This window comes from Acinonyx jubatus, chromosome B2, assembly GCF_027475565.1.
Source record: "Acinonyx jubatus isolate Ajub_Pintada_27869175 chromosome B2, VMU_Ajub_asm_v1.0, whole genome shotgun sequence".
Taxonomy (NCBI): Eukaryota; Metazoa; Chordata; class Mammalia; order Carnivora; family Felidae; genus Acinonyx; species Acinonyx jubatus.
Genome location: NC_069385.1, coordinates 18,027,418 through 19,068,863, shown reverse-complemented (window position 1 = coordinate 19,068,863; position 1,041,446 = coordinate 18,027,418). Strand labels below are relative to the sequence as shown.

The 1,041,446-nt window shown below is 42.0% G+C and overlaps 1 protein-coding gene, 3 long non-coding RNA genes and 1 pseudogene across 22 annotated transcripts; 2 read left to right on the top strand and 3 right to left on the bottom strand.

The window, feature by feature from the left end:
• The first annotated feature begins 73,832 nt into the window (after positions 1-73,832).
• Positions 73,833-1,023,291, top strand: LOC106965852 (sterile alpha motif domain-containing protein 5). Of its 19 annotated transcripts, XM_053223339.1 has the most exons (21): positions 73,950-74,542; positions 465,458-465,505; positions 873,682-873,810; positions 914,384-914,434; positions 914,562-914,611; positions 939,221-939,261; positions 941,547-941,633; positions 943,977-944,089; positions 951,492-951,593; positions 975,885-976,017; positions 982,084-982,913; positions 987,626-987,700; positions 989,124-989,267; positions 992,540-992,675; positions 993,489-993,658; positions 994,443-994,652; positions 995,446-995,596; positions 1,002,803-1,002,916; positions 1,015,760-1,016,868; positions 1,018,151-1,018,282; positions 1,019,905-1,023,291. In XM_053223339.1, exons 1-21 carry the CDS (start codon positions 74,087-74,089, stop codon positions 1,020,166-1,020,168), a joined length of 4,545 nt encoding a protein of 1,514 aa, XP_053079314.1. In that variant the 5' UTR covers positions 73,950-74,086; the 3' UTR covers positions 1,020,169-1,023,291. The 19 variants fall into 19 exon arrangements, with proteins under 19 accessions (XP_026912483.1, XP_053079314.1, XP_026912467.1 ...); XM_027056666.2 differs by lacking the exons at positions 73,950-74,542; positions 465,458-465,505 and adding an exon at positions 691,402-691,560; XM_053223344.1 differs by lacking the exons at positions 73,950-74,542; positions 465,458-465,505 and adding an exon at positions 691,409-691,560 and having other exon boundaries at positions 982,084-982,430.
• LOC128315763 (uncharacterized) lies at positions 215,166-219,553 on the bottom strand. Its single transcript, XR_008298844.1, has 2 exons — positions 219,518-219,553; positions 215,166-215,689 (listed from the first exon to the last, which is right to left on the bottom strand). It is a non-coding gene; the product is annotated as an uncharacterized LOC128315763 (long non-coding RNA).
• LOC106965855 (pre-mRNA-splicing regulator WTAP-like) lies at positions 517,443-525,523 on the top strand (annotated as a pseudogene).
• LOC113598642 (uncharacterized) lies at positions 868,682-874,076 on the bottom strand. The gene is made up of 2 exons (XR_003419274.2): positions 872,827-874,076; positions 868,682-868,918 (listed from the first exon to the last, which is right to left on the bottom strand). It is a non-coding gene; the product is annotated as an uncharacterized LOC113598642 (long non-coding RNA).
• Positions 970,068-972,479, bottom strand: LOC128315762 (uncharacterized). Its single transcript, XR_008298843.1, has 2 exons — positions 971,609-972,479; positions 970,068-971,114 (listed from the first exon to the last, which is right to left on the bottom strand). It is a non-coding gene; the product is annotated as an uncharacterized LOC128315762 (long non-coding RNA).
• Positions 1,023,292-1,041,446: the final 18,155 nt, after the last annotated feature.

Genomic DNA, 1,041,446 nt, shown 5'->3' with positions numbered 1-1,041,446 from the left:
TTGTTTTTGCAAAATAAAGAGCACTGAACTTTAAACTTGAATTTTTTCTGCACTTTTTTAGGTAATGAAAACTTTTTATTATCAGTTAATCCACATTTCTCAGTTAAAATCAAGTGATACATATGTATAAAACATACCAAAATCATGACTATGCTGCTAGCTGCACCTTAAATAATTAAACTGATCATAGTCTTAAAACCTTTAATAGGGCTTTATATAGTTTTCAATTATAAAAAAAATAGTAAGATCATTTGCTGTACGTTTCAGTGTTCTAGGTCTTAAATATTGCAACACTTTCAGATTTGTTTTAAGATCATACAGTAACATGTTATATTTATACATATGGCTAGAGAATATACTTTTAATTTTAAAATAAAATTTTTATAAATGTACTCTTTAATTTTAAAAATGGTGAACTTGTTAAGTTTAAGTCGAAGTACTTAAAAAGTATGTATATTATCCATACAAAAAGTTATGTTTTACGCTTATAATAAGAAATATTGGTATCTCATATCGAGATACAATTAATTTTAAAGAATCATACATTATTCAAACGTCTTCACACATTGACAGGAAAGAAAATCATTACTATGGTTTAAAAAAAACCCTCTATTGAGCATTTTCAAATATTAATTTTATTTTGGGGAAAATGCCCACAACAATAATTGCAAGATCTTTCTCACTAGCTGCAGCTTGCTGTTGGATGCCTACCTTAACTATTGTTTTAAAATATATATATATTTAAAATAGTTTTCCAGGTATTTTCTTCTACCTTTTTTAAAAATAAATTTCCAAAAATGAAAACAGAGTTTATGTATTTTTGTCAATGAAGGTTTTTATTTTGTAGTTTATAGAATTTGTTCCTTATCAGTTTGATACTTGATCAATATTCCTAGACTTTTTAATCTGTATTTACTTTGAAAAAGAGCACTTCTGTATCTTAAGTGTCCTCCTTTTTTTCTTTTCCCTTTTAGAGTGTTTGTTCTCTTGGATTGAAATTTATGCCCATAAGTGATTTTTTTTTTCATTTGCAAATGAATGTGAAGATACTGTTTACAGCTTTTGTTAATTACACTTTTCATCACGGATCAATTTCTTGTAAAGTGCTATGGGGATTATTTTTCCTGTGAATATTAGTGATCTTACTGCCACAGGAGTTTTAAAGGTTCTGTGGACAGAAAATGGTTGTAACAACAACAACAAAAATTAAAGGGAAAACTTTAGTTTACCTTTCTCAGCTGAATTAAATGGTTTTAATAACTTCCCAATTATCAGGATTTTCACATGGCTTTCTTCAGTTACTAATACAGTCTTAAACTACTAGGCACAATTCATTTACAAATCGAGTACAGTCCAGGACTACATGTGTTTGCTCTTTTTATTGCACTCTTTACATCAGAAAAATCATGAATGTCAGTTTTGCCAGTATTTTGCAATGAGGATCATAGTTATTAACATTTTTATAGTGTATGAGATGTAAATAAGTCAGTATTCATTTATTGAAGGTTGTTTGGTTCAGGCATTTAAAATGGACATAGGCTAATGGCAATGGAATCCAATTTGTTCGGGAATTTCATTTTTTTAAATATACTTTTGCTAAGTATTTCATGTTGTTTGAACTTTGCTTCAACTGAAGACAATGTGAGGAGTTAAACATAGACTCAACATGTCAGTAGAAAGCAATGCAAAGAGGGTAAATCATGTTTTAAATTTTTTATTTTTTTTTTTGTAAATAAACGGTACTGTGATACTTTAGGTGTGACCTCTGCTTAACATGATAGTTAGAACCAGAAAAACATTTCTTTCTAGGTATACTATTGGTTCATTGTAAATGCATCACCAAAACAATATTAAAAAGAGCAAGGATAAGTTTTTCTAACATTGTCCACTTCGGGGGCAAGCATGCTTGGTATAGAGCTCTAGCTTGTGTATACCTTAAACCGTGCCCGCAGGCAGTTTTCAGTTTGCTGCACTTTTTATTTTATTTTTTTTAATTTTGCTCAGTCCAGTAACTATCTCAAAGGTAATTGCTGGAGTATGAATTTTAAATACGGTAAAAAAAAAAAAAATCTCTGTGTACTGTTTCATTTTAAACAAAAACAAAAAAGCACTATTGCAAACACTAAAAAATGTGTTAAACTTTGTAGTTATTTTGCATTCCTGTACTTTACAAAATGTCATCACAGCAAAAGGTTTAAAATTAGGTAATGAAATATTTTTGTAAATACCGATAAGCTGGTATTTTAAAAAAATGTATTATAATGTTTCTGGAAAATGTTCATATATATGTATATGAATGTCTCTTTATGCTGAAGGGCTCTGATTGGGCAAAATAAAATACTCTAATCTCTCCTGAAACTAAACAAGCCCTTTTTTCTGGAAAATCTGTTTTAATTTTTTCTCTGAATTGTGGAATTAATCAATTTGTTAAACCTAAGCAAATGGTAGATAAAATAGATTTCTACATTTGCAAAGATAAAGTTAATCAAGCACTTCAAGTAAGACAAACTGTATTTTTCTTAACTAAGTGAGCTTTTTGGTAAAAGTCGCCTTCCCTTCATGGAGTGAGGGTGCTTGTAGAGGGTGAGAGTGGAGGAGGTAGGTACTTAGCTGTACATGAACACTGCTTGGCCTGTAGTGTGTATGGAATCCCCTGGGCATCTTGTTAAAATACATTTTTGGATTCAGGGCATCTGAGGTGGGGTCGACTGCATCTCTGACAAGCTCTCAGGTAATACAGATGCTGCTGGTCTGCAGAACATAGTTGGAGCAACAAGGCTGTAGATAATTTCCATAACTGGCACTCTGTTAAGTAGTGTTCAACGACTTGTACCAAGAATGGACATCACATTAATGGATCTAGAATAATATAACTCAAGACCAAACAGGACTTCCTTATCATATCCATTGTATTTCCAAGTAAAGAATATAGTAATTCTCTTGTTAAAGGTTTATTTAGTTTTGCAATCTAATTATACTGTCCACATGGTGGCAGTCGTGTCTCACCTTACTGTCTGAGCCTTTAACCAAAGCTTAGTAGCATGTAACAAGGGAAAACCACAGATGTTGCAAAGATTAATTTTCATTATAATTAATTTTTATCTGGAGAATTATTAAAGTCTTGGATATGGGACAGACAAAATGTCTTCCTAACCTATCTGTTATGAAGTGATATAGAACATTTGGTAGAACAATCTGGTTTATTATCAAAACTTTTAGTGTTTTTCCAGAAAATCTAGGTATAAAGTGATAAAAATTTTGGAAACTAAAGACAGATTGTCTTCATATCTCTGTTCATGGTCTTTTTAAAGAAACGCAATTAGGGTGTGTCCTGTGTAAATGGTACAGTGCCATCCACTGTTTAGATGGAAGGATACTTGTCAATGTAACTCTTCATAGGAATCTGTAGGAAGATTCTGGTTATTTTCCATCACTTTAAAGTTAATATGATTGCTACATCATCACACTTTTGTCAGTTCTTCTTAAGAAACCTCTCTAAGTCATTTTACTTTTCAAATTTTATCTGTTTAAAATCAATACTCTATATTCTATTGACTCAAAACTTACATAAATATTCCAACCCTTAGTTTTAGTCATATTACCTAATTTTATACTATTTTAAGAAGCAAAGCACCATAGCCTTTCATAACAGTTTTTTAAGCCAACATAATACACATTTCATTAATAAAAACAAAGTTGCAGGTAATACAGAATATGTTGTTACTAGCAAACTAAAAAAAATCTCAAGTTCTTCATTTTCATGTCTGTTGCAATTTTCTGCCATCCATGGAAGACCTAAAGTTCTGCTTAACAGATATTGAGGGACAATTAACCAACATCTTTAAAATTTCAAAATGAGTGTGTGTCTTCCCAAACAGAAGACCGTTTTGTGCATCTCTCCCTGACAGAGTTTATCTTTGAATCTTCTCTCCTCCTCCCTCCCTCCCTACCTCCTCCAGTTCAGTTCTGTCCCTAACCCCAGTGCCTGTCACCCCAAATCCCTTTCCTCTGGTGTTTCTTTTAACCAAGCACTTTTGCCAATTTAGGGGGAAATACTATAATTCTTTACAGTTTTCAGAGGGTTCCCCCCCCAAATACTGGGTGGATTTGTAAAGAATTTTTATAAAAAATAACGCTATCTCTATTCCTTGCTGTAACCTGCACTCAATGGGGGTGTGTGTGTGTGTGTGTGTGTGTGTGTGTGTGTGTATGTATGTGTGTGTGTGTGTGTATATATATATATATATATATATATATATATGCATGGATATAGAAGAAGCCCACATTTTAGAAAATGTTACCACAGATACCATTCATCTAAGCAGGGGTTCTCAAACCTGAGCATCAGAATCTCCCAGAAACCCTGTTAAAACACAGATTGCTGGGCCACATCCCCAGAGTTTCTTAGTAAGTCTGGAGTAGGACCCAAGAATCTGTATTTTTAACAAGTTCCCAGCTGGTACTGGTGCTGGTGTTCCACAAACCACACTTTGAAAACCCTGATCTAGAGCAATTCTGTAGAACCAGTTTTCCCTTCATAGCACAGATATTTTGGATATTTCCTTTACTATTCTCTAATGAAGCTCCTAGATAATAATATAACTTGCCTATACCTGTAATTTTTTTTAATTGGTATGTCCTAATACACCAGTATGAAATGAGTGTCGTTAATAATTTTAAAAATGGATTTCAGTATGTAAATCCCAAGGTTACACATTAGAAGAACAACAGAGTTCCCAAATTTCCAAAATACGCCCAGTAGGAGTGACCTCCCTCCCCTCCTAGTACTTCCTCCCACCCTTTACCGTGTGAACTGTTGGCCCAGAGCATGAGACCAGCAGTAAGACACATCCTTTTTCATATCTTCACATCCAGGGGGGCTGTTGAGAAAATGTTCATAAATGCTATGCCATAATGTTTATAAGAAAGTCTAGAAAGAAGACTTACATGCTAGTTTGGATTTTTCATGTATCTGCTTGAAGTCCTCTAGTAAATTCATGTTCCCTTTCATTTAACCCATGCTTTTGAACGGGTCAGAATGGATGAGAGAACAGGACTTTTCTTTGTACATTTGTGTCTGAAACTCACTAATCTTAATAGCTGGTGTGGTGTCGTTCTCCTAACAAAAACTCCTCTTGATAAAATAGTGAATCCATGTATAAGATTCTATTACTTAACCTTACCTTACTAATGTAAGATGTAATAATATATAACCTCTGAAACTCGTTAGAAGACAAATTAGCCCACAAACACAAGGCTTTATGATCTAAAGAATATCAGTCCCTTGGAAGCTGTGTGAATCAGAAATCTATTTGAGTAGGAAAAAACAAGTAACAGATCCTGTACAGGATCAGCAAATCAGGGAGTATTAAAAGTGCTAGAATGAAGATAAAACCCAGATACATTGTCTTTAATAAAGTAATTAATGGACATCAGTGAATTTAAAATGTGAATTCCATAACCTGTAGTTTCAACTGAATTTCATCTTTGTGGTCTATTATTTCAGGATGATTTATTGCCAACAATCATCAAGATATAAGATCTTATTAAAATTAATATGCAGTTGTCTTTCAAAATAGAACAACCGTAATCCCAGTGCCTGGCAATTTAAAAAATAATGATAATAAATACATGCAAAATTATAAATGTTAATTTTTTCTCTCTGGTATAGAAAGTAAATACTTTTTGGTGTTTAGTCATAGTATAGTTGACATTTTTCAAAGGTCAGTGATAGACTCTCTCTAAATAAACATAAAAGTTGTCTGAATTTAGCGTGTTGCTTTCCTGTTCTTTTACAGAGCAGATTACCTTTAAAAGACTGTTTCTAGTTAGCCAGGAAAAGACTGGATCAGGCCAAGGTCCAAGCCCTTTACTTGGCTGATTACCACCAGTATGACCCTAAGTTACTTAACCTTTTTTAAACACTTCCCTCAGATATTAAACAGAAATAAGAGCAGTACCAATTTTATGAGTGTTTTAAGGATACCATGAAACTCAGCCGAGGGACCCTGCTATAAGGGTGCCCGTTGCACTCTACCCTGAACGACAGCATGGCGTCCAGAGAGCAGGAGCTCTGAGGGAAGACTGCTTTAAATCCCTGCTCCATGATATTCACGTTACTCAACTTCAGCGGGTGATTAACCACTCCGTGCCTCAGTTTCCTTGTCTGCCAAATGGTAGTGATTAAGTTAGTACATCTAAAATGCTCAAGACAGTATCTGATTCATATGGCACTTCTTAAGCTAAGATGTCACCGATAGTAACACATACCATTATTGGTGTCACTAACAAAAATGCTGAGAACTATAAAACGCATCCTGATTTTCAAGATGTAAACTGCATGAAAATAGGTCTAAGAATTGATGAAATGTCGTGGTAAGCACACAAAATGTTTACCATTTTTAGGAAAACTAGGAAATGAGACCCCCTCTGCTTACTTTCAACCACATGTAATCCTAGATTAATGACCTTGAAGGACAGAACTTCTAAAACTCCTTCTCTTCAGTATTTTCCCAGGCACAGGTCTTGTCAATGTGAAGCTACTGAAGCTAGAACTCACACGGCTCCATCATAGGTAAGGTGGTGTTTCGGGAAGCGTAATACAACATAACACAATACAATACAATATAATACAACAAGATGAAAATTAATTTTAGAAGAATCTCATTCTTTATTCAACTCTCTCAGAAGATGCTAAAAGGAACTCAATTTGTAGCCCCCAAACACACTCATATCCATTCAATCTTTTGAAGTTTTAATCGCCTCATATTCTCTGCGACTTTCAGATGCCAAAACCTTCAGTATGCTCTCTCCCTCTCTTCCCTTAGACTCAGCTCGAAGAATGACCTAAGTCCTCTCTCCCCATCCTGAGTCTCAGGTAAGATGCTCTCCTGTGTCAGTCCGGGCTGATGGACACTTGGGGAGCTCTCTCAGTCCCTCTGCCTAGCCATGCCACCTGGGCATCTCTGCCATCATGCCGTCGTGAGGGGGCAAGTTCTTTGAATTCCACAGGGAAATGGAACCTTCGTCCTCCCGACTCTTAGACCCTCAAACTTTTCAGGGAGTTCCATTACTCCTCTATCCTCCTCGGAGCTGATCCCTGATGGGTGTGTGGCTCAGGGTCCTGTTGTCTTCCTCCACTCCAGCCTGTAGGATTATTGTCCTGCCTGGACAGATAAGAGAAAGTCATTCTGCATGCTTCTTCTTTGGACCAGTCCTCAGCTCTTATGCCCAAGCTGTCATTTACTCAAAATCTTTATTCTTGTTTTGCCTCAAAGCTAGTATCTATACCATGAGCTCAAAAATTCCATTTTAGGGTACTTGGGTGGGTCCATTTGTTAAGTGTCCCACTTAGGTCATGATCTCATGGTCTGAGGTTGAGCTCTACTTTGGGCTCCGCACTGAGTGTGGAGCCTCCTTAAGATTCTCTCTCCCTCTCTCTCTCTCTCTCTCCCTCTCCCTCCCTCTGCTCCTCTCCCTAGCTCGTACTCACTCTCTCTTTCCCTCTCCCTCTGTCCCTCCCGTGGGTATGAGCGTGCTCTCTCTGTCTCTCTAAAATAATCAAACAAAACAAACAAAACAAAACAACCTCATTTCTGTTTTTGCTTCAAAGCTATTATCTGTACCATGAACTCAAAAATTCCATTTTGAAATTCATATACAGGCTTAAAAAAAAAAACCTCAACAGATATTAATTAGACACCAAGACGTGTCAGATTCTGTTTTCAAATATTGGAAATAGAAAAGCAAACAAAACTGAGACGCTGCCCTGGAGTTTACATCCAGTGACAGTGACATTTTCCTGTCTGTTGCCTCAGTAATGGTCCTGACTTGAGGACAAGGAAGTTGAAAGGCCTTTGCCACCTGAGCAAGTGAAAATAGGAATTTTATATGCGGGGTGAGGAAATATATCATTTAAAACATTGCAACATTCTCCCACCATAAATATTCATTAAGCACCTAATCTTCTCCCTTCGTCAACACCCACATCTAACCTGTCACCCATGTGTCCTTATTACCTCACAAATTATTCTCCAACATGGCCTCTTTCTTTCCTCCCTCCTCAGGGGCAGCCTCTGCTTCAGCTTCCTGGTGCTGATTATCCTCCTAACTCCACACCCTTTGAAGGCTCCTCCCTCTCTAGTATGTCCCAGCTCAAATTAAGCGAAACTTCTCAAAGGCTCCTCTAACCACCTACCGTGAATTGCAATGTTTTAATATGGCAATATGGCTGCTTACCAGTCTAACCAATATATGCCGTAATTCTGGTACCATTTACCATTCCAAACCCATTTCCTGCAATTACCTCCTGCCCTAACAACACGTGCTGTCACCTCTGTGTACTCTTGTTCATGCGTCCTTTCTTTCTTAGCCTGGAAAAATCATACTAATCCTTTACGGCCAAGCTGCAATGTCATTTTCTCTTGGAAGACTTCCATGCCCCCAGGAATGATTGATTACTCTCTTCTCTCTGCTACAATAATCATTCCTCATACCACTGGTTGGGTCCTTATCACAACGGGGTCCAGTTACTTGTCCATGCATCTACCTCTTTAGATTAGGAGCTCCTTGAGAAAAGAGACTGTCTTATCTATCTTTGTAACTCTGGTATCTGGCATTCTACCTGTTAAGTAGGAGATGTTAATTAATACCTGTTACTAAATGGACAAAACTCAAGCACTTATGCATACCTATATACATATATTTACACATATGCATGAGCGTTCACATAAACCCCACATTCACATATATTTTATATATCTCCTATCTTATCTAAGTTTTAGTATGTCTGTACTGCCACAAATGTTTCATCGCCGCTGCTCTTTCTTTTGAAATTTCCCTGTAAATATAAAATTGCCTTTATTTCAAATGCACTAATATTCTATTTGAAGGCTTTTATAGTTTTGACAGTTTTGAAACCCTGACTGGTTTCTGACAGCTTATTATTAATTCTATAATACTTTATATTCTGTACTGTGTATCTATATTTAATACTCTGTTTAACTTAAATAAGATTTCCTACATGGTTAATAAGACACAAGTCAAATATGTGAGTCAGAGGCAGGAATCTACACGATGTCTAGTCAAGTGATATGACAATTTGAAGTAAGCAATCAGACACTCATTTTGCTTCATGATCACTAATTCTCAGAGAAGAACATTTAAATTTAGCTTTTTAGATGAAAAATTAGAATAGTATAATAATCCACAGGAGAATCATTTTAGTCTTATTGTATTTTTTTTTCATTAATCTGTGAAGTAGTTTCATGTGGAAACACTCGAGATCTCATTTGAGACTACAGTCTAAAGAAAGGGAGAAATGTAATAAACTAGTAAAAAGTGGGTATCATGTGCTAGGTTAAAGATACCTCCCTTTTAACAAATCACAACTTCCCAAGTGACTAAATTCAGCTCTATTCGCTGGGTTGGCACTGGGGGGGGGGGGGAGGGGGTCATAATATAAGGTAACTTTGGCAGACTAGAAAAATTTTCCATAATCCAGGTGTCTGAAAATCTAAGTAGTAACACAGTTCCTTAAGAAATTAATGTTTTGGGGCACGTGGCTGACTCAGCCAGAAGAGCACATGACTCTTGATCTCAGGGTTGTGAGTTCGAGCCCCACATTGGGTGGAGGGATTACAAAATAAATAAATAAATAAATAAATAAATAAATAAACAAACAAACAAACTTAAAAAAAAAAAAGAAATTCATCTCCCTTTCTCTCTGCCCCTCTCCCACTCATGCTCTTCTTTCTCTCTCTAAAAAATAAACATTAAAAAAAAATTTTTAAAGGGGGCGGGGTTACCTGGGTGACTCAGTCAGTTAAGCATCCCACTTCAGCTCAGGTCACGATCTCATGGTTCATGGCGTTCAAGCCCCATTTCCGGCTCTGTGCTGACAGCTCAGAGCCTGGAGCCTGCTTCGGATTCTGTGTCTCCCTCTCTCTGCCCCTCTCCTATTCACACTCTTTCTCTCTCTAAAAAATAAACATTAAAAAATTTTTTTAAAAAAGAAATTCATGCTTTGATGGTTTCTCTCCATACCTAAGACTGACTTGTTATTATGATTATAATTAATACTAACCTAATTTTTTAAACCATAACTTAGATGTCATTACAACTAATTCAAGGAGAACGAAAATCACTCTGCAGCTGTGTAAACGTAGGATTCCAAACCTCACACTTGGAAAAATCTGATGTCAAAAGAATTCTGAGTAATATGCCCAGAGCCACAGGGCTAGTTGGTGGCAGAGCTAAGATTAGGATTTCTCAGACCCAAACTCCCCGCAGCAGACAAGGCTTTCGAGACCAGCCTCTTCTGGTTCCAATACCCCTTGCTCTTCACGCTAAACTCAATCCACTTCAGCGCTCCTGAACCTGCTGTTCCTTCACCCAGAACATTCTTTTCACAGGGCTGGCCCTTTCTCATCTTTCAGGTCTTGGTTTAAATATTACCTCCCCCTTGGGGCGCCTGGGTGGCATAGTCGGTTAAGTGTCCGGCTTCAGCCAGGTCACGATCTCACGGTCCGTGGGTTCGAGCCTTGCGTCGGGCTCTGGGCTGATGGCTCAGAGCCTCGAGCCTGTTTCCGATTCTGTGTCTCCCTCTCTCTCTGCCCCTCCCCCGTTCATGCTCTGTCTCTCTCTGTCCCAAAAATAAATAAACGTTGAAAAAAAAATTTTTTTTTAATATCACCTCCCCTGCCCCTCCCCCGTTCATGCTCTGTCTCTCTCTGTCCCAAAAATAAATAAACGTTGAAAAAAAAAAATTTTTTTTTAAATATCACCTCCCCAAACAGGTTCTTTCTTGAATTGTGTCTGAACTTGAGATTCTAAAATAACCTCACCATGCACCGCCCTCCCTCACCTTATCAAGTCAACCCTCTATGAGGGAACCTATTCAATTTCTTCTAACAGCACAGAAGCCCCATGGCTGCGGGAGTTTGGGCTATATTGTTCCTTGCTTCATTCCTAAACCCAGAATGCGGCCATGTACACAAGTCAGCCCTACTCACTGATGAACTTAGATCTCTTTGATTCAGTTTAACTGGGAGAGGGAAGGAGTGTTGGGCTTAGAATTAGAAGAAAAAGCTTTGTGTTCTGAGCAAGTCACAAATGGTGAGTTGCTGTTCTCACTTTTGGAACAGAGACAACAATGCCTCCTATTACAGGGCTGCTGAGGGGAAAAAAAAGCAAATAATGTGTGTAAAATTGCTTTAAACAGGAACATATCCATAAGTGACCCTGAGCAAACTCGTCTCTATGTCTCAATTTCCCCATCTATAAAATTAAAGGTTTGAATTCATATAGAGCTCTAATTGATCTTCTAGTTATAAAACTTTTGTTTCATTTATGGAAAAATCCTGAAAAACTCTCCCCTTACTTTATGTGTCACCTAAATGGAACCATGACTTTGAGAGCATGTTAAAAAGTGATGTCTCCCTTTTCCTATTTTCTTAGCTAATTGGCACCTCTGCTTAACTCCTACATTGAATCAGAAGGCATGCAGACACAAAAGAGGTAAGAATGCATTCAATATGTAGCGAAGAGACGTGAGTGTGTCTTAAACCATATTCAAAATAAGTGCAACTGGGAGGGTAGGTCATCATCCTGTTGGGACTGGCACCAGCCCAATCCAGATCAGAAGCCAGTCATAAACACCTCCAACAGCGGCACCAAGGTTCACAGCCACACTTTCTTCAATGTTCAAATGATAGTAACCCTAAATTTTCCATTTGCCTTGATTATAAGTAATTCAGTCTTTTCTAGAGCTTAGCTTGCCAAATATACCCAAGGGTCTCCTAAAATTGCTTATTTGTCCAAAGATCATGCCTATCTGCCTGCTGCTGCACAAATCACCTGTGTTTCAGGAGTTCAGGTGTTCAGGGGCGCCCCTACCGGCAGAACTCGCCCACTGCAGCTGCCCAGTGAATTCAATATAGGAGAAAATAAAAGCTACTCTGGCATCGGTATGAAATTCTAGCCTATTTTATAGGCTGTGTGTAAAATGTGGATTTCACTAAGAATGTGGGAAACTGGAAAGAGTATGTCCCACCCTAATAATAAAAGAAGACACATAATCTACAAAACCGTAACTTTTCTTGAACCCATCAAAGCTAAGGTTATAGGGCAACCAACTAGTCTGAAATCTGAGTAAACACAGTAACTTTCAAGGAGAGACAGGAGTCAGACCCCAACTTCCCTGGGGCAGAATGTGGAAGAAAGATAGGGCTGACATGCATGTGGGCAAGAAGTGTGGAAGGGTCACCAAATCCTGATCAGGGCATAGATGAAAACCCACTGCATCTGGGAGAAGGAAACAGAAAAAGCAAGAAATCATTTTGGGCCATTTGGTGTTCTCTATAGCTGCAGGAGAAGCAGGGTCACTAGGAAATTTCTACCCCAGACACTTAGAGACACAAAGCCTACCAAATACTGAGGTTGAACCAGTACAAGAGAGAATAACAACCACTCCCGCAACACCACCATCAAGTAAAAACTAACAGCAGTCCACTACTGGGAGAGAAGCAAGAACATGGAGAGAAACACTCACCTGACGAAGACTTGGAAGCAACTGTTGCACAAATGCTCCAACAAATAATCATGAACACTCTTAAAACTAAAAGAAAGTTTAAAAAGTTCAACAAAAAGATATAAAGCATAAAAAACTGACAGTTAAGGAACTAAAGAATTTAATAGCAGAAAACTCATCGGGATGAATAGGAGAGAATTATAATAATAAAAGAAAGAATCAATGAAGTTGGACATAGAGCAATAGAAATAATCCAGGACAGTTGGTAAGTGCATTTGTGGTGAACATAGCATAATGTATAAACCTGTGAAATCACTTAGGTGTATACCTGAAACTAATGTAACATTGTGTGATAACTCTACTAAAATTTTCAGAAGTAATACATTTTTTAAAGTAGAAGTAATCCAATTTTTACAATAAAGAATTCAGTCTAGATTTCAATATCTAGGAAAAATATCTTTCAGGACTGAACATGAAATAAAAAAAAATATTTTCAAATGTTTCAAATGAAGTATAGCATTTCAAGTAACTATAGCATATACCAGAAGGTCTCCTCTCAAAGAATTGCTGAAGGTAAAGGAAAACAAGGCAGAAGAAAACCTGGAACATCAGGAATAAAAGAAGAGCAATAGAAACGTAAATATTTGGGCAAATACGATAGACTATTCTTCTCCTATTGTGTTCTTTAAAAGATGGTTGATGGTTGAAAATAGAAATTATAACATTTCCTAAGAGTTGTATCAACAGATGTAGATATAATATGTAAAACAATGATAACATGAATGGAAAGAAAAAAGATCTATAGGTGGTAATATTTCTACATTACACTTGAAATGGTAAAATATGAATTCTAGTATGTTGATAAAAGTAAGGTATGTACATTGTAATTCCTAGAGCTATGACTAAATACAAAGAAACAATAGTCAAAGTCACAATACATAAAGCAGAATACTAAAGTTTATTTAAAATATCCCCAAAAAGGCAGCAAAGACAACAGGGAAGGAAAAACTTGGTAAAAAAATAAAAACAATTAATAAAACAATTGTCCTAAACCCAAACATATCAATAATTACATTAAATGTAAATGGTCTAAAAAAGTAAAATAGATATAAATAGTCTAACCACCATTTAGAGAAAATTTAGAGAGAAACTGTCAGGACGGATAAAAACATGACTCAACAACATGTTCATAAGACACGTCAGATTAATGATAAGGTAAGTTTAAAAGTAAAACATGAGTCAAAAAGAAAAACAGGGGGCGCCTGGGTGGCTCAGTCGGTTAAGCGGCCGACTTCAGCTCAGGTCATGATCTCACGGTCCGTGGGTTCGAGCCCCACGTCGGGCTCTGTGCTGACAGCTCAGAGCCTGGAGCCTGTTTCAGATTCTGTGTCTCCCTCTCTCTGACCCTCCCCCATTCATGCTCTGTCTCTCTCTGTCTCAAAAATAAATAAACATTAAAAAAAAAAGAAAAACAGAATGGCTATATTAATATCAGATAAAATAGGTTTCAAAGCAGAAAAAAAAATCATTAAGGGTTAAGAGGGACATTCCATAATCATAAAAGAGTTGATTCTCCAATAAGACATCATAATCCTAAATGGACATGCACCTAACAACAGAGCTTCAAAATGCATAAAGAAAACTGACAAAACTGAAAGAAGAAATAGATATATCTATAATGATTATTGGACATTTCAACATGCTTGTCTCAGTAATAGAACTAATAGAAAATCAGCAACAAAGTAGAAGAATGAAAAATACCATTAATGACTTGGATATAACCGACATTTGTAGAGCACTCTACCCAGGAACAGCAAAATACATATTCTCCTCAAGAGTGTATGGAACATTTGTTAAGATAGACTGTATCCTTGATTTTAAAACAAATCCTAATAAATTTGAAAGACCTGAACTTATTCAAAATGTGTTCCCTAACCCTAATGTAATTAGACTAGAAATCAATCAGAGCAAGATACAAGAAAAATCTCCAAACCTTTGGAAATTAAACCACACGCTGATTCCAAAACCAATGATATTAAAAGAAAACTATAAACAATTATCTCTCATGGACACAGACACAAAAGTTAAAAGGGTATAAAGAACAATCCGGCAGCTGTTTTCAATGTTCCCTGAAGGACCAGAAACTCATCAAAGAGGTCATTTGTGTGGGCAATCCACTGTTTCCACTTACAGAAGAAACAAAACTGAAGTAGATCCCCATACTTCCATCTACGCTGTCTCCCTTAATCTCACTTAATCGGGGGAATGTCCGAGAGGACCACAGAAGATTGCCACTTAATTTAAAACCTAGAAGAAAATGGACAGTGAAGAGACTATTTCTGAGAAATGCAGTCTTGTTCAATACAGATCTTTTTACTTGAGGAAATCACCAGTCTGAGGAGTAATGAGTGAACTTACCTGTATCCTTGATCATCTGCCCTGTCAGTGCTTTTCATCTCTGGGCAGCTTTAAGCAAGGATAGTGGTGAAGGCTTTAGGGCTATGCCATAACTGTTAATATTTATTCAGTACTTATTATGTGCCAAGCAGTGGGCTAAGCACTTCAAATACACAATTTTACTTAATTGTTCACAATAACACCGCAGGATAGGTAATATGAGTATTCCCATCTCAGAGACAAAGAAACTGAGGCTCAGAATATTTAAGTCAGAAAGGTGTTGACTTATAAATTATTTCCTTCCATAGATTCTAGCACTGGAATTGGTGAGTAAAATAGACAAGTGAAACTTTTTTAAGATTCAAATATATTTTGCCTTTATTGTTCTGAGTAAGGGTGCCAATGTAGATTGTATAAACTCCCACCACCAGTGGGGGGGGAAAATGTGCCTATCTCTCTCATGATATTGTCATCCAGGCTACTTATTAGGGTTAAAAACTTAGTTTCCAGTTTGATGTGCCAGAAATGGCACTTCGTTGTTGCTTTAGTTTGTTTTCTGTTAAAATTAGTTAAAATATACATTTAAAGTTTTTGGTAAATGGCAATTTACATGTTTTCATTGAAAAATTATTTCTTTCCTTTGATATTTCTCTTTATTAAGTTTCTCTTCCTTTTTTTGTTTTTAAATAAAAAAGATGCCCGTTATAAAAATTAAAAATAACAAAGAAAGGTGTCTACTCCAGATCCTCCAGTAGCTTAACTCTGAGAGCCACTAATTGTTTTCTTGTCCAGGCCCCAAAACTAAATGACACCCTTTACTATTTGCTTTAATGAGATGAAATTCTGACTACCCTTACAAATCTTAGTTAACAAAAACACAATTCTTCTTTCGTCCTCAGACTGTCTATAGTTCTTGTCTGATTCAAGAGGAAAATTCAGCTTCTTTTCATGGCTCTTTTTCCAAGGGTGGTCATTTCTGTTCATTGGCAACAAATTACTATGGACTTAGCTTAAGGACTAAAGTTGCATTCAGTATGAATTTTGATCAGTAAATAAATGTTTCAAGCATTATGATGTCTTTGGCATGGACCACGAGACCAGGGTTCCAAAAGAAAATAGAGTTTCAAACCAAAACAGGACAAAATTTAAAAATAAATAAACCTCACTGAAACTTGCCTCTGACCACTGTTTTGGGACGTCCCCAGGCCTCTGTAAAATGGACTCTTCCTCTCCCGGGTTATCTCTTGAACTATCCAGTGGTATCTCAAAAGCAAGTCACGAGACTTCCTTCCAGCACCTGTTATTTTCTTTCCTTCCAACTTGGGTCAATTTGATAACACGTGGAACCAAACCGTCCAAAAACTGCACCGTAGGCCCCAATGGTAGCGCCCCCTAGAGTCTGTACAGCGGTCTGCTTCTCGCTCTGCCTCTTTTGCACAAGATGCTGGAATGAGGCCACATACTGCCTGCGGGTGCCCCAAAGTCTTACAGAATTTGTAGTAGCGATGGCTCCTTTCTTTTCTATTCTCAACCCTGGAGCGCAGGTTCAGACACAGTCCCGTGGGCTTGGGAGAAGGCCATTCCTTGAATTTGACATCACACCGGCCTGCTTGCCTTCTCTCAACACACCCTTCCTTTCCTCTGGGGAAATCTTCTTCTTCTTGCCTGTTATCCACCTGCGCCAGAGTTTCACCATCAACTGTTTGACAGGAGGCTCATGCTTTGTTTTGAAGCTACCCTACATAAGAGCGTACGTCGTGACGCTTTCATTGGGGTCTGAGACCCAGAATGGAGAGAGAATGTCCCGGCTGCCCCACTATGTGCGTGAGAAGGGAAGAGACAGGTTATCCGAGTGGGCCAGTCATCTTTCCCTTCAAGCAGTCTTTCTCTGAAAGGCACATGACTACAGCTTGTGCCTTCCCGCCAAGAATCTCCTGGTAGAGCGCACCGTGGAGAAAGACCCCTGGGCGTCTGCAAGACACTGAAGCCTGGTCACTCGGCGGGTCCTGTTCCTAGTTCTGGCACTTAATTCCCCGACAGCTGGGAGAAGACTCTGTCCCGGTGGCTTCCACAGTGCTCGTCCTGTGCATTCTGGGGCGCGGCGTGTGCGGGTCAGGATGCTGTGCAGTCCTGCTCTCCTTCAGGCCTCACGACTGTGGGCTGGGAGTAAACCTCCCCCAGACCTGCACTCGTGTTCCAACTCCCCAGCTGTGACAACAGCTTAACTACCCTGCCATGCCGACTGGGAAAAATCCAAGAGCAATAGTGATCAGCTTTACCTGTCAGCTTTGAAGATAAACAAGAAATAATATTCCAGTCCCAATATTCAGATCAATTACTACTATGTTTCCCTGGGCTCAGACATCATAAATTCAGTGGATCATAGCAATTCCCCTGGAACCACCTAGAGTCCCCTTGCCTTCCCCGGGTCTGGCCGTGGAGCCATATGTCTTCAAACACAGCCAGGAGTCCTGCTCTCCTAATTCTGCCCGCCTGGCAGGGGTCACTCTGACTTTGACCTTAAGCGTGTCTTCTGATCAGACCTCCCTTTCTCGCTTTCGTCACTCCGGTCTTAATGTCTTGTATGGGTCCCGTTTCAATTTCACTTTCCCAAATGAATGGCTATGGTTTGAATTATATGTGTATGTTTAGCTTCCTCTGCACAATTACCTCTTCAGTGCCTCTTCTTTCATGCTTCCCTGGGCCCATTACTCATCCTCCAACCTCTGTCCTGCCAGCAGCCCTGATAGCGCCCCTTCCCCCCTTCTAAGCTCATTTCAGAACATTCCAGAAGTAGTTTCGGAGACAAGTTACTCCTGTATGGCTCGTTCTTCCTTCCTTCCTTTCTTTCTTTCTTTCTTTCTTTCTTTCTTTCTTTCTTTCCTGTCTTTACAAATCCCTTCTGACTTCCACATTCGGAACAGAGTAGAGAAACCAACTTACCTTCATTACGTGCCAGGTGTGTTCCAAGGTCCCCCTTTAGTGCTCTAGACTATTCTCCAAGAAATAAATCATTGAACACACGAGGAGGCTTCGGCTTTAAGAAAAGAGATTTAGTAACTTGTCCAGGGTTGTAGAGCCGAGGACAAGATGCAGATTTAGGCACAGAACCTATAGGATTCCAAAACTCCACTAGTCTTTCCTTCATGTGACGCTGCCTCCATAACATTTCTTTCTAGTAACAAAACTGAAGTTTACATAAAAGCGTCCAAACACACTGATGTGTTCAAATTCTACTGGTTGTCCTCTAGAAGACTCGGTGCAGTGTTTCAAACCACACATAGGCGATCCCTTAATGGACAATTTCTTAAAGTCTAGAATTCCAGAACTGGAAAGCACCTGAGAGAGTTTGGAATCTCCCTGTATGTGAGGAACCCACAGCCCTTGGAGGCTGCATGTCCTGTCCATGAGCTCCTGCAGGGAACTTCCTTCAGTGGTCCCATGCCTGGAGTGAGTGGAGCCAGTGGTCTGTCTTCCCGAGATGCTCTCAGGGTGAATCCATCACTCCAGCATTTTGCCTCTGTTGCCACGTGATGACAGAGCCAGACCTCCATCGTCACCAGGGTTCTTTGTCCACACTTCTTCCCCCATTCCTGTCACAGGTACCCCCGTCCCCAAGCACATACCTTCCCAAGCCTTTCCTCGTGTCCCCTAAAAGTCAGAGTCTTTAGCAGATGTCCCTACTCTTCCAAGTGTTCAGAACATTCACTTTGTTGCCCTAACTCTCTCTGTCCTGATGACACTTCTCACTGCAGATCTCTAAGCAGAAGCTACGTTTTCCCCTCCTGTTCCAAGTCCCTACGGGTCTAGAAATGGAGCAACCATCCTGCTTGCTCTCCTTCCTTAATAAGAAACAATTAGATGAGCGTTTCTGCATTATCCCACACAAACTTTACCAGCCTACGGGCATCTCGCTCAGATTCCCTGCCATCCCGTGTCTTGATAGGAGAATTCAGGGGCCACCCTCCCCATCTTGTGCCCTGTATTTCATCACTTCCCCATCCTCAAGGATTTGCCTCCAATTTCCCCCTCCCCTCCCTGTATCAATTTGTCTCTTGCTTCTGGATCATTATCATCAGCACGTAAACATACTCTAGTATCTCTCACATCTGAAACAGACACTCCTTGACCCCCATGTCACACCTTTCCAGTTACGTTCCCAATAATCAGCAAAGTGATCAGTTATCTGTACTCAGTCTCCTCACCTCATTTGTCTTTAACTCTCCTTGGTCAAGCTTCTCTCACTAAAGGTTGCCTAATCCTGCCAGGGTCACAGTGACTTCCATGTGCCAAATCCAATGGAGTCTTCTCTGCTCTCAGCAACATTCCATGTACTTTCTTCTCTTGGCTTCTGGAATGCTGCTCTCTCCCAACTTTCCTTCTTCTACAAAGTACACTTTTGCTCAGTTTTCTTTGTTAGTTCCCTCTCTCCAATGAGACAGAGGACACCTTCCCTACTCACAATCCCTCCCTAAGTGATCTCGTTTAGGTCCCATGGCTTGAATCCCATGACTCCAAAGTTTGTGTCTTCAGCCAAGATCTCTCCGTGAACAACAGAATTACATATGGAATCATCCATTTGACATCACAAAGTTAACATGTTCAGAAAAGAACTTTTATATTTTGGAACTAGGTTCAGGTGGTGGCTGTACAACATTGGATGTACTGTAAGTCCCTAAATTGTTGACTTTGAAAGGGTTAATTTTATGTGGTGGGGATTTGACCTCAATTTAAAAAAATCAGAAGGCCCGCAACTTTTGATTTCATTCTACACCAAAACTTAGTCCTCCCCAGAATTCCCTGTCTTAATAAATGCACCCCTCCCTTCTTCACCTTCCCACTCCCCTGACATCCAAATCATCAGCAAATATTGTCACTTCTACCTCCAAAGTTTTTCTCTAACCTGTTTACTTCTTTCCATCTCCCCTGAGGCCACCCTCACGGGAGCCTCAACCACCTGTCCCTACAATTATGATTAGTCTCCCTGCCTCTACTCTTGCGTGTCTATAGTGCTTTCTCCATATAGCCGTCAACTTGATGTCCTAAACCTGTAGATCAAACTATAATACACCCTCATTAAAGCATCTAATGGATTCTCATAATACCCAAAGAAGAAGAAGAAGAAGAGAAGAAGAAGAAGAAAAGAAGAAGAAGAAGAAGAAGAAGAAGAAGAAGAAGAAGAAAAGAAAAGAAGCCTGCAAGACTCTCCATGAAGACCCTGTTCTGGATTGGAGACTGCCTACTTTTCATTGGGTCCTCACATGGCAGAAGGGGCTAGGGAGCGATGTAGAGCCTCTTTTGTAAGGCACTAATCCCATTCATGAGGCTCCACCCTCATGACCGAAGCGCCTCCCAAAGGCCCCACCTCCCAATACCATCACATTGGCCATTAGGATTTTAACACGAATTTTGTGGGAACACAAACATTCAGACCACAGCAGTAAACTATTGAAGCAGGGACTTCATCCGTCTTGTGTAGACCCATATCTCCAGTAACTCAAAAGTCCCAGACACATAGTCGGTGCTAAATAAATTGTGTTAAATTGGGTTTTCAGCCACTAAGATTATCGGTGGTTTGTCAGCAGAACAGGGACGAACTGCTTCTACCATTAAGTAACCTGGCGACACTACTAAAATAAAAAACGTAATACCCCTCCAACTAGAAATACCACTCTTTGGAATCTATCCTGGGGAAACAAAAGCACCCGTGTACGGATATATGAACAGGCATATTGATTACAGTATTTAAACAGTATTTGTTGCAGTATTAAAAAACAAAACAAAACAAAACCCCCGGGAATAGAGGCCCATCACTAGAGAAATATCGAATGTATTAGAATATGTTGAAAAGGATGAGAGTTTTACCATTTTTCTTAGAGGGATTTCTACAAAGTAAAAGAGAAAGGAGAAGTACAGACACGATTGTGTTTTTAATAAAGCAAACAAAGAGAGGAAAGGCTGTCAAATATATGAATGCATACCATATTTCCTTAAGGCTAGGATCGCAAGACCTGTCACAATTTCCAGAAATGTTAAAACATGGAAAAGCTTTGCCACTCAGATCTGATGCCATACGGCTTGTGCACGTGGCATATAGCTGAGTGAAAGCAGAAAGAAACCCAACAGTTTGTTGATGCAGCCCGGAGGCCTTGTGTTTGGAGGAAAGGGTGAGGAAAGGGGTAGGTAGACATGCACACACAAAAAAATCAAATCAGATCAAATTAAAAAAGGACATGATAACATTCCACTTATATACAATATGTATGTTCACAAAGAAACTAACTTGTAGGAATGCCCATGAAAAATTGTCAAAGAAAAGAAGCAAACACAGAAAGTGATGAACACAGTAGGACTCTATTTTGGCAAAAACCCAGATCTGCCGGTCCTCACAGGTCTACGGGCATAGGGAAGGGGGCAGAGACCTCAGACTGGATGTGATTGTTCTTCGTATTGTTCCACTTGCGGCAAGCATGATTATTTTGTTTTTTAAAACTACACAGAATGAAAAGGGACAAAAATCGAGGGGGAAACGTACGTCATGTCGCCATACAGCTAAAACTAAAGCTGGGGCTTTCCTTTACATTTTGAGCATCCTTGTTAATAACCACCATCATCATCTCTGGGTCACCAGAAGGGAGCAGGTGACCTTCTGGTTCCTCCAAGGTGGATTACAAAATTTAGCCAAGCAGTTGGACGGTTGGGGTGTCTTAGTCTATTCTCAACACTCTTATTACCATAACTACTTAGTTCATACATGTAAAAAACATTTAAAAATGTTTTTTGCATTGATTATGCAAAAATTAAAGGCCTTATGTCTATCATAACACTGAAAAAAATGAATGTCATGTTACCATTAAGCAGAGATAAAGTAAAGCTAAATCTGTCTCCAAGTGTAACTTAATCCCCACCTCCCACCCCCCCGAAAGGTAACTAAAACACCACCAGAACTAAGGGCTAGAGTGGAGATGATGTGGGTCTGAATCTTAGTCGTAGGTCTAGCTATGCATGCCCAGGAACAAATCATTCCCTCTTTCTCTTTTTTTAAGTTTATTTATTTATTTTGAGAGAGAGTGAGAGAGCACGCAAGCAGGGGAGGGGCAGAGAGAGGGGGAGAGAGAGGGGGAGAGAGAGGGGCAGATCCCAAGCAGGCTCTGCACTGTCCGTGCACAGCCTGATGCAGGGCTCGAACTCACAAACCTTGAGATCATGACCTGAGTTGAAGTCAGACGCTCAACCTACGAGCCACCCCCGGCGGGGGGTGGGCCCAAATCATTCCTCTTCTGGATGCCAGTTTGTTCATTTGTAAAAGGAGGATGAAAATGCTAATTCCACTGATTTCCAGAATTGTTATGAAGACCAAATGAGAAAAGCATGTGTGAAAGCATCTAGTTTGTCTGCCAAGTGAGAGTTTTTGCTAGACTCCAAGGGTCTTATTAAAGATACAGTAGAGGGGTGCCTGGGTGGCTCAGTTGGTAAATGACCGACTTCAGCTCAGGTCATGATCTCAGGTTCATGAGTTCGAGCCCCACATTGTGTTCTGTGCTGACAGCTCAGAGCCTGGAGCCTGCTTCGGATTCTGTGTCTCCCTCTCTCTCTGCTCCTCCCCCGCTCACACTCTGTCTCTCTCTCAAAAATAAATAAACATTAAAAAAAAATTAAAGATACAGTAGAAAGAGAAAAGGAGTCAGAATCAGAGACCAAGGTTTCTCTGTCACTGTCCAGCTGGGAGACTATCACCATTCCAGGTCACCAGTCCCGGGCCTAATTTTTCTAAATTCATTAATACGTATTTCTTTTTGGGAAAAGAGAAATTCCCCAATCCTTCAACTATCCCCATAAAGCTAAATGTTATTTGAATTCAATGTACTTCATGCACATTGAGGCACCAAAACTGTTTCTTTAGCACCAAATGATAATGGAAAAGTATTTCACTAAAGTCCAGATAACAAATGAAGACAAATGTTTTCTCTAATCCTCTTTCTATAAAAGTACACAATCTTCATTTATCTTCAGGGATGACATCCGTCCCTTTAAGAATAGTTCCTTTATGAGATGCATTTCATTGTCTGAGCCTCTTGACAATTCTTACATCTTCTACCGTGAACTGTTGAGCCCTCCAATGTCTCGCGGAGTCTCGGTTCTGCTGACCTGCTGATTGATGGGGCTTCTTCCTAATGGAGCTGCCAGAGAGCAAATTGCACAAATTGTACTTTGCCCCTCGTATGACTATAGTCCCACCCTATTCTTGTCACATACTGTATCTCACTTCTGCTCAATAGCATGCATGATTTCTTTTGTTATTAATAGTGTGTTTTTAAATGAATTTAAAGTACCAATCCATTCAAGCTAACTTTTCAGCTTTTTGTTTTTAACTGATTCAATATCTTTCTTGACACAGGATTCCCTATATCGCTCAGCTGCCCCAAATATCCAGTGGTTTCGATCAGATGCCTCTTTTTTTCTTTAAGTTTATTTATTTTGAGAGAAAGAGAGGGAGGAAGAGAGAGAGCATGAGTGGGGGAGATGCAGAGAGAGAGGGAGAGAGAGAGAGGGAGAGAGAGGGAGAGAGAGAGAGAGAGAGAGAGAGAGAGAATCCCAAGCAGACTCCAAGCTGGCAGCACAGAGGGCTCGAACCCACGAACCGCGAGATCATGACATGAGCCAAAAAGTCAGACACTTAGCTGACTGAGTCACCCAGGCGCCCCAGTCAGATGCCTCTTTGATAGTTAATTTGATGCGTTAACTTCACTGGAGCGTGGGGTGCCCGGATATTTGGTCAAATGGCATTCTGGGTGTGTCTATGAGGGTGTTTCTGGATGAGGTTAACATTTGAGTCAGTAGACAGAGGGAAGCAGATGGCCTTCCCCTGCGTGGGTGGGCCAGAGATCAAATAGACACCTGACCTGAACAAAGGCTGAGTGGGAGGGAATTTTGCCTATTTGTTTGAACTGAGAAGTCAGTCTTCTGCCCTCAGACGGGAAGTTAAACCATCAGCTCTCCTGGTTCTCATGCTCTCGGACTTGGATTAGAACTTACCCCATCGATTATCCTCTTGGGTTTCAGGTGTTCTCATGTGGACCAGAACAACACCACCAGCGCTCTGGGGTCTCCAGCTGGCCAACGTCGTTCAGATCATAGGACTTCTCAGCCTCCATAATCCCGTGAGCCAACTCCTTACAATGAATCTCTTCATATATGTTTATATGTATTTCTGCAAAATGCATCCTATTGGGTCTGTTTCTCTGGAGAACCCTGACAGGTACAGCCTCCATCTAGCCTTCAAAGTCTTCCTTAATTTGACCCCAACCGCATATCCAGATTCATTTCAAAAGAATAGTATTATATTACTGTAACAGTTAACATCATAGCATGCCAGCCGCATGCTAAGGGCTTTAGATGCATTACCTCAATTAATCTTTATAATGATGCCTTGGGGTAGGCTATTTTATTTCCATTTCATAAGAAAAAAAAAAGGACACTTATATTTAGAGTAATTCTGGGATTTGAAAACATTTTTCTTTTTTGTTAAGTACACTGTATCCCCACCGTGGGGCTCAAACTCAAGATCCCGAGATCAAGAGTCACACGCTCCGCTGAGTGAGCCAGGTGCCCCTGATTCTAGGACTTAAGCCGAAGTCTCTCTGACTCCTAAATCCATATTTTTAGACTCGCTTGATGCTACCTCCACAACTCGCTAAACAAGCCGTTGTAGAATGAGGCCAGATCTTTCCATTCATTTTGATCTCAGCGTCTTAGAAAGAGAATCGCTTCTAAACCTTGATGAATAACAGAATCACCGGGAAAGTTTTTCAAAGTCTGAGTCATTCAGCTCTAACCTTCAGAGCTGCAGAGTCTCTATGGTGTGGTTCAGGAATCTGCCTTTCATGGTTTCCAGGTGAGTCTAGTAGGTCAAACCACAGGCCCCAGTATTTGGGAATAAGGGCCTTAGGTTAAGCCAGTGGCTCTCAAATGTTAGCCTACCTCCGAACCACTGGGAAGGCATGTTAAAACACAGACCGCTGGGCCCCATCCCCAGTGTTTCTAACTCAGTAGATTTGGGGTAGAGTCCAGCCATCTGTATTTCGAACAAGTTCCCAGGTGGTGCTTTTGCGGCTGGCACAGGGACCACACTCTGAGCACTACAGGGTTCCGCTGTTCTTGCTTTGAATAGTCTCCTTTGTACCTTCCTCTAGTCCAAATTTCCACCTGTTCTTCAAAGCCACCTTCTTCAGAACACCTGTCTGCTTCAGTGCTTAGCCTCCTTCTTCTGCTTGTAGGGTCACCTGGCTTCGCAGGTCCTGGCAGACTCCGCTGAACTCTGGGATAAGAAAAGAACATTCTTTGTCTCTGTTCCCACCCCCTTTTTAAACAGCCCGACAGAAAAAAATAAATAAATAAAAAGAAATAAATAAAAATAAAAAGCCCAATAGATGTGTTTAAGGGTTGCCGAGGATATCCCCTTGTGCACCTGCTCTGAGCCACTGGCCACACCCCTCCTGGCCTTCCCCTCCCCTCCCCATTCATGGAGCCATTCATGGGCTCCAGTTCCCTTTGAGGACGTTTACTGAGGTGACTCCCCTGAGAAGCTGCCCACGGAAGGCTCAGGGAGCTGCTGGGAAGTTATTAGAGTTCCTGCAGCTGCCCTCACAGGCCTGCCCCACCTGCCGGCTACACCTAGCACTTGGCACCTCTCAGAAGTTTGGATAAGACTGCCCTCAGCTGTCCTCCCATCCTTTCATCCCCTCGCTCTGCCCCAGGCCCCTTGCCCCAGGCCCCAGCTGTGAATGCCAGTCACCATCACTTTTGTAACAGAAAGTTGTGTAGACTGACCCCGGCCCCCGAGTTCTTAGGCTGTGACTGATGCTTCTCTCAGGATGAGTTCACTCTTACAAGGCACCTGGTCCCTCTTGCTAAAAGAACCCCCCCTCCCCCTAAAGCTGCACCACTCACCCTCCCAAACACGCCTAGAGGGCAAGTCTGGAGTTTAGGATGGAGGGCAGCTGAAATTCGTGGTGGGATTCAAGCCACAGGTTTAATACTTACTAGCATTTTATAACAAAGAAAAAACTCCTTGAAGTCAGGGATTATTCCTTAAAGTGTAAATGTTTTGCTACTTCTATTTGGCCCACAATGCCTAGAACAGTGTTAAAATACATGCGGTCACCTCTTACATCCCTGACATATGCAAAGCAACCTCGCCCGGCACCTGCCTCACCTGTCCCTCCTCCCTGCCCAAAACACACTGTGCATTTCTACCCCTTCTCTTCCCAGGCCCGCTCAAATGCTGTTCCTTTACGAACGTGTCCCCTTCCCCACTCTACTCACTATAGTTTTCCCTTGCTCATTGGTAGTGAATTTCTCTCTCTCTCTCTCTAACACCCAGAATTGCCAGAGGGGAGTTGAGGCGCCTCTTCCGGCACCTGGAGCCCACCCACTCCAATCAACCATCCCCCTCCCCCCCCAGCTATCACCCGCTAAGGCCCCAACTGGGAGCAGGCCTCACCTGTGCTGCCGCCTCCCTGTCCCTCCACCTGAGGAAAGCAGCTCAAGGCTGGTCAGCTCAGGGACACCTCTGCCCCTCCTCTCCAGTCCTCCTGGACTGAGCCTGGATCCCAGAGACTCCAGAGTGTGGTTGAAGGATGGAAAACCAGGAGGATTGCTCTCACTTTACCATTACGTCAGGAACTCTCTCTGGCTCCCCCGGCATGTTGGCAGCCCGCAGGGGCAGAGCTTTCACTCTGGATCCGATAGATATTTCGCCATGCATACATGCTGTAGACCTTTGGTCCTGTGACTACTGAGACTAATTTCTCTTCCATCAGGACCCCAAAGCCCTCAAACCCAGGTTCAGCTCTACCAGCTTTGTGTTCCTCACCAAGGACTTCGAAAGCACTTTTATAACTTCCATTTCATTTCATAATCAAGGAAATTGGAAATAGTTTTGCACCAATCTTACCAGATTCTCCGTGCGTATTCATACGACACATCCATAGACATTTATGTCTATGGATATCCAATAGCCAAGGGTTCAGTGCCTTGGTTATTTGTAGTAGCGGGAGACAGAGTAGGGTCATTCTTTTTTTCAAATAGAATTCGATTTTCTTAGCCTGTGAACATCCCTCCTTTACATCATCCTTCTTGGCACAACTGTTACCATTTTGTTCCCCGGCTAGTAATTGTATCCAGTCATTAGAATTAAGTTGTATACTTTTCTGTCGCCTTTCCTGCCTGATTATCAAGCGTGGTTTTCTCTTCAGATTGTAGATCTCTGTTTGTGCTGTAACCATATTTACTTCGGCTCCATTATTCGCACTCATCCTGCTTGGGCCTCTGAACTTGTACCCCAACACTTACCAAAAAAAGCATAAAAAGACACCCAGGAGTTTCTTTGTTTTTCTTTACCTTCTTTTCACTTGTCTGTATCAGAGATGGGAAGAATGACCATGGATCTCTCACAAAGCGGACTAGAAATTCCGAGACTGTGAATTCCAGCTATGGCTCTGCCATTCACGTATTTATAACCCCAGGGAATTTACTGAAGCTTTTTCTCTGGTCTATGACATACTTGTCAAATCATGTAGGATTTATGATCAATGTCATGTGTGATCTATGATCTATGCTGAAAACGAAATACGGGCTCATCTCTTTAGCCGGATATAATAATTAGTAAATCCATTCATTACAGGAGTAATTTCCAAACCCTACAGATCTACAGAATCGCCTTTTTGACTTAAAAAAAAAAAAACCAAAAAACAAAAAACACAGATCACTGAGGTCCATCCAGTCCTGCTGCATCTGATTTTTAAGTAATTCGTTGATGTGGAGGCAGGCTCGAAGAACCCTAGAATTGCAGGCCAGGCTTCCGAACTGCTTCTGCAGTGGGCACTCATTTTGGAGAAACTGGTTCAAAATTTTAGTCCTCCTGCCTAATTTATCAGTAACGAATGAAAGATGACCGTGTTTGAATGATTGCAGACGTGCCAAATGTTGAACTCGTGCTGTTCACAGCAAGATCGAAGCTGTCAGGATGCTCACGCACATTTTCGTGGAACCAGACATGGGAGTGTACTTAAACCAATTAAAGATTAGTCTTTATTTCAAATAAAAAAAAATAAGTAAATGGAAAGAGGAGGATGGAGTCAGTGTTTCCCACTGCATAAGCTTCTGTTGTATATTGCAACAATATACAATATTCAATATATTGAGCTCAATATTTTGAATATTGTATATTGTTGCCTATTGGATTAAGGGACATTCAGCCTCATTACTACACCACCCAAAAGGAGAGTCTTTAAAGAAGAATCTCAGATGTGGAAATGTGCCTTTTGGGAGTAAGATAAAATGAGTCTCCTCAGCAAATTTGCCACCTCTTGGATAACTTTATCACCCCAAAAGCAAAATTTTTCCGCAAAAAGATGTGTTAAATTTTTAGTCCAAAAAGTATTCCATTCTCCCCAATCCTACCCTTTTGTATACATTCTTTTTCTGCCATTTCAAAATCATACTCTGAGTTAGTGGCTTAAAAGGCATTAGGATTTGTATCTCTTCTAATACAATAGACTCTCATGGGTTGTAAAGAATACTTATGACACATAAGTCAAGCCAAGTCAAGTCTCTTAATTTGCCTAACCCACTCTCCCCCCCCCCCCCCCCTCCGTCCAATTCCAAATCAAGGACTTCTCTTGCGGAAGCTGTGCTCTTCTTCTAACTTTATCAGTTAAAACTGGGACTTCCTCTCTCTCTTGGCCCACGGGCAGAACAGTTTCTTAGAGTCACGAGAATCTTAACTGCAGTGTTTCTTTGGGTTCTGCTTCAAGGGTTACTTCCCAAAGCCCTTCATCTCTTTTCCCAAAGTACCTCCTTTGCTTCAGACACTCAACCTCGGTTATTACAACAGCTCTCTATTATGCCACTGTTATCTCTAGGCCATTCTGTATGAAACAACTAAAGTGTTCTATGCTTCCTGCAAAGCCAGCTGGGTAGTCCCCACTTAAAATCATCTTAAATGAGGTCCTAACACACCTAAAGTAAGGCATGTGCCCTTGCTGATAAGGGTGGCACATTTCAGTGATAAGAATCAGAATGATGTGCTCACCTCCAAGGCAGAGCAGGTAGGGTTTGAGGAGCCACACCTCATCTCAAGAATTTGGAACATGGCCCCTGTTATCCCGTCTGGTACTCATTATCTTCTCTTCCCAGTAGCCGTACCCCCTCACCAAGGGGTAACTACACATTCAGCATTTACAGAGGACTTCCTGGCAAAAGTCAGGCCCTTGCACAACTCTGTGCTACAGTTCTTGAAGGGCATTCTGTTCCATAGAACACCCTCTGGGGCTCTGTGATCAATGGCATAAAGTACAATCTGCCTGCTGTCCCCAGACAGACACTCCATGTCACAGCCCCCCTTCCCTGTCCTCCATGGGGTATATTTAGCCACTGAGTTCTGACAGATTTCAGGCTCTGGGGATGAAGCCTGCTGCTATACGGGGCTTTGTGGGAACAGCGACTTGGGTTTGCAGCTGGGAATCCTTCAGATAGAGACTCCTTTAAGGTCAACAGATGGAGTTGGAAGATTTGTTTGGGGATCTGGGTAGGGTGTCGGTGGAGCTAACTGACAGGTGACGGGAAGAAGGACATATAGGCTGGATTTGGAAATTGTTCTTTTCATACCAACTTGTCATTAAAATAAAGGATTTAAAAATAAGATAAAACACTAAACTGAAAAATGAAAGTGAAACACATACAGCAACAGGATACAAAAGAGAAAAGAGTTTATACATCAAATGATTCGTGTGTAAGTCTATGTATAAGAGATCGTGTCAAGCAATATCCTTGAGCTGATTTAAATAGCTTAAAGCTCCCAACAAGTGGGGGTGCCTGGCTGGCTCAATTGGTAGGGCATGTGACTCCTGATCTTGGGGTTGTATGTTCAAGCCCCATATTTGGTGTAGAAATAAAAGCTTAAAAAAAAAAGTAACTGACAATTGCTCTGAGGAACACAGCTTTCTGAGCTGGGTGGTTATTTTCAAGGGAGAGGTTGTTAGTCTAGAAAGTGGGTGCTGCTCGTTCTTTGGGGTTTCTTAATACTTGGTGTTGCCGTTAGGCATCTGCATTTGACTAGTATAGGCAGCCAACCTGGCTCGTTCTGTGTTGGAGCTAGAACACATGACTGCTAGAATCACCCTGGCTTCTCCTTCTTTCCAGCTCACTTAGACACAACATTTGGAAATGAGGACAGAACCCTTTGAAAAGAATGGAAGCAGGTAGACAGCAGGAAGCGGAGAGCCATTTTAACTTATTGAGTTAAATGAGAGTGACTGATTCCAAACTTTAGCCTAAAGCTATGAGCTATGTGTGGGGCTTGTGAAAGCTGATGTCAATCATCCCAATTCTTTGCATCTATAAACTGAGAGCCTTTACTTGTATATTGAAACAAAGAGCACAGAAGACAGAACCCTAAATAGATATGTGCTATGATCCTGATGGCTGCCTGCCATATTACTGTTAAAATCTAGACAACAGACTCAAAATGGAGTCACTTATGCTAAGCCCCATGTCACCAAACCGAGACTTGATTAAAAATGCAGCTCTCCCAAAAATGGAATCTTGAACCAGCCAATCAGGAATCACCTGATAGGCACAGTTAGGTTATCTGCCTAATAGGCACATGTCTTCTCCTAAAAGAAAGGAACCTTGTAATAACCAGCCGGCTTTTTTGCCTAGTACACCTTCCTTGCTCCAGCTCCCTTCAGCCTATAAAGGTCTGTTATTCTACAGCTCCTCAGAGGGCCTTTCTATCTGCTACTTTGAACACTGCCCAATTCATTAATTGTTGAATGAAGCCAAAAAGATCTTTAAAATTTACTCAGTTGCGTTTTGGTTTTTTGACATTGTAGATTCTCATCTGGTAATAACGCACTCAAGGAAACTATTTTGCAGCAATACAACCACGGATTGCTATCAGATTACCATCTCACAAGCAGAGAAGACAGCAGAGGCATTTCTGCTTCTATCCCTAAATCGACACTCAGCATTTCAACACTGCAAACCTGAAGACTCTTCAGTTGATACGTATATCGTAGTATCGTGCTGTTTACAGAGCTCATGAAAATATACCCCAATGACACATCTCCTGCCAGAAACAAACTTAATGCCTTAAGTCAAAAAAGGACCCTATCCAGTGAGACTTCCTTCCTTAAAATCTTAAATATCAAAACTACATGTTATTTTTATTCTTTTTAATTTTTTTTGTTTTTAAGTAGGCTGCACGCCCAGTGCAGAGCCCAATGTGGGGCTTGAACCCAGGACCCTGAGATGGACACCTAAGCTGGGATCAAAAGGCAGATGCTTAAATGACTGAGCCACCCAGGTGCCCCCAGAACTACATTTTAAAAATAAATTCTGGGGTGCCTGGGTGGCTCAGTCGGTTGAATGTCTGACCTTGGCTCACGTCATGATCTCACGGTTCATAGGTTGGAGCCCCGTGTTGGGCTCTGTGCTGACAGTTCAGAGCCAGGAGCCTGCTTTGGATTCTGTGTCTCCCTCTCTCTTGGCTCTTCCCCCGTTTGTACTCTGTCTCTCTGTCTTTCAAAAAATAAAATGTTAAAAAAAAAGATGAAAATAAAATAAAAAAACAAAAATAAATTCTTCCCCACAATTCTCATGCTGAAAGCATTCACCAAGGAGACGGCAGAATCAAAAAAGCATACATCGATGAGAGCTTGAGAAAAATTCCCCTTTAGACAAGACTACCCCCTCCCGTTATATTTGAAATATAACTGTGGGTTGGCTTTTAGCAGAACTTTTTTAGAGAACTGGTGGCTGTTAAAGAAAAGAATGTCCTGACACTTGAGAAAGTCAGAAAGAAAGACCTTATTAGAGGAAAGACTACTGCAAGGGGATTTTTCTGCAGGGGAGAGACTGGGCAAGATAGGGCTCAACTCTGAATACAACAGGGACAAGTGGGTATTAGCCAAGTTGGGGGTGGGGGGGCAGTGGATGGAAGATTACTGAGGAAACTTCAAGGAAAGGTAGATTCTTGTTGAAGGCAGGCCAAGGTGATAAGATTTGGAAAGTGAGGGATTTTCACTAAACCAGTCCAGCAGGATCTTGCTGAAACTGGATGGATTGGCCCAAGGACTGAGCACAAGGTCAGGGCTTAGTTGCGAAGAGGGCTCAGAGGACCCTGACTCCTACGGGTCAAGCAGAAAGTGTCGTGGTTTACCAGTTGCATATAACACGGTTTCTGGTGTGGGATCGCTCTTGAAGAGAACAGACACACGCCCGGCTGGTCTCATGAAAGGGAAGGTTCAATGGGTGGCTGTTCCCTCTCTCTCCCCCCCTCGGAGAAGCCTGAGGGAGCAGCATGAGCACTGGTCCACACTGTGGCTGCTCCTGGGAGCCGGTGGAAGGAATGCTGACCTAGACCAGACTCACAGAACCTCAACTTCTTGGGCCTCACATGCTCCTGGCGGGACCCCTGTGTCACCACTGTCAGTGTGTGCCATACTGGCCTGAGTGGTGAGAAAGGAAGCCTTGGCTCTCCCCCACGGCCTCCCCCCTCCCCCACCCCACCGCTGCCTCCCAGACCTAGGGAGGATGAGAGGCACCCTTCAAGGTCACTCTTGGTTTTGCCTATGCCTTGTGAGTCAACATTCTCTTGTAAAGGCCCACTGTTTGTGATTTAAAAAAAGAAGTCTGTGCCTGGTTCCACTTTTAGAAGTGGATAGTTTATCTTTAATCAGGATGAAAATAAAGGTACGAGGTCTGATGCTACAGAAGCTTGCTCACGGTAGTCACAAGGAGGCCATATTTTCACATGGAATTGATTGAACTAGACCAAAATGTAAAAAAAAAAAAAAAATCAGAATCATCTGGAATCTTACAACATTCTTCAAGGCCTGAAAAAGGCCTGGGTTGGCTTGTATTTGTGTGACTTTCTTGTAGTTCCTCTCTTTGACCCCAACTAATAGCTTTAGAATACGCCTTTTATTCTGTCCTTTGTAATTTCCTGAAGCTCTTCGGGGCCCAGGTCTTTGATATGCAAAATGGGATCTTAAAAGGCACGAGGTGGGAAGTCAAGACTGACCTGGCAGTTGAGTGTGGGAGGACCAGAGTCTGCAGGAAAAGACCAAGTAAATACCTGGAGTTTTGCCTTTAGACCTTTCTGGTTAACATCATGAGGGAAGGAGCTGGGGGGATGTGGAGGGAATTGGAACAGTTTCCTTCTTGCTGTGTAAATGTTCTGTTCCTCATCAAACTTTACCCTGCCATTTTAAATATCCCCTCGTGCTTTTTTACCCAAATCCATTTTGACTATGGTGATGCCAAATGGTGAACTTCAGACTTCTTGACAACATTTACTGGAAAGCATAAAGATCTAAAGGAAAGAAAGGGTGGTCCAGGAATATCATAAGTAGTCAACTTATCAGGAAGGCAAAAAACAGTAGATGTCCCTAAATGTGAAAGAGGTCTGGAAATATGGTTTCTATGGGCTCTCCATAAAAACCAGAGCAAAACAACACAACAAACAAAAACAGGCAAAAACATAACAAACAAAAGCAAAAAACACCATGTAAGAATCAAAACTAGCCAAACAAACAAACAAACAAACAGTGGCAGTGGCACTGACTACTTTTGTCCTGAACTATCTTTTCAGGGAGGTTTGTATAGCAAATAGTCTTGGAATGTAGAAATCGTGTCTCCCAAGGACAGCCACGCTTTAGGATGTGGTTTCAAAAGCAAGAAAATGTGGAAAGACCACCAGAACCAGGAAACACGTGTCCCATCCACCTGTGGGCATTGAGAAAATCTGCACACACACCTCTTCCTCCCAATGAGTGATGTGTACATCCTTCCAGATGTCTATCCATATCCATATCCACCCCTGGACCAATGTCAAAAAGGCATCGGAGGTGACAGTCTCCAAAATGCGGCGTCTGCTCCCCCAGGAAACAGAACAATGAGGGGAAAGCAAGAGGAAAACACAAGGTAAGCTGTGTGTATTTGTTTTTAAACGTTCTCTTTTTGTGATATTTATAAATTTGTAGATATACTTTCACATGGGTTTGGGTACTCGAAAACTCTTTTTTTTTTTTTTTAATTAAAAAAAAATTGAGAAACAGAGTGAGACAGCGTGAGCAGGGGAGGAGCAGAGAGAGAGGGAGACACAATGCGAAGCAGGCTACAGGCTCTGAGCTGTCAGCACAGAGCCCAATGTGGGGCTCGAACCCACGAACCTGTAAGATCACTACCTGAGCCGAAGTCGGACGCTCAACCAGCACCCCCGAAAACTTTTTCTTAATAAACATGAGAGATGATGAGGTTTAGAGCTAATGACTCTAAAGACATTCAAATTAATAAGATGTGCTTGTAATTTCAAAAGCCTGACCACATTCCACTTATTTATACTTTCAGACTCCTGCCCTTTGGGGGTTTCTGGGCTGTCTGTTGCCCTCCACATGAACCCCCAGCACCCGCTTCCCCCTTCCCTCCTCCCCCAGATGCATCCAGTAGAGCAGGCCCTGAGGAACAGAAGCTGCTGGAAGGCACTGACACAGCCTCATGGTTTCAGGATCATTAAGAAATCATTAGTGAGGAGGGATTGCTGGTTTAAATTAGAATGACACTGATAGACCTATAATTAGTAGAAATGAAAATTGTTAATTAAAAGTGTATCTTATTTCCCCCTGGTGTGATCTCTATTTGCCACTTGGTTTTAACAAAAATGAAACCCTATGATAGATTTCGTCAACCCAAGACAAACATTAAAAAAAAACATAGAAAAAAGTTTTGTAAAGCCTAATGAACTTTCTAAGGCTCGAACTACGTCCGCTCAGGGCTCATGTTTAAATGAGATTGCAGTGCGCTGATTCTGAAAACAATTTTTAAAACATTTTGTTGCCAATTGTCATGGGCTGGATTGTGTCCACTCAAAATCCATAAAGGGCCAGGAAACTGGAGTGTAAAAAAACCACAGATGGCACAAGGAAAGCTCAGCAAATTGCATTTATCACAGCAGCCAGGGCGCCTGGGTAGCTGAAGTTAAGTGTCTGACGTCAGCTCAGGTCACCATCTCAAGGTTCATGGGTTCGGGCCCCGCATCTGGCTCCATGCTATCAGCTCGGAGGCTGATTGGGATTCTCTCTCTCTCCCTCTCTTTCTCCTCCCCTTCCCTCACTCTCTCTCTCTCTCCATCTCTCTCAAAATAAATAAAAAACTTGAAAAATATAAAATATTCGCAGCAGGCAAAGGATACTCACAATCCAACTGGATCTCTCACTAAAGTGACCTATAATTTATTGCAAAATTACTTCTGATATGGCAAGGGGTCCAGTTACTAATTACTCTAGGAAAGAGGTGGAACTTGTGGGGGCTCCATCCATCACCACCCCTGTCCCGAGCACCCTCTCATATGCACCCACCTCTGTTCTTGAGTCTCTTGCTCTTTTCACTTGATCTGAACCTTTGCACCCTCCCACGTCGATATTGAAATTGGGTGCTGTAGCACTAGAACGCTTATATATATTTTTTGTAGTTAATTCTATGGTGAATTGTTAAGAGTTGTCTGAATGAATCATAGACCGAAGGCTCTTCTCTCAATAATAAAAATGCTGGTCAGACAATATATTCAATGAGAGCCATAAAAAGCTTCATAAAATGAAGACATTCTGAGGTCAAATAGAAATTGTGTTCTCCAGAATAAGCACTTAGAAATCTCTGCACTGAGATTCAGGCTTTCTGACAAAGGTGACTAGGATGTAGAACCATCCATTAAACTCATTATATTAAACACAAGCCTTTTTGGCTCGATGGGAATGCATGGCTTTGTTTGATGGCTTTTCAGAAACTCTTGGCACTCATTCAGTAATATAATAAGTGTGATTTTTTGGGGGGTGCCTTTGGTATTGCTTTCCAGAGAAATTTTCAATTTTTTTTCCCCAAACAACAGCAAAAGCCCTTTTCTTGAGGGTTCCCATTTTATTTATTCTCGTTTCCTGTCTAAAATCTCCAGTATATGTGGAGCAAAATCACTCTTCTCATAGGTTCCAGAACTTGTGATTCCAAGTTTCATAGAAGGAAATAGAATCTAATTATTTCATCTGGGGTAAACTGCAAATTACTTCATATAAATAATGACTTCCTAATTTTGATAAACCTTCAATTTTACAATGGAAATTTGCGTGTGTTATCTCACTTAATTTTTTTATAACAAACCTACAGTATGAGTCACTTTTATGCCATTCTAGGGCAGAGAAAAACGAAGCTCAGACAGGTTGGGGGATTTGCCCCAGATTGGAGAGTCTGCAAATGTCAGAGGTAGCCCTGTACCCAGTGGATTTGTACCCATTCCTCTTCCACAATGTCACCATTGCCTCCTGATATTTCATCTCAAGACAAATTACAACACCTGAATTCAGAATGAGCGGATCCACCTTGACTGCCACAATGGAAACCTTTCTAATGTCTGGATTAGGCTCAAACTAAACCAACTGTCTTCTAATTCCTCGGTCTCCTCCCTCCTTTGAATCATGTAATTTTTTTTTCCTTTGGCATTTTCATGACTATTCCTGCTTTTCGTCTCATTTCCACAGCAACGTAAAAGAGTTACTTCTGGATCTTATCAAACAGAGCCATGGGCTGAGCCTAGGACACACATCTTCTGGTTTGTGGAAGCCCTTATAGAAGATCAAACAAGGTAGGGAAAATCTACTTAGGAAATCTTTTCTCTAACCAACCTTTTCCTCTGAAACTCCTTTTCAGAAAGAATTTAGACTTAAAGTTCCTTGCATAAAAGTTTGTTTTTGATTGTCTTTTTTTCTCCAAAGGAAACAGTGAAATGGCACCCGTGGCCCTTCAGCAATACAAGTCAGCGTGTAGTATTATTAACCTTGATACTTTAGGGTATTTCAAACAGATCATCTGCAGCAGAACGATGTGGAGTATTTGTTTAATGTGAAATTCTTGGGTTCGATTCAAGGCTTACAAAATCAAAATATCTGGCCAAGCAGCTGTGGGATCTGTACCGTAAACAGTGACCCGGGTGATTCTCTGGTGAAAATCTGAGTACCACGGTCAGAAGGAACCAAGGCCACCTAGATACATGGGGTAGCCCCCTGCATGCTCCTTGAGCTTGTAAATCACAGCACTGAGATTCAGACCTTCTGAGAAAGGCGCCTGGGATGCTGGGCCATCCATTAAACTCAGGACAGCTGGACAGACCTTGGTGGGATTACAGTTCAAACCCACAAGGCAGAGAAGGAAACTGAAGCCCAGGCAGAATAAGTGATTAAGGAAAAGCCCTTCTCAATATTATTCACAGTTGCAAGCAAAACAACGAATGAGCTGTGTCTGTTGTTTTTAAATCTCTGTGAGCTCTAGGTACTCCTCCAAGGAGGTCTCCCTGGAGCTCATATTGTATATCACTTGCATCTTTACAAGTGTTGGGCTTAGATACAGATGGTCTGTTGACATATTTTGTATCTTTACTTAGTCAAACATTTGTTAGCATTAATTACTTTGATTTAGAAGGTCTCCTTCAAAATATGAAGTCGCCCTCATTTTAAAAAAAACACAAACAGTTCATCATATCCAGAAAAGTTCACAGGCCCCAGACACAATGGATTAAAGAGCTCCGGCACTCAATATGACCTCGAAGACCAATGGGTTGGTGCAGTGTGCCTGGCTGTCAGGCGTGTCTTATAGACGAGTTCTCAAATTTTCAGGTTTTGAAACAGCTTAATCCGTTCACCGAGAAGTGTTCAGGTAAACATTACTGACAAGAAATGAAGTGGTTAAACTGGAACTATCATGGAATAATTAACATACAGCACAATAATCAAGAATTCCCAATGTTTGGGTCATTGTTGTAGCATGGAATCGTCTCCGGGTGGACACTGACTCAACTACATTAACTTGGGAAGTCAGCCTACAGGTCCTTCCCGCACAGCTGAGACCGAAGCCCTTCTTGGCTACCTGTTTTGACTCAGGAGCATCCGGCTCTTTGATTGGATATTTGTGTACGTCATCCAGAACAGTGCTCTCCAACATTTCATTTGGCACTTTTGGGTTGTATAGTAAGTGTATGTTTAATGTAAAACACACACACACACACACACAAACAACCTACCAACTTCTTTTCCACAGTGGCCGCAAAATTTCTCATTGTTCTCAGCAATGTATGAGAATTCCAGTTGTTCCACATCCTTGTCAACACGTGGTGTTGTCAGCTATCTTCAATGATAGCCATTCTAGTAGGTGTGTGGTGGGATCTCATTTTTATTTTGATTTGCATGTCCCTAATCACTAATGAGGTTGAATATCTTTTTGTGTGCTTGTTTGCCATTTGTATCTTCTATGGTGAAATCATATTTACCCAGTGTTTTGTGGTGTTCAGCTCACAGATTCGGTGTCAGAATCTGACCCAAAATTTTGCTAGATCTATAGCTAAATTTTTCTGTTTTGCTGTTGTAAATGGTACTGGAAAGTTTTCAGCATGTTGCTAGTATATAGAAATATGATTCAGTTGTGTGTGTTGATCTTGTATCCTATCCTGTGACTTGCTGATCTCCCATATTTGTATTAGAAGTGTTTTGGTACATTCATTGGGATTTTTTTAAATGTAGATAATCATGATTTCTGCAAATAGGGATGGTTTCATTACTTCATTTCTAATCAGTATTGTATGTATGTATGCATGTATGCCTCTACCCATCTATCTATCTACCTACCTACCTACCTATCTACCCATGCATCCATCCATGCATCCATCCATCCATCCATTTATCCATCCATATCTTGCCTTATTGCACTGGCTAAGACTTCCAGTACCATGGTCAATAGGAATGACAAGAGTGGACATCCTTGCCTTGTTCCCGATCATAGTTCTTTTTTCAGTTAAAAAATTTCAGCTTGTGGCACAAAAACAGACACTCAGATCAATGGAACAGAATAGAGAACCCAGAAATGGACCCAGAAACGTATGGCCAACTCATCTTTGACAGAGCAGGAAGAATATCTGATGGAATAAAGACAGTCTCTTCAGCAAGTAGTACTGGGAAAAATGGACAGTGACATGCAGAAGAAAGAACCTGGACCACTTTCTTACACCAGACACAAAAATAAACTCAAAATGAATCAAAGACATCAATGTAAGAGAGGAAGCCATCAAAATCCTCAAGGAGAAAGCAGACAAAAACCCCTTTGATCTTGGCTGCAGCAACTTCTTACTCAACATGTCCCCAGAGGCAAGGGAAACAAAAGCAAAAATGAATTATTGGGACCTCATCAAAATAAAAAGCTTCTGCACAGCAAAGGAAACAATCAGCAAAACTAAAAGGCAACCTACAGAATGGGAGAAGATATTTGCAAATGAATATCAGATAAAGGGTTAGTGTCCAAAATCTATAAAGAACTTATCAAACTCAACACCCAAAAAACAAATAATCCAGTGAAGAAATGGGCAATACACATCAATAGACACTTCTCCAAAGAAGACATCCAGATGGCCAACTGACACATGAAAAAATGCTCCACATCACTCATCATCAGGGAAATACAAATCAACACCACAGTGAGATATAACCTCACACCTGTCAGAATGGCTAACATTAACAACTCAGGCAACAACAGATGTTGGCGAGGATGCAGAGAAAGAGGATCTCTTTTGCACTGCTGGTGGGAATGTAAACTGGTGCAGTCACTCTGGAAAACAGTATGGAGGTTCCTCAAAAAATTGAAAATAGAACTACTCTATGGCCCAGCAATTGCACTACTAGGTATTTATCCAAGGGATACAGGTATGCTGTTTCGAAGGGACACATGAACCCCCATGTTTATAGCAGCACCGTCAGCAATAGCCAAAGTATGGAAAGAGCCCAAATGTCCATCGATGGATGAATGGATAAAATGGAAAGATGTGGTATATATACATAATGGAATATTACTCGGCAATCAAAAAGAATGAAATCTTGCCATTTGCAACTACGTGGATGGAACTAGAGGGTATTATGCTAAGTGAAATTAGAGAAAGACAAATATCATATGACTTCATTCATATGAGGACTTTAATACACAGAACAGATGAACATAAGGGAAGGGAAGCAAAAATAATATAAAAACAGGGAGGGGGACAAAACATAAGAGACTCTTAAATATGGAGAACAAACAGTGGGTTACTGGAGGTGTTGTGGGAAGGCGGATGGGCTGAATGGGTAAGGGGCATTAAGGAATCTACTCCCGAAATTATTGTTGCACTAGATGCTAACTAATTTGGATGTAAATCTAAAATAAAATGAAGCAAATAAAAATAATTTGGAGGTATCAAACCAAAGAGATTTTAATTAAATGTGGATTTCCCTCGGAAAAAATAAATGAATAAAAATTTCAGCTTGGCTCTTCTTTGTATCTTCTGTTTCTTTGCTGAGACTTTCTGTTTTTCCATTTATTTCCAGGATGTTCTTAATTACTACTTGGATATTTGCTTAGTAGCTGCTCAAGCTGGACATCCGTCCAACATCCGTGTCGTCTCAGGATTGGCACCTGCTGATTCTCCTTTCCTGTGGAGGTTGAAATTGTCTTGGTTCTTTATATCCTGAGCAATTTTAAGTCTGGAATTTGGGTCCCATTCAAATCCTATGGAGAAAGCTGACATTTTTGATTTCAGTAGACAATTGACCTGGTTAGGTTCAGGCCACAAGGTGCAACCTGCCTTCTGAGGGTGCATTCCAACAAGCTCTGCTTTCCAAGATTTTTCAGTTCTCTTCACATCAATCCCATATGTGTGCCACCTGACCGTCAGCTTGGGCGTGAGTGCAGCTGAATGAAGTGAACCAAAAGAAATAAATATTTCTGTACTTCCTCTGCTCCTCAAGACAGAAGTACGCGGTTTCTCCTGAAGTTCTCCGTCTGAGTCACAGTTCCTAATTCGATGTTTCATGCTGCACTGTACTCAGTATGGAAGATACCAGAGGAAAACAGTTTCAGACTGTCAGTTTGGTAGCACCTTGAATTCTGGTCGTTTTCTCCAATCCTCCTGGTACTATTTGCTTCTTGGGGTCCTCAAATCGAGCCTTCACGCATTGGTCCAGTTGTTTTAGTTTTAAACAACTTTATTGATAAATAAGTTGCGTACCATCAAATTCGCCTACTTAAAGTATCGAGTTCCATGGTGTTTGTATATTCAGAGTGTGCAACCACCACCACAATGAATTTTGCAATATTTTTACCCTCCCAAAGTAATCCCATACCCATTAGCCATCATCTCCTATCTCCCCCTATTCTTTCATTCCTAGTCCTAGGCAACCATTAATCTACTTTCTGTGTGTGTAAATTTTCCTATTCTAAACATTTCATAGAAATGGAATCCTGCAACATGGTCTTTTGTCATTGGCTTCTTCCAGTTAGCATACTGTTGTTCCATGTCATAGCCTGTATTAATATGTCATCTTCTTATTGCTGAGTAATTTTCCATTGTACGGATAGGACCCATTTTCTTTATTCATTCATCACTGATGGACATGTGAGTTGTTTCCTCTTCTTGGCTATAATGAATAACGCTGCTATGAACGTTCTTGTGCAATTTTTGGTGTGAAGGTGTTTTCATTTCTCTTGGTTATATACCTATGAGTGGAACTGTTAGGTTGTATGGTAACTGTACATTCGTATTTGAAGGAACTTCTAAACTCATTTCCAAAGCAAATGCATTATTTTACAATCTCATCAGTACCGTATAAGTGTTTAAATTTCTCCACATTCTCACCAACACTTGTTATTTAAATATATATATATATATATATATATATATATATATATATATAGCCATTCCCATGATGGCTAATGTTTTTTGTTGGGGCTCTTTTCACACACTTATTGGCCATCATATACCATCTTTTGAAGGAATGTCTATTTAGATCTTCAGCCCCATTGTCATTTGTCTTTTTATTATTGAATTATGAGTGTTCTTAATATATTCTAGATACAAGTCCCTTATCAGATATGTGATTAGCAAATATATTTTTCCCTCTCTTTAGATTGTCTTTTCAGTTTTGTGGTATCCTTGGAGGCACAAAAAAATTGATTTTGATGACCTTCTGTATTTTTTCCAACTTATCCAACTTATTTATTATTTGCTTTGGTTACTAATATTTTGAATGTCATACCTAAAAAACCATTACCTAAATTCAGGTCATGAAGCATTTACACCTATGTTTCATTCTAAGACTTATAGTTTTAGCTTTTACATTAAGGGCTTTAAGCTCTTTTGAGTTAATTTTTGTATGTGATATAATATCTATATTTTTAAATACATTTTTTACTTGAATAGCAGTTAGTTAACATAATACAGTATTGTATTAGTTTCAGATGTACAATATACTGAGTCAGTGCTTCCATACATCATCCTGTGCTCATTATTACAAGTGCACTCCTTAATTTCCATCACCTATTTAATCCATCCCCCCACTCTGGTAACCATCAGTTTGTTCTCTATAATTAAGAGTCTATTTCTTGATTTGTCTTCCTCTCTTCCCCCCCCCACCTTTGCTCATTTGTTCCTTAAATTCCACATATGAATGAAATCATACTGTATTTGTCTTTCTCCGACTAATTTATTTCACTTAACAGTATACTCTCTAATTCCATCCATGTTGTCGCAAATGGCAAGATTTCATTCTTTTGCATGGCTGAGTCATATTCCATTTATATATACCACTTCTTTATCCATTCATCAATCGATGTACACTTGGGCTGCTTCCATAATTTGGCTATTGTAAATAATGCTGCAATAAACACAGGTGCACATGTCCCTTTGAATTAGTGCTTTTGTATTCTTTGGGTAAATACCCAGTAGTGTGATTGCTGGATCATAGGGTGGGTCCATTTTTTACTTTTTGAGGAAACTCCATACTATTTTACACAATGGCTACGTCAGTTTACATTCCCACCAATAGTACATGAGTGTTCCTTTTTTTCCACATCCTTGCCAACACCTGTTGTTTATTGTGTTGTTGGTGTTAGCCATTCTGACAGGCGTGCAATACGTTTTTTTGACACAATATATGATCAGATCCAGAACTTGCTCTGTATCCAGTTATTTCAATATCTGAAGTCTCCAGGGTATGTGTTTCTTCCCCCTTGTTCTCTTCTGTCTTTTCCACCAAGATTTCTTTCTTCTTTTGCTTAGTTCTTTGGCACTTCATTTACAGGAATGCTGTAGGGCTTAGATTGAAGATGGTCAGAGAGCATGTGGGTTTGCTTCTGCCAGATCCCATGATCACTTGGAACTGAATTTTCAGGTGGAGTTTCACCACACAGGAAATATACATTCGTGTTTCAAATGTATCTGAGTGTTCAGAATCTTCTGGAGGACACTTGTGTTTTCTCTGCCACTCAGCCAAATTGGAGATAAGTTTGCTGACTCTCTCCCTTCATGTGGAGATAGTTTTTTATTTTACCCCATTACTGAGGTTATCATCCTTTTTTTTTTAGTGTTTATTTATTTTTGAGAGAGAGAGAGAGAGAGCGCGCGGGGAGGGGCAGACAGAGAGCGAGACACAGAATCTGAAGCAGGTTCCAGGCTCTGAGCTGTTAGCACAGAGCCCGGGCGGGGGGGGGGGGGGTGGCTCAAACCCACGAATAGTAAGCTCATGACTTGAGCGGAAGTTGGATGCTTAACCCACTGAGCCACCCAGGTGTCCCAGAGTATCGTCCTTTGCAAGCTGCCACTTTCTATGGGGGTCAGCTGTCCAAATCCCCACTCTACTCAGGCTTCAGATTTTGTATATATATCTTTAAATCTTTAAAAGCTTTTAGCCTCCAGGGATGTCAAATACAGGGCAAACACCTCTCCCCAAGTTACATACCACTTTAAATCTGTACTTTCTTACCATTTTTGCGCATTATTTGTACTTTTCTTCCAGCTCAACCATGCATTATAAAATACTTCAAACAAAATTATACAGTGATTTTCCTTTCTTCTGAACATTTAATCTGCAATATTGCTTGCGATGGAAACTAATTAATGTCTTTTTAATTTTACTCCAATTGAAGTTAGAAGGTGTGGAATCTGATCCCGGCTCTAGCAGCGTGACCTTTGGTAAGTCTTTCATTTTCTCTGGGCTTTAGTGACTCCATTGGTGAAAAATGAGGCGATCGGACTAAATTATTTTTATGGACCTTTTCAGCTGTAAATGTCCATGACTCTTATGTGCAATAACTCCTAATTGTACAGGAGCTTCAATAGTTATTAATCACATTCAGGGAGTTATTTTATATCAGCGAGGATGAGATAGAGAGTTCTACTGAAAACTGTAGTTCTGCTCTGACCTGGGTGGCTTACTCATTTTCTCTCAGATAGTGGGAGTTCTTATAGTGGGGCCTGTATACCTGATTGATTACTATCATAATTCCGTTTTAAAATATTGTAGGAATTAGATAAAATGTACCAAAGTAAAACTTTGTTATGTTTCTTCACATGGATTTTTAGTAGTACCCAGGAAAGTTAAAATAATAATGTTGTCTCCTTGAAAGTAAGAGATTTAAAAAATACTAGCCATTTTTGTTGTTGTTGTTGTTTATTTTGTTTTTAAGATACGGTTTGGATTTCTTTAAAATAGCTCCTGGTCACATAAATTCTCCTACAATTTCTGATAAAATTCAGAGATAGCTAGATTTTTAGCAGATTCAAAATTGTCAAAGCCCTTCAAAAAACAAACTGTAAATTGGCAGAAGGCATTGAAAAGGAAAAATCCTCTGAAGCAAACACCGTTTACTGCTGAGAACCCATGAATCATAGAGAATAACATAACCCGAAAGTATGTTTTCCTTCTGATATTCAAAGTTGCAGGAGCAAATCTGTGGCCTTAAAGTAATGAAATGCACGGAGATTGTACACAAATACATTATTCAGTTGCTTGCTACATAATGTGATTTAAATTGTTTTTGTCCCATTATCCTCGGCTCTTGAGCACTTAAGTTGAGGCAGATTTATGAGTGTTTCATAATTAACAAGTGTTCCTCTCTGACAGAAAGAATAGCCTAATTTGGGCGAAGGTGGGAGTCTTTGCTCTTGTCCCTGCTAAGCTTCTCTCCTTCAACACCTTTGTTACCTACTCTACTGAGATGCCATTAACTTTAGACGCAAATTAGAATCTAACTTCTATAACTGTTCTCACTTTACTCAAATCAAAAGGCATTTAATCAGTTTGCTTCTAGGATATATTAGTCCCATCACAGCATCTAATATAAATAGCATAATACGATGATCTAATACTATAAAGTTTCAGTAAAAGATTTTAAAACTGAATTACAGCCAATGCCCCAGGGACATCCTGGACGAAGTCTGTGACTCTATCCTACATTTGTAAGATTGTCACCCATATATAAAGCCTTAAAAGGGGCTCCTGGGTGGCTCAGTCGGTTAAGCGTCCAACTCTTGATTTCAGCTCAGGTCTTGATCTCACAGTTGTGGGATCGAGCCCCGCATGTGGCTCTGAAATGACAGTGAGGAGCCTTCTTGGGATTCTCTCTCTCTCCCCCTCTCTCTGCCCCCTCCCCTGCTTGTGCTTTCTCTCTCCCTTAAGATAAATAAATAAACTTAAAAAAAAAAAAAAAGGCTTAAAGATCCATTTCCCCATGTTGGGGTGGTAATGAGTCCCTTGACAAGAGTAAAAGTTTGAAAGTTCTTTTCTCCAATGTAGTCTTAGCAGAACCTGTCTATTCTCAACAGTATGAGGGGCTCTGGAAGTAAAGTGATTTATCTCCTTTTCCTGCCCTGCCTCCAACACGCCCGGCACTGCAGGCCTTGAGGACCCCTCGCTGCTGCTGGCAAAGCCATGCGCTGGTCCACTCAGCTACCCAAGAGCTGTCACAGCCTTCAAAATGTGATGTTGATGAGCTCTGTTCCTACATCCTGTGATCCCTCGAGGGGAAGCGACGTGGGCATGTCTTAAATTGTATCCCTCTTTGCCCAGATTTGGAAAGCACCCTATATGTCCTGCTGTGTCCTTCCCCGGATGACTTAGTGGTACAGACACCAAGAAAAGAAAGTACGGTTCACCCTTGAACAACACAGGTTTGAACTACTATGGGTTCACTAATATGTGGATTTCTTTCAATAAATACAGAACAGTACTAGACATGTATTTTCTCCTCCTTAAGATTTTCTTAAGCCTTTGGATTTAACGGTGGAAGTCATTGGTGACCATTCAAAAAAAAAAAAAAAACAGAGAGAGAGAAAAGTAGTTTGACTGCAAGGAGCTAAGGAAAGATGAAGAAGAGGAGATCATGTGTAAAGATAACCAGTAAGTTTGATGTAAAGAACAGTAGGAAATAGCAAGGTGCCTAGAGAGGGCCATGGGGTCACAGAAGTGTTCTTAAGAAGGAAAATATCAGACAGGGTGCCTGGGTGGCTCAGTCGGTTAAGTGTCCGACTTCGGCTCAGGTCATGATCTCACGGCTCCCGAGTTCGAGCCCTGCGTGGGGCTCTGTGCTGACAGCTCGAAGCCTGGAGCCCGCTTCGGATTCTGGGTCTCCCTCTCTCTCCGCCCCTCCCCCACTCACGCTCTGTCTCTTTCTCAAAAATAAATAAACATAAAAAAATTAAGAAGGAAAATGTCAGAGAGGTGTGTGTGCAGATGAGAATAATACAGGGAAGATGGGGAAATTGATGTAGGAGAGGGAAGAGAAAATTGAGGATCAGTCACGGAGAAAGTGGAAGACAGGGATGCCATTACTCGCTTGGAAAGGTGGGTGGACCTCCGGGCATGACTACTTCTCCCACTGAAATAGGGGGACAGCTAGGGGGTTGGATATGTTTTATTATATGGGGAGGTTCTCAGCTAATTGTATCTATTTTCACAAGGAATCAATGGGAACAAGAAAGGCACCTACACTATTCTAAGCTTTAGTTTTTGAGGCTTATAAGAGAAAAAGCAGCTTCTACTTAAGGAGAAATTAATTTATATTAATATTATATAATATTAAGTAATATGCTTACTATAATTGACAAGAACTCATTTTCTAATGGCAAATGATTAGGGGCAAATAAATGAATGAACTTGAGATAAAGTAGTAAGATAAATTAAATAGTGTTTAAGGGCTAATATTTTAGAGAGATCAGTTTTGCTGACATCAGAGAAAAGCTGCAAGATGGTAAAATTGACTCATTCCAGAAATTTTAGGGAGTCATGTGAAAAATATATTAAAATATTACTGAAAATGACTAAAGGAAAAAGTGAGGTAGAGATTCTATTGCTGAATTACAAGACTGAATTAAGGCAACGATACTCAGAAATCTTACTTCTTAAAGGAACTGAAAAAAATTATTATAAAATGCATTGGGAAGAATAGATAGGCTTGGTTAAAATTTTTATTCCAAGAAAGAGGCCAGGGATGCCCAGGTGGCTCAGTTGGTTGAGCATCCAATTCTTGATTTCAACTCAAATTATGATCCCAGGGCTGTGGGACCAACACCTGTGTGTGACTCCTTGCTGAGCATAGAGCCTGCTTGAGATTCTGTCTCCCTCTGCCCCTCTCCCCAGCTCATGCTCTTTCTCTCTCAAAAAAAAAAAAAAAAAAAAAAAAAAAAAGAGAGAGAGAGAGAGAGAGAGAGAGAGAAAGAAAAAGAAAAAAAGCAGGCCAGATTCCAAACATCTTGAAAGATTAGGAAAATCAAACTCTTAAAAACTGAGAACAAGCTGAGGGTTGATGGGGGGTGGGAGGGAGGGGAGGGTGGGTGATGGGTATTGAGGGCACCTGTTGGGATGAGCACTGGGTGTTGTATGGAAACCAATTTGACAATAAATGTATTAAAAAAAAAGATTAGGAAAATTGAGTTAGGGTGATATTGTCATAGGAAGAGATAAACTGATGGAACAAAAAAGAGTGTAGAAACAGACCCCCAGCTTTGGAAATGTTGGCATTACACACTACTGGAGAAGGATTATTCAATATATGAGATAAGAAACTGTCTAGTTATTATTTTTTTATGAAAGTCATATTCCCACTTAATAACATACTATAAATAAAGATGAATTAAAGACAGATATAAAAAAATCAAACCATACAGAAATGGAAAGAGATTTTTTTTATCTGATTAGCTCATCTTTGATTAGGGGATGACTTCCTGGGGTGCCGGGGTAGCTCAGTTGGTTAAGCGTCTGACTCTTGATCTCGGCTCAGGTCGTGATCTCACGGTTCATGAGATTGAGACTCACATGGGGCTCTGTGCTGACAGCACGAAGCCTGCCTGGGATTCTCTCTTTCACTCTCTCTGCCCCTCTCTTGCTTGCATGTGCTTTCTCTAAATAAGTAAACAAACTAACAAACAAACATTAAAAAAAGTAGAAAAGATTTCCTAATCTTAAAGCAAAGAAGGCGAACCAGGAATTTATCCAAAGCATACAGGAGTGCTGATGCATAGGGGATATGCACCCCAATGTTTATATCAGCACTTTCAACAATAGCCAAAGTACGGAAAAAGCCCAAATGTCCATCAACTGATGAGTAGATAAAGAAGATGTGGTTTATATATGCAATGGAATACTACTTGGCCATGAATGAAATCTTGCTATTTGCAACAACATGGATGGAACTAGAGGGTATTATGCTAAATGAAATAAGTCAGTCAAAGACAGATATCACATGTTTTCACTCATGTGTGGAATTTGAGGGACTTAACAGAAGACCATCGGGGAAGGGAATGGGAAAAAATAGTTTCAAACAGAAAGGGAGGCAAACCGTAACAGACTCTTAAATACAGAGAACAAACTGAGGGTTAATGTAGGGGGTGTGGGGGGGGGAGGGGAAAATTGGTGATGGACATTGAGAGCACACTTGTTAGGATGAGCACTGGGTATTGTATATAAGCAATGAATCATGAGAATCTACTCCCAAAACCGAGAACACACTGTATATATACACTGTATGTTAGCTAACTTGACAATAAATTATATTTAGAAAAAAAACAACAAAAACAAAGAAGGAGACCAAAAGATTTGACAACATAAAATGTGAAATATTCTGTTAAAAAAATTAGAAACAAAATTAATAGAAGGACACTATTATGCATAAATAAAGCTCTCACTAAAATCAGTAAGAATATATTAAGTCCCAATAGGTAAATGAACCAAGTATGAACAGATAGTTTACCCTGAAAAAATATAAATTATTACCAAATATCTGAAAAAACATAATTTCTTTCATAATTAAAGAGATGAAAATGTAAATAGTACTGATATGCTAATTTCAGTCATCAAAATAGAAAACAAATCTTTATATTGCATAGAACTTGGTAATACATATATGCCTTTGGTGGAGGGGAAGTTGGTAGAATCTTCGTGGAAAGTAATTACAGAAGTACATATCGACCGCTTTGGCAATGTATTGCCTCTTCCTGGAACTTAACCTAACAAAAGGCAAACAAAGAGGAAGGTGCAAAAATGTTCATTGTATGTCTGTTTACACTAGTGAAAAAATGTTATATGTACATATAAAAGTGGGAAGGAAATGTGCCAAAATGTTCACGGCTGTTATCCGCAGCTGATCAAATTAAGAATAAGTACTATTTTCTTCATTATCTAATTTTCTAAAATTTCACTGTGAATATATATTTCTCCCAAAATTAAGAAAAGTACTTTCTTTTTAAACAGGTGAATGTGTCAAAAGCCACCTCAAACATGTGAAGATATGGTTTCTCATGATTGTCATCTCCCAGAGACAGTTTGGTTAAGGAAAATTATATTCTTATTTGTGGTCAAAAGCCCAGGATAGCCAGAACAGACATATGTTTGTAGGATTTTCTATTTTTTCGATTCACCATTTTAAGACAAGGATACTTACTCTCAAACCTAGTATATATAATCCTAAACTTCTCCGATAAAATTTACAGACCATATTTATTGTTTTTTAAAAAAAGAACTGCTTACCTTTCTACTAGATCTACAAGCGTTGGCTATGAACACACAATTCAATCAAATGGATTTATGGACATTTACAAAAATTACATTAGCCATATGAGTTATGATCAAGAAAGATGCCTTGGGGTAAGTTAAGTGTGTAAGCCAAATGTTTAAGAATACCTCTTTTAATTCATTAAGTGCAATAGTTCTGCCAGATGCAGGCCGTCCAGCTTAAACCTCATAATTAGAATCTAGTCAGGCAGGTGACATAACAGATGCCTAGAATACAAATGTGCAATTTACCCTTGTATATGATTAATTTATGATTTCTCTGTTTTGCAAATTTTGAAATAAGCTTCTGTATATCCCAAAAGCTTATTTCTATCATAAATGCTTTCATCAACAGCACAATGATTTTGTATTTAATTTAATTTTCATTATTATCACCTAGAACCACTCTTTTTCCCCTGAAATATTAAAGAAGAAAGATGTTGTATTGGGCCTATAACTTACTACGACGGCAGGATCTGCTCCTTTATTTTTTTATAAGATATGTATTGTCTTGTATTTTTAAAAATTCACAAGACATCAATTCATGAATGAAATATTTTCCCATCTTCAAAGCCCTGCTTAGCTTTTTTAAATCTGGTTATGTCCCAATTTATAATGTGTCCATTATTTTTCTGAACGTTGATTTCAAACATGGTAGCCAAAAGCCAAGCAAAAATCTTTGTAATGTTAAAAAGTATCTGAAATATTTTATAAGACTGCTATAAAGAAATAGCACCATAGATTGTGACATTAGTAAGACTGCTTACCAGGCAAACTTGCGAAGGTCCCACTGAACTGTAAGCTCTCTCTTCCTTTCTTTCTTTTTTTTTCTTTAATGTTTATTTATTTTTAAGAGAGAGAGAGAGAGAGAGTAAGTGGGGGAGGAACAGAGAGACAGGGAAACAGAATCTGAAGCAGACTCTCTCTGAGCTGTCAGCACAGAGCCAGATGCGGGCCTCGAACTCAAGAACCAAGAGATCATGACCTGAGCTGAAGTCGGACGCTTAACCCACTGAGCCACCCAGGTGTCCCACCCCCATCAGTTTTTGAGCGTTCCTGAGGTTCCTCAGTCCAGGTGCCCCCCCTGTTCACAGCTGCTCCCCAGAAATGTTCACAGCACAGAGAGAGGACATTTATTGCACTATCAACATCTTTGTGGCACCTCGTTTTTACTTTATTTTGACATTTCTTTTGATGGACACTGACCACTAGTTTACTTTCTGCCTCTGAACCTCTTTCTTTAATTAAAATAATTGTGGAAGACCGAATCTGGGTAAAGTTTTATGCCATTTTCGACAGGGATGCCTCAGGGATGGTTTTAAACATCTGTTTATTTCAGGTGCGTTGATCATTTTTGATCAAGGACCGATTACTATGTTCACCTGATTCAGTGAGAAGAACATATAATTTAGAGCTGTGAGACGTGGGGTTGATAATCCTTTGTCGCCTAATAGTTATGTGACTATAAATGACCCACAACCTCTCCAAGCCCCAGTTTCTACGTCCTTAAAGCGATAAAAATACTCATTTCAAGGCTTATAGTGAATGAAGCACACAAAAGATAAAGTTCTCAAAGTGCTCTGTTCGGTGAAATACTAACATTACTATTTTAAGACTCTAATGTTTCTGACTTTGTCTTCCTTTTCCTCCTAGTGTCTCTGAGGCTTTCCCCATCTATAATTGAATCTGCTATTTTCTCTTTGTTAATATTCTAAGTTTATGCAAAAACCTAAATGCAACCATGCTCTAAAGCCCACACATGAGTAGCTCATTCTTTCCCAGTTTATCTGGAAGTTACAGGCACTGTTCTAGGCAGACGAGCGTGCGATGTAGCACATTAAACTTTAAACAATGGAAGGACAGAGATAAATTAGAAAAGTGTTAGGAAGAGCTAGTAAAGATAAGACCAATTTTCATTTTACTGTGAACTTGTGGCTGCTATAATCACTCTGCTATAAATCTGTAAACACGATAGACACTGAATGTTTTAAAATGAAATAATCCAGGGGAACAGTCCAAGAGAGCCAGGTAACTTAGAGGCCTTTGCAAATTCTAACAGTGTCTTTGAATTCCACCAGGCATGTGTTTCCAAATTATTGGAGTAATGTATAGGATTCTAATTAGGCACATGATGAAAGGATTTTCTTTGCCAAAAAGTGGCACAAATGAGGCCAACTCTTCAAGAAAAGTTGTTAGGTCCAGAGGTGCCTTGTGGATTATTCTACCAGGCATGTCTTTACAGATATATATTTTTTAATGTGTATTTATTTATTTTGAGGGAGAGAGCACGTGCGAGTAAGTGGGGAAGGGGAAGAGAGAGGGGGAGAGAGAGAATCCCAAGCAGAGTCCATGATAGTGTAGAGCTTGGCCTGGGGCTTGAACTCATAAACTGTGAGCTCATGACCTGAGCTAAGATCAAGAGCCAGACGCTTAACCAACTAAGCCAGCCAGGCATCCCTTTACTGATCTTTTTAAGAACATCCCAAGAATTCCAAGCTCCGTGTTGACAGCACGCAGGGCTTGATCTCATAAACCATGAGATCATGACCTGAGCCAAAAGCAAGAGTTGGACGCTTAGCCGACTGAGCCACCCAGATGCCCCTGGTGGTATAGATATTTTAACAATTATTCTTCCAATCCATGAGCATGGAGTGTCTTTCCATTTCTTTGTGTCGTCTTCAATTTCCTTCATCAGTGTTTTACAGTTTTCAGAGTACAGGTGTTTCACCTCTTTGGTTAGGCTTATTCCTAGGTATCTTATTAATTTTGGTGCAGTTGTAAGTGGGATTATTTTCTTAATTTATCTTTCTGCTGCTTCGTTATTCATGTATAGAAATGCAACGGATTTCTGTACATTGATTTTGTATCCTACAACTGGACTGAATTCATTTATCAGTTCCAGCAGTTTTGGGGAGTCTTTCGAGTTTTCTCTATGTAGTATCATGTCATCTGCAAATAGTAAAAGTTCTACTTCCTCCTTTCCAATTTGGATGGTTTTTATTTCTTTTTGTTTTCTGAATCCGTGGCTAGGACTTCCAGTACCATGTTGAATAAAAGTGATGAGAATGGACCACTTGTTCCTGACCTTAGGGGAAAAGCTCTCCATTTTCTGCCATTGACTGTGATGGTTGCTGTGGGTTTTTCATGTATGGCCTTTATTATGTTGAGGTATGTTCCCTCTAAATCTACTTTGTTGATGGGTTTTTTTTTTTATCATGAATGGGTGTTGGACTTTGTCAAATGCTTTGTCTGATTCTATTGAAATGACCATGTGGTTCTTATCCTTTCCCTTACTGATGTGATGTATTGTGTTGATTAATTTGTGACATTGAACCACTCTTGCAACCCAGGAATAAATCCCACTGGACTGTGATGAATATTGGATTTAATTTCTAGTATTTTGTTGAGGATTTTTGCATCTATATTCATAGAGATATTGGACTATAGTTCTCTTTTCTTGTGGTATCTTCATTGATTTTGGTATCAGGGTAATGCTGGCCTCATAGAATGAATTTGTAAGTTTTCCTGCCTTTTCTATTTTTTGGAATAGTTTGAGAATAGGTATTAACTCTTTAAATGTTTCGTAGAATTCACAGGACATCCAGTCCTGGACTTTTGTTTTTCGGGAGTTTTTTGATTACTGATTCAATTCCTTTATTGGTTATTGGTCTGTTCAAACATTCTATTTCTTCCTGTTTCAGTTTTGGTAGTTTATATGTTTCTAGGAATTTATTCATTTCTTCTAGGTGGTCCAATTTGTTGGCATATGGTTTTTCATAATATTCTTGTATAATTGTTTATGTTTCTGTGGTATTGGTTGTTATTTCTCCTCTTGTTTGTGATTTTATTTATTTGAATCTTTTCTTTTTTTTCTTGATAAATCTGGCTAGAAGTTTATCAACTGTATTGATTTTTTTTTTTTTTGAAGAACCAGCTCCTGGTTTCATTAATCTGTTCTATTGTTTTTTTAGTTTCTATATAATTTATTTCTACTCTAATCTTTATGATTTCCTTCCTTCTGGTAGTTTTTAAGTTTTGTTCGTTGCTCTTTTTCTAGATCCTTTAGGTATAAAGTTATGTTCTTTATTTGAGTTTTTTTCCTTGTTTCTTGAGGTAGGCCTGTACTGCTATAAACTTCCCTCTTAGAACTACATTTGATGCATCTCAAAGGTTTTGGACTGTTGTGTTTTCATTCATTTCCATGTACTTTTAATTTCTTCTTTTATTCCTGGTTGACCCATTCATTGTTTAGTAGCATGTTATTTAACCTCCAGGTATCTATGGTCTTTCCAGATTTTTTCTTGTGGTTGACTTCTAGTTTCATAGGATTGTGGTCTGAAAAGAGGCACAATATGACTTAGACCTTTTTTGAACTGTTGATGCTTGCTTTGTGACCTAAAATGTGATCTATTCTGTGGGGATTAAGCTTAGGAATTCCCTGAGCCTGTAGTGATGGATCAACAAGGCATAATGAATTAGAAAGCCATGGGATGAACACACCCAAGTTTGGGTAAACAAGATTAGGTAAATAAGATTAGGTAAATGGGGCAAAGGCTCCCAATATAGGACAAATGGGGCAAAGGCCCCCAATATAGAACAAGTGGGGCAAAGGCCCGCTGTATAGGACAAAGGTATAGGAATAGGGAATCTCAGGATGAAAACATCCAAGATGAGGTAAACAAGATTAGATATTCAGGGTGAAAATGCCCCCCAACTTAGTATAATAGCAGAAAGTTGCTTTCATAGGAAGGAAGGACCAAATTAGGTAAACAGGTAAATAGGGCTATGGACTGCAGCTGGCACATTTGCCCAGAGCAGAGCTAATTAGCAAAAGAAAGATGCCTTGCTGACCCTGAGGTAGCATGCTCAGTCTTTCTTGTCCCCTAGACCAGTTTAGGTAAACAGAGGTGGCACCTCACATCTGCTGTAAACAACCTTTGCCCAGTGCCAGCATTTTGTCGTGTATTAACCCAAACCCCTAACATCGCATATCTTCAAAACCCCCTTTCCCTCATGCCCATGAGTTAATGATCACGATTTCATTGTACTTTTGTGCACGTTTATCACCACAATTGTAAGCCTTCTGATCCTAATAAAAACGGAGCAAGGACCCTTACTCGGGGCTCTTGTCTCCTCCCAGACATTAGTCTCTCTCACATTTTTGATCCTGCATCCCTGTCTCTTACTGGACAAGAGAGAACTCCAGACCAAGTCTACGACACTATTCTGGAGAATGTTCCATGTGCACTTGAAAAGAATGTGTATTCTGCTGGTTTAGAATGCAGTGTTCTGAATATCTGTTAAATCCATCTGGTCCAGGGTGTCAAAGCCACTGTTTCCTTGTCGATTTTCTGTTTAGATGATCTGTCCATTGATGTAAGTGGGATGTTAAAGCCCCCTACATTGTAGTATTATCGATTAGTTCCTTTATGTTTATTATTCACTGTTCTATGTATTTTGTTAATTACTTAAATTTCTTAACCCAATCTAAGTTTCTGCTTTCAGTACTGCCATTGTAGAGAGAAAAGATAGGATAATTTATTGTGATAAGTAATAGCTTTTAGTTCAATGTCTGCCATTTTGCTTTATAGATTGGTAGTGTTTTCTTTCTGTTTAAATTTTTTTTGTAGGAAAAAAACTTGCTTTGTACATGGAAAGAAACAATACAAATTCAAAACTTACAGATAAGGATTAGCACTATCACTCACCTCTTTAAAAAGTTTATACGAATACCCAGTCAAAACCAACAGGGTATCCTCTTGAAATGTTATCTATATGAACTTCCAAGTAGACCACAGGACCATATACTATCTTGGAATGTCCTCAGAAGGCTCTGTCATTGATCAGGTATCTGTTGCAATTTTCAAAACTTACCTTTTCTCAGGTGTAGTTTATATCTAGTGACATTCACTCATCAGAATTGTACCATTCTGTGAATTTCATTATACATGTACCATCCTGAAACCTGCATGACGATAAGATGTAGAACATTTCTCTCACTCCAAAATGTTCCTCCTTCTCACTTTGCTCTCCAGCCCTGGATCTGTCCCAGCCCACCAATGAAGTGCTCTATAATCATGATATAGATTATGCCTTTTGTAGGATTCCATATAAATGGCTTGCGAGAGCAAGGGAAAAATGTTGGTTCCCTGTTTTTATTGTGGTTGATGGGTGAGGTTGTTGTGAGAATTCTTGCGGATGGGCAGGTGTTTGTGATCTAAATCTTGAGCTAGATCCAAAGGAGGGAGCACCTCCTCTTTCTGACCAGCTTACCAAGATGTGGTACACAAAGGAAGGAGAGGTGAGGCTTAAAGCTGTGGGCAGACATCAACACTGAAGCCTGATTCTTTATCATAGTCACAAATTCAGTTTTAGAGGAGTAGGGTCCTCTAAAGGTTTGGAAGCTTTCCTGGAAAAGGTAATGTCAGAGATAACATGATTATTCAGAAAGGAATATTTTGGGGTGCCTGGGTGGCTCTGTCAGTTAAGCATCCAATTCTTGGTTTCAGTTCAGGTCATTGTCTCGTGGTTCTTGGGATCGAGCCCCGCATCAGGCTTTGTACTAATAGCGTGGAGCCTGCTTGGGATTCTCTCTTTCCCTCTCTCTCTCTGCCCCTGCTTTCTCTGTCTCTCTCAAAATAAATAAACATTTTTAAAAAAGTTTTTCTTTATTCATTTATTATTTATTTTTTATTGGCTCATAAATATATTGTAATTGCAAAAAGTTGAAAAAATACAGAAAAGTGTAAGTTCACTCATAACCTCATCATCCTACAATAATCCTGGTTAACAGGTTAATACTTTTACAGTCGTTTTCCATATGGATTTTTTGATAATTAGAAAAGGTGAAACATGAATTTTTTTTTCTGATGTGCTTTTAAGTACTTTCACCCTTTTCTCATCAAAGTCTTGGTAAAATTGTTGTTTTCAAGCTTTGTAATAGAAAAGTTAACATTTATGTTCAATTTTACTGTCTCTGGGGATGCTTTTATCCTATTTTCCTGTTTTTTATCAATGTGGCAGAACGGAACCTGCTGCATTTTTTAAGAGTTTACAAATCCATGTTTCTTTGTTAGAAAAGTGTTATTTTTACCACATCTATTTCATTTTGCTGCCAGGAGACCGCTAGGATTCCAACTTGAACTTTCCCATTCAGCACCTCTACTGACGCTCAGAATCCCAAAGAACCAACAGTTCTGCACGGCACCATGAAAAATACACCTGACATTTGGATATCCACCTTCTATAACCACCTTCATCTTTCAGGCGTGTAAAGAACTTGTCGAGTCCAAAGGGAGAACTGTGAATGTTCATGTTTCAAAGATTTTGAGGAGGTTTGGTGATGTTTCTAATGACTGACCGAGTGGCTCTGTTTATTCCTATAATTCTTGCCTTTTCAAATCCCTTCCTGGTATTCCTCAAATTACTTTCATTGCCACCACTCAGGGACAAATAAGAAAAAGAATTCTCTGTCACATCTTGCCTGTCACTTATCCTTTCTTGGCCATATCTATTTTGCTGTATTTTATTTAGTGAACATCAGGCCACATAGTTCAACTGTAGAATGAATGAAGGTAGCTCTATCATAGGGCGAAAGCAGGCATGGCATGGGATTTTGCAAAAAAAAAAAAAAAAAGAAACAAGAAACAAAAAACAAAAAACAAACAAAAAAAACTCATCAAATGTGAAAGGACCTTGGTTGTTAAGGTAAAATCCTCTTGTGGCTTGTCCAAAGAAGGTTGACTGTGGATCATGGAAACATGTGACATGTTGCCCCTTCATATACATCAGAGACTTTTGTCTAAAGTATACAGAAAAAAAATGCATGAAAACTGACAGTTCTTTCTTAAGGGGAGGATTTGTGGACTTTGTGGAATCATGGAGCAGAGTGTTTCTGGATATTTGTGTAGAACATAAAGCCTAAAACATTTACTCTGGGCCCTTTACAGAAAAAGCTTGTCAATTCCTGCCCCAGTCATCCATGATCACATAGAGAGAACTGTTTATGCCAAAATGCATTGAAATCAGTGGTTACTAGTAACATAAGTAACATGGATTAATTCAAAAGTACATTTTTATTGGTTACTGACTTGGAAGATAATAAGATTACACCCATCGCAAAAATGTATACGAATGGGAAATATTCCAAGGCAGGACATTGAAATTACCCATGGTACAAAAAAACCAAAGCAAGTGACTTTGGAACAAGGGGAACTGTGTTTAACTTTTTTAAGATTTTATTTATTTATTTATTTATTTATTTATTTATTTATTTATTTATTTATTTTGAGAGAGAGAGATTCAGGGTCAGGACATGAAACCAGGCAGTATAACTAAACCTCAGGGACTTAACCATTCTGTATACCACTCTACCCAAAGATTCCAGTCCTGGGTGGCAGGTGCTCAGATCAGGGATCCATAATAAAACACTGTGGGGAGTGTGGAGTTTGGAAGGACAGGGATTTGGTGGTAGTCAGAAAACACATGTCAACCTTCCCGAGTAATTCTTAGCTTCAGACACCAATGAACGTTGGGCCACAGACTTACATGTACCTAGCCTCTGAACAAATCCTGTTCAAACTGGAGGGTAAATTAGGAACAGAGCAGCCTCCCTCTCCCCCCCCTTCTGTCCTCAGCCCTTGTTAGAGACACCAAACTGAAGTTTCCTCTCCCTCCCCCCCCCCCCCGCCAATTCTCACGTGTGCCTTCCATTCTGAAAGACAGGGCTGCACCCCTACTTTCTTGTTTCGTATCTCCATTACATGCAGTACACCCACCATATTTTTACCTTTCCCCCCTCCCAGTGATGAACAACAGGTTGCCCCCCTGTCCCTATCATCACAAATAACATTGCAATGAACATCCTTAGAGACCATTGTGAGAGTCTGGGGGGCTATATATAGCAGAATGGAACCGTTGAATCTTTGAACCAATCTGTGCGCCCCCCCTCCCCTGCAAGGCATGAAGGCTTCTATATACCAATTAATAGCAATATATAGTATAGGTATCATACTTGACATTTTATTTACTTGGAGGAATAATACTCAGCATTTTCCAGCTGATCCTTCACAGCGTCGTCCACGTATCCAGCCTAAAACCTCCAATCAGATAGCTCATCATTACCTGTGGCTCATTGCTCCACTTGGAGCCGGCAAGGCACCTGTAGCTCTTTATACTTATAATCAGCCGAGAACTTACTTATTGTGTTAACGTCCGTGTTTAGGCCTCTGTGCTTACCACTGTGCACCAGGGCCCCCAGGGTGGCGAGCGACTGTCTTTTCTGTCCAGAGGGCTTTTCACCACGCCTGGCACGAGGGCACTCAGCACACGGTTGTGCATTCAAGCAAATGGAGAACAGAAGACCTATAACTTGCCAAGAAAGATGATTCGATTTGCAGCAGGTGGGATGAAAAGATCAATGTCATTGGTAGGGAGACATTCGCACGCACGTGTCCTTCAGGGAAGATCTAGGACTTTGGATTTGGAGCAAAAGAGATAGTTTGGGGACAGAGCCGAGGATCAGCGAATTGCATGGATGGAAGTATATTGAGCGGGTGAGAGACCACAAGTGTCTTCAGCAATACAGGGAAGGGTGGTGTTGGCCTAATCGGGGCCACGGGGGAGGCTCAGTGAGACAGGATCAGCAAGGGGAAGGGAATCAGTGCAGTGCTATCAAAGCCACGGGAGGTGTGGATGACCGAAGGGACCACTGTCTCATACAGCAGGGCGGTAGACTCAAAATGAGAGTACGCAGGGGCTGCTGGGTCTGAAAATTCGTATTTCACTGGCATCTTTGATAAAGCTCATTAATTTGTACTAATATGAAGACGTGTATGACATTTTTTTCTACTTATCTACAGAGAACATTTTGAACTTCCTTTTGTCTTAACTATTGTATGACGCTTGAAACATCTGTATAAAAGGGAAATTTAGAATGTAATATTATTACAGGAAAAATGGAATTTTGCTAAAAGAAGTCATGTTAAAATACTTGGCTTATAGATTACTTGCACTCGGTGAGGCGCCTTTTAAAAAAAACCCATTAACCATTTCCCTTGTTTCATGATAGCAATTAAGAGCTCCTTTGAAAGTGTAGGAGCCCTGCATGTTTTTTTTTAATTTATTTTTAATGTTTCCTTATTTTTTGAGAGACAGAGCACGAGCAGAGGAAGGGGAGAGAGAGAGAGAGAGAGAGAGAGAGAGAGAGAGAGAGAGAGAGAGAGAGAGAGAGAGAGAGAAAGGGAGACACAGAATCCGAAGCAGACTCCAGGCTCCAAGCTGTCAGCACAGAGCCCGACATGGGGCTTGAACCCACAGAGGACCGTGAGACAATGATCTGAGCTAAAGTCAGAAGTTTAACCAACTGAGCCACCCAGGTGCCCCTCTTCATGTTTTAAAGAAAGGCACAACCCGGTCTTTCTAACACACAGTAACATTGACACTACTGGCTTCAAAGAAATCTGCTTTTACCTGAAATTCCATAGGAACAAGAAGATATATGGACCTAACTTCCTGTAAGTTTACATAATTTATTGTTGCATTCTTATTTATCATTTAGTATTTTCCTCATAGACTTTCCATTTTTTAATGGACACACTAGGATTTTTGTCAAAAAAAATTTTAAACATTTTCTCCATTAATCTCATAGAACTTGCTGGAGAATATAGATTTTTCCAAGATCCTAAATTTTGATGTCTTTGGAAAAAGTCTGCTTGATAGCTTTTATATTTTATAAATCTTTCATGGTATTTTTTGTAAGTTATTCTCCTTCTCCCGATCAAAAGTGTAATCTTTCAGAATTTTCTGGAAAGAAAAAAAATTGCCTTAAGTCATTTTCACTGCTTCTAGGTATAGAATTAAATTAATGCAATAAAAGTTAAAGAAGAAACTCTTCCTTTCCTATAGCTGTTGTGCTCATTTATTTCCTTTGTGCCTGAAATTTATGTCTCTGTGTGCTCACAGTGACTTGTAAATCGTCTTTACCCGTCTACACCAGTAATCTCAGGCCCTGGAAAAAGATTTCTGAGTCCTGTGATTTCCTTTCCTGTAGCATTTTCAGGGTGGTAGGTTATATTAAGGAATTTCAATCAGAATGTTAAGGTGGGTTGTCTGGAATTCTATCAAGTATAATCATCCTTTCCTTGTCTCTCTAACATCAAGACTAGTACTTCTTTTAAAGTACAGTAATTGATGCTCATAATTATAACCCCAAGCAACCACACTGCCTTCTGAATCAGAAAGGTTGCCAGTATGGTTTTGAGTAGGCATTTTATTTATACGAATCCATTAAAAATGTATAATCCCATATAACAAAGTTTTTGATTGTATCGTTTGATTAACTAGATCAATTCTTCTGCTTTCTCCCAGGTAACAGAAAGACTGACTGTTAAACCTCTAAGTTTGTTTGATTATTCCAACTTCTCATTCCTTGTATGTAAAGCCAGTCTTGTATTGTACTCCGTGTTATTTCTTTAAGTCCAAATTTGGTCAAAGCAAACCCTCCGTCAGCTCTGCACCTACACCTGAGCATCCTGTCACAGCTGAAGGAGGACACACAGTCCCGCTGACTGGTCTCATTAAATTTATGACCATCAGCCTCCAATATGACCCCAGGATGGCTGGCGTCCCTGCTCTATTTTTCCAGTCAACTCACGCTCCCATGCTCTAGCAGGACTGAGTCTATCCCATCTCTTATCTCCCTTCCCTTCCTCCTCTTTCTCATCAGGTGACCTTGCCTTCGGTCATCAATCAGAATAGAACTTCCACATTCTCTCATTACCAAATCTACTCACCTCCCTGCATCTGTCCCCACAGACACTGCTTTCCCACCTATAACAAATAAAGCGAACCAGCTGGGCTCCTGCCCAAGGCCAGACCCTCCGCTCATGCCCTGGAGTCCTTCCCCTCCCGGCCACCCAAGGCCTCTGTTCCTGCATCACCTGCTTCCCCGCTTCCTGGGTCATTTTCTCTAGAGCCCCACATAAGGCAATTTCTCCCATCCCTCAACAAGACCTTCCTTCACCACTCTCCTTCCCTAGGCGCAGCCCCATTTGTCAGATCCCTTCTAGCTACGCCCCTGAACCAAGTGGGGTTTTTTTGCCACGCCCACTTTCTTCCCTCTGTCTCTCCTGAGCCCACTCTGACCGAGACTGTTCCCCACGAGGCCAGACACTGGTCTCCCTATTGCCCCATTGGAAGTCCGTTTTGGTTCCCGCATCTCTGAATCCCTCTGCAGCAGTGACCACAGTCATTGTTCATTCCCCTCTTGCAGTGGCCTGGTTCACATCTCCCAGATCCCCACCTCACTGGCTTCTTCTTCTGCTTCTCTCCTGTGGCTCGTCAGAGTCCCATCCAGATTCTCCACGTTGTGGTGCCCTGAAGTTTCATCCTTTGCTTTCCTTCATCCAGTCTTATTTCATCTTATGACTTTAAATAGCAACCGCCTCTGAAACGGCCCTTTGCATTTCTTCCCAACGGCTCTCCCCTCACTACGAGCTCCCCTCGATGGCTCCACTTAGATGCATCAGGCGCCTGAAACTCCCTGTGTCCAATGAAGACCTTTGCTTCCTCTCCACCCCCACTCCCCAACTCACTCCTCTTCTGTCTGCTCTATTTCGGGATGTGGCAACTCGTACCCCCATTCGCTCGTGCCAACAATTTAGGGGTCCCCACAGGTTCCTCCCTTTTCAACAGTCCACATCCAACAAGTACCACTAGTATATTACACATTCTGAACACGTCTCATCATGTTTGCCATGGTAGTGGTCTAGTCCAAGGCCTTGCTGGGCCTTCAGTGGAAGTAGCTTCTTGTGAGGTCTCACCTCCTCTGCGCTTGGTCCCTGTGGTTTCTACTCCATGGAGCAGCCAGAGTAGCCCTGTTAAACTATAAATCAGCTCACGGTCCCCTGCTCAGAACCCTCCCGCGGCTCTCCATCACATTTGAAACAAGCTCCGGGGGTGCCTGGCGTCTGGCTTCGGCTCAGGTCATTATCTCGCAGTTCTTGAGTTCGAGCCCCACGTTGGGCTCGCTGCTGTCAGCACGGAGCCCGCTTTGGATCCTCTGTCCCCCTCTGTCTGACCCTCCCCCGTGCATGTGCACCCTCTCTCTCAAAAATAAATAAATATTAAAAATAAAAAAAGAAGAAGAAAGAAGCTCCAATGCCCTTGTGGTGATTTGGTCCTGCCTCCCTCTCTACTCCGACTGCTACCACTCTCCCCCACTTTCACTTTGCTCTAGTACACAGACCTTCTCCCGAAACGCACGATGCTTGATGCTGCCTCAGTGCCTTTGCATTTGCGGTTCCCTCTACCCCGCACATTTCTTCCTCCAGGTGTTTCAGGATATTCTTTCTTCCTTTCTATATTCTTCTTCATATTTTTTATCTTCACCCGAAATACAGTTATTGATGCAAGCCTCATGAGAACGGAGACTGTCTCTCTCTGGCACTGCTGTGTCTCCACGCTTAGAACAGCACTTGATATTAAAAATTAAAACAAAAAAAAAACAAAAACCAAAACAAAAACAAAAACCAAAAGGAGCACCTGGGCGGCTCCCTCGGTTAAGCCTCCAACTTGAGGCTCAGGTCATGATCTCGCGGTCCGTGAGTTTGAGTCCCACATGGAGCCCTGTGCTGACAGCTCGGATCCTGGAGCCTGCTTCAGATTCTGTGCCTCCCTCTCTCTCCCTTACCCCGCTCATGCTCTCTCTCTCTCTCTCTCTCTCTCTCTCTCAAGAATACATCAAAATTAAAACAAAAAAAAGAAGGGCGCCTGGGGGGACTCAGTCCATTAAGCTTCGACTTCAGGCTCAGGTCATGATCTCACAGTTTGTGGGTTTGAGCCCCGCATGGGGCTCTGTGCTGACAGCTTGGAGCCTAGAGATCCTTCAGATCTGTGTCCCCCTTCAGATCCTGTGTCCCCCTCTCTCTGTGCCACTCCACTGCTCGCATGCTCTCTTTCTCTCTCTCAAACATAAATAAACATTAAAAAATTAAAAAAAAAAAAACAGTGCTTGATACATGACAGGCACTTAAATATTAAATGACAAAAGAAATAATGTCATAAAGTATTTTTCCAATTTTTAAATTCTAGTTCCACCCTACTGGTGCACCAAACATAGATTGTATGTAAAACTCCTTTCAACCCTTCTGGTTCTGACCCCTTGCAACTCTGACCTCCACGTAGTATCTCTGATCTCTGTCATTGTCAATCTCCCCCTCTGAGAGGCGGTAAGCAGTGTGTTTTAATTACAATAGACCATCTTGTGTTTGTCCTCAGGGTTGTAGGTCAGCCCACAGGACAATGTGGAATTTGCATACCCTATGTATTTGTTTAACTTGTTACCCTGGACATTTGAAAACACGTAAAAAAGTAAAGAAAATAATATAATGAGCCAGATTTAGTATCTCCCAGCATCAACAATGAACTCATGGCTAATCTCGTTTCATGTATTATCACCTCTTGCCTCTCCAGGTTATTGTGAACCAAATCCCAGGCTTTATATCATTTTGTCTCTAAAATTTTCATCTCTATAGAACGTCTCCATTAAAAAAAAAGGGAAGAACACATAGCTATGGTACTATTATCACACCTAAAAATTAGCAGTAGTTTCCTAATATCAACAAATTTTTAGTCAGCGTTCACATCTTTCGCATTTTCTTATAGCAATATTCAACAATGCTGTTTGAATCAGGTTCCAGGAAAAAAAAAAAGTCCATATTTTAAAACTGGTTGATCTGCTTGTTATTTCTCTTGTCAAAGCCTCCTCTCTCTCTCTCTCTCTCTCTCTCTCTCTCTCTCTCTCTCTCTTTCTCTCCCCACCCAACCCTACCCCGCCATTTTTGTTTAAGGAAACCGGTTGGTTTTTTTCTCCAGAGTTTCCCTCAGTCTGAATCTTGCTGACTGCATCTTCCACAATTTCAAGAAATTGGTAGATGTAGAGATCGGAACAGAATCAGGCTCGGTATCACTTTTGGCAAGACTACTTTATAGGTAGTGTCTATTTCCAATAGGAAGTAATAACGAGTAATAACAATGTCTGAATGTCACTCTTTTGGTGATGTTGTCAGCCATTGACATTATTTAGATCAGCATTTATCAAACCTTTTGTTTTATGAGTACATTATACTCTTAAAAATTATTGAGGATCCACAGAACTTCTGTTTATGTGGACTTTATCTACTGATATTTATCACATTAGAAATTAAAACTAAGAAAACTTTAAGTGATTTTCTTCTTCTTTCTTCTTTTTTTTAATGTTTATTTTTGAGAGAGACAGAGTGTGAGTGGGGAAGGGGCAGAGAGAGAGAGGGAGACACAGAATCTGAAACAGGCTCCAGCTCTGAGCTGTCAGCACAGAGCCCTACACGGGGCTTGAACCCATGAACCGTGAGATCGTGACCTGAGCTGAAGTCGGACGCTTAACCGGCTGAGCCACCCAGGCACCCCAAAACTAAGGAAACTTTAAAACATTTATTTGTTTAAAGTAACAATAATAACCCCCTACATGTTAACACAAATACCATAATTTCATGGGAAATAACTATATTTTCTAAAATAGAAAGTTCACAAGAAAGGAAGCATTGTTTTACATTTTTATAAATATATATTTTTTTAATTTTTAATGTTTATTTATTTTTGAGAGAGAGACAGAGAGTGAGTGTTTTTGTATCATTTTGTATCAATTGCTGGGTCATAGGGTCAGCCTAGTACTTTTCAAAGATTCTTGGGAAGCTCCTCTCTATATAGTTATGCCACTACCAAACGATTATATTTCTTTTGTTTTATTTCTAGTTTGGGGAAGTTACCTTTTAAAATTTAATTTTATAATTACCTTTCATGGCTTCACAGTCAAATCTACAAAGCAAAGTTATTTAAAGTCCCATCCCCGACCCCTCCATCCTTTCCATATATCTCTTTTTGGGTAACCATTTCTGAAATTATAGGGCATATATCCATACTTCCTCTTCATTGAATAGAGAGTAGCATGTTATAAGTTCTTTCCCCCATCTTGAGTTTTTGTTTTGTTTTCTTTTGTTTTTGTTTCAAATGGTAATATGTCCTGGTATTTCAAATAGTAATATGTCTAGTGTATGGAGATAGTCCTGATTCCTTTAACAGTTGCCGCCTACTTCATTGTGCTGACTTATTCCGTAGCCTATTCCATTAGTCCCTTATTGATGGGCATTTGGTTCTAATAGTTAGCTAATACAAACAGTACTGGGATAAATAGTTTTACGCATACTGAATTTTTAGAAACTTTGCTAGTATTTTTGGGAAAGATTTGTAGAAGTGGGATTGCTAAATTGAAGGGTAAATGAACATGATGTTTGGGGGAATGTTGCCAAATCCTCCTCCATCGGTGTGGTGCGGGTGATTTTTTCTCATCTCTCAGATCCACCATTTTATCCTCCACTTAAAGCCGCTGACAGCTGAACTCAGCACACCACATTTCTGCTGTACCGGCAGGCTCCCTGTTGAGTTTTGGTAAAAGTGTGCTGGAGGCAGAATGCAAATCAGGAAAAGGGACAAGGGATTTACTGCCTTGGCTTTGTTGCCTCCAGTAAGGGGCGGATATGGTTTCTGATTTTCTACACTCCTAGAACCCACTGTTAGGTTTCTGCCCCAGGCAGTCAGTAACCTACCCTAGAAACCTCTGCTCTGTGGGGCCTCCTTTGAACTCTTGGGGTTCGTGCCCAGTGAGATGGTACCCTTTCTTCAAAGGTCCGATCCTAGCTCACCGGGTCTTTTCTCCTAACCAGTCAGGTCGCCTTTCTCTTAACCAGTCAGGCAGTGCGACTTTCTCAGGATTCTGGGTTCCAGCTCAGCAGGGATCCTTCCCCAAGTGATCCTATTCGAATCCCAACCTGTTTCCTTGGTTTCCTCAACTTCTAGGGAAAAAAGCTTCTTCCTGGAATTACTATATTGTGAGACTGCAGGGTTTACTTTTGGTCTTTTAGATTCAATATCTGGTTAACAGTTCTCTTTTAATTAAATTAGATAATGTGAATTTTACTTCTCTGAGTCTGACCAATGTGTAGGTTTTGTCATCTTGCATTTATTTACCCTCAATCTGTGAGAATGTTCATTTCTCTACGACCTCGGCAACAGAGTTTGTTGCTAAACTTTTGGATTTTTGCTAATCTGTTAGGTAAGCCATGGCTTCTCAGTAGAGTTTGAATGTGTTTTTCTTTTATTTGGGGAAGGTGGAGAATCCCTCAAATGAATATCCATTTGTATTATTGCTTGTAACTATCTGGCCCATTTCCCCACAGGTCTTCTGCCTGTTTCCTTCTCTATTTTTAGATGCTTTATTTTTCTTTCTTTGCTTTTTTTTTTTTTTTTTTTTGGTATTAACTATATCAGTCCTTAATTGTCATACAAATCTGAATATTTTCCCACAGGGTGTCATTTATCTTTTTACTTTGCTAGTGACAGTTGATTTTTTTTTTTTTTAGTTTTTATTTTATTTGTTTGCCATGCATGCATTTTTTTATATTTATGTAATCAAATGTTAGCAATTTTTTTCCGTTCTTTCTGGAAATTGAAGCAAAATTAAGAAAGTCTTCCCCATACACTTATATTTTCTTTTAATAAGTATATCATTTTATCTTTATCTTTAGGCGTCTGATCCATTTGGAATTTATCCTGGTGTACAATATAAAGAATGAATCGTTTATGTTTTTCTGGGCAGGTTCCCTGAAGACCCCCTTTCTTGGCCACTAGCAAGTTCTCTGAGGTCAGAACACCCTGGCTGAGAGCATGTATTCAAGACCATGACTGTGGTCCAAGGGGGTCTGGGCTCACTCAGACAAGACAGCTGAACAACCCTAAAAGAGAGTCTGAAATTTGGTTTTGATGAAACTGTTAAACTGAAAAGTTTTAAAGGTGTAGCCAAATTTGTCAACCATCCTTTTAGGAACAGGGCTCTGCTGGCCTAAGGATCTGATGTTGCCCTCAGGTTGTATGTTGCCACATCCATAAATAAGGTCTAAGATGTCATATATATATCAAAAGTGACCCCAAAGGTTAGCGTTTCGAAACTGCAATGCACGCTACCTTTCTCCAAAGCTGGAAAGACTTCAGGCTTCCACAGAAGTTCTAATTCTGTGCCAGTTTCTTACAAGTCAAGGATTCAAGAGTTTTAGCCTACATATTCCAATAGCAAAAATTTTCTTAGAAGATTTTATTTTATTTTTTTAATTTGAGAGAGAGAAAGGGGGGGGGAGAGAATATTAAGCAGGCTCCACTCAGCATAAAGCCTAACATGGGGCTCGATCCCACGACCCTGGGATCAGGACCTGAGCCAAAATCGAGTCAGGTACGCAACCCACTGAGCCATCCAGGTGTCGCTAAAAGACTTTATTTTTAAGTAATCTCTACACCCAATGTGGGGCTTGAACTCACAACCCCATGATCAAGAGTTGCATGGTCTACCAACTGAGCCAGCTAGGCACCCCCCAATAGCAAATTTAAGTCAAATAAGAAGGAATAGATTTTAAAACAAACCTATGAAATGACTTTGCTTCAAAAAAGACAACCTACAACCTCCCAGTCATCTGGAGCCAGGTAGATCTCAAGAAGTAGCCTCCATCAAATTCTTTGTCCTAACTCCAGAATGGAAGTCACTGTTAGATGGGAATAGCTAATATTTATTTGATTTGGACACCTGGTTATCAATTGAGTGATTGCAATGTTGTGGTTACATAAATAACTTTCACTTTTCTGAAATAGCTTTGAAAAAAAAAGTTTATTTATTTATTTGTTTTTTGAGAGAAAGGAAGAGAGAGAGCATGCGCACGTGCGCGCCTGTGTTTGTGGAGGAGGGGAGTGGGCAGAGAGGAAAGGGAGACAGAGACTCCAAAGCAGGCTCTAGGCTCCGAACTGTCAGTGCAGAGCCCGACTTAGGGTTCAGACTCTCGAACCGTGAGTTTGTGACCTGAGCTGAAATCAAGAGTCCGTCGCTTAACTGACTGAGCCATCCAGGAGTCCTGAAATAGCTTTTCTCAATATCATTTCATTCGTAGGAGATTATACAACCTAACTTTTAGGTTCATCTTTGCTGACTTAGAATGGAAAAAAAAAAAAGGAAGTTCCAAGAGCTGCTTATGGTTATTTAACGAAATATTCCACCTATCATTTTACCTTAGAAAACACTGGACTAATACTTTCGCCCTCTTTGTGGGTGCATTTAAAAATAATAGAAGGTTTGGGGAGTACCAGAGATGCGAGGATACGAATGTAAAAAAATGGATCTCATTTTATTGTCCATCACTATCCTCTTCTCGCTGGGCTATCTTTCTGTTAGTGACCTCCAGGTCTTTGACTTCTTGCACATTTTTCTTTTCACCTTTTGTTCCCTCCTTAAAGAAAGAAAGGCATGTTATAATAGAAATGAATAATCTAATGGTATCCTGCTGTGACTCCCTACTGTTTCTTGTCTCTCCTTCGTGCATCTATGTGTTGTCACACGAGTATAATGTATACAGATCAGACATCTTACCAGACGCCTCCACCCAGGCTTCCCCTAATGTAGTTGCCTCACCCCCAGCCACCAGAGAACAGATTGCCCGTTACATCACTCAAGTGTATTGTTCTCATTTCTCCCTATGGCATATGTTCCTTCTAGATGCTTTTTAGCTCATGGTTAAGGAGAGGCAAAACATACTCTGCATTTTAAGATTAATATTATATATACTTGACTTTTACAAGGCTAGACACCCTGGGGACTGACGTTTAACAGATGTTAATGGAATTTAATTTTTACGCACCCTGTGTGAGAACATTTATCTTTGGGATAAAATGCTATGAAACCTATGTGGCACCAAGAAAATTTCATAATAAATGATTTTTCACTCTATATCCTTAAATCAAGTTACAGAGTCTGAGCAAAGTGGAAAAGCTGTTTCCTGATATTTAGAATTTAAAACCTGAATATGATTATCATTAATTTATTACACTGAGAGTATCAATAGGCATTTTGCCAGAGTTATCACTAGTGCAAAACAATTCTAAAATGGTGCCTATAAAGAAACTTTTTTCACAACCTATTTTTCCATTGATTTTCATTAGGTAAGAAGTTCTTTCTGAAAAAAAAAAAAATCTGGCCCCAAACATATTAAATAATAAACAGCATGATAAGTGTTCTGAAAATTTTCATGTAAAAAAAAAAAACTCTAATTTAAAGCAATACCACTCAGAAGTACTTGTAAAATTATAGGCACTTGACAATGTATGTTGAGTAAATTAATTTGCTGTTCTAAGGCTATGCCTAGGAACATAATAGCCACTTGTTTTTTTTTTTTTTTTTTTAAGTACATTTTTGTGTGGATGTGAACTACAGTTTAATTTCAGATTTCGGCTAATGTTACGATTCATAGAATTTGGATTATCAATTCAAGCTTTTAGAAAATAGAACTTTTGTAATCTTCCTAATTAATGAACTAATATATATTAAAAGAAACTTTCCATGTTAAAAATTATACATGTTAAAATTCTGAGAGCTCTCCAGTTCCATTTAATGAAGAAAACTCTTCTCTTTTTAGTTCAGTGACTGGCACTGGGATGTCTACTTAATACACATTTGATGAGTATATGAATGATTGCGACAGGAGCCAGGCACTTACAGAAAAATGAGGTCATGTAGCAATAGTGATGAGCATTCGAGGAAATCGAGATGGTTGCTGCTCTGGTTCTATCCTGAGCTAGCTGTGTGATCTCAGGTAAGTCCACTGTCCTTCCTGAGCCTTGACTTCCTCCATGCAAACGCAGATGTTTCAGACAATCTCGAATGGCCTCCTACCTCCCAAACCCTAGTTCTAAATCTTAATAGTAACCAGTCATTCTTTCCAGTTTTGCTTTGGACGGTAGCCATGGGTAGAGACACCTTTAGGCTATAAACCCTCTGCATTTGAAATTACACGTAGTGGCCTCTACAACTAAATCTCTTTAGGCTTGTATGCTAAGGCAAGCAGTAGAAAGATAGAAGCCTTGAGGGTTCACACATAAAAGAGGTGAGCCAGTGGAGGAGACCAGAGAAGGAGAAGGATATCTAGAAAAAGCGCCCCTGTAGTTCAGAAGTCTCCAGACAGCAGGTTTTCTCTAGAGGTAACAGTAAGTTTTATTTATGACTGATTAACAACTGATTAATTTATAAAAGGCTTGCCTTCCAAAGGGAGCACCAGGATACTTTATTTCCTAATTGGATGGTGACTTTGCACATAAATAAAAGAGAATCACTGCTGCCTGTTGGGGTGACAGTTTGACAAGGCAGGTTTATTCTTGTCTCCCTCCTGATTTACTATATGACCTTGGGCCAGTCATTTATCTTCCCCCAAACCAGTTTCGCTAATTATAAAATGGAAATAAAAATACTTGCTGCCTTCACAGAGGATTAATGAGATAAGGTGAATGTCTTTAAGCTCCCGGAGGGGAAAAGGCTGTATACAAGTAAGCAAAGAACTAGTAAGAAGCTGCTGGACTTTTCGCACGACTTGGGAAAGAAATCCCCAATGATAGAACCCCAGAGCTTTAAGTTCTCTAGTCTAAAAGAAAGGGGGTGGTGTGGACTCCTATCTTACAACCAGCCCAAGTTTTCCTCCAGCATACATTGGAGACTGGAATGGATAGCAGCTGGGAGGCAAGCCTGAATTTATTCCTCCAGGGTTCTAGCTCTTGCTCCGTCCTGAACGGCGACATCTTGGGGAGGGGTCAAATTAGTGTTCTGCTTCCTCAATTTCTTCTTCTGTAAGATGCTGAATGTAATACTACTTAGATACGTGGAGATACATGTATAGATTCCTGACATATAGTGAGTTCCAAGTAAGTATCTTCTATAACTTGTCTTTAGCAGCAAAATTCAAACTGATGGAATGTTTTCCTCCTAAAGATCAAAGGTCCTTAGGAAAGAGCATTGGGGTACATTTTACATCATTAAACGTGATGTAAAAATTCTTCATTTAAAAGGTGGGGCAGGGAACTGATACAAAGATTGGTTCGGCTCACTCTCTTACACTGAATAAAGCGTGTTTGGACAACGCCTTAAAATTCGCCTGCGCGACCGCAAGGGGGCACTGTGAGTCTGCTTTGGCGCGGGAGAGGCGACAGCAGCGCTGGGCCGCGAGGTCTGGATCCCAGCGTCCGGGAGAAACGCCCCGCCCCAGCTCGGGCTCCGGAAGGAGTGGCCTTGATGACAGCAGGAGCGAGGGGCTACAGGTAGCCCGATAGCTCTTCGAGCTCGTTATCCTCCCACCCTGCAACAGGTCCCTTCCTGGCAGGTTCTTCCTGGCGGCTCTTCATAACGTGGGATCCGCTCGCTAGTGCCTGAGCTCAGAAACCCGGACACCCTAGCCCCGGACCCCCCCGCCCCCCCCCCCCCCCGAACTGTAGGGAACATTTTGGGTGCGCCTAGGTGGGGTGCTTTTCCGGGCAAAAGGGTCAAAGCTGCCGTTTGCTTCTTTAAGGGCTCTGTGTCCCTTAAGGGGTTAAGCTTTTCTGATTTAGGGAAAGAGGACTCTCCCCTCCCCCACCCCCCAAAGCCAAATGCGCAATTCTGGAAACGACTCTGAAATCATCAGTAGTCTGTCTCCAAGGTCCAGGTTAGTGGATGGCACTCCCCACCGGGACTCCTCCGGGAACAGCGCCCAGTTTCGGTCCTCCAATATCTCAGGCGCGAAGTTGAATCGCCCTTCTGCGAAAAGAGAGGAGACCTGCCCCATCGAGTACCTCGACCAAAATTCTCTTAGCCCCAAGAAGAGGTCAGATAATTCAGGAAATGTAGTCGAGGCACTCGCTCTGTTCCACCTGCCGCTCGGGTCCCCACCCCCAGGCGTTTGCCCAGGCATTTGGGAAAAAAGGGGAAACTCGGCTGATTCTCTTCCCTGGAGAGAAAGTGCGGCGCGCCAAGGTGTCCCAGCGTCTCCTGTAAAGCCGGCTGGGTGGCGGTGTATCCGTGTCCTCGCGATCCCGGGCGGGAGGTGTGAGCTCTGCTCCCTGGGCTCCAGGACAGGTCGCCGGAAGCGTCCCTGGGGACAGAGCCACCCGGGAGATTCGGGCGGAATGCATGGTGGGCGGACCGGACTGAAAGCACACTGGAGACGAGGATGAAAGAACCTGGCAGAAAGTAGGGTGGGGGGGCCGGGTGGAACGCGCCGGCCCAGGGGAAAGGTCCGACCCATCCCAAACTTTCGCAGACTCGGGGGCTTCGGAGGGGAGAGCCAGGCAGGAGCGCCAGCTTTTTCCGCCGCCCCGCGCGCCCCGCCGCAGCGAGGAGGGGCGGCACGCAGCGCCGGCTGGACTCGGGCGGTCCCCTCGTCGCGCCCACCCGCCGGGCTAAAGCGCCGCGGCTCGGGGCTCTGGGCGGGCGTCCACGGAAGAAGCCAGACCGCCTGGCTCCGGCCTGCGCGCCGGCTCCGAGGAAGGGGAGCTAACTCGATTTGGGCAAGGAGGAGGGCAACTTGGCCTCACGGCCTCGCCCGGCCGGGTCAGGCAGCGGGACGTGCCCTTGGGCTGCCCGCGGGCGCGCCGGCCGAAGTCGGGGCGGCTCGCGACCAAGTGAGATTTCCACGAGCTAGAGAAATCGGATTAAAAAGAAACGCACAGAGCGATCCCAGGCAGCCGCGGGAGCCGGGCAGCCTAGAAGCCGCCCGCTGCGCGCCGGGAGGACTGCGGTGACCCGCACTCGCGAAGACGAGGCGCTCCAGGGCGGCCGCGGGGCTGCGCGCAGGAGCCGCCTCCCCAGCGTGGGGCGCGCGTTCAGACGCCGCCACCGGCCGCGGGAAGGCGAGATGCGGCGCGCGGCTCCCGGCCGGTCCCGGCGGAGCAAACTCCGGGGCGGCACCGCGCACCGCTGACCCGGCGCGAGTCCGAGGGCTGTGCCGGCCCCGCCCGCCTCCGCCCCCTCCCGCGCCCGCCGCGCGCCCCTCCCCGCGGCGGCGGCGCATCCAGGGGCGGCGCGGAGCGGAGCGGCTCGCACAGCCGCCAGTGCCTGCGAGCTCCAGGCTGCTTGGGGAATTCACTTTGCCGCTTTTACGCTTCTCCCTCTTCGGGATTCTTCTGCTGGCTTTCTGGCTCCGGCCCTCTCCTTTCCTTTACACGGAGAACTTCGCGGCGGTTTCTCTTTCCCCTTGGAGGAGAGGATTAAAAGTTCCAAGAACTGGTGCCGCCCGTGCCGCTCGGGCGCTGGGACGGTGCTTGCCGGCGGGGGTCCAGTCCCACCATGTGCACCAACATAGTTTACGAGTGGCTGAAAGCGCTGCAGCTCCCGCAGTACGCGGAGTCCTTCGTGGATAACGGCTACGATGACCTGGAGGTGTGCAAACAGATCGGGGACCCGGACCTGGACGCCATCGGGGTGCTGGCGCCCGCGCACCGCCGCCGCATCCTGGAGGCCGTGCGCCGGCTGCGGGAGCAGGATGCCGCCGCCGCCGGCCTCTACTTCACGCTGGAGCCGCAGCCGCCGCCCGTGCCGCCCGCGGTGACCGCCCCCACCGGCCGCCGGGGGGAGCCGTGTGGCGGCCCGGCCTCGGGCACCCGCGGGGACCCCCGCAGCCAGACGACCGCCCCCCGCAGCAGGGAGCTGGTGAGCTACCCCAAGCTGAAGCTGAAGATCATGATCAGGGATAAGCTCGTCCGCGACGGCATCCACCTGAGCAAGCCCCCGTACTCCCGCAAGGTAAGGAGGCGCCGCCCGGACCGCGCGGGGCGCACGGCGGGAGGGGACACGGCCCAGCGGCGGCAGCGCATGCCAGGTGACGACGGGGAGGCCAAGGATGCTTTGGGTAGTTGGGATGCTCTCGTCTGTTCTTTCCGTATTCGCTCTTGGGTCCTTCCTTCCCGGTGTCACCAGCGGTTGGTAAGGCAAGATCCCGCACCCAGGTGTCAGTTCTAAACGAGGACCAAGTCTCCGCTTAGGTCTGGGGCTCACCTGCCAGGAACCGGAATGAGCGGCGCTTCTCCAGGAGCGAAGGGCAATTCCAGACACCCTCTGTGGTAGTGTTTAAGTCTGGCAGGTACCGGAACGGTGGCCAATACCTACCTTGGTGTCGATCTTTTTTTCTCATCCTTTTCCTTATCTTTTTGAAAAATTTCCAGAGGGAAATTGACGAACTCTTTAAAGGGTGGGAAGTCAAGCCCTGTGATTCCCAATTCCATAAAGTCAAATCTCAGCAGTGCTGCACGTTTGTAAAGTGAACCACTGACACGGACCGGGGGCGGGGGGGGGGGGGTGCGGGTAAAACAAATGTGTGGCCACTTGGGATGAGTTCCCTCACCTGGAGTACAGGGAGGTAATCTGTGCTAAAGACACTGAAGATAATGGGGCCGCGGAGGGTGGGCTGCCGGGGTCTGTGCTGGGTCACCGATTTGGTTTACTGTTAATCCAGATGCCACAAAGGAGGAGCCACTCTGAGTTCTAGAAAGTGTTGAGCGGACTCGCGGTTGGGAGGGGAGAGAGCACAGTCCAAGGAAGTGAGATTTTCAGTGGCCAGTGAGGATTCTGGGGGGGGGGAGGGGGGGAAGGAACTGGGAAGTTATGGGAACTGCCCTATGAGGAAGGCTCAAATACAGGTTTGGGCCTTGAATAATGAACAGGAAGTCTTATTTTCACACAGGAGCTCTCCCTCCAGCCGAGTCTGTTCCGTTTAGGTTCCTGAAGCCTTCCAAGTTGAGGGTCTTTGCCTTGAAAGGGAGAAGTAGACAGCACAGGTGATCCTCAAACTTGCTTGGATTTACCCAGGAAAGGGAGGACTTCAGCTGGAAATCCTATAGAGAAGCTCAGGGGGTAATGGTGGTAAAGGAGCTGCAGCTGGGGGGTGAGGGGGGGTGGGGGTGGGGGGAACGGCTGTAAACACAGCACCCTAACAGGGGAACACGGATTATCTACATGTTCCGTGCTCATCTTGGTCACTTGCGTTGCCGTATGTTCTTAAGTACAGGTCATAATGCCCAGCTTTCAGGAAGGGCAAGCGAAAACTTGGTAAAAAGTGGATAGAGTAGACGGGAATAAAGCGTTTGATATTATCCACATGTTATCTTGCAAGAAAGGGAATTTGGATAACTTGCTTGAGAGTAGACATTCGTCTTATAAAAATATAGAGAGGGCAGGTCCGGAGGACAGATTGCCTCAAATGAAACCTGTATCCCAGTCACACTCCCTGTGTTACCGATATAACCGATGTAGGCCCCAAACCGGGGAGTAGAGAGGAAAGCACGCTTTTCCCAGGCAGGTAGAGTTAGTCCTGTCTGGTGTGGATAGAGGGACAGGACCATTAGTCTAAAGGCTTGTTCCCGGAGACAGCAGATCAAAGGAGTTCAAGGTGTCAGACTCTTGTGATTTACATCCCAGGAAGTGAAGTGGGTGTGGGCTGAGAATATGTGAGCAGGTGGGCACATGGTGAGGACATAGGTCAAGGCCTGGCCAGAATGGGATACAGAGAATAAGATATATCACTGTGCCACTAGCTTATTCTTCGGGAACAGAGCTGAGTACAGGCAAGAGGGCAGAGGAGAGCATGCGCTGGAGGGAGTGATGTGCAGGAAGTATCACATTTGGTCCTGAGACTTAAACATACAGGCATAGATATCAAACTTAGAAGCTGAGAAGGATTCTCGTTCCATTTAGAAGCGGTCGAGAATTCTATGGATGTGAAATGTCTGGGTGCAGACTTTGGACTGAATCCTCCTGCCTAGATCATGGTGTCCATATGGTAGTTCATTTGAGCAAGTGCGATTTAGAGAAGAAGATTTCACCTCGTGTTGCAATACTGTTTACTTTCCGTGTAAATGATGATTTCAGTCAACTTCCATATAAATCCGATAACAATCCTTGATAAAAAAGATAACACCCTATTCACTTTCCATATACACTTAATTCTGGTTCTTAAACTGATGGAGGAATCAAATGGGGGCAGAAGTGTTTTTGGACCTCCACGGATGCTCCGACTGGGGACCAAAAACATAGAGATGACAAATTGAATTATAAAAAAAAGTTCTCTTGGTGTAGTTTTATACATCTGTTATAAGAAAAACACATAATAGGAACTAAGGTGTAATTAACATTGCATTGAACATACAAGTGAGCCACAGTGTCAAATCATGTTGCTCGTTCTGAATGTGTCGCTTATGTGTGCATTGCCTGTAAAGTTTTGGGTTTTACATGATTTAAGAATTGTTTTCTGGCACAGCTTGTGTGTGGGCAGATAGTGCTAGGACTTTTCCTTCAGAATGTGATCCACATTAAAATAGCTCCAAGTTCCTTGGCTTGGTCATGGTCAGAATGTGTAGGTGGTTCATTATGTGCGTTTGGGATTCTGCTTATTCAAGCAGGCCTTACATTTCTTTTATAGTCATTTGCATCGTTGATCCCTGTGATTATTTTTTTGCATTTTGGTAAGAATATTAGGTGGCTTGAAAGTGGGTCATACCATGAATGATCAAGGCAGGGATAGCAAATCTTTAGAGAGGAAAGTAAATTGAGGAGTTTTCCCAAGAATCACTTGAGAGGACGTTAGGATTGTAGGATTTGCCTCAGGAAACAGTTAATGTTGGGGTTAATGTTGGGGGTGCTGTGCATCTTACCAACTGTCGCCACTTTCCCCTCTTCGGTGAGTTAAAATGTAAGTAAAAAAGTTAAGTTCCTTTTTGTTTTCCAAAGGCTGTAATTAAAATACAAGTTCAAAGTAAGTTTCCCTTTGGTTTTCCAAAGAAAGTAATTAAAATGTAAGTTCAAAGTAAGTTCCCCTTTGGTTCCCAAAGCAAGTCTGCAGCTTTGGAAAACCAGGAGCTTGCAAAGAACGAATGCTGCTTGAAATAAAAAAGCATTGGATGGGTTCCTTTTCTGTCCTGTACTTAGCTTCTGTGACTGCTGTGATTCCTGCCTCAGTGGAATGGGGTTATGTTTTCACAGGGTAAATATTAGGTCAAGCTTTACACATATTATCTCCATACTCACCAAGCTCCGAGCCCTGTGCCAAGCCTCTAGGCTCCCGGTCCCTGTGCTTGGCAGGATGCAGAAGCCTGCCCTCGAGGAGCTTGGTCTAGCAGGGAAGACATCAAATGGAGTGAACAGTAATGCTAAAGACACGATTGCTTTGGTGGGTAGCACATGATGCCATGGACAGGTGCGTCCAACTTCATTTGCAGGGAGGCGGGTCTGGGCAGGCTTTCCAGAACTGACATTGGGTCAGAGAGCTGAAGGTTGGGAAGGGTTTGGCCTGAAAGTTTGCTATGAGCAAGGATCCTAAGGGAAGAGTGTTCTAGAGAGGGAGAACAGTATGTGCAAAGGCCAGAAAGGGAGGAGGTTGAGGTATGCAACCTGGCAACAGGAACTTAAGGGAATTCAGTCTGGACGGAGCCCAGAATGCTTGGAGGAAACGGCAAGATACGAGAGACACACAGTGGCTGGTCCTGGATGGCCTTGAACTCATCTTTAGGAGTTCAGAGTATCTTAAGAGGGGAGCACTCCATGGATCCTGCCCAGAGGGAGGGTAAACAGTTTAGGTTGTTGTAGGGTCAGGAGAGATTTGCTGGTGGCCTGGACTGGGTAGTGACAGTGGGGGAGGAGCAGTGGAGGGAATTGTGAGGTGGAATGGATGGAACACGGTGACCGTTTGGCTGACAGGGATGAGAGGAGAGAGGTTGGGAGGACCTGCGGATTTCAGGATTCAGATTCTGATGCTGTTCCCTGACGAGGTAGAGGACCTGACAGAAGAGCAAGTTTGGGAAGGAAGAGGCTGCCTTCAGGTATAAACATACAGAGTGTCTCCAGTGTCTTCACTACCCTAAAAATCCTCTTGAGTTCCAACTCTTCCTCCTCCCTAAAACCCTGGCAACCGCTGATCTTTTTACTCTTTCCCTAGTGTTGTCTTTTCTAGAACATTCCATGGTTGAAAGCACGCAGTATGTAGTTCTTTCAGATTAGCTTCTTTCACTTAGTAATGTGTGTTTAAGGCCCCTCCATGTCTCCTCATGGCCTGACAGCTCATTTCTCTTTAGCGCTGAACCATATTCCGTTGAACGGATGTACCACCGACATGGTGAAGTTTGGCAGAGAAGACAGAACCAAGGCTACTGCTAGGGAAGAAGGTAGACTCCGTCATGGGAAGGGTTTTGCGGGTTGCGTTTTTGTTTGTTTGTTTAATTATTTTTAAGGATGAGAAGAACTCAAACGTGTCGAAGTGTTGGTGGTAGGGAGCCAGAGAAAGGGAGACACCCAGGAGGTCAAAGTCTTGGAAGAGGTGGGAGGGAATCGTGCCCAAAGCGTTGGAAGGAAAAGGTGGATTTGCTTCTAGTAGGAGAGGAGTTCCTCCTCCGCAGTGGGAGGGAGCACAGGAAGGATGGGCAAGGAGACTGGGAACATTGTGGGGGTGACATTGAGAAGTCCTCATTTCTCTGACTGCCTGATGCCAGTGAGGGGGAAGTGGAGGGATTAGAGGTTTAGGGGAGAAGGTTGTGGTCATATACAAGTATTGGGTGTTATGATCTGGTGCTACGGCTATGCCTGAACATGACACAGTATTTATAGGATGTGCGTAACCACACATGTATAGAAGGCACCCTCGTCGTGCATATGTGTGTGGTGCAAGTTGCAGGCTGTGGGTAAGTTTTATCGAGTCCTGTGGAGTTTGGCGGTGCTCTGGACTGTGGTGTGGTGGAGGGGAATGCTATGGGGCTATAAAGGTATCCTGTTTCCTAGCAGACTTGGAAAAGCAGAAAGCAGGCCGCAGGGTAGATAGCAGATGGGGTAGGCTTCTTGACTTTTTCACTTGAAAAACATCTCTTTTCCAGTTAAAGCTGTGAGTTAGGGGCACCTGGGTGCTTAAGCGTCTGACTCTTAGTTTCGGCTCAGGTCATGATCTCACAGTTTGTGGGTTCAAGCCCCACAGTGGGCTGTGCACTGACAGTGTGGAGTCTTGCTTGGGAGTCTCTCTCTGCCCCTTCCCCGGTTGTGTGCTCTCTCTCTCTCTCTCTCTCTCTCTCAAAATAAATAAATAAACTTTAAGAAAAACCTGTGAGTTACTATAACCTTATTTAATAATGCTGTCAGAGTGTTAGGTTTCTTTCATACCTCAGCGTGAATTTAATTACGTAACAAGATGCCTGTGGTAATAGGCCTGTTAATGGATGTTTGGGAGAGATGGCCTGGGATGAAGGACAGGCGGCATGAGGGCTTCTGTGTCTGTGCCAGGGAGAGGATACGGAAGAAATAGTCAGAAAGGAAAGACAGAAGTTGGTGAAAATAACTTTAGAGTTCTGCCCTGGGTCCTGGCAGAGCTGAACTGACCATAACTATTCCTCCCGAAGAATTCTTCCACCTTCGTGAAGTTATCAGGGACGGATCGGAAGCTGGCAAAGTTCAGTTTTCCCAGCTCAAGTCGATGTCCTCAAGTATCTGCAGCCTTGGCGAATGAAGATCCATCTAGAAAGAAGGGGCTGGGAGTGAGACGACTTTCCTCATGCTCTTTATAGTTTACTTTCCGGAGAGTTTCCACGTACATGGACTCTTAGCCGGCCGGCCAGCCGTCTAGCCGTCCATCTGTCCGTCCATCTACTTAACAAACATCCCCTCCAGAGTTCCTCAGGTGAAATTTGAAACTGGCCCCTGTCCACGGAGCGCAGAGAGAGAGGCAGACCAGTCCAGGTTGGTAGGTGGCAGGTCTGATATAAGCAAGGGAACTGACAAGTGAGGCTTGTCTTGGATGCTGTGTGGTGAGTAGCTCTCTGCACCCGCCTGCCAGAATCTTAAAAGTTTGTACAGAGGTCGTAATGGGGCATGGTCATACATATCATCCAGATGCTCTCAACAGCACATTACTGTCTAAAGGCTGTGTTCTTGAAGTGGTTCCTGGTATGGGAACGTATCAATGGGTATTCATTCCAAAGACAGGGGTGAGTCTGAGGAGCCTCCGCTTGCTGGGGTCCAGCTCTCGGGTCCACTGGTGGTCACCTTCTCTCGATGACCGCCATCCAGCGGCTAGGCCCTAGGATTCTCGCAGTGAACCGGAAGGATATGGCTCCTGCTTACGATTGATGGATGTGTATGTTGGAGGGCCTCACCCAGTGTCTGACATGCAAAAATGACACCTTATAAAAGTTGAATGTAGGATGCGAAGGCTATCTGGCTGTGACATCTGTCACCCTGTTGATCGCCAGGGTTGATGGGGCTGATCTGGCTGGCTAGGCAGGTGTCCCCTTCCTCCCTTACCGCTCCATGTGCTTTCCTACTCAAGGTGACACTGAGTCTAAGAGGATGACCTTCCCAGATAGGGGAGGGCTGCTCCTGGGTCAAGGGTCTATGAATAGCTGCACTGCCCTCCTAGGACCTTCAAACAAGCTCTCAAGGTCCATTTGTGGAACGTTGGGCAGTCAGGCTTCCAAGACTCCAGACACATCCCAGTGAGTCTCTGTGCATGCGGCAGTCTGCCTTTCCAAACAAACAAACAAAACAGTTCAATGTTGTCTCCACAAATGCCAAGAGTTGGTGAATTCTGCACTTAGGTTGGTTTCAAATGTTAAAAAAAAAAAAAAAAGATCAACTTTGGTCAAAACTTGAATGCAGATTGTCAGTGAAGAAATTTAAAATCCAAGTATGCTTATTCGTTAAGTATCATCAAAGAAGAGCTGGGAATTAAAATGGCTGGTTGGACAGGTCATTTAAAAAACAGACCTCTGGGGTGCCTGGGTGGCTCAGTCAGTTGAGAACTGACGTTGGCTCAGGTCATGATCTCACAGTTTGTGGGTTCGAGCCCCGCGTCGGGCTCTGTGCTGACGGCTTGGAGCCTGGAGCCTGCTTCGGATTCTGTGTCTCCCTCTCTCTCTCTCTGCCCTTCCCCTGCTTGTGCTTTGTCTCTCTCTCTCTCTCTCTCTCTCTCTCTCTCTCTCTCTCTCTCTTAAAAATAAGTAAACATTCCAAAAAAAAGTAAGAAGAATTTATAAAAAGCAGACCTGCAAAGCAGGGTCAGGACCAGGGTACAAAATTTAAGAAGGTGCTCATCCTTGGGGATGTGCAGTCTAGACCCTGCCAGCAGGCTGGCCGCCATTAACGGGGGAAGTCAGTCGTCATGGAAGATCAGGTATCCATGGGCATGTCGGCCGCCCTCCAGTCACCTGCAAAGCTGTCACTTGCTCTTCCCACGCTTCAAACCTGTCCCGAGCGCCCACCCTGGACTGGCCTGCGTTCTGTGCGTGATGGCAGCTGGTGGAGCTCATCCAGATGGGAGAGAGCTCTGCGCATCCTCGTCGGTCCTCGCCGCTCACACCGGGCTGCGGTGGGTGAGACCACCAGCTCAGAACCAGACCGTCCAGTCCAGGCCCCAGCTGGACCCTGCTCCGTGCGGGGTCACCTCGGCCCCCCTGCAAAAAGTGGACAACACCAGTGACTAGGTCACAAGGTTCTTACGGAGGTGGGATGCGCTAAGAACTTAGGAGGCTATAATTTGTATCCGTTTCCTGGGGCTGCCGTGGTAAAGTACCACAGACGGGGTCCATAAAACAACAGGCATTTATTCTCTCATGGTTCTGGGGGCTGCAGGTCCCAGTTTAACGTGTCCATGGGGTCTTGCTCCAAAATCCTAAGGGTCTGCACTGTGGTTTACCTACAGGGGCCACCCAAGCCTCCGGAGGGCATCCCTGTATGTGCCACCTGTCATGTCGGGCGCCGTTGGGTCTGCTGGAGTGCGTGGCCCGGGTGACAGTGCCGCCCGTGCAGAACCTTCTCTTGCTCTGGGCCAAACTCAGAATGAGCAGCTTGGTAAAAGGGCTGGGGCGGCATTTCCCAGTGAGGGAGAGGTTGCCTCTGAAGCCCTTCTGAGGTTGCCTCCCTTCTGGTTTTAGGAGGGGCCCGATGGCACAACTTCTCCTCCCTTATGAAAGGATGTCTCAAGATGCCCCGCACTCCAGGCCCCTGAACACTTCACGGGAAGGCCCCTCAGTGTGTATCAGATTTCTCACCTTCTGACGTGCAAATTTCGTACCACGAAGTCTAGGGGAGTTGCGACTCCTTGTCCGCTAGGTCCAGGCGGCACGGCATCATCGGCGGGAGGGACGTGTGATCGAGAACCCCATGAACTAAATGACGACAGAGGCGCTGGAGAGTTGCTATGGCCCCTGGGGGGTAGGTCACTGAAGGTCTGCTGCTGGCCTTGCCTGGTGGATTTTCTGGGCATTGAGAAAATTGTGTTTGCCACATGAGGAACCTTGTTCAGGTTAAGTGCCCCCCATTGCAGCCCCTGTTCCGCCACACATACCTCATTTTGCTCAGATGCTGCAGCCTCCATCATAGTGGCCTTCTGTCAGCTTTGTACAGAAAATCGCGTTGGCTCAGGTCCCCTTCCTGATTATCGGGGTGTTTGGTAATTAATGAGTGGCAGATTATTACTACAACCGATGTCCGTTCATTTCTTGCCTGAAGATAAAATAATGGAAATGATTTTTAAAAATATCAACATTTCAGGGGTGGCTCAGTTGGTTAAGCGTCCCACTCTTGATTTCGGCTCAGGTCATGATCGCATAGTTCGTAAGGTTGAGCCCCACGTCGAGCTCTGTGATGACAGTGCGGAGCCTGCCTGGGATTCTCTCTGCCTCTCTTGGAGCACCCCTCCCCCCACAGTAAATACACATTAAAAAAATAAAAATGTAAACATTTCAGAATTTAGACATTCAAAATTAGATCGTAATCTTTAACACAGTCGCTTGATCCATCACAGCGTTTCCATTACTCAAAACATTTCTGAAGGTCTGGCGTCTGCAGAACACTCTAGAACATCTTTAGTGGTGACAAGCCTTCGTTCTTCTAAGGTGGATCCAGTTTGGGGTAAATACCTAGAGTGATTTGGAATCAAATCTGACAATTATGAGTAATGACATTCGATACAAATAGGAAATGGAAGACGGCATCTGACAACAGATGGAGTATTTTTTTTTTCTTGGTATGACTTGTAAAGTAGTTTTACATTTTATGATATAATCCTTTTCCTACTTTTGCATCCTTAAAAATATGCTTTTATGGTGTACCCACGTCCTAAGGATGGAAACTCTTCAACAAAGCTGTGTAAAATACCAATGTCCATTCCCTGCGTATCTGCGAAGAGTAAGGCACTAGTCATGGGCTCCGCGAGGAGATAACTAGTGCCCAGTGCTTGTGGCCTTAAAGGGGAGGAGTTTGGTAACTCCGTAGATATTAGTAAGCCGCAGCACTCGATGGGCTAACTGGGGTGTGGGTAGTCTCCTGGGGGTGTGTGTGGCTTTTCCTTTGCCCATCCTGCTGCTCTTAGAAAGCTCTGCTCTCTGGCTGCTTTCACCAGGGTTACGGAAGTCAGAGTTCTCATTTTTCCCTCTCGCTGTTGAGTGCAGAGAAGATGCTAAGGGCAGGCATGCCAGTGTTAAGAATGCCTTTGTGAACCTTGTGTGCTCTTAGGTAGTTGTCTGAGGTTTACGGTGACAGATAAGAAAGAGACAACAGGTTTTGATATAAATGCAGTTATTTTTAGATTATGTCATTGCTCTGATCTCAGCTCACTGGAAGTGTGTTCTGAAATGAATGTTCTTAAAGGAAGGTGGGTCAGATGCCACGGGCTTGACCAGGGCCGGTCCTCGAAACATACAAGGGTGCCCTGAGATATTTGGAGAAACAGTGCCCATAGCGAGGGAAAGTTCACCAGGAACCAAGATGGTCATGGCCTCTCAACGTCACAGCCTGTGCAGAGCTAGATGGCGTGGAGTCCTTGGCTTATTCTCGCTGCCACCCAAGCTTGAGTTGATAGGTTTTTAACAGCTATATTCTAAGTTTTATGAAAAAATGTTATTTCAGATCAATTGCTGATTCGGACTTGAGAGGCCTGGGAGGGATCGGAAGGGAATTCTCGTTTTCAGTCAACATAAAAACTATTAAGGGTAAATAACTGCGGATCGTGCCAAGAGACATTAAGGATACAATCTGTCTTACATAGAGATTAAGTGACATCTAATAGTTTAAAGAGATTTCATTACTGCTTCTAATCGAAATAAATGGTCTGATGAGCTCTAAAAACCTTACTCTTAGGTTTCCATAAGGTTATAAATACAAACAGAATAAGACCTACTTTATTTGGAACACGTTCAAAACATAAGGAAAAGAATTGGTATGTATTTTTTGTTTACCCAAGTCAGAAGGAACAGCTGTTCCAAATTTTAAGGTGTTTTCCCTAGAATCTGTCATAACTTTTATAATAAGACTAGAGGTATGTCTACTGTATTTAACCCCCAGGGTGTATAATTTTTTAACACCCCACTTCTGTTTGACAAAATTATCTTAAGTAATAGTCATGGGATAGTATATAGTAATGATTTTCTTGATTTCTTCTTTAGTTTTAAAGCAATTAACAATTAAAATAAGGAATACATTTTAATTTTAAGATATTCAAACTTGGGGTGCCCAGGTGGCTCAGTCGGTATAGCATCCAACTCTTGATTTTGACTCAGGTATTGATCTCATGTTTCGTGAGTTTAAATAAACTTAAAAAAAAAAAAACAAAACAAAGTGTTCAAACTTAACAAACATTTTATCTATGAAATAAAACTTGCACTTAACCAGACTGAAGTATTATGCTTTGCAATTTGTGCTGTCTCACTGTTTTGAATTTTCTTTTTAAAAAACAGTCTTTTTTAATGTTGGTTTATTTCTGAGACGGAGACAGAGCATGAGTGGGGGAGGGGCAGAGAGAGAGAGGGAGATACAGAATCCGAAACAGGCTCCAGGCTCTGAGCTGTCAGCACGGAGTCCGATGTGGGGCTCGAACTCACAAGTCGTGAGATCGTGACTTAAGCCAAAGTCGGTTGCCCAACCGACTGAGCCACCCAGGCGCCCCTGTTTTGCATTTTCAACACAAAAACTCTAAGTGGTCATATAAGACAAATAGAACTGAAACAATTTAAGTTGTTTTATTTTTTATTTTGTTTTTATAAATCATGGTTCCTATCACTGTTTATTTCAAATATCCTGTTTAATTTAGGAATATATAATAGTAGCATAAGAGACACGTGTCACCAACCCACAGACTTGTACTTATTCTAGAAAAGGACTCTTGTGAACCAAGTCTGTGGGTTGGTGCCAGCTCTATCACTGGGAGTTCTCAGAGTTAGCTGTCATGTAGAACACGGTGCTCATTTAAAGGACAGGTCATAAAAAGATGCTAACTGGAAGTGAATACACATACCATTAAAACTGAACAGTAAGTAATTGTAGCAGCTACAGTAAGTAATTTAGACCAAAGACTTTTTCAGGGACAAGTGTTAGACCACTAACATTGTTTAGAATTGTCTGTAGGGCATGTTTATAATTAAAAGGTTTATTTTGTTTTTAGGTACCTTTTTGTTGCCTACAACTGAGGTGAACCCTTTCCTCTGCCCTGCCTGGGAGACATTAAACAATGTGATCATTTTAGTTTAAGAGAAGCTGTTTCTTCTGTAAAGTGGTGCTTTACACCACCTCTCGCAGGGTTATAGTGTGAATGAAATGGGATAATATTTATGAAGTTGTTTTTTAAGTTCTAGGAGGACTTTACAGATTTAAGGTGTGCTTATTGATAGTGGATAAGTCATTATGTTTATCATAACATTTTGAAAGCATTTCTGATTGAAAATTAATCATCCTGAACCGAGAAAATTTGGAGAACACTGAAGCAGATCAGGACGAAATTTAAAACAGTCTACATTGCAATTTCTAATGATACAGTGTATCTCTTTAGAAGTCATTTATATATAAGAATATTTGTTTTGTACATGTGCACAAATTTCGTGTTACACTGTTAATGGATAAGGGTCAGGCTGTTCCTGTATCTCAGATATCATTTGAAAAATGATTTTTATACTAAGTAGTCTCTCTGAGTTTAATACCATAATTTATAATCATTTCTTATTGGGTTGAAACCTTACCCATATTATTATTGATTGTTACAACTTTTTGTCATTTGAAGATGGCATGTTTGAGAAAGAGTATTTCGTTGTTCTTTGAATTAGATTTCTTAGATTACCAGTTTACATAATTTCGTATTTATGGCTTTTAATATTTATAATTATGTACTGCCTGTTCATGGTGCTTGCCTGTTCATGGTGCTTGCCTGTTTTTTTCTTCCCCTGTGGTCTCAGACTACTCCCAGTTGCTTTGCAAGAACTTTTTATATATAAAGGAAAACGATCATTATTGCATAGTGGTTTATAGAGCTATTTCCCAGAATGGTGGTTTACCTTAGAATTTTATGGTTTTTTTTTCCGTATGCCCCCAAAATTAAAACTCTTATGTATTCTAATTTGCCAATAGTTTTAGTATTTTTTTTTTCAGACTGGTGGAATATAGAAGTTACAAACTCAGATATAATTGAATTTGAATTATTTTTTTTTACCATTTACTTCGACAAGTCATTTAATCTTTCTAAATCTGAGTTGTCTCATCTATAAAATACGTATAATATTATCTACTTCTTAACCTTATGATTATGAAGCTATTCTCTGTATGAAGACCTTAAATAGTTAGTTCACATCCTTACCATTCTATTGAAGCTAAGTATTCTTTTCATAATTTCAAAAAGCTCTTTAAATCACAGCAACATGTATAATATATTTGCCTGCTATAACCATTGAGAATATTTTGCTGAATTGATCATTTGCTTTTTAGGTTTTCCTTTTTTTTTTTTTTTTTTTTAAGTAGAGAATATATATAGTTAATCTCTATCTTTGTGATCACTTTTACCCTTATAAACCCCTTCTCAAGTCCAAAATAAGTTCATATTTACTTACATCTCCCATTATTCCTTTTGTTTGTTCATTTAGTTTCTACATTTCACTCTCTCATCCATCTGAAGTTTATTTTAGTGCATGATATAAAGTATAAATATGATAAGGTAAAGCTCTGATGTTATATGTAATCATACATACATGACAATTTTATCGTGCACCTTATAGGAATTCTAGCTTTCATTTCTGTGTTCTTGTCTTGTTCCAAATTTTAATGGAAATGCTGCAGACATTTTGCAATTATTCTGCCACTGGTTCTCATTGTAAGATTCTCCTCATAATGTTAAAAATTATTTTCATTTTTCTAATTTGTGGGAATTTTTATTGGCAGTGGATATTTGATTCTATTAAATATATTTTCAACAATTTAGAAATAATCGACAGTGCTTTTCTTACTGGGCTTAATGTTGTGATGTAGTATTACGTTAATAGATTTTTAAATATTAAACCATCCTTACATCATTGAGGTGAAGTCAATAATGAAGCAATGTCTTCTGAAGCAACCTGAGTTTGAGAGGAGGAATTATGTTCTTACTCCCAGTTTGTGATGACATTTTTTTACATTGCATATCTTTTCTCTCATGAATAATGCTTGACATTTACCTTCAGTTTGTAACCCCTTCGACAGTTATCGTCATGACATTATTACAGTTGACTTTGTGCCAATGGCTTTGTGGAAGTCACAGCGGTGAGACATGGGGCCAGGCCTGCAGCCTGTGGCTCAGAAGGCCACGGCTGCATAGTTGTGGGTAACTACTTATTTTTCTGGTTTGTGCAGACATTTTGTGTTTGAACCACAGAGCAGAAACTCTGAGGAGTGTAGGGAGTCGGGTTGAACTTGAATCCCTGTTGGTTTTACTGTTTTCCGAGAATTCTCCCTCTTGTCCACCCACTGCACCCCCAACCCTCACAGGGCACCTGCTCTCTTCCTGCCCCCGCCGCCCCCCCCCCCCCAGGCCTTTTGGTGGAAAATACAAGGGGCTGCTTGCCAGATGCCGTGTTAAATTGAAAACCCTTATAAAGGAAATTGATGTGGCATTCATTTTAATTTGGGTCTTTGATTTTGCATAGAAACAACAGCCCAATGTGTAACAAAGATACAATTGGAAGACGCAGTAAGAAATATTGTACTGAGTCCTTGATTTACATCTCAACATTTCTTGACTGGTCAAATAGAATGACTTCCTTAAAAGGTCGTTGAGGCAAGAATTAACAACGGAGTCCACGAATGTTATGTTTCTGGGGAAAATACCTCTATCAGGTGCTGAATTCGGCGGGGTTTGCAGAAATCAGTTGGGTTTGCAGAGTAGGATGCACCCAGCTCTTCCCAAGCTAGCCATCAATCCAGCAATAAAGATACAACCACTTTCAAGTAACCATGTATCAACACCGAATGGAACACTGCTGTGTTATGAAATGCTCCTCTGGGAAATTCTTGATTGACAAAAGTGGTGCTGCATTAAGCAGGGGCAATATTTTCATGGCCAGAAAGTAATAAAGCTCTAGATAATCTTTATGAAGAGAAAATATTTTACATAAGGAACCGCCACCCAGCCAGAAGACTTGCTTCCTACGGTAGATCCCGTTAAGGTGAAAAGGAGCTCTACCTAAATGTGAAAGAAAAAAAACTGGTAATTTGGTAAGTTGTTAATGGCATCCAACGTTGGTGCTCTAGTCACGGTCATTCGTAAGTCATCTGAAGAAAAGGTGGTACATTAGTTGCTATCTGGGATCACCCAGATCCACCGTGTCTCTGGCTTCATTAGGTTTATACAGTAGGAGAAAATTCAAGATAGGCACATGGCATCCATTAGAGATTAGAGTTGTGCCAGAGGGTATGCAAAGTAATTTTACTCCTTTGAGATGTACTTCATTACCGAGAGGTGGTGGGGAGTTGGAGTTAGGTTGGTGGTGTTAACTTTGAGTTTTATTGCAGTGTCATTTTTTAAATCAGAGTTTTTCCTGCCACGTCTTGGCACAGCAATTTGGGCCAGTGTATTTATCTCTGTTAACATGACCCCTTATATGGATATACTTACCTTGAAAATGGTGGTGAACTGAATCCTCTGATCGTTTTCTGATCGCTTATTAAAGCAGTGGGACAGTAATATGCTTCAACTGTTGAGCCATATCAATCTCCCTTTCTGACAGGAAGTATGACATCCTGTGTCACCCCCAATATTGCTATTTGGGGATGCACGTGCTCAATTATATTAAATGCGATTTGTGGGGAAAGAGGGAGAGTGATGTTGTTCTTCTGAAAGCAGGCAAATTGAAAAAGCAAGAGCCCCTAGGGTAGTGAACTCAACCAATATTCTAAAAACCTTTCCCCTGTGCTTTGATTTCATTAATTGTGAAAATTCGATTTATTCTTAATCCAACCATATGGCCATTAGTTACGGATATTTTGACTTTACTCTTCACATCTGGAGGGGACTTCTCTTCTTCCTTGAACCTCCTCCCTTTTTCTCCCCGTGGAGTTTAGAAAGCTAAAATATCATTTTCCATCCTACCTAGAGTTACTGTTTCAGTCAGACTCGCACAAATTAGGATAAGCTTCTTGCTCTTGGTAACTTTTTCAGATAGAACATAAGGAAACAGTTTTGACGTATGCAGAATAATAATAATATCTGATAACAGTCAATATATATTATTTGTTGAGTGCTTTCCCATATTGTTTTATTCAATCCTCATAACAAGCTTCTGTGGTAATGTTTTTGTCATCTCTGTTTTATAGATGAAGGAAATGAGGCTCAAAGGGTTTACATAACTTGTCCAAAGTCACCCAGCTAGCAAATCTTCTTTGGAAACCAGGTGTACGCACCCCAGAGCCCATGATCATCTTTGCTGTGAAATTCTGCCTCAAACTCTGCTTTTGGGATTTGGCAGCTGCCTTTCAGTTGGTGAAAAGCAGGTGTGAGGTAGGGACTGGGAATGTCTTGAGATTTTCACGTTTACTTAAAAAAATATAGGGCGCCTGGGTGGCTCAGTCGGGTTAAGCGTCTGACTTCAGCTCAGGTCATGATCTCGCAGTCCGTGAGTTTGAGCCCCACGTCGGGCTCTGGGCTGATGGCTCAGAGCCTGGAGCCTGCTTCCGATTCTGTGTCTCCCTCTCTCTCTGACCCTCCCCCGTTCATGCTCTGTCTGTCTCTGTCTCAAGAATAAATGAACTTAAAAGAAAAAAAAAATTTTTAAATTTTTTTAAAAAATACTAATTAGCGTGCTAATTAGTGTAGATTTCAAAGACGTTAATGGTACAATGAGTCCATAATTTGTATTTGATTTAAGTCAAAGAGAATTCCTTCATTCTTTGAACACGTATTACAAATACTCATCAACAGAAGGAGACAAGAAAGTAAGTCATACGTAAATCAAATCGCACCAATTTGGTGAAAAAAAAAAAAAAACAGCTCCTGTTCAACTTGAGGATCTAATGTCTTGTCTCATATTCTATCGTCTGACAAAGTGATTAGCAAACATTAACTGTGTTTGAATCCCAACTGTGTCCCAAAGTGCAAACAAATATTGGTTCTCTTTGGTTTAGCCCTTCAGGAACTTTCACCATGATAAATCTTTGCTAGATCCATACCTTGCAATTTAGTTTATGGTATCTTCTTAAGATCAGAGGCATTCCTTCTTTTAGATAGAGGGGAGAATAATATGGGAACTGGGCGTTTATTTTATTGTACTTTATTTTATTCTTAAATATTTAAAGACGTTTTAAAAAATGTTCTTAATTTATTTTTAGAGAGAGGGAGAAGGAGCGTGAGTGGAAGAGGGGCAGAGAGAGGGAGAGAGAGAGAACCTCAAGAAGGCTCCACACTGTCAGTGCAGAGCCCGACGTGGGGCTCAAACTCACGAACCGTTGAGATCATGACCTGAGCTGAAATCAAGAGTTAGATGCTTAACCGACTGAGCCACCCAGACACCCCTGGGAACCAGACATTTAAGCAAATGATTCTTTCTTAGAATCCTTCTAGAAGTTAATTGGAGTTGCTTTTGTAGCCTCCAGCAGCTTTTAAATATCTGTAATGGCATTTTTGGTGTTTGAGGTAAGATTTGGTAACAGTTGAAAGTCATTTTGGTAAATGAGTTAGGTAGTATGTAGTCCTATTTTTAGTACCACATCCCAATCAAATAAAAAAAAGAAAAGAAAAATGTGATTACAAAGCGATAAGGCTAGTTTTCTTAGAAATGGACACTTCCAAGGGGAAATGGTTCATTAATATCTTGATCATGTATGTGGTTCTGCTGTTGTAATAATAATAATAATAATAATAAGTCTTCCAACCAAAATTACTCTTTAAAAATTTTTTTTTAATGTTTATTTATTTTTGAGAGAGTGTGAGTGGGGAGGGATAGAGAGATGGAGACACAGAATCCGAAACAGGCGTCAGGCTCTGGGCTGTTAGCGCAGAGCCTGACATGGGGCTTGAACCCACGAACTGTGAGATCATGACCTGAGCCAAAGTTGGACGCTTCACCCACTGAGCCACCCAGGCGCCCCCCAACGAAAAGCGCTTTTAAAGATACTTTTTTAGCATTCAAGTTTTGATTTGTTTGCTTGAAAGATCTACTTACCCCTTTGTAACAAGTGTCCCCTTTAAATGGTCTTATTTTACTATCAAAATTAAGAATAAATATTAGAAATTCAGTGACTAGCAAATATAAATCTGAGGAAACAGGCTCTCTCCTAGACCTTAGTTGGGAAAGGGGGAGTGAACCTGCTCTGAAGAATTAGTTGCCATATTGTACAGTTCAATAAGACTGAGACCCATGCTACATCTATGAACATCATGTGTGTTTAATGGAAATATGTCTAGGATATTTTCAGATCATCTGAGTGTGAACAAAAGAGTCACATCCTGATTAGTGACTTCATTGCGTAGGAAGAGAGGAAAGGGGAGTTTCAAAATAACAAGAAAGTGTTTGGTTATACTATAATTTTCTATGGAACCAACACTTCCTGTAGGATTATCGTTTTACAGGATATGGAACTCTATAAATCTCCTTTCACATAGGGTGTAGAAAGCCATAAGAAGACACTGCTCTTTAACTTTGAGAAAAGGATGAATAACCTACAACATTATGCCCTTTTTCACTCCATCGGAGACCTGAGGTCTAAAGACAACCACATGATCTAAAGGAGAGAAGGCACAGAGCCTTCTGTCTTTGGCAGAGCCCAAGTGAGGGAGGGTTGGCAACCATTAAAGAAAATGTGAGGAAAACAACTAAAATTTTTGTGAATTTTTAAAGGCCAAGTATGGGCTGGCATGATAATTTCAAATATTCAGGGACCTTAGACGCACAGAAGATCTGTATCCACTTGTCGGCTCTTTGCCCACAGGCCTCCATTAGATGCTCGTGAGAAACGTTAGAAACATTAGAACTGGAGCAGGAAGCCAGAGAGAGCCCCTCGGTGGAACAGGCGGGTGGAGAATGATCAGCTACCTTTGCGAGGTAGGCACAGAATCCACTAGTGTCCCAGGACTTCTATCAGAGGACATTGAGGCTGTCATAGAGGGAGGGCCGGAAACCTGCCCAAACACCTGGATCTGGGCAAAGATGGACAGTTGTTGGGATAGGAATAGAAAACATGCTCTTGCCCTCTTCAAGAGCTAGACACTGCGCTGACGCTAGATAAATGTCATCTGTGCCAGGGGAGGGGTGGGAAATCCCTTGTGCCAGAACTGATACTACACAATGGTCTACCATAACTGGGTAGACCCAACAGCCACCAACAGTACCAGGTTGAGTTTGACTGTTATTCATGCTTGAAAGAGGTAGGAATGCTGAGAAAGCCATACAGCTAAAGCTTAGGTACACAAGGTCTATCAAAGACAAAGGCTGCAGCAGGAGATTAAAGAAAACTCCTTTGACTCCACTATGAGACTTCCGTGGAATAGCAAGTCTAACGCTGGGGAAGGACGTGGGCACAGAGAGGCCCCCTCTGTGATGTAAGTGTGGAGGAGGAACGCTAAGAAAAGTCCTCTGTCACTCCAGGCTTCACATGAAATGCAAGGTGGCTCGAACGCACTACTAGAGGAATTCACGGCCTTTGCTGAACCGAAGAGTACTATAGCAACCACCAAATACAAAGCTACCTCAACTACTTTTATTTTGACTTACCCGCTTCCGGAAATAGCTTCACAGCAGAAGAGATATGCCCATTCTAGAAGTAAACTCAGTTTCCTTCAGTCTTGGCTGTTCATTTACATACAGTGTTATGCATTTAATAAAAAAAAAAAAAATCACAAGACCTGCAAATGAAAAAGGAAAAAAAAAAAAATTGACCTACCAAAAGAAAAAGCAGTCAATAGAACTAGACCCAGAAATGGCTCGGATGTTGAAACTGCCAGGTAAAAACTTAAACAATGGCTCTGAATTATTAAAAATCTATCACACTAATGTAAGATGTCAATAATTAGGGAAATTGAGGGAAGGATTATCAGGGAATCCTCTGTACTGTGTTTTCAGCTAAATCCAAAACTGTTTTTGAAAAATAAAGTTTATTAAAAATTACACTGTCAAGGGATACATTTAAAATGTATTGTTAAGGAAAGAAAAGGTCAAGACAATGACTTGGAGAAAGAATTTGCAAACCACAAAACTGGTAAAGAACTGCAAACTAAAATCTATAAAGAACTCTTACAATTTACTAATAAGAAGAAAGCCAATTCACCAGGAAAATGGACATTTGGACCTTCATCAAAGAAGATCTATGGATTTTAGTTGTGCATATGACACTCAACATCATTAGTCATTAGAGAAAGGTAAATTAAAACCACAATAAGACATCATTAGAATGGATATTAGAATTTAAAAGCCTGTTAAAACCAAATATATAAGAAAGACTTGCTGTGTAGATATGTAGCAGCTTTACTTAAAACAGCCCCAAACTGGAAACTACTCAAACCTCTTTACTTGTGAATGGAAAAAGATAGTCAAATATCCATACTATGAAATACTATTGAACAAAAAAGGAACCAATCACTGATACTTACCTAATGTGGATAAACCTCAAAAACGTTATGCAAAAGGAAAGAAGCCAGACACAAAAGAATACATGGAGTCTGTCTCCATTTATATGATATTCTAGAAAAGACAAAAACTATGATGACCATCACAGACGATCAGTGATTGCTATGGATTAGGCTAGAGAGGGGACTACAGACTGCCTACACAATCTTGATTATGGTTATGGTTATGTGACTATACAGTTGCCAACTCTTTGAGCTGAATAGATAAAAACGGCAAATTATTGTGTTCAAATTATATCAACAAACCCATCCAAAAAAATGCTGCGAAATTCCAGAAGGCCATGTAGTAGGTTCTCAGAAAATGATTTAAAATGGGATTTTAAAAATGTGGGCAATGTCTGATAACGATGTGCTCTCTGAGTGGCCTTGAGTTAAGTACCTTCTTAATACCTAATTTTCCTTGTCTATGAAATGAGATATCAGTCCTAGATCTTGGTTGATTTTTTTTTTGTGTGTGAGCATTCATTAAATAGTATACATAAAGGGCTTAGAAAAATTCCCAGAACATAGTAGGTCCTCAAATAATGCTCTCCGTGAGGATGTTGAGGCTGCTTTAGCTTCTTTTTATTTCTTTCTTTCTTTCTTTCTTTCTTTCTTTCTTTCTTTCTTTCTTTCAATTTTTAAATTTTATTTTATTTATTTTTTTATTTTTTAAAATTTACATCCAAATTAGTTAGCATATAGTGCAACAATGATTTCAGGAGTATATTCCTTAATGCCCCTTCCCTATTTAGCCCATCCCCCCTCCCATCACCCCTCCAGCAACGCTCCCTTTGTTCTCCATATTTATGAGTCTCTTCTGTTTTGTCCCCCTCCCTGTTTTTATATTATTTTTGTCTGCCTTCCCTTATGTTCATCTGTTTTGTCTCTTAAAGTCTTCATATGAGTGAAGCCATATGATTTTTGTCTTTCTCTGACTAATTTCACTTAGCATAATACCCTCCGGTTCCATCCACGTGGTTGCAAATGGCAAGATTTCATTCTTTTTGATTTCTGAGTAATACTCCAGTGTGTGTGTGTGTGTGTGTGTGTGTACACACCACATCTTCTTTTTCCATTCATCCATCGATGGACACTTGGGCTCTTTCCATACTTTGGCTATTGTTGATGGTGCTGCTATAAACATGGGGGTGCATGAGTCCCTTCGAAACAGCACACCTGTATCCCGTGGATAAATGCCTAGTAGTGCAATTGCTGGGCCGTAGGGTAGTTCTGTTTTGAGTTTTTTTGAGGAACCTGCATACTGTTTTCCAGAGTAGCTGCACCAGCGTGCGTTCCCAGAGGCAGCTTTAGCTTCTATATGTGAAAGTGGTCGGAGCTCCACCTGTTGTTGACGGCCTGATCTAAGAACTTAGATGAATGTTACTGTTTTACCATTGTATGGGATCATCTTTGTGTTCCTTCAGAGTTTTGTTTTGTTTTGTTGAGTACTTTCTGTATGTCAGATATTGGGTTGAGTGGTAGAATTATCTCGAAGAGTAAGGCTTGGTCTGTGCCCTCCAGGAACTTACTGTGAAAACAGACCAATCAGTAGGGGATTACAGTGCGTTGACTGTGGTAAGTAGCATGAGTAGGCGTGGGAGCCTGTTATGGGAGTCTGTGGAATAGGTATCTAATCTGGAGGGGAGAAAGATTTTATGGGGGAGGTGATGATATGGCTGAACCCTAAGGAGTATGCGTTGGAGGCAAATTGGCGATCAGTTTGGCCTATTTGGGAGTGGGAGTACATGTTTTAAAGTCCCTGGAACACTAAAACAAAACAAAAAAGGCCCTCTAAATCTGTGTAAATAGTATTTGATCTTTCAGTCAACTGATACACAAAGTACAGGTAGCTAGAGGTTCCAAGGAATAGGATTCCAACTTTTTCTCACTTGTGACTTGGCATTGTCATTATTCACAGTGGAAAGGTCAAACTTAAAACACGGCCATCAACCTCCTAAAGACAGCCGTTAAGATTTTAATTGAGGTGTGAACCATGGTGGTTGGTTCTTACGAGAAAGAATCAGCCAATGCCTGTCTGTGTCACAGTCTGAGGAAGAGAGAAACATCTGCCAGCCTAGGTTCGAGGGAAGCACTGGGAACCGTCAATGTCCCTGAATGTGCTACACAAATTCTGCTGCTTGGTGGAATCCGTCTGTTGATATGCTTGTCTACAGGTAGAAAAACACAACCGAGAAAGCCAGGGTGCCTTCTGGAAAGCTAGATGGTTTCATGATGACGATAAGACATCAGTCTCTAAACGAATATAAGTTCCCAACAAGCAGATACAGGTCCAACCTTCTGGCTGTTATCCTTGGATATACCACAGAGACTGTGCCTGGCCGCTTTTTGACATTTTCATTCATGTCACCTCGACACCACACTCTTCTTTTTTTTTTTTTTTTTTAATTTTTTTTTTCAACATTTATTTATTTTTGGGACAGAGAGAGAGCGTGAACGGGGAAGGGGCAGAGAGAGAGGGAGACACAGAATCGGAAACAGGCTCCAGGCTCCGAGCCATCAGCCCAGAGCCTGATGCGGGGCTCAAACTCACGGACCGCGAGATCGTGACCTGGCTGAAGTCGGACGCTTAACCGACTGCGCCACCCAGGCGCCCCGACACCACACTCTTCAAACGACCTGCTAGAAATGAATTCCTGGGGCAGAGTTCAAGCGTGATGATACAGACTTGTTGCAATTCATCTGAAAAGCATGAACAGTTGTAGAGGGAATGAGGACCAGTGTTTTGCAGAGAAAGCATTGGAAACCTAGAAATGTTTCGGCTTGGATTTGGCGAGTTTCATATTTTTGTTTAGTTCTGTGCCTTAGCATATTACTGACTGTTCTTCATTACTATTATTAATTACCTTCAGCAAATATTTATTGAGCACAGAGGGTAGGTGTCATGTGGGGAATTCAGAGATAACTCAAGTATAATTATGTCCTCGTGGAATTTATAATCTGGAGGGAGATCTGTGTCAGTGTCAGTATCTGTTCTAGTCACATGCACACACACGCGCACACATATATATTCACAAATCCGTACATAATAAATATATAATTAAGCATGTATATATAACATTTCAATATAATGTGAATGCCAGAGTGAAATATAAATAGAATTCTCTAGGAGCAGCAAAGTGAGAACTGTTCCTAGTGGTTGGGGGTTTGGAGGAACTTTAGAGAACAGCCTGGGTGGGAAGGATAGGGAGGATTTCACAAGGCAGAGCCAAGAGGTAGACTAGGAACCAGAAGTGGAGAGAACAAGATTGTTCTACAAGGATCTTACCTATCTTTATAAACTTTGGTATATTCAGCACCTGTTGCAAGTATTTGTTGAATGAACACAGAAGATGGCGTAAGCAAAGTCTCAGAGTAGAGAAAGTATATGATATGGATTGGTGAGTGGTCCATCGTCGGTGCTGGTAGGTTGGGGGCCGGTTATATGGTGCCACGTGAAGCATAGGGTTGGGCTGAGTTGTTGAGACACTCTTCTGTCATGCCAGGGGATTAGGATTTGTTCTACTGACTGGAACCCGTCGGATATATTTGACCTGGAGAGTTACTTAAACCTATTTACTTTACAAATCTCCTTTTGACTTAAACATTCCTTGATTTCTTCCCCATTCTCTCCTCAGGAGTTCTCAACCTCTTTTTCACAGACACCCCATTTATTGTGTCCCACCCTACCCTCCATCTTCTGGCTTTGGCCTAAAAATCTTTGGTACAGGTGGCTCCAATGGCAGTTGAATTTCCTGCTCGTATTGGTCAAAAGCATGTAACTCAGGAACAGGGACTCCCTGCAAGGGTTGGAGGTGGATTTAATTGCTGACCGTATTAATTTGCTAGGGCTGCCATAACAAAATACCATAGCCTGGGTGGCTTAAGCAATAGAAATTTATTTTCTCACAGTTCTGGAGGCAGGAAATCTGAGATCAACGTGTCAGCAGACTTGGTTTCTTGACGTTTCCCTCCTCAGTGATGGACGAGCATTTTCTCGCCGCGTGCTCACATGGTGGCCCCTTAGTCTGTGTTCTAATCTCCTCATTTCTTCTTATGAGGATTCTGGACGTAGTGTATTAAGACCCACGCCTATGACCTCGTTTTACCCTAAGTATCTATTTAGAGACCGTATCTCCAATACAGCTTTAAACTGGGTGTTTAAAATAATCAAGTTAGGGGCACCTGTGTGGCTCAGTCAAGGTTAGGTGTCTGACTATTGATTTCTGTTCAGGTCATGATCTCGCAGTTCATGAGATCGAACCCCCCCCCCCCCCCCCCCATCAGGCTCTATGCTGACAGCACAGAACTCGAGCAGGATTTTCTTTCCCTCTCTCTGTCTCTGCCCCTCCCCCACGCATGCTTGTGCATGTATGCACTCTCTCTCTCTCTCTCTCTCTCAAAATAAAAAAATTAAAAAAAATAAAAGAATCAAGTTAGTAAGAAAATTTTATTAGAGATGGGTTGAGAGGACATTAAAACATATATACAGTTGGGGGGCGCCTGGGTGGCTCAGTCGGTTAAGCGTCCGACTTCGGCTCAGGTCATGATCTCGCGGTCCGTGAGTTCGAGCCCCGCGTTGGGCTCTGTGCTGACAGCTCAGAGCCTGGAGCCTGTTTCCGATTCTGTGTCTCCCTCTCTCTCTGCCCCTCCCCTGTTCATGCTCTGTCTCTCTCTGTCTCAAAAATAAATAAAACGTTAAAAAAAGACAAAATAAAAAAATATATATACAGTTGGGATATTTCAGTATTTTTTCTTCTTGTGGATTTTCTCTTTTTCTTTAAAGTGGATTGGTCTTTACATATACGGGGAAGATATTTTTCTGATATTGAGGTTCTGTTAAAAAAAAACTGCAAAAAGAATTGTCAAACGTAAGTTTTGCTGCAGGAAGGAGAATATTTGTTGTTTGTGTTTGAGAGTTCTCTTTGGTAAGAACCATAGAGTTTTAATTCTACGTAGCAGTGATATGGATAGGAACCACATTGATATTAGCGGAGGCATGTTTTTTGGCAACACAGTGACTTCCTCCCCTGCTGTGTGCACATGCACACGCACACGCACAATTGACTTGTTGGCCTTTCCCTGGGAGAAGAGCCTACATGCAGTGTGCGGGAGGCAGGTGCAGACAGCTTTCTGTAAGTCATAGGGCATGTCAAGGCTCAGTTCCTTTCTGCAAAGAAGTACAAAGCGAAGCCACCCACGGTGCCCTCTGGGGCCAACCGACTCCTTCCTTAGCTGACATCTTATGTGCCATATAGCTCCGGCCCTGCCTCCTCAGCCACCACTGGCTTGTGGTTTTGTTTTTAAATCTTTCTGGTGGTTATTGAGGATTGTGTAATTAACTTAATAAAGCAGAACAACCAGTGAGATGCAAACCGTGCAGACAAAGGACTTGCTGTAAGTGCAGAGGATGACCAAGTGGGAGGGAGAGAGTAGGCGTGCAAAGTGTTTGGGTGGAGGTGAGGTCTTAGACTCAGGCCAGGTCAGTGGTTCCCAAACTCTGGGAGCAGCGTCGCGTTCTGGGTTCTGAGCCCTGGGCGTTTTGCCTAATCAGCCTTCTTTGCAATTTCTGCTGTTTGATGTCTTAATCTGTTATTCTGAGAACTACAAAGTCATGGTGCACAGATCCAAGTTAATCCAAGTTAACCTCCGAACTTGGCCTACTTTCATTTGGAATTAGTTTTATTTAAAATTGTAAACTGTCTTGACTACAGCACGTTAAATAGTGCTCTGTTTATAAAACATAGGCCTTTTTCTTTTCCTACTGTAGATCCTTTTTGGCTTGAGAAGTCTATACAAGAAAACCAGAATATATAGTTCAATTATCCCAGACATTTAAACTTCCAGGGATTTAAAAATAATAGTTTACTTTCTTTGTTTCTTTCCCTCCTTTTCTCTTTCTTTCTCTCTCTCTCTCTCCTTTCAATTTTAGAGATCAAAGAGATTCTTCAGAGTCTAAAATGCTCAATTCATTTTGCTCCATTGTCTTAGAAAAATACTTTAATCTTGTTTATGTGAATAAAGTTGAGTCCCCATGTGAAAGCTACACCAAAGTCATAATAGTCGGTTACGCTTACGTAAATTGTAGATGTGAATTTGGCCAAGCACTTAAAATATTTTGCCTGGGGGCGCCTGGGTGGCTCTGTCGGTTAAGCGGCCGACTTCCGCTCCGGTCGTGATCTCGCGTTCCGTGAGTTCGAGCCCCGCGTCAGGCTCTGTGCTGCCAGCTCAGAACCTGGAGCCTGTTTCAGATTCTGTGTCTCCCTCTCTCTCACCCTCCCCCGTTCATGCTCTGTCTCTCTCTGTCTCAAAAATAAATAAACGTTAAAAAAAAATTTTAAATAAAATATTTTGCCTGAAATTGCAGTAGGTGGTTGTAATTTTAGATTATTGGCAAGATAATTGCTGTTTTAAGTCCAGTTAGTTCCTTAAGACGCGAAGGCGGGCCCATGTCTCACTCATCCGTTTAGCCCCAAGGCCAGAGGATACCATGCCTGGTGCCTGGCAGGCTCCCAGTGAGTGTCACACTGAATGGAATGTGTACTAACAGGGCACTTGCCTTCATTTTCGTCTTGCTCGTTAGCGTGAGCAAACATATCAACCAACATTCACGTCACAGATATACTCATTATTATCATATATGTTGGCTCCTAATGTAAGAGTTCAGCCCAGGGGCGCCTGGGTGGCTCAGTCGGTTAAGCATCTGACTTTGGCTTAGGTCTGATCTCATGGCTCAGCTCAAGCGTTCAAGTCCCACGTCGGGCTCTGTGTCTCAGAGCCTGGAGCCTGGTTCGGATTCTGTGTCTCCCTGTCTCTCTCTGCTCCTGCCCCATTCACGCTCATACGTGTGGGGTCTCTCTCTGTCTCTCAAAAAAGAAAAAACAAAAAAACCCCCAAAAAAACCATTAAGAAAGAATTATGAGTTCAGCCCAAACCATCAAAAGTATTCTGTGGGAATCAGGTGGAGATAGAGAATTCACAATAAGGGGTATTATAAACTTTATTGTGCAATATACATCCTTTATATCAGTAAAATAATAAATGTATGAACATGTATATGTGCATATATCCCCCCGCCCCCGGTCTTCCAGAAAGCCAGTTTCCAAATATTTAACAGTGCCCCACTGAGGAGGCCTTATTATAGTTACATCTAAGACTTGGGATAGTAAAGGTTAACTTCAGTTAATTATTAACTCCTGAACTGAGATTTGAAGGCGCGGTCTTATTTTATTCTCCATGCTCAATGCACCTACAGTGAGAGTCTGCCCTCCCCACCCCCCTCCCCACCCTGGAATGGTCAGGCCTTGGGCAGAGGAGGAGTCTAGCAGTGCTTCCAGAAGGTTGTGACATTCATAGCTCAGACTCCAATGTAGGAGCCCAGATCAGTCCACTGGAGCTGGGTCGTATGGAGGTGAAGCTTGGAAAATTGAGGGCATATGCAGTTAGGTAAAAGTCCTGGGAAAAGCCCCAGTAAGAAGCCCTGAGGCTTCCTGCCTTTGCTCAAGCAAACAAAGCATTTAAGAGATCAGGCAAGCTCTCAGATTGAGATGGGAAGATAGCAGGATTCTCAAGAACATCAGTGGTGGCAACAGCCCGTGAGGGAGTCACTGTGAATCCAACAGAAGGAAGAGCCCTGTATTACAGAAACAGAAGCAACCAGGTGGGGGTGGGGTATGTGGAGAAAGAAAGAAAGGAAGGAAGGAAGGAAGGAAGGAAGGAAGGAAGGAAGGAAGGAAAGAAAAGAAAAGAAAGAAAGAGAGGGATTGAGTGATTTTAAGAAATTGGCTCCCACAGCTGTGGGGCTGGCAAGTCTGAAATCTGCAGAGCAGGCCAGCAGGCTGGAGGCCCAGGGAAGAGGTGATATTGTCGGTTTGACTGGGACTGGTGCCCAGAGGGACAATTCCTTCCTTCTTCCTTCTTTGCTCTTTAGCTCTTCAACTGATTGGATAAGGCCCACCCATATTATGCAGGATAATCTGTTTTATTCACAATGTACTAATTTAAATGTCTAAAAAATATCTTCATAGCACCCTCAAGATTGTTTTTTTGTTTGTTTATGTTTGAGAGAGAGAGAGAGAAAGAGTGGGGTAAGGGCAGAGAGAAAGAGGGAGACCCAGAATCCAAAACAGGCTCCAGAATCTGAGCTGTCAGCACAGAGCCTGACGTGGGGCTCGAACTCACGAACCTGAGCCGAAGTCGGATGCTTAACCGACTGAGCCACCCAGGTACGCCACCTCTAGATTGTGTTTGACCAAAGACTTGGGCGCCATAGTCGAGGCAGGTTGACACATAGAATTACTCATCACAAGCCTCAGTGCAGCTTCTGTTGTGGCGTAGACCGCGACAGAGGGCGAGGAGGGCAGCTCGCCTCCTCCCACACTGTGGAGATGGCCTTCTGCACCCAGAATGGAGGAGCAGAACCACAGGTGGAACATGGCAGGCAGACCCCCGCTCGGCCACTGGCTGCTTTCATTTTCGGTCCTGAGGGAGAGGAGCCCTTTTATCTTTCCAGCCTGAGTTTTCTGCTCTATAAAATGGGGGTGTCTGCAGAGACATGCGTGTCAGAGGCGAAAAGACTGGAGGTTTCTGTCTTTTGTTTCCTGTAGAAACTTTTTTTGAGGCAGAATCTCTCAAGGAGTCTCAAACTTGAAAACAGAGCTAGAAGGGGTTTGAATGACCGGGCAGGACGAGGAACAGGACCGGCCTCCCTGCCGCAGCGGGGGCCAGAATCACTGATCGCTGCCGTTCTCACCGTACTCTCTAATCCCGGGTTTTTAAACCAATGAACCAGCGTCCCAAGATCACAGAAGGACAAGAGCAGATTTGAGGTTACATTCCCTCTGTCCGCAAAATCCTTTCTCTCCACGAAAGGTGTAGCTTACTCTTGTTTGTGAGTTCAGGCCCCGGCATTGGCCTCTGTGCTGACGGCTCGGAGCCTGCAGCCTGCTTTGGATTCTGTGTCTCCCTTTCTCTCTGCTCCTTGCCCGTTCTCTCTCTCTCTCTCTCTCTCTCTCTCTCTCTCTCTCTCTCTCTCAAAAATAAACATTAAAAAAAATAGAATCATGAACAGTTTTTTTGGATGCTTCAGCACTAAGGTAGGGTCTCTGTTGATGAACTTCGAGTTGATGAGAAAAACAAATTTGTGGACTATTAAATGCGTAAGTTCAAAGAGAGCTTAAGGCGGCAAAGATAGGGAATCAGGATGGTTGTCAAACGAAGACAGAATTTAGAATAAGGAGAATGGGCGCACCTGGCTGGCTCAGTTGGTAGAGCATGTGGCTCGTGATCTCGGCGTCGTGAGTTTGAGCTCCCTTACAAATAATCTTTAGAATGAGGAGGATGAATTCTTTCGGATGGGGTGCTCTGGGTATTTCCAACAGGAAGGATGGGACTTGAGTCGGATGCAGATATGGGGAGGAAGGAGCAGCCAAGGCAGTCCTGGAGAGCGTAAGATAGCAGGGTGATGCCGAGTGGGATTGGAGTTTTCAAAGGAACGAAGTCCTCTCTTTTTAAAGGTAGAAAAGGGATGTTTAAAATACAGATCCTTCAGGGAGATTACGGCCCTTAAGATGCCAGCGTACTGTGAATAGAAAATTAGGAGACATATAATTTATGAAAAGGCTCCCTATGGTGGCACAACCTGATTATAAGAAAATTGTTGGTTTTCCAGGGCGGTACCCTCCTTTGTGGACATCAGGCAAATTAGTAAGAGTCAACGGATAGAGAATTTGATTTTAATAGGATGATCGCACTACGTGCTCAGCCACATGATGTAAAATAGTAAACATTCTGTTTACATACATACATTCATACGAAGGCCAGTATTTATGGAATACGTATGAGGCCGTTATTAAATCATTAGCCATTAAATTTACACAGGAAGTTATGTGCATAGTATTTTCACCGCTGCCCCCCCCAACAGCTCGTGGTCCATCCTGTGATCATTTCTTATTATGCACACAAATAATGTTGCCGTTATTACCCTTTCATGAATTTAGTGGCATCTCTTTATCATTTTTAGTAAGGAGGTTTTTTGCTGTTTGTTTTTTTAATGTTTATTTATTTATTTTTGAGAGAGAGAGATAGAGAGTGACCAGGGAGGGACACAGAGAGAGGGAGACAGAGTCCCAAACAGGCTCTGCACGGGCAGCGTGAAGCCTGGCACGGGGCTCGAACTCCCGAACTGTATGATCGTGACCTGAGCTGAAACCGAGAGTCGCATGCGTAACTGACTGAGCCACCCAGGCGCCTCTCATTTTTAGTAAGGAGATTAATGCTGATGCTGTGGAGGCTCACCCCTGTTGTACAATGGGTGAGGGCTTCCTTAGGCATGGCAGTGATTCTGGAAGGGATGCACCAATTAATACTCTTTTTGTGGATGGTATATTCTATTTTATTTTTCTGTTCTTTTTTTTTTTTTTTTTTGCAAATTCTGGTTTGCTTGAGAAAGGTGAAGTCCTGAATGAATAAGAAACCATCCACATAGTTTTGCTTTAGATCTGACTCTCCAAATTTGGCGGTATAAAATCCTCTTACTTACGGCTCCAGACAAAGCAAACGCTTTCAAAATTAATTCTGAATAGCTGAAATTCTTTGGCAACAAAATAATTCTGAATACTAGTAGGAAATTTATGGATTTCAATTAGAGTTTGTAGGGTATCATAATTCCAGTTTTATATTCCATGCAGTTCAGTGTTTTGGATTTTTAATGGGGCCAGTGCAGTAATAATAAAAGTGATTCAAAATGCACCCAGTAATTACCGAGATTTGCTGTTGCCTTTGCATTAAAAATGACGATGATTTATGCTCAGTGAAATTGCAGTCTGTGGTTCTGTTTAGGGCATTCTTGCTATTAAGTTGCTTATTAGTTATGGTCAGTGATTTAAAGCTTAAGACCTATATTAGAGGGCTGTAAAATTATTTATTCTTTAATAGATAATAGTAAATTTGAAACAGACGTTAGGTTAATTATAATCTTGTACATTAAAGAATATGTATTAGCCCTTTGTCACTTCCTAGGCCCTTTGAAATTCATTTCAAGTAAGTGGGGTAATGGGTGATGGGGTTGGAAGAGACGGGTGCCTTCACTTCTGCTTCCTGGTTTACAAATGGTTAACACCTTTTCTGAGTGTTTGGGAAAGTGATTTTGACTTCTCATTGCCAGTCCTTCTCCCTGTTAAACAAATGCTAGTTTTTTTGTTTTAAACTTATTCTTGTTCTAGGTTGACAGATTGGTCTGGAAAGTATCAGAGAGGTAGACCCTTCTCTTGATTTGGGGGTGGGGTTGTGGGAGACTGAGAGGTAGTTAAGGATGAGCACACTTTCTTTTTTAAATTTTTTTTAATGTTTATTTACTTTTGAGAGAGATAGAGAGAGTGTGGCAGAGAGGGGGGTAGACACAGAATCCGAAGCAGGCTCCAGGCTCCGAGCTGTCAGCACAGAGCCCGACACAGGGCTCAAACTCACAAACTGTGAGATCATGACCTGAGCCAAAGTCGTCGCTTAACCGACTGAGCCACCCAGGTGCCCCTGGCTGAGCACACTTTCATTTGGCATTGCAAGGAGTTTGTCATGGTTTCCACTGTTATTCCATCATTCCTTTTATTAATAACTATTGTATATGTGTGAATTTACGTGTGTGTATACATATAGTATATTTACACATGTATACAAAAGATCAGGATTTATATGCTCCTCATTGTGGTTTTATGTAAGACAGAAATCACCCAGCGTAAATATCAGATGTGTCAGAATATGAATTTCTTGTTACAGTAATTAAATTTGATATTCAAATGCCTGTGCTAACGTTCTTGTGTAAATGCTTGGTTGTTGTACAAATCAAGAAAAAGTCGAAGACGAAGAGACTCTGTCTAAACCTGTTAAATCGAATCCAATGAGAAAACGTGTGTGATTTATTCAGGGTGGGTTAAGACAGTAGTCTTCCCTTATCTGTGGTTTTGCCATCTGTGGTTTGCGTCACCCACGGTTAATCAGGGTCTGGAAGCAGGTGATCCTCTTTCTGACGTAGCTTCACAAGGTCAGTAGCAACCTCGTGCTAGGTCACAGTGCCTACGTCGCTTACCTCGCTTACCTCGCTTCACCTCATCACATAGGCAATTTATCATCTCACATCATCACAAGAAGAAGGGGGAGCTCGGTGGAATAAGGTGGTAAGAGAGAGGGAGCCCACATTTGTATCACAGATGGAGGGACTCCTGCATTAGGAAGCTATGCTGTAATAAGAAAATACCCCTTCCCCCCAACTCTCAAAGCCTTAATATAACAAATACTTGTTTCTGGCTCCTGCAAAGTCCATTGTGTTGGTGGAGACTTTCTTCCATCTGGTGACTCAGAGACCCAGGCTCCCTCCATCCAGTGACCTATCATCTCAACACATGGCCTCTTCAGGGACAAGAGAACTAGATATTGACTCATGATATTTTTTAAAAAGTATGGCCTGGGAATGACTTCGGTTATTTCTGCTTCCACCCCCTTGGCCAGAATGCCATCAGATGTCTCCCACCTATTTGTAGAGGAGCCTGAGAACTGTAGCCTTCCTTTGTGCCAAGAAAAAGGAGGGAGAGGAGGGTGTCAGGTGAATAAGCAGTGTCTCTGCTGCATTCTGTAAATGCTTTTGAACTCTTTGCATGCAAGCATGTGAATTTATAATTGGAGAAATGCCATAAAGGCGTGACAAGGATGGCATGATCCACATGACACGACAACATCCTTCTCACTCCCACCCCATGTAGTAAGAATAGGAAAGAAAATCAGTTGGTTGTCTCCAAATCCCCATCACTTGTGGCTTGGAGCATTTCAGTTTATCGCAGTCCATCTATCCCTTTCCTTCCTTGAGAGGAGTTGGTGGTCCAGCCCAAGTGTAACATTGCAACTGGGCAGGTAAATGATACCGTGTTTCCCATTGGTCTGTCCCACCTTGGGTCCTGGTTTTCCATCACTGACCATCCTCCCCTTTCCCCCCAGAGAATTCCCTTCCTTTCATTAGAATTAATGGTGCACATTTTGAAGGCAGGGAAGAGTCATTCAGCTGTTTAACAGAAGACTTCCATTGATAAATCTGGTTATATCTATTAGTTCTCTATTGCTGCATGACAAATTATCACAAGCTTAATGGCTAAAGATAATCCTCGTTTAGTATCTCAGAGTTCCGTAGGTCAACATTCTGGGCAAGCTGGACCGGGTCAGGGTCTTACAAGGCCAGTCAAGGGAGCAGCCAGCCTGAGCTCTTATCTGGAGGATTTGGGGGAGAATCTGTATCTCAGCTTAATTAAGTTATTGAGAGAATCCAGTTCCTTGCAGCTGTACGTCCAGGGTCTCCAGGTTTTTGCTGTTAGACCGGGCCACTCTGCATTGAGATGCTAACTGCATTTCTTCTCAAGTATCCTCTCCATCTTCAAGCCAGTGGTGGCGGGTTGGGTCAGTCTCTCTGACTTCCTGTCTTCTAGTCAGAAAAACACCATACTTTTAAAACACGAGGGTTAGATTAGGCACTGGAAGACACTGCAAGAATCTGCCTTTTGTCTGATAACGTAACCTAATCAGAGGAACCTCTCACGCATTCACAGGTCCACCCATACTTGGAAGGGAGGGCGTTGGACAAAGGCATGGGTGTTGCCCAAGATAGTTTAGAAAGGAAGTTTTAATTTTTGCCCCAAACTACAGTTTTGAAAGGTAAGAGATCTTTCTACAACAAGAATTAGATGCCGGTAGGGTGGCTAGGGTTTGTCAGGAGAAAGGATGAATTTTCTTTCAAAGGCTTTGTGATATACAGAAAATACTTAAAAAGCAACTGAATTTAAGGGGCATATAAAAAGCTTCCTTGCTTGATTTTTAAATTAAGAACCATAATCACAAAACTGCATTTAATACATACAGCCAGAAGAACTATAGTAATGGCTAATTAAGGGAGAGATTTAGTGGGGAACGGGAGGTAGAGAGCACAGAAGGTAAAACTCATCCCAAGATCTTTAATAGAGGAACAATAGCCCTTACGGGATAATGCTGCTAACTGCTGCTGAAAACCATGTTGTGATTTTACCGAAGCGGTTTTGTAATTTTCTTACCTATTGCCTGTTCAGGGAGAACATCACGTACGGCTTGGCACCCCACCTCTCACTTCCATGTCACTGTTTTGCTAGATTTACAGACAGGTTGTAATTTGAAATGATCTTGGTTATCTTCATGTCTAATTGTTTCTCTTCTGCATTCTGTACCCCTTCCCTAAAGCGTGCACCCCACGATGGCGGGGACCTCGGCTGCCTCAGATTTTCACTGTAAGCCCTGTGGCTCGAACTGCCCTGTGCACGTGGTAGGGGCTCAGTGAATATTGATTGAATCAATAACCGAATGAAATGGTTTGCCACTCTTTCCCCATTGGTCTGTGAAGCAGATGAAGTGAAGGAAGGGCCTGGAGGTTACGTTTGCTTTCCTCTAGAGGGAGGCCCGTCTGGCCTTTTCCCTCTTGGTCCTTTCGTCCGACAGAATTCTGATGCTTCTTAACTGTTTATACAAAGCACTTGATGTCTCTGGTCACGAGGCTGGTAGCTAAGTGTCTTGACCATAAAATGCTCACTCACAGGAATACTTACTAATAAATTAGGTTGGACTTTATCTTGTCAGTGTAGGGCTAACCTAGCTATTTAAAATTGTTTTATTGTTACGCGAGGTTGTTAAATCTGAAAAGAATATATTTTCTGTAAAATATAGATACCTTTCAGGTAACTTGAATATAAGGTTATAACCGCAATGTTTCCTTCAACTTTGCCCTGGAATGGGAATACGGAGAGTTGATTGACGCCTGGTCCCAGCTCTGTCACGAACTTGTGCACGAGTCACTTCATTTGTGATTTCTGAGAACTGACCCATCTCAACATCTATAAAATGAAGAAATTTATGGCATAAGAAGTAGATAATTTCTAATGCTTCCCCCTGAGGAATCACCCACCACTGTTTTTTTTTTTTTTTCCCTCTCTCATTGGTAAAAGATCTGCTTCCTTTGAATGGGACTCAATACTTCTTGGGTTTTTTTGCTTTTATTTTTAAAGCTTCTATTCTTTTTTTAAATGTTCTAGGGGCGCCTGGGTGGCTCAGTCGGGTAAGCCTCCGACTTCAGCTCAGGTCACGATCTCACGGTCCGTGAGTTCAAGCCCCACGTCGGGCTCTGGGCTGATGGCTCAGAGCCTGGAGCCTGTTTCCGATTCTGTGTCTCCCTCTCTCTCTGCCCCTCCCCTGTTCATGCTCTGTCTCTCTCTGTCTCAAAAATAAATAAACGTTAAAAAAAAATTAAATGTTCTTTCACTTATTTTTAAGAGAGAGAGAGAGAACGGGAGGGCAGGGGAAGGGGGGAGAGAGAGACTCCCAAGCAAGCTCCACACTGTATCAGCACAGAGCCGGACGCGGGGCTCAATCTCATGAACCATGAGATCGTGACCCGAGCTGAAATCAAGAGTCAGATGCTTAACCGACTGAGCCACCCAAGTGCCCTGGGACTTCATATTTCTAAATACTGGCTGGCCATGTGCCCACGGAAAAGTTGGTGCTACTAAAGAATTTCCACAGGATTCCCTGAAGTGATTTGTTCCTCCTACCCTTGGCTTTTCTTCCATGAAAGTGAAGGCATAGTGTGCTAGATCGTATTAATTACTCTGCTCCACATCATCCTTCCTGTGTTGCCCGCCCCCATCCCCCGCACCGCCCCCCCTCCCCCCACCAGAGTATCATACATTCCAGCCCTGAACCGAGAATAGGTGTATGGCCTGTTTTGGTCAACGAAAGGTGAGTAGAAGGTGAATTTCTTGTAGGCAAAAGCTTGACAAAACTATGCATGGTTCATAAATGTAACCTTTTCTCTCAAGTCATATTGACTGGCAATGTTCCTGATGGAGACCGTTTTGTCCCCTTTGGCCCTGGGGTGAAGAAAATGGCAGAGAACCATAGCAGCCCCACATTGGACTTATAGCATGACTGAAAAACAAAACTTTGTTGTTGTAAGCCATTGACACTGTGGGGGCATTTGTTCCTGCAGCGTAACTGGCCCATCCTGACTGCTGCACATGCCTGGATGCTTGTGTATGCCAGTTCAAACCATCTTGGCCTTGGTTCATATTCCAGGCACTGCTAAACAAGCGCTTGTACACAGGCCTTAGCTAGCAGCACATAGGTGCAGGCTGACAGCTCGTTGGCATAAGCCCATTCTTCTTGCTTCATGTCCAGGGGCTCCTCTGGCTTTGTCATGCATTCCTGTGGGAGCTAAGAACTCACATGTATGAACAGGAAGTGCAGGGAAATGAACACCCACGAGGCAAAACCTTGACATATGGGCAAGAAACTCGGAGGGATAAATGTTTCCCTCTTTCTTCTCTTACATGCACGGTTCTGAGATGCATTTCCCAAGGCTCCTCAGAAGGTCCTGCAGGATTGAACGAACACTTCACCAAGTGGCCAACTCCATCATGCATCCTCCTTTTGGCTTTCCTTCCTTTACTTCACTTTCCCTGGCCCTTACTTCTACTCTCGGGGATCGCGTTCCCAAATAAACTGCACACACGCAAGCCTGTGTCTTAGGCTTTGTTTGGTGGGGGAGCAAGACTCCTCACCACTCAGACCTTCATTTAGTCGAACCAGTCAGAATACTGGCTACCACCAGGGTGAATTATTTAAGTAATTTAAGTAAAGGATTATACTGTGCATTGATACAAACTTGCAAAGCATAAACACTTTGTTACTCAGCCTGGAAGTTATTGTTAGATTTGCTGATCCAAAAACAAGACCTTCCCCACCCCCACCCCCCACCCCCCCCCACCCCGCCCCGATTAGTCTCTTATTATTAGTTCTCCTTCCGTCTTGGTGCCTTAACACCCAGGGCCATGATTTTTGAGAGCCAGTGATTTGTTGAATAGCATATTGTGAGGCAAATGTTCAAATATTAAAGCAAAATTGAGGTTTTGGGGTCTCCGTTGTTCTATGGTGCCTTGTTACCCATCAGCCCGGTTGCCAGTCCCCCGACAGTGAGGTGTGGGACATTTGTCTGGCATCATGGGAAACATCACCTTGTTTAGGAATTGAATTGGCCAGGTTCCCATAGCATCTTGGCTCTGTTTCCTCTTCGCCTCCTCATTAGTCTGTTCCTTAGAAATCTTAAAATCGCAGCATGATAGAACCAGAGGGTATCTTAAAATCACCTAACCAAATGCCTTATTTCATAGGTCGGAAAACAAGTCCACAGAGGTTAAAGATAATGATCCATTTGGGGGGGTTGGGGAGAAGTTGAGGGGGATGCAATCCTGCCTGTTAAGAAGATACCATTCTTTTTTTTTTTTTTTTGACATAATTAAATTCTTGATTGTGAAGCTCTTAAATGAACCATGTAAATCTAAGCACTTACAATGCAAGTGTGATTTTTAACTAAGGCTTTTCCTCCCCCCAATCTGAATGTTAAGGTGGTGGATGCATAACTAATCTTAGCTGAATCTATATTAGGAAATCAGCAAGGTGTCTGTATTTAACTTTCATGATCTGTGAATATAATGTAGTGTTAAGTAGCATGATTTTGCACATTATATCCTAAAATAAAAACAACTCCTTTAAAGTGGTAGTAAAATACAGCAATGCGAAAGGTTATTTTACATTTGGTTTCAAAGGGAATGAGAAACAGACAAGAAGTCATTCTTAAACATGATTTCAGCCGATGGATATATCTATTTTAAATACTATTTTACCGGGTGGACAAAAGTCAGTTCTTAAAATCGTGTTCCGGGTCACATAGGAGAGAAATTCCTATCAACGGAAGGGGTGGGGGAGTCCTAAAATCCCTTGTTATCCTGGTTTTGAATTTTCTGGAAAATATCCAATCCATTGAGCTTCTGTGTTTTTTGCTTGGGGAGGTTTCCATGGATCTGTATTAGTTCCATGAAATTTGGATCCATTCTATTATCTCTGGAAACAGGCATGGTTCCTGCAGAAACCACGTGGGATTATCTGTTTCTCTGTTTAACGTCTTTGCTACAGTGGTTTGGATTTCTGAAGGAGTAAACAATGAAAAATTGTAAGGCCCAACTGTGGAAGATTGTGTGAAGAGTAAAGCAGGCTATTCTGAGTTAAGACATAAAAAATGTTGGCCTTTGGCTTCTTGAAATACTGCTCTAAAAAGTCTTGCCTGGCAAATGCTAACCAATGCAAGAATGTAGGGGCCGCAAGGGTGACACTGAGGTTGGGATTCTGGGGTTTGACTTTCATTTGGTTAACCCATCTTCATTTTAATACATTTGAATGTTCCCAAGAATGTGATTTTAGCTTCTGAAGATTCTGTCCCTCTGGCAAAGTTGCTCCTAATCCAAAGAAGATGGACCCTTGGGGAATAAGAGTCGTAGAACCTGTTTGGGTACCAAACATTCTCAGTTGGATATCCACGTAAATAACCTGCTTTGCATACATTTATTTGAAGGGGTTCTTGGTCACTTTTAAAGCAGTATTTTTTTTTTCTCAATCAAAGGGCAGGAGGAAAGTAAAAAAAGTATGTATAACAGTAAAATTACTTTTTTATTAACATGCCCTGTGTGTGGGGGGGCCAGGGGTACTATGTTGTACTATGTTTTTAAAATAATTAAAGAGGTCTTTGTGCTTGAACAAGCTGAGAACTATACTCCTATGGTAGTTATGTTCTATAGGGCATGCTTCACAAAGCTAAATGAAATATTTAAAAGTTAATGGCTAGATAGTGCTTAAAGCATACACATTACTCATGATTTATTCTAATAACATTTGTGGATGACTAACTTCATGCTGCCGCACATCCATTCTGTTTTTTTCCTGAAGATGTGTCTAAGTATCTGTGCCTCCTTTGGGGGGGGGGGTTATATCACTCAGTGACTGAACGAAGAAATAGAGTTCCGTGCCTTTTATGGGGTAAGTGTTAGGAAAAAAACACCCAGACACTTATATGGGCTTACATTGTGCCCGATACTGTTCTAAATAGTCTAGAAATATTAGCCAGCTTGTTTAATGCTCCTAATAACACTCTGAGATGTAGGTACTACTGTTGTTCCCATTTTATAGATGAGAAACTGAGGCACAGGATGGTTAGATTAAGTGATTGCCCATGGCCACCCATCAGGAAGCAGTAAACCTAGGGTTTCATTTCAGATTCTGAGCCTGGATCTCTGGTGCTGCACTGCTTTCTGACGCTTCCCCCCCCCCCCCCCCCAGAGGATTTCACTTCTTTCCTGGCAGAAAGGGATAGATGGCTCTTGAGGACTACCTGGAGGGTAAGCTGGTTTGATTTCAGGTAGTGTACCCCTGTGTGTTCTCCATTCCCTATCCCTAACCCTCAACACCACACACACGCACACACACACACACACACACACACACACACACACACACACACACAGAGTCACCTGGGCTTACTCTGGAAACAATGACATTAAGCTACCTTGTACTATAACTGTGGAGTCCTTTGATCTGGGCTCTGTTCCCAAACCTTCTGGAACTATCACTTCCTAGCAGCAAGTATGTGTGGTAAAGGCGTCCGGTGTGTGATGCAACTCAGTCCTAGTTACATATTTTGCGGCTTCCGGTGACCCATTCACGTGTCTTCGGAGTTCATTTGGCCAAGGCCAGCATCTTGAGGATTCTTCGAATGCCTTTATAAATACTCTTCCTTTAAGACAATGATCCAATGGCCTCTGAGACTCTGACTGACGGCATCACAGAGTGTGGCCTTTGTGAGACACTTGAAATTGTCCCTCTTTTCCCCTGCCAACACCAGAGAAGAGGTAGAGAGATAGCAAACCGTACAGATGCCCTGGACAGTCCTTCATTCTGGCTGCCACTAAACATGCAAATATGCTTTGCAAGGAATTGCTAAAGAGGATTATGACAGTTGCCTTGCTTCCCTGCCCATTCCAATTTGGCAGGTGAGGTCAGGGCCCCGTGGAGGCCACGCTTCAGTGTTCGGGAAGCCGGGATGGGATGCCAAGAGACCACGGTTATTTTGATGCGGCAGGCTGGCTGTGTTCAGAATTGCCCAAGTGACTTCAAAAGCTCCTGTTGTGAAAGCTGGCAGGCACCGTGCCTTAGAGACGCCCCCGACCCCCTCAGACCAGCTATCGCTGCCATCTCTCTCACCAGACAGGAGAAGAAAGTCAACTCGCTTTCATGGCAGGAAGGCTCCAGACTTTCTAGTTTCTTGGGGCTGAGGCAAATAGGGAGCCAGGAGGGTAAACGCAGAGCAATTATTAGCGAGGAGCTTTTATTTCAAAGGGCAGAATTCTATTCCAGACTGAGGAGTTGGTCAGAGATTGGTGCTGATTTTGCGATATCAACTTGACCCTTGCGTCTAGAAGTGCTATAGAGCGGTGGTTCTCAAAGTGTGAGCCACAGACCTCAGGGGGTCTCTGAGACCCTTCTAGGTTCTGCAAGGTAATAGTTACTTTATAGCAACACTGTGACATTGTTCACCTTTTCGCCCCGTGGACATTTGCACCAGTTGCACAAAAGCAACAGGGAGTAAAAACGCAGGCATGTTGGTGCCGATCAAGGCAGTGACACCAGCTGTATTAGGGTTTATTGTATTCCTCACCTTTACATGCCCCAGAAAGTCATCTGCCTTAAAATGTCTTTGTGAGTAGTGGCGATTCGTATGTTTATTAAATCACAATCTCTGCGTACATTTCAAAAAAACACTCAATCTGACCAAGAGAAAACTGTTTCATGGGGGTTAGGGGCCGGGTTCCCCCAAATGATGCCACTTTGGCATATTGATTACTTTGAATTAAAGTTCCATGAGAAACAGCTGATGCAGGAAGGATGCTCTGACTGTCCTTTGTCTCTCTGAGAGCAGAAAATAAATCTCCATGTGAATGGTGGCCCCTGCTCCAGGAGGAAAGGAGTCATCCTTACCATCAGAGCTAGGGAGTTCAAGGCCAAGAGCCTTTGTAAACAAACCTTGATATTTCTTTACTAAGTTACTACCCTAAGCCTCAACTTCTTTGCCTTGTCAATTCTTTACGCATTTATTGTTTCTTTGCCAAAAAGGTATAAGACCTGCCTGTTTTTGTCACTTCTTTGGGTCTCATATCTTTGGGGCCTTCATGCACACAATATTATCTTTATTTATTTTTTAATATAACGTATTGTCAAATTGGCTTCTGTACGATATTAAATTTGTTTTTCTCTTTTTAGTCTCTCTTTTATTATGGGGTGGGGGGGTGAGTTCAGCCAAGAACCTAGAGGGTAGGGAGCAATTTATTTTCTTTCTCCTACATACCCATAAAGACTTCCTTTGCAAATGGAAGTGTGTGTGAACCTTGACTCTGCAAACCAAGTCTCTTCTTGTTTGAGTTACCTGCTGAATTGGCTGCTTTATTCGTGGAACATCACTTTCAGTTGAAAGAGTGACTGAGAAACAAACTGTGGTTATTTAGACTTGGGTGTTTAGCAGATAACTTTTTGGGTTTTTTTGTTTTTTGTATTTTGGTTTTTTTTTTAGCAGATAACTTTTTGAACGTGAGTGACGGATATTTATGGTTAATGCTAAAATCTGAATATTCAAATAAAAGTACATTTTGGAAAACTTACATCTGTCACAGTGAGATTGACAATTTTCCCATGTCGAAGGCTTTTTTGATGAAATGGGCAGTGACATTAACAAATACATTACTTTTTTGATATCGAATAATGATGTGTATTGTTTGGAAGAGCTGCATAACCCATGAATCCACCAGTTTCCAAATGACCAATGCATGATGTTACCAAGTCATATATGGAAAGAGGTCCATTAGTAGAAAACAGACCAGGGGTGTCTGGGTGGCTCAGTCGGTTAAGCATCCTACGTCAGCTCAGGTCATGATCTCACAGCCTATGGGTTCAAGCCCTGCTTCAGGCTCTGTGCTGATGGCTCACAGCCTGGAGCCTGCTTCAGATTGTGTCTCCCTCTCTCTCTGCCTCTTCCCTGCTCGCACTCTGTCTCTCTCTCTCAAAAGTAAATAAACATAAAATTTTTTGAAAATAAAAAATAAAACTATGAAAATAATTTTCCTTTTTATTTTTTTTTAGTGTTTTTCTAATGACATATCTGTGTGAGGCTAGATTTTGTTTAGATACTTCACCTAAGATAACATATTGTCACAGATCAAATGTGGATGAGGTGAGAATCCAGTAGTCTGTCGAACCAGCCATTAAATAAATATCCAAAAATGAAAATTAACGCCATGCTTCTTAATTTGGGGGGAAAATGGTTTTTTTCATAAAAATCCTACTTAGGTTAACATGTAATGCATTTACTATTTTTATTTTTAAATGAATTAAATATTTCAAACATTGCTCAGTTGTGATTTCAAATAGTGTAAATATCAATAGTTATAACCCACATAAACAAAAGCTCTTTGGGATCCTCAATGTTTTTTTTTGTTTTTTTTTTTTTTTTAATACAAATGGATCCTGGAACCAAATGTTTGGTGACTGCTAATAGAGAATTGCAGTGTTTTCCAGCTGGAGCGTTCTGAGCTGTCAGAGAAATCAAAAAAAAGTTTTCCAGGTTGGGAATAGTGACTGTTTCATTATAGACCTTTAAGTGTATTTTGTAATGAAAATATTGAAAATTATTTAAATATTGTCCTCTTTAAAATGAAAACCTCATAGAGCTCACATATGCTTACCTTGCACATTAAATTCTCATTCATCAATAACTGATATTAAAACAGAAAAATATGGGCAATTATGTGCAATTTTAACTCATTGGAAATCAAAGTTGCCACATACATGGTTTGTTATCTGTAGAAAAATGCTTGCAAATAGCCACTGAACCCTTCTCTTGTCCTGCAATTTAAAGCAAATCATAAATATTCAAACAAATAATAAACCAGTGGACATTAAGCAAAAGAAAAGCAGTAATTTCAAATTCTGATTATTTTCTATTTTTGATGCTGTAGCAAGTGGTTAAATCTCAGTCGGCTTTTTAATATACACGGAGTTCATGTATAAACACAGTGTATCGTCTTTAATGTATTTTTCATAAGTCGCATTTTTCTTATATAATTAATTTAAATAGTTTGCATCATTTATTTAATGTGAAGAAGCAAAATTTCCCTTATATATTATGAATGACATTGCATATAATATCTAAGTAAGCATTATGCTCAGCATTTAATATTCTGAATAAAAATACCGTTTGCCTAAAATCACATTTGCATGTACTGCCTAAAACAATGAAGTGATTAAAAATATTCCTAAAAGCATTTGAGAAATTATATCTTTCTGTGAGATGGCTCTGTATTAGTTTCCGAGGCCCTCTATGACAAAGTGACAAAAGCTGAGTGGCTTAAACCCATGGAAATTTATTCTCTCACGGTTCTGGAATCCAGAAGTCCAACATCAGGTCTTGGGGGAGAGGGCGTGCTCCCCCCAAAGCCTCCAGGAGAGAATCCTTCCTCACTCCTTCCGGCATCAGGCGACTCCTGGCATCACCTGGCTTATGGCTGCCTCTCTCTCTGTCCTCTGCCTCTGTCTTCACATGGGCTTCTCCTCTGTGTATGTCTCTCTGTGTACTGTTCTCCTCTTACAAGCACACCAGTGACTGGATTTAGGATTAGGGTGAGCCCTAAATCCAGGATGATTTTATCTTGAGATCCTGAACCTTCTGCAAAGGCCGTATCTCTAAGTTCACATTCTAAGTGATAGGCACTTTGGGGAACACCATTTATTATACATTCCCAATCACAAACGATGGGGTGGAGACCTCCTTAGGGCACCTGGGTGGCTCAGTCAGTTGAGCATGCGACTTTGGCTCAGGTCGTGATTCTATGGTTCATGGCTTCGAGCCCCGCGTCGGGCTCTGTGCTGACAGCTCAGAGCCTGGAGCCTGCTTTGGATTCTATGTCACCCTCTGTCTCTGCCTCTCCCCTGCTCACACCCTGTCTCTCTCTGTCTCACAAAAAATGAATAAAAATGTTAAAAAATTCAAAAAATGATAGGGTGCAGACGTCCTTTTATAAGAGGAGGCTCTGCTGTTGGACAGACCCCCTCTGCCACTGATTAGCACTTTAACCCAACCAGATTACCTACACTTCAAAGCCTCAGATTCCTCATCTATAAAACTGGGTCTGTGATAGGCATCACATTGGCTTCTGGTGACAAGTGATGGAGATTTCGCGTAAATACACGATGTTCTCAGCACAGTGCCTGGCACAGGGGAAGGTCACTTAATAAATATTAGCAGTTGTTTACTGTTGCTAGGATAGGCAGGTAATAATAATTACAGTATTCACTGTAAACATACCATTAAGGGCAATCATATTGATGATAATCATAGTAAGAGTTAGCAGATTAGTGCTAATGGTGTCTTCAGAGACCATTAGTACATAATAATGGATGATTTTACAGTGACTAGGTAGATGAGAGAGAGAGAGAGAGAGAGGAGAACCCTTCAGTGGGCAGCCTTGAGTCTGGTTAGAGACAAACATTCCTGCAGACTGAGTCTGTGTTCTCCAAGATTCGTAGGTTGAAACCTAATGCCTAGAATGGTATTTGGAGGTGGGGCCTTTGGGAGGTGATTGGGTCGTGAGGATGAGGCATTGGTGACGGGGTCGGCGCCTTTATAAAAGGTCCCCCAGAAAGCTCCCTCACCCCTTCAGCGAGAAGATGGTGTCTGTGAACCAAGAAGAGAGCCTTCACCACCGAATCTGTAGGCCCCTTGAGGTTGGCCTTCCCAGCCTTTGTTGTTTATAAACCACCCAGTCTCTGGTATTCTGTTGTATCAGCCCGAATGGACTAAGAGGGTCATCAACAGGACCCACCAGGTATGTTTTAAGAGCTGCCCTGGGGGACAGAACACTGGTATTTAGCACTCCAGCATGTATCATTATTTTTGTTCAGGGTTTGTATCGCTCATTTCTAGGCCTGTGCCTTGATCATGACTTTGGGTGGTATTTGGAGACCTTGAAGCCCATTTTTCTATAATCCCATTAGTCCAGTCCAGCTCAGTCCACCCTGCTGCCGCTGTCATGCTGAGCTCCTGCCACTGTTCCCTCGGTGGCGGTTTCAGATTCCTCCCCTCTCCTTAAAACCCTGCCCTTGCCCCTCGCACCTCCCTTCTCCCCTGCAGATAGCCTTGGCTTGGTCCTCACTGAGAGCTAGCACCCCGATGCACGTGAGCTCCATCCATTTCTGTCCTTCGTGGGCACAATATCCGTATCTTATTCCAATAAGAATTAAGAATATTCTTATTCTTGCCCATTTGTTCTTTTCCTCTATTTCTGATGAGGAATTACCCCTCTCCCCTCTAAAACGAATCCCTCCCCTGGATATCTGCTCCTGTCCCAAGTAATAATTACGATCCATAATTATCCCTTTGTTTTCTGGCGTTTGGTCTCCCTCCATGGAATCCTTCCATTCAGTCTGTAAATATGTCCAAGCTCCATCTTGGTTCTTAAAACCACTGTCCCCTCCAGCTACCATTTTCCTCAGCTTGACTATCCAACTTCTTCAAAGTGCGCTGACCTAGCCCCAGCTTCATGTTGTGACAGCTATTAATTATTATAAAATTATTGAAAGAACAATACGGAATTCCCAGTAGCTAATCCTGATAATATCTTCCTGGTACAGGTAAGATGTGGCTCTGACCCCGGTCAGTGAGGAGGTTGGGGCCTTGGAACCTGGTCTCCTGGAGCTTTCAGACCACAACTCTACGGGTTCTCAATGTGTGGGCGTTTAGCACATCCAGAATATTCGGTGAGGAGTGTAACAAAGTGCTTTTAAGAAATCGGGAATTTACGTAGCTGTTCTGTTGGAAAAATGGTCAAATCGGTAGATGCCCCGAGGGTAGTGTAAACAAAGACACTTTTGTCCTTTAACCTCTGCATTTGTTGCTGAGAGTTTTCTGAATAATGAGCAGGTAAGAACATTTCCAGCCTCTCCAGTATGTTTTCCATTTGCCGAAAAACCGGCGGATAAGTCCTGCGTGAAGTTTAGAACCCGTGGGAGTCAAGAGGAGGTAGTGAGAGGCAGCGCGGTTTCTTACATCCAACTTGAGTTTTTCCCCGGGAATAGATGGCGAAGGAGTAGTTAGCGAGGAAGCACCACAGGTGAAGACAGGTGGGACAGTGGCGCAGAACAGTTTGCAGAGCATTTGGGTGTTTGTGTTTATTTTTTATTTTTTTTTTAATTTTTAAATTTTATTTATTTTTGAGACAGAGAGAGACAGAGTATGAGCAGGGGAGGGGCAGAGAGAGAGAGGGAGACACAGAATCCAAAGGAGGCTCCAGGCTCTGAGCTGTCAGCACAGAGCCCAATGTGGGGCTCGAACCCACGGATTGTGAGATGATGACCTGAGCCGAAGTCGGACACCCAACCGACTGAGCCACCCAGGAGCCCCATTGGGTGTTTGTGTTTAAAGTCAAAAAAAGAAAATATACGTAGGTCACTCCGAAGTCAGTTATTTTTCTTTTTTTTTAGTCTGTAGAATCCCCTGGGAAATCTAGCAGCGAAAGGACATGTATGCCAGCTAATTATGTGACGTTAAGTATGCATCCTCCAGCTTCCTGGGGTCTGGGAGGCAGCCTTGGCCTTTCCTAGTGCAGCAGCTGAGGGGACCCAGGCCTTTCAAGGAACGGAAAGGTGACCATCACGATGCATGCTGGTGGAGTGGACATATACTGAAAATGTTTTCTCTGTTGGAAATAGATACTCTCAGTTGACTGCCGGACTAATATTTTCCAGTAGGAACTTAGCTTACTGAGGAATGATTTGTAAACGTTACACTGTGGGGGATCCCATCGGTCAGCGATAGTCGTGTGTGTGACGTTATATGTATGCTTCCACTGGAGACATAAAGAGAATGAAATGTGGTTTCTGCCCTTGGAGAAGTTAACAGTTGAAACAAAGCTGAAGGGGCTCCTGGGTGGCTCCGTCGGTTAAGCGTCTGACTTCGGTTCAGGTCTTGATCTCATGGTTCATGAGTTCGAGCCCCGCATTGGGATCTCTGCTGACAGCTCGGAGCCCGGAGTCTGCTTTGGATTCTGTGTCTCCCTCTCTCTCTGCCCCTCCCCGCTCATATTCCCTCTCTCTCTCTCTCAAAACTAAATAAACATTAAAAAAAATAATAAAAAAACAAAAACAAGCTGTATTTAAGCCCCGTCTCTCTAAGCAAATTCCAACCATCGTTCCGTTCCATAACGATAGGCATTGTGATGTGACTGAATGTTGGTAAACTTAGCTTGAGAAAGTCATGAGGTAAAAAAAGCTTTTATCTTGTCACCGGACCACCAGACCACATTCAGCTCTGTGCCCCTTGTGTCATCCAGAAGGAGAGAACGTGGCATTTGTACCATCAATCTTAACTTTTTCCTGAGACTGTTTTCCCCACCCCCATTGTAAGGAAACTGCATGGGCTATTAATATTCACTCTCTAGTTTTATGTCTTTATCCCAGCACCCAAATGTGGATATTTTCTGCCTGTTGGCTCTATATCTGCAGTGGAGTTATAGCCTCTAGAATAATAACACAACAGAGAAGTAACTTCTAAATCGGGCACCCTCCGTGTAACTCTGATTGCCTTTAATTAGGGGGGTAAATCACACGCTAAAAAGAGTAACAGACTTGAAATCACTTAAAAATCAGAATAATCAACCGAGAAAAAAATGTAGTCTCATAAATCTAATTTTTAACTACAGCACAATAGTTTCTTTATTCATTAAATAACTTTTGCCGCCCCTCCCTGTTTCTCGGATTGGAACTCTAACGTCGATTAGGAGAATTGCCAAATATCTGTGAAGTGAAAGACTTTCCCTCCGCCCCTCCCACTCCCCATAATAGCCTAGAACATATAAAACTGAAGAGTCACCCTTCAGCCCAAGAATTAGGTTTGTGTGGCCATAATTATTATTGAGAGTGATTTCAAAGGCAGATTAGGGGAGAATTAGGCCAGCTGGGGAAGAACCCTTTTTTCTTTCCTTTTCTTTTCTTTTCTTTTCTTTTTTCTTTTCTTTTCTTTTCTTTCTTTTTTCTCTTCTCTTCTCTTCTCTTCTCTTCTCTTCTCTTCTCTTCTCTTCTCTTCTCTTCTCTTCTTTTCTCTTCTTTTCTAGCAGTGTTTCCCTAGAAATAGATATAATTTGGCACATTACAAACTACTGCATTCATGTTTCATAAACTCCACCTTTAAAAATAGCAACACTTCAGGAGCATTGATAGCACCAGAAATACAGCCTGCTATTTATTGTTCCAAGGCTTGGCTTTTCATGGTTTTTGAGAAAGGACCAGATTTGAAGCAATGCCATGCATGATTTTTTTTGTCAACCTAATATCCAAAGAAGCCTATAAATACATATAAACAGATTATTATTTCTCTCGGAGTGAAGAAAGAGCTTCTTTCTTGGTAGGCATCTGCCAGATAATTTAGGGGGGAAAGGAAATATGAAAAACGTGTGGTGGGGAGAGCAGCCGTGCGAGATAAGGCTGGACTGGCGGTGCCCAGAAGACTCCTTTCCAGCAGGTATCCCCTGCAAGCCGGGCAGAATTTTCAAAATCTGTTCGCTCCTATTCCACACGAAGAGTGGGCTCTATCAGGAGCCGGATCAGGGACGTCACGGTGCATGTCAGCTGCCAGAACGTGAAGCCGCGTTTGTAACAGAGAAATTAGTGACGTTTCCTTGCAATCATGAACCAACATGTGCTGGGCTCATTACAGCTCTCTGCGACTGCTCACATCTTGAAACTCTCCATTGACCCAACTGCGGAAATCCTGTTTGTCTGCCTCCTGCTTTCTCCCCCAAAGAACAATAAATAAACAAGCAAGCAAGTAAGTAAGTAAATAAATAAATAAATAAATAAAACAAAGCAAATTGCAAGGCTGGGCTTGTTTAATGAATGTGATTTGTTTTTGTTGAAGCAAAGGCACACACGAGGTTTCAGAGGCTGTCAGCTCGGTGCTGGGTTTGTGAATGACTTCACGCCCCACGTCTTTAAGGGGTTTAATAATATGGAAGGTGTCTGCATTTGCTGGTGATAACCTGTCCAAAGGCATTTTCCTTACTTTCGTAGGTTCCTAGAATAAAAATGACTTTTCAAGGTAGGTGAGGCCATCTTTCTGACTTCAGACGGAACTATATCTAGCTTGGGCAGACATCAGAGACTCTTTCGTTGTAGGAAGAATGTCCTCACCATGGGTGTTGCCTTATCCCTCCCTTTGTGACTCTGCCGGATCCTAGCTGGGGTCTTCCTGCCATCTGAGAAATGCCTGACGCCTAACGCTATAACCTGAAGCTCTTTCTTCTGCCTTTTCTGTTTGAAATGCAGTCTCTTGCACTGCATAGGCAAGACAGTTTTTGGTGGAATGCCTTTCCATTCATTCACCTATGACAACGTTACACCAAACAGTCTTGCCGTCTTTATATTAGGGTGACTACCCTCCTCTACGGAACTTCCCCCTGTTCCCCCCCCCGCCCACCCCACCGCCCTGCAAAAATAGTTTGTCAAGATAGATTGAACATGATTTTTCCACAGTTCCTAGCAGGAAGTGATCTTAATAGAGGCGCTGGCTTAGATGTGAATTTATTGGAGTGACTGTTTGAATATGTAAATTAGTAGTATGATATTATTACTTAGTAATATAGAAAAAAAAAAGGGGCCTGGAAAGAGCTTGATTCCCCGGAGAAAGAAACTTTCTGAGCACGGATAGTAATACTTGCTCTCCATTTAGATGCAGTTGGTGGATGATATTACCCACGCTAATTAATAATGACATATTAGTTAACATATTGCCATCAGCAGGTGGCTATTTGAGCAGGGGTGAAAATGGCACATGCTAAAACAAATTGTTGTGCCCTAGAGAAATGTGCAGAATTATTCTTTAAAAGAGTCTTTTAGTGATGTCTAGAATACATTTTTTTTTTGGCACTTAACACAGCTCTTTTAAGAGCTAAAACGAGGGGTGAGGCTGGAGAGGTGGAGACTAGAAAGGCAAAACAAAAGACCGCACAACTGATTCAACCTTTTTCAAAAGCTGTTCCAATTAGAAAACAAAATGAAACAAGTTAACAGTCGAATCCAAGCGGCACGGTCTGCCTGTCACATCAGACGTCGCGTTGGAAGACTCATGTGCCCTCATTCTTCCCCTCTGCACTCTCTTTCTTCCTCCCCTGAATGTATTCTAGATCCATCAGGGGATTTGGGGCATGCGGCGACATATGGGCAGGAAGCCATAATCTGTCGCTGGCTTTCGGTTTCTGAGGACTCTCTGTGACAAAGAAGGGGTTAAAACTGTCAACGCCTATCACAGCTCGGTGATAATTAGTGTAACAGCAATCCCAGAACGTCGGCACAGATGACCGCACGACAGCAGGCAATTTCTACGAGAGGGGGCTGCTTCCTAAGAAATCCTTCTCCATCTCTTTCCAGCTCGTGTACGACTACGCTTTTGAAATGCCTACGTGAAAAAGTGACTGTGTGTGCCTACAAACGATTCTAAGGATGACTGTGAATCTTTTTTCTATTTCAGAAGGTGCATTTTGAGTTAGCAGTTGCAGGTACAAGTTGAATAGATATGTGCCCTCTGAGCCCGAGATTGGTGGCCTTTAGAATGTCTCCAAGTGTTGCTGTTACTTCTGCTACTAAGGACGCTCCCGCGTAGTAGGGAGCGAGGTGACGTCAGGAGACAAACTGTTGCAAGATATGCTTTCATTCATTCATTCATTTATTTATTTATTTATTTTGCTTTACTTGCCTGTTCTTACAAGAACCATAAAAGGGGGGAAAAAAGAACAATGTTTTTAAACAAGACAAATAAGACTTGGACCTGAAAAAAATTACATTTTTCATTTAGTAGCTTCAAGGAGAAAATTGATAGGTTAAAAAAAACCCAGAGACTTAAAGCTGTTTTTTCAGGGGCACCTGGGGGGCTCAGTAAGTTAAGCGTCCAACTTCAGCTCAGGTCATGGTCTCATGGTTCGTGAGTTTGAGCCCTGCGTCGGGCTTTGTGCTGACAGCTCAGAGCCTGGAGTCAGCTTCAGATTCTGTGTCTCCCTCTGTCTGCCCCTCCCCCACTTACTTTCTCTCTCTCTCTCTCTCTCTCTCTCTCTCTCTCAAAAAGTAAACATTAAAAAAAAAAAACTATTGTTTTAAAAGTCCATTTGATAAGCAGAAAGGACAATTGTGACTTAAACATAGGAGCAGCAGTCGGTACAGCATGTGACTCTTGAGCTCAGGGTCGTGAGTTCGAGTCCCACACTGGGTGTGGAGTTTACTTAAAAGAAAACTAGGAGCAGAAATCCATGATGGACTAGGGGAAGAATGGGTAAAGGAGAACCTAAATAACCCCGATATGTTCAAATCCACAGGTCCCCATGGCCGGCATCCTAGAGTACTTAATGAATTGGCCGAAGTCATCACAGAACCGCTAGATATCATTTTTGAGAACTCGTGGAGGACTGATGAGGTGCCTTGAAGACTCGAAAAGGGCATATTTAGAACCTTCTTTCAAAAAAGGGACATGGATGATGACCCTGGAAATACTCATCAGCTTAACTTTTTGCTTGGAAAAATTCTGGAATAATCAACTTAGTATACTGGGTAACTAACTTACAACAGCTAGAAATGAGGCAGTGAAACATCACATAAAGAAGAACTCAGTTCAGTTTTGAGATAAGGTCTTGTGCATACTTTGGGAACTCTCCTGTCCGTTGTCTGAATTCTTGGGGGGAAATAAATGAGGTTGGCTGAGGCATTTGGGTGATAACTGATTGTAAGTGTAATATAAGACACAGAGCAGGTTTCTGGCATTAGCTCGCCATTACGTCGTTTCCACATTAGCCTTTAACTTGAGAATTAGGAGCTTTCATTTTATATTTTAACATACATCTTCTTCTCACTTCATATAGGACCATGTTTTCTTGGGTTGAGATTTTTTTTTTATAGAATTCAATATAGAATAGTTTGGTGATGGAATTCTTATTTTAAGGTGCTTTTTATAGTCATTTCATATATAGGTAGAATCATAAAGCTGATGAATTAAGGAACATCACCCAGGGAAGACCAATTTTTCTAACTTCTCATTTTAAATTTAACCTGGCTGAAGTTTAGACCAGTAACAGTGTCTTGCCATCCCAGAAGCCCGGCTAGAGCCAGCTCTGTAACTTGATAGCTAGTTTCCCTCACTCCCTGGGGGCTGCCAAGGCCAGTGTTGTGTCCAATCCCACCTCACTCCCCAAGTTTCTGATGTCAGGCCTGTGGGGGGCAGGGAGGTAGACCTAACCACTGGCCGCATAACCACAGCCAGAAAGGAGAGTAGAAGGAAGTAGGGGAAGGAAATGAAGACAAATCTGGAAATTCCTGATTCTTACTTTTCTTGCCTTTGGATGTCAGTAGTTTTATTTCCTGCTTAGAAAACACAGCCATGGTGATGGGATCAAAAATAATTGAAAGGAAGTTATCAAAGAAGACACAGATACACAGCAGGCTCCCAGGTCAGGCAGCTTCTGAGAGCCCCTGAGCAGTCCTGCATTACAGAATCTTTCCCACACTACTTGGAAATAGACGCGATATGTAAGTTTACGTAGCATTGTGATTCTTTAGGAGACTCTCAAAGGAAAAGCAATTAACATTCATTTTCTTCCTGGTGCATACTGGTCCCTAGGTGAGCAGTTAAGGTCTCCAAGGGCATTTTTATCACAGTACTGCTTTAAAAATCTAAGGTTTACATAGTTTATCTACTTCTAGAGATTAATTTAGACACTGTAAAATCAGTCTCAAATGCAACGCAAGGAGATTAAGCTCAAAAGCATGTATAAATTGTCCTTTAAACTCTATGCTGCTTGCAGATAAGTAAGGATCATACTCCAGTCAACCTTTTCGTCATTTTTTCTAAGGGAACCAGAGTCTTTAAAATTTCCAAGCTAGATTTTGTTTTGTTTTGTTTTGTTTTGTTTTGTTTTGTTTTAAGGAGTGGGAGGTCTGTATAGATTACAGATATAATTTATTGTGATAACAAATGGCTTCCTCTTCACGACCTCATTTCCAGGTGCAGCATCGGTGGTAGATTTATTTCACAGATGTACATTTACATGCATTTTTTGACCTGTTGCTAGAAAGGACCCAATTTCTGAAAATTCTGCTCACCATGGGCATTATGATACAATCTATGGCAACCGGAAAAAAAAAAAAGGTGGGGGGGACTCTGGTCATTTAAAGTTTTATTTTCTATTTGTGTTATGTCTAACTTCAGTTATCTTGCTACATTTAAATCTCTTTGTGTCTGCTGTTGGAATCTGAAAATAATGATTCTCTACCTAAATCAAGAGTCACAATCTAGAATGGTTAACTAGCCAATGGACTTGTAAGACTTCTTACCTAAAGCCAGAGAAAGAAAACTTTAAGTAGAGAAGTATTAAAGGCAGCTCATTAATTCTTTTGCATTAAATGAAGATCAGGTAAGCATTAAAATATAAGAGAAAGGAAGGAGTCTTACCATGAATTATACCTGGAGATAATTACTCTTAGGATGAATAATTATTTCGTAGCATTTTCCCTTTTATCTAACATTTATGATATCTTTAATATTTTAAGATTAGGTAAGTAAGGGACAGATATGTTAACAGAACTACAGGAGTACCTTGATTTGTATTTCCTAGAACATCAAAAGATATTAGAGACTTTTCTTTCATAATATTGAGGATATTATGAATTTGGAGGATTATAGCAAAATTCCTGTTCAGTTCATCTTACAACAAAATTTTGTGGGGTGAGGAATCAGCCTTTTCTTGACTTAGGTAATGTATAATGTGAAGGGCTCCCTCCCACTACAGGAATTTAAGCAAATTAGAACAGCTGTACTCAAGCAGTTTCTTAGTCCGGAGAAGTTTACAGCATCTTGTGTTGTGAAATCAACAACAAAAACAGTAAGCCTTGAGTTTTTACTTTGGAGCTCCTTGGCTCTTAGTTCAAATTTTGGAATCATGCCGATTGCCTTTTCAGGTGGTGAATCAATTTAGAACATAAACTATAGTGTAGCATGGGGAATGGTCTTGAACGATTATTGAACTCATCAACAGATTTTTATCCTTGTCCATCAAATAGGAAAAATAAATACCTTCCATAATTCCTAAGAGGCTTATTCGCATTCTGCACCAAACATCCACAGAGTTCCTGGCCCAGTGCTTGACAAATAGGTACTGAGTGCCTTCCTCTCTTCCATTTGTTACTCTGTGATTTCCTCTTATATGAAAGAAATTACCTTAAAACTGACTAGAAAACTCCAGCATAAATTGACATGTCCTTATTACTGCCTTAGACCCACTGAACAAGGCCCCTTTGCTTTCTTTTAGAAAGGATAGAAAGGTTACAGTGGCCACTCACAGTAGGAATTCAGTAAATGTTTATTGATTGAATGAAAAGAATGTGATTTTTTAAAAACAGTGAGCAAATGTGTAAGGCCAGCACTTTTCAAGGCTGAGGAAATAGTCCCATAGACACATAGGAAGGTATTTCTTCAACTTTCTTCTTTTTTTACAGCTTTAGATTTATAAATTTGGTGTGTAGGTTAGTGAGTAGTGTATCTGATTTTGTGACTGTGATTTACAAATTAGGAGTGCAAATGGGCATTTCCCCGTAGATTCTTCTGGGATAAATCCACAAGGTACCTGGCAGATGATGGCAGATCAACAAACTTTTCTATGTGAAGAGAAACCAGATGTACCAGTGACTAGGAAGCACCCGCCAGAAAACTGAGCTGAGCCTATCTGGATTATTCTCTGGAATGAGCCTGACTGCTGTAAACAGGTTCCTTGCCTGGGCATTGAAGAATAACAAAAAGAGAGGTTAAAGAAAATTACATTTTTAGACAAAATATTTGGTTTATATAAATTCTTACATGTAATATTAAATTAGGTATCAAAACATCAGGGTCAGGCAGGTAGAAGGTTTCTGAGTTTCAAAGTAAAATAGGGAATAAACAATAGAATATTATATCCAGAGACATATACAGGAAATGAGCAAGAGCCTGACCTTAAATTGCCAGTTCTCTGTTCAGACCAGGGGCCAAGTAATAGGCAATGCTTAGAAGTCAGTTGACAACTTGTGCTTTGACCAAAGCATCTTTAATAACAGATGCTGTATTAAACAAACTAAGTAGTACAGCACAGAGCCAATCAAATCAGCTAGGTTTTCTCTTTCTGAAGTTTCTAGATTCTTCGCAATCTCAGTGGTCATCGGTTAGATATTCCTACATCAGATGTTTTACACTATCGGATTCTTTGATTAGAAAATTGTCGTTAACATCATATTATTAACCTCTAAGGATATAAAATCAAATTTCTATTCCATGAAATGGAATATCTGTGACAGATATTTCCATGAAAGGTACACATAAAAAACAAAACAAAACAAAACAGGAGTAGTTCAGAAAAATGAATAATATACATTTTTATTTTTAATTATCAACTTTGATGTTTTTCTTTCAATTTTTTAAATTCCTGGAAATGAAGTTTTATTTTTTATTGTCGTTGTTGTTAAAAGATAACTTTTAGACGAAAATGGGAGTTTAAATTCCACATTAGGAGCTGGTGGGTTTTTTGTTTTTTTGGGTTTTTTTTTTCTTTTTGACAATTTGACCAAAATTTCTTTCACTGATACAAAAGGAAGGACATCCACTTGTCAACATTAAGATGAGAAGTGTCTTCTATAGATGTATTCTGTATCATGCCCTTTGTCAGATGAATTTCTCTTTATTCCAACAATAAAATGCTGACTTGAACATCTTCAGGGCAAAGTGGTGTGTTAATTGGGGCAAATGGTAGAAATTCTATTGCAGTTGTTGCCCTGGTCTCTAAGACTGACAATATTCTGAGATACTTTTTGGGTTACTACAGCCATTACTCATTGAGAAGTTCTGCCCATCCAGAAATGCGTGCATAGGTCCAAATAATCAACGTGTACATCTACATAGCTGAGCATAGATTCATTCTAAATAAAAGCTGCAGTTTGGTTTTTACAAATGTAATTGCAACTGACACCTTTTTTCCCCTTTCATTAATTGTCTTTAAAACGGATTATATGAGAAGGCTCTATTAAAAGCTTAATTGGAACAGCATCATGAACTGTGGATTGTGTGCCCGTGCAGCGCTGTGATTTGCAAACATATGTCCGCTCTTCAATAAATGTTATGGCTTTCACAGCGGTTCCGCCTTGGCCTCTTTTGTAATCGTTTACATTTCGGTGAATGGCGTAGAGTTTGTGTGTTGTTTAAATTGACGATATATAAATGTTTACAGTAATGTAGCATTATGGGTAGCATGGGAAATCAGAGTTCCAACTTGAAAGACAGGAGAAAGCCAGGCTCCCCACACACCATGCAAAATGCAAATAAATCGTTACGATGTGTGCTTGGATGCATTTGTGTGATTGTTATAGACGCGTATGTCGTGCCTTTCTCCTCCCCCTCCTCCCCACTTCCAACTAAAAAAGTACTCCCGAGGGTGATAGCATGCGATTTTGTGCCAGTAATTGTGCTTCACCAGAGTAGGAGGTGGGGTGGCAGGATCTATTAGGTGGCAGGCTCCCACAGCCTTGAATATCCATCACCCACAGGTTGTGATGCATCCACAGACAAGCAGCATCTCAGGGATCATTAGATCTAGAGTCTATCAGACTCAGATCCTGGCCTCACTGCCTTCTGGCTTCAGGATCTTGAGCAAATGGAATAAATAAATATAGACCTTAGCACGATAATTAGCATATGATAAGCAGGCCCAAAACATCAATTACACACACACACACACACACACACACACACGCATATATATATATCAGTAGTAGCATTGTGGGTTCTGTATAAATGGCATCACGTGTGGTATGTTTGGTGATGATGAAGGACTGTTTTTATTCCCACTGAATTCAAGGTGAGCAGAATATAAATTTAAAGCAAGCAAGATGCAGGGTAACTATTAGGAAGAAATATGTAACAATTAGAATGTTAGAAGTGAAAAGCATCCTAGGATAACATCATCTGGTTCAGACACTGGCGAGCCCGGAGTTTGTGGCCTGACGTTTGTTCTCCCAGACCCTCTAAATCCTGGCTTTTTGTCTCAGAATCTGGAAAGTCTACCTAAAGGGATCCGTGGCATCTTCAAAAGAGACCCATCTCTCTAGACTGGCCTTAATTTCAACTTAGCTCCGTAGTTTTTGAGACCTAGCCTCAGAACACTTTTACTCATATCCTAAAAGTCCAAGCAGCCCCAGGGTTCTGCAGGGGCCAGCATCACATTATGAAAGCCTCATCTTTCAGCTCTAAAATCTTAGGCTTCAAGTCTTCCTTGGTCTATCAAGCATATTTAGAAAAGTCCATAATATTGGCAGCCAGCACTAGAATGTATTTTTTTTTTAATGGGGAGTTGCATGCATGAAATAGAAATCCCAAGTAAGGAGTGTTTGGTAAAAAAACATGGGATGGTTTATATCATTAATAAAATCGCTTCACATAAGGCAGCTTTTAACGTCTTTCATCTGAAACTGGAAAATGAATACCTTCTAGTCTCATTCCGGGCCATATGCTGCTCCACTGAGGATTTTTTAATTTAAAAGAGTACTCTTGAACAATTTTAAATGAAAAATTTACCTTTTTTCCCCTCCTAGAGTTACCCCGAGGACAGAGTGTATTCGTGTAATTATGGACACTTTTTTGGCCAACTTCCTCCACTTTCAAATCTCTCCATGTACCAGTAACAGGATGTCTGTGGAATCTCATCTGTTTCTTGGTTGAATAATGAGCACCGATGGTGAATTGTAGATCTTCAGCATGCATTCTTTTACATCCATTGAGCTCGAGCAATTTAACATCCACTTCATTTTGGAAATTAGTCTACGTAACCACATTTACAAAAATAGCCATTTCGGGTGAAGAAGATACGTTTCATTTTTTCTAAATCCTGACCTATACATCGGAAGCCCTCAATGCAGCTTTGGTTTTCCTGGTGAGTAGCTGTCTAGTCCCGTACTTTTTATACCTTCGCTGCTCTCTGGTCTGTAAATGTGTCCAGGACCCAGCATCATGTAGACACAGCCACGGAGGGCTTAGGCGACAGTATCTGTACAACTTTACATTCTTCAGCAGAAAAGTCATGGAGTGACACGGTCTGGTTTTTCCCGTGGCTTGCACGAGGCTCTGCGCTCATTTGATTTGTCCCCACTAGTGTTCCCCATACTTCCGTAGTTCCTGTGTATTTTGGGGGACACTGCAGGTGCTCAGTGACATTGACATATGAGTGAAGGACTAAAGCCTAAGGAGACCGAACCCTGAAGTTGTGCCAGTTGGTTCTAGCAGGGCGTTTCCTGGTTTCTGAGAACAGGGAGGAAACCTGTGGCCTTTGTGTTTAGAGGAGAGCTTGCCTTTCACCTCAAAACCCTGGAAACCAAGCTTCTCTTTATCAGAAGTTCACCTTGGGGTGGGATTTTGTTGTTCTTCAGGGCCTCTGACTTTCCTGTTGTCTTTTGGATAAAACTATAAATGCAAATAATTTATAAAATAAAATTTTACAAGGGCACCTGGGTGGCTCAGTCGGTTGAGTGTCCGACTTCGGCTCAGGTCATGATCTCACTGCTTGTGGGTTCGAGCCCTGCATCGGGCTTTGTGCTGACAGCTCGGAGCCAGGAGCCTGCTTCAGATTCTGTCTCCATCTCTCTCTGCCCCTCCCCTGCTCGTGTTCTGTCTCTCTCTCTCTAATATAAAATAAAACACTAAAAATAAAATTTTACATACTCATTTAGGTTTTCTTGTGCCAGCAGGTATTAAATATGGCAATTTGTGAAGGCACATGAAAATACTAAAATGACACGCTTATTTGAATTACAATTTTCTTTTGGCCCTATTTTTGTTTTAATCTGAATTGTGAGAGGGGTATCATCTATTCCTGCAATTAAAGCTAATAAAATAGCAATCAATTCCTGCAATTAAAAATAATCAAACTATGTTTAATGTATTCATGGCATCCACGCGAGCGTATGGTATGCTGCTAGACAAAATGCGAACATATCCTGATACCTTCCCTACATAAACATGAACTTCTCTGTTAGATTGCATTTTGGACACGCTCCCCTTCTAGATATATTTAACGTAAATATGTGAACGCACGATTCTGCCCCTGGAAATAGTTATTTCTTCTTAAAGGTTACTCCTCCTTTCTAACCCATACGAAGGCCAAAAAAAAAGGTGAAGAAATTAAGAAGTGTCGGTCCAGGATGTTCGGATCTGGGTTTGAATCGCACAGAGCTGCTGAGTATTGTCATGAATGCTTACCATGTAAGCAGAAACCGGCAGGTATACGGTGGTCACATGCCTTGTCTTTCTTTGGCCCCGTGGATGTGCATGCATCAGGTGGCAGGCAGGGAAGAGCATGGATGTTCTGGACTCACAAGACCCAGGATGCAAATCGCAACCCCTGGCACGTGGCTCAGTGACCTTAGGTTACTGAGTCCTTGCCAGTCTGTTGCACCACCAGAAAAGTGAGGTTGATAACACCCCCTCAAAGAGGTCCTGTGGAAGGTGAACACGCTAACGAGGAAGAGAACCCACAGAGGGTCTGGTGTTGGAGAAGTAGGAGTCCTCCCCACAGTCAGCGAGGCAGTGTCTTTGGCAGGTGGGAAGGGGAGGCCTGGGCCAGAGGGGAGAGGTTTCCGAACCGTGAGCTTGAATTGTTTTCAAGATAAGTCAGAAAAAGAGCTCGCATTCCAGAATTGATGACAAAACAACCACATTAAACAATACAATGGCGGGGACACCTCAGTGGGTTAAGCGTCCAGCTTCGGCTCAGGTCACATGCTCGTGGTTCTCGAGTTTGAGCCCTGCCTGGGGGGTCTCTGCTGTCAGCACGGAGCCCCCTGCGAATTCTCTGCCCCTTTCCCACTTGAATACGTGTGCGCTCTCTCTCTCTCTCTCTCTCAAAAAAAGTAGAACTGCCAACACTTAAAAGGACTAACGTGTGCCCAGGACAGTTCAAGGCACTTCACATGTATTTTCTCCTTTAACCTTTACAGTCACCCTGTGAGGTAGATACCATCATTATTCCCATTCTACAGATGAGGGAGCTGAGGTAAAGACGGATTTTGTTAATTAATGGCCACACAGCCATTAATTGGGAACACTGGAATTTGAATCTCAACACTGTAAGTTTAAGCCTGTCCTTTTAACCTGTACTTATGTTTTATAGGGCCAAATTTAACATGAGACGAAACGTGAGGATCAGAAATTAAGAAGTAGGAGAGGGCAGATTGACAAGAGCAGGGTTTGTCCTACAAGAGGGTGTTTGGGAGGTCAGCAGACTAGGTGAAGAAGGTAGGAAATACGTTGCATTTCGTCAAGTCTGAGATCCAAGAGGGCAAGACCACCAGCGTGTGCCCTTGAGCAAGAGGAAGTCCTCCAGCCCAACTCTTACACAGCATAGTTTTCAATTAGGATTTTGTTCTTCTTTGTTTTAAAAAATGTTTATTTATTTATTTTGAGAGGCAGACAGAGAGAGAGAGAGATCGCGAGCAGGGGAGGGGTAGAGAGAAAGGGAGAGCATCCCAAGCAGGATGCAGGCTGTCAGCGCACCGCCTGACTCAGGCTCCATCCCAAGAATCGTGAGGTCATGACCTGAGCTGAAGTCAAGAGTCGGACACTCAACCGACTGAGCCACCCAGACGCCCCTCAATTAGGACTTTTGTTTTCAACTTCTCGAAAGAACTAGCTTAGATATATTTACACACAGATGTTTATGATTTATCACTCAGACATACATAAACATAAAAGATCACTAAGTAAATGTGAGGTAATCCCATGAGGTTTTTTTTAGACAGTCTTCTGAATCACTTTTGACTCAGGTCCCTCCAGTCCCTGCTCCTGTTGTCCCCATGGTGTCACCATCTGGCCAGCAGGAGCCCTGTCGATGTAGCCGCCCTGAGCGCCTTGTCACTTCTGGATCTCATCCAAACCAGTCTATGAGTTTGGATGCGGGCACTTTTGTTGATCTTACCGGAAGTTGTCTGCAGGTTTTCAGACAGGAACCGATTCTTTCCTCAAATGGTTATTAAATCGTTCGTCAGCCGAAATGTTGTGGGCTTGTGGCTTGGCAGTCACGTCCCCAGGAATGGCAGCCACATTTGCACACGTGCGTACGTGGCCACTACCTCACTCGCTGCTGGTCAAAATCGACTGTAGTTCTCCACGTATTGTTCTCCACCCTGGTTTCATACGTGTTTGGGAAAACGTGTGTCCATGAAATACGCTGGTCTCTCAAGTTACGAGGGGATTTTGCCCGCCCATCTCATTTTACCTTCTGCCCTCCTACTTTGTTGATAATTACGTAGCAGTAATTTTGTCTCAAACAAAATTCGAATGACTTGGACCCAGAATAAGAACGTCTTTTGTTTCTTTTTGTAGTTGAGCCCGTGCTAGCGTTGTTCTCCAGCGCGTCTCTGACGTGATTTATCCCACAGACACATATTACATATTGGTAATACTTGGCTTACTGAAGTCTGTGTTACACGGACATCGCTGGCTTGTGGGAAGTCTTTAAACAATGATTTAACAATTATTTTATAGAATTTAGCACCTTGCCCCAGGAAATGATAATCATTTATTTGGGTGTTTTAATTAAAAAAAAAAAGTGTTATCTTTGAGTATAGTTGACACATGATGTTACTATAGTTTCAGGGGATTCAACGTAGTGATTCAGTTTCTCTTATGTGTGCCGTACTGGCCACCGGGTGTGGCTACTATCGGTCACCATACAATGGTATTATGGTATCATTGACTATATTCTCTACACTGTGCCTTTATTCCTGTGACTTATTTGTTCCATCATTGGGAGCCTGTATCTCTCACTCTCCTCCAGCCATTTTGCCCATCCCTGTACCCCCTTCCCTCTGGCAATCATCGGTTTGTTCTCTGTATTTATAGGCCCGAGTCTGCCTTTTATCTGCTATTCATTTGTTTTGTTGTTTAGATGCTACCTATGAGTGAAATCATATGGTATTTGTCTTTCTCGGTATGACTTATTTCCTTTAGGATAACACCCTCTAGGTCTATCCCTATTGTGGCAAATGGCAAGATCTCCTTTTTTCTGGCTGTGTAATATTCCGCGCGCGCGCGCGCGTGTGTGTGTTGGGTATTTCAATTTTTAATAATGATGGCTGATGATAGAGCACCAGTATACGTGCCTACTGTTGGAAGTAGGGGTTTGTTCTCACTCATGCTTTAGGGTAAGAGAAACTCTCTATTGTAATTAGAATTCCACGTGACAGCTAAAACTTTATTATTTGGCCTTTAAATATTGGAATCCTGTGAAAGTGTTTGGAGTTTCTAAATGTCTCCGGGAGTTTAGGCTCCCGTTCTTTGTGCTCAGCGTATGTGCGGTATAGTGGAAAGAGAGCGGGGCCTTGAGACCAGGAGGAAAGAAACTCTAAACTCCCTACTAGGTGACCTTATGAAAACAACAAAAACCAAACACCGACAAACAAACAAAAAAAAAAACCCACAAGTACACTCACAAGGCAGATCAAGTTCTATACAAATTCCGTTGAAGCCTCATAATAACCCAATAAAGTAGTTACTGTTCCTGTTCCATTCTACAGGTCAGGAACTAAGGCTCAGAGCTAAATACCTTAGGAAGTTCACTTCACCTCTACTATCCTAGATGTCCTTAGAATTTGTGAGAGGAAGACTTCCAGTGGGCACCAGTCATATTATGGATACAGCATATTGCATATTATCAGGTGCTTGAAATGGAAACTAATTTTTATCACACTGATTTAAATTGCCTTTTCTTCTCCCATTCCCTAAAGAGTGTTAAATTGCCGTTTGAAATCGCCTTATGGATTCTGAGAGGAAAATGAGCATTTTGGAATTTTTAAAGTCCCCCCCCCGCCGACCTCCAATCCATTTCGGTTACACAGATTGATTCTCCCTGTTTTGTCTTAAGTGACAATATTTAAAAGTTGTTGGGTTGTTTGTTGTTGTTGTTGTTGGTTTTTTTGGGGGGCTTGTTTTTAATTAGAAAAATGAGTAGGCAGCTTTATACCAATGCTTGGTACTTTCTACTCCCTGGAAATATTCTCCATGATGATTAAACTGAAGGAATTTAGTGGCCAGATATTTTTTTTTAGTGGGCCTCTGGGTGAGACTACATAATATCTTCTGTATTTTAAAGAATCATAACTATCCAGTTGGATACATAACAAACCATAACTTCCAATAGTCTTATTTCATTGCCTCCACCGAATACAAAATAGGGTAATATTTATATACATGTTAAGACAAGTTTCTGTAATAATTTGATGGATGTAATTGATTAAGGTATAGTTTTGAGAAACATTAGAATTGCTGCCTCAAATTATGGAACTCTTCCTTCCTTCCTTCCTTCCTTCCTTCCTTCCTTCCTTCCTTCCTTCCTTCCTTCCTTCCTCCCTTCCTTCCTTCCCTCCTCCCTCTTTCCTTCCCTCCCTCCTTCTTTTCTTTCTTCCTTTCTTCCTCCCTCCCTCCCTCTCTTCCTTCCCTCCTTTCTTCCTTCCATCCCTACTTCCCTACTACCGTCCTCCCTCCCTCCCATCCTCCCTCCGTCCTTCCTATTTTCCCTCTCTTTCTTGAACTTGACAACAAAATGAACTAAATATATCTCTTTTAGCCCACAAATCCTATTTATCTGCTTTTATTTTTCCATACTTTAATCTCCTTCCAAGTACATTCCAAGAATGAGTAAATATATTTTTTGAAAATCTTGGCAGTTTCCTACATTTGGGAGGTGTGAGGAAAGAATTGGCACAAAAGTGATTTTTGAATGAAAAATTAAATCTGGACTTACGCTTAAAATCCCCAGAGACAACATTGATATAAACCAAAGTAGCCATTTTCAGTAAAGAAAATAGCCAGACTGTATGTAATTTTGATGAATGAGTTAACAAAACAAGCATGTAACGACTGAATATATATGTGTATATGTAAATCTCGTGTGTAGTGTTTTTGTATCATAAACTCTAGTGTAATTTCAACTGATAATTAGAAAAAAATAAGCCAATGAGGGATGTATTCTGGCATCGAGTGCCCTATTACAAAGGTCCAATCTACAAAGATAATAGGTCTGTTGAATGCAGTGTCAGGAAGGAGGCAGAGCCTCTGACTGTGTGTTACCACCGGGAGAAGTTGAAACACTTGTACAAAGCCTGCTTCGTGGAGTGAATTCATACACAACTGAGAGAGTAAGAAAGGCCAAGAAAGAACCACACATTTAGTTTAGTGCCTGTCAGATGTTTATAACCCCACTGTTTTATAATTTTTTAAGAAGATTTTTTGTGGCGCCTGAGTGGCCCAGTTGGTTAAGCATCTGTCTTCAGCTCAGGTCATGAGATCACGGTGTGTGAGTTCGAGCCCCACGTCGAGCTCTGTGCTACCAGTGCAGAGCTGCTTCAGATCCTCTGTCTCCCTCTCTCTACCCCACGCCCCCTCATGCTTCTTGCTCTCCCTCTGTCTCTCTCTTTCTCTCTCAAAAATAAATAAACGTTAAAAATTTATTTATTTTATTTTATTTTATTTTATTTTATTTTATTTATCTATTTTTGAGAGAGCGAGCGCAAGCAGGGGAGGGGAGAAGAGAGACTGAGACACAGAATCTGAACCAGGCTCCGGGCTCAGAGTCTGATGCAGGCTCGAACCCACAAACGGTGAGATCATGACCTGAGCTGAAGTCGGACACTTAGCTGACTGAGCCACCCAGGTGCCCCCCCAATTATTTAATTTTTAAGTAATCTTTACACCCAACATGAAGCTCGAATTTAAAACCCCAAGATCGAGGGTCTCATGCTCTACTGACTGAGTCAGCCAGGAGCCCCAAGTTTTTTTAATCTTTCCTTTGGATCTTTTGACTCGAATTAATAGTTAGGTTCAATTATTAGGTTTAATTATTTTGATACTATGCTACTTAGTTGTGTTTTTAGTAGACTATTCCGTGTCTATTTATAATTTATGTGGCTTCGTAAATAGGAAATAATACTGAGCAACAAATGTAGTGTGTCCATTTCCACCTTGTTTCCCAAAGAATGCTCTTTAAGTTAGGAGGGTAACTTGCTCTGGGCAATTGGAGATCCTGAGGAAGCTTTGAAATCATATCAGTTCTAAAAATTTGTATGAGAATAAATATATCTGTACAATAACGGGTGAGTTTATTCTTTGCATGATTCAAAAATGATTCTGAGGAATTACCTAGTTGTAGAAAAAAAAATTAATCCGATGTTTCCCTTGATGGTAATGTTGGTTGGCAAATGAGAAAATATTAACAGGTTGTAGCTCACATTTTGTAGTAAAAATGTTTCTAAAAATTTGGGAGTTAATAATCATAGGAAAGCATATGGCAGAGATTGAAAGTTATTTGTGGGTAATAATCACTCATATCCATACATGCTATGTATAATAGCATCCAGAATAATGTTAACAAAGTGAAAACAAATAAATGAGGCCATACTTACTACAGATGATCAAGCAGGTGTGGAAAAGAAGGGGTGGGACAGGGATTTGAGTTGCTTTCTGCCACCTAAATCACGTGGCCTTGGGCAAGTTACCTGGCCTCTGTGGGGACTATATGAACTATTTGTGCCGTGCTTTGCATACAGTAAGTGACCAATAATTGGTTGCGTTTGTCGTCATAATTCATTTTCATGTTTGACCAATACGCTATTAAGACTGTGTGATGGACGGAGGCCCAACCAATTCCTAAATGCTCCCGTTAGAGAAGAAATTGTTGGGCGGTGTGCCCGGCAGGTACCGTGCTGGGCTCCGAGGGCACCCAAGGAGGAATGAACAAAGGATTTACCTTGTGGAGGAGGAGACGATGTGCGGAGAACTCAACTGATGCTCCATGAAAACGCGATGACGGTGCCAGATAAATTCCTAGTACTCAACGGCAGAAGTAAAGAGAAGATGTGTATCATGTAGGTGAGTAGTCACCTTCCTTCAAAGGTGGACCGGATTGTGACTATTGAAGGAGGGAGGGATTTCCAGATGGGGGAGCCGCATGAGCAAACACCTAAAGGGATAGAATTGCATGGTTGTTTTGTGGAAGAATGGACGTTGGCCAGTGGCTCTGGAGTCTAGGATGAGTAGGTGAGTAAGAGGGCAGATACATCTCTCAGAGCTTGGGAGCAGGTCTCCGATTCTCAGATTTACTAAGAGGATGTACTTTATTTTATAGGCTGGGTATTGTTAATTTTTTTTTTTTCTTGAGGTATATGACTGATGGTATTTGCATGCCCAAAGTATTTTCCATGTGACAAATGCGTACTGACTCCTTCCGTGTGCCAGGCTCTGTTCTGAGTGCTAGGAGGAACTAGGCCTAAATCCTGCCATCGTGGAGACTGCATTTGTAATGAAATATAGGTGTGGCTATTTGGTGCTGGCTACTGCTTTCTTGTTCACTCAATGAGGCACGTCAAAATGCAAATACACGACATTCTGGTTATGACGGAAGAGCCGAATGCACGCAATCGCCAATCACACACAAACCGTCCCTTCAGGTGTACTTGTTAGCAGAGTGTTGGTACCTCAGAACCAGCAGCCATTCTTCTGAGTGCCTGACCCCAGCAGTGACACCCATTGCTCGGGCCTTCGGGGAGGGCAGTGAAGTTGTCTGAGGACGAACCAGTGGGCGGTAATATCCGGACTAGTCTCATTCAAGCTTTTCTGAACGCTGTCATTCTGTGCATCCATGGGCAGTCCCTCCCTGGGCGTCCCCCAAGACCTCCTCCTTGTGGTAAGCGCCTCTCCTGAGACCATAAAGACCAAGGGTGCTGCTGTTTGCGAATCCACCACTGGCCTTCTCTTCTCATTATATCCTACCCCCCTTTACTTTAGGTAGCATTCTTTATTTTTTCAATTTTTTTTTAATGTTGATTCATTTTTTGGGGCGCCTGGGTGGCGCAGTCGGTTGAGCGTCCGACTTCAGCCAGGTCACGATCTCGCGGTCCGTGGGTTCAAGCCCCGCGTCAGGCTCTGGGCTGATGGCTCAGAGCCTGGAGCCGGTTTCCGATTCTGTGTCTCCCTCTCTCTCTGCCCCTCCCCCGTTCAGGCTCTGTCTCTCTCTGTCCCAAAAATAAATAAACGTTGAAAAAAAAATTTTAAAAATGTTGATTCATTTTTTGAGAGACAGAGAGTGAATGGGGGAGGGGCGGAGAGAGGGGGAGACCCAGAATTGGAAGCAGGCTCCAGTCTCTGGACTGAGAGCAGCACAGAGCCCGACGCGGGGCTCGAACTCACGGACCGTGAGATCGTGACCTGAGCTGAAGGCGGACGCTTAACCGACTGAGCCACCCAGGCGCCCCTATGTAGCATTCTTATTTCTCTAATTATATTAGTCTAGACCAGTACCATCACGTAGCACTGTCTGCAGTGGTGGAAATGTTTTATCCCGCACTGTGCAATATAGTAGCTATTACATATGTGACTGTTGAGCATTTGAGATATGGCTCATGCAACTGAGGGATGCAATTTTATTTTATTAAAAAAATTTTTTTAATGTTTATTTTTTAGAGAGAGACAGACAACAGACAGACAGAGTGTGAGTGAGGGAAGGGCAGAGAGCGAGGGAGACAGAATTCAAAGCAGACTCCAGGCTCTGTCAGAATAGAACCCGACATGGGGCTCAAACCCACGAAGCATGAGATCGTGACCTGAGCCGAAGTTGTATGCTTAACCAACCGAGTCCCCCAGGCACCCCAAGAAATGAATAAATCACATTTAATTAAATTAATTTTGATTTAAATAAATTGTTGTAGCTAGTGGTAATATATTAGTACAGGTCTGGATGTTCATAAAAATATCTAATTTTGTATTCTTTTTCTTTGACAATCATATATTGGGCAAATTCTTGCATCTTCTCTACGTTTTAAAGTACCTGGAATTTTTTTTTTGCAGCAAACCTATGATTTTTTTTCTTTTTTTTAATACTCACCTAGATCTAGGAGCAGGAAAATGGCATACTGGTCATGCCTGGTCTGCATATGGCTTTGTAGTCATAGGACAGGCAAGAAAGAGATGCCACCTCAGGGGTAAAGCTCCACTGTGGCTCTTTATTTTCATCTACCTCGTGCCATTCTCTAGTCAAGGAAAAGACCAGTTTCTTTTCCCTCTCTTTCCAAACAGGCTGCCTGAGGATAAGAATTGCAAGAGACAAGGAGTAGCTCTGTTTAGACAAAAGCGTACCCTGAAAAATAATATGGGTCCCTGTCACGGACTCCTCATTAACGGATGTGGGGGTGAAGGAGAGGGAGGGACCATGTATGACTTTGCAGACACCTCTACAAATGGTGCATTCATTCACGAACAGGACACCAGAGATGGAATCTGTTTGCAGGGCCAGAAGGGGGATGAACTCCATTTTGGACGCATTGAGCCTGAGGTCATTATGGTGAGATGGGTGGTTGGAAGTGGGCCATAAGTCTGCACCTTTGGCGAATGATCTGTTCTGGAGATAAATAGTTGAGGGTAATTGTCATGTACTAACTAAAGCCAGAGGGATGGATAAGATGGTCCAGGGATAGTGTGCAGAGGGAAAAGAGGAAAGGTTGAGTGACAGAACGTAGCTGTTGCATCAACATTTGTGCAATGAGTGAGGAACGGGAGCTTGGAACCAGGTAAGAGGAAAAATCCAAGAGAAAACATTCACGAAAACCAAAAGAAGGGAAAATTCTATGAAAAAGAATATTCGACAGTGTCACACACTGCAGAAGGGCCAAGGTAAGAATGAAGAGTATCCATTAGATTAAGCCTCATGACGTGGAAAGCACAGACTCTGGGAAGAAGAAGTGACATGGCTTTGAGGGCTGGGTGGGAGGTGAGGATAAGAGACAGCAAGTGTAGCCAACCTCTTGGAAAATGATGGCTGTGGAGGGGAGGAAGCGGGGGTGGCTAGAGCTAGAGAAGGTGAGAGACGAGTGGAGAGGTTTGTGGATTTTATTTTGAAAGTAGGTTAGACTTTGTCTTAAAAACTTCTTTATTTATTTTTGAGAGAGAGAGTGCAAGCAGAGGAGGGGCGTGGAGTCTGAGATGGGGCTCGAACCCATGACCTGTGAGATCATGATCTGGGCCAAAATCGAGAGTCGGATGCTTAATCGACTGAGCCACCAGGCACCCCGGGTTAGATTTGGATCCAGCTGAGGAGTCCACGGAGAGTGGTTGAAGATCTGATGCAAGAAAGAGAGTGAGCAGATCCTCCAGAGATGGGGCTCCTGAGAAGGGGTGATTGGGGTCCAAGAACAGGTGGAGGGGAGACATCAACCCGAGTCAGAGGGAGGGACAACTTTCAGTTTAAGGTGGAAAGGACTAGTGTGCCCGCAGGTAAGTTCACGGGCTCAGCAGATGGTTTGAGACAGGTCCTTGGGGCTGGTTTTGCCAAAACTGGTTTTACGTCTCAAGTTCTGTATTTTCCTAAAGTGACCTTTATAGAGCTAATACAGCCAATACAAATATGCTCATAAGAAGAGTCCCAATCCAGATCAGCTGTGCTTGGGAAGTTGGTGTGGGGCTTTGGGACAGCTGCCTGGTCTGCTGTCACCTCCCATGACAAGTCGTTTTGAAACTCTGGAATGGAGAGGAGCTTTAGGAATGCCTCTTGACTAAATTAAAAGCAGGAAGCAAGCACAGTAATTGTTTTGGCTTTTGCTCTCTGTGGTTTGCGTTGCAAATGCGCAGTTTTTAATTTTTAAAAAATCTGTGAGAACACCGCCTTGAATTTCGAAGGTGCAGATGCCCTATGCTGAGAGTGAGGCTTCAGGTTGGATCAGTGCTATGTCCAGAGGCACCTGTTTGTGTGCAAGGGGGTCCATGGAGCCTGCCTGCCTGTCCCGATGCGCAGCGGAAACGGTATCTTCGCAGGTCCTGGAAAACACACTGACCTCAAGCCTTCAGGGTGTGCTGGGATCTGGGTGGCATCGGCCTCTGAGCAAATCTTGTTATGCAAAGCGAAAATATGACTAAACGTTGAAACACTTAATGATTTCTTAAAGTAACATATTCGTTAAGTAGGAACAGGATGTATAAAATCCATATCTAGTTTTAAACATAAACATTTCATTACATGACTATTTCCCCGATATGAAACTGAACAGCTGTTTTTCCAGATGCCGTATCAGGGCTCTGAAGGGAATAGTTGCTAAATCCAATATGATAGTTAGCTAGATATTGAAGGGAACACTACAAGATGTCTCTGGTCTAATCAGCAATCCTCAGTGAACGAAAATTTAAACCCACAGCCTGGAATTAATGTGAGAATTCGGATTATAATCTAAACAACGGAAATGTAATTGCTGTGCTTTTGAGCTTACCATGTTCTAGTTTTTATTATTTAAAACTTCTTAAGGATCCCTGACAAGAAACTCTCTTTGTTTTTCATACAATCCGTTGTCATTGTGACAGCCAATTGTTTTGAGAGAGAAAGTACAACATTATTATTTATGAGAAAGAGCTGACACGCACAATCCATAGATTTAGCTGACTCTAATATGCCTGGGCCAGCATATTAAATCATATGCATAACTACTTGAAAGACAGATCCAGAAGGTTACAGGTAATTTTTATGCAGGAACCATCAGCTCTATACTGAAATGAAAAACTGCTTGTAAACTGGTTCGTAACCTACTGCCATTCTGCATCATTGAGCTGTACGATGAAGAGCAGGAGAAATTTATGGAAGGTTCTCTTGCTCTAGAATGAGTTACCTGATAATTATGTAAAAAAGTGGAACCAAAAAAGCATGAAAAAGAAATCGCCATGTACCTGGAAAAGGTGAAAAATTGGGGGAAAAAATTAGTTGATTCTTTTGATAAATGAAAGGCAAGTCTCTCGACTCTTCTTCCATTTCTAAAATATCTGCAAATAAAAAATGTTCCATTATGTTGCCAAATTAAAAAAATAGCCTTTAAAATACTCTAAAGTACGAGGCGCCTGGGTGGCTCAGTCAGTTAAGCATCTGACTCTCGATTCCGGCTCGGACCACGATCAAATGGTTTGGGAGTTTGAGCCCCGAGTCGGGCTCTGAGCTGACAGTGTGGACACTGCTTGGGATTCTCCCTTTCCTTCTCTCTCTCTGCCCCTCCCCCACTCATGCTGTCTCTCTCTCTCCCTCAAAAATAAATAAAACATTTAAAATAAAATAAAATAAATACTCTGAAGTACTTCAAAGAGTATATCACTTTAGTAAAAACATATATGTAGTCTATACATGTAGGAAAAATACTGAAAGTCATATGGCGGTATGTTACCATTTCTTCTCCCTGATTGGTATGATTGTAGGCATTTTTATTATTTTTCTTTTACTGATGAATCCTAGCACTGAACACGTACGGTTTCCATGATTACTCAAGCACAAGCCACCAAAAAACTCCCTAAGTGTTTCGCACCATTTATGGAGGGTTTGTAACCACCATTCAGACGTTCTTTTTTTTTTTTTCCGACATTCTTAACTAAGGATTTCCTTTTGTTTCTCAAAGAGCTGTCATGTGTCTTTACATTATATTATATTGATAAAGGAATTCTTTAGTCTCTGTAATTTGATCTGCTGTTTCTTTCATTTTTTGCCACTCGTGTTCCTTGTCCTAGGGTGCCCAAGACTGTGGTGCTATTTCTGGACAGTGCTCACTTAGTCTTAAAATGTCCTGAGCCCATGGCATCCACCTACTTTTCCAGCCCCCAGGGCTGGGCTGGCCTCACAGCTGTTGCTGTGGCCCGTTCCTGGCCTACATCCTTTCTCCTTATTATTGGATAATGAGGCATAAGGACCGTGCCAGGCAGCGTGGGAACACGGCTTTGGTGGCCTTGCCCCCCTGATTCTACAGAGCATCTTACCACCGATGAGTTAATATATACATTATAATTATATACACATTTTGTTAGTGTGATATATACCTCTTAGGACAAGTGAACGAGGACACATAATTTGCTTTAGTGTTTCACGCAGCTAATTAGATTAGCTCTGAGTGCCTAGTAAAATGTAACTTGTGTGTTTTCCTCGGCAGGTTTGATATCAGCTATAAAACCCTTATTAGAAAACGTGACAGAAAGAGGGAGCCTGAGAGAAAATCATTGTTGATTTTGCAAAAGTGGCTTGGGTAAAATTAGATATAACCAATCAATGGTGTTTAATATATCAAGGATACATGAATGTATGGTTATATGAAAAGTCTTTGGGGGATTTAGGGGCTTCTAAAGATTGCACCCGTCCGTGTTCACTCTGTATTCTTTGCCCCCAACCTCTGGTGCCTCAGCCACTTGAATGAGCCACTCTTACTGATGGGAGGTGTATTGGTACAGACAAAGGTTGAGAGCCATTGATAGTGATATAAGAATCTGGAGAATGTCATGGCAACTAGATGGAAGATCTATTAATGGGGAGGAGTGAAGGCCAGTAGAGGATTTTTAAACACTGACGGTTTCAAATGAAAAGCTATAGTGATAACTCCAAAAGCCGCAGTAAATATTATCAGAGGGAGTGGAGGTGAGGAGACATAAGACTGATGGAGTTATAGCATGAACTTTCTTCCAGTGGTTGTTAGGTCAGGAAACATGCCCCCAGAGTCAATAGTTAATCTCACCAAAGAGAATAAGATTTTGCTTTTAAGGGCTATGATGGGCTCGCTGCTGCCTCTTAGAAACTTTAGGTAACAGGCAACAACTACTAATGAGGAGGCAACAAGGTACTTCTGTTTAGTGGGTGTATTAAGTCTCTCAGGCCGCTGGGAATTCATTTAATAAATTACTACTCTAGCATAAGAAATCGCTCTCTAATGGCCCGAAAAAATTGTTCCAGAGGAGTAGCAAATTACTCCCGTCTTTGCAGGGAGAACCAGCCCCATATACAGAGCTAAGAACTTTCCATTTCTTTGTCATTTAAAGGATTCTTACTTTTGGTCTTTGTGAATCTCCAAAGAACTTTGATTTTCTTAAATCCTAGTGCCATCTCAGGTTGAGAGAGAGAATATACATACATATGTTCACACCATGAAGGCTAAAAACAGCTAGTGAAAAAGTAAAAATTCAGTGTTGACATAAATTCTCTTGGAAGGGCTGCAGACATACAAGGGTTGTAATTTAAACCAAATTTTCTTGGTGTCTCAGTTCAGAACGACATGGTCATGATAAAAAGAAATGGGTCACATCAAAGAATGGGGGCGGAGGAGTGAATATTAGGTCGGAGCTGAGATAGTGGCGGTCCTTAAGGATGGCCATCACATGGCGCCATGATTAATTAAGGTATCTGCCAGTCATATGGGCTTGAACCGTTGCTTCAGAAAGGGCAGAAAGCCTCTATATTTACATAGGGATCATCCGCTCATATTCAGAGCGTTGTCACTGCTCTTGGCAGCCTCTGACTTGGCAAAATGTCTTCAGTTATGGGCAAACTGCCTAGTCTCGTATCATCACAAACCGATTTGTCAGCATGTGTGTATTTGGGAAGCTTTGGAAACAGAAATATTTTACTTCTTTTAAAAGGGTGGGGGAAAAACCCTGCGTACGTACATTCAAAAATACCAAATTTTATGATATTTCACTCAGGTATTTAATAAAAATGCATATGCCTTTTACAAGGGAAACAAAACGAGAGAAGAAATATCTGTGTTAATGTTGGTGTTAAATAGCCCTGTGGGTGTTTGTGGAGGGATTGCGGAATAGAGAGGCTAAAATATTTCTGCCCGAAGTCCACATTTAAGATCATTAGCATGACCGTGGGCTTTCTTTAAGACATCCTCTTTGCCTAGGGTTTTTGCTTGTTTGTGTGTCTGTTTGTTTCATCATCATTTCCTCCCTACTTTGTGGTAATAATGGGTATTAAAGTATTAGTTATTCTAATTTATATTACAATAATAGAAAGAGATGAATGACATAAAGATAAATACAACCATATAGGGAGTGTGGACAAGAGCCTACAGCAGCAAAAATAAAATAAAGGCCAATTAATGAAATAAAAGCCGGAGTGAAGAAATACATGAAACTTCTTCCACTTTTCTTGCTCCTTGCCTTTCTCCTTCCCTGATATACTGTAAGAAAAATTCTAGAATTGTGGGAACCCGGAAACAATTATTAGTACGTAAATTATGTTAACACTAATTCTAATTGTTGTGAACACCTATTCCATCTGTGGTTTTATATGTTTTGTTAAGCTTTGAAGGAGGTAGCTGCTTTCCCGTAAACTTGAATGTAAAGTGGATGCCAAGGAAACAAGTGTGATTTTCCCACTAGATTTGGTTATGGAGTTCTAGGGTGTTTGTTTATTTGTATGTTTCCCTGTTTAATCCTTGTCTTCCCTGCAAGATTGTTAGTTTCAAAAGGGTAACGCCCGGGACTTCTTCACTGTTGTATTCCCAGCACTTGCCACAACAGTAAAATTCTTAAAATATCCTAAAAACATTTTTTCAATGACTCTTTAAGACATGCTGTTCTGAAAAAGTATCCAGTGTAAGAAATCTGACATCTTGCAAAATAAATAATTATTTATGGTTAAGAGAGCTATACTGATGTCATAATAAGTATATTCACATACCAACAGGGATTCACCTGCCAGTCACTGAATTTGCCGTAAACTTACTTTTCCTTGTGCGGCATTTCAGGAGTTGGTAGGATTTCTCCAGGTCTTCCACCATCTGGGCGAGTCTGCCCTTCCCCATCTGCTGGAGCAATGACTTGTTGGGTTCGTTAAGATCCTAGAACTTACCCTGTCTCCTCCGTTTCATCTCTAACTTTTTAATGACAAATGGAGCCGAACTGTAAGGATCCACTTCCTTAAAGGATGTTCTACAAACTGGAAACTTCTTACGTGTGAAGGTTTGCATTTTTCAAAATGAACATGGATCTGCGGTTTCTACTCTTTAAATTTAAAGCTCCTGTAGAGACTTCTTACAATGAGAGATACTTACCGTTATACAGGTTTATAAAACTAAGCAAAGAAATTAAGATGAAACATGCAATCACGTGGGGCACTAGGGGCAGAAGGGGGAGGAATAAACACCAGGACAGAGTTGCTTTAAATTTCCCTCATTTTTATTCTTAGGAGGAATCACTATATGCTAACTAACAAGTCTTGGTAGGAGCCTGAAACATAAATATGTCTCTAATTTGTTTTCAAGTATTTACTTTATTTTTAAAGGTTTATTTTATTCATGTTGAGATAGAGAGTGTGTGAGAGCAGGAGAGGGGCAGAAAGCAGAGAGAGAGGGAGAGAGAGAATCCTAAGCAGGCTGCACTCTGTCAGCGCAGAGCCTGATGCAGGGCTCGATCCCACGAACCGTGAGATCATGACCTGAGCTGAAATCAAGAAGCAGATGCTTAACCAACTGAGCCACCCCTGTCTTCGAGTATTTTAGATAAATATACAATATGAATCATATTGCGTGGTTTCGCATAATCATTTCAGTTCCCTGAATAAAATGTGTTTTGAAGGGCACCTAGCTCAGTCAGTTGAGCGTCTGACTCTTGATTTCGGCTCGGTCATAATCTCACAGACTGCGGGATTGAGTCCTGCGTCTGGCTCTGTGATGGCAGTGCAGAGCCTGCTTAGGATTTTCTCTCTCTGCCCCTCTCCTGCTTGTGCTCTCTAGCGCGCGCTCTCTCTCTCTCTTTCTCTCAAAATAAATAAATAAACTTAAAAAAATGTGTTTCTTGCTCTGTGATAAGATTTTGAATAGATTTTGGAGGACTACTAAACCATCATTTGCTTATCAAGATAAATTATACTTTTGTCACTTGTAAGGTTCATTTAACTTAGAGAAAATGGTGTATTTTTCCGCCCAGGCACCTTTTTATTCATTTCATCCATTAAGCCATTTCATGGAAATATGGGCATGATTTTCTCTATTGCGTGGCCATACCTCCTGCTTTGTGCCTGTTGTTCTGGCATTATAAACAGCACCCATTTCACTTATGAAAGTGTGTACGGTGACTTACACGGTCAGTTGATCTAGAAGGACTTTAAGAATACCCACCACATGCTTTGAACATGTCCCACTTTTCTCCACCTCTGCTTCTCAAACACCAAACTTGGGTGTTTCTCATATAGGCCATGGAGACCGATTGAGAGTGGCCATTACACCGTGACCCGTAAGGGATTGGATGCCGGAGCCACACATCCTGTATCCATTTGCTGGCCGTGTGACCTTGAGCCAGCTAGTCAGCCTCCCCACTGACTACCTCAGTGTCCCCATCTGTACACGGGGTATCAATAACTCTTCTTAGAAAGGCAGTGAAGTGTAGCATTTCCCAGTCTGGATTTTGGGGCCCAGCCGCCTGGGCGTGCAACCCGAGCTCCGCCACGATGTAGGGCTCTCGGAGCTTTAAAGGAGCTGACATGTAAAGAAGTTCTTAAAATAAAAGCCTGGCATCTGGGGAATCGGAAGGGATGTGATGGGGACGTTCTGAGGTGACGATCATGTATATCTTTTACAAAATGCTTATTATCGTAGGTTGACATTTCAGGTGCTCGACATAGTGATTCAGCAATTCCATATAGTAAATAAATAAAAGCCTGGCACGGGGGAAGTGCTCAGTCAGTGTTAGTAACTGTTAGTGCTCCGAGAATTAAACACGGTATAAATGCAAGCGTCTAATCTAACGCACAGTCGGCACTCGGTAAATGAGATCCAGTAATGTTATTTGCTACTGACCTGGCATGTCTCTGGTTTCTATTCCTGCCTAATCCCGGCACTAATATATGCGTCGTAGATATTCTAAATATGTGCATACATATGTATGTGTATACGGGCCCAGAATTAGACACTCTGAGCAGATACTGCTTTCTATCTCTAAACAGACGGTTCAGCGCTGCCAAACTGCAGTTAAAACATCCAGCAAAATGCCAGCACATTTTGAATAAGATGCAAATATGAAATTCACTTGCTCTTAGATGGTGTATAAAGGCTTTGCTAAATTAGAAATGCAGAGAAGGGAGGGTTTATTTATCCTGTTTATTTGAAGTCAGAGCCAGAATCGCGATGGTTTAACGGCCCTAAATATTCCGTGGGTTTTTTCCAGGAGAGCGAGACTGTATTTATGTCTTAAACGGCCCACAGCCATTTCCACATATGAACTGGGAGAAATGTTATTTCTTTAACATTCCTCGAAGGTGGTGTTGACTCCAGGGGAATATGAGCTCCTTCGGTGAATGAAGTGCCCGACTGTCCCGTGACCCTCACGAGCCTGGTGTGGGCCCTGCGTCTGTCAGCGCTCAGTGAGTGTCTGTTGCATTGAAGGGGGTCGCACCCCGCGGGAGGGGTCAGTCACCACCCGATTTCAGTTTCCTTTCTTTCTTTCCACTTCTTGTTTACGAGGGACGAAGGGTAGTACTAAGTTTTCTTGACCTCGCTGAGTAAGTGACACGTTCAGCAAAGTTTTCAACTTTTCCTTGTGAACGGCTTATGCTTTATGGCTCGCGACATGAGGATTCGCCTGTTAGCACGCGTTCCCTTCATGTACCTGGAGAACGGGCTGGTCAGTTTTCCTTGGAAAGGGGGATTTTTTTCTTTTATTAACTTAGAAGATTGTTACTAACTCGGCTTACTGTACTTAGAATCAGGCTATAAAGATCACTGTGACATTTTTGGAAAATGACAAGCTGTGACAAGCATGTAGTGCCCACATTTCTAGGTCCCTCTTCCTCCTGGGACAGTGAATGCTCCAGGCACAGGAAGCTCAGAATCTCTGAGCCACCTCTGGGGAGGGGTCCTCTACCTAAAAGGCTTCTTTCTCCTGCCTTATGGAGGTCAGCCATAGGGCCACTGGGAAAAGTGGGTCAGAATTAGGACTGGAAAGTAATAAAGTCTTTCTTTCTCTTTAGATCCTTGGAGAGCCTCACCTGTTACATTCAAGATGTCTAATACGTCTAGGTGTTTCCGAAACAAAGCCCAACCTTGGCTGGTATAAATGTGTCCTCTCCTCCCGGTGCTGTGTTTAGTTCTTAAAAGGAAAATGCTTTCCTCCTTCCCATCCAAATGTAGAGGCGTCTATAATGGGGCAGGGTCGGTGATAGGAAGGAGTGGGCCCATGCTGCACGGGGATGCAGGAGAGGCACCTGACGTGGTCTCAGGTGTTCAGGGAAGGCTCCTGGAGGAGGCAGCATGCAGGTTAAATTGCCAGCACATCCAGAACCCGGAGATCGGTTCCTGATGATTTAAAAAATTAAGTCCAGATAGTGAAAGCTCTACTCAATCCATTGCCCACCCATACTTCTAGGCCTTTTTCTGACTGCTCCTACCCAACCTTTCATGCCCATCATCAGTCCCCTTGTTCTCCAAACACTCTGGGTCCCATCGATGTCCGCCTTCCTCTTCTGTGACTCCTAAAGTCCTTTCCGTCATTCAGGTCCAAGATTGCTGATCTACAAAGAGCAGAGCAATCACAAGTTTTGTCTTTAGTTCTCTTTTCTCAAATGGACTCTAAGCTCCCAGAAGACTAGATCCATGTGTTAATAACACCCAGCACTGTGGGTACAGAGTGATGCTGATGATCATGAACTTGAGTTAGCTGTGAAGCACTGGGCAAGATGCTCCACTGTGCTGCACATCAGGGTTCATTTGTAAAGCAGAGATAATAATGTCTATATCGAAAGGTTCCTCGCAAAGCAAGTGAGAGAATGTGTGGAAAGTACCTGGCCTGGTGTCGGGCACAGAGTGGGCATTCATGGATGGATGTAACAGCGGTTACCACTATTTCTTTTCTTTTTTTATGTTTGTTTATTTGTTTTGAGAGAGAGAGAGAGAGAGAGAGAGAGGGCGCGCGAGAACAAGTGGGGAAGGGGCAGAGGGAAAGGGAGAGACGGAATCCCAAGCAGTCTCCACACTGTCAGCACAGAGCCTGACGTGGGGCTCAAACTCACGAACTGTGAGGTCATGACCCGAGCCGAAATCAAGAGTCGGACACCCAACAAACTGAGCCACCCTCGTGCCCCACTACTATGTAGTTTTTGATGCCGTATTCAGGATCTGTAACACCTAGCTGGTGTTGAGGTCTTGAACCTCCTTCAAGCAGAGGTAGAATCAAAGCCTCCTGAAGTCAGATAAGACCTTCAATATCATGTGGTCTGAAGGGTGGATTTTTTTTTTTTTTAATTTGTGTAGTACAGTCCTGGGATTCTATCTATAGTGTTGAGGAAGGGTTTGTGGTGTTTTATGTTTGTGTCCATGTACCAGGGAAAAGAACCTGTGGTAGAGGAGAGTGGCTTTGCTAGGTCACGTCAGACATAAGTGGCCAGGACTGAATTTAGCACTCATGCATTTTCCAATTCATTCATTCATTCATTCACTCATATTATTGAATGTTGAGAGCCTACTTGGTATGATCCTGGAAAATACCCATATTTACAGTGGCAAACAAAACAGACCTGGCTTTCTACCCTACAGTCTTGTAGAGAGGCAGATGACATACAAATAAATATTCAAATAAATGCATGATCCATACACTGAAGCAAAAGGACAAGAAGACTAAGGAGAAGGGGTGGGGAGCCTCCTTTAGACTGAAGGACCAGTATACAAAAAAAAGATCAATTTAGGGGCACCTGGCTGGCTCAGTTGGTAGAGCATGTGATTCTTGATCCTGGGGTCATGGGTTCAAGCCCCATATTGGGCATAGAGCCTATTTTAAAAAATTACCAATTTAATGGAGCCTATGTTAGCACTATAAAATGTTTGGTCAATTCATGTGGTGTATTCTTCATGGTTAATGTGTTTGAAATTGTAGCTAATGTCCTGGGTTTGCATAGATGTGGGGGACCAGGCATTTGTCGTGGGTTGAACGAACACTTTTCAGGCTGCCTGTAGCTGAAGGTTTAAAAAAAATTTTTTTTAACGTTTATTTATTTTAGAGAGAGAGAGAGAGGGAGGGGCAGAGAAAGAGGGAGACACAGAATCCAAAGCAGGCTCCAGGCTCTGAGCGGTCAGCACAGAGCTCGATGTAGGGCTCGAACCCACGAACCATGAGATCATGACCTGAGCCAAAGTCAGACACTTAACTGACTGAGCCACCCAGGCGCCCCTGAAGGTTTATTACAGACAGCGACGGACTTGGACATGGATTTCAAAAGAATTAAAACTGCAAAATCATGCATAGTGTTGGATTCCATTGTGCTCTCTTCTCTGTAAGCGTCTCTTGCACTTAGTTCCCTTCTCCTGGAGATAAGCCCGCAGTCAGAAAGAACACGTCCATTGTAGGAGGTCTACATGGTCTTTATGCAAACTGGTTCCCAGGAAAGTGAAGCGAAAAGCACCAGGAGCAAAAGAGTAAAGTGCAACCGTGAGCGCTTCCATTTCCTATCCTTAATTAGTCTGTTTGTGCATTGTCTGAGCACTTTGATCTTTCTTTCTTCTCTCTCTTGCTCATTTTTGCTCATTTCTTTGCTTGCTAAGACTCCATCAGCGGTTAGGTATGAGCAGAAAGAGGAAAATGCAACAGTCCCTTCTCTTTTTTATTAACAGCTCCTGTAAAAGGTTTGGTGGCAGAGAAGATTGAAGGTGAAATGAGATTATAATGAAGTTTAGGGATAATGCCATTGACTTTAATTATGCCAAGTTCTGAGCAGCAGACATAATGAGACTGAGTTTATTTTACAAGTTTTCCTCTAATCTAGTATTGTACAAAGGCGGGTATTGATAAATAGCCGTTTCCACTTTACGGTACATAATTAAACAGATTTTGGAGCATTATTAGGATGGCCAGTTCTTTCTAATAGTGAAGGGAGAAAGACACGAGGTGGGAGGACGGAGCAGGGGGAGTTCAGAGCCCATCCAAACTACATACAGCCTTATCTCTGGACAGATAACTGTAAACACTGTCCCCTACTAATTGGTGAATCATACGTTGTTATCACCTGATGTGTCTCCCAACTTGGGCCCTGCAAGGCAAACTGGGGTTCAGTCCAATGGTCTTCAGGAAATTCAAGAGCTTGGAACACCTTCTTCAGCCTCAGCAAAACAGAAGTATCCAGGTATACTTTTGCTTAGAAGTTGGTGACTGTGCACCTTAAATGTGACAGTTCTGTTTACCAGAATATTTATTCAATTCGCACATCCCTTCTCCACGCCCGACAGGGAAAGAGAACTTCTGCTTGCCTAAAGCTACGGAAGAAAAGCTTGGTGAAGCTAGTAATTTTATACGGTAGAATAGTTTTCGTTGACTGCCTCAGAACTTGCTCTACCTGTTAAGACCACTGCATAATGTCATCTTGCGAGCTCATCTAGCTGAGACTCCATCCATCCGAGCAGCCCCTTAAAATATTCCCCCAAATATATTTGGAATGCTTACACGCACCATGAAATCTGCTTTGTTGTGATAATGCCAATAATAAGCATTGCTGTTATTAGCACAGTGCAAAAAAGCTTTATATGCAACCAATAACTTAATGCTTACATGAGGTAGGCACTATTATTTCCCCCATTTAATTGTTGGCCTCCCTTACAATAAATGTGCTCTAGGGGCGCCTGGGTGGCTCAGTCGGTTATGCATCCAACTTTGGCTCGGGTCGTGATCTCACAGCTTGTGGGTTTGAGCCCCGCTTTGGGCTCTGTGCTGACCGCTCAGCATGGAGCCTGCTTCGGATTCTGTGTCTCTCTGTCTTTCTGCCCCTCCCCTGCTCACGCTCTTTCTCTCTCTCTCTCTCTCTCTCTCAAAAATAAATAAACATTAAAAAAAAAAAATGAACTCTAACCTACGTGCCCTCCGCTTCCCGCCCATCTTTAGTAGTGGTAGGGGACTTCACTACTAAATCTTAATATGTAGGCAACTCATTCATATTCTTCATGCCTCTGTTTTCTTACCTAGGAAGTAACAACTGCCCTCTATATCGCTCAGGATTATTCTTATCATTTTATCATCATGACACAGAATGAATGTGATACAGACTTAGACAAGTACAGCTTTTGCTGGCGAGGGATATTGAAGGAAAACATACTCGGGATACATCCTGTTTACACTGTGTGTAACCCCTCCTACGTTTGCAAGATTTCCAGTTAAGATACTCAAGGCCATGTAAAGGTAACTAAAAGCTGCCTAAGGAACCAGATGATTGTAGTATTTCTTTGATCTTCATTGACCTCTTCCTTCTTGCTGGGATTACGTATTTGTGTAATTTGTTTTTCTGTCTACGGTTAAAGTGGCTCCTATGCTTTCTCTTTTTTTTTTTTAATATGAAATTTATTGTCAGATTGGTTTCCCTACAACACCCAGTGCTCATCCCAACAGGTTCCTCTACTTTCTCAATCAGCGTGTCACCATGTAGTTGGATTTTATTGGTTCATGACTGTGTCGTTACCGCAATACGTTTAGTACTATCAACTTTCTTATAAAACATTTTCAAGTGTTTAAACTTAATAAAATTGGTTCAAAGGCATATTTCTGATTGCACATTCTGATTGCATATTAAAAACTACTGGTATTTAATTGCGGCAATAATTGCTACACTGGCAAAATTCGGGTGTGTGTATGCAAATGATAATGAGAGACTAATGTCCATTTTCTAAACATACATTTTCCAGAGAAATGGAATTATTATTTGCTGCTAAGAACGTCATTTAAAAGTTCGATTTGAATAATGAGTTCTCGAACACTCCAGTGTTTCTCTTTTTCCAATTATTAATGAGCTGCTACCCAAAACTCCTTAAAGTTACGAGAATGATTTATAAGCATCATTTAGATTTACTATGGCCACTTACATTTCATAAACTAACATTTCTCTACAGTTATAATTTTTTACTTACGTGTCAAAACATGCCATTTCCTAATGTTAGTACATCTCTGCTTTATCTGTTAGGTACCATAGAAGAAGGGTCTGTCTGCTTTGATTTCATTTTGAACAGTGTCATATAGATTAGTCCTACCAGCGGGTGGTGATGTCTCTTTAAATTTATTCGGAGCCTTATTTCTAGGAAATTACTTACTTTTTAGTGCCGCGTGCTTCAAGTTTCAAACAAATACCACCTGAAGACTTTCCCCTTTGTGCCTTAAGGGCTAGTGGGGCTAGGTTGTGATGCTAGCGGTGAGAGGGTGCGAGGGGTGACCCAAATGAAAAATCACCTGGATTCCTGATGTGACTCCGCGTCCTGGATGCCATTGTCTAGTTAGCTGGTAAGTTTCTGAGAAGGATATTTATCATACAGATGGGTCTTTACAAAATCAGCATTCTCTCAACTATAAGGTTGTTGATTTTTAGGATTAATTAGTAGGGTTATTAATCCAAAAAATTAAATTCTCTCCTAAGAGTACAGCTGTCTGATTAATTAATCTATTAATTAATCAGTGGCTTCTCCAGATGTCTGTTGAGATACTGTCCCTTGAGCACTCCTGAGATATGTTTTCAGACCATGAATTAATCCCGTTGACTTATTCAACTTTACAGTAAAAGGGGGACTCTTTATTAAGAGGGCTTGTTGTGGGTTTGCCGTGAGCAAAAATCTATTTGTAATTATTTCAGGTTATCCTTCTCACTCACGTATGTGACACGCTTCTGTGTCGTGAATTGATAACGTTTGATAAAATCTTAATAGCTTTTCAGATGCATTTCCTCCCACCATTCTGGAAAGTGTACTTACAAAATTAAACATTTCAGCTCAAAAGAGAAGAGTCATCACATTCTAAAATATGATTTATTTGTTTCAATAAAGCAAGAAAATTATACCAATATTTCTAGTCATATAAATTTCATGACTGTTCCAGAGCCACTCTTTTCCAAGGCAAAACTTCGTGTGGCAAACTCTTTTTTTTTTCCTGCGTCTTGCTTCAAATTCACGTGGGACTCCAGGTCCCTTGGACAAGTGCTTCTGTGGCAATATTTGGGAATCCCCAGGGAATCCTTGCCTAGTAGGTTAAGAAGTGACTTCTTCCTCCAGGCATGGCTGAACTGCTCTGTCATCTGGTCATCTAACTGCTGCCGAGATAGAACTACCTTCTGTCTCCCCTGTGGGCCATCCAGCACCTCAGCCCTAGTTGGTCAGTCCTTCTTCTGTAACCACCTTCTTCCTGGAGCCATGTTACTTTGGCTGGATTATGCCAAACCCTTCAGCACAGCCTTACCACTCCATTGATACAGTGGGGTCCTTGAGGGGACAAAGCTGCAAGGTAGTCTTTTGAAAAGGGAGAAGAATGAATTCTTTCTCCCCACTTTTTTGCTTTTGGTGTTTTGTTTTGTTTTGTTTTGTTTTGTTTTTGCGGGCCAATATAGCAGAAAACAACATCAATTTTAGACTCAGAAAGACCTGAATTTGAATCATTCATCCATCCAGCATCTACAAAATTAAAAAGATTAATTAATCTTTAATTAATTAATTAATTAAAAGATTAATTAAAATTAAATGATGATGATACTGACTTCACAGCATAGCTCAGAGTACTGCATTTAAAAGACTGATCGTGGGGCAACTGGGTGGCTCAGTGTTCGACTTTGGCTCAGGTCATGATCTTGTGGTTCATGGGTTTGAGTCCCGGATCGGGCTCTGTGCTGACAGCTTGAAGCCTGGAGCCTGCTTCAGATTCTGTGTCTCCCTCTCTCTCTGTCCCTTCCCCACTCACACTCTGTCTCTCTCTCAAAAATAAATAAACATTAAAAAAAATTAAAAGACTGAATGTAATCCAGCCTCCTTCAGGAACCCAGCCCTTGGATCTCCTAGCAAAGATAAGAACACTTCTGTACATCAGCCATATACATTCATTCATTCATTCATTCATTCACTCATCTGTTGAAACTTACTATGCATTCATTATGTGTCCAACACTGAGTTGACTTATGTCTTGGAGGTGTGTCCCAAGCACAGAGAATGGAGAAGAGGACGGGAGGGAAGAAAAAGCTCTGGGCAATAGTTGAGGCTGTGAACCCATTTGAACTCCCCAACATGATTATGTACAAGTTAAAAAGACAACAGCTGAGAGTGGACCTTTGGGGGAGCAGAGACTATTAAAGGGAGAGCAGGACAGTTGTCAGTACGGAACATGGAGGAGGTGTGATCCGTGGAGTAGGAGGAGAACCAAGAAAGGGAGGAGAGCCACAGTGGGTGTCATAGAAGACAGGGGAGGAGTTCCAAGGAGCAAGCAGGCAGTGTGACAAATGGGTCTAAGTGTTTGTTGGCTTGGGCAAGGCCAAAACACTGGTGAGCTTGATGGGAGTCATGGCAAAGAAGGCCAAGTTGCCATGGGTTGAGAGCAGCCAGGGAGGAGAAAAATACAGATTTCTTAAAAGAAGCGTGGCTTTGAAGGGAAGAAGGCAATAGAGGAGGCAAGAAGGTCAAGATGGGTTTGTTTTTTAAGATAAAGGAGACTGAACGTGTTGTGATATGTTCCAGGTAGTTTTGCTTGCCAAAGCAATTTAAGATTTGCAATGAAATAAGGTTTCAAAAACTATAAAAATGGAAGTTAATCTGTCACTTCAATTTTAATTATTATAGTAAGGTATAAATTCTACTCTAATGTAGCTCTAGTGTTCCTCAGAATTGGATGAGAAATGCATTATTTTAACTTTTCAATTCTCTTTTTCCAGATTGCACTTGATATTTTGACTAGTGACATCATTTGGGGGGGAAAGAACCAATCCAAACACTTCCTTGTGAACATCTTTGAGGCCTCAACATTGAATTCAGTTGTTTCCTTCCTGAGTTAGCGTTGGAAGCAATGAGAACCGGACCCATTGTCAGATCACATTTCAGTCAGTTTCTCGTCACAGGAAATTTGTAAAAATGAGCACATCTTTGCCCGACTGCTGGGTGAAATTAAACCCCCCCCCCACACACACACATCAAGCTGGGCCTGGGCTGTTCCTTTCAGTCATTTGCCTGAAGGCTTTACTTCCATGTATTTTCCTGGACCAGCCCGACCTGTGAGGCAACAACAGATGCCAAATCCAGACGTTGGCTGAGGTTCAAGGAGACCCTTAGAGGAAGCACAGGGACCTTCCCATGCTTCCCCCTGCCTCGGTTTCCCTGAAGTCTTCTCTTTGGGGGAGGGAGAGCTTATTAGCTTTTACCAGAGAGTGGGAGAAAAGTGAGAAGTGGAAATTGACTCTCCCTCTTCACAGTGTGGTCAGAACTGGTGCCCAGTTCTGAGAGCCCAGGGGAAGGGCCCCTCTCGGACATCCCATCTAGCAGCGGACCATAATGCGTTTTGTAGTGATTCTCCGTGATCCCTCTTTTCGAGCTCTGTGCTTTTGCTCCAACCCAGCTTCACCGAGTTCATCTACAAGTCAGCGTGTTCTTACACGGGAACGGAGCAAGAGTCTACAGTTTGACATGCCAGACTTTTCTTTCTTCCCTTTTGGCTTTTTCTTTGTCTTGGATTCACACAAATACCCTATTTCTTGATAAAAGAAGTAACTAAACAGAACTGAGAAGAGACTGCCCCCTTCCCCCCCATTTCCTTCCTTTTGGGGAGGTTCATTTTGAATCCCACCTCCCTGTCTCTTCCACCTCCCCCCCACCCACCACCCCCATCTAGCTCAACGTGCTCCCTGCCCTCAGGTTTGTCTTTCTCTTTAATTTCAAAATTAGATGAATAGACATATCTATTCTTGGAGTACATTACTTTTCCCCACTTTCCCTCTCCTCATTTAGAATCCTGTGTTTTGACATAATTTATCAGGGGTTGTCACCCTTGATGATTAAAAAAGGCACTAATGAGAGGAAGCTTGTCAAGACTTGATCACAGGGTCTCTACGTTCTGTTGGATGGTAATAGGACACCTTCAGGAGACTTGGAGAAAGCAGTAAGTGTGAGAACAAATGACGGATTCTCGTGGATGAGGGCAGAGGTGAGGTGAGGCTACCCCAGATCGGAATTCCTTCAGGAAATCAAATACTACCATCGCAGTTCTGTTCCCGGCTATGCAAATGGGGCGCCCAACAAGAACGGTGAAACGGGAAGACTTAGAACAAGTATCCACGAGACCAGAATTTTCGAAGATAGATCTGGGCTTTTCTTGCTGTGCCTGGGACTGGACTGGGACGGTTGTTTGATTTGCGGGACAAACATAACGTGAAAGCCCGACAGCTCGATTAGTTTTCCGTAGGTTTCACGTGGAAGGCACAAGGGGGCCCCAGGACCGATGAGGCTGAATTTACGTGCTCCTCCGACAGGATTTCTTGTTCGAGATTCAGCTCTTATTCTCCACCAGTGTGGTGTAGCCACCAAGTTGGCCGCAGGTCATTAGGAAATGAGTATCCAAAAATAAACATCGGGTTGAAATCCACCATGTTTCTGCCATATGAGTTTACAGATTATAGATTTATAATATCAGACATACACTGAATGCTATAAATTGGAATTCTTCTGTTGGTATGCATGCTGCTATTTCAGTCAGATGTTCGGATAAGCAGGTTATTTTTATTTATTTATTTTTGAGAGAGGGAGACAGAGCACGAGCGGGGGAGGGGCAGAGAGAGAGGGAGACACAGAATCCGAAGCAGGGTCCAGGCTTTGAGATGTCAGCACAGAGCCCGAAGCGGGGCTCGAAATCGTGAACCGTGACACCATGACCTGAGCTGAAGTCGGACGCTTCACTGACTGAGCCCCGATCAGGTGCCCCGATCAGGTTATTTTTTATATCCAGAACCACTTCTCTCACTGAGGTAAGAACTTAGGTTAGTGTAAGATTTGGATTTAACCATAGCTTGTAATTTATTGTTTTTTAAAAAATACCATTGGACATGTGTCTGTTGACTACTGTTTCAGACTGTTAGAACTTCAGTACGTCCAAGGACACACTCCAAATGTTCACAACTGAACACATGTCCACAGTTTATCAACATAAACATACCTTCAATTATAATCCTCAAACCTTGTCATGAATCGGAAAACTCATTAGGGAGGTATAAATTTTTTTTTTAATTAAATAACCAAGCTCAAGCATTATTTTTTTTGCCTGACCTCACCGTTATCCTTGTCTCAGATGGTACTAAAGGATTAATCACAGTCTGTTGCTGGTTGACCCGTAGATTTGACACAGCTAACTCCACCGTGCATGCGATTATACATTTCAGAATTTTCATGGAGAAGCAGCTGCCAGAAGGAACATGTGCTAGGGAGTGTTCGTATTTTATGAAAACTATCTTGGTCCATCGCCTCCTTCCCTTGAATTAGCACTCAATTATCCTAAAGGAAGAGGCTGAAGATTCAGCCAAGCTGGAAGATAACCTCCAATCTCCTTAGCCCAGCAGCAGCTGCCCGAATTTGCTTGCCCCAAATTGCAGCACCTTGTTGCATTTCATTGGTGCTGTCTTACTCTGTAAAAGACACACATGTATCTTGCGTTTTCAAAATGTCTTAGCACAGATTGAGAGCTACATAACAGCCTGAAAACTGGTAAAATCTCTCATTTATGAAATCTCTTTCATACTCATTTGACAGGCTAAGGGCTGCATGCTCTCTCTCTCTCTCTCTCTCTCTCTCTGTTTCCCTTAACTTCTGGACTGGAAAGGATGACAGGGCTGAGTCAGTACCATGGAGTCTGTAGCTTTTTTGTTTTCTTTTTTTAAATTATACTAACGTATTTTTAAAAATTATTTAGGGAGATCGTCGAGTAGGTCATGTTTGGGAAGGGTGCCTTTCCTACGTTTGTAGGGGTTCCTGTGGAAACAAACATAATCACAATAAATTCTCACCCCATAGAAAAGAATAGTTCCAGAATAAGGTAAATAAACATAATCACGATAAATTCTCACCCCACAGAAAAGAATAGTTCCAGAATAAGGTAAATAAACATAATCACAATAAATTCTCACCCCATAGGAAAGAATAGTTACAGAATAAGATTAGTTGTGAGATAACTGAAAATAGAGAAAGGGGAGAGAGAAATATTCGGCCAAGCATGCTGAAATAAAAATGGTGTGGCTGAGGCTGTGGGGGACTCTGAAAGCATGTGATTCAGCAGAACTAGTGGAAAAGAGGCTACATTATTTGCAGCTGATAAGCATCAACCAGAATGCATGTAATGGAAATACATTTTCTAAGTATGAAACCAGTTACGGCGCTATAATTTTAAAGTCACACAAAGGTAAAGATGAAATTGAAAGATAAGAGTACTTAAGTTCAAGATTCACATTCTTTGAAAAAGAAACTGATCTTATGTTTCTTCCCGGGGAATTACATCAGATATGTTAACTGAAGTGATTTCTAGGTGATTACAACAGAAATTAAATTGAGGGTTAGGGAGGAACAGATCGCAGGTTATTAATAAAACAGAGCCTCCTATCGGCATAATTTCTGGCCCACTGATATGCGACCCAGGCAAGTGTAAATTTTTAGCGCTCTCTCCAACCATTTTGTGTGTGTGTGCATGGAGGTCTATAGATAGGTGTTAATATAAGTTTATATTGACCAACAAAGAGATACGGTTCATTAGATTTCTGGGTTTAGCCTGTCTTTCTTATTAGATAGAGTCAAGTGTTCCGTGAAGGCAATCCTGATTTTAAAACTCCAGGAATCCAAGTCAAGATCTTGAAGTGATAACTGCATTCCCATGTTTATTTGCCACGTTATTCACCATAGCCAAGTTACAGAAACAACGTAAGTGTCCATCTGTCCATCGGATGGATGAATGGATAAACAAAATGTGGTCTATACATACAATGGAATATTCTTCAGCCCTAAAAAAGGGGACATCATGCGGTTTGTGACACAATGGATGAAGCCGAAGGACTTTGACCCAGAGGGACAAACACTGTTTGATTCCACGCATGTGTGGCACCTAAAATAGTCAAACTCACGGAAGCAGAGATTAGAGAGGTAATTGCTGGAGCTGGGGGGGGGGGGGGAGGAGGGGGCAGTTGCTAATCAAGGGGTATGAAATTTCAGTTGTGCAAAAGGAAGTTCTAGAGATTTGTTGCACAACATTGCAACTATAAGAATACTGCCATGTATACTTACAACTTTGTTAAAAGGGTAGGGCTCACATTGAATGTTCTTACTACAAAAAAAAAAAAGAAAGAAAAAAACCCTACAGGAATCAATGTTTCAAATTTGCTCTACTCAGAAATTAACAATGATATGTAGATTGAGTTGAGGGAGTAATGAACCTCTCCTTCCTCCCTCCTCCATCCTCCCCCCCATGGCGGGGGCGGGGTGCCTCTGCTGCTGTCTGCTCTTTGGGGGCCCAGCAGGAGTGGGTGTCTGTGCGTGACCCAGACTCACTGTGTCACAAAACTAATTATGTCGAAAGCCAGGTCCAAGATACAGGTTTCCCAAATACCTGACCAAGATCTTCCCACTAAGCTGTTGCACCGAATTTCAGGTCAATTGACCTTTAGCACATTTATGAATGGAAAAGCCCATTTGATTCAAGAACCTACCTGGCTGAGAGGTGGAGGCTTAGATTTTCCCACGTTTATGCAAGCATTGAAAGCTGGGCAGTATGGATTTAGTCTCTGTGTTTTTCTAGCTTTAGGTGATACTATTCTCTCCCAATTTTTCTAAAAGACATTCTGTATTAGCTTGTGATATGAGGCTGCATATATCTTGTTAGGCTTTAGTTCCCCATGGTGGTTGAATTAAAATGCACAGTTTTAAATTTAATAACTCTGGTTTGTAATCTAGGGTCTAGACCTAATATTAGAAAATCATGTTTTGTTTCTAACACGGGGCAATTTTGGTGGTTTAAGGAAACCTCCAAAGTCAGGCCAGACTGACAAAATTGCTGTTTTACATAATAGGTACTTACTGTTTTGTTTTTTTTTTTCACTAAGTGATGCTTAATTATCAACATCTCAAACTTATGGCTTGCGTTAGTGCTCAGATCATAATACTACCCTTAATTTTTCCTACTAGAAAGGCCTGGAAGTTCTTGATGAGTGTAGTTTAAAAAGAAAACAAAAGTGTTCTGCAGTTGGTATGAGATTGTGAGGAAATTATGCCCTTTTCCCCCTACCTCATAAATCTGAGCCAGGAGATAGTTTCCCTGTAAGGTTAAGTGCTGTGTAATTACAAAATTATTTTCAAGACAGGGGAGAAACAGTTGGCAGGTTTGGGGAGTTTTGAAACAAATGAGACTATGCCAGCGGTATTAGATGGGGATCCGATTTCAGTTCTGGTTTTTAAGAAGAGAACTAGTTTTGACTCATCTTTCCTTGAAGTGCCAAGGATCCTTTACTCAGCTCGGTTGGAAGAATTCTTTTGATCCTCTGACACGTTGACTTAATTAAGCTTCAGCATCATGGAATTTGTGAACCCAGGTTGGCAAATTAACCGAATTAATTCACCTAGTACATGATTGCCTTAAGGATAGCTTCCCATGTAGGTCTAGAACGACTTTTGTCCGTGTGTGCTGATGTTAGGAAAACACCAGGCTGTACCTTATTGGAAAACTGGAGCGCGGAGACTGGGAGAGCTATTTAAATGAACAGGCAAATACATAATGGGGAACTTGTTTGCCAGAAGAACTTTTGAAGCTCTAAACTGTGGTCGATGATTTCTATCTTGTGTGGGATAAAATCAGGGCCTTGACTGCTAAAATATGGTCTGGTGGCATTTCCGCATTTAAGATTTCTCTGACACTAGTTTGTCATTTTCAGTGTTAGTCAATGCCCTGCTCTTGTTGCTGGTTTTAGCAGCATTTTCAGTTTTGCAAAATATATCGGTAGGAATGGATGGTGAGGAATCTGTCAATAATATTTGTGCTTTTAATCCTATCATGGAAACCAAAGAATCATGTAAGCTACTTGAAATAGAAATATTTATCAGATTTTTTTTTCCTTAATGAAGCAATTGATGGAAAGTGGGGTGGACAGAAGGGATGTTTTGAAAAGTATTAACTCATTAAAAAAACTGTTACAATGGGTATTGAAGAGGGCATCTTTTGGGATGAGCACTGGGTGTTGTATGGAAACTATTTGACAATAAATTTCATATATTAAAAAAAAAGATATACATAACAACATATCCCTTTCTAAAAAAAAAAAAAACTGTTACAATTCCATTTATATCAGCGATTTACCCCTTCACGTTTTCTTAAATTCAACAGAATTTATATTAATTAGATTGCCACGTTTTGCAAGTTTATCATGCAGTAGTCTAAGATGGAGTGATGAGTTGAACCCAAAAGATAAAAAAAAAAAAAATTAACCATTAAGATTGTATCTGCTTCCGGGCAAACATACTTTAAAAGGAGAAAAATTCCTCTTTTGAACAGAGAGGTCAAAATGGTAAAGGAGAATAAAATTGTTTCCCATGAGAGATGTTTGAGGCACAAGAATGTTTATCATCGAGGAGACTCTAATTGGTCTAAGACTATGTTGGCCACATAGCACACACACAGCAAATATTTGTTGAATGTGTGAGTGAATCACAGGATTCAAATACTTGGGGGTATTGTCATATGAAAGAGGAATTAGATTCTATTTGGTCTTATGGATAGAATTATCATCTACTTTGCTGAATATCAGGAAGAATTTTCTACCTCCCAGCTGTTTAAAGGAGGATGGACATCCTCTAGGATGGGTTTGCTGCCCGGCGTGGACTGGATGAATCTTTGGTGTGGGTGCTTTGGAGAGGACTCAAGAAATGTACAGAAGGTTGGGTCAGTTGACTTTGCCGGTTCCCTTTGATTCCGACATGCTGTAAAGGGATCTTTTCTGTTTGTTTTTGATTCTTATTCAATTTCCTCACTCTGTTTGGCAAATGCTGAGATTTAATAATGCCCTTGGACTTATTAAACCAAGACAAAAAAGCCAGGAGTGAGATAAGGCACACCTGATAGCCCAAGGTGGGTCCCCCATCACAATACTCTGTATTTGTGGCACAAGGAGCATATATTTCCACTGCATTTTAGTTTTTAGAATTGTTTTTATTAACTCTGATGGAATTTTGAAATTCCTTTTGACAATAGAAAGCAATTACATTAAAAAAAATTTTTTTTAACGTTTATTTTTGAGAGACAGAGCATGAGCAGGAGTGGGGAGGGGGGTGCACAGACAGAGAGGGAGACACAGAATCTGAAACAGGCTCCAGGCTCTGAGCTGTCAGCACAGAGTCTGACGTGGAGCTCGCACTCACGAACCATGAGATCATGACCTGAACTGAAGTCAGATGCTTAACCGACTGAGCCACCCAGGTGCCCCAGAAAGAAATTACTTTTTAAAGGAAGCTCATTTTTCTATATCAAATGGGTAAGAGCTACCTTTAACAGCTATTATTTTTCAAATCCCTCATTGTGGGGTTCATATGCTGACGTCCTAATTCCCAGTACCTCTGAATGTGACCTTATTTGGAAGTGGGGGTTTACAGAGGTAATCAAATTAAATGGGGTCCTTTGGGTAGGCCCTAATCCAATATGACTGGTATTTCTATAAAAAGGGGAAATTTGGAGACAGACACACATACGGGGAGAATATCACATGAACGTGAAGGTGGCCGCCTACACACCAAGGAGAGAGGCCAGAAACAGATCCCTCCCTCACAGCCTGCAGAAGGAACCAACTCTGTCAGCACCTTGATCTTGGCCTTCTAGCCTCGAGAACTGTGAGGCAATAAATCTGTGAAGCCACTCAGTTTGTCCACTTTGTTATGGAAGCCCCAGCAAACTGATACACTCTTTAAGAGACTTTACATATCTACTGGGCTGCTAAAAGGAGAATATATTTAGTAAGTCCGAGGAAAAAGTTGCCTCATATAAAACATTTATTTTCTTGGGTACACCTGGGTTCAATTTTCCTAACAGTCCAGTTCAAGTCAACCCAACTTGTGGCTTCTGTTGCTTTCATTAAACAGTTGGAAGACTAGCCCTCAACAAAGCATAAAGATCGCACATTATGTTGTATGCTGTGCTCTGTAAACGGTGAGCATAATTTTCTCACTTATGAGATACTTTCCATGCTGGGCACATACCTCTTGTTACACATTTTACATTGTGCGTGTTCAGGTTTCCATTTACATTTATATGTGAAAAATATTTGGGCTGGCTGATAAACACACAGGGAGAGGAAGGAAATGGATAATTTACCTGAAGCATTTAGTCCGTCGCAACCTCTATTATTCCTAGCTACCCCATCGGAGTAGAAAGAGGAGGCAAATGTCCCCTTTAAAGAGACACTTTATTCAAGACATGACTGGCTCTGGTGCAGTGACTACACTCGCGGGAGCAATTGTCGTGCCGGGTGATGTTGTGTGTAGGCAGACCTCCAGGGATATGATTCTTAGCCGTCTCTCCCCGCCACCATCTGTTATGCAATATATTTCCTACAAAATCGTATTCAAGCGTGGAATTGAAATTGGTATCATTACCAGTAGTTTCCTACGAGTAAGACACTTGCTGGACATGTCAAAGAACATCAGAAGATTTTCGAAATTCAAACCACCTACCAGCCCTTTTAATCAGACCGTCCCCCACCCTCTTAGGGCATCGTGAACAGCCTCCGTCTTAGGAGATGGACCAGCGTTATTGAGTCAGTCATTCTGGTGAGGGTTTGGCCTTCATTGCCCTCATAGTTGCACAAGGCTTGACCAGGATTCTTGGCGTGGGATGGGTGTCCTCCTGGGGAGAGACTGAGTCAAGAGGAACTGGTGGAGGTCAGTAAGAGCCAGAATTCTTTGCGAAAAGGCCAGCCGGGCGCGGGGAGTGACCAGATACACACTCCGAGGTGGGAAGGGAGAGAAGAGACAGAGAGCCGGTTAAAGTGGAAGCTGGTCAGAAACAACCAGGGAGGGTGAGGGACAACTTCCGTGACCCCCCCAGTGGTGTTTTCCATAGTGCAAAATGGGAAGGGTGGTTTGGACTCCTCCAAAGATTTGGAATTGAGCCAGATAGTCCTCAGCTTTTCTGCTGATTGAAATCTTTAAGAGGAACAGAGACTCCCTGAAGTCATCTGAAGCAATCCGGTCTGATTATAAGGATCTATGGCAGGAATCTCACACAGGTCACCTAGAACCCCAGGAGCAGTCATACATTTGAGCCCCATGGAGCTGAAAATGTCACTCGGGGGGGAAAAAGATGCCTATCACTGGGGCTCTAAGATAGCTGGAACTTCTGTCTTCCCGCTGCCTCAGGGCACGAATGTAGTTCACTGCTCTCTCCGATTCAGTTTTCCTGTATCTACCTTTTGGCTTCTACTCTCACCACCAATTGCTTATCTGTCATTGTTTGTCCCAAGTTCAAAGTCTCACCAAGCAAGGGTAGTGTTGATTTAGTTGGTTGGTTTAGTTGGTTGGTGCTGTCCAGCAAGTAGGTGGACTGATCCTGGATCACGTGCCCAGCTCTGGCTATCGCGGGGAGGTCGCACGGTATCTGTGTGGTGACGGATAGCACGTGAGACCCATTCTGAGACCTGATGGACCCAAACACCACAGCCCAATAAGCCACAATATGTGTCACTGCCACGTTAACCTATGGCCTCAAATGCTGTTTATACCTTATAATTTGTTGGATTTTCTTTCTAAACCCCCTTAATTTCATTACTGCTTCTCAAGGATCAAACTTCAGCTTTATTCCTTGGCATGGAAATCCTTAGTAATCCGGCCTCAAACTACTTTCCTAACCTCCTCTTTCAATAATGTTTTACTCCAACTTCTATTATCTTGAATTACTCTCTATGAGTTTCTTTACCTGTCATATCCCGCTCCTGAACCTGTGTGTGTGTGTGTGTGTGTGTGTGATAGGAACAGTGCTAGATTTGGCATTAATAAAACTTCTGGAGAGCAGAGGAGCCTGCTCTGTGATATCGGATGAATCACTGTTTCTCTCTGGGCCACTGTCTCATTTACAGAATACACTGAGTTACAGCATTTTATCTGGTTTTCTTCCTCTCATCCGTGCCATAGAGCTGAGCCAGTGACAGACACAGTCCTCTTTCTTTTCTTTTTTTCTGAAGTCTTTGCATTTAAAGTCTCAGCTTTTCTTGAAAGTTCATTATGTCCTGTAATCCACTCCCCACCTTCCTGCATGCCCTGACGTGGCTGTGAAGTGCAGAGGCAGGGTGGCCAGTTAGCGGGTCCTGTCCTGTGAATGTATAGCTTTCCTTCCATATTGAGCTCCTCGTCCTCTAATATGCCTGCTTCTAAGGCATATATGAGGAGAGCAGTCTGAGCCCTGGTCGAACTCGTGAGCGCCCTTCTGGGTAGCCGAGCTGTTTGGCACTTAGCTCGTTTCCCACCAAGAATCATTCTTGACTCCTATCATTGGACTGACACCCTTGAGTCACTGGTTTTGTCCTCCTGATCCTCCAGTTCAAGACCACCAGACACATCATCCATTGTCTTGGCAGAAGGCTAAAAAAATTTATGGGAACTCAGTAGCCTGGTCTTCCATCATGTTTTTCCCATGGATTAATTACATAAGAAAAGAAAAAATGAACATACAAGGTAAGGAAAGCAAGGGGAATGAGGTTAAGAGAAGCAGAGGGGGAGCTGGAAGGAATAAGAAAGAGATAAGGAAGGGGCGCCTGGGTGGCTCATTCAGTTAAGCATCCGACCTTGGCTCAGGTCATGATCTCATGGTTTGTGAGTTCAAGCCCCACGTCAGGCTCTGTGCTGACACCTCAGAGCCTGGATCCTGGTTCAGATTCTGTGTCTCCCTCTCTTCCTGCCCCTCCCTGGCTCACTCTCTGTCTCTGTCTCTCTCTCTAAAATAAGTAAACATTAAAAAAAAGTTTTTTAAAGGAAGAGGCAAGAAAGAAGAGGTACAGGAGGAGGGGAAGGGGATGGAGACAGCAGAAGACAAAGCGGCAGAAGAGGAAGGAGGGTGGGAGCATCGTGAGAACAGGTTGTTGCCAAATGAGACATTTTTCTCAATCGGTCGTCCATGGCTGCCGCTGTTTACACTCATCCACTAAGTGACTATTCATCTGGACTCCTTTCCTTCTCCTGCCAATCGCTTTGTGGAGTGGGGGCACCCCAGCACACAGAGCCGGGTGACACACGTTGGAAAGAAGCCACGAACAGAAGAGGAGATGCTACTTTCGTCCGGGAGGAGCAAGAAACGGGTGATGGCGGAGATGGCAGTGACCGAGCTCAGCAAGATGGGAGGATGGGTTAAGCAAATAGGTGGCCTCTGTGGCCGAGGAGACGGCCTGCAACGTGACGAGCTGATAAACCGAGGCAACAACGTGGAAGCATCTCAGGAACGCGACACTGAGCCACAAAAGCCAGACACAAGAAGCAGGAGACATGCTTGCGACCCTGTTTCTGTGAAGATGAACAGGCAAAAAGTGTCTGTGGTTTTCGAAGCTGGAAAGTGATTGCCTGGGATTACAGGGGAGTAGTGTGTGGGAAGGGGCACATGAGAACTTTCTGGGAGGTTGTAAGTTTGTCCTGTGCCAATTTGGAGAGTGAGTAAATGAGAGTATACGTATGTAAACGCTTGTCAAGGTGCATGCTTGTGACTTTGGCATTTTCCCATATAAAAATACACTGCAATTAAAAAGAAAAAAAGCTAAGCAGCAGAAAGTATCCACGTAGAACAGTAAATTTAAAATACCAATACAGGAGGGGCACCTGGGTGGCTCAGTCGGTTGAGCATCCGACTTCGGCTCAGGTCACGATCTCTCAGTCTGTGAGTTTGAGCCCCGCGTCCATGCTGACAGCTCAGAGCCTGGAGCCTGCTTCGGATTCTGTGTCTCCCTCTCTCTCTGACCCTCCCCCCATTCAGGCTCTGTCTCTCTCTGTCTCAAAAATAAATAAACGTTAAAAAAAATAACCAATACAGGCAAACAAAGCTTATTAGACCGTGGCCCTGATTTTACAATTTATATTACTGTTATTTAAAAGCTTGTTGAAATGTAAAATTAGGCTCTATTCACCACGTGAATACATGGTAGGTCTGAGTTTAAGATGAGATTTAATAAACGTGTACCTTTAAATATTTATTAACTTAAAAATAGATTACAGGTAATGTTTGTCTCGTGCCTTTTTGGCATCTATTTTCTATGACTTTGGAAAAAGTATTGATTTTTGTTTATATAAAAAGTTAAGGAAATTAAGAAAAATTGAGACTTTATTTATTTGAGGGGGGGGGAAAGTACCCACTATTTTATTCACGACTGCGAACTTGTTTCTAAGAGCCCTCCAGAAATAGCTGAAGAATTCGCTGTGCATGCCAAACTGGCAAAATAAATGTTTAGTTCCTTGAAATATGCACAAAGTGTGTGTTAGTATAAACTTACCTTCCTTGACTGAGTGATGTGAAAATATTGGCTGGAATGATTCATATTTTTTGGTGAGCCAAAATGTATGCATGAGTATTATTTTAATAAGTAAATTATGTTAACTGTAGTTTGAAATATACCAAAGACATAAACCGTTTCTTTACTGTAACTCTTCTGGACCAGAGGTCGTGACTTTCATCTTGACTCTTATGTTGTTAGGAGAAAATGCTGCAGGGGGTTCAGAAAGTTGGTCACAGGCAGAGTTAAATTTAGGGTCCACAACCTGGTAGGCTGTGTGACCTCATGCCTTTGCCTTGACCTTTCTTAGGCACAGTGTCGTCATCTGTAAAAGCCTAACTACCTGTATCTGCCTCGAGGTGCAGCCTGGTGAAGAGTGAATGATATTTCAAGCGGAAAGCGTAAGGTCTGGCGTATAATAGTTGCTCAATAAATGTTTCCCACCTACTTCCTTTCCTGGGGATTGTGTGGTCACTGCGATCCTTACCTTAGGCTGTAACAGTGGCCACGCTCACCTTTAATAGTTCTGTTCACTTGCTAGCTGGTCATTTCACAAGAAGTAAGGAGAGAGGGAGTGATAGTTGGTCAGACAACTCTCCTTGTCCTTGGCGTTAACAAATGCATTCTAGTTGGACAGAGCAGGTTGAAATGAGGGGGTAAAAGTGTCTTGTCTGAACTCGAACTATTGGGATTTGCCTGGTTGAGGTTCTCTGCTTGTGAATCTGTTACAGGACAGGTTTGTGGATAGTCTTTCTCTAGGTGAATCTCACACCTGGTACAAAAAGATGCTATGCTCTGGACGGGAGACTTGCACTGGCTTCTGGAAACCTGGAGGGATATTAAGAAAAATTAATAGTCTGCCTTGAAGAGCAAGTGAGAGCCACTCAGGAGCTTCAGGAAAAGCAGGATCTCGTGGGTTGGTTGTGTGTTCCTCCATGGCTGCCATTCCACTGGGCCCCAAACGACTGCAGAGATGCCCGGGGAAAAGCAACTTTTCTGTTTCATTGGCCTTTGCAATTGGTTTGTGACTTATAAACTCAACTTAGAGCGTAATTATGCCATTTTCATCTTCGCAAATGTGGCACGCTCTCGAATCTGAGCTGCAGGGATGGCTTTATGAAATGAAATTGCTCCATAGTTGCCTTAAATGGAAATTGCTGCATCAGCTACACGGCAGTGTCTATTCTGGAAGCTAATTGAAATTGCTCTGGCAGATGCCGGAAACAAATGCTGGGTTACATTAGCTTATGGGGGTCACTTTCTCCACTGTGTCACATGTTAAACTTGTCACACTGGCGTGGATTCTAAAAAAGAGCACAGGGCTGGGAGAAAGGGAATTTGGCCACTGCCTTCCATACAGTACATACTTCTGGTGGCATTCCAGTTCTGTCTGGGACAGATACGTGCCTTGTGCAATAGCAATCCCTTTACCCCTTAACCACCACACAGGTTTATTGACATAAATCCAATGTGAGAGTGTTTAAAAGACAAAACCTACTGGGCAAGCGAGCCGTTCAACTTTGAATATTGATTTTGTCATTATATCCATATTTATTTCGTCTTTTATTCAACCAAACATTTATGGAGTGCCGAACAATGGCTACATTTTATTGAATGCTTAGAATAGGCCAGAACCCTCTTTTTACGTGTTAACCAATTTAATCCTCACCATAGCCCTATAATCTCTGTTTTGTAGCTAAAGAAACTGATATAACAGAGGCAAAGAGGTTAAGTGACGTGCTGGACGTTGGCGCGTTCTGAATACGCTGGGCACTGCTGGATGTTAGGAGCACACAGGTCGATAAGTTCCAGCTGAAGTGCGATGCCATTAACAGCCAGCTGAAGGGAGAACGAGAACAGAGAAACCTGGCCTCTGTTTAAGCCGAAAGATGGAGAAATGGCTGAGTGCTGGGGGAGCCCCGTGGAGGGACACCTGATAGCACTTCAGGCTCAACGGTGGGACGTGGGGCAGATTCCAAGAGGATCGGCGGGGCGGTGGGGCTAAATGGAGCCTGGGGCATAGACTGGGCAGCCGGTTTGGGAACCAGCTGCACCTACGAGAGTTTCGACATCAGTGGTGAAGATACCAGAAGCAATGCAAAACAAGCGATCAGGGACTGAACACACAGGGCAAGGTGAGGTCAGAGACTCGGGGAGATGGTCCACCCCCATCAGCCAGATGTGAGGAGACAAAGGGCACTGCTCATACTCAGTCCTTAGTAGGAGCCGGCTATCTAGTCAACCTGGAAAGCTTTAGTTTCTGCTGAATCCTGGAACCAGTTACCCACTTGGCCAGTGGGAGGCCTCCCCTCAGAGTACCTGGTCATGTTAGGAGTGCAGAAAGGATATTTATTTATTTAACTCTTGTTTTTTTGTTTTTTTTTTTTTTATTTGAGAGAGACAGAGGCAGCACAAGTTGGGGAGCGGCAGAGAGAGAGAATCCCAAACAGGCTCTCCACCAGCAGCACGTAGCCCGACTCAGTGCTTGAACTCATAAAACTGAGATCACGACCTGACCCGAAACCAAGAGTCGGATGCTTCACCGACTGAGCTACCCAGGCACCTCCAGAAAGGATATTGAAAGAAACCATCCAAGCTGGTTCTTAGGAGCATTGCGTTTCTCACTAAGTCATTTGAACAACACATGTCTACTTAGGGGTTTCATCTGTTCATAGTATGGTGTTCCTTTAGTACACTCCGATGGTTCACCAATGTTTTTAAGTTGCCTTATCTATTGAGGAGAATGTGTCTCTACCTAGGAAGTGGAAACTCTTAGCAAACAAACAAACAAAACAGTAAAAGGAGAGAGATGCCTCCACACCATTCATAAATGACACCCTCTCCATCCTTATTCAAAAGAAATAGGAAATCTAAAATGAAAACAATAACAAAAAAGCACCATGTACTTGAAAGGAATGAAGTACTTAAGTGAACACTAAGTTTACATCTGAATTTCCTAGCAGCCATGCTAAAAAGGGACATGCATTGGGTTATTTAGTTCTGATATCCTGACAGAAAAGAAGCACACACCTGGATCTGGAGAGAAGGTTTCCTGACCTGCATACATGGTGGATGTGCTGCTCCTAAGCAAACAGTTAAGTCAAGATGCTCCTTGAAGCTCCAAAAGTCACCAATTAGTACAAGAAGAGATCCTTGCTTTCTGCCTCCAAATAAATGAATTGGAGGGGGCAGGCTTGTACTGTTTCTGCTTAGCTGTGATTTCTGTGTGGGAGGAATTGCCCCTTCGGAAGTTCTTGAGAAACATGGCCAGCGGTCAGGAGAAACCTGCGAGGTGGTCCCAAGAGTGTTCGGGCCATAGTCATTGTTAGCCAGTGGTCTAGAGAGGCCTTCCACCGTGGGGCTAGGCTTCCGGACAAAGGCGCATGCCATCTAGTGGTGAGTACTCCTAAATGACTAGCGCCCAGATCCTTCAGGTCTCCAAGCCCCTGCAGATGCGCCTGAGAGATCTATTAGAGCAGGTCCGGTGGAGTCCCAGTCGACTGAGGGAAGCTTCAGCTGCGTTCTCTGCCCCTTAATGGTTTAGTGAAGATACATTATTACCATCTGAGTTGTTACGGATTCTGTATGAAGTAGAACATATTTAATCAAAATCAGTGGGATGTTGGCTTCATCCTGGGAGCCACGTATGACCCTTACTGGAAAGAGCAGGTGCACTGCTCTTCCTCTTTCCCGCGCAGCCCCACGAATCTCATTCCTTCCTTCCTCTACGTCAGCAACGTGGAACTCTCTCCTGCCTAGTTCGCTTACCCTTTCCCTTCTCTGTGCCTTACTGCTGTTAGGACACCCGAGCCACCGCAGTGGACCGCTTTCCTGCTTTCCTTCCGCTCTCGGAAAGAAAACCACGGCACTTACGGCGCACCGATTATGGGCAAAGCCTGGGCAGGAGTTCTACCGGCAAGGAATTCACAGTGTGGGGGCAATGAGACACAGGCCTAACGAATTGAGCTTCAAGGCAGAAGTACTAAATGCCCTAAGAGGCCTACGGTCCTTCCGGAAGGACCCAGAGGGGTTCCGTGAAGGAGGCTGTGTTCTAGAAGCCAGCAGCCCCCCCTTACCGGTGTGCTGGGGGTAGGGTGTCGCTGACCTAAGCCGCCTGCCGGAGGACGTGGCCAGCCAGAGATCGCCAGCGGCTCGGTTCACCTCGTGGGCTGGGAAAGCAGCGTCAGTTCCCATGCGCGTCCAGATGGAGAGACCGTGAGTACGCTCGCTCACCAACGGGTTAGGTTTGGACGCTGGGGTTGCGTGTGTAAGGAGGAGTTAGAGGGGAGACAAGGATCGAAGAAGGAACCGGGTGCATTTGCGTGTTTGCGGGTGTTTGCGTGGAAGGGAGCAGTGGACAATAGGGCTGAAAAGATGTCACGGAGGATCTTGTGTGCCAGGCTGCGGAGTATGAATTGTATTCTGGAGTCTGGGTGGTCGGTGAGGGCTTATGTGATGCGGAGTGGTACGATCTGAGTGAGGCTTCTTGAGTATCTACCTGTACTTGTTGGGTTAAAAAGGAGAAAGAGGCTGGAGGTAAGAAGTCCCAGGGAAAGACTGTGACATTTTAGATCTGAGAAGTAAGGAAGGGTGAACTGTCAAAGGCACCAGGCGTGGTTTTCTGTCTGTCATCCCTGTGGCCCAACTGGCTTTGTTCCCTTCATAGTCCGCATAGCAGGAAGGTGACCCCACAACAGCCCTTGTTCAGGAGACCAACCTGAAATGCATACGGTCGCTTGGTCACAATCTCATATTCTCCAGCGGACGGTCTAGCCTGGTTTAATTAGCTGCCCTGGATTTATGGTTTATGAGCATGACCGCTCTGTGTGTGTGTGCGTGTGTGGGGTGGAGGGGGGCAATCAAGAGGGGCCTGTGTGAGCTGCACAGACCCCCCCAGAATTTGCCTACCTACTTACTGCTCTTAATGCTTCTGTAGGTATTCTCCTCCAATGATTCCTCACGCACACACACAGTAGGAATAACGAATCGTTAGCCACATAGGACGAATTATTTCAGTGTTAGAAATCATTCTAATACCAAAGGATTTTGACACAAAAACTGTACGTCTGCATTTGAGGACATCTGCTATGCTACCAAACTGTAGCGAATATTAAACTAGCGTCATAAGAGGTGTTCCGCTTTCTCCCCCACTGTGGCATATATGGGAAGGAATAGGGGAGATGGAATAATCTGATGTTACCTTTGCCATTTCCATGGTATATTTGCCTGTTAGAACACTTGCACTAAGGAAAATAATATACCTCCGCGGCTCCTTGCAAGAACTCTTCCTGAAAACAGAGGATGTTGGGGGAAAAAAATAAGCTTTTGCTCACTGTAACTCTAACCTCATTATGCCTAGTGTATCCGAAAACTCAAGATCTCAAAGGGCCATTAAATTTAAGTAAGATTGAACACATGAGAGAAATGAAGAATTGGCAAATGGTAGGTGCCAGTTAAGACGTTTCAGTTGGAAATTTAACCGAGGGCGCATACATTTGCTTTTTTTATTGTATTTCTTTCCTGGGTACATTTGTTTCACATTCCAAATTTTTGTAATTCTGAAATCAAAGGGAGAACATTGGAACCCTTCCAGCGAGGCTCATAAGGAACCTAAAAAGTGGAACTTGGCCGGCAGGCCTAAGCAGTGGTGCTGGCTGGGCCATGCACACCTCCCCACCCCCCAGGGCGAGGGGAAATACTCCAGGAACACGGGCCACGGGAACCACGGCTCATCCCCCTGGAGCATCCGATTGGCTTGGTGTGAAGTAATTAAAACCATTATTTTTATGTTAATGGAAAAGGGTAGATAATGAAAACACATTCAAGAACTTCCTTTTTTATTGTTTTATGCATTTATCTTTTTTAATTCAAACCTGCCTATTTAGGGCAGCTCTCCTCTGGCTGGGCACCTCGTCACTGCAGGGAAGTGGAGGGAGTGATGTGGGAGAGCACTTAGGACGAAGGTCAAGTACAAAGACCAAGGGAAATGCGTAACTTCTTTCCAGACCCGTCGTTCCATTGGTGAGCATTTCAGGTGGGGGCTGGAGGGGCCGCGTGACTGTGGGTGACTGTCCCTTGCCTTCCAAGGGCTCGGGGTCTCTTGGGACCATAGGCTCAGTCCGCGAAGGTTTTGTGGTTGACACGGATGCGGTGCTCCCACCGTTCGGGCTTTTAGTCATTGTGATAAATGCTGTTGTTTCCCTTTTTTATGCTTTCCTGATGTTCAAATCACTCAGTGTTAGGGCTGCAAGGGGCTTGTGGCCCAGCAAATCTAGCCTCCGCTTTGCAGGGCCCAGTCTGGCTGAAAGAACTCAATTTATCTGGGGAGTTCTGAAACTACCTGCCTTACTTATTAAGTCACACATTTATGTGTCAACCTATTTGTTAGGCTAGGAATCTGGTTTTCCTAGCTCCCAGTCTTAATTCTTTTGAGAAAATCAAAGACTAGATCTAGGGAAATGTTAAGGCTCAGAGGCGGTCTTAGCTGATTAGAGTTCCTTCATATCCGGAGCCTTGTCCCGAACCTCTGGCAAACCACAGCCTTGCTCACAGCTGATGCTTAGATAGCTCAGGACTTAAGAATTTTTTAAGGGTCGTTAAAAAAAAGAATAAAGATGAACATGTGGCAAAGATTACATGTGGCTTCAAAATCTGAAACGTTTACTATTTGGGTCTTTACTCAAAAAGGTGGCAGATCCCTAAGGCACGGTGGCCAGCTAATGTAACCCCAAATCCAGTCGCAGCCTTTCTCACAGAACTCCTCTTTAGTTCCAGGCAGGGGGTGCTCGGCCAGGTGATCACAAATGATTAAACTAGTCACAACAATCCTGTTTGTATCTCCTAACTGTTTTACAGTCAACAGTAGCCATGAGACTTCTTTCTGACCTACAAGGCCTGGAAGTCTTCTGATGAGGCGAAAGGTAGCTGTTTGGGGAAAGCTTTTGCTTTTCTGACCTATGCATTTGATAGCACATGGTTCACTTCTTGGACCGTGGTATGATGGCTGGAGTTGTGGCAGCTCTCTTGTTGCCATGAGGAGATAACCAAGAGGATTGCAGTGTCACTGGCCTTAGCGTGATTGAACCAATTCCAGCAACCATCTACCTTAAGAGGTTTTGCTGTGTTGAAGAAAATTAAACTCATGTTTCCCGAAGCCACTGTAGCTGTTTTATTTGTTATATCTTCCTAGCGATGGAGGTGCCATCTAGCCTCGCAAATTTCAATTGCTTCCAGTTTTTATTCGAGGAAATGTTTTCTAGTCAACCTAGAGTTACTTGTTGTTTTCTGATCTGTATTTTTATTCATAATTATCCCACTTCCTTATTACCTCCTCTGATAGAGATTTAGCTTTAGCAATTAGTGTTGCTTTCATGCATTTTAGATAAGCCACATAACCTTGGAAAATTGCCCTTTTAGTTTCCGGAGTTTTAGAATGGGAATAGTAATACCTTATGAGGTAAGTACTTTGGGGGAAACAAAGAGTAACGCATAGTAAAGCACTTAACAGAGGGTTTGGTGTGCATAATTTGCACTAACAACTGTGCGTTGTTGTTGTGTTTTGTTGTAATTCTGCTCATCTTCCTCGTCCTTCTTCTGGGTTTCTAATAAAGGAATAAGCATCTTGGGTTCTATATGGAACTCGTCCCTTTAATAATGATACAAAGGCAGTGGCCTTGGAACTAGCAGGAAATATTTACCTCAGGAGAGGAGACTTTACCTTGAAATGCAGTGTTGGAAATAACCTGAAGATTTCTCATCCCTGGATGCAACTTTAATTTGAATATCAACATTGGACAGGTTTGGAGTACAAAAGATAGCAGAAGCAGCATTCCTTTTCCTCTCCGCTTTCAAAAGTTACCCGGGTAAACGGGATAACAATATTTAGGAACGCACCTCACGACCGACGGAAGGCTCTTGCTTATGTTTAACCCAGTTTGATGATCTGAAAGGTGTAGGACGTCACCTGAGCAATCTACGTTTTATGTGGGAATTTTTTATCGTACCAATTGAGATTGCTCGTAAAGAATCCTTGGGGTTTTTGACAGGGAAGAGAATCTACTTAGCAAAATTAGGGACGGGGGAAAAAAGCGCCTCTTTTTAAAATGATCCTTCAAAAGGAGGAATATTTCTATTGCAATAAATTATTTTTTGATTGCCTCTATACCTCTTCCTGCTCCAAATCCCCATTCTGAATGTCATCGTTAAACAGTGCCCGATGTGAATATTAATGTGAGTCAGGAGAAGGCTGCCAGCCACACACAATGCATTCAAATGTTGGCTTTACATAATTATCCTTCCTTTTTCCTGTGTTCTTTATGATGCCCGGTCTAGATTTTGCAGTGCTATCTAGTAAATCTGCGGGACAATTTCTTTGTGTTTGGATGGCAGCCTAAAGTATTGCCAGCCTTGTACCTAGATGAAATTTGGCTCAAATGCAAGCAAGCTATTGGCAAAAGTGAAATTTTATTAGAGTTTTAAAGACGCTATTTATATTCGACTGTTTCACTTCTTTTCTGTCCAGATGTTTCCCTGCCTCTAGGTCATTGTTCTACATCTTTGATAAGTGCGGAAGGGTTAATCATAGTGGCCACCGTATCTGAATGCCAAGGATTTGTTCAAAATACTTGCTGAATACTGAATGGAAAGCCTAGAAAAAATATTTTCTCATCAGTGAAAACATATCGTTCCTCGTGCCAGAAAATACTATTGAGGACCAGTAGATATTGCTGATAGATTTGTTTGTTGTTTCCTGAATATTGCCGAGGTTTCTTGAATCTGCTCACAAGCTTGAGGTGAGGGAGAAGGAGGTCCCAAATAGGAGTTGAGAAGAGAGCTTTCGGCTCCTTTAAAGGACTCTAACCCCGTGGTAGGAATGAATTACACTCTGGCATACAGAGCAAACTTGGAAATCCTATTGATAGATCATTACTGATCATCTCTAAGAATTTGTGGGGGAAAATGATCATTTCTACAATTCTATGATTTGGCAAATGTGTCCCTAATTTTCAAAAATAATAAACTTGATGCTCATTCCAGCTCAGTATAAGTGTCTTAAGACTGTACTTTGAGAATTAAGAAAAACGGAAGGAGAAACAGTGGATGATGAGGAGTCAGCATAGATTTGCTAAGATTATTTGCTTTAATGGTAGCGTTACAGGAGTGTTAGTGAGGGAAGGTCGGTACGATCTATCTGAATTTCAAAAGACATTTGTCAAAGGATCTCAGATGTACTCAAGGCAAACAGAGAAATTTGGTTTAAATCCCTGGTTTTCAATAATTCATTTGAATACAGGATTGTTCTCAAACAGAAGATCATGAGAAAAGGCAATATGCAGGAAAAGAGAAAGAATGAAAGAAAAGGAAAGAAAAGAAAGCAAGGAACCGCCTATGGAACTCATAACTCTCTTTGGAGAATAGAAGGAAAACTACCCACTAATTTGATAGCATCTTTGATTGTGTTCGTTAATTGAATGACCCTACTCAACAGTGCTCATTATTCTATTGATGACATTCTAGAGTGCGTTCTCCAGTGGAAGGTCACAGAGCTTTCTCCTCTGTTTCTCATCACCCAAGAAACTTAGAAAATGAGCAAGATATTGGTGATGATCATATCCTGGATATGAAACTAGGGAAAATATTAATGTGATGGAAGGCAAAATCAGACTCTAATTGGGTCTCAAAGGGTTAGAATGATAAGGAGGTTCCAATAGGATGAAATTTAATGGGAATAGATGAAAAGCCTTGCATTTAGGTTATTAAAACCAGTCAGATATGTACAAGACAGAGGATATGATTTAGCAGTGAGTGTGAGAAAGGTTTGAGGGTTTCAGTTGATCTGAACGTGAATAGTAGTCAAGCATAGTAAAAGGATGATATGTAGGAGACGGCAACATATGATCTCCTATTTTTTGATGGTCAGAGCCATGTGAACTATGGTGTTCACTATAGTAATAACAGTTGTTAAGCTCTTGCTCTGTGTTGTGGTGTTTTCTTCTTCAACCTTACATGGACTGTTATCTCTAGGTTTCTGACCGCATGGTTTCTTCTCGTTGGGGTGTATGAAGAATCTCTTTCTGCCACTTGTCTTCCAACTTACCCATTGGCAGTGATGTGCTCTGAAATACCTAAGTCCCCCTCCCATCCATGGAAGAGTTTTTAATGAGTTATGACCCTTGGATTTTCTGAAGACAAAATCGTCCTGGCTTTTCACCCATTCGTTACAAAAGATGACTAAAGGGTTGGGATGATTCAGACTACAGGCTTGCTAAGTGTCCTGTGACAACAGACTGTCTTGGGCTATTTGTTCATTTCCAACCTAGTCCCGAGTGCTAACATTCGAACATATGTGCAAATGGCTAATGTTCTTTTAAAAATAATAGACCGCAACATGACATTCTTTCCAAATTGATGCTATGGCGGGTATTAGATCAGTTCCCGTATTTGTGCCTCCTGAGTTAAAATTTAACAGGCTGTGGAATACTAACTGCAGTGTCTTACAGTCAATACAAGTTCTTCCTTCCTCCCTGCTTTCTACGTTCTTTCTTCCCCACCATCTTAACCTTCCTCCTCCTCCCTTCTTCAAGTACCTATTAATCACTTTCTATGCCTTAGGTGTGGTGGGACAGAAAGAATCAAATGCAGTTAAGTGTCAGATGTACCCCTTGGAGGAAAAGGGAAGTTGGATGAAATGACAGGACTACAGGCTTTTCTGGATTCCTGTTCTCTTTCAAAAGAGGCCATCTCTTTCCATGCCTAAGGCTTTGTGAAGTTTCTTCCAAAACATACCAAACATAGCATTTTTTGAGGCAAGTCGCCCTGTTGCTCCCTTTAAAACTGTAGGAATTATTAGAGATAAACTTTCACCAGGGTTACAAGCTACTTGGTTTGAAAAGAGGAGAAATTCCAGCTGGCACTTACCGCTACCGCTTCTCTGCGAGGTTTCCTGACCCGACGCCTACAGTTTCTTAATTCCCGTCCGCAGGGGCAAAATAGCCAGCGACATGATTAGCTTTGCGGATCGCTGAATGGAGCGGGAGTGCCTGGGGACACGGTACAATCTGGCATTTGGTGACGATAGCCTTAGGGAGGAAGCGTATACCCCCATAAGCTAACAACTGCTGTTTTTCCAAGGAAAGTATGGGTATTGGTGTGGAAATCCTTTCCTCGGGGGGCTAACGCACACCGCCTCTATGCAGAGCACTGAACGTGATCTGGCAATTTGTAGATAATTTAAACATTTCAGGTAATGATTTTTTTTATAGCATCTCAGCAAGATCTGCTTTTTCTTCTAATTCCTCCTCCTTTTCTTTCTTTCATGCTTTTTCTCGTGTGTGTGTGTGTGTGTGCGCGCGCGCACGCATGAAAAACTGTGTCAACTTCCCCCTTTTGGAAAATAGTTTTATTGAGTTGTAATCCATACCATACAACTCGCACATTTAAACTATATACCTCGGCAATTTTTAGTATATTCAGAGTTGTGTAACCATCATCACAATCACTTTCAGCATATTTTTATCACCTCATAAATAAACCCTGTATCCATTAGCAGTCACCCCCCCATCGATCCCCACTCCCATCCCTGCCAGTGCTCAGCAACTACTAATATTTCTCTCGATATAAGATTTGCCTCCTTGGAACATTTGCTACAAAGGGAATCCTGGATATGGTCTTTCAGATCAATAGATGGTCTTTTATGATGGCCTTTCATTTGGCATAATGTTTTCAAGGGTCTACCCGCGTTGTAGCTGGAATCGGTATTTCACTCCTTTTTATAGCTGAATAATATTCCATTGTGTGGACTATTTGCCTTCTTTCATTTTCTTGAGGCACTGAAGTCTTTGTAAATTTTTTCAGTGTTTATTTTTTTTGAGAGAGAGAAAAAACACCACATCTGCGTTCTTTCATTTTCTTGAGGCACTGAAGTCTTTGTAAATTTTTTCCGTGTTTATTTTTTTGAGAGAGAGAGAGAGGGCGCGGGCGGGGAAGGGAGGCATCAAAGTTTTATCTCACCCATTGGGTTGTAAGCATTTGGAGGAGATGGATTTCTTTCCTTACTAGACTTGTCTTCTGCAACATAATACAAGTTTGATAGTAGTGAATGGACGCTAAATAGAAGTAAATGTAGGAAAAAGAAGTTTGGCATCTTTCAAGCTTTGCCAGAGTGCAGTCTACGTAGTGAAGGTGTGAAAGGGAGACTGAGAGAAAGGGTTTGGTGTAATAAACTGAATGAGTATGAAATAATAAAGGATAAAATAAAGAGGAGGCGCTAAACCCCACAGTGGGACGCCCAGGACCTTCGAAAGAAGGCGGCTCGGTGATAGAGTAGGAGTAGCCAACCGAAGACAGAAATTTTACGTACTCGCCACACGTTACGTTGACAACCACGGGTGTAGTTATGTTTGGTTTGTGTAGAAATCCTGAAATCGTTGAAGTTTTAAACGTAAAATGAGTTCGTTGATGAATAGCTGCAGTTGGTTGTGACTTGTCACCATCCTCCTTCTCATCAACCCCGTTGTCACCACCACCACCGTCATCATGTGAACATTTATCAAATGCATATTAAAAGGTACCCCAAATGGACATTTCTTGGTGTTCAGGACACTAGGCTGAAACATTTTACTAGTCTCCGTAACGATTTTATGACGTAGGATCGACTCATATCCTCAGTTTCACCCTTGAGAAAACTGAGGTGTGAGGTTGGAATTGGAACTAGGATTGACCTACTCTGATGTCCTTATATTCTTCTGAAGTAATTTCTAATTGGGGCTCCCAAACGTTTAGTCTCAATTCTGCTTCTGTCCATTCTGACTTTGAGTTGATTGGTATAGTTGTGGTGATTTGGATGATGGTTGGCAAATATACCCACTCCCCTCCCCCCACCCCAGCTGCTCTCCCTGGGGGCGGCATGTGCTTCCCACTCCATTAGTTTGGGCTTATGTGACTGGCTTTAGCCCGTGGAATATTAAAAGACCTAACTTAAGTAGAGGCCTTAAACGTGCTTACGTTCTTTGACTTGCCTTTTGTGCGCCAGTGATTAACCACAAAAAGAGGATGCCCACGTAGCCACCGCCCCTTCAGTCTGGGCCCAAGAATGAATACATATGGAGCAGACCAGAGCCAACCTGCCTGGGGCCAAGCCCAGCTGACCTACAACCTGAGGCCCACTCAGATCTGCTCGGCTAGGCAAATCTATGCACAAGAATAAATCTTTGACCTTGCAAGCCACTGAGTCAGGGTCCTTTGTTATGCAGATTTCTATCTGGCAATATTATTACGATAGAATCCATGAGTGCTTTTGTTTGTTTAGTAATTGGTTCAACCAAGATGAGTTCGATCGTCTAACACATACCTGCCTCTGTAGCAGGTGCTGGGCATACAACCATGCACAGAGGAATGTCTTTGTTGTCTTACGTTTGGCGTTTAGGCAGGAGAAATGATGTGTCCATACATTATTGGAAGGCAGATGAAATCTGGCAAGGTGCCCAGCAGGTGGCTGTATCTGTGCTCTGGGAGTTCTGAGGAGATGATAGCACGAATGACTGGAGAGACCTAAAAAGGCTGAGGAGCTCTGACGATGCAAGGAAATGTATGTAATAGGAGGACTTAAGTGCTCTGGACACCAAGACATGTACATTTTCGTGAGGTTTTCCACCATGTTTTAGGCACTCAGAGATGACACCTTTATCAAGAGTTGAGAAATTAGACATCCATCATCAAAAACTTGAGAAATTTGGGGCGCCTGGGTGGCTCAGTTGGCTGAGCGTCCAACTTCGGCTCAGGTTGTGATCTCACGGTTCGTGTGTTCGAGCCCCGCATCGGGTTCTGTGTTGACAGCTCAGAGCCTAGAGCCTATTTCAGATTCTGTGTCTCCCTCTCTCTGCCCCTCCCTTGCTCGTGCGCTCTTTCTGTCTCAAAAATAAATAAACGTTAAAAAAAATTGAGAAATTAGAATATCTTCCAAGTAATTCATTGCTATGAGCATGTGGTCAAGATACTTGCATGAAACTATAGGAATGAAATTATAAAGTCTCCTCATCTTCTTCTTATATCAGTTGGTCTGGATTATAAAAAATAAGGTAACTTGTCATTTTATTTCTGTATCTGTCATTTTTTTTTTTAAATCAATGTTATTTATTTTTGTGGCCAAGACCTGGCATGATGGCTGAGAGTAGTGCTGTCCAGTTAAGTGTTTGAGCTCTGGGGTCAGAGAGACCTGGGTGAAGGTCCAGCCTCTCAAGTTATTTAACTTTTCTCCACCTAATAATCCTCATAAAATGGTCTGTCATGTGGCAGGCCACTACCAAATGTTAAATATTATTCACAGTATGATCTAAATTCTTGATGAGCAGGCCCTGGGACCCATGGTCCCCCTCTGTAACCGAATGTGATAACATGGGCAGCAGCCTAATTTCAAATATAGTTTTACTTCAGACTAAACAGTGGACTTAGTGAAGAAAACAACAACAGCAATGTCTTGGGTAAATAGAGGAATATATCTTAGAATTACTCATTCCAGGCAGTAATGCTCCAGCCATGTGAAGACACTGAACAGAGAAGTGGTTGAGTAGTGGGTTGAAATCTGGGTGCTGGAAGCCCATGGAAAACTGTTCACCTGGCACAGAGCTGCCCAAGCACCGCACAGCCACCATTTTCTGGGGCCAGCCAAGACGCTCCAGGAAACAGGGCTCTATCTGCCGAGCCCTTCTCATTCTACAGAGGGGAAATCCCACAGCCACAACAGGGGGAGTCCAGGTAGGGTGAGGAGTGCCCCCATATATTCAGGTCAGCACCAAAGAGTCTGGGACATCCAAGGCTCTCCATAAACTTTACATGGCATGGAGTAAACTCATTTCAGCTCCAGATCTCTGGTGAACCTGTGTCATTACAGGCAGGTACACTTTATGTCTCAGAACCACAGCTTTCCTATCTGTGCGGTGGAAGGGTTAATACCTACCTGTTGTCCTGGGGGTCATTTCAGGGGTAGAATGAAAACACTGCCTGCAAGCGATCTTCAATCCCTGGTGTGCTTGTTAGATGCAAGGGATGAAGGACTAGAAAGTGGCCGCCATCTTGAAACTCCCCAAACGGCCCAGGTATTAACGTCTTAGCAGAACTGGTTTCTTCATTGACTGTCTTCTCAAACAGAAATGCAGTCTAACTGAAGACTGTGAGATTTGTATACCTCTCATTTTGTAAAAACAAAGAGAAGCCCTTAATCTCGGCAACATTTTTAGCTCCCCTAACTCTACCCTGGGCAGAAAAAAAAAAAAGATGTTTACCATGATGGGGACATGAGGACTTTTTTGGTTTGTTATTGCTCTTGGCAAAGCAGCTGTTTCAGGAAAATGAATGGTGGCCAGTCATCAGAAGCCTTTCCTGTGGATGATTGAAGTGTCTTCCTTTTCATAGGCAGGTTCTTTTTCTTTTTTCTTTCTTTTTTTTTTTTTAATTTTAAGCCAGTTTAATATTTTTGTTCAGTACCAGCCATTATTAATTTCTCTCAAGCACATATTTTAAATTCCTCACATGACAGGTTTGAGAAACTAATGAAAATTAGAGTGTGTTAGCATATCACATTCCTACAGAGACCTGCTAATACATTCAATTACATTTAGTAATGGTAATGGGGACTATAGAGAAAAGCATTACCATTTATACCTGCTTGCTCATGTGCTGTCTCTGTCTCTCTCTGCACCAAATAGTCAAAAAATATATATATATATAGTGTAAAGCAAAGGAAAAATCACTTTTGATGCTACTTTAAAAAATGACTTTCTGAAAATGCTTTGCTTCTTGATAAGAAATAGGATGGTTATGGCACATGTAGCTCACTTTTTTGTGTCAGTTAGGAACATTAGTCCATTTATCTCCACTCCTGAAATTTCTCCATTTGTTCACCAAAGGCTTCAAAGGAATTACATAAAGATATTTTTCTGCCTAGATACATACTTTGGCAATTTGATTTTGTTTTAAAGTAGCATGATTGCATTTTCTTCCTCCACTCTATGAATCACAGCCAAAGGAAATTCCTTTGAAAACTTGATTAGGAACGTGAGACATGAGTATCTGGTACATGATGGTGTTGATGTCTACCTGCCTCCCAAGCTTGGTTTAAAATTCAGCTCTGCCCAGCAGGGCTTACCTTGAGCTGTGTGGCATTATTTTGTGACCGCGGGCCCAAGTGACTATGTGTGCTGCGACCAGCAGGTTGGCCAAATCACGTTTGGGCTAATAAATATGGGGTGTCTCAGTCCTTGATGTGAGACGCTTTTATAGCCTATTATGGAATAAATTATGTGCACGTTTATTCTTCATGAGTCTGTCGGCTTCAGTCTGTTCTGTGTTAGATGGTGACCTTCTGGAATTCAGGGATCGTGCTGTTAAATTTATTTTGTGTTACTTGTATATGCATCTTGATGGGAGACAAATATATGAGTGAGTTTTTATCTGATGATTCGCTAGGCTAATGTTTTGAAATGTGTTTATTAATTTGTTTGTGTCAGAGCAAAGGCTGGTTGGTATTTCCCAGTAGGGTAGAGTAGTTAGTGCAAATATGTAAACATCCATTGACCTGGACAAGTTCTGTACAGGCAGGGTGCTCTGTATGCTGGTTCTAAAGATAGACGAGACCAAGTTAATTACTTAAGCTGTAAATTGCAAGTACTTGGCAAATGAGAGTTATTCAGCGTCAAACCTTTTTTGCATTTTTGTAGTCTCGGAATTCATGCCAGGAAGCCAGAATTTCTAACTAGGAGGTAGTTACAATTCTAAGCATCATACTGTAGTTATAGGAATTATTCACGGAATACAAAAGCACAATTAATGAAGTTTCTAATTTAAAAAGTGCTGAGCATTATTGAGAACTTGGCCTGTGACTATATACGTATTTTCGAGATAAGGATTATTAAATTTTATACGGCCCGGCCAATGTATATTTTTATGAGTGTGAATGGTGTTTCCAGTAAGACTTGTTTCTCCCTAAGCTTCCTGCAGACCTTAAAGCTGTGTCCACACTGGTCAGGAAGAATGGAGCTTCTGTTCTGGAGACCCCGGAGGAGTTATTCATGATCCCTTTTCATCTTAGTGGGCTCCTTGAGCAAAGTGGGGGTGCTCCATCCTCTTCCAAAGTTCCGGCTGCCAGAGGCCTGCAGGGATAGCAGGGGAGGGGACAGCGTAAGGCTTACGCTCCCTCACAGCTGCCTCCTTTCCCACTAAAAAGGGTTGAAAAATGTGCTTGCAGATGTTTTCTTTGCATCTTTCTTTGGAAGGATTTTTACGTGTTCACTCTTGGAATATCACAAGGTGACAGTTATTCAGATTTATCAATTTGAACATCCATTCTATTTTGCATGGCAGCCAGTACCCTAAAAAACTTAAGGAGAGGTAATCTTTTTTTTTCAAACTATAAAAAGCAGATTTTGCGGCAAAGAAATTTGAACAACAAGTTTTTACATAATTGCGAAGGAATTATTATCACATAAACATTTTATCATAAAAATTCTTGTGATAAAAATTTTATCGAATAAAATGTTATGTGAGTCTATAAGAAAATGTCCATATTTCTAATCAAGGCATGCTCAAAGTATATAGGGCTAAAAAACATAACAATGTCAGGAGTTTGCTTTAAGATACTTCACGGGGAACAAACCATAAGCAAGTCTGAACGATAGAGAACAAACTGAGGGTTGCTGGAGGGGAGGTGATGGGGAGGGGCGGGGCTAGATGGGTGATGGGCATTAAGGAGGGCATCTGGGATGAGCACTGGGTGTCATATGTAAGTGATGAGTCACTAAATCTATACCTGGAACCAATTCTACACTCTATGCTGTATGTTAACTAACGTGAATTTAAATAAAATCTTGGAAGGAAAAAAAAAAAGATACTTAGAGAAGAAATAGGTGAGGCGGGGCACCTGGGTGGCTCAGTCGGTGGAGCGTCTGACTTGGGCTGAGGTCATGATCTCACGGTTCGTGGGTTCCAGCCCCACTGCTGTCAGCCTGTCAGCACAGAGCTCGCTTGGGATCCCCTGTCCCTGTCTCTCTCTGCCCTTCCCCCGCTTATGCTCTAAAAGAAGGGGGGAAAAAAAAGGTGAAGCATGTATGTTAAAATCTAGAAAGTTTTTGCTTCTGGATGATAAGTATATAGTGTTCATTATCCTCTTCTCTTTTGTGTATATTTGAATATTTCATAATAAGAAATGCTTAAAAAGGCAAATGAGTATATCGTCATTCCCTTTTTATAAATGGAAGAAAGTGAAATGACCGGCCCACAGTCATAAAGCTGGAAAGTGGTAGGACCAGACTTAAATCTCAGACTCCTCTCTCTCCTTCCATGTATTTTACATCTCCAGAACTGAAGGCACTTATTTATTTATACATTTATTTTCCAATCTCGGGTGCCCAGGGTTGCTTCTTGACGCACTCTCATTGTTTCATTCGTTGCTTTTTTTCCTGCTTTATTATGATGACAGGTAATCTTTAATAGCCACTTAGAAACATGAGCAACTTCTAATTGAGACAGTTATTTACTGATTTACTTTAATTAGGAAAGGTTGCTGCTGGTGGTAAAGGGCAAGAATATTGCGGGTTCTTTTGTAAGGGTAGAGATGCGGAAAACAGCATGAAAGCTGAATTGTTCAGTGGAGACCACACGGGTTACAGCTAAAAAGGCTTACGGGTGGTAAGAGATGATAAACAAAAGAAGCAGAGCTCTGCAAGATCTAACCACGTTTCAAGGAGGAACCCTAAAGTATGTTCAAAACGCTAAAACTTGTCTCACAATTTAAAGGAAAACATATTTTAACCTAAACATTTACCCAAATAAACCAGTATTATTGTGTTCTTCCCATTAAAAACAGGTCCAATGGGAAGTATCCTTATTAACAGAAATAAACTTTTAGGGATGCTATTTCCTTGATACCAAAATGGAAGAACACCTAGAAAAGTTGCCAACCCAAATGGCCACCGGCTTTGCAAGATTTTGTGTCCATGCCATGACCTGTAAAGTTAGACCTGGGGACTTTGTCTTTAAGAAGATCACTCAGATGCTTATCTTGTTGCCTAGCAGTTAAGTATTTTTTAATTTAGTGTTAGCTTCCCTTGTTCTGCCTCCTCAACTCCTCAAATATCCCTTTGAAGATTCATTGAACTCTTGTAGAAACTTAAAGATTGCATAATAGTAAGTTTGGGTTCCTTAATCCTCTGTAAATCTCCTTTAACATCCAGTAGACATTAATAATAGCCGCACACTGATAGATGGGCATGGCTGGACACGGGATCCGAGAAGTCTGGACTTTTCACCGGAACCCTGGAGTTTTCTGCCTGGAACAGCCTAGCTCAGTGCTCAGCTCTTTCAGCTGAGATATTGGGTTCGAAGTTGGAAGTCCAACATGGGGAGATTTCCCCCAAGAATTTCCCTTCCCACATTTGTCCATTGAAACGGGCATCGGTAGCACACAGTGCCATCTCCTGCCCAGTTGCTGGCAAGTTCTGTGTAGGAGCTGCTCGACTCATTGGCCGCCATGGACGTGATCAGTGGGTGCGATCAAGACAGTCACACCCATTTGGAAGGTGGACCTTCCGGATGTGGTGAAGTGCAGTGTTCAGGAGAGAGGCACCAGTCAGAGCGTATTTTAGGACTGCTGCGCGTCAGGCTGCCTCCAACTTGGTTATCGCCTTGTGCAAGCTCTCCGACACTCTCCCTCTCCCAGCCTTGAAAAAAAATTTCTTTTGCTCAAAAATCTAATGGGTAGATGATTAGACTCTCATCATAAAATTTCAAAATGTCTATAAAGAGTGTGTGTGTGTTTTAAAATGATGATTCAGATCCTAAATTTTTAAGAGTTTTGTACATGATTAACATCCAGCTGTCTCAAAGCCCTGCTGGGAGCTTTCTTTGGTATTCGGCCCCGCATGCCTTTGAGAGACTTCTGTGGTTACATGTGTGGTATTTGATCAAAAGCATGCAACACAGAATCTCTTCATCTTACCTATTAACTTTGAGTAAGTTTTAGAGTTTGGCGGTAAAATCCTTGTTTGTTTCGCTGGAATTTGAATTCGTGATGTGTTTACTAAAGCTATTTTTCACTTAATTATAAAACGCCTCAAAGAAAATCACATTCTTAGGATACTTGCTTTTTTGTTGCAGTAATGACAGACTGCCATGAAGACGTTTGGTTTATTTTCCTATTTTATTGTTCTGTTTTAATTCGTACAGATCCGGAAATAATGAATTATCCCTTTTGTTCAAACTTTCCTTTTTGTTTTCTGTAAAGTGAACAATGGGGTTATTGTACACACATCGCACGATGTTTTTTCCCTCTTTCTGTGTGGGGAGAATAATGAGCTAGATTGCGGCCCACTGTTTGTGACATTCATAATTGTTTCTTAGTTAAAAAGAAAATCCATTTGTTTTTAAACCTTCCCACTTGAAAGGGCTGATGAAAGTGTTTAGTTTCCAGCTTTTCCATTTCCTCTCATTGTCATGGTCAGTGCATTTAATTCCATATATGAGCTGTGAAAAAGGCCCTGAGTAAAGGTCCCTTGGGTAGAAATGTCATCTCTCTGGGCCTCAGACTCCTCAGCTGTAAAATGGGAGACTTACCCTGCAGGATTCCAAAAGGCTTTTCAAGTCCAATTTGGAAGACCCAGTGATCATGGCAATGTTCAAAGTTAATAAGTCCTTTATTTCAGTGGCCGAATTACCCTACTCATGTAACGCATTTTTAACATGTGACCTTTCCATTTGAGCTGCAACGTCCCGTTTTGCATGTTCCCTGAAAGACGTTCTTTCTGAGAGGCTCCTACCGGCATTCAGTGCCACGGTCATGTAGCCCAACCCTTTCATTGTACAGATAAGGAAAGCAAAGCTGTGTTTTAGTGAAACATCAATGTGAGAGCAAATAAACTGACTTCTTGTTTTGTTTCTAATAGCTATGCAACCCCGGTCTTACTATAAATAATTCCAAACCGAGGCTGCAAAATCTCAAAGCTAATTCCATAAAACATGCCTATGGAAGGTCAAAACCTGCCTGCTTCCTCCAAGGCCACCCCTCTCCCACGTTGGGTGTGTGGGAACTCCATGCCAATGCGAACGGCATCCCGGGGGGCAGGGGGTAGCTGGTCGCCATCTACACCTTTGTCACCCCAGAATGAAGTCCCAGAAAAGGAACAGAAAGCCCGTGCCACTTAGGTGTGCCTAACTCTGTGAGGATAAGTATTACTTCCCCACATACAAGAAATTTAGCACATGAATTCATCACGACGTAATAACCAATCTATTCATTATTCTGTGAGAACACTTGGCTGTTTCTTATCTATATAATAATCTCTGCTTTGACATTCTATTTGATATTGCAGATCCTTGTGTCGATGGACACGTGAATATTTATTCACCTTTTTTAAGAGATGGAGCTGTTTTAGGGCTGACATTTTGCACGTGCAAGAGATTTATATTTTGAGCTGACCTTTTGCACGTGCTCTGTGCTTGTCCTGGGAGAAGCTCACGAATACACCGGAAGGAAAGAATTGCTTGGTGTAGAGAAATAAAGTGGTGAGCGGGGAGAGGTCTGGCCAGAGATCGGAGCGCAGGTGAGGGGTCCGATCTCTGTCACTCATCTTACTTTCCGAGACCTTTGCTTTTACACCAGGGGGTGTAACTGCCAGCTCATGAAACTGATTGTGGAAGCGTGTTTTCTTTTTTAATCGTTAGCACTATTTTTGCCTGTGGAGTGGACTTTTAGGACCTAGATCAGCAGGGAGGACCAGGAAGTGGGTTGAGCAAGTGGCAGACCTTTCCTCCTAAACCCAGAACTCCATCCTGACAGAAGTTTTATTCAGATTCCAGGGATGTTCCCTGTCTCCTAGATCCCTCCAGCTGGGATGGGGAAAAAAATCGTAAAATCTTCCCACCATCCTCACATTCCATTGTTCTCCAGTGTCCTATATATCCTTCCATTTTATTTGATGGGGCTCACCCAGAGCCTTTGTGGCCAAAGTGCAACATTGCTGCTAAACAAGCAGCAACCTGAAGTTGCTTACATGGTCTTTCGCGATGGGATCTGTGTGGGATTTCAGGATGACCTTGGACAGCACAACGCCTATGATAACAAGGCTTGCCCCAAATGGAACGCTACATTTTGTTGTGTGGCCAAGGGAGAGAGGTCTGCTCAGACTCCTCCTCTTGAGCAAAGGGTTTTCATAGATTCTCAAGTATCTGCTGTTTTTTTGAGAGCTGTTAGAAGGGAAACACAGGGTAGCTGGACTAAAGAAAAGACCTCAGGTTTCACGAGGGGACAAATGAAAGTATGTTGTTGCCGTCACAGAATTAGTTCTACCAGATGGGGGGTCAACGGGCCAGGAACCTGAGGGTGTGGGACCACAAACTTTGCCACCGCTGGTGCTGCGTGAGCCACAAGCAACGTGTGTGGTTTCTCATACAGACGCAGGACCAATGGAGAAGTCTACCCGTGAGCTAAAGCCTAAGAATGGGGAAAGAGAAGAACGTAATGACTCATGCAATGTTCTTGAGTAAATTGTATGCATGCAATAAAAATATCCGTATGCTTCTGTAGCAGAACATCACAGTTTCTGTTTTGACGGAGCAGTGCATGAGAAGATAATCCCACATGATTTAAATTGGACAGCAGGGGCTGGAGGGAGGATGCATAATCAAATTATCAGAAAGCATCTTTTGTAAAAAAAAAATGTTTATTCATTTTGAGAGAGAGAGCATGGGCAGGGGAGGGGGAGAGAGAGAGAGAAAGAGAGAGAGAGAAGGAAGGAAAGAAAGAAAAGAAAGGAAGAAAATGAAGAAAATATATCCCAAGCAAGCTCTGTGCTGTCAACACAGACCCCAATGCCCATGAACCACGAGATCATGACTTGAGCCACAATCAAGAGTTGGATGCTTAATCAACTAAGCCACCCAGCTTCTCCAGAAAACACCTTTATTAAAAGTATGAAATAGAGTACCTTTATGTGAAAGGTAGTCAGCAAAATGACTGAATCATATGATATAATTATACTTGAGTATAAACCATGAAGCTTGAGTAATAGTTTCAATTGTATTACACTGAGACCTCCTGAAAATTAAGTCAAAAAGACTATTTCATTCTATTTGTTAATGCTTCTCTTAAAAATTAAGAATGTATTTTTGTTTATAGTTAAGTATAAATATATATTTATAGTTAAAGTACATAGTTAAATATAGTTAAATATATTTGACTATTGTTCTATACTCTCCCTGTATACTGTATTTTTCCTCTATATTTGATATATTTTCCAGATATATTTTTATGGGCTTCAGCATTCCATCAGTTTTTTTAAAAGGAATTTAAATATTTGCTTAGTAATTAGATGAGTCTTTTACAGTCCTTTTAATTTTGTAGATAGCTTTTTTTCTTAATTATCTAAGGTAAGGGGGACAAGATCAACTAAAAAGCACAGTAAAGAAGCTAATTTTATCCAAGCGTGTAGTAGTTTTCCAATCCTTCATTTCACTTTGATATAGTTTAAAAAAGACCACTTGTCTGATTTGAATTTTACTCCTTTTATCCTGGGGAAACATTTAGAGGGAAGAGAATAAAATCTCCAACTGGAAAATCATCCCAAATTGCTTAGACTTACCAGTTCTCTACGAATGAGAAGCAATTTTAAGTTGAGTTTTTCTGCTTGGGTAAAGTGTATACTCCGAAGCATTTTGTGACACAGGATTTGGTATACTTTTTCAGAAGGCTTTGCTAAAAAGAAAGAAAGAAAAGAAAGTATGAGTGCCTGACATGTTAGCAAGGGTTTGTTTGGGATCTTAACTTGCCTGGGGTTAACCAGTGTTGTAGGTCCAAAGTAGCTCAGTTTAAATGTCACATATAATGACAAGTAGGAAAATTGGGACGTTATTTGCATGTGAATGGGGATAAAGGTGACTGGATGTTGATTCATTGCGTGATGAATGTTTGCCCTTGGTGAAATGTTTTACCTTCCGTGAAATTATAAACAATATTTCTTATTGACTGTAAAATGTAGACACCAAGCCCAGAAGTCCTTGCTCCTGAAATGCTACTCCTATTAGAAAACTGAGGAGACAAGGAGACTTGGAATTCTGCCCTTTTGAAATTAGGACTTCCCTTAATGTGTCTTTATTTGGGAGGGACGAGGGAGGAATAGGGTACTATATTCCAAGAAGCATTAGAGATGAGTGGACAGAGACATTTTACTAGCATTCCTTAGAAAATATTTTTGAAGTCTTCAGAATAAATTAGATTTATTCTTATTTTGTTATTAGTGTTTGTTGATCTAAGACGCTTTTTTATTTATAAAGTTAATGCTTTCGTGGAAATAAACACAACCTCAACTATGAGACTGAAGGAGCAATTTTTTTCTAGACAGTGTCAGTATCTCGTCAAGACTTAGAGAGTCTTAGAACTTGGTCAGAACAATAAATATGTTTCTTCATTTTTTTTGTAGAAACGTTATCAAATACATCCACCGATTTTTTTTCAAAACCGGTATGCTTCCTAATCCTTTCATTCGACTAGATCATAGTTAAAGCATGATTTTATGGTGTGATTATAAACCCTCGGATGTGCACGTATTTGTACGTGGACCATGTATCTGAACTCAGGAATTCTCCCAATCACCAAAGAGAAATGGGGTTCATAGAAGGCCCTTGATTTGCCCTTGGTCCAATCATAAATTAGGATCAGAGTCAGAATCAGCAAGCAGCCCTGAAGTTTGAGCTTGTTACTGAAGCGTGCTGGGTGTAGTTTGATCTGTAGAGAAACGGAGATCAGGCTGCTCACACGGGTTTCTGTACTCTGTGAAGAGAGACAACAAAACCGAACATCAGAGACCACATGGGAAGCCCCCTTCATCGGGCATGGAACACCAGTGTCCCGGGACTTTAAGAAGGCGATGCCACAGTCAGAGGCTCTGTGGGCTACCCCTCCCCGCCACCCTGCCCCACAGGATGCCTGGATGATTTGAAGAAATGCCACCGGCGGCTGAAGGCGAGTGCGAGGAGAAGCACTCATCTCCCCCTTGGGACTCACAGGGCCTGACCTCTGTCTTTTAAGAAATTGAGCAAAGGCCGGCTCCCCTGGGCTATCCAAGGTCAGCATTTCAGTCAGCACCACCTGTGGAAGCTGGTTCAGAAATTGTTTGCAAAGAAGCGCTCTCCAGGTTCCTTCCTCTAAGTTCATCCAGTCTGCTTCTAAAACAAAAGGAATATTGTCCCTTCTTCTGCTTGAGGCGATGACGCTGACCCCCCAGGTCAGAATCCTAGAATTTTCCTATAGCTGAATACATTTATAAATTTACTGCAGCTTAAACGTGCAGACCGTCTGGAGAAAGAGAGCCGGTGACACTGAACTCCGATGTAGTAGGTGTCCTCTTGTTCCCGTGTGCCGGTGTTTCGTCTCAAAGGGCTTTCCATAGTTTGGCACAGCAAAGGCCTTAGGCACAGATGGGCTTAAGCGGAGAAGCAGGCCAGGGATAAGGGCATAAGGATTAGTGCGGCCTGTGGCAAACTGAACTTTGTGTTTTATTCGGGAACGGGTGATGGGCTCTGGCTGAATGTTGCGTGAGAAATACAGATCCAGGGCTGTCAGCTCTTAAGACTTGACTCATAATAAACTAAAACTAAATCTTTATATGAAACCATTAAAACTTAAGTAGCAGTCTGAGCTTAATAAAATACGTGAACAGGCCAGAACTGACCCTTGGGTCATCAGGTTGCAGCACAATAGGATCATTATCAATGGCAAGCCCTGTGCCAAGTGTTCTGTGTATGTGAGCTTTTTTAACCTTCGGCACAAGCTTGTGAGATAGGTATTGGTACCCTGTTTTACTAAAAGGATACTGGAGTTCAGTGTAGTTAAGTAACTTGCATAGGATTCGCAGCGATGACGTAGGAAGAAAAGGAACCCACGCTCAGACTTTGAGTTCCAAATATTTATTGAGCCCGTGATGGTTTCCAGGGACTTGCTAGGCTCTAGGGATCCAATAGGGAATGAAACAAATGCAGAAGGCATCTAGTCTATGTAAGTTAAAACATGGGAGATGAGGGCAAGGGTAAGATGCTTTTGGAGTCCACAAGAAGAGAAGGCTTTCAGGGGGTTACATGATCTGGGACCTGAGGGATGAGTAGGAGTTGGCCAAATGAAAGGGGTATTGATGGGAGTTGTGGTTAGGAATACGGAGCAGGAATCCCAGAGGTGAGGGAGGACAGACAACCTAGGAAGTGATAGATGTTTGCTGTAACTGAAGATGGAACTCAGCATAGAGATGGGGAAGGACAAAAAGAGATAAAACTAGAGAGATGATTCAAGGGACGCAGTTTTGTATCTTTCCAGCTTTATTGAGGTTTGAAGGGCAAATAAAAGTGGTATATATTTAGGGGGTACAATGTGATTTTTAAAGGTGTAAAACATGGTTTAATATATGTATACATTGTAAAATGATCATCATAATCAAGCTAATTAATACATCTATCACCTTGCAGAGTGACCCTTTGTATGCATGTGTGTATGTGATGAGAACACTTAATATCTACTCTCAGAAAATTTCAAATCTACAATACGGTATTATTCACTTTAATTATTCTGCTATATATTAGATACAAGAATGTATTCATCTTATAACTAAAAGTTTGTATCCTTTGGCCAACATTTCCCCATCCCCCGCCCCCCCGCCTCCACCACCCATACCTACCCTTGGCAGGCACTGTTTTCTTTGGTTCTGTGAGTGACTTTTTTAGATTGCACATGTAAGTGAGATCATACAGCATTTATCTCTCTGTGCCTGGCTTATCTCCCTTAACATAATGTCCTCCAGGTTTATCCAGGTTGTTGCAAATAGGATTCCCTTCTTTTTCATAGCTGAATATTCCCCTCTCTCTCTCTCTCTCTCTCTCTCTCTCTCTCTCTCTCTCTCTGTGTGTGTGTGTGTATGTGTGTATCATTTGTTAATTACAGACATTTAGGTTGTCTTTTTATCTTGGCTGTTGTCAACTGTGCTTCAATGAACATAGGGGATACAGGTGCCCCTTCAAGATACTGATTCATTTCCTTTGAATATATACCTGGAAGTGGGATTGCTGGGTCATATAGTAGTTCTATTTTTAAGGTTTTGAGAACCTCCATACTGTTTTTCATAATGGCTGTACCAGTTTATATTCCTACCAGCAGGACACAAGGATTCCCTTTTCTCCATATCCTTGTTGATGTTTGTTCTCTCGTGTCTTTTTGGTAGTAGCCATTCTAGCAGATGTGAGGTGTGATATGAACCGTAGTTTTGATTTGCATTTCCTTCATGATTAGTGATGTCAAGCACTTTTTCATATACTGGTGGACCATTTGTATGTTTTCTTTGGAAAAATGCTTATTCTAGTCCTTTGCCCATTTTTTAAATTGGGTTGTTTGAGGGGTGCCTGGATGGGCTCAGTTGGTTGAAAATCAGACTTTTGGTTTTGGCTCAGGTCATGATCTCACGGTTCATGAGTTTAAGCCCCACGTAGGGTCCCTCTCTCTGCCCCTCCCTGCGCTTGTGCTCTCTCTCTCATAATAAACATGTAAAAAAAATTCATTGGGTTATTATTTTTTTTTTACTATTGAGTTGTGTGAATTCCTTATATGTTTTGAATATTAACCCCCTTTCAAATATTTGGTTTGCAAATATTTTCTCCCACTCGGTAGGTTGCCTTTTCATTTTGTTGTTTCCTTTGCTGTGAAGAAGCTTTTCAGTTTGATATAGTCCCACTTGTTTGTTTTTGCTTTTGTTTCCTGAGCTTTTGATACCGTACCCCAAAAATCATTTCTGAGACCAATGACAAAGAAATTTTTCCCTGTGTTTTCTTCCAGGAGTTTTGGTTTCAGGTCTTATATTTAAGTCTTTAATCGCTTTCGAGTTCATTTTGCACACAAAGTTTTAAACGGGAACGACTTGATAATTTGAGTGTTAGTGTGATCACTCTGGCAACAACATGGAGAGAGCAAATTTAGAAGGTCACTGATTATGGAGGTGATAATAGAAGGAAGGAGACCTTTAGGAAGCTAATTGGAGCAATCCAGGAGAGGGGAAAGTGCCTTAAAACGGGGTAGTGACATGAAAATGTCATTGGATGATGCAGGAAACATTGAACGGGTAGAATAAACCCAAAACGGTGACTAAGTAGAGTCAGGGAGTGAGAGAGAGAGGATAATCAAAGCGAGGTTAAGATTTTGCTAATTGTGTACATGGTGAAACCATTCAGAATTTGCAAAGAACTGGCTTTGAGGGGGGTTGCAGATTAAGCAACCTGATTTAGATGGATTGAGTCCAAGTATGGTGTTCCAGTGGGATATGCAAGTGGAAATTCCCAGAAGTCAGTCAGTGATATTGATCTGACACTCTGGGGGCCACTCTGGGCTAGGCATATAGACTATAAGTGTGTCAAATGGGATGGAAAGTATTGAAGAAGGCATGTATTGAGAAGAAGCATAATCCCTCTGAGAAACTAGTTCCAGACATTGTGATTCACTGAAGACAGCTCTCATCAGGGTTCCTGGAACCCTGGCAGGATGTCACTCTGAGCAGGTGGAATATCACTGCCATCAAGTTGAATTCATCTCCCAGGAGGAAATTTAAGTGAAAGTGTATCCTTGGAGCTTATCTTAGATGTAATACTCTGTAATTGAGGTGACAGAGACTGTTCCTTTCACCCAAACCCAGAGTTCTGTAGGAACTCTTCAAGAGATTTAAGTCAGTTGATGAAGGTTATGTGACAGAATTTGAACACATATTCCTGGAGCTTGATGTTACCACATCATCAGCTAGTTAGCTCTATTCTGGTTAGTAGGGGAGACTTCTGTGTCTGAGGCCAGCTTTCTAACTGTCTTGGAGAAGTAGATTGTGGAGAACATTGCTACAATCCCCAGACCACTGCCAAGAAAGATCAAAACCTCTGGCAGACCAGGACGTACCCCACCATCATCCCCCTTCCAGTTGATGTACAAGACCTACGAACCATTCCTCTGCTAGAAGTATTCAACTCTGGAAGAGATGTAAGCAACAGTTTCAAGTCTGGATCTACAAAGCTGGAGATAATTTCTTAAATATCTCTGTTTATGCAGCACAAATGGGCTTGTATTGTTCCCTTTTTGGTGCCTCCGCAAGTCAGCTAGAGAATAGAGAAGGTAACTAGAAGTAATTGGTCTGGAACTTTTGGAACGGCAAATCAATCAAAAATTTAGTAACGTATTTAAGTACCAGTTAAAAGTTCTTGACCAATGACACTTCGCCATATACATTTAATGACTATAAAAACTTGATAGGAAACATTACTTTTCTTCCATATGAACATTCCATTAAGCTTTAGCTGTTTGAAATGGTGAAACCCATTGCCCTGCAAGATAGAATTGATCGTGGTAGCATATTCACACAAGAGGATGTTTTTTTAGATTACCTCTGTTGGATTCTGATTAGCAATGTTTATGTTCCATTTAATGTTTCCCATATGCTGGTTACTATTTGAAAGTTTGGTCTGTGCATTTATCCTCATCACCAGCTGTGGAAGTCGACCCTGTGCAGCAGCTTCAGACCCAATGTCTGGATATTCTGGCATCCTGACCACCAGAACTGTTGATTTTAGTCTCATTTCATTGTTCTCGGAATGCGGGTTTGGATGACCGATTTGTGAGTATAATCACAAACTTCAAATGTCCTTCCTCTTTATGATGGGACCATTTTGTCCCAGGCTTAGCTGACTTAAAATTTGAAGAATCTTGGCATTTTCCATAGCTGTAAAGATGAAGCTGAATATTCTCAAAAAAAAATGCACATGAGATAAATTAGATGGTGGCTTTTTAAAAGTAACTTTAGTTTTGTAAAAGTGATGCATATACGATGAATGAAAGGAAAGTCAACTAATCAAAGTACAAAAAGTAGGAAAAAAGTCCCCTGAAATTTTACCACCTGGGCAAGAACATAGTTCAGTGTTCATCCTTCCCAGATTTGTTCATCCTTCCCAGATTTCTCCAAGTCTTTTAAATGACATTGGTAATTAGTAAGACTAGAGGTGTCTTATTAATCTATCAGTGTCTTGACTGACAGTGAGTATATAATTTATCATCCACACATGGATACTTCTGTGAGTGAATAATTAGGCGAGGACAACAAGTATGTACCTGGACTGTCCTCGGCACCTGGGACTGGGATTACCTAAGTCTTAGACCCATTGCCGTGTACAAATTTGTTATTTCATTATAATTTATTGGACATTTATTCTATGCCAGGCATGAGTCGATAAAGTAAATAAAACACAGACTCTGCTCCTCTGGCCTCACAGTCCAACAGCAGTTAAATGCCATGCAGTGGGGACTGTGGCGGAAAGATGGCTCTCGTATTATGGGAAAATAAATGGCCAGTCCATGAAGGCTCAGAGTGAGCAGTAGAAAGGCTGACGCGAGTTTCAAAGGGTTGATGGGGTTAGCCTGGCAGAGAAGAGAGCAGAGGACATTCCCACTAAAAAGGGATGATACATACAAAGACTATGAAAAGGGAACAAAGCATATGGGATATTGGGAACTTGCAAAAGGCTCAGGAGGATGAGAACTTTCGGGGGGAAAGTCATCAGACTTGACTTTAGAATGCTGGCTCAAGATGCTACTCGTGAGGAAGAATGGGATGTATCTGAGGCAATTTGGAGCCTGAATCAACAGTGTTTGGGGCAGTGGAGAGGAGAGTTTCCTGAAGCCCAACTCGGGCACTGGCCTGGACTGCGGGAACATTCGCAGAGACACGTAACGCCGAAGAGGGAGCTGGTTTGGGAGGGAAGGAAGCAGGTGATGGATATGTTTGTGTAGTTCGAGGCTCCAGTAGGGCATCCAGGTGGAGATGTCTGTCCGTGTGACTTTGGTTGGAACTCAGTAGAGAGCTCTAGGCTGGGGAGAGAAATTGAGGAATTGGTGGTTTATAGGCAGTATTTGAAGCCATGGGAATTTGAGGCCAGTTTGATTTTTATTACTTATCATGAATTTCTATTAACTCTGGTTCAAGGTTATTGAATTTGTAATAGAGTAGAATAAATGGGAGCTTAAGTGATGACATTTTGAAATTCATTCATCCCCACCCATTTTCATGAAAGAAACATTTGTCTGGGAGATATAAAATACCGCCATTCAGAATTTATTGTCCAAAGGAATTGGCAAAGAGACTTTCCGCCAAAAATCAGATTTAGAAAAGTCAACCTTCTTTCTCTTTTATAATAAAGAGAGTAATTAAAGCTCTCTGGTTAAAATTCCAAATAATTACAGTCGAGCCTGTATCAGTCGTGGGGACTGGGAGCCTTTTGGATCCTTGAAATCCACAAACAGTCGTGATGTATTGCAGCCACAACTTTGTCTCTTGCTAATCTTGAGCATTTCTCCTCTGAGAGTTGCTTGGCTTTTGAGATTTCAACATACACATGAAGAATACAAATATGAGGGAGAATAATCGAAGAATAGGGGAGCTAGGAGAAACCTGAGAGATTCTTGATTCAGCTATGTCAGTGTTTTCGAAGAGGAAGCTGAAGACAGGTCACAGGGCTCCAGGGTCTAGCAGGGGTCAAAGTGCAGTAGCTCAACCATTTCTAGCACCCCCGTGGCAATGAAGGAGCGATCCCTTCAGTATTCAATAAAAACAATTTTGATTTTACTCTTTGCCATTTAGAAGCATTGCTATCTCAAACTACTGATAAATAAAAGCGTGTGATAACTACATCTTAATTGCCCAACATGTAGGAACAGAAAGTAAATAGAGACAAAGGAGCTTTCTTTATTCAGTTGCTTTGTATCTTTCTTGTAAATTGCAAATAGACAAAGTGTGTTATCTCTCTGGCTGCATGTCCTTTAATTGCACTAAAAGCCATTTGGTTTCATCATAAAGTCCAAGTATTGCCTCTGATTTAATAAGGCTTATTACTGTCTTATAAATATACCATTTTATAAGCATTTGGTAACCATTGGCATTCTCCTCTGAATCTAGCAAAACACACAGATAAGAAAGGACAGCGAAGCAGAGAAACTGATGTTTTCTGTTATTTTCTCCCACTAATTTTCTCACTGGGTGAGAGGGGTCTAGGCATTGGAGACACTGTGGTGTAGTGGAAATAGAGAAGGCAGACGCTGTTCAGCCTGTGGCCCTCAGTGGCCTCTTGTGGCTCCCATCCCGATTCACTCTTTCACATATGGGAGTGTTGGGCCAGATTGTTTTTATGGCTCTTTGCAACTCTAACAGTCTATTATCCAACAGTCAAGGCATACATTTTCATTTTCCCACAATTTTCAACTCCCACTTTTCCTCATCTAACATGTTGCTGAATCTTGTCACTTTATTGGGTCAACACTATTTATTATTTATGTCCTTGGTGCCAGCCAATGTCTTAGATGCCCCCCTTTTTTTTTTTTTGCTTGCCATCTCTTACATTCACTAGACCTGCCTCCTCTGAGAGCTGAGAACACCCAAATCTGTGACTTCCATTTCCTTGCCTCTTAGAGATTAAACACGCCTTCCAAGTTCACAGATGCCCGTCCTTAAATACACACTCTACCATATTCCTTTCCGCAGAGTATACCTTCGGAGTAGTCCAAGGTACTGATGTTTTATTGTCTCAGCTTAAAATTAGAAAATGAGAAGCAACTTGGACAAATTATGAAACCTCTTTAAAATCCACATATTTCCAGAAACATCCAATTTTGATCTAAATAGGAAATAAAGTAGCAGTCAGAAATAAATACTCCTAGATGTAGTTAAGTTGACTTGCTTCATACTCAGAAATTCAAATAAGAATAATATGCAAAGCTTGCTTGCATTGCTTTTTAAAAATCCCATTTCATTTGGTTGTTTCATTTACAAAATGGCAGCCAGAGACGTTTAGGACAGTGGAAATGTATGTCTCCACTGCACATATTACAAATATAAAGTGTACATGTGAAGACGTCACGCATCCATATGCATGTTATCTATTGCTCTGTCGAGCAGTCCTCTTAATTACGCTTTATATATGCTTTGTGCAGCCAGGCATTGATCTTTCAAGTACTGTTGTCTGGTTCAGAGACTTGTAATTAGGCAGAAAGATCTGGTAAAATGGATTCTGTGGAATTATTCAAATGTTCTGTGTGTATGAAATTGTTCAGCTAGAATTATTTATCTGGAAAAAGGCGCTTTTACATTTGCACCGAGCCTATTTCAAAATTTCGATTCCTCTCCATTATTTACCGATAGCTCATGCATTTCTTGGACAGTTGCAAATTGCAGGGCTTTTCTGTTTTGATATGAAACTGCTTTGTGCTTTCCTGTGGGCTTGTTAATTGGTGAGCTCTTTATCCAGGAGATCAAGAATCAGGGGCTTCTTTATTAACCCATTGTGAGCTCTGAAATATTCCCCAGGGGTGTGGAGAAGAGGAGTTGCCGTTGAGACTTCATGCTCTTCCTGTTCTTTTACGACACTGATCACAGCCTGGAAGATACAGTCGAGAATGACAAGGAGAATTTAATAAACAGCTTAGAATAGAATCTCCTGATACTGAGGGTTCTGTAACGAGCCTTTTTATCTCCCCCCCTCCACCGCCCTTTTTTGGTTAGCATTTGTGATTCCTTTGACTTATGGCAACTTTCTCCTGCAGGATGAAACAATCCTGATAAGGATTTAAAAATATATATAATTGAATTTTGCGTTGCAGCCTGAAAACCATGAAAGGAACAATGTTTGTTTTTCCGGAAGGCATTGTCCTGCTCCGTAGGTGGTGATGTGAAAATTCTTTGAATTTTCTCCCTTGAAAATAGACCGGGAGATTCCTTGTTCCTCGCTCACGCACAAACACACCATCATCACGCGCTTTCCCATAAATGTATGAATTTACCTTCTGAGTGGCCTGAGAAATTATCTCTGTACAAAGAGCTCCCTGGGGATTGATAAGGTTTGGAACTGGGGGAGAGAGTGAAAGAAGCCCGACACAGTTTGAGTGACTCTTAGGGAGTTAAATTCTCCATCGCTACATGGTTTGTTTGTTTATTTATATTTTATTTGTTTGTTTGTTTGTTTGTTTGTTTTTGCCAAAACACATGACTCCCCTTTCTAGGACACTGCTATTGCTCTATGTTTGCATTGTAAGGTACGGTTTTTCTTCCTTCTGATTAGCCTCTGCTTTTTTCTCCTGCTGCTGGCCGCCATCCTGATATAAGTGCATATGAGTAAGCAGTAAGCTCCAGCTCGCAGGGGGGGATTTTTTTTCTTCATGACTCTTAACGGCTTTTTACCTCGGAGTGATTTTGTCTGGGTGGCTTGACTAGTTTTTTTCTTAAGCACACACACACACACACACACACACGCACACACGCACGCTTGTTGCTAGTTTGCCATCCATCCTCCCACCCAACTCACTAGAATCTTCTTGGTCAGCCTGGAAATTGGTGCCAGTCACATGGGGGTCCTTTAGATTGACAAGAAGGACAAGCCCAAGCGATGAGGACCATGAGAACCCACGCATGCATTACATACCTGTTCAGTCATCATCCTAAAGGCACCCAGCGACTACTTTCACGTGCTGAAATCCCCATTCCCTCTGTATTTTCCTTGCCCTTCCTATGTTTCCTTCCAAAGAGGACGTTGGTGAATGTTTCATTTCTCATATAAATGGCCCGTGAAGAAAGGGTAAAAATACACACGTTGTGTGTCACGTAGGCTTGTTGGGGCACGAAAATTTTTCTGTTGACCAAAGTATTTGTAGAGTGAACAAGGCACTCTGAGGTGCACACAAATAGACTTCATACGTAAGTATGAAAAGAGCACTTGGCTAATTGTTAAGCAGCCTGCGTGATGGGAGTGATGTTGTGCTAACTAGCTGTGTGACTAGGCAAGTCATTTCACCTTGCTGGGCCTCATTTTTGTCATATGTAGTCTCTTTCAAACTGCCACATGCAATTATTTTTATATAAAATGTCCCTTATGAAACAATAAGGAAGCATACCTATCCACTTTGTCCCAATTCTCTTATAAGACCTTCAAGCTTCTCAAAACTTGAATAATACTAAATGAACAGAAAAACATATTTCTAAACAAGACATTCAAAGTGACTCTATTAATCGGAATTTGTGTAACAAAATCAACTCTTGCCATGCATAATTATAACCAGCACGAAAATGCAAGAGAACATTTATGTAATTTATTAAATACAATAGCTCCTTAATTCTCTAGCTTACCATGCCATGTACACAGAAGAGGTTGCAAACTCTCCCCACATCACACATCCAATTACTTACTTGTCATTGTACTTTTCTAGTACAAAGCTGTGCTAATGATCAAAAAAAAAATGTGTTGATCATACTGTACAATGAATGTGACATTTAAAATCACATAAGTGCAAGACTCTCTTATAGGTTTTCAGAAAAAGTGAACTTCAAGCTAAAAAGCATTAAATAAGACAAAGACAAAACACTTTATAACATGAGAAGCCATATTCTACGGGAGTTATAACAATTATCAATATCTATGCACCAAAAAACACAGAATCCGTCTATGAAACAGAAGCCAGTAGAACAGAATACAATGCCAGGATAACCCAATTACGTATAGAAATCCAATAGAAAGTAAAAGTAGTATCTTAAACCATGGAGATGAGAGGTCTTCCTATAATAAAAGGTGTGGAGACAACTGAATAGCCATTTTGAAAAAGGTAAGATTAGATCTTTTCCTCAGACCACGTACAAAAATATACTCGAAAGGCCTCAGAGCTCTAAAAGTGAAAAAAATAGGGGCCCCTGGGTGGCGCAGTCAGTTAAGCATCTGCCTTCAGTTCCGGTCATGGTCTCACGGTTCATGAGTTCAAGCCCCACGTTGGGCTCTCTGCTGTCTGCACAGAACCTGCTTCAGAATCTGTGTCCCCCACCCCACCTCTCCCCCACTTACACACTGCTCTCTCTCTCTCTTTCAAAAATTAAATAAAATAAAAGTGGAAAAATAAAAGTATATGTATACCAGAAGAAAACATGACCGAATCCCTTTAAAACTCGGGTATAGGGAAAGGTTTTTGAGCAATGATTATAAAAATTCGAATGCAACAAAACAAAAGATAAATTTGGCGGCATAAAAAATAAAAGCTTTTCAGGTCAAAAAGCAAACAAAACACTCAAAGAGGGAAACACTGTAAACAAAGAAGTTAAAAGACAAGTGGCCATGGGGAGAAAATATTTTCAGCTTTTATCACAGATAAAATTAGTAAACAACTTTTAAAAATTAAGGTGGAATGAATACAAATCCTATAGAAAAACTGGCAAATGACACAAACAATTCACAAAAAGAGAACATCTGAAAAAATGCTCAAGTTCAGTCATAATAAGACATATAAATAAATGGAAACAACACTGGTAATATTTCTCATCCACCAGACTGGCAAATTTAAGAACTTGATAATTTGTTCTTTGGGCAAGGCTGTATGGAAACACATGCTCTCATACATTGCTTATTGAAATAGAAAATGGTACAATTTTTGCAGAGGAGGATTTGGTAATATGTGTGTTTGCTTTTTGACCTGGCAATCCCACTTCTAAGAATTTACCCTGAAGATAGACTTCTAACAATACAAAAATATATACAATACAAAAAAAAATCGAAGCATTTGTTGTGATTGCAAAATATTGGGAACTCAAGTGTCCAAACATAGAGATTGGTTGCATGAACTAGAATATATACACACACTGCACCATTATGCAGAGGTAAAGAAAAAAATAGAGAAAACCTCCATAATGGAATGATTTCCAGGGTATATACTTAAATGAAAAAAGCTGTGCACAAAATATATTAATAGACTTCTTATGTATGAAAGAAGGGAAAATTAGCATACATACTTCTGCTTATGTTTACTAAGAGCTGCATAGGAGGAATAAACCAGAAAACAATAAAGTTGTTTATCTATGAGGGGTGAATAGAGAATACGGTGGGAGGGATATGGAAAGGAAGAACACTTCTTTGAGTATATCTTTTTATATATCTTAACTTTTGAAAGCATGTTAACACATTCAAATTCAGAAAATAAAATCAGTAAGAATTGGAAGCAGGTTGAAATAAATGAAGTATTTCATAATGAATATTTTAATGCCACTGAAGAGAGAAGGAAGGAATGATCCATGTACCTTAGAAAAGCAAAATAAGTTCATCAGAGAAAAACCAATATTGTGTGATTTCACTCATAAGTGGAATTTGAGAAACATAACAGGTAACATAGGGGAAGGGAAAGAAAAACAAGATAAAAACAGAGAGGGAGGCAAACTATAAGAGACTCTTAAATACAGAGAACAAACTGAGGGTTGCTGGAGGGGAGTTGGGTGGGGTGGATGGGCTAAATGGGTGATGGGCATTAGGAGGGCACTTACTGGGATGAGCACTGGGTGTCATACGTAAGAGATGAATCACTGGGTTCTACTCCCGAAGCCAAGATTCCACTGTATGTTAACAACATTGAATTTAAATAGACTTTTAAAAAAGAAGCACAGAATTTGGTTTGAAATCCTCCATCTTGGTAAGGGGGGAGTGGCAGGTGCAATCAAATCCTCACCTCTATTTACTAAGTTTGTTTTTGGATTGAGCAAAGCAATTTTCGAGCTATCTTAGATATGTTATTCGTACGAGCAAATAAATGTGTTGATGTTGTTGGGATCTCACTGTGGAACAGACACACAAATATGAAATGGGAGAGGACAAGCCCTCCCATGGGGATACACAAAAGCTGGCCATACTTGGGTGAATTCATGATTGACAAAATATGTAGTTTTTATAGTTATGTGTATATAACTATATTTATAGTTGTATGCAATCGTATCTGTATGTATGTATGTGCACCTATTTCTAAGCTCTGTGTGCTGAACATGTCAAGAAGGAAAAACCTCAGTAGCAATGACCCTTCCTAGTTCCTTATCTGTTTCCCACTTTAAGGAATCAGAGATCCATGAAGAAATGGCCGATTGCAGGACAGGGATGGGTAGAAGGAACTGAATCACAAAAGAAGGAGGTACTAAGAAAAGGTGGGGGGACGCTGCAAGGACTTAGAAACCAGCATGAAGGGGGTTCTCCTGCCAAATGTTAGACAATGTGAGCATCCACATAATTAAGGACAATAATGAATTATAAACTATTAAGCATAATAGGAATTCATGGGTCCTGCCAGTAACCGAAAGGCAAACACAATAATTAATGGGGGAGAAAGGAGGGTCTGCTTCTAGGAGAATGCTGAGGGCTACGTGGTGAATGAGGAGGGCTGGAAGGTGTGTGGGAGCTGGAAAAGCCATGGGTAAAGATTGGGTCAAGCAAGAGTTATCCATTGATGCTAAATTTAGGGAGAAATTTTGATGAGGAGGAAGTGGGTATTTGTATGGGCTTGGTGTCTTCCCACATACTGCTTATTAGTGGTGAGGGGGAAAATCTGTAGAGTGGTATGGTCCAGAAACTGGGCAGTGCCTTGACCAGATGATCAGAATTGACATCACCAATGAGACATTATGTACCATAAGCCGTGATACCGAAGGACACATCACCTAAGCAGTGCTCTAGCCTAGAACGAGAGCGGAATCTAATCACGAGGACAGGCGGGCAAACTTACGTGAGGCATGTTCTATCCCAATAAATAATAAATGAGGGTGTAGGGAACTATATTCTTCAAAAAATGTCAGTTCTGTAAAAGATATTGAAAGTTATTATAAAAGACTCTTTAATGTTCCAGATTAAAGGCTATAGAGACATGGCTGGTAAAGGAAACAATCTGGATGTAGACCAGATCCAGTACTGGAGGGTATAAAAATGGGATAAAAGGCATATTTGAGACAACCGATAAAACTTGGAATACTAATTGTAGATTGGAGAGCAGTATTCATGTAAAACTTACTGAAGTCGGTAACTATACTGTCATCATGTAAGGGAGTATCCCTATTCTTGGATGATGAAAGACTTGATATATGTATCTATTTTAGGGATAAAGAGGTCTGTAACCTTTAAAGAGTTCAGGGGAAAAAAGGAGAGAGAACAAATGATAAATAAGGTAAAGTTTTATAAAAAAAGGTGAATCTGGTCAAAGGGTACATGGCCAATCCTAGTTTTATGTTAATTTTTGCATTTCAGATTTTGAAATTACTTCTAAATTAAAAGTCTTTAGAAATGGGGAGTGCCTGAGTGGCTCAGTCGGTTAAGTGTTTGACTTCGGTTCAGGTCATCATCTCGCAATTCCTGAGTTCGAGCCCCACGTTGCGCTCTCTGCTGTCAGCATGGAACCCGCTTCACATCCTCTGTCCCACTCTCTATCTCTGCCCCTCCCCCAGCCATGCTCTCTCTCTTTCTCAAAATAAACATTTTTTTTTTAATGGGGAAAGATATTTTTCTCCAAAGCATCCAAAGGGGGTTTCCACAGTACTTAAAAGATAGCCTTTGTCACTTTGTTCAAACACATCATATAAACCTTTCAGGCTAGTCCTGCGGCCTCTGGGATCAGTTCAGGGCTCTTCCCAAAAGCCCCTCCAGGGACTCCCCCCACCACCCAGCAGCCCAGGGTCTCAGCCCAGTGATGCTGGGCACATTTAATGTGTTAAACTACAATTATGTTTCTGAGGATGTTAGCAAGATAGCTTGGGATCAGTTTTAATTTTTTTTAATGTTTATTTTTGAGAGAGAGAGAGAGAGAGAGAGAGAGAGAGAGAGAGAGAGCACGTGCAGAAGAGGGGCAGAGAGAGAGGGAGACACAGAATCCGAAGCAGGTTCCAGGCTCAGAGCTGTCAGCACAGAGCCCGATGTGGGGCTGGAACTCTCAAACCGAGAGATTATGACTTGAGCCAAAGTCCGATGCTTGGTTAAGCATCCAAGGCCACCCAGGTTCCCCAGGATGTTTTACTTCATAGCTCTCTCTGTGAACTGTAGAAGGTGTGGGCGGTACTCAGAGCCACCAAAAGCAGTGCCCAAGATGAAAGACCACAGTTTAAACGCGGAATCCTCTCTACTGAGTCTTTCCCACAAAAATGATGGTTGGTGTGGAAACTAGGATAATTGATACTATTGATCTCAAAATGTAGCAAACCTTAGTGAGAAAATGAAGAGAGGGGTCATTAAAAACCTTCACAGTTTTCTGCCCACCTCTGCACTCAGAAATGATTTGCTAATTGAGATGAGAAGATTAGAGAAATTAAAGAGCCAGATTGTTGTCTCCTGCCAATATGGTTTTTTCCACTTTTAAGTCACAATGTGGGTGGAAGAGACCATTTCGTTGAGCACAAGGGATGAAAGTAAGAATGGGGATAAAGGTGAATGAGGGTCATGTTTGTTTTGTGGGGCTTGTTCTCAGTCTTCCTCAGATATGTAATAATGGTGTTAGTAATAGCCAACATTTATTGAGTGCTCTGGGAAGGACATGCTGAAACCTCTTGGGGATCAGCTAATTTGATCATTGTGTTCATTTCTGAGATGAGGAAACAGGCACAGAGATGTAATTTACTCCATTAATGAGTGGGAATTACTCCAGAGCCCAAACTACCAAAGCCAGGTAGACCTTGAGATTAAGGGCATTTATCCAGAATTTAAAAAAATGAGCATAGAAGACACCTTCTCAAAGGCTAGTTTTCATATAGAAAATGTCAAAGAGTATGACTATAACAGAATGGGCTGAAACACCTGTGTTCCTACCAGCTTTAAAAATTAATCTTTAAGTCCAAAGCTTTAAGATTGGCAAGTGACGGCTGATGTGTTGTGAATGGTTAGTAGGTTAATAGGTATTCTTTGGGGAAATGAGTTTCCTAATCAAATAAGATCAGGAGACAGGACATCTTATCAGAACATTAACAAAAATAATAACTTCCGTATTATTGGTCCTAGAAACATGTCTGGGATACTTTTTCCATCCCCTGGTTCTGCGAATTTGTCTACTGTAGATTATTTTGCTGTCAGTAAAGCTTTATCAGTGATCACCTAGGAGATGCCCCCCAAAAGATCATGTGATTAAGAGAAGAGACTAAATACAAAAGCATTTGTATTTGTATCCTTGTATTTTTTTTCACATCAACTCCAGCCTTCTCCACTAGCATAACTTCCTTCCGGAACAGGTGGGAGGGTTTGAATGGTGGAGAGGTGGCTCATGAGAAAGAGAAAGAATTTGAAAGGCGATCAAGAAAAGAAGTAAGCATAATTTTTCCTGTGGTTCCCCTGGAGTGTAAAAGAATGAATGTATTCCACTTAGGAAATTCTGTTAAATTGCTTTTATTAAAAATGAGAGAAATAGCATCTAGAATATCAGTAATAAGCTATAATGAATAGATCTTTGGCAATCCGTCGCAACAGGGTACACATCAATAGCATTAGGGTGTAGGGTGTAGTTCCGTCCCCCAGTGTCAGATTTTCATGGCTTGTGGCAGCTGACCATGGAACCAGGGAACACTATATAGTACCTCTCCTGTAGGTCACGGCTCTGTTGTGCCTGTGGAAAGAAAGCTGCTCTGTGGGGAGGGAGGGGAGATGGCCACGAAGTCCTAATAGGCCATTTCTGTCTTCTCCCTATGATTGTTCTCAATCATTGGGCAATCACGATGCTATTAGGAGCTCCCTGACCGAAGACACTCACGCGCTTAGCTTTGCCATTAACAGCATTGACAGGGAGCTTTGAGGCTACTGAAGAGCTGATGGGTCTTGAGGGCCTTGAATTAGAAATGCGCCTGTCCTTTTAACATGCTGACATGGCCCAGCTCCTCCTGTGGAAGGACTCTCAGGCAAGCATGGGAACCGTACATGTGTGAACATCTGGATCATTTCCTCTCCTGTGTCTCTTTTCATATTCGACAGTATATTACGTGCAAGGGCAGTAAGTCATGACTGCTGTCTGAAATGGTGCTCGTGGGTTTTACTAAAACTGAAGTCCGGCATGCCCTGGAAGACAGGATTTATAGAGTGACTTCCAGCATTCCTCCCTTCTCTAGACCTCTGTCTTCTGGCCACCCTGTCTCTCCACCAGGGTGAACCACTGCCGGGCTGGAGGAGACCTTGCCACGGTTTGCTACCCCTTCTTGGCCTTTTAGGTTTCATGATCTGTAGGAATTGGGGAAATCAGGTCAAGGTTTCTTTGGGACAGCGTTTCGAGACTGATCCCCCAAGTTTTATTTAGGTCACCCTTCCTGTCTGCCAGAGTGCTCAGTGAAGTTAGACACAGACTTATCCCTAATATTCTGGGCTGAGGAGGATATAAATTTCCAGATTGGCTATCAGGGCTCATGTTCTGGATGGCAATAGGCAGTTCTAAGTATAGTCCCTTTAGGAGCAAACTTTGTCAGGATTTCCCCTGGCCCCCCTGCCCGCCCAGCAGAGCCACGAATAACCATGAAAAAAAAAATGGAATCTTAAGATTCCAAATAAGTGTCATCACTAAAACGCATTTGCATTTGTGACTTCACCCTCAGACATTTTATTGAAGAATATAATCTTAAAATATTACAAATGAAAGTGTTGTTTTCTCTTGGAAGAAGTAATGACAAAATCTAGGGGAAAACACACCTTATATTGTGATGGAAGACAATATCTTTTACATTTTTTAAGGCAGGCGTTTCTTTAAAATTCTCAAACATCTGAGAAGTGTGGGGGTATCATGTGATCTTGGCAGAAGTTGTTAGCCATCAAATTATTAATGGCTCTCAGAATAAAGCCCATCTTGCGGAAAATAGACTTGCTGGAAGGAACAGAGCTAAGATTACCCAGGGCGTCCTCATTCGTTAGGAGGACCTTTCTCCGTTCACTTAGCTAAGAAAGCTTGCCTCTCATTTAGGTTCATGGTTTCCCCATTTTCCCTTCATTGGTGTAGATTGGTGAGCGATGTCCCTCCACTCACTTCGTCCCCTTCTTTGCATCTCACATCCTCAGGAGAGTAGGAAGAAACAGCAGCAAAGGGCAGATGACCCACATGAGAGTCTACAGGAAGGAGAGTAGGAGTAACAGATCAGCCACGCTTACTGGTAAGCGGTAGTTCCTCAGCATAATGATCTGAATTAAGTGCAAGATGAAAGAGCTATAGTATTTGATGGACTTACTCTCCTTTCTCAGTTAAACAGCTCAGATGCATCCCATTTGTAACTTATCAAACTTTGGGAACAGATAACAAACGAGGTCATAACTATCTCCTTTCAGAGACAGATGTTCTAGGCGGGCCTCTGGGACCCTCTAGTTCACTTGACAGTTAAGGGCCTCATTCTGACCTTGCAAGCTGGCTCTCCAGTTTATTCTTAAAATGAATGGGGATGCAAAATCTGAGAGACGGAGGGAAGTGGCTTGTTTCCATTTTGATAGGCAAGAAAGTGATTTGAATTCGTGAAGGAATGGAAAGTTACATGCAAACCCGAGCAACCTGGTTGTGCCACAGATTGCGTAATAAATGAAATCCCTCTCAGGAGATTGATCTCTTTCACCTGTTGATGAATGCACATCTGTGTGTCAGGACCCCTCACTCCAGGATCCCTACGATGGGTGGGCATGTCCAGGGTGCAATGGCGTGGGTCAAAGATCACAGATGGAACAGTTCTGGTTAGGGGCCCATTCAGTTGTCTTTGACTGTCCTTGAACTAGAGTCCTTTGATTGTCTAGATTCTCCCCTATTGCTACATCCCTCTGGCATGCATTGAATCATTTTAGTTTGCTGTCAGGTCCCTTCTAAATGGTGTGCATAATTGGGTACATGTCCTACAACAAAGAGAGCCACTTTGACACCTGCCGCTTCAGAGAACAAGTACAAGGGAAGAAGCAAAGATATTGTAACAGACAGATGTATTTATTTTGACAAGTGGGATTTGTTTTTAATTGTTAATATTTCACAGTATACGGTCACTGTCTTGTAGGAGATTTTATAAAAGCAACATCTGATAATATGTCATAACCACATGAGCATACCTTGATGCAATTAGGGATCCGGTCAGGACAGGGGTTGACTTCTGTTTTTAGTGCGAATTATCATGAAGCTAGAGAAACACGAAAATGGGAACGAAGAATATTGTGTTTATGTTAAGCCTTTCATCAGTGATTTGAAAACACGTCACTGTTTCTTCCGCAAGGAAATCCTGAAACCTTAATACAAAAATCTCCAAAGATAAAGGATTCTATAATTGTTCCATTCATCCATTTCTCTGAGTTTTTTTTACACATGGAGTCCATTTTTTTTTTTAAGAAATTTGCATCCTTTGTCTTTTCCTTTGCATCCTTCGCATCTGGAATTTGTCACAGAATATATTTCAAGTTCTAAAAGATGAAGTTGTGAGATTCATCTTCTCTTGTCTCTGTAATGAGTAGGGAAAGCTGAAGGAACGTGGGTAGTGGTCTCCCACCACTTTACTCGACAGTGACAACTTCCCCATTCAGCGTGCATCATCTCTGTTTAAATTTTCTAGTGTGAGTCTCCTCGACAAACTCAAAATGGCCAGAAGAAAGATAGGGAAGGAAAGATTCTGCCCCTCCCCCACTTGCGCCACACTTTCAGCTACTAAAAAATCTGATTTCCCTTTAATTTGTACTCAGCAGTGTCAGCTCTGCTAGAGGAAAGGGCATCCCTGCTGACAGTAATCATTATAACTCCAGGAGACCAGCAGAGATAAATATACTATAAGCCATCTTCTGAGTGGGTCAAACTTGTCCTGATACTTTTGAGGTCCGTGTACTTTGCAGAAAGATTTCCTCCATCATCCTGGTTTCTCACTGATGCCCAGAGATGTGCTTGTGTGTGATCCTTTCGTAGAAAAAGACTCCTCTAGTACACACAGAAATAAGCCAATTGTGTTTATTGAAGGACTCTCTTTGAGTGGACATTTATGCTAATATTCAGCAAACAGGATCTCCATAAATTAAAAATAAATAAAAACACAAATCCAGAAAACATTTAACATCATGTGCAAATTGAATTGGCATTTTGTTCTACTCTCTCGTGACTGAACAGAATATTTGCAGAATTAATTGAAAATCAAATATGTTTGATACGTGTATCACATTGAAAAGCGTGAAGTATCTAGGTTTTTGGTGGGTTCTTTGCCATTAGAAATTCCTAAATCCTACAAAAGGTAAAGCAAATAGCACCAAGCAAGCATCTGCTGGTGAAATTAAATCATGCTGCTTTTCATTGCTGCTTTAAATATTATTGTTTTATATCTCCTTTGTTCTGAGTTTGCCCTACTATAACCTTCATAAAATTTACTTAGGTAGCAATTCCTTTATTGGGTCCCAAGATTGTAGAAAAGTAAGTGGGGGAATCGCTCAACCTTGTTTAACTAGAATGGGCATTTGCACTGTTACTGTGGAATATGGTTCTGGTGATGAATGTCTTCTCCTAAAAGAATGTTTTTATTGTATTTTCCACTGTATTGCCTTTATTGCATTTAAAGATGAAATTTAAGCAACTGAATCTACAAACATAGTTTAATGTAGTTTATACGATTATTCCACGGTGCTTCTTTTGTCATTTCACGTGGATAGGTCTCTTTTGTATATATACCAGTCAGATAAACTCTGTGATGTATCTTATAAATTAATGTTTGGAAAGCATTGGAAGAACATAAGGAAAAGAGAGAAACCTCAAAGTGAAAAATTGTTAGGTTTACATGACGTGATTGTGAGTTGTATTGCCCTCTCTGAATTTTTTTTCTACCTTATAAAAATTTACCATTGACAACGGAGTATTTTGATAATTGGAAGAGAAAAAGAACGATGTTTTGGAAAGAATGGACAACAGACCTGTGAAGATCAGTCCGTCCCCCCGCCCAGTACATACAGAATTCCTACCATGTGCCTTTTCCCCAGTCAACTCCAGGACTCAAGCCTAATATAATTAGAGGGTGATTTCCCACCGCTTTCCGAGTCTGTCCCTTCGACCAGCCGCAGAAGCCATCTCCACAGCTGCGGTCCCTGAGATGTCAACTGACATAGTTTTTGCCAAGACAACCCTTGATGCGATACCATCTTTCAATGAAGGAGCTATCTCTAGTGTGAAAACATTCTTTTGAAAATACAGTAGGATAGTTCGTATGTCTATTTTTCCCCCCTTTTTTCCTATGGAGGTCTTAGAAATGAACAGTTAAACTATGTTCAACCCTCTGGTGTTTTTGCCCTCCCAGGCTGCTTCTTTAAGCAAAGGCTATGAAAGGATTATCATTTTTGCCTGTTTAATATCTAATTATTCTCTGTGAGTGTGTGTTTTTAATTTTTACTTTTGTTACATATGATTCCATAAGTTTGCCTTACTCAGGCTTAACGAGTAGTTGCATAGGATTTGTTGCTACCGGCTCGATGGGATGTGTATGCATCCTTCGAGAAGAGGGCTTTAAATAAAAATGCTTTCTGGAGTCCCCAGATGACTTCCTTGGTAGTCTGCTGCTAAGAAGGACGTATATCCCCATTTCTGCTTTAGTGTTGGCTGTTGAAAGCTCTGGGCCCTTCCTCCTCAGTGCCCCTCAGGCCTCTGACACCCCCTCTCCTGTGCCCCAAGCTGCTTTAGGAAGCCAACGAGGACAAAAGTGCCATTTCCCCTGGTGGCCCTAACCAGCCACATTCTCCCTCTGTGTTTAAGTGGGAATCAGCTTTCTTTTTGTGATCAGATTACCAACGAAGTGATTTGGGAATAACAGATTTTTTTTTTAACTTGATTCAGAATGTCCAATTTAGCAAATACAGTGACGTCCTCCTATTACATAGCTCCCATAGACAAGAAATAAATCCCAAACCAGGAAAAAACCCCGAGGATCCTCAAATAAAGGAGACATTTACCGGGATGCTACTGAGAACTTGTGTTCCATCTCTATGACATCATGAGGGCTTTTAGAGAGAGAGAGAGAGGCCTGCGTCTCAGCTTGTGTTTTCCCACAGTTTATTGTTCCCAGTTTTGCACGTATGAGGCACGAGGTACAGGGCTGTTGTTGTTCATTTAAAGGCCTCACATTTATTTATTTTTATGGTGAGGGGTTGATTAGAGAAAGGATGAAAGGCATTACAAAGTAATTTGCAGGAACTGGTAATAATCACCTCTAACAATTTGCATGGCAATTTGAGATTTTTTACAAAAAAAGGCCTTGTCATAGAATAGGGGAGACTTAGTGGCAAAGGCTAGTTTGGAACATCTTTCCAGAAAAATCTAAAAGGGGCTAAGAAAAAGCTGAGCGAGCAGTTTGGTCTTGTCTGCTTCTTCCGTGTTTTTGGCGTGTGCGCATGCGCACGAGCGTGCGTGTTTTTATTAGGACAAAGCTACTTTCCAGACTATTGTTTCCCACCTCTCTGAGGTTGGAGAGGTGATGAGTCACTTTATGCAGTAAGAATACTATTGGCACATCTTCTGGAATTACTCAAATTTTCCTTGTATCCTTCTCTCTCCCTCTTCTTTTCCACAGAAACTTTAATTATCATAGTGGAAAAAAAAGAGACAAAAGGTAATGATTAAACTGAAAGGTAAGCACTTAATTTTGAGTTCTGCACCACGTGTAGTTTTTCTTTCTTGCAAAAAAAAAAAAAAAAAAGTCCAGGTGATAAAATTAAAGTTTCGACTTACACACGAAGTGATAAAAATATGGTTGCCATAGGCTTTCTTCTTTGGTAGATGGATTTATAATGCTTTTACTATTGCACTATGAAACTATGACGTGGGTGCCTGCGTGGCTCAGTCAGTTGAGCATCTGACTCTTGATTTCGGCTCAGGTCATGATCCCAGGGTCATGGGACTGAGCCCCACATCGGGCTCCACACTGTGTGAAGCCTGCTTAAGATTCTCTCTCTTTGTCACTCTCCTGCTTGTGCTCTCTCTCTCTCTCTAAAATAAAAGAAAGGAAGAGAGAGAGAATGTTTAATTACAAATGGATGTGAACACTTCTTCCCACGGAAAAAAAAATCAATCTTAGAATACATGAAGTATAACGTGAATTTCTGTCTTTGTCCTACCCCAATCTCTCCTTTCAAAAGGAACATTTGTTAAACATGTATGTTCTTGAAAAGCTCTTTCTATGTACATATGCACATACATATATAGATCATAAATGACTTGTATCTTCCTACACGTCATCTGCAATTTGCTTTTCCTGCTTTCAGTATAAAGTATACCTTGGGATATCTGCCCATTTGATACATAAGGTTGTACCACATTATTTTTATGGCTACAGAGTTCATCGTCTTTAACATAATAATTGATATTTAGGGAATTTCCAGGATTTTTTTTGGTCAGCAGATATTCCTGTGTGTGTATCTTTTTAGCACATGTATGAATACAACCCCAGGATAGAGTTCCAGATGTAGAATTTCTGGGTCAAAGTTTAAGCATATTAACCATGTAGATTTCCTGCCAAATTGTCCCCAGAATGGCTGAAACAAGTTGCTTACACCAAGAGCACATGGGGACACAGGCTCCCCGTATCTTCCAGAATACGGTATTATTAATTTTTCCTTAATACTTCCAACAAATGGGGCAACAGGTAGCTTATTGCTTAATTGTTATTTCTCCTCTGATCAGAAAGATTTAGCGTCTTTTCATGTGTCCATCAGACTGTATAAGTGTGAATTGCTTATCTTTTCCCATTTCCGTTCATCTTCTTGTTCATTCCTGCTCTGGTGCCTCGTTTTTAGAAACTACTGGAACTTTATAATGTGTTTGATATCTGGTAGAGCAAGTCCCTTTTTTTTTTTCTTTTTTAGCGTTTTCTCAGCTAATTTTGCACATTGACTCTTCCAGATGGATTTTAGAATCAGCAGGATAAGTTCCATAGAAAATCTATGGGGGATTTTGTTGCAATCTGCACTGAATCTATAAATTAATTTTAGGAGAGTTTATGGGCTTGCAATATTGAGTTTTCCAATCAGGAACATGGTTAACCTCTCCACTTACATGTTTTCATCTGTAGTTTTCTATAAAATGTTACAGCTTATGTACATGTGTTATCTGTCTTATTGCTAGTGTGTTATACTTGTCCCCATTGTGAATGGGACGCTTTCACGTTATATGTTCTAATAATTATTAAAGATCCATAGGAAAGCTATTTGTTTACCTTGTTCTAGACACTTTCACTGATTTCAGCAAATGTTCAATGGATTTTCTTGGATTAAGAACTTATTTTTTAATTACAAAATAACACATGTTGTAGCAACTACATAGTATTTCATGGTGTGGATAATCATGATTTATTTTTACCCAAGATCTATATGTGCATAGTTAAATAAATCAATAGCAAATACCATTAAGGAGCTGATAATGAAAAAAAGTCAATCTCTTTGTCACAGCCCTTCTCACCTCCTCTGCACTCCCCAGAAGCTACCTCTTTAAGCAATTTTTGATCCCTGTTTTCTGGGCATTTTTCTTTCTATTTCTAAATGCTCTGATTATACTGATCTTTCCCTATATATCAACTTCTATAGATTTTCTGGATGAAAATTCAGTTTTTAAATTCCTCTGCTTAGCTTCCTCATTTCCTCCCAAATAACGTACATCACGATTTGTGGGGTTTTTTTGTTTTGTTTTTGTTTTGTTTTGTTTTGTTGTTGTTGTTTTTTACCACCAATAGCCACTATTTACATTATCAGAACTTTTAAACATCTTTATTGCTGAGCCAAATAGTGTACCATGGTTTGATTTTCATCTCCGATTTTTTAAAGTGATATCTTTGCTTCTTTTCTTCCTACAATTATGCCACTCATTATTTTATATTACTTCACTGGGCAGAACTCTTAGAATAATGTTAAATAGTAACCCTAATCCTGGCTTTCTTATCTTGTCCAGACTCTTAGAGAAATATCTTGAATGCTGATTATTTAGATGTCTACCTGAAAAAGACAGTATTAAAAGAAAAAAAAATCTTAAACTTATCAATTTCTCAATGATGGGATTGCAATGAAGCTAGGACATTCAGCAAGACCAACATGAATGAAAGATGTGCTGGAAAGGGAGACTTTAGTCTGTGCAAGAACAGGATTTTAAAAGAAACTGGAGGTCTACTTGCCAGAAAAAAAAAAAAGCGTAATGGTGTCTTCAAATTTCTGGACAATGAATAAAAATGGTTATATTGTACAAGGTCACTTTAAGCTCCGTACTTATTAGAAATGGTTAACAGTAGTTTAAATTTGTGTTTAATCACAATGAGTGCACTAATGATACAATGTTCTGTAAATAAAAACTGAAAACTATTTTCGTGTCCTCTTTGGATAGGAGAGAAAAAGGGGACAGTGGCTGTGATAGTCATTTCTTAAGCACTACATATCCCCAGAGGTCCTTGAACAGACTTTGGTAGGAAACGGAAGACAATCTAAGCTTTTCCTGGGCGATGGGGGTAGAGCAAATCGGGGGCTGGAGGATTGCGGCTGATGCCCGGGCTCTAACAGACTGTGCCTCTGGGAGCTGTCATGGAGAGCTGGGGCCCACCTGCAGCTCATCTTTTCTCTTCCAGGCTTAAAGTTCACCTTTTTCCACCCACCTTTCACACTCGTGAACACCAACCTCAAAGCCAAGATTAGTAGCACAAATTCTGCACAAGTAGCACACATGTAAATCGGGGTTTCCTCATGAAACATCTGGTGGATGATCTCTGCATCCAGGTCCCCAACTTCTTCTAACCTGGGTTATGGGACACCATAGAGCGGCTCTGCACCCCATGTACACGCCTCTCTAACAGAGTTGAATTCTGCTACAGAGCGCTGCATGCAGTCTCTTCCTGCGTGAAATATCTAGTGTAGGTTCTGCTTTCCTGATGGAACCTCAACAGATACACGGTCATTCTCTCATTGTTTCATGTCCTGAGAGGCAGGTAGCTGATCTGTACTCTGTGAAGGAATTACCTGCCTTATTAAAACAAACAAGCAAAAACATAAATGCAAGCTTTCAGCAAAAGGAGAATCTGCGAGTGAGGAGGGACAGCTGGACAAAACGATGGTCTGCTCTCTTCCTGCTTCCATCCTTCTTTTCAGGTCTCAAGCTGGATTTTCTCCTGTATCACCATGTGTGCTTGCAATAATATATTATCATCCTTTGAAGCCTAGAATAGCGTATGCTATAACATTAACCCTCGCCGGAGGCAGACATTAATAATTGATCACCGCAGTCTTGCCTGCTGATAGCAGATTTAGTGCACATTCTCCTCAGTACAGTGATCCGGCCAGCCACTACTAATTGACTGAAATTGACTTGTAGAAAGAACCTTATGTTTTGCCCACAGCTTTGACAAAAACCCTCAAAGACGTAAAAACCATAATGTTTATGTAGAAACAATTATATTCAGAGAGTAATATGGGGATCATACATCAAACATTCTTTTTCTCTTAGGTTTTATGGGCAATCTATGATTGTAACAAGGAGACTAAAAGCTCTAATTATATGATGAAAGCATGGTTCCAGTCTATGTTCATGGGCTTCTTTTAGAATTACAACCACACTTCTGAAATGTAAAGACCCATCCTGAATATGTTCCTTCTGCTTCACTGTTGAGGTCATCTTGTCGAGTGAGTGCCTAATACACATTCACACTATAAAATGTTATCGCTTCCCCAACAACGTAATTGACGCAGATATTCCAGAGATAGTTTTGTTCTTCAGTGATGTCATCTCAACAGGGATAAACCTTTCTGTGTGCTTTTCTATGAGTCACTTTAACTCATTCCATGAGGGTTTTGTATTTGTGACGGTTGTCAATTGGTCACAAGCTTCTGATGTATTTTGGTAGACGCTCCTACCTGATCTGTGTCATTAAGATCTCATGCTTGAATGTGCTGCATTCGATACGTATTGTAACCATTTACTGGCTTAGCGGTATCATTTAAATATAGATTTTAAAATATTTTTATCAACGTGGAAAACTGTCCTGCCTTCCCAGAATCCATTCAAACTGCACTGACGGTGATTTTCCATTAATGTGGTGCTGCAAGGAATCGCTATAGTTCAAGGATGATGCGTTGCGTGAAACTTTTGGTCATTTACATTAACAAAATGCCATGCAAAAGAAATAAATTTCCTTTACATTTTATGAGACACTTGTAAATATGTTGGAGAAGGCCAAGAATTTAGCTTTAAGGTTCAATATATCAAACCAAGGACAGTTACCTTTTCCCTGTTTATTTTACAATGAGCACTGAAAGCATGGGGGGTGTTGCTTTTATGGTAATTGAAGTTTGTCATCTGTCGCTCAGTTGCCTATTTGTAATGTGACCTCTGAGAAAAGTCACCTGCACATGTGAAATGTACCCCGATAGGGAGAAGGAGAGCATGCTGTAGGTATTAATTTTAATTCAAATGTCATTTGTCAACCCCTCAAGATGCCAGGAACCATTCTGGAAACTGGAAACACAGACATCCATAAGAAATCGTCTCTGTCCTCACAGAATCCACGATCAAACTTTGGACATCAAGATATTAGCCGTGAACAGTGATCTCACCGTTCTTCAGCTGCAGGCTCATTTCTCAGCTCCTGGATCTTTATTCAAAGGTCATCCCCTCATTGAGGCCATTTTGGGCCACGCTACTTTTTTATATTATTTATGTTTACAATTCCCCTTCCAGCTGCTCAACACTCCCTATTCTTCTAGCCTGGTCTGCAGCACATCTCTTTTTATCCTGCCCTCTTGTTTATTATCAACTTATTCCTCTTGGAAAGTGAGTTCCAGGAGGGCAGGGATTTTCATCTGTTTATTGGTGAACCTCTGGATTCTAGAATGTGCTTGATCTGTAACAGGCGCTCAATAAATGGATTAGGAGTGAAAACTCCTGAGAGATCTAGGAAAGATTCAAAGAGAAGGTAACATTTAAATTTGATGACAGCAGAGAGAGAAATTTCCAGAGGAAATTTCTTCTGGTAGAGATGACCCATGAGCTTAGGCACAGGCCTAAGGAGGAAAGCCACCTGGGGTGTCTGGAGGGGCAGGGCTAAGAGGCCGGAAGGGACACCCGATCAAGGGAGAAGGCATGGGAGCAGGAAATGAAGGAAGTTAGAGGCAGATGGTGAAGGGCCTGATAAACATTCAAATTAGCATATAGATGGACTTGCTTTGCTAAATCAAAAGGAGGATTTTCTTTCTTAAAGACAGCGACTGTTTTCCTGATGTTTATGGCTTTGGCTTATAAACCGGATCTTCAAAGCTGCTAACAATGTTAACGTCTCCGTCCCGATAACTAGGTGTCTTCGTTTGCTGATGGTGATCGTAGATCCCATTAAAATGCAACACTGACTTTGTGGTCAGGTTTAGCAGCAGGAAGTGACCGGACAGTGAAGTGACAGCGGACGGTCAACTGTGATTAGCAGCGGGTATTTCAGAATCCCTGAGCGGGGCAATCTCAAAGTGCGTGCGGCTGACAGGAGGTGAACCTGGCCTTTGCTGTGTGAGACCAGGCTGGGAACACTGGGAAGGCCCAGGTGCTGGAGGAGTTATCCTCTCAAGTGGTGAGGCAGGTTCTGAGAATGATGGCAGAGAAATGAAGTTTGTGAGGACGGTGGAGAAGGGGAGAAAATGGTGCCTCAGATGCCATGAACCTGTACCTGAAGAGCCTTCGGGGGAGGGTGAGCTGGGAGCCCTGGTTGGAAACAAGACCCTCCTGGCCGCTGGCCCTGGTGCTGGAGCAAGAAGGGCTGTCCTCAGGAGGTTTTGAGTTGGAGAGAGACGAAGTCACATCTAATGTGAGAAAACAGCAGAGACGTTTGATTCGGTGGTCAGTGTGTAACCCGGAGACGGAGATTAGAAACCCAGAGGGGGTGAAGTGTTCAGGGTGGCTGAGTGGTGATGGGGTGGGCGGTTCTGGGTCAGGATGATGTCACGGAGGAGGCAGGGAGGGTGTCCAGTGACGGTAGAGAGCTGGAGGAGAAGCAGGGACTTGAAGGTCAGGCCACGGGGACCTCAGCCCTGCCGAGGGCAGGGGGGCTATGGGTGGGTTGGTCATAGCTAATGGGGAGTGTTGTAAATGGTCACCCTACAGATTCAACCCCATAGTGGGTGAGTAAGCCACTTTCAGGCAAGGCTCTTTCCCCATAATTGAAACACTCCTGGCACGTCCCAAGTGTCATCTTATGTTACCCCTGGAAATAGCTGCTCCATTTAGGGTTGCATTTAACTGGGCTTCTGCAGAAAAGATAAAGAATGGTACAATCTGTTCTCATCCTACATCTTTGGTTAAGGGCATAACACTGAGGGGTAGAGGTGGGGGTGGGATAATGTGTAATTTATAGTAAATTATCATAGATATTTATAGATACATTTTACCCCTAAGTTGGTCTCCTCGCTATTTTCTATGCCTGACTTACACTTCTGAAAGAAAGCAATTTTTCTCTTTTCATATGCACATTAAAGCACACCATACTCATTTCTAGTAAAGTAACATTGATAGCAATTTGTGTCATTACTATTAAAAATAAAACAGTAGATTTTACAAAGAAGAACGAAATTTGTTATCGCCAAGTATCACAGTCCCTCACTGTTACGCTGTTACAGCATCTTCATATTTTAAGGAATTTGCAATCATGTAAAATGTATTGAATTTGATAGACTCCCACCATAAAACAGCCGAATGCTTCATAACAACCAACAAAGGGATGGCATTTTTTCCTGCTTGGCAGATTAACTGCTGGTTTTGTTTCCTGCCAGATCGCTCGCAGTAACACGAGTAATAAATCAGGATGATTTTCTTCCTTTTTAAGGTTTTTCTTTTTGTTTTCTTAACGCTCTCTTTTCTAGCGGACAGAAAGACCCAGGACCTAATCTGTACCATTCCTTGTCCTTATCAACACTTTTACTCAAATTCAAACATTTAAAGATAAAATCTGCCTAAGGACATCTGACAGAGAGAAGCCGTAAAAGAGCAGTTTGAGAAATGGGAGTTTGTGGAAAGGGGACACCTCACACGGGTGTCTGACATGCAATAAACTGCCCAGATTTAAAAGTATACAGTTGCTCAAGGTTTTTTTGTTTTGTTTTGTTTTGTTCTTGCTTATTCACTATAGTTTATTTGCGTTTATTTTTAGCTTGAGCTTTCATTTTAATTCTGCTTGGCTGATACAGTGTTATATTAGTTGCGGGTGTACAATATAGCAATTTGACATTTCCATACGTCCCCCGGTGCTCGTCGTCACAAGTGCACTCCTTAATCCCCACCACTTACGTACCCCATCCCCTGCGGTAATGATCGGTTTGTTTTTTATAATTAAGACTCTGTTTCTTGCTTGGGCTCTGTCTTTTGCGACTTGTTTAAGTTTTGACTTATGTATGTACCCATGAAACAATCACCACATCCAGATAGTGAGCCTCTCTATCCCTACCAAAAGGTTGTTATGACGTGTATCAGTAGTTCATTGTTTTTTATTGATGAATATTAATCAGCAATATTATTGGAGACTACTGCATGGCCTTCACTATACTATAATTATATGGCTATATAAACAACATTTACTTATCGGTTCACCTGTTGATGGGCATTTGGGTTGTGTGGTTATTGCAAATAAAGCTGCTGTGAACATTTATGTACACACATATTTGTAAGATCAGATGCTCTAAGAATAGAATGGCTAGATCAAATCGTAGAGTCATGGACAGCTTCTTAGGAAACTGCTGGACTGTTTTCCCAAGCAATTGTGTCATTTTACATTCCCGCCGGCAATGGGTAAGGGTTCCAAATGCTTCACATCCTAGCCGACACTTGAAATGGTCAGACTTTCTTTATTTTAGAGATCCAAACAGGTTTGTAGTGGGATCTCATAGTTCTAATTTGTATTTCCCCAGTGATTAATGATGTTGAGCATCTCTTCACTTACATATTTGAATTGGTGTATCTTCTTGGTTGAAGACTCTGTTTAAATATTTTGCCCACTTTTAACTTGGTGGTTTTCATGTCATTGAATTTTAAGGTTTTTATGTATTTTGGATTAAAGTTCTTTAGCAGATGGAAGATGTGCACTTTTTCTCCCCCAACCTGTGGCTTATTTTCAATCTCATAATGAGTTTCTAAGAGCAGAGGTTTTTTTTTTTGTTTTTTTGTTTTTGTTTTTTTTCCTCCTACTAACCTACAAGTAATATGATTACAGGGACTTAGTTTTTTCCATATCTGTATTTCCCAAACACAGCATTTGGCACAAATTAAGCACTAAATAGGTCTTTGCTAAGTAAGCGAATGAATTTTCTTAACGTTTATTTATTTTTGAGAGATAGGGAGTGACAGAGAATGAGCAGAGAAGGGGCAGAGAGAGAGGGAGACACAGAATCCAAAGCAGGCATCAGGCTCTGAGCTGTCAGCCCAGAGCCTGACGCAGGGCTCGAACTCACGAACTGAGAGATCGTGATCTGAGCTGAAGTCAGAAGTTCGACTGACTGAGACACCCAGGAATTTTCTAAGGGAACTTTCTCATTTTACAGATGAGCTAATAGTTAAATGGGAATTCTCAAGTAATCTGAATTCTAGTTTCTTTAACCAGTTGGTTACAATGAAGGTTGATTCAACTAATGTTGAAAATCTTTCTGAAATGTTCTGGTCTGATTTCTTATTAAGGACAGTGCATCAAATAATATTTATTCTTCCTTTGGCGGTCAGGGTCTTAGGGTCTTTTTGGGGAGAAGTTGGGGGCTTATTATCTGAAGGTGAATTAGAACAAAAACAGGTTCACTTCTCTGAGAAGTTTATAGTGCCCTGCTCCCCATTCCCATCCTGCAATCACCCATAGCAGTGAGGTGCAGGTTCATAAGGAAGATTAACTTCAATTATTTAAAATGAAGAAATTATATATTTTCTTTATACAATTGAATAGAAATCTGTTTATTGATACCTTTATTTCTGTTTATTGTCAGTTAATATCCTCAACTCATTTTTCTATTAGACCTTTTAGACATCTTTATCCATTAAAACTTTTTTTATATAGTCAATATACTAATCCTTTGTTTAATATCTTATAAATATTTGCCTCCAACATGCCACTTGCTGCTTAACTTGTTTAATTTTACGGACTTTTGTAGTTCTGATACAGCAAAATTTTATAATCTTTTATAGTTTGTATTTTTTGTGTCAGCTTGAGAAGTCTTTCCCAGGAGAAATTATAAAGATATTTCTTTCCTATGCTCTTTTCTGATAGTTTTAAAGATTTGATTATAATAATATATTTTCTTTAACCTGATATGCCCCCAAGTATTGTCATTTCAACAGGTAATCAGTGTACAAAATTATTATTTTATTTTTATAATATTTTATTATATATTATATATGTATAATATATATAACATCTTACATAATACTATATATATTATATATTTTAATTGTTTATTTTTATAATATTTTTATATTTTTAAAAATATATTTAAATATATATTTAAATATATAAATATATATTTATATATAAATATATAAATATATATAAATATATATTTATATATAAATATATTTCTATATATAAATATATTTATATAAATATATATATTTATATAAATATATATTTAAATTTATATAAATATATAAATATATATTTAAATATATAAATATTTAATATATATTTATTATATATATAATTAATATATTTAATATATTTTAATATATTTAAATATAATATATTTATATATTTATATATAATATATTTAATATATATAATAAATAATATATTTAATATATATATTTATATATTTAAATATATTAAATATATTTTTTAAAACCATATTTTTCTGCCTTTTGACCCTCTTCACCCATTTCTTCTACACCTCATCCCCCTTTCCTGGCAACCACCAACCTGTTTTCTGTATATCCCCTCCCCCAACCAACATATAAGAGAAATCACATGGTATTTGTTTTTCGCTGACTTACTGCGCTTTGTGTAATGTCCTCAAGATCTGTCTGTGTTGTTGCAAATGGCAAGATTTCAGTCTCTTTTATGGCTGAATAATATAACTCTATATATATCTGTGTATATCTATATGTATATATATCTCATAATTTTGTATCCATTTATCCATTGATAGATACTTAGATTGTGTCCATATCTTGACTATTGTAAATAATGTTGCAATGAACATGGAGGTGCATGTATCTTTATTTGTTATTGTTTTCATTTTCTTTGGATAAATGCTCAGAAGTGAAATTGCTAAATCATATGGTAGTTTTAGTCTTAAATTTTTGAGGAATCTCTCTACTGATTTCCGAAGTGGGTGCACCAATTTACATTCTCACCAACAGTGCCCAAGGATTCTCTTTGTCTTTACATTGTCGCCAAGACTTGTCATTTCCGTCTTTTTGATAATAGCCATTCTAGTAGGTGTGAGATGATATCTCATTGTGGTTTTGATTTGCATTTCCCTGATCATTAGTGATACTGAGCATATCTTCATATACCTCTGGGCTATCCGCATGTCTTTTTTGGAAAACTGACTATTGAGATCTTCTCATTTTTCAATCTGATTGTTGTTGTTTTTATTATTGAATTGTATGAGTCCTTTATGTATTTTGGATATTAACCCCATGTCAGAGGATTTGCAATATGATTTACCCATTCAGTAGATTGACTTTTTCTTTTGTTGGTGGTTTCTTTTGCTGTGCAGAAGCTTTTTATTTATTTATTTAATTTTTATTTAATTTTATTTTTTTTAGAAGCTTTTTAGTTTGATGTAGTCCCACCTGTTAATTTTTTCTTTTGTTGCCTTTACTTTTGGTGTCAGTTTAAAAACAATAATCACTGAGATCTATATCAAGGAGCTTACTGCCTCTGTTTACTTCTAGAAGTTTTATAGTTTTAGAACTTATGTTCAAGTCTTTAATCTGTTTTGAGTTAATTTTTGTGTGTGGTGGAAGAGAATGCTCTGATTTTTGTTGTTGTTTGTTTTGTTTTGTTTTGTATGTGGCTGTCCAATTTCCCCACCATTTATTCTTTCCCCATTGTATATTCTTGGCTCCTTGTCATATGTTAATTGATCATATATGTGTGGGGTTTATTTCTGGGCTCTATTCCGTTGCATTGATCTATGTGTCTGTTTTTACGCCAACATCATACCGTAGTATATAATGCTACACTATAGCTTTGTAATATAATTTGAAATCAAGAAGTGTGATGCCTCCAGCTTTATTTCTCAAGAATGCTTTGGCTATTTAAGGTTTTTTGTGGTTCCATAAAAATTGTATGTTTTTTTATTCTGGTTCTGTTAAAAACAATGCCACTGACATTTTAATAGAGATTGTACAAAACCTGCAGATGGCTTTGTGTAGTGTGGACATTTTAATAATATTAATTCTTCAAATCCATGAGCGTGGAATATTTTTCCATTTATTTGTGTGTTCTTCAATTTCTTTCCTTAATGTATTATTGTACCTTTTAGTATACATGTTTTTCACTTTCTTGGTTAAATTGATTTCTAGGTATTTTGTTCTTTTTGATGCAATTGTCAATGCGATTTTGTTCTTAATTTCTCTTTCTGATAGTTCATTATTAGTGTATAGAACACAAAAGATTTTTGTGTATTGATTTTGTATCCTGCAACATTATCAAATTCATTTATTCTAACAGTGTTTTTGATACTCTTTAGGGTTTTCTATATATAGTATTATGTCATCTGCAAATAACGAACAACTTTACTTCTTCCTTTCCAATTCTGGTACGTTTTATTTCTTTTTCTTGTTGAATTGCTCTGTCTAGGACTCCAATACGATATTGAATAAAAGTAGTGAAAGTGGGCATCCTTATGTTAACCTTGATCTTAGCAGAAAAGCTTTCAGCTTTTCACCATTGAGTATGATGTCAGCTGTGGACTTGTCATATTGCCTTTAAGTGTTCTTAATTTCTATGAAGTCCAACTTATTTTGATATTATTCATCTTCCTTTCAGTGTTATAGCTAAGAAATCTTTGCTGAACCCAAAATAGATACTTTCCTACATTTTCTCTATGAAATTTTATTTTAAATTAATAATTAAGTATTTTGTAAACTAGGTGAAATATTTTTTTTTTGCATATGGGTATGTAATTCTTCACCTTTTTTTTTTTGAAAACACTATGATTTCTCTATGAAATTGCTTTTGAATCTTTTTCAAAAGTTGATTGACCATATACTTTGGGTCCATTTCTAGACTCTCTTTTCTCTTATATTATTTCTCTATCTTGATTATGATACTAACACCATGCTACCTTGACTAGTAAGTCTTAAAATCAGGTAGTGTAACTGCCTTTTCAAAGTTGCTTTGGATTTTCTAGGTCCTTTGCATTTTCATGTAATTTTATTTTGCAAAAAAATCTATAGATCAATTCGGGAATAATTGATATCTCAACAATATTATTAAGTCTTCCAACCCATAAACATCTATTTCATTCTTCATCAATTGCTCTTAACAATATTTTATACTTTTAATTGAGCATTACCCACCTTTTGGCAAGATTCATTTCTTAGAATTTCATATGTTTAAATTTTTTTAAAGTTTTTATTTAAATTCCAGTTAGCTAACATACAGTGTAATATTAATTTGGGGTATACAGTATAGTGATTCAACACTTCCATGCAAACCTGGGTATTCATCATGACAAGTCTGCTCCTTAATTTCCATCACCTATTTAACCTATCACCCAACCCACCTCCATTCTGGTAACCATCAGTTTGTTTGCCATAGTTGAATCTCTCTCCCCTATGTGGAAATTAAGAAGAAGAAAAAAAAGGAGGTACAAACCAAACCTAGAATGTCACATTTTTGTTGTTATCATAAATGGCATTTTTAGCTTCAATCTCCTATTGTTCAATCTTTGCTAATATATGGAAATACAGTTGATTTTTATATATTGATCTTGTACTTTGCAAACTTGCCAAACTCATAGATAGATTAGTTTTAGTGGACTTGTTATTATCCTGTAAATTTTTACACACAGATAAACATGCAGTCTGCAAATAATGACAGTCATACTTTTTTTTCTTTTCAATCTGGATGCCTTTTTTTTCTTTTCTGTATTGCACCAGCTAGAACCTACATTATAATGTTGAGTAGACATCCTGAAAGCAGACATTGTTTCTTTGTTCTTAAACTTAGGTGGAAAGCACTTAGTCTTTCATTATTAAAATGTTAGCTGTAGGTTTTTCGGGGTGCCTGAATGGCTTAGTGAGTTAAGCATTTGACTTCGGCTCAGGTCATGATCTCACGGTTCGTGAGTTTGAGCCCTGCATCTTTATCAAAGGATAGTTACTGGATTTTGTCAAATGGGTTTTCTTTTTTTTCTTTTTAATTTTTTTAAAGTTTATTTATTTTGAGAGAGAGAGAGAAAGGTAGAAGGAGAGGGAAAGAGAGAATCCCAAGATGATTTCACTGTTATCAGTGCAGAGCCCCATGCGGGGCTCAAACTCACAAACTGTGAGGTCATGACCTGAGTTGAAATCAAGAGTCAGAGGCCTAACCCACTGAGTCACCCAGGTGCCCCCCAGTTGTTTAAATGTTTTTTTCTGAATCTATTGTGATGCATATGGTTTTTCTTTTCTCGTCTGTTAATATGGTGAATTCCATTAAATGAAATTTTAGTGTTAAAGCAATCTTGCATTACTGGGATAAACCTTACTTGGTCATGCTGTATTACCATTTTTACATATTACTGCCTTTTGTTACCTAAAATTTAGTTAAGGATTCTTATCTCTGTGTTCATGAAGGATATTGTTTTGTAGTTTTATTTTCCTGTTTTTTTGTTTTTTTAATAGTTTTGGCATCAGGGTAATATCAGCCTCATGAAATGAATTTGGAAATAGTCCCAACTCTTCAATTTTCTGGAAAACTGGATTTAAATAGGTATTATTTCTTTCTTTAAATGTTTGGTAGAATCCGGTCAAGCCATTTGAGCAGGACATTTTACTTATTTATGTATTTTTGATAGGAAGATTTTTAACTACAAATTCATTTTTAAGTTCCGTTGCTTGAAGTTACCACACGGGGAACTGATGCACTTTTCTTTTTCTTTTTAAATCTAGTTTATAGTTTCATTTTGTGTAGTTCCTATTGCCGTGTCTGTGAGTTTACTCTTTTCGTAATACCTAATCTGCTAATTATACCTGGTGTGTTTTTGATCTCAGGCACACATGGTGAAATGTATGGTTTGGGTTTTGCTTTTGTTTGTGGATCTTCCATGTCTCTATTTAATTTCAATCACTCCCCTGTCTTATTGGTAATATTGAACATAGTTATAGTGTTTTTAATGTCTTTGTCTACTATTCTGTCATCTGTATCATTTCAGTGTTGATTTTGATTAATTTTATTCCTCATTGACGGTTCTTATTTTCTTGCATCTTTGCGTGCCTGGTAATTTTTTACTGGATGTGAGGCATTGTGAATTTTACCTTGTATTTTTTTTTTTTTTTTTTTTTTTTACTTTGTAAACATCTTGAGCTTTGGTCTGATATGCAGTTAAGCTACCTAGATACCTGGAAACAGCCTAATACCTTCAGTTCTTGCTTTTAAGATTTGTTAATATGGACCTCATCAGTGTATATTCTAGAGGGAATTTTACCCCGCTGCCTAGGCAAAACTCATCTGAGCACTGGGCACAATGCCCCATGTCTTATGAGATGTACCACTCTGGCTGGTGGGAACAGGATCTATTTATTCCCAGCTCTATAGGAGTCTTGAGGAAGGCTCTATCTACTCCTTTTGTGAGCTTTGGGTAGCTTTATCACATACATACACTGATTAGTACTCAGTTAAAGAGACCTTCTACAAATCTCCCTGAGCTTTTATTTATTTATTTGTTTGTTTGTTTGTTTGTTTGTTTATTTCCTGTACAGCCTTTATATCCTGGTGCTCTTCTGAAAACTCTAGCTGCCTTTGCCTCACTGGACTCTCATCTCTGTGTCCTCAATTGAGGATGATCATCCCACCCCGTGTTGGTTTCCCGTCCTTAAGTCATGGCCTGGAAGTTCTCACGAGAGAGGAAGCTGCAACAATTGCAGGGCTCACCTTGTTGCTTCTCATCTCACGGGAATCAACGTCCTTCATTGTTTAATGACCAGTGTTAGAAAATTGTTTCATGTATTTTGTCCAGTTTTTTAGTTGTAACAAGTGGGAGGCTAAATGTGATACCTGTTAATCTGTCTTGGCCAGAATTGAAATACTGTCTGGGCTTTGGTTGGTCCAGAATTGGTCCAGAGACCCTAAGCTCTGATCACTTCCACATGCACCTCACAGAACCCAGGAACCTCACAAAAGTCTCACACTTGCCTCAGTGATAGCCCTAGGTGTGGGAAAGAGGATTTTGCTTTCGTTTCCAGATGAACACCTGAGGAAGCCCATGCTGTGTAGTTATTTTTAGTGGACGCGCTATTTTTAAAAATCAGAATCAGAGCCTGGCTTAATATTAAGTTTACAAAAATCTAACCTCAAAACTAGTAGGTTCTGAGGCACCTGAGTGGTTCAGCCAGTTAAGCGTCCCACTCTTGGTTTTGGATCAGATCATGATCTCACAGTTTTGTGAGTTCGAGCCCCCCACATCAGGCTCTGTGCTGGCAGTGCGGAGCCTGCTTGAGATTCTTTCTGTCTCTGTCTCTGTCTCTCTCTCTCTCTCCCCCCTCCCTCCCTCGCTCTCTGCCCCTCCCCCACTTTCTCTGTTTGTCTCGAAATAAATAATCTTAAAAAAAACGATTAGGTTCTGAATTAAATGCTAAGAATTGCAGATAATTGTCCCCATGTTCTTTATAGTTTTAAATCTTTTTTATGTTATATTTTTCTCACCAATTCTTAGAGGTGATCTAACACTTGGTGTGCCTTTGTTGTTCATATACTTTGAAACATTGAGTAAATTTTTATTTAATCATACTTTCCTATAGATCTACCTCATTTTAGGTAATAGTAGCAGGATTCTCACACCAAGTCATCACACTGAAGCTTTTCTTTCCAGGAAGAACTTCGTTCCTGCAGGCACCACTCAGTTGGGTTCGTACCCAAAGAACTGAGCCTGAAGGCCATGTGGCATAGTTTTTTATATATTTTCTGCTTCTTTGTCTCCCATATATGGTAACACACACAGACATGCAGTCTGATTAAGTGGTCTCATGCTACAAGGTCATGAGGGATGTTGTAACACACAGCCAGGTTACCCTGAGGGTTTGTTTGTTTGTTTGTTTGTTTTTCCTTGGGGAGGGGACCCTACCTCATAATAACCTCTGTTGTAAAACTATGTGTAAAAATTAAGCGAAAAATATATTGGGGCGTAGAGGTGTGGAGGGTTTTATTCTTCAATGAAGTTCATGGTGACCAAAGATACTTGTTTTTGAAAGACAAGTAACAACTTCCTCTTATCTCTGCCCTCAAGCCATATTTTACTCCTTGAATAAGTTGAAAGGAGGTAACTTCACACCCATACTGTCCTTTGACTTATGTTGGGAAATTCTGATCATTGGGTCAGAAACTAGGCTGAACTTTATCTTTGGGTGTCATTTAAGAAGTCTGCCTAAGTACATAGAACCTACAAACGACTGAATAATGAATATTTTTAACTACTTCGGAAGATTTAAGCACTTAAAAGGGGGCTCATTGACATTTAAGTGGGGTAGTTGCACAGGAATCAGAGACCTTGTATCTCCTGAGTGGTTCTCAAACGCGTTTAGTCTCAGGACCCCTTTTTCCTGATAAAATTATTATTATTGAGGATCTAAAGACCTTTTGTTCCTGCTATTTACATCTCTTGGTATTTGCTGTATTAGAAATTAAAACCAAGAAATACTTTAAATATTTATGTATTCACTTGAAAATAATAAATGCATTACACACAAATTTATTACTTAATCAAGGACACTCTTAAGTGAAGCTAGTTTCTCTTCTCTTTCTCTTCTGCCTCCTCCTTCCTGTTCTTTCCTGCCCTCCTTCCTCTCCCCCTACTGCTTTCCTCCTCCTCCCCCTCCTCCTGCCCCTTCTCCTCTTCCCTTCCATTCTCATTCTTACTCTTCACCGTGAGTACAGGACAGAGGACCATCCATGACAGCTCATACATTCGGTGGTACTGCTTGATTCATGCTAAGATGCCTGCAGGTTTCTAGCCATCCCTTAGAACAGAGGAAAAGGCAGCTACTGTCTTAGTATTATTTTTAAAAGTTTTGATTTCATGGGCCCCCTGAGAACGTTTCAAGGACCTTCAAAAAGCTGAGTAAGAGAAGTTTGGACAGGTCCTGCCTTCCCGTTGTGTGGCTTCCAGTGCAGAGACATCTTTTCTATGCCTTGGCAACTCGTCACTCACCTTGCTAAGTTTGGGGTTCCTAAGTTTACCCCCCACGCTTACAATCTTGTGTACTACCCCTGAGAGGTCCTTTAATCTAAAGTATTTTACTGGACTCACTTTCTCTGGGAGATCGTAATCCTTTTCATCACAACCACTTTTACGTGGATACATTTGCCTTCACAGAGTTCCTCTGGTTGCCTATCCAGAGTCTTTCAGATGGTGGCTGGGTCCACATTCTCACGATCAGTTATTTCTTCTTTCATTTCATTTACATTGTTTTGGTTCTATTTTCAGTATTATCCCTCTTCCTTTTTTTCGTTAACTTTCCTATTTTTCCTGCACTTCCTCTAGTTGGCCGATTCCCTCTGTTGATTATTTGTTTTTTTGTGAAGTATCATATGAGTTTTTAACGGGGCTACAGGGAAGAAACACAACTGCATGCTTTGCTGCCTGTGAGGGAACCAAATAACGGATTCTCAGTGACCGATCACTGACAGACTTTGAAAGAAGTGACGTGATTGGTCGTTGGTCATGATTCGCAACTATTCACAACAGCAACTTGTGCCGAAAGAACTATCAGCAAAGTTTGCATTTCATGCCATTATAGGTTAAGAAACTGTGGTAACTGAAATCTGCGGTGCTGTTGGGTGACGGGTGACATATAGATATCAGAACCATGGAAAATGAGGACTGTATTTATTGGTCGCATGGATATCCTCTTTTGTGAAGTATTTACTCATCTTTTTTGCCCTTTTTTAAAAAAATTGTTTTTAATGTTTATTTATTTTTGAGACAGAGAGAAACAGAGCGTGAGTGGGGGAGAGGCAGAGAGAGAGGGAGACACTGAATCCAAAACAGGCCTCAGGCTCTGAGCTGTCAGCGCAGAGCCCGACACGAGGCTTGAACCCATGAACTGTGAGATCACAACCTGAGCGGAAGTCCCACGCGCAACCGACTGAGCCACCCAGGCGCCCCTTTTTCTCCCTTTTTTTAATGGCAAATTGTCTTTTTTGTTATAGAAAATACAGGAATTCTTTATGTATTCTGGGAGTTAGTATTTCTTTGGGTTATATATTTCAGATACCATCTCTGACTTTGTGATTTGCCTCTTCAGCACTTCACAATGTTTTTCTTTTCCTTTTTAAACATTTTTATGTTTATTTATTTTTGAGAGTGAGAGAGACAGAGCAAAATTGGGGGAGGGGCAGAGAGCGAGGGAGACACAGAATTGGAAGCAGGCTCTAGGCTCCAAGCTGTCAGTGCAGAGCCCATCCCAGGGTTCAAACCCATGGACCGCGAGATCATGACATGAGCTGAAGTCGGACGCTTAACCGACTGAGCCACCCAGGCGCCCATACAGCATTTTGCAATGTAACGTAGCCTGGTTTATCAAATGTTTCCTTTATGGTTGCTGCTTTTATTTCTGTGTTTAAAAAATCTTTAAAGGTCATAAAGGTATTCTCTTACATATCTTCTAAATGCTGTATTGCTACAACACCTTTCATATTTAGAATTATAATCACATGGAATTATTTTTATAATGAGATAAGGTAGAGAGCAAGTTACTTTCCGCCGTGTGGGTATCCAGTTGGCCCAGCCTTTAACGAGATTATCCTATCTCCACCGCTGTGCTCTAATCACATTCCCATATAAGTAAGAATTTCTTTCTGGTCTATTATATCCATTGGTGTATTTGTCCATGCTTGCACCAATTCCACACCCTTCTTACTTACTAGACCTTTTTTAAAGACATCTTTGTATCTGCAGTACAATAACTCTTTCTTGACGATATTTTGGGCCCCTTTTAATTCCATGAGAATTTTAGAATCAGCCCATTGATTTAATAAAAAGAAGCATGCTGGAATTGTGATTGTGTTTGCATTGAATTTTTAGACAAATTCTGGAAAAAAAGACATCTCTATGTATGCATATATGCGCACACACACACACACACACACACACACACACTTTTAAATTCCATTCTGTGGCTTTTCTTCATCCAGCCTTGTATCCTAATATTTTTGATACTATTTTATTTATTAGCAAATGTAGGACAATAACATGTCGAGGTAACTTGAAATTCTCAGTGATAGTTCTCTTTATCCAAAGAGAATGCATTTTTCTTTTGGAGTTTGGCGTTAGCCCTGTTTCTCATGCATCTGTTCTCATTCATGTGTTTCTCATCCACTCATCTTTGTTTGGGAGAGGAGTTCTGAACTGAAATCCAGTGGGCTTCAGAATCCGATTTCTGCCATTCTTGCTCTTTAAGACCGGTGGAAGTTCTCTGTGGCTTCTCAGTCAAGCCACGCTGGATGTCAGGCTCACCTCTTGGAGCTTCCCTAGTCTCTAGGATTTTACTCTTCACATCTTGGCTGCCTTCATAATTCCCCAATATTTAAACAAAAATTGTGGTTGCATGTGTCCAGCTTTTCATCATGTTTCAAGTGGGACTGTTTGTTGGTAACAAGTTCATCTACTGTCACCAGAGGTAGAAATTCCGGCTTCATTCTTTAAAGAGAAACCTTGTCAAAATCCAACTAGATACAGTTTGCAAGGCACCAGAAGGGTCTGCTTGCTCAAGGTGTCATCCTGGCCAACTGGAGATTCTTTCTATACTGATCCATGTGGTAACCAGTGAGAGTGTGCCTTTCTCTTGAAGTTTTTGGAGTAGGTTCTTTCTTTGTAATGCTCTATTTGTTTGGCATCTTAGGTTATTAACCTTTGAACTGAAGGGATAGAATCTGTTGACAGTCCTAGTAAGAATTAGTAAAATGAGGATCAGCAGGAAAGGTGAGTAAGACAGAATATCTCTCTGGGCCAGTTAGCCCTACCATGAAGGCAGTGAACAAGAGAGTGCAAGCCTAGATCCAAGGTCTCAAAGGCAAGATGCTTGGCTTGGAAACTGTCAAAATTGAAAGAAAAATCATATTTACCATACTGTTATTCTAAATTAGTTTAGTATTAAAATAGAGTCAGCCCATATTGGGCTTCAGACATAACTTCAAAACATACCAGCTCCTTACCGTGGAAAGCTCTATTTAAGCCCTCTGAGCATCAGTATCCTTATATATAAAATGGTAATAGTTCCTTACTTGCTAGTAGGGGGATTAAATGGGAGAATGTATATAAAAGCATAGGAGATATCAGATGCTTATACACGTTAATTCTCTTTCCTTTCCCCTATCAAATTTAGTGGAATCAAAAAGGAAGCAAACGAAGGCATATAATTTTTCTAGATAGTCCCCTGTCTTTGCAAGGGTTTCTATATGATAACACATTAAACATGGTGGTAATGCAATTTTGGAAAGAGAGAAGCTATTTTGGTGCTTCAGGAGAGCAATGATTTATTGTCAAAAATGATTCCGTCTCCTGATGCTACAAGGCTTGCTAGGAAATAGACATGGTAAATGATTTCATTTTCTGCGGAAATACAACTGTCTATGGGGTGGGATGTGGCAAATTCATACTGCGGTGCTTGTGAGATTAAATCCAAGATCTTTGCATTCTTTTATCTCTTAAAAAGTTACTCTGGAAAATCGGTAAAATGAGTGCTATCTGGGGTGGGGGGATTTTAAAGATTTTGCAATTTGCTTGATAGTTATATTTCATCTGAGATCTATAAGTTGGGGCGTAAAATAACTTTTTAGAGAAATAAAAAAAAACATTGTTTAAAAAATTGTCCATGAAGAAAACATGCATGGTATACTTTTCAATTAAAATGTTGTTGGAGACATATTAAAATATAAATGAATATAATCACATGTAATAAGTGAAATAATTTGATTATTAGACAATTACTAGGAATACTTATCTTTTGAGTCTAAATTATAACTTTCCAAGTATACAACCTTTTACCTTCAGAAACTTCACTTTGTGGTATTTCCCTTGGTGCATTTATGGATCTTTTCTTTCAATGGCAAACTTTACTTAATGAGCTATTCGTAAATTAATGCAAACTTGTCATACTTAATTTAGGGTACAGGAATTAAAAGGGAAAGTGAATTATCACATTTATAAACAGTTCTTTTTGATGGGAGGCAGTATCTGTTTCTTTTTTTTTCATAGAAACCCTTATTGAGTTTTTCGTATGAACAAGGTAAAACTAATTTTTGACAACTGATGACTAAGAGTATTTTTTTGGTCTAGTCCAAAATGACAATAATAAATTTATAAAGTTATAAGAATTTATAAGTGGATAAGGGGACATTTCAGCTCATTCTGTCCCATGGAGGAAGTAGTTCACAGGAAGTCCTACTACTCCTAAGGCAATGATGCCTCGTGAGTAAAGAATAGAAGGAGGAGGAATGGGCTGTAGATACTCTTGCTGACCAGAGATCGCTTCTAGAAATAGCCCCGCCACTAGGCTAATGTCTTAGGTCCTTGGTTTCTTGGTGTTGAAGACACACACTGTTATTAGATTTCTAACGGTGGTGTTAAAAGTGATATTATTTGTGGAAGTATTTTTTAAAAAGTTTTCTTAAAAAAACTCTGTCTTCTTTAACATCCCGTTTCTCAAACAACAAACTTAGTGGAAACTTGGAGTAAGATCTTGATCCAATTTTTCATTCTCCCTCTTTCAGTCTATGTGGTTAGACAAAGCAGTTAATTTCTCTGATCTTTGTTTCCTCTTTGAAAATGAGAGCATTGGTCTACAACTCCAGATGGTCTCCAGGACTCCTTCTAGCTTTCAGGTTTCTATAACGAAAGACATCATTCAGTCTTTCCTCTTGTAGAACTCAACTAGTCTTTTTTGGATTTCTTGCTTTTTTTTGCAATCACTAACTAACTACTAGAATCTGTCTTATTCTCCAACCTATAAACGTATACACTAAACGTTTATTAATGTGTGTCGGCTGTTCAGATTTACTGAGAGACTCTAGATTTGTTACCTGTAAGGATGGGCTTTATTTTAAAGTAATAAAAATGTGTATTTCACAACCTCCAGTGTCTACACAGCCAAATAAGTGTTGGGTTTTAATGCAGTCATCCCGGAAGCTGCACATTTATTCTGCTGAAGCCATTATTACTCCCTCTTTGAACTCCTCTTTGGGAGTTGGCTTTAGGCAGGAAGTCACCCAAACAACAATATACTTGTTTGATAGAGTATATCTCAATCTTGCCCCCAAATGATATATTCTGGATTGCTTGTTTGAGCCTCTTTTATAACTCTCACTCCTGAATGACAGCACTGCTCAGAAATCAAGGCCACTGTCACAGAAGTTTTTCCAGTCTGTCTAAGATTGTTCTTTGCAGATATTAAGTACTACATAAATCTTACTAAAGAGAATGTGCTGAAAGCTCTGAAAGGAATTCAGGGGTTTCAAAAACAGTTGTAGTTTGAACAGTTGCAGCCTCGTTGCAATAAATACATTGTCTTCAAACATAAATAGGATATCTATATTTCACACACACACACACACACACACACACACACACACACACCCCTCCTACTGCATGCCAGGTATTAAACCTCATGATTTCCCCACATTACGTCACTTGATTCTTGTAATAACAATTGGAAGGGGATGATAACGTACTGAAATACAGAGATTTTAGCGTACTTGTATAAAAAGGAACTTTCCATACTTTAGAGCCCTGCCCAATCTGTTTGTTCATTCATTGTTCATGAACTTCTCTAGATGAGAGTAGCTATGGCTTTCCTTAGTTTGTTGGTTTTTAGTCCTTACAATAAATAACTCCTTTGTGTGGTGTACTTGAATCCACTTATGATGCATCTTAATAGAAATCGTCTTATTATTGGGGCCTCAGTATGAGGAACAGTTCACTGTCACCCATAGGATACCCTACAGTGTGAGTTTTCTCTTGTTTCACGGTCGTTTTCTGTCTGTTATTGGAGTCAACATGTATTTGGCAATTTTTTTTCATAGCCAGGGGTCTGTCAAGTATGGAGTTCCAGATAAGGCTAGATAAACAACAACGGGGTTGTACATCTGCCTAGCTATGAGATGTTCCTGGTTATTAAATGGCATTAGCATCATGACACAAGTGATCTTTATACTCGTTTGGATAAGTGTGGGTCTCACATCCATTCTCTAAACTGTAACTCCCGGAAGCAAACACCTTTTAAGATGCAATCAGCCAGGGACAGACTGTTGGTCCTCTGGTCCTCAAGTGGAACCAGGGAGTTTCTCGCGAGGCTACTCTCTAGGCAACAGGTAGAAGTCTGGGGCCTTTTGGGTTTCTGACTCGCGAACAAACGTTGCTGACAAGTAATTGGGGTAACAGTTGAGGTTCCCAAAAGTCCAGCTCAAGTCATAATTCTTTTTAAATATACATGCAGAGACCGGTCCAGAACGACCGATGTTTTCTTTAGCATAGAATCTCCAGAAGTTCGGAAAATCCTTGCGCCGGGGAGAAAGGGTGGGGGGGGGGGGGTGGGTGGTGGGGAAGGCCACCGCAAAACCTGTCACCACTTACACCAGCTTCATTTGGTTTTCAATCAATTGAAGGACTTTGCAGAAGACGGTACTTGTGAAATTGATCTCAATTAAAATCAGTCTGGGCGCGCGCCCTCTCCCACAGCAGCTCCCAGGGCCGGGAGGGGAGGCTTGCGTTTCCAACGTGAATGCACCGGCAACCCGTCCGGCCTCTGCTGGCGCTTCTCTTTTTTTAATTTTCACCTCAGCCTTTTCTTCCAAGCAGTCTTTGACCTCCGTGGCATCCCTAATGAACTCCTCTCATTGTGTGAGCCTCTTCTCCTGCACGTGGTAATGGAAATGCGGTGGGGGGACGGGGGTGCCCGGCTGTCTTTCACCTCCAGAGACACGCCTGCCCGCGGCTCCCAGCTGTCAGGACACTGACACACTGCTGCAGGAGGATAATTGGGTACTTGAGGAAGATTCATAAGGCAATATGCGGCGGAGCACCCCCCCACCCCCCACCCCGTGTCCCGCCCTGGGGCAACAAGGCGAGGCCGGCGAGGTCGGATAAAAGAGGCTCCGATCAAATCCGGTCTGGATAGATAATAATCTATTTATAACAGGCCCGGCGATGAAGACTTTTGTTCGCACTCACGCATTCGGGGAACGGTCTTTAAAGATTTCAGGACTGGACTCCGTGCAAGGCGCCTCCAAAGCTAGGTTCGCGGGAGAGGAAGGTTCCCAGCCTCCCATCCAAGAGGAAGCACGGCTCTCACTTGGAACGGGGCCTTTCATAGCAGGAAGTTTGTTGCTCTAATCAAAGCCAGCCATCTGACAGCTCGTTATTAAGAGACAACAAGGAGTGACTTTATTAATACAGTGTGGAGTTGGTGCCGCTGCAAATTAAAGTTCTTTGTTCACTTGTGACAGTTTGCTTCGGAGGCATCTGTTAAGAGGTGCCCAAGTGGGATAACATTTTAAAAGTGTAAGGTGATAACAATTAACCTAGAATTCCTTTTTTCTGATGTTCTCCCCTTTCAATTTTAGTAGATAAATTTATCACGAAAGGGGATGAAGACAAAACCTTTCATGTGATTTCCTTGTGAAGCAGCCCCTCATGACCGACGTAATCTGGCGCAAACTTGTTGGCGTCTTATTTCCCAAATATTTACGATTTTGCCTATGGAATGCGACAGGCTGGTGGTTTGTGGGCCTGCCTGGGTTGGGAAAGGCCAAGATCCTTCATCAAACATAGTATCTTAGTGGTAAAAATAATAATGTGGTTGATTTATTCACCCAGCATAGATTAGGTTACCAAAGCTGAGACAGAAAAGTCATGTAATACTTTGGAATGTCAGGGCTGTGAAGCAAGATTTGTCCTTCCTTAGTGACATCCTGGAAACCCTGAAATCTTATACCAATCAGTAGTCAATGAAAATGTTGTTGATTGTAGGAAATTTAGTTTTGATCATCTAGAAAATTATTTTCAAAGGCAAAAGTACACATTTGTAAGGATAGCCCATAATAGAAGAGCCTCAAACCAACCTCAGAACTCTGTCATGTCTAAATTTTTTTTTTTATGTTTGTTTATTTTGGGGAGAGACCTAGACAGAGTGTGAGCAAGGGAGGGGCAGAGAGAGAGAGGGAGACACAGAATCAGAAGCAGGCTCCAGGCTCCAAGCTGTCAGCACAGAGCCCGATGTGGGGCTCGAACTCACAAACCGTGAGATCATGACCTGAGATGAAGTCGGTCGCTTAACCGACTCAGCCACCCAGGCACCACCCCCATCAAGTCTGAATTTTGAAGGCCACATGAGATCTTTCTTCCACCCCAGGTGCTTTCCTTCTTATATTTCTACTCCACTGGAAATCACAGCTAATTTGACCCATGAAGCAGATAGGAGTCCTCGAGGCATTTAAATAACGGATGATGTTAAATTTGTCCTCTTTAGACAATGAACAGAAACTTCTGTGACTTGTTCAGTTGACATTTTCTGGTTGGTTATTTAAATACTGTCAGAGATAAATTTTTCCTTGGTAATTATTTTTTTTTAATTAAAGAGAATAGCTTTAAGTGTCTAGGTTTTTTACCAGAAAACCTCTAAAACTCAAAATGCCTGAGTTATTCTGAGGCCAATAGTGCACATATGTTCAAATTGTTCCTTAGTTTAGGTGATAATTGAGATGTTACCATAGTTTTGCTTCCTGATTGCTAGAGAAGGCAGGGTGAATAAAATAATGGATGAGAATATTAAATCAGTTAATGATATTATATTGCCATTTGAAGTTATTGTCAATAGGAATGAAGAATATAACTCATTTCTTTCAATTTGCATTGTCTTAAAAAAGCTAGGGAGGTTTCTTTCATTCACTCCCTCACCCAGCCTTTACTTAGAATTTTCTGTGTCCCAGCTTTTGTGCGAGCTATCTGTCTACAAAGATGAGTAAGACAGGGTCATTGCCACAGAGGATTTAAGGCCAATAAGCACCCCGAAATGTAATAATGACCAGGTGTGGAGCACCTGGGTGGCTCAGTTGGTTAAGCATCTGACTTCGGCTCAGGTCATGATCTTGTGGTTCATGGGTCTGAGCCCCATGTTGGGCTCTGTGCTGTCAGCTCGGAGCCTAGAGCCTGCTTCAGATTCTGTGTCTCCCCCTCTCTCTCTCTGCCCTTCCCCCTCTCATCCTCTGTCTCTCTGTGTCTCTCAAAAATAAATAAAACATTAAAAAAGGTGGGGGGGGCATCAGACCTAGGCACAAATGACAGATAAAGTTTGGCCTTTATTTAAATAAGGGCCAGATGAGAGGTTGGCAGAGGGCAGAGCAGGGACATTCAGAAGGTTGGTACAGTGTGTATAAGTGTGTGTGTGTATTCAGACTTTTGATAGTAATTCTCTATAAGTAACCCACAAGGGTTAGAATAGAGAACATTGCTGTGTCCCATAAATCATCTATTCTTTATTTTCCAGGTCTTCTGGGAATTACCAAATTAGTTGGGAGAAATGAGGAGGAGTTTTCCTCATGACCTGCCTACTCACCAGCCTGACTTCACACAGGGGCAACTCGCAGGCTGACCTGTGGAGAGACAGGCAGGGATGGCGACAACCAGTCAGTAGTGTTCACTGAGGAGTTCGTTCTTCCTGAGCGTTCCGCCCGCACCCCTTCCTTCTGCCCTGGGCTCCCCACTTGTACATCCGTTCCTTCCACTAATGCGGGCTTGAGCTCCGTTCTCTCCTGTGCTGCTCCTGGGTGTCTACCCAATTCAACAAGTTAACTTCTGTGCAATTCCAAATGTCTGTTGATGGCTCAGCCAGTCCCAACGTTCCTCGTAAGACAGCAAACACAGAAAGCGGCACCGCTTGTCTCCAGGCATCCTGGAGGAAACAGGCACTTGTGGGCCTGAGGTGGTCATCCTGGGCTCCCCCCTGGCCTGGAGCATGATGGGACCGATGAGTCAGGCACGGCGGTTACCATTTGTACCATGCCTGACTGAGCCCAGCACGCAGGCCAGATGTTCTGCTCTTCGCCCTTCCCTGTCACCTTCTGCTACTTTACTAGGAACGTTCATTGCCCAAATACAAAAAGAGGGGTGTCCAGCTCAGTAGTTCAGCGCTGTGGAGTTTGACTAGCCTGTACCAGAAGTCTGGCTCTGTTCTGTTAGCTGAGTGACTTTGGGCAGTTTATTTCACTTTTTTTGGTATCTCAGCCCCTACCGGGTGGCGTGGTAAGGTGGATTTGATTTTAGGAGTTAATGTACACAAATCAGCCCGTGTGGAGTTTCACGCAGTGTGTGTTCCATTAGTCAGCCCTGCCATTGTTTGTGGGTAGTAACAAGGCCACTGTGGCAGAGACCGAGTAAGAAAGAGGTTTAACATAAGTCCCTTATCTCAAAGCAAATAGCCCTTGTGCTTCCATACTTTTTTGCATAAATGAGTATGTGTATAAAAGCACTGCTCCCCTTTCTCCTTTGTTCTCCTGCTAACTTCTGCTGGTCTTTTCAACTTAACTTGGATGTGATATTCTCCGGAGAAGGTCCCGGCTCTCACTCCGTGTATATTCTAGCAGAGAGACAGGGATGCAGGTAAACCAGATGACTGAGAATTGTGAATGGCTGGAGATGACAGAACATGCTGTGTGGACTGCCTGGTGGTAACTTGAGAGCCGAGACCTCAAGGAAGATGGTGCCTGGCAGGGGCTTTCAGTGGAGGGGTCCTCCAGGGCAGCCCATGGTGGAGGTTGGTTCCGCAGGTTTAGAGAAGGGAAAGGAAGTGGGTGTGGCTGGAACCGGAAGAGTAAGGGGAAGTTGGTATAGAGGAGGCAGAGACTCCGGCCAGTTCTTGGGAAGGATTTCGTCGTCCTCCCAAAGCCCCTGGATGCTGAGACCACATGCATTTGAACTTGATTGCTAACAGCTCCCTGGTAGAATCTCAGACTCTCTTGACCCAGGTAGAGGTCAACTAACTTTCCAGCCCGGTCGTCAGACAGAAACTTGTTGTTCTGTGTGACTTGATGTCCTTCATCATCTAGCTCAATGCCTGGTACGATGTAGGGGCTCAAAAAATATTACCAGGATATTCGGACGAGTGGGTTGAATACTGGATACATGTGGGAAAATGAACTCTTGTCTTAAGGCACTGGGCTTCCTCATACTGAAAGGGTGCCTTGTCTCTAAAAAGAGCCCTCCTGGCTCCCTTGCCCCACCCACTTGTTCAGTGTTTCTTTGGAGAATTCTTGAACACCATTTAGCATTGAATGAAATGACTTTTTTCTCCCTCTCTTGCTAATTATAATCATACAAGCAATGTACTAAACAGTTGGGGGTGAAAGAAATTCTGATGATGTTAAAAATGCAAATAGTGTTCACACCAGATTAATTCATTTAACTAACAGTCCTGATCTTTAAACATTAAATGTTTAAGTGTGAAACGTTTTACTCACCGGGGAGATTGTCCACGTGAGTCTGCTCTGAAGCCCATTCCTCTGTCAGGAGTGACTTTAAGATAAACAGGATACACATTGTTAGCTAGTTATTAACTAACAAGTTGTAAGTTCTTAAAAACATTTCAGGATGTGATTTACATGATACAAGATTCCCAGGCCTGGGGTACTCTGGGGCTGTTTGAGGTTAGGATAAGCCAAGTCATACAAGGATCTGAACGGATGTTTGTGTTATCTGCGTGTTTGACTAATATTTGAATGAAATGTTTTATATTTAATCAAAGCAAGATTAAAATTCATTATTACTGCTGATATGCAGTACTAATTACAGGAAATAACCAGCCCTTCCATGTTCAGTGCCAAATGCTGATGGTGGAGCAGTCTGTTCTCCGGAGGCGGAAACCATAGGTCTTAGATCTGAAAGAGTATTTCACTCACTGGTTTTTGGCTATTTTAAACCCAGACTCTCTTTTGATTTAAAAACAAAAAAAATCCTTTGCCCTGATTTTCTTTAACCTTCAGTTTCTTTCATTTGTATAATTAAAACAATAAGATGCTTTTTCCGAAGATGAGATTATATTATATTGATATGTGTAATTTTGCAAACTACCCATGTGGTTCTTCTCATCTTGCATTATTATCCTGGTTGAGAATTACTGTTCTTTTTAGAGATGAGAATCACGGTGGCCTCGTTGTAATTAGGTCTTGAAATTAAGCTTGACCACTGGCCTCTTTTAAAGTCAAGTAGGTGCATGGTTGGGATTCACTTTTTTTGTGGGTCTTATATAAATGCCAGAGGAGTCTAGAAATCCAAATTCAGGTTTTTCAGATATTGTGGTGTATTCCTTTTTTTTTTTTAAGTTTATTTAGAGAGAGAATGAGTGGAGGAGGGGCAGAGAGAGAGGGGGACAGAGGATCTGAAGTGGCCTCCATGCTGACAGCAGAGAGCCCAATGTGGGGCTGGAACTCAAGCTCAGACCATGACCCGAGCAGAGGTTGGACGCCTAACCGACTGAGCCACCCAGGCACCCCTATTGTGGCACATTTCTTTTTTCTTTTTTTTCTTTCTTTCTTTCTTTTTTTTTTTTTTTTTTTTTTTTTTTTTTTTTTATTGTGGTGCAATTCTGCTGTCCCTGTGATGTAAACCCCTGTGTTGGGTAGGTCACTCCATGTGAGCTGACATCACAAGTCCACATTTTCCTCTGCATCTCAAGCCCTGAGCACATGTATTTTACTTGTATAGCAGCAAACATCTGGACCTAAGGGATCAGTCTGCTAAATGTGATGGTCTCTGGCAATAATAGACGGTATACATTAGGAATGTGTATCGTATTCGTTTAGGAAAAGTACTTGGTTTTAACCCTATGATTTCCCAGAGTAAAGAACAACTGGAATGAATATATATATCTATATATAGATATTTTATTATATATTTTATATATATATATTTTATATATATTCATTCTGATATATAGATACATAGATATATTATAATATCTATATCTATCTATCTATCTATACATAGATAGATATTATTAGGGACAATAATGGCAAATATGATCTGCTGGTGAGAAATTGAAATCACAGATTAAATTACATTCCTGGATAATAAATTCACTAGGAGGACCGACCAGAACAAGTTTCAGCAGAACACAGCCCTAAGACGTTAAATAAAGGTTATCTGATTGAGGAAGGCCTATGGAAGCAGAGTCTTGTTAATGGGTCTGGTTATAATTATTTCTGGCTGGTGAAAAAGAATCCTTGAGTCTTACATGTTCAGCTAAACCAAATGAGCTGGTTCCTTCCTGTAAACTTCACTGAAACTTGTTTCTGGGGCCTCTGCATGGAAAGGTAGAGGTAGGATAATAATAACATTTAAATAATATAATAAACATTAAACCATTATTCAAGGAATCTCAGACACTGATCTCAACATCCTCACCAAAGGCCAAGATGAAAATAATTAGACATTTAAGTGTGCTGTACGTATTTGTAAGTGCTGATACAAGCATAATATAGGATAGATTCAAAATCACATATGAGCATGCATATACACATTAGATGAAACACATAATTATAAAGAAGATATAAACTAATTTAAAAACTGAATTATCTGTATTAAAATAGAAGGGTTTATTTTGCTGTGATTGGCATTACTTGTTAAAATCATGTTTTTCGATAATCAAATTAAGGTAAAATTAGAAATGCTTACCAAAACCCAACTGATGTCTCAGCTCCACTCTGGTTTTGAATAAAATAGAACTTGAGGGACAGAAAATATAAGCTTATTTATAGGATGAATAGGGAGAAAATACATATGGGAATAAATGGAAGAAATCCGTAGAAAATCTGTTGATTTAAAAATTATGGCTAGACTTGGGGGATTTGACAAAAGAATGGGCAATGGGAAGGGACCCCCTGGTAAGATTCAGTTGTGCAAAATTTTGAAACTATAGATGAGAAGCTAGGAGCATTTGGGGAGGTTACTGAGATTTGAGCATGATCAGGGTAATAGATGAAGAGTGACATATGTTTGAACTAATTTATAGAGGAGAGGCAGTGGATGCGTTTGGTGATAAAAGATTTTCTGCAGAATTAGGGATGAAGCACACTAATGAAAATTATGGTGTGTGAAGGTTATTGCTGAGAGGTATTGAGGTTATTGGCAAGCTAGAGAATTTAGGCATTCATGTATCAATGACAAGGAAAAATCCAGCATTTTGTGGCCAGATGTTTAGGATTTGGTATCACAAGTTCAGCTGGATGCAGATTCTCTTGTTTTTTGATTGTGTTGAGAGCTCTTCATTTTATTTCATTGACTGGCCTCATTCATTGATGACGGACCAGTAGACCTGCTGGCCTTCGATGTTTTAAGGTTTAGAAGCATTTTATACTGTGCGTGTGTGTGTGTGTGTGTGTGTGTGTGTGTGTGTGCACGCGTCCTCGCGTGCATGTTTCCCAGAAAATCTCCATCTACATACAGACCTCTCTCTTTCCCATCTTAAATCCTGTTCAATTACTAGGTCCTAGGGAGCCTGTTCCCTTCGGCTGAGTAATCAGAAATTGAAGATAGGAAACTCAGAAAGGACTTTAAGGGAACTTAGGTCTTCTGAGTTTTATATTTCTACTCACAGTGTGTTACAATAGCTTATCTGTTCATTCACTTGTACTTGGAATATTTAATCTTAGACTTGGTTTCGGTAGACTGCACTTTGGTTCTTTCAATTGTCTGCAGGGGTAAAACAGCGACCTACTGTTAAGCCAGGAACACATTTCCACACACAAGCACACTTTTATCAGGCAAAACCTCTGAGCACAGAAGACCTTAGTTTACACATTGCCTGGTTCTTCTGACGTCCTTTTATTTGTTTTATTTGGGAGGTGTGGGTGGGCAAGAGATTTGAGCTACCAAGTGCAAGTCACGATCTCCTTTTTCTCAGAGACCACAAAACACGGTTTAGGTGGCACAATTTAGAGATACTGTGGCAGAATAAAAGGTGACTCTTTCATAAAGAGGAGATGAAAAGAAAATGTTTTCACATTGAACACAGGAATGTAAGCACGTTCCAAGTGAACATACCCATCATCATGATGAGGTTGATGTAAGAAAGTAACACGTGGGTGGTGCTGGTGTGAAAAGATGAGAATCCCCTCTGAAAATCCAATACATGAAGACACATCTATGTGTATATGGAAATTCCAGTGTGTATTCAACTCTCCAGGACCAGCTTAGTTTTAATGTTTTGCTAGAGGAATCATGAGATAGCAGAGGCTCTTTGCCTATAAAAAGAGGCATACGGAAACTGAACATTTAATTTTCTGGAAAAAAAAATCCCAACTAGTGATTATTGTCCAAACCCTTCTCATTTTATTAGGCACAACACCATTAAATTATGTTCTTCATTCATCATCTGTTTAATGAAAAAATTACATTTAAATACTCATGTCAAATAGAAACTGAAGCAAAATAGATTGGACTACGCTAGTAATCCCGGAAGAGAAATTTAAATTCTATAGTTAATTTGTAGGCAATTACGAATTGTATTTCCAATGCAAATCAGAAGAGTGGGCTGCGACAAGTTACAGGGATGTGGGGTGAAGAAGTTTGGAAGAATGTGTTGTTTTCCTGTGTGATGGAAGAAAGTTAACCAGATCCCTTCAAGTTTGACAATAATAGGGATCAAAGACATAAGGTCTATAATTTCAAATGGCAGCCAACTGAGAGAAAAGGAAGCCTTGTGTGTTGAAAGAAAGAAAGAAAGAAAGAAAGAAAGAAAGAAAGAAAGAAAGAAAGAAAGAAAGAAAGAAAGAAAAGAAAAGAAAAGAAACAAGATGAAATAGAAATTTCCAGGAATACTTAAAGAAGGTGGTAGTCCGTGTTACCATAGGTCAGTGCAATTGTCTGGGGACAAGAAGCCAAACGTACTTGGTTGAAGCTGTCCTACTCCTCCTTGGGGATCAGCTGATAGAACTCAAGTCACCTCCCTAAATCACATCACCAGCTGAGATAGCACATAAGTTAAATGAAATTGTCATCGCCACAAGGTCCCCAGCACACAACACCACATTTTGTCCACGGTGAGCCTGGCTGTCGGCACTGAGAAAGTGAGGTGGGGATTGTGAGGAGTCATTTAAGAGAGGAAGATCGGAACACTTATGTGTAAAGGATGTTAGATTCTCCCCAATAGACCAGTTGAGGCAAACTGCGTGAGACGGAAGAAGAAAACCGCAGTAGGAACTACATTTCACTGCTGCCCAGTGAAATATGTTTTAATGTTTGGAATGTCCTTCTCGTGTTTCTTCTCCATTCCCTTTGAAGGTTAACACACACATGATGTGCGCTGTCTCAGTACAGCACACGTAAATGCTCTCCATGAACGCGTGTAGAACTAATGCAGCAATCCCAAAGTTAACTGTATACTTGATGGTGTCAGATGTATACATCTCCAAGAATTACTATCAACTTCTTGTTCTGAGATTATAAAAGAAAATAATCTGCTAGCGATTTCTTGATGCATTTGTCCCCTTCAATTGTCATCTCACTTTAGGCTAGCGTATTGTTTTTAGATTGCTGAAGTGAAGTCCTTTTAAAGGTATAAAACTTAAAATTTCTGCTGCGTTTCTGAAAGCTTAAGGAAAAACCCATTAAGCAATAGTAGGAGAATTCAACTGAGTCTTCTCATGTGTTACGAGCATTTTGCATTCCAAATAGAAAATATGCCAAGGTGCATTGTGTATTAATCAATCAAAATGCAAAAGTAACAGCAAAATTCACCATAACAACCGAGAATATTTCTCAGGGGAGCTTTCATTGAATTGCCTGGGTTTTGACATAGAGTAACCCAGCTGTCCAGCTATTGATTTGGGCATAATTATCTGCTGCTTAGTAATTATTTACATATGCATTGGAATTGTGTCACTGTGCTTTTCAGTAGGATTGGGAGAAACGGTGAAAATTTGTTACTGTATGAGGGCAACACTATGGTTTCCAAAGATAAGAACTCATTGTTAGGTTGTCTAATGGGCTGATTTTTTTTACTGGATATGGTCCCACCCAGAAAAACAGGGAAGATGGCTTCTGGATGTTTGTTTCTGGGTTTTATTTTATTTTTTCACAGCCTGTAGCTGTGTATCATATTCCTTTATGCACCTGAACTTGAAGTCATTTCCTAGGTTTGAATTCATTAAAACGTGTGTATGCACACCCATACTTCCTTGACAAGTTTTGCATTATAAGAAATTTTTTGTAAGTTTATTTTTGAGAGTGAGTTGGGAAGGGATGGAAAGAAAGAGAATCCCAAGCAGGCTCTACCCTGTTAGCGCAGAGCCCAATGCAGGGTTCGAACCCATGAACTGTGAGATATGACACGAGCCAAAGTTAGATGCTTAGCCAACTGAGCCACTCAGGTGCCGCTCGTTATAAGAAATTCTTAGTATTTGATAATGGGTGTGGCTTGGGCCAATGATGCTTATCTTTGGACAGATCTTTATAAAAGGAAGGGGGAAAACAGTATCAAGTTCATTGTCCGTAATGAACATAAGGCCATAGGACTAAAATTAGAGTTGTCAATGTGAGTAACTCATTGGGACAAAGTTAAGGGTGGCCTTCTCTGTCTTTCCATACTCCCGAGGATAACCCCACGGAGGGACTGATAGAGGGGTGCACTATTCATCGATGTTAAAATATGTGACCAATTAGCTTTTAATTTTGTTCAGATCAGTTTCTGATATAATATGGGAACATTTGATTATGTGTAAATTTCATTTCAAGCCAGCTTTGGCCAGAGAGTTGTGGCTAATGTTGCATCACTTGAGGAACACAAGTTTTACTCATTACAGAGGTGTTATTCACATACCTGTGATGCTCAGAATCATTTTCCAGTGTTTGCACAGTGGTAAGGATGTTGCAGATTTCTTCTCATATGCTCTTAAATGACTGGCGACTGAGAAACCTAGCCAGATGCCGCTTCAGCTGACTTTGATGTTTTAATATGGAATCAAGTTTTATAAGAGTTGATGTTAGGTTTCATTTTTATGACCTAAGGAATTACAATTTTCCGTGAATATGCCATTTTACTCATGACCATGTTTACAAACTTTGTAATGATAACACATTCCTGAAGATGAACGGGGACAAAATATGTAAAATCTACAATGGGCTTTAAAAAAGTGAATTGAGGGGCGCCTGGGTGGCTTAGTCGGTTGAGCGTTCAACTTCCGCTCAGGTCGTGATCTCACGTCTCATGGGTTCGAGCCCCTCATCGGGCTCTGTGACAGCTCGGAGCCTGGAGCCTGCTCCGGATTCTGTGTCTCCCTCTCTCTCTGCCCCTCCCCAGCTCACACTCTGTCTCTCTCTCTCTCTTTCTCTCTCAAAAATAAACATTAAAAAAAATTTTTTTTTATGAGTTAAGAGAAGACTGAGCTGTTTTTGGAGGCTCCTGAAACCCTTCCCACAGTCGTTCTTGAATAACAGGAAGAGAGATGAAGATTTCCTTCAGACCAGCCTAATCTATATATGAAACTTCCTTCTGGCTCTACTTATCTCTTTGCTCTTGTTGAATGGGAATCCTTTCATTATCCAGTTAATACAGACATTTCTTCAGCTCTTATCATTTATCTTTTCAACTTGTTTGCATTGGTGATGTCCGTCATTGGTGTTCTCCTAGGTTACAGGGTTAAGTTCTCTTATATTCTGCTTCTAAAATGCATATTACCATCCCCTGTTAAGTAGATAATGAATAAAAGCATGTAAGGTGCCTTTGTTTACATTTCTCCTTCTGGCAGAAAATTATTTTTCTGTATTGCTTCATCAAGTGACTCACTTTCATACCAGTGGTGAAACTTGGGATGGGCTAGAGGGATGGGATACGGCATAGGCTGGGGTCAGGACTGGAGAGCAGCTTGGGGTGAATAAGAGCTTGCTGCCTAGAATCAGACAGACTCTGGGAAATAGTCACCTCACAGTTGACTCGCTTTCTGGCCTCAGACTTTCCAAGCCCACATTTCCTCAGCTGTAAAATGGGAAAAGAATACCTAGGTTAATGGCCGAATTGTGTCCCCCACAAAACTCATGTTGTAGTCCTAAGCCGAGTACCTCAGAATATGACTGTGTTTGGAGGCAGGTCTTTATAGAGGGACTTAAGTTAAAAAGAGGCATCCAATATGAATGGTGACTTTAGAAGAAGAGGAAATTTAATTTTTTTTTTAATGTTTGTATTTATTTTTGAGACAGAGCTGGACAGAGCGTTGAGCAGGGGAGGGGCAGAGAGAGAGGGAGACACAGAATGTGAAGCAGGCTCCAGGCTCTGAGCTGTCAGCACAGAGCCTGATGCGGGGCTCGAACTCTGAACCGTGAGATCGTGACCTGAGCCGAAGTTGGACACTCTTCTGACTGAGCCACCCAGGTGCCCCAGAAGAAGAGGAAATTTAGATTCAGACATGGACAAAGGGAAGATGTGAAGACACAGGGAGAAGATGGGCAGTCCAAGGAGAGAGGCCTGAAACGGATCCTTTCTTCCTAGCCCTCAGAAGGAATCAGGCCCTACTCTGGGACTTGCAGCCTCCAGAACCGCGAGACAATTAATGACGGACAACCCAAATGCAAACACATTCAAAAAATAAACGATAAAATGATTTCTATTGTTTTAAGCCATCCGGTCTGTCCTACTCTGCTACCGCAGTCCTTGCCACATCATTTTATTGTTGCAATTCGGCGAGACCCTGTTCGTAAAGCGCTTCTCATAGGGAACGATGCGTGATAGGCAGTTGCCAAACGGTAGTGTAATGGTCAGAGGCAAGAAAAGAGAACAGAAGTAGGAACATTTTTTATAAATCTATTTGCATCCCCAAGACCCGTGTGGGCACGGGAGATGGCTTCAGAAGAAAACACAGAGAAGTTTCTTTTTGTTTAAATTAGGCCCCAATGCAAACATGCGAATATTATGGATCGGCTGTGTTCAATCGTGTTTTCCTTTGTGGTTATCCTCTGGGATGATAAATGGGCCCAAATATTAACAAATGAGCCTCACAGGAGGATTTATGATCTTGAACCATAGAGTTCGAATGGTGTCTGCATGTTGAATGCTTGGTAAAAATATGTAAGTAGTGGCGTCCCAATCTGTCTGGCTTCATTGGATTGGTTTCACACTTCATCGCTCTCTGGCAAAGAAATATATCGCGAGCCCAAATAATTTTTAAAATTGCCAGTGTTAAAGTGATGCCCCCTGCTATTTGCTTCTGTGCCTCTGAACGGCAGTGGTCACTGTATGTTTGTGGATCTAAGAGCACATTTTTAAACATCAGTCCTACATGCCAAGCTATCCCATGCCCCATTGAGTTTTTTCTTTTTCCGTTTAGGTTGTTTGCTAGCTATTTTTCAAGGTAAGTATTAGATTCTTTCATTTATTTACTTTTTTTTTTTACCTCCAAAGAGCAATTCGTTCTACTTTGAAGTTTAGTAAAATTATAATTTAGAGGAATTGTTTCTGAAAGGACTGAGTTTCTCCAGAAGAGTGTCGGAATTGGCACATTTCTTAGGACATTAGAATTTTTCAAGCACTTTGCCCTTCAACTACATTGATGCAGCATGTTTTATTAAACACTAATAGGTCCTGATAGGTCTTCCTAAGTCCTAGCTGGAGTAGGTGGGGAAGGTGATTGAAGTGGGGAGGTTATATTTTGTGAAACATTCTCCCCCCCCCCCACACGTACATGCGCGCGTACACACCCCACAATGTCTTAACTGTAATCAAATTTCTGAGAAAGCTAGTCAAGGAGTTTGTTTTGCTTGCTTTGTTGGGTTAGCAGGTAGTTTAGTCAGGAAGGCTCTCTTGGCACAGAAACAAGCCGTTGGTCACTGCCTTGGAAGGTGACTGACTCTACAGCAGTCACCAGCTGGACCGTGACCCTCACTTAAATACCGTGAGTCACAAAGGAAATATAAAAACGATACTAGCAACTATTCATGCTTATAAACTGTTAACACCGGCAAGGTGGAAAAAGTGGTAAGCCTAGTCGACCAGCTAGAAACTTCACAGAGGTTCCCAAGGGTCATTCTTCTTTTAAAGAAAGGATAATAACTCTGGGTCTGGCTGCCTGTCGTCTTTTCCCTGGAGGACTCCAAAGCCCTCCCGTCTGGCCTCACTATCTTCACTAATTTCTATACCTTGCCCACCGTCTTTCTAAAGTGCAAGTTGTAGCCTGTCTCTTCGCCACTTAAAACCCTGCAGTCGCCCCTGGTTGCCCTCTAGACCTCAACGAGGTCTACAAAGTAGTTCAAGATCTAGCTGCTGCTCACTTCTGCTTTCATTTCCTGCAACGTGTTTGTGCCCTGCCTCCAGCCAGACGGAACTCCCTACAGTTCTGGGCTTCCTCTGGCCTCTGGGCCTTTGCACCTGATGCTCTCACTGTGTTCGAGCTCTGTCCTCCGTGTATAATCACCAACTGCTCACCACCGGCTCACCCTAAGCTTTGCCTGGTCTGGGACTGGATTAAATGTTCCTTCCAGTCGCTTGCCCCACTACCTGCCCCTCAGCCACACACCCATGTACTTACCACTGTATTGAAAGTTCTAATTACTTGTCTTCCCTACTAGTCCTAAGTATTTGAGGGCAGGGGCAGAGGGAAGAAGGAGGAGGAAAGGGACAAGGAAAGGAAGGAATGCAGGCAGCAATGGAGAGTACTGAAAGTGGGTAGGGGTTATGGGGAGAAGGGGCCTGGCATTAATAGAGAGCTTACTGTTTATCCTACCAGCTTCTTTCATTAAGTCTTCATGACAACCCTTTGCAGCAGGAATTCTCATCTGTAATCACAGACCAGGAATGCAGTCCTCAGAGGGTTCAGCCCGCTGTCCAAGGTCTCACAGCTGGTAGGCAGGAGCGTAGGGATTTGAATTCACACCTGCCTGATTCTCGAATCTGAGCTCCTCCTCTGGCCCTATGCTCCCTTTTGCATTTCCCAGCCACGTGGTGGGACGCACAGAGCAAGATGTCATACGACCACCTCGCGAACTCTCCCAGCTCTTGATCAAGTCAGGAGAGCCTAATTCTCCACAGCTGCGCATTACCCAAGGCTTCCTGTGCTTTCGGCTAAAAGAGAAATAAACTCAAAATGAACCTACTGGCCTATTTTTGTTAATCGCTCTGAAGTGGTTGCTGTCGCAGAGTTGATTCATTTAATTAAGGTTGTAGGAAATCCTGCAGAAAGGAAGGGAAAGTCTAGGAATACCAAATTAAACTTCTTGGGAGAGTAGCAGTTTGCGTTTCTTCAAGGGGGTCATTGCCAAATTCATAATCAGGTTGCAATGGATTTCAGCCAAATTATTAAATATGTGGTATCCAGAAACCAGGAAATATGTTTGTGCTGTGAGTCCCTTGCATCATGGAGTGTCATGTGCATAATTACACTTAATTGGCTACTCTGATGACATCAGTTACAGTGTCATATGTCACGAATGGCTAATTGCTTGAGAATCAAAAGCCCTATTTGAATAAACACCAGGGGCTCACTCTGAGGTTTGCACCAACCATCTTTTAAGCTGACAAGACATATCTTTGGTACCTTGGGGCAAAGAAACGAGCATTTGCATACAGAAATCCAAGACCCATTAGTGGAGCAAGGAAGACATTTTGTTAGAAACCTTCTCTTATCTAACCAGTTGGTACAAACTTTAAGAGGTTTTAAAATACTAGTTATTAAAGTGCCCGATAATATTTCATGGCCATTATATCTAACTGATGCCCAGTACTATCTTCTGTATCTTATGTCTTCTAAGTGTGCTTTGATTCTGAATGGAAGGTTTCTGCCAAGCAACTTAATTATATTTTGAAAGCAATTTTGGGATGTTAGCTTTACAGAGGTAACCTCCCACCTCTGCTCCAACACCCACACAGCCTAGCATCAAATACATACTGGGAAACAACAGGTTAACTCTATCTGGAGATAACACTTGTGTCTTAGACTTTTAAATGAGGGACATTAAAGGGATTCCCATCCAACTTGCCTAATTTTAGTCCTGAGAAACAGCTAAGAGACAAAGTAATTCACCTAAGAGCCCCAATCTCATTGGAATAGGGTTGGAACAATTCGTTGGTTCCTATAGGTGATTATAATCCCCTTATATAAACTTTTTCAGACCATCAGGAATGCTAGACCTCTTTTCCAAAGTTAAGCCATAAATCGATATTAAAAAAAATGAAACCAAAGTTCGGACTTCCTGATTCATGATCCAGAGCTTGTAGCACCCAGGATGTTGCCTTTTTATGGAAAACATGCTTGTGTTTGACAGTCTTTTAATTATTTTTTTCATTAAACCCGTTCATTGACTGCATTTTGCAGACACTCTGCTGTCCTTGGTCTTCTGGGGACATTGCAGGCTTTCTTGATGTGAGAAAACTTTAGTGTTTAAAAATTATCCTGCTATATTCAAAGAAAAATAAAGGGATAGCGCTTTGTTAGTGAGGAGTCCTGCACAAGCCCACAGAAGCAGGAAGGAGTTGAACAGTAGAAGGAAATAATAGGCCGCCTATGATCTAAGAGGAGGCCCAAGGGTATTTGGGTGTTCGGTGACTCACAGAGTATTGGGTAGTGGCTGAACAGGAGTATCACCCAAATTCCATGCTATTTCCATGTCCTTCTTAGCCAAAGGAGTGTTTGTGGTGGAGCAAAGGGCACTAAGGGTTAGCTAGAGTCAATCTGTCTGCCTCCCTCCCTCCCTCATTTCCTTCCTTCCTTCCTTCCTTCCTTCCTTCCTTCCTTCCTTCCTTCCTTCCTTCCTGTCTTCTGAATTATTAAATATTTACTGAGATGTCTGGAGAATCCCTTTCTTTTTAGTCAGCAACTTTTCTCTGAGATCTAAGAAATGATATTCCGTAACTACAGAACGGGGAGAAGTTTTGCATTTCAAAACAAAAGCCTGTGTATTTACTTTTGTGTATTGGTAGAATTTACGGACTCCACTTAACTGTGTAGGAAGACAACACTACAGTAAGATGAAGAGTACTTGTGTTAAGTGCTTATGAGAATGATGAGTCTCCATGACCCACTGAGTTGATGTTGAGGTTCAGTGAAGGCAGTGCAGAGCCCCCTCCTACTTGCTTAGGAGTTAGTTGACAGATGCAGAAGTCAGAGGTACATTTAAATGTCTGCTTTATTACCACTGAAAGGTAAAGTGAAGGATGGGACCTAGCTTTCCAGTAAAATTGGGATTCCCCGTAGATTTTCTGACTTAGCCATGAGCCATGTCTAGTAAGCCTGTGGCATGGAAGGAATTGGAAGAAAACCACACTACAAGAGGGCTTCCCAAAGAAAGTGCCAGGCAAGACTGGGGAGAATGTAGTCAGCTGCTTCTCCCCTGAGTTGCCAATCAACTTTCTTCCATTGGAGGAGTGACTGAGAAACAGAGTCCAGGTGACTAATTGAGGTCCTTCTACATAGAAGAGAGGAGGAAGACAATTACTTTTTTGCTTCTAAACCTATTTTGATGGCTAAACAATTAGAAGGAAAAAAAAAACTTTTCTTAAAAGGGAAGTTAAAGATTTTTTAAGTCATACCTGTCTATTTTGAAGACCTGTATAATTATTTACCGTTTAAGACAAAAGTTACGTACTTTGAGTCAATGGTTCTTGAATTAAGTTTGTACTGGGATCACCTTGGAAGTAAGTTATAATGCAGATTCCTGGGCTGCATTCTTGGAGATTCAGTGGGATGCATAAAAAACAGGAATTACTCAGGTGGTCTTATAGCCACACTTTGAGTAATATTACTTAGATATGTCTTCTTCCATACCCATACCCATCTATCTGAATCCTTTTTGTATTGTTGGCCATTATTTAGCTATTTCAGATTTACTCATTAAAGCCGATGATTGTTTACCAAATCACCATTATTAATTTATATTTTTCTTTTTTTATGTTCATAAAGCCATAAAACCTGGACACACAAAACTGTAGACAATGGTTACATGCTTGGCACGAGATTATAGCAAGAGAGAAACAGTTTTATGTTCTTTCTCCTACACTGGCATGTTTTGGCAATTTTTAATGATAAACTCACATTTCTTTCTCTCTTTTTAAAATGTTTGTTTATTTTTAAATGTGGGGGGGGGGCGGGTAGAGAGAATCCCAGGCAGGCTGTGTGCTGTCATCACAGAGCCCTACATGAGGCTCGATCTCATAAACCACAGGATTATGACCTGAGTCGAAATCAGGAGTCAGACGTTCAGCTGACTGAGCCACGCAAGCAACCCACACTTCTCTTATATTCAGCAAAAACACTTAAGATTCTCCGACTTCAAAAAAGAAAAAAAGGAAGAGTAAAGGAAGGGAAGAAGGAAACAGGTAAATGAGTTAAATGCTGAAGTTTTCAAGGAAAAAGAAAAAATAATCTCTTCTTATTAAACGTAACTTGAATCTTGGCCCCACCTGTTACTCGGATGCATTTTCCTATTGCTGAACTGATGGACTTCTGACAAACTCTTATCAATTCTGCCTCCCCCACTCCACGCATCTCTCCATTGTATTTTAAAATGCAAACCATATCACATCAGTCCTTTACCTAAAACCTTCGTAATTTCCGTTGTACTTAGATTAAAATCCAAATCTTTCATGTTGACCTGTAAGGTCCTTTGTGACACAGCCCTGCTAAATGTCTTTATCTCATGCCTCTCTGTATCCTCATAGACTACTACAGTAGGTGGCCCCAAATAAATGCTTCACAAATATTGAGTTAAAGAATGAGTGAATGAATATCCCTTCTAGAGAAATGGAAATGAATGTTTGATTGAATTTCCTTCCAAAACTTACAGTTGATCTTTCCAGTGGGTACGTATGGCCCTCCAGGGGACACAGCCATTTTCCAGGTTTCATGCCCTTCTCATTAGACTGTTCTCTTGTCTTCTGGATCCCAAAATCCAGCGAAGTTCTCTGACACTGAGGTGGAGGGGCTGAGTTTACATAAGACAAGGCAGCGATTGAATGCATTCTCATCAGGACTCAGATAATTGGCCTTTCTAACTGATGGCATGGTTTTCCAATGTTCTTTTGGTGACAAATCACTCGGACAGAATGTCCATTCTCCTTCATCTCCGACCCATTCTGGTTTCCACCTGAAAAAGATTTTTAATATTTTCTATAGTGATTAAAAGAGATGAGAAAAAGTCTTTTGATATGTCACCAAGATGTTGACATTGTTTTCTTTTCATTGATTATTAGAAAATATATAATGATAACTGTCATTTTTGAAATAGTATTTGAAGGAAACAAACAAACAAACAACCTGTTTCTTCTTCAAGAATCCATTTGTGGTGTAGTTCACAAGAGAAGTTGCCACATTTTGCAAAGTAGTGGCTTTGATGCTATAACACAATTACTCTCAAGAAGCAGACTGCTTACTATATGAAGTGAATTAATGTCTACAGTGGTGGAAATCAACTCTCACAGGGCACCAGGGTATCATTTAGTACATTAGAAGAGGTGATTTTCTGAGGAGTGCTTTATGTATCGTCTGCTAAGCTGGGAATCGAAAGGAAGGGGCCGTGGCTGGTGGGCACCCCCACCAAGTGTGTGTGGAGCAACTGTCTGAATCAGGCATTGCATCTGAAGCCTGGGGGTGTCTCTTAAGGCCGATTTCCAGTAAAAGAAATTTTCCCATGGTTTTCTTGCCTGCTGAGCTAAATGAAAAGAAAAAAAAAAGTTAAGGAACAGGAAGGTCACCAAAGCATGTCCTTCGCAGCTACCTCTGGATGAGTGGTTATCTATCTCTACCACCTCATGAATTTTTATTTCAAGGCTAAGCAATTCCCACAATGTACTGAAGTAGAAAAATAATAGAGCTCTGTTAGTTTGAGCAAAGGCAAAGGAGGCCTGGAGATATATAGAAACTTCAAGGAATTGATGGTTTAACCCAGGTGTAGTAGCAGCTTTGTTGCTAGAAGGTGTAACCTTGATGTAGAGTTTTTAGAAGTGTCCTTTTCTCTTCTTTTTTTTTTTTTTTAATTTTCTTTTTGTATTTTTAACTTTTTTTTTTTTTTGAGACAGAGAGACACAGCATGAACGGGGGAGGGTCAGAGAGAGAGGGAGACACAGAATCTGAAACAGGCTCCAGGCTCTGAGCTGTCAGCACAGAGCCCGACGCGGGGCTCGAACTCACGGACCGCGAGATCATGACCTGAGCCCAAGTTGGACGCCCAACCGACTGAGCCACCCAGGTGCCCCAACTCTCTTCTTTCAATTACCAAAGGACAGACAGTTTACTTGAGAACATTTGAGAGGTAGGCTTATCTACAGAGGAAAGGTGCAAGTAAGCATGGCATCCCTTTTGACGCTGACCTCTGTGCCACTCTGTCTTCTGCACTTTGCCAATAACCACTTAACTCAGAGGGCAATCAGCCCTTACCAAATAGCGGCTTCGGTGAGAATAGCAGAAATAGTTATTGTGAGAAGGTGGAGGGAGGCCATTTATAGAGCCAGAAGAGTCTCTCTTAACACTGTAAATTCTCCTGTGGAAATAACAAGCGGGAGTTCCTTGACTTGTGCCTGCTCTGCAGATGTTCAGGTGGGTCAGACTCCGCTGGGGAGTCTGTGGTGTCCCCACAGGGAGGGCTCTGTGGTGTCAGAAGGATGCTCTGGACGCTATACCAGAGTCAGAAGGTTGACTTCCTGAGGGAAGCGCCTTCCTACGACCTAGAGTGGGAAGAAAGGTGTCAGAGTATCTGGGCCCCAGGGCCCAGTTCAAACAAATTTTGTAGCACTTTTTGTATTTTTTTGGGGGGAGGGGATATTTTTGTTGGGCTCTGGCTTTTTTTTTTCTGGAATACTGCTCTTAAAGGGGGTGGTGGTAAGCCTAGAACAATGAGAGAGAGAGAGAGAGAGAGAGAGAGAGAGAGAGGAAGGGAGAGAGAGGGAGAGAGATCTGATCCATTCTGTTGAAGGCCTGTGGTTCTTGGATCAGGAGAAACCATAGGCTGAACTGTCCTCAGCTCTTCCTTTGGTGGGCAGCTCATGTTAGTTGAGTTTCTGTTTAATGCATTTCTTAACACTTGTGATTTCTTGAAGAATTATATTGTGACTATTCCAGAACGGCTTCCTACTAGCTACAACCATACCTCCAGATTTCTATATGCGGTGCGTTAACTCGCCTCAGCAGCTCTCAGAGTTTCTTGCAATATCCACTATGGTCCCTTTTATAGGAGAAGAGCATGAACACAGGAGCCTACTTGTGTCCTGGGGCAAAGGTGAAGACCATTTGGTTTATCGTAAAGATACGTTAATTTGCATTATAACTCATGATATAACTACATTTATTTATGAAACATCGTGTTTTCTCCAAAAATATTTGAGGGAAATGAATGATCCAGGACGGTGCTCCTTGCTTATCCTAGCACCAAAACTCTCAGCAGCAGCAGACTGCACACCTGGGAATACATCTGCTCATCTGAGAAGCAGGGATGTGCGGATTGGCTGCGTTTCCCTGGCCATGTTGCATTTCTATCTCCTCCTGCACAGCTGTACATAGAGGAATGCAGGATTGCAATGGAGGTATAAATAAATGAAATACAGACTCTGGAGGGCCTGATCCTTCCCCATCTAGATGAAAGAGGGGGAAGATCAGTGATACTAATGGAGATTTATAATGTGTGTGTGTGTTTTTTTTTTTAGTGTTTTAAGTTTGTTTATTTTCAGAGAGAGAGAGAGAAGGGGAGAAGGGCAGAGAGAGGAGAGTGAGAGAATCCCAAGCAGGCTCCGCACTGTTAGCACAGAGCCTGACGCAGGGGTTGAACTCATGAGCGTGAGGTCATGATCTGAGCCGACACCAAGAGTCGGATGCTTAACCATTTGAGCCACCCAGGCACCCTGAGATTTAAATATCCCACAGCCCCCTGGCCCCCGTGGAACCCACACATTCTATCCTGACCTGTAGAGAGGCTCTACCTACATCGAGGGAGTCAACTTTCTCACAGAGAAAATGAGGAGGGGAATGAAAATTAATTGCAGAGTATTTGTACAGCTTCCTGAACTGCTCAGTGGCAGCCTATACATAAAGTGCACTGTGTGTAAGAGTTTAAATTTCACACTAAAAATCAATTTAAGCTAATTGTATTGAAAGTTTTGTGCAGTTGTGCCATTTCCTATATTTTATAATCAAAAGCTGTTAGCTTTGGGTGGTTTCCAAAAGGTTATAATTTTTGTAGCTCTCTAAAACACACATGCGAATGTTTATGTTACTCAAATAAAGAAACTAATTACCATTAATGAGAAGTGTTACAAGCCATACAGTTGTCTAATTCAACTTTTCAATAAGAAAAGGAAAAAAAATTGGTAGTGTGTTTCCTGTGAATAGACAAATGTCAGAAATTTATTCAAATTTATGCTAATATGCTCTTTGTGGAGAGGAGGATATTCCGTCTTTGGGATGCTCAAAAGGCTTCATTGATTACAGGTGTTTTCATCTAAGAGCATCTTTTCAATTAAACATCAGCAATCACCAGTAGCAAGAAACTCAACTTTTCCAATGGCAGCTAATGAATGAGCTAAAGGGTATTCAAGAATCATTCTTCCCGAGGCCACTGTGGTAAGGAGTCACTTCACCCCCAACATAAAGTCAATTTGTTTTCCTGTTTGCAGAGAACAATTAGCTTTGTGTACTGATGTACATTCACAGACACCAGGAGAAAAGCACCAAACCATGCAAGAACTGTTTCCCCCCCAAGGCTCTTTTGGCCTAACTGAAATCACCAATATTTCATGTCCTTTTCATTCATCCGTGCCTTCACACAGCAATATCCTCTACTGAGAGGCTCATTCCGTCTGTCCTCATGGCACACGCTCACTTAATGTCTCTTATTTGCTTTTTTCTGGCACCTCCCCTTGGGCAAAAATAATTACTCATTTCCTTGTATTTGTACTACTTCTAAAACACTTGGAAATATTTCTAATATAGTACTTTGTTATAGTCCATTTTAGCTATTGGCTAACAGTCCTCTCTCCTAAGCAGGAACTTAATAAAGGCAAAGACTTGTTTAGTCACTTTTTATTCTTGCTTTCTTATGTGCCTTGTTATTTTTGATTGAATGTCAGACATTGTGTTCGAAAACCAGAAGAAACTGAGTAGTATCACATCCAGAAATGGACACCCCTCTTGTTCTGTCAGGCCATTGTTGTGGGTGGTTGTAGTGAGAAGGTAGAGCTGGTGTGTTAAATTAAGAATATGTAGATCATGACCAGCTGGATGGGGAGGCACAAGGCACCTACATGAGGTTAGCAAGTAGCTCCTTCAACATTCAGGTTCCCACTTTGGGGAAGTTAAAACCCTGGGGTCATTTTGCTTGAGGGCACAGTTTCAATATAGCCATAGAAAGGGAGTAAGTTCACAAGATTTGTTACTTACGGATTCCAGAAATGGGGGGTGAATGTGCAGTGAGCCAAGAGAAAGTCAGTCCTCTGTCCCAGGTTGTGGGTGAGCAGGAAGTAGAGATATATCCCAACATTTCCCTTTACCATACCGCCACAGTTCTTCCAGCAAGAGTGAAATGGTACAGAAAAATACTTTTTATTCTTCTTTGATTTCCTTTCTTTCTTTCTTTCTTTCTTTCTTTCTTTCTTTCTTTCTTTCTTTCTTTCTTTCTTTCTTTCTAGATCTCATTAATTAAATAGCAACAGATTTCAAACAACCCAATATCTATTAATCTTTTAGTCCTCAACAGAGAAATGAGCTTGACACAAATAAAAACACACTGGGTTATTTTAAGACCGATTTGAACCAATCTTTTTTCCTTGTTGCCTGAAATAAAAATTCAGGTAAAATAACTATGACATGACAGCTTGTGACAAAAGTGTATTTAGCTATCTTAAAAAATTATTTAAAAATGTGCAACATTGGAAAAATCACCTTACCCTGGGTGTCTGGTGTAGATCGTGCTGAAGTGGTGAACTGTGAGGCTGCCTGTGGCCAGTTGGTTGGGGCTTTGCCTGTGTTTCTGACACTTCATAGTGATGGGGGAGGGGAATGGCCTATTTGCAGTATTGTGAAAAATCAATTTTCATCTTCAAAAGATGAAACTACCAAGTAGGATATTGACTTAGAAATAAAGTGTTTCTTAAAGACTTCCCATATCCTATAAATGTCAGACCCAAACCTAAGAGTTTGCGTGATTTAAAGCTTATTGCTAATTTCAGACAAACATGCATATAGCTCTGCCTCGAGAAAAGAGCTAGTTCTATATAATTTTCTTGCAGAACATTTTGCGGCATACATACAACTCATGTCAGAACCCTCAAAACTAGTCTTTTTTTTTTTTATTGATTAGGTATAACTTGAACACTTTCCATTTATTTTCCATTTTAGGATTTTATTCTTCTTTGTTCCAAAGATAAATTATTTCCAAATTTGTATGATAAATTTTATATAACTGGATTTGACATACTTTCAATACAGCTTCTGCTATCTGTGACATCCCTAGTTGTCTAAGGTTTAATAAGGAATGTGTTATTAACTAGTTGGGGTAGATCTTTAGTTCTCTTCTGGCCTTGAAGCCTGACCAGTATGATGGCCAAAATCCCAACATACAAAGTAGACATGGATGGACAAATACAATTGCATCCTCACCCACCGTTGGGGGGAGCAAAGCAGCCGTGCAGGACGTGAGCAGACCTATCTTTAGAAGGAGTGCTTTGGAGACTATTGAAGAGTCTGATGTCTTGTTGTTTGCTTCCTGTCAGCCTTATGTTGAGTGGGCTTATCTTGACTGGAAGCATACACCTGCATGCTATTTTAGGGAGAGAAAGAAGGGAGGCAGGAGGAAAGGGGAAATAATAGAAAAGATAGAGATGCTCATTTTTATAAAAGAGACACAGCATTATCTGAAACGATTATTTAAACTACTGGATCCAACTACGCTTCCCTCTGGACAGCAATAGCCAATGCTTTTCACTATTAACTTGTGGAGGGGAGCTAGTGAGGGAAACAGGTCAGCTATGGACAAAATAAAGGGATTATTTCTTTACCCTGGTGTATTAATATTGAATTATGAATTAAATTTATCTCTACACATATTTGAGAAACTAGTACTTGCCAGAAAGCAAGTCAGAAAGCTGTCAGAAGCAACGACAATCTAGTTCCTGCCTTGAAAATGCTTTTCACAGGATTGAAAATATCCTGAAATTACCATCCTCTGTCCCCTAAACACTGCCCACCCCACCCTGCTCCTCCTTACCTCTCTACCCATTTTTCCTAGCTTAGGGACTATCACGGATATGGAGAATGTGGGCAATATTTTTGAATAATCACAGTAACGATAACCGTAATTTACCTGTGGGCTTTCTTTGTGCTAGGTATGGTGTGTCCAGTTTACATATTTAATTCCTTGTGATAAGCCTGCAAAAATCCAATTTTAAGAATTACTAAGATTTTACAGTTTCAACCGAGACTCAGGAAGATCGGGTAACACGGTTTCAGACAAGGGTGCGAGGCCAGCCTTCCGCCTTGGCTTGTCGGGCTCTCAAGGCCGTGTCTGTGCACCTTGCACGGCTTCTTCTTGACTCCATTTCCTCTTATCTCCCACTTTTGCACGGTGTGATGGAGTCTGAGCCCCAGGATTTGAATCCGGACCCAGGTAGGCAGAACTTTGTTAACTTGAACACAGTCCTCCCCTGCTCTTACCACAGAGTCGCCACCTGTAAAATGGGATTGTAGCGGTACATACAAGCATGGAGTGGTCTAAGGGATTTTAGGAGATACGCATGGAGTGCTTAGAACAACGCCTCACTATCTCTGTCACTGTACAAGAACTCCATGGTATTACGATTGTTATTTTCTATTTAGGATTAAGTTTAAAACCGCATTCTTTTTCCTGCCCTCTCTTTTCACTTGGACTTCATTAATAGCCCCTTCATTGGTCTCGTTAACCTCAGCCTCGCTGCTCTCCAAACTTTTTTTTGTCATAACAGCCAAGTGGTATTTCTAACATTCAGAACGGTTCACGTCACCCGAAAACGTTATTCCCCATAAGCTGTCCCATGCCCACTGATTAAATTTCATTTCTCTCTGCTTGCCTTCACGTGTAGTTTGTTTCAGCCAAGGGGGAACGATTTTCATTTCCTAAACAGGTCATGTCTTATACAGGCCGTTCTCTTTATCCGGAAGGCCTTTCCTCAAATAATTTGTTTGGCAAGCTCCTGAGCATCCCTCAAAGCCAGCATGAACGTCCCCCCCACCTCCAGGAAGTCACTCTGGTACTACTCTGACCCCTATCAAGAGGTGCCCTTCATAGTTACCCTTACAGTTGTTGAGGGTGCCTCCGTCACACCCACATCGTACCGAAGCTAATCATTTGGTCTTGCTTTCCCACCAAGAACAGTAATATCGTCTTATGCTGCCAGTTATTCCCAGGGTTCCTCATGAGGCAGCACTTAGTGAGTTATTAATACATGAATGTGGAGACGGTATCTGGTTCACTCCATCCTTAGGTGAAACAGAACTAAAAGAATGGGTGAGGGGGTTGCTGAGAAAGGAGAAACCAGAGAAAACCAGGCATGCGGTGATCTGGAAGCAGGGGAGGCAGGAATTCTAAGAAGGGGTGTGATCACTGTGGCAAGTTTGCGTCTGTGTGAGTAAACTGAGGACTGCCGAACTGTCTATTGACGTTAGCAACATGCATGCCAGTGGCAACTTTGTTGTTGTTTTTTTTAATGTTTATTTTTTGGGGGGAGAGGGAGAACAGGAGTGGGTGAAGGGCAGAGACAGAGGAAGAGTGAGAATCCCAGGCAGGCTCCGCGCTATCAGTGCAGAGGGCTCAAACCCATGAACCGTGAGATCAGACCTGAGCCGAAATCAAGAGTCAGGCACGTCACCGACTGAGACACCCAGGCGCTCCATGTAAGATCAGTTTTGATGCAGGTGGTCGGGAAGCCTGAGTGGGGTGGGTTCAAGAGAAAGCGTGGGGGACGAAAGTGGGGAAGTGAAAACAATGTTTTCAAGGAATTTCACCAAGAGGAAAAGGGAGAAAAATCAGGAAGTTTACTATTTATGCATGCTATTTTATGAATTCAGATGGGCTTTTACTAAGGGTGTGCTCCCTTTCTAGAATAATAGTAACAGTCATAATAATGGGTACATATTGTGTCTCTACCATGTGTAGGTATGGCTCTTCTCAACACTTAGATAATTCTTTGAATCCTTACAATCACCCAATGAGGGAAAGGTTATTTTTACTCCCGTTTTATAGATGAAGAAACTGAGGCACAGAAAAGAGAAGTGACTTGCTCTGCACCACACAACTGGCAAGTGAGGAAACCAGGTTGGAGCCCAGACATTTGACCCCAGAACCCAACTTCTATACCGTATCCCCACTTGAAGCCTATGTCTACAATAATGGTTTTATGATGACAACCATATATAGGGCTGACACTGTTGGTCAGGAGAACATAGAACACAGCAATTCTCAGAAGGTTGATGTTTATGAAAATATTACTGTAACCATTATAATCTATGAACCCAGTGAGGGATGTTCATGTGCAGCTGTGATGGGGGAAAAAAAAAAGACTGCATTATATTTTTAGTAGCTTAGCAAAACAAGGCTGCCAAATAGACATTGGCAGTGATAAACTTTGAAAATCTGTTTCCTTTATTCTCCATTCTCCATACTCTGTACCCTCTTTGTCTCCCGAAACACACTCTCTCCATTCGTTAGTTGCCCCATGAATAATCCACATTTAGAATTACTGTTTAATACTTGACTCTCTCTTTAGCTCCTCCAGTTACCATGAAAATAATATCCTGAATGCACTATCATTCATTCATTCATTCATTCATTCATTCATTCACTATTTTTGGCTCTAATAATATAGCAACCTGTACAATTTGGAGTGGCTTCTTGTCATTCATTCACATTCTGTATTTTCACACTTGGTGGTAGACATGTGACTGCAAGGGAAACAGACTGACCGCAGTATTTCTGAAATTTGGAAAATCTAAGGTCTGGAACCGGAAAACAAGACTTTGGACGATGTGAAAACTCATACAAGCCCAGTGCTTTGGGGACTAATGCAATTTTTCAGTGAAAATGCACAATTATAAAATGTTGCTACTAGGTAGGGAACTGATGAAAAGCAATTATTGGAATGCAGTGTACTTTAAAAGTGGATTGGATTTCAGAGAAAGGACCATCCGCCAGCATCCCTCATTTTGTGTCGTAATTGCAATTTCTAGGCCATCTGAACAATTCTGTGACCCTTGAGAAAAGAATTAGTGATTGCAATCATAGACTCGTAATGAGGCATCTTGAAAGGAGTAATACTTGAAAATCTTCCCCATACACAGGGCATGCCAACCAGCTTTGCAGTTTCTCATATATTATTGCGAGGACATAGTGTTTTAGTTTGCTGATAATTGTCCAATCGATTAAAATCAAAACGGAAGTTGCAATGGGGGAGACTGGTAATTCCATCTAGAGAAAATGGGAATTGTTGATCTATGTCACTTTATGAAGCTTGATTCTTACAGGAATTCCATAGTAAATCCAAGGTGGAAGCTTGGTCTCCTCAAATAGTTAAAAATGATGAGGCAGGGACATTGCATGTAATTCACTATGAAAGATGAATATAGTATTATTCAACTGAGTTTCAGATTTATTTTTGATGGACTGGGTCTTGTCTTCTCTGCTGTAATAATATTTCTGGCCTGGGTATTTGTTTTTGGAATCTTGTTAGAGGATCTCTTAGTCTGACACAACACCATGGCATCTTTCCCGTCTCTGCTTGTAATCAGCCATTCTCCAACAGAATCAGGAGGGTAATTTATATGGATAAGCACCTGTTGTTGGAAGCAATGTTTTAAATCAGATATAGAGAAAGAACTTAAGGTACAAATGAATTATTCACCCTAAACGAAACACAGAGCTGAGAGCTGGTTGTGATTTGTAATTTAATAGGGTATTTTTCTTGAAACCTGCTACATCTATTAACTCCTTCATTTAAGAAAAGCCTTCAGCATTACTGGAAGCTTTTGTGTATTTATTTGGATGTCAGCTGATTCCATTTCATTCATAGTTAGGTCTGTCAGGCTGGCAACATTTTGAAATTTCTAGATTTTATTTCCTCATTACAACTGAAATGAATTCCCTGGAAATTGAAAATATTTTCCACTTAAATAGTTGAACGAATTTACCGTTTTCCCAGATTAACATTTAGCAGGTCATAACAAAAGCATCAACGATGATATAGGGTTTGAAAGGATGTCAATGATTAAATAGCCCAAGGATTTTGTTGTTGTTAATGTATGTGTGTTTCGCAACAAGATTTTACTTGGGTACGTCTTTGTGTGTCGTAGTTCAGTAATATTAGCTTGGGGTTTTATTTGTTTGTTTGTTTGTTTGTTTTTTACCCTTTTCTTTTTTCTAGAAGCCTGAGTTTGATGTCCCTCTCCTGAGACTATTCATTTGCTATGCTTTTGTGATGTGAAATACAGCATTGAATCAACTGGACTGAGACCATTCCATTTTCACTTTAGGCCTTTCTCACATCAGTGATCAGAATGACCTTTTAGTCACTCCAGTCAAGACTTGAATCCAACTAGTCTCCGGGGTGAAAAGTCAGGGGGTTATCCATTTAGCCACCCAATTCTCTAGGTAGAACTTTGATAGCCATTACAATGATTTTATTCTCTCCTGCCTCATCCATGGATCGCTACAGTTAATGTGATGTCAGAATTTCCATTATGAATCATGTTTTTCTAGGATCTAAAATGGAAATTCTTCAGGCAGAAAATGGGCACCTATAGTTCTCACAGAAAAAGTTGTTTTAGAGCCAATTTTAAGGTGAGCTGCTGAGATTTGGCAGAGGAAAACACTTAGCCTGTCCCCACAGCTAGAAACGGACCATTCATTCCCTTGGACAATGTTAATGATCAGTAACTCGAGTTAGTTTTTTCTTCCTCAAAATTTGAATTTATCTGTGTGAAAACTTAGTGAACGTATCCTTGTGATGGAAGCAGAAATGAAGCAAAATAGGTATTCCAATCTTAACTCTTATATTTGCAACTGAAACTTAATTTCCCCCTATGATTAAATTTTTCCTTATGACACAGGACAGTTTATATTGGGATAACTGGAGAACTCTGGCACACGTAGAGGTAGCTGACTTGTGTCAGAGAAAGTTTGGCCATAAATTCATGCTCTAAGTGGTTTTAGTCCTTACAGGTTGCATTTTCTTGAAAAATTATAAATACATGTTTTTGAAGATATGACTCCTGAAGAAGGGATAGTGTGTTAAGGACTGTTTTTTAAGACAGTGTTCCAATAGCATCTATTTTTTCTTTCCTTTCGATTGAAGATTGACTTTACATTGACTGAGGAGTCTTAAGACAAAGCAAATAATGGATTTTGCCTCATTCTGTGAGGATCACTGCTCTATGTATATTTACGTTGTAAAAGCACATATCTGAATAATTAAATCCATATCAAGAAAGCACAGAGTTAGCACTCAATAAAGGTTTTTGAAAACGAATTTAACTAACAGTGTTTGGACGTACAAACACATAGGAAAAACTGATTTTATGACTTCTGCTAGGTATTGACTCTCTTAATTCCATCATGGCTTGATATTGGCTGCCAAAATGATATATGTGCCTAATATGTTCTCACTAAACCACATAATTTTTGTTTTAAAAACCAGCACAATCAAGAGAGAGACAATTATATGAAAAGCACTTATTGACGAAGAGCATAATGTACAATGGAAGAGCTGGCTAAGCGTTTCTGAAATGAAAGCCCATTGTTTACTGAAAGCTTCTACTCTCTTTTACTGGTTTTAATTATTTCCAAGTTGACAAATTGTGATCGATACTGTGTTATTGGTCTGATAATTAACAGATGATGGCCTGTCTCTATGAATAGTAAATGCTGGGTACTAATTAACATTTATTTTGATTACTTGATATTTAGTTGTCAAAGGCAGCTATTATAGTGGCATAGAATGTTAGAGGAGGGTTTTTTGTTGTTATAGCCTTTGCTTGTTATCAGAAATAACTATTTGTGTGTGTATGTGAAAGGATGCCTGATTTCTGTCACTGCTCACTGTAATGTAACTACAGTAGTCTGAGAGCTCGTCCCCAAACCTTACGTGTTTCTAATGAATTGATGGATGGCCTCTCAGCTTAAAGGGAGAGAGAAGGGATCTGTAATCAAAGTGGAGATGGTGAGATTCTTGAACAAGGACTAACAGTGCCAAATGTGGTTGATGGGTCTATCACTGAGTTAAGTTTTAGTATAGTGTGAAGGGATAGCATGAAGTCTTCAGAATTCCAGAGGTTGTATAATTTATCATTTTGTTAAAGTCTACTTATATTTTATAATCTTTTTTAAAAGTCTACTTATTCTTTTCCATTCAAGGGGGAGTTTCACTGGGGTTTCAAGGTGTGTGGTTATCTGTAGAGATGTCTAAGGGGTCACCATGGTGGAAATGATTGGGAAAGGAAAAGACCAGAGAGCTGATGTTTTCTCTTAGCCTGAAACTTTCTCATCTGTTTTCATATGTTCAGATTGGGTACTACAACTATGGGGAGAGTGTATGGATTCTAGATTTAGACTTAGCTTCAAACCTCCCTAGCAGTGCAACATTGGACATCATTTGGGGATCTATAAGAATGTGACTACTATTACTTCTCTAGTTGGGTAGATATGAGGATTAAGTGAGATTATATATATTAAGGTCTATTTCAGTCTGGGCTTTACAGAGAAACAGAACCGATATGAGACACATATAAAGAAATTTGTTCTAAAGTATTGGCTCACATTGTTATAGAGGCTGAGAAGTCACAAGATCCATGGTTGGCAAGCCGGAGACCCACTAGAGCTGACGGTATATAGAGAGTTCCAGTCTGAGTTCAAAAGCCTAGGAAACTGGAGAACCAATGGTATAAATTCAAGCCCAAGTCCAAAGGGAGAAGACTGGTGTTCCAGCTTAAAGGCAGTCAGGCAGCGTGAATTCTCTCTTATTAGCCTTTTGGTTCTTTGCAGACCTTCAACAGATTGGATTAGGCCCACCCACATTGGAGAGGGCTGTCTACTTTATTCAGTCTTCCAATTCAAACGTGAATCTCATCCAAAAAGACCCTCAGACTCACTCAGAGCAATGTTCAACCAAATATCTGGGTGTCCCATGGCCCAGTTAAGTTGATACATGAAATTAACCATCACAATGTCCTATCATAATGCTTGGCACACAATTAAGAGACTCTGGAGGCAGACTACATGCCTTCAAATGCTGGCTGGGCCACCTTTTAGTACTGTGACATCAGGCAAGTTTATGTAACATTTGTGAATGTGTCAGTTTCCTCATCAGTAGAATGACAGTGTTATTAATCTCATGCATATGGTTGTTGTACAGACTAAATGAATTGATAAATATAAGGTATATAGTCTGGTACATAGTCAGTGATATGTATTTCCTATTATTAGTAATCGTAATTATAAGAAGTGCTAAATAAATCCTAGCCATTTTACATTCTTTAATTCACTCATTTAACATATTCACTGAAAATTCCGCCACAAAATTACTCCTTAACTTAATATAAAATGTAATCATAAATGAGAGGGAAAATTTTGTTTTCTATATTGACAGATAATTTTTACAGCTTGCACTGAACAGCTCCTACACGCAATGAAACTCACAAGGGCTAACACGTGGATGTACATGGTCTCAGGAAAGCAAGGGATTAACGTGTGTGTGCCTTGATTATTGACACATCCTTTCTTGAGAGCTTATTTTGAAGGGTTTGAGCTTTGATAGTTCCTAAGGCTGTTTTAAATTTTTTTTTAAGTTTGTTTGTTTGCTTATTTATGCTGAGAGAGACAGAGACAGCGTGAGCAGGGGAGGGGCAGAGAGAGAGGGAGGGAGAGAGAATCCCAAGCAGACTCCGTACCATCAGCACAGAGCCAGATGCAGGGCTCGGACTTGTGAAACCAGGAGATCATGACCCACCTTAACTGAGAGTCAAGAGTCCGACACTTAACTGACTGAATCACCCAGGTGCCCCTGTAAAAAAAAAAAAAAAAAAAAAATTTTTTTTCTTTTAAGTTTATTTGTTCCTAAGGCTGTTTTAGATAAAGACTACACGTCTCATATTTTGACCAAGGGAAGCCTAAAATATATTCAAAAATTAACCTTTAAACACGTATCTTAATATTTAATCTAAAAATTGGATTTCTCGGGGCTCCTGGGTGGCTCAGTCGGTTGAGCGTCCGACTTCAGTCAGGTCACGATCTCGCGGTCCCTGAGTTCGAGCCCTGCGTTAGGCTCTGGGCTGATGGCTCAGAGCCTGGAGTCTGCTTCCGATTCTGTGTCTCCCTCTCTCTCTGCCCCTCCCCCATTCATGCTCTGTCTCTCTCTGTCTCAAAAATAAATAAATGTTAAAAAAAATTTTAATTATTTTAAAAATTGGATTTCTCCTGGTCTCGTTGTTCTTCCTTAACTCAACATGTTCCATCCAAAAGTACAAATTTTAGTCTGGTGCCTGTTCTTAAACTCACTGACTTTTTAATGCTGATTGGTTAAATACCAGCTGTGTTTAAATGTGTATATGCATTTATTCATATTAACTAAAACGAGACATACCAGTTCAATTTGAGTTTTGAACTCATCTCTATAAAAAGAGAAGTGTTTTTAAAAACTAAAAAGACAAGTCAATATCTCAGTAGAGAGAGAGAAGATTGGCTTGTGGTTAGGTGAACATTCAAATATGTGTGAGTGTTATATAGCATCTAATGTTATTATGCATGTATTATATGTTATATATAATAAATACATACTTTTTTTTTTTTTTGATCAAGGTCTTTTATACTTAACAGCATGTCCCTCCCATCCTTGGGCAGGCTGGACTTTGGTTTTCCTCCTCCCCTGTGCTTTTCCAGGAGGGTTTCACCGGCAACACTTAATTAAACTTCATTTCCTCTTTTTACGCTCCAGGTATTATTATCCTGCTCCCTTCAAGAAGTAATTTGTGCGTTGTTTATTTGAGCTATGAATTTAATCATTTTCATCCCACCCCAGGGCAGGGTGACTCTAATAAGATGTATCGACATCTCTTTGCGGCCCATTTTTGCCCCCACTGTGTGTTGTTTTGCCAGAATACTGAAGGCAATGTTGGTCTTATGGCCCATCTCCATAAAGGCGGCTCTTCTTTTTAGGACAGTGATGAATTTAGGTTACTTGTCTCAGTAAATGCCTGAAGTTTTAAAATAAGTGTATTCTTGGAACAGTGGTTTAAAGTACACAAAGTATAGGTTTGGAAAGGAAACACAGATGGACTGGCACTGGAGCTGGGCTTTTTTTTGCCCTTCAGCTAAAATAGAGTGGGATGAATAAACCACCCCAGTTCTCCCAACTAACCTTTCTCCTATTCTGTGTATGTATTTATATAATTGTTCACATTTCACTTGTATCACATGTGTACATGTAAATGTATGTGTTTTATGCACAAGCCAGGATGTCAGTTATTTCCTAGTCATGATATTAAAAAATATCGAGGCCCGCCTAGGTGACTCAGTCGGTTAAGGGTCTGTCTCTTGATTTCGGCTCAGGTCATGATCTCGGGGTTCATGAGATCAAGCCCTCCATTGGGCTCTACAATGACAGTGTGGAGCCTGCTTGGGATTCTCTCTCTCCCTCCCTCTCCTCCTCTCTCTCTTTCTCAAAATAAACTCTAAAGGTAAGGAATATAGAAATGAATGGTAAAGCTAAGGAGGATGGAGAAAGAGATGACATGACATAATAATGACTCAATAATGACGCCTTTTTGAGAGTTTATTATGTGATGGTTATTCTTAACATTGTACATATATCAAGAGGTATTGTACTTTTGAACATACCTGTAGTGGAGGGTAGATTAGTGCCCATAAAGGCCTGAATAATACATTCGTACCCCCCCCCCCCCCATCTGCAAGTTTCCCAAACCCAGTGTCCACAAGGTTCAAACAAGGCCATGCACCTGAGAGAAGCAGTCCTGGGATGAAAAACTCTAAACTGAGCAAAGGGGCCAGCACGGCCACTCCTGATGGCCACAGATTGCCAGGAGTTGGTACAACTTCCGGTTTTTAAAGAAAAGGTATTAATTGGGATATTTATATGGTAATTCTCTTGATGTTAAGTTTCTGGGAAATAATTCAAAATCTTTTATTTGACATACCGTGAAAGCTGTACCACACCCACCCACGGGCGGGAGGGACTCAGATGTTTAAGCCTCCAGAGAATCACCACTCAGACTCAGCCTGTGAGAAAACACTGCAAGCTGGGTCATCATGTTTCTTCAGGGGATCATCTGACTATTTGAAAGAGCTGCTTGCCTACGACAAAGTGGGGGAAGAAAACAGTAATCAAAGCAGATTTCCCTTTGTACACAGCAGCACAGGGGTTCTGCTTCTGTTTTCTTTACGCCTAGGGAAGCCTGCATGACCCCAAAACTTCAGTGACGCTGCTCTACTCAAACTTAGGTCCTAGTTTTATTTTCTGCCAGAAAATATTTGAACAGCAACTGACGTAATGTACTGTAAATAGTATATCAGTTCCTTAGGTCAGTGGACAGAAATTTTTAGGACTGTTAGCCTCTTGCCTTGAAGTAGGAAGAAATAATTGATTTTCTAAGCAAATAGATGGGAAGTCATTTGGAATAGACAATTATTTACGTTAGTTTGTTATTTGTATTCATTTTGATACATTATTTTAAATTATGCTGTTTTAAATTATTTGTATTCTCTTATCGCTTATATAGTTAAAGCTGTATTACATTATTATTTGCTTTATTTTCATTACCTATTCCTTTGTCATGTGCATGGCTACCTCTTTGAAACAAGCAGGTTCCAGATCAGAGGGATCTATCCAGAGATGTAAGTCAGAAAAGCTGGCTGATTCCCCCTTCCCCACAAGGAGTGGGGAGGCCTACATATGAGTATTTTGGAAAAAGGTCTCCATTTGATAGTAACATGCCTTTCTGAAAATAATACTAGATCAAATGATCTTTAAATTATATTTCATTGATTTCCCACTACATTTCATTACTTATCTTAGATCCATATTCCACTGGAATTTACCAACCCATGGGATTCAAATGTAAAGAGAGTTTATTTCAGGTAAACGAGAACTTCCTTTGTATTAAGAAACTTGGCTCCACTCTCCTGCTGTACAGGAATCCGCTTATGTTTGGGTTCCAAAGTTGCAGATTCACACAAGCTTACCCTTGGCATGTTGCTACTTTCTTTTTCTGGAACTTAGACCTCACTTCAGAATGTTTTATCAGTCGTACAAATAAAGCAGGAAGAATCTGGTGATTCTTAAAATGCTTATTTTTTCCCCTAAATAGTTAGTTGATTTTTTTTTTTTTTTTTTTACAAAAGAAGCAGAAATTTGTAAATAAGATCAAATTACTTGCCTAATGTGGTTGTGACCTGTCTGCGTAGGGATTTTAGCGTCGGTTGCTTTCTTTTGTAAGACACACCCAAGGTTTTGTTACCATTGGGCCAGTCCTTGGTCTTGATGTTGGCCAGTTAACTGTCAGAGCACTTGGGATTGCAGCAAGGAACTGGACATTACTATAGATAAGTGCATGATCTGGGCTTTCAAATTGTGTTAAGTGCAGTATTTAGTTTGCAAACTGGGATGTTTGTTTCTTGAGGTATACATGGAGGCATTCATCCTAGAATGACATCTGTGGGATTTTCTTAGATTTTTTTCTTTTTTTTTAAGAAAACAGGGAAATCATGAGTTGAGTCAGTCTTGATTTTATAGTAAGACATATAATATAGATATTAGTCTCCTAGAGGCAAAGACATGAAATCCTACTTTTCAAACCAGAAGTTGGAGAAACCCAAGGGTAGACACGCAGGGGAAACATGTTTTCACGCTGGGGGTGTACAGAATTTGCAAAGCCCCTGGATTGATATGCTTGCCTCCTTCCTGATGGTGGTGATGTGTGAGGGCCCTTTGGGCCAGCCCCAACCCCCCCAGGATGTTTGCATTCTCTGCTGCCCTAGGGGTCTTTGATAAAGAAGCTTCAAAGCCTTTGACTAGATAATTGTTCAGAATTCTCGAGAGTTTCACATTTGTTTGCAGGGATCTCAGTGTTTGAATGGAACAGTGACTTCAATGTGGAACATGTTGATTTTATTAGACCTAGTGTACTCTTCATTGTTGAAACGTATCTATTTTCTGGATACAGGGGATGAGCGTTACAATAGAAAGGCAAACAGAAATCGTACTTTTCCTTGGATGGTGGTTGTAAGTGGCTTACGTTTTTGCCATAAGTGATAGAGGTCACGTGTTATTGGCATGTTACCCGTGAGCCATTCCCAGGGGTTGGGGCGGTACACAGCATCTGATTATAACTGCGCAGAAGGCGAAATGGCTGAGTAAAACCTTGAATATGTAGAAAAATGGATATTTAGTGTGGTCCCCACCCCCAACCTGAGGGCAGTGCTGTCTTACAAAACACGACCCTCCAGTGTGTGTATCTACACGTGTCTTTGCTTCTTTCCTCCTCTGTTCTGGTACGTTTGCAAAGCTCACCATGTTGGCATTTCTTTGAAGAAGGCTAAGAGCTGTTATATTGGGTTCCTTAAAACTAGACCTTACATCTATTTCCAGGATGTGTGTGTGTGTGTGTGTGTGTGCCGATGAGAAACACATAAAGGACTTCCCAATTGAAGTTTGCAAATTACACTAACAATGCAAAGTCTGGTGACATAGTTTGAAATACAGTAAAATGTGGGTTTGTGAGCATAATTCCTTCTGGAAACATGCTTGTCATCCAAGGCGCTTGTGTATCAAAGCGAATTTTCGAGGACCATCAGCTCAGTTGTGAGCACGTGACATTCAGCATCAGGTACTGCTCGTATTGCAAGACATCACTCGTTTACCAAGTTAAAATTTGTTAGAAATGTTTGCTTGTCTCCCGGAACACTTGCATACCAAGTTACAATCTAGGGTTTTACCGTACATAAAACAAGATTCTGGTCAGTGGCTGTGGCCTTTTTGTTGAACAGATGTCCTTGAATAAAGAAAGGTGAGTTTTGTGTAGGCAAAAAATAGAGTACCAACCAAAACTGTAGTAATATTATGAAGCTGCTCCCGGTTGGCTTTTCTGACCCGAGTGGAATTCTGCCCTATTCATTCCTGAGCATGTTCATTTGTGCATATATGTGCACGTGTGTGTGTGTTTCCTTTCATCTAAGTGCAGAAGGTGTCTGCTTTCGTTCTATGGATCACTTTACGCGTTTATTTTTCGTTGTTGAAATTGTTCTTAGTCACATACAACCAATAATACTTTTCATGTGACCTGCATGTTTTAAGGAAACAGCAGTGTTGGAGCTCTTCTTGTCTGATACACACACCATGCATCCTTATGATACATAAAATTATTATCAGATGAAAACAAAAAAAAATCATGCCAGGGAAACCTTTCCTTCCTTATGTTAGAGTTAGAATGAGCCTTCACTTTTTTTCATACTTATTTATCTGAGAAAGCATTTAGATCGGCTCTAAAGAAGGCTTTTCGCCTCTCCTGTTTAAGTGGGGGAAGGGAGAATGCTGTTTCCAGTCGTAGTTAATGAAGTTGGACAGTTGGTCACTGGAATGTAACAAAGGCTTCCAAAGATCAAGATAGTGAGGTTTCTTCCTGAACACCTCTGCAGGGTTTTTAAACGGACAGATGAGCAACTAAATATTTTCCTTCTTCAAGAAGGGCTTAAAGTTCTTATTTATGATTTTCCTAAAAAAACAAAAACAAAAAAAGATAAAAAAATCAAATGAGCTTGACTTATCTGGCTTCTTTTAAGTAAAGGATATCACTCTGTCCGCTCTCTTATCTGGGAAAGTGCATCTGAAATAAACCTTAAAATGTGGAGAGACAAGAAAAACCATCATTCTCTAAATTGCTGTATTACATTAACTAAATTTAAAGGGAATCTTGAACAGTGCCATATATCCCATTATTTTGACAATCCATCAATTTATGAAAGTAATCCGAGCATACACTTCAATTTATTAGAGATAATTGTTCTGGGAATGGTAACACCCAAGCTCACTAAGATCAATAACAAGTCTATACTTGAATTTGGGGTTATGGTTTAACTTTCCAGTCTATTTAACTTACTCCTCAATGATTCACATCCTATAAATTGTTTTATTACATATATTAAATAGAATATTTATCTTCTGAAGTTCAATAATCTTATTTGAAGCAAATGCACATAATTATAATTGATATTGATTGCTTTTTCATATCTTGACTATTTTAGCGCAATATTTTATGTATTTAATCAGATGACAACTGTGATATCCCTTTAATTAACCCACCCTGCAATTAGTTCACACTAGCCAGTTTAGTTGGAACTCAAAGTCCCAGCTTAATAAATATTTGTTGATTCATGAATCACATTCATGCCTGGTTACTGGAGAAGAAGTGTCAAAAGATTTGGGGCTTAACAGAGGCTGTGTGCTGCATTCTTGACTGCTGTGGCTCATTGTAAGGTGAAATTTTATAAAAAGAGGTTTCAGTTAACTCCTGAAGTGACTCTCTGGATGAGATTTATGTGATGTTTATCAAATGCTCATTGTCTATCAGGAAATCAGAGAGGGCAAGGACCCTGTTCAGAAACACGCAACTAATATGTGGAGTAGTGACCAAAACCCAGGTCAAGGGTCTTTTCAGCTATGCAGTGCCAACTATGGAAAATGACTAGATTAAGTGGACATTTACTGGGGCGCCTGGGTGGCTCAGTCGGTTAAGCGTCCGACTTCGGCTCAGGTCATGATCTCATGGTCTGTGGGTTCGAGCGCTGCATCAGGCTCTGTGCTGACAGCTCAGAGCCTGGAGCCTGCTTCCGATTCTGTGTCTCCCTCTCTCTGCCCCTCCCCTGCTCATGCTCTGTCTCTCTCTGTCACAAAAATAAATAAAAACATTTTTAAAAAAAGTATATTTAAGTGGACATTTACTATTTCCCCAACCTCAGTTTCTTCATAAAGCTGTCTACTTAGCTGTGTGACCTTAGGCAAGTTCCTTAGACATCTCACGTCTGAGACTTAGACATGTCTTCTGTAATAAGGGGATAATAACATTATGGTAATTGAATGAACCGGTATTTGTGAAGAAATCAGAACAGTTACATATGGTGCTAAATAAATGTTGGTTTAACTAAAACTAATTGAAGTATTTCTCAGGCAAATTTTTTTTGTACAGTTGACGAAAGTGATGGTTATAAATTATAATGAGTGGAAAATTATAGTTGAGATAGAGGAAAGTTGGATTGTTTATACTGAGAGAGAAGTGAATTTTATATAGCTCACAGAATTCTGTGGGATTGTGTCAACTGAACAAATGATCTAATTTCTTCAACAGAAAAATTAATTACAATGATAATAAGAAAGGTAGGAAAAGGGGAAAGCTCTGAGTAAAAGAGTCTGAGAGACGTAACACTCACAAAATACGGACCTTATTTGGTTCCTAACCTAACTAAACTGTAACAACAACAACAGCAACAAAAAACTGGAAGAGAGTAGAGAAATACAAACATCAACTATATATTTGATAATATTAAAGAATTACTGCTAAAATTTTAAGTGTTATGTTATCGTGGTTGTGTTTTTTGAAGGAGTCCCTACTGAGGTGCCTGGGTAGCTCAGGTGGTTAAGCATCCAGCTCTTGATTTCAGCTCAGGTCATGATCTCACAGTTCATGGGATCGAGGCCCATGTTAAGCTCTGTGCTGACAGTGTGGAGCTTGCTTGGGATTCTCTCTCTCCCTCTCTCTCTTTGCCCCTCTTGCACTGGCACATACATGTGTACTCTCTCTCTCTCTCTCCCTCAAAATAAATAAATAAACATAAAAAATAAAGGAGTCCCTATCTTTCAGAGATATATACGTAAATATTTACAGACAATATTTACAAATTGCAGGAATTTGATTCAAAACATAACTGCATGTGTAAGTATAGATATATAGTTGAAATACGATTGCTCAAGAGTCTGTAAACATTGAATCTTGGAGACAAGTACCTGAAGCATCCAATTCTTTATGTGTACAATTCTTTATGATTTTATAGATGTTTGAAATTGTCCATTAAAAAATGTTTTAAAAGTGAAAAAAGAAAGGAAAGAGTCTTTAGTGGAAACATTATTCTCAGAGTCATTACTATTCATAGTATCTGACATTCACAGAGTGTTTTAGATAAATAATCTCATTTATTCTTTAAGACAGCCCTGTGAGATAGGTCCATGTATAGTAATCATTAAACAGAAACTAATGGAGTCACAGTCTGTGCTCTTAACTAGTCTCTCTTGCTGAGGAGATAGATGCCTAAACCAAACATTTCCCTCCTGAAAATTGTTGTCCAGACCGGAGGAGACAGGGAAGCACCACCCTCACAAATGGTGTTTTAACAAGGTGGTCACCATCTAGGTGTACTACCCGGGCACGGCATCCACGTTGAGTGTCACTCGTGACTTGGAAGCCTACGTGGGCTAGTGAAAAGCTCGTATGCCATTTCTGTGCCTTTGGGCAAGCTACCTTCTTTATCTGAGCTTCAATTTCCTCAAAATTTCCTGGAAAAAATTACTATTTCAGGGGCCACCTGTGTGGCTCAGTCGATTAAGCATCCCATTCTTGGTTTTGGCTCAGGTCATGATCTCGCAGCTTGCGAGCCCTACATCAGGCTCCAGGCTGACAGCACAGAGGCTGCTTGGGATTCTCTCTCTCCCTCTCTCTCCTGCCCTTCATCCACACATGCACTCTCTCGCTCGCTCTCTCTCACTCTCGCTCTCAAAATAAATAAGTAACCTTTAAAAAAAATTACTATTTCAGTCCCTGTTTCACGAGGTGGTTGTAATAATGTGCGATTTGAAAACTGAGATCCTTGAAGGGGTCAAGGGCAGAAGCACAGTATCCTCAGTACTCAGCATGGAATGAGTGCTTAGAAATGTGTCCTTCCCAGCTGCCATCCTGTCTTCTGCCTCCCTCTCTCCCTCCCTTCCAATTAGAGGTGGTCTCCTGGGCCACACAGCCACTCTCAGACCACAGCTTTCTCTGTTCAGAGGATGGCTGTGGTGAAGGAGTAAACCCGTGGAGGTAAAATCAGCTAAGATGTCTTTGCTCTGTCGTGTGCTCAGTTCTTCCTAAGGCCTTCAGTGGTTCAAGTTATGGGGTTTTGTGGTATTCACTTTTCATTTTGCTTTCATTACTTTGCCACATCAGTAATCTATAGTCTGAAAATACTAAACCAATCGTGGTTAAAGTGGAAGTCCCAGATGACAGTGCAGTACGAGTGGGTGATGGGCATTGAGGAGGGCACCTGTTGGGATGAGCACTGGGTGTTGTATGGAAACCAATTTGACAATAAATTACATAAGAAATTAAAAAAAAAAAAAGAACTCAGTAGGAGAAGAGGCAAAACTTTGCTCAGATGAGGTAGACAAATACTGAAAAAGCTAGTCAGGTGTCTTTATGAAAGAGTGATGGAAAATCGCGAAAGGCTTCCAGTGAACCAAAAGTGGGCAAAAGTGGATGTCAGAAACTAGGAGCAGGTACTTCATGCTCACAGTGGTAATCTGGACTCAAAGACTAGTACATTTTACTAAACATCTAGAACATAAAGCAGGAATCACTGGGAGGCAGGGACAGTATGGACTCACCAAGAATAAGCACCCCAGATTAGGCTCATTTCCTTTGTGATGGGTTACCAGACTAGGTCATGGGGCTGTGGTGGACATGACTCTATTAGGAGTCCCGTGTTTCATGTAACACACTTTCTCAGTTGATCGGGATGGACGGTGTGTGGTGACAGTCACAGCCTCTCGAAGAGCATGCTCAAAGGAAGCTCCGCTCTGCTCTGGGAACTGGTGCTTCATAGGGATGCTGACACTGAAGAGGATATAAAAGTCTGGAAATTCTAGTTTGCAAAGTAGTTGAATGGGTCAGGGATGTTTCGCTTGAAAAATCCTGGTGGGATAGATGAACATTTGAATTCGGACAGGAGAGAAGCTTCCTTTTGTGTCATTTTGGGGAATTGCTACCATAGGATCTCATGGTAAAAGCGAGAGCATGGCTGGGGTTCTGGGAAACTGATGTCCCCAGGGGTCCGGTCAGAAGTGGCAAAGGCCTATCCTGAGGGCCCGGCCATGCCCATAGAGGGGAGGGATGCTGTGCAGGGGGTAAAGACAATAGTATTGCTGAGAAGTTCTTTTTTTTTTTTTTTTTTAACTTCACCCAATTGAATAGGAGTCTGATCTATCCTTCTGAATCTACCCCTGTGCTGGTATGTTTTTGCCGTATCATCTGATCACTATTTATAAGCCATTTGAGGATAGGGACCCTGCTTTATTCATCTTTGTATCTCTATTGCTCCTGGGTTGGTTGTTAGTAGGTATTGATTTCAATGAGTCCTTTGTAAGACAGCATTAATACAGCTTAATGCATTACATAAAAACGTTAACCCTGGCTGCGTGTTGTTTTTATTATTTTTAATCTTAGAGAAAAGATTTTCCTTTTAGTACTATTTTCACTTGTTTTCACATAGTCATTCGTTTTTCAAAAGTATAGGGTTGTTTTGTTTTGTTTTGTTTTGTTTTGCTTAGAAGGGGGTTTTGAGAAGAAAATGACCCAAGGAGAGGGGCGCCTGGGTGGCTCAGTCGGTTGAGCATCCGACTTCGGCTCAGGTTATGATCTCGCAGTTCGTGAGTTGGAGCCCCGCATCGGGCTCTGTGCTGACAGCTCAGAGCCTGGAGCTTGCTTCGGATCCTGTATTTCCTTCTCTCTCTCTGCCCCTCCCCAGCTTGGGCTCTCTGTCTCTTTCTCTCTCTCTCTCTCCTTCAAAAATAAATAAATAAACATTTAAAAAAGATCAAAGGAGAAATGCTTGGATTTTGGAAAACATTTCTCTCCTCGAGGGCGGTTCTGGCCTCTTCTGACTTAATCATGACAGACCAGTTGTTCATTATCTGGGAGGCAAAAGCTCTTTATCCTATTAATGCCTCAGTCATCAGGTTGAAGATCCTCCCCCAACTTACTTGAATTCAACAAGGAATTACTTAGTATTCTATTTTCCTCACAGTAAGCGCTCAAAACACATTTATCCCAGTGATCAAGTCTGAGTTTGAGGAACCTTTGAAATGGGTCCACCATGGGATGGGGAAATGGTATTCATTACTCGAGACCTATCTCCTTGCACAGGCAGGGTGGAAGAGGAGGGATGGGGTCCATCCATGTTCAAGAGTACAGACAGTTTGGATTAGAAGCAGATTCTACCACTGACTAGCTGTATGACCTTTGGCAAATTATTTGAGCTCTCCGAGTCTCAGTTTCCTCACCTGTACAATGGACATAGTAATAGAACCTACCCGTATGGTTGTTAATGATGCCTGAATGACTTATTACATATAATACACACTTAGAGCATTGCCTGGGGACGGGGGTAACTAAGTTTTATGTAAGTGTTGATCACTGTTATTTGCAAGACCTCTCAGAGAAAGTTTCCTTTGGAAAATATGAGGAATGGCTAATAACCCTCCTTCACCTCTGTGTCCCCTCTCCTGGTTTCGCAGGGAAATCGTAGCTTGTTTGACTTGCAAAGAAGAAAGGGTAGATGCAAAAGGGAAGGAAGGAATGCAAGAAAGGAAGGAAAAATGAGATGACAGGCAACATTACGCTGCTTTTCATCTCTATGACGAGATGAAGTCCATAGAGCATCGACAGACAACAATTCCCTGGAAAAACAAATTCCAGTTTGTATAACCAGCCATTGATTTGTTATTATAAATTTCGTATGTGAGGCACTCAGCCAAGTATAGAGCCAAGCTGGATGACCCGGATAATCAGTAGTTTGATCTGGCAGTACAATTAAGTCATGTATTGACTGTTGTTGATTTAAAGGCTAAGGGCCTTCTATCTGTCTCAGCTGCATTTTAGTTAACGACATTTAATGATATTTTCATGCTAATAACCTCAACTTGCTGACATCCTGAGTTTCATTTCTTTGGCTTCTATGTTAGAACTTGCCTTGAAAACCAAGTTTTTTATACCAAATTGTGTGCTAGTGAATAATTTATATTAGTATAAATAACACCGTAAATGTGTGGAAGGCTCTTATTGGGGCTGAAGAACCTTTATGGCAGATCATAAATTTTTAGTACTAGAGGTTAAGTGAATAAGTGAGTATGAGTATATTTCAGAATGTATTTCAGTGGATATCCACCTTCTTAATTTCAGAGGATGGGTATAAAGTGTATGATAGCCACTAATGACCAAGAAGCCAGAGGCACCTTGAACTGTATTCAGACAAATCCATTGACCCTGAAACTACAAGGTGGAAAAAAGTTACAAGAGCATCTTGGCATGATGTTCACAATCATTTTGCCACGATGTATGTAGGAAAGTGATTTTTTTTTTTTCTCACGTTACTAAATCTGTGTCTGTGTGTTTCTGGGTGTATGTACCACAACAGCAATTAAGTCAGAGTTTTCTTAACGTAAAAAAAAAAAAAAAAACCTTTTGGGCGTCACTGGATGAGCGTTGTCATTCAGGCTTCTGATACATTTATTTTCCTTCCTCTTTCTTATTCCTAATCTGTGCCTTGCACGTCATATATCTCGCCAGACAGAAACGGTTTCATTATATGGTGTAAAATAAAATACATCAAGATTTTTGGCACACAGGGGCGCTTTCCTGTTGGAGGAGACATACAATTTTGTATTTGTCTTAGTCACTTTGAACTGCTATAACAAAATACCACAGGCTGCGTGGTTTATAAACAGCAGAAATTTATGTCTCACACTTCTGGAGGCTGGGAAGTCTAAGATCAAGGCGCTGGCAGGTTCAGTGTCTGGTGAGAGCCAACGTGCTGGGCTCAGAGATGACATCTTTTCTCTTCCTCACGTGGTGGGAAGGGGCAAGGGATCTTTCTGGGGTCTCTTATCAGAGGGCTCATCTCATTCATGAGGGTTCCACCCTCATGACCTAATCACCTCCCAAAGGACCCGCCTCCTAATACCATTATCTTGGGGGTTAGTGTTTCAACACACAAATTTGGGGGGAACTGTTCACAGCAGTATTCAACAGAATTAATAGAAAACACAGTGTGTGTCTGTTTAGACTTTATGTTTGAACATGTGGAAGAGTAGGTTTTTTTCTTAAGCAAAATGATTGCTACGAGGCAATGGTTAGGTCTTCCATGCATTTGTAGCGATTGCATATGCATTCTCCTTTATTTTTATTTTTTTTATTTTTTTTAACGTTTATTTATTTTTGAGGCAGAGAGAGACAGAGCATGAATGGGGGAGGGTCAGAGAGAGGGAGGCACAGAATCGGAAACAGGCTCCAGGCTCTGAGCGGTCAGCACAGAGCCCGACGCGGGGATCGAACTCAAGGACCGCGAGATCATGACCTGAGCCGAAGTCGGACGCTTAACCGACTGAGCCACCCAGGCGCCCCTGCATTCTCCATTAAATAACAGGAATTAAGAATGTACATTTTTGTTGCATAAATGCACTACAGGACTAAATGTATTTTCAAAACAATTTGTTTCAGGGCGCCTGGGTGGCTCAGTCGGTTAGGCGTCCAACTTCAGCTCAGGTGATGGTCTCCCAGTTCGCGAGCTCGAGTCCCGCGTCGGGCTCTGCGCTGACAGCTCAGAGCCTGGAGTCTGCTTCGGATTCTGGGTCTCCCTCTCTCCCTGCCCCTCCCCAGCTTGCGCTTGCTCGCGCTCTGTCTCTCTCACTCTCAAAAATAAACACTAAACCAATTTATTTCGTGTATTGCTTCCATATTCCCAGTCTGGGTTATTAGATTATCAATGTATTTTAGTAATTTCTTTTCTTATCGTTTGTTTGTGTATGTATGTTCCAGTGATCTGTGTCTCCTGACTTCCTTTCCGCCTCAGTGTAAAATTTCAAAGACCCATGATTGCTGTACTTCATCCACTGTTACCTTTTCTCTTGTTCAGTTGGCTTCAGACCAGGTCCTTACACTTTGGGGTGGTCACAATGACAGGTAAGAGGAGAGAGCTGTTAATACACAGATGGCGAAATCCCATTTCACCTCCAGCCCCAGTTATGACAAAGAAGGTCTGATCATTTGAATTTCTGACAAAGTTTTAGGTGCTGCAGCTGGGCAGAGGACCACATTGCTGTTCCAACTCATTGATTTCCTTTCTTTTCCTAGAACACAGCAGGCTGGTTGCCAACTCAGGACCTTTGCACTTGCTGTTTCTTCTGCTTGCAAAGCTCTTTTTCTGACACCCTTCAGTTACTTCCTTAAATGCTGTTTTCTTAAGAGAGCTTTCTTGGGTTTCAAATTGTAGCTCCCTCGTTACCCACAGGACTTACTGCTCTGTTTTTTCCATTCATCTTTTACCCATTTGACATGTTACCCACCTTATTTATACCTCTACCCTTCTTTGGTTTTTTTCTTTCTCTGTCTCCTTACTAGAACGTAAGTGCCCAAAGTGTAGGGATTGTCTCTGCTTAGTTGATACGTTTCCTGTTGTATCCTCAGGACCAAACCTCAAAAAATACTTGCTGAATGAATGAATGAATGAATGACCGATCAAGATTAACTAAAATTTTGTAACAGGATTCCAAAAGAATTACTGAAACCACCAAAAAATGGTGCGGTCGGTGATGGTTATAATTAATGCAGTGCTGAAAGCTCACAACCCCCAAGAAGTTTGAAGAAGATCTTTGATTTTCAGGTGCTTATCTCCTGAAAGAGATGAGATTATTAACCCCCACAAAGAAACTGATCAAACCAGATGTCACTAAACACGTGACTGAGGCCTGGCCCTGTACTGGATGCAAAATAATTAAGGTCCCTGCTGGGGAGAAGGTAACTCTCTCCTTGCCAAGAACTTCCTTTTTTGTTATATTTGGATTAAAGGGTAATATTTTCACGACTGGTCATTTTTTCCAGAAAAGATCCAAGGTGACTGACAGAAAACAGAAAATATGTATAATAAATAGTGGAAGGGGCGGAAATAATTTTCCAAAAATCTAGTCATAGATAGTAATAAATATTAATAGGAACCATCCTTTCATATTAAACATCGATTGATTAGTTTTTGCTATGGCTTTATATCCTTGCTTTACATCCTTTGTAGTCTCCGTTTTTGATGCAACAGAATAAAATATATTTGTAGTGCAATGATTTTTTTTATTCCTTGTATTTCTGTGAATAAGAGTACCTTGTTCTTGAAGTGTAGATTTAAAATTTTGTCTGTAATGCCCTTTTTCTAGTAAGTGCATAAACCAGCTCATTACTTCTGACTTATAAAGTAAATTGGTGCCTTCATAAAAAACAAGTAAGAGTTAGGTACCAAGCCTCAAATAATGTGGTCATGTTTCATTGTACTATTAGTTCTGAATCTTTTTAGGTATTTTTTTTTAGCTCCTGAAGTTTAAGCCTAATAATATGAATTTTTATCCACGAATTATATACTTAGAAAATTTTCAATATATTGCCATGATGCGAATTTTTTGGAAAGCAGGAAGAAATGTTAATTATTCCATCATCATTTGTAGTAATCTCTCTCAAATCCTTCTCTGGAATTGATAGAGATATTTTTCAAGCCTTGCAAGTAATAATTATAGTATTGAAAAAGATGACAGCTTGTGTGTGCTGTGAGCTGTGTACTTTTATTGGAAACATGCAAATTAGGGCTTATGGAGGGCTGGATAATAATAGCCTCTAATTATGTCATATTTCCCTGAAATTGTATCATATTTACATATACTGGCACTGATGATGACACCATGGAGTGTCCTCTGATGACACACTGGTGGGGTCTGACCTCGTGACAAGCTCAGTTAAGGTGGGAATGAACACAGGAAACAATACCAGCTAAGAGACCTCAGCACTTACACATTTCCCAAAAGAAATATGTGAAGAGGCAATTTGAAGCATGTTGGAATTTGTTTGGAATCCAGATTTCTGCTTTTAGAGCTACTTACCATGTACTTAAGGAGTGCTCAGACACTTGGAAGCAATTTGTGGGTTAGTGCATTTATTTTTGCCTTACTGCCCTATAGCAGTAAACTGTCAGAATATAACAAAATTGGAATGTGATGCTTGTTTCATTTGATTTTACAGCGAGTATGACCGGTTTAACTTTGAAAAAGAAACATAGCGGTCGCCGCATTTGCTCACGGATTAACACTGTTATCAGTGTGGATTCTGACATTCAAAAAGTCACTGCTTCTTTCCTTTGCTGCAGCATGATTTAAACACTCAGAGATAGGGAAGTGCAGTGTTCAGGGAAGGCAAGCCCTGGTCTGGAGTAGAGGAAATTTACCTGGACCTCGCATGGTGCTTATTACATCCTAAGCACACACTGAATGGGAAATCAACACACACACACCCCCCTACCTACCTGCCTGCCTACCCATCTGTAGTTACAGCTGCTTTGCTCTCATTAGTACGAAACTCTCAATGTTTAAGAGTCTAGCTGAGGAGTGCAAAAGCAATCTTTGGCGTAAAAGCATTAATATGTGGCAACCATAGTCATTAGTAGTCTACATTTTGATGCCTTTTCTTTTCCTAGTAAGTGGGAAAATGCAGACAATTGCTCCTCCAAGATGGATTGAATTTTCTGTCAAACAAAAGTCAAACCATGTCTTCGGAATGCAGTACGTCACTGTCACCCCCCTCCCTCATAGAGACCTGCATGGATCAGGGGCATTTCGGCACGTGCTTTCCCACCTCTAATATCCGTTCCATGCAGTTCCAGATGTTGGGGATAGAACATCTAGAGAAGTTTAAGATCATGGTGTCAGCAACCTCACTGAATGTGGGCGATATGCATGACACCCGTTTTTCCAGAGGTTATAGGGAGGTGTCAAAAGACATGCAACGCTTCAGAGTTGACAATAAAACTGTAAATGGGACTAATATAAATATATTTCACTAAAATACAAATTATATTTCTGGAAGTTCTAAAACCATTTTTTACCCTCCCTAAGAATGCTTCAAAGCAGTCTCCTTAAGCAGATAATACACATTTGTCTAATAATGGGACCATTTCTCAAGACAGTTTTGGAACCTGTGTCACATTTTTGAGCTTTCTTAAGTGAGGATAACATATGTCACTTACCAGAATTTGGGGGGGGGGGATATCATTTGGAGCCATATCTGGTGAGTAAGGTTTGCAATCAGAGGTTAATAGCAAGTTTGGATAAAACAAACACCGTTTTTGAGCCAAAGAATGTCTGTAGTAAAGAAGATAATCACTGGTCCTAGGCATGTATTTGCGTCGTATAGAATTCTTTAAGTGTTGGGATAGGTTTTCTTTTTTTTTTGTTTTGTTTTTCTGTTTCTAATACTTTGACATGTATAACTGACTTGGGCTGTGTATATGCAGAAATCAGGACTTGCTGCTTCAACAAAATCCGATATCAAGAAAGAAATCTTGGTGCTCAATTACAATTTTGATACGTGAACTCTTTGGATCCTGAGGATTTTGGAGTTTCCAATAAATCCATCAAACATTTTATATCCAGGTTATATTTTTTAAGTATCAACAAGTTTTTAAAGTGAGTTTTAGCCTACTCTTTCTGAAAATTAGCAGAAATGACCTATCTTAATTTTTTGTTGTCGTTTCTCATCCAAATTACTCAACATATTCTTTCCAGAAACTTGCCTCATAGTTCCTTTCAGAGCAAGTTAAATTAGTTTTAATTCTACCATTTAGGGGTCATCTGATTTTGGTCTCAGTTTTCTTGGCTGTAAAAGGAGAAGGCTGGACTGAATGAACATTCATATCCTTTCCAGCCCTAATATTACATCATTATCTGTTCTTTGCTTCAATATTGTCCCTTAGTTGCCGTTTGTGTCTTAATTAAATTAGTGGAACCTTAGATACTTTTAACATTTTTATGAATGACTCCTGGAGACCGATCCCATAGGCATTTTGTGTAGCAACATAAACATCTTCCGTAGCCTTCTTCAAAAGTTTGTTGGCACCAAAATTGTGACTCTCAATGTCCTTTCTTTCCTAAAAGCTTACTTTGGCATGTCAGGTAGGTATGTCGAAGATTTATCGCACAGAACTCAGCATTAGTTTTTTGCTTGAAGTGATCACCCCGTTTTGTTCTGACATAAAGCAATATTCAACTGCAGCTGTTAGCACATGACAGTTGACTGGCTGAACTTGGAAATACTGCTGCTGCTCATTGAAACATGTTGCCGTTATATTCTTGCTGCCGTGTGATTGCTCTTCTGCTTTATAAGCTTTTCAAGAAGAAAATTAGTCTCATTTCTTTACGGAGACACTTTGCATAAACATGCAGCCATCATTTATCTACAAATCATATAAAGTGAAATGTAATCAATTACAGTTGTATGTAAGTATTCAGGGTGCTAGGATGGGGGTGTCCTTGCTGCCAATGGCTGAGAGGGGTTGATCGCATTATATCAGGGACCCTCATTCATTTGCAGCTGGGATTCCTTCATGTAAGAATATACTGACATGTTTTTATGGGTATAAATACTCGCAGATGTCCCCATTTTCTCTGAGTGGCTTGGATGCCATTTTGAAACTGGCTGAACCCCCTCCCCACCACTATTTGGTTAAGGGACAGAATTATGTTCCATATAAACCAACGCTAGTGTGATCCAAAAACCATTTATACGTTTGGCATCAGTGCTGGCATTTGGGTTCTCTGCTGTTGTTCGTATCATACCAAGAGATTCCGTTTAAGAGTCATTGATGCTAACTAATTTGGATGTAAATTAGAAAAAAATTAAATTAAAAAAAAGAGTCACTGATACCTATGGATGTATCTTTTGGCAAATGGTATTTGAATGCATTGAGAAGAATTGCCTCCACTTAGAAGAAATGGGTTTTCAGAACTGGACACTTTTTAGTCCTTAGAAATTTTGAAGCATTTCATTTCCCTGCTTATGATGGGGAAATTGGGGAAACTCCTTTTTTTTTTTTTGGTAAAATAAAGGAGGGAAACGGTCTCCCCCTTTCAAGCCCCAATATTTTTCTACATAAGGAATGACTTCTTGAACTTGGTGAATGCTGACCTTTAAAAAAAAAATTACCAAACTGAGCAACATTGAAAGACCAGTGGGTTTTTCATTTGACCGAATGAAATTCCAACTACATTATTGTTTTCGACAGTGTTTGGCTCTATGGCTTGTTGTGTAGTCGAGGAGAAATTGTATGCACCACTGCACAATCGCAGCCTGGACGTACAGACTTTGACCGGCTTTGCTGGGTGACGGGATGGGGTAACAGAGCTATAATTTATAGTCACTAATATGAAGATGTTATATCAATTACCTAAGAAAAATACCCTGCTGGATTTATATCCTTTAGTTATTAAAAAGTGGCAGCTATCTTAAATTAGTTACAGCAAATAAAGAACCTCACGACAGAAATTAATCACTGTCACGATCCATACACAGACGCTGAGTTGCAGTGTTTCTGCAAAACATTTGTTTGGAAAAAGGAAAATTGCCATGATGGTCACCTTAATAGAAACAGACAATCAAACAAATCTTAATTTAAGAGATTTCACGCAGTCATAAATCACAATGGCAGTAAGATTTCAGGCCCCAAAAGCAACTTCATAAAGAAGTGAGGCGTGCCAGGGAGAGCCGGTGACCAAGCCCGTTGCCCCTCTGGCCCGCCATCCTTACAGCTGTGTTGCAATTGTTTTGATATTTCCACCCCAAACCTAGACTGCTCGTTTTGCAGTAAAATGCGACCATCTTCTACTCTGCTTTTCTCCCATGGCCTTTCCTGATCTCTTCCGATCCATTCTCCATCCAGCAAGTGGAAGGATAGCCTTAAAATGTAAATGCAGTCATGACAGCCTCCTCCATCAAAGCCCATTAGGGCCTTCGAGCTGCAGGTAGGATTATATCCAACCCCTTAGAGTGACGTGACTTCACCTCCTGCAATCCTCCAGCACGTGGGCCCACCTTTTAGTTCCTCAGGTATTCCTTCCCTCCTCCTAGAGTCCTTGGAGAGAGAAGGCTACACGGATGCTTGATCTGCATTTGGTTTAACTCATCATTTCTACTACCTTCAATTCCACTTCACCTAAGTCACATGGCAAAAACAAATGGCAACAACAAAAACACTAAGAGAAGAAAGAGGTAGGGACTACGGCAGTGAAATCAGAATCACTTATCTACTAATTGCCGCGCGCAGGTTGTATTGCTGATTGTCATATTAGCTGAATGTTGTGTTCTGTTTATCTACGGTGAAATTAGTGACTGCCTTAACTGATATGTTGTGGTTGAGCACAAACGTTTGCATGCCTGTGAGTGATAGATGTCCCATTAGGGGGTGTTATTTGGGAGTTGCAGCGTCCGCTTGGAAGGCAAAATAAGCATCAGTCTAAGTGCGATTTTCTTCGTTATTGTATTGCTTTACCATCTGTCCACCTAGCTTTCTCAGGCTTCTATAAATAGGCTTCAGACTGGCCAGTGTCACCAAGCATCCAACTCTTACAGATGGAGCCTGGCATGGCCAACTGGATTGCAGCTGTGTCTCAGTGTAGGCCAGGGCATACTCTTTTTGGCCAGTAACTCTTGTTTGGTCTCAACAATGGTCTGATAGCATTAATATATCAAAAGAAGAAGCTGTTCGTTTTGTTGGCAAGGTGTATGTGTCTGTCTGTCTGGTTTTACATTTTTAAGCAAAGATGTAAACTGCCAACTCTCAGAATGAACTACTCTTTCTCAAAGTGTAGTTCCCAAGGCGCGAGTGATGGAGGAATTCTCTTTACTCAATGACGGGAAGTCAGCATTTGGCAGTATATTTTCAAAATGGAGTAATCAGTGCATTCTATGTGGATTATTTCCAAGAATGGTCTTTCTTTAGGACCAAAGCACAAATAGAGTTTGGAAAAACAACCTTAAATGCAATTTCACTTTTATTTTTGAATGCCGTACAATATATGTAGATTCTCAAAGCATCCATCTTCTTGAATGGAGTACGAACTCATGGAAAATCCATTTCTGTTCTCTCTCCTGTGAATGCATCAGGTCAAATATAGCTCAAAATTGGAGAATAATAAATGAGGCTGTATCTAATCTTTCTGCATGGCTCAATTACAAATGCCATAGTCCAGCTTTTCAGGTAAATACACAGAATTAGAAAATGGAACTAGATGTGCAACTAAATAGTTTAATGGATTGTGTTTCACATCCTAGGCCAGAAAATAATGACTCAGATGTAGCTTAGCTTTGCTTGGTAACTAATGAGCATATTGATAAAAATGGTGACTCATTTAAATGACAGGTCTCCCTTCCATCACCATCTGTCTGGTTGTGGCGGACAGTTAAGGTATAAGTTTGTATGTCTTTTAATAATAGCTTTATATGAAAGCACACCATAGCTAATACTGCCATAACAATCCAAAAGCTTATAGAATTTGTTCTGTGTGCTTTGTTTTTTGGTTTTATTGTTTGTTTGTTTGTATTTACTGTCTTGGAACAATATATCTGGTAACGCAGTAACTTTGTAAAAAACATGGCATGAAAAGAATTAACGAATTCAGGAAATCTCCTTCAGGCAGAGTCTTTGGTTTTGACTATAGCAGAGAACTAACTAGATGCCATTGTAAGTACCTTACAAGTTACGTAGTGCAACACATCTCTGTTAAGGCATGCACTGAATTGTAGATAGGAACACATGCAAAGAAGGAAATTAATTTTTACAGTACTGAAAACACTGATGTTGAATTTAAATGATTGTTTCTCACTGTTTACAAAGTCACGTGCACGTAGGTAAATGAGGCAATATATGTATATCAGTATTTGGAACGATTTGTGCATATTGGTCATTGCCTAAACTCCTGTATTTGCTTTGCTAAACTTCTACATAGATCTATATCCTGCAGAATTTCTATAGCCTTCTGTTGACTTCTATGAAATCAGAATAAGTGGAATTTTTTTTTTTTTAAATAGGCAGAGACACATTTATCTCTCTGGGGAAGGGAAGGAGATAATTTGAAATATAACTTTGAATTTAAATAAAGTATAAAAATAACATTTACTCTACCTGCAGGAAAAATATAAAATACATTTAAATCCCTTTAGCAGTTTACATTAAACAATCCTAATTAAAAATAATTTCTCAATTGTGTAAATAAAATCCTTTAGAACTTTTATTGTACCTTCGTGGGAAGTAAATTTCTTTAAAAAATAATCTTTGACACAAGTTTTTTACTCAATTTCAACCTTAGTGTTTCCTCTTCCCATAAAGTACTCAAATGATGATATATACCCTGGAAGGTCTAAAGCATATTTTTGCATGTTAACTATTTTATTAACTTTTTAAATGTAATGAACTTGCTTGTTAGAAACGGGTGGTAAGAGATGAGCTAGATTATCATTTCTTACTCTGTGAAATCTAGAAATGAGCATTTCTCATGGCCCAAAGAGGGTATTACTAGAAAAAGTTAAATAATAAACCCGAGTGTTTAACACAAAATATGTTGTTTGATTGGATAAGTAGCACATATAACATTTTACAATGCAGTATGAAATTCTCTCTAAAAAATCCCCTATATTTAATTATAATATAGTTAGTATATAATAATGTTTATATTACAAAACTTTAAGTACTTTTCCCCAGAGAATAATTGTTACAAATGTGTTAGATTCTAGAAGACTATTTATATCAGACCAATCACAGCTTTAAGTGGTTTTTTGTGGATCGCTTAGTACTAAACAACTTTTTTTTTCTTACATTTTTAATAGGAAATTCCACTTATAGTATGAAATTGGGATGCCAAATGTGTGTCCATTGCAATTGCTGAAATTGGTGTTCTAATCTCTCAAGATCTGTAATTTGTAGCTGCGATACAATAGTCCGCTTTTTGCCCACTAAGAACTCATGGATTCTGTGATAATGTACACCTTTAATTTCATTTTTGGTGATATCATATGAATAATAGTGGGAAACCAGTTTTCATTCTTTTATGCTATAATATCGTGTGTAATATGGTTTCCTTAATTAAATGTTCCTAATTGGAAAAAAATTAAAAATCACAAATCCACTAGCTCTTAGTATAGTGGGGCTTTGACGAAAATGCAATTCAACCAAGTGAACAATTGAGATCCTTGAGTCCCAGTGACATTAAATGCATTACCCCAGACAGTGGCAGAACCAGAACTAGAACTCAGGCCTCTCTTTCTGGCGTACTGACCTACCCCCTCTCCCATATCAGTCAAAATATTTATTTAGGAGTTCATGTAAAATATTTTGAAGTTCTGGTAATAGTATGGTTACCATAAAATAGAAGATCTCGGCTGTGTTCAGGGAGTTTGGCCTATAACTGAGGAGTTTACAAACTAGGCAAATAATAGTATTTATAGGTAGGATTTAATAACTTTTATAGCATACTGATACTAGCCATCATCGGACTGTCTTTTTGTTTACTTTTGAACACACAACAAAAAAAGATACATAAACACGCATCAGTGCCATTCCAAGCTATGTTGGAGTTTCCCACAAAAATGAAAATAAGTGATCTAGGTTGCCTTTATTTGAAAATTTGACATTTAGCTCGCTATGGATTTTTTTCATTAGCTAAATCCATACTTTATTCACATTTCTTTGTTTTTTTTTTTTTTTAACGTTTATTCATTTTTGAGAGAGAGAGACAGAGACAGAGTGCAAGCAGGGGAGGGGCAGAGAGAGAGGGTGACACAGAATCTGAAGCAGGCTTCAGGCCCCAAGCTGTGGGCACAGAGCCCGATGTGGGACTTGAACTCACCGACCGTGAGATCATGACCTGAGCCAAAGTCGGCCGTTTAACTGACTGAGCCACCCAGGCGCCCAGCGTTTCTTTAGTTTTTACCTACTGTCTTCTTTCTGTTCCAGGATTCTGTCGAGGATTCATTACATTTAGTTGTTTTGCCACATAGAGTTTTTTCTATTAATATTGATTTTTAAAATATTATAGTAAACTATTACTCCATAATTACTGAGATTTGGGGCAACCATTCAGATTTTCACCTGAAATGAGTGCTTTACTCACCTCCCCTTTTCCTTGGTGCACACACACACACACACACACACACACTTCATTTTGTTTGTGAGAGATGTTTGACTACTGTTGTCTAAAAGAGAGACCCCTATGTCCCAACTGTGCCGATTGCTGAGGTGTGAGAAAATGTGATTCTTGTACACAATGCAAACTAGGAGCATACGTCATAAATAACTCAGGTATGTTTACTGGTATTTATGGATGAAGCTGCAAATTTCTGATTGTAAATATCCCAAGTTCCATAGTATACGTATTATCTGAGTTCTCAGATCAGGCTTGATACCGGGGTGATAAAATGAGACATAAACCTGACAAGCCAGAAGCCAGAGATGGGTCTGCCCTTAATCATAGCACATGTAGTAACATTCCACTTTTACTTTTAAGATTATTCTTGAATTCTTACAATAAATAAAGATGAAGTTTGCGTTTAATCTTCTCCAAAATAGCTCATCATTTTGCAGCTTAACCGCAGGATAATTATTTTCACCAGATGTTATTTACTGAAATAATTTCTGGACCAAACGAGAACATTTAACACTCAGTGTAATGTTTTGATGTTCTCTCATGCCCCAATGCATTTGGACTTATTACCAAATCATTACTACAAGGCTGGAAGTTTCAATAATTTATAGAAGTCATTACGCCTGGCAGAGCAGTAACTCTACCAGAAATGACTTAAATGTCCCCCACACATCCCATATTCTTTGGCCTCTTCGTCTACATTTCTCTCTCACCCATTTTTCTTATATATAAAATCACAGAGCAAATATTTTGAGCAGAATTTTAAAAGAAAGACTCTATTTTATCACATGGCCTAATATCTTATTTTCTGTTGACACATCTTGTACATGATGCAATTTAATCATGTAACTGTGTCCATTCAGTTAGTTGTTGATTGCCTTTGACGTTGAGATTGGACTTTTGCCTTCTCTTTGGATGCCTAATGATTTGAAATCATCATTCCGATTGCTGCTCCCAAGGTTGCACAGAATGATAGCATTTCTGGTTTAGAATCTATAGTTCTATTGATTAGCATGATAGAAACAACATATGTCTACATTCTTTGTCTGAGCTTCAGGGCTGGGTGCAAAATGTACAATGACTATTTTTGCCTACATATTTTACCTTACTATGTGGCTTTGTAAAGAACAGTATTTCAGAACACATTTTTAAAAAAATTGTGTTGAATTTTACAAAAAGGTTGTGACTTTATTCCTTTGAAATCTTGTTTTTCTTCCCTTTCTTTTCTGTCTTTAAAGCGCAGACTCCTTTGTTGACTTTGCACTTTAAGCGGACCATTTTCTTAAAGTGGACTGAAAGAAGACTCCTGTGGAGAGGGTAAATTCTTTGTTAAAACCACTCTTTATCACAAGGCCTGTGAAATGATAAGTACATATTTGGAAAGAAGACATGACAGGGCTTCTACTTAAAAGTGACAGTACGCCCACCCACATAGTTTTTCCTCTCCCTAAACCCAGCTAAAGTGCACCAAGAGAACCCCAAAAGATGCTAATCCCCAAGGGCAAAGAGTGCCAGAGAGAAGGCAACAGTGGAAAAATATTTTACCATTGTTGAAGCAAAAAAGACAGAGGCTAATTAACCTATCAGAGTAGAAGAAATGCCTACCTAGCCCGTACAGGACAATATCACCAAGAAATTAATCACCATGTTGCTTGGAACCGCATCTAGGAATACCAGGTTCTTCCAAAGGCTGAGCTGAGCCTTTGGCTGAAAAGAGCAGCGTTGGTGGAAAGACTGACGCACAGCACACGGAGGTCAGATCTTCCCCCCAACTTCGCCTCCTTGGAGGGCGCTGGAGCTCTTTTCTCTGGAGAAACTTAGGGACACAAGTTGAAGGTTGAAGTAAGTCCCAAGGGTAAATAAAAATGCCTCCACTGTAAATAGCTTTTTAAAAATCAAGGATCATCCAATATTTTAGGAAATCCTGAAATTGAGAAGATAAATAAAAATCTGGAGGAAACATTATTTTGTAAGTAGTAGAAGAAAACATAAAGAAAACTCTAGGATCCACAGATATTTGAAGACTATATCCATAAAATAAGAATAGGAAGCCCTGAAAAAAGAAACCAAGATCAATAAAGTGTTTCAAAATTTAAAATATAGTAAAGAAAAGAACAGAGTGAAAGGATCGGAACATAACGAATGAACTCTTCCAGAAAGCAGGAAAAAATGTCGGAAATAGAAAATAAAATTGTAAGATTAATCTAAAAAGTCCATTATCTTTACTGTCAGGAATATCCAGAGTCAGCACCTAGCCGACTGGATTTAAAAAACAAAGCTAACCCAGAACACATCATCACAACATTTCAGGACACCAGGAATAAAAAATAATTCTCTTTAGCTTTGTGAGAAAATTAGTCATTTATTGCTAAGGAGAGATCAAAATGGCTTTGGAGTTTTCACTAACAACACTGGATAAAGGAAAAGTTGGAAATTCAGAGGAAAAGTGATTTGCAACAAAAAAATTTTATGCCTCACCAAACTATCAGTCGTGTAGGAATGACAAATAACAGATGTAGATTTGTCCCAAAATGTACCTCCCATGACAGGTATGCTTTCTTAGAGAATAGACTCCAGCAAAACAAGAGAATAAACCCAAACAGATAAATATGTGGGATTTGCAAAATAGCAGACCTAACACAGAAGAATATTAAAAGGAATCATCAGGGACGATATCTGTCTAAAGCAATCGGTACGTATTAGGGGCAGGAATGTGAGGGCTGCAGGAAAGAAATATTCAAGCATCAAACAGAGCTGCTAGAGTATTTATTACATATAAGATTTGTCGGGGCACCTGGGTGGCTCAGTTGGTTAAGCAGCCAACTGCTGGTTTCGGCTTAGGTCATAATCCCCCAGTTTCATGACTTGGAGCCCCACATCGGGCTCTGTACTGTCGCCACAGAGCCCGCTTGCCATTCTCTCTCTCTCCGCCCTTCCCTTGCTCCCGCTATCTCTCTCTAAAGAAATAAGTAAATAAGTAAGTAAGTAAAAGATTTGCAAAACGTATTGAGAGGTAAAATGCATTGACAGATCCATTGACATTTTTGGAGAAAGCAGAGGAAAGTTCATGGAAACTAAGCCGATGAACAAACAATAGCTTTATTAATTCTGAGACCACACACAATGCTTATGAGACAGGAATGATAATCATACGATGCTGTTTGGCTCAGCAGTGAACAGAATTTCACTGTCATAGTGATGTAAACAGCGGCAGTTGATGGAACCAAAAGTTGTGATGTAACTATACTGGGAGGATGAGAGGAAGGGAAGTGTGTGCACGAGTTAGATTCACCACCGCCACGAAGTCTACAAGTGGCGTCTTGGGTTCCCCAGGAAACAGGCACTGTGCAGGGAGTTTTTGAGGTGTGTCCTTGGGAGAAACACTTGGGGAAGACCGAAGGAGGCAGGATTGGATAGTAATGGTGGTGCAGTCACAGAAAGATGTCGCTCTGGAGCTGAGTTGTCCCTTCAGAGTGGCACTCCCTTAATTCGAGGGGGCCAGGCCGTTAGACCCTCAGAATCCACCATCATTGGAGGTGGGCACCTGCAAGGGAGCGCTATGGGCTGAATGTTTGTTCCTCCCCTGCCAAAACGTGTATGTTAAAGCCCTAATCCCCAGTGGGATGGTATTTGGAGGTGGGACCTTTGGGAGATAATTAGGTTTAGATGAGAAAATGGAGATGGAGCCCTCATGATGGAATTAATACTCCTAAAGGAAGAATCACAATCTCTCTCTCTCTCTCTCACCCCCCCCTTCTTCTCTCTCAAGCGATACAGTGAGTAGGTGGCCCTCTGAAATAAATGTCATTTAAGTCAAAGTCTATGGTATTTGTTATAGCAGCCCAAGCTAAGGAGGGGTCATGACGTTGGGCAAGGTGGCTCTTCACAATTGAGGGCTAGACACGGCTGAAAGTTATCATTGCCAACATTCCCAGGCGCTGGAGGAATGAGGGCCTCAATTCTAAAGGAGAGCCAGAATTTTCGATAGCACTCAGTATCTCAAATTGATAAACTAAAGATAGAAGCATAAGCATACTAGAGAAAAGGAGGAAAATGGCCCAGGAAACAGCTAAAACATTTAGAACTGGCAAAGGGAGGTGGGCATAGTGGGGAAGAGTAAGGTTCTTTTGTTATAAGATGTTTAGCAATGACTGATTTTAGCTGCGTGCACATGCAACATTAACAAAATTAACACCTTAACATTTAAAAGTAAATGTTACTCACTTACGGAAGCAAAGTATTAAATATCACGCCATTTTTTTTTTTAAGCATCCGACTTCGGCTCAGGTTATGATCTTTCGGTCTGTGAGTTTGAGTCCCGCTTCGGGCTCTGTGCTCACAGCTCAGAGCCTGGAGCCTGCTTTTTATTCTGTGTCTCTCTCTCTCCCTCTCTCTCACTGCCCTCCCTGCTCACGCGCACTCTCTTGCTCTCTCTCTCTCAAAAATAAATAAACATTAAGAAATGTAATGCCATTTTTATTGATGGTATATATATCAGCTAAGAATCAGTACCTTTAGTTTATTCAACACTGATGGATGTTCGAAGAACAGTGATAATAACAGTAATAAATCTTGCTGTGTGCCGAGCACTATGCGAAATGATTTTACCACGTTATCCCAGTTACTCACCACATTAGCCCTGTGAGGTGGGTGTTGCTATACCCATTTCAACCAAATTAGAAACTGAAACGCAGAGAAGTTGATCTCGCTGTTCATGGTCAAAACTAGTAAATAGTCATGGTCGAAGCTCACGTCTGATTTCCGCTCTGACCACAGAGCTTAGGTTCTTACCCGCTCTGCTTTCACGACGTATTCCCATCTCCAAATATTCACTCGCTTAAAACACAACGGGATGAGCACTGGGTGTCGTGTGGAAACCAATTTGACAATAAATTTCATATTAAAAAAAAAAAGGGAAACGGAAAACCACAATGGCAGTCCTTATTATTGCATGCCAATTATTTGATGACCCACATGGCGGTTCACTGGATCAGTCTCTTTGTACTCGGTGCCAAATACTGTTGAGAAGCTGTAATCTTGTCTCCCCTTAACTTCCTTCATGCTTCTGTGGTCACGTGGTAGAGATTAGCAGTGGTAAGAAGATCCCGTATCATGTATGCACAGGAATGCTCTGTTTGGTCTCAGATGAACCAGCGGAGAAGGCATCCTCGTTGCCCGTGAACGAGAGGCCTCGGAGCCAGATGGGTTCTAATTCTGCTTTCCCAGCTTCCTCGCTGGGTCACTTTGGGCAAGTTGCTTAAATGTGCTGGGCCTCCAAGCTCACCTTTGTAAACTAGGTAACAAATGTACTATCTGCCTCACCGAGTCCTTGGGAGCGTGACGTGGATTCAGACACGTGAGGTACAGAGACTGTGGCTGGCCCTTTGTTACGGCTAAGGGTTAGCCACTTTTAAATATTAGTCCGAATAAAAGTCTGGGTTGCCATGGATTAAGTGCCCCCAAGCCATGATTTCCAGAGAATGAAGTTCTGTTATTTCATTTAAATGTCATTCATTTCCTGTATCTCCATTCCTCACCTGTTTTTGTTTTTTGTTTTTTGTTTTTTGGTGGGTTTTTTTGGTCTTCCTCTTCCTTCTTGCGTCTGGACATAACTGTGTAAAAGTTAAACTGTTATGATTCATTTTATTCAATTATTTTCCCTGTGTATGGTTTCTCCCACCCTTCTTCTCTCCCTACGCACACACACATGAAATAACTTTATTATTCATCGGTAATGGAATCAGGCATAATATCACTACCCTCTGCTGTATTTTATTAATGAGATTAATAAATTTATTTTCCTTTGTTAAAAAAAAAAAGCATCATCAGAACCCTTGAAGGTTTATGTGTGTAATGTGTTCCCAAGTTCTAAGCGATAATATTTGCCCAGTTTGGTATATCACTGGGCTTTCACTTACCATGGCAATATTATGACTTGCCATGCTTAGTCCTGTATTTGCTTTTTTAAAAAAATTTTTAATGTGTATTTTATTTATTTTGAGAGAGAGAGAGAAAAAAAAAAAAAAAACAAGCAGGGGAGGGGCAGATTGAGAGGAGAGAGAATCCCAAGCAGGCTCCACACCGTCAGCCCAGAGCCCCACACGAGGCTTGATATGACGAACTGTGAGACCATGACCGGAACCTAAAACCAACAGTTGGACGCTTCACTGGATGAGCTACTCAGGCACCCCAGCTCTGTATTTTCTAAGGAGCTGCGGAGTTAGAAGGGGTTTGTCGTATTTGGCCAGCAATTAGGATCTAATTCTGCCTTTAGCCAGTAATGTCTAATTTCTGTTTTCTTGGTCTGTCTCATTATTTGGAAATGGAAATTGTCCTTTTATGCCTCAGTCTACTTGAAATATCACAGAAGGGTAAATTATTCTGAGGGTTTGAAATGGCAGAATGTGGGTAAATCCCGTGGCACATGAGGACCAGGCACCCCTACAGTAACTAACGCCTGGTGTTGTTGATCAGCATATTTGGTTTTAACTGTGGAATGATACACTCTTTAGGAAGAGTAGAAATGCTTAGTGGCTTCACTTTAGTTTCTTAGCTGGAACCAAGGGATGATTTTTTTAATTTTTTCAATGTTTATTTTTGAGAGAGACAGAGCATGAGTGGGGGAGGGGCAGAGAGAGAGGGAGACACAGAATCCGAAGGAGGCTCCAGGCTCTGAGCTGTCAACGCAGAGCCCGATGCGGGGCTCGAACCCATGAATGCAAGATCGTGGCCTGAGCCTAAGTCAGAGGTTCAGCCAACAGCCACCCAGGCTCCCCCAAGGGATGATTTTTAAGATTGAAAAAGAAATGCCTGGGCATATAGCTGGGGATTATGATCAGACCAGCTCCCAGGTTATCCATTTTAAATCTCCATTTAGCCAAAGCTAAACACATTTTGGATTAGCTGCCTTTTGAGGTTATCTTGGTCCCTGCTGCCTTCCATCATATTGACTGTACTTTAATTTTTTTTTTTTCTTTTTAAAGATCTAGTCTTGGTTTAGATTGAAGTCTATGCAGTAAAGGAGGATCTCCTTTCCCACATTGGGAAAGAGATTAAGCATCTGAGTCATAGAGCTACTCAAAGGGGCAATTTCTGCCTGAAGCCCACACTGATTTATGAGCATCAGCATGATTTAAGTAATGGGAGTGCAGAATCAGAAAGGCTGCGTCTTGTGCCACTAACTGACTGGGTTGACCATAAAACAACTGATTTTATGCAGCATCCTTGGGCAGGGTTAATCTTCAATTGGGTACGAAATGGGGCTGCCATGAGTTGTTTTTTTTTTTCTTTGCTGGGAATTTTTAAAAATTCAATTTATTGGGTGCTTTGAGGGTTTTGGGTTTTGTTCGTTGTTTTTATGAATGGAGTAGCTTCAGATGGAACCAATGGTAGAGATTTTAAGAGACTGTTAATGTTGGTTCTCAGATGATTTGCTTTTTGTTTAATTCTTATATTTTTAAATGGATCTAAATTTTATTTTATTGTATTTTTAAAGAGAAAGCACAAGTGGGGAACAGGGGGGGAGAGAGAGAGAGAGAGAGAGAGAGAGAGAGAGAGAGAGAGGGAATCCCAAGCAGGCTCCATGTTCAACAATGAACCCTGATGCAGGGCTGGATCTCATGACCATGCAAGTCAGACGCTCAACTGACTGAACCAGCTAGGTACCCCAACTTGCTTTTTGTTTTTTAGATCATAATTATTATAAGCCTTTGAATGCTTAGTTTGATATATGTCTTGAAAAATAAACATCTTTTAAAGAATACATTTCAGACCTGAGACAACTTAATGGGCTGGGAGGAGGTGTCCCTGCTCTAGGAGCTAGTGTGCATCCTACCAATGGAAGCAATGGCAACACGGCATTGGGGATCGTCACCGAAACCAGGGTCATTCGACAGAGATTGTAAAGATATGGGTCACAAATCCTTAAATATTTGAGAGTCATCATAGACTTGTAGAATGGGGGGAGTAGCCTTCCTAAAATTTGAAAATTATTTAAACATAGTGGCATTTTCTTGAAAGTGTTACTGTTTGTTTCTAAGACCTTTTATCAGGTAAATGGCTTGGGGATAAATTGGGGCTGCTGAACGATGACTGCAGCCCTTAGAGGAGGTGAAAATGGTAAATTGAGGCTTTAAGGCCATTGTTTGTGGCCACTCAGGTGAAAACATTTCTCTAAATATGTCGGTGTTGGCTCTCAAGGTGCTGTTGATGGTCTAAATGCCGTATTTACGATGTTCTGACATGAGGATTAAACAGTGGGTCTGATACCTCCGACTGCCTATTACAACAGCCTGTGGTTGTCATTGTGGTTCCTATTCTCTCTCTCCTTTTGTTCACTCCCATCCCTTTTCCCAAAGTGCCAGTGCTCTAAGACTGGTTGTAACAAAGGAATTAAGGTCCTGGTAATCATAGCTTGGAAGTCACATTAGTTTCTTCCTCTGTCTTCCTTTTTCCCTATTCCAAGTGAATGGAATTTATCCCTAACCCAAAGAGTGGATTTGTGTAGGGAGAGTATCTTTCACATTCTAAGTGTCTTAGTAGTAGGGTTAGTGTTATCCATCGTTGTATCTCCGGGATAATAGGGGCCAGGTTTCCATGGAGCAGTCTGATTTGGTTTGTTTGGACAGGGCTGACTCAAAGTGTGAGGTTTCTCATCACCAAATATTAAGCGGAAAATGGAATCTGACACAAATCCTGAGCAGTGGTGCCACCCACACATTGGTCCCCTGCCCACCTCCACCACCTCTCTGCATCACCGGTGCGCCCTCCTCACCCTTGTGTTCATCAAAAAGGAAAGATAAGACATTGAGTCTCTATTACCGACATCACCGGATTTAATAAAACACACAATACGTAACGTCTAATGAAAATGACTTCAAGGTCAACTCAATTTTTCCCAATCGAAATGCCCCAATGTCGTCACAGCCACTTTAAAATATTATATACCTGCCCGTGGCACATATTAAATACTTGATAAGCATTTGTTGAAAGGAATTAAATTTTATTTAGATGCTTCACAGCTTTGTTCTGAAAAGGTGAATCTACATACTCCATTATTAAATATATATATATATATATATATATATATATATATATATATATATATATATATGGAGTGGAGTCCAATCTGATTTCATGATGAGTCTCAAACGTCACAGGTGCCCTTGCTTCTTCACGAGACAAGTCAGTAATTGAGTTCCAGATGTGGGATCTGCTACTAAATATTCACTTGCAATTTGCATTGAAATGTCAAATACATTTTACAAATATTATTTGAGAATACTCTGGATAACTTAGGAAGGGATTTAATTTGAAATCTTCCTGAGGGGGAAAAAACGAGCCTACACCAAATGAAACAGGAGGCACCTCGAGAAGTTGTAAAAGTCAGATGGAAAAATGGGATCCTCGGAACTTCAGAAGAGGATGAGCAAGAATCTCCATCCTTGGTGGGGACATAGCAAAGTATTGTAAAATAGTTCACGCTTCAATGCTTAAGTTCTGGATCAATATTAAAAGTAACATTTAGGACCATTAAATTTGGTGTCTCTCTTAGTTTGCTGGTATTGCCATTAAAAACATCCAGGCTGGGTGACTGAAACAACAGAAATTAATTTTCTCACAATTCGGAATGCTGGGAAATCCAAGATCAGGGTGTCCTCAAGTTTGGTTTCTTCTGAGGCCTCTTTCTTTGGCTGGCAGATGGCTGCCTTCTTATATGTCCTCTCTCCTGTGCATGGACATCACTGGTGTCTCTGTGTCCACATATCCTACTTTTATGAGGACCCTGGTCAGATTGGATTAGAGCCCCCTCTGATGGCCTCGCTGTAACTTAATCACCTCTTTAAAGCCCTTGCCTTCACATATACTTACATCCTGAGGTACTGGGGTCAGGACTTCAGTGTCTGAGTTTGAGAGGGACACAATTCAGCCTATAATAGTGTCTGAGCCAAAAGTTGTCTTAAAAACACAGGAGTCAGTAAGAAATATACAGTGCTCACCATGCCGTGTTTGGACTCATGGGTGTGGAAGGACACTCAGGCGTAGTGCGACTCTCACAGGGAGATCCACCAAGTGATGTGGTAGTTATCCTGAGGTGAAATGGACTGGGACAGTCACGAACCAAGGACTCTCTCTCATCTGCCCATTTTCCACCATCACCATATGGGTTCTCTGCTCAGGTAGCTTTTTGGTATTCCTCAGCTGCTGTGCTGCAGATCCAAACAGAGATCTTGCCCACCGGATGTTTGTGTGGAACTATTGGGGTACACGCCATATAAACGTTGCTAAATTGTTTTCATGATTCACTTCTCAGTTCCCACAGAACCATTAAGTTTTAACCTTACATTATGCTCCAGTATCTGAATTTCCGGAAAGAATAGAATAGCTAGGTTTGAGAACCAGCTCCATCAGAGGTAGGTGGTGCCAGTCTGGACAAGTCACTTTATGTCCCTGAATCCTAGTTCTGTCATCTGGAAAGAGGAAGAAGTAGAATGGCCTAGCAGACTGGGGAGAACTGAACGAGGTGGTATGTATGAAAGGCCAAGCATACAATAAAAGCTTAATACAAATAAATTGTTTATGATGCTTCTTGCAATTTCATCCTTGAGTTTGAACGAGTGACCCCCCTGTGCCAATGCCTCTCTACACGATTTAAAATAACATTAGCCCAGGCATAGAAACAACCACATGATTCCTTTCATTTCCCTCAAGACTTGATTGAGATGGGGAGAGCCCAAAATGAAGTCCCTAGACAAAGCCAGAAAGGACATCTCCTGGCATATCTCAGAAATAAACTTGGAAGGGAGAGATCTTGGGAAGAACATTTGCCTATACTAGGCTTACAAGGGTCAGTCAGTGGCTCCCAGTTTCCTAGGCTCACTGGGCAGACCTGAGCTTTGACTGGGTCCCTAGCAGGCTCGGGTACAGTGGTAGAAATTATAGACTCTAAAGTCAGATGATGTGCATTCACATCCCGACTCTGCCCCTTTCTGGCTGTGGGCCTTTGGCACGTTAGTTAACCTCTCTAAGCTTCAATTTTCTCATCTTTGTCTGAGGCGAGAATATAAATATTTTCTGCCCCAAAAGGTAGTCATGAAAATTAATCTCCCCCTGAGTTATAATTAATTCTCCACCTGAGTATAGAGTCTATACATACTCTAGAGACTAATTTCTAGAGAAAATTAATACTCCACCTGAGTATAGAGTCTATACATACTCTAGAGACTAAGCTTGGTAAGCTAAGGTTTCGATAAATCAACGTTAGCCATTGTTATCCTAGCTTAACTTGGAACTGAAGTTCAGTATTCCTTTTCTGTTCTCACTTTCCCTCCTCCTGGCTCTTCTCCTGTCTCGTCACCTTACCTGTCCCCAACAACTATGTTAAATAAATGTGTGTGAATTTAGTGGATTGGTTCAATCTACTGAAGTGGTCTGGAAAGGGTTCCGTGCCCTTCCTTTTGTGTACTGTTGATGAGATACTAAGGAATGTCAGGAGTCGACTGGGAAATGGAAGGAAGAAGGGAGGATGATGATAGACGGGCCATTGGTTTGAGTGTTTGCGACTTTGGGACAGAGAGACAGCAGTGTCTCCTGACAAGGGTATCTACTCTGGAGCCACAGTGAGGATAAATCTCAGCTTCATGAAGATCCCCAGCTGTGTGAGCTAGGTCATGTAACCTACCCTCTCTCTGCTTCATTTTCCTGGTCTGTAAATTGAGGATGGCAAAAAAATGCTCAGTGGGGTTATTGCAAGGATTCAAGGAGTTAATATTTAGAAGACATTTAAAGCATGTAAGTGTTCATTTTTATTAAAAAACATTTTTTAAAAAGATTTTAAGTAATCTCTACACCCAACATGGGGCTTGAACTTACAACCCCAAGATCAAAAGTTGCATACTCTTCCAACTGAACCAGCCAGGCATCCCTGTGTTAGTTAGTTAGTTAGTTAGTTAGTTAGTTAGTTAGTTATTTTTCAGTGCTAGAATAGGTGCTGGAAATAGTGGAGATAAGATCATCTTTCCTCCCGGATCTCCATGAGCATGGTGGTTAAAGGCACAAGCTGTAGAGCCCGGTTGCCTAGGTTTCAGACATTCCTTCTTCCGTTTACCAGCTGGGTAACACTGGGGAAGTTGTTTGACATCTTGTGCTTCAGTATTCCCCAACTGTGAAATGGGGATAATAATAGCAATACCTAGGTCATAGTATGATGGTGAAGGTTAAACAAGTCAACGGTGTTAAGTTCTTGGAATACTTGGCCCATAGCAAGTGTGTGTGCGTGTGCATTTATATCTATGATTATTATTAGTAAGTGGCATCCACAAAGCTAGGGTAAAATAGCTGTAGAGTAGATGTGGAGATGACTTGAGTTCTCTTTGTCTTTAATCAAGTGATGTTACCTCTCCTGGCCGCCGGGATGGCAGGTTGTGTCCTGCTTTCACATTCTCCGACCCTTGTCTTCGTAATGATCACGATTGTGCCTTCCGCAGTAAATATGGGTTCCTTATTGCTTTGGAAAATGTAATGGAAACATCGAATTCCAATTTTATCGATAAAATCCACTAAGAACTCTTTCAGCCTTTGGGCCGGTCTTCTGGCTGCTTCCAGATTGATCCTCATAATTGGGCCAGTATTTTAATCACATTAATTCTTTCGGTTAACATGTTCTTTATTTTTTTCCTTTGTACTCTTACCAAGAGAAAGTACTAGAATTGTGAGTTCCTTCATACTTGAAGCTTTGGTTTGGAGAAACCTTGGAAAAGACTGAAATTAAAGCATTCGTTTCAAAACTAGGACCGTTGAAACATCTGAAGTGAGTTTTAACTCACGTTTTCTCTCCTGCAGGTTGCTCTGTATAGTAGGATAAACTCAGAAAGACCTTCAAGGGGTGGTCTTTGTAGCTGTTTCCCTCTATTATCCTAATGAAGCTATTGTTGTCAAAAGCATAGCCCTGTTAGCATAGTCCAATGACCTTACGCTGAAGGAATATTTAATATATTGTTTTAAAATGTGGTGACGAGAGATGGAGAACAAATGGTTGTTCAGAGGGATTTTCCTGGAAGAACTGAACAGACTGGGGTTAATGTCCAGAGGTAATGGACTCTCCCAGAGGGTCATTAATTCCCAGGAATTGGCCTCTGCTTCAATTGCTGTTGCTTAAGTAAACAATAAATAACATCACCCAGATATGTAATGAACTATAAAACGACCACTTCTCAACCTGCATTGGAGACATGCCTGCGGCACGTACAAGACTGCCTTCTATTAATCACCTCCCAACTTGATTGATTAGTTTCAATCAGCACCCTGTCCCCTATTTTCTTTTAAGATAGATTAATTTCATACTTTTGAGGTCAGGGAATGAAAGCATTAATGTTAGGCCCAATAGAAATGGTGTCTGTGCTACGGTATTTTTGACTGTTTCTGTCCGTCTGGTTTCCCCTGCACTTTCTGTTACTCTCCAGCAATTAGTTACAACTCACACTGTGCCCCAGTAATGCCAAGATCTGCGCTCATAACATTGGCTCGTGGAAATCGAATGAAACTTCCAAGAACAATGACTATTTGAATTGGGCTAATAACACAGAGTTTCATGCCCAGTCTGTCCACTTCTCTCATCATTTCTTAGTTATCCTGCTCAACCTCCCAGCAGCCTGTAACCCTTAGGATTAGTCTCGTCTTTGTGAAACACTTCTCGGCCTGCTCTCCCCTCTCCCGGTTCTCTTCCTGGAAGTTTACCATGTTAACCTTTTCCAAACGTACAGTTCGGTGGCATTGTGTACGTTCACACTGTTGTGTAACCACCAACAACCAACCACCACCCCTTCCAACCTTTTTATCACCCAAAATAGAAACGCTGTAAACATTAAGCCAGAAACTTCCATTTTCCCTCCTCCATTCTATTTTCGGTGTCTACGGATTTGCTTCTTCTAAATACCTTGGATAAGTGGAACCATACACTATCCTTGCAGCTCTGGGTCATTTCACTTGGCATAACATTTTCAAGGTTCATCCGTGTCGTAGCATGTGTCAGGACTTAATTCCTTTTTATTACTGAATAATATCTCATTGTATGTAGATAGCACGTCTTGTTTATTCATCTGTTGATGGACACTGGGTTATTTCCACCTTTTGGTGATTATGAATAATGCTTCTGTAAGCATGGGTGTACAAATATCTCTTGGATTCACTGTTTATCAATTCTTTGGGGGTACACACCTGAAAGTGGAATTGCCGAATCATATAGTAATTCTGTGTTAACTTTTTGACAGCAAAACTTTTCTACAGTGGCTGCTGCACCATTTTGCATTGCCTGCAGCACAAGGGGCCCCAGTTTATATTCTCGCTAGCACTTGTTATGTTCCTTTTTAAAAAAACAACCAAATTAGTGGGAGGGAGGTGATATCTCATTATTGGTTCTGTGTCGTCCTTTGAATTTACTTGGCATCATTGGAGGACCTGAGGACTTGATCTTTGTGTCTCTTCTCTTTCCCTTTGCTTCCACCGCTTGGACGATTTCCTCCAACCTCCTAAAGATCATGGCCAGGCCGATGTATACTTCCAGCCCCAATGTCTCACTAAACAGTAGGTTCGTATATGCCATTGCACATCTTGACTTGGATGCTCAATAGACATCTCAACAATGAACTACCCCAAGTTGAAGTCATGTTCCAAAGCTCCCCATCCCTACCAACCGTGACCCTGTTCCTGCCACAGACTTCTCGTATCTGTCAATGGCGTCTCCATTCTACCAGTTTCAAGCCTTGGATTCATCCTTTACTTTTCTGTTTTCCTTGCCCCTCCATCCTCCATCCACCAGCACATTCTGTTGGCTCTACTTTCGAAATATACCAGAAGTTTGCGCTGGTCTCTGTTCAAATGCTGTCTGCACGGAGAGGGGAGAGGACTTCTCCATATAAGATAGCCCTTATCCCAACACCCTCAATCCCCTTATCTCTCTCTGTTTTTCACAGCACCTGCCATCATATATATTTAAGTGGTATCCCCTGTAACACAGTGTGAGGGCAGGGGTGTGTCTGCTTTGTTCACTGCTGATCGCTTAGTGTCTAGAATAGTAGTTATTCAATAAATGCTTATTGAATTGATGAGTGGAGAGAAAGTGGAAGATATAGTATCCACCCCTGAGGAAGCAGTAAAATTAAGATACTATATATGAATTAACTAAAAATGGTAAACTTTCTGGATATTTTTCTCGTCCAAGTAAATCCTACCTCATCATGGGACCAAAATGTGTCTATTTGAGCTGAAAGAGTTTTTGCCTTGCTAGATACCTTCCTTCTAAAAGAGAAGATATTGAACAACCTGATCAATTAGTGTTGCTCTAACAAACATGCATAATTTGGCCATAGTTACTTTTAGTTTCATAGAGTCCTCCTTTGTTGGAGCCCTCCTCATGCACCATCATTTTTCTTTTAAACTGATGTTAGTTCCTTAAGAATTTTTTCTTGAGTAGGAGAGAGGAAAATGCCACGATTATCGGAAATTCATTAAGAGGAATTTTTTAAATGTTGATGGCATGAGAATAATAAATAATTGTATTATTATCATCACAGAATTGTTTTTTAAGTTTTACTAATTTTGAGAGAGCATGTGTGAGTGGGGAGAGACAGAGAATCCCAAGCAGGCTCTGCACTGGCGGTGTGGAGACCAATGTGGGGCTCACACCCACGAACCCCAAGATCATGACTTGAGCCAAAGTCAGATGCTTAACCACTGAGCCACCCAGGTGCCCCCACAGAATTTTTTAAATGTACTTGCGTCCCCACAGCATATTTTACATGTACTTAGGGATTCTATTAAATGTTAAGCTCCTTGAAGGCAGAGCAATGCCTTGAGTTCTGCATGCTGCTTGACGTCTGAAGTCATGCTTTTTCATAGATTTCCACCAAACAATGGCTGGATGAAAGAATCATTTTCTGCAAAGGGGAATTATACTTTTTCTCAGTTCTTCCTTGAGAAAGAGTACGATATGGTGGACAAGATACTTGTGGGTCCAGGGTCTGGCAACTGCCTGCTTTCTGGGAAATGATTCCCTTGGGAAGGAGACACTGGGAAGTGCTTTTCCATTAGCAGCAAAAGGAATATAGGGACTTCAGCTCTTCTGTCTCCATGGAGGATTCCTATAATAATATGTAAATAAATTGTAAGACAGGTGTTGGTTGTTATTACTATTCGTTATTCTTGCGATGTTTTATTTTCACAGAATAAAAGAATAGTAAAGAAGATAAACACGCACTCTAAGCCGTCTTCGGGTGAAACTAACTAATCCTTTGAGCCCCTGTTGTTCCAGCCACTGAACTGGAGGGGAAGTCCAGCCTTTTTTCTTGCTTTGTCTTATATTATTTTTGTTAGATCACACATCTTCATATATCCATTCTGTCAGAATTCCCATCAATTTATGACTTTTCATGCTTGAATGGTGTTTTTAAAGTTTAAAAACTCGTAAACATTCTGAGTGAAAGGAGTAGTTTCTCAAAATAGAAAGCACTGTGGATCTGTGTTTTTTGAGGAGCTTCTGAATTCTGCAAATTAAAGAAATGGAAAACCTTTTATCCGGATGGGTTTTAATTTCTTCTTTCCTAAAATGAAATATTCTCTGCCATAATGCAAAAATAATTAACTTCTCTGGTGCCTGGGTGGCTCAGTGGGTGAAACATCCAGTTCTTGACTTTGGCTCAGGTCACGGTCTCGTGGTTCATGAGATGGAACCCAAGTCGGGCTCTGTGCTGACAGTCTGGAGCCTGCTTGGGATTCGCTCTCTCCCTCTCTCTCTCTGTCTCTCCCCCCACCCATCTTAAAAATAAATAAACATTTTAAAAAGTTAACTTCTTCATATAATAATAAATTCCTCTAAAAGAGGGGAAAGCTATTCAGGGAAAAATATGAATTTGTTTTTGAACTTTTCAAAACTTGATGACCCGTTTTATTAGAACTTGAGACCTTGCTCAGCCTGGTTACTAATCCTTTCACTTACCCAAGTGTCCTTTGGATACTTCATTATTTCTCATGAAATATTTTTAGCTTTTATTTAATATAACATTCATATTATTCAAATTCAATGAAAAGAAAAAATATAATTTAAACATTTCTGGGCCGCCGATAGGAAAGGTGACAGTGTATAAACTAATGTGTGTTTAAAAAATTCAATCGCCCTAATATTAGGCCATGAAAATGAATTTTTTCATGTGCCTTATGTTTCATGTTGCCTCCCAGACCTTAAGAGCAAACTTCCTTGTTTTATGTAAATCTGGGCTCATCATAATTGAGATACATGTGAAAGCTGCTGATAACATATTTAGATTAATCTAAATAACCTTAAATCAACAGGGTCAATGACAGAAGCACTGGCACTGAATTGTTGTTAGAATTAAATGATTTTTATGTATATTATATTTATATATAAATATTAATTGATATAATTTATTAGTATATCTGCTGTATTTTGTAAGTTACATATAATGTATGTGATTTGTTTATATACATTATATATTCCTTGCGGGTACACACACACACCTACACGGCTCGGCTCGGAACCAGAGCCTGTCTATTAACCTGTGCTCTGTAAGTATTAGCTGTGATTTTCTGGTGGGGGGGGGGGTGATAATGAGGATAATGTTTACCCTCCCATGATATCAAAAAAGACCAAAAAAATCTTTTACCATTTTTTTTTTTATCTTTCATGATGGGTAAAGGGATCCTATGAAACAGAAGACAATATGCAGAAGTGGGTTTTAATTTGATGGCTCAAGTATATGTATGTATATATTTTAAATGGCTCCAAGAGCTGTTGATGCAGTGCATTCAAGTTCAATCCTTCTGTTTTATAAAATCCTACCAAGCTCTTTCAGATGGGGGCGGGGGATCAGCTAAAAGAAATAAATGGTCAGAAGTCACGCATTGAGGGAGGTCAAAGAAAATAAATATGTTGAGCACTGGGCCTAAAGGTTGAAAGAGATGAATTTAAATGGCTCCACTTAGAGAATGTGACAAAGTTCCAACATTTTATGGCAGACACAGTATTTCAAGCTTAAAAGTTGTGTTCAGATATATTCTCTCTCCTTCTTCTATAGCCCGTATCAATGGGTGCCAGTTATCTGCACACAACTGCAGCCTGAGACAAGGATATGAGTCTATGAACATGCCATCCAAGTTAATGATGCCATGGATTATAATGCAATAAAATAATAATCCATTCTGCTTCTAGTGCAGTGCTTTTTAATTCAGCCATGACATCCTATATGGAGATGTTTATCCTGCACTTTTTCCTGGCTGTGGAAATTATTCCCCTCCAATCGGCAGGGGACTATCTGATGTTTCACCAATAGGGTATATCAGCCCTGGCGATTAAAAGGATTACTTATTTGCTTACTCAGAAAGGATTAATGGCAGAGAGCAAAGGCTTTGTTTGAAAATCATGTGCCATGACTTCCTGGAGCTTAGGAAAGGAGAGTCTAAAGGTATTAGACCACTTTATGAAGAAGCTTTTCATTCAAAAATTAAAATCTTGATGCAGCAAATGGTCCCTTTGTGATGAATTCTGAACTTGCATTAAGTAAATAATCATTTTCTAATGATAGGCTGCAGTTGTATGTGGCTTTTCCTTACCCCAAAATGTGCTAGAACTCTTGCTCGAGCTGACTATTAGGGAAGGTGGTTGTTTGTATATAAATGAAGACGGAAAGACGGAGTCCTTTATACTTAATTGTATGCTAAAACAGCAACATTAAAGATCATTTAATTCTTGGGATACCTGTACACTTTTCCTTTTACAGGGTATCTATGGTATTCCAAGATACATATAATACAGATTTTCATATTACTTTTGGTTTTCTTTGTTTGGGCCAATAAATGTGATAGCAGTTACAATGTTCTGATTGACCCAAACATTACTTGACGGCAGTTATTAAATCTTACACTCTACACGTGAGATTCCAAAATTGGAAAACCCTCAGGATCTGGCCGTGATATCTGCTGCTGTTATTAAAAGTATCAACATTAATAATATAAGAGAACATCAACAAAAGCAGCATTGGACGTCAAAATACATTAGACATTGTTTATAAAATCTACCCCCTTGTGAAATTTTCCATTTTAAGAACAGCTCTAGCATATCTTCACTTCACTTTCTGGTTAGCTTATGACGAGATTTAATTGTGGGAAATTTGTTTTTCCTGAAATCTAGTTTTTTTCTCGTGTTCTCCCTGGAAAAACCAACCAACCAACCAACCAAGAATTGCCAAATTTTCTCTACTGAGCCACTACATAAATGTTACCAATAGCATATTAAGAGGTTAAGGGAGAGAATCTGAAATAAAATTCTGATTCGTGTCTGCCTCCACTGTGACCAGAGCAGGGAAGGGCCTTTCGTGGCCCGTCCACAATTTCAGGAGAAGGACATGGTACGGGCCCAATGGCATGGATGAGAATAGCACTACTTTGTAACGTAATGCTCTCATTTTCCTCTCCTTGACCTTGCTGGATGACTTGAAGAGCCATCCCCCACCCCTGCAAATGCAGTACTAGAAGAACAAAACTACTTGGAAGGTAGTTCCATTTGACGCAGAATTAACTTTCTTCAATTAGGAGGAAATTTTCTTTTCAACTAAAAAAAAATGCTGAATTTCTTTGGCCAGTAGAAGGCACTGATGGCTGGTGTCCTCTTCTATGATAATAAAGTGTGATTAGTTATATAATATGACAACAATCTAGCATTCTGTTCGTATTCTCCCTCTGCTTTCATGATCATTTTACAAAACACACGGGAAAGGTTCTTCTGACCCATTTGTGGCTCTGCTGGGTTATCTGCCCAAACAGCACAATCTTATAATTTATTTTGTTTCCCATATAAACTGAAAATGTTCTTGTTAACCCCGGTGACATCTGAATGTATGTTTGTTTACTGCCAGACTCTGCTAACTTTATTGATATGTTTTACATTAAGGCTGCCTGGCAAATTTGCAAATGCAGCAATCATTGCAGTGAATTGAATTTCAGAGGTAATGCCCTGGATTTTTCGTTCGAGACAATACAAATGATGCTGTCTAACGCCAGTGATAACTAGCCACAAGCCAAGTTCTTTCCAATAAATGCGATGTTTATAATGACATGGTGGCTTTCCTTTTATAGAGCGGAGGAAATTGGTAATGAAAATCAGGACTTTTTCCCCTGAACTTTATTAAATCAAATGAATCACGGTCTGGTATTTAAAGTCAATAGCTCTAGCTAAAACAAACTGTATTATATGTGTGATTACATACCTCTTCTGAAATTAAGGTAATAAAGATAGTGAAAGTTGCCTTTTTAACGATTTCACTGAAAAGATTCTAAGTTTTAAGCCCGCATTAGTTTTACTATTTTCAATGAATTGCTAAAGTGGATTTTAGCTTTTGCCCCAAATTATCTGGAAATTAAGGACCCTGTGTTGCATCCATATGCTATGGTAATTTCGACCTACTTCTTAAAAAGAAGTGTGAACTCACTGACTGTCATTCCTCCCACGAAAATATCCCCAAATATTAAAGCTCTCCACCATGCCTCTCACCCTCCAGTTCTGGAATCCTGCTGGCTTCCAGTTAGAATTGAAAACACCTGTTGTGGGGGCCACCTGGGGGGCTCAGTCGGTTAAGCCTCCGACTTCCGCTCAGGGCATGATCTCGTGGTTTGTGAGTTCGAGACCCGCATCGGGCTCTGTGCTGACAGCTCCGAGCCTGGAGCCTGCTTTATGCACCTCTGGGATGTACCGCCCGCCTCCCGTTTGCTAGGGGCCACCTCTTACAGGGTTGTTGACCTGATTTCCTTGCTAGATCCAAGTCTGTTAGTCTTCAGGTCCTGGTCATCCCAGCCAAAACTCTCAGCCTTGATTTTGGCATTCCCCAGGTGTGATCCTTCCTGGTCAACACCAAAGCCCACGCTTCGCTTTGATATTGAGAGTTTCATGGGAAATAGGGTTTTAGCAGGGTGCACACGTCTTACAGCTATGTCCACACTTACATAAAGTTGAATATATAAATATGATATATCTTGGGACACGAAGGCAAAATGATGAAAAGGTACCCGTTAGTGCTATTATAGGAAGATCTCAAGAGATTGTTAATTCTGTTTCCGCCAGGTGACTTCTGATAAATTCCTAATCTCCAAGTTAAGAGTTAAATATACAAAGTTCTTCTGGAGTTAGCCCCACAGTTGTGGTCTATATTACAGAGAATTCTCCTGGAGGTTCTGACAATGGTGGGGACGTGAACATATGTATTCTAACTGCTTTTCACCTCTGGTTCATCTTCCTCCAGCTGACTAACTTGTGTCTGTAATTTCAGGGGGATCACTTTTTCTGCTTACTTTCAAGTTTCAACCTTAGCAAACGAAAACATGTGGGTTCTGCGAAATGTCTCCGGAGCGTACTCCTCTCTAGCTTCCTTGTTTGTAACATATTGCCTAAGTGTCTGCCTATTGTCTTAGCAAATTTAGATAGCCTTGTAACATTTGTATCAACTAAAGTTTGAAATACCTGGTTTTTGTCTACTATGATTGCCTATGCTTTTATTTAATTGTAAACATCCCATGTAACCTATTATCCTTGAAAAACACTGAACGTTTTTTTTTTCAATTGGAAGCTTGTATTGTGGTTATATTATTTCCACATGGGCGAATATGGTGATCTGCAATCTAATGTATTCATCTGGAAGTCAAAACTTCATTTTGAGGTGAATGTGAGCTCATAGACTCCCTCGTGGTAAATTTAGATGAATATTCTCATTGCTTCAGAATATATCGTGCATACCTAGTGAAGAGACCTTGCGGCAAAATTGCCATTTCTGAAATTCATCAGGCAAAGTATATGTATTTGCCTTGGCTTTAAGCTTGCTGAAGGAGAGGTTCTGATGTAGAAAATTTTCTCAGGTGCAGAGACTGGCAGGATATTCACATATGGTTGACGTGGTTTCATTTGCTTCTCCTAAACTACACGAATTGGACTCATTTTGATGCTATCCATATTGCTGCCAAAGTTTTTCTAGTTTGTTTTGAGGCCATTTGCCATTTTTTAAGTGGTTCTAAAGCAGGAGGGGGGAGTGAGGCAGCCTTGCCTTTGGCATCACCTGGAGTAGAATATTCAGGCATGTTTGATTTGACAGTTGAAGTACAACGAATGGCAAACCACACTCTAGAGCCATACTGATTTCTTAACCTTTTGAGTTCCCATCATTTAAAATACTTGAAATATTTGCCTTGAGTCTTGGTTAAATACCTTGTATATAGAATGAAGTGATTTCATTAAAGTGCGTTGGAGGAGAAAAATAATGTATCGGAGGATGTCTACAAGTATAAAGAATTTAGCCAGAAGTTGTGCTGTAATGTGAAGCAAATAACCTTCAAAAATTGTCCTGATAGATTTATTTGTGCTCCCACGGAAAGTACCTATAATTTATGGTGTGGGCTCCAATCATAGAGTTTTGCTACAAAGCTCTCAATGAAGTGGTTAATTTCTTCTCACCAAGTGCCCTGGGAAACAGAATTAAGCCTCGTTAACTTCGAATAGAATAGATGTCCTCCATGATGGAGGAGGACGGTGCCTCTGAAATAGGCAGGTGTAGCATCTTCCAAGTGTATTTTTCTTACCTGGGGTAGTCAGAGGGATTTCTAAGAATTATTTTATAAATCTTACTTTTTGATGATTTCTGAAATTGAATTCAGTTGAGCTGAAACCTTTATTACGTTGAATATTCATGCATGTCAAGGACCAGTGGACATGAATAAGAATTAAAGAGATTCATAAATAGAGCCCTAAAAAAAAAAAAAATCCACTTACACTGCACTTGGATACCACAGTTGGACTGAGTCCTGAATTGTCATTGACAGGTTTCTCAATCTTGTCAGTAACGATGGCATCCCATAGTGCCAGCAAACAAAGAGCAATTTTCTGCCATAGCGGTTGTGACCAGTCAATATTAAGACGAAATTTTGTCGTGAGATAAATATATGAAAGCTTTATACTTCTGTCTAATGCAAGACATTTTTTTTTTCCCTGCTCAAATACAAAGTACCTCCACCAAAAAGAGATTTGGAAAGGATACGCTGACACTTTGGATGCGGTGTCCTTATTGAACATAAAATTTTTATTGTGAAGGCAAAATGAATGAAGTGCATGATCACTAGTTACATAGTATTAAGGCTCATTTGACCATTCACAGGTATATTTTGTGCTTCTTTGGTAGCTCTCAAGGTGGAGCAAATTTGGTTTACTTCAAGGGTTACAGAAAGATTGGATGTATGGTTAGTAAGGTGGTTCTTATCATATGGGACAGTAATTTGGGAAAGTTTGTTTGGACGTCAACCCAAACAGTTGAGCTTACTATTTGATCAAGGAATTGTAGTTGTGTGGGTGGGTTTATTGGAAATGACAGACACTCAGATAACACAGGTCTGCCCTGAAGGTTTGTAATTCTTCATCTTTTGTTTGCAAAATATTTAAGTTGAAATGTTTACATTGAAACCGAATCCTATGCGTCTTCAAGTATATTGCACTTATAATTAAGGCTACTTGAAGTGTTTTGACAGCTGTTGACAAGCGGAGATGGTTGCCAGCACCAATACAATTCTAAAAGAGAACATTAATAAAGAGTTTGCCATATTACTTTCTTGAATCAAACACCAGAGACGTGAACTTCAGATGGGATATTGAAAGACAAATGGAAGTTGGTTATACGATTAATAGTGTTTGGAATTTTTATCCCTTGAAGACTCACCATGTTTTAAAATGTGGCTATAAAATACAAAGACTTTTTTTTTTAACATAGAAACACACTAGTGCTTGATCTAGGGGAGTCTAGCCTTTTCGGGATAAGAGTCTATGTTTATACTTTCAAAATAAGATTTTCCCATTCAGTGCAGTTACTTTCCAGAGATGGTATATATAGCATAGGGAGTAAGCATGTGTGTGAAGTTTTTAGAATAGTTCTAGCAGATATCAAGTACTAAATGAATATTAGCCCTTGGCTAATAGAGGTGTAATAATGCTGCCACTGAGTTGCAAAAGTTGCTTTTTTAAAATTTTTTTAAATGTTTCTATTTATTTTTAAGACAGAGAGAGACAGAGCATGAGTGGGTATGCGGCAGAGAGAGAGGGAGACACAGAATCTGAAACAGGCTCCAGGCTCCGAGCTGTCAGCACAGAGCCCGACGCGGGGCTCAAACTCACGAACCGTGAGCTCATGACTCGAGCCGAAGTCGGACACTTTGGTGACTGAGCCACCCGGGCGCCCCAGTAGCTTTTTATTTATTTTTTAATTTTTATTTATTTTTTTTTATTTTTTTAACGTTTATTTATTTTTGAGACAGAGAGAGACAGAGCATGAACAGGGGAGGGGCAGAGAGAGAGGGAGACACAGAATCTGAAACAGGCTGCAGGCTCTGAGCTGTCAGCACAGAGCCCGACGCGGGGCTCGAACTCACGGACCGTGAGATCATGACCTGAGCCGAAGTCGGACGCTTAACCGACCAAGCCACCCAGGCGCCCCCCCAGTAGCTTTTTATAAATTTTAATTCAGAAAGAATTAAAAATCACCACCACAGACACAGAAGAGTGTTTTAACTTTATAACCACACTTCTAATTCATGTTTTTTCCCCCAGATACTGTATTTTTTATTATTGAGAGTTAATTTTAAGGAGACAAATGTTAAAATAAATGTTTTGTTTTAGAATATATTTAGGTTTACTGAAAATAATGTTCCATATGCCCCATACCCATTCCCTGTTTATTAGCATCTTACATGTTTTGGTACATTTACTACAATTAATGAACAGATGTTGATACTTAACATTGAATAAAGCCCACACTTTATTTAGTGTGTGTGTGTGTGTGTGTGTGTGTGTGTGTGTGTGTGTGTTGACTTAATGTCCTGTTTCTGTTCCAGATTCCATCCAGGATACAACAGTACATTTAGTCATCACGTCTACTTAGGTTCCTCTTGGCTCTGATGGTCTCAAACTTGCCTTATTTTTGATGACCTAAAGTTTTGAGGAGTACTAATTTTTGTCAAATATCATTCAGTTGGGATTTTGTCAAATATCATTCAGTTGGGATTTATTTAATATTTTTCCCATGAGTCAGTCAACTGGAGCTATAGAAATGTGGTTGTTGGAAATAAGACCACAGAGGTGTTCATTTTCATCATATTCTGTCATTGGTACATGTTATCAACAGGACTTATCATTGTTGATGTTGACCTTGATCACCTGGCTGAGCTAGTGCTTATCCGGTTTCTCCACTGTAAAGTTACTCTTTTCCCCTTCCCGTTCTGCAGTCTTTGTTTAAATTGTTTTTAATGTTTATTCATTTTTGAGAGACAGAGAGAGACACAGCATGAGAGGGAAAGGGGCAAGGAGAGAGAGACACAGAATCTGAAGCAGGCTCCAGGCTCTGAGCTGCCAGCACAGAGCCCGATGCGGAGCTTGAACTCACAAACCATGAGATCATGACCTGAGCCGAAGTCAGACGCTCAACCGACTGAGCCACCCAGGTGCCCCCACCCCCCCCCCCTTTTTTTTTTCCCCCATTCTGCAGTCTTTGTATGGAAGTCACTATGCACAGCCCACACATCAGGACAGGGAGATGTTCTCTACCTCTTTGAGGGTAGGTTATCTACATAAGTTATTTGAAAATCTTTGCATTGGAGATTTGTCTATTCCCCCTCACTTAATCATTTGTTTATATCAGTATGGGCTCAGATACTGTTTTAAGCTTTAAGCTATAATCCAATACTACTTTGTTTTCTTACTCATACTATTCCAGCGTTGGCCATTTGGGAATGCTTTTAGTTGGCTCCTATGTCCTTTGCGTGTGCCCTCATGATTGTTGTTGTTTTCCAGGACTTCTTTGCTTCCTGACAGAACAAGGGGCTCTAGGCTTATCTTGTGTATTTTTTTGCCCTAGTCCTAGAATCATCCATTTCTCTAGGGAGCCCTGGTTCCTTCGATTGGAAAATGGAATGTGCTTGTTGGGGTGTGGTTTCTAGGCCTTCAGCTAACACTGACAAAGCAAAACACAGTATACATGGGCATAAGAACCTGTGTTTATACACAGAGGTATAAATATTTCTATATAGATGTCCGTATGTATATGATACTAACATGAGTTCGTAAGTGTCCTCTGCAATTCTAACCCATTACTATATGGATCATTCTAGCCTCCTCTCCTTGTATGTTTGTACACTTCTGACCTGTTATATTTACATTTAGATTCTGGAATAGAAAATGGACGTTAGGTCAAAATCAAGGCGATCTGAATAAAGTATGGGCGTTAGTTGGTAGAAATGTATATACACACAGACGGATATATATGTCTAGCCAGTATTCACACCAGTAGGTATAGATCTCCTTTTTAATACTTGGATCTTATGGATGAAAAATAGTGGAAGACGTAAAGAAACAAATATCTAGGTGTTACTATTTGGGTGGTTTTTCATTTTAGTTTGTACTCTTTTTGACAGTGTTCAATGCTTACTTACATTTTATACCACCACCCTCCCCCCACAAAAACATTGACTCTATTTATATAAGTTTCTGCGTTCTCCATTCTGTATCATTGTCTTTTCTTTCACTGATACCACCTTGTGTTGGTCGCTGTAGCTTTACAGGAAATCTTGAAATTGGATAGTGGGAGTTCTCCAACCTTGTTCCTCTTCAGTATTGTGTTGGTTATTCTAATTCCTTGTCCTTTTCATGTAAATGTCAGAGTCAGTTTTTTTATATCTACAGAATAGCTCACTGGTCATGATCCTTTTCCTTAATTATTATACTTTGTTCTCAGTAACTGTTTACCATTTCAAACATTCAAATTCTTAAAAATTTGCCTCTTCTATGAAGATATGTACCCTCAAACTATTTGAACAATTACACTGTTGGAAAAAATCTATTTGCCCTCCCCAGGTATTTTGTTTAATGGATAACACTTACTTGAATGCATAAATTTGAATATTTAAATATTTTAATTCTCTTATTTTTCTTTGATAAACATCTCACAATACAGCAGTGATAATATCTATCCCCAGGATTGTTGGGAGAGTTGAATTAGAAGACCGGAGAGAATTAAATATGCTTAGAGCTTAAAAAGTGTTCAATAAATGTTACTCATTTTTATAGTCAACCTATTTTCTCATTTGGGGGAAAAATTCTTACACACACTTTAACCTCACATAATAGTCTGGTACAAGATTTATTTCTTTAAGTATTGTTTAACATCATACACTTTTAAAACATAATACTGTATTATCTAAAAAGCCTTACTGCCATATAAATGCATTTAATTTCACCCTAGGTTACATTAAACATTTGTGATGTTAAAGTTAATGGATTTTAAGAAAGCCTTAAGTTTTCATTAAAAGCACAACACTGTCACTATAAATGCGCCTTTTAAATATTGCGAAGTTAGAAAATTAATATTGAGGACTTTCAGAGATCTTTCTATCGGATATTTGACCATCTGAGTTTGTATGATATGTTTATGCAGGATAAGACAGAAGCATAAAATTGAATGTCCATGAGTCACAGAATAACCTATAAAGAACAGATGTGCAAGATTTCTTCCAGTGTCCTTAGGTGTTATAGCCTACAAACAGCTACCCTTTGAATAAGTCATTTTGGGGCTGACTTCGTACTTGGCTGTCCAGGAGCAGTCAGATCAGTGAACTCAGGAGGATAAGTTAAAGTTCCTTTCTGGAAAGTTAAGACTCTACACTGAGTGGCACCGCTGGATAATTACTAATAAGTGCTATTAATATAATATGAGAAAACTGTTGTAACGTGACTCATTATAAAATGAATTTTAATACACACGATGTATCCTATTCTTTTATATTTAAGAGATCGCAAAAAATTTTGTTTTGTTTTGTTTTTTGGTCAGTAACTCTTTGAAATAACACTGTTATTGGTTTCATGTTTAGTTTTTTTTTTAATTTTTTTTTAACGTTTATTTATTTTTGAGACAGAGACAGACAGAGCATGAACGGGGGAGGGGCAGAGAGAGAGGGAGACACAGGATCGGAAGCAGGCTCCAGGCTCTGAGCCATCAGCCCAGAGCCCGACGCGGGGCTCGAACTCACGGACCGCCAGATCGTGACCTGAGCTGAAGTCGGATGTTTAACTGACTGAGCCACCCAGGCGCCCCAGTTTCATGTTTAGTTTTAAAAGCCAAATGAGATATTAGTGTTTTAAAAATAGCCTTAATAATATTGATAATCTTCACAACGTATCAAATGCATACAATGGGAGATTATAATTTATAAGTAAAATATATGCATTTTTGTAATAACTACCTTTATTTCCATAAAATTAAAGATAACTATTCTCGTATCCAAGTTTTTATCTGATTGAGTTAAAATTTATTAAGAGGGAAATGTAAAAATGCTTATAACTGAATTTATTTAATTATTTGATTCGAATGTTGCATTTCTTTGGGATACAGCATGTGTTGCACCATGTATAAAAGTTGAGATTAAAGAATGACACTGTGAGGGGCGCCTGGGTGGCGCAGTTGATTAAACATCCGATTTCAGCCAGGTCACGATCTCGCGGTCCCTGAGTTCGAGCCCCGCGTCGGGCTCTGGGCTGATGGCTCAGAGCCTGGAGCCTGTTTCCGATTCTGTGTCTCCCTCTCTCTCTGCCCCTCCCCCGTTCATGCTCTGTCTCTCTCTGTCCCAAAACTAAATAAACGTTGAAAAAAAAAATAAATAAAGAATGACACTGTGGAATGCCTGCGTGGCTCAGTTGGTTCAATGGCCAACTCCAGCCTGGGTCATGATCTCCTGGTTCATGAGTTTGGGCCCTGCATTAGGCTCTCTGCTGTCAACCCAGAGCCCGCTTAAGATCCTCTGTCCCCACAGAGCCCGCTTAAGATCCCCTGTCCCCCTCTCTCCATGCCCCAGCAGTTTATTCTCTCTCTCTCTCTCTCGCTCTCTCTCAATAAATAAATAAACTTGGAAAAAAGAATGACACTGCTTTTAACATAACTATTAGAAAGAAACGTTCTCCCGCATATGGTGCTTCTTTAAATTGCATTAAAATTGAATCTGGGCACAGTACAAGTATTAATATTGTTCGTATATCCCATCATGTTTAAAACTTCTGACAAAACAGACATGCAGGGCACAGAAATGTCTTTATTTCTATGGAATCCTAACTTTCTCACTATTAAATCATTTCAGTCACTTTGCTCATTTAACAGCTGTAATTTGTATGCCTCCTACTTGGACCCCGCAGTCTGCTAGGCACTGGACACAATAGGGACAAGTACTTCAAGGAGTTCATATTCAGGGTAGAAACAAAGATAAAAACAGAGGTTGAATGTACCGGTAGTGGTGACAGAGGTTAAGAACTAGAACAAACTCAAGAACCACTGAAAAGGAGCCAGAGCCCCCAGTGGGTATGTAGTAGGCAGTGCTGGTGTAGACAGAGGGAAGAAAGGAAGGCTTCCCAGAAGTGGCGAGGCTGGCCTTTGGGAGGAGTAGCCTTGGCCCAGTGTGGTCAGTGCTGGACAGCCCATATGAAGCGACCATTTTCAGACATCAGACAATGGGCAGCAAAGGTTACGATCCTTCAGGGAAGGAAAACTCCACATTCACCCTAATTTTCTACCCAAGCTTTTCAGAGTGCATCACAGAGAAACGGGGCCCAAAGAGAGAAATGCTTGTGGTAACGGCTTTGGAATGGATCAGTAAATCAATGGAACAGAATGGAGAATCCAGAATTAGACCTATACAATATGGTGGATTTTTAGCAAAATTAACAAACTCAGTGAAGAAATGAAAGTCTGTCTAATCAGTCGTGTGAGCATAATTAGATACCCATATGGGAAAAAATGAACCTTGACCCCTATCTCCTATTACACACAAAATTTAATTTGGGATGAATTATAAGCCTGAACATAAAAGCTATAACTATAAAGCTTCCAGAAGGAAACAAAGGAAAATGTGTTCATGACCTTGGGAAATGCAGATTTCTTAGCACATAGAATTATTAATCATCACAGAAAAAAAATTGATAAATTGGATTTCATCAAAATCGAACCCTTTCATTAGAAGACACAGTTAAGAAATGAATAGGCAAGCCACAGCAAATGTTTTACACACAGGAGAATTTGTCTGTAATACATACAGTGGCCAAAAGACTTGTATTTTGAATATGTAAATAATTCCTATAATATAATTGTGCAAAGGCAAAATGCCTGATTCTGTAAAAATTAAAGTGAGCAACACACTTAAACTTACCAAAAGGAAAACACACAAATAGCCACCAGTCACACTGAAAAAGTGCTCAGCAGTATTCATCATCAAAGAAATTCACAATAAACCGAAAAGCACATAGCACGCTATAAACACTAGAACGGCTGAAATTACGAGGACTGATAGCGCAAAATGTTAGCGAGGATGTGGAGCGACTGGAACTCTCATAAAGTACCCACAGTAGTGTAAAATGGTACAGCCAATTTGGAAAGCAGTTGAGCAGTTTCTTATAAAATTAAAGAGGTGTCTGTCTAATCTATGACGCGCCAATTCCACACCTACGTTATTCACCAACAACAAAAAAAAGGAAAACCTAGGTCTACAAAAGGTTTGTAATCAAGCGAGTACTATATACACCCTGGAATTTTAGGAAGATAAGACTTAAGTATAAAGCAGGATAAGTGAAAGAATTGACCAGAGGTGGGGACGTTGGCTAGGAGACCAGTATGATGTCCAGGTAAGAGGTGATGATGGCTGAACATAGTAAGTGCAGATGTGAAGGAATGAACTGGTAGGGGGACGTGTTTTGAAAGTGGAATGATCAGGACCTTCTAAATGATTGATTGGGTTAGAAAAAAAGTCAAAGGTATGTGTGAGCACCAGTTAAGAAACCTATACAACCTATGTCACAATTCATGCAGACGCTCGCATGTATGTGTGTATATACATCACCCCCAGAAAGGAGGATCAAGTCTTAGATTGTATAGAGAGAAGTAAATAGAATGCGCTCATGTGTTAACATTGATGGGCTTATTTATTGAAGTATCATTTACATACGGTAAAATTCACAAATCTTGTGTTTTGTATAGTTTGAGGAATTTGAGCAAGTGCTTACGTTTATGATTAAATATCTTCATGGCCCCCACTGTCCACATGCCCATGCCTCAAGGCATATAATGTTTAAAAAGAAGATAATCTTGGGGCACCTGGGTGGCTCAGTCAGTTAGGCATCCAACTTCGGCTCAGGTCATGAGCTCATAGTTTGTGAGTTCGAGCCCCGCATAGGGCTCTATGCTGACAGCTCAGAACCTGGAGCCTGCTTCCGATTCTGTGTCTCCCCATCTCTCTGCCCCTCCTCTGCGTGCGCTCTCTCTCTCTCTCTCTCTCTCTCTCAAAAACAAGTAAACATGAAAAAAAGAAAAAAGACCATCTTTTTTACATTAAAAAAAATTTAGAGTACAAGCAGGGGAGATGGGCAGAGGGAGACAGAATTTTAAGCTCCCCACTCAGCACGGAGCCCAATGTGGGGCTCAATCCCATGACCCCAGGATCTCGATCTGAGCCGAAATCAAGAGTCGGACACTCAAGTGAGTCACCCAGGTGCTCCAAGAAGATAATCTCAAAGCCTGCTAGGCTGCATGTTTCATGTTTCTCATCCCATGCAATCTTGTCACAACCCCACAGAGTGACTGCATCTCTGCCTTCCACTCTATGGAGGGGACAGCCGCCACACTTTGCAGTCGACCTCTAGCTTTTGTCAGCTGACCTAGTGTTCTGCTTAGCCCTGGGCACCTACACTCCTTGGACACCCAGCTTCCCCGCGTCCTTTCACACGTCCATCCTTTTCATTCCCGTGGCTGCTGAAGCTCTCACGGCTTCTGACTTGCAGATTCTCTCTGCTTCAGGTTCCCATTCCAGTATGACCTCCCTGGGAAAGCATTTGCCAGGTTCTTCCAGGTGAAACAGCCCCCACAGCTCCATTCAGCCACAACGCGGTGGTCCCGGGGCCATTCTCATCTTTGTCATTTTCTGTTTTGAAGGCGTGTTTCTGTATCTCTGTCTCCTCATTGGAGCTCTTCCAGGAGAGACTGGCTTCCTCATCTTTGTTTCTCACGGACCTGAGCCTGCGGAGAAGAAGGTCCATGACAACAGTTTGTTGAATAAACAAGTGTTTTACTGCCAAACAATCTAGCATCAAAATTGCATTTGCCTAATTTTGGTCTCCCACTGCAAATTTTCTGTCAGACGGTGATAAAATGCTTTGCAGCTCGACCAAAACACTCAAAAATCAAAAGAGAGAGAGAGAGAGAGAGAGAGAGAGAAAAGGGGGTGGGGTGGGTGTCTTGTTTCGGGGCTGAGTAGCATTATGGTATTACTCTTTAACAGCATGGTAGAAGGTGGAATTTTTTTAGAGCTTAAAATGATTGGCTGAGCTATTAAGCTGCTTTGCCAGCTGTTCAAAAACTGGATTGCTCCCAGCATATAAATAACTACTGTTATATCTCTATAAAATCCGAGACCTTGAGTGGCATATTTGATTAGAGCAAAATGAAAAAGAAAGAATTGTTATAAACAAGAAGCTGAGATTAAAAAGGTGTATTCAGTAACTACCTATGGTGCGTCCAAATAATCTTTCCAAGAGTACACCTAGAAAATTCAACAGAATTCTTGAAGTCTTAAAGGAACTGAAACCTAGACCTCAGCCGAGTTTAATCCTACTCTTCACGGTCTCTCTCTTTCATCCCTTTAGGTGAAGCTTATTGGAAAGGAGAGTCAATTGCACGTCATTTTAGCAATTTCTATGCCGATTTCACCAATGTAACATCTTTGTCATCTACTTGTGTGATATTTGTCAAAGGAAACTTTCATTTATACGTGTGCTTCCGGTAGTGTTTTTGGAAGCAAATCCAATATTGTATTAGTAATAGTCAGAAATACTTGGATTTGAGCTCAGTACTGCTACTTACCAGCCACATGATATTGGGTCGCGTGTTCAAACTTTCTTGGTACAGTTTCAAGGTCTCTAAAACAAAAATTGTTGCATTCATTTCCAAGTCGTCATGTGAAGAGTAAATGAGGTCAGGAATAGGAAGCATGTATCATGACGCTGAGGACCTAACACAAGCTCTCAGATATGTTACTTTTTTCTTATTGGCAAAAAGCGGTGGGTTCTGTGTTCCTTTGATTTCCTAAATGTAGCTGATTTCTCATTCAAGGTATCCTTCAACGAACATTTTTTAAGTATTTATTTTTTGTAGCTAGCCACATAAGAGAGAATATTGAAGGAAAGGTGTCTGTGCTCACCTTGATCTACTTTACGAGACATCTATAGTTTCTGTTGAAATGTAATGCTTCACATTTATTTTTATTTAATCCTAGGATTTTTTTTAGTTGGAGTATAATTAACCTACAATGTTACATTAGTTTCAGGTGTATACACCCGATTGATTCAAAAATTCAGTCCGTCATTCAGTGCTCATCAGGATAAGTGCACTCTTAATCCTCTTGAACTCTTCACCAATCCCCCTTCCCATCTCCCCTCTGGCAACCATATTTCTCTGAAGTTAAGAGTGTGGGTTTTGCTGGTCTTTTTTTCTCTATTTATTCACCTGTTTTCTTAAATTCCACATGAGTGAAATCATGGCATCAGTCTCTGTCTTTGAATTGTTTCACTTAGCATCATACCCTGCAGGTCCCTCCATTTGTTGCAAATGGCAAGATCTCATCCCTTTTTGCGGTATAATAAACACGCACGTGTATACCATCACGTGCGTCTTCTTTATCTTATCCACCCCTCTGTCGACGGACACTTGGGTGGCTTCCATGTCTTGGCTGTTGTAAATAATGCTGCAGTAAACATAGGGAGGCGTGCATCTTTTCAAATCAGCGTTTTCATTTTTGTTTTCTTTGCCCAGATACCCTGTAGTGGAATTACTGGATCGTATGGTGAGTCTATTTTGGACTTTTTGAGGAGCCCCCACACTTTTTCCCACAGTGGCTGCGCCAGTTTGCATTCCCACCAACAGTGCCTGAGGTTCCTTCGTCTCCACAGTCTCGGCAACGCTTGTTATTTCTTGTCTTTTTTATTTTAGCCATTCTGACGGGTGTGAAGTGATGTCTCATGGTGGTTTCGATTTGCATTTCTCTGATGATTCGAGACAGTGAGCCTGTTTCCCTGTGTCTGTTGGCCATCTGTATATCTTCTTTGGGAAAATGTCTATCCAGGTCCTCTGCCTGTTTTTAACTGGATGGGTTGGCTCTTTGGGTGTTGAGTTGTAGAAGTTCTTTATATATTTTTGATATTAACCCTCCACCAGATATATCATTTGCAGATATCTTCTTCCATTCAGTTGGTTGCCATGTTATTGGGTTGATGGTTTCCTTCACTGTGCCTTTTATTTCGGTGTGTTCCAAATAGTTTAATTTTGCTTTGGTTTCCATTGCCTGAGGACAAATTTGCGTTTATACTTATACTTCCGGTAATATCAATTACCGGACAGATACATTAAGTATGGTAGCCACTTGTAAATACCCATGTACGGGCACAGGATCTTCCATTTCCATTATGAGTACCAGCAGAGGGTGTCTTTTTCAACGTCATGCGTTGCCCTACCTGATCTTAGCTATACTTACATACAACTCATGTTACTAAGCTCTATTCATTATATTAAGTTATACAAATGAAAGTCCAACTTCCTTTATTTGAAATGATAATGATTAATGAACTTGCATAGACCTAGTATAGGGAAAGATGGGTGATAATAGTGCGTATGGTGAGGAGAAACAAAGAAGAGGAAAAAAATCTTGCGATCAATGCATTATTTCGAGTTGGCAAGCATCCACTGAATACTGAACTTGTGGGTCTAGCTCTGTGTCCACATACGCACACACAGATGAAATGCGGGAGCCTCCTTTCACAGTGGAAACTGCCATGCTGCCAACAGTAAGGAAGAGTATTGACTGGGATCTAAAAATTTCTGGGAATTCCTTGCCAGGAATAGTGCCAAGGGGTCAAAATGGAGAAAAATACTGAAGTAGGTCTCCCAATTTTCTGACCTAAGGTGAAGAAACACCATTAATGGGAGGAGGCAAAAGGTAAAAGATAAAAGTTAAATCCACTTAAGGTCTGGAATTCGTGAGAAAAGAATGGGCCTGCAGTACTATTGGGTAGCACGCTGCTCAGCCTCAATTTCATCCTTATGTTCAGCTATATCAGGGCAGCCTCAGGGTTCATCTGGGAACCACGGCAAACAGGGAAGCATCTGGGCAGTGGGGGCATTTTAGCAGCCAAGGGAAAGGAACCAGGAAGAGCCGCAGGTCACGCCTGGTACGGAGCCCCATCCTCAAGGAAGACAATTACAGAAATGGTGCCAACACACTGGTTCTTCCAAGACCGGCCAGTCTGCTGGTGTGGGGTGAATGAGAGGGGCATGCTTAGGCTAGCAAGACCTCCTTAGGCAAGATTGTCAATGCAGCTATATCGACAGTTAGAGACACCGAGAGAAAGCCACTCCAGTGTACGGGTAGACACCAGGGCTGGGTAGACTGTTTCTTATTCACTAATGAGAAAACGTATAAAATGATACTCCCCCAACCCCCGCCCAACCACCACATTCATGGGGATTAATCTGTCTACCACTTCTAGTCATAAGGAACCCCCATCACTGGTGCCTATGGGAGTAAAAGTAAAATTGGAGCCATGAGTTGCCTGGGTCGCCACCTCTTGGTGGTGGTCCCGTGTGCCTGTTTGACTCATTGCCCAAACTCTGGGCACCTGCTCCCTCCTCCAGCCTGCTGGGCCTCAGTTGCCCTGCTGTGCTCTGACCTCCAACACATGCCTGCTTCATCATTGGGTTTTCTACACCTACCTTACCCAGTGTTTGAGTTCCTTCCCAGTTAAGCACTGTATAGTCCTCTCAGCAACTTTGAGGATGCTATGTGCTGAACTGTGTCCCCTCCCTGCAGATTCTTATGTCGAAGCCCTAACCCCCACCTGGTGCAATGGGATTTGGAGATGGAGCCTTTGGGAGGTACTTAGGTTTCAGTGAGGTCATGAGGGTGGGTCCTTCCACCCTCAGAGAGGACAGAGAGAGAAGGTGGCCTTCTGCAACCAAGAAGAGAGCCTTCATCAGGAACGTAATTGGCTGGCACCTCAGTCTAGGCTTGGCAGCCTCCAGAACAATGAGAAATACATTTCCATTAGTTAAGCCACTCAGTCTGTAGTATTTTATTACAGCAACCCAGGCTGGTTAATATAGAGAGGTACTTAAAGATAGAGGAAACAAGACTCCAAGAACATAAGCACTCTGTCTTAGAATTTAGTTTGGTACTTCCTATGACTAGAAAAAAATCCTTGTTCTTTTCACCACACAGTACTGCAAGAAAAACTGGACAATTTTTCCCACCCTCATATTGCCGTTACTGGAAAGGAGATATAGGTTAAATCGTCTATCTTGTGGTGAAGACATTGAGGACTATAACTTTAGACGTCCTGTATTTAAGCGTGTTTTAGTATTTTACTTGCAACGCTATCTGGGACTTATCCTTTGTGTCCATGATATATGCGTGGAGGTGTGTATATTGAAGCTACTTCTAAGTCATTAGACTTGTAGGACTTAGTCTTTTGACTTTCCACTGCATGGCACTTAGCTGAACACCGATCACAAGTGGTATGATTTAGCTAATGTTTCATTGTGATAAGTCTTTGTCATATTTTGGTTATATTTTGGTGAAATAGAATATGCAAGCAGGAAAATAGAAATAAACATTTGACTCTCGGTTTTCTCTCCGCCACCTTGAGTATTTTCTGAAATAAGAGGCTTTTCTCTTCTTGAGAGACCAAAATGAGAAGCCAGCCAAGCAGTTCGCATCATCCCTTGGGGAACCATGGTGGAGACTGGGGCCATGAAAGGCAGAAGGCCTCCATCTACTGGGGGCCAGCCACGCAGCGACTGCGGTCATTAATACAGTCCTATATTTGGTAGGGCCTCTAGACAACTGAATCTTATCTTTCCATGTCACTAAGAGGGCATTATAATTCCAAGGAATTATCAGAATTCTTATCTCCAGGGCTGGGCTTGTTAGGAAATGGCTTGTTTAAAATTTAGTTTGAAGCAAAGCTTGGAGTATTTTATTTCCCCAGTTTAAAAAACTTAAGTGCATGTATAATATAACCGTTCTTTTAATGTTATTTAATCAGCAATATATAAAATCCAAGGCATTGCTTGCTTTGAAGAGGCTCTGCTGAATTCAGCAGTTTGAAAACAGAGCTATAGATTTACAGACCTGCACGTGCCATTGGTGACAAGATGATCCTGCTCCTTTGACAATGCACGTGGCCTAAACCAAAGCCTGGTCGACTCAGACTGAGCGCGCCTTTTGAGAGACGATGAGAACTCCATCACCTAATTTTGTTATTTATTTATAAATGACAGAAGCAAAGTTTATGATGTTAGGACTTAATTGGATCTTGGATTGCATGTAAAGTGAGTTATGGCAAAGCCTAGAATCTAGTAGTCAAACAGGCATTTATGACCAGAATCACCGATCCGTCCTGGAAACCTGTGCTGATCTTTCTTGCCATTTGTCAAAATGGGGTTCTCTTTTTATTTCTTCTGTCTGCATTATTTTCTTCATGTTTATTGCTCTGTAGGTAGATGGCGTTTGCAGAATCTAAAAATCCTCTGTGCTTTTCTTTCATGTGGAAATTTAGAGCCCATCCACAACGTCAGTTCTGGGGCACATTACAAACATTCAGCTGCCCGTAGCCTGGGTGTGGTGACCCCCTCCCCCGCCCCAGTTGAATTGAGGAGAGCCCCTCACCAGAGGAACCCTGTTGTGGAGAATGTGTCACATTCTCTGCCCTCGAGTCCTGGGTGAGCAGTAAGACAGGCTTTCTGAAGCAGATGGCACCTGGGGATAAGAGAAACTCAAGGAGTGTTTATTTTCAGGTTATTTTATTTTTAAAGAACAAATGTAATTAATACAAATATGAAGGCAATAGATTCAGAGGATTTATTTATTGGGTGAAATAACAAAAAAAATACGGAACAATATCCTTCGTTTCATGTATTGCATATGGCTGTGAGGATGTTGATTTCACTTCCACCTTGGATTCAGATTATCCGGATTATGTTTTTAAGTGGAAGTCTATATCCTTTGATGTGGAGGGCTGTCCTGTGCATTGGACAATGTTTAGCAGTATCACTGGTCTTCACTAAACTAGATGCCAGTAACACTAGCCCCTCCCCACATCTAGCCATGACAGCTAGAAATGTCTCCAGACACCATCAAATAGCCTCTGAGGGTGAAATTGCCCCCTAGTGAGAAACACTGGGTATATTTTTTGAGTATACAGACTTCTAATTATTCATCTTTGTGTCTCTGGTCCCTAGCAGTGGTTACCTCTAGCATTTACTTGGCGATTATCCGTTGAATGATTAAATGGAAAGTTGAAACTAGTATGTTTATGTATATAACCATTTTTTGTGCCTGAATAATTTAATGTATGTTTTTTTCCCCATAAAGAGGTCTTATGATACCTCTTTTTTCTAGGATGTTTTTATTTTACTAGGATGATAATGTAATGTAATTACTAATTTCTATTCATTACTTGTAATTACATAAATGTTTTTCTTTTTTTTTTTTTAAAGTTTATTTCTGAGAGAGAAAGAGCGAGCATGAATGGGGAAGGGGCATAGAGAGAGGAGACAGAGAATCCCAAGCTGGCTCCACGCTGTCAACACAGAGCCCGGCACGGGGGGGCTTGAACTCACAAACTGTGAGATCATGACCCAAGCCAAAGTCAAGAGTCAGAAGCTCAACTGACTGAGCCACCCAGGCGCCCTTACATAATACATTTTTATTGTATTGATGGATTCCTATGGATTTCACATTTGCTTATGTCAGTATATTTGTCATTCCTTCTGAGGGTAACATGCATCTGGTCCTAATAAAGGGGTATCTTGTGTCTTCCAGAAAGTTTGGTGAAAGTACAGTAGTCCTACCTGGCTCTCGGGAGTCTGTGACCTGGGAGAATCTGGGGTATGGGGTTGTCTTATCCCACTCTACTGGGCAGCATGGCAGTGAGAGGGGGATGTTCCTGACTACCTCCTGGGGAGTCACCTGCAGAAGAAATGAAGATGGGAGAAAATCTAGGGAGGAAATGAAGGAGTCCAGCATGCTTCCACAGGGTTTCTCCTTTCAGGGTTAAGCATCTTCATTGTAGCCATTTAAGAGGCACAAACAAACAACCATCAACACGCCAGCTCCTCACATAACTAACAATTAGGTGGTGCATGCTATAGGCCAGGTGCTGTTCTAGGAACCCTACTGGATTTACTCCTTAAATCCTAACAACGGAGGCACAGGAGGGTACTAGTATGATCCCCATTCTACAGAAGAGAAAAGTGTGGCTTAGAGAAATTAGTTAATATCGCTCAATTCAGTAGATATTATTGGAGTACCTACTATCTGCTAGGTGTTGTGGATACAATACGATGAATTCGAATTCATCTCTGATACTTTACTTGACCCCAGAGCTCGGATCTATGTGGTAGAGGAGGTTATTCCCATATACAAAGTACCAAGTCAAACATGTTAAATGCTGTAAAAGAGGAAATGATAAGGTGTTATGTTGCTTGTTGTGCAACAACGGGCAAGTTGTGTAATTTCTCTAAACCTGTTTTATCATCTCTAAAACTGGGACAGTAACAACACCTTGTGAGGTTGCTGTAAGTACAATGTCTGGCATATGTAGTAAGGACTTAATAAACATGATATAGTCGTAGAGTAAAAGTGGGAAGAGAGATGATTTCTACTTGGGTGTGCCAGAAGTTTCTGGAAGGTACTGTTTTAACTGAAGCTTGAAGGATTGGCAACAGTTCGCCATCTGCTAACAGAGGGGAAGATCCAGTCTTAATAAAGAAAGAAATATAAATACGAATAAAAGTAGAGTGCAGGAAAGCTCAGAAAATAGGAAAAGCCTGAAGTGTAGTTGCCTTGTGCTATGAAAGAACACAGGAGAAGAGAAGGTTAAGGGTAGGGAAGGCCATAGCATTACGTGCACCTCAGGCTAAGGAATTTGGAACTTTTCCTCAGACAGTGTGGAGCAGGGGAGGAGAGGAAGAGTGCTTTAGGAGGATTTGTCTGTCATTGGCTTGGGGGATGGAAGGAGCAGTGTCTGGGGCACAATCAGAAGCCCACTGCATTGGAGTTCCCGGAAGGGGCTGCTGAGGCCTCACCTCTACTAATGGCCCAGAGAGTGGCAGGGGAGGACGACAGAAGGTCATTTGGATTCTAGAATCGAAAGGATCTGCTGGAGTTGGAGGAGGGATTTGTCACAAGACGGAAAGATGAACGGAGAGCTTTAGATACTGAGAAATGAATAATTGGAGGGATTGTATAGGGATAATGAAGGTCCAGAAAACTCTGACATAAAGCAGCAGGGGTTGCTAATGAGTTTACCTTTTGGCCTCTTGAGTTCCAGGTACCATCTGTTTGGGGACATGCAACAAACACATTCCCTTTCCCAAATGGAAATCTTAGCTGGAGATAGGGATCCAGAAGTTGTTTTGGCTGATGCAGTTTTTGGTAGTGGGGAAAGGACAGAGGATGCCATTCCATGGAGGGTGTGACGTCGAGCATCCAGCCATGGTGCCCAAAGAGGACATGGAAGTCAAAAGGGAAGTTAGGTGAAAACCAAAGGAGAGGCGGCCACGAAGCCCAGGGTGGAGGCTGAGTCCGGAAAGCGGGGTTGGAAATGGATGCAGATACTTCAGAGAGGCTGAGGAGAAGGGCCAGTCGGGTTAGATGTGAGAATGGACAACCAGAACTAAATTTACTTTCAGAACAAACTGTTCTGTGATTGAGGCAAAAACGCTGTGGCAAGTGAGGAAGAAGAGTTGGGGAGGAAGGCTACCATGGTTCTATGGGACAGGGTACAGATGTAAACATGCACCTGGGAAACTTCCAGTCTTTGAAAAGGGCAGCGCAGGAGCACATGAGTGTGTGTGCGTGGAGAAAGGTGTGGGGAGCAGAAGAACCCATGACCTGGTTCAGCCTTAGTCAGTTGTTGCCGTATGGGACTGTGAGTCTGGTATTGCCAGCAGTTTGGATTTTTCAGGAAAAGCAGACCATCCAGGGTGTCGTTTTTTAGTTTTTGTGGGTTTTGTATTATTACTATTATTATTATTATTATTATTATTATTATTATTATTATTTTGATGGGAAACTTGCACATCTTAAAATTTTGGCTCGGGGTGCCTAGGTGGCTCAGTCGGTTGAGTGTCTGACTTCAGCTCACGTCATGACCTCCCAGTTGGTGAGTTCCAGCCTTGTGTTAGGCTCGGTGCTCACAGCTCAGAGCCTGGAGCTTGTTTCAGACTCTGTCTCCCTCTCAGGTTCTGTGTCTCCCTCCTTCACTCACGCTCTGTCTCTTTCTCTCCAAAACAATTTAAAAGAATTTAAAACGTGGGCTCAGATTGTTTAAAAACCCTGTCTAAACCAAAGAAAACGTGTCCACGGCTGGGACGTGGCTCAGAACGCTGCCGTTTTCTCTGGTAGAGATCACGGGTTCGTGAAAGTTCTCTGTGACGAAGGGACGAGAGAACGGCTTATCACAAGCACTAGATAAATATTTGCTGGATTAGAAACGAAGTTGTGGGATGATGACTTTTAAATAGGAGGAAATGTAGCTGTGATAGTCTATGTCTTGGATATGTGTGACAGCTGGAAGCGAGCGGGCAGATTAAACCATGAGTCATTTCTAGTCAAAACTGTTTTATTTCCCTGTCAATATTGGCCTCTCATTACCTATGAATGTGATTGTCTTTACACCCCTGGTAATTGGCCGTGGCATTAGAACACGCAGAAATCTGCATCACCATTATCACTCCACTTCACCGTTGAAGACGAGTAATTATTAGAACTTCAAAAGTCACGTCACTCAATTCATAGGTAGGCACGCCTTATCTGTTCTTTGCAGTGCACGTTAACATAGATTTTCTTGAGTGAAAATGAGGGCGCGGACTTTATATGAGACCCAGGTGGATGGAAAGGTAAAGGTAAACGTGAACAGATCTGTCGGAAGTGTTTCCATGCAGGGTAAGGTCATTACCATCAGGCAGACCGCTCACGTATCAGTCTTTGTCTTCTCCTAAGGACATTATTCTGCTCAGACTCAAACACAACTGAGATCATAAAGAGTGTACCGTCCAGACATACAGACTGGTTAATGACCCAAAGTGTTTTGTGATTACAGTTTGGGAAATTGTAGTCATCCCTGTGTATGGACTTGTGTGGGTGCTTTTTCCACTGGAAGCTGCAGGAGCTGTAATGAGATACATGTCTTTGGTGGGGGCACCTGGGTGGCTCAGTCGGTTGAGTGTCCGACTCGATTTCAGCTCAGGTCATGATCTCCCTGTTTATGGGATCGAGCCCCACATCGGGCTCTGTGCTGACAGTGCAGAGCCTGCTGGAGATTCTCTCTCTCTCAATCTCTCTCTCTCTCTTCCCCTCCTCCATTCGTCCTCTCAGAAATAAAATAAATACAAAGAAAAAAAGCAAAGAATACATGTCTTCACGGTACGTATTATTGCCCTTTGCCAGATGAGAAAACTGAGGCCCAAAAAGGTCAGGTAATCTGCTTATGGGTCACATAGTGAGTTATGGAGCTGGGATGTTATACAGGCTTACTTCAAGGCCTGTGTCTTGAGATGGCTTCAGCCAAAGTAACCTCTGAGTAACTTGCTTCATTGAGTTTTACAAAAATAAAACTCATTTATTTTTCTCAAGAAAAGGAAAAGAAGTAGCCCTTCTTTTGTTCTAGCCTTGGAGGATGGGTACGCTTTTCCATTTCATTTTTCTGTGTCTACATTCTTTGCCCTGTTCTTTCTCTCTTCACAGTCAAAGTTCTTACACAGGTCCTATTTTTCAGGATATATGCAACTGGGAAGGGGATTTTTAAGACCATAGATAATTAACCTATTCTTTGATGAAGGCTTCAAAAAGATGCCTACAGTTGTATCAGCCATGAGGCCCAATGGAAAGCATTAGTATGCTTTATTATGTTTTTCTCTCCCGAAGCTCAACCGTATCTCTGCTCTTTGTCATGGATGAAAAGAAGCATGGAGGGTTTTGTCTTTTGGCTAAATGTATGTGTGTATTTGAATGCAAAGATATAAATATTTAAATATGTAAAATGTAAGTATGTGCATATATATCCAATTGCAACCTAGGTATCCCTTTAGACAGATGTTAACGAGCTGATAAATATTAATACACTTTACAGGTATACAACTTCGTCAAGACTCTACTTTTTTCCGGCAAAAATATGTTTCTCTGAGACCACACCACACAGACTAAACATCTGTTTTAAAGTATGTTAAAATCCAGCAACTCAATGTCAATTGGCTCTGGCTTTGTGGTATTGCTTGCTTGATTATGGCTCTCACTGGGGGAGGAGAACTTTCTGATACCATCCAAACCTCCAGAGTACCATTCAAAGCAGCTGGTATTCTATATATTACATAATTATGAAGCACACAGTGTAGTTTAGAATACTTAAGAGGCACTAGGGGCCCACTTCTCAAAATATTTACAGCCTTTTATTCTTCTAAAAACAATAATTTGCATGCCTAAAATGATATGTGTACCTTTGCCATGCAAATTTTCTTTGGCTTTTTTTGCCTGGTGAAACTTGTTCGGAAAATACCCGTGTTTAGCAGTGAATAGGCCAGAGGGAGATGTCATTGCCAAGAAAGGAGGTCTTCACCATTTTCCCCAAGTTTTGAGTGTTCAGAGGGAAATGAGGAAGGTCCCAGGGAAGGACCCCTGTGAGAAGAGACCTAACGCCTAAGGCAAGACTCTGAAAACAGATGGCAGCCTTTGCTTGGAAGGGGTGATTGAGGCTAAGTGGCCATCCTGTAGGCCAGCTCTGGCCATTCTACAGGTTTGGAAGAACATGAAGAAAATCGTTTCTTTTGTGTAGGTCCCACAGTGAGGTGTTAAGGCAAGTCCTCGTGCCAAGGGGCCAATTAAATGACAGTTCTTAGGGCTCAACGAATCTGGTCATGCAGTGGGCTCCTCGTGTCCACTCCTGCCTTTCCAACTCTCTTCCACCTTTTAGGACCTCACGCAGTCAGCCGTTCACTCAACAGACGTGAACTGTGCCTGCTGTGTGCCAGGTGCTATGCTGGAAAATGAGAATATAAAAATAAACGTGAGAATGTTGTCCTTCTAAGATGCAGGTGTTCAAGAAGGGAGGAAGCCATAAATCAGGGTGTCCGGTGTCCATGCCATGGCAGTCAAAGCGTGTATAGGAATAGTAAGGGCGTTGAGTGGGGAATATTCACCTCCGACTTAGGTAGTGATAATGACGAAGGGCTTTGGCAAAGGAGGCGATGCCTGAGAGGGGCACAGCAGGGAAATTATTCTAGAAAGAGGCGGGCGAGAGAGGGTTTGAGGGTCAGGAGCGAATGGCATGCTCTAACATTTTGTTTAATAACACTGTCTTTTAACAAAGCACTTCGGAGCTCCCCTGAGCCACCTTATTTCTTTTGAGTGGTCTTTCTCTATTAAGTATCAGAGACTTGGTCATTGGTATTTACTGAAAATGTCCCAGATGGTTGCATCTTGATGAATGGAGCCTGACCCAAAGGTCAGGTCAGGATTTAATATCTTGGGTCAGAAATGCATGATTTATCCCCAAAATAAGACTGGTAGTAGCATATTTAATCTGGCCTCAATTCTGTGCTGAAAGAGAGGATTAAAAATAGGCAAACTTTAACACTATCTATTAAAAGTACACAAGCTCCTTTTGGAATTCAAGCTTAGACTGGCCCCCTTATTTTTGGAACTGTACTAATAAAAATACATTAGCAAGAGAAATAACTGGGTCAAAGTCTTGGTTAATTATTCGTATATACATACACATGTGTGGTTTTAAAACATTAAATGTGTACACAATGTATACTGAATATTAAATATATACAGGGTACTTAGGTAATATCATCCCATATAAAAGGCAAGGAAAAGGTCCAGAGCCATTGTGTGGTCATCTTTGAGCAGAGCGTCACAAAAGACAATTATTTTCTGTGATATTCTGTGTGTTTGCGAAATTGTATACGATGACGTCACGTTCATAGACTAGAAAAATTTCTTTCCTATAGGGAGCAAATTGTGAATGTAGCAAATGAAACGAAGTTCCCCTTCAGGAAAGGAGAATGGGGATGCTAGTAACCATTCCTAGAAGGCAATCTTCTGTGACCAGGCGGGCCTGAAAGTCATGTCCCAAAGACATTATAGTTTCTACTCTATTGTATTGATTCATTCAGCAAGAGAACCTACTGCATGCTGATACCAAGATGTAAAAGATAAGTTCATCCCCTCTGGTCTAGTTTAGGAAAGAGATAAGGAGACAAAACCACGCAAAAACACCTAACAGGCCTAAGAAAGAATGTCTGCTCACGTGACGAAGAGAAGGTGCTTAATTAAAATGGAAACCTTGTGAAGCTTATCCCTAATTTCCTTGGATCTGAAAGCCTTTGCTCCAGACTTCCTGCCAGACTCCACGTCTTCCATCATCATCAGAGTTAAATGTTCTCTTGAGTGCCATATACGTTTCTGCTATGATGTCAGCTCCCTGAGAGCCACATTATGTCCTATTCATATTTATATGCCCCACAATGCCTTGAACACAGTAGAAATTCAATACATATTTATGGACCAGGCAAATGGTCCAGTATTGTGTGGGGCTAACTCAGAGAGCGGTAATAGAAAATATTTCACTCCATGCTCAAGCAAACTGTTTATTTTATGAATCTGACATCTTCAGCAGTGCAAGTGGCTACGTCTGATCTCAGCAAAGATTGATCGATCGATTGGTTGATGCCACTTGTCTTGGCACGTGGCAAGGGAAGAGGTTTCTTGACAAAGTCAGTGGCCTCTGACAGGCACTGCCGTGTCTTCCTTCCCGACAAATCGTCTTTTCTACCAGCCAAGGTCATGTGACCTGTTGTGTGGGTGGCAGTGGGGGGGGAGGGACTCTGAGAAATGTGGCAAGACAGAAACTTCTCTCTGATCAACCATAGTTACATGGCTTATAGAAAGACGCTACCCAGAAAGCAACTACCTGTGAAGGGTTTGAGTGAATCATTATAACCTCTGTGGGAGGCTGGTTTTCTTTGTGGTGTCCAGAAACGACACGGGCAGCAGAATCCATGCTACCGGTTCACGGAGCCCGACACCCCCATCATGAGTGTTATCGTTCAATTTTCGCACAGCAGGAGTGACAGGAGCTAATTGTTCGGGCCCCGTTTGTGTCCTTCCAATCCCCTGAAGTTGACTATGTTGCATACTAATCTGACCGGCTGGTTTGAAGTTCCGATAATCAAGTCTCTAAACCTGTAACTAGGGTGTGCCAGAAAAGGTTGGTTCCATACGGTAAAAAGAAAAGACGTTTCAGTAGGAAGAAATCTTTCCAGAGTTTTGTTTAGTAAAAAAAAATGTAGTTTATTATTTGGAGGAAACACGACTCCCACTGCATAGCACCTGGAGGTATACCGTGTGTTCACGCATGCACACGTGCAGACACATCTTCAATGAAATAAGCATTGAGCATTGGATAGACAAGGACTGGAGTTCTAAGGACTTCCAATGAAAGGCAATGCTATATGGAATTGAACTGATGCTGTGGTCTCTCTCAGGGAATTGAACTGATTATTTATTAAAATAATGCTGGAAATTTTAGCGTGCTGGACAGAGGGACAGGAAGAAGCTTTTGGCATTGATGTATACCCTCAGTGTCTTGACTGTGGTAATGCTTTCACAGTCTCATGCATATGTCAAAACCTAGCAAATTTTTATACTCGAAATATTTAGCTGTACTTCAGTAATAAAAACACAGTTTTAGTATGCTGGTTTTGAGAGCCCCTGTACACATCTGTCGGGAAGTTTTGCATAAGACAACCCATGTGAATGCCAATGTGCTTAATCTAGCAATCGCCTCTATGTATCATCCTCCAATCACCCATCATTCCTTCCAGAATCTAAGAAAATGAAACACAGTGGGTGAATTTTGTGAAAAACACATCCAGTATCCATGAGCGATCACCACTGGCCCGGACCTGTATCTGCCATGGACAGAGGGAGCGGCGTGTCCCCTCACCGATGAAGTTAGGGACGCGGTTAGAATCCAGAATCTGGATTTGGGACTGTGACAGCAGCAAATTACGGTTATCCCGTGCAACCCTTCCATCCTGCCGCATCAGTTGGATGTCTTAATACACTTTGAATGTCAGGTTCATCTGTTTTCATCTGGCTTTTCAATACCGTCTTTTCTTCTCACTACAAGCGATTCAGGCAAAACCGTAGGAATAGGGCAAAAGAGTTTACAGATTTCAGGTGAATTTTAACAAAGGATAACCACGTGTGTGGAAAGAAAGACCGTTTGTATTTGTGAATCCCGGGCCCATCCTTCCCAAACTGGGAAGCGGTAATGCAATGCCAGCTGGAAGCTGGACCTTGGCGGGCGACTTCCCAGATCTGTACTTGTCGGGCCCAAGCCTGAGGGCTGAGGCAGGGATTGGAATTTAAGAAGACTGGAATGTAAATTGCTGGAGTTGAGGGCAGTGTGGGTGAGGGGAAGGCCTGGGGAACAGAGGCAGCTCGGAAGAGGTTATAGGTCGGCTGGTACGTCCCTAACCATGATTCGCAAGGTCATGGTGGAGACTTCCTCTTTCCCACTTGCTGCCACATATTCCGAGGCAGGTACACAGGGACACATGGGTGAGAAGAAAGGGAATCAGGAAAGCTGAGGGGACCAGCACCACGGGGTTTGTATGGGGAGGACAGAAGAGACCTGGGGAAGCAGCAGCATCTTCGTATCTGTGGGAAGTGGGGTGTGGGATATTAAGGTGGCCTCTGGACCCACTGAGGCCAGGTAAGAATTTCTTCACTGCTTTCAGGCGGAGAGATTAAGTACACGTATCGTGTTCCTATCTGCCTTCTTCTGTCTTCATTATTTCTTGCCTAAAAAGTCGTTTTATTTCGAATTAAAGTAAGTTCGGACTTATTTTTGTAGAAATGGATGTTTGACAAACTAGAATCCCAGCACTTAACTGTTAGAAATAACTTTAAAATTAAACAAGGATCGTATCTACCTTTTTTAATATCTGAGAAACAAAGCACGGTTATTAGTGATAGGTTGGAATGCCCTGTTACAATTAACATTCATCCGTACTAAATGGGCTTTAAGAAAACAGGTTTTCCTCACCTCTGTTCGATTTCATTTTTCAGCTTTAATGATTTGAGGGAGCTCCTGCTCATCTTTGTTAGCCAATGCACGAATGTAAATGGTAATGAGGCTTTTGTGTATGTGTGTGAAATTCAAAACCCATCCCTAGTCTATTAACTCTGTAAAGAAACTTACACTGTTGGAGTCCATAGCAGTCTGAACAAAAAGGCTTCTATTGTATAAAACCAATTTCCATGTAATCAAGTGGGGGCAATAGAGTGTTTTGTCTTGAATGATATTTGTGCAGCGTTAGAGATGTCTGACCTGTGCACTGTACAGACTTAGCTGTACTATCACTTAGCAGGTGTAAAGGTCAGAGGAAAGAAACGTTTCTCGAATGACTCGGCTGAAATTGCAACGCTGGTTTGTGGCCACCTCGCTCAGTTACTATTTGTATGAGGCTAAAGTCTGGTGATGACGTGCATGATTGAACTAATTGACTTAGAAAACAGCAAGCGATTCTTGTTCAGTAAAAAAGTACCTCTTTGGGGTTTTAAGATATCCCTTTTTCTTAATGTACTAAGTCTTTTTAAAGTTTAAATTATCAGCTAATGCCATGTCGTGTGGCTCACTCCAGTGCCTGGCACATAGTAGGAACTCAGTAAATACGTATGGAATATTAAGGAATAAATGGAACCAGATTTCTCCTAAGCAGCAGATGGAAAATGATAGGATTTAATCATACCATTCTATGCTGGAAAGCTTTTCTCACTTTGATCTAAAATGTTTATTTCTGGGGCGCGTGGGTGACTCAGTCGGTTAAGTGTCCAACTCTTGATTTCAGCTCAGGTCATGATCTCACAGTTTGTGAGTTCGAGCTGCAGAGCCTGCTCGGGATCCTCTTTCTCTCCCTCTCTCTCTGCCCCTCCCCAGCACATGTTCTCTCTCTTTCGCTCTCAAAATAAATAAATTTAAAAAATAATAAAAAATATTCATTTCCTATCATTTTCTTGTAATGCAAAAAGTAACACAATCTTATAAAACCTTTTCATTTCAGCAGATGTCTGCGAGGTTAGGAATAACATTTTGTAACCTAAGCAGTCATTAAATGGTGTCTATACCCCTGGCAGCGTTTTAGCTCTGTAAAGAACCCGAGCGTCCTAGAAGGGCCCCTCCCAACCCACCCAAGTGTTTCTGCAGAAACCTCCTCAGGGTCCAAACAGCAACCTGACTGTAATAAAGGCGACACACAAAAGCTCGCACAGGATTGTCCCGGGATCAAATAAAAGAGGCCCAGTGCCACATTTAAGAGGCGGCACCACACTGACATGCTGTGGGGCTCTGCCTTATAAATCGATGCTGATACAATTCGACAAGGCTGTAATCAGTTTGAGATCATGCTCCAGTACGTACTCTAGCAGACAGATTGCAATTTTCACTTGAGTTTTCTAGGAAAACAGACGACAGGGGGATGTTACCCTGCAGTAGACTTGTTCGTCGGCTAAAAAAAAAAAAAGGTAACGCATTTTGTTCATTCAGTGGCCCCCACATTGATAGAGTGTAATTTCTCCCTCTTCCGGACTCCACTTTTTCCGCACACATCATATTTTACGTGGATGTGTTTATAGACGTAACAGACTTCCCTCTTCTACCTCCAGACAACACGTTCCTCTAGAGGAAGGCCTCTCCAGATGTTTTGCATCTCTGTAGCCCCGGGGCCTAGAGCAGCATCCAGATATTTTTCAGAATGAAGTCATCGAAATGCACTTCTTGGAGCTAAAGCGAAAATAAGAGTCTGCCGTGTTGACTCACAGCCACATTTTGCGATAGCTGTTTGTACTTGCGTCCACACACCTGAAACTGAGCGTAAACCTCTATATATGAAGATCTCATACAGAAGACCAGATGTACGTGGTAAATGCCACCTCGGTATGTAACCAGTCCAACTGGTCCTACCACCATTAACACGGCAGGTGATGTTTTGCCGACAGGTTGTATGCTTAAGAATTTTGAAGAACCTACTTGGCATGGTTTCGTTTTCACTCGCCGGGCGGAGTCCTACAATTTTGAGTCTGGTGGACCAGGATTTGAATTGTCATGATTATCTTCGCTATTTTTCCTTAGATGGCGGGCATGAATCTAAAGCACTATTTGTTTTAAAAAGCTGAGGGAATAGAGAACTGAACATAACAACGTTCACTTAAAAACATACTAGATGTGAAAAATTCTTCACGGCATGTTTACTTGACTACCGACTCTGAATGCAGTGTGTAAGGCTGGTTGGTATAATCAGGTCACAGCACGAATACAGTACTCACGTCCACAGAATGGTTCCTGTGTGCCTCGTGGTGATGCCGCCTCAGGAGTTGTAAACTCACTCACCGCTTTTCCCTTGAAAACACTGGATAATTTTACTTATGTGTTGGCTCTTGATTATAAAGAGTCATCCACGTGAAGCAGAACTGTAAATGTTTCGCGGGATTTGCGAAATCATTCTCCCTGCCCCAAGGCTTAAGACCCATTGCGGTGGACGTCCTCTACATGGGTGAATAAGTGAAAAACCCCTTAATGGGACCTGATTCAGAAGATTCTTTAAGTAATTATTTGCATATTCCCTTTTGTGCTTGATTTATTTATGTTTTTGCTATTTTTTCTCTGATAGGAAAATTATAAAGTTACCGGGTTGTTTCTCAGTTCATTTATCTTGAAAGAGAGAGAGTTTGCACACCTGCATCAGTGGGGAAAGGGTAGAAAGAGAGTGTGAGAGACAGAATCCCAAGCAAGCTCTGTGCTGTCAGCGTGGAGCCTGATGCGGGGCTTGATCCCACAAACTGTCAGATCGTGACCTGAGCTGAAATTAAGAGTGGAACACTGAACCGACCGGGCCACCCAGGCACCCCTAAAGTTACTGGATTTTTTTTTAAAGATCTGATGCAGGTGATCTTCTGGAAACACTTAGCAAAACACTTGAATCACCTTATATATTATATATTATTATTATATATATTATTAATTATATATTATATATTAATATTATATATATTTAATAATATATATAAGAGATGGAGACACAGAATCTAAACCAGGCTCCAAGCTCTGAGCTTTCAGCACAGAGCACGACATGGGGCTTGAACCCACGAAACACAAGATCGTGACCTGAGCCAAAGTTGGGCACTCAACCTTGCCACCCAGGTGCCCCAGTTAACTGGATTTTTTAAAACAAGTTCACGTTCCTTTGTTGGATTTCTGAAAATGCTGTATTTACCTGTGTTAACTCTGGGAGACTTAAAAGCTTCCTGTGTCTTCCAAAGTATCATATTGTCCCAACCCAAATTTCCCCAGGGCTTAAGAGATTCCTAAAATTGAGAACTATGGGAATTGTCTTAACTCTTTAGGACTACTGAAGTTTATTTCCCACTGGCATTAAAAAATTAAAATAAAAAATAAAAAGTAAAAAAAAAAAACCTCTCAAAACATAATTGTAATAACTCTCTATGTTTTTTTTTTAAGTTTATTTACTTATTATGGAGGGGAGGGGTGGAGAGAGGGGGAGAGAGAATCCCAAGTAGGCTCTGGGCTGTCTGTGCAGAGCCAGACACAGGGCTCAATCTCAGAAACCGTGAGATCATGACCTACAGTGAAATCAAGAGTGAGATGCTTAATCTACTCCCACTCTTTGGGATTGAAGTGAGTTAAATAACTATGGCTACATTCTAAGACGTTAAATTCTCAACCTCTTTGGGGAACTATAGGAAATTCCATGACATTTTTTTGAGGGGTGCCTGGGTGACTGAGTCGGTCGAGTGTTCAACTCTTGGTTTTGGCTCAGGGAATGACCTCAGGGTTGTGGGATCAAGCCCCATGTTGGGCTCTAGGCTGAGCGTGGACCCTACTTGGGATATTCTCTCTCTCTCTCTCTCTCTCTCTCTCTCTCTGTCTCTCTCTCTCTCTTCCCCCCCCCACCTCTCTCCCTCCCTCTGCTTCTCTCCCCTGCTCATGAGCTCTCTCTCTAAGAAAAAAAATTAATTAAAAAAATTGTTCAAAAGATGAGAGTTTAATATACAAGTGATAACAGATGTGCCACTTGAAACAGCAACAACAGAACCTAATATGAAAAAAAAAACTTACAAAACTGGCAAACTAGGAGTTGGTTCATTGCATTTTAAAGAATGTGTGATTTATTTTATAAAAAGGTCCCCGCTGCCCTGGTGCATTTATATGTTTGATTGTAGGTCGGTAACCACTTGCTAAATGGCTGGGGGAAAAAAAAGAGGAAAAATGGGTAAAGGTTTGGGAGCTAATACTAATTGCAAAGCAATCGAAAAGGATGATAATGCATTTCTAAACTTAAAATGTGAACTAACGGGAAAATTTCATTTGAATCACCTAATTTTTACTTTTATAATTTTGCGAAAGATACCATTGGCCACCTAAGACGCGTTGTTACCTGAATTCATAATGTGTTTCATTCATTCATTCGACACGTATCTATCGGATGTTTAATATGTTCCAGGCACTGTGCAGAGCAATGATGAGCAAAACTAGCCATAGTTTCTGACCTCCTAGAGGGCGCACTGTGATTTTATCAACTCGATTTTGAGGTTTTATGGAGCTAGAAGATGCAAGATGATAATGAAAAATAAGTTCTTCTTTTAAAAACTTACCCAAGCATCTCGATGTGATCATTTCTTGGCCTTTTGTAGTGTATCTTCTTTATACATTTTCTGAAATATATTATAATGAATGATTATTACTTTCTGGATTATTTGTAAAAGATAAAGGAAAAAGCTTTTCTTAATTTGGTTCTTGGCATATTTATATGAATGTTTTGAGGCTCTAGAAATGGCAATTATCATAAATATCCCAACTGGCACATTTTATTAGCAGGAGCTCACATAATATAGATGAATCAACCTGACGTTTTTTTCCTTTAGCTGTTTGGCCACCATAATAATTTGTTCTATTACAGGTGGATAGTATGATCTTAATTTCCTTCGGTAAGCTTGAGTGATTTAATCTCGTCAGTGAATTGTGAGTTGAAGATAGATTTCACATTTTAAAATCCCGTCATTTTGGTGGAGATCTCCCTGCCTGATGAATTTAATGAAAGCAAGTAACCTATTAATATGTCACGTACACTTACTTATTCATGTGGAAGCAGTGTTAGAACCCCAAATTGTTTCTGTAAGCTATCCATAGGAGCTGGTTCTAATTCATTTATTTTTACCACGATTCCAACTTTTAGTTGAGCAAATATTGAGCTTTATTAATCTCACCTGTGTATCCTGCTGGGTAATAAAATGTATTGGCACGTGTATTTAAGATTCTTCAGGCTTTGAACAAAAATGTTGCTATGGGAACCTGATTTCATAGCCCATAGTCCTTTGCACAACTACACCTGCCTTATGGTAGGGGTTTCCATGGCAACGTTTTTGTTCAGGGAACGCAGAACTTGCACAGAACATGCCATGCATCGCTTTTAAATGTGTGTTGCTAGCTGCAGTCTTACTATAGTTAATGTGCGTATTAGAAATACCTGTGGCTCCATGGTGGGCGACTGTGTTCTCTTGCTTCCAGTGAATAGATTCCTATTGAGTTTAGTGGTCAGAATGCATTGGATTAGGAAATTAGAGCAATTTCTGGCCTCTTTGCACTGTCTCTCCACCCTCCACTCATTCGGGCCTCCTGCTAGAGTATGGTGAAGTAAAGTCCTCCATGGCTAGCATGACCAGAAAGATCATTTCTGACAACGCAGAGTGGTAAGGAAAAGATGCGTATCTAATGTCTGGCCAGGCTCGGTGGGCTTTTTTAAAGGGCAGCGTCCATCTTGGGAAGCCTCTCCTGCTCCAGAATATTCTCCTAATGGTTCTTCAACTTCCTCACACATGCTTTACTCCAGAGAAGGTCATGAGCTCCGCCCACAGAGTTCCACGAGGATGGGGTAAGAATTAGTTTTCATATTTTTAATCTAACGTCTTCTCTCTTTCTCTCTTATATTTACCTGCGGCATAGAAAAGCAAAAACCAAAAAACAAAAGACAGTTGGCAACTCCTGAATTGAGGCAGCCCAAGTTCTTTCTTTGCTCGTCATTCACTCGTGTCTCATTACATTGGTGGCTAAGGCCGTGTGGGAAGAGTGTGCTATGGCCTTGCAATAGATAATCCGGGGTTATCACTGTTGTGTTATTATGGTTCTCTCAGCTGTGATATGCACACTCATCCATCAGGACCAGGCTCACGTTCCTGCCAGGGATGCTGGCATGTTGCTGTCTTCTTGGCAGGTCTCAAAACATGCAGCAGTGGATTTTGAAGCAGCCTCAGCTGCTGCTGACAGTATACAAAGGCGCCGAATGGGGGATATTATTAATGCCAATCATCCTCTACCCACAAGGGTATCAAAGGGACTTTTAGAGACCACAGGGCTGCTTTCAGCAGAAACCCTAATCAGATCATCTTCCTTGATCAGGGAAAGGAATGTAGGAAAATGAGGTGGGTTAAAGGAATTAGGACAAGTAAATGCATTCTGAATACATTCAGGACAAATTAGCCCAGAGTGCAAATAGACATTGATTTGTCTGATTGAGTGGAAGCATAACTTAGAAGCCCAAGGTCAGGCTTCTGCCAACTTAAGGCCTTGGGAAGTTAAACAAATACAAGGGAGTGTGAAAAACACGTTTATTTATAAAGCTGGAAGGGAGAAAGGAACAAATAAAGGAAAAAGGGGCGGGGAGGAGAGGGGGAGGGACAGTGAAACCAGGCATCGGGAAATGATAAACTCAGGGAGTCAATCTAGAGGAATCCTATTCCAAGGCATGAGCAGAAAAATTGTAGGTCAGTTTCATCTAGAGGAAAATTCAGGAAATGTAGGGGAATGTGTACCAAATCAGGAGCCAGACAATCTTGGTCTCCCAACTTACCTATCACCTTGGCTTTACCACCTCGGTTGTCTTTCTGTAAAATGAACAGTGGGGCCCGAGCTCAGTTTTTAAAACTTGGTGTTCTGTGAGTGTGCATGTAAATACAGTGGAGAAGGCTCACGGGAGACACTTTTGTCTCCTGAACAACCACTTCAACCAGACCAACTTGCCTTTGCTGAAAATTGTGATGAAATTTCACTTGAAGAAAATGCTTCCTGGAGTATAAAAAGTTTTAAAACTATTGGGACTGCTGATTTCCTAAATCCTGCCAACACTAATATTCCATTCGATGCCCCAATCTCTACTAAGCTAATAAAATGATGGATTTGTAACCATTGTTTAATATAGTTATGAGAGCTTTGAGCTCATGGCCATTGCACAATCAATATTTCTTGACTTGAACGGAATTAAATTTCATCCATTCTGGAAACAGACCATGCAGATCCTTTTCCTAAAATGCCAGAGAAATTATTTTCATCAATGGGAAGGCCCCTAACACAAAACAAACCACAGCCCTCTCTTTGCAAAAACAAACAAACAAAAACAGGGTTTGGCTGCACCTGGGAGATGTTGTGCCTTGGTCACCGGACTCTAAATTCAAGGGAAGCCAAAAACCTTAGAGTCCCTGGAAGCTGAAGAAAGCAAGCTATCCTAACCATGGCGAGAACACACAAAAGAAGAGGGGACCACCAGGTATCCCAGAGGAGCACACGTTAAACCATGGAGTTGTTCGCCTTTTGAACGTGAAGACTGAGGCGGCTGCGGTCAAGGTTTGGAGCCTGTGAAGACTAGGAATGTGATGAACACAGATCTGATCCTGGACGGTTATTAGAAGGGAACCAAGTTGCTTTACAACGTTAGAGAGGTACGTTTAGGCCAAAAGGACGTAGTGCTCCTGAGAGAAAGTTTACTAATGGGATTCATTACCCTCAGAGTTCAAATAAACTGGGTGTGAAAACTTAAACCCAATAGAATGAACGTAATAGATTGATGACCTGGGCCCCTGACTTTAGCAGTCTTCTGTGTGTGGTCTGCACAAGTGTCCCTGAGAAGGGGAGGAGTAATGTGTACCTCTCAGGGTCTACCCTCTGGACAGAGTGTTAGGCTGCTAAGATAGGCCAGTGATGGTTGGCTCGTTCTCAAGGAATGGATGTAATGTATGGCATGATCTTCGTTTCTGCCCCTGACCTCTCAATAAGAAGGAAAGAGGCAAATTCTCCCATATTTTTTTCTCTGAATTTTTGCTAAAACCCAGTACATGATAATTTGCTTCTCAAGTGCATGGGTGCACCCCTACCTATATAAACACAAACGTGTATGGTCACGTAATGTGTGTGTGTACATAAAGACTGTTAGGGCAACATTTTCTAGTGGTCTGGCAAGAGCCCTGTCATTTCTGAATGTGCTCCAGGCGGATGGGAAAGGGGATGGGAAAACTTCAGGTGAAGGCAGCCTTGTGTAAGAATGTTCAGAGGTGTGAGACTGCCTTGGAGGGCTAAGCAGCAGCAGATGGGGCGCTTGGGTGGCTCGGTCAGTGAAACATCAGAATCTTGATTTCTGCTCAGGTCATGAGATTGAGCCCAGAGTCCGGCTCTGGGCTGCGTGTGGAGCCTGCTTGGGCTTCTCTTTCTCCCTCTCCGCCTGCCCCTCTCCCACTCGTTCTTCCTCTAAATAAATAAACACACACACACATAAGGAGTGCAAGAGAACCAACACGCAGATGGTTCTCTTTGGGCAAGCTAGAACTTTGAGTGACATGGGCTGTGCCAGAAAAGAGAGGTGAAGCATAATAAGGTTGGTGGGGCACACAGATGCCAGATAACGGGGAGCCTTGCTTGTGTTGATATAATTAGGTTCATCATTTCACAGTAATGGGACGCCATTGCAGAGGTTCAAATAGGAGATAAATGAAATTTGCATCTGAGAAGGTAGAGTCTGGAAGTTGGATGGAAAGCAGGTTGCTTGCAAGAGGGAAGTCAGGAGATCTGTTGGTTTAGAGGTGATTGGTTCCTACAGGAGAGGAGAGCAGAAAAAAAAGAAAAAACAACAACAACCCACCCCCACCCCAGGTTCTGAATTATTACAACAGTAGCGATGGGGATGGAGGGAAAGGATACAAGAGTGTGTAGAATCTCTTTGTATTCTGCCCAGTTCCAATAAGCTCTTTCCTTTACACTTCTGTCTCATTTAGGTGAAGGAGGATGTTATGAAAGACAAGGCACCTTGGTGCGTCTTGTTGATTTGTTCGCCACCTGCTTTCATTTGTCCCCCCTTTACTACTTGTTACATTTCATTTGAGTCTCCTAGGTAAGTGGAAAGAAAGGAAGAAAGAAACCATTCTGGTTCCTTAAAAGCAAAGTAACTAATAGGTTATGAATGAGCTGAGTTTATTATTTTTTCAGTAAGCCAGGATTTTCTGTAATGAATTTTGCCAGGGAGATCTAATTAAACCATAATAGCAGTCTCTGAGAATAGTAACAGGAAGCGTGCTAAATAGGTTCTTGCTAGGCAGTTTTTTTTTTTTTTTCCTCCTATTCTTACCTCTCCTAACCTTTACAATGCACTTTTCTCCAAGGAGTCTGCAGTCTACCTACCAGGGAATTCTCCCGTTACAGACTCATATACATCTTACAAATACGAAAACTTAACCCTCTGGCATATGTAACAGGAAGAGAGCTTCCTGTAGAAATGGAGTAAATTCCCCTTTCTGTTCCGGTGGGAGGATAAAGTTAGAAGGTCTAGGTCTGACAAAACCACATCATCTTTAAATAAACAACCAGAAATAAACAAAAGCAGTTGAGGTTGAATGCAAACTCATTTGATCTTAAAATAAAAGAAGATCCTTAATAAGGAATAAATACATCGAATGCTTCAAATCTGATGAGAAGGTAGGGTAAGTGCTCTAACTTTAAATTCTCTCCCCATCTGTGCAACTACCACACTTACTCATTTGCAAGTTTTCGTGGTAAATTTGGGCCTGTGTGAATGGTGAGGAGCAAAAAACAGGAGACTTTTCACCCCAGTCCTCCTCAAGCTATTAGCATTCATTCCCTTTGGTCTTGTTCTCCTCTTTTCCTTCCAACATAACATCTTACAGCTTAAGATGAAAAGACTTATTGGATTCTCTGTTGTCAATTGGACAAGCCCTCTCTGGGGTCTTTTCTGTCAAGATGCTCAGATTCCATTTGAATTTAAAACAGACCTGTAGGCTTAGGAAACGTGGCAGCCGTGTGTTCAGGGAAACAGAGAAAAGAGTTATTTTTAAAATATTTTAAAAAGTCTTCATTCCCAAAGCTGGTTGAGGGGAAACTTGGCGGATGGTCCAGAGTGTTTGTGACCAGCTGACTACAGATGAGTGATCCGGACAGGAATGGTAATCACTTATGACAGCATTTATTGAATGCACACTGAAAATTTTCAGCCAATTTTTTTTTTAATTTAATAGTCCAAAACCTTTAAGGGATCAGTGATAGTTGGGCTTTGGAGCAAGACCCCTTTCTTTTGGTAGGACATTTGGTAGAACAGACGTCTTTCTTTACATCAGAGAACTATGATTTTAATCTTACTTCACTAAAATCTAAATTCTCTCATACCACATTTTTTTCAAGAAAGAATATTCTCTTCATTTTCCCCCTTATTTTAATGGAAACTTAATTGGCTAATTAGTGTCCTAATACCAGAATATTTTAAGTTGAATTGTGTGATATAGTAGAAAAATGCAAGGAGAGAGAAAATAGTCATGTCAGAAAGAGAAGGAAAATGTAATACATGGGATAAAAGCTATAATTGCTGATAAATGACTGTGGGACTTGTAAAAATAATGGAAAAGTAAATTTAATTTTATCATAACATTTTTCTCCCTTTCTTAAGAGAGTTATTTTTTTTAAACGTAATGCTTACCAAATTGTCTTTTAAGATATTAGGAATAGGTGTGAGTGTTCATATTTAATTTCACTTGTATTATTATCTAAGCTGATATTTATCTCGTTCATTGACAGAGCCATAAAGAAGATGTGAATTTCCTTGTCTTTTTATGTATACTTAACTCCGATTGATTTTACTGACAAGGGTGCATTTAGGAGAATTCCCCCAATATTCCACAACATAAAACTGTCTCTGAAATCTGTCTCGCCACCAGGTCGCCAACCCCATTCATCTCTAATCTTTCCATTCTACCATGGCCTGAGCCTCCCTTGGGTTTCTTATCCCTTCCCACCTGGTCTGGAGCGAAGTCAGAGCCCATCCCAGACCAAAATCACTCCGCTTCCTGGTCACTTGAATGACCATGCCTTTGTGTTTAGTCGACTGCGTAACGAAGACTTTTCACTACCTACTTACTTCATCACATCGATATCTGTTGCTTCTTTCTCTGCACTATCGGCTCCTATGGCCAGGAATACTGTCTCGTATCACTTTTGTGTTGCAGCAAACACTTAGCCCGTAGAATTAACCAATGACTTCCAAATCCTACTCTATGAAAGACTTTTCCCCGAAAGAAAAAAATGGCAGTAATGTAGTGAGTTAGTTTCTAATCTCAATTTATTTGATAAGTGTTATTCTTTGATAATGTTCTCTCAAATTTTCGCGTTAAAATACCCTTTTTAGACATAAAGCACTCATGATTTTAAATAGCAAGGTGGTCGTTTTTAATAATTTTTAAAAGTATCAGCTCGGTGCCAGTCCCCCCTATCCTGTGAACGTGAAATCCTTCAATGGGTGGTGGGCAGTAACGAGGGCACTTGTTGTGATGAGCGCTGGGTGTTCTATGTAAGTGACGAGTCACGAAATTCTACTCCTGAAATGAATATTACCGATATTAGTAATTTTAACTAGCTAGAATTTAAATAGAAACTTGAAACATAGAAAGGAAAGAAAGGAAGGAGGGAAGGACGGAAGCAAGAAAGGAGGGAAGGAGGGAGAAAGGAAGGACGGAAGGAAAGAAATCCTAACACCCGGGAACCACCAGCTGGTGATTCTCTCCATCGGGCTGGGCACGTTTTCCCTCATGGGAGCTCCTCGAACTGGAATTGTATGACCACTGGCCCCTCGGCCTTGGCTGTGCCGCTCTTGATCCTCTTACAGATTTTCCTGTATCTACAGCTAATTTAAAGAAAGTCTCATCAGTGCTTATCATGGCATCTAGGTATGACTATAATATTTTCAGCAGACCTCCAGAATATACTTGTTAAATAATGGAGTATTCACATTTATTAGAAATTTAGAAAGCTAAAAGAAGTCATGGACTTGGGTGGATTAATTTGTATTCAGCGGATTAAGATTACACATTTCAGATGGTGAAAGCAGCAAAGATCATGATAAACTCACTATACATTAGACCGTGACTCGTGGAAAATTACTGAAAAACCACATCGACTTTACAAGCCCTACACAGTATTCAACTAAATGTTTAAGGAAAGAAAGTGGAGTAGTTTAGTGGGACTGCCTTGTTTGCTAGTGAATTTGGTGACTATAAACTTTATTGTGGTTCCAATGCAGAGTTCTCTTTTCTTCCACATTGGGGATATAAAATAATGCCTTTGTGTGTGTGTGTGTGTGTGTGTGTGTGTGTGTGTGTGTGTGTGTACATATATGTGTATATTTATGCATACATGCACAGTTTTAACAGTCTTTTAAAATCAAGAAATACTTTTCTATTTTCTTCAGGTTGTATCAGTTTCATTCTTACAAATACTCTTAGTCCGTGAAGCATATTTTCTGCTGAGTGCTGTGAAATTTAATTCAGAAGTAGTGCTTTATTGATGCTTCGTTTTTGTGACCTTTCCAGTCTTGTGTTGGTGACATATTGGTCCTCTGTCTCCAGTGCTTTGAGAATCTCATAGATAGGATGGAATGGGTCAGATAATGAAAGTCCCTGGTACATTAACTTTCAATTTCATGAATGTCTGAATATTGCAGAGAAGATGAATAGCAGGACTTCCTTTGCTTTTACGTTTTAACATTTATAAGCTAGTTAAATTTCCCCTGTATTATCAGCAGCAGAGTCCTAGTCTACACTATTAACACACACATTCATATTTTGGAACAGAAGTGCAAGAGTTTAAAATAATTTATAAATCACAGAGCAGGCAACTTACAAATGTGTGCTACTAAAAGAGATGAATAAACAGGGCCTTCATTTCAGATGAATTATAGCATGTGAACTGTAGGTTGAACAGGCTCCTTTTTTATTTCTCTTTGTTTTACTGACGTGAGCAGGGAGTTGGGGTGTGTAGCCAGTCTTTTGACTGATCTCTTATTAGGTAGTTACAGTCATCCCCAAAAGCAGTGTTACTGTTTTGAAGCAGCATTAATCTCTGAAGATTTGAAAGAATCTGTTGAAATAGACTAATCTTTGGGATGAGGCTCAAGTCACCAGAGTGATAAGAAATACAGATGGGCCCTGAGTGATTAGGCAAGGACAGGATGAGAAGGCACACAGCTGTTGAATTGTTGGGTTTCGAACACTGATATGTGAACTCATTTGTATTCCCTTGGGTTATTTTATAGACATTGCATCATCCGCCGTTGCCCTGTTCCATTCCCACCACTGTATTTATGGTATCCATTTTTATGAAATATGGCTAGAATTAGACAATACAATTTGGCCTCTTGGACTGTGCTTGACATTCTGCTGTGTGGAAAAACTTGTGCTGTCTTGCCATGCTAGAAAAGCTGTACTGGGGATCTGAGATTTTGCGGTAAATGAGAAACGTCGTCATTGGTTTAGTCCAGTGGGAAACTCCAATGTGGAAACTTTGCCTAACCTGATTCCTTAACTTTTTTGTTTTTTTAATGTTGATTTATTCTTGAGACAGAGACAGAGCATGAACAGGGGAGGGGCAGAGAGAGGGAGACACAGAATCTGAAACAGGCTCCAGGCTCCGAACTGTCAGCACAGAGCCCGACACGGGGCTTGACCCCACCGACTGTGAGACCGTGACCTGAGCCGAAGTCGGACGCCCCACCGACTGAGCTCCCCAGGCGCCCCATGATTCCTTAAATGTGTGATTACATGTATATGGTAGATGCTTTTATACCTTAACACAGAAATGAAAGGGCCGTCTACGTTAAGGATAGGGAGACTGTGGAAGTATGGGATGACTGATGATGTTTGGACCATTTTTCTTTATCTGGTTTCTTTGCGAAGACATCAGGCTTCTGGCACTGGTTCCATGCTCATCATGGTGATAGCCATTCTCTCAGGACCGCTGCTTGATTATCTGGTTTCTTTGAGAGGATATCAGACTCTGGCTCCGGTTCTGTGCTCTCCCGTGGACATACCCGCCCTCTCACCAGGGTCATTTGCTTTCTCAGTTGCTATCTCATTTAAATAGTTATTGAAGAACTTTTTTTTTTTAGCTCCTTTCTCCTTTAACCCAATCCACACAAGCAGTATGCAGGCATGATGATCCGTCTCAGCCTTCACCCTTCACCCTCTTGGACCCCCCAGGAGGCCTCATCGCTACTGGCAGAGACTCAGCAGTGTTCTTTGCATTTTCCTACAGGGCCATTTCTGGACCTGTTTACTTTGAGGTCCATTCCTTGACTTCCCAGTTTTTCCCTGCTCTGCTCCATAGCACAAATGGTGGATGCCACAGGGTATATCATCTGGGTGCTGGGAGGGTTCGGTCAGTGGGAGAGAAAGTACTGGAATGAGACTGGGAAGGAAGGGAGAGGAAGAAGGTAGGGGATTTCTCTCCTGTGCCTTGCCTCAGCTAGGATCTCTAGAAGGAGACCCATCGCCTCTTTGGATCTAGTTCTTTCTGAATGGGTCCTCTAAGGTTCCAGACTTTTCTGTGTGATCCAAGCCCCTGTTCTCTGTTACCCCAACATTTCTGTCCCTCTCTCCTAAATGTAGCTGTCACGTCCTGCTACACTATCTGCAGGTTACAGTCTGTGTGTTGACTTCTCAGCTCTCTCGTGACCAGTGCAAAGAAGGCTTTGCACCAAATTTACTCTTTTTAAAAACGAAGAATGGTGTCTGGGTTCCCAGTGGGAGCCTGACTAACATACGCACTCACTATAACTACTTCATATACATTCCCCTTTACACATTACCCTTAAAGAAGGTGAAATTCCAAATTTCTCATCCAGCTGATCTTTTCAGCCATATCAAACTAAATACTTCACTTCCTGATGGATGTTTTAATTGGTTAGTATGCAGATTCAAAAGGATTACCATCCCAAATCCCCCTTGCCTAGTATACATGACTAGAAATTAATCTGTCTACCTCTGGACTCTGAGGGTTCTTTGAACTTATATGAAGCATGTACCGATACCGTTTTAAATTCATTATTTAAAAATGTGTCTTCTCAACCCTACTAGATTATGAGACCTCTAAACTCAGTCACTGTATCTTTTCTATGCATACCTCACAGTCCAAGCACAATGTCATGTATACACAAGGTATACAAAATACTTGTCACATGAGTGAATGACAAATGCTTTCAAACCAGAAAGGAAGTTTATACAAAAAGGCTCATAATTTTATTGGTTGCCAGTTGCTAAGAAGAATCCAAAAGAGAAACAGAATTTATTCTTCTATAAAACGGGAAAGAATCATACCACATATACGAAAGGCATATACTACAACAGTATACTGACAGGCATCATCTTGAGGGTGTTGATATGCTTTTCCCAGAGATAGACTCACCCTTCAGTTTCACCAAGAATACTGATCCAGGAAGTATTTCCTTACAGTCTGGTAGTTGCTCTGTTACCTTTTATGTAAGTGGACACTGTCGGTTGGTGACGATCTACCCAGTGTTCACCCTCCTCTTCTTCCTGTGTACATTCACCTCAAAGCTCCTGGCTTCTGGAAAAAGATGGCGCTATCCTCGGCTAAGAGGTGGGGTGTTGGTATAAAGCAGTAAGGGCAATCTGGTTCTTCTTACCATGGTGATTGGTTCAGACAACCCAGGCTTAAGCCAATGGGCTCGTGGAATTCCTCTGGCCAGTGTGGACAGAGATTGGTTTAAGAAAGGAAATAAGATCCAATTTAGGTCAGGGAGACATAGAGGAGAAATCCAAGGATTTCTGAGGAAGTTGCTGAAAGAAATGCTCCGTCTCCTTCTGGACTACAGAAAGGATGCTTAGGACTGCCACAACCGTCTTTGCTTCCGTGATGCAAGCCAGCATGAGGATAAAACTGGCCCAATGGAAAACAGAGTGGAGAGATGGTCCTTGCTGATATCTTTGAGTGGTTGACTCAGAATTAAATCTATCTCTGTACTTTCACGTTTTATGAGCCTAGCCCTTTGAGTAAGGTTTGCTTGGGAACGCATTTGAAAATATCCCGGCCGACAGACCACGCCGAGAACTAAAATGCTCAGATACTGAGTCAGTGAAGTCTCTAAACACAGGGATAAAATTAGACTCTCAGAGGATGAACCAAAGGAACAAAAACATGCCCCTTGGTGATCTCAGCTCGCCTTTCTTACTTTCCTTTCTCTTAGTCATTGTCCTTAAAATGCTCACAGCACAGTGGTCCACTTTTAGTATGGGGTATTATCAAAGTATGCGTGGTGTGAGGGGTGCATGAATAGGCCGTGCTTGCTTCACTCAATAGACTGAAACTGCAATTTAGGATTCTTAAGTACAGAGGATCTTGGAGGAGCCACTGGAGTGTTCAGAAGCCTCAGACCAATAATACAAGTGTGGAACAGGAGAGCCTCAAAACCATAGAACTGTTGAGAAAAACATGAATTGGCCATGGAAAGGTAATGACTAATGCAAGGAAGTAAAAATATGAAGTGAAGGGCTAGAGGGTGTGTAAGTCCCTGGGGTCAGAATATAACATGGTTAAGACCTAAGTACATGGATCTTGGAATCAGACTGACTTTTATGTTCACTTCCCGGCCCTGCCTCTGGACCAAGCTTGTTCATCTGTAAAATGGGGGTAATAACCCTGTCTCATGGCATTATAAGAATTTAATGGGAAGTATGTATTTAAATGTCCATAAGATATTGCCTAAGACATAGGCACTGGGAACGGCCACCTTTTCCTGTTTTTATTGTTCTTCCTAGTATTATCATTAAGCAATAACAAGGGACTTCTTGTCCCTTGATGCTATTTTCCTGATCATTTTAGTCACCCTGAGTCTGCAAGAGTAAGTCCTTCCCAACCTTGAATCTGTGCTAAGATCTCTGAGTTGACATAGCCCAGAAATAGATAGATGGCAGGCAGATGAGATTTCTCTAGGATCAGGGTTGGAAAGTAAACCTTATTAAACTAGGACTTGTAAGCCATATTCGCTTGGTATGAAAAACGAACAGCAGCCCCTCACACATCATTGGGGGCTGTGTCAACGTAGAGTCATAGTAGGGGCAAATGGGGCTACAGAAAGAGCCTGCAATCACGCACAAGAAGTCAGGGCAGCCACTGAGCATTTCAAGGTCAAAGGCAGAGCCATTCTGGGCCTGCCATAAATTTCATTTTTTGACATTCACTTCTAAAATTTTTTTGCAAGTAGAAAAAGTCTAATTTCCAGAATGGCTCACATGCTACAGCCTCTAAGACGCCATTTTCAGTTCTTCCGGTTTTAGTGGCTTCCACCTATGAACCCTTGCCAGCATTGCCCATACATCTCTCTGACCACTTATCTGCTCTACTCAGTTTTATTTCAGTGCTCACGTGTGTGTCCTTCACCCCTCCAAACTGAACCACCTTATTCTTTTCCCATTGTCTTGAGACATCTAGCTTAGAATCTACACGAAGGAATAGACATCAAAAGATTCCAATTGGACAGGGTCCCCCTTGCTGCCCAGATCAGAGTTTAAAAGGCATCTATGTCCCCAAACAAGTCTTTAACATTTTAAGTTTTCCAGCTTTTAACATACTTATGGAGAACTTGCTACCTATATCAATTCAGTGATTTATCCATTCTTCGAAGGTCAAACTTGAATGTGACCTTTATGACTTAGGAGAAAAAAGGGTAGAAATGACACCTATAAAGTGCATATTATGTGTTAAAGCCACTGTGAAGACTTGGTCTCGTTTGGTCCTTAAAATAACCATGTGGAAGAGATATATGAAGCCTTCTTTAAAATGAGGAAACCAGAGTTCGGAAGTATTTAGTAACTTGTCTGATGTAAAGCTGAGACTGAAAACCAGAATTTTGACCAAAGCCCTTGTTTTTTCCCTGTATCTGTTCTGATATTTACTTTTTCTAAATAGGTGTTTCTTTTCATTATGAGATTTAGCATTCATCAAAGGAAATGTCTGTATATGTAAATTCCCCGCACTGATAGACCAGCTGATTATTTATAGCCTGTTGACATTTGCAGAGTTTTCCGCTCACATTTACATTAGTCTGATATGCCCTAGAGAAGGCTCGGAAATGTTTTGATGGCATGTCAGAGATTTCTAATATATACTCACTGATTTGTCCTATCAACACTTATTGAGTGCTTACTCTTGTGCAAGGGCAAAACATAAAATCTTGGAGGCGCAGTGGCACAGAGCATCTATTAAAAGGGCAATCATTCTTAAAGAATTTTTCTGCGCAGAGGTTCAGAAATGCACGTTCATGTGTTTGGGGATTTCTCTGTGAGAACCAGGTGTATTCCTAGCAACCCAAACACAGACAACTGGGCTTGGGAAGGAGAGAATGGGACATAGGCCGACAACAGAGAAAAATTCAACAGGAAGGACAAAAGAGTTGAAGAAACCTGAAAAACATTAAAAACAGCAAGAGCCTTTGGGGCATCTGGGTGGCTCAGTCAGTTAAGTGTCTGACTTTGGCTCAGGTCATGCTCTTGTGGTTCGTGAGTCTGAGCCCCACCTTGGGCTCTGCGCTGGCTTGGGATTTTCTCTCTCTCTCTCCCTCTCTCCCTCTTCCCCTCCCCCCCCTCAAAAAAAAAAGATGCAAAAAGCCCTTCCACCTGTAGTCCTAGAAGAATGAAACATACAGAGTAGAAAACAAGGATTCAAGTATCATCTCTGCTATTTAAGAAACGTGCAATCTTATGTAGGTGTGTGTTGTTCCTTATTGATAAAATATAGATGCCACCCCTCTCAAATGAGGCAATGACAGTTTAGTAAAATGAAGAGTGGTGTATAAATGCCAAAATGAGATCATTATGCATCTTTACCCTGAGTTTTCTTTGATGCTCTCGAAATCTTGGAGACGAGCAGAAGCGAAGCCCGACTGGAACAGAGAGGCGGCGTGGTTTGTGATTGAGCAGGGACCGGGGCAGAAAGCAATGAAGCAAGAGAGCTTTGCTTCTACATATGTATCAACGGAGGCAAACCAGCAAGTGAAAAATTGGAAGGGAGTCTGGATTTTGAACTAGAAAAGCCAGAAATGTGTATTCAAAATACATACCACAATTAGGCAGAGGAAGAATTATTTTTCTAGGATATGCTCAGAGCTGGTCCTCACCAAAATTTAAGAGACAATTAAATGAGATGGAAATTTGTAGAAGCTTTGGTTTATACATTCTGCTTCAGATTCTGCCTTTTGCTGTCATCCAGAGGAGCATTTCTTGGTAGGAGACAAAAACTAATCTGAGTTTATTTAAGGTTAGATTATCTTGATTCGGTGCCCTGCCATTCAGAGTTACCTGACTCACCTTTAATAACTCAGAACATCAAAGAAGATTTTCTATCTGAGCCAGCCAGCTCCCAAATAAATAAATAAAACCATGGAAGTTGTTTTGTTTTGGTTTAAAGATCAAGTTCAAAGTGGTCTTTGGCGATATTAAATCAGGATAGATTTCGAGCTTGCATTTAATAGAAAGAGAACTCATGTCTCTTTCTCCTATTCACATTAGTTTGGACCCAGAGGATATTTATTAAACAAAGAACAGCAGAACAAACTAACGTTAAGGGAGGAAATTGGTTTTCCTGCAGTCCAACCTATTTTTAAATTAGCAGAAGCAAGTGCTAATATGAAACCCTGTGACCAATAATCACATTTTCCTTTCGCTTTGTTGGAAAATCACAGCAATCCGTATTAGCATTTCACACTAGTTAAGAGAGTGCGGTAAAATGGTCCAAGGAGACTGTTCAGGGTGAGAGCCGGGGCGGGAGAGGTGATTTGGGCAGTGAGGTTTCCCGGGAAAAGCATCTCAGTAGGCAATTTCATGTGGAGGCTAAAGCCTTTTTTGGACGGCAATTCAAAAATAAAGCACAAAAGACCACGAACGTGGCTCCAGACCGAGGCTGGGTTATAGTTTACTCAGGTACTGACACAAAATCAATATTGCCAGCACCTATTGATGATTTATTTCAGTAATTACTCTCGAACCCATAACTAAAATGCTGTCAAAATACAACAACCTTGTCCTACTAAATGCTTGTGGTTTTTCTTTCGCTAGATTAATTTACATGTTATAATCAGAATGGTACAATTCCCTGGCCAGCCAGCAATCTATCGAATGCTTTAGAAAACAGGAAAAAATTAATAACCACTTACAAACACCTTTGGCTGGGTGACTCAGGATTAGACCCTTCTGGCAGTTATTTTCCCATTGGTCTTGTTGAGATTGTCTTTAGAACTAAATCTGGAAGTCCAGGGAGGTAATACTCTTTCTCTCCTGGCTCATGGAGAGTTCTTAACCATTGTCCATTACAACCGTCCCCCTTGTGTTCCTGGGGAATGCTCTCCCAAGCTGTTGGAGAAATTTCCAGAAAGGAAATGTATTTCTTTACTGGGCAGCGGAGGAGAATTTACAGACCACTAATAGTTTGAGTCCTTTATGATTTAAGCTGAAAGATGTCTTCCTATCGTGTCTACCGGTTGATTAATGCAAAACAGATGGAAGACTTAAGTGTAAAACCTAAAACTATAAAACACTTAGGGGAAAAACAAATCTTCAGGACCTGGGGCTAAGTCAAGAGTTTAGGCTCGACACCAAAGCCATAATCTCTAAAAGGAAAAATGGATAAATTGTATCTTATCAAAATTTTTAAATTTTGCTCTGTAGAAGTCCTGTTAAGATAATGAAAGACTGCAGACAATATGTGTAAATTTCATGTGTGACAAGAGACTTGTATCTAGAGTATATAAAGACCTCTCCAAATGATTTAATTAAAATGAGCAAAATATATGACAAGAAATTTCATCATAGACTGTATACAGATGGCAAATAAGCGCCAGAAAACATGTCCAATATTATTAGCCATCAGGGAAATGCAAATTAAAGCCACAATGAGATATCCCTGCACACCTATCACAATGACTAACAAAGTAGTGGTAACCATATGCTGGCGGAGATGAGGAGAAACGGAATCATTCACATGTCGCCGGTCGGATGGTGAATTGTTCAAACACTCTGGAAAGCAGTAGTTCAGCAGTCTCCAAACTAAACCATGCGCTAACCATCCTGAGCAATTTTGCTTTTAGGCATTCCTCTTAGAGAAATGAAAACCTATGTTTTGTTTGTTTATTTTTTTTAATGTTCATTTATTTTTGAGAGAGAGAGAGACAGAGCGTGAACGGGGAGGAGCAGAGAGAGAAGGAGACACAGAATCCGAAGCAGGCTCCAGGCTCCCAGCTGTCAGCACAGAGCCCGACACGGGGCTCGAACTCACGAACCACGAGATCATGACCTGAGCTGAAGTTGGACATTTAACCAACTGAGCCACCCAGGTGCCCCAAGAAATGAAAACCTATGTTCATAGAAAATCTATGTTCCTACAAAAACCTGTGCACAGATGTTCACAGCAGCTTTATTTACAGTACCCAAGCCTGAAAACAACCCGGAGGTCCTTCAAGAGGAGTATGGTTAAAGCAACTGTGGTACGTCCATACCATAGAATAGTCCTTGGTAATAAAAGAGAACTACTGATGAACTAATGAACTCTTACTACACTCAACAACACGGATGGATCTCAAAAGAATTCTGCTGAATGGACAAAGCCTTGTTTAAAGGGTCACATGATGTACAATATTTATACAGCGTTTTTGAAATAAAACCTATAGAAACTAAGAATAGATTACTGGTTTCTGAGTAGGAGGTATGTTTAGAGATATGTGTAGCACCAGGGCCAAACAGTTCTATATCTCGATTGTGGTAGTGGTTACGCAAAGCCACATATTTGATAAAATCGCATAGAATTGCGTGTGCACGCGCACACACACACCGTAAATGAGTGCGCGTATAATTCATAAACTGTGAATAAGCTCTGGATTGTACCAATGGCAGTATCCTGATTTTCGTATTATAGATGCTAACCTTAGAGGAAGCTGGGTAAAGGGTGCACAGACTTCCATGTGCGTATCCGCAACATCCTGTCTTCCTGTGAATGTAGATCATTTCCAAAATGAGCAGGGTTTTTTTGTTTTTTTGTTGGTTTTTTTTGGTGTGTTTTTTACAAAAATCAAAAATGAAAGCATTACTCTTAGAATGGGTATTGCCAGACTACCGAAATGGTCCATGGCGCAAGAAATAAAGGTCAAGAACTTTTATTTTCAATCTTCATTATAAATGAACTCCTGTTATTAGTCATGGTGGGAATCGGGGGGTTAAATAACTTCTTTTACTCAAAGCAAAGTATCCTCTTGCTAGCCAAGTACAGGCAAGCATACACAGGCTCATTCTTGAGCCCTGGGTTCCCCCCTGGGGCTTGAACCCAAGATTGAAGCCCAAGGCCAGCCTGCCTTCTCCTTCTTTTCTTTCCTTCCCCTCCTTCCTTTCTTCCTTTAAGGAAAGATACCCCTGTTTATTAAATAGGACCATGCATAATTTCCAGGTAAAACTATCTCTACAGCCCTCTAAGTCAAGTGCTTTCTTTCCAAAGAACAAGTTAACTCTAAGTAGGAAATGCTTCTCTGTGGAATGCAGCACTCATTTTCAGCACAAAATAGGTATTTTTCTATTACAAGATTTCAAAGCAGTGCTGAGAAGCATTTCCTAAAATGCTTCTTAAAAGTTTTTCTTAAAAAAACTTTTAAAAACAACCTCCATATTACTGTCTTAGTGAGATAGATTACTGATGTCAAGTTTTGCCATTTGGTGGCTAAAACACACTTTTTTTTATTATTATTAAATATAATTTATTGTCAAATTGCTTTCCATACAACACCCAGTGCTCATCCCAACAGGTGCCCTCCTCAAAGCCCATCACCCACTCTCCCCTCTCCCCAACTCCCCCATCAACCCTCAGTTTGTTCTCTATATTTAAGAGTCTCTTATGGTTTGTCTCCCTCCCTCTCTATAACATTCCCCCCCCCCCCCGGTATTTTGTTAAGTTTCTCAGGATCTACATGTGTGTGAAAACATATGGTATCTGTCTTTCTCTGTATGACTTATTTCACTTAGCATAATACCCTGCAGTTCCATCCACATTGCTACAAAAGGCCATATTTCATTCTTTCTCATTGCCAAGTAGTATTCCATGGTATATATAGACCACATCTTCTGTATTCATTCATCAGTTGATTGACATCTAGACTCTTTCCATAATTTGGCTATTGTTGAGAGTGCTGCTATAAACATTGGGGTACAAGTGCCCCTATGCATCAGCACTCCTGTATCCCTTGGGTAAATTCCTAGCATTGCTGCTGCTGGGTCATAGGGTAGTGCTATTTTTAATTTTTTGAGGAACCTCCACACTGTTTTCCAGAGTGGCCGCACCAGTTTGAATTCACACTCTTCACTACAAGAGATCAATCTTAAAACTCTTCTTTTGCAAAAAAAAAAATATATATATATATATTGAATATTACTGAACAACAGTATTGGAGTCTTCAGTCTCTTGACCACTGGAGGGATATAGGACCATCAGTTTCCATAGACTCTCCATGATGCCTCAAGAAAGCAGGAAGATCTTTGCTTGATTCATTTAGTATCCACTATGCCCATTTTCTCCATAAAATTATTTATTTTACATATTTTTAGACCTATTTTGACGTCTAATTTTTTTTTCCAGAATAGAAAACATACTGGACGAAACACCACAGATGGACCTAGAGGGAAATGAGAAAATCTAGCAAGGAATATCTTATATTGGAAGAACTATAAAACCCATAGTCCCAGACCAGAAGCCCAGCAAATCATTCTCCCTGGGCCTCAGTTTCCTCATCTAGAAAATGAAGGGGATCGACAAGTTCTAAAGTTCTTTCCATTACATAATTTTCCAGAATTCTGAAGCCTGTGACAGTTCACAGCCCCACATCTTGAACACTGATATCTTGGTTCTCTCAAAGCTTTGAGTGAAGAAGGCAGCGATAGCTACTTTTCCTGTGCATGTATCACGTGTCAGATGCTGTTTTAGGCACTTCGCGTGCCTTAGCTTATTTTAATCCTTGAAGCAACTCAGTAAGGAGGGTCTTGTGATTTTTCAACCTCTTCATTTTACACGTGAGGAAACTGAGGCTCATCACGTCCGCAAACTCACCTAATAAAAATGGCTGATGAATGGCGGAGATAGAACTTGAGCCCGCTAGCTCTAGAACTCAGGTTCCTAACCACTAGACCTATTTGCCCACGAAATTAATACAGATTTTGCTCAGTAGCGACATGCCTGGTGAAGCACCCACCAGGGTGCTTCTAACACAGTTGCTACAGGCCCAGTGTGCCAAACATAAATTCCCACACATTATGAGGACACAGATAGCAACAGAACAGTCTGGTCCACGATTAGATCAGCTACAGCACCTTAATGGGGACAAACCGTATTTTCTGTTTTTCAGTCACCGCATCTCTGTATAGCACACATCCATTCCCCTGGGTATTTAGGGTCGAATCATCTTCCATACAAAGTCAGAAACCTTGCCCGGCTCTGAATCCTTTAGATCGGGGATTGGCAAACTTTGTCTTTTTTTTTTTTTTTTTCTGGAAAGGGCCTGACGATAAATATTTAGGCTTTGCAGGCCATAGAGGCTCTGTCGCAACTATTTAACTCTGCTGTTGTAACTCGAAAAGAGGCCGCAATCTGCTGACCCCTGCTTTAGGTAACTTAGAATTCTCAGTCGTGGTTGCTTTGGATAAATCAAAGCGGTAATAGTTGAAGAGAAATCTCCTTGTTCTAGCTGACGAATTTTTTTTTTATGAACTTTTTTCTATGCTGTGGTTTAGTGATCAACCACAAGCAGACGACCCTTAGTTAAAAAAGAAAAATTCCATGTATATCAAAAAAAGAATGTATAAAATTTTCAGGAAAAAAAATTCACAGATACAGTTTATGTGCCAGATGTAATCAGAGGCGAAGTGCTATCTAATTTTGAAGGCATTTTAAAACAAATGATGTCTTTTCCTGTAACTGCCGAGAACAAACTGACGGTTGCCAGAGGCGTGGGGCGGGGGGATGGGCAAAGTGGGTGAAGGGGAGTGGGGGGTACAGGCTTCCGGTTATGGGTGTGAGAGGCATAGCACAGGGAACACAGTGATATTGCACTAGAGATGTATGGGGCCAGATGGTAGGTATACTCGCGGAGAGCACAACGTAATGTACAGAGAAGTTGAATCACTGTGTTGCACGCCTGAAAGCAACGTAACCTTGTTGGTTGTACTCAAATTGAAAAAAACAAAAATAAAAAATAACGACGTCTTTTTATTTCCTCTGAATAGTTCCGAATCTTCACGAATATTCCAAATTTGTCAAGGAGGCTTATTTCGCTCCCTGCTTGTGCTGTGACCTGTTTTGTTTCCGCCTCTAGAGGAAATATCTACTGTTTTCCACTGAGGATGGCTCAGACACAAGGGTTTTGACTTACAAGGAAGTAATGCTCAAGGCCATAGTTTAGTGCTATTCGTATCGGGTTGTGTTGGAACCAAAGCGCTTAATGGATATTCAGTGTTATGTGTTGCATCCGGACTTGAAACTAATGTTGGATTATTGCTGATCTATGCAGTTTAGTCTAAATTAGTTCAAGGCAAGCCTCTGTGTGAAAGCAACGTTCAAGACTCTATTTGTTACTATAGTCTTAAAAGCATGTGCCCAATCACCATCTCATAGAGTCCTATAAAAGGACTGTCACTAAGGCTTTTGTCCAGGCTGGGGCAGGACTTGGGCTGCAGTGGGGGGAGGAGGGGTCAATCTAGACAAAGACTTAAATATTTGGTATGCTGTGTAGCATTTGAAGACAATGTCTGCATGCAGCTGTATTCAGTTTTCACTTGGGTTCTGGCACACAGTGACAAAGGCATTTGTTTGAAGATAAGAGTGACATACTTTTGGTTCGCTAAGATGTGTTGTGATGGAAATGAGAGAAAGTAAATAGTGTTGCTTAAGAGCAGTCTGATATGTTTGGCTTCTTCACTATGTATGCTTTAATAAGTTTGTTTTAACTTGACTTTGCATTCCTTTATTTTTATATAAAAACTCAAAATGGCTAACAGTGTCGCGAATGCTTTTTCAGTGATTCTGGAATCTTGAGAAAATGTGTGTACACAAAGCCAGCAAGCTTTATGGTTTTCTGGCTTTGAAAGAACAACGTGGTGCAGAGTGTACTTATTATGAGTTAATTAAATGATAACATACCAAGGCAATTTATTATGGACATCAAATAAAGCCTAGTTAAAAAAAAATTGTGTGATAAATTTAGAAAATCTAGAACTTGCTAGAGATGAAAATTAACTGGTTTTTAAATTAACCAGCAAAGGCCTATATCTAAAATTAAATTTCTATTATTTTTACTAGAGGAAATAAAATTCCATGTGAGGGCTTTTTAAAAAGGACTCTTTAATTATAGGAGGTTAATATTTCAAAGATGGTGTCACAAATACGGCAGTAATATACTCTCAGCGAGTGGGCACTTCTGCCATAAGAAAAATAAAAATCACCTGTCAGATATCCAATACTAGGTTGTGCATTTTATTGGTTTTAATTATTACAAGGTTGTGCTGCATTCTGAGTCTTATACTATTTGACTTAATCATCTCTAAAAGATAAGAGTTACTTAGAAAGTAAAACTTCAAGACGAATCCTTGTGGATGGAATCAAAGAATCAATCTCAGAGAATTAGAAATGATCATGTTCTTCAACCCTAACTCAATTCTTGGCCACCTCTTAATTTTTTCATAACCCAGCTCCGGGTAATTACTTTCCATCTGCTCTTGGTTCGACACTGCTAGGTAATGTCCCGCATATTTCCAGTCACAATCAAGGAATTTATATCAGACAATTTCTAAAATTTCGAGAAAGAAATTCACAGGTGCTGTTTATGTGTCAGATGTAATCAGAAAGGCAAATTGCTATCTAATTTTGAGGGCATTGTTTTAAAAAATGATGTCTTTTATTTCCTCCAGATATTTCAGGATATTAGTAAATATTCCAAATTTATCAAGGAGAATCATGTTGTTCACTGTTTGTGCCATGATTTTTTTTTCTCCTGCTTCTCAAAGAAATATATACTTTTTTTCCTCTAAGGATGGCTCTGACACAGGGTTTTGATTTACTTAGAAGTAATGCTCAAGGCCATGTTTTAGTACTATTCACATTGTGTTGGTAGTAAAGCACTTAATGGAAGTTCACGCTTACATTTTTTTTTCGTTTTTGAGAATAAATTCACATTCTAGAGAGTACTGATAGATAATTAAATAAAACCATCTATCTTCTAGCCTACCTTAAATCTTGGAGTAGATGGTCATCCAGTAAACCACATCGGTTTGGGTATCAGAATAAAATGTTAATGAGAAAGAAAATTTAGATTATTATGTCCCAAAACTTTCGTTTTAATTGTATTAAGAAATAAAATGTTGCATGCCCGTATTAGGTATTTTATGAATCATGGTGTGCCTTAACTCAAATACGATTAACTCTTTAGGACAAAAACTAACAATTGCTTACAGTCCAAAATACATATACTCATCAAAAAACAGTTTTCTGGTACTGTAAATCTTCTAAAATAGGTCTACAAGTACTTTTTATATTTACTAGCATTTGTTTTATAAGACCTGAAATTCTTAGAAAAACTTAATAGTTCCTAAATATTCTCAACATTACTCAATCTATAAATATTTGCTTATGTGGCATATAGATTGTTCCTGTATATACATCATATATATGTGATATATATACCACATCCATATACACTATGTGTTACAGTTAAGGCAACACACAGGGCATATGGAGCTTTATATTTAAAATCATCACAATAAATAATAGTATCAATAAATATTAATAATCCCTTAAAGTGTGGCCAGTTAATAGTATTGGCATCTTTCTATTCCGACAGATTGAAAAATATTTAAAGACCTGAGATGATTCTGTGATATTTTTTGAGTACCAGTGTATTATATTATGAACACATGCTTCATTTCTTCAATAAATTAGTGGGACCCATATTTCCCATAATATGATTTTATATATTAAGAGAAGGTGATTAAATCTGGGAGTGTTATCGTTGACGGAATTGGTTATGTGCAAATCGATGCTTAATGCAAATATCAGTTTTTAAAATAATAGTTGAGGTCTGCATTTTAATTGGAAAGATACCCCTCAAAGAGCTGCTTCATAGCCTGTGTTCATACTCCTAGAGATATTATCAGGCTGATAAATAACAGAAGAGTAGTTCTCACCGTAAACAATGAAGGTAGCCAATTTCTTAAATTAAAAACGTTGATAAGAAGATAGGCAAAGAACTACTGTCCCCTCCTGAACCAACACACTGCTCTTTTCTGTTGACTCTTGAATCTTCTCCATCCTGTCATCCATTCATTTGCATTCACTTAACAACCAAACTCTTAAGTGACGTGTTAGAAACGTTTAAAAGACAAGACACAACATTCATGTTTATTTCTCATGGGCCCTTAAAACATGCCACCATATTTCTGATCTGCTACATTAAAAGAAGTAACTCACTTCTGGTTCACTGGTCTAGAATCCATAAGAAAGAAAACAACCTACATCCGAAAGTTAAACTCAGTTTTGTTAGATCATACAGATTTTGAGGTCTCCTTCAGTTTCCTTCTAAAGAATGGACATATTTGAAGCAACTCCCTGTGACAGGTCAATTCTGTTCAAGCCAACCACAAGTTATCAATGGCCTGGTAGAGCAAATTTCTCTCATGACCTCTTTCCTCAGAGTCCCGATAATAGGACTGTCACTTGGGCCCCTGCCATGGGTATTCTAAGGAAAAATGGCTTCACAAGGAAGCCAAGGCCAAGCTCTGTGAATGATGCACAGTGATAACACATCCCTTGTCAGTCACTTCTGGCTCCTTTGAAAGTGAAAGCCCAGAATAAGAGACTGTGAGCCACACCAAAAAGCTAAATAAATACCAAGCTGAGGCACCTTTGGGATAGTTTTCATATACCACCAATTCAGAAGTACCCTGATCTTATGTTTTATTTTTCCAGTACTGTAAATCTCCTAAAATAGAGCTACAAGTACTTTTTATATTTAGTAGCATTTGTTTTACAAAGGCCTGAAATTTATAGAAAGATTTAATACCAGTTTCACAGTTCCTAAATATTCTCAACATTATTTGATTTACAAAGATTTATTTATATGCACCTAGAATGTTCCTGTAAATGCAGCAATAGTAAAACCGCGTTTTCAAAGGATTGTTAAAGTAATAGAAAGCAAAGATCTAAAATGCATCAATTTTATTTACATAGTACTTTTTTTCTCTTTGGTTAAATTACCTTTTGGAGATAATGATAAAAATTTTTTTACATATCCATTAACATCTCTTTCCAAACGCCTCATTCATTAATTTTCTACCAAAGAAAAGTTGCTTTCTAAGCTATCTATCCCAATGACTCTGATCTTTTAGTTAATGCTGCATGTGGATAAAGTGCTTTATCATGGTTAATGAATTTTTCCATGTAATAATGCCTTTAAGTTGAATAAATAACATTATCCTATTACCATTAATAATAGCCCTTACTGTCAGCAATGAACAGTATGAGTATATATCAAAACTATTCTAAATGTTCTTAAGATACATTTCATTATTGCCTTTTGTTTATCCTCATTTTGTTGAATACATTTGCTGCTTTCAAGTATTCATTAAGGACCTACTGTGCACGAGGAATACTCTGATTTAACTGGTCTACACACTGGTATTTTTACAAATATCTCCAGGTGGGGCACCTGGGTGGCCCAGTGGGTTAATCATCTGACTCTTGGTTTTGGCTCAGGTCATGATCTCATGGATCATGGGATCAAGCCCCATGTCAGGCTCTGTACTGACAGCCAGGAGCCTGCTTGGGATTCTCTCTCTCTCTCTCTCTCTCTCTCTCTCTCTCTCTCTCTCTGTCCCTCTCCTGCTTATGCTAGCTTGCTCTCTCTTTCCCTATCTCTGCAAAATAAATAAATAAAAGCTTAAGAAAAAAATCACTCCAGGTGATTCTGATATGTGTAGCCTTAGTTGAAAATCACTTTTCGGAAAGCTGGGAAGATTTCACAGCAAAGGTGACATTTGACATAGACCTAAAGAGAGAGTAGGAGTTCCCCAGGGGTGGAGGTATGGAGGGGGCTATATAAGAAGAAACAAGGAGGCTTGACAGGCAAGCACCGTTGGCAGGATCAGACCATCTACTTTAGGGAGGTGGGAAAGTGACCAGAGAAGACCATAAGGTATGGTTAGTACCACACAGAAAATAGCTTTGAAAGCTATGTTGGGTTTTTGCATGTTACTCAACTGGAGCCACTATATCTTAACATTTTCAAGTAGTAAAGACAGTACAACCTGACCTGTGTTTGAGATGCAAAATCTGCAGCATGGAAGATGCGTTAGACTGTGAGAACTTTGAAATTGGCAGGAGTTCACATCATTCGGGCAAGAGATAATGATGGATTGATTGTCCCAAACTGACCTCCATTGTAATTTGGATCACTGGACCTTTCTTTTTATACATGTTTTTAAATGTTATCAATAATGACTACAAATGTGTTAAATTTGTGCTCAGAAGATGAAAATAATATCCTTGATTCACAAGGCATGTAACAAATTTATTGGTACAAAAGAAGGAAGAAGAATTAAAACACAACAAAGACAGCATTTACTACCAAGTGTCTTTAAAAGAAAAAAAAAACAATTCAATATTTACTCAATAGCTTTGAATCAATCAACTAATCTGTAAATGCACCTGCTGTCAGAACCGTGGAAGAAATACTGTGCTTAGAGACAAGATTTAGGACCAGAACAAGAAACTCTTTTACAGTTGATTTGTTGTTTTTTTTTTTTTTAAATAATGACTAGTTGTCAGGGACTGAAAGAGATGCAGATTTGGGTGGAGGGAAATGGGGGAGAAATCACCTCACCAACTGCAGTGTATTTGTGTGTGTTTAACCCTGAATGAATTCTGCATTTTAGGGTACTTGAGGCTGACTTGCAAATTATAGTATTAAAGTTGTCCTTCTTCCATTGTAAATATTTCCGTGAATACTACCAATTGGAAATTAGAACAGTAGAGTACTTTTCTGAATCCAATCCTATTTTTATTTTATACAGTATTTCTCAGGTATGATCTTTAGAGCAAAAGCCAACAGCAGAAAATAAATAGTTTGTACCAGTTTCATAGTATGTCTTTGGGTTTTGTAAATAATTTTAACTCAAATAAAATACTATTCTCAATACGCCCCCCCCCAAAAAAAAGTTCTTCAGACTAAGAATACCAGGAATACGGAATGCAATTTACAATGATAAAGGGGTCAATTCATCAGGAGGATATAAAATTGTAGTATTGATGCACCAAGTAACAAAGCTTTGAAATACACAGAGCAAAATCTTATTAAACCACAATTATAGTCACATTTCAATATTCCTCCCTCAGTAATTGGTAGAACATTGACAGAAAACCAGTAAGGATGTAGAAGAGTTGAGCAATAATTTTAACTTGATGTAATGTAATATTTGGAACACTCCACCCTACAAAAGTAGAATACCCATTCTTTTTAAGTGCATATGGAAATTTCTGCAAGGTATACCATATCCTGGTACATAAAGCAAGTCTTGTTAAACTTAAAGGATTCATATAAGGTGTGCTCTCTGATGACAAAGGAATTAAATTAGAAATGATTACAGATCTTTAGGGGAAAAAATATGCAGAAGCAACACATTTAAATAAACTGAGCCAAATAATTAAAGGGAAATTGGAAAACATTTGAACTGAATGAAAATTAAAAACAATATATCAAAATGCATTGGCTGCTGTTAAAGCAGTGAATAAAGAAAATTCCCTTACATCAAATGCCAATATTAGAAAATAGGCATGATCACAAGTTAATGACCTTAGCTTATGCCTTGAAAAAATGGAAAAATGAGAGCAGTGAAGCTGAAAGTAAGTAGATAACGGGAAATAAATTAGTGTGGAAATCAAAAAAAAAAAAAAATGAAAATACTAAAACAGTGGTGAAAACTGGTGAAGGCAAATGGTGAACATTTGGGGCCAGATAATTCTTCCTTCTTAGGGCTGTCATGTGAATTGCAGAATATTTTGCAGTCTCCTGGCTTCTACCCAGGAAGATGTCAATACCATGTCCCACTTCCCAGTTGTAACAAGGACTCCACTGGAACTACTATATCTTAACATTTTCAAGTAGTAAAGATGGTACAACCTGACCTGTGTTTAAAATGCAAAATCTGCAGCATGGAAGATGCTCTAGACATTGTCTAGAAAATGTCTCTAGACATTGTCAAATGCCCTATAGGTGAGAAGGAGTAATGGTGCCCCCTGTTGACTTACATGGATAAATTTTTTGAAAGGCACAAACTACTAAAACTCAAGAAGAAATACATAAGAGCCTGTATCTATCTATTAAAGAAATTAAATTTGTGGCTAAAAATATCCCAACAAAGACAACTCTAGTCTCCATTAACTTCATCGGTGAATTCTACCAAACACTGAAGAAAGAAATGATACTGATTCCACATGAACTCTCTTGGAAAGTTGCTAGTTGGGGATTACTTCCCAACTCACTCTATAAAGCCAGAATGACCCTTATATCAAAACCAAGGACAATATAAGAAAACTATAGACCAATATTCTTCATGAACATAGATACAAAAATCCTAAACAAAAATTTGGTTAATGGATTCCAAAGTATTGTGAAATGATAATACGTAATCAAGTGGCATTTACCTCTGGAATGCAACATTGGTTTAATGTTCAAGATTAGTGTAATTCACCCCATGACCACACTAAAACAGAAGAACTATATAACCATCTCAATAGATGCAGAAAAAGCATTTGATGAAATATAATCCCAATTCCTGATTTACAAAACTCTGGGCAAACTAGAAATACAAGAGAACATCCTTACCTCGATAAAAGTTATCTACAATATCCCTAAAGTTAACACTGTACCTAATGTAAACTTATTCTACTCAAGCTTTTACTAAAGGTTCTAGCCAGTGCAATAGAACTAGCAATACACACATACATATGGAAAAATAGCACCCTGATTGGGAAGAAAGAAGTAAAATTTTATCCACAAATAGCATGATTATCTACACAGGAAATTTGATGTTGTCTGTGAAATAACTACTGGAAATATTAAGTGATGTGAGCGAGGTTGCAGGATTCAAGATCAATCTAAAATACTCTTGTGTAACTGCGCACGAGCAATGACCATTGAAAATTGAAATATAAAGCAGTACCATGTAAAATTGCATAAAAATATGAAATGCTTAAAGATAACCCTAAAAAATATGCAAGACCTGTATAGTGAAAACTATAGTACAGTGGTGAGCGAAATTAGAGACATAAACAAATAGAGAAATGTATGGTTCTCATGGGTCAGACATTTCGATATTATTAAAATGTTTATCTCCCGAAATTTATCTGTAGGGTCAATACAGTCCAGCCACTTGGGAAAAATAGTCTAGTGGTTTCTTCAAAAGTCAAAAATACCCAACAATATGAGCCAGCCATTCTACTACAAGGTATTTATTCAAGAGAAATTAAAAACATATGTCTGTGCAAGACTTGTACATTGTGAATGATTATAGAAATTCTATTTGTAATAACCAAAACCTAGAAACAGCCCAAATATCCACCAACAGATAAAGGGATAAGCGAATTGTGGTGTAGCTATATAATGGAATACAATTTAATAATAAAAGGAATGAACTTGATGAGCACTGAGTAATGTACAGAAATGTTGAATCACCAGATTGTACACCTGAAACTAATATAATACTGGATATTAACTATACTGGAATTAAAAGCAATAAAAACACTTTAACAAATGAATGAACCATTGAAACAGCAATACCATAGATGAATGTCAAAGTAATTACAGTGTGTGGAAGAAGCCTGTAAGACAGAGTGAAACATACTGCCCAATTTCATTAATATATAATTCTAGAAAATGTACGTTCAACTTTAGTGAAAGGATCTCAATCAGCAGTTGCCTAGGGATGGGTGGGGTGCAGTGGAGGTTGAGTGGAAAGGAGCAAGAGGGAGAGATTACAAAAGGACATGGTGAAGCTTTTGAGATGGTACGTGTGTCCTTTATATTGATTGTGGTGATGGTTTCCTGGAGATACAAATCTAGCTTTCACTTTATATATGTGAAGTTGAGAGTATTGTTGTGGGGAGAAAAGAAATCAAGAAATTCCAAAGTACTAAGTAGAATGTAATTTCAGAATTTAAATATAAATTTTGTCTTTGATGAGATACAAGATAGGGCAGAATGTTGAGGGTAGACGAGTAACTTTACACTTGATAGTAGGCTTTGAAAAATGATTCTGTGAGGACGACCAGCAAAAATCATTTGTATGATCATCAGACTGTATGCCATAGATGATTATTGAACCAAATAATGCAAATACATTTTTTATTATTTGCTGGACTTCTAAAGCTTGTTAAGTAAAACCCGTCTTTCATTTGTTATCTTTTAACCACCAGATAGACCAAGAATCTGGATGCACTGCTTTTTCACTGACATTTTCAATTCCCACCCATCGTATTACCATATTGGTCAATGAATTCATTTAAAAAAAAAAAAAAAAGGTCTGTATCTGCAGGTTGTTAAGCTTTAAACTTTCTGGAATTCTGTAAGGAGTTTTGCACAATTAGTAGCCCAAAATGTGTGCATCTTCTGATAATGCGAATTAATAGTGGATGACTCACTTCCTTTTCCCCCTCAGTCCTGCTCTTGAAGCTCTGCAGGGGAGGGAGACTGAATACAGAGGGACCTGAGCAAATGTGTGTCCTCTAATGCGTAGATTCCTGCTGTGGAAGGTCTACAGGACCCAGAACCACCCCACTGATATTTCAGACAGAGTAGAAAACGACCACCAGATAATACCAACCGCCACAGAGAATGAGACAGAGTTGGACCGTGAAGACAGACCCGAGAATCCCCAACTACCAGTCAGTCAGTTTCACCTCAGTTAATTTGTTTGCCTTCTAATAATGCCACTGTGTATTTTGTGGGTTTAATTTCTTGGGCTCCCTTTCTGCTGTTTTATGTGGGAATTTGTGGTGTATGTGTGCATGTCAATGGACTTTAAACCTCACCCTGGACAAAAATTGTTTTCAGCATTTGACATATGCTTGTAGGTATTCGCATTACAGAGAGATTGCGTATGCGCTGCTTGGATTTTTATAGTTTTCCAAATGTGGACGAAGGACTAAATAGCATAAAACATGTAAAAAAAAATATTTCCTCATTGGTTGTTTACAAGAAATAACTTCATGAACAGCACTGTCTTTCCACGCCAGGCAAGCCCAAAACACTGACACCCATAATGCAGCCTTTGAGGTCTAGAGATGTCTTGGGCTCATCTGACTCCCATCTTTAGGTCTGGTTAAACGTTGGTTCGCCCTCTGTCAGGATGACATGTCCTAGGTGCCTTAGGGTAAAGCCTTCACGCAGTGGGCTCACAGAAGGCTTTTTGTGCCTCCTGGCTAATAATGCAATGGTCCTTTTGGCACCATTTGGGTGTAGGCTTACTCTGGTTGTGCCACTGTGATCAAGTTATGGTGGGGGACATGTATACAGCCCTCCACCTGCCCCTGATGGTGATAGTTTACCATATCGTTTCCTAAATGAACCTGATCAGCGTTGCTTGGTAAAACACCTATTTGATGAGCTCGCAACACTTTGTGACTAGGCTTGATTGGAACTTGCCAATTCAATCCCTTAGGTGCTAGTATAGCCCTTGGGCCTTCTTCAAATATTTATTTCTACTGCTATGCATCTCTCTAGGTTGCTATGTTCGAATCTTTTAGTAAGAATTATTTAATTTGGGCTTTATTATTCTGTCCTCTTTGAGCAATTTATCGTTAGTTTAGGGGCACTAGAGGCACCTAATCCTCTTCTAGTCGATTGGCGAAGCCCTTAGATATTGTACAGTGTAAATGCTTCAAAAGTCCTTATACCAACTGGCTTTGGCAGTCGAAGATAATTCTCAGAAATGATAAGATGCTTAGAGTATACAGATGCCTGGTTGGCTAGCCTCGAGAAGCAATCATTCCTCGGGTGTTAGAAATAAATATGTGAGCTAAGTGAGAACTCTACCCTTTCAGTCTTGTTCATTGGTCAGAACCTGTGGTTAGTTAAATCCACTAAGGGTTTCTCACACTCAACAATAAAGTAAGCCCAGGTCTTTTCCTCAGTAATTGGTTTATTCAACAAGTATTTATTGAGTGCCCACCAAGTGCCAGGCACTGTTCTTTGAGAATACCACCATGATCCATGGAGTAAAAGGGCTTCTTGGAATTTGCATGCTAGTGGGGGAAAGGCAATAAACAACATAAATAAGCAAAATATTCGGTATGTAAAGGAGGTGAGAAGGCAGAGAAAGGAGGCTGAAACCTCAAGCAGAGAATTTTTTATTATTTATTTATTTAATAAATACGGACACAGAGCCCGATGTGGGGCTTGAACTCGCAAACCGTAAGATCATGACCTGAGCCGAAGTTGGACGCTCAACCAACCGAGCCACCGAGGCGCCCCTTTTTATTTTCTCCTGGGGACCCCGGAGAACCACACTGTGAGGGCGACTTCTGAGGAAAGACCTCTGTGTTTGTGCCCATTGTCTGGTAGTGTGGGATTTCGGGACCTGCGGAGATGGCCATTCTACCAACAGTGCTTCCGAGTCCCCGTGTGGGACCTCCCTTGTGCTCTGTTCCACTGCCTGAGCCCCAGGCACCGGTGGGCATCATGGACGGGAGGGTCCTGTCACACACGGCGTCAGTCTAGCCCCCCATTACTGTTTCTCCAGGGCTCCTGGTTCTGCCAGATGCCTCAATGAGTTCAGACATGATTTGCCATGTCTTCTCTGAAATCCCTGGTCCTGCCAAAGATGGAAGTTTCTGGATTGCTTTCTTTCCACCTTGATCTGAAATATTTGGATTTGTGTGCAGTGAGGAAACAATGTGAGGCCGGGGGAGGGGGGGTAAGAAAAGTCTTTTACAACCACATCAGGTTCGGGGCGCCTGGGTGGCTCAGTCAGTTAAGCATCCGACTTCGGCTCAGGTCATGATCTCGCGGTCTGTGGGTTCAAGCCCCGCGTCGGGCTCCCATGCTGACAGCTCAGAGCCTGGAGCCTGTTTCAGATTCTATGTCTCCCTCTTTCTCTGACCCTCCCCTGTTCATGCTCTCTCTCTCTGTCTCAAAAATAAATAAATGTTAAAAACAAAAAAAAAAAAACACATCAGGTTCTTTACTGAGAGAGGATAAATGAGAGCACCTCTTACATCACTGTTAGTTACTAATATGTGTGGGTTTGGAAAAGGCCGCCTACCAGGCAGGATGCTACAGAGATGCTGAAACTTTTGTTGGCTTTCCTTCACACTTCCTTCACGTGTTGACATGTGATGAGGCAACTTGTTTTGGGGCTACAAGATAAAACAGGTCTCCAGTCTTGAGGTAAACTTTACAAATATTCATTTACTCTTGGGTTTCACTACTAGCTATCTGATGAGGGAGCCAATGTTGATCCTCAGTAACACAAGACGCTGAAAAGATTTTCATCTTTTGGGCTGCATCTAAATCCCAGAGTCTGTTCTTGTGGTTGATGAGCTCTTGTTTTGTTTTGTTTTGTTTTGTTTTGTTTTGTTTTGTTTTGTTTTTAGTGCCCTCATCAAAATGCTGAAAATGTGTCCCTTGTATTCAGTTATGGCCGTTTAAGGTAATTACACAAACATAGGTCAGAAAATAACTTGTGTGTGTCCGTATTTAAATACAGCGTGTAGTACTTACGTCAGTCACTAAATGAGAATGTAGGCTTCCTGTAATGCAAACTAGCAGTCATATTTATTTTAGAACACTTAAAACAGGTGTATTAGTTTCCTAGAGCTGCCATTGCAAGTTCCACGAACCGGTGGCTTAAAACAGGAACGTATTGTCTCTCAGTTCTGGAGGCTGGGGGTCTTGAAATGGAGGCGTTGGCAGGGCTGTGCTCTTTCTAAAGTCTCTAGAGGAGGATCCTTCCTTGCTTTCTCCTAATTTCTCGTGGCTGTCAGAAATTTGGGGCATTCTTTGGCTTGTAGACACATCACTCTGGCTTCTGCTTCTGCAGATCTTTCTCCTGTGTGTTGTATTTGTCTTCTCTTCTTCTAAGACACCAGTTATATCGGATTAGGGCCCGCCTGGATCTAGTATGACCTCGTCCTAACATGATTACAGCCGTTAGAGACCCTCTTTCCAAATAAGGTCAAATTATAGGTATGGGGGTTGGGACTCTAGCGTATCTTTTTAGAGCACAACGTTCCATCCTTAACAACTAGTATCTTAATTGATGACCCTGTTGAACAGCAGACTATTGCAGATTTTTAAATAGGTCAAAAATGTTATGATACCCATTTGTAGAAATTAATAAAGATTATTCTTTGATTTGAAATCCTTGGACTTTAAGTGAACTCCATGTATCTTTGAATAGTAAAGATTTTACTAATTGCCAGCCATAGATTCAGGGTCCATAGTTCCTCAGGGAGGTCATAGCCGTGCACGCACTTGGAACCCACGGGAAAAGAAGTTGGCTGTTCAGATACGGGGAACTTGGGACCAGCGTCTGCTTCTAATAGAAATGCTAAGGACAGGAGAACAGCCAGCTTGTTTTCTTCAATAAAACATACCCTGTGTTTTATTAGATTGTTTTATCAAAACCTTAACTATAACTCTTTTTTATATGAATAGCTTCCATACGAATATGTAATTTTAAAACAGAAAATGAATTATTTCAATAAGTTGATTCATATTTTCCCTTCTCAATGTGCAGTGACGATCGCAAGATAACAGTAATATATGGGCAACAGTTGAACTACAGAAAACATCTGTATGGCTATCCAAAAGTTAGGATTTCTGTTTCCATTGTAAGGTCAATAGTGACACAAGTAAAGCAGAAATTCGGTCACTGGCCTTTCCAGCTGACAGTGTTAATCACATCTCCAGACTTTCTGTCATTTCGGCTCCACTGGTAGATAGTTGGTGGTGGACATAGAAAGCCTTCTGTCCATTTCCACATCTGACTATGATTATTTCCAAAATTTGCCTGGCTAGTCAGAAGTTCAGCTTTCCCATATATCACAGCTGGGACACCTGCTCACACGTACAGACTAGGTTTCTGTCGAGAAAGGCAAATGCATTTCCATCAGCTCTCACTTTGAATCCGATGCCCAGGGCCCGGGAATGCTCCTTGTATCGCCAGACTTTCTGAAAAACGATCAGTGGGAAATGTGGATTTTCATAGGACCGAGAGAATTTCCGCAGAAGTTATCGGGGTTTTTGCCTGCCTTTGCAGCCTGACCTCCCTCCCTCGGGCCCACATCCATACCCGGACTCTTGTTTCCGGAACTTACCCTTGAAACCCAAGGGAAAACATGCCAGAGTAAACCCCAGGAAGTGTGATCTCTGAAGGCATGCCCCTTGTGTGAACCGGAGGCAGACATTCGTCTCTGGCTCTGTGACAGCAGCTGTTACTCGTGACACTGAGCCGAGAACAGCACAACTGTGCATAGAGCCTTGCACACAAATAGATGCATTTCCATGCTTTACAGCAGGCATGACAGCTCAGATAGGGAGAGGTCCAGTTTCGGGCCAGAAAGCATCCTCACTAAGGATTCTCTAAGGGTGTCCTTCCCCCTCCCGAGTTTTTGTTTTTTTTAAATGTTTGTTTATTTTTGAGGGACAGAGAGAGCACAAGCAGGGGAGGGACAAAGAGAGAGGGAGACACAGAATCTGAAGCAGGCTCCAGGCTCTGAGCTGTTGGCACAGAGCCCGACGTGGGACTCGAACTCACGACCTGCGAGATCATGACCTCAGCCAAAGTTGGACCCTTAACCGATTGAGCCACCCGGGCGCCCCCACCCTCCTGCGCGTTGACCTTCGTTTGTGCCTACCCAAATTATGCAGAAAGGTTCATTTCAAGCCCCTGGACGTGACTGACAAATCAGTTAAGACGTGAAATTTCTTGTCCACTTTGGTTTCGTTAAAAAAATATATATTTTTTTAGATGTCCAAATACTCTGGAGAATCAGGATGAGTGTTAGAGTCTTTTGTTACCCCTGCTCCCTGGAAAATACGTTTTTAATGCCTGTCAGCTGTACGGATGAAAGCTTAACTCATCAGGCCACTTCACTTCTAAATCTTGAGGCTTCAGTATTGCCTGGGAATCTTATCCTTTGACAACTTTTAGCTTTACAGAATTTATCAGTTCTCTTGACTGAGACTGGTTCTCTTTCTTACATTTTCTTTCTTCAGATTTCCAAACATGGGTGCTTTCCACCAAGATGAAAGGAAACACCTTGGTGTGAGAGGCTCCCTCCCGTCCCCCCCACCTCCGGGATGAATTCCGGTTCCCTCCAGAAGCTTCACTCACACCTTGAGATCTGGGATGGCGTTTGAAAAGCTAGATTGGAGGGAAGAACCGTTACTCGTTATTCAGAATTTACTTCTGGTACCGAACAGTATTTTTAAAAATGACCCTGAAGTAATCGTAGCATTTGTATGTTACCAAGTAGAGCTCACGTGTGTAAGTATGTTAATATTGAACAGAATTTTACGGTAACCAAAATCCATAACCCTTCTTTACTGACATCAGCAGGAATAGTCTCTTTGAGATCTCCAGCGTGAAACTGCATTTGGTGACATTGTCGGATTTTGTGTTTTTGCATAAAAGTGGCACATATTCCCTGAGATGGAGCTTTGCGGGGGGGGGGGGGGGGGCGGAGCTTCAGTTTGCTTTAAAGTGAAACTTCTGAAATGGCAATCGTCTCCTGTACAGAATACGTTTTGACTATTAGTCTTAGCTCGTAAGAGTATTTCTGAAAGCACAATCCGTGTCAGCTTAGCGACCACCGTGAGGGGGTCACTGCAGGATCCAGCATATTTTTAAATTATTTCCCTGTACAAAGTGATCTTATTTACAAGGACTTGGAGGAAGAAATCGTTCACTTAGTCGAATCAGTGTCAGAGGTACAGAGTCGTAATTTTAGAAGCAATTTTTCTTGAGTTAATAGCCTATAAATTCAGAGCAAGGATCTTCATCATTTTGCTACATTCTCCCAGCTCACGTTTGGATTTGAAGGCCAAAGTTTACCGAAGCCCTCAGGAATATCATTTCGGAGTGGTCTCCCATGGTAAAGAAGGACTGGTGGGGAACAGGGCTATCATAAACGGACTCCCCTTTATTATAACTGCGCCTTAATGTCTGACTAATAACTCTTCACCACTGAGACTCCTAACAGAAGTTGCAAAACACCTGAATATCCATTTAAAGAGCCCATTATGGTGCCTCAGGTTATGATGGGAAGCTGAAAGATTTTGTTACCTGCCGTAAAAGCCACTGAAGCAAAAAGTTAAGTAGAAGATTGTTTATCAGGCAGTTGTAAAAGGGAGTTAAGGATTGAGCTGGGCAACAGCTTTCCCCTCCCTTTATCCCTCTTTTGTCTCCTTTTTATGGCATTTTTTTTCCCATGCAACGTTTATAGGTAACATATATGTCATCGTTCCCAATAGAACTCCAGGTCTTACCTTTTACTACTAACCTGTCACCAGACTGTCTCCGCCACCCACCGCACCCCACAGCTATTGGGTCTTGTCTGTCACTGAAGCGTTTGTGTTTGCAAGGGAGAAGTAGCCGCTTCCTTGTTACTTTTCAGCGTTGCAGTTTGCTTTCTTTCCCCTTTTAAAAGCTATTACACGGAGACCTGCCACCCAAGAGCATAAACATCATCTCCACCTACGTGTCCTGAGTAACTTGAATTTCGCTGCCCTGGGGAACGTCCTGCTTTTTGTGCAGAGGGACTTGGTTAAAAATGTCACTTTCACTGTTTGAGAATTTTTCAGAGAACGCGGGTCCCTAAGTGTACTCCAAGCGGATGTAATTAGCGTTAACAGCATGTTCTTGGTTTCCTTTTAGAGGATTCTGAAAATAAACAATTTGGTCAGTAAATACGTGTAGTTGGTGAACCTCCCTACTATCTCCAAATGGTGCTCTGTACAGAAGCCCCCAGCAAGATGGTAGGAATGAGATGTTAGGAATGAGATGTCTTTTTTGTGCAGCGTTTTGGGAATGTCACAGAGCACCGTGTCACCTTCATAGACCCCAGGAATGAAAGGAGCGATACCAACCTTTCATGAAGCCTGTTAAATCAGAGAGCTGGGAGAAAGTCATGTTACAACAAAGGCAGGCCCACAGTCTACCTTTATTTAATTATTTGTTTTGATGTGTGAATACAAGGCTTTGCCTTGCAGTTTTTCAGTTTATATATATATTTTTTAATATAAAATAAGATCAAAGAGTCCCAGAGAGAAAGATGGATGTTTTATGGTCCTTATTGCATCCCACACGTGGTTGGTCATAATATCAGAAACATTCTAGTCATGGGGGCTGAGTTCTCCGTATCGTTCCCTGTTCCCTGTGGTTGGTAATACATAGTAAACAAAACAAATATTTTCACATTGAGAGATTCTGAGGCAAACAGCTTTAAAATCGGTTTCTTTATTGCAGGAATTCTTTCCGAGTCTTTGCTATGCTAATAGGCATTATAAATCTCCACGAGGGGAATAAAACTTATTTCGCCAGGGAACTATTTTTTTGCTGGGCTTCTTTTGAGGTCACGTTCCATACATCATATTTTCTTCTTATTTTAGACCAAACTGGAGAGTCAACGGTGGGGACGTGGAGACTTCTTTACATAAGAGGATTGAGGGTCACTGTACCTTATAGACACAGGTCTTGGTGTGTGTGTGTGTATGTGTGTGTGTGTGTGTGTGTGTGTGTGTGTGTGTGTGTGTATGAGAGAGAGAGAGAGAGAGAGAGACAGACAGACAGAGACACAGAGAACAGAGATGGGAAGATTGGTTGGCCACTTGACTGAACCTAGGATTCATGTAACACTTCTGCTGCATGGCTATAATCCATTGATACAGTTCTGCCTTCCTATTACCGTATTTAGTGGAGCTGTCTCACAGTTCTGGGGCCTGACATTTAATAATTATCAGGTGAACTAATGAATGCCTCAAAGATTCTCTTCTGTGTGTATGCTTCCCTGATATTTTCTGAGGGTTCGTCTCTGGGACTCCTGGTTACCACCTGAGGACAATTATTATGAATATTTGAAACACAGAGCCTTCATTGTCTGTTTCAGGAGGTACCCTAAGGCAAAAGAATAAGAAAACCCTCCTTCATTGTGTTTTGCCAAAACCTACTAGGTTTTGAATGTAAAACCAATTTGAAACAGATGAGTAAATATCCGATTGTCCCTTCTGAGCAGTAAATGCATTGATATCTATTGGTAATCTATTTGTCTAATAAAAAAAATTTCTCCAAAGCATGTATGAATTGTAGTTATGACATAATAATATATTTAAAATCTTCTTTTTTCAATTGGGCTATACTTCTGATTTTTCATTAAAATACTTAATAAAACTTTGATACCTTTTGGGGCGCCTGGGTGGCTCAGTCGGTTAAGCATCGGACTTCAGCTCAGGTCACGATCTCATGGTTCGTGGGTTCGAGCCCCACATCGGTCTCTGTGCTGACAGCTCAGAGCCTGGAGCCTGCTTCGGATTCTGTGTCTCCCTCTCCCTCTGTCCCTCCCCTGCTTGTGTCTGTCTCTCTCTCTCTCCTTCAAAAATAAATAAACGTAAAAAAAATTAAAACTTCAATGTCTTTAATACTTGATAAAACTTTAATGATTTTTTTAAATGAAAAAAATAGGGTTTATTTACAGAGTTACATGATTCTTCAACATCTATTTTTTTAAACTATCATTGTATCTAAATGAGAATGAGCTGGGGTGTTTCTTTTTTCCCCCTACAAACCTATTACAAGAATGCAGGAATGCAAGAGTGTGTATATACCTGCAGCCAGGCACACACACGGGCACACGTGTCTTCTGTTGATCAATTTACAACTTGTCTGCAGCTCAGCAGAAATCTTAGTAGATTAGAGCGAGTTTCTGGAATTGCCATTTCTGAGGAGTCTGAAACTTAATTACATGGGAAGGACACATTTCCTCTGCTTTAAGGAGCAACACATCTAGTTATGGTGAGAAACAATCATTTCCTAGACAGGTGCAAAGCTCAGATCCCTGGAAAATGCTCACAGTGTAATGAAACACAGAAGAGGAAGATACAAAACTCTATAAAGAAAGATTCCATTATGTAACGGGTGCACAGACCAGAATGAAAGCATACCGAAATGCTAATAAGGTTATCATCCGTTGATGGGTCTAAGAACAGTTTTTAGTATTATTTTTCCTTACACTTTTCTCCTATTCCAAATTTCTGCGATGAGCCCTTGCTCCTCAGACAATAAATGCGCCCCTCTCGTTTTCACTCCCCTCTCCCAGCAACCTGGCCAGTCAGGAAGCCTATTGTGTGACTAGAGAGGCACGTTCAGCACCTCTGCATGAGGTAGACCCCAGCTAAAATCATTGATACCAGATATTCTGTAGATGCATAAGAAGAAAGAGGGAGTTGTAAAGTAACATTCCATCAATTTGACCCTTTTGAGCTTATTTCCTATAAAAGCACATGACTTCATTTTCTGTTAAAATATATAATTCATACAAGGCTGTAAGGAAGAAATTGAATTTTTTTCCCAGTGTGAGAAAGTCTGTATGGAAAAGAAAATTATAGGAAAGGAATGCTAAATGACAATGATGTTATGAAGGCTAATACCCAAGCAGGGAGAAGAAAAAATTTCTGAGTATCTATCTCCCTGTCCAGGTTAGAGTGAATTGTAACTGATAATCTGCTGTTGGACATACGATAGTACAACAGCTTACCAAACATTTCTTATATACATATTCAAATAAATATGTGTGTATGAATATATATGTGTGCATGTGTACATATATATGTATTTCCTGCTCCACACTAATGTTTTGTATCTCATCAGCTCGTGTTTACTTTCTCACATTTGTGGCCAATTAACCGTACTTTAACATACTGAGTTTCTAAAATTATTTTACGATGATCACTTTTTATTTTATGTTCTAAAATAGGGCAGCGAGTGAAAACACATATAGGTACATCGAGGGAGACATTTCCAGATTTATTGAAAAATCTCCTGTGAAACCTAGGTGGGAAGAGTTTTTTAAATCTTTAGAAATAAAACATAAAATGCCTTTTGAAGAAGATCTTAATAAGGCCGGTGCACTGGTGACGGAGGGAATGATTTCCATCTTTTAAAAGAAAAGACAGTAAGCTTTCCCCTTGCCGACCCTGCCTCTTCCTTCCCCCACATACTTAATATTATGCGATGCAGTCAGCACAGGCTAAAGGGACCCTTCCTACTGCCCATCAGATACGTAGAATAAATAGTCTTATGGAGATTCCAGCTGTAGAAGGCGCATTGGATCCCTAATGCCAGAGCAGGACTGGTCCCTCTCGTTTGTGTTTAAGTTTAGGTTTAAATGACCTCGATGTTTTACTTCCACAGAATCCTCTAAGATGCAGCTTCAGCGGGGGCATTCCTATCATTAAGCCTAAAATATTGTTGAATGAATATTCGGTGTCTCTCCTATTGCCAAAAAATAATCAGGATGATCTCCTTCTAGAAACACAAGCTTAGAATAAGAATGAAAAGAGATTCTCCATTATTGCCAATGTGCTCAATATCACAAACCTTTGTGGTGTAAATCCTTATGTCAGGTGTAGCCAGAGGGCTTGGGGGAATGTGAATTACGTATTTTTTACAAGATGTTGACTAAAGCTGGAAATGCTATTACAAAACTTATTTTGCAGCAGATTGATTTTTATTTACAACTTTTCAAAGGTGAAAGAATATTGGTCAGATGAATGTAAACACGCAGTGAAAATTCCTTTCTACCGAAGCATGCTTGTGCGTTCTTTCAGATGGCTTCTTGGGTTATATAAATTTAGTTTGAGGTCATTATATGGATAATTTGTTACTAAGTAAAGTAGTTTGTCAGGTTACGAGACATTAATCTTCCAATAGGTCTTTAATTAGGACAGATGCACTAAATAATTCATAGCAAGACTTGGCCTGGAAACATTTATAATACTCAATTATACCATTTTACAGGGAATGGCAAATTGTTTTTGTGTAGTCTGGAAATTGTGGGACTTAATTAATTACCTTCAATGTTTTAGACATCTGCTCTGCACTCTTTAAATGCATTAAATTGGCAACTCGTGAAATGGCTAAAAATAGTGTTCAAATTCCCCAGATGGTAAAGGGTGAAGATCAACCATGACAGGAAAAAAAAAAAAAGGCCACTGTGTGGTGTGCAGGAGATATGAAACCAAATTACATATCCGGCCAACATTTGACTTAGAAGACTCTCAAATGTATAACAATTATTTTTGAAAGAACGAGAAATTTACATGATTTTTAAAAGCTTTTACCTAACATTTCTTCCCGGTGTAAACAAATGGGGAAACCGGGCAGTTGTAATGGCAGGAAACACGTATCAATCTGTGCCATGCAAACACCTCTGCAGGAAATTTATTTCTGCGCAAACAAATAACTTTGCCCCCATAAGTTGTATCAAAGGCGTGACAAAAAAAAATAAGTACTCTGGAAGCATTTGCAGAGGTATTTTCATGTCATAGATCTTAAAATGATGGAAAGGGGAATTAAGAGCTTATTCCATTTGTAATTAGATCACAGAAAACAGATGGCAATGGCTTTGCACTGAGTAGGAGGATGCGGCCATTTAAGTAAACAAAGGAAAAAGCCATGTTCATTTCATTTTTCATCCTAGAAATTTCTCCAAGAAAACCGTAGTTCCTTGATCCTCTGCTTACGGATACTATGTGGGTCCATTACGGAGGAACTTAAGCAAATTCTGAATGCTCTAAGTTGGGGGGGGCGCAAATTTGCAGATAAAGGGGTCCCCTCTTATGCTGCTGGGAAGACACAGCACAGAGCAGCCTCCGTCTCTTGGAGCCCAGATTCCCGCAGCTTTGTAACAGAGCATTTCTCCTAAGGCTGGGCAGTTTCTCCAGGGTTGTTTGGAGACATTTTGTTCACATGGACAGACAGACCCAAGTCCTCCTCTGGGAGTCACGCTGGCTCAACATCTGAGGGTAGCTTGGTGGCAGATGTGTTTTCTACCTGAGTAGCTCCTGAATAGTTGGGGAGCGTGGCGTTGACTATTAACAGGCTCAGTGGATGGACAGAGCTTTGTCACCAAATCACGCAGAATCTGGATGAAAAAATGCAGTGCAAGCCACATGCGTGATTTAGAATTCTCTAGGAGCCACATTTTAAAAAGTAAAAAGAAACAGGGACAATTAGCTTCAAGGATGGATATTTAATGCAATATCGCCAAAATATTTGTCATTTCTATTGGTAATCAGTATACGAATTATGATGCGATATTTTACATTTTTAAAAAAATGTATTCTAAGCCTTCAAATGCCAGTGTGCATTTTACAACACAACTCAGATGAGCCACCTTTCAAGTGCTCCGTGGCTCATGGTGGCTGGTGGCTACCATATTGGGCCACGCCGCTCTACGTAATGATCAAGGGTAACAAATTACATCCCCAACCATGATGGGGGGGTAGCGTGGTAACATGTACAGAAACCCCAGCGCATGTGGTGATCACAGTGCCTGGAAGAAACAAACTAGTGCTCATTTTAAATGCTGGAAGAATCCTAGTCACCTGGCAAGCCCCAGCGTAATTTTCTGAGAGGGCCTTCCCTTCTTTTCATCTGCCTCTGAGACAGAAAGTTGAACCACTTTCTTTTCCCTGTTTCCCTTTGGTATTGACAATTTTTTTTTTTTTGCTATTTCTGTGATGTCATAATAATAATAATTATTATTTTTTTATAACTTTCCCCATTGCAAACTCTAAGGTTTTTGAGGACAGGGTCAGTGTTTTGTTCATGCTGATTTCCTGACGCGCAAGGTGTGTTCCATAAACATTTGTGAGCTTGCAAATGGAAGGGTGCGGTCCACGATTCAGATGAGGAACCATGGCCAGAGTGCACATATCAAGGCAGGCAGAAGTGAGAGAGAACAGAAGAGACTGGTAAAATGGGGAGTGGGGGAAAGGAGAGGGGAGCGGAAAGAAGGGGAGACAGACAAGGGATGGAGAGGCAGAAAGAGGGGGAGAAATACAGGCAGATTTGAAGGAAGAAGCTCATCCAGACTTACACACCATCTGCCCCACCATCTCTCCACTGGATCACTCTGCTTTGCAGGACAAAGTCCTCTTTGGGGAGCCAGACACAGTATGGTTTGGGAATGGAGTGGAACCATTTGCATGTATGATTGCTTAACAGTGTGCGGTATATAAAGGGAATGCACGACTCTGTTGTTCTGTTATCATTACTTTATTAGAAAAAGAACAACAAGGGGCACTTGGGTTAAGCATCCTACTTTGGCTCAGCTCATGATCTTGCAGTTCACGAGTTCAAGTTCTGCATCGGGCTCTGTGCTAACAGCTCGGAGCCCGGAACCTGCTTTAGATTCTATGTCTCCCGCTCTCTCTGCCCCACCCCCGCTCACACTCTGTCTCTCTCTCTCTCTCTCTTTCTCTCAAAAATACACATTAAAAGACATTAAAAAAAAAGAACAACAACAACAACAACAAACAACTATGTGTTGCTGTACACCCTTGGGCATGTTCTCCCTAGACCAAGTTGCTGTTAATACAAACCTAAACAGTTTTTGACCATGTTCAATTCAGATAATTTGATTAGAAGTCTGTTTCTTGACGGAATCAATTGTTTTTTTGTTTGTTTACTTTCACAGGGGAAAGGTGTATAAAAATAAGGATTTTGGAGTTGTGTATTACTTTAAAATTAGTATCTTTTAGAATTAATATCAAAGGAATACCTTCAGGCTTATGAATGTAAAAGAAACTGTACAAATTCGCCACTGCAGCTGTCTAGGCTTGTCGTTATTATACTACTCTTTGAGGCTGATTTCCCTACTAAAAACAAAAACAAAAACAACAAAAACTGGACAAGACAAATATCTAGAATGCAACTTTTTTTTTTCAAGGTTAGCCAGCAGAAACTCAAAAGAAATGGAGGGAGGAGAGATAAAAAGGGGAGAGAAGTTAGGAATTTTACTTCTCCTTCCATTCAGTTTAGCAGAAAAGCAAAATTAACCCTGTGATAGCAGTTTGTTCCATGGGCACCAAGAACAGCTCACTGCTTCTCTGGTGTCCTGAGCACCTCTCCCGTAGAGACAGTGGAGACTTGGTTTTCAGAGATTTGTTTACTCTAAAGGGAAATTTCTTTTTTCTTTCAGTTTTTGAATTTTTTTTTTTTTACGTTTATTCTTGAGAGAGACAGAGGCCACATGAGTAGGGGAGGGGCAGAGAGCGAGGGAGAGGGAGAATCCCAAGCAGGCTCTGCACTGTTAGCACAGAGCCGGATGTGGGGCTCAAACTCACAAAGCTGTGAGATCATGACCGGAGCCCAAACCAAGAGTTGGACACTTAACTGACTGAGCCAGCCATGCTCCTCTAAAGCGAAATTTCTGTTCCTTGCATCCTCTGAGCTCCTCCGTTAGGATGGTTTTTGCTCAAGAGTCCCCCCCCCCTCCCCACACCACTGCCACACCTTTGTCCTATTGAAAATATCCAGGGAGCAGCATTATCAAGAAAAAGACATATTTTGCGCTCCCACTATAATCCTCTCAAGCTCCACATCTTATTTTCATGAAGCCAACCAGTTGTTTCTAATACAGTGCATTAGATCTGTCACTGTTTTTACTTAAAGTAATTAGAGAAAGGGAAACTTAGCCCTCAGAAAAATACAAGTATATAGAAGTAATTTTAACTTTTTAAAAACCTTTTTTAAGTTTTATTTAAGTAATCTCTGTACTCGAACTCATGACCCGGAGATCAAGAGTCATATGCCCTTCCAACTGAGCTAGCCAGGTGCCCCAATAAAGTTATTTTAACTCCAATGGAGATCAAATGACTCTAACTAAGAAAAAGGGGTAGTAGTCTTACCTACTGAGAACAATTATGAGCAATTATGAACAATTATGAGTTTTCCAGTATGGACTTTATTTCCGGTGAATGGTCATAGCCAGTGCTTATTGGGAGTATGCTATGGGCCAGGCACTGTTGTAAGTGCTTAACCTGAATTAACTACACTTGACCCTTGAAGAATCAAGGGGTTAGGGGCCCTGAACCCCACCCCCCAAAAAGAGAGTCAAAAATCCTCAGGTAACTTTTGACCCCCAAAACCTTTAAATAGCCTACTGTCAACCTGAAGCCTTACAGGTAACACGAATCATTCATGAACACATACTTTGTGTATGCCTTATATCCCGTATTGTTACAATACAGGAAGCTAGCGAAAAGAAAGTGTTATTGGAAGCAGTAACGAAGAGAAAATATATTAACAGGACTGTACTGTATTTATGGATGCTACAAGTCTTTGTTGCTTATATGACGAATCATCTGTTTATTAGTACCTACCTCAATATTGTCTTGATACAGAACATACCAGATGTTATACGTATACTGAGACTAGACATCAAAAATGAAAAGATGATGGGAAAGAGAAATTCATATTTATTTACAGGTATGATGATTCCTGCACTGCTAGTGAAGAAGTAGCAATATGATTGCTTTATGGTAGCCTCGTGTAATTGACATGTAATTCGCTAGCCTATACGCTAATGAATGAATTGTTATAAAATTTTTAGGGCATACAGTATTATAGCCATTCGTAATACAGCATTGGAAATCTTAACATTCATTATCTCTAGGCTACATGGTTCACCTGTGGGGTTTTTTGTCCCCCAAATTATTATAGACCTCAAAAAAAATTTCCAGTGTATTTATTGAAAAGTATCCCCATATAAGTGGACCCATAAGTTCCGACACATGTTGTTCAAGGGCTAACTACATTTGGATTCTCAACATCCCACTTAAGGGAGGGATATTGGCAGAGGGTTGGATGACTTGCCCAAGGTCACACGGCTGGAAGGAGGCAGAAGTTGGCTTTGAACCTGTGCCGGTACCACCCCTCTCCACAGCTTTTCCCTAATGGGTATGGAATGAGGGTTTGTGGAGATTGAGTCTGTGCACTTGCTTAGGTCATGGTCAATGATGGACCGGGCATGAAAAAAATGCCTCTCCCATGGCATAAACCCAGGTGGGTGGCACGGTGCTCAGGCCACCAACATGAAGGCTAAATGGTGACAACAAATAGATGGCTCAGTGAAACCTGATGCCATAATGAAAAAAACTAACTCAAAATGGAATTCTGCTTCCTAAACGAGTCCCATAGATCCTTGAAGACAGAAAGTATGTCCATTTTGTTTTCTTTTCCTTTACATTTTTCCTTAACCAACTTGAGGGCCAGATGCAGTGCCTTGCACAAGTGAGTTAGTAAGAAGTGTTTGGGACACTGAACTGATCTCTGCCTTAGTACCATTATCTTTAATAACTGTACCCTTATTGAAAATCAGCTATATATTGAAAGCATAGGTGAGTGAATAAACATATATGTGATATCTATTTTCACTTTGTTTAGTTGACTTTTCAATAGTCTAGAATTAAATATATATTTAATTGATTATATATAGCTATTAATTTTCATGTTTCTTACAAAGAGGTTAAAGAATAACCCAAGACATATAAATACAATTCTTTTAAAATATCCATGTGAGGTAGGAAGGTTTTCCTTGTATATATTACACTAATACTGACAGCACTTACTAGTTATTATAATGGATTGTTCATTAAAAGTATAAATTTTTCTTTTAAATAGTTTTAATTTTGGAACTAGAGAAAGTTTAAAGTACATGAGTTAAAATAATGACTAGCTACTTAATTTGGCTTACTTTCTCTATAATTACTAAGTCAATACTTTCTTATTTCGGACTTATCTTTTCTTCTTCATGAGTTGAACGAGCTATAATCGTTTCCATACAAGATCTTTTGATCTGTATATACCTTCTGGAAAGTTAGGAAGTATTTTATGATGTGTCACCAGTGTTATTTCAAAAACCCAACATTAGTGGTAGGCTCACATATAGGGAAGACAGAATCAAGTCAGTGAATTATTTTATATTGCATGTCTTCTGATAACGTGTCATCAGAAGTCACTGCATTTAAAAAAAATGAACCACATATATAGTGGAAATCGATCTCAGCTCCTGTCTGCTCTTAGTGAACATGCTATTATGCTTATTTACTTGCTCAAAAACTTTGGACGACACTAAGCGAGAGTAGAAGCCTTTTTCCTAGGGTGGGAAAAACAGCCTTCTGATTCACTCTACTTATCCTAGGAAATGGCTTCCTACTTTAGTCATTACCCAAATATTACACATCTGGCTCTTACGGTTCTTTACCCATTTCATATTAGATCTTAGATTTCTTCATCCCATTATCGATCTAAAATGTCTCTAGCTCTCTCTCGGGTACAGGAAGAACATGGCCACGTGTTGCATCAGATAATTCCTATTATTGAAAAGCTGTGTTCAATCTAAAGTGACCTTTTCTTGTATTTATTTTCGGGCTAGCTTTACAGCCCACGTTAAATTGAAGCTTTTGTGCAGGGACTGAAAAGCATGTTGTTGTGTGGGCTGTGGCACTCTTGGTGTGTTTGCTCAGGGAAGCCCGCTATCCAGACAGCCGCTATTCAGGACGATCTGGGCGTTTGGCCGGGCGTTCGTTGCTGCTTGTTGCTAAGTCAGCAGCAAAGGGGAAGGCATTATGTCTTAATTTGGACCATAAAGAGTGATGGTGCAAGTGATTTTAGGCTTAAAAAAAAAAAGCTCATCTGCAAAGAGGGACTCTGTGCTTTCACAGTCAGAACTCACAACGTTAGCACTTTTGAAGGTGTTGGATAAGAACTTCGCGGGGGGAGGGTTCAGCGTGAGTGTTTGGACTTTTCCCAAAAATAAATTGGACAATATTCGCCATTTGGTTTTACTTTAACTTCGGTGATCCTTTATGATAGTACATGTTTGTAATGACAGATTCATACTGTCTGCGGGATTTGAGCAAGACTTAAAAAAAAAGAAAGGGCTGATTAGTATGTTAAGCTGTGTTGAGAGTTTTCTGGGAGAGTTTCATGGGAGGGCCCATGTCACTTCACTCGGAGAAAATGCCCAAACGGTAAGAGATTAACTTTCTTAATTTGTGTCCTATTTCCCCCTGTGTTGTTCATTCGCGTACCTTTTCAAATATGTAGTTGCATGTAGAAGTTAAAAGAAAGCCTCTTTATTTCGAGTAATAATAGTAAATGATCATTTTTAAATTCCCCTCTGGTTAGAAAATGGATTTCTCAAATTTTGCCATTAATGTCATGCTTCTCAGATTTATTCTGGTTTCAGTTACATGCATTATTTTTTCCCCAAAAAACCAAACAACATCATTTGAGAAGCTTGAGTTACGCGATGAGAATGCCAGGTTTTACTAAGCCTGGGAGAATTCTGGTTACTGAAAACAGGACAAAGACCTGCACCTATCAGAGCAGTGGCCTGGTAGTGGCCCACTTAACTTTCTGGCTGTGAGTGAAGACCTTCTTCACACTCCCAAACATCTGTTGTGCACGTTCAAGTTCAACGTCAAGTTCAGCATCCCAGATGCATTAAGCAGCTGTATTGATTTTTTTTTTCCTTTCGACTTTCTCATCTTTCCCCTCTTTCGTTCTCTTGTCGTCTGGGTCTCTGAAACCCTAGAACACTACAAGGGGGAAACAGGGCCATGTTCACGGGTGTTTTACCTGTATAATGGCGCCGGGGCTCCCACTCAGAAGGGTCCCGCACTCGGTTGAAAGCTCGGTGGTTGTTGTCTTCAAATTCTACGTAACTTTTGAACAAGGAGCCCCACAAATTATGTACTGGTTCTGGGAGGAAGCAGAAGGAGCTGCTGAGAAGGCCCCGAGTCCTCCAGAGTCCCTCACTCCATCATCGGGAGTTTCAGTTCTGAGTAGCTAGTCACTAGTCTGGATCCAGAAATATGACAGCGAATATTTATGTGAGAAGCACTACGCATCACAGGCTCCTCGACTCAGACAAATGATCAGAATCGCCAGGGATGAGTCCTAGGAATCTGTATTTAAAAAAAAATTTTTTTTGTTTATTTATTTTTGAGAGAGAGAGAAACAGAGAGAGACAGAGTGTAAGCTGGGGAGGGGGCAGAGAGAGGGAGACACAGAATCCAGAGCAGGCTCCAGGCTCTGAGCCCTCAGCACAGAGCCCAACATGGGGCTCGAACTCACAAGCTGTAAGATCATGACCTAAGTGAAGTCGGACGCTCAACCAACTGAGCCACCCTGGCGCCCCAGGAATCTGTATTTTTATAGACTTCCTGTGGTTCTCAGGTCACTAAGGGCTGACAGCCTCTGTCTGATGAAGCACACCTCTGACTCAACACACATCTGTTGCTCCGTATTGACTGACTCAATACCAAAGGAAAGGAAACAAAAGAAAATAAACTCTATTACCTTCAGTATACTTTATGGTACGCTGTCGTAGCACGAAAGGACCAGTTTGTGCTAAAGAAAGAGAGCCCTCTGTTTGATTTGGTGGAGAACAGTGATGTCTTCATTTGGGGCCAGGCTGCTTTAAACTACTTTTTTGAGAGTTGTTATTGTCATTGATTTCTGCCACCACTGTTAGAAAATGGAATGTTTGCGGTAAGCAATTATGAGTGATCAAGCAGCTGTTTCAAGCAAACACTGCCCCTGTCAGTGATTTTGCAAAGATCAATTACAATGATAAGGATCATTGTATTAAAGTCAGCTGACCTAGCCATCAATCACGGTTTGGAAGGGAGCTTTGGCAGACGCTGGAGTTGAGTGGTTAAGAGTCTGCACTTTGGAGGCAGACAGGCTCTGGTTGAATCCAAACCTGCCTCTTAATGGGCCCTGGGCAATTTTTTAATTTTTTTTTCCTGAGGCTTATTTTTCTGTTCTTTGGGAGGTTTTGTTGTTGTTGCTGTTGTTTGGTTTTTATTCATTAATAAGGATATTGATAGACTCTACTTTATAGAGTTATTATGAGGAATAAACAAGATAGTCCAAGTAAAAATCCTAGCACACAGTGCCTGGCACATAGTGTGAGCTTAAAGGTATTATTATTATCGAGAAAAACTTAAAAATTGATAAGGGGTGCTTGGTGGCTCAGTCGGTTAAAGCATCTCACTGTCGGTTGCAGCTTAGGTCATGATCTCCGGGTTCGTGAGGTTGAGCCCCTCGTGGGGCGTCAGTGCTGACGGTGCCTCGCTTAGGATTCACTCTCTCTCCCTCTCTCTCTGCCCCTCCCCTACTCACATACATGTTCTCTCTCTCTCAAAATAAATAACTAAACTTTAAAAAGAAATTAAGGTTCGTGAAGACTTAAAAACTAAAACCAAACTGAAATCCTGTAATCAAATTGCAGGTCCTTGTCTAGTTTTCCATAACTGCGCCTGATGAACTCATTAAGTCAACCCCAAAACAGAGACCAACTTCGATGTAGCAGGCACACAAGCATGAAGTACAGGAAAGACAGAAATACAATGTCAAAATGGGTTTGGCATATTTGTTTTAACAAGCATGATGATTAATTTTACATACAAACCTATCTTGGCTATGGTACCCAGTTCGTTTAAATGACAGTTGAGGGGCACCGGGGTGGCTCAGTCGGTTGAGCGTCCGACTTCGGCTCAGGTCATGATCTCGCAGTTTGTGAGTTCGAGCCCCACGTCGGGCTCTGTGCTGAGGGCTCGGAGCCTGGAGCCTGCTTCGGATTCTGTGTCTCCTTCTCTCTCTGCCCCTCCCCCACTTGTGCTCTGTCTCTCTCTGTCTCTCAAAAATAAATAAAATATGAAAAAAAAATTTTTTTTAAATAACAGTTGAGATGTTGCTATGAAGGTAGGTTTTAGATGTGATTAACCTTCAAATCAACAGACTTGGAGAAAAGTAGATTAGCCTGCATAATGTGAGTGGGCCTCGTGTGATCAGTTGAAGGACTACAGAAAAAGTACTAAATCCCCTGAGAAAGAAGTCTGCCCCCAGACTGCCCTTGGACTCCAGACTACAAAATTCATTCTTCTGTGGTCTCCTGCCTGCCGGTCTGCCCTACAGACTTCAGAGTTGCCAGCCCCCTACAATAGCATGAGTCAACTCCTTAGAATAAACCTCTGTTTATCTAGCCATCCCTGCCTCAAAGTGTAGTTAACTTTTCCGTTTTTATTTTCGCAAGGTATTAGTGAAACACAAATAAACTGAGCATTTGGCGCATGAAGTAAATCTTTTGGAGTGAAATTACCTCAAGGCAGGGCTTGGGTATTGAATCTGGACTGTGACATCAGATGAAGGCATTTTCCTGCAATAAAGAGTTGCACATCACCAAAGAATAGGTGCAGCCATTACCTCTGTTTAAAATTGAGGCTCTTCTCAATCACCGTTTAGGGCTAACCCCATATGCGTTGTTCTGCTCTGTGCTTTGCTGAAGAAGCTCTGAAATTCACAAGTGCTTCTGGGCAAGCAATATTGATACAGAATTTTGCCTTTCTATGAAATGGCTTGGCCGGGGTAATTATTTATCTGAACAGGCTGATGCCTCCAGCTTAGTGCCTTTGGATTCCTGGGAGAAGGGAGATGGGTGTGATTGACAGATCGCTGAAACTCCGTCACCTGGGTAAAACCCTGCTGGTAATGAAGCATTCATACTCAGACCTCACCTTTCTGGACCTGCCAGGCTGCATTTGCTGGCAGCAACTCTGGAAGCTTTCCATGGGAAAATGATGTTTCAAAGGTGCCAATTACAGCACATATGTATTTCACCTTGAGCATTTCAATTGGCGAAGATAATATCATGGGTTGCCCTTAGAGTTTTGATGGGAGGTTCATTTGTACTAAGAGATCTGATCGAAATGCAGTGATTAGCAGAGGCTTTGGAACACAGTGCATGAAAAGCAACAGGGGACTGTTTCTTTAGAAGCAGGTCCTAAAAGACCGTTTACCAGCGAGCTCTCAGCTAATGTTTAAAGAATAGTGGTGTGCATACCCGCCCAGCGCAGGGGAGAGTCACAGTACCTGCAAAGTGGCAGGGGTGAGGATCAGAGAATGAGGTCCCACGGCTGGCAGAGGGTGGTGTCCTGTTGAGGAGCCACCGCTATGGTCTTCCTGGTTCATTTTGGTACAGTGGGTGAGGGTGGGGGGGCCCCCGTACCCTTCTAGCCCCTTCAGGGCCCTTATAGACGTTGCTGGTTTTTGGTACGATTTCTGTCCTCTGTGCTGCCGAGTTGTGTCCCCAATAAGCATGTGTCTCGGGGCACACAAATAACTAATGGTGTCGAATAAGCATGTTCTTCTAGAAACCGACTGGATTTTGACTCCTTAGGGGAACGTTGTACGTACATGTAAATTAGCCTGTTCTAACCCATGATGCTGGCCACCTAGAAATAGTTTCTTTCGTTTTGCACCACACAGGAATTGATGGGAAGGAAAACTGAACTCTCTTCCAGGTTTATGGAGTGACGCTTTCCCACCGTCTTCTCCTGCTGTATCTTAGAGCAGCTCTTAGGCAAAATTATAAAGCAACCTGGGTAGCAGAAGGAATCCTTGTAGAACGTTCCACCGCGGGCCCAGTGTTTTTCATGTGTTATTTCATTTAATCCTCCCAAAAATCTGGGGAAGGGTGGATTGAACAAGAAGCATTTTTATTTCTATCTTCTCTGGAAGGAACTGACATTCTGAGATGTCAAGGCACCGGTCCCAGGTCATCGAGATAGGTGAGGCTCCAATGCCTTTGCCGCTTTCCCTGTGTTTACATACATATACCTTTTCCATTCCTGCAAGTACAAGTTCCTTTCTCTCCGGGTGTCTCTGTCTCCCTCTGTCTCTCTTTGTCTTTACGTCTCTCCCTGTCTCCCTCTCTTTCTCTCTCTCTCTTGCACGCACACACTCCCCGCCCCCTTCTATACTGTTGTACTGGGCGAAAACATCTGATCAACTCGTTCACACTCAATTGGTAGAGGCTTAATATACTGTGCCTTCCCTGAGCATTTTAATATAAAAGGTCAGAAAGAGGATGAAGCTTAGTCGAAAGAATTGCTTTGTAAATGGATTTTCGAAATCTGTGGAGAATGTGGCTTTGGGCTGGAGGCTTTCTCTGAACGCCTCAGATAATCCCACTTAGAAGCCCCGCTGCCTCCTCCAGGCTCCAGTGTGGTTAACCTGTGGCTCCTTCCCCGGCTGCTGCCTGCTATCTCCTTAGCATCTCCTCACTGCTGCTCAGACTTAACATCTTACTTGTCTTACCTCGGACTTTCCATCAAGCTATCAGTGAAACAGGTACTTTGCCCAAGGCAGTTGCAACATACGAGTCAAAACAGGGGCACCTGCATGGCTCAGTTGGTTAAGCGCCCAACTTTGGCTCAGGTCATGATCTCACGGTTCCATGAGCTCACGGTTCATGGGTTCGAGCCCCGCCTCGGGCTCACTGCTGTCAGCATAGAGCCGGCTTCAGATCCTCTGTCTGTCCACCTCTCTCTGCACCCCCTCCCCTGCTCACATGCTCTCAAAAATAAACATTCAAAAAAGAAAAAAAAAACACGCTCGTTGGATTCTTCATATAATTGTATCAGAATTGTGTCAGAAACATTTCTGATCTTAAAACAACCCTTGATTTCGCATCCTTCTCGATGTTGAAGGCTTCTTCCTTTGGCCAGGGTGTTAGTCTGGAGGCCTGAATACTCTAGGCACCGGGCTGGATTTATGCTCTGTTTTTAAATTTTACTTTAGCAGTCTGACAAGGTTTTAGATGAACCAAGACGGACATCCACCTGTCATAGCAAAATAGGATGATAAGCACCCTCTTCCATATGGATGACCCAATTCTACCATCACAGCCCAGGAGTTGCCGCAAGAAGAAACAGAACCCACTGGTTAGTTATTTCCAGAAATGACAGCTCAGTAGCAATTATGGGAAAACCGAGATCTTTGTTTCGGGGAGAAACTCTTGACATTCAAAGGGAAAGTGGTAAGGAGGAACTCAGCAGGGCACGACATTTCATTATCTAGGGGTAACATTAGCTGGCGACCGAGTCATTCTGATAGGTTCATACAGATCCCGCCCCACTCAAAAGTCAGCTTTCTCCAAGGCCCACATCAGGGTTCCCTGTAGCAGAGATAGGGAAGTGATACACTCACCGGATCCACGTCGTCCTCAGCGGCCTTGTCACATCCCGCCTGGGGACAGGATGCAGCATCTTGGAGCATCAGAGTCCAGAGTCATGCCTTATCTGTCGTCTCACAGCACATGCCACCCCCCCCCCCCACTACTCGATTTTCATAACCAAGTGTCAGCCTGACTCCTGCTTGTCAGAGACCTAAACCACCTGAGTTCTTTTCCTACAGCACGCAGTAGCGGCCGGCTGTGGTCTCAATTCCACCGTGTCCACTCCCATCACACCCTGGCAGAGAGCAGCCACCCCCGGGGAACTGCCAAAACATCGGCACCTCGGGATTTCTCAGTTTCATCAAGTTTGACCACTAGAAAGTTACACACTTGGAATGTGTGACTCCAGCTTCCCACGTCATTGTCTTCACAGAGCTACGAATTGAACATGATGCCCTTGGCTTGGGTCTGGTCGATGCGAAAAATGAGCTCCTGAAGAACATGCTGCTGTGTTTCACAGAGCCACTCTGGGTGTTGGGTGGGTGGCCCATCCAGTACGCCGGTCAGCACCCCACTAGGGACACCTGGCAGAGGCCTCTTAGTAGTTGGGCACTCAGCTGAGCGTTGCTTCTTCTTATGGAAGGGTACGCATCTGTTTCTAAGACAATGGCGCTCTTGAGGGCGCCATATTGCCCTTTCTGCCTGAGCTGCCGCAAGCCTGGGGCTAAATTCCCTTCTCAGTTGTCGTGGTTTTCTTTCACTTAAGCTTGGGATAAAATGATTCCCATTCTCTGTCTCTCTCATTACTCAGCCCTTTCCTAGACCCAGAGCTAGACATTATAGTGTTTCTTCTCATAAGCAGATCTAGTTAGTATCCTTATTTTATGGATGAAGAAAATAAGGAAGAAGGAGATGACGTGATGAGCCCCTGTGGGCAGAATCCCACTGGGAACTTTGATAGTTGTAAACAACAAACACGGGAATGGAAACGTAGTAGTGAGTACTCACAGGACATATTCTGGGTCCAAGCAAAATCTTCCTGTGGTGGTTGTTATTGTTGTATGGCACCGGCAAAGCCACGCATTGTGTTGATACAGCGCTTACTCAGCAAACCAGACCCTCTAATGTCAGCAAAGCCATCATTGTGGACATGCCAGCGTGAGGGGCAAGAAAAATCTTTAAACTAAAATCTTACGTTGAATTCAAAGCATCCACATTAAAAGGTATAGATCTGTGTGTGTGTGTGTGTGTGTGTGTGTTTTGCTCTATTATTAGGAAGTAAAATTTAGAAGATAAGTAATTATAATTTAAGTAATTTGTTTAATACAGTACCTAAAATTACTGTCAGATAAACATTTCCTGAAAAGATCAAAATATATGGTTATTTTACATCTTCCCATTTGGATCCCTTTCAATTTCTGTAGTTTATTAGCTTGGTTCAGTGTCTTTGAGCATTAGTCAACATTTAAAATGTAGGTTTTTATGATTCTGGGGGAAGCAATTGCTTCCAAGGGAGAAAACATTCTGTAAATTACATGTAAATGTTTTTACTTGGATGAGTTCTTTTGCATCTGTGCAGAGGATCATTTTAATTTGCACAAGAATGAAGGTTTTCCGTGATTGAATGTAGTATGCATGCCTGTGTATCTAATTTCCACTTCATTTATACAGGAATCTAGCAGGCACAAGGGGCATTTTTGTTATAATGTAAGTGCTACTTAGAAATAAAATAAAATTATAATAAAAAGCTGAGGATTAGTGTGCCTTTCCTAGTTTTATTTCAGAGCTGTCCCTTAGAGTGGATCGGAGCAGATCTGAGTCATGTAATTTGGCATTATGATGGTCTAAAGATATGGACCGTAAAGACTTCATCCCAGGAACAAAACAGATGAGAAACCCAGAACTGTGATTAACTAAAAACCTCAAACCACCTCTTCTTCCCTCACAGCTTTACATGGCAGGGGACAGTGGGTTAAATCATTCTATAAATCATTCCTCTTTCTTTTTCCCTTAACATCTGAGGTCATGTAGCCATTTTAAAAACTGGGTGCGTGAAAATCCAAATGATATAAAGGTATCAAGTCAGTTTCCTCTCTTTGTGCCTGCCATTAAAACCTTTCAGAGGAACACCCAGCTTCTAGTCTCTGTTTATTGGCAGCAAAAAAGATGTAGCATTTTGGCATTAATCAGTTTCTAGGGTGAAGACAGAGGTACAGGTTTTGCTCCATCACTGAAAATGTAATAATAAAGGACACTGGCACGTGAATATGGGTATGGTATTTGCCTGTTCCCAGTTCAGAGCCATGAGACTTCTCTCCTGTTTATCTTATTAAATCTGCATTATTAAATGCCCTAAATTAATTAAAGGTGATTGTTTAAGAGTTCAAACACATTTCACCAGCCAATTCTGTTTTCAGTCTCAGGGCGGCTCCTTTTCCTTTATGGCTCCTCTGTTGGGCACAATTATATATTTAGCATTTTATCTCCATAGGCACTCCCCCCCCCCCCCCCCGCCAGCCATTTCTTTCCTTTGGCCATCTTGGGAAATAAAGAGGTGGAATTTCCCCTGACTTAGAGCAGAGACTACTGAGGTTCTGGAGGCGTATGGGCATCTTGCCCAAGATTAGTGTTGGCAAAGAGAGTTGATTGCTTACGATTCTCCAGGGAGGACCAGCACATTTAAACAGATGTGGCTCCAGCGGGGTTGAGACCAGCGAACGTGTCATATGTTTCCTTCACATCCACTGAGATGTCTTCCAACTGTGGACCAGGTAGAGCAAAGGCCAGACTCACGTGGATTTCCCAGTCTACCTGCAGCTGCACTGCCTTGGAAAAAGGCTTGTGATTTCAGATTTCAGGCTCAGGTGCCTTCATCTCTGACATTTCAGTTAGTTACTTGCCTACAGAGTGGTCATACCTCCCACAATTAATAAAATCCACTTATCACAAACGGTTCCTTTAAAGTTTATTCATTTATTTTGAGAGAGAGCACAAGTAGGGGAGGGCAGAGAGAGAGAGAGAGAGAAAGAATCCCAAGCAGGCCCCACGCGGTCAGCACAGAGCCCAACATGGGGCCCGAACCCCCGGAATGCGAGATCATGACCTGAACTGAAATCAAGGGTCAAACGCTTAACAGACTGAGCCACCTGGGTGCCCCACAAACAATTTTAAAATAATTTCAAACTCCCTGAAGATCAGGTAATTGCTGAATGTGTATACAGGACGTTGCTATGAAGTCAGTCACTTTGAGATGGAACAAAAGCATGTCCGATAAATAAAAAGAGACTTCCAACCTGGTACCTACTTCCCTCATAATATGGTTGGTTTTTAGTGGGCCCATCTTACCTCAGTTAAATTGTTTTATAGTAACATGCTAGTTATTACAAACACTAATCAGATTCAACTTAATTCTTTAATATTCAGGGTTATCTTTCAGATATTGAATTAAATGACAAATACCTAAATGTGACTGCATGACTGAACTGTCACAATATTTGCATCATTTGGAGTTGCCATCTTGGGAACGAATAGAACCTTGAGTTTAGGGATGCCTGGGTGGTCGGAACACTCAGTCGGTTGAGCGTCCCACTCTTGACTTTGGCTCAGGTCAGGATCTCAGTTGTGAGATGGAGCCCCACGATGGGCTGAGTGTGGGGCACCCTTCACCCCTGCCCTACTCAATGTGCACTCTCTCTTTCAAAATAAATAAATACTTAAAAAAAAAGCCTTAAGTTTTTTCACTGTAGCTTTATTTAATAATTGGCTTGGAACTCTTTCTATCCTAGACTAATAAGGATAGACTAATCTTCCTTTTAAACCAGGATCCAATCCCTAAGACTTAGAAAACTTTGAATAACCTTTTTAAAAAGCTTAAAAAACCCTGGACTGTTCAAGTTAATTCCATAGGTCTAAATATCAACGTATTCCTTCCGAAAAGTCCTCTGCACTGCCAAAATTACTTTTATCTCTTAGAAGCAGCAGCCCAACTAGTGTCGTATAAACCTGGGAAATCTGAAGCAAGTTCAGATACACACTTAAAGTTTTATAGCCTTCACTTAATAGCAAATTTCATCATGTAAGTTTCACCCACCACTTCTTTCCTAAAAATAAAAAAAAAAGGCTGGATCAAGATGGCAGTTGTAACAAAATACCGTACTCGGTTTTCTCTTTTAAAGTTCCTTGAAACAACACAATAAAATTTGTCAGAATTAAGCTTTCTGCTTAACAAGAAAGTGCGCCATGAAGCTAACCACAAATTCTAAGGAACTCCCAAAAATTAAAAAAGCAAACGGGATCAGATCCACAGAGGAAGGAGACTGTAAAAAAGTGAGCAAAACAACAACTGCCTGATTATATGTGGGAGAGATTTACCACTGAGTGTGTAAGAGTGAATTTTGCCCGGGTTTTATGGGGACACTCCAAACTCAAGAACAAAGCACAAGTAACAAGGAAGCTTCTTAGAGCAATGATCAGAGTGACCATATGGCCACTGTATTGGGGCCTGCTGGCCAGTGAGCCCTTCTTCATCCTTGGCTTTTGTTGCACTGTGGGCAACAAAAAACCCTGCTGGCTTCATGGGAAAATTCTACTATATGTTTAAGGAACATACACTTCTCATATTACATAAATGGTTCCAAAGGAGAGAAAATGTTAGAAAGCGTTCCAACTCATTCCTTAAGGCTAACATAACAGAATAAAGTACCATAAAATAAAATGGAAGCAGTAGTCCAAGCTGACTTGTGAATTTAGATGCAAAAATCCTAAATAAAATATTTGCAAATCAAATCCAGCAATGTCTTACAAAGGGTATTTCCCAGGAATACGGTGATGAATTATCATTGATTATTCACTACATTACAATGTATTGGAGAGAATATCGCCACCTTCACAGATTTTTTTAAATTAAATCCATATGCTCATCTCTACAGACGCCAAAATCGCATTTGATGTAACTCAGTTCCAATTTCTGAGCAAAGCAATGAAATGAGAAAGTCACACAAACCCCAAAGAAAACAAAATACACTTCAAAGCACGCTCAGAAAAGAAAGAAAACTTGATAAATGACATCCGTCAAAAACAAGAACGAAGTTTTGGAAGAATGTTTCATTAAAGTGACCAAGAGAGGAACGTCTAGGGCTCAGCCTTCAAGATGGCCTCCGCTCCCAGCATTCGTTCTGTAATACGCGTGATACGTGTAATCCCCTCCCTTAGAGTGTGGGTGAGGCCCAGGATTCGGCTGCTATCCTGGAGAATATGGCAAAAGTGATAGGATATCCCTCCACGATTATGAGATGTTTTATGGTAAAGGGGATAGGATGTCACGCCTGGATTACATTATGTTATGTGACCCGGTCTTGCTGGCTGATTCGTTCTCCTTCTACTGGCCTTTAAGAAGCAAGCTGCCACATTGTAAACCGCCTCTGAAGGGGGTCACGTGACAGAGGGACGCGGGAGCTGAGGGAAGCCTCTGGCCAACAGTCAGCAAAAAATTCTAAAGCTCTGATCCCTGTAGCTGCAAGGAAATGAATTCTGCCAACAACTTGGGTGAGCTTGGAAGGCGATCCTTCTCCAGCTGAGCCTCCAGATGAGGATGTGGCCAGGCTCACACCTTGCTTGCAGCCGGTGAAATCTACATGCCGAGAACCCCGCTAAACCATTCCCAGTTTAAGGGTTTCCTAATGACGCAATTTAGGACACATTTAGTGACAAGACAGTGAACTGTGTAATTTATAAAGTGTGCGATTTCAAGAATTCTGACAGTATCCAGATACAGATACTTATGAAGCCACACCAATAAGCAATAATCCAGAGTTTAAAAAAACCACAGCGATGCCCCCACAGTAATCAAGATAAAAAAAAAAAAAACATTACTATGCCCCCCCAAAATTTTGCCTGGGCCCCTTTGAAATCCCTGTCTTTTGTCCCTCCCCTCCCTCGTCGCACCCCTCATTAGCACACAACCACGGATTTGCTTTCTGTCACAACAAATCCTCTGCATCTTCAAGAATTCTAGAATGAACTTTTTCTCTGGCTTCTTTCATTTGACATAATTATTTTGAGATTCATTCATGAGACAGTATATATTAATAACGTACTCCCTTTTTATTGCCGAGTAGTATTTCATTACATAGATATACCACAGTTGGTTTGTCTTTCACCTGTTGATGGACATTTGGGCTTCAGTTTTTGCCGATGGCAAATAGAGTTACGGGAACCTTCACGTGGAAGGCTTTGGATAAACGTATGCTTTCATCTCCCTTGAGTAAATACCTAGCGGCAGAGTAAGCGGGTAATATAGTGTGTGTGTGTGTATAAATTTCAAGCAAGTGCCAAAATGTATTCCTAAATGGTTGCACCATTTTACACTTCCACAAGACGTGTGTGGGTTTCACACCTCCCCTCCACATCTTCACCAGCACTTGGTATGGTCAGTCTTTTTAACCACAGCCATTCTGGTATACAAGTAGTAATACCTCATCGTGAGTTTAATTCTGCACGTCCTGATGGCTAATGATGTAGAGCATCATTTCATGTGCCTACTTTTCATCCATATATTTTCTTTTCAAATTCTTTGGCCCATTGTATATTGCATTTTATTTATACCAAGTTTTGAGAGCTTGTATGTATTCTGGATGAAGGCCTTTGTCCAATATGTGATTTGCAAATGTTGTCTCTTACCTGGAGGCTGTCTTTTTATTCTCTTTGGAGGGTCTTTCAAAGGCCAGAAGTTCTTGATTTGGGTAAAGTTCAACTTATCTTTTTATTTATTTTTTTTAACTTTATGGATAATGCTTTTGGGCTGTGTTTACAAAATCTTTTCCTGAGCCAAGGTCACCAAGATTTTCTCCAGTAATCTTCATTTATCTGTGTAGGTCAAAGTTTCATTCTGTTTTTGTTTTTTTTTGTTTTTTGTTTTTTTGTTTTTTTTGTTTTTCTTCTCTTCGTAGGCTTCCATTGACCATTTTTGTAGTCAACCATTTTTGCATCCCTGGTGTTAAGTTATTCCAGCTTTTGTATATCTAAAAACATTTTCCTCGAGGCTAACTTTTGAAAGATATTCTTGCTGAATAAAGAACTCTGGGTTGAACTCTGGGCTGATGGTATTATTCTTTAAATACTTTTTAGGCTGGTACTGCACTATCTTTTAATTTACATTGTTTCTGGTGAAGGAAGGAAGGAAGGAAAGAAGGAAGGAAGGAAGGATGGATCCATCCACTACCAGGGGCAGCTGGGTGGCTCAGTGGGTTAAGCCTCTGGCTCTTGATTTCAGCTCAGGTCATGATCTCTTGGTTCATGGGTTCAAGCCCCACAGTGGGCTCTGCACTGACAGCATGAGCCTGCCTGGGATTCTCTCTCTCTCTCTCTCTCTCTCTTTCTGCCCCTCACCTGTGCATGTGAACTCCCTTTCTCTCTAAATAAATAAATAAACATTTAAAAAAAAAAGTCCACTGCCATTCTGATATTTGTTCCTCAGACATAATGGCTTTTTTTTTTTTTTTCTGGCTGCTTTTAAGATTTTCTTCTTATCACTGATTTTAAGCAATTTGATGACAGGGTGCCTTAGTGTAGTTTTCTTCACACTGCTTGTGTTTGTAGTTTGTTGCCAAACTGTGGTCTGTACCGCTATAAATGTTTTCATCAGATCTGGAAAGGTTTTAGCCATTTTTTCTCTTCAAATATTCTGGTGGTTCCCTCACCTTCTCTCCTTTGTGTACTCTAACTGCATGTACTCTATCACTGGAAGTGTCCTCAGTTTCCTGATGCTGTATTCTTTCTTTCTAAACAAAGCAAAACACGATTTGTTTAATTTTGAAGTGTTTCCAGTACTGTGCTTTCATGTTTCGTATTTTTTTCTTTGGCAGTGTCTAAACTGACATTAATCCCATCCGGTGTGTTTTTACCTCACACATTAATTTTTCATCTTTGGAAATTTTATTTCAGTCTCTTAAATATCCTCCGTGCCTCTCCTTCACATGTTCAGCCTTTTAGCTTCACAAACATATGGGACACAGTTGTGATAACTGCTTCACTCTCCTGGTCTACTAATTCTTAAATGTGTGCTGTTCCTGGGCTACTAATTCTAACATCTGTGCTGTTTCTGGGTCAGTTTTGATGGATTGATTTTCTCCTCATTCAGGGTTGTATTTTCCTGCTGCTTTGCATGCTGTATAATTTGTTTCTAGATGCTGGATGTTGTGCATTGTATCTTATTGATTACTGGATTTTTGAATTCCTATAAATATTCTTAAGCTTTGTTCTGCCGCATAGTTGCTTGGAATCACTTGGATCCCTTTGGGTCAAAGGAATTTTCCCTGTTCCTGAGGCAAGACCCTCCTTCATATCCTAATCGATGTTCCTGAATTATGAGGTTTTCTAATCTGGTTGTTGAGGACACATAACGCCCTGGAGCATGTGGGCTTCTGGCGCTGTTCACTCTCACCCTTTGGGCTGGCTCTTTCCTTAGCCTCAAAGAGCCTTCTCACACCCACGTGTCATCAATACTCAACAGAATTCTCCAGGCGAACTGTCTGCAGATTTCTGGAGTTCTCTGTGCTTTTTCTCTCTGATATGCTGCCCTCAAGCTATGGCCATGTTGGCCTCCCTGACTCCCAAGTGTGTGACCTCAACTCAGGAGACTGTCACCTTCTTCCTGGGTTCCCCTCTCTGCATAATGCCCAGAAACTCTCTCCAGCCAGTGATCTGTGGCAGTCAGAGTACCTTCGATAATATAATTTTTAAAAAATTTTCTGAATCAGAAAAATTTTTTTTAAAAACCACCATAAACAAATATAAGGGACAATAAGGAAAAATAGATGTCACATGTTGGCAGAAAAAAGATTAATATTGAAAATATACAAAATAGGGGCTCCCGGGTGGCTCAATCGGTTGGGCGGCCAACTACGGCTCAGGTCATGATCTCACAGTCTGTGAGTTTGAGCCCCGCATCGGGCTCTGTGCTGATGGCTCAGAGCCTGGAGCCTGCTTCCGATTCTATGTCTCCCTCTCTCTTCCCTTTCCCTCCTTTCTCTCTGTCTCTGTCTTTCTCTCTCTCTCAAAAATAATAAACATTAAAAAAATTTTTTTAAAGAAAATATACAAAATACAAAGCAATGAGGAAAAAATAACCCAATAATAATGGTCAAATTCACAGAAGGAGAAATATATATGGCTAAAGTACACATAAACTTGATCTGTTTAATCACCAACATAATCAAAACGAGGTATAATTTTTTCAGTTATCTGATAATAGAGCTCAAAAACGATCGATAACCTTCGGTGTTGGCACAGACATGTGGACATACAGAGACTCACAGAGACTGTGGAGAGTACTGTGTATTTATTTGGAGGACCTTGTTGGAGGAAAGTTAAGCGATTTCTCTTAAAAGGTTAAATTCATGTGCTCTTTGACTTAACAGTTCTAGCTGTCATCCTGTATTTATTCCTACTTACATACATGCAGACAAATTTCCAAAGACGGACTCACTACAAATAAAATTGGAAACAACCTGAATGACCACACACTGAGAACGGCACAATGCATCATGGTGTGTCCATATCGTGAACAACTATAGAGCTACTAGAAAGAAGGTGGTAGCCATGTATGATCTGACACATGACTATCTCTAAAAATATTGCCAAGTGGAAGAACCTACAGAATAAGACACATAGTAAGATCCCATTTGCGTTTTTAAAAATAACCTCACATATTCTTATGTAAGAGTATATATTCTTCCGGAGATGTAAAAAGATTGGAGGGCTGTGAGTTGAGTGGTCAACATGATTACCTCTGGAAATTGGGGGAAGCCAGTTGAAGAGAGAATTTCAGACTCTGTGTAACTTCTGTGTCGCTCGAATTCTTAAATAGTCTCAAGAAGGGGAAAATGCAACTTTGAGTTTTAAAACTGGTAGAGCTCCTGTGGAACACTTTACATTGGTTTCCAAGTCTGTGGTCTGTTTGGGAATCACCGTAAGATACAGGCGGATGTAATAGAATTTTAAGGGTTTTGTAAGTAGTCGTTATTCATTTGCGGAGTGTGGATTTGGGACTGAATGATGAGATTGCATGTGTGAGAAGTAATTCCATTTGAGGATAAGGGAACAAATGCGGAGGGTTTCAGGTCTTCAGCTGATTGTTAAGGACAGGTAATAATTATAAAATCTAATGTAAGAAAATTTCGTTTAAAAAATGAGAAATCCATTTCTGAACGCATTTAAGCTTTCTCCCCAGATCGAAGATGAGAGCTCATCAGTTGCAAGTCCTCAGTGCTTTCCATGGTGATGGCGTTTAAATTAAAACAACTACAAAAATCTGGCGTTTCCCAGGAAAGCAGAAGTCCATTGTGTGAGTCTTATGGCCAGAGGTGCCCGGAAAGGAAGGATGGGGGCTAAGTGTCTGTGGGGTCTCATTTTCTCCTGGCTCCGGCTGTCTTTCTAATTCTGGGTGTCTATGGAATATTTACTTAAAGAAGAATTTGCCACTGGGGCGACAGCCCTATCCAGTGATCAGGATACTCTAAGCACCTGACAGCAAGCCTGGTCACGTTGTATGGCTAGCCTTAGGGTGACAGTGACAGGAGAGTCCGGCTCTCCTCGAATGATGACACTAATCCCTGAAACCATCTTTCCTCCCTCCCTCCCTCTACTCTCCCTTTATCCCTCCTTCCTTCCTTCCTTCCTTCGCCCTTCCATTCTTTCATTCACCTTAACGACAATTTATTGAGCAGTTACTGTGTCAGACATTGTTCTAGTGGAGATATTGGAAAACCAGCAAGAAACACACCAGAAGAAAAGCCTTCAGGGAAACAGCTCTTTCCTTTTCAGAAATCAAACATCTGACTTTAAAAATTGGTTTTCCCAGGGAGAGTATTTCCTGGCCAACTGGCCGTGAATTTTTAGTTATTTTTTCTTGTGATACTTGAAGTATGCATTGCAAATGAATGAACATTTTGGTTTATATACCACGCCCTCATTGGTTTAACTAAGTCTGAATTAAATTCCCAGAGGAGAATTCTGTATGCATTGACAAAATTCGGATTAGGAACCTGTACGTTAAGCATTATATCCAACACTCCACTGTTCTAACAGCGCATTTTGGTTCCTCCTTGTATGCCCTATTTTCCTCATCTCTCAAAAGCCTCAGTAATATTCTATCCTTAGTGAATGGCTCCAGTTGGCAATTAATAAAAAGGAAGAGATCAGAGAATTTGGAGTAAGGGCCAGCGCGGGAAAGATGGGGCCCTAACACATGGAGAGATCTGGAGTGGATGCCCTTGAGGCATATGCCATCTGCTCTCACATTTTTAAATTCCTTCAGATTGAATCTATGTACTTCCAAGAACTCCTTTTAATCTGTTGCCACAACCATAATATTCCTCTCTCGGCTTCCAAAGAAACAAAACACAACAAAAAAACTCTAGGTCGCTTCAATTACTACTACTAATAATAACTGACATTTAAAAAGTACACAGCGTGTGTTATGAATTGTAATCAGTATTTTACACCCACACTCCCACACTCTGAGGCTGGTGGTGTTATTATTCCATTTTACAAAGGAGAGAATGGAGCATTAGAAGAGTTACACAATTTGCCCAAAGTCATTTAGTTTGTAAGTTATAGATCCAGAATTTGATGTCAAAATGTAACTCCAGACTATATGCCCTTAACCACTGGACTCCAATGCCTTATTATTTAAACACACAAAAATTCATGTGGGGGCATATGGGTGGCTCAGTTGGTTAAGCGTCCGACTTTGGCTCAGGTCATGATATCCTGGTTCATGAGTTCGAGCCCCACGTCGGGCTCTGTGCCGACAGCTCAGACCCTGGAGCCTGCCTCGGATTCTTTGTCTCCCTCTCTCCCTCTCTGCCCCTCCCCAGCTCGCACTCTTTCTCGAAAACAAATAAACGTTAAAAAAATTTTTAATTAAAAATAAAAGAAGCTAAACAGCTTAAAAAATCAATATAAACATGGAACGGAACCCATAAGATTGTCATGAGGATTAAATAGCACATGAAGTATTAAACACTTAGCAGGAATCTGGCTGTTGATCTCCCATCTTTGAACAAACTCCATTTAAAAAAAAAATGTGGTAACTTAAAATGCGGTGGTGTCTATCAGATAAGTTCCGAGCAGCCCAGAAGAGATGACACTGTTACTCGATGTGTTCTGTACTTATACTCCTGTCCTGCAGATTATGAGTACACTGAATTTTTTAGCATCCATGTTAAACTGCTGCTCATATTAAACGTATAGTCCTCTAAAACTGATTTTTTAAACAATGAACCATTCTTAAACAGGTCATCCCCGTATTTGTGCTCGTGTAGACTTAATTTTAGTGCATTTCTGTCTTCATGCAAACTGCCATAACGAAGTACCACACACTGGGTGGCTTATAAACAACAGGAATTGATTGCTCACAGTTCTAGAGGCTGGAAGTCTGAGACGAAGGTGCCAGCACGGTCAGGTTACGATGAATTGCAGAATGCCAATCTCTTCGAATCCTCGTGTGGTGAAAAGCACACAGGGCAAGCACTCTGTGACTCTAAGGGCTCAAATCCCATCTATAGGGGCTGCGCCTTGAGGACCTTAAATCCTGATTGCCTCCCTATCTTGTGGTGCCGTCAGATCGGGGGTGGGGGGAGAGAAGGGTGGAAGGGTTTCAACTTAAGAACTCTGCAAGTGACTCATGCAGTCTTTAACAACTACTTCCTAGTCTTTAGACATACATTTAGACAGACATATCTATCTAAAAACGTATGCATACATCTTTGGTTAATAATCTCACTTTTCTTAGTGCATATGCAATGAATACTTCTCCATGTCACAACAGATCATTTTAAAAGGCCGAGTAGTACTCCATGGCATGGCTCTTCTTTATTTCATTCAATTCGTCACCACACAGTGGGCTTCTCACTGCCTCCTGAGGTTTCTAACACCCCAGTTTTAATACTGGTCGCCCAGATAACTAAATTCCAAATCTTGTCAGTTTCTAACGAAGCAATCTTGTCCCAATACTATTGTTCAGAGATGCCATAGGATGTCCACAAGATCCATTGAGGGGGAGGTGTTTTACAAAGTGGTGTTTACACTTCCTCTAAAGACCGCAGAAACGGATCCCACTTATCGCTAAGGACATTTATCTGCATATGGGTTTTTCGCACATGATTTTATATTAACATATAACATCTGTACTGAGTTTTCCTGTATACTAGCCACATATGTGATCTCATGTAATCCTCAAGAGAAGCCCATTTTACAAATGGAGTAACCGAGACTCATTTCCAACCCAGCTTGTCCAGTGAGTGGCCGAGGAATGATTCACATCTGTGTCTCATGATTCCGAACTCTGGGCTCACTTCTGGTCTGGATGATGATTATATTTTGATTCATTAGCATTTCAGCAATAGGACAGATTAGCATATCCCAGGCTGCTCAAGGCACAGTGGAATTTTCTCATCTCACTTCACATTAATAAAAATTATTTTTCAGGCGGAATTTTTGCAGAACCTGATTAGTTAAAAACCAATAGCCTACCTCCAGCATCAAGATACATAGTAATTGATTTTGTTTGGTGAAAAGTGCAGCTGCCGGGAGGAGCTGAGGCCAGCCTCCGCAACTACCTCTCCCTTCCCTTGTAGATGCTGAAATGCTCCCCTTAATGTATTGTCATTAGAGGTGGCAAAGTCCTTAACAGCTGTGAGCATTACAAGTGCAACAATAAAACATGATTTTTTTCTCCCCTGGAAAATGCCCTTGTTACAGTGCTCAAAAATGAGTTAGAGATGATTTCTTTGTCGCCCCTATGGACCTTTCACGGGAATATATTCAAGGCTTTCTGTAGCTTGCGTCCTTATAAATTTATTCTTGTCAGGTGTAGCCATGTCTCGGGCTCCCGGAGTGAAATATGAGAAAGAAAATGAAAGCAGAATCAGGTGCTGACACATTTGCCAGAGGAAGTCAGTGTGAGGGAGACGTTCCAAGGCAAAGGGGTGAGCCCAAGACAGGGCAGTGCCTGTGGCATGCCCTGCTCCCTTCTCAGTCCTGCCATTATTCAGATACCGGGAAGCCGAGCAAACGAGAGTGATGACAAGTTTGATTCCACTACCCTGCTTTGGCTTTGCTGAGAGTCACAGACCCCAAAATCATCATAAAGGCATATGGTGCCCCAAGTTAGGAGATGGAAGTCTGCCTACCGGTTTGACCTTGGCCACACTGGAAAATCGGATTGCCTGTAAGGACCCCACAGCAGCCATATTGTAGCGTGGAAGAAGGCCTTTCTAAGTGGGCAGAGACACCATACCAAATCAGCCATGCTAGTCCCAGGAAACCTGAACTGGAAATACTGACTTCGGAGGGCATTCTGGAAAATAGGACTCGAAAGTCTGGGAGGTTTAAAGAGACAGCTGGTGTTGTGCACTGATATTCACTGGGTGAAGGCTAGAGGGGGTGCGTGACACGTGGTCGAACTTCAGCAAGCCTATTGAACCTTAAAATGTTTTACTCCAGTTTTGTATAACCTAGCTGCGAGTGAAGTGTTTTCCAGGTAGACTGTGCACCTGACGCCTTTGGGGAACTTTGTTATTTTCCTGTTATTTTACGAAACCTCCAAATAGGTCACGTTTGTGTCGCTGTCCTTTGCTTTGATGTGATCTATAGCACTTCGCTTGAGTGCAGCGTGTGGCCACTGGGGTGGATGGGGAATAAGACGGCTGAGGTCTAGTCCCTGCCTTCACTCAGAGTAGTAACTGGAATGCACAGAGATGAGGGCTAGACTCTGAACCGGGGTTGGCAGGAGTTCGCGGACAGGACAGTTTGACGTGAAGGGAGGTGATGTAAATGGGGGCTTCCTCAGAGCCCTGGAGGCAGAGGTGCCTAGGAAAGTGCGAGGTTAGCAGGACCCTCTGCAGGACAACAAGCTTTCTGTTCTGGCAGGTGGGGAGGAAGGATGGATGTAGGGAAGAGACGTGCCAAAACGAACCCAATAGCAGAGCGACAGAGGACATTTTCTAAAGTAATAGTATCACTTAAATTTAAATGACAGTAAAGGTTTCTTGGCTAAAATACTGCACTGCGGGTGCCCTTTTTTTTAAAGTCCCTGGAATAATAGGGGCCCTTGGGTGGCTCAGTCGGTTAGGCGTCTGACTTCAGCTCAGGTCATGATCTCACGGTCCGTGAGTTCGAGCCCCGCCTTGGGCTCCGTGCTGACAGCTCAGAGCCTGGAGCCTGCTTGGCATTCTGTGTCTCCCTCTCTCTCTCTCTGCCCCTCCCCTGCTCATGCTCTGTCTCTCAAAAATGAATAAGAAAAAATGTTAAAAAAAATTTTTTTTAAAGTTTCAGCATTCAAATTTTTTGAATGCTAAAAAGAAAGCATGTCACCAGTAGTTTGCACGTTGGGGTTCTGGCCATGACAATTATTCTTTAAGCCTTCATAACACCGGTCCCGAAGTACCAATCCACACTCCAGCACAAATGGACGTCAGAAACGTTGTGCTCAGTGAAAGAGGCCAGTCACAAGAGACCACGCCGCATGACTCCAGTTATAGGGAATATCCAGAACAGGCAAATCTCAAAGAGGCGGAAAGCGGATGAGCGTATGTCTAGATGGTTCTGTGGCAGAGAATGACTGCTACGGGACACGAGTTTTCTTTTCCTGGTTAAGCCAGTTTCACTTTGAGGTTTAGACGCAAACTAGGGAAGGAGGCAGCCTGCTTGGGTCGTGCCTGACTCAGCATTGACCAGGGTCCTCCGTGGCGACGGGTGATGCTGTGTAAACTACATTCCTGGCCTGAGGTCCCCACATGATTTCTGGGCCACCTGGAACCATCCACAGCTGCTTCAGGGGAAGGAGAGCTGGCCCGGGGAGAGAGAGACTGGTTCATGACTCAGGCAAACCACCTGATCTCCTGGACCTTAGATTTCTCTCTAGCAAGTGGGCCTTTGGATTATGAAGTGGCACGGTGAGAAGTGTGCAGGATGGCAGGCAGCTGGCTGTCAGGATCCTTCAGGAATTGACATGGACTTTGATGAGTGTATCACAGCTGAAGGCTTGGTCTTTGTTTTGTCAGGCTCTGAATCGTGATTTTGGCCAGTACTCTGAGAGCTGACTCCTCGCTCAGAGATTCACTGTAAGCATGCTCTCGGGACTTTGATTTATATGCCTGGTTGAAATTTATAAATTGACAGCAAGAAATGTGACTGCCAAGGGCACTGAATACCCATTTCTTCCAGCCAGTGCATCCATTCTGTGTGTGTGTGATTTGTTTTGTTTTGTTTTGTTTTTTACATTTTAATTCCAGTATAATTAGCTTACAGCGTCATATTAATTTTAGGTGTGCAATGTGGTCATTCAATAAGTCTATACATTATTCATATGTATTACTACTCTACATAGTGCTTATCATGGTAAGTATACTCTGAATCCCTTTCACCTATTGCCCCCACCCGTCCCCTCTGGCATTTGCTCTCTAGAGTTAAAAGTCTCTTTTTTGATTTGTCTCTTATTGTCGTTGTCTGTTTGCTTTGCTCCTTAAATTCCACATATAAGTGAAATCATATGGTGTTTGTCTTCTCTGACTTATTTTGCTTAGCATAATACCCTCTAGAGCCATCCATGATGTTGCAAGTGGCAAGATTTCATTCCTTTTTATGGCTAAGTAATATTCCAGTGTGTGTGTGTGTGTGTGTGTGACTTCTTCATGCATTTATCTATTGGTGGACACTTGGGCTGCTTCCATAATTTGACGGTTGTAAATAATGCTACTGTACACATAGGGTTGCATTTTATCTTTTTGAATTAGCATTTCCATATTCTTGGGGTCAATACTCAGTAGTGGAATTGCTGGGATCATAGAGTAGTTCTACTTTTAATTCTTTGAAGAACCTTAATATGGCTTTCCGCGGTGGCTGCCCCAGTTTGCATTCCCACCAACAGTGCACGAGGATTCCTTTCCTCCACATCCTCGCCAACGCTTGTTGTTTCTTGTGTTGTTTATTTTAACTGTTCTGACGGGTGTGAAGTGATATCTCATTGTGGTTTTGATTTGTATTTCCCTGATGATAAATGATGTTGAATATCTTTTCTTAGGTCTCCTGTCTATATCTTCATTGGAGAATATCTGTTCACATCTTCTGCCCATTTTTTAATTGGATTATTTAGGATTGGGTTGTTTGTTGAATACATCGGCTCTCTTTAAAAATCTAAATAAATGCCAAATTATGATCAGAAAGCCACTCAGTAAACACTTAATCATTACAAAAGGAGAGTCTGGGCTCTAAGAAACCATGGGGTTCTTTTTCTAACAATTTATCATTTATTATTCCTATGACAGGACCAGCTGGGTTATGTGTTTGAGTCAGAGTGTCCTCTCCCCTAGAGACAATGGATACTTCCTCTCTGTCATTAGACTCTTTTCACCAAACTTACCAATAACCCCACTACCAAGAGATCAGAATCTTAGTAGGATTTTTTATGCTGTCTATTAGATTATAACTAACTTTTTGCTCTTTTAATTTCTGACCTAGGAAGTAGTTTACTTTCAAGCTCCCTTTTTGCATAATCTGGTCTTATTCATTGTATGTAAATTATTTAGTTTACCTTTAAGAATTTGGAGAGAACTTTACTGTCTACACATCATCTCATAGCAGACAATCATACGCTATCAAACATGTATAATGTAATATACACATATATACATGTATTTAATCACAGTCAAGCACAGAATAACTTATTAACATATAGATAATAATAAGATTATACAGATGGATGGTTTTGAAAATCAAATAATACCATTTTGCGTTAACTGTGCCGTGAAAACCATAAACGATTTTCCTCATGAAAGATTTTAATGACCAGTTCTTGGACCAGATCAGATTTGGGGGTACCACCATACATAAATATGCAGGGATGATGGGATTTGGGGGCTAAAGACCAGATGTCCAAGGTATATGTCTCAAGCTGCGTGCCCTTGGAATAGCTCAGGCCCCTGGTGTATTTTTAGTAGGCCTACGGAGGGTTTTTAGATTTCCAATTGATGGGAAACGTGTAGAAATTAGAATAAGCCACATAAAAGGACGTAACGTTCACTTCTATTGAAGTAAAATAGAATCTCTAATAGGCTAGGGTTGCATTTGTGTATGACAACAATGGCAACCTGTCTGGAGAAATTGTAAGTTCTCCAGATTGTCTTACCCCCGCCGGCTCTGCTCGTTTACATACTGGACCGGCATCTGTAGGCATTTGAGTTGTGACCCCTGCGATCATCCACAGATGATCTCCAGGCTTCTGAGAACATTTCCTCTTTCAAAAACCTTTTCTGTTCACTGCCTGAGAGTTGATATTAATTTATAGAGACGAAAGGCTTATATTCTACCATTAGGGAGAAGAGCTTATACACCATGGAGAAAGTCAATTATTCACATTAAGGTGTAAAGCTGTTGTTTTGGACCCCATCCTGGGTGGGAGTTTTTGACACGTCGGGAGAGAGACGGTTGTGCTGAGCCCGTGGGAAGCAGACCAGGGAAGGGGTCCAGAGGGAGAAGTAAGAGGGTAGTCAGGTGATGTCAAAAGCAAACCTGCATCTATTTGGTAATTCTGTTGGACTTCATCTCTTTTGGGACAGACTGAGTCCCCAGGAGTCCCGCCAACAGGAACGTGCTGTCCTTTTTGAGCCAGAACAGTTGTGGCTAGGGAAGAGTGATAACAGCCGTAGTGGGAGCCCAAAAAGAGCTTGGACACCACCTGTCAGGGCCTGACAGGGTGGATCAGGGGAGAGGGAAGGCTGGTGACACATTGCTTACATATACCAAAATGGCTGGCATGAAACCGTGATTATGTTTATTTCCCTGATGTCAACCTGATAACGTTTTATCAGCCATGATGCAGTCTCTGAAACATGCAAGGAATTTGCAAGAGCTCACTGGGAAATAAGCCAGTTCTGCTATTTTGTCTTTTGTCATTTTGCTGGAGATGCAAAAGTGTACACACGGGTCATTCATAATGAGCAGTGCTGCGGTAGTAAAACCAGTCGTTGTAATGAATAGCGTTGCCCTGGACCGTGATGTTGAAGCAGGTGAGATATGAGAAAGGAAGCTAATGGGTGCTTGGCCAGGAGGTCATCTGCCAAAGGGAGATGAAGAATTACCTCGATAATTCTGGAGAAACAGAAACCCTCTCAATCAATTTTTTCTCTAATTGTGCCAGTTGTCTATGTCATTTTGAACATAGGCAGCTCGCCTACTCAAACATGGCAAGTGGACCCATTGCTGGCAGATCTAAGAAGGAAGGAGGCCAGATGACTCCCCAGATTCGATGTAAATGCCATATGTCATGTTTTCCTTATTTTCAAGAGGAAAAAATTTTATTAGGCTGTCCCTTGGAAAGTTATTATGAATGTTTTGCCTAATCTAGTTATCTCTATTATAAGAGATAAAACAGGATTCTCATAAACATGACTAAATTTATTTAAACACCTGGGTAGGGTCTAAATGTTCAGAATCTAATTTTTTGAAGGGATCATATTCATATACATACGGAAGAAATAACTTCAATAGTTTAAGAAATGTACGAGCTGAGGGCACATGATTGGGAATCAAATCCTCGCTTAACCAACTATTAGCCCCATCACTCTGAGCAAGTCACTTAACATCTCTGTGCTTCAGTTTCTCCATCTATAAAATGGGATGACAGTTCCAGCATTATAGGGATGTAGTGAAGATTAAATAGGTTTATGTGCCTTCCTGATAATACTTAGTAAACGTCAGCCAACTTACGATTTATACATCTTTCGACACTTGTGTGTTCATATAAAAGTATGATAGTTATTTGGAACAGTAAATTATTCAGAGCACATTTATCTTAATTATGAGTAAGTGGAAATTTTTGTACAAATGACAGTTCATCGGGTGTCGTTCTCAAAGAACACAAAAATGACTAGTTGATGTAGTTACATAACAACTTGTATTGTCTTCCCTTTTGTTTATGTTCATTCTGCTTTCATTCATTATAATGTGTTAAGGGACTATATGCTCTTTCTAAAGTAGTTTTTTTCAGGGTGCTTGGGTGGCTCAGTTGGTTAAGTGTCTGATTTAGGCGCAAGTCATGATCTCACACTTTGTGGGTTCAAGCCCTGAGTCAGGCTCTACACTGCCAGCTCAGAGCCCAGAGCCTGCTTCAGATTCTGTGTTTCCCTCTCTCTCTCTCTCTGCCCCTCTCCAACTTGTTCTCTCTCTCTCTTAAAAATAAATAAATATTTTTCAAAAATAAAGTAGTTTTTTCATGCTAGATTCAATAAATTCCATGTAGATTATTTTTACATTCTGATATGACAATTTCTATTACACTCTGGGGAGGGAGAGATCTTCAAGTTTCTGGAATTTAAAGTATGAGGATTGGCATCTACATCGGAAAGAATAGGAAAGAAAGAATCAGAAACTCTACCACAGTAAGGGAAGCTTTGCTATGGTTGTTCATTTATTTAGCATTTATTTTCTAAACATTACTGGGAGGCATTGCTAAGATTTCGTGCTGTGCCTTTTATAGGTAGAATATTAATAACTAGTCTTCATATTTATTTATTCCTGTTTATTTCCTTATCCATCATCAGGATCCCTATCCCTGACCATTTCCTCAGCTCCCTTGGGCAAATCCACTTCTGAGTTGGTAAAGACTCTAACTCTCTTGGCCCCTACATGGTATTTGACTTTTTTTTTTTTTGTACTTGATATTTTTTATGTCCAAAATATCCCTGTCACTTTCTTCACTGGCCCAGATGGTGTTTCTAGTTCAGAAATCAATAGTCTCCTCTTGTGACATAAGGCCTGAATATTTTCAGGTCTTACGTGGCTTTCATAATGGACACTTTCCATTTAAGCCTCAGATAGTGTAGCATCCAGAGTGAAATCCATCATTCTTGGTCAGAATGACCTCCAGCATCTCTCAGAGATGGCCCTAAATACTTGTTATAGCTCTGTTCCTGTGACATATGTTGCATTTAAAAACACGTAAATATCAAAGCAACATTACAAAATCCAGCTAAGGTTTAAACTGTCCCTAAGGTGTGATGTGAATGTACATGCACTGAGAAAGTTTAGGCCTTGATTTCCATTTGGAAAATCCTTTGTTCCACATCCTCCTCTTGGAGAGTCACAGGGCTCATTTGCATATCCTGTGCTCAGAGTAGCAGGCAGTAATGAAATAGGTTTAACCTCAGTTAGCCTAATATTTCTCTAACTCATTTTGTGAGCATGGAAGGCTTGTTTTTCTCAGAACTCACATTAACCTGTCGCCAAACAAACGATCTGCAAACACTTAAGGAAAACTGATCTAAAGAGTTGGCTATTTGTAGCGGTCACCTATGGTTAATGCTAATAAAGATTTAATTTTCCTCTTGATATAATTCTAATTGTGAGAACGATCCTGTCATCTTGCATTTCTTATCACCATCCCTACCTCATCCCCTGAATTTCTAACCATTCTTCAAAGGGCAGCTTAAATACGATCTTTTTTCTTGAAACTTCTTCTGATCCTCTCTCTGTATGCTCTCACAAGCAATTTATGGCAGCTCCTATCATATCCTGATTTTTATCATAATTATGTCTATCCCTGTGTGTTATTAGAAGTCAGAACAGTACAAAATTACTTTTTAGACTCTCCATAAACCTCGTTGAAAACAGGAGCCCAGTAAACATTTTTGGCTAAATTGTGAGGCATCAGTTTTTATAAGCTTTCTCAAGATTCATTTGCCAGAAATGATTTTTTAAAGCCAGCCTTTATTTTTGCCATCCATAACATCAAAAGATAAGGAGTAGTGGTAATTATGTCCTCATGAGGTCAGGCCTTCAAGAGGGGTAGCAAATCTTTGCTCATGCAATTATAGTGGAGTCGCTGGTCCATGGCTAATTACTTATTAGCCATTTCATTGCTAATTTGATTAATAACATTAATATAAGCCTTTATGTTGATTTTGTAAAATGCATTACAAGACAGGTCAGTATCCTGGCCCTCATTATATGGATGGGGAAGGAAGACATAAAAAGCTGATGTGATTGATTACTTCAAGGTTATTCTTTATGGTTGTGATGGAACAAAATAAAACTGCATCCTAGTCGGTTGCTAACACACTAAACAGGTCTGGCTATAACATTGTGGACTAAGGACGTCTTTGCTAAATATGCACTGTATCCAGTACCGATTCAGAAAGCGTGCAGCCAACAGCATTTCCTAGCAACAGTCATTTCAAGATGGTGGACTGATCCACAAATGGAATGTGATTTACTGTCCTATATGTGTAAAGCTTAAGAAGATATTTATGTAAATATCAATTTGTTTTTTACAAAAGTTATAAGATCATTTTATGTACTAACAGGCATTATGAATTTTCAAGATAGTGCTATAGTATGGAGTCTTTCCAGATTTCTGTCTATGAAGCTCATTGCATGAAATACAGCCATATACTCTCCACATTGCATGTTATCACTGTGTTCCCGGGAGAAGCCTCTTAACCAACTTCAACTAGTTGTCTCATTCTTGTGGTTCATTCTTTCTGTGGCAGTGACTGCTAGCTATTCACCATTGGCCCCTCCCTTCTCCAATAGTAGCTGCCTAACTACATTTGTGTCATTTATATGCCTGCCTAACGACATTTGTGGCCATAGGACTAGTTTCTCCATTGGGATTGTGTATGGAAATGATGTCCATAACTTACAAGCCTGGCCCAGAAAACCTCCTAGAGGTGCCCCTCCATGTTCTTCCCATTTTCTGTGGCTGGAACAGCAGCTACCAGAGATACGTTGGAGGCTACATGTTGCAGCACAGCTAATGCCCACCCTGGATCTCTGAATAACCGAGGGGAGCAGAGCCCGGGCCATTCCAAGACACTTCCACTGGACTGTTAGGAGGAAAGAAAAACATCCTGTTGTATTGGAGCCATTACACTTTGGATCTATTTGTTATAGCTGTTTATCTACCCTAACTAATCGTATGTTACTGGTTTCTCTTCCCCAAGTCATATTCCTTTGCCACAAAATTCTATGACTCACCTCATACCTGGTTTCCTGGATTGATCTTCCTTTCTCATCATCACCTTGCAAATCGCCTCAACTAAGGAGCTCAGGGCTCTGAGTGGCTTTTTTTTTTTTTTTTTGCTTCTGATTACCATCTTTTTCTCCCATCAGATACTCTGAGTTTAAAAGAAATTCTTTTCTTTTGGCCAATCTTTTGGCCAATTAAATATATTTTCCCTCCATTAGCACCTAACTCAAAACCAACACAATGACTTTAATATAGAGTTTGTTACATTTTGTTTTTTTTTTTATTTTTTTTAGTGTTTATTTATTATTGGGAGAGAGACACAGAGTGTGAGCAGGGGAGGGGCAGAGAGAGGGGAAGACACAGAATCTGAAGTAGGCTCCAGGCTGAGCTGTCAGCACAGAACCTGATGCAGGGCTTGAACTCACAAACTGTGAGATCATGACCTGAGCCAAAGTCGTTGCCTAACCACCTGAGCCACCAGGCGCCCAAGTTTGTTACATTTTGAATGAAACATATGTTCATGTTAGAAGGTTTAAAAAATATAGATAAATAAAAATGAGAAAACAAAATTGCCCCTACAGTCATCACCCAGCGATAATCATTGTTCGTGTTTTAGTATATAACTTATTGGTTATATATAAAATGCTGACATTTAAAATGAGAGCTGATGCCTTTTTAAAACCACAAGTCTTATAATTTTCTTATGAATGAAATATACCAGAGAATGCCAGGAAGTTAACTGATTTTAAAGAAGGGTAAATATCAACTTTTAGATGAATTCCAAAACTGTATGGGCCCACAAGATAATTTGCTTATAAGTTTTCACTAGGGCTGGCCACACAGTGAGCCCCCCATCCTCTCATTAGGCTAAAAAAAATGCATAGTTACTTCAGTTCTCTTGCAAAGCCCCATTTCTGTGAAACTCAAAAGAAGATGAACAATTTGAGGGCAATGTATGGCCTTTTCTCATTTTACATTCTAGAGCGTGGCACCCACTGAGATCTCAGGAAATATGTTTTGGGTGTGTGAAAATAAATGTAAATTAGTTTGGCCCTAGACAGTTTATAAATTTTGGCATCAAGAATTTCTTGAGCAAATACGAATAAAGCATCCTATACTAGAATGCCTGAGATTTGAGAATGCTTTTAATGAAGAAAGGAAAAATAATTTCTAGAAAATTTCCACGATGATTCTACTTGCTTCTCTGCTGATTTCTTCTTCTTCTTCTTCTTCTTCTTCTTCTTCTTCTTCTTCTTCTTCTTCTTCTTCTTCTTCTTCTTTGGTGTTTATTTTATTTATTTTGAGAACGTAAGAGTGAACGTGAGCAGGGGAGGGGCAGGGAGAAAGGGAGAGGGAGAGAATCTTAGGCAAACTCCTCACTGTCAGCGCAGAGCCTGATGTGGGGCTCGATCCCATGAACCATGAGATCAAGACCTGAGCCGAAATCAAGAGTCAGACCCTCAACTGTCTGAGCCACCCAGGTGCCCCTGCTGACACTTTTTGAAACCTTTCATTATCTTTAACTTCTTTTCTGCCTTTTGGCAACATCAGCAGAGCCTAGAGCCCATCCACAGAGAGAAAGATGTAAAATGGATTTTTACTGGCTCTCGTGAAGATATCTCTACTTCCTTACCTGCCTCTGGACATTATATTCTTCATCAGTGAAATGAGAGGGTTTGGCTCTGTAGCCTTTGTTGTGCCTTCCTTCCTTCCGGCTTTGACACTCCAGGATTCTACAGATTCTTGCTCTAGCCAACAGGACGTTTTTTAAAGATTCTCAGGGAAGAAAGGGGCCGGGGCAGAACAACAAATCCATCTGGTGACTGCCACGGACAAGTGCCTGGAGCAATCAATCGTTCTTGAAGAACATTCTGTCCTGTCAGTGATACACAGGACCGTTACAAAGACCGATACTAGAAAAGGCCTTTACAGAATACTTTGTAGGTCAGTTTTGGTAGGCTTTGGGAAGCAGTGCTCTCAATCAGGTGCAAGATGATCTTACCTCCTTACATAAAATCTTTGAACTGCCTTAGGAATAGATCAAACCACATGCAGTGCAAACTTCCAGAAAAATCTTGCTGTAGGTAGCGTTTCAAGCCTTTGTCCTATCATCAGTGCAACAGATTTCTTTTGACTTCCCTTAGGAGACATAGCCTTAACTTCGGCTGAAATAATTGTAAAACGCTGATACTTTAGGCTGTCAGCTGAAATTTGAGTATCTAGGTGACTTTATCCAATAGTTTTTTCAAAATTATCTGCTTGTAATAGCCAGCACGGCGGCTGCTTCTCTCTGCCTTCACAGAAACTTTTGATGTGTGAGGTTTGCCTGTGTCTGATGAATCTTCCTTTTACCTCGAAACTGGCGACTGACTTCCCAGAAATGCAGAGGATAGAACGAATAGAGCCTTCTGCTCTGCCTTCCTCCAGACTCCTGCCCAGACCATGCTGCACATTCAGCAGCGGCCTGATGCTTCAGGTGTCCAGAAATCACTTCCAGTCGGAAAGTCTGGGTCAGTCTCCACTCTTGCAACTGAACTGGTTTACGTTTCAGATCCAGGGCCCAACCAGTCTTAGTCTACTCTTAAGCAATTGAATTTTTTTTTTATTGTTTACTTATTTTTGAGAGAGAGAGAAAGAGTGTGAATACGGGAGGGGCAGAGAGAGAGGAGACACAGAATCCAAAGCAGGCTCCAGGCTCTGAGCTGTCAGCACAGAGCCCGTCGCGGGGTTCCAACTCATGAACCATGAGATCGTGACCTGAGCTGAAGTCAGACACTCAACCGACTGAGCCCCATAAGCAATTAAAATTCTGAAGCAGCTTGAAACCAACCTGCTTAACATCTCCGGGCCTGTGGCTTTTCCTCAAGCTGAGCCTTTTAAAGTTTCCCATTGAAGAATATCCTTAAACGTTGCTGGAATTTGTAGGGAGTGGGTGGAAAATGGGAGAGGAGGCTTGACCACTATGAGGCTTGAAAAGACCTGCTTGGATCTCTCCAAGAGGTTTTCCATCCTTCATTAGGGGGCGCAGAAGCTCACGGGTCTGCTGAGGATACAGAGCAAACGGACTGTGAGAAAGAGATTTGCAGTCCCTCGTGTATATGGCCAGGTAGAAAATTACAGATGAAAAAAGCAGATCCAATGAAAGAGAACTGGCTGAAAGTGAGGCTCAGCATCTGTGCACCGCCCACCCACGGCACCTTCCCTCAGTTCTTGGCTCAGTCTGCACCCAAGGCTTTGCAGACTGCTGCTGTGTCGGGACGTGGGTAAGCATACCCATGGCACCCTGAGCACCAGATCACCTCCGGTTCTGCGGCCACCTCTCCACTGTTCTCTTACCTTAACCTTTTCTCCACTTCTCTGTTTTCTTCCTCCTCAGTCTGGATGTCATCATCCCCTCCTCCTATTTTGCAACAAAAGCGAAAATATAATCCTGGTTTAGTTCTTTGGCCGACTGGTCAGTCAATGAAGATCTGCAGGTATTGTCTTCCTTTCTTAATTTGGTCACTGCTATTTCGCCTCCCACAGACCTTCAATTCACCCTCTCATGTAGAGAGATATAGAGGTCAAACCCTGGGATCTAGCAAATAGATCTGCAGTCCAATTTGATGATAGCCTGTACGTTGCTAAAAACTCACAGGCCCAGTCTGCAGAGAGTGGGAGTGAGTATGACCTTGAGAATGAGACCTGGACGCCATTGACTGGCATCACCACTCATCACTGTGGCTTCATGGGCAGGTTCCTTTCCAGTTTCCTTCTCAGCAAAATGGACATAATAATACCCATCTCATAATGCTGTTGGGAGGAATAAAGTCTCATAGTAAGTGCTCAATAAATATTATCTCCTCCCTTCTTTGCTTTATCCAGGTTAGGCAATGGCTCTCGAGTATAAAGGGATGCCTTGCACCTGGGTTACAGGGTAGGAAAGAAAAGCGCTCCTTGAAATTCTTTCTGTGTTCACACGGGCACTGTGCTGTGCTTTAATTCATCTTTAGGGGTAGGTAATACGGGGAGAATGGATCCCACAAATGGCAAGTGGCCACTGATGGATCGGAGGCAGATTGAGGGCACTGGCCAGAACCCAGCAGGGATGGGATATGGTGGGAGGAACCTTTTCCACTGCCGGTGATACCTTGGGTTATACTATCAGAGAGTTAGTCCTTTGACTGAAGGCCTTTGTTACCATAAAAAATTCAGATATTCCCACAAGAGCGGCACGTGAAACCTTATCACCCATTTGCACGGTTCATTTTTTAGTTGTGCTATTATTCTCTGTAATGATATTTTTTTACCTGTAGGAAGTGTCACATGCTCAGATGCATTCATTTTATAGAGCTTTAAAGCTGATAACCTGAACCAGAATGCACATTTTTGGTGTTTTATTTTTCTTTTTTTGCTGTAATTTCAAAGGTGTAACTGAGCTTAGCTGAAAATTACTGGTTTTACCTCCTCGTGGCAGGTAGCGTTTGATCATTGACAACTCTGTTTTCTTCATTGTTTCCTAACTAAAATCTCCACAGCCTCTATAAATATGTAAATTACCCAAATCACTAGTTTTCCATTATTTCTGCCCCTAAGCTGCTTAAAATGTTTCTATATTCCTACATTTCCAGTGCAAAACAGAGCAGCAGGTGACAGCTGGGTTTGACTCGATTATCGTACCTCTACGTAACAGCTACTTGTTTCAAAGTTTCTGGTAATCAATTTTTCCTAGGATGGGCTCCATATCCTGGGCTACTACTATGAAAGGCCAGGCTCCAGCAGTTGTGGGACAGGAATGCAAGAATGAGTGTGTGTTTGTGCAGAGACTGTGGAAATCTCATGCTACACGCATTGCCGCTTGTGAACTGTGATTTTATGACGGTGGAAGCAAATGGGATTCTTTTTATTGCTTTTTATTCAATTGGTAGGACTCAAATAATGAAGCTGATGTGGCGTCCATGTAGGACTGTGTTATCCTCTCCTGATTCATTGCCCGTTAAGTTAATCTGTCATGAGCTGGATCATTGGGTCTCTGTGTGGGCTTTCACCACGTTGTGGCAGGGAAGGAGAAAAACTATATGTCGCATACATACTCGCACAGATTTATACAGCTACACATCCGCGTGTATGTCTTGAGAGAAATCAACAGAGACAGACTCTGAAAAAACAGGGGAAAATCGTAGGAAATGGGTCATTGACAGGAAGGCCCATGAAGGGGGTCCTGGGACTTGTTTACCTAATTCGAAGCCCCATACTGTGCGTGAGAAATATATTTGCTATGACTGCATAATACGTCTACCACAGCCCCGAGAGTGAAAGCGTACAATTCCAATACCAAAGGCAGACTAGGCCTGCGGTAGTCATCCATCTAAATGGGTCTTGATGTGGATGGGGCAGGAACCAAAAATGCATGGATGTGTTTATTTGAACCTTGGAGATGGCTTTTGTATGCCAGAGTCCTAGAAGAATCTGAACTAGAGCCAAAGATTATTGATCTCACTGATAACAAAAGCCCCTGACATTTGTATGGTCCTTCATGCCTTTCAAAATGTTTCCGTGGTCTCTGTGGAAATGTGTGGGATAGAAAATTTGGTAATGTCCTCACGTGACATATGGGGAGACAGATTCCAAGAAATGAAATAATATATTATTACTTAGTGGGAAATGAGCGAGAACAGATATCAGCAAAATATGGCTGTTTACCTTTTTCTGTTTTTCTCTTTGGTTCCATCTGTGCTTGTAAATAAAGTTTTATTGGAAACCTTGGGGTGGAATAGTCACACCCATTTAGATCTCATCTATGGCTGCTTTCACACGACAATGGCTAAGTTGAGTCATTGTGACAGAGACCTTATGGTCCTAAAACGGCCTAACACATTTACCATCTGGCTCCTTACATAAAAAGCTTGCCAATGCGGAGCTGGGACGGGGGTCCCTCAGGAATGCCCTTTTAGAGTAAGGTGATGAAGCAGTTCGTGTTACATCAGAGGAACTTCATGCAAGTGTCCCTGTGGCCCCAGCGTGCAATGTTGATGACATTAATTATCCCCATCTAAATGTATTTAGCTCATAAATGTTCTATTGTGTGGTGACAGTTTGGTGGAAAAGCAAAGAAGAGTATTTTGGAGAATTTTTTTTTTTTTTTTGATTGATAGAACTTCAGGAAAATATCATCCAAGACTTTAAGGACTATTTCCCCATCTGGTAAAGAACAGTTTGATCAATGTTGTTCTAAGTGCTCAGTTAGCACACTTAGCCCGTTTAAGTAACAGATAAACGCCTCGAGTAACAGGAACCACTTGCTCACCAAAACGAATGGTACCCATGTGGCACTCTGTCCCCAGGCGGTGTTTGGTGCTCCTGTGGCCACCTTCCCCTGGAGAGCCAGCGGATAGCATGTCTGACAGGCGGCCGTCCTGAGAGGAGATGCCTCCCAAGGTCATACTCCGCCTGCTATCCAAAACAGCTGCTCATCTTTGGTGCAAGGAGGAGGATGGGGGAGGAGAAGTGGGAAGGGGAGAACGCAGGGGAGAGAGAGAGAGAGAGAGAGAGGAACTAGGAACGTAGCTCTGCCCGAGCCATGGCCACTCATGGCCGCTCAGGTCAAGTGCACCCGTGCCCTCTGGACTTCCCAGCCATTTCCCCTGCGACGCTGGCTGCTCCCCGGTAGAAAATATTACCGAACCTGGGGGTTTTTCGTGTGTGTGCGTGCCTCTTGACAGACAGTACTAGGTGGTGATTGCTAGTCACATTTTCAAAAACAGGATAAATTTCTTTGTGATGTTTTCTCTGAAATTGAACGTTCTGTCAAATACCTACATGAGCTTCCTCAAGTCAGGGGAACATTATCTATCCTTGACTTAAGCCTGTTACCTCCGGGCAAAATTATTCTTTAAAGGCCTGCATGTAACTGAACAGAAATGCTTACAAAGGGAGAGAATCATGAAATGGTTTCCTGTGACCTGTTTTCCTCGAAATACCTGTAGAGAATGAGCAGGAAGCTCCCTGTGGACTTTACTTATCTGGTTGACTATAAAGAGTCAGCAACAACACGGGTTTTTTTGTTGTTGTTGTTTTTTGTTTGTTTCGGTTTGGTTTTGGTTTTGTTTTTAGCAGAAATGTTTATTGCTTCGAGAACTTCCCCGGCCTGATCCCTTATCTCACTGCTATCCATGGCCTCCAAAAGTCGGAATTCATTGGTCGGCTTCTCAGAACTTCAGACTTTGACCAGAGAAAATTAACCCATCAGTTCACAACTCAGTGTGGAGAGGGCTTTTTGAGGATTCAATCCGCGTCCCTGTTTCGCGTATAAGAACACAGCCGTTTAGGACTTCGTTACTGGCATATCACTGCTTAGTGCAAAGCCAACACGGGGACCCAAATTTTGGACCCATTGTGACCAATGGGGCAAATACCTAAGCAGCCTCTGGCCAGACCCTTCCATCTAATCCAATAGCAGCTTTCTTGGAAACACCTTTTTCTTTGGCCAAGATCACCCTTTTTCCTAGGGTATCTAGGTAGAGCTACCTTTAAGGTGATTCCATGACTTTCTTGTGCCAGTTATCTATTGCTTAAAAACCTTAATGGCCTATCACGAGATTATGCGTTGTTGTTTATGCATCTGTGGGTCAGGTGAGTTGCTGATCTGGGTCAGGCTCAGCTGTTCTCAGGGCGCTAGCCACGTGTCAGCTGTTAGCTACGGGGTTGGTCGGCACCTGGTAACTACCTAAATATCTGAGCACAGAGAGTGACTGAATAAATTATGACACATCCACACACAGGATTACTATGCAGCTGGAAAAAAATGAGAAAGACCTCTAGGAACTGATATATACAGTGATTTCAAGGAAAGAGATTGACTGATTTTTGAGAGAGAGAGAGAGAGAGAGAAGGGCAGAGAGAGAGGAAGACAGATAATCTCAAGCAGGCCACACACTGTCAGCACAGAGCCTGACCTGGGGCTCAAACTCACGAACCGTGAAATCATGACCTGAGCTGAAATCAAGAGTTGGACGTTTAACCACCCGAGCCACCCAGGCGCCCCTCCAGTAAAGATTTTTAAGTGAAAAACAGTTCCGTATGAAAAAGTATATGCTATGTTTTATATTAAAAAATAAGGGAAGTTATAAAAAAAAAAAAAAAACCCACAGGGGGGCCTGGGTGGCTTAGTCGGTTTGGTGTCCGACTTCGGCTCAGGTCTTCCCAGCTCATGGGTTCGAGCCCCGTGTCAGGCTCTGTGCCGACAGCTCAGAGCCTGGAGCCTGCTTCAGATTCTGTCTCTCTCCCTCTCTCTCTCTGCTACTCCCTTGCTCACACTCTGTGTGTGTCTCTCTCTCAAAAATAAATAAAAACATTTAAAAATAAATTGAAAAAATATCCACGTATCTGCTTATCTTTACAAAATGAAACTGAGGAAGGATGGATCAGAAAAAAAAGAAGTTGGTTAGCCTCAAAGGGTGGGAGAGAACTGGGCAGGACAGATGATGTAGCAAAGTATAACCTCCTCTGAGTATATACCTTGTTGTATCGTCTTAACCTTTGGAAGCATGCTACGGTTCTATGCATTCAGATAATAAAATTAAATCATTAAGGATGACAAGGATTAAAAAAAAACTGAAAATGAAAGCAGTTGAAACTAATAAACCCAACTATATTTCAGATGAATTTTTCAACCACGCTGAAGAGGGAAAAAAAGGAAGACTGGATCTAAGCAACAACTTATGAACACAGTATTTGACTGTGTATCCCCAGCATTGAGCAGATGGCTGTAGGGACAGGGTTTATAAGCAGATCCTTAACTCTTTAATAGGTTTGGTGTTCATGTTTTTGTAGTGGTGTGGGTGAAGCAATTTTGAATCCATTTTAAATATATTATGAGATGGCTCAAATGAGTAAATGAGACGGAAGGGTCATGCAAATATGAAATGGGGAAGAAAACAACCTTTGTAATAATGGTTGTAATAATGGAAGGAAATTAGATATGTTTACATGAGCTCACAATTTCTTTGACAATATTTTACATTTATATGTGGATATTGATATTATATATATAATTATGTACATATATATGTGTATGCGTGTATATGTGCACATATACATGCACGGGTGCATTTATGTACGTGAGTATTTATGTACATACGTAGGAGTGTGTTGTGTGTATACACGCGTGTACGTATCTCCAGCTCAGGCACCGCTGGGAGACACCTCATAAGCAGTGAGCACAGATAGTGCCCAGATCTTGATTTTCCATACCATTCCCCACTTGAAGGAACAAGGGTCCCTTCGGGGAATGAGTGATTACAGGGTAGGGCAGGAAAGAATGAGACTGGAATATCTTGTCAGGCTAGAAATTAACCAGGTATGCTAGAAATTAACCAGGTATAGAAGGGAAGGGGAGGGGAGGGGAGGGGAGGGGAGGGGAGGAGAGGGGAGGGAAGATGGCCACAAGGACATAGAAGCCAGCAATTAAGGGAATTCTGGTGGGTAGATCTGGGGCAATTTGAGTACCATAATAATTCAGTACGGTGCTTAGTTATACATCATTTAAAAAAGGAATTCATTCTTGCAGACCAATAATAAATTGATAAAGCAACAGCAGAAAAGGGCACTTGCATCTAGTGAATGCTGAGCGGAAGGGGTGGTGAATTGGAAAGTCAGCCTTTTTGTAGACTTTTAGTCATAGTAAACATCAGAGGAGACAAAATCATCAAGAATTGCTAAATTTAGGGGAAAATTGTGAGGAGGAACATGGCCTTATAAGTTTGTCTCACTGACTATTTTTTAATGGCAAGGAGGAAACCAATAAGTAAATAGTGGAGTAATCAGGCCACACTTTGACCACGTGATGAAAATTAATGCTGACAGTGAGATGTGTTCATTCAGATGTGATGCCATGAGAACATAACATCACCTGTGTAGTATTTCCAGATGGGGATGCTAATCGTGAGGGCATGTCAGACAAACGACATGATGGGGTAGGTTTTTATGTTAAAAAATGAAAGTGAGGGGTCTATATTTTTCAAATATTTCCATCTCATAAAAGGCAAAGAAATGCTGAGGAACTGTTCCAGATCAAGAGACGTGACAACTAAATCTAATACCTGACCATAGACTAGATCCTGAATGGAGGGAAAGAAATGCCATAAAGGACGTTATTGGGTCAACAGATAAAATTGGAATGTAGAACAAGAGTATGGCAGCAATGTTAAATATATTGAAGTTGAAGACTCTTCTGTAGTTATGTAAGAAAATATCCCTATATTCGTGACATACGTGCCTGTGTGTTTAGGGGAAAGAGCCATGGTTTAAGGCATACCCTCAAATGTTTCAAAAAAAACGTAATGATACTTAATGTCTATATTTATAGAAAGACACGGTCGACAAAAGATAAAGCAAATGGAGTAAATTCTAGGTGAATCTTATTTTTGCAGCTTTCCTATAAATTTTAAGTTGTTTCCAGTTTTAAAGTTTAAAAGTCACGGTGCCTGGGTGACTCAGTCGGTTCAGCGTCCAACGCTCGATTTTGGCCCAGGTCATGATCTCAAGGTCGTGGAATCAAGTCCCACATCGGGCTCTGTGTTGAGTGTGGAGTCTGCTTGAGATTCTCTGTCTCTCCCCTTGCCTCCCTCCCCTGCCCACTCTGTCTCGCTAAAATGAAATAAAAGTGAAAAGTAAAATCAAAATTTTAAAAAGTTTAAAAGTCATTATTTAAAAAAAAAAAATAAAGACAACTTAGTTTGATTACTGGTCCACCACCAACTAGTTGTGTAACCTAGGACTCATTACCTGTCTGATCTTCAGTTCTCTCACTTAGACGGAAATACTACCTTTTTGTGTTTTCTTGAGGATAAGGCAGTGTACGTGAGTTATTAAGTATTCTCCACATGACTGGAAAAGCTCCTGGCCCTATACAGCAGTCATTCCACAATTGGCAGCTTTTGTGTTCACATTTAATCATACTCTGGTTGTCTTTTATCATACTTAGCTGCTTTCCTGGTGAATATCCTCGATTTGAAAGAAATTTGAAAGCTTTACGAGGCAATAACGTGTTTTATAGCTTCAGAGAGTTGGCACATAGTGGGCCAAGAATTGAGCTGAAATAGTTCCATGCAGACCAGAGGTGGGGAATGACTCAGTTTAGTGCCATGACTGTCTCTTGGGAGAATAACATGTGCTGCTCACGTATCACTACATTGTCCCATTGGTGGAGGGGAAGGAGCCTACTAGGAACTGATTAGTATCGACCGAGCTGTCGCTTTCCCACCAAAAATCCAGAGGCTTCACGTGGGAGGGAAGGCTAGGAGCCATGTTCATCACGTGGATATTTTTGTCACAGTGAGGTCCACTTGTTCTTTGGGACGTGAGTTCTAACTTTGGAGCCATGATGTTACTTAAAATTTGAAGTGAGCAACCAGGCATCAGCATTTGAATTCTCTAGGACTTAGCAGAAACAAACACCGGAAGACAGTAAGCATCAACATGCCCCACTGATTTATGGTAGGGAAGGAGGGCGGGATTTAGAAGCCTGGCACACGGCGAATATTTATTGGCTCTAGCATTCAGAATATTCATGTGTTCCTGCTCTTTTATACTAAATATCTGCTTTTAGCTCTTTGGGGGAGAAAACAACAACAGTTTTCTGTGGAAACGCCTGACTATAACGACTGATTGTCTGAATACGCGCGGAGTACCAATTCCCATTTTGAAATTGAGTTTTAGGTGTTGACCTTTAGCATGGTGCTGCCTCATACGTTCTGTTGTCCCCTCTTCCCCATCTTCATAAGTACCCTCCAAGGAATATAAAATCATAAAAATGCAACAAAAAAAATTTAAGGAATCTAAATTTAAAGAAAATTTAAGGAATTATTTCATCAATCCTCCCCCGACGCCTGGAGAGGTCACGTGCCTTCATGGTTGGCGAACGTCATAGACACACTCAGAATCCAGGAACCTGCCTCTTGTCCAGTGCTATTTCTAATCATATGATTTTTACGAAATCCCTTTTTATACCAACTCTTTAGTTGCTTGCAATTTTATTTAATTTTTAACATCTACTTGACTAAACTTAAAAATTACTTTAGGCGAATTATGTAATACCATATAACTGAAAAGACAGTCAAGCTCCACTGTTTTCTCCACATTTCCATTATAATGACTGGGAGACAATAGCTCAAAGAGCTAATGCTGGTAATAACATGGAAGATGAGCAAAGGGCACTTGAATCGGAAGTGTGTCTCGTTTTACAACATCCGGGAGGAGAATATTCCGGTGTGCAATGGCATTCAGTCTGAGTCTCTGAAGAGAATTCTTAGGAACATACAAAAGTGCCGTAGGTGGTTAGGAACGTGTTAGATAATGACATGAGAGAGAACAAAATTGTTCAGAACTAGAATACATCTTAGATTTCCCAAAACTATAATTTCTACTGTGTTATTATCTCTGTCACCATTTTTTTCAGACGGGGGAAAATAATGCATTCTTAAACATCTCTAACCTGAGTTGCTTCAACTCAGGCCTTTAGACGTGCCCACATTTCTTCAATTCATTCACATAGTTATCACTAACCACATATTTATTGAGTGGATGTTCTGAGCTAGGCATTGGTCCAAAATAAGATGCTGTCGGACAGCCAGTGCTCTCGTGGAACTTTGAGACGGGAAGCAAAACCGGGCTAGCAAGAAATTGCAGTCAAGTGAGAAAGTCTCCTCTCCTGGGTCTTTATAAATCTGGTTCAATTACTATATTGGGATCACTTTATTTTAAATAAAAGGGAAGGATAATAAAGCACAAACACACACACCAAAGAAGCCAACAACATCAAAACCAGAACAACAGGAAGTATGTTAGTCTCCCTAAAGGAAAGTGCCAGAAATGAGTCAGTGTTGGAACGTAGCCATTTTGTAGGAATCCATGACAGGTTGGTATCACCACAGCACCCTCACAATGAACTCAGCTGTTTTTCCTTCTTAAAAGGCTTAAATATTCTCAAGCCTAAACTGGTATTAAAATCATGGAGTTGAGGTTTAAACTTGGAAGATACCATAGAGACCTAGTCTGGCTCATGACTTCCCATGGAGTGGCCTTGTCTCATTTGATTCCAGACCTTGGTGCACTGAGAGATTGGATTGGATAGGAGTGATGCTGGATCAAAGGGCAACTATTTCTGAGGCCAGAGGCCTACATCTCCCAGGCCTTTTGCCCATAGTGTTGTCACGTTTGGACCCAGAGTGAACTGAGGTCTCAGATTTACTCCTCTTGGAACACGTAATGATACTTCCTTTAACTCTTAAAAAGGGGAAAGCATTTTGAAACATATTAAATTACAGAAAAATAATACAATGTGAAGTCACACAGCACAGGATTGAAATATTTTATATAAATGGTCAGATATGATCCTGAAATGATGATGGGTCTCACAACGGAAAACATATTTAAAAACTCAGTTGCGTTTGCTCTTAAAAAAATCCCAACAGTTCAATTCTCTTTTTCTTTTAAATCTAGAATCACCTCCTCCTAGATCCCTTCCCCGTACACCCATCATTCTCCTGACCGGATTGAGTTCCTGTCCCAGAGTCCCTGGTCCTTTCTGCACATCCCTGCTCTCAGGATAATGTCAGCCCTCCTTCCTTCCTCAGAAGACTGAACCCTCTTCAAACCCACACTGCAATTTCCAGTGTATGTCAGAAGGGCTAACAATGCCTGGCACCTCTGGAACCCACTGGAACTTTTCAGGAAACTAAAATAATTTAAAGCAGTCGCAAGCATTTTCATGCTTTTTGACCCATGATTGCTACATCTTGTGGGGAAAAAAGACATCTTAGAGCATACATGGATTGTTAGGGAAAATTTCTCCTGTTGTTTTAAACTTTTTTTAATGTTTGTTTGTTTTTGAGACAGAGAGAGAGAGAGAGAGAGAGAGCATGAATGGGCGGAGGGGCAGAGAGGGAGACACAGAATCTGAAGCAGGCTCCGGGCTCTGAGCTGTCAGCACAGAGCTCAACCCGGGGCTCGGACTCACAAACCAGGAGATCATGTCCTGAGCCGAAGTCAGACACTTAAATGACTGAGCCACCCAGGTGCCCCTCTCCTGTTGTTTTAAACCTTAAGGTGAATCTGCCTTTCTCCTTCCAAAAAAATAATGGGAAAAAAAATATCCTTACCTGTATCTCTAGGTTAGAATTCTTATTTAAATACTATGGGCATGAGGTAGGGATAGAATGAAGAAGGATATTTTTTGGATCATCCAATGGGATTCCCCAATCAGTTCTGCTATAATTAACAAAGAATTTAAAAGCTAAAAATCCAGACGTTCAGTGATGTGTTCAATAACTCGTGCTGGGATCTATTTTTTTTTCAGTAATGCTTATCTTTCCAAGGGGCATAGTTAATTTCTTCAGTACTCTGTAAATTATTACAGAAATTACAAATCTACTAGCAAATCAATACAACTAATTGTAAATTAATAGATTTCTAAGTGTGAAGGAGCGTGTAATAATGTAGATGAGTTCTTTAAAGAACATGCCAGTTCCAGCATCAAGGGCTCGGGCCTCCAGCTGTTCCATGTGACATCTTCAAGTGTAAACACATTTCTTTCCCCCAACTCTCCCCCTTCACCCCCTTATTTCCCACTGATTTAGTCTGCCACTGCAGCAAATAACATTTCCATTAGCCACCTACTGTTAAATCGCAGAGTAACTGTGATAAAAAAAAAAAAAATTCCAACATGCAAACAAACCAGTGGAGAAGCAACCGGAGGTTACCGTCTGTCTCAAATTTTTTTATGGGGCCACCCGTGTTCACACTAAAGGCAAACAACATGCGAAGTTAAATAACTGGATCTAATAGGAAGCTCCAGAATGTGCATTTACAACCAGTGCACATCTGAAGACAGTGAATTTATAATTCTGTACTTAACGTGCTGAACAAATCATCTCTACAATCATATTGGGGTGCCCGTGAGCTTTAGCATGGGACTAGATTTTTTTTTGTAAATACCACATCCCCGCCTGTCGATTTTAGGCAATGATGGGCTTGGCAATACAAAAGACCAATAATTATCATAATTATATGAAGGTAATCCGTGAGAATGTGGCATGGCCTCGTTCTGCCTTATGCGCTCGGATGAATACGGAAGAAATAATATAAATTTATGTTAATTTAGCACTTCAAAATTTACGAAGTGCTTTTGGTTTAGGTTTTTTAAAGCCATACATTGGGGCAAAATATAAATACCATTCTGCAGCAGAGGAAACAGCTTCAGAGAGGTTAAGAAATCTCCTCTGGGTCTATAGCTAGTTACTTTTCAGGATGCTTTCACAGACGTAACGATCTCACGATCTCACCTCTGGAAATAGTTATATAGGTAGAACCATATGTCAGTACGTAACGTGGTTACATAGTTACGTTTGGAAGTTAGCTCAAAGTCAAGCTCTAGGTTTACATGATAATGCAGGTGCCACCTGGAATACTGGCAGGAGGGGCTGGAGAACATTCAGGGACACTTGTCCCAGACAGGAGCAAGAGAAGCCACAGGGCTAGGCACATTGTTTTAAACATCTCCCTCTCCCACAAGGCTTTATTCTGGCTTAACCTGGGAGAGATGGTCGGGCTGGCCCCAGTCTTTACTACTCGGCAGTTAAGGAACTGGCGAGGTACCTAGAGCAGAGATGCAGAACAGATACCTCTCATCCTGGTCAGTAGGGCTGGTCAAAAGTTCAAGGGCTGGTTGCTCCCCTTCCCCATACACCTGTGATGTTTGGTGACTTCCTGCCCTCAAGGCAGTTTCAGGGTATATGGGGGCAGAGGCAGGGGCAGGGCAGTAGGGACTGGGAGATAGGAGGGGAAAGAGTTTGCCTACTTGGCCTTGGATCCAGAGGCTGGGCCCTAAGGATACTCCCACTAGGGAACCAATCATAGCCAACACTGCTAGTTCAGCAGAGGGAACCTCTTCTTGGCTTCTGTTTGGCCTAAGAGAATCTCAGTATAATCAGAGTATGGCTACTGCATTTTTAGTTCATCAGCAATGAGCAGGTTTATAGGGTACCCTGGTGCTAAAAATTTAATGTAATTTAACCAAGTCATGAAGATACTGCATATTATCATTATTTGACATTTATGGTCTGTAATCCTGTCTGCGCCATGTGCTTTTCGGAACATAAATCTGATCCGAAAAATTAAAATCTAAGTTGGCTCAAACAACCAGCCAGCTAAATCCTTTATTAACTTGAGCCCAGATTCTACTCCGGCACTCACTCTTCATGAGAAATAGACAAATCCAATATATAGAAACAAACCAAACTAAACGAAAACGAAAACAAATCCATAAAACCCAACGTGAGGCTGGGGGTTTTTTTGTTTATTTTGTTATTGTCTTTGTTTTTTAACCAAACTGCTAAAACTAGAGCTGTGGTAAATTCAGGTTCAATCCTATTTCCTATTCCTTTCAAATCTGTAATTCTGGGTAGTCTGTAGTGTTTAAAATTGTGACCTTGATTTTTATTTTATTTTTTTTTTCAACGTTTATTTATTTTTGGGACAGAGAGAGACAGAGCATGAACGGGTGAGGGGCAGAGAGAGAGGGAGACACAGAATCGGAAACAGGCTCCAGGCTCTGAGCCATCAGCCCAGAGCCCGACGCGGGGCTCGAACTCAAGGACCGCGAGATCGTGACCTGGCCGAAGTCGGACGCTTAACCGACTGCGCCACCCAGGCGCCCATAAAATTGTGACCTTGAGACATTGTGGTTGACTAACCATCAAGAGAGGTTCTACTTAATTTCTTGTACTTACTTAGGCATTTTTTTTTTAATTAAAAAAACAGAAAGTAAAACTTTTTGGTTGAATACCACTTAACATGGAACAAAGTATTATATGTCTCTGCAAAATTCATATATTGAAATCCTAACGCTCAATGGGATGTCATTAGGAGGTAGTGTCTTTGGGAAGTAATAAGAATGGGTCCTCATCAGCGGGGTTAGTGCCTCATAAGAAAAGACCCAAGAAACCTAGGAAGAGACAAAATGCCGTAATGATCCAGTGGATGATATTTTGTTATAGCAGCCCAGTTAGCTTCCCCTGAATGAGTAATAAATATTTGTTATAGAATCTATATAAAATTGAGAAAATAATACTTATTACTTTTTAGATCCAGGAGTTCTGGTACTCAAAGAAATTGCCTTCTATGTTTCTATAGGCATAATTTTCCTACCAAATTCAAAATTTTGATTCCTGATTTTTAACATATTAGCATTTCCCGTGTTTTCAAAATCCTCTCCTAAGGTTTCAATGGTTGCATAACTGTAATGGATACACAAAGAGTATACATGTTCCACTATTCATCCATCGAATCCTGCCTAAGCATTGTCAAACTTTCCAGATAACCGTGGTTGTCCTTCTCTAGAGCAGTCACACAGCTGCATTCAGCATAATGCATAAGTTCCAAAATATTTACTTTACCCAGTTAGCTCAGCTGCTTTCATTTTTTAGAGGACTTAAATATCCTCAAACCGACACTAATGTCAAAGTCAGGGAGTTGAGATTTAAAACTGGAAGAGATCTAGGGCAGCCCATTATTTCCCGGTGAGTGGACTCAGGTGATAATGTGACTTCTCTAAGACCACACAACGGTCGACCAAGATGGCAGGAGATTAGATTGGCTAATATACTATCTCATTGATGCCATTGGGTCTCAACACTGTTATATACATCGCTCCTCTTTAACGTAAACATTTTCTAATTTTCCCTTTCCTACCCTGAAATGTAAATCAGAGATGATATAATTTACTTATACACATATATTTTTAGAACCAACCTAAAAATGTTTACTGTACTACTAATGGGGTTAGTCCTGTTGATGTGATTTTCTGAATTGGTGAAAAAAATCTTAGGAAAAAAATAGGAAGAAAAAGTACAATCCTCCTTTGTTACACACAGTACTTGAATTCCTAGAAAATTCAGTGTAGCTGAATGGTTTTAACTACGCCAAAAAATAATTTATGTTTGTGTTTGAAACAGAGCTGGATTCTGGCCTCAGGTAATTATAAGCTGGCTTTTACCTCCATAAATGTCCAGTAGAACATTCAAAAGCCATGTAAGAAACAACTCTTTATTGTATGGAACTCTCCCGCACACTGCATTCTTGGCATCTGCCCACTGAATGTCAAAAACCGCCTATCATTTTGACAAGTAAAAACAGTGCCCCCAACAATTTCCAAAAACTCCCTTAGGGGGTGGTGTCAGCTCTCTTCAAGACTCTCTGATCTAAGGCCTTATTGCCTCCCGTGGCTACAAGAACAGAAAAACATTCTAAATGGAGATTTTTGGAAAGAAGTTTTGACCTTCCTGGCGCAAAGGAGTTTCTTTTGTGAGATCGCGTGATGCTAAGTTCTCCGTTCTTTCTTCTTCCTTTAAAATATGTTGTGTTGCGTTAATGATGATGCAGATGTTGACACAGAGTGTGAGTTGGGATGACAAGCAGAGGATCTGATAATTCTCTTATTTCTCAGCCAACATAATGTCTCTTCTTCGATTAGCCCCCATGCCTCAAACACACATTTCAGCACACTTACCTTGTGTTTCACTTGTGTTGTCCTCATTTTTTCAGCTATTTCCTACATCTCTGTCTTCTCTTTGCAGAACCTCATTCCAGTAGGATACAGATCGAAACTCAGGCTTTGCCTAATGATCTTGTCCCTATGAGTAATTCTGTAGTTACCTTCTAAGCCACATAGTTAGGTTTCAAAAGGAACATTCTAAGAATTAACATGTGGGCCATTTGAATCATATTGACCAACGCATTTCCCTCTTTGATGACATGTGGTTCTGAACAGGAAATGACAAAAATCAATAAATGCATATTTAACTTGCAGAATGTCATAAAAATGTTTGTTGTGCTGTGGCACAAGGAAGCATGTTGCCTGTCTGTCCTTTCCGATAAGAAAGTGCTTCCTTGAATTGCAATTTTACTGTGTATTTATCTTTATTACACAAGAGCCCATGGCAATCGACGAGAGGAAAATCTGCTTCGCTTTTATAGAGATTTGCATATCAAAAAACTGCCATGATGCACTGATATATCCCATGGAAATACACGGTTCAATAATCACAGTGTTCTTAGCATTTTTGAGTGAAAAGGAACCTTAAAGCATTACTTTGTCCTGAATTCTAAATGTTTTCCAAAGAAATCCCTCACATCTATCTTTCACTTCTATTTTACAGAGAGAAGTAGAGAAATGTCACAACACAATATTTTCTTGTGTCATAGCATTAAGTTCGCCTCTTTGTTCGGGAATGCTAAGAAACTTTTCTGCCTCCTCGTTTTACCATTACCTACAGTAAAGTTGTGGAGCAGGACAAGGCAAGCATTGTTTTACAAGTAAGCAAACTGAAGTACAGAGGCATTATTAGACCAGAGCAAAGGCCTGTACGAAAGTCCTTCTTGGAAGAGAGAACTTTGCAGGGAGCGAAGTCCTAAAGTAACTGGGGAGGGAAAGCCAGGAGTCCCTACTAATTACCCTGAACCTCACTCACATACGAGGAGGCCCAACTATGGTTTGGAGTGCCCAGGGGACTCAGCTGGACTTCAATATACTCAAACACCTCACACAATGGCGTGCAGGCATGCCATTAAAAGTCATTTAAGGATAATTTACTTTTTCTTGGCAAATGATCTCAAGGGTGATACTTTAACTCGGGCAAATAGTAAGATTATTGTCTTCCCTCCTCCTCCTCCTCCCCTCTTTTTCTTCCTTCTTGAAGTAAAAATAAAGCCGTATCACGTCTTTGAGAATAAAGCATGTGCCTGTGTGTATGTTGGGTAGAGGCATTGGAATCGAGGTGTCGCTAAATCTCAGAGGGAGGGAAGCCGGCCACGTTTGCACCAGCTGAACTTACAACCAACTGAAGAGTCGCAGACAGAGAATGTTCCGTCTTCACTTCAGAGCTCACTGTGCACACCCAGGCAGTCACCGGCAGAAGCGAACGGAGTGATTTGCCAATTGAATATTATCTGAATAGCTATGCAGAAACTGGTATGCTTCTCGTACTGCAATAAATTGACTCATGTAGCAAAATCGTTGTCATTGTGTAAACATCACTATCTTAAACTACATATTAAAAGAAAAATGAAATCCATTTTGTTTAAACATTTCCAATGAGGGAAAAGGCAAGCAAAAAAACCACCCAGCCAGCATGATGCTATTAAGCCTTTCAGTTTAACTTAGGATCTTTGACCAAACACGGAGCAGCTCAACGGTTTATGCATTTGCCTCAGATAACTTCCTCCCTTCCATGCGCATGGATAAAATCCCATCACAAGAGTGAAGACTGAGAAGCATCAAGGATCACCCTCGATAGGAGATTTGACAAGCTGTGGTCATGGTCTAACACACCAGAACAATGAGTAGAGATTGTGAGCATCAGGTCATGGAACGGGATCAGAGAATAAATGTGATGGCCCACCGCACACGGCACATGGCACCTGCATGGGGACAAAGCAAGGGTGCTGAGGATCCACTGGAAAAGCAACGAAGTAAGAAAGAGATATGAGATCATCGGATTAGAGAAGAGAGATGCCTACGAAGGAATTTCACAAAAATGTAAACCTCCGGCACTGCTAACGCACTCTGCTAAACGTTCGCCGACATACCTGTGAATGTGGCATCAGGGTGGAAGTTGCAGCAGGCTAGAGAGTAGGGAGCCAAGGTCTACCTTAGGGTGTAACCTTGGCCAAGTGTCTTTGTTCCTTCCCAGCTCAGTGCCCTCCTTTGTAAAAGGCCTGAATTAGACTGAGTGTTACAGAGGCCCCTTTTAATTCTAAACAATCTAAAATTCGGTGCCACCTCAAAAAAAACAAAAACAAAAACAAAAAAACATAGTGTGATACAAATGCTGCTTTTTAATAGCCAGCATTAAAAACAACAGAAATAGCAAGGACCGCCCACGGGCGTCAGTATCACCAAGAGCCCAAATGGAGCATATTCATCACAAAGCAAAGGAAGTGCATCTGGTCCCTTCCGCCAAAATCAGATCATCCTAAGGAAAGGAAATGTGTCAAAAGGTACCAGATGATGTGCTGAAATAGGAAATATTGTTCTAGTTGCAGGTGACCTTTCATAGTGAGATCATTCACTTGCTGGTTATATTGTCAAGTAACTTACTACTGCCCTTTAAAGGTCATTGCCTTGGAGTGCCCCTGGGTGCTTCCTAATATATGCCTCTGATTTACTTCTCCCCCGTAAAATATATTTTATAATGAAGCATGCCCCCGCCTCAGAGTCTGGTGGGAAACACGTTTCCCTATGCATTGTAGGCATATTGCATTTAAAGATATTGGTGGAAGAGGAGGAAGGAAGGAAGAACACTTCATTGCAAAACCTTTGTAACCTATGCTGATCAGGGAAGTCAAAGCAGACCCCACTGGTGCTGTGGGGAAGCCTTTTCCTCTCTTCTGTAAAAGCACGTATAGGATTTGTTTGCCAGGGACTAACTAGTAGGGTGTGTTCAGCTGGAGGTAGGCCCTCTCTTCAAGTTTTTCTGGTTCAAGGTGCTAGTCTTAGAGAGGCCAAGTTATACTGGGTTCTGATTCTCTCATGAAATGGGCTAGGACTCTGTGACTGGGAACATTGAAGTGAGGGGTACCTGGGAACAGCCCAACAGTAGTCTGGGGGGGGGCGGGAAACAAGTTTGGCCAGAGCAGAGTCCCCAGTAGACTGTCCTAACGCCAAATCACTGGATTAGAGTTCCTGAAGAACCCCATAGGATGGGAGTCCTGCAGCCCTGGGTGGGTTCTGTTCCAATTATGGAGAGAGGGGACCTGGGGCAGTCAGCTCATTATGAAGATATAAAAATATTCTTTCAGTAAATATTTGTTGAAAGACTAAGGAAAGAGCTTTTCTCAAGAGTAATGAGAGGCAAAGAGAGGAGAAGTGAGCCGAGCTAAAAATCAATAGAAGCACTGATATCAATTCGTACGTGAGTGTGTTAGTTACTCAGGGTAAATTATAACTTGGTGCTCCAAACAACCGAAATTTATTCTCTCCTAGTTCAGGAGGTTAGATGTCCAAAATCAAGGTGTCGGTACGGTTGGTTCCTTAGGGAAGCTCTGAGAGAGAATGTGCTCCACCCCTCTTTACTAGGCTCTGATGGCTCCCGCTAACCTTGGCTTGCTTCACATGGTTTTCTCTCTTCGTCACTGTGTCTTTGTGACTCACATATCCCTATCCTTTCCCTTGTAAAGACACCAGGTAATGAATTAGGGCCCACTCCACATTCAGGACGATCTCGAGGTCTTAAAAGTCTACATATTTCCAAATAAGGCCACTGGTACCAGGGGTTAAGACCTGGACATATCTTTTTGGGGACCACTCTTCAAACTACTACCCTGAGGTTAGTATTTAACAAGACAATAACCATGTCTTATGTCTAATAAGAGTATGGGCTAAAGGCAGCCTCCTCTTATCCTCCATCCATGTGAGGGAACAACCTGAGATCCACTTCCTTGCAAATAGATTGAGAATGCAACCCAGACGCACCCAAATGCTAAGCAGCTCCATCTGAATGGATCCATTCTGTCACTAAATAAACATACAATATATGTCAGGTGACCCCTGTAGTAAGTATGGTACTGCATAGCAACCTTGCCTTTGCCACAATAGCTAGTACTAGTGATGTGAAGTAGAAGTAGAGAAGTAAATAACTAACATGTTTCATAGTCAAGGTCATATCTTATAAAGTACAATTCATACTTAACATTATATGAATTGGCGTCTTGATGCTATGTCTCTCAAAGCAGAATTTTTAAATATCTTCATCCTCATGAATAAGTGGTTTAAGAAAAAAAAATAATGCACAGAAAGCCATTCTCCTTTTGTGAAATTGCGTCTTAAAAGGAGAAGGAATGAATATTGGATTAGAAACTACACGATCGTGGTTTGGGAATGGACTGCAGTGCCAGTAGGGCAACTTCGGCAAATTGTTCCTGGATCTTGTGTCCTTGGTTGTCCTTTGTAAACTAGGGGAAAGCAAACTGCCCAGATGTCTACCTGGTTCTATGCCAGAGTCCTACCCTAGATAATTATCTCTCACAGTCTGACCACATTAGCAATTCCAGGGGGCTAAATCCAGATCTTCCCACAGACTTGATGAAGCTAGAAGGAGTCAGGAGCAAGAACCAATAAGAATGTTCCATGTTTCTTTCTCACACAGATCTGCTTGGTGTTGTAGTTGCCTTACTAACCAACAGTCCTTGTCAAATTGGGCACCGGAGAGTCAGTCCTACCAATACTGGGAGAGGATATAGATAGAAGACAGTCACACAAGTCTGTCTATACAGTAGGAGAAGATGAACCTTTCCTCAAGATATCCAAGGCAGGGTTTGAAAGGCCCTTGAGCCATTGTGTTACCCTGCTTAGCCCTCTAGCCTCCTTGGTCTGGTGTAACCATCAAAGCAAAGGTTAAATGAGGGGAATGAGATGATTTTCTAGCAGAGTCAACATAAGCCAAGGCAGGAAATCTCCAACCTCCAGGGTAGAAAAGCAATCCATTGTCCTCTGATTTATCCCTCTACCTTCCATTTAGCATTACCTGGTAACATGCCAAAATAAGTTTGGAAGGAATTTTTCATTTAAGTTAATATATTCCTGGGGCCCTAGGAAAGTACTTCACCTTTATTAAACTCACCACGAGTCCTGATGCTTGAGTCTTCAAAGCAGTGACGTGGGCATTGATAGAGACTATGCGCCTATATGAATGTGTGTTGATGGGAGGCGTGGGGAGGAGAGAAAGGAAAAGAGATATATAGAGTGAACAAAAACTGGACCCAACTTGCCAGAGACATGAATAAAAACCAGAAGATGGAATTACCAGTCATATGATCCTAGGACTCCATAATTGACCTTCGGCAACTCCCAGAGATAATACCATCAACCCACCTTTGTCTCTGCCATTTACCCCTTGCAGACAAAGAAAAAGGAATCAAGACTTATTGCAGGCAATAATATTTAAAACCTTAGGGTAAACCACCAGATGTCTTTTATTTTGAAGCTCAATCAGCCACATTCTGGGAGAAGAATCTCATTGACCAGAGATCATGTAGAAAAAGAAATTCAGATCCTTGCTTAGGCAAGACAAGCTTACCTTATCTATAACAGTGTTAAGTCTAACCCATCCTTAAAATAGGGCTACCAGTAGGTTTCTGGTCTAGGCTCACTGGGATAAACAGACTACTAAGTCACTAGACAAGGATTTTTAGGCACTTTCCCTAGGTAGCATTGTCTTGAGCTGTGGATGTCCTAAGAGTCTGCTTTATCTGTCAAGAAAAGATGTAGGGAGATGTTATTTCCTTAGACTTAGGAGCAGGAAGAGTTGATCATTATTTTGTAATCAAGAGGCAGGACTCAGTAGGAAAGAAACTTGCAATCCAGCGGAGTGGTTCAAACCAAAGTCTGCATGGCCTTAGGAAGTTCCCCAGGCAAGCATCGGGTGATACTATTAATAACCAGAGAGCTAAACTATCCTGATTGCAGAATTCTGTGAGTCAGGTATTTATACAAGAATACGAATTCGCATCGTGGATTTAGGAAGACTTTAAGATTTAAAATGTGTGCGCACATACCCAAACATACACAGCCCTCCTAGGGACTAGTATTTCAAGTTCCCCAAGACACTTTAACAGTTGGGAATTTTTCAGTGGGAAAATTCACGGCTGGTTAAGCTGAGTCACTTCTGAATAATAGCAGAGCTTCAAGTGAAGTAAAAATTCTTTGTAATTCAAGAGGTGATTGAGTCTTCAATGAACCTGTGCCTTGTGTTCGACCTCTAGGTAATGCTGGCTTAAAGAAGATTAGTCTGTTAAGGAAGGAGTATGTAGATGGGGAGGAGTGAATCAGTCACACTCACCACCAATCTATGCTAAAGCAAAGCTTCTGTCTCTCCGTTCTCTCATCGTTTCGGAGACTACGGAAGATAATCATTTTTTCATTAATACTTTCATTACTAAATCAAATAACTTGTATTACTGACAATAGTATTCATCAAAATAAAGAGATATAATCACTTTCACTTATTCAACTAGTATTTACTGAGCACCTCCTTTGTATTAACTACTCTGTGACACAATAGTGGGAATTTAGACAGACTTGATGCTCATGCAGCTTGTAGACTGGTAGAGGAGACCAACTAATAAACAGACAATTGCAATCCAGTGTGATGACCGGTAATCTGTGTTTCCTTGTCTAACAGCCCCCTGCCCACAAAGGGGGCCTTAACAGCCATGTTAAAATACAATACCAGATTCTGTCTCCTGATTGTTTCAGGAATGAGTACTCAATTCTAACTGGTCAGTCAGAATCTCTTGTCCTTTAGGCTCAGGATTGAGAAGTATGTCCAGCTAGTGTAACAGAGTGCATTGCTGGAACTGGGAAAATAGGAGCTGGGGTCAGAAGAGGAGAGGTAGTTGACCTAGCATGGCTGTGTGCCACAGAGAAATCTGGCCTTCAAGAGATATGTAAGAGTAACGGCCATAAGAGACTGCAAGACTCTGTTGGGGCATCTGGGTGGCTCAGTTGGTTGTGTGTCCTACTTCCACTCAGGTGATGATCTCACAGTTTGTGAGTTCGAGCCCAGCATCAGGATCAGCATGAAGCCTCCTTCGGATCCTGTGTTCCTGTCTCTCTCTGTACCTCCCCCGCTGGCACTCTTTCAAAAATACATAAACATTTAAAAAAAAAAAAAAAAGAGAGAGTGAGAGCCTTCAAGACTCCAAAAAGAGGAAGAGAGGGAGACTGGGCAATCAGGAGCTTTATTTCTTAATGGCTTCCCTGTCATCCAGTTGGTTCCCACCTTTCCTGAGACATAGTTGTTCAACTTTGCTTCAGGTTCCATGAGATATCCCAGCACATTTTTTTTTCAAAACCTTTTTAGCTTGCCTTGTTTAAAATGGGGTTCTATTAGTTATTACCCAAAGTGTGTGGACTAAGACATATTCCTATAGCGGTAAGAATATGATGTTAGTGGGGTCACTTGGAAGGAACTAACTCAGTCTTTTGGGAACCTGGAAGGGTTTCCAAGTGAAGTTCTATCTGATATGAAGCCTAAAGGATGACTAGAAATCAGCCAGGTAGAGATCAGGTGGGGGACAGGCAGAGGGAACAGCATGTGCAGAGCCCAGAGGATAGATAGCATGGCACATTTTAGGAGCTACAAAAGGTTCTCTGTAGGTGCACACGTAGGGCAGCATGTGTGCTTGTGGGAAGAGAGGATTAGTGGCAAGATATAAGGCTTGAGAGGTAAACAGGGACCACATCACAGAAGGCCCTGTTAAGTCACATACCTTGTACACATTGGATTTTGAACAGAAAAAACTTCTTTCAGAAAGCTAATTCTGTTTGGTTTGGGTAGAAGCAGCACCATGCCAAGTCATATTGGAACTTGAGGCATAAGAAAAGATCACCAATATTCATTCTGTTTTTATTTAAAACATTGGTATTTCGTCCATGTATTTTTTGGCATTAACTTCAACTTTTTAAAATATGCATTCAAATATAATTTATCTTGATTACTACTGTTTTGGTCCTCTCTTAAATTTTACACTGGAAGTGAATGCCTCAGTCCCTTCATCCCATTCCTGGTCCTGGAAAGAACATAATAAACATTGAAAACTCGTGCCCATGGATGGATTCAGATTTGCTACAGGCGATATAGCATCACCTTGAGAATAATGTATAACAATTGCTTAATGATTTTCAAAATTACTTTCCCAGCCATGGTCATTGTCTTCAGTTGGATTTCCTGAAAACAAATTCTTAGACCAGAGTTGAGTACAGAAGGTTTCCTTGAGAATTGCTCTCAGAAGGAAGGCAAGATCAGATGGAGGGAGACGTTGACCCACAGGGCAGTTGCCCCGGCCCACCTTGTGGGAGTTTGGGAGCTGGGAGGGCTCTTCTGAGTAGTAAGGGACACAGCAGTCAGTAAATAATACTTAGAATTTTCCTGTAAATAATCTCATTTATTTATTTTGGAAAGTTAACCTGCATTTACATGTATTTATAGTGAGGGGGGTACAAAGAGTTCATCAGTTTATTAGATGGGATCCTGTTAGTTACATTGTGAATAACAATAATTGTTAGTATGAGTAATGGCTTAAAGAAAACTGTGATTATACCATAATATTAACTAACTGATGCAATATTTATTTCCACTGTGTGAGGTATTGAGAATTTAAAGAATAAAATGGACAAGCTTTCTTGGTCCTTAAAAAATCCCCTCAGTGACCATTGCAAGAAGTATGCCCTGACAGAAACATGCACCAGGGCAATAGGACAGCCCAGGCTGGAGATGATGCCTAAGTTGAGTCCTGAAGGATGACAAAGACGCGTGAAGTGAAGTATGGAGCTAAGGAAGAGAAGGGCCTGTAACCGCCATTGTTGAGTAGTTGAATATGGCCAGAGAAGAGGGAAGGGTGGTAAGAGAGATGTGGGCTAAAACCTGGTCTCCAAAGGGACTTGAATGGCATGTAAATAAGGTTGCCCTTTCCAAAAATTTACAGAATTATTGAGGTGTTTAAACATAGGTGATATTTTGAGACTTAACTTTAGAAAGTTCTCTCTTGCAGCAGATTGGATTACCTTCCCAATATGGTTTGGTTAAGCAACTGTATTAGTTATTTACTGCTGGATAACAAATTACCACAAGCTTAAAGGCTTAATACAATATACCTTTACTATCTCATAAGGCTGCAGTTAAGATTTCCAGCAGGGCTAAGTTCTCATCAGGGGTTTGGGGAAGGATCCACTCCAAGCTCTCTCAGGTATTGGGAGAATCCATTTCCTTGTAGTTGTGGGGTTTGTGGCAGCTTACTTCTTCAAAACTAGCAAGAAAGAGAGAGAGAGAGAGAGAGAGAGAGAGAGAGAAAGGAGAGAGAGAGAGAGACACTCTGCTGGCAAGACAGAGTCTTACATAATACAGTATAATCAAGGGAGTGACATTCACCTCTGCCACATTCTGTTGATTAGAAGCAAATCACAGATCCCACCCACATTCAGGAGGAGGCCATTAGACCAGGGCATGAACACCGGGGTAAGCAAACTCAAAGTGTTCAGCACACCCACGCTGCTGGGTGTTCCTGCTTCGTCCAGTTGTGAATAAGAAGGTGGGCTGCAAAGCATCTTCTCAGGCGCAATCCATTGTTCCATTTTGGAGGAACTACGATCTTGGTAAAATTCTAAAGACCAAAGCCTACTCAGGAAACATTTATGTGGTATCAGCAAATATGTGTTCTGCTTTACCACAAATATCGTGTCTGCTGCATTATCTTGGGGTCAAAGGCAACTTCGTGATTCAGAAGGTGTTTGATGAATTAAATTATATCCTCACATATCTAGAGGACTTCAAAAAACAAATGCTCAGTCAACTTACGTGATGCATTTCTTAAATATTTGCTGATTGAGACATCTTGAAGCCTTTTTTTCTCTAACTTGCTATTTTGTATGTTGTTTTCCTCTTTATTCTACTTGTATAGCTTATATTGAACACGATTGTGAGAGGCAGTGCCTACCTGTGGTTTAGTGTGTTTTAGTAACATGCCATCAGGGAGTTTAGGTCTCTAATCCATGCCATCTGGTGATTCAGTGATATGTATGTGAATAAACAGTGACTCTGCTGTTTAACTACTTAGTATGTGCATTTAATTAAGTTCGCAAATTCCTACAGGCGTGTGGTTAAAGGGGCTTTGGCAGATTTCCCCTCTGGAGGGCTTGGCACTATGTAGCTGGAACTCTCACTGGCCCTGAAATTCCAGCCATGCCTGCATTTGTAACAATGAGTGGTAGTTAATATTGAAGCCTTGGTCGGCATCCATTTCAGTTCACGGCCCAAAGCAGTTTCATAACTCCTACCAAAATACAGTCTGCTTATTTTAGATGTATTGCATCTATTGGCTTCGTGCAAAATTATTTACGAACAGGGAAAAAAAGGATGAACACCAAAATGATAAAGCATCAAAACAACCTGCGTATGAGGGTTTCTCCTTCCTGTAGTTGTTCTTCAGTTATTTCACCTCGCATTAATTACAAAGCAACTCATTGGGGTGCTTTGGAAACCAATTTAAAGTATTCCAGTGGGGTGCCTGGGTAGCTCAGTCAGTCAAGCGTCTAACTTAGGTTCAGGTCATGATCTCGCGATTCGTGGGTTCTAGCCGCACGTCAGGCCCACTGCAGTCGGCCTGTCCGCACAGAGCCCACTTTGGATCGTCTGTCCCCCTCTCTCTGCCCCTCCCCGGCTTGTGCTTGCTCAAAAATAAACAAACATGTTTTAAAAGTTTGAAAAAAATAAGGTATTTCAGATTAACACTGACTGATTGATTTTGTGTGTATGTGTGTGTGTAGTTTTTAAAAGTGGATGTATTTGCCAGTAGATAGGATTGACTTCCACTTTGGGTAGCGCAGGGCAAGAAAATGAGAATAGCAAAGAGATCGCCTTCGGTTCTGGCACTCACAAGCTCTCCGGGTTAGGGAGATAGACTATTTCCTGGGTCTCAGTTTAGCTCTGACAATCAGATTCCCTGAAAGTGTGCAAAATAAAAGCGCACTCAAGAAGACATGAAAAGATGTCCTACTTGCCTTGATCTTTAAACATCATGGCACGTGTGTGACTAAATGCGTTGCTTAACTTCTCAGCAACCTTTCTGCAATCGGCAAGGTTAGAGCAGGGGGCTTGGGAGTGCAGGGGAGCCCGTCAAGTGGGGAGCATCTGAGTAGGTCCGTGTGGTGGCTGTGGGGACACTGTGTCTTCCTCAGTGGGTTCATTCTGACCGCTCGGTTGTTGACCAAGAGCACCCTCGGAAAGGGTGCAGCCACAGCTGTGAGCTCGCAACCGGGGCATATGGTAAGCGGTTTGCTGAGAGGGTCCCCGCTTAGACAGAAGAATGAAGAGACAGTGAATTTATCTTTCTTTCTGAGGACAGTTATTTTCAGATAAAAATCCCCTCGTCTGGTGAAAGAAAGAGGCATTGTCATTGTAAATGGCATGAGTTTAAAAATAACTATGGTGCATGTATTGTTTCTGGTGCTTATTTCTATAGCTTCATCTTGCTTAAGAATATGAAGATGAGGGGCACCTGGGTGGCTCAGTCGGTTGGGCGTCCGACTTTGGCTCAGGTCATGATCTCGCGGTCCGTGAGTTCGAGCCCCACGTCGGGCTCTGTGCTGACCGCTCAGAGCCTGGAGCCTGTTTCCGATTCTGTGTCTCCCTCTCTCTCTGCCCTTCCCCCATTCATGCTCTGTCTCTCTCTGTCTCAAAAATAAATAAACATTAAAAAGAAAAAAAGAGTATGAATATGAATCCCAAAACAGACACTGTGATGTTTTGTAGACAATTCCGGAGCTGGAAAACATTGTTCTATCCAGTAGTTTGCTAGTTTGTGTTTGTTAGAACCTCGTTTTATCTGCTGGTAAGTTTTCAGATGTCCTACTTGAATGCCAAATACTGTTCCTCAGAGTATCAGTTGCTTTTTCCCCTTTAACTCCTGTCCTTCTCTCGCTCTTTGCGAGGAAAACAGTAAACACAGTGTCTGCACTTGCTGATTCATGTCCTGACCTCCCACAACTCAGATTTCCACCTCACTTCCCTTCCACTAATCACCAAAGCCCCCTGCTTCACTCATAGTCACCCCCACCTCCACCACTTTGCATGTCTCACTCTGACAGTTCCTGCACCTCCCAGAAAACCTGCTTCCTGGACCCAAACATGGCTGCCCCAGCCCAGCTGGCCTCCTGCCTCTCGCATTCTCCTCCAAAACCTTCGTCAGTGTGGGTACCTCCTCCCCCTTTGTCATGCTGATGGTTTTCCCAAGGGTCTCCCCCTTTCTCTGGCTGTACCCTGGCCCCTCACTATCTCATCCACACTCCCAGAACTACAGCCAGTTTTCAGGGGACTCCCAAACTCTCACCCTCAGCCTCTAGCGGTACCCCGGGCCCCCTTTCCATCCCTGAATGTATGCCTGGTGCTTAACCGTCTATATACGTTAAAAACTGAACTCATCTTGATGTACACCATCCTCCTACTCACGGTGGCTCACACCCTAGTTGGTTTGGCTCCTTTCCCTGCCTGCCTGGAGTTTTCTGACTGCCTGGAGGCCATGAGAAGGTACCTCCTGGATCTCCTGATTGACAGACGATGCCAAGGCTCCCCTATGAAATCATCGCTCAGGCCAGGCTTCTGTTCCTCTGCAGTGACCCAGTGAAGGGCATGTATGCCCACCGCCTTCCTGGTTCTGAGTGAGAGAAAGTGGGCAAATGTATGCTGAATCTATCGTGTCCCTACACATAAATGCAATTCTGTTTCTAGAGTACCCACCCTGCTGCTAGGCACCATGGGTAAGCAGGAAAAAAAAAAAAAAAGTAAGATGTGGTCAAAACTGCCTCACTTGCTAGTGTAGATGGTAAGATGCATTTTGGTGTCTTGGCTGGCCTACGATTAGGAGGCCAGAGAAGAAAGTGGGCAGGCTGGCCTTTAAGGACCACCAAATCATGGCCCTCTTCTTTCTGCCCCTTCTGCTGTCTCTCCCACCATTTTCTTATGAGAGACTCTTGAATTAAGATTGGCTACCAATTAGATGCTGAATACATTATCTGTCGGATCTCACTTTGCCTAACTCGTATCAGATACGACCTGGGAATGACTTCACACATCTCTCTCCCGTATCTTTGCCCATCCTTGAATGTGCTGTAGCTTTTCTCGGTGCAACCTCTCTGGCCACCCTCACCCAAGTCAGCACACCCTCCTGACAGCATCTATGTATACCTCTCTGTAACCACTGTTCCCCTCTACCATCTTGACTGTGTGGGGACACGCCCCTTTTCTCCTAGACTAAGAGCTCCTTGGGACATCAGTGGTGCTTTTTGTAAATATCTGATTTCCATACAATGCTTAGAATATTCTTTTATACCCAGTAGACATTTAATAAACATCTCTTGAATAAGTAAATGAATGGAATGACTAAGGACATTTTCATTTCATCTTCGTTACTTAGTTACTTTCCACTATATTTCGTGTCCCATTATTTCTCTATAGATTCTTACCCTTCACAAGACTCAAGAATTCAAAAGAAAGACCATTTTGCATTTCAGAAATAAGACCACTGAAATTGAAAGTATTTATATACTGGAGACTGTAGCTGTAATGAATTTTAAATGCAGTTTGATTTCTAATGCACAGTGTCTGTGAATTTTCTTCCATTTTGAGGTGCACAGCCCAGACGCAGAGCCAAGATTTTTCACTTTATGACTAATAGGCTACTGAAATTAGAAGGTTTGTGCAGATTATAAGCATTCTGCACTTGAAAAAATTGGCAATTAAAAATATGTGAAATCAGAGTTAACCTAAAGTCATCAGTACCTACGTTTCATGAACACTAATATGAGATTTGAGGGCTGATGACTTACGGCTCTTGGTTCTTTCTAGAAAGCTTTGAATACTACTCTAAAAACCAACAGGCTAAATCTAGGGATGGGAAAGCCCTGGTTTAGGACCTATCCTTCCTTCCTTCCTTCCTTAATCTGATGCAGATTTCTTGCAAAGCATTCTCAATGCTTGATTCGCCGGCAATATTTTGTATTTTGTTCTTCTTACAATTTGTTTTAATGTGTATTTATTTTGGGGTAGAAAGAGAGACAGAGCATGAGTGGGGGAGGGGCAGAGAGAGAGGGACACAGAATCTGAAGCAAGCTTCAGGCTGGGAGCTGTCAGCACAGAGCCCAATGCGGGGCTCGAACTCACGAACCCCGAGATCATGATCTGAGCCGAAGCCGGAGCCAACTGAGCCCCCCCAGGTGCCCCAATTTTGTTCTCCTTAGAAACAACAACAGAAGAGTGTGTTTTTATTCCTTTTGGATTCCTGTTACCTTTTCCTCTCTTGCCTGCCTATGGTTATACATTATAGTGAGTTAGGGCAAAATTAGCTCGCAGGGGATTTTGCAACATGGCACTGTCTTATGGAAGTCTTGCTTACCCCTCACCCAACTTCCTTCATGCCACAAATAAATTAAAACTTGGTCTTCTTCTAAAAACTTAATGGCATTCATTGAGAAATACCAGTAGTAGAGGGGATGGGATAATCTAAGAACTGTTGTAATTGTTTTTTACACGATAGCATCTTAATCATTGTATTCCTTTCTTTTCCTAGGTAAGTGGTGTTTTCTCTTCTTTGCTTCAGGGAGTGTTGATTTGTCTGGTAAGTGTTCATTTTATTGTGGTAGGTGGTGTTGCTTCAAAATTGCCTGAGGGAACCCAATGAAAGCACACGTGGGCTTTAGATATGCTTTATATTGAAAAGGCTGGTGTGTGTTAAATCTTTTTCAGATTAATTTTTTTTTTTCCTCTAAGATCTTATTTTGGATTTCTAGCGTAACATACTTTGTTCTCAAGTTTGGAAACGGGCCCACGTGTTGATGAAGTGTTGATGAAAACTTGCCTTTCACAAATTCTTTTTATGGGAGTCTTTTCTTTCTTTTCCTTTCTTTTGGTCACTTCTCCCTGCCTTTATTGGACCTTTTTTTTTTAATGCCCTCCATTCAAATTTTGATAAACTATGAAACTCCTGGAGACATTTTGCTTACGTTTTTGCTACTCTGGTTGTGCTGTTCCAGCCTTTGGGTATCCTGTTACCAGGAACCTCATTAATCTCCTGGCTCCCCCAGTATGACAGTGACTTCATCTGGAGAGTATGACATGGTCCATTGGTCTTCTGCACAATATGGTGGTTAAGTCCTACTCCACAATAACATTTTTTTCTTTTTTAAATAATTAGCTAAATACTAGTTAGTTAACCTATAGTGTAATATTGGTTTCCGGAGTAGAATTTACTGACAATAACATTTTTACTAAAGTTCCTGAAGCTGGTATGTCCCTACCTTTTCTAGTAATACTGATACACCAACATTATTTTACAAATTTCCTTCTGTGGATTAGTGACTGAGAGTAGCTGTTTTTCTAGGTATGTTGTTGATGCAAAAATTTCTCATTTGAAAGAATGGGGGAGAGGTAATCCAGAAAGGAAATGAATAGCAGGAAAACAAACAAACAAACAAGAATCCTTTGACCTGTGAATCAAATTTCATAATATAATATATACAACATCTGATTATTTCATTTTATTTTTTTATGATAGTCGACTTCCACTTTGAGCTGATACAGAAAATGCTGGACCACATTGTCTTTTGCATGAACTATAGAAATGAAATCTCCCTGGGTCTAATATGTACTTGCTTATCTTATTGGTTTTTAGTCCAGGTTATTGGTTTTGTTAGAAGAATTTGTTCTTTAAAAAGATCTGATTTGGTTTAGCTATATTCACATTTCCTCTTTAAAAATTCACTTTCACGTTAATTAATTTACCTGAGATATATGTGGTTTGTTGCTTGAAGGGCCTTTTGTTTAAACACTCAGATTTATCTGGGTTTTTGGCTTTTAATAATATGACCATAAAATATGTTTTACTTGTGTTTATGTGTCTTTAATGGAACATATTTGAAGAAGAGTCCCCGGAGGTCAATTAAATTGCTCTTGAAACATTCAAAAGACTGTAGATGTTGCTTAAAATAACCTACATGGGATTTTGACCCCATGCTGTTTTCAGTCCTGCAACAGAATTTTTCTATTAAAGATTCTGGATTAAAAAGATCAGAAAACAGGAGACAGAAAGACAGGAGGGTGAAGAAGGTTAGATTTCAACCTTGCATAGGCTGCTCCCCAGACTTTGAAGCCTATGTGAACCAAGATGTTGTTTGAACAGGTTGCCTAACAATGGGCTGAATAGGGAACCACATTTTAAATTGACAAAGTTAGCCCGTGCTGGGAGTTTTTTATCCTTTGCCTCTTGACCTTTTTGGATGCCATAAATGAAACATGGTGGTGTAGGTTTGAAAAGGCCAGGGGCTACTTATTTATACCCCTCATAGGATGGAGGAAGAAAAAAAGCAAGAGTGAACAAATGGAGTATGTTTAACTCTATCCCCTAACCCAGGCAGCAGTAAACAGAAAGACCCTTTGGTTTCAATCTGTAACCCCACTTTGGCATGAGATCTTCTTCGTTATTTTTAAATTCTGTTCACTTTATTCAGGCAAGCCACCCAGAAAGATCAAATCTGAAGAAGTGGTTGGAGTTTTACTTTCACTGTAAAGAGGACTTGAAAATACCTTATTTGAGATGAAGTCTTGTTTTTACCTTAGGTTTCATGATTTGTGTTATGCTGCTTCTATTGTGAACACCTTCCACTTTGAAATCAGATGTGCCAGAGTTTCTGCCTGTGAACGGATCTAAAATATCATTATTTTTCTTATTAAAGAATGCCAGTCTAGCTCTCTATGCCGTCTAATGGCCATACTGACTTTCCACTGCTGGGTAAAAGTAACGGTGTGATTATATGAGCGATAATTGCCTAGCTTTCATTTCCACAGTGTTTGAAGATTCTTTGGCCGTGCTGTTAGCAAAGCGATACTACGCTTGTTCAACATTAAATGTTTAGTTATACTAGGTGCATTCTGTGATATAGTATTTATTTTATAATCCAAATATGATCAAATATATTATAGAATTGGACTGAATTATGGAAGGCATTGCCATTCATCTCTTTGCTTTAGTGATTTATGTTAGCACTGTGCTGATAATGAGAAATATAATGCATTCTTGTCTTCATAAAGCCACACTATTGGGGGAGGGGAGGGGTGGAGGGCTGTAAGACATACCAGCACCAAAAGAAAGAAAGAGAGTGAGAAAGGGTGGATGGGAGGAAGGGAGGAACAGAGGAATGGAGGAAGGAAAGAAGGGAAAGAAAGACAGAAAGGAGAGAAGGAAGGGACGGAGGGAGAGAGGAGGAAAGAAAGAACGGAAGGAAGGAAGGAAGGAAGGAAGGAAGGAAGGAAGGAAGGAAGGAAGGAAAAGAAAGAAAGAGATGGATGGAATAGGAAGCATGGTAGAGAAAACAAGTGTCTCAGAAGAATGGGGAGCATTGACAATTTGAATGCAGTTAGCTGTGCAGAAAAAAAATGTAGTTTATTTTTCTAGGACTGATCAGTTCTTTCTGAGTTCTCATCATACCAGAGAGGGGAAAATTTGGACTTGCTAGTTAACACATCTCAGTCTTGTCTGATTTAAACAGTTGCAAATAAGTAGGTGAAGTTCAACTCCCCGCAGGTTCTGGCTCAGATAAGCTCTGCTCTTTCTGTCCCAACTGCCACGGGGATGCCATGCATCACAGCTGGATGCATGAGGAGGGCTCGGGGCATTGCCTCTCGGTATTGTGTTGGTTCGCACGTGTGCACTGGCTGGGGCCCACCGAGTTGTGTCAAGGTCTGTGCGTGGCATGCAGGCTGTTTGTCTCTCCAGGCTTGGCTTGTCCTGAGGTCTGGGTAGCTCACAGTTAGGCCCCAGCTGGTATGATCATCCTGTCATCAGGGTGCAGGGACGGTTTGTGCTGGAGAGTTCACAGCCAGCACCACCGGCTGCCTTCTTTGCTTTCTGGACAGGGCACAGTAGGATTTGGGAATATCTTCTAGCCAGCTCGATGCATTATGGTCCTCAGGTTCCCTCGCTGCATCCAAACATTTGGACTTTTCAAGTTGTTCTCCGCACTCTTTGAAACAGTCTGTTCCCCTAAATCTAAACAGGATGAAGGATAAAAGCCTCTTTGCCCTCGGCATTACTCTCAGCCACTCTCACACATCTGTCTACCAGGATTTCAAAATAGAGAGGAGAGGGTCAAGATACCATTCTCTGCTTCTTTTGCCTCCACTTTTCTCTCCTCACAGCTCTTCTGGAATGGTGTTCTGCTTTTCTTGCATCGTATCCTGAGTTCTCTCTACTTCTGGTATAGAGTAACTTCTAAAATCTGTAGACAAACTGAGCTCTTAATGTGCTATATGAGAGCAAATAGGACTTTATGAGTTTAAAGTCTATCAGTCCTGACCTTCATGACTGTTAACTCGGAATCTCCCTACTGCCCTTCTTTACTTGCTTTCTTTCACTCCTACTAGCACAGATCTAATGCCTTCCACGCACTAGGCAGGGGATGTCGTGGGCTCACTAGAAAGCAACCTATATACACACAAATGCAAAAGAGGAAAGCCCATTAGAATGTATCTACCATACTGCACCCCTTCAAGGAGATCCGTGCAGGTTCATGAGGATCGTGTGTCTGGTCAACAAAAGAGACAGCATTTATTATATTTGATGGCTTGAGTTGAGGGCATACCAGAAGGACTGGGGATAGAATGAAGGAGACTTTGGATGATTGGCCAAGGAGTTCGTCATACAGCACCACATCCCCAAAGTGATTTTGGCAAAGCTATAGTCCCATTAACTGTTCCGAGAGATACAGAACAAAGGCCCATTTGGGGTTGTGACATACCGTACGTGCCCCTTGGAGATTCATAACGTGTATTAGCATATTAATATTTCAGATTCTTCCTGCCATGTAGGAACATACGTAACACCATTTGACCCACGCGGGCCATCTCTATGCAATACCGATTAACAATCCAGAGAGTTCACTTTGAGAACCACTGCTAAGGCACATCGAAAAGGCTGGGAAGAATTTTCAGTGGGAACTAATGTAAGGAAAGCAGGGCTGTAGGAATCTCATTCCATTTTTACTGAGGAATTAATATATATAAGGCACACTATGATTAATCAGCCCACAAATATGAGTGTCCAGTCAATCCTTCACGACTTAGAGTTTCTCAAAATTACTGCCTTTCTCTTCAAGAAACGCAAGATGTCAGATACTTCCAGTCAGTCTGCTATCCCGTGCAAGTAAAACAATCAGCTTTTGTTTGGAATATCGAGATAATCACAGAAGACCTTCCAGACCTTCCTGAAAATAATTGCTTATAGTAAAACGGTTACTGTCCTTGGCTGGGTAGACATGATATAGTAACGGTGATGAATATCATTTATGGCTGACATTTTGAACATAACATCAAGCTATTTCAAAATATTCTTTCATAGTAATAGTGTTTAAACCAAGCCTTTTTGGTGATCTCTGAAAGGACCTGTATGAAATGATACTTGGAGGGGCCTACATTTCATTTTATAATGAATTATCTCCCATTTTAATTGAAAATGTTACAACTTTTTATGTTAATCATGATAGAATGCCTCAAAGGACTTTTTTAATTATATTTTTTATGGCTTGACCAATTTTATGTTTAATTTTTAATTTCTCTCTTCTTTCTTCATATAGTATTCTTCTTTTTATGTGCTTTGGTCTTCACGGAGCACCCTCGCACATTCAACGCATCCTACAGCTGATGTCAGTAGTACTAAGGCTCAAGATCTCAAATTCATTCAAGGGCATTTTATTCGTCAATAATCACTATGTCTTCTTTTTTCTTTTAAGGTAGCACATTTTTTAAATAATTGCATATTTTTAAGTCTTTGTAGAACATCAAGTCCTGCAGATCCTTGCTTTATCAAAGATTGTTTATTCAACTATCACTTCTTTGGTTTTTTTTCCTCCCCCTCTCCTTCCCTCTCTTCCTTCCTTCCTCCCTTCTTTCCTTTGGCCATTTCAGCCATTTGACTGTCAGAAATCCTATCAGGAAATATAAATGGATATGATATTTGAGGATAAAGTTTTTCAGGGACAGACCAAAAGGACTGTGAAATGTCATGCCTGAAGAGGCCCTTTGAGAACATCCAGCCTGGTGTTTCAGTTATAGATGGGCACAGTGAGAACCAAGTATTGGGAAGGCCAAAGGACTTGTTCAAGTTCACCCTGCCTTTTGGCTCTAGAACCAGCATCAAACAGAGTTTTAAAGAAATTTAAAACTAGGCATTTGAATAACAGATGAGGATTACCTATGGCAATTTCCAATTCTGCTTATTTTTGACTATGTTAAAATCAGCCAAAATATATAGCATAGGTGGGCTCTGTTTATGCCCCACATCAGAACCTTCCGTCAGTGAGCTAATGCAGTTATATGTTATAGGTAAGCACACTATTTGCAATGGAAATATTTATATGTATAATGCCTAAAATTCCCCAAATATGGGCCACAATATATTCCATGGTTTATTTATCCAAAGACAAATACGTCTTTGATTTTGAGTGCAATACATTTTGTTAGTTGATGTGCCAAGGAATGGATTATAATCATGATGAAGTTTAGACTTTCTAATGCAATGAATTATCTTCATTTGCTAGAAAAAGTTGGAATTGTCAAAATTTTTATCATAGAAAAGCCCAAAAGGATACATAATTTTATTTTTATAGATAAATCATTTTGGACATTTCGCAGAAAAAAAAAAAAACCAACTTAACATCAGGTTGTGACAGGGTTAAGCCGCCAAAGAGACATCTCAGAATGGGTCATATCTTTATACCAACATAACTTACACTATACTTTGAAAGTATGAATGTGGTCAATTCTTGTTTCCTTTTGTATTCACTAAAGTATTTTTATTCAGTACGTAAAGTCATTGTTGTATCACCTTAATGTTTTCGGTTTGAATTGTATTGAATTGCATTTGGCAAGTGAAATATTCTGTACCTTTGCAATTAAATTTAGGAAGGGAAGTTTGAAAGTGATCAAAACCCATTTTCAGACATCAGGTTAAAAAAACAATTTAGTAATTAAATATTCGATACCGTCTTCATTTTGGGCATATTCACAATTGGAGAGGTTTGCTATGAGTTTTTCCATTTATGGAGAAAATGTTAGGAAATCCTGGAATTATTCAATAGAACTCTCAATGGCAAATTCTATAACTTTAATATAACACCCACTAAACTGATAGAGACTGAAAATTTTTGCAAATAGAATGTTATAATTCCACAATGCCTAATTTCAGTAATGACATTTAATTCCCCTTGTTTGAAATTAACAAAGAGTAAGTTAGAGGTGACTTTATCTTGTTAAATTATAGGTCTTAAATTTGATTGCAATTCACCCGAGAGCACTTAGCTGAAGTATTTACCTGCATTAACTTACACTATTCACACCTCAACTATAATCGATTAAAAGTCCACATTTTTTATATAAAAACAATTAAGTCATCCCTAACATTTTATTACTTGCAGATAATATTTCAAGGCAATTGTGTATCTCATTTTGTTGCCTCGATAAACTCTAAAACCTAATGCTTTTGTTTAATATAAAAATTAAGATTTCAGAATCACCAGAGCAATTGTTTCCTGTGGAAGAATGTATTACTTCATAGATTTTAAATTGCTCAAGGGTACAAAGAAATATTAAAAAATAATTTCGTATATCATAACAAAGCCAATGTTTTATATTGTTTTTTGCAAAATTCAAAATTAATTTGAGTAGCTAAGTCTATTAACATCAAAGAGGAAATCTATTTAAGTGAAAAATTATTTTCATATGTAAGCTTTTTTAGGAAACAATTTTATGAAGAATATTAATGGAAATTTTTTCTTACATATTGAATCATTTACCTTATTTGATGTGTTTTCTTGGAAAGCAAATATATTTTCCTTATTATGTCCCTCCTAGGAGATATTAAAAAGTCATGTATAATATTTTTGTTTTACAATCAGTGATATGGCATTTGTACAGTTATTTCTGAGAATGTTATTCTAGATACCTCTGCACCACTGAAGAGATTCTCCTCCTCCTTCTCTCTCTCCTCCTCCTCCTCCTCCTCCTCCTCCTTCTTCTTCTTTAATGTTTATTTATTTTTGAGAGAGAGACAGAGACAGAGTGTGAGTGGGGGAGGGGCAGAGAGAGAGGGAGACACAGAATCTGAAGCAGGTTCCAGGCTCCAAGCTGCCAGCACAGAGCCTAATGCAGGGCTCACACCCACGAACCTATGAGATCATGACCTGAGCCGAAGTCCACGTTTAACCAACTAAGCCACCCAGGCGCCCCCCTCCTTCTCCTTTGAGGACAAGATACTCTTTAAGTCAACTGAAAGTACCTAACAAAGCATCATTCCACTTCTGCAGGTGACGGCATTTAATTTTGCAGCCAACCCCAACTCCTCCAACTCCTACGGTCCAGTGTTGTCCCTGTGCAGCTGCATTGTTAGTGGATGGGGAATTCGTCTTTACCTACCCCCAGCCTCCTCCTCTTTCTTAACCTATATTACAAGAAGATTCAGCTGCATTTGATGTTCAAAATGCAAAGCCCTTCAATTATCAAGTTATCTGCCGCTGTTCCTGTCATTTAGTCAATTCCTGAGTGCCACCATCGAGCAGGTTACAGGAAATATTGTCCGGGTATGCATGTTTCCACCAAAAAGGAAAACATATACTTTTCCCCGTCATAAAGAAATAACGAGAACTTCACGTGAAAATCCATGTAGACGCTTAAAATAGAAAGAACCACAGGTGGTTGTTTTTGTATTTGAGATTTTAATAGTTTTCTTTGAGGGAATGTCCTTTTTCACAATATGCAGTGCAGAAGTAATCCTCCTTTCTGTTAAGAATTTTAGAGAAAAGCTGAAACGCACCTGAATGCTAGAAGACATGTGGTTCACCTTCCTGCCCTCTCCCTTCTTCCATCCGCCACTCTGTGGCTATCCTGGAAATGGGGAAATGCCTACGTCCTTCCCATGGACTCTCCAGCACAGCTTTTCTTTTTCTGTGACCCATAAGGGGCTACGGATGCCTGGGGCACTTAGCCTGCTCCAGACTGAAGGGGGGTTTGACAACCCTTAAACTCCACACTGGTATCTTTGTGAGTTTCCAAGGAAGGCAAAGCAGACTTTCTCCCTGGAGCTTAAATTGGAAAGGTTTCCCCCATCTGTGCCCGTCAATGCACATTTAGTGCCTTTGTGGAAGTGCTGAGGGACGAAGGCCAAGTTTTTCTTTGGTTCTTTCTGCTGCAATACAAACTCATTCACGAAGCGTGCCCTCCTCTTTTGTAGTTTCCAAGGGCAAAGCATGGTGGACTTGTTCCAAGTCAGGGGCCACATGATTGTGCTTTCAGGCATCACCGCTCCCCCGCTACTGTACCAAGGAACAGCAGATTTAATCTAATTGGGTTCCACTGTGGGGATTTATTTACATTTTGCTCAAGGAATATTCCCTATCGCTTAAGTTTAGCATTTGCAATGAACTAGGAGTAGTGCTGCGCATGATGAATACTGACAAGGACACAAGATCTTAGAACATGTCAGCAGGAAGTGTTCAATAATTGTTTCATAGATTTAAGTTTATTAAATATCAAGAACGCTAGATATTACACGGTTTGATGACTATTGTTGATCCAACAATAAAAACAACTCCGTTGGGGTGCCTGAGTGGTTCAGTTGATTCAGCGTCTGACTCTTGATTTTGGCTCAGGTCATGACCACGCGGTTCGTGGGATTAAGCCCTGCGTTGGGCTCTGCATTGACAGCCTGCTTGGGAGTCTCTCTCTCTGCTTCCCGCCCCCCCCCCCCTCCACACACACACATTCAAGTGCATTCTCTCTTTCTCTCTCTCTCTCTCTCTCCCTCTCCCTCCCTCCCTCAAAATGAATAAATAAACTTAATAAACAAAACAACCCTGTTGCCAGGACTTCACCCCACTGACAGAAATCTCAGAAACAACCCAGGTGATGTTAAATCTGTGAGCCTTCTCTAGCCCCAGGACAAAAACCAAAGCATAATCACAAATGGGCAGTCATGCAAAAACTATCCAGCATCTGCAATAACTTACTTATTGAAGAGTTCAGTGCTAAGGCTTGTCCTTTGGGGGAAAAGTCCTTAATACGCTAGATAAATACACCATTTAATTAGGAATTAAATTACAGCGGCTGCAGTTATGATGTATAAAGTTATAAAATCCATATGAAATGTAAAATGGGTCATCTAAATTCAACTAGGGTGGTGAATCAGAGGCAAATGCCAATATTCAACTGTTTTTGATCTGCAAAAACAGAGATTGCACATGGTTAACCTAATAATTGGCAGATGTACTGTCTAGGACTGTCTAGTTGAATTTTCTTTCAGGGTGGTAACTACTGTTTAAATCTTAAAGAGTAATAACTGCCAGACTATGATTTGATTAATAGTGATTATGCATATTCTTTATATTTGCTTCCTGGGGGAGAATATGGCATCAGAACATTGTTGTCAATGTCAGCCTTTCTTTTAATTGTGCCCCAGTCCCAAATCCCCGCGTCGTCAAAAATGCTAGTCTGTTATTACTGGAAGACGAAACAGTGATAATTTGTAGTTCTCTGCAGCATTTGTATGATAAAGTTCTGATGGATGGATGGATGGATGGATAGATGGATGGATGGATGGATGGATGGATGGATGGATAGATAAAGTGCTAGTTTAGCATTTTGGAATAATCCAAGAGGAAATTAAAGGCCTTCTGGATTTTACATGTCTTACAGATATCTCTTTGATATTTGATAACTGCCACATAAAGATGTGACCCCAATATTTGAAACTGAAATAATTGCCTTTGTTGGAGGATAAGAATGAAGTGTCCCTAATTATTCACTATCGGATTCTCTTCAATGCCTTAGGCAGAAACGGCTCTGGTTTTGAGCAGGTAAAACTCCTGTTTTACTGTTAGAAGAATTGTCATGCTAGCACAAAGCATTTTCCGCCTGTAAATCTGTAATTCGAGCTGCAGTGCTTGAAAGCAAAAATGGTTTCAAGGTATCCATTTCTGTGATAAGGTATGCATCACAAAATAATAGTGGGGTCATGCAGTCATTTGGGATAAAAAAAAATATGTTCGTAAAAAGAATCTATGGGAATTATTTTTTAAGTAATTGAAGAAATTGCCATTTTCTGGAAATAGTAGATATGTGTGCAAATCAAATCACCTGACCATCTAATTCTTCATTATGGCTCCGGCTGAACTTCTTGATAGAATTATACCTACATTACCACCACTGCCTCTTCTCAGTCTTAAGTATAATTCCATTCAGGGACTCTGCTATTATATCAAAACAGAATAAAAATCTACTTATATAGTTCAAGAGTTTTCACAATTGGGTGCTCTTTGATTGTGCATTGTGCGAACCACTCATCTGACTAATCCTTGATTCATTTTTAGCACCTACTCTTACGTTAGTATCCTTGGAGAGCATCTGCCTGGAAGTGACTGGAACCACAGTTCCAGTTGCATGAGCAGTGTGTTACCAGGACCGTAAGCAGAGAATTATATAATTGGGAAGAGTCTCTTACAGTGAGGACAGTGGACGCTCAGAGGGTCACAGCCCGTCACACAGCCACTTTCTGACCTGATAAGAGCTCTTTCTACTCTACCTTCGTTCCCTGCCTCACATGCATGTACGTTTTGGTTCATTCATCAAAGATGAACTGTATAGAAATGCCTATACCAATGCCATATTTCTACTCCTATACCAACACTATAGGAATTCCGTAGAAATAGTAAAAGAAAGCAAATGAATCAAAAGAATTAATATATTCACACTCCCCATTAGATAAGTTTCCCAAGAACAGGGAATATATATTAGGCTTCTTTATTATCTTTCTATAGTGAAAACATAAAGGGGAAGTCGAATATGTTCCTGAATTTAAGGCGCTCAAAATATCTTAGTTGCTTTTTGTTTGGTTATTCATTTGTTTCGTTTTTTAGATTCCACATGGAAGCGAGGAGGGGTGGGAGATACAGGCTTCCAGTTATGGAATGAATAAGTCACAGGAATAAAAGGTACAGCATAGGGAATATAATCAATAGTATTGTAATAGCATTGTATGGTGACGGATGGTAGTTACATTTGTGGTGAGCACAGCATAACCTATGGAGCTGATGAATCACTTTCTTGTACACCTGAAACTAATGTAACATCATGTGTCAACTATACTAAAAAAAAAATACGAACATAAGAAAGACAGTAGCATAGCAATTAGACCACTTACCTCTTACTACTAGCTGAATTTATGAATTCATTGCATCATTGAACCAACCCCCTAACGTTTTCACAGGTTACTTCTCTACTCTCAGTACAATCTGGCTAGTAGCTGATGAATACCTAAGTGGACCTATTCAGCAGATTAAGGGCTAGTAAAATAAGAATTCTGGCCGGTTTCAGATCACAGGAGGCCAGCAAAGGGAAATGGACTGATACTCACTTTAATTTACCCGTAACAAAATAAAATTAAGATTTTCAAACTAAAAAAAAAAAAAAAATCTTAGCTGTCTTCATTTTTCCAAAAAAAAAAAAACCCAAAGTCCTTGACAGTGGATTTTCCTGCCTCCACCTCTGCTTAGGTAGAACACCCAGAAATCACAAGCTTGGTTGTAGTTCATCAAAGGAGTTAATAATTCCACTCTAAGGAAACGACAACACAACAGGTTCAGAATGAATAAAGTGCTTTACAACCTCTTGGGAACTATTTACTTGTAATTTGTTATTTTTTGGACTGTCAAGGCAGCTTTTGTGAATGGGAAATAATTGTTATTTACAGCCTTCTTTGCCTTTTATGGAAGCTTATGTGCTGCCCAGGGTTACCCGGTACTTGAAAACGAGGAAGATTACCTTTCCCTTTATTTTTAGATCAGTGGTTTGTTGCATCTGAAATAAAGCAAAGAAAATTTTCGTTCTGTTATGTTAATAAAAAAGGAGAGAATGGAAAAGGGAAACTTAGACTGTGCTTATGTCAAGTGTAATGAAGTCCTGATTACGCCCCATCGTTAAGTTAATTTGTGTAGGCTGCCAATGCGAACAACTCCGTGCTGGAAGTAGAACTTTTAGCCTGAATTACTTGGTATTTCTGTTGACAGTCTTTGTTCTGGATTAAATCCCAGATTTAAAAAGAAAAAAGAAAACAGTAGGTATCCAACAAAGATTTTGAACAGAACTTTGAGAAAATCATTTCTATTCGTATGGGTAGGCGTATGATCCCCAATTCACAAATGTGACCTGTCTCCTGATTCTTCAGAATTACTGAGTCCCTCTTGCCATTAAACTTGGCTTCTTCCTCACATGGTTTGAAGATATATACCTGCAAGGATAGCTTTATTGGGATATGCGGGGCCCTTGCTTCTGCTGCACAGCAGTGAGGCTGTTAGCACACAAGAAGCTGCCTCTGTGCCGTATAAAAATTCAAATAAAAGCTCCAGATAAAACCTTAATTAAAAGGTTACAGAAACACATGCGTTTGCACCAGGCCTGACTACTTGCCAAACTCACTCTGCTGAACCACCAGACGGAGTGAATTCTGTAGGCAATAGGCTTTTTCTACCAAAAGTACCTCGCTGCCAGCAATGCACGTTCTTGGCCATGATGAGAAGCTTGGGAGGGAATGCATTTTTCTCCATGTATAGTTGCTGAACAACCACTGCTTTCACGTATCAAAGACTTCCTTGTAGAATTTCACCCAAAATAGGCTCCAAGTATGATGGCCATGAGACAGAGGTAAGATTTTAAATCTCCAGCTTGGGGGTCTCATTTGGAGACGCCACACTGGACAGTGCTCTTGGTTCACTGCCGTGTCTCAAGTGTATCCAGATTTCTGATCTTTTTTCTCTTCCCTTTAGTATACGCACGAGTCTAACCAACTAGAACGCAGATTTCTACATTTCACACTGTCATCTGGAAGCTTGAATAAAACGTATGTTTTCCAACCCACGTTTTCTCCTACTACTGTGGAGATGGCATTTGTTGATTCACTTTCCTTGGCCCGGCGCTTAGTTTGTACCCAGGAAATAACATTGAATGAAAAAATGAACGCTCGTGACGTGGGTGCTGTCGTTCTTTGTAATTAGTGAGGAAATCATGGCTTCAAGAAGTGAAGTAACAGACCCAAGGTTGTGCAGCTTTTAAGTGACACAGATCGGATTTCCAGCTCAGGCAATGTGACTCCAGAGCCCATCTTTCTTAAGCAGCACAGGCTATCCTCCATACAAAAGCCCTTGATTTTCTCTGAGTTAAACCAATTGAGTTCTTTTTATTCGAGAGTGAATCTAGATTTTGTAGACCCCAAGCTTATATAATCTGGGAAGTCCTCTCTGAGGGGAAAAAAATACAAAATCAGCCATACCAAATTAATATCAGGGACTTGGAAGAGGACCATGCAAATAACGGGCCCCCAAACTTACAAAAATTATAGCAATTTACCTCTAATTTCGATGGGACAAGAATGGTTGTGAGAGAGATTTTTTTTTTGTCTAAGAACTCGGAACAAGTCCTCTTCTGAGGCATTTGGAATATAAAGACATGGCTGTTAGCCTCAAGAATCTTACAGTCTTTGAGGGCAGACAGACGTGTTAACAGATAAAATCCAGTGATAAATGCTATAGGGGTATATGGAACACTAAAAAAGGCTCTCCTGTGTTTCGAGATTGGACTTCAATTCTATCACCTCCACAAATCCTGTCCAGACTTGGCCATCCTTCACTGATCTTTGAAGTGACAAGACACTTCAGGTCTATAGCAAAGTAACACATACCAAGTTGTGTGGCTGGGTCTGGTCCTCCTAACCAGACTGCCAGCTCCTTGAAGGAATATGGTCTGGCCTTTACCATGGTTCTAAGGAATGGGTACTGACTCCGTGGCTGAGTTGTTGATGGATGGGTATTGATGGAGCATAGCCATCTTTCTGAACAACCTAATTTAAAAACCAGGCAGCAGCAGCCGTCACTGAGCATGAAAACTGAGGTCAACTTTTTGTTTGTTTCTTTGTTTATTGCGCTCTTGAGAGTTAAGGACATTTGATGTTTTATCCCCAGAGGGGATTCGCAAAATTGATTTATACTACATGTTTTTTTTTTAATTAAGGTGAAATTCATGTACATAAAATTTTGAAACCTAGAACACTGACAATGTCCTGTAGTCAACACCTCCATCTAGTTCCAAAACATCTTCACCAAACAAAAAGGAAACCCACACCATTAAACAGTGAGTGCCTGTTTCCCTCCCCGCGCCCGCCCAGGTCCCTGGCAACCACGAATCTGTTTTCTGTCTCTATGAGCTTACCTATCCTATATATTTCATATAAACAGAATCAAGGAATATATAACCTTTTATGTCTAGGTTTTTTCACGTAGCATAATGTTGTCAAGGTTTGTCCATGTTATAGCATGTATTAGTACTCTACTCCTTTTGTGGCTGAATAATGTTCCACTGTATGGACATACCATAATTGGTTTATCTATTCATCCATTGATGGACCCTTAGATTGTTTCCACCTTGGGGTGCCTGGGTGGCTTAGTCAGTTAAGCGTCCAACTCGGGTTCAGGTCATGATCTTGCAGTTCATGAGTTCAAGCCCCCTGTTGGGCTCTGTGCTGACAGCTCAGAGCCTGGAGCCTGCTTCAGATTCTGTGTCTTCTTCTCTCTCTGCCCCTCTCCCACTCTCTCTCTCTTTCTTTCTCTCTCTCTCTCTCTAATAAACATTTTAAAAATTAAAAAAAAGAGAGACTGTTTCCACCCTTTAGCTATTATGAATAATGCTGCTGTGATATGTAGTTTTTCAAGTCCCTGTTTTTAATTCTATTGTGTATATATCTAGGAGTCGAATTTCTGGGTCTTATGGTAATTCAATGTTTGACTTTTTGAGGAAACACCAAATTGTTTTCCACAGTAGTTACATCATTTGCATTCATACAAGCAAGGTATGAGGGTTGCAATTTCTTACCAACACTTGTTATTTTCCTTTCAATTTTAAAATTATTGCCATCCTCATGGAACTGGGGTAAACTTTCATGTTCAAATGATTCCTCCTATTGTCTTAAAGGTATTTAGTAGCCCGCATTGTTAATTCACATTCACTTCCAGTTTTCATTGAGTCCCAGAGTCTCAGAGTACGAGTCATCCGATTGTTTTAAAAACATTTGCTGGAAAACATTAAAACCACCAAATATTATATGGAACCCAAGTAAGTTTAGAGTGATGTGTCAGGAGATAAAGGTGAAGAAGGATATTCAGCCAATCAAGTTCCCCGGAAAGAACATTGTAATGAAATTTTGAAACTTCGTACAACAAAAGTGATGTCTTATGATCAAATTTCATTTTAGTTTTTTAATTTAGTCTGTATTTTTCAGACTTAACTGAGAAGTGAGTTTCTAGAGGTGAATAAAAAGAAAACACATACCAGCACATCTTTGTTATCTGAATTGTATTTTCTCCTCAATAAATACGGCTTCAGATATTAACTAATGTTCTTAATCAAATGTTTGAGTGTCTTACACCCCTTGGCTTGTTCCTATTTTTACACATAAAGCATAAAATTTGACGACCAGCCAGTTCCAGTGACATCTTTTTTTTTTCAGTCTGTTTTTGAGAAGATACCAACCAAGAGTTAATCCGAGAGCCAGACTATAGGAAAGCTGAATGAACATGAAGATGTTCACGGAGGGCACCTTCCTTGAATTTAAAGTCATAGACCCCCCCACAGACCTACAGTTGCAAGGAAACTTTTGTTTCAGTGGCTTTCAAACAGATATTTTAATAGAAACCTCTCCCACCCATTTTTATCCAAAAGCCATTCTATGTGGAGCCCTCATATCAAGCAAACTGGGGAGCAACGACCAGAACAACTCAAAAACAAACAGAAGCAGAGCTTCTCTGGTTAAGCCAGGGCCGGAGGTTTGGAGCCCTGACACTGAGAAGCCCTCACCATCCTCATTCTATACTGTGCCCAGAGCCACTTCCATGGGCCCTCCTCAGATGATACGGAACACAACATGGAAGTCCCTGCTCTCGTTCATTGCCCTTTCTCCCCCATGGAAGAATCCAGCTGCTGCTTGAACAGTGTAAGTGCTAAGGACCCCTCTCCTTCATAGGCATCTTTTTCTGTTTGTGGACATATCAGAATATTAGAAAGGAATTCCGTACACTGTTGCAAATTTTGTCCCTATGACTTCAATTTGTTGGTTATGGTCTTAGTCTTTGGAACTCTAAATCTCTTTTCCATATCACAGCCCTTCAGTTTTGGAAAGATAGGTGTACTGTCTTCTTTTTCTAGTCTAAGTATACCTACTTATTTCCACCTCTCCACAAATGATGTAGTTTCCATTCCTCATATCTGGAATTGCTCTGGATCATTCTGGATGCACTCTTCCAGATGTGGACTGGTTAGGGTGAATACAGAGGACCTCTTTTCTCCAATGCTTTTAAGGCTTGACTTCCACTAATGAAACGTAAGAATGTACTTTTTTGGTGGTACAAGGTCACTGTTGGCACAAACGAAACTTGCAACCAACAGAAAGCAGATCTCCCAATGAACTGATGATTTTCTTGTTATGTGTTGAAAGGAATTTATAGAATGTTTGGACAATAGTTACCTAAATATACCATATTGCTTTTAGGATATGCATATTTTTCCAGTTATCTACTAGTGAGAATTATCCATAATTTGGCAATCCTGTAGAACTAAAAGAAATTTGATGAGCAACATATGTTTTAATACAATAAAAATAAGAAAACTGAGGCCTAGAGGCATTGAATTATGGGCAAATGTGTGCCCAGTCAATAATGGCATTGTGACTATATGTCCCAATTTGCCTGGAACAGTCACAGTTTATGCCGGCTGTCCTAGTGACATAGTTAATGAAACTTTTTTTCTAGAAAGTAATAAATGTCTCGGTTTGGAAAATAATTTAAATGATTGCCTTAAGTAAGGGTTCTTTCTGCCAAATTACACTGGCTGTTTCTTATGCTAAGCCTGTCCCCTTTTGTTCTGTATGTGATAGTCATGCAGGAAATTCAGAGAACTAGGATTATACAGATTTCTTTCATAGATTCCGGCATCAGAAAACAGTCCCCATCCAAATAAATGTGTCTTGACTGGTTTTCACTGTTGCCATGTCTGATCAAAAATGTCCCTCTCTGTAGAACTCTAAGTAGACAAAACACTTCTAACCCATCAGATTTTGAAAGGAAGATCTAACAATAGTTCTTATGCTCCTAGAAGATACTTGGAGTCTTGATACTAGAGTCTAGAAGATACTTGGAGTACCCGTATGTGAGAAGGTACAAGTGCAGTGCTCTGTGAATGATAGGAAATTAGTTTAGAAGTAGGAAAATGGGATTCTGCCATCGTCTCTCCATTCTCTCCTAGAAAACAAAAAATATATAGATTCTTTTAGGAAGTATTTTAAAGGATATATTTAGGATTCAGAAAACATGATCATATGCAGGTATGGGAAACAAGAGGAAGTTTTACTCTGTGGTCATTCATAAGTGCTTATCTAGTGACACACACTTTGCTAACTGCCAGAACCTGGTTACTAGAAGTTGTAAAAATATTCAGCAGTCCAGAAAACACTTAGAAGGTTATTCCGTGTGTTTTGTGAAAAAGACTTTTGTGTTTTTGTTGTCTCTCTGAGATGGCCATAATGGGTTGAACGAGAAATAATGTATTGGTACATAAATGCAATAGTGGTCTAATCAAGGAGTTTGAAGGGACAGTGACAATAATAAATGTAAACTATTAATATTGTTATTTGGGGCATCTGTCAAGTTGTATTAGGCCTCACATTTCCTTCATAAGAACATCTGAGCACTCATCAATCACTTATCATCCCCAAAGGCAACCCATCTTCATGGCTGTTTCACCTTTAGGGCAATGCCAAGCTTAAAGTCCTCCCAGTGGCTGTAAAACTAACTGCTCTCAGGGGAAAGATATAGAGGGTCTTTTTTTCCCCCTTTTGTTCAGAGCAGTAAAAATAGTCACCAAACAATTGACTTTGATTTGACAGCTTCCAAAGGGTCATTAAAACGATTTTCTATAATCTTTTTTAAATTCCTCATGATAAAAAGAACTCACCTATGACTTATGTGTATATTTTATACAGACTTCTCCCTGAGACTTCCAAAAAATAATTTTACATATGTATGCGAGTATGTCTGTGCCTGTGTGTCTCTTTTGTTCCTTGTGGCAAAATTACACTTTATTCGGAAAACTAGAAGGTATCTTATCAAGGAAATGTAACCAGTTCCTTGACTCCACACAGACATTTTCAAGACATTTGAGGCCTATATCTCATACAGATACATAGAAGCCTAAACCTTAGCGACATGCATTGTCTCATACCTTCTAGATGCAAGTAGTTCTGTATATTATAGACACAAAGACGCACCTATCTTCTAAACACAGAGCTCCTTACCTAACGGACACAAATAGACGTACCCTTTGTGGACACACATGGCTTACATTTCTTCATACTCTTAGAAGCCTATGCTATATAGATACATATAGGCCTAAAACTATATGGACTTAGAGAGGCCTATACCTTATAGACATGTATAGGACTTTAATTTCATATACCGATATAGGCCTGTATAGTCCATAGACACACAGAGGCCTAGATCTTATAGATAGTGAGCAAAAATTCCATTTTAAATGCCTATTTACACACAATTGAGGTGTCTTATAATCACAGAATTTTCAAACTTTAAGGTTTATCATCCTGGGTGCTCTCTTCCTTATGAGCATTTGATGGACAAGGACGCCATGACTTTGGATAATTTGTGCTAGGCTCACAGATTTGATCCACAGGGACAAGACTCTAAGTATTCTGATTCGAGGCCATTATATATTCTCTTGGTGCATAACCATAGCTATAATTATATATTATATTTCATATTAAGAGAGTTGTTCAACCAAAATCCTCTTTGGATGTATATTCTGTGTTTATAGAGCATTGATTCAGGTTAACTGATTCTGTTTACTTCAACAATTCAGGCTCCAAATTTAGCACATAATTTTTGTGCAGTCTTTTTTTTTTTTAAACCTCCCTCATGATGTGTTGCTTTACATTCAAATATCTAAAACCACTATGGTAAAAAAAAAATGAAAAAATGGGGTCTCTTAAGATATCCTAAAGCATTCTGATATTTTTGCAGTTAATACGTTTCGTTTAAAATATCACCAAGGCAGGTTATTGTCAACTCGTAATTTATTTAAATTGCTATTGGCTTCATTTCCATTTTTGTAGTCCTTAGCTTAGCATTCCAGGGACAGAAAGTAAATCTGAGTTCAGAAAACGCAATATATTTTTTGGAAATGTGTGCTAAATCTTGTTAGTCCTGTGAGTAACAATGGATTTCAAAAACTAAAAATAAATAAAGGTACCTAATGTTAAACTGGATACTTTCTCTTCAAAATGAGGAGATGGACATTTTTAGAAAGGCTGTCACAGATATTGGAAACTGCCGAGCAAGCTAGTGCAGGCTGGGTCTAGTATGGAGTATTGATTCAGATGTCATAATTAAATGAGCCTGAGACTGAGCTCAGATAGAAACTGTTTGGAAAGATGGATAAAGAGTCAGGAAGAGATATGAGTTAGAGTCTCTTCTCCTAATAGTACTTGTCAGAATTTCAAGGGTGAGAGGTTCTATCAATTGAAACAAGAACGGTGTGGGTGTGATGGAGTTTGGCACCTTATCAATTCTCTCCTTTCTAAGAGAGCATGTGTCTGACATCCGTGATTTATTTCCGATCTACCAGTCTGGTGAGCATGAGTCTTGAGTTTGCTGCCGAATTACTGTACTCGTCTACATGCTAAAAGGCTGCTGTCACATTTCAGACTGTCAGAAATTCAGATCCTTCCCATGGGTGATCCCAGAGAACACATATAATAGAGACCTGCTTTTGCTTACGGAGAGCCATGTGTGGGGATTATGTTGTTGCAAATCAATGAATGTTATACCAAACTGTCTTTCCCCTCTCAACTTCCGCCTACATGGTTAAAACAGCATTATGGCCATCTACATGGAAACATAAAATATAAAAACAAATTCTCCTATAATCTCACCACCCTAATACAAGTGCTATTTCCCCAGTCTCTGTCTATATACATTCTATGACATTGACACTCACTCTTAGAAAAGATTTTCTGAATATCAGCAGTTTATTCCCATAAGGGGATATCCCCCCAAAAGTGGAGAGGAGGGTACAATCTTGGCTGAATGTGAAAAAGGAGGAACATTCTAAAACCCATCACGTCATAGTGGGACGGGAATGAATTAAATTTCAAGCCTCCTCCGAAAAAGGCACATTTCCCTGATCTCTGGTGTAGCTCTTCGGAGGTATTCTCATTCACCAGCCAACTTTGTACAGCCTAAGCTGCACATGTCCTTACCCTCGAAAGAGAGAAGCCAGTGATGTAAGTACAGAGGGCATCCATGAGAGTTGATATTTTTCTTTAAATGCCACCTCCTACTAGGCCTGTGGCAGGGAGAGATATCATTTAAGGTTGACACAGCAGTTCCTCGAGCCATTTGAATCATGGCCTCTGACCTGGGAGCTGGCCTAGATCTGTAGGATTTATCATAAAGGTCTTAATCTTGCAGAATGTCAGTGCTACCCAATCATTTCTTCACCATAGTCCTCCTCCTCTTTCTCCTCTTTATTAGAACAGTCATTATTTTCAAACCACTCAGTTGCCTTAGGAACTATAAAGTGCCCCTAGTGATAATTCTCTATGGCATACATATGTACACAACCTTTCTCTGATCATTTGGCCTAACCTTCCCCCAAAAGGAAATTTACAAATGCCTTTTATTCTTCAGGGCTTTTGCATCAAAGGGCTTTTGCAATCCATTTTCTTACCTAAGAGTTATAAATAAACTGGAAAATGGTATTTATGGAGAAGCTAACTTCCTGCCCACTTACAGTATGTAGGGTACAAATGTTTGTGAATAATCACAGATATTGTAGGAATTGCTTTAAGGTGTTGGGAAGTGTTTCCTTTTTTTTTTTTCCTTTTATCTTTTTCTTTTTTCTTTTTTTTTTTTTTTTGTAACTCTAGAACTAGAAAGACCCTTAGTTATCCCACGCCCAAACCCTAGTCCCACAAATCAGGAAGAGGAAGTTCTGAAAGCTTTAGCTCATTGGCCCCAAACCTGAGATGCCAACAGTCTAGCAGAGGCTTTGCTAGATCACTGATTTACCTCTCACTTAATCCCTGGGAGTCCCTGAGCAGTTTACCCAGGTCTTCCCCGTACCTTGGTTTTCTATGTTCAGAGAGAAGATACCAAAGTCTACAGTCATGAGGATTCAATGAGATCATGTTGGCAAAATGCTTAGCACCGTTCCCAGCACACTTGAGTTACTGGGTGCTGCTCTTTCTTTAACAGGAATGATCCTTCAGGTTGGAGTTGGAGGTGGTAATAATAACGGAATTATCATCATTCTTATGCCACAAAGAGAGCATCGATCTCTAAGACCCCGTCTCTTTTCTTGCCACACATTCCTTGATCTGAGCGGAAAGGGAGTCTGTTTTTAAAAAGCACCACCTCGAACAAAGGCTTTTCCTCTAGTATTTGAATTTTCATTCCTGCATCTAGATATGAAGGAAAGTGTGTTGTGCGTTTAGACAATCCCTGCTGGAAAGTGTTGCCAGAAATAAACAAGCTGTCAGAAGCAAATGATTCATTTCTCATCTACTCAGATGACATCTGGTTTAAGTGTGATGAATACATGCTTGTTTAAATCATATGGTGACGGTGATGCTATCTGACAGAAATGTTTGCAAATATTTTGGGAATCCCCTAAGTGCCTGCTACCAAAAGAGTGAGCTTAGTTAAAAGGAGAAAAGGCATAAACTTCAGCCTATCAAATCAACGCTTGCTTCAACCTCCTAAGGCTATGAGATTTGCAGCTACACCTGCCACACTGTTTGAAGATTAAGAAGTGGCTATTTTGACATTAAATGTGGCTGCCACTAGCAACATGCTGATGTGTGACAAATGCTCAATGGTCATTTAGACATTTAGGAAGCAGCCTCTGAATAAAAGAAATGTCAAGCGTACCTACGTGTTTGAATGGACTGCAGTGTATTTAATGGTTTGGTTATTGTTTTCCTTACCTTTGCAGGTATTCATTTAATTGTGTTTAGTGGGTTATATTATGCCAAACACAGGAGAGCCTAAAGGAAATGAAGATGTGTGCCTGCCAGGGACTTCACATGGCCGCTAGGGAAATTATCAGTCTTAGCATAATCTTGATTATTCAGATTCATAATGGAAAAACATGGCATATCCTGCAAAGTCCCTATGTGCTGGGCATTATCAGTCATTCTGGATTGTTCTTGCCACGCCAATTCCTTGCCATCTAGTAACCTGAGAATTAGCAGTATTTAACTGAGATATGTTGATAGTCATTTACATGCAGAGGATTTAAATTATATATAGAAATTCTAAATTATCTGAATATTGAAAATTGGAGGCTTATGCATAATGCATAACAATTGCTCAGTGAGTTAGGAATAAACATTTACATGGAGAAAATCATGTGAAACATGTGTCAAAGCATAAGGAATATGTGCTTGATATATAGCCCATTTAATAAAATTTTTATGCAAAGAAGAGAGAACAAATGTCTCTTTTTATGCATGACATCAATAGCTACTGTTTGTAGTGCACATTACAGTTTATAAAGGACTTTCCATGAGCTATATCATGTGAGATAATAATCCTATTTTAATCCAGGTAATTATATTTTTCAATAACATAATTGACATTTCAAATATACAGTTGTTTTCCTGAAACATCAATAAACAAAACCAACTTTATGAGCTATTTATATAAAATCAGCCTCAAATATTTCAAAATGATTTTTATGTATTAAATCTATCATCTCTATCCTTATATTTTCTTTTTTTTTAGAAAAGTATTTTTTTATTTTGAGAGAGAGAGCATGAGCAAGGGAGGGGCGGAGAGAGAGGGAGAAAGAGAATCCCAAGCAGGCTCCACAAAGAGCCCGACACAGGGCTCGACTCCACGAACCGTAAGATTATGACGTGAGCTAAAATCAAGAGTCAGACCCTTAAGCAACTGAGCCACCCAGGTGCCTATCATTATTTTCAGGTTATTTGTTTCTAATTTACATTTGGAAAGATGAAGAGGTTTATCAACAGCAGTACGGTAGACGTTGTTGGGTGTGACCAAAAATACTGGTCTGTATTTGTCACTCTACAAATTTTTGAAGCACGTTCTGAAGAATTAATGGCAGTAGAGTAAGGGTACAGTGAGGAGAAGGCATCTCAGCCCCACTGAGGATGAGCTTCGGTTATTGGGCAGAGGTCTGGTAATCTGCGATTGGAACAGGGGCTTTGAATACCTTCACCAGACTAGATTTTATGAAAATACAAAATGCGGAAAAGTTTATATAAATACATATGTATAGTGTATACATATGTGTGTGTGTGAAAATACGTTTACATTCATATATACGTGTATGTGTGTAAAAAATAGAAAAGGTATAGGGCGCCTGGGTGGCTGAGTCAGTTAAGTGGCCGACTTCAGCTCAGGTCATGATGTCATGGTTCTTGGGTTCAAGCCCTGGGTCAGGCTCTGTGCTGACAGCTCAGAGTCCGGAACCTGCTTCAGATTCTCTCTCTCTCTCTCTCTCTCTCTCTCTCTCTCTCTCTCTCTCTCTGTCTCTCTCCCCCTCCCCTGCTTGCTCTCTCTCTCCCTCAAAAATAAACATTAAAAAAATAGAAAAGGTACATAAAACTAATGAATACTTATCTTCAGAACAGTGTAAGTGAGGCGGGGTGGTTGAGAAGGATCTTTTGCTTTTTACACCTTATACTACTGCATTGCGTGATTTCAAATGTTTGCAATGACAGTGTATTCATCTATTCATCGATGGTTTATGTGAAGATAGATAGATAGGTAGCCGGATGGCTAGCAAGAAAGCCTAAATGCACGTGAGGCCAGGAATAAAAAGTGGGCTGAGCTGGTCAACTCTGTCTCTTTTGTTTGTTGTGTTGTAAAGGAACTTTCTCGTCTTCCCTCAAGCAGCCGTGGCACCGTCTGAGGCTGACGGATCACTCTCTTTGGCTTTGTCTTGTTGAATAGCTTTGTGTCCATGGTGTGTTGTTAACTGCTCAACATCTGGCTTTGGGGGTAAAAGAGAGGCTCTAATTCATAGTGTCTGCCGATTTCCATTGTGTAAATACTCTCAAGGTGGCCAATTTTAAACTACCAATTTGACATCACATGTCTACACAGCCGCTGGAAATTATTGACTGGCTTTGTATCCCAGTGGCTCGAATTGTGGCATCTGAAGCCTTGATTTTTTCCCATGGGGATGCTCCCTTGGATTGGGTATCAGATTTCTCAGAAAACCTGTTCTGTGGGGTGGGGGCGGGGCAGAGGGGTGGCTAAGGACAGGAGGGCAAGGAAGCCTTGCTTAAGCAGGCAGCCCCAGGTTGAAACGGAGTCTCGCTGAGCCTGCCACCAGATTCAAGTGACGGCCACTAGTCTTCTTACGGTGGCAAAGGACATATTTCCAACCCAGCACTGCTGACACAGAAGGAGGTTTAGTTGGCCTCCTCAAGCTCTTCATTTATGAAATGCAAATAATTCGTAAGATGCTGAAGAACCACAGATCATGTGGAAACCCAAGGGCTATTTAAATATTTGCCTCCAACGTTTCTTCTTCAAATAACACTTTTAAAGGCTGTCCAACTTTTTCCAAAGGCATGTTGTTTGCGCGATCCCTACCGCTTTGTGCAATCACTCTGCTCAGCGCTGAAATAATAAGTCAATTTGAGAGACAAAAGGGCAGTCCTCTGTACCTCTAAGAGGCTTCCTTTTAAGACACAGTTTCCAGGAAAGGCCTAGGCAGCCTACGGCGTCCGCTTTGGGCTGGCTCGGTCAAGGACAACTACCTTGATAAAGGGGTTTTGAGTTAATTAAGATGAGACCTCTTTCAAGTGACTGCCTGGAAATTAACAGAGAGGAGCCTGGGGGTGGTTCTAACCTTCCTGCTCAGCGGGCAGAAGCTATGAAGAAAGAACAGTGTTTGAGGCCGTGGGCGACGTTGGATTCAAAAGATAAGAACATTTTGCCCTGTCTCACCCTCAGACCCGCTTCGGCCATAGAGGAGATGCAAGGGGATGAGAGCAAGGGGATGAGAGCAAGGGGATGCTTGCTCCTTTGTGAGGCAAAGCCATGGTAAATGGGAGTTCTGTATTCCAGTTTCAGCTACCATCTGGGAAGCAGCGGCTTGATTTCACGAATTCGACTTGTTGGTGTCAGCGGGGGGTAGTCAGGCGACGCAGACCAGGGAAAGTCCATTGACATAGTCCACTCAGGATGGTTTAGATTCTCTGTGAGGCCGGCCTCACCCAGTGTCCCACAGTGACCTTGGAAGGAGTCTCGGGGCTCTGTCTGCTATCTTTACGGCTGCCCGGGGAGGCACACATGAGAAAGAAGTGTTTGATTTGCGGATTATAGACCTAAGAGCGTGTATACGGGAGGTAGCCCGAAGAATGTCTTCATCTCATTGTGCTCTTGTTGCTTGCTGGGCATGTTCACTCCACGGGAAGATTAGACGTTTCTTGTTTATTTGGAGTAAGCGTTCAGAAAACCCAAAGCCCGGCTAGGGGGAAGCCTGGTCCCCTGCCCTGAACTAAAGGTCTTTATTAAAATATCCTTTTTTCTCCCCTTCCGAGCTTCCCCGAACGAAGCTGATGGTTGGTTTATTATGTAGTTGTATTTATTTTATTCTTTGATTTGTGGCGGGAGGGGGTGGGTGGAGGGAGTCTATAGGTTCCGGGTTTTTTTAAGCAGGCTTTTATAGGAAATGTGCTGGCCGGCCCAAACACCACTCAGAAGGGATCACCGAACTTGAGCTGTTCGATCGAAGCATAAACCAAAACAGAAATTGGCTGGGGGGTGGGAAACACTGGCCCTTCTGTGTGAAGGTTCCAATCACACATGGATTGTTTTTCCTGCCTGGAAGAATCATTTCCAAAGTCAAGTGCCTTTCACTAAAGAAATGTTGGCATCGTGATTAAAAGTGCCTGGTGCCTTCCTAAGAGTGCTGCTACTAGGGTAGAGTGGATCCCCGTCTGTTGCCTAAATAAGGCAAGTAGCATGTTAGTTGCTATGAATGTTGTGGTTGCGTATTTTTATGTTGTTTGAACCCTGAAGACGGCCACAGTTTTCCATTTCTCCTAGTAGCACCTCCCTTCCGCTGAGGCCATCTCTGTATATACCTCTGTTTCTCATTTCTGCATGACACCTGGCAGGACCCAAGTGGTACAGCTGAGGCTGTTACTGGATGCCTACCTTATGAAGTCGTAGGAAGGAATGTCTCTAAATACTTGTTTGGTGTGTAATCAAGAATCACAGTAAATTAAGGTAGTTGGACGGCACCTTGTGCGTCACCATAAACACAATCCATGAGCTATGTGAACTTCTGAAGAGACAGCCCTTCTCTACCACGTGAAACCTTGACGGGATTGTGGGTCATTTATGGCTACAATGACAGAACTTCTACTGTACCAGGTAATGTGATAGATGGTTTACATGTTGGCTTGGGAACCTCTGAAAAGTAGCTTACCTAGGTAGTATTGCTACATTTCACGATGCGAATAATGGGGAAGTCATTTGGCCAGGATCAAACACCTCCCAAGAAGCAAAGCTACCATTTGAACCTGGACCTTCCTGACACCAGAACTCTCTCTCTCTCTCCATGACTCGAGGCAGCCTTAATGGGAAATGAACCAGTGCAAAAAGTGGCATATGCTAAACATGTGTTTGACACACACACACACACACACTCCACCAGTGGGAGAGGGGCAGAGAAAGGGAGACAGAATCTAAAGCAGAATCCAGGCTCTGAGTGGTCAGCACAGAGCCCAACTCAGGGCGTGAACTCACAAACCATGAGATCATGAGCTGAGTCAAAGTCTGAGGCTTAACTGACTGAGCCACCCAGGCGCCCCCTAGAAAGGCTGTTGCTAATAGCATACTCAATGTCCCTGTTCAACTGCTGGCCTATTCAGAGTTCAATAAATCCTTTTAATGAAATAAGATGCTCAAGGGAGGTAGGATTAACATATAAGATGCTTATCATTCATTCCCCTCATTTCAAACTGAAGATGGAGATATTTTGATAAAGGAATTGAACAGCAGAGTAATTTCACTATTGCTTCTAAGAATACCTTAGAAAAATAGCGAATAAAAGTTTGGTGTTGTCGTAAAACTTCCCCATCGAGGATTGAAAGTCATTGTGTCTTTTACAGTTCCCTTTGACTGTTAGATTTTTTTTCTTCGTGGGGCAGTTGATTGGGATTATTTCCCCTAAACAGAGAAAGTATTTACACCTATACAAATTTTTTCAAGGATGATGGCAAGAATGTACATTCAACATCAGCAATCAGGTCCACGGACGAAGGAGGATCCAAGTTAAAGGCAAAATGATTCTTCAGTGCCATTGGAATATGGCATTCTCCCCTTTTTTGTAGCCGTTCTTTATTTTTTAAATTTGATCCTGCAGGAAGTCAAGATTTCATCCATTAAGTGGCTTGGCTAGTGGAAATGGTCCAATAAAAGATGCTGTAGAAAATTTTTGAAAATAAGGAATGCAATGGAGTTAAGAACAAGACATTCTGGAAGCCCAGCACACACGTGCATGTGCACACGCATACCACGATACCCACTCCCACCACACAGACACACATACACAGTAAATGTGCAGGTAACACAACCACAGCTGACATTTATTGAGTGGCTGAGGTGTGCCTTCCACAGTGCTAAGCGCTTTAGCCCCTGAAGGCATTATGCCGTTGCTTTCTCATCAGGAAGATGCTGTGATTACCATCATTTTGCAGATGAGAGCTTGAGCTCAGAAAAGTACAGTAGAAAGGAAAGAAGGAATGCATGCTTCTCGGAACACCACTGAGAAACTGTATCTGGGATCTAAAACACGCAAGCATGTCAGCTTAAACCTCTTACTTTGGCAATTTTTTTTTCTTTCTACCATATAGCTATGCAGGACTGTACTCGGTTAGGAAATCGTGATGCAAATTAGGATGCTCGGAATAAGCTTTCAGGACCCTGTACCCTGACTTAATTCAGGCTTCAGCTGTGACTCCCTAGATGATGCCTTTGTCTCCTGAAATGCTGACCCACCTCTGGGTGTCTGCAACCTTCTGCCGTTCACTGCACCTGCTGTGGGAGCCCTTCCCCAAACACAGACCTAAACGCAGACCTATGACCCTGCTAAAAAAAAAAAAAAAAAATCCGGCGTGATGTGGTGTAGCCTCAAACCTCGAGCTTGACCTTTAAGACCTTTCGCTAGTGAATAAACACACACGTAATAATCATGATCCCAACGCCCGATCTTTTCTCTCTCCCTGCCGTTTCCTTATCTGTATCTGGAAAATTCCTCTTTCCTTCAAGCCCTGGTTCACACGTCACCTCCTTTGCTGTACCCTGCTCGGGTCCTCTGCCCGTGTGCTTTATTTCAGCGTTTAGTATTATGTGATGACTGTGTTCATTTACATCTCTGCTCACTAGCCTCTCAGCTTTGTGAAAGCAAGGTGCCGTTTATTCACCTGTGTTTCCCAAGCGGTTGGCACAGTGACTGGCATGCAATAAACGCTCAAAGTACGTTTTTAAAAAAGGATCCGGCGAACAGATGAATGTCTTCACCCTGTTCTGGTCTCATTTCTCCCCAGCACTTTCCTCGCAGCTGTGTGCGGTAGGGAACAGTAGATGCGTTTTTCACTCAAGGTGGTTTTCAGGCTCCCTGCACCTGGCCAGGTAGTTCTTTCAAAACACCTTGCATTTGTTTCTGCTCTTTCTCTCTCAAAACGTCCTTTTGTAAAGTTGTTCATTTCTGAGCAAAGCTGTTTAGGAGGTAGGGTCTCGTGGTATTTCAGGGCACGGGCCTAGTGTTAGGGGCTCGCATCCTGGGCCCCCCCCACGGGACTCTGTTAGGGGCAGGTTACTTGTGACAACTTCTCTAGCGGTCAAGGTGATAGGGAACCTTGCCCAAGTCATGTGGAAGAGAAGGCAGTGCTCAGGTGATTAAGGAAGGCCTCGGAGGGCTCAGTGCCAGCCCAGCTATGTCCACTTGGGTTGCTATTAAAATATTAATCATGTTCTTTAAGAGTGTTCTCCCGTGACCTGTTTCCCTCTAAACTGCGAACGTATCCAGGCAATTTTTAGTCCATGTACATCAAGAAGGAAACAGGGCTTCTTCGGTCCTTGTGGGAAACAGATATGTCATTCATTATAAGGAAATGATGGAGAAAGAATGAAGATACTTGCTAATGTTATAATCATGTATCTTGCCCTCCTCTCATAACTCTAAAACTATCGGGGCACCCGTGTGGCTCCATTGGTTAAGCGTTCAACTCCTGATTTCGGCTCAGGTCATGATCTCAGGGTTTGTGAGTTTGAGCCCCCAGAGTCGGGCTCTGACCGTGCAGAGCCTGCTTGGGATTCTCTCTCTCTCCCTGTCTCTCTGCCCCTCCCCTGCCTCAAAAATAAATTAAAAAAATTTTTGCATCAAATAGATAAATACAATATAAAAATATTTAAAAATTACTTGTTTGTCAAACCAGGCTTGAAAATCAGGACTAGTGAATATATGGACTGATAGGGGCTCTTGGCGTTGGCCAAATAACATGTCCGTAGGCTTTCCTAAATTGATTTAACCCAATTTTCACATAGGCGATTAAAAAAGCTTAGGATGTGATTTATTTTAAATAAAATGAGCACCTAGCATTTCAAGGTGCCCAAATACTGATTCTCCTTCTGCACAGCATTTATAAAGTTAACTAGAAGCTGCGAGTTTAGATGCCTCCAAATTTATACTCATGAATAGCTGGTTATCAGGCAGACTCCAGACAGCCTGCCTGGCAAAGAGGCTGGGCTGCACCCTGGGTTCTGCTCAGTTTCTGCAGAACAGAAATTCACATTCTCCCTGTGGATTTCAAGCCCCTACAATTGACTTTGACATTTCTCACCCTACTGGTAGGTGAAAGAGGGAGGGGAGAGGGGGAAGTCAGGCCCATTACTAGGTTTGTCCTTTTTAATTCTGTGCTTGAAGATTACTTTTAATAGATCCACCAGAATTGAAAACAAATATCCTTACCTAAAGGTCATCATTATTATGTTTCCAAATAGGTCACACTTTTTGTAATGCCATAGGGAACAAATGTATTGTCTACATTTCTGCCACAAAACATGGCTTCTAACCATGTTTGTGATTATGGGTCATGGAATTAACTGGATGATCAAGAGAAAAACAGACTATGAAAAATGGACCAAAATGCTGTCATGGTTCCATGTGGCACTATTTTGTTGACATTCACATGATACCGTGACATTTTAAACACTTGTACCATGTTGATCTCTGTATATTTAGCTTAATATTTAAGGAATAGAGGCTATTGATGAACAATTCTTAGCCCTTCATTCGAGCTCTACTTCCTGATAAGACCTACAGACAAGAAGAGGTAACAATGTCTAAGGGGCCAGAACCGCAAAGAGCCACTTCTCATCTTACTAGAGATGAGGGAGAGGGCAGTTCTATTTCCTGACATTGTTGTTCACATCTTATTTCTTAGCCTGCAGAAATCTGCTTTTTAAAAGTTTTATCAAGACATGAAAACCATTCTGTAGTTTATCTTCCCCAACAGGGAAGATATAGATATTGACTAGAAAGCATTTGTTTCATTCCAAACATTTGAGTCCAGTTTTCAATTCACTTCTTTTTTTTCCCCCAGTCTTATTGAGAAATAGTTGACATATATTACTGTGCATACTTAAGGTACAGAGCGCGATGGTTTGATTTACATAGACTGTGAAATGATTACAATAGGTTCAGCTAACTTCCTTTTTTCTTATAAAAAGAAAAGAAAGAAAAGAATGGAGGAGGGAAATTTTTGTGATGAGAACTCTCAGGAGTTACTCTCTTGATAATTTTTCTATATGTCATCCACCAGTGTTAGCTATAGTCATCATGTTATACATTACATCCCTAATGCTTACTTATAACTGAAAGTCTGTACCTTTTCATCACCTTCCTCCAATCCCCATCCCCCACCCTCCACTCTGGTAACCACAAGTCTGATCTCTTTTTCTATGTTGTTGAGTATTTTGCTTTTCTTCTTTAGATTCTACATACAAGTGAAATCATGCAGTATTTGTCTTTTTCTGACTTATTTCACTTAGCATAATGCCTTCAAGGTCCATCCATGTTGTTGCAAATGGTAGGATCTCCTCATTTTTGATGTCGGTATAATATTCCTATGTGTGTGTGTGTGCGCACGCGCGTGTGCATATCTCACATCTTCCTTACCCGTTCATCCATTGATGAATGCTTAGGCTGTTTCCATGTCTTGGCTATTGTAAATAATGCTGCTATGAACATGGATGTGCAGATACCTTTCTGAGTTAGTGTTTTTGTTACTTTTGGATATATTCTCAGAAATGGAATTGTTGGATCATAGGGTAGTTCCATTTTTAGTTTTTTGAGGACCCTCCATACTGTTTTCCATAGTGGCTGCACCAGTTTGCATTCCCACCAGCAGTGCATGAGGGTTCCCTTTTCTCTACAGGCTCACCAGCATTTATCTCTTGTCTTTTTGATGCTGGCCATTCTAAGAGGCATGAGGCAATAGCTAATGATGGGTTTAAGTTGCACTTACCTAAGGACTGGTGACTTCAAGCATCTTTTCAGGTGCCAGTTGCCTTTCATACATCTTTTGGAGAAATGTCTATTCAGGTCCTTTGACCATTTTCTAATTGCATTATTTGGGGTTTTTTGCTTTGAATAGTCTGAGCTCTTCTCTGGTTTGGAATTAATATCTTGTCAGATGAATGGTTTTCAAATATTTTTCCCATTCTCAGGTTGTCTTTTCACTTTGTTGATGGCTTCTTTGCTGTGCAGAAACTTTTTAGTTTAATATAGTCTCACTTCTTTCTTTTTTTCTTAATGTTTACTTGTTTATTTTGAGGGGGGAGGGGCAGAGGAAGAGGAAGAGAGAGAGAGAATCCCGGCCAGGCTCTGTGCCATCAGCACTGAGCCCAATGCGGGCTTGATCTCACAACTGTGAGATCATGATCTGAGCTAAAATCAAGAGTCAGACACTCAACTGACTGAGCCATCCAGGCTCCCCCAACTTGTTTCTCTTTGATATCGTTACTTGCCCTTTACATGTCATCCAGAAAATTATTATCAAGACCCATGTCAAGGAATTTTGTTCCTGTTTTCTTCTAGGAGAAAAAAAGACTTACATGTAAGTCTTTAATCAATTTTGAAATAATTTTTGTGAGTGGCATAAGATATGGGTCCAGTTTCGTTCTTTTACACGTGAATATCCAATTATACCAGCAGCATGTATTGACAGGATTATCTTTTTTCCATTGAGTGTTCTCAGCTCTCTTGTCAACTTAGTTGACCATATATGCTTGTGTTTATTTCTGGGCTCTTGATTTTGTTTCTTTTGTCTATTTGTCTGTTTTTATGCCAACACCACACTGTTTTGATGCTCATTGTTTTACAGTATAGCTTGAAATCAGAAAGTGTGATACCTCCTGCTTTATTCTTCTTTCTCAGTATTTTTTGGCTGTTGGAGGTCTTTGATCATTCAACATAAATTTTAAGAGCATTTTTTCAGTGTCTGTAAAAAATGCTTTTGGAATCTTGATAGGGATTGCACTAAATCTATAGATCGTTTTTGGGAGTATTGACATTTTAACAATATTAATTCTTCCAATCCATGAACAAAGGATAGTTTTCCATTTATTTCTGTCTTCTTCCATTTATTTCATCAGTGTCTTATAGTTTTTAGCATAGAGATCTTTCACTTAGTTAAATTTGCTAAGCGTTTTATTGTTTTCAATGTTATTATAAATGGGATAATTTATTTTTTTCAGAAATTTTGTTGTTAGTGTTTGGAAATGCTGCTGATATTTGTATGTTAACTTTATATCCCGCAACTTTAGTGAAACCATTGATTAGATCAGACACTTTTTGGGTTGAGTCTAGGATTGTCTCTATAAAATCCCGCAACTTTCCTGAATCCATTGGTTAGATCAGATGCGTTTTGGGTGGGGTCTAGGATTGTCTCTATATAAAATCACATTGTCTGCAAATGGAGACAATTTTACTTCTTCCTTTCCAATTCTGATACTTTTTTTATTTATTTTTCTTGCCTGATTGCTCTAACTTAGGATTTCCAATATTATGTTGAATAGAAGTGTTGAGAGTGGTCACCCTTGTCTTGTGCCTGATTTTAAAGGAAAAGCTTTCATCCTTTACCATTGAGTATAATGTTAGCTGAGAGCCTATCATATATGGCCTTTACTGGGTTGAGATAGTTCTTCTATGTCTAACTTGTTAAGACTTTAATCATGAGTGGATGTTTGAATTTTGTCAAGTGCATTTTCTGAATCTATTGAGATGATCAGATGACTTTTTTCTTTTATTCTATTAATGTGATGTATCATGTTGAATGATTTGTGTATGTTTAGTCGTGCTTGCATTCCAGGGATAAATCCCACTTGATCATGGTGACTGACCCTTTTAATGTGCTGCTTAATGCAGTTTCCTGGTATTTTATTGAGAATTTTTGCATCTATATGCATCAGGAATATTGGCCTGCAGTTTCTGTTTCTATTTTTGTTTTATGGTAATGTCTTTTTTTCTGGTTTTTCTGTCAGGATAATTCTGGCCTCATAAAATGAGTTTGGGAGTGCTCCCTCCTCTTCAGTTTTTCTGGACAAGTTTGAGAAGGATTGGTGTTGATTCTGCCTTAAATGTTTGATAAAAGCCATCCAGTCCTGGGCTGGTTTTCATAGGGAGACTTTTGATTATTGATTTAATCTCCATGTTTTTAATTGATTTATTCAAATTTTCTGTTTTCTTCTGATTCAGTTCTGGTAAATAACATGTTTCTAAGATTTTTTTCCTTTTCTTTTAGGCGACCCGGTTTGTTGGCATATAGTTGTTCATAGTAGCCTCTTTTGATCCTTTATATTTCTGTGATATATGTTGTAATGTCTCCTTTTTCATTTATAATTTTGTTGATTTGGTTCATTTTTTCTGTTTTCCTTTGTTAATCTATCTGAGGGTTGGTCAATTTTGTTTATCTTTCCAAAATAACTGACTCTTAGTTTGGTTAATTTATTCTCTTGTTTTCCTGTACTTTATTTCACTTATTCCTGCTCTAATCTTTATTATTTTCTTTCTTCTGTTAACTTTGGGCTCAGTTTCTTCTTCTTTTTCTAGCTACATAAGCCATAGAGTTCGGTTGTTTATTTGGAATCTATTTTGCTCCTTAATGTAGGTGTTTATTGCTATAAATGTCCTTAGAACTGCTTTTGCTGCATTACCTAAGTTCTGGTATGTTGTATTTCCATTTTTGTTTGTCTTAAGAAACTTTTTAAATTTCCCCTTTAATTTCTTCTTTGATCCATTGGTTTTTCAGAACAGTGTTGTTTAATTTCCTTGTGTTCTTGAATTTTTCAGTTTTCCTCTTGTTATTGATTTCTACTTTAATGCCATTGGTATAAGAGAAAATATTTGGGTTGATTTCAGTCTTTTTTAATTTGCTAAGCCACACTTTGTGGCCTAACATGTGGTCTGTCTTAAAAAATGTTCCATGTGTACTTGAGAAGAATGTGTAGTCTGCTGTTATCAGATAGAATGTTCTGTATGTGTCTGTTAGGCTCATTTGGTCTGTAGGGTTTTGTTGTTGTTGTTTTAATATTTATTTGTTTATTTATTTTGAGAGAAAGAAGGGAGGGAAGGGCAGAGAGAGAAAGGGAGAGAGAGAGAATCCCAAGCAAGCTCCACACTGTCAGTGCAGAGCCCAGCACAGGGTTCAATCTCACAAACTGTGAGATCATGACCTGAATTGAAATCAAAAGCCAGACAATTAACTGACTGAGGCACCCAGGCGCCCCTGATCTGTAGTGTTTTTAAAACTGTTTCTTTTTTGATCTTCTGTCTGGATTATCTGTTCATTGCAGAGAGTGGACGTATTAAAGTCCCCAACTATTATTCATTACTGCTTATTTCTCCTTTTGGCTCTGTTAGTTTTTGCTTTATATATTTAGGTGCTCTAATGTTGAGCACATACATATTTATAGGGGTATCTTCTTGAGGTATTAGCCCCTTTATCATTACATGATCTTTCTTATCTCTTATTACCATTTTTAGTTTAAAGTCTTTTCTCTGATAGAAGTATAGCTCCCCCTGCCTTTTTGTTGTTGTTGTTGCCATTTATTTGAAATGTCTTTTTCCATCCCTTCACTCCCAGTCTATGTGTGTCTTTAAGGCTAAAGTGAATTTCTTGTCGGCAGCATATTGTTGGACCTTGGTTGTTTCCATTAAGCCATTCTAATCTTTTGACTGGAGAATTTAATCCATTTACATTTAAAGTATTAATAAGTAAGGACTTACTATTGCCATTTTATTTGTTTTTTTTTTTTTTTTTGGTTGTTTTGTAAATCCATGATTCTTTGTTTCTTATCCTGCTGTCCTTGTGTTTTGATGACTTTTGGTATCCTTATGCTTTGACTGCTGTATCGAGTTTTTTTGTGTGATTACTACAAGATTTTCCCTAGTGGTTACCATAGGAGTCATATAAAATACTTTGAATTTATTAACACTGTATTTTAAACCAACAGCAACATAACTTCAGTAGAAGTCATATATTTTATATTTTTATTTCTTCTCCCCCTAATATTTTAGGTAATTGCTGTTATAATTTACATGTATTTTATATTACCCAACTAGTAACATATTATTATATTTGTGGTTATGTTTGCTACATTCATTTTTTTAACTTCTAGAGTTGTAAGTTACGCATCACTATTACTATATTGCAGAAAATAACTAAGACTATATAGTTACCATTACCAGTGAGATTTATGCTATCTTTTTGTGTTTTTATGATGTTAATTAATGTTCTTTTACCTCCACTCCAAGAATTCCTTTTAGCTTTTTATGTACGGCAGGTCTGGTGGTCATAACCTCCCTCAGCTTTCGTTTGTAAAGGAAAGTATTTATCCCTCCTTTGTTTCTGAAGGATACCTTCACAAGCTATAGAATTCTTGGTTGACCATTGTTTTCTTTTAATATTTTGAATATGTGATCCCATTCTCTTCTGGCGTGAAAAGTTTCTGTTCAGAAATCACTGATAGTCTTATGGGGCTTCCCTTGTATATAACTTCTCACTTTTCTCTTGCTATTTGCTCTTAAATTTTTTGTGTTTCACTTTGACAATTTAATTATAATGTGTCTCAGTGTAGCCCTTTTGGGGTTCAACTTGTTTGGGATCCTTTGGGCCTCTTGGATCTTGAGGTCCATTCACCTCCCCAGGTTAGGGAAGTTTTCAGCCATTATTGCTTTAAATATACTTTTTTTCTCTTTCTCTTTCTCTTTCTCTTTCTCTTTCTCTTTCTCTTTCTTTCTAGAATTCCCATAAGGTGAATATTGTTTCTCTTTATTATGTTCTATAATTCCTATAGTCTTTCTTTACTCTTTCTCATTTTTTAAAAAATATCTTTTTGATCCTCTTGGTAATTTCTAATGTCCTATGTCCTATTCTCCATGTCTCTGATTCTTTTTTCTGCATGGTCAAATATACTTTTGAAATTCTCTGTTGAATTCTTCTGTTTAGTTATTTATTTTTCAACTCTAGGATTTATGTTTTGTTTTGCTTTGTTTTTTTGATGATTGTATTTCTTTGTCAAACTTCTCATTTTGTTGAAGCATTGTTTTCCTAATTTTGTTTAGTAATCTGTCTGTTTTCTTTTAGTTCACTAAAGTTTCTTAAGAGAATTACTCTGAATTGTTTGATAGTGTATAGATATCCAGCTCTTTAGGGTCAGTTATTGGAACTTATCCATTTCCTTTAATAGTGCCATATTTACTTGATTTGTGTGTGTGTGTGTCCTTAATTCTTTACATTGGTGTCTGTGCATTTAAGTAATGGGGTTTCTCTTACAGACTTTATAGGATTGCTTTGGTGGAGACAGTTCTTCACCTGTTAGCTCAGTTTTTGTTTCTGGGTGTACCTGCCAGTCATTGGGTAGGTGGGGCCTGCTATTATGGTCCATTTTTAGACAAGGAAAAGCTCTGAGAACAGGGATGGGGGGGGAGGTGATTTGCCACTAACAGTTGGACAGAACTGCTGGCTCTTGGTCCTTTTCCCCAAATGTGGCAGTAGAACGGGTACCATGACTGCCTGAATTCTCTGGGTAGGCTTACTAAATCACTAGGACTGATACTGTATTTAGTAATGGGTAGGGCTATGAATTTGTTTCCCTGTTCCATCAGGAAAGCAGGCCAGGGCTCAGGGCCTTAACTAGGGCTTCATTATCTGGGGACCCAAATCAGGCCTGAGTGTAAACTGAATTTTCTGGTCAGGTAAGGCCACTAGTCTTGTCCTGCAAATGAGGTAAGCCATGGGCTGCTCCCTGTTCAAGCACCACTGTACATAGGACTGTTGAATCGACTATGCAATGTCCCATGTGCTCTGGTTACATTCCCTGGTCAGACAGGCTGAAGGCAGTATTCAGCAATGAGTAAGGCTATGAATTAGATTCCCTGCCTGGGTGCAGTGGGAGAAACAGATCTAAAACCAACAAAGCTCTTTATTTGTTATCTCAAGTTGACCTGCACCCCAAGTTCCCTGGCCAAACAGGGCCACTAGCTTTTCTCTGAGAACTGTTAGCTCTGTCTGTCCTTCTCTTGTATTGAGTTCCACTAGGCTGCACGGATTTCAGGTGTTTTCACCAGCCCTTCTAGTTAAGTGGGGCCAGAAGACAACCTTCACAGTGGATGGGGCTAGGTCTCAGCTTCCTTGGCTGGGTAGAAGGGGGCTGGGCTGCTGCAGGCTACTCAATTTCTCAAGCAGACTCTCTGGTTAGGATGGGCTAAGAGATGTACTAAGCCTTGGTTATGAATTAATCCCTGCCTGTGTCTAGCACAAGAAGCCTCCAAGCCTGGTAATGGCTTTCCTCTGGGGACTGTCAGCTCCACTTATCCACCTATGGGCTAGAGTGCTACTTGGCCACACAGCTTCCAGGAGTTATCACCAGCCCTTTTCATCAGATGGGCCTGGAAGGCATATCTACAGTGGGTGGGGCTGTGACTCAGCATCTTGCGTGGGTATGGGCGAACTGGCTCCAGGACCAGCAAAACTCCTTGTTAAAGGATCTCAGTCAGGCAAATCTGCACCCCACTGAGTTCTCTGGTCAGAGTGCACCCCCAGTGTCGTTCTGCAGATGAGCAAGCCACCAGTTAGAATTACTACTTGGGCACCAGAGGCATGAATTCAATCTGCCAAGATCGCTGTAAGTCCCTCCTCCCCTTACCCCACACCCTCACCCCCACCCCTGGGGCTGGGCCCTGCAGGTTCCCCTGCAATCCATATGAGGCATGATCAGAGTAGGAGCTCCAAAAAGTGACCCACAGTGCTGGGGGAGGTTACTTGCCCCCGAATTCTCTTTTCTCACTGGAGGAACTGGAGGCCCAGGGGCGACCTCCATGCATGGTACTGCACTGGTCTGGGGGAGGGGCAATGTAGTCAGCGTAGACTCTTATCCTTCTAATGCAGCCTGTCTTCATCTTGAGGTGCAGAGGGTACTTCTGCCTCATTCCTGTCCCTGTGTTTTAGGACTGTCATAGTGACATCTCATTTTTGAATAGATGTTAGTTGTTCTTCCGAGAGGGAGCAAAGTCAGGAATGATTTGTGTCACCATCGTGGTGACATTACTCCTCAATTCAGTGCTTAATTCCACCTGCATCTAAATTGGCTTTTGAGAGACTAACGCTCCAAAAGCAAGGGCATACGTTTTAGGCCTATGTCAGCGTCTGTTATGGGTGGGATTATTAAGAAGGGGACAGAAGCAGAATTGGAATCCTGTTGGGTGCGCATGTACTCTTTTGTGTTTCTCTGCAAACATTTGTCTATTCGATCTTTGCCAAATCTATTTGCCTTTTTCTTGGAGTCATTAAGAAACAAAGCATGTTGCTGTGCTGTTTGAGGCTTAACAAGATTTTGAGGTTTACAGATCCCAAAATCCTGCAGAGACATGGGTCTTGCTGGTAGTATTTGAACAGAAGAAGATTGAAAGACAGAATGACTTGACAGTTGTATTTCTCTGTCGGAAGCAGCAACAACCCAGGTGTTCCCTTTAAGGGAAAGATAGCACATAATCTGAATTTGAAACATGATTTATGCCAGGGAAATCACAAACTGTGCATGGGGTGTAAGTTTTTGTTTTTGTTTTGATGTTTTGTTTTGTTTTGTTTTGTTTGCAAGCCTCCAGACGAAATGGAAACACAAAGCCTCAGACCTAAGCAAGGTTTCTAAAAAAGGAAAGAGTAAAATCTATTCCTGTACTTCCAGCTGTAGTTCCAAGTGAAATGATTGAAAAATCTAAACAAAACCAATGTGAAATTCATTGCAAAGCCAAGGCTTTCTATCACCATGTCTGGTTCAAAAGTGAGTTGTTATAGCAACAGCAGAAAAGTAAATGAGCATTTCACATTGTAAAATTATGCCCACCTCTGTGCTAAACAGTCCCGCCCGTGCAGTCCAATGAGCCCAAGTCATTTAAAGGAGAAGAATTCCATTTTAATTGTTAAGGCTTGCACCAAACCTACCTTTAAAACCCAAAGTTCATTTCAATTAACCTTATTCCCTAAATCGATATAATAAATTCTCTGGCAGGATGAGACCAAGCAACGTCCTGTCTCATGAAGATGACCTCAGGAAAATATGGCACCATGGATTTCAGCGCTGAAGAATAGCCAAAGTGCTGAGTGGCACTGAGCTCATAGCACAGTACACAGAGCCTTTCACCTCTAAATCATTGTTTTTAATCCAGTATAGATTGGAAGCAGGCGAGTGACCTTGCTTTTTAACACTTGTTCGCTGACCTGTATTAAATTGGATGTTGATCTGGGTCCAGCTTCAAATGCATGTCTACACAGTGGACATTTTCTGAGCCCCACACTGGCTTCCAAGAAACTAGGCTGAATGAAATCGGAGAGGAATTTTTTTTTTCTTTTTTTTTTTTTTGCTTTGTTTTTGTGTTTGCCCCTTGCGTAGATAGCCCTCCATGACTGCAATGGAGTATTTGTAGGGAGATTTTTTAGATCAGTGGTCATGTCTCAGTCATCTTGTAAGGAGCCTGTCTCAAGACTAACACATTTCTGTTTAGTTAAGCATTTATCATTATCAGTGTTGCAGATTATCACATTTAAATTAATTTGTAAATATATAAAACAACAAGGGAGAGAGAACCAACCCTTAGTCCCTAAGAGCGACCCTCCCACAAAGCCTAAGGCAAATTTTAATTATTAGCTATAACTGATCTGTATAATTAGCCTGGGCTAATATCCCCTAATGTCTTTCTATTTAAAGACACAGACACACTATTTACATACCCACACAAGTTTGCAGTTCTGAGAAATCATCTCCATTTCAGCAATGAGAAGCACCAAGCCAGTAAAACAGACTGGCAATTTGAGGCTATAAGGGGAGCCTAGATTCAAAAGCTCTCACCAGAGGAGTCTTATTGGGTAAACAAGAGAGAAAGGAAGAGAGTCAGCCTGAATGCCTTGGCCACAGGTGACCTTAGCCCCTTCTGACTTCCCGATTTGTGAAGGTAAACAAGTAATTTCCCCTAGCATTTCCTGATCTTGCTGGCACCAGTAGAATTGGCCTGCTCTGATGCATCTCAACATGGCTGATGAGCTGAGTCATCAGGACAGAGAGGCTCTCTGGCTCCTACCATGTGATTTTGATTAAGCAAGCCTGGGAGAGGGTTCAGGAGCCTGAAGTTTTAACAAGCTCCCCAAGTTATTATGATGATCGTCAAGGCTTGGATACCACCACTGCATCACTTAATCTTGAGGGGAGTGGAGGGCCAGGAGGGGGGACTTCCATCCCTTCATCAGTGAAGTCAGCCCCAGACACTGGCTTGGACGTCTATAAAAGATCCTAAAAGCACTCCATCCAACCCTATGTGTTTCTTTTCCTAGGCAGCCCTTCCAAGATGGCTAATACTAGGATTTTCATAAATCTGAAGCAATTTGATGTAGTCATATAACTTCTATAGAGGACATCGGGTAAAAGCAAAACTCCATATCCTGGACCACCAGACCCTTCGTGAACTCCCTTGTCTGATCCTTCTTGTATTCTGCTCTGTTCCTCATTCTGCTTCAGCTAAAGTCTTGACTGTGCAAAGTACCTGTGTTGTTGTTTTACTCTGATCTTGTCCCAGATCTTGGCTCGGCTGCCAATGTCTCTTTTGTCAGATCCCAATTCATAGATCGCTTCCTTGAGTGATCTTCCCAGGACACTCCATCTGGGGTAGGTTCCTGTCCCACCACCTACATCCCTCCTCCCCCATGTTGGACTTTCCATTACGAAACCACGGTTTCCCTACTTGCCAGTCTTTATCATACTCTACAAATATCCTATGTATTATTTATTGTTTGTTGATTATTCCTCTTTGCCAACTAAAATGTAAAGTCCATCAGGTCACCAGCTAATGGTTGCTATGGTTGCTGATGAGTTGGTACCACCACCAATTAAACGCAGGCTAGCCAACTTCTGGGACTCTCGACCACACCACAGCAGACAGGGTTGTGGCACAACCCTTCAATTTCACTTCCATGCTGGCAGAAAATATGTAATCATCATGAGTGTATAAGTTCCGAATGACACATGAAAGTAGTTATAAAGGATTCCAAGTTTTATTAGAGTTCACGGAGTATTTACTCTTTTTTTCTTCTTCTTATAACAAGAAGAAATTCATCTGGGGTCACTTCTCATCTTTTAGTCCTGTGTCTTCAACCCAGGGACATTCTATTCTACATTACAGTGTTTATACTGGCCCAGCACATCGACAAGATCATTAACAAAACTAAGTCTAGATAAAACAGGGAAAAGAACCTTCAAATGATAGGGCATATAAATATAAGAGAAACCATAATAGAGGAGGAACTAGAACATACTGGCCACCTATTATTGGAATGTATTTGTTAAATAGTAGGTGCTTCTAACTCTGGAACCCCGAGGAACCCTTATTATACAATTTGACATTAATGTTCAAGTTATTTTGTGTTTTTAAATTTTTTTCTTAATGTTTATTTTTTAGAAAGTGAGAGCGAGCAAGAGAGAGAGAGAGCAGGGGAGGGGCAGAGAGAGAGGGAGACACAGAATCCAAAGCAGGCTCCAGGCTGTGAGCTGTCAGCACAGATCCTGACACAGGGCTCAAACCCACAAACTACAAGATCATGACCTGAGCCGAAGTTGGACGCTCAACTGACTGAGCCACCCAGGTGCCCTAATATTCAAGTTATTTTAAATTCAGATATTCTTTAAACATTTCTAGTAATCTTCCCTTGTTAGCTTTTCCAAAGCCTTCTTCTTCTTCCCAACCCCCCTCCAAATCAAGACACATTTATATATATATATATATATATTTTTTTTTTTTTTTTTTTTTTTTGCAAAAGGACTGCAAAAGAGTTGACACTTGGCATGTGGTAATTCAAAAACTACACTGTCCCTTCTCACCACCCTGATGTCTTTATCTGACAAAATCCATATGCTGTGTGATCACCATGGCAACTAAGTAGGATTGTAATTGCAACCCTGGAAAGCTAATTTTTTCACTCAAATTGTGGCGTACGTTTAACCTGTCTGAAGTTTCAACAAACCATCTTTAAATGACAAGTGTTTTGAAAGGTCTAATTTAGTCTGTTTGTTTGAAGGCACATTTCTTCCCTTTTTTTTTTAACTTAATAAATTAGCTCTAAAAGGGGAGCATAAGAGGCTACAATATTTTCTGACCTTACCTCACAAAATTATACCTGATCATTTTATAGCAATAAAATCTAAATGTGTGAGTCTTTCTGAAGGCTATGCAAACATTAGAATCCTCACACTCTGTGGGAGTGAGAACCAGATAAGACTCTATGGAGATACAACCACTCAGACAAAGAATTCTTAAGGTATTAGTTCTAAACTCTTTTCTTCTACCTGCTATGGAGGGAATGTTGCCTCCCCTGTGACCAATGACATGGGTATTCAGGCTCAGTTGCTATTAAAGTTTCTCATTTGATGAACTTCAGCTTAGGTGAAATTTTCCTTCTGTGCTTCTGGTTCACAGTAATTTCTAAAGCGGCTACGTTTTAGTTTTCTGGATGTGTAGCGTTTGGAAGGCTACAATCATCAGATTCTCTTGGGATACGTGAGGAAAGGAGTGAAGTGCCTGATGAAGAAACTTTAAGAACCTAGTTCTGGCCCCGCCAAGAATTATAGGTTTTGCCCTCAAGGAGCCTACCGTCTAGCTACCTGGAACTTCATGGTATTTAATATAATAAAACATAAAAAATAAAAACAGCTTGGGAATGTAATGTGAAAGACTTGGAATCCGGTTCCAGCTCAAATAGTTTCTCGCTGTGTGATCATAAGCCCTTAACTTGCAAATGGATGGCTTCATGTATGAACTGTGTGTATCCTTTAGTCCAAGCCCAGGTCTGCCTGAAGGACGAAGGGATAATCTGACGTGAACCTATCTGCTTGAGGGACAAGGAACTTCCCAGCAAAGAGCTGAGCCTACAAGAAGGGAAAATGAACTCAGTGTGGCCCAAGGAATAAAAGGTTGACAAGGCAGAGAGACCTGGAGCACAGCACAGTGTATCAATTGGAACATGACCTTCCCCCTGACATATCCAGTGCATACTAGGACTGTCCCGGCACAGCAGAGAACAGAGACTGTGGCCAAAAACAAAAAACAAAAAACAAAGGAAAGATCCTTTTTGCTAAGGTGACCCCACCACCAATTTGTCTGAGGCAATCTCAGTTTACATGCTGTCCTTGTGTAATTGTCAATTGCTCTTCCTTTCACCATCAAAAGTGCCCCGGGCTGGATGTAGAAGTATGTGGTCACCTGCTCCGTGCTGAGATTTCTGGAGATTGCAGAAAGCCAGGGAGTGGGGCTGCTTTTTGAGCATGTGACCATAGCTCCTGGGGGGGGGGGGGAAATGGAGGAACTTTCTCACCCCCTCCACACCCAGGCGGCTGCAGAGCCCTGAAACAGGTGCAGCAGGGACTAGAGTGGTGTGGCTGGGAGGGCGGGGCAGCCCCAGGAGGGGCAGCACCAGGAGCAGCGCCATACTTGGAGGATGGGGAGCCAAGAAGAATGGTGATGGTAGGCATGACTGAAAGGTGTTGGAAAAGCACACCCTACAACCCCCCTGGATGTAGCGAGAGGCAGAGAACCGTGGTTTTGTTGTGGTAAGATGGTGGGTGGGACTGTTGGCCATATCTGTCCTGGCTCAGGAGGCCCTCGTGCTCTTCAGGTGAACATAGAGTCATGCACGATGTAGGAGTAGCTTAGGAGCAGTGGGCAGGCTTCACATCATTCGTGGGCTTTTCAACAATGCTCCCAGAGGTGACCCTTCACCTGGTCCAGCCACTGAGGTCATGCCAGGCAGTGGATCCTTTCTTGGGTTACTAGTTCCTGAGAACACTTCTGGTGATCGCCCCACATCCTCCTTTCCAGTCTCCTGCCCACAAACCCAGGGACCGCTCAGGATCAGCAGACACTCTCCCCCATTCCCTCTGCTTGGACGTCCTCCTATCCAAGCCCAGGACCCCGTTTCCCCTTCAGCCTTAGATTTCTATAAACAACAGTCAGGACAATGTGCCAACTAATTCTGGGCACACTCCATACCTCATGGCTCCCCCAAACTAGAACACAGAACCAACTTTCTGTTTGAATGGAGAAAAGAGAGATGGGAAATTATGAGAAAAATGGTAACTCTTCTTGGTGTTCTATTACTTCTGTAACAAAACACCCCACACTAAATGGCTTAAAACAGCACAAACTTAGTATCTCACAGATCTGTAGGTCAGAAGTACTGGTGGGTTTAGCTGGTTCTGCTCTGAGCCTCACAAGGCCAGAATCAAGGTGTTGGCATCCTGGGCTCTTATGTGGAAGCCCTGCGGGTGGGATGGGTGGTTGTTTGCTCCTAGACTCATTTACACTGTTGGGCACAAATCAGTTCCATGTGGCTATAGTTCCCCTTTCCTTCCCTGCTGTCAGCTTCTAGAAGCAGTTCATATCCCCTAGCTCATGACCCTCTTCATCTGCAAAGCCAGCAGTCCTGGGTCTAGTCCCTCCCGCATTTTGAATTTCTTTGCTTCCTCTTCTGATCCATCATCTGCTTGCAAATGGAGAAGGTCTCCGCTGTGAGATTGGACCCATCCAATAATCCATGTTAATCTCTCTATTTTAAGGCCCATCACTTTAATTACATCAGCAGTCCTTTTGTCACGTAATATAACATAAACATGGTGTGTCACCAGAGAGCAGGGGTGCAGGAGTCAAAATTCTGACTACCGCAAATTTAATTTTCCTGTGGCTCCAATTTCAACCCCAGCTAGGGGGGAAACTCTGAAGATATAAGCAAAGAGGTATAAGATGAAGAACACCTAAAACACATGCCAAGGCGGGAATCTTGCAAAAGTTCTCAACAGAGTAAGTGCTGTAAAGTCTCAGGCAACCAAGTGACCTAAATCCATTTTCCTCCAGCCATTGTCCAAAGATGGCATAATCCCTTTTCTGAAGAGGCCACAGCAGGGCCAAGGCAGTGGCAGGGACTACCGAGAGCAAAACCCTTGAGCATGAGCTGTGTGTAGGGCACATTAAGAGTCAGCCCAAGGATGCCAAGCTCTGGCCTCACTGCTGATGCCAGCCTGGGAATGGAAAGACAGCACCACATGAGTGTAAGTCCAAAAGACATGAGAGGGAAGGGCAGCCAGAAGGGAAATCAAGTTTATGAAGACTACGTTTCAAAAAAAAAAAAAAAAAAAAGGAATCAACGGAGTGAATTTGAAGACCTAACTGGCTTTATTAAGCAATTCATGAAACGGGCAGCATTCTGTGTAGCAAGTAGAGAGGAGCTCTGAGAAATCATATAGAATGGAAAGCTTTGTAAGAAGGAGGGTGGAGCAAGAAAGTTATCAGCACATGAAAAGGCCAGGTCACCTTCCCTGAGGTGGAAGGGGAGAGTCTATTATCTCATGTTCCTTTGGGGGAGGGAGAGGGGCCCAAGTAACAGATTACTGCATTGGTGCTTAGCAAGATAGTCCCGACTGAATTGCATTTCTGGGGGAATTCGAGACCGCAAGCAGGTTAGGGATTAAGACCTTGGTGACCTGACCTAAGTGACACCATTTTAGGCCTCTGGTTTTCTTTTCAACATGTCTTTGACATATTTGTTTTTAGCAATATGTATGTTTAATGCATATCATTAAACATGTCATGCAGATCAGAGTGAGTATCAGCAGATATGATATCCCAATTAGCCTTGGTGAATTCCTAGTACCAAAAGAGCACTTTAACCTTAATGCCAGCTGATGACCTTGACTCACATCTTCAGAACTCACTAATCTGCGGGACAGAGTACCCTCAGCTGCATGACAGCATTGAGCCAAGTTATCTTGAAGACACAGGCTGAAGAAAAGAGGGAGCCATGGATGGGAACAGTGCAATATCCACGTTCTTTCACTGGAACTGAGTACATAAATTAGAAACTTGAAAATAGAGGCCAATGTGTTCTCAGGACAGTTATTAAAATTGCTTTTTCAGTGTTTGCCTATCCAGTATTACAAAGTTGTTTTTGTAGGAAGGAAAGTAATTCATGTTTCAGATCTGCTGTCATTGTAAAAGAAGTCACAGCTACAAGTCTAGACATTTACGACTATTTCACAAGGACTTGTCCTTATGAAATAATCATTGTTTTATGCCAGCTCTAGTTTATTGATCTGATATGTGCCTGAAATTATTTAGATAAGGAAAATAGGGCTCTCTTCTGTTTCTAGCATACAGAGAAAAATTGTCCTAGACTCCTGAAAATATAATAAGCATCTGATATTGGAAACACATTAGGGTTCTATTTTTCATTTATTAAAATCAGTTTCAAATATGCTCAAATTCAGTTTTTAGTCCTCTCTCTCCTCTTTGTAAAGAAAATATCTTTTCCTCAGTTGTCTTCAGTTGTCAGTAATTTCTGTTTATTACAAAATAAGGGAGAAGAAGAAGAAGAAGGTAAAAGAAGAGAAGGAGAGAAAGAAAGGGGGGAGGGAAGGGAGAAGGAAGGGAGAAAGGAGAAGACATTCTTTACAGTTAACTGGATTTTATAGATCTATGAGCAGGTAGCTTACAGGAGGGAATGGGATTAAAATATTTATAGCAATGAGTATAGGGTCACCAGCTTGTGAGGACTGGCCTAGAGGAAAAAGTCTTATGTTCTATAGCCTCAGCTTTCAGTGGTGCTTCCATGATTCATTGTCTTATAACCAAATAATTTTGGGGGTAGTTCATGGCAAAGGTCTCTAGCTATGTATCATTTTTATATACTCTAGGAATTACTTCTTTCTATTTTACAGATGAAAATGTTAAGTGTAGCTTTCAGGTGCTAATGTACTACATCTGTTAATATTGATAGGAAAGTATGTCCTTCATGACTCAATATTAACCTTTAATATTTATCTTATTGCTTATGCAAGATATTTCAATGAACTACGTGTCCTATTGGTGCGTGTTGATGGTATTTTTCATTGCTTTGCCTTACTAACACTGCCTGGCTGCTGTCGGGCGGTGTGGTCAGTCCACTGCAGTATAAGAAGGAAATCTGCAGGAGAAGCCTGTGTTGGTGGGTTAATTTCTCATGCTTTCCACAAATACTGCAATTTGCCCAAATTAGATATTGGGCATCCCTTTCTCCCACGTGAAGTGTTTACTTGCAAAGGCTGAGCCCTAAATGTTGCCTTTCAATGTCTCCCAATTTGTCTCCAGAAGTTTATCGTGTGTTGGATAAAAAGTCCTTCCCCACCCCAGGTCATAAAATAGTTTCTACGTCATCTTCGAAAAGTTCTATAATTGTGTGTTCCATTGTATTTTTAATCCACCCCAAATTGATGTGTGTTTATGGTGTGAGGTTAGGATCTACTTCAGTTTTTTTTTTAGATGACTAATGACGTTTAATAAAAAGTCATGTTCTACTCACTAATCGACAGCACCAGCTGTGAAATAGACCCAATGTCTCCCAGATGTATGCTCTCAAACCACCCAGTCTTAGTATATTTAATAACAATTCCTGAATCCTCATGAACTTCAGTTCCCCACTCTTTGTTTTCTCTGTTTTAAGAAATATTTTGGCTATTCTTGACCCTGTGTTCCTCCATATACATTTTAAAATCAGTTTATTTTATTATTTTATTCCATATACGTTAAAAGAAATCCCTGATTGGGTTTAGATGGGAATTTTGATTGAAATTGAATCAATAGGTCTATTTGTTAAGAATTACCCTCATAATGATTTTAAGTCACGCTGTCTCTGAACAGAGTTTATCTTTTGGTGGGTAGGGAAGACTTTAAAATTTTTTAATAAAATTTTCCCCATAAAGTAGGAAAGTAGCTAGATTTATTCTTGTGAAATACATATTTTGATACTATTAAAAGTAATATCTTTTTAAATATTTTTTTTCTTTGAGAAAGAGCATGCGTGTGCATGAGTGAGTGGGGAAGCAGAGAGAGAGGGAAAAAGAGAATCCTAAGCAGGCTCTGTGCTGTCAGCGTGGAGCCCAACACAGCTCAACCCCAATGAACCAGAGAGATCATGACCTGAACCAAAATCAAGAGTTGGACACTTAACCGACTGAGCCACCCAGGTGCCCCTAAACTTTCTTAGTAACTATAATACTTTATTTGTAATTCCTTGGGATTTTTGATATAGACAATTTTATCATCAGTCTATAATGACAATTTTATTTCTTTCTAATTATTTTATTTCTTTTCTTACCTTACTGTGCTGCTGCTTTTTCCAACACCACTCTTAAGAGAAGTTAGTTCTAAGAGCACTTTATGACCTTCTTAACTTAAAAAGAATATTTTTAATGTATCACATTGAGTTTGGTATTACATTTTTGTAGCTATACAAAACACTGTTACCCAATGTTTTTTAATGAAATTATTGAGATCATCATGCTGTTTTTCTTCTTTGATCTGCTAATGTGATATAACATATTAATAGATTGTTTTATGTTAAACCACCCTTGTTTGTACACATGGGATAAATGCAATTTGGTCATTTTTAATATTCTTTGCTGAATTCAGTTTACTAATGATTTAAAAAAAATTTTTTTTGTTTATTTTTGAGAGAGTGTGAGCGGAACAGGGGCAGAGAGAGAAGGAGACACAGAAACTGAAGCAGGCTCCAGGCTCCGAGCTGTCAGCACAGAGCCCGACGTGGGGCTCAAACTCACAAACCTTAAGATCATGACCTGAGCGGAAGTTGGACGCTTCACCAACTGAGCCACCCAGGCGCCCTAGTTTACTTATGATTCTTATATCTATTTTGTATCTATTATTAGGCTAGAAACCAAGCTGCTGTAACAAAGAAACTCATCACACAGCAGTGTATATAAGATAGACATCTACTTTTCTCTCCGATAATAGTCTGGAGTAGTTTAGTGTGTTCATGGCTGGTAGGGCAGATTTATGTATTCTGTACTTGGCTTCCAAGTTACAGCACTTCTCGGCTACTTGAAAGAGAGTCCTGAATAGGTCTCTTAGAAAGGTGACCAAGAAATTGCCCTTCTCAGATCCATTCACATCTCATTCACCCAAAGTTAATCCCATAGCTACACATAGCTGCAAGGGAAAAGAACTATTTTTCCTATGGCTGGGTGGCCATGAGCCCAGGTTATATGAAGTTCTATGTGAATTTCTGTTACTAAAAGAAGCACAAGGGGACTTGAAGCTAGAAGCAATTAACAGTCTCCAAATACATATGGTCATAAGAAAGAGTGGACTGTGGTTTTCTGTTTTGTACCATTCTTGTCTCAGGTTTTGACATCAAGATCAAATTAGCTTCCAAAAACAAAAGAAACACACACACACACACACACACACACACACACAAAACTATTTTGTAAATATTCTCTGTTTTTCTACCCTTTAGTATAATTTGGGTACATTTATAACTTAAAAAAAATTTTTATTAGAACTTTTGTTAGAAATACAACCTAGTATTTTCTTTTAGAAATACTTTTACTTAAAGATTTCAACTATTCAATAGATACAGTACTTTTCAGACTTTCTATTTCTTCTTGAGTCAACCTTTGGGGAAGTTTTAAAAGTCATTTGTCTATTAGCATACAGTGACTAAAAATAACATCTCTTACTATATTTTTAATTTGCTATGTGTGAATTTATTTCATCCTTTCCTTCTGAGTATAATTTAATGATACGTTCTGTTTTTCTTTTCTATTTGTTTCTAAACAGTTTTGTAAATTTTATTTGCTATTCAAGAATACCTTTTGTCTGTCTTAACACTCTTCGTTGTATGGTTGGTTTTATTCCTCTCATCTCTTCTCATTTCCTTCCTTCTGTCTTGCTTGCTTTATTCTGATGCTCTTATACTGACTTCCTCAGATGGACATTTAATTCATTCACTAAGTATTACTTTAGCTGCATCTATATATTATGATATTCAGTGTCATCATTGCAATTTTTCCATAAATATTTTTAATTTCTATCTTGATCTGTTATTTAACTCTAAGTCTTGAAGTTTTTAGAAGCAAAATGCCTCCATAGTTAGCCTGCTAACTCTTGTGTAAGAAAAGGAAACAAGAGGGGTACCTGGGTGGCTCAGATGGCCAAGCCTCCAACTCTTGACTTCAGCTCAAGTCATGATCTCACAATTTGTGAGTTTGAGCCCCATGTGGAGCTCTATACTGCCAATGTAGGACCTGCTTGGAATTCTCTCTTTTCCTCTCTCTCTGCCCCTGCCCTGCACTGCTCGCACTCTCTCTCTCTCTCAAAATATATAAACATTAAAAAAAAGAGGAAGAAATTTGGGGAAGAGTGTCTTTTCTCTTAATTTATCTTTTTATATAGTTTTACTTTTGAAAGCATGTTAATGTTCTACGTTTCAAAAAAAATGAATCAACAAGGTTGGAAAGATAGGAAAAGCTAAAACTGAAGGCAGACTGAACCAAATGAACATAATTGTATTTTAAATGAATTCCAAAAGGAGAAAAAACACTAATTGAAGTAATTTATGAACACAGTATCTGACTGTATACTCTCTTTCTTGGGCAAGATTGTGAGGCAAGTACTATAAACAAATCTGGGAACCATTTGAGTAAATTTGGGGTTTTGTTGTAATGTAGGTGAAACAGTTCTGAAACAATTTAGGTCTATGATAGGGTCCAACAAGTGACTAAATGTGTTGCTGGGAGCCAGGTTTGACATACACCTATAGAAAGAGGGCAAGAAAGAATCATCTGGAAATGGATTGGAATTGGGACTATCAGTGTACATTCATTATTTCTACAACACACATACATGTGTATAATGCATGTAATATGTGCATGTTCATACGTATATGTGTGGGGATGCAAACATTTTCTTTTCTATTTACTGAAAAGGTCAGGAAGCAAAGATACCCTGGTAGCCATGAGCACACCCAGCACCCTGATCTTAGATTCTAATTCCATGCCTCACTAGCTGACTCCAGGTTTTCTTTATCTGAATATTCCTTTGTGTTTGTTTTTGAACGATAATGTCATTAAGGCTACAAATGTAGTTTGACATGTCTCTTTCTCTCTGAACATTGGAGATACTCCACTGTTGTTACTCTTCTGTTGTTAATTTGAGGAAGTAAACTCGTGATTAAATGGTTAAATTTTGTAGGTAATTGGACCCACCCCCATGTTTTTAAGACCTATTTGTCTTTGGTGTTGAGCAATTTGCTTCCATGTTTTAGGTTCATTTATTTATGCTATTCGATATAAAAAGTACAAAATAGTAATTATACCATAAATACTATAAAAGTAGGGAAACTCATAGCCATTAGATCTCCACTTGTTGCCTCTGCCCCCGTTCTCCTCTCCCTCTGGATTTCCAATAAGATACATGTTTGACCTCTCACTCTGTTATCCGTATTACATGACTCATCTTTCATATTTCTCATCTCTCTGTCTCTCTGTGTTTCATTCTCAGTAATTTCTACAGATCTAGTTTCAAACTTCCTAAGTCTCCCTGAGCTATGTGGAAAAAGGCGTAGCAACCAAATTTTTAATTCTGAAGACACTTTATATAATTCCTGAAAGTTTTATTTAGCGTTTTTTCAATGTTTGGCCTTTTTTTTTGTAAGTTGGTTGCTCATTTTACTCATGTTTTCACACTTGCCACATTTTAAAATACGTACTAAATATAATGCCTTTTTATGCTGCACTTGACAGTTATAACATCAAAATACTTGCCGGTCTACTCATTACTGGCTGTTCTTCCTGAGCACTTGTGCCCTTTATGTTCTCTATTTTATGATTTTTTTTTTCGCTCAGTCTCACGAGGGGATGTGATTTCTGGTCCTCCCTGACACTTAGTCTGTAGGCCATTCACATGCCTCCTTTTATAGGACCTCATGTTAGAGACCTTGGATGGACATTGGTTTTCTTTGTCTCCCACCCTGTGTGTTTCATAGGACCATGAAAGCCCATGTTCAAGTTCGCTTTGACATCAAAGCCCTCAAAGCCCTGTTGCCTTCAGCATGTACCTTACCTCTTCAGATTCCTGCTTTCACTGGGTTTTGGCCTTCCAGTCATAAACTACTTTTAGTATTTTGTCTAGGAATTTCTACTTGTTTTCAGCAAGATGATCAGTCTAGATATTTGGTCGTCCACACTGCTAGAGATTTCTAGAAGTCCCCTGCATACATTTTAACCAACTCTATAAATTTCTATATTTTGTATATGTTTATGTATTATTTTATTTTAAGAAATTTTTAAAATAAAAAGTTAGGAAATCATTGGCCTAACATAATATGTCCTTTGTCATTTAGGATAAAATATAAGGAAATAGGTATAGGAATACTAGAGCCATTTTGCTCACTTCTGACACCTGTCATAGTGCTTCCTGTGGCTGGGATTTAGTGCCCTGGAACAGCAGTTTGTCCCTAACCTTCCTGGACATGTAGAGACACCACTTTCCCCATATAGCCTTTTTTTCCCTGGAAACACTCAGACCCAGCCTTCATTCTGGGTACATTCTTAAGATAAACCCTTGGTCTGGGAAAGTCACCAAAGCTCAGTTACTGCACATGCATTTGGATTCTACCAATTATAATATTTGGTCAGACTTCTTTTTGAATAATATATCCAAAGCACTAAATAACATAAATAACAATTAAATGACATATCTTGAGGATGTCCCATGCCGCACTGCCTTTACAAATGTGCATTATCCCTTGAATGGTTGTACCGTAGTCTGACCTGTGTTTCATTTTTAGCACACTTGTGTGGCTTCTCACTCTTGGCTTTTACAAACTGAGCCATTATGAATGACCCTGTAATCCATCTTTACTTAATACTTACAATTATTTGCTTAGATTAAATTTCCAGAACTTAAATTGTGAGGTCCTATGGCATGCATCTTTTGAAGGCTCCGTATATGTTGCCCTAGTGCCGTCCAGAGGACTTACGCCAATTCCCTTCCACAAGTGGCCCATGGAGGCGCAGCGACAGCGGTTGGCTTGTTAAAGGTGACACATTCAGAGCTAATCTTCTGACTGGTCTCTAATAAAAAAATAATTTCATCAGATTTTTCATCTGGCTCCGTCTCTAGTCTAAAAGCACACTCGATATTATGCTTACTTAAAGATCTTACAGAATATCCCGGCATCCCTCCCCTTTTGGTTCTTTGTAAAAATTTAATTTCAGAGTTATTGCAGTTTCTCAAACTACTGACATTTCTTTGCTTTGACAAAACCCCAGCTATCACATGCTGACTAGTAGCCTGTGGTATTTCATAATTAATTAGAACCAAATAGTGCCACAATAAATGAACGGACAATTTTCCTATTGTTATCTCCTTGTCTGTCCACAGACCCACTGGTGAGTCCCCTGTAACTAATGTCAATTGGCAAGAGATATAGCTTTTTGGTACCAATTCTCCTTGGATTTGGTCACCTGATAATCTTGCGTTACGATTTCTCACAGATAATGTTGAAAGATTGATCTTATAAAGTAAACAGGCACCGGGCTACCTGGCATAGCTTTAAGTTTGTTGTCACTTAATAGGAGACAAGACTGCTGTTCATTAGATCTCTTGCTGTCCCTGGTGAGATCCTCCTGTCTTCCTGTTCCTGCTTTTGAGATTACGCTGTGCAAAATGGCATTTCTACATAAAGAGCTTGTGGCCAGGGGCAACGGTACATCTGAAATGGCTATTTCTTTCTCACCATGCATGGAAAGGTATTTTAGGCATGTGTAACTCCTTCATAAGCAAACATCTGTCGGTCATACTGTGCACAATTTCGTCAGCTGGGAGTCAAAACCCATTCATGATACTTCTGCTGGCAAACTTCTGTCACCAAGACTGTTCAGGTTCTAAGCTTTGTTGCAAAGAGAAGAGGGGGCTTGAATACTAAAGAGAGGCTCAAATTTAAGGTAACATTTGAAAATTGTAAATAGTTGGCAACTGCACGGAAGCCCCTTTTCTGAGTCAAGGTTGGGAAATTTGGATGTGGGGCAAGTTTGAAGTATACACCAACCATATCAGAGCTTAACTTTTCTCAGACACTGATGGATTTTTTCTGGTTGTTTGTGTTATTTGCTTGGTTACAGTGAAGGCTTTTATGTTGATTTTCCTTGAGGATTTGAGTCCAACAATAAGAAGAATATTGAATATATGCAGGGTCAATCCCATAAAAACCGAGTCAGAAAAGGAGGCAGATGATTACCTTTAATTTGCTATGAAATGGCACAGAGACTCATAAATATCAATGTGTCCTGTGAAAATGAAGCAAAGAGAGGATTTACACACGAGGAAAAAGATTTTAGGCAGGATTCTTCTTGTGAATTTCTTTTTAGTACAGCTTACCGTGTTGTTTGTCTAATGATATGTTTTTATTCCAACATTATAGCTTATACTTTTGTTATCGTTGTTGCTCTTTGAAAGCAATTAGATAGTTGTGATTTTTAGGGCAAGTCTATAGAATTGACTTAAGTAATACTTAAGAATTAGAATAGAACAATGCATAAGAAGCATCTGGGGTATTAGTTTAAAATGCAGATTTGGGGGATGCTGTCCCTTATGATTCAAATCGGGTACATAATCAGCAGAGCCTGGAAATCTATTTTTTTTTCCAACAAGCATAAAAGATCCTGATTTGGGTGGTCCTCAGAAAAAAAAAAAAACACTATTAAAAATTATAATTTCAAAAGAGATAAAAATTAAAGAAATAAAAATAAGCTTTACAGAAAATATAAAAGAGGAACCATTTTCCTATATAATTTATTTTTATAATAAAGGGGTGTGACTAGAGTCCTGATTCCTCAAGAACCAAAGGCAGATACACTGTGGAAAGTATGCACACTGGGACTCTTTGGAGGCCACCCCTCCTTGGGACTCAGAGGTGACTTCACTGAGTCACTGTCCTGCCTGGATCTCTTTTTTCCTCCCTTCCAAATGGGGGGGTGGGGGAGGGGGGTAAGAGGGAAGCAGAACCTTTCTACCACCTGGACAGGTTGAATATAAAGCAAAATAATCACGAGGCTGCTTTGTAAATGCAAATTGGTGTCATTAAATTCAACACTTGGATAATGCTTAATTCTTTCCAAGTTTTGAATTTAATACACTGTAATCACAGGTGCACAGGCTTTAAAGTCAGACCCTAAATGATGCAATCGTAGCTTCTTAGAGGCTTTGAAGGGTAATGCAGGGTCACAGCCACATTACATGTAAACCAACCCTGAAAGATACAATCTTAAAGGCTGCTAGCAAAAGAAATTTCACAGCATCCCTTGGCACTTGTGTGTTTCAGGCCTTAAAATCTTTCAAGAGAAATCTTTCTGAGTTCTTAATCCAAGCTGTCTGTCCTTGGGGGAAAGGGAAAAACCTCCCACCGTAATTTCACACTCCTCTTTCACAGACTGAAAAGTGTTACACTCTGTCGTGTTTTGTGGTCATTGTTGCTGTTGTTTTAACGCGTAATACAAAGCTAGTCTCTTTGGCCTTTCCACGTAAAACGTCAGGAAAACATCTGTATTTTGTCCGTTGCCTCTTTTCATTCCAGGCAAAGGTGATGTGATGATGACCGTGACTATTGCATGTGGCATCTTTTCTTAAACTTTCTGTCATTGAGTAAATGTTCTTGGAGACCTTTAATCAAATCTCTCAGGGAGATTTCGTCATCAGTTGCACGGTGGGACTTCAGCAAGCCAGTTTCACCCCCTTATTCTCTATGTCCCCCAAATGAGAGGCTGGGACTAGACACCCTTCATTTGGTTCCTTTGCAAACTCCGAAAAGTTGTTTCCTGTGGAAAGAGGATGGGGTTAACCCAGAGCAATTTGGTGGCAACTAAGCATTCCTGTTTTGTCACATGCACTGTTGGTTCTTCACCATTTTGTTTTTCCTAACACATCTCTTCTGGTGATGAGGAGAGTCTCCTGTGAGAGAAAGGAAAGAAAGGGTGGCAGGAGAGAAGGGAAGGAGGGAAAAATGGAGTAGCTGGCAATAACCGCGAGGAATATAGATGCCATAGATACACAGGTGAAAATTATACATATAATTTGGTGCCTACGTCTACTCGCTCTGAAGGCAGATTGAGTTCCTGGGACTACTTCCTGGAACTCTATATATTTATTTGGAGGGGAAGATATTTTTATTTATAGATTGTATATTTTTATATTTTATTATATATGATTTTATATATTTGTATTTATCAATATACAATTGAGTCTAAAAAACACATAAGCCTTGAATCAATGGTTACCAGGCTTTTCATGGTTTGTGTTCCCTGACTCTTTCCCTAGACGCTTGTAAGGTAAGGTACTTGATGGATGTGTCTTATTTCTGTTGATGTTCCTTTATTTACTGTCCATTTTTATTTATAAATTTAAATTTCACAAATGGCATGAAAAATCTGCTCAGATTTTTCTTCATACCTGTTCATCTTTCTCATGGAGAAACCCAGGGGGCTTTACTGGAGGCCGTGTTAAAGGATTGTCCTATGTGCAGAGAGCCCAGCGTGGCCCTTGAAAAATACATCTTGGCTTCAACCTATCTGATGTTTCTGTAGAGATGTAAAAAGACACTAAGTCTGCATCATTCTCTGTTGCAAGATGTAAAGAAGCAGTTTCTAATCTATATGCTTTTCATGGCACAGTAGATACCCGTTTTAGAAATGGTTAGGAGACGGGGCGCCTGGGTGGCGCAGTCGGTTGAGCGTCCGACTTCAGCCAGGTCACGATCTCGCGGTCCGTGAGTTCGAGCCCCGCGTCAGGCTCTGGGCTGATGGCTCGGAGCCTGGAGCCTGTTTCCGATTCTGTGTCTCCCTCTCTCTCTGCCCCTCCCCCGTTCATGCTCTGTCTCTCTCTCTGTCCCCAAAATAAATAAACATTAAAAAAAATAAGAAATGGTTAGGAGAATGAAAGATTGCATGGATAGGAATGTCTGCTGATCTGAACAAATAATACCCCTTACTGCTCATGCTAATGCTACAGAGGGTAAACCCAGTGCTTTGCTTTCTGACTCCCAGATACTGAAAACTGATTCTGAAGGAAAATTTACTCTTCGGTACCAGATCAATTGGAATGGATTCCTCAAATGGTCTGACAGTTCATATCCCCTGCTGTCTGATGACCCTGATTATTGAGAATTCTTTACCGTGTAGTTCAAGAATCAAAGTGCTGATGGAACAGCATGGACCCCCTGTTTCTCACCAGGGAGGGGGCTCTTCCTAGCATGACTGGACCACTGCAGTCCTACCCAAGCATCTTCTAGACACTTGGGCATTGGTTAGTTGACCTAAATCCCCAAGGACTCATCAGAGCTGTAAGAGAAAGGAAAACAAATTAGACACCATACAGACTCAGGTAGCTTCATGTGATCTTTCTACAGCTAGCATTAAAGACCAGAAAGAGCCTCCCAGAAATGTATGCCCGTATGTTTCTTTTCTATTCTTACCGGCTTTTTCCTCCCTTAGCAGCTGCTATGATTTGCAGTTGAAGGTTTATATCCAAGTCCACATGGTCAATAAGGATTTGAGGCTTGGGGTTGTATATTGACCTTTAATTAGTCTTGTTATTTAGTCCAGGTGTGTATTTTTTTTCCCCTTGGCAATCTATATACTGGAATATTCTCTGTGGAACATGCTAGAAAAAAGAAAAGATAGCACTTTTGTTAGAACTTTATGAAAGAAAGAGCTTTAAATCACCTGCAAATATAGAGCCAGCTTTCAGCATATCATGTCAAGACATTGCCTCTAAATTTTCCTTGTTGTTTCAGGACTTAGCCGGACAATCTTTATTCACTTTAATGAATGTCACTTCCCATTTGCCAGTGTGGAAAATTCAGGGTTTGATAGTGTGAAATGCTGCATTGGTTATGCAGAACCCCATTCAAGGCCATGATTTTTTTCTACACATTTTATGATATTATTTTGTCTAGAAATGTATGTCCTTATTACACTGAATTATAGCATTTATTGCCAAATTGCTTTAATCAGTTACCACCATTCAAAAACTATGTGTTCAAAAGAGTTTACAAGGAAGCAAAGTGTAATAATGAGATGAAGGAAGTAAACTGTGTTAAACTAGGCATCATGTCTCTTGATTAAAATACCTGTTACCTCCCCAACCACCACCTCTGAGCCCAGTCATGAAAACTTAGCCAGTTATATCCCACAGAGCATTTTTACTTAGAGAACCTCAAATATCATGTAGGTGAACTCAGGCTTCCTCTACTACTTGTATTCTCCATATTCTTAGACAAAAGCAAAATAGCTAAGTATATTTTTGAGTTCCAATACAGGAAAAATTTGAGGATAACAAAGATCAGCCTTAAGACTATAAATAATCTCCCTTCTCAGCAATTACGTCTTAGCAAATAAAGGGGAGCACCGGGGCTGTGGTGCAAGGGGCATTGTAGGGTAGCAGTAGCATGGGCTGGTGGCCTGGGTGAGTGGGAAGGGCCGCCTTGGCCCGTGTGACCAGTGGTACCCGTGGGGACTCTGTCTAGAGAGGATTCGAGATGACCAACGAGGAATCTCTTCCCAAAAAGGTTTGAGTGAAACGCACTTCAAAGTTACGGCCTGAGATGAGTTAATTCTCCAATGGAGACAATCGGAAGCATACGTCCAAGCTCCGGAGGGCAAGCACACAGACCTCAGTTCCGGTGAGGTAACTGGGGTCAAGGGAGTCTGAAGAAAAACTAAAGACACAAGAGTCTGCTCACAGGGAAGACATCCTTGTAATACGACTGACAAGCAAGGAGCAGGAGGTAGCATGTAGCACTCAAGTCTATTAACTCGGGCAAGTCCAGCAGCAGAGCGCTGCCCACTGAGATCAACAACGGTAGACCCAGTGATCAGCTTGTTTTTCCTAAAAATGAAAGGTGAACCAGAACAGACTAAAGGCAAACCAGAGCAAGCCCAAAATGAACTGAGTGCCTGGAAGTTTACTCCTAGTAGGTAAACAAGTCATACTCCCCAGTCAAGACCTCCATAGACGAACAAACAGAAGCCTTAAGTCTGCGGCACACTGCGTCTTCAGACAGTTGGGAGGAATGTAAACCTAGATTAAAAATCATGAATTGAACATATAAAATTCCATAAAATGTGAAAAATGGAATATGCCTCGCTCTTAACCTTGAGCATAGTGACCTAGAGACACCGTAGATCTGTTTTGCCCATAAGACTGTGGATTTCATGATGATTGTTAAACTATTGGGTCAAAACCCAAGTGAGGTGAATTTTGCCTTTAAAGAGTTTATTTGCTAAGAACCAACTTAATAGTTATGAGAGAATCAAATAATAGATGTCCGTATAAGCAGTTCATATATTTAGCCATTTAGTTCGGAGCTCTATATTACTTGATTGAGCCTAAAGTCAGTGTGGTTTTAATCAATGGTTTGTTCTTTGAATGGTTGTTAGTGCTGTAGATAATCTTATTAAAGACTGCAGACAGAAAGGTGTTCTATGAAACTTCAGGTTGAAACTGAGGTGTCATAAACATTCATTTCACTACTAGGTTATATAAGAATGTTGGCTGTGCTGAGAATCACTGCATTTTTTCCGGTACTGAAATTAAGTCCGCATGGCATTCAACAGGCACACACTGAAAGGGCATCGTGCTTGGTGTTAATGGGGGAATGTGTTTCCTTCCTTTGTGTTTGGGCCTTTTGTATCGCCTTCCTGATAGTAAATTAAATGTGCCTTGAAAAAAAAATTGTGTCTTGAATATAAGTTCAAAGAAACTCTCTGACTTAAAAAATATTTTCAGAATTCCTCCCACCTTTAAATTAAATGGGGTGATTGCAGCTAAGATTAGATCCTTCATATGTTTGTGAAAAGAGTGGCTAACACTTGGAAAACATCGTGGTTCCAATTCTTAGTGTAATTGAGCAGGAAGTCACCAGCCAAGATTGTCAGCTCAATGCCTCTTCTACATCATAGGTACTGAAATAGTATCCACTATTTTAGCTATATATAAGCTTTATATATTATATAGCTATATCAATAGTGTCTATTACTGTATTCTATTAATGACCACATTTCGAATTCACAAGCATATGGCCTAGGTGGCTTCTTTGTTCTCATGTTTTAAATGAGGTACTTGGGTTAGATGTTCTCTGAGGCCCATTTCAGCCCTAAAATTTTATGATTTTGTGTTCCACGAGATGAACTGGCCATCTTGTCTTTCATATGCGCCCACCTGCTAACTCAGATGTAACCACTCCCTCATTCCCAACAGGAAAAGTCTAAAATAGTTTGTAGGTAGTTCGTCTTTTACAAATGTCGCAAAATGAAGACAATAGTACGAAATCAAGTCAAATTTCAGCAGAAGAGAATGACTTTTCAAAGACATTCCTGCCTTGAAGAGATGTGAGGCATTTTCCAAAGACTCATTTTATGTCATTTGCTGTGGCATGAAATGCTACAGGCCAGCTAATTTAAAAAATGGTTCAAGTTGAAGTTTCATCTAGTTTGGTCTAGAACATAAGACTCTATATTTTATTATAAAACTAGGTCTGACCAAGGCAGTCTTGTGGAATGTAATGATTCCAAGGAAATAATAATGCCACGAAATATTTAGGAAACAGTTCTTAACACTTATATTGATACAAATATTATGCTGGTTCATCCATTTGGACATTTTTTTTAAGTTTATTTATTTTAAGAGAGAGAGCGTGTGAGCACAAGTGCATGTGTGAGTAGGGGAGGGACAGGGGGAGAGAGGGACAGAGAGAATCCAAGGCAGGCTCCACACTGTCAGCACAGAGCCCAACCTGGGGCTCAGTCCCACAGATTGTGAGATCATGACCTGAGCCAAAATCAAGAGTCAGACGCTTAACTGAGCCACCCAGGCGCCCCATTTGGACATTCTAAGAAATACCATCGGGGCGCCTGGGTGGCTCAGTCAGTTGAGTGTCCAACTTCAGCTCAGGTCATGATCTCACAGTTTGTGGGTTCGAGCCCCACGTCGGGCTCTGTGCTGACAGCTCGGAGCCTGGAGACTGCTTTGGATTCTGTGTCTCCCTCTCTGCCCCTCCCCCGCTCGTGCTCTGTCTCTGTCTGTCTCTCAAAAATAAATGAAAATGTTAAAAAAAAAATACCATCAGCATCTGTACATGGATAAAATCAGGTTCTAACAATAAGGAAGTTAGCTAGCCTAAGAATCTTCCAGGCACTATTCTGAGGTCCTGACCGTGTGGTTCACAACTGGGTATTGTTCTTCTTCCCATGAAAAGGAAGGGAACCGGGAGAGAAGCGTGTGTGATAAAGGGGAAGATAGCTCTTCCCTCCACCATTACTACAGGAAAGTCTTTTGTTAGAGATGGAATTTTACTTAGTTCATTCATTCATTCATTCATCCATAGCACTGACTGGGTAGGTGCCCCCTGATTCCCCACTGGTTACTTACTAGAATCACACCCCATTCCAGCACCTGATCCTCCCAGGAAAACGAGCCGCCCAAACCCAAAGCCTGTCACAAGTCGCTTTTCCCTCAGCCCAGACAGTCTGTGGTGTCCTCATGTGTATTTTGCATAATTACCCTTTGCAGTTTCCTAGCCAAAGATCTCATCTGAAGTTAAAAGAAGAAGCTCATTTTCTCCTTGGATTTCCGTGCTCCTGGGAAACTTCATCTTGAACCATTTTTTAATTAGACAGCCCTGTTCCAGGAGTCTCCGAAATCCCACTTCTTGATGTGGCTGACTTTATTCAGGACGCACAGAGCTTAACGCAGAGACGTCTGCAAAGATTGCTGCCAATTCTGTTGACCCATTTAAGCCCTGGTGATTTCTCCGCCACCGGGTCTCTTTCTGAGTTCACAGCCAGCCACACTACAGGGGAGGTCGGTGTGAAGGTCACGTGTCCACCAGCGATGACGACCAGGCTATCAACTCCCCATTAATCTGCCACCTAAGGTGAACCTGAGGTTTAGACCAAAAGAAAAGCCTTTTTCCTAGTTCTTTAGATTATTTATAACATTCTTCCTCCCTACTTGTTATCCTTTATTTCTGGAACTGAATTGAATAATGGATGCTCTGTCATCAGCATTTCTATAAGGTTAAGATGGAGTAACCTGTTTAACAAGTATTTCATTAGGGAGAATGAAAAAGGTAGACTAAGAAATTCCACTAAAAGTTTGTTATATAATTTTAAATGCTTTAAAATAACGTCACAATATCCTTCTTTAAAAAAGATCGGCCTTTTGTGGAAGATGTTATTAGTGAAGTCCTTGAAGCAAGTGGTGGAAAATGGGTTTTTCATTACTTCAAAGGCAGTATTAAAGGACCATGAAATTCAAAGCCCCTGGTTTTATCACAGCCATTTTTATGTCAGGATTTAAACATTTTCCTACTCGACATTCTTCTAACTGTAGTTTCACAGGAAAGAATTGTTTTAATTGGCCTGGATCATAGTATGATTATTAAGTGATAGGCATCAATTAAGCTGATATTTAAATTGGAGATATTCATATCAGATAAGAGGAAAGTATGATTATAATTAAATGTGTAAAATGTATAATCTGCTTTGGGAGTACACTTTAAACCGTGTGATTATTTGTTGGCATGTAAACTGTCACAAAAATTCTCCTGCCTATTTCCTCTTTGCTCCCGTCGCTAACCGTAAATAAAACGTTTCATACCTATTTTCCTTAATCTTAATATGATTATGGGGGGGGGGGTGCTTTATGTAGATTATCGTGCTGAGGCTGTATCATTTAGGAATAAAAAGAAGCAGAGAGAGGGGAAGCGTTGAAAATGGTAACCCAAGATCGCTCTGGTGAATACGGAGCTGTCAAAGGCACTTTCATTCCCCAGAGTTAACCTTTTGGTTCCCAGTTTTTTGCCACGTGTTGTGATGACAGCATGAGCACTAATACAGTAATGCAATCATACAAGAATGATGTGCTCGCTAAGGTCTTAGGGATTTAGCAGTTGTGTGAATTCACTACTCGGATTGTCAGCTATTTTTAAAAGTATAGAAATACTGTTAAATAGCAACATCTGTAAAGTTTAAAGTGTTATTTGTTTACCTACTGGAGACCAGAAAAGCTCAAAAAATCAGATTCATGCATTTTAACACTATTACTTGCTTAGGCAAACAAAAATACTAAGACCTGAAAGGGGCGGGGTGGGGCGAGGTTGGGGGGAGATTATCACTTTCATACATTTTTTATTTTCATTTGGAATCCCTTGAAAATAGAAGGGCTTCATTTACATCGTATGTAATTTCATCTACACCTAAAATATGAATCAATGCCAATTATTATTTTTCTCTTTATGGAATGTATTCTTTTCTGGCCACCTCTTCAGGCATTTACAAGCAGCCGGGCAGCGTCCGTTGGGGTTATTCTACCCCAGCTACTGGGTGAGAAACCATTGGCCGGGGTCTGTCAAGACAGACCCACCCTTCAAACCACAGTTCTTAACCAGAGGTGATTATGTGATCTAATTCTATCCACTTGGAGCGAAACTCTGAATTTTGTGTAACGATAAAGGGAAAAATCTGCCCACTGTCCTAATCCCACCACACGTGACCTGGAGACAGGAGTGTGCATATTGAGTTTCAGCTGCAGCCACCTTATGGCTACAAGGGAAGCCAGCCTGAGCATGAGGCTGATCCATAAGGATGAAGGGACAAGAAGAACTACAAGACCGAGCGAGACGGCCAGCTGAACTGCACCCGAAGCCCCACCTCTTCACTCTCAGTGACCTGAGCCAATCTATTCCCATCATGATTTAAGCCAGACTGTAGTGATATTGTATTATTTGTATAATAGAATAATAATAATATTATTATTATATTATATTATTATTATATTATATTATATTATATTATTATATTAATAATATTATTATTATATTATATTATATTATATTATTATATTAATATTATATCCTACCATATATTAATATTATATTAATATTATATTAATTAATTATATTAATATATATTATTAATTAATTATATTGATATATATTAATTAATTAATATTATATTAATATTATATTAATATTATATCCTACCATATATATATATTAATATTGTATCCTACCATATATATCCTACCACATACAAAATTTAGTGCTAGGAGTGGTGCCATATACATGATAGGTCCTAAAATAGTGAACGAACTGCATCTAGGAAAGCAGAGCGATGAGGAAAAATCTCATTTTTCTACGGCTGAAGTTGATAAATCTTATTATAGAGTCTCAAAATAGCTGGTTAAATGATTGCCTGTTGTAGCTTACAGCAGAGTTCAAGTGCTAACCAAAATTGCAATATTCAGTGATTTAGTAGGAAATGTTCAACTTTCATTAAAGTCCCTCAGGAGAGAGACAAGATTGGCCTAAAACTAACCAATCTGAAAAAACAAAATTTAAGAAATAGCTTTTTTGAAAAGAAACCCTCTCTGTAAGTGGTTTTCCTTCCTAGACTGGTAAAAGCCTGATTAAGACTGAGGAGATTGGGGGCGCCTGGGTGGCTCAGTCGGTTAAGCATCCAACTTCGGCTCAGGTCATGAACTCGAGGGTCATGAGTTCGAGCTCTGCATCAGGCTCTGTGCTGACAGCTCAGAGCCTGGAGCCTGCTTCAGATTCTGTGTCTCCCTCTCTGCCCTTCCCCCACTCACACTCTCTCTCCTCTCTCTCTCAAAAGTAAATAAACATTAAAAAAAAAAAAGAATTAAAAAAAAAACACTGATCAGATTTTTAAAAATCAAATTCTCTGCCCTAGGGTAGGATGCAGGATAGAGAAGCCATCACTGGAGACAAAGCTGATATCTGAGGGAAACCTAATCCTTAACCCTCTCCCAGTAACCAGAATTTCCAAATAAGCCCCAAGCCAAAGGTTGGGCTCTTATTCAAACCTGGGGCAATCTCTAGGCTCTTCTAATATCAGAGATAGTCTCCCAAGGTGATACAGGCCCCAAAAGAGAATTGTCCCCGCTGTCCATCTTTGTCATAACCCAAAAGACAAAGGATAGGTAAGAGAGTCCCAGAGAATAGGAGTAGGTTCTACAAGATAAGCAACTAAATCATTCATTCACTCCTCATACAAGGCAAGGATTTCTCAGTGTTCCTGTCCAGGAGGATATGAACCGATAACCACTCCATGCTGCTTCCTTTTCTTTTTACAAATGAAATCTCTATTGTAGCTTACCACCTTCTCTCCATCATATGTATGCTGGGGAGTGCAGGGGATGTGTAATTTAGGTTTGTTGACTTATTACTGACCATTACAAGTTATATCGGTATTTTATTTAAATTTTTTTTTTTTTTTAAAAAGGACTTCACCTAGAAATCCTGCCCTGGAGATGCGAGTAACTGGAAGAGACTTCATTGTCTTCCTTTAGACTGGTGGTTCTTAACTTTGGTTGCTACTCAGAACCACTAGGAACTTCCTGTGGCCAAGTCGCACCTAGATTAATTGAATCAGAGTCTCTAGGGGAGAAACAGGCTATCAAGTGGCCCAAGATACAGCTTGGTTGAGAACAAGTGCTTCCATTTAGGGGTGGAGATTTGGGCAACCTAGATGTGGGGAGGAAGATGTATGGATGCCAGTGTAGCAGAAATTGCAGTGGATCTTCTCGCTCGTTCCGCAAGTCATTTTACTCCTCTCTTTTTGAGTAAGAGCCTTGATTGGCCTCATTCTGGCTTTAGTCGGTCATGGGAACACACATACCTTGCTACAGACATTGATTCAGAAGAGGACATTTGACCTAATATGTTCCAATTAGAGGAAAGCTCTGGACTTTTGATTTATGGTTGGGAAAGGGAAAATATGAAGTAAAAATATTGATATGGACTGTCCCTGAACAAATCAACTTCCAGAGGATACAAGACCTTGAAAAACTGCAGGAAAGGGGTGCTGGGGCCCAGAATATGCCATATGTGAAAGCTACCCTACCTCTGAATGAAGTGGGTAAATTCCTTTTATTGATTAGTACAGTTGGAATTGGGTTTTCTGTTGCATGTAACTGAAAGCATCCTAACTGATAGACTCTGCAGTGGACATAGTCAGTGCTCTGCTAAGAGCCTTGGGATTCCATTTCCATCCTCCTCCCCATCCCTCCCCCACCCCACCATTACACATGCTCCATTTGCATCCAATGGCCTGTATCTATGACACTCCTCAGAAGACTGTTCTCAGGCTACTGGAGCTGCTTTGCTATTTGCTCAGAGGGCCAGAAGTGCCTTGGATTTATATCCTCCCCAGGGCAGGCCACCTCCAAGTACGTGAGCATGAAGCCCAGTTTCCTTGCCTGGAGTTGGACAAACCCTGAGGCATATTTTTTCTTCATGGCATGGTTTGGGATCTTTTCCTTTGCTGGGCTTCTTCCATTCCTTATCCAACATGTCCTACTCACTTCCCCATTTCTGCTGGGAGCACTTCCTTAACAGATGACTTGAACACAGATCCTCGCTTGGAGTCTTTCTCTGGGGAACCCAAACTAAGGCACATGCTAATCCCCACTAGTGTTGAACTCTATGTGAAGCATATAGCATGAGATTGATAAATGTGACCTACTGGCTCAGCAGCCAATTGCTATCTCTAAAACTATCATCTCTTATTTTACGGGATAAATAGCAAAAGATATTTAGCAATGAGATACATGGCAGAATCAAATTTTAGAGTGAAGTCCAGAGAGGTCATGTAGCGAATCTGTTACATTACATATGAAGAAATTAATTTCTAGTGAGGTTGTATGACTTATTCTACACCTGTAGGCTGCATAGTGACAAGACCAGTGCTTAAAGTCAGTGACTTTTTGGTGCCATTGGCAATTTGTTTATTGGCATGCCTAACTGTGGATTCCAGGCATTTTATTTAAATCACATTTTCTCTGTTTAGAGACAATTTTTTTTTACTCTTGTTGCATACAGAAGGATGTCACGGTAGCTGAATTTTTTAAAGCTAAATACTCTTCTGTATGAATATGATAAGTATATATTAATGACTCTTAAATATATTAACCATGGAGTTGGTTAATTCCTTGAGCCGCAGAATAAGTGAAAACAGGAATAAATGTGACCCAGAAGATAGAGCTCATAGACTGTGTTCAGAATTTATTCTGGGCACACAGTAGGTAAAGGTTCTAGTGTCAATAGTGAAGAAGAGGTAGACACAGATGAATTGATGAGCAGAGAAAATGGGCCTTATGTGAAGGAGATGGAGTTTGTATTCTCTCAGCCTTCTTGGATATAGAACTCAGGAAATTGGGGAGCCTTAACTTTGTCCCTAGGTGGTACATCCAACATCAGGAGATAGATATTTCATACATTTATCCTGGTGTGTGTGTGTGTGTGTGTGTGTGTGTGTGTTTAGTGTATAGGCTTTTGTTATTCTATAGCTAATGAGGTCCAGAAAAAAGTCTGAACTGAGCCATAGGGCATGAAGGAAGTTCCTAATGTACTACTGGCCTCACCTGGGCTAGCATTTTAAGTGAGATGCAGAGTTTCACTCCCTGGGAGTCAGCAGAAAGATGGCAAGAGTGATGAAAAAGAGATGGTCAGATGGGTATTGAGGAGGACACCTTTTGGGATGAGCACTGGGTGTTGTATGGAAACCAATCTGACAATAAATTTCATATATCGAAAAAAAAAAGAAAGAAAAAGAGATGGTCAAGGCACTGGTGAATTTTGGAGATAACATTTGGGACTATTGTCTACACTGCCTTTGGTCTTCACAGTGTGGGTATTATCCCTCCACTGTCATCTTGGAGGCCTTGGGTTGTGTTTTGTTAATAAATGTACTCATTTTCTTACATAGACCCAGAAGGGTTTTTTATTTAAAATAAATGTAGATTATGCCTTAGATACCTCAGGAGCTTAGGATATAAATTTAGAGAGTACTTTATAATAATCTCAAAGTCTTTGTTAATCAAGTTTATATAGGCTTGGGTATGGTTTCTATATTCCTTCCTAGATTATCAGAGAAGATCATCCAAAGCATATCTTTTAATGGTGAGTAACCGGAGGAAAATTATGTGCCAAAAAGAAAGAGAGAAGTATTGATACACGTGTATGGATGGTTAAAGATTAAATAGATAAGGGGTTCAAATCAGATCCAAGAAATGTCAGCAATTTTTTTTTTTTACTTTTAATGCTCTAAAGCTCAGAAAGAAGAAGGTAAAATGCACTGTTGACAGCATTCTAAAATCCTCCCTACAGTCCTGCCCATGTACTTTAAGGGGAGAAAAAAGGTCAGGGGAATGGGAAAGGTTGGCCATGAAATTCGGCTTTGTTAAATCACCTCTTACACTCAAGGTGCCCTGTTACCTGACTTCAGCCTTATCTCATGTAATCTTCAGAACTACCTCCTCAATAATATTTTATATATGAAGAAAGCAATTATAAAGTTAGGCGAAATAACTTCTACAAGGTAGTAACAATGGGTTTAAACCCATGTTAGTCAAGTCTAAAGTTATAGGAGAAATGAATAAACAGTGCTAATGAATTGCAAAATTCAATAATGAAAGATCTTTTTTAAAAAACTTTTATAAAGTTCATCATTATTTGGAATAAAATAAAATCTAACCTTTGCATTTTGTATCCTTCGAGGTGAAGGTGGTCCCTTAAAAACTTCAGCAATATATAGTCACTAGAGCAGGTACGGTTGATGGTTTGCCCTAGAATTAACACCAAGTGATGTTGGGTGTCCCTAGGCCAATGGATGCACATGGTCCTGGCCAAAATGGGCCAAGTCCTGCTGTGCATGAAGTAGGTTCTATAAGTTTAAAAAATGTACCTGTCAAAGTTGATTAAAGTAAAATTCTGTATGTAAATGACATTTTTCATTGACTCTTACTTGAACACAAGAGTTATATTCAGTTCAACAACAAATATCTATTGAATGTTCATTACAAACACAATTTTCATTCGGTTTTACAAGACAGAGACTAGGCAAGAACAACAATGATCGGGCTAATCGACTGAAGGAAAGATCTGGCAATAACTTTGTGACAGAGAAGTCATTTTAGCCTCTTTGATAACCATTTCTAGTTCTTTCTAATACACATACTCAAGCTTAGCTCATCATCTCCCTTCTGATTCTCCACCTCAAGTCATTTGGATGCTCACTGCCAGAGGCAAGGTATGAGAAAATCAAGATGCCAAGACTAATTGTTATAGCACTTACTATGTGCCAGGAAATGACCTAAGGTTTTAAGATGCATTGATTGATTAAATCCTAATAAACAACCCTGTGAGTGGCCACTTTTATTATCCCTTATCTATCTGTGAAGAAACTGAGATACTACCATGTTTTATGTTCACATTCTCTGAAGGAATAGGGATATTCTCAATGAGATAAGAGCCATGAAGACAGGTGGGGTAAAGATATAGGTAATTTTTCTTAATGAAGTGGAGGGCAATTGAAAAAATGATGTTTCTCTTCTCTACAAAATAAAAGGCAATCGGGGGAGATGGTGATACAATGGAACAAAGACAGAACTAAGGTTATTATGGTTTGGTACTCTGATATTAGGTACTTACATAAAACTTTTCCCTAGCTATAGCCCTTCCAAGAAGACAATATTACTCCCGTATAATAATAATAATAATAATAATAATAATAATAATAATAAACCATCTGGAGATTTGAGAAGTTAAGTTGCTTACCAAAGGCCACACAGTCTGCAAACTCAACACTGTTTGCCACCAAATCTTGGTTCTTTCTCCCGTGCCATGTTACTTCTCATTTCTCAAGTTGGTGGGGAATGAGCTTGGGAAATTAAGAACAGGGACATATTTGTAAGAGTCATGGTGGGAAGTGAAACTCACAGCCAGACAGAAATAAGCAAAAATTGTCCAGCAAGGCTCAGAACCAGATCTGAGGACTTGAAGTCCCAAACTGTGATATTAAAATAGAGTCTTTCTGGATGATTATTTGATTCGCTATAGCAAAGCAGTATATATGACATGAAGTTTGGAGCTGTTAGAGATATGGAGGTAAATGGACTGATCCATAACACTGGTATACAAAAATACTTCGAATACAAAACAAAACGATTATATATGTCACCTGCCATGGAAGAGGAACAGAGAATGCCATGCTTCATTTATTTTCATTCCAAAATTTCACATTTCAACATCTTAAAATTCAGATGTATCTTAAAATGAGTGACATTTTTTCACCTATGACCAGGTAGTTGTCATGATTTGGTTGTGATTGCACAATCTTGAACTTGGTCAGGGGGATTCAAATTGCCTTCACTTCAGCTGGGTTGTGTTCATTGTGGATACTACAGATAGTGATTTGTATATGCCATTTAAAGTATCTTCTAAAAAAAGTACCCTATCATTTTGCAAATATGTATATTGTGTGTATATATATATATATTTAACAACCATACACCTAGAAGCATGGATATAGTGTCAGGAGGCATATATGTTAGTGACGCAAATATTTATGTTAATAAAATCAATATGACCACAAGTCCATACTTTTTTGTAAGGCAGTAGCTCAAGTGGCTTTACGTAAACTATACCCACCAGTAGACGCAGCTACTTACGTTTTGTTACTGAGCTACCTGAAAAAGGAATGCAGAGCACAAATCAAGCAATTCAACTAAGGGCAGGAGAAATTGCCAGATTCCTAGGAATAGATGTATTCTAGTCATCTCTTGCTGTAGAGCAAATCATTCCCCTAACCAAGTGGCTTAAAACAACACCGATCACTTTATTATCTCTCACAGTCTCAGTGGGACAGGAATTCTGAAAGCGTTTGCCTGGGTGTTCTGGCTCAAGGTCTGGCCGGCAGTTGCAGTCAGAAGGAAACTAGAGCTGGGCTAGCAGGGGGCGGAAACACCTGGAGGCTGGTCAGGCATCTTCCTTCACGTGGTCTCAGAACCTCTCCCTGTGTCTCTCTATGTGGGCTGCTTCGGCCTCTGAAATGTTTTGATGGCCCTGAGGCTGAGGCGGTTGGATTGTTTACATGGCAGCTGGAGGCTTTCAGAGATAGTCCGGTGAGCAAGATAGAATCGGAGTCACCCTCACAACCTCGCTTCAGAAGTTGTGTGGCATCACTTCTGAGGCATTCTGTTGGCTACAAGCAAGTCAGAAGACTGCCCAGATTCAAGGGGAGGGGTGTTAACTTTACCTTTTGATGGGGGAGCAAAATCCTAGAAGAGCATATGGGCTGGGAGACACTGTTGCAGCTGTATTTGAAAAATGCAATCTGTGACAAGATGGAAGAAATGTCAAAGCAACAAGAGGCTGGCATTGCTGATTCAATTGCTGTGTAGGACTTAGCGTTAAAGCATTGGACTTCCATTGGACTTCCAGCAGACTCTGAACAGAAGCCATCTAACTTCCTGCAACGTGAGATTCAATCGGGGGAAAAGATGAAACTAGGATGTTATGTTAATTAAACCGTGGTGGTCTTGAAATAAGTTTTCAGTGCTAAAGACATTAAAGAGGTCAAAATCATGATCACCAGTCACAGGTCTACTATGCATAAATGACCCTAGAAGAGCTCCTTTGGTAAGTTAAAATAAGAATTCTAAGTGACAAGAGAGAAGTATGCCATACCTTAATTAGCAACATTTTTTTTAGTGCTGCATAAGACAAAATAAAATAATGGTGTGTCTTACAATTTATGACATTTTCTTTTTGCTTTGATGAAGGACAGTAGTGCCATGAAAGCATGAAATCAGCATAAATTTCCTCTTCTTGGTAGAGTCAGAGGGCTCAGAGGAGTGCTACAGGGAATTTTTAGACTTTGGGGGGTAGGAATAATACCTAAAGATGAAGCAGGAAGTCAAGACGTATGTTTGGAAAACACTCTTCCATCAAACCCCATTCCGTGTACCCAGGATTTGCCCCCTTGCCCCGTATGTAATTCATTCTCTCATCAGTCTTTCCGTTTCCCTTGCGAGTTGCCCAGTTTCCTGACACTCCTTCACGACTCCTGTCAGGTCCTAACAGTTCCATGTTGCTTGTACACCTTGCTTCATGGAACTTCTAACTGAGTTGGAATGGACATGCCATTTATTCCTTTGGGGCAAACATCTAGGGGTGGAATTGCTGGATTGTCTGGTAATTGTACGTTTAACTTTTGTTTAAGTACCTGTACCATTTCACATTCCCACTAGCACTGATGAGAGTTCTAGTGGTTCCACATCCTCCCCAACACTTGGTATGATTAGTCTTTTTTTAAAAAAAAAGTCTGGCCATTCTGCGGATGTGCATTAATATATCATGGCAGTTTTCATTTGTACTCTCCTGATAACAAATGATATTGAGCAGCTTTTCATGTGCTTATTGGCCATTCCTGTATCTTCTATTGTAAAATGTCTGCTCAAATCTTTTGTCATTTCCGCTGGGTTTTGCCTTCTTATTATTGAGCTATGAGAGTTTTTTAATAACTAATAACGTTCTAAATATACGTGTGATGAATTTTCTCTCCTGGGGTTTGCTTTTTCATTTTCTTAATGATGTCTTTCAAAGAGCAACGTTTTACATTTTGATTAAGTCTAAGTGCATTCATTTTCATTTTGCACTAAGTTTACATTTTGATTAAGTTTTCTTTTATGGTTCATGCTTTTGTGTCACATCTAAAAAATAGTTGCCTATACCAAGGGTGCAAAAACTTTTTGTCTTATGTTTTCATCTAAAGCTTTTATAGTTTTAGCTTTCACATACAGATATGCTCTATTTCTAGTTAATTTTTTAATATGATGTGAGATGACAGTTGGGGTTTATTTTTAAATTTTCCTTTACTTTTCAGCTGTCACTACTTCCTCTTATTATATTTTTTATATCCTCTAACCTCTTCTGACTTCTCTAGTATTCGGGGAAGCTAGACAATCAAGCTCATCAGAAGACATTATGCACCAGAATCTAAGAGAAAGCTATTTTAAAACGCATGGGGATTGAAGGCATCTAGTTTGGCAACAGAGCAGCCTGATTTTGCTGGCTTTAAGATTCTCATATATTTCAGACAGCCACATAATAGGATCTCTGGAGAAGTGACACACTAGTTCCTGTACTGTATTATTTCATTTGAGTTCGTTTTATGGCGTATAATTTGTTAAATTCCAGGCATCTATTTTACCATTAGTAATTCTTTACAGTATGTCTAGCATAATGCCTGTCTCATAAAAAGTACTTGGTAAATTACACATGTTTTGGTGATCTGGCAGCAAAGAGAAGTGACAGTGTTTCACACTTACTATTTTCTTTTTTTTTTTTTTAATTTTTCTGTTTAAGTTTATTTGTTTTTGAGACAGAGAGAGACAGAGCATGAACGGGGAGGGTCAGAGAGAGAGGGACACACAGAATCGGAAGCAGGCTCCAGGCTCTGAGCCATCAGCCCAGAGCCCGACGCGGGGCTTGAACCCACGGACCGCGAGATCGTGACCTGAGCCGAAGTCCGACGCTTAACCGACTGAGCCACCCAGGCGCCCCCAGACTTGCTATTTTCTAGATTAGTAGTAGACTTGCTTTTTTACTGCTGTATATTTTTGATCATGCGCTCTCCGATGTCTGGATATTTGTTTATTGACAGAGTATATGCATATGTCACTGCAGTACTATCTTTTACTTATGACATTAAAAATAGAAATTGAACACAGAGTGAAAAAAAGTAAAGTTAAATAAAATGTAATATTTTCATTTTGCACTAAAATCCTGTTGTGATTTTGTACTTGGAGACATGATATAGGATTCCTAGGTTTTAAATTGGATTCTGAAATTAAACGCTGGTGGGTGACTGTTAAATAATGAAATTTCATACGTTGGATTGCTGAATAATCAATAGAGGGACCATGTTTACTAATAAACTATTACATTTAGAACCCATACCAATTAATACAATTTTTCGGAAGACACAATGAATTATTGACGGTAAAACCCTCCTTTAAAGATGTAAAATACCATATAATCAGTTTCAACCAATCTTTATCTGTAGCTTAAAAAATAAGTATTCTGCGTTGTATTAGTCAAAAACACCACACAGTCATGAAGAGGGTTGCTGTGCATTTCCTATTAAAACATTTGGATACTCCCCCATACATCTGTACAATTTTTGTATTTCCAATCATTCATATTCAGCATGTGCCTTCTAAATATGCCAGTGAAAAATAAAATGATTACTTTTCCTCAAATGTTCAGCCGGCACTCTAAATTAGCCAGCTGGTCTCTTGTCATGGCTGAAAACATATAGTCTTTTTATAAAAAGTGACAATAAATATGTCCATGGCACCAGTCACTTTATATGCAAGTGGGAATTCCATTGGTGCAATGACTTATGATTGGAGAAGAGCAAAAAGTGTGTAAAGAGAAAGAATTGGTGTGAACAGTGCTCTATAGGCCTTGCAGTGGCTCCCAGAGAATAATTCATTTTAAGGAAGTGAAATCACCTTGTTTTATGGCAAAGCAGTAATCTCAAGGTCCACATGTTAAGTTTTTTTTTTTTAATTATTATTATTAAAGATGCAGAAGTCATTTAAAAATATGACCTGTTAGGGGCGCCTGGGTGGCTCAGTCAGTTGAGGGTCGAACATTGGCTCAGGGCATGATCTCACGGCTCATGAGTTCGAGCCCCACGTCGGGCTCTGTGAGCCTGCATCGGATTCTTCTGTCTCTCTCTGCCCCTCCCTTGCTCTCTCTCTCTCTCTCTCAAAAATAAATAAACATTAAAAAAAATTTTTTTAAACTCGACCTGTTAGAACACTTCAATGCACCAAGCCTATTTACAAAACTCATGTTGTAAATCATGACTCATTATATGATTGTGACCAGCATACACTGTTACAAATCCGTCTTTCTTGACGATATAGTCCTTTCTATGTGGTTCCTTTTATGCAACGGAATAGTCCCACCTCCACTTTTCTTTTCTTTTCTTTTTTTTTCTTTGCTCTATTTTGTTCCTCTATTTTATTTTTGGCTCTATTTTAAACTACCTTATGCTTTTTGGAAGGGGAGGCTATCTTTTGTGATTTAACTTGTGTCACCATACTCTATGATGTATGATAGGTACAAAATACCTTAATGAAACCATATTTATTTTCACTGAAACTCTGGACTTAGGGTCTCTCCCAGAGCATGAGATAAAAAACAAATGAATGCCTGAATGATAGAGTTGGAAGGTGCTTTAGAGATCTTCTATCCTGGTCTCCTTGTTTAAAGATGAGAAACTGATACCCAGAGAGGCCAGGTGACCTGCTCAGATAACAGAGTGACATCCTAGACTTGCCTCATCCCAAATCTAGTGCTCCTTCTCTCTGTCTAAGCTTCCTTTGTGATTAAAACCACATTGCTGTACAATTGGCAGTCATCATTTTGATGGTTAAACGATTTGTGACCTTGTCTTTTTCCTTGATAATTCATCCAACCATTATTTTATGATATTGATTGGGTGCCTACTATGCATGTGGACTGTTAAGGACACAGCAGTAGACAAAGAAAACAGAACCCTGCCTTCAGAGGGTCAGCATTCCAGTGGAGTGAGACAGATGATAAACATTATAAATGGGCAAAACGTGTAGCATGCAAAATAATGATAAGTGTTGTGAAGAAAACTTAGACAGGGAAAGAAACTTGCAATTAATTCATATTATTGTGTTTAGGGGGAAATGATGGCTAAAATCTTAGGCAATGTAGCCAGAAAAGATATCCACAGAAAAAAAGAGATCAAAGGTGGAAGTCAGTAGAGAGCCATTGCCATCCACTTCCTGCATGACTGAAAAATCTTGACTTTGTCCATAGGGAAGAAAGCCAAGATTTTCCATACATCTCTCCTTCATCTTCTGTAAGTGGTCAACTCAACCAGATGAACATCCTCAAGTCAGAGTTCTTTCTTTTATCCAGAACCTTGGCAGCAATCAGAGGGGTTTCTTTTATGTTGCACATCTAGAGGTAAGAGATTTTAGCAACTATAGCTCTGCCCATGAAGAATGTAAATTGAGAGCTGGGCAGGAAAAACTGGATTTGGATCGACTGGGCCAAGGCCTGCTTTTCTACTTTTTCTCTGCCCATCAATTAGGCTTAATCCACAGGGCTCAGATGAAGCCCAGCTTGAGATCTGCAGCACTTGGAAACACTTTATCCTGAGACCTGGAAAGCAGAACAGGAGAAAAGTCATTTGTTTACTTGAAAAAGCAAGTTTTCCGACAATGGCCATACCCTTGAACATCTTTTGAAATAAAATCATTCTCAGGGAGCTCAGAAAGTTTAACCATTAACCAACTTTTATTGTAGGTAGAGGAGAGCTAGCTTTGTGATTGTTGATTTTCTCAAGTTTTGGATGCTATTAAAAGAAGAAAAGATTCTTTAAAAAAAAACTTCAAAATTTCTGTATATCTATCGTTGAAAGAATAATCAAAATACTTTATGTGTGGATGCATAAACTACGTCTCTACATGCAATTATAAATTCCCCTTACATGCTTTTAGATCTTATAGATACATCTTCGTTACGAATATTTTGGTATTTCAGACGAAAGGATACCTTTATTAAATTCCCAGTGCCATCTTCATTTATTCATTAATTCATTCATTTATTCAGCGTATATTGTATGCCAGGCACTGTACTAGATGCAGTCTATATGGTAAGTTCAAGAACTACCTTCTCTATAGTTTATATATTTCCTTATTTCTTAAGGATCAAAATAAGCTGTAATTAGATCTTTATTGGTCAAATGCCTTTCCAAATTTGTGTATTGATAACATTATAAAACATAATGAAATATGAACTGTGTACAGTACTATCAACTTCTTGGGGAGGGGAATGGTCAAGTTGAAATTAACTTACATGCTAACTTAAAAGGTAGAGAATTACTCTACAATGTAAGTGTGCCTCACTTTAAGCAATAGGCTACTAAATAAACAAGTCAATTAGGAGGACAGTGATATTATTGTATAGAAAAATAAACTTTAAAACTTTCACTTTCCTAAATAGGCTCTTCATCATAATATTAAAGTACCAGAAGAGACATCTAATCTGTTTTCAGGCAGGGCATGGATATTTAGGATCTTAAAAAAAAATTAACTATAGGAGGAGTTCCATATATGGAAAGATGAAATAGATGTACTTTTCCTTTTTCCTTCTGCTAAATGCAACTAAGAACTCCAGACACGTGTATAAAACAAACACGAGAAGAGTCTGAAAGGTAGAAAAGCCAAAACAAAACACAGCCATAGATTTGGGGACCCAGAGGAACAATGTAGCAATGAGTTTGCTGAATTTCCCCTCCCCACATGTCCAAGATTTATTGTTGAAGAAGCCAGCAATCAAGAAACACCAGCGGGTGCAGATAAAAGCAGCCCCCCGAAAGCCTGCTTTTTGTTGCCAAAGGACTAAGAAAGGGACAAAAGTCTTTCAGAAAACAGTTGCTCTATTCTGTTCTTGGGTGTATCAGACAACAGCAGCCTCCTCTACTTCCTATCTCACCCAAGGCTTGGGGAAGAGGGGAGATGAGAAACACTTGTGAGAGTCACAGCCCAGGGACACAGGCCCACCGAAAGACCGAGATTTAATCATAAGGTTATAGAAAACTTACTCTTCCCCATACCTTACCACCACCCCCACAGGGTGTAATAACAGCCAGTATAATAACAGTAGCTTACAGCTAAAAGATCCGCAAGATGCAAAATATGTGGAGATAAAACTGATAGAACGGAAAGGAGAAATCAGCAAAGCTACGGTTACCACCATTCTCTTAACAAATGCTAGAAGAGCTAGAAAGAAAATTAGCAAAGGGGCGCCATGGTGGCTCAGTCAGTTAAGCCTCCGACTCTTGGTTTCAGCTCACATCATGATCTCACGGTTCATAGGATCAAGCCCTGCGTTGGGCTCTGCACCGACACAGAGGAGCCTGCTTGGGATCTTCTCTCTCCCACTCTCTTTGTGCCTCCCCTACTCACGTGCACACTCCCTCTCAAAATAAACAAATAAATATTTTAAAAAAGGAAAATTAGCAAGGATATAAAAGATCTCAACAACACCAGCAGTTAACATAATCTAATTTATATTTATAGGACATTCCACTCAGAATAGCAGAATAACCATTCTTTTCATGTGTCCACAGAACCTACACCAAGATAGATGTTATCATGGACCACAAAAGAAACCTCAACAAACTTAAAATAATTCAAATTATACAGTGTTTTCTCTGACCACAATGAAGTCAAACTAGAAGTAGATAGCATACAGAAAATAGGAAAATCCCCAAACACTTGGAAACTTAACAATATACTTCTAAACCTGAATCAAAGAGGGAAATTTTAAAAAATACACTGAACTGAATGAAAATGAAAATGCAATATATCAAAATTTGTGGAGAGCAGCTAAAGCAGTACTAAAAGGCAAACTTATATCACTAAATGTATACAATACAAAGGAAGAAAAGTTTTAAATCTGTATTCTAGAATCCCTCCTCAAGAATTTAGGGAGAAAAAAAAGAGCAAAATAAATTCAAAGCAAATAGAAGAAAAGAATAAAGCCAAAAGCCAATGAAGTTGAAAGCAGAAAACTAGCATAACAAATCAATAAAATAAAGAGCTATTCTTTGCAAACATAAAATTGATAAAAATTGACAAAGAAAAAAGAGTGCATGAATGATTAGTATCAGGAATGAAAATGTGGATATCAATAAAGACCCTGTGTATTCGTTTGCTAGGGCTACTATAACAAAGTACCACAGACTGAGGGGCTTAAGCATTAGAGACATTGCCTCATGGTGCTGATGGCTGGAAGTCCAAAATCAAGGTGTTGGCATGATTGATTCCTTCTGAAGGCTTGGAAGGAAAAATCTGTTCCAGGCTTCTTTCCGTGCTTATAGGTAGCTGTCTTCCCTCTGTGCATACCTCTGTGTCTAAACCTCCTTTTTATTTTTTTTATTTATTTTTTTTTAATTTTTTTTAATGTTTATTTATTTTTGAGACAGAGAGAGACAGAGCATGAATGGGGGAGGGTCAGAGAGAGGGAGACACAGAATCTGAAATGGGCTCCAGGCCTGAGCTGTCCGCACAGAGCCCGACGCGGGGCTCGAACCCACAGACCGCGAGATCATGACCTGAGCCGAAGTCGGCCGCTTAACCGACTGAGCCACCCAGGCGCCCCTAAACCTCCTTTTTATAAGGATACCAGTCATATTGGATTAAGGTTAGCCTAATGACTTCACTTTATTACCTGCTTAAAGACCCTGTCTCCAATCAGGTCACTTTCTGAGGTACTGGAGTTAGGACTTCAACAAATGGATTCTATGAGACAATTCAAGCTGTAGCACCCTGCCGACAACAAAAGGACAAGGAAATGTCTCCAAAGACTCTGTACACCTAAAAATGACAATTTAGACAAAATAGGCCAACTCTTCCTCCAAGGAGGGAAGGAAGGAAGGAAGGAAGGAAGGAAGGAAGGAAGGAAGGAAGGAAGGAAGGAAGGAAGGAAGGAAAGAAGGAAGGCAGGCTGGCATGAGCCAGCCCAGGTCCAGGAGGTTAAGTGGGGAATATACCAGACGTTAATTCCTCACAATCTCTTCCAGAGAATATAAGAGGAGGAACATTTCTCGATTAACTTTATGAACCTAGTATTATCTTGATACCCAAAACAGACTAAGATAATTCAAGAAAGAAAATTACAGACCAATATTAATCATAAATATAGATGTAAAATAAATAACAAAATATTAACAAAAAGAATTTAGCAATATAAACTAATTATACTCCATGGTGAATTAGGGTTTATTCCATAGATATCAGACTAGTTTAATATAATCCATCATATCAGCAGGTTAAAGAAGAAAATTTACATGAAAATAAAAACTGCAATTAATACAAAAAAGCATTCAACAAAATTGAACACCTGTTCATGATTAGAAAAAAGGAGGATAAAGAGGAATAGAAAGAAACTTCCACAGTTTCCCCAACTTGATCAAAAACACCTACAAAAAAACTTATTGCTAAAATTTTACTTACTGGTGAAAAACTGAATATTTTTCTCATAAGATCAGGAATAAGGCAAAGATGTCTTTTCACAGACACGTAGATCGATGGATCAGAACTGAGAATCCAAAAATAGGACTCACACAAATATGCCCCACTGATTTTGACAAGATAAAAAGGCATTTCAACACAGGAAGGACAGCCCTTTCAAGAAATGGTGCTGGGCAAGTGGATATCCATCGGCAACAAAGTGAACCTAGACTGAAGACTCACACCTTATAAAAAGTTAACTCAAAATACATTACAACTTAAATGTAAAATAGAACTATATTTTTAAGTAGAAAAAAAAAGGAGATATATCTTTGACAACCAAATCTAGGCAAAAATTCTTAGATTGACACCAAAAGTACAATCTGTAAAAGGAAAAATAGGGGAAAGTGATATCAGCAAGATGACAGTATAGGAACTTCTAGTATATATCTCCTCCATGAAATATCAATTTGAACAATATCTATGCACAAAATTACCTCCATAAGAGGTAGGAATTATAGCACTTGAGTGGAGCATAGAAATAAAAAGACGTATTATCCCTGTCATTTCTCCAAGCCCAGGCAGCTCAGCATGGAGAGAACCACCCTTCCATGGGGGAAGGAGACTGAAGTGAGCATCTTACTTCACTATTGACCCTACATGAGTCCCACACCAGCACCAATCCCATGAATCCAAGCCCCTGGCCTCCCTAGTGCCAGGCCATTATCCATGGGCGCAGCCTCTAGAGCCCAGGCTTCCAGCTCCTTCAGTTCCAGGCAGCAGGGATCCTGTAGACCAAGGTTTCTGGTCTGCCTAATTCCAGGCTGACCGTAGTGGTCTTCGCCTCCAGGCTGGCTCCCACAAACTCAACCTTCAGGCAGTCCTCCCAAAGCCCCAGGCTCCAGGCTGAGTCTTGTGAATTGAGGCTCCCGTCCTGCCCCACCATTGAGTTATCTCCCATGGACCCTGGATCCAGGCCCAAACACATGCACCCAGGCCCCAGGCCCACCAGCACATATTCATTTTTTTTAAAGTAATTATTTATTGTATTGAGGCACTTCCATTTCCCTGAAGCAACTACCATTACCGCCAGTTTCTTGTGTACCTTTTCAGATATTTTATTTGTATCTGGTTTTGTTTTTTGTTTTGTTTGGGGTTTTTTTGGTACTTGGTTTTAGGTTTTTTATTTTCAGGATGCCTTGAAATCTAGTCCTTGTGTATGTGTGTGTGTGTGTGTGTGTGTGTGTGTGTATATACATATATATATACATATATATACATATATATACACATATATATACATATATATACATACATATATATATATACACATACATATATACATATATATATATATAAAATTTGGCTATTGTTGACAGTGCTGCTATAAACATTGGAGTATAAGTGCCCCTATGCATCAGCACTCCTGTATCACTTGGATAAATTCCTAGCAGTGCTATTGCTGGGTCATAGGGTAGATCTATTTTTTTTAATATGAAATTTATTGTCAAATTGGTTTCCATACAACACCCAGTGCTCATCCCAACAGGTGCCCTCCTCAATGCCCATCACCCCCCCCATCCCCTCCCTCCCACCCCCCCCATCAACCCTCAGTTTATTCTCAGTTTTTAAGAGTCTCTTATGGTTTGGCTCGCTCTTTCTCTAACTTTTTTTTCCTTCCCCTCCGCATGGTCTTCTGTTAAGTTTCTCAGGATCCACATAAGGATGAAAACATGGTATCTGTCTTTCTCTGTATGCCAACTTATGGAAAGAGCCTGAATGTCCATCAAGTGATGAATGGATAAAGAAACTGTGGTTTATATACACAATGGAATACTACTTGACAGTGAGAAAGAATGAAATATGACCTTTTGTAGCAACGTGGATGGAACTGGAGAGTGTTATGCTAAATGAAAGGGTAGATCTATTCTTAATTTTTTGAGGAACCTCCACACTGTTTTCCAGAGCAGCTATACCAGTTTGCATTCCCACCAACAGTACAAGAGGGTTCCTGTTTCTCCACATCTTCTCCAGCATCTATAGTCTCCTGATTTGTTCATCTTAGCCACTCTGACCGGCGTGAGGTGGTATCTGAGTGTGGTTTTGATTTGTATTTCCCTGATGAGGAGTGACGTTGAGCATCTTTTCATGTGCCTGTTGACCATCTGGATGTCTTCTTTAGAAAAGTGTCTATTCATGTCTTCTGCCCATTTCTTCACTGGATTATTTGTTTTTTGGGTGTGGAATTTGGTGAGTTCTTGATAGATTTTGGATGCTAGCCCTTTATCTGATATGTCCTTTGCAAATATCTTTTCCCATTCCATCGGTTGCCTTTTAGTTTTGTTGATTGTTTCCTTTGCAGTGCAGAAGCTTTTTATCTTGATGAGGTCCCAATAGTTCATTTTTGCTTTTAAGTCCCTTGCCTTTGGAGATGTGTCAAATAAGAAATTGCTGCAGCTAAGGTCAGAGAGGTTTTTTCCTGCTTTTTCCTCTAGGGTTTTGATGGTTTCCTGTCTCACATTCAGGTCCTTCTTCCATTTTGAGTTTATTTTTGTGAATGGCCACCAGCGCATATTCAAGTGCCAGGCCCACCCCAATGAACATAGGCTGCTGGCCCACCCCTCTGGATCCAGGCATCAGAACTACCCACCTTAGGGTTTATAGGTTGTCCAATTTGTTGGTAATAATTTTTGATAGTGATCTCTTGTGGTCTTTTTCTGGGGTCTCAGTTATAATGCCTCCTCTTTCATTTATGATTTTATTTACTTGAGTTCTCTCTCCTTTTTTCTTGATAAGTCTAGCTAAAAAATTGTCTATTTTGTTTGTATTTTCAAAACACCAGCTCTTGCTTCACTGGTCTTTTTAGTCTCTATTTCATTTATTTCCACTCTGATATTTGCTATTCCCTTCTTTTACTAACTTGGGCTTAGTTTGTTCTTTTTATAGCTCCTTGAGGAAGAAAAAGAAATTCACTACTTTTTACTGGTGAATCCTACCAAATGTTTAAAGAAGAATTAACACCAATACTTCTCTTATTCTGAAAAAAACATTTAAGAGAATGGGACACCCCCAAACTCATTTTGTGAGGCCAGAATTACCTTTATATCAAAGCCAAAAAAGGACACCCCAAGAAAATAATACTACAAGCCAAAATCCCTAATGAATATAAGTGCAAAAATTCCCGACAATATACTAGCAAACCAAATCCAACAGTACATTAGAAGGATCATACACTATGATTAAATGGGATTTATCCCTGGAATGCAAAGATAATTCAACATACACATATCAATAGATGTAATATGCCACATTAATGTAATGAAAGATAAAAATTATATGATATAGATGGCCAAAAAGCATTTGACAAAATTCAGCTTCCTTTTATGATTACAAAAATTCTAAACAAACTGGGCATAGAAGGAATGTACCATAACATTAAAAAAGGTCACATATGACAAGTCCACAGTTAACATCATATTACTTAATAGTGAAAGGTTGAAAGCTTTCCCTATGAGATCAGGAATAAGATAAGAGTGCCCACTCTCACTATTCCTATTCAGCATAGTGTTGGAAGTCCTAACCAAAGCAATTAAGCAAGAAAAGAAATAAATGGCATCCAAATTGGAAAGGAAGAAGTTTTCAGAAGATGACCTAATATATAGAAAATCCTAGAGATTCCACCAAAAGTCTATTAGAACTAATAAACAAATTCAGTTATGATTCAGGATACAAAATCAACATACAAAAATCCATTGCATTTTCATACACTAACAACAAACTATCTGTAAAAGAAATAAAGAAAATAATCCCATTTATAATAGCATCAAAACAATAAAATACTTAGGAATAAATTTAACCAGGAAGGAGAAATATCCTTACACTGAAAATTACAGGATATCAATGAAAGAAAATAAAGAAAACACAAATATATGGAAATGTATCCCATGTCCATGGATTAGAAGAATTGATTATTTAAATGTTCATACTACCCAAGGTGATCTATAGCATTAAAGCAATCCCTATCAAAACCCCTATGGCACTTTGTAATGACATAGAACAAACAATCCTAAGTTGTATATGGAACCACAAAAGATCCTGAATAGCCAAAGAAACCCTGAGAAAGAACAACTAAGCTGGAGTCATCATACTTACTGGTTTCAACCCCTATTACAATCCTATCATAAAACAATATGATACTGGCAGATAATCAGATATATAGATCAATAGAACAAAATTGAGAGCCCAGAAATAAACCCACATATATGCAGTCAACTAATATTTGACAAGGGACCCAAGAATACTCACTAGAGACAGGATAGTCTCTTTAATAAATGGTCCAGGGAAAACAAAATAATCACATGCAAAAGAATGAAATTGGACCCCTATCTTACACCACACACAAAAATTAACTCAGAATAGATTTAAATGTAAGACTTAAAACAATAAAACTCCTAGCAGAATACATAAGGTAAAACCTCCTTGGTCTTGGCAACAATTTTCTGGATGTGTCACTAAAAGCACAAGCAACAAAAGTAAAAATTAATCAGGGAGACCATACCAAACTAAAAAGCTTCTGCACAGCAAAAGGAACAACTGACAAAATTATAAAGCTACCTACAGAATGGGAGAAAATATTTATAAACCATATATCTGATAGAAAGTTAATATCATAAATATATAAGGAATTTATATAATTCAATAGTAAAAACAAATAATTTGATTAAAAATGGGCAGAGGACCTGAAAAGACACTGAAAAGTCAAGACCTGAAAAGTCAAGATATGAAAACAACTTAAGTGTCCAGTGATACACACACACACACACACACACACACACACACACACTGACACACACTGGAATATTATTCAGCTCTAAGAAAGAAAGAAATTCTGCTCTCTTGCAATAATGTGGTTGGACCTTGAGGGTTAAGTGAAATAAGTCAGACAGAGAAAGACAAATACTGCATGATATCACTTATACGTGGAATCTAAAAAAGCCAACCTCATAGAAATAGAGTAGAATGGTGGCTGCCAGGCCTTGGGAGGTAGGGAAAATGAAGAGACAGTGGCCAAAGGGTACAAACTTAAGAGTTAAAAGATAAATAAGTTTGGGATATATAATGTACAGTATGGCGGCTGTAGTTAGCGATTACTGTATTATATACTTGGAAGTTGGTAGGTAGATTTTAAATATTATCATCATAGGAAAACCAACGGTAATTATGGGAGGTGTTAGAAGTGTTAACTAGCCCAATTTTGGTAATCATTCACAATATAAATGGTTTCAAATCATCATATTGTATACCTTAAAGTTGACATGATAGCATATGTCAATTATATCTCAGTAAAGCCAAGGAGAAGAAAGATACTGAATCTTTTAAAAAAGCATATTGACAGGCAGAAATGTTTACAGCTCTCTCCTCATTTCCTTGGGTGGAAAAATGGATAGAGTTCAGCAGACTTTACCTTAAAACTGGTTCAAAAACCCTGATATTGTGTCTGTGTCATTAGCCCCAGGGAGCAGAAAAATAAAACTCTCACATAGGAAACTCTAATAGCAGATAGAATATTTAAAAGGAAAAATGGATAAATTGGGCCTCATCAACATAAACAACTTATGTTCTGTGAGAGACCTTGTTAATGAGATGGAAAAATAAGCTAGAGTGGGAGACAATATTTACAAACCATATATACAAGAAAGGATTACTACCTAGAATACATAAAGAATCCTGGGGCGCCTGGGTGGCTCAGTCAGTTAAGCGGCCGACTTCGGCTCAGGTCATGATCTCGGGGTCCGTGAGTTCGAGCCCCGCATTGGGCTCTGTGCTGACAGCTCAGAGCCTGGAGCCTGTTTCAGATTCTGTGTCTCCCTCTCTCTGACCCTCCCCCGTTCATGCTCTGTCTCTCTCTGTATCAAAAATAAATAAACGTTCAAAAAAATTAAAAAAAAAAGAATCCTGAAAAAATCAACATGAAAAACAACTCAACTAGAAAATGGTCAAGGACAGGGAGAGACATTTCCCTCCAAGAGGATATCCAGATGCCAGATATGCACATGAAATGATGTTGACCACCATTAGGTAAATGCAAATTAAAACTACATTGGGCTATCTATACACATTAGCAGAAAGACTAACACAAACAAACAAACAAACAAAACTAGTGAAAACCCCAAATGCTGGCAAGGATGCAGAGAAACTAGATCACTCATAAACTGCTGGAGAGAATGCATAATATTACAGTCACTCTAGAAACATTTTTGCAAGGGTCTTAAAAAGCTAAACACACAACTACACTCCCACTCCTGGGAATCGCCCTTCTGGGAATTTTATTCCAGAGAACTAAAAACTTATATTCACACAAAAACCTGTACGTGAGTGATTATAGCAACTTTATTCAGAATAACCCAAAGCTGGAAGCAACCAAATGTCCATCACCAGGCGAAAAGTAAAACAAACTGCAAGGGCTCTTGGATGGCCCAGTTGGTTAAGCGACCGACTCTTGATTTTGGCTTAGGTCGTGATCTCACGGTTTGTGCGATGGAGCCCCATGTCAGGCTCTGCGCTGACAGGGTGGAGCCTGCTTGGGATTTTCTCTCTCCTTCTCTCTCTGCCCCTCCCCTGTTCGCACTCGCTTGTCCGCACTCTCTCTCTCTCTCCATCCGTCAAAATAAAATAAACATGAAAAAAAAGAAACAGCAGTACATGAATACCATGAAGTAATTCCTAAAAATAAAAAGGAGCAGCCTATTGGTAAAAACAATAATATGGGTAAATCTCCAGGGACTTAGGCTGAGGGAAAAAAGTCAATCCTAAAAGATTACATACTGTATGATGTATGTAGGTAACATTATTGAAATGACAAAATTACAGAAATGGAGAGTATGTTACTGATCTCTGGAGTTAAGGTAGACTGGAAGTGGGAAGGAGGTGGGTGTGACTATAAAAAGGGCAACCTGATTATCCCTGCGGTATAGACATGCTGTGGGTCTTGCCTGTATCACTGTCAATATCTAAGTTGTGATATTGTACTACATGTGGTTTTACAGGTTGTTACCATTGGGGAGAAACTGGGTAAAGGATAGCCAGCGTTTCCCTGTATTATTTCTCACAAGTGCATCTGAATCTACCATTATCTAAAAATAAAATTGTAACTGAAAAAAATGCTACTAACACTCAAAATGCAGTCACCTCTACTTGCATGGACCATTTAGATTTTCAATATAGTAGGGGGGAATTCTGTGAAAGACGGAATGGGTTTTATATGCTGTAATTGCCTTCCTTAAAAAGAAATTGGTAAATTCACCAAAGAGAGTCACTAATGACTGCAGGGATTTATTCATATTATTGATTGGCTTATTAGTGAGCCACAGAAATAACAGAAAATCAAAATGAACAGAGCCTCAATTTGTTTTCCTTTTATTCCATAGTTGTAGTGTTCCATAATCAAATCAAATAGAAATTACAATTTATGCTGTGGTTCTTGCTATTATAGGGAATGATCTATTTCTCCATATGAGGATTGCCAGTTAAAATGCATGTCTTTTTTATAAAACTCAAGTTGAATTATTTAACTAAATTTGTTATTCCTTTCTCATTCCTCCACTCAACAAACATTTATTGAGTACCTACCATGGGCCAGGCGCTGCTCTAGATACAGAATTCCAGAAGGGAGGAAAGCAGAGGTCACACTCTTCTGATACCCCACACGCCCTTTAGTAAGGACTATGCAATAATTCTCTGCATGAGTACAGTCCAAGAAAAAATTGTTTTCCTAAATTATGGTGGAAATGGTTATGGTTGGTCGGTCGGTCGGTTGGTCAGTTGGTTGGTTGGTTTAGTTGGGTTTGATTGGTTTGGTTGGCTTTGGTTAGTAGAAAACAAACTCAAAAAGGACATTGCAGTGCTGTAAGGACCATCTAGCAATGATAGCTATTTGAGAATCTCAATGCAAAAGTCTGGAAGCATCTTCTTCTGTTCCCTTCTGGTGGATTCCCCACAGCCATGTCTCACTTTGCACTGTGTTTCAGTATATAAACTGCTTCCAGTTCATCTAGAAGAAGGGAGAGTATGGGGAGAGTGAGGTCTTCCCTTTTGTTGCTTTGTGCACTCCCAGACATGCCTCCCTCATTATTCCACAAGCTCCATCACCCTGGGAGTAGAAGCGAAGCAGTGATGGGAGAGCTCTTACTCTACAGTGTCTCCTTGTTTCTTAAGAAAATAATGCACTGGGGCGCCTGGGTGTCTCAGTCGGTTGCGCGTCCGACTTCGGCTCAGGTCATGATCTCACAGCTGGTGAGTTCGAGCCCCGCGTCGGGCTCTGTGCTGACAGCTCGGAGCCTGGAGCCTGCTTCAGCTTCTGTGCCTCCATCCCTTTCTGCCCCAACCCACTTGCATTCTGTCTCTGTCTCTCTCAAAAATAAATAAATGTGAAAAGAAAAGAAAGGAAAGGAAAGGAAAGGAAAGGAAAGGAAAGGAAAGGAAAGGAAAGGAAAGGAAAGGAAAAGAAAAGAAAAGAAAAGAAAAGAAAAGAAAAGAAAAGAAAAGAAAAGAAAAAAGAATGCACTACTCTGTCCTCTTCCTTCATTGTTCTAAATCTAAATTAGAATTTGATTTTAGATTCATTCTTGTTACATTCATTCTGGACACTAGGGTGGAAAATTGTTCAAGATACTGCAGCCTTCACTTCTACTTATGAATGGAGAAAAGTACACTTATGTATACTGGGGGAAATCTGATTTCATTAGAACCACTGTAGGAGCCTAAACACAGCAGAAAAAGAGCAGAGGAAAGAAAAAAATCAAGTGGGGCCGCACCGTCTTAGCTATGATTTTATAGACTTGCATTATGGATGGGAATGTTAGGCTGGCTGTCTCTTTTTAGAAATATTTTTCTCTCAATTTTTACTAACCATAAATCCCGAGGATGCCGTATTCATTAAGACTGCTTAAGTGATTTTTGCGACTAGAATTGGATAAGATGTCTGATTATGAATAAGAATTTGCTGCAGAGTGTTGTAAAAAGGGTAATGAGTTGCAGGTGGGTCACTGAAATCCAGTGACAGGGCTAAGTAAGGAACAGTTGATAGATACATCTGTGTATGGCAAAAAAAAGAAAAAAATGTGAGCTTTTTCCAAGACTCATGGTATAGCTTTGATAACGTTTTTCTTCGTTTGTAATAGAAGTCCATTGGTTTTCTGAGCTGCCATTGCCCACCTCACAACACAGAATCAAGAGCAGAGGGTAGCCACTGCTCCACATAAACCTGTTAGGGCTAAACCCGATTCATCTGAGAGTCACTCATACATATTCATCCTTCAACCAGGAGCCCCTTTGCCTGCACAAAGGCACTAAACAAAATCCTCTCCTCATAGGAGGTGGAGGGGCAGGGGGAAGCCACCCCTCCTCCCTGGATTTTCCCCTCCAGCCAGGCATCCCTCACTAGGATCTATCCTTAACCCCAGTCCTAATTCTCTAGGTCTTTATCTGAACTACTTTTAAATTAAATTTAAGCAACTATTTGCTCCGTTAATCCATGCAGCCCGTTAGCACACTGTGTGCGTGTACTGTAGAATATTTCAAATGAAGTGAAACTTCAAAGCTGTTTGATAGGTATGGGAGAAGGGGGGGGGGGCTGATATAGCCAGAAGGAAGTAATACTCTCCCAAGGATTTCAGCAAGAGAGCTAAACTTAGCGGCAGACTTCACTTTCCATTTAACTTTAAATGTACAGCTGCAGAGAGCAACTTGGGACCTGTCTTGTGTTGCAGATGAAGCCTTAGGATGAGGAGAATGGATATATTCTGATCAGAAGGAACATTTCCCATCTTCTCAAATATTCCTTTCCTGCCCAAGTTACCAAGGAAACAGGGTTCTAACGTGTTTCTTGCAAATGCATATTCTTGACATTGAAGTGGGGTCCTCTCTGTGAGAAAGGTTAGTGTCATGGGGAGATCCGGAGGGCTGGAGAAGAGGGGTAGGGTCAAAGGACAACAGCTACCGCCCCAGATCTAGCTTCAGGGTATCACCAAGGGTCAAGACCATTTTGCTCCCTCCCCTTGTGGGAATTGGGGAACACAAAAGATGGGTGCATTTCTTTACTTTGATTTCCACTCCCAGCTATGAAGTGGACTGGACAGACAAGGTCCTTCCTGGCAAGTTGGAAGTCGATCAGCATGGATCAAAGTTCTACAGCCTACCTCTGGTTCCAAGTCACATAAACACACACACACACACACACTGCATTCAACCATGCAACCCAGTTTTTTCCATATGCAGCTCGTATTATCTGACTGCAAGCGTTTTCCAAATGCGAAAACCCCAGTCTCTACAATAATGTGTAGAGGGCACATGGTGAAAATATCCAAATCTGTGTGTTAGGGAGAAAAAAAGTTTTGGGTTCCAAACTCCTGATCTGCAATTGGTTAGTCTCTTATCTAGAAATTAGACTCTTTTGACTCTGGTCAATAACTTCTTCACTTCCTTCCCATTTCCGGTACAATATTAATTCCACAAGGTTTTGTCATACCAGGACCTCCCTGGCAAGAACTAGACTACTTTGGGGAAAAGACGGAAAGCATCTCAGAAACATTTAGACTCGAAAATCTAGAAAACTCTACTAGATAGTGAATAGTGAAAATGCTAAGGAATACATTCATGTGTACAAATAAAAGTTTCAGGTAGTGTTGTGGGGGCTGGGATTCGGGGGTGCGATTAGGAGGAGATAATCAGGGAGGGTAACGCATTCTCCCCTGTAAACTCTAAAAAGATGTACCTGTCTTAGGGACCAAAGTAGGGGTAGTTTCCCATGTGGCTTCCTTTCCCCCTGGTCAGTCACCTGGCGGCATGTTCAGTTTTGAAATGTGAAAGCCATATTCCTCCTCAGCCATATTGTGCTGGCAATGACAATCACAATTAGAAAGCTTAAGGGAAAAGCAGATACACCCTTTCCAGGGAATGTCCACCAATATGCTGAGTAAGAAGTTGCTCTTGGTCGCTTGTTCACTTGACCACACTGTAGATGCGGATGTGTGTTGTATTAAAATTGCTGGTGGAAACAGCCCTTCTATTTTCGGATTTTTGTGTAGCTTTCCATTGCTGATGTTGTAATGGCACAGTTTTTCTTTCCATACAAAACGCGAGTTAGAAGTGGGAAAAAAGAGAAGTGTTTGATTGCCCTCAATCAGACTCTGGCTTTCTGTTGTCATTAAATCAGAGGCTTATTTGAAATCCATTATTGACAGTAACCCATTCTTAGCCTTCTTATGTGCCTCTCGAGTTCATGTGTAATTTCATGTTTTATTTGTTCTTCATGCACTGCTTGTGTGATGTGCTCATTGTTATGCACCATTTCTGGGGAGTCTCACCTTGGAGCGTGCTTAGAGAGCTGGCAGGAGACAGAACTCAGTCTGTGGATTAGTCATGTGGAAATGACAGTGTAAAAATCAAATTGAATTTATAAGCCCACTTCTCCATTCCTCGCTGAAGATAGTAACTGCAATTGGAAATGCCATCATTTTAACATGTTTTCGTTTTTTTTTTTTTATATCACAAGTATATAATGCTCAGAGTCAGCTAAATTATTAAACCTTTTCTCATTTCCATTAAAATTCTCTTTGGACTAAAAAAAAAATGTGACAACCTCGGGGTGAATGTGAACTGAAATCTACTTGTAAAACTAGCTTGAAGGTGTGGGTGTTCTACTTCTCTGTTAGTGGTTGGTGATTCTGTGTAAATGCGTCTTATAAGTGTGTACGTCTATATGTGCCCGCGAACGTGTATGTATTTTCACACTGATCTATTTCTCCACACCTTGTCCTCTGTGCCAATTAAATCCCTCTCAAGGAGTAATACTCATGTCATGCGTTATTGTAAGTAAACAAATGTGTACGTTCAGATCATTTCTTACCCATTTGTCACCTCTAACCTTTGTGTAAAATGTCTTTTACATTAGCATAAATATTAAGAAGATGCCATTCTGCTATATATAGGGCTGCCTTCAGCTAATCAGTTTTTCATGCATTTAAATAGGAATATTAGAATGATGGTAATTAGTTTAGTTTTCCATGAATGATCCATCAAGACATTGCCTTTCACCGGCCAGTATTGCTCTGGGTATGTAGGACAGAGTTAAATTGTTAGCTGTGTTGGACTATCTTTGGTGTTTTGTTGGTGACTTTAAAAAAAAAAAATCATCTCAAGCCTATTATCTTTTCTAAGAGTAAATGCACAAGTTGCTTTAGAAAGACTAATGTGAAGCATGGAGACTAAGTGAAATTGTAATGAATTGTAAAATAAGACTTGTTTATTAAATGCAAGAGAGACAAGGCTTTCAGGCAGATGACAAAAGCTGACACACACACACACACACACACACACACACGCACACAGGGCTGAATATGAGAAAATTTATAAGTACTTTCAGAAGAAGGGCCTTTCAACAAAATAAGACCGCCCTTTCTTCCTTGGCACAAACACACTTGTATGGCCACACAAATGACTTTCGCATAAGCTCAAATTTTATAAGGTTGAATTTAAAACAACTTGTACTTTTATGAAATATACATGTACATCCTTAAGCTACCTTTGCTCTACCGGAGTTCGATGTCTCCAGCGAGTAAATATTTTAAACTGCCTTATAGCTGAAAGTTCTGCTTCAGTCGTGTTTTCCTCTTTGTCTGCACAGCAATGTTTATTTGCACCAAGATATTGAAATAATTGCATGTTTTGCTTCATTGTTTTCTAAAAATTAGTAGAAAATTGGAGAAAATTACTGGTTTCATATTGCAAGAAGTATAGTCTTTTAAACCTATAATCCAGACAAGGGCAGAAATCTCAACACATTCTGAAATAGCAAATCTTTAGCTCAAAAACAAAATAATTGTTGAACGTAAGACAAATACGCCTTCAACGAGAAGGAAAAGAACAAACATGGAAACAGGCTATTTTCATATTTTAAACAACCTTCTACAAAAGTCAGTGTCTCTACATGTGTATGTAAACATATATGGAAATATACATACATACTTGTCAATACATAGACTGGAACACACCAGACTGACAATAGTGGTTATCTTTGAGGCTTGGAGTGGGATTTATGAAAAATAAAAAAAGGTAGAGAGAGATTTTTGCTTTTTATTTCAATATCATCTGTATTTTTGCAATATGTATTTATATGTTGGGAAATTTAAAAAACAGTAATCAGTAAATGACTAAAAGCAGACATATAAAAAGCTTGATGTATATTGCCAAAATTTCCACCTACCAGGTGATGTTTGGAGATTTTAGAACACTTTTTATAGTCCAGAAAATAGAACTTCTAACACTCTAGTCTATCTTTGGGGTGTTAGTCCCACTTACATTTTCTCAGGAAAACTTATGCACAAAAACTACCCACACGTTGTGAAGTTTCATCCTCCTCATAACCCAGCAGTGTTCACTGGGCAAGCGTAATGATTTCCGTGTTATTAGTCAGGACACTGCAACTCAAGAAGGTTTATAAGAAATTTGCCCAAGTTCACACGGCCATCGCATGAGCACTTCTGTGGGTACAGGTTCAATGGGCTGTACTTGTTGCTATGGATTGAATGCGTTCCCCCAACATGCGTATATTGAAGTCCTACCCCACCCCACCCCCCTGTGACTATGTTGTAGACAAAGTCTTTAGGGAGGTGATTAAGGTTAAAGAAGGTCATAAGGGTGGAGCCCTGATCTGATTGACCTGGTGTCCTTATATAAAGAGGAAGATCAAAATCTCTCTCCATCTCTCTCTCTCTCTCTCTCTGCCATATGAGGACACAGTGGACATCTATAAGCTAGGAGGAGAGCTCCCACCAGGAACCAAGTCAGCTGACACCTTGATCTTAGACTTCCCAGCCTCCAGATCTGTAAGAAAGTAAATTTCTATTATTTAAGGCCCCCAGGACATGGCATTGTGTAATGGCAGCTGAGCAGATGGTGGGGGAAGGATACTTTGTGTTCCTGAAGGCCAAAGACAATCCAGCATCCTTCTGTCTCACCAAGCCTTTTCAGTCTCCCAAGGAGCCACCTACATGACCTGTCTTTTTATGATTGTCAGCCACCAATATTTAGTATCACGGCATAGGTTCATCTGAGGCAGGTTAGTGTAGCAGAGAAAATAATTCTGGAGGAGAAGGGGAAGAAGAGCATGGCCTGTTGGCCAGTCTAAGGAGAAGAGTTGCCATGCCCCTCACAAATCCCAAATGATTGAAAAGGTAACCATTGAAGCTTTCTGTTCATAGCAGCCTGGAAAGAACATGATCATTGGGTTTAGACAGACATGGACTTAAATACCAGCTCTGCTAATTAAAACTGAAGCCAGTTCCTTAGCCTGCACCCCTGTTCTGTAGCAATTTGAGTTGTGCTTGAGTTTTGCCTTGCACCTAATAGAATTATGAGAATGGAACAGAAAAATACACATCAGGTCTTGGCACATGCCAAGGACCCAATGCAATGTTGTCACTGTCCCTTTTGCCTCATTCCTTCTCATATCTTGGTTCTATTCCTTCTCCTTTACAAAAAAAAAGTGTTTTTACTTTTGTATGTCGTGCATACTTAGAATCCATAGGCAAACTCTGTTATATTTTACATCTCTTCAATGATTTGTGTTTCCACAAAGTGTTTACACATACTCGAATCTTAGTTGCTCTTCTAAAAACTTATTAACTATCAGTCCTCATTATTAACTTTCCCCTCGATCATCAGGTTGCTCCTATGTCACTGGAATATAGAACATTAACTCTTAGGGAATACAAACATAGTGTCAACACAAAGCTCAAGAGATTGTGTTTTATGTGTTCACACGTTTCATGCCATCAGCATATTATAACAACACTTTGAAAAAAGTTTAAGTAGATATTGGCTTTTGTTACCGATATCAAGATTTATTGGTTCAAGAGCTATTGATCATGGGCAAATCTTGGCCATTATTATGCCTTGAGGACATATAAATCTTTATCAGCTGAACATGAATCAATATAATTATGCTTCACTTACGCACATCTTTCTCCTAACCATATTGGGTTTTTAACTAAATCATGAAATATGAGAGAAACTACTTAGGGAGGCAGTTGTGAGGAATTGTGCCAAGAACAGTCGTGTTTTACAGGAGTACCAATACTAGATAAAGCCAAGTTTTTCCAGCTCTTGACAGAATGGAGGTAATCTCAGCAAAATGTCAAAGTTAATTTTTGAAGATACTGACCTAGGTATACAAAGATATCATAGGATAGAATAAAGATTTTAGAACTAGAAGAATATAGCAGTCACAACACATGCTAGAAGAGGTAGACACAGAGGTCTAGAAAAAGAAGGCAGACAAATTGTGGAAAGCCCAGGGAACCTGATTTACCTCAGTGAAATCTTCCTCAGTGATTCCAATGTACAGCCTTTGAGGAAGGACGTACCCTATGATTAGATGCAAAAAGTGTCTTTCAACATTTCCTTCTATTAACACAGACTATTTTTAAGCCTTTTTATTCAATGCAACCATATCACCTCTGGTGAAACTGAAGCCTTCAGGTTTGATCTTCAGTTCTTACTAACGATTTACTATAAATCGACTCTAAACGCTGGATTTTTTTCCTGTTAAGTTTGATTCTGTCATGGTTGTTCATTATCCTGCCCATCTTTGTTTCATTGGTGCATTTGATCATCTCCATTCTTTGTCTCAACCCCAGATACTGATAGAGTTGGAGCAAAGACAGTCGTGTAGTGCTCCCCAAATCTAGACTGGTTTACATAGTTCTTAATACCTGCTGGGGCTTCTTTGCAGCCTGTTTCTACATTTTATACACATGCTCTTATGTTAGGCTATGTAAAATGCAATGCTGACATTTAAAAAAAAGGAATCTTGAATAAGATTTAAGGTGGTTTCTAATTTGTATCAGGCTGTCTGTCAAAACACAAGCACAACATTAATTATGTGGGAGTGTGATTAATACGTGGCATATGACTCTGAACTCTTTAGATGCAGGAAATCTTCCTCTTATTTATTTATTTTTTTCCTACTGACCCCCTGGTCAATTCAAACTGACTCTGTTTTTAGTGCCTTTTGATTTCCGGTTGACTTCACAGATGACTTAAAAACTCACCTAGACTTGCTGTGACAGTATCGCCAATGGAGGTGAGAAGGGCTGTATGTTATAGTAGTCCATCCTTTATCATTTTGTCACCCATGATTGAGGCAGATGCATCTAAGCAAATTGAAGCCAGTCACGGTTGGCATGATAATTTTGTGGGGTGTAACGCCCAGTTCTAGGAATTCAGAAAAAGAAACAAAGAGCCAGAAGAGAGAAAGGAAGAATGATGTGCTTCCCTGAAAAATTTTAATGAACATATTTTTTCATTTATGTTTAGAAATCAAAGCATGGCACCTCAAGTGTGAATGGTAGTTATCACATGAACACAGCTTGTAGCAGTGTGTTACCGTTGGATTACCCAAAGCGTACAGAACATTCAGTGATGCCATAGCGAAGCACAAACCGTACTTGACCATTTCTCAAATGCCACCTCTGGCATTTGCCACGAGGCTTCATGAATTGGAGCATCAAGTCGAAGAACGGCCATGGGGTGGGGGTTGGGGGTCTGGGGGGAAGGTCTCTGTAAAGTGTTCAAAGCAGTTTAGGTGGTTGTTACCATCAGGACAAAACCCACAGCCAAGTTTTACAGCCGTATTGACAACCTGTCCTTCTCACTTCCCTACCTCATGCATTGCCTTATGATCTACAAGGCACTTTCACACTTAACCTAATTTGCTCCTCTAAACCGCTTTGGGGTATAAGTCATTGTCTCACATTGACAGAGAACGCCAAGGTTCGGGGAAACTCACCCCAGGACTCCCGCTTCTCATGGCAGTGTGGGGGCTGACCCCAGTCATTGACTTCAGTCTCTACCTCTTTTCCCTAAAATGCAACTCCCTAGTTCCACGTGTAAGATTTGTCTCTATTTATTCTCCGAATGTTTCTGTACACATCAGAGCCAGTAAGACATCCTGCATCACTCTGTCTACCTTTATGCTGATGGTGGCTGGAATCTGATATTCCCTTAGACACATGCCCTGTCTTTCCACCTCATTTCAGACCCTTCTGGGAAAGCGCTGTTATCAGGAAGTTTCCACACACAGTGGGCATTTTATAAGTGTTTCTTCATGATGTCAATGTGAAACCTTTCTGGGAGCTATCATTTATAAATATTTTTCTAAGCTTTTTCTATAGTTATTTAGTGGTGTGTTTGTCCATTTGTCAACTTTAATAAATCCATAATAGATCATGGCTGTGCTTGGAAATTGATGTTTATTTTGGGGTATGGTAGAAAGACTCTCCTAAACCAGATATTAGAGTTGTGGTGAGGGCCTAAGTCAACTGTCAATTTGTGTGATTTTTGTGTGCCCTTCTAGGTATAATAGAGGATAACCAAAGGGACGTCAGGGACCTGCTGATGCGTGGCTGCTGTGGCAGAGAAAGCACTGGTTTATGAGTCAGAAGACCTGGGTTCTAGACGTAGCTTCGCTAACACTGTATTGTGGGGCTTTGATGAGGTCACTCATTTGGTCTCTAAATTTCCATTCTTTCATCTGAAAAAGAAAGATCAATGTTACTGACTGTGTGAGAGCAGCCCATGAAGTGCTATAGATATTTAAGATAAAATTGCAATAGTATACAATTTTTATGAAAACCATCATAATTTATTTCCTTTGCAAATACTGAATCAGTCTTTTAAAACATACCCCGTGTAAACATCTTTTAGCCTAGACTCGTATCATATTCTGGTTACTATTATAAATCTCAGACAGGAGAAATAGAGAGATACAGTACTATACATAACACTCACAGATCTTAAGTAGACATAACGCTAAGAGCTGAGTTTTCTTTGTTCAACTCCTCCTGACTCCTTTCCTCAGTAATTTAACTGTCAGCCTGTGTTTTATAGGTAAGCACGGCTCACAGAAGAAATTAGATTCAGCATAAAGTCATGAAGTGCCCACTCCATAACACCCCCCCCCCAGTTTTGGTCAGCAGTCCAGAGGTTCTTTGCCATTGTCCACTTTCAACCAGTTGAATTCATATTTCCTCCTCAAAATCCAGAGATGGTTGAGTAAAGGTGAACACTTAAATAGATTTTCGTGGCAGAAAGTTGGAATGTGTCTCTCTTCTAAAAGTGAGCAAGCACTGTCAAAGCACTTTAGCATAAGACAGGAGTCATCGCTATGAAAACAATTGCACACATCACAGGAAAGCATTACTTGGATGGGGGACAGAAGCAACCCAATAATGATGGACCACGATAAGATCGTGTCACCATCGCTTTATAAACAAAAGCTCTTCAACAAAACCAATGTCAGCAAAAAGTTCACTTATTCTTGCTTTACTGAGCATGAAATGGGATTGAAAGATAGTATTAAATGGATTATTAAACTGAAGAAATGATGTCTTGTGATCTTTCACACCAAAGCCTCCACTTGAGACAGGCATTGTCTCAGTAAAAAAAAAAAACTCTCCAAAGCCTCAGGTCCTTTATATGAGCCTTTTAAATGTTAGACTGAAAGTCTTCTTTCCCATTTCCTTGCTGGACCTGTGACCCCTTAAGAGATGACTGTTGCTTTTTAGTTATTTTATTCTTATGTCAGCATGTGGAAATGGAATGTTTGTGATAACTTATAAATTTCAAGCACAGTAAACTCTTGATTTTTTTTACATACTAGGAAAGGAAAAAGAATTCATTTTAAAATACATACGCCAGTCTTTAAATTTCTAACATTTTCCCCATTAATTAGTTTCTAAGTTTCTACAAGTTCCAGATTAGACACAAGCAATGTCTTTAAAATCTTGCTTGCTTTAGGTTTTCGAAAAGAAGTTATATAATGAGCCTATTCATTAAAAATCCAAAGAACTAAATGATCAAATAATCATTATTTCCCATTCTTCTACAAATCAAAATTGGCATTCTTGTATAATTAAGACCCCAGCCACAGAATGACATTAGCAGCAAATATATGCTTTGCTGTTTCTGAACCTTATAATTATTTTAATATGTCAACTCGGCTAAACAACTAACATCAACCCCAGATATGGTTTTTCCAATCTTCAAAAGAACTCCCAGGTTTTGTTTCTGGAAATACCACAGATGACCACAGGCTATAACTCTGAATAGACACTGTCTCTGAGAAGAACTGAAAATAATGGAATTTGTAAAAGGCTTTAAGGTTTTTTTATTGTTGTTGTTTATTTATTTATTTATTTATTTACTTATTTATTTATTTAGAGAGAGACAGAAAAACAGAGAGAGCAAGCAAGGGAGGGGCAGAGAGAGAGGGAGAGAGAGAATCCCAAGCAGGTTCTGCACTGTCAGTGTGAATCCCAGTGCCGGGCTCAAACTCATGAACTGCAAGATCATGACCTGAGCTAAAACCAAGAGTCAGATGCTTAACTGACTGAGCCACCCAGACACCCCTAAAAGGCTTTAAATGCTTGTATGAGATAGTAGAAATGTTAAAAATTCACAGATACCAGAAACTACTCGAAGAAGGAACCAGAGATGTGAACTGATTACTGAAGGCAGCATTTACCCTGAAGGTGTTTGCTCAAGTTGATCTTGAACTTTATGATCTCAAGGTGAACAGGAATTACAGACTAAGGGAGTCTCCCCCAGGATGGCGAATCTAATAAGAGTATCTCCTAGCACAAAGTGTGAAGGCAAATGAGAAAAAACCTAGCGCTTCAACATTCATCCATATCCTAGGAGAAGCAAAGAAAACTGCCTTTCTGGGTACAACAGGAAAATTGGCACTGGGAAGAAAACATTTTCCCTGAAAATCCATACCAACATCAGACATCAGATGAGTTTACCAACCAAATTCACACTTTCCAGTCATTTCTAAACTTCAAGTGCGGAATGCACTTTACAGTAGTCCTGATTGGAAGATTCCGTCAGTAACTTTACAGAGAGAGATGCAAATCCTATATGGAAACCCACCTGCAAGCTAGCCTTCAGAGAAATATTACGGACATTTCTCATGTGTCATGAGCTTACAGTGGAAAACCTAAGCACACAAGCAAATAAAACTCTTGTAAGCAAGACTTTAGAGGCTGGGGTTATCAGAAATAAAATATAAAATGAATATGTTTAATATGTTTAAAGAAATAAAATATGGAAATGAAAGTATGTGCCAGAAGCAAAAGACAGAAAAATAAGCAAGGCTATTTGAAAAAGAACTAAATAGAACTTCTAGAAATAAAACAGTAAACAATGAGTGAAACTAAAATCAGCAGAGGATTAGACACAGCTGAAGAGGGAACCAGAAAACTGAAAGATAGGTTGAAAGAAAAATTTCGAATTACAGCACAGAAAGGCAAGAAGATGGAAAATATAAAGGACCAGGTGAGAAACATGGAGGATAGTTTAAGAAGGAATAACAAAAATATACTCGGAGTGTGGCAGGGAGAGAATATAAGGAATAAATACTAACCCTCAGAATCAGGAAGCCCTAAGATCCAAGACAGAGGAAATAAACACAAAGAAATCCACACCACTTAAAAAGATCATAATGAAACTGCAAAACATCAAAAACAAAGAGATTAAAAGTCTCCAAGAAAGGAAATTCTAGCCCACATTGTTTCAAGAGGAAAGTCTACCATGAACATGTTAAAAGAAGTGTCTCCTAAGACATTTTTTGAAACTATGATAACCTTGTTACCAAAATCTTTACAAAAGATGATATTAGAAGGAAATAATTATTGACTAGTCTCTCATATGCAAACTGAAGCAAAAATTCTAAACAAATATTAACAATCTTAATCTAGCAATGCATAAAAAAGATAATACCTTATGATAAGAATTTTTTTCCAAGGTGAACAATGTTTGTTTAACTAATGTTACCATCTGTTAATGTTAACATCCATTAGTGCAATTCACCACATTAATGATTTAAAAAGTTATATGATCATTTTATTTTTTTAATGTTTCTTTATGTATCTTTGAGAGAGAGACAGAGAGTGCAGAATCTCAAACAGCCTCCACGCTGTTAGAGCAGAGCCTGATGTGGGACTTGAACTCGGGAACTGTGAGATCAGGACCTGAGCCAAAACCAAGAGTCAGACACTTAACTGACTGAGCCACCCAGGCACCCCATGATCAGTTTAATAGAGGCAAAACAACACATACACTATCTAGAAATCTAAGCAAAATATGAAATGTTCTTTAAGAAGAAAAGGACAGACAAGATCTTAATGATTTGATTATGAATAATAAATCCCAAACTTGTCCAAGTGTTGCCTATTTAATTCTTATACTTTTCTCATACTTAAAAAGGAGACGTGAGCATCCTAGATGAAAAACTATCAGATATCCTGGAACTATTAAGACTGAGATAATACGCGCTGTATCCTCCAGTTAGACCCAGTCTCAGGTACTTTTAGTGACCACTAGGGATCTTATGCTTTCTTTTGTTTATAGAAGAGAATTGGGAATTTAAGGAAATAGAAATATGCTTTTTTCCAGGATTAAAACCACTATCTTTGGGGCTCCTGGGTAGCTCAGTTGGCTAAGCATCTGACTTCGGCTCAAGGCTTGTGTTTGAGCTCCGCGTCAGGCCCTGTGCTGACAGCTCAGAGCCTGGAGCCTGCTTCATGGTCTATGTCTCCCTCTCTCTCTGACCCTCCCCCACTCATGCTCTCTCTCTCTCTCTCTCTCTCTCTGTCTCTCAAAAATAAATAGACGTTAAAAAATTTTTTTAAACCACTATCTTCCCCTCATATTTACCTTGAAAATAGTTATAAAGTTTTATTTAAAAGTCACTTATTTTAATATCAACAAAATTGGCCAAAATGTGTTTTACTCTTTTTTTCCTCCATTAAATTCTAGAGAATCATATATTTCATCAGCAATGTCTATCACATGACAACTGTACCAGAAAGCAGTTTGTGGTGCTATTAAGGAAAGTACTTGACTTAAATAAGCATTTATATTCTATGTTGGGAAATTCATGAAGTAGACCAACCGGGGAAGGAGAGTACCTGAGTAGGAATTAGTTGTTTCAGGATTAAGGAAGGCGTCCACAGTTTCACCTCAGTCATTTTTTTTTGTACACAAATGGGGAGTTTAGAGCAGAATCAGGTATTCAATTTACCAAAAAAAAAAAAAAAAAGGAAAGTAATGCAAGTCAGACTACAACTGGAAATTGGTCTCTCAAAAAGTAAAAGCAAGCACATGCGCGCGCGCGCGCACACACACACACAAGAGAGAAAAAAATACATATATATGACATGCAAATGTTTTTTCTCAAATCTCTAATTTACATGCAATGCTTGAAAACAGAGAAGATGCTGCTAAGTGGAAGACATTATCATTAGTTTTCATATGTATGTTTTGGGTAACTATGGCCCATTAAGTAAGCCAAAAGCAGAATTTGCCTGAGAAAAGACTAGGAATGGTAAATGGTGACATTCTCTTCTAAAAAAGAAATTGATGAGCCACATTTCTTGAAAAACTGATTTTTCTTTAATTTATGAAGAATCCTGTCCTGGATATCCAATTAGAGTATCAACTACAGGATCTTTCAGATTCATCGGTTGGAGTAAAATCTCAGTTGCCTAAAGTTTCTGAATTTTTATGAACTACTTCTTAAACTGCGATAGCAGTGGTAACTAGTAAAAGACTTCTCAGGCAGAATTTAGTCTTTAAAGAAGAATAACTTTTCCCCTTTTAAATAACTTTTACCCTTCATGTATAAAATGAATTTTATATCATGACAAAAAGGAAATATGTTCTCTAATGCCTAGCTTCCAAAAAATATTGAGCTGTGTGGCTGAGTGAAGTCATCAACAGAACAGAAAAGAGGCATGAAGACATGAATTTGAAGTCAGCCCAGTGAGCATGAGCTGTGTTTTTCAACATCCTTATGCAGGTGTGGAATAGGTGGAGAAGTGAATTTAAAAGGGTTTAGCTTTTGTCATGATGTTGTATCAAAATGAGAGAGGGTGAGGGAGTTAAAGATAAAAATAAGAGAGTTACTCCCGTGTTTGTCCATGACCATTTAGCTGAATAAGGAATTAAGAATATGGAGTTGGGTGAGGTCATCAGGAACGGGTGAGGGACAGTGAAAAGGGAGTATTGATGAATTAAGGAGCTGATGGGGCTGAAGGATTAGAATGGGGATCCTAGGGGAATGGGTATGAATATATGAGGTGGTGGTTGTGGAATGGGATGCTGGAGTTAAAGGCTTTCTCACAGGTATTGGAAATGGCAAGGTTTGGGTATAATGACCATGGGAATCAATAATTGAGGTAAGTGGGGAACAAGATAACTGGAAGAAATGAAGTAAAAAAAAAAAAAAAAACTGAGAGGCCAAGATTTTGGAAGAATATCCTACATGGGTATAAAACTCATCATGAGTTACAACAGGAGTAGTTTGATCAATAATAGCCAAAGTATGGGAAAAGCCCAAATGTCCATTGACTGATGAATGGATAAGAAGATGTGGTGTGTGTATTATTATACATATGTATATGTATACATATATATATTCCATTAAATATATGGAATAATTCTTGGTGATAAAAAAAATGAAATCTTACTATTTGTAATAACACGGATGGAACTAGAATGTATTATGCTAAGCAAAATAAGTCCATCAGAGAAAGGCAAATATTATATGATTTTACTCATATGTTGAATTTAAGATACAAAACAGATGAACATAAGGGAAGGGAAGCAAAAATAAAATAAAAACAGAGAGGAAGACAAACCATAAGAGACTCTTAAATACAGAGAATAAACTGAGGGTTGCTGGTGGGGTGTTGGGTGAGGGGAAGGGCTAAAGAGGTGAGGGACATTAAGGAGGACAATGGTTAGGATGAGCACTGGGTGTTATATGTAAGTGATGAATCACTAAATTCTATTCCTGAAAAAAAATTTTTTTGATTAAAAGAAAATAAGAGTAGTTTGGTAGAGAGTGAGCCAGAACCTAAAATCTTCATGAATAAGAGAGACTGCCCTGGGAGTTGGAGATAACTACTACAAGGTGGTATAGTATGAAAGCGTAAGATTCAAATACATTTACTTTTAAGGGAAAAATAAGAAGAATCTAGAAGGAGCAAAAAAGAACTGTACCTCACTTTTAGATCCAGTGAGAAGAGAGCTATAGGAGAAAAATGGCTACCACCTGGGAGAGCAGCAGGGAAAGAGCCTCCTTGGGGGTAACAAGCTTCAGAGAGGCAAGTGAGAAGAACATTATAAAGGAGGTCAAGGGCATGGGGATTTTGTCAGTGACAGACTGTGTTTTTCAGAAGGAAAAGAAGAATCCTTCCCACAGCCTGATGGGAGTTATGCATAGCAGATGAGGGAAGAATTGGGCCTCATATGGTGGGAAGCATGATCAGGGGCAACAGCCATGGTGACATCAGTCCTGAAGCCTCTAGGCAAGAAGTAGTGAGAATACCAGGAGTATTGTGGGGCAACTCAGAGGGTGGCCTTGCAATCAGAGTGTGTACAATTAGGCAATCCCTCTCGAGCCCTGATATTGAAGGCAATGTGATGCTAGAAGTCTCTGGATCTGTACTACACCCAGTTGAATTGTTGTCTTAATTGTGTGCGCCTTGACTTTCCAGTGAGGCCTCTTATCGTGTTTTTTTTACACTGTACTTTCTTTCTCTACTTAACCATTATATTTGCTATGGGTTAAATTGTGCCTCCCTTCCCCCAAAATTCATATATCAAAGTTATAATTCACAGTGCCTCAGAATGTGGCCTTTGGGGGGATACAGGGTTTTTACCAGGTAATCAAGCTAAAGTGAGGTCCTTAGAGTGGGGCCCAAATCCAATATGACTGGTGTCCTTATAAAAAAAGGAAATTTGAACACAGAGACACACACATAGGGAGAATGCCATGTGAACAGGAAAAAGGCCATCTACAAGCCAAGGAGAAAGGCCTTGAACAGACCCTTCCTTCACAGTCCTCAGAAGGAACCAACTCCACCAACACCCATTAAAGAGAAAAGTATATTCAGTGACACTTGGTAAAGATGATAAGGCAGACTTGATTCAGGACCTTCACAATCGGCATGGAGACCAGCACAGTGGGATCTTCCAGTGGAGAGAGTTGGGGCTCAACTGTAAACACAGTATGCGCAAGTGGGAATTTGCAGCCAAGTTGCAGGGTGGAGGTCAGTGGATGGAAAATTACTAAGAGGAAATAGTAGGCATAGGGGTTCCTGGCTAAACCAACCTAACAAGTTTTTTGCTGAATACAGGCCAGAGTGGTTACACATCACCTGGGGATGGTGGGAAATGAGGAACCTCATCAGATACCAAGGCTAGAGATGAAGTGGCTTAGTCGAGTTCTTGCTGAAACCACATCTTACAAGTGTGCAGTTGGGCTAGGAGAAGTTTTAGAAGCCTGGCTAAAGTTTGGTCAAGCAAAAATTCTTTGTCGCACCTTGATCTTGGACTCCTGGCCACCAGAACTGTGAGACACCACATTTCTGGTGTTCAAGCCACTCATCTGTGGGCCTTTGTTACAGCAGCCCTAGTAAAGTTAACATAATCCATCTGTATGATGGCTTCAGAGCAGGAACTGAATTTCATCTGTAACTCCAAGGGCTAGCAGCCCAGCTCATGCCTTATTCAGATTTAACTATCATTAAGATCTTGTGTGGGTGTATTTTCTTTTTATTTGAGTGTTATTTTTTTATGTTTATTTATTGTGTGTGTGTGTGTGTGTGAGAGAGAGAGAGAGAGAGAGAGAGAGAGAGAGAGAGCAGCAGAGAGGCAGAGAGAGAGGGAGACAAAGAATCCCAAGCAGGCTCCACACTGTCAGTGCAGAAACCACGAACCCACGAACCATGAGATCATGACCTAAGGCGAACGTTTAACCGACTCAGCCACCCAGGTGCCCCTGGAGTGTTATTTTTTAACTGCAGTGATTAGACAGGGAAACAGTGGAAATGTCTGAAGACTTGGTCTACAGGATTAAATTATAGGGATCTTGAAAAATTCATTCCAGGAGTCAGGTTACGGCTGTACTGTATGTCATAGGCAATCTGGACCCGGCACCTTCAACTAACACTCAATTGACTGGCCTCAGCTTTATGCCAACATCAGAATGTTCTTATCTTATTGCTACTTCTCTTTCACTTGCCCAACCATTTCAGTGATTAAACCCAATTTACAGAGAAAGGAATCTTTCCTCTGTATCCAATTCACAGGACTTGTATTGACCCTATATATGACTTTGTCTATATCTTCATTACCATGTAAGCTAGAGGTATTTTTTTAATCTTTATTTTACTTTGGAGAGAGAGAGAGACAGAGTGCGGTGAGGGAGGGGCAGAGAGAGAGGAAGGCACAGAATCCGAAGCAGGCTCCAGGCTCTGAGCTGTCAGCACACAGCCTGACGCAGGGCTCGAACTCACAAACCATGAGATCATGATCTGAGCCAAAATCAGATGCTTACCCGACTAAGCCACCCAGGTGCCCCAAAGTGTTTTTTGTAATCTACTCTATTGAGAAGACATAGGAACCTGGGTCAAGTAGACCTTTGAAATATTACTAATTATATTCCGATAATTTATTGAAAGGAGGGAGAATCATTTGGGGGACTTTGGCAACCTGCATGAATAGAATTGATGATGGGGGAAAAACCATATTATGAGTAGCCTTGAAAGTGGAATATATTTGAATGGGATTAAAGATATTTATCAGCAGTGAGGGTGACAGTTCACAGTATGATTTGCTTGGCTGTTCAGCTATCTGAATATGATGAGATCTCTCTAACTCTACTTCACTGCTAATCTCAGAATTCATAGTTTAAATGCCCACAAGCAGTAAGATTATCATTAAAAACCTATTTCAGCAAAAAACAAGAAACAAGAATGTCAGCAGAAATGCAAAGCTCTAAATTAAATTTTAGAAATCATGATGCAGGATTTGGAACTGTCAGAAGTATACTTTCAGATTCATTCTCATTCTCTCTCTCTCTCTCTCTCTCTCTCTCTCTCTCTCTCTCTCTGTCTCGGAGGAGAAACCTAGAGTTTAGCAAACCTTTTTGAAGGTCTTATATATCATATCACTGGCTCCTTCTTATATGTAATATATGTATATTACATATAACAAACCCATTTATCAAAGTAAACACAGCACAGGAAGTGAGTGAGCTAGTTGTTCCGGTTGCTTATTGCTGTATAACACATGATCCCAAAACTAACTGGCTAAAACAATATTATCTCTTATGGTTCTGGGTTGATTGGGTTCCGCTAAGGGTCTCACTTGGGGGTCTCTAACACAGTTGCGGTCAATGGCTAGAATTGGAGTCACCTCAAAGGACTCATATGCCTGGCAATCGATAGTGGCTGTCTTAGCTGGGGCTTTCGGCCAGAGCGCCTGCAGTGGCCTCTGCTTCCTCATAGCATAGCAGCTGGGTTCCCAGCACAAGTATCTCAAGAGAGACCATTTTGAAGCTCTATCTTTTTTTATGCCCTCGCCTCAGAAATCACATCACTTCCTTTCTAGTCCCATTCCTGCTCAAATTCAAAGGGAACATTAACTCCACTTCTTGGTGGGAGGCATGTAGATATCAGATTATAAGAAGAGGATGTAGGGTGGAGGATCTTGATGTGACCATCTTGGGAAATACGATCTGCCACATCCTCTCTCTGGCCACAGTAATTCGCATCCCTCCCACGTGCACACATCCTCAGCCCCTCCCATCAAGAACCTTGAGGCACGTCCTTGAAATCAAAGCGTTGATCATGACATCACAGTCAATATACGAGCTTTGTTTTTAATTTCCAAGTATTAAAATGGTTTGAACCCTAGTCTGAAAGAACGAGTTATGAGAGAGAAAATCCCTGTTATTGCCACTTGCTCTGTGAGTTATCTGACACCCACACATATCTAGAGACCCACTGGGCTCATGGGCATCAGGCTGAGGGAAACTTGAACTCTTTAGTGCGATCCTTGCTGAACTACTGGCAACACAATTGAAATAACTTCTCTTGCTTCCAAGCAAACAAAGCTCAGTATTTAGAAAAGTTTTCATTCATTCAAAGCCCCTCTGGTGGCCCACGTGCTGCTGAAACCTCCTTAGAATCTTATGCTCATGGCCTGAACCTGACGAAATCATCTAGGTTGGGCAGACAAGGGAATGTTCTGAGTTCTCTGTATTAATCCTCCCATAGATAAAGGCTACAACCATCATTCTTTTTACAACTGAGCTGGGTCTTTCAGATCCAGGATCATTCTCTTTTTACCAACACCTTTTAAAGAGAGCATTCCCTTGAGATAATTTCCAGTACTAATACTATCTTTATTAAATTCTGGGGCGCCTGGGTGGCTCAGTCGGTTGAGCGTCCGACTTCGGCTCAGGTCATGATCTCACGGTTTGTGAGCTCGAGCCCCGCGTTGGGCTCTGTGCTGACAGCTCAGAGCCTGGAGCTGCTTCAGATTCTGTGTCTCCCTCTCTCTCTGCCCCTCCCCCGCTCGTGCTTGGTCTCTCTCTCTCTCTCTCTTTCTCAAAAATAAACAAACATTAAAAAAATAATAAAATAAAAAAAAATAAATTCCACCAACATTGGAATCAACAGATTCCTCTTTTAGCCAAAACATGCTATTAAGTAGCTTGTAATTTTGGGCACGTCATTAAATCCCCTTTAAATTTCTTCATAATTAATAAAATTAATAAATAATCTTCCACCCAATGATAATAGCATCTTCCTCATAGATTTTGTTTGTTTGTTTAAAATGTACAATCTGGTTCTTGTAAAATGCTTTTCCCAGCTCCTGGAACATAGTAAGCACTCAATAAATGTTCATTTCATCACGATGCGGTAGTAATGGTGGTAGATTATGGAGGAATGCTTTGTAAACTGAAGTCATGTCAACATAAGGTTATTTCCATGCGTAAAAGACAATCCACAACATCCTATTGAAACCTGCATTTTCTCTGCTCACCGACCAGCATGCCAAACACTACCTTTTGCTGTTTCTGGAGACTCTGGGGGCTTCCTTGAGCCACCCCATTTCCACTTTCTTACCATTTAAAGCCCAGTTCGAAGACCATCTCAGCTTTAAATCAGCCCAACCCCATGAGGCTGAGTATGCACCCCCAGTCCATGTTCCCTTCACGCTTCATCCACACCATGATTCTAGTGCTTCTGTCTTACTGGTGTTTGTGTCCCTTGTACCTAGAATGGTACCTGGCACGTGATGGGTGCTGATGTGCATCCAATGTTAAGCAGGGGGAGTATTAATGGGAATCTGAGGAAATAGATATGTGGCATGCATTATGGATAGAACCTTCACCTTGGGCCACATTTCAGGTGTAGCTCTGGCTTTTCCAGACTTGCTGTTTACCTTTACTTTGTGCTGTTGATGTGTGGTTCTCTCATCTGCGAAATAGCCAATGAAAGCCAAAAATAATCACAGTGTTCCGCAAAGTCCTCATAACTCTATAAGGAAACATACCAGGAACCTCACTTTACAGGTGAGAAAATCAGCATTCAAGAGAGCTTATGCACAGGCATGTGCATCAGAATCATATCGCTTTATGTGCTACAGCTAGGTTTTCCACTTGAAGAGTCCAAGTTCATAGCTTCTCTACTACATGGTGCCTTATTAGAACCGATAAGATCTTGGTTCTCTTTGTGTCTGAATTCCAGAATGTCATGGCACGATTCCTCTCCTGTCCCTCCTGTTCTCTGCTTGCCACAAGAAGGACATCCAAAATCTACCCCCATGCTATTATTTAGTGTTACTCAGGCCTAGAATATTAACCCAGGGGAAGTCAAGGTTGTTATTTCATCTCTTAATTTTCTGCCCAGAATGCGGTGGCTTGGGTTAACGGGGTGCTTAGCAGTGATTTTCTGTAGTTTAAACAGCTATCAAGCAGATGGCAGTGAGGCCGTGAGAGTCTGATAAGACCCAGCACAAAACCACGACCACCATGCTTTTTATTTCTGTTTTTCTCTTGGATTCTTCTCCCAAGGCAATCTATTAGACATTTGAGCAGCTTTTTTGGTGAACAATTCCAAACAAATTCTAGGTAACCCTGTTATGAAATAAAAACTAGACCAAGTTTTCTCAATGTTGGTGGTACCGACATTTGGGGCTGGATGATCCTTTGTTGCATAAGGGTGCTGTGTGCATCATAGGATGCTTGGATCGTCCCTGGTATCCACCCACCAGATAAAAGTAGTACCACCACCTTCAGTCATGACAATCCAGACTGTCTCCAGACATTAGCAAATGTGCCCTGGAGGTAAAAATTGCCTACCCCTCAGCCTCTGTATCGCCATCTGAGAAATTGAACTAGGCTGAATGGTCTAGGTGGGCTAAGCTTCACTCATTACATCACACAGTCCACTTTTGAATCAAAGACACTTTTACCTAATGAAGTTAGAAAGTATGACCTCAGTTGGGGAAGACTGTTCTTCCTCCTGAGTGAGCACCCGGTCCCTCAAGTTCAAGCTCACCCCTCACCAGTAAGCCACCATCCAAAGCTTTGCCAGGACTGTGATCCATGGTCATCAAAAAGCTGGAGCAGAAAAAGCAATGTTAGGGTTTTGTTACACCAAAGTGTCCCGGAAATTCAAAGTTACATGTTTATCAAGATGTATTCCCCTGTCACTATGACAACTTGTGTTGCCTTGCACTGCAAAGAAAAGACAAGGAATGATTGAGTGGGGTTTTTTTCTGTTCATGTATTGTACCTGAGTTCTGTCTTAGTCTGCTTCCCAAATAGAATAATCAATGCCATTATCTCTTCCTCCCTCATCTAAATCACATCAGGCCTCTACAGTAGATCAATAGTTACAACAAAGAAGGCCGAAGCTTTCATTCCAGGGGGACTCATTACTCTGCAGCCCAGAATCTAGGTATGGATTCCACGTAAGGTTATCTACTCTTCCGTAGGAGTTAACAACAGCTGTCAGTTATTAATACCACGCCACGACCCCACCATAACCGGCTGCGTGTGCACAGAAAACACGTCCAAACCCACACAAGCCTGCTTCCTTCTTTTCCCCTTCCTCTGACTTCCTCTTCCTGTTCATATTATTTAAAACTGTCTTCTCCGGCAGCATAAAATGTTTGAGACCTCATTGACATTCTCAGCCAGTACAGGTTGCATATGAGCAGACTCACATCTGCTGCAGTATTACAAAGACTAATTAAAATAAATTCAGATCCTAAATTAGTCCTTTCAGTAACATTTATTGCATAAACCACTGGGCAGTAAAATATACGATTCAGTTAAGCTGAAGAGAAAAAGTGATTTTTAGATTATATCTCTTGACCGGTACCAAAAAGGAGGGTAAAGTAAGAGAATGATTATGCACCCACTTATCAATTTTCCAAGAGCAGTTGTTGCCGCCATGGTTCTTCTTGGCCCTGGAGCCATCCTAGTTCATTGCCATTGGGGACTAGTCTGCGTGCAGTGTGAGCTAAAACCACACCATAGGCAAACCCTAAGGCAAACCTTCCTTAGTGGAAATGCTGGTCACCTCCATCCCCAGATCCCCTCCCCACCCTCAGGGATTCTGTAATGACCTCAGGTTTAAACCTGAGACCCAAAAAGTGGGACCTTTTGTTAGGAAAGTTCCTTAAATCAGGGAAGATCAAAATTATGCTTACTTGTCCCCAATTCTCCATATCCCTTATATGGGTGTTTTTTTAACTGCCTGCCAGTGTGATATTTTAGTAATGTGAGTCATATAGCTGGGATTCCAATACTTCTCCACCTCGTTTATGTATCCCTTTGTGTTAAAATGAGTTTCCCATGGACTTTAATGACCTAAACTTTGTTTTTTTCAAAAAAGAGATTCTTTTTTTTTTTTTTTTTTTTTAGTTCTAAAAAGCCTTTATTCGAAGCCTGCTGTATGCATAGGGCTCGAAGTCTGACCTAAGGCTACTTATTCTTCTTCTGGACCTATTTAAAAGGAAAATATTGCAAAGAACAGAAATGCCATGACCTTTTTACACCCATGTACAATTCTCCAGATAATTTGATTTTAATACTGACCAGCCAGCGTTCTTTAACATGCTCTGAAATTCCCTGGTAACTGACTCCAGTGGGCAGATTCATTCAGTCTATCAGAAGAAGGTGGGTCGTGTTGCTGGTTGTCATTGGGCCCTGGACCTCCCAGGACCTCTCTTCTCCAGGCAGCACCTGGCAGGCTGGAGCCAGGTGCAACTTCCAGATGCATAGAAGACAGAGCTATTTGTACGTCTACTGCCACCATAATGCCTTAGACACAGTATGGAAAGCTCGACACCTCTGAATCTTCAGATCATTTGAGACCTTGAATAGCCAGACACCTCTATTTTGGGGCCATCTGGTTCTCAACGGGGCTAGTGACAAACTTTGTTAACTAGAAGTCAAGCCATTTTCAACAAGAAAATATTGCAAGGGGCTCCTGGGTGGCTCAGTCTGTTAAGTTTCCAACTTCAACTCAGGTCATGATCTTGCTGTTCATAGGTGCAAGCCCCACGTTGGGCTCTGTGCTGACAGCTCAGAGACTGGAGCCTGATTCAGATTCTGTGTCTCCCTCTCTCTCTGCCTCTCCCTGCTTGTTCTGTCTCTCTCTCTCTCTCTCTCTCTCTCTCTCTCTCTCTCTCTCTCAAAAATAAATAAACATTAAAAAAATTAAAAGAAAACATTTCAAGTTGTGGGAATTCCTCTTAACTTGCCTCACAAAAACTATATTTAATGTGGTGTCTGGGTGGCTCAGTTGGCTAAGCATCTAGCTTTGGATCAGGTCATGATCTCACAGTTCATGAGTTCAGGTCCCACATCGGATTCTCTGCTAGTACACACAGCACACAGCTAGTAGCTTCAGATCCTCTTTCCCCTTCTCTCTCTGCCTCTCTCTCTCTCAAAAAGAAATTAATATTTTAAAAAATTATACTGAAAAGAAAGACACCTTTCCCCTTTCAGTATTGAGCCCATGTGTATTAGATTTTATATGTGATAATATTCTTATTGAAAATAACTGACACTGTATTTATTTATTTTGTTTACCACGTGGCCTAAATTATTCAACAGCAGTTTTATGTGTTTTTCTTAGGGTTGTTTCCTGTTCTGTTGATATATATATACGATACTCATCTAGAGTTTGAAGATACAACTTTGTGCTACAATGGTGTGTGTGTGTGTGTGTGCGTGCGCGCGCGTGTGTGTGATTCAACCACAGCATCCTTCCCATCCCCTTAGGTATAAAGTAAGTAACAATAATAAACTTCCCAACTGTTTCCTGGGATGCCTAAGTAACATCTTTGGCTTCTCTCCACCAGCTGCCCAGCTCCTGTGTTCAAGCCATGAGGCACCCTCACCTTTATTTCCTTGCACATATCAAGTATTTCCATGAACCATTATCCTGTGGATTTCTCGGAGGGCTTTTCTAATTAATCACCTGGCACCTGTCCTGATATTAAAAGATGGTACCTGCCTTGCTGTGGTGAGAAAATAGATTAATGACTGAAGGCTTGCTTTTCTGGTTACTCATTTGAGTCCTGCGTTAGCATTTTATTTCAAGAATGATTTATATCCATTTCTAATTTCTCCCATAGTTTTCTACTTGGGATTTATTCTTCTTAAGTTACCATTAGAGAGGAAAGTGTGTGTGTGTGTGTGTGTGTGTGTGTGTGTGTGTGTGAATACTATGAATACATACGTGTTAAACAGACTGCATTCAGGAATGTTTTGGAATAAAGTATGATATGTTCTTTGTCACACTGTTCTCTTTCCCTTTAGCATAACCAGCAATAGGGGAACTGTTGGGTCCCTATCGTGGCCTTTTTTTTTTTTTTAGAAGTTCTTAATTAGAGTTCATTTTAAAAACTTAAATGCTATCAAGATTACTTACGTAGGGGCGCCTGGGTGGCTCAGTCAGCTGAGCATCCAACTTCGGCTCAGGTCATGATCTCGCGGTTCGTGAGTTCGAGTCCCGCGTCGGGCTCTGTGCTGACAGCTCAGAGCCTGGAACCTGCTTCGGATTCTGCGTCTCCCTCTCTCTGCCCCTCCTCTGCTCACGCTCTGTCTCTCCCTCTCTTTCAAAATAAATAAATAAATAAATAAATAAATAAATAAATAAATAAACAAACAAACAAACAAACAAATTAAAAAAAAAAAAAGATTACTTACATAGAAAGTGCCCAACAAGCTGAAAGACTGAGAAAGAAAATAGGATTTCCTAAAAACAACTGTATTTAACTGGCCAAAAAAGATGCCCCCTCCCACATTTTCTTTCCAGGAGGTCAAGGTTTCTCTCTCTTTCTCGCCCTCCCCTTCTCCTTCTCTCCGTCTCTCTCTCTCTTTGTTACAGAATTCCAGTTTGAACTATTGATTGAGCTCTGCCTGGACATTAGCACCAGACCAGTCCTAATTAGAGGCTGTTTAATAAATTGGGACTGTGCTGCCTGCAGCTTTTTGACCTTTGTTCCCTGATTGTCTCCCGTTAATCCCCTTGCCCTTTGGTGTTGGAAACCTCTAAACTTTGGGAATTCACCGATTCCGGTTCAATTTGTGGACCTTCTGAGCTTGCTGGAGCCCTTTAGGAGGTTTCCTTGTGCTAATAACCATCTGTCACTGCCTGTGTTTTACTGCTGCAGCTCTTACTGCCGGAGACCAAGGCAGGGCCCTAAGCAAACTGCTTGTATCTTTAAATCAAAGAGTGATCGTTAAGTAACATACCCCCAACATCTTCGCAATATAAAACTCCAAAGTTACATTAGGTGTAGCGCTTTAACCTTTGCCATGTTGAAGAGGTAATGATATCAGAACTTGGCTTCTATCCCTCAAGGGCCCATAAACACGTTCCACGAATACCAAGTCATAGATCACGGGCTTACAGTATGTACTCGTGGCTTCTTACCTCTATTACTTTAAAACTAAGGCAACTGGTAAATTAGACTACATCATGGACGATCTGCTTCCACACCTCACCTCCTCACGTTCCTCCTACAGTGCTTGGCATTCTAAGGAAAGGGGACTGTCCACACACTCTCTGACACTACTCAGAATGCGTGCTTTCCGCGATGGCCTGAGAATTGGTGATCTTTTTCCTGAGGTGTCATGAGGCACTGGGTACCAAAGTCAACTTCTTCCCCATGTCTTTTGAAAGGCCAAAGCAAAAAACGAAACATACAAAAGAAAATCCCATTGCATACGATGTTTTAAGGAAAATTTAAATAATTCAAGCCTTTTTAATTGGAGAGGTTGGGGCAGAGGGCTTTGGGAGCACATTAACTACTGAAAGGTCACATGTTCAATACCACTCTACACCAAAATAGCCTCAGGGCCAACATCTCATGGAATTTTAGAGACCTGAGCAAAAACCCTGTTATCATAAACATCCCCGCATGCTGTTCATCTCCCTTTTTTCCTTCCTTCTCTGCCTCTTCTTTCCCTCCCTTCCCCCTTTCTCCGCATGTCCCTATCCGTAAAATTTTCTCGCTGTGGATACCATGCAATTTCTGTCCACTTTTCAAAGATAAATTTCTGGAAAGACGATTCTGTACTTGCCAGTTCCCTTCCTCACCTCCTGTTCACTCTGTGAATCCACAGGGATCTGGTTTCTGTCTCCAACAGCCCGGTAAACCTTCTTTTACTAAAATCACAAATGATATTGCTCCCGATCAAGAAAGCCAGTGGACAGTTCTTAATTCTTTTCTAAGTGGTCTTCTCTGCCTTGTCTGGATTTATAGATAGATGATGTTATATATATATATATATATATATATATATATATATATATATATATATACATATATGTATATGTGTGTATATATATGTGTGTATATGTATATATGTATAAATATGTGTATATATGTGTATATATATATAAAATGATTATATGTATACATATATATTATAGATGGTTTTATACACACACACACACACACACACACACACACACACATACAGAGAGAGAGAGAGATAAAGAAGAGATTTGCTTTAGGAATTGGTTTATGGGGCGCCTGGGTGGCTCAGTCGGTTGAGCGGCCGACCTCGGCTCAGGTCATTATCTCGTGGTCCGTGAGTTCGAGCCCCGCGTCGGGCTCTGTGCTGACAGCTCGGAGCCTGGAGCCTGCTTCCGATTCTGTGTCTCCTTCTCTCTGACCCTCCCCCATTCATGCTCTGTCTCTCTCTGTCTCAAAAATAAATAAACGTTTAAAAAAAATTAAAAAAAAAAAGAATTGGTTTATGCATTAATGGAGACCAGAAAGTCCCATGACCTACCATCTGCAGCTAGAGAACCAAGAAAGCCGGTGGTGTAATTCAGCTCAAGTCTAAAGGCCTGAGAACCCAGGGGGCTGCTGATGTGAGTCCTACAGTCCAAAGGCCTGAGAACCAGAAGCTCTGATGTCCAAGGGCAGGAAAAGATGGGCACTCCAGCTCAAGAACAGAAAGAGAATTTGCCCTTCTTCCACCTTCTTATTTTATTCAGGCCCCCAGGGGATTAGATAATGCCCACCCACATTGGCGAGGTCACGTATATTTTCCTCCAGCTACTGAATCAAATGGTAGTCTCTTCCAGAAACACCCTCACGCCCAGAAATTATGTTTTACTAGCTATCTGGGCATCCCTTAGCCCAGTCAAGTTGACAGATAAAATTAACCACTGCCCCTGGATAAGATTTCACCTGCATCCAAAGAATAATTCAAAGAACTTGCTGGAAGGCAGTGGTGTGAAAAAATGTCCAGTCCATCTGTATCAAGTCTACCTCTTTCAATAGCTGAGTTATATATACTTATAAATCATTATAGACGTGGGGTACTGTCATATCAATACATTAAATACAAGGTTTAAGTCTTTTCCTTTTCTAGATAAAGGAATATCAATAGAGGCATCCCAGTGGGTCACCCAGCACCTCCCCAATTCAGAGAACACTGTGAAGGCAGGACCCTCCGCTGGGGCTGCAGTGCTCCTGGGGTGAGCAGTGAGCAGCAAGCAGTGGAGAGAGACAGGAGACGCAGCATCCAGGTGGTGGCCGTGGCGGTTGATATTCCTGTAGTAGAAAATAGGGGAGGGAATGGCAAAGGGACAAGAACAGAGCCTCTTGAGATTCATCCCACAAGAGAGGAGGGGTGCGGGGGAGGTAAGAGCATTCTGAGAGCAATCCTTTAGAAAAAACTGAGCAGGGAAGAGAATGGCAGGGGGCACGTAAGGGGAGAAGGGGAATCAAGCCATCGTGTTACAGGCCAGAGAGGTGGTCAGGCATAAGGAAGATGGAGTGTTTGGGTACCTAGGAGGCTTAATGAAAATGGTTTACTTCTACATCAGGCGATGATGCTGTAAAAATGCAAAGAACAACAGATAAACTAAGACAATTGACAGACTGTGGAACAGGTGTATGAATCCCTGGTATAGTCATACATTCTAAAAAGAACTGCTAACAAAAATCAGCCATCTCCGTAAAGCAAGGTTGGGTGAGAATTTAAGGTTATTCTAGTCCTGGATTGGCAGATGACGGGCGGCATAATTGTCCGGAGCTTCTCCTGCTCAGTTCCTGGGATGCAGAGATGCTGGGTGGGAATGCTTCGTGACACAGCAAGATGTTAAGTTGGAAAGCACTCGGCTTTCTAAAAAGTATCTGTTCGTAATAATGTTCTTCCGATTCAAAAACAGTTTAGATTGGGACCTAATGCTCTTGGCATCTCCAAATACATACTGAATGCAAAGAAAAGCACCCGGCAGTGGCAAATTTCTGGTCTCTGACTTTCATTGTTGACGTTCAAGGCTCCCAACTCAGCTTTTAGGAGAGTGTCCTTCTAACTTGAGGCAAGGGATGCCATCACACCATTCCCCTTCCCGTGGCGGCAGATATGAGTTGGGTCTCGGGAAGATTAGGAGGAAGAAGCTCTCCTTGCTGGAGATGAACAGTATGATATATTAGAACACTGGGTTCTCCCCAGGGCTGTCACAGAGCTATGGACTTAGGAAAAGTCATATAATCGTTCAAGCTTGGGGTCCCAATTAATAATTGTGATGTGCGTTACTATTTGATGGTTCGGGATAGTTCCTTGGAAAACCCTGTCCACAATACTCTGATTATGCTGTTTAGAATAATTGATGGGAACTTATTTAGATAGGAAATTTAGGAGTGACTAAAAAAACCCTGGAAGATATACTGTGCAGTCAGCCAGGGTTGATTTAAATATGGATGCTAATATAATAATGAGAAAATAGTAAATTTCCTCTATAAAATCAAGTAAAGAAATTAAATTGCTTTGTGCTCTTTTTTTAATGTTTATTTGTTTTTAAGAGAGAGAGAGAGAGAGAGAGCACGTGCATGAGCAAGCGAGTGGGGGAGGGGCAGAGAGAAAGGGAGACACAGAATCCGAAGCAGGCTCCGGCTCCCGACTGACCTACCTACATGCCCCCAAATTGCTATGTGCTCTTAAGAAAATATGTTGTATCAGGTGCCTGGGTGGCTCTCAGTCAGTCAAGCATCTGACTTTGGCTCAAGTCATGATCTCATGGTTCGTGAGTTTGAGCCCTACTTTGGGTGAACCTTGGTTCGTTCTCTCTCTCTCTCTCTCTCTCTCTCACCCTCTCTCTCTCTCTTTGTCCGTCACTCACATATACATATACATATGTATATATATGAAAGGAAGGAAAGAAAGGAAGGAAAGAAGGAACGAAAGAAAGAAGGAAAGGACGAAATATCGTATCTTGGGGCGCCTGGGTGGCTCAGTCGGTTAAGGGTCCAACTCTTGATACTGGCTCAGTTCCTGATCTCACAGTTTGTGAGATTGAGCCCCACGTTGGACTCTGCTGACAGCACAGAGCCTGCATGGGATTCTCTCTCCCTCCCTCTGCTGTGCCTGTGCTCTCCCTTTCTCAAAATAAATAAATAAGCTTTAACAAAAAGAAAGAAAATATGTTGCACCTGCATGATGTGGTTGTAGTGGCTCCTGCCTCATCCTCAATAGTTACCTGATACCTCCTTGGTTTTATAGAATATTGCAAAATGCATAAGTGGCTTTCATTCAGGCTCTCCTCCGATTCTCAGGGTGACACTGTCTGCTTGGGAATATTGGTTTCATTAGCCCTATTTTACAGATGAAATTCAGAGAGTCTAACTTGGCCAAAGTCATGCAGCTAAAAATGACAGGTGGGAATTTTGAACTCAGGTCTCTTTGACTCCAGAGTCCAAGATCTTTGCACTACCCCATGCTTCCTTGGAAATTAAATGGACCTGCTTACAAAAACTGTTCTTCTAACGGGGGTACAGGAGGAGCTGTGGGTAAATAGGCAGGCGGTATTAGGGAGGGATGTCCGGAAGTACCTGTTTGAAGTCCCAGAAGGTTGGCAATGCTCCATCCAAAGGTGTGGTAGCTGCTCGCAGAGGGAACTCATCCATGGGAACTGAGCTGTAAAAGAAGGATCTAGATGTGTAGACACAGGGCTGCTATGCCCCGTGGCTTCCATTTGCTCCTCCAGATCTGTGTTCCGCCCTTCCTCACGGTGCTCTGTGCTCCTGCAGGCCAGCCTGTGTGGACAGGATCAAAGGAAATCCTTACCCCCCAGCGTGCTGTTGACTTTTGCCAATGGGAATCACCGGTAGGAGATCAGAGAGTGGAAGAAGGGGGAGAGTCATCGCCCCCCAGAATCCCTCCCTGGGAGGCTGCCCTGAGCTGGCTGCCTCTCTCAACCCCCCATAGGGGGGCCTTCCCCACTGACTCCTACGACCACTCTGTTTTTAGCCCCTCTGACCCAGCCCCAAGTGCTTCTCTATCTCTTACATTCTCTGTACACCTTCCCTATACCTGTGTAAATGGCGCCTGTGTGCCTTCTGTTTCCTGATGGGCCCTTGACTGGGCCGGAACTGATGTCTGGATTTAGGCAAATGAATAGTACAGGGACCCTGCTACTGGAACTGAAATTAAAAATGAGGACGAAGAACCAGGAAGAGGGAGCCAAGCATGCGCTAGTGGGACTAGAGATGGGAATGGAATAGACTGGAAAGGAAACTGACCCAACGCTGATAGACCAAGACTCTGCCGCGTGGGCTTTCTGCTCTTCCAGGGACCAAGGTCCTTCAGAGACGCTGTGTATCGGAGGTGTACCAAGGAGTGTACTCAAGAGGTGGCAGAACCTATAGAGAGCTGGAGCCACGGAGCAAGCAGACCTTTAGAGCGGCTGGATGTCTGAGCCCTTACTTCTTTGGCACAGACTGGCTGTTCACTGACTCCGGGCACATAGACTGTGATCCCATGTGCTGAGTCCTGGTGAATGTGGGCAGAACGGATGCCCTAGCCCCTGAAACCTCCCTCACTCTCCTCCACCGTTTGCCAGCTGTAGTTAAGACTGGTGTGTGCCACAACGATATCCATCATTCGCTCATTCATTTCTTTGCTCATTCATGAATTCCATTCATTTCCTGAGACCAGACCTGGGAGTCTGGCCTCTCCAGGAGCTCACTCACATGCCCTTTTATTAAGCTGCTTTAGGGTGGGGGACTTGGTGGGCCATTGCCACACCTTGTGAAGACGCCAAGGAATTAGACAACGTTCTCTCTCTCTTTCTCTCTCTTTTTTTTTAAGTTTATTTCTTTACTTTGAGAAAGAGAGACAGAGAAAGAGCGTGCGAGCAAGGGAGGGGCGGAGAGAGAGGGAGAGAGAAAACCCCAAGGAGGCTCCCCTCTGTCAGCGCAGAGCCCGAGGCAGGGCTCAAACTCACAAAGGGTGAGATCAAGACCTGAGCAGAAACCAAGAGTCGGACGCTTAACCAACTGAGCCACCCAGGCGCCTCTCGACAACTTTCTCATGGTGCCTCAGTTGTACCTCCTGCAATGACTGCAGCAAAGCACTGTCATTAGACCCCATTCTCTGTCTTATTTCCTTCAAAAATGATGATCGTCTTTCTTGAGTATCCACTCTGCTGCGGGTGTTGCTGAAACCTTATGGTGTGACGAGTATGAGAAGATAGGCTGATAACTAAGTTAAGGCCGCAACTGATCTAAGTCTCATTCGGTGGTTTTGCAGCCTGAATCTTCTTATTAATATACAGGGAGTGGTTGCTTATAATAGACACATTACCGAGCCCAGAGGCATCTTGGCAATACATGCTGAGGAATAGTAGAAATACGAGAAGCTGGCAAGGAATTCTCTGATATTTTTGCATCCATATGCATATATGTGTTTTCCCCCTGTTTTCATCCTTAAAAAATCCTTAAAAGCAGACGCAGGCATGCTGTGGGTACGTACATAGATATTTCCCAGAATCTGCTTCTCTGACATCCTTTTATCTCCATTTTATCTCTCAGCATGAACCAGTTACCCGACAACTCCTATGATTATTTTGAAATCTCTTTAAATACAGTTTTGGATGCCCCAAGATAACTTATAAAGCAGAAGGGGAAAAAAAAAGATTATACCTCCAGGGTATCAATATTCATAGATGCTAATTACAACATGTAATTTTTTTCGAATTAAATCCTTTTTTGGATTGGGGTTGCACAGAGCAGATCATTTTGCTGGTAGCCTTCTCAAGGCCAGGAGGGGGCTGAGATGCCTTTGCCCCTGCCGGAGAACCCATCCCTGGGGATGGAGTCCTAATCTGGATGAACCCTGTAAAATGCTGCTTTCCAGGGGGAGCTGATTCCAGCCGGCCCCCTTTCCAAGGAGGGAGCTGGCTGGGCGCGGAGTGGTGAGGGAAGGGACAGGCAGAGGCAGAGGCTGCAGCGTCCTGATTCCCTTGTACTAGAAATTTCTTTACAGGTACTTTTGCCCATCACATGCATTGTTGGATCGAAGTGTCACATGTCCCTTCACAGATGTTATTTCAGATTAAGCCACAGGCAGCAGGGAGTGGACGTGGCACGCATTTTCCTCTTCACTTCGTAGCATCTCCCCTCCGTCATTTGCAGAGCAGCATTACTTGCATAACAATTGAGCCGATCTGATATTTTAGGTTATGATGTCAAGATATATTATACTGCAGCCTACTGCCTTAAACAAGAGCCAAAGAAAGGACGATTAGGGCCAAGTTGGGATAGAAAAGGACCTAAGGGAATGTCGTCTGTTACGAGAATCTTAAAAGCTTCTAATGACCTGTTATTCCCAAGGGGCTCTTGCTACTGTGACTAAAAATAAATTATTTTTTGCTAAACAAGGTTTGCATTTAGCGGTATCTTTCTTTACGCTCTAAGACCCACATGAATTGATTCTACTTTTTTCCTGAATGACATACTTGGTCAACAATTCATCATGCAGACATCATCTACGCTTCCATCACTATATTTAGTATTATATATTAAAGGTATTTATGACTTTCTCTGTTCAGATTCTTATCTCTTTGAGAATATTTGACGGGCTATATCGTAGACGTCACACATCATCGTTGCTTTTCTAAATATATTTTATATTCTTAACCCAAAGATGTTGTCCCTGAGCATTTTCCTGGCAAAGAATGCACTGGGGAAAGAATAGAATTAAGGTAAGCGCTTACAAAATAACAGCAGTGATTATCATTAAATCCGTGTTTTTAGGGTAACGCGTCCCTTCTACATGAGTTCTGTGACAGCAGGGGCCTTGTCTGTTTATCTGTGGCTGTCTCTTCAGGTACTTAACAGGCGTTCAGTAAATATTTGTTGACTGAGTAGGTGAATGGATGGGTGGGTGGATGGATGGATGGATGGATGGATAGATAGCGTGTGGTTTGGGGTAGGAGTCTGTGCTTTTTCTGTGAGCCTAGGCTTACATTGGGCTGCTTTGAATTATGAGCTTCACAAATGTTTCTTGAAAGTCAGTGTCCTGCCATGAATGTGAAGTGACCAGGCAGAGGGCTAATGAATGCTTAGGAAGATGGCGGTGCTTTCCGTTAGAGCCAGCCAGTTTATCTTTGGCTGAGAAAATGAGTTAAAATGTAAGGGGCCCCTGGCTGGCTCAGTCAGTAGAGCATGTGACTGTTGATCTCAGGGCTGTGAGTTCAAGTCCCACTGGGGTATAGAGATTACTTAAAAATAAAATCATTTTTAAAATGTGAGGCAGGTGGGGAGACGCCTGGCTGGCTCAGTTGGTGGAGCATGAGACTCTTGATTTCGGGGTTGTGAGTTCAAGCCCCACGTTGGGTGTAGAAATTGTTTAAAAATAAAATCTTTAGGGAGAGAGGGGAAAGTGGGTGATGGGCATTGACGAGGGCACGTGTTGGGATGAGCACTGGGTGTTGTATGGAAACCAATTTGACAATAAATTATATTCATCAAAAAAAGTTAAAAAAATAAATTGAAATTAAAATAAAATCTTTAAAATAAAAAAAAAGAAAAAGAAATGACTTAGAATTTGACCTCGCTTTCTTCAGAAATGCTTGCAGTCTTTCAAACGGAAGGGCCGTCCTGGAAATCGGAGAATACATAACGATGTAGAAAAGTTCCTGACTCTGTTTCACTGATTGAAGAGTCCCTTTTTTTGGTGGGTGCACCCACAAGGATGGAAATGGACACAAGGCAAAAGTGGCAACCACTTTCGAATGTCTTTAGGTGTGAGTTTCTGAGAAGATAAATCATTTCCATGCCACCTCAAAAAGAACTTGGTTAGGTCAACCCCAACGAAGGCTACAACAGGCTGGGAAGCAGAAGTAATGTATTGTTCTGCTGCTGAGTTTATTAATGCTGGGGCAGAAAAGGATGGATTCTTTTTTAGAGTTAGATTTCATTTTAACATTATAGGTGGTGGCTTTTTAATTTTTTTTCATGGAAATAAATGCAGCTACCCCCTAACGGGAGCAGTGTCCCTTCGTATTTCTTACAGCTCTTGTCCCGTGAGGCGACACATGAGTATGTGATAGTAATACTGATTCCAATGCTGCGATGCCATCTGATCCACTGGGGGAGCTGGTGGATTCAAATCAATGTCAGCTCGTGCCTTCTGGGCAGCAGTCTTTCTGTGCAGGATTTGCTCTATGGATCAGAAAAACAGCTGGCAACTCACAATATGTTATACTAAAGACCTTTTAAATGTTTTGTTGTTTCCAGCTATGATGTAGTGTGTCACTTCAAATATATATATATATATATTTTTTTTTTTTTTTATTTGTGCACCTGCTTGATGGAGCAAAATCCTGTTAAGCAACTGGTAAAAACGCAATGCCAATTTAAACTTGGGTCTGCAGAATCCTGAGGCTTAAAAGTGGCTAGATATAAGCCTCTGCCTTGATGAACATTTTTTTTAATATAAAAGCTTTATCCAGGGAAAGCATTTATTGGAAACCCAGTCCTAAATTTCCTGTAAAACATAAGCATATACTAACAACAAATAATCCTTGTGAGATATTCAGAATTCTCGGGAAACAAGAACTTTTACCCAACTATTTTGCTAAATTGCAGGACGGAGTTATTTCTGGAGTATGCTGTTTACATATGATAGAATTATGGAGTCTCTTCTCCCTTTTGGGTCAAGTTCTTTTTACTCAGAAAAGATGTATAATTTTTGTGAAGGTAAAAAACACATGTCTGTTTCAGCAAAATACTCAGTGCCTTAACCCCAGAAAGTAAACTTATTTCTTTCAGTTGTCTTTGTTTTTTTTGGGGGGGGGGTTGTTTTGTTTGTTTGTTTTGTTTTTTATCTTTTCTTTTTTCATGTTTTGGGGTTGTTTGGGGTTTTATTTGTTGGTTTGGGTTTTGTTTTGTTTTGCATGACATTTCTTTCTCACTTATTTTTTTTGATATGTTACTTCCTGCTTATGTAATCTAAGTTTATAGTCACAATTAGGGTCACGAGTGCAGAAATACTATGTCTATCTAGATCAAAAGGCAAAGAGGAAGCTAGCAAGATTTTTTGGAAGATCTAGAGTAAGTAAAAGAAAGGATGTGAATTTTCTAAGTGTTTGATAAATTTTAGTCTAGTTAACGGGTATCTAATATCAAACCTGTATCCCAGATCTAATGCAATTACCCAAATTTCCACACCAAACATTCAGAGCCACCAATGCCAATGATGGTCTCAGATGCATCAATTCAGTGGCTACTCATAGTTTCCAAATTGTTTTCCCTAGCTCTCAGTGGAGTTATTTGATGAGATAACCGAATGGATGTCAGCCATCCCACGTGTCTCTGGATGAAGAACTCTGTGAAGCAATCTCATAGTCAATATTTGTAGGGTGTGAATGTTGAGACTGTGGTCTTATCAAGCAATGTCTCAACTACCTTCCACTACAAGCATAATTAGCAATCGGTGCTCATGTGTGAGGAATTTTGGCTGATTGATTGATTGGGCTGTGTTTTAGGACTTGTCAACACAGACAAAACATATCACTGTGCTCGTCCATCTTCTATAGCTATTTCTATTTGTACTTAATATCCCAGCAATCCCAATGTCCACCATACACCATGGCCTCTGAATAAGGAAGGAAGCTATTCCTTGAGGGAGATGAGATTAAAGGAGGAAAAAGAATGATAGACCAAAAGAGTCATTCCTGAAGTATGTCCAGAAACACTCATTCTTAGAAAAATTGATAGGATTTGGGATAAAAAGAAACAGAATCACCTGGTGAAATGAGTTTGAGAAACACTGAGATGGTCCACTAGTGTATTTCCTTATTTTGATACTCCTCAGAATCTTTAATATGCTGTGAACATTGCAAATCTCAAAGCGAGATCTATGCAGCGCTCCCCCACGTTGTTTAATGGAATGCCTTCCCTGCATCCAAGTCCCAAATTTTTCCCCAGAGGATATTTTTTTAAAAAAAACCTTCTGTGATGCTTGCTTGGTAAATGCAGACTTAAGTACTATGCTGAAATAATGAATAAATATTATTTGGTTATAAATAAAATTAAATACCAACTAGAACAACTGGACATCCATAGGCAAAAAAAAAAAAAAAGGAACTAGATACAGATCTTACATCCTTTGCAAAAATTAACTGAAAATAGATAACAAACATGAATGCAAAATGCAAAACTATAAAACTCCTACAAGATAAAGTAGATGGTGACGTTGGTATGGCGGTAAGTTTTTAGATACAACACCACAAGCATGTTCCACGAAAGAATAATTATAAACTGGACTTCATTAAAATGAGAAACTTCTGTTTTGCAAAAGAGACTGTTAAATGAATGAAAAAAACAAGCCACCAACTGGCAGAAAATATTTATAAAAGACACATCTGATAGAGGACTATTAACCAAAATATAAAAAGAACTCTTAAAATTCAATAGTAAGTAAGCAAAGAACTTGATTTTAAAGTAGGCTAAGACACTCAGGTCATGATGTCAAGGTCGTGAGATTGAACCTCAACATCAGGCTCCACGCTGTGCATTGAGTCTGCTTAGGATTCTCACTCTGTGCTTCTCTCTCTCTCTCTCTCTCTCTCTCTCTCTCTCTCTCCAAACAGACACCTCACCAAAGAAGATATTCAGATGGCAAATAAGCATGCAAAAAGATGCTCCATAATGTAGGTCATCCAGGGAAGGCAAATTGAACCAAAATGACATACCATTACACACCCATTAGAAAGGCCTAAATCCAGAACATGGACAGCAACAAATGCTGGAGAGGATTCGTTGTTCCTGGAACAACAGGAACTCTCATTTGATGCTGGTGGGAATGCAAAATGGCAAAGTCACTTTGAAAGACAGTTTGATAGTTGCTTAGGAAACTAAACACACTCTCAGTGAGCATCCTCCTTAGTATTTACCCAAAGGAACCGAAAACTTTTGTCCACACAAAAACCTGCACACAGATGCTTACAGCAGCTCTATTCACAACTGCCAAAACTTGGAAGCACCCAAGATGTCTGTCCTTCAGTAGGTGAATGAATAAATGAAGTGTGTTATATCCAGGCAATAGAATATTACTGAGCACTAAAATGAGCTATCAAGCCATGAAAAGGCCAAAGGAACCTTGAATGCACATCACTAAATGAAAGAAGCCAATCTGAGAAGGCTAAAAGCTGCAGGATTCCAAATATATGATATTCTGGAAAAGGTGAAATTATGGAAACAGTAGAAAGATCAGTGGTTGCCAGTGGCAGGGACAAGGAAGGGATCAATAGAGGATTTTTAGTGGATTTTAGTGAAACTACCTTATGATACTCTAATGTTGAACACATGTCATTTTATATTTGTCCAATCCCATAGAATATACAACTCCAAGAGTGAACCCTAATGTAAACTGTGGACTTTGGATGACAATAATGTGTCAGCGTATGTTCATCGGCGGTAACAAACGTGTCTCTGGTGGGAGATGTTGATAATGGGGGAGGCTATACATGTGTGGGATGAGGGGGTATATGGGGTATCTCTGTGGCTTCTGTTCAATTTTGCTTAGAACCTAAAACTGTTCTAAAAATTAAAATTATTAACAATGAAAACAAAAAAAATAAATACATAGAGTAAAATTTAAACATGAAATGTTATTAGGGATAATTTAATCCATTGGTTTTTGGCTTCATGAATTTTTTTTACCTATCATTTATTGAAGCCCACTCTAAGTGTTCTTACCTATATTAGGTACGTAAGTATATTAGGATCGATAATAGCCTATGAAGTAGGTGTTATTTTGTTTGCTTAACGGATAAGGAAGCTTAGAGAGTCTTAGTAACTTTCCAAGAATCACAGAACCAATAAGCGGTGAGGGTGGAATTCAAAGTCGGGCCAGATATTAACCATGATATTGCCACAAAGAGTCTAAATAACATGCCTCAAAACTGTGTGTCTTTGTGTGTATGATAAAAAGATGGACCAGTTTTCATCTGATTCTCACAAGAATCTATGACCTAAACAATTTCAAGAATCACTGAATCAAGCTCTTAACATTTAGAGACCCAGAGAAGTGATGTCATTTTCTCAATCCCACACCAGTATACGTGGTAAAACTAGGACCTTACTTTCCTGCCTTCCCTTTGACGTGAGGATGCTATATCATCGATGGCTTTTAAATTAGTTGATTCAGAAAATGAAGTAAGACAATACTTCTTAAAAGTTTAGAGCCATTTTGCTAATAATTACGGGATTGTTTGCTATTAAACTCATTGCTTTATTTTTTTTAATGTTTATTTATTTTTGAGAGAGAGAGAGAAAGAGTGCAAGCAGGAGAGGGGCAGAGAAAGAGGGAGACACAGAATCCAAAGCAGGCTCCAGGCTCTGAGCTGTCAGCACAGGACCTGACGCGGGGCTCGAACTCACGAACCTTGAGATCATGACCTGAGCCGAAGTCGGACGCTTAACCAACTGAGCCACCCAGGTGCCCCTAAACTCACTGCTTTATGACACAATGCTAAAAAATGTTTCATATCCAAAAACCAAACTATAAATACAGAAGGTATTTAAAAGATTTAAAATTCTCCCCGTGTCAAGATAAGAAAATATAATGTCCAGTAAAAATAACATCAAACTATGACATTTGAATAACGAATGACTCAACCAAAGTAAAAAATTAGACTTTTCCTTTTGAAGATGAAAGCATAAGCCCAGTTTTTATATACAAGGGTCATAGTCACCTCTGGGGTGTGATTCGAAATGAGGCAATACCATCTTTCTTCACTGTCTAAATTCCTACTCTTCCACGTTATATTCGATTAAGGCAATGTGTTTTAGTAGCCATTTTTTTAAATGTTTATTTTTGAGAGAGAGCACAAGCAGGGGAGGGGCAGATAGAGGGGGACAGAGGATCCTCACGGACAGCAGCGAGCCCTATGCAGGGCTCAAACCCACGAACTGCGAGATCATGACCCCAGCCGAAGTCGGACGCTCAACAGACTGCACCACGCGGGTGCCCAGTAGCCATTTCTTTTAGTGAAGAAAACGCTAAAGCAGATTCTCAATAGAGCAGATTCGCAAATCCCAAACCCAGCATGAGCTGGGAGTTGGCATGTATTTCTTTATTGGCGTCAGGAAATAAAAACTACGTTTGGGTGGGGGGAGGTTCAGGGAAATATTTAGAAAATACAAAGGTGCTTGAAGCAAACAGGCTGCCTAAAGGCAGCAATAATGCACAATAGCGTGCGGGGTGTTGGGGGCATAGAAAGTGAGGCCACCCAGAGGAAAATGACCCTAGAAGGAGATGTTGGAAAATGCCATAGTAATCCGTATTTTGCTTCTCGATGATAGAATCCGATCTTAGGAATTACCTGTCACAGAGCAACATATTATCTACAAGCTCCTCTGCTTTGATAAATTTTATAAATTGGTACGCACCAAAAAAAAAAAAAATGGTTGGGAACGGGAAAATATGCAGGACTATAACTCTCGCACTGTCCTTGACCAGCCCTCATCAGGTGTAGCCGCTGCTGTGTATGTAAGAGAAGGGGTAGATGGCCGGAAAATAAAAGAAGCAGTTCCAGCCTAATCTCCCGAAATAGATAGAAGGCTTGCAATTTCACACCAACATCCACAGCCTGGCCTTGTTTTCTGGTTGCAGACCTGAAATGGCAGTGATCCATCTGCCAGCCTGACATCTTTCTATGTTCCCTCTCCATCACTCCCAGGGGGAAAAAAAAATTTTTTTTTAGATTGATTCTGATTTGGCAGCTTCCCTCTTGCCTATCACTTTAAAGACCTTGAAAGAGAGCAGCAAATTCCATTTTCTCTGATCCTGCAGGTTTTAAAACTGGGCGTTTTACCCATTCTGTTTGGGTCCTAAGGAGAGCCATACAGCTTAGAGATAATCGCCGAGTGTACTCTGTTCACCTTTACATAAATTCTAAAAGGTGATGGGACAAAGTTTAGTCATTAAACAAACATAAACTGAGTACATAAAAGAAAATTGAGAAGAGATACTCCTAAAAAGACGTCATCCAGGGTTGAACAAGCCTGTGCAAGAAGAAGTAAGACCAAGAGGCTGATTGAGAAGGTGGTGATGGCACCCTGTTGTGGACATAACTACCAGTAGAACGGGCTTCTAGTGCCAGAGAGATTCAACTGTAAGCAGGTGATGGGTGATAGGAAAATCAGCTAAATGTGAAGGGCCAGGAGAGATTAATTGACATCAAGGCATGTGAAGACAAAGTCTGGGAAATGTGTCATCAGCAGCCATAGAAAGAACCAGGGCTCAAGGCCTTGGGCCCCGCACCAGAGGCTCATTGCTTTCCATTTCACTTTACTGTGCCTATTGGATTGAGATTGACCATGGGTGGTGACTTACATATCAAAAATGGGGTGACTGGGTGGCTCAGTCAGTTGAGCCGTCTGACTTTTGATTTCGGCTCAGGTCATGATCCCAGGGTTGTGGGATCGAGCCCTGCATCAGACTCCACACTAAACATGGATCCTGTTTGGGATTCTCTCTCTCTCTCTCTCTCTCTCTCTCTCTCTCTCTCTCTCTCTGTCTGTCTCTCTCTCTCTCTCTCTCTCTCTCTCCCTCTCTCTCATACACACACACAAATGAACACACACACACACACACACAATCCCCCCAAGTGACTCAGGATTCTAGGTTTTTTTGAGAGATCTATTCATATAATGCCACAGCGCACGTCAGAATGTACCACAGAAAGTGGACAGTGACATCATGGACTGACAAATTAGTCAAAGTTTCTCTATGCATGATGCTATAGAGCTAAGCGTGCTTCTTGTTTCTGTGTCTTGGGGGGTAGCATCATCAGAGTGAACATGAATTGTACAGGGATCCCATAGACATGTAAGCAGATCAAGCATTAAGAGTTGCCATATTTATTTCCTTACTTCAAAATAAGAAGTGTTGTTTTGTCTTGAATTGGTTTGGGTTCGTTTTGTTTCTATAAGAGTTTCATTTTGTGATTTAGAGGTATTTAGTCTTTAAAGGTTTGGTTTTATTTTCCAGTGTTCTCACATTCTTTTGGTTCCTTTTATTAGAATTTCAGTTTTACAGTCTAATTCTGTTAACATCTATAGATTCTACATGAATATAAAATTAACTAACAGGCTTCTTTATGGAGAGGGACCAATTCTAAATCCCGTACTTTGCCCTTTAATTTTGAAATTTGGTTCATGATACCTTGAAGAACTTTGAAGTCAACTGACAACATGGCAAATTTATAAAGATTTGTTTGGATTAGGACGCTGTCCCATTTCGTCTGATTAAAATTAATTATACTCCCATCCTATATCTGTTGCATTGTTTTATGTTGTCATATAGCTATTTGCATGTGTGTACATATACATATAACATCATTTCACTTGGACTGAAAGCTCGTCAAGACTGAAATTGGGTCATTTATCTTGGATCTTTAGGAGTAATCACAGAGTCCAGTATATACTAAATGTTCAGTGTTTATAGTGAATCAAGGAAGGTCAGATGTCATCATCATAATAACAAACTTTTATAGACAGGGTTTTAAAATATGGGAAGTGGATGTTGCCTTGAAAAGAAGAGAGAGAGAGAGAAAGGAAGGGAAAGGAGGGGGAGAAGAAGGAGAGAAGAGGAAGAAGGGGGAAGAGGAGGAAGTTATGAGCACCTAGGAACTGTTTGGTTGGAAGAAAACAAACAGAACAGGAAGATAATATACAGGAAGAGCAGCTTGAATTTTTTGAGTGGGATAAGTAAGAAATGAGAGGAATGCATAGTTTCCATTCTTAGTCATGCTCTCCTTATAAGTTATAGGTCTTTAAAAAAAATTTTTTTTCAACGTTTATTTATTTTTGGGACAGAGAGAGACAGAGCATGAATGGGGGAGGGGCAGAGAGAGAGGGAGACACAGAATCGGAAACAGGCTCCAGGCTCTGAGCGGTCAGCCCAGAGCCCGACGCGGGGCTCGAACTCACGGACTGCGAGATTGTGACCTGGCTGAAGTCGGACGCTTAACCGACTGCGCCACCCAGGCGCCCCGATAGGTCTTTAAATATAAACAGGGAAAATTTAAGTGTCTGATTTTTATACAGTTAATCTGAAATGGTGGTGAAGTAACCCTGTATACCCAGAAGACTGAAGCACATGGGTAGTAAGGAATGTTTATTCTCATTTTGTAATAGCTTTGTTGAGATGCAATTTACATACTGTAAAGTTCATCTGTTTCAAGTATACAATTCAATGGTTTTTATTACATTTGCAGAGCTGTATAACCATCACTATCATTTAATTTTAGAGCAATTTCACCACCCCCACCCCCCCAAACAAATCACTCTCCACTCTCCCTCATTCACTCTCAACTCCTAGGGAACGACTGATCTACTTCTCTATATAGATTTGCCTATTCTGATGTGTCGCGTAAATGATATCATGTAACATATGGCCTTTTGTGACTGGCTTCTTTCACTTGGCACAGTATTTTTGAGATTCACCTATGTTGTAGCATATATGGATGGGTGTATGTGAGAACAGAGTCTCCTGCTCGGTATGTTGGTGCGTAGGGGGAAAGGGGCGAGGGCAGGTGACGGTAGTGGACAGACTGAGAGGTTTGGACATGCCCACCTGTCTAGCCCTAGGCTGAACTGAGCCCAACGATGAATTGTATTTCTTTGCAGTAATACTGACCATAGTGGCATATGGCCCCATGAATAACAGAATCAATTAGATAAGCCACTCCTCCCCTGTGACAACTAATAAGGAACTAAAGAAGGAATAGAAGGGATCTGTACTGAGCAGTGAGAAGATGGATATTTTATTAGCTAGATAGGCAGCTGGCAAGAGGAGGGAAGCATGCCTTCTGTATCAGTCAGGGTTCTCCAGAGAAAAAGAACCGATAGAAGATATATATATAGGAAGACATTTATGATTACAAATTGGCTCACATGATGATGAGGCTGAGAAGTCCCGCAGTCTGCCATTTTCAAGCTGGAGACACAGGAAAACCAGCACTATAATTCTAGTCTGAGTCTGAAGTCCTGGGAACTAGAAGAGGCAATGATGTAAATCCCAGTGCAAGGGCAAAAGATTGATGTCCCAGCCCAAGAAGGCAGTGGGGAAGCAAAAGGATCAAATTCCTCCTTCCTCCACCTTTTTGTTCTATTGAGGACATCAACGGATCAGAGGGTACCCACCCACGTTGGGGAGGGCAATCTACTTTACTGACATCACTGTTACAAACCCTAACCTCGCCCGGAAACACCCTCCCAGACATACTCAGACATGCTCAGTCAAGTGGACACATAAAATTCCCCCAAAATATTATTTTACTTCTCAAATGTTTATCGTAAGATGTTCTTTGATGATGAGAACTGTGTCTTAAACATCCCTGTACCAAGCTCACTAATCTAAAGTGAGTATTGATTGACTACTGCATATTGATTATTAACAAACATTAATAATCAGGATTGACTGGATTTAAGGAAGATTGTTACAACTCAAAGAATCCTTAGGAGAGTATCACCCTTCTTCACCATTTGTTATAAGCTCTTTACATATATTAACTTCTTTAATACTATAACTCTAAGAGGTAAGAGCTATTATGATTAGCCCCATTTTACCAACAGTAAAACTGAGGTATGGAGAGTTAAGTTTCTTACCCTCATCACACAGCCACTGGGCAGCAGGAGAGAACACCCACATTACCTTTGCTTTTCTAGCTTTTTTGAGGTATAACTGACAAATACGAAATACGTATTTTTAAGGTATACAACTTGATGAATGTATACATTGTGAAATGATTGCCACAATCAAGCTAATTAACATATCCATTATTCCATACGGTTATCATTTTCTTTCTTCCTTTTTTTTTTTTTTTCTTGGCAGTCGAACACTTAAAATCTACCCTCTTGAAAATTTTGAGTATCCGGTTCAGTATTGCTAAATATACTCACCATGCTATGCGTTAGATCTCTAGAAATTTTTCATCTTGCGTAACTGAAACTTTGTACTCTTTGACCCGAACCTCCCCATTTCCCTCTCCCCCTTTCCCTAATAGCCCCATTCTACTTTCTGCTTGTATAAATTTGACTATTCTATTTTTATTTTTTTAACTGTATTTATTTTGAGAAAGAGAACATGCACATGCAAGTGAGGGAGGGGCAGAGAGAGAGGTAGAGAGAGGATCCCGAGGAGACTCCATGCGCAGTGCAACGCCCGACGTGGCGATCAGTCTCACAACCATGAGATCATGACCTGAGCCAAAACCAAGAGTCTGACGCCTAATCGACTGAGCCACCTAGGTGCCCTGAATTTGACTATTTTAGATGCCATATATAAGTGATATCACGTGGTATATATCTTTCTTTGTCTGCCTTTCTTTGTAGCGTAATGTTCGCCAGGACCATCTATGTTGTCATAAATAGCAAGGTTTCTTTCTTGTTTAAGGCTAAATAATATTTCATGTTTATATACCACATTGTCACATCTTTGATTAAGCTTATTCTTAAGTTTGTATTCTTTTTTGATGCTCTTATAATTGGGATTGTTTTCAGATAGTTTGTTGTTTTGTACAGAGATACCACTAACTTTTGTACATTGATTTTGTATCCTACAACTTTCGAGAATTTGGTTATTAGTTCTAACAGTTGTTGAGTCTTTAGGCTTTCCTACATTTAAGATCATTTCATCTACAAACAGAGATAGTTTCACCTCTTGCCAATTGGGATGTCTTTTATTTCTTTTTATTTGGCTAGAGCTTCTAGTACTATGTTGGCTAGAAATAGTGACAGTATTTCAAAAAAAAAAAAGAGAGAGAAATAGTGAGCATGGGCATTTTTGCTTGTACTGGATTTTAGAGGAAAAGCTTCCAGTTTTTCCCCATTGATCATGATGTTAGCTGTGTGCTTTTCATGTATAGCCTTTATTGTGTTAAGTTTTTCTATACTTATTTTGTTGAGAATTTTTCTCACAAATGGTTGTTGCATTCTGTCAAGTGGTTTTTCTGCATCATATGGCTTTTATCTTTTGTTATTTTAATGTGGTGTATCACATTCATTTGCATGTGTTAAAACATCCGTGCATCCTAGAGATAAATCTCATTTGGTCATAGTGTATAATCATTTTATTGTGCTGCTGAATTTTGTTCACTAGTATTTTACTGAGGATTTTTGCATCTGTGTTCATTAGGGATGTTGACATGTGGTTCTCTTTTCTTGTGGTATCTTTGTCTGGCTTTGTGTCAGAGTGATGCTGATAAGATGCTCATAAAATAAATTTGGAGTATTCCCTCTTCTATTTTTTGGAAGAGCCTAAGACAGATTGATGTTAATTCTTCTTTAAATGTTTAGTGGAATTCACAAATAAAGTTCATCTGGTCCTGGGCTTTCTTCATTGAGAGGTTTTTGATTACTGACTCAATCTTCTTATTTGTTATTTGTCTGTTCATGCTTTCTATTTCTTCTTGATTCATTCTTGGTAGTTTGGATGTTTCTAAGAAATTATCCATTTCTTCTAGGTTATTCAACTTGTGGGCATACAATGATTCATAACAGCCCCCCATGGTCCTTTACTTCCCAAGACATCTGTGGTAATGTCTTCTCTTTCATTTTTTATTTTATTTTTGAATCCTTTCTCTTTTTTCCTGAATTAATTTAGCTAAGGGTTTTCCAAGTTTGTTTATTTTTTTAAAATAACTCATAGTTCCTTTTTTTTCTATTTTTTTCCTACTCTCTATTTCTACTCTAATCTTTTTTAAATTTTTTAAATTTATTTTTGAAGGAGAGAGAGAGAGAGACAGAGCGTGAGTAGGGGAGGAGCAGAGAGAGAGGGAGACACAGAATTCGAAGCAGGCTCCAGGCTCTATGCTGTCAGCACAGAGCCTGATGCGGGGCTCGAACCCACGAACCGTGAGATCATGACCTGAGCCAAAGTCGGATGCTCAGCCGACTAAGCCACCCAGGCGCCCCTATTTCTACTCTAATCTGATTATTTCCTTCATTCTGACAACCTTGGGCTTAGCTATTACCTCTTCTTCTAGTTCCTTGCGATATAAAATTGGGTTGCTGACTGAAGATCTTTCTTCTTTTTTAATGCAAACATTTATTGCTATAAACTTGTCTCTTAAAAAGACAGCCAAACAAGTGCCTTTTCTCTCCACAAGCATAAGCCACTAGCCTTTCCTTATTTGCTTGTGAAAACTTGAAGTCTAATTTAAAAAAAAAAAAAAAAAGGATTCTTTGAAAATTAAGCCAGTATGTTCATCTTTGTAAAAGACCACTTCATTAAAGTTTTAAGTTTTCATACTTTTAGCTCCGAAATGGTTAGCACTTACTAAATTAAGTGAGGCATCAGTTAAGTTTATATAAATGTAATAGCCCCTCAATAAGTATTTGTTACTCTTTTGCTAAATTAGTATACCCAGTCCTGCCACTGCTGTTTAGAAGTAAGGTGATTGTCCATGTTTTACAAACCCAGTGATTATAGTTAGAAATAGCCATGCCACATTTAGAGAGGAAAGTAATTTGGAGTGGAGGATGAACTCTCAAAGGCTCTAGGTCCCAATGTAATTTGTCAACTTTATTAACAAACTTTTATTTAATACTCTGTACACAAAAAGTGGCTATGATTATAAGGCAGTTTTAAAAATAGCTAGAGCCTTAAAATGCTTACAGTATTGTCCAGGAAGTAAGCATGAATACAGCTGAATTATTTGGCACAGAATTTAAAGGCCTAGAATCACATGATTCCCTCCTTCTTCTATTCCTACCTACTCTTCTAGAACACAGGACCATGTTGTCCCTGAATACACCCATGCTTTCCTGCTGTCTGTCTCTTTTGATGCTGGCTCAGTCACCTGGCCAGTGTTGGTGCCATTCAAGGTTATTTACAGAGAGAGGAAGCTGAGGAGGAGGTGTTGAAAAGAAACTGATTAGTTGAATGATGGACATGTTGAGTTTGAGGTGCTAATGGAACATGGAAGTAAGGTATTGAATGACAGTTGGATAATAATATTTAATAGTTTGGTAATTTTGGGTGGTCCAAAGGAAAGGGAAAATTTTAAGCCTAGGTTCTTGGCAGACAGATGATGGAAAGTAAGAATTCAAGGAGAGTTGATTTTGAGAGAAAGATGGTAAGATCAGTTTTAGATTTGTTGCCTTTCAGGTGGTTATTGAAGCATTAAAATTGACATGGGTTATGCAGTCTTCACAATGAAAGTGAAGGAGAGATTGAGGAACTACTCTAGATTGAAGGAAACTAGAGAGATGTGGCAATTAGGTACAACACAGGATCCTAGACTTGTGCTTTTGCTATAAAGGATATGGTTAGGACAATTAGTGGCATTTGATTGGGGTCTTTGGGCAAAGGGTATTCAGTTCTTAGTACTATTCTCATATTTTTTTTCTGTGAATTTGAAATGGTTTGGGACAAAAAGCAGAAAATAAACATAATTTTATCACTTTGGGAGACACAAACGTGACTTTGCCAATGCATCTTACTATATATGTAAGATAGGTAAGATATATGTATCTTAAGATGCGTGTAAGTAGTCACATGCTTTAGCCCAGTAATTCCACTCTGAGTCTTTCTCTTGAAGAAGTTATACTATTCATGAAAGTATTCAAGACAGTGTTATTCATAATTGCAATATTAGAAACTATCTAAACATCCACTGCTAAGAGATGATTAAGTAAATGTGGGTCTGTCTACTTGATGAAGGCTACTTAGCCATATTACAATTTGGTAAATGACTGGATAGCAACATGCAAACGTCTCTGGTTTAATATTAAATGAAAAAGTAGAATATAATCCAGATATTAACTATGATTATCATGTTAAAATGTCGTCATGCAGTACACTAAAATAATATGGAGGTTTCAAGATGGCAGCAGATTAGTTGAATTTTTCCCTTTCTAATTGTTCACTTTCTCATAATGTGCTTCTATTGCTTTAAAGATTTTAAAGATGTTTTTAAGTCAACAGGTCAAGAGGTAGTTAGAAACGCATAAACTTAGGACTGATGATTCGTATTGAAGGTTATTTGCCACAGAGTTGTAACAGTCTTTGAGAAATAGAATATAGAGAGGAGAGGCCAGAGCGAAACATGAGGGAGCCATAGAGTGTTCCCACACTTGGAGGAGGAAAGGAACGTGGTGAGAAGAAGTTAGGAGGACTTGCCTAGAGAAAAAAGCTCTGAAAAGTGTGGAGGAGGATGGCACTGAGGAGTATCACACCTCGAAAGAGACTAAGGAGAAAAGAGTGTAAGTAAAGAACTTGGCTATTTTTTCGTGAAGCGTTTCCCAGCAAGGAGCCTTCAATGAAGACAAACTGACTTTTGTAATTCAACACAAGCACATCTGATTTTTTAAAAAGTTCATTCCCATGGCTTGCAATGCAAGCCATGTATTTTAACATGGGAAGTGGAGTTTAGAAACTGCAACACAAGGGATCTGAGCCACAATAAAATATTTGTAAGCCTCTCCCGATGACCTTGGTACTGAAAGAGACGCTGCTCTCCTGTGTCACAGAAGGTTCTGGACTGCCTTTCCAGCAACATTTTATCATCAGAAAACGGTTCACTTCATAAGGTTTATAACCTTCCATAAAACTGCAGAACATTTTATTCTTTTTTCATTAAGCCACCTTTGGAATCATTTTGGTCCCTTTATAGCCTCTTATTTAATCTGTTTTTTCACAGACTAGAGGGAGAAAAAAATTCTATCAGTGGTCAAAATAGTAATTAGATAGTATAAGTCACAGCCTAATGGCTTGAAGGCACATGTACTTACCAGTTATCTACTCCATCTGCCCTCATCAGTGAATTCCTTCAAATCCCAAGCATATCTTTACCTTCTTATTAAACAATGGAAAAAAGAAATTACCAAAATGTACACTTTGCCAATTACAAGAGTTGCTAATGTTTATTTTTTTTCTATTAAAACATAATTCCCATGGTGGGAAGGCTCTTTTACCAGACTCTGAGGAAAGCATGAATTAATAAAATATCAAGAGACTTTATTTCCTATATTGAAAAATCTTACATTTGCATAAAATCAACCACTGAGTCTTTCAGAAACAAATTTAATCACAAGGAGAGGACCATAAAAAAAAAAAAAAAAAGAAAGAAAGAAAAAAGAAAGAGAAAGAAACCTACTACAAAATAAACCTTAAAGCCACATTCGGGTTGAAAAAGAGGAAAATATCAGTTCCGCTTATTCCTGAAGGATTTTTTTAGAAATCTTTTAATTAATGACAGCCCTCAGGGCACTGAGCAATTGTTAATTAAAACAAGGAGGAAGGGGAGAGGAAGTAGGGAAGAATGCTGTGATGAACACGTTTCCTTTTCTCTGCAGGGGAATAACATTACTAAGCCAACATTAATAAATATGAATGTTTTTGAGAGAAAAGATATAAAAATGTAAAAAAAAAAATCTTAACTCAGCTTGGCACACTCTAGCAGGTGCATAAATTAATTGGGGCTCCTCAAGAATTGTAAACCCCGGGGTGTCCCCCTTTGTCTGATTGAGTGGTGGCAGTGATGTCCCATCCATGACAGGATGGAATGCTTCCCTCTCAGCAAAAGCTGACTGCTGTCAGGGGATAGTCCCTGATCAAAGATCTTCTAAGGGGTTTCGTTCACTTTCATTCTGGGCGAGCACGTATGTGGGCAACCGCCATCATTATGAAACATTTCTTAAATGCTTAGAATTAGGAGCTAGACTCACTGCCCATTCAATTTATTGCTCGTTCTCTTTTCAACCATTAAGTTTTTACTTAAAAAAAAAATAATTATCAGATCTTCTGGTTCACCCCCTGTGCTTACCTATTTGGGCAGGTTATTAGAGAAAACATTTTTTCCAGACCTTCCCTACCACTTTCCCTGTGCCCCACATGAAAAAGGCTTTTATCTTTCTCATGTGCTCGGAAATCTACTTAACAAGCAGAGCTTCAGAAGCCAGGAACAAATATATATATATATCTGTTTCTCATTTTATTTGGAAGGTAACAGAAGCCGGAACCCATAGGCTGTATGTTTAACATGAATACATTCATTCTTTGAAATTAAGACAGTCTGAGATCATTTTACCCAATTTTTCTCTGACCCTAGTTTTATATAATTTCATAGTCTTCTTTATCAAAGTTGTTTTTCAAAAATAGCGCTCAGCCTCTTAGGGTTTGGGTTCCGGTTTGTTTGGGGTTTCATTTTCCCCCTTTAGTCTGTGTGGATGCATCCTTTCATGTTCTGCATGCTGGCATGTCAGGGTCAGCTCACGGGGGTCAGCGTCCTTTACAAAACTTCTCAGATGCCAGCTAAGATCAGTAGCTAGGAGACAACTTTGAATTTCATGTTGCTGTTTGTAGTCGGAATCCATTCTTCACCACAGATAAGACTGTGCCTCCCTAGCACTCTATCTCTAAAAGAACAAACTCTAGGTAATCAGAAAACTACATTCTGTAAAAAACAATACCAAATCTCTGCTCACCGGAAGCAATACCTGGTCAAGCATACATGCCCGGGCATGAAAAAATAATTTATTTTCTCCTGTCACTGCTGTACCCACTTACATTAGAAAACATCTGATTCTTCAGGTGCCCTAAGAAAAAACGAAGTTTATTGCTGGTGCTAATGCAGTAACTAAAGGTGGCCATTTACAGAGGCACAACGGGCAAAGATCGAAACCATTTTTCATTCTCTTCACTTGGGCAAGGTATCCACTAATGATTCCTTGGGGGTAGTAATTTATATATTATTTCAAAAGAAAAGGTAAAGCTTTCTTGGTTCTCCTCTCCCACCTCATAAATCTGAGGGTGGGGACCGGGATTCTTTATTTTTCATAAGTGATTGTGCTACACACTAAAGCATGAGAGACACTCATAGGCCAAATGTTTTCTTCTTTCAAGTTATTTATTTTCAGAGAGAGAGTGTGTGTGTGTGCGCGCGCACAGGCATGAGTGGGGGAGGGGAAGAGAGAGAGGGAAAGAGAGAACCCCAAGCAGACTCCTCGCCTCCAGCTCAGAGCCCAACGCGGGGCTCGATCCCAGGAACCATGAGATCATGACCTGAGCTGAAATCAAGAGTCAGTCGCTCTAGTGACTGAGGCACCCAGGTGCCCCAAGCCAAATATTTTTATAGGGTAACATGATTTGTAACTATAATATATACTACATAGTATGCTTATTACTATTTTATTTATATATCTATATATTGTATGTAGTTATGATATATAATCGCAAACGGGTATGAAGCTTTATCCAAACTCCTATTTGTCAGGAGTGGTGGGTGCATCAGACTCAGAAATACAATGCGGAGTTGAGGTTTTGGAGTTTGGGTCCTGGCTGGAGAGCAGACTGCAGGGTCGGGTTTACAAAGCCAAGATGGCGTACTTGGAGGTGGAAGAGGAGAAGGAAGAGGAGGGGAAGAGGTCGGAGGAGGAGGAGGAGAAGAAGGAAAAAAGCAAGATACCAGGTCTGGAAAAAGACAACAGGCAAGTAAAACTCTGGGACCACTAACCATAGGTTAAGTTCCAAATACGGACTCACCTACCCCTAATGGAATTTTTAAATTAGGGACTGGCATTGGAGATGACCTTATTTACCGCCAATCTCAAACCTGTTCTCCAACCATAGGGATAGGGAAGCCAATATCCTTAGGCAACAAGGACCTTGGACCATTCTAATTTCTAAACTCTACTGAAATTCTGAAACTCAAGAACTGTTTCTCGCTCCCTTGTGACCTGTAAAGAGATGCCATTCTCCGGGGCCACCCACATTCATTTGGGAATATGCTGAACAGAGCTTTGCAGTAAAATTTAATGGGTATCCAATAGGGATTAGGGGTGGAATTATTTGTAACTCTAGTTTTGGTTCAAGGAAGATAGATGATGCCTACATTTTCCAGAAAGCTTTAAAGAAGCTTTTATCTCTCGAAGGCTTTTTTCAACCCACTTAAATCTCATTGGTTTCCTCACTAGGTTGCCGGTGGGTGATGCATTTGCTATCAGGGAGTAGGAACGCAGACTTCCAAATGCTTTATGCAAGCGAGGACACTAGTCCTCTTTAGACTTTTGCTAATGAGAACTTGCTCAAGAAGGAAATTTATGAGCTGTTTGCAAATCACCATCTCCTAAGATTTATGTAACCATGACAGATTTATTAATGCGGCTTAGAAAAAAAGTTTTCATCTTTTTTTTAGGATAAGTGTTCATTTATAAAAACAGGAGCATGTAGTTTTCATACAAGTAGAGTGAGAGGCCTTTTCTACATATTGATGGTTTAAACTGACAGTTAGTAACAATGCTTAAATACACTTAGCAGGAGCATCCCCACACTTCACACCTTTCTATTTGGGGACGAATTCGACTTAATTTTTAAACCTGTGAAGACCTCATAGCATTAGGGAATTCATATTTTGTTCATCCAGGAATGATGTCGCTTACAATTTATAAATAGGGGCACCTGCTTGGCTCTGTCGGTCAAGCATCCAACTCTTGATTTCAGCTCAGGTCATGATCCTGGGGGCGTGGGATCCAACCCTGGGTCAGTCTCTACGCTGAGCAGGAGCCTGCTTATGTTTCTGTTTCTCTCTCTCTGCCCCTCTCCCCCACTCTCGTGCTCTGTCTCTCTAAAAAAAAATAACAATAACTACAAAATAAAATCTGTAAACACTTAAATGCATGAAGAGAATGTTATGGTCTGAAAGGGTAGACCGTGGTTCCTGGTAACTTTTGCTGCTATGGTTGGTTCTCCCGTGCACTTCCTGGCAGACCTTTTCTTTTCTTTTTTTTTTTTTTTTAATGTTTATTTTTGAGAGAGAGTGCGAGCAGGGGAGGGGCGGAGGATCAGAAGTGGGCTGCAGGCTGACGGCAGACAGCCTGATGCGGGGCTTGAACTCACAAACCATGAGACCATGACCTGAGCCCAAGTCCTTGGCTTAACGGACTGAGCCACCCAGGTGCTCCCTTCCCCCCCCCCACCCCCACAGAACCTCTGAGTTCCTCCTGTGGTTAAGGTCCCTGCTTCCTTACCTGTCCCTCCCTCCAAGTCCACTGCCCTTCTTCCAATTCTCAGCTTTCCAGAGACTTCCTAATGACTGAACCCAGAGGTGCCCATCTCCACGTTTCTTTCTTTGTCCTGGCTGCTTCATCTACAACTCTGCGCCACTCTCTCATTCAGACTCACCTGGCGGCCTTTCTCCTTAGCTCTTTTGCGGGTCACTCTTTCCATCTTCACCAATGTCTCTACTCACGTTGACCTCAGTCTAGGTGAACTGCATTTTTTTCCCTGGATTCTCACACTCACAACACTTCTGATGCTAGACGTGTGGGTGTTTCCCCATGCTGATCAAATCTGTGACTGCCCCCACCTGTTAAGGACTCAGTCCCACAAGACTGTTCCCACTTCAGACGCCCTTGGGGACAAGTGATGTCTCCAGGTTACCCTCAACTGCTGCACGACTTGGCTACCGATCAGAGACCTCTTCTTCAGGTTCCCTAATGTGCTAGAGTGGCTCACAGAACCCTGGAAAAAGGAGGGCTCACTATTGTCAGTTTATTACAAAGGATATTTCAAAAGATACAAATGAACATCCAGATGAAGAGATACTAGGGTGAGGTCTGGAAGGGTCCCAAGCACAAGGAGCTTCTGTCCTGCAGAGTTGGGGTGAGTCACCCTCCCGGCATGTGTCCCCCAACCAGGAAGCTCTCCGAACTCATAGCTCAGGGATTTTTAAGGTTTTGGACCCAGGCTTGATCAATCGTTAACTCAATCCACAACCCCTCTCCCCTCCCTGGAGCATAGGGGCCGGGATGAAAGTCCCCAGCTTCTAAGCCTTCCTGGTCTTACTGGTGACCAGTCCCAATCCAGGAGTCATCCTGGATGATAAAATATGCTCCTATTACCCAGAAAATTCTAAGGGGTTTAAGAGCTCTATGTCACAATGAGGGTCAAAGACCAATATTAGCTAATTAGCAGGAATGGGGGATAAATATACATACATACATGTATTTACAAATAATATTATATTTACATTTTTATTTAATTATATATTTATTATGTTTTTATAATAATTTTATTTCTTTATGATTATATTTAATTAGATTATATATTTATCATTATTGTATTTAATTTATATATTATATTTATTATTATTATATTTATTTATATTTATTTAATTACTATTATTTAAGTTATTATTTATATTATTTATATTTAGTTATTATATTATTATTATATTTTATAGTACTATACATTATATTTATATATTTATTATATTATATTTATTATTATATTTATTGTTTTTATATTTAATTATTATATTTAATTATATATACATTTTATATTTAACAATTTATATTTTCTATATTTATATATATTATTTCACAGCCCTTTAAATGCTGTTATTCTTTCACAGGCATCATCCCTCTCCTCTTTCTGTCTCTACCCTTCATATTCCATATTTGCTGATATATTGCATCACTATACTGTGCTGTTTATGCTGTGCCATATTTTTGTTATCTTCACTGTGAATAACTAATCCCTAGTTATTCATTGGGGGTGGTAATTTGCTAACTAAAAGAAAAACCATTTCCTATATGTTTCAAAGGGGACCTATTTGAAAATGGCCTGGGACGCTCATTAAAAATGAATTTCGGGGGCTGCCTGGCTGGGTCAGTTAGTAGAGCAGGCTACTCTTGATCTCAGGTTTAAGTGCGAGCCCCACGGAAGGTGGAGAAATTATTTAAACCTCACTGACAACGATATTGCCACTGTGGAAAGCTTGGGGGTCGAGATTACTTTCAAAAAATCTTTTTAAAAAAATGCATCTCTGGTCTTTCTCCACTTTGCCAACCTGGGGGGTGAGGCCCAGCAACCTGTGTTTTCAAAAAGGATCCCGGTGACTCTGCTGCACACTCAAATGTGAGACTCCTGATAGGTTGAGACGTTTTCAGAAAGTAACATTTTTAGGGAGCCAGAAACTGAGGAGTTACTACTATCTCCCCTTGATTCTTCACCCCACGCTGTACCCGCTAGGTCTCTAAGTTGAGTTCATTGTGGATTCTGTCCATCGCTGTTTTGCTCTTTCTGGGTCCATAATTTATTGTGTCTGGTACTGTGCCTCCAATGTACCATTCACAGTGTCTGCATAGTTGACAAAAGACCGGAATAGAACAGCAAGGAAAGTTCTAAAGTTACATTGTCTTCCAGGCTATCTTTGCCAAGAGAACAGGTAGCTGTTAATCTGTTTGTGAACCGAGAGCTTGGGAAAGAGATTGTGATTTACATTCTCACTTCTTCCCATACATCTTGAATAGTGTTGAATTTCATTACTGAATGTGGCCACATTTCTAACAGCTTCTTTATGATAATTTAATAGAGGCGGAATTAATGCAGGAAAAGATATAAGCATTTTTAACGTCGTTAGTAAATATTGACAACTTGGGTTTTCAGAAAACTCATATCCAGATTTCCCCTTCCGATGAGTGAAAATAGTACGGATGTTATTTATTTTTTGTTTTTTTTTTTATTAACTTGTTAAGTATGGATGTGTTTATTAGCCATTTGCATTTGTCAGTTGTCAGTTTATAAATTGACGGGTCATTTGGGGGATTTTTTATTGTTGTTTCTGTCCATTTCTCCCCCTGAAATCTTAGTGTATTTCCTATTTATTCAAAAGAGTTCTGTATCAGTAAAAGATATCAACCCTTTGTTTTATCTCTGGCATTTTTCCCTTTATTTGTTATTAGACTTTTAATTTTATTAATGTTGCTTTAACAAGCGGAAATGCACCAGGATGACAAATTCACTCAATACAAGGCTTCATTGTGCAGATAAATGCCAAGTGTTTATTTTATCTGTAACCTTGCTGGTTTTCCTTATACACTCTCACCCATGGAGTAGGAAGGCAGAAATTAATTTTTAGGCCTTGTTTATTTTTTTGTTTTTTCTGAGCGCGTCGTTTAAACAGGCCACCAAAGCAATGTTTGGTTTGTTGAAATAATTGCTTAGTCTCACTTATTCCCAACCCCTTCTCCAGGTCTATTTGAAATAGGGTTGAGTGGTTATTGGTACACCCACTGGTACAGCCTCTGTTGTGGACTCTCACTCTCTCTCTCTCTCTCTCCCCCTCTCCCTATCTCTGTCTCCCACTCCCTTCCTTCTTCTCTCTCTGTCTCTGTTTCTGTCTCTCTCACTTTCTCTCTCACTCCCTCCCTCTCTCCCTTGTCTCTGTCACTCTCTTTCCTAGACTGGGTGTGTTCTGAGTGAAGCAGGGAGACCTCAAGCCCTGAGATGTCAACCCAGCCTTTCCCAAAGATGTCCCTAAAGGTTCTGGATCCTGTCAGGAGAAAGAATTTAAGGACAGACACACAACACTGCAGACAGTTTATTAAAGCAAAAAGTACACTTCTGAGAGCAGATGAGCTCAAGAGGGAGAAAGGAGCATGCTTTCTATTTTGGGGTTTGGGTTTCTATTTTTTCTTGACAGTTGTTAACTTGGGGGGGGGATGGTGGTGAAATATTCATTACTTAGGGTGAGTACTTCCTGGAAGCAGGGTTTCCACTCCTCTTCTTCCTTATTCCGTCGGGAGTCTCCTGTCATAGCAGGTGCCATCTTGGGCCTGTCTGGTTTGATCAGGCTTCTTGCAGAGGGCTGCCAGGACTGACCTCTGACTTTCCTGACGGCCCTGACTTCCTCTGCTGGCCTCTAGGTACCCTGTTCGAACCTGTCTAACTGCCTACTCTACCAGTCGCCATAGTGCCCTCTGACTGTCACATTATGCAGGGGACAAGGAATCCACTCCAAGCCTCTGCTGAGAAGCCTTCTCACACTCACCGTGGTGCCAGGACCACAGGCTCTCAATTCAGTTCTAAGAGCCTTCTGGGGACAGGTCCCAGGCACACCACATGACAATCAAGAGGTGCAATATATATATGCTATTATTTTGATCATTTTTTTAATGTGAAATTTATTGTCAAATTGGTTGCCATGTAACACCGCTGCTCATCCCGACATATGCCCTCCTCAATGCCCATCACCCACCCTCCCCTCCCTCCCACCCCCCCATCAACCCTCAGTTTATTCTCAGTTTTTAAGAGTCTCTTCTGCCTCTTGTAATTTCCCTGTGTCAAACCATCCTTCTGGCCCAGAGCAGCAGGCCTCCTGGCCTCAGCCTCAGGGCGCTTTCCAAGGAGGATGGGTTCGGCCACACCCAACTCTTTGATGTGTTAAATTGTGGCTAAACAGAATAGGCACTTCGCAGTGCTGATTTTTCCAAGGCCTGCCCCCTGCTCTGGGCCCTTCGTCCACCCAGTGGTTCTCCTTCTGCCTCAGAAGTAGGAGGCTGCCGATGGGATCTGAGTAAGAGAGAAAATCAGGATGCATCGCTTTGATCTTGGCAAAATATTGTCCCGGTTACATATATTTTATGTAGTCCTATCTTACATTGCTTTCCCTCTCAGAAAGTTCTTTCCCATGGAAATATCTGATAAATATTCATCTGTGGTTTCTTTTCATTTTTTTTTTAAGTTTAACTATTTATTTTGAGAGAGAGAAAGAGAGCGAGAGAGCAGGGAAGGGGCAGAGAGAGAGAATCCCAAACAGCCTTCACATCGTAACGTGGACCCTGACGCAGGGCTTGAACTCACGGACTGTGAGATTGTGACCTGAGCTGAAATCAAGAGTGGGAGGCTTAACCGACTGAGCCAACCAGGCGCCCCTCTTTTCATTTTTAAATATTTTCCTTTTTAAAGAAGTTTTTAGTCCATATAGGATGCAATAGAGGAAATGTTGTGAATTAAAAGTTCCAGTAGATTTACTTTCTAACAATGTCCTCACCGCCTTTATGTATTATCTTCGTTGGTTTGCAAGTGCTGCAATTTTCTCGTATATGATTTTTCCTCTTGCTCTCTGCTCATAAATGTGGGCGTTCCATAAATCTCTATCATTTTCCCTTTTCCCTCTCAGCCCTGGCTTCCTGAATATCACACGCACGCTTTCCACGCACTAAAATACGGGTCAAAGGGCTGGGGGCTGTGTTTGAATTTACCGACTAGACTTTTCCCCTAAGATCTTGCCCCGGCCCTCTACGAAATGTCCTACCCTCAGGCTCCCAACGCCCCACCTGTTCCTGCCGTTCACCCACCCTCCTCTTTGTGTCTGCAAATGGGTCACCGGCCCCTCTCTCAGGCTCCAGACCAGACACCAACGCTTCCCAGCCATCCTGGACCCCTCCCCTCCCACTTTACAGTTGGTTTGCAAGTACTCGAGATCTTTCTTACCTGGCGTTTGTCTCTTAAGATCCTGCGTATTCTTTGACACCGATCTGAAAGATAGCTCTGTTCTCCGTCCACATCAAAGCAAATCTCTTCTTTATTTAAATCCTCCTAGCACTTCATGCTTTTCTGATAGGGCTTATCTCTTTTGACTTTGTATTACAGATATCTACACAGGTCAATTTCCCCTTCTATATTTTAAGTATCTTGTGTAGAGCGTTTCTATGCTATCAAGCAATGACAGAATAAAGGAGTGGTACTTTCTAAACAGAGCCTACACGGAGAAGTAGGAAACCTACTTCTATTGTCAAAAGAAGGATTGAATAAATTCACTTTGCAGAATTAATAAAACTAGAAATAATTCAGGTAGTTTATGATCAGCCTTTTGACCGGGGCCTGCATGGTCTCCATTGTTCGCTTTGCTTCCCCTCTCCCCTTGCCTTGCATAAACCGGAGGATAGAAACCACAGCGTAGGCTTTTGCCTAATGGGCATTTGCAGGACAGTGCCTTCAACGTTATAGATCCTCAGCGCGTATTTATTTAAAAAAGTGGATAGTTGAAAGCAATGGCCATCTCACAAGTAATATGAAAATTAGTGATACAGGACCATAAAATACACACTTGTAAGTGTTCCCGCCTTTCAGAAGATTCCCCCTGCTGATTTTCAGTGAGGTGATAAGCTCACCTGCGGCCTGCCCTTCTGCAGCCCAAGGTTGCCAGCAGGCCTGTCCGCCTAGACCTTCTTCTTCCCAGATCCAACTACAGGAAGCCAAATTCCAACGGTGAATCTCATGCTACTTATCCTAGGCTCCCAAAGATTGCTTGGAAGAAATGAATAGAGCCATAAAACAACAGGGGTTGGGGGAGCTCACTGGAGGCACAGATAGCAAAACAAAAAACAGCTGTCATCTACAAGGGATCGAATAATTCTATAGCATCATAGTACTTATGAAGCCAAACCTCCCTCACTATGTGACCATGAGTCATCCCGTGCTTCATGATGACCGTTAATGGGCATGTCAATTTCTCATCAACCTCGGTATTAATTGTGTGTCACCCAAGTAGGCAGAAATCTGGTCTAGGGAATGTTAGTGTGCATGCAGACACCCCCCTCTTTAGTGGGGGAACCAGCCCTCCACCGAACAGTCCCTCCCAACTGTGGCTGTAAATGGGCTGCTAATCAGAAAGGCCTCAGGACAAGAAAGTAAGTGGGATAAATTCCTATTTACTGAATTAATATTACTGGCTCCCTGGGTGCCCTTCTTCTTGGAAGCACTTCTGGCAGCCTGATTGGGCATTCTTATCCGGCACTGTTCCGACACTGGGGCTTTGGGGCCTATATTAATTTTAGATCCTAGTCTGTGGAGATTAGTCAATTCCATGAACTCTAATGTACTGGTGAAATAGTTTTCAGGAGCAAAAGTGCTTGCTTATCTGATCCATACTCTTCGGTATGAATTCCACCTGAACATTCTATGTTAAGGACGAGTATGATTAATTCATTACCCAAGATTACAGCAGTATGCTAAAAGCTACCTGGAGGCATTTCTTTTGGTGTGAAATATTAAAGATTCAACATTTATATCAGTTGCACCTAATTCATATTCCTGAGCCTGTGGGCTGAGAAAGGAACTTGGAAATATTCAGTCATTTTCTGCATCGGTTTGTTAAAATGTTTAAGAGGATTATTGCGTTAACTACCTCTTTGATAAGAACAAGAAGAACTCTATTCAGGAAGCCTAAAATACAAAAACTAAAAGTCATAGTGTCTTTTGTTTCTTAAAAATGTTATAGATCAGCTTTCGACAGTAGCGTACCTTGGGGTACCTGAGAGCTTTTCTGACAAAGGGAATGACTAATACCGTAGGATCACTAATAAATAGGAACTAAAATACAGAATCCCATAGGCAGTAAATGTGAGATTTTTGTCAACCATTTCCAGAGCAGAGAACAGAGGTTTGAATAATATAACTGAATTTCCAAATTACCCTGAGGTGATTTTATTTTTTTTAATGTTTATTTACTTTATTTCTGAGAGAGAGAGAGAGAAAGGGAGAACTTGTGTGAGTGGGGGAGGGCAGAGAGAGGAAGAGAGAGAATCCCAAGCAGGCTCTGAGAGGTCAGCAGAGAACCTGACTAGGGGCTGAATCCCATAAACATGAGATCATGACCTGAGCCAAAAGCAAGAGTCAGATGCTCAATCAACTGAGCCACCCAGATGTCCCTCTCTGAGGTGACTTTAGAAATGTATTTTAATGCTTCGGTTTGAGTTACAATGTGACTGAAATTCACCACCACTTCTAGTAAAATAACAATATGAATAATGGTCTCAACTAAGAATTAACTTAAAAGCTGGAAAAAGTCCTTTATAGATGGATGGATAAAGAAGATGTGGTTTATATATACAATGGAATACTATTTGGCAATGAGAACGAATGAAATCATGCCATTTGCAGCAATGTGGATGGAACTGGAAAGTATTGTGCTGAGTAAAGTAAGTCAGTCAGAGAAAGACAGATATCCTATGTTTTTACTCATATGGGGATCTTGAGAAACTTGACAGAAGACCCTGGGGGAAGGGAAGGGGAAAAAATAGTTACAAACAGAGAGGGAGGGAGGCAAACCACAGAGACTCTCAAATACAGAGAACAAACTAAGGGTGGATAGGGGGTACAGGGGGAGAGAAGAAAATGGGTGATGGGCATTGAGGAAGGCACTTGTTGGGATGAGCACTGGGTATCGTATGTAAGCCAATTTGTCAATAAATTATATTCATTAAAAAAAAAAAAGCTGGAAAAAGTGCACAGCTCCAGATTCTGTCTCTTTGCTCCCATATTTTGTAGAGAAGGCCAGGATCCCTGGGCTGACTTTTCAGCCTTCTAAACGTGACTGACACTCACTGTCGCCTTTTGGTGAATGCAGGGCATGGGGGGGATATAACTAGACATATAGCTGGATGCTATGTTATTTCCTTTTCCTTTTAAAAATTATAAAATATACATGTAGAAGAAATATATGTATGTATTGTATATGTGGATGTGTATATGTACACACACACACACACACACACACGCTCTCTCTATATATATAGAAAAATATATATATTTCTAGAAGCTCCAGTGAAATGATGACTTCACTCTGCTCTTTTAAATCACGGTTCCACTAAAAGTCCTTGCCGTCTAGAGATCATGTGTGAGAGTCAGTAATGAGTGAAAGTAAAAAAGCATATTCTTCCCTGCGTGGTAAAATTTCAAAGATGTATCGAATATTAACCCCTTTAGGAATAGTCCTTAGAAGCCGATCGTTGTGAGACCACAGAAAAATTGGTACATAAGAGTATGTTGAAGAAGTTCACACACAGTTAACATTTGCCAGTTCAGAGTCTCAGGAAATTACTGAGCACCGACTGAATGCACAACAGCACGCTACGCGCTCTAGAACCTATGAATCGTTATTGAAATAATCACTACACACACACAAAAGTTTCTGTGGCCAGGTACAGTAAAACATTTTTTCTTTAAGGCGAAATTTTTGTTTCTAAAAGAAGCACGTAGCATAAAATGATTCCCCGAGTTTTTGGCTAAAGATGGTCTTTTTTTGGAGCAGTAACAAAAAGAGACTGTTTTACAGACACGCTTAGGGAAATTATGCCCAAGGATATCAAGATATATCATCAGTCAAGTATTTCTAGATCCCCTAATCTGCTTTGAAATAGTTTAGGACAGAAGACATCAGAAAAAGATTTTTCTAAAGTGTGAAAACCTTTTGGGCTGTCAAAAACAACACGCAGTGTGCTTGGGCCATCACTCCTGTATTAGAACAGGCCTCTACTGTAATTTGGCGCCTTTGGCAGCATCCTTGGGTAGAAGGAGCCCTGGCCTGCTAGCCTGAGGTCAAGGTGACGTTGCACAAAACAGTCAACCTTTTGGGGCCCCAGTTTTGTCATGCCTAAAATAAAGGGTGGGTTCAGGCGCCCACTTAAATATCTCAGACACACTGGCCTTGATCTTCAAGTACAGGAGTGTAAACTGAACGAAATCATGCAGCAGACCTATGACATTTAGTGTTTTTTTTTTTTATTTTTGTTTTTGTTTTTGTTTTGTTTTATTGTCCTGCTCATTGTCTAATCAAATGTAAGCCCCTTTCCCAAACCTCAGGGAAATCAGCACCGGGTGGAATTTTTTGTAAGCCACTGGACAGTTTTGCTGGTCATTCCTGGAAGGTGTGAGATGATTTGGAACCAAGTTGGAACACAGCTTAGTGAGGTGTGGCGCACTTGTTTACCAGATTGTTCTTCACTGTACATAAATAATTGGTTAAGTCTTATCAGACCCTGAGAGTACTTTGTCAAAATAATGTGTGTCTTTCGATTTCCATGTTAACTCCCATTACATATTATTAATAGATTATTAACTTAGTATAAATAGCTTAGGGAAAACCATTTAGTTAGATTTGTTTGTTTTCAAACATTTTAATGGGGCAAGAAAAAGTGATCTCAAACTACTGAGCAACTATACACAGTCCACGAAGTCTGACAATAAAAAAGATCTAGCTTCTTCAAGAAGCTGACCAAAGAGGGGATTGCTCAATTAATTACAAACTATGGACTCCAAGAAAAAGTATCCTAAATCTAAGATACCAGCATGTCCCACGGAGAATATGTTTACAAAATATGAAAGTGGAGATGGGAAACATATGCATTTGACTGCTTCCTTAATTAGGACAAAGGAAATAAAAAAACACCATGTTTCCTCTGTTCTGAGTTATTAGTCCATGTCTAGATATCCTGACCTTTTGGAAATCCTAATCTGACCTTGGTTGAGAGAAAAGTGGAGAGCACAATTTTGCTTTTAACTGAAATCATTAATTATTATTTTTCTTTCTTGAGACTGTGATCTGGGCATCACGTGCTTTGGGGACAAGAAGACACCAGATCAATTAGTAATAAAGGTCTGCTTTTATGCTGGAGTCAGGACGTTGGGGAATAAGGAGGAGATCAGGATGCATTTTCACAGTTGAACACAGACAAATGAGACAGATTGCTCTGGGATGGCTTAAAGCTCTGCAAACACTGATGTTAGAAAGAGAGAGAGGAGAAGAGGGGGGAGGAATAGAAGAGAAGAGAAGAAGAGAGGAAGAGAGGAGAAGAGGAGAAGAAAGGAGAGGAGGGGAGGGGAGGGAAGGGAAGGGAAGGGAAGGGAAGGGAAGGGAAGGGAAAGAAGAGAAGAGAAGAGAAGAAGAGAGGAAGAGAGGAGAAGAGGAGAAGAAAGGAGAGGAGAGGAGGGGAGGGGAGGGGAGGGGAGGGGAGGGAAGGGAAGGGAAGGGAAGGGAAGGGAAGGGAAGGGAAAGAAGAGAAGAGAAGAGAAGAGAAGAGAAGAGAAGAGAAGAGAAGAAGAGAGGAAGAGAGGAGAAGAGGAGAAGAAAGGAGAGGAGGGGAGGGGAGGGGAGGGGAGGGAAGGGAAGGGAAGGGAAGGGAAGGGAAGGGAAAGAAGAGAAGAGAAGAGAAGAAGAGAGGAAGAGAGGAGAAGAGGAGAAGAAAGGAGAGGAGAGGAGGGGAGGGGAGGGGAGGGGATGGAAGGGAAGGGAAGGGAAGGGAAGGGAAGGGAAGGGAAGGGAAGGGAAAGAAGAGAAGAGAAGAGAAGAGAAGAGAAGAAGAGAGGAAGAGAGGAGAAGAGGAGAAGAAAGGAGAGGAGGGGAGGGGAGGGGAGGGGAGGGGAGGGAAGGGAAGGGAAGGGAAGGGAAGGGAAGGGAAGGGAAGGGAAAGAAGAGAAGAGAAGAGAAGAAGAGAGGAAGAGAGGAGAAGAGGAGAAGAAAGGAGAGGAGAGGAGGGGAGGGGAGGGGAGGGGAGGGGAGGGGAGGGGAGGGAAGGGAAGGGAAGGGAAGGGAAGGGAAGGGAAAGAAGAGAAGAGAAGAGAGAGAAGAGAAGAGAAGAGAAGAGAAGAGAAGAGAAGAGAAGAGAAGAGAAGAGAAGAGAAGAGAAGAGATATGGAGTGGATATTTACAAATGCAAGTGCATTCTGTTTTGCTTGTGAGCACAAAACACCTAGTACTAATACTATTTGCTTCTTTGAATAAAGATCACTAGACCATATTATTAAGAAGCAAATAGTAGAGAAACTGTATGAATTAGTGATCTGAGATGCATTAAGAGAATATGTTGTGTTTACAGAGCTTTCAGCACGAGATCTTTCAATATTTCAACAAGGTTGGCCATAGACTGTGAAAAGAGAAATCAACACTGTGTTAGTCAGGGTTCTCCAGAGAAACAAGACCAACAGGACATATATGGCTATTTACTCTCAGGAATTGACTCATGTGATCACGAACGCTAGGAAGTCCCACAATCTGCTGTCTGCAAGCTAGAGCCCCAGGAAGACTGTGGTGTAATTCAGCCCCAGTCTGAAGTCCTGAGAACCAGGGAAGCCAGTGGTGTGAATTCTAGTCCCGAGAACAGAACAGGAGATGGTGAGACGAGATGTCACAGCTTAATCAGCAAAGTAGAAAAAAAAAAAAGCTGAGGGGAAGGGTGGGAAGGATGTATGTGTGAATTTCTCCTTCCTCTGCTATTTATTCTTTTCATCCTCAACAGATAGGATGATGCTCCCTCACATCAGGGAGGGCAATCTGCTTTATGGAGTCTACTGAATCAAATGTTCCTCTCATCCAGAAGCACCCTCACTGACACATCTAGAACTAATGCTTGATCTGGGCACCCCAGATGGCCAGTCAAGTCGACACATAAAATTAATCAGGACAAATACCAAGAGGCAAAATTCATATTCCAGTAGATAGTATAAACCAAAGAAAGTGGAGAATAGAATCTGGTCTTCCTAATCCCTCTCGAATTTGAAGAGTTTTCCTCCATAATGGCATAAATAAGAAAATCACTTTCAGCTCTAGATTTTTGGCCACATGTCTCCTTCCTGCAACTGTTTTTTTCTAAAGAAAATAATATTTAGGGACCATATCACACAAATAATTTATAAAGTCACTCTGGTCATACTCCTAAGAGACGAGGTGCACCGGTGAATGAGTCAGTCTAAGGATACCAGAATCAGCTGGAAATGCATGGCCATCATACTATGCTATGAGCTTTATAGCCTAATTCATTTCTTATCATCATTTTCTCACAATATAATAACATATGTTTACTTTTTAATTATTTGGCAGAATAGGTTCTTTGTTGAAGGTACAATATAGAAGGCCAAATTGTCAAATCTGCCATAAGCAATGAGTCACTGATTTCTTGGGGTAGTTCTTAAGGATAAAACCTGGAGCTTCTATTTGGAGGATGGGGTGCTGGCCACTTGTGTCATTGCTTTTCTTCAACCTACTGATAGACTTGACCTTGACCAGAGAGTAAATTTAGTACCAGCTCTGTGTTGAGAGATTATGTATAGGGGCATCTGGGTGGCTCAGTCAGTTGAGCATCCAACTCTTGATTGTGGTTCAGGTCGTGGATTAAGCCCCCCCCATGGGCTATGCACTAAGCATAGAGCCTGCTTGGCATTCTCTCTCTCTCCCTCTGCCCCTCTCCCCTGCTCACACTCTCTCACTTGCTCTCTCTCTCTAAAATATAAAAAAATAAATAAATAGATTCTGTAGAATTTTGTGGTCTGTTAAATTTGCGTTCCAATATTGCTTTGTAATTTCTATCATTGACCACAAAAGGAAAACCATCCTTAGTATATGGTGACAGGTTTGTTTTGTTATACCTATAGCTGATTATAGATGTAAGAAATATAGACTTTGAGATGTGTCCCAGGGAAAATTTCCATTGGTGAAAATTTGATTGCCAGCCTTCATGGGGGAAAAAAAAATCATGGGCAGAACAGACACAAATTTCAGAGAGTCAAGATTTTATTTATTTAATTTTTTTTTAACATTTATTTATTTTTGAGACAGAGAGAGACAGAGCATGAACAGGGGAGGGGCAGAGAGAGAGGGAGACACAGAATCTGAAACAGGCTCCAGGCTCTGAGCTGTCAGCACAGAGCCCAACGCGGGGCTCGAACTCATGGACCGTGAGATCATGACCTGAGCTGAAGTCGGACGCTTAACCGACCAAGCCACCCAGGCGCCCCCAGAGAGTCAAGATTTTATGTCTCCTTTGAAGATAGAGGGAAAAGGTTATTATTGGAAATTAATTTGAAATGGATGCTGTGTTCGCAATGAAAGCTATGTGCCAGAACTCAGAATGTTTAGTGCCTTTTCAGTCATCTAGCAATCAATAGAATGGAGAGTTCCTAGAAATTTGAATGTAATTTTTTTTTTTAAATTTTGAGATAGAGAGAGAATGGGGAAGGGGCAAAGGGAGAAAGAGAAAGAGAGAGAGAGAGTATTCCAAGCAGGCTTCATGCTTGGCACATAGCCCCACACGGGGCTCGATCCCACAAAATGAGGCTCAATCCCATAACCCTGGGATCATGACCCGAGCCAAAATCAAGAGTCAAAGTCTCAACTGACTGGGTCACCCAGGCGCCCCTGACTGTAATTTTTAAAAATGTGTATACATGGAGCTCTATTTTTCCAATTTGTCTTTGCTCTAAAACTTGCAAAGAGTAACTCAAGTTTGAAAACAAATACATTAAAGCTTCCTAAATGACAAAGTCACATTTGCAAATGAAGCCAGGTCATTAAATGTATATATGCACCTTGAAACAATAGAAGTTGTAGGATGCGATTAAACATTTTTGAAAGAAGGGGGAAGAGAAGAATGTTATTATTTTCATAGGTTTTGCTAGACATAATCAAAGTGTATACACAGAGATATATATGTATATGTATATGTATATGTATATGTATATGTATATGTATATGTATATGTATATGTATATATGCTTATCTCCATATTCCCCACTAACACTATAACTTCAGTTGTTCTGGGTTGCAGCCTAACATCCAAAACTATCTGTTTACTGGCTACCCCGGGTGGATCCATATATTAAATTAATCACTTCTTTGTTGTTGAACTTATACGTAGGCATGACCAAACCTCTTAAAACACACATTTAAACATGAGTCAGTCGTCACTGGAAAATGCGCTGTATTTACTAAATAACACAATAAATACGCTGCGGCGCAGATCCGGCCATAAGCACACTCCCATCAGGTGGTTTAGCGCCAGCAAGCTTCTTGCTTCCCAGTCCCATGACACCTACGATTCTTGCCCGATGGATTTGAAGTGCACTTTCTTCGGTCAGGCTTTGTTATCAGCTGGGGAGCAAAGAGGGAGGCGTTTTCGGTCTTCACACATTTTCAACATTTTTGTTTCTCTTCCCTTCTTGAAATTCTACCACAGTGCCCTGTCCCCTTTGCCCTTCCCATACATTATCCTTCTCTACCACGGAACAGCATACTAAATGCCTGTTGTCCAAAACATATATTTTTGTAATGTGTGAAACTCTGAAGGAAATTTGGCATCAACTTTCCCGCCATACATATGCATTGCTCTTGTGGAACGTGAAAAGTGGAGCCCATGTCGAGAAGGCAGCTGGGCGCTCTTTTGCTGCTGGCCCACTCCCACAACCGTGTGAGAAGATTTAAAATTATGTGCCAGTCAGCTTAAAGGCAATAGACAGTTTCTACTGTGAGTTAAAAGCTTTTTATTGCCACCTTTCCCAAATATCTTCTGGAAGACACAGTTTCTGCAGAGAACAAGTTTGGGAATCACTCAATATGATCTTCATCTCATGGAGATCTGAGTTGGGAGAGGTCCTACAGCCAAAAAAAAAAAAAAAAAGGCCTTTTTCATTTGGTTTGTCCCAGCATTTACCAGATTTATTTCACTCTGGACTTCGGTTTTCATGTCAATACCTGTTACTTCATTCACTGGGGAGCTAGTATACCTGAAACCTACAGCAGAGGACATCGGTATGGAAAAAATGCCCTATTTTGAGTTGACATATTTAGAAAATGGCACCTTCATTGTCATCCCTTCATTTATCTTCCACAGTATTAAACACCTACTGTTTACAAGGCCCTGGATTTCATTTGACCTTCTTCTGCCACCTCAACCTTGATGGACTCTCCAGTCAGGGAAGCACTAATGTAAGAAAAATGCCGTGACAACCCTACGGTCACCTTTGACCATGTGATTTGTCACTGAAAAGGAGAGATGGGAATTGTCTAGCAACAATGCCTCCCATTATGGCAGTGCCCTACAAGAAGGCTGTAGAGAGAGTCCTCCCCACTCACCTTCAGGGACTCTTATCTGGCAATGCCCAGAATTTCCTTCTCTTTGGAAGAGTTTTAGATTATGAATCACGAAGAGAAGGATTTTCCTCTCCTTTCAGACATCCCCAAGTGGAGCACCAGCTGCTGGGTAATAGACCTAGCATTCCTTTCAACACAGGAGATTAAAGGGTATGTGGCAAGAGGATCTATTTCAAAGAGCTGGTGGAAGATGATCAATGATCTAGGAAATCAGAGTTGAGGAAGGAACATCGGTGCCTTAAAATGTTCCCTAGAGCTCTGACCCCACGAGAGTTTTAACTAAATGGCTACTTAGTTTATTGGATTTACTCGTCGCGCGTATTTAAATGGAATGGAGGAAGGAAAGAACCACTAAGCTACATGACAGAAAAATGACAAAAAGCTTTCGGAGGTCAGGGAACACAGCACAATCACTTTAGACCAGTGGGAAAATGAAATTCTTCTCAGGACCTTGTAGACCTAGTCGTACCATCGATTCTAAAGTGGATATAGTGCATCAGAGTGCGTATGTTTCATACTAAGTGACTGTGGACTGAATTATAAGAGCTTTGGGCATTCACTTGACACCTTAGTGAATGAGTTACATGAAACGTTAATATCATTAATACCAGAGGAATTATTTATTTATTACTATCATCACATATTACAAAGCAGAGTTTCCAAACTCCTTCACAAAAGCGAGCAAACAGAAACTTATTTCAGTGCTTCTCTGGAACCTAAGAACAGCCCCAAACCACTGATCTGAAAGGAAAAGGTATCTACTCACCAAATTAAATTTGCGTCCCCAAATTCTTTCTGTTCATTTGTTAACCAATCTCATTCTCTCTATAGAATCTTACATAGAAGGAAGTTGTATTTGAATTTTCATTAGCAACCTGGTAGACATGAAGGGGCATGTATCTCTTGATGTATTTGAGAAACAAATGGGATATTTTCCTGGGTCAACTTACACATTTGACTATGAGTTGAAAACATCTATTCATATGTAATGTGCTAAATTCCAAAATAATTTGATGAGGGGGCGTTTTCAGTGTTTGGAGATATGCTAGGAAGCCTTAAGTTGGAGAAGGTAACAAATAATCTCTGAGGTGTGTGTATGTGTATGAATGGATGGATAGACACAACCTTTTCTATAGTGTATGTGGTGTATATGTGGATGTGTAAACATACTGTGTTAGTTGGCTGGCACTGGGTTAACAAAATGTCACAGACTAGGTGGCTTCAACCGCAGCCATTTATTTTCTCACAGTTCTGGAGGCTGTGGTTGAAGATAAATATGTCAGGAGGTTTGGTTTGTTGCTGGCACCTTTCCTTGGCTTGAAGACAGCCTCCTTCTTTCTGGGTGCTCCTGTGGCCTTTCCTCTGGACACCCTCATACCTGGTGTCTCTTTTGGTGCCCAAGTCTTCTCTTCTCCTATGGACACCAGTCAGATTGGATTATGGCGCACCCTAATGGCCCTCATTTTAATTTCATCACATCTTCTAGGACCTGTCTCCAAACACCCCTCACATTCTGAGGTACCGGGGATTAGGGCTTCAACATAAAAAGTGGGGGGGCACAGTTCAGGCCATAACACTTACTATGTGGAGAAATGCATAATTGGGGTTAAAACGTATTTTTCCTGAACTCTGAGCAGCATCCATGCTGCTCAATAAAATGCTAGTGGAAGAAACAGTGAATCCATTTTCTTCCTACAATTAAATGGCTACCACTAGTCCACAAGAAAACCTTTATGGGCAACAGTAGATTAAAATTATAATTTTAGAGAACATTTTTTATTTTTTTTAATATAATTTACCACTCAAACACAGTTAATTAATAAGTGGAGGGGCTACCATGAACATAATTTCAAAGAAATTGTCACTTTGAGATGGGGCAGATGAGAAGAAATTCTAATGAGCATATTGATTAGCATTATAGCATTTGATTTTCTGATGGATCCTTTTTTTTTTTTTTAATTTTTTTTTCAACGTTTTTTATTTTATTTTTGGGACAGAGAGAGACAGAGCATGAACGGGGGAGGGGCAGAGAGAGAGGGAGACACAGAATCGGAAACAGGCTCCAGGCTCCGAGCCATCAGCCCAGAGCCTGACGCGACGCTCGAACTCAAGGACCGCAAGATCGTGACCTGGCTGAAGTCGGACGCTTAACCGACTGCGCCACCCAGGCTCCCCTGATGGATCCTTTTTAAGAGACTAAAGTATCATATAGAAATATTAATTTTTCACACACCAAAAAATCACATTTACATTTCTCAATAATTTTATAAATAGTTTTATCTTAGATTTATTTAGCCATGATACAGCCATAGGTTCTAGAGTTGATAAATCTTAAGGAATTCTAAAATTCTATGGTTCCAGAGGAGACCTGGGCGTGGGAGGGATACTGAGCAGTTGGGATTCTAAGCCGGTTTCTTGCCTTTGCTTTTATAAGAGCAGATCCACTGTTACCTATTTTAATACATCAAAGGTCCACACAAGATCCCCATCTACTGCTTTGAAATATTAAAGAGAACTTGGGATGTGGTAGTGTGTTCCCATTGTACAGTCAGTACACTGAGGCCCAGACAGGTGGTGATCTGTCCAGGGTTACATGGTGAGGTTTTCTGATTCCCAGATCCATCTTCTTCTAACTATACCATTTCACTCAAATATTGTTTGATGTATCCTTGTGTCACTCAAGTAAATGGGATTTTACTTTGGTTTTGCTTGATGATGTAAAAGTCAAGGTTGAAATTCTAACTTTATTCATTTGGAATATTGACAGAAAGCCAGGATAGGATTAGGTCTTCTGATTTGTCATCCCTGGGGGATAGTATCTTTTTATTTTTCAATTAATATCATTTTAAGCTCTGTTATTGGTTCTAGGTTATCCAGAATTGAAGTTTTGCTTCTCCATTGGCAATTTTTCAAGTAGGTTAAGATCGAACTTAGATTCTGAAAATCGCTCTGATGGCAATCCATTCTGTAACTCACCAGAGCACATGTCTGCTTTGTTCAGCAGTTTTTGAGACTTGTATAGCTATATTGTCTGGCTCTAGAACTGGTATTTTTATACTGTGTGCATATGGGGCACAATAAAACCTACATGATGAACGAGATATGTTTGAACAAGTGCATTTTCATTAAAATGGCACCCCTGGGGTGCTTAGGTGGCTCAGTCCATTGAGTTTCCAACTCTTGGTTTTGGCTCAAATCATGATCTCACAACTTGTGAGACTGAGCCCTGCCTCGGGCTCTGTGCTCACAGTGCAGACCCTGCATGAGATTCTCTCTCTCTCTCTCTCTCTCTCTCTCTCTCTCTCTGCCCCTCTCCTGCTCTCTCTCTCTCTCTCTCTCAAAATAAATGATACACATTTTATAAATAAATAAATAAATAAATAAATAAATAAATAAATAAATGTCATTCCTATGACCCTTAGAAAGTAACACATATTTTAGAACAATATCTGTTTTAATTAAATGTTCTCAGAGCATCAAGAGAAATGAAATTTTCCTTTCCTTATCCTAGCCTACTACACTTTCTCCCCACTTTCCTGTTCGAATACCTCCTTTACTTCTTTCTAAAGAAGAATTCTCCCAAGCCTTACCCTCTAACACTGAACTCAGAATGTCTATCTTTTTTTCCTTGCCCTAGATGGTTTGAAAACCCCAAAACAGAGAGTATTTTATTGAAGGCAGTCATTCATTTAGCCAATATTTTTTGAGATTTACACTTTGCTGGGCATCCACCAAATGGCTGGGAACCCTGTTTTATTTATCAGTAGTAATTAGAAATCAAAGTATCTCAAACAATGGAAATAAAATTGACTTTTTAAAAAGGGGGTATAGACAGATGAAACAAGATTGGCAAAATGTTGATTGTTGAAGCTCAGTGATAAATTAAGGAGATTTGTTGTATAATGAATCATTTATTAAATCATGACTCTTTCAACTTTGTGCAAGTTTGAAAACTTCCTAAATAAAACATTTAAAACCGTATTTAGTTGGTATAAAGGCTAGGTAGGTCCAAGACCAGAAAGCCAGCAATGATATTTAAAAGGAAAGAGTCAGATCAGGAAAAAAAAAAAAAAATGAAGAAGAAGGAGAAGGAGAAGGAGAGGGAGAGGGAGAGCATGAGGGAGGAGGAGGAGGAGGAGGAGGAGGAGGAGGAGGAGGAGGAGGAGAAGAAGAAGAAGAAGAAGAAGAAGAAGAAGAAGAAGAAGAAGAAGAAGAAGAAGAAGAATTATTATTATTAAATAAAAGTTAGAGCCCTAACAGATGTTAGAGGACACTCACTAACCAGCTCCTATGGTGAGGCGAAGCTAGTGGCTTGTCACAGAATGAGGCTACAGTGGTGACCATATGTCATTTCTAGTGCTAAGTGTGTATTTATGAGTCAGATAACTGTTCCATACTTTACATTTAGTTCTCTTCAAAACATATGTTACTTCTTTTCCCTGGGCCTTTTTGAATCTCCCAAAACTCAAAGGATCTGTTTTGCTCATCATTTCAGCCCCAATAACTAGACCAATAAGGGGTTCATGTCAGGCACTTAAAAATAACTTTGAGGGGCGCCTGGGTGGCGCAGTCGGTTAAGCATCCGACTTCAGCTCGGGTCACGATCTCGCGGTCCGTGAGTTTGAGCCCCGCGTCGGGCTCTGGGCTGATGGCTCAGAGCCTGGAGCCTGTTTCCGATTCTGTGTCTCCCTCTCTCTCTGCCCCTCTCCCGTTCATGCTCTGTCTCTCTGTCTCAAAAATAAATAAATGTTAAAAAAAAATTAAAAAAAAAAACAATGACTTTGAATAAATGTTTTCATGTCACTATTTAAAGGTTCTTGTTCCCATTTTTTTTTTCTGGAGAGGATCTCAAACCAGTGACCCCGACGATACCTGTATGTGTGATTCTGGAATCCCATCTGGGTAGGCAGGTGTGTGGGCACCCAGAGAGAATATACCACAGTGACGTCTGGATGTGTTCCTTGCATCTAAACATAAATTCATCTTTTTCTCATCACTTCTTTTTTGTGTTTGTTTTTGGACAGACAATATGACAATGCTGAATCACAGTGTCCACATGTTTGATTTTTGACATCAAGCCAGAGATTTCCTCTGTGCAAACTGAGCAACACCAATCCCTTTACATGAGGTTTGTGAGAACGTCCAGTTGTTGGCATCATTGTTTGATGAGTTTATTATTACTGGGCAGGGAGCCTCATAGGATGTTCTAACCTGGAACTTGAATTAAATGACATTTTTATGGTTGTTTAAGAGACTCTTACAAGTCAGTCTGTAGGATTTATGGAATACTGACTAGGCAGAGGACCATCCAGTGTTCTGAGTGCCTACAAAGAAAAAGAGAAATGGTCCTTATGTATCTAGAATTTACCATCTAGTTTGGAATTTTAAACCTATCTAGTATAAATCAAAATTATGCCCTCTCCTTGGATATTGTTTTCCTACGTTAATTCAAACTGTGATTAAAATAGGTTGATAACTCGTTTATAGCCATCTTTATAGAATTTTCATTGTAGTTACAGCTTGGAAATAGCAATTTAATTAGGGACTTAAAGTCATGCATTTCATTGTGATAAATGTCTTGTGAATATTTAGACTATTAGCAAAAGTGAAATTTTTTGGCTTTCCCTTAACTTACGTAATATTCTTCTTTTCTGGAATCAATTTCAGATTTCAAACTCTTATTCCAGATGAAAATAGTGTCAATGATATGCTTTATTTTAAGGCTAGTTCTAACACCACCACCACCCCTAAAAAACAACCATGTTATAAAAGTTTACTGTTACCTTTTTTTTCCTTAGAAATCACTAATAATAGAAAACTTTACAGAGAAACCAATCTCTTTGCTTTTTGCTTAGTGGTTTAATTGATTTATAACTAGACACAGACACATAGATACATAAATATATGCATGCATCTGTGTGAATTTTGAGAAAGACGCTTCAAAAAATCCACCTATTATGCAATTACATGATTTTGATATATTTCTTTTATACAAACGTACACTGTTCTAGGGATTATTTTTATCACGTTATTCCAACTGCTTCACTAAAAGGATTTCTGACCAGTGGGTAATATTTCAGCAGAACTGGTATCAGCCAAAACCTCAGCCATTTTAGTTAGGCTTTCCAGGAGAGGAGTGAAAACATGGATCACAAATTTAGTGACAAGGCCTGTGTCCCTGACTTTGGCTCTACCAAAAGCTGCAGAAACCCCAGGTCTACTTAGTGTACACACACATGCATGTGTGTGTGCAATATCCAGAGTCACTATAACCATATGATGCTCACATGTGCTTATACACAGACCTCTTTGCAACCAACCCTCTACTTTCTTTCCACTTTTTAATTATTTTCTTTGTCTGTTGCTGAGCCCCTAATACCCTAAAGGTGTTTGAGTTGTTCTAGGCCTGGGAAACCACTCAGCCGTTGCTGAAGCCCTGGGTGGGGCCTCCTGGGCTATTTGGCTCTGACTTCTGTCAGCAGAATGGCCTATCCACTCCTTTGACCAGATGTAGTCTTGTCCCTCCCACTCAGCTACACACTGTGTCTGCCCCCCATCCAAGCCACGTTCAACCATCATCATCTCAAATCACCCTATATCTCCCACCTCCCATTGAAAGAAAGAAAGAAAGAAAGAAAGAAAGAAAGAAAGAAAGAAAGAAAGAAAGAAGAAAGAAAAAAGCAAAACCAGAAAACAGGACTGCAGTCAATAATGGAGAGACTTCAGAGTTCCTAATATCTTACTAAAGGTTTAAAAAAAAAATTTGATTTTTATTTGCTATGATATTTTAGATCTGTCACCTTGAGACTCGTGCATGAATTCTGGAGGAGCTGAGCCCACAGTTTCATGAAAATGTATCCTTTCCTTTGATGTCATATTATCACACAAGTTCACGTGCTGTCCGTGAATGTTCTTCCTCACCCTCTAGGCCCATCTAGGGCAATGGCCCCAAACACAAGAGTGGGGGCCTCGCTGGCAAGTAATGACAGACACAGCTCTGTACAGCCAGCACTGCCCAACAAAAAACTTCTTAGCCCAGCCCCAGATCCCCACTGGTTTCACACGCCAGCCAGTCTGTGAGCAGCAGAAGGGGAAATATTTTATTTAATGCAAGTACAGTTCAGATGAGGTTAACCATTGTCCTCTTTCCACCTTGCTCAAAACTCCCAACAGGCTTTCAAGTTGAGGACTAATTGACAACTTTATCAAAAAACTGGCTGCCTTGAATCTGAACTTTTTTTTTTTTTTAATTCCAAATTTCCTTGAGGAAAACTCTGCCATTAAGTTTCTCTGAATAAAAAATTGTAGTTCCTTTGGGGCGCCCGGGTGGCTTAGTCGGCTGAACGTCTGACTCTTAATTTTGGTACCGGTCATGATCCCATGATCAAGCCCCACGTTGGACTCCATGCTGAGCATAGAGCGTGCTTAAGATTCTCTCTCTGCCCCTCTCCTGTTCACTCTCTCTTTCTCTCTCTCTCAAATAAAATAAAAAATAAAATTTAAAAAATTGTAGTTGCTTTATAAGATAAATATTAACCTAATCACATTGACAACACATTTGCTTTTGAAACACTAAACACAAACATTTTGTACATTTAACATGCTGTTCCCTTGAAGTTTTCAGTTTAGCTGGTTATGGGAAATTTTTTTTTCTTTTAATAAATCTAGAAGTTTTCACCATAGAAAACACAGCTCCCTCCTGATCCTATTTATGAGAAAGTCACTGGCTTGGACATGTTCATGTCCCTTGAGAGGACATTTCTGCAGAAGTGGGAAGACTTTTTCAAGAAACAAATCTGGTCTAAATTTGTTACATTTGTTTTCATATTGTTTCAACTTCAGTAGGAAAGATCTAGGTAGAAGAAATGTTTGTTTCCTGGATAATTGCTGGATTTATGGCTAAAATGAGTCTCTAAGAAATAATCTATGTGGACTTTTTTAATGTATGTTTAATTAGTTTTAAAGCAAAAAAACAAATTTTTTTGAGAAATAAAATACAGATTTTTGTAAAGCCCTAAATTTCATGGGAGGAGACACTACTGCATAGATTGCCATTGATAGATGGACTATGAAATATATAAGTACTATAGATACAGCCATGACTATTGACAAGTCTTACCAGGTGTGATTTACATTTTTGTTAAATCCAAATAAGAGACGCCTTGCTATCCACAGAAGCAGTGTCCCTTGCCAAAGCTCTGTTCCTATATATCTCCTTAGTCTCTCAATGTGAATTCTTGCCCAAGGGACTTTTCAGTCTCTCACGAAAGTGACACTTTGGTCACCACACAGGCATATTTAGGCACAACTGAATCATAGTCTGAACACAACTCTCATTCATACGGAGCCCCTGCTATATATATTATATATTATTATTTATATGTATTATATATAATATATATATATATATATATATATATATATATATATATATATGTTATACAGATCATCCTGTCACCATAGACAGTTGAAATATTTGCCAGATGGTTAAGGGCGGAAGACCTAAGCTATTAAAGAGTATTGGTAATAGTGTGCGGCCAGCTTTGCTATTTCTCTGAAGCTAACCATCTTTATAGGCTTCTTTTTGGTGTCTTCAGTTATATCTAAGTGGAAGTTAAATAAGAGCCCTTTCTTTGTGGGTTTGAGCCCCACGTCGGGCTCTGTGCTGACAGCTCAGAGCCTGGAGCCTGCTTTGGATTCTGTCTCCTTCTCTCTCTGCCCCTCCCCACTTGTGCTCTGTCTCTCTGTCTCTCAAAAATAAATAAATGTAAAAAATAAAATAAAATAAAATAAGAGCCCTTTCCTCTGAGACATTATTTCTTATTCCTATCATAATTCATAATCCTTTTTTTAATGTTTATTTATTTTTGAGAGAGAGAACGCGAGCCGGGGAAGGGCAGAGAGAGGGGGAGACACAGAAGCTGAAGCAGGCTCCAGCCTCCAAGCTGTCAGCCGAGTCCGACATGGGGCTCGAACTCACGGAGCTGTGAGATCATGACCTGAGCGAAAGTCGGGCACTTAACCAACTGAGCTACCCAGGCACCCCCAGGATTCATAACCTTTCAAGGAAAGTGTACAGAAGGTTTGTCCTACACTTTCAATGTCAGTGTCAAGGGCTTTGGGTTTCTACTCATCTCCCACATGCTTTGGACGAGTCTCGCTCATGCAGTGGTTCTCCCCATCTACACGAATAGAAAGGAAAAGTGGATTCTGTAAGAGTTTGAATTCCTGCAGAGAGACGTGCCAATTAGATTTAAAGCATAGTTTCTATTCTCCTAATAGCTATGATAACAAAATAATGGCAAAATGGTTTGTGTGAGCCATTTCCCGGCATATTAGCACCACCCCTGAAAGAAAAATGCCTCCTCTCCAACCCGGGGAGCTGTTTAACAGCCACATGGCTTCTGCAAGTAGCGGCGATGCATGGAGAGGTTGGGCTGAATCACCTCCTTGCCTCTGGTCTTTGTATCACTGCTGTCCTTAGTCCATCACTTGGCTGAGAACGCTTTTGAGAATCGTTTGCATGCAAAAGAAACAGTATAGCGACATAAAAACCGTGTCTTTCCTAGTCTCAAACCACCGTGTTCACTGCTAGATTAAATGCTACATTTCAGCCCATGCTCCACGCATTAGTTACATGCGAAGAAAATTAAAACTCGGTTGACCTTCAGGATCGGGGAGGAGGACATAGGAGAAGAGGTGCTGAGCCGAGTTTAATGTTCTGTAGCAAACAAGGGGAAAAGATACAGAGATACGGATTTTGAGGGAAATGTTAATTATCTAAAGCTTAATTACAGATAACATCATGAGGAGAAAACATAAAAGACTTGAAATGCAGCCAAAGCATTTCCCTAAGAACATTGAAAAATGATTGTTGTTTACAATTCGCAAATCGCACAGACATAAAGCTGAGACAGGAAACACCGCCAGGCTGCAAGTAAGAACGCAACCTGCTCTTTTAAAAGCAGCGCAGAAGAGAAGTAATAGTGATGCAGTTAGCTCACGTTTGGGGAAGTCAACGAGATTGTGTCCGTGTCTCCCCTTTGAAATAAAAATGAGCAGATCACTGGCAAACACATCGAAGTAAAATCCAAGGAGATGTCACAGCCCAAATAAAAATAAATAATTTAGGAGGTCTTACAATGGGAACTAAAATAAAATAGAATTCACAGGCATTTATCTCCCTATAAGGACAATAGAAATAAAGGAAGCAAGATTTTTACGTTCCTGTCACTTCATTACTGAATCCAGCGATATGAAAATCTACCTTTTCGTTCAAACATAATTTTCGTTCACTGCAGCAAAGAATGGCTTCCATTTATCCAGTCTGCTCTTGAGAGAGCAGTCTAGTCTGGTCTACTATTTAGTTTATTCTTTGTCTTTTTTTTTTTTTTCTTACAATTGGTACCTATTAATTTCCAATTACCTTTAAAGGGGAGTTTCTGGAGAATGCAATGTAGCATTTTGAAAGGAGTTTTGCTTTCAAAGGAGGCTCTAGGAAATGAGTCCCTGGAAGTTCCTATTTGCCTGAAACCAATGGGACACAATGTTCTTGGGATGGAGGTATTTGGGTTCCAGGGCCATGGGTGTGCAGGCCACAGCTCTTGATTCTGGCCCACTGGGCTCTCATGGTGTTGCACTAGCTGATACAGAAGTGTTGTGGATCTTTCCAGAAACAGTAGAGTTGCAACTAGAGGGCTGAACACTTGGTACTTTTTTCCAAAAAAATGGGGATATAGTGAACTCTTTCTTTTTCTTTTTTTTTTTTTTTTTTTTTTGGTCAAGTTTTTATTTAAACTCTCATTCGTTAACATATACGGTAAAATTGGTTTCAGGTGTATAATTTAGTGATTCATCACTTGCACACAACACCCAGTGCTCATCACAACAAGTGCCCTCTTGCATATCCATCACCCATCTGGCGCATTCCCCCACCCACCTCCCCTCCATCAACCCTGTTCGTTCTCTATCATTAAGAGTCTCTTATGGTTTGCTTCCCCCTCTCTTTTTTTTTCCCTTCCCTGATACTCATCTGTTTTGTCTTTTAAATTTCATATATGACTGCAATAAAGATGTGGTATATACCTACAATGGAATATTACTAAGCCATCAAAAAGAATGCAATCTTGCCATGTGCAATGATGTGGATAGACCCAGAGTGCATTATGCTAAGCAAAATAAGTCAGCCAGAGAAAGACTAATACCATGTGCTTCCACTCACATGTAGTGAAACTCTCTGTGGCTGAAGGTTTTCTACAATTATATTTGGGTGAGTACCTAGAGAGAGCAGAGTTATTGAAGGGGAAGGAGAGTGAGAACTATGGACAGTAAACCTAAGTCACAGGTTTACTGAGAGAACAATTAAACATTTAATGATGATAACTTGCTGACTTTGGAGAAAATAAAAACAATTTTAAACTTGATAAGCATTTATTGAATGAATGAATGAATGAATGAATGAATGAAGAGATCAGAGGTCTCCACTTACTGACAGCTACCGAGGACTTGTTCTTTGTCCCGTTTCTTGATGCAGTTTTTTTTTCCTCTCCCTTTCTGTTTTAATTGAGATAGTCACGTAAAATAAAGTTATCCATTTTAAAGCGAGGGACTCCGTGACATTTAGTACACTCACAGTGGTGTGCAGCCATGACTTCTATTTAGTTCCAAAGTATTTTCATCATCTTACACTGAAACCTTGAGTGTATTAAACAGTTACTCCCATTCCCTCTTTCTCCAGCCCCTGGCAACCACCTGTTTCTGTTCTCTCTCCCAGGGCTTATTCTGGATAGTTCATTCAGATAGAATCATATGATATGTGACCTTTTGTGTGAGCTGTTTTTATTTTGCATAATATTTGCGAGGTTTGTCCACATTGAAGCCTGTAGCAGTGGGCCATTCTTTTTTATGGTTGTATAATACTCCACCGTATGGCTAGACAATTTATGTAGCCATTCATCTCTTGATAGGCTTTTGGGTTGTTTTCACCTTTTGGCTATTGTGAATAATGAAGCAAAATTGTGGGGGGGATGCTTTATAAAATGCCATGGGGTAAGCGAATGAGGAATCAAACGGGGTAAAAATTAAAGGGCACATAAGCCACTTTTTTGTCCTGCAGGAACAGGGATTTTCTTTCTTTTTTTTTTAAATAAATACTGAGATAATTTTTTGTAGAAAACCCACCTTACGAGAAATAATAAAAGAATTTCTTCAGACTGAAATCAGGTGAGCCGATATAAGAATATGAATGTACATAAAAATACACAGAGCACTGCTAGAGGTAATTGTGGATGATAGAACAGGGTAACTTAGTATTTGTTTTCTTACCTTTTTTTAATTTTTCAAATAGGCTTTATTTTTTAGAGCAGATTTAGGTGCACAGCAAAACTGAGTGGAGACTATCGAGAGTTCCCGTGTTACCATCCCCACCCCCGTGTACATCCTCTGTCACCATCAATATCCCATACCAGCGTGGTATACTTGTGACCATCGATGAATATACATTAACACCTCATTATCATCCAAAGTCCGTAGATTACATTAGCATTCACTCTTGTTGTACATTCTGAGTCTGACAAATGTATAATGACCTGAATCCACCATTATAGTATCACATAGAATAATTTCACTGCCCCAGAAAATCCTCTGTGCTCATACGTTCATCCCTCTTTCCTCTCTAACCCCTGGCAACCATGCGTCTTTCTACTGACTCCACAGCCTTGCCTTTCATGGAATGTCATGGAATGTCATGGAATGTTGTATACAGTGCATAGCCTCTTCAGATGGTCTTCTTTTACTTATTAATATACATTTGACCATGAACAGGGTCTTTAATTCAGAATGCTTTCAGCGGTTTTTCTAAACAGGGTATTAGAACTCCTCAGGACATTTGAAAATTTACAACAGCCTCTACTTTTTGTGACAGAAGACCAGACTGAGGCAGGAGGGGAGACAGTCTAGTTTCAGTGACTGTCACAGGAGGTTTCAAACTGAGGCTCCATTCAGTGGATTCAGGGGACCCTCCTCTCCGCCTGGGGGTTCTGGCGACCCAGTCTTCCACTCAGTGGCTATCAAAACAGCCCTAACATGGCTGCTGCTCTCACCCGAGGCAGGAGGGTCCCTGGCCCACCCCTACCACAGCCTCCATGTCGTAAGGAGGTACCCTATTCGTACTTGCCCTTGTTCCTCTTGAGGAACGACGGAGTCCCCAAAGTGGCATCTTCAGAACCCTCCCAACCTACTCCTCAGCCTACCCTGTAACCAGTCAGGATCCCAAATAAGTCCCCTTGGGGAAACTTTATTCTGGGCTTTCTCCACAGGGCTTGGGAGAAATCTGTGGCTTCCATTTATTTTTAAAAGACAATTAATCTGTTCTCTTTCAAACCTGTATCCCCAGACCCCGCCTAGGCCTCGTACAGCCAGGATTCCAGGCATCCTGCCTCGGTGCCCAGACTCTCACAGTGGCTGTGTGGACAGGGTGCCAGCTCAACCCACATTAGCTTTCATTGCTTCATGGTCTTTTTTTTTTTTATTGTTTTGAACCATTTCCAGTGAGGTATAAATACAATAGCTTTAATTGCATTTATACCCAGAATCCCATGGAAAAGAAAACTTACTGATGAAAAGCTAAGTGACAGACTGAACGTAAACCACAGTTGAAATTTTTCATTAAAACGTTTTTAAGTAAAAATAAATAATTTACTTAAATGTATTACAAATACGTTTGAAATGAAATTAGAAACGTAAGCATTTTTAAAAGGTGTCAGAGGGAGGGATTGACAACTGTTGGTGAGTTTTGACTGCCCTGGCCACCCCTCCTTGGGTATAAACACAGCTGCCCTTCAGTATTTAGGGCCCTTTCATCCTCTCTGGTCTTCAGATTTTTTCACAAAAAACCTTTTCTCTCTAAAAGTGGTGGGTGACAGCGGAGAAGGAAGCTGCAAAATATATTTGAGTTGCTCTGTCCGGCTGGACCTTCAGAGCACAAATGCCCAGACCACGTGTCCTGAAGTCCCCAGCCAGCCAATTCGACTTCCCTCTGCTCTGCTCATTTTATCATTCCTTCAGCAAACGATTATTAGAGTCTCATCTCTCCCAGATCTCTTCATTCCTGTGATTAGTCACTCATACCTCTAATTTTCCTGTCCAATTACAAATTCTTGGTTTTTCTGTTTACTTCCAAGGTTTTCTCGTATATAACAAAGAAGCATGTAGCAAACAAATGGTGTAAACTTTGCTAACAGGTTAGAAATGACAAGGAGAGGGGCCCGATCTAACTGGATCGCTGTTTACTGTGAAAATGTAGCCATTTGCAAATGTTAAAAAGCAAAAAGCGATTTTCCGTCAATTCCAAAATCAGACTACCTTTGTCTAGAAGTTGTTATTTAAGCCTGAGTTAGAATTACATGGAGAAATGAACTATCCATGTCACATTTTCTGATTCAAAAATGGAAAAAAGTTGGTGGATGATCCGTAGACACAGTACTATTAAGGTCTAAGAATGGAGACGTATAGTGATTCTGGTAAGAATTGCCGATCAATCCGCCCGGAAAAATTGAACAAACCGGCCTAGACATGGTCACAGTACTCAGCCTAGTGAAGGTTACGTTGCTTTCTAATCTGGAAACTGGTTCCTATTAAGACCCAGCGACAGCATTTGGGCCCTTTGTTTTAAATAAGCCCATCGTGGAAATAAATGAACAACCAAATAAGAAAACCAAAGATTATTTATTCACAGTTTGGTATTGCAAGGGAGACAGCCACCATCACTTGGGTTTTGACAGAGGCTCAAAGACAGATTGAGGAATGGGAAACCTTCAGGCGTGCCCTAGTGGAGCGGGAGGCAGGGAGAAGCTGTAGACAGTTAACTGGAATCCCGTATGATTTGCTACAGGTATGTATTTGACTCTCTCTGGTTGGTTCTGAGTTGGAAGGAGGGCCAAAAATTAGGGAAGCTGTCAGTTCTTAATCAAGTCCTGGCCATTTTGAGCTGATTGTTACAGAAGATATCGCATTAGTTTCCTGGATTGTTACTAGAGATAGCGGTCTGGCTTCCAATGAGTCTGATGGAAGCAGGTTGACATCCTAGGCTGGTTACTATCGACCGTGGGCTGATGGCTACAGCTCCTGGGACAGGGCTCTCTTTTTACACATGGTCTGGCCATCGTCCATATATTCCATCTTTCATCATCAGACTGAGTTTACACATGTGCCTCAATCCTCCTGAAGATACCTTCATCCAGGATTCAGTTTTACTTTCAGCATTTTGGGGGGCCAGAAGCAGGCTGTACAACAACCAGTCCCACTGAAGACGTCTCCGTTGATGTTGGGTGCGGTTACAGAGTAGGGCCTTCATCATCTAGGAACAGAGCTACTGCCTAGGTTCTCTGCCTGGCACAGTGCACCACTCACCAGGCCCCATAAATAACTGTCTTACATGTAAGTGGTCCTGTGCTTTTTTCACAGAACGATAATAGGTATCATGTACTGAATCCTTACTATTCCTTTGAGGGCCTTGAAAGCTAAACAAAGAAAACTAAAATTTATACGCATTATGCGATAGTGAACAAATGCACGTTCTTTAAATAGAAAATAATATGATTAAAGCCATGGTTTAAGAACATTAATAATCTGTCAGTGATAGTGAAATGTTTTGTAGGGAGAAGAATGAGCTCCAGAGCCCATCCAGGAAGGTGCTAGAGCAATTTGGGCCTCATGTGATGAGATTCTACATGGAATAAAAAACAGAAGAGAGATAGATGACCATAGGTTTAGAGGGAAAAAAAAAATATATATATATATATAAATATATATATATGTATATACATACACACACACACACATATATATGTGTATATATGTGTGTGTGTATACATATATATATACACATACATATATATATATGTATGTATGTATGTATTTGAAAGGAGCAAACAATAGACTTGGTTGTTTATTGATAAAGAATTGGCATGATTTAAAATACAAGGCACCTGGGTGTCTCAGTCGGTTAAGTATATGACTTCAGCTCAGGTCATGATCTCCCAGTTCATGAGTTCGAGCCCCACATCAGGCTCTGTGCTGACAGCTCAGAGCCTGGAGCCTGCTTCAGATTCTGTGTCTCCCTCTCTCTCTGCCCCTCCTCCACTCATGCTCTGTCTCTCTCTGTCTCTCAAAAATGAATAAATGTTAAAACGAAACGAAATGAAACGAAATAAAATAAAATAAAATAAAATAAAATAAAATAAAATAAAATCCTCCCAGGATTTTTTGTTCCGTCTAGGAACAAAAGCAAAAATAAACTGTCGGGACTACATCAAAATAAAAAGCTAAAGAAATGCTCAATAAGACTAAAAGACAACCTATGGAATGGAAAAAGATATTTTGCAAATGACATACCTGATAAAGAGTTAGTATCTGAAATATATAAAGAATTTATACAATTCAACATCAAAAAATATATGTATTTTGATTAAAAGTGGCCAGAAGACCTGAATAGACATTTATCCAAAGAAGACAGACAGATGACCAACAGACACATGAAAAGAGGCTCAACATCACTCATCATCAGGGAAATAGATTTCAGAACTACAGTGAGATGTCACCTCACACCTGTCAGAATGGCTGAAATCAAAAACACAAGAAAAAAAAAGTGTTGACAAGGATATGGAGAAAAAGGAACTTCATGTACTGTTGGAGGCAATGCAAACTAGTGTAGCCACTGTGGAAAATAGTACAGAGATTCCTCAAACAATTACGAATAGAAATATCATATGATCCAGCAAATCTACTACTGGGTATTTACCCCAAGAATACAACAACACTAATTCGAAAAGATATATGTAGCCCTATATTTATTGCAGCATTATTTATGATAACCAAATTATGGAAGTAGCCCAAGTATCCATTGATAGATGAATAGATAAAGATGTGCTGTATGTGTATGTGTGTGTATATATATCATATTACTTATGTGTGTGTGTGTATCATAATACTACTTATGTGTGTATGTGTATATATATCATAATATTATTTATATTACTTATAACGTAATATTACTCAGCCATAAAAAAGAACAAAATCTTGCCATTTGCAACAACATGGATGGATATAGAGAATATAATGGCTAAGCAAAGTAAGTCAGTCAGAGAAAGACAAATATATGATTTCACTCATATGTGGAACTTAAGAAACAAAACAGATGAGCATAAGGGAAGAGAAGAAAAAATAAGATAAAAACCGAGAGGGAGACAAACCAGAAGAGACTCTTACATACAGAGAACAACGTGAGGATTGCTGGAGGGGTGTTTGGTAAAAGCATGGGCTAACTGGGTGATGGGCATTAAGGAGGGCACTTGTTGGGATGAGCACTGAGTGTTATATGTAAGTGATGAATCAGTAAACTCTACTCCTGAAATCATTATTACACTGTATGTTAACTAACTAGGATTTAAATTTTAAAAATTTAAGAAAAGAGGGGCGCCTGGGTGGCTCAGTGGGTTGAGCGACCGACTTCAGCTCAGGTCATGATCTCACGGTTTGTGAGTTTGAGCCCTGCATCGGACTCTGTGCTGACAGCTCAGAACCTGGAGCCTGTTTCAGATTCTGTGTCTCCCTCTCTCTCTGCTCCTTCCCTGCTCGTGCTCTGTCTCTCTCTGTCTCTCTCAAAAATAAACATTAAAAAAAATTTTTTTTAATTTAAGAAAAGAAAAAGAAAAGAAAGGATAGACTGTTTTCCTAGTGAGCCATGATGTTTGGCAAACTCAGAACTGTCCTCAAAACTTTTAGTAAAAGCTAATACCATGTCTCGGAAAATTAATGATAACAAGTCTGTGACATATTAAATAAAAATGACAATTAAAAGGATGTGTGCTATGATTCCAATTTAGAAGCAAATAAATGTATCTTTTCACCACTATATGAATGAAGGTGGATGTGACATGTATCTATATGTCGACAGTGATTATTTATGGGGAGTAGGATTGTGGCTAATTTTTCTCTTCCATATTTTTTGCCTTTTTCAAATATTGAAGAATCAGCGTGTATGATTCTATTAATAGAGATAAATTTTAACATAACAATGGTTAATCTCTAGATTTAGCATTTTCGTAGGACGAAATAGCAATAGAGAAGTTAGGGGATTTCACCATTGTCTAAGGCCTTAGTCTCCCACAGAAAACTTTTTTTTTTTTTTTAATTACAGAAGTGATTGCCTGGATGGCTTAGTTTGCTAAGCATCTGACTCTTGCTTTCAGCTCAGGTCATGATCTCAGGGTCATGTGTTCAAGCCCTGCGTTAGGCTCCATGCTGGTCGCGAGGCCTACTTTAAAAAAAAAAAAAAAAGAAAGAAAAATAGGGGCACCTAGTGGCTTAGTTGGTTAAGCATCGAACTCTTGATTGCCACTCAGGTCATGATCCAGGGTTATGGGATGGGACCCCACATCAGGCTCCGTGCTGGTCATGGAGCCTACTTAAGATTCTCTCTCTCCCTCTCTCTCTCAGCCCCCCACCCTCCCTTTCTCTCTCTCTCAAAAAAAAAGTGAATAAATTACAGAAGTAGTTTCCACTATAATTATTTGAAAACTATTGCCTTTACATTTCTTACCTTCCTAGAAATTTCATGGTTCATGTTTTTCTCCCCATTTTCTTTCTGATCAAACCAAATATCTCTGTTGTCCTGAAAATTATAGTTCCAGCATAGACCCCCAAAAAACATATTTCTGTTTCATTTTCGGAAAATTGGGCCTTGTGTCAAATTTAATTGAAGTGGCTGAACTACTGAGTTTGGTCTAACATTGCAGTTTGGTCCTTGTTCGAACAGACGGCAACTGTGCCTTTCTCCTTGAATTTCAAGTTTGTAAATGTTGTTCTGTCTTCGCTTAACAAACCATATTGTTTTCACATCTAATCCTTGTCACTGGAAGACCTTTGGCAATCAACTTTTCTATGCCTTTTTTTTTTTTTTTTTAAAGATCGGTCACCATTTAGGAGATTGTTTCTTTTTTTTTTTAATTTTTTTTAACGTTTATTTATTTTTGAGACAGAGAGAGACAGAGCATGAATGGGGGAGGGTCAGAGAGAGGGAGACACAGAATCTGAAACAGGCTCCAGGCTCTGAGCCATCAGCACAGAGCCTGATGCGGGGCTTCAACTCACGAACCGCAAGATCATGACCTGAGCCAAAGTCGGAGGCTCAACCGACTGAGCCACCCAGGCGCCCCATTTTCTATGCTTCTTTTGTCCACCCTCTAAAATGGAAAAATCTTGGATGGGTCAACCAAGTGCTAATTCGAGCTACTGGCCGTTCTGAGGATGGAATCCGAAAGACCAGCGGCACCAAAATGTTTGAAAATAAAAATAACGAAGATGTCTGTGTTTACTCATTCTGATCATCTTAATTACTTCCCTCTGCTATAAAATCCATCCATGTGTAATGGGTATCATTTGGAATTTTATTCACTTTAGTCAAAATCGACAGTAAGGCAAAGATTGTGTTATCCCACTTTTTAGACACATAACATTGAACTTTTGTATTTTTAATTTTTTTGAAGTTGATTTATTTATTTTGAAAAAGAGAGAGAGAGTGAGATAGCATGAGTGGAGGGGAGGCAGACAGAGAGGGAGAGAGAGAATCCCAAGCAGGCTCAGCGCTGTCAGTGTGGAACCCCGCAGGGCCCAGACCCGTGAACCACGAGTTGGTGACCCGAGCTAAAATGAAGAGTTGGATGCTCAACTGACTGAGCCACTCGGGTGCCCCAAATTATGTTTAATGTTCATTTATTTATTCTGAGAGAGAGAGAGAGGGAAAGGATAGGTGGAGGAGGGGCAGAGGGAGGGAGGGAATCTGAAGCAGGCTCCCATTTCCAGCATGGAGCCTGACGCAGGGCTCAATCTCATGACCACAAAGTCACAACCTGAGCAGCTATCAAGAGTCAGACACTTAACTGACTCAGCCACCCAGGCACCGCTGCGTTTTGAATTGTTAAGTAAGATACAAACACGATGCAATTTTCTTGCCAACATTAGTAAAATGTCCTTGGTAAACCAGTCTTCAAAGTGGCTCTTGTTAACTTACAAGTTTCAGAGTGCCAGCTCCTGGCTGATGGCACCAGACTGCCCACTTTAAATGCCACGGGAGCTAAATACCAACTATCTTTATGTTTAAATGTTCCTTTAACATCACTCACATTCAAGGAAGTGACAGGGTTTTGTTGTCTGCATTTTATACCATTAGCATATTCCACATTCCTGGCCATAGTCCTTTGTTAATTTAATTTGTGTACTTAACAAAGCAGTATATGTACATAGTTTCAGTAAATAAATAGTGCTATACACCCAACAAAGGGAAGTAAGTGTTCCCTGTTTTCGTCCCTCCTCATTCCTAATTTCCCACTCTGCAGAGACAACTGCGTTGAAATCCTTTATATATCTACCCCCAGGGAGGTACATAACGTGATTGACTGGACATGGCTTTATTTTTAAATTAGAGACATTCCTTATTGACTCCCTTTTACCAAATCTTTGCCTTCTTGCCCCCCTACCACCCATATGCTTCTCTCCACCGTGGTTCCAATGAGGTTTAAATTACAGTTTTTATTTATATCAAGGGTAGATTGTTTCATGGTAATAATCATGTAAGTAACTAGTCACAGCTGAGCCATGTGGTTTACTGTATTTTGGTTATTAATATTATTACCTGCCTTGTTCAGTGTTTTGTTTTCTTTGGAGTTAATGGCTATCTTGTTCTCTTTGTTTCTTTGCTTAGTTTTCTTGGTACTTATCACTTAATTCAACCCTAACTCTTCCAAAAGAGCTATAAAGATTCTTCCTAATGGTGCCAGTCACATAATAAAATAAGTTCCACCTCTTTCTTTGGGAGTGTTCCTCCTGGACCTCTGGCTGCTCTTCCATTCTAACCCACAACGTTTGTTCTAGAAGTTACCAGCACTATCATTCTGAGAACACCCTTCTTTTCTCCCCTGTGTCAGATCTCTTACATTCCGGATCCCGTATCTTTCCCTTACTTGACCTACTCTCTCATCTTGATGGAGCACATTCTCCAGTAGCTTTCTGAGAATGGTTACAATGGGGTTAATTTTTGTGACTTATTTCTGTCTAAATATGAATTTTTAAAATGTTTATACTTGAGAGTTTGGATTACTACTGTATTCTAGATGGAAGATGACTTTCTCTAAGAATTATTGAAATTTTTGCTTTATTGTTTTAAGTTTTCTAGTGGTACCGTTATTCAAGGCCATTCTGATACCCAGTTCTCATATGTGATATTGGTTTTTCCCCCCCTCTTAAAAGTTTTAGAAAGTTCTCTGAACTTTAAAATGTTACAATAATATATCTTTGTATAAATCTTTTTTTAATTTATTGCACTGGCCACATTGTGGGCCCTTTCAATCAATACATTTCTGTTTTTCATAAATTCTTGTAACTTTTCATATATTATTTATTGGATAAATTCCTAGTCTCTCCTTTGTCTTTCCTCTTTGATTCCTTATCTGCCTTTTTGAGACTCATGTTACTTACATATATAATCTTATTTGGTATTTGGTTTTCTGGTTTTCTTATCTCTCCCCTGTGTTCCATCTGTGTCTTTTTCTGTTTGACCATCTGGAAGATATACTATGCTTTCTCTTCCAACTTATCTATTGAAGTTTTTAAAACTTTATTATTAATACTGCTTGAATTTCCTTTTGAATTTCTAGCAGTGCTTTCTTATTCTCTAAATGCCCTTTTTTGTTCTTTTTGTTTGTTGGTTTTGCTTCCTTACCCTCCCCGCCCCCATGGATGCTTTCTTCCCAACTTAAAAGGACATTAATGATAATCTTATAGGAATGTTTTCCTGCTCCCTGAATTAGTCTGTTTCCTTGGAGTTTCATCTCCTTCATATTTTAGGGTTTCTCACAGTCCCATGGTCCTTGGTGGCCCATTCATATCTAAAACTGAGGGCTAAGGAGCACCTGGGTGGCTCAGTCCATTAAGCAACCAGCTCTTGATTCCGGCTCAGGTCATGATCTCACGGTTCGTGAGTTCAAGCCCAGCATCGGGCTCTGTGCTGGTGGTGCGGGGCCTGCTTTGGAATTTCTCTCCCTCCCTCTCTCTCTGCCCCTTCAGAGCTCTCTCTCCCTCTTTCAAAATAAATAAATAAACATTAAAAGAAAATAAGTCTGAGGGCGAAAACTCTGAGGAGAAACTCTATATACAGATGAAACTTGTCTCTGGCCAGGAGAACTGGGCATTGCTTTAGCAAACCCCAAATATTAATCAGATTCTCCCTTTTGTTATCAGTTTTCCCAGAGAAAACTTACCTAATCTTACCTGGATGACAGTGTCCTGAGGAGCCAATGGGGAGGAGAGGCTGGTAGAATTCACTCTTTCCCTAATCTGACTCCCATGTTTTCGCCATCATGTGTCCTGACCATCCTCAGCCAGAGCTTCTGTGACTCATCTTCTTGGGAGAGCACAGGGCTTCTGCTGGGAGGTGAGGGGAAGTGCCCAGCTTCGCAGGCTGGGGGAGGGGATCTGAGAGACAACTACCTGTTATACAACTTGTTCTGTAGTTTCCACTGCAGGTACCTCTGGTGAGTACCTGACATCTCCATTTCCCGAGGCTTCCTGGAGCTCAGTGGTGCCAGACACATGGCTTCTTACTGGCCCTCCACTGACAGCCTTGAGTGTGGGGGTTCTTCTCTCTGCTAAGTCTTTCCCCCACCTGTCATTAACCTGCCCCATGTACACCTTTCCCCCACCTGCCCATGTACACCTGTCTTCAGCTGTCCATTAATTTAATGAACATTTCTTGTCTGTTCTCTCATTCTTTCTTAGCCCTTGTGTATTTACAGCATTTTTGTTACTACCTTTATATTTTAGAGATATTTGGACAAGGAACACAGGAAGGATGTGTACTAACCAGGATGTCTTAACTAAAAGTTTCTCCTTCTCTTGAATTGATACCGCTGACTTTCCACGTCAAAATATCCTACAGTTGTGTTACATGTCACAGTTGTATTCTGATAGAGGTGACAGGGTATTCAGTGGGAAAAGGGGACTCCATGGTCAAGGAATGACATAGACCATCCATGTGATACTTGCTTCTAGATTTCCTTGTGACATCTTGATTATTACGTTCTTGATTCTGATTGCATTTCTAATTGTGTTTATTATATATCCCCAAGCTATACTCTAGGACCCCTTCAAGTTATATACTATGCTTCCATATATAATATGTTTCCTATAGTGTATCATAATATCTATTCAGATATCTGGCCATCCATATTAGAACATAAGCCCCTTGAGGTGCCTGGGTGGCTCAGTCGGTTGAGCGTCTGACTCTCGACTTTGGCCCAGGTCATGATCTCATGGTTTATGAGTTCGAGCCCCACGTCAGGCTCTGTGCTGACAGCTCAGAGCCTGCTTGGGATTCTCTCTCTCCCTCTTTCTCTGCTCCTCCCTCTCTCCCTCGCTCCCTCAAAATAAATAAATAAATAGTGTAAGCCCCTTGGGCAAGGACTGTGTTTTCTTCATCTCTGTATCCCCAGCAGCTGGCTGAGTAGCTGGAATGTCACAGGGATCGATAAATGGCTGCTGCTGACGAACGGGTGAGGGACGTGCTTTCTTACACATTCCATAATCTCCTGTTCACCGCGTACCTGAGGAGAGTCCCTGGAATTACAGTAGATGCCATGGTGCCTTTCAGCTGAAGCCTCTATGTGCTCTTAAATGAAAAATGATGTAATACCAGGAGCCCTCCATGACATGGGATGGGGACCTGACATTTGGGGAAACAACATACATTTTCCCTTTCTCTCCCCACCCCATGCACAGGCCTGCCCCCACAAAGTACCTGCCTGGCCATCCAAGCCAGACCCTTGGCAGCCCCTAGTCAGAAGCTGGGTCGTTCTCCCTTCTGAAGGAGAGGAGGTGTGTTTCCGGTAGTCCTAAGGCGGACCTCAGAATTTATGTCCTCCGAGAAATAGTTTCATAAATATTGACCAAGTACAGTAGAAATGATATTGTTAGTAAAATATTTCCAGTTCGATAGGAGCTAAGCTGGTTTGAAGGGATTACCCTTGAAAACTAATTATCACTTTTTAAAAACTGTTTCTGTGGGAAAATGTATTTCGAGTTCCAAGGCATATATGAACTTTTGGAACACTGCTCAATCATATGTTGGGGACTGATTATATGGTATGTGTAGCCCATTTGGGACTGTGGGAACAAAAGGAAAATCAAATTATCAACTGGAATATACCACCCCTGGGAACAACAAATCTAAAGTTACAAAATAGCCTATAATATGGAATATCACATCAGAATAAAAATGAACATATTGTCCACAGTTTGTGTTATTTGCGGGCTGGCTTGGTATCTATAAGAAAGAATGTCTTATAAAATTGTACTGCATGGGTCTAATGAAGTTCTGTTTGATTCTGTCCTAGGCCCTGATGTAGTATAACCAAACTGTAGTCCAGAAAAAAATGACGAATGGGCACTGTGCCACATACAACCCTTACAGTGGACTGAATAATTACCCAATGCATCTTTAAAAATCTTTTGGACCCTTGTGAATAGACTAGGATTGGGTTGGTAGTGGAAGAAAGATCTCAGGGGAGCCTGGGTGGCTCAGTCAGTCAAGTGTTCAACTCTTGATTTCGGCTCAGGTCATGATCTCATGGTTTGTAACTTTCAGCCCCGCGGGGGGCTCTGCACTGACAGTGAGGGGCCTGCTTGGGATTCTTTCTCTCCCTCTCTCTCTGTTCCTTCTCTACTTGTGCTCTCTCTGTCTCAAAAATAAATTAATTAATGAATTTTTAAAAAAGAAAGGATCTCAGAGGTTAACGTACTATCTCAATTTGGCATTGTTGCCTTTTTACTTACGTAATAATAATAATATGATCATAGTAATAGTCAACCCAATGTTCCAGAGCAAAATGAAGACAGAATACAGGACATTCCAAATTTTGTGATGAAACAAACCCAACACCAGGGGGCTCAGTGGAGCCATTGCTTTTTAAACTGGCAAGATTTGGCAATGATTGTTTTCCTAAGAAAACACTGCACAGCACAAACAGCAAGTGGTAGGGACAGAATAAAAATGAAATGAGGGAATGTTCCATAAGAATAAAGAGAGACTAATTTCTTCTGAAATTAAAATCATTCTTCAAAGACTATATGTCTACTTATTTATCATTTGAGTGGCCTGAATACTTTTCATAGTCCATAGGTCCAAATATATATACTAAATGGATATTATTCATTTTGCTAAAGCCTTTAAAAATCCATTTAAGATTATTGTGAAGTTATTAACGATGATAGACAGGTTCTATAAAATCCACACAATTAGTTATCATTCAGGGAACAGATATTGACAGAGTGCTTTATTTGGGCTGGACGCCGTGCTGAGTGCATACTGTGGATTAAATATTGGGCTGTAAGGTTTAATAATATCATTTCATAATCTGTTACCACTGGGCTACAGAAAAAAATGGAGTGACCTTTCCAAATTAAGTATCTCCATAATTGTCAGTATGTGTTTTATTGAATATATTGTTTCCTAAAGAGGCCTACTATATTATATGGGGTTTTTTTCATTTTAATATTTTATCTGCATGTTTAATTGAAGGAAATGTTATGGTCTTTCATTTTTTAAACTAAAGCCAAAGTATAAATATGCTTAGCAGTTTACTGCCATCACATTTTCATGTCAGGTAAATTGGACCTATTTCATTTAATAAATGAAGAGAAAAGAGTAAAAGACTGTTAGGTTACTGACGAACACGTGCCTAAAAAGTAAATGACAGATTTATAAATATAAGATGTCCTTGACTCTCAGTACCCTGTGGAAGCACAAAAACTCACAGTGGTCTGTAGTCGGTGATAATCATCATAATGGGCTTCTTCTCCACAGCCCTAAGAACATATCACCTACCACAGTAGTTGTGTACTGTTTGTAAAGGGGAAAAAAAATTCAAAGACTATCCCCCCAAAAAGTCAATTTCATCAGGAGCTAATATTTTCAAATATTAAATATGAAAAGTTGAGCTGGAAGTTTCCCCCATCTTCCAAGAGCAGAGGGGAGCTGAGTCAGTTCCTAACTCTGATCGTCATAGGACCACATAACTTGACCTTCACTACTCCAAATTCTAAGATGAGGACAATAATCTGCTCTGACCCAGAGGTAAGCAGCAATTAAAAGGTGAGGTCACCTGCGTGTAAGCATCTTGCAAAGTGGAAGGACATGGCTTTTCTCTTATCATTGTGATTTCCCTAACTCATTTCCTGTTGTGCCCCTAACGATGTGGGTGGCGCCTGCAGAAGTCTGGCATTCCCGGGAAGTTGTCTCTGGCTTAGTTCCCGCTGGTGCTGCGGGGGAACCTGGAGCAGAGCAGATCCCGTGGGGAAGGACAGACGCAGGTTAGGATGGTTCCAGGCACGATCAGTGGCTCGGGATTGCTCTTTCTCTCCCCGTCATGGGTCCTGCCTGTTCCTAAAACTGAGTCCCCTCTTATGGTTCTTACAAGCAGAGGGAGACACAGCTTACCTGGGTGTGCCCACCTTCGCGTGCGTGGACACATCTAGACCTTTGCATCCATAGCGTGGAGTTGCCTTGAAAAACCAAATACAAAGAGGGTGTGGGAGGTACGGAGAGGGTCTGCTGGTACCGCTCTGCTGCATCCTTCACACTGATGAGCTCTGAAGAACGCATTTGCTATGAAGTATGTCAGTTAAATGTAGTAATTATTTTTCTCCCAAGGGAAAAAGGCAGTAAGTAGCACGTGCTCTCTTCACCAACATTACAGCTTTTGCCCCCTGATCACAACCATAGATTTGGGCTGATTTCCTATTCTCAGGCAATCAGTCACGGGAGGAGAGAGAGCCATTAGCAGGGTGCCCTAGTTGACCTTCAACTAAATTATTGTTCCATTCCCCTCCTGCCTTTCTTTCAATATAAGAAGGAGGGAGTAGAGTAGCCCTCCATTAAAAAAAAAAAAAAAAGGAAAGAGAAGAAAACAGGTGCCAGGCCAGAGCTGTCTAGCAAAGGGATGTAATTGAGGGCGACAACGACATTCTTAGTCTGACAGCTGTTTTGGTGGCCCCACCCCTTTGTGTCAGCGAATAGGAAAATAACTTATTAGAGCTGTTTATGTCGGAGACATAGTCAATAAGTATTTGTTGGGCCATAAGTATTGAATATTGCTTTAACAAGTAAGTTTTTGTGTTTTGATATTAAAACATCCCCAAAGATGCAAAGCAGAGATGGAGTCCAATTAGCCTTGGCATAGCTTTGCCCTGTGCCCATAAAGCACGACAAGCAAAGGACAATACGTATTTCAAATACATATTTTTTATTCTTGCTGTGTCAGAGATGTCCTATCCCAAAGGGAAGGTGTAAATCAGAAATGGTGAAAGCTCGATTCAATGTCATCCCAAATAAATATCTCTCAAGCTGTGCAAATGAATACCAGTAAGTACAGCTTGAAACTTGGATAAAAGTACATTACTTTCCAACAATTGGTATTGAAAATAAAGCTACTGACAACGAGGGCCATTTGGGGAGATTGGATGTTCTCTTGTTATAACTTTTGGAGCATTTTATATCACTTGGGAAAACCTTAGAGGTGTTTTTCAGCAGTGCTGTGCAAGACGAATTTCTCCTAACAGTCTATCTCATTGTTATTACAGACAAGTTCAGCGTGAGGAGTGAAGACGGTGATATGACTGCTAATGGCACTTGGTGCTAATGAATAGTGGAGTAGCTTAGGTTAACATAAAAAACAGTTAGGTAAAGATGTAGGACTGGCCACAATTAATCTCAAGTAGAGCCCGAGTTAAGACAAAAACCACAAGTGTCAATAATGGCATTCTCTAGTTAGTTCCGAGGGAGATGCGTTGAGAATGATTGTTAGGTTAATTTCTTTTAACTGCAATATGAAAAATCCCTATAAAGTTCAGTTCTTGATTCCAAGTGGCTGATAATAGATCTGCCCCAGGATGCTGTTACCTGTAATTGGGGTCTCTGTGAACTTTCCAAATGTACTGCTGGAGGCAGAGATCAAGCTATAGATAAAAAGGAAATCGATATTCTCTGTTTTGATTCATGCGTTATGCAAAAGCAGTACCTTCTGTTTTATACGATGCTTGATATGTATAAATTAATGTGTATATATAATTTACATATTCTCCAGTTATAAAACAGAATCATAAAAAGGAACACACAAACTCATTACTCAACTTAAGCAATAGAACATTACTAGTACTGTTGGGGTAGCCTGAAAGTCCCTTCCCCTTCTGATCCCTCCCTCCCCCTACCCCCCACCCCCATAATTGTTATTCTCGTGTTTTTGGTTTGTCGATTTTATTCTATCCACTTTGTCATTCTTTTTTTCTTCTTTTTATTTTTTTTATGGTTGCTCACATATGTATGCATCCCTGAACACTATGTTATTTGGTTTTGAGCTTTAGGAGATGCTATATTGTGTATTTTTTGTTATTATTTTTAATTCAGTCGGTACTTTAATCCAATCACACAAAAACACACAAAGAGGCAAATTGGGCCACAAGTCTTCATATTAAAAAATCATTTCCCACCCCAACACCCACTCCCAATTTCAGCTTTTTACATGGATTTTTTAGATATGCTACACATCTATATATCTTTAAATAACATGCTTATTTTATGGGGTGCCTGGATGGCTCAGTTGGTTAAGCATCTGACTTCGGCTCAGGTCATGATCTCACGGTTCGTGAGTTCAAGCCCCGCATCAGGCTCTGTGCTGACAGCTTGGAGCCCGGAGCCTGCTTCAGATTCTGTGTCTCCCTCTCTCTCTGGCCCTTCCCCTCTCGAACTCTGTCTCTCTCTCTCTCAAAAGTAAATAAACATTAAAAAAAATTTTTTAATAATATGCTTATTTTGCTACTAATTGTTTTTTTTTTTTCAGTTCTAGAAAAATACCTGTTTTCTTCCCACTTTGGAATGAGAGAACTTGGTTCCTTCATACATATCCCATCTCCCCACACATATATTCAGACTCCCCTCTTCTGGATCATTAGTTACATGATATATGGTTAGATCACTAGTCAGAGTTTCCATAACTGTGACAGCCTCACTACATGGTACAAATTTTCTGCACAATGTTGGGTTTCCCCTAAAATTAATAATTAACTTACTTTTTTATTCATTTAGTTTTCTATATGCCCATTGGGAATTCAACTCACAAATTTCTCCCAGTTGTGTAAATCTCCTTTGAACATGTTCAAACTTATTAAATAGTCTATTATTTTTGCCCTCTTGGAGAAATTTTCCCACCTGTTCCAATCCAGAAGGTCAGCAGCAGCTATCATTAGGAGCTTCATTCTAGAGACTGTCATTCTAGGGACTGTCTTTGCTTCTCCGTTGCAACAGATCTCTTGTTTCCTGAGTTCCAGGTCTTTCTCTTCATTTACATCCTTGTTTTTCTGAAGCGCATGCACCACTCGCTGTGTAGGAAAGGTTGCGTGGATGATAAATTTTGATATAAGAACTCTAAAAGTGTCTTTGTTGACTGGTTATAAAATTCTAGGCTGGAAATTATCTTCCTTTGGAGTTTTGAAAATATCAACTTCCAGTCTTGCCACTGAAAAGTTTAGAACCTTTCTATGTCTGGATCCTTTGCAAGAAAGCTGTAGTTTTCTCTACAAGATTGTAGGACCTTCTCTTTGATGTAAATATTCTGAAAGTTCATGATGATGTGTCATTCCAAGATAGAGGCTGTTTTCATCCATTCTTGCTGGGTGTTCAATGAGTCTTTCAATTTGGAAAATCACATTGTTCAGTTCTGAAGAATTTTCCTTCAACTGTTTTATTAATAGTTTTCTTCTGTCCTATTGTTATTATGGAATGATTATTATTTAGATGTTGGATCTCCTGGTCCAATCTTTGTGTTTCTGTTCTTTTCCCTTCTATTTTCCACCCCTTTGCCAATTTTTCTTTTTTTCCGAGAGACTTCATCAACTTTATCTTCTCATTCCCCAACTGAGTTTTTCATTTCTGCCATCAAGATTTTACTTTTCCCAAGAGCTCCTTCTTTTCCTGGACTATTTCTTTTTTTATAGCATTCTGCTATTTAATAGATAAGGTTCTTTGCATACCTGAGGATTTCAAAGTTTTCTTTTTTTCTGACGTGTTCTCTACATGCTCAGAATTGTTTCACCTTCCTTTTTTTAGTGTTGATCTTTGTCTCAGAGTGTAGAGATCCATTCCTGCCTGTTCATGTTTGAGAGCGGTGTGCTAAGTAGCATGCTGGAATTTTAATTGTATGCATTAAAACATATCTTTCCCAAGTTTATGGTTTGCCTTTTCACTTTTTTATGTAATTCCATGAATAAACTTTCCTAAGCTGCATGTGGCATATTTCAATTTTTTCCTTTAGGTTTTCTGCTTTTTATTTCTTGTCTAATAAATTCCTCTTGATGATAAAGGTATTTTCCTATATTGCCTTTTAAAGGTCCCATACTAATAGTTGTGCTTTTCACACAACTAAATGAGACTAAATAATGCATATGATTAGAGATTGGCATCCAATCTCATCCTTTTTCCATACGGACAGCAAGCTGCCCCAGCCCCATTTATTGAAAACTCTATTCTTTCCTCACTGATGACAATGGCAGAAATATCATAACTCAAGTTTTTGGCTGTGTCTATTTCTAGGCTCTCTAATCCGTTCCATTATTCGAATTGTAAATTTTTTGTCGATACTATATAGTTTTATAGTTAAGACTTGATAGGACTTCCTACCTTATTCCTTACCTAGAATAACAATCTGAAAATAAAAGGCGGGGAGAAACAGTTCCTAACATGAAATAAATAGTAGGCTTGACTTCATTCATTCATTCATTCATTCATCAAAAATGTATTAAACACTTACCATGTTTCAGACAAGCTCCAGGAACTGAAAAATAAATGAGACCCAATTTCTGCCCTAAAGGAATGAACAACCAAAGAGGGAAGACCAATTGAGAGTTACACATTAATTCTGTTAGGAGGCACAATATGGGATGCATAAGAGACTGTGTGCCCAAAGAGAGAAGAAGTAATTATACCCAGGGATAGTTAGGAAAATCTTGACAGGTTTGACCAATAAAGGGTAGAATCAACTTGGTCTGAAAAGATTAATTGGTGTTTAATAGGAGAGAGAAGGGAAGAAGTACACTGGAAGGAAATTCCATGGAGGGATGAAAGTCCATCATCTGGTTCATCATAAAGGGTCGAGCAAAGGAGGAGATAAGGTTAGAAGGCAGGTTATGACCAGATGGGTAAAGACTGTATGCCCACCTGAGACGTTTAAACTTCACCCTGTAGACAGAGGATCTGAAGTAGGAAGGTGATATCACTTTTGTTGTACATTTGGTGGCATAAACCCGGGGTGTAGTAGGGGCTGGGGAAAGGCACTGTGTATGGAGAGGCCAGTTCCAGGTACGTTGTCCATGGGAGAGATGCTGAGGTCTTAACTCAAGCAGGAGTGAAGGAATGGAAAGAAGGTAACAACAGACCAAGAGACACCCGGAAAGAGGAAGAATGGAGGGTGGTGAAAGTGGTTGTCGACGTAAAGGGAAGGGTGGGGTAAAAGACAGCAAAGCTTCTAGCTTGGGCAACCAAGTGGGTAGAGACATCACTAATCTTTAGAAACAGAAATCACTGTGTCACAAGAATAAAACAAAGTGTCTGGTAGAGGAGAGAGGCAATCCATGACGTTAAATTTGATCATGTCAAGGTTAAGGGCCCCCAGGACTTCTGCGTGGAGAGATAGGAAGGCAGTTAGAAGTACAGGTTTAGAGCTGAAGCTGTCCACCATCAAAACCCTAAACATGCCCAGTGTCCTTCTCGTTACTTGAATAATGTGGATGCTCAAATGGACTAAATTCTTCTTCCGCATCACGACAGATTTTTCCAAATAAATATATTTAGACTTTCAGAATATTCATCCCCTGGGCTTGAGACATACATGGGACAGTGCCTGACTCTGCTTTTCATAGGGAGCTGGGGTGGGGTGGAGGGTGCTAGCTCAATGACTCTCCGGGGACTTAGTAATAAAAAAAAAAAAAAAAGGTGCTGCCATGGAAAGAGTCTTGCTGATGGCGATATCCAAATCCAGTCCCTTAACTCTTAGAGAATCTCTACCGTAGTGACAGGAAAAGAAGTGTCCTTTATATAGGCACCTTGCACCTCACCTCCTACGGAGGTTCTGCCAGCCCGCCTTAGAGTCCTTTTGGGAGCCCAGAATTAATCATGGAGGGAATGATATTGCAACAGGAAAGAGCACCAGGGTGCAGGAAGTTGAAGGGGCTCGTGTATTTAAATCAGTGTTAATAAAGCTATTTGTCTTGTCCTGTGAGTGTGAATGATTATGTTTCCAGGGTAAAATAGAATAATTAGAAGTAAAAAGAGGCTGATTTCTAGCTACGTCTAAAACACGTAAAGCTGTAACGTTTCCCTTATTTCATGAAATATCTACGGCACTTTTCTAGAGATTGCTGTTACTATGAAATTTTAAAAGTGCACTGACATCCTGTAGGAATTAATTAAATAGTCGTTGCCTTTGCCTGAGATACAAACTTCGGATGTATCATCTGCTGCTCCAGGCTTGAAACTAATCAGGGCTGTGCCATGGATAAAGCAAATGGTAAGCCGTGATAGGTGGGGTGGTTTCTACAAATCCAGGTCAGATCCCGTTGTGGCAAGTACTAAGGGAATGTTTGTTGCCTTATGGTGTAGGAATTTCGGAGTACCCATGTTGCTTGCCATGGGCAACCCGTCAGCTGAGCATTATAAATCCTTTCCCTATGCTGTTATTTACACGGGGGTATATGGGTTCAAATGAAATTTGAACCAATTTCATTGAAGTACGGTCCATCACGCCGTACTTCAAGCTTGTTCCTGACCAAATCGCCAAAAGGACACAATGTGACTCAAAGAGACCAGGAAACCTAATCTCGAAAACTCTCGGTTGGTGCTCTCTGCTATCATAAGCCTTTTTCTCCCAGGGTAGCTGCTAAGAAGTACAAGAGACCTCTGATATCAAAGAGCAATGAGTCATATTTAAACTCTGATACTTGCGTTTGGGGGTTGATACACAGCTGATCAGGAGCAGGAGACGTCTGGCGAAAGTCTTCCCCAGCGATCCCAGGCAGGTTAGTGCTGGCGCTCGATGCTCCTAGAGCACATCCCTCACTTCTCCAAAATAGCCCTTCCGACCCTGCGCCACAAGATATGTCTTGACGCATGTCTCCAGCCCATCCCGTGAGCTCCATTGTGGCAGACCCGGGGCTCTCGCATCAGTGTTTACTCGGGGTTGGAACTGGTCCCTGCTCCACAGGGGTGATCTCCGAGAGTGTGCCAGATGCTAGGCCTCCCACACTCCGACTCACCTGCTATCCAACCAGCCTGTTATGGGTTGAATCAGGTCCCCAAAACTCCAGATGTTGAAGTCCTACTCCTGAGTGTCTTAAGATGAGAACCTATTTGGAAATAGGGTTATTGCGGACATAATTAGTTAAGTTAGGATGGAGTCATAGTAGAGTATTAGGGGATGGGCCTCCAATCTAATATGACTGGTATCCTTATGAAAAGGAGACGTTTGGGCACAGGCGTACAGACAGTGAGAATGCCGTGTCAACACGAAGGCTGAGATCAGGGTGTGATGCATCTACAAGCCAAGAATGCCAAAGAATGCCAGCAAACCCCTCGAGACTAGAAAGAAGCATGGAACAGATTTTTCCTCACAGCCTTCAGAAAAAAACTAATCCTGCTTGACCTTGATCTCAGACTTCTAGTCTCCAGAACTGTGAGACAGTAAATTTCTGTTTTTTAAGCCGCCTAGCCTGTGGTACTTTGTGATGGCAGCCCTAGCAAATTCACAAAGCCCATAGCCTAGAAAAAGAAGGGAGTGACGAGGTTGATTATTATCAGTTCATGAGAACAGAAATGACAGCTTTCTAACCGGAAAATTAATCATTTTTAGATTATTCACTTTATAGCCTTCTGATTCTTAAACTTGTAATTGCCATATGTGGTAATAGAAAGTGGAGTGAGAGAAGGTCTGATGGAAATGTGTTCTTAAATGAGGGATGTATATTACACTGATGGATGCTTGATGGATATATTTGAGAGAATGAGGCCCTATTACAGTAAAACAGGCTCAGAGCTCTACATAATCTAAACATATTGGTACCAAGGGCCCAATACATAAAGCTTCTGCTTTGATATTAAACTGATGCATGTGTTAAAAAGATACTAAAGACAAATGTGCCCAAATAATCATAGACCAGATTTCTGTTAGTAAAGAGGAGACACAGGAACTCACACATTTTGCTTCTGCATAACTATGACCAGAATCGTCTATGGAATATCAATAATCCTGAAAGGCGAAATTGACAGTGAAATACCGTGTTCTGGAGGCTCAGGGGAGAGGACTGACAGAGCACAATTTTTTTTGTGTCAGATAAAGCTGGGCCCTATTCTTGATTCTACTATCTCATAGTCATATGACCTTCCACAAGTCATTTAACCCTCTAAGACTCCGTTTCATTACCTGGAGAACAGGGAAAATAATACAGCCCTCAGAGAACCGACCTGAGGGTCAAAGGAGATAATATCGGTGGCCTGATCAGCAAAATGCCTGCCATGTGCTTAATAGTGATGTGTAATAAGTTGTAATTGCAAATTGTGCATTCTTGTTATGACCGCATGCAACCGTTCTGCAGTCAGATGCAAACCATTGTGGCAATTCCAGACCAGGAGGTCCGTTTATTGGAGTCTAACTGGTAAGGACCCCTGTGAAGCGTAGCGGGATCATTGAAGTTCATCTTTCCCTTATTCTTTTCCTCCTCCTTTTCTTAACCACAGGGTATACCCAGATCATGAGCTAGAGCCCAAGAGTATACTGGCAGAGCATACACTTGGCTTTGAATAAGGCCTGATTAAAGCTCATACACGTGAAACTCTGTCAGAAAAAACCTTCCAGGGCGCCTGGGTGGCTGAGTCGGTTAAGCGTCTGACTTCAGCTCAGGTCAGGATCTCACAGCCTGTGCGTTCAAGCCCCGCGTTGGGCTCTGTGCTGACAGCTCAGAGGCTGGAACTTGCTTTGAATTCTGTGTCTCCCACTCTCTCTGCCCCTCCCCACTTCGTGCTCTCTCTCTCTCTCTCTCAAAAATAAATAAAAACATTTAAAATAATAAAAAAAAAAACCTTCCCATTATAAAGGACAGATTAAAAATAAAACAGTCTCTGTGATCAGGGAAAGATGATTAAGAGATCGAGTCTGAGAAATTGAAACAGTACAGTAGGCTCTCCTTAATTTCAAGGCAGCCTGTCTTTAACTCGCCGAAATAGGGGCCATGCTTTTAATCTTGATTGCAGTCCGTGTAGCCTTTGTGGGTAGTGTCTGAAGAAGGTGGGCCATGAGACCTGGAAATACAAAGCAGGGAAAAGGCCGCGAGGAGCAAAGTAGGTTTCCTGACCGTCTTCAATGCATCCCTGGGGAGACTTTTTCTGCAAGGAAAATAATTGTGCTCCATTTTGATTCCCAGCTAGCAAGCTGGATATTATACCCGGTAGTCTGGGGGTTAAAATAATGACTTTGTTGAGAACGAACTGTCCAACCAACTCATTGGATGTCAAGGCACCTGCCTTCAGCATCCGGAAGTCCCATTCTTCCGGCCCCTTGGTACTTGAACTCCGTAAGTTCAGCACTGCCATGTGTTTTCCTGAAAAGAGGTTAATATTTTCTGATTTGAATTTAGTGAATTACTCCAGGTAACATTCATCCATCCCCTCCTGCCGACCTTCTCTACCTCCATGTTGCCTGTTGTAATTACTCATTAATCAGCTGTGAGTTTGCCAATAGGAAAACTCATCCACAGGGCTATGAACTTTATGGGATTAGGACAAATTAGGCCGGTGACGTGCAGTGACAGGCTCAGGTTGTGTGACATGCCCGGAATGCACAATTTGGTGGGCGGGAGGACATCCTCTAGCAGAAGGGCTCCAGCAAAGCTGTTGATGGAAAAATGTCCATTTGTCTTGTACAGAGAGAAGGTGACCTCTTAGAAGCTTAACTCGTAGGTAAAACACAATTTGGATAGCTTTTACATTTAGGCCTCCACAACCAAAGAAATAGACACAATTTAAGAGGTAGTGAGACCTTATAATTTAAGTCCCTAGTTTTGTGGATGAATAAACTGAAATCCACACTGGGAAAGACGCTATGTATAAAGTCACAGAGGACTCAAACCCAAGCCTCCCCCTTCTTAACTTAGGAAATCGATCCAGGTATAGGAAATACATCGTTTGAAATACAGTGTGTCTAGATTCCAGTGTTGCCTTGCAGATAAGTTATTTATCCACTCACCCAGTGAGAAAGGCCATCCTTGCCACAGGAGGAACAGACTTAACGGGCTCCGCCTTAGCCTCTCCCTTCCCTCTTCTGAAACAGGGCACTTGCTCAGTGCCCAAGAGCTTTAAAGTTCTCTGTTCCCCTAAACAAGGACTTCAGACTCTATTTTCACACGCTGGGATCTGAGCTGTCAATCATCCCCAGCGGCGAGCACACCCTGAGGGGGACACTATAGACTCCTAGAAAACCTGCCGGGTGTTGTTTCTCTCTTTTAACAGCAAGCGGTAATTTGATTGAAATGGACAGAGAGAAAGAAAATTCAAATGACACAGTCGGGTGACACAAAGAAAGGGCTCCACTGATAAGCCACTTAGTTTGGGCTGCTAGAACAGAGTACCATAAACTGGCTGGCTTAAATTTTCTTTTTAAGACATTTGTTTCTCTCAGTTCTGGAGCCTGGAAATCTGAGATCAGGGTGCCAGCAAGGTCGGGCTCCTAGTTGAGGGCCCCCTTCCTGATTTACAGATGACCGGCTTCTCGTTGTATCCTCGTGTGGTAGAGAGCAAAGTCATCCCCAAGTCACCACCTCTAAACACCATCACCTAGGTGGCTAGAATATCAACATATGAATTTGAGGGGGACACAAACATGCAGTCTGTGACAGCAACTTACAGGCAACACTGTGTAACCTTCCTTGGAGAGCTTCAAAAATTGGGGCGCCTGAGGGGCACCTGGGTGGCTCAGTCGGTTGAGCGTCCGACTTCGGCTCAGGTTATGATGTCACGGTTCGTGAGTTCGAGCCCCGCGTTGGGCTCTGTGCTGACAGCTCAGGGCTCTCGGAGCTCAGAGCCTGCCTCAGATTCTGTGTCTTCCTCTCTCTCTGCCCCTCCCCTACTCATGCTCTGTCCCTGTCTCTGTCTATCTCTCTCTCAAAAACAATAAACATCAAAAAAAAATTGTTTTAAAAAAAACTAGGAAAAAAAATTGGGGCGCCTGGGTGGCTCAGTCAGCTGAGCGTCTGACATCAGCTCGGGTCATGATTTCACAGCTTGTGGGTTCAAGCCCCACGTGGGGCTCTGTGCTGACAGCTTGAAGCCTGGAGCCTGCTTCGGATTCTGTCTCCAGTTGCTCTCTGCCCCTCCCCTGCTTGCTCTCTCTCTCTCAAAAAGTGAATAAACATTGAAACAAAATAGTTTCTCACTAGTACTTCTTTGTCTTGGTTATGAAAGTGAAGTCCTACCTGGAGTCACATGATAGAACCGATGAATCCTTTAAGTTCCCGCCAGACTTGAGATTGACTCTCTTTCATGTTAAAGAGTAAGGTTGTTAGGGGGACCAGTGGTTTCTCAAGGCCATCAGTAGCTGTGGAGGCAGGCATGGGACCAAGGCACTGTGGCTGGAGAGCAACATGGCCACCCCGGCACCCTCCCTGTCATTCCTCTTTATCTGGAATGTCCCCCTGCCAGTTTCAGACTTCTCAGAGGTAGGAGCAGTAATTCCTTTAAAAAAAATTTTTTTTTATGTTTATTTCTGAGACGGAGAGAGACAGAGCATGAGTGGGGGGGGGGGGCAGAGAGAGAGGGAGACACAGAATCCGAAGCAGGCTCCGGGCTCCGAGGGGTCAGCCCAGAGCCCGACGCGGGGCTCGAACTCGCCAGCCGTGAGATCATGACCTGGGCCGAAGTCGGTCACTCAACCGACTGAGCCACTCAGGCGTCCCTGTAGGAGCAATAATTCCTAAATAAATTTACTGGAAGCACAAAATCAACAACGTACGTGTGTATGCTTAGGCCCCCTCTGTCCTCTGTACGAGCACAGCAGTCCATCAGCAGCCCTGTCACTGGATGTCTGCTCATTACCTTCTGTGACATAGAATCACTTATCTACATGCCTGTCTCCTAGGAGACAGGATAGCCTTTGAGGCTACAAATGATATGAAAATAGTTCACGGATCTCAACCTGCCGTCCTTGGTGTGAATTCACTTCATCTGGAAAAGAAATTCAGTTTTAATATTTTGGGGATACGAGTGAAATTTTAAAATCTCCTCTTGTACATTTTGATTTTAATTATTTATTAGAATGCCACCGCGCCGGACCGTTGCCCAAGATGTCACCGAATTGTTTTGGCGGGGGGAGGGGGGGTGGTTGTGACATTTACAAGTGGCAGAGGTAGTCACCAGGATGGTGAAGGACCTAGGAACCCTCTTGTTTGTTCATGTTAGGTCTGCATCCTGGAGTGGCAACGTTCCACCTGCTGTGGGGGCCACACGGCAGCATGAAAACTGTCCCAGCCGGCAGCTCACACGGCCCTGGCTGGCTGGCAATTGGCTCTTCCTGTGCACGGCCTTGAACTTATGGGGGCCCTGAGCGTGAGCACCTTTCTCACGTTTTGCGCCAGGCGGGCATTTCGCTAGGCATGTCACCCCGGTCTCAGCCCTGACCCGTGCGACTTCCAGTTAACGTTGAGTCTTCTGTCCCTACCTGGTACTGCATCTCGGCTCCAACTTGTCATCTACGGCCGTGGTCCTCCCAGTGTGGCCCTGCACGAGCAACCAGCACCACCGGGGAACCTGTTAGGCGTGCGGGTTCTCAGGGTTCAGTTCAGACCCACTGAACCGGAAACTCTGGGGAGACCAGACCTATCCGTGTTGCCCTTCAGTTGACTCTGATGTAAGCTTAGGTTTGGAAACCACGAGTCTGGAGACGGGGGAGGCGGGTACTGATTCTTTGAACAGTTTGTCCAGTTTTCTGGAAACAAATCTCCTGGAGTTGCTGCCTCACGCACACCCTCAAATATTCCACAAACAGTAGCCTGGGGGGCACCTGGCGGGGCTCAGTCGATTAAGCATCTGACTTTGGCTCGGGTCATAATCTCATGGTTGGTGAGTTCAAGCCCCGTATCAGGTGAGCTGGAGCCCTGCTTCAGGCTCCACAATGACAGTGCAGAGTCTCAGTCTCTCTCTCTCTCTCTCTCTCTCTCTCTCTCTCTCTCTCTCTCTCTCTCTCTCTTTCTCTCTCTCTCTCTCTCTCTCACACACACACACACACACACACACACACACACACACACACACACAAAACCAGCCTGCAAATAGCTGGTAACAATGCCCCCTCCCCAGGCCTAGTCCACGTTTCTGGAATATTACAACCCATCACCAGCATCCTATATCCGGGAGGGAGGCCCAAATATATAAAGAATGATGAGAAAAACCAAGGGAGTTTAGACTGAAAAAGGAAAAGATTAAGGATGGACATGACTCAGATATTTTAAGGACCATGATGTGGAGGACTTATAATTATACTTTATTTATAGGTTAGAAGAAGCAGAGCCAACAAATAGGAGATATAGGAACCTAGATTTGTACCAGATGATAAGAAAGAACATTGTGATATTCACATGGTTTACATACAGGATGGGAGGCCTGTAGGGGTAAGGGGTTCTTCATCACTGCGCATGTCCAGGCAAAGGCCATAGGGCTCTTATCAAGAATATGCTAGAACAACTTCCTGATAAGGCAAGGATTGGTTGCCCTTGATTACCTTAAGGTTTCATCTGATGTTCTGTAATCTTAGCACCTTATAGATAATAGACATACAGGAAGGAAGGAAAGGAGGGAGGGCAGAAGGGATAGTGAGAACACTCCCCAAATTATTTCTATCACGATTATCATATTTGTTTTTCACTTGTATTGACTATGTAACATCGAGTTTACCTTCCTACAATGTGTTGTGTTGCTATAAGTTTATTTCTTAGAGTTAATGTGCATCTATGAGCACATGCAAACTCAGATGGGGAGAAAGAGGGCACCTGGGTGGTTTAGTCATTTGGGCGTCCAACTTTGGCTCAGGTCATGATCTCATGGTTCATGAGTTCAAGCTCCACATCAAACTATCAATGCAGAACCTGCTTTGGATCCTCTGTCCCCCTCTCTCTACCCCTTCCCCACTTGCACTCTCTCGAAAATAAAAAAATAAAACATTAAAAAAAAAAAAAGCTAGGGAGAAACAAAGCAGTGAGTCATTGATTTATACAATATGTGCAAATGTGTCCCGTCACCAGGTGCTGGCAGAGTAGGTGTTGGGGGTTCAGGAAAGAATTAAGTCGTGGTTTCTGCACCGAGCTGCTCAAGCTGGTTTGGGACTGACCAGGTAGATAGATCCCTACAAAGGCCCCGAATGGATGAGACCTAAGGTGTGATGGTTAATATCAAGGCAGAAAATCAAATTTCACTAACCAGAGGCTCATTTTCTTCTTCTCACTTTTCAAAAATTACTTTAGCCCTTGCTTCCTTCCTTTATGGATTTCTTTCTTTTCCTTCCCTCCCCTGCCTCCAGTAACCTTATGGCCCTGTGTTTTGCTAACCCCCTTCACACTGTAGAAAACATTGTTTTTAACTGCTAAATTAAGATTTTTAAAATAAGGAAAGGTAGGTTTCAAAAAAAGAAATAGAAAATTGGATAGAGCCTTTTTAGTGTTGGTTTCAAGGAACAGTTCATATTTTTATCACTAGCGAGCTGAGAAAGATAACTGGTGGTCTCCAAAAGCTGTCATCTGTCTTCAGATTATCTCCCCAGTCCCTGACACATGAGCGAATCCAGACTCTCAGGAAAAGTGTTGTATAGATTTTTAGGAAGTTTGGAAATCACATTCAGATTCACATGCATCGAACAGACTGTAAATTCTGCTGATCTGGAGGCACATCCCTGTCCCTCCCACCCTCTGGTCCACCCTTCTGGGTATCAGCTGGCACCGTATGGTGTTGTCCCTGAGATTAGGCTGGGTGTCTGATCCCACCCTGTGACAGGGCCAGAAATTACAGTTTGAATCACTCCCTGATAACCGTTGTTGACTTCGCTCACCTTTGTCCTTTTTGCCCCATGGTCGGGTCAGAAACGGGTGGGGAGAAAACCTGGCTCTGGGTTGCTTCCGCTCTTGAGATAACATTGGACTAAGGGCAGGGTCTTCACGAGGACTCAGCCTGTGCTTCCTCCAGGCTTTCCTTCCCGTGAGTGTCACTCCGTGAGGGCTCGGGAGTGGCCTAAGCCTCCTGTGGCACCACAGCAGGAAGCATGAGGCCCAGCTCCCAGGACGCAGCTCCCTGGTGCCATCTTTGTATAGAAAGAACCACCTGTTTTGCACCTGTTCCAACGTCACATTCAAAAGTCCGTCTGCCTCCTTGGGGCGCCCGGGTGGCTCCGTCGGTGAAGCGTCCGACTTCGGCTCAGGTCATGATCTCACGGTTCGTGAGTTCGAGCCCCGCGTCAGGCTCTGTGCTGACAGCTCAGAGCCTGGAGCCTGTTTTGGATTCTGTGTCTCCCTCTCTCTAACCCTCCCCCATTCATGCTCTGTCTCTCTCTGTCTCAAAAATAAATAAACGTTAAAAAAAGAAAAATTTAAAAAAAAAAAGTCCTTCTGCCTCCTCTAACGACGTTACACGTGCCGAACTCTGTGCTGATTAAGAAGGGAAATATCCATGGCAGTCATCATGCCATTATCTGTGCAGATCATGTATCCAAATATTCAGATTAATTTAAGCAATCCTGGTGTCTGTGATTTAAATGCTACAGACTCTGCCAGGGTACCAATATGTTCAGAACTGAAACTGTATTCTTCCCAAAGCTGGCGTTGCCATTCTCTCCTTCCTCCCCATTGTCTTTCCGGCCTCACAAACTGTCGTCCTTTTCTCTTCCCTCTGCTTTCTGCCAACACCCCGTCCCTGCGTCCCTCCGTTCACTTTTCACTCAGGGGCCAGGTGCTGCTCTGCCTGCCTTGCGAGTCTCTCTTGCATCCATTCCCCTGTCTCCATTATCCTAGCCAGGCCTGTGGGTTTTGGAGCTGAAAAGCACCACCGGGTCCAACCTTTTGCTTTTCATACGAGGAAAATGACCTAAAGAAATGAAGTTAATGGTCCTGGCTTTAGGATGATAGCTTGGATATGACCCGACTGCTGCCTCTCTCCAGAACTATCCACCGCTGCACAGTTTCTCTTCAGTTCCATTTCCATCCATCCTGCACCCACCTTCCAGGCTATTCTTTCTAAAGCTCTGCCGGGAGGCTACTCCTCAGCTCAGAAACCTGCCGGGGTCGTCCACTGCCTCCCGAAGAAAATCCAAACCGCAGCATTGCCCCCAATCTCTTGCACATGGCATTCAGTCACCTAGGATTCAGAAATAAGCCAATTTGTTCATATACAGTTAGCCCTTGAACAGCATGGATTTGAAAGCTTCCAGGTCTCCTTACCGCAGATTTTTTTCAATAGATGCAGTAGAAAATTATCTGGAGATGTGCAGCAATTTGAAAAAACTCCCAGGTGAAGCACTAATAGCCTAAAATGTTAGGGAAAAAATTCAGCAAAGGTAGGTATTATTGTCGTAAACGTGCAAAATATGTGTTAATTGCCTGTGTATGTTTTCGGTAAGGCTTCCCGCCGACGGCAGGCTGTTAGAACTTAAGTTTCGGGGGAGTCAAAAGTTATGTATGGATTTTTGACTGCACAGGGGTCAGCACCCCCAACACCCCACATCGTTCAAGGGTAAACTGTATTTTCAAGTTATTAGCCAGTATACTGAGAACGCTATAATTGCCCCAAGCCAGACGTTAATTTTTTTGTCTTCTTTTGTCATATACAATTATATTATCTTTGTTATGAGACACAGCTTAACTGTTACGATAAGCCATGTAACTGTCGCCCACTTGAAAGCATTTTGAATTAATTACATGTTACTTTTCATTTGACACAAAAATATAAGACAATATAAAAATCAAATAAACAAAATTTTCTTCCAGAGCAAGTCTGAATCCCCTTTCTGCCCCCCCCCCCCCCCCCCCGACCCCATTCACACACAAAAGATTCAAATGATCATAGACTCATCAAACATTTACTGCCATCTTGTGGACAGGGACACATTATCCAAACACCTAAATGGAGTGGAGTGGCCCTTTGCTTTCTTAGCTAAACATAAGCAGCCTGTGTGTGAATGTTGCATGATCGAACCAAAGGAAGCACCCTCTTCATTCATTAAACCATTTGCCCAGAAAGTGCTTAGTCAAAGCCCAGAGAAACCTTTGTTAATTGTTCTCTATCATTACAGAACCCTAAAATGGTTGTCAGAAATGTGCATACAAATTATCTTCATTTTCTCATTCCTAATATCCGGGAAGAGGGTGAGGGTGATGTCAGAAAAAGGCAACGGGGTGATTTTTATAGGCTTTGTTTCTTGAAGCAAAAAAGCCCGCATTGTTTTAATTAATGCATTAGCAATTAGACGTTTGCACCCCAAAGAACACAATTTACTGTTGATGATTCGATCGTCTCCTCGCTAAGTTGCTCCCAGACAAGTTAGTGTCAAAGCTGAAGAAATGTGCGTTTCTCTACATGGATTATAAAATCGGTATTTCACAGAAGGGACAACCAGAAGCCCATATGTATGGCCACTCACATATTAGAATTCAAATTAATTCATAAGCAATGGGCATGAAACAGGAAGAATGAAATGAAACATTAAACAAGAGTCATTTCGGGGCACCTGGGTGGCTCAGTCAGTTGGGCGTCTGACTTAGCTCAAGTCATGGTCTCACAGTTCGGGGTTCAAGCCCTGCATCGGGCTCTGTGCCGACTGCTCAGAGCCTGGAGCCTGCTTCGGATTCTGGGTCTCCCTCTCTCTTTGTCCCTCTCCCACTCATGCTATATGTCTCTCTCTCTCTCTCTCTCTCTCTCTCTCTCTCTCTCTCTAAAAAAATGAATAAATATTAATAAAAATTAAAAAAAAACAAGAGTCATTTCACTTTCTGTGGGAGGAGGGGCCCCACCCCTACAAATCTTTCAACTCTTTGATCTGTGTGGCCAATCAATCAGTGATCTCCTATTTCAAATGGCAGAGGTGCCCGGAATATTGTCCTTCGGTATTAAATATCCATACTTATTCAAAACCTGAGCCAGACCATATCTACCATAGGTTCATGCCATTATTATGTCTCCAGGGTGCTTTATTGTCTCCTATTTGGCCTGTAATGAAACTCATATGTGGCACTGAACTTGTCTTAAAGGAATGGTTTTGTATATGCATCAAATTAGACCTGAAAGAGAAGCAGGGCACTTCCGGCAGGGCTGATTCAGTGGGTGACATGTTCCTAGGTGTGCTGCCTCTCTCTGCATTGCTCTCCTTCTGGGTTCTGCATTGCTCTCCTTCAGCCTTGCCTGCCTGTGTTAGTCATCCTAAGCAAGGTGCTTGGATATTAGCTGTTAGATAAGACCATGCCCCATAAGAGAATTGCATATTAATGTATTTATTTACCGAACCAAAATGCATTCACCACTTCCTATATACCGGTTTTGATGGTAGGCATTGTCATATAAAGATGCAAAATCACTCTCCTCCATCAGCCTGGTGTGAGCGGAGTAAGAGAGTAAATTGTTACAGAACCACCTGATAAGCACGATGCCAGAGGTATGTGTGTATGTGGGGTTAGTAGGAGCTGGTAGTTGTTAGATATAAGGTGCACAAGGAGGTAAGGAGGAGCGATTATCATGAGACACAGAAGGTAGCCCGGTGGTAAAGGAACTTTGTTCCATAGTAGGGAGCAATACAGAAGATAAGTGTGAGGGGGTCAAGACTAGAAACAGACTAATTATGAAAGCTTCCATTAATCTCAGCTATGTTAATCCAACCCTGAGCCAAGCAGTAGAAATGGACAAGAGGAGACACTCAGCTCTTAAAGAGGTAGAAATAGCAAGACTTGGTGACAGATACATGGAGTGTGGAATCCGAAGGGACACTGTTGACAATGGTGCCCTGGTTTCCAGCTTGGGTGACTATGTGAAGCGTGGCGCCATTTTAATGAGGGAGGAAATAGAACTTCTAAGAAAGGTTGTGGAAGTCAGGGCACTGAGAATCACCTGCCCAGAGACCAGTGGTAGGAAAGTTTCAGGAAGGAAATAGAGAAGATCTGAAAAAGACTCATGGAACCTCGTCATTGGAGCATGGATTAATTTAGCAAGCCAAATCTGAGGGAAGTGAAGTGATCATAAACCAGAAGGGAAAGGGTTGGAGGAATTAATAGAAACAAGGATACCCCAGCACATCTTTACTTTGGTTGCATATTAGAATCACATGGGTAGTTTTAAGAGTTATCAGTGGCCAGTCTACATCCCAGACCAATGAAAGCCCCCGTGATTCCATGGTGCAGCTAAGATGAAACCACTGATACAGACTCCTTCTAGAAGCTGGAATGGGAAAGAAATGAGAAAGATTAAGAAGCACCGCCAAGGAAGGTTATTTTTAAGATGAGAGTTACCTGAAAGTAAACTAAGGAGGCAAAAACTAGTTGAGAGGGAGAGAACAAAACAGGAAAGGGAATAATTGATGGTGAAAGACTAAAGGGAATGAGAAGAATGGGAGAGTATTTAGAATTTGCTCTGATGGAAGGAAAGATTTCTGGAAGTGAGGTTGACGAGAGAAGAAGGATGTACGTACAATTAAATGTGTGGGTGAGAGAGGGAAAAGGCTCTTCATTATCGACATGACAGTAATTAAATGCATCTTCAAACAAATCTGTTTGAAATGTGCCCTGCTGTGAACAAACAAACTTGTTAAAACAAAACCAAACAAAAACAACATTTCAGGGGACTCCTTGCGGGAAGGCTGGGTCGATACGGATTCCTTCCGGTTTTTGCTTTGTCTTCAGTTCCCAGTTCCTCACCCACCCCCACTCTGCTCTCAACTCAGAGCGGATCTCGCAGAGATGGGGCTTGTTCCCTTTCTACACCCATTACCATCCTGCCTCCTTCACCACCTTCACCAATACAAATTTTCATGAGCAATGCCAGCCCATTAGGTTTCAGGAGAAATCACGTAGGCCATATCCTGGGCTCAGTCCATTCGTGATCTGACAGAGGACAGCGAGCCAATGGTGAAGGGAAACATCAAACACGTGACCATGCTTTCAGATGACAGGCTCGGTCCATTTACTCTCCTTATGTATTCTGTGGTGTGTGCGCATGTGTGCCTACCCACACAGTATGTTTGTAGAGCTGTATCTGTCTCGACCTTTTGTCCCATACAAGTTTTGCCCAGACGGACCAATGGTAGCTCCTTTTAAGGCATTAAATTTGGGTAGGCTGGCCACTGCTGAGAAACCAGTGGTTGTGTGGCCTGTCTTCACACTGCCTTCACGCTGTTCCTGTAGTATCTTCCGCTGCGAAAACCTTTCTGGCTGACTCTGCCATGAGGGACACGGGCTGGACGGGAAGCTGTCCTCAGTCACCTCCGCCTCTCTGACCAGTCTAGCTAGGCCACACAGCTCACGGGATGTCAGTTCAATAGGATGACTGGTCCAGGACCTTCGGATGAATGGCCAGCCTGTACCTCATAAACTGACTGCCACCCCCAGAACCATTTCCGGACTATTTCTGTTCTGCTCAAGCTGAGCATGAGACGTTCAAGGAAGAGCAAAGTGGAGCGTTTTGAATGTGACGTATTGAAATTTAGACTCTTAACAAGGTCTATTGTAGGGTTCCAGCTCGTGAAATAAACATGACACACACTAAACTTTTATGATACCGCACGTGATCCGTTAACAAGATTATCTTCTCGTTTTCCCGAGAGAATCGCCAGGAAGAGTCTGAGCCTTGGAGGAAATGCTTGAGGGAAATAAAACCCAACAGAAGCTACCTACAGATGTTTTCTTACCTATCTAGCAGACCCTTCTTTATATTTTTTAAATAGGGCTCAATGTTTTTTAAGCTTATTTATTTTGAGAGAGAAAGAGTGGGAGAGAGGCAGAGAGAGAGAGAGAAAGAGAGACAAACTCTCAAGCAGGCTCCACACTGTCAGAGCGGCGCCCGATGTGAGGCTCCAGCCCACAAACCGTGTGATCATAATCTGAGCCGAAACCAAGAGTCAGATGCTTAACCCCGAGCCACCCAGGCGCCCCTGCAGACTGTCCTTTAAAAGTTGTATACTGCAGCAGATAAGGATAGAAACTTTGGAGTCAGATAGATCCACTAACCACTATGTCACTCCTGGCCCAAGCCTGTCTTTCACCTGTGAATGGACAGTGATCTGCTATCACGTCATGAGTTTGCTGTCCTGTATACTGAAATATTGCAAGCAGGGCACTTAACAAGGCGCCTGCCTCACAGTAAGGGCTTGGTAAACATGAACTATGATTTTTTTTATCACTATGAGAAAAATACTTTTATTGAGGGAAGACAGCAGGGAGGACACATGAGCCAGTGACCCTGCAAAGTGGAGAGCAGTCTTGCGTTCTCTCATATTCCTGAAATGCTGCTACATGGAAGGAACATTCCTCCCGAGTCCGCATCAGGCAACATTCTTCTTTACCTGAACGAAAGGGGTTTGGTTTCTGTCTCTGCCTATTTGAGTTTGCTCTTGAAAGAATGATTCTTGGGGCGCCTGGGTGGCTCAGTCGGTGAAGCGTCCAACTTCAGCTCAGGTCGTGATTTCATGGTTGGTGGGTTCAAGCCCCGCACCAGGCTCTGTGCTGACGGCTCGGAGCCCGGAGCCCGCTCTGTATTCTGTGTCTCCCTCTCTCTCTGCCCCTCACCTGCTCACGCTCTGTCTCTCTCGGTCTTCTCAAAAATGAATGAACGTGAAAACAAATAATAATAAATAAAAAAATAAAGACGGACTCTTGTAACTGATTAAGTTTTCCTCGTATTTTATGCACAAAAGCCAACCACAAACACATACCTAGGACTGTAGGGCATGCTTTTCTCATACTAGTCTCACTCCTTGACACCATCTGATTTTCGTGTACTTTATTTTCTCTTTGCCTTGTTTTTTTGTTTTTATTTTAAATCTACATTAGGTAGCTGTATTATTAGCGGTATTATTAGGTAAGCTGCTCTAAATCATTTTTTGGATAAAGGATATCCTTGATCAAAAATAAATAACGGACAACCTTATATGTTTTTTATCTTGAGATTCTAGTTTTGAATGATCCGTTATTTATCCCAGAATTCAGCAAGTCGGAATTGTGTTCCCAGCCAGCCAAATCATCCAGGAGGGTACTCCAGAATTACTGCAGAGGTCACCTTTAGGCGTGAATGGGCCATGCATTTAAAATGGCCCATTCATTCTGCCCTGGGCACAGATGCTATGGTGGTTGGTTCATTATTTTGATGCTACTATGTGTGCATATCTTTTTTAATGTGGATGCCAGACCGAAAATTTGGAGTGAAACCAATAATCAACAGATGGCAATCACTCGGGGTCATGGCTGTCCTGGGCCAGGTTTCACCACTGATTCTTAATAGAAGTCCCAATCTGGCCTAGCAACAATTCTCCTGGTGTCTTTGTGCCCACTCAGAACCATCCCACTGAGAAAGTCTGTGACTGCTTTTCTTCAGGAAGAAAAGTTTATTGTGGGGCGCCTGGGCGGTTCAGTTGGTTAAGCATCCGACCCTTGGTTTTGACTCAGGTCATGATCTCACAGTCTATGAGTTCGCGTGCCACTTTCAGACTCTGCGCTGACAGCACGGAGCCTGCTTGGGATTCTCTCTCTCTCTCTCTCTCTCTCTCTCTCTCTCTCGCTCTCTCTGCCCCTCCCACTCTCTCTCTCTCTCAAACTAAATCAATAAACTTAAAAAAAAAAAGTTTCTTGTATGCGCCTGTGCAGGGATCCCAACGTGGAGATTATAGAAATATTTTCACCATCGGTGAACTTGAAATGTACCATATTTATTACGTCTTAGTGTTAAGTGATGTTTCCAAAGCTGTCCTTTCTTAAAAGTATCTGTCTCGTCGAGTATCCGTTGGGAATGGCACGAAGAAAGAATCCTTGATAATGGCAAACAAATTTGACCTGTGCCAGTAATATTTGAGTGATTCAATTTAATTTCACACTTCTCTATTGAAAACATACACTTTTCAAGTCACTACTTGTGCTGCAGGACAATTGCTCTGGGAGAGCTCACGTTCCGTGAGAGTTCAACCTTTTGTAATTGGGATATATAATACTATAGAACATAACGATGAGCATTTTTTTCCATACTTCCTTTTACTGTTTTGAGCCATATTTATGCAATAATAAGAATCAACTGATGACAGCTGTCTCCCCATTGGTAGCTCAATCATGCCCCAAGTCCACTCTTAGGTGCCAAATGCCTTGGTTGGGACCTTTTCAGGGAGACAGATACTGGGCTGATAGAATATCCATCCAACTTGGAGTAAACAAAAGGAATTTTTTGGCCAATGTAACCAAAGACTCCAGGTCTGGAAGCTACTTCAAATGTTTTAATCCTGTGCCTCAAATGATGTCATCAGGACCACATCTCTCTCTCCTCTCCCTCGTGATCTCTGCCCTGCCCACGGATGCTGGCTTCAGTAGCAGGCAGGTTCTGTCCACTTGGCAGATCTGGAAGCCGAGTCTGACTTTCTCACAATTATAAAAGAAAAGAGATCGTCTCTTTCCCGATTGCCTCAGTAAGAATGCTGACGTTCCTTCTGATTTTGGCTTGAGTCACATGATCATTCCTGTATGAGTTTGCTAGAACCGCCATAACAAAGTACCATAGACTGGGTGGCTTACACAACAGAGACGTATTCTTTCACAGTTCTGGAGGCCAGATGTCCAAAATCAAGGTGTCATTCCTTCTGCGGGCTGTGAGGGAAAGAAAATCTATTCCATGCCTCTGCCCCAGTTTCTAGTAGCCTCGGCTTGTAGATTGCATTCTGCTTGTGTCTTCTCATTGTCTTCCCTCTGTTCATATTTCAGTGTCCAAATTTTCCCCTTTTGTAGATAGGGACGCCAGTCCTATTGGATTAGGATTCACCCTAATGGCCTCATTTTACATCGATTTTCTCTGAAAAGAATCTATCTTCAAATAAGGTCACATTTTGAAGTACTAGGGGTTAGGATTTCAACCAATCTTTTTGGGGGGTGAATAATTGAACTCTTACCAATCACTAAAGCAAACACTATGTTAAAAGGATAAAAAGCACCGATTTGTCAGCCCTCGGTCACTTGAGCACCCCTGGAGCCGGGGGAGCCTCACCTCCATAAACATAAGTGGTAAGAGTGAGAGAGGGCTGAGTCTCCAGGGAAGAATCAGTCTAGTCTACCAAAAGAGCAAATCAATAGTGGACACGCAAAAACAGTAGTTATTACCCTAGGTATCCTTAAATCAAAATAAAAGCCAAAATCTTATGCACAGGCCTACACACGACCTACACGTGGTCTACCTATAAACAGCCAAATAAATTATGAAATAAGGGCATATACTGTGATGTAATTTACATGGAATTACAGCTTTCACCTTTCTTCCCAGTAAGAGGAATCTCTCAGCATCATCCCATTTAGCTATTTAGATGCCAACATGGGAGAGAGTAAATCTAGCAGAAAGAAGATAATATTGATGACCCACTCCCATCAGTTTCCAAAGAACAAAGACTCTGCATTTGTGGAGCCAGGGAAGGGACATGGTACCTACCACCTTTGGCTGGTGTCTGGCCGAGGATGGAGGCGGGAAGGACCGGCCATAAGGCAGGGATGCCAAATTCATAACAGGCGTCTCCCCATCCCCTCCTATCTTGTCACGGGAAACATTATGAATCAGTCAAGGCATTTAGTCCCACTGAGCCTTAACAGAGCCTTTTGGCTTGAGTCCCATGATCATTCCCGTATGAGTTTGCTAGAACCACCATAACAAAGTACCATAGACTGGGTGGCTTAAACAAAAGAGTCGAGGTTGTCCAGTGTGTGTGTGTGTGTGTGTGTGTGTGTGTGTGTGTGTAGTCTGTGTGACCAACACACACAGGAGTTATGGGGTACACATCTTCGCGCCCACAACTGGAAGCCTCATGCAAGCCCTCCTCTGGTCAGGCTCCTGCCGCCTTACTACAATCAGAATGGGCTCAGGAACTTCAAGCCACTTCCTCCCACTGAGTCTTCTGAGGTATCTTCCCGAAAAGAGTCTCCGGACCCGATCTATCTTATGCCCATCTTTGCTCCTGGATGCTTATTTTATAAGCATACAAACATGCACAAGCTACATACTCACTCACTATCATATATAGTGATATTTTAATATTATATAACAAATTCCTTGGCTTGGTACACCGCTTGTATAAATTAGAAACAATCTTCTTTATGTCGGGGAACGTCACCTCCAATTTCTAAGTTTCTGGAGGTTCAAGAATGCATTTTTCTGACAATGGCTCAGGATACAGGCTGGTGTTTTGCCAGCTTGCTCGCTGTTAGTTCATTTCTTTAATAGCAGCGTGGTGAGAGTCTTTTCAGAACCCAGGGACTCCAGCCTCAACCCTTTCTATTAACTAAAAAACCCTGAATAACCCTCCATATGGTGCTGCCATGGCATTTGATAAATGCCTTGCTGATTATTTATGTGGCTTTATGCTTATTTTGACAGGTTGCTCACATTAGTCTGTGTTGCAACCAAACTTTTGTCGCTGTGTTAAGTGGCCGACTGAATTTCTGCCACACAAAACTTGAGGAAAATGAGAATAAGGAAAGTACAATCTAAAATAAAAGCAGACAGAAACAATTCTGAAAAGCAAGGAAAGGGACATAACTCTATTAGAGCTCCTGGTGAATATATTTGTACCTTCTGTCAGCACAGCTCTTGACTGTAAACTGCTTTAACTACTAGGATCGATAAAGGGCAAGGCCTGGAGACAGTAATTATGATAATTGGTAGTGACTAGAAAACAGGCAGACTACAGGATAAGCAGACAGCGTCTCGGGAGAAGCAGACATATTTGTTAAGGGCAAGATGTGGTACACCCTCCATGAGGTTCTTCCTATAATCATTCTACTAAGAGATGCCCAATGCACTGGCCAACATCACTTAGCTTCTTACCTTGGTAGATTAAATCAGCCCTTCTGAACAATATCAAAGAAATAAAAGACTCAGCACCTGTCTTCAGGAAGTTTAAAGCTAACTGACTCTACAGTAGAGCACAAGCACATGTGTGCGTACACACACACACACACACACACACAAATGGAATCATCTTCACTGTAAAATCAAGAGCTGACCACGTAAACTACAGGGTACTATCAAGAGAAGGGACCAAAGTCAGATGGGATGAATCACAGAAAGCCTCTTGTAGGCACCATGTTTACAGAGGGGCTTTGACTAGAGAGGGTGACGTCATCTCAAGGCCTTTCTTTTGGCAAAGGAACTTAAGAATCTCTGACCTAGAAGCTGCCCAATTGTCATAATATAGTTGCAAAGAACATCTTATTAGATATGGAAGTGTAAAAGTTCTCAAATATCATCACCATGAGTGTAACATGATGCCATCTTGGAACTAGGAACTAAACCAGTTAATCAAATTGTGTGGCTAGGTATTAAAAGGAGAGATGAGCTAATTAAAAGTTTTGGTTAATTATCCCGCCAGGCCGCTATGAGATTCTGAACATCCTGATAAACTTTGACCAGTAACATTATACACTCAATTTTCTTTGATCATTTGAATTATATTTAAGGTTCAAGTATTAATAAAGTCTAAAAAAAAAACTTAGCTAACTGCATGAAAATTTAAAAAGACTGCTGAACGTCCGGACTCTGTAAATATCGAACTCATTCCCTTAATTCCATCTTCAAATCATTAGCTACAGCTATGGAAGAATCCTTTCCCCAGAAACTAGATTATGGAATAATCAGTGAATTTTTTCTATTAGTTTTGTTCCATGAAAGAGAGGTAGGGAACCATAAGTGCCACCCATATCCCACAAATTGTATTTTGGTGTTTAAGGAAAATTCTGACAACTGTGAGTTAAATGGGTCAGATCCCAAGGAAAAGATTCCCCATAGAGCCCTGGACTTCCATACATATCTTTTAAAAAGAATACACAAATGGCACAGTGATGTTGAACACAGTCTATTTTGGAACTGTGAAGTGCGTGTGTGTGTGTGTGTGTGTGTGTGTGTGTGTGTGTGTGTGTTGGGTGTCCCATGAAGTTGGGTGAAAGAGATCCGAACTGAACGTTGTGCTAATGAACAAGTCATTTCCCCCTCCGGCTTCCACTGCGCAGATGGGGTGGGCTGGGCTGGGCTAGTGTGACCTTGATTATCTCCCAGAGCTTTAAAGTTCTAAACATTTCCCAGCAGATACTGGAAACAGGAAATCGAAACATCTGTTTGTAGGGTTACATAACTGCTATCAGCAGGGGGCAGCACTGCTTAGATAATCACGATATTTTTGCCCTTCCTCATTTAGGAAAACCCAAGGAAAAAGAAAAGAATTTCTTCCCTCAGCCCTCAGCAGCTCAGTAACATAAAAGTGGGCTAAAGCCAAAGAATGCCCTTGGCCCAAAAGATTTGCATTTTCAAGGTACCTACACCTCCCCAGTAGGTGTGCCAACAACTCATATTTCCTTCGGACACTTTGATCTTCCTTTGGGTTGGTTTTCCTTTTTATTTTTGTCTTCTCTTTATTTCCTCACTTGTTCCTTATTGAGGAAAGAACCATTTTATAAGGAAACTGAAAATTTAAGAAACGTAGGGAATCTTTTATCAGCCTTTCTCTCCCCAAAATACAGTCTCCTGTTTGAAGTAGACTTTCAAGTAAGGACTTGGGAGGCACTCTTCAAGAAGGCAACATGTCATGTGATGAAGAACAGAGATGAAAACATGTCAAGGAAGGAAATAACTCTTCTTTTGTCAGGAAAGGACAAACAGAAAAGAAAAGAAAAAAGAAAGAAGGAAGGAAAAGCCATTAATTGACCAGTGCTGCCCCCTGCAGCTGAAAGGAAATGAGGCAGAAACAATCATGTGCCTTGTTCTCTGAATCGTTTTATTTTAGCGATGTAAATATTTTTTGAACTTGCTTATAGCTTAATACAAAATCACATCTTCTAATTAATTCTTAAAGCTCAGATTTGATGGTAGGATTATTTTTAGCCTTATCTTCAAGATAATTTAAAAGTTACTGGAAAACATTTGTTCCATTTAATAAGAATGTATTACTTGACAATAGATTTTAATTCAGATTATATGTTGGGCCTTCACTCTGCTGAATTATATATACTGAAAATGTTTCATCTAAACTTAGAGACTATTTTCCATAAAACAGGAATGTTTGGAGGCTTGAACATCTAAATATATTACGTAAAAAACAACAGGAGCTTGGGGCACCTGGATGGTTCAGTTGCTTAAGCATCCAGCTTCGGCTCAGGTCATGATCTCACGGTTCGTTCGGTTTGTGGGTTCAAGCCCCGCACCAGGCTCTGTGCTGACATCTCAGAGCCTGGAGCCTGTTTTGAATTCTGTGTCTCCCCCCCTCTCTCTCTGCCCCTCTCCCACAGGTGTGCTCGCTCTCTCTCTCTCTCTCAAAAATGAATAAACATTAAAAAACATTTTAAAAAGTGACAAGGGCTTGTCATCAGAGAACTGTAGTCACTTATTTGAAAGCATCTCTATTCACTTCCTTCTTTTTATCTTTCCTTTCCTTCAGCACCGTTCATATACTGTAATCATTTCAGTCAGAGTTGCACGATGTGAAAAACCTGTGCTTTGGACTAGACATGCCAGGATTTAAAACCCAACTTTGCCACTTGTAACTTGTTTTACCTTGAATATGTCACATAACCATAATGAGCCTGTTTTTGTCATCTCTAACGTAGGGACACATTTTATACCTATCCTATCAGGTTGTTAAGAAAATCAGTCGTGAAAACATGCGAAGCTACTAAGTAAATACCGGTAATGGCAGCTAAGGGACTTTCTTCAAGGAAGCCCATGATAGAAAGTCTCTAAGATGTCTGCCATAAATTCTTTCCCTCCTTCTATGCACATGTTATTCCTCACATCAAGAATCAGAGCCTAACTCTCCTCCTCTGGACTGGCCTTACTGACTAGTTTAACTGATAGAAAGTAGTGAAAGTGGCATCCTGGGGCTTCCAAAGCGAGGTCATAGGCAGTCTTGAGCTTCCAAGATGGTCAGTCTCCTGAACACTTGTTCCTGTGATGCTCTCCTCAGAACCCAGCCACCAGGCTAAGAAACCCAAGCTGCATGGAGAAGCCAAATGTAGACATTCCCACTGACAGCCCAGCTGAGCTCTCGGTCAACAGCCAACATCAACTGCAGGCCACACAAGTGGACCATCTTGGACATCTAGTCCATGGGGCCCTTAGACTCCTCCAACCTCAGTCCATATCTGACTGCAACTAGAGGACAGATCCTGGACAAGAGCTACCCAACTGAGTCCAGAAAATCCGCTGAACTATGAAGGATAATCATAAATTGTTATTTCAAGCCACGAAATTTGGAGAGTGGTTTGTTATGCATGCAATTATAGAAAACTAGAATAAAGCTACAGGGAACATTTGTATTTTAAAGAGCCACTGGTCAAAACCCAGAGAAACAGCTGAGAGGGAGGGAATCTTACTAGAAAAATTTACCTGTAATTCACAGTTGTGTTCTTCAAGTCATTGTGCCACAACTTCCAGAGAAGTTCAATTCAGGTTTTGAAGGGACGTAAGGGAGTTCAATAAATGTGGGTTGGATGAATAAGGGAATGCGTGAATGAATAGATGTTTACTATCAGTCCTCTAGTTAGCAAGTATCTAATGACCAGTGGTCAATCAAGAAGTTTCATTAGGAATCTACTATTTCTAAGCCATTTGGGGATGTAAGTCATATTCTAAGGAAGTTCAAGTCTTATAAATATCAAATCAAAGAACATTAAAAACAATAATGTGCAAACTTGTTCCGCAGCATTGACAGACAGATCATGGATTAGAGATGAAAAAATGTACTTGAGTTGGTAGACTAAGGAAAAATCTTTTCCCAGACTGGGACTCACACTGTACCCAGAGGTTTGGGTGGATGACAAAAAGGGCATTTGGGGTGGGGAAGATGTCTGGGAGGCAGGGCCAAGAGGGGAAAGTACAGTAGGTAAGGAATAGAGATTCTGTGTTGGAATCAACACTTTGAATGTGAATAAGTGCCCGGTATTTGGAACGATGACCAGACAAAAAGAGGCACGAAGCCCAGCATGATCATTTGCACCATCAGGACCCTAAGAGACCATGAGGTCCCTTTGTTGGAAACCCAGTGTAGACTGGAGAGAGGATGGAGGTCAGGGAGTGAGCTGGGATGTGGGCTGAGAAGCCCATCCCTTGGGCTTGGAAGTGTGGGGGATGACCCACATTTTCCCTTGACCTAAAAACTGTGCTTGAGGAAACCGGAATGGGGAAGGGGGCACTCCTTCACGCCCAGGAGGTACCTCTTAGTAGGGTAAGATGGTGTCACCATATGTATATACTGCCAAGGGCATTTTCAGAGGATCTGCATTTTCACTGTTAGCTCATTAGATCCTCTGAAGCAGGTAGAAGAGAAAGCTCCAGTGCGGATGTGGCCTGTCCGAGGTCACCGGACTACTTGGTGGACAGCCCAGACTCAGATCTTCTGCCTACAGGTCAGGTTCACACCAAACCCTCTCTGCCTGCTCCAGATTTTGCTGCGCCTGGAGCCCACCAGTGTCTCCAAATGACCTTGTTTACAGCACAAAGTAATGCTACCAGGCTGCTCTTTAAAGCTCTTCGAGAAATGGCGGATCGCTCTTTGTCGGAAATAATGATACTGATTGCTAGACCAAAATAGAGGATGTCTATCACCGAAATAATTCAAAAAGCTATTTTTGTGGGTCACATTCCACGTGATAAAAACTGTCATTTCGGTTGACTTTAAAGGACACATCCCTCTGTAAATCCATACAGCGTGCGGTATTCTTGGCTGAATGTGACACCTTCCACAAAGGATGTATACATGACTCTGACTCAGAATGGAGGGAGAACAGATAAATAAAGTTGACAGTTCACAGAAGAGGTCTTCATTACTAAATTATTTGGGGAGGTTTTGTAAGTCAGGAAAACTAATCTGCAACTAATACCCCTTCGGTGCCACTTATCCCACATTCATCTCCCGACGCCAACTCCGAGAGAACAAGAGTGCAGAGTTTTACCTCCCCATCATCCATTACAAGTAGGTCCTTTTGTACTCCGCGTATGAAATTGCATTTCTTATAAATTGCCCCATGCCGGTGCCTTGTGAGGTAAACGTCACGGTCCCTGAGGCATCTGTCTGCCTTAGACAACGAGGGCTGTCGCTGCGGGGAGAGCCAGGCTGGCTCTGTGTGGGGTGCCACGTGAGTGGGAGGGCAGCAGACCTGGGAGGCCACGTGCCAGGTCATGAAGCCGTCCTTCCCCATTCCACCTTGTGGATCTGTAAAGGCTGCTTAGCTGACACACAGCTGATGGCCCCGGACACGAATCAGACAAGTCTGTCTTCCGCCCGGCCTCCAGAAAAACGTCTTTATGAGCCTGTGTAGCAGGAAGGGCCAGGGGCCTGCTGTAGCACAGGTGGCGGGAGAGCTGGTCGGGGGAGGCAGGAACCGTTTCTGCTCATCCACTGGAGGCTGCTCAGGTCTATCAGCTCAGAATCTACTCACCGCCCTGAACTTACAGATCTGAAAGGATTGTGTTTCCTGTCAGCCACTGGCCAGGTGACACAGGAAGTTGATGTCTATAGAGAATTTTTTGACTGTTTATTTATTTCTTTTGAGAAAGAGAGAGAGCGGGGGGGGGGGGGAGGGAGGGAGGAGCAGAGAGAGAGGGAGAGAGAATCCCAAGCAGGCTCCATACTGTCAGCGCAGAGCTGGATGCAGGGATCAAACCCACGAACTGTGAAACTATGACCCAAAGCTGAAATCTAGTCGGACACTCAACTGACTGAGCCCACCCAGGCTCCCCTATGGAGAAATTTTTATTCTGAAAATCTAAAGCAAATCCAGGGGTGCCTGGGTAGCTGAGTCAGTTGAGCATCCGACTTAGGCTCAGGTCATGATCCATGGGTTCAAGCCCCGAGTTGGGCTCTGTGCTGACAGCTCAGAGCCTGGAGCCTACTTCAGATTCTACGTCTCTCTCTCTCTCTCTCTCTCTCTGCCCCTCCCCAACTCACACTCTGTCTTTCTCTGTCTTCTCTCTCAAAGACAAATCAACATTTAAAAAAATTATAAAAGCAAACCCACAGTAATGCTTACAACAAAATGGACTTAAGTGTAAATCATTTAAACTAACTTTAAATATTGGTAGCTGCAGAGCTAGATGATCTAGAAGAAAAATATGCCCCATGAAGGCAGTCTACATTTTCTCTTCTTATTCTCATGCATGGCTCCACGTATGTACTCCTTTTAGGGCAACGTGTGTAATTTGCTTCCCTTTATAAATTGTGTGTGCATAGTAGAAATGGCTTGATTTCTGGAGTACAAATCAGATTGTTTCTGACCTGTGCAACTCATTGTGTTTGGTTTCATTGTGTTTCAGCAATTCCATAAAGGGCACAGCTAACACTTGACGTAACCTTTTTATGTAACACTTGTGCTTCCTCAACCAAAACAAGTCCTTTGAACTTACTAAGAACTAAAAACATTATCAACTGTTGGATCAGGTTATGCTTAAAAGAACGTGAATTTGTCAGGAATTCAGATTACTCAAATCCCTGGTTTTCTGGAAGATCAATATAGAGATATTTTAGGCTCAGTGCACAGAAATGGCTTCCCTTTTACACTTTTTCTAGTGTACAAGAAAATATGTAATTGAATTTCTTAGTGTTCTCTAAATTGGGGGGCGGGGGAGGGGGATACCGTTAAGGAGACAGAAGATAAGCCTTGGTAGACGTTGGCTGTTGAGTTTGAAAGAAGTTGTGATGTCTCCTTATGAGAGTGGACATTAGGGCCAGACCTGGTATTCTGCTTTTGGTGTGCAGGGTGAGGACTTCCTGTTGCCTCCCTTGTCAGGTGGCTGTAGGCACTGCTATGATCTTTCCAAATCAACCCCCAGCCTTACACTAGACGCAGAGGGAGCAACTGGATAGGACATTAGCCCCATGATCACGGAGCTCCAGCCTCAACTAGATGGTCTCACAACTGCATCACAGCCCAGTGTCAGAAGCCACTCCCCTCCTCTGGTCACCCACTAGGACTGCACTTTGTACATCCTTTTAAAAAAAATTTTTTTTAATGTTTATTTATTTATGAGACCGAGAGAGACAGAGCATGAACGGGGGAGGGTCAGAGAGAGGGAGACACAGAATCGGAAGCAGGCTCCAGGCTCTGAGCCGTCAGCCCAGAGCCCGACGCGGGGCTCAAACTCACAGACTGCGAGATGGTGACCTGAGCCGAAGCCGGACGCCCAACCGACTGAGCCACCCAGGCGCCCCTGTACATCCTTTTAAATAGCTCCTGGCACCTTACGTGGGAAAGAGACACGGATCTCTTTTTAAAAGAGCTCATTTTTAACACCCAAAGACTAATGGACACTGACTGAGTTTACTAAATTGGGCTTAACGAAGTTAGAGATTGTAGATCCTCTAAGTGGTTTGTGTGACTTTAACTATCAAAAAAAAAAAAATCGTTTTCCTTAAATATTCGCAAGTGTTGGTTTGGACTCAACATATTCAAGAAAGTTATACCATTAGAAGTTGCCAGTAGGGGTGCCTGGGTGCCTCAGTCGGTTAAGCATCCACCTTCAGCTCAGGTCACGATCTCGTGGTCCGTGAGTTCGAGCCCCGCGTCGGGCTCTGGGCTGATGGCTCAGAGCCTGGAGCCTGCTTCCGATTCTGTGTCTCCCTCTCTCTCTGCCCCTCCCCCGTTCATGCTCTGTCTCTCTCTGTCTCAAAAATAAATAAACGTTAAAAAAAAAAAGTTGCCAACAATGGACACTAATATCTGATAAAAGCAATATTTCCCATCATCCCCCCAAGAACGACTTTTGGTGGTGGCAAGATGATCAATTTAAGGGCTTCTGTTTGTTATGGTTTAACTACTCCCTACGCTGCCTCCTAATTGCCTCTGCACTACGTCCTTGAGGTGCACATGGTACTTTAGCAAAGACTAAACAGTAGAAGGCCAGATGAGAATCAGAGTGAAGCTCAGAGGAAAGGAAGCAGAAGACAGAAAGCTAACTCCTGATTTTAGAGTAGACTTAGCCAGAGAGATAAATGATGTCTTTCTGGCCCCAAATAGGCTGAGACCTTAAGCAATAGGCTAAGAAAATAGAGAATTGAGATGACGTATTGGGCTATTCTTCTGTCTTAAATGTGCTATGAGAAGGTTCTGGAAAAGACAGCATATCTACACTGCAAGGAGGAGGAAATTGGAGACTCCAGATTCTGACCACCCCTATTGTTGACCATCAGAGACAGAGTTAAGGTGTGACGCCATTTTGTATCACCACAAAATGGGACCCAATGATACACTTTGGGATTCTGTAAAATTGCTACGAATGGGTCACAAATTTGGTGTTAATGTCTTTAGCAACGACTGCCAAGAAATTTAGACCCTCTCGCTACCACACATTTTACACTGCACGTTGTCTGACTTTTCGTATGGGTAGATTTGATTCCAGCAAAATATTTTGAGATCATCAGAAACAAAAAGGCTTTTGAAACAAAAGGTGACTTATTTTAGTAGTAATTTTAACCTCGTTTCCTTCAAGGGAGGGGTTAAGAAGAGAGAATAAGATGGCTGAAGATAATTGTAACCTCTTTTTCTTCAACGGAGGGGTTAAGGAGAGAGAACAAGATGGCTGAGGGATACGACCTACAGGACTAAAGAACAGGGACACCCAGACACATCCATGCCTGGAAGGAGTGGCCCAGGAGACTGCCTCAGGGCTGCTGTGTCTCTCAGAGGGCATCACCCACCTATAGATGTGGGTTGTGAAGTTCCAAAGACTTATTCTCCTCTTGACACTATGACTGTAATTTAGGTAAACTGCCATAGGTGGGCTAGGATACTCAGAAGCCCGTGTCCTGATACTCGGACTTTTTAGGCATGAACTGTTGAAAGAGCCTCTCTTCTGAATTATCCTCTTTCAGTGTTTCGAAATGAATCTAGCACTAGTTTCTATCTCTCAGACAGTGAGGTATAATTCAGAGCAAAATACAAAGAAATGTGAATTAATACATAAAGAAATAGCAGCCAGATACTATTTGGTATTAGATACCCATTCTCTTCTGGATTTCAATCATTGTCGATTACTACTTATTTAACCTTAGCAAAGTTTCTGTGCATATATAAAATAAGTCCATTAGACTTTCTAACCTAGAGGGAGGCAGGCCTTGTCTGTATCTTCTCAGTGGCTCTTAGCATACAGCAACTTTTACCAACTTTTTATCCAAGGGCTTCTTGGGTATTCTCTGTTTAGACATCTTTTTTTTTTTTTTTTTTACCTTCTTGTGAAAAAAAAAATGTGGTTATGTACAACTTAGAAAAGAGCATCATGATATAATGTAAAGGAAAAGGACTTTGAGGCCAACCAAACTGGGTCTGAATCCCGGTGTAGTATTGAAACGCTCATGGCCGTGGTCATTGAAACATTCTGAGCTTCTGAAATCTGTAAAACGGGACTGAGGCCTTGCTTGGTTGTTGGGCAATTAAATGAAGTAAGTAGTATGTAAAACTCCTAACACATAGAGAGGTTGTGATCTTCACTACCATCGCATCAAACGTTTCCACTAATGTCATTATTACAACCACTGCTGACTGAATGACAACAGGAAATGACCAGCCCACACCCTGAACCTCAGTCCCCTCTTCAGCGAAGCAAGGGTAACAATATCTAAGCTCACCGGGCCCGGAGGGTAATAAAAGGCTAACATGTGTAGAGGGCTAGGCACAGGGCATGTATTCGGTATTTTTAGTTCAAAAGTTTTCCCTCTTTTCCTCTCTTTTTAGCAACAGCAGGGAACTCTTCAAGCACTTGTTATCCCTAGGCTTATAGTTGCCTCTGATCTTGAGATTAGATTAGAGCCTGCAGGGTCACCTTAAACGCACTCTAAATTGGACCTAATGTCTGGATTTGTGTCCAGAAAAAATTTACACTCTACCACCAGGCTTGCGAGGCCTGAATCAGTCCTTAGGCTACAGAGGCAAGCAAGAAATGTGTGCAGCACAGGAATAGTCTGCTGAGCAGGGCTTTCTCTTCCTTCACAGACCCTTCATGGCCAATGTCCGATACAGAAAATATCCCTACCTTTCCTTCAGGCCTCTGCCTGTGCTGCTTCTCTGTGTGCTCAGCGGTAAGACGGTCTTCTCTCCCACGGCTCCTTGTTTCCTGGCCTCGCTCACCATTTCCTACCAACAGAGACAAGAAAATGGACTATGGTGCCATGCATACTGGGATCCCCCGAGGGCAGCCTGACGCAGGACAAACGCAGCTGACAACAGCAACTCGACAGTTGTCATGTCCTTACAATACTGGAGAAACACTAGATTAAAACGGAGACACAGCCTCCGCCTATCTTCACGGACGACACGGACCTTTCATTATTCCTCTTCTCTTGCTCCTGTGTTCTGTGGGTCTTCCTTCTGAAAAGCAGAGAAGGCTCCTCTCGTCTGTGTTTGTATGGCTTCCTCGGGTGGGGAGTTGATGTTTCCTACCAGCTTTTGGTGTTCACTGACGATGCAGTGGGTTTACTATGGGTCATTTAGGGAACGCTGAGGGATGTCTTATTTTATCTTGTCAGACAAGCTCCAACGGGCATGGCAGGGCCCTTTTCTATTTTTCTATTTTTCTATTTTTCTATTTCTCTATTTTTATTTTTCAGTTGAATCTGTCAATGGCTCCAGAAACTATTTGGTAATGGACATAGGTGTTATGTACGATACATTTCAGGAATGGCAACACTTAACATTGGGAGAGAAAGGCCAGATTGACTTACGGGGTGAGTGCACCATGTTCATCGTCTTATGGGGCCTCTGCTCATTGATCCTAAATGGCTCTTTTTCTCTGCCATAGAATTTTATTTGGTCAGGATGTGCTGTCTTTTATGGTCCAAAAGCTAAAATCGCAATGAACATGATAACCACTTCTAATTCGGAAATCTCACCATCTGTTGTTTCAACCAATGTCACTTACCCCTGCGGAATCAGAAAACATCAGCAGTGGACTGCACATCCTGGAACCCAACAGCGAGGGTCAAGGTGATACCCAAGAGCAGAGGCTTCTGGGTGACCTTGAGTCCAGAAACGAAGTTACACACAGCACTATCTTGTTCTCTAGTTGTAAGTCCAAGGACGTGACTCCACCAGCTTATATAGAAAAAGAAACTGGCGACCCTGATGAGGTGACGTTTGCCATCAGAATGAGTAGTTGACACAAATTCTTGTCCTCAGAGTCAGGTGAGAACTAAATGTAGCTTGATTTCTGTTTCCTCTGAAGCAACTCTGAGCCCCCAGCGCATTTGATTTTTGTCATCATTAGGCTCCCCTCTCCTTCCCGGGCTGCACTAGATTCAGGAAGGGTTATATGGTGTCCAGAAAGGTGGGAGCTCTTGGCTACAGGGCGTGTTATGGTCTCACCAACACCCCACCACTGCCCAAGCCCCCAGTGGTCTTTGACATTCAGCACTTACCGGTTATTCCCACACACTCTGGAGGCAGAGGGGTCTTTGTGGGAGCTGTGAGCCCCAGTCCTGTACTTTCTCCTTCCTAGACACATCACAACTCTTCCTCCCGGGGGGCTTCTGCCTCCCCAGGCAGAACCAGGGAGCCACCCTTCCCTGGGACCTTGGGACCTGTCACTGCCCCAAACAAGAGAAGCTTTTCCTCCTAAAAATGGGTCACCACACCTCACCATGACCTGTTTCTCAAAGACATTCTGCTCCTTTCTTCCTTTTAGGAATCAGGCTTTTAGGAAACAAAAGCTAAGAAATCTTGTAGGTGGGGTCTGGCGTCTTCCACACTAAGGTGATGAGGCACAGAGGCACGGAGGGAAAGAGGAAAGATACAGAAAGGGAGAGGGACAGAAACCCTAAGTTTAAACCTCTAGGCATTTGTTACTAACGGGCACGGTAGCACTAAACACAGCACTGCATTCCATGCGAGTGTCTAACCTCTTCTTCGAGACATGGAGGGAACATTTTACAAAAAGAAGGAAACCTTGGGTCCTCCACTTCCTGTGTTTGTGCAAGGGAGTGTGTGGGAGATTGAAGGTTTGTTTTCAAGGCATCCCTCCTGGTTCATCCTTTACAGATTACCCTTAATATCGGGGGGCGCCCAGGTGGCTCAGTCAGTTAAGCGTCCGACTCTTGATTTCAACTCAGGTCATGATCTCACAAAGTGTGAGATCAAGCCCTGCCTCCGGCTCTGAGCTGACAGTGTGGAGCCTGCTTGGGATTCTCTCTCTCCTCCTCTCTCTGCCCCTCCCCGCTCTCAAAATAAATAAATAAATTTCATATATATATATATATATATATATATATATATATATATATAAAATTCTAATTTGTTGGAAAATGTAAACCAAGTCTGCATCCTCTTTTTCTTCTTATAAATCATTTGTGAGTGAGTAAAAGTCGTGAAGACCTAAGAAGACCCTCTTCACTGTTCTCTGTGAAAAAGATGACCAGAGTTTGCCTGTGGCGTCAGTTTTGTGATCCAGTGACATTAGTGGAGTCAAGTCACAGGCTGAAGGGTCGGAATTTGTGTCCCTCAATTTAAGAAAACGTGACCTGTGAAACCTCACACTTGCAAAACATCCGTGTGGCAAGTGGTCTTAAAGCAAAAGCTGTTTTCCCTTGTACGAGTAGATGTGCCAGGGATTCCTTTAAGTGTCGAGATGTCCTTGAATTTTTTTTTAATATGATTTAATTTAGTGTCATGGGTTTGTGTGTTTTCTCAAAAGCCTATCTATTTCGTAAACGTGCGTGTATCCGATCCCTACTCAGTGAAATGAATAGTAAGCCAGAGAAAACACGAGACTTCACAAATGGGAAGAAAAAAGACACCCTGCCAGATTCAGATAGTTGTTTCACATGCTTGGACGAGTTGCACAACCCTCGCATGACTCACCCTGTGCACAAACACAGCTAGAGGTGGACTGGGCTGTGTGGCGAGACCCGCAAAACAGGTTTTCGTGGCACAGGGGTGCATGGGTGGTTATGCTATGTGTAGCCCTGCTCTAGCTTCCGGGGCAGGGGGGGGCGGGGAAGTAAGGCAAGGAATCTTACATACCCACCCCAAAAGAACCATCTTTCTCCTCCTGATTAGTTACTGTTCCGTGACCAATTTTTGTTTCAATTCCTCCAGGTCTCTTAGTTTGGAAATAGTCATTTGGGGACATTGAAGCAGTTACTCTGACGAGGTCGATCCTGATTTGGGGTACCAAGGAAATGGAGAAAATGTACCAGATATAAATAACTGCTTTCCTGGGTAAAACGAGGTTCAACTGAGCATTTTTAGAAAGCTCTGTCCGTATTAAAAGGAGGGGGGAGAACAATCTCCGGACAAGAGAAGAACTACAAAAGTGGTACATTTTGTGTTGGAACAACATGATGGTGGCTCGTGACTTTCCACACCAAGCTTTGGAGGTAACACTCAGCTGTTTGACCACAGCTATGTTTTGCTGTAAAGGGCCACTGCTCACTAAGCCCTGTGTAATTAGAAACTGGCCGAGGAAGGAAATGTCGTTAGAACACCCAGGGGAAGGTTTATTAAAGGATATGCGGTTTGTGTATCGGAGTTTTACTTTTTGTCATAAGCTCTGGCCGCTTCATTTGCTCTAAATATCTGATGTGTTGAATGTGTAAAGGTCATAAGACCACAGAAAGAAGAGACCAGAATTCTCCTCGGTCTCTACTATCAGATTTTATCTGGACCACTTTTTCTTATTTCTTCAGCTTGCAGAAACGGTAGGGTGTGAGACTTCTCTACTTACAAATACGTTTCTTTCGTGCGATTGTTAATCAGGACTAAGGAAGACGGCAGTGTTCAGTGTCTGAGTGAGACCCAAACGATAACGACAGATCCAAGGCTCTAGGATATCTTAAGGAAGTATTTCTTCTCCTGTGTCCTATAAGAAAAAAATGAGAATATTTTAAGCATGTGTATCTTTGTGCGGCTATCTAAAATCAAATTTTACCTGTTCTAACAAAGCACACAGAGGGATGAATCGTTTCGCAGCCAGCTGTGGTTAATTTCACCCCCAAGAATGCCAAAAGTTGTCTCCCTGAATTTGCAACCTTATACTTGCGTTCCAGGTGTCCATTCTTGTGTTACTGTGCACACCTTAAAGTGAGCTGGGAGATTTATAATTACCCAAGTCTTCTATGAAAGACAAATGCCAGAAGTTACCTACACCACCCACTGTAGGATTGTTCTTGGCATGGTGACCAAGGCGTGGTAAATTTGTGCATGGAAGTATGAGCTGTCAGGTCTTAAGTGGCAGTAAAGCTAGGGGGTACTTTTCTTCTTGGAGTTATGTTATTAACTCCTTGAATGAAACATATCTTCGTTTTGAATCATGACCCCGGGAAATGCCCACACCCATCTCACCTTAACGTATGTAAATTCCATTTCTCCCACGACTCTCAGCTATGAGAGAACGCAACCGTCAGTATTTTGAAAGTGGCTCAGCTAAAATGTTTGCTTTCCTGCGCTCAGTCACTTGAGCAGTCCAAGTGACCCCTTTGACAAGGCAGAACAAGAAATTTATCCCTCCAGTATGGAGCATTTTGCAAGGGAGGCTGAGTTTTGGAGCACACAAATGGTAAGTTGAATGAAGCGTTTAAATATCAAGGGCATCATACTGGGCATTTTCCTTGTAGCTTTTCATAAAATTAGGATGAAAGAGGAATTTATCATCAAAAGATTGTAGTCTTGCTCATTATTTTAAAGTGAAACATGCCTTCTACATACCAAATGGTATTAGTGAGAAATGGCTTTGGATGGATTGTTTGGGCATAAATTTTTCTAATTTTATTGGTGAACCATACTGAACATCTTGTGGGTGTACAAGATATGACCTTAATGAAACAAGACGACTCACTGACAGAAAGGAACTGTGAAGTCAGGCTAGGATTTTAACACAAATGAAGAATTTCTTGGAACTCTATATTGCATTGTCATTTTTTATTTTAAGTGTACCTCTTTTTAAGATTTCGTGTATACGTATGTAAGTGAATATATATATAATAATTATAGCATATCACTGGAAGACCATGATAAAGGAGCATACTGGCGCCTAAAATTAACTTTTATGATTTTTAAACTGGGAATATTCAGACCTGCTGTTTCCCTTTATGTTACAAAGAACTGCTGGGTTTACTTCACATGAATTGGTCAAGTCCTGAAAGCCTCTGAGAATGGTACAGATTCCCCGGCCTCGGTGACCCTGGCTGATCATCTCATTTTATTTTATTTTTTTTAACGTTTATTCATTTTAGACACAGAGAGAGACAGAGCATGAATGGGGGAAGGTCAGAGAGAGAGGGAGACACAGAATCTGAAACAGGGTCCAGGCTCTGAGCTCTCAGCACAGAGCCTGACACGGGGCTCGAACTCACAGACCACGAGATCATGACCTGAGCCGAAGTCGGTCGCCCAACCGACTGAGCCACCCAGGCGCCCCTGATCATCCCATTTTAAAGTTGAATAAACTGAAGTTCCCCTAGTTGAACAACCCCGAGTTGGGCTACAAGATCACAGACTTCAACCCCAGCCCAATGCTTTTTCAGTTAGTATATGTCCTGTCCCACAGTATAAATTTTCATTTTGTTTTCTCTTTCTAATGTGAATTTGAACTTCATTGGAAATAGAAGATTCTGTCACAAACGTAGGTGTGTGTGTGTGTTTTTTTTTTTTTTTACTGCATGAAGTTGACTATAAGAGCAAATTAAAACGTCACTTCTATTTATTAAGGATATGCATCATCCCTGAAGTCTTAGCTTTTAATGTAAATCTGAGATGGCAAGTCTTATTGTATACTTTTGGAGAAAGGAGGGTAAACTATACTGCACTGTCCCCAGGCATCACTGAAAAAGCACAATGTTCAGATGAATATTCAAGCTTTTCAGACATTGACCTTTGTGTATCCAAGTCATTCAAATCATTTACTTAGCAAGCATATCAACCACTTGTATTCTGGAAATTGAACTATTTCTATGCTCTTGTGAGATTTAGATTTTTTAAATTCCTCTGTTTTTTTTAGGAGTTCATTTGTGACCAACTCCGGAAAAATGAAAGGAGGTTTTTTTTCCCCGCATGCCCTCTGGGCAAAAAGGAATGTCTGTGCATTTAGGGACTGAGAGCTGATGTAGCATAGGACTGATTGGCTCCAGTGGGGCCCAGAAAGAAGCCGAGCTCAGGAAGTACACGAAGGGATGAGACGAAGGCATTGGCTCTCTCCACTTTGACACTCCCAGCCCCCAGCCCAAGGAGATTCCCAGTCACATGAGAGAATGTGAGAATTGTAAGGTAAACAGCTATTAGGCCAATTCGTGCTAGCTTGTTGTTCTATTAAGCCTTGATTACCCTGACGGCCATTTTGAAAATTCTCTCCTGCTTGGAATTTCTTTGGTCCCTGACTCTGTGTCTGCCACTACATGTTGTCACCAGTCCCCTTGGCATGTCGGTGGCCACTAACCACCAGGTCAGTGGCCTCAGAAACCGCCTTGGGTTGCTGGCAGCAACTCAGCAATCTCTTGTCAGCTCCTTCCAGTCTGGGCGTTGGATTAAGTAGCTGCCAACTGAGACGCCCGGTGACAGGCACGGCCCAGGGCAGGAGGCGCTGAAATTCGTTACAATCCAGAGCTGCTCAGGTGATGGAGTGAATCAAAAGAGATGGAGGTTTGAAAGTTTCAGTGTCTTTCTATCATAATTAACATACCCAACCTCTTTTGTGGTCAGCAGGTTGTTATCTTGACTGCCTAGATCGTGAGACATAGAGATTTAATGATGGGCTTGACGCTCTCTGGTTGGTAAGCAGGGTGGAAGTGAGACCTCCAAGCCTCTGCTCTCAGAAGCTGGCAACTTCATACACGATGGTGGACATTCTGTGTCTGCCTTCTCTGCCTGGGGGACCAAAATAGTTCCTCCGTCCTCAGGTTGTTCTTTGTTCTTAGTGCGCGTGCGTTCTTGCGTGGCTTCCCTCTTGCAGACTGCTTGTGTTGCTTAGAGGCGCACTTCCATGCTGGATGCGACTGGGTAACACTTCTCTCCCAGAGAACAGTGGCCCCTGGAAGTTCACATTCGCGAGTTGCCTCCAAGCGCAGCTGCAAATCCCCAAGGCTGTGTGCTCAAGGACAGCTGGTAGATCACATCCCTGCCCAACACACAACCTAGCACAACAGTCACGCAGGCTAATTTCAACAAGGATGAACTAAATGCGAGGATGCAGTGGACAGGAGGCGGCAGTCAGCAGTGGGCATGATTTGGGGGAAATGGACAGTGGTAACTGATTCTCTGGTCCTGGGTGCTTATCACCATCCACGAGACCCAAACCATCTTTTTTCCCCCCCAAGCCTAAAACCCTCACTTGCCCCCAACCTCTTTCTCCACATGAGCTCACCTGTACAAAGCACCAAGCAAATGCTCACAGAGTTGAGCCTCTGTACTACTCTGTTTCTGCAGCGAACACAATGGGAGAAGACATGCTCTTGACTCATGAAGGTCAAAATATAATTGAGAGACACGTTATACATACATGAAACGATTAGAGGACAAAATAATATATAATTGAGTGGCAGGGTGCACGGTTCAGACATTAAATGTAATAGTGCTTCTGAAGTCAGGGTGGTCGAAGGAGGCTGCATTAGGAAATAGACTGAGAAGGATGGGTTGGGTTTGAAAAGGAGAGAGGTGGGCATCCAGGTGAAGGGGACACCGTTGAGTAAATTCTGGGAGACAGAAACAGCCCTTGTGGTGGAACGGGACTGAGTGTTGGAAAAGGAAACGCGTGTGAAGGGCCGGGGAGAGACAAAGCTGAGCAGGTCCTGAAGAAGCTTCAAGGCCAAGCAGACAAGTTGAGACCTGGTAGGCAATGGGAGCCATGGAAAGCGTTGGAACAGTGGAATGGCATGATAAAAGCAGTGTTTAAGGAAAATGATTGTGTCCAGGTAGATTGAGTTCTGAAGATTCTAGAGGCCAGTTCGGAATGAGATGCCAGTGGTCCCAGATTAGAGTGGGGGACAAGTGGAATAAGGAGAAAGAAGGGATATTTCTCAGGGAAAATATGAAACACTCACTGATGAATGGGATCCTGTATGGTGCAGACTATACAAGGTGAGCAAATGATGGCTCTCTGGTGTAGGTATCAGTCTGTCTTTACTCAGAATAAAAGAGAAGTCCAATTCTTCTCCTTAGATCTACTCCTAAGCCATTCTCATACCTCCTTCCCTATTCCTTGAGTTACCCAAACCCTCTGTAGAAAATTCTCCAAACACCAGTACCCATCCTGACAATTCAGGCCAAAACTTCTATTCCAGGCACCACCCCTGCTACCCAGAACACTTTGATCCCTTAAAACTATCCTTCTCCTGCACCCGGGTTCTTCAGATTGTGGTACATTTACTAAGTTCTCTCTTAGCTGCTGTTTGCTGAACGTGAAACATCTTTCTTCTTTCTCCCTCATGGTCTTAGTTTTATTTCTAGTGAGTTTAGTCCTCATATCTCTCCCCTCTCTGGCGTTATTCAGAACAACATCAATTTGCCCCGTGATACCTGGTTTCCTGACAGTATACTTCAGCATTAGATGGTCCATTTTGCCGTGCATATACATAGTTGTGCTTGACTTAAAATCTCTCCTAGCGACAGAGAAAAGGGGTACACAGTTCACCTGATAGTTTGAAAGGGAAAACAAGTTATCACAACAAGTACACAGGTGAAAAAAAACCAAGGGGTTGTGTATTGAGACTGAAATATCCCAGATAGATTTCAAGGGAAATTTTGCATCATAGAAGGTGAAGAAATTTAAGAGATCATGAGCGTGTTCTCTTTAACCTGAAGAGTATTTTTAATAGTTTTTTTTTCTTTTAATCTTTGAGCCAACATTTAAAATTCAGAAGATTTGACATAACAATCCAGAAACTTGTTTCCTTGAAAAAAGAATCAAAAGATAGGTCAATAACCAGCTGGAGCTGAGGATTGCTATCCCCTGTGGATGGGGCATGCACTGCCCTCCTCATCTACAAGTTCCAGTACTTATCAGGACGTGTAGACATTTGAGTTTCGAGTTTGTGACCCAACTGATTTCTTATTGTCTAGAAAAGAGACACTGAGGCACAGAGAGGTTGAAGAGCTTTCCCAGTATGCCTCAAGGGGTTGGTAATAGTACAGGGATTAGAACTGAGCTTTGCTCTGACTCCTTGACCCTCTTTTTTCTGCCTTTTGGGAATGTAGTTGTTTCCTGAATATAAGACCAGAAACGCTGACGAACTGGAGGAAGGCAAAGGTCTGCATGGGGGATCATTCTCATCAGCCAAAAGGGACCCTGAACAGGAGTTCCTGAGAGCAGGAATCTGGGGAAATCTAGAATAATAGTATTTCACGAGGCACCTGGGTGGCTCAGCTGAGCTTCCGACTCTGGCTGTCGGCTCATGTCATGATCTCGCGGTCTAGAAATCGAGGCCCTCGTGGGGATCCACACTGAGCGTGGAGTCTTCTTTTTTTTTATTTATTTATTTTTTTTTTAATTTTTTTTTTCAACGTTTATTTATTTTTGGGACAGAGAGAGACAGAGCATGAACGGGGGAGGGGCAGAGAGAGAGGGAGACACAGAATCGGAAACAGGCTCCAGGCTCTGAGCCATCAGCCCAGAGCCCGACGCGGGGCTCGAACTCAGGGACCGCGAGATCGTGACCTGGCTGAAGTCGGATGCTCAACCGACTGCGCCACCCAGGCGCCCCTGAGCATGGAGTCTTCTTAAGATTCTCTCTCCCTCGCATTGTCTCTGCCCCTCCCCCTCTCGCACCCCCCTCTCTTTCTCTAAAAGTAAAATTAAATTAAAAGAGAGTATTTCCTAACTGTGACCGTTGATGTGATTTTATTTTACTCCATCGTATTTGCTTCTTCTAATTCCAAGAGGTAACATGCTTCATAATTAGCTTTTCCCCTTTGTTACAATTTCTTTACTTAAAACAACAACAACAACAACAAAAACTGCATACTTGAAAATATGGCAGTTGGGATATAACATTGTAAGCGTTCGTATTGAAAATGTCCCAAATTTCTAAATGAAACTTACTGATAAAAACTATTCGTGTGTGTGTGTTTTCTCATCCACTTTCCTCTCCTAAGCTCAATTCATTTCCTTAGACCTCTGGCCTGCACTGTTAGAGTCTCTGTCTTGAATATGTTAAAATGACATTGGCACTTGGCGAGAAGCTTGCAGCCTCCCGCAGACTCAGCCGGGCTGTGATCTCCGCAGGCTCACAGGGCGGGAGGGAGGGGGCCGTGATCATCCTGCTTATCATTATTGATGTGGCTTCAGCGACCTCTGATGCGTTTCTGTCCAGTGTGATTCTGGATGCAATTCAGAAAACACCTGCTGAAATCCTTGCGAGAAATCCATGTGTGTGCCAAGGCCGGGTGATTGGTGTCGCTCTTGAACAACGTGAAGGTCAACCTCTTGGCTCTCCTTTGGTAGTTATTTTAATGAAAGTCAGAATTCTTTATGGGGTGAATTTTAATACAGACCTAGCACAGGCTGGCATTTCTACTTTTTTGCAGAGTAACATTCAAAATAGCCATTTAACTAAAATGGAAGATGGGTGGAGATTTCGCAAGGCATTTGGAATTGGAAGATGAAAAGGAAAGAGAGATTCTTTGTGCTCTCTGAAATACAGGAAAGCTTAAGATTAATGTTGGATCTCTGTTTTTACTACATCACTCTCATCTTCTTCAAAGGAATGGTGTCTCTCTGTTTGCTTTCTTTTCCCTAGTGGGGGTTCTTTCTTCCCCCTCCCCAAACCCTTGAAGCCTTTGGCTGATGTAACAAGATCATTCCTTACGTTGGTGAGGATGTTTCCACCCTAGCATTGATGCTGTTGTTTCCGACTCGGGTTCTATGTTTCTATCTACTACGTGCATATATGCGTTGTAAATGAGAGACAAAAACTCTGTGGAGGTATTGGACAACAAGTCCACAGTAGAAGTTTCCATACATAAGAGTTCATTTGATCTGAGGGCATATGGATTAAATGTGATATGGTTGATATAATAAATTGACTAATGACAATAATAACTAACGTTTCACATGTTTTGCATGTTTACTAAGTGTTTGGAACCGTACTAGGTATTTCATGGGCATTATCGAATTTAATCTTCATAATTGCCCCTATAGTCCACTAAAACGAATGTGATAATAATCTGTGTGAGTTAAGGTTTAGTTTTAGACACAGTTGAAGAGATTAGCTGGGCTGGAGCACCAGAGTGGCTCAGTCAGGTGAGCATCCATCTCTTGTTTTCAGCTCAGGTCGTGATCCTAGCCAGGGTCATGGGATTGAGCCCCGCCTCGGGTTCTGCACCAAGCAAGGAACCTTCTTGGGATTCTTTCTCGCTCTTTCTGTGTACCTCTCCTCCACTCATGCTCTACCTCTCTCTAAATATAAAAAATAAGGGGCACCTGGGTAGCTCAGTGGGTTGAGCATCCGACTTTGGTTCAGGTCATGATCTCGCAGTTCGTGGATTCGAGCCCCGTGTCGGGCTCTGTGCTGACATCTCAGAGCCTGGAGCCTGCTTCTGATTCTGTGTCTCCCTCTCTCTCTGCCCCTCCCCCACTCATGCTCTGTCTCTCTCTGACCTACCATAGGGAGAACAGGTCAAGTCACCCAGAATGTTTACTCTGGAGAAGACACTGCTCTGGGTTGCGCAAAAGCCTATTGCCCCCCCCCTCCCCCAATTAGTGGGCTGGAGTATATGACCCCAAGGATTCCACCAGTGACACTGGCTATGACCTTGGCCAGTGGATGTGGATTCAGACAAACATAGGTGGGGAGTAAGGGAGAACAGAGAGTGGGGCAGCAAATCAAGGACTCTGGGAGGTGCCCAAGCAGAGGAGGGTAAAGGGTTTCTGAGCAAGTATTACAAACAAGGGGCCGAGGCTGAACACAGCAGTGAGCATACAGGGCCAGCAACTGTTCCTTTGAATGCGAGTGGAGGCAGGTACCCTCTGGGTATCTCCCCAGTCCCTGCTCTCTCTTAGTCCCCGAACCATCCACTCGAATGCACTGGCCTGGCAACAGGTGGCCCAGATCTGAAGGCCCTGGTGTATAAGGTGACCTAGCAGCAGGTAAATGCTGGATGAGGTCTCTTTTTTTCAATAATCTGTCATCCAAACTGTAAAGCATGAGAGAAGGGCCACGAGGTTAGTGAGTCCTAGTTTGTTCAGTTGTGGGAACTGCACACTGAGAGGGAATGCCCACTAAAAACTGAGCCACATGGAGGCCAATTCTCACATCACCAAAGCAAGGCAGTGTCCCTGGTAGGACTCGCTCAGTCACTACCCCATGCGCATCTATGTTTCCTCCCTTCCGTGACTTCCTCTGCTTAGGGGAGGAAGATGACCCATGGGCCCAAAGAACCTAAATGCGAAAACACATAAGAGCTGGTGGCTGAACCCACCCTTTCCAGCTCTCCCAGCAAACATCCCCCAAGGTCTGCCCTCCCTGAGTCTGTGGGCTGTTCCCCAGGAGGGAGGCGAGGGGGCCCTGCCACAGCCTGGGAACCAGACAAGGAGAAGTCATGACCAAGCCATGGAAGGAAGAGAAAGTAGAGAGAAGAGTTGGGGCTGGTTACAAAACAACCAGCACTGGGGCACCTGGGTAGCTCAGTTGATTAAGCATCCAACGTCAGCTCAGGTAATGACCTCATAGGTTCCAGCCCGCATCGGGCTCTGTGCTGACAGCTCAGAGCCTGGAGCCTGCTTCGGATTCTGTGTCTCCCTCTCTCTATACCCCTCCCCCACTTGTGCTCTGTCTCTTTCTCAAAAATAAATAAACATTAAAAAAATTGGGGGGTGGGGAGCGCCTGGGTGTCTCGGTCAGTTAAGCGTCTGACTTCGGCTCAGGCCATGATCTCACGGCTCAGGTCATGATCTTGAGGTTTGTGAGTTCGAGCCCCGCATCAGGCTCTGTGCTGACAGCTCAGAGCCTGGAGCCTGCTTTGGATTCTGTGTCTCGCTCTTTCTCTGCCCCTCCCCTGCTCACGCTCTGTCTCTCTCTTTCTCAAAAATAAATTAAAAAACATTAAAAAAAATTTTTTTTTAACTTTTGCTTGAACAACCAGGACCAAAAGGGGTAGAATCTCCAGAGAGAAAGCTTATGTAAGAAGTTCCAGGATAAGGAAGAGTAAAGAAAAAGGGAAGTAGCAGAGAGAAGTAACAAGACCAAATTAAGAAATGGAAGACATAGATACATTGTTAGAATGAATTTTCAGTGGTGGACACGTTGTCCTTGAGACATTTGAAAAAAAAAAAAAAACAGGAAGAGCTAGAAGTACTCTGGAAGAAGCCCTCATGTACAGCTGAAAGGAGATGGACAAAGAAATACTATGTCTTTTCTTTTGTCTCTGGATTGCATGGCTGAATGGCTGGCTCTACAAGTCCCCAGCATCCTCCATGATGAGAGTTCAGGATTGGTGCTCCCATCCTGGGGGCAGAGCTCCCAACAGCCTATGCCCCCTTCCTTGGGTCATCTTTCCATTCTCTGCTCTCTCTCTTTCTTTCCTCCCTCCCTGACTTCATACCAATAAGGAAAGAAAAACCTGGGGAGACCTCTGGTGCAGGCTCCAATAACAATCTTGGCAGGTAAATTTCGCACATGCAAAGTGAGTCATTTTCTCATAACTGAGATCAGGGGTTGTATTCCTCCCAAGAGAAAAAACACTTATATTGACGTGTTTATGTTTTGGAATAATAATATTTGTCCATGTGAAAATATGTGTGATTCCTTTCTGCCACACCATATGGCTGATTACTATTCATAATCCAAACAGTAGCAGCTGCTGCAGAATTTCGAGAATGAGTTTCCTTAAAGTAAAAACGGGCAAACTATTGGATGCCACATATTTTCCAGAGTATCACTATTCACCAGAAATCTACATATGGGTCCTTTTCATTAATCCAGTATAGTCTTTATTAATAGCTCAGAAGTTCATTTTTCTATATCCCCTTTTATTCTGTCCCTCTCATCCTACCCCACCCCATCTCAACCTGTGCTCCCAGGGGCTAGTCTACGTTGGGAAAGTGGATGCACATCAGCCAAAACCCTTGGCAACAGAGGTTCTCAGCATGGTTGATGTTGACTGGTGACGACGGCCAGGAAAAAATTGCAGTGTGTTTTTGCCCTAGTTCTCCATGTGGCTTCCTCCACTGCTGAACTGCATTGTAGATGTGTGGTTAGTCAGACACATGGAGGCACTGAAGCAGTTAATGATCCCCTCTTGGGCCTACTTGGCCCAACGCTGAGGTAATGGAAAATGTAGAGTAGCACTTTCTACAGACCATTTGGATGTGGTTAGCAGAAACCCTTGAGGTTTGAGGAGGAAGTGATTTGCCGAATGGGCACTGGACAACACCGTAGAAACCACCACAATCAACGGTACAAAATAGCCTAATTTCATAGAGAAGTATCTGCAAGTCTTCTCCGTATCATCACATAGTCTTTCCGAGTCCCCCCGCCACCGAAAGCTGGAAGCTTTAGAAAATCAAAACACTCTTTTTCTTTTTTTTCCATTAGAGTAGCCAAAACATTCTTTATGCTGATTCTACACATCACAGTGGTAAACATCCAGACTATTTGGCAAAAAAATTAAAAAATTAAAAAAAATCCTGACCCAATATACCAAAACTTGAGTCTATGACGAAAGTATATTTAGTGTAGTCTCATTTAATAACCTGAGTTTGTGTGATGTGTCATACATAGTTTTCAGAGTGTTTTCATGTATATTATTAGTAATTGAGACTTTTTTCCAAGAAGCCTGTCAGGTGACCCAAATCAATGGACATTCAATGGGACTGGGATACTGTCTCTGGCCTGAGTGCATTGTCCTATTCTCCCCACAACAGGCATCGCTAATTTCCAACTTGTTTCCGTTGTCTTCCTTGGCCATTTGTCTTTTTCAGGTGTCTCCTGGTCAGGTAGCTAAGTACCTGCTGCTTTGATCACAAGTTATAATAGGGTGATTTATCATTGTCATTCTCCTCACTCGCAACAAGAGAGCAACCACAAGATATTACAGAATTGGTCTGTGTACTTGGCCTTTAACAACAGTCTCTGATTTGAAATGGCATCTATGCCTCTGTCATCTGAGAGCTCCTCAAGAGGTCTCTGAGTCAGCCTTAACTTGGCCGGCCTTTACCTTCGGGTTGCACTGGGTAATTGTTTCATAAACTTCTCTTTTCCAGACGGAATATCTGACAATACTTCCAAGTTACTACTTGTGTTTAGTAGCCGTGTGTGTGTGTGTGTGTGTGTGTGTGTGTGTGTGTGTGTCTGCTTCTCATTTCTGTGTTTCTTTATCATCATAATCAGCCTGACTCAGGCCAATTATGTGATTGCCCTGTAGCCCAATAACGTGATTTCCGTGCTAAATAGTCCAAATACATTGTCCCGATAGATCACTGAAATCTTCTACTTGGCCACCTTCACCTGTGCCCAGTCCCCAGAAAATCTTTGCCCTGAAAGCTCAGCCCTGCCTACTCTTAGAATCTGTTCTGACTCACTCGTTAGTCTTCGCTTGAACAGAGATCAGTCCTGCTGTCCTAAGCCTAGTACCTGGTGGCCCTGGACTAAGTCCTGGGCACGCTGTCTGCTGACCCGCACCTTAGCTCAGGCCTTGCGAAGCTGGTGGGCATGTGTGGGATGCTGCCACTGTCATTTGATTTCTCCCCATGCCCTCCTGCTGAGATCAATTACCCTACCTCACCCACGGGTTGTCCTGCTGAGCCAGCACTACCTTTCTGTGTTCCATTGACTCGGAGCACCTTCCAAGTGGGCCTAGAAACAGAGTCATGTTATGATTGTCATGGGCTGTAGGCACTTTCATCTTTATGAGCCCCTTCCTCCGTTAAAAAAGTTGTGTTTTTTAATTGTGCTGGAAGAAAAGGCACACATACTGATATTATCCATTAAAACATTTCTTTGACCTGAAAGTATATTGTTTTCTTCTGATTTGTTGAAAAGAAATGAATACATTTCCCTGGAATCCCAAATGTCTTACTGCAAGCCCTAGGCACCGTGCTTAGCGTGACTGATGGATAAGGGGCCCTCGCTAGAAATGGGCTTCTGGGGCAGGCCCTTTTGCCTTAGATCAGTGTTTCAAAGTTCAGTCTTTTGCGAGCCACATTTAGAAATGTTACCATTTGCTCTTCCCGATACAAGTCTTCACCTACTATTTTTCTTTAAGTTTACCTTCTTTGAAATTGTAATAACTGTATTTTTTCAAGGACACTTATGCCACTGGCATAAAGTTGCTCTTATGAACAGCATGTTTGCATTCCCCCAAAATTCATGTGTTGAAGCCCTAATCCTCAGGGTGATAATATTTGGTAGTGGGAACTTAGAGAGGTAATTAGGTAACAAAGGTAGCGCCCTCAAGATAAGCTTAGTGCCCTCATAAGAAGAAGCACAAGAAAGCTTGTTTCTGTGGCAGCTCTTCATGTATTCTCTGTGTGAGGACGCAACGGAAAGACGGCTGTCATCAAAGTGGGAAGTAGGTGTTCACAGGAGCTGAATCTGCCAGCGCCTTAATCTTGGACTTCCCAGCCTCTAGAACTGTGAAAAATAAGTGCTGTTGTTGAAGCCACCTAGTCATGCTAACTTGGTATTAGCAGCCCAAGCCGATTGAGACACTTGTCCTAAGTAGAAAGTACTCATTGATACAAATTAACATAAATACATTATGCAATTTTTAAAAATTTAAGCTTGTTCATGTTCAACCTAATGCTAGCATTCTGAGTTCCTCAGCATCCTTTGTCCTCTACTAGTCCTTGTGGAGTCAATGGTGGGACCAACGCCTAACCCAAAGGTGTCCCCCTGGTCATGGTTTTCAGTGTATTCCCCGTCCACCTGCTGACATCCAGCTACTCTCCAGGTTCCTGCTTCAAAACAAATGAACTGACTAGACATCCCCAAGTCAATTGAAACATTGACAGATCATCCCCACCCATTAGACTGGATCTTCCGGGAAAAACATCGCTGGCTGTCGCAATCCTGACTCATCATTTCTCTCCAGAATGACACTGTCCGATAGAACCGGAAATGTACTCTGTCTGCAGTTGCCAATACTGGACTGCCAGCGGACACAAGTAACTACTGAGCATTTGGAGCAGTGGCCACTGTGACTGAGGAATGAGATTGTTACTTTCACTTAATTTCAATTAATTTAAATGTAAACTCTTTAGCCACATATGTCTATTGGCCACCATATGGCACAGGGCAGCATTACAGCGTGTGATTTTGACTGTGGCCATTCTTTTTGGGTTCTAGATCCATCCCAGAACGGATTAGTTCTAAAATTCTTTCCCTTTGCATGAGGCCTGTCACGCCACACAGCTTGGCTTATGATTGAAATGGATGATACTTAAGCGAGTCGATATTTACATCCTACAGTGAAAGAAGGCTCTGGGGGGAGATGTGAAAGAAAGAAGCAGGAATAGAATATGAGAATCCTGTGTGCTTCTGAGTGTCATGGGGAGGAGGAGGGGAGGAAGGATAGAATGGAGAGATTGACATATCAAAAATTGAGATTGAGATATCAAAGATCCCCCCACTTTTCAGTCATATAAAGCTAAGAATAACCAAGACACAAGCTGTATTAATTTCATCTTATTTCCCGATCATTCTTCTCTTTTTTCCACTAAAAATAATTGTCAGTTGGGGGTCAAAGGTTTAGCTTCAGAATAAGCAGTCTGCTCAATAGTTTGTCATTAATGTGCTAAATCTAGAAACGGCAGCTATAGCTGGCTTCAGGCCCCAAGCCGTAATGTTTAAGTCTTTGGACCAACTATATTGAATCAGATTCAGGACAAAGCCTGGCACTCACTCATACAGGCCAATGAGGCCCCAGGTGCCCATGACTGCATTTGTTTTGCTTTGTTTTTAATATTTTTTGTAAGTTTATTTATTTATTTTGAGAGAGAGGGAGAGACAGAGCAACCACACATGGAGGGAGGAGCAGAAAGAGAGGAGGAGGAGGAGGAGGAGGAGGAAGAGGAGAGAGAGAATATACCAAGCAGGCTCCCCACTATCAGTGCAGAGTCAGACGTGGGGCTCAAACTCACCAACCACGAGATCATGACCTGAGCCAAAATCAAGAGTCGGACGCTTAACCAACTGAACCACCCAGGCGCCCCCATGACTGCATTTAAACAGACCTTTGAGGAGCCCAGTAATGGCACCCACTGGCATAGCACACACACAGATGACTGTCTATCCATTCCTGCCCCACCACCCCCTGCTTCCTCTCCCTCGGGGCCCTCTATTCCATGCGGTATACTGCTTCTTCTGGGAGACCATGAGCTTGGACAGTGACCCTCTCTAGAACTCTTGGAATGGGATGGCAAATTGATTACCTAAGCCAATGATGGAATTCTACTTCTTTCACGACGTATTGATTTTGGAAGAGGAACATGACCTAGGGCCGGCTGTTAAGGAACACTTGGAAAAATTTGCCTACCAACAAAAAGAGTTGCACAGAAAGAGATCATTCTTCCTCCACTGGCACTGTTGGGTCTTCAACTGAGACCAGAAACTAGCAGCAATTTTCACCTGTGAAGTATAAAGATGACCGGATGGATGGTGGAGGGGAGGGGTGGACAGGGTCCTTGCACACTAGAACAGGCAAATTAACCCTGAGACAACTTGGACCTCCTTTTTATGAAATCATCAACCTGCCAATAGGTTAAGACATTCTGAATTGGTCTTCTGTTATTAGCAGCTGAAATCATCATTGTTGATACAATAACACATCGTGGAGTTCTTATTGCCTCTAACTTGACTTAAAACTTCTTTGCACCAGGATATGAGCAGGACAAACCCTTAGCCTTTCCCTGCTTTGTGGATTGGAGCTATGATCTTTTCTGACAGTTTATTACTTTACTTCTGGGATGCCTCTCCATATAAAATCCCTGCCAAACTTGACCTATTTCTTCCTCTTTGACATGGGAATCAAGGACTGAGAAACTGCTCTCTTTCACTGTAATCCATGACTAAACACAGTTGATAGTAAAAATAAACTGTGAATAGCAAATAATAAACAATAGTAATAAGATGGGTGCCTGGGAGGCTCAGTCGGTGAAGCGTCCGACTTTGGCTGAAGTCATGATCTTACGGTTCGTGGGTTCTAGCCCCGTGTCAGGCTCTGTGCTGGCGGCTCGGAGCCCGGAGCCTGCTTGGGATTCCGTGTCTCCCTCTCTGTCTCTGCCCCTCCCCTGCTGGTACTCTGTCTCTCTCTGTCTCTCAAAAATAAACAAACGTTAAAAAAAATTCTTGTTAAATAATAGTAATAAGACATAGCCATTTGCCATCATGCTTTTAATTACAAATGTAAAATATAGTTTTATTTGTGTCTTTAAGAGTGAGCCCTTTTTCTGCTGAGCATGGAATATCGAACACTTAATTAATGGGCATAATTCTATTTCCACTGTGGAGACGGGACAAATCATAGCAGCTCTCACCCCAAAAGCAGAAACCCTTTGGGGAGCCTGTCTCCACTAATGCATATATTGATATACATGCATATTTCCCATTAATACTAATAGACCCTAATGCGACTGTATAAATCACCTGAATTCTGATGCAGTGTGAATGCGATGTTGGATGATTCAAGAGGAACTCACAAAATACATTTGTCTGGGAGCTATTTCTTAATATGCCTTTATCATGTAGCCGGATTCCTCCCCTGTGACTGAAATATTAATCAAAGGCTGTTTCTGCCAGTTCCCATCTCGTGCAGCCCCCTCTTGTCATCAGAAGAGATGAAGTAGACTGTGCACCTCTACTCAGGTGTAGTTTAAGATTCTATTGGAAGCAATAAGAAGGGAATGGACAGAAAAGAGAAATTAAGAGAGATTTTCCTTTTCGTGGCGAGCACCGCATGGGGCCTGGGCTGAGTTAAGCGTATACATGTGCTTGAATCCTGGAACCAGTGCCAGATCACCTAGGCTAAGTATGAGGAATTTACACACCTTTATACCCCACTTTGTCCTTACCACTGGAAGCTATATCGAGCATTTTACCTCCAGGGTTCCAGAGCACTTTTTATACCTCCACTGTCAGTGTGCTCTCTGGAGAAATGCATTCTATTACCTCCCACAACGGTGAGAGAAAATTCCAGCCAGCTGGCCTCACTCTTCTGCTCTCACCTAACTTCAAGTTTCCTCTCCTCCCGCATCTTTCTCCTCTCCTACGTGGATTCTCGGCACAGCGATTGCTCACAAAGACTTTTGTTTTACCCTATCATAGGCAAAAAAGAAAAAGTGTACCCTTAAGAATCAGACGGAAAGAAAAATATCAATTGTAAGTAAAAACGTACATAGCCCTTATTTATTGCTAGACCACGTAATCTTGGGATTATGACAAATCAGCACCAAAAAGGATTGGGGGCTGTATATCAAAATAACATTCCATCCAGCCCTGCAGCTTTTCACAGTTAAGCAAAACCCTGGGTGTTTCCATGAGTGTTTCCCAGGGCATAACAATGCCAAGAGCATCCCTTTTACAGGTAAAGATGCCGAGGCCAATCAAAAATGTTGCAAAATAGCACCAGTGATTTGTATGTTAATATGTTCAAAATCATTTCAATTCACCTCTATTCCAAGAGAGTGGAAGAATAATTAAATACAGAGCTGCTCGAATAGGTTTTTAAATTTACGGTGTCTTAATTTCCAAAACCTCTGTAAAGCCCTCGATGAATCTTAGAGTCTACTGAAACATTTCAGAATTACTTTGGTCATTACAATCTGCATGAACCCAAGGGAACACTAGGATTTAGCTAAGCTTTAATAATAGTTGGAGATTAGAGGAAACGGTATGGAGTTGTAGTAGATCTTCACATCTTGCTCGAAATTGGGACATCTTTTTAAAAATGCAACACTTCTAATGCTAGTTAGTAAGAGGTATTACTCTGTAAAGTTAAAAGTTCCATTTTTAAAAGAAAACACAAATATGGAATGAAAGAGCTCATGCAGCATAACTCTGTTATCTACCTTGGAAGGAAATATGGTTCTTTGGACCATAAAACTCTGGCTCAGGCATCTTCATCCTAATGGCCTCTTATCAAATTATGAATATCAGATTTAGGAGGAACCAAAGATGTGCCACCTCCAACAAAAACAGCTGAATTCATTCATTCATTCATTCATTCATTCATTCATTCATTCAATAGCTTGTTACATGCTTGCTGTGGGCCAGACTCTATGCTAGGAATAAACACAAAAAGAAGACATATTCTTGCCCTTCAAGGGTTTCCTGGGCTGGGAAGAGAAAACCAGTGGAGAGGCAACGAAAGAAGGGACTGGAAATGTATTGGGACATTTATTTAGGTTAGAGTCCTTGTCCGGTAGATAATATCATCCCCCATGTTACATCTTGAAGCCCAGAGAGTTTAAGTAACTGACCCAAGGTCCCACAGCATGTGAATGGATTAGAAATCAAACTCTCATATGTCTGATCATGCTCTTTGCACCGCACCAATGCTAAACTGTGTGATCCCCGCGGCCACACAGTATCATGCAGGTGGCCTTCAACAGCTGCCACCTGCTGCTGACTGGCACGGTGCCACTGGAAGTGTTGCTCTGGGTTGTGATGTTGGTACTGGAGCCCACATTCCTTCTCTGAGGACACTCTGGAATGGGGAAGAGAATCTAGGAGTGCTGTCCTCAGGAGGATTTGCAACGTCATTCATTCTCAAGCAGTCTGGAAGCAGCTCTCAGGCATACCTGAATGAAACTGAGGAATGTCCCCTCTCGTCTTCAGGGGAAGAGTGTTCTGCTGACCAGTGAACAAACCAACGTCACTAGGAGTCATTTTGATAGCTCCTCGAGAATTTATTAGACAGGCAGCAGACAGCCCTTGGAGTACTGGAGCTGTGGCAAGAGAGACTGCCTTGGAAATTGGGAGAGTTTAAGACAAAGCCAAGAGAAGAGAAAAATCTTCTTCACCCAGAGCATTGGTAGGAGAGGGGAGCCACCGTGTTATTCAGGACGCAGTTCAAATGAGTGTGAAGGTAAGAGAGATGCACCGGGTAGCTTGTTCGGCCATGGGCCCAACACTGATGTCAAAGGAGTATAAATACGAGGACAAGCCAAGGTAAGAGAGACACACGGGTAGCTCGTTCGGCCATGGGCCCAACACTGATGTCAAAGGAGTATAAATGTGAGGACAAGCCACCAGAGGCATAAGAATTAGGACCTTGGGAAACTAGAGAAAGTAAGATTCAAGCAACAGTTGTGAGAAGACAGGTATACAACTGCTTATTCTTGATCGTGAAGTCCAAGTGCTCTGACCACTGAAAATTTGGGGCAGCGGGCCTGCCTTGGATTGACGTAAGACTGTAATCTTGATTCATCCCTCTTACTGTGAATATTCATCGTTTTGCTGTAGAAATATCCATATATTTGGCCATGGGTGATGTTGGTGGCATTAAATGATATCGAAGATAGAAATATATTACATTTCTAAGAAAATCAAAGGCTGAATTCCAAAACACACCTGTTCCCAAGGGTTACAGGTAGGTGACTGTGCGTCATGCCCCTCCATCCACGGGATCTCATTGAATCCTCCCAAAAGTGTTGAGAGACAAGGTCTTATTTCCCTCCACTTTGTAGATGAAAAAAGTGGACAGGAAGCCATTCGTGGGACCAACTCCAACCAGTAGAGAGTGACAGATTAAGGACTGACCCCCGAGCATCTCAAAACAGTCCCTATACTCAAGCCTGTGCCATGCATCATTCTAATAGGGACTCGGACACTGCCAGCTTCTCCTGGTAAAACCTGCGTCTGACCCCAACACCTCCCACAGCTGTCTTGGTTTTCATAACAAGCAACATCTGGGCTAGAGCCTCCAGTAAGCACAGGGCTCTAGAAAGTGTTGAGTTAGAGTGAAACAGGACTCCTTTTAAAATTCTGACTTCTCTCAGCCGCATACAGGCCTCTAGGATGGTCTTGACCCTTGAAGGGGACTGAGACTCCTTTGAGAATCTGATTAAAGCTCTGAACCTTCTCTGTAGGATACTACACATACAAATTATTTGTTCTGTTTCAGGGGAGCCTATGTGTGAAATCCAGGTCAAGAATTTCTTTTCCTGGCTTTTGGGGGATGGGTAAATTGTCCATAGCAAAACTCATAGCAAAGTTCAACTTTAAAGCGTGAAGATCATTTCAATTAATATAATTCAGTGATTCAGTCAAGACGTAATTGCTATTGAAGCCCAGAATTCCCTGACCAAAGGGTGTGTGTGTGTGTGTGTGTGTGTGTGTGTGTGTGTGTGTGTGTTGGAGTATTGGGAAGAAAGACTGGGCATTCTTTTGGCTTCTCAAGAAAATTACCCATACAGGTATTATTAAATCTTGACAGTTCTGTTGACCTCTCTGCTCTTATAAACATTGAAATGGTCAATCCTGAAAGCAGGGATTGCATTAGAAGTCATTTTCAATTCCAGGGTCTTGTAATTATCTTCTGTCTATATTTTCTTGGAGACTGTGGTTCTCCTAGACAGCCTCCTTTTTATCGTCTGCAGTACGAAAACTTGCAAACCATTGTCAAGGTCCAACTATAAAGATTCTCCAGCTGGCGTCATAACCATATTGTTCATCTTCCCCCTTGCGCTTTTGATTGACTGGGGTTCCAAGCCATTATTTCCTAAAACTAAATGTTTCCTAATCTTTTATATCTCTGGTTTGATAGTTATGATAACCCTCCTCCCAAGGGTATAAAACTGGAGCTGATGAATAGAAGCGTGCTCGTCATTAGCCAGTACACAAAACAACGCCTTCTCGGAAATTCAGAAACATAATAATGGCAGATTTTGTGTTTTACATGATTACCTTTATGACAGTTTTGTCACTCCACACCAAGCGCAATGTATCCGGGTGGGTTTTTATCTGACGAGAGTATCCATGGCTCATGACACTGGGTTGAGCTGTATTTCTGATGTGTGCGTTTGGTAGCAGCTAGAAACTGGCGGTGCATGCATTTTGATGTGAAGTCAAAAAAAGGCCTGTTCAGAGGAGTAAAACGCTCGTATGCCCCTCGTTCCCCACGTGCTAATCCGGGATTAAATGATAAATACAGCGTAGCAAACAAGGGTCAAGTTCTTGGACTCTGAAGTTCGTCCAACCTGGGTTTGGGTGTTGAATCCATCACTTACCAATCGAATGACTCTTGACAAGTTGCTTCATTTCTCTAGGCCTCGTTCTCTGTAAAATGGAATTAAAAATAGTTTCCCAATAGAGTTGTTTTAAGGATTAATTGAGGTGATGCAAGTAAAGCCCTCGGCAGAAAGTAGCATCTTCTCTTAGGATAACAATCGTGTCCCATCTCCGTTCTCCCACAAGGACTCTCTCAGGTGTCATTTGGGCTTAAATACAACTGAGTCTCCAGATGCACCAAGGTGTATATTTATTTGGTATTTCTCCTAGCTCTGCGATACCAGAAAATGAGGACGTGGAGGAGAAGAGGGGAGGTGAAGCTCCTACTACCAGAGTGCTTTGCATGAGAGGGAGATTGCAAGCGTCCGTGACAAACAGCTTTTTGGCAAACGTTAACAGGAGCTCAGTGTGTTTCTGCTGAACTGAGCGGAACAGGCAAGACAAAGAGAAAGACCGGACCCTCTCCACCTGCTTCCTCCCTGGCACCTCGTCCACCGCTCAGCTGTGGCCCTGTGAGGTTGTCACAGGTGAACGGCTCAGATTTGTTCCAGACCAAAAGAGCCTAGGGAGGCAGGCAGGTCTGTCTCTGTCTCCCCTCGGTCCCCGGGGGCCCAGGGATGCCAGGTCCATCTGAGACCAGCGTGGGGATCACCCGTCACCTGTCTCTGCAGAATTGGACCAAAGACCCAGAGGAGTCCTGCCAGTACTGGGACAGGCTCTCGGTGGCAAAGGCTGCTGGCCCTGCTGGATTTTTTTCTATCTGCCTTTGAACAGCTTTGAGCCTAAAACCACCTGTCTTATTCCATCTGAAATCCAGTAAATATCTGGAAGAAAACAGCCCCATTTGGAAATCAGCAGTGTGCGGATCTCAGTTCCTTGGAAATTAATACAATTTCAAAATGTGTGTCATAACAAGGCAGAGGTTCTAGAAGAGGAAGCATTTATAAGGCTCCGTCTGTTTAAATGATGGTAAATAGGCCTTCCATAAGGTGGTTTGGCAATAGCTAATGCGGCGCGTTTCTTATGGTCTTGTGCCCCCCGGAGGGGCGCGAGGCTGTCTTTAGGACATCTACAGAGATTTTGGCAGCCCACCTTTCCTCATGGCTCGTCATGAGGAAACTTGTAATAGGTTAAAACATTTGAAAAGGAGATTCTCCGTAATAAGCAGCCCTGCATGGGAGGTCACAGAAAGCAACATTTTAATGATTTAACATTTTACTGACGACGAATCGTGGTGTCATTTCATTGGATCCCCAGGTATAAGGTTCCAGTGTAAAATCCGTTAGAATCACCTTCTAGGGAGAGCATGCCTGGACTTTTCCACAACGCTAAGATTTGGGGATTTAAGGCGCCAAACTAGCAGAAAATACCTAATTGAAAAACAAACGCAGAGGCACCTGGGCGGCTCAGTCAGTTAAGCATCTGACTCTTGGTTTCAGCTCAGGTCACCATCTCACTGTTTGCGGGTTCAAGTCCTGCGTTGGGCTCTGTGCTGATAGCGTGGAGTCTGCTTGGGATCCTCTCTCTCTCCCTCTCTCTGCATCTCTCCTGCTCGCTTGCTCTCTCTCTCTCAAAATAAATAAATAAACAAGTAAAAAACAAAAACAAAACAATTTTTCCTATAGCAGAACTATAACCAGCAATATATTCTAATAAGCAGCCAGGACAGTAATTTTCCGGAACATGGGTAACGTGAAGGAATTTTGCAGCATTATTTTCCCATGTCTACTTTTACCCCTTTTTAGCTTGTTTCTTTTTCCCACTACTTTTATTTTTAAAGAAAGGCACCCAGATTTCTTGTTTACTTGGCCTTCTGGGCTGCCTCATGTTTGTGCAAATTAGGCTTTTAATATTTATTCATTTTAGAATATTTTTATTATTATAAGACTTGTGGCCAGAGGAAAAGAAAACATGAAGCGTATTGAATTACTTACAGTGGCAGTGGATATTGTTATTGTCATATCATGAACAAAAAAAACATAAAACAACGGGCTGGAGTCAGGACGCGTGGGCTTCAACCCGTGCATCCCCAGGAAGCCTGTTGGCATCCTGGGGACATTTATGTGAGGTGACCACTCGGGTCCGTCCACTTTGAAGGGTCCGGGGCACTGCCCAGCAGGGTACAGGGAAACAGGGTGGGACACCAGCACTCGAGTCAGCCCCGCCCAGGAACGTATGTCCTCTCTGACCTCATTGGATCTGATATTCCTCATCTCTACCCGGAAAATAGTGATGGGGCGCCTGGGTGGCTCAGTCGGTTGAGCATCCGACTTCGGCTCAGGTCATGATCTCACGGTTCGTGGGTTCAAGCCCTGCCTCAGGGTCTGCGCTGACAGCTCAGAGCCTGGAAACTGCTTCAGGTTCTGTCTGTCTGTCTGTCTGTCTGTCTCTCTCTCTCTCTGCCCCTCCCCCGATTGTGCATGCTTGCTCTCTGTCTCTCTCTTTCTCAAAAATAAATAAGGAAACATTTAAAAAAAAGAAAATAGTACTAACATCCCCCAAAATATGGTGAGACAATTAGGCTGGTTTGTTCAATGAAATCTTGTGCTGTAAAGTGCTTACCCCTGGTGCCTAAAATAGAGTGTGCACTGATTGTTATGCACCATCCAGGCCCACTTAGCTCCAAACAGCACCAAACAGAGAGACTCTGGGGCCAGACTGCTCTGCCACTTACTGGCTGGGCCACCTTGGGCAAGTTACTTCGTCTCTCTGTGCCCCGGCTTCCTCATCTATAACTCAGTGATAACATTAATAGCAACCAGCCCCATAGGAATATTGTTCAGATTTTTTAAATTCAAGCCAGGAACGATACCACTACTTGGGCACGAACCTAGTGCTCGCTGTGTGTAGGTCACTGAACTTAACATGCTTTATGGGCCTTATCACTTTTTTTAATGTGTATTTATATTTGAGAGAGACAGAGAGAGACAGAGAGAGAGAGAGTGTGTGCCAGTGGGGGAGGGGCAGAGAGAGACAGAGACTGAATCGGAAGCTGGCTCCAGGCTCTGAGCTGTCAGAACAGAGCCCGATGTGACACGGGGCTGGAACTCACGAGCTGTGAGATCATGACCTGAGCCACCCAGCGTGCCCCACCTTATCACTTTTAACCCTATGGTTGCCCATGAGATGCTATTCCATTCTTCTCCCCATTTTACAGACGAGAGACTGAGAGCTTTGCCCGCGTTCACACAGTCAGCAGGCAAAGGAGGCAGGGCTCAAACACAGGTCACCCTGATACAGAGTGTGCTTCAGCCCTACATCTGTGCCCGGCCTCTGATCCCCCCCAGGGAATGGCGTGTGTGGGTCCTAAACACTAAGCCGCTTTCAGGGCGGGTCCAGGCAATAACATTAGGGGAGACGACCCCCCCATCAAAGCACTGGAAGCTCAGGAAGCCGGGTCCCCAGGCTGACTAGCTTCATTTGCGCCCTCATTTGCAAACCAGATTCTGGGTTGAGTGTAGCTGCACCGTTAAGAGGGCACTGCGTGCGTACTCTGCTTAAAAGTCAAGCACTTTGTAGAACATCTGCTTGAAATTGTGTGCCACTGATTGAAATGGAAAACAAACTCAGCTGCCAAGCAACAGTGGAAAGAGGACAGGAGAAAAGAACTAGTGACAAACAACTAGTTAGCACATCCCGACACATGGTTATGATAAGAGCCCAGTGGAAACAATAACCTACCAAGTAAAATTACTGGGGTCTTTGCCACAAGTTGTTTTCTATTCCGATAGGTAAACTATAAAACTGTTATGGTTCTGTCCGATGGTACAAATCTGTAGACCTGGTTTTCTTTCATGGGAATAGCTTTTATTTTTTTTTTAACGTTTATTTATTTTTGAGTCAGAGAGAGACACAGCATGAACAGGGGAAGGGCAGAGAGAGAGGGAGACACAGAATCGGAAGCAGGCTCCAGGCTCTGAGCCATCAGCCCAGAGCCTGACGCGGGGCTCGAACTCACGGACCGTGAGATCGTGACCTGAGCTGAAGTCGGACGCTTAACCGACTGAGCCACCCAGGCTCCCCTCATGGGAAATGCTTTTAATTTGTTAAGTCTATCATGACACTGTGCCCCAGCGCGTCTGACTGAACAAGCTCCCTGGCCTTTGTCCCCACCCCTCCAAGTGGCGGGAGGAGGGACAGCTTCCTCCCCTCTCCCAGCACCCCTGTCAGGACAGAAGAGGCTCATGCTCGAAGGACTTTGGAAGAAGTTCCGGTCCGGATTTTCTAGGTCAACACAGTTGGCAAGAGGCAGAGTCAGCATTCAAACCCAAGCAGTTTGGAGGCCACCTCACCCTGTCAGCTCTTCTGTTCTTGAAGGTCATCATCTGATCTGATCCGACCACGACTTGGGTGCCTGCCTCAGGATGGACTTCTTTATCCTTTCCCACAAGTATCCTACATTTTTAGAATCTCTAAAGTATTCCCCTCCCCTCCCAAAGTGAACATAACTTAGAGCTCACTGTTAATGTTGCACTTCTGGGCTCAGCCAGACCGTGGATGGGGGTGCTGAGCTAGAGAGAGAGGCTCACTTGAAAAGATCTCGGAGCAGGGGGTGCTCAGGTTGATAGGAGCCGTGAGAAGTCAGTGATGGCCTCGATTACAGGAATGGTGTTCAAAGCAAACCCACAACACCTCCCTTGACTTCTCAGAAGGAGAGCAGCCTTCCTTAACAGTCTTAGTCAGCTTGAGCTGCTATAACAAAAATACCATAGAATGGGTGGCTTCAACAGCAAGCATTTATTTCTCACAGTTCTGGAGGCTGGGAAGTCCAAGATCAAGGCTGTAGCACATCCTGGCATACAGACTATTGTCTCCTTATATCCTCCCATAGCTAGCTCTTTCCTCTTCTTAGAAGGACACCAATCCCACTGTGGGGGGCCCCACCCTCATGATCTAATTACCGTCCGAAGGTCCCATCTCCAAATACCATCGCATTAGGACTGCCGCATATGAATTTGGAGGGGACACTAACATCCAGTCCACAGCCCAAGGAACAAAACAGCAGCCATATTTTCTCTTGCAAAACTATCTTTGACCCAGTTCCTCCATTTCCTTCAGCCCCTACATCTTATTGGTTGTCTCTTCTTCTTCTTCTTAGAAATTACATGAACTCCTTCCCCTCTGCTTTCAGTTCTTATTACTTCTAGCCCCAAACTTCAAAGTCCAGTAATTCTGCTGATCTCACTGTCTCTCCCACATTCTCATCTGCCCTGCATACAAGTATCTGATCATTTCTTCCTGTGCTGAAGAGTTTGATTCCCCATTGCCTGTATGATCAAAGTTCTTTATCCCCAGACTCTTGTCCATCTAGGATCTGATCTTCACTCACTGTATGAATTATCTGCTCCAAACAAACTAGTCATTCTCTATTCCCTCAATATGCCTCATGGTTCCCACAGTTACCCCTTCAACCAGAAGTGCCCTTAGATCCAAGTGACAATGGCCTTTCCTCCAGCTTCATACTCTAGGGGACCCTACTCTGGCCTTACCCTGCTCTGGCTTTACCCTTCCTCCTGAAAAACTGTCAGGACCAAGGGGATGTGCTCACCCCAAACCCAAATCCTGCTGTCTAGTCCATAGTCGGGATACCTGAGACTCAGGATTCCCTGCTCCAATGGCCCAGTGACAGTTTCCATGGCCTGTCTGCATGGGGACCAGGGTTGGGGATAAGTAGACTGAGTTTAGACTTGCAGGCCACAGTGTTTACATGTGTGCATATGAGGAACCTGGGGAATAAAGAGAGGGGGCATGCCTCATGCCAGGGGCCAAGGGCTGGCTCTCCCATACCACTGCCAAATTGTAGAAGCTGGTGATTATAAAATATGTTTGTCAAGGTAAAAGGATTGAGCCTGTTTTATTTAACAGTTTGTTAGCTTGATTTATAACTTTAGAATAGATAGAACACATTTTATTTAACAGTCTATTAGTTTCACTTATGACTTTAAAATATTAAGACATGAGGTAGTAGATTTCATTTGTATTTCTGTACCAGGATTCAGAAATGTTAGGGACTCCCATTCCCTCTACTTCAATTTCTACTGGTCAAAAATTTACAGTCTTTTAAGTTACAGGTCAATTCTCACATTTACCATAAAGTCTTTGCTGACTACCCTGGCTGAAATGTATTTTTCCCATTGCTTCCTTCATTCACAAAACAGTTTCAGTGACTTGTTAGGCACTAGGCACTACGTTTGGGACGAAAAATATAGGTATGAGTAACAGTCCCTTTTCCCCCACAGAGTTTATTTACTACAAAAGAGTCACAGAGGTAAACCATGCACAGTTTATTGGCACCTTCTATTGACATTACGTCCAACTGTATTTCAAATATGGTGCTTCCCGCAGTCTTCCTAAAATCCCAATTCAAGGCTCCATGACTTTGAATCTAGACTATGCCACTGCTCTTGACCTGCTTATGATCCTACCTGCTGTCCTAAGAACCTTCTTCCCTGATTAAAACCCTCCAATGCCTTTCTGCTGCAATTAAAATAAAATCCAAACCCCTATCTGGCCCCCAATGGTGTCTCCTACATCTTTCCCTTTCGTCCTCTACTCGAGTGACTTCTGAAGCCTTCCTCGCTTCTTTCCATCTCTCAAACATCTTGTTCCAGTCTCAGGGAACTTTCAATTTGCTGTCCCGTCTACCAGAAACTTCTCCATCTAGATCTTCAGAAAGCCTCTTTTTTTTGGCATCGCTTATCTGTTCATGTTACCTTCCTGGAGAGACTTGCCCCAACTTCCCTAATGGAAGCACCTCCAAGTCCCTTACCATACCATTATTCTATGTTATTTGCCTTAATTTGTTTATGCTTACTGTCTGTTTCTCCATCTAGAATTGGATTCCATGAGAACAAAGACTCTTTTGCCCATAACTGTCTCCCTGGTGCACACAACACCGTCTGGCATGTAGTTGGCACTCTATAAATTTTTGTTAAATGAATAAATGATTGAAAGAAAGCGTGATACATATAGGGTGCCATAGAAGTCACGGGAAGAAACTAATTTTACCTGGGGCATGGTTTCAACTGCAGTTTAGCCTTGGGAAAGTGGGATGGTGGGTAATGTGGGGGCATGGACAGGGGTGACGATGCATTTGGTCATGCTAATGACTTTAAACTTTAATCTGAAATCCAGCAGGAGCCATTGAAGTGTTTGAGCAGAAGCGTATGATCAGATCTGCATCTTAGAAATGACTTGGGGCAGGCGGGGAAGGGACTAGAGAAGGCAAAGCTGAAGGTAGTGATTTAACCTGAGGTAAAGCTAACTGTATAGAAAAAGGAAGTGGATTCCCATGGGGAAAGTAAGTAGAGCTTTAGGCAGCAAATCTACGCATGAGGCTCCCCCCAGGTGTAGTGGGGGTGAAAAATAGGGTCAAGAGGACAGCTGCTTGGGGGAATGAAGGAGGTGGAGATGTTTTTGGTGGCTGCTGGGTTTCCATTAGATACAACCTTTCTCAACCTGGATTCCTAGAGACAATCAAGCTCTGATATCCAGAGGCATCTGTTGTAGGTAGTGAATTAACTTCCCTTCTGAGCATCTGGAATGGTCCTAGATACAGGCCACTGGTGGAAGAATTGAGAAAACAGTCACTCAAGTCATTTCCTGTGTAGTGTAAGTCAGATGAGGATTCCTGTTGAGAGTTGAGTAGATGGTGATATCTTTGGGGAATACAGAGGCAGAAGCATATTTGGGGGAAAGATAATGAGTTCAGTTATCATCATACTGAGTTTGAGGAAAGGAGTGAGTGGTGAACTGTGAAAAAGAAAGAGAAATCCACATATAAGGCTTAGCTGACACCAAGAGAATAAAAGTGGTTGCCCAGGAAAAGGATAAGCAAAGGAAAGAGGGCAGAACCCCGGGAAGCTTCGTTATTTAAGGCTTACTTTAAATCTGCAGGTTATGGGGCGCCTGGGTGGTTCAGTCAGTTGAGCATCTGACTTTGGCTCAAGTCATGATCTTGCAGTTTGCGAGTTCGAGCCTCATATCGGGCTTTGTGCTGACAGCTCAGAGCCTGGAGCCCACTGTGGATTCTGTGTCTCCTTCTCCCTCTGCCCCTCCCAACTCTCTCTCTCTCTCTCTCTCTCTCTCTCTCTCTCTCAAAAAATGAGTAAACATTAAAAAAAATTAAAGCTGCAAATTAAAGAGTTGGCTAAATCAAAGGATCCCAGGAGGAAGACCTAGAAGAAGACAGAAACTTGTAGACAAACAGTACAGAATGGTGCGTGGTGTTAGGGAAGTCAAAGGAGTTTCGAGAAGAAAGAGACGGGTCCATAGTGGCAACCATAACAAAGGTGAAATAGGAAATGTATGGAAACGTACATGTGGGTTTGGCAATATGGAGTTCACTTCATCTAATGCTGAGAAATCACCCCAGGAAGTTACTTCTCATTGTGAAGTCACTTGTGCTTATTTTTATTATTATTAATTATTTATTACTATCATTACTACTAGCAGTAGTCGTGATCATAGTAGTTTCAATGGTTGGATGAGGAAAGCAAGATTGAATTACCCTAATGATGTTAGAAGTGATTTTTCAAAGTCTCTGAAGGTATCATTAAAAGATAGATTATGATGGATCCTTTGCTCATCAGAGCTACAGCAATCCATTCGGTGAGCTAGCTTCTTAGAAGTGGCCAATAGATCCTACATCCAATATATGATTTCTGTGTAGTTCACCATTAAAACAAAATCCATCTTTTTTTTTTTTTCCCAGTGATGTGAATTTAATTTATTCTCATTTATTAAAGCTACTTTCTGGGACTTGAAAATGCTTTCTAAATGTTCATTCCACTTTTACATTCACAATCCATTTCATTCAACACGCCTTACTGCAGATTGAATTGCTAGCTAAATTCGAAAGAGATCAATAAACAGCAGCAAAACTACAGGAGGTCATTTAATTTTCTTTTCTTTTTTTTTTTTTTTTTTTTTTTTTTTTTATTAACAGACCCAATAAATCTGAGCCTATTTTCTTCAAATACATCAGCTGGAAATAAAAAATTGCTTTGGGGCAATTTATGAGGTTAAATCTAAAAATAAAATTTTACTTTCATTTGCGGCTACATTAACATGACAAAGCTTCAACAGAGCTTGCTTAGTGCTGAATTGATGTCCCCCATTTACACAAATATCTTGTGTATAGGGGCATATGACTAAGCGACTAGATTTGAAATAGAAGACAGTCACACTGAAAATGCAGTCAATAGGAAGAAGCTCTCTGTGTTTAAAGGTTTTCGGCCCTGTTAAAATTCTGATTTTTTGGCAAGAATTTTACAGGATTGTTTCGTTGTTGAAAATTACCCGGGACCCCTAAAATTCACCAAGCCTGCTGAAGGCAGGAGGAGGGAAATTTTACCCCCCAGGACTGGTTTTACTTGAGTTCATCTAGATAGACATAGGGTGATTTTGCTTTGGCTACAACCTGGAACACCATTTTCCCTTTGGTGAGCTGCAAGGGGCTGTGAGCAGTGATTAATTGGCTAATTAGAATTTCAAAGGGCAGTGATAACAGTGGTGTACAGAAGAAAGGGACCGGAGAAGTTCAAGTGCATCAAAGCACTTTGCAGTGTTCCTCTCTCCAAGTCAGCCTTTCCCTCCCCTTCTCCCTGCTACCCTGCCCCCATCCCCTCTGCCCTCTGGCTCTAAACCCACCTCTCCTCTCATTCTCACTCACCCTCCCTACCTTTGGTTTTTCTTTCTTTATCTACTTTTTCAGCCTCTTTTTTTATAGCTTTCTTCACCACCCACAAAACCAAACTGAAAAATATGAGTCCTTTCCTTTATAAAGTTGTATTTTCCAGTGGAGCTTTTTTTTTTCCTTACCCCCCAACCTTTAGTGGCTCTTATTTGTGTGGGGCACCTAGATTTTGTTTTACCTCCTCTGCATCCGTGGGCCACAATATTAAATGGATTCTCAGGCTTCTGGGACCGTTAAGGAGCTTAGGAATAGTGAATTTGGTGGATAAATCAACAATTCGGATATTTCCCCAGAAACTACTTCACAATTTTTCCTTCATGCCCAAATTAAGAACCAAGAATCAGGCAAGTGAATCAAACTCTTCTTTAATTGGAGAATGTGCCAGCACCGAGCCCACCCCGTGGGATTTGTCTCACTTCATTACTTAGAAAGGAAGGGCACTGGAAAGCAAAATGGACCCCCATCCTCAGAAAGAGACACTAAAAGCATTTAAACTCAGTGCGCTTCAACTCGCTTTGGACGGCAGTGAGGCTGAGATCTGGAACCAAGTGGCACTAAACAAGCCTTTTTTTTTTTTTTTATAAGTATCGTTGACCTACAGTGTTACATTAGTTTCAAGTGCATAACATAGTGATTCCATAAGTTTAGCCATTGCGCGACGCTCACCCCAAGTGCAGCGCCCGTCTGTCACCAGACGACGCTATTACGATTCCATTGACCATATTCCCTCTGCTGTACCTTTGATTCCCATGACTTATTCGTTCCATAACTGGAAGCCTGCATCACCCACACCTCTACACCTCTTCACCCATTTTGCCTTTCCTCTCTGGGGGCCATCAGTTTGTTCTCTGTGTTTATGGGTCTGTTTTCTGCTTTTTGTGTGCTTATTCATTTGTGTTTTAGATTCCACATATAAGTGAAATCATGCGGTATTTATCTTTGTCTGGCTTATGTCACTTAGCATAATGCCCTATAGGTCCATCCACGTTGTTGCAAAAGGCAAGATCTCGTTCTTTTTTATGGCTGGGTAATATTCCTTTGCATGTATATACCACTTCTTTACCCATTCATCTATTGATGGACATCTAAGTTGCTTCCCTATCTTGGCTATTGTAAATAATGCTGCAATCAACAGAGGGATAAACATGTATCTTTTCAAATTAGTGCTTTTTTTTCTTTTCCTGTGGGTAAATGTGGTATTTCTGTTTTTTGAAGAACCTCCGTACAATTTTCCACAATGGCAGCACCAATTTACGTTCCCACCAAAGAGTGCACAAGGGTCCCTTTTTCTTCATATCCTTGCCAACCCTTGTTGTCTCTTATGTTTTTATTTTAGCTACTCTTACAGGTGTGAGGTTTGATTTACATCTCCCTGATGATTAGTGATGTTGAGCATCTTTTCATGTGTCCGTTGGCAATCTGTATATCTTGTTTGGAAAAATATCTCTTCAGTTCCTCTGCCCACTTTTTCATTGGATTATTTGGGGGGGGGGGTTGGCGTTGAGTTGTATAAACTCTTTATGTATTTTGGACATTAACCCTTTATCTCATATGTAATTTGTAAATCTCTTCTCCTATTCAGTAGGCTGCTATATTCGTTTTATTGGTTTCCTTTGCTATGCAAAAGCTGACTTCTTGAAAGATTCACAACTGGTTTATCAAGTTAAAACCCATACCATTATAATTATGACTACATACATGGTAATACATTTTCCCCCACATAGGAAAGGAAGCAAAAAGAATATAAAATCAGGGAGGGAGGCAAACCATAAGAGACTCTTAAATGGAGAGAACAAACTGAGGATTGCTGGAGGGGTTGTGGGTGGGGGGATGGGCTAAATGGGCAAGGGGCATTAAGGAGGACACTTGTTGGGATGAGCACTGGGTGTTGTATGTAAGCGATGAATCACTAGATTCCGTTCCTGAAATCATTATTTCACTATATGTTAACTAACTTGGATTTAAATTAAAGAAATAGTAAAAAATAAATAAATAAATAAATAAATAAAAATTAGTTAATTGAATGTAATTAAAAATAAATAAATAAAAGCAAAGACCAAGAGAACCAGGCAGACTGAATTTGAATGCCAGTTTTGCTGCTGACTAAATGGGGGCATAACAGTGATCCCCTTGGGACTGTTATTAGGATTACACAAATTAATATTTATAAAGCTCTTAGAATAGTGCTTTCAATGTCAAAGTGCTGTGTTAATAAAAATTTAGCATTTCTGATTATGCTGGAAAAGTGCCTCTCTTTGTCTGAAAAGATGCAGTTCTGTTCGTTGTTGCTCATAAGCAAAAACGGAGTTCAAACAAAGGGGCTTCAGCTGACAAGGGGCGGAAGTGACCATACAATGGAGACCATCAGAATCCATCAATTATTGGTCTTTAAATTATTTTGCTTCCCTGCCTCCTAAAAAAATGTTTGCTCATGTAACTCACACCGTTTAAATTTGATATCTGAAATTGTATTATAACTTTAAGTAAATTTATTTTTGTTATTAGGAGGTAGAAAACATGAAATGAGATAAGATGAGAATTGACTGTAATTGTAAAAAACATCTCATGATTTGATTTGAAAAAATAGACTTTACCTGCCTTATTAAATAAAGCATTACAAATCTGAAAAAAAAATTACATAAAATGTTGATGTGTGGATTTATCAAATATATCACCAAAATTTTTGGTAGACCCACAGAAACATTCCAGTTGCATTTGAAAAGATCGGCTTCAATAACCTATGCTGCTTTGGCTGTTTTAAACTCAGAGCATCCATCCCTACGTGACCTAAAATATTACTTTACTGGCACTAAGACTTCACAAAACTGTGTATAAGACAGGGAAAGTTAATAAGCCTTATGCGTTTAAGTTGCCTTAATAAATCAGTAAAAGAGCCTTCTTCAACCATTGTTTCTCTTTATTTCTTTGTTTAGCTCTCCACAAAATGTTTACAGGCCTGGGCAATATACCGTAGTAAGATTTGGGACAAGTAATGGATACGTTTTTATTCTTTCTAAACTCATAGGAACAGTTTTTACTAAAATCTTTTCTAAACACATAGGAACCAAGCCCTCTCAAGTAAATCATCTTCAGAAAAAAAATATATCTGGAAGTTGAGGATACAGAAACTGATTCCTTTCAAAAAGTTGGGCTCGTGTAGGGGCGCCTGGGTGGTTCAGTCCGTTAAGTGTCCAACTCTTGATTTCAGCTCAGGTCAGATCTCACAGTTTAGTGGGTTCGAGCCTGTAGCGGGCTCTGCGCACCGACCTCGTGGAGCCTGCTTGGGATTTTCCCTCTCTCTCTGCCCCTCCCTGACTCGCGTTTTCTCTGACTCTCTCACAATAAATAAGTAAACTTGAAAAGGTTGAGCATGGGTAGGAGATTGACCAGCTTCTCTCTTCCTCTGGGGAGTTGGAGGGAAGGCGGGATGCTCTTTATTCCCCAAGGACTACTGAGGGTTGGTGGTTAGGGGAAGCAAGGAGGAAGAAATATCATGGTTACATGCTACATGTTAGTATGATAGAAGAACAAACCAGAAGATGAGCAGAGCAAGAGGTGCTGTTGGTTCTGGGTGGAGACAAGACCTATGATTGTTTTGAGCATGAACAGGTTATTTTCAGTGCAATTTCATCTACCCACCCCATGCCTCACTCACCACTTAAAATTTGTTCCAAGTCTCAATACACCAAGATGATTGGTAGAGTTACACTGACAGAAGTGACTTTATGAAGGCTATATATTTAGATTTTTCACAAATACAGTTTCTTACCATTTGTCCTTTAGATATAAAGGTTGAATTGCTAAATAACAACCCAATGAGGCGGTTACTGCCTTTCTGGTCTTTCTCAAATAAAGAAATAAAGAAATAAATAACAGATCTTTATAAATATTCAGAAGCTTTGGCTATATCAAAGTGACCAGTAGAACATTGCAAATGAGAAGCAGAAAATATTTGCAAGACAATTGGCATTTCATTTTTAGAGAAAGCTATTTTCTGGCAGTAATAGTTTAGCATTTTTGCTTTCATTTTATTTAAAAGTAGACCCAATGGAGAAACTGTAGTTGAGAAGAAAAGGCAGTATGAAAAGGAACCCTGTCCCCCCCACCCCCCTCTCATCTCCATACATAATGTATGCTTGTGGGAGAGCTCTCTGGGAGAACAAACAGGCAATTGATAGCAATGACTGTTCCCTGTTTGTTCCCGTGATAAAAGGAGACTGGGCTCAACATCAGATTTTTATTTTGTATTAAGGAACTTAAAGGAAAACTGGCTTATTTGATGTCTTATTAGGTCTTAAGCAGTTAACAGGTTTATAAGCATCTATTTTATTGTAGTGTAACCAGTAGATAGTGAATTGATTTCTTTAATTGTAGTAAATTCAGATATTTATTCTCAACCCTGAAATTTTCTAATTCTACAGTTGCTTTTGCCTGAGGTAAAAATAAATGTGACAATCACAAATGGAGTGAGGAGGTAATTTATGCCTACATATACATTTAATCCATCAGTCAGAATGCTCATTACATATGTGCATTTATATCTACTTTTATCTGTTAAAATGCTTTAGGCTGCTGGTAACAGAAAAAACATATCTCACATTGCAAGAAGATGCAAAATGGTGGTGCCTCCAGGGCTGGACACTTCCATGGCTCCACTGTGTCTTCAAAAGTATAGCTTCTTTCTTTTTCTTTCTTTCTCTTTCTTTCTTTCTTTCTTTCTTTCTTTCTTTCTTTCTTTCTTTCTTTCTTTCTTTTTCTCTTTCTCTTTCTTTTTCTTTTTTCCTTTTTCTTTCTCTTTCTTTTTCTTTCTTTTTCTTTCTTTCTTATTTCATGCCTTCTTGGGCATGTTGGCTGTATACCCGCACTGGCTTTTTTACAGTTGCAAAATGATTGTCACAGGTACAGGTGTTTCATCCAGGACAAAACCTGATGTCCAGTGGTAGAGAAGACTATCTCTTCTTCCCATGTCTTTGTTTTTTTTTAAGAGCCAGGAAACCTTCCTCAGAAGTCTTGTGTCAGACCTCAAGTCTCATTAGCAAGGATTGGGTCATATGCCTCTGCCTGAAACAGTCACAACCAAAGAGGGTAAGACTACTCTGATGGGTTTAAGAGAGTTCAGATTAACTTCTAAATTCCTGGGAGGAATGTAAACCCAGCAAAATTCTGGGTTAGTGGGCAGGGAAGTTTGGAGTGGGGGTGGTCTGAGGTGGCAGCTTGCTGTTGAGGAAGAAATAGTACTGAACATATGTTGCCATATGTATAAATCAATTGAAGTCTGAATTATTAGTTTGGAAATGTTCATTGTAGTCCTAGGCATCCTAGCGTTTAAAGTGAAAAAACTAAGGGCACCTGGGTGGCTCGGTCAATTGAGCGTCCGATTGCAGTTCAGGTCATGATCTCACGGTTCACGAGTTCAAACCCCACATCGGGCTCTGCACTGACAGCTCAGAGCTTAGAGCCTGCTTCCAATTCTGTGTCTCCCTCTCTCTCTCTGCCCCTCCCCCACTCACATTCAGTCTCTCTCTCTCTCTCAAAAATGAATAAACATTTTTTAAAATCTTTAAAATGAAAAACCTATAATCCAGACACTATTTTGTTTTATTTTCTTAATAACTATCAGGAAAATTTTATGGACAAAGTTGTTTTGGGTCTCTTATTTCCATTCCAATGGGAGTTCCTTGAGCGTGGAGATTGTATTTGTCTTGTTCACGGATATATCTCCGACATCGAGAGCAGTGTAATCAGCACATGGTAGGCACTCGGGAAATATTTGTTGAACAAAATGATGAACGTTACCAGGAAGATATTGTAATCCCTATCCAGTCACAGTGTTGGAAATCACGGTTTAGAAGTTATAGGTTTTAATACTGCGAATCAAAAATGTAAAGCCCTCCATCCTTTTTCATACGTGTGGCTCAGTTCCACCCGCCGAAATGGGAGAATAGCATGAGAGTTATTGTCCACCTTTCCATTGATGTGCTTCTGTGACAATGGTGCATAGAGAAGAGGTTTTGTTGGGCTACACTCCAGCAGAATCGAGGGATGGAAGAACACAACCAGAGCAACACACCTCTAAGCACTAGAGCAACATAAAAAGGCAGAGCAGTTACCCAAGCATTGGACCAAGACTGGCAGAAATAAAACAGAATAAGGACAAGTGCAAGAAACATCACATTCCAAGCTAGTACGGACTGGTTTGAAAACTATAAGATGATTCACTCTCTAAACTTTAGACATACAAATCGTGATGCGCCTGCAAATCATGTCATGAAACATTGAAGATTGGGGAAAGGTACCTACTCTAGCAGAGTTTTTGATATGTACTATATCAATTTCTTTTAGAATTGTAAACATAAATCTAGGGGTGCCTGGGTGGCTCAGTGGATTGCGCATCAACTTTTGATTTTGGCTCAGGTCATGATCTCACTGTTCATGAGTTTGAGCCCCATATTGGGCTCTGTGCTGACAGCATGGAGCTTGCTTGAGATTCTCTCCCCTCTCTCTCTTCCCCTTCCCTGCTTGCTCACTCTCCCTCTTACAAAATAAATAAATAAGCTTAAAAAAAGAATTATATGTGCAATTCTAAATATATATAACCCCTGAAGGTGTGAGATTTAACAGTATTTTAATAGCATTGGATATTTCGTTTGTTATTTATAAAGCTTATTAAGCATTCTTAAATTCTAAGAGGTCAAAGTATCAAAGAAATCACACAATTCCTCCTTTTAAGTCTCTTATGGTCTACAACAGATGCTGAGACACATACATGAACAATTGTAATTCAAGGTAGTATCAGATTATTGCAAGAGTAGTACAAATAAATAGATAGATGGAGAGGGAGATTCTAGCTGAGGTGATCAGACAATGGTCCATGAAAGAACTGGCATTAAATCTGAGCTTGTCAGATGGATTATGAGTGGCAGGTAGAAGGACACTGCCAAAGACATTCTAGCCCCTGGACGAACTCAGAGTATAGGTAAGTAGAGCCATTAACCAAGTCAGTCTTTAAGTGAGTGTTTGTTGTTCCACCAGTCTTTGATTTGGGCTCTCTCCTATTCAATGTTATTATCAACATCTTGGAGAAAGACCTCTAAGTCTTTAATAATAAACTTATAAGTCTTTAATAATCAGTGTGCTTTTTCAGATTTATCTGTGATACAAAGCAGATAAAATAGAGACTAGATGATAGAGAAAAAAATCTAAGAAAATCTATTTATTTATTTATGTATTTGTTTGTTTGTTTGTTTGTTTACATCCAAGTTAGTATGTAATGCAATAATGATTTCAGGAGTCGATTCCTTAATGTTCCTTACCCATCTAGCCCATCCTCCCTCCCACAACCCCTCCAGCACCCCCCTGTTTGTTACCTATGTTTAAGAGTCTCATGTCTTGTCCCCCTCCCTGTTTTTATATTATTTTTGCTTCCCTTCCCTTATGTTCATCTGTTTCATATCTGAAATTCCTCATATGAGTGAAGCCATATGATATTTGTCTTTCTCTGACTAATTTTGCTTAGCATAATACCCTCTAGTTCCATCCATGTAGTTGCAAATGGCAAGATTTCATTCTTTTTGATTGCCGAGTAAATAGTCCATTGCATATATATATACCACATCTTCTTTATCCATTCATCCATCAATGGACATTTGGGCTCTTTCCGTATTTTGGCTACTGTCAATAGTGCTGCTATAAACATTGGGGTGCATGTGCCTCTTCAAAACAGCACACCTGTATCCCTTGGATAGATTCCTAGTAGTGCAATTGCCGGATCATTGGGTAGTTCTATTTTTAATTTTTTGAGGAACCTCCATACTGTTTTCCAGAGTGGCTGCACCAGCTTGCATTCCCACCGACAGTGCAAAAGATATCCTCTTTCTCCGCATCCTTGCCAACATCTGTTGTTGCCTGAGTTGTTAATATTAGCCGTTCTGACAGGTGTGAGGTGGTATCTCATTGTGGTTTTGATTTGTATTTCTCTGATGATGAGTGATGTTGAGCATTTTTTCATGTGCCTGTTGGCCATCTGGATGTCTTCTTTGGAGAAGTGTCGATTCATATCTTTTGCCCATTTCTTCACTGGATTATTTGTTTTTGGGGTGTTGAGTTTGATAAGTTCTTTATAGATTTTGGATACTAATCCTTTATCTGATATGTCATTTGCAAATATCTTCTCCCATTCCGTCGGTTGCCTTTTAGCTTTGTTGATTGTTTCCTTCACTGTGCAGAAGCTTTTTATTTTCGTGAGGTCCCAATAGTTCATTTTTGCTTTTGTTTCCCTTGCCTGCAGAGACGTGTTGAGTAAGAAGTTGCTGTGGGCAAGATCAAAGAGGTTTTTGCCTGCTTTCTCCTCGAGGATTTTGATGGCTTCCTGTCTTACATTGAGGTCTTTCATCCATGTTGAGTTTATTTTTGTGTCTGGTGTAAGAAAGTGGTCCAGGTTCATTCTTCTGCATGTCACTGTCCAGTTTTCCCAGCACCACTTGCTGAAGAGACTGTCTTTATTCCATCAGATATTCTTTCCTGCTTTGTCAAAGATGAGTTGGCCATACGTTTGTGGGTCCATTTCTGAGTTCTCTATTCTGTTCCATTGATCTGAGTGTCTGCTTTTGTGCCAGTACCATACTGTCCTAATGATTATAGCTTTGTAATACAGTTTGAAGTCTGGGATTGTGATGCCTTCATCTTTGGTTTTGTTTTTCAAGATTGCTTTGGCTATTCAGGGTCTTTTCTGGCCCCATACAAGTTTTAGGATTGTTTGTTCTAGCTCTGTGAAGAATGCTGGTGTTATTTTAATAGGGATTGCAGATCTAAGAAAATCTTAACTGGCTAGAATGACCAATGGTATCTGAGACCAAATCTAACAAATAAATGTAAAGTTCTTCACTTTGATTTAAAAAAAAAAGAAATTATTGCCAAAGCACAAGATGGAATTGCTCTGACTTAACAACAATCGACATAAGAGACTTGAAGAGGATTGGTTGATTATATGTAAAATGTCTACCCTAAAGCTAATGCAAGATACATTAATTTAGCCCAAAATTTATATACTCAACAAAACATTTTTAGGTACTCTGGACAACGCACTAGCAAGAAAATTAAGGTATAAAAATTAGTAAAAATAATCCATTTCAGGGGCACCTGAGCGGCTCAGTCAGTTGAGCGTCCAACTTCAGCTCAGGTCATGATCTCATGGTCAAGTTTGAGTCCCTGTCGGACTCTCTGCTGTCAGCGTGGAGACTGCTTTGGATTCTCTGTCTCCCTCCCTCTGCCCCTCCCCTATTTATTCATTCATTCATTCTCTCTCTCTCTCTCAAAAATAAATATTTATAAATAAATAAGTAAACAAACAAATAATTAAAAAAACCCTGTCCTTAGACACATACAGTTCATGATAGAGATGAACAAGCACAAATTACAATGTAGTGCTGTTAAATGTAAAAATGTAAAATAAAGCATAGACCTCAAAAATCACAAATAATCTCAGTGAGCAAACACTGGTCAGATTTTTGTGTTAAACTTGCACCAGACATTTTTTAATAGCTTTATTAAGATATAATTAATATACCATATAGTTTGCCCATTTAAAGTGTATACTTCCATGTTTTCTGATATGTTCACAAAGCCGTGCAACCAGCACCACAACCTAATTTTATTTATTTTTTTAATGTTTCATTTATTTTTGAGACAGAGAAAGATAGAGCACGAGTTGGGGTGGGGCAGAGAGAGAGAGAGGCAGACACAGAATCCGAAGCAGGCTCCAGGCTCTGAGATGTCAGCACAGAGCCTGACGCAGGGTTTGAACCCACGAACTGTGAGATCATGACCTGAGCCAAAGTTGGACGCTTAACCAACTGAGCCACCCAGGCACCCCTCCACAACCTCATTTTAATTTTAGAACATGTTCATCACACCTGAAAGAGACCCTGTAAGCATTAGCAGTCATTGTCTCTTCCCTCCAACCACCAACACCATCCCCACAGCCCTAAGCAACTTTTCATTTACATTCCGTCTTTATAGATTTTCTTGCTCTAGACATTTCATATCCATGTAACCATACAATATGGGCTTTTTTGTGACTAGATTATTTCACTTATCACAGTGCTTGGAGAGTTATCCATTTTGTGCCATGTATCAGTATTTCATTTTATTATTATTATTATTGAGTAATATCCCATGGTATGGATATCCCACACCTAATTTATCCATTCATCAGTTGATGGACATTTGTGTTGTTTTTGCCTTTTAGCTGTTATGAATAATGGTCCATGTTCAGGTTTTTGTGCTAACCTCTGTTTCATTTCTTTTGGGTCTATACCTTCAGATGGAACTGTTATGTCACATGATAACTCCATGTTTAACATTTTAAGGAACTGTCAAACAGTTTTCCAAAGTTGCTGTGCCATTTTACGTTCCTACCAGCAATGTATCAAGTTTTCTCCGCATGCTTTTCAATACTTGTTATTGTGAGTGTAAGTGGTACCTCATGTGGTTTTGATCTGCATTTCCCTAATGACTAATGATGTTGTGCATCTTTTCATGTGCTTATCGTCCGTTTGTATTTATTTCTTAAAATAATGTCTACCTGGGTCTTTTGCCCATTTTTAATTGCGTTATTCATCTTTTTATTATTGGGTTTTACGAGTTTTGTTTGTATTCAAGGTACAAGTCTCATATCAGATATACGATTTGTAAATATTTTCTTCCATTCTGTGGATTATGTTTTCACTTTCTTGTCGATACAGTTTACAGCACAAAAGCTTTTAATTTTATAAAGTCCAGTTGTTGTTTTTTGTGCTTTGGTGTCCTGTCTAAGAAACTATTGCCTGATCCAAGACCATAAAGATTTACCTTTATGTTTTCTTCTAGGAGTTTGATAGTTGTAACTCTTAGATTCACGTGTATGATCCATATTGAGTTGACTTTTCTGTATGGTGTGAGGAAGGGGTCCAACATCTGTTACATGTGGATATCCACTTATCTGAATGTCATTTGTTGGAATGATAATTCTCTCCTCGTTTAATTACTTTGACACCCTTGTCGAAAATCAATTGACAATGCATGTTAGGACTTATTTCTGGACTCTCAATTCTAGTCCATGGATCTATTTATCTATCCTTATGCCAGTACCGCATGTCTGGTCTATTATACCTTTGTACTAAGTTTGAAATGGAGAAATGTGACTCCTCCAACTTTGTTCTTTTTCAAGATTGCTTTGCCCATTCTTCACCTATTTCCTTTCCATGATCAGCTTAGGACAACATATTTTAAGAAAGATATTGATAAAGAGGAGCAAACCAGAGAATGTTAAGAGAAAATTTTCAATAATGTGTGGTGTTTAATCTGCAAGATGAAAGGTAAAAGTGGAGCATGAGAGATGATTTTATAAGGTTGTTGTAATGGAAAAATGATTCCAGCAAATTCTTTGTAACTCCAGATGGTGAAAATTACTGAAAGGGGAACCTAGTTCAATATAAAGATGAACTTCATAACCACAAAACTTAATCATAAGTAAATCATATTTTCTCATACTCTGATCTACCCATCCCTAAAAAATCAAGCCAGAGCCAGAGGATCTATCCATCAGTAATGTCATGGAAGAAATTCCAGCATTGGATGGAAGATAATATGACTCTATGATATACAGGTATGAATAGCAGTGAGAATCTAGGCATTGTCATTGGATGCTATCTCAATTAATCCCCCCAATCCATATGAGATGAGTACTATCTCTTTTGTTAGATGAGGAAAGAAGCTTAGATAGGTTTAGTAACTTGCCCAATGCCACACAGTTAAAAAGTGGCTGAGTATACCCTCAAACCCCGTTCCGTTTGATATCAAAGTCCATGCTCTTAACCTGGATGATCTGGACACAAGTTGTGGTGACAGATATAAGAAGAAAAATGAATATGACAGATCATGGAAAGGAGAACAAGAGCTGTTTAATTCATCAAGTGTGGTCATTGAAGAATAGTATGTTGTCAAGGACGAGTTTGAGGTTTCAAGCTTTAATAACTAGGAAGAGATATGCTCCCGTATTCTAATAGAAATTTTCAAGTCCACAGGAGAAGCATATGCTCATGGATGTAAATAGCAAGCTCACCCGTTCAACAACAGGTAAGTGTCCGTGTTCAGTGGGCTCAAGCCTCCTGGCTCAAGAGATTATGGTTTGACCAGTCTTCTAGGTGAATCAAAGATAGCTGACTCTGAGGCTTTGACCCTGGATTTCAAGAGAACAAAAGTGAAATTAACAGAAAGGGAACCTGAGAAGAGACTCTAGTTTGAGATTCTTCGCTTGGTATGTCAGATATGTTAAACATGAGCATATACAAAAAGTATTTTTAGAAAAGTGTAAAATAGAACGTCCAACTACGTGCAAGACGATTAAAATGTGGGATTGAGCCTTGGGTCGCTAGACAAGATTGGCCTTCAAGAGAGGGCTGATGAAAAGAAAACAATAAATCTCTGAGCCAAAGAATATAGGAAAGGAAAATCAGAGGACTTGGAACTCAGCTTCGTGTCCTTCAGCCCTACTGTGCATCACCCAGAAGGTGCAGCTTGTATGCCTAAAATTTCCTCAAGTCAGGGGTGCCTGGGTGGCTTAGTCGGTTGAGCGTCCGACTTCGGCTCAGGTCACGATCTCGCGGTATGTGAGTTCGAGCCCCGCATCGGGCTCTGTGCTGACTGCTCGGAGCCTGGAGCCTGTTTCAGATTCTGTGTCTCCCTCTCTCTCTGACCCTCCCCCGTTCATGCTCTGTCTCTCTCTGTCTCAAAAATAAATAAACGTTAAAAAAAAATTTTTTTTAATTTCCTCAAGTCAGTGCCTCTTGGCGAGCTAGCATTTGGTGAACATCTCCTGATGCAGGACTCTGCACCTGGCACCAAGCTAAGAGTTTTCATGGAGAGGCTATTATTTGGTATTTATAATAAAGATATGATGCAGATGGCATTCTCTTCAGATGAGGAAACTGAGACTTTAGGAGGTTAAATAACTAGCCACAAGTGGGAGCAGAGCAAGGATTGAAACTGAGTCCTTTAGGCACCAAGACCATGCTGCCTTGGGTGCTTGAAGGCACCTCACTGTACCCGGGCTACTGGTTCTTTCTGAGCCTGCAGAGAAGGAGATCAAGCTTTCAGACAGGCTGGAGCCCTCATGTGCCCGACCCCCACCTTTGTCCCTTCCTTCTCTCCTTCCTTTTATTCTTCCAACCATCCAGGTATCCATCTATATTCTTTTAAAAATATGTCATCATGGATGTACTAGGTACATTCATGGTGCTTACAGAGAAGAGGGAGATAGAGAAATTAAGCAACTAATTATACCTTGATATAAATTAGCTAAATGCCCCTCCACTTACCTGATTCACACAGAAAGAGGCAAAAGCTCCCTTAATAACATTTGCTATAAAATGAACGCCACTTGGGTTCATTAAAGAGTCCTAAATTTAGTTTTAAAGCAAGGCCAGATTCCATAAGAATTACTTATTTCTTTGCATTGCAGTCCTTTTAAAATATCTTAACCAAAAAACTAACAAACTTCGCAAATCTGTTTTTGATGGGTTCAAGTAGTTTGTAAGCTTGGCTTTCTGTGTCTGTGTGTCTGTGTGTGTGCCTGTGTGTTTACACTGAATATCCATATTTGCCTACTACCAGTGACATTTCCGCAAGGCAGCTAGGGTTTGGCATGATCCTTCATGTCTTTCTGAACATGGCTGGTTTTGGCTGAGTTGACCTGGGGTGAGAAGGTGAGGACAAGAAGAAGGTAGAGGTGGAGTTGGAGCAAAGGCCAAGTAAGAAAACCTTGCGGGACCTGAGAATCCTGTTTCTCAAGTGGTTTCAGAATATCTGAATTAGGCTCTGAAATTCACCCTTAATGGGTCCGTGGGTTATTTGGGGCCCAATGGAATTCGTTTTGGAGAATGTGTTCGGCGGCTCCTGACAATGCATAGGTTCTCCATGTTCCTCACTCGGCACCTCCACTGTATAATTTAGACGCAGGCTTCTAACAAAAAGACTGGACCACACCTCAGGGCCACTTGTGTCATCACAGCACGCGTCCATTTTAATCACATAACTAAACTCCATTCCGCAAAGAACGAAAAATTTAAAAGGCAGTTGGTAGGCGGGAGGGGGATGAGGGGGAAGCAGGGGTTGCAGGCAAATTAACAGACTCTGATTGCTGACCTTATGTAATCATATGCTTCATCTGGTCAAATGTAATCAACTCATTGAAAGAAAAGACAAACTCAGAAAAATAAAATCTCTCTAATCAAAAAGGTATTTTCTGTTAGTATAACCCCTTATTGTCCCTTTTGACCTACTCAGATATGGAGGAATAACTCATTTCAGCATGAATATTTTTTTACAGAACATGCCAAACTGATTAGAAACTGGATAATTTTTAAAATATGTATTTGTGCTTGGTTTTATAACTCTAAGTTATATACTAACTCAACACTTTCCAGCTGTAATAACATGTCCAGGAGCTCTATAGTTGACTCTTACATATGATGATGAGTCAAACCCACAGCTCCTTATTTCAACCCACTGATCCAAAACAACCAGTACAAGCATGTTTCTAGCAATTAAAATAAGTAGTAATAATAGATGCAAATAGTAAGAGAAAACTCATGAGCCAAGGCTCTGACTCTCAGAAGATCCCCTGCTCTTTCCAAAATGGCCTTGAATTCTCTTCCTTGGCTAGTTACATGACGTTTCTAAATTTTCTATTTTTAAGCTTACAAGGTGGCTAACATCAAGATTTGAAATGTCTGTCACAATTAATAAAAATGTAAAAGATGCTTACAGGGGCACAGTAGGCTTATTCCCCTCTTTTTATATTTTAAAATTACTTCTTTCTATACAAGGACTCTGAAGGACTTGGTTCACTCATTATGGATGTCAGGATTCAGGAAATAATAACCCAATGTAGGAACTGTCAGCAACTTCATAGCACCTTGAACTTTGCACTGAGATTGTAAGGGTGTGGGAGGAAAATGGTGGTATGGGGGGGGGGGGGAATTATCCCAAGAGGTCCCAGAGGTCATGGGACAGGAAGGCATGCCAATAAAATGGTGGAATCATACCACTGATTAAATTGATTTAAAGCACACAAAAAAAGCAAGAGGCAAGAGACAGAGTCAGTCTATGAGGATGAGGTGCAGGCAGAAGACATGCACCCCCTACCTGAATCCTGGATTATGAACGTCTGTGTGTTCTATTCTCTGCACTGTTGGGGTGGTTTGGGGCCAGAGCTGAGGTTTGAGCAAGGGAGGCTGTAGACAGGACCTCTGGGCCAATGACCCATGCACGCTCTATCATAGATGTGCAGAGACAAAGACCCTGGCCAGTATCTGTAGCTTGCCAATTACCTTGCTGAACAGCCATAGATTTTATCTGCATTTTTTGAGCACAAGCTCATGTGGGGCCAAAATGGGACCACATGGAAGGTCACCAATGGGTGGCTAATAAGACGGGGGTGACATAGCTCTCAGCCCAGAGGCAGCATGATCGAGATTTATGATTTGATGCTCGCATCCATTTCCATCCATAGGTAACATTCTTGTTTGTTTCATCATATAGTTCACTTTTCTATTTATATGTTTTAGCACATTCTAAATTAGTTTCTATCTGTACTTAACACATGCTGTGAATTTTGGCTGTAGCATATAAGGAACTAGCTTACTTATTATCTATGTGTAAGGAGTTCATCATTCCACTTGTTTTCTTGTCCTCTGGAAAGGAACTGAATGTTCCAAACGATATCGCAAACTCCCATTATAACTGGCGTTGATTCTTATGGCAACTTTCATTCCCAAGTTCAGCGGGTTGCTGGAGAATTGAAAGACCACCATGCAAAGACATTTCACCTTTATTTCATGGAACTCACTTATTAACTATCAAACCCAAGTGACCTAGGCACACCCCAACATTTTTAGAATATGTGGTAACAGTAGTCGTGAGCAATGGAGCTGCCTAAAATTTGTGTTGTCAACTCGCCTGCCTACATAGTTACTCAAAAGAACCTGAAAATACTCAAAAAAGCCTGAAAATACGTGGCCCTCCATTTTCTCCCTGACTCCCCCTACTCCTGGCCTCCTTGCTCTTCCCAGAATTCTCCTTCCTCCTGACAGGTCTGCCATGTTTCCCACTGCATATTGTTCATGACACAGTCCCTGCAGACACCATTGACATAAGATAAGGATGCCATGGGAATAACACATCCTAAAAATGGGCATCATGGTGGCCCTAGCTGAGAGCCTCTACTTGCTTTCCCTGGGCCTGAAAAGCTCTTCCCTCCATGACCTTAGAGATTGCTTTTTCTTTTAAGTTTTTGCTAAAATGTTGTCCTTTCACTGAGCTTTCTGTTATCACTTTACTTAAATTACACCCATCTCTTCCCACCTCAACACTTCCTATCCTCTTTTTCTCTCTTTTTTTTAAAGTTTCTTTATTTTGAGAGAGAAAGAGAAGCAGAGAGAGAGGGAGAGAGAGAATCCCAAGCAGGCTCCATGCTCTTGGCATGGAGCCCAACACGAATCATGAGATCATGACCTGAGCCAAAATCAAGAGTGGGACACCTAACTGACTGAGCCACCCAGGCGCCCCTCTTTTCTTTCTTTTTTTTAAAGATTTTATTTTTAAGCAACCTCTACACCAAACATGGGGCTCAAACCCACAACCCCAAGATCAAGAGTCACAATCTACTAATTGTGCCAGCCAGGCACCCTTCCTGCTTTTCTAGTTTGACTCCACAGCACTTTATTGCCTTCTAAAATACCATTTAAAATTTTCCACTGCTTTTGGCCATTATGTCTTACCCATTCCTATCCCAATTATACACACACGCACACACACACACACACACACACACACAATTATAGATTCAATGAGAGAAGGGATTTTTATGAGTTTTGCTTACTGATCCATTTCCAGGACTAGAGAAGTACCTGGCATATGGTGGGTTCTCAATCCACATTTGCTTAATACATCTAGTCACCGCCCCCCATTATCACAACCATATACATTTCTCTCCTACAAACTTCTACTGACTACCAGGTTAGTAAGGCAAAAAATCAATATGAGTCATCTCAAAAATAGCTCCAAAAAATTACTTTGGAAAACATTGTCACTCTATGACCAAATTTGCAGGCAGATTACAGGGAGCTGGGCAGGGTTAAGGTCAAGTGAAAGCAGAGACACAAATTGTATAACCCTGCAAAGTCCCAAGTACTCACTTGTCCCTGAGTTTGCCATACCAGATGGTTGGCTCAGACGAGGATGTTAGAATTACTTTATGCTCTATCACTGGATTCTACTTTGAGGGGCTTCACAGCTTATTTGAGGCAAGACTTTTTGTTCACTGATTCCAAGCATATTTGTTTGAATGAGAAAGTTATTTCCTTGGTCTAAGGGGAGGTTCTTGCTCTGTAGAAACTTGTAACGGCTAAATGGTTTGGGGGTTGTTGGCATTTCCTAAAGGCAATGATAACATCATGTGGTCCTTCTGATAGGAAGATACTACTGACCCTATCTCACCATGACAAGGCCTTGGGATGTTTCACTAGAGAAGTGCTGACTCAACACTGACACTCCCACAGGCTCCCAGGCCCATGCTTTCCACGACCTAGGATATGGATTTGAAGCAGTCCGACCGGTTGAACCACTGTGGAAGGGAAGCTTGCTTACCTGTTTTAACCTTCTTCCTATCCAAAATCTGGACTCCCTTTCATTGTCAGAGCTCAAAAGCAGGTATCAGACATTTTGAGTGCTATCCTGGGTCCTGCTCTGACTTGCTAATCAATCTCAAGCAAGTCTTTCTACTGCCAGCCTTGTCCTTTCTCTTTTCCGTCTTTCATCTGTCAACATGAGCACTTGCTAATCAGTCTCTTGAGGAGGACACAGAAATCAGCTGAAAAATGGTTAACATGAACAACTTGGGGGGAATGTGGTCACTCTGCAATAGTGCTTCTTTTTTCTTTTTCCAACTTTATTCACTCTTCTGACTCCCTCCTAAAAAGGAATTGCCAAGACATCCAGAGAACCTCACCCCTGCCTTGACCTCACATGACTCCTCATGCGTGCACCACATGGGAGACAATGGATGTCAGGCCATAGCCAGCCCTCCCGCTGCCTTTCTGGAATCTGCATCAGTTCAATCTCCCATGACATTGACATGTTACGGTAGGAGAGTCGGCTGGTACCATGTGTCATTCTTTCCCATAGAAAACTACAGAGTTAAATCAGAGAAATATCACTCAAAGGTCCTAAACTAATTCCCGGGTCTGGTTTGAGCAGTAGTTTTGTTGACTTGTTTTCTTTTTCTACCTCGAACCAGTGTCTCACTAAAGAAAAGAAACACTTGTATGTTCATAGGCTGGGACAGAACATTCTCCTCACAGTGCCGATCAACACTTGGCCCGAGGCCACCCTGTAGTTCTACTTGTCTCCGTGTTAAATGCAGGGTAAATTCAAATCTCCGTTGTTTTCATGGAATAATCACTAATGAATATAATCATGTTCCGATGTAATTTGTTTCATTTGCAAGTTGGCAGGAACGAAGAAGGCAGCTTTCTTCAGAGATGATTAGGCCGTGGTTATTAGGGTGAGGTCATTGGTTTACAATTAAGTCATTTTTTTCCCTACGGTTATACTAATACTGATGGGACCCAGAATCTTATAGCTTGCTCTTTGGCAAAAGAAGGAGATCACATTTTCAGAGTTTGGGCCGCCTTCTCTGTGTTGCGGAATAGTTTCCCACACCCCAGACTGCTGGTAGGTAACGGCCCCTCATACCACAGGCATTACTCGGTGTCAGGCCTCTGTGGGCCCAGGCAGCTCGCAGCACTCTCCAACTTGGAGCAGAAGCCGTTACCACACGATCGAGAGGAAGATATTTTAAATTTAAATCCCAAATTGGATTTACAGTCACCCGATCTACCCTGTGCTAATAAGGGGAAGAGATAGTCTTCAAAGGAAGAGTAAAAGCTGAGCCAAGGGTTCTGTGCTCTCCACGAAAGAAAAATCTCTTCCCACAGGGGTCAGGAAAAGTTATCAGCTTCAGACCTCTAGGCATGGGGGCTTCATTTCCCATATCATTATTTTTGCCTGCACTGTCACCATTTTTTAAAAGCTATGTTGTTATCTCTTTTCCTCTGTTACAAGCAAAACATTTCATGGTCTCCACAGACCTATGTTTGGCAAGCTCTAAAAAATCTGTAAAATATTTAACGCCCATCAAAATATCCACTGGAACTAAAACCAGTGGATTCTAGGTAACAATTGAAATTCTGTGGCTCCATTAGGGAATTCTCCTCTCTGTTCTTGGGGTGAAGATGAAGAAAGAAACAGTGGGAAGCATCCCGAAACAGGAAGCGAGACTTGTGTCTCCATCCTGGCCGTGTTGTTAACTACTTGTCAGGCCCTGAGTACGTCACTTAACCCAGCTGAAGAGCTGAACTGTGTACATATCAAGACCTCCGCCAGTCAAAATGCCTCTAGGTGGTGCATACACACAAGTTCTTAAGTCACACCTTTTGCAGGTGCACTTCTAGACTTTTTCGAAAATGCATTCTTTGAAGTGAAAACTACTAGGCACGTGGCAGCTCCTCCTGCTTTTAAAACTGGAGATTTATGGACACCTTGAGTTGTGCCTACGAATTTCATAGCAATATGCCCACTGTAGTGTCTCAGGGTACTATTTATATCCTGTGTAAATATTGAAACAGACAATTCTGAGCACCAGATTGTCATCAAAGGAGTGAGCTGTGATATCCTATAGCTTCACGAAGGAGTAAAGCTTCACGGTCAGGAGTGTGGGTTCTGGAGTCAGATGGCTGGGATTCAAATCCCTCTCCTGCCACTTGTCTGCTCTGTGACCTTGGGAAGTTGACTTAACTTCTTTGTGCCTCCAGCTTCTCATCTATCCGTGGAACTAATTATTCCATTATCTACCTTCCAGAACTGTTGTAAGGATTCATATAAATAATACATTCGTAGCAATCGACTCAGTTTTTGGCATACAACAAGCCTTCGATAAACATTAGGGACTATTCTTACAAACTGTGAATTAGGTCCAAAATCACAAGTGTGAGACCCTCACGTATGGATTATTACTTTAACTTTTTTTTTTAAGTTCGTTTATTTAGAGAGTGAGTGAGTGGGGGAGGGACAGAGAGAGAGAGAGTGAGGGAGAGAGAATCACAAGCAGGCTCCACACTGTCAGTGTGGAGCCCCACTCGGTACTTGAACTCAGGAACCATGAGGTCATGACCTGAGCCGAAATCAAGAGTCCCACGCTTCGCGTAACCAACTGAGCCACCCTAGGTGCCCCTCGTTTAAATTTTTTTATGACTTCAAATCTAATGGAGAGAATTAAACAGTGAAGAGTGTCCTTCATTAGCTTCTTGGTGCCTTAGTTGTTTCTAAAAGCAATGTAGGACTAATCAGGATTAACGAGGGTCATCTAGGCTCTTGCTACTCAGTTAGTCAAAAAAGCAAATGGTGAGGACTTGACTAGCAATGCTAAGTGGTAGTTGAAAACGGAAATTGTTCTTTATGGATTTAATATTTAAAGAAGATTTGGGGGAAGGTAAGTTTTATTCAGTTATCAAATAAAACACCTTCATGATAGAAAACATGCTTATTTGATGCCATTAGACAAACCCTTAAATTTTTTGTATTATTCACTACCATTTGCTGTGCATAATTGTTGTTCCGTTATTATGTGTTATATCCCGCCCTTTCTATTAGCCTTCTTTTTTTACCTGAACGCTGGTCTTTCGCCTGATTTTAAGGGACTATTTTTCTTTCGTGAATAACTAAAATCAAATCCTTGTGATTCAGAGAGACCAAAAAGGGTGGGAAAATATGTGAATGACTTCTCCATTCCAGTGGGAACCTGGATGGAAACCCTCATTTTGGAAGCCAGGAAGGCAAAGTTCCATTTTTTTTCTTGGCAAGACGTTTTATGAGATTCCGAGTGTCTTTGGACTCTGCACTTTGGTAGCTTGGAATTAGCCTGAGAACACTTTCATGCCCCAGTGATCTCAGCATCTCTCCCCTAACAACAAAGACCCTGATTTCCCAGTGTTCAGTCTAATTTCTCAAGGCCCAATAAAGAGTTGGTTTCTATCCATTTCAAGTTTCCTTTTCCGTGTCCCTCGCACGCTGATGTTCATTATAACTTTCACAGAAACAGGGTTTGTCACTCTCAAGATGGTTTACAGGTTAAGGGGTGATCTTAATGTCCTGTTGTCTTTCTCTTAGACATGGTAGCTGGCACTCTAAAAAGTGCATACTACATTTTATTCTGATCTCTTTTCTTTGTTATACTCTTTTTTTTTTTTTCTTATATTCTGTGGATGTGTCAAGATCCCACATGCCACGGATTCATGTGCTGCTAAATCCAGGTTTCTTTTCAGGGTAATTATTTTCTTATATGGGTCAGCCCAAACCAAAGAGGTAAAATAGTTTCTTCCTTAAGGACTGTGGACTGTGGCCAATGGATGGATGTATAAACCTGTGTTATCTAGTGGCTCTCAATATGTGCTATTTTAACCCTTACTGATGCCATAAACCCCATCCCTACAAACAAGATGTTTCAGCTGGCAGATTATATGGGAGACCTGCATGTGATTGGAAAACTTGAAATCCTTCTTCAAAGCCAGATTTTAGGGGCACCTGGGGGATCAGTCCGTTTTGAGCATCTGACTCTCGATCTCAGCTCAGGTCACGGTCTCTGGGTTCATGAGATTGAGCCCCACGTCCTGCCTGGGATTCTCTATCTCCCTCTCTCTCTGCTCCTCCCCTGCTCACACTCTCCCTCTCTCTCTCAAAATTAAAGACACTTTTAGCTCCCTGAACAATCATGATAGTCACTGTTGGGCTTTATCAACATATTAGCTCCTAGGAAGACTATGGGAGTAAGTGGTAAAAAGTGATGCAGGGGAGCCCATCATTTAGTTCAATCAAACCCTATCCTGGGAATGAGGTGATGCAGGGAGACTTGCCCCATGGGAGGCCCGTATGCAGACTTGGCTACACCGTGGAATCTTCCCTGTTATTTCCATGCCAGTCTCAGGGACACGCCCCCCACCTAATGCTACTCTCAATGGCTGATCCAAGACCACCCTCTGACGTCCCCAAAGCACTCTGAGACTGGGCTGGAGCATTTAGAGAGGCTCTTCCTAAATGACCGAGCTTAGCACTCCAGTGGCCCTCTTGGTGCAGTGGGCAGTCTCATAAATGACTGCGCATAGCAGAGGGAGTAGGACAACAAAGGGCAAATACGTCCTCAGTGTGGAGCTTCCTCATCTGCCTCCCTTCCCAGCTGTAGGCCCGCATCCAGGCAGCAAGATCCTCTTTCCTCTCCTCCCCCGCAAGGCCTAGAAGCATGCTTAGCCTCCTGGAAGCCCAGATCTAACCACCTGCTAAGTTCTGGTTTCCTGGCCTCGAACCCATATGCTCTCTGCATGCTTGACATTGGAGTGTGCCTTCTCACCCTGCAGGAGAGACCAGCTTTCTTCGCAGGGCATGGCCTCTCCCATAGCCTCAACAAGACAACCACAGAATGCCACAGCCAGGTACTGACGGAGGCCCACAGGCCATGGCAGGAAGCTGTTTTCTTGTGCATGGTCACTATGGTAATTCAGGTGTCAAAGATACACTGCAAGAGGGGGCCACGGCCCTGGGTGCCGAAGAGTTATTCGCAGCTCTGGTGGAAGGAGGCAGACAACGGTAGGGAACAAGCCGGACAACATTTAAGGTACACTTAAGTGGCCTCCACTATAGGAGGCCTCCGCTTGCGTTAATAGGGCAGACTCTGGATGTATCCACATGGCAGTCTAGGGAGGCCTGCTGCTGCTGCTTTTGTTGCTGTGTTTCCTCCTGGCTTGGGTTTCTGGAGGCTGTTGATCCAAAGGCAGCTGGACCACAGTTGTGCTTCTTGCCACAGGGTTCCTCTGAGCATGGGCCCCTGGAGCGTGACATGAGAAAAGCCACTCTGCTTGAGAGAGGAGAGGCTGAATTCTTGCTTTGCCTGGCTGTATGGAAAAAAAGGGCTTCAGATGGGCTGCTCACATATTCCAGGGCCTGGGGCATGTGTGTGTGTGTGTGTGTGTGTGTGTGTGTGTGTGTGTGTGTGATTACAAGCTGGATCTCAGCATTCCTTTTTCAAGTCCACATTCCATTACCCCATGTTCACCTCAGTTGGCTTCCAGGAGCCCTCCCAAGAGAAACAGCTGCTTGATGCCTTAAAGAGGAAATTTTAAAAGCTCTTGAGGTTTAGAATTTTAGAATCTGCGGGGTTGATAACTTCCTCTCTGCTTATGAAAACAAACAGCATTAACTTCTCTCTTTCTCCATACAAACCCAATTCCAAAATGCAGGCTACTCTTCCAAATCGGGCCCTATCAAGGCCACAAAGATGATACCGGTAACTTGTAGATGCTTCTAATAAAATCAGTTCTTGATATCATGGCATGGGTACTGTTGGTCGTTGTGCCACAACTGACACGTGATAGGAAGATGGAGACCGTATGGTTTGCTGCTTGAGACAAGAAAGTTTCCCGTCTCACCTCTGAGGCACAATGCGCCAATCTAACGGACAGGACAAGTGAATACATTGTTGGTCGTTTCTGCTAGAGTTCGTTAGTAAGCCAAGTGACAGAAGCAGCAACACAGGTCATAATAGCTGAAGGATATTTTTTTCTTTGGGAAGATATGTGCTAGAGGGATAGTGTTTTGTTCTGATTTTTTTTTTCAAGTTTGAGAAGAATAACTAAGCTTTGAAGTATTTGCTTCTCCGGAACACACACATGTGCACACGCACATACACACACACACACACACACACACACACATACACACATACACACATACACACACACACTCATCCTTTATTCTGGCTCATGTTCTCTCTCCCTCTTTCTGTCTTTCCTTCCCTTTCTTACTCTCCCTCTCCCCTTCTCTCTTAGATCACTCACATCCTCGAGGGTTGATAGGCCAGTAGAATTGGAAATGAGAACTAACAGGAATGGCTAGCTAGGGACAAATAGAAGTCTTTTGATTTTTATTTCTCTTAGCATCCGGTTCATTCATTTTCTTCTGGACGTTCTTCTTTTTGAAAAGTCTATTAGACCATTAGACTTGTTCACCTTCCCTCAACTTTGATCTCAAAATCTGAACATAGTGGGACAATGTTTTGTGGGGGGCAGGCTTCAAAACCGACAGTAGGTTTTTCTGGGTGGTGAAAATGATCTATATTAGCATTAGCACCATTCATCTGTGTCATTTTGCACCTTCTTCAGTAAAGGAATTCGTCCCGGAGCTGCCTTGTTCTTGATATATCTAGTTTCTCATCACTTGCTCTTAGTGCCAAGAGCAAAATTATTTCCAGTGCCCCTAAATATTCGCAGGGCTGACAGACATAACGCAATATGGTGACTACTGTAGTGACAAAATAAAATATTTTAAGGAAGGGATTACTAAACAACCATGGTCAGCATGGTCATATATTTGATAAGACTTGTAAACACACAGATGAAATATCTTCAACCCCCAAAGCTTTATGAATACTTTGTAATGAAGAAATATATTGGTTAAAGACAAAATGATTGGTAAATTTAGCTAAAAGTTTGCATCACTCCTGGTTTACTACTTAGTGTCCAGAGTATCACACACTTTTTTGTATTCTATTCAGTAAATATTTACTGAGTTTTTACTCTGTACTGTGCATTTGTGCTAAGTGTTTGAAATATAGATGGCCCCAGTTCTCAAGGAGTTTACAATCTACTAGGGAGACAAATAAACAGTTCCAATAAAGTGCAGCTGAAAATAAAGGAAGAAGGCCAAGAGCAATACAGTGGAGTATCTGTCCCTGGAGACAGGATGTTTATTTTAGTCAATTTGCCATGGTCCAAAATCTAGCTTCAGAGGCTCGGATAACTTAGCATAAAGTGTTTCTCGGTAACAAGTAATTGGCCAAGTAATTCGAATCATTACTAGTAAACTAGAATGCCAGTTTATTAATTCTTCCCGAGAAATAGAACTGCCCAAGGAACTAGACCCTAAGGCCAACGGCCAGCACACCACAGGCGGCCACAGTGGGAGCTAAGTTATAATCAAAAGGTTTCTTGGTAAGCATGAAATAGGAGAAATTAATATTTGATGAAATATCAAACATTTATGATTTATAATAAATAATAATGATACCAGGCTATAATTATAACAATAGCCTCATGAATCTTACCTCCTGACACTATGGATGGGACAAGTAGAACTTTGAGCAAGAGCGCCCTCTGCAGTGGACAGTGGGTAGCAACCCCGGGCATGGCCAGAGCTGGCCCATCCCAAATCCCTTCCACCATTGCTATCCTGCCCTGTTGGCTGGCTGATAGCCATCATGTGCAGAGTTGTGGCCATACCAGGGGGTCTGAACCCTGCTTTTGTAGGGGCCTAGAGTTTATACAACTTTGTGGGATCTCTGAAGGAAACCATACACCTTCTGGGAAAAAAAATTAGGTATAAAAGTGAAGATTTATTTAGAAGATTCAGGGCCCATTCACTTAGAAGGTCTTGGTCTGCCAACCTGTTGTTAAATGATGAACATACTTTCATGCTAGTCACTGAGCACTGATGTCCTGACTTGTCATGCTGGCCATCGAGACTCCTCTCTCCCTGGGAAATCCTAGCCCTTACCGTATGCCAGCAACGACGGGACTAAAGTCGGGGACCGTAGCACCTGTTCTGATCATGGTGATTGCTAAATATTATTAACAGGGTTTTTCTTTCGAAGGCACTTTTTATATATCTCTGATCTAATGATTTTGCCATTTACCTCTCAATGGTAATCCCCTTTTTTTTTCTCAAATTCTTGGCAGAAACCTCATGGTAACCCCTAAATAGTGACAATTGATATAAGTCAGAAATAGTTAAAATTACTTTTTTACAGTGCTCTCTATATTACCAAACAATGGAGCTGAGTGGAAGCCTTTCTCTCAAGCAATACGGCCTTCTCAGTGAGAAGCTCTAAGGAAGAAACCCAGTAAGGGGAGCAATGGACAGTCGTCACAGCACAAGGTCCCAAAAGACTGGGAGAGAAGGCAGTAAAGGGGATTTTCTTGCTGGGGTGTTTTATGTTTGGTTTCGTTTCGTTTCATTTGGTTTTTTAATCAAAAGCCAGTACAAACCTTTCCCCAGAGAGGAGTTGAAATATTATTAAAGGAAGAAAGACCGGATGCTCGGTGAACAACAAACAGCAAATGCAGTCTCAAAACGTATCGCTCATTCAGGGCATTAAAATTGAGAATTCATGCCACACAGGTACCGATTCTCAAAATCTACTCCCTCCTGATTTAGGTACATTGCGGTGGGGGCTTGGGGGAGGGGCACCGTTCTTGTGTTGGTTTTAAAGAAGCGATGACTATGTTTGACGGTGGAACTTAGCTTCCCACAACTCCAGTATCAGCTGGTATAACGTGGCTTTTTAGCCCATTTGCAACATTTTCAATTATATCAAGCCAAAAAGACAGTTTATTAAGGCAGTCAGTTTCCCCCATGCGTCCCAGAAGGAGATTCATTTGGCTCTAAAGCATCTTCATGTAATTTGTAGCTGTGTGTTTCCCAAGGCGAGCATATACAAAGGACACCGTGAGAAAATATGCTTCTTTAAGCTGTGAAGTGTTGATAGAACTATCGTCAGCTGCCAGTCAGTGACAACCACTGGGGATGCGAAAAGCGAACAAACAAACGATGCCTTTTGTCGCGTTCTGTCCTTTTAAACTAATTTGTACAGGATCTACAATTAGGATTCAATATTTTATACACCGAGAAGCATAGTGGGTAATAAAAATTTAAGAATGTATCTCGGACAAGGCCTGGCTCACAGTGACTGATGAATGACTGATGACAGAATGAATGAATGAATGAATGAATGGGCAAGCCGGCAAAACAGCTTTCTCTGAGAGAAGGCACACCGGCTGCAAAACTAAATTTGCATTTTTAACTTATCGCCTAGCAAAAAAGTTAGCAGGTTCTAGAGCAGCGAGTGGCAACTTTGCTAAATGTATAACTGGCAGTTTACCCCGAGGAGAGAAGCCATTGCTCTGACTGAATGCGAAGTGAGAAGACTACAGATGTGTGTGCGAGCATATGTGCGTGTGGATGTGTGTGCGTGCATGTGTGTGCACATGTATATGTGTGCGTGCACATGTGTGCATGTGTGAGCGCGTTTGTGTGCGTGTGTGCGTGCATGTGTGTGAACGTGTGTGTGCATACGTGTGTGTGCATGCATGTGTGTGGGCGTGCATGTTTATGAGAGTGTGCGTGAGCATATGCGTGCATGCACGTGTGGGTGTGTGCGTGCATGTGGGTGCGTGCATGTGTGTGTGTGCATACATGCACATGCATGCTCACCCACGGGTGCATTGAACACTTAATGAATGTTTTGTTAACTGGATGAATTCACCGTACAGAATTAGCTGAAGCTTAGGTCAGTTGCTTGCTCAAGGTCGTACAGCCAGAATGTGCACCCCACACACTAACTCCCGGCCCCGTGCTCTTGACCATGCCCGTTATTTACAATCTGTGTGTCCATCTCCCCGGGGTCAGACAGAAGACCCAGGTAGCGGGAGGGACATATCAAAAGCCTCTTGCGTAACTAAGACAGAACACCTCTCATATGTTGAGAAAACAGAGAACCCATGGTCTTTCCTTTCTCTTGCTCTTTTTCATTGCACTCTTGATGTCTGTCTCAGCCCCTGAAAAAGTCCATGCTCTGCAACCTTCTCCAATTTCTAATCCTGGCAAGCAAAGGGAAAAATATTAGAAATTGTACTCTCAACTATCCATCATCTAGCTAAGACTCCTTAAGGGTTCTCAAGTAATCAGCCATTTGAGGCTTCGGGTTGTATTTGAGGGGAAGAGGGCTTTAATGAGGTGAGTGAAGAAGTGTGTGATGTGTTTTAATATACAATTCTCACATGCTACAAATAGCAAGGTCCAAAAAACCCAAGTCTTACAAGAAAACTCGTCTAAAAGAATGAATACAATTTTACTCGAAATACTACACTCTGACCTTTAACTGCCTGTTAATATTGCATTAATTGCCTTTACAAGCACCATTTCTATAATATGGGTAAGTGGGCAGGGCTTCCAAAAACTATTTCTTTGATTTAGAATGAAAGAATAATGGGCATTTGCTTCCAGCTTGGTGGACTAATTATTGAATGCTGTCATTCTTTGTGTTTCAGTACCTTGAGGTGATTAAGCAGGGATAAAAGCTAAAATTAAAAAGAAAACCCCATTACCAAACACTAAACAGCGTCAGTAACTTCGTGCCAGTCTCTGAAGGACATTCCTGCCTTGTTATGACAAGGAATTATTCATCATGTGTGCCTAGCATATAGATTGCATCCTTTATTTGAAACAATAAGAGAGTCATCCTTAGTAGTTGATGGAAATAAATAGGCAGGCAAAATTTAAAGGGAAGAAAAAAAGACCAACCAGTAGGCCTCTATAATAATTGCTTGTCACCATAACATCAAGTAGTCCATCCTTTTAGGAACTCGTTATGTGGCTAGGCCATTATGTTCTCGGGATGGAAAAAAAACGCAGTAATTCACAGAAAAGCAATGACAGTATTCTGCTGGTTTACCTAATAGTATCAACGAGACAGGAGAATTGTGCTTGAAAGCAAGGAGTGATTCTGTCTTTGAAATTGTTTTGCTGTCCTTTTTTTTTTTTTTTTTTTGCCCAATCAGAATGTTTCTCATTTAAAAAATATTAATACCTTCGAAAAATATCAGAGAGACCTCCACCAGTGTTTTGATCTGACTAAAGACTGCACTGCTTCCAGATTCATGCCCAGTTGCTTAGTGAAACTGTCTGCTGTTGGTGGGTGGAAATGGGAAAAGAGATGCTATGCTTTAGTGCCCCTTGCTGGTCAACCTGAAGAAAATCTGAGCATAATGATTGCCAGAGCCCAGGTTTCAATAAATGGTGTGGCACGTTCTACTCCGTGCCTAGGAAGCCGAAGCGATTTAACCTAAACATATGTAGCCAGTCTTTACCGTGATAAAAAGGATTAGATGATGCGTCTGGAAATGCATGTATTCTCTTGGAGAGGAAAAGGTTTAATATAAAGACAGAGTACATGTTAAGTCTCAGCCTATCTTCAGAGTAAGTTCAGGTGAATACATTCCTATGACTGTACCCTTATGACATAAGAAAATTTCCTAGGTCCAAAGTATGATTTTTGCTTGATTACGCCTCCAAAAATATGTGTGCCCTTTCAAACCCTAGGGAAAACCATAGGTAAAAAAAAAAAAAAAAAAATGGAATTCTCAATTCCATTTAGCTTCCAAAAGTGATACAAAAACTTACTTCTACAGGGGAAAAAAAGGGCATATCTACAGCAATGCATTAGATCATTGATAATTACATTTTAATTTTAACAAGTGGGTTCTGATTTGGGTGAATTTTTTATCTGCTTGCCATTTTTTAAGGATGTAATATGCTACTTTTATAATTCAAAAATGACAGCCACAACATAGCTACACTAAGTTGTCTATCCAACCTAATTAATTCTTGGGATTCCATAGTGAGCCATCAGACCTAAAACATCAATCCTACTTGAAACACCATGAGTGCTGGGCTTAGAAATAGATCTTCACCCCTTCAAGTTACCCATCAAGAGATTGGATTCACAAGATCCAATTCTGGGGTCATGAAAAAGTCTATTCAGGCAGACTAACCAATACTGAGGCATATGGTGACCAGCCCATGTGGTAATCTTGGCAGATTTACAGGCCACCCTCATATGCTTCAGACAGCAGGTAGATCCTAGCAGAAGACACCCGAGAAAGGTGATCCTTCAAGAGCCTAAAGAGCTTCATGGGGCCCAGAATAGCCAAAACAATCTTGAAAAAGAAAAAGTTGGCAGGCTCACAAGTCTCAATTTCAAAACCTACTACAGAGCTACAGTAATCAGGACAGTGTTGTATTGGCATAAACATAGATGGATAGATCAGGGGAATAGATTTGAGAGTCCAGAGTTAAATTCTTTAATTTTGGTCAATGTATAGTTCCAAGTTCATTAACAGTTCCAAGACAATTCAATGGGGGAATGAATAGTCTTTTCAACAAATAGTATTGAGATAACTGGATATTCCCATGCAAAAGAGTGAAGTCAAACCCCTACCTCACACCATAGATAAAAAATTAACTCAATCAGATAGAAGACCTAAATGTAAGATCTAAAAATATAAAACTGGTAGAAGAAAACCTATAAGTAAATCTTTTTAATCTTAGATTTGACAATGGTTTCTTAGATAAAACACCAAAAGCACAAGCAACAGAAGAAGAGATAGATAAATTAGACATCATCAAAATTAAAACTCTTGTGCTTCAAGGAACACCATCAAGAAAGTAAAAAAAAAAAAAAAAAAAAACACATAGAATGGGACAGTGTTTTGTAAATCAGGTGTCTGATAGGAACTTGTATCTAGAATATAGAAAGAATGATTGCAACCCCGTCATAAACAAAAGTTAAGCTAAAAACTATTTGCTAATTTTAAAATAGGCCAAGAATCTGAAAAAAACCCATTTCTCCAATGAAGACATAAAATTTGCCAATAAGCTTATGAAGAAAGATGCTCAATGTCATTAGTTATTAAGGAAAAGGTAAATCAAAACCACAGTGAGATGTACTTGAAACCCAACTAGCATGGCTCTAATCAAAAAGACAGACAATTACGAATGTTGACGAGGATACAGAGAAATTGGAACCCTCAGTCATTGCTAGTAAGAATGTCAAATGGTGCAGCTGTTTCAGCAAAAAGCGTGGCAGTTTCTCGAAGGTTATGCATAGAGTTCCTATGTGACCCATAAATTCTACTCCAGATATGTACATATACCCAAAATACATATGACAAGAGAAATAAAAACATATGTCCACACAAAAACTTGTACATCAGTGTTTGTAGCAGCATTATTGATAATAGCCAAAAGGTGGGAACAACCCAAATGTTCATGAACTGATGAACGGATAAACAAAATGTGGTACATTCATATAATAGAAAATTACTTGTCATCAAAAAGAATATAGTATTGATACATGTTACAGTATGGATTAAACCTTGAAAGCATTTTGCTAAATGAAAGGAGCCAGACACAAAAGGCACATATTGTATGAATCTAGTATATTAATCTGCTAGGGATGCCATAACACAACACCACAGACTGGGTGGCTTACACAACAGAAATTTGTTTTCTCGTAGTTCTGGAGGCTAGAAGTACAAGACCAAGGTGTTGGTAGGTTTGTTTTCTCCTGAGACGTCTCTCCTTGGCTTGCAGATGGTTATCTGCTCACTGTTCCCTCACATGGCATCTTCTCTATGCACACATATCCCCCATATCTTTCTTTTCTTATAAGGGCACAAGTGCTATGGGGCCAGGTCCCTTACGACCTCATTTAACTTTAATTACCTCTTTCAAAGCCCCGTCTCCAAATTACAGCCACATTGGGGGTTAGTGAGGGCTTCAACATATGAATTTAGGAAGATATAATTCAGTCCGCAACACCCACTTATGTGAAATATCCAGAATAGGCAAACTGATAATGACAGACAATAGAGAGTGGTTGCCAGAGGCTGGAGGGGTGGGGGGCTGGGAGGATTGGGGTGACAGCTAAGGAATGCAAAAGTTTCTCTCCGGGATGATGAGAATCTTCTGAAGTTGATTGTGCCAATGGTGTGACAACTCTGTGAATATGCTAAAAGTCATTGGAATTATACGTTTTATTTATTTTTAATTTTGCATTTTATGTGAGTGAATTGTATGCTATGTGAATTATATCTCAATAAAGCTATTGCTTACCAAATAAATAAATAAATAAATAAAGCCAAGGAGGCAAGAAGGTTCATCAGTAAAGTCTTTAAGAGGTAGCAGGAGTTCACTCACATGAACAAAGCTCAGAGCTAGGACTAAAGTCCTTCGAAATATATACAAAGAAGAAAAGAGCCTACTTCTGATCCCTAACACTAAATATTCAGGGAATCTGGGACGGAGGAGCAGGTATCAGATCTGGGGCATGTGGTCAAAGCTGCCCTGCCTACAAACTTGGCATGAACCTGAGTCACAAAGGGTTGCCCTAGAGCTCCGTGAACTCCTGCCAAGGGCCACATTCACCTTAGAGACCAAAGAATGACATTGAAGCCTGGGTAGGAGACAGTCTTCAGTTTGGGAACTGGGCAGGGTACGAGGCAGGGCTGAGGTAATCTCTCTTGTGTTCCTGACTTCCCTCCTCCATTTCTTTAGAATTAGAATGTTCAACTTCAGTGAGCCTGTAATCCTTCTGGTTCTCTTCTCTCACGAAGAATATGCTTTTGCTGTGTTTGCAAAGCATAGGTCTGCCAAACTGCATTTCTTAAGTGTGAATGTTATACTGTCATTGTCAGCTTGCTTATTGATCTTCTCCTCTGGACTTCAAGATCCTGGAAGACAGGGACTGTTATTTTTATCTCTACTCCCCCGATGGTTCACCGATGGCTGAGCTCCACAGACGTTTGTGAAATGAGTAATAGTAAATAAAGAAAATGAGAAACTTAATAAGTACTTGGCTTTCCCACTTTTAACTTGTTGGAATGCACATTAACTCCTTGCTTGTGCTAGATTGAGCCATTGTCAGAACCAGCAAAACTGAAGAATCCTAACTAAAGCACCGATTTTTTTCCACAAAGGCTTGACACCATTTTCAATAATAATGGTGTAGCATTTGTGGACCGTGTCTGCACGGGGCCCTAAGCTAAGCGATTTGGAGTCATTATCTCATGGAATCCTCGCAGGAAGCCCCTGAGTGGACATGTTTCTTACCCCCATTTTACAGAGGTGGAAACTGAGACTCGCAGTTGTTTAACCGACTTGCCCGAAGTCACAGCATTAATCGTAGTGGAGCCGTGATACAAACCTCAGAACTCCAAAGTCTGTGCCCTTATCCTCTATGTAACTACGACTTCTCCATATTTTAGTTTGCCAACATACTCTTGTGGGAGGTAAATGGAGAAAGAAGCAAGAGTTTAGGTATGAGATCGTTGACACCTTCCATTAGGAGCACACGCTGCTCCCCTGCCAATTCAGGCCGTAGTGTTCTGAGATCACCTTACCCCGTAGGCAAAAAAGTACTTGCCCCGAGGCAAGCAGCTCCTTGCATTTAGAAGGAGACCATAAAAAGAAGGCATGAGTGGAAAATATGGGTGGGCTTCTCTCCCTCGATCATAAATTCAAGCCTGTAATCAACCAAAACCAGAAAGCCCCTTCAGAATGTTTTCACTGTCTACTGACTCGGCTTCCAGTTTTAGCCTTTTCCATTCCCCTCACACGTTTTAGCTGCGCTTCACAGAGTTTGGAGTTGAATGCTTACCAGAATGGAACGTTCTGACATTTCCGAACAACGGGCTCAGCTTGAGGTGTTTCCAAAAGGCACGCATCAAATGTCCGGAAAGTTGTTAATAAGAGATGCAACAGCTTTCGTATTGACCTCAGTCAACAAAATCAAGCGTTTGCTTATTTCATGGTTACCACGTACCAGTGCAAACAGTCTGGTGTTTTTCCCGTTTCGCATTCAATGCTGTTGCCTTAGCTGTGCTATGTCCTGACCGGATAGCACTCAAGGATCGTTGTCGGCAAGGGTGAAAGGGGTGTTTGCACCCATGATGAAGAGGCAACTCCTGTTCCAGGAGAACTTGGAGTCGGTCAAGACCAAACCAAAATTCTAAGAAGGAGCAAGGTTGCTGATGCCACTTGTATAAAATGTCCTCAGATTTCTAATGAACTGTGTGGACAGAGAGAGAGGTAGTCCAGACACCTCTCTGAGGTTCTTCTCTGAGAACGAGGGCACAATGCCCCGCCCTCTACTGTCTTCACCAACAAGCATGTTAGCGAGCTGCTCCTGTTGAAGGCCCAACAAGGAGTAACTCCTTCTCCCATCTGGCCCTGGTTCCGTTGCCAATGCTTGTCTCGCTGCCCGTTCCCATGCAGTCCAGGAGGCAGGGCTAGGTCTGTCCTACCCATCATTATACCTCCAGAACCTGTCACACACGTGACTTAATGCAATTTTATTAACGGCATAAATGAACCACAAAGTCAATGGAAAAGAAGAGATGCCTGGCAAAAAATATGGCTGGAGATGGGCTCCCCTGACATACAGAAGACCTTGGATCTCACAGAGGGTGCCCCTTACTCTGAGAGTGAGCCACACCTTGTCTGCTGGGGGAAGACTTTTGGATGATAAGATCTTTTAAAGACTAAGGTACTTTTCATCATTGTAACATGCTTTAAAAGCATGATAAAGCTTGGCTTTTAAAATGATTACTTCCTTAGTTTTTAATTTCTGAACAAAGTAGCATATTTATGGATCAACACTTTTCTTTAGTCCATGCTTAAATCTAAGATGTATATCTATTTGAAATATACATTTTGAAAGTACCAGAAGAATTGAAATTAGAGGATACCATTTTCATGTTTCTTTTAATTTGTGTGAAACTTGAAGATGCTTCATTTTTCCATTATGTGAAATTCATTGGAAAGGATTTATAATTTGAATCTAAATTATTTTTACATATCACTTAACTTCTCGCATTAGTCACCTAGTTGCCTCCTTCCTTCCTCCCAAAATCTTAGGATTCAGTTTATACTTAATGTTTGATATGGAAGTATGATAACATTAATCAGTTCCTTATGTGCCTTGTCTTGAATCCGCATAGTAGTTGATAAAGCTCCTGAAAAAGCTTTGTAAATATTAATGTATAAACTTTTAAGGGGCGCCTCGGTGCCGCAGTTCCTTAAGCATCTGACTCTTGGTCTCAGCTCAGGTCATGATCTCGTGGTTCATGAGGTCAAGCCCCACATCAGGCTGTGGGCTGATGGCTAGGAGCCTGCTTGGGATTCTGTCTCTCCTTCTCTCTGCCCCTCCCCTGCTTGTGCACTCTCCCTCCTCTCTCTCTCTCTCTCTCTCTCTAGTAAATAAATAATTTAAAAAAATGTATTGCTTCAATTTTCTATTGCTGAGGCAATCATCAGGAAGATTTTCACTTGGTTTTGACCATGGAAAGTCAATGGTAAATCGCTAGACGGAAAGTCAGCCTTCCCATTTCTGTATTTCAGCCAAACTCAGATTCCCACCAGGGGACCTGATGCAGCCCCAGGTCTTCCTGAGTCAGAAGCACATCAGTTTGACACTTACTTTCTATTATCATCTGTTAGGTCCCTTATGCCCTTGCCTTCCTCCCAGTGATAAAACATGTGCCTATCTGCCCAGGAGAAGGGAGAGGTGATCAGAATATTTCAAGCACCGAACGGAAATGCAAACAGGGCAAGGTACAGTAATTGGAAGCAAGCATGTCGCCAAAACTAGACCTGGGAGAAGGGAGGAGGCTGGACGCATTTTGCAGTCTTAGCAAAGATTTCTAGATACAGGTGGCAGCAGCAAATTGCCTGTCAAGAGATTCGCTTCATAACAAGGCCAGCCATGTAGAACAGCCACTGCGCCATGAGGGCACCGCTGATGGCTGGGTCTTTGGGGCTCCCAGCCACTACAGGAATGACAGTCCTGTGCTTCCCAGCAACAGCCTCATCCCTGGAGGGTACGGAGACAGACAACAGGGTTAATGCCACCAGCCATCCCTTCAAACTGCCGCTGCAAGCCATCAGTCAAACGCGGAATGGGAATCAGGGAGAGGGGGCAGGGAGTGAAGTCAGGCACGGGGTGCGGGGTGCAGGTGGAAAGAAAATGGAGAAGAAGAGCACCCATTTGTCTTCAGGATCCTTCTGTCATCTCTGGTTAACAGTTGGGGATAAACGGCAAGCTCAAGAACAGAGGATTGAATAATGTCAGGTCCTGACTGTGTTTTTCTCATGTTTTCCTCAGCTGGGTGCTCTCAGATACCCCAAAAGCTCTGGACACTTTTCCAAGCTCACACACGCCCACATATACAGACATTCCTGGTATCTTCCTTGTGTTTGTTCATCTCTGTGTTTGAAACTGAAATGAGAGTAGGGAGACCGTACTATGGTCAGTGTACTGACCTCCTCGTCATTTAGCTTCTGTACAAGAGATAAATTTTCCAGGATGGCAAGGCAATGTCACTCTCAAAGTCAGGATCAATTTGAAATGTGCTTCCTCACACAGAGGAGAAGCCCTTTGGCCTCCTTGAGCCACCGTTCTATCCCTGACGGGATGCATCATATTGAGAACATAGGCAGGTGCGGGACCACATGGGTGGTGGCTCCTCCGTGCCTCTCAAGGCCAGTTCTCAGCACCCAGGCATCCACACTGGCTTAGCAGTGCCAACGTAGGATGCTAGGCTAACTGCAGGACTGGCTGCTGCCGCTTTAAGGAAAATCTACAAGTCAGATAGATAGATCCCAGGGACCAAGTTGAATAACAAAAAGTCCAGTGATGGAACGCCTGGATGGCTCAGTCTGTTAAGCGTCCGACTTCAGCTCAGAGCATGACCTCATGGTTTGTGGGTTTGAGCCCCGCTTCGGACCCTATGCTGAGAGCTCAGAGCCTGGAGCCTGCTTCTGATTCTTTGTCTCCCTCTCTCTCTGCTCCTCCCCTGCTCGCTCGTGCGCGCTCTCCCTCTCTCTCAAAAATAAATAAGCATTAAAAAATTAAAAAAACAAAACAGTGAAAAGGGAGTTTCAAACTAGGAAAAAGGAGATGCTGGGGATGTAAAATTGGGTAAACATCCAACTTTGTGGAAAAACACCATGATGTTAAGACTAGAGCTTCAGAGGAAGGCAGTGGAGGTGTGGATTTTGAGAGACAAATCTGAAGAAGTTGGAAGAGAAGATCAAAAACAGTAGAGATCATTACAGGGTACCTGGGGGCAAACTCCTTGGTAAACTCACCTTTGACTTCTTCTGAGTACCTGGCCCCAGATAGCTGCCCAGAGAAAACCTGGTAAGTCAATGAATGAACACACCGTGATTGGAACACTCACTAAAAGGGCAATGGTTGGAGAGCTGGATGGTTGTTCCTAAGAAAGCCTACACCTGCTTTCGAGGGCCCAGCCTCCTTGCATTCTCAGGCATGTTTTCTAAACTCATGTCCTGGGGAAGCAGAAGGCAGTTCTCAGGTTCACTGAGCTAGAACAGCATTTTGATACAGACCTGGGCCCCCTGAAAGAGTTATGCACTTGGCAGGAGCACCACCTTGAGTTCAGACAGAAAGCACATCTGTGCCTCATTGATAATGTAATAACCTACATTACATTTTTGGCCGAGAGCACCTGTGCATGGCCCAGAACGTCAGCCCAGGGCAACCATTCTGATGGAGGTGATATTAACAGCTCTCATTAAAACTGATGACTATAGTGGTGCCCGGGAGTGCGGCTGCAGTGAGGCATCTGTCGGCATTTCCAGGACAAGCCTCTGTGAACAGGTTTTGGAGTTCACAACCCAATGACCGAAACATGCTTTGCATTGAACTGAAACCTGAAAAGAAAACCATCGTGGGGTAAAGAGAGTTGGCCTTTTAGAGCTGTAAGAGAATGGACGTTGTCACATTTGTACGTGTTCAACTCTACGTTATACGGAACATTTCGGTTTTCCTGCCCCTATCTGCTCCATGGAAACGGAAGAGTACGTAAGGGTGGAGAATTTATTTCTGAGCTGGCTTGGGGACAGTTTGGGTGTCTTAACTTTTGTGTACAGTATTCGGGGGTGCTAGGAGTTCTGGTACGATGGGCACTGACACTGGTATGCCAATCCATTATCCTAGGTAGGCGCCCATGTGTTTTGTGTACTGTTTTCTGCCCAGAACAAGGAAGCATGGGGTTCTCAGTGCTCCACCTGAGACTTTAAAGAGGTCACATATGGCTGGATCTCTTTCACTTTCAGCACAGCACCTTTCCCTGATGACAGAGAGAACCAGGCGCACCTTCGTGGTTCAGTCAGTTAAGCATCCGACTCTTGATTTCGACTCAGGTCATGGTCTCATGGTTTGTGAGATTGAGCCCCACATCGGGCTCTGTGCTGACAGCGCGGAGCCTGCTTGGGATTCTGTCTCCCTCTCTCTCTGTCCCTCCCCAGCTCACACACTAGCACGTTCTCTCTCTCTCTCTCTCTCTTTCTCTCTCAAAATAAATAAATAGACTTTTAAAAAGAGAGAGAGAGCTGAAGACACGCATTTCACTGACAGTGGTTTGAAAGGGCTCTGTTGTCTTTTATTTTGACAAAAAGTGTCATCAAATGCAATGCTGTCCTCAGCTAGGCAGGTTAATGCTCAATTGTCTATATATCCATAAATCGGTCCCATTGAGAATGTAAGAGCTACTCTTTCTACAAAAATATAAAGGATTATGTCCATGGAGGATTACTTTAAAAACATGGGCAGATTGCTTCATAAGCTCTGTTTTTTTAACAAGGATTGCTTGGGAAGAGAAAGGTTATCACTGTCTACAATATCCCTTCTCCACACACAATAGGAATTACATGAAGGCACGAATCAGATCATTCTGCTTCTCTGCCTCAAATTCCTCATGACTTCCTATTGGACTCCATACTCATTATCATCCCCCAAGAGGACTGTATGACCTGGCCCCTGAAGAGTCTCATGGCCTCAGATCCTAGCCCCGCTCCCGTGTTCTCCACACACCAATGATACTTGATTTTCCAGTTTCTTGAGTGAACCAACCATTTTCCCCCACCTCAGAGACTTTGCACGTATGACTCTCTTTGCCTGGAATGCTTTTCTTCCGACGTTTAGAATGACAGCTTCTTCATATTCTTCCAGCTTCAATGTCCCTCCCCTTCTCCGAACTGCTGTATCTGAAATTGGTACCTATCCCATCAGTCTCTATCTTGGCCCCCTGTTGGCTTCTTTTTAGAAACTTAGCACAGTTTGTTTTATTAATTTGCTCATGTACTTGTCCTTTGTGTGCCACCTAAAAAGTACATTTCAGGAGGGTCATTGTAGTCCCCGTGTCCAGCTCGGAGTAAGTGCTCAGTTAATATTTGTTGACTAAATCGAGATTTATATACAAGGTGATGGATAGGCTAAGCTTCTGTTGGTTGACTCACTAGACTTATTCTCTTCGTAGTATACATAAAAAAATAATTCCCCCTCGATCTTTACATAACCTCACATTTTACGAAGTCAGCTAGGATTCCCACACCAGAGTACAGTCTTCACAATCGGAGGAACAGATTCTCTTTTTTTACATCTTTCTCTCCTTTGTGGCATCATAAAATTGTAGCTAATTTCTGGGGCACCTAGGTGTCTCAGTCAGCTGGGCGTCCAACTTCAGCTCAGGTCATGATCTCGCCGTTCGTGAGTTTAAGCCCTATGTCGGGCTCTGTGCTGACAGCTCTGAGCCTGGAGCCTGCTTCAGATTCTCTCTCTCTCTCTCTCTCTCTCTCTGTGTCTCTCAAAAGTAAATAAACATTAAAAAATAGATATGAGAATATTTATCAATGTTCCAACTGGGTCTGATTCTCTCAGAACATTAAGCCACATCTGGATGCAAATGGCTCAAGACCCCAAAGCTAAAAAAAAAAAAAAAAAGGTGTTTTGGACCCAGACCCAAGCCTTCTGATGCCAAATCAGTGTACTATGACTGTCTGTGAGAAGGCAGGGTTACCTTAGGCATAGACAAAGCAGGAAGGTAGCGAGAATAGCCAAAGTATGGAAAGAGCCCAAATGTCCATCGATGGATGAATGGATAAAGAGGATGTGGTATATAGATACAATGGAGTATTACTTGGCAATCAAAAAGAATGAAATCTTGCCATTTGCAACTACATGGATGGAACTACAGGGTATTATGCTAAGTGAAATTAGAGAAAGACAAATATCATATGACTTCACTCATATGAGGACTTTAAAGATACAAAACAGATGAACATAAGGGAAGGGAAGCAAAAATAATATAAAAACAGTGAGGGGACAAAACATAAGAAACTCTTAAATATGTAGAACAGAGGGTTACTGGAAGGGTTGTGGGAGGAGGGATGGACTAAATGGGTAAGGGGCACTAAGGAATCTACTCCTGAAATCATTGTGGCACCATGTGCTAAGTTGGATGTAAATGAAACAATAAATAATTTAAGAAAGTTGTAAAAAACTAAAATTAAATTAAATAAATAAATAAACTAGCACTTTTAGCAATGAGACCAGATAGGTGGTAAAGGCATGATTTTTTTCTGTACAAACTAAGTTTGGATATTGCACACTTTGGTCAAAGTGATCCGATCTCCAAATAGTCTTTACATAAAAAGAGAAATAACATTTCCAGAAATAAAATAAGAATTAACAATCCATGATTTCTCCAAGTGAACCCATCAAGCGCTAGATACTCATGTTTTTGGGTGGCTGGCTCTGGAATTTTTTTAAAAGATTGACTCCCCATGTTAGGAGTGGCAATACAATGCACGAAGGCTACAACTTTAGCCTTCTAGATACGACTATCATATCCATATCCATATGGATATCATATCATATCCATAATATGGATATGACTATCATATCATATCCATAATAGCTTTTTCTGACTTACTTTATCAGATTCTTTCCTCTCTGACCCTTGCTGAAATTTGGTTGACTTCAAGGACAAGAAGAGTATTGCATAGGAATGTGACATTGGCGAGTTACTTACTCTCTAAGCCTCAGTTTCCTGTAACATAGGGAGGATAACCTACCTCAGGAAGTCTTTGAGGCAATTAAGATAATGCATGCAGAGCACTTAGCGCCATGTGTAGAAAAGATCTGATGCTAACCACTGCTGTGGTGGTTATCAGTATTATCATTAATAAAAATGCTCAAGTAAGAGAAGCTTTGGCAACCAAAAGCCTTGTTTGGGCTTGTTTTTAAAGGGAGGCTGGCACAGCTGGGAGCCATCGAGGAGCAAAGAAACATAGGTAAGGTAATAGAATACCTCGGAAATAGCCTACCAATCCTGTCATTCTGCTTCGACTAGGACCTCTATCCAGCCACTTCACCCCTCTGAGTTTTTGTTTGCTGCTCTGTAAAAGAAAGATAATGTCCACTCTTCCCTTCTCAACACATTGACAAGCATTCAAATGATGTACTTTGAATATCTTAACGGAAATGTTAAATATTGCTCTCACGTGTTTCACTTAATTGACTGTCAGTTCAATCAAATCAGTGATTCTCAACCTTGTGTGCACATTAGAATCAACTGGAAGCTTCTAAAAATCCAAAGGCTCGGGCCATACCCTAGACTACTAAAGCTGGAATCTGCAGGAGAGAGACCCAGGCTCAGTACTATTTTTTCTCTCCAAAAGCAATTCCAATATCCAGCCAAGGTTAAGAGTCAGAGGATAAAGTATTTCTCAGACTTGTACAGTGATAAGGAGCCCCAGGGTCCCTCCATTCCTCATTCCTACAGAATTAGCTTCCAAGAGAAGGGACTGGGTGTCTGTATTTTCTTTTCTTTTCCTTTTTTTTTTTTTTTTTTTTCTTGAGAGAGAGAGAGAGAGCGGGGATGGGCACAGAGAGGGGGAGAGGGAGAATCCCAAGCACGCTCCCTGCTGACAGCACAGAGTCCCATGCTGGGCTTGATCTCAAGAACCGTGTGATCCTGACCTGAGCTGAAATCAAGAGTGGGACCCTTAACCGACTAAGCCACCCGGGCGCCCCATGGGAGTCTGTATTTTCAACAATTACCCCTAGCTGTCTCTTCTCAGCAGGCAATTATGAGAAATACTGTGTTGAATCAGAGTCTGAGAGCTGGAAGGAATAATGTTTAAAGTCTTCATACTTGATTCATCTCTAAACCATGTGAAACTTTATGAATCCCTTGAACGAAAGGCGAGTGTGTGTTAACCAAGTATGTGAACAATAAATAATACGACTGATAGCTCTCTTACTGCCAGAATCTCACCAGCCCCTTTCTAGAGTTTCAGGAAATCTTGACTGATGGATAAGATTTTCAGTGTTTCAGAAATTTTCTTGATTAAACAACTTACGATCACAAGAAGTGCATCGAAAGAAGAAGGCTTCCATTTAAGAATAAATGTTTGAATATTGTGAAATAAGGTAATAAGCTCAAGTTTTGGTGTGCAGGATGGAAATGGGGTGGACGTAACTAAATTTTTATTTTGTCCCCTACAAAAAGGATATACTGCATAGCTCTGTAAAGCCTACGTTATTACTTTTAATTCTCCTGGGGAAGCTAGGTAGATCAGGTTTAATGTAAATAACATACAGACAAGCTACTATGGCAAATATGAGGGGAAAAAAAGTAATTAACTGCTGATATCCAAGTTGCAAAACTCTGCTCAACTCTGTGCATGGCAAGAACATTTCCACTCCCCCTCACTATTTTGAAAGCGTCAAATTCTGCCGGAACCTCTGGTCTATCAGTTTCACTGAACATTCTAGCACTGTCTTTGAAAAGTTAAGTCCTGCAGAACCCCGTTTTCGCTGAGGCCACATCCACTTGCCTGGCCTACGTAGTTAACGCAAGCTTTCTTCCTTCCTATTCCTTGCACTGTTTGCGTCCAGCCTTTGTCTGGGCTTTGGGTGAGCCATAAATACTGTCAGTACTTAGAGACTGTGTTTAATTCTAAGCTCGTTAAGAAAAAAGATAATGGAGATTGATTTTAATGAATATTTCTAAGTTCAGAACGTTTGCATTCCTTTAAAATGGCTTTGTAAAATTTACTCACTTCTCAACTTTGCCAGATAAGGCATTTGGGAAAAAATGATGCTGGATTGAGTCTGGGTTTTATCTTGGGAAACGATATCAATTTGCTCCAAGTAATCAGTGCTTATTTTAATGTGCATTCACCATTCCATTCCGTAGCATCTCTCATTTCTGAAAAAAGTGCTTTCATAGGGAGAATCAATGTAGCCTAACTTTTTGTGATATGAAATAACAGTATGTTGTTGCTGCATTTGCTTGTATTTGGGGGAAAGTTCTTCCATTTACTAAGAGGGGTGTATTACACGTGCTTGGCGTGGCATGGTGGGTGGAGACCTGACCCCAACTCTTGTGCCGAGTCAGCGTGTATGATACCCAGACAGAGAGGGGGGCCACGGGTCTTCCTAAGTGTGTGCCCTCCCCATCTCCAGCTTCTTTAGGTTTTTACACTTGTTTGTGTTTTGGGTGCTTTGTTGAATCATTTCTGTTATATTGTGTGTTGGATTCGGTGGGGAGGAAGTTGGCCAGTGAGCAGAGAGATAGGAATTTCTTTTAAAACTACACAGGGCACCTAAATGGCTCAGGTAGTGATCTCATGGTTCATGAGTTTCGGGCCCCTGTCGGGCTCTGCACAAAGAGTGCGGAGCCTGCCTGGGATTCTCTGTCTCCCTCTCTCTCTGCCCCTCCCCCGCTCACGCCGTCTCTGTCTCTCTCAAAATAAATACGTAAACTTAAACAAAACACAAAACTTTAACTGTATTGCAGCTAAGGGCCGTTTCCCCACTGTCAGCCCATTCCCAGTGCCCATTTGGCCAGCTCTCACGTTCTTCGCGTCGAAAATGCCTTGATTTGTTTATGTAAGTGTTTGATACACAGTAGGATATAAGGCATAATGCACAATCATTGTTCGGAAGATGCCAATCGTGTTACTCTGCTAGAGCTGCTATCCCCAAGTGCCACAGATGAGCGGCTTAAACGACAGAAAAGTATTGTCTCGCAGGGGCGGAAGCTACCAGGTGTTGGAGGGTTTCTTCCTTCTGAGGGCTGGGAAGGGGAATCTGTTCCAGGCCTCTCTCCTTGGCTTGTAGATGGCTAGCTTTCTGTTCGCACAGTGTTCTCCCTGTATGCATGTGTCTGTGTCCAAATTTCCCCTTTTTAGAGTCAGATTAGCGCCCACCCTAATGACCTCATTTTAATTTAATTACCTCCGTAAAAGATCCTATCTCCAAATAAGATCACGTACAGAGGTACTGGGGTTAGACCTTCAACAGAGGAATTTGGAGGAGACACAACCCAACGTACAACAGCAATGTCATACGTGACTGTTTAAACAATGTTCGTAGACGATCAAATCGTAGCTGGGGCACCTGGGTGGTTCACTTAGACATCCGACTCTTGGTTTCTGCCCTGGTCATGATCTCTGGGTGTGGGGAGTTCAAGCCCTGGGATTCTCTGTCTCCCTCTCTCTCCGCCCCTCCTCCACTCCCTGTGTCGCTGTCACTCTCACGGTAAATAAACAAACTTTTTAAAAAAATCAAATTAAATTAAAGTTAAACGTTAAAAATGTTCATATGCCATCAAATCATAGCTGAGACATAAAAATTGACCTGTGGAAAGAAAACCTTAATTTCTATTATTACTGCTGGTATACCTGAGTTCTTTTCTGCGGGTAAACAGGCGTCTCCCACGGTTGTGAGAAAGAAAATAGCACAGGTTAACTGGCCTAGATCTCTGCCTGATCTACGGTTGTCATCCAATGTACGCAGAACTTCTGATTCTGTAGTCTTAGCTTCAGTGCTCCTGAGAGTCAAACTCCAAAACAAAAGTGACATCCTGTGGGGCAGAATTTCTCCTTTGATTACTTAGGCAGGTAAAAGGATGCAGAGACCGATGCCTTCCTTGTATACGCAAGGAAACAAGGGTTAGAAAAGAGAAGTGAGCCGAGGCCACAGGGGTCCTCAGTAGCAGCCCTGGACCTTGAACTTGGACCTCACAACTCAATTCCATATTCCCCCCTCACCTCACACTCTCTACCCTGTGTGCCAGGTATCCCCGCCCGGCCCGCCTAGCAACATTTACCCACAGCTCACTCACATCTGACTTCTCTTACCCATTTCATTTTTTTAATTGACGCATCATAATAAACGTGCTCAGTACCCAATTGATGCCCATGAGGAGGATCAGAATTCTGGAGTTTCACTTAGGTGGTTGTTTCCAGAGATGCCTGGGAAACCAAAAAGAAAACCAAAACAAAACACTAAGTGTCTGATTTGTATCAGGCAGTCGGCTTCTTGACCCTTCAGTTCCAACTGTGTAGCTAAGACTTGCCTTTGCCATAAATACAAATATATGCTTCAAGGCAGAAAACAAATTTTGTCTGAGACGTCTGGCTAGTGGGAGTTACCCTTGAACACGAAAACAACAGCAAGACCTTTACCTCTGCTCTGCCCAGTCTTGGTTAATGCTCGTTACTGGTATGTGAGGTGTGTATTTTAGAAACCACCTCCCTAATTCAGCCACTTTACAAAGAAACTGTGGCCTGGGCCGTGGCTTGCCCAGAGCCCGTCCGGTTAAAGAGATCCGGGGACAGGTCCCTTGACATCCCATCCAGAACTCTGAACACCCCTCGTAACACTGCTTACTGGTTATTTAGCACATGTGTAAACTCTTGGAAGTTTAATTCCTCTTTCCCCAGGAAGATGAGAGAAACAGGAGCCCTACTGCTCATTGGTGGAGGACCTAATATTTTACACGTAGCTCTGTTATGTCACTCTCATATTAAAGAGTTGACTGTGTTTTCTCAATACATAACTTCAGGTGACTATTTCCTGATGCCTTGCTAATGCTCCTTAGACCTAAACTTATCTGTGTGTGCTTTATGGGGAAATGCAGGCACACTTACTTTTCATATTTTAAAGTTCTATGGAAAACTTGTTTAATTAAAAGGAAACTTGTATTTAAAAATCTTAGGGGCGCCTGGGTGGCTCAGTCAGCTGAGCGTCCGACTTTGGCTCAGGTCATGATCCTGCAGTTCATGAGTTCAAGCCCCACGTGGGGCTCTGTGCTGACAGCTCGGAGTCTGTGTCACCCTCTCTCTCTGCCCCTCCCCCACTTGCGCTCTCTCACTCTCTGTCAAAACTAAATAAACATTAAAAAATTTTTCTTTAATCTTAAAGTTTTCTTTTAGATTTCTTATAAGTTAGTTTTTTTTTTTTTTAACTTCTTTTCAGGGTTATTAAGTTGGGTTAAACTATACTAAACCCCAGCTGTGTTTTTTTGAGTCTAAAATCCTGGCCTGTGTGGACCAACCCTACAGAGTGGTCTCAGAACAAAGGGTGTTCCAAGATGCAGGCAGTTCGTGCCGCGTGAACGCTAATTCTAGAACATTAGACTTATCGTGTTAAATTGCTTTCTGGATGTTTCTCTGTGGAAGTCTTGGAATAATCCTCCCTTCCCTTTCCTTGAGCCAAGAAAATTCTGAACCAGAACAATTTAATTTCAGCGTGTGGAAAAGCTATACTCAATGAACCGAACACAGTGCTAAGATAGGTTTTTTTTTGGGGGGGGGGGTGGGACAAGGACATTTTGATCACTTTTGTATGTTACTAAAATATCTGGATTTCTCTATAAAAGTTCTACAAATATTTCCACGCTTCGTTTCAGAGGATCATTTTTGCAAACTTTGTTTCAAAGTCTGAGCAGCTCAAGAGTAAACCTTTCTGCGCCATAGTTATTGTGTTATATGTTAAGCATTTGGAAGGAACCCCGAGGAGGCCTCAGGAAGCAGTTACTGCCTCTTGACTTATCATCCTGAAGGCGATTTGTTTTAAAGTTGATAATCCCTAGGGCTACAAGAGTGTCCCACATCTGCCCTGAATTGAAAACAGATTCCCATTAAGAGCCTTACATCAGTGCTGCGGATTCATTCGATCTGAGTCAGAAAGGAAGTCAGAGAACATTCGAACGTATGGCCTGATAGCTACACAGCAGCTCCCTTCATGGAGGATCAGGACCGCAGGGTACGTAGATATCCATTTTCAAATTTTTTAGAACGGTGTTTCTGTGCAGAAGCGTCCTTCGGACGTTTAGGCAGGAATATTCGGAAGGGGACTATGGTAGCTAATAGGTGACAAGTAACCCTTGTCTGGGACTGTCAGGGCTACTAACGGATTGCTCAGAATCCTAAGAGGCTCGGAAGGCTGTGCTGCTTCGGAATTTTTCTGCCAGGTTTTGCCGTTTTGGGGACTTATCACTTATTTGAGAATATATATTCCTATAATTATGCAGATATTTATATAAACGTTTCCCCCCACACTGAGACTCTAACACGGTTTTGTAAGCCAGGAAGTTGTTATTGCTGAAAAGCCAGCACTTTTCCAACCTCTGCTTATCTGTGAAATTATTTTAAAAGATGTGCATTCGTGCTAAGAATGTAGGATATAACTATGTATCCCTTACCATAAGCCTCAAGGGCCAGGGACCATCTGAGTAACTGTGTAGCATTTAATATTCTACTGAAGTCTTAGCTTTGTTTTGGTCTTCTCTGTTAAAGCAGTATATTATTATTCTGGGAAGTGCTTCCCTTTTTTAAAAATTTATTTATTCGGAGAGAGTGTGCGAGTTGGGGGATAGGGGCAGAGGGAGAGGGAGAGGGAGAGGGAGAGAGAATCCGAAGCAGGCTTCACGCTATCAGCGAGGACACCCACACGGGGCTCGAACTCACGAACCGTGAGATCATGACCTGAGGCGAACCTCAAGAGTCAGATGCTTAACTGACTGAACCACATCGGTGCCTCGTGCTTTTCCTTTTTATTTATTTTTTTTAAGTTTATTTATTTATTTTTTGAGAAAGAGAGCAAGCACGAGAGGGGGAGGGGCAGAGAGAGAGAGAGAGAGAGAGAAGAAGAAGAGAGAGAGAATCCCAAGCTAAGGGCGTGGAGCCCTATGCGGGGCTCAATCTCACAAACTGTAAGATCATGACCTGAGCTACAATCCAGAGCCGGTTGCTTAAGCAACTGTGTCACCCAGATGCCCATGCTTTTTCTTTTTAATTAGAAAGGAGGTTAGACTTGTCCATTAAAGATGATTAAAAGAAAGAGAAGCATAGAGTGGTTATGAACAAGGAAGGATCTGAGGGCCCAGAAGCTTGAGGCACAGATGCTGAGCCCTCCAGCCTGGCTCCTTCTGGCTCCCTCTCGGATTCTGGACTGGGCTTTGGGGAGTGGGGGCCTCGTGGGTTACTTCCAGAAGTCTATTCCCCTTGCTGTCTTCTCTGAGAACCTCAGGACTGTGCCTAGTACAGTTGATGTCTGATACGTACCTGTTGAATGAAAAGAGAATTATGAAAAGGAATCCTAGAAGAAGCGTCAGTCTGAATATACCGACCTAGTGCACCTCGTTAAATTTCCACCCATCTTTTTGGTAAGATTCATGCCCAAAGTAGTGACCAGGAGGCCCTGGGTAATTGAGAGAAAAGTGTTCGTGTGGCGGTCAGAACAGTCGCATGTAAAATGCCTGATTCCGTGGTTATGGTATTAACAAAGTAAGGAAGTCTGAAATATGAGTCTTGAGAGGTAACAATCGTGTCCTAGGAGATTGTTCAGGAATCCGAGGAAAGCTGGTATGGGAGAGAAGGAACAAACACAGCTGGCCATCTTTCGCTTCCACTCCGTGCAGACGGGCCCATCACAAATGTTCTGACAGTACAAAGCCCGCCCTTGTTACACGCGCTTCCCCTGGTTTCAGAAACAATACGTTAAGAGCAGCCCAGTTGGCAGGTAAGATTTTCTGTACAAATGCCAAAATCCTGTTCCCTCTTGACTGGTCGCCCACAGTTCTTGAAAGAGGGAAGGTTTTTCAGATGCCAGAAATTGACTGCGAACTGTGTCATGGGACTATGCCCTCTTAATCCCAGCAAGACAGAGGCTTCCTTTTAGAAAAGGAAGCACATTTGGGTTTTTGTGCTAGAGCATCCAAAAAGATGTATTGATCAACTCGGACAGAAAGGGGAATTATTAGGCTTAGAAACATCTCTTCTGTCCTATTTAAGGAGACTGGCAAATGAGCCTTGAAATCTATAGAAACGGTTCTAGTTGAGAGACCAGCTTCCTCTTTGGGAGATAACTATATATATATATATATATATATATATATATATATATATATATATCTTAATTTAACTAACCTACTTAATCTCAACCCCAGAGGTTTGGGAAGAAAAGAAAAGCAATGTGGCAGACACTTCCAGGGTGAAACCCGTATCATAAATTTAACTACCATTACCATAAGTGATACCCACCTCCCAAAAGCTCTCTGCTACTTTTTGAGTAACAAAATAAACAAATGATTGTATCCCCTTTCCCTGGCCCTTATTTGAACATGAGACATGTCACTAAGGGGCCGTGCCACCAAGCCAACTCACAGCCTCACTTCTCTCTGGAAGTTTCGTAAGCCATTGTTTGGAATTCAGAACACATTATCCCCCAGAAACAAGTTTGGCTCCCAGCTCAACCCCTGAATGCAGATTTAGCCGCAAGTAGTGAGGATTTGTGACAAGTTTCTGGAAATGGACAGCAAGAGCTTTTATCATTTTGTTTAATGCCACTAGAGAATAAATTTTACAATGACCTGTAGCACCGCTTTGGAGAGCGTTTTTAATGTCCTTGAGAATTAATTCTTGGCCTCGCGCCCTGTTCCTTTCTTTGTTTGAACCCCAACCAGCCATCCTGTGTGCTTTGTCTCCTGCTACTTCCTCAATGGTACCCTAGGTTAGACTCCTAGTAAATTATTTGCATGTTGTTTTTTACTCCTGGTTTATCCTGCCTGGAATGTCTTCCTCCCCTTCTGATTCCTGCCAAACTTTTGATCAGCTCAAATATTAACACAGTTAAAACTCCTCTGTGGGGCCTCAAACTCATGCCTCTCCGCTCCCTTGGTCACAAAGCCCTGTGAAAAGCTTTTGCACATAGCTTCAGGTGGTTCCTCTATTGACCTTCTAAATTGCCAAGGACTACAGTTTGAAAATATGCCCTATGAAAAGTCATAAATTCCCTCCCCACCTCTCCTCATTTCTAGAACACCTCAAAATACCTTGATGTATTAGCATTCACCACATTATATTGCGATTTATAATTGACATGTTGTGTCCTCTTCTCTAAGCTGAGAACTCCTTAAAGATAGAGATTCCCTCAGAACTTATTGCAATGCCTGAAACAAAGTAGATAATTAATCAAAGAATAGGGGAATGGATGGATGGATGGATGGAGGGAGGGATGAATACATAATCAGGTGCATAAATGGCTGGTATGATTGGATCAATGGATGGATGGATAGATGGGACTACTGGAGAAAAAGCTTTAGAGAAGGATCAAGAACTATTTAAAAACTTCTATGGGAGGCGCCTGGGTGGCTCAGTCGTTTGGGCGTCTGACTTTGGTTCAGGTCATGATCTTGTGTTTCTTGAGTTCAAGCCCCACATCAGGCTCTGTGCTGACAGCTCAGAGCCTGAAACCTGCTTAAAATTCTGTGTCTCCCTCTCTCTCTGCCCCTCCCCCTGCTCACGCTCTCTCTCTCCCCAAAATAAATATTTTTAAAAATTTTTTTAATAAAATAAAAAATAAAAACATGTATGGAATTCTGGATGGATCTTTCAGAAAGTTTCAAGGGTATGATATGGATAGAATCTGTCTATTATTATTCTATTTACACTGTTTTGTATGGGAGGGATTATGAGCAGTGGGAAGAAAATGGAGCTTGGAGTAAGAATATATGGGTTCGGGGGCGCCTGGGTGGCTCAGTCGGTTGAGGGTCTGACTTCGACTCAGGTCATGATTTCACAGTTCATGATTTCGAGCCCCGGGTCGGGCTCTGTGCTGACAGCTCAGAGCCTGGAGCCTGCTTCAAATTCTATGTCTCCTTCTCTCTCTGCTCCTCCCCTGCTCATGCTCTGTCTCTCTTTCCTTCAAAAATAAACAATAATAAAAAAAAAAACAAACCAGTAAAAAAAAGAATATATCTCTAGCTCTCTACTTTCTAGCTATGTGGCCTTGAACAGATCATTTACCCTCTACTTTTGCTTTTACTTCTCCGTAAAATGGGAGGAATACCTACCTTCGAAGAGCTTTTGTAAGGATTTTGTAAGTTTTGTAAGGATTAAGTGGTAATCGATCTAAAATCCTCTAGTCTAAGCCATACCAGGTTGAAGATAGGTAGTAAATATCAGTCTAAATCTGAAATGGCAGACATAGAACTTTGAAACCGGAAGAAACCTGGGCCCCTTGGCCCAGACCTGGACAGTCACCTGGTGCCACTCACCCCCTTCATTTTGATTCAGCTTGTCAACAGCATGGCTCTACGTTCTATCAGCCACTTTGCATATTGCTTGGGTGATTAAAAATAAAACAGACTTGGAAGTGTGAAAAAAAAAAAAAAAAAGAAGAGGGTTTCGTGGGATTTGTGAGAGAGTATAAGAAGGAAACAGCCCAAAGTAGAATTCAATAAACTGTGATAGAAGAAGAGGGATTATTTGCACATTTAAAACAAGTAGGGGGGCAGGGATTAAGAAAAAGCTGTTTGCTGGGAGGTAGTTACAAAGAGAAAGGAAGAGAAATCGCACTGGTGAGAAACTAACACTTCCAGGATCGTAAAAGGAATTATTGTTAACATATATACCTCCAAGTACATGCCTAGGCATTTGTAGCCCCCAAAAGTGCCTTGTATATTTCGCGTACTTTACATAAGTAGTAAGGATAGTAATACATTCCCAACTAACACTTATTATGCCATTTACCAGGTGCTAGGCACCCTTCGAAGAGTCATTTTAACCTCACAACGACCCTGTGACGTACACACATACGTACATACATACATACATGTGTGAGGAACATAAAATCTTTATTTTACTGATTGGAGGGCACACAACCAGTCATATGACCGGGAAGTATAGGAGCCAGTACTTGGGCCCATGCAGGCTGGCTCCAGAATCTGGACACTCACACAGAAATGTACTCACAGCTGATGTGGCTCCTGGTGCAGATCAAATGGCCGACTCAGCTGCCATCGTCAACAACACTCTAAAATCCCCTTCGGTGAGTATATCCCTATGGATGTACTTTTTTTTTTTTTTAATTTTTTTAATTTTTTTAATTTTTTTAATTTATTTTTGACAGAGAGAGAGAGAGAGACAGAGCATGAGCGGGGGAGGGGCAGAGAGAGAGGGAGACACAGAATCCAAAGCAGGCTCCAGGCTCTGAGCTGTCAGCACAGAGCCCGACGCGGGGCTCGAACTCACAGACCGCGAGATCATGACCTGAGCCGAAGTCGGACGCTCAAACTGACTGAGCCACCCAGGCGCCCCTGGATATACTTTTTATTTTATTTTATTTTATTTATATTTTTTGGATATACTTTTTAAAATACAATTTTAACACCTGAAAAGTCAGAGTGGTAGAGTTTTATAGCATGGAGGGACATTTGGTTCATTATGCCCAGATCAACCAGGGAAAGTCAGCTTCAGGGTCACTGGTCAGAATCTCCAGGGACAGACTGGCGGCAAGGATCAGATGATCTTAGCGCCCACATAGCACTGTGGCAGCAGAAAAACATCACCTTTATTCGAGATAATGTCCAGGGAATTCTAAAAGAAGTTCTTCCTGGAAGTTTGTAGTCATTGCTATGGTGACACTCCGTTTTCCAAATATGAAAATAAAGATAATCATACATTATCCTTCCTCTTTTTTTTTTATGAAGCGTCATCTATTTTTATCGGTTTTTAAAAAGTAACAAAATATACGGTCTTTCAACACTCCCTTTTTGTTTCCTAGATTGAGTTTAAAAGGACCATGTGCTACAAATATTCCATTACTCGTATGCCATCCCTGAACACTTACCTCTCCCTCAAATTCCTCTGAGCAATTTTGAGTCCATCCTCCCTTTATCAAAATAGAGACTTGTTCAAATAGTTAACACATTTAACAAATTGCACAAATTCTGATCCAAAGACATGTGAGGTAGGCAGAAAAAATGTGAGTTCTGCCCTCTTCTACCTGTTTGAATTAGTGTTAAGTGTTACCATAATTAATACAAGCACCATGCAAGTGCTACAAAGTTATCTAATTCTCTGGCTATTTTAGTCATTCCTATCTTAAGCCGTTCACATGCCCCACTGATGTTTTAGGGCATGGCTTTTGGATGAATAGGTAGGTAGGTTTCTTGGAGAGGTTGCCAGAGGTTTTGCCTGTCTCCAATACAACCAGTGAATGACCCACCTGAGTCCGTACCTTTGACTCAGGAAAACTGGAAAAAGTAGCATTTGACACCAAGAATCATAAAAATCAGGAGCCAGGAAGAACCTAGTCTTCTTCTTGGATTACAGTCCAGGGAAAGGAAGGAAGAGAGGGAGGGAGTGGAGGGGAGTCAGTGGGTTCGCTAGGTCTTTGTCTCCAATCCTTTTCTCATTACAGCCTGCTGGAGAACATCTTACCCATAAACCCATTCGTGTAAAATTCAATCCCCTTTGGAGTGTTTTTGCATCTGTTCAGGTGTCCTGGAAATAAATATTAAATTAAATTAAACCTTAATTTCACTTAAATTCTGTATAAAACGCTTTGCATAAACGGACCAAAAGGAGTCTAACTCTCCAAAAGTAGGTCAAATAGAATAAGGCACTTTCAAGTATCCAGAACAATCCCATCATTTAAAAAAAAGGCCTGCAAGTTCAATAAATAGCTAATAGAAATACAAAATCAAGCTAGAAGTGGCCTTAAAGGAACGGATTGTTTTTAAACCATTAAACGGTTCCAAAATGCCAAGGAAATATAGGACACTAAAATGAAGTCCAGATTCTCAAACAGAGGTTGAATTTTAAGTAAACTCTTCACTGGTAAAATGGATATTTTGGAAATGGTTTTAGGCCACCGAGCTCTCTGGCAGGGCTATTGTGGAGATGGGAGGAGATTTAATGAATATAAATCTCTCAGCCCAGTAGTCCATAGCTGATACTAATATTTTGTTGAATGAATGCTGAGTAATTCTGGACTAACTTAGCCAAGCCAACTCAGCACTTTCCTTCAGCCCCAGCTGACACCTTCGCATGGGTTATTTCACAGATTACATGAAAGCAGTATTTTCTGGAAGGAGTGAAACAGTTCCAAATTTCTGAGACCTGTTTCCTAATCTTTAATGGTTAAGGTTAATGTCAGATGTATTAACTCTAATATTAGAGTTATGACTGATTGGGTTGCTCTGAGAGTTAAATGGGGTCACGTTCATCCATTCATTCATTCATTTAAAAAATACTGATTGTGGGGGCACCTGGGTGGCTCAGGCCGTTGAGCACCCAACTTTGGCTCAGGTCATGATCTCACAGTTCGTGGGTTCGAGCCCCGCGTGGGGCTCTGCGCTGACGGCTCGGAGCCTGGAGCCTGCTTCCGATTCTGTGTCTCCCTCTCTCTCTGCCCCTCCCCTGCTCGCACCTGTCTCTCTCTCAAAAATAAATAAGCATCTAAAAAAATTTTTTTTTAAAACATAGGAGAAGCATGATGTCTCATCATACATATCAGAGTGAACATATGCTCTTTTTTCCCTCTCCCTCCTCAAACCCTGGTAAAATGGAAATAGGAGAAAATAAACAAATAAATAAAGGTACCAGAAAAACAGTGCTCTATTGGGTGGGGAGGTTGGAGGGTCAATAACAGAAATGAGAAAAGCCAACGAAAGTTGCCAAGACTGAACGCAGGTTGAGGGAAACCATAGCAACCGATGCAGTATCCAGCGGGGAAAACCGAAAATTAATTATTTGGGGTGTAGGATTTAGAGAATACCCACAAGAACAAGCTCATTGGAGTCACTCACCCTAGGAAGGTTCGGGTTTGGGGAAAGAAGGCAGGGCCATCCCATCCCCTACAAGGCCAGGGGGCAGGGAAGGGCTGAAAATAGGAGGATCCTTTGGAAGGCTGTATGTATAGGGAGCAATTAGAACTCCATCCCCACCCCCACCGCCCCCACCATCCTGGGCCTGTCTGGGCAGCCAAGAAGCTACACTACTCCACTCCCCGTTGTAGCAGAAGACGGGAGAAGTTGAACCAGAAACAGTCCGGTCTCAGAAATGGCTGAGGAAGGGGTTCAGTCACTACCCGAAAAACAAGGGAACGAAGAGAAAATCTACATACTAAAAGGCAAGACTTTCCAGTTACCTTCCCAAATTCAGCTCCCAGTATGCTGGCAGCTAGGGTTTTACATAGCCTCTCCCCACTCCAGCTACCACCACCAGGAGAGGATTGGGGAGGATTCCTCCCAAAGACCTGCCCAGTGGTGAAGATTTACACAAATGCTGACATGTGGGGGTCTCCTACAAGAATCTGGGCCCTCTGTCAGATCAATCACAGTGAAGGCTACAACAAAAAGCCCCACATCGCAGGGCTTACCATCTGATTTCTGGTGCCCCAGTCGTAAGTGAGAACAAAGGATCATCAAACAACAGGAGAAAGCAGATGAGTGGGGAAAATGAACTCAGAGGCAACAGAGACGATGTGGGGGATACAACTGTATCAGAAATATGCAATGGGTATCCTCAGTGAGGCAAAGGAAACAAAACCAAAAACAGATAAAATAAAAAAGGAACATTCTGATAACAAAACAATCTATAGAAGGCTTAGAAGATAAAGCTCAGAAAATATGTCAGCACCAGATAGGAAGCAGGACAGATAGTCTACGGGAATTGGATAATCAGTCCAATAGGGTCAAGTATCCAAATAAAAAAAGTTCTAGAAAGCACTGAAAAAATAAAATGGAGGAAATCAATGAAATAATACAAAAATATCCTAGAAGTGAAAGACGTGAGCTTCCTGATTAGAAAGACCCACCCAGCACCCAGCATAGAGGATAAAACACATCATTATGATATTTTAGAAGACCAGGAATAAATGGGAGATCCTAAAAGCTGCCACAGAGGAAGAAAGAAGAAAGAAAGAAAGAAAGAAAGAAAGAAAGAAAGAAAGAAAGAAAGAAAGAAAGAAAGAAAGAAAGAAAGGAAGGAAGGAAGGAAGAAAAGAAAAAGAAAGAAGAGAAGAAAGAAAGAAAGAAGAAAGAAAGAAAGAGAAAGAAGAAAGAGAAGAAAGAAAGAAAGAGAGGAAGAAAGAAAGAAAGGCCACATAAAGCATCAAGAATCTGAATGGCATTGACTTCTCAACAGAAACACTAGAAGCCGGGAAACAATAACTTCCAAATTCTGAGGTGCAAATGATTTCTGACCTGCAAGCATCAGGTAGACTGAAAGTATATAAGGAATCAAAACCTTCACATCACTCACACCCCTTTTCAGCAAGCTCCTGGAAGATGTGCTCCACCAAAATGAAGGAATAAGCAAAGCACAACGAACCACAAGCCCCGAATGGGGCTCCAGATGGAACATCTCCAAAAGAGAAAGAAAGAAAATTGATATACAAATAGCTTCTACCATATTGCAGGTTGTTTTATATTCTATCAGAAAGTTTGGAGCAGATTAATGGATGTGTATATAGAAAAATAAGCAAATTTAAAAAGAAGACTCCAAGGAAAAATAACTAATGAGAAAAGAAATAATGATTACAGTACGCAGTATGACTCAGCCATGAACAATATTTACTGATGATAATGGAAGCACTGAACATTAATAGAACCATAAATTGGAATATAAATGTGGTCGCTTTAGAGATGCATAGCTCAGACCTCCCTTCAAAGGGTAACCTGCTATGGGGAGTGTCCCACTTTGGGACCCAGTGTTGTCTTCACGGGGAAGGGTGACACCGCTGGGTGCCCAGCTATTGACTAAGCACAGCAAAGGGACGAGAGCCAGTCCTTGCTGCCCAGTTCAGGACTTCTCCAATTGGCAGCCTTTACTGTGGGTCTATCAGCCTGGCCTTGACTTTCTCAGAACTACCCTGAAGTCTAAGTCTCCTCGTACCTGACCTTCCTTCCTTGCCCCTCTCCTTCATGGTGTCAGATCAGCCCTGGAGCTGCCCCCTTTATCTTTCACAGGCTAGTAGGTCCTGTGCATTTTTTAATTCTACCTTGGTTTCCGCTTCTCAGAGTACCTGAGCTGACACAATCACTAGATTGGGAGGAAAAGGGGGGCGAGGGTGGGGGGACAGGATGGAACGTGAAATCATCATTTCTCGTTTTGGAAAGTCAACAGAAAATGTCTACATGTCTATAATGGAAAAAAAAAAAAAAGAATTGGCAGGATAAGCACACGATTTAGAAATGAAGAGGGCAGGGGTGCCTGGGTGGCTCAGTTGGCTAAGCATCCGGCTTCAGTTCATGTCATGATCTCGTGGTTCACGAGCTAAAGCCCCGCGTCGGGCCCTGTGCTGATGGCTCAGAGCCTGGAGCCTACTTCAGATTCTGTGTCTCCCCCTCTCTCTACCCCTCCCCTGCTCACGCTCTGTGTCTCTCTGTCTCTCAATAATAAACAAATGTTAAAAGAAATTAAAAGAAAAGAAAAAGAAAAGAAATGAAGAAGGCAATGCCAGAAACAAACACAAATAAAATAATTACAAGTTGTGGTTGTGTCAGGAAAGGAGGGGTGAAGTAGGGAACTCTATGTGTGGGGGAGGGAGAGGAGTCAGGTCGTGAATACTATTTGATTTAATATACATTGCTTGCTGGGGCGTCTGGCTGGCTCAGTCGGTAGAGCACACAACTCTTGATCTTGGGGTCCTGAGTTCGAGCCCCATGTTGGGAGTAGAGATTACTTAAAAATGAAAAGTAAAAATAAAAAGAAGTGAAAAGTGCCTTATTTAAAAATAAATAAATAGGTGCACCTGGCTAGCTGTCAGTTAAACATCTCTGACTCTTGGTTTTGGCTCAGGTCATGATCTCATGGTTCGTGAGTTCGAGCCCCACATCGGGCTCTGCGCTGACAGCTCGGAGCCTGGGCCTGCTTCGGATTCTGTCTCTCTCCCTCTCTCTCTCTCTGCCCCTCCCCTGCTCACACTCTGTTTCTCTCAAAAATAAACAAACATTAAACATTTTTTAAAAAGTCACTTTAAAGATATAGTTCTTAAACCAGATAAATGTACTTTATGTTCCAAACATAAGGTATAGACAAACAGGACTCACAGATGCTCGATCAAGGTTGTGGCCAACATCAGCCGCGGTGTCTTTGCCTTGTTTTGCCCTCTCCCCGCTCGCCTCTCCCTGCGCCAGAACGGCCTGCAGCCCCTGCTTCTAAGCGCGTTTCTCTGCAGAGAGGACACCCCTGCAGGTGTAACCAGGGCGCACCAGACATGGGGGAAGGTCACCCACGTATCCCAAGGACGATACCTAACGAGATCCAGGCCGGCTGCTTCCCACCTGCCTCTGAGCCGCCCCCCCACCACCCGCAACGCCAGCAGGCTTGCTGTGTGCTTCCAGCTGAACCCGGATTCACTTCTTCCTTCTTCCCAGACCCCGGGGGCTGCTTAGCTAGTGTGATACTCTCCTCCTGGACGGCCTGCTGGGCGGAGGGGACGCGAGGGAGAGATGACCGCAGAGCAGCCCCGTCCGCCTGCGTGTCCCCACAGCCCCACAGCTGTGACCCCACCCCCACCCCCACCCTGCGACCACCTGGGCCCTGAGACAGCTGCCACGGGGGCCCCTGGACCCCGGCCACACAGCTTCCTCCCGGGAAGCGCAGGCCCGGGGGAATGTAGAGGGTGTGAGTGTGCGTGTGTTTGCGCGTGATCACCTCACGTGATCACAGCTCTTCCCTGCTTGGTCAGAAGCACGTGTGCCTGCCTGGACCTCACAGTGGTCTCTCCCCACGTGTGTCTAGTCTTGAGACAGCTGAGGCACCGTAGCAAACACTGAATTGCCTGCAGGAGGGATTGTTATCTATACCCATGTCTAATCTAGATCTGTATCTATATCGATATCGGTTTTTTTATGTTTATTTATTTGAGAGACAGAGAGCACGCACGCACACACACGGGGGAGGGGACGAAAGAGAGAATCCCGAGCAGGATCCGCACTGCCAGCACGGAGCCCCACGCAGGGCTTGATCCCATGAACCGCGGGACCATAACCCGAGCCAAAATCAAGAGGCAGACGCTCGCCTGAGCCACCCAGGCGCCTCTCTCTATTTTTTTTAAGTGCTGTAAGCAGTGGGAATGAGGACAGACCATGAACTCCAAAATGCCTGCCGGGAGCCCCGTGAGTTAGCTACACTCCGTCAGCAGCAGCATGTGATCTGCTTCAGGACAAGGGACAAAAGTCTTCCCCATTGCAGATGCGGGAATCTACCAGAATATTCTTGATGACGAGAACCAACAGGCGGCCTATTTTTTTATTATTATTTTTTTTTTCTATTTCATAAAAGTAATACACGCTCAATCGGGTGAAATTAAAACTTGGAAACAAGTACAAAAGAGCCGCGGTTACACAACCCAGAGGCACTCGCTGTGTGCCTTGTTTCTTTCAGTCTTGTTTTAAGTTTTTTCCAGAGCTTTGCAATTTTATTTTATGCGTAATTTCATATCCTGCTTTGCCACTTACAACTTCATCAAATGCATTTCCTCATACCATTAAAAACTCTCTGTAAGCATCTTTTTTCGAAGTCTGTGTAATATTTCAACTCACAAATGTAGCATGATTTGTCCAATCGTTCTTTTAAATTTGCCCGATCATTCATTTTAAATTATTTCAAGATTTTCCGGGCACCTGGGTGGCTCAGTCAGTTAAGCGCCTGACTCTTCGTTTCAGCTCAAGTCATGATCTCATGGTCATAAGATAGAGCCCCTCAGCGGGCTCCGCGCTCAGCTTAAGATTCTCTTTCTCTCCGTCTCCCCCTGCCCCTCCCCTGCTCTCTCTCCCTCTCTCTCCCTCTCAAAAAATAAAAAAATAAAAATAATAAAGTATTTCAAGCTTTTCTAATTAGAAACAATTTGGGGATGTCTTTGGGCATATACAGCTTTGTCCTCCTTTTGGATCATTTCCTCAGAAGAGATTCCCAGAAATGGAGCTTCCCAGTCAAGTGGTATGAACACTTTTAAGGCTAAGTAAATCTTTTTTTTTCCAGACAGATTGTGAAAAATTTGTTTATGATTTATTGATGTTCAGGTTCTTCAGAGAAAAATGTGTAAACAACAAGCACATGTCCACAGCCCAGCTTAAGACAGTGCATTATTTTAAGGAGCAGGATTGCAAGGATATGGGGTCTTTTTGGTAGAGAATAAGAGAAAACGAGTGAGAGGGGAAGGGTGGGTGCAAGGAGAGAGAGAGAGAGATTTGTTTTGCCTTGAACCATATTGTCCTGAAGTGATTTTCTGAGGAAGTCATTAGGAGATAAAATTTAAGCCACTTTGTACCCAATCCACCTTGTATTTATGGGATGTGCATGTGAGGAAGGACATTCACTTACACGGAGCATATGTGACATTACCTCCTTCTCTCGACCTCAAGCCTGCTCACCTCCAGTGCCCATGCATAGGAATCAGACACAAAATCCTGAGCTATGTAGCAAGGCCGTAACTGGGGCACTTGAATTCAACTTCCAATCCTCCTTGCATGTGGCCTTAGAAAAGCTGCCTAACCATTTCTAAAGTTCCATTTCTTGGGGCGCCTGGGTGGCTGAGTCCCTTGCCCATCCAACTTCGGCTCAGGTCATGATCTTGGGGTTCGTGGGTTCAAGCCCAGCATCAGGGTCTGTGCCGCCAGCTCAGAGCCTGGAGCCTGCTTCAGATTCTGTGTCTCTCCCTCTCTCTCTCTCTCTGCTTCTCCCCAGCGCTCTTTCTCTCTCTCTCTCAAAAATAAACATTTTTTTTTTAATTTCGATTTCTTTATCTGGAAAATGAGGGTGAAGCTAATACTATCAGCTGCTACAGTTGTAGCGTGGTTAAAACAAGATAAGCATCTAGCCCCATACTGGGTATATAATATTAGCTTATAGTGTGGTCCTGGGTGTTTGGGGGGCTCAAGGAAAGCCATTTCCCAGAGTGGTAGCCAGAAAACCCTTTACAGGCTTTTGCTGCGGGTGTGCTATTGACAATACGGTTGATGTTTTTCAAACAGCAGTGAAAGGCTCTGTACTTTTTTCCACAATTCTTCTTGGGTTCCAAGATTTCAGAGTATGGTTTCATACAGGCGATTCCGGCAGACGTTTCTCCCTCCTTGGGTACTTTGCAAGCAAAAAGTGAAATAGTCTAGGCATGTATCAAGCTGCCAACTCTGATCTTACTTTTCCTATGTTCTAACCTACTGAGCAAAGAGCCTCTAACATCTAATCAAGGTGGTCAGATGTCTGGATTACAGGTTTGGCAACTTATGGATGAGCAGGTGCCTCGGATGCTTTCTCTTTAACCAACACTTCTGGTTGCTTAGGTAGGTTAGAGATTGAAGGCGTTATATGAGTGAGGGATTAAAGTTTAGTTCTAGATTTACCAACAATCCAGTGATAGTCAATGGCTGTTAACTTTTTTGCATGGGAAATATCTCTAAAAACGTGATTCTCTCCTAAAGAATATGTCCTTTCTCTACAAAGTGCACATATGCACATTCGCATAAAATGGTTATAAACATCGAGGAATTTAAGACTTCCCCGAAGCCAATTCATGGATTCTCCAGCAGGAAGTCTGGTCTTACCAGAGAGGTCCGGGACTAGCCCGTGGTCACACAAATATTTAGCAGCAGAGGCAGAATTACAACCAGGTGTCCTGTCCCCCAGTCTGCCATCCCACTCTGCCTTTTCTCCACGTGCTCTGCTAGCAAGAAAAGCCTATAGAGGAAGCCTAAAAGGTCACACATAGGGATGGGACAGAAGTGTAGGAGCTATTCTTGCCCTGGGTCTCTGATGCCATCATGATGGAGCTGAAAATGTAGAAGGTACTCCTTTTTCCTCAAGACGCCTGTCCGACACTCAGAACAATACCTTAAGGAGTCTACTCCTAATGGCCTCTTGAGGATCAGGGGTGATTGTGGGGTGCCAGTGTGGTCCAGTGTGATCCTTCCCCCACTCTCAAGAGCCACAGTGTGGTCTGGGTCAGTGACTCCTATAGCCCTGGAAAATTAGGGCTGTTGTAGGAACAGACATTTAGAATGTGGCAGCATGGGGGTGCCTGGGTGGTGCAGTTGATTAAGCATCTGACTCTTGATCTCACCTCAGGTCATGGTCTCACGGTTTGTGAGTTCAAGCCCCGCATCGGGCTCTGCGCTGATGGCATAGAGCCTGCTTGGGATTCTGTCTCTCCTTCTCTCTGCCTCTCCCCTGCTTGTGCTCACCCTCTCTCTCTCTCTCTCAAAATAAATAACTGAAAGAAAGAAAGAAAGAGAGAGAGAGAGAGAGAGAGAGAGAGAGAGGAAGAAAGAAAGAAAAAAGAGGGAAAAAAAAGAATGTGGCAGCACATTACAATCAAGTGGTCTTCAATCACTACTCTGTCTCTGTTCATGTCCAGTGACCCCTGCTCTCTCCCGAGTGTCTCAGCTCTTCTCCAGGATTCCTTGTGGCTGTGCACACCCCCTGCCACCATGGGCACAGACTCCCCTCCTACCCCCTGCAGTGCCCCAGTGACATTCGTCAGAGACAGCCACTTGCCCGTCTAGGTTGTTGTGCAATCCCCTATTAAATCTGTGTTAACGCTGCCTTTAAATGTTTGTCTCTAAAATCATTTTATCTTTGATCTGTTTTGCAAGCTGTTACTTCGTTTCCTGTTCCGTGTGTGTGCATGTAATTAGCGTGTGCGTGTGTGTGTGCGTGCGTGCGCGTGCGCGCCTCTGTTGTTTGCAACACCTCCCAGTTGGGGATCATTTGTAAATTTAGTTAATGAGCATTTAACACATTCCCTTTGATGAAGCCGTTAAATCTGGCTTCACGCTGGCATCCCACCAGACATCTCCCTGCTCCCCAGCCATTTGTGTTTACCTATTCTTAACTACTTAGTTATGGTTTCTTGTTTGTCAGCACAATATCAAGCTAACCTTTTGTCCTGTCTGGAAACAAATCGGGCTTCCGTTGTGTGCGAAAATGCTTAAATCTGTACTCAGAGCAAGTCCACTTTCGCCGAGCAAAATACAGTGTAGCCAGAACACATTTCATGATCGCCTAACTGGTCGTGCACGTGGCAGCCAGAATATAAGCTATCGCTGCGGGCTTTTGCAAAAACAAATACCCAACTCAAAACCTGTGGGCTCCAGCTGGCGGGGTCCTTCTGGATTTAATTATAACTTGATCTCTGAAGAGGGAATATGTGTCAAGTGCACTTTTCAATCACTTAGAGAAAGCAGAGTAAGTGACTGAGCGGTCCTGGGATTCGCTTAGGAGATGAGCCCTCACTGCTGTCCCCTAGAGGAGAGACTCACAGGAATCACAATCCTGTCCCTCCCAGAACCACACAGGCTGTCTCCTACGCTAGGGGCTTAAAAAGAAAACAGCATAAAGGGGCGCCTGGGTGGCTCAGTTGGTTAAGCGTCTGACTCTTGATTTCGGCCCAGGTCAAGACCTCATGGTTCGGGAGGTCCAGCCCCATTCGGCGCTGACAGTGTGGAGCCTGCTTGGGATTCTGCCTCTCTCAAAATAAATAAAGAAAACTTAAAAAAAAAAACAAAAAAAAAAACAGCACACAGATGTCTCTAAGATCAACTATCTAAAACTCAGTACAATTGAAAATACAAAAACAAACCGAGGGAGGGGAAGGAACAATATATTCTTCTTTACATAAAACAGGAGTAATCCACCAGCTTAGAAAAATCCTCCCAGTGCTTTGTCTCTTATCTACCACCCGTGCGTTCCTCCCTCCCCTTTCCCTGACTCACAGCAAATTCTGCCAACCTGGAGCGGTTTCCTATCTCATAGCAAATCCTGCCAACCCTAAAGCCAACACAGACATACAGAAAATTTACACAACACTCACCAGGGCGGGGCCATCAGAAAAATGACCTGGTCTGGTCACAATTAGGTGGAAATTTCTAACCTGGTCTCGGCAGCTGGCCCGGAATCTTGCTTCTAAATGTGAACACAGCATGTTGCCCAAATCGTTTACATCAAAGCCCTGGCTACCCAAGGAAGCCAGGCCAGGGAGAGTGCACCTTCCAGGCTTTAGGCTATGGGGGACACAGTCAATTGCAGATGGCTGGATTTCACACGGTGCGCAACTTTTCTATTTTACCGTGCCCAAACGATGCAGGACACAAGGTCAGTTTCAGGGGGTTGTTTGGGTTATTTCCCACTCCAGGTCACCTGACATAATCCATAATTTGGGAAGCATTTTATACTTTGAGTTCATAGCCTGTAAGAAAAGGGGGAGGAAACTCTTGTTGACTCAGGGTTGGGGAAGCATGGTGAACCTTGGGCAGACGCGGCCATTGGTGCATTCGGGTATGAAGGCATGATCTGACCCAATCCTAGCTGATTTCGTTATGCCTCAGTCTCAAGCCTTGAGCCTCTGCCCTCCTTTTTTGTCACTGTTTTCCTTTCCTGTTGACTTGTGGGTAAAAGACAGTGAAGTGGTTAGACAGGGGGCCTGGCCTCACAAGAGTCTCCAGACCAGTCTGGCAGATTTGGGTTGGGGCCGCCATGGGCGTCTTCACGGTAACCAATGGCAGCCTTGGCCATTGTCCAGAACAAGCTTAAAGAGAAGGCTTTTATGTAGGGGTTTCTTTTTAAGCTCGATTAGCTTCAGAGACTTGTTGTTAACAATTATCAGAGATAATTGTGACTGATAAGGCTATCTGGAAAACAAGGAACCTAAAGGCCAGCACAATGAGATTTATACATTGGGAAGTGGGGGGTTGGAGATGCTATTTCCCTTAATATATAACCAGAGAGTGATTTCATTTCTGTCCTGATTGCCTACGTTTGTTATCTAGCAACGGTGAATGAAAATAAACGCCAGGAATTCTGTGAGGAGAGTCTCTAAGTTTTAAGGCAATGTCCAGTCTTGATCTGTGATTACAACCAACACCCTTAGCTTTTCGTCTCTGATTTCCAGATAGATAGATGGTAAGAATGTCCCTTCTCTCCCTGCTAAGAGCTAGGAGTTAATTTAAAAGTTGTTATTATAGATTTCAATGTGTTTTTTGAAAGAGGTGACGAGGCATCTTACCTTCCAGACAACCTTTTTCGGTACATTATCCTATATTCCTATATTCCCGACCATTCCAGACATTTTCCTGTCATTCCTGCGGTGTCAGAGCCAAAAGGTCCAGAAATGACCGTAATGATATCACTTCTTCTTATAAAAGTACAGGGGAATTAACTTTTTTACCGTGCTGATTCTCTTTATGGGTGTTTTTAGAATATTGCTTTCATCCATTTCTCAGGTCGAAGGGTGAATATCATAAAAATGCTTGTGAGCATGATGTCACTTGTTTGCGCTCACGTCACTGGCCCCCACTGGGAGACCTGAGGATATCTTCAATGGTCAGGCCTGGAGCCAATCATCTGAAGGACCAACTCCCCCCACCCCAAACACTCTTTTGTTCTCCAAAAGTACAATTAAGGTGGTGTCACACTGAGGGAAGCACAATGTGCCATTTTGCAGTGTCTTTTAAATATTGAATGAACCTGAATTCCTGCAATTTAAGAACCTTAAAGGGTTATCAAAGCTTGGACTATTCATTTTTCTGGAGTAAGTTTTAAGATGCTTTAAGCCCTATTTAGCAAAATGCAGATTACATCAGAAAAGGGGGGGGGGGAGTTTCACTTTATTAAGAAATGCCAGGGCTCTTGATATGGCTCAGAGCCAGTGAATTTCTCCTGTGGCATGTTCTATCTAACATTCTTCTCACTGGCTTGAATTATGGCCTAATGGGACCAAGATTGTCCAGGCGACTGAGACTTCTCCATTAGGAACAAATCCTAAAATACAGAAAGTCCAGTTGTTATTCAATCAACTAAGAAGTTTTAAAAGCGCAGGATCAATAGCGAAAACGCGCTATGTACTAGAATTTCCACTGAGGTGAGTTTTGTGGCCACTATTTGTGTTCGATCAACCGGGTTGACGTTGACAAATCTGGGGAGTCCGTTTTAACTGTCTCCTGTTCCTAACCACCTAGATTTCTTCTTCCTTTTGTCTTTGAATGGCCTCCTCTTTCCCTGCTTCTTTCTCGTGATTTTCTTTCTCAAAATAGGACATGCTATTATATTTTCATTTCTACCGTGGCTGCAACTCATTCTCTATTCTCCCTTTTCTGGTAACAGCACCCAGTTGTCTGCGGCTACTCACTATTGCCCACTATCAGTCTATGTGGTCTAGTGGGACTAAATCTATCTCTAGCTCTAAGATGTGCCTGGGACGGAGGCCTGGCCACTCATTAGATCAGCACATCGCCGTGGCCTCTCTGCTTAGTTCAGGGCCAGGCAAATCAGAGCTGATCTCAGGAATTTTGCTGGAACTACTGAAGAAGAGGTACCTTCTTCTATAGTTTCTGAGATGGTTGACGTATGTCTGGCGTTACTGATGGCCATCTTCTCACCATGCAGAAATTCCCGCCTACGACGGAATCAGCACAGAGGAAAGCAGAGCTTAGGGAAAGAGAGACATAGATCCCCAAGGACATCCAAGAGTACTTGGTTCCACTCTCGATATTTCAGGGATGAGATCCAGTAAATTCCTCTTGGTTTAAACCAGTATGAATAGGGTCACTTGCAACATGGAAATCCCACACTCGGCCGGCAGCCCCGACCTAAGCCTTGCCTTCCCCTTCCTGCAGCTGTGTTTCGTCGTCTCGCACATTAACCCCAGCACCTCTCCCATCCACAACATCAGAGGGAGCCCAGGGATTAGCGATTTCAAGCCTTTGGCATCCAGGACATCCAAGGCGAAAGAAAAGCACAGCTTGAGGGGCTGCTGAAGGAGCCCTCCCGAGTATGAGTTTGGGTCAAGGCCACAACCCAAGGCCACAACCCAAGAAGCAACTATCCCAGACTGGGGTTGGGAGGAGGGGAAAGGACGCCCTCAACGTCAAAGGAAGGTGTGTAAGAGCCACACCTGTGCTGGTCAATGCGTGTGATGATGACGACGAGGATGATGATGGTGACGGTGACAACAATGACGTGTGGCGTCCGAGGACACTGTCCACACTGACACCCTGTATCCATCTTACAAAACTAAATGTGATAAGAGAAAACCTAGACATTGGGTTTGACTGTGTACAATCAAGCCAATTACAGTCATTTACATGAAATGCATCCCATTTAGTCCTCATCACCGTGAAACATAGTAATGATTACCCACTTCATTAAGTATGTGTCAGATCAATGTAATTTCTTAGATTTTCTTCGATGGCATCGATACGCTACATTTGTGCTCTGGCTTCCCGGTTTGTTTGCAGCACGTACAGATTGGTCATCTGTCTACAACTTAAAAAAAAACTGTAATGTTGAAGTAGTTCTACATGAGGAAATGAGAGACCATCTGTTGATAAGTAAATGGCACTTCCTACAGTCTCTTTATCAACAGGGAGGCATCACGACCATATCTTGGGCAATTAGGGCCTGCTGAAGATCGGGTGATAGATAATTTACCTCTACTTATTTTAGGCAAAATCGAGTGAAAAGAAATATTAGGGAGAGCTTTATAAAGGGCAGGCAGTTGTGGCTCAGTCAGTTAAGGGTCCAACTCTTGATATCAGCTCAGGTCATGATCTCATATTTTGTGGGATCGAGTCCCACATGAGGCTCTGTACTGACAGCTCAGAGCCTGCTTGGGATTCTCTCTCTCCTTCTCTCTGACCCTCCCTCGCTCACGTGCACGTGCGCACACTCACACATGCTCTCTCTCTCTCTCTCTCTCTCTCAGAATAAATAAATAAACTTAAAAAAAAAGGGGGCAAGAGGTTAATGCAAACAGGAGACTGTATAGTAGAGGGGAAAGTGCTAGAGACTTGAGTGAGGCAGGCCTGCCTTCACTCAACCTCTGTGAGTCTCAGTATTCCAACCTGTGAAATGGGAGTCATAATTCCTATCTCATGGAACCAAAGTGAAGGTTCCGGGAAAGGACGCACATTATCCAGTAAATGCTAACTATTTTCGTCTTTAGAAAAATATGGTATTCAGCCTGAAGGTAGCCTATCAAAGGGGAAGATAATCTTTCTACCTGAATGGTGCTTACAGAACTGAGGTTCATGATATGAATAGGAACCTTAACCTCTTATTAGTTTAAACCATATGAGTTTATTTTTATAGGTCAAAAATCGTCCAATAGGCAACTCCATGGGGTTCAACCTGATATGAGTATAGAAGTTACTTGCTCGCATCTGTCCATCCTCCATGCCTCTGAATCAAAAGAGCCATTCACCCCCTGTGATGAGGTGGGCTAAGCTTTCTCCAAGATGCTAAGCAAAGCAGACTCTTGAGGAAAAAAAAGAAAAAAAGAGAAACATGGAGGGAGAGGCAAGATGTGACTGGTGCAGTGAGTATTGAAATGCTCTTTAAAGTCAAACGAAAGCCAAAAATAAGGGCTAAGAATAAGAAAGCCACAGCTTGGGGTATGAACTATTTATTGTAATTCTTATCCTTGTCTGCGCTGGTTTCCCAGGGGGGCTGTTGGGGATAAGGTGAAAGGAAAAGAACGGAAAAATCTGTGGAGGAGAAGAAAAGTTTAGAAGCAAGACAAATAAATGGTAGTATTTAAAGGAATTTGGAATCTTTTAAGTTCCTTCTGAAAGAGACGCCACCTAGCATCTGAAATACCACTAACAGAATCAGGCTGACTATGGAACAGGAAGGAACTACCTTTGTAAAATGTACTTAATGAAGTGTTTTTAAGTATTACTTGAGATTGGAAGGTAGATAGAGCTCTTCTCTGATGATCTTTTCATCGAATCATGCAGCTGGAAGAGACAGTTTAGTCTTATTTCCTGCCTCGGGGAGCTATATAACTGAGCTATCCAATTTGAATGATTATCTAATTCATTTTTTTTTTAAGGTTTTAAACTAGGCTCTGCCCTGAGTTCTGAGCTTGCCTGCGCCCCCACCCAGCCCTGCCAGGGGCCGAGGGTGACACCCAGGCCCCGCCCTGCTTCGTGCTGGAATCTGGCCTAAGAGCCTTGCACAAAACAGGATTTTCTCCCGTATACAGATATTACTACCGATTATGGCAACACTTGGCCATCCATCTCTTCTGAGTGTCTTGGCCTGTGGGCCCTGTGGCTCAAAAGGAGCCTCTAGAAGTCTCCGCACCTGGAAGAGGGCTGCGAAGGACATTGTGCTATCGTTGAGTTTCACAGGACTCGGTCACTCAGGATGTAGCTAGAGCCAGGGCTGAGTTTTGGCTCCTTTCTCCAGCAAATTAGCATCGGGGCAAAAAAAAAAAAAATTAGCATCCGGCAGAGCAACAAAGGCAAATGATACGTGAGTTCAATCAACCAAAGGCTCTATGCCAGGCTGTAAAAGGTCTGCTTAAACCAACAGCAGCCTGGGGACGTGCATCAGCTCTACCGGGATCCACAGTGATCCAGAAGGGCTCACTGCCCCTGGGTATAGATCACCACAGAGTGGCCACCTAGCACCTTGCAAGCCCTCCATCATCCAAACCCTACAGGGGGTCAGCAGTGCTGGCAATGACCCTCAGATGTGCTCAGAACCAGACTGCCCCTGGGCTAGCGCTGAGAAGAGAAGTTGCCCTTTGTTTCCTTAGGTGTGGCTTTTTGCACAGAGCAAGAAATCTGCAGCCTGTGACCATCCCCAGTCGGCTTACAATCCCATCGGCTAAATGCCCGGCTAAGTGCCCTAGAACCGCCTGGTTTTCTCCCCTTCAGAATGGAAGTGCCGTGATTGTCTTGCGAGGGTTTTGGAGAAGTCTTGGGACTCGCGTCTCATGGCAGGGACTCTGGGCAGCACGGTGAGCGGGTGCTTTCCCTGCATCCGGCGCCCGGGCCCTTCTCTGCAGCTGCTCTCTCCCCCGCAGCCCTGCAGACACCGAAGCAGAGAGCCAGCTAGTCCTGGAGGGGATGGGGGAGGGGAATTTGAAAAATCTCATTTACGCCACTGATGCTGGTATCTACCCTTCCTGAAATCTGCATGCCAGCGCCCTTAGCCTGCCCTACAGGTGCAACTGAGTCAGAACCCCAGAGGAAGCCATCATCCAGGGCCTCCCCACCGGTCACAAAACACGGTGCTCCCCATTCTCAGCCAGCCGTGTGGTCAGTCTTTACCTTAGTACAGCCACGCCAGTCATCCTGGGAGGAGGAAAAGGGAGGGTCATTCCTTACCAGAACTTAGGAAATAGTTGCTATTCTTACCCATTCAGAGAGTATTAAGATTCATCAGGGAGCAAGAGAAACCTCAGACACAGACATTGGCCTAATTTGGGCGGCTGAATGTTTCATGGGGGATCCTGTGAATTATAATTGGGTCCTTGAAATGGTTCTGGGGAGGCCAAAGGGAACCTGTTGTCTGAAAAGCATGACGTGTCTTTGTCTTGCACACCTAGGCTGGCCCCGTCAGGGATACTCACGTGGTGCTGGGCGTTTGCCTAAGTGCAGAGTGGTGCTCTCAGATTTTGCACGGAGAAATTCGGTTCCACGACCGCAAATTTCTTTGCACAAGTGTTGGCTATGTGAGGAGGCAGGCAAGAATATGAATGAGGCCACACAGCCAGGAAACTGTCACAGGGCTGGTGATCTACTAGATGTCAGTGGCAGAATCCAGGAACGGTTGAGGACACAAACTTCGGGGTCAGGATGGCACAAATCTTGGATCCTTTCCCTACAGAGGGCAGCTCGCCGACACTGGATAAACGAACCCCCTTGCAGAGATGGCTGATGGGTCTTTTCTCACTGGGATGAAGTCCAAATAAAGACGATAGTAACAGGTCCTTTCTCATCAGGATGTAGGATGATTCAGTAACAGTTGGTAAAACTCTTACTTAGAACCCTTCCCAGAACATAACCGAGTACTTAGTGCAGGGTCACTGCTGTTACTATTTTTTTTTTTTAACTATTTTAACTATTTTTTTTTTTCATGAAGCATGGAATTGCTTATGCCCACATTTAAATAATAACCTGATAAACAGCAGGGCCAGGTGGTGACCCTCCACTTGCCTAATTACATGCCAAGCCCTTCTTGGTAACGGAGAAGGGGTGAAGCACAAAAAAATGGCTTGAAATGTGAACTGCCCTTCTATCTAATTGTGTGGGGAAAAGCACCGGGGAAAAAACACCAAGTTTCTTTCTAAAGTGGTTCAGTGACTCGGTAGGGTATTTTAGCTCCTAGCCTCCGTCGTCTCTATTACCTGTTGACATTTACCGTTTCCAAAGATGGGGGTTTCGCTCAACTGTGTAGAATCTGGTTCCTACTTCTGAAATAGACAAAGAAGCATTTCACGAATGCCGAGTAAGGCCTTTGTACTAATCAGACATTTTCACGCACACACCGTTGACTTTGCTTTGATTATGAAGAATTCTAGTCCACTGTCCCTATTTCAATAATATAATAAGAAAGAGTGCTTTTAGGTCTGGAAAAATCTGAGATTGTGTCTAATCCGATGTCTTCGTTTTATAGATGAGCAAAGAAAGGCCCAGGATAATGAATGAGTGCCAGCATTTCCTGCTAGCTGCTTTAAAGGTGGTATATAAGCATAGGTTTGGGGAAAGGGTAACCCCACTTTGGATGCCTCAGCTGGGTGGGCAGGCTCATTACTGGGGAATTTTGAACCCTTTAGAGAAAAGAGCTCTCTGTTCACACACATGCATGCACACTTCCTTCTCTCTCTCTCCCTCTCCTTCTCCCTCTCCCTCTCTCTCCTCCCAATTTTGCTTTGTCTCCAAAATTCTGATACTCTCCTTCAGAAAAGGAGCTGAAGTAAACAAATCAACAATCAAGGCATTTTTTGAGCAGAATAGATCCATTATTCTTTGAGTGAGCAGATTCCAGATGCTGATTTCTGTCCTTAACTCAGCCTCTTCTCCCGCGGAGAGAGGGAGTCACGGAGGAAAAGCGAAACAAACAACATTGCCCAGTCTTTTGACTTCTTTTTGAGGACTGACTGATTGGGTGACAGTCCCACAGCAGAGACCGGCATCTTCCCAGCGGCCCCTGGTACATGAAGATCAGCGTGGCTTTCTCCCTCAGACCCCAGCTCACATGAGGGCAGTGTGAGGACAGCAGCCCCTCACCTGGGGGGTGGGGTAACTGCCGGGTTGGCCGCCTCCTGGCCCTTCGTGAGGTCACCGCTACCTGACATTCTGACCTGCCGCGTTCCATCCTCGGTGCTAGCGCAGTGGAGACGAGAACACCGCGCTTCTTGTCATCTCTCCCTAAGCGTTGGGAAGCCAACTGCCCAGCGTCCTTTCCAAAGATGAAATTCAAAGTTCTGGATGATTCTAATACCACTTATCATATGTATTGGCTTTATTAAGCCTTCGCTGAGTTACTCTGAAAACCAGTTGGAACTCCTTGCTACTTTAAAAGGGAGCGTTCTTGGGGCGCCTGGGTGGCTCAGTCCGTTAAGCGTCCGACTTCAGCTCAGGTCACGATCTCACAGTCCGTGAGTTTGAGCCCCGCGTCGGGCTCTGGGCTGATGGCCCAGAGCCTGGAGCCTGCTTCTGATTCTGTGTCTCCCTCTCTCTCTGCTCCTCCCTCGTTCATGCTCTGTCTCTCTCTGTCTCAAAAATAAATAAACGTTAAAAGGGAGCATTCTTGGGGCTCAGTCCGCGAAGCATCTGACTCTTGATTTTGGCTCAGGTCGCGATTTCACGGTTGGTGACATCAAGTCCCGCGCTGGGCTCTGCGCTGACAGCGTGGAGCCTGCTTGGGCTTCTCTCTCCCCCTGCCCCTCCCCAGCTTGGGCATGTGCACTCTCTCAAAATAAGTAAACTTTAAAAAAGTAAACAAAGGAGAGAATACTTGTTAAAAACCAACGTGGGGTGCCTGGGTGGCTCAGGCAGTTGTGTGTCCGACTTCTGCTTCGGTCATGACCTCACAGTTCATGAGTTCGAGCCTCCCGGCATCAGGCTCTTTGCTGACAGCTCAGAGCCGGGATCCTGCTTCAGGTTCTGTGTCTCTCTCTCTCTCTCTGCCCCTCCCCCACTAGCGCTCTGTCTCTCTCTGCCTCTCAAAAACAAAGAAACGTAATAAAAAAAAATTTTAAGCAATTTCTACGCATATATTCTTAAATACATATTTTCATATTAATAATATCAACCTTTACTTAGCACTTATATCTCTGGGCACTTTATCCTAATATCTCATGTGACCCTATAGGCTACTCATAGCCCCACTTCATAGATGAGAAGACTGAGGTTCAGTGGTGTTGAGTAACTGACCGAAGGGCAATTAGTTTTGAATGTTTCTCTGTCAGGCTCAAAAGGTAGCCGCTGGGACCTACAGCCCCTCGAAGCTGTTTATCCAAAGTTAACAGAGTGTTCAATGTCCATTTGAGGTTAGTTTGGAGAAAGGGGGTGGGAGCAGGGGAAAGAACTGTACTGAGGACTGGAGCCATTGCATGGGAGCTCTGACTTTGCCTCTTGTTTAAAGAATTTGGGGAATTTAGCAAAATATTGAAGACACACTTTTGCATACTTGTGAAGGCAAAGATCAAAGAGCCAAAGGTCTGCAGCTGTAGTCTTTTTTTCTTTACCTCTGAGTAGGGCTAACCTGAGGGAAGAAGGGCCTTGGAGAAGAGAATTTCCTTGTTGCCGCATTCTTAAAATTTCTGGCATTTCCACATGGTCAGGAGCTGCATTTCCAGAGTGAGAAGAAACTTCTGGAAGAATACACTGCTAGGGGCCTGTCATGTGAAGAAGGGTTCATTTAACACAAAGAATAGGACTCTAGGCCCTGGGGTGGCAACTGCCCCCAGGAGCCACTGACCTTCCAGAACTACAAAGGAGCAGCCCTGTGGAGAGCGACTCCACTGCTGTCCTTGGGAAGCCATTTTCTTCCTTACTTTGTTTGTTTTCCTGAGGAACGATGATGATAAGCAGTGTAAGCTAAAAACATCGTGTTTGAAGATAGTTATGGGTTTACGTGTTAAGCAACCGTATTCGATTGTGACACCCTTCAAGATGAGAGCAACAATACTTACTTTGAAGACAGGGTGGTCAAATTGAGGAGAAAGAAAATACAGGATGTCCAGTTAAATTTGAATTGCAGATAGACAATGAGTCATTTTTTAGTATGCACATGTCCCATGCAATATTTGAGACAGATACATACTAGAAGTTTCTTGTGTTTTATCTGGTAACCCTACTGAACCATCAGTGTAAACACAATCCAACTACCTCAGCAAAAACTAATACATGGCCAGAAGTTACAAACTTGAAGGGAAATAATATTCATTAAAAGAAAATATAAGGAGGGGCGCCTGGATGGCTCAAGAGGTTAAGCGTCTGACTTTGGCTCAGGTCATGATCTCATGGTTTGTGAGTTCGAGCCCCACAAACTCTGGCTCTCTGTTGTCAGCAACAGGCCGGCTTCAGATCCTCTGTCCCCTCTCCCTGCCCCTCCCTGCTCATGTGGCTGAGGCGCTCTCTCTCTCAAAACATTAAAAAAAAAAAAAAAAGGGAAAGAAAGAAACTATAATGAATTACTGACCTGAAACAAGTTTTACCTTAATTTCCTATTTGGCAATTTCCCACTTTTTTTCATTATTATTATTGTTATTATTTTAGATTTTATTTTTAAGTGACCTCTACAGACCCATCATGGGGCTCAAGGTCACAACCCCAAGGTCAAGAGTCACAGGCTCTAACGAGTGAGCCAACCCGACACCCTGGCAAGTTCTCATTTTAAATCAGCTATATATTTGCTATCAGAGAACCACTAGATAATCATATTTTCTTTTGAGTTGAAATATGATTAAGTAATTCATGAATAAAGCACACAGAAAATGTTGTAAGCATTTAGCATACTTTGTATGTAAATGTTTACATGTTAAAGGAGGGGAATTCATTCAACAAATACCCCATTGAGTAGTCTGCGCTACACTCTGCTGCTGAAGGGGTTTGGGAGGCATTAGGGAAGTAAATGAACTTCTCTGTCCTCTTGGGCCTTACATTCTAGAGAATGGTTTTATGAGGATGTATGAGTTTCAAACTATAGCAAATTCCAGGACGCTTAGTAATATTTTATGGAGCAATCTGACATTATAAAGATTTCTTTTTCCTAATTTAGACTTTAGAGATGGATATTTATTTTTCAGCATTTATTCGTGGTACAAGAATTATACTTCCTGGTATCATTTAAGTCCTTTAAGAAGTTCTCTGAGGTTTTTTGCCTGAAAATTATATAAACTTAAGAAGCCTTTGAGTGAAATGTCAAACTGAATTGGGAGGGCAGAAAAAGTCATACAGTAATTCAAGATGTTATCTTTAGTTACAAAGTCTTAAATCTTAGGGATACCTGGGTGGCTTAGTCAGTTAAGTCACTGACTCTTGATATTGGCCCAGGTCATGATCTTGCGGTCTTGGGATCAAGCCCTGTGTCCAGCTCCACACTGCCTGTGGAGCCTGCTTGGGATTCTCTCTCTCTTTCTCTTTCTCTCTGTGGACCTTACCTGATCTCTCTCTCTCTCTCTCTCTCTCTCCCTTTCTCTCTCTCTCTTTCTCAAAAATAAATAAACATATAAAACCCAAAGTCTCAAATCTTAAATCAGAATAAATTTACAGGTGCCTGTCCCCACCTCCCCCCACATTTGGGTGGATGTTTTTAGTAGCATTGTCAAGATGTTGGAGAGGCAATGAAACTTTAAGTTCCTGGGGCCGGTTTCCACTGATGCATGGATATCAATTTAGCAACACATTGTAGTTCTTATTCTACACTTGAGAGGTAGTAAATTGCTTTCGGGTGGAAGCAAATTAACTCTTTCTTATGACTACGTTACCATAACATGCTGTCAGAAGTGATTTAGTAAACTGAATATGGAAGGCCAAACACCTTAAGATAGTTCCAAGAAATAAATTGATTAATGTGTCCCTTTTTCATTAATATGACCAGATTCACAAGATGATTTTATGCTAATACTTCTCTTCATAACCTCTATTGTCTCTCTCCGCAAACTCAAGGTTGGACAGACGTTAACAGTTACTAGTCTGACCTTCCTGTACCCATGACATGCTTATTCCCCCCTCTAATATCCTCACCAAACGATCCAACATTGTGGATGCCCTAGAATAAGTTTTAGGGGTCTTGTTAACAAAAACAAAAACAAAACAAACAAAAAACCCTCTTTGCCTCCCAGAACTAAGAGCTTTTCCTTTTATTTAGAACAAGGAAATAAGGCCAGAGTTTAAAAAAAAAAAAACAAAAACAAAAACAAAACCCTAAAGCATTATAAAGAAGCATTTCCTGTACCTTTTACCTGAGGGAAGAAAAAGAGCTTTATTACTCGTAATAGCAATTTCTATATCTAAGATTAACCAACATTCTATATCTAAATAACATCTATATCTAAACACAACTGACATAGGGGAGCCTGGCTGGCTTAGTTGAGCATGTGACTCTTGATCTCACGGTTTAAAGTTTGAGCCCATGTTGGGTGTAGAGATTACTTAAAACTAAAAATCATTTAAAAATAATAAAATAGGGCCACCTGGGTGGCTCAGTCAGTTAAGTATTTGACTGTTGATCTCAGCTCAGGTCACGATCTTGTGGTTCCTGAGATCTAGTCCTGCATCAGGGCTTGGGATTCTATCTCTCTCTCCCTCTCTCTCTGTCCCTTCCTTGCTTGTGCTCTCTCTCTCTCTCTCAAAATAAATAAATAAACTTTAAAGAATAAAAAAATAAAAAAGAGGGGCACCTCGGTGGCTCAGTCGGTTGAGCATCCGACTTCGGCTCAGGTCATGATCTCACAGTTCATGGGTTCGAGCCCTGCATTGGGCTCTGTGCTGACAGCTCAGAGCCTGGAGCCTGATTTGGATTCTGTGTCTCCTTCTCTCTCTGCCCCTCCCCTGCTCACGCTTTGTCTTACTCTGTTTTTCAAAAATAAATAAATGTAAAAAAAAAAAAAGAAAAGAAAAAAGAAATAAAAATTTAAAAACAACTGACATCATTATTATGGGCCTAAAACTGTGCTATGTCATTTTTATGTCATTTCTTGTTTAAACTCAAAGTTTTGTCATTTAACTTTCCCAAGACCCTTAAGAACCTAGTACTATTATGATCTTGGTTAACAGAAATGATCAGAGAGAAGCAGAGTAGTTAAGTAATTTACCAACAATTTAACATCAGAGAGGATCTTCAGATCATAGAATCTACTCCTAATTTTCTAGGATTTGCCTCTATACTTGTGTCAGAAAGTTGGAGTTGGAAATCTTAGATCCACGGTGTTTCTTACTTTATGCTTCCTCCTCCTCAAACTTATATGCCTGCACACTGCAGAAAATATTTTATGGTTGCATATACCTATGTATCTCTATATAGATACATAGTAAAAAAGTGATTTCAACTATTCTTCTTCTCCCAGTTTGCCCATGGGTACAGTGAAGATGGTAAAAATGTGTTTGATTCCAGACACCTTTGTACTTTAAATTTGATTAAAAACTAAAAGCATGACTGCATCCAACAACAGAATACATATTAATCTCAAGCACAAATGGAACATTCTCTAGGATGCACCATGTATTAAGCCATAAAGAAAGACTCAATACAAAGAATTGAAATCATATAAATATGTTTTCTGACCATGAAGGAATTAAATTAGAAATCAATAACAGAAGAAATTTTAGGAAATTCAAATATAAAGGAAAATTAAACAGCACACTTATAAAAAGTCAGTGGATCAAAGAAGAAATCACAAGGAAATTAGAAAATGTTTTCAGATGAAATAAAACAATACAGCATAACAAAACTTACAGGATGTAGCTAAAGCAGTACTTAGAGGGCAATTTATAGCTGCAAATGTCTGTGTTTAAAAAAAAGAAGAGGAGAGATCTCAAATCCACAATAAAATCTTCCACTTTAAGAAGGTAGAAAAAGGGGCACCTGGGTGGCTCAGTCGGTTGAGCGTCCAACTTCGGCTCAGGTCATGATCTCACAGTTTGTGGGTTCGAGCTCCGCATTGGGCTCTGTGCTGACAGCTCAGAGCCCGGAGCCTGCTTCCGATTCTGTGTCTCCCTCTCTCTCTGCCCCTCCCCCACTCACACTCTGTCTCTGTCTCCTTCAAAAATAAATAAACATTTAAAAAAATTTAAAAAAAAGAAGGTATAAAAAGAAAACTAAACCCAAAGCAATAGGAAAGGATGAAATTTAAAGACCACAGTACAAATAAATAAAATAGAGAATGGAAAATAAAGACAACCACTGAAACTAAAAATTGGTTCTCTGATGAAATCAACAAAACTGACAAACTTTTAGCTAGGCTCACCAAGGAAAAAAAGAAAGAGAAGCCTCAAATAATTAAAATTAGAAATGAAAGGAAGGCCATCACTACCCACCTTACAGAAATAAGAAGAATTATAAGAAATACTGTGAACAACTGTTTGCCAAAAAATTAGATAACTTAAATGAAATGACAAATTCCTAGAAAAATACAAGTTACTAAAAAGGACTCAAGAAGAAATAGAAAACCTGAATAGGCCTATCACAACTAAAGATATTAAAGTAGAGATTTTAAAACTTTGCACAAAGAAAAGCGCCAGGCCAGATGGCTTTACTGATGAATTATCCAAAACATTCAAAGAATTAATACCTATCCTTCCCCTACTCTTTCAAAAAACAGAAGAGGAAGAACACCTTTCAACTTGTTCTAAGCTCGTTCAATAAAGCCAGTTTTACCTTGATATCAAAATCAAAGACTCTACAAGAAACTCACAACCAATATTCCTTACATTCATGTCTAATATGAATAGAGACATATACCTTATATTCATATTGTGTATGAATGTAGACCCAAAAATCCTCAACAAAATTCTAGTAAACCAAAACCAGTAGTTTCTAAGGTTTCTATGTCATGATCAAATGGGATTTATCTCAGGAATGCAACGTTGGTTTACCATCCAAAATCAATTAATGCAATATATTAATAGAATAAAAGATAGTATATAATAATCCCAATAGATATAGAATATGCACTTGACAAAATTCAATACTCTTTCATGATAAAAAGAAAGAAAGCTCAACATTCTAGGAATAGAAGAGAACTTCCTCAATCTAATAAAAGACATCTACAAAAAAAAAAAAAAACAACTCATCATATTTCATGGTAAAAGACCAAATGTTTTTCTCCTTAGATCAGGAACAAGATAAAAATGTCTAGTCTTACCACTCCTATTTAACATTTTATCAAAGGTGACTTCCAGGATAATTATGCCAGAAAATGAAATAAAATCCATGCACATTGAAAAGGAAAAAAAAAAAAGAATGCTATCTCTATTTGCAGATGATATTTTTTACATAGAAAACCTTAAGAAATCCACTTAAAACCTATTAAATAATAAGTGAGTTCAGCAGGGTTTCAGGATATAAGGTCAATATATTTCTATACACTGACAATAAACTTTCTGAAAATGAACTTAAAACAGTTTCATTTATAATGGCATCAAAAAGTCTAAAATACTTAGGTATAAATTTAACACAAGGAGGGCAGGTTTATACACTGAGTTACTACAAAACGTTCTTGAAAGCAATTCAAGATATAATTAAATGGAAAAACAGCTCATGTTCATGGATCAGTAGTCTTAATACATGTAAGGTGGCAGTATTCCCCCAAGTGGATCTACAGATTCAGCATCATCCCTATCAAGAGACCCAGAATAGCCAAAACAATCCTGAAAAAAAGAACAAGGTTGAAAGACTCACAGTGCTCAATTTCAAAACTTATTACAAAGCTGCTATAATCAAGACAGTGTGGTACTGGTTTGAAGATGGACATTGAGATCAATGGAATATAATTGAGAGTTCACAAATAAACTGTAACAAATATGGCCAGTTGGTTTTCAGTGAGGATATCAGGACAACTCAATGGGAGAAGGAAAAGGCGTTGCAACAGACAGTGCTGGGACAACTGGATACCCACATGCAAAAGGATAAAATTGGGGGCGCTTGGGTGGCTCAGTAGGTTGGGCATTCGACTTTGGTTCAGGTCATGATCTTGCTGTTCATGGGTTTGAGTTTCGTGTCAGACTCTGTGCTGACAGCTCATAGCCTGGAGCCTACTTCCGATTCTGTGTCTCCTTCTCTCTCTGCCCCTCCCCCACTTGCACTCTGTCTCTCTCTCTCTCTGAAAAATAAATAAACATTAAAAAAATCTTAAAGGATAAAATTGGACTTCTTCCTCACACCATGTACAGAAATTAATTCAACATAGATCATAATCCTAAATGCTAATTCTAAAACTCTTAGAAGAGAAGCGTCTGGGTGCCTCAATTGGTTGAGCACCTGACTCTTGATTTTGGCTCAGGTCATGATCTCATGGGTTCATAAGATCGAGTCCCAAGTTTGGCTCTGCACTGGCAACACAGAGCCTGCCTGGGATTCTCCCTCCCACCCGCCCCCTGCCTCTCTCTCTGCCCCTCCTCTGCTTGTGCATGTGCGCTCTCTCTCTCTCTCTCTCTCTCTCTGTCAAAATAAAGTAAGTAAACATTAAAAAACAAAAACCTCTTAGAAGAAAACATAGGTGTAAATCTTTGTGACCTTGGGTTAGGCAATAGCTTCTCAGATATGACATCAAAACTACGAGTGACAAAAAAAAATATAGATAAATTGGACTACACCGAAATTCAAAACTTTTGTGGTTTAAGCAATACCATCAAGAAAGTGAAAAGACAAGCCACAAAATGTGAGAAAATATTTGCAAAACATGTCTCTGATTAGGGACTTACATCCAGAAGAGATTAAAGGCTACTGCAGTTCAGGGGCACCTGTGTTCCTGTGTTTAGTAAGTGTCGGACTTTGGCTCAGGTCATGATCTTGCGGTTCATGGGATTAAGCCCTGCATTGGGCTCCATGATGACAGTGTAGAGCCTGCTTAGGATTCTCTCTTCCTCTCTCTCTCTCTCTCTCTGTCTCTCTCGGCCCCTCCCGACTCATGCTTTCTCTCACTCTCAAAATAAACTTAAAGAAAAAAAAAAACTATTGCAGTTCAATAATAAAAAGACAAACCAATTAAAAAATAGGCAAATGCTTTGAATAAGTAGTTCTCCAAATGAGGTATGTAAATGGCCAAATAAACTCACAACACGATACTCAACATCATTTTTCATTAAGGAAATACAGTTCAAAACCACAATGAGATACCACATCACACCCTATATGATAGCTCTGATCAAAAAGAGAGAGGAGGATATGGAAAAATTGGAACACTCATTCATGGATGCTGAGATTTTAAGATGTTACAACTGCTTTAGACTTTGGAGAGTTACTCAAAAAGTTGAACAGAATTCCCATATGACCCAGCAGTTGCACTCTTAGGGATAATACCCAAGAAAACATATGTCCACACAAAAACTTGTACAGACATGTTCCTAGCAGCATTATTCAGATTAGGCAAAAAGTAGAAACAACTCAAATGTCCATCAAGTAACCGATGAGTGGATAAATAATATGTATATATCCATGCAATGAAATATTATTTGGCAATAAAAAGAAATGAAGGACTGATACATGCTGTGTGTATTAAGGGACAGCCCTCGAAAACATTTTGCTAAGTGAAAGTCAGTCTCAAAACATCACATTATGTGATTACATTTATATGATCTGTCCTCAATAGGCATATTTATAGAAACATAGAGTAGATAGAGGAGCTTGGGGCTTGAAGTGAGGGATGGGGGAGGAAATAAGGATCGATTACTAATGGATACAAGGTTTCTTTAAAGGGGCATGAACATTTTCTAAAATTAGGCTGTGGTGATAGTTTCAGAACCCTGTGAATGTGCTCAAATACATTCAATCATATACATTAAATAGGTGCATTGTATTTTATGTGAAATGTATCTCAAAAAAGCTGTTTTTAATTTTTTTTCAATGTTTATTTATTTTTGAGGGAGACAGAGCATGAGTGGGAGGGACAGAGAGAGAGGGAGGCACAGAATCTGAAGCAGGCTCCAGGCTCTGAGCTGTCAGCACAGAGCCCAATGTGGGGCTCGAACTCATGAACCCTGAGATCATGATCTGAGCCGAAGTGGGTGCTTCACCAACTAAGCCACCCAGATGCCCCTCAAAAAAGCTGTTTTTTTTAAAGGACATGGCATCTTACTCTATTCTTTCCTAAATCTACTAATATTCATACAATCTTTTGAATATTTTCAATAATTTTATTATCACTCTTTTAAGACCAAGCTTAAAAACTTCACAACTTCTAGAACACCTTCTTAAAATAACTTTTGCGTTCTATGCTAATCAGTTTCTGAGTGGACATTTCTCTGGAAGGTAGTCAGCCATTTAGCCCTGGCTTGTATAATCTTGGTAATCGTTCTAGAATGGTTTTCTCGTTGACATTCCTGAGCTAAGACTTACTTCCTCAAGTCCGTTACCTTCATTATATACTGCTACATGGTTCCCAAGGAAAGCTGATGATTCCGTTTGTTCCTGAGTTTACAATCTGGAGCTCATCAAAGTTCATGTGCAATTAGTGAAAGCTTTGACCTTGATCTTTATTCCGGCCAGAGTCCAGGCAGCAAATAGGAGGCTGACTCAAAGGGTTTGACAAGAACTGAATGAGGGCACTCTTTCACAGAGGTATGGGCAGGATTAAAGAACAAGGAATGTTCTAGTGCTCCAGACACAAGCACCAGCAGGAAGCTTTTGTCACCTCTAGGCTTGAAGGGAAAATTGGAGCCAACAGTTGTTCAATGAAAAACCATGACCCTGGAAATAGGGTCACCTCTACGGAGCCCCAGGCTTAGAGGAACGTAGCAACTGCCCAAATCCTGGCGGGAGTAGGGCAAAGGTCAGGACAGACATGAGTACCCTGCCTTACTTCTCTCCTTCCGCAATCTTATCCTCCACCATTGACCCAACCCGGAGGAAGTCAGAGAACCAGGGAGTCAGGTCACCGTCTGTAGACATCAGCCTCCCCGGGGACACATCAGACATGGATCTAGGGGGGTGGATGGAGATGAACCAACACGAGCCCTGACCCACAAGCTTCCCTGGCCTCCAAGCCCCAAGTTCCCACCTCTAGCTGGATCCTGGGAAGCCTATCCTTGGTGGTCAACGTCATCGCTGCCATTCCTCTGTTGCTGGTGTTTTCTGCTTCCAAAACTTGGGGTCCTTCAAAAGCAGCTGTTGGTTTTCTCCAGGGAGTCTCCGATGTCACTGACATCCGAGAACAGTCCCTCCCCACTAGGATTTACAACTCTTCGCCTGTTTTACAAAAGTAGTCTTTTCCCTCCATGTTCACAGCGTCCTCTCTCTGGACACACAGACAAGTCCCCTAGGGCTGAGTCAGGGGTAGATTTTTCTTTCCCATTCCTCCAGTCCCTCTGAGAGCGAGGCTGTAGAACACATCACCCAGCAGCCCCCTCAAAACCACTTCTTCCAGCTGGTAATTATCGTGCACCAAGTCTTTTTACACTCCCACATCCAGGAAAAAATTCCTTGTTGGCCTTTTCATATTATTTGGCCCTTGGGCAGGAGTGGGAGGGAGTTGCTGTAAGAGGAGCCTGAATCTCATGAAAATCAATTACTGTATTTTGCTTGTAATGTAATGACGATCTCAGAAGCCACGACCAGGTCAGATCAGACAGTTTGTTTATACAGATAATATCGTCTGATGCTTCTGCCTTCACGTTTCTTTCGCCATTATCCAGCAACAAGTGCATCTCAGCTTTCCCAGTGTATTGGCTTATTTACCTTCGGACCTAAAGGGGTCTTTACACTGTTACCCATTATAGAGTAAGGTAACTTTGTCATAGTCCTCATTTAACAATTGAAAAGACCTATTTATCTTGCTTCTGAGTTTGCAACTATGTTCCACATCCTTAAAGTTGCCAGAAGTCTGACCTCTGTGAAAGTGAAACGTTGTTGATTTCACTGTGGACTATTTTCTTATACTATAGAATCATTCAGTAGTGTCTGAACTCTGAAGTTTCCCTCGTGGGTCAAGTTTAAAGGAAAAGAAGTTGGAAATGTTATCTAAGCCAATGCTGATGCTGTAGTTCTTCTTAAAAAAATTTTTTTTTAACTTTTATTTATTTTTGAGAGAGACACAGCATGAGCAGGGGAGGAGCAGAGAAAGAAGGAGACAGAGAATCCAAAGCAGGCTCCAGGCTCTGAGCTGTCAGCACAGTCCCATATGGAGCTTGAATCCACAGACCATGAGATCATGACCTGAGCTTTGAAGTCAGACGCTTAACCGACTGAGCCACCCAGGTGTCCTGATGCCGTCGTTGTAGTTCTCAAATTGTACTTCCCAACCCTGTGGCAGCACTACCTGGAAACTCGTTAGAAATGCAAATTCTCAGGCCCAGCCCAGATGGACTGATTCAGACACTCTGGGAACCTTCCAGAAGTTTCTGGGGTGGAACAAAGTTTAAGAACCACTGGTTTAGGGACTCCTGGGTGGCTCGGTTAAGTGTCCAACTTAGGCTCAGGTCATGATCTCACGGTTCGTGAATTCAAGCCCCATGTCAGGCTCTGTGCTCACAGAGCCGGGAGTCTGCTTCAGATGAATTCTGTCTCCTCTCTCTACCCCTCCCCAACTTGTGCTGCTTCTCTCTCTCTCTCTCTCAAGAAGAAAGAAAGAAAGAAAGAAAGAAAGAAAGAAAGAAAGAAAGAAGAAGGAAAGGGAAAGAAAGAAAAAGAAAGAGGAAGGAAGGAAGAAAGAATGAAAAAAAAGTACTACTGGTTTAATATATAAAAGTGGGACAAGGGACATATTTTAATCTGGGCTCTCTCTAGTGCCTGAATAACGGGCATCACCATTGAAAGTGGCCTTTGAATTACGATTACGATGCCCCTGCCTTATGGCTTATGTTTTACTCTCCAGAAAGCAGGCCACATGGGGCTGGTCTGAGTTCATTCAACAGCACCCTGATGAGTCTCAGCGGTCAGCCCACTGAGTCTCAGAAACCAGTTGCACCCAAATATTGGGAGAACTTTCCTCCGGCCACAGGACTTAGTACCTCCAGGGACTACCCACACTTTATGCAGTGTGCTCAAGTAGATATGGGCGAGGTGACCCGACTTCACTATTTTTAAACATATGTGGTAACAATACCTCTTAGCTGTCCTTGAGTGCCCCAGGGAACTGGCCATGTGCCACATCTTGAGCACAACCCTCATAGGCAACTGGGGAGGAAGCTGGGAGCCCTGCCCTGAAAAAGCTTACTGTATAATGAGCTGCCAAACCCATTAAATAATGGCATCCTCCAGGAAGGGGATAATTATGAACCAGGTTCCATGGGTGCCTCACTGCTTCATACATCCTATTGTATTTACTGCCCTTCCACACCTTGTTGATTTCAGGCTTCAAAGGATGGTGCATGGTTTGTGTGGAGAATCCAGCCCTACTAGAATGATCTGTCATCTCCCACATGCTGTCAATGGGCAGTCCTTTCCTGAATTAGTTTCTTACAATTTATGCTCAGTCCCTTAATCAACTTAACTTGGCTTTCTCTCTCTCTCTCTCTCTCTCTCTCTCTCTCTCTCTCTCTCTCATTTGCTGGAAAACAAGACACTTGGCTAGTAGAATTTGAGTCTCTTGGCTCAGGGTTTGATGACTTTTCTATGAATATTTATTCACCAAGTATATTTTATTTCATTTTACCTGAAATAACCCAGTTGCCTCTGAATGTTCAAGATGTGCAGAGCACTGAAGAGAAGCAATGATCCCAGAACTTCTATGATAATGTGAGGATAGGAAACAAAGAAAAGACACAGCCTGAAGGCTCAGAGATGTCACCTGGGGATAAGCAAGGTGGACACCAGACAAAGTGTCCTCACGATCTTTTATTCTCTATCTCTGCTGTGTGTATCTGACTCTGTCTTTCTCTCTGGGTTCCTGATTTCTGGGTCCCTCTACATTTCTCTCTCTCTCTCTCTCTACTGTTGCATATGCGTGTGTGTATGTGTGCACAAACGTACGCCCATACACATCGTTTACACACACGTATGTGTTACAGCTCATACAAAATATAATAATGACATTTTACCACGATAAAAAAATTGTAAAAAAGTAAAAGTGTATAATAATGGCTAACAATATGGCATTTCTGAGAATTTATCTGTTATAGGCGCTGAGCAAAAAACCATTTCTTGTATTTTCTTGGACCAGTTGTTTGCTAGAGACTTGGTACCTTTTTAAAAAAATTTTTTAACTTGCTAGCTTTAAAAAAAAAATTAATGTTTTTTTAAATTTATTTTTGAGAGAGAGAGAGAGAGGGAGAGAGCAAGTGGGGGAGGGGCACAGAGAGGGAGACACAGAATCCAAAGCAGGGTCCAGGCTCCAAACTGTCAGCACAGAGCCCGATGCGGGGCTCGAACCATGAGATCGGGACCTGAGCTGAAGTTGGATGCTTAACCGACCGAGCCACCCAGATGCCCCGCTTGGTAGCTTTTTAAAAATATTTTCTGTTTGTCTTTCTTGGTCTCCATTTCCTCGTATCTAGAAAATGGTTGTTTTTGTTTTTGTTTTTGTTTTTGTTTTTGCTTTTGTTTTTGTGTTACAGTCTGGAGGATTCTCTTCTCTATGGCCCCGACAGAAATGTCGGGTGCTTGTGGTTATGCCAAATGGAAAAGAGAGAATATGGACTTTTGGCTGAGAACTGAGAGTTATTATAATTGAGAACAAGTGATAGGGTAAAAGCGCAAAATCCCCTGAGGTGGACTTTATAAGATCCTCTTGCCTTTGCCACGGCAAGGGTGGAGCCGTGGTCTGCGGGACTTTCCCTCCGTGGGTTGCAGAAAAGCCTTTGCTTATAGACCTGCGGAGCTGAGGGTCACGCGGGGGGCTTTCCCGCACCAGCGTATCCACTCCAGGATCAGAAACGAGCCCCAGTTGATCTCAGTTATACTAGTGTTGCAAATTTGCGGCCTCCACCCCCATCCACCCACTGGTCCTGGCCCTAAATTGCTCCTAAAATGACCCTGGCCACTTTCCAGAACAGACTGGCAAATGATCATTCCTCGGGACAGCCAGAGCTTGTACCTCAGGCTGGAGCTGTCAGAAGACAGGCAATTATCCTCATGCCATTGGCAGAGGGGGACTCATAATGCTGTAGGGAAAAGACCAGTTCCTCCACCCTCGCATTAAACGACTTAAGGTATGGTTCTCCACTGTAAATACTGGACAGGTGACCTTTGCCAACCTCCTGGGCGGGTCAGGGCTCTAAATCCACAGGCACCATATACCAGGGCACTGTTTCTTTCTTGGACAAGGGAGAACAGGATTGGCTACTTGGTGAGGAAATACTGTGTTCAAGGCACCACTCGATGGGAGATGTAGAGAAGTCTGCCGGAGTTTCGGATCCCGCATGGGATTAAACACACATAGGGACGCCAGGGTGGCTCAGTCAGTCATGCCTGTGACTCTGGACTTCAGCTCAGATCATGATCTCACCATTAGTGGCTTTGAGCCCTGAGTTGGGCTCCACGCTGGTAGTTCAGAACCTGCTTGGGATTCCGTCTCTCTCTGCCCCTCCCCTGCTCATGCCTCTCTCTCTCTCTCCCTCTCTCCCTCGAGATAAGTAAATAAACTTAAAAAAAACCACACACATTGAGATACCTCTAGATATCTATTGGATGTCTGAAAACAACCTCGCAATCCTAAATACTTACAAGACTGCATCAAGGGGACTGTCACACATTGCTGGTTCGAATGCAAAATGGTACAGCCGCTTCAGAAAAGCAATTTGGCAATTTCTTATAAATTTTTCATGCTATCCAGCAATCGCACTCTTAGGTCTTTACCCGAGTGAAACGAAAACCTATGTTCACCCAACACCTGCCCGTGAATGTTTATAAGGACTTTTGTACATCATCAACAAAAACCAGGAAATGCCCAAACACACTTCAACTGGTTAATGAATACACTGTGGTACATCCGTACAGTGGAATACCACTTGGCCATAAGATACAACTACTGATAACGTGCGGCAACACGGACGGATCCCCAATGCTTCACAAACGCGAAACGCCAAGTGAAGGGATCTAGACTCCAAAGGCTATATGCTGCATGATCCCGCTTATGTGACATTTTGGAAAAGGCGAAACAGTAAGGACAGAGGTCAGGTCAGTGTTTTCCGGAGCCTGGGATGAGGGGAAGGAGTTAAGCACTTCAGGTCATGAGGGCATTCTTTGCATGATGAAACTGTCCTATATATTTTTTTAAGTTTTTCTTTAGATTCCGGTTAGCTCACCTACAGTGTAATATTAGTTTCAGATGTACAGTAGAGTGTTTCAACACTTCCAATATCTTGATCGCGGCGGTGGTTAGGTGACTGTAAAACTCAGTCAGAAGCATGAACTTCACTACGTGTAAATTATACCTCCACAAATGGGACTTGGAAGAAAAAGAAGCAATACTGTAGACAGTACTTAGTTGTCAAAACTGTGAGGGTGATATTAAAACAAACCAAAACTCTGCTCTGGGACTTTAAGCTGAGTAAGTGATCTTAGGCAAGTTTTTTAACTTTTATAAATATCCATTTCCTTATCTTTAAAATGAAAAAAATATATATAATCCATTGCTTATAAAAATATGTTCTGAGAATTAAATTACATAATGCATGAAATAAGATGAGCTACCTTGTTGACCATTTATGTGGCTTTATATTCTTTTTTTTCTCTTCAATTTACTGAATTTAATTTTTTTAATTAATTAATTAATTTTTAAAAAAATTTACATCCAAGTTAGTTAGCATACAGTGCAACAATGATTTCAGGAGTAGATTCCTTAGTGCCCCTTATCCATTTGGCCCATCCCCTCTCCCACAACCCCTCCAGCAACCCTCTGTTTGTTCTCCATATTTAAGAGTCTCTTATGTTTTGTCCCCCTCCCTGTTTTTATATTATTTTTGTTTCCCTTCCCTTATGCTCATCTGTTTTGTATATTAAAGTCCTCATATGAGTAAAGTCATATGACATTTGTCTTTTTCTTACTGACTAATTTCACTTAGCATAATACCCTCTAGTTCCATCCACATAGTTGCAAATGGCAAGATTTCATTCTTTTTGATTGCCAAGTAATACTCCATTGTGTGTGTGTGTGTGTGTGTGTGTGTGTGTGTGTGTACCACATCTTCCTTATCCATTCATCCATCGGTGGACATTTGGGCTCTTTCCATATTTTGGCTACTGTCGACAGTGCTGCTATAAACATTGGGGTGCATGTGCCTCTTCAAAACAGCATACCTGTATGTATCCCTTGGATAGACACCTAGTAGTGCAATTCCTGAATCATAGGGTAGTTCTATTCTTAATTTTTTGAGGAACCCCCATACTGTTTTCCAGAGTGTCTGCCCCAGTTTGCATTCCCACCAGCAGTGCAAAAGACATCCTATCTCCACATCCTCGCCAACATCTGTTGTTGCCTGAGTTGTTGATGTTAGCCATTCTGACAAGTGTGAGGTGGTATCTCATTGTGGTTTTGATTTGTATTTCCCTGATGATGAGTGATGTGGAGCATTTTTTTATGTGTCAGTTGGCCATCTGGATGTCTTCTTTGGAGAAGTGTGGATTCATGTCTTTGCCCATTTCTTCACTGGATTATTTGTTTTTTGGGTGTTGAGTTTGATAAGTTCTTTATAGAATTTGGATACTAACCCTTTATCTGATATGCCATTTGCAAATATCTTCTCCCATTCTATCGGTTGCCTTTTAGTTTGGCTGATTGTTTCCTTCGCTGTGCAGAAGCTTTTTATTTTTTATGAGATCTCAATAGTTCATTTTTGCTTTTGTTTCCCTTGCCTCCGGAGACGTGTTGAGTAAGAAGTTGCTGTGGGCAAGATCAAAGAGGTTCTTGCCTGCTTTCTCCTCAAGGATTTTGATGGCTTCCTGTCTTACATTGAGGTCTTTCATCCATGTTGAGTTTATTTTTGTGTCTGGTGTAAGAAAGTGGTCCAGGTTCATTCTTCTGCATGTCACTGTCCAGTTTTCCCAGCACCACTTGCTGAAGAGACTGTCTTTATTCCATTGGATATTCTTTCCTGCTTTGTCAAAGATGAGTTGGCCGTACGTTTGTGGCTCCATTTCTGGGTTCTCTGTCCTGTTCCATTGATCTGAGTGTCTGTTCTTGTGCCAGTACCGTACTGTCTTGATAACTACAGCTTTATAATACATCTTGAAGTCCAGGATTGTGATGGATGTGGCTTTATATTCTTTATTTAAGTTGCTTCTAACACCCTCAGGAGATGGGTACTATTACTAACGTGCTGAGAACAGTGACTGGTATATAGGAAGTACTCCTTAAGTGTTGACTATTAGTATCACTCTTCATTGAGAATCTTTTATATCAGAGCACTGTGCTAGGCACTAAGAATAACAAGGAAGAAAGACCAGGAGCTCCTGCCCTCAGGCAGCTCAAGTCTAACAAGATAACAATGAAATGAAACGAACACTTGAAACGCAATGTGCTAAGTCCTATGAGTGTGAGGTTTGCAGGATACTTCTCTGGGATCATGAAGGAGGAGGAGGAGGCTCACGCTGGAGGAGAGGGTGGTAATTCCCAGGGCATGGGAATTAGTGGCAGGGGAACTTTTGGGCCAAACCTCCAAGTTGGGCTTAGGTATTGTGTCGGGAAACTGCATCAGCGGAGGCTAGGTGGAGGCTCACATAAGCAGACATGGCATCCTGATTCTGACATGCTCTCCTAAGGTCCAGATCTTTGGAATGAACTTTCATAGACTCCTCTACAACCATCCAGTGTCTTAGATTCACCCGGAGAAAATTCACCTTTAGCTCAGATGTAAAACCTCTTGGCTGTGGTTTGTCTTCATGTTTTTTTGTGAATGCCCGGGGAGGACGGTTCGAGCATAACCTAAAGCCATTGTTTTTTCTACCGTGTGAAGTATAGTGCATCTTTTCAATGGGCTGTGCTTCTTGGGATGTGGTATTTAAACACAACTAACTCTCTTCTGGGTGCAGAATACCACTGCAAAGCTATTCGAAAGATTTCTGGCAAAGAAGGGAACTAGAGGGTGGAGGTAGAGGGAGAACATTGAATGAAGTGGCTCTTTGTTTGTATAAATAGATAAACCTATGTCGAAACTCTTTCCCCTTCTACTGTCCCTACAATCCCTCAACAGGTGGCACGAGCTCACTGACATGTGTAGAGCAGATGGGGTGTCATTTCAATGTCGCTTCTACTCGACAAGGGCCATGGGGGCTGTGCGCGTGCAGCTGCGTGCCGGGTTTAGGGTGGAGAGCAGAATTTAAAAACCCCTACCTGCCCCTTCTGGTGGAGAAGTGAGAGCTCTAATTGTGTCAACGGGCCAGAGCGCGTTGTGTTAACTCCTAATCCAAGGCCGTATTTTGCTGGTTTTATTTCCCTTAACCAGCCAGCCCTTCCCTCTCCGTTGCATAGCTCTGTATGTTGGACAATCTGCACAAGGAAACCTTGTTCCTCTGAAAATCACCTTTAGCGTAAGCTCAGTGTTTTCCTGTCCAGATTTTCATAAGCAGTTCAGGTTGCGTTACATTTACGCCAGAAATGAGCTCGTGCTTCTCAGGAATGGTCTAGGGAGGAAGTGGAAACGGCTGGGAAGGAGCTCAGGCAGTCCTTGGAGCCTACCAGATATTCTACTCAGAGTATAAACAACACAGAAGCAGAAGTCCCGTCCCCTTGCAGCCTTAACTTGTGCTATTCTCATTTTAGAAGCCATATGGCGTCGATACAGTCCCACGTCCTGTAGTGAACCCACACGATGCCAAGACCACAGCCACGTACTTCCTCATGCAGCATCCTCGAGGACCCTGCACACTAATTAGACTATTTTTGCTCATACAAAACAAAGCAGAAAACACTTACTTGATCAGTTTGGAAACGGTCTTTTACGCCGTATTGGGTTCCCTTCAATTATTCAGCTCGTTGGAAGAAAATAAATCCCAATTATTAATCATATCCTATTAGATCAGACTTGAAAACAATTTATATGGTAATGAGGAATTTACTGAGCCCACTTGAGTATATTGTTTTGCGGCTGAGTCTAGGGGTTATTTCTAAGATATTCATGGTCATTTCTCCCTAATCAATGGCATATATTTTCAGTTTAGGCCCTCAAGCAAATTTTGGAAATAGATGTCTTTTTATTTTCTTCTTCGCTTCTCCCAACACAATTACTGTGTCCTTAGCTCAAGAGGAGGGACAAGAAAGAGAAGATACATTTCTAATACCTTATTCTTTCCCAGGCCCCAAGTCCATTAATGAACAATAGTATAGATGGATTAAAAAAAAACCAGTTAATGATCTGCAAACATTCAAGGGATTAAGTGGGCTACTATTTATCATTAATGTTAAACAGAATTGAAATGAAAATTTTAATAACCCCTGTTATTCATTCAGAGGTCCCTCTGTGATAAGTATTGTGCTAAGTGCTTTTCCATGTAATAATAATAAACGTAGCTCATATTATTAGTATTCTTATTATCGAGAATTTATTATGTGCCATGCATAGTGTCAGGTTCTTTACAAACTAGCTCATTTATTCCTTTGGACAACACACGTCAGAGATACTATCGTTAACCGTATTTTATTTTATTTTTTGTATCATTGTTCTTTAGCCCTATATTATAACTCAAGGAAGTGAGGCTTGGAGAATCCTTGCTAAAAGTTGAACTTGGTAGGTCTGAAGCCAAAGCCTGTGTGCTCCACTCTGACTCTTGATCATTGGGTGAACCCTTAACTGGGCAGGTTTTGGTTTTGGTTTTGGTTTTGGTTTTTCTGATGCATTGATTGGTCACCTTTGTATCATTTCAAACTATTTCAAAGCTTAGTCATGGGAACTTTCTTGGCCTGTCAAAATCTCAGGAATAAGAAAACCTGCCATACCTCTGAACATTTCTGCCTTCCGGAATCCTTGCGCTAGGGACCAATAGATTCTGCCCCTTCGCAACCCTGAGGATACAGGAATCCTTTTGTTCGCTGACTTCCTGGCACACCAGTGTTTTCAAACTGGAATCAAAATAGAGTCCGAATAAGGGGCGCCTGGGTGGCTCAGTCAGTGAAACATCCGATTTCAGCTCAGGTTGAGCCCCGCGTCGGCTCTGTGCTGATGGCTCAGAGCCCGGATCCTGCTTCGGATTCTGTGTCTCCCTCTCTCTCTGCCCCTCCCCCACTTGTGCTCTGTCTCTCTCTGTCTCTCAAAAATAAATAAACGTTAAAAAAATAGAGTCCGAGTATTACTTCTGCCTAGCTTGATTTAAAACTTTCATTGTTTTTCTCAAGCGATTTACTTAAAATACACTCTTACTGGAGTCACAGCACCTTGTTTACCGTTTGCCATAATTTCACCCTTATCTAGGTTTTTCCAGGTGGAAGCAGCTTCCGTGGTCTTCCCTCTGTTTCTCCCATTTTAGGCGGGAGAGGCCGAGTGGAAATCCACCAGAGTCCCTGATGGAAGCAAGGCAGAGCAGACGGACGGGCCTTTTTATTTTTAATTCACTGAATATGAAGGGAGCCGTTCTGTAGCTGTTTTCAGTCTAGACAGGATATGATGATAATAGCACAAATAAAAGTTCATGTATTTCAGCCAGGGACAAATTAAGTGGGTACAGGGCATAGATATATGTCATGCTGTTATTAACATCGAGCAGCACACAGCCCACTTCAGGGCATGGTGCCCAGATTAATTGGCTTGCCCAGAATGCATCTCTGATTAGAAGAAAGCTCTCAGGGAATGCTGGGCAGTGTGCATTTGGACTCTCAGTGTTTCTTCTCACAGGCACTGAAAGTTAGGCATTTTATTTTATAGACCAAGAGCATGAGCGGCATGGGACACCATTGGTTTATGAAATGTTTTGCTGGTTTTCCTTCATAGGTTATAAATATTTCTGGGAGAAACTTCCACCATATGTTGGGACGATTCAAGTAGCATTTATTATTGCTTTCCTGAAGTGCCCAGGCTCCTGCACAGGCAGGGATTATAGAATTATGGGAAGAGGTGTGCATCTTGAGTGTATATGCGTGCTTGAAAGATCAAAGTGAGGCTCTTTATGTCACACGAGCTACTGAAATACAATGCCCCGAGATGGCTGTGCTTAAAAACACTGCCATTTGTGCCTCTAGGAATATAATGGTGATCAGATATGCACCTGGCTGACTGAACTCCATTCTGAGAGTCAGCCAGCAAGAGAAGGAATCGGGAGAAATAGCCAAAGGCACAGAGCAACTTCAAAAATAGTGTCTCTCCATGGAAAAGCTGAGATGAATAGTAAAGAAGGTAGGCTCTGTATCCAAGAAAAATCAAGGGTGAAATTGCTTGTGTTGCTGACCAAAGGCTAAATACTTCTCTTGGATACGGACAAGGAACTCCAGTGGCCTCTAAAAACCCCAGCCATGCATAAGCCCATGATAAAATTCAGTCCAATAAAGACCTCTTGTTAATCTGGGACACCACGTTTATCATGATACCTGCAAAGCCAGGAAAATTAAACACTGTGGGTGGATCAAAAGAGGTGGTTCCTGAATATTTGTTATTATTAAGAAGCTTTGAGGAAATATTAAGAAAACCTTTCTCAAGCGTGACTCCCAACAGCTCCCGCTTGCTTTTATTGGAGGCTGCATCTGTTCAGATTCCATTCCTTAAAAATTTGCCATAAGACATTCCTATTCCTTTTTGGAAATGCGACAATATGTAAACCTTTCTCAGCACATTCCATCCTTGAACAGTGAGGCATTCAAGAATTATCGTAAGTAATGTAAAAAGTTATACTTTCTGAGACTGGGTTTTGAGAAGAAATCTTAGGCGTCCAGCTTCAGAAGCTCAATCCTTCTGATTTTTTGCAATTATTTACATAGAGAATCTAGAAGTCTAAGCTTCTGAGTACTGAGAATTCCTGCCCAGGTGTCATACTGGAGACCTTGTGGTTTAAGGCGCTACTATCACGGGCTGCAGTCTCTGCCACTCTCTGTCACTGAGGCATTCAATCATTCATTTGCCAGACCACTGGAGCACAGTTGTGTTGACCGGCATCGAATGTGGCTCCATGAAGGCTTGAATCTGGAGGAGGAAGAGTAGCAGGCACGTTTTGGAAGGTGATGGATGAGTAGCGAGTGTTTCAAAATATGTAATGTGTAGGGTAGCGTCCAGACACAGGATACGTGTTTTTTTTTTTTTTTTTTTGACAGAGAGCGAGAAGGCACAAGTGAGGGAGGGGCAGAGAGAGAGGGAGGGAGAGAGAAGTGGGACTCACCCAAAGCAGGCTCGAGCTCACGGGAAGTAGGACTCAAACTCATGAGCCATGAGATCATGACCTGAGCCAGAGTCAGATGCTTAATAACTGAGCCATCCAGGCGCCCCACGGTAAACATTTAAAATGTTAGCTATTAACTCTGTGTTTATCATCAAACTACAGGGTAACAGCGTAGAGAACTTCTCAGTGGTAATGTAATTCAAAATTCCACCATGCCCGTGCATTCCTAGTTCTCCTTTATACATTCATTTATTCGTTCAAAAACTATTTATTGATCTCCTACTATCATTGAAACAATGGAATAGGCTATTTGCACGTTTTCTTCTCATTTCTGTACATAGGCACTCCTAATTTCTCAGAGTTAAGTGTCTATACAATGGATATTTTCCCACGCTGTTATATGTTCTTTATATTAACATTTTAACCAGTGAGTATTATTCTTTCCATAGCATCATTTATTTGACTATTCTTCTCTTGTGGAATATGAAGCTTCTTTCCAAATTTTCAATATTATACAAATGTGATAATAATTCTCTGAGCACAGAGCTTCTCATTTTTTCCCCAATAATTTGCCAGACTAAGTTCCCAGAAACCTGAATACTGGGTTAGAGGATATAAACACTTTTATGGATTGTGATGCATCCGAGCAAATTTCTGAATCTTACAGGAACTTACACTGATAATTTTCTTCATAGCCATCACACTGCTTGCCACCTTCATGAAGATCCTGTTTGATTTCTAGATAGAAAATGGAGGAACCCTCTAGTCTCATCAAGAATGCATATACTGGCCATTTCTTATACAGGTTATCTTCCAGATGCCATAACCCATGCACTGTATAAAGGATTTCCATGAGGCAGGAAAGGCATTTGCCTGCTCCCCAGACTTTTAGCACCTCGTGACTGCCTTAGACCTTATTCCCTAAGCCCATTTCTGTATCTAAACACCCCCCTTTAGCATCACAGGATGTTACAAATGGAAGAGACCCCAGATAGCTCATTTTAGAGTTAAGGACTCAGAAAGCCAGGAAGATTGTGAACAACTTCAGATCACAGACTTGGTGGAGAGATCTGGGACGAGATCAGCTGATTGGTAGTGCTGTTAGAAAGTATCAAGGGGGGTGGCCCATATACTAATATTGGAAAGGAAAAGAAAAAACTCAGCATGGCCTTTGGGCAGGTGCGACCTGCACATTAATGAAGTGTTCTAAATTTCGCTCCCTCCCTAATGTGCCCATGGTGTTTCACGTGTACCCTGTTATCACAGGCTGTGTAATTACCTACCCGGCCCAGGGGCTCTCGGCAGTTCATGGCGCACTCTGAAAGTAAAAGGAAGGCTACCATCCCAGAAAAGAAATTAGGAAGCATCAAAATACCAAGAATGACCTCTTCCAGAACATTAAGACTAACCTCTTTAGCATACAGCGTACGAGGTGCACTGGGACCCACCACCCGTATACCCTGAGATTTGGATCCAGCCGTTCTCTCGCCAGCATTTCTTTTGTTTTTAATGATTATTTAATTTGGGAGAGAGTGAGGGAGGGAGAGAGCCTGTGCGAGTGGAGGAAGGGCAGAGAGAGAGAGAGAGGGAAAGAGAGAATCCCAAGCAGGCTCCACGCTGTCAGCCCGGAGCCCAAGAGCACAGACCATGAGATCATGACCCGAGCCAAAAATCAAGAGTCCGATCCTTAACTGACTGAGCCACCCAGACGTCCCTCACCAACGTTTCTTAAAACAGTTTCAAGTTCCTCTAACACATACTGTCATTTTATGTCTTTGTACCTTTGTTCTGGTTGTTCTCGTAGCCTGAAACCAACTTAGAGCCTATACAGCTAGCAAATTCTGACTCCTCCTTCAAGAATTGTTAACTCAGACAAAGCCTTCTACAGGATAGCTTCCATGATGATTCCAGGCTGCAGTGGCTATCTAGTCTCTCAGTTTACAAAGGACCTGGGCGTTCTTTTATCACACTGGGTTGAGAATATTTGTTTCTGTGTCTGTCTCCCTCACTAGACGAAGCTGACCAAGATCAGGATCTGTGACTTATTTTCATATTCCCAATGCTGAGTACACAGTACACATTTCATAAATACTTGTTGAACTGAAATATCTAAAATGTCTGCATAAAAGCTTATGAAAACCCTAAAATCCACTGAAGGTGGTCTATCGGGGAAATGTGACTTAGAATGTAATTGTTACATAGAATGCTTAGATCAGTTTTGTTGTATCATTGGCCGGACACAATGTGTTTTCAAGAAAGAGGTAGTCTATGTGGCCTCAAAATGAGGGAAACCCACAACAGCAGTTTCTCAAAAATCTAAATTGTAATATCATCGCCATCATTTCCTCTGGGATCTTATTTTAGAGGTACTCTGTAAAGTTGCAAGCTCTCCTTCTCTACTAGTTCTTTTCCACTTAACTTACAAATTTGCTCACATCTTTAAAAATCTTTCTTCGGACCTTGTGATCCCCTCTGATTATCATTTTTCTTTTCCGTTTTTCTTCATCATTCTTCAGTCCCCTGCAATATAACTTCTACTCCTTCCCCTGATGCTGAAATTGCACTGGCCAACTAAGATTATCAGTAACCTCCCAAATGAGTATACTGTTGGTTGACTTTTCCATCATGTTGGACACTGCTGATGGCTTTTTTCTGTAATTCCCACCTTCCATGACATGGTGCATCATGATTCTCCTCCTCTGGGACCATTATCACTCAGACATTGTGTCATTTCCCTGTGGCATTCCCTTGAATGCTGATGTTCTCCAAGTTCTGTCTTTCTCACTTTTCCATTCCCTTTTATGTCAATGGGTATCATTTTTTTTTTTTTTTTTTTTTTTTACTAACCATCATATCCTATGGGTCTTTCAAAAAATAAAGATACTTGAGAAAAAAGAATCCTTGTGTACTGTTGGTGGGAACGTAAATTATTACAACCACTATGGAAAACAGTATGGAGATTTTTTGAAATATTATAGAGTTGCCAGGGCACCTGGGTGGCTCAATTGGTTAAGCATTTCGACTCTTGGTTTTGGCTCAGGTCATGATCTTGTGGGTCATGAGTTCAAGACCCCATTGGGCTCCATGCTGACAGTATGGAACCCACTTGGGATTCTCTCTCTCCCTCTCTCTCTCTCTCTCTGTGCCTCCTCCATGTGCTCGCATGCACATGCTTTCTCTAAATAAATAAATAAATAAATAAATAAATAAATAAATAAAATTTAATTTAATTTAAAAAATAGAATTACCATATGATCCAGCAGTTCCACTTCTGGGTATATATCCAAAGGAAATGAAAAAAGCATCTCAAAGAGATATCTGCACTCATTCATTGCAACATAATTCACAATAGTCAAGGTATAGAAACAACCTAAGTGTATGTCAACCAATGAATGGAAAGAAAGATGTGACACAAATAAATACAAATACAATAAAGTATTATTATTCAGCCATCAGAAAGAAGGAAATTCTGGCATGTGTCACAACACAGATGGACCCCGAGGGCATTGTGCTAAGTGAAATACATCAAAGAAAGACAAATACAAAGTATCACTTATATGTGGAATCTATAAAAGTCAAACTCAGAACCAGAGTAGAATGGCGGTTGCCATGGGGATGGGGGAGCGGGGAGATATTGGTTGAAGGGCACAAAGTTCATTTGCAAGACAAGTACGTTCTGGGGATCTAATACACAATATGGTGATTATAGTTACTACCACTGTAGTGCCAACAGGGTAGATCTTCAATGTTCTCACCACGAGAAAGAAATGGTAGCTATGTGACGTGATGGTGATGGAAATGTTAGCTTAATGTTATGGTGGATATATTGCAGTATATAAGTGTAGCACATCAACATATTGCACACCTTAAACTTACACAATGTTGTATGTCAGTTATATCTCAGTAAAGCCGGGGGGAGAAAAGGGGAATATTTCAGACAAATGAATAGACTGAACAAAACAGAGAAGCAGAAAACAGAGAATACAGAGAATGTGGAAAAAGATAGATAAGAGCTTCCCCGAATAATTCTAAGTTGGATCCGAACAGAAAATCAAGCTGGAAATGCCGTGTGGGATCAGGCAGGAACCAAGACGCATGTGCTACAGTAGCCACATTATTAATTTTTGTAACCTTTTTCCCAGGTTAGCAGCATGACTTAAAAATGGTCTTGTTTTAAATTTCACCCCCCTCTAGGCTCCACATGGCCAATAATCAATAAAACAAACCCGGGGCACCTTGCTGGCCCAGTTGGAAGAGCATGTGACTCTTGATCCCAGGGTCATGAATTTGAGCCCCACGTAGGGTGTAGAGGTTACTTAAATAAATTAAAGTTGAAGCACTGGGTGGTTCAGTCAGTTGGGTGGCCGACCCTTGATTTTGGCTCAGGTCATGATCTTACGGTCATGAGACTGAGCCCAACATCAGGCTCCTTGCAGAGTGTGGGGCCTGCTTGGGATTCTCTCTCTCCCTCTCTCTCTCTTGGCCCCTCCCCTGCTCATGTGTGAGCACGTGCACTCTCTCCAAATAAACTCTAAAAAAAAAAGAATAATAATAATAACAATAAATAAATAAAACAAACCTACATTGGACAGTTTAACAGTTCATTAAAAAAAAAAAAAAAGATTAGATGTTCCTGAAAACCAGGGCTATCTTTTGTTAATACCCAACGTAATGCCAAACATAATCACCACTCAATCAATATTTGTTGCATGATGACTGACTGACTGATTGAATAACAGACCAAAATCTCTTTAATTTGAACCAGTAGGAGAAAAACTAGTCAAAATTATGCAATATTCTCAAAGAATACAGACAGTAGTATAATTTTATTTAGGAGAATTAATTATATGTGAAATGTTTCATGATACTTTTAACCAGCCTTAAAATATTATTTCCTGATGTTGGATAAAAATCCTCTCATTTTTCTTCTTTAAGTTTTATTGATTTGTGAGTCGATCTCTCCCTCTCTCTCTTTCTTCCTTCTCTCTCTCTTTCTCTCTTTCCTCTTTCTCTCTCTCATAATACAAAAGCAAATCTGGTCCAGCCTGGGATGAATCCTCATGAATTGTCATGAGTTGGTCTAGACTAACGTAGATTTATTTATGGGTTCGCCAGGGAATGGTCGGTTTGCTATGAGTTAGCTTTAGCCTCTTAATTTTGCCTTTATGTAGTTATCAAAGAAAAACATAAAATTTTCACACAGATATTTTACTGTTTTCATTTGCTAGCTTTGATCATTCCAGAGTAGCTATGTTTTGGAGAATTTTATAATCCATGCTACAGTTGAAGAATTCTTCGGCAAATGTAAATTTGTATTTTTCATCTTTTTCCTTTCATGTGTGTTCCATTTAGACCAGGAAATTGACATTTCAGCCCAGAAGACTTAGGCCAGATGTTAAGTCCACTGGTTGAACGATGGATTTCCTGCCCTAATAGGTGACCTCTGAAAGCAAGATAGGCTTTTTCTTAATGGATAGACTGTCCAAATGACCTCATTTCTAGAACAAGTGGCCTTTGTTCAGTGTCTCTTTGCTATTGGAATCAACAGCATCTGATTTTTGAGGACATTTATTAGATAAAGAGTAGCTAGCACCTAGCTGTTTCATTTATAAGGCATAGGGGAAATTTTTGCCTAGACAATCCTTTTTTTGTTTCTTTAAAAATATTTGTGTTTATTGAGAGGGAAATGGTGTAGAAAATCTGGTGCCTGCTTACCCATATTAATATTTCTTTTAGATTTCAAACCCATTCAGGCCAGCACTAACCATAGAACATGTTATATGCTTCCCTAAACAGGGAATTGTTTCACTAAGCTTGACCAAGGCACTATTTCAAGAAGTAGCCATGACCCCAGTGTCCTGTCATTCCAACTTCTATCTCCATATGTGAGAAGCTCATTGAGACATTCCCATGGCATCACCTCTTTTGATGAGTTCTTCACCAAGTTCATTTATTTATATCTTCAATTGTGTAAGGCAGCTCAGAAGAACTGAGATAACTGAGCCTTTGTGTCTGTGTGTGTGTGTGTGTGTGTGTTCACGTGCACATGCACCCATGGCTCTGTGTGTCACAGGAAGTGCGATTTGAAAGAAAGTAACCAAGAGAGGACAATGGCTTTGAATGATGAGGGGGAGACCATATGACTTACTCTACATGGAAAGGAGGGGGAGCAGATTGCTTGAGAAGGAAGATATATGTTTCTAAGATTCTAAAATGATAGAATTTTATAGCCGAAGGGAAAGTTGAGTGTTTTTTTGTTTATTCTTTTCCGGGAACAGGAATGGGAGTGTTTCGTTTTAATAGCCAGCAGATAAATTTTACTAGTGTTAAAATCTTGCTCCTTGTGATATGAAATGTTGACTTTCTCGCAAAAGACATAGAACAGCATAGAGCAGAAGCATATAGAGAGTTGGCATCAGTATGGGCTGTTAGGGTTTCTAAATGAGTCAACCCTAAGACTCAGGGTTGTTCCTTAAATAATTTATCCAGCAAATACGTGACTCTGTAAAAAAGTGAATGGTGAAAAGGATATCATACTTTTCCTTTGTTTTAATGAGTCAACATGTATTTTTTTCCGGGATGTTAGTCACAGTTCAGTGCCCCCCTCCTTTTTAAATAGCCGTACACAAGTGTCTTTGACCATAAGTTATTTTTTGTTGTTGTTCAACCAAAGCATCCTGGCTCATACTTCATTTCCAGATAAGATTGTAATAATCCTCTATGCTTAGCGGGATTAATTAAGTAACAAGAATCTTTTGTCCTGTGGCACATAATATTTTGGAACTTCAGAGAAGCAGAGCAACAGTTTTGACTGGAGATTTTTAATTTAATAGAAAAAATTCTTTTTTGCAAGTATGTTTAAGCGATAGGGACAGCCTAATAGGTGTTCTTATTGGGTAAAGTTTATAAAATGGACAAGGTTGACGAAGAAATTTGGTTGGTGGACGATACTTCCCCGGTATGCTTTTAAGCCTTTCCTCGCACAATTTGGAAATATTTAACACAATCTCTGGTCTCTTATCAGCACTTTTTTTCCCCCTTATGCTCTCCTAATCTAAAAAGATAAATAGGAGGGCGTATGATTCCAAAGATAATCCCCTCCCCGTGTTCCCTTTTTCTCCTCTCTGAGGTATCAGTTTGCTGTCACATCACCAGAGGTCTCTCTACAGGACACTATCCTCATGTTAATCCAGAAGTAATTTTATGAGTTGAAGTCTTTTGGTTCTTTGCCTTAAACGTTGTGAAATCACTATCGGCAGCCCAGCAGAATTGTCCATGAGATGCATCACTGAATAGTTCAGAATCCTCGTATTTCGGAATTACAAATGGCCTTCGAATACTAGTAGGCCTGACGGGATAATTCCCAGGCAGAACCTCGGTGTTTACACAGCATCGACACAGATGAAAACCTAACGGGTTAGGCCAGTGACATAGCTTATCAGGGTGGAAGAAGAGATTTCAGAGAAAAGCATTTATGGCCCTGCATCATCCTTAGGCTTATTTACCTTCTCTCCCGAGCCTGTGGTCGTCTTTACTTTGTTTTAATTCCTGTTTAGTTTTCTCTGAGCTCTTTTCTCATCTCTCTTACCAAATATTTTGAGACAAAGAGGTTTTTAAACAGGTTAATGCTTTAGCATGAGGTTGGCTCATCTTTCAGGCATTTGTGAAAAAAAAAAAAATGTTTGGGATCATCAAGGGAAAAATGTAACATTGCAGTCTCTCCTGGAGGTTAGATCCCCAAGGCACTGCGGGATGCCCAGCATTGGAGTGCCAGAGAGCGTTGCTGATGGTAGGCAAACATGAAATGAGCTTATCTATTTTCATTGCTTAATTTCAGAAGGGAGTATGGTAAAAAAATGAAATATCGATTAAAAAAATTAATAAGTTGGGCTATTTATAATCTTTCAGACCTAATCTCTGCTTAATGTTACATTTCCTCTGCAGAATATGTGTTGTCTTTAAAAAATACCAAGTATTTCCATGATGCTGTGTTCCTAAAACAGGTACTCTTCTATGGATAATACATTTTAATTCCAATATTTAATTGCCCTTTAAAGCCAAATATCTCTGAGCATCTGACTTGGGGATCACCACTCACTTATCTCGTGACAGTTTTTTTAACCAATTAATGTTTTTAAAGCAATCTCCCGGTATCGTTTTGCGAGATATTGCATTTTAAAACTTCGCGTTTCCTCAGCAATGTGTTCTTTTTCCTTAGTCTGACATGTCCATGGTTCCAAATGGCCCTCGGATGTGAGCAGCTATCACAATCACCTTGGTGGTGGTAGGGAGGCTTGTGAAAATACAGATGGCTGGTCCCACCCCCAGACTGTCTCATTCTGTAGGCTTGAGATGGGGCCCGGAAATGTGCATTTCCAACACGTTCCTAGGTGATGCCACGGCTTCTGTTCTTCAGTCTACACGTTGAGAAGCAGTGATCTAGATAAAATATTGTAAACTATTGACAGATGTTGTTATTTGCTGGTAGGATGGACTAAGACAGTGGCAGGGGAGATGGAGAGAGGTGGATGAGTTTGGCAAGTATTTAGGAAGTAGAATCCACAAGGCTTACCCATGGTTTGTTTATTTATTTCGGAAGAGAGAAAGAGAGCACATGTACCAGCTCGAGCGAGTGGGGGAGGGGCAGAGAGAGAATTCCAAGCAGGCTCCACGCTGTCAGCTCGGAGCCCAACGTGAGGCTCTGTCCCACGACCATGAGACCACGAACCCAGTCGAAATCAAGTGTGGGACGCTCACCTGACTGAGCCACCCAGGCACCCCTTATCCATGGTTCAGACGGGACTGTTGGTAAGCGAGGGGAAGGACTCAAGCAAGTGTCTTGACTTTGGTAGCTTGAACAAATTCGTGGATGAACAAGTACTGAAATATGAAACGAGCAGAGTGGTGGATCGTGGCGAGAAATCATAAACTCCATTTAACGTTTAACTGAAATATTTTTTAGATGTCAGGCGCCTTGCCTGACCTAGAGTACATTTTCAGTAAGTGACAGATGTTGTTATTGCTGTTATTACCACCTTTACTACAAGAGCTGACCAGTCCTCACCGCCCCACCCTGCCACACGGAACCTCCCAAGTCCTTTCCTCAGCCACCATATTTAAAGGCTAAGAATTACTCCTTTATGCAAGATGTAGGTATGAACGGGGAGATTTCCTGCTGATAGCTACCCCTTCGTGGTATGAGTGGATAGGGGAAGGAAAAGCAAAGGGAGCAAAAAAGGAGGAAAGGTTCTAATTAATAGAGAATTATTGCCTGAGTTATTACAGATAGCCTTACAACAATCATCTTAAATAGGCGGAATTATCCCATTTTCCAGATGAAATAAATAACTTGCCCAATGTCTTATAAAAACCTGAGTGAAAATTCAAACCCAGTTCTGTCCTGACTCCATTACATTTGGGCTCTCTACTCCAAACTCTACCTTTAATGCCAAGCTTTGGCATGACTGCTTTGTCTTTCTTACATCAGAATGATGACCTACATAGACTGTAGGCAACACCCGACAATTGCTAGTGACTTTTAACCTTTTAAAATCCTGACTCATAGTGAGAACCACTTTTTACACAGCATGCCATATTTACATTCATACATATATGTCTGTCTCTATATATGTGTTACACATCTGTATGTGCAGCAATATGACTGAGACTAATTTTCAAGAAATAACACTCTAGGGGGTGGCACTTAAGACTCTTGATTTCAGCTCAGGTCTTGATCCCAGGGTTGTGGGATCGAGCCACACGTTGGGCTCCAGGCTGAGTGCGGAGCCTGCTTAAGATTCTCTCTCTCCCTCTGCCCCTCTCCCTTGCTTGTGCTTCCTCTCTCTCTCTCTCTCTCTCGCTCAAATAAAATTAAAAAATAACTCAGTGAGATAGGTATTATCAATATTTAATCTCTATGAATGCAGTCTGATACTCCTCATTCATTGCAATGAATATAAATTAGGATCCACAGAATTGATTTCACAATCAACTTTTGGGTCTCCACTAAATTGCTGGGAAATCTTCTGGAATTCCTTTTCTTTCCTTGGAATTCACTCCCCAACACCATGGCAATTCCAATTAGAAAGACAGAAGGGGTGAGTAGGATTCCTGGGTACTTTGTGTATACACATCTTTAGTGGCACATCTATACTTGCCTACCCTGCAGATCTTTGTAAGGGCAAACATATTACAGTAGAGATGAAGAACTTCAATTTTTTAAAACATTTATTTTTGAGAGACAGAGCACGAGCAGGGGAAGAGCAGAGAAAGGGAGACACAGAATCCGAAGCAGGCTCCAGGCTCTGAGCTGTCAGCACAGAGCCCGACACAGGGCTCGAACTCACCGTGAGGTCGCGGCCAGAGCTGAAGTCGGACACTTAACTGACTGAGCCACGCAGGAGCCCCTAAAAAAATTTTTTTTTAATGCTTACTTATTTTGAGAGAGACAGAGTGTGACCGGGAGAGGGGCAGAGAGAGAGGGAGACAAAGAATCCGAAGCGGGCTCCAGGCTCTGAGCTGTCAGCACAGAGCCTGACGCGGGGCTCCAACTCACAAGTCGTGAGATCATGACCTGAGCTGAAGTCGGATGCCTAACTGACTGGGCCACCCAGGAGCCCCAAGATGAAGAACTTTTCAAAGCAATCAGGGGCGCCTGGGTGGCTCAGTCGGTTAAGCGTCCGACTTCAGCTCAGGTCATGATCTCACGGCCTGTGAGTTGAAGCCCCACATCGGGCTCTGTGCTGACAGCTCAGAGCCTGGAGCCCGCTTTGGATTCTTTGTCTCCCTCTCTCTCTGCCCTTCCCCCGCTCGCACTCTGTCTCTCTCTCTCTCAAAAATAATAAACATTAAAAAGAATTTTTCAAAGTAATCAAGTCATCTGATTGTGCTACGTAGCTGTGTTTAATTGGACTGATTGTTCAAGTTCTCTGGAGCCCGAATTCTTCTTACGTGAAAGGAGGGATTTTACCCAGATCACCTCCCAGGCCCCTTTTCACCCTCATGGGATATATTATAGAAAGCTCTGAGTAAATGGTACTGTATCAGATCTGAAATAGTATGATGATGATCATGATGTTGATGATCAGTCTTTTACATTTTGTTCAAAAGCCCCTAAAGAGTTTTTTTTGGAGTGTATTTATTTGAGAGAGACAGAGACAGTGCAAGCAGGGAAGGGGCAGAGAGAGAGGGAGAGGGAATCCCAAGCAGGCTCTGTGCTGGTAGTGTGGAGCCTGACACAAGGTTCGAACTGACTTAACTGTGAGCTCATGACCTGAGCCGAAACCAAGAGTCGGAGGCTTAACCGACTAAGCCACCCGGGCGCCCTGCCCCTGAAGAAATTTTTGAAAGCAAAGATTGACATTAACTAAAGGAGGAAAGATTCAAATTTGGGAGAAGTAATCGGGCTAGTTTTGAGGAGACACATTATGAAGTCGAGGGCAGAGAGGTTCAGCTTCATTTTAAAAATGGTCATCAACATTATTCCTGTTGTAGAAGTTGAAAATGACTCCTCAAAAGTTCTTACTTCTCTACAGACAGCAAAATTGTGGGTATCAACACACCCCTACCCCCCACCCCCAATGTTAGTTATCTCATTTCCCCATACATTTATTAGGGAGCGCTGAGAAAAGGAGCTTAAATATCTAGGGTAGGTTGATTTCTAGAAACACCAAAATGTGGGCTAAGGTTTAATTATATTGATAGGTGTATATGTGTTGTTGCTTAAAAGTATCTGTCTTTAGATGACCCTGAAATATAATATCACCTCTGAGGACTTGGGTAGCAATTAGCAAGGCCTTGCCTCATCTAGGATGGGGAAACTGAGCACGGAAAGGTTAAATGCTTTGCCCCTAGGTCATGTGATGAGTCAAGAAGAAAGACTCATGATTGGTGCTGGAGACTTAGTCCTCCCCCAACCCGGCTCCTGCCACCCTGATTACCTGACTGCTTGCTTCATCACTTGCCCGAAAGTATTTATGTGGAGAACAGGCTGCCTCCTGGTAGACGCCGCACGGTTCGTATTTTCTTGAATTGAGTAAGTTACCACGTGACTAATACATCGAAATTCTCAAATACACCAGTGAAATCAACCCTGAAAGGTTGGGGTTTTTTTCTTAGTTTCATGTCTCTATCGATGCGATAATGATATTAGTAAAGCCCGCCACTGCTTTAACTAAAATTATTGGGGTTCCCAGCATCTCAGAGCACACATCCGGGATACCTCCTGCATCCGTTCCGGAAAGCACAGGCCTGGTCCTACTGACTCAGTGCCCAGCACTCTTGACCCTTCAACCTGATGCCTCCTTACTCTCAAGGGAACACTTCCTCATTGTTTTTCTTCCCTTTCAAAACTATTGTCATCAGGGATTACGCTTATAAATGTAATTACTTTAAAAAAAATTTTTTTTTCAATTTTGAACTTTCCTTAAGGGCTATTCATCCATGTGCATGGATGGATGGTGCTCCCAGTAATTAATGCTGTAGCAAGGACGTTTCAAGGACACGCTCTTATCCCCTCCTTTTCTGTGGACTCCGAAGGAAAAACAAAAACAAACAAGAGAGGCCTCTAAAACAAGCAAGGGCTCTCTCTTCCTGGAGCATTTCATCTGCTTTTATTTATCTATCTATCTATCTATTTATTTATTTATTGGTACCTCTCAGCCCTTTAACGTAGGATCAGTTTCCTTGTGGTTTCTTAACGGTTACACAAAGGGATCAATCACCAAATAAGATGTGTCATCTCCCAGAGAAAATTCTCTTGAGTGGGTTTTAAAGAAAGACTCATAAAAGGATAATACCTCTACAGGGTTATTTCCCTTATAAAATAAACCCGTCATGGATCTTGTCCTTGGAAAAACACACACACGGAGTGTGTGTTGCCTCAGTGGTTACAACCATAACATTTAGCTCCGAAACTGGCCCTTCCCTATGCTCTCACTACAAGGCAACCATTAAAACCCAAAGCGCATTTTCCCTAAACAGCCGAAACCCCTAGCAATGCAGGGCATTGTGGGCACCCAGGAACCAAAACGTCCCGCTCATAATAAAAACGGTGCACACGATGGCTCGTGCCCAAGCTTTCACACTTGTTTTTGCAAGTCTCGGCTGACGGCGGCAGAGTTGCATTTCTTGGGATGGCTTGACTGCACGCGGGGCGAGGTGCGGATCGATCGTGCAGCGACACCGACTCCTCGCGAACGCTTTCGGCGGCAGTCGCTTAAAGATCCACTTTCTCGAGTTCCTGTGGCCCAAAACGTTTCCGTGCATGGCGCGACTGGAAGCCTGCGCAGGCGGGAGACGCAGCGCGGCTGCTCTTTCAACAGGCGATTTGTTCTCCTGTCTGTGGCTCATTTCCATGCAAAGAGCCTGACATCAGAGCACCTTTTGTTGCTAAACGCTTTCTTTAGCGTCGAGGGGAGAGAGTCATGTGGAGCTGGAAGAGCTCATTTTCCAGAGAGGGGTCCCGAGGCGCGCCCGGCCGCTCGCCGAGGCGCCGCGCTCAGCCCAGCGGGGCCCTGCCCGGACTTGCTGGAAGAAAGGAGTCGCGTGCCTTAGCGAGCTGGTCCCGGGCGCGGGAAGAAACGCCTTCGCCGCGGCTTTAGGCGTCGCTGGGGCCGCCGCGGTTCCCCGCCGTAAAACTCGGTGGTGCGGACTTTGCCTTCCGCTACCCCGCGGCCGAGCCGAGCCGGGCTGGGAAAGTTTCTGGAGTTGTCAGTCGCGCGGCCCGCCGCCACCTAGAGCCGAGGCGCGGGCGCCTGCGAGGGGCCGCCGCGGGGTCGCCGGGGCCATGCGGCGCGGGGGCGCGGCTCGCTGACGCGGCGGGCGGGGACCGGCGCCGGGGGGCGGGAGGGGGGGCCGGCCGCGCGCTGGTGCGGAGCGAGGGCGCCCCGGGGACCCGGACGCACGGCTGGCGCGCGGGACGCGGCCATGGAGGACGCGGGAGCAGCCGGCCCGGGGCCGGAGCCCGAGCCCGAGCCCGAGGGGGGCGCCGGCATGTCCGAAGCGTTCTCCCGGCTCTGGAGCGACGTGATGGGCATCCTGGTGAGTTACCTGCCGCCGGGCGGGCGCGGGAGGGGCGGGGCGAGGGCAGCCCCCGCGCGCCCCGCGCTCCCGGCGCGCTCGCCCACCTGGCAAGCCCACCGCCTCCGACTCGTCCTGCCCTTGCTCTCGGTCCCAGGGGGTTAAGAACACACGGGTATAGGATTTCAAGCCCTAATGAAAAAATAAGCAGCCCCAGATCGCCTCAAAGACGTTTCTTAACCGGGCGGGCACGATAATCTGGGACACCTGCTGAGAAGTTGGCGTGGCAAAGGTTAGAGTCCTTCAAAGAGTAGACGTAAATAACTAGCATTTGGCTGTTGCGCGTTCACAGTTGGATTGGGCCGGAGGCTGATGTTCCCGATGCTTATCTCTTCACCATTTGTTGTCTGACCCCGAGAGGAAAACAAGCCATCTTCTTACTGGGAACCACCAAAAAGTGTGCTTACCCTGTTGGCGGTGGTTCAGCTGGTAGCATTACAGCATATTTGTTGTTTTATGTTTGCAACTAAAAACAATAGGACTTATTTTGCTAAATCTGTGCTGTCACGTATTTTGAAATGTCCAGTAAGTAAAACCGCCCGTGGACTTGGCATGATTTCTGAAAAATAGTTCTTAAGCATGGAGGATGAAGCTTTAACTTAACTTGTTTCGTGTTCAGAGCCCTGGGGAATTAGATTTCCTTTGGTGGAACTGTAGGTAGGCAGGTAGACTGGAATCAGATGGGTGGGGGTTATTACAGTCAGACATCTTAGTCCACACAGAAAACATCAAACTTAAAGAGTTGGAATTGGCAGTTGTTGGCAAATGCTCTAGATTTACTTTGGGATCTCTTAGTTTTCTAATGGAAGGTGTAGTTTTAGAAAGAAACTGGGGATGCTGAGAAGTGTACAGGAATGAAGCTTTTGGGCTTTGGAGTGAGTGAGGCCGGGTCAAATCCCCACTCTCCCATTGACTGACTGCGCAACCTTGGCCAAGGTGTTAAACTCCACTGATCTTCAATTTCATTACCTGAAAAATGAGGCAAAGAAGACTTGCTCAAGTTTTCTGAGCTTTAGTTAAGTTGATGTATAACTAGTGCTCCGCATACTGGCATATAGTAGGTACTCAATAAACCATAGCTCTCTATTTTTTCCCCCCTGCAAATAGTCTTGTGTCTCATCTTTCCAGACATCCTGAAGTGTCAATTCATTTTTAGATGTTCATTGGTGTTTATAATTATTCCTGCACAGAAAACCAGGGAAGATTGGTCAAAGATTTCTGCTTTTCTCACTCTCCAATATTTAAAAAAAAAAAAAAAAAGTATCAAAAAAATGTAAAACCTCGGGGCGCCTGGGTGGCTCAGTTGGTTGGGCGGCCGACTACAGCTCAGGTCATGATCTCGCAGTCTGAGTTCGAGCCCCGCGCTGGGCTCTGTGATGAGCGCTCAGAGCCTGGAGCCTGCTTCTGAGTCTGCGTCTCCCTCTCTCTCAGCCCCTTCCCTGCTTGCTCTCTGTCTGTCTGTCTCTCAAAAATAATAAACATTTTAAAAAATGTAAAACCTCAAGTTTTGGCATTTTTCTGAACATCACTGATGAAAATAGGCCTTCAGTGAAATTTCAGAAAACCCAGTGACTGTTTTAAAGTTGTGGTGATAGTTCATCGAGCCCGAAGCCTATCTTGTTATTTCTTGCTTAGATCCTGCTCTGTAAATTTTTAGTCACTGAGAAAATTGGTCTGATAACATCACCGTGCATCTTTTACTAGGGCGTGTCTGTAGAGGGGAGAGCTGCAGGGACTCACTTAAATGGGGGTGTGGGTTCAGGGTTGTTTGGGACGGGGCGGGGGGGGGGGGGCATTGGCAGGTGGCACTTTGTGAAGATTTGCTTTTACCTTCCCTGGCAGATTCCAGTGCTGTTGGGGCAGGTGTAGTAGTGTTCTTTGGTTGATTTAAAAGTTGGGGTGGAGCTTCAGAAGCTCAAACCTGTTATTCAAAGGACGGATATAGGAGAAAAGAAAATATGTGCTTCTTAAAGAGCCCATAGTTCAGTGTCAGGCTGGAAAGAATGTAAGTGATTGTCCCGAAGCGATTGTGTTCACCTCTGTTTTCCCATCTTTTAGACCGTCTTATTTTTCCTTTGGGGTAAATGTGGACATCAGGATTGTTCCTTAGTAAAATTCTGAGGAAGATATGGTTTATCTCTCCTTTATGCATGTCTGTAAAAAGTCACCAGGTTAAAAGGGTCTTTATTCTTTTAGAACACTCATCCAAGTGTTTATAGGAGACTGTCTTTCTAGAAATAAATCGAGACACAAAATTGACAGTTGACTTTCTCTGTTGCTTGAGATTAAAAAAAATACCATTTCCTTCAGTTTTTCAATAAGATTTTGCAGCCTATCAGCTTACACAGGTGAAGTGACTTGACCAATGGCACACATACACCTTGTTAGTGACAATGACAGATTGCACCCCTGTTCTTTGATCTACACCAGTTAGTAGGCTGATGCCATGATACTCCATAGTTAGCCATCCCAGGGAAACTTAATGGAAATGTCACTACATTCACTGTTTTATTTATTTATATATGTTTTAAAGTTTGTTTGTTTGTTTATTTATTTAGAGAGAACAAGTAGGGGAGGTGCAGAGAGAGAATCCCAAGCAGGCTCCACACCATCAGCACAGAGCCCAATGTGGGGCTCGAACCCATGAACCATGAGATCATGACCTGAGCTGAAGTTGGATGCTCAACCACCTGAGCCACCCAGGCGCCCCATATCTGCTCTTTTAGGACAATGCTACTTGGGAGGTTCTTTTTAAGTACTGAACTTGAGGAGGGGAGTAGAGGTAGTAAGGGAATTAATTACACATCCAAACATACTTCAAAGAATTCAGGCACAGTTGCTACTTTTCGGGTTCCTCTATGTGTAGAAATCAAACGTCCAAACCTATTAAGTTAAAATTTCTTTCGATGAATGAGCATAGCTCCCTTTTCCAACCTGAGAGGTGCGGAGCATCTGCCCCGAGATTTGAGATTTTCGTAGGTTCTCAGCCCGGGAAGGGTGTTCCCCCAGCGGCATAGATCTCAATAAATACAGGATGGTTGTTTGAGTTCATTGGGACACATTTTGCATTTAAATGAATTTCAGTCCTGCACAGTTCTGAACCAACCAGTTGCCTTTAGATAATTGTTAACAAAATGCTTATTTAGAGAAGAAATAATAGTATAATTTATGGCATGAGAATGTTCGAGCTGTGCTAGAATGAATGAATGCTAGTAAGTGAATATGCAAATAGAGAATTAAGAGAAAAGGAGCTTACCAAAACACTAACCATTGTAAACGCCTGGTGGGCAGGGTTAGTATTTTACTTTTTTTTTGAAATCTCCAGTGCCTGGGACTTATTAGATCCTGAGAACACGGTTTACTTGAATGGAAAAGGAAAAAAAGTATATACTTAAATGCAGGAGCCACATGAAAATACAGTTCTGTAGGGATGGTACTTACTATAATGGGGTGCATTTATGAAGACATCAATAAATTCGTGTCTTGCTTGAGCGGTTTCATCATGCAAACCAGAATCCTGGTGCTTCCACTGGAAACAGTAATGGCACGTTGTGAAATGTTTGTAAACCCTGAGCAATCAGGCCACGGCTTTCTTGTGAAATGTGTTCTTCTTCTGTTCCCTAACTCTGCAACATGTGGCCTGCCCGGGTTTTCAAAGCATGTCAACTTTCACGAGGACGTGTTTACATTTCTGCTGAGAAGTGCAAAGCAAGTTACAATCCTGTGGGATTTCACTCTTTTATCTTTACTCTATGCTGCAGACACAACATTCCTTTTTTTTTTTTTTTGTGGGGGAGGGTAGTTGTTTGTAAGAGTAGGAATTGCTAAGGTTATTAGATACGGTAGATCACTTTTCCAGCACTGATTGTCCATTTGGTAAGTTGTGATGGTTAAGTTTTTCCTTCAGAATTGGGAGGACTTAAAGCTTAGCCAGTCCTTCAAAGCTGCGGGCTTGCTGGGAAGGAAGGAGAAGGGAGTCAGTAAGTGCCTATTGTTTGCAAGATCCTGCAAGATGCACCTCCCCCCAAACCTTATATTTCCTCTGTTCCCTGCTCTGTTCCTACAATTTACACCCACTTCCTAGCAATGCTTAGAGAATATCCATTGTATGGGGATACTGTGGACCCTCCCAGTTCTTATTCCTATATAAGCCACAGTTTGTACATAGTAGGCTTCAGTCCAAAAACTATTAGGTTTATCCCGTCTTGCTATTTACCAAAGAATGTCCTTTAAAGAAAAAAAAAAAAAGATCCTCCTTCGCTTTGTAATTTTAGGCAAAGTGTGGGGGAGGGGAGATGTTTAGTAAGACCCTTAGGGGGCTTTTAAAATGCGAACTCCTTTGAAAGCTTTAATTTACATATCCTTTGGGTGGTGTCTGTGGTACAGCCCATCCACTAAAGACTTAATTAATTTTAGGTCTTGGAATTTGAGCATCAGCCCCAGTTTCAAATATTCTGACTTCATCTTAATTTTATGTTCCTGTTCGCCAGCTGAAATGTGGCTTTTATAAGTGGATGCTGCAGGGTGATGTAGCGCAGGGAGCGGAGAGACCTTGGCCGTGAGCCCTCCACCCCCTCCTTTCGCGGAGGCATTAAGGGCTCAAGGTACAGAGCAGGGCTCAGAACTGCGGCCTCCTGATTTTCAGTTCTGTGCCAGAGACAAAATTAAGTCTCATAATTCTGGCTGGAGTCACTGAATCTGTTGCTGTCGGAAGAGACCCCTGCACTGCAGTGACCTTTCACACTCCCCTTCTCCCCACTTTCCGCCTTCGTGGGCCATTCTCTACCCGGGAACTCTTCCCTCTTCCACCTGATTTACTAGCCACATTCAAGTTTTTCACTGTGTCCTCTGACTCTGACGATAGAATGCAGCCTATGGGGGAGGGCGAGGAGGAGGGAGGGCCAGGAGGAGGCAGTGCTCCCAAGCAGGAAGTCCCAGTGCTGTCCTGAGCCCTCCCCACACTTACCTTACTAGATACCCTCTTGTGACCAGTGAACACTGTCGTCCCCATCTTACGTGGAGACATCCACATGGCTCTCCTAAATCACACAGATAGTAAACAGGCGCTGGGATTCGGATCATGCGTTGTTTCCCAGAAATAATCTGCTAGTTACGTTCTCATGTATCTACCCAGGCATTTTTTTTTTTTTTTTGGCTGTCTACCTTTTTGCTCAAGCTGTTGCCCCTGGCGACACTTGCCCCTGACTTCCAGAAAGACAACGTTTTGTAGGAAAAGCAGCAGGCCCCTGATCCCTCCTGTAGATAAATGCTCAGCCCCAAGGCGCAGTGGGCAGAGAGCCGGGTGCCCACGGAGTGGAGGCGGGGTGGTCACTTCACAGGAATGCCTTTCTGTTTAGACCCCGGCCTTGAGTTGGGCTTTCCCTGAGAGGTGCTCTCCAATGAGGATTCAGGAAGAAAGAAGGGAAGGAGGGCTTTCTGGGCAGAGCCAAGGGGAGTAAAGATGAGGGCACGGAGCACTTAAGTAGGTGCAGTCATTCTATGGGCTCTAGGGAGAAGCCGTTGTTGCAGAATTTGAAATTGACACCTGACATGATTCCTTCTGGGTCTTGCCAAAGTAACTTTGGTGGGTGACGAGTTGGCAATGGTGAGAACCTGGGCTAAATGTTTATGAAGCATATCAGTTATGTGTCTGGCTTCCATTAGTCCCCCATGTTTTTACTCAGTATCTCTAGTCAAGGACTGCTCCCTGCTAACTTGCTTTCGGCGATTCTCTTAAGCTCACAAGCTCTGTTCCAGAGAACAGCAAAGTAGAGGGAAATATTCAGTTGTGCAGACTGATTCAGGAGCAAATCTGTAACTCAATTTTACAAAGGACATAAGAGGAAAATCTATGACTAGTAGTAGATCTAACGTATTCTTCTATTTATTTAAAAAAATTTTTCTAATGTTTATTTTTGAAGGAGAGAGAGAGAGAGAGTGTGAGCAGGGCGGGGTGGGGGGGGCAGAGAGGGAGGGAGACACTGAATCCGAAGCAGGCTCCAGGCTCCGATCTGACAGCACAGAGCCCGACGCGGGGCTTGAACTCCCGGACAGCAAGGTCATGACCCGAGCCAAAGTCAGTTGCTTACCCAACTGAGCCACCCAGCCACCTCTCACGTATTCTTTTAAAGAGTGCTTTTTGCTTTGGCCCTAACCATACTAATCTCACTGTGGTATACGATGAGCTTACTCATGGTTTACACACCTTCTTATCATACAGTAGAAATAAAATTAATCTCACAGTAGTGAATTTAAACGGATAGAGGCTAAGGCTCTAGGATTTAACTATTCCATTTAACGCCAGGGAGTATAGACTAAGACTGACACTGTAAGAATTAACCAAACCTTCAGACTAATTTTTGTGACCACTTGGATTTGTCATCTTTCAGATGGCACGCTCCTTTATTTATCAACTTGCTTTTGGTAATGAGACCCAAAAATGGTAGATCTGTTTCTCATTAATTGTGCTCCCGGCCAGCTGTCTAGTGGCCCCGTGTTTTGTTCCCTAATCTGTTTCCCTGAGTAGCATGAACTCTTGATGAGATGAGACGCTTCATGGAGATAACCCAGCTTGTATTTTTTCTTGCCTGTCAAGTCAGGTAATACAGACATTCTCACACAGACCCTGGCCACCTTGGCTTTAGGGGATCTCTGAGACCCAGAAGACAAAAGCAATGATGATAAGATCCTTTTTTCCTCTCTGTAATCAGTATTCTTGCTTTTCTGAAGGGCTCTCCTATTGTCTTTCACCTTTCTAAGATGGTTGGTAAAAAACATGAAAAAGTGTGTTTATAATAAATGCCCTCTGGACTGTTGTGCCCTGAAGCTCTCCTTGGTGTCTGTGATGCAGATTTGATTCAGAGTTAATTTGGTTGCTTCTTCCTTTGTTAGGAAACTTCCTTGGTTAGTTTGAGGAAGGTTTGGTACCTGTACTCTGAACTGTTGAGCTTGGTTATGGCTTCATTTTCTCTCCTGGTATTTAGGTAATAGTGGAATTAAAAGTGAAAGAAAAAAAAATGCATGTAATTGTAATTTTAATTAAAAGTGCCACTGGAAAAAAAAAGTGTCATTGAGGAGCAGAATGAAAAAAATCTCAGTATGTATCCTGATCTCTCATTACTTTAAAAGTTTATCCTAGTTAATTTTGTGGATGTTAATACTTTCTAAAAAAAAGTTTATGTGTTCAAGTTAGCTCTGCTCCCAATATAGGGCTTGAACTCTCAACCCCACGATGAAGAGTCACATACTCTTCCTACTGAGCCAGCCACGTGCCCTTGGACTTGTACCCTTTTGCCTAAGACTTGCTATTTGCCAACAAATTAAAGAAAAAATTTTTTAATGTTTATTTATTTTTGAGAGAGAGAGAGAGAGAGAGAGAGAGAGAGAGAGAGAGACAGAGCATGAGCAGGAGAGGGGCAGAAAAAGAGGGAGACACAGAATCCGAAGCAGGCTCCAGGCTCTGAGCTGTCAGCACAGAGCCTGATGTGGGGCTCGAACTCACGAACTGTGAGATCATGACCCGAGCCAAAGTCGGACGCTCGACCAACTGAGCCACCCAGGCGCCCCTAAAAAAATTTTTTTAAACAAAAACAATGAGATACCCCTACACAGTTGTAACAATGGCCAAAATATGCGAAATTTCACCAAATGCTGAAGAGGTTGTATAGCAACAGGAACTCTCCTTCATTGCTGGTGGAAATGAAAAATGACAGAGGCACTTTGGAGGACAGTTTAGTGATTTCTCACAAAACTAAACATACTCTTACCATCCAGTCCAGCAATTGTGCTCCTTGGTATTTACCCAGAGAAGTTCAAAACTTACGTTCATGCCTAAACACACACAGATGCTTATAACAGCTTTATTCATAATTTCCAAAACTTGGAAACAACTAAGATGTCCTTCAGTAGGAGATTGGATAAGTAATCAGTGGTCCATCCAGACCATGGAATATTTTTCAACACTTAAAAGAAATGAGCCATCAAGCCATGAGAAGACATGGAGGGACCTTCAATGCATACTACTCAGTCTGAGAAGGTTTCTGACTGTGACATTTTGGGAAAGGCAAAAGCCATGCAGAGAGTGAAAAATCAGAGGTTGAAGGGAGTGGGTTGTTGTGGGGGGAGAAGGGATGAACAGACGGAGCACAGAGGATTTTTATAATGATGGATACATGTCATTATAAATTTGTGCAAACCCATGGGGCGCCTGGGTGGCTCATTTGGTTAGGCCTCTGACCCCTGGTTTCGGCTCAGGTCAGATCTCACGGTGCGTGAGCTCGAGCTCCTGCTCACTCTCTCTGTCTCTCTCTCTCTCAAAAATAAAATAAAAAAAAAAAAAGGAATTTTTTGTGCAAACCCATACACAGAATGTACAACACCAAGAGTGAACGTAATGTAAACTTTACATTTTGAGAGATAACGAAGTGTCAATGTAGGGTCATCCGTGGTAATAATGTACTACTCTGGTGGATCTGATGGGTTTTTTTCTTTTCTGTTTTTCAAGCTTATTTATTTATTTTGAGAGAGAAAGAGAGCAGAAGTGCAGGAGGGGAAGAGAGAGAGGGAGAGAGAGAATCCCAAGCAGGCACTGAGCCGTCAGCACAGAGCCCGATGTGGGGCTTGAACCCGTGTACCATGAGATCATGGCCTGAGCCCAAATCAGGAGTCAGACGCTTAACCGCCTGAGCCACCCAGGCACCCCTGATGGGTTTATTTCACTACCGCCAAGCAGTTGTCCATTTCTCAGCGGACATGGGCCACAAATCTGACTCAAGTCTGACACTGTCTACCACAGGTTAAAAACTCAGTCCTAAAGACTCAGTCGAGATTGTCACCTGTGCTTCTCACCTGTTGGCTACAAATCAGAGGTTCCCACAACTTCGTCCTCAAGTTGGATGAATTTGCTAGAGCAGCTCCCATTTGCCAGAGAATTCAAGAAACCAACTTACTTACTGGATTAACCAGTTTATTCTAAGGGCTATAGCTCTGGAATATCCAGATGGAAGAGCTGCACAGGGCAAGGTACGTGGGAGCTTCCATAGCTTCCATGCTCTTGGGGTCCCACTTTCCCCAGAACACCTGCTGTTCACGAATCTGGAAGCTCTCCGAACCCTGTCCTTTTGGGTTTTGATGGAGGCTTTATTACGTAGGCATGATTGATTTAAGCCGTTGACCATTGGCTATCGATTGAACTCAGTCTCCAGCCCCTTTCTCCTCCCTGTAGGTGGGGGTGGGAGGGATGAGACTGAAATTTCCTGCTTTCTAATCATTTGGTCTTTCAAGTAATCAGCGTGATCTTGAGACTCTCTGGGGGTGCCACTCTAATGCACTTCATTAGCATACACTCAGCTGGGGTCCAGAGGGACTCTTAATGAACCGCAGAAGATACTCCCATCACTCCAGACATTCTAAGAGTTTTAGGAGGCCTGTGCCAGAAATTGGAGGAAAACCAAGTACATCGTATCTGATTATAAATCACAATATCACAGTGGGAGATACTGATAACGGGGAGGCTACGCATGAGTGGGGGTTGGGAGATACATGGGAAATCCCTGTACCTTCCCCTCAGTTTTGCTATGAATCTTAAACGGGCCTAAAAAAAAAAAAAAATGAAGTGTTACAAAAAAAAAGTCATAATATATATTTTTAAAGTTTTAAACAGAACAGTAACAGAATGAGAACATATAGAAACAAACAAAAATGAAACATCTCAGAAGATGGAAAGATTGTTTTGTAGAGTAGTTAAGAACAAAGGAAGTAGTTCAGACTGTGAGGGATCAAATCCTGGCTTCAGACACTTGGTGGACATGTGGCCTGGCGAGTTCCTGAACCATGCTGTGCCACAGTTTTCTCCTCTGTAAAATCAGCCAGATCGCCACCCACGTCATCTAGTAGGGTGACATTAATTGAGTCACTAAAACTATGCACGGCATATGGAAAGCAGATCACAAGTGTTCATTCTTATGAGGGGCGCCTGGGTGGCTCAGTTGCTTGAGCGCCCGACTCTTCATTTTGGTTCAGGTCACGATCTCGCAGTTTGTGGGATGGAGCCCCATGTCAGGCTCTGTGCTGGGCATGAAGCCTGCCTGAGATTCTCTCCCCGCCCCCCCCTCTGCCCCTCCCCCCTCTTTCCCTAAATAAATAAACATTAAAAGAAAATAGTTGAATCTCCTTTACTTAGAATGTCAATTAATTTTCCTTCAGTTTCATCTTTAGATGGAAGGATGATCTGATTCCACGTGTTCAGTTTACAATTGATACCTATTGATTTAATTTATGTCACCTTCCCTTTTCAAGGTACGTGACTTAAAAATAAATGCATAAATTGCTTCAAAGTATTAACCTCAGGTTACATGTTAGGAAATAGTTGTTACAAATATTCTCTATACTCCAGAGAGAGAATGTATAGAACGTGTGAATAGGCAGAATTTTCTGGAGGCAAGAAGATATCTGTAATGAAACCATACTTTCTGTTTAAATCGTGTTCAGATTGCAATAACATGAGATCTTTTTTAACAGTTGACCTGTTAGAAGCATGTAAGATGTCGAAAGCATCCACTTAACGGATGATTTTGTTTTTTGAGTGTCAGACTCATGGGAATGTACTAGATCTATTTTCATTATCTTGAGCCTTTTTGGGAAATATTTTCCCCGGGCTTTATTGAATTGACTGCTGTTTCTGTCAAGGTTGCCGTTCATTCTGGATCTTTGCATCTTATTTAGGAGTCTTCAGTCTCCAATGAAGAATTTATAAAAATATCACATGGGAGTGTCCCCACCAGAGCCCAAAGCAACCTGCAAACATTGCAGTGTGAATATGGTAGAAAATGGAATTTGCTGTGATTTGAGGAAGAATTGTAAGCTTGTATGTATGTATATATTTATTTATTTAGAACACAAATGGGGGAGGGGCAGAGAGAGTAAGGGAGGGAGGGAGGGAGGGAGGGAGGGGGGGAGAGAGAGAGAGAGAGAGAGAGAGAGAGAGAGAGAGAGAGAGAATCCCAAGCAGGCCCTGCACTATTAGTGGGGGGCCCGATGTGGGGCTCGAACTGACAAACCATGAGATCGTGACCTGAGCCAAAGTTGGACGCTTAACCAACGGAGTCACCCAGGTGCCCCAGAATTGTAACCTTGGAATGAATAAATTTGGCACTTACGTACATTTTTATTTGGGGGTAACTTCACTATGCATCTGAAGACAGCCAGAAGGAATCTGAAATTTTTCGGAAAGTCTATAAAGACCATGAACGTTTTCTAGTGGAAAGATAAAACGTTTCAGTGTTAAGGCATATTTTTTCATGCGTTACAGTTTAACTGAAAACTTTCTGCAAAAGTGTAGCTTTTGGGCATAGTCTACTGCAAAAAGGTCAATACTGCCTCTGCAGTATACGTTCCTCTGACTTCGGTAACATGTGGGCTCCAGGTGGGAAGTTAATGAAAGCCCCTCGTAACACTGATGCATGTGGCGATTTGCCTTGATGAGGCTATTAGGAAATTGAGACTCCATGATGAGCTTTAGACTACATAGGTGTCAAATGATTCATAAATGATACATGAAAGATACAGTAAAATGCGAGTGATGTAACTTGAGCATTAGCACAGAACTATGCACTGTTTCAACAGAACAGAATGTCAGACAGTAAAACCCCCACATTCTATATCAAAGAACTCCCTAGCTTGTCACAGTCCCTGAAGAGCTGCGCATTCCAGACCTTGTGTCTTTAGAAGGCAGGACGCCTTTCCACGGCGGACGAGCTTCGATAGAAACTGGGAGGGGTGACAAATAGAACTAATTCCCTCCTTCAACATCAAGAGATTTTTAGCAGATCACATCACTGACTCTCAGAAGTGCTGCTCTAGAGATCGGATGATGCAATTGACATTGGTATGATTCCTTGCACTTCATGGGGTGTCTTTACACACACTGACCGGTTTAAAACTCTCACAGCCACCAGCAGCCCAGTCTTGTTGGCAGCCTCTATTCTTTAGCCTGGGAGTAAGCTGGGGTTCCTAGTCTCCTTTTCAAACACGCTGACGTTTCGTTGTCCTTACGTCAATACCCACAATTCAGCAATTGCTAGTTGATTTTGGCTTCTGTATATTTTGGACTTCTGAGTTTAAGCATTCGATGTGAAACCCTGAAGCTGTGTCTTTGCAGATGTTTTGCACATTGCCTCCTGAAGCAGAGCAGACCCAGGTGGCTGTAGGCCCTGCTCTTCTTGGAGCAGTTTGGGGGTAAAGCCAGGAAGTGGTCTGTGTTGCCCCATTTTCCACCCAGGCTGCCTGGTGTCTTCTGGGGTGTTGGGCACCATGGTGTGTATAGTCGGGATGGCATCCACTCAGGACTTTGCAGGCTCACCTCTTCCAAGGAGGCAGAGAGAAGCACAAAGGTCTGGTGTCTCGCTCACTGTCACTGGGTTGCCCCGGATTCTGGAACCAGCCCCGCTTTGGTTCTCCTGACCTCCAGTTAGTGCTTTTGTTGTGGAAAACAGGAAGGCCTCTTCCCCAGCCCTGGGAAAGGCAGACTCTCCTGCCAAAAAGGTTTTCAAGTTACAAAGCAGTTTGGTTTTGTAACAGTAGGTTTGACTTAAAAAAAAAAAAAAAAAAAAAGAACATTTTTGAAAGGACGCATAAACCTGTTGTGCGTATACCTGTGGACTTACTTGCAGGCAAGTATGAGGATGTTCTGTTTCAAGTCCTTACACATGAAGGGGAAAATCCAGGGCAAGTGTTGCTCAAAGGCACTGGGTTACAGATGGTTCCAGAGAATCAGCCAAGGACCAAGCGAACAAGCCAAAGCACGATGGGTTTGAGTCCTGAATTTGCTAGTTAGGTCAAGATGAGTACTGAATTATGCAATAGAGTTGGCAGCGAGGAGGGAGGAGGCTCTGAGCATTGTTTTGGTAGAAAAATGACTTAGCAAAATGCAAGGCGGTAGGGGGAGTAACACACTACCTTTCGTTGTTCCAAGAAGGTCCAAATCAAAACAAGCCTTATTAGTGCAGAGGAAAGCTGGCTGACGTTGCGGCAGGGCCGTGATTGTGACGCACGGTCGCTATTGTACAACTATGAATGCATTTTCGACTCTGAAATATCTGTTGGAACTAAGCGTGATCGCCTGTTCTGTTTTTCTTTAAGTCTCTGCTCAGCCCAGTCACGGAGTCTGAGACCAGGTCATTGGTTCCTTGGCTTCTGGTTTTCTAATGCTGTGTGTGTCTATTGTCCAGTGCGGACTTAATGTCTTTAAAAATAGAAGCGTGCCTTCTTGGTGGCGGTGTAGGGAGAATGTCAGGGTGGAATCCCAAATTTGTCTTCCAACCAAAAGAACCTAGAAATTCAGTTGTCGGCAGATTCTTCGGAGGACTTTCTTTACAGGTTCCTACACTGGTCTCCATTCCATGCTTCCTTAGTGCTTCAGAGTTCAGTGGATAGAACAAAGAACGTTCTACGATTTGCTATCCAGTCAACCATCGCAATTATTTCCTTTCCCAAGGAGTTTGGAAGTTAACATGCTTTCGCGGTGGATATTGGAATATTCTTCACTGAAACTTGGCTACCACAAAGACTTTTTTTCATAGAAGTGTTTTTACAAAGATGCTACGGGGCAGAAAGACTGCATGACCTAGTAATAAGAGTAATATGAGCCATATTAATATTAGCTGATATTTATTGATCATGTATTATGTGCCAAACACTGTGCCGAGCTCGTTTCATGCATTATCTCATTTCTTTCTTTCTTTTTTTTTTATTGAAGTACAGTTGACACACAATGTTACATTGGTTTTAGGTGTACAACATAGTGATTGGACACCTCTACATGTTACACTCTGTTCACCACCAGTGTCATTGACTGTCCTGTCACCATGGAATGCCATTACGACACCATTGCCTGTATTCCGTCTGTACCTTTCATTCCTGTGAATTACTCATTCTGTAACTGGAAGCCTGCACCTCCCACTTGCCATCACCCATTTTGACCATTCTCACACCTCCATCCCCCCCCCCCCCAATAGTCATCAGCTTGTCTCTGTATTTATGGGTCTGTTTTTGCTTTTGTGTTTTTTTTTTAGACTCCACATGTAAATGAAGCCACATGGTGTTTGTCTTTCTCTGACTTATTTCACTTAGCATAATACCCTCTAAATCCATCCATGTTGCTGCAAATGGCAAGATTTTATTCTTTATAATGGCAGTAATGTTCACATCTTCTTTATCCATTCACCTATCAATGGACACTTGGGTTACTTCCATATCTTGGCTGTGTAAATAATGCTGCAATAATATAGGTGTGCTTATATTTTTTCACATTAGTGTTCTTATTTTCTTTGGGTAAAAACTCACTAGTTTACTGTATCCCATGGTATGTCTGTTTTTAGGTTTTGTTTTGTTTTAGTTTATGTATTTATTTTGAGAGAGAGAGAGAGAGAGCACAAGTAAGGGAGGGGCAGAGAGAAAAGGAGAGAATCCCTAGCAGGCTCTGTGCTGTCAGCACAGACCCCAACACGGGGCTTGAACTCCCTAACCACAAAATCATGACCCTAGCCTGATGCTTAACCAACTGAACCACCAAGACGCCCCTCTATTTTTAATTTTTTGAGGAACCTTCAGCTTTCCCTAGAAGTTGCTCCAATTTACATTCCCACCAACAGTGCACGAGGGTTCCTTTTCCCCCACGTCCTCGCCAACACTTGTTATTTCTCGTCTTTTTGATTCTAGCCATTCTGACAGGTGTAAGGTGATACCTCATTGTTTTGATTTGCATTTGTCTGATGTTTAGTGGTGTTGTGCTTCTTTTCATGTATCTGTTGGCCATCTGTCTAAGTCTTTGGAAAAATACCTATTCAGGTACTCAGCCCATTTTTTTTTTTTTTAACATTTATTTATTTTTGAGACAGAGAGAGACAGAGCATGAGCAGGGGAGGGTCAGAGAGAGAGGGAAACACAGAATCTGAAACAGGCTCCAGGCTCTGAGCTGTCAGCCCAGAGCCCGATGCAGCGCTCGAACTCACGGACCGCGAGATCATGACCTGAGCTGAAGCTGGACGCCCAACCGACTGAGCCACCCAGGTGCCCCCTCAGCCCATTTTTTAATCAGATTATTATTTTTGTTGTTGTTGTTTTTTGGTGTTGAGTTGTATAAGTTCTTTATATATTTTAGATAATAACCCTAATTGGATATATCATTTGCAAATATCTTTTCTTATTTAATCAGGTTGCCTTTGTGTTTTCTTGATGTCTTTCTTTGCTCTACAAGCCTTTTTATTTTGGTGTAGTCTCAGTGGTTTATTTTTGCTTTTGGTTTCCCTTGCTTGAGGAGACATATCTAGAAAACTGTTGCTAAGCCAGATATGAAAGAGATCATCGCCTATGTTTTCTTGTAGGAATTTTATGGTGTAGGGTCTCAGACTTCGGTCTTTGTATCCTCTCATTTCATTGTCAAATAACCCGGTGAGGTGGTGTTATAGGTTAAATCGTGTCCACCAAAAGAAGATACGTTAAAGTCTTAACCCCTAAATCTCAGAACGTGACCTTATTTGGAAATAGGATCTTCTTGGGTTTAATTTGGTTAAGATGAGGTTGTTAGAGTGGCCCCTAATTCAGCATGGGGAAATTTCAACACGGATACAGAGGGAAGCTGATGTGAAGACCCCCGAATCATATGTAGACGGAGGATTGGAGTGATGCATCTATACACATCTATGCGGAATGGTGAAGTTTGCTGGCAAGCTGAAGCTAGGAGGAGACATGGAAGGATTTCCCTACAGGTTTCAGAGAGAGCAGGGCCTTGTTGAAATCTTGATTATCTATCTGTCTGTCTATCTATCTATCTATCTATCTATCTATTTATTTATTTATTTATGAGAGAGAGCTCATGTGAGTGAGGGGCAGAGGGAGAGGGGGAGAGAGAACCCCATGAAGTGCAGAGAGAGAGAGGGGGCGAGAGTGCGGAGCCCAGAGAGGAGCTCAGACTCACCCGATACGGAGCTCCAACTCAGGAACCTCGAGATCATGACCTGTGCCGAAGTCGGATGCTAAACTGACAGCCAATCAGGCGCTCCAACCTTGACTTTGGATCTACTAGCCTCTAGAACCATGACATAATAAATTCCTTTTTCAAGAAACCTAGTTTTTGGCACTTTGATGTAGTGGCCCTGGGAAACCCATGCAGGTGGGTGCTTTGTTATCTCCTTTCTACAGAAAAGCAGCTCTTGAGGAAAGGAGGGAAGTTTAAGGAGAGCAGAACTTTTTCCAGGCTTAGTACTTTGGATGGACCAGCAACTTGACCAGCAGGAGAAGGAAAATTGAGAAGATTGATCAGGAGTGAGCCCCAGTAGGAACTTGACCATGATAGCACAGACATCGATGCAACAAATGTTTATTGAGTATGGGTGGCTGGGTTCCACTAGGGGTGTAGAAGATGGACCCCTCTGTTCTCCGAAGTGCTTAGGGGGGGTAACAAGCGAGACAGAAGTAGAGGGAAGTCAGTCAGGTTCCTTGGTGAAGTCCAGCATTTGTTAGGTTATCTGAAGGGAGGAATTAACCTTGGGAAAAGGAAGGACTTGCTCCGTGTCCCATTTTCCCACACAAATAAGGCCTCATCCCAGTGTCTGTGGCATTTCCCTCTTCTCCTGCTCCCCATTATTATTACCGTTATATGTACAGTTGACCCTTGAACAATGCAGGGATTTGGGGCGCCAAGCCCCTCTCCCCCCTCCAGTCAAAATCCACATGTAACTTTACTAATAGCCTACTATTGACCAGAAAAGACTTACCATGACATCGTCGATTAACACATATTTTGTATATGTATACATATATACGTATGTATATATACAGAATACATACTGTATTCTTACAACAAAATAAGCTAGAGAAACAAAAATGTTAAGAAAATTATAAGGAAGAGAAAATACATTTATAGTACCAGTCCATTATTTCTAGAAAAAAATCCTTGTAGTACGTGGCCCTGCACAATTCAAACCCGTGTTGCTCAAGGGTCAGTTGTACGTGTATTTTGATGAAAGTGAGAAGGGTTGATGTGGGTGATAGAAATGAAGACTTAAGGAAACTTTTACATCTGTGTTCTGAAGTGGTGGAATTGAGTCAGTCCTCCGAAGAGGACACTTCTTTGCCCGCCCTCCTCTCCCATCCCAGCCACTACCCGGAACAGAATTGGGAGAGTGTGCGAAGAGAAAAATCAGCTCAACGCGGATCAAATCCCATTCACGTTAGATTTCTTGAATTGACTACTAGGACAGGGCAGAGAAGCTGGGGTAGGGAGTGTCAAAGACTGTGGCAAAGGGTTGTGGGGCACAGGATTACAAGACCCCAAAGGAATGCTCGTGATACCCATAAGCCCCGGACGCTCTTGCTTCACCCTTCGGGCTCACCCTCTGAATTCTTGGCCATCAATCCTTCCAGTCCAGTAAGAGGGAGATGAGTCATGGTACAGATGATCCCCAGCTTATGATGGTTCAACTTAATGGTTTTTTGACTTTGTGATGGTGCAGAAGCGTTCTGCATTCAGTCAAAACTCAACTTCAGATTGTGAGTTTTGATCGTTTCCTGGATTAGCAATGTTGTATGGAGTAGAGCACTCTCAGCCACAGCTCGCGCTCAGCCCCGTGATCACGAAGGTAAACAGCCAGTACCCTTACAACCATTCTGTTCCCATGCGTTCATTCCGTTTTCCACTTTCAGTACAGTATTTAATAAGTTATATGTGTTAGTCCACACTTTATTATAAAATAGGTCTTGTGTTAGATGATTTTGCCCAACTCTTGGTTAATGTAAGTTTTAAGGTAGGGTAGGCTAAGTTATGATGTGCGTTGCGGTAGGTGTATCCAATGCATTTTCAACTTAGGATATTTTCAATTTGCTGTAAATTTATTGCGACGTAACCCCATCATGAGGTTGGGAGAATCTGTATTCCTTAAGGACTGTGTTAGGGAAGTAGGGATAGAGGTTTCTGGATGCAAATGTTAACCTCTATTTGAGATGCCTCCTGGTGCCACTTTGCTCCCTGGTTGGTGAGGCTGCGTAGCATGCCGGAGGCATCCTAGCTGTGGTGCAGGATTTGGGGCGTCGGAAAGCACTCCTTACCTGGTTGCTGAGGGTTTCAAATGAATGTTAGAGAGGTTATGGAGAAAATGGAAATGATTTATATTTCATTCCCTGTGGATTCTTTACTGGACACGTTAATTAAAGTCTTCTGGACATTCACTCCAACAGGTTCAGACCCCTGAATAAATTAGCTTTAATCTTCGCCATTCATTCAGAATAAAATGCTTCCACAGAAATGTCTTCGTGAAGTAAAAAAAAATGGATAGTCAGAAAAACTAATTTTTTCAGATCATCTGTGGCCCATCCTGTTAGTAAGGGACTGCTCCCTCTAGTACATTCCCGCAGATTACTTTTCCAACTCGAGTGCAATGATTCAAGCCAAGACCTTCATCACTTCCCTTTGGAGACTATTACACAGCCCAGCAGACATCCTATTCAGCTTCTGATACGCAGAGGAAAAGGAAAGTTTTAAACTTGAGACTGAGAAGGAAGATGATTCATGGTCCTGGAGGAAGAGGGCCCCCAAAGTTTTCAAAGATGACCCCCAGCTGCCACCCCTTTTTTGGGCACACACTCACCTCGTGGGCCCCAGAAAGTCGATGGAGCCAGTGTGTGGACCAGGGTGTAGCCCTTTAAAAGAATGGCAGAAGAATCACTAACTGGGAGTCAAGTTCGGCAATGGGCAAAAAAAAGGGTGCAGACACTTTAATGTAGTGTGGGAGTTAGAATGCAAAAGTTGGCTGTCCTGACCACATTTAGAATTTATGATTCAATATTTAAGAAGACCATAAAAGTCAAATTGCTACGGTTGGGGCAGGAAATGACTCAAGACCAAAAGGAAGACTTCTGTTGATGCAAGGTCAAGGTGAGACAGTTAATTCTGGCTGGTGGCTCTCACTGGGATAGACCAGCTTCCTGACTCAGGGGCTGGAGGGGACACAGGGGTAGCATGAACACTGTTCCCGAGAGTTCTGACAGCAGGAGCTATTTATTGCAAAAGAGTAAATATGAAACACGAAGTCAAGGATATCAATATTTACAAAATAGAGAACATTCTATGATTAGCAAAATCCCTTTCTCCATGTGTGTTACTCTATCCCATTTTGACCAGACAAGTTCCTGGCTGCCTGCCTCAATGTCAAGTGACTTACACTTCTGCACCATTTTTATAGTAGGTATCTCGACATCGCAAAGGCAGTATTTCTGTTCTCCACGTGTGCTTTTTTTTTTTTAATTTTTTTTTCAACGTTTTTTATTTATTTTTGGGACAGAGAGAGACAGAGCATGAACGGGGGAGAGGCAGAGAGAGAGGGAGACACAGAATCGGAAACAGGCTCCAGGCTCCGAGCCATCAGCCCAGAGCCTGACGCGGGGCTCGAACTCCCGGACCGCGAGATCGTGACCTGGCTGAAGTCGGACGCTTAACCGACTGCGCCACCCAGGCGCCCCTCTCCACGTGTGCTTTTAACACCCATTGCACCCATTGTGTGTATCATTCATTTGACATTTACAGCCTGTGTGCCGTTTTATTTTCTGTTGGATCACACTCTTCCCATCTTTCATGGGAATTTTCATTTGTTTTGTTTTTTTAGATTTCACCTATATGGGAAATCATATGATATTTGTCTTTTTTGACCTGTTTCATTTAGCAGAATACCCCCTAGGTCTGTCCATGTTGTGCATGGAAAGATTTCATTTTTTTTTTTTTATGACTGAGTAACATTCCATTTTATATCTGTCCCACATCTTCTTTATCCATTCATCTATTGATGGACACCTGGGTTCCATCAATATATGGACACCTGCTTCCGTATCTTGACTATTGTAAATAATGCTGCAATAAACACAGGGGTGCATATATCTTTTCAAATTAGTGTTTTTGTTTTCTTTGGGTAAATACCCACTCGTGGAATTACTGGATCATACGATCTTTCTATTTGTAGTTTTTTGAGGAACCTCAAAACGGTTTTCCACAGTGGCTGTACCAATTTCCACTCCCAGCAACAGGGCACAAGGGTTCCTCTTTCTCTGCATTCTCTCCGCTCCTGTTACCCCATGTCCTTCTGATTCTAGCCATTCTAGCAGGTATAAGGTGATGTCTCATTATGGTTTTAATTTGCATTTTCCTGATGTTTAGTGGTGGTGAGCATCTATTCAGGCGTCTGTGTGCCATCTGTTGGTCTTCTTTGGAAACAAATATTTATTCAGGTCTTCTGCCTATTTTTACTTTTTTTTAAGTTTTTATTTATTTTGGGAGAGAGAGAGCATGAGCAGGGGAGGGGCAGTGAGAGAAGAAGAGAGAGAGAATCCCAAGCAGGGAGCCCCACATGGGGCTCGAACTTAACAAATTGTGAGATCATGACCTGAGCCGAAATCGAGTCAAAATCGAGTCGGACGCTTAACTGACTGAGCCACCCAGGCACCTGCGGGTCCTCTGCCTATTTTTAATCAGATTATTATTATTATTTTGGTGTTGAGTTGTATAAGTTCTTTATGTATTTTGGATATTAACCCCTACAGAGATACTTTTTGAGAAGGGGGTCTTTAGGAAAGGAAGAGACTATGCCCAGGAAGTCAGTTGTAAGGTGTGTTAGATACTGGGGAGGAATGAAACATAAGAGGGAGCGAGAAGGAGCTTCATTGGCTTGGATGTGTTGTGTGGACTTGGTGGGGGAGTAGCAGGTTTCCAAGCGTCTGATGTGAACTGCCTGGACTTTGGGTGTAATAAGCTTGACCAGTATCTAAGTATGGGCCTGAACGTTGTCATTTCTCAAAATGAGAGAAAACGAGGCTTCCACAGAGGGTGCTCTTGTCTGAGGAAGTTCTTGTCTTTTCTCCTCCTCACTCATGTAATGGACTCTGATGGATAAGGAATTAGGGGGTGGCTTTTAATACTGATTCTGGGTGTTTGAGATTTCTTATGCTGCCTTATTAGTATCTGTGGCTCCCCCCCGCCCCATTTTTATTTATTTTTTATTTGTTTGAGAGAGAGAGCAGGGGAGGGGGAGAGAGAGAGGGGAGAGAAATTCCCAGGCAGGCTCCATGCCATCGGCGCAGAGCCCAAAGTCAGGCTCATGACCTGAGCCAAAATGAAGAGGCAGATGCCTAACCAACAGGGCCACCCCCGTGCCCCTGGGATCCCCTTTTTGATAGTGGTTCTCTGCGAGAGAATCTATCCTGCAGCATACAGAACTCTGTACCCCTTGGGGAGATGACCATGTTGGAACTGAGTTCTTTTGAATTAAGCCATGGAAGATGGATAAAGCATGACCCTTTCTTTACTTATGTCTCTTTAAAATTTATTCATCACTTAGTACTTCGTTGTTGTATTTTTTTTTTTTTAAGATTTTGTTTTTAAGTAATCTCCATACTCCAATGTGGGGCTCAAACTCACAACCCTGAGATCAAAAGTCGCTCGCTCCCCCCATCTGAGCCAGCCAGGCCCCTCCCCTCCCTTTTTAAAGACTTTATCTTTTATTACTTTTTTTTTTTTAACGTTTATTCATTTTTGAGAGACAGAGAGAGACAGAGCATGAGCGGGGGAGGGGCAGAGAGAGAGGGAGACACAGGATCGAAGCAGGCTCCAGGCTCTGAGCTGTCATCACAGAGCCTGACGTGGGGCTCGAACTCACAAACCGCGAGATCATGATCCGAGCCGAAGTCGGACGCTCAACCGACTGAACCACCCAGGCACCCCGATCTTTTATTACTTTGAATAATACCTCAAATTCACTGTGAAACAAGGCACGATATAAATACATTTCATAAAATATAAATGTTATATTTCTGCAGTTTGTCTTTTTTTTGTTTTTTGTTTTTGTTTTTTTTTTATTTTTTTTTTTACAAAACCATCAACTCCTTGAAGACTGAATAAGCAGTTCAGTTTCCTGAGGGGCTAGATTAAACAGGGCTGTCAAGGAAGGAGGTGAGAATGAGCCAGAATGGGGGCAGGGAAGCACTTTTTGATGCAGGGAGAACATCAGCCTCAAAGGCCCTACGATAGGAATGAACTTGGTGAATTCTAGGATCAGAAACGAGGCTAAAAGGAGTATTGCTCAGAGAACATCGGAGATTTGAGTGGGTCAAAGAGACATTCAGGCCAGATGACTTTGGCTATCATCAGAATTTTATTTTAAGCAAGATTGGAAACCATTGGAGTACTGAAATTAGCTTATTTTTTTTTTTTATTTTTTAAATTTTTTTGTGTGTTTATTTATTTTTTGAGAGAGAGAGGAGGGGGCGAGGGACAGAGAAGGAGACACAATCTGAAGCGGGCTCCAAACTCTGAGCTGTCAGCACAGAGCCCAACACGGGGCTTGAACTCATGAACCGTTTAGATCATGACCTGAGTCGAAGTCGGACTTAACAACTGAGCCACACAGGTGCCCCAAATTGGCCTATATTTTTAAAAGATCACTAACAGTGTTACAGCAAGTGGATGGTACTGAGGTGGGAGTGGCATGGGCCAGGCCATAGTCCTGGAGTTGGACAGAAGCACACAGATGTAGAAACAGGTTCGGGAGGTAGGGCTTCTGAATTGGGGCTGGTGGCTAGCGGGACAGAGAAGAATTGAGGAAGACATCCTGGCGTTTTGCCTGATAACCTAGGTAGACTGTTTCTGGTTGTGGGGGTCAAGGCGGGCAATCAAGAGAAACCCAGTGTCATTCAACTAATTTACGTTGAGAATTTAAAGCGAGGTGACTGGACTGCCGGGACATTCTCTTTTCTGGAAGAAAGTCCACTTGAGAGATTGAATTAGGACCAGAGGGGCCTGGGGGTGCACAGTCTGTCCCGTTCCCCCCATACCCCACCGCCCCCCAGTTGGGCCTCTAGAGTGGACCAGAATGCATCCTCACCCCTCCTGGAAGGTGCTGGAAGCCCATCACTCGCTCTTAGCCCTGCCAGCAGGAGGCAGCGGGGCCTTGTACCACAGAGTGGGGGCGGGGGGTACAGTGATGCCAGTTTCTACACTGGGACGATGGGAAGGGAGCCAACGTAACAGAAGGGGTGGATTTGAGAGCCGTGTACTGGAGAAACGAGGAAACTTGGCAGCTGATTTGTGGTGGGCTGGAACGAGAGAGGGAAGAGAAGGCCTCATGCTTGGGGGTGCCTGGGTGGCTCATTTGGGTGAGTGTCTGACTTTTACTTCGGCTGGGATTGTGAACTCACTCTTGTGAGTTCGAGTCCCACGTCAGGCTCTGCACTGACCGCGTAGAGCCTGCTTGTGGTTCTCTCTCTCCCTTTCTCTCTGCCCCTCACCTGCTGGCTTGTGCACATGCTTGCATTCTCTTTCTTTCTCTCTCTCTCTCTCTCTCTCTCAGAATAAATTAAAAAAAAAAATAAGGCCTCATGTTTGCATCTCCTGAGCCTTAGCTCATTGGTGAGAAGGGGTGATGGGTATGTGGTGGGGCAAGTCAAAAAGAAATGAGTCTTTATGTGGATACATTCTTCAACTAACTTTTTAAACTTATGGTCCCAATTACTCTGCTCAGTTCTCTTGAAATTTTGGAGGGCATTTGATCAATTAGAAAAGACCTGCAGGGGCGCCTGGGTGGCTCAGTCAGTTGGGTTTCCGACTCTTGATTTTGGCTCAGGTCATGATTCCAGGGTCATGGGATCAAGTCCCTTGTCGGGCTCTATGGGGATCATGGAGCCTGCTTAAGACTCTCTCTGTCTCTCTCTCTGTCCTTCCTGACTCGTGCATTGTCTTTCCCTTAAAAAAAAAAAAAAAAAAAGACCTTCTAGGTTCCCCACCCCTAACACTTTCCATGATGCACGACCCACGTGTTTTCACTTTAAGCTCATTGTTCTTCTGAGGAAACACAGTGAGCAAAAGCTGTACAGTCACATTGGAAGATGCATCATTCAATGCACACTCCCTACTCGCTGCTTACCGACCCCTGTGGGCAGACAGGACTGTTTGCAGGTGTTTGAGAAAATAGGCCCTAAAATTGAGCCCTATGGCCATGGTGGCATCCACGGTGTGGATGAGGGCAGCAGATCCCACAGTCCAAATGATTGTTGATGACGTCTGCTGACATCGCCAGTTGGTACAAACACTAACACACATGCCATTTCTGGTACTTAGAAGTAGGGTTCCAAATTATATTTAAATGAAGCTTTGTGTTTAAAAAGCTCCCTGGGGGGGGGGGGTGGATAACTGTGTCAGACTTAATTAAATGCCTCAAAAATCTCAAATACCTCTGTAACCGTTCCTAAAAATAAAATGCTTGACAGATAGAGGTGTCCTGCGGCTTTGTTTAGACAGTTAATTCTCGAGTTTTGGTGCTTAGTGATACTCGCTGACATTTATTGAGTGCTTCCTGAGTGGCAGGCACTGTGCTGACGAGGTATGTCTCTTAATCGTCACGTAGCCCTGTGAGATGAGAGGTGGGGACTATCCTCATCACCCCATTTTACAGATTAGGCCGAGTGAGGTTAGGTATTTCTCCACAGTCCCACAGTACTGCAGCCGGGACATACACCCAGGAATTCTGGCTTCACAGCTCACATTGGTTCCTACCATACTCCAGTGTGTATATGAATCTGTATTACATTAACAAAAACTTTGTTCACGTTTATTTATTTTTGAGAGAGAGAGTGTGAGGGGGGTAGGGGAAGAGAGAGAGGGAGACCCAGAATCTGAAGCAGGCTCCGGACTCTGAGCTGTCAGCACAGAGCCTGACCCGGGGCTCGAACTCGCAAACCATGAGATCATGATCTGAGCCAAAGTCTATTGCTTAACTGACTGAGCCACCCAGGTGCTCCGTTTTTAATATTCCTTTTTCCTAAGAAGAACTATGAGCCATTGCTGTCCTGGAGGTGTGGCAGTGTCTGTGATGGCCGGGTGCTGGCTTGCGGGCGGCATCCTTCCTTCTGTATGACTGTGCCTGGTGAGATGGCAGAAAGGAAGGTGGACAGGGCGGGGAAGGGAAAGGAGAGACAATTTTCTACTTCAGAGTATAATGAACAAAAATTCCATTAGGTTCCCCGGAGCCTGAATTTATTACGATAGAACAGGAGAAAATGTCTATTGACATTTTGACTTACTGTAAAGGCAGGTAATCATTTCATCTTGAGAAGGGGCTGGGCCCCCAGTGGCCTTGGGACTCCTCTGGTCCTATTCTTTCTTTCTTTCTTTCTTTCTTTCTTTCTTTCTTTCTTTCTTTCTTTCTTTCTTTCTTTCTTTCTTTCTTTCTTTTTCTTCTTCTTCTTCTTCTTCTTCTCCTCCTCCTCCTCCTCCTCCTCCTCCTTCTTCTTCTTTTTTAAGATTGATTTATTTTTGAGAGAGAGAGAGAGAGAGAGAGAGAGAGGGAGAGTACAAGCAGGGAAGGGGCAGAGAGAGAGGGGGACAGAAGATCTGAAGTTGGTTCTGTGCTGACAGCAGCGTGCCCGACTTGGGGCTTGAACTCACCAACTGTGAGATCACGACCTGAGTGGAAGTCAGCCACTCAATCGACTGAGCCACGCAGGCACCCCCTAAAGAGAATTTCTAAGGAGAAGGACAAACCTATGAGATACAGCAGTTGCCTTGGGTTTAAGCAGGGGGCGGTGGGGGTGGGGAAGAACAACATCCTTTCTACTCATTCTCTTTCCTTTGTTTTTGTTTTACCATTTTTAATGCAATGTTCTTGGTGTACATCTATACTCTCATGCGTGGGTGTGGAGCCAACTGGGAGGGATTTTCCTACCTCGGCATCTTCATTCATTAAACATTTATTGAGTGTCTGTCACGTGTTCAGGGGAGACACCAGGGAACAGGGTCCTAACTGTGGAGTTTCCTCCCCAGCCAGGTGGGTACGCACCCGTGTAGTCTTGTTCTGGGCTGTCAAGCTTTTTGACTTTTGCTCAGGAACATGCCTTAAGAGTACTGTGTGTGGATTGGGGCTCCTGGGTGGCTCAGTCGGTTGGGCGTCCAACTTTAACTCAGGTCATGATCTCACGTTCCGTTCTGTGAGTTTGAGCCCTGTGTCGGGCTCTGTGCTGACAGCTCAGAGCCTGGAGCCTGCTTCCGTTCTGTGTCTCCCTCTCTCTCTGCCTCTCCCGTGTTCACGCTCTGTCTCTCAATAATAAAGAAAAGTTAAAAAAAATGTTTTTAAGTAGATGATGGGGATTAAGGAGGGCACTTGTGATGAGCACAGGGTGTTGTCTTAAGTATCAAATCACTAATTCTACACCTGAAACTAGTATTACACTGTATGCTAACCAACTAGAATTTAGATAAAAACTTGGGGGAAAAAGAGTGCTGTGTCTTACTATTTATCATAATTATTGTTAACTTTCGCTGAAAGTTTAGGTGTCAACAACTGAGTCCTGACAGCAATCCTCAATTGAATCAGACTGTGCGTTTTCTTTCTTTCTTCCTTTTTATTATGTTTGTTTATTTTGGAGAGAGTGCGATCAGGGGAAGGGCAGAGAGCGGGGGGGGGGGGGGGGGGGAACAGAGGATCCAAAGCGGGTTCCACGATGACCACAGCAAATCCACCGTGGGGCTTGAACTCAAGAACCGTGATACCAGGACCTGAGCCGAAGTTGGTGCTCGACCGACCGAGCCACCCAGGCACCCGTACACCGTGCACCTTCTTGACTTCCAACTCCTAGTCAATCAAGCCATCTCTCAGCTTGGCATTTATTTTTTTCTCAGCCTGGCTTTTCACTTGCATTGCGGCCAAAAAATTGTTCAGTGGAGACCCTGCTCGGGTGGGCAGGGACACAGAACAAAACACGCTGCTTCTGTTTACATCCTTTGCCTGAGCCACCCATTTATTTCTCTGTAGCAGGCAGGATTTCCTCAGGAAGCTGTCCTGGTGGAGGGTAGGCCAGGGTTGACCAGGATGTGGTGACACGGAGCTGGCCCCCACCCCCACCCCGCCCTCCGGGAGCTGTGCTGAGGTCAAGCCTAGATCTGTACCTGGGCCCGCCCTCTCCAGTCTATAAGTTCCAAGGCCCGCTCTCCTGCCCACACTGGGGTGGAGATTGATTGGATTTGCGCCCCTCTTGGCACGTGGCTTCTTTTTCCCATTTCATGCTCTCGCACGCGGTACTGGGGTAGAGAGCTGGGGCAGGGACACCTCCCAGAGGCCCCCTGAGCAGCTGTGTCCACATTTCCAAGCCCCCGGCATTTCCCACAGTGCCACAGGCCAGCCGCTTGAGAGCGGCTTGGGTCAGCCATGGGCCCAGCTTCAGGAAGAAATGATGGATTGGATGACGTGCCAATGTGTTTGGCCTCACCAAGCACCCAGGTATATGTTTCTTCATATGCGGCTGAGTGAATTATTCATCTGTACGCTTCTGCAGCTCCAGAGAACTGCTAACTAATACTCATCTTTATTTAAAAAATGTCACGAGAGGGGGTATCTTCTGTGGGAGGCCCCAGGAGATGGCTTTACAATTTAAAATAAGCGGTAAGGCTAGCTAAGGTTTGTTATATACCCAACTGGTATAAGTCCATCGCTCTAAAGTGCTGACATCAGGTTTTGGAGTAGATAGGCATGGATTTGAAGCCTGGGTCTGTGTTTTACTAGCCAAGTGGCAGCGGATGTGTCTGTCACCTCCCCGAGTGTCTATGCCCTCACTGGTGTTGTATGCTTAGTAAAACCTACATTAAGTCTTGTGTGTTTTAAGTGAAATAACTTGCAAGAAGACCTGACACAATATAGGCATGTACATGTTCAATTTGTCAATTTCTTCCCCAGCTCATCCAATCAACGTCCCCAACGCCCATGCATGCACACGTGCACAGGGGCACGCACGCACACACACACGCACGCATGCCAAATTCTATTGTCAGCGTACTCTACAAATTCACTCAAACAGAACAAAAGCAGGGCGCCTGGGTGGCTCGGTCAGTTAAGCTTCCAACTGCGGCTCAGGTCATGATCTCGCAGTTTGTGAGTTCGAGCCCCGCGTGGGGCTCTGTGCGGACAGCTCAGAGCCTGGAGCCTGCTTCGGATCCTGTGTCTCCCTCTCTCTCTCTGCCCCGCCCCTGCTCCCGCTCTGTCTCTCTGTCTGTTAAAAAAAAAAAAAAAAAAGAAAAAAGAATACATGTTAAAAAAAAAATTAAAAAAAAAACAGAACAAAAGCAAATCATTTTAGCGGCATCCATATGATGCACGAAGCTCCATGCTGTTAAGCTTTCATGAAATGCCTACCCGTGCGACCTTGTGGTAGGTACTGCAGAGAGTTCCAGATGTACTGCATTGTGAGAGGGCACATGCATGGGCCTGGCCGAGCTGATACGTGGTGGGGAAAGTGCCTGAATGTGTGCGTGCGTGAGACAACCAGGACCAAATACATGCAGGGAGGGCAGAGTGACTACATAAACCCTGAGGGAATACACAGCATAGGAGGGACATACCTGCAGATAGATTCCCCTTCTATGAATGAGAAAAAGGCCAGCCATTTTGGAAGCTGGGTTTATCACGGGTTTCTTGGCTTCTACGTATTTTATCTGTAGTCCTATCTGCTTCACCCACTGAAACTGTTTCTACCTAGAGAAAGGGGATTTCATTATGACGCAGGAAAATTTTTTCAGCCAGACAACCCAGGGTTGATCATGATATTGCATAACATTGGTATTGATAGTGACAATGGCAATGGTTAAGAGCAATCATTTATTGAGTTCTGGGTACCAGATACTCTTTTTGAGTGCTCTATGTGGATTGTTGATCCCTGTTATTTGGCCTCATTGCTCTGTGGGCAGGTACTTCGAAGGCACAAGGAAATTTAGTAACTTGCTTCTTTGAGGTTAGAGATTGGGGGGTATTAACAATTATGCCAGGGGTGCCTGGGTGGCTCAGTCGGTTGGGCGTCTGACTTCGGCTCAGGTCATGATCTCACAGTTTGTGAGTTCGAGCCCCATGTCGGGCTCTGTGCTGACAGCTCAGAGCCTGGAGCCTGCTTCACATTCTGTGTCTCCCTCTCTCTCTGCCCCTTCCCTGCTCATGCTCTGTCTCTCTCTGTCTCAAAAATAAATAAACATTAAAAAATTTTTTAAAAAATTTAAAAAAAATTATGCCATATACTGCTTGTTCCTCTTCCTTTTCCAAAAAAGAGAAAGGAACCCAGAAACAAAACCAAGGAAATCCTCCACAAAAGTAGGTAGAATAGTATCTTATAACAAACAGCATTTTTCTCTTTTATAAAATGGAAGGTGAACGTGAGGAGGGTTTGTAAGGAGAGATCAAATGATTCTTCCGATGTCTCCTAGACAGAGTATTCTGAGGTCTTTTAAGTTCACCTCAATATCTTTGATTAAAAAACAAGTTGTGGGATATGGACAAAATCCAACGCAATTCTAAGAAACAAATACGTAAGTAATTATCATTGGAGGTTCAAGGAGAATTGGCAAGATTTCGAATCAGGAGGAAATTCACACAGAAGTAGTCTGTGGAAAGTTCTGAATCATGAGTTCCAGACTTCTAGTCTTTCAGTTTTCCATATTTGAATAGAATGGATTAAAATGTTTTGATCCCAGAATTTTCCTTTTCTTTTTCTTCTTCTTCATCTTCATCTTCGACATCGTTTTCTTTTTCTTCTTTCTTCTATTTATTTTACAGAAAGAGACCACACAAATGGGGGAGAGCGGCAGAGGGAGGGAGGGAGGGAGGGAGGGAGAGAGAGAGAGAGAGAGAGAGAGAGAGAGAGAGAGAATCTTAGCAGGCTCCCCACGATCCTGGGATCTTGACCTGAACCAAAATCTAGAGTTGGACACTCAACTTACTGAGCCACCCAGGCACCCCCAGCCTTTTCCTTTTCTTACCTTTCAACAGTGTCATCTTGATTTCCTTCTATTAAATTCTGTCTCTGCTTAGGAGATATTTAGGGTCTCTTGTCAGAAATATGTTCCGACCTAATAAGGTATTCTCCAAGGAAGACTGCCGCTCATGAATGAAACAAATGAAAATGTATAATGAAAAAAAATCTATGATGTATATATTGGCAAGTGCCTCATGCTTTAGTATCTCTCCTTGGTCATCTTCTTAAATGTTGCTGTCAGAATGCCAGCCTCATGGACTATATTTTTCAGGAATGGCTGTAATTCTCTTACTTCTGCCATATTTTATACCTTTCACTGGTGTTGTTGGCATGGAGAGGGGGCTGGGAGAGAAGAGCCTCTTGTCACTGGGCAAATGTTTTGGAAAAAATGAAGTGAGGTTGAAGTTAATTGGCATACCTTTTTAGAAATTTCCTGAATTCTATGGAAAATCAATTTGGGTTTTTCTGCATTTTTGCCTGTGAGTCATGTCAGGCTTCCACAGCCACGCTCATGTATGGGGAGGTGGGAACAGGATCTGACCTCAGTCTAGGCACAGAGAGAGGAAGCTTTACAGGTTCACGGTGCTCGCAAATAAGGAAAGGCAGCAATGGGGGCGGGGAGCCTCTTACTCACCAGTTTTCCCAACACACCTGCCTTCTGTGACCAGGAGGGCTGTGAATTACCTGGAGCTGGAGAACAGTTACCTCTAATGGCCTTTTGAGAATCTTTATTATCTGCATTTATGGCCTGGTTTGTGGACAGAGGTCAGAAGATCTTGTTCTGGGATATTCATTAACAGAACATTCATAACAGAACATTCTCTTTAAATGCAATACAGAATAGTATTTAGAGTTAGCAGACTAGGTTGTTTATGGCCTAGATATAGAGAATGAATCGAAATAGCCCTCACTCATTTTTACAAAATGGAATATTACCAGTACTGCATCTCTGACTGTGTGAAAACGCGGACATTGCAAATTACGTAATTGTACGCTGCATATGGAAGCCCAACATCACCCCAAACTCAGAAAACACTGTCCTATAAAAACCTGCTTCTGCTGCCGGGTTCTTTCACTTTCATACTTGCAGCCTAGAACCAGCCCTTGAAAAGGCTTGTCTATGTGTGCGTGAAATCGTTTTCCCTTGGTGGTGGCTGTTTTGCAACATTATGCCTACTGCATTTGACTTTCTCACATTTAAAAACTAATAAACTACATAAACATAAAAGTGCTAAGTGTTAAAACCAACGCCTCTTAGGAGTTTGTTTTTAATAAGCTTATGTAATTAACACCTTGCACTATATATTCCATTTGTTTCTTTTGAAACCGTACAAAGAGAACAGGATGATACACATAAAGAAGGCACCGCATAGTTAATATTGGCTTTTTGAATTATGATGGAGTCGTGGGTGTTGTAGAAATTAAGCCTTGCCAGTTACTTTCAAGTCTGAGAACCGAAGAGTCGGTCCATTACCTAGAGAAGATGAAACCAAAACATAAAGCAACGTGTAAATTGTTTATATTCCTCTTCCCAAGGGGCTGAACATAGTGCCTGGCACAGTGCTTGTTGATTGATCATTTTATCGTTTCGATTCATTCACTGATTCAGTAAATTAGTTTCGAGATTCTTCTAGACGCTGCCCTACACCCTGAACAGTGAACAAAACTTAGAAAAATCTCTGCCCTTATGGACATTATACTTTAGTTGGGGGAGGGGACTAAAACAGACACGAGTTACACGCCAACTATTTTAAATTTCATTTCTATTTATTTATTTCTATTTTCTTGTAACTATTTTTGAGAAAGAGAGAGAGTGCGTGTGCATGTGAGTGGAGGAGGGCAGAGAGGGGGAGGGACAGAGGATCTGAAGTGGCTCTGTGAAGATAGTAGCGAGCCTGACGCAGGACTTGCACCCTTGAACCCATGAACCGTGAGGTCATGGCCTGAGCCGAAGTCGGACGTTCAGCCCACTGAGCCACCCAGGCGCCCCATATGCAAACTGTTTTAGGTGATGAGAGGTGAGGAGGAGAGAGAGTAGGCAGAGGACGGGGGTCAGAGACTGTGTGTGCCTGAGAGGTTGTCATTGTAGATAGGATGTGGTTGGGAAGCAGGGTTTCGAGTCCCGGCTGCGGCAGGTGGGGGAAGAGCCCTGCGGGGCGGAGAGAGGAGCCAGCTCCAAGGCCAGGCTAGCTGGTGGGCTGGAGGGGAAGCCACGTAGCCGGTGTGGACAGGCAATGAGCTGAGAGGCTCCAGATGGGGCACGGGAGAAGGGGTGGGCACAGGTGCCGGGGGCCTTTCAGTTCATGGAGGGGGGAGCGGGCTGCGGCCTTTACTCTGAGGCAGACTGGAGGCTTCTGAGTAGAGCAGCAGGATCAGACTTAGGTTCAAACAGGATGTCTCCGGCTGCTGTGGTTACAGGGTTCCTGGGGTGAATGGGAGGCAGCCGCGTGTTTGATTTCCCAGTGTAAAAGAGAGCTGTTGACTTGTGCTTTGCCAATGGAAAAACACAGCCCATCCTGACAGAGTCAGCATTAAAAACGAGGGGACTCTTTAAGAGACTTGCTAGAACTATGTTCATGACTTTTGTTTTTGTTTTCAGGCTTCCCCCCCCCCCACCCCACTATGTGGCAATTAAAATAAAAATGTATCTAATCCACGTCACAGAGTAAAAAGTGAAATTGCTCTTTTTTTATAGAGCAGGTGAGAAGCCTGAAAAAGTTTGAGTAAGTGAGGTAGACATGTGACTAGTCTAGAAATCTAAGAGCATGGGATAGGAAGGAGGGGACTATGTCCCAACAAACCCTGACCTATAAAACTGTTAAAAGAAACAAGATATGGCTGATAAGTACCTAAACACGTTCATTCTTCAATAGAAGTGAATTGCTCTGTAAGAAAAACGTTTATGGGGGAGCCTGGGTGGCTCAGTCAATCAAGTGCCTGACTCCGGATTTCGGCTCAGGTCATGATCGAGCCCCACGTCGGGCTCTGTGCCGCCAGTGTGGAGCCTGCTTGGGATTCTCTCTCCCCGGCTCTCTCTGCTCTTGCCCCGCTTGAGCTTCCTTCCTCTGTCTCTCTCCAAATAAATAAACTTAAAAAGTATATCTTAGAAATTTTTAAACATTAGATGTCATGAAAAAGGCAGTGGTGATGTTAGTAAGTTCTCAGCTTGTGAGCAAATTGGAAAAATGAAAATTTTCATTTTAGTGATAAGTGGCTTGGTAGAATGATGTAAATTCGTCTTAGGTGGTGTTTTTTTGTTTTTTTGTTTGTTTGTTTTGTCCTTTTAGGTATAAAATGCCTGTCAAGTTCACATTGTAACTCTCTAAAGGATGTGGTACAAAGCAAATAATCTCCACTCTCAACCTCCAAGGTGTCTTTAATCTCCAAGTAAGAAGAGATCCATTGCTAAGGATGCTTTTTCAGGGATCTGTCATGTTATATTCTTGGCAGTTGTGAAAATCTTCTATGATGAAAATTGAGATCACTTTGAGGGGAAATGATGTAGTTGGGGAAGAACTTTTCCTTCCCAAAGGATTGAAATAAAAGTATGGCCTTCATGTCACGTACTGCTTTATATGGTTGCATCCACAGGTGGACAGACACACAGATGTAGATACAGGTAATACTCACCTATGTGCCTAGGACAACAAGAGTAATTTTGTGCGGCTGACATTTTCTTCATCTGCTTTTGCCTATCTGTTACAGGTCAGGATGGGCACAGAATGAAGCCAGCAGATTTTCCCTGTTTACCCCACATTCACAAGTGGGCCTTTGAGTGCCTAAATAAAGGCCTTAGAGCACTGATGGTTATGAGTGTCCGTGAGATCAAGGGGATGGACAAAAGGGCACATGTCAGAAGCTAGGTCAGGAAATGCGCTCAAGGAGGGTTAGGGGTGTGCTGAAGAGCTGTTTTTGGATTACTTGGAGTTTTTCCAGGGCAATGGGTGAGCCAGTTTCTCCTTGACTTTGGAAAGAAACGACCCAATTGGTGTCACATGAACGAAGGGCCCTAAAATAGCCTCCGGTAAATAAGAACAGACAGGTTTCTGTTCAGCCGGCCATAGCTCATTCCCAGAAAGGGAATGTGCTCGTTTCCTTGGCCTCAGCGTTGCTGTAGTATTTGCTCTTTGACACCACCTGACCTGGCAGCGTTCCAGGTGTGTTTTCCTACTGGTCTCCCTTGGGGATTGAATGGAAAGGATTCAACTGGATACATTCCTGATATATTCAGTGCCTTTCTATATAGTCTTTGTTTCGAGATACTTACTTGCCTTTTCTTTTTTTTTTTTTTTTTTAATGTTCATTTATTCTTGAGACAGAGAGAGACAGAGCATGAGTGGGGGACAGGCAGAGAGAGAGAGAGGGAGACACAGAATCAGAAGCGGGCTCCAGGCTCCGAGCTGTCAGCACAGAGCCCGATGCGGGGCTCGAACCCACGGACCGCGAGATCATGACCTAAGCCGAAGTCGGATGCTTAACCCACTGAGCCACCCAGGCGCCCGGCTTACTTGCCTTTTCTGTCAGGGTGTGAGGAGAACGTTCAGCCTGTAGTGACCTTGGGCCCGTTGCACCGCGGAACTTTCTTGTTAATCTTCCTGGTATAAGAATCTTCCATTGGATTCCAACAAGATCCATGACCGTCAACGTGCTAAGAATTATCAGCAGTAAGTGGAAATAATCAGAAATCAATTCTGCACATGAAGAATCCTCAACCTGGGTTTCCTTCTTCCTCTTCTCTCCTGACTCCTGTCCTGTCACACCTCTGCACTGAATCAGCCACCTGGGTAGCTTTTCCTCTTGGAACAGGTTAGGTAGACTGTCTCCTGACTCAGAGGAATTATATTTGTGGTGCCTTCTGCCTGGAAATGTATTTCCCACCCGCTCTCCTCATTCTTTATGTGTTGTTATTTCTAACGATGTATTTCACATTTGATCGTCTCGCTCAGCGGACTCAATTGCTATTGTAAGGTTGGTGGGGCCAGAGACTGAGACTACAATCTCACCATTATATATGAAAATACTGAATGGATGTTATAGAGACCCTCAGGAAGCAAGGAGATCAGCTCTGCTGACCTTCCTTCCTTCCTTCTTCCTTCGAGAGACACTTCTTAGGTGATTGCTAAGTATCACTGTGATGGTGTTAGGTGCTGAGGTTGCAAAAATGAGTAAGACCCAGTTCCACCTTCGAGGAGTTTAAAGTCTGGGGATCACAACCATGTAAATTAAGTAAATGCCACTTTTCAAAGATGTCCTAAAATAGAAAATTTCAAATATATACAACATTAGCATATTTTAAAGAAGCCCCATATTCCAGCACTACCATTAATCATCACTGCCAGTCTTGTTTCATCCATGTCTGCTCCCACTCTTTTCCTCTCCCTCCTTGACTTTGAAGCAGATCGCAGACATCAGGTCATTCCATTTGCAGGTGGAATGTATGATTTACAGTGACGCAGTGGGAAGGTCACGTGCCATTCACGGCCCATTGTGAAGGATGGGCTGCTGTCTGTAGGGTCAGTAGGGCGAAAGCGCGTCCGGGCAGAAGAAGCCACAAGGAGGAGCGTGGATGATACGGTGCTGCTGCATGTACTGGTTTGATCTGACCCAAACTGGTGTATGGATAGGGAGGTGGAGCCATGGGAGCAAGTCTATAAAGACAGACAGCTCCAGGTAAAAAGGTGCTTGTTTTGTATCCAACAGACCAACGCTGTCAAATCCTCCCTGGGAGACATTTTAAAGTTCTCAAGATTTATATTTGAAAAGTGACAGTGGGCATGGCGCATAGAGTGGGTTGCAAATGAGATGAGATTGGAGAGAGGGTAAGTAGCTGGGGAGTTCTGTCCAAGGCGTGAACACTGCTAGGATGAACATGGAGAGACATTTTGAGACCCTTGAGACTGGGAGAGATATTAGAGAAGACATGTTATACTAACATTGACTTATGTATGACACATTAGTATAATTTAAGTTATATTAGTCATAGTGACCTCTTCCTTTGGGGGTAAGTGAATGACTCCTGAGAGTCTGGCATCCGTGGAACTGGTGGATGCTAATCTCTGGAATACTGGAATCAGGAACGAAAGTTTGGGGGGTTGGAGAGTTCACACTGAGTACCCAGGAAAAGGAGGCATGGGCAGCTGTCGGCAGCTAAGGAGGTGGGTGAGAGTTTTGAGAACTTATCACAGTATAAGGGGGCGCCCACGTACTTTAGTACAGGCCATCTGAGCAGTGTCCTCAGGCTTCCTAGCCATGTGAATTTTCTTGATAACACCCTGTAGGCATTATCTACCAGTTCTTAAAAATCTAGAACTTTGGCAACTCAACACTGGTTCTATAACAGTGAATGGTTACAAGCATGATGCCTGATGTCAGTTTTGATCAGGTCACCATGACCTCTAAATCTCTTAGCCTTCCTTAAGTGCATTCCATGGAAATCAACCATGGTCAAATCCAGTTCTGACTCCTGTGTTATCACCCCCCCCCCCCCGCCCCGACTCTGCAAGCCATGGCAGAATATCGTTTTCTTAAAATATGAGAAACCCTCAAATATTGTACAAGGCTTAACAACATAACCAGAAATTTCAGGATTGTTGTGAGATTAATATATTCATTTCCAAATGGCTCAGAATATTATAGGTCACTTTTTTTAAACCCGGCATCAGATCCTGACTGGCCAAATGCTTGAGAATGCTCATACCCTCATGATCATGTGCCAAAGGCAGCCAGAGAAACTGTCAAGTGTGATTCATACTCATCAAAATCTGTGAATATGGTCAGAAATTGTGACTTCATTTCCACCAAACTAGCTCGTTCATTGCCACCCAGCTAGCTCACTCTGCTGTTCTTTCCAAATCTATGATTCTATTAAGCTCAGGGCAGTTTAGAAATGAGAAATGAGTTCAGTCCGAAATTGCCATCTGCTAATTCCACATGCCCATTTTGAGAGTGAATCTATACCGGAATTTTTTTTTTTTTTAACAAATTGTCAACGTTCCAGTCACTTCCCTTCAATTTCAAGTTCTGAAGGTTCCTGTGACATGTTCTTTTGTGCCGATGATAGCTCAGCAAATTAGATCTTCCAGACTCTTTAATTCCAAAAAGACCTTACACCAAGCACAGTCTAGTAAACCCCTTCAACAGATTTCCATGACTTAACCATATGACTACATTAAAATAAACTAAAAAGCATACTTTGCTTTTCTGTTAATAATAAACATCCGTGTTTCTTGATTTTACATTGAATATTTTGCACCTAGTGTAGCGTCTGGAGTGTCCTAGGTGTTCAATAAATATTATTGGAATTGATGGGATACTGTATTAGGCATTGATGATTGAAAAGCATATTAATTTTATAGCCTTGATCACTTTCTTCATCATACCTGATCATTAATGTGACATCAGAGATCCAGCACACCCTCCCCATGAGGGATACGGAGGAGGCCTTTTTAATCCCATTTTGTTGTAGCTGCTCCTCTCTATGGTCAGGAAACGGAGTTTTCCTACTTAGACCGAGCTTTTCAAATTCCTTCTGAGTTGATAACTAGGGATTCCTAGTTTGTGTGAGATTCTGGCAGTACATTTTTTAAAAAATGTTTATTTATTTTTAGAGAACGAATTGGGGAGGGCCAGAGAGAGAGGGAGATACAGAATCCAAAGCAGGCTCCAGGCTCTGGGCTGTCAGCACAGAGCTTGAGGCGGGCTCGAACCCACGAACCGGGAGATCATGACCTGAGCCCAAGTCAGATGCTTAACAGACTGAGCCACCCAGGCGCTGCCACTCCCCCGCCCCGTGTCCATTTTTAATGTAAATAGATACAGTCTACATTAATAAGTACTTAGAGTTGTAAGTAGTTTATAAATAATTCTGTCAAAGATGTCCCATGCCCTAGTTTTTGTTTTTGTTTGGTTTTCGTTTTGCATTTTGTGTGTGTGTGTGTGTCTGTTGGTTTTGTTTTTGGTGTTTTTCCTCAGGCCTTTGAAGGCCACTTCCTTAGAAGCAGTTGTTGAGAGAGTGCCGGGAGGGAGGGAGCCTCAGTGCTGCCTGCCTGAGGCCTTCCTTCCCCAGGGCTGGGTTTATGCTAAGCGGAGACCTCTGTGCAGAATAGTGGGGGCCTCGGGCACCAAGGTTATATTTGCCAAGGCAAGAATTAGAGGGCCTGGCAAGGTCTAGGGTGTTCTGGAGAGGGGGAGTGGAAATGTGAAGTCAGCCCTCCAGCCACCTGCCACGTGGGTGTGCCCCCCACCCCCGCCCCCCAGGGCTTTTCATCACCACCAGCATGACCTAATACGGTCCCTTTAGTGTCTGTTTTTGGTTGTCCTGCGTAAAAAACTTCTTCCTGAGACAAACTGTATTCCCGCCCAGACCATCTGCAGAAATGCTAGGAGCGACATACCTCAGAGAAAAATATTCGAGATCATGGCATATTCAGTGACTGTCTCCACGAATGACATGGCAGGATGGGGGTAAGCGAGCTAGTGCCGGGAGCGACCCCTCACAGATGCAGTGAGGCCGAATGAGGAAACCAGAATTAAAGTCTTTTTTATGGCATCAGCAATTTCACCGAACGTTTGCTGAAAGCATTTATCACCTCCAAATCTTTAAAGAAGCTAATTAAGGAAAACGCAGAGGGGCGCCTGGGTGGCTCAGTCGGTTAAGGGTCCAACTCCCGCTCAGGTCATGATCTCACAGTTCGTGGGTTCCAGCCCTCGAGCCCTGCATGGGGCTCTGTGCTGACAGCTCGGAGCCTGCTTCCGATTCTGTGTCTCCTTCTCTCTCTGCCCCTCCCCTGCTCACGCTGTCTCTCTCTGTCTCTCAAAAATAAATAAATGTAAAAAAAAAAAAAAAAAAAAAAAAGGAATGAAAACGCAGAGTGAAAGTCATTCAAGAAATCGGGCTGCGTTATTGCAGTGATTTCTTCCAGTGGACTTAGCTTGTCGGGGACTGAATACTGATATATTCAGCTCCACCCCTCTCCAAAACAACAGGGAGCAATGTAAATAGAACGTATAATTTATATTATTCAAAATGTATATATACTTATTATTATAGACCAAAAAAGGTAGAGACACTAAATAAATGAGCCAGGAGTCTGTTCTCTTTCTTCCCCTCAACGTTGGGGATTCAGAGCGACACTTGGAGTTTTCCCTTGGGGCTCTGTCTTTATAGGTACAGAAAAATAGCAAGATTACAGGTTCATTTGCATTCATTTGCATGCGATCTGCATACAACAGCACAGATTACATTGTATTTCCGGGTGTTTTCAGGACTTTTGTCTTCTTTTTTTTTTCCTCCATAAGCCTGTCTGGATACCCTACACCATAAACGACATCTGGGAAAGAAGAGAGCAAAAATAACCAAAGTTAACGATACAAATGCTTTCTGTTTTCACAGTACTTTGAGTTTTTACATTTTCCAGAGACAGAAGTACGTTGGGATAAAGATCAGAAAAGACTGCTAAGTCAGTCGTTATGAGAACAGTGCTGCTTCTTTTCTCTTTAATTGCGACAGCAGTCCCCCCCCCCCCCGCCCCCATCTGAGTTGTTGGGTACAAATGCCCCCCGTATCTCTGCATTTTTATGTTGGCTGCATAAAAGATGAGTGTTTGGTGTGCAGTGGCTTCGTGGGAAGATTGCACAGGGTCCGTCTTCTGTTGACCTGCCCCTGGTAGTGAGACCGCCGATCCAGTTTAAATCCATACCAATTGAAGTGGATGGTCATATGGGAAAGATGCCATGGCCTGGTTTTGCAGGAAGAAAAGGAAAGAGAACTTGAATTTGCATGGGTTTTCTTCCTTTTCTTTTCTTTTCTTTTTAGCTGCGTATGGGGAAATTCTTACAAAAAGATCGGGTGACACACTTTCATAATTTACTTAAATTCTTTGGAGGAAATAAGATTTCCCCCTGTTCCTAAACTTGAACCCATATTCCTTCAGCCTCACGCATGAGAACCAAAGGCGAAAAATAGGAAATGAGACAAATTAGGCGAGCAATGACTCTAGAGCAGAAACCTTGAACACCTTAAGAGAAATAGAAGTTTGAAAAGAAATCGATTTCAGTATTTTAATAATTGTATCTATTAGAATAAGCATAGAGAGTGTTTACTATTTTGCAACTTGAGTGCCTCTTGACATGAGCGCTGTGGGTGTTGGGTCAGACATAACCTCACATTCCAGAAAGAAAGATGCACTAGGTGTGGTGGTATTGACATCAGCTGCATTGGTTAAATTCCCTACAGCCTAATCTGGAAATATTTTGATGTTTTTATCTTTTTTAACATCTATTTTTGAGAGAAAGAGACAGAGAACAAGCAGGGGAGGGGCAGAGAAAGGAGACACAGAACCTGAAGGAGGCTCCAGGCTCCGAGCTGTCAGCACAGAGCCCGACGCGGGGCTCGACCCCACGAACCGTGAGATCGTGACCTGAGCCAAAGTCGGACGCTTCACCAACGGAGCCACCCAGGCGCCCAGAAGCAAATGTTTTCACCGAATAGGTCTGCGCTATCTCAAGAACACGTTGGGCGGAAATGATGCCAAGGTTTCCAGATAGTCCGGAAAGAGCATGGGTTTTGAGTGGAGGAAGAGAACATCGTCTCATGGTTCATTGGTTCCATCTGATTGGGGCGAACAGGATTCCTTCCTGGGGATGGCAGACAAGACCTACTTTTTAAAATCCCGTTCTTTTATTCTTTTGCCTCTCTTGGCACTTACATCATCAAGGCTGCCGAAAGTGGAAATTTTGGGGACTTACTGCACATTTGGAAAGTGATTTGGGAAAACACAGGGGCAGCTGTGCCACGCTGCTCTAAATCATTGTCTGCCGGGCCTCAAGTCCGGGTTGGACGTTGCCACATGCTGCAGGGTGTGAAGTGTTTGCTGTCTTTGGCCTGGGTTGAGTTGAACAGCTGCCTTTTTTCTCATATATTTTCCAGGCCCCCGCATTACTGGGGAATTTGGGGTGATCTGGGCTGAGGGATAGGGACTTAAACTCCAGTGGCAAAAAACACGTCTGATCGGCAGCTTGGAAACTTGAGAACCGAACAGTTGATGTTGAAGGTATTGCTAGGAAAAAGGAGGGGTGGGGAAGTGATTTGAAACAAAGCTATGTAAATAATGGCTTATGAACTTTTTTGGAGTAGACTTGACTGATCCAAGAAAACCGGTGATCATGTTAAGTTGTACGGTTCAGCTGGCTGTTTTTTGAGAAGCTGGAATTCAAGATCGGAGTGCCTTGGCTAAAACAGTACAATTCTTAGTGCCTCTGTGATGGGGCCGGGCGGCGGGCGGAGGGAGGGAGAGAAATTTTCATTTAAGAACGGCAAGCTATAGGAAAGTGTGTAGCTGTAATCTCTAGGGGTTTAACAAGTTCACTCAGGTATTAGAAGATACAGGTTTTGTAGGTGGTCAAAGGTGACAGGTATGTTTCCCTTCCTGGATGGATGAAGGTGGAAGTTTCTGGATGGAGACAGGATAGCCTCATACTCTTGATAGACTTGACATAACTCTGAAGGGCCCCAGGACTTCAGGGGCCCCAGCTGTTGTGGGCAGTGGCAGAATCCAGGCAGTAACTCGTAAGAATGGGTTCTCAGGTGATACGGCTATAAACCCTGTTCCCCCCACCTTCCAACACGTGCTTTGAAGGGAGCTCCTGGGTCCTTCCCAGTATGTACTGGGGGCAGGGACTAAGGAAACATGAGGATCTTGAAGAGTAGGGGGACCATGAGGACTTTGTTTCTTTGAAGTTTAAGCAAAAATGCTGGGTTAATAGAAGGCAGCCGGCCCAGCAGCTGTGGACTCAAGCCCATGCTTCAGCGGGCACTTTGCTCCCCTAGTCCTGGCTGTGAGTAGTAGTTGGTGGTCAGAACTCAGTTCAGGTGTTGGGCCTGAGGTGTGTGTGGGGTGGGAGAGGGCCTGCTCCGAGGGGAAAGTGGTCGTTGTAGGAAGCTGCTTGCTTCTCTCTGGCTCCTCTGGGCCTCGCAGGCAGTGGCTCTCAGCTCCTTCCTCATTGGGGCCCAACTGGGGAGCAGAGGCGAGGTGAAAGGCCCTGAGGGCTGGGCTGGCAAGGCGGGGGTTTATTTTTTCAGCTGGGTGATGGGGCGGCATGGGGGATTCTCGGAGGAGGGGAAGCAGGTCAGATCTGTTTAGCAAGGTCACTTCGGTGGCGGGGTCGATGGCAGATTGGGCAAAGTGGGGAAACAGATGAGAAAACCCGCCAGGGGGTTGTGGGTTTCCATGCTGTGGCCCACGGGGGTACATGTCGTAGGGCCGAGGCGAGTCAGGACAAACCTTAGGATCATAATTTGATTCATCATGCTAGATTTCAGAAACCTCACTTTAAGATACTCTGGCTTGGCTTCCTCCCTCCTGAGTGATTCTGGTTTCAGGCAGTTTGCTGACGGCAGGAAAGCAGAGACCAGCAGCAGGCTGACCACCTCTGGGCCTTTCCTTAGAGGCCTAGCAGCAGATTTCTGCCTTGACCGATATTACTTCCCTCTCGGAAACTTGACGGTAAACATATTGAATAGGAGGCTAGGCCCCCAGAGCCTCCGTGTCTGTCCAGCTTGTTGTCTGAGACGGACCGACGACCAAATGAAGGAATGACTTTTGCCCAGACATGTTCAAATGCTCAAACGTCTCCTTCCTAGATCTGTCCTGGGGACTTGGACACGATTACCTCAAAGGAGAACATTTTCTTGGGGTGGGGAGGAGGGAGAGGTTTTTTTCTAAAATATCATTTCTTTTCATTTCTGTTTCTCCTGTACGTGGGTTGCATAAGATCAGTGAGTGCAGACGCAGGATAGAGATGCTCGCTCGGACCCAGGCCTCCTGACAAGGCCTGAAGGTCTTTAGCGGAAAGGCTTTGGGAGAACTCTTACTTCCCCAACCCTCACCTGCATCTGAGTGTGTTTGCGTGTTTAGACAGGGCTGTGGACCGTAAAATGGAAAGCGTGTGCACCTTCTAGGCTCCCTAAAAGTTGCGTTTCCTTGGTTGGCTTGGGAGGGCCATTTATTCTTACCAAAGAAAGGACACGTCGGGAGGTAAACAGGGGAGGGCAAATGTCTTTATGAATGAACGAGTGAGTAGAAGAAATGGCATAACTTACAAATGTATGCAGTGTGTGTCCTCCGTGTGTACGTGTTCAGACACGCATTCAAGGCCTCGACTGCCCTAAAGGAAGACTATAGTCTGAAACATTCTCTTGTAGTGAACATGAGTAGCTAAGCAAGTTTTGAGCACTTACTGTGTGCCAGGTGGACCGTGTTACTTCACCGCTTCTCCTTGAGAGATAGGTTCCGTACTATTCCAGTGTTACCGGAGGTTATCTGTCCAGAGGTTATCCGTACTATTCCAGAGTTTCCAGAGCTTAGGAAACGCCTCAGGCCCCTGAATTGTGAGCGGCTGCCGAGCTGAGTGTGAACTCAGGAACGTGGGCTCCGGAGCGGCTGCTGGGGCCACAGACCTGTTTCTTCTTTAGGTGAATTTGTTAACGTGTGTGCTTCTCGCTTGTGTACTTGGAATAACTCAAGGAATAGGGTTTTTTTTTTTCTTTTCAAGGGTCTCAGGGAGGCACAGGTGTGGTTCAGCTGCGGCATCCCTCACGGGTCCTCCGCCCTCCGCTCGCAATCAGAATTCCCAGGAGTGGGGTCCTGGCGTCGGGACTTCTCAGGAGGCTCTGGTGCAGCCACGGATGGGGCTTCGGGGAGCCTCTTGCCCGGACAGTGCCTCTTCTGAAGGCGCCTGCCTGGGGGTTTCTTAGCCCTGCCAGGCGGGCAGAGGTGTGGGTTTCAGACCGCGGCCTTGGCCGCGGCAGTCCTGGGTTGGAGTTCTGCCTTCTTTGCTTGTTAGCCCTAGACCCGGTGGGCACTCAACTTCTCTGAGTTACTGTAAAGGCGAGCACATAGTTCCTGTGTCCCCCGTGTCCATAGCTGTCCGGAGGATTTGGAGGTGGCGCCCATACTTCCCACTTAACGAATACCTGCCGTTCTTACTGTAAATGCTGGGGGGAGGGGCACCAAAAGCTGTAGGTCTTCGTGCCGGTGGACTCACCGCCTTTGTTGTTTTCCTGTTTTTTTCCTGCTGCCCGCCTCGCCCTCAGGACGGCTCCCTGGGAAACATCGATGACCTGGCGCAGCAGTATGCAGACTATTACAACACCTGTTTCTCCGATGTGTGCGAGAGGATGGAGGAGCTGCGGAAGCGGAGGGTTTCCCAGGACCTGGACGTGGTGAGTGGGCGGCATGGGGAGGACGCTGCTGCCCGGCGGGGCCGCTGGGTGTCCTGCTCCCGGTCCATCGCCCCCTCCCGAGCCAGCACCCCCACCCGGTCCAGCGCCCCCTCCCGGGCCAGCGCCCCCTCCCGATCCAGCGCCCCCTCCCGGTCCAGCGCCCCCTCCCGGGGTCCGGTCCAGCGCCCCCTCTCGGACCCTCTGACCGGCTTCCTTGTTCCTGGACCGTCTGTCTGCAGGCTGCTGCCCTAGTTTGGGGTAAAAAGTTCAGGTCCCAGAGGATTAATCACCCAGTTCTGTGACCAAATAAATGCATATTGGCTGGGGCAGCATGACCGAATATCTGTATTCATTAAAAGGCTAGATTTTATTTTTTAACTTAAGCAAAAGGAATGTTTTTACTCTTGGCCAGTGTACGCTACATTTTCATGGACTCTAAGCCCAAAGAATGTCGAGGGTAGGTCTTTCCTTCTGTCCTTTGCTCCCTTCCTTTTCTTTTTCTTTTCTTTTTTTTTTTTTTTTTGAAAAATAAAATTTAAAGCAGCCAGAAACCACCCTCATCTCTCACCTGGTAATTAGCATGCTGGTATTTTAGCAGATCTCTGCTCAGTGTGTTTTTATATCAGCAATATAATTCTTGCCTTTTTATTTAATATTTTATTATAGTTCCTCCATGTCATTAAGACCTCTTCATAATCACCGTTTTCCACGGCTCTGCTCTCTCACTGAGGTGTCGAAATTCATTTGGCTGTTTTTGTGAAAACCTTTATGTAGGATTAGTGCAGCATTTAAACTTGCATTTGACAGATAAGTAAATAAATAGCTTAGGTCTCTGTAATCTACATGTTTGCTAGGGTTTCCAGGTAGTACATTTGCTGCAACAGATCTTACTGAAGCTTCTGCATTTATTAATTTAAATTTTCATCATAACATCCTATTTGGGTTCCTTGTGGTTCGGTGCTTTTCAGATTGTTTTATTTCACTGTGGTGACCCCTTCAGGAAGGGGAGGCAGAACTCTCCATGTCTCCACATCCAGGTCAACTCCTGTTTGATCATCTTCTAGATTTTGGAGGGGAGAAGGGGCCTCTATGGATCTGTTGTGAATAAGATTCTCTCTGCCTTTAAAAAAAAGTTTGAAAACTGCTGATTTACTTGTATCCTTTTTTTTTTTTTTTTTAATTTTCATAAATCTGCTTAGGGTAGGAATTTAAAAAAAAGCAATAATTAAGAAACTAAGAACAGATCGTTCTTTAATTAGTAATTCCTTTTATGTTATAAAGGACCTATTATATAATGGACCCAACAACTAGTTTAGGCACCTCAGTTATTCTACAAAGGGGCGTGATTCACTTCTACAGTAAGACTCTGGCATTCCTGTGTATTTTAATTTCTTTCCCTAATTCAACCTAAGTGAAGATTCCTTAGGTCAGGAGTAACAGCATATGACTGTCAGATAATTATTGATTCTTTTTCCTTTTTGTTCACCGAGTTGTTGGCAGTGGTGGTAAGAGTATAATCGAGTTGATTGAGCCCGAGAAGCATCGGTTGGGAGCCAAGAGCCACTGTCCTGGGAGCCTGACTCTGTGGCCCAGGCAGGCACAGACGACATCATTGCCAAGGCCGTCTTTCTTCTAACTTTGTCCTCTGGCATGTGTGAATGGCAGGGTTGTTTCCTTTTTTTTCAAATATTTTTTAGTGTTTGTTTTTAAGAGAGAGAGACAGAGCACAAGTTGGGGAGGGGCAGAGAGAGAGGGAGACGCAGAGTCCAAAGCAGGCTCCAGGATCCGAGCCATCAGCACAGAGCCCGATGCGGGGCTTGAACCCACAAACTGTGAGATCACGACCTGAGCCAAAGTTGGACGCTTAACCGACTGAGCCACCCAGGCTCCTCCCCTCCCCCCACTTTTCCTTTTTTAATTTTTTTTTTAATGTTTAATTTTGAGAGAGAGAGACAAGTTGGGGAGGGGCAGGGAAAGAGGGAGCTGTTTCCTTTTCTTAACAAAAGTAACCTCACGTGGGAGAAGACTCGGTTAAAATTAATTAGGCTCTTCTTTTGGGGCATAGTTAATGAGAAACGACTTTTGGGGGGGCAAGATGGCAGCGGAACGACGACGTAAAAGTTGCGCTGAACTCTTGGATATTGTAGTTTTGACTTTGAACGGTAGCCCAGTAGCATGCTTGGTGGCTTCCTTTTGGAAGAAATGGTGACATTTGCCATGCGAGGAAAGGATTGCTGTGAATTGGTAGGTGATCCCCTGCTCTTGCCAAAATTCTAGCTGGTTAAGAGTTGGGGTCCCCATAATCCTCGCAAGGTGTTCAGGAACCTCAGAGGGCAGCGTCTAGGTAGGGAAGAAAGCCTGTTTGGCAGTGGGGCAAATAACTTCCTCCCAGTTAGACAGATGGGCCTAATTTGGTGTGCTCGATTCCAGAGCTGCAAAAGACAGTCTTGGAGGGGGGGAACCCTCCGGATGAGCTTAATTAGTTCTCATCAAAGGTGCAGCAATGTGGTAGTGGGTAAAATTGATGGGAGCTCATTCGAGCCAGGCTGGAAACTTCATTCACTCCTTAGACTGTAGTTTGGGAGAAAAGGAAGATCCCAGATGGGCACATTCAGGTTCTCTTTCTATGAAATCGCAGGCAGGTTGCAGAGGTATAGGGGAGCTCGTAGACCGCTGACCATCAGGTTAGATGCCACGCGTCCTGTGTGTCATTTGCATGCTTCCGGAGTCTAGAAGTCCATGTTAGATGCATCTTAAGCTGTTTTGAGGTCATCCGTCATTCATTCAGGCCGGGTATGCAACCATAGCTACATATTCAAAGTTCCCTCTCCAGGTGGTTAGCTCATCACAGACTGAGTCCTGATGGGAAGTCATTTTCTTGGAAAGCTGTCACTTTCACTCCATAATGCTGCCTTTTGCTGCATTATTCTATGGTTTTTATTCATTTTATTGCATATTGTTCCACCTTCAGACAAGTAGACCAATTCCTTCCCTGCTCTCTCGGCTGTTGGTGCAGCTTTGGGTCTGAGGGCCTGTGACTTACTACTTCTTTTCTGTGTCAGTAAGCAGTCCCGTGAAAGCTGAATCGAGGTGGCTTGGGAAAGAAATAATCCACCAAAAGCAGTAAGAAGAATACATTCGGAGCCTCAAGCATCTTCTACGAAAATAAGTAACATTAAGTTTGTTGTGTCTGCTGTAGAAAAAGCCATTCTGAGGCAACTTTGAGTACTGGGAGATTTGAATGATAGGTTGAAACAGCTTATGACTTTGTTTCGTTTCAGATTCTCTGGGTGAATTTTGGCAATGGAGGGAATATTCAAAGATAGAGTAGACATTTAGATATCCGTGTTTGGCTTTAAAAGTCGAAAAATGTGTTGTCTTTAAGAGCTAATTACATGTCAACTGGAGAACAAACCAACCAAAAAGACACCCCTGCCCGCAGAGATGCTTGACTTAACCCTGAAAAATGTAAGGTTTTGATAATTATGTTAGTAATTAACTTTCTGGACCGGATACCAAGCTACTTTTCCAGGACCTAATCACCCGGCTCCCGACTAGAATAAAGCACTTACTTGATAAAGTGTTTTTGGGGGCCAGTTAGTTTAGATGAAGGCAACAGAGAGTACAGATGGGTGAAAATTCAACAGTATAAACGGGGATTATGATTCAAATTTATAACTATGGAGAGAGTTTTTATTTAGCACCAAATGGGCCCTAAAGGAACGTATGTCTGGACCACAGCCTTTGCCTCTGCTGGGGATTGGGACATTAGTGCTTGTGAACAGCAGGGAAGTTGCCCATATTTCCACACATTTGGCACATCCCTGAGCCCTGTGTGTTTTTTTGGCTGGGCGAGTCTGCATTTGGAAATGATACGGCTTTCCAAGTCCATAATGGGCCCATCTCTAGTGATGCTAAGCCTGACATCTGTCAAAGTGACACCGTGTCCAGAAAAGGGATACAGGCAAGGTGGGCGACTATTACTGGCCATATCAACTTCCTCGGCATCTGTGAGGTTGAGTCTGCTTGGGTGTTGACAGAAAACAGGTTTGTGTGGTTGCTGGTGAGGCATAGCCCTGATGAAGGAGTCCCTACCTACAGGGGGACCCTGTGGACGACGTCAGCCAAAGCCCTCCTCGGGCTCTGTGCCAGATCATTATCACATCTGTGTGTGAGCCAGGAAATGGGAGCCCAGGTAAAGACTTTAAGGACCAGGAACGTAAATTAAAATGTTGCATCATAGAACAGAGAAATGTGACCTCAAAACCATTACCGATGGTGTAGGAACCATTCTGGGGTGTAATTGTTGTTCCTTGAAGTTTATTTAATCTTTCCAGATGTAATTCTGGACTAAGAGGCAGTAAGAGTGATATCTGTCATGACTGTGGTGCTTGTTAGGGCTTCCTCAGACTATACCAGCCCAAGCCTAAGCCCACGCGGGAGTCCCAGCCCTTGTGTTTGGTACAGTGGCAAAGGGTGTGAGAAACACTGGTGGAAAGAGGTGGTGGCACTTGGGGCCCAATTCTGGCTTTTGTTTTTAGCTGGCAAATTGTGTAACCTCTCCAAGCCTCAGTTTCCCCATCTATAAGATGGGGGTAAAAATATCTCCTGAAGGTATTGTAAGAATTAAATGAGAAAACTGCCATAAAGGACCTGGAACATCATTGTAACTGACCTGTAACTGTTCGTTTATTTCCTTTCCCTTCTATTCCTAATTCAAACCCCCCCGGAAACACTGAAGATTATCTGTTACTTACATTTCATTAATGGATATTCATATGATTGCAGAGAGTCTTTTTAGTTTTTTTTTTTTTATTTTGAGAACTAAACAAATATAAACATCATAATATATCACACTTCTGTGGCTCTTACCCAGCTTCTACAGTTTTTAGCATTTTGACGTTCCTACTTTATCCTTACTCCCCACACCCACTTGACTGTTGTTAAATTTTTGAAGTTCTTCGAGAGGTTAAATTTGCATATTGAAATGCACCAATCTCAGCTCTACGATTTTGGCAAGTGGATGCATCCACGTCATGCACACTCAAGCATGATATAGGACGTGGTCACCACCCCGCAAAATTTCCTCGTGGCCCTTCCCAGCAAGTCCTGGTTTGAGGACAAAGATTTTTGTCTGTCTGTCACTTCTGTATTCCAACATCGAGAAGATTCATGCTGTGTAAGAGGTGCGCAACAAGTATTTAAGTTCGTTTATGTCTGTAATTATTAAAAAAATGTTTTAATGTTTATTTTTGACAGGGAGAGAGAGAGACAGACAGAGACAGAGATAGTGTGAGTGGGGGAGGAACAGAAAGAGAGGGAGACACAGAATCCGAAGCAGGCTCCAGGCTCTGAGCTGTCAGCACAGAGCCTGACCTGGAGCTTGAACCCACAAACTGTGAGATCATGACCTGCGCTGAAGTTGGACACTTAACCGACTGAACCACTCAGGCACCCCATATTTTTAAATACATCTTTTTAAGTTTATTTATGTGTTTTGAGAGGGAGGGGTCGGGGCAGAGAGAGAGAGAGGGAGAGAGAATCCCAAGCAGGTTTTACACTATCAGCACAGAGCCTGATGCAGGGCTTGAACTCATGAACCATGAGATCATGACCTGAGCCGAACTCAAGAGTAGGATGCTTAACCGACTGAGTCACCCAGGTGCCCCCATTTTTTAATATTTTATGAACATCAAGCCTGTATCTGAGATTTTGCCTTTCCAGAAAGACAGGTAAAAGATGTTTTCCCCATCAACAGAGAGGTCACAGTTTTTGTTTTTGTTTTTTAAGTTTATTTATTTATTTTGAGAGAGAGCAGGGGAGCTCATGTGAGTGGGGGAGGGGCAGAGAGAAAGGGAGAGAATCCCAAGCAGGCTCCATGCTGCCAGCGCAGAGCCCAACACAGGGCTTGATCTCACGAACTGTGAGATCACGACCTGAGCCAAAATCAAGAGTTGGACGCTTAACTGACGCTTAACTCACCCCTAGAGAGATCACAATTTAGTGGGGCCGTTAGATAAGTAAACAGACTGTTAAGATGCTGTGCAGGAAGGAGTACAGAGAAAAGCCCTGACTGAGTGTAGGAAAGTCCCAGAAGGCTTCCCGCACGAGGCGATACCCAGGCACCAACATTAAGGACACAGAAGATTAACCTGATTTGGGGAGGGGGGGGTGGACGGTGCGGAATAACTTAAGGCAGAGGTCACAGTTTTCGCAAAGGTCAAAAATTGGGAGAGAAGATGTGGCGTTTACAGGCAATTGCAGGAGGTTTACTGGGGCTGAAACCTAAGGTAGAAATGACGTGGAGGAAAAGATACATGCTCGTCTTTCACAGGTCTTTGGATTAGTAGTAATATAAAAAGATAGGAGGTTCTCATTCATCACCGTTCAGAAGACAAAACAAAAATAATTTCCATTGCACAACGGTTGACTGGCTGGGTCAAGGTGAACTTGTGCTTCCCCACAGACTTCCACGCAGACTTCGTCCAGTCTCTGGGGTGGGGGTGGGGGAGTTGTTGTTTTATTGAGACAGCAAGGCGTGTGGAAAACAGGTTTCCCGTGCCGCCTGAACATTCCAGAAAATGATGACGGAAAGCGAGGCTACCCCCACCCGAGGCCGTAGCTCACAGGCGTAATGAGGGAGGGTTGCGTGCCCAGGAGCACGGAGGTTCAGAGAGCACATGTGCCCCCCCGGAACCCCGATTCTCCTTTCCACAGCAGGGGGATGCGGTCTGTGTCCCGAGTGTAAATATCCAACCGCTGAAGCTCGACTGTTGCTCTGAAAGGCATTTGTTTTTGTTTTTGTTTTGTTTCGTTTTGTCTTCACTGACATTATTTGCCAGCTTTGGGCTACTGTTAATTTGCAGATTGCAGTCAGACACAGTGGGCATTAGACGATGAGTCTGAACTACATTGTGCTGTGGGATTCACATACTCGATGGCAAAATACACTGAGGCATTATGCCTTAAACCACATGGCCGCACAGGGCCCCGCTCTGCTCTTAACAAAGTCACATTTGTAGTCAAATGCCCAGCCGCAATTGAGCGTTTTTTTGTGCCCTGCACCGCGTTAACATGGATGGACATAAACCGATCTCTCGGCTGCCAGATTTGATCTTGGCCTCCGGTGCTGCTTGTAATTTAGGTGTTCTTCTATCCTTTTACACTTAGAAAGCTTTGTCCACTGCTTGTATAATTTATGGGAACAGATTAGATGGGTTCTGTGAGATGGGATAGTTGAGAGGCCTTCGTCAGGGTTTTCAAATAGGGATCAGCTTCGTTTTTGCTCCTGATCATTTAGAAATGACTATTTTTGTTTGTTTGCGTCTTACGAAACACAACATGCCCAGGGCTTTACAAGCCAAAATAGCGTCTTGCTCAAAATACGAATGTTTGCCAGAAAGGGAAAAACATCTGAGCTTTGTGGTTATTTTCACTTACATACAAGAGCGAGAATTCCTACATGTTAATCGCACTGACAGGAACTAGGGAGAAAAGCCAAGGAATTAGAGTAAAAGAGGCCACTTTGATGGCAGAATCAGGGCTTGGGAGGGCTTGGCCTGGGTTTGGGAGGGGACGGGAGCATTCCTGTTTTTGGAATCAGGACGTTTCCAAACGTCCTGTTGAGTGAGGCCCAGGCCGGGTGCCTTTTTGGGGCCCTTGAAATATCCTCACCACGTTACCCAAGCCGCAGTGCCCCGTACATGTTTACATTTAACAAGTAAATGCTTTTAACTCGGAGGTTACAGTATGATTTATCTGTGCCTATCACAAGGGAACTATAGGCTATTGAAACATGTGAATTTACAGCACACTAGAGGCACTGTGGTCTTGCCTTCAGACAAAATGTAAAGGAGTGTGATGAATGTTTGCCTATTTTCAGGGCCTAAGTGGGTTTCTGTGGCTGTATCTACAAATCCTTTGACGATCACATCAGAGGTCTAAGTTTGGGGCCTCTGGTGAAGACTGGCCCACCTGCCCTTCATGGCTCTGTTTAGGGAATAAGGAGTGTTGAGCATCTGAAATGGGGTTAGAGAGATAGGGCAGGACCCAGACAGGAAGTCACCTGGGGCAGGGCTGTGAGCCTTTGCTGGTGTTGCCACACACCTGACCTTGGCCTCCTGACCGGTGAGTCCCTCCTTTAGGCCAGTCTCTCATCTCAGCTCCCGTGCACGGGAATGGCTAAGGACAGAAAGAATCGGGCCCTGCAACACCTAGTGTATTGATCAGAGCCGCTCCATTTTTTTTTTTTTTAAGTTTATTTATTTCGACAGAGGGTCTGGTAGGTAAGGGCAGAGACAGAGGGAGGAGAATCCCAAGTAGGCAGAGAGAAGATCATTACACCCATTTCAGCAGTGTGTGTGTGTGTGTGTGTGTGTGTGTGTAATTTTAATCTGGAGCTGCCTTTCCTTCAGTTTGGGAGTTTTGAGAATTTCATAAATAGAAGAAAGTAAGATCATACAATATTGAGCTAATGTGTTCGGTACAGTTAGTTCAGTTCCTCTTCTGGCCCTTCAACCATTTGATATCTGTAAGGACACAAACTAATCTGATGGCTTTGGAAAATACATCTCAGTTTCTTTTAATGTCCGACTATATTACTTAAAAGAGAACATCAGTTTCTTTTTTTTTCTCCCTTTAACGTTATTTATTTATTTTTGAGAGATATAGGGTGCAAGTGAGTGAGGGACAGAGAGAGAGGGAGAGAGGGAATCCCATGAGGGGAGGGAGGGAGGGGGAGAGAATCCCTCACAGGCTCCACACTGTCATCGCAGAGCCTGAAGCGGGGCTCTAGCTCACTTGATGCAGGGCTTGAACTCCTAAACTGTGAGATCACCACCTGAGCTGAAATCAAGTGTCGGATGCTTAACCGACTGAGCCACCCAGGCACTCTGAGAACATCAGTTTCTACTTTTTTTTTTTTTAAACCTCCTGATGTAACAGCAGTCTAGGTATTAGAAATAAAGGCAGAAACTGGTGGAACTTAATCAAAAATAAATCAAGGGCAAGTCCAAACCAGATTGGAAGCACATCATGCATATTTGTGAACATCTGGATGTGTTTGTGGGGGTGTGTATTATTTTTTTAGTGTGCGACGGCCGAGGCCTGGCTTCTTAAGAGAGATGCCAAGAGGAAGATGATTGCAGCTGTGATTTCAAAGGGTTATTTTTGTTTGTATGTGGATGTCCTTTCTCCCTTAGGATGTGGGTTTCACTTTTCCCGTATATTCCTTTGATCTCTTTCATCTTCTGGAATCTGTTTTGGTATTTTATCTGAATTCCTTATTGGAGTTAGTCATTGGATTCATGGAGATTAAACCTTTCTTCCTAAAGGAGAATTCTAGCTTAAGGAAAAACTTACTGTTTAATGCATTTTTTAAAGCTTATTTATTTATTTGCCCCAGCGTGCAAGCAGGGGAGGGGCAGAGAGGAGGAGAGAGATTCCCAAGCAGGCTCTGTGCTCGATCCCACGAACTGTGAGATCATGACCTGAGCTGAAATTGAGAGTTGGATGCTTAGCCGACTGGGCCACCCAGGTGCCCCACTGTTTAATATTTTTGATGAATCTTTTAAAGGCCGGTGATGTTAGGATAATTATCAATTAAGGTCTTCTGCGTGGTTGATCGCCAGTATAACTTAACATGTGTCAAACTCAGAGTACTTTATCTGCTTCACTACCTAAAGGAATGTCAATAACTAGAAAGAGTAAGTACAGTATGAGGAGGCCGTAATAATAATTATGTTCATAATCAATAATGGCATTTAAAAAAAATTTTTTTAATGTTTTATTTATTTTTGAGACAGGGAGAGACAGAGCATGAACAGGGGAGGGTCAGAGAGAGGGAGACACAGAATCTGAAACAGGCTCCAGGCTCCGAGCTGTCAGCACAGAGCCCGACGTGGGGCTCAAACTCACGGACCGCGAGATCATGACCTGAGCCGAAGTCGGCCGCTTAACTGACTGAGCCACCCAGGCGCCCCAAATAATGGCATTTTAAAAAGTACATTGGTGTTTATAAGGCATCAACATCTACCTGATTTAGTTCTTTTAATTATCCTGTGAGACAGATACTAGTAATCTTAGGATTTCAGTTGGCTGAGGCAGAAACGAATTGCCTGGTTGGGGAGACCCAGACTGTGTTGCCCACCCACCTGGATATTCACTGCCAGGAGCACCTCAGTCTGGGCATTGCCTGATGGGGATGACAATGGCTGTTTCATCAGGTTGTTGAAAAGAGTAAATGAAGATAATGTTTATAGTGCCCTCCATAGAATTCCTGGGTATAAGTTAGAGATCCGTGAATATCTGTAACAAATACTGTTTTGTTATTTATATTAGAGTAACTAATTTTTTATAAAAGTAACAATCATAAAAATAAGACTTGTCGAAAGCCAGCTGCTAGTAAGTATAAGGAAAGGGATTTGAAATGGAGGTCATTGTCAAATCTCTGAATCCCCCCCCACCCAGGCCACTCACTAACCTTGCCTTTTGCTCCGAGAGGTTTTCTTTGCCTTCTTCCCCAAGGATGTGGATCTTGATTTACAGATTAGTTCATGCACTTGGGTAATATAATATGAAAGTGTAATATTACAAAGCGTAATATAAAATAATTTTTATTATTCAAATTACAACAGTATCCTTATGGTAAAAAAAAAATGGAAAAAAGAAACCTACAAAATTCTTTAAAGTAGAAGTTTAAAGTCTCCTAATACTCAGTTACCAAAGGTAACAATTGTAAACAGGTTTTATTTATTTATAAACTTTTTATAATGTTTATGTATTTATTTTGAGAGGGAGAGAGAGAAGCCGAGGTAGTGCGGAGCCCAGTGTGGGGGCTTGATCTCACAAACCGTGAGATCATGACCTGAGCTGAAATCAAGAGTCGTATGCTTAACCCACTGAGCCACCCAGATGCCTCTGTGTATCTATCGATCGATCAATCGATCTATTAAACAAATGTTCTTTAATGTTTATTCACTTTTGAGAAAGAGAGAGACAAAGTATGCTTGGGGAAGGGGCAGAGAGAGAGACACAGAATCCAAAGCAGGCACCGGGTTCTGAGCTGTCAGCACAGAGCCTGATGAGGGGCTCAAACCCACGAATTGTGAGACCATGACCTGAGCCGAAGTCAGACTCTTAACCAACTGAGCCACTCAGGCACCACTATTTTTTTATTTTTATAAAATATTTTAAATTTTATTTATTATTGCAGTACACTGATGTACAATATTATATTGGTTTCATGTGTACAGCATCGTGATTTGGCAATTTCTATGCATTATGCGGTGCTCACCATGGTAAGTGTAGTCATCATGTATCACTATACAAAGTTATTACACTGTTATTGACTGTATTCCCTCTGCTATACTTGTGATTAATTTATGTATAACTAGAAGTTTGCACCTCTTAATCCCCTTTATCTTTTTTTCCCTTCTCCCCACTCACCTCTCCTCTGGCAACCACCAATTTGTTCTTTGTATTTAAGAGTCTCCTCATTTTATTTCTTGTTTATTTATTTTGTTTCTTGGATTCGACATGTAAGTGAAATCATATGGCATTCGTCCTTTGATGACTTATTTCATTTAGCATAATGCCCCTTGGTCTATCCATGTTGTTGCATATGACGAGATCTTATTCTTTTTTATGGCTGAGTAATATTCCAGTGTGTGTGTGTGTGTGTGTGTGTGTGTGTGTGCGCGCGCGCGTGTGTGTGTATCACATCTTCTTTATCCATTCATCTATTGAATACTTGGGCTGCTTCCATATCTTGACTATTGTAAATAATACTGTGATAAACATAGGGGTCCATATATCTTTTTGAATTAGTATTTTTGTTTTCTTTGGGATTTCCAGTAGTGCAGTTGCTGGATCATAGGGTAATTCTGTTTTTGATGTTTTGAGGAACCTTCATGCAATTGTCTACAGTGGCTGCACAGTTTGCATTCCCACCAACAGTGCGTGAGGGTTCCTTTTTCTCCACATCCTCAACAAACCTGTTATTTCTTGTCTTTTTGATTCTAGCCATTCTGACAGGTGTAAGGTGATATCTCATTGTGGTTTGGATTTGCATTTCCCTGATTGTGAGTGACGTTGAGCATCTTTTCATGTGTCTGGAAACAATTAGCTTTTAAGTAGTTTTCTGGGGTTCCACATTATTTTCTTTACGTTCTCTTTCTCCATTTGTCTTCTTTTTCTCATTGCACGCACGGAAATCTCTCCTGGCCTACAGACAGACCTCATGTTTTACCTAGGGCAGAATTGAAGCAGACGATTAAGAGAGGGTTTGACAAGTTGCTAGAGATAGTCTTCTGATAGTGGTACGAAGTAAATGAAGAGACAAGAAATTTAAGTAGTAGTTAGAAGAACTCAAAAAGCTCAGCAACCTGGACTGTTTGGAATAGGAGCTAGTAGCTCTGTAGGTTCCGTGAGCAATCCTGAATTCAAAAGAATCTCTTGAAATTATATTCCCTGTGTTGTCCTAGAATGCAGGGGATGATAGACTTGAGAAAAAATTACATTCAAGAAGGCAAAATCACGTGAAGACGTTTTACAGTTTTGCCTGTAGCTTTTTCTTGAAAACTCAGTATATTTAACACAATAACCCAACACTAAAGGGTCTTATAATATTGTAGTTGTAGTGTGTTGTAATAAGTGTCTTAGAAGTGGCCAAATGATGGCATTCAGTATTCTTCCTGAAAGCGAATGCAGGGAACTGGTAAAGTCAGCAGAGGAAAAACATTTACTGGATTTCTGGTGTGTTTCAGTAACGTATTTGGTGCCATGGGGAAGCTATTAGCGTCATGAGGAAGCCCATGTTGCAATAGAACAAGACCGCCAAGGACAAGATTAGATTAGTCACAGTCATAAGTGGGTGATACGGATCTGCCTGCAACAGATTCTAGCTCTCCATCCGTTCACGGAAAGCTACGTTAAGCATCAGGAAAATAGAAAAGGTAAAGGTGGTCACTCTTGTTGGTTGGAAGACTTAGCTGAACTGGTTTGGAGGAGTGTGTCCATTCAGCCAGGGTCAGGACTCTATAGCATAAAATCAAGTGGCAGACTAATCTCTGAGTGATGGGGACAAAACTGGTGCGATGGCTCAGCCCATCCTGTGCCATAAGCTGGACCAACAGAAGTAAACAGCTGAGGCTTAGGTGAATTTAACAGGGCTGAACTTCTAAGGGCACGTCTGGTTAGTACAGTAATGGCCAAGGTTATAGATCTATATTGGTTTTCCAAGTGGATATTTTCTTTTTATTAAGCTACCCCTGATTGTAGTTCCTTATAAAACATTTATTGACTAGTGGCCACCGACAGCAACTCCAGGCTGCACCTTCACTCATTCCCTTGGGGGAAGATTTATCTTGGAATCGGCGATTGGGCACCAACTCCATTTTCCCACAGAAGCTTGTTCTGTGTGGCGGGGTGGGCCCTGCCTTCGTTTCCCGGCACATCATGAGATAAACCGGACCCTGAGGTTTGAGCTGGGAATGTGCCCACTTGTGCTGACGTTAAAGCTGCGTGTTACCTCAAAAAAAAAAAAAATCAGAAATTGACAAGGTAATCTTCGGAACCCAACCCGTCTTGTGCTGGGTAGTGGCCTCCACGGTTAAGGTAACACTCGGAGATGTTTACTCCAGGTGGAGATATGTTTGTGCACATGTCACACTGACTTGAGGATGGGACAGAGGATAGGGCAGGGCTGTAGAACAAGCCAGATGCACATGCTTCTCATTGCTGGGTGCCCGTCATGTGGCCTGACCCGAGGAGATGCAGATTTTGAACACAAGCCAACAACATTTTAATCAGATCTGAATTTATTGAGCAATCCTTCTGTTTGTTTGCTTGGTTCCTTTGACTGGAATGCTTACCGTCCGAACCTCAAAGAGCAGGACCTCTGAAGGAAGGACTTCGCTAGGAGGCTCCACGTGGGCATTGCTGATATGCGTGAAATCTGTTTATAAACTGCAAGAGAAAAAAAGGAGTTCTAAATAAAGGCAGTTGGCATGTGATTTTGATTTGTTGTGTTGTGTTAAATAATGTTGCTGTTTGTATACAGATTCTTAAATTCAGTGCTCAAGCAAAGAGAGAACAGTGTCCTGTTCATCAGCACCCAGCAGGGACATAGCCAACATGTGCATTTTCCCTTCTAGGACAATTTGCAAGTGATTGTGCAGCCTGAGTGCTAAGACATTGGGCCTTAGGAATATACTTCTAGGGATATACTGAGGAATATACTCCTAAAGTAGTCCAGGAAGGATCTGACCCTAGGGGTTTGTCCAGGTAGAGTGCTGTGCTGGGGACTATCAGTGAAGGCAGAGTATAGACCAGGGAGAATCCGGGGCCAGGAAAACAGGGCCTCCTCACATCTAGGAAGGCATTCTTCATAAGAGGGGTGGCGGTGAGGAGGGTTGAACTTTTTAGTTTAGCTCTTATTTTTGTAGTTAAAAAGTTATTTTTTAAAAAGACTGTAGTGAATACCCATAAAATTTACCATCCTAACCATTTCAAGTGGGCAGTTCGGTGGCATTAAGCATATTCTCATGGTTGTGCCTTCATCGCCACCAGCCATCCACAGGACTCTCTTCATCCTGCCAAACTGGACTCCTGTGCCTGTTACACAGTTCCCCATTCTCCCCTTCCCCCCAGTACCCCCTTTCCCCCTGGCACCCACCTTCCTACTTTCCGTCTCTATGGATTGAACCACTCTAAATACCTCATATACTTGGAATTATGTAGTATTTGTTCTTTTGTGACTGTTTTATTCCAGTCTCAGTATAATGTCCTCAGGATTCATCAGTGTTGTAGCATGTATCTGAGCATCCTTCTTTCTAAGGCTGAGTAATATTCGATTGTATGTACATGTGACATTTTGTGTATCTGTTAACCCATCGGAGGACAGTTGGGTTGCGTCTGCCATTTGGCCATTGAGAGTAATGCTGCTGGGAACACGAGTATACAAATACCTCTTTAGGCCTCTGCTTTCAATTCTTTGGAGGGCATATACCCACAAGTGGAACTGTTGGACCTTATGGTAATTGTTTTTGATTTTTTTGAGGGACTTCCATTACTGTTTTCCACAGCAGCCGCACCAGTTTACATCCGCACCAACAGTGCACAGAGGTTCCAGTTTCTCCACATTCTTGCCAACACTTGTTCTTTTCTTCTTTCTTCTTCTTTCCTTCCTTTCTAGTAGCCATCTTAATGGCTGTGAAGTGGTACCTTATTGTGGTTCTTATTTGTATCTCGCTAATGATTAGTGACGTAGAACATCTTTTCATGTGCTTGTTGACCATCTGTATATCTTCTTTGGAGAAATGTCTGTTCAAGTCCTTTTCTTATTAAATTTTTTTTTTTCATTTTATTTGAGAGAGGGAGGGAAGGAGGGAGGGAAAGAAGAGCAGAGGGAAAGAATGAGAGAGAGAGAGAGAGAGAGAGAGAGAATTCCAAGCAGGGTCCATGCTCAGTGCAGAGCCTGACGCAGGGCTCGATCCCATGGCCCTGGGATCATAACCTGAGCCAAAACCAAGAGTCAGACGCTCAACCAACTGAGCTACCCAGGTGCCCCATCCTTTTCCCATTTTTGAATTGGGTTGTTTTTCTTGTTGAGTTGTAGGAGTTCTTTATGTATTCTGGATATTAATCCCTTATAAAGATAGGATTTGCAAATATGTTCTCCCATTCCCTGGATTGCCTTTTCACTCTGTTAATAGTGTTCTTTGAGGAACAAAAATGTAAAAATGTTTCATTTTGATGAAGTTTGATACATCTAATTTCTCTTTTGCCTGTGATTTTAGCATCCTATCCAAGAAATTATTGCCAAACATACTGTCATGAACCCCTTCTCCTATGTTTTCTTCTAAGAGTTTTATACTTTTAGCTCTTACAGTTAGACCTTTGATCCATTATGAGCTAATTTTTGTATATGGTGAAAGGTACCCCTTTGGCTTTTATTATCATGCAGTTTATACACGATTGCATAATTTCAAGAGATTTATTGTGAAGAAAAACAGCCCCTGCCTCTCTTGCCTATTGTTTCTGCCTATAGACTGTTGATCAACCACACACTTGTCACTGTGTCCCCCTCTAGGGCCACCTCCTCTGCATTCTTTTCCTTGGACCCCTGAGGGAAGTGGGCCTTGCTTTTCTGAATCTCCTGTTTTATCATATGATGTCTGTTCTTTTCTACCTTGTATTATTATTTTTTGAATTAAGAAATCATTTTCGTGTTTACTTATTTATTTTGAGAGAGAGAGCAGGGGAGGGGCAGAGAGAGAGAGAGAGAGAGAGAGAGAGAGAGAGAGAATCCCAAGCACCATGAGATCATGACCTGAGCTGAAATCAAGAGTCGGCCACTTAATCCGACTGAGCCACCCAGGCGCCCCACTACATTGTATTATTATTCATACTTGTCTTATCCCTTCTACCAGATTATAATTGCATCCTTCTGTCCTGATATCCTTCAGAGCATTTGCCACAGTACCTGGTGCCTCTTGGTCACTTGACCTTGAAGAGGCCAAGGATGATTAACTGAATGGCCCGTTATAAAGAGTTGTAAGTAGGGGCGCCTGGGTGACTCGGTTAAACGTCTGACTTTGGCTCAGGTCATGATCTCACAGTCTGTGGGTTCGAGTCCTGCATTGGGGTCTGTGCTGACAGCTCGGAGCCTGGAGTCTGCTTTGGATTCTGTGTCTCCCTCTCTCTGGCCCTTCCCCTCTTATGCTCTGACTCTGTCTCAAAAATAAACAAACAAAAAAAAAAAATTAAGAGTTGTAAGTAGTATTAGGTGAATAGCACTATGGGATTTGAACATTCTCATGTTTCCCTTTTTGCTTAAATGAATTCTCAAGTTCAGTTTTATTTAAAGTGTCTAAAATGCTATGAAATCTGCCACCAACATAATAGTAAGAGATTTTGAGAACAAGAAGAGATTAAGAGAAGGGTGGCCTTTTATACCAATGTCGCTTGGGGCTATGTAAGAGATTTCATACCTAAGTGACTTCAAGTTTGTTCTTAAAACCTGCAATCTCTATTGGAAGGCAGACAACAGGAGGAGGCGACTTCTTGTGCTTTTAATAAAGCTGAACTGCTGGAGGCAGTCACGAAGCAGGTATCAAATGAACATTCTGGTCCCTTGGAGAGTCGCTTTCACCACAGATCATAACAGAACACATCGCAGTCTTAGCTGGACACGGATACTCCTGTTTCTCCCATCAGGATGTTGCCTGTGGAAAACCCGGTGTGTGTCAGTTGGAGGTTGTGGATGTACCCATGGTAGAGTGAGCATGAGTTTAGATACTGTCGTAGGGCGATCCTGACGAGTACTCACCATGCTGAAGTTTTGCGGTGGGGGTGTTTTTGTTATAAGAAAAGGGCGACATTGTGGAAAGCAGGGCTTACGGTTATATTTTTAATGGTTGCCTATCTAAATAACAAGAGATGACTTATAACCTAGAATAGTTGTCAGTCGATTCTCTTTGCGACAGAGCCATACCTCCCTGTTAAGCAACAGCCCATATTACTAACATTACATTTTCTCTCCCTAGGACAGTCTTAGTGATAAGATGCACATAAAGTCACATTTCTTAGTGAATGGAAGCCTCCCGAGGTGATAAACAACCGCGTTGCATTAGAGGTAATAAGCGTCCTAAGATGGGCTAGCTGTAAAGAGGACTTCGTCATAAACTAGTATAATGCACCACTGTGTCACAAGCTACCCAGAGGTGTCCTATAAAGCTTCGCCCACACATCTGTGACACAGACATAAAAATCGCCTCCTGGGTCTGTATTTTCATTTAAGCAATTTCATGAATTTTAGTTAAATACATAATCTTGCGATTCAGTCAGTCACTAAGTATTGAGTGAGCACTTTACCATGTGTGCTGGGGTCCGGGAGAAATGCAGTATAATTTTTTCCCCCGGTAAACAAACACACGAAAACGTAGAGGCTAGGATTTTCTGTAGCTCAGCATTACAGTTACAGGCGGTCAGCATGTATTGGGACCTCACCATGTGCAAGGCCACACATCTGAAATTGTGTGTGGAGTTAAAAATATGTCACGTGGGTTTTTTTGTAATTATCCATGTAAAATTTGGTGAAGTTAATATGAAGCAGGAAACACCCCTTACCATTCCCAGTCATTTCCGGATTTATTCTCAACGACCCTGATGGGAATATTTGCCAAATCTTATTGCCGGTTACACTCTTCACGGATTTTTCACTAGTCTTTTAAATCCTGAATCTCCACTTTGGTATAATTCGTGTCTTTACAAAACCCCTTTCTGGCCTGAGGCTAGGCTGAACATGGGTGCTGGGGACTCGTTGTGACTTGTAGTTGAGGTGCTACAGAAGTATATGTATATGTCTGACTAACCATGTTTCAAAATGTTTTGAGGGTTACAGCGTGGCCAGGTAGAGGGATTATTTTAACTAGGTTTTGATGTAAGGATCGACAGAGCCACGGTTCCCGTAAGATAGGATTAATAAGCATTTGGTATGTTTCACGTAAGTTTCAATTCGCGCCTCACTGTCTCCCAGTAGCTGGCATCTCCTTCAGCGCTGGCACCTTGAGACGAAGATTCTTCCGTATGTTACAGTTATACCTAAGGCGTCCATGATGGAAAGAAAGAAAAAGTTGTTAAAAATGGTGGAAAACAGTATAGTGAAGTAGTTACTGTTTGGGTTTTAAACTTATAATTTATGCCATAGTTAACCAGTTTGCCTTGAGTCCCCCAAAGCTAAAATACAACGGCATGAGGTTGAGAGAGAAAGAATCACGGGAAAAGAGGCATTTCTTGAAGAAAGGAGCTCTGTGATCCTGAGGAATACTAAGATTTTACTGATGATACTCTAAAGGGAAGTATTTCAGAAACTGTGAACCTGGTGGGTAGGCTGATTTCTTACCAATGGCACCAAACTTAGCTACTACGTCTGGTGCAGCTCAGTTTCAGTTAGACTAGTGAGATAATACTAACTTGCAGAAAAGTTGCACCCGCGTCATGGGAGCCTTGAATGTCAGTTTAATAGTTTGACATTGTTCTGTTGTTAAGAGGGAACATAGAAAAGTTTTTTTTTTTTTTTAAGTTTTGTTTATTTATTTATTTTGAGAGAGAGAGAGAGAGAGAGAGAGAGAGCGAGCTTGGGAGGGGCAGAGAGAGAAAGAGGGAGAGGGCGAATCCCAAGCAGGCTCTACACTGTCAGCACAGACCCCGATGTGGGTCTGGAACTCACAAACTGTGAGATCATGACCTGAGCTGAAACCAAGAGTCAGACGCTTGCTTAACTGACTGGGCCACCCAGGCGCCGCCCTCCTTTTTTTTTTATTTACTGACTTGGGGTGGGGGCAGTTTTTGATTAGGAGAACCACAGGAGAATTCCGTTCCTGAAAAGCTTGATTTATCAAGAGTGCATTTGATGATTTGGGAGGAGGAAGAACAGATAGGGGGCTGTTCTGCAGTCCGGATCAAAGGTAGCAGAAGAACAATATTATTAGGTGTAGAAACGGAAATGAGATAGATGCAAGAAACATTTTGTTGGAAGGATTTAGAACTTGACTGAATCTCTCGGGGGTCGGGCCGGGGGGGATGCATGAAGGTGCTAGGAGGTTGGTGTGGTTATTAACAGGTGAGGAGGAGGTGCGACGCTCTAATGTGCAGAGATTGAGGTCCTGTTCACACATTCTCGTGGAGCCATACAGCCAGGGAGGGGCTTAAGATTGGTGGCCTCTGATTTGAAGAAGCAGCTGGAGTAGGAGAGATCTGTTCTGAAACTTACCGATCGGTGTCTTCTCAGCACCTAATTTGATGTACGGCCTTCAAAGATTGGTCAACAGGAGGCGAGTTGAGGCACTGGGTATAGAAAATTCACTTAAGAAGTTTGGCTCTGGGGGTGCCTGGATTGCTCAGTCCGTAGAGCACGTGACTCTTGATCACGTGTTGGAAGTTTGAGCCCCACGCTGGGTGCAGAGGTTATTTAAAAATAAAATCTTTAGGGGCACCTGGGTGGCTCGGTCATTTGAGCGTCTCATCCTTGATTTCAGCTCCGATTGTGATCGTAGGGTCGTGGTGGCATTGAGCCCCTCGTCAGGCTCCATGTGGAAGGTGGAACCTGCTTAAGATTCTCCCTCTCTCTCTTCCTCTCCCTCTGCCCCCCTCCCCTGCTTGTGTATGCTGTCTCTCTCTCTAAAGAATAGAATTGGATAGGATAGAAGGGTGCCTGGGTGGCTCAGTTGGTTGAGCGACTGACTTCGGCTCAGGTCATGATCTCGCCGTCCGTGAGTTCGAGCCCCGCGTTGGGTTCTGTGCTGACCGCTCAGAGCCTGGAGCCTGTTTCAGAATCTGTGTCTCCCTCTCTCTCTGCCCCTCCCCTACTTGTATGCTGTCTGCCTCTCTTTCCTTCAAAAATTAAAAAAAAAAAATCTCTTCAAAGATATTTCCACATCTAGGAAATTCGGACTACTATAAAAGGGCCTGGCTACCGATTTTCATATATTGCGATTCTTCCGCTGATTAAATAGTAAACATGAAGGGAGAACATCACTTTTCTGACATTTGTTAGATTTGACCCAGGCCTTTCTATAAAGCACCCCCCCCCCCCACCTATTGTGTCCCACATCTAGGGGACAAAACAATATCAATAAAGCAATACTTGAAGAAAAGCATTGATTTTGTAGGAAATATACCACAGGGCAGTTTTCTTTAAAGAAAATGAAAGATCGCTGTTCAGGTTTGACTGAGTCATTTGGTATGGTTAGCATTGTTTTCTCCGAGCCTAGATGTTACAGAGGTAAATATGAATGGGTTTGTGAACATGCCAGCACCTGCCCCTGCAAACTTCAAGAATTCGAAAATTGATGGCTATCACCTGAGAGCCGGCAGGATGCAGGTCACACAGAACCATCAGGATGGTGTGTTGATTGTAGAAGGGAAAGCCTAGGTGGAAAGGAGGCAAACTGCAGGGGCTCTGCCTTTGGAGGAGTAAGTACAGCTATTTTGGGGAAGTGTGGCAAACCTCTTAGCCAAAGGCAATTCCATTAAATGTACCCACTCGTAGGATTCCCTTTGGCAAAAGAAGGCATTGTTAAAGAGGGAACGGGCACCCGCCTTCGTCCATTAAAAACAAACCTTTTCTTTTTCCTGAAGCCAGAAGAGCTTGTGTAATTAGAGTCTGGAGAGCTAAAGGTGATCACACATTTAAACCTACACCCATCAAAGCACTTGACTTAACTGACCAAGCAAGTCTAGCCCGGGCTTCAGAGAGAGACACTGGCCTTGGTGTTTACAGAGTCCAGGGCATCCCGGAAGCCGCTTCCTTGTGCCCTCTGCTGGCCCACGGTGCCATGACTCACTCTCATACCTGGACATGACAAGAGAAAAGAGATTTCCTTTTTTTTTACCCCCTTGAATTACGTGTTGTCAAAAAAATAGATGAAACAAAGCAAGCTCTTTGAGATTTCCCTGAAAACTTGGCACTGATTGCCACTAGTTTTTTTTTTTTTTCTTTTTAAAGTGTCTTTTGTGTCCTATTCAATAATCCCCACCAGTTGTGTATACTCTTTTTGAGGGATTCTCAATGAAAGAGTAACGGGTTTACCACAGTCCGCCAAACGCTCTAGGTTTTGCTCAACTGGTAGATAGATTTTAAAAATAGCTCTTGAATTTTGCAATGTGCTATGCCATGTGTGAGCTCCCGGGACAACATGTGTGCCACACATCACAAAACCCTTCACAAATGTTACCTAATTAAGCCGCACAGTATCTGACAGGTGGCGGCCTCCCCAGTGACTTGCAGGGAAAGGGTCCTACTGCGCATGCACCGTCAGCCCAGAACAATGTCTTTGTTGTCTTGTGGTTGTGCTGCCTCAAGAATGAGTCTTCTTGGATTGCCAGAGGAATAGTTATACCACCCAATATCTTGTCTGGCGGGGGGGCGGTAATTACTGAGCAAGATTCATTCCCACCCAATAGCAACTTCCGATTTTTGCCAGGCAAAGCCAATTATTGATAGCCGCATCAGAAACATGCAGGAGAGACTGGTACTTGGATGTAGACCTGCCCGCCGAGGGAGCCCTCACGGTTTGGATTGACTAGAGAGGCTCCGGCCTTCGGTAGGAAGTTTAAGTCTAGGGCAGCAGCAGGTGATGGGGGGTCCTCAGGACAGAGTTGTGGGGCGGGGGCCGCACTAAGAAAATGGGAGCAGCTTGAATGGGGATGTGTATCCATCGTTAGGTCTGAGAGCGGGTCAGAGGGACTCCGTCACCAGGCTGACCGCGGATGGGACAGAACCCCTGTCTTGGGAGAAGACTTGGATTAGTGTACAGTTTTCACAACCAGGCTTTGAGAAGGAAGAAAACGACAAGAGAAAAACCCCTGGGTATGGGCTAAGGAGTAGGGAAAGAGGACAGGAACTCAGAAAGCTCAAGGTGGCCTGGTTGTCAGCACTGGGGCACTGACCGGAAGAGGCATCAGGTGTTAGCATAGCAATTAAGAGTATGCATCCTGGAATCAGATAGACTCGACACCTCGTAGCATGTGGTCTTGGGCAGGAGACTTCATCTCTGTGCCTCAGTCTCCTTGCTGGTAAAATGGAAATCGCAAAATTCCCTACCTTACGAGGTTTTTGAGAAGATTAACTGACATAATCTATGTGTCAAGGGCCTTAAGTAGGACTTGATAAACGTTGGCAGTGATGGCGGTGCAGATGATGAAGAGGAAGGTGATGATGGCGATGATGAAGAATCAGAGAGTACAGCAGAAGTGCAGAACCGGCCCTGGGACACGTACTCGCTTTCTGGGTGGAGATCCAGTGACTGTCAGAAGGTAGGGAGGGGGGGTGCTGGGTGAGAACTAGCCTCGTGGTCAGTGAGCGCTTGGTAAATACTTGGTGTTAATGGAGGTGTATCGACCTGGTAACCCCGAGGAGTTCGTTAGTGTTCTTTCTGTGTTAGCCGATGATCCCTTGGTGTGGACAGTCGAATCAGACATCGGTTCAACTCTTAAAACGTGTGCCGCTTTGAATGGAATGACTTAAACAAGGATTTTAAGGAAAACAAGCGTTTGCTTTTATGGATTCGCAACCCACTCTGTTCAGTCTTTCCCCCGGTTGACTACGCAGGATAAACCAGGACAAATGGCAGTCTACATGATCCTTGACAAAACCCTTGACACATGTGGGAAGCTATATATAGCGCTTAACGTGGTTTCTGTCTTTGTTTTGCTTCGCTGCCCAACGTACGATCTTTCTCTTGGTTTGCGGATCAGGCTTTACAATGTCAGTACCCAGAGGTTAAAAACATAATAGAACTTTTAATTCAGTTGATGAATGTGTATTGATTTCTCATTATGTGCAAGGTATTAGGCTTTCTGCGCCGTGGTCTCTCCACTTCCAGTCCCCTCTGGTACCTTTCATTCATTTATTCATCCAATGAATATTTATTATTTGGTTAGTTAATCTCTGCCAGGCACTTCGCTAGGTCTTAGGACGTTAATGAACAACCTCTGCCCGGAAAACCTGCGGGGCAGTCCATGTAGAAGGGTGTAGACAAAACAGTGTAGTGTGCTTGAGTGCTGCGGTGGGGGCTCTTGACAGTCATGGGGGGGATCAGCGACACCCCACGGGGAAGAGGACATCTTGACATTTCCTGAAGTTCTGTCGAAAATACTCACTGACTTTGACGTTCCAGAACATGACTTACAAGCCCTCTCCATTTCAGCACATCCAGCCCTTTCCCCAGCATTGAACCTTGCCTGGCAGTCATCTCCTGACTGTCTCTTGCCTATTCTCGTGTGCTGCATGGCTCAGCCCAGCGTTACAACATTCTTGGTGAAGTCTGAGGGCTTTGTTTATGGCTCTGCGAAGACTTTATGGCAAAGAACTAAAGAATCTTCTTCACTTCTAAAGACCGTTTCTCTTTAGTGTATTAAGCATTTTCATGAGTTGTTAAGGTCATGTATATGGTGATTAAAATTTGGGGTACTCAGGGGGTGCCTGGGTGGCTCAGTCAGTTAAACACCGAATTTGGCTTAGGTGATGATCTATCTCACGGTTCGTGAGTTTGAGCCCCATGTCGGACTCTGCTCTGACAACACAGAGCCTGCTTGGGATTCTCTGTCTCTTCCTCTCTCTCTGCGCCTCCCCAACTCACACACATTTGCTCACCGTCTCAGAAGAAATAAATACACTTTAAAATTTGGAATATTCCAAGAGACGCTTCATAGTAACTTTCAAAATCTATTATATATAACATTTAAAAGTTGTACTGGGCTGCTAAGGGTTTCTTACTCTAGCCAGCATGGGGTTTTGTTGGCAAAACTCTGATCGTTGTGTTCTCCTTATGTTGAATTTCATGGAGTGAATGAAAAATTTAAATGTCAGTGCTTTCACCTTGCATACATCACTTAAGGACAGGGAAAACCTGGTGGCTTAGAGGTGATACCATATCATTATTAGGATTACATCTTTTTTTTTTTTTAAAGAGATTTAATACCGTGCAAGGTTCTTATTCTATCGATTCTGTAACAATTCCAGCCTCTCTAGAGGGACACGTAGTAGTCGGGGACCCAGCCAGCCCTTCTCCATAGTTTCCCAGGCAACTGGTCATCCCATTAGGACTCACTGCTTTTATTTGTCCTGTTCCAGATGCTAGGAAAGGGCCGTCCATCTGTTTTCTGCCCTTGGAGACCAGGTCTTGGTATGTTTCCTGTTTGTACTCTTCTGAGGTTTTATTTGTTTGCCTTTCTGGTTATCTGCTAGGGGGAAACTGGCTTAATGTTTGCCTACATGCACATTTTATGTGCATATAATGTGCATAATCTTATACACAATAACCATTTTCTAGTTAACAACCTGATGATATTTACGTGATTGAGGCTAGTTAACAGATGACCAGAAAATACTTCTAATTCTTTCTTTCCGTGCTACAGAAAAGGAGAATTGGACAGGGCAGTAAGAAAAAGGGGAAAGTAAAGCAAAATTTCTGTGAGGAAATTTCTAAATTATGGATATTTTAGAAACTCTGTTTTGGTTTGTTTTTTTCGGGCTCTGTGCTGACAGCTCAGAGCCTGGAGCCTGCTTTGCATTCTGTGTCTCCCTCTCTGTCCCTCCCCTGCTCACTCTCAAAAATAAATAAATGTTAAAAAGAAATTAAAAAAAAGAAACTCTATTTTTTAAAATGCGTTCTATTACTAAAGCACTATGATATGTGTGTGTTGAATAATTAAATGGCAAATGCTCCACAAAGTCTGTTTGTAGACAAGAAATTGGTCATCGTGTGAGATTAAAAAAATTCCATATGGATCTTTTAAATTTTTAAAAAATATTTATTTATTTTTGAAAGAGAGAGAGAGAGAGAGAGAGAGACGGAGCATGAGTGGGGGAGGGACAGAGAGAGAGGGAGACACAGAATCTGAAGCAGCCTCCAGGCTCTGAGCTGTCAGCACAGACCCCGATGCGGGGCTCGAATTCATGGACTGTGACACCATAACCTGAGCTGAAGTCAGACATTTAACTGACTGAGCCACCCAGGTGCCCCCATATAGATCTTCCATGCCTTGGATATTCTACTTCCCCATTGATAGCGTGTGTGTGTGTGTGTGTATAAAGTTTGAACAAAGCCTAACTCCAGGTCTGGAGAAGGGATAACCTTAGAAAAAAAGAATATCTTTTATTTATTTATTTTTTTTATTTTTTTTTTTCAACGTTTATTTATTTTTGGGACAGAGAGAGACAGAGCATGAACGGGGGAGGGGCAGAGAGAGAGGGAGACACAGAATCGGAAACAGGCTCCAGGCTCTGAGCCATCAGTCCAGAGCCTGACGCGGCGCTCGAACTCACGGACCGCGAGATCGTGACCTGGCTGAAGTCGGACGCTCAACCGACTGCGCCACCCAGGCGCCCCAAGAATATCTTTTAAATAGAAACATTTTTGTTTTGCTTTCCGATTGTTAAAGTAGTACGTACGTGTGGTAGAGAAATGTGAAAATACAGAAAATCCTGAATAAAGAAAATATAGATTGTGGTTAAGCCCCCCACCCCGCCACCCCAGCTGTAACATTCTGGCTTCTTTCTTCCCAGATTTTGGTCTGTACGTATACATTCATTCCACAGATATTGAGTGCCTTTTGAGTGCCAGGCGCTCTGATACATTCTGGGGATACACCAGTGGACAAGACACACACAGTTTCCTGCCCCAGTGGAGTTTACTTCTTATGTATGTACATTTTTATACCCGACTATTAGGATCAAACTGTGTATACTGTGCCTGATTATATTCCTCTGCCTTCTATCAGGAACACCCTTCCCTTGTTAACTAGTTTTTAGTATGGTGATTTTTCATGAGTACCTGTCTTTTTATCTTATGAACGTGCCATAATTTATTCATCCCCCAGTTTGAGCTCTTCAGGCGCTTTTCACTTTTTTGTTATTCTGAAAGTAAGTGACCATGAACATCTTTAAGTGTACATCTTCACTTTCATAACTTCTCATTTCCCCAGGGTAGATTATTAGGTAGGAGCTTAGCCGGTGGAAAAGGAGGAACATTTTAAAGATCCCGGAAGCCCTGTTAAATTAGCATCTGAAAAAATTACATAATTCGCACTTCTACCGGCAGGCATCTCTGTGCCCCTTTTATGCTCCCCAGTATTTATTATCAGGAAAAAGAAAACGTGACCAGTTCAACTGGTAAAAAGTAGTCTCATCATGTTTTAAATTGTATTTCTTTGATCATTTCTAAGATCACACATGTTATTATATCTTTATTTCTGTGACTCATCCCTTAAAAGTTCTTTGCACATTTTTTTCTATCTAAAACCGTTTTTATTTATTTATCAGTACCCTTTATATATTGAGCCATTCAGGCCATTATCATGTATGTAGCAACTTTTTCCCTTGTTAGAGAATATATACTTTTTCCAGCTTCTCCCCCGCCCAAATTATGAGAAGGGAAATGAAAGGGGGGGGGTTCCTTCTCTTGATATGAATGAGACATTGGATTTTAAGCCAGAATCTTCCTTCCTAACCACGGCAACAATGGCTTAGGTGCTGTGAAAGCAGCACCTGTGATCAGTAATGCTCAAGAAGTAGGCTACTTCTACAGACAGGGCTGTCTTTTTTTTTTTTTTTTTAATTTTTTTTTAACATTTATTTATTTTTGAGACACAGAGAGACAGAGCATGAGTGGGGGAGGGTCAGAGAGACAGGGAGACACAGAATCCGAAACAGGCTCCAGGCTCTGAGCGGTCAGCCCAGAGCCCGATGTGGGGCTTGAACTCAACGGACCGCGAGATCATGATCTGAGCTGAAGTCAGACGCTTAACCGACTGAGCCACCCAGGTGCCCCCAGACAGGGCTGTCTTTAATGCCAGCAGGATGCAGGTAGGCATGTGAGCACGGGGAGTAAACTGTATTTGCTAACTAATATGAAACCTTGCCCCCTCCTCCAGTGTAGCAATCCTGGTACATGTGGATTTAATTAGTTTCCAAAGAAGGAGTACCATTTGTCGACATGTACCTCCGTGTGCACCTAGATAGGCTTCCAGGTTGTAGAAAGAAAAAGTTGGACCTCTTAGTTGTGGATGAATGAGTGAGATCCTGGCCCAAACCAGCTGCTGTTGTGAACAGGGGAATAGATTTATGTTTAAAACAGAGTAAACTGTGCAACCAGGTAATAATTGTGAGCAATGCAGTATGTTTACTACGGTCACCATTAAAGAAACAGATAAATCACAGTAAATTCAACATGGCACTTGAGCCATTCAATAAATGGGTATTTTAAGTTTCATTTGCTTTTGAACTAAGTGCAATAATTTATAGGGTAAGTCATTCAAAGATTAATGCTTGGAAAGCAGGAAAATCACTATACAGGAACAGAAACATATCATTTATGTGTATTACATTGCGGCTTGATCTGCCCGTGTTTCCATTATAAACCTGATTTTTCTAGCATTTATAATACAGCAGCAAAAAAAGTTTGCCTAGGGCTACAACTTGGTATTTGCCTCAACTTTCTGATATTCCAATTTTTATTGTATCCTTTTCTTTCTCAAATACAATGACATCTATCCCTGCGTTTTTAGATGTTTACATCATTACAACACTGTTAATTCCAAAAGTTCACTTATTTTAGGAGCACAAATTTGTGGCTCCTGAATTCAGAATGCACCGACTTGTCATTGACTCTGAGCCTTTTCAAGATGGTTATAAAACTTATAAAGATGGTTTGCAAACACAATTCAAAGAGTGAAAAAGAAGGAGCGTTAAATGCCATGGATATAGCACCTTTGATTTAACAGCTACAAAGACGGGAATGCTCTAGGTCATGACTAAATGTGAGCCAGTCTATTAGAGGATTCATTTAAATTTGGCATCTCTAGTTTGATCAGGCTACATAATTTTGTCAAATCCATACATGGATACCCAATCTGCTTGCTAATCATTTGGTACCCAGCATGTCAACTAAGTACAGAGTTGACACTTACTTAGGAAGTACTGGGTGAACAAACGAGTACACGAATGTTAGTTCAGTTACAGGCTGGCACACGCTTCCGAAGAGTCTCCATCTTGTAGTTCATTTTCCCATAAAAGCGTAATGTAAACGATAAATTCTCCCACAACAGCTCACTTCCAGCCATTACACTCCAGAACAAATCGTAGAATCACTGTAGGCAGACAGAGAGCTGAACCCGTTTCCGTAAGAACCGCCCTCCAAGGCTGCTGATGGTCCTGTGGTCCTGCTCAAAGAACGATACGGATTTCACGTGTTGTAAATAATTTGTCCTACTGTTGATCACCTAGCTTTACCGCCTTTTTAAAAATGGTACTAAACCCATTTCTTTCCTTTTACTTTAAAATCGTGCATCTCCGTCGTCCCTTTCTAGAGCCCTGAAGATGAGGCCTACCAGGTTTAGGTATGACTCAGGTTATACCGATCCCTTCAACCTTCAGACCACTGAATCCAAGCCTGCAGGCCCCTCTGAACAGGCTTGTCTGGGGGCAGCGGTTGTGGAAGATCGGTTCGCCAGCCAGCGGCTTCAGCACCAGCTGGGAATTCGGTAGAAATGAAAATTAGAGGACCCAGCCCAGAGAGACTAACTAAATCTGAAACTCTGGGGAGGGGTCCGGCAATCTGTATTGAATAAGCCCTCCAGGTGATTGCAATGTACCAAGTGTGGAAAGGCTGTTCTAGGGCTTACTGGAGCCGGGTCCAAGATGGGATCTTAATATTCGATTCCTCTGGGCAGCGAGCTCAGTGCTGGTGTGGGCTCTGGCTCCCAGCTGCCCAGTATGCTGTCGCTGGACGACACCCTCAGGGGGCCTTGGAGCTGTCAGAAGAGTTTGGTTTAAGGTTCAGACACGTAGTCCAAGGTATGACCAAATGGTCAGATGTGGTGGTGGGGCACGGGGACCCTCTGGTCCGCTGTGGCCAAGCTAGCTTCAGGATGACATTGGATACACAAGGCTGCACATTAGAACTTTGCCAGTACTTTGTAATACCTAATAGGAAAACATTTCAGCTGGATTTGAAATCTATCACATTTTCATAAGAAATTTCACGACGACGTTAATCAAATAAAGTACGATCGGATCCTTGAAATAGGAGTTGCTGTATTTCAGTGGTCATAAAAACAGTTAAGACAACTTTTATCTCTTTGTTGGGTGAGTAAGATTCCTTATTAGTGATCACCAACCATAGCGTTGAAAGCTCATCATTCAAAGTTCCTAGCTGTTATAGCTTATAGTCATTTCAAGCCTATAACCCAATTTTTTAAAAAGTTATTTTCAAGTAAGTAAGCATAAAGTTCTTTTTTTAAAAAATGAACAGGATTTCATTTGGAAGTTTTATACTAATTCAGTGTTTAATATTTTTACTGATACTCTGAATTTTCTTTCCAGTTCTTACACATTTTTAAACACTGCGATAAATGTCTTTTGACCCCATATTCTCCCCCGTGTCTCCCAGGGTGTGGGGCACTGCAACTATGTGACCCTGTGGGGAAAGGCACTGGGCAGCTACCCGCCCTCTGCTCCCTGGAAGCCCTTCACGTGCTTGTATAATTCCTTCCCTTCTTTGAGTAAACAGCCCTGGTTCTTCCAGTTGAATCTGTTTATCTGATCCCCTTTCCAGACACCATTCTTGTGAAAGTTCTGGTTTTCATGATCTCCCAGAAAAAGTGGCATTCGCAGCTGAGCACGGTCTTTGGCTCATCATCCGCCTGGTGCCAGGACGGAAGGAATGTGCTAGGACCCGTGGTTCAGACATTAAGTGCCAATGATTCCCACGAGGGACTTTAGAAATGCCTAGAATGTAAACTCCACGCAGGCAGTGACTCTCTTTTTCATTGTTTTATCCTTGACTAGGGCAGCGCTTAGCACATGGTATGTGCTCATTAAATAGTTGTAATATTAAAGAATGATTAAGTGAAAGACATGGCAAGAAGCCGAAAGAAAGTAGATGCCTCCATGCTGTTGTCACAATGGTGAGGTTAGATGGGCTCAGTGAGTGGTGATACCATCCAGAGTGGCCCATTGTCGTGGTGTCCACCACTGGGAAACGTAGAGGCCGTTTGTATGTTGGCGTCCATAAGCCAAGTCCTGCTAGTAAAATGAAGAATTGAATGCTACAACTTGTTAGATTCTTTCTTTAAGGACAATTAAAATGCCTTTACTGACACAGTGCCTTCTAGCATTTACATCCGTATGACCTGACACTCTTGTGTTAGTTTTGTTCATAGTAGAAGATGCATTCTTGAAACATGACTCGTCTTACTGGAACAACCTGTTGGCATGGTATGGTTTGGTCCTACTCCTAAATCTACGCAGGGCGCTCGGTACATGGTATATACTCAACAGTGTTCAAGTTCTACGAGATCTAGGACGTTGTTTCCTAAGACAGCCTAGAAGTTCGAAGTGAGGCACGAGAGCACCTAGCCTGACCCTCTTAGATTCAAATTCTTTCTGAACTTAACCAACTCATCTAACTTCTACTGACCCCATGTGTTTTACCACAGTCGTGCTTCAAGGTGGCATGGTCACCCTGCAGTCTCCTCAGACTGAGTTCTGCCCCTGCCCTGGGCACTCTCATGACTCCTTCCCATAGGTGGGGGAGGATACACCCTGGGACTTGTAAGCTGCTTCAGTTTTCACTAGGGGATCTCAGGACTACCTCTAGCATTAGAGGTTCAAGCCTTTTTGGGGCAAGATGAGTTCTGCAGGGACATTGCTCCTGATGTTGGTCAGCGTGGTACTGTGTCCTCTCTGCCAGAAGCCAGAGGAGAAATTCTCTCTCTCTCTCAGGAATAGCCTTGTGTCTTGTGAGTATCTTAAAACATAAAGGTATGGATGAAGTCAGTCTTGTAACTGATCGTGTTTCTTTGCTTTAAATGTTAAAAAGCTTGGCCCCAAACGTGTGTGGTCCATCACCAGCGTAGGATCCCATTGTCCATATTTTTTAACTAACAAAATTCCTAGACCAATTTTACTATATAATCTTGATTCCTCCCCCTCCCACTCTGTATCATTTCATTAGTTTTTTAACTTTATCATGTAAAGTTGAACTGAAGTTTTGTAAGCCATCTTAAGTCATTTTTTTTTGGGGGGGGCATGGTAAGGTTTCAATAAATATGTAATGAATACTTGCATAACATAGACTAATGCAGCAAGAATATTTACTGATTTTACCACAGAATATTAACGGCCAGGTGGAAATTGCCACTTTTGGTTTCCTTCTTACTAGTATTTCTCAAAATTTACTGACCTGTTCATAATGGATGGGTTTTAAGGTTGAAGTTAGTGTAATAGCATTCAACTGTGAAAACTTTTTTCCTTAGAATCTTTCTTCTTTGATGTGGGGGGATGGGAGTATTTTTCCATTCACTTGCTCTCATTAGAAGCAATTTCGTAGGCCAGGCCATGAACTTATTGGTGCCTGAAAAAATGGCTAACATTTCCTGTCTCACGTATGAATGATTTGGGTGAAACCAGTCATGAAAATGTGAAGTGGTAAGGAATTGGAGGTAGAACTCACAAGCCAGTACTGATTTTATCCGAAGAGTGGCTAAACACCCCCACCAGTTTCTTTTTAAGTTCTTACACCGATCTAAGTTGTAGATTTTGGAAAATCATTGTCTGATTACTTTTTGCTTGCCGGTGTAGCTCCCCAGTAAGCAACCCCAAAGGAAATCTAAAATCAAAGCATGAAATACATGTGTATGTGTCAGTGGGTATAATGAATCCCTATTAAGAAGGTATTTATAGGGGTGCCTGGGTGGCTCAGTCAGCTGAGCGTCTGACTCTTGATTTAGATTCAGGTCATGATCCCAGGGTTGTGGGATCAAGCCCTGCGCTGGGCTGCATGTTGGGCATGGACCCTGCTCAAGATTCTCTTCCTCTCCCTCTGCCCCTCTCCCCTGCATGTGCTCTCTCTCTCAAATGTAAACAAGGCGTTTACAATCTAGTTGAGGGAATAAGATACAGGTAAGTGAGCAGAAGGTTGCTACGCATAGATACACCTAATAAGTAAATGGTGTAGCTGGTTCCTGGTAGGACTGAACTCGGGCATATCATTTAAGGCAAGGCTGGGCAGAGCAGGTATTACAAGAGGTGGGTTTGGACTTGGATCTAAAGAATGCCTTGGAAGGATGGAGAGGAAGAAGAGGGACATCCCAGGTACGATGAGCAAAAGTGAAACGCCGGGACAGCACGCACTCAGAGGTCAGTGGACCCAGCACCCGTTCTTGAAGAAGAGGGTTTCGATCAGGCCAGTTGGTAGAAGGGCCTCTTATTCAGAAATGGAGATTTTTATTGTGTCCATTCTATGTTTCCACAATTTTGGAAAGACTTTGGAACAGAGAAAGGGTACAGAGTACACAGCAGTGTGCCTCTCAAACTGAAGTGAGCACATAGATCCTAAGGGATCTTGGGAAAATATAGATTTTGATTTCGGTCTGGGGTGGGGTCCTAGACCACCTTTATAAGAAGCTTCCAGGTGATTCTAATGCTCATGTTGCACGAACCTCACTTTAGATAGCAAGGACAGAGTACTATTTTAAGAAGATTTATTTGACAGTAGTGATTTGATCGGCAGGACAGTGCTTCATCTGAGTAGGATCTTGGAGTCAAAGAGAGACCTAAAGATAATCGACTAGTCCATTTCTTTACATTGCCATTGGAAAACCAACGTAAAAAACAAACAAACGAGGTCTGAAGGTCTTCCTGTAGTGGGGGCCGGACCAGAACTCAGTCCTCCTGGCTCCCACTCAGTACCTTCTCCTCCACTCAACAGTGGTGGCTGGGTGTCTGTGAGGTGAAGGACTGCAGAGAAGCCGATGCCTTGGGAATGGAATGGCATGGCTGGACACAAGAAACCTTGTGAACGGAGAAGCAACCGCTCCCGGTAGCTGATTTGCTGGGGAGTGAGGAAACTCCCACGGAAGTGCTGAGGTTTACGTCCTGCTAGAATGAACAGATACCGCATTGTTCGGCCAGAATGGAGAAGGCAGCCAGACAAGACGGGAGCCCACTTGACCAATTGGGAGCTACCACAACTTCATAGTCTTCTTGTAAAGGGATAAATGCCACGTGAGTTTTAAAATCCATCACAGGCAGCAACTTTCCCCAGCAACTGACAACGCGTTCCCTCTGTTAATGGAACGCGTCAGTGATGGTACGTGTTGAGTGTCGAGTGTTGCCAGGCATGTGGTCTCTCGCCTTTCCACCAGCTCCTTCCTGTGCCCAGCGTGGAGGAGGAGACCTTGGCGCTCAGCTGAGCTGACAGGCGCCTGATGGTTTTCCTCTCTGCTTTTGGAGTAAGAGAGGGATTTATCCCACCTGCTTTTCCAGATGTCAAGTTCTTTTGGCTTCAAGCATCGGCAGCAATAAGGGCTGGGAGGAGTGTGGATTTCCCCCAAGAAGGTGGAAACGTGGTGAGAGTATGGGTGCTGGTGTGATACTTGTTTTCCAGGACCTCAGTCGGCCCCCACCGGGTTTTGGACTCCGGTGTATTACACAGTGTAGCCAGAGCCTGTCAGGGAGATGGCAGGTGTGCTTGTGCGTGCAGGTGCACACGCACGCACAGGTGGAAACGCTCACGCGTGTTCAAACATTTTGGTTTCGGTTTTGGCAAACTGCTGATTTCATGTGGAAACTTTGTTCCTTTTTTTGCTTCTGTATGAGACATAATAAACATTGAGGGGGTTACTATTTCCAGAGCTGTCCCAAGTTGACAAGAAATAAATGTGAGGTTCCCCTCTACCCAGTAACTTTTTATCATATGATTCCGTTTTTAAACTATATGGAACTACATAGTTTTGTCTTTTTCCTCAGAATATCGGTGTGAGATGATTTCCAAAATCATTATGGACCTTCACTATCAGAAAATGCATGCGTAGCGATCTGTGAACCTAGTTACCAAAAATTTTAATACCTCATGAAGGTATTTTAATATACAGCGTGACCTATATGGGTCTTCTCAAATATGACCTAATTTGAGAAATTTAAATTTCAGTATTTCTTGAGACATTTCTCATTTCTTGGTTTAGTTGTTGGGGTACAAATAACATTATTGCCAGTTTTAATTTTTTTGAAACCTCTATTACGTCTTTAGAAATATCTAAAGGCAACATATATTTGACAAATATGTTAAAAGTTGAAGAATAGTGGTCTTTGCAGATGTAGCCCTTTATGTAAGGAAACTGTCGGAGATTTTCTCATACGCTTATGAACATATATATGTTGATAATTTAAAAACATATATGGCTTCTGAAGATTGTGCTTTGAAGCTGATCTTATATTAGAAAAAATAATGAAGGTAATCCAAGACTACATGCTTGTAAAAAAAAATAGTAAATGTAGGTAACTGCTGTTCACACTTGGTGTATGTCCCCTCCAACCTTTCCTTGTGCTAGCCCACATACGTACATACATGTGCATATGTTGTGCTGTGTTTATAATTTAGTTTCCACTTAATGCTTCATTAAGTTAGGGAGGTTTCCTTAAGCATTTGTAGTATACAAACTCACTACGGGTTTGTGATGTTTAATAACTTCTGTCACTCTTTTTAAAAAAAAATTTTTTTAATGTTTATTCACTTTTTGAGAGACAGGGTGCAAGCAGGATAGGGGCAGAGAGAGAGGGAGACACAGAATCCAAAGCAGGCTTCAGGCTCCGAGCTATCAGCAGAGAACCCAACACGGGGCTCGAACTCACGAATCTTGAGATCATGACCTGAGCTGAAGTCGGACGCTTAACCGACTGAACCACCTAGGTGCTCTGATATCTGTCATTCTTAATTAAGGTTTGCAGATGTAGCTTAATGATGAGCATTTTAATCCATAGATCAAATTCCATGCATTCACTTTATTTTAAAATGTATTTCTAAAACATTTGACTAAGTTATAATACCCTAACTTACAGTTATAGGTTCATGTTTAGACACCAGGGTTGTGTGGCTCTCTGGATGCTTGTATGGAACATGGACTAACTTGTGGAGTTATATCGCACTAAATACTCCTTAGAATACTTTGTCAAGTGCAAAGTCAATGAGCGTATCACACTCAAAAAGTGTTGGGGATATATTTGTACATAAACAATAGTGAATACTGTTGTAACGAACTTTTTGGCTGTGTTCAATTTTTATTTTAAGTTTATTTATTTATCTTCAGTGAGCAAGAGAGAAAGCACACGCTCCGGGAATGGGGGTGGAGATAGGGAGTGAGAGAATCTCAAGCAGGCTCCACACTGTCAGCACAGAACCCGACCCAGGGCTTGAACTCAAGAACTATAAGGTCATGATCTGATCGAAATCAAGAGTCAAGACCCTTGACTGAGCCACCCAGGCGCCCCTAGCCTTGCTCCATTTTGATTACATTTATTCATCTTCTTTTGCAACATTCAAGTGGAATCTATAAATTTGTTGGATACTTTTTTTTTTTCCCTGCAGTGACCAAAAAATGTTCTCCAATGCTAGGAAAGAGTCAAATTCTTGGTAATTGACCATTTACTCAAGATTGAGTCACAGGACTTAATAAAGCCTGATTACTAAATCTTATTAAAAATTCTGATATTTCACGATATGGTATCTGGGATTTTCTTGAAATTAAAATGGGGTGGAGCCAAGGCACGTGTGAAGGTACAGATGAAACAAAATTGACGATCAGTAGATAATTGTTGAAGCTGAGTAATAGGAATTTGGGAGTTCATTGTACCATTCTCTTTACTTTTGCATATTTAAGATTTTCTATAACAAGTTGAGTTTAGCACTTATTTTCAATTTTTTTTTAAGTAGGCTGCATGCCAACGGGGAGCTTGAACTCACGACCCTAAGATCAAGAGTCACGTACTCTATCCACTGAGCCAGCCAGGCACCCACTATAATAAGTTGAAACAAGAGAGGTCATAATTGTAGCCTAAAACCTTGTGACAGTTCAACCTTCAAGTGATAGGTTCAGGTTGAAGTACATTGCCAAGATGCGCTTCTGGAGGAAACTCTAAAAATCACAAAAGAATCCTCATGGACATTGTCACGAATAAATACATCTCATCTGATTCCTTACTTAGAAAACTTAAGGAGAGCTCCCATCTCCCTGGCAGTCAGTGTGGCAGGCTAATTTCCCAAGGGGGCCATAATGATACCTCCCAACCCAGGGAGGTTACTGTGTGACTTTGACACTCTTCACTTAGATGGGGGCTGTGCAGTCTCTTGCACCTGGGAGAGCATATAACTCCAGCAGAAGAACTTGCTGCACAAGACTGTGTTAAAAAAAGGAATACAACTTCTGCCTGGCTCTCTTGGTCTGCCTGGTTTCTCTTGAAACCCAACATCGTGCTGTGGGGAAGGCAAGCAGTTACGTGTAGCACCCCTGTATAGTTGTTCCAGCAGATGGCCCCTGCGTAGGTCCCAGCTGTTAGCCAGCATCAGCCCCCGACATGTGAGCGAGCAAGCTTCCTAATGATTACAGCCCAACCATCCAGTCACCCCCACCCTTCGAACCTTCCAGCCAAGTCCCCAGACACCACGGTGCAGAGAGAAGTCTTTTCTGCTTTCCCCCTTCTGAATTCTTACCCTCCGAATCTGTGAATGTAATAAAATGCTTGTGGGCTTATGCGACTTAAGTTTGGGATGATTTGTTACACAGCAGTGGTAACTGGATCAGTCAGCATATGTTATTGAGGAGAATCTTCTTTCTCAGTGATCTCTCTTTCCAGAACATGTCCAAAAGATACATGTTTACTCAAGGACTGTGTTTGGATTTTTCATCATTTTTACTATTTCCATCAACACGATGACTGATTGAGTTACAAATCAAGAGTTACACTGTGGATCCTCCATTGTTCTCCAGATAAAATAGCTTGCAACTGGGCAATCAGGTGCATCAACTTACTCCACCCTCCACCCTCATCAGGACTGTCTTCCCCCTCCCACCTTCCCCCTGCATCAGGACTGTCTTGTCCTACTGGAACTCTAGAGCCATTCCCCCTGCCCCTTACACCGGTTGAACTGGGAGCAGAGAAGAGGGCAGCCTAATCCGTAGACTGGGAAGGGGAATGTCAAGGAGACTTTCTCTCCCCATCCACAGAGTTTGCTGTATCTTTTGTTATATACTTCTATATGTCTTAACTACTTGATAATATTCACACATACATGATAGTAATTAGTAATTACTCTTCTGGACTTTTGTCATTGATATCATGTGACATCCATCGGGGCTGTAATAACGGAAGGTTGCCAGTATTCCATTCCGCTTTGTCTCCAACGATCACACATAGGTCTAAACTTAGTGGATAACTTTACATGCTTCTCTGTTGTGTCGTATTTTTACTTCAGGGTGTGTTTGCTCTAAGAAATGCCTCGTAATGATGATGGTAGTCTTTCCTCGAGAGTTGAGATTATTAAGATTTGCTCTGAAAATCATTACTTTGTAGTATGCTTTGGGGAGGGGAAGCAGTAGAAACATCGCTACACGAGATGTGTTTGACATCTCCTGTTCTGAAAAAGCAGATGTTCTGCATGAAAACATTATCTGGGTCCATTATTTTAAAGGGATAAATTTTAGTACATTCTACATCCAACTATATCCCCAACCAGTTTCCTAAAAAGTCCCTAAAATACAGTCTGCTGTATGTAACAAACCAACATGTGAAGATGAATTATTTAGAATGTTACTTCCTGATCATCTTATATTTAATGTGGTTGTTAACAAGGACCTGCTTTGTATTCCGGAAAAGCTACATTTTGTATAATATACCATAAATGTTAAGTTTAGGATGTGGGGTAACAAATGGTGCACTCAACAAATGAAAATTTGTTAGAAAAAATGCAGATAAAAATATGCAATAAAAGCAGGTAATTCCCTATCACGGACTGTTACCTAGTGAGGTAGAGACTTCAAGCTTAAAGAACGGTTAAGAATGGAGGAGAGGAGGAGAGTTGAATTAGACATTGTTTTCGTTGATGGCTATGGAAGGACATGGGCTGGAGTTGGGTGTTAAAGGCGCTACAGAAAGTTTCAGAGGAAATAATAGAGACCTGTCGTCATTCTGAGATTCCCACACTGACTCTTAACAGGAAAATGTAGGTCGAAAAAATTGCAAACTATACCTTTGCTTACTTCCTGCTGTTTAAGTTTGTAAATTTCTCTAAGCGATGCTAAGAGGTTAGGTATCACAGCATCATGACTGGTCGCTAAGCGCCAGGAACCCCCAGATACCTATCTGCCGTGTTGATAACACCTGAGCCTGATGTCCTATCGGTTGAACTAGGAATGTGACTCAAACATTTCCATATATTGCTTTGTAAAACTGGTGCATCAGGTCTGGGACAGAAATAGAAGTCGTCCATTTTGAACAAAGGTGGCAATAAAAGCCAAGAGGATGTTAAGCAAAGAGAAGTTTTATACCAGAGTTAATACCACTCTGGTATTTTTTCATAACAAATAAGGCCCTGGGACTAAGGGTGAGTGAGTCTCTGTCCATTAAAGTACTTTTCTCTTTTGATCAACTCGTCCCAAACCATCTTGTTCTCAGATTTTTCACCTCAGCACATTCATTTTATAGTCGATCTATGTACTGGATTCCTGTTACTTAGTCACATTTATAAATGTACTCTGAGTTTTACTTATTTCATTGCTAAGTTTTTGACATATTGGCCTATTTTTATAATCATGCTAGTAATGAAATAGGTAACTTCAATAAATTGAACATTTAGATGCAGTGACAATTCCTAATTTGAGATGATCCTGTTCCCGTATCCTGAATGTCAGCCGAGACTAACAGAATAATTTTCATACGGTACATGTGCGATCCTGAAGATTATAACAATTATTAAGAACACAATAGGATTATTGGAAAACTCATAATTAACCCGGTCTTTCAACCTCATTAGTGATACTACTCTCTTCCTCTAAAACTGCCTATTGTCCTTATGACTTGATCAGCTGGGGACCACTCTGGACTGTGAACCATACTTTGATGAGGACGTGTACTTTAGCACCTGTTTAGATTTAGAATTATTCTGTATTTGTGAAAAATACCGATGTGGTGCTCTGTGCTGTGCTTCCTAGTACAGCTCGTATTTTCCCATAGTATGTTCTAACACTTCTAATAGTGTGGTTTTCCTGTTTTGCTGCCAATGCTTATTTCAATATATTATTTTTGTCACAGGTGATAGGTTTACCTCTTTTTTTTTCCCATCCAAAGGGGAAATGGAGGTGTTTCTTTTTTCTTCTATTTTAGAGACAGGAGGACAGGGGAGGGGGAGGGGCAGAGGGAGAGAGAATCGCAAGCAAGCTCTATGCGCGCTCAGTGGTGAGCACTACTCAGGGCTCAATCCCATGACCCTGGGATCATAACCTGAGCCCAAATCAAGAGTCGGACGGTTGACTGAGCCACCCAGGCGCCCCAGGAAATGGAAATTTTAACTATAAAATGGTTTTAGCTCTAAAATGGTTCAATTCCTTTTTTTTATGATTTGATGATTTTTGATGACATCATGCATTTATTTCATCTGTTAACTGGATACTGAGAGTTGTTCTTTTGAATTTCCAGCTAGGCCAACTCATTTGTATTATAGGAGCACGGTGATTTCTAGGGCTCCATGATAATACCAGGTTAGCTTTCCACCTTCGTAAAGACACTTTCAACCAGCCCGACGTCATGAAATACTCTGAACACATTCAGCATTTTAACATCGGACCGCAACTCCGATATTACTGAAAAAGAAACCGAACACAAATGGATCTCAGTAAATTGTGTCCCAGTGATGGTCTAATCACATCGAGAGAACGATTTGCCCAGTAAATGTCAGTGCCCTTCAGTTAGACTGTGCTGGTTTCTTCTGCATTAAAACTGCCAGTGGAGTCAAGCGGTGAAGTTTGGAAAACAGTTCAATTTTAAGACTCTAAAGTTCTCATTTTCAAAACGCTTTAGTTTTCCCAGAAAATCTGTTTACCTCCACCAGCCCCCCCCCCCCCCCACCGCACCCTAGCATTTCCCAAATGCTCCCATCTCTTCTTACACATCGATTTGTCTCTCTGGTGTGTGCCACGTTTGGAAGCTTCATTAAAGCAGCATCTGTTTCTCTTTTAGGAGAAACCCGATGCCAGCCCCACGTCACTTCAGCTGCGGTCCCAGATCGAAGTAAGCACAATGACTTTAATCGTCTATTTTTGCTTCTGCCTTTTTTTTTTTTTTAAGTGATATTCTGTACAAATCAGATGAAGCCTGCCGCTCTGGCTGTGCTCACGCTGTGCCTCTTTCCTCCTAGGAGTCGCTTGGCTTCTGTAGCGCCGTGTCAACACCAGAAGTGGAGAGAAAGTAAGTTTCCCTCCTGCCCGGGATCGCAATTTGGAAGAAGGTGCCTCTGAGGTCCATCCTGGTGGGAGTCAAGTGGGCGACTGTGTTGTGTATGTGCTATGGAGCATGATGTCATTTTCCTTGCATGGGGTGTGTGTGTGTGTGTGTGTGTGTGTGTAGGTGGGTAAGAGTGTGTTGTGTAATTTAGTCGATGATGCCTAATGACTCTGCAAAGAGTTACTGGTTTCACACTGCTTCTTGTGAGTGAACCCTAAATAAATACCTGGAAACAAGCACAGAGGAAGGAAAAGGACAGCTAGGTCCACCAACGTGGGTTTTCTTCTTTTATACTAGTTTCTGATAGAGGAGGAAAGTCCTAAAGAAGCACGGTACAAAAAAACCCCAATATATTCCAGAATAAAACAATGACTGGAAAACCCCTCTCTGCACCTTGCTTTGGTGGGTGACCTTAAAACAAAAATAAATGCCTGTGACCAAAGATGACAAAGGCTCACTTTTCTTTCCTGTTGAAGGCAATATTTTTACCTCTTTGTCCTGACTTGGACCCTGTAATTTTTAGTCTCCTGGAAGATAATTCTATGTTATATTTCGTATTGCCAGTATTTCTTTTAGGCACCTTAAAAAAACCAAAACAAAGCAAATGGGTTTTTTGTTGTTTCGTTTTGTTTCCTATAACCTTTCCTTTTTTCTCTTTATTCCATCATAATTACACTAGAATGTTCCATTTGTGATCTTCTGAGGTAAAGAAATTTTAAGAAAGTGCTCAGCTTTATACAGACACTTCCTTTGGCACAGAGCCACTTACACGGTTTTGTGCCAAGAGAAGCATAGAAGTGGTTTAGGAATAAAGTATTTCTGGAATGAAAAGCACACATTGGGAGAGCGTGTGTGTGCTTTACAGCACAGCTCCGCCTAATCCGTCCACGTGTGTGCTGCTGGCCAGAGGCAGCTTCAAGGGGGGGAAGGCTGTGTTGCCAACGCTTCGGTTCTCGAGAGGCTAAGCAGATTTGGTTCAGTCAGGACTGAGGAACATTGGGGTGACGAGCAAAAAGCAAACCATTGCCACTGCCCACTCAAGGTTAGACGATCAATGTGCAATTAACTCGAATCTCCTTGGCTTTAGTTGCATGTAACCCCCTAGCACCTTAGCGTGGAGGCTGAAGTAGCTTGGGGATTTGGGTTGACATTGATTTGGAAATTGGACATACCATGGCTATAGATGAAGTTGAGTGTGGGCAGCAGCGCGGAGTTAATGGACTGGAGGTTCTTCTGACTTCCTTCGCTACCTATTTGGCATGATTCAGGCCGAGAACTCAGGTGTTCGTTCAGAATCTGAGTCCTTCAGGAAACAAGACATGTTTGCCTTTCCTCCTAAGAGGAAGTGACTCACCAGATTTGTACCAATCTTAAGTTAGGCTGGATATTCTTCCCCTCAATTATGGGTAGTCATTCTTTCCGTGTTTATATCCTTCACTTGGTAAAATGTGACATGGCTTTGTGGCCAAGAAAGAGACTCTCAGCCTTCTCTGAGGTTAACGAAACATTTCGAACACACAGCACACAGCACTGTTGACAGCCTCAGCCTCTCCATCTGTACGACCGCCATTTTGCTTCTGTTCTTTTAAATGTTTTACTTAAACTGAAGTGTTTCTAAGTAACTTGGGAGTTTTAATCCATTTTGTCCTATATTTCCTTATTAACATTTTTTGGAAACTATGGTGCCCTTTTTTTCTTCCTTTAAAGAACTTTTGAAAACTTTTAAACTTCCAGAAAAGTCGTAGGAATTGTACAATGAACTTCCATATAACTTTTACTTAGATTTACTGGGTTGCATGCTCTTTTTCTCCCTCCTACACACACACACACACACACTTACATAATACCGTAATTTCAGAACTATTTGAGGGTAAGTTAAAAATTCGGTGACCCTCACTCCTCTCCTCGATACGTCAGCATTTATCTCCTAAGGACAAGGCCATTCTCACAGAACTCAGAGTACAGTCCCATAGAGAAGGATTTTAAAAACGATTTTCTTTCTTTTTAATGTTTAGTTATTTTTGAGACAGAGACAGAGTGCGAGCAGGGGAGGGGCAGAGAGAGAGGGAGACACAGAATCTGAAACAGGCAGGCTCCAGGCTCTGAGCTGTCAGCACAGAGCCCGACGCGGGGCTTGAACTCGCAAACCATGAGATCATGACCTGAGCTGAAGTCAGATGCTCAACCACTGAGCCACCCAGGCGCCCCAATAGTGATTTGCTTAATACACAGTTCATGTTCCAGTTTCTCTAATTGCCCCAATAGTGTTTCTTTATAGCACTTTCTCATCAATCCAACACTTAAAAAAATTACTCATCACATTTGCATGTCCTCTTTCTGGTCGTATTTAATCTGAAAGCATTTCTTGGCCTTTCTTTGTCTTTTATGATATTGATGGGGTCTTTTAAGAGGGTAGGCTAGTTGTTTTGTGAAATATTCCTCCATCTGCGCTCCGTTTTAGGGTTCGGGTAGTGCATTTTTGATGTTACATTCTTTTCAGTTCACTACATCATGACGTCACTTCGTCCCATTGTTGGTGATACTAATTTTGATTATTTTATGAAGGTGATGTCCATCAAGTTTCTTCTGAGAAGTTAGAACTTTCCCTTTGCAGTTGGTAAATACTTTGTGGGGAGATAATCTGAGACCTCGTAAATGTCTTGCTCCTCATCAGACTTTTACCTGATGGTTTTAGATTCTCTCAATGATTGTTGCCTGAATCAGTTTTTATGGTGATGTTTACAAAACGATGATACTTGGGGTGCCTGGGTGACTCAGTCAGTTGAGCATCCGACTCGTGATTTTGGCTCAGGCCACGATCTCACAGTTTGGGATTGAGCCCCATGTCGCACTCGGCACTGACAGCCCGGAACTTGCCTGGGAATCTCGCCCTCTGCCCCTCCCCCACTTGTACACTCATGTTCTCTCTCAAAATAAATAAATAAAACTAAAATAGAAATGATGATACTTATTCTTAAGTTGCTCATTATCTTGGATTAAACCCTCCAAAAGGTGTTTGTTTTCTAATAAGATGGACACTCTAGCTCAAATTATAATCTGGGTACTTTTGTTTCTATTGAATTATTTGTATTTTTGTACTTGAAAATGTGCCATTCTTCAGATACAAATGATGCTTGTAAGCCCCGGAGGATGACCTGGAAACCAGTTGGTTGTGTCTGGTTAAATGTCCACAAAGTAGCTGCCAACCCAAATATCATTCTGAGTCAGCAGTCTTGTTTTATGGGCAGAACATTTCTTCTGCTTTGTATTCAAAAGGCAGGAGAACTCAGTAGACAAAAGTGGGCAGATTCTACAGCAGCCCACCCTTGAAGCAGAGGCCTTGATGACAGGATGGGGGGCCGGGGGGCCGGTGATTGACCCTTGTGGCTCTCACTGTCCAGTGATTGGCCCTTGTGGCTCCCCCGCTGTCCAGACCCTCAGCACAGCTTTCTCCCCCAGTTAAAACCTGAGCTAAGGAAGGTATCAGGTGTCAATTATAATGCAAATACCTGATTTCTAAAAAAGTCACCTCGCGAAGTGGTATTTATCATTTACCAGGGTTTACAATCTCGAGTTCCAGGAATACAGCTCTAACCAGAAGAGAACAAAGAGGGTGGGAATATACCTGACATCACTTCACCTGGAGACACTGCCCAATGGGGCTGCTAAGGCTGTATTTGGCCTGTAGGTGTGTGAGACCTGCATGATGGATGGATGGATGGATGGATGGATGGATGGATGGATAGATGTACAGGCAGACAGGAAGAAACATACATACGTACATAAATACATAGAACAGACCTGCCCCCACCAGTTTGACAAAGGCTTCATTCATCCTTATTTTCCTACAATCTATCTGGTCTCTCTATATGCTTTCACTGAAAATATAAAAAAGGCCAAGGGAGTTTTCATTTGAACCTCTTCTATTTATATCCATTTACACTGCCTATTGATGAGACTATCTGTTTTATTACACCAATCTTAGATTTGCGTCAACTGGCTAACAAGCTTGAACATTAGTTACATTTTTTGGTACTCACCAGTTAATCTTAAGAATATCTAGCGAGAAAGAGTTTTTTGCTGGGAACATTCTTTATAACTGTATTGGGGATGCATTTAGCTACAAATAACAGAAAACATGACATAAAGCAGCATGAAAAATAATACAGTGTTCATTTGATATATCCTCGTTCCAGGGGGGTGTCTAGGGCTGTGCTGTGGCTCAGCTGAGCCTTCCGGTAGCCAGATTATATTGTTTGTTCTTTTTGTCAGTCTCCTGGTTTTATAGTGGCTGCTACCATCTCCCAGGTGGGAAGGAGAAACAGGGTGAAGAAGGTAAAAGGGCAAAAAGCCACAGGCGTACCCTTTAAAAAGCTTTCCTAGAAACCCTGTCCCACACATTCCAGTTTGTGTCACTCGTTTCTTCATGCAGCAGCTGTTCACTGGGCACCGGCTTTGTGTGCAGGACCCTGTTTGGGGCTCTAGGATATGTGATGAGCTGACATGAGCTGCATGTAGGGAGCTGGAGTAAATCATTTGTATGCTTTAGACTCTGCAACGGAGAAAAATAAAGCAAAGAAAGTAAGCCCAAAATTGGGACACGTGGCGACCATTGCCATAGGAGAGTTTGGGGATGTGCGTGTTTTGTTTTGTTTTTACATTTGATTGATTGATTGATTGATTGGAGACAGAGCACGAGCAGGGGAGGGGCAGATTGAGAGGGAGACACAGAATCCAAAGCAGGCTCCAGGCTCTGAGCCATCAGCATAGAGCCCGATGCAGGGCTGAAACCTACAAACTGTGAGATCATGACCTGGGCCGAAGTCAGATGCTTAACCCACTGAGCCACCCAGGTGCCCCGACATGCGTGTTTTTTGCTGAGTGTCTTACTGTCCTGAACAAAATGAGTGTCTTAAGGAAGTAGGGAGACTAGACATTGGGTAGAAAGCTAGCAGTATTTTCCACAATAATTTAGTCTTTTATTTGTGTGTGTATACATCTGAAACAGTAATCTGCAAATTAGCTAGATGGCTAATAAATAAGCTGTGTATCTGGATGATTTGGATTCATTACTTTCAAGGAAGCCAACTGTAGGGGAGCCCATCTGGTTATTTCTAGGTGTGTATCTAGATTGGAAGTAGTCTTTACAGGGTTGGTTCTGCAAGTTGGAAAAGAAAAAATAGGAAATAGCAGGTAATGTTCGTTGAGTGTTGGTGCATGGGCCAGGAACTGACCTAAACACTTAACATTGACTTATTTAATACAACAACCCTGTGAGGTTTGCTCTGATATTATTCCTATTACCAAAGGCAGAAACTGCGGCGCAGAGAGGTTAATAAGCTGCTCAAGGATACACAGCTAACGAAGTGACACAGCCTGGATTTTATCCCATTTGAGAGCCCATGCTCCTAACCGTCACGCTACGATTCCAAAATACTTACAATTGCATTGCTTATGCAGATAGAGAGGTCAGGGGCACATTGAGTTCATTGGCTTTATGTAAATAGCAGCAGCTAAAACCCGCAGTCCTGTGGTCCTCTTGGAAGGAGAGACAAGTTTACTCTCATTCACATATAAGCTGTCTCAGTTATTTATTTACAGAGGCAGGAAGGTCCAAAATAAATCTCAAAACTTCACCTTCGCCAATGTTTATCAGCTCTTTTCTACTAAGTCTTTCACCAGAGTTGAAAACTCACTGATTTAGTTTCACTTTCTTTCATTACCTATGGCTACACTTGAACTGTTTCATGGTGAAAAAGCCCAAAAATATATCGCACGATGGAAGAGGAAGATCAATCAAAGGAGGGCAAGCCAATGGAGCGGTGTTGTGTGCTCGAATGAAATGGATGGCATCTGGTTTATAAATGTGCTATGCAAGCATTTACTCCGTTTGGACACCGCTTCCCTCTCGGATTTGTTTCATCTGGCTAGCTGATTACTCTTCTGACAGGGCGTCAAGTTTCCTTCCTTCCCCCGCCCCCCAAGCCTCCTCCTTTTTTTTTTTTAAATTTTTTTTTTTTAACATTTATTCATTTTTGAGACAGAGAGAGACAAGAGCATGAACAGGGGAAGGTCAGAGAGAGAGGGAGACACAGAATCCGAAACAGGCTCCAGGCTCTGAGCCGTCAGCACAGAGCCCGATGCGGGGCTGGAACTCACAGACCGCGAGATCATGACCTGAGCCGAAGTCGGACGTCCAACCGACTGAGCCACCCAGGCGCCCCAAAAGCCTCATCCTTGAACCCTTTGCCCTCAGAGAAGAAGCCCTGCTTGTGATCCTTGTGTTCTGGTTGCTTCTCTCTCTCCTGCCACCATGGATTGCTCGCATCTCTCGTTGTACCTTTTTCTCCCTCACAACCTGCCTCTGCCCGCCTGTTCACCTCCCTCATCGTCCCGCCTGCTCTCCAGGTGGGGTGAAGCTCCCCGGATTGCTCAGACTGGCCATGTGCTCCCACGACATGCCGAGCCTCCGAGATGGCTGCTCCTTCCGGTGGGGTGCCCCATCCCCGACTCTCTGAGCAGCCCCCCAACCCTCCTTCTCTGGGCAGATCCTATCACACTTAGAAATCGAGCTCTGGTCTCCTGCCAGAAGTCTTCCCTCATTCACAGGGTTGGGGTACAGTGTCCTGCCGCTGGGCTCTGGAACTCCGCGCTCCCCTGCTCCCGTGGCAGTGGACCTTGGTTACAGGTGCACGCGTACGTGTGTGTGTCGGTGGAGGGGGGCCACCTCCCACTCCCACCCCTGGGTCTTTCACATAAAAGACTTTCAGTAACGTCGGATCGATGAGCAAGTGGGTGAGTGTCACAAACGTGCTTCGTTCTTCTTTTCCATCCCGTAGAAGGCTTCTCGCCATTCTCGCAAACCGTAATTTGACTTCTTCCCCGGTTACTGAACTTTGCCCGGGAGCCCGACTCCTCCTTTTCCTGAAATGCCATCTGAGGTCAGTGCTGCAGCAGTAACCAACCCAGGAGCCCCCCCCCACTCGCAGATCCTTGCCAGGTTCGGCACTGCTGCCCTTCCCGTGGGGTCTGCGTGTACTTTCGCCCTTGGGGTCTGTGGCGTTATAGGTTCTAGTTTGTCCTCACTTGATGCCCAGTCTTGGTGGTTCCCTTTTTTCTGCCCATCCCTTACCATTGGAGTTCCCCAAGGGATTTTTATCCAACCTGCAAGCTGTCCCCAGGTGCCCCCACTCAGGGCTTTGACCTCTTGTCTCTGGGCACCCACCTTACATACACATCTGTCCCTGTGCCCCGTTTCCCAATCTGGTGACCTGCGTGTTGCCGCGACTTGGCGGATGCCTGCTCATTACTGTCACTGTCGCCCCAGATGCATTATCTTAACAGCACAACCCCTCGCTCCCTCCCTTCTTACCTTCTCACCTCTTACAACCTGCTCTTTGATCAGACATCCGCTTTTCTGTCCTTGGGACCATTTTTCTTCACATCACGCAGCCTTGGCATTGTTATCTGTTGCTTTTCTTCCATGGTTCTAAAACTTTAATCGTGAAATCCTGTTGCTTCTACTTCTGTAACTTTTCCTGTGTTTCCTTCTTTTTCACCTTCACTACTGCAAGCAATACCTTTAATGCTCTTTTCGTGAACTAGGACAGTGTGTCCTAAAGTAGAATCTTTAGTCTCCCTAAAGTACAATCGGGCCATATGGAGCAGGCAGGGGATGCAGAGATCTCCCCAGTGGCACCTATAAATTAGGACCTGTGTGTGCTTGCGCTTTGATCAGAACGCCCTGTGCAGCCCCAGCCCCGGGGCTTCCCTCCCACCGCCAGCCTTGCCGCAGCCTCTCTCTCATCTCCCAGATGCCTCCTGGGCTGCTTGGAGCTCATTCCTTGAAAGTGTCTCCTTTCTTTAAGTGCCTTCTGAGTCTCTTCACTGGCCGTGTTCTTTCCACCTTTTGGAATCAGGTAGCATTTGACACAGATCTGACGTCTCAGGGTATTGTAACAAGTATCATCATCGTTGTAACGCTTACAACGCTCATTGGCTCATTTCTATTATTGGACACCGTGCTAATCACTTTTACTGTATTTTGTCATTTAATTTTTCACGGACTCCTTGAAGTATGTACCATTTTTGAGAGTGGTCAGCTTGTCTAAGGTCTCAGAGCTAGAGACAAAAAAACCTTATCCAGTCTGAATGCCATGACAGCCTTGGGGTGAAGATACCCCGTGTGACTACAGACTCTCTGGGTTCAAACCCAGGCTATTTCTTACCTGGATCTTGGTGTCTATAGTTTCCCCAACTGTAAAAGGAGGATGATTTGTATAGTATATACCTCACTTAATAAGCTATCCAGCACCTAATAAGTGCCCAATAAACTTGTCTGTTATCTATGTTGTCTGGTCCAAATTCAGGCCCTCGCCTGGGGGCGCTAGCTTTGTGTACTTCCTGAATCCTACCTGGCCTAGCATGATCTCGAGCTCCAGGAGGCTGAGAACTCACGTTCTTCCCCTCTTTGAATTTTCTTCAGTGTCCAAAAGAGTTGTTTTCACAGAGCAAGTGCTCATTAAATACTTGCATTGAAAGCATTGATTGTTCAGTTCTTTGAAATAGGGCTAAAACTGGATTGTCCCCAGGACCGGAATTACAGAAGACGTACTTTGGTCTTACCTGTTACCCAGCATGTGTCAGTGTCTCCTTAAACCAGTAGCAATGTAATAAGCAAGTGCTTTCTGATGGTGAATATTCACATTTAAAAGACACCTGTCCAAACATTTCAGGGGCGCCTGGGTGGCTCAGTTGGTTGAGCGGCTGAGTCTTGATTTTGGCTCAGGCCGTGATCCCAGGGTTATGAGATCAAGCCTCTCGTCAGGCTCCGTGCTGAGCGTGGAGCCTGATTAAGATTCTCATTCTCTCTGCCTCTGTCTCCGTCCCCATCTCTTCCCCCCACATCCCTCTCCCCAGCTCACTTGTTCTCTCTCTCTCTAAAAATTTTGTTTTAAAAAAACGTGTAGTATACAGAATAGTAGCTTCCACAAATCCCCAAATCTATATCTAAGGGCTGCTCCCCTTCCTCCGCCCCCCCCCCAATTCCATTTTGTAATCTTGTTCAAGTCTCCTCAGATTTTTCCTTCTCTGTTAAATAGAGATGACAGACCAGGGGTGCCTGGGGGACTCAGTCAGTTAAGCTCAGGTCCTGATCTCACAGTTTGTGGGATCGAGCCCAAGTTGGGCTCTGCACTGACATTGTGGAGTCTGCTTGGGATATTCTCTCTCTCTCTCTCTGTCTCTCTCTCTCTGTCTCTCATATAAATAAATAAAACTTAAATAAATAAATAAAACTTAAAAAAGAAATGACCACATATCACCTCCAGATAAAGTACAACATTGAGAACTGCACACAGAATATTACAGTTTTTAAAAAGTCCTTAAAACTTGGAACAGCTGCAATTTTGTGGGAGGTTACATTTATTTTGTTTTATTTTTGGTGACAAGCTCACTGAGATATAATTCACATACCATACGACTCACCCATGGAAGAGATCCAATTCAGCGGTTTTTGATGGAGTTACAGTTTTGTGCCTGTCCCCACAATCGATTTGGGAATATTTGTGTCAATTCCAGAAGAAGCCCCGCACCCTTGAGCTGCCCTCCACTTCTCTCACCCCTGAACAACCCGCTAACTGAGTTTCTGTTGCTATAGATTTGCCTCTTGTGGACGTTCCGTGGAAATGCAGTCATGTGCGGTTTAAGGGACTGTTTCACTCAGCATAATGTTCTCACGGCTCATCCCCATGGGTTCCTTTTGTTCTATGAATGTGCCGCATTTCACTTATCCACTTACTGATTGGTGGACACCTAGGGTTGTTTGGACTTTCTGGCAATTAGGAACAGTGTTGCTGTGGACATTTGTATACAAGTTGATGCGTGGTGTTCTTGGGGACTTGAAGTGTGTAAGGCATTCTCCTCTGGGTAAGTTGTTTCCTCCGAGGGACCTCCGCCCTCTTGCTCAACAAGAAGTTTCTCGGTCCCGGAGACTGGGCCGGAGAGGGCTTCGGGTCCATCCCTTGTGGACGCCCCTGAAAACGGATGGGGTCTGCTGTCTGTCCGGGGTTGCGTGTCCTGCTGTGTGACAAGGTGGGGCTCCCCGTGCTCATTCTCAGACATAGAAGGAAGCACTAGAAACCCGCGGGCCGCGCGGTTACCAACCCTCCTTTGGAACAGATTAGATTCACTGAGAATTGCTGATGAGGTCTGCACGTTGCTGGGAAGTCCAGGTCAAGCCGCGTCCCCTGGAGCTGAGACCACGCATCCTGTTTCCACATCCTGTTTGTGGCAGGGCCGTGGGTCGGGGAGGGGAATGCCAGACCTTTCCCATGGGGGCCATGTGCCTGGGATGGGGAAGCCACGTGGAGGCGTGTCCTTCAGAATAGTTCACAAGTCGGTCCTGTCCCGTTCAGGTGGATGTGTCCTTGCTGTGTCCCCGCTGGCCTCCCGGGAGGAAGAGGTGGGCGCTGGCATTAGAACCTGAGCCTGAGTTTCAGCTCTGCTGGTCGTGGGATCAGAAACAGTTTATTTAAGTGCCCCAAGCCTCAGCTATCTCATCCACAAAATATGCACAATAAACGCTCCTTCTGAGGGGGGGGCTGTGTGAAGCACGGTGCCTGACATCTGCTAGGTGCTCACGTCTCGCTTGTTCTCGCTCGTCCGCCTCCGTGGCCCGTGGCCCGGCCGATGGCAGCGGCAGCCGTGTGTGCGGTTCCTCCATCTGTCGGATGGTGTCGTCCCCAGAGCTCGTCAATGGCCATGGCCACTTAAAATACGCCATTCTCAAAAGAGATTTGTTTTTAATTAAAAAAAAAAAAAAATGCCATTCCTCCGTGCACCTTACTCGGGAAGGCTGGGAGACAGCAACCGGTCTCAGAGCTCGTGCGACGGGCTGAAGTATGTGTGTGTGCGGGCGGGATCTGTGTCTGCACACGTGTGTGCTCCGTCGCATAGCATATCTGAGGGGCTCAGCATTCCAGAATGCGGGGGCTCGGGGCGGGAGCAGCTGTGCTCGAATTCTCCACCTCAGCTGTTCCCCCACTGCAAACCCCGTTGCCCTTCGCTTCATCTGGTGAGGGAGCCCCAGCTGCCCCAGCCAGAGACCACGCGCCCGGGCCGCAGCCGGAGGCCGCGTGTGCGTGGTGGCCGGAGACAGGCCACTGCCGGGAGGTATGTAGGACGCGAGGGGGCTGGGGTTGGGTCTGTGCCCTGCAGAAGTGAACGGGACACTGGGCAGCGGTGGGGGTGGGGGTGGGGGTGGGGCTGGGAAGGGGAGGTGATCGGTAAGCAAATGGCAGTCCCGTCCCACCAGGAACAGGGGAAGCCCCACACCTACGACCACTGTATCCTATAAAGTAAATGGTGTCGCTCACAGTACAGGAAATGGGGGAGACGGTGAGGAAGGCTGAATGACTGACCAAGATCGCCCCCCCCACAGCTCCGGTGAGGCAGAGGTGGACTTCTAGCCCGCATCCACTTATCTGCCTGCCAAGGTCAGGCCATCACACGGACCAAACGCTGGTGCATCAGGAAAGACCAGCGACGGGCCAGGCAGCAATGGGGTGTAACCGAATAAACATTGTCCAGATCTCTGCTGTGTGTGCAGATTTGCTAGGTGCCGGGAGGATGCGTGGGGTGCCCGGGTCACTGTCCTCTTTTCGGCCCGAAGGAGCCATGACCGCATGATCCTGATGTGACGGGAGCGCAGTGCAGAGGAACAGCAGGGGAGGGCCGGCCAGGCCCCTGCATGGGCCGCAGACTCAGAAGTTCGGCACCAGGCTGGGTTTTGCTGGAGGAGCCGACGTCACGGTGACGTCATCGCAGGGTTTTGACTGCATGTGCTCATTGGGGCTGGTTCCACAGTCCCGGCCAGGCTGTCTCCTGTGTCCGGTGATGTGGCCGCAAGGCAGCCGCACTGGCATTCGGGGCCAAAAGGCTGCAGGCAGAGTGGGGGATAGATGGTGATCTGCCACCTGCCAAGATGGGCACCTCCTCTGTCACCGGCTCCAGGCAAGCCTCCAGTTTCGACTCACCGGGAACCTGGAGAGGAGCTGGCATCCTGGCTGCGGAGCCACAGGGCCTGAAGAGCAGACTGCCTCTGCTTTCTACCTGTCACGTGACTTACAAGAACCATGCTGATGTAGAACAGGGCAGGGAAGGGAATTCTGGGAGACGGACTCCAGCTGAGCCAGGTTGACAGGCCACAGATGCACCACAGGTACCCAAAGGAGCGAGCAGCACAGAGATGATGGCGGGGGTGGGGGGGTGGTTCTTAGGCACAGGTGGAGGGCAACGGCATTCCAGGCAGATGCGAGGGCCTGCAAAGGTGTGTGGGTGCAGCACGTCGGGGGTGGGCTGGTGGTTCAGGGTCCAGGCAGCCCAAGGCCCAGCTTGTGGGAGGTCTTCAGAGCAGCCCAGAGGTTGCCCAGGGGTGGATTTTGTGTGTGAGAAGGGCCATTGTCAATGTGAGGAGATGAGGTCTGGATGCCCCCAGGAGGCAGGGAGACCAGTGGTCAAAGGGACACATCCTGAGGGTCCAAAACTTGCCTGAACTTTTATTATGCTTCTAGTTTTTTAACTCTTTCCATCCCACTGGCAAATTCTTTCAGTCTTTAAGGAGTGTCTCCTGCATACTAGGGGTGGGTACGTGGCCCCCAAGATGAACCCTGGCCCCCAAGCTTTTGTCTGTAAGCCTGGCTGCTTGATCCTACTGCGTACTTGTATCCTGAATTCTCTTCTGAAAACTGCCCTTGTAATCTGCTTACTAGATTTTGGGGGCCTTGGAGTAGAAGGATATAAGGAGGGAATGGAGAAGGAAGGATGGGGAATGTGTCTCGTGGATTCAACTAGTGTCCCAGGCATATCCGTACCTCACAGTTAGCTGGAGAGACAGACGCTCAGGCCCCTCCAAGGCCTGACGAATGGACTTCTCCAGATGTGGTGGAGACGTGGAACTGTGGAGTCTTTAATAAATTTTCCAGGCGGCTCTTAGGCAGCCAGCGTGGTGTTACGAATCAGTGCCGAAACCTATTTCTTACCCGTTAGGTTGACGCTCTCTGCTTCTGCTGCACGTCTCCATCACCAGGGGCAGGGGGGTGGCACTCAGCTGATGCTGGTAGAGGTCATTTGTCATCACGGTGACCCTTGGGACCGCTTCCTGGTGTCTCTGTCGGGTGCTGGCGCGTCACTTCAGATAGAGCCTCGGGATCAGAAGGGGGAAGGATGTGAAGCAATCTGAGAGCAAAAGTGAGACGAGCCAGCGGAGTGAGCGCGTTAGCTCGGCGGCTGCAAAGGCAGAGGACACGCGTGGGAATTGAAAACCGAGATCTGAATGGTGACGGAAGTTAACTAGGTTCACTGTGGTGATCATTTCGCAATATATACAAATACCGACTCGTTATGTTTTACTCCTGAAGCTGATTTGTCATATGTCAGTTATATCTCAGTTTTTAAAAAGAGAGAGAGCGAGAGATCTGAGAAGACAGGAAAGCCTGAGTTCTCAGCTTCATAGTGTTTATAACATAAAAATTTTCCATCAGCTGTGTCTGAAGGAATTAAAAGTAGGGCTGTGGCAGTGGTCACTGTGGAAGGGACCCAATCCTTTTTGCCGCCCGGCAGGAGAAGTAGGACAGGCACATGGCTCCCACCGCCACGTCCTGGACGGTGACTGGCCACTGGGACCGGCGAGGCGAGGAAGGGCCCGCAGCTCCGCCAGCTTTGGCCTTCAGAGGCCGCTTCTCAACTCAGCCCCTCAGAACAGCTGACACAAGAGAGGCTGACAGCCCCAGCCCCCGTGTCCCTCCCCGGCTCCTCTGTGCCCAGACAGCACAGTGGCCCGCAGGGCCGGCGTGGCTCGGGGCTGTGGTGAATGGGAGCCGCTGTTTGTTTCCACTGAGAAAGTTCTGACCCGCTTCCGGAGCCATCGCCATGGAAACAGACCTTGGAGATAATTGAATGGAGCCTCTTTTCCTCCGTCTCCCTTCTCCCTTTCCCCACGCCGAGGCTGAGGCTCTCAGGGGCCGACTCTTTGCAGCCCGCCTTTCCCTGCAGGTTCCTGCGCATTTGACAAGAACAGCAAAGGCCCGGTTCCCGCCAGTGACCCCATGTGCACCCCATACCAGGCGGGGTGGCGGTCGTTTTCATAGCTGTTCTTGAGCCGAGGCCCGTGTACTACGCGTCCTGATGGCCGTGGCCTTCCACGGGGACGTGTCCATCCAGCCGGTCCCACATCTCAGCCACAGTTCCTTGCAGAAGAGCCTTTCTTGCACCACAGATTTATTACATGTATGCACTCAAGTTTAAAGGGGAAGTAGAAGGGAAGTGATTTGGAAGTGATTTTGCTTCGTTTACAGAATAAGTAGCCAGCATATGGTATTTTTCTCCTTTTATAAAAACTGGCTTTTGGGGGTGAAAACAATGGGCTAAAAGCCCTGTTTTATTTTGCTTTTGACAATAATTCAGTAATTCTTAAAATATAAAGACCTAAGTAAAATTTAAAATTCACATCGAGGCCATAAAGGAAAGGCATTGGTTTTTACTGGTTGCACCCAAAGCAGAAGAGGACGTTAAGGTTTCCTTTCATTTAACACCTTCGTACGCCTACCGAGGAAGCGTCAAAAATCAGTGCTTGACCTGTGTCTGTGAACGCCAGTGGCCAAGTGACAAACTTAAATTGCACTTTCACTGCCAATAAGTAGAGAAAATGGACACCGTTTTGGCTTGAGGCTCACAGTTTCGTCCCTGGTACCGTGAATCCAGTGGTGATTCAGACAGGAGAGGCCCTTCCTTTCCTGAATCAGGTGTTTTAATGGGGTGAAAATCGGGTTGGGGCCAGAAGAGCTGCGTTTAAGCCCCAGCTCTGTGACCCGCAATTGGATAAGTCCCTTACGCGAACTTGCCAGGCATCCTCTTCTTTATCTGTATAATGGGGCTGTTTCAGGGTCTCCGTGAGCCCGACATACAGTGAGATCTATATGAACGTGCTTGGTAAACCCAGACCAATGCTTTGTAGAAGTTGGTCATTTTTAGTTCTTAACCACTGAATGCGTTAGGATTGTATTCAGTCGTACGTAACCGAACCTGACTGCGGAGTTCAGGCAAATGGGGGCATATTTTTTCATAGAGCAAGGAGGCCAGAGGTGGGTACTTCAAGGCTGGTACAGCTGCTCAAGGAAGCATCTGGCCACTGACACTTAGCCTCCGAGGGGGTGTATGGGGAAGTGAGTGTCTTAACAGGGTATCCTGCCGCCCAAACCAAATCTTGGTTCTCTTAAGAAAGGGGGATATTGAAATGGGAGACAGCTAGTCCTGCCAGCTATAGTCACTCATTCAGCTGGTCTTTTTTTCTGTTTTTAAAGTTTATTTTGAGAGGGAGTATGTATGCATGCATGCACATGCGAGCAGAGGAAGGGCAGAGAGGGAGAGAGAGAATCCCAAGGAGGCTCCATGCTGTCAGCATGGAGCCCAGTGCAGGGCTCGATCTTATGAACCGTGAGATGACGTCCTTGAGCCTAACTCAGGAATAGGACACCCGACCGACTGCTCCACCCGGGCACCCCAGCTATTTTCTTACAACCCGTCAATATAAAGCACCTCATGATGTTGTAAACGCCTGGAAGGTATGGACCATGTTGCATTCATTTCCCTTATCAAGCTGCAGAGGGCTTCATTATCCACGCCAAACAGTAGATACCAAGCAAAGAAAATCATTGTTGGTTGTTTTTATATGAGAATGATCAGTTACTGAACTCCCCGAACTTATGTAAACGTACTGAACTTGCATAAAAAAATAGTATCATACACCATGTGGTTGGTGTGTCATAAGAATATTCTGATTAGTTACTAAGTGTTCAGGACTTGGGAAGGCATTTGTCACTTCTCAAGGCTGGAATATATATGGTTACTTTCAGTAGTGTTACAACATCAAAGCTGCCATCCCCACAGCACGTTTGTATCAGCTTCTTGGACGGGCCGGGCCCATGAAGTGCCAAGCGAAGAATAACATGGCCCAGATGGAAAAGAGGAGACCCACTGGGAGGGTTTCGGAAATCTTGGAAGGTGACGGTATGCTTTCCCGTGTCTCCTTCTCCCTGCCCTGAGCCCACATCTGCGGGCTTGTGCAGCTCTACACTGCCCGTTGTATAGTCCTGGCCCGAGAAAGGTTGTAGCTGAGAAACACCCAGGTCGTGGCCCTCCACCATGGGGCGGGGGGATGACATTTGGCTCATTTTTAGGCATGGGACTTAAATTTCTGCGGGTGTCCTGCATCATTCACTTCTGGTACAAGTTACCATTCCACGGATGAAGGAACACGGATCTCTTTCAGTCTACCTTTGTGACGGATTTTCAGACTCGAGAAGGATGGAGGCTGTTCGTGGCCTGGAAAGCCTGTTGGCCACCGCTGAGGTGCCAGGGAACCAGCCCCTTACATGTCAGAAAGCTGAAGTGCTCTCTGAGAAGGACCGAGAGAAACTTGACTCCACAGGGAGAGCTGGTTGGAGGAAAAGACCCGCAGTCCTAACCGCTAGCATCTTGTTAGTGATGCTTCACATGTACAAACGTGTTCTAAATACCATACAAGTTATAGTTCACCGAAATCTCCAGAAAACGTACGTGATAGGTAATATTGTATCCCTTTTGCATAGCAGGAAACTGGGATTCACTGAGGCAAAGTAATTTGTCGAGTTACTGGTTGGTAAATGGTAGGGCTGGGCTTTGAACACGGGAGGTTGGGCTCTAGAACCCCACATCATGAGCCATGGTGTTAGGTAGCTGTCTGGGCGGGGGTAGTGGGCTGTAGAAAATGTTCCCGTCTGCCCATCTCTACCTTGGCATCATATTCAATCGCTGGTGTGTCTATGTGCGTGCATGAGTGCTGTTCTAAGAAAAACATGGGTTGCTTTTGTAAAGTGTAATCGAAAAGTAGAACAGGAGTCACTATGTCCATCCTAGCTATTTGGGAGAAATTAATGTTAAAGAGAGAGAGATAGGTTTGATTTGCAGCAGAAAAGATCACATGTGGATACCTAGAACTCCCATGTACCTGATGTCATTAGCAGGGGATTGAAGCATAACAAAAATGATTGTTGCTATTGTTGTTAGATTGTTGTTGCGTACCTAGATTGACTGTGTCTCTCTCTTATTTTTCTGAATAAGATCCCCTTTGGAAACGTCTCCTATATAATGACTAGGGTCACCTACAGTGATTCGGATGGCAATTGTCCACCAAAGATATCATTTAAAAAGGGGGGTAGGGCAGAAAAAAAGTTGAAAATGTCAAAACTCATGGCTGGAAGTATCAAACCTTTTAAATGGCCTTTCAGAACTTTTCAGGCGCTCGATCGGTAGGGTAAGAGGTCCTCTTCAAATTGGAAATAAACGTCGGATGGTACTGTTGTTTGGAGATCGTATATCCACACATCACTGCCATTTCTTTGGGAGAGTTGGTATCACCCGATGGGTGGGTCCAAACCATTTCCTGTGGTATATACATCCATACTGAACATCTCTTCAACGTCATCAAAAAATTATTTCATGTACCCTGTGCTGTATGCAAGAATCTAAATCGGTACAGATCTTACTGTTTAAGGAGGACAATAGGTGATCAGCAAATGGGAATATTATGATGCTGGACAATGTGGATGAAGACCCACTGACGTCATATTCAGTCATTGTGAGAGAAACAATGGATGTGAGAAAATGTGAATTGCTCGTACCGAGTGCAGTTGAGAAGAGGAATTGTTATGGCCATCTGGATTATTTGAGGGAAGTTAATGCTAAAAAAAAAATTAAAAGGAGGAACTGTGGCAATGTAGAAACTAAGCCGAGCACAGGGCCTAGTGGCCATCGTTGGTGGAATGAGGGTGGCAGGGCTCTGGACAGAGACCGAGAGCATTCATCCTTTGGGGTCCGGTGATAGTTATAAGAGGTCACCCTGACTGGGGTCTTGCCAGTTGCCAAGTTCATGTGATTCTAACAGCCCGTTAAGGTAGGTACTGATTTTATCATCACTACCTGACATGAGAGGGAAGGCATGGCTTAGATTTGTGACCGCACTGTCACGGGTGTGCCTGACTCTGAGTGTGTGAGTGCTGAGCACGGGCTGTGTCAGGCCGTTGCCTTGGATTTGGTCCTTCCGACACCTGCCTTGATCATTTACGAAGGTGACCTTGCAACAAAAGCCAGAAGGAGAGACTGGGAATAGGCTGAAATGAAAGAAAAGGCCTGTAGGCATGGAGTGTTTTGACCAGGGTGACAAAGTGTCACCAACGTTGTCATTGATACTAAATAATCTTGGAGCTCAAAAAATACACCAGATTTGAGCAACAGAATTACTTTCAATCCTAGCCAGTAAGTTTGTAAGTTAAGTTCTATTATGTGCCAGCAGCTGTTGGCAGGGAAGGGCCAGATCTAGGGTGAAGGAAGAGAGACCCCTTGCTCCTTAAACCTGCCTGGCGCTGAGAGTGAGCAGCTCTAGCACGGTGGACCCCTGTGTCCCTCCTGCCCTGGCTCTGGTCCCATGGGGTCCCATGGCTGACCCTTGAATTTTTATAGCAGACAGTAGATAGCGTAAACAGAAATTTGTTTTATACGTATTTTTGTGAAATAGGGGAGATATGCTCCTATGATGAAAAATATCTTCGATATCCAAAGAATAATAAGAAATACCAAATTTAAGGACTTACCTATTTTCTACAAAATGATTTGTTACGAAATAAGCAAAATGTGAATATGAGTAGTTAGTCATATTTAAGGAAGGCATATCAACTTAGAAGAAATAATCAGCATATAAGAAACCCATGAACACGTAAGAAAAAATCAACTACTCTAAAGCTCCTCAACCCTTTCAGCTTCTTTTCCCCTCCCACTCCCACGCACAATTCCATAGCACAGATGTCTCCGTCCCTTTTCTGCGTCTTGAGGAAAATGCTACTGGCATTGGGGACCGCCTTGGCAGGCCTGGGATGATGCAGGAAGGGACCCAGACACAGCAAAAGCCCTGATTCAAAATTCAGCAGGAAAGAAACTAATGAAGAAGTGAATTTCCGGAGACTCAAGATAAAGGAAACTTAAAAATCTCTTAAGTATAGGTTTTCCAGTAACGTATAACACATGTTCCATTCTTAGAAATTAGGTTATTGCTTCTCGCTCGCTCTCTCTCTCTCTCTCTCTCATAATGAAGTTTTCTGGACAGCCCATCAAAACAAAAACATGAGGTCTATTTTGGGAACTCTTTTTTATGTTTGGGCATTTGTTACACTTTGCTTGCGTGCCGGAGTCAGTATGTTGCAAAGAGAAGGAGTTGCCTTTGCCTAGAGGTACCTGAGACTATTTATGTAAATGGACATAAGAAGAAAAATGAGCCTGAGCCAAAGTGCGTGGCCTCTTTCCTGTCAACTCGCAGACAGAGTCTGCACGAGCAGCATAACCCGATCCTGCTCTTGAAATACTTGGTTCTAAGAAACTCATAGGCCACGTTCACATTTGGTGTTGAAAACATGCTGTCTTCCCCGGTTCTTCTGAGCCTATCATTTTAGTAACTCACCCAGCAACAGGGTTAGGACGCATGTAACGTAATACGAATTTCTGTTGTGTAAACGAGAAACGATAGGGTGATGTGCGTGGGGCGCTGGACTGTGGAGTCAGAGATGTGGCTTCTAAACCCACTTAGGCCCCTGCCTGGCTCTGTGCCCTTATCCGGATTATCGCTCCGTAGTCTCGGGATCGGCGATCGGGTTGGCGATAAGAGTGTTTTCTTTAAGAGGTAGAATTCCACACAAATGTAAAGAATCTCCTTTGGACCTTTGTCTGTTGCTCCTTGTCTGTGGCCACCTGGAGGGCTCTACTGTAAAGCCACAGACTCCAGAGAAAAGAAAACAGAGCAACCTAGAATTTACCCTGTCTGGCATCTGAGGCAGCAATATAGCTTGTGTAAAACCGATTTTAATGTTATTTCAGCCGGGAAGGGTGAAAGCGTGTTCCCAGTTTTCCTTCTCCGCACGGACTCCTCCTGAGTCCCGCTGCCTGCTTCACCTTCTTTCCCTGACCTTGAGGACTGGGTTGCCCTTGAGCCCAGGCCTCCTGCCACTTCTCTCCATTGTGTTCAGCTGGTCTTCTGGCTTTAAATGTGCAAGTGATTTCCAAATCCTGATCTCCAGCCCTCAGCAATGCCCGTGAACTCTAGACTCACATACCCAACTGTGTCTTTAGTATCTCCACGGGGATGTTGAAGAAACACCTCAAACTTCCTATGTGAGAGGAGACCTCTTGCTTTCTTCCTCTGTTCTCTCCCTACCCAGCCTTCCCCACGGGGGTGGGGCACATGTCATGTCAGCTCATCATTTAGGGTCTCTGTTCACCTCTCCCCTCTTGAGAGAAGACTTCTCTGTCCATCCCATCGAACATTCTCCCCCTTTCTTGATCTACACCGCCCACCTCGCTTCTCGCCCATCCTGAGCTCTAAGAGAACAGAGATCTTAACCTGTCTTATTTACTGCTACGTTCTCAATGCCTCAGAGGATGCCAGCCTCATGATGGGAGTTGGATGAATGTGTATTGAAGGAAAGAAAGAATGAATGAGTGAGTGAGTGGGTGAAAAGAAAGGAATGACACATCTTAACAAAGAATTTGCTAAAGATTGAGGTAGGATGAAAGGAATTGGTTAAGTTCAGGGATGCTGTCCCTTATTTTGTTTTTATCTCATTCATAAATCGTTTATTGAATTTTCTTCAGTGAACATGAGTTCAGAGAGGGCTAAAGTAGCTTAGGGATCGTGAGGAAAAATATTTACACTGGGGTCTAATAGTTATTGACATAAAGGTACTTCTAAGATCGAGTTCAACGACTAAATGCGAAACTCGAATTATTCAGTGCTTAAGTAGATGTTCAGAGCGCAGAGGGATGCTAATTATTGCGTCCTCATCATCGAAACCCAGAAACCCATGCTGAGGTTCCCATCCCTTTTACCCTGTTGACAGTGAAAGTGATGGATAGAAAAGGGCTGACGAACCTGCTTCCAGCCTGTGGGTCCCAGGCCTGTGGCGCCTGGCCGCAAGAAGGAGGTGCGGTGAGGAGGCCTCTTTGGAACTGACTTCCGAGCATTAATTTCTTCCACCAGGAGATCAGCAAATGACCCTTTCCACCTGCTGCCATCCAAATTTGGAATTTGGTTACATCATGGGTTTTTGCTCCTGCTGGATAGATTTTATAATCCGTCTCAGGGAGAAAGATGGCATTTCGCATCACCTGCTCTGCCAAGCCTCTCTTTGCAGGGACAATTCACTGCGTCCAAATTAAACTTCATACGATGTCGTTTTCCCCCTTTGCACATTGATGAGTTGGGGAGCCTCAAACTTATGAAACACTGGCTTGCTGTTCTTTGGCCAGTGTCTAGATTGTGAACTCGCGGAACGTTAAAAATAAAAATCCCCGTTTGTCACCGCCAAGATGAATAGAGGAGCTGCAGTGCCATCTGCTGGCCATTCTGGGAAATGCACGCAATCACTAGTGGAAACACGTTAACGAAGAGATCGAGAGTGCAAACCTGAGGATAAATTTTAAATATGTGTCATGAATTGAAGAGAGTAGATAAAAATAAAAAATTATAAGCTAGAATTTTATAGAGGAAAGCACATTTATATCTTGTGATAGCTGTGTGGTAGTGAGAACTTCTCTTTTTAGGCAGTGTGGGTTCTTGAGTATTTTTATAGTAGAAGACGTTCCTATTTTGCAGGAAGAATGAAAAATGGGTTGGAAATAGAAATTAGCCTTTGAATTTTTTTAAATAATAGGATAGAGTCCATTTTACATACATTTTATCCAGAGAGGAAGAGCCCACCATCTGGGAGAAAGACAACTGCGTTGCCAGTGACTGGGGATGACTCTGTTGGCCTCTCACCAGCTGGTGGAACCTCGGGCCACTTCTGGGGGCTGAGTGATGAACCGTCTGACTCTTGATTTCTGCTCTGGTCATGATCTCATGGTTCGTGGGATCAAGCCCCACATTGGGCTCTGCGCTGACAGTGCTGAACCTGCTTGGGACTCTCTCCCTCTCTCTCTGCCCACCCCCCCCCCCCACTTTCACACACTCTTTCTCCCAAAATAAATAAATAAACTTAAAAAAACCCTTTAATTCAATAAAATTCCTTACAACTCAGTAAGGGTATATTATTCTAAGTCAGCAAAGGACTAAAGAAAAGCAATGTTTCTTGAGGCCATTTTCCCCATGAAAAGATTTCTTCTAGAAAAAAGCAAAAGTTCACATATTTATAGTTTATTACATAGTTAAGCAGTTGATCAAGAGCTGGGGATATTTGATATCTTTGATCCTTAGCAATTAGGTCAAGACTCTCCTAGTCCTTAGAGTGAGTGAGTTTAAAAATAAATGTGGTGCTCTTTTTGCTGTATGCAGCAGACAAAAGTTGTAGATGGCTGTGCTGGAAGGTCATGACCAGTTGAGTGGACTGATGCATATTACCATGGCTTTGAGCTCAAAATGCGAGAGTAAAAAAAAAAAAAAACCTACAAAACTTAAGAACCCAAACTTTAGCTCAAATATTATTTCTTTAGAAAGGTTTTCAGCCTTAATCCCCAGCCAACTGGCCAACTGTCTATAGTTTGTTCTTCAGCTGCCATTGTGCCTTGCCTGTAATTCTGTGGCTCTGAGCGCTTTGATTGTACTGCTTCTGTTCCTTCTTCTTTTGTTCCTCCTTCTGCACCCCTGCCCTCCCTTCCCCTTCCTCCTGCTGTTCCTTCTCCTTTGCAAGTACTTCTCATTTGTTCACATTTTGTCACCCTCCCTACATCGAGAGTCTCATTTCTTCCTTATCATCCATGTACCTTACTCGTAATAGCATTCAGTCCCTTTTTGCTGGATGAATTAAAAACTGAAATGGCTTCTTAAATATCTTCAGTCATTTTCATTTTTGTGTGGATGGGAGGGCAGAGAGAGTAAGTAGATCCTTGGGGCTAAATCCTGGCGCAATTCGATGATGAGGTAGATTTTCCTTATTTTCTGTCTTCACAGCATCTCAGTAAGGGGAAATCATGACTTCAGACCGAGCTGTGGTCCTCAGCAAATGAGAGGATGCCTCCCCTACTTCTGTTCTTAGCACCCCCCGCCCTCCCCTCATCGATAGGAGAGGTTTGTTAGATTCGTGTGCTAGTCGGAAACAGTCCTCTTCTCTCATTGAGGGTTTGAAGGGATTGCTGGGGCCTGAGCCTCTGTGCTCACCTGGCAGCCAGCGGTCAGTTAGTATCCATGCACCTGCTCTAAAGAGAGATGGCCCATCACAGGTGACCCTGCGTGACAGAAAGGCCCTTCCTGCCCTCTCTGGTCACCTTCCATTCGAGAGGTCGTTTCACCTGTAAGGCGGGCAGGAGATCACCATTTGCCTATTCTGCTTCTCTTCCTCTGACCTCTTCAGGGGAACACGGTTCTAGACTCCCGACCTCGGTCTTCCCACGCATTCTCACATCCAGGAGAGTTTTGTCAGATGCCCCCGCCTTCCTCCCTGGCAGAGGAACTTGTATTGGGAAGATTCAGGTATAAACCCCTGAGTAGCTGTGCTTCTGTGGGGAGGCAGGTTCCTTCTTCCTGGTTTTCCCTGTCAGCAAGTGGACACTGAACTCACTTACCTCTAGGCTTCGGACCCACTTAATGAAAGACTGCGCTCCACCTCTACTCTGACCTTTTTGAGAGAACCCATTTTACCTTTCTTTGATTTCTTCCCTTCTCGCTTTAAGTTGGTGTCTGTCCATGTGTTTGCAAGAGAAACGCTTAATTGATTGGTTTGGGGCTGTGTTCATGTTTCAAGGTATTTTGGCTTTTGTCTGTATCCGCGGTCACAAACGGGCAGCCAGGGTAGGGTGGGGTGTGGGCCAAATTTGGTGCCCAGACATGTATTGATTAACTTGGACACATTTTCACAAACACTGAATTATTTGCCATCACTGGAAAATGTGGAGCTCTTCCCCCCCCCTTTAAAAAAAAAAAAAAGCAGATTTCCTGGCTTCTCTTCGAACATAGAAAGATCTAGCAAGGTGGAGAGCGTGCTTGCGAATTGTCAGAAACCAACTGCAGAAACTACGCACTGTTTCCCCTCCCCAACTTTTGTTTGGAGCATCTGATCTCCTACATTCCTCCTACAGCTGACCACTTTACTCACCTGCTGGCTTAAGGGGCTGGCATATGGTGTTGGGTCTTGAGTTTTATTATTATTTGCTTTGTCTTCCCCACTTACACAAGAGACTTCTCGATGGCGATAACCTAACATGTAGTTCATAGTTCACACAAGTGGATTATCCAGTGATCATCTAGTAAAATCCATTCCCTTCATTCAATGGAGGTCTTACCCTGGAGTGAATCTTCACTACATGTTGACCAATGGGTCATGAGTGTGTTTCTAGAAAAGCAGCAGCTGGCTAGATAAGGGCAGTGGTAAACACCCTATCAGAATTACCCTGGCTCTGCTGGTGGTGTTGATGCTGGGTCAGACGCATTGGGAGGGTTTTCAGTTCTCACACCAACGCAAGGCTCCCTGGTAATCAGACTTTTTTTTTTTCTTTTTCTAGGAGCACTCTTCCTAAGTCAAACTCAGAAGACGGCTCTGTAGGTCAGTACTCCTTTTCTTGGTTTAATGACTTAAAAGAATTTTAATACTTTATAGAACATACAAATGGTGAAAAAACAAAAACCACAAAGAATGTTTCCACCCAGAAAGAAACACTGTTAAGATTTCGATACATACCTTTCCTTTCTTTTTTTTTTGCCCTGTATTTGTGTGGGCTTTCTTTTAAACATAATTGGGATCATACTCTACATATTATAATTTTTTGTATTGAATAGGTCCTGAGCATTTTCCCACACTGATTGAATATTCTTTGCAGTAAAAAAATTTAAATCTGTATAATATTCCGTCATATTGGATGAGCCATAATTCAATCAACCATCGCTTCTTTGCTGGACGTTTAAGTTGCTTCTAATTTTTGCTCTCAGAGAATTGACAGTATCCTAAAAATCCATGAACCTATCCCTGATCATGTCCCTAGGATGAATTCTCTGATTTGGAACTTCTGAATCAAATATTATGCACAATTAAGGTGTTACATGTCTTCTATTTCCTTGATTATAAAATCCAGTCTTGATTTAGTAATACCTTTTCTGTTTGGGTCAGAGTGAGCCTGGTAAGGTCGATTGTGATCAGGAGCAGAAGTGCTCAGATCAGGTTTCAACTTGGGAGTTGAATCATGACCCTTCCAATTCAGTGGCTATGGCCTTGGGCAAGTCTCTTGCCTCCTGAAGCCTTGGTTTTCTCATCCACTAAATGGAAAACAATAATACATCATGTTCCTTGTACGTATCAAATGAAATAAACCATTAGCTAGCAAAGTGCCTGGGTATGGTAAGTGCTCAATAAATGTTAGCTATTATTTATTTTTTAATTTGTACCTCCATTTTGGAAGCATTAAAATAGAAGAAGGTTGGGGGGGGGAGTATACCTTCCAGTAAAAAGAAATACATTATAATCCCTAATTGCCCTAGAGAAAGGTTGCCTTAGTGATAATCCTACCTCTGCTTTAACCCTGCGTGGCTGTTATTTGCTGCAGTGTTTAGCCAGAGACAGCAGGTGCCATCAAGGTCACTTTCAAGATTGTGAGTACATAGGAAGTCTCGGCCTAGCTGGCATGGGTTTTATCCCGTAGCTCCAGGGTGTATCGGAACTTAAATGAGGGCATCTTGTTGTGACACACGATGCCTTTTCTAGCCCGGGAGCCCTGTGGACACGGGTTTCCACACGTCTGTTTTGTGCCATATCGCCTGGCACCACCAGTCTAGACTGTGGAGACCCAACAGCGCATGACTCCGCTGGGTCCTGTTTCCAGTGGCCGCAGAGCAACCAGACACCAAATGGTGACAGTGACAAAGCCTCTGCTTTGAGCGTGCCACGTCTACGTGAGAGCTGCTCCTTCGTTTCATTTTTAAATAAAGACCCACTCTGTTCTTTTTATGTGCTCGCTTCCTTTCCTTTTGCCTTTTCAAAGGTATTCTGTATCAGTGACGATCAGAATCCTACCGAACACTGCAGATGTCTGGCCACGGCAGTGACATTGTTGTTAAGACAAGTGAGACTATTCCCAGAACCGTCGGGGGTTGGGGGGGGAGGGGAGGGAGGAGGGGTCCCATTTGGGAGAGGTCACAGCAGGATCGCAGTCTGCTTTTCTTGTCATGGAACCCTGGGTAGCTGCAGATGGTAGGTCACCAAGTAGCCCGAATGCCAGAGGGGTGGGAGTCTCCTCTCCCATCCCGCCCACACCACGGCTGCACCCACGAGCACTCCACACCCTAGAGAAGGCATGCAGGTCAACCCCACAGGCCCATGGGACCAGCTCTGTTGACTAATGCCCACGGGACATGCCAACCATTCTGTTCTCTTCATTAAATCTGGAATAACAGAACGAAGTCAAGATGGGGATCCACACCAGGGATAACGGCAAAACAAAGTTAACTTCTTAAAGCATCCTATTTGTGGTCGGGTCGAAATAATTGTGGCTGAGACCAGAGGGGGAGAATCTACCACAAGCCAAGACGAGGCAGAATTAGACATCCTAGTTAGACAACATCAAAGCGAATATAAGAATGTGTGTTTGGCCTGCCTTTTTGATGTTTCTTTATTTCCCATCTTAGCCCCACTGCACCATTACTCGCTGCTAGGAAATTTGCATTTCTTTTAAACAACTTTTTAGGCATTTCCAAGTCTTTCACAAACTAAAAGAGAAAAACTGTCTTTTTGTGAAATCAAAGTATTCTTATAAGCTTTGAATTCTAAAGAAGAGGCTACTTTTGTTATTAATGAATTTATTGCTTGTGCCTCCCCCCCCCCCACTTTTGTTTTTAAAGGAAAAGGAGATTGGAAGAAGAAAAATAAGTATTTCTGGCAGAACTTCCGAAAGAACCAGAAAGGAATAATGAGACAGACTTCAAAAGGTACCGTTACAGCTGACGGACAGTAGGTCCCTTTAGCTCTCAAATGCAGGGAAGCCCTGTGCCACTGGTCTAACTGCACGCTAGAGTGTCAGTGACTCTTTGCCTGGGCTCGTAAAGTCTTCAACTTCTCTGACATTGCCTTCATTACTTTAAGACTTCACCCCCGTGGTGTTTTTTTGTTTTGTTTGTTTTTTAAATCAAAGAAAATAAGATGAGAAGAGTCTGGCCAATCTTCCTTTTCATAGGTCTGATGGCAAAGACCAAATCTTTTGTTTTCTCGGTCGCGCCAACCTCAAGAAGATCTTGACCCACCAAGATCTGTCCTAAAAGGGTCTAGAAAGCCATAGCATTTGTTAGGGTTGGACCCACCCCCCCACCCAGTCCTGCCACTTGGGGCCTTTGCAGTCTTCTGAACTTGCAACGCTTCTCTGTGGCAGGGACAGTTACGGGGTTGGGAAACTCTAACGGTCTGACATCATGGGAATTTGCCTGGGCGGCTTTGTGAAGGGAGTCCTGCCCTCCTCTTGGCCGTGTCTTTGTTGTTGTTTATATAGTAAGTAAATATGTCGTCCCTTTGCGGCCCCGTTATGTAATTTATGTTTCCCCAGTATTCAGAGAGGGAACAGAAACAGAAAACAAAGCCACTTCTGGATTCCGGTCCAGCCGAATGAGGTTATCATGAGATGAAAACTTTCAGTTGCTCACCAGTGACACCGTTTGTTTTCTTTTACAAAGTCGTAGCGTCCTACCCTGTTCAGAATGCTTCCCCAGTCATTGGGACACACGGAAATGAGAAAAGCGGACAGGGACAGCACGTACACCGGTTAGCGCACCTGGGTCCTCGGCAACATTCGGTGGGGCCATTTCAGTTGTCCTGCCATGAAGCTAGGACGCTTCGACATTGCCAGTGTTTCCTTTTGGTACGCACCCAGGATCACTTGGGATGCAGAGTAAGCCTTGGATCCCAACAAAGTCTTATTTAGAAAGAAAGGAAAGGAAAAAGAGAGCGAGAAAGGGATGGGGGGAGGGAGGAAGCCAATAGTTTGCTGGCGCGTGTAGATTTAAAAAAACACACACACAAAAACAAAAACAAATCCAGCCAGCTCCCCATCGCCCCCTCCACCATCGGAGGTGACACAGATAGTAAAATGAATCAAACCAGCAGGCTTGTCTCCTCACCCAGCACACGCTATTATTCTTCCGGACAAGTAGATGAGTGGCGAAGGGAGCGTGAGTGGTATTTCTGGACTGATTGATTACAAAATGGAAATGAGATAGGGAAACCCGGGGGAACGTGAATTCCAGGGTTGCCCCGACTGCAGCGGGTTCCTGCCTATCTGCGGCCGGACTCTTGTACTGTCCCTCTAGACCAAGGGCAAATTTAGCCATAGCCCAGCATCCTAGTGACACCGAAGCTGGCAAAGTATGCGTAAGAAAGATCGGGCAGGAGAAAGATGAGCGACCGGAGTGTGGGCTTGTTCCCAGTCTGTTTCATTACAGCCTCACACGCTGACCAAAAGCACACAAGCCAACGTGGCTCACGTATATTACAGGCAGCGGCCATCCGTTGGCTTTGCGGGAAAGCACTTTGGAAGGATCCTAGCGAGGATGGCCCCGAGCAGTTCTGGCTGCCTTCAGTTTTGAGTGGCAAGCTGAGTTCCCTCCCTGTTTGGATGCGTATTTATGACGAGGCTTTCAGATGTATACATATATGATAACCTTCCCTCCAGTGAACCAAAATGCCGCATCCCTGCGACTGTATTTATTTGTGCTTCTCCTGTGAGGAACGACAGTCACACAGTTTAGGAAGAATCTAGAGTCTCACCGGGCTGTAGGTCTTGTTCTGCCTCTGACTCTGTGACCTTCAAGTTCTGTGTCGTGAAAGAGGGGTCCCTCTGTCCCCTCCCCAAAAAACTTTCCTCTTGTTCATATTTGAAATGGAAGGACACAGAGGACCATAGCCAAAGGAGCTTTGGAATGCTTATCGGTTCTAAGCAGGTCTTTAAATTAGGTCTCCATCCCCCGCTGCTATTCCAGACTTCCTGTCAGCTTTCTTCCAAAACTCCTCTGCTAGACTCTCCATCACAAAGGCTCTGATCATTTTGAAGGGTCTGTGTCTATGGTAACGTCCATAGGCTCTCGGAGCCTGTTTCTCGATAAGATGGACTCGTTGGCTTATTCAAAAGTAGCCCGTTACTGCTTCTCTTGCTCCAGTAACGTACCGTGCTACACAGTGCCCTTGAATTACCTCCTTCTCTAGCCCGGAACGAGCGAGGAACTTTCAGGATTAGCATTCTGTTTTCTCTTTTTTCTTCATTCCGGTCTTTTGTCTTCAATCTCTAGGAGAAGATGTGGGCTACGTGGCCAGCGAGATAACAATGAGTGATGAGGAACGGATTCAGCTGATGATGATGGTCAAGGAGAAGATGATCACCATCGAGGAAGCACTTGCAAGGGTAAGAGCATAGATGATTTGGTTTACATTTGTGAGTCCTCGGCCCCCCTGACATGGAACAATGTTTGGGGACTGCTGAAGCCTGAATGTTTACGTCCGCCCTCCCCACCGCAACCCCCAGATCCATATATTAAATTCCCGTGCCCAATGCCGTGTTATTTGGAGGTAAAGCCTTTGGGGGTACTTAGGTTCTAAGGGTGGAGTCCTCATGAATAGACTGAGTGAGCTTATAAAAGAGGCCCCAGAGAGTTCCTACACCCCTTCCCCCATGTGAAGACCCATGGTGAGAACATTGCTATCTGTGAACCGGGAAGCAGGTCCTTACCACACATTAAATCTGCCATCCCCTTGATCTTGGACTTTCTAGCCTCCAGAATGATGAGGAATTTCTGTTGTTTTTAAGCCACCTGCTCTATGGCAGTTTGTTATCGCAGCTGTAGGGGACTAAAACCGGTGCCTCAGAGGGTACAGGAATAGATGAAAATAGCGTTTTGATGATACTTTGGTGGCGGTCATCAGGTACCTATGTTATCGGATACAATTCTGATTCCACTCTCTTTACTTAATACACGCATTCCATGTTTTAAGTTTTGATTTCCATCTTCAGCGACTACATGAATAAATGAATGGCAAATAGTTTTGAGCTGTGGACCACTTTAACGAGGAAAATGACTCTCTGAATGCCATGGCAAAATTCACAAGCCTCATCAAAAGATTGATAAGAACGTAATAAGGACAAAAAATTAGTAAATAAAAAGCCGAGTAAAATTTAATATAGGACAACCATTGCAAACGTCGGTTCCGTAAGAAACTATCACAAATGGAACTTTGAATAACCTAAAAGTTAAGCTTTAGGTCTACTTTAAACTTTTGCTTCCTTTTATTTCTAAGTAGATATTAATTACAGTTTAGTGTGGCACACACTTTTTGCTGAGAGTTACATAGAGCACTAAAAGAACCTAATTTACCCTTAGGGGACTGGGGTAGCATTTGTTACTGAGGTCACAGTTATTAAGAGATTTCCTACTTGGTTGTTGCCAAACCAACTGACTGATGGACTCTTGGGTTTCCACTTTGATCAGCTGGTTTGGTGCTGTGTAGACAGTGATAAATTCGGCAGGTTTAGAAACAAAAGAAAACTTTTAAGTCACCAAGGAACCATTTAATGTGTTAAGACTAGACCACGAAGTAGAATCTTAAAGACCTGAAACCTTGAAACTGTGACAGGAACCCTCAATTTAGTTTAGTCTACCTGACTCTAAACCTCAACAGTTTAAAAGAAAAAAAAAAACAAAACACGTTAATTTATTGCTGAGACAATTATGGGGGGGAGAAAAAGCACTTGAAAGGAATGGGAGGTGGGACTGGGTGTAGCAGGAGGCCTGAAGGCCAAGGCCACCTTCAGACGCCCATCTGCTGACTTCTCTTGCTCCGTCGACTCGAAAAACTGGAGGTGACCTTGGCCTGCAGTGTCCCTGGTGGACCAAAGTAGTGCTGGGCCAGCGATGGAACAGATGACAGGTGCCAACCCCTTGTCCTTGCTGCAGATCCCCTTTCACACTCAGCCCGGTCTCCCTCCTCCACCACCCCTCTGGCCACCTGGCCCAGCTACCAGCGGAGACACAGTCCTCCGTGTATTTTCTTTCCAGTTCCGTTCCTTGAACATGGCATGGCATTTGGGGAAATATCCAACTGGATGCCTGGAAGATGCATGTGAGAAACACGAACCTGCATTTAGTTTTACCGCGACAGGCGAGATGTTTACTTCTGGGGAGAGATGCCGTTCGCCTTGCCCTTTTAATCATGAAAATGAAGATCAGAATGCAGACGATGTCTACAGTCGTCTGGCCACACCTATGTTTGGAAAGGGAGTTGCATGCGATGTACCTAATCCAGTTTTCCTGGAGCAGAAGAAAATATTAGAAGTGGCCTTGGGCCGCCTGGGTGGCTCAGTTGGTTGAGGTTCTGATTCTTGATTCCGGCTCAGGTCATGATCTCACGGTTCGGGGGTTCGAGTCCCACATCAGGTTCCACGCGGACAGTGGAGCCTGCTTGGGATTCTCTCTCTGCTCCTCCCCCGCTCATGTGTGCGCACACGCGTGCACTCTCTCTTTCTCTCTCTCAAAATAAATACAAACTTTCTAAAAAGCGGCCTTAACATGGTCAGTTTTGGGTAGCACATTTCTCCCATGCAAGTAATAATCAGGCCTGACCCTGCTTGGCTTCCGAGATCAGGCGAGATCGGGTGCATTCAGGGTGGGAAGCCCGTAGACTAGGTGGCACATGTCTCTACTTTGAAAAGCAACAAAGGAGTATTTTCAAAGTTGGAGAGAAAAGTTAATTCGAAGCTCTGTCCGAGCCAATCATTTTACCAGCTAGCCATTGTTTACAGGAAAGGAAATCAGAAGTTAACACCACGCGAAGGTGACACGGCGGTGTGTGGATTGGGGTGGAGGATTTAGCCGTGCCGTCCGTCTGTTCCCAGGTGGGCAGCCTTGCCGAATCTCGGGGCAGAGCTCCATCAAGAGGTCAAAAATATTTTCTGTAAGGCGACCCAGAAGCACAGGTTTTGGTGAAGAACAAAACCGATGACGTTCTCCAAACTTTACGAGATTCTGCACGCTAAGATGGGTGTCCTTTGCCAGATGATGAAGTAGCAGGGAAGCCCTTTGGCCTGCCCTCAATAGGGCAGCATACGTCTTCAGCTACTAGTGCCTGGATGGGCTGCTGCATTGGCCAGAGACAGCACACTTGAAGCAAGACGTTATTTAGAGCAGATAATAGTCTGTGGAAAGGATCTGCCTCTTTAATGACCAGGTCAAGGAGCTAAATTTACTTGGTTGTGGTATTAAAAGAAAACCCTTTGACTTGAACCTCTCGATGAGAATGGTCCTTCAGGACATCGGGTGTAGGTTTCTCTCACTGTCAATCAGACACCTTAAGACCCGTGGGTAGAACATCTAAATGTTACCCCTGAGGGGACAACCCAGGATTAGGAGAGAAATTTGCCTGTGAGCTGTTTGGAGCTGGGAGTATCCCCCGGTACATCCTTGTATTGGGAACATTTTGTGTAATGTCAAAGACAGGTTGGTCCGTTATGCTTTGTTTATATGAATTTGATCTCACTGATGGATGTTTTATATACAGCCATGATTCACACACCTGAAAATCTCAGTTGTCGATACCAACTGAGATCAAAATGAAAAAGGCTACAAGGGGGGCACCTGGGTGGCGCAGTCGGTTAAGCGTCCGACTTCAGCCAGGTCACGATCTCGTGGTCCGGGAGTTCAAGCCCCGCGTCAGGCTCTGGGCTGATGGCTCAGAGCCTGGAGCCTGTTTCCGATTCTGTGTCTCCCTCTCTCTCTGCCCCTCCCCCGTTCATGCTCTGTCTCTCTCTGTCCCAAAAATAAATAAACGTTGAAAAAAAAAATTAAAAAAAAAAAAGAAAAAGGCTACAAGGAATTAATATGTGAAACACCACTGTAAGCCGCAAAGCAGCATTTGAAGAGAATGACCTTTATGAAACAACTCTGTATATTTTTTTGAACGTGTAATTTAAACAGACAGTGGCTTAACTTAGGGTTTTTATATTTTGTTAACTGAATAGTTCCATCAAATCTAACGGCACTTCAAACATTTTCTAATAGTTTTGTGGTGGATACTTACTACATATGCTTTAGAGAAGTCAAGCTTATTAGTAAAAAAAAAAAAAATTGGGAGGGGTCTAGGTAATTAGCATATTCTATATACTACAACTTCCAGGTGCTAATTTAAAAAAAATATATATATTTTTTTGAAGGGGAGAGAGACAGAGTGTGAGCGGGGGAGGGACAGAGAAGAGAGGGAGACACAGAATCGGAAGCAGGCTCCAGGCTCTGAGCCATCAGCACAGAGCCCACTGCAGGGCTCAAACCCGTAAACTGTGAGATCATGACCTGGGCCGAAGTTGGACACTTAACCAACTGAGCCACCCAGGTGCCCCCCAGGTGCTAATTTTAAAAGCATACATAACTCTTGGTAAGTAAGTTCAGGGTGTTCACATCTTGGGATAGTTCTGAGATACTTGGAATCCACAGGCTATTCATTTATCAGGTTACTTTCTGTGGTGTGTGAGGATGGGTGGGTAGGGAATAAACTCAGTTCTAAAGTTTTGGCTAGAAGAGAACTCTCTTGCTTTGGAACAATAATGCTCAGCATGATGGAGCTATGTCATAGAAAAATATGTCCTTTGACATTTTACCTGGAAGTACTATCTATAGGAAATTGAGGGAGACCTGTAACCATGATTTAATAATCATATTTCCTAAAATATAATTATCAATACAAAAGACTATTCATGTAACTTGATCCAATTACTAAATATTACATATTTATGCATCTGGAAAACATGTGGCTGTTTCCATAAGGTCATATCTGTGTGAAAGTCCTAAATAAAGTCTTTGGGGTTTATTAAAAAAAAAAGTGGGGGGGGGCTCAATGTTTGTTGCTGACTTGACTGCCGCTAAGTGAGGGAAGGTAGCAGAAGAGCCAGAGGAAAAATCTGGACAGAGATGCGATTTTAGGAGAAATCTAGCTTCAGAACCATCCCCTAGGGAGTAGGGAGCCCTGGAAGGTGAATTGCCTTGTAAAGTTGTCCTGCCAGAGAAAGAGAGGCTTAAAGCTGATTGGGGAGGAGGAGACAGCCTTCTAGATACCTCTGGGAAATGAATCCTGTCGCATCTGGTATACCAGAGCTCACACTTATAAACTGGGAACCTATATATATTATTAAATTATTTCCTTGCAGCAGCAACTGTGATCAGTCACAGAGATTTGGACAACTACAGAGGCTTATGGAGAGAATCCATAGGAAAACAACAAAATGATTATGGGGTTTTTAAAATAGATCCCATGGGTGAAAAATGGTAAAGATTTATCTCTGAGAAGAAGCAGAAAAGAACTTAATCACTGTCTCCAAGTATATGAAGGATGATTAAACAACAACTCTTAAGGATGTACTGAAGAGTGTTTTGTTTTATTTTGTTTTAATCTCTACTGAGGACAGAATAAAAGGAAATGAAGTTAAATTGCAGCTGGAGGGGATTTAGATTAGATATAATATAAATGTTCTTTTCTTGTAGAAATGGGACATTTTAGTATCTCCTCAAAGGTTTTAAAAATAGAGTAAGCATTAACCTACTAAAGGTGGCCATCCCTCTAGGAATCATGTCCTAGACTTCAAGTATGAGCAAACTATGGGACTTAAGAAAATAGGATGTGAAAGGAGTATTTCCTCCTGAGACAGACACACACGCACGTGCACACACACACACATATACACGTGCACACACATACTTCTGTCATTGTTTTAAAACTATACATTTGCTTTAGAAGAGATGTGAAAGGAGTATTTCCTCCTGAGACAGACACACACGCACGTGCACGCACACACACACACGTGCACACACACACACACAGACACGTGCACACACATACTTCTGTCATTGTTTTAAAACTATACATTTGCTTTAAAAGATCTAAGTTCTCAAATGAAATCAATTGTCTTTCTTCCATGAAGTTATATTTAAGTCAGAGCTTCTTTGGGAGCAAAGTGGAATATAAAAGAGTAGTTATATATATATATATATTTATATATATATATATATATACACACACACACACACATTTTTTATATATATATATATATATATATATATATATATATATATATATATATGTATATAAAATCAGGTTAGGTTTTCCCCTTGTAAAATGCACTTAAAATTCTTTTTAGAGATCCTGTTTTATAACTCTAAAACATAGAATTTTATTTTTTAATTTTTTGTAATGTGGGGGAGGGGCAGAGAGAGAGGGAGACACAGAATCTGAAGCAGGCTCCAGGCTCTGAGCTGTTAGCACAGAGCCCGATGTGGGGCTTGAACCACAAACTGTGAGATCATGACCTCAGCCGAAGTTGGACACTTAACCGACTGAGCCACCCAGGAGCCCCAGGAAAGAGCATTCTCCTACATAAATGTACTATAAAGATTAGAGTAAAAATAATGCCCCTAATGTACTAAAATGATATTAAATGTACTAAAATGTATTAAAATGATATTAGCAAAGAGCAAAAGCTCAAACTCTTGGAGTTGATGTGAACTTTGAGTTCTCTTTGATCTGAAACCACAAGGGTGGTGATAATACTATGCTCATACTGAGTCTGTGGCATGCGTTCGGTGTGCTAAGAGTTTTGTTGTATTAAGTGATTGTGGTAGTTGTTTCGTGAGATAGTTTTCTGTCATCCTCATTTTCAAACTGAGGCACAGAGGAGTTACGTAATTGGCCCAGGGGTTCCCGATTGGTTCTGCAGCCAATTAATCACTATGATCTGCCTTCCCCAGTCTGTCTCCCGTCACAAGTATGCACAGAAAACAATTTCCTGGTAGGAGTGATACTTCAGAAAGTTGCTTTTCCCTCGAGGGATATTGTCAACATGATGACTTTGCTACATCTGTGTAGCTCCTATAGGTTGAAGACAGTCATGTTACCATCTCCTGGGCTATTAGGTCAGATCATTTCTGGTTTTCTGGTGTCTTGATTTATGGAACTGATTTAATCAGTATCTTAAATTTGTATCTAAAAACTACTTTATAATAGAATTTTAACACAATGGCAACTTCAGTGTATTTTGTTGCAGAGTTAAATTTCTACATGTTTTATGAAAACACACTTGGAACTTCTCACATTTGCCATTCTAAAAGACATTTCATCGAATTCTGTTGCCTTAAAATTTGCCAATTTCTTATAATATCTCACTTGTCTTTCTATTTCAGAAAGTAGAAACCTAGTGTCTAAACCCAAACTTTAGATTAGTCTCTGAACATATTCTAGATAGTTGGTTATTTTCCTCTCATCCACAAGGTTCTCCAATAAAGCCCATAATGTTTGTTAGGTGATAACATATAACTGGTAACTTGAAGCAGTCTAGAACAAGGAAAGCAAGTGATTTTAGAAAGTCCATTTCCGGCTTCCACCTGTGTCTTATCAAAATGTCCATAGTCTACCCCATTGTGTCTTCTACAAAGAGAAGTAATTCAGAGGCCACCTTACAGACAATTTCTGTTTTTGAACTTATAACTGAACTGAGAAAGATCAGTGTTGATGCTGGAGGACCTTGGAGTGAAAATCAAGGTTCTTTTTAGAACACAGGATACAAAGAGTCCGTTGTGCCCGTCAGGTTGGTGTAGATGAAAAATCACAGGGCAGGCCGCCCGTTTCCCTCTCAGTTTTGAGAACCTCGTCTTTGGCCGGCACTGAGACCCCAGCAGTGGCATGAAGAAGGTGCCCAGAACATTCTCTCTGCTGCTTGGTAGACAGCGCTGGCCGTTATTTTCATTTCAATCTTTCATTTTCTCTTGTTGTAGCTCAAAGAGTATGAGGCCCAGCACCGGCAGTCAGCGGCCTTGGACCCTGCCGACTGGCCAGACGGTTCCTACCCGACGTTCGATGGCTCATCAAACTGCAACGTAAGTTTGCTGTCTCTTTGAGCATCTCGACCACTTCTACCAGACAGTGGATCTTAGGCAGTTTCTGCCTTTGGACTTCTTTCTGCATCTACCAGGTCCCACCCAGATCTGAAGATAAGTGTCTCTTCTGACACATTACTCAGTTTTCTTTGCTTGATAGACTTACCTGCAGTCCAAACAGTGCTAGTCATGCTCTGTTTTTTAGTTGTAAATTCTGTGTAACTTAACATTTAATCTTCTAAGCACTTTCAGTTCGATTAGTATTCAGTTAAGTGGCATTAAGCACGAATGCTGTGCAATCATCACCAAAATCTCCTTCCAGAACTTTTCCATCATCCAAAACAGAAATTCCATAGTCATTAAACAGTAACTCCCTTTCCCTCATTTTGGGAAACCACCACTCTACTTTTTATCCCTATGAAATTTGACTCTTCTAGGTCCTTTATGTACATGGGATCGCAGTCTTTGTCCTTCTGTGTCGGGTGTATTGCATGTAGCATAATGTTATCAAGGTTCATCCACCTTGCGGCCCATGCCAGAAGTTCATTCCTTTTCTAAGGATAAATAATATGCCACCATATAGATAGACCACATTTTGTTTATCCATTTATCTGCTGATTGACACTTGGGTGTTCTACCTTTTGGCTGTTGTGAAAAATGGTGCTGTGCACATTGGTATACAAATATCTGAGTCCTTGCTTTCACTTCTTTTCAGTGTGTCTCTTGGAGTAAAATTTCTAGATCACATGTTAATTATATGTTTACTTTTGTAAGGAGCCACTCTACTGTTTTCCACAGTGGTTGAATCATTATATATTTCTGACAGCAATGTGTGAAAGTTCCAGTTCTGTACTTCTCACCAACACTTGTAATTTCCCCCTTTTTTGTTAATAGCTATCCTAAAGGGTATAAAATGGTAATGAGAAGGTATATATATATTCCTTAAATGTCCATTCAAGTTCTTTGCTCATTCTTGAATTGGGTTGTTTTATTGTTGGCTGTTGAATTACAGGCGTTCTTTGCATATTCTGGCTATTAATCTCTCATCAGAAGCACGATGTGTAAATAGTTTCTTTCATTTTGGGGTTGCCTTTTTCACTGTCTTGACAGTGTCCACACCCAGCATGAAGCCCGATGCGGAGCTCGATCCCACGACCCTGGGATCGTGACTTGAGCTGACACCAAGAGTAGGATGCTTAATCGACTGAGCCACCCACACATCCTTTCCCATTTTCTTTTAAGAGCTTTATAGTTTCAGCTCTTAAGTTTAGGTCTTCGGCCCATTTAAAGTTAATGTTTATATATGATGTAACATATGGGTCCAACTTCATTCTTTTGTAGATAGATAACCCAGTTTTCCCAGAACCATTTGTTGAAAAGACTGTTCTTTCCTCATTAAATGGTCTTGGTGTCCTTTTTAAAAATTAATCGACCGTATGCTGGGGTTTATTTCTGGGCTCTCTGATTTTATTCCGTTGGTTTACACGTCTGTCCTTTGTAGGTATCCTACTGTTTTGATTAGTGTTGCTTTGTAGTAAGTTTTGGAATCACAAAGTGCAAGGTCTCCAGCTTGGTTCTTCTTTTTCAGATTGTTTTGGCTGCTCAGCTCCCTTGAGATTTCTTGTGAATTTTAGGATGGGTTTTTCTATTTCTGCAACAGATGCTGTGAGATTCATTTTTGTTTTGTTTTTGTTTGTTTGATTTTTTTTAATTTTTTTTTTTTTTTTGATGCCATGAGATTTTGACGGGGATTGCGTTGGGTCTGTAGCTTGATCTGGATGGTATTGTCATCTTAACATGAAGTTTTTCCAACCCATGTACACAGGAGATCTTTGCATTTATTTGTCTTCTTTCATTTCTTTCAGCAATATTTTATAATTTTGAGTGTATATGTCTTGCCTTCTGAAGTTTAAGTATTTTATCATTTTTTTGATGCAATCGTAAGTCAAATTGTTTCCTTATTTTCTTTTTCACATTGTTCATTGCTAGCGTATAAAAACAGAACTGATTTTCACATGTTGATTTTGTGGCCTGCAACTTTGTGGAATTAGTTTGTTTGTTTATTAAAGTTTATTCACCTATTTTTTAGAGAGAGAGAAAGCAAGCAGGGGAGGGACAGAGAGAGAGGGAGATAGAGAATCCCAAGCAGGCTCTGCGCAGTCAGATCTGTGAGATCATGATATGAGCCGAAACCAAGAGTTGGACACTTAACCAACTTAGCCACTCAGGTGCCCCACAGAATTTATTCATTATCTTTAACAGTTTTTGTGTGATGGAATCTTGAGAGTTTCTCCATATGGGATCATGTCATTTGTGAATGGAGACAGTTTTACTTCTTTTATTTGGATGACTTTTATTATTCATGGTATTTAAAAAAAATTTTTTTTAATGCTTTTTATTTATTTTTGAGAGAGAGAGAGAGAGAGCGAGCACAAGCTGGAGAGGGGCAGAGAGAGAGGGAGACACAGAATCCAAAGCAGGCTCCAGGCTCCGAGCTGTCAGCACAGAGCCTGACGCGGGGCTCGAACTCACCGATCTGCGAGATCATGACCTGAGCCGAAGTCAGATGCTCAACCGAGTGAGCCACCCACGCGCCCCTCACACACTCCGCTTTAACTCGTGCAATTGCCTCTATCTAAAATACCTTCCTTGAGATTTTCCCAGGTAGAAATCTGTGCGTCCTTCAAAGTAAAGTCCAACTTCAGTCTCTCTGAAACCTCCTTTAGTATATTTTATTGCTTCCCACTCTGTGCTTTTGTTAAACTAGCTTCGTACCTGAAACCTGACCATTATCCTGGAGTATCAGAATTCACTGGACACATTCTAACCTCCTTGGGAATCGTGAGCTCCTTGAAAGACACGCTATGTTATGTTTGTGTCTCCAGCGAGTGTCTGACTCAGTGTCCAGTTCATATGGTGTGTTTGTGTTTGAGAAATACTAGTGAACAAAGTTGCATTTAAGCGTTCATCTTTCCTGGCTGCCTTAAGAGCATGTTTCCCGTCCTATAACCACAGACTCCGTCTTTATGGCTTCTTTGCATCTAAGCAGCAAATGATGGCTTATCAGAGGTAAATATAAGCCTCCTGCTACCTTCTTGTCTCCGATTTCCTGAGTCAAGCACCAGATTTCCATTTCAGCTAAAAAAACAAACCAGAAAAAAAAACAAAACACAAAAAAAGCCCCCAGAGGATTATTAATTTGAAAGCCCTGCTTGGTTTGCTTTTGTGTGAAAGAGACTGAAAAGTTACCGTTTGTAGTAATAAACGTATCGTATGCTGGCCAGCATTGTGTCCTGGGACTATGAAGTGATCAAAAGAACTGTGTTTGTGGATTTCAGGGTGCCTTTTTAGTCTCCTATCCCCTAGTCCTAAAGACTAGCATGATACAAATGTAAATCATGAACCCAAAGAATCATGAGGAATAAATACAGTAACTCAGGACTGATGTGATTCGAACCCAATTTGGGGAGAACACAAAGACCCAGTTGTCCATAGTGGGTCCTTTAGTATCAGGCTCCCTGCGTACTGCCCTGATTAACAGCATCTGAGTCAAGGGGGGAAGGTTATAAGATGATCCAGTCGGAAAAGCAGGACTATAGAAAACCTCCCACACTTGGACCGCAAGGAGGGAGGCTCGTCTCGTTTAGGAAAAAGTTAATATAAACCAAGTACTATAGTGGTCCTGAACGAGCGCCTAGGAAAGCATTATTAGGCATTGTTTTGTTTGGATCCCCTTCAGCGGGTACATCAGAACCAACATCTTAGTATAAATTGTCGGAATAAAATGGGTTCGTCTTAGAAGATGGACATTCGTTGTCTTGAGCGTTTCTCTGTTCGTTTAGGAGACATCTTGCCAAGCGCTTGCTGTATACCAGGCTTAGGGTTAGGTATTCAGGTTACAAAGGTAGAGAAGCGGGAGAGACGAGGCCCTGCCCTAACGGAGTCTACCCCGCGGCGTAGAGGTAAAAATCACCCCCCGCATGTGCTCACACAGACCTGAGACGTCATGTACGCAGTTACATTATTCGCATCTTAGCAAACTGCTTCTTCGTAGATGACTCAAAAAATAAATCCAGCCTGTTCTGTTTGGATGGAGGGCCAGAAATACCATGTGCACCCTCCATTTCTAGTACGGTCTTCCAGAAGCTCTAGAGTGACTTTTTGCTCAGAGGTAGGTGGAGACAGGCCATTCAGCCATGGAGTTTTCTGAAGTGCTGTTATTTATCCCGTATATTTTGCTAGCTAGCTTTGTGCAAACAACCCACACCCATTTTCAGTCACCCTGTTCGTTCCTACAGCTGACCACCACTTGTTTAAAGTTTGCTTGAACTTGATTGCAATCTTTATGAAGGTGACACTCGCCCCTCTTACCCCACGTCCTGTGTTTTTATGGAGACTCAGCAAGAAACCCCTTCCAAAATAGTCCTTCTCAATTATGCTACGTTCGCCTGATAGCAGAGTAATTAATTTCAGATAATTCCCACTGTGTCCTACTCGAGCCGCGGTGGTTTAGGCACTTTGATTATCTTTTGTGCAAGGGCGAAGGCTTTTCAGTTTTCCATTGATTCTTTTCCATACTGAGATGTAAATAGCCCACTGGCCATAGTCGGGAATGTCCAGGCCATGAAAGTTTCAGGGATCATAAGCCCTTTGTCACCAGACCTCAATGCCTATATTGATGCCTGCCGTGCTTTAGGATTTCATTTGCATTGATTTCATAGGCTTCCCCACCCCCGTAACTGACATGAGATAATTGAGTGTTGCTCCACAATAAATCCATATTCACATTCCTGGTTTCCAAGAATGTAAAGTACTAAAGATAGTTACCAGGGGAAGTGAAAAATAGCTTTCTCTTTGCCAGAGGAGAATGCGTTCTCTGCTGTTTTTCATTAATAACAAACTTCTGTTGTGAGTGTTAGAGTTTAAAAAAAAAAAAAAGTTGCTGGTTGAGTACCTAACTTGACTCCCTGTTAAATATCTGGACATTTATTTTAATTTATTTTATTTTGAGAAATTTTATTTTCTTTTGTGAGGGGAAGGTTGTTAAGAGTTCTCATTTTAAGCCTTCAACCTTATGCCTTGAGGTTTAATTTACCTTCCAGTTAAGACGACGTTCAAGGAAATCATGCTCTTCATCCTCCTGGGGTTTATAGCTTTTTACTCAAGGCACAAGTTTTAGTAAATCACAATTTTTGTGTTTCTACAAATCGGTAGGTAAGCGTTGGTGATCTCTATTTGGTTCTTACATACTGATGAAAACATTTGTGGTAAAACGTCTTTCCAAGAAACGTCAGATTGTAAATTGTTTAATTATGATGCTATTTAAGTTATTTTAAAAAATACACGATGTTGAGGAAAAACTAAAGCAGCAACGGGGACAGTGAGGCACGAGAGCTCCTAGAGTCCATTGCAGACATTTATTTTCGTCCCTTTTGTTCGTTTCTCTTGATACGACATGTGTTCCAGAAAAAGCCTGGAATTATCTTTCTGTATCTGGAGCTTCTTGACTAGGGTGAAGCAAGTGTAGTGAAACGTTGGGTGAAGTGAGTTATTTGGTAAAGCAAGCCATCGGTTTAGAATTGATCTACGCTGGGGGAAATTGAGTTGGGAAGCATTTGTGCAAAGAGTGGTATAATGTTACAGCTGAGGTATAATAACACCTTCCATCCATGTGTGCGTCTCTTTATAGCCTTTCATTCTGGCCTTGGATAGATTTTGCGGCTCACCTGGCTTGAGGCACGGGAGAGCCGTGTGGTTGAACCGAGCTCCAGAGTTTGGGCAGCGGAGACAAAGTCAGGCGGTCGCTTCTTCCACATTTTACAAAATACTATTTTAAGTGATTGAGGACTTTTAAGGTCGCAACTAAAATATCCCCATAGTATGAGATGTTTTGGTTCACATATAATGCAAGACCATTAAATCTTTTGGGGGCTTCCTAAAAATTACAAACTAAACTTGTCCCTCACTGCCAGACAGGCTTTACTTAGGTTTTTCAGAGTCATTTCACCTGCCTAACATCAAGCCAGAGGATCTGGGTCTGATATTTTGAAAGGAGGCATGGCCACAGCCTTAGTCTAAACTGGAGCTTTCTAAAAGATAATGTGCCGAAAGCCAGGAGACCGCATTCTACAAAGTGACTTGTTTAACGGTTCCTGTGCTGAATGGCTTGATTTACATTACGGCCGAAGAAAAGGTTAACAATTCAATCACTTAACACAGAATGTGGTGGGAAAACAGAGCCCATGCACATGGGGCAGCCCCTTCAGGAACAGACTGACCTGTCCTCCTCGTTTAGGGGACGTCCCATATCGATGCTCCTTTTTAGAGTCTGATAGTATGGGTTGAACCAGATTTTTTTTTTAATTGGGTTTTTTTTTTTTTTTAACCTGGCTGTCTTTTTTTTTTTTTTTTAAGTGTATTTATTTGTTTTGAGAGACAGAGAAAGAGAGAGAGGGTGGAGAAGGGGCAGGGAGAGAGAGAAAGAACCTCAAGCAGGCTCCATGCTGTCAGCACAGAGCCCTACAAGGGGCTCAAACCCACGAACCATGAGATGACCTGAGCCAAAACCAAGAGGCAGATGCTTTAGCCAGCGGAGCCACCCAGTTGACTATCTTAATCTGTTTATTTTGAATATGTTTCTCTTACTAGGGTGAACTTCTAGGCAATGTGTAGAAGTTAAAATATATCAGAAGTTTTATTTTTATATTTCAAAGGTATTAGAAGAAAATATAAATCAATATCATTAGCTTCCTCACTTGGGGAAATCTGAACCCTAAGGAAGACTTTCTTTTTTATGACAACACATGTCGAATTTACAAAATTTTCTCCCACCTTTAAATACTCCTAGCAATTATAAGAACATATGATTTTCATATTTTGCTGACTCTGAGTGAATATTTATTGGATGAATAGACTACGTGAAGATTCACATATACCACAGAATTAGAGTTGACATTACAGGTAAGGTAAAGGTTTTTCCATGAAAATGGTTGACTTCCTTATACCATCTTTTCCCTCCTATCTTGTGTTTTACAAGGAAATTTAAGAAAGGGAAGATTCCAAGCATAAACATAGCTTACATTTCTGAACAAACTGGCTGCTATTAGTGGTGTTCCTATTTTTTTTCTTTGTATCTCTTTTCCTAGAGACATTTTTTCCCCCTAACTCTTCATATATGGGTTTCAGCTTAACAGAATGCTAATTGGCAACATAAGTTTGGATTTGGGGCTAGAAAATGGTTCTGCTTGTTGCTGTTAGCTGGGCTTGAACACGGGTTGGTTGGATGTGTGCTTCAGCTCTTTATTTCTTCCACAGAAGAGTTTTACTCACTTGATCAGGAAAATGAATTGTAATATGTAATACATATGAATTGTAATATGATCAGGAAAAAGAGCAACATGGCTCACCAATAATGGGCCAGAGGGCATTTATAGGGTGCAGCCCTGGGACAGATACCCACAATTCTTCATACCGTGCTGTGTTCCATTGTGCCAGAATAATGGCCACTTTTCTAAATCTTTCTAAATGGAACCATGTTAAAAATAACTTATTGATTCTGGTCTTTTAATGCATACTTAAAGCCTTCAGGTGATTATTCAGACCTTTATGGATACTTTCTATAAATTTCTTTTTTATTTGGCTGGGCGGGAACGCACAGGAAGAAATACTACTCTTAATTTCACTAAAAGTGAGTTTGAAACTGAAATGATAGTCAAATAGGGACATATTAAAATTCTCTCTAGAAGGGTAAAAGTAATGATTCTTTAGACCTGCAGCTTGAGTCCAGGAGATAAAACTCAGCCCATTGGAGCAGCACGCCTAGTGAAGTCTCTCAAGAAAGAGAAGTTGTGGTTTTTGTTTGTTTGTTTTTTGTTTTGTTTTTTAATGTTTATTTTTGGAGGAGAGAGCGACAGAGTGTGAATTGGGAGGGGAGAGAGAGAGGGAGATACAGGATCTGAAGCAGGCTCCAGGCTCTGAGCTGTCAGCACAGAGCCCGATGCAGGGTTTGAACCCATGCACCTCGAGATCACGGCCTGAGCCGACCGAAGTCAGACGCTCAACCCACTGAGCCACCCAGGCGCCTCAAGAGGAATTTTGTTCTAACTGCATATAAGCTGACCAAGAACCACTGCTTAGATGATTCCTTGTCATTTGTTCCGCACCGCCCTCCCATCCCCAGCCTTCTCCCTGGGAAAGGGGCCAAAGTTTGAGGCGTGTATTTGCTAGGAGTCCCTGAAGATCATCCTCTTTGAACAAAGCCAGAAAGGAGGCTCCCCCTGCCAGGAAAGCCAGGCGCTGGCCCAGCGTGCTTAGGGGAGGGACCCCGTTAAGCTGGACGCGGGCGCTGGGTTCAGATCCAGCCCTACCACCTGTTAGCTCCGCATCGGTGGGAAAGTTGATTCACCGATTTGTGCCCTGTTTTCTCGTTTGGAAACCTGGACGAGTGCATCTGTCCCCTACAGGCGTTGCAAGAATTTCACGGCCCAAAGTAAACACCCAGTGAATGCCAGCTTCTGTTTATGTTGAGATCTTCTTCCTTTCGGTTCCCTGTTCCTCTTGAAATACTTTGAGTTCCCCTGAAAGTACTCTTTGAACGTGTCATTCTCAGGCTAGCCGATGGGCTGGCGTTGTCAGAACAAGCGCCAGGCAGCTAGGGCGCGTTCACTTCGTCACGCTTTCCCCGAACACAGAACCAGGTTTACTTTCTGCTTCAGAAGGTGGTATCGCCGTAAGCGGGTTTAGGGGTGGGTCCGGTAGGATTTCAGGGTTCGTGTGCTGTAGGATCACTGTTTGGGAAGAATAAGCGGTTAATCGTCCTGCAGTTACCTAGGGCCACGCCGTGCCGTGAGTCCCTGAAGATCATCCTCTTTGAACAAAGCCAGAAAGGAGGCCTCAGCGAGCGTGTGGGCGTGGGCTTCTGCGCCTGTGTCACGCCTGTGTCATGCCTGTGTCGCAGTGGGAACACTCTCGTGGCGGGCCCAGAAGTAACTGGGGATTCGGCTCTCTGCACCTGGCAGACTAACCAGGCACAGAGCATTCCTCACCGGTCTGTACAGTTACGGAGAGTTGAGGTCGCTACCTGCGCAGCCTCCTTAGCATATCAAGGGCTACGCGGGCAAAAAGAAACAGTGGCAAAATACCCAGACTCTACTCAGTCCGAGGGTCGCTGTTTTTAACACCGAGGGCGGCTCTGGGATACATCCTGGTCTGTCGTTTCTTTTGGAAGGGTGAGCCAGATGAAACTGGAGTGTCTAGCTTTTGACCTATAAAATGGCATTTTATTTGTCCAACCCAGTACAGGAATACCAAAGAGGACATACCCCGTTTCCCCGGCTAGCTGATTGTATCTAAGTAAAGATATTTGTAACGCCGTCTGGGTTCAGGATTGGCGTATTAGATTGGGAATGCTAGTTTTTAGTTTGCTTTTGGAAGCAACCTCAGGGAGGTTGGGGTAAGAGAGGATTTCCATCACTTGTTTAATGAGATTTACTGCGTGTTAATCCCTCCTTGAATCATTTACCCTAGTGTCCGATCTTCTACAATGGATGGGCTGGAGAGATCCAGGCCCATGCTGTGGTTCAAGAGTTGGATCTGGCCCGAGGGCCACCTCTAGCCTAAGCTAATTCATTCAAGTCACAGGCTGCTCATCACTTTGTTTCAAGTCCATTTGAATGTTAAGTTGCCAGTTACCCATTTTATCAAAACTCAGCATCTGATAATGAGACAATTTTTGAGAGAGAGACAGAGCTCAAGTGGGGAGGGGAAGAGAGAGAGAGGAAGACGCAGAATCTGAAGCGGGCTTCAGGCTCCGAGCTGTCAGCACAGAGCCCGATGCGGGGCTCGAGCCCACGAACCACGAGATCATGACCTGAGCCGAAGTCCGACACTTAAGCCACTGAGCCACCCAGGTGCCCCGGAAAGCGATATTTTATTACAACCAAATTCTAATTATTTACAGAATAATGTCAGTAGGAATATCCCTTTATTCTCTTTTCCTTGTCTCTTGTTCCTCTCCCTCTTTGTACCTTACCACACCCTCTGTCGTCCCTTATTGATTGTTCTACTCCTGGTATGATGCTAATATACACTGCATAATTAGTTGCTAAAAGGTTTATTCCCTGCCCTTTTGACCCAGAGCGCAGGTGAAAGAATGCTACTTTGAGCATCATTTGACTCCTTTGTTGCGCAAACGCTATTGAGTACCTACTACATACTAGTCCCTATACATAGATGTTTGTATATGAGAGGGAGAGAGAGACCAGTGGATAGCATGGCTGGGGGCTTATTTGGCATATTCCCACCTCGTGTGTTAAATATACACACAAAATCCATTCGGCGCCAGTGAGGAGAGTTTGGGAAGCCTTCCCAGAGAAGGTGTTTGAAACTGAGTGAGAGTGGGGCGCCTGGGTGGCTCTGTCGGTTAAGTGTCCGACTTCGGCTCAGGTCATGATCTCACGGTTTGTGAGTTTGAGCCCCGTATCGGTCTCTGTGCTGACAGCTCAGAGCCAGAAGCCTGCTTCGGATTCTGTGTCTCCCTGTCTCTCTCTCTCTGCCCCTCGCCAACTCGTACTCTGTCTCTCAAAAAAATGAATAGACGTGAAAAAAATTTTTTAAAAAATGATAAGAATTCACCAGGAGAAGAAAGAGAAACATGTCAGGTAGAGGTAGCAACGAGGCTTGAGCATAGGTGAAGAGCTGGGTCAGTCTTAAAACTTGGACCATGGGAGGAAATGGATTTAAATAATACAGCTTTTCTCTAGATCAGTATTTTGACTTGTAGGGTATGGATTATGGTTCTTTGTTCATTCTTACTTATACGTTGGTTCTATAATAGATTATTTTGGTCCTCTCTTTTCCTTATGACTGCAATTTCTTGTCTTTGAAGTCTTAATTGAATTCATGTTCTTATTATTTCACAGAGTGAAGCAACTGTTAGGAATTTTTTCCTGCACCTTGAGTTGTATTTTCTTCTGATAGGGAGACAGGATCCAAAGATAGGATCTCTAAGTTCTTCCATGCTTTTTCTCTCTCTTTTTTCCCCTTGCTATAAGTTGGTTTGAGGAGTGGTCATATATTTCTTTTGACCTTGATCATGCTTGGGTAGCTCAGGTCAGATTTTCTGTTTCTGCTGATATAATGAGGATTACTCTTTGACCTGTTTGTCATGCTATCTGACCATAGATTGTTTCCCTTCTTCCCAGCTACAGTTGAGGGCTTTGTTTTGTGGTCCATTCGTGACTATTGTTGCTATAGCCTGATGTCATGGCCAGAGAAGTGGGGATACCCACCTGAGGTGGAATGCGGTCTTTGCTAGGATACCTGGGCTCTGCCTTCTCTCTCTCCACAGATTGTGGTCATTGTGCTGCATCTCATTTCATCCTACTTGGTGTGGAGAAAAACCAGTCTGCCTTTCATTCATGTCTCCAGTTCTGGTGAATATCTAAGAGGCTTTATTTCACATCAGCCTTACTGAACTTTCCATCTTTTCACACATGATTCTCCTGAAGCAATTTCCATTGGTCCTAGATCAAAAAATTAAAAAAAGGAAGGCTACACGGTTTACTTCCTTTGAGATTTTGAAGTTCCTTGGGATAATTCTCAAGATTCCCACTGGTCTGGCTTTTAGAGAAGTGGGGCCTTGTTCCTGGGTCTTCAGAAATTTGTTTCTTCCCTTCATCATGAAGTTTTATTTTAAGGCTTAGTGTGTTAGACTATGTGTGTTTCCTTGCTTGGTGCTCTTGGTGGAATATTTTTTTGCTGGTCTGCAGTAATTTCATTTTTTGGAGGCTGTTACTCATTTTGCTAGTTGTTGTGGGAAGGATATTCTGTGGTCTGGTTTTCAGCAGTCATCATGACTTGATAGCCAAGGAGAGGCCACAAACAACGCCTTTCTAGCTCTCCATGATTCTGTTCCAGGGATGCAGCCTAGATTTCTTCAATTTGGAAGTAAATTTGCTTGTGGAAGCAACTCCATTGAAATAAATTCGCTCATTATTTATTCTCCAAACATAAGGATAATTATGTTAAGAGGATAGATCGTGACTCCAGGAGGTGAAATTAGCCCATCTGCCTCCAGCTTCAAGAGACGATTGTGCTGATTGATCCGCGGCCGAAGTTTTGGTTGGAGGAAAGATAATCGGTGTCCACACCTTCCCCCTGTTGCCATGTAGGTTCTATCAGTTTTCTGTATTTTTCATCGTCATGTGCCTAGGCAAGGTTGTTTGGCAGCCCTGTCCAAGAAGATCATGCCTGATCCATGAATCAGTCGCTCTCAGATGCCATAAAAGTAATGTGACTTTGCAAACACCACCCAATCCCTTAGGAGACTTACTGCTTTTGGGATGAAGACTTCTATCAGCTCGCGAAACTGGAGCCTCAAACGCATATGTAATTGCCCCACTTGGCAGTTCTGTTCTGAATCATCCTTTTTCCATGGCACAGGCTATGTGAGAACTGAATGCACTTGAGAATGAGTGGGTTTGGTGTTTTGCTTCAGTCTTCAGTGTGCCCGACACCGTAGATTTGCTTTGGGTAACGCTACCCCACTTGTTTTTTTTAACCCCAGTCTTAACAGAGGGACCTCATAAGTGGCTGACTGCCTTCCCATCATGTCTTACCTGAGCTCAGCTAACTTATGTGGACAGTGGGGTTGTCTGGCCTCTGGGCAGGGTGACACAGTCCCGGGCAGAAAAATCTTCCAAACGTTTACAGAGTAAAGGGTGAACTCAGTTCTCTTTCCTCCACTTACCTCTCTCCTCCCCGACGGCCCCTTTGAGAAGAAGGAAAGCCGTTTTCTCTGGGCCGTGGCAACTTGAAGAATTGGGACGGGTCTCCCTACGCTTGGCTGTGGGACTCCTGAAGTCTTCTGTTTTCTCCCTCCTCCTCTGGGGAAATTAGCAACTTTATTTGGAGGGGATTCAAAGACATGCAGAGTTCATGCGTTTAAGAAAAAGAATAGAATTTATTGTGGAACGTAGCATCCATTTGCTGTTCCTTTGGTTTTATAGTTAGTTCTTCAAATAGTTTCATAAGTGAATTAAGTGCTGACAAGCCTTCACCCCCGGAGGAGGGTAATATTACCTCAAATCCTCACATACCTTTTTACAAATAAAAGCATCAGAGGATTCTCTTCTCCTCTTCCTCTTCGTTCTTCAAGTCTGGCAGCAACTAGTTAATTTTGAAACTGCCAGAGAGATTATTTCTATGTTCTACTGCACCTCTGGGAGAAGAATGGAATCTCCTCTTTTTGTCCATATGCTGACAAAAATCTAATTTCAGAGGGCAATGATGTCACCAGCTAATGAGCAAAATATTTCTTACTAAACAGATGAGTCCTTCCCTGGTTCCTTTGTGAAACAGAGGGAAAAAAACCTCACAATGTGTTTCGTATTGTCTGTAGTTACTCTGACAACTCATAAACACTTCACAATGTAATTCCGACTTCTTTAGAGAGTGAGACTAATTTTTTTTTGTAAACGCGAAGAATAGCACATTAAACTGATGGCTGTGACCAGAAGGCCCCTGCCACGGCTGGACACTGATCACAGGTACTCATCAGTGCTGATCTTGAACATACCGGGCAGGAGCCAATGTGCTGCCCCCAAGGCAGGGAGTGACCTTGAATGCATCACTTCTTGGACCAGCGCAGGATGATCAGGCATGTTGGAGAGATTATGAAATCAGGCTTGGAGAAGAGGAGGGCCGGAAAGCTGCTGTTGATCGGTGTCACATGCTGTTTAGAAGGGCAACAGCGGCAGCCGACTCTCTGCCTGTCCAAGGAGGCAGGCCCCTAAGGCCGCGGGGGCAGAAAGAAGTGAGGCCTTGGGGCCATCTAAACACTGGCCTTCGAGGATCCCGGAGGGACACAGAAATGCCCCCAGCCTCCCAGCGAGTGTTCCTCCCCTCAGTGAAACATGTCTCAGTTTCCCCCGCCAAAGGTGAGTCCAATCATGTTTTTTGTTTTTTAATTTTTTAACGTTTATTTTTGAGAGAGGCAGAGCATGAGCAGGGGAGGGGCAGAGAGAGAGGGAGACGCAGAATCCAAAGCAGGCTCCAGGCTCCGAATGTCCTCACAGAGGCTGATGAGGGGTTCGAACTCACCAACTGTGAGATCGTGACCTGAACCAAAGTCCGACACTTAACTGACTGAGCCACCCAGGCACCCAATTCTCCCACTTCTGAATGCCTGTATCTCTCTGTTCCTCTTCTGGGTGTTTCTCACGGCTACTCTCGCTAATCCTGTTTCTGAACTTCTCTGTGGGCTCTCTCTCCCCCAAGACTTGCGGATTGCAATCTTTGCAGCCCCAGTAAAGTCCACTCACTCCTGTTTCAACTCCTTGGAGGCATCCATCCATTGATTTCAACCAGAAAATATCCATTTATCACAGACACAGACAGTATTTTTAATTGCTTCAGTGTAAAAAGATATTATGTTGAGTGTTGGCAATTGTGTAAGGAAATAGGCACTCTTTTTATACAACTTGTGAGCTTTAAAAGTAATACAGTGTCGGGGCGCCTGGGTGGCTCAGTTGGTTGAGCGACTGACTTCGGCTCAGGTCATGATCTCGCAGTTCGTGGGTTCGAGCCCAGCGTCGAGCTCTGTGCTGACAGCTTAGGGCCTGGAGCCTGCTTCAGATTCTGTGGCTCCCCCTCTCTCTACCCCTCCCCTGCTCATGCTCTGTGTCTCTCTGTCTCTCAATAATAAATAAACGTTAAAAAAAAAAAAAGTAAAAAAAAAAAGTAACACTGTTTTCATCTGACCAAATTTTTAATATCTATCCAAGGACTTTAAGCTATGTCCATCTTCTAATTGTTTTTCTAAAAAGAAGAATGTGTTAGATGTGTTAGAAATTTGACAATGAAGTTCATCAGAGTATTGTTTATGATCTTGAAAAATTGGAAACATTCCACTGTCTAATGATTCAGGGCATTAAGAAAACTAGGGTATATTTCTGTGAATACTACTGAATCCTTAATATATTGTAATTGTTGGCTGTTTGTTGACATAAGAAAAATGTTCAAAATTTAAAAAGCAGATTTTAGAACTGTTTGAACAGTATCCATTGAGGGCTCCACAGTTTCTCTAAAGGAAACTTTCAGAGGCAGCGGTGTGGCTCAGAGGGTAGCGGCTGGAATCAGGCCCTTTGTTTCTACAACTGTGTGTTCATGTGAGGGGGGCTTGGGGACCCTGGTAGTGACTGTGGGAGATAGGGCAGCTAACGATCACAAAGTCACACTTTTTTTATAAAAAGCAAACAAAACATAGAAACCTAAGGGTATGTAGTGTGGGGGGGGGGGGTGTGCACGCGTGCATGCATGTGTGTGTGTCAAAAGCAGGAGCATAAAAACCAAAATATGACAAATTTTTTGAGTGTGGGAGGGTTCAGGTGATTTCTTTTTCTCCTTCTGTATCTGCATATTCCACATTTTGTGATTGAAAGCGTATCACATGTAATCAGAAATAAACATTTACTGAAATACAGACGAATAGGACAGTGGCCCTGGTCTCCTCAGTGATACGCTGGTTACCATATACTTGGCTGAGTCCTGTCACTGTGTGTGCTCTCAGCCACCCAGGTTCTAGAAGAAGAGGAAAGCCAGGAGGGCTTTCCAAGGGAGTTGACCTATGGACTGAATATTGAAGGATGGGTAGGAGGAGATGGGGTGGGCAGAGATATTCCCAGAAAAGGAATCTGCCAGTGCGAAGGTGTGCAGGCACATGCGAGATGGAATATTAGAGATGCTCTGAGGGGGTCGAAGGATGAGAACCAGACGCTATGAGAGGCCTTTCCCTGTAGTATCTGCATCCATATCCACAGTAGCCGGGGCAGGGCAGGGCTCTAACCCTGCGACGTCCCACACTCCACAGGAAGGCCTTTGGACTCTGCCCTGAGGACCTAACGAACCATTCCTTAGGATGGGAGGCTGATGCTCAAATCTGTTCTCAGCAAATTTGCACACTTCCCGCGCAATAAGTACATTCAAGCCCACCACCCAGTGGGCAGGATCAGCCATGCCCTTCCTTCATGAAGCTTCTTCCCTGGTTTCCAACTGAACTGCCTTCCACCAAGAAGCTTCCCAGGGTGGCCTGGCCCAGCCTCGTCTCTCAAATATCCCACAGTTGACTCAGATCCCACAGCAGGGGCTGGGAACAACAGGGCCAGAGAGTCTAAACTTCTCGTTCCACATCGATGACACACGCGTTTGCCGAGGACCCACTGTGGGTGGGGCGTGCACTGGGCACCGTGAGTGTAAGGAGGGAGAACAGACATGGCCCCTGTGGACTTTCACGTCTTCTAAAGGACGAGCAGTCTTGGATGCCCTTATAGTGCCCAACATGGAGGACCTCCATAAAGACCTGAATCCTCCTTGGAGAGTCGTATCAGTGACAGCTAATGGGGGGGGAGGGGGTACAGGAGGACCAGGCCACCAAGAGGATGGGCAGGGATGCGTCCTACCCCCACCCTCCTCACAGAACCTGGTGCAGTCAGGGCCCGGCTTCCTGTGCATCTCACAGGACATCCAGAGCTGCCGACCAGGCTCTAGGCCTCACACTCAGGATCTCCTTTGGAGGCTGATCACCGCCTGTTTTATAAATCGGAGAAATTAAGAAACATGCCCAAGCAGACGCTGTTCACGGGTGACATGAAGGGGCCCTGAGCCTACCTCTGACCAGGTTCAGAGTTCCAGCTCCTAATTCGGCTCAGAATCTTCTCTGTGTCTGAACAGCCTGTTCAGACCCAGCCTCAAATGTGGGCCACATCATTAGTTTTCACATGTTTTCTTTGCCGTTGCTATTTACATAGCCCCTACAACAGCAGTTTGGTAGAATTAAAATTGGTCTTGTTTGGATTCCAATCAGCAAGACTGCAGATGTCATAAGCACTTACTGAGCTCCACTTGTAGGTTGTACAGACACAAAGGTTTTTTTAAATATTTATTTTGAGAGAGAGAGAGAGAGAGGGAATGAATGAATGGCAGAGAGGAAGGGAGATAGAGAATTCCAAGCAGGCTCTGTGCTGCCAGTGCAGAGCCCAATGCGGGGCTCGATCACACAAACCAAAGGTCATGACCTGAGCCGAAATCCAGAGGCGGATGCTTAGCCAACTGAGTCACCCAGGCGCCCCCCCCCACAAATTTTAAAACAACACTTTAAGATCAATGTTACTGGATCAAATGTGCATGGAGGAACACTAAGACCCAGAGATGTGAAGTGATTTGCTGGAGGACCTGGAAATTCAACTAGGTCTAGTTGTTGAATTGTTCTAGGTTGTTCTAGCTCCAAAGGCCTTCGGCTTTCCTCTTCCCTCTACCCCGCTCCCATGGGGCATGTGCATTTTCTTAGTTTGCACCAAGCAGCAAGGAAATTCAGCCGAGGGTTTCTCCTGACAGTTTTAAGGAACTCTAAGCATAACGTTGCGTGCAACGTGGTTGGCGGTCTCGGGTGAAGAAAGCTCACGTGCACGTTGGAGGTGCAGGAGCCAAACCATGAAGTTTCAGATTCTGCCTCTGCCACTGACCGCCTGGGAAACGAGGTCAAATGGGTAAAGATTAGCCCAGTGCCTGGGAATTACGAGCACACCGTAAACACGGGTGTCAGAAACATGATGTCGCAAAAGCACCCGCCACAGTGGGTGGCACAGGTGGACCCTTAGGAGGCAGCGGGGGAGGGGGTGTCGGTGAGTGTATGGGCAGAGCGAGGCAGTATGGGGAAGGTGCAGCAAACCCTCATGGGGAGAGAGAATGGGAAATCCCTTTAGGGGTTGGAGGAGACACTTCCGAGGAGAAAATTGGGGGAGAGGGGATTCATGCAGCTCTTGTTGAAGGGCGAGAGACACCAAAGGGGCAGAGCGAAGGACAGACACCCAGGACAAAGAGATAGATGGGGTTCTGGTGGTCTGTGGCATTGGCTAGGACCTCTGCTGCGTGGTAAAAAGGGTGTGTGTGTGTGTGTGTGTGTGTGTGTGTGTGTGCGCGCGCGCGCGCGCGCGCGCGCACACGCACGTGAAATGTCCTACCAAGTGAGGTAACCTTGCATAATACATACATACAGGCCCAACAAGGAGAGAGGCACCTTGGACTGGGGACAGCTCAGACTGCCCAGAGGGAACACGTGACTTACCCAAGTGGCTGAATTTACTCCTGAAAGACAGACATGACTTGTCACCCACGTCGTAGACTCCACCTGGGTTTTCAGTCCTGTCTTGTTCAGATGATATTCTGTTTAAGTAACAGCATGTGCCCGTCACTCCCCAGACACCCCTGAGAAAATTAAATGATCATCTTGTGACACAGTCCCCGTGCACACATTTCTAGAAGACCAGAGAACCCCAGCTGCTCTGAAATGATTATTGAAACAATTGGGTAAGACAGTTTTAGAAGCATCACCGGACAGGAAATACCTCTCCTACATTGACTTGGGTAGTTAAAATAGAAAAAGGAGTGGGGACAGATAGAAAGTGACAAGTCCAGAAGAAAACCAAAATCACAAGTTTTAATTCAGTAATTTCAAAAATAGCCATTGGAAGGTGTCTATTTTCAATCGAGACTACTCCCTTCAGGGGATGTTTGGAGGAGTATCTGCGAAAGAGATCTTTTTTAAGTTCAGTCACTTGTAAGGGTTAGTCCTTGTCCCGGATTTGCTCAGATTCCCGCGTCCTTTTTTTTCTTTCTCTGGAATTCCATAGACAGTAATTAAGGAACTGGAGGCCAGCGGGAGGTCAGGGAGCCTTCGTCAGTGAAAACAGGGATTGTTTGCCACGTACAACACTCCCTTTTTTCCTTGTGGTGAATAGGAGATTTGCTTAGAGCTGATGACTTATGCCTTTCTTACAAGTTATGCAGTTAGCAAGTAACTGGGGAATCAGTCAGCAGGCAGAAAGCAGCTAATTGAACCCAGTGTCTTCACTTTTTCCTCCTTCGGATGCTAAGCCGTGCTGGTGGCGCCTGTCTGATCATGTAACTCCAAAGGAACATGTTTGAGGAGTGCCTGATCCTCACTTTGAGATCACAGAGTTGACGGAACAGGAGTGAAGACGCGCTCAACGTGGGGAGGGGGCGGGGGGACCAGACGTGCTCGAAATTGCCCCTTAGGCCTGCTAAATGCCGAAGCCGGTAAGTTCGTTGGATGTGTTTAACGTGAAAGGGAAAATGTGCTTTCTGTCCCTGCAAGGAAAAGCTTTTTTGACTGCTCCCAGCTAGGATGCTTTCCTCTTTTCTGTTCAGCTTCTTCGAGATTTGTCCTCCTTCCCTTCTTTCCTTCCCTGCTATGGAGCCCCGAGCCTTCTTTCCCAGCACGCTCACCCAATAAGGCATAGCTTTGGGGGGAGAATAGGGGATTTTAATCTGAGAATAAAGGGATTCTCAAGAGACTGAGTGTACGTGGTTGGAGCCCAGTTGTCATCGTGGAGGCTTTCAGTGCGGAGGACTGGACTGCAGACTGCCTTGCCTGATGCAGCTTTTCATAATGCTGCAGCCGACCCGCTTCCTTCCCTTACGGTTAACGCCGCTGGCAGTGCAGACCTGGGAAATGGAAGCGTCTCTGTTTGATTCTGCACCCAGTCGACCAGAAACTGCTGTGTGAATTTCGCAAGCAAAATACGTTTCCGATTTCAGACTATTTCAGAAATGCTTAAATATGTTATAGCGGGGGGTGTGTGTGTGTGTGTGTGTGTGTGTGTGTGTGTGTGTGTCTCCAGGGGAGATAAACTGACTTAGTCTGGCTGCTAATTGCAACAGTGGGCTGGGTGTCGAGAGAGCCGGGGAAGCAAGCTGAGCGTTGTTTCTGCAAAAGGCACAGTCGTAATCCTGCGCTCACCCTGGGCTCCAGCAGCCCCCAGAGGGACTCCGGTGGCTCCTTGCGAGTTCAGTTTAACTTTTATTAGGGAACAGTGCTCCCGCGCCTGCAACACTGTGCCGCGCAGCTTTTGGAAAGCATTTGTCACAGCGCACCTTAGCTGCTAGAACCGTTTGTTGGGGGGGGGGGGGGAGGTGGCCGTGAAGTATCTGTTACCCACCTGCAGGGACGGGCTGGAGAGCGCGGGATGCTGCCGTTCCATTTGCTCGACTCACACACTTTTCTGTCTACAGATGCTATTAATTGTGTTCCCTTTTTTCCGATCCTCCTCTGCGTAGCTGTGTTATGAAAAGTCCTCCACGCTGGCCCCATGTCTTTCCTATTAGAACATTGCAGATGTGTCAAGGATGCACATGTTCCAAAAGAAGCTGAGAAGGAAGGAGGCTCCACCCTCCTTGGCCTGCCAAGTGGGCCCCATAGGCCCCTCATTCAGCGCCCTGGCAGGCGAATGGTGCACTATCTCTTTAAAGCAGCTCTAGTTTTGTGCCTTGGCTTGGTCAATTTGTTATGGTTTAAAACTGTGGAGCCAGCTGTCTGTAATCTGATGTAATGTTGCCATGGAAACCAGCAATGAAACACTTAAGCATTCACCACAGAATTACTACATATAGCATTAGCCAAAGTAATTAAAAGTTGAGCCATATGGGCTTTCTGGTGGAAAAATCTGCAATAGAGAGGCTTGGAAATCAAATGTTTCTATTTACAATAACGTAAATCCACTCTTCCACCTCCTTTGGTAGAATAAATTAATTGCCTTTTTCTGCTAACGTTGGGAGGTGAGGGGTTTTATACAGATGATTGCGTTTTCATGCTCTCCTTTAGAAGACGAGCAAATTAAAGTTTACTTCAGTACTATGACCTGGGGCCGGGCAGGGAGAGGAGGAGATACCACCTCGTGTTACAAGGTGCATAAACATATACTGCTATTTTTTACGTTAGTTGATTTAAAACCTGTTCTCTAGTAGTTCTGTTTAATTCTAGGGGTCTGTTTCTTGGAACCAACTATTCATTTTATATGTACTGCAGATTTCCTTCTATGAGAGTTCCTCCAGGTGCACAGATTTCTTTTAAATGTGTGCACACGCATGCATACACAGATACGGTTAAATAGTTTTGTGTTTTTTTTTTTAATTTTCACACCCTCATCTCTGGGGGTGTAATTTCTGAATAAAAAGACACAAGTTATTTTCAGCATTTGGAAAGTGGCATATGCTTATTTAAAAGGAGAGACCTGAAATGAGGAATTTAACTTTATTTAACAGTTTAAATGAAATGCATGCCTTATACACAGTCTATGTTAAAACAGCTGGAGGGAAATTTTTAAAAGCAAATATTTCACAAACTCCTTTTCCTCTGGACTCAGGAGGAAGCGAGAAGTCAACACCTCTCCATCAATAAAATGCATCCTTGGGATACACTGTTCAACTCCAGTGACTTCTAGGCTGACTCATGGGGGATTTTCTATTTAAAAAAAATAATAAAGCATAAAGACAGAAATAGATGACATTTTTCTTCACATAAATTGTGCTGCATCTATCTCGTTTAGTGTCCAAAGCACGATAATGAGAAGTGACTGGTTGTTGTGATTTGTCAATGGCAAACACCTCTAAAATATTCATAATTTTTTTTAGAAAAATAAAAATAACATTAGTTCAAAGTTCTAAAGAGCTCCTGTTTCTCAAATCTAGACGGAACATGTGAAAGCAATTAAATAAGTACCTGGAATATGTTATTTTTTCACCCCGGTGAATCAGGGGGGAGGAAAGTAGGACTCACGGAGGAGGTTTTTGCCTTTAATTCTGTTGCCCTGATTTAGCTATTTTGATTTCTCTCTCAAAAGTTCCCTCTGATGGCACGTTTCCTACATATTTGTGGAATGCACAGGCATACCCCTCCCCCTCACCACCATCAGCAGCCCTCAAGCTAGGTACAAGGTATACATACAAAACTAATTTTCATTCTGTAACATAGCGTCCCATATCTTTGTTCATTTCATTTATACTCACTTCAGAATTTTTAAAATTTTATTTGTCATTTATTTTTAATTTTTTTTAATGTTTATTTATTTTTGAGAGACAGAGTGTGAGCAGGGGAGGGGCAGAGAGAGAGAGACAGAATCAGAAGCAGGCCCTAGGATGTCAGCACAGAGCCGACGTGGGGCTCGAACTCACAAACTGTGAGATCATGACCTGAGCCGAAGTGGGACACATAACCGACTGAGCCACCCAGGCGCCCCTATTTGTTATTTATTTTGAGAGAGAGAGCGCGCGTACAAGCAAGTGGGGGGGGGGAGCGGACAGAGAGAGAGGGCTCTCGCCATCAGTGCAGAGCCCGACATGGGGCTTGATCCCACAAACCGTGAGATCACAACCTGAGCTGAAATTAAGAGTCGGACCCTTAACCAACTAAGCCACCTGGGCACCCATTAACTTTGGAATTTTTTAATACGAGAGTGACAGACATGTTCTAGATTTGTCCCACTATAATCTAATGTTGGTTCTTCTTCTATTGGAATTGCTTAGTTTTAGAGATCCATCAAAAAGGCAGAATAGTTTCAGTGTGAATGTGTAATCCCGTGCCCTAGGGTTCTGTTCGGGTGCTGATGACCCAGCATGAGGGTTAACCAAGTTTCTCATTTTTCTGGTTGACCACTGACCACTTCATCACATATCAACAGTTCAGCCAAGCATAAATGAAAATTCATACCATTCAATACTGTTATGTAGCAGAAGCTGTACTTACTTACTAGTTCATTTTAGTTTTGTTACATTTTAAGTTTTAGGCCAAACACATTAGGCCGAATGGCCAGCATGCAATGTGTATGTAGCCTCCTTCCCCACCCCCCATTACCTGGGGGTCCAATTCGCATTCTTCATCATCAGGTAAGCAGTAGTTCACTTTAATGCTGAGATGGATAGGTAACACTTTAGGAATTATAGAGAAATTGGATACAGTTCACAGAAGGGAAGCCTGAGAAACACCCCTGTCTTGATGACTCACCATTTATGGGTTATAATAATTATTCTTCAGTGGGTGAATGGTTTGCTTACAGTTGTGCAGAGAGAAAGTACAATGGCCTTATGCTGGGAGCCCCAGGGGGAGGACAGAGGCCAGGAAATGGGTTGTATTTATCGCTTACGTAGTGCCATAGTGCCACAGAAATATTTGTGGCCTCCCGACATGCTGCACCGTTTTTCTGCCCAAGTAATTCACAGTATCTCTACCTTGTTTACCCTTGAACTCTTCTCGGCTAACTCTTACTACGTCCCCATTTGATGGTCGATGGAGGCGGGATGATGGAGGAGGGGTGGGAATGTCTTCATGTCAGACCAGCTCAGAGATGTGGGTTTTGTTTTCTGTGGATTGTATGAGGCGTCCCTGTCCTTACCATCTCTGTGAACTAGGTTGGAGGAAATGGAGGGAGGGCTGTTGCCAGGTCGTGCAGGATCAGCCGGGGCTGCTCGCGAGCTGCCTGGGGTAGGGGGGGCTGTGCGCTTCCGCCCCCCGGGAACGTCCGAGCACCCGGCCGGCGCAGCACGCCTTTTGGCCTGTTGGGCCAAAAGCTGCAGACTTCTCTTGCTTTTGCACATTTTGCACCGATAAAACAGAGGAAGCTGCATATTGGACGTTAGAGCTGACTTGGAAACGCAAACCTCATTTTGTTCACAAGGAAAGGATTGTTTTTCACTGGGGTCACTGCTGCGGAGGGAATTTTTTTTTCTCTCTGTAATGTTTGATACTTGAGGGAAAACAGCTGGGTTGAGCATACTCGAGTCGCTGCACACTGAAATGGCATGCTGGGGAATATGCGCTGTGCTGTATGGCTGAAAAGGTCAGCTTTTTCCCTTGTCCCTCGTGGAGGAATGCAGGGTCTGTCCTCACGCGCGCCTCGCGAGCTCTCAGAAGGAGCCGGGAGAGGCCGCAGGCATGGCTGAGATGTGGCGGACTGTCCTAACAAACGCGATAGAAGGCGGCTTTTTGCTTCTCTTCCCTTTTCCTGCCCTGCTGTTTTTGATTTTGGGGGGAGGACTGGAACAAGTCAACAGAATTTTGGTTTGGAGAAGTAGTTGATGACCACGCTAAGCGGTCCTGATGGGCCAGACAGAGGAGAGCCGGGCCCAAACCACAGGAGCGGGACTGGAATTACGGGGCCAGCCTTGTGGAGAGGGCCCCGTCGGAGTTCTCCTAAGAGGACTGGGAAGTAACTGAGACAAGCGCAGGGCATGCTGGGCAGGGGCCTGATGCTCCGGTGAATTAGGCCTCAGGATGGTAGGTGGAGCTTCGCGAACCTGTTGGGCCAATGAGCTGGCGCCCCAGGTTCAGCTGCACAACTGCCCAAGTTCAGACTGGCGGGGAGGCCGGGCTGTACCCAGCTGCCAGAGCAGAGCCCTGGGGCAATTACCTGATTAACTTTTTTCCCTTTGTTTCTTTGCCAGTCAAGAGAACAATCGGATGATGAGACTGAGGAGTCGGTGAAGTTTAAAAGATTACACAAGCTGGTCAGCTCCACTCGCAGAGTGAGAAAGAAACTAATCAGGGTGGAAGAAATGAAAAAGCCCAGCACCGAAGGTAAACACGCAAGCTCGCGGGCACACGTGCGCGCGCACACACACACACACGCGCGCGCACACACACACACACACACACACACACACACACACACTCCGCCCTGCTTATTCCAAAGTAGATCAGCTGGGATCAGCTTTTCAGTAGAAAAAGGGTATGATTTCAAGTGGAAAACGGATTGCATTCTGGCTGAGGCTGGCGGAGAGCGCTTTGGGTGTGCGCGTTAGCTGGGCATTGCTCAGCATGTACGGATCCTGGCATCCGGCATGTCGGGAGCTTAGTCATTTCAGTGTTACAGCAACGCGGGATGGGTAGTATGTGACAACGAAGTCTTCTCAAGGTGTGGCATAGCTTTCATTTTGAGCTTACATCATTCTATGTAAACTTCATTATTTAAAAAAAATTTTTAATGCTTATTTATTTTTGAGAGAGAGAGAGCAGGGGAGAGGCAGAGAGAAAGGGAGACACAGAATCCGAGGCAGGTTCCAGGCTCCGAGCTGTCAGCCCAGGGCCCGACACGGGGCTCGAGCTCAAAACCCGCAAGATCGTGACCCGAGCCAAAGTCAGACGCTCAACCGACTGAGCCACCCAGGCGCCCCTTATATCAACATTATTTTATAACTTCTTCCTAGCCTCTGTGACCAAAGACTGGTGGCTCTTGCCCACGGAGTTTAGTCCAGATTTGATATATGTCCATCTCAAACAAACATCTAACAATCAAGGCACTTAATACCCTTTTTCAGATCTCTGAGGGATGATTTGTTCTTCCTGTAAACAGTCTGAAGACTCCATTCAGATTGGGCTCTAAGGACCTTTCATTCTAAGTGGATCTTAAGAGCTATCTTGCTGGCTAAGCTGCTTGTCAGATGAAGCAATAATGTCAGAAGGGGCATGAGCCTGGACTTATTGTAGTGAATAGTTAACCTTTGAAGTGTGATTATGACGATTTAAATCTCAACCATATCCGTCTCTCCTGTTGTTAGCAGTATGCATTTGCAGCATCTTGTAAAGTTCTCCCAAAAGGATGAAAGAAAAGAGTAAGATTTCCCATTTGGGAAAACAGTAAGTGGACTGGAAAAAATACTGGAGAGACTAGGTCTTATTTTTTAAAAAGCACATTACTTGTTAAAATGTCACACCTACGTCTTAAGGAATTTCAGAATTTTAACACGTAGATTTGAAAATGATCTTCGAGAAGCCTTTTGGTTGTACACTGGTAAGATCAAGCCATGGAGGGGACTGGATTTCCCCTTATTTGCATAGATGAGGGTTTCCTGGTGTTTTTCACTGCTGTTTTTAAATTTCTGTTTGCTGTAATTATTTATCAGTTTAAATCCCCTGGAGAAATAGTGAAGGTGAGGGGATTATGGGAGCGTGAAGGCAAGGGAGGAAGAGAAAGGAGGATGGGAAAGGGCGGTGGGGGGCTGGAGAGAAACGTGCTTATGGGCAATTTCATAGAGGTGTGTGGAATTCCAGGTTCCATTCGGGTGTCTTCTTGTGTGGTAATTCTGTTTGCCTCTGGGTGCAATGCTGATTTTATAGTTGGATGTTTTAACACCTGCTCATCAGTGCTGGTTTTCACAATACAGAATTATAGCCTGATCTCCTCTCACTGGCAGCTCTTAATGAAATCACACACATACTGTCAGTTGGTAATAAATAGTAAGTAGACCCATATGGAATTGCTGTCATTCAACCTTGGGCACCGCGTTTTATTTCATTTTATTTTTAAATGTTTATTTGTTTATTTTGAGAGAGAGAAAGCACAAGTGGGGGAGGGGTGGAGAGAGAGAGAGAGAGAGAGAGAGAGCGAATCTCAAGCAGGTTCTGTGCTGTCAGCGCAGAGCCTGATGTGGGGCTCAGTGTCACAAACCATGAGATCGTATCATGATCTGAGCTGAACACTTAACAGACTGAGCCACCTAGGCACCCCTCGGCACCACATTTTAAAACAAACCTTGCATACTTGGCAAAATTAAATCTCAAAGATAGCCAATAGATTGGTGATTCTTGTCCATAAACGAGATGGAACGATTCACGTACCTGGTGCTGGGCCTGCCACCTGGTTGCATAGTCCTACAGAAAAGTCATTTGCATTCGGGCCGCCTTTTCCACTAGACTAACATCTGATAACAGTACAGCAATACTCTGTTTGCATATTTATGTCAGAACAGATCAGTCCAAGTATCTCTGAGAGACACGGTGGAAAAGGGGAAGAATATACCTGGAGAGGTAGCTTTAGGGTAAAAAGTAGTCATTGTATGGACTTCTAGCCCTGAACTATAATTCACCTGAGTCTGGATTAGGTTCCACAGATGAAACATGGATTAAATGAGCCTGAGTCCCAATTAACCTCTGGTGTCTGATGAATTGGGGAGCAAGGGTGCCATTAAGTGGGCAGGTGGGTATTGCCAGCTCAGGCTGCCCACGAGACCGGACCAGACTAGACGAGAGCTCCCTCTAGCCCCTGTGGAACGGAACTCTGTGAGGCTCCTCATTGACAGAAGAGCTGGTTCTTGGCCCTTGAATCTGCAAAGCAGGAAAGATTCACATTCCCAATAACCCCTCCTTTGCCACCTCTGGACCTTCAAAGAGTTGAGCCTTTTGGCTTCCCACATGTCTGTGCCAATGCTAAGTTTTCTGAAGGATAATTAACCTTTACTGAGAGCATTCTGTGTGCCAGCCACTTGCCTAAACACTTTAGATTCTGTGTTTCTTTTAATATGTCATCCCCAGAATAGCCACCAGAGGCAGGCATTCATACCACCCTCGTTTCACAAATGAGGGCACTGACCCGCCAAGAGGTTAAATAATTCACTCAAGGTCACTGAGCCTGCTGGCAGAAGGCCCGGAATTAAGTCCAGGCAGCCTGGGTCTTCACTCTGTTCCCACCCCTTCCCCACCGCCCCCTGGCTCTGGAGTCCTGGGAGAGCCATGAGAGTTCCGTCTCTCACCTGGTCTCACCCATGTAACTGAGTTTCAGGTCCTCCTCCAGGGCATGGATGACCCTAGACAGTATTAAATCGTAGGCCAGGTCAGTGCCCTCCATTGGCCCGTTTCTGTGCTTTTTTCCCCTAGAGCTGATACGCACCTACCTTCCACCATTGTTCCAGCTTATCTGTAACCCCATAATGAATGAATCATTAGCTTTCGTTCAGTGCTTTTTACCTTACAGAGCACCTTTACGTATTTCACTTAATTTTATCCTTAAAAAAAAATTAAAGTTATTTAAGAAAGAGAGCAGTGGAGGGGCAGAGAGAGAGGGGGAGAGAGAGACTCCCAAGCAGGCTCCACACTGTCAGCACGGAGCCTGATGAGGGGCCCGATCTCACAAGATCATGACCTGAGCTGAGATCAAGAGTCAGACACTTAACTGACCGCGCCCCTAATTTCATCCTCGTAACAGCCTTGCAGCAGATAGTTCTGATAGGTAGACATTATTACAGGCGAGGGGACAGGCTCAGAGCAATGAAATAATTGCCCAAGGTCATGGAGATGGTGAGTGGCAGAGACAGAGCTGGAATCGGGGCGTAAATCTGTGTTCTTGGCATTACGTCACCCCAAATCCTACCCCTGTTAAAATCACCTTCCTTCCATATTCTGATCTCAGCTGACCAGGAGAGAGAAAGGTCGCTATGTGAAACAGGTCACACCAAATGATGATGGGGTCAGTGCACGCTGACTGTCATTCTCCCCATTAAATAGTTGTACTTGGAGGCCCCAGAAGGAGAGAAGCAGGCCTGTAAACCCCAGGAATCAAGTGAAGGCTGGGATTTCAGGCCTCGGGTCAGACACAGACGGAAGAACGTACCCTATGCAAGGCCTGCCCTCGGCACACAGCATTTGCCCCCATTTCCCTCCAAGCTCCTTACCAAATGCAGGGTTTTCAGGATCAGGACGCAGAGCTCTACAGGTCATGGACATGTGTGCACCGGCTGGTTCCAGACTCAGATGTGTCATGGAAGTATTGGAATCTCTGATGACAAACCTAAACGCAGAGTCCAGAACGTTTCCAGACCACTGTTGGGCGACAGATTGTTAAAATTTCCAGTAGACGCACCTGAGTTCCCCGAGTCCCCTTCGGACTGTGGGTAGATGGGGGCCTTGTGCACCTCCGTGGGCACCTGGGCGAAATGTAAAGGCGTGATCTGTGATCTGGACACTTCTGTAGAGAAGGCCGGTGCCGGTCTGCCTCTGCCACCAGGCTGTACCTCTCCTCTTGGCCCTGTCACTTCTTCCTGCGAGCGGAGGGTGGATCACATCTAGAAGAGGTGGCCGTTTTTACTTCTAACAACAGAAGGGCCCTTGGTCTCCATACCTTATTAGTCAGGGGTCCTGAGGAAAGAGCGGGAAACTTTCACAGTATTTGCACATTGCCTCTGGTCTGGCAAATTCGTGCCAGAGCTCGATTATACTCTGCTTTTAAATACTCATGAAGGGGGGTGCCTGGGTGGCTCAGTCGGTTAAGCGTCCGCCTCTTCATTTGGGCTCAGGTCACGATCTCACAGTTTATGAGTTCACGCCCTGAGTCGTGATGGCTCTGTGCTGGTGGTGTGGAGCCTGCTTCCGATTCTCTCTCTCTCCCCCTCCCTCTCTCTGCCTCTCTCCTGCTTCTGCTCTCTCTCAAAATAAATAAATTTTTTTTAAAAAACAACAACTCTCATGAAAGATCCGAGAATAATCCTTCAGGGAATACATGTGTGCTGCAGATTATGGAGAACTTTGGACTGGACACAGTTCTGAATCTCCCTCCCCACCACTGTCTCCTTGACGTAAAAATCTATCTTGAGTCGTACTTGACAGCAGCGATTCTGTTTTTCTTTATACTTGTAATAATAACTCCCATCAGCTGGAAAAGGAAGAAACCTTTAGAATTTTAAGAGGCTGATACCAATCTTTTCATCCTTCCCCTCTCCGAAGCGAGCAGTTCTGACATTTAACCACACACTGGCACCCGCATCCCAGCTGGTATATTTAGGGCCGTCCCTCTGTTCCAAGGAACTTTTTATTTTTTCCTCTTCGCAGTTCAGCTGGTGGAAAGCAGTAGTTCTCAAAAGGTTCCTTATAATTAAAGGGACCCAGCCAGTTAGGATCCCTACACCCACAGTTTGACCTACTTCTTTTTCACATCTGTTCACATAACACACGCAGAAAAGAACTCCGTTTTCCTGCCATTCGGTCCAAACCTTTCCACTGGGCTTCGGAGGGCCTTGGCTCAATACCTTGCTCCAGGGGAGGCTTCAAGAGCTGGAATCCTTGAAGCAGAGTGGAACACTCGACGAGGCTGCCTGCGTGTCCGGGCCCTTAAATGCCCTTGCTGCTTCCCAGCAGGGCCAGTGGATGGCAATGCCTGGCTGGAACCACCCAGTTCCCTAACTTGGCTGTGTTTGGCTTGTCAACTGGGGACCGTTTGTGAGTTGCGTTTGCACGCTGTAACCCCGTATGGTGTTTCTGCACCCAGGCTGCCTTGGTGATTTAATTACTTAAATGGCACATGTACCAAGGGAAAAAAAAAAAAAATCACTGTCAGCCACGTGGCATTCATCACACTCTGACAGTGAAATCCCAACCGGACTCAACAGAAGGCCTTTCAGAAGGGGGAATGATCCTGATTCCTAGCCTCTGAGGATCTCTCCCACAGCCTGGGGAGGGTAATCAGATTGGGGGGGGGGGGGGCGCGGGATTAATTATCTTTAAATGCTAAGGGCTATGGAATATCATGATAATGACTGGCTTGGGTTTTCCCAGTGGCATTTTTACTAGATTTCTTCAGGGGTTTGTTCTACAAAGATACTGTAAAGAAGGAGAAGAAAATACACCCAACACCTTCTAACATTAAGCTTGTGAAGCCCTACATTTGCACAGTTTGTTATTTTTTATATGCATTCATTTAAGTGGGAGCTGGGCTTAGGAAGAGGGTAAGTGATATGGGGAGGGGATCACTGTGGTTTCGGTGACGATTGGCTTATTTTTTGTAGGGCAGGGCTGTAACGAAAGAAATACCTGTGAGGGAATGGAGAAGTATGTTCACAAGAGACCATGAACATCTCTGTGTTGATTTCCCTCCAGGCGGGGAGGAGCATGTGTTTGAGAATTCCCCAGTTCTGGATGAGAGGTCCGCCCTTTATTCTGGAGTACACAAGAAGCCATTTTTCTTTGATGGCTCTCCTGAGAAACCTCCAGAAGATGATTCAGACTCTCTCACCACTTCTCCATCATCCAGCAGCCTGGATACCTGGGGAGCCGGCCGGAAGTTGGTCAAAACCTTCAGCAAAGGAGAGAGTCGGGGCCTGATTAAGCCCCCCAAGAAGATGGGGACGTTCTTCTCCTACCCAGAAGAAGAAAAGGCCCAGAAGGTCTCCCGCTCCCTAACTGAGGGGGAGATGAAGAAGGGTCTCGGGTCCCTGAGCCATGGGGTAAGTACGGATGGTGTTTGCTTCTATGACCACCAGCGACGTAGGCACCACCTTCTAGTGTCCCTGGAGGAGGTTCAGAGTGTCCGGAAGCAAATCCGCCTGAAGAAAATGGATACTAATTATTCATGTTCCAGAGCTTTTCTCTGCCAGCGTCCCTCCAGAAAAGGAGTCAACAGTGTGACCTGTGACCTGCTCCGGCAGAAACCCAAAGGGGGAGGGAGCTGCGGCATCCCCAGCAGGAGGGCGCGCGGGCGCCCCTCGGTCAGCGAGTTCAATATCACCTACGTGGTGGAGCGGAGCCTGTACAGCCACCTGAACCTGACCCAGCTAGTGCGGCCTGCCTCGGACAGGACCCTGAGCAAGGCCGAGAGACAGGACCTCAGGCGGTGCCTGCTGGAGGAGGATGAGGAGACCAAGAGGAAGTGGGCCGCCACGGTCGACCGCTGTACTAAAAGGGTTCTCTTGAGAATCCACCAGAAGTCCGTGAGTCACAAAGATGGTCACCAGGACGGCCTTGTCATTTCTGTGATGTGCAGTCAAGCGTTATGGCCTTTCTTCCGGGGAACCTGGCGTCTTCCCCTCTCTTCTCCTAACTTCATGACTTTCGGCCATCACCTCAAATTTCTAACCCTGCTTTCTTTTAGTAATGGCTTCTTCTTTTCCACTCGTCCTCTTGCCCGTTGAAGCTCTTTGGTTTTTAATTAAGACCAAACACTGAAGATGATCCAGAGAAGGGCTTTCGGAGTCCAGGGGTGGGGTTTGGCCTCCTTCTAGGCTGGTTGGTTCCCAGCCATCACGTCACTTGACCTCAAAGAATCTGATTCAGAACAGAAGGACATTTTGCCCTTAAACGAGTTGCTTATTCTTTCATTTAATTAAAACCATAGAAACTGGCTCAATGAAAGATTGCCATCAACAGAATCACCGATTTGGTGATTTGAAAACATTCATAAAGTACATTTCTCTTATTAGTAGTGCCAACCAGAAAGTTCTTAAATGGAAAGGGGGAAAAATATTCGAGCTCTTTTGTTTTACTTAAATCTATTGGATGTTCTATCTTAAACAGAAGGGTGGACCTTCAGAAACGTCTTCCCCTGCCCCGTAGATTCTTCTGTACGTAGCAAGCAATGAAACACTTACTTTCAGAAATGTTTTTCAGTTTTGTTATGGAATTATCAAAGACCTAGTAAAAATTGACTTTTGAGGGCATGACTTATATTAAACTTGAGAATATAGGCATTTTCCCCTTGGAATTCCCACCCAACTTTTGGCTTGCACAGAAACCCATATAAAATGGCACAGAGCAAGGAAGAGCTGTGGGCTTCCTGCCCTCTGTCCCCTTGCGACTGCTGGCTGAGCCCCCTTTAAGGGTCTGAAGGAACAGACCATACTGTAGCCTCCCATGGGGGCTTTCCCGGGTTCCTTCACATTCACGGATACGATGTTCTGCCCCAGACGATTACTGGAACTTATGTTCATTCATTCAAGTTCTGCTTTTTGTAGAAATGGAGACTGATTGGTCCATGCCATCCCTCAAATGACTTCTCTGTTCCAAAAGGATTGCTAGGTCCATCCTTGTCTTTAGTCTTCTAGATGTTCCCACATGTGTCAATTGTCTTGGTGGAGCATGTTTTCCATCTTTTCTCACTCATGCGCATCTTGTAACACATTAATACTATTAGTGACAGCTTTCCTCCTGGTTCTTTCTCTATCATCGCCATAGTTTGTGGTTGGGTTTGTGCTTGACGTACACAGCAAAATCCTCCTCATTCATTCACTTCTGACCTGCAGGTCTTCTGTAAAATGCTGTGGCAAAGAAATCTTGGTATAATGTATTAACTTCAGAAGGGCTCTGCCCAGCTCATCTGCCTCTGTACCTTTGCACATGACCTTGATAAAACACATCCACCTCAGCTCTGTTCATTGGTCTCCCCCGCCATGAGCTTAAAATCATGTCATACCGAGAATTTTTCCACCCTGACTACCTTGAATTGCTCATGTGTCCCTCATATTAATTACCAGGTTAGTATTGTAACTTCTTCAAGACTTTCTCTCTAGAAGTTGTATTTCTAAGACCTGTGCTAATTTAATTGTGTGTCAGGGATTCATTCTTCACTGACATTGAGTATGGACATGGGCGAGCTTCTTGGTTGGTTTATCTTGGTTTGGTTTTATGGGGTTAAGATAATTCCTTTGCTTGGTTTCCTTAAACCATTTTGTTTTCCATCCTTCTTGTCCTAGTGCACAGTTTCCTTTACTCTTCAAACTTGATCTTTTTGTCTTTCAAAAATGCCATATTTGCTTGATGAAACCTCAGGGAAATGATAATGCTGTATTTCACTGGAAATGGTCACTTGTCTTCGTATTTTTGGTCATTCAGTTTTTTGTTTGAGGGAACAGGCATGCATGACATTTTGGAATTCTGTCCATTTTTAAACTCCCACCCCCCCCCCACCACCCCCCAAAAACATGTTTTCAACTGCATGGCCATTCCATTGACCGGCTCTCCTCATCTACAAGCATCTCTCCAAAATGTTCTTATAGTTACCGCTACAGGAGATACAAAGACCTTGAAAACAACCTCACTTAGGTTTCATTTGCGTGGACCACCAAAGCCAAAGATTGGCTTACTTTTACTGTTTCTCCCTACAGTCTGTTTTCTCTGGTGAAGGAATGCTGTTTCAAGAACTACTTGATATTTCAGAAAAAATTTAAGACTCGTCCAGGCGATATTTATTATTATGTTCTTTGTCCCCGACTCCTGAGGAAGAGTCTGTTCCAGACATCTTAGCATATCACCGGGAGAGGTTTTAGTTGGTAGCTAAGAAGCCCAGTTCACTCTTAACACTAAGCTTTTTATTTTATGAATAAATGCATGCAGCTGGTATATGAAGACATAAACGAGCTTCTAATTTATTACAGTTAGAAGTTTCCACATAAATTCTTTCTCGGTTATTTCATGTGCATCAGAAAGTACATGCTGGGCTCCAGTGTTGCAGTTGATGCTGGAATTTAAAGCAGGGAAGTGCAGAAGCCATAAAATGATGAGGCATCTGGGCGCCATACTATATCTGTAAAGCCGTGAGTCACAGGAAAGGAACTAGAATAAAATCACTGCCTTTGCAAAAATGCAAACATCTATTTGGCATTATAAGCTGGAAAGGAAAAGTAAATGTTAAAAATGAACCTTGAGAGGTACATTGCTTGCCAGGTTAGGGGATTTGGTGAATGTTTTTGTATAAAGAGGTCTTTCGTGTTTTTTTATTTAAAAAAAAAATTTTTTAAACGCTTATTTATTATTGAGAGAGCATGGGAGGGGCCGAGAGAGGCGGAAACACAGAATCCGAAGCAGGCTCCAGGCTCGGAGCTATCAGCACAGAGCCCGACACGGGGCTCGAACCCACAGACCGCGAGATCAGGACCTGAGCCGAAGTCAGACGCCCGACTGAGCCACCCAGGCGCCCCTCGCTTTTTATAGAAGAGAATACAGTTAGGTGGACTATACGGGAGATCAGATTATCCATGGATATTTGATACACAATTAGAATTATGTCCACGGCGGATTATTTGAACCAGCAACAACAGCTGAAGGAGAAACACAGCTGTGTGACATCCGGAATTTGGCTATCCCCGCGTACCTCCCTCAGCACTTCTCTATCCTGGCCCCTCATTCTGCCTCCTCTCACCTTTTGGCCCCCGCCTGGGAGGCTCTGGTTTTACAATGGAAGCTCCCAGAATGTAAGGCCCAGAACTAAGCTTTAGTCCTTCGTTTACATATTTAGGATGTTTTACTAAGCCTGAGCTCAGATAAGGTAGGACATGGTAATTGGTCCGGGACAAGCTATCAGATCAGAGCAGGCCTGGTGCAAAGTGAAAGCCCAGCACTCACGGCGTGTCTGCCCCTCCTGAACAAACCAAAGCTCAGAGAGTCTAAGTGCTTTATCTGTCCCCCTACGAGGAAGTGGCAGGACCAGGGCAACCTGTGTGATTCCAGGAACCATGGCGTTTTCCTTCCCAGATGTTTCTGCTTTCTCAAGTCAGTTAATACACATCTCAAGTATATTTCTTTCAAACAAGCCACGTTTATAGTATGCGTTGTGCTTTTCTGTTCATTTCTTCCACGGGATAGCTGTGACCTAGACTTCTCTGGGAAACACGTCATACAAAATCTTGGAACCCAGATCTGCAATTCAGCTTTTATTACCAATCGCTTCAAAAGTGAATCCGCTGTAAGAAAAATGAGTGTGCTTTGAGTCTGTCGTACAGATTTTTGGGGGTGGGGGAGGGAGTGGCCATTGAATAGCTTTTGCTGGAAATACAACAAAGAATTCGAAGCAAGTTTTGAAATATAAAACTACTGAAATATAAGCAGTTCCATAAAGTTTGAAACCAATTAAAGGACAATAAGGTTTTTGATTCTTTACAACATCAGCATTTTTTCCTATTGAAACTAAGGAGTGTGGTCAAAGACAGTCACTGAATCAACCTTTTCTTTCTGGACAAATGTGGTGTCTTCATACACTCTGAGTAAAAGGGTCACGATTAGTTAAGTTGGGCAGTTAGCTGGGAAAGTTAGCAGCATTTTTGGCTAGGTCAAGGAAGCAATGAGTGAGTAATCCTCTTGGCCTGATTGTACTACTATAAACATAACCTTTTTTCCCCTTCGCAGAGATTTAAAACCAAGCAAAATAAGAGTCTGTTAGAAAAGCCTGCTGTCAGTGGTAGAGCTATACAGGATTCCAGATCTGGGTTTCCAAGACTACTCTGAGCCCGTGGATCCCCTAATACATATTTCCTCGTCATCATTACTATATGCAGCTGAAATCGGGACCGGAAGGGCATGTTCTGTTGCTAAGAGGCAGGGAATCTTGGAGCACTTAACAAACACATGGGTGGTGTTTGGTTGTATTTTTTTTTAACCAATTGGTTTTTGCACGTTAAGGGGATTTTGGACCTCTGGTATAGGCACAGTTCCAGTGGCCTCTGGAAAGGCAAAATGAGGGAAATTTCCTTAAAACATGAATCATGTATGTTTGTTTTTTTTTCCCCATCATTTCTTGTTTCCTATTTTCATCCTGTGGACATACTTGTGATTCGGTGATTGTCCCGCAAATGGGAAATGTGTTGGGTTGGTGCACTGCCGGCTGACTTAAACATAACTGGATTATTCCTGCCCCGCCCTCTCCTCTCCACAGAGAACCTGCAGTTTTGGAGGATTTGACTTGACGAATCGTTCTCTACACATTGGCAGCAACAGTTCGGACCCAATGGTGCGTACACATCAAAGGAGAAGCAGAAAGGTTTGGATTCAAGCATGTGGTTGCCATAGTTTCAAATTTGAGAAATTCTCCTAGTTTGAGAAAGGATAGTGGGTAACATCGGTGATCCTGCATCATAGTTGGATAGAAGCCCCTTGGTACCCATCATGGAGATGCTTTGCTGTTCCGTGTGGAACGACGATGACCACCTCCATTCCTGTGATGCCTTTGCTTCCGGTTTTCTTTAAGTCCCAAATCCAGAGGAGTTTGGCTTCTAGTAGCACGTGTACACGGCCACTACGCACAGGTAGCGTGACAGGATGGAGCCCTGTGACCGGGGTCCAACAGGATGTGCCCAAATATCTAAGAAACCAGTCTTATCACAGGCCAAGTGCATGGCTCTCTATAAGCGTAGGTCTTCCTGATCTGGAGTGTCCTGGAATGAACCCAGTATCCTTGGGCCCAAACCAAACCAGACTCTTCAGAGCCAAGGTTCCAGCTGCCTGAGATCTGCTTCTGGATCACTCTGGGGACAGTCCACCACTGTGGTGCACAAGTTCCATTCCCTAAGGTTCCCTTTCTGAGGCTCCAAGGATGTAGGTGAATTTTACCTACAGTTTTGTTTTCTCTTTATGCATTTTGCCTGCAACTATGAAATTAAAATTCCGTGCTTTATATTTGTGTATGTGTCAGCTAAAATACCCATCTGTGATTTCTCAAGTGTTTGAGAATTTCCTAGAAGAATAATACTATTTTATTTGGATATCAAACTTTATTGATTCATAAACCAATAATTTTATGTAGTTAAATCTTTAAAAAAAATGATAGAGGAAGTAGGATTTCTTTTCCTTTCTCAGGGGAAAGTCGTTTTCTAAGATGTAAAATAGAACGAGAGATGACCAAGTTTTGTTCAGGGAAGGAAATGTACATATTCTTAGCAGTTGACCCCACGGAGCTCAAGAATGCTGTTAAGTCTGATCAGATATTGGACTTCTGATGACTGAGATTTGCCATGTTGTTCTTTCCACTCTTCCTGGGGTGATTCAGTAGTATTATGTTTCTCTTCTTCCCACTGCTGGGATTATGTGAACGTTGGTTCATTTAAATTACTCTTTATCAATGAAATGCAGTCCCCTTGGGTATCTAAAATGATGAGGAAAAGTATAATAGGAGAAGAATATACTAAGGTTAAAAAAATAATAAGTGACCCACATCCCACTTTAAACAAATATACAAAAGGGCCTTAGCGAGTAGCTTTTAATTTTCAATCGAAAAGACAAATAACAGCACTGAGTTAACACAGGAAAAATTTCAGGATCCTGGGGGATGCCGGTATTTTTCTGAGAGGTAGAACATTAATGGTTTGCATAATAAAACCTGTTTCTGGGCATCCTTTTACTGTGATTAAAGGTATTTCCAACACTTTGTTTTGCAGAGTAAAGAAGGAGATTTTGTGTACAAAGAAGTTATCAAATCACCCACGGCCTCCCGCATCTCTCTTGGAAAAAAGGTGAAATCCGTGAAAGAGACAATGAGGAAGAGAATGTCTAAAAAATACAGCAGCTCTGTCTCTGAGCAGGTATGGAACAAAGAGCAGGAGCAAGGAGCCAAGCCAAGGGCTATCAGATCTGTGATCTGATATGGTAGCAAATACGTTCATTGGTATTAACCAGGCTCCGGGACCGTGCTTAGTTTGTGGACCCAGAAGCTCGACTGACATTTATTCAATAATTGACTCAGTAAACATCAGCACTTAGGGTGGGTGGGCCCTGCTTAGCGCTGGGAATACATGATGCAGGCCCTGCCTTCATGTACAGACAAGAAAAAGAAATCATGTGAAGAAGTGATTACTCCTTAGTGCAGAAAGCATCTTAACATTTGACACAGAGGAAGGATTTTGATAGAATATCCCTTGCTACAAAATGGATCGCCAGAATCAAACCGCAAAAAGATACTCAAGTTTCCTTAGATAACAGACTTTTCAAAAAAGGTAGAGGAAGTAGGAGCTCTAAAAGCTCCTGGCAAGTAGACCTTCTGATAGCAGTTGTTTCTGGGGGTGTTTGCATTGATTGGACCTCTCTGTGGCCATTGAGAGAGCACAGAATAGACCCCCCCCCCCCCCTTCTGTGATTTCATCAGTAGAAACATGACCGGTTTTTGTTCTCACCGTTTGGGTGGAGGAAATAAAGGCATCTGGAGAGTTTGGCCTTGAGGTGACTTTGACCATTTGACTTTCCTTTCCACTGGCAGCTTTACGGCATTCGAGACGTTTGTCAACTTGAAATCTTTGGGTAATGTTGCTTTACCTACCAAATAAAAACAGGGAAAGGGGACATTTTTGCTCAGCTGCTGCCCTCTGGTGGACAGAGGAAGCTAAAATCCAGACCTCCCCGCTTGAGTCCCTGAACACCAGCTAGCCACTGGCCTGCACTGTGATTCAGACAAAGCCCACACAGTATCTTCAGCTTCTTACAGTGGTTGTCGCGGGGGAAGATGGGGGGCGTGTACGGATTTTGTTTCCGTTCCAACTGGGCACGTTTTTGATAGTCACAACTGGGCGGGGGTGGGGCAGGCTGGGTGCTATGCTACTGGCATCTGATAGAGGACAGAGGTGCTGGTAAACCTTTTATGACAGTTCCCCCCAGCAGTTACCCATCTAACATGCTGACAGTACTCGGGTTGAGAAACTCTGGCTTGCTAAACCTACAGAAGTCCGGGCTGCATCCTGTATGTCTTCTCCACGATCGTTTTCCCTTTCTGTCCCTGCGGGCATTGGGAGCAGTGGCGATTCTAGATTTCTGCACGGCAGTGAGGCAAACTGCGGTCTCCTCTGAAGCAGACGTCCTGCCAGTCACTGAAAGCAGCACCATCAAGTTGAAGCACTTTAGCTTGCTTTTCCCTTGATTTGAGACCTCCACTAAAAGCTCCTACACACTTGCATTCCTAAGGGGTTTCTGCCTTATGGATCATGAGCAGAGAACTTTAATGTCCTTTTCCGCCGTTTTCTAGAATTATACTATTATCTAGCAGGCTTCTAGTCTAATTCTCTGCTTTTTTGAAGCAGTCATTTCGCTTAAAAGGAATAAATGATCATTATGATGCTTTTTGTAGAGAGAAAACTAATGTTGCAAGGTTGATTTGTAAACATTTTAGGAAATGTATCAACCATTACGGTAAAGATCTTTGCTTTGTCCCTGCTGTACACCCAGCACCTAAAAAACAGTACCTGTTCATAGGTAAACAATAGGTGATGAGTAAATTCACAAAAGTACTTGAGAACATACAGTATGAGAGATGTAGATTTCATATTGCTGTTTTTCAAAATGGGTGTTTTCAAAAGCATTGAAAAAGGTAATTGGAGGGGCACCTGGGTGATTCAGTTGGTCGGGTGTCCGACTCTTGATTTCGGCTCAGGTCATGATCTCATGGTTTGTGAGATCGAGCCTTGAGTCGGGCTCTGCATTTACAGTGCTTGACTGCTTGGGATTCTCTCTCTCTCCCTCTCTCTGCCCCGCCCCTGCTTACATGCGTGTGCGCTCTCACTCTTTCTCAAAACAAACTTAATTGTTTTTAAAGATAATTGGAAAGATGACTTAGTTGATGTTTCAGAAAGAGGAATGAAAATATTTTCAGGAATTCATACTTCACAGCTTCAGTTACTCCTCAGTGATGGCACCTCTGTTTATATTTGTTTCTGGGGTTTGTTCACTTTCCTTAAATGTAAAGGGATGTTTGGGGGGCCCCTGGCTGGCTCAGTCGGTAGAGCATGCGACTCCTGATCTCAGGGATGTGAGTTCAAGCCCCCATGTTGGGCCTAGAGCGTACTTTTAAAAAAATGGGTTTTGGGTCAGAGGCTGCCTTAAATGTTTGCAGGACCCGCAGAATCGCGTCAAAGCTCTTCTGATGATTCGGCACTATGCAAATAACAGGTTTCATTTAGATGGTTTTGTGCTCACGTGGCTATGTGATATGCCAGAAAGTGGTATGTTCTGGCAAGTAAACCAATCAGACTGCAAACTTTTTAAAGCATGATACCGCTTCTCCGTATAGCACCACTAATCAAATGAGCGCGCCATACTTAACATGTGCAAATGAGGGGCCACCAAGCTAATAATGCCTCATGGCCGCCCCAAAAGTAAAAAGTACTGCTGAATCACTACTGTCCTCATTCGGATCTGAAAGGGACTGCACAGCTTTTATGCTGCACGCATAAAGGATGTGAAAGAAGCTAAAAACCACAGACGACGTATAGAAATTTTATTACAGACCAAAAAAAAAAAAAAAGTATTTTTGCTATGTATCTGTATCCAAAATTGGTTATTTCATGAACTAATTTTAATAATTTATGTAAACAGATAAAGAATCTGGTCTTTTATTTACTTATTTTTGCTTTAAGGTATAAACGTTTCCCTTCAGATTGAGTCAGTGTTTTCTGATAGTACTTCCAAATTACACATTACTGGTAGATTGTACTTGATCTGCATTTGAAGTTCATTTTTACTACCGACCTATAGATTATGCTACCTATCTTTTAAGCCTTTAATAAAATGTTCTAAGAGGCAGATATATATATATATATATATATAGATAGATAGATATATATATTTTTTTTTTTTTTTTTTGAGATTTCAAGACCATCTATTTGAGCATGAAGAATGATTGTGTTACGTGAGCTGCAACTTTAAACTGAAGCAAGGCTATAGATTAAGAAGGAGGAGGATTTGGGGTACAGAATCAAATATGGGGATAAAAATGGATTTGATTGATTTAGTTGAGGGCTAAATTGCTTCAAATTACAAAAGGACACCCATCCACTCTGATGAAACTTAATTTTGTTGAAACCCGTTATAGGACTCGGGCCTGGAGGGAATGCCCGGCTCCCCTCCGTCTTCACAGCCTGATGGTGAACACATGGACAAACCGAAGCTCAAAGCCGGAGGTTCTGTCGAGAGTCTGCGGAGTTCTCTGAGTGGCCAGAGCTCGATGAGTGCGTCCCGTTTATAATTATAGATGGTTTCTGTTGGAGTCCACATCAGACTTTTACTGGGTGTCAGGGTCAGGCAATCGAAAGATGAAAAGAACAAGTTCCCTCCCTTCGGGTGTTGTTAGAGACAGACCTGCGAAATGTCTGGACCTAGAGTCCTATTTGTTTCGTAGCAGACGTATAGCAGTGGCACAAACGGGGTGATGAATTTTGATTGGAGAAAACAGGGAAGCAACTCGGAGGAAGGATCTGGAGAATGGAGGGGAAGAAGTCAAGGGCAAAGGCTCTTGAAATGACCAACGTAAGACGTGGGGAAAGAGCGAATTATAAATGTCACAGATAATGCGTGCCATTCAACCACTCCAGGACTAATGGTGGTGTCGCCAAATGGCGTGGGGGAGGAGACCAATTTAAACCCACCATTTTCAGAACGCCTGGCCTTGTGCGAGTTCTTTGACTTCTCTGACTTTCCTTGTCTGTCACAAGGGGTAAGGACAGTATGCCTGAGAGGTTATGAATGTGGAAGGCTTGCGGTGTCCTCCATTAGGGAGTCTGTCTCCTGGATTCCTGGGTCATAAAGATAACTTGCTGGAGTCCCTTGTCTATTTAGGCGGTTGATTAGGAATAACCATCAGAAAATTCAGATCCCGTGGACTCCTAACCCAGCCCTGCCGTGGTCCTGACACAACGGTTGTGGCCTGTGACTTCCCTGATCTGTCCCTTAATTTCCTGATCTGTGATGACCTTTAATGCCTTTAAGCTTTGCTACACAGGAAGTCTGTGTTTACCCTGGTTCTTCCTATCTTTCCTGTGCAGGTGGTCAGACCGTAAGTACCACGGATTCCTCAACCAGCAACAGGGAGAGTGTCAAGTCAGAAGACGGTGATGATGAGGAACCCCCCTACCGGGGCCCCTTCTGCGGGCGCGCCAGGGTGCACACCGACTTCACGCCGAGTCCCTATGACACGGACTCACTCAAGCTCAAGGTACGTCTCTGCCCGGCCTCAGACTGATGGTTTCTTTAAGAGGTGTTCTGTTGTCCTTGCTTTTGAGTGCTGGGCTACTGTGGTGCCAGTGTCTTGGCTGCTGTGATAAACTGGTCTCCTCAGTACAGAAAAACAAAACCGAAAACCAGGTAGCATTTAGGATGAAGGCGGGTGTTGTGTTAATGCTCTGTCATCACCGTCGCCTCCACCAGTCCTTACCTCTGACCTCGGCTTCCTTTTAGAGTTCCTGTTGTCGTCCCCCCCCCCCCCCCCGCCCCCTCCGGTTTTGCTCTCTCCAGCTGAAGAAACCTTACTGCCTTCTCTGTATGACTAACCAGTGAGGTTTTTACAGGACAGATGGAGCTGCACAAAATGTATGAAGCACTTCTACAACAGGGCTTGCTGCTGGCATTTGATTGGTGGGAAATTCTTTCTCTAGGGAGTAGGAGCTCTGGATGGTGGCCAGGCATCCAGAGGGCCAGCCAGGTGCCCAGCCAGCCATGAGCACCAAGAGATACTTCAGCCACGTTTCACCTTGTGGTGAAGGGGGGGCGGGGGGGGGGGGTGGAGGGTATGAGACCTCAGGCCTGCAAGGAATCTAGCAGAGGCAGGAGAGCTCAGGCTCTCTGCCAAGCTCCTACTCGTGTATAGTGACCTGTGGAAGGAACCCTGAGTCTGGCCCTTCGTTGTATTTTCTCATCTGTGTGGTTAACACATCTAATTGGTGCAGGGTTCATGCCTAGAGATGTACCTAATGGAAGGATCTTTGTTCCCTGGGCCACAGAAAGGAGACATCATCGACATAATCAGCAAGCCACCCATGGGCACCTGGATGGGTCTGTTGAACAACAAGGTCGGCACATTCAAGTTCATCTATGTAGATGTGCTAAATGAGGAAGAAGAGAAGCCCAAGCGCCCCACCAGGAGGAGGAGAAAAGGAAGACCACCCCAGCCCAAATCTGTGGAGGATCTCCTTGATCGGATCAACCTGAAAGTCAGTTTCTTCTTGTTCTGGTCACATTTGGCTCCCTGCTGCCTTCTCCTTTTCCTAAATTAAGCAAGGGCACATGCAGGGAAGGAGAAAGAGTCATCTGTGTGATCCAACAAGGGCAGCCCGTTACTTTGATGAGTAGCCATTATTCTACAGAAATAGGTACCAGTATTCTAATGCTGCCATTGACCTCTGCGGTGGGTGACCGCCTAAGTCCCGGGTCAGAACTTGCTATTAGCCCCAAGAACAGCTTTCAGAGAGCCGTGAGGTCCAAGCTACTACCAGGAAGGGCTGTAAACACAAACCTCTGGTGCCCTGCTCCCTCAGCTCCTCAGACTGAGGATTTATGCCCACGGCCCGTCTCCCACTGTCCCTCTCAGGATCTAGTGAACCGGGGCCGCAGCAGTAGATTCGGTCTCCTCCCTGCACAACCCTCTTTCTCCTGAAGAAGTCATAGCGCTTTCTGAGTTGGATTTCAGCAGCCCTATAAACGAAAGAAGTCTCCTGGGCTGTGCACGCTGCAGCGTTAGAGGCCCTAAAGCAGGGGCACAGTGAAAATGCAAGCCAGTGGGGCCCATGTCAGCCTGCGAGGTACATGTCCTTGACCCCTGATTAATGAAATGCCTTGCGCGCCTGCTCAGCTGTAGGGCTGGGAGATACACAGCAGATTACAAGCGATACTTACTAATCTTCCAGCTACGTGAAACGGACTGTGGAAAGAGTTTAGGGGTTCGAGGCTGCTTGAGGGTCCAGAATCACAGGGCCTGCTGACTCCCTTGGCTTCTTTCCCTCACAGGAGCACATGCCCACTTTCCTGTTCAATGGGTATGAAGACCTGGACACCTTTAAGCTCCTGGAGGAGGAAGATTTGGATGAGTTAAATATCAGGGACCCGGAACACAGGGCTGTTCTCTTGACGGCGGTGGAGCTGTTACAGGAATATGACAGTAAGTCCCTCCCGGCACACAAGTGTCCCTCGTTAGATCGGTCACATGCTCAGGTCCCTAGAGTCATTCAGTTGGTCCTACTTGATCCAAAGCCAGGGCCAGTTTTGTATTATGTCAAACAGCACAAAGGCACAAATTTCCAATGTAGCCCTTCTGGTTTATGTGGGAGCAAAGAAAACCTTACTGCTGGCCCCTTTCCTGGCATGTTTCTGGGTAACATTTGAGGAAAAGGCTGCTGTAAGAGAGGATTGAATTGCAGTGTCTTCTTTTTTTAATATAAAAATCTCTTTTTTAAAATATATGTTTTTAAAGTTTATTTTTTTTAATTATTTTTGAGAGAACGAGAGAGAGAGGGTGGGCCGGGGAGGGGCAGAGAGACAGAGAGAGAAAGAGACAGAATCCGAAGCAGGTTCCAGGCTCTGAGCTGTCAGCACAGAGCCCCACATGGGGCTCGAACCCATGAACCGTGAGATCACGACCTGAGCCGAAGTCAGATGCTTAACCAACTGAGCCTCCCAGGCGCCCCGTATTTATTTGTTTTTAAAAGTGTATTTATATTGAGAGAAAAGAGAGCACGGAGTAGGGGAGGGGGCAGAGAGAGAGGGAGAGAGAGAGAATCGCAAGCAGGTTCCGCACTATCCATGAAGAATCTGCTGTGTGGAGCCTGATCTCACGAACTGCGAGATCATGACCTGAGCCGAAATCAAGAGTCGGACGCTTAACCGACTGAATCACCCAGGCGCCCTGAAGTTTGTTTATTTATTACTTTGAGAGAAAGAGAGTGCATGTGCAAGCAGGGGAGAGACAGAAAGAGGGGGAAAGAGAGTTTCTGTACTGTCAGCGCAGAGCCCAATGCAGGGCTTGAACCCATGAACTGTGAGATCATGACCTGAGCTGAAGTCAGATGCTTAACAGACTGAGCCACCCCGGCGCCCCTGAATTGCGGTCTTCCTAACCCCATAGATGCCAACTTAGGCACTATGGGATGTGCAGCCTCAGCATGCCGTCCGGATACACAAAGGTAACAGACATACTGGGAGTATCTTGCCCAGCCAAGGGTTAATTACTTCTCAAAGCACACCGGAATTGTTCTCTTATTGAATAGGATGGTTAATGAATATATGACATTCATTGGCTTCCACTGAAGCAGGAAGTATCTGAAATGAATATGTAAGAGATTCCATATTGCAAATTCTCAGCTGAGGTGATAGCTCATTTTTATAGTCCATGGACAGCATTCAGTAAGCTCCCAGCTTTTATGTAGTCTATTTGAATATACTGTATCCTTTGCTCCATTAACCTAGTCTTATCTTGCTCTTTATTCTTCAATCTGACATCAAAAATATTCCTGAAATTATGCATCACGAGGGGAGTATCTTTCCTAGTTATTGAATTCAAATGCATTTTCTTTCACGTGCTCTGCTTCGCTAGCTAATAGCATTTCTATAGCTAAAAGACAAACCCAAACCATGGTTAATGGTGGGAAAGAAATACATTACTGAATGCATCAGGCCCAAGAGACATGGGAGCAAGTGAGTCAGTACAGTTAAATTCACTTCTGCTTTAATCGGTCCTCCCTCTAAATTAACTGATAATATAGAGGACCACATACCATCAAATAGATGGCTGAATCCTAGATAAACATACTGCCTTCAGGGATAGATCTGAAGAGAGTTGTGTTTCATAGTTAATCCCACTTCATAACTATGTCTCTTTGGTATAGGAGGTGTCTCCTGGGGGTCTGTGGCCAGGTTGGGCACAAGGAGCCTCCTGGCCCCGTGCCTGGTGTGGCCAGCCAGCTATACTGATATCAATTAATGTCAAATCATCTAGTCTCCTGGACCAGAGCTGTTCTCTAAAATAGCTCATTTGCTCTTCCTCAGCCACTGAGAACAGCTGGCTTATCAACCCCGTCCATTACGTTTCCTGGAGCATTCAGAACATTTCCTCCTTCAGGAGGACCGAAGCTAAACACGGAGGGTAAGACAGGTCGGATGTGCTCTTAGTCTCTGCCCTGCCACACTGGCTCAGATTCACCGTTCTGAAGTTTGCACCAGGGGATATTTTGTAGGAGGGAACCTATGATGAGGCATACTCAGAAAGTCTAAGGAGAGCTCTTTGCTTCTTGAAATCTGTGCTGCGCCCCTGCTCAGACTATCCCCAGTGCAAAAAGTAGCTCATCCTCTTACTGGTTCTAAAACAAAGGCTTCATGGGCTCGGGGTGCTGATTAGTGCCAAGGGTCTGGGTCTAGACTTATCCCAGGATTGTAAGATTTTCATTCAGTGCAGTTAAATTTTAAGTAGTATTCTAAGTAACCAAGAGGGACACCATAGATTCTGTCAAACTGCATTTCTGTGCCCGAGACAGATCCAGAGATCTGTTCAGATCTTGCACCTTTTCTAGCTCAGCCACCCACAAAAGCAGGAAGCACATCACCAGAACGGCTTGGCAGGCAGACTGACCAGCCCTCCTCTGTGCATGTCTGTGTGTGGGGAATGCAGGCCTCTGTACAGGGTTCCATTTGGAAAAGACTCTAATGGTCTGATAGCATTTCCCTACACTGATACCAAAACCACTGTTGTAGGCTTGCCAAAGGAAAGCTCTTGGTTAATAATTTTAATAAAAATTATAATCGGCGGGCGCCTGGGTGGCTCAGTCAGTTGGGCGTCCAACTTCAGCTCAGGTCATGAGCTCACGGTTCGTGGGTTTGAGCCCCGCGTCGGGCTCTGTGCTGACATCTCAGAGCCTGGAGCCTGCTTCAGATGCTGTGTCTCCCTCTCTCTCTCTGCCCCTTCCCCACTCACACTCTGTCTCTGTCTCAAAAATAAACGTTAAAAAAAATTTAAAAAATTGTAATTAGCAATTTCTAACATGCAGAGTAGTACAGAGAAAAAAAATCCACATACCCAAAATCCAACTAAAGTTAACATTTTGGCAGAGTTGCTTCAATTCTTTTTTAAAGAAATACAAGCTCACTGAAAGGCGTGTTCTCCAAGAATGCCACTCCCTTCCCTCTTCCTCCCCAGGGCAATTGCTTTCCAGAAAATGGCGTGGGTGCTTGTGCACCAGCACCTTTTGATGTTTGGGTATCTCAGTGTCTTCGTGCATTGTTCCTCCCTGTGTGTGTGTGTGTGTGTTGAGGTGGGAGTAGGGGGAGGGCTTCAGGCCCAAGTTCAGGTCAGGCCCAAACAGGGTTTCAGCCCCCAAAACCCAGTCCCCTATGCTTATTTGACTGTGAGACTGTTCATGGTCCTAGCTCCCCTTTCTTGTCCTCTACTGTCGCATTCATGCTAGTAAGTGTAGGGAGGGGATATGGCTTTGAATCTGCAGTACATCTAGGAGGTACGTACCCACCTCTTGGAAGAAGGGCAAGTTACTTGGTAAATACTGGCCTTTAGTTTTAGGGAATTTTGTTAAGCTTAATAGTTGGGTTCCTGCTAAGTAGCTGCTGACTGGACCTTTAATAAAAAAAAATGGACCACAGCCCCTTGACATATGCCCCATGACCGTTTCAGCTGAACTGGTTTTGTGAGGCAATGTGAGGGATCCCTTCACTCCCCGTGCATTCAGGTACCTGATGGTGTCTGGTGAAGGCTGGCATCCCTGAAGATGCAGACGCAGTCTGCATTTTCATGCGGGGGCAGGGACAGGTGTTCTCTTTTATGCCCCTTGGTCAGCACTTCAGTCTATTTTGGCTGGAGTGATACACTGAACTGCCTTGCCAAGGACAGACTACACTGATTCCTCTTCCTGGGTTGTAACTTAATAGCTCAAAGCCTTCATTTTATACATATCATTTTCCTAAATAACATGCTAGACTAGGACAAAGGCTGCTTCAAATCCACAGACTCTTCCACATAATGAGGACATCACTCCAGAATGTTCTTTTTGTGTGGGGGAAGGTAAACGTTCGGCTGTTGTGCTTCCAGTTAATTTTTCATTAGTTTAAAAAATAGCACTTAAAAAATTTTTGATTTTTTTTTTTTTATTTAATTTTATGTTTTTACTTTACATCCAAGTTAGCATATAGTGCACCAATGATTTCAGGAGTAGATTCCTTAATGCCCTTTACCCATTTAGCCCATCCCCCCCTCCCATAACCCTCCAGTAACCCTCTGTTCTCCGTATTTAAGAGTCTCTTATGTTTTGTCCCCCTCCATTTTTATATTATTTTTGCTTCCCTTTCCTTGTGTTCATCTGTTCTGTCTTAAAGTCCTCATGTGAGTGAAGTCATATGACATTTGTCTTTCTCTAATTTCACTTAGCATAATACCCTCTAGTTCCATCCACGTAGTTGCAGATAGCAAGATTTCATTCTTTTTGATTGCCGACTAATACTCCGTTTTTATATATACATGTATATGTATACACATACGTATATACACCACATATGTATATACACCACATCCTCTTTATCCATTCATTCATCGATGGACATTTGGGCTCTTTCCATACTTTGGCTATTGTCGATAGTGCTGCTATAAACATTGGGGGGGCATGTGTCCCCTCGAAACAGCACACCTGTATCCCGTGGATAAATGCCTAGTAGTGCAATTGCTGGGTCGTAGGGTAGTTCTATTCTTAGTTTTTTGAGGAACCTCCATCCTGTTTTCCAGAGTGGCTGCCCTAGTTTGCCTTCCCACCAGCAGTGCAAAAGAGTTCCCCTTTCTCCGCATTACTCACCAACATCTCTTGTTGCCTGAGTTGTTAATGTTCGCCATTCTGACAGGTGTCAGGTGGTATCTCATTGTGGTTTTGATTTGTATTTCCCTGATGATGAGTGATGTGGAGCATCTTTTCATGCATCTGTTAGCCATCTGGATGTCTTTTTTGAAGAAGTGTCTATTCATGTCTTTTGCTCATTTCTTCACTGGATTGTTTGGTGTTTGGGTGTTGAGTTTGAAAAGTTCTTTATAGATTTTGTATATTAACCCTTTATCTGATATGTCGTTTGCAAATATCTTCTCCCATTCTGTCGGCTGCCTTTTAGTTTTGCCGATTGTTTCCTTCATGGTGCAGAAGCTTTTTATTTTCATGAGGTCCCAGTAGTTCATTTTTGCTTTTGTTTCCCTTGCCTCTGGAGACGTGTTGAGTAAGAAGTTGCTGCAGCCAAGGTCAAACAGGTTTTTGCCTGCTTTCTCCTCGAGGATTTTGATGGCTTCCTGTCTTACATTTAGGTCTTTCATCCATTTTATTTTTTGCATGTCGCTGTCCAGTTTACTCAGCACCACTTGTTGAAGAGACTATCTTTATTCCATTGGCTATTCTTTCCTGCTTTGTCAAAGATTAGTTGGCCATACGTCTGTGGGCCCATTTTTGGGTTCTCTATTCTGTTCCATTGATCTGAGTGTCTGTTTTTGTGCCAGTACCATACCGTCTTGATGATTACAGCTTTGTAATACAGCTTGAAGTCTGGGATTGTGATGTCTCCATCTTTGGTTTTCTTTTTCAGGATTGCTTTGGCTATTTGGGGCTTTTCTGGTTCCATACAAACTTTAGAATGGTTTGTTCTAGCTCTGTGAAGAATGCTGGTGTTATTTTGATAGAGATTGCATTGAATATGTAGATTGCTTTGCGTAGTACTGACATTTTGACAATATTTGTTTTTCCTATCCAGGAGCATGGGAAATTTTTCCATTTTTTTGTGTCTTCTTCAATTTCTTTCATAAGCTTTCTGTAGTTTTCAGTTTATAGAATTTTCACCTCTTTGCTTAGATTTATTCCTAGGTATTTTATTTCTAATGTTTGTTTTTGAGAGAGAGAGAACATGAGAGGGGGAGGGTCAGAGAGAGAGGAAGACACAGAATCTGAAGCAGGCTCTGAGCTCTCAGCACAGAGCCCAACCTGGGGCTCGAACCCACAAACTCTGACATCATGACCTGAGCCAAAGTCGGATGCTGAGCCCCCCAGGCACTCCCCAAAAATAGCACCTCTTAATCTGGGGTTTTACCTTACCAGCTTACTCTGCCAGGATTAGTGTCATAACACGCTTTCCATGTGAAAAATGCAAACAGGAAGTGGTGAGTAGAACAGCTGTACGTTGTGGAATGCAGTCGTCGTCTGCCTTCCTGCGATTGATTTAATGACCTGAGAAAAGCCATCGGATTTCCGTTTTGTTTTTATGTGGTAGGGGAGGGGCCGTGAAGAGAAAGGAAAAGAAATCAAAACCATTTATCATGAACTTACTTGTTTTAGGCAGAAAAAGTTGTTCTTGGTTTCTGTTTTATGGGACCAAGTACCCCCCCTCTGCACAATATTACAAAGGTGTTCGTCGTGTAACCTCACTCCCATGTAAGGCCTTCTGTGCCCCCTTTTATGAATGCGCATGTGACATGGCTGGTGATAAGGGCCCTCCTTATTTCCCCTGTGATTGGCTTTTAGACATTCCCTTGACAGAAACATCAGGTACTTCTCTAGAAGGCTTCTTTAAAATGGGGACATTCAGTTTCCACTCGCCCAGCTGAAGAGTGTCCATTACTCAGCATCCTGGTTAGAGGATTTCCAAGCTTTCCCCTGTCTTACCTTTGTGTATAGGGAACAGAAATGCTGACTCAAAACAAAAGGAGAAGGCAGAAAGGAAAGCAAACCCTCTAACACATTCCAAACAAACAAACAAAAGGATTTAACCTGTGCCCCCATGAGGTTAGGGGTTAATGTCCCCAGGTGCCAGCCTTACTCCTGTTGAGAGAATCCGAGAACAAGAGCTTGTCACCAAGACCTAAGAATGCTCCTAAAGTCAGTATTTCATTTACTACTTAATTTGGAAGACACGTCTTAGGCCAGACGCTTGTCAGAGAAATCTCTAATAACCTGCTTGTGAAAGGGGCATACGCACCCTAAGCTTCCCCTCCGGGGTCCCCTCGCTCAGAAAGGACACTGATTGTCCTTCCCACACAGCAGACATAAAGCTTTGAATTTCTCCCTTCCTGACAGGCCTGAGGCCAGAGTCCTCCTCTGGGTAACTTAACAGAAATTGACGAACTGCAACTAGAGGCTCTCCCTCTGAATTTATTTTGATGTTACCTTTACAGAAAATTGTTCTGATCTCGTCCGTTCATTTTATTTCATTCACTTTAAAATAATTAGTGCTCTTCCAAAAGTCCGAGGCTTCAAAACGTGCACTGATAACAGGATAAAAATCGGGATTTGGTTGGCTTTGATTTTCACTCCCCTCTGATTCCATGCTGTGTGTTTACCTTCCATAGGTAACAGCGACCAGTCGGGATCCCAGGAGAAGCTGCTTGTCGACAGCCAGGGCCTGAGTGGATGCTCTCCACGAGACTCCGGGTGCTACGAGAGCAGCGAGAACCTAGAAAATGGTAATGTCCACACGGATAACTATGAGTGCGCCTTAATATCTTTAAAAAAATTTTTTTTTAATGTTTTTAGATTTATTTTTGAGATAGAGACAGAGCATGAGCAGGGGAGGGGCAGAGAGAGAGGGAGGCACAGAATCTGAAGCAGGCTCTGAGCTGTCAGCACAGAGCCCGACGCAGGGCTCGAACTCACACACTGTGAGATCATGACCTGAGCTGAAGTCCGATGCCCCACCGACTGAGCCACCCAGGCACCCCTAGTACACCTTAATATCTTAATATGCCAGCCCTTTGGATCATTTCTGGACAGCTATGCTTCGGCATAGGACTACCTTTTCTCTGCAGCCTGAGCCATACTTTGGGGGATACTGGCACTTAAGATTCTTAAAAGACTGAACCTCTCCCTCGAGACCAGGCAACTGATGTTCTCGAGAAAGGAGTATAGTGGTCTCCTTCTTCCATCCCACTTAGCACATAAGTGGAGAGTTGAAGACACTTGTGTGTCAGCTTCCCATGGCCCTGAAGCTCTTAGCGCCTCAGCCCCGGTGTGGATCGGGAAAGAGCCATGCGGTTTGGGGTGAGGAGTTCTGGGGGTTACAGCATTTTTTAGCCAAAGACTTGACTTCATGCATCTGAGCCCCCTCACCCCTGAACTAGTAAATGAGTTTCTCTTTGTTCTAAGAGTTAAAGTAATATTAATACCTAGTATTTATGAAACACAGACTATGAACTTGGTAGTGGGCTGGGTCCTTAGGTTTGCAATTACTAATCATCACTCAAACCCGGGACTGCCTATTATTTTTTTAATGTTTATTTTTGAGAGAAAGACAGCACAAGCAAGGGGGGGGGTGCAGAGAGAGATGGAGACCTAGAATCTGAAGCAGGCTCTGAGCGGTCAGCGCAGAGCCTAACGTGGGGCTTGAATTCACGAACTTGAGATCATGAGCTGAAGTCGGACATTTAACCGACTGATCCACCCAGGCGCCCCTGCAATGCGTAGTTTATAGATGAAGACTTTAAAGCTTGGAGAGATTAAATGATAGCTGAAATCCTTGTTCTTTTCTCACCTGGTACCACTCTGGCTATTATGAGGGTCTGTCGATGGTAGGCAGTATTTTAGACCTAATTTTCCAATCCTATAAGCATTTTTAAGCCCATACTCCATTACAGTCATTATACATCAGCCCGTGGTATCTGGGCTTCATTGAACTCTAAGCCAGAAAGGATTCAGTTTGCATTTGTTATAGTAACTACCTTCAAAAACAGTGGATTGGATTAAAATAGACGCCCCCATTTTCAAACCAGGAGAAAGGCAACACACATGGTGGGAAACTTGGCTTATTTATTCTGAGGAGCGGTAATATCCCAGTGTTTGGGACGGTCACGTATCTGTCCCTTATTTCAGTGTAAGGATGTTGAGGAGCCCTTGCAGGACCAGCATGCAAAGCCAAGGCGTGAGCATTGGGTTCCTTCAGCATTGTTGTTTTCGCTCCCCGCAGTGTTTCTTATCTAGACAGCCTGAGCAGGGGTGGCCCTCAGGATCTGGAATCTGCCCAGTGAAGCGGGCCAACTTGTGGGTCACAGGTGTGGTCACTCCTTTGATGAAAAGCTAGATTCTGGCAGGGGTTTATCAAAGATCACAGTACGAAAACATCTCAATTCGTACTAAAAGTGAAAAGACTGACTTTATCCCAACAGTCTTTGCTTCGTTTCTGTGGAAGCTAGATCTCTGAATACAGGATGCAGAATTAAATCTTAAAATATTACATTTTTGTTTACATTTAAAAAAAAATCTCAAAACTTCAGGCCAGCTAGATATCACCCAGCTGCCCACATCTAATATGGTGCTTCCTTCTCTCTGAGAGCATGACTAGGGCTCAGTGTTCTGTCTCCCAACTTCACGTCCTTGGGCCAGGCCCACCCATGGTCTATTTACTGGAAGCTACTAGAGAATATGTGTGTTTCTTTCACTTCATTGGAGTACTGAGTGCCATATCCACCGCAAATGACAAACTCAGTTTGAATCCGTGGTTTACTTATAATGTATCCATCATAATTATATGCTCATAGATGATGTTCGGTAGATAGGTTTTGGAACAACAAGATTGGCCATAAATTTCGCTTTGAAAAGCAGCATAACAGTATGTGACCAAGGTGTAAAATTGGCAGAAGTCCATAACTCAAACTAAAACGATGTTTTCAAAATAGAGGTGACTTCTTTTTCTATCTTTCCTGCTTGTCCACTTAAGGACACAGTATTCACCTCCCCCCACCCCTTTTTTTCTTTTTTTTCAAATCTTAAACCAAGCCGCACCATTCTGTTCTAGTTCTCACGAAGAAAATATTTTCATTGAGTGCAGAGATAAATGCATAAGCGCTGGTCCATGGAGGTCTGCGGGTCTCACTGTGTCCAAGCCCCCTCCACACTTCCGCATCCATCTTTTATGGATGAAGCTGCATTAAAAAGGATACTCCTGTATTGAAAATTCCCGATTTCAAAAGTCCGATTTTCTGAGAAAGGGTGATTCTGTTAGCAGTCACCTCTTCGTCTCTACCGTCCCCTCCTCCTGACTGTCGTGCGAGGCAAATAAATTGCATCCAAAATACCTACAGCTGTAAACCCTAAATTGCGTGTCTCCTACGCCCTTTTGTTTTTGCAGTAAAAACCAGCATTTGAGCATGGGGAGCTATTAGGTCCCTAAGGAAAACAATTTACCAGGTAGACCATCCAGAAGGGTCACAAAAGCAGCGGCATCATAAACGCCTCCACTGCATGGCCGGAGTGCAGAGCAATTACCGAGGGAGACGGTGATCTGAAGGCCACATGTCTTGTTTGTTTCCTCCCTGTCCTAACAGAGAAGCAATCAGTAGGAAATTTCAGAAAGCTTACTTGTCTCTCACAGGAGTCATAAGTGGAATGGGGTCAGGTGCCCTCCATTTTACAATGGGTGGCTCTTGATTTCCTGTCGTGGCCCCCAAACTCCCATTAGAGCAAGATTAGAGACAGTAGTAAAGGATGCCCTAAATTTCTGTTGAACACATGAACCCCATTGTGAAAAATGCCCAGGGTTGATGGGTTTTAGCTGCCACTGGAATCCCATCAAGTAGCCCACAGTTTAAAATATTGAGCACCTACTGAAGCAAAGCTTTTTAAACTGCAGGTTGCAATTCATTAGTGGGGTGGAAAATCGGTGTAGAGGGTCGTAAACAGCAGTTTTGTAAAACAGAATAGAAAATACCAGGGTGCGTTCCAAAGGTAAGATTGATATTGTTACTTGTAATCTTGGTTCAGCGTGTAGGTCTCTGCGTGTGCATGTGTCTGTGTGCACTGGATAAACGTGAAGTGTGTTTCTTACTGTAGATTATAGTTTAAAAAACAGTCTGAGAGCCACTATGGGCTCCAAAACCAGGACGAGAGTGGGGGGAGCAAGCAGGCAGGGTGCAGACTTCAAGGAGGTACTCAAACTCTCAGGTACTCGGCTGCACCTGCCTGACCCCGAGAGCAGTCACCGCCAAGTGTGCCCCTAGGCACACAGGTCACCTCCCCCTAATCCCATTTCTAGTGATCATTTTGGAGACCTCAAAATCTGACCCATGAACTCTGCCAAAGTGTTTTATCAGTGTGGGAAGATAATGGTTCTCCCTCAACCCCTGGACTGAAAACCCACCTGGCAGACTTCCTGGGAAGACGGCAGAGTCGGAGGAGCCTGAGCTCACCTTGTCCCATGGACACAGCTAGGTAACAGCCACATCTGTGCATCCTCCCCAGAAAACAACCCAAAGATTTGGCAAAACAGACCTCCCAGTCCGTTGTAGAGAGAAGGACATATCAAAAAAGTAGGAGGGGTGAAGACGTGGTTGGAACCGAACTCCTGGTGAGACTGACCACAAACAGGAGAGACACAAGCACTGGAGAAGGGAGAACAGACGGCACACCAGGCACCCTAGACATGGGGAATCTGCAGCGGGAAGAGGAGTCTCCACCATCTGGCTTCGAAAAACAACAGGGCTTAACTTTGAGTTTTTAATAACCAGCTGGGCTTAACTCCAGGCACTTTTTTTTTTAATACTTATTTTTAAGAGACAGAGAGTGAGTGGGGGAGGGGCAGAGAAAGAGGGAGACAACAGAATCGAAAGCAGGCTCTGAGCTGACGGCACAGAGCCCGACACGGGGCTTGAACTCACTGACTGCAAGATCATGACCTGAGCCAAAGTCCGACGCTCAACCGACTGAGCCACCCAGTTGCCCCAATTCCAGGTACTTTAAAAATCAGTGGCTCAGCTCCAGGAAAGCCGAAGATGATACGAAATAGTCCCCTTAAGGAGCCAGCACAACAAGCAGCCCTGCCAAGATATGGCAGAGAAGCAGCAGTTTGAAAAGCACCTGGCGTAGATGTGCAGGAGATTTATTTACTAATCTCAGAATGGGTACTGGAGAGGCAGGGGTCTTTAGGAGACTTCTCCAAGAATTGGTGCTATTGCCCCCATCCCCACCATGTAGATCCCTGGACCACCTGCAGGAAACAGGGGGGACACTCTCCACCTCCCTTGCTAACACCATGCACCCATGTCCTCGCCCCGTTCACACCACCTCAGCTGGCACAACTCCTTCCAAAGCAGCTCTCGCCAGGTCGCATCCTATAAGCAGCCCTGGCAGGGACTGCTGCCTCTTCAAAGTGACTCCCACCCTATAGAGAGGGGAAAATAACCACATGCCCTGGCAGCCAAACTTTGTCACTGGCAGTGTGGAGTGAGTGCTCTGCCGATCAGGGCACCTGCAGCCCTGGCATCTGGCCTGACTCCAGCCCCGCCCACCAACAAAAGCTTCTCGGGACAACACCCTGCACTTGAGTGTGACGGCACCCCTTGCAAATAGGCTGAGGGCAGGCATCCAGTCTGACTGCCAACACCACCCAACTGTGAGCCCATGACCACCCAGACCTCTTAGCACAGGGACCAGACCCAGCCCACAACAGGCAAAGTGGACCAACTGAAGATAAATGAAGCCCAGTACAACAGTAGGGCACACGCAGCACACACAGGAGATACCCCTGAAGCTCCTGGTTGTGATAAGCAGGGGACATTGGGCTACAGAGTACCACAGGACCTCTTCTTCGTAAGGCCACTACTTTCAAAATCAGGAGATGTAAATAAATGACTTTCCTAATATTTAGAAACAAATGCAGAGTTAGACAAAATGAGACAGAAGAGTATGTCCCAAGTGAAAGAGCAGGACAAAACCACAGCCAAAGAGCCAAATGAAACAGATAAGCAATATGCCTGATGGAGAATTCAAAGTAATGGTTAAAAAGATACATACTGAATTTGAGAAGAGTGGAGGATCTCAGGGAGACCTTCAGCAAAGATAATATAAAAAAGAACTAATCGGAGACGAACTCAATAATTGAAATTAAAAATACACTAGAGGAAATCAGATTAGAGAAGGCAGAAGAATGGATCAGTGAGCTGGAAGACAGAGGATAGGAAAGCAACCAGGCTGAACATCAGAAAGAAAAAATGAGAACAGGTTAAGGGAACTCAGTGACATAATCAGGTAGAATAGCTGAAAACTTCCCTACTCTGGACAAGGACGCAGACATCCACATCCAGGAGGCAGAAAAAGCCCCCCGTAAAATCAGTCCAAGGAGGCCCACACCAAGACAGAGTAATTGGCAAAAAGTGGTGACAAAGAATTTTTAAAGCAGCAAGAGAGAACAGTTACATACAAGCAAATCCCCATAAGGGTGTGTATCAGCTAATATTTCAGCACAAACATTGCAGGCTAGAAGGAAGTGGCATGATATACTCAAAGTGCTGAAAGAAAAACAAAACAAAACAAAAAACCTGCAACCAAGAATACTCTACCCAGCAAGGCTATTATTCAGAATAGAAGGAGAGATAGTTTCCCAGATAAAGGTTAAAGGAATTCATCACCATTAAACTAGCCTTACAAAAAAACATTGAAGAGAATTTTTTGAGTGGAAATGAAACACCATAATCAAGAGTACGAAAATTATGAAAGGAAAAAATTTCACAGGTAAATACAAACATAAAAGTTCAATCACTAAAATACCAGTAAGGAGGTAGTAAGATCAGTTATATCTATAAAAAATCAGTCAAGGGATTCACAAAATAAGCAGTAAAGTATGACATCATACATAAAATATGAGAGTGTGGTAGGCAGGGGGAGTAAAAATTCAGTGCCTTTAGAATGGTTTCAAACTTAAGGGACCATCAACTTAATATGGACTGCTATATGCATGGGAAGTTATTTATCAAACTAATGGTAACCACAAATCAAAGACCTGTAATAGATATGTAAAAATAAAGAGAAAGGAATCCAGGCATATCACTAGAGAAAGCTATCAAACCACAAAAGAAGACAGCAAGCCAAGAAAGGAAACACAGAGAAGAACTAAAACAACTGTAAAACAAGTAAAATGTCAATAAGTACATACTTATCAATTATTACTTTGAATGTTAACGGACTAAATGCTCCAAATCTGTTAGATGCTGGCTACAAGAGACTCACTTCAGGCCTAAAGACCCACACAGAGTGAAAGTGAAGGGGTGGAAAAACATTTACCATACAAATGGAAGTGAAAAGAAAACTGGGGTAGCAGTATTTATATTGGACCAAACACACTTTAGAACAACCAGTGTAACAAGACAATGAAGAACACTACATAATGATAAAGGGAACAATTCAGTAAGAGGATACAACAATTGTAAATATTTATGCACCCAACATGAAAGCACCTAAATGTATAAAGCAATATTAACAAATATAAAGGAAGAAATTGGCAGTAATACAATAATAGTAGGGAACCTGAACACTCACATCAATGGACAGGTCATCCAGTTGAAAATCAGCAAGGAAACAGACTTTGAATGACCCATTGGATCAGATGAACCTAATAGATATATTCAGAACATTCCATCTAAAAACGATATAAAATTCAAGTGCACATGCAATGTTCTCCAGAACAGATCACATGTTAGGCCACAGAACAAGTCTCAACAAATTCAAAAAGACCGAAATGACAACAGGCATCTTTTCCAGCCACAAAGGTATGAAACTAGAAATCAACCACAAGAAAAAAATCTGATAAGAGCACAAATACATGGAGGTTCAATAACATGCTATTAAACAATGAATGGGTCAGCCAAGACATCACAGACAAAATCAACAAATACAGGGAGACCAATGAAAATGAAAACGCAACGATCCAAAGTCTTTGGGATGCAGCAAAAGCTGTTCTAAGAGGGGAGTTTACAGCAATAGAAGCCTACCTCAAGAAGCACGAAAAATCTCAAACAACCTAACCTTATGTCTAAAGGAGCTAGAAAAGAAAAAAGCCCAAACCCAGTAGAGGAAGGAAATAATAAAGATTAGAGCAGAAATAGATGAAATAGAGACTAAAAAAATGGAACAGGTGAAATCAGGAGCTGGTTCTTTGAAAAAAATCAACAAAATTGATAAACCTTTAGCCAGATTCCTCAAAAAGAGAGAAAGGATTCAAATCAAATGAAGGAGAAATAACAACTGACACCACAGAAATAAAAAGGCTAAGAGAATATTACGAAAAATTATATGCCAACAAATTGGACAACCTAGAAGAAATGGGTAAATTCCTAGAAATCTAGCCTTCCAAGACTATATCAGGAAGAAAAGGAAAATTTGAACAGACCACTGACTAGCAATGAAATTGGAAGGCAATTTTGCTCACCACTATAACATCAACAATGCCACTAGCAAGGACACTGAATCAGTAAAAAACAAACAAGACAGCAGCAGCAACAACAAGAGCCCAGGACCAGATGGCTTCACAGGTGAATTCTACCAAACATTTAAAGAAGAGTTAAGACCTATTCTTCTCAAACTATTCCAAAGAGCAGAAGAGGAAGAAAGCTTCCAAATTCATTCTACAAGGGCATTACCATGATACCAAAGCCAGATGATAACATTACTGAAAAAGAAAACTACAGGCCAATATCTGATGAACATGGATGCAAAAATCCCTAATACAATATTAGCAAACTGAATCTAACAATACATTAAAAAAATCATTCACCACAATCAAGTGGGATGTACTCCAGGGATAAAAGGGTGGTTCAGTATTTGCAAATCATTGTGATATGTTAACAAAAGAAAGGATAAAAACCATATGATCATCTCAATAGATGCAAAAAAAAAAAAGCATTTGACAGAGTATTCATGGCAAAAACTCTCAACAAAGTAGATTTAGAGAGAACATACCTCAACAAAAGACCATATACGAATAACCTACAGGTAACAACATACTCCATGGTGAAAAATGGACAGCTTTTCCTCTAAGATCAGGAACAAAACAAAGATGTCCATTCTTCGCCACTTTTATTCATCACTTTTATTCCTAGCCACAACAATCAGACAAGAAATAAAAGGCATCTGAAGTGGAAAGGAAGAATCAAACTTTAATTATTTGCAGATGACATGATACTATATATAGAAAACCCTAAAGACACCACCCAAATCCTAGAGCTGATAAATGAATGCAGTAAAGTTGCAGGATACAAAATCAATAAACAGAAATCCGTTGCATTTCTATATGCTAATAATGAAATTGCAGAAAGAGAATAACAACCAAAAATAATAAAATACTTAGGAATAAACTTGACCAAGGAGGTGAAAGATCTGGACGCCAAAAACTGTAACATGCTAACGAAAGAAATTGAAGAGGACAGAAACAAAAATGCTCATGGATTCAAAGAACCAGTATTGTTAAAATGCCCATACTACCCAAGTGGTCTAGAGAGTTAATGCAATCCCTATCAAAATACCAACCACATTTTTCACAGAAAATGGAATAATCCTAAGATTTGTATGGGACTACAAAATACCCTGAATAGGCAAAGCAATATAGGAAAAGAACAACAAAGCTGGAGGTATCACTGTCATAGATTTCAGATACACTACAAAGCTGTAGTAATCAAAACATTATGGCACAAAATAGACCCATTGATTAATGGAACAGAATAGAAAGCCAGAAGTAAACCCACACTTTTATGGTCAATTAATCTACAAAGGAAGCAAGAATATATAATGGGGAAAAGACTGTCTCTTCAACAAATGGTGTTGGGAAAACTGGACAGCTGTGTGCAAAAGAATGAAACTAGACCACGTTCTTATACATATACAAAAATAACATGAGGCCTGAAACTATAAAATTCCTCAAAGAAAGCACAGACAGTAAGTTCTCTGCCAGTGGCCGTAGAAATATTTTTCTAGATAGGTCTCCTGAGGCAAGGCAAACAAAAGCAAAATTAAACTATTAAGACTATACCAAAATAAAATTCTTTTACACAATAAGGGAAACCATCAACAAAAGGCAGAATGGTAGAAGATATTTGCAGATGATATATCCAATTAGGGGTTAAAATCCAAACTATAGAAACGCCAAACTTCACTCAACACCAAAAAAATAATGGGCAGAGAGCCCCTAAATAGACATTTTCTAAAAAGACATCCGGTTGGCCAGCAGACACATGAAAAGATGCTCAACACCACTAATCAGGAAAATACAAGTCAAAATCACGAGATCCCAATTTACACCTGTCAGAATGGCTACGATCAAAAAGACAAGAAATAACAAGTGCTGGCAAGGATGGGGAGAAGAAGGAAGCTGCATACTGTTGGTGGGAATAGAGACGGGTACAGTCACTGTGGGAAACAGTATGGAGGTTTCTCAAAAAATTAAAAATAGAATTAGCATAGGATCCAGTAATTTCACCACTGGGTATTTACCCAAGAAAGTGAAAACGCTCATTTGAAAAGATACACATACTCCTGTTTATTGCAGCATTATTTACAATAGCCAAGATAAGGAAGCGACCCATGTCCACTGATAGATGGATAAAGAAGATGTGGTATGTATGCACAACGCAATATTACTCAGCCATAAAAAAGAAAAAAATCTTGCCACTTGCACATCACGAATGGATCGAGAGTGTATGATGCCAGTGAAATAAATCAGAGAAAAGACAAATACCGTATGATTTCACTCATATGTGGAATTTAAGAAACAAAACGAACAAAGGGACAGATCCAGAGGACAGCAGGGAGGTGGGTGGGGGGTAAAATAGATAAAGGGGATTAAGAACACACTTGATGAGCCCTGAGAAATATATGCAATCAGTAAATCATTGTATACCTGAAACTACTAGAACACTGTGTGTTCACTGTGCCTGCACTGCTCAGCTGGAGTGCTGGAGCACAGTGACTCCCGAGTTCCAACAAACGCCTACGTCCTCCTGTGGTTCCTGAAGGTTTTTCTCTCCTGTTAATAACCTTTCCACATCCAGACATTTTCAACATTTTCAGGAAATTAATTCTCCGAACTGCTTTGGATGGTAAGGATTTCACAGATAACATCGGCAGACTTAATGCTTAAAAGAATCGGATGTTACCTGCCAGTGTAGACACTGGCAAACTTCACTCCAGGTGAATTCGGGGATCTTTCCAACAGAAGTAGAATGTGTGGAAGTGTAATTTACACATATAGTTTATATTAACAGTTAGAGGGAAGGAAAGCCTTATTTCTAAAATTTATACTAAAACTTTTTTTTTTTTTTGGTTTCGGGTTTTGTTTTGTTTTTTAAGAGAGTGTGTGTGTGCAAGTGAGCAAGGGAGGGGGAGAGGGAGAGAGAGAATCCCAAGCAGGCTCCATGATCAGCACAGAGCCCAATATGGCACTCGATCCCATGACCCTGGGATCATGACCTCAGCGGAAATCAAGAGTTGGACGATAACTGACTGAGCCACCCAGGCACCCCATATACTAAAACAGTTTTAAGAATTTTTCAGTTTTAACTGATTTTTACACTTCATGTTTAGCAGGATAGGCTTTCTGAAGAAGTATTTCCCTTTTCAATTTTATCTGTGATATTCAGCATATTCAGGAGTAACACTGAGCTAACAGTCTCCATGTAACAACGAAATAATGACTTCTAGTGCTTAGCATGTTGCTAACACACAGGTGGATGGGGTCAAAGCCCTCACATTATGCATAAGGTGCCATTTGACCCTGCCTCTGTTTTGCCAACTGCAAAATACTTCCCCTGTTGATTTGTGTCTGATTTAAAAGGATGGGACCATTGTAAGTCTTATTGAGACGGCTCCTGTTCTTATCCATCAGTCTTAGTGCTGGAGTTCTGCCTGACATCATCCATTTACTATTATCAGTTTGCAGTTAGAAAACTGAAATCCTGGAAGGAATCTGGTTTTCACTGCTGATAATGGCCAAACCAGTAGTAATCGTCACAGTGTGCTGGCCTTTTCTTGTCCCTTTTCCCTCACTTGTACAGCATGCACACGGAGGCTTTATCAGAGAATGTGTTTCTTGTACCCACCTGAATCCATCCACCCCCTGATTTCTCCTTGCTGCTTTATTTTTTATTTAAAAAAATTTTTTTAATGTTTATTTATTTTTGAGACAGAGAGAGACAGAGCATGAACGGGGGAGGGTCAGAGAGAGAGGGAGACACAGAATCTAAAACAGGCTCCAGGCTCTGAGCTGCCAGCACAGAGCCCGACATGGGGCTCAAATTCAAGGACTGAAAGATCATGACCTGAGCCGATGTCTTAACCGACTGAGCCACCCAGGCGCCCCTCTCCTTGCTGCTTTCTTATTGAAAGGCTGAGACTGCTTAAGCGGGAGAGGTCAAAATTCTAAATTAAAATATTTTATTAGAAACGTCTATTGAAACAACAGACTGGGAAGAAAGCTTTTTGTTAGAACATAGTCGTCTTTTGACGATTACAGCCAGCCATTTCTTTGTCCCTTCCAAATGTGACATGGGTTTAAAATTTTTATCTTTTTCTGTCAGCCTGAAATACTAGGATCATCTGGGTATTCCTCTCAGGCATCTCAGCCCAGTGTCAAAGCACACATCAAACACAGTATTAACCAAAATATAGCAAAGGACACCTAATTGGGGCGGGGCAGGGCGGGAGGGGTGGTGTTAAAAGTACTGATGAAAACGATTTAGCACAGGGCCTGACCACAGATAGTAAATTCTCAGTGAAGCTCATCAAGCAATACTAGCAGTTGATATCAATTAACAGTTGTCAAATTAGATGATGTCTGACTGATTGTTAAATTATAAGCCTGGCAACTGATTTTAATCAGGGCTGTTGCTTCCATTTGAAATTAGAACTGTATCAGTGTTTTACAGATCATTGCAAGCAAAATACTCACACAAGCTTCTTTACTTATTTTTTTTTAAGCTTCTTTGCTTATTTGTGCCAAGTTTGGTTGACTGTTCACACACAGGATACTGGATACATAGTTCGCGCACGTGAACAAACCAGAGGGGAGTGCTTAGGGGAAAGTGCACTTTGAGAATTCCCTGGTCACCAGTGAACCTTAGGGGGCACCATTTATAGAATTCAGTCTAGCTGCCCTTTGCAACCCTGGCCTTAGGAAGCTGTCCTCCCGAAACAGAAATCCCATCCTGTGGTTTCTAAGTGGGGTACAATCAACCTTCTTTTACACTGACCGCAGCTAGGAACAAACATGAGGCCTAGATTGATTTTACTGTCTGACACAGCCTATTTTTTTCCCTCCTAACATTTAGTTTCGGTCTCCACGAGTCCATTAATAAGTCTAAAACTTCTTTCTAAAAATAAAAATGGGGCCATAATAACCCTATATCACCCAAAGTCCTAAGTGGTGATCTCATATCCTTAGTATAATTCAACAGGGAGACAGGACATGGGGATTTCAGTTATGTCAGCACAACTTCACCCGAGTTTGACTGGTTTGTTTTTTTAAAACGATTGTAAAATATTCCCCTGTCTCACAGGCAAGACTCGGAAGACCGGCCTTCTCTCTGTCAAGTCGTCAGTGGAGTCCAGCTTTAAGTCCTTCAACAGGAATCAGCTGGGCAACTACCCAACCCTGCCTTTAACAAAGTCCGGGGATGCGCTGAAGCCCGGGGAGGAAGGCAGGCTGGGCAGCAGTCTCGCCCCTCACACCTCCAAGTGCTGTGACCAGCCATGTGTGACTGGTCTGAACAAAAACCGAAGAAGCCTGCCCGTTTCCATCTGTCGGAGCTGTGAGACCCTGGAGGGCCCCCAGCCCGTGGAAACTTGGCCCAGATCCCATTCCCTGGACGACCTTCAAGGAGAGCCTGCTGCTGAGAAGGATGTGCCCGGCGAGGTGACAGAACCCTCCCCTCAGATTGTACCACAAGTGCCACAAAAGACAACCCCCTCCATCACAAAGGTTCAAAGCCCCAAACGAGATCCTGCTGTTGACAATGCACTGCTACTGACCCAAAGCAAGAGATTTTCTGAACCTCAGAAGACAGCTAAGAAACTAGATGGTTCCATAGCGGCCTCCTCCCGTGGCACATCACCTCCTCCGTGTTTGCCCAAAAACTATGATGCTCAGCCTTCTGGAGTTAAACACGGTTTAACAAGGACACCTCTCGAGGGTCACAGGAAAGGACTCGAGTCTGAAGGAACGCATCATCCCGCGGGCACCAAAGAAGGCCTAGATGCCGAGCAGAGGGGCCCCGAGGCAAGAACGCAGGCCAGACATCCCTCCCAGCCTCCACCTGTTCCCGCCAAGAAAAGCCGAGAACGCCTGGCCAACGGACTCCACCCCGGCCCTCCCGGTCCCGACGCACCAAGCCTGCCCGCTAAAAAAGGCAGCCCCAGTGACTGTCACTCACCTCAGGCTCCTAGGCCTCCCTCGGCACAGGAGCCCGGCAGCCCACCCAGCTCGAGGCCGCCGCCCTGGCTCTCAGAGCTCCCGGAGAGCGCCAGCCTCCAGGAGCATGGCGTGAAGCTGGGCCCAGCTCTGACCAGAAAGACCTCCTGCGCCCGGGGAGTGGACCTGGAAACACTCACTGAGAACAAGTTGCGAGCTGAAGGCATCGATCTCACTGAGGAGCCGTACTCTGATAAGGTACCCGAGGCCTCACGGGCCTCTGCTGTTTTAAGTCAGGCAGCCAGGTAAGAGGAGCACCACAGCTGCCCCTGACGCCGGCCTGGTGGCAGGGGCCGTGCTCGCCGCGGGGGTGCATGGGCCCGAGCGGGGCCCCTCTGCTGCCAGGCGCCAGGCGATGCGCCGAACGGGAGCCGACGCAAATACGGCCTTGGACCTTTCTTCTGTCTTCCCTTCCCTCCTTTTGCTTGGTTTCGATTTTTGGCGGCTAGATTTTTGCAGGAACAACTATCGAGGAATACTAGAACTGGTTCCAGAAAGGGCTGCTTTAGCGGACAGACCTGAAGTGCAGTCTCTGGGTCTTACTGAACATGTATCTTTTTAGACGTGAACACGTACCCACTTCATTTCCTATCTGTAAAATGAGATTCATAATAACCTGTGTAACTACCTTTTCTACAGGGACTATTAGGAGCAAATAAATGTGAGCACACTGAAAATTGTAGAACCCTTTTCAGATGTAATTATATTGTACAGTTATCTGTATAGTTAACAGAGGAGGAATGATTATATGAAATATCCTGCTGTACCAAAAGCACTGAGAAAACTCATTTAAACTCCTTTCATTGAAAGCACGTTGCTTATTTGGGAAAAAAAAAAAAAAGAAGAAAGAAAGAGTAGATCTACCAATACCAAAACAATTTTGGAGACCAATGATGATAGATATAGCTGTACATTTTTCCTAGAAATGCATATTTTGTTATAGTATATCCCTGGGAGGCCTTGTTATAAACTTCTTTTCACCACAAATGCCTTACAGTATGATCTTACTCCTCCTCCTCGATATTTAGTGAATAAAAATCCCTTAGAACGGAAAGGAGTGAGAATTTGAGTCTACAGTACACGCCTAGGGATTGGCGGTATAAAATAGACGGGCCGCAAACGTGAGACTACCTGCCGTAGGGCACAAGTCTGCCCGTTTCCCCTGTCATTTAGGAAATAGTGCATGTGGTGCAAAATGATCCAGTACAGTGAGGTGAGGTCACTGGTCCAACTGATACAAGACGATTATGTTCTTAGGTTTCAAAACCTTTTCCTCAGAGCTCATCAGTACCCGAAAGATCAAGATGTAAACATGTTCTAACACCCATCATGATTCTCAATCTATGCACTTCAAGTGAACACTTTTGGTGACACATCCCAGTAGCCGTAGGTGTCTTAGCCTACCTTGTCTTGTGTTTGCTGCTGTCGAAGAAGAAATTTGTTGCCACCCGTGACGCCACATTTCTGCTCTCCCTCACAGCACGGCCGCTGTGGGATTCCCGAAGCCCTGGTGCAGCGATATGCAGAGGACCTGGATCAGCCCGAGAGGGAAGTTGCCACCAACATGGACCAGATCCGCGTGAAGCTGCTTCGGAAGCAGCACCGCATGGCGGTGAGCAGCCGGCACCCGGGGTCTCCCCTCGCTCAACTTTGGAAGTCCACGGAGTTAGGGCGCTTCGGGATGCGCGTGCTGGCCGCCACGGAGTAGCCCAGGGTTCCCTCCAGCTATCAAAAGGAGACACCTGGAGGGAAAGCAATATTCAGCCTGTAAAGTTTTCAAAATACAGTTTTGGAAAGGAAAAAAATTGGCCATAATCCCAGAACTATGAAAGTTTTTTTTTTTTAGGTCTTTAAATTTATATCTATTTCTAACTATCTATTTGTATCTATTTCTATTTTGAGATAGAGAGCAAGTGAGAGAGAGAGAGAGAGAGAGAGAGAGAGAGAGAGAGAGCGCGAGCGAGCGCTCACCCTTGCAAATAGGGGAGGGGCGGACAGAAAGGGAGAGAGATGATCCCGAGCCGAGTGCAGAGTCCGATGTGGGGCTTGATCCCACGAACCGTGAGATCGTGACCTGAGCTGAAATCAGACGCTTAACTGACTGAGCTGCCTAGCACCCCTGAAAAAGTTTTTAAAGGTCTGTCTAGCTATTTCTCTGCACATACAATAGTAAATGTGTAGTTCTGAAACCTGATGTTCAGTTCTCAGATCATGAATCTGTTACTAAACATTCTTTTATATTATCAATATAGTTCTAGTAGGTAAATGTGCCCTCATTTAGCCAATCCCAAATGGTTGCAACAATTAAATTTTCCCCAACTTATTAAATAACTTAGCAAACAACAGCCTTAATATATAAGTCTTTGTAGACTCTCAAGGTCAATTTGAGTATATATTCCTTCAAGAGCATTTGCTTGTAGAAGCCTGCACAAAATCTCAAGAATTTGCACATTTGTCAGAAAACTACCTTCCTAAAAGATGTAGCACTTGGTCTTCCCAGAAGTCAATTGTAAATGTCCATTTCCCTGCCCTAGCCAACACTTGGTATTATTGCATTTTATGTTTTTTAGAACTACACTAATGATATATCTAATTTTCTGGTTAACGTAGATTCAAAATACCATGGAACATCTGTTTTATAAAATCTCTACCTGGGCGCCTGTGTGGCTCAGTCAGTTCCCTATCTGACCCATAATTTTGGCTCAGATCATGATCCCAGGGTTGTGGGATTGAGCCCCACATCAGGCTCTGCACTGAGCATGGAGCCTGCTTGAGATTCTCTCCCTCCCTCTGGCCCTCTCCCCTGCTCATGCACTCTTAAAAACACAAAACAAAACAAAACTCTACACACTGAGTATCTTACTTGTCACACTACCGCACAGGCCTGCCTCTTTATTCACCTAGAGATTTCACTGAAGAGCTCATCACCAGAAGACAAAATAGCAGGGTATAGAAATGCTTACAAATCGGAGACTTGGACGTTAGGTTAATTAGGGTTAGATCTAATTCCAAATACTTTGTAGAACCTCAAACACTTCTTTGAAGACAGATCTCACCTTCGAGAAGCTGAGAAAGAATTCTTGATGCTACTCTTGGGTCTTCGACACCTCACAGCAGGATCACTTTGCAATAATCTAGCAGTGCAGTATTTCAGTAGTGTTCCTTTTAGGTATATAAGAGCCCTCCAGTAGCCTGTGTCAAGTCTTTATAAAATTGCTTTCTTTCTTTATCCAGATCCCAAGTGGTGGACTCACAGAAATCTGTAGAAAGCCCCTCTCTCCCGGATGTGTCTCGTCTGTGTCAGATTGGCTGGTTTCCATCGGTCTGCCCATGTATACCAGCGCCCTCACTGAAGCCGGGTTCAGCACATTGGGCCAAGTGCCTTCTCTGTCCCACACTTGCCTTCAGGAGGCCGGCATCACAGAGGAGAGACACATAAGCAAGCTTGTGTCTGCAGCCAGACTCTTCAAACTGCCACCAGGCCCCGAGGCCATGTAGCCAGGCCCATCATGGAGCTCCCCGGACAAGAGCCACCCTTTCACTGTGCTTAGGATGCTAATGCAATCCCTCCTCCTTGGGACCTGCAGACCAGATCCAGAAGAAAGGCCCAGTGTAAGGCCGACCGGAGCACGAAACCTCGGCACAGGACTGATGACCCTCTCTTCTCCAGAAGAGCCCCCCTCGAGGAAACTGGTGTGGTTCTCTTTGACTCCCCCAAAGAAAAGACAAGCACTAACTTTTATTTTCAGAACACAAAAGAACCAGGATGCCAGCTCGCCGCCCATGCTGTGCCTCCAATCTGTCTTGGTGTGCTGGCAGAGGGAGGGGGCAGCCGCTGTCGTTTCTGAGAATGCCCTTGCCTTGCTGTCTGTCACCCTGCGGGATGCCTGAGGGCAGGCGGGTATTGGCCAGGCCAAAGTAACAGACCCAGGAGTTACTGTACGCCATTGACTATGCTTGTTTATTCAAAAGTAAGAAAATCTGGCTGCATTAGGAAAAAAAAAAAAGTCCTATTCTCCTTTCAGTAAACAAGAGACATTTTAATAATTGCTTTCTAGCAATCAGCTTTTATTTGCCTTAATATAAGCTTTTAAGCAGTTATCTGGTGTTCACCACCCTGTAACCATAGTTCCAGATCTTCAGCCTAGACTGCCATCTAACATACCAGAGATGTTTTCAGCAAAAAAAAAAAAAAAAGAAAAAAGAAAAAAAAGAAAAGAAAAAAAAGAAAAAAAAAAAGGGCTTTTCTAATTGCCTCACTCTAACATGGCTTAATTTGTAGGGGTGTTTGTCAGGCACAAACTTCATGTTGGCTTTCAGTTTTTAAACTAACCACAAATCCAGTAAAAAGCTATCTGAAACTCACAGATCAGGTGTGTATGTGAGCGTGCATGCATGTGTGTCCGTGTGTGAGCGCGTGTGTATAGAAACTACCTTCATTTTAAATCAGTTTTGTTTTGTTTACGATGTTGGTCACCATGCTGCAGTATTGACTTTGACTCCCGACCACGACCATTCCAGAATTCACTCATCAGCTAACAGGTCACCTTTGCAAAGCCACCGTAAGGTTGAATATTTCAGAAAGATGCTTTTAAAAGGGAAGTAGTTTATAAGAGATTTTTAAGGTTTTTTTTTTCTACTTTTATAATTAAGGTACTGTTTTCCTCCCTTTATTGAGATCATTCTTTTAATTCAAATAATAGTTCATTCTGGAGCCAGACAAAGCACGTTAGCCATGTATTAAGTATTTGCCATTTTCAGTTGTTTTCCTACTGATTAGAGCATTTACCGTTCTCTTTTAGTTTGGTGTCTGACTTTTCTAGCACACAGAAATTTAGGCAACTAATTTAAGGTTTCCGTCGCTTACTAAATGAATTTCCTCCACATTCTTAGTCATGAGAACTATTCTAAGCATTGAATGTGATCATTGACAACAAACACTTTGAAGACAAAGCCTTGATCAAAAGCTCTTAAACATTTCATCTCCTCGTTAAAACGATTCCCCCGGGGGGGGGGGGGGGGTAACTTCACTCATTACAAAGCCATCTTCAGCATTTGCTCTATGTACTTGGATCCGTGTTTCTGAGGAAAAGGATGTTCTCAGGTTATATATTTTTTTCGCGCTTTGGTATACATTTAAAAAAAATACGTTTCTTCAATAGTATTCACCTTCTACAAGACGCCATGTGAAAAAGTTGTGGAAATGCAGAATAAAAAGCTAAAAGCTGCCAACTTTCTACCGAGATCTGAAAAACAGCCCATTTTTGCCATCTCGGGTTGTGCACACAGCCCACGTGGAATGTGACGATACCGTCGAACTGTAGCGCTTGTGCTGTGGTGGAGACAGGTGCAGGGACACGGAGCCTCGGCATGACATTCTGAGATCCTGCTCATAGTGTAAGCCGACCACACACAAGTCACACAACAGATAACAGAGGAGGAGGGGTCATCTGTGAATTTCCCAGTGTTAGTTCATTTTCAGTGTCAGATTTTCATTTAAGTAAAAGTGGCACCAGAAAAGGGAATGTTCTGGAGTTCTTGAAAATGCCAAACCCTATTTTTGTCATTCTTCTTTGGAAATCATTGCCTTTGCGTAGAAAAATCAAATTCAGGGACCATGAATGATTTTCAGTGGGAAGATCTTCCTAACCTGAGGGGTCTGAGATTTTTACTTTATCGTGCTTTTAAAAAAAAAAAATTTTTTTTTTTGTTATTGTTAGTATTTGTTTGGTCTTTTGCTTTAAACTTTTAATTTGATCCTAGAAAAGCCTGAATGTTTGTGTGTGACATTTGACTAAGGTGGTTTAGGGACCGCGTGTCAGAAGACAGGTAGGTAGGTGTTAGGCGCCAGCAATATCCGGTTTTAATCAATTGCACTTGGTACAGAATGTTGAGGAAGGGTTTAAAGTGTCGTCTTTGGAAAGCACAAAAGAAACCTGGAAAGGCAGTTTGGCTCAGGTAGCTACACATCCGCTGTGTGTAATTTTTACTGTAAAGCTGTCTAGAAGGAAATGCGGCCAGCCCCAACCACTATTTACATTCCCAGATAACCAGGAATCAGATACATTTTCATGGCCTTCTGTTAGCAGCCCTTTTCTCTGTCCTGATCCCCGGTGTGGGGGAAATTGGAAATTACTAGTCTATTGCAAACCAGTTCCTGACATAGCAAAATTTGCTTTCATAACTGCAGCAAAAGAAATCAGTTCACCAAGTCAATGCTGCATTGTGTGTACTGTATTATTTTCAGAAAATATAGTAGTCTGAGTCCAAGTTACCTTGATTTTAAATTGATAGAGAAATGCAAGAAACTGTCAAGCAAGTTATATAACAACTAACAACATTGCACTTTCTGTATATGAAATCAATATTTAAATAACTTATTTTTCTCCATTGCTGTTCTTAAACATTGTAAGTAGCTGTAATATACCAGTACCGATATGTCCTTGCGATTGCTTCAGCCCAGGAAAGCTGTGTATTGTTTTAAAAATTGTAAAAACTATTGTGATGATTCATTTAGCAAAGAGAAAGGTGGACAGAAGGGTTTTCCTATGTATCAAACTTGTCTATAATTATGTCATCTTATGTACCTAGGAAAAATAAATAAATTTCGTCAGTTGACTATGCCTCTCTTGTTGTTCCTTGGGTATTTCAAAGATGAACGGAGTAGAAATGAAAGGTAATTTACAAATGTGTGGTGTAAGAATGAACTCTATTGTAAAAACAATTGTATACAATTCTGCCACATCACAAAACTCACACACACTCATTCTCTTTGCAATATGCTAACGTACTGCCTCTCCCAAATATTGCATAATCAAATCCCAGAACCACAGCATCTTAGACCAGAAAGAATTTTTAAGGCATCGACAGTCTAAGCCCATCATTTTCAAATGAAGAGTGAGTCCACGTAGGTGGTTGACTCATCCAATATCACACAGCTAAGTGGTAACAGAACCCAAATCTTTCATTGAGGGAGGAAAAAAAAAATCTAGGTTCGGATGGATATTCCAGAAACTGACCTGACAAAAATCATGTTTCAAATTGGTGTATCACAATTGATATAAAATTTTTTTTTATTAGGAGGACATTGTTTGTAATAAAATTTTGAATAGGTGATACCCATACTTGAGATTAAAAAAAAAAAAACAAAAACAAAAAGCGCCCACTCCTTTCCTCCCAGCCACTATCTCCGTCCTTGCAGGTAAGTCGTATAACCGGTGTGTGCATATCTTTTCAGAAATGCCCACACATTTACAAATACAACTGCCTATGTATTTTTCCATACAGGAATGACCTTATATTCTTCACACTTCCTTACCGTGATTTTACATTCAATGTATGTTGGAGATCTTTCCATGTCAATACCCCACCATTCTCTTAAAGACCACATAATACTGTTATGCCAATAATTTAATCACTACTCTGTGAAAGGACAATATCTTGCTGTTATAAAAAAGCTGTTAGAGGGCGCCTGGGTGGCTCACTCAGTTAAGTATCCGACTTCAGCTCAGGTCATGATCTCACAGTTTGTGGGTTTGAGCCCCGCCTCGGGCTCTGTGCTGACAGCTCAGAGCCTGGACCCTGCTTCGAATTCCGTGTCTCCCTCTTGCTCTGCCTCTCCCTCCCCCTCAAAAATAAACGTTTTTTTTTAAAGAGCTGCTAGGAATATCCTTGTACCAATATCACTTAGCACATGGAACTGTGTTAAAATTACATGTATTTTAGATTTTGATAGAATTTTTTTTTAAAACAGAAAGATGAAATATTGCCAAATTTTTTGGAGAAAATGCATCAGAATGGGATTGAGAATAGGAAAGATTACCTTCTTTTATCATTTTTGAGAGAGAGCACATGAGCGGAAGAGGGGCAGAGAGAGAGGGGGAAGGAGGATCTGAAGTGGGCTCTGTGCTGACAACAGCGAGCCCGATGCGGGGTTTGAACTCACAAACCACGAGATCATAACCTGAGCTGAAGTCGGATGCTCAACTGAGCCACCCAGGCGCCCCTTGATAGAATATTTTAAATTCACTGGTAGACTTCATTAAAGGAAGCTTTACCAAGATAGGTTTTAATTCTAAATCCGGGTCTTACGCTCTATCCCCTAATCCATTTTGCAAATGGGGAGATTTCATGTATTCTTAGTGTGGTGGTACATCTCAAGGGCTGAATTATTTTAAGTAACTATAAGTCTCCAATCTTCTCTCAGACTGACTCCTAAGATTCAACGGTTCAATTCAAAGAAAATACTTTCTTGATTCCTAAGAAACCGTGACCCGACTCTTGGTGTTTGTTCTAAGTGCACTTCATATATGGACACTTGGGTTGCTTTTACTTAGAAGTTACAAAGAACAGGCACCTGCATGGCTCAGTCCATCCGTTAAGCTTCCGACTCTTGATTTCGGTTCAGGCCACGATCCCACAGTTTGTGGGTTCAGGCCCCGCGTCCAGCTGTGTGCCGACAGCATGGAGCCCGCTTAGGATTCTCTGTCTACCGCTTTCTCTGTCCCTCCCCTGTTCATACTCACTCGTGCTCACATGCGCGCGCGCTCTCTCTCTCTTTCTCGCTCACACACACACACACACACACACACACAATAAAGGGATAAACTTTTAAAAAGAGAAGTTACAACAACATACATTTGATTAGGGAAAGGAGAGAAGGATGATGGTCATTCTTTAACCGCACAAGCCATTTTGGAAACCTTGGAATGACGGCTTTCTCACTCTTAGCTGGGAGGACCCACTCAGAGCTCACTGTACACAGTCCTTCCTTGGAGTGCACGTCCATGTGTGAGAGGCAGGGTGAATACTCAGGTGTAGGTGTCTGGACTTCCCCTCAGGATTGCGGGCAGCTTTATTGGCAAGCATCGCCATTCCTCCCCCAGTCCCTCCAACACTACTCACCCCCTCACCCCCACCCCCAGAGAAAGGGAATTTAGCTGCCTGTCCTCGTGCCCTTGAGCAAAAGCACCTGAAGGTCCTAATCTAACCACGTTGGAGACAAGTGTGGAAGGACTCCAGGATGTGCAGGGGAACCATGGCAGTTAAGACTCAGCTGATGGGCCTTTACTGCCATCCCATGCATTCTCAACACCTGGGTAACAGATAAGGAAGGTCACAGCCATGAGCGAAATGTGTACGGAGGTCTGTGGGAACCAGAGGAAAACCCGACTCAGTCAAGGAGAGAAACAAGTCAGAGGAGGCAGTTGATGTGGCTTATAACTGTGTGCCTGTGTGCTAAGAGCACTAGGCCCTCAAACACACTAAGTCTTGAAAAGCATGAGAAAATAAGCAAGAAATTCTCTCCCTCCCACCTCCTGATCCACTCACCCCTCATCCTGACTGGATGATCCTTTCCCCCAATTAATAAAAAACTTGGAAGCCATGTCCTGGGCCCCCCCTCTCCGGACCTCCTTTCAGCACACTTGCAAACTCCCCCATGTCGTCACCTCCGATTCCCTCCTCACAACAGCATGACTGGAGGGGCGTCCCTCCACCTGCCTAATCCTACCCATGCTCAGGATCCGGTCCTGGGATCCCTTGCTTCTCTGCAGCTTCCCCTTGAACGTGTTTGCAGCAGGCTGGTGCTCTGCTTTCCAGGCCCATCCAGAGCCCCCCTTTGGGGGTAATTCCTGCATTTCCTTTGGGACAACGGCAATCCTCACATTTCCAGGGATCCGGGTGCAACCTTTCGTCCTGGTGTCCCCCAGGCCTCTCCGAGTGGTGAGCAGAGCTCCTAGCTCATAGCCTCCATGACCACAGGACTGGGCTTTGGAGTTGAGTGTCAACACATGACAGGGTTGGAACTGAGCTATCTGATGGCGGTGCCCAGGAAGCTCAGCGATGGAGGAACCCGCGGCCCTCCTGTCCTTTCCACAGCTCGTTCAGCCTTTCTTTTGTTAGATTCCTTATGCCACCGGCCAAACATCTTTTCTCAAATACTCCTAATATTCCAACTCTAAAGCCTCCCACTTTGAACTTCCAAATGAAGCAGTATTCACAGATATGTACAGGCAAGGCTATAGCTACGATTTGGCCCACAGCCCTCCTCGGGCAGAGCCCGTCCATCTCCAACCACTCTGGGCCCCTCATTCGAATGAGGCTGACGTCGAAGGGGGCCAACACTTGCGCATCCCCAGTGGGTCAGGAGGGTAGAGTTGTTGGTATCATTCCGGGCCGGAAGGAAAATCAAACTGATGACGAATTGGCCAAAGAGAGCCCACACGTGGGTTATGAAGCACTGACTGTGGTCCCTGGGGGACCCGAATAGGCATCGTCAGCAATTTAAAAGCACATGCTGTAAGCCTGTATTTAAGGTGCCACGGGAGACCCAAGGTAGTGGTGGGTAAAATACCTGACCACAGGGAGATCTTAAACTCATTAGAACAGGTCATGCGAAATACTGAGAGGCCTAAAAGTTAAGATGGAGACAGTGTGGCTTCGTGGCTCCTCAATGCAAAAAAAAGCAATTGGACTAGCAGAGAGAAGAGTGGTTTCTCTACTGTCTTCCGAGTAGGCATTTCCAGCATTGACTCCCCTTATTTGGGAGGATGCCTCCTTGTGTGTGATGTGGCACGCCCCTCAGTCCCATGCCCACACGGTGGCGGACACAACTCAAGCTCCACAAGCCAGCCAGATTCTCCCACCTCTGTCTGGACCCAGATCTACCAATGCAGAGACCTGAGCGCAGTTGGTCTACAGTGCGGTGCCACACAGCCGCGATGTCCTGGCCTTGCTGCCTTGGCCCAGGACCGTCCCCTGGCTTCCAGCTTCGCAGCTGCTGCACCTACCTCGATTCCAGGCGGTTTATCCGTTCGCCAGTCTCCTGATGACCCTCTGGAGCCCGGGACTCTGTCTCCGGAAACTATTTTCTGTTGCTTTTAACAAAAAGACTGACTTCTGTCAACCTTCAATATAAAACTGCCAGTTATGTTACCACCAAAAGACGGGCTTATTTGGGAATAGCCAAGAACTGCAATCCAGGACAAACAAGCTGGGACAAAACCCCCGGCAAGCCCTGGGGGGAAAAGGCGATGGGCGCTCTTTTGCAGCGAAAGCGAGAATTGGGGAGGTTGTTGTAAACACAGAGTTCATTGGAGTAAACTGGGAGTTAAAAGTATAATGGCTTCCCATTGGCCGTGTTGCGACCATCTCTCATTGGCTGGCTTGTTGCCGGGGGAGGAGCAAAGCCTTTCTTCCTCCTCTGGGTGGTAAAGACATTCACAATTGCAAGGTGCCTCGCTTCCCATCAAATTTGCAATTAACGATGAGTGGTAGGGCCTGAGAGCTCTCCTTGCCAAAACTCCTGGCCCTGTTCTAGTGAGGTTTCCCTTAATTAACTTCCACGGTTCCAAGGCCATCCTCTTTGTAGGAAATTTCCTCTTTTCTACTGTATTATTATTAGCTTTTAAAAAACAAGAACAGGTCTTGTTTATCTTTCCTAGCCTTAGAGTTCTTGACGCTTCACAGCTCCTCAGGAACGGTGTATCTAATTGGAAAAAGAAGTAAAGGTGTTAAAGGAATATTCTTTCTGTGTTTGTTTTACAACCACCTGGCATTATAGTGGATGCTCATTTTGGTATAGTTGAAAGAGCCTTACCTTTGGAGTCACATTGAATTCCACTCTTTTTTTTTTTTTTTTTGATGTTTATTTATTTTTGACAGAGAGAGAGAGAGAGAGAGAGAGAGAGAGAGAGACCCAGAACCCAAAACAGGCTCCAGGCTCTGAGCCGTCAGCACAGAGCCTGACACAGGGCTCAAACTCACGGACAGTGAGATCATGACCTGAGCCAAAGTCAGATGCTCAACTGACTGAGCCACCCAGGCACCCCTAAATTTCACTCTTGAGATGGAATTCCTCAGGGTCTCTGGCCGCTCAACCTCCCCGAGCCTTCGTTTCCTCACTTGCAAGCACGACCAATAACTCCTACCTCACTGGACTATTGTGAAAATTAAATGAGACATTAAAGTGGGAGATAAGCGTGCTGAACAACCCAATACCCACTTGTGAAAGAATGACCTCCTTCCCCCTCCCCCACCTACCCCACGTCATATACAAAGATGATCTCAAAGTGGATCACAGACCCAAATGTAGGAGCTAAAACTAGAAAAATCTTAGGAGAAATTTGAAAGTAAATCTTCATGACCTTGTATTAAGCGAAGGATTTTGGAGATGATAAAGAAAAGCACAAAAAAAAAAAAGGAAAAAAAAGAGAAACGCACAAGTAACAAACGAAAAAGTAGATAGACTTCACCAAAATTAAAAAACTATTATGGATCAAAGGGAGCCATAAAAAAATGAAAAGATAAGCCATAGAATGGAAGAATATATTTGTAAATCATCTACCTAACAAGGGTCCAGTAGCAGAATTTACTGAGGTATTTGGGGAGAGTACGAGTGCCTGCTAATAGGTAGAAGGTTCTTTTGGGGGTAATGAAAATGTACTAACATTATAAAGGGATGATGGCAGCATGAAATCTGTGAATATGCTAAAAACCACTGAATTATACTGTACATGTTAAAGGGCATATGAAGTGTATGTCAATAAAGTTATCAAAAGACAGTGTATACCTAATACTGTACAATAGAAAATGTTTACATCTAACCATTGGCCACAAATGTACAGGTAGTAAGTGCTCCAAATACATCTTGTTGCTTCGATTTATGATGATTCATTGGGCGAAAAGTACTTGAAAGAGACTGCTGGAAGGTGCTTCCCTTTGGAATCCTGCGACCCAAAGCCAGTGGGACTGATGCATTGTTTTGTAAGAACGTACTTTTAAGATGCGCTGTTAAGATGTACTTTTGCGTGTGTGCGTGAAACGAGAGAAAGGCATGTATAGAAGAAGGGGTGGGGAAGGCATGTGGGCAGGAAGCGTCCTCAGGCAGGTCAGTTTGGGGACTATGTTGATCTAGAAGCAGAGTCCTGTATTAACGCAATCCAAGGCAGTGGTATCTCAGACTCAAGGCCTGTGAGGTAGGCTACGTGTGGTTGTTTTTCTTTGGAGAGAGGGAGAGAGAGAGAGAGAGAGAGCAGGGGAGGTGCGGATGGGGAGGAGAGAATCCCAAGCAGGCTCCCACCGTCAGCGTGGAGCCCAATGTGGAACTTGAGCTCAGGAACCATGAGATCCTGACCTGGGCCGAAACCAAGAGTCGGGTGCTTAACCGACTGAGCCACCCAGGTAACCCCAACTGGAGGTCTTTAAAAAAATTTCAAACCTTGCTTGTGAGCCAGAGATGTTTGTTGGTTTTGCCTATGAGGAAAGATCCACCAACCAGAACAATAATACCCATTACTCACTTTAAAAATTCTCTCTCAACTGCACTTTTCTCTGGTCTAGATAATTCCCACCCACAGACATATTTCACAGATACATTTCCTGAACGCTTTTCCTGCTCTTGTGGTCTCTTCTTTCTATATTCTTCCTATATTTTCTTCATATACTCCCCAGCCTACTGCTCCCTGGATGCACCTATAGCCACTGACGGAATCAATGTCCTGACGTGAAATCCAGTGTCCACATCCCACCTCTGACCTCCTGGAGCCCATCCCTGTGTGCTCCTCTTCCAGAGCTTCCTCTCGACCCCTCCTGCCCTCCTCCATCTCTACAGCTGCTGCCTCTCAGCGTCTCTCCTCCCCCTACCTCTGGAATGTTCCAGAACCTCAGACTTCCGTCTAGGGCCTCTTCTCGCCCCTGGTGATCTCCTCTCTGTGGTTCACTTTTCACCAAGAAAAGCCCGCTTGGAATAAAAGAAGTAATCCCAAACATCTATCTCTTAAGGAAAAATGTAATGCTTTGCAACAAAAGCCAACTACATGTTAAGACACGTCGCAGCCATTTGCTATGAGCTTGTTAGACTAACGGTTCCTCTTCCAGCACCATCTCATTTGTAACATTATCCCGGGTTCAGCTGGGCTCCGGAATAAAGCCAAAGAATAAAAATCAGAGGCTGTGCTCTGCTGTGGAGGCAGCATCTCATTCTATTTCTACAAGAACATTCTACATTCTGTTCCCAGGGAGTCAGTTCCATCGTTCCTGGAGAACTGGAAGGCTGCCACTCCAAATGTCCTCTGGCCCCTCACTGGTCCATTCACACATCTGCCACTCTTCTGATTAGTAGAAAGCAAGAAGAGGGCGGTAGAATCAGCTGTTTACTGGACAAAGCACCATATCGCGTGTTTGAGGCAATTTACATGCTTTAACATTCAGCCAACTCCAAGTGGCCATTTAGTCTCACCCCTATTTTGCCAGTGGGAAGCACCCTGCCAGCAGGGGCTTCGTTTGATTCATTTCTGTATTCGCAGCATCCAGCAGCATCCAGAACAGTACCTGATACACAGGGGTGATGAATAAATACGTCCTGAATAGCAAGGCTCAGAGAAGTTAAGACACTTTCCCAGACTGACGCAGCCAGTCAATAATGGGACTGAGATTTGAGCACAAGTCTGTCTGACTCTAAAACCCTTGCCCTTTAGAGTATGGTAATTATCTCCAGCAACAACTCCCCCCCTGAAGTCCCTGAGCTTTCCACATTCAATTCTCTCTAAAAATAGACATCTTAACCTTAACAGGTCTCAACTTTCAGATACCTGGTTCAAAACCCGTGGCCATCCTTTTATTTTTCTGTTAGCCTCCACATTCGACCTGTCAGGAAATCCCACTGGCTCTCCTTTCACCTCCATTTCCAGAAACTGACTGCTTCTTACCACTTCCACTGCTACCTCACTGGCCATGACACAGCCACTGCCCCTCTGGCTGGGTTGTTCCACAGCCCTTTCTTTTCCCGCCCCCACCGTCACCCACCCCCTGCTATCTAGCTCACAGCACGATCTGAGTGACTCCTCTGGACTGAACGTGTGTGTTCCTCAAAATTCCTGTGTCGAAGCCCTAACCCCCAGTGCGATGGTATTAGGGGGTGGGCCTTTGGGAGGTGATTAGGCTTCGATGAAAGTCTGAGGGGGAGCCCTGGGGTTCGACTGGTGCCCTGATAAGAAGAGGGAGACACTCCAGGGTTTCATCTTTCCACCTTGTGAGGACACAGTGAGAAGGCTGTCTGTCCTCTAGAAGCCAGGGAGAGGGCTCCCACCAGAAACTGGACCCTGCGGGACTTTGATCCTAGACTTTCCAGCCTCCAGAACTGTGAGAAAGTAAATTTCTGTTGGTTAAGCCACTTCGGTTTATGGTGTTTTATTTTGGTAGCCGGAACAGACCAGGATCTTGTGAAAACATGGGGCAGATCATACCCCTCTGCTCAAAACCCTCTAGTGGCTTCTCTCCCGAAGAGTCAAGGATAAATTCTCCGCAGTGGCCAACAGGGTTCTAGGTACGTGTCCCCCCTTTTCCTATTCGGTTCTCCACACCCCATCACTGTAGCCTTCGGGCGGGCATATTCACCAGCACAGGCCTTCTTTCTTACTGGTCCCCGACCCTTGTCAGTCAGGCTTGTGCTTCGGGCCTACACAGGGTGTTTTCCTCCCTCTGGAATGACTGGTAGAGTCATTGCCCCCAAATCCACATGACTAACCCCCTCCTATAGGTCTCTGCTCCAAGATGACCTCTCCGAGTCCTATCCTGACCCATCATCTCAGCCTTCACCTTTCCTTCTTCCACTCCTGACCCCCTCATCTGTTCTATTTTTAGCGGCAGCATCCATCATTTTCTGACTCACTGCTTAATTTATTTCTATGTTGCTTATTATCTGTCTCCTTCTCCCGAGGAATGCACAGGTTTGCTCTCCTTTGAGCCTGAACCTCTACACTCGATACACTGTATTTGCTTAATAAATCACTGTCCCTGAACGACAAGGTCTTGAATCCTTAATGTTAAAACTGGCAAGGATCTATTCCAATCCTCTCCGTTTATAGGCCAGGAGACAGGACCCAGAGAGTTGACAGGAGCAGCTGAGGTCATACACAGATGGCTGGTGACAGAGTAAATCGATAGAGTCCGACCTTCTCTACCTACCAAAGGCTTCACTGGAGCATGTGAGCAACTGAGGCTTAAAAAGAAATCAGAGCCAACGCAAAGATCCCGGAGCTGCAGAAAGCCAGCCCCTGTAGAGGGAGCAGGCGCTGCGGCGTGCGGCCACCAGAGGGCATTCACGTGCCAGATCGGACGCCTGACCTGATCGTGCCGAGGGCGGGAGGTGGAGGCATATCCCAGGGAGGACAGTGCTCACCCGGCACCGCTAGAGGGAGCAGCGGTGCCACCAGCCCCCAAAGGAAATGCGGTGGCCCGTGGCAGAGCAGGACTTCCACGCCTGGGAGGTGGGGTTTCAACATATGAATTTGGGGGGAATACAGTCTGTGACAGTAGCCTGGCCAAGTTGACACGTTAAAAATACCATTATACCTCGAAAGCTTTGGAAAAGTAAGTTTTTAGGGCCTCACCCCAAACCAGTTGAATCTGAATCACATGGGATGGAACCTGAATATTCATTGTCTTTCCTGCGTTTAAAGTTCCCCGTGATACGCTGATGCGTAGTGAGAGTTAAGAACTATGAGTACCATCAGTGAGAAAAGGGCCTTCAGGAATTGAATTGGGCCACCAGTAGTACTTGGTTTTCTGTGTGGGATCACCACAGAGAACAGAGAGACTGCCCTGGAGGGAGCACACTCTGGCTCTGTGTTTGCTCCGTGGCCCTGGACAGGCCCCTTCCTCGATGTCATCATCCAGGAAAGGAGGAAATGGGAGGAAAGGCCCAAAGTGCCCCACTAACCTTTACCCAACTTCCATCCCCCTTCTTTCTTATTTCGGAATCTCAGTTTTGTCTGGCTTCACCATTCCCAGCCCCAGGAGATGAGTCGTGATTGCCCCCGAGCAGCCTTCGGCAGTGGCACCCCTTCCTTAGGCACGCCTTCAACGGCCATCCTTGCAGCCAGCAGTGGGCATTGGACCCACTTCTGGGCAACGGGATACAGGTGAAGTTGACTATGGCCTTTGGGGTAGTATTTCCTCCGCCAATAGAGAGCAAGCCCCTCCCTCTGCTTCACCTGCAGTCATGAGGTGGGGAGCCTGACACGATGCCGCTCCATGTGACCCAAGTCAACAGACAAAAGCCCACCTGCAGAAAGGGAAAAGCAGAAAGACAGAACTTGGGTCCTCGATGCCACTGGAGAGCCAGGATACCATTTCCTCCCAGTAATTATAAAATATTTGCTGAAAACACCTTCCCTGATTAGCAGCAGTCAAAGGAGGCGGGAGAGAGAGTAGCGGGAGAGAGAGTAAGATTCTGCAGCCATCTCATTCCAGGGATTTGGTGTCTGTGGAGCAGATGGTGGGGTTGTAGAGACAGAAGAGTCTCAGCTTAGGAATCCAGCTGAACATGTACTCCATCGGACTCCAGTGCCTCCTCATATAGACAGCCTTCTATTTACCACAGGCTCTTTGAGGATATAGCCATCAATCTCGAAAGTAGCATTCAAGACCCTCCACAAATACAGCTGCTCCCTTCTCCGGTCAGAGGTGTCATGTCTCTTCAATGTTTCTAGAATATTCCATGGTGATTCCCGTGTTCATCTGCACTTGGATTTCCTTCCCAGCTTAGAATCCTCTGCCTGCCGTCTTTCACTAAGATGGGATTCAGACCTACCATCTCAGATCTAGCCTCCTCTAGCAAGATGTGAGTAACTCATCCACACCACCCCCTTCCTGACAACCCAGAGCCCCGTCATGGTGCCCTTTGCCGGAGCATTTGGCCTCATAGTCAAGCAAGGGCACTGAGTGAGGGAGCCCTCTGGAGGCCAACCGAGCCTGCAAACATCTTGTTTCCTTTTATCTTTTCCAGTTTTATTGAGATGTCATCGACATACAACACTGTATTAGTTTAAGGTGTACAACACAATGATTTGATACGTGTACATACTGCAAAGCGATCACCACATTTTAGCATCATTCACTCAGTTGCCAACTTTTTTCCTTTGTGATAAGACTTTTAAGGCCTACTCTCTTAGCAACTTTTAAATATACACAACACAATTGTTTGCTATGGTCCTCACGTTGCACATCACATCCCCAGAACTTATTTATCTTATAACTGGAAGTTTGCACTTTTTTTGACCCCCTCTACCCAATTCACCGCCCCCCCCCCCCCCACCACCACTTCCTGTCTCTGGCAACCACCAATCTGATCTCTATTTTTGCCAGTTTGGATTTTTAGATTCCACATGTGAGATCATACAGTATTTGTCTTGGTCTGTCTGGCTTATTTCACTTAGTGTAATTGCTTTCAAGTTTCATCCACGTTGTCACAAATAGCAGGGTTTCCTTCTTTTTTTATGGCTCAATAGATTTCCGGAATATATATATTCTTTATCCATTCATCTGTCTATGGACACTTATGTTGCTTTCACGTCTTTATCGTAGATGCATAATGCTGCAGTGAACGTGACAGTACATATATCTTTTCCGGATAGTGATTTCATTTCCTTCAGACATATACCCAGAAAAGGAATTGCTAGATCATATCATAGTCATTTCTTCCTTTATTTCTTCCTAATAAATCAATTCCTCGTAAATCAATCCAAAGCCATGTTTGAAAGCGCCACAAAGTGGCTACAGTTGTGTTCAATGACATTTTGCTATCTCTTATACATGCTCCTCAGTTTCCTTAAACATGTTATTCATCTAAAGAACCAGTAATAGAAGGGAAGGGGATACTGTGAACAGCTTCAAGGTTGTTCTATCTCTGAAAATAACTACACAGATTGATTTCCTTTACCAATGTGGATAGTCTTTTTCTATTAAATTTAGGGGTTTTTTTTTAAGTTTATTTATTTATTTTGAGAGAGAGAGAGAGAGAGAGAGAGAGAGAGAGAGAGAAGCAGAAAGAGGGAAAGAGAGAGAATCCCCAGTAGGCTCCACACCAACCCTATGTCGGGCTTGAACTCAAAAACCGTGAGATCATGACCTGAGCCGAAATCAAGAGTCAGACGCTTAATTGACTGAGCCACCCAGGCGCCTCCAAATTTAATTTCTTTAGCTCCCATTTGCCCAAATTACATGGCATCCTGTATCTCTTCCTAAGACGTGCCTGAAAAACTTGCCCGAGAATCCCCGGATTTATTCAACTCAAAGAGGCACGCCTTGCTTCCTTTGCTAACAGAAGGCTGGGATCCGAGCCAGAGGAGCCAGTCAACGATGAACGGGCTCCAGCTTTCTGCCATCATAATTTCTTCTGCTCTGGGGTAACTGTTGAAAACTGTGTTTTATGGTTCAATGTGTCCTTGCGTTTCCCACTCCAAATGAGCTCAAAAGCCAAGGCGATATTTTATTTTGAGGGAGGACAAAGGACAACCCCGATCTCTCCACGGTTATGTCTGTCTGAGGCTTAAAGCCCCCAGAGGGGGTTCACACTCAGCCCCACAGGATTGAGGGCACTTGGAGCCTTAGTCACACGATCGGCCCCAACCGGCCCCCCAAATGGACCTTTTCTGGTGGCGGAACTGGGCCCAGGTTATCATCTGGATTCATGCTTCCCCGGAACAGAGCTGGAGGCCCTTTGCGTCTTTTCCCGTGGGTCTCATCTCAGTGTGTCTGAGTCCCATCCCATTACATCCTCTCAAGGGAAGAGCACAGGACACTCAGGTGGCAGCACAGGTGGCAACTCAGTCCTCATTCAAATTTACCCAATTTCCTCTAAGTGACCACTTTGCATAACAAGGAGTGGCTCAGGTCAGAATCATCTCAGGGCCATTAGTACTTAGAACAGAATCACTGGGTGGTGTCACTCTAGTGACTGCAAGGGGCTGACTGCAGACACCTAGCTGATCCTTTTCTTTTCAGCAGTTTCTTAAAGTTCTGCTTAGTTGGGCTCGTCAGGGTTCAGACTCGAAACTCTGGAAGGGCTCAAGTGCGGTCCCCACCCCACCCCCGCCCCCAGCGTGGGAGATCTGGTCAGAACTGCATGGAATCACGTGGCAGGAGTCAGAGGTTTTGAGCAGGCACTGACTGTGCCCTGGTGAGCCTCGCTTCCAGGGTGTGTGGGTGCAGATGGTCTGGGGAAGCAGAGCTGGGGAAGCCGCACTTGCGGGGAAGAGGGTTCAGGCCCTCCTTCCGGGGGTGGGGGTTGGGGCGGGACCCAGGAAAGCCGCTGGGAGCAGGCTGCACGCCGATAGGTGGTAGGACAAGGCTTGGAGGTGCCACACCTGGGCCATCATGGCAATGGGAAGGTGGCCCCACGCCACTCACCTGTCCTCTTCTGGGATTAATTTCAGCCCTTTCCCCGCTGCCCAGTGTCATTCCTCACTTAGCTCCCAGAACCCTCCTCCTGGCTTCCATGGCAGGTGCCGAACCGAAAATGTCTTTCAGGGTGGTGTTTCTGAAGCAGCGGGTAGTGGCAGAATAGGAGGGAAGGAGAATAAAGGGGGAGAGATTAAAAGTTGCCCTAGACCTGGGACCTCAGCCTTTGACAAGAAGGTCCCCCTTTCTCCCGGTTCAGGCTCATTGGCTCAGAATTGCTTATTTCTGTTACTTCCAAAACAGACCCCGAGTCTGTCTGGGGCCGCCTTCTCTGGCCCAAGGAAGGGCCCGCATCCGAGAGCTGTGGTGCCCCCCAGCGGTTGGCAGAGCAAGACCCGGTGCCTTCTCACTGGACGCAGGGACAGGGTGTGCATTTCTTCCGTTTTCCCAGCAGAGGGTTCCAAAAGTTTTCCAAGGGCCCTTTCAGCTGTGCTCTAAATGCAGGGCCTCGGCACCACTCCAGGGAGGAACCTCATTTACTTTGGCACCTGGGCACTTCCTATTTCGTTCCGGGCTCGGAACGTATGGAATAGGGCCTTGCTGGGAGGCGCACCGTAGTAATTCTCTGCGCTGCGGGACGGATGGAGACTGTGGCTGCCCAAGCCACTGGGAACCTGCCACCCTCGCTGCCCCCGCCCCGTTGGCTTTGAGGTTGAAGGGAGTTGCGCACAAAAGGTTGTTTGATGAGGGTTCGTGCCTGTTGGATCATGGATCGTGGAGGATGCTACAAATACCCAAACTTTCCTTGCAGGTATTTCCGCACCCCACCCCACTACCCGGGCCGCTCCAAGATCGGAGAAAATGTATAGCATTCATTTTGGAGCAAATGGAGAAATCGATTCTTTCTCTTCAGGCTCATGGCTAACACAGCCGGGGGAGGCCAAACAGATGCCTGAGGCAGGAATGCCGGTTTAAGCCCCGGCACTCTCGGAAGGTACAAATTGGACGATTTATGTACTCTGCTATTTTTGGCCCGGGAAGGGAAGGAGGACTTCCCAGTTCCCATTACTTTACCGGGGGCGATCCCAGAAACGCGTCAATGACTCGAGTGTCCTGAAGGCTACCAACCGTGCTGGTGCTCAGGCCATCGGCTCCAGCCTCTGGCTCCCACTTTTCCACCGAGGAGAACACTGGGTCACGGCGAAGAAGAGCTCTTAGAGCCTCTCCTAACATCGACATGCATGGAAACACCACAGTGTTTCCCAAAGGCCTCCTCCCTGCCTCATCCTGCCCGAGGTCCCCGGGGAAGCGGGACCCTAAAGCACGCCACAGCCGGCGATGCTTCTCGGCCTTTGCCAAACCCGTCGGTCAGTGGCTGTGGTGCCTGGGGTCTCACGGGACTGAGTCTCTGGGACGATGTCCCCGGCTCATCCCCAGTGGAGCTGGCTCGTGTCTCTCAGCGGGATGGCAGCCAGAATTAGTTTTCAACTTTAGATGACTTGTGGAATTTTATAAACTGTTCTATTCGTTTTGGGGTTTTTTTGTTTTTGTTTTTTTGTTTCTTTGTTTTTTTACTTCTTCGCATTTTTGTTGGCTTTGGCAGGGAGGAGGCCTGGGGTAAAGGTGTGCTAGAAGTGGGAGGGGGTGGAAATCGAGGCCATTCTCAAGGGGTGATGATGAGAAATTCCATCCCTATTCTCTCCCCTTGACTTGATATGTGCTGCTTATATTTCTGCATTGGGTAAAATCACTAAAAAGAAAAGTAACCTGGGGTTTGGAGGGTTTTCTTTTCATAGTTTTTTTTTTTAAGTTTATTTATTTATTTTTGAGGGAGAGAGAGAAGGCGAGCACAAACAGAGGAGGCGCTGAGAGACAGAGACGGAGGCACAGAATCCGAAGCAGGTTCCAGACTCTGAGCTGTCAGTGCAGAACCCAACTCGGGGCTCAAACCTACGAACCGTGAGATCATGACCTGAGCTGAAGTCAGATGCTTAACTGACTGAGCCACTCAGGCGCCCCTGTTTTCATAGTTTAAAGTAAAGCATTTTGTTGGGGCTCCTGGCTGGCTCAGTCTGGGGAGCATGGGACTCAATTTTGGGACCATGAGTTCAAGCCCCACATTGGGTGTAAAGATTATAAACTTAAAAATTTTTAAATAATGCATTTTGCCTGCTGTTTTTATTTTTTCTTTTATGGAGGTGAAAGCATTTGCTTTGAATATGTGCATTTCCCACCCAGTTTATTAAGATAAAATTGACACTGGGGCACCTGGGTGGCTCAGTAGGTTGAGTGCCTGACTCTCAATTTGGCTCAGGTCATGATCTCACAATTCATGGGTTCCAGCCCCACATTAGGCTCTGCGCTGACAGCTTGGATCCTGCTTGGGATTCTCTTTCCTTCCCTCTCTGCCCCTCACCTCGCTCGCGCGCTGTCTCTCTCTCAAAATACATGAGTAAACATTGAAAAAAGAGATATGATTGACATATAACGTCATCTTAGTTTTAGGTGTGCAACGTGAGCATTTGATATTTGTATATGTTGTGAAATGATCACCAGAGTTTACTTAACATCCACCGCCTCACATAGTTACAAATATTTTTTCTTGTGATGAAAACTTTTTTAAAAAATTTTTTATTTCATCTTTTAAATTTACATCCAAGTTAGTTAGCATATAGTGCAACGGTGATTTCAGGACTAAATTCCTTAGTGCCCCTGACCCATTTGGCCCATCCCCCCTCCCACAACCCCTCCAGCAACCCTCTGTTTGTTCTCCATATTTGAGTCTCCTGTGTTTTTTGTCGCCCTCCCTGTTTTTATATCATTTTTGCTTCCCTTCCCTATGTTCATCTGTTTTGTATCTTAAAGTCCTCATATGAGTGAAGTCATATGACCTTTGTCCTTCTCTGACTGACTAATTTCACTTAGCATAATACCCTCCGGTTCCAACCATGTTGTTGCAAATGGCAAGATTTCATTTGTTTTGATTGCCGAGTAATACTCCATTGTATATATATACCACATCTTCTTTATCCATTCATCCATCAGTGGACATTTGGGCTCTTTCCATACTTTGGCTATTGTTGATATTGCTGCTATAAACATTGGGGTGCGTGAGTCCCTTCAAAACAGCACACCTGTATCCCGTGGATAAATGCCTAGCAGTGCAATTGCTGGGTCTAGGGTAGTTCTATTTTTAGTTTTTGAGGAACCTCCATACTGTTTTCCAGAGTGGCTGCACCAGTTTGCATTCCCACCAACAACGCAAAAGAGATCCTCTTTCTCCGCATCCTCGCCAACATCTGTTATTGCCTGAGTTATTAATGTCATTGATGAGAACTTTTAATATCTACTTTCTTAGCAACTTTCAAATCATGTCATTTATTTCATTTTTAATTAATTTATTTTTTAACGCTTATTCATTTTTTAATACATTTTTTAAACATTTATTTATTTTTGAGAGACAGAGGGACAGAGCACGAGTGGAGGAGGGGCAGAGAGAGAGGGAGACACAGAATCCGAAGCAGGCTCCAGGCTCTGAGCTGTCAGCACAGAGCCTGGCACAGGGCTCAAACCCACGAACTGTGAGCTCATGACCTGAGTCAATGTCAGACACTTAACCGACTGAGCCACCCAGGTAGGTGCCCCACAAATCATGTCACCTTTTTTAAATGAAGCTCTTTTGTAATGAGGTGAATGGATCCTCATGGCCCCTTCTCCCATAGCACCAGGATATACTTCTGAGCCCATAGAGTATCACGATACGCTGATTATTTTCCTACTTGTCTGTTTCTCTCGCTAGGTGGAGCTCCCGGAGGCTTGGGACACTTCATCATTATCTCCCTAGCATCCAGCACTGTGCCTGGCACACACCAGGGCCCAACAGATATTTGTTGAATGAAGAGAACACACCAGTAAAGGATGCCAGCACCTTTTCTTTTTTCTTTCCTTTCCTTTCCTTTCCTTTCCTTTCCTTTCCTTTCCTTTCCTTTCCTTTCCTTTCTTTTCCTTTCCTTTCCTTTCCTTTCCCCTTCTCTTCTCTTCTCTTCTCTTCGCAGGCTGCCCCAGGGGGGTGGAATTGGGCAAAAAGTGAGCATGCAGCCTTTGGACTTTAGGTGTGTGTTCCAGCCTGTGCTGGCCAGGCTGGGTCACTCTGCCCTGTCTTCTGAGCCTCTTTTTCAGGACTGAGGTTTCCAAGCTGCATGACACAATGAGAGAAGTCAGCCTTGTTTTTATCCTCGCCAGCCAAGTGGTCAGTGGGTCAGCTGTCCCGTCCAGCGCCACCCATGCAAATACACGAGTGTTTCCTCTTTGACTTTGACTGACTCACTTGGCCGAGGTGTGGGCAGAACCACGTGACCCCCCCCACCAAAAACTATGCAGGTGTCATTCGGTTTTCATGGAGTGAGCATCGTGAAGCTGGGAACTTCCCTCTTCCTCACTTTCAAGGCCACGTGCACTTGGGTTTTGTGCGCCTTTCCAAGCAAGGGGCAGCAACTATGGTGGGGGGGAGACACGAGTTGCTGCAGAGGCCTTCAGTGGTGGCTTGTGTGGAGAGGTGTCTACAGCTTCCGTAAGAGCACGGTGTGCGCATCAGA

Excerpts from the sequence above, each read along its gene's own strand:
- LOC106965852 (XM_053223339.1), top strand. The coding sequence starts at position 74,087 with ATGTGCACCAACATAGTTTACGAGTGGCTGAAAGCGCTGCAGCTCCCG. Across the intron at positions 951,594-975,884 it reads ATGGCTCATCAAACTGCAAC|TCAAGAGAACAATCGGATGA; the intron begins GTAAGTTTGCTG and ends TTTCTTTGCCAG. Across the intron at positions 1,016,869-1,018,150 it reads AGGAGCCGTACTCTGATAAG|CACGGCCGCTGTGGGATTCC; the intron begins GTACCCGAGGCC and ends TCTCCCTCACAG.